This window comes from Homalodisca vitripennis, chromosome 1 (assembly GCF_021130785.1).
Source record: "Homalodisca vitripennis isolate AUS2020 chromosome 1, UT_GWSS_2.1, whole genome shotgun sequence".
Taxonomy (NCBI): Eukaryota; Metazoa; Arthropoda; class Insecta; order Hemiptera; family Cicadellidae; genus Homalodisca; species Homalodisca vitripennis.
In genome coordinates, this window is record NC_060207.1 from 248,414,017 (window position 1) to 249,522,500 (window position 1,108,484).

At 36.9% G+C, this 1,108,484-nt stretch overlaps 4 protein-coding genes across 10 annotated transcripts; 3 read left to right on the top strand and 1 right to left on the bottom strand.

Moving 5' to 3' along the window:
• Positions 1-22,671: 22,671 nt before the first annotated feature.
• Positions 22,672-132,353, top strand: LOC124355484. The gene is made up of 36 exons (XM_046806638.1): positions 22,672-22,744; positions 64,269-64,429; positions 65,164-65,290; positions 66,246-66,338; positions 66,387-66,489; positions 66,668-66,699; positions 66,808-66,910; positions 67,070-67,182; positions 67,231-67,333; positions 67,513-67,562; positions 67,934-68,036; positions 68,196-68,308; positions 68,357-68,449; positions 68,639-68,887; positions 71,190-71,332; positions 72,298-72,465; positions 75,176-75,368; positions 76,146-76,362; positions 78,467-78,622; positions 78,934-79,111; positions 79,753-79,921; positions 80,537-80,818; positions 80,904-81,008; positions 81,952-82,112; positions 85,706-85,844; positions 85,937-86,042; positions 86,992-87,121; positions 88,750-88,923; positions 90,181-90,360; positions 97,159-97,362; positions 97,628-97,882; positions 104,676-105,002; positions 107,916-108,177; positions 118,300-118,446; positions 125,468-125,618; positions 128,634-132,353. The coding sequence occupies exons 1-36, from the start codon at positions 22,719-22,721 to the stop codon at positions 128,799-128,801; spliced, it is 5,484 nt and encodes a 1,827-aa protein (XP_046662594.1). The 5' UTR covers positions 22,672-22,718; the 3' UTR covers positions 128,802-132,353.
• An 87,254-nt stretch (positions 132,354-219,607) lies between these two features.
• Positions 219,608-917,148, top strand: LOC124353249 (protein slit). 7 transcript variants are annotated; one of them, XM_046803175.1, is made up of 34 exons: positions 219,608-219,727; positions 479,715-479,786; positions 499,312-499,383; positions 675,331-675,402; positions 779,624-779,693; positions 781,314-781,315; positions 795,338-795,409; positions 815,700-815,935; positions 821,489-821,630; positions 832,256-832,327; positions 835,706-835,777; positions 837,702-837,773; positions 837,854-837,925; positions 857,564-857,635; positions 865,303-865,466; positions 871,111-871,261; positions 875,413-875,559; positions 875,686-875,757; positions 876,308-876,379; positions 877,472-877,635; positions 881,330-881,462; positions 881,738-881,809; positions 886,837-886,908; positions 887,254-887,325; positions 887,833-887,904; positions 890,038-890,201; positions 893,556-893,772; positions 897,657-897,796; positions 902,073-902,242; positions 903,614-903,821; positions 906,191-906,425; positions 910,836-911,059; positions 911,983-912,258; positions 913,869-917,148. In XM_046803175.1, the coding sequence occupies exons 2-34, from the start codon at positions 479,767-479,769 to the stop codon at positions 914,093-914,095; spliced, it is 4,098 nt and encodes a 1,365-aa protein (XP_046659131.1). In that variant the 5' UTR covers positions 219,608-219,727; positions 479,715-479,766; the 3' UTR covers positions 914,096-917,148. The 7 variants fall into 7 exon arrangements, with proteins under 7 accessions (XP_046659131.1, XP_046659134.1, XP_046659132.1 ...); XM_046803178.1 differs by having other exon boundaries at positions 911,983-912,180; XM_046803176.1 differs by having other exon boundaries at positions 865,303-865,460.
• LOC124355499 (repetitive proline-rich cell wall protein-like) lies at positions 312,144-312,629 on the bottom strand. Its single transcript, XM_046806662.1, has one exon. It carries the CDS (start codon positions 312,627-312,629, stop codon positions 312,144-312,146), a length of 486 nt encoding a protein of 161 aa, XP_046662618.1.
• A 159,729-nt stretch (positions 917,149-1,076,877) lies between the features above and the next one.
• On the top strand, positions 1,076,878-1,094,438 carry LOC124356509. Its single transcript, XM_046807565.1, has 2 exons — positions 1,076,878-1,076,977; positions 1,093,973-1,094,438. Exons 1-2 carry the CDS (start codon positions 1,076,938-1,076,940, stop codon positions 1,094,302-1,094,304), a joined length of 372 nt encoding a protein of 123 aa, XP_046663521.1. The 5' UTR covers positions 1,076,878-1,076,937; the 3' UTR covers positions 1,094,305-1,094,438.
• The last annotated feature ends 14,046 nt before the right edge of the window (positions 1,094,439-1,108,484 follow it).

The following is a 1,108,484-nucleotide window of genomic DNA, read 5'->3' on the forward strand; positions in this document are numbered from 1 at the left end:
CACTTGTTGCTTTAAGATAAAAGTATTGTTATTCTTTGAAGATAATTATTAACTCATCTTTAAATCGACTCAAAATCCGGTTGTTATGCAATAATCTCATTTTGAATGTTGACAAAAGTAGTTTGATTAATTTCCAAACCAGTGACTCTAGGAAAAGCATAAATTGTATTCTGATTGGGAATGTGATACCTACAGTATTTGGAATTTAATGTCGTTTCTCGGTATTATCACAGTTTCAGATCTCAATTGGAACCATCAGATTGAACAGGTTTATCACGAGCTTGGAAGGGCACTCACTATATTGCCTGAGACGCTTGTCTGATTTCCTTGATTGGAGAAACTTGAGGACGGTTTGTAGTCGACGCCGATTGCGTAATGCACTCTTTAGGAGTTTGTATCATACAAAAGCAAACTCTGAGAAATTATACACGTTTTTTTATATTACAACACATGAGTCAAACTAATTGATTCCATAGGTTGTACATCCCCTTTGACATGCTGGGTCCAGTGCTCCGGGAGTCGAGTCTAACTTTGGACAGCTTAAATTTCCAGGAGTTGCAATGTTCAAATGAGAAAATATACTACATTGAATTGTAGGATATAATCCTTTAGCGCCCGAAATAAAACTAACGTTAATTTCTAATGTATATAAACGAAAGACACATTTGGATGGTTATATATTAGTTTGAAATAATTCAAATATATCAAAAATAAAATACAACTATAATTGCATTTATTGTAGGCCTAATCCAACATTTTACACTACTGATAAACTTAAACTTTATATATTAAATTATCTTTGTATTTGGATCTATCACAGCAAGTGACAGAAAAAAGCCAAATAAGGTAACTTATGAGAGCTGTATCTTCATCTTCGCAAGTAACGGGAACTGCATTGACAAATAGCATCAGTTCTGTTTGGAATTAAAGTTTGTATCTCTGCAATATGTTTGAAATACGTTATTGTACGTGTTACAACGCAACTACTCTCAAACATAGGTCTACAGTAACCCGCAGTCAAGCAGACACTTATCCTGCTAACAAAGTATTCAGAGTTCCAGTTGTTGGGGCACGAAGATGCGCGGGGGGTCACTCCCACTTCCTCGTGCAGGGAAGGGTCTCTAGAAGGCCGTCCCTAGGCCTTGACATTTTTTAACACCATCACTTAGACGAAATACCAATGGATATCAGCCGACGGCCTTTCTCGAGCAACTCGGCCGAACCTCGCAATTAACAACGGGCGTGCGCTACCACTAGCGACTGGGCTGCGTGCGGTGAGCGTCTAGACTATAGACTCTAGAGTCTAGAGCATACAAACTCGAGTTAAACAACTGTACAGTGCACGGAAGTCAACGCCTGGGTATATCGTTGTACAACCGTCACCATACTTATTAGAATACTTTTTTTTTAGGATAAAAATTCTCCCCCTCTTATCAAACGGGAGCACAAGGGGGTAACTTGAAATGTTCAAATTGCAACCCCACTTTTGGGACATGTCATTTTAAAGTTATATTCAACAGAAACACAATGACACGAATAAAACATCTCTACGGCGTTTCTAGCAAAACTTATGGAAAAATAACCTCTTACATTTTAGGGTGTAAATAAGTCCTGATACGCCTGTATATATTCCAAACGGTTTGAGATAGCGTTGTACAACCGTCACCATGTTTATTAAAATACTAGCTGTTTCCCGCGGCTTTGCACGCTTTTCGTAAGCATTACCCGTGTATGTGAACGTCTGGTTTTATTGAATTATATTTTTTTTTCATTTCATTTATTTATTTCCAAACAATTCATGAATACAAATTGACTTATAAAATAGTAAAACAAAAATTGGAATAATACCTGCAGAGACTCCACGTCTGTGTGCAGGATTAGAGTTCTTAAGTCAGTCCAGCAGCACTAATAAACTTATTTAATTGAACTTTGCTAGCTTACATTAACATTAAATAAATGAACTTCTAAATGTGGTATAATTTTAAACTAAAACATTGTATACATCCTACATAATATATAAGTAAAAAAAAGTAAACACGACAATCTACGATATTCTATTAATTAATAAAGCTAAGGAGAGAGTTAATCCAAGAACTAAGAGAAAGTTATATACGTTACTGTCAGAATAATCGGAGCTAGTCAAGCCAATCGTATATTATGACCCAGAACAGGTGCAAGGACGCGCGTTACCGTACTTTTTGGTTGTGTGTGTGTGTGTGTGTGTGTGTGTGTGTGTGTGTGTGTGTGTGTGTGTGTGTGTGTGTGTGTGTGTGTGTGTGTGTGCGTGCTTGTGATGGAGTGAACGAACGTGTGTGCAATTTACCATTATGTGTATGGCGACTGAATGAGCGCCTCCGCTGCTGCCCAGCCCAGGCCGAGCAACCACTCGCCCACCCTCCGCTTGTATGCAGCAGCACCACCACCCTCGGCCTGCAGTACATCAGTTGGGAGATTTCTATAAAGTTGGTGAGCTAAATAAAACGAATTATTAATTTCCAAAGTGTGTGCCGGTCTGGGAATATCAAATCCAAAATTTACTCTATTTCTTGTTAAGTATGTATGGGAACTTTCTTGGAACATTGTATTTTTATAATTACGAATATATATTAATAGGGACTTAATAAAGAGCTGTCTTATATTTAAAACAGGAAACCGCTCAAATAATAATTCAGTAGGATATCTTCTGTTTTTCATAAGGATAACTTTCATTATGGATCTCTGAGCAACCGCCAGCGGCTCGAGAGTAGACGAAGAGGCCGCCCCCCACGCCAGAATGCCGTACTGCAGCGTCGACTGTACATAGGCGAAGTAAACCTCCCTACACTGACCAGCGGACAGAACCCGCGCCAGCTGCATGAATGCATAAATCATGGTCCGAAGCCTCTTTTTTACATACTGGACGTGTGGAACCCAACTTAGCTTCCGATCGATAATTACTCCCAAGTACTTGTATTGTTCCACACGCTCAATAGTGCCACAGCCGCAAGCTATCGCACGGTGGTCACCGCAGGAGTGCATCCTTAGTTGCCTCGGTCCTGGATCGTTCTTCATGAAAATCGGTAGGTGTTTTGTTTTGTCAACGTTTACGCTCAGCACATTGTGGTCAAACCAATTCTTAATTCTCATGAGATCCAAGGACGCGTGGTCATATGCCTCCTCCCAAGTGTCACCAGTTGAAACTAAGGCCGTATCGTCCGCAAATAGAAATAATTTCCCTTTTAAATCAATTTTGACAATGTTGTTTATGTAAACACTAAACAGAAGTGGTCCTAGGGTACTTCCTTGAACTACACCATAGCTTACAGGTATGGTGTCGCTATTAATGTTGCTGATAGAAACCATTTGGGTTCTATTGTTAAAGTAACTGTTAAACCAATTAAGAGCGTTGTTTTTAACTCCAATAATTTCCAGTTTTCTAATGAGATTTGTTCTATCAACGGAATCAAAAGCCTTAGCTAAGTCTAGGAATGTAACTATAACATGTTTTTTTTCTCCAATTTTATGTGAAATTAATTTAGTAACGTCAATTAAAGCATCGGATGTATTTTTTTCTTCTCTAAAACCATACTGTTCTTTAGCTACAATGTGAAATTGATTTAGGTAACTCGCTAACTGATTTTTTACACATTTCTCGAGAATCTTATCAATTGATGTCAAGAGTGAAATTGGTCTATAATTACTGTGTTGTGATTTCTGGCCAGACTTATATATAGGAATGACTTTAGCGATCTTAAAAGCGTTAGGAAATTTTCCGGATCGTATACTTAAATTTATTACGTGGAGAAGAGGCTGTGCCAATTTGCAAAGATTGTTTTTAATTAAATTTGTTGGAATTGCATCCCAACCAGGAGCCGACCGCGCTCTTAAAGAATTTACGACCCTGAAAAGTTCTTGCTGAGTGACAGGCCTCAGTTCAAACACGGCATTCAAAGCGTGGTCAGCGTCCTCGACTTCAGAAGGCCCACTGGGGTTGAGCTTGCCCGCCAACCGCGACCCCACTGAGGCGAAATAAACATTAAATTCGTCACATATGGTTTTCACATCTTGAGGTGTGGCCGGGCCGCCGCGCGCACAAAAAGCTTCAATCGGGAACCGTTCCTTTCCCCCGGGGCTTCCCGCAACCTCTTTCACCACAGCCCAAAACTTCCTAGCGTCACCGGCAGTTCCCACCATTTTATTTTGATAAAAAATGTATTTAGCCCGTTTAATAGTTGCGTGGAGAGTGTTTCGGTAACGTAAATATCTATTTCGCAGATTAACGTTAAAAGGTTCCTTATTCAATTTAGTATGCAATTGATCCCTACGCCTAATTGATTTAATGATTCCTAAAGTTATCCACGGTTTCACTTTTTTAAATTTGGATGTGATTTTGATTTTTTTCGTGTATATTTCTATCAGCTCCCGTAAACTTTCCATAAATCCCTCAGTAGCAGAATCTAAATCTTCATTGTCTGTGATATGGTCCCACTTTTTATCTTTTAAGATCTCGCCAATTTTTTGCCAGTCTGTTTTAAAGTAGAATGTTTCTGGGCTGTGGGAATTATATTTTTTATTATTTAGGCCAATCTGCATAATTAATAAACTGTGGTCGGTGATCGCAGTGTTTATTACATATGAGCTTGCCACCGCGCAACTGGCAAACTTTACAAAAAAGTGATCAATGCAAGTTTTACTACTCGGCCGCGTCACCTGATTCACTACTGCAACAAAACCTTTGTCAAACAAGACGTCGAGATATCGTTCTTCTACGGAATTGTGGTTGGTATTTAGAATGTCGCAATTAATGTCGCCAGCAAGAATGAAAAGCTGATTGTTGTTTGCAGTGTCAGTAAAGTGACGACTAATTGCCTCGGTGAAGCGGGTAAGATTGGAGTTGGGGCTCCGATACACGGCAAGCAGCTCACACGGTGTTCCGGCCAATCGCAATGTAAGAGATAAGCTCGTGGCTACCCCGCCCAGGCAGAGCTCACAACAGGTGACTGGCAACGTGTCATCTATATACACAACAAGTCCGTCGCTCTGGTTCAGGCTATTCTGCGACCGATATAGATTATAACCATCTAAGTGCATTAAATTACTTCCAGTATTTAGCCAAGCTTCAGTTAAAATAATACAGTTAGCCTTAATTTCTAAATCTTGTAACACAACCAAAAACTCATCAATATTTTTATTATAGCTCCGAATATTCTGCTGGATTATTGTAAAAGATGAGCCGATGTTTCGATTAACTCCTATGCTCTGTGCCTTAAAATCACTAATTTCATTAAATACTAAACATTGAACTATATTACACTCATCATCACTTTGAACCATTTGATGTTAAATATTATAAATTAAAGTTAAGTTAGTGCCATCCAGCATGCTTCAAAGCACTCCTAAATGCCAATCTCTAATATGTAACTATGTCACATTTCCGCAATTTAATTCATTACTGAATAGAAGAAATATAAATAAATATATATATATATACATACATAAATATATATATATATATATATATATATATATATATATATATATATATACATATATAAATACACATATACACATATATACATTATATAAAACGTCATTGTTCACTGTGTTTATTAAAGTTATGACGAAAGATGTTATTAAACCTTGGGTGTGTATGTGATATCGATTACCTTTTACTATGTGTATCTATCTCCTTCAATATAGAATGTGTTTATATTAGTTGCAAATGATAGGAAGTTTATGGTAAACTGGCTATATTCCAGTGTGAATTTACAACGCCGATGTAGAGTTTGCCTCGTTGCCACGATCAAACTTATGTTTATAGCCATTGTGCACGTACATGTACTTTATTATAAAGTGGTCTAACACTCAAACTTTAAGTTCAATCAGAAATGTATCTTAAAGACAAATAAAATATACATAATAACTTAGCGCCTTCAATAGTGCTTGGCTATGAAATATACGTAACTGTCTCGTAACTGCAGTTTATAGTGTGCAGGCGCTTTTAAACCTTTTACCTTTTGCAGCGCCGCTTGGTGGTGAGTTACATCAATGGGAATAGCTTATAAACCTTCTCCGTGGAAAAATACGTATACATACAAATTTTCATAATGGTCTGTCTAATATTTTGCGATTCCATAAAGGACAAACACACAAACATTCATATATATATATATATATATATATATATATATATATATATATATATATATATTATATAGATTTGTTTTTTATTTTAAAAAATGCAAAAATTACACTCCCTTTGAAAAGGGGGGTAGAAGTGAGTAATTTTGTATTTTCAAATTGCAACCCTCATCTTGTGATACGTCTTTTAAAAAGGAACACAATGGCACTAAGAAAACATGTCTATGGCGTTTCTAGCAAAAGTTATGCGCACAAAATTATAATCTGTAGGAACAATGCCAATGTCTTGCGCCTATCAACACAATGGATGAGTGATATCTTTTAGTAAGACTTTGAGGTACCCATCTTATTCCTTTGCGCAGTATCTAATTTGTGTGGTGTGCGTAGTTTTGGTAAGAGGTCTCTTTTCTAAGTGGCATTACAATGTAAGTTATTTGCCCCTAACATTTGCTAGAGACGTTGTAGAGAAGTTGTCTTAATATCATTGTGTTTCTATTGAATATACCTTTAAAATGACATGACACAAGATAGGGATTGCAATTTGAAAATTTAAAGTTAACCCCCTTTGAAAAGGAGAAGTAGAAGGATTTTTTTTATCGTACAAAAATCCACAAAAGTATTTTAATAAGTTAGTGAAGGATGTTCATTAATATCTCAATCCGTTTGGAACATATCCAGGAGTATCAGGACTTAATGTACACACTGCATATTTCTCTTACCACAGTCTTTAGTGTATGTGTAATATTTCATGATAAACAGCCACACGGTTTAATACATCACATAGGAAATGTGCTAGTTAAATATCAATAGGTAAGCGGCTATTATAACATGGATTAGCCGCTAATTAGAAATAACATTATACTACGTATTCATGCATACATGTGGTTGTGTCTTGTATGAAAATATAAACCAGAGGCCATTCATTGAAATGATTTAACAGATGAACAAGAGATTTAGTTTTGATAATTGAATGTAGAGTAGAAACAATATGGAATTTACGCGATTCATGAGTTATAACTTATAAATGCTGGAAAAACTGCTGTGAGCATAAATGTCGCTTATAATGACGTCATCATTGCATCGGAATTTGAAAAGTCTGATTCAGTAATTCTGAGCACACTGCAGTCTGCCCGACTTGCTCAACAGTCATGTCACAGTAGTTGTGGTAATATAAGTGCATTAATCAGCATCATCTTAACATTGTAAAAGAACTGAATTTAAAAGCTAAATGAATTACAGTTCCAATCAGAAGTTTTAGCGTGGCAGAGATATCTACATACCTCCGCTTAGAACTGATATTGTGGGAAAAATTCTTTGGCACCTTAATAAGTTGTGAAGTACTGTATTGCCTTTTCAATCAGGCTTTCTATTGGACTGCCGCCTAAAACCACGACATAAACTAAACAAAACTTTATCTACTAAGGTCCTAAGGTTTGCCATGGTCAACTTATCAATAATGAAGACTATTCAACTATTCAAAATTCAACTATAGGCTACTCTCATCTCAATTTATAAGAAAATTACAATGTAATTATATTTAAATATTCTATAATGGCTAACCATATTTCCAAATCTTTTACCATATGTTATTTTAATATCTACTATTACAAAATGTAAATATTTATTCATTTGTGAAATTTACTTACGATGGAATCATGGATTCTGAAAGGTCTCTTGCAAGAATAAAATTAACATTTGAACATGTTTATTTACTAGTGATATTAAATATATTTTGGTGTTTAATAATTTTTGTTTTGGTGAGTGGAAGAGAGACATTAAGAGAGGATGAGAGAGGGCAATACGTGGAAGAGTTGGAGAGGAAGATGTAGAAAGAAGACCAAAATCTACAATTAATATATCATGAAAATATAAATTTTTATAAATAAAAAAATGAAACACAAAATAGACTATTTCAGCTAATTGTGCTTGTGAAATATTCATTAAAATCCGAGGAGATTTTATATAAAGAGAATTGTTAGATAGATAACCTGGAATATATTGGAATTTAGAAAAAAATTGTAGTAGGCTATTTACGTTTTATACTCGAAATTTAATTGACACTAAACAGCTATTGACACTTTTAGCTAAAAGTTACTGAAATTTGTTTATATTTAAGTTTAATAAAATAATAAGTATGCAGTGATTGATCAGTAGTGTAATGTAGATAGCAAATAGAAAGTTAACATCTAAAATATACCCCAGACTGTGCCAGTGACGAATTAAAGGCATCTAATGCTATATACTAATATGTATATACTATTTTAGCTGTTATAAAACCAACCTTAATTAACAAAGCTGTGAATGTTTTCACATAAGGTGTTCCAACCACCTTCCTTGACATTTTGATATGGCATTTTAACGGTGGATTATGGTAAAACAGAAAAATGAACACTACTACGTTTCAACGATCTACTTACTCTTTTCCAGACTACACTTCGAAAAACACAAACTTCTATATAACTCAAAACGTTATAAACAAAAATTTTAAAATTTCGCATGAACGTAATGAAGGTTTCCTCCGTATACCAGAAGTAGATAAGAAGTTGGCAGGATTTTCTCCCCAGGCCATAATTAGCTTCTTAGTCCAAAGTATGTATGTATCGTGACAACAAGATAAACTGAACTATGGAACTATAAATATTTCAGACCGAATTAGAATACAAGTGACGGAAGTAGGCTTTTTTGACTGAAGTAGATTTTCGAGAACTAAATACGTATATATTATTTTGATCGGGGCAATTAGGCAAACTAAACTTTAGGAATGTAAGTGAATTTAAACGGCCAGGAGTAGGCACATTTAACCGAAGAAGGGTTCTCGGTCTAAGGTATGTATATATTTTTATTTATCGACAACAAGGCAAACTGCACTATAGTACTTTAGATCGGAAGTATATGATACGGAGAGAAGTAAACTCTTTTTGTGTTGAAGTAGGTTTCCAAGATCCGTGTATTTGTACTTTCTTGATCGGCCTAACAAGGCAGACTCAACTGTGATATTGGAAATATAATTAATTTAAACCCGAAATGCTTATACACGTGCAAAACATCATATAGTAGTCTGGTGAACTCTGATACTCTTAACCATGAACACTGAAATAATATCTACGTGTTCTACCTTCGCCTACTTACGTTTGAAATATTGTATAGGACTACATCATATAGTAGTCTGGTGAACTCTGATACTCTTAACCATGAACACTGAAATAATATCTACGTGTTCTACCTTCGCCTACTTACGTTTGAAATATTGTATAGGACTACATCATATAGTAGTCTGGTGAACTCTGATACTCTTAACCATGAACACTGAAATAATATCTACGTGTTCTACCTTCGCCTACTTACGTTTGAAATATTGTATAGGACTACATGATATAGTAGTCTGGTGAACTCTGATACTCTTAACCATGAACACTGAAATAATATCTACGTGTTCTACCTTCGCCTACTTACGTTTGAAATATTGTATAGGACTACATCATATAGTAGTCTGGTGAACTCTGATACTCTTAACCATGAACACTGAAATAATATCTACGTGTTCTACCTTCGCCTACTTACGTTTGAAATATTGTATAGGACTACATGATATAGTAGTCTGGTGAACTCTGATACTCTTAACCATGAACACTGAAATAATATCTACGTGTTCTACCTTCGCCTACTTACGTTTGAAATATTGTATAGGACTACATGATATAGTAGTCTGGTGAACTCTGATACTCTTAACCATGAACACTGAAATAATATCTACGTGTTCTACCTTCGCCTACTTACGTTTGAAATATTGTATAGGACTACATCATATATAGTAGTCTGGTGAACTCTGATACTCTTAACCATGAACACTGAAATAATATCTACGTGTTCTACCTTCGCCTACTTACGTTTGAAATATTGTATAGGACTACATCATATAGTAGTCTGGTGAACTCTGATACTCTTAACCATGAACACTGAAATAATATCTACGTGTTCTACCTTCGCCTACTTACGTTTGAAATATTGTATAGGACTACATCATATAGTAGTCTGGTGAACTCTGATACTCTTAACCATGAACACTGAAATAATATCTACGTGTTCTACCTTCGCCTACTTACGTTTGAAATATTGTATAGGACTACATCATATAGTAGTCTGGTGAACTCTGATACTCTTAACCATGAACACTGAAATAATATCTACGTGTTCTACCTTCGCCTACTTACGTTTGAAATATTGTATAGGACTACATCATATAGTAGTCTGGTGAACTCTGATACTCTTAACCATGAACACTGAAATAATATCTACGTGTTCTACCTTCGCCTACTTACGTTTGAAATATTGTATAGGACTACATCATATAGTAGTCTGGTGAACTCTGATACTCTTAACCATGAACACTGAAATAATATCTACGTGTTCTACCTTCGCCTACTTACGTTTGAAATATTGTATAGGACTACATCATATAGTAGTCTGGTGAACTCTGATACTCTTAACCATGAACACTGAAATAATATCTACGTGTTCTACCTTCGCCTACTTACGTTTGAAATATTGTATAGGACTACATGATATAGTAGTCTGGTGAACTCTGATACTCTTAACCATGAACACTGAAATAATATCTACGTGTTCTACCTTCGCCTACTTACGTTTGAAATATTGTATAGGACTACATGATATAGTAGTCTGGTGAACTCTGATACTCTTAACCATGAACACTGAAATAATATCTACGTGTTCTACCTTCGCCTACTTACGTTTGAAATATTGTATAGGACTACATGATATAGTAGTCTGGTGAACTCTGATACTCTTAACCATGAACACTGAAATAATATCTACGTGTTCTACCTTCGCCTACTTACGTTTGAAATATTGTATAGGACTACATGATATAGTAGTCTGGTGAACTCTGATACTCTTAACCATGAACACTGAAATAATATCTACGTGTTCTACCTTCGCCTACTTACGTTTGAAATATTGTATAGGACTACATGATATAGTAGTCTGGTGAACTCTGATACTCTTAACCATGAACACTGAAATAATATCTACGTGTTCTACCTTCGCCTACTTACGTTTGAAATATTGTATAGGACTACATGATATAGTAGTCTGGTGAACTCTGATACTCTTAACCATGAACACTGAAATAATATCTACGTGTTCTACCTTCGCCTACTTACGTTTGAAATATTGTATAGGACTACATGATATAGTAGTCTGGTGAACTCTGATACTCTTAACCATGAACACTGAAATAATATCTACGTGTTCTACCTTCGCCTACTTACGTTTGAAATATTGTATAGGACTACATGATATAGTAGTCTGGTGAACTCTGATACTCTTAACCATGAACACTGAAATAATATCTACGTGTTCTACCTTCGCCTACTTACGTTTGAAATATTGTATAGGACTACATGATATAGTAGTCTGGTGAACTCTGATACTCTTAACCATGAACACTGAAATAATATCTACGTGTTCTACCTTCGCCTACTTACGTTTGAAATATTGTATAGGACTACATCATATAGTAGTCTGGTGAACTCTGATACTCTTAACCATGAACACTGAAATAATATCTACGTGTTCTACCTTCGCCTACTTACGTTTGAAATATTGTATAGGACTACATCATATAGTAGTCTGGTGAACTCTGATACTCTTAACCATGAACACTGAAATAATATCTACGTGTTCTACCTTCGCCTACTTACGTTTGAAATATTGTATAGGACTACATCATATAGTAGTCTGGTGAACTCTGATACTCTTAACCATGAACACTGAAATAATATCTACGTGTTCTACCTTCGCCTACTTACGTTTGAAATATTGTATAGGACTACATCATATAGTAGTCTGGTGAACTCTGATACTCTTAACCATGAACACTGAAATAATATCTACGTGTTCTACCTTCGCCTACTTACGTTTGAAATATTGTATAGGACTACATCATATAGTAGTCTGGTGAACTCTGATACTCTTAACCATGAACACTGAAATAATATCTACGTGTTCTACCTTCGCCTACTTACGTTTGAAATATTGTATAGGACTACATCATATAGTAGTCTGGTGAACTCTGATACTCTTAACCATGAACACTGAAATAATATCTACGTGTTCTACCTTCGCCTACTTACGTTTGAAATATTGTATAGGACTACATCATATAGTAGTCTGGTGAACTCTGATACTCTTAACCATGAACACTGAAATAATATCTACGTGTTCTACCTTCGCCTACTTACGTTTGAAATATTGTATAGGACTACATCATATAGTAGTCTGGTGAACTCTGATACTCTTAACCATGAACACTGAAATAATATCTACGTGTTCTACCTTCGCCTACTTACGTTTGAAATATTGTATAGGACTACATCATATAGTAGTCTGGTGAACTCTGATACTCTTAAACCATGAACACTGAAATAATATCTACGTGTTCTACCTTCGCCTACTTACGTTTGAAATATTGTATAGGACTACATGATATAGTAGTCTGGTGAACTCTGATACTCTTAACCATGAACACTGAAATAATATCTACGTGTTCTACCTTCGCCTACTTACGTTTGAAATATTGTATAGGACTACATCATATAGTAGTCTGGTGAACTCTGATACTCTTAACCATGAACACTGAAATAATATCTACGTGTTCTACCTTCGCCTACTTACGTTTGAAATATTGTATAGGACTACATGATATAGTAGTCTGGTGAACTCTGATACTCTTAACCATGAACACTGAAATAATATCTACGTGTTCTACCTTCGCCTACTTACGTTTGAAATATTGTATAGGACTACATCATATAGTAGTCTGGTGAACTCTGATACTCTTAACCATGAACACTGAAATAATATCTACGTGTTCTACCTTCGCCTACTTACGTTTGAAATATTGTATAGGACTACATCATATAGTAGTCTGGTGAACTCTGATACTCTTAACCATGAACACTGAAATAATATCTACGTGTTCTACCTTCGCCTACTTACGTTTGAAATATTGTATAGGACTACATCATATAGTAGTCTGGTGAACTCTGATACTCTTAACCATGAACACTGAAATAATATCTACGTGTTCTACCTTCGCCTACTTACGTTTGAAATATTGTATAGGACTACATCATATAGTAGTCTGGTGAACTCTGATACTCTTAACCATGAACACTGAAATAATATCTACGTGTTCTACCTTCGCCTACTTACGTTTGAAATATTGTATAGGACTACATCATATAGTAGTCTGGTGAACTCTGATACTCTTAACCATGAACACTGAAATAATATCTACGTGTTCTACCTTCGCCTACTTACGTTTGAAATATTGTATAGGACTACATGATATAGTAGTCTGGTGAACTCTGATACTCTTAACCATGAACACTGAAATAATATCTACGTGTTCTACCTTCGCCTACTTACGTTTGAAATATTGTATAGGACTACATCATATAGTAGTCTGGTGAACTCTGATACTCTTAACCATGAACACTGAAATAATATCTACGTGTTCTACCTTCGCCTACTTACGTTTGAAATATTGTATAGGACTACATCATATAGTAGTCTGGTGAACTCTGATACTCTTAACCATGAACACTGAAATAATATCTACGTGTTCTACCTTCGCCTACTTACGTTTGAAATATTGTATAGGACTACATCATATAGTAGTCTGGTGAACTCTGATACTCTTAACCATGAACACTGAAATAATATCTACGTGTTCTACCTTCGCCTACTTACGTTTGAAATATTGTATAGGACTACATCATATAGTAGTCTGGTGAACTCTGATACTCTTAACCATGAACACTGAAATAATATCTACGTGTTCTACCTTCGCCTACTTACGTTTGAAATATTGTATAGGACTACATCATATTAAATGATAGGAAATTTTACTTAGCAGTATAAGGATTTCGATTTTGAAAGTTACGCGTGAAGCCGCGGGTAACAGCTGGTTTACATTGTTTTTACCAATACTGTTACATTCAACTCGGGAGTCAAGTCCGAGATCGCTCGATCTGGTGTCGATTGATGTCAGTTAACACATGTCACTGAACACGTCATTTAATACATATCACCAACAGCTTCGTAAAATCAGGTGGTATGAAACGACTCTACAAAAATGCAGGTGCTATGACAGGATCTGAAGAAAGCACGAGTAGTTCTTTTCGGTGCTTTAGGGCTCTCATCCCACCCTTCGGCGCCATAAAATTAGGTGCTATAACCACCGTTGCAAGACGGGTGCTTTTCGGTGCTATGAGACAAAATTAAATGTCGACAGTATGGTACTAGGTACTGTGGTATGCCACTATCGACCTAAAGGCAATAACTAGGAGTTACAGCCTCTTTGTGTAACCGGGCAATAAAGTATCAAACGACTTTGGATTTAACGGCGAGCGGCGGCGAATTTACGGCATCGACGTCAATATCGACCGCGAGTGATGGTTTTCTTTGAAACGATTGATGATGATGGATGACACTTTCGTTTTCCAGACGAGCGCAGACAATGGGGTGTGATGGTTACGAGCTGCGGCGCGGCGGTTCCCAGAGGTCGGTGGTAATGAACCACTTTCGCCATCAAGAGTCCCACACTTTCCCGGGGTGCCGCGGAAACACGGAGCCTACAGCACACTTGCTGTGTGTAGCCCGCATTTCCGTGCCGCCATAGTCGTACAACCAATCAGCTGCAGTATCACTGACAGAGCCGCTACACAATACCAACATCAATCCACGCAATCTCATTGATCAATAACCTCTCTTGTTGTCACGGCGATGTTGTTATTCCAAAGTTTCTTTTTACATGATGGTTACTCCAACTTTATTGTTTTTCGTGTATCACTAACAGATTTTCAGTAATTACAGTTAATTCATGTACAGTTCTATTTTTGTTGCATTAAACAAAATTGGGCGTCACTTGAGGTCCAAGATGTAGAGATCAGCTTAAAAGTCTTTATGAGAAGTTTGTAATGTTACATATAGTTTTGATAATGTATTTTTCTTCTGAAAACAATTATGTAATTGAAACCGAATAGGATTGGGCTGATTATGAAAGCGTCTGACTTAGTCTTAATATGAAATTCCAAATTTATGCTAAAGTTTGAGTGTAATAAAATATTGACGGTTTAGTTGTTATTTTATAATTGTTCTAAAAAAACATATAGACTAATAAACAAAATTGTGAAACCCATGTTAACTTTACATTTTAACATTTAATATGTGAGTAGGCTCTTAAAATATTTATTTGTTTAATATTAAATGTTATTATTTGTAAATATTCAGAATTGCAAAACAATACAGATAAAACAGAATGTTAGAGTGTTCAGATATGACTCGCAATCAATGTGCATTACATTCAACTCATTCGCCCTAATTGTCATTCAATTCGAATTTTTCTCACTCTTGCCCCAGTGTCTCTCAGCCATCATGTGGTCTACCAAACGTGTGTCAAACGTCTATACTCGTACTGTAGAATGCTTCTAAAATTCATACAAGTTTCAGACCAGTTTGTAATGCTATCTGTCTCACACGGTGTTGTAATATCTATTGTACTATTACACAAACTGCAAGACAGCTAACTGCAGTAATGAGTGAAACTAATCAAAAGAAAATACACAGCGATAACAAACAATAAAGAAGTTAACAGCAAATATGAAGTAAATAATAATAGCAAGAGTAATTGATGTACAATAACACACAATGACGTGTTAATGACTAATTAATCAGTACTGAAAAGTGACTGCAACCACCACTCACTTTACAAGTATTCAAATTACAGGCGCTATTATATAAAGTGAGATAATGTGCCCACAAACACAGGCGTACAGGACCTTTATAACAGCTAATAAAAGTGGCTGCAGCTACCACTGACTTTACAGGTATTCAAATGAAAGGCGCTATTATAATATAACGTGAGATCATGTCCCCACAAACACAGGCGTACAGGACCTTTATCACAGCTAATAAAAGTGGCTGCAGCTACCACTGACTTTACAGGTATTCAAATGAAAGGCGCTATTATAATATAACGTGAGATCATGTCCCCACAAACACAGGCGTACAGGACCTTTATCACAGCCAATAAAAGTAGCTGCAGCCACCACTCACTTTACAGGTATTCAAATGAAAGGCGCTATTATAATATAACGTGAGATCATGTCCCCACAAACACAGGCGTACAGGACCTTTATCACAGCTAATAAAAGTGGCTGCAGCTACCACTCACTTTACAGGTATTCAAATAACAGGCGCTATTATATATAACGTTATATCCTGTGCTGACAAACACAGGCGTACAGGACCTTTATCACAGCTAATAAAAGTGGCTGCAGCTACCACTCACTTTACAGGTATTCAAATGAAAGGCGCTATTATATAAAGTGAGATAATGTGCCCACAAACACAGGCGTACAGGACCTTTATCACAGCTAATAAAAGTGGCTGCAGCTACCACTCACTTTACAGGTATTCAAATGAAAGGCGCTATTATAATATAACGTGAGATCATGTCCCCACAAACACAGGCGTACAGGACCTTTATCACAGCTAATAAAAGTGGCTGCAGCTACCACTCACTTTACAGGTATTCAAATGAAAGGCGCTATTATAATATAACGTGAGATCATGTGCCCACAAACACAGGCGTACAGGACCTTTATCACAGCTAATAAAAGTGGCTGCAGCTACCACTCACTTTACAGGTATTCAAATAACAGGCGCTATTATATAACGTTATATCCTGTGCTGACAAACACAGGCGTACAGGACCTTTATCACAGCTAATAAAAGTGGCTGCAGCTACCACTCACTTTACAGGTATTCAAATGAAAGGCGCTATTATATAACGTGAGATCATGTGCCCACAAACACAGGCGTACAGGACCTTTATCACAGCCAATAAAAGTAGCTGCAGCCACCACTCACTTTACAGGTATTCAAATAACAGGCGCTATTATATAACGTTATATCTTGTGCCGACAAACACAGGAGTACAGGACCTTTATCACAGCTAATAAAAGTGGCTGCAGCTACCACTCACTTTACAGGTATTCAAATAACAGGCGCTATTATATAACGTTATATCTTGTGCCGACAAACACAGGAGTACAGGACCTTTATCACAGCTAATAAAAGTGGCTGCAGCTACCACTCACTTTGCAGGTATTCAAATGACAGGCGCTATTGTATAACGTGAGATCATGTGCCCACAAACAGAGGCGTACATGACCTTTATCACAGGCAATAAAAGTGGCTGCAGCCACCACTCACTTTACAGGTATTCAAATAACAGGCGCTATTATATAACGTTATATCTTGTGCCGACAAACACAGGAGTACAGGACCTTTATCACAGCTAATAAAAGTGGCTGCAGCTACCACTCACTTTACAGGTATTCAAATGAAAGGCGCTATTATAATATAACGTGAGATCATGTCCCCACAAACACAGGCGTACAGGACCATTATTACAGCTAATAAAAGTGGCTGCAGCTACTACTCACTTTACAGGTATTCAAATGAAAGGCGCTATTATAATATAACGTGAGATCATGTCCCCACAAACACAGGCGTACAGGACCTTTATCACAGGCAAAAAAAGTGGCTGCAGCCACCACTCACTTTACAGGTATTCAAATGAAAGGCGCTATTATAATATAACGTGAGATCATGTCCCCACAAACACAGGCGTACAGGACCTTTATCACAGGCAATAAAAGTGGCTGCAGCCACCACTCACTTTACAGGTATTCAAATGAAAGGCGCTATTATAATATAACGTGAGATCATGTCCCCACAAACACAGGCGTACAGGACCTTTATCACAGGCAATAAAAGTGGCTGCAGCTACCACTCACTTTACAGGTATTCAAATGAATGGCGCTATTATATAACGTGAGATCATGTCCCCACAAACACAGGCGTACAGGACCTTTATCACAGGCAATAAAAGTGGCTGCAGCCACCACTCACTTTACAGGTATTCAAATGAAAGGCGCTATTATAATATAACGTGAGATCATGTCCCCACAAACACAGGCGTACAGGACCTTTATCACAGGCAATAAAAGTGGCTGCAGCCACCACTCACTTTACAGGTATTCAAATGAATGGCGCTATTATATAACGTGAGATCATGTCCCCACAAACACAGGCGTATAGGATCTTTATCACAGGCAATAAAAGTGGCTGCAGCTACCACTCACTTTACAGGTATTCAAATGACAGCCGCTATTATATAACGTTAGATCATGTCCCCACAAACACAGGCGTATAGGATCTTTATCACAGCCAATAAAAGTAGTTGTAGCCTCAAAAAATTCTACAGGTAGAAGATGACTCTACAATCTGTCGTTGAAGGCAGAAGAGTTGACCGTCCGTGTAAATGATCCCAATAAATTATCAAAAAGAAACAACCAGTCTGTAGACCCGGTCCCAGTTCGTTGCATCCTGGGAATGGGATTATGTAAAATATACTTACTCATATATGCCCAATTTCGAAGAGGTATTGTCATCCTGTACTCGATGGAGCCTAATGTTTACCAGGTGAAGCAGAGGTTGACGATCAATGAATTTCTTTTCGAATTAGACAGTTTATTGTGAAACTGAACTCTTCATGAGAAGGTGTACTTTTTGGTAGTTACCGAAATTTACTAGCGGAATATGTGGGGGAACTGTCGCAAATAACGTTTGGTGTTATAATGTTTATTGCAATTGATAGGTTAAAAAAACACTAGTTAAAATCCGAACATCCTATAATATATAAGTTTCACTCAGAATTCAACTGATGCAACATCTAATCGTGGTTAAACATTTAGATCCATTACTAGATAAACCTTCTGCGATTATCTTTTCACAGTGGCAAACTCGACCTTTTAGAATTCTCGAGGACTCATAAAAGATATTAGTAAAGACAGCAGACATCAGGTACATCTGTTGTAATATCCTTAACTTCAATCCAACCCCAATACAAGTGGTTGGTTTACTCACTAACGCCACGAGTCTTGGTCACAACTCTGCCTCCAACAGCACTACTGTTCTGGTCACTCCAGTGTTTACTCTACTGGAGAGTCAAAAGGCGTGTAAATGTAGCATTGTTGTGGCGCGGCGTAGCGGGCGGTCGTGGCTGGAGAGTGAAAGTGAAGAGGACTCGTGCATGTGGGTGAAACGTCGGGCCCAGTGACGTAACTGATCTCCTTACACCTGATCGACCTTTCCCCTCTGACATTTACAGGACGTACTTTCCTCCAAATCCACCAGTTCTCACTGTTACCGCTGCAGCCAGTTGTAAACAGCGATCTGCAGGACTTCCCACGAATTTACGGTTATGGGAAATCCCACATACATTTCAACCTTGACATTTCATCTCGTTTAATTATTTTAATAATCAGTGAATACACTCTGATGGAAATTCAAAACTAACAGCTCTTTTCCAATTCTCCCGATTTAACATTACTTCTATTATTTGGATTTTTTCCTATCACCCACCTCTTGAAGATTCATGGTTCTTAAAGAATTCTGCAGGCCTGCCCAAATTTTACACGTGGTGTACTTATTTTTAGTGTAAAAGTGAGTTGGAATTGCTGTTAGCCTACACTTCTGTAATTGTTAAAAAATCGGTAAAAATATAAAACGTATCATTGGAGTACATTAACTATCTGGAAATAGGTCAAAGAGGTATTATAAGTAAATGCTTTAAAAAGAATACATTTGAATGGAAACTAACGATTTATAGACCATTAAATAAAAATAAACAAGATTTTCCTGACATTTGTTCAGTGATACAAAACAATCAGTAACAGCACGTTTCCAGATCTGCAATCTGATCTCTTCCTCAGGTGAATTGTTATTCACATAATTACATATTGTTATCACCTAACACATAATTACAAACTAGGTTACAATAAACCTAGATGTTACATAGGATGTTTTTATGAGGGAATTTAAAGGCAAGGGTAAAAATATCCATGCAGGATTAGTTATACAACTATAGTGTTATATTAATAAAGTGCTAACCTGATAATGAAAATGAAATACTACATAATTGTTTCTCGGATATAGTGGTAATAATTTCCTTAGTAGGCATACTTTTTTTATACTCATATTTATGATATGTTGACTAATTTGAGGTTTTATTAAATGTGGACTAATAGGTTACTTAACAATGACATAATTCACATTGCTATTAGTATTATAACTACCAGGACGCAAAGATTGCAGCTGAAATGGACAGTCTGTATATATCATATAATTTAAACGAATTTATCAAACTAATATATCTTCTTAAATCTTTCTCCTACTTCAGTTACATTTGTAGATATGGAGTATTTAGTAAAAACGGATATTTATAAGATTATTAAAAGATATTGCATTCAATGGTAAAATCTGTTCCAGTTGAACAGTTGTGGTATTGCGCTATGTAGCGGCAAAGAAAGAAAACATCCATTATATATATATAATATACTAATAGACTATACTATAGACTAATAGCTGTCATTCAGCGTATAGGAGTTTTCCAGACATTTTAGTTCACAAAGCTAAATAGTACTTAGTAAAATAACTAAGTAGTAACGGAACGGTCTCGGTAAGATAAATAACGTAGATTATAAAAGTCTTTATTTCTAGTTTTGAATTACCAGCAAGTCACTGATATAAACAGATCAGTTGAGAACTACCTCATCTCATCATACGTATCTGTGAAATTTGTATAACTATGAATTTTAAACTTTTATAAGTTCAGTCCAACTAATGATATCCTCGAAGCAATATTTAAATGACTTTAAAAACCTAAGCTTTCAAAGCTAGATTAACTGACATGACAAAGCTGACATGGATTTCCACCAACTTCTCAAACGTTACACTCAGTATTGAGTGGTAGATTACTAAACAAAGCTGACATGGATTTCCACCAACTTCTCAAACGTACACTCAGTATTGAGTGGTAGATTACTAAACAAAGCTGACATGGATTTCCACCAACTTCTCAAACGTTACACTCAGTATTGAGTGGTAGATTACTAAACAAAGCTGACATGGATTTCCACCAACTTCTCAAACGTACACTCAGTATTGAGTGGTAGATTACTAAACAAAGCTGACATGGATTTCCACCAACTTCTCAAACGTACACTCAGTATTGAGTGGTAGATTACTAAACAAAGCTGACATGGATTTCCACCAACTTCTCAAACGTTACACTCAGTATTGAGTGGTAGATTACTAAACAAAGCTGACATGGATTTCCACCAACTTCTCAAACGTACACTCAGTATTGAGTGGTAGATTACTAAACAAAGCTGACATGGATTTCCACCAACTTCTCAAACGTTACACTCAGTATTGAGTGGTAGATTACTAAACAAAGCTGACATGGATTTCCACCAACTTCTCAAACGTACACTCAGTATTGAGTGGTAGATTACTAAACAAAGCTGACATGGATTTCCACCAACTTCTCAAACGTACACTCAGTATTGAGTGGTAGATTACTAAATCGTTGTACTCCTATAATCTGAAAATAAAATACGAAAACTATATCACCGATCAGAAGCGTAAATTAATCATACCCTAAAGTAGAAGTGACTACGGTGGTCTCTTATAACCTTTTATGGGAAATCAATTTATTTATGAAATATTATTATATTTAGCAAGTACAATACTACATCAGAAGTGATACATACTACTCGTACATGGTTAGTTTCATCACCGATATTAGACCAACACGAAGAATTGAATAACGTCGGTTCTCACGCTTTCTTGGTTGGTGTTGATTAGCAGCCAACCTGTATGGTTCACAGCGCGTCGAACCTAATCAAATTATTTAAACATTCCTACCTCGATATCTTCAGTTGAAATATTAAATAAAAAAACATCACTTTGGTGCGTTTTTAAACTTGTTGTTCGGCTTTGACATCTATAGACTTAAATATTGCTCTCCAAGCGAGGATGAACTTTTTCAAGAATTTAATTATCATAAAAATGTTTTACGAGGTGTGAACCAGATAACCTAAATGATAAACATGACGTCATCTGGGACACCATCAGTAGTGATGACTCTGTTGTATTGTAGTAGTACTGTTTAATACAAATCAATAAATTGCATTCAAAAAGATTAAAGTACAAAGCTAAATAAGAAGAATTGAAACATGTTTGGGATCAGCAGTGGGACACATTGTAGCAGGTTGTTTAATGTTGCTGAACATTACACATTCATAGTTTAATGTTTAGTTGTTTCAAGCAACCCTGTAGTTGTCTGTGTTTAATATTTAAAATCTAATTACTTTTTAGTTGTTTCAAATGTTCACATTTGTTTCTCACTTCTCTATAAGCTGTACAGCAGAACACCAGTTTCACGGCAAATACCTCACTTATTAATGTGACAGATTAGCATGATGTCAACTGAGGTGGAATTAACTCAAGTAAATGGCAAATTGCCCACGCCTCACGCCTGCAGTGAGACATGGATGGTGAAGGTTGACGACGGTGGGGGAGGAGGAGCAGGATCGCTCTGCAGGAGTAGGATCGCTCTGCAGGAGCAGACAGTGATGTGCGCGCAGTGAACAAACATGGACGTTCTGTCATCCTTCCTGCTGTAAGTCTATCTGATAACACTTCATTACTGATAACAGTTATGGTTTGTAATCCACTACATATATTACACATGAAGTTACAACTGTAACAGACTTAGAGTGAATATTGTAATCGAAATAGTTTATTGTTGTTAAAGTTATATCAAAATTTATAGTTATACCAACCCTAAATTTCCGGTATATGCAGCAAACAGTAAAAATTGCAAGGTATTTCGGCTTCGTTATCTTCAGTCAAGAGATCTTAAACTGAACCTAATTCTGGATTGTTTATGTTTTTGTTGCTGTTTAGAATAGCAAATCAACCAATGAACAGTTGAAACATACTAAATAAAAACACATTAAATGTAAATGTTTTTCTTTTTCACGGGTGGTGATTTGGAAAAGAAGATTAAATAAACAAACAAGAGAAAGAATTAACAAAGTTTTGCTGAGAATTTATAAAAGCTTAATATTTAAAAATATAACGCGAAATAAAACTTTCTCATAAATAATTTTATAGAGGTTTTATTTATTGAAAATGTTTATAAATGTCTATGTGCTAACAGAAGTTGAATCGTGTATGAAAGTGCGATTTTGGAAAGTTTTAATATTTTATAATAACGTTAGATATATTTAAGTCCAATGGTGGATCCAACACATGGAGAGGCGCCTTATTAGGACTTAGATCATTGCCGAAGTTTGATCAAACAACGCTGAATATATAACCTAACAAACACAACTGGTTACTGAAATGTAATTAGAACTGGTTTGATTAACTTCCTTGGGAGATTACTAAGTTTAACACATTTGCTGATGGCAATGGGTCGCGATGGAAAACATTTTAAAGGGTGGGAATGTTTCACCCGAAGGTCGCACTAACCTGTCTGAAGCTAAAGACCCTTTTAGAAATGTCCAGACCCTCCTTGGGTGGAAAAGGGATGAAATCATATTAAAAACTGGTTTACCAATCTACGAAATACAGCAAAGACCGAAATCCTTTTAGTTCGGTATCCCCGCTAAGCTGTATCTTTGCTTGGTTACTTTATAAATTAGTTGATGAGCTATAAGTAACACCAAGAAACATTCAATGAGGAGCCTTAATGAAAGTTTACTCTTTCACCCGTTACTTGATCAACAATCATATTGCATTCATGTTCGTCTTAAACTGTGGGCTTAGGTATGTAACGTAAGCCTTAATGAAAGTTTACTCTTTCACCCGTTACTTGATCAACAATCATATTGCATTCATGTTCGTCTTAAACTGTGGGCTTAGGTATGTAACCGTAAGCCTTAATGAAAGTTTACTATTTCACCCGTTACTTGATCAACAATCATATTGCATTCATGTTCGTCTTAAACTGTGGGCTTAGGTATGTAACGTAAGCCTTAATGAAAGTTTACTATTTCACCCGTTACTTGATCAACAATCATATTGCATTCATGTTCGTCTTAAACTGTGGGCTTAGGTATGTAACGTAAGCCTTAATGAAAGTTTACTCTTTCACCCGTTACTTGATCAACAATCATATTGCATTCATATTCGTCTTAAACTGTAGTCTTAGGTATGTAACCTAAGCCTTAATTGATAATTGATTAGATCTTTATCTTTAATACGATATTTAAAACAAACGAAATCATTTAAACAATATACCTGTGTGGTTGACCTACCGTACTCTATATTTGGTAACTATGCACTTATAGATTTTAGTTTTATTTACCTCAACATGAAGTTGGAATTATGTTGTAACCCCACTTTCTAAAACTTAATTGTCTTAAATGGAATCTGTTTATGTACTACTACAGATAGTTGGTTTACGTATACATTTAAATTACAATTCCAACGTTTCTACAATGTATACTACGTTCCGTTACCAGTACGCTGTAAGTCTAACTGACAACTGATAACATTACTGATAACATTTGTAGTGTATTTCGTTCTCGTTCTAGTATATCAATTAAACCTTTCAATCTTTACTGAGTTATTGCTTTAATCCTTCTTCATAATTAACCTAAAAGCCTAAATCGAATTAGAACTAAAGCAATCAAATTATATTAAATTATAATTATTATATTAATGAAAGCAATTTTAATGGAACTAAACATAATGATTGTAAAACGTATGTTGAAGGATACCATTTCGTTCGTTATAGGCTCAAAGTAAATCTAAAACCATTTAGTCATTATGTCGATGCTCAATGGAATCATAAATTATATTTAATAATGGTCATTTTAGTGTAATATTACTGTATATTATAGCGGATTATATGCAAATTTAGCAGTGAGCAAAGGTTTCATATGTTGATAAAAAATAACTCCATCTGCTGGAATTGTTCGTGACTTAAAACAACAATCGTCTACCGGCCTCTGTGCGTGTGATGGACCTGATCAGGGGAAACGAGCTGGGGTCTCCTCTAGTAGATATATTACATATCGTCTGTACATGCTGGTACCTGTTTTTGTTTTATTTTCATTTGTGAAGAACTCATAAGTAATCATATCAATATGATATGATACTAGGTAATATAATAAAACCTAGACTAATCACGAGACTCCATCCCTAAAATTAATTTCGTAGTTATTGTGAAGTTAAAATTGTGTTCAATATCTTTGTAATAATTGAGTAATTTGGAGTGATTAAACAAATTAAACAGCATCACTTAATATTATTCTGTGTAAAACTCTATTGTTTGAACAATGTTTTAGCGCCAGAGATGTAAGACTATGGTTAACAATGAAAATATGTTAAATGAATATCTAACCAGTATTGCGAGTGCCTGGCTGGTTCACTGGGTCCCCACGCCCGCACCAGCCGAGGTTTGTAAACACGTTTGCACCATCGGGGATATCGTTGTGTCACTGGCTTATTACTACATTGCAATTTAGTCTTAAACGTTGCAATTAAGGCTTTCCACACAAAGTTATCCGTTCAAATTCTCGCTTCAAGTTACAATCAATATTGAACAACAGGTATTCTTCATTTTGTCCCATAAAACTGGGGAATTTTTGACTCAGACAACCAAATAACTCTAATTATGCCATATAAGAACCAATATTTAACTATAAATTGGTCGTTATATTCATTAAATTAATATCATTCCTTTAAGTATGGAAAATACATAGCCTCATAATTTCATTGTTGGAAGGTAAATGTGCACGTCCTTTTTTAGTATTATTAATTAAACGTACAAGTGTTTGAAAAATGTGATAAAAAACTATACAACATTAAGTGATCTAGAGGAATTGATTTAACACAAAGAAATTTTTCTAGATTTTTATAATTAGTAATGCGGATTACGTAAATCGAAAGTTTGTATTCATCTAATATGCTGCGATGAAATACGAGAATTAACTATCGCATTGACTTCTCTAACCTTAAACTATGTGAGTGGGGGCTTTATCTGGGAATAGGTTCAAATTGGGTTCTAACTGCAACAACAATGTCTAGTATTAAATCTAAGTTTACGAGGCGATGTCGTGGCTAATATCTAAGGTTTCCGGTTCACACAGCGTCGTAACATTGATGACACATTTGAAACATTTTAGCCTCACTGTAAGAGCGATCTTCAGTCAACAGGAGATAGAGACCTCTTCAGTGGTCCGTCTCCAGTCGTGGCTCTCCACAGAGGAGCTAAATTATGTCTGGTTTTGAACTGTGATGGCAATTTTTCGCTGCGGAGTGAACCAGAAAACCTAAGCGATAGTCAAAATTTCTTAAACTTAAACTTAAAAGCATGACATATTAACCAAGCAGGTAATGTATAACGTCAGGTTTAAACGTTCTGTAATTTTTACAATACTAGTAGACACTTAAAAAAATAAAAGATAAAAAAAATAATAGTAATAAAACACTTTTGCCGATCAAATAATATAATAAGTAGAATTCCGAGGGTTTCGCCCTGTCTTAGAATTGGGTGAAAGTAACTAGTGCGAATGTTTAAACAACTTTTTATATGAATTTTTGTAATGAAAATGCACAAAATTTACAATGTATTCTAATACCATACGAATATTGAAAGTATAACCTTGTCAGATGAGTTTATTGTTTCTTTGTGGTTAGGGATCACCCCCTGTATGGAGACATCAACGCAGGTATTTACTAGTGATTATGTTTCAAACAAGTTTTAATATATGAGACCAATCTAATTTATTGGTTCTATACTAGTTGAGTTGTAAACATTTAAGAGGAGTTAAAAAAATATTATAATAATGATATTTGAGTTGCTAAGCTAGACTTTTCTTATACTTTCTCGATGTAAGAACCATAAAATTCAGAGCTTAAACTTCTGGCTCTAGAGTGTGATCTAATGAAAGAAACTTTTTCAAAATATGTAGTAAATTAACCATATAAAAATAATTTTTCATGTAGGAATAAATTGATCCAAGCATTCTTCAAATCACGCTGGACCATTTGAGTGTTTCTGTTTACATGTCTATGTGATGTTTCACTATGTATTTATGGGATGACCGTATTTCCTTGGTTCTTTCGGAATTTATCATTAACTGCTATCTGTATCACCATCGTTTTGTTGAAGAATAAGAACTCATGAAGACCGTGATCACAAGTATTTAAAAAACACTCCCTAGACCCAAGAAGCATTCCTCAAATCACGCTTGAGTGTTTTTGTAGATTTGAATTTGGATCTAGATTTTAGCTCCTTAAGAAGAATGTTAAATCTCAAACACTTTTATGACCTAATTTTTCGTTTTAAAATTAATGGAATATTTTAATTTTTAGATTTTTAAATACTGTTAAACAACAAAATCATAAGCCGTTGTGTATTTTCTTGTTTTAATACTCATATATAAGTATATAATGAGAGAGTGCCTTGTCCTAGTGGTCGAAGATGTTGGACTAGAATGTGAGCTAGAAAACTGGAGGATATTGCAAGTTAATTATAAAAGAAGATATGGAGAATGCTGAATAATTGTCAATACTTTGTTGACTTCCTATATTTGAAATGACATTTATTTCTACATTAAATAAAAGGTATTACAAATAAAACTCTATAAGAAACTTAATTTTCATCTACACACTACAACTACTCGAATACAGCAAGTAAACCGACTTTGGCGAACTCAGTGGAATTAAATAATTAAGTGATGATACATCTCGTGAGGCTGGTAATATCGCGGGTTGGAGCGAGAGGGAGATACTTCCAGCATCGAGCAGACTGTGTAACTTGTGTTACGACAAAGATCAAAAGGAGAATTATGTGCCAAAGAGAGATCTGTTTGAAACGGGTGGATAAACTGGATTGAATATTTTACTGGGAAACCGACAATGTCTTCTTGGAATCGTGTCGGTGTCCATCTGTATGTACGTCGGCGTCGGTCCGCCTTTTGATTAAAAGATCCTAGAGAGAATCTCATGCAACTTTCGACAAGTCTTTGTTTCCGGAAACTTGGGATATATGAAGAACTCTATTGAAGTTATGTTTAAAAGGTGAATACAAGTATCGATCTGTCTGTTTGTGTGAAAACTCCTGAGAGAAAGGACATGGAAACTTTAAATTTGGTACATAGGACCTCTTGGTCAAAAATGAGTGTTGTTGATTTTGTTGTCAAAGGCCCAAAGGACAACCCGTTCTTCTGTTGTATCGGTTTATTTATTTATTACTCATTTACTATGTTATATAATTGTATGTTCTTCTGTCTGTCCGTGCGTTACCTCTTTCGTTACGATCGGTCGAGTCCTTCTATACCCTGTTGTATCGGTTTATTTATTTGTTACTCATTTACTATGTTATATAATTGTATGTTCTTCTGTCTGTCCGTGCGTTACCTCTTTCGTTACAATCGGTCGAGTCCTTCTATACCCTGTTGTATCGGTTTGTTTATTTATTACTCATTTACTATGTTATATAATTGTATGTTCTTCTGTCTGTCCGTGCGTTACCTCTTTCGTTACGATCGGTCGAGTCCTTCTATACCCTGTTGTATCGGTTTATTTATTTATTACTCATTTACTATGTTATATAATTGTATGTTCTTCTGTCTGTCCGTGCGTTACCTCTTTCGTTACAATCGGTCGAGTCCTTCTATACCCTGTTGTATCGGTTTGTTTATTTATTACTCATTTACTATGTTATATAATTGTATGTTCTTCTGTCTGTCCGTGCGTTACCTCTTTCGTTACAATCGGTCGAGTCCTTCTATACCCTGTTGTATCGGTTTGTTTATTTATTACTCATTTACTATGTTATATAATTGTATGTTCTTCTGTCTGTCCGTGCGTTACCTCTTTCGTTACAATCGGTCGAGTCCTTCTATACCCTGTTGTATCGGTTTGTTTATTTATTACTCATTTACTATGTTATATAATTGTATGTTCTTCTGTCTGTCCGTGCGTTACCTCTTTCGTTACGATCGGTCGAGTCCTTCTATACCCTGTTGTATCGGTTTGTTTATTTATTGCTCATTTACTATGTTATATAATTGTATGTTCTTCTGTCTGTCCGTGCGTTACTTTCGTTCGTTACGATCGGTCGAGTCCTTCTAAACCCTGTTGTATCGGTTTATTTATTTATTACTCATTTACTATGTTATATAATTGTATGTTCTTCTGTCTGTCCGTGCGTTACCTCTTTCGTTACGATCGGTCGAGTCCTTCTAAACCCTGTTGTATCGGTTTATTTATTTATTACTCATTTACTATGTTATATAATTGTATGTTCTTCTGTCTGTCCGTGCGTTACCTCTTTCGTTACGATCGGTCGAGTCCTTCTAAACCCTGTTGTATCGGTTTATTTATTTATTACTCATTTACTATGTTATATAATTGTATGTTCTTCTGTCTGTCCGTGCGTTACCTCTTTCGTTACGATCGGTCGAGTCCTTCTAAACCCTGTTGTATCGGTTTATTTATTTATTGCTCATTTACTATGTTATATAATTGTATGTTCTTCTGTCTGTCCGTGCGTTACCTCTTTCGTTACGATCGGTCGAGTCCTTCTAAACCCTGTTGTATCGGTTTATTTATTTATTGCTCATTTACTATGTTATATAATTGTATGTTCTTCTGTCTGTCCGTGCGTTACCTCTTTCGTTACGATCGGTCGAGTCCTTCTAAACCCTGTTGTATCGGTTTATTTATTTATTGCTCATTTACTATGTTATATAAATTGTATGTTTCTTCTGTCTGTCCGTGCGTTACCTCTTTCGTTACGATCGGTCGAGTCCTTCTAACCCTGTTGTATCGGTTTATTTATTTATTGCTCATTTACTATGTTATATAATTGTATGTTCTTCTGTCTGTCCGTGCGTTTACCTCTTTCGTTACGATCGGTCGAGTCCTTCTATACCCTGTTGTATCGGTTTATTTATTATTGCTCATTTACTATGTTATATAATTGTATGTTCTTCTGTCTGTCCGTGCGTTACCTCTATTTCGTTACGATCGGTCGAGTCCTTCTATACCCTGTTGTATCGGTTTATTTATTTATTGCTCATTTACTATGTTATATAAATTGTATGTTCTTCTGTCTGTCCGTGCGTTACCTCTTTCGTTACGATCGGTCGAGTCCTTCTATACCCTGTTGTATCGGTTTATTTATTTATTGCTCATTTACTATTGTTATATAAATTGTATGTTCTTCTGTCTGTCCGTGCGTTACCTATTTCGTTACGATCGGTCGAGTCCTTCTATACCCTGTTGTATCGGTTTATTTATTTATTACTCATTTACTATGTTATATAATTGTATGTTCTTCTGTCTGTCCGTGCGTTACCTCTTTCGTTTACGATCGGTCGAGTCCTTCTAAACCCTGCTGTATCGGTTTATTTATTTATTGCTCATTTACTATGTTATATAATTGTATGTTCTTCTGTCTGTCCGTGCGTTACCTCTTTCGTTACGATCGGTCGAGTCCTTCTATACCCTGTTGTATCGGTTTATTTATTTATTGCTCATTTACTATGTTATATAATTGTATGTTCTTCTGTCTGTCCGTGCGTTACCTCTTTCGTTACGATCGGTCGAGTCCTTCTATACCCTGTTGTATCGGTTTATTTATTTATTGCTCATTTACTATGTTATATAATTGTATGTTCTTCTGTCTGTCCGTGCGTTACCTCTTTCGTTACGATCGGTCGAGTCCTTCTATACCCTGTTGTATCGGTTTATTTATTTATTGCTCATTTACTATGTTATATAAATGTATGTTCTTCTGTCTGTCCGTGCGTTACCTATTTCGTTACGATCGGTCGAGTCCTTCTATACCCTGTTGTATCGGTTTATTTATTTATTGCTCATTTACTATGTTATATAATTGTATGTTCTTCTGTCTGTCCGTGCGTTACCTCTTTCGTTACGATCGGTCGAGTCCTTCTATACCCTGTTGTATCGGTTTATTTATTTATTGCTCATTTTACTATGTTATATAATTGGTATGTTCTTCTGTCTGTCCGTGCGTTACCTCTTTCGTTACGATCGGTCGAGTCCTTCTATACCCTGTTGTATCGGTTTATTTATTTATTGCTCATTTACTATGTTATATAAATTGTATGTTCTTCTGTCTGTCGTGCGTTACCTATTTCGTTACGATCGGTCGAGTCCTTCTAAACCCTGTTGTATCGGTTTATTTATTTATTACTCATTTACTATGTTATATAAAACGATCGGTCGAGTTACCTCTTTCGTTACGATCGGTCGAGTCCTTCTAACCTGTTTGTATCTTCTACTGTTGTATCGTTGTATCGGTTTATTTATTTATTGCTCATTTACTATGTTATATAAATGTATGTTCTTCTGTCTGTCCGTGCGTTACCTATTTCGTTACGATCGGTCGAGTCCTTCTAAACCCTGTTGTATCGGTTTATTTATTTATTGCTCATTTACTATGTTATACAATTGCATTATATATGTAACTCATTGATAGCTTTTGTAATTGCAATTCTAGGTAATGCATGATCACCTAAATGTTCAGTTTTAAATGCATCGTAGAAACAAAATATTTTGTAACTGCACATACAATTATTTATAAGATATGTTGGATTGAATCGGTTTAAGCCCACATGAAATCAAACTCGGTTATCATTTATAAGAATATTTCCTCACACAACAAGTTTTCCTCAAGCTGGCCTTGACCAGAAGTCGGTTTTCTAAGTAGATATATCCCATGATTGGTGCACGCTTCTTCCCGGAGACGGGATGGTTAATAGTTATTTATTTTGTCCCTGTTTCCTGATGGATGTTACTCCTCAATTATGGACCAGAAAATTGAAGTTACGAGGCAGTATTTTGCTTACACGCCGCCAAAAGGTGGAGCACGCACTATAACCATACGATCGTATAACGCTACCAGGAAATCTCCAAACACAAGAGGAGATGAGTCAGTGAGTCATGCACCAACTCTACTATAGCCACTCATCACTCATCGCAATGACAGACAGTTTAGTGAGAAGCCACAGAACAGGTGTACAACACTAACACTGAGCCGACATGACTTTCCCTGAGGATGCGCCTGGCTAATGGCGAGATTCTGATCGTCCTTCGTCGGGTTTCGCCCGCGACCTTACCTCGAGATTACCTGTATCCACCCAGTAGCAGCTGTGCGGTTGCTTACTGTGTAACTAAGTAAGCACCTGAACGATGTAGGCTTGAACATCACAAATAAAAAAAAATATCCAGATGTCAAAAGATCTAACGTTTTCATTAAAATATACATGAAAACAATCTTCAATAAGTGACAGAAGAGGGTGTTTTCTAAATATCATTCCATATTATTGTAATTTACACAGAACAGTTTACTCATAATATGAGGTAATACACAATTTTGTATTATGATAAAACAGCTCAATGTTGTGTAAAGTTGATTTTTAAATTTTCCCTGAGATAGTCAATCATAACCATTTTTAAAATTCTTTCGTTGCTCACAGTTTTAGTTTGGCTATCGATAGATTTCTTCCGTAAGGGAAATTTCTTAGCCAAGTTCACGAAAACTTAATGATATGTTCTTATACAATGCAAATTTTTATTTATGTTTATTTAACTGAATAAGGCCGTTAAGTTTTTTAAGGATAAACTTTTAAAACAACATTTCCTTAAAGTTATCTTGAGCAAATTTTAATTAAAGAGTCTATATTAATATCCCAAAAAGAATGAAGCCAAACTGTTTTGTTTGCTCTTTTTGGCGTTACTCTGAGACATTTATTGCGAAATGACCAAAGCCAAACATAAATTAAGGTACACTATGTTAACATTCATGACTTTTACTCTATGTAGTGAGTAACGGTCTTTTGAACAAAAACTTGTTTATCGGTTTAAATTTGTTGGTAATTAAAACATTGCGCCCATGTAACTATACAAAATTTAAGTGAGCTTTTGGTCCAATAAAAGACGTGAAGCCGACGTAGGAACGTCTGCTCTCCAACAACAAGGATGTGAAGCTCGCAAGGGTGTCTGCCACCGCAACCTTGGGCGGCAGATTCCGCAGAACGACAACCGTCTATTACAGTGAAATGAAGGCAGCTTCCTCATCTGGCCTCATTTATGCGAGATTACGAACTGCAAGTTGTATAATGTGAGTGAAATTATCAGCTAAAGGTTGCCATCCGACTTCGGTCAAATTACTCATCAGTGCCCTCTCCTCCCCCCACCCTCGGACTAGCAACAAAACGTCAGGTTTTAAGGTAAATGGTTAATAAGAGAGTTTGTTCATTGAATTTGGATTATATCAATGCCAGATAAATCTTCTTATTAAAACTCCCTCATTAAAGAATCTTTGAGAATTGTTTCGTATCAATACCGATTATGACCCCATATCCAAAACCGTACCCATTTGAAAATGTGGGAAAAAAGTTGTTGTCCATAAGTTGAGGTATCAGTGGATGTAAACTACTCGAGACAAAGATTATGGAGATATACATTTCGTTTTGGAGTCGACAGCTCGCAATAACTGCAAGTGATAAACTCCAGATTTGTCCGGCTCAGGTTTAACTTATGCAGGCAGAGCCCGCTGTGTCCATGTAGGCTTGTGTAACATGAAGCCGATATGTGAACACGGTTCCTGCCGCAATATTTACTCCTACCCCACACATCATGCACTTAGTACTTCCACAAATTATGGTAAGTTCATCAGACAGCCTCATTAATAAACACTTCGGCCTCTCGTCCGTGTAATATTTTGGGAACAAGAACTTTTGTTATTTAGTTTCCACACCTCTTAAGATTTCAAGCTTAAGCTTACAAAACATTTAAGTACACTAGTACAAAGTAGCCTAATTAAAAGTTAATATTACAACAAAAACTACATCCTGGAGGAGTTTATAGGCATATTTATTAAATTAAAGATTTTAATATCACGACCGTTTATGTTAGTTTGGAAAAATATTATTGGTTATTTGACAATAGAAGGTATATCATTTTTTTAATGGTGAAAATGTACACTAAATTAGATCTTTGTTGTAGCCTCATATAAAGCAAATCTGAGTATTCAATAACCTTATGTTCAATAAATAACTTATTTATTTAAATAAAAAGTAGCCTATTTAACATTGCATGTTCACAATTTTAACATTTTAAGTGCAAGCGTCACATTAGATTAAATAAATAAAATATAAACTCGAATGGCTACATTTTCAAATTAATAGCAGTGACAGAACTCCCAGTCTAATTGTTCCATAAGGTAATAAAATAAATATCACACATTGTTATCTTTAAAATTACACCTATACGACTTCAATTTTTTTTAATAACGATTAAGCCAAAAAGATATTAAATTTTTACACCCTTTTTTCTGAGACAAAAGTTCTTGGTGCGTGCGACTAAGAATGAGATTGTAAAACTAAAAGTAATTTAACAGTATCACCTTACGTTTGGGTTCATTGCCTCATTATTTTTGAGGTTACTTTGAGAATTTAGAATGTTTTCACCGAAGAAAAATGTTAAATTTAGTTTTCTAAAATCTGAAATTGCTTTTTGGGACCTTAAAATATTTTTCTGAAACTTTTTTAATCGATGTTTATTTTATCGACTTTTAAGCAGTGTTTAAATTTTTACACGTATGTAGGCCAATTATTGTAAATATAGGTTCATGATGTATAATTTTCAGACTGCTTCAGTTACGTAGTACGTACTGTAAAAATGCACCAAATTTAAAATATAAAGCTTACATAGAAATACCAAATCTTTTATTTTAATGAATCAGTGACACAAAAAGTGATCAAATTCAGCTATATATAATTAGATGCGTTGAGTTTAAATGCATCTAATCATATAAAGGTGGAGTCGATTATAAATTTTAATTCATTTATCATATTTCATTTGTATTTAATTTATTTATCATTATCATAATACATTTAAATTGATAATTACAATAAGTAATTTTTTTCAAATATTTACGATAGGGATTGGTCTATAAGTTGATGTACGTAACAAATACCAAGTGTTTATCAGGATACGCTGTATGGATATAAAGCGATTCTAGGGCCAGAGCCTGGTGGTACGGAACCTGCCAGAGCACAAGAGCACATCGCCCTCCCACCTCTATTGTATAGCAAGGCATCTCCAGAGCGTTGCACAAGGGACAAAATTAATTGCCAAAACACGTCCCAAGCAAACACTTTCCTAACATCAATTTACTACGGGGACTGTAACCTTTCAGCGCAGCAAATGTCACATGACTACGTCTATGGCTGCGATTGTTTAGTCGCTATGACATCTATGGAGGTGGTATGGTAATGATAGGGGAAAACTATGAAATGTCGTCGTCACACTTCTACTGACTCTTCAGGGTTATATTTACTACGGGGACTGTAACCTTTCAGCGCAGCAAATGTCACATGACTACGTCTATGGCTGCGATTGTTTAGTCGCTATGACATCTATGGAGGTGGTATGGTAATGATAGGGGAAAACTATGAAATGTCGTCGTCACACTTCTACTGACTCTTCAGGGTTATATTTACTACGGGGACTGTAACCTTTCAGCACAGCAAATGTCACATGACTACGTCTATGGCTGCGATTGTTTAGTCGCTATGACATCTATGGAGGTGGTATGGTAATGATAGGGGAAAACTATGAAATGTCGTCGTCACACTTCTACTGACTCTCCAGGGTTATATTTATGTTTTCTCCAAATTTCTGTAGGATAATTAATTACAATAGTAAATTGAGTATTTCCATTCGGCTAAATTAATATTTTTAAATGGCTGAAAAGTTTGGTTCAATAAATTGTATTTATTTATCTATTCTTCTTCGAGGCAATTCTACTGGGCAGAAAATGGAAAGAGTTCTTATTAAGAAAATCCGAGACAGGGTTTTGATTTCCTTCGTTTAATGAGACACTTTAGTTGTTGTGGAGAGAAAGCCAATTTCCCTAAAAAAACCTTCAAACAGGTTTCACCAGGAAGGGGGGTTTATTTTAAATCTATTCCAGAATGAGTTCCTAATTAACTGATTACGAAATCCATTTAACTAGCGCAACACTTTTATTGGTCTTAATGAGTAAACTAAAAGGGATGAATCCGTCTTCTAACTGCTAACTTAAAACATTGCTATATGTAATTCTGTATCTTACTTCAGTTAATCATCAATTAAGCATGCGTGTAATGGAGAAGCTAATTGCCTTGATAGCTGAAATAATTTATTCCTTAGTGATTGTTAATTTAATTTACATTAAAACTTTCACCGTATTGAAGGGATAAGACGGCGGCTTTCTATAAGAAGACAATAAGACATTTGCAAAGAGTTTATATAGTTTATTTTCTTAAAAACGTTAATATAATCAATTAATATGCCATATTTCTACAATCCTCGAAATACAACCTACAAGTAATTGGATTTCATAATTGTGCCATCGTTATTATCAAACGAAACTTGTTATATTAATGTAATCTTAATAGTTTTTTTAAAATTAGTTTAAGTTCCTTAGTCCTCATAATAATAAATGTTGTTTAACCTTTTAATTTAAAAAATCATCCCATATAAATTTAAACTGATAATTACAGAACGTGTGTACGAGTTCGATAGGTCTGTAATTGCTTGTTCCAACACAAGTACCAATCTACTAGCGACAGAACGTAATGCAGTCAGCTTCCACACTCCTTCTACGAGATAAGTCTAGAACGTGTGTACGAGTTCGATAGGTCTGTAATTGCTTGTTCCAACACAAGTACCAATCTACTAGCGACAGAACGTAATGCAGTCAGCTTCCACACTCCTTCTACGAGATAAGTCTAGAACGTGTGTACGAGTTCGATAGGTCTGTAATTGCTTGTTCCAACACAAGTACCAATCTACTAGCGACAGAACGTAATGCAGTCAGCTTCCACACTCCTTCTACGAGATAAGTCTAGAACGTGTGTACGAGTTCGATAGGTCTGTAATTGCTTGTTCCAACACAAGTACCAATCTACTAGCGACAGAACGTAATGCAGTCAGCTTCCACACTCCTTCTACGAGATAAGTCTAGAACGTGTGTACGAGTTCGATAGGTCTGTAATTGCTTGTTCCAACACAAGTACCAATCTACTAGCGACAGAACATAATGCAGTCAGCTTCCACACTCCTTCTACGAGATAAGTCTAGAACGTGTGTACGAGTTCGATAGGTCTGTAATTGCTTGTTCCAACACAAGTACCAATCTACTAGCGACAGAACGTAATGCAGTCAGCTTCCACACTCCTTCTACGTGATAAGTAATCATTTGTTGAGAATTGTAGAAAGATCAATTTTAAAAAAATGATAAATTAGTTGGTTAATTGAATAAATAATGGAAACCAAGTGTTTTCTGATGTATATGGAGTTTGATCACGGGCACTGCGGTGTTGGCTGGAGATATCCCCGTAGTTCTATCTAAGTGATATCTCCACAGCTAAGATGCATGTACAACAGCCAATTTGCAGTTTATTAATAATAATATGTCGAGGAAGTTACTGATTCATTAAAGAAGCGTAATAACCGATATCTCCCTCTCCTTATGCACATTGACTTCGAACGCGTCACATTTTACCTTTGAACCGCCCATAGTGGTTACACCGGATTGCCTCTCAGTACATCTGAAATCGTCTCTTCCGGCTATTAGAGGATCGTGTCTCGTGTGAAGCAAGATTCTAATTTTGTGACGCCGGGTTACGCAACTAAAATTAAAGCTTAGTCCTCCGTATTACCTCGAAGGCCAACAGAGAGGTATGAAAGTTTCAGGGTAATTTGTGGTTTACGATTATTTTTAGTCGCTCAGCAGAGCTATTTGAACAGTTATTTACACCTCGATAGGGTATAAGCCAGTTTACATTTTAATTCGATTGAAATAGTAAACTAAAAATTTCATCTAGAAATGTAGAAATATTTTTCAACTATTTATCGGCTGTTTACTTATATTGAGTTCTGGACTAATATGTGCAATAATTTAAATGGAACCTTAAATATATGGTGTTTTATTATTTTGCTTAAATGATTAATATACTAGCTGGTTATGGTGGTGTCATTTGAATTTTCCCCTAGGATTTTCTAGTCAAAGGTCATTAAGAAACGTTCCCCGAAGAGAATAAAAATAGATAACACTATTAGTCATTTCACTACGATATGTATTAATAAGTTTACTGAGTTGACAATTACTCTGATATTAATAACAGAATGGCAACCAATAATATTAAAATATAATTAAGATTTTCTGAATGCACAATAAATGTCCACAGTATATATTATATTTCAGATATTATTTATATATTTGAAAGGTTCAGTTTTGAACGTTTTTGACTGTTTCCTGGAGAAAAAAACTGGAGAAAATTTCATGTGCAGTCTTTAGTGGTATATAAGAAATCAGTAACACTGCGTTTTAAGATCTGCAATCTGATCTCTTCTTCAGGTGAATAACTTACCTAACACAAAACTATATTGTACGTTAGTTGAATGACGTCAGATTTTACTTATGACGTGATATGTTAGTTATCTACCTATGGAAGAGATCAGACTGAAGATCTGGAAACAGTTTTATTGACGTTTTTGTATCGCTTATCCACGGCAAATGCCTGAAAAATCCTTTGCAATGCTACCATTGTACAAAAAATAACAATAAATAATAGTGTTCAATTTTGTGAAAATTGGGACATGAACACAACGTATCTTTTTTGGGATTTTGGTAATTTTAAAAATGTTCATGTTCTAATTTGATTTGACAAATGCACTCGCCGTCCTAAGTAATAGAACATTTTGGCAAGGATGTGATCGATACCGAAATAGACCTAACCAATAATTGCATTATTTCTGATTTGTATTATTTTGTTGTTATAGTTTTTTCGTTTTTGTTCTGTGTACTAAAAAAGTTTTGAACTTTAAATGTACTATGTGCGTTGTATACTATAGGCTATTTTTGGCCTTGAATAACTCATAGCAGTAACACAAATTATTCGTAGGTTAATTATTGGTTTGTTGCCGTTGAATAATTGGAAGAATTTGAGAATGATTTTATAATTGCGAATTAGCGGAGTCAGAGAAGAAGCAGGCTATGTAGTTCTGATATTATTTTTATTGGTCTGTATGTGAAACTTAAAAATTATCCCTTGTTCTTTGCCTAGTTTTCTAAGACGTGTGTGGACAAATGCTGTACGGCAAGCATACATAAGAACCCACCCAGTGCCACTTACTTACTCCCGTGTTAAATGCTGATTAGAGAAAGCGCACTACTGCTTTGCAAAACGAGCGTGGAACCTAACGACTGTATCATGTTCTCTCGTTAGTAGATTGGTACTCGTGTTGGGACAAGAAATTACAGACCTATCACACTCCTCAAATGAGAATATATAGTAATTATCACTTTAAATTTATGTGAAATAGAACAAATATATTTTAAGCATTTATAAAGCATCAATTAAGAGTACTGAGGAATATGAACAAATAAAAAGTAATAATTAATATAATTAGTTTGTTTTGAAAAATAATGATGTCACAATTATGAAATACAACAACTTGTAGGTCGTACTATGAGAATTGTTCAGGTATTTAGTACCTTGCAATCAGGTATCTTGTCATCTGACTTCCATACCACCCTCAGCAATGGCATGGGATTTTGTGTCTAGGCTAGCCTTGAGCTGAAAGGAGGTAGAATTACTAATTAGAAACATACATAGGCAATATTGGAATTCGGGGGTTCTAATGTTATGTAAATTCGGGGGCTCCTTTATTTGTTATTTGTTGGTAGTATAAGTTGATCTTATTGAAGCTCTTCCATTTTACCCACTTCACTCGGATTTATAAATTTTGATGTAGAAACCTTGAAGAAGTTAATGTAGCCCTTATCACCTGTATAATTACAGAGTAAGAAGATTAAATCATTCTTCCTTCTGCCTTTAAAACAATCGCAATGGAACAAGGCAATATCCTAATTAGAAAAAATAAATTTTCTAAATGTTTGGGATTTTCCACATAAATACTATTTAGATACCAGAGAAGTATATTATCATCCTTATTGACTGAGACCGTAATCGCATAACTTGTTTAGGTGGTAATGGGCCTGATCAGAAGATGATCAGATTAACATAAAACATAATAGATAGCATTAATATACCCGAAAAGTCGTCCTTTCCTTAACTAAACTTCTGAATTTATGAAAATTCTAGTTGCATTTTCCAAATATATTATACTATTACTTGAAGCTTTTGATGAATTTAAATTCGAACAGAGGTTGAATGGGGGTATTCAAATAATTAAATAAGATACGTGTATATCTCGTAACTAATTTAATGAAAATTATTTACAGAATAAAAACTAAAGGTGAATAACATAGCAAATCTATGTCTATAATGCAAAGTCATTATTATTTATCAAATTAAAATTATGGAATGGAAGATTCCTGGATAATTTAAAAATTTTTGACTTACTATATTCTGAAATGTCATTGGCTTCTACGTTAAATAAAAGGTTTTGAAAAGAAAAATCTATAAGAATGTTCTAATAACCATAAACTTAATAAAAGTCACCTGCTGCTAAGGTGTTGCACAAATCACCGGTCACTTACTATCATGAACAAGAGAATGCATTGACCAACAATCTACGACAGCTAATGAATTTTATTTTAGAACTTGGAAGTTGCTGAGTACACCCTAAAATATATAATATTGTTTTATTACAGGTATTTTCGTTTAAATTTTTTTATAGACAATTAATTATTTATGTATAAAATTATTCAATTTAGTTTTCCCGCCTCACATGAGTGTGATGCACGTGTCCCTCCTCCACACCCAAAGGCAATGCGAGTACACATTGAAGTTTTCAAACGTGGATTGTCCGAACATGAATATTTTAGAAGTAATCATAGATCTATAAACTCTGCTGCCATTCCATGTTGTTATGTATTTCAACGGCTTAGTTTTTACCACTGACTCAATGCCATAGAAACTTTGTCTTCATAAAGTAATAACGAAAATAATTCCAGTATAAATTATATAACTTCTGATCACGTAAGCTGAATGCTAATCGAGTCATCGTGTATGATGTCATAATCAATTATACTTGATTGCACTGTATTGTATTTCATGTTGCTTTTTATCAGACGGAAGATTTGACCAAAGTCTTCCAGGGTCACTGGAGATACTATAGGATGTGCTGGAGTTAATGCAAATGTGTTATATAGAAAATGTGATAACGTAACTAAACTGTGCACATAACGTAAGATGTGCACATGGTCGGCCTTGGGGCGTTTTACAACAGAGTCTACTCTGTTCTGTTAGGGAAGTCACTGTAGATTCAAGAAGTAATCTTTTTTTAAGTCCTTCTTAAGAAATAATGTTCTTTCATGTAATGCAGTGATGTAGACTTGCTGATTTCCGCCTGGAGAGAGCGGCGAATGGGAGGTGACTGGCACTCTGGACAAATACATTCAGAAATATATATATAAGTTGATATATTATCAAACTGTCTACCAAAAATAGCTAGCAAGAAAATTGAAAACAGTTCAAAATAGTCCAAACATTTTGGTGGTAAAAAACATTTTTCTTGGTTGCTAGATTGTTATGGATTGCTAGATTGATCAAATGCCTAAAAAGCCTACAACATGCAAAACTAATTAGGTTGTCGGGCCTGTATATTGTCCAAAGTAGGTGCATGAGTTATTCATGTGATAAAATGTGTATATAAGCCTATTTTTTACAATATAGTTTATATTTTTATTTTTATTACTTGATTTGATTGTAAGTAACTTTAAAAATATGATTCTGCAGTTGAAGAGGGTCACAGCCAAAGTTTATCAAATTACAATCTAATTTATCAAATTATCAAGGTATCCTTTTTTCCTCAATAGTTTAAATCATAGATTTAAATACCTTCGAGGCAAATAAAGCTTTATCTGTTTGTAGATATGAACAAAAAGTATAGTTTTATGAAATGTGTAATACAGCATAAAATAGTGATTTCAGAGAAATGTGGTGACAATAATATATTAATTATTATTACAAAATGGACGGTGCATTCCTAAGAAGTAATTAATTAAACCAATATTAAGCTTGGATTCTAAGACGGTGGAACGACACTTTACTTTATAAAGTTTACTATAAAATAATTATCGTCACCGAATAACCATATTTGGAGATGTGTGTGGGTTCTGAGCAAACGAAGTGATAAAGAAGGAAGAAGACAATGCGCGAGTTAACAGGCATGAGTATGGCTAGGAGGGGTATCCGCATAGCTGCAGGAGGTGGCAGCAGGAGGCGGCAGCCAGAGGATAGAAGGTCGCAAGGAGACCTGGGAGGCCGTCAGCCATCCCACCCTTGAACTCACACCTCGGTTTCGCTCTCCTCATTACATCTGTTCACCTTACATCATTCAGCCACTAATGTCCTTTCGGATATATCCAAGGTCCGACCTCACATGGCGTGTCTGCTTCTTTGGAAATATTTTCCTCAAGTTCAGTATTGGCCAAATAGAGAATGGTAGAATGCCATGCTTGTTTAAAAGCTGTAGTGTAAGAATGAGACAGAGGTATGAATGTAAGTAAAACCAAATTGCAGTTGCCGTATAAGCAGGATGAGAAATCACCACGATGGCAAAAGTCTAGAACTCTGAATATTCATGAGAAGTCAGAAGAGAATAGTCTACAATGGAATATCAAAATGAAGTAAACATTGAGAGATTAGTAAGAGAATAAAGGGAAGCAGGCTACAAAGATGTAGAGAAGGGATTATTGTTTATATGATTGTTACATTTCAAATATCTAGAGTTTAATTGTTTCTTACTTCAAAGTAATGCTTTGTTATGTAAGAACTGAAAATAGGTATGAAGTCAATGTACAATATCCTGTACCAGATGCTATTATCATATTGATTACCTCACGGGATTCATCCTCCATAGAGTGCAGGAGGCGGGATTCGAGTAATCACTAACCGGTTGATTTGTTTGATATATATATATATATATATATATATGTAACGTGAGTGTTTTCCCAGCACACTGATTAGCGTATTGATGTTTCTCTGAACCGAACGATTTCTAGCAGAATAATTAAGATAGCCTTGGGATATTATCTCCAATAACAATAGTTCTCCAGCACTATTTCACTATCTTCATGTATTTCCAAGAAAACACCTATATATTTAGTTTAATTACTTAAATCGAAATGATTTTAGATGTTAGCAAAAAATCTAAGTTAAAAGTATCAAAATCACTGTTTTTTCGAGTGTGAAAAGTATTTTAACGTAACAAAATTAATAAACCAACGACTTTATGTGAACATTTTATTTATTTTATTTTACTTAACTGTCGTACTGACACATAATTGTGTATGACAAAGACAATGGTACAAATATCTATAACCTAAACTATTTTCCTTACAACAATACTGTAACAATGAATACAAAATGTTTTATACATAATATACAATAAATTCCTGTATCAGATTCCAAGACCCTGGCTCACACAGAATATCTATTCTATCTCTGCAAGCACAGAATCACCTTCCTGTCGCTGGAGCGTTGGACAGTCAACCGTGAAGTACAGTTTACAGGCTTTAGAATAGTAAAGCCCTGTGTTCGCTGATGTCTCAACCAGTGTCTGGCAGGAGATCGCAGAACTGGATATCAGTGCCGGACAGACCATGTACAGTTTACAGGCTTTAGAATAGTAAAGCCCTGTGTTCGCTGATGTCTCAACCAATGTCGGGCAGCTGATCGCCAGAACAGGATATCAGTGCCGGACAGACCATGTACAGTTTACAGGCTTTAGAATAGTAAAGCCCTGTGTTCGCTGATATCTCAACCAATGTCGGGCAGCTGATCGCCAGAACTGGATATCAGTGCCGGACAGACCATGTACAGTTTACAGGCTTTAGAATAGTAAAGCCCTGTGTTCGCTGATGTCTCAACCAGTGTCTGGCAGGAGATCGCAAGAACTGGATATCAGTGCCGGACAGACCATGTACAGTTTATAGGCTTTAGAATAGTAAAGCCCTGTGTTCGCTGATGTCTCAACCAGTGTCTGGCAGGAGATCGCAAGAACTGGATATCAGTGCCGGACAGACCATGTATAGTTTACAGGCTTTAGAATAGTAAAGCCCTGTGTTCGCTGATTTGTCAACCAGTGTCTGGCAGGAGATCGCAAGAACTGGATATCAGTGCCGGACAGACCATGTACAGTTTACAGGCTTTAGAATAGTAAAGCCCTGTGTTCGCTGATGTCTCAACCAGTGTCTGGCAGGAGATCGCAAGAACTGGATATCAGTGCCGGACAGACCATGTACAGTTTACAGGCTTTTGAATAGTAAAGCCCTGTGTTCCCTGATGTCTCAACCAATGTCGGGCAGCTGATCACCAGAACTGGATATCAGTGCCGGACAGACCATGTACAGTTTACAGGCTTTAGAATAGTAAAGCCCTGTGTTCGCTGATGTCTCAACCAGTGTCTGGCAGGAGATCGCAAGAACTGGATATCAGTGCCGGACAGACCATGTACAGTTTATAGGCTTTAGAATAGTAAAGCCCTGTGTTCGCTGATTTGTCAACCAGTGTCTGGCAGGAGATCGCAAGAACTGGATATCAGTGCCGGACAGACCATGTACAGTTTACAGGCTTTAGAATAGTAAAGCCCTGTGTTCGCTGATGTCTCAACCAGTGTCTGGCAGGAGATCGGAAGAACTGGATATCAGTGCCGGACAGACCATGTACAGTTTACAGGCTTTAGAATAGTAAAGCCCTGTGTTCGCTGATTTCTCAACCAGTGTCTGGCAGCTGATCGCAAGAACTGGATATCAGTGCCGGACAGACCATGTACAGTTTACAGGCTTTAGAATAGTAAAGCCCTGTGTTCGCTGATGTCCCAACCAATGTCGGGCAGCTGATTACAAGAACTGGATATCAGTGCCGGACAGACCATGTACAGTTTACAGGCTTTAGAATAGTAAAGCCCTGTGTTCGCTGATTTCTCAACCAGTGTCTGGCAGGAGATCGCAAGAACTGGATATCAGTGCCGGACAGACCATGTACAGTTTACAGGCTTTAGAATAGTAAAGCCCTGTGTTCGCTGATGTCTCAACCAGTGTCTGGCAGGAGATCGCAAGAACTGGATATCAGTGCCGGACAGACCATGTACAGTTTACAGGCTTTAGAATAGTAAAGCCCTGTGTTCGCTGATTTCTCAACCAGTGTCTGGCAGGAGATCGGAAGAACTGGATATCAGTGCCGGACAGACCATGTACAGTTTACAGGCTTTAGAATAGTAAAGCCCTGTGTTCGCTGATGTCCCAACCAATGTCGGGCAGGAGATCGGAAGAACTGGATATCAGTGCCGGACAGACCATGTACAGTTTACAGGCTTTAGAATAGTAAAGCCCTGTGTTCGCTGATGTCTCAACCAGTGTCTGGCAGGAGATCGCAAGAACTGGATATCAGTGCCGGACTGACCATGTACAGTTTACAGGCTTTAGAATAGTAAAGCCCTGTGTTCGCTGATGTCTCAACCAGTGTCTGGCAGGAGATCGCAAGAACTGGATATCAGTGCCGGACAGACCATGTACAGTTTACAGGCTTTAGAATAGTAAAGCCCTGTGTTCGCTGATTTGTCAACCAGTGTCTGGCAGGAGATCGCAAGAACTGGATATCAGTGCCGGACAGACCATGTACAGTTTACAGGCTTTAGAATAGTAAAGCCCTGTGTTCGCTGATGTCTCAACCAGTGTCTGGCAGGAGATCGGAAGAACTGGATATCAGTGCCGGACAGACCATGTACAGTTTACAGGCTTTAGAATAGTAAAGCCCTGTGTTCGCTGATTTCTCAACCAGTGTCTGGCAGGAGATCGCAAGAACTGGATATCAGTGCCGGACAGACCATGTACAGTTTACAGGCTTTAGAATAGTAAAGCCCTGTGTTCGCTGATGTCCCAACCAATGTCGGGCAGCTGATCACAAGAACTGGATATCAGTGCCGGACAGACCATGTACAGTTTACAGGCTTTAGAATAGTAAAGCCCTGTGTTCGCTGATTTGTCAACCAGTGTCTGGCAGGAGATCGCAAGAACTGGATATCAGTGCCGGACAGACCATGTACAGTTTACAGGCTTTAGAATAGTAAAGCCCTGTGTTCGCTGATGTCTCAACCAGTGTCTGGCAGGAGATCGCAAGAACTGGATATCAGTGCCGGACAGACCATGTACAGTTTACAGGCTTTAGAATAGTAAAGCCCTGTTTTCGCTGATTTCTCAACCAGTGTCTGGCAGGAGATCGCAAGAACTGGATATCAGTGCCGGACAGACCATGTACAGTTTACAGGCTTTAGAATAGTAAAGCCCTGTGTTCGCTGATGTCCCAACCAATGTCGGGCAGCTGATCACAAGAACTGGATATCAGTGCCGGACAGACCATGTACAGTTTACAGGCTTTAGAATAGTAAAGCCCTGTGTTCGCTGATTTGTCAACCAGTGTCTGGCAGCTGATCGCCAGAACTGGATATCAGTGCCGGACAGACCATGTACAGTTTACAGGCTTTAGAATAGTAAAGCCCTGTGTTCGCTGATTTCTCAACCAATGTCGGGCAGCTGATCGCCAGAACTGGATATCAGTGCCGGACAGACCATGTACAGTTTACAGGCTTTAGAATAGTAAAGCCCTGTGTTCGCTGATGTCTCAACCAGTGTCTGGCAGGAGATCGGAAGAACTGGATATCAGTGCCGGACAGACCATGTACAGTTTACAGGCTTTAGAATAGTAAAGCCCTGTGTTCGCTGATTTCTCAACCAGTGTCTGGCAGCTGATCGCAAGAACTGGATATCAGTGCCGGACAGACCATGTACAGTTTACAGGCTTTAGAATAGTAAAGCCCTGTGTTCGCTGATGTCCCAACCAATGTCGGGCAGCTGATCACAAGAGCTGGATATCAGTGCCGGACAGACCATGTACAGTTTACAGGCTTTAGAATAGTAAAGCCCTGTGTTCGCTGATGTCTCAACCAGTGTCTGGCAGGAGATCGCAAGAACTGGATATCAGTGCCGGACAGACCATGTACAGTTTACAGGCTTTAGAATAGTAAAGCCCTGTGTTCGCTGATGTCTCAACCAGTGTCTGGCAGGAGATCGCAAGAACTGGATATCAGTGCCGGACAGACCATGTACAGTTTACAGGCTTTAGAATAGTAAAGCCCTGTGTTCGCTGATTTCTCAACCAGTGTCTGGCAGGAGATCGCAAGAACTGGATATCAGTGCCGTACAGTCAAACCATCAAGTACAGTTTAGGGATTTTAGAATAGTAAAGCCTGTGTACGCTGATGTCCCAACCAGTGTCGGCAGAACTGGATATCCGTGTCGGACAAGTCACAGTGCATTGACTTCCACAACAACCGGATGATACCTGGGTGCTCGCTTTCGGTCCCTGCGACTATTGCGTGTACGCAGCCTATGTTATCTCGCGATGTCTCATTCTCAGATTGTATCACGTGGCTCAATCTATCTTCTAAATGTCTATCTTCTATGTTTACTTGCCCATTAGCCCCAGACCTCACTTTTCAAGTTCTGAGTAGTCATCAGTGCTTGCGACTATTGTGTCTCACAGCCTATGTTATCTCGCGATGTCTCATTCTCAGATTGTATCACGTGGCTCAATCTATCTTCTAAATGTCTATCTTCTATGTTTACTTGCCCATTAGCCGCCAGACCTCACTTTTCAAGTTCTGAGTAGTAATCACTTCACCATTTCTTTCTTTGATTCTTTCTTTTAGTTCATACTACTTTAATCTGTCGGCTCTCTATCTATACCTTGTAGTCCTAGGTCCTTCTGCTCTGTTCCCACGTTGTCTGGGATATTCAATCTCTACGAACACGATTGATTATCATTATTCGAACAAGCAATATAAAGCTTAATGCAAAGGCTACCACAATATTGTTTTAAAGTACACATTTCAGTATTTTCTTCAAATTATTTGTAATTTGGATTTTTATGGTATGTTAGTATATTTGTGGTATCGCCACTAACACTTTTAAGGTCTTGTATTATTTGACTTGTGGGTGTCCTTTGCTTGTGTGATCATCAGAGTTGTAGGTGGGACCCGGACCCTTCCAGCGGTACTTTGTAACCCTGGGCGACCTCATAGACTCTGACTCTATTGTATTAAATTCAGTGTTTTACGAACAAACAGACTATGAATTCCTAGGTTTCTGAAACACAATTTAACTAACCTAAATTGAAATGGCTCCTGATGGCTATCTGGACATACGTGGCTTGCGTATTCGTCTTGAACCGTGGTACGTTTTGTACAGACATACAGCTGTAGTTACAGAATACTGTACAGACAGCCAGCTGTAGTTACAGAACACTGTACAGACAGCCAGCTGTAATTACAGAACACTGTAAAGACAGACAGCTGTAGTTACAGAATACTGGAGAGACAGACAGACAGCTGTAGTTACAGAACACTGTAAAGACAGACAGCTGTAGTTACAGAACACTGTACAGACAGACAGCTGTAGGTACGGAACACTGTACAGACAGACGGCTGTAGTTACAGAACACTGTAAAGACAGACAGCTGTAGTTACAGAATACTGGAGAGACAGCCAGCTGTAGTTACAGAACACTGTAAAGACAGACAGCTGTAGTTACAGAACACTGTACAGACAGACAGCTGTAGTTACGGAACACTGTACAGACAGACGGCTGTAATTACAGAACACTGTAAAGACAGACAGCTGTAGTTACAGAATACTGGAGAGACAGACAGACAGCTGTAGTTACAGAACACTGTAAAGACAGACAGCTGTAGTTACAGAACACTGTACAGACAGACAGCTGTAGTTACGGAACACTGTACAGACAGACGGCTGTAGTTACAGAACATTGTACAGACAGACAGCTGTAGTTAAAGAACACTGGACAGACAGACATACAGACAGCTGTAGTTAAAGAACACTGTACAGACAGACAGCTGTAGTTACAGAACACTGTACAGACAGACAGCTGTACCACTGCCAGGACTCCCGACGACGAAAATGTTCGACCATGTAAGGTGGCGGCTTCTTCTGCTGCTCACCTTGCCTCCTCCGCTACTCCCTCCCTCTTCTAACCTCGAGAAAGTAGTGACCTATGGCCGTCTGGCTATCGTGCCGAGATCGTATCCTTTCTCTTACGTGCATTTACTGAAGCTACATCCTGTTGTATGCACAAGGGTAGAACTCATTCTCAGAGATATAGATAGCAGGTTGTGACCAGGCACAGAAGGATTTATCAGAAACAATATAACAGTTTTACGAATAGCATTTTATAGGTTCAAATATCGCTACGTGTGAAATACGATATTCCTTGTTAGTCTATTTAAGGTTTTCCTGGTCAGTTTCAATTACGACCGTTACTCCTGACGGGTTGTTAAGACGTGACCTTGAGTAATTACGATCGGATACTGCCAGACCCAGACCGGCTTGTCCCATTCTATTGCCTTTTATCACCTTCTCGAAAATTACATTCTCCCGGGAGGTATGGCGCCTGGCTTCCTCACTGCTGCTCAAACAACTGTAAATCACTGGTCCCTGAGGTTACATTTTATTAGCCGCTATATCGCTGAGAGACTCCAGTACCCCATGCGTCCTCGAACGATCACACATAGGCACTTCGGTGAATTCCTTAGCTTTCTGACGTTTTCTGACCCGTTCTGGCTTACCATCCAGTCTTACGAGAAATCTGCGTACATAAAATGGCGGCCTCTTCAATCTCTAATTAGAAGATTGAGTTTAGGTACATGAGAAATTTGTTGTTTGTCTCATGAGCTAATATAATATTACTAAAACGTAAGAAACCAATGTATACCATTATATACAAATCTAATAGTGCCTCTCTGTGTGTTAGTGTGTATTAATCAATCTACCTAGTGGACTAATTATATTTCAATTGTGCTTGGACATTCGGAGAGTCCCTAGTTAATATATAGACCTATTCCTTTTTCGAAACTCTCTCGGGCTATGTCCCACTACTCTTGAAAACTCTCTTTTGGCTTAGAATTTGGAAAAATAATGATAATATTTGTTTTATAATCAAAATTTAAATGAAACTAAAAGCTATTGATACTTTTAAACTTTCTTTGTAGAAGTATATGAACGAGACTGAAACATTTTTGCTTACAATGTAATTTTATACAATACTACTGTAAGTATTCAGTGGTTCATTAGTTGTGTAATGCAAATAACAAAGACAAAGTTATCTTACAACTGTTATTCCTCATTGAGTCATTGACCAAAAATATCTAACGCACTGGGAAGTTTTATTTAAAGTTTGTTTTTGAAAATACTATTAAAACGCTGTTATTAGACTCACACTAATGAGGAAAACTGTTAATGTTTGCACCTAAGACACTCAAAACTGTTTGGCTTCCTTGACATTGTGATAAGGAATGCTTTAACGAGCCAATTTTTCCCAGACCAAAGTCCGAAAAATAAGACTTCTACAACTTAAAACCTACAATGAACAATTACTGAAATGTTGCATAAACTTTAGTAAGTTTCCTTTAAATTCTCACTTATTTCGACAGTAGATTTGTTTTGACCGTACGAGACTTCCCAGTCCTTAGTACGTACTTCATCTTAACAACAAGGCAAACTCACCTATGGCATTCGAAATATCCTAGACCGAAAGAAGATTGCCTTTAAGTAAACCTTTTTTGACAAAAGTAGAATTCTGAGACCTAAATATGCCTTTACTTTCTTGGTCTGGACAATAAAGTAAACTCGAATTTGACACCGTGGGTGAATTTTAGCGGCCTGACGTTGACGCTTTTGGCCTAAGTAAGCTTCTTAGTTCTAAGTATCTACTGTAAATGTATTTTCTTCATCGAGACAAACTCAACTATGGCAATTGAAAATATACTAGACCGAAAGTAGATTACGAGGGCTGGAAATAAACGATATTTTACAGAAGTGAGTCTCCCTGCCTCTATTGCGTAAGAGTGTAAATCAAATTGTGAGGCGCTCCAAAGTCTTCACATAAATGCATTCATTTAATTGCCCACTTTTATGTCTACCACATTAAAACGTACATATTGGTACGAGCATAACGTTAATTACTCGTGTATTTTCACCGTGTTCAATTAGTTGATAGCAGTTACTATCCACCAAGATGTCTCAGCGGGCGACTACAAAGTTGAGTCACATTCCGGGGCTACCGACCGGTACTGAGTGACCAAAGACATGACTGTTGACACAGCACGGCACGGTAATGTACGGCACGGCACGGTACGGCACGGCACTGCACTGCACGGCACGGCACGGTACGGCACTGCACGGCATGGTACGGTAATGTACGGCACTGCACGGCACGGTACGGTACGGTAATGTACGGCACTGCACGGCACGGTATGGTACGGTAATGTACGGCATTGCACGGAACGGCACGTTTCGGTAATGTACGGCATTGCACGGAACGGCACACTGCGCCAGAGTTATCACTGATCCGTCGTGAACTTTCCCACGTTGCATCACCGTGGCCGCGGCCGAGTCTTCTGTGCTCTGGATCACGGCATTGTTGTCGAAGCTTGTTCGTGACTGGCGCTCAACAATCCGTGATATGTTAACCTCCCAGTGAGAACTGTCGTTACCGGTACTGAAGTCGGCTCCAGCACAAATGAAAGCGCTAGAATATGACCTGATATAGCGACCTCGTCCTGCAACACAATTGAGATGAGCGTCTGACTGACGTGCAGAACTATTCACTTGTATATGTGCGCCTTGATCTCAGGATATCTCAGAAAACTAGGAAGTATCCAGTGTATGTCAAAGTAAATTTAGAACCCACGTCGTTAAGTAGTGATCCTTACTGTACAGGTAAAGGTTGCCATCAACGGCATAGGCTACATTTGTATTCCTAACTAAAAAATAAAGTGTCGGAAAAATAAAGAAACAAAGAACACGTTGTCAAATAATAAGAATGTTTGGTACCCATTACACTTAATAGAAATTTATAAATGGATATAATCTCTAGAAATAAACGTGATTTTAAAAATTAAAACTTCTTTAAAAAAATTAGGTTAGAATGGGGTCTTAATCGGCAGGACATTTTTAATGAATTTGAAAATGCATTTAGGGTGTTAATAATCAAATGTTTTTCATCACTAGAGCTTGTTTGAAATGTATAACACACTTGAATTGGGTATTCCATTAAAAGGATTTAACTTCCTTATTCCTCAAAAATACCCTAAAAACAAATTTAAAAAATTATTTTGAAGCTTCAAAAATCCATTTAAACAAATAAAACATATAGTTGTTTTCTGTATTAAACAACCTCCTGGTGTATGCACTGAACGAAAATAAAATATATGTTAAACAATTGAATAAAAGCAAAATGGTTTAACTGTTTTCGTGAAAGATAGCTCTGTGATACCACGTAATTGAATTTTAAACTGGTAATCGTATTTTGTGGCAAACACTCATATACCAGCCTATCCACAGTAAATAGCTGTTGTTCATTAGTTTCACAAGTAGTTTGGTTGTTCGGTACTTTAATGTGCATTCCTCCTCGTTATTTATGTACACAATAAAACATGTACGCATTAGTTTTCGGGCTCATCTACAGTTTAAACCGCTATTGTAAACCGCTATTTCAACACTTTCGCCGATAACTCACCCATACACATGGGGTCCACTCTCCGCCAATCTGACGAACCAGCCTATTGATTTCCAAAGTCAAAGATGAAATCCCTCATCTGCAATTCGAGATTCGTTCTGCAAAATTATATGAACATAATTGTATTCGAAATATTTTAGTAATCACAGAGTGTGGCACTTTCAAATGTGGGTTATTAAGGATTAAGATTATAATCAAACTGGTATCATACTTATACTCATAGCTTAACACTGGGTCTAAATACATGAGATAGTATTTTTTTTTTTTTTTTTTTTTTTTTTTTTTTTTTTTTTTTTTTTTTTTTTTTTTTTTTTTTTTTACATATTGTTTATCACATATGAATCTGTACAAACCTTGAACTTTCTATTTCTTATTACCGCTCCCCGACGATATCTCAGTCTTCTATACTGTTCCTGAAACGGTAAACCCCAGGCAGTTTTTCGGTCGATATGGAGAGGTTAAAGGTCAGATCGTGTGCCTGATCGGCTCTTCTGGACTATGACGTGCCGCTTGTTCCCGTTTTGCCTCACATCCTCTTGTATGTCGACTCTTGATGACGTCACTCGACCGTGAGCCCAGCTGTCATCACAATACCCTCTCCGGTTCACGGCCTGGCTCCAGGATGTCGTCTCTGTCACGGACCATTACGTAACCCGATGTTACTTTATGTTTACTGACTGCAGTTTTACACTACGTGTGTAATTGTTTCTCTGTTATCGTACTGATACACTCGGTCATCCTGTTACAGGCTGAGTGTTTTGGCTGGTTTTACGTTACGTATGCGGCATACAAAAATATCAACGGTTGTACAGTACGTGTGTAATTGTTTCTCTGTTATCGTACTGATACACTCGGTCATCCTGTTACAGGCTGAGTGTTTTGGCTGGTTTTACGTTACGTATGCGGCATACAAAAATATCAACGGTTGTAGAGTACGTGTGTAATTGTTTCTCTATTATCGTACTGATACACTCGGTCATCCTGTTACATGCTGAGTGATTTGGCTGGTTTTACATTACGTATGCGGCATACATAAATATCAACGGTTGTACAGTATGTGTGTATTTGTTTCTCTGTTATCGTACTGATACACTCGGTCATCCTGTTACAGGCTGAGTGTTTTGGCTGGTTTTACGTTACGTATGCGGCATACATAAATATCAACGGTTGTACAGTATGTGTGTAATTGTTTCTCTGTTATCGTACTGATACACTCGGTCATCCTGTTACAGGCTGAGTGTTTTGGCTGGTTTTACGTTACGTGTGCGGCATACATAAATATCAACGGTTGTACAGTATGTGTGTAATTGTTTCTCTGTTATCGTACTGATACACTCGGTCATCCTGTTACAGGCTGAGTGTTTTGGCTGGTTTTACGTTACGTATGCGGCATACATAAATATCAACGGTTGTACAGTATGTGTGTAATTGTTTCTCTGTTATCGTACTGATACACTCGGTCATCCTGTTACAGGCTGAGTGTTTTGGCTGGTTTTACGTTACGTGTGCGGCATACATAAATATCAACGGTTGTATAGTATGTGTGTAATTGTTTCTCTGTTATCGTACTGATACATTCGGCCATCCTGTTACATGCTGAGTGTTTTGGCTGGTTTTACATTACGTATGCGGCATACATAAATATCAACGGTTGTACAGTATGTGTTATTGTTTCTCTATTATCGTACTGATACACTCGGTCATCCTGTTACATGCTGAGTGATTTGGCTGGTTTTACATTACGTATGCGGCATACATAAATATCAACGGTTGTACAGTATGTGTGTATTTGTTCCTCTGTTATCGTACTGATACACTCGGTCATCCTGTTACAGGAGATTGTTACAGGAGTTGTCCAAATATCAAATAAATCATCCAAACCAATAGACCTGAGATATGGAGTCCCTCAAGGGTCTATACTCAGTCCTGTGCTTTTCCTGCTTTACGTGAACGATATAAAATCATCGCTTCTGCATGGAAAATTGGTGCAGTTTGCCGATGATACGACTCTTTTGTTCAATGCAATGTCAAGCGAAGTTTTGGAACAACAGGCTTTTGTTGACATCAACAACTGTGTCCAATACTTCCACAGCCTCAATCTAACAACAAACTCTTCAAAAACCAACGTTTTAAATTTTGCCTTGCGCACTGCAGGCAACCAGTGTGAGCCGGCCATTTTTGTTAGATGACTCCACACTGGAAGAAGTCTGCTCTTCAAAATTCCTAGGAATGCACCTCGATCGAGGGCTGACTTGGAATGAGCACATTGACCATGTTTGCGCAAAAATCTGCTCAGGCATTTTTGTTTTGAGATCTTTAGCCAAATACTGTCCGAGTCAGGTACTGATTACGGCGTATTACGGCTTGATTTATCCCCATCTTGCCTACGGAGTGGTCCTTTGGGGAGCTTGCGCAAACACTCAGTTTCAAAGAGCATTCAGACTCCAAAAAAAAGCAATTAGAGTAATCGCCAAAATCAAATTTAGAGAGTCGTGCAGGGAAGCTTTCAGGAAATTGCAGCTGTTGACTCTGCCGTGCCTCTACATCTTGGAAACAACTTTGTTTTGTGTGAGTAAATGTGCCTTAACCAGAGGCCAAGACATACACATGTATGAGACGCGTGGCAGAGCAAACTACCGGACTGGGAGACACAGAACGGTAGTTTATGAACGCCTACCCTCGCAAGCGGGTGTGCAGTTCCTCAACAGACTGCCCAATTCAATTAAACATGCCCCAACGCCTAAGGCGTTAAAGACTCGCCTCAAACGCTTCTTGGTGTCTCAGGCATTCTATAATGCGGGTGAGTTTTTGGCATTTGACTGGGAGACCGCCCAATTAGAAAACTGACTCTGCTGTGCCAAGTGGGCTGCATTGGCGAAGAATGAAAGAGGCGTGATTGTAAAATTGTAAGTATGAATGTGTATTGTGTGTATGAATGCTTGGAATTTTAGAAACCCCGTATTGACGTTTGCCATACAATGTATATACAATGTCGCTGCAATAAAAAGATTTTGATTTTGATTTTGAGGCTGAGTGTTTTGGCTGGTTTTACGTTACGTATGCGGCATACATAAATATCAACGGTTGTACAGTATGTGTGTAATTGTTTCTCTGTTATCGTACTGATACACTCGGTCATCCTGTTACAGGCTGAGTGTTTTGGCTGGTTTTACGTTACGTATGCGGCATACATAAATATCAACGGTTGTACAGTATGTGTGTAATTGTTTCTCTGTTATCGTACTGATACACTCGGTCATCCTGTTACAGGCTGAGTGATTTGGCTGGTTTTACGTTACGTGTGCGGCATACATAAATATCAACGGTTGTACAGTACGTGTGTAATTGTTTCTCTATTATCGTACTGATACACTCGGTCATCCTGTTACAGGCTGAGTGATTTGGCTGGTTTTACGTTACGTGTGCGGCATACATAAATATCAACGGTTGTATAGTATGTGTGTAATTGTTTCTCTGTTATCGTACTGATACATTCGGTCATCCTGTTACATGCTGAGTGTTTTGGCTGGTTTTACGTTACGTATGCGGCATACATAAATATCAACGGTTGTACAGTACGTGTGTAATTGTTTCTCTATTATCGTACTGATACACTCGGTCATCCTGTTACAGGCTGAGTGATTTGGCTGGTTTTACGTTACGTATGCGGCATACATAAATATCAACGGTTGTACAGTACGTGTGTAATTGTTTCTCTATTATCGTACTGATACACTCGGTCATCCTGTTACAGGCTGAGTGTTTTGGCTGGTTTTACGTTACGTGTGCGGCATACATAAATATCAACGGTTGTACAGTACGTGTGTAATTGTTTCTCTGTTATCGTACTGATACACTCGGTCATCCTGTTACAGGCTGAGTGTTTTGGCTGGTTTTACGTTACGTATGCGGGCATACATAAATATCAACGGTTGTACAGTACGTGTGTAATTGTTTCTCTATTATCGTACTGATACACTCGGTCATCCTGTTACAGGCTGAGTGTTTTGGCTGGTTTTACGTTACGTATGCGGCATACATAAATATCAACGGTTGTACAGTACGTGTGTAATTGTTTCTCTATTATCGTACTGATACACTCGGTCATCCTGTTACAGGCTGAGTGATTTGGCTGGTTTTACGTTACGTATGCGGCATACATAAATATCAACGGTTGTACAGTACGTGTGTAATTGTTTCTCTGTTATCGTACTGATACACTCGGTCATCCTGTTACAGGCTGAGTGTTTTGGCTGGTTTTACGTTACGTATGCGGCATACATAAATATCAACGGTTGTACAGTACGTGTGTAATTGTTTCTCTGTTATCGTACTGATACACTTGGTCATCCTGTTACAGGCTGAGTGTTTTGGCTGGTTTTACGTTACGTATGCGGCATACATAAATATCAACGGTTGTACAGTACGTGTGTAATTGTTTCTCTGTTATCGTACTGATACACTCGGTCATCCTGTTACAGGCTGAGTGATTTGGCTGGTTTTACGTTACGTATGCGGGATACATAAATATCAACGGTTGTACAGTATGTGTGTAATTGTTTCTCTGTTATCGTACTGATACACTCGGTCATCCTGTTACATGCTGAGTGTTTTGGCTGGTTTTACGTTACGTATGCGGCATACATAAATATCAACGGTTGTACAGTACGTGTGTAATTGTTTCTCTGTTATCGTACTGATACACTCGGTCATCCTGTTACAGGCTGAGTGATTTGGCTGGTTTTACATTACGTATGCGGGATACATAAATATCAACGGTTGTACAGTATGTGTGTAATTGTTTCTCTATTATCTTACTGATACACTCGGTCATCCTGTTACAGGCTGAGTGTTTTGGCTGGTTTTACATTACGTATGCGGGATACATAAATATCAACGGTTGTACTGTACGTGTTTAGTTGTTTCTCTATTATCGTACTGATACACTCGGTCATCCTGTTACAGGCTGAGTGATTTGGCTGGTTTTACATTACGTATGCGGGATACATAAATATCAACGGTTGTACAGTATGTGTGTAATTGTTTCTCTATTATCGTACTGATACACTCGGTCATCCTGTTACAGGCTGAGTGATTTGGCTGGTTTTACGTTACGTATGCGGGATACATAAATATCAACGGTTGTACAGTACGTGTGTAATTGTTTCTCTATTATCGTACTGATACACTCGGTCATCCTGTTACAGGCTGAGTGATTTGGCTGGTTTTACATTACGTATGCGGGATACATAAATATCAACGGTTGTACAGTATGTGTGTAATTGTTTCTCTATTATCTTACTGATACACTCGGTCATCCTGTTACAGGCTGAGTGTTTTGGCTGGTTTTACATTACGTATGCGGGATACATAAATATCAACGGTTGTACTGTACGTGTTTAGTTGTTTCTCTATTATCGTACTGATACACTCGGTCATCCTGTTACAGGCTGAGTGATTTGGCTGGTTTTACGTTACGTATGCGGGATACATTAATATCAACGGTTGTACAGTACGTGTGTAATTGTTTCTCTATTATCGTACTGATACACTCGGTCATCCTGTTACATGCTGAAAGTTTTGGGTAAGTATGTTGTAAAGATTCACAAGTATTTACTCTTTTAATTTCGGGATATAATTATTACGAAAGAAGAAATAAATAAAACATTAACAAATGTAACTGTACGTAAAAGAACATTAGGCCCACCTATATTTGGAACTCTGGATCTACAGAAGGGAATGGGATGAAATATATAGTCTAAACTATAACTTTGTTAGAATTCGTCAACATTACAAGTCTATTCTTGATTTATTACATATTGTGAGAGACGATGTTTTAATAGTCTTATTATCTTTAATTCACCAATATTGATTGTAATAATTTCTGAAATCAGGTATAAGTGACAAAAGAATATTGTATTCTTCTTTTAAAAATCTTTTCTGCCGATCCAATGTCATTATCTTAATGTACATATCAATTTTGGATAAACCAACAGACGATGACTTCAATTTTGAAGAAATTAGTTTTCCAATATAGGTATGTATTTAGTAGTTTTAAGTAACAGATCAAACGCTGGACAAAATAATGTATATGACTGTTGATCATATAACAATTTTGTATATTAAAATAGCACGGTCTTGTTTTAGTATTGATTTTCGGTTCGGTTCGGTTTTCCGTAGAGATAAAGTTAGGCAGAACGTGACCTCGAGTTCATTTAGAATTAAGTGAAGATTCCATGTGACTTTCTTGTCCAGCCAGACTCCAATCCTACAGCTTGATTCTCAGGATTCCATGGTAAAACTGTACCCTTTTATTTGAATTTTATGTAGCGTTGTATAGTTTCTGAGAGAGTAAGTGTCCGCTGAAACCTATCAACTAACGAGTCTATTGAGTTTCGTGACGAGACAGCAGCTATATAAAAGTCAAGAGTGTTAACACATCTCAGCATTATCATCGGCATTAAGTAACAAGGACGCTGCTTCGTGGACTAGGATATCGAACATGAATATTTAAATAGAATGCGTCCCAAAGTAGATTCTTGAGACACGCTTGCTCAGATAAACTTAGAATTGGAGAAAGACAGGGGAGAAAACCATAGTTTTTAAATGCAAAATTGTTACTCAATATATAAGCAAAAATGCTTTTTGCGTTTACTATGTTTGAATTATCAATCTTATATATATATATATATATATATATATATATATATATATATTATGAACTCCATATATATATATATATATATATATACATATATATATACATATATATATTATACATATATATATATATATATACATATTCGTGTAGAGCGTTTTATTGATTATCTGAAACTCCGACCCGGAGTAATTCCTCGTGTTTCTTAGGCTAAGGCTAAATTTGTTACCGAGCCCAAACTAGATTCGAACCAGAGCCTTCGGAATAATAAGCTGACTACATATATAGTCAATCATTCAGAAACTATGGTAAATCATTTATATTTGCTCATGATTTGAATAAAATAAGAAATGCGTAACATTGGTACCAAAACTATTGGGAAGGGAACTGTCCGAACTAACCCTCCCCAGCGAGGTGGGAAGATTGCCGTTTTCCTAGCGAACATCGTGCAACTTACCAGCAACGTTGTATCACAGCTGTTAAAACGAAGGACCGCCATCTTTACAGACAAACCTGCGATATTCACGAGTCGGGATATTGTGCAGTGTAAGTGTGAGTATTTCAAACTCAAATGTCCATGGTGTCCATGGTGACCCGTATACGGACGTGCATCTATCTTGTACTTAAAGCTCGATTCTCCTGAAATAATTCACTATGTAAGTAAACATTCAAAATTGTACATACATATATATATATATATATATATATATATATATATATATATATATATATATATATATATATATATATATATAAATATATGCTTTTAAAAATTGAAACCGTTTCACAATAATGTCACTTTAATCATATGAACTATCAACTCAAACGATATGATTGCCGGTCAAATGGGACTACATGTATTTTTTCTGCATTGAGGATGAAAACGCAAGGATAGGGTTTTCCAAATCACAATGTTTCCAAAGTTTGCTTTGCTTTAGGCAGGAAAATTAAGATCACCGAACACTAGTGAATTTCCGGATTCGATTGTCTTTGAAACAAGCGTATTTTTTATATTATTCTGACTGATAACGTTATTGATGCTGAGAAAGCAATTATTATTGCCTACAAGAATGTCAACGGATATGTGATGTATTGCCAATGCGGTGATGAGACTAATGATCGCATTGTAGCAGCATCCCCTTGTGAATGACAATCACAGAACTGTTGCACAGTTTTTGCATTTCTAGCCGACAAGGAAACGAATTGCACACAACTTTATTGACTGTTTTTTGAAAATTTCTAAAAAAAAATCCTTATAGGAATGTTATTGAGCTGTAATGAATTATTTTGATTCAAGGAATCTGATGTAATACATCATGTTTGGGGGAAGGTCTGTGTTAGTTAAGTGGTGTAATTATCTTGTTTATCATCTATTGCTAGTGTAAGTGTGTATCATGTATTGCTGTATTACTCTTGATAATGGGAGAATGTTTTAAGATGAAAAGTAAGAGTACCCTATAGTCATTTGTAAAAACTAAGTCACTAATCGTAAACTGCAACGAATAATCTCAATGAATTAAACAGTTTTATATTTTGGAATTTTAATATACAGTTAAGTTAACGAAATAAGAATACAATGAAAATTAATATTGCACTGAATAATATTGTACTGAAAGTTGTAAAAACAATCTAATAACTCACCGAACTTCTTACATTTTTATTAATAAAACCATTGTTTGCGTTATTGAAAGTATAGAAGTTAATCTTTCATATTAATTATGTACATAGGGTCCCTAGCCAGTAGCTTTCTAACCGAGTACATTCTTGTGGGAACTAAATGGTTGTGTAATATTATTGTGATCCTCTAGACTGTGAAAATACACAACACAAGGACTAATTAGAGGAGAGTTCTCGGTGAGTGAAAGCGGTCATCTAGTTCCGAGCATTGTCTTGGGAGATGACGGTACGGTTCACCGTCCCCAGTCAGCACTCCTTATTCCACCAACAATTATAGTTCGTTACGTCATATAAACTTCATTATGTCGACTGCACATTTCATTATGTACCAATACATGAACAATTCTGCCTTTGACACTCCGCTAATCTCACAACCTGGTTGCTTGTGAACTGTCAATACTCTGTATCAGGTTGCTTGTGAACTGTCAATACTCTGTATCAGGTTGCTTGTGAAATACCTTATTACACTGTATCGCGCCTCCAGGCGAACCTTTCACGAGATCAGAAAGAGAAGATATTGCATCCAATGTTAAAATCTGCTACCACTAGAAATGTAATGGTTGCACCCTATCTCTGGCAAACGAAAGAAACTGCAATTATAAATACATTAATGTTCAGCACTAACAATAATAAAATTCCCAACACCATAAATTAATTTATAAAAATTAAGCCATTACTACAAGAAGATGGCTTTAGATTTAGTTTTATCGCTATCTACCGACTTTACTGAACAAACGTTTGTTAGACAATCGCTACGAATGCTAGATCTATCTCTGGAGAGTAAAGGCTGATACGAGTATAATGAATGCCCGGACACTGTCGCTCGTCTGTCCTCTTCATAGCTGCTGGCGAGACAATTCAACTCAACAAACTAACCGGCATCCACCGTTCACCGAGTCGCAGAATCAATTCAAACCAAATTTACATATCAACCAGCTTATACAGGGTGATTCAAGAAGATAAGCAGAATCTATGGGACCTCATTTTACATGTAGAACTTTCTTAATAGAAATTTAATTTGTTTAATGGTCAATTAACGAAGTTATTTTCAGTCAAACTTACAAGGCGTGTTGTACTGTATGAATAAAAATTAATAATCAACCATATATTCGATTTCTCTGTATTTTATTTATTCCCGTTTTGTTCAAAATAAAATTTTCGACACGTTTTATTAAAAATTTTGATCTGTGTTTTTTAGTAAAATAACAAAGTTATTGTTGGCCAGAGAGAACAAATGTGTTTGTTCGCTCATTTTTGTTTAATTTGACAAAGGCTTTCTCAAAAACTACTTAACTTACAGTTCTGGGACCTATTTTGTTCAGTTTATCAGATCAAAAACCGTAATAAATGATTGAATTAGCCCTTTAATCTTCCCTACCAGAATTTCAGGAAGACCTCGTTTTACATGGTGAGCTGAAATCTGGGCGAAATCTTTCGCTAGCAGTAACTCGCTAACGAAGTATTTCCGAACCTATGTTTATATGAACATTTTTTGATATTTTTACATGTAGAATGAGCTCCACGGTTTCTTCATATCTTCGTGAATCTTCCTGTCTAAGATGAAGCTCTGTAAAGGTGGATTATTTACATTTGAGTAGTGAAGGACGTAAAATGTTATAATTGGATTTCAGCAGCCTACTAATATATCAAAGAGGGCATAAAGATAAATAGCTTCTATGTGCAGTTGCCACTTTTCAAGAAATGGTCAATTCCTTAAAATTGTAGTAAATAATAACAAGAATATTTTACCTAATCCACCCAACACACTTACCCGCAGTCATACATATTTTAAAATTGATTCAGAGCGCCTGCATCAAACATTGGTATGACAATTGTAACAAACTGTAAAGCACATTTTAAATGTTGTTTAGTACTGCATATTTCATACAGCAGCTGATCTAGGCCTGGTTAGAAATCACTCAGTTTATTGTCCGTTAAAATCTCCAAAATCTGTTGCTTTAAGAACTGTGTCAGGAAAAATATTATCCTCTATTTTTGGTAAAACTAGGGACGAAAATTATTTAATTATAAATTTAATAATAAAAGCCTAATTGATTGCATTTTACTGTCATTATTGATACTTAACATTCATATCCTTCATTTCATTGGGTTACTATTAAACTCGGGTTAAACAACTTGGCTATCAATAACTTATTTGGTTAAAAGAAACGTTTCTTATTTATCAAACTGTATTAAATAACATTATTTTTAGTGCAATGTAATGTTTGAAAAACTTACTAATAGCATACGGTCTGTTATCTTCTTAATGCAAAATTATTGAAATTGATGATTTGATGCATATAACTTATTAAACTTGTACCAAAGGACAACTACAACTGTGGTGTTTATTGGACAGTCTTTGGAGAAAACACCATAACATCGGTCTAATCAGTAACTAACCCCTGTACATGTACGAGGTACTGCAATATGTTTGTATTTATGATGTTACCTCACCAGTGATGAGGTGGCATTCCATTAACATTTACACCCACAGCTTGTGAAGATACCTATCACTGAATGAACACTCATAGCTCACTAGTACTTGCATATTCATTTTCTGAATAATTCAAATGTTTATCAAAGATATAGCCTGCAAGGGGGTCCAGGGGGTCCGAAACCCCCCCCCCCCAAGTTTCATTTAAATAATTCAGTATTACTGACATGTACTGCTGAAAGATCGTTCTCAACAAAAAATCGGGTCAAGAACTTTTTAAGGAGGAAAATGGTGCCTTACTCTCTATCCACAACGGGAAAATATCAGTTGTCTGGACCGTCCTCAAACTATCCCTGGCTACGTTCTCGATGTTTATCAACATTTCCTGAAAATCTTACTGAATAAATTGATATAGTCTTTAGCTAGCTAGGGTAGAATGTGCACTCTATGCTTTCTGTATGCTTAAGACCCTTAACATTAAAAATATTTAAAGCCAATTATTTCTAGTGTTTGAGGACAAAATAAAAAAATAAAGATATTTTGGACAAAAAGAAATCTTATGTAATACAAAATATTATTAAAAAATAAGAAATTGTACTTTGTGGAATGTAAACTTACGATTGTCGTGGCTTGCTTGGAGATAGTAGCAGGTAGAATTAGAGATTGAGTTATGAGGAGAATAGAAGAGCAAAGAATTGAAGTTGTTTGTAATCCAATTGTTTTTCAAAGGAAACTGTTAATTATTAGATCCAATGGTGTTGCAGGCTTGCCACACTCTGTGGGGTTCGCAGCATTGAGCGGTCTGCTCCTGTGGTGGTCACCATGCCCTCTGTGCCTTTCAATGATCTGGCAGCCTTTGTGGGCCAGGCCCATACTGCCATGCACCACAGATTCCACCAGCTAGAGCCGGCCATTCATCGGAAAGGTAATATTTACACACACACACGCGCGCGCACGCTCACATTAAACTTAAACTTTGACCACTCCTGGCCACACGAGTCAACTTTTGATCTAACGAACTGACAACCAGATTACTTCTGCTGGTAATCTATAATCTATAGTCCACTTATCCTTTCAAAAGTATTTGATAAAACTCACTGAAATGTACAATTAAAACTACATTTTAGTCCAATTTTTAAAGGCTACTCCTAGATACAGTAAAAATGGCCCAATTAGTAGATCTACAAAGGCAGATTCTTGGGCCATTTTCTGAAAAGTAAACTTAAGAATAACACGTTTAGATATAAGTATACTAATACTAAATTTATAAATGTTATCGTGTCGAGTATAATTGTACATGAAGGTGTAAAAAAATCATTGAATAATATCATCTATATTAAAAACATTTTTCCTGCATAACATTGCTGATAAATAAAAAGAGCATAGTATGAGAACGATCTTATTTTGACTTTTCCAGCACTACTTGTTAGCTCATCCACTTGCTTTTAAAGAAATCAGTCACATCTGTTGATTTATGAAGGTCTTAACAATGTTTACAGTTACAGTAAAATGAAGTAAAATAAACTATTTAAATCTTGTAGTATAAGTATACTTAATGGAAAGTATTGGGCACACTGACTTAGAGAAATATATCGGATTTCAGATCTTAAATGTAATTCAGTTTTTACAAAAATGAACAATAGTTTACAACTGTGACAGGAATCCGCCAGATCCCCGGCAGTCCAGAGTGGTTCATGTCGGTGTCACACTCACCCAGAGAAGCCACCAGGAACCTGACGCACGTCGCTCTACTCGCCGAGGAGGCCACAAAATACATGGCTCAGGCGTGAGTGATCTTCTAATCTGTTACTGTTCTAACCGGTAGAAGTAATAAAATACTGTCAATATAACAACTGTGAAAGATATCAGGAGGAATGTTGCTGTAATCTCTGCCGCCATCAACTTTGAAATATTAATTATTATTGATTCCCACAAATTGTGAACAAAGACTGCAGACTACTTTACTAATGTAAAACATACATCATACACTAATACTGAATTAAACATTAGAAAGTTGATTTAAACCTAATGCTTTAGTTTATAAATGATTTAACTTAAGACTTGATGTACTCATAGTGTAGTTATAAGTAAGCATTCTGATCAAAGAATTCAAAATTTGAAGGGAAAATTGAATTAGAAATTTATATTAAGTTTTAGAGTCATTACTACTATTGTATTTTGTTTGAAAGTAAAGTACACTAATCTGAATTAAAAGAAATAAGAATTTTACATGGAAAAACAACAGAGTTCTAAGCCTAATTTAGGTAGGTATATATAAATTTTATGTTTGTCACAAACGGGTATTGCCTTGAAATTGTTGTAACTATTAAAGGTTACATTTGTTATTTTTCATTTAGGGCATTTATACATATTTATAAATTATTTTATTATTAACTATTTTCATTTAAAACACAACAATCTATATGTCTGTTCCTCTAGAAATATATCAACGCCTCTGCTGCACACTAGTACCAGTGTCTCTGCTGCATACAAGAGCTGTTGGCAGAGCAGATTCACTTCGGCCTGCCTCAGATGGAGGATCGATCATTCTGCTATGGACCTGCATTGTTTTTCTGTTCCTCTAGAATTATATCTAGAGGACTAGGGCTGTCTGCGGAGCAGGTTCACTTCGGCCTGCCTGAGATGGACGTGAGCGCTACCAGACTGACGGAAGCTTGCCCTGCTGCCATGGAGCTGCCCTGTGTTTCTGCTGCATTCTAGTACTGGTGCCTCTGTTGCAGACTAGGGCTGTCTGCGGAGCAGGTCCACTTCGGCCTGCCTGAGATGGACGTGAGCGCTACCAGACTGACGGAAGCTTGCCCTGCTGCCATGGAGCTGCTCTGTGTTTCTGCTGCATTCTAGTACTGGTGCCTCTGTTGCAGACTAGGGCTGTCTGCGGAGCAGGTTCACTTCGGCCTGCCTGAGATGGACGTGAGCGCTACCAGACTGACGGAAGCTTGCCCTGCTGCCATGGAGCTGCTCTGTGTTTCTGCTGCATTCTAGTACTGGTGCCTCTGTTGCAGACTAGGGCTGTCTGCGGAGCAGGTTCACTTCGGCCTGCCTGAGATGGACGTAGCGCTACCAGACTGACGGAAGCTTGCCCTGCTGCCATGGAGCTGCTCTGTGTTTCTGCTGCATTCTAGTACTGGTGCCTCTGTTGCAGACTAGGGCTGTCTGCGGAGCAGGTTCACTTCGGCCTGCCTGAGATGGACGTAGTGCTACCAGACTGACGGAAGCTTGCCCTGCTGCCATGGAGCTGCCCTGTGTTTCTGCTGCATTCTAGTACTGGTGCCTCTGTTGCAGACTAGGGCTGTCTGCGGAGCAGGTTCACTTCGGCCTGCCTGAGATGGACGTGAGCGCTACCAGACTGACGGAAGCTTGCCCTGCTGCCATGGAGCTGCTCTGTGTTTCTGCTGCATTCTAGTACTGGTGCCTCTGTTGCAGACTAGGGCTGTCTGCGGAGCAGGTTCACTTCGGCCTGCCTGAGATGGACGTGAGCGCTACCAGACTGACGGAAGCTTGCCCTGCTGCCATGGAGCTGCTCTGTGTTTCTGCTGCATTCTAGTACTGGTGCCTCTGTTGCAGACTAGGGCTGTCTGCGGAGCAGGTTCACTTCGGCCTGCCTGAGATGGACGTGAGCGCTACCAGACTGACGGAAGCTTGCCCTGCTGCCATGGAGCTGCTCTGTGTTTCTGCTGCATTCTAGTACTGGTGCCTCTGTTGCAGACTAGGGCTGTCTGCGGAGCAGGTTCACTTCGGCCTGCCTGAGATGGACGTGAGCGCTACCAGACTGACGGAAGCTTGCCCTGCTGCCATGGAGCTGCCCTGTGTTTCTGCTGCATTCTAGTACTGGTGCCTCTGTTGCAGACTAGGGCTGTCTGCGGAGCAGGTCCACTTCGGCCTGCCTGAGATGGACGTAAGCGCTACCAGACTGACGGAAGCTTGCCCTGCTGCCATGGAGCTGCTCTGTGTTTCTGCTGCATTCTAGTACTGGTGCCTCTGTTGCAGACTAGGGCTGTCTGCGGAGCAGGTTTCACTTCGGCCTGCCTGAGATGGACGTAGCGCTACCAGACTGACGGAAGCTTGCCCTGCTGCCATGGAGCTGCTCTGTGTTTCTGCTGCATTCTAGTACTGGTGTCTCTGTTGCAGACTAGGGCTGTCTGCGGAGCAGGTTCACTTCGGCCTGCCTGAGATGGACGTAGCGCTACCAGACTGACGGAAGCTTGCCCTGCTGCCATGGAGCTGCTCTGTGTTTCTGCTGCATTCTAGTACTGGTGCCTCTGTTGCAGACTAGGGCTGTCTGCGGAGCAGGTTCACTTCGGCCTGCCTGAGATGGACGTAGTGCTACCAGACTGACGGAAGCTTGCCCTGCTGCCATGGAGCTGCCCTGTGTTTCTGCTGCATTCTAGTACTGGTGCCTCTGTTGCAGACTAGGGCTGTCTGCGGAGCAGGTTCACTTCGGCCTGCCTGAGATGGACGTGAGCGCTACCAGAGTGACGGAAGCTTGCCCTGCTGCCATGGAGCTGCTCTGTGTTTCTGCTGCATTCTAGTACTGGTGCCTCTGTTGCAGACTAGGGCTGTCTGCGGAGCAGGTTCACTTCGGCCTGCCTGAGATGGACGTGAGCGCTACCAGACTGACGGAAGCTTGCCCTGCTGCCATGGAGCTGCTCTGTGTTTCTGCTGCATTCTAGTACTGGTGCCTCTGTTGCAGACTAGGGCTGTCTGCGGAGCAGGTTCACTTCAGCCTGCCTGAGATGGACGTGAGCGCTACCAGACTGACGGAAGCTTGCCCTGCTGCCATGGAGCTGCTCTGTGTTTCTGCTGCATTCTAGTACTGGTGCCTCTGTTGCAGACTAGGGCTGTCTGCGGAGCAGGTTCACTTCAGCCTGCCTGAGATGGACGTGAGCGCTACCAGACTGACGGAAGCTTGCCCTGCTGCCATGGAGCTGCTCTGTGTTTCTGCTGCATTCTAGTACTGGTGCCTCTGTTGCAGACTAGGGCTGTCTGCGGAGCAGGTTCACTTCGGCCTGCCTGAGATGGACGTGAGCGCTATCAGACTGACGGAAGCTTGCCCTGCTGCCATGGAGCTGCTCTGTGTTTCTGCTGCATTCTAGTACTGGTGCCTCTGTTGCAGACTAGGGCTGTCTGCGGAGCAGGTTCACTTCGGCCTGCCTGAGATGGACGTGAGTGCTACCAGATTGACGGAAGCTTGCCCTGCTGCCATGGAGCTGCCCTGTGAACCCCACAAATACCGAGCTCTCTCTGGCCACTGTAACAATGTGCAGAACCCCCACTGGGGTGCAGCAGGGGCCCGCTACATCCGGTTCCTCCCCCCAGACTACGCTGATGGTGTCAGTCTTCCTAGAGGCGTAATTACTAACAAGTGAGCAGTTTCTACTACATAATAAATATAAACATTAATTTATAAAAAACATCTGATAAATTTACAGGTATTTAATCATAAAATGATATAGTGTTAAGAATTATTTTGTAATATTTATTTTATACCAAATCTTCCAATACATTATAGTGTTGGATCAACAGAATTAATACATTTTTATGACCCAGTCATTTAATGTTATATGACAGTTTTGGTGAGTAAATTAATTTTATCCAAAAATTTATGATACAATTATTAATAAAAAAAACACATTCACAACTACACAACTATTCAATCTTTTTCCCTGTGCTCTAGACAGTATATTTTTACAGTAATAATATTGTTAAATAAAACTATACTAATTATATCGCCCAAACAATGCATATATGTAGAAACAATAATTCATGAACAAAATGTAATAGAACAAAACTCAATGCTTACTTTTGCATCTATAAACATTTTATTACTAATACAATGACTTGTTCCTTTTCTGAACATACAGTCCTTGTAGATATCAGTAGAGGTTCTTAGTTCTGACCACTAGATATTTTCAGCTTTTTCCATAATAATTAAAATAGCATTTTTCTGGAGAATTTTTATCAGTAACAGAAAGTACACCTCAAAATGGAAAATTGTAATTGTTGTAATTGTGAAAATGCTTGTACGGTACATGAAGTCTCAACTTTTCCTAAATTTTGTCCAAATCTTCAGATGCTAAAGACATGGATAATGTAATGCAAAATAGTATTGAAGGACCTGTAGAAAGTTAACAAAACTCACCAACCAATTCAAAAAGTAACTCCATCTGTTGATACTGGTAACTTACTGAAAAATGTATACGATTGTCTTCAGTTTATTTATAAATATGTTTATTCTGCATTTTTTCTTGTTGTTATCACATTAACCCATAAAACCAATGTTAAACTGTTAGAACTCTGGCCTTTGATCCTAAAATCAATAGAGTTCTTCCTTGAACTAAGAAGAACATGTATGTTTAAGTTGCAAGTCTCAAGGATTCTTCTATATAAAATCAATAGTTCTTCCTTGAACTAAGAAGAACATGTATGTTTAAGTTGCAAGTCTCAAGGATTCTTCTATCAACAGTTATCTAAAATCAATAGAGTTCTTCCTTGAACTAAGAAGAACATGTATGTTTAAGTTGCAAGTCTCAAGGATTCTTCTATCTAAAATCAATAGAGTTCTTCCTTGAACTAAGAAGAACATGTATGTTTAAGTTGCAAGTCTCAAGGATTCTTCTATCAACAGTTATCTAAAATCAATAGAGTTCTTCCTTGAACTAAGAAGAACATGTATGTTTAAGTTGCAAGTCTCAAGAATTCTTCTATCAACAGTTATCTAAAATCAATAGAGTTCTTCCTTGAACTAAGAAGAACATGTATGTTTAAGTTGCAAGTCTCAAGAATCCTTCTATCAACAGTTATCTAAAATCAATAGAGTTCTTCCTTGAACTAAGAAGAACATGTATGTTTAAGTTGCAAGTCTCAAGAATTCTTCTATCAACAGTTATCTAAAATCAATAGAGTTCTTCCTTGAACTAAGAAGAACATGTATGTTTAAGTTGCAAGTCTCAAGAATTCTTCTATCAACAGTTATCTAAAATCAATAGAGCACTTCCTTGAACTAAGAAGAACATGTATGTTTAAGTTGCAAGTCTCAAGGATTCTTCTATCTAAAATCAATAGAGTTCTTCCTTGAACTAAGAAGAACATGTATGTTTAAGTTGCAAGTCTCAAGAATTCTTCTATCAACAGTTATCTAAAATCAATAGAGTTCTTCCTTGAACTAAGAAGAACATGTATGTTTAAGTTGCAAGTCTCAAGAATTCTTCTATCAACAGTTATCTAAAATCAATAGAGTTCTTCCTTGAACTAAGAAGAACATGTATGTTTAAGTTGCAAGTCTCAAGAATTCTTCTATCAACAGTTATCTAAAATCAATAGAGTTCTTCCTTGAACTAAGAAGAACATGTATGTTTAAGTTGCAAGTCTCAAGGATTCTTCTATCAACAGTTATCTTACAGACAGGTAAGAAGGACCTTTCTAGGTAATGAGTAATCTAGAAGATTATTGACAATTGTAAATTCTCCTAAAAATATGATGGAATTGACTATGATGGCAATCAAAAATATTTTTATATTGATCTTGACATTAAAATCCACTAAATAAATGCTTAAAATAAACAGGATATGTGTTGAGATGTGTTTGCATGACAAGACATGAATATCGTTTATATAAAATGATGAGCTTGTCAAATGCTGTAAAGTGGTTGTGCTGCTGTGTTGTAGTAAGCGAGGACTGCCCAGTGCTCGAGTGGTGTCACTCGCTGTGCACAGCAGTGTGGATGTGCCTCACTCTCATCTGGTGTCCATGTTCCCTGTCTGGGCACAGTTCATCGCCAACGACGTCTCTCTCACGCCGCAGATGACAGGTGATGTTCATTAGTTTTTATAAACTCGGTTCCTGATCGTCTATGATTCAATCGATCTTTGGCGGCTCAATTAATTTAAAAAGAAAGAAGAAGAAAGAAATTTATTTCTTCAACAAAGTAATACATCTGATTTTTTTCTTGTTTGACAGTCAAACAAAAAATTAAACCTCTGGAAAATATTCTTTTTCAAATTTGAACACAGTACAAAACCAAAGATGTTGAAAACAAAATAAAATATAACAAAGCCTTCTTTGTGCTCAGTCTGACCTTAAGACAAAACAAACATAATAATATTTAAAATATAACATATTATACTGTAACAAAATATAAACAATAATAGCATTCATACTAATAACATAAACTTTAATTGTCTTTAAGAAGAATAAAGGGCCTCAAAGCAAACCTTGTAATGAGGTCCCACCTCGAATTTTAAATGAGTATTTTATCAGTTTTATTATTGTACTTTCTTGAGGGACTCCCTATTCTTATTCTTAAGCTCTAAATAGAACTATTTTTAAAAATTACAAAAACAAAATATAATGATCAAAGTTGTGCTACAGTAATAAAAGAAAAGAAAAATACATAGGCTAAAAACATACATACATACTCTCAGACAACACACATACATACATCTGCATTTTTATACTTAAGGGAAATATTTTATACTTATACTGTACATTTCCAGGACAAAAAAGCAATGTTAATACATGCATACATAATAAAACAAACATTTTAAACAAATAACATAATTAATTTAAAGAAATAAAATGTTAGAACATCGTAAATGTATAAAGTTCTGATTTTTGTGAGACCCAAACCCATTGCCATCACCATTATCATATCAAACAACCAGATACTAAATTTACAAAAATGTATGCTATAATTAATACATTTTTTCATAAAAATGAAATATACTGAAGACGATGTGAAAATCTAGTGTATTAAGTGAAACTTATCTTGTGAAGGTTTTAATGGAGAGCGGTTAAAATGCTGTGGGATCGACTTCAACGACTTCCATCCCGAGTGTTTCCCCATCCGACTGCCCGACTCTGACCCCGTGTTTGGGCCGACAAGACAACGCTGCCAGGAGTACACCAGATCTGCCTCGGCCCCTCGCACCGGCTGTACACTCGGTGAGTTTGCTACATTCACAACGAACATTTCACAGTTTCACATCCAAACTGTATATGACTATTCATAAAGTATGTTTTCCGATTAATTTCAATGGTGGACATGTATTTGATCGAGGTATTAGGTTTTTAATATGCCATGTTCAAAATTCAAGGCAGAAGGATGAAGATATTTTTCAGATAATTGATGGTTTTTTAGATACAGTGTTAAAAACCTTCAATGTTGGAGAGTTAAAATTATAAAAGGTGTATTTGTTCTCTTATTAATTTATTTAAAATATTATAATAAAGGATTGTTGGAAATGGCAATGTAGCATGCCTTATCAAGAATTTGTAGGAACCTAGAAAAACTGTGCTTATAGTACGTTCATATAAACATAAAGATATGAATGTAAATGTAAAATACTTAAAACTGCCTAACAAGGCTAATGTAAAGAAATAGAATAGAAGAAAATTGGAGAGTTCAGAAAGTAAGAATGGTTTCTTGAGTTAAATGGTTCTATACTTATTAAACAATCTGAAAAAATGTTTTTTTTTTAAGTTAAAGTAACAAACTTTTTAATTTGTCAGTTCCTCATATAAATTCGTAGAATGATATCTTTTCTTTTACATTCATCATCATCATCATCAGACGTTTCCGTTATCACGGGTCGTCGTACACAGCCTCCTCCACTTTTGTCTGTCATTCCAGGTCTCCTCTTCCTCCAACTGCATTTTCTGTAGTCCCCTTCTCTCTATGTCTCTCCACACTTGGTCCTCCCATCTTCCTCTCGGTCTTCCTCTTGGTCTTCTTCCTCTTTCCTCCTTCTCCAGTGCTATTCTAGGCATTCTATTATCTCCCATCCTCTTCACATTCCCCATCCACTGTATTCTTCTTCTTTCCATTGTCTCTTGCAGTGAAACTACCTTCAATCTTTCTCTGGTTATTTCATTCCTTATTTTATCTCTTCTTGTAGTCTTCTCTATCCCTCTTAAAAATCTCATTTCTGCAGCTTGCAATCTGCTTAAATCATTTTTAGTCCACGTCCACGTCTCTGCTCCATATAATAAAATTGGTTGGAAATAAGATTTATACATCAATACTTTTGATTCTTTCCCAATGTTCCAACTCCACACAATCTTCTTCACCATATTGAAAAACTTTCCACTTTTCCATATTCTGTTTCCTACCTCTTCTCTTATTGTGCCCCTATCTGTTATGATACTTCCTAAATAACAGAAATTCTTCACCTTTTCAAGTCTTTTTCCTTCAACTAACACGTCTTTGTTATTTCCTTCCCTTCTCTCTACCTTCATTACTTTACATTTTTGTATATTCATCTCTAATCCATATTTCTTCGCCACTTTTGCCCATTTGTTCAACTCTCGTTCTAACTCTTCTTCCCTATTTTCCCATATCATTATGTCATCTGCATATGCTATCGTCTTAAGTTCTTCTGCTCCTCTGTTTCCTTGTACTTCTAGAATAATTTCATCCATTATAATATTGAAAAGGAAAGGTGACAATATGCTTCCCTGCCTTACTCCTCTCTCTGTTTTAAAAGTTTCTGTATATTTTTCTTCAATTCTCACCCTGTTTTTACATATGCCGTACAGGTTCTTTATTCTTACTACTATTCCCTCACGCAATCCTCTCTTTCTCATACTCTCCCATATCCTTTCTCTCAGTACCTTATCATATGCCTTCTGTAGGTCTATAAAAGCTACCATTGTATCTTTTCCGTATTCCCACCTCTTTTCTAACACTTGTCTCATCACAAAAATAGCATCCATCGTTGACCTACCTTTCCTAAAACCACATTGCTCCTCTCTTCCTGTTTCTTCCAGTACTGGTCTAATTTTCCGCAACAGTATTTTTTCATAAATTTTTTGTGTATGGCACAACAAAGTTATTCCCCTATAATTCTCGCATTTTTGCTTATTGCCTTTCTAAAAAATCGGCACTATTATTCCCATTTTCCAGTCTTCTGGTATCTTCTTTTCCTTCCAAATCACTCTCATCACTCTGTACAACCATTGCATTCCTAATGGTCCCGTCGCCTTTATCATCTCAGCCGTCAGCTCGTCTATTCCCGCAGATTTCCCCTCTTTCATCTCTTTAACCGCTTTCTCCAATTCGCACATACTAAAATCCTCTTCATCTTCTGTCTCCTCTGTCATATCTCTTCTTTCCTCTTCATTTTCTGTTCCTTCCAGTAGTTCCTTAAAATACTCTTTCCATGTCTTCAAAACCTCTTTCTCCTCCCATTTGATTTCCCCTGAAACATCCACCACCTTAGTCAACATTTCTTTAGGTTTCGTCTTGTTCCTTTTACATTAAGAATACAAAATACATTTTACTGTAAATGAGTTTTCTACCACAAGTGTGAAACTGTCCTTTGTAATACACAGTTTATAAGAGCCAAAGCCTTATAGTGGACTTACAGATCTTGGGATATTATTTTGAGCAGTTATGTACATAAAACATATTTAGCTTTTTCATATAAATCAATTTGTAACACACATGTTTCTTAGTATTCAATTAAAATTGAGAAATCTTATATTTAATATACGTTAGTGTTATAAAAATCTGTTTTCAGCCATTCTGCTTAATTCTTTAAACCTTATTTTTCAATTCAACCAACCTATCAAATTTTAATATTTTGTTGTTGTTTAATATTATTTTAGCTTCTTGCCAATTTTATATCATGTTATTTTTTATTATTGTTGGCAGGCCCAAGAGAGCAGATGAACGATGCAACGTCTTTCTTGGACGCTTCGGTGATCTACGGCAACTCACAGCAGGAGTCCGATGCTCTTCGTACTTTCAAAGGTGGAGAGCTGAGAGTTCAGACTAGTGCCAACTATGGACCTCTCATGCCACCTGGGGACAACAAGTCCAACTGCAGATACAGCCTCTCGCACAAGTAATCAATGCTCTGTTTGAGTGGATCAATAATATAATAAATGGCAGGGTAACTTGGAGAGCTGAGAGTTCAGACTAGTGCTAACTATGGACCTCTCATGCCACCTGGGGACAACAAGTCCAACTGCAGATACAGCCTCTCGCACAAGTAATCAATGCTCTGTTTGAGTGGATCAATAATATAATAAATGGCAGGGTAACTTGGAGAGCTGAGAGTTCAGACTAGTGCTAACTATGGACCTCTCATGCCATCTGGGGGGCAACAAGTCCAACTGCAGATACAGCCTCTCGCACAAGTAATCAATGCTCTGTTTGAGTGGATCAATAATATAATAAATGGCAGGGTAACTTGGAGAGCTGAGAGTTCAGACTAGTGCTAACTATGGACCTCTCATGCCATCTGGGGGCAACAAGTCCAACTGCAGATACAGCCTCTCGCACAAGTAATCAATGCTCTGTTTGAGTGGAGAATGTTTATAAGTAATAAATAAATTTGAACATTTAATATATGGTGGAAAAAACCATGGTTTTAGTATTATAAGTAAAAGGGCAGACATTGCATTGTACCACTACAGATTAATATCAATTGCACTACCCCAAAAAGCCAACATTTATTGGTTTATAATTATTATTAATTATATTACAAATTCCAAAAGATTATTATATCAGATTTTTATGAGTAAGAGTTCAAGAAAAAAAACTTGAGAACAGAAGAATGTGTGGTCAATAAGGCTTTATATTTCTTAGAAGAATGCTTATGGTGTTATATATTTTACAGATGTTTCAAGTCGGGTGATGTCCGAGCCAACGAATATGTCGGCCTGACAGCACTGCACACTTTGTGGGTTCGGGAACACAACCGAGTGGCAAGGGAGTTGAGAGCTCTGAATCCTCACTGGCTGGACGAGATACTCTTCCAGGAGACCAGGCGCATTGTTATTGGCCTGCTGCAGCACATCACATTTGCAGAGTTCCTGCCTCTGGTCCTGGGCAAGGCAAGTTAACTGCCGCTTAGTATCAAGTTTTTTATATTAACAATGATCGATTTCTACACTTCAGGCTGCTTTTGTGGAAAACTGGGCTGCACTATGGAATGTAGTTAAATATTTACTATCAGAGCCATTTATCTTCAGTTTGATGTAAATATTGAAATAAATTATATCTGCTCCACCTTGGTCAGATATGTCTTCTATTGTTACTATCGTTTATCAGCTCCAACCCTCTTTCCTACCAATGGTGTGTTCCAGATTCTAAAATCTCTTAGTTTTTATGGGATCATCTTCCATTCAGATAAAATTCTTCAACCACTCCATCATTTTCTTGATTGTTCTTGAATATTACTCTAGTCGGCTTTGGATAATGTTTACACTGATTAGTCCACATTGCTCACTTTCACATAAAAGCAATCTGAAGATGTTGAAAACGGTGAAATTGATCACTGTTAAAACTGTTTTATAATCAAAGGAATCTATCCTCTTTTGACAATGTGATAAAATTTAAAGACATAAGGTAAAAAGCACAAATCAATATAGGGCAATAAACTTGCCAAAGCCAAACTTTACAATAGAACAAATTGTATGTCACACCATGAGCAATCCGGACAGTTACTAACCTTACTTTACTGTTACTAAGATTGCTCTATGGAAGTGATCCCTCTGCAATTATTAGATGATACAAATTTTTTTCTTGGAATATGTTTTAATTAAATTTCAAGTGTATCAAGCCAATAATAAAAACACTTAGGGCTGTTAGAAAGTTAACAAGCTTTTTATAAGAGCAAAAAACATTTAGGTTATCATTACCCAAACCACAAATTCAGCCTTAAGAAACCCTCATGGGTGCAATTGATTGTTATCCAAACATATCTGGGATAGCAGGGCAAACTTTAGGACAGTTGTAATGATATTCAATAAAATATATTTAATTACATTGGAATGCCTCTCTTGATCTTGTCTATTACCTAAAATAATGCTTAATATTTTGTTGTACACTTAGGAAGCGATATACAGCTTCTCTGTAATCATTTTATACATCACATTGAATTTACTAGATGCTTCTACGTATTATTACTTAATCTCTCTTGCTATAATTGCTTGCTTTCCCTTCCTGTCCCAATTGTTATTTCTTTTATAGCAAGTAATATGGTATAATACCTATATCAATTGAAAATTTCTTAACTAATATTTCTTTAAAATGACATCATGTGAAACCATCTGTACATAAGACTGACTGACTCATAAAAAAAATCTCCAGAATCATGGAACAGATTTACCTAGAACTTTCTACACATGTTCATCTTACTTGTTATGTGCTTACTAAGAAATTGTTTGAAATATTTCATAGCCTAACCATATAAATACTTTAAATGATTATTTTTATCACATTCAGAATTTTTTAAACATTAAAATTACCATTAGGTAAATTACCAATTGTGGGAAATCATAGAAAACCATATCACTCAAATTGGCAACTGAAATCTGCTATGTTACAGCGTTCTAAGTTTGAACTTAAAAGTTGCTCTCTCTTCAAGAACCTACTCTGCCATTACCACAGGATTGTGGGATTCTTCGCGCACTTGACAAGAGACTGACATATAAAAATGCACAGCAATAAGGAACTTGCGACCCATCAGGGTCTTTGTCCAGTATCGTGACTGGTGATTGCAGCTGAAGCTGGTTATTGCTTTCAGAGTACCTCCGATGTATGTGAGAGGAAAAGGGTCAGATGACCCGCTCACGGTTGGGTGTTACGACGTTATTTCGTTTCTTCAGACACGATGGGCAACGGATTTCAGTTGCCACTGTGTTAGAGAGTTCTCAGTTTGAGCTTGAGAGCTTGTTGTCACTCTGAGAACCTGCCTAGCCAATGTAAGAGAATAAACTCAACTAAACAAAGTGTTCCTGGCTAAGAAGATCTGATAGATGTATAACTAACGTCTATCTCTTTACGAAGTACAAGTGTAAGTTGTGTTTAGAACATAAGTTAAAAGCAGTCCAACAGTTTAAATATTTTGTTAACTTATGTAAATTATATGATAAGTATGTCAGATGTTTCAAATACAAGTATGTAAAGTGCCAAACAATTATGTTCATGTTTCAGGATACAATGAACAACTTTGGCATGCAATTAGAGCAAGAGGACTATTTTAAGGGCTATAACATGAATATTAATCCTGGTTTGGCCAATGCAGTTGGGGCAGCTGCATTATATTTCTACATATCTCTTATGCCCAGAAAGTTGGAAGTGTTTGACAAGGTAATGTTTCTGCTCAATTAACTTTTTATCATAAGGATTCTTTAATCGTGTTCACTACTAACACAAAAGGTATACAGGAACAGATTGTTAGCTGAATGAATGAAAAATATGTTAGTTTTGTTGAAAAAAAGATATCTTGTTCTTTTCACCATTGTAATTTTCAAAAATATATGATAAGGCCACTGACATTTTGCTAGACCATTTTTATGTAAATATGTATAAAGAACTGGAATTAGAACATTTTTAGGGTGGCAATATGTGGATTATTCTTTATAAAAATAAGAATTTGAAAGTTAATTTATGAATTTCAGACTGGAAAGCGGATAGGTGATGAGTCCATCGGCAAGACTTTCTATGCTCCGTTTGACCTGTACAAAGCAGGAGGTTTTGACTCAGCACTTCGTAGTTTGCTGCAGAGCTCCGCTCAGAGTCATGATCCTCACATCAACTCCGTCTATACCAACCAGATGTTCCAAGTAACTAATGGTGGTCAGTTACAGATTCATGCTTTTACAAATGTTTGCTAATTTTGTCTATACATGTTCAGACAGGTTCAACTGTTTGGTGACTCAGAGTCAGATTGTCCATTGGCATCAGCATGCATCTGAATATCTTTTTTGGAGAGATCCATAATTATTTCTTTGGAATGGCTATGAATTTGAACCATAATTCACTGAATCATTCATTTTGTTAACACTGGCTCCATATAGACACCTGGCTGTTTCAAATAGTCGGTTATTAAATTCTTTATTAAACTGAAAAAATGTTTAATCACATTTATGATTTGATTTTTTTGAATGCTCAGTTATTATTTAATACTAAAGTGAGCTGACTGGAAAAGAGTTACAACTTGAAATTAACTACTGAAAAGATATTAGCAGTAAGTAACCGTTCTTTGTTACTATTAATATTTGCTTATGTGCACTAGCCAGCCCTTCCCACTCACTAGCCAGAATCATCTAATGATAACTGTAAGCGTAATGATACACTTGCAAGTCATTGGGATAGTAATCATCCTTAAATAATGATACTATAAAGTGCATTATATGTGCGTGCATGTTTTGTAAACTTTCCAAAGATCAGTTTGAACTATCTAAACTCATGTGCTAAATAACTATTTATGTATACAGGTAACGGTCTGGACTTGGCAGCTCAAGTGATCCAACAAGGCAGAGACCACGGTCTGCCCTCATACACCATATGGAGAGAGTTCTGTGGATTTGGCTCCACCACCACCTTCTCGGACCTGCAAGTCCACATGGAACCTTCCACTGTGGCCGCCCTTCAGTCCGTCTATCAGTAAGATAAGGTTTTCTTCTCCTTTCTGAACTCCTAGTGATCATCTACTTTAGAATCACAGCAAACACTTTTGTAGATTTATATTTAGTTAAAAATGTATTCTTAGCTAATGGATAATTATTTGCATTTTAAGTATTTCAAATCCAAAATGAACCATTTATTAAAAGTAAAACATGTTAATTTATTGATTGATTTCTAAGCTGTATGAATTCTTATATCTTGTAATCAGCGTCACTTTTAGTATTGCAGTCAACCCCATACCTCTCAAAATAAATCCATGAATACTTATTCCTGTTAAAAGAAATTGATTTGTGATTAAGATATTCAAATATACATAATTGGTGCCGCGTAACACGTGACACTAATCCTACATTGGTATTTGTAGAACATCTTCTTTTTGAGTATTTTCCTATTAAGTATTTTATTATAAATAATTTTTGCTCATAAAATGCAATTTTTATTTTAAGAGTGTCAAAAACAGACTTCCTGTCAAGAGTCGTTTGATAACAGATTGGACCAGAATAAAATTTTTCTCAAATTTAACAGAATAAATTCAACTTCGCTCTTGCCTTATTACTTCCATAAACATAAATTGTGATGATATGCACGCTGCAGGAATGTCAGTGACATCGACCTGCTGCCTGGGGCACTGTCAGAGAGGCCACTGAACGGGTCAACTGTGGGTCCAACACTACACTGTCTGCTGGCCAGGCAGTTCAGTCTGCTGAGGGCGGGAGACCGCCACTGGTACGAAAGTGATGTACCGCCCTCGTCCTTCACGCGGGAGCAGCTCAAGGCGGTGCGAGGTGGTGCTACTCTTGCGCGGATCATATGTGACAACACCGACGACATGGCAGTTGTTCAGCCTCGTGCCTTCCTCACTGTAGATCCTTACCTGTGAGTACTCTGATAGCACTAGAGATCATATGTGACAATACCGACGACATGGCAGTTGTTCAGCCTCATGCCTTCCTCACTGTAGATCCTTACCTGTGAGTACTCTGATAGCACTAGAGATCATATGTGACAACACCGACGACATGGCAGTTGTTCAGCCTCGTGCCTTCCTCACTGTAGATCCTTACCTGTGAGTACTCTGATAGCACTAGAGATCATATGTGACAACACCGACGACATGGCAGTTGTTCAGCCTCGTGCCTTCCTCACTGTAGATCTTTACCTGTGAGTACTCTGATAGCACTAGAGATCATATGTGACAATACCGACGACATGGCAATTGTTCAGCCTCGTGCCTTCCTCACTGTAGATCCTTACCTGTGAGTACTCTGATAGCACTAGAGATCATATGTGACAACACCGACGACATGACAGTTGTTCAGCCTCGTGCCTTCCTCACTGTAGATCCTTACCTGTGAGTACTCTGATAGCACTAGAGATCATATGTGACAACACCGACGACATGGCAGTTGTTCAGCCTCGTGCCTTCCTCACTGTAGATCTTTACTCTGATAGCACTAGAGATAGCATCACTGAGCCAAGTGCTTGCAGAGATTATAAGAATGGACGATCATTATTGTCCAGAGAGGTTTTAAAACATTAAATGTTATTTCCAGGTAACTGAAGAGAATTTTTATTTATATGAAATACAAATGTAAATGTTAGTAGTCTAATACAATTTTAATTATGAAAATATTTATAACATTACGAAAAACATTTTAAAACCAATTATCCATTGGAAAGGATAAGCATAATTATATTCAGTTAAAGTATTATAATAAAAACATTTTGTCAAACACAAAATACACTAACCTGTTTCAATGAATATCTGGAAAACAAGTGGACTGTAATAAAACTAATAAAACATCTAAAGAATATGAGGATATAAAACATTAAAAGCAATTTAAAAGTTCGTAAACTAAATAGAAAACATTCAAACATGTGTATGTATTTAAATCTTGGTAAACTTTCTATAGTTGCAAATCCATATAAACTTAATGGTTTTCTTAGTTGACCTATGTTTACATTAAAGTTTACAATTTTGTACTCAAATCACTCATTACAATGTTTAGGAACAACCAGATGAGCTGCAGGTCTGGAGGTATTCGACGCTTGGATCTGAGGCCTTGGAAAGAAGTTCAACCACTGATCCACATTTCACCCAAACTGCTGACCGATGTCGTGGCGAGGTCCAAGCGAGAGCTGGACCAACAGTGGCAGCTTTACAGAGAGAGTGAGTTTGTGTATCGATCTGGATGAGAGACTGGATAAAGTTAGTAAAATATAGGATTTTAGAGGCTATCACTTTGTTTCATTAGTTTCATTAATAAAAGGAAAGAAGCCTCTGTTCAATGTCATTGCTCAGGATACATGCAGATATAAAAATAAATGTCACTCTGATCTGAGCAACCACCCCGATCCATATATCAATAACTTTGACACATCTCCTTGAGAGGGACATTGTCCAATCTGAATCTTACCAAACAATAACAGAATCCTTCAGGTCAGTACATCACCCCGGGACTTAACATATTTTTGTTTCCTTTTTCCAGATTATCTCAGCTGGACAAATTTAATTCAACTATGGATGTAACCGTAATGAACTTGTTAATGTCCAACTAAATGTTCCACTTTCGGAACAGAATCAACAAAAAAAGAAAAGATAAAAACATATTTTGGAACAAAATATTAGTGTATCGCAGTACAGGGACCTAGATCATCACACAATAAAAGTCCAAAAAATACTCTTCATATAATCTTCTCAACCTGCATCAAAATACACAAGACATTTTGAAATAAAATTGACTAGTTGAAAAAGTTAAGCCAAACATATTGATTCTGACAGAGCATAGTCTTTAACAAGACTAAACAGAAAACACCATTGTAATCTACAGAGCAGAACATAGAAAGGGTGGGGTTGCTATCTATGTTGACAAAAACCTTGAGAGACACAAAGAACTTAATGTTGTCCAGTTCTGCAGAGAGTTTACACTTGAGGCTGCTCTGATCAAAGTCATGCTTAAAAAGTTATCCACATTCTAGGTGGATACAGATACCCCAATGAAGATTTTGACTCAGTGCTAGACATACTATCCAATCAACATAATCAATGGCAAACAGCAGAAAACTATCCTCTGGTCATAATGGGGGATATAAATGTTGACATTTTAAATCCTAACAGAAGAAGTATTTTTATAATGAGACGCTGGCCTCTCATAACAGCAAGAGGTTAAACTCCCAACGACTATAATTGCCCCAACTACAAAATCCTCTAACGACTGGATTAGCTTTAATATGGATATTGAGAAGCTAGACACAGAGGTTATCCATGCTGATATCTCAGACCACACTGCTCAAAGCTGTGAGGTCAACTTTGCTTTAATACAGAGTAATCCACTCAGAATAAGTCGCGTCTCAGAAGAAAAAATCTTCAAGCTGAAATGCATACTTGGTGAAGAGAACTGGTCAAACATTGTACAAACTGAAGATGCTGATGAAGCTTTACTTGCTGAAAGACTAAGCAATACTCTAAGATTTGCCATGGATGCAGCGTACCCACAGAGAAAATGTTAAACATGCCAAAAACTAAAAACCAAATACTTTGCTGACCATAAAGCCGATAAATTAAAAGACAAATACATGACAGCTCTTTATAAATATGAAGTCTATTGATGACAAGGGAGAATCAATAAAATGTAAAAAAAGCTATAACCCATGTCTAAAACTCCTCAGAAAACAAGCAACTTCAGACCATTTTGCCCATGCTGACAATAAATGGCTATGTGGGAAGTCATAAACACAACATAATCTAAGAAAGAAAAATCGGTGAACAAAATAAAGCTAGAAGTTAATGGGGAAATAATTGACAGCTCTGTAAAAGTAGCAGACCATCTAAACTCCCATTTTCTACACATAGCCAAAAAAACATTAGAAAAAAACATTGGGATACTAAGGACTATTTCACGACCTGTACAGCCAGCACTTCAACAGCTCATACAATTTCGAGAAACAAACGAAAATGAAGTCAGAACAATCAACATCCTCAAATCAAAACACTTATCTGGTTTATATGAGATTTCTTCAAAAATCCTCAAATTCCGCTCTGAAGAACTTGCACTGCCCCTCGTTGGCATATTAAATAAGTCATTTAGAGATGTTAAATTTCCTTCAGCCCTATAACTAACAGAACTGTATTCGAAATATAAAAATGGAAGCTACTTAGATCCCAGTAATTATAGACCTATCTCTCTTGTATCCAATTTCCCAAAACCGTATGAAAGGATCATTCTCAGAAGACTACTGGACCACTGCAAAGAGCATAATTTACTGATAAACTATCAACATGGTTTTACTATAGGTAAGTCTATCACCACTGCAGTAATCAAAATGGTAAAATCTCTTATAGATTGTATTGAAAAAGGTAGTTTAACAACTGGAATATTCCTAGACTTTAGTAAAGCTTTTTTTCAGCCATGATCTCAGCTTCCGGAAACTGGAAAACTTGGGAATAGCAGTATCAGCAAAGCATTGGTTACAAAGTTACCTAGAAAGACAAAAACAACAGTTTGAACTGACAAATGGAAGGTGGAATATCTAATAATGTAAAATCCACTCTCCTACCAGCAAGCCAAGGCGTTCCGCAAGGAACCGTTCTTGGACCGTACTCTTCATCATCTTTACTAATGACTTTCCAAAATACATTGGCGATGCATGCTTAACCTTGATGTACTCTGACGACACAATCCTGGTATTTAGTAGAAACTCAACTGAAAATCCTGGACTTCTCATGTAGACATACTGTGTACAAAGTTGAGTTCCAGCCTCATTGCAATCAAAAAACATCAAAGCTTATAGAACACAAAAACGTCAGACACTACTGACAAAACAACTACAAGAGCTGCTTAGTTTGCTTTAGTAGAGGCTCACATGAGTTACAGTTTAGTAACATTAGCTACACCTTAGCTGGTCAGATTCAAAGGGTACTAAAAAAAAAAAAATTCACAGTCAGAACACTTGCAGGATTAAAACCCTTTAAAACTCATAAGATCCTCATTATACATTCAATAATGTGTAATGCATGCAGTAAGAGAGAGCCTATCCAAGCAATGTGAAGTTCATCAGTAGAACCTCAGAGAAACTACTTTGTATGACCTTCAGCACATCAATTGTCACAGTTTGAAAAGAAACTCATATACATAGGGAGGAAGCTTCACAACCAACGAAAGAAGGAACTCAAACCGGCACTACACAAATGGCTTGCTTGACCACCCCTTTTGCTCTATAAAAGAATTTTTTCAAAGAGCATTTGACATTTGAATTTTGAAATGTAACCTTTTGTATCATTACAAAACATGTATTTTGTGAAACACACTATTGTATTACTTACTATGACACTGATACTAAATATGTTAATAAAGAATGTTTGTTCTTTGTTTGTCTAACTTTGAACTAGCCATATAAATTAATTAAATAAATTCAATATAAAAATTTTCTTTTTGTATTCATGAAAATACTCAATTAGATTTTGATAAAAAAATATGACTAATATTTTATAAAGCTATGTCTATTGACATGCTCAGATACAAATTGATCAGATTTATTGACATTATTTAATATTTTCTCACTTTTATAAATTCTGCTCAAGTACTTTGCATAAAATTGTGAAGAAATCACTTGATCAGGATTGATTTACTGATATCATAATAATTCAGAGTCTAAAAGATTTTGATAAGTTTTAAACATTTCTGAATAGGCCTATTCAAAATTTTCTTGTGGAGGCTTGCAATCAGATAAAAACCAGATATTCAGAATTATTGGATTTTTCAGGCCAAAATGCGGATCCTCAATCGCCAATCGGTACAGCATTTGGGTTCAGTCGTCCAAAACGGCAAGCGGCAATGATCTCTAATGCATCATTCCTGTTGGAATACACATCGGCAAATATGATTAGAAGTTTTCTTCAAGGGTGAGTACATGTGAAATTTAGCTTACTGATTGTTGCTGATGATTTGATTGTATGAAAACCTCAAATACCCAACTGGTCCCATATTCTTGCAGGAAACTACAAGATGTGGAGTCTGGAAATGTGAGGGAGCTGGTGACCATGCTTCCCTCTATAGATATCTCCACCATAGGACTAATGCCAGAGCTCGAGTGTGATGAGGTGAGGCACAAATATATTAAACATTAATAACTTTAGAAATCTCTATGAATCTTAGTTGATTAAGATTTATTTTCAATTTGGATTAAATCCAATTATTCTAATTTGATTTTAATAGTTTTCATTCACTTCTGGATTTAAAACTCTTGCACTTTTACTATTTACAAGTTGTTTAATATTTTTATTCTTAGTTGAATTTTTCTCTACAAATAGATTATTAATTTAACCTAGAACAGGCAGTTTAAAATCATGTAACGACAGATTTTTTTGTTGATTGGTGGCCACTTCTACTCTATATTTTCTCATTCTAACAAGTGTTGTTAATAATTATATCCTGCTCACATACCTTTTGTTCAATAAACCTATTGAAAATATGTATTTTTCTAGTATTAGCAAGAAAAAAGATTGATATAATTTTAGTTATAATTTATACAAAATCTATCTAAAATTGAACTGAGTTGGAACAAGAGCAAATGTTAAAGTATTTGTTGGTTTCTCTAAAAATTTCCCATTTATAATTGAAACCATCTAATTGAGATAGCTACATAAAACTGTAAATAAGTTGATCCTTTCAATATGTTCAGAATCCATAAACTGTTTGGTTCTGAGCGCCAGGAGGAGAAAGTAAACAGATTTAAAAGATTGAAGACCAAACAATTGTAAACAGGACAGTTGGATGTGAAAGGTGTCATGAATTAAAAAACTGGTTAGTGAATTTTTCTAAGTTTAGTCGGTGCTCTGTCAGTTATTTATCTTTGGTTTACTAACCTATACCAATCCCATATTACTTATCTTGTACATCTCTCTGAAGTGTTGACGATGACCATAGTTTACCAGCTAGGGGTTTAAATGTCTATCTAATGACTGGCTATAAATAGTTGTTTGTAGTGATTATCACAGTATGTATAATGTGTTGAGATGCTAGAAGAAGGTTATCTGTGTTTTGCGACAGGTGGCGCTGCCTTGTGATCACACTAGGAAGTATCGCACCATTACAGGATGGTGTAACAACTTGCAGAACCCTCATTTTGGCAAGAGCTTCCAGCCTTTCATCCGCCTGCTACCTCCTGTATATGAGGACGGTGAGTACATGTCATATTCAGTATAAGGGGCATTGGCTGCACGACTATTTGTCAGTGCGGTATTTGAACTGATCCCATGTCGGTGCAAGAATTCCTCAAATAGATAAATGTTTCTTTATAACATTATAAAACAAACAATATACAAAATATATTTTACTCAGAACAACATTAGCTAAAATCTTCTCTTCAACATAATCTCCATTGCTATTGGGATGTGTTTTTACACAAAATTGAGTTCCTAAATAACAATAGTTTTCTTCAGCTACTTCCAATGATGTAGTGAAATTCTTAATGTTTTAGTTACCATAATTAAAATTACTGTTGTTTAATTATTTTCTTTTGGATTGTTTATAATGAATATAGAATTTAAACACTCCAATCTTTATTAGGAAATATTAATTTGTACTAGCCCTTTGTTCTGAATTAAAAAATTTGAACTCTTAGAATATTGTTATTATTTAATAACTTTTAACCAGACTCAATAAAATATGCATAACTTTTTGGTCTTGTTTGATTTATTAAGAATTCATTGTCATGATTCGGTTTTTTTAAAGCAACCGTGCCACTGACACAAGCAATCTGTATACTCGCTACTCTCTCATGTTCATGCAGCTCGCTCAAATAACTGACCACGATCTCTCCTGTCTCAGGTCTGGGGAAGCCTAGAGGAATGTCAGTGACAGGCAAGCCATTGCCTAGCCCTCGCATGGTGTCTCGCAACATCCACACTGACACAAGCAATCTGTATACTCGCTACTCTCTCATGGTCATGCAGCTCGCTCAAATAACTGACCACGATCTCTCCTGTCACAGGTCTGGGGAAGCCTAGAGGAATGTCAGTGACAGGCAAGCCATTGCCTAGCCCTCGCATGGTGTCTCGCAACATCCACACTGACACAAGCAATCTGCATACTCGCTACTCTCTCATGGTCATGCAGTTCGCTTAAATAACTGACCACGATCTCTCCTGTCACAGGTCTGGGGAAGCCTAGAGGAATGTCAGTGACAGGCAAGCCATTGCCTAGCCCTCGCATGGTGTCTCGCAACATCCACACTGACACAAGCAATCTGCATACTCGCTACTCTCTCATGGTCATGCAGTTCGCTCAAATAACTGACCACGATCTCTCCTGTCACAGGTCTGGGGAAGCCTAGAGGAATGTCAGTGACAGGCAAGCCATTGCCTAGCCCTCGCATGGTGTCTCGCAACATCCACACTGACACAAGCAATCTGCATACTCGCTACTCTCTCATGGTCATGCAGTTCGCTCAAATAACTGACCACGATCTCTCCTGTCACAGGTCTGGGGAAGCCTAGAGGAATGTCAGTGACAGGCAAGCCATTGCCTAGCCCTCGCATGGTGTCTCGCAACATCCACACTGACACAAGCAATCTGCATACTCGCTACTCTCTCATGGTCATGCAGTTCGCTCAAATAACTGACCACGATCTCTCCTGTCACAGGTCTGGGGAAGCCTAGAGGAATGTCAGTGACAGGCAAGCCATTGCCTAGCCCTCGCATGGTGTCTCGCAACATCCACACTGACACAAGCAATCTGCATACTCGCTACTCTCTCATGGTCATGCAGTTCGCTCAAATAACTGACCACGATCTCTCCTGTCACAGGTCTGGGGAAGCCTAGAGGAATGTCAGTGACAGGCAAGCCATTGCCTAGCCCTCGCATGGTGTCTCGCAACATCCACACTGACACAAGCAATCTGCATACTCGCTACTCTCTCATGGTCATGCAGTTCGCTCAAATAACTGACCACGATCTCACCTTCACACCCGTCAACAAAGGTACAGTGTTTTTCTACCATATAACTGACATAATTTTTAAAATTAAATGCAACTGAACTTATAGGGATAACTGTAATAATATGTTGGTGTAACCTGTAGGCGATTCAAAGTTGATATGAATTTGAAGGTTGAAAAGATTGTTTTTTAGCAACATATTAGAGGTGCAAGAAAGTGTTGGTTGTCTTCAGACATATAGTATCTTTGGTCAAATATACACCTTAGGGTATAGATATCACTCATAATCACCTACATTTTGTCAGTTAGAATAAAAGTGATTTGGGTTTTGAAATATAACTCTATAAATATATTTATTGGTGATTTAGTTTAAATAAGTATATATTTGGGCAATACACAGGTAACTATTGAGTGAATATTCTAGCAAAACCAATTTTTGCTTTAATATTGCTTGTTTCTAGCTTGGTTATGTGGTAACATAAAAAATCAACTTTTAATGTTATATGAAACATGATAACAATTTGGGAATGTAAGTGTGAAATGAATCACCAGCAGGGATCACTTCTGGCTGGTTTATACCTTCCAGTTGTACCCACACTGGGCACAGCAAAAACCGATGTATCACTTAAATCTGGGCAACTCTACGGACGTTCAGGAGCAGCACATCACTAACCACAAATGATGAGATTCTGGGGTGCAAGGGTAGTTCTATAGGTTTAGTCTACTGCAGGAGATGACTGTTAGAGTTGGTGGGGTCCCCTAAGAGTCAAAGGTTCTTGCTAACCAAGACATACGGGTTTGCCATCATCCCCTGCTTGCTTTGACTGGAGAGGCTGGTTCAGAGCTGGCCTCTACTTCTTCCGAAGGAAGATGACTGAGATTAATGCCAGACCTATTCTAAGATGATGGATTTCGACAGGTGGCGGCCCATATCCCCAACCTTACCCATCCAGAATACCCTGTCATGCAAGAAGCAGTGTAAAGGTTAGGACTAGGTGCAATTTCTAAGCTTCTTGTCCTAAGAGAACGAAGTGTGACGTGAAGTTACTATTAGAGTCAGTAATTTACTTACTTCCCTTTGACAATCATTCATAAAATTTTGTTATATATTTCCATTATTTATAATAGCTTAAGTACTTCATTGTAGAATGAACTTTCTTCACTTGTCGACATGCTAAAAGTAACTTTTGCCAAATTTTGTATCTCACAATTTTTCAGGTTAAAAAGTCTTCCACATTTGAAGCTCTAATTGTAATATTTGAACATATACGTATGTCATGATTTGTTGTTTTAATGTTGCAGGTTTTATTAATGAAGGCATCCTCAACTGCCTGTCCTGTGACTCAATGATAACAGTACATCCTCAGTGTTTCCCCATCCCTGTACCTGAAGGGGATCCTTTCTTCCCTTCAGTCAATGACACTAATGGAGAACCTTACTGCATCCCTGCAACAAGATCCATGCCTGGGCAGAGGACTTTAGGTCAGGTCCTTAGTTAAATAACCCCAATACTTTATGTAATGAGTATTACTTCAAATTAAGAGATATTTTGCATTGCTTAAAAGCACAGAATATTCAGTTGTTCATGAAATTAATAGGGAAAGTTTCCCTAAGAAAGAAACAAATGATGTAATGAAATAAACACTCATATTGAGTTGAAATAATAAATGTAAACCCTAATAATATTATAAATGCAAAAGTGCCTTTGTTTATTTGTTTTGCTTTTACGCGTAAACCATTCAACCAGTTGTACTGAAATTATACATAGACATTCTTACGACTCCTGGGATGAATATAGGCCTGTTCTTATTACAAAAATCTCTCCGGATTAGTATCCCCCACTGGTCTTTAAAGTAGCGAAAAATCCCATCTTAGTCTTTAAAGTTATGAAATGTTAATTAAAATAGCATGACTAATGTAATGAACTGTTCTGTATAAACACTGTTTATTCTTTTTAATTTGTTTACATTTATAGTGAGTACATTCTCTGAGGAATAACAAATATTTTGAATGTCATTTTATATATCACCGATTAGGTAAGTACTCATATATTCTCTTCATCCGAAGGGAGACGAACTCAGCTATGGAACAAAAAATATTAACATCAAAGTAAATTACAACGACCATAAATATACAATTTTGAACATATTTTCTAGATCATAGAAAGAAGTGAAACTCAACATTGGTGTCAAAGGTACTCATACAGGTGCAAAACATAATAATAATATCCTTTATTGCGTGAAACAATTACAATATTGCATGGCATGCGTCAACGTAACTATATAAAGTAGATAAGTACATCAGATAAATGATATTGGTCAAGGTAAATACATACAATGCAATACGATTCTTGTATGTACCAGAACCGGGGATTTCGTGGTTGTTAATTTCAAAAATTTTCATCCCAGCGGCCCATCATGAACTCATCAGTTGAGTAAAATGCCTTTGACATAAGAAAATGTTTTAGTCGAGTTTTGAATTTTTTTGTTTCATTGAGTTGTTTGATGCCTTCAGGGAGCCTATTGATTAGTCCGACTCCAACTTGAGATGGTAAGTGTTCGAAAGCTGCCGTTCTGTGCTGTTCGACTCGAAAGTTATTCCTGCCTCTAGTCCCATATTGGTGGACATCCCTACCCTGCACCAACTCGCATTTAAATCGGCAGTACAAGGCCACCTCGAGAATATAGAGACAGGGAAGGGTCAGCAATCCAAGCTCCCTAAAGGCATATTTGCACGACTCTCTGGGGTTTAATTTTGAAAGAATTCTTACGGCTTTCTTTTGAGATCTGAAAACTCTTTCAAATCTGTATTTGGAACAGCTTCTCACAATCTCAAGCCATATGTCAAATGTGGATGTATCAGACCGAAATAGGCCATTTTTAATACATCCAACGAACAAAATTTTGCAAGATTGCGCAGGACATAAATTCCCGAAGCAACCTTAGAGCAAACGTTTTCAATGTGATCGTCCCATGTCAGCCCCCGATCAAGGTACATTCCAAGGAACTTAATGGAGTCTGTTTCTTCCAGAAGGAAATCGTCCACCATCACCGCGGGTCGAAGCTCTTGCTCTTGTTGTTGCCGAAGGCAAAAATGTATGACGTTTGATTTTGAACTGTTTGTTTTCAGATTGATTCTGGAGAAATATTCGATGCATGAATTCAACTCAATGAATGACTCCATTTCAAGTTCGTTTTTTGATTTTGATCTGATGCAGAGAGTCGTGTCGTCAGCATATTGAATCAATTTTCCATTCTGGATTGCAGAATTCAATCTGTTGACGTAAATTAGAAAAAGGACTGGCCCTAATATTGATCCCTGTGGGACACCGTAGGGCATTTTAACTTTGCCTGACAAGACACTCGCAATCTGCACGCACTGCTCTCTATCTTTTAAATAAGACGAGATCCAATCGTGCGGCAGTCCACGAATACCACTTGACCACAACTGGTGCAACAGTGTTGCATGATGCACACAGTCAAAAGCTTTAGAGAGATCGAGGAATATGCTTAGCACGTGCTCTCGCCTCTCTAGGCCCTCGACAACATTGTAAATGAGATTCGTTACAGCATCGATTGTCGACTTGTTTTTTCTGAACCCAAATTGTTCGGGACATAGAACCTCGTAACGATCAAGAAATTGTTCAAATTGTTTGAGAAAAGCTTTTTCAAAAATTTTGCTGAAAACTGGGAGTATAGAAATTGGACGATAGTTGCTTGGAATGCAAGCATCGTCCTTTTTGAAAATTGGTATAACTTTGGCAATCTTCAATGCTGACGGGAATACGCCTTGAGCGAATGAAAGATTGATCAGTCGGGTGATTGGAGTCAAGAGGTATTTGAAGCAACCCCTGAGCAACCACACAGACATGCCATTGGTGTCACTGGATTTTTTCGGTCTCAAATCCCGCACGATACGGGCCACCTCCACCTCACTCACAGGAAAAAGAACCATAGATGAGATCGGTCTCGTCAATGGATCATCGCGAGGGCTATCCGAAAATGAGTCGTCTGGTTCAGCCACAGTTGAAAAAAATTTGTTAAATTCACTTGCCACTTCAAACGGATCATCCGACTAAAACTGATAATAAATATCAAGTTCTTTCAAGCCTACGGCATGCATCACCTCCATCGAAATCCCCTGGAATTCACAGAACTCCCAAAGAAGATCGGAAGAACGAGAAGAAGAAAAATAAGAACAAACATAAAACCAATCTGCCTCTTTCTTCAATCTTTATTGAAGGGGACAGCCACGTCCGTGGTTTGGTTGGCCATGTGCGGCGGAGGGTGGCCCGGAGGACGAGGGTGGATGGCTTCTGTAACCCTGGAGCGAAGTTGCTGGATGCGACGTCCGATGTGCCTCCACCTGGTGCCTGTTGTGTTATCGTCGCCGGGACCAATGATGTCGCCTCCGGTCAGCAGTGCAATGTCTACCGACACCTTGAACAGCGCATTGTGACTAGGCTACTGACCTCAAGCGTTGTCGTTTCCACCCTGCCTCACAGACACGACTTGCCACCGTGTCATCAAATTAATCAAGAGGTCGAACTATTAAACGCATATATTGAGGAACTATGCGCAAGACATCGTGGGGCGGTGGTGTTGGACTTCAACCAAATCAGCAGAAGTGCCTTCACGTCTCATGGGATGCACTTGAAGCAGAGCAGCAAGCACCTTCTGGCGGACCTGCTGATTGATTGTGTGCAGAAGTTGAATCGCTCCAATCCTCGAACTTCGTCCCGGATTCCTGTTACCGCTGTCAAGCCACTGCCGACACGGCCACAGAGGTCTTCCACTACCCCACTGCCAACTACCTTGGAACTGCCAGTCGCTGCTCATCCCCACGTGCTTCCTTGTGACTCATTCGCAGAGGCAGTAAAAAGCGGATCATCGGTAAAAAGACCTGATTCACTACCCTTTATTAATGCCATGAATCAGCAAAAAAACTGTCTGCCTTTCAATTGTGTGAATCTGACATAAAAATATCAGAATCGGGGAATTACGTAACCAAAAAGTCTCAAGAAAACCCAAATCAAATTAACAAAATTCAAAATTCAATTCAAGCATTTTCTATTGTGCACCAGAACGCACAGTCTGCCACAAATAAAGTCGACGAGCTGATGCTCATGGCAGAAGAGCTGCGTCCTGATATATTTGTTGTTTCTGAGCATGGCTTTACGGCTGATACTGTTGCGATGTTCAGAATCAATAACTACGAATTGGCTAGCGTTTATAACCGAACTAACTACAAAGGGGGTGGCGTGGCAATCTTTGTCAAATATCGCCTAAGTTACCAGCCATTAAAAGTGGATTATAGTAGTGATCTAAACTTTGAAGTGGCTGGGGTAAAACTTGATCAAAAATCCATTGGAAAAATCACAGTAATTGGCCTATATAGATCTCCAAATGGGTGCAGCACCACATTTTTTGACAACTTTGAAACACTCCTAAATTTCTTTCATTCAAAATTATTGAAGTTTATCATCATAGGTGACTTCAACATCGACGTTCTGAACTGCGCTAACCCCCTGGCCCAGCGGCTTCGCGATATCTTATCTTCTTTCGGTTTAACATGGTCCGTGAACTCACCAACACGAGTTTCTGCCGCGTCGAGTACGGCCATCGACAACGTCATCACAAACATCCCAGACGTTTCGGTCTCTGTTCTGGACGCGGCCATCTCGGATCACTTCGCCCAGGAAGCCATAATTACCCACACCAAACCAAAATTTGAACCTCCCTCCGTGAAAATAAAACGAGATTTAAAGTCTGCAAATGTTGATCTTTTCAACAATTGTCTCAGGAAGGAGTCGTGGTCATTCTTGGATTCTTTCGATCAAGTGGAGGAAGCCTTCAATGCATTTTTAAAGCGAGTAATTTTTCATTTAAATGTCACCTGCCCATTCAAAAATTTCAAAGAGCGTTTTCAAAGGAAAAGAGATACCTGGATTACCCAGGATATTCTCAAATCAAGAGAAAGGCTCAAGTTTTATCATTCGATATATGTAGGGACAGAAAACGAACAATTCAAAACTTTTTTTCGAAATTTCAAGCAAAATTATCGAAAAGAAATAAGGATGGCCAAGGCACGAGATGTCGAAACCAAACTGAGACAATCAGACAATTTTTCAAAAAGCGCTTGGAACATTATAAAAAACAGAAGTTTTTCAAAATTTTCAATTCCAACACTTAAAACAACAAGTGCATGTACACAAGTGCACATACGAAATTGCATGTGAAGCTGCAGCAGATAACTGCTAGTTACTTTATAAAAAATATTAAACAGCTGGAATGGGTACAGAGGTCTATACATAGATATATAACACTCTGTCACGCTTATTTTAGACAAAGTGTTATAACCAACTATAAAGCCATCTCTGTTGTTGCAGCCGTTAGGGTTGAAGTGATTTGAGATGGTCTGGTTCACTTGCTACATTTTTCTCATTTTGAATTTTTGAAGAAATGTGTTTGTTCAGCCTTGGAACATTGAATGATTGTGTAAGACCAAATGCCACAGTTTGGTGATAAGGATAGAGTGCAGCTGGTTAACATGCCACTTTAGTATTCTTCCAGAATCTAGTTTAACTAGATAATGACAAGATCCATGTTTATTTCTTGCTTATTTATGTCAACAAGTTGAATACATCAATCCAGAATGGAAAGATGATTCAATTCAATATGCTGATGACACGGCTCTCTGTATTAAATCGAAATATAAAACTGATCTTGAAGTGAAATTATTTATCGATTTAAATTCATGCATAGAACATTATTTTCTCAAGACTCAATCTGAAAACAAAAACAGCTCAAAATCAAACTTGATAAATTTTTGCCTTCGGCATCGACAAGAACAGGAGTATTGTCCTGCGGTAATGATGGACGATGTTCTCTTGGAAGAGGCCGAATCCGTTAAGTTCCTTGGAATGTACATTGACAGCATCTGCTCCAAGGTTGCTTCTGGCATTTATGTTTTTCGTAACCTTGCAAAATTCTGTTCTATTGATGTATTAAAAACTGCCTACTCTGGCCTGACACATCCATATTTGTCTTACGGTTTGAGACTGTGGGGCAGCTGTTCTAAATGCAAATTCGAAAGAGTATTTAGAGCTCAAAAGAAAGCTATCAGAATTATTTACAAATTGAATTTCAGAGAGTCGTGCAAAGATGCCTTCAGTGAGCTTGGATTGTTATCAATCAATCAATCAATCAATCATTTATTGTCAGAACACAAAGTGTATAACAACGTCAACAGTTAAAGTATAACAACAATTCACACTAACGTATAATTATTAAATACAAATACATTTTAAAAATACATCCCTGTCTTTTAACTTTACCCTGTCTCTATATTCTAGACGTCGTTCTATACTGTCGACTCAAATGCGAGTTGATCCAAGACAGTGACGTCCACCAATAAGAGACAAGAGGCAGGGACAACTTTCGGATTGTACAACATAGAACGAGTGCATTTGAACTCTTGCCATCCCAAGTTGGTGTGAAACTGATAAACGAGCTGCCTGAGGGAATAAAACATCTCATTGATTCTAAACTATTCAAATCTCGATTAAAACACCTCCTGGTGTCAAAGGCGTTTTACTCCATTGAATAGTTCATGTTGAGTTGCTGGGATGAAAATTATTGAAAACTATTCAAAACAAGAATAAAATTAAACCCCCAGTTCTGTTATACAATTAAATAGCAATAACTGCAATGGAACTGTATATTATTATAAATGTACTTGACATATGCATGCAATCTAATAATTGTTGACGCAATAAAGATTATTATTATTATTTGTTACTTCACTGAATCTCCATGTGGATTTATTGTCTTGAAAGAAATTTATTTGAACTCTCTCATTCATTGAAATGATCTAGTCGACCTTAATGCTTTGTTTGCCTTTATGGGTTGATAAGGAAAAATATAATCAAGCCTGATTCGTGTTTTCCTAGATAGATACGATTCAGCTGGTGATTTTCCAAGTGAAAGTGGTGTTGCTTGGTAACTGAAGAGGATTTCCTGCTCCTTTCTATTTAATAGCCATCTGTTGCTGAAGTTGTGTTCTCCGAGGCAGATGTATGAATTTCTCCAGGTGGAACAAAATAACCACTAAAGTTTTAGATGTTGTGAATGTCAGACCAATAAATTCAAACGAGTTACAATTGAGACAAAAACATCATCTTCTTAGCATTTTTTCACAGTGATGCTTATAATATATTATCAAAATTAATAAGTGAAGGTCATATCTTCTTCTCATATCTAATCTCCTTATCATATGTAGGTCCAAGAGAACAGATGAACCAACTGACAGCGTACCTGGACATGTCATTCGTCTACGGCTCAGACGTGTGTGAGGCTCGTATGCTTCGCAGTTTCTCCGGAGGTCGACTTAACTCCACCAAGGTGCTTCGTGGTAAGGCTCTACTTCCTGAGATCATCGCCCATCCAGAGTGTCGTGCAGAGAACAAAGTTTGCTTCATAGCAGGTGAGAACATAAGAAGACTGATACTGTCACAGCACAACTCGCTGCTGTAATAACGATCATGAACTGGTAGTATTTGTTTGTTTTGGTTACATCAGCAATATCTTGTATCAGGTACACTAACTGTCACTCTTAATTGTTCATCACAGGTTTAATAAGTCTTCATAGGTTTTGTATGTTGTAAATTTCTTAGTATTTCCAGACTAATTGTTTCTAGTTTTTTTTTGTCTCATTTTATGTTTTATTTACAAATTTAAATGGTCGGTAGGAGATGCACGAGCAAGTGAACAGCCAGGGCTCGGAGCACTACACACGGTGTTCATGCGTGAACACAACCGTATCGCGTCGGAACTGGCAGCTATGAACCCCCATTGGGGTGACGAGGTTCTGTATCAGGAGACCAGGAGGATCATGGGAGCCATGTATCAGAACATCATCTTCTCTGAGTTTCTACCCAGGATATTTGGCTGGGAGGGAGTACGGCGGCATGGACTCACCCTGCAACACGAGGGCTACTATACAAGTGAGTGTAATACACTATACATTGTACTCACCAGTCGACCTTTTGATATTTAAATATTATTTTTTCCAATAAAAAATAACTACTGTTTGAATTTTGTACTCTTTGTAACTTCCATGTATTTCTTATACAAGCAAATTTTGATTAACTGGATATCCATTATAGAAGTAAAAAAACACTGTGCGGTTGATATTGTCCTCGTTGTTTTGGATTCTAAACTCATTTATCCAAATGTTCTACAATTCATGTTTGGTTTTGTTGAGAATCTGAAAATCTATTTTATCTTTTAATGAGTCAGATAGCTGATGCTTTGATATCTTGTTTACAACAGTTTCATCAAAGCGAAGCAAAGTTAAAATAGTATATAGGATTTCATCTATATTTTACCATAGGTTTAAGACAGTGTCTGTGAAATGTTGAATGTGCGTTTTTGTTTATGAATTTCATAATGTGTTTTTTAGTAATGTATTTCAAATAATAACAGACATAATTCAAAACTTTGACAGAAGTGTTATTGGAAATAAATCACTACAAGAAACTGTCACTGCTGAATCTAGAAAAAGAGGGCATTCTCATACAACTAGATGAAACTAAGAATAAGTACACAAAAAGAGATAAAAAATATTGTGGAAATTACAGGAAGAATATGATTTATTTAAACTGGACTCAAGAGAAAAAATTTGGCAGAATGAAAAAGAAAAATTAGATATAGAAAAACAGCTAATACTGGAGAGAAATAAACTAGAAGCCCTATTGGAACAAAATAAAAAAAGGAACTAAATATCAAAACCTTGAACATCTATATACTGAACTAATGCTGGATCATAGAAACCTGATTGAAATCACAAAACTGCTTGATGAAGATTTAAAATCATTCTCTGGTTCTCGAAAAGAAGACCTGCCTGAAAAGTCAGAGGATAGTTTATGTGAAGTTGTCAGAAAAGGTAAATACACATGAATTTCAAGTCATTAAGTGAGTGGCCAAATCTTCCATATAACCCCCATTACACTTAACAATAAATATGAAATTCTATCAACCAAGAAATCTGAAGAATGAATAAACTATACAGAAGTCAACATATTAAGAAGTAGATTTAAAAACAAAAATGATGCTAAACAAACTAAATGTAGCTGTTATAATCGGAGGGGCGAATTACAGCAACCGAGTTGCCCACATAAATCGTCAAGCCCTGGTTATTCCTTAGCAGATTCATACCTTTTGTCAGAAAAATAACCACACCAAATTTATAGTTGTTCCAATGCTTCCAAGATATGACCTAGGAAGGACACATATCATTAATAAAGAGATTGCAATTTCAAACAAGAAACTCAAAGAAATAAACAGTTTTGGTATTACTGACAATACTCAGCTTAGAAAACAGCATTTTACTCGCCATGGAATGCACCTAAACAAGATGGGGAAAAGAATACTTGCCAGAACAATAGTCCAGGCTATTGGTTCCCTAACATCAAATGTTCCTTCAGGAACATCTGCAGATCCCCCGGCTATGGATAGTAGTGAGAGTGGCCAGCAGACATCCCCACCAGGTGACATAAAATGCCCATCTGTGACTGAGATCAGTCAAAGGATTTTGAAGATAACTCCACAGGAGCATACCACCAGTTCCCCTTTCAATTGTGGACAGTTGTGGCAGTTGCAAGATTATATTCTTCCCCAGGCAGACTACCAGGCCCACTTCTGGAGAGAATAGTTTGGAAGAATTACATCAGTCGTCCCAGTCAGAGCCAAATACTCAGAGACAAACCAACAGACACCCCTGTTAGGATAGTCTGCCTGTCTCCCTCCAGAGGAAAGTCCTGTAACATCTCTGCTGTCCTCAACCCTTGTAAATAATAGTGTTTCTTCACCGGTAAAGTGCTTTAGTACACCAAACACGGACAAAATTATTTTGATGCAAAAATTAGTGAATGAGTGCAATCACGTTACAAGAGAGCCTCAGGCTGAAAATAGTCATTTTTTAAGGAAAAACAAACACCATGTAACAAAGCCTTAGTTAATAGCAATAGTCTTATCATATGAAGCAAATAAGAATCATAATAACCATATTAACAATTATTTTGGTATGTTTTTGAATGTTCAAGGGCTCAGAAACAAAACTTTACTGTTAGAGACCTCTTTAACTAATGTTTCAAATTTAATTTTCATTTGTTTATCAGAGCATTGGCTTAACCCTGCTGAATTGCCATCATCATTCCCAAGTGGATTTAGTTGCATCTCAGCCTATTGCCAGAATTTTCATAGTAGAGGTGGTTGCCTGATTTTTGTAAATGATCAAGTTCAGTCAAGACCGTTTGATGTGAGTGGTTTCTGCATAGAACTACATTTTGAATGTTGTGCAGTTTTTATAGGTGAATTGAAAGTTTTAATACTATCTTTATATCACTCCACAGTGGGGATTACAATATTTTTCTTGAAACCCTGGAAAATTTGCTTTCTTATACATCTAAGTGGCCAAATTATACTGTCATAGTCGGTGGGGACATAAATATTAATTTTGATGTAAATACGAGTACAAATAAAAAAATTTTCAAAAGTATGCTCAAAATCCTTCGACAACATAATTTTTATCACTTGAACAACAACTCTACACGAGATCATAACTGCTTTGATAATGTTTTTATTAACTGTCATAGAAAATATGTTTTGTCATGTAATGTATTTTCTCAGACTATGATGCAATTTTAATTAATCTGACAAATAAAATCAATGACAAATATGAGGACACTGTAGCTATTAAATTTGACTCCAACTATAAAACAGTCTCTTTTCCAAAAACTGCAATCAATGAATTAGCCATTAGATTAGCTTCATATGATTGGCAAACCTGATCTTTTATTGTATTTCAGGTAAATACAATGCAGAGTTAGTATTTGAAGTGATCTTTTCTATTTTAGTTAACAATATCAAATTTCTACAAAACATTAAAATAGAAGTTTAGAAAAACATTATGCACAAATAAAAAATAAGTAGTTCAACAATGAATTGTCTTCCATGAGGGATAGACTTTTCTTTTTAAAGTCACTGAATGGAGATACTACCAGCAATGAGCTACAGCAACATACTGAGACCTTACAAAGAGAATATAGACAGGCAATAATAGATGCTAAAATGTTGTACAATTCTAAACTTATAGAGTCCAGTAATAATAAGTGTAAGGCAGCATGGAAAATAATAAATGATAACATAGAAAATGGTAGTAAAGTATCAAGTGGTATAACCTAATGACTTTAATGATTTATTTATAAATTCCGTGAAAAAGATTAAACAAAAAATAAAAATGTCAAACCAAACTCTGAGCACTCAAGATCTTGTTTGAAAACATTTCATTCCATCTATCTCATTTACTTGGAAACATATATATCCCAATGACATAGAAAATGCTGCCAAGTGTCTGAGTAACTCCAATAGCTGTGATATTTATGATATGTCAAATTTTCTTATAAAACAGGTGATAACAACTTTAGCCGAACCTTTTTTATACTGTTTGAACCTCTGCCTACTTGAGGGAGTTTTCTCAAACAAACTTAAAATAGCTCGTATTTGTCCTATTTATAAGAAGGGGCCCAAGAACGAGCCAAATAGTTACCGCCCAGTATCTGTTAGACTAACACTGTCAAAATTATTTGAAATGTTGGTATACGATCAAATTAGCATTTTTTTTTTAAGTAATGGCTTCTTGAGTATGTCATAATTTGGCTTTAGGTCAGGAAAAAGAACCTTTGATGCAATAGACAGCCTTGTTAAATTTGCGCTAAATGCTTTTGAAAACAAAGACTTTGCTCAGGCCACTCTCTGTGACTTGAACAGGGCGTTTGATTGTATAAATAACAATGACATCCTTATGAAATTAAAATATTATGGTTTGAATGAGAATGTTGATAGGTTTTTTTTTAATCATACTTAAATAATCATAGACAGAAAGTATTTGTCCAGGGAAAGTGATCAGGAGAGCTCTTGGTTGAGTATGGAGTTCCTCAAGGCTCTGTTCTCGAACCACTTTTGTTTCTGGAAGCTATCAATGACTTACCTTTCTCAGTCAATTCCAAAACTATATTATATGCAGACAACAGAACCATTTTAAGTAGTAGTAATGACCTGAATGAATTGAAAGAAATTTCAATGGAATCCATTCAACAAGCATCATTGTGGTTTAATCCCAATGGATTTTTGTTAAATGAAAACAAGACACAGCATATAATTTTTAGCCTGAGATAAGTAAATTACAATATTTATTCTGATATTAAATTGTTGGATAATGTGAAGTTGTTGGGTGTTTGTGTGGATGATCATTTAACATGGGGACCCGACATCGATCACCTATCAGCTAAGCCCTCCAGGATTGTTTACCTCTTCAGACATCTCACATGTTGTGTGCACACTGATTACTCAGAACGGCATATTTTGCTTTCTTTCAATCAGTGCTCAGGTATGGCCTTATTCTATGGGGAAACTGCAGTAGGATATCAGAAATTTTTATTATACAAAAGAAAGACATTAGAATTATTGCACGTTGTGAACTATTAGTTCACTGTAAACCAATTATTATTGCCAATAAAATTCAAACTATATTTAACTTATTATATATGTATATATGTAATGTAGAGTACATACACACATTTTGAACACTTACTTTGATCACAAGTACTTAAAAATTGGTGTTTACTTGTAATACTTAATAATTTACATTGTTCAATTGTTTTAAAATTCAAATAGCTATAACTACTTAATGAATCCACCTTTTGAAGTCCGGTTTGCGGCATTGTACTCTGCTAAGTAAGACCTTTAAGTTGATACCAAACTTGACCTATGCTGCTATTTAAGAATTTTGTCTGACTCCTTGTGGACCGTCCCCCAAAGGGATTATCTGGTCGGTAATTGGGCAGATATGTGCTTATTATCACCAGTAAGCACGTGTGAACTTTGGTATTTTTTTATATTGTGGTTTAAAAATTAAAAAAGAGGTTCCAGACTTAATTGACACCCTGTATATATATATATATATATATATATATATATATATATATATATATATATATATATATTTGATATTGTACTCTAAATTCTCAAATATCCTGAACCTCTGAAGACATACAGTGACAGACATATGTATAACACCAGAAATATAGAAAATGTATCCATAGAGTTTTATAGACTAAACAAAACTATTAATAGTCACACAGTAATCGCTTTAAAAGTATACAACTTTATAAGACCACTTATCTCAAAATATAGTTGTAATGATTTTAAACAAAAATTTTATTCCTGGCTTTTAGTCAATCATTTTATTCATTAAAAGAATTTTTTGACTGTGGAACTGTTAGTTTCTAGACATAACCTATTTAACTTAATGATTAGATTTTAAATGTTAACGTAATATGTTTTTTTTTATTTATACAAACTATATTCTAAAATGTATCAATGTTATATAATTCTGTTATTGTAATTTCTGAGGCTGTGTTTTACTTGTTGTTGTTATTTATTTATTTGCTATATACCTGTTTTAATTTGTTATTTATTTATTTATATTTTAAAATAATGTAAATTGTGGCGTGATTGTTTTGGGTACCAAATTCTCCTTGTCTGAACTTCTGCTAGTTTTCATATTTTATACATGACTTGTGTCGATGCTCGTGTAAGCTTTACGACAATAAACGTATTCTTATTCTTAAATAAATTTTCCATAAACAAATCCAAAAATCTATGCATCAGGTATTATTATCTTGTATACTGTTTATATAATATTAGAGCAAATCAAATATAAACAGTAATTTTGCTATTGTTCTTAGAATGCAGGTACTAACTAGATAATGCTGTGCTAGATAATTTAGGAATAAATATATTTGTATTGGTAGTTTTAGTAGTAAGTTCCCATCAGTTCAAAATTTTAAAATAGAATCCTTGCCTCTGTAAGGAATAATAGAATAGGACATAAAAATCAAATATTTGAGAAGATATTAGTTTTATGATCTTAATAACTTTTTTTCTCATACTCTCAAGACTAAAAGATAAATTATTCTCAATAAGAAAAATCGAAACAGTATTTTTTAATTGGGTTCAAAATGCTTACAGTAGGAATTTCTTCATGTTCTTTATGTTTTATTAAAACTTTTATTTCATACATGTATACATTATCTTTTTGTTTATGAAAAATTGGCTGTATTGCAAAATTACTTTCAGTTGAATGCAATAACCCCTCTGTTGGGTTTATTTTACTATTTGTCGTGACAGTTGTTTATGCTTGCTTACATCACCGAAAACTATTTTTAGTGGATCCAATTTAACATTGATCTAAAATATACAAGAAGTTACCAAAGATGTCTGCTGAAATTTTAAACATACTGATTCCAATTATGTAAAACTAACATATAGTATTATAAAGGAGAGCACCTTCTCATGGGAGCTAACTCTCTAAAACTTTGAATGCACATAAAAATTTCAAAATATGATTTAGAAATAGTTCTCAAATTCTTTCTTTTATTTACAATTGGGTTTGAAACACCGTGGACTGGTCACTCTTCATGGATCAGGTGAAATGCCTTCCATGCCAAAAGAATCTTTTTACCTTTGAACTTGGGCTAACTAGTGTCATCCTAAATTGTGAATATTTAGAGTATATTTGGACTTGGACTGACAAATTATTTCTCTCAACAGCTCTAGGTCAATGCCAGTTTTACTACTATTATTGTATAAAATTTCGAGTATCCACTTAAAGTAGAATCATTTTATTCAAAAGTCCTTGTTAGTTAATCTAACTAACCCTATAAATGCCTGTAGGATATGATCCAAGTTGTGATGGCACAATAGTTAACGAGTTCTCTGCGGCCGCATTTCGATTCGGCCACAGTCTACTACGGCCAGTGTTTCGCAGAGTGGACCCTCAATACAAGCCGTTAGAACCTCCAGTGCGACTGCGGGACCACTTCTTCAAGCCAGCAGTTCTCTACAGGCCCAACATGGTAGAGGAACTAATATTAGGTCTGGTGGACACGCCCATGGAGACTCTGGACAACTTCATCACTGAGGAGGTCACCAACCATCTGTTTGAGAAGACAGGGGTCCTCTTCTCCGGAATGGACCTGATATCACTCAACATGCAGCGAGGTACGAATAAGCCTGAATTAGCAGACTCCTAGTTCTAAAATATAATAACATTTATAAAACTGAATAACAATATTATCCAACAATGCAATCATATTTGGCCATATGTCCACCTTGGTCTTCCCAAGCATGGAAACACTGAATGCACAAATCCTCTTCCACTTTCACATCAACACAATACCATTCTAAACACAAGAAAACCTACACAATAGCAGTTAGATCCTTGAAACAAGTTAAATTGCAATTTTAGTATTGGGTTCTAATTTTATTTTTGTCAGTTATTGCTAAGCAGTATAATATGTGACGACTCCAAATAGATTAAGAAATGTGAAAAATGCTTTGAAAGTGTAAGTTTGGCAATCTTATGGTTGCATCAGATAAGTGCATTGCAGGAATATAAAATCACTCACTGTATACAATTCTAGAATAGACAATAGACAAAGTTCTTTATTAATATGCTCATTGAGAACAGTATTAGCGTCATAGTAAACAATACAAGTGGTTTTTACAAAATATAAAGTTTTGTAATGCTATAAAAGGTTACATTGTAAAATTTAAATGTCAAATGCTCTTTGAAAGAATTCTTCTATGGAGTAGAAGGGGCGGTCAGCAAGCCATTTGTGTAGTGCTGGTTTGAGTTCATTCTCTCCTTTGTCTCTCAGCTCTGATGGCAGGTGGTTGTGAAGCTTCCTCCCGATGTATGTAGGCTTCTTTTCGAACTGTGACAGTCGGTGGGCTGGAAGGTCATACAAAGTAGTGTCTCTGAGGTTGTACTGATGAACTTCACCCCGCTTTGGTAGGCCCTCTCTTACTGCGTGCATCACAGTTTCTTGAATGTATAGTGATACGATAGTGAGGATCTTATGGGTTCTAAAGGCTTCTCTACAGCTGTTTGGTGGTTGCAGTCCTGCAAGTGTTCTGACTGCGGTTTTTTGTTTTTTGAGAACCCTTTGAATCTGACCAGCTGATGTTCCTCCCCATGTTACTAAACCATAACTTATGTGAGCCTCAAACAATGCGAAATAAGCAGCTCTTGTAGGTAGTTGTTTCATCAGTAGAAGCTTTGATGTTTTTAATTGCATAGAGGCTGGAACTCAACTTCCTACAGAGTTTGTCTACATGAGAAGTCCAGGATAAGTTTTTATCCAGAGTTATGCCCAAAAACTTGACTTCGTCATTCATTGCAACCTCTGGTATACATGGCACACATTCAGATCTCCTTCCAAAAGCTATTTGGGCAGTTTTGGTAGTGTTTACTGCTAAGCCATTGTTATGACAGTACTGATAGGCCATGTTGAGGGATAGGTAGGATGTGATTGCCATATTTTCAGTTGAGGTTTCACTAAACACCAAGGTTGTGTCGTCAGCATACATCAAGGTTAAGCATGCATCCCCAATGTATTGAGGCAAGTCGTTAATGAAAAGGATGAAGAGTACTGGTCCAAGAACTGATCCTTGGGGGACACCTCGGTTTACAGGTAGAAGACTAGATCTTACATAATTGGATATTCCATTTTCTGTTTGGCTTAACTCAACCAGTTGTTTTCGTCCTCCAAGGTAACTTTGGAACCAATGTTTAGCTGTTCCTGCTACTCCCAAGTTTTTCAGTTTCCGGATGATGAGATCATGGCTAAGACAGTCAAACGCTTTACTAAAGTCTAGGAAAATTCCAGTTGTTAAATTCCCTTCTTCAATACTATCTATAAGAGACTCTACCATTTTTATTATTGCAGTGGTGGTAGACCTGCCTTTAGTAAAGCCATGTTGACTGTTTGTCAGTAGATTATGTTTTTCGCAGTGGTCCAGTAGTTTTCTGAGAACAATTCTTTCGCTCATTTTTCAGAAAGTGGATACAAGAGAGATAGGTCTATAATTGGTGGGATCTAAGTAGCTTCCATTTTTATATTTTGGATACACTTTTGATAGTTTTAGAGCTGAAGGAAATTTACCACTTCTAAAAGACTTATTGAATATGTCGACGAGGGGCAGTGCAAATTCTTCAGAGCAAAATTTGAGTATTTTTGAAGAAATCTCATCTAAACCTGATGAGTTTTTTTATTATTGAGGTTGTTAATGATTGTTCTGACTTCATTTTCATTTGTTTCTCGAAGGTTTATGAGCTGTTGAAGTGCTGGCTGTACAGGTGGTAAAAAAGTTCTTATTATTCCAAGGAAGGAATAATAAGAACTTAGAAGCAAGGATTAAAATTTTTAATAATTTTGTATATAATATTTTTAATTATTATGACAAAATTTATGAGTGTCCACAGTTAATACAAATGTTTTTTTAAAACTTACATTAATTAGCTTGTGTAACATAATATGTTTTATATTTTATCAAAAATTAGAATGTGGAATTGAATTTACATTCAAGCGCAAGATATTAATTACTATCCGAACCTTTAAGCTCAGGAGTTGTATGAGCATAATGTGTTGGATTTAGCATATAATGCTTTACGTAGAGTTATAATTAGTAGTAACACTCTCTCTCCAAGCCTTAGGACTGAAGAAAATGTTGGTGTAAAGAACAAGGCTTTGTACACAAAAGGGAGGAAACACAATTCAACCAGCTATGAAGCAACACACTTGCGGATGGTAAAGGACAAAATTAAACCAGGAATAGCCCACAACAAGCAGAGTTGTCCCCTTGTGAAGAAATATAAAGATACTGCAGGTGAATTGTTGTAAATCAATCTGTTTCTTAGTAGATATTTTGTGAGTAATCCATAGCTCTACAGTGAGGTGGTGTTATCCCTATATTTTGAGACCTTGAACTCAGAAGGTTTAAGTACAGCCCTGCAAAAATATAAAAAATTAAACTGTCTTATATCTTGTCATGAGTTATTCTAAGCAATGGTATATATGAAATTCGGTCAGCAGTGAGTTTGACTGAGTGAATTTGACTATTTTATTGCAGCCCGTGACCACGGAATCAGGGGCTACAACCACTACAGAGAATTCTGCAACATGAGTCGGGCGAGGGACTTTGGCGACCTCGAGAGTGACATGTTGCCAGGATTAGTGGACACGTTAAGAGGTGTCTATGCTCATGTTGATGACATCGACCTGTTCCCTGGAGGGATGAGTGAGCGGCCCTTGCCGGGAGGTGTGCTAGGTCCCACCTTCGCTTGCATCGTGGGCCATCAGTTCCGCAGAGTGCGCTCATGCGACAGATTCTGGTCAGTGTACAGTGTAACTAGCTGATTAGTTATTTGATTTTTAATCTGTCAATTATTTTTCAGTGAATCTCTACCATAAGCAGTCATCAATTGGTACTTTACTGATTTTACTTTTTTTTGTGATTCTCTGTGACATTAATGACCTCTTTCTAATTGTTTTCCAATATTCTCTTCATCATAAGCCAATAATTCTTAAAATTTAAACTATTTATATTTTTCTCAAAGTTCTACAGAAAATTGTTTTTCCATTGGCACATAATTGATTTTATATAATGAAAACATATGAAAATCTGAGTTGAACCAACACATTTAATCAATCTTTAAACTTTGGCTCTCCAATAGCGCAGTATCTAGTCTAAGATGGTGCAAAATAATCTGCTTGTGTATGATCCGTAAGTCCAGGGATTCTCAACCTTTCATGCTTTATGCCTCCCATAGCATATTGACATTTGGTCATGCCTTCCATCTGCCATAACTACTTTATGTGGTCAACACAAGTAGTACAATTTCAATTTATATGTTATAGGGGATAGGTTAGACTTGCACATTTTAAAACTAAATATTTGATACATATTTTACGAAAAATTTAATATTAGGTCAAATACCTTTTTGAACATACAGTCTTTGCCTACAAGTATTGGCGCTAGTAAGTTTTAAAATAAATCAATCATACACAACTAAAAAAACATCTTTATGAAATCTACAAAAGTTGGTTAATGACACTATTATATCATTCACTTTGTAACTAAGTGGGAAGTTTGGCCATGTTTGTTTTTTAAATATCTGATTGCAACTATGACAAAGAACATCGAAGGTAACTTCCAACGTCAGTCCTGCTCAATATTTTGACTTAATGTTAAATGTTAAATTTATGTTAAAAATAAAAAACAAATAATGTAATTAATTAACATTGTTTGTGATATGAGTAAATGGAGGTTTAAAGTAAAATATGTACCATGAAAGAATTGTACTCTTTACCAGAACGTAAAAGAGGAAATTAAAAATAAATTAAATATAGACAGATTTGGACTGTGGTTTTATAGAAAAATTGATATAATAACAATTTAATTGCAAATATTGCAGGTATAAATAAATTTAAGAGAATTATAGAACTGTTTTGCAATATTATTATGATTTTAAAAATAACAGATTTTGCAGAATTAGAAGGTAAACTAATAAACAAGATTCTTGTGGGTCATTTAATATTTATTCAAGAAGTAAATTTTTAAAATTTTCATTGGCAAAATATGGTGTAAAAGCTAGATTACAACAATTATTTTTGACACCATCTTGATAAATATAGTAATCATGCAGTAAATTTTTCAAATTGCCCTGATATGATTAAAAGAAACATGCAGTTTTGATTTAGTAAAACATAATGTAATTACAAGATTGCAAGCAACTATTTATAGTTATGTACACTAAAACTTCCAAACAGATAAAGAATTTGACCAACTAGACAATCGTATAAGTTTATTAACCCTTTAACTATTCCTGGATTCGCGGGTGACATCCAAGTGCCGGGTTTAGTTACATGCGAAGACTCCCCTAGAACTGAGTATTTTTCCTTTTGTTAGTATTTAACATAACACGTTATTTAAAGTTTAATAAATAGAGTAAACCATTAAAAATGTTTACAAACACCTTAATTAATGTCAATTTTTTAAATAATTGCAATATATTACCACTATCACACAACTATTTACGAATAAACATTGAAAAACAACTAGTAAAACATCAGCTTAACCATTTCTGAACACGTGGCGTCCAAGTAGTTTGAGTAATGTCCACAAGATTACGCCACCAACTGGACAGCTATCTTCTAGACATTTCTAACATAATAGAACACTATGTAATACAATATAACAGGTGATACTACAAAAAACAGCTGATAATATGAAAACAAGTATACTTGGGTGTGGCATGATTTGCTAACAAAACTACAGTTGCACCGGCATACCTCGGCCTTGGCAATTAAAAGGTTAAAAAAAAAAATTAAAGATATTTGAAGAATGCTCCTTTTTATTATGTAGTATATTTATTGGAAATTTGGATAAAATTAACATGGGTTTCAAATATTTGTCAATAAAGATTTAGTATTAATAGAATTTATTTCCAAATACATTTTGACAAATTGATCTATTAATTCTATATTTTTTTAAACTATTAAAAAAGAAAACAATAATTAGAAGAAATATGTTTGGAAACTAGAAAAATAATGTCTCGAGATCATTTAAAAGAAGAACAGGAGAAATATAAAAGCATTTTTGAAAAAGACAAAAAAGGTTCTCTATTGCTAGATGTGAGTTATTGTCATTATACGAGTATGTTGTTCACTGCTAAACAGTTGTGTATCTTACATTAATCATTAGTTTTTATTACTACAGTGTGAACAAATAATAATTCTTCAGAATATTTATAAGTTTATATTTGTTTGTAAAATACAACAAATAATCATGATTTTAGCAGTTTTAATAATTTTTATTACTTTACTGTAATTTTAATTAAGCTCTAAGAATCCTATTTCTTTTCTTAAGTAATTAAGCGCTACTCATCAGTTTGTAGAATTCCAAAATCTTCTCATTACTTTCTGCGTAATTTAAGATATTAAATTACAGTGCAGGCTTGTTTATTTATAATATATGAACAAGAGACATTTTACTGCACAGGGAACACTGATAATTATTGTGTCAAAGGGCATCGGATCTGTCGTTATCGTGTGATGTTCAATGACTTTAATCAGTGTGGTGAAATCATTTTCTCTTGTTCATATCATTAGTCTCGAACTACTTTAATTTTTCAACTATGTTGAAATGTGTTTTGTATTATATTATAAGTATTTCAGAGTTCAGAATGTGATTTTCTTGTAACATACAGCAATTTTATTAGACATGTCAACAAATGAAAGTGATTCAGAATTAGAGAGTTCTGACGTTGACTATAGATTAGTGCCAGTGGACAGTAGAGACAGATGTGTGGCAGAAGTTAGTGAGGGAAATGTCAGTCCACTAAGTGAAGTGAAAAGCAAGCTGAATGTGCAAGTTTCTGGCAGTCAGGTGGACCAGGTCGGAGCCAGGATCAACAATCATGCGGAGAACATCACCTTTGTGCTGCAAGTCCAGCCTCAGGAACAAGGAAGACTGACGAGTCTTGTGCTGGAGAAACTGGAGACGAGTGAAGCTGGAGAACGGGTCTCAGCACATCGCAACATTTTGTGTTTAATAGTTTTAGTGTTTCCAGTTGTGTTGTTGTTTTTAGTGACTGGCTCATTGTTGCTATCCGTACATGTAAATTATACAAACCCGGATATGGTAACGTTATACCAGTTTAATCACACAAACGATACAACAGGAAATATAAATACTACACAAAATGAGTTTGACACAAGAAAAGGTATTTTAATGGATAAAGAAGTGATCACTCAACCAGCAGATGTAAGGGAATCAAGAAAAATAATACAATTCAGATTACCGACAATAACTCTCTCAAATGGTCTTGGAGAGCTAGAAGTGCACCACATATTTGGGAGAAAACACAATAATTACAAAAAAGCAAATAAAGTAGAGATAACAGTAAAAAGATGTGCATTTCATTATAATTGTGTAAGTAAACTTTCATGGCTATCCATATATCGATTATAACTTTGTGCTGTCTGAAAATACTTTGTTTCATTGGACGCGGATGGATGGATAGTAGTGCAAACGAAAACACTTTAGAATTACTGCTTATCTCAAAGGTACTACAAAGTTGGAGAGAAACAAATATATGTATACTTGTTTTTGATCAATGCGTCTGTGAGGTGTGGTTTACTCAATAAAAATTTTACAGTGAAAATAAATGGTAAGCAGCATTTAGAACATATATTAGGATATGAACGTTTTACTCATATAGTCATTGCTTTCACACAAGAAGAAAAGTATTTTTGTTGACAACAGAGACTGGTTTGTATCAGATTCAATCGCAATGAGTGAACAAATCGACAGATTGTGTTTCTTTAATTGTGAGAATACTTGTAGCCAACAGGAGTGCTTGCGTACAGTATGCCACAATGTGTCCAGCAGTGATCAGCATGTGACATCAGCATGTTTTTGTCCAGTGTGTAACATAAGTATATTAGACAACTGTATTAAGTATATTGTAGTAAGTATATTGTAGTAAGACAGGTCCTATTTTAATGTCTAAATGTACTAGTATATTACAAACATTTTACTACTAAAGCAATAGAACAAGTAAATAGCAAGAATACTTTTAAGATGCAACATTAATTATTTATAATACAGGTTATGTTATATAACTTTGTCAGCAATCCAAAACATTCAGATTTAATATGTGCATTCTAATCCTTTGAAGGTAGATAGTTTTTCATTCACTACAAAATACTCTGAATATTCCAATCAAAGGGTTAAATATAGATTTCATTATTTTATCATTATCAGTATGAAATGCCAATCATTTTTTCCAGTTTTATTGAACGTAAAAAATTGTAAAATTAAAAAAATGTACCAAAATAAGGTTTATATCTGACTGACCAGTGGAATTATTCTGGAAACAGGACTCACTGATCCCAGGTCTGGCTGGGATGAGTTCTTCTTTTTCCACTGAAATCTATTTTTAGATAAGGACAGGAATAGGTTCTAGTTAAAGATTTATAGAATATTTTAATATCTCACAACTCTACCAACTTCATATTTACGATCAATTTGACTTTTGTCCTGGCGTTGTTGCTCTGATCATAGAAAAACGGAATAATTTTCCTCTTGAGATCTTTGTGTGGACTTGGCTGAAAAATGGACTTTGATTACTACCATTGTCCATCTGGAATTATTTAAGTATACATGTACACTGCCAGCTTTTGTCTTATAGCTAGGATGGTATGTTTTCTCTACCCTTTCCTCCATAAAGCAGCTGAGGCTTTCAGATTATATTATGTTTTTGGAGAACATGAAAAGGAAGAAGTGCTAAACTACCCTAAGTGGTCTCTGACAGTTTTGATGGTTTAAGTTGATGACATAAAGTTGATCATATAAATTTAAATAATTCGTAAATTATGAATGACTTTGTATCTGTTATAATAGGCAATATGTTTATTATAATTAGAAGTGAATTTTGGAAGTTAAGATAATTTCATGGAACAAAGAAGCATTAAAAGTATAAGTGTAGGAAAAAAGAATTAAATGTTTAAGAAGTAAAACTTACCAAACTATTTACTAAATTGAGGCTATAATTTTTGTACAGAACAATACATAAAAATTGGTTTGAAAAAACAAAGTTAATCCATCTTACAGGTTACATAATCAATTTACTTGGTTGAAAAATGTTGAGTAATCCTATATGTGATTAATCAAAAATATTAGGAATTTGATTTATCATTCATTATAAGACAACATAAAAAACGTTATCATCAATAATTTTTAATCGTATGTCTAACAATATTATTGTGAAGATAGAACTTAAACATAATGTATTAAGTTACAATATGAAGTGTTTTCAAACTGGCTGTGGGTTATTTATCAGTCTGCTGAAACCGCATCTGAGGTTAATCAGTAATCTCATTCAGAGTTCAGTACAGATGCAAAAACTTCCATTAGATCTGTACATCTGCTCTACAAGTACAAATCCATTAAAGTTTGTACCATATCTTGTCTGTTTATTCTGTCATGTCATCAGAAGTTAGTGACTCAGAAGTAGAAGGTGCAGACGTTGACTATAGATTAGTGCCAGTGGACAGTAGAGACAGATGTGTGGCAGAAGTTAGTGAGGGAAATGTCAGTCCACTAAGTGAAGTGAAAAGCAAGCTGAATGTGCAAGTTTCTGGCAGTCAGGTGGACCAGGTCGGAGCCAGGATCAACAATCATGCGGAGAACATCACCTTTGTGCTGCAAGTCCAGCCTCAGGAACAAGGAAGTCTGACGAGTCTTGTGCTGGAGAAACTGGAGACGAAGTGAAGCTGGAGAACGGGTCTCAGCACATCGCAACATTTTTGTGTTTAATAGTTTTTTAGTGTTTCCAGTTGTGTTGTTGTTTTTAGTGACTGGCTCATTGTTGCTATCCGTACATGTAAATTATACAAACCCGGATATGGTAACGTTATACCAGTTTAATCACACAAACGATACAACAGGAAATATAAATACTACACAAAATGAGTTTGACACAAGAAAAGGTATTTTAATGGATAAAGAAGTGATCACTCAACCAGCAGATGTAAGGGAATCAAGAAAAATAATACAATTCAGATTACCGACAATAACTCTCTCAAATGGTCTTGGAGAGCTAGAAGTGCACCACATATTTGGGAGAAAACACAATAATTACAAAAAAGCAAATAAAGTAGAAATAACAGTAAAAAGATGTGCATTTCATTATAATTGTGTAAGTAAACTTCATGGCTATCCATATATCGATTATAACTTTGTGCTGTCTGAAAATACTTTGTTCATTGGACGCGGATGGATGGATAGTAGTGCAAACGAAAACACTTTAGAATTACTGCTTATCTCAAAGGACTACAAAGTTGGAGAGAAACAAATATATATATACTTGTTGTTGATCAATGCGTCTGTGAGGTGTGGTTTACTCAATAAAAATTTTACAGTGAAAATAAATGGTAAGCAGCATTTAGAACATATATTAGGATATGAACGTTTTACTCATATAGTCATTGCTTCACAAGAAGAAAAGTATTTTGTTGACAACAGAGACTGGTTTGTATCAGATTCAATCGCAATGAGTGAACAAATCGACAGATTGTGTTTCTTTACTTGTGAGAATACTTGTAGCCAACAGGAGTGCTTGCGTACAGTATGCCACAATGTGTCCAGCAGTGATCAGCATGTGACATCAGCATGTTTTGTCCAGTGTGTAACATAAGTATATTAGACAACTGTATTAAGTTTACTGTAAGTATATTGTAGTAAGACAGGTCTATTTTAATGTCTAAATGTACTAGTATATTACAAACATTTTACTACTAAAGCAATAGAACAAGTAAATAGCAAGAATACTTTTAGATGCAACATTAATTATTTATAATACAGGTTATGTTATATAACTTTGTCAGCAATCCAAAACATTCAGATTTAATATGTGCATTCTAATCCTTTGAAGGTAGATAGTTTTTCATTCACTACAAAATACACTGAATATTCCAATCAAAGGGTTAAATATAGATTTCATTATTTATCATTATCAGTATGAAATGCCAATCATTTTTTCCAGTTTTATTGAACGTAAAAAATTGTAAAATTAAAAAAATGTACCAAAATAAGGTTTATATCTGACTGACCAGTGGAATTATTCTGGAAACAGGACTCACTGATCCCAGGTCTGGCTGGGATGAGTTCTTCTTTTTCCACTGAATCTATTTTTAGATAAGGACAGGAATAGGTTCTAGTTAAAGATTTATAGAATATTTTAATATCTCACAACTCTACCAACTTCATATTTACGATCAATTTGACTTTTGTCCTGGCGTTGTTGCTCTGATCATAGAAAACGGAATAATTTTCCTCTTGAGATCTTTGTGTGGACTTGGCTGAAAAATGGACTTTGATTACTACCATTGTCCATCTGGAATTATTTAAGTATACATGTACACTGCCAGCTTTTGTCTTATAGCTAGGATGGTATGTTTCTCTACCCTTTCCTCCATAAAGTAGCTGAGGCTTTCAGATTATATTATGTTTGGAGAACATGAAAAGGAAGAAGTGCTAAACTACCCTAAGTGGTCTCTGACAGTTTTGATGGTTTAAGTTGATGACATAAAGTTGATCATATAAATTTAAATAATTCGTAATTATGAATGACTTTGTATCTGTTATAATAGGCAATATGTTTATTATAATTAGAAGTGAATTTTGGAAGTTAAGATAATTTCATGGAACAAAGAAGCATTAAAAGTATAAGTGTAGGAAAAAAGAATTAAATTTTTAAGAAGTAAAACTTACCAAACTATTTACTAAATTGAGGCTATAATTTTTGTACAGAACAATACATAAAAAATGTTTTGAAATAACAAAGTTAATCCATCTTACAGGTTACATAATCATTTGCTTGGTTGAAAAATGTTGAGTAATCCTATATGTGATTAATCAAAAATATTAGGATTTATCATTCATTATAAGACAACATGAAAAACGTTATCATCAATAATTTTTAATCGTATGTCTACATATTATTGTGAAGATAGAACTTAAACATAATGTATTAAGTTACAATTTGAAGTGTTTTCAAACTGGCTGTGGTTATTTATCAGTCTGCTGAAACCGCATCTGAGGTTATCAGTAATCTCATTCACAGTTCAGTACAGATGCAAAAACTTCCATTAGATCTGTACATCTGCTCTACAAGTACAAATCCATTAAAGTTTGTACCATATCTTGTCTGTTTATTCTGTCATGTCATCAGAAGTTAGTGACTCAGAAGTAGAAGGTGCAGACGTTGACTATAGATTAGTGCCAGTGGACAGTAGAGACAGATGTGTGGCAGAAGTTAGTGAGGGAAATGTCAGTCCACTAAGTGAAGTGAAAAGCAAGCTGAATGTGCAAGTTTCTGGCAGTCAGGTGGACCAGGTCGGAGCCAGGATCAACAATCATGCGGAGAACATCACCTTTGTGCTGCAAGTCCAGCCTCAGGAACAAGGAAGACTGACGAGTCTTGTGCTGGAGAAACTGGAGACGAGTGAAGCTGGAGAACGGGTCTCAGCACACCGCAACAGTTTGTGTTTTATAGTTTCAATGTTTACAGCGGTATTTTTTATTTTCTCAGTAGCATCTGTCTTAGTACTTATTACTTTTCTAAGTACAAAGTTTTCAAATGCAAGTTCAGTCAACTTGGTCTCTACAGTGAACAAAAACTTAAATGATTCCTTAGTGAGTTCAGCTCCAAGGACTGATGTGTTAGTGGTACGATCCCGTCCCCTTGTAAACAGTGCAATTCAGAAGGAAAAAAATGCTCACACCACAAATAATATTACTAAAACAATAGACTCAAGCTCAGTTGTGAAATTTGAAAATAATTTTAATGATTTTGAAAATATACCCGTCAGTTTGTCAAGTTCAGAGAATAAGGTTTTGCTGGGAAGTATAAAAGCTCCTTTAAATCCATCAATACCATCTTGCAATGATCAGAGAACATTGTGTTTGTCGAGAATTGATCAATCTTTGTCAGTAGAACGGTTAATAATTGATAATTATTACGATTTTACTCGTTATAAAAAATCAAACCGAATTGAAATACATATAAATACATGTGGAAAGTTTGATCCTTTTAAGTGCATAATGAATTTTTACAATTATCCAAAGATTAACTACAACTATGTAGTCTCTGAAGATATGTTGATTGTAGTCCGTGGCTGGTCTCAGAATATTGTTAATAAGTCTGCCTTACAAATACTGTTTATTGTAAGAAACAATACAATTGAAGACAAACAAATCTATTATTGTCTGCTTTTGATTAATGCTTCTATAAGGTGTGGTTTTTTGTTTAAAAACGTCACAGTTGAAATAATTGGGGCGCAGTTCATAAATGATTCACCTGATTATAACAAGTTTATTGATATTATCAATGCCTCTGAAGAGGACAAGTATTTAGTGGACGATAGAGAAAGATTTGTATCAGATACTGTCACATTGAGTCAGAAAGTCGGTAGACATTGTGAGTCAGTATTTGTAACATGTAATGACACCTGCAAACAACAAGACTGTTTACAGCGTATTTGTGATGTCCAAGAAGATGGTAAAGAGATTTGTTTTGTTCAGTGTCTCTAAATGTTGTGATTCTTTGACTTTTAAGATCCATAGCATTTTAGAATGCTTTTATAATGACAACATAATGTTTAAAGTATATTATTGGAGAATAGTGTTCTTATGGTAATTATGTATGACAAGGTCGATGATAATGATGACCTTCTGACAAGATTTATTCCCCCCCCCCCAACATATACTGTTTATAACCTTTGACTTATCACAGGACGTACAGTGGAAATCTTTTGTAATATAGAGATGTTTCAACTTATCACAGAACAGAGAGTGGAAAGTTTGTGTAGATACTGAGATGTTTCAACTCATCACAGGATATAAATTGGAAGTTTTTTGTAATAAAAAAATGTTTTCACGTCTACAGGTATGAGAATGATGATCCTCTGACAAGGTTCACTCCAGCTCAACTCACTGAAATCAGGAAGATGACAATATCAAGGCTCATCTGTAACAACCTCAATGAGGTCCACACCATCCAGAGGCACGTACTGGATCTTCCTGACCCATTCATGTGAGTCTCCTCATAATTGTGACTAAACCAAGATTCACTTATGTAAAGCTGAGTAAAGGAATCACTTGATCACAATTTATTGCTTGAGTAGTAATATTTGTAAATTATGCTTTATTTCAATTGTAATGTAAACTTATTTAGTATATTTATTATGCTGTAATTGGATAGACACTTGTTACTAGGCCTAGGCAATGCATGTAATAGATGATAGTTCATGCTGAATTTGTTTCTGACACTGCTATACATTACACAGAAAACTATTTTAACAGAAAACTTTTTTTGACTCATGCCAGATTAAGTTTGATCAAAAATGTATAATTATGAGACATTCCTGGATCAAACCTGACCAGCTATTAAAATTACATGATAAAACTTCACTATCCTACATATTGGTAGGCATTATCGTACTCCTATGATAGTGGTTTTGATCACGTTTGGTGATCTACTATAACCCTTCATGTGAGTGTTTTTATTGGGAACTAACGCTCAGTGACAGGGATTCTTATCACTCAAGAGGCTGGGTCAGTTCCATTTCTGTCTATCTATCCTCACAATATCTAAATAAACTTACCTATACATTTGAAATTTGCATGAAGGTTCATTATTGCTAACAGGCAAGATCAAGTTCAAGTTGATTGTATATGTCACTCCATGTGGCTTAACTGTGTTTCAGGAAACAATTTTACATCGGTCTTATGGGTAACCATGATGGCAACAAGAAAATCGTAGGATAACTAAACTAAGAAAATTGTTTAAGCAAATCATCGAGTCCAGTCATTTGATATTTTAACGTGTTATATAATAACACTTGTAGTAAGACTTCTTCTATAGACTTTAAATTTGCATGAAACTTCAAGAACAAGAATAAATTCTATGATGGTGCATGTCCACCCACAAGATTCAGCTGAGCGTCATTGAAGTTTATGACTGTAAGCTGGAACAGGGTTAACCACTCAGATGTGGTGGGAGAACTGCGGAGTGCGCTACTCATTCACAATGGTGTTTGGCTTGTCGTAATAACCTTCAGTTACCTGTATCCTTAAGTGGGCGTGGGCGATGAACTTGTTTAGTCCATATAAAGCTCCTGGGGGAGATGGAGTGAGACCGGTTTGCTTGCAGTGGGGATTGGATATTCTCCATTTCCTGCTGTGCAGAATGTTCAGGGCCTCTGTGACCCTCAGGTACATTCCTCTGTCCTGGAGGGTATCCAGGATAGTGTTTATACTGAAGCAGAAGAGGTCTAGCATGGATCGACCTAAGTTCTTTAGGCCTTATCCACCTTTCTTATCCAAAACCATGGAAAACATTATTGCTTGTTTTGTTTGGGAGGGATCTCTTTTGGAGCGCACTCTACATCCAATTTGGCATGCCAACACTCCAAGAAAATCATGTGATTCAGCCCAGCATCAACTAATTTGCAGGATTGAGAGGGCGCTAACAGCGAAAGAAGTAGCCATAGATGCCTTTCTGGACATGTCTTTTTGACAATACAGCACTCAGGCGATAGTCAATTCGGTCTCAAGACGTAATATTGATGGTCAAATATGTGACTGGGTAAGGGCCCTACTCACAGACAGGGTGGTTACCACCACTCTTATGGGAGCAAGCATCAGTGCAAGGACTACGAGGAGCTGTCACCAGGGTGGCGTCCTTTCTCCTCTTCTGTGGAACTTAGTTCCGGACGACCTGCTCGTGTCTTTGAACAGCAGTGGTGTCTTTGCATAGTGGTATGCTGATGACATTGTGATTCTTGTGAGTGGTAAGTTGAACACAACAGTCACGAACTGACCATAGTGGGAACTGGTGTGATGGGACGGGCCTTAGTGTCAACCCCACCAAGGCTGCTGTGGTTGCCTTTGCAATAAAGTGTCAGTTGGAGGGTACTGGTTCATTGTTATTGAGAGGCTCTTCCATTGAGTTGAAGTCCGAGGTTAAGTAACTAGGCATAATCCTTGATAGGGTTTTAAGCTGGGGACCCCATCTGGAAAGGGTTATCGCCAGAGAGCTATGCTGTTTGATGCAATGCAGACGTGTGATAGGTGGGTCTTGGGGATTTAAGCCGAGACTTTGGTATTGGATTTATGTCCTATAGTGGTTAGACCTGCACTAATGTTTGGGGCTGTTTGGTGGTGGTAAAAACAGAGGCCAAGATGGCAGTAGCTAATCTGGCTGGAATCCAAAGGTGGTTTCACTGAGGTTTTTCAAAGTGTGCCGGGTGCAGCTCTAGACTGTTGCCTCAACCTTGCCCCTTTAGACATTGTCATTCAGGCTATGGCCAGGAGAAGTGCCTACTTCAGCAGTCAGGACTTTGGTTAGCCTCGGGCTGCAACAGGGAACACTGCAAAAATAGTATCCTGATTCAGAGGAATGCTGTGCACATATGTAATATATAGTTCATTTGATTGTAATGAAGTGTATCCTAATTGATTGATTAAAGGGATTTAATCACTAATTAAAATCATAATTTGCTAAATATTGGTTCTAACTTTTTTTATTAAGTACCAAACCATACTGGGTGAGAATGTTCCTTCCAACCATCTTTTATAAAGTGTATAAATTATTTTTAGAATTTCACTACAATATTTTTTTACCACTTTATGTACTCTAGAGATATCACATTATAATACTGAACCCTAAACTTGTACTCTTTTTACTATAGAACTATATAGAGGACTTAGAAAATGATTACAAGCAACTACAGATTGCTGCCAAAATAGTTTGTCTTACTAGAGGAAAATGATAAGCTGACCAAAGAAAACATCAAGCTTAAAATGACACTAACACAACTAGAGGCGAATTAAGAGGAAACAGAGAATAATGAAAGTAAATATATTAAAAAATCTAAATTCTCTTGTTAAAAAAATAAGGAATTATAAGATCAGCTTGACAAAGAAAAGCACCTTTGTCTAGAAACGCAAGCTATCTTTAATCCCAAATTAAGCCAACATATTGATAACCAAGCAAAATGTTGTATGAACATGAAAGAACTATTTTTAAACTGCAAAAGGAAATGAGCAAGCATAAATAATGCTCAAGATAAACGCTCAGACTCTACACAACTACACAAACAATTAAAACAACTGAGACTACTAGGAATGTACAAAGCTCAGCACCCATCTTATCTGACTGTCAAAACCTGGTAATAAGCTAAATGAGATGGACGTGGCAATGAAAGCCATAGCAAGTGACACAAAAAATGCGGTTCAAAAAGTGGTTTTGTCAAAAAGCTGCTGAAAAGGCAAAACAACACAGTCATCACTAAACTGAAGGCCAACCACTAAAGCTAAGACAAACGTGTTTAGTGTTTTCTTGCAAGCAGCTAAATACAAAAAATAAACTATTTCAAGTGGAAAACAGCTATTTAAAACCCCTTACAACAATGAGAACAAGATACTAATAACCAAACATAATACATGCCAAACCCAGAATCTCTTCTTAGGCTAAACAGGGGCTTTAGTACGAAACCTCCTTGTACAGCCTCTAAATTGAAAGAAGGGGAAACTTTTGAAGATTTCTTCACAAAGAATATTGAAAACTTTAATTCTCAAAACCACAAGAACACTGCTGTGGCAATGGTGAATGTTCTGTAGATAAGCCAACAAAAACACCGATAACACAGGACCCTGGCTCAACAAACTTACTAATTTTCAGTAAGAAGTGGTGGAGCCAGTCAATTATTATCACAAATTAATCAAGCCAAAGTATGATTTTCAGCCCACACTTATTCAAAAGAAAACAAAATTCAAAACCAGATTTATTTCAAAAGCTGAGTGGTTCAGGAGTTACCTAACCAATAGAGAACAGGTAGTTGAAATCCGGCATACTCAAAACAATAAAATTGCACACATCAGATCCAGTCCACTTCCAGTTCTAAGGGGCGTCCCCCAAGGATCAGTTCTGGGTCCTGTACTCTTTACTCTATTTACGAACGATTTACCTAAGTACTTAGATGAATTTGCTACAACTCTGATGTATGCAGATGATACCGTTCTACTTTTAGCCGATAGAACCCCAGAAAACCTGGAGATAGAGTCATTCACTGCAATGAACATGGCGGTACAGTACTGCCATATTAATAACCTGGTAGTTAATGAAGCTAAAACCCAGCAACTCATATTGGGCCCAAAAAAGGAACAAACTGTGCACCTGCCTAACGTCCAAGCAGCATCAGAGGCAAAGTACTTGGGAGTGACAATAGATGAAGATCTCAAATGGACAACGCACATTGACAACCTGTGCAGGAAATTAGGTACTGGACTGTATGTTGTTAAAAGAATAAAATCAATAAGTGATGTACCCTCTGCAAAAACAGCCTACTTTGCTTTATTTGAATCGAACCTTCGCTATGGTCTCCTGGTCTGGGGTAATTCATCTGCAGGAAATCTCCAACGTGTGCTGGTAACACAGAAAAAAGCAGTGAGAACACTTGCTGACTTACAGCCAAGAGAGAGTTGTCGACCAGCTTTTATCAACCTCTCAATTCTGACGGTTGTATCCTTGTACGTGCTGGAGGCAGTAACCTGTGTGCACGAGAGAGGTTTTCCCAGAGGATGTAACACACATCATTACAACACAAGACGAGCGACAGATTTTCATCTTCCTGGGCATCGAATTTCTCTATTTGAGGAGAAGCCCTCTTACATGGGTTTAAAACTGTGGAACCACCTGCCAGAAGACCTGAAGGGACATGGTGCGGCAAAATTCAAGAAGGAGGTGAAGCTGTGGCTGCTGCAAAATCCATTCTACTCGTTAGAAGAATACCTGAACAGAGAGCAAAACTAACAACCAAACTGGACATTTACCTGTAAATTCATTGTTTGTAAACTACGCAATTGTATTTATATGATCTGTAACAAATTTTGACGAGTTACAATTCTCAAAGAATTTGTAAATAAAGAATTTGTCTATTGTCTATTGTCTATTGTCTATTTCAATTGAAACATAAAAGGAAAGACTCCAGAAAAATTTAATTCTACTGCATCAAAATATTCATGGACTGGATAACAAAACTTGATAGACTTAACCACCTTACTTAATATCATATATCTAAGCATATTGTTTCTCACTAAACATGGACTAAAAAGAAGAGAAATAGACAGTACTAAAATTGAGGGCTACTCATTAATATCTAACTACAGCAGAGAAGATCATAAGTTAGGTGACGTAGCCATCTACTTCACAGATGCACTAGCAGAATATACTAGAGAATTACTGCGTTCCACCTTACTCAAGAATTCTGCTGTGAAGCAGCATTGGTAAAAATAGAATCGATGGGGAAAAGAATACACATCCTTGGAGTATATCATTCTACTAAAGAGAATGCAAGGGCTGGGATAATAATGTACTGTCCACTATCCTTGACCACATACAAGCATACAATAAACATCTTGTGCTGATAGGAGACATCAACATAGACAGGATTACAATAACTATCAAATATATTTTTAATTTGAAGATGGACTCTCTATCACAATATCAGAAGGCCCTTGCCTGCAAACCGCATTACTTACAACACAGCCACTTCGATTGACTGCTTATGCATCAACATCCCTGAGAACAACATTGACACAGCCATAATTCAAACAGGACTACCTGATCACACTGCCCAAATTTGTAGTGTAAGTAATTTCAAAATTGTATTCAAAACACAAAAAAGGATCAACAACTGAAGTACAAAATTATTGACCCATATCACTGGTTTCTACTTTTTAAAAAACAATGGAAAAGAGTGGTTCTAAACAGACTCATGAAACATCTAGAGTAATTAATCTAATTACCAATTCTTAACATGGGTTCTTCAAAGAAAAATCTACCACTTCTACCATTATTAGCCTTTTTAAATATATCACTGACCAAATTAACAAAGAAAATTACATCTCTGCACTTTTCCTTGACTATAGTAAAGCTTTCGACTGCCTAAGACATGATTTGATCTCAAGGAACTATCATCTTTAGATATCAGAGGTACAGTCAACAACTGGTTCCTAAGTTACCTGTCAGGACGATCCCAAATAATTGAGTTGCAGAACTCTACGCTTGGCCTTAAAAACACATATCAATCACACCCAATGCCTGTTACACTAAGAGTACCTCAAGGGTCCATCCTAGATCCAGTCCTCTTTGTTCTTTTTGTCAATGATTTCCCAATATACCTCCAAGTGTGATGTATGCAGATGACAACACTCTTGGTCAAAAATACCACTGCTGAAGGAGTTACTGCATTTAACTCGCTAAATAAGACTCTGAAGTATCACAGAGGAAATGACCTGACTGTTAACCCATTAAAAACAATTCAAGTAAATTTCAGTAGACGAAAAGACCACATTCCTAACATTTCTGACGTACCAACTGAAAAACGTGTAAGATTCCTTGGTTTCACTCTGAATGGGAATTTCACCTGGACAGCCTCTGTAAAAAACTAGCAGTGGCATATATGTTGTCCGGTGGATAAATGGATTGGGAATTTCAGACAGCAATGACAGCTTACCATTCACTTGTGGAAACCCATTTGAGGTGCAGGCTTATTGTGAGAGGTGGATCCTCCACTGTAAACCTCAACAGGGTGCTCATACTACAGAAGAAGCCATAAGAACCTTGCTGATCTTGACCCCCAACAAAAGTGCAGACATACTTTCCAGTCTATGGGAATAATGACTGTTACTAAGCTGTACATTCAAGGAGTAATTTCCTCACAAATACCAAAGTGAAGACCTCATGTTGGCAATATTAGGAAACAAGACACTAAGTATGTCCTCCATATAAGCTTTCAGATTATGTTTTATACCAAATTTCAGAATAAAAGCTAGTTGTACAGTAATGATGATTTTCATTTATCTAAATTCTTATGCATTGTGAAGGAATTTGCTGTAATAGGGATAAGAATGCTCCTCCACGGACAACAACTTGTCAGACAACCAATTAACAACATGTGTCGGTATAAAAGTAGCTAAGTGGTATCTTCACCTCACTCATAGTGTTAATAATTGAGAAGGAACTTATAATGGTAATGTGGGCTAAACAGGAACCCAAGAGTACCTTGCAGCAACGTGCCTACTGTAGACCTAACAATGTGGAAGGACCGTGCAGCGTGTGCAGTTGGTAACACTGCAATAGACATAGGAGCTACTCACCACACCTCCCCATGCACTACTTGCACCTGCACTAAGGAAGGGGTGAGTATTCTAGTGTGATATTTACTTGTACCATACAGGTTAGCAATGTGGTACAACACTGCCATAGCAATAGGAGATACTCACCACACCTCCCCCTGCACTACTTGCACCTGCACTAAGGAAGGGGTGAGTATTCTAATGTGATATTTACTTGTACCATACAACTGCCATAGCAATAGGAGCTACTCACCACACCTCCCCCTGCACTACTTGCACCTGCACTAAGGAAGGGGTGAGTATTCTAGTGTGATATTTACTTGTACCATACAGGTTAGCAATGTGGTACAACACTGCCATAGCAATAGGAGCTACTCACCACACCTCCCCCCTGCACTACTTGCACCTGCACTAAGGAAGGGGTGAGTATTCTAGTGTGATATTTACTTGTACCATACAGGTTAGCAATGTGGTACAACACTGCCATAGCAATAGGAGATACTCACCACACCTCCCCCATGCACTACTTGCACCTGCACTAAGGAAGGGGTGAGTATTCTAATGTGATATTTACTTGTACCATACAACTGCCATAGCAATAGGAGCTACTCACCACACTTCCCTCTGCACTACTTGCAACCTGCACTAAGGAAGGGGCGAGTATTCTAGTGTGATATTTACTTGTACCATACAGGTTAGCAATGTGGTACAACACTGCCATAGCAATAGGAGCTACTCACCACACCTCCCTCTGCACTACTTGCACCTGCACTAAGGAAGGGGTGAGTATTCTAGTGTGATATTTACTTGTACCATACAGGTTAGCAATGTGGTACAACACTGCCATAGCAATAGGAGCTACTCACCACACCTCCCCATGCACTACTTGCACCTGCACTAAGGAAGGGGTGAGTATTCTAGTGTGATATTTACTTGTACCATACAGGTTAGCAATGTGGTACAACACTGCCATAGCAATAGGAGCTACTCACCACACCTCCCCATGCACTACTTGCACCTGCACTAAGGAAGGGGTGAATTCTAGAGTGATATTTACTTGTACCATACAACTGCCATAGCAATAGGACCTACTCACCACACTCCCCATGCACTACTTGCACCTGCACTAAGGAAGGGGTGGGTATTCTAGTGTGATATTTACTTGTACCATACAGGTTAGCAATGTGGTACAACACTGCCATAGCAATAGGAGATACTCACCACACCTCCCCCTGCACTACTTGCACCTGCACTAAGGAAGGGGTGGGTATTCTAGTGTGATATTTACTTGTACCATACAGGTTAGCAATGTGGTACAACACTGCCATAGCAATAGGACCTCCCCCTGCACTACTTGCACCTGCACATTCACTTGTACCATACAGGTTAGCAATGTGGTACAACACTGCCATAGCAATAGGATATACTCACCACACCTCCCCCTGCACTACTTGCACCTGCACTAAGGAAAGGGTGAGTATTCTAGTGTGATATTTACTTGTACCATACAGGTTAGCAATGTGGTACAACACTGCCATAGCAATAGGAGATACTCACCACACCTCCCCCTGCACTACTTGCACCTGCACTAAGGAAAGGGTGAGTATTCTAGTGTGATATTTACTTGTACCATACAGGTTAGCAATGTGGTACAACACTGCCATAGCAATAGGAGATACTCACCACACCTCCCCCTGCACTACTTGCACCTGCACTAAGGAAGGGGTGAGTATTCTAGTGTGATATTTACTTGTACCATACAGGTTAGCAATGTGGTACAACACTGCCATAGCAATAGGATATACTCACCACACCTCCCCCTGCACTACTTGCACCTGCACTAAGGAAGGGGTGAGTATTCTAGTGTGATATTTACTTGTACCATACAGGTTAGCAATGTGGTACAACACTGCCATAGCAATAGGAGCTACTCACCACACCTCCCCCTGCACTACTTGCACCTGCACTAAGGAAGGGGTGAGTATTCTAGTGTGATATTTACTTGTACCATACAGGTTAGCAATGTGGTACAACACTGCCATAGCAATAGGATATACTCACCACACCTCCCCCTGCACTACTTGCACCTGCACTAAGGAAGGGGTGAGTATTCTAGTGTGATATTTACTTGTACCATACAGGTTAGCAATGTGGTACAACACTTTCATTACTAAATCAAACTCTTGCACAAACAAATTCTTCAACCATCATATGTTCTCCTCATACACTTAATAATGCATGTATTTAAGACTTACGATCAGGTGTAGGTACGTAGGGCACACATAGGCTACCAAATCAGTATTTCTGCTTTTTCTGAGTTTTTAACACTGTAAATTTGTGAAGTATACTATCTGATACAGTACCACCATAATGTATTGACCATAACATTAACAGAATATTTTATTGCTTTTCTAAATATTTTGTGGGACTGTTTAACCTCCTCCAATATAAACTGCTGAACTCCCAAACTTGCTGTTTTTCAATGGCATATTCATACAGTTAAATGTTTATAATTTACCAACTATAATGCAATTAATTCTAACAAGGGGACCTAAAGTTATTGTACTGGAGAACAACCCAAAGTAGAAGCTTAATCGAAACTGGAGAAAATGAAATTTTCCCAAACCACCAACTGACATCAAGCATCTGGTACAACTGTAAAATGGTTTCATATTCCCCATCACCCACGTTTTTGTCATCGATGGAATACTGTCTGGTAGACTAGTTTCATTACTTTATGAATCATTGTGGTTAGCCCACGATCAATTTTAATTACTAAAATAAAATAGTTTTTATATCCTCCAACAATTCAATCGAAATTCATGTGGTCTTGTGGTTATGTTGACATGCTTAGAAGCTTTGTGGAATGATAAAAAGTAATAATGGGGATTGATGTAATTTATGTATAGTTTGTTCATTACATTTTGTGAAACGTTCGGTTTATCATTCACTCACTCATTTTTATCCAATTTCAGAATAGTTTAAAGTAATAATCTGAATATATAAATACGTTCTGTAAATTGATATTTCTAATTTCATAATTTTAAATGATTTATATTTTGTCTTGATCTCCCACAGCCGATATGTCAGTCAGTGAAAGTGAGCAACTGTTTCGAATTGGCACGTCAGTTCACATCCAAGGATGTCCTGCAGGACACCGTCTGCAAAGTCCAGTGTGCCTTCGTCTTCAGGGCTCTCCAAGAGTTCTCAGAGCCTCTGGCAGATAATCAGCTAGGCTTCAGCTAGCCTTCACGGCCTCTAGTCTCTCTCCCTCTCTCCGTCTCCATTGCTGTTGTTTTGTTAACTTATTCCTTTTGTAAACTATGTCACTCTTTTGTACAAAACCCGTATTTACGTTACGTCCGAGGTCATTTGTCATTTTTCCCGTTAAAGTTTGAATTCGAGCATGCCAAAGGTAGAATTATTTTAGTATGGAATGTTTTTCATTAGTTACTGTTTTAGATAGTATGAGTCTGTTGCTATAATAGGCACTGAGTAAAACAGTTTTAACGCTAAGCACTAGTAGGGCCGTTAGTGTGGCCGCACAGGTGCCGTTGATTTACTCAAAGTTTGTCCACTGTACAACATTTGGGGTCACACTGAAAACCCTGATCCTGTCCCCTTCTCACTAGCAATAGCTCTACATGTTAACAAACTGCTGTCAAACAGCCATCTGCAAGTTTGTACTCCAAGCAGGTGTCTTTGGACCTAGCATTGAAATATTTAAATTATTGAAATTTCAAATAAAAATTTATTCATTTCAATTTCAGACGAAACACTTTGTTGAGTGTTCAACAATTAATTATATTATATTATTATTGGAAGTATTTAAAATTCACTTGTATCATTTAGGATGTTAGAAATCCATAATTACTAAAAAAATATGTTATTTTGCAAAGATGCATAGCAAAACAAAATATTAGCCAAACTGAACTTGTGCATATCTTCACTGCAGGTCTATGCTGTATTACGCAGTCTGCCATACTTAATGTTAAGCAATTAATTGTTACGGAGTAAACCATCAGTGAATGGTTTTAAATTGATTGATAATTAAATTAATAATGTAACAGTTGTCTGTATGAAAAAGTTATGCATTGCTTCAACTCGAAACATTTGTATATTCACAAGAGATTTCTTGTTTTCATGACCTTAACAATTGGTAACCCGTAACATCCATTGTAAATCATCTGAAAGCACTTCTAAAATATTAAACCATTTCAGTTAACAAAGGTTTACTTAAATTAGTACATAAAACTCTGGAAGACACAATAATAGAACTGTCACCTCACAGTTGTATTCAACCCTAAAAGTGCAGACACAGTGCTTCAACTGTTCTGGTTCTTCCTTGAATGGAAGCAGCACTGTTATATTACTCAGAAAACCTTTCCTGTAATTTGCCAGTATGGAGAACAAAGCTAGTACAATGGACCCTAATTATACCAGATTCAGGATCAAATCTCTATGGCTCCATAACTTAGCATTACAGTTGTTGAGTATATGCATAAATAAATGTAACTTCTTGAGGAAAATAGTGTAGTGCCACATTTCATGGAACTCTTCAGATGATTTTGTACTTAACAATACACATGTAAATTAAAGTACGATTGTAGTCTACAGTTGCAATGTGATGTTCCATGGGAATTATTTAATAATCTGTCTCAGCAGTAATTTGATCACCAGTTTGACTGGTTTCGGACACAGAACTGAGTCATCACGGGCTAAGGTCAAAAACCACTGTTTTATTCTCGTGTTCATTAGTTACGGGGTAAACTAGCAGTTACCTGCAGCTTCGCATGCAATGTCGCAGGTTTTGTACGTGTACAAGTACTTTTGGTTCGAATAAATTATATTTCCTAAACCAATGTTGAATTTGCTTTGTTGCTACGGTCAAGAAGTGTATATTTATGGCTGTTTTAATTTACTCTGGTCTTGGTATTTTTTTGTGCCGTGTTGATTTTCCTTTGTTTCTCAGATCAAGAATATATATAGATATATAAGTAGAAGTCCAACTCACCGGATCCACCTGACAAACATTAATAGAATATCGGCTTCCCTCCCCTCTCTCCCCCCCATCAAAGGATACTGTAAGCTGTCATAAGATCTATACAACTCTAACTCTGACATTTGTTGCAAACTGTCATCACGGCTGCACGAAACTATATCTCTTTTATCAAATTGTTGTCCAGCAATCACTATTATAAGTCGTAAGTTTTAGTCAGTATTAACAATGAAAGCGCTCAAAAATATCAATTTTCACATTATAACAACATTCTCTGCTTAATTTGATTAAAATATTGATGTATCATACCCAGGAACCTGCCCTAGTTCATAACGAAGCCAACAGTGAAAACCGTATCAAAATCCGTTGAGTAGTTTAGAAAATATCGATGGACAAACAGACGAACACAAGAAGCGAATTTAATTTGTACTATGTATTGATAAACGAGATTGCACATTGGTTTGTTAATGAGCTATATTATTTTAAACATTCCAAGTCACCCTTGTAGTAATATTTTAAAATTTTGTATGCTTAAGTATTAATGTTAACCCAAAAAATGTGACTTTTCTATGAAATTGTATGAATTATTTACTAAATTCACATTTTACAGCTGCTCAATCAGATTTGCTGTAGAATAGTACGAGAATTAGAACTGCAAGAAATTGGGCAGAGTTCCACTAATCAAAAATTTAGTAATCTGAGAATCTGGTCAAACCAAACATTGTCAGTTGTAAATGAAAAATTATGGTTAAGTGACATAAAGTTGGTCACTGTTATAAAAAAATGTATGGCAGTTAATATCTTTGGTATTTAAAAAATCTCTACTTTAACTGTTGAACTTGATTTGAGACATACAAACTTCACAAATTATGGCAATCAGTTGTTCCGTTGTTCCATAACAAGCCTTGCTAATGTATAGTTAGTTCAATGTTTTACAAATATGTACTGAGATTGCACTTCATCGTGGAACATAACATTTTAAATAAATATCATGTAGTAGAGTTTTTTCTATAATGTTTTAAATATGTAGTATTCAATTTCATAATATATGAGCTGCAACAAGACAAAACTAATTAATTCCTTGTTTTCCCATTAATGATCTATCCATAAATAATTCTAGAAAAATGGGAATTTCCCATCTTCGAACTGGTAATCCATTTTTTCTTTTATAATGAATTAAAGACAGTACTTTGTTATTAGAGGCAAGCCAAAATTAGATGTATGCCTTAAGTGTCAAATACTGCAGTTGACTATTCCTTTATCTCTCTCTATAATTTATACTATTTGTGATTATTTTGCTTGACTAACAGTAATTGTTTCAACAATTCCAAAGTGTATTTTAAATACATTATTGTTGTTAAGAAATTGGTGTCTTATATACGAATTATATCCGACTGAATTCTTGTATAGGTAAAAAAGCAGGCCTGATTTCAAATTGAAGTGAAATGCCTTTTTTAAATTAAATCAATTATTGTGATAATCGTATCCAATACATTAAAAGTTGTTACATTTTAAGAAGAGAAGATATTTATCTTGGTAACATCAGGTATAATATTTATAAACTCTTTGAATATATTTTTATAATAATTAATAAATACTTTAAATTTGTTTACAATGTACATTCCTTGAATTTTTGTTTGTTTTTTTTTACATATAAAACAGTAAGTCAACAGTAATAAGTTTACTATTTGTAAAATACTTCCTGCTTCATAATTTTAAATTAACACTAGATGTTATAAGTGATGACTAGGTTAATGTTATTGTACATAAACATTGTATTAATAAAACAAAAAGTTAAATGTGTCTGTTTATTGTGCCCCTTCTGTTACATACTGGAAACTACATGTATATAGTGTAGTTGACATTTCATGGATGGTTGACCATTTTTGAGATCCCCCTCTGAGTATAGTGTTTGAGATGTCCTTCTAATTTAAATTTTAATACAATTTAAATATTTTAAAGATTACCAATCAGCTATGTTCAGTAGTAGAAGATTGTTCTAGAAGCGTAGAAGCTTGGGCATCAATTGAAAACTCTAAAATTTAGCAGATTTTAGATACAGAATCCCTGGTTGACTATTTAACTACAGCAATAATGTAGGTAAGAAACACAATGGACAGAATATTGAGGACATTAATAAGTATTCATCATTTTCTTATTTAGTGTCAATTGACAATGAAATTGAAAGTGAAAGCAGTGACACTTATTTAGACTTCTTCAACAAATACATTGGAGAATCCTCAACTGAAATCAAGAGAACATCAGACAGCAACACGAGAACAAATGACAGTACTAATGCAACCTCTGAGAAGTCATCAAGTAATTTTTTAGACCAATACCATCTAGCAAAAACCAAGAACTAGAAATAGCAAAACCCCTAAGCAATATCCTAATCATGAATAAAAATATAGGAGGACTTAATAAAAAAGTTGAAAGAATAAATCATAGCTTGAATACCTTGAATCCAACAATACTAATTTTAACTGAACTTGGAATGACATTAAGCAGATTACATATGACAAAATTACATGGCTACAATTTTATAACAGAATTCTGCAGAGAAGAACATAGACTAGGGGGAGTGGCAATTTACATTAAGGAAGCAGCAAAGCTTGATGCTGAAGAAGTTGAAGTAGAAATGCATTTGAATTAGAATTAGAAGTAGAGAACTACACTGCAAATCAGCATTAGTAAAAGTAAAATTAAAAAATGACTGGATATACATTCTAGTAGTATATCGACCACCTAGTAGCTCGACCAAACAATCAATTAATGCAATCTCAAATATACTTGCTACATTTCAAGCTGAAGCAAAACATACGGTTATAATGGGAGATATTAATGTTGACAGACTGTCCACTAACCCTGACAATAAAACTTTTGAAGAAGAATTACTAACCTTTAACATCAGACACCCCCCTCTCCCAGAAACTAGGATAACCAGTACCTCTAAGACATCAGTTGACTGTATTTGTACTAACTTACCTGAGAATAAGGTCAGTTTCCGCTTGATACAGGAAGGAATGTCAGACCACACAGGTCAACTGTGCAATTGGCTCTTGACTACAAAAAATGACAACAAATGTATAGCCTCTTCTAAAAGGATATTCAGTAAACAAAACCTTCAAGTGTTAAACCAAGAACTGGCTGAGATAGACTGGAACCAAGTATACAATGCTCCAGATGCTGAAGAAGCATTCAACTCCTTCAACTTGGTTGCTGGAAGAGCACTAGACAATGCATGTCCACTAAAGAAAACAAGAAAAAACCAAAACACACACTGAAATTTGAATACAATGAAGAAGTACAGATGCTTAAAGACAATTTTCTCAGAGCCTTACACGTTTATGAAATGACAGGTGAACCAACTGACAAGGAAGATATGACAAATAAGAAGAAAGTTTATGACTTGAAACTCAGAGACCTCAGAAGAAATGCTGCTGCAGAACATGTCCACAAATCTGACAACAAATAAAAAGCTCTATGGACCATTATCAACTCGGAGAAATCATCAAAGAAAACTTCTGACTCTTTATCAAAAATCGAAATAGAAGGAATTATTGAAAGTAATCCCATTTTAATAGCAGAACACCTTAATAAATACTTCTCTCAAATATCAGATTTAACCCTTAAGAACAATAGGAATAAATTTCAAAATTTAGTTTCAGCTTGCTCCTCAAACATCCAATATCACACTGCTGAACCATTGCTCAACTTTGCATCAACCACGAGGGAAGAGATAATTATAGTGATTGGCTCGCTTAAATCTAAGCTATCATGTGGTATGGATGAAATACCAGCAAAAGTAGTTAAACACTGTTTAACTGTAACACTTTAGTTAACACCTCTCTTCTAAAACTTTCAAAAATATACCCTAAACACAAAAAAGGCCCTACAACTAGAGCTGAAAACTAGACCTATTTCTCAACTCTCTATTTTCTCCAAGATAATCGAGAAAATTGCACTGTCAAGAATGCTGAAACACTTAGAAGAACAAGATCTTCTTTTTAAAAGGCAAATCAACAACCAGTGCCTTAACAAGCTTAGTTGAATCTATTCTGGATGAGTTAGAAGAAAATAATCATGTTGCAACTGTGTTATTGGACTATAGTAAAGCTCTTGACTGCTTGGGACATGATTTGATTATAGAAAAACTCACATCCCTGGGCTTTAAAGGAAGACTGGATAAAAGACTATCTCAGAGGACGTAGTCAGATTGTAGAGATTCAGAACACATCAAATTGCAATAGAACTACATTCAGATCCAAACCAAGACCAATAAATAGAGGAGTCCCTCAGGGCTCAACAACCAGTGCCTTAACAAGCTTAGTTGAATCTATTCTGGATGAGTTAGAAGAAAATAATCATGTTGCAACTGTGTTATTGGACTATAGTAAAGCTCTTGACTGCTTGGGACATGATTTAATTATAGAAAAACTCACATCCCTGGGCTTTAAAGGAAGACTGGATAAAAGACTATCTCAGAGGACGTAGTCAGATTGTAGAGATTCAGAACACATCAAATTGCAATAGAACTACATTCAGATCCAAACCAAGACCAATAAATAGAGGAGTCCCTCAGGGCTCAACAACCAGTGCCTTAACAAGCTTAGTCGAATCTATTCTGGATGAGTTAGAAGAAAATAATCATGTTGCAACTGTGTTATTGGACTATAGTAAAGCTCTTGACTGCTTGGGACATGATTTAATTATAGAAAAACTCACATCCCTGGGCTTTAAAGGAAGACTGGATAAAAGACTATCTCAGAGGACGTAGTCAGATTGTAGAGATTCAGAACAGATCAAATTGTAATAGAACTACATTCAGATCCAAACCAAGACCAATAAATAGAGGAGTCCCTCAGGGCTCAACAACAACCAGTGCCTTAACAAGCTTAGTCGAATCTATTCTGGATGAGTTAGAAGAAAATAATCATGTTGCAACTGTGTTATTGGACTATAGTAAAGCTCTTGACTGCTTGGGACATGATTTAATTATAGAAAAACTCACATCCCTGGGCTTTAAAGGAAGACTGGATAAAAGACTATCTCAGAGGACGTAGTCAGATTGTAGAGATTCAGAACACATCAAATTGCAATAGAACTACATTCAGATCCAAACCAAGACCAATAAATAGAGGAGTCCCTCAGGGCTCAACAACCAGTGCCTTAACAAGCTTAGTTGAATCTATTCTGGATGAGTTAGAAGAAAATAATCATGTTGCAACTGTGTTATTGGACTATAGTAAAGCTCTTGACTGCTTGGGACATGATTTAATTATAGAAAAACTCACATCCCTGGGCTTTAAAGGAAGACTGGATAAAAGACTATCTCAGAGGACGTAGTCAGATTGTAGAGATTCAGAACACATCAAATTGCAATAGAACTACATTCAGATCCAAACCAAGACCAATAAATAGAGGAGTCCCTCAGGGCTCAACAACCAGTGCCTTAACAAGCTTAGTTGAATCTATTCTGGATGAGTTAGAAGAAAATAATCATGTTGCAACTGTGTTATTGGACTATAGTAAAGCTCTTGACTGCTTGGGACATGATTTAATTATAGAAAAACTCACATCCCTGGGCTTTAAAGGAAGATCTAAAGACTGGATAAAAGACTATCTCAGAGGACGTAGTCAGATTGTAGAGATTCAGAACAGATCAAATTGCAATAGAACTACATTCAGATCCAAACCAAGACCAATAAATAGAGGAGTCCCTCAGGGCTCAGTATTAAGACCCTTCCTTTTTGTGCTTTTTACAAACGACTTCCCTAATTTCATCAGTGACTGCAATATTGAAACTATTATGTTTGCTGATGACACTACTGTGCTTATAAAAAATATAACAGCAAACGGACTTAACTCTGAAATAACTAAAACAACTAACATAGCACTCCAGTACTGTCTTCAGAATGACTTTGGCAATAAACCCATCCAAAACGACTCAATTAAATTTTAACAGAAGACTTTAACCTATACCCAATATCAATGACATCATAGTGGAGGACAAGTCCAAACTATTAGGTTTAACTATTGACAAAGATCTATCCTGGAATGAGCATATTCAAATATTGAGTAAAAAACTTGGATCAGGTATTTTTGCAGTGCGTATGATAAAATGGATAGGGGGGCTGGACGCTGCAAAAGTAGCCTACTATGCCCTAATAGAATCCCACATTCGGTATGGTCTAATAGTTTGGGGTGGCACTTCTGAACAAAACCTTAACAAAATACTAATACTTCAGAAGAAAGCAGTGAGGGCACTAGCAGACCTTAGTCCATTAGAGAGTTGCAGAAGTGCATATAAATCACTTAAACTTCTGACGGTTGTGTCTTTGTATATACATGCAGTGGTCATGTACACAGACCAAACAGACTTTGCAAGAGGAAGTGATGTACCACACTACAACACTCATAGAGCTAGAGATTATATTCTACCAGGACATCACACCACTAAATACAGTAAGAAACCCTCTTACATTGGACACAATATCTACAGAATCTATCTCTGGATCTGAAGAATCTTACTGGAAGGCAACTCAAAAATCAACTCAAAGACCGGCGGCGGGCCTGTATAGCAGCGGCCCTTCTACACCCTAAATGAATATTTTGACTTAGTAAAGGACTCAAACAAGACTTTTTAAAGCAAGACTCAACTTTGTAATGTACAATTGTACTTTTATAATGTATTTCATTTTAAGCTTGACGCCATGTTATTTCTTGAAGAAATTATCAATAAAGAATTATTTTATTTGATTTGATTGATGGATGAACATTACTCTATCAGCTAAACCCAGCCATTCAAAAAATAGCACATGGGGCAAATGCAAAATGCAACATATGTGGCCCTAACCCATAAATTTGTGACCACAGTACAACACATAGTACTTTTGTAAACTGTTTGATTGTCCATCCGTTACTTGTGTTCCACTTAGGACAAGAACATGAGGAAACCACTGTTGCACTTATTCCTAAAAACACCTGGATTTTTATGTATCCAGTATAGATTCTACTGGTAGGTATGAATAATAATATACTACGCAATAAATTATTATAAAATAATATTTGAAGAAATTTGAATCAAAATTAAAGTTGTTCTTATTTCAACAATGATTTTTATTAAGTGAAATAATACAATAAACATTAAGAACGAAATTAATTGTATATGAAAAATAAATTTTTGCCATAAACTATTAAAAATAGTTTGTAGTATTGAATACTTTATGCAAAGGTTAATTGTTACATCAAGTAAAGAAATTGAACGATATAAAAGTATTACTTGGATTGATCCAAGTCTATTCCTTCTGTTATTATGTTTTTTAAAAGAACTGGATTAAATAATATTTTGAATAAAAATATTACCATATTAACTTTTGATGAAATTTAAAGGACATCATGAGCCATTCAGCTGCAGAGTACTTTAGTCATCGTACAGAAGAGGAATTGACTGAGCTAATGTCAACAAAAGTCTTCTGCCTGCTTGGTATCATTGATGATCATTAACCTACTGAGACTTAGATGACTACTACTAAGTTTAACATCACAATTAATTATGGAATGAATCAATGTGGCTCTAAACCTGTTGGGCAACTCGTATTATGGGAGGCATTAACTGAATTGAATTACCAGGGGCGGCTCCAGGATTAATTTTATGGGTAATTACAGTGTCGTGACAACGGTGGGGGAATACAGCCCCCCCCCAATAAAAAGGGGGAATTTTTCAAATTTAAATATGCACCCATAAGGTTGCCCAGATTTAAGTGACACCTCAGCTTTTGCTGTGCCCAGTGTAGGTTCAACTGGAAGGCTGGAAGGTAATAGACCAGTCATTCCAGGAACTTTAGAATTATCACTAAAATAAGTACGTTTTTGTCTTTTCTTCATCAGGACTACAAGACAAACTCAACTGTGGCACCAGAAATATCTTAGATCTTTCGTAGTGACAAGGCTAGAAGTAAAGAAATTTTGACCGAAATAGGTATCCGAGACCGATGTATTTGTATTTTCTTGATCAGGATAACACGGCAAACACAGCTGCAGTGCCAGAAATATAATTAACCCAAACCAGAAATGCTCCTACACATGCAAAACATAATATAGGAGTCAGGTTTAAGTCCTCTTAACCATGGACACTGCAATAATATGTACCTGGTGTATACCTACATACATTTAAAAGATTTCATATGACTCCATCATATTACATCACAAGTGCTTTTACTAAATAGTATATGGCTTTTGATTTTGAAAATTGTGTACAAAGCTGTGGATAACATCTAGTAGAAAGTAATGTCAGATAAAGGTACTTTTTGAACACACCATGTACAATTTTGTGATACAATTTCAGAACAGATATTTTACTAAAAAAGACTTAAACTATTAAGGGTATAATTCTAAGAAAGCATATTTTTTTAATTCCATCAAAAATTTAGAAAATTTCAAAACACCAATTTTTATAAGTTTGTTCCTGTTTCTAAAAGGAAGTGTTATTTCCATTAATAAATCAAATGACAATCTTGAAATCTGTGCAACATTTTCAATGTCTAATTTGAAGGAAGAGATTCTATATTTATGTTATAAAAAAATACATCATGGAGAAATTACAACTTACTCTTTTTTTTAAAGGTTCAGAATTTTGTCACTATCACACAACAACAGTGAATACTGTAAATTATGCAACTGATAATTTATTCCTTTGCCTGAATGTTTATGTGAAGGAAGTGGACTTGAATTGTTTTACGGTAGAATTAGAAATAACTTGAAGTGAAGTTACACTGTTTATCAGTTTTATGGTGTCTGAAGAAACAGCATGTGACGTTATCAATAATCTCAACTTGAGATTAACTGAGTTGGTTGAGTAACTCGGAGCTCAGTAAGGTTGTAAAAGCTTCCATAGACTTGTACCGTCTGCTCTAGAATGCAAGTACTAAAAGTTGTGCAATAGTTTATTTATCTTTGTCATGTCATCAGAAGTTAGTGACTCAGAAGTAGAAGGTGCAGACGTTGACTATAGATTAGTGCCAGTGGACAGTAGAGACAGATGTGTGGCAGAAGTTAGTGAGGGAAATGTCAGTCCACTAAGTGAAGTGAAAAGCAAGCTGAATGTGCAAGTTTCTGGCAGTCAGGTGGACCAGGTCGGAGCCAGGATCAACAATCATGCGGAGAACATCACCTTTGTGCTGCAAGTCCAGCCTCAGGAACAAAGGAAGACTGACGAGTCTTGTGCTGGAGAAACTGGAGACGAGTGAAGCTGGAGAACGGGTCTCAGCACACCGCAACAGTTTGTGTTTTATAGTTTCAGTGTTGTCAACTGTGTTTATTATGTTTTCAGTAACATCTGTTATAGTACTTATTACTTATTTTAGTAGGATTGTTTCAAATGCAAATTCAGACAGCTTAGTTTCTACAGAGAATAAAAAGTTTAATTATTCAGTAGTAAGGTCAGATTCAAGAGTAAAAAAACCTCCCCTTGAAACGAACATAATTCAGAAGAACAAAAACATCACGAATAATATTTCTAAGACAACAGAGTCAAACTCAATTGTTAAATTTAAAAGCAATTTTAGTGGTTCTGCTGAAAATATATCTGTCGGTTTTTTAAATGAGGAGAAAAAGATTTTGCCAGGTAGTAGAAACACTGTTTTAAATCCAACAGTATTATCAGAACAGAACGCTAAATCTTGCAATGATCGGAAAACATTGTGTTTGTCGAGAATTGATAAATTTTTATCAGTACAACAAATAATAGGCAGTAAATATTACAATTCCCATTCCTATAAAAAATCAAACAATGTTGACATCATAATAGCTCGATGTGGAAAGTTTTATCCCATTCAGTGCATAATGGATCAATACAATTATCCAAATGTTAATTACAACTATGTTCTCTCTGAAGATATGTTTTTTGTAGCTGGTGGCTGGTCTCAGAATTTTAATGTAAAACCTGCCTTAAAAATATTGTTTTTTGTCAGAAACAATAAAATTGAAGACAAACAAATCTATCGTTACTTGTTGTTGATTAATGCTTCTATAAGGTGTGGTTTTTTGTTTAAAAACGTCACAGTTGAAATAATTGGGGCGCAGTTCATAAATGATTCACCTGATTATAACAAGTTTATTGATATTATCAATGCCTCTGAAGAGGACAAGTATTTAGTGGACGATAGAGAAAGATTTGTATCAGATACTGTCACATTGAGTCAGAAAGTCGGTAGACATTGTGAGTCAGTATTTGAAACATGTAATGACACTTGCAAACAACAAGACTGTTTACAGCGTATTTGTGATGTCCAAGGAGATGGTAAAGAGATTTGTTTTGTTCAGTGTCTCTAAATGTTGTGATTCCAATACTTTATGGATTCACTGAGTTTTCTATGCTTTTAGTGAAAAGATTTTTAGAATTATACAATTATTAATTCAATATACTCCATTGAATGACTTTTATTTATCTATAGATTGTACTGCAGAATGTGTATAAGAATTCTCATAGAGTAGAAGAAATAATGTTTATTTATGTTTATCCACTTGTTGTTTCTGTAACAAAATAGTTACAGAGCTCATTAGGATGAGTACAATGAGTTTTAAAGTGAGTAAAAGTTGAACTTTGAGAATGCCGGTATGGAAATTTGATAGAGAATTTGGAACAGTTCTTTATCAATTTTATTGGAGATTGATATTATTATGTGTGGGTTAGTCTGAATAATTGTCTTATTTTGGAGGCACATGTTTTATTCTGCTTAAACAGTTATTTCTTATGTATCAGTAGCAAATCCAGGGGAGGGCCCCTCCAAGATTCATATTCTAATCCAGGGGAGGGCCCCTCCAAGATTCATATTCTAATCCAGGGGAGGGCCCCTCCAAGATTCATATTCTAATCCAGGGGAGGGCCCCTCCAAGATTCATATTCTAATCCAGGGGAGGGCCCCTCCAAGATTCATATTCTAATCATGGAAATCAACTTAATGGATTAAACTTTGAGTATGAGTAAATTTCTTGCTAACATTTATTTGTTGTATCGAAATGCAAAATTTCATATAACGGAAATGGTAAACTAAAACCAAGATTACCTTTTCTAAAAATCAGTAGCCTACTGGATCCACCCCTGTAGTGTGTGGCGTGAGAAATAATCTGGTAGCACTCGTAATTTTACCTCAAGCACTCTAGCCCCAACCTACACTAAACTATCAGACGTCAAGGCTTCCACCTTCATCATGAGTCATATCGTGCTGAAATAATGCATTTTTAAGAATCAATTGTGACTTATGAAAAAATTACCAAACGTCTCAGATGCAGCAACATATTTTTACAGGGGGGAAGTCATAAAATTACCGTCCTTTCCACCAATCAATCCGTTTTAAAAATGTACTTTTATGCTTGTTCTAAATCATCTTGTAAATAATCCAGAAATAATTAATAATTATTATATTCGTGGTATTTTGTACCAATGATAGTATATAACTTGTTTATTAGAAAGATGAAAACAAATCAAAACAGTTTTATGCATGTAAGTTTTCATATCTGCAGTACATTACATACATTAAAAAAATTACACATTGTTAATGTTGCCATAATTATATATTAGGACATTAATATTACTACTTACAATTTTCAACAATTTTTCACGACGTCACAACCAACAGAACTAATTTTTACATTCTTTAAAGTTAAGACAATTCACTAGTTGTTATCCGGGCTCTAGCTGCCCAACAACACAACAGTGGTGGTCTGGTACTAGTAGATCCGGGATCGAGAATGTTAGTAACTACTCAAACTCTGGACATCTCTGATCAATGTAAGAAGGTGAACTTGATTTCTAATTCTGTGGTAACTATCATTATCGGTAATATATTATTGAGAGTACTAAAACTCTTGCACTACGTCAGATCAGCTGTGGGAGAATGGCGTGTCAACACACCAAACTCTTGCACTACGTCAGATCAGCTTTATGAGAATGACGTGTCAACACACCAAACCTTGCACTGCGTCAGATCAGCTGTGGGAGAATGGCGTGTCAACACACCAAACTCTTACACCACGTCGGAACAGCTGTAGGTACGAAAATGACGTGTCAACACACCAAACTCTTGCACTACGTCGGATCAGCTGTGGGAGAATGACGTGTCAACACACCAAACTCTTACACTACGTCGGAACAGCTGTAGGTACGAAAATGACGTGTCAACACACCAAACTCTTGCACTACGTCGGATCAGCTGTGGGAGAATGACGTGTCAACACACCGAACTCTTGCACTACCGTCAGATGAGCTGGATGAAAATGACGAGTCCAACTCACCAAAATCTTGCACTACGTTGGATCAGCTGTGGGAGAATGAAGTGTTAACGCACCAAATTCTTGCACTACGTCAGATCAGCTGTATGAGAATGACATGTCTACAATTGGCCCGCCGCCATTACTATTCTCTATACTTGTTCTATCTCAACCCTAGTCTCAGTCACTGCATTTAGGCACTCATGTCAAGGCATACATGCCTTCAACTAGTAGCTTTCAATTCTTTTCACTTGTCTGTATCGTAGCCAATGTTAAGTCAATGTTAATTACAGGCGCTTCCATTTTGTTACTATATGTGTTTTTAACAATTTATTCCTAATACTAATCTTAGTTTTAGTTTTACTTTTAAAATGATTAATGTCATGAGAGTAATTGTTTTAAAATTTTTGTAAAAATGTATATTTATGTATGCTATTTAATCGTTTCCTATTAACAATTCATGTTAATTTTTTTTCAAATAGGACAATTTTTGTAATAAGTTTACTTTTTTTTATAATCCTACTTTAATATTATTTCTGAACTAAACACTAACTATATGATCGCTTGCCATAGTTCCGATGCTCCATCTTACGCAATAACGTGGTTTCAAACATGGAAGTGCATAATACCCTCAGATACATAAATGTGAATTATTACCAATAGGAAATTAATAGAGGAAACATACATTAAATTGGTAGACCAACCAATCAGTCAACCATCAGTCGACATTAGACCGCTTTGGTTGCCAATTCTGAAAAATGAACTATAAAGAAAACCAAAAGTATCAAACAGATTAGATATTTGTGATAAACCAATGCGGAGTCACAGTACGGTTTTAAGAAGTTCATCTAGCATGATCCAATAATACAAAATATAGCCAACTCCTGTTCCCAGTCGTAGGTGGTTGGTCGGTGAATGCAGACATACTGTGACCTGTATTCTGTAGTTCAGTTTAATTCATTAGTGTTGTTGTGTTTAGGTTTCTATTAAGGGCATGTTTAGAGTTAGTAAAATTAACACACAGCTTTGTAGTTATGGTTCCTCACCTACGCGTGTCACAACGCTCTTCAAATTTGTTTATTTTAATACAGTTTGTAATTATGTGTTAGGTTAGTTATTTATCTGAAGAAAAAATCTGATTGCAAATCTCAAAACGTAGTACTACTGATTTTTTATGTATCACTAAATGATGGTAAATGTTTGGAAAAATCCTGTTTCCTTCTCAATCCTTCCATCGTCAAAAACAAACTTCAAACAAAGAGTTAGAATACAAAACGAAGTAGTCAGACTCACTGTAGAGTCAGCAGAAGTGAGGGTGTCAAAGTCGAGTTTTTGACAACAGCGACTCGACGCTATACCAAGCAAGGCAGGTAAAGAGATGGTACAACAGTTACAGTACAATACGGAGTAGTCAGACTCACTGTAGAGTCAGCAGAAGTGAGGGTGTCAAAGTCGAGTTTGTGACAACAGCGACTCGACGCTACACCAAGCAAGGGAGGTTAAGAGACGGTATAACAGTTACAGAGTACAATACGGAGTAGTCAGACTCACTGTAGAGTCAGCAGAAGTGAGGGTGTCAAAGTCGAGTTTGTGACAACAGCGACTCGACGCTATACCAAGCAAGGGAGGTTAAAAGACGGTATAACAGTTACAGAGTACAATACGGAGTAGTCAGACTCACTGTAGAGTCAGCAGAAGTGAGGGTGTCAAAGTCGAGTTTTTGACAACAGCGACTCGACGCTACACCAAGCAAGGGAGGTAAGAGACGGTATAACAGTTACAGAGTACAATACGGAGTAGTCAGACTCACTGTAGAGTCAGCAGAAGTGAGGGTGTCAAAGTCGAGTTTTTGACAACAGCGACTCGACGCTACACCAAGCAAGGGAGGTAAAGAGACGGTACAACAGTTACAGAGTACAATACGGAGTAGTCAGACTCACTGTAGAGTCAGCAGAAGTGAGGGTGTCAAAGTCGAGTTTGTGACAACAGTGACTCGACGCTACACCAAGCAAGGGAGGTAAAGAGATGGTACAACAGTTACAGTACAATACGGAGTAGTCAGACTCACTGTAGAGTCAGCAGAAGTGAGGGTGTCAAAAGTCGAGTTTGTGACAACAGCGACTCGACGCTACACCAAGCAAGGGAGGTAAAGAGATGGTACAACAGTTACAGTACAATACGGAGTAGTCAGACTCACTGTAGAGTCAGCAGAAGTGAGGGTGTCAAAGTCGAGTTTGTGACAACAGCGACTCGATGCTACACCAAGCAAGGGAGGTAAAGAGATGGTACAACAGTTACAGTACAATACGGAGTAGTCAGACTCACTGTAGAGTCAGCAGAAGTGAGGGTGTCAAAGTCGAGTTTGTGACAACAGCGACTCGACGCTATACCAAGCAAGGCAGGTAAAGAGATGGTACAACAGTTACAGTACAATACGGAGTAGTCAGACTCACTGTAGAGTCAGCAGAAGTGAGGGTGTCAAAGTCGAGTTTGTGACAACAGCGACTCGACGCTACACCAAGCAAGGCAGTTAAAGAGATGGTACAACAGTTACAGTACAATACGGAGTAGTCAGACTCACTGTAGAGTCAGCAGAAGTGAGGGTGTCAAAGTCGAGTTTGTGACAACAGCGACTCGACGCTACACCAAGCAAGGGAGGTAAAGAGATGGTACAACAGTTACAGTACAATACGGAGTAGTCAGACTCACTGTAGAGTCAGCAGAAGTGAGGGTGTCAAAGTCGAGTTTGTGACAACAGCGACTCGACGCTACACCAAGCAAGGGAGGTAAAGAGATGGTACAACAGTTACAGTACAATACGGAGTAGTCAGACTCACTGTAGAGTCAGCAGAAGTGAGGGTGTCAAAGTCGAGTTTGTGACAACAGCGACTCGACGCTACACCAAGCAAGGCAGGTAAAGAGATGGTACAACAGTTACAGTACAATACGGAGTAGTCAGACTCACTGTAGAGTCAGCAGAAGTGAGGGTGTCAAAGTCGAGTTTGTGACAACAGCGACTCGACGCTACACCAAGCAAGGGAGGTAAAGAGATGGTACAACAGTTACAGTACAATACGGAGTAGTCAGACTCACTGTAGAGTCAGCAGAAGTGAGGGTGTCAAAGTCGAGTTTGTGACAACAGCGACTCGACGCTACACCAAGCAAGGGAGGTAAAGAGATGGTACAACAGTTACAGTACAATACGGAGTAGTCAGACTCACTGTAGAGTCAGCAGAAGTGAGGGTGTCAAAGTCGAGTTTGTGACAACAGCGACTCGACGCTACACCAAGCAAGGGAGGTAAAGAGATGGTACAACAGTTACAGTACAATACGGAGTAGTCAATATTTGAGGAACACCCTTTATTAGCGGTTTATCAATAGACTGCTGCATTATTTGCCCGATGTTATTGCCCCCTCGGGCCCCTTCCTCCCCCCCTCAATCTCTATCTGTCCTCCCTTACTTTATTCTCTCTCATTTCACCGTTTTTCATTCGAGCCTAACTTACTTTCTCTCGCTTTTCCACAGAAGTTGGACGAGCAAGTAAATACTTTTTTCCTATTTCATCACGTACATGCAACCAATAATAAACTTTGTATTCGTGTCGAATTATGTCCTTTTATCTGTTAAAACTGTTACTACTTGAAAAATGGTTATATAAAATATAATTTCGGCACAGTCGGAACATAGGCACAGTTCAAGAGCAGATGACATGTTGAAATATCAGATTGAAGATATAAAATAATAGATTTAAAGTACATTTGTTCATATAATAGCTGGTGTGTTAATAAATTTATTAAAAATGTTGAATCTTTGTCTAAGTTCTTACAGGGGACATAAATTCGTAAATTAGTAATTAAAAAGGAAAATGTATTTATAAATGTAATTTTTTTCTCAATAAGGGTTCATAACCCAGCGAGATAAAATTCTTGTACTAATGTTAAAGCACACCATTTTAGGCAACTTAAAGAAACACAATATATATATATATATATATATATATATATATATATATAAGTACCGGTATAATGTATAGGTATTGTTCACTCATATTATTATTACGTACATTGCTTAAAAACATGGGCAGCTGCCTTGCGAGGCATTTACAAATACACAAGAAAGCAAGTAGTAAAGTAGTATTATTTTACCAGGCGAAGTTAGGGCTAGGTAGCCGTCTCTAACACTGAAATAATACACAATACGGAATAAGTACATAGGAAGTACCTAATTATATACAGTAATGTACTATTATTCCACGTTGAAAATTTGTACAATTAACCACCACCATAACCTTAAGACATGATTTAAAAAAAAATCACAAACCTTGTAGCAAACAGTGTTCTGGAAATGACGAGATCAGAGTTTGTAATTAAAGTATATACATACGAGTATAAGTATAATAACAAGTCCTTTTTTATCTATTTAGGAATTCAATCATGATTTTTAAGATATTCTAAGGCTTCCAGTGATTAGGTATAGTGAGTATTATTATATAGTTTAGTGTTTTAAATTACTTATAGTTGTTGAAACTATATTTTATGTTTTTTATGTAATATTCAGTATCTTTATAAAGATTTACACAAAATCGAACACCCACATATTGAAATTTATGTCCACAGTATCTTGCTTAAGTGTATATATATATATATATTTGGATAGTGTCAAGTTTGATTACCGACAACAGAAATTGGTGCCGATTACTTTTATTACTGCTATATTATCGTATACTTCTAAAAATACTACGAGAAGTAAAAGACTTGTAAATGTCCCGATATATATACTTTTATTACTGCTATATTATCGTATACTTCTAAAAATACTACGAGAAGTAAAAGACTTGTAAATGTCCCGATATATATACTTTTATTACTGCTATATTATCGTATACTTCTAAAAAATACTACGAGAAGTAAAAGACTTGTAAATGTCCCGATATATATACTTTTATTACTGCTATATTATCGTATACTTCTAAAAATACTACGAGAAGTAAAAGACTTGTAAATGTCCCGATATATATACTTTTATTACTGCTATATTATCGTATACTTCTAAAAATACTACGAGAAGTAAAAGACTTGTAAATGTCCCGATATATATACTTTTATTACTGCTATATTATCGTATACTTCTAAAAATACTACGAGAAGTAAAAGACTTGTAAATGTCCCGATATATATACTTTTATTACTGCTATATTATCGTATACTTCTAAAAATACTACGAGAAGTAAAAGACTTGTAAATGTCCCGATATATATACTTTTATTACTGCTATATTATCGTATACTTCTAAAAATACTACGAGAAGTAAAAGACTTGTAAATGTCCCGATATATATACTTTTATTACTGCTATATTATCGTATACTTCTAAAAATACTACGAGAAGTAAAAGACTTGTAAATGTCCCGATATATATACTTTTATTACTGCTATATTATCGTATACTTCTAAAAATACTACGAGAAGTAAAAGACTTGTAAATGTCCCGATATATATACTTTTATTACTGCTATATTATCGTATACTTCTAAAAATACTACGAGAAGTAAAAGACTTGTAAATGTCCCGATATATATACTTTTATTACTGCTATATTATCGTATACTTCTAAAAATACTACGAGAAGTAAAAGACTTGTAAATGTCCCGATATATATACTTTTATTACTGCTATATTATCGTATACTTCTAAAAATACTACGAGAAGTAAAAGACTTGTAAATGTCCCGATATATATACTTTTATTACTGCTATATTATCGTATACTTCTAAAAATACTACGAGAAGTAAAAGACTTGTAAATGTCCCGATATATATACTTTTATTACTGCTATATTATCGTATACTTCTAAAAATACTACGAGAAGTAAAAGACTTGTAAATGTCCCGATATATATACTTTTATTACTGCTATATTATCGTATACTTCTAAAAATACTACGAGAAGTAAAAGACTTGTAAATGTCCCGATATATATACTTTTATTACTGCTATATTATCGTATACTTCTAAAAATACTACGAGAAGTAAGAGACTTGTAAATGTCCCGATATATATACTTTTATTACTGCTATATTATCGTATACTTCTAAAAATACTACGAGAAGTAAAAGACTTGTAAATGTCCCGATATATATACTTTTATTACTGCTATATTATCGTATACTTCTAAAAATACTACGAGAAGTAAAAGACTTGTAAATGTCCCGAACATTCTAAAACCTTTTAATTCTGCGTTGTATTGCTAAATTACTAATAAATATAACTATTGCACACAGGAAAATGAAATATTATAAGCAATATGTTTTAAACTATTTTATAATACTAAAATGTAATACATTTGTTCAATTGTAACGGTTATCGAGATAAAATGTTGTACAAATCATTGTACCAGCTATGCTTAAGATCTTCGTACCGGTTTTTGTGTGAATTATACAGAATAACGGTAGGTAAAACAAATTTCGATGGTTTGAACAGGGTTATCTATTCCCAATAAAGTCCTCTTTAAAACAAATTGACACAATAACTTTGTTTTAATCGTAATGACTAACGCAATTAAGTATGTTATATAGTAAAATACTTCCCGGTAAAACAGCAGGTTGATCTGCGGAATGACTGTAAAAATATCGTAGTCTACAGCTCGTCATGAAATATGATTAAAATTTAGGATCGAGTATTGTTCGTATTACAATATTAGTTCCCGGTAGCAGGTTGAACCGAAAAATGACTGTACAGGTATCGGATCCTACAGTTCGTCATGAAATATGATTAAAATTTATAATCGGGAAACTACACACAATATTTATATTGTTCGTATTACAATATTAGTTCCCGGTAAAACAGCAGGTTGAACTGCCAAATGACTGTACAGGTATCGGATTCTACAGTTCGTCATGAAATATGATTAAAATTTATAATCGGGAAACTACACACAATATTTATATTGTTCGTATTACAATATTAGTTCCCGGTAAAACAGCAGGTTGAACTGCGAAATGACTGTACAGGTATCGGATCCTACAGTTCGTCATGAAATATGATTAAAATTTATAATCGGGAAACTACACACAATATTTATATTGTTCGTATTACAATATTAGTTCCCGGTAAAACAGCAGGTTGAACTGCCAAATGACTGTACAGGTATCGGATCCTACAGTTCGTCATGAAATATGATTAAAATTTATAATCGGGAAACTACACACAATATTTATATTGTTCGTATTACAATATTAGTTCCCGATAAAACAGCAGGTTGAACTGCGAAATGACTGTACAGGTATCGGTATTAGGATCATGGTGATTGTGGGATCTACAGGCCATGAGAGATATTGTAATATGTAAGTTTCCTGCATTAGCCTATACGTATACACACATAAGACTACTTACACACTTGTGTGCACATTAGGATCATGGTGATTGTGGGATCTACAGGCCATGAGAGATATTGTAATATGTAAGTTTCCTGCATTAGCCTATACGTATACACACATAAGACTACTTACACACTTGTGTGCACATTAGGATCATGGTGGTTGTGGGATCTACAGGCCATGATAGATATTGCAATATGTAAGTTTCCTGCATTAGCCTATACGTATACACACATAAGACTACTTACACACTTGTGTGCACATTAGGATCATGGTGGTTGTGGGATCTACAGGCCATGAGAGATATTGTAATATGTAAGTTTCCTGCATTAGCCCATACGTATACACACATAAGACTACTTACACACTTGTGTGCACATTAGGATCATGGTGATTGTGGGATCTACAGGCCATGAGAGATATTGCAATATGTAAGTTTCCTGCATTAGCCTATACGCATACACCATAAGACTACTTACACACTTGTGTGCACATTAGGATCATGGTGATTGTGGGATCTACAGGCCATGAGAGATATTGCAATATGTAAGTTTCCTGCATTAGCCTATACGTATACACACATAAGACTACTTATACACTTGTGTGCACATTAGGATCATGGTGATTGTGGGATCTACAGGCCATGAGAGATATTGCAATATGTAAGTTTCCTGCATTAGCCTATACGTATACACACATAAGACTACTTACACACTTGTGTGCGCACTGTGGGATCTCGATGCATTAGGGTCATTGTGATCATGATCTGAGGACATGCATATTGAATTTCTGCATTAGTATTATCCTATTAGCCTATACGTATACACACATAAGACTCTGAGAGGGACTCTTCCTGCTAGATATGTCACTTTCCCAAATCTTCGTAAATGCAACCTTCAAGCGGCTTCAGATACGCTTTCTGAAGTGGATCTTTCCTTCATTTATGAGCAACCTAACATTCAGGAGAATTTCAATAAAATGGTTGCAATTCTTGGCAACATTTGTATTAAATGCAGTCCACAAAAACGAATTGGGACTTCACCCTTCCCGAAATGGTTCTCCAGGGAGTTGATTAATCTGGTGATACAGAAGAAGATTGCACATAAGCGTTATAAGCAGTCATTTCAACCATCAGCCTACTCACGCTTCTGTGCATTACGTCATGCTTGCAAGATACTCAGCCGGACTTGTTACAGAAATTACTTAATCCACATAGAGAACTCAATCCCGCATAATCCAAACAGTTTCTGGAGTTTTGCTCGTTCCTCTGGAGAAACATCTGGTATACCATCTATTGTAACTCTTGGCGATCGTTCCTGACTCGATCCGCAGGAAAGGGTTGATTTGTTCTCCGAATTCTTTTCATCTGTTTTCTCACAGCCTGCAGCTGCATGCCCTCCCTTTGATTTTAATTCCGCTTCTTCCTTGGCAAGTATCTCCTTCTCGGCCTCGGAAGTCTTGGGGGTCCTCAGAGGGCTCGACGTGAGGAAGGGTGCCGGCCCCGATAGCATCACACCGTCCCTTCTACAACACTGCAGCAACCTCTTGGCCCACCCCTTGACCTTCCTATTTAACACATCTATTTTGCTTGGAAAATTTCCAGATACTTTTAAAGTGGGGCATATTGTCCCAATATTAAAGGGTGGCAGCCCCTCGAAAGTGGAGAACTATAGACCAATCACAATTCTCTCTGCACTTGGGAAGGTGTTTGAAATGCTTATTCTCTCTCGTCTCAAACCATTTGTGAGGTCTCTGCCTTGCCCTAACCAGCATGATTCACCTCCTCTAGATCTACAGTAATCAAGTTACTGGTATTTGAGGATGCCATATTATCAGCAATGAGGGAAGGGAGGCAGTTGGATGTGGCCTTCGTTGATTTCGCCAAGGCGTTTGACAAAGTCGATCACTCTATCCTCATATGTAAGCTGAAAGCTTATGGGATCCATGGCCCACTGCTCTCATGGCTCCATCACTACCTGCGGGACCGACGCTTGAGGGTGAAACTGCCGGACTCTATATCCAGAGAATTTCCTCAAACCTCGGGTGTACCACAAGGCTCCTTGCTCGGCCCTTACTTATTCACTGCATTTATCAACGACCTTACGTCCATCCTGCTAGTAGAGGCCCTTTTCTTCGCAGATGATGTCAAGATCTTCACAGTAATCTCTCACCCAGATGATTTTGCAAGGTTGCAGACTAGCCTTAATAGTGTCCTTGATTGGTGCAATACAAACAACATGAAGTTGAACTCTCTCAAGTGCTCTGTGATGACCTTTGGCCGGTTGCGCGACCCACGCTATTTCCAGTACACCTTGGATGGCCGAGCTCTGGATAGGGTGTTCACGGTGAGGGACTTGGGTGTTACCTTCTCTGCTGATTTCTCCTTTAACGCTCACGTGGATGATTTGTGCAGACGGGCATACAGGATGTTGGGGTTCATCTCAAGGTCGACTCGTGGCATGAGGAGCCCTGTTGTTTTAAAAACGCTTTATTCTTCCTTTGTGCGGCAACTACTGGAATATGCTAGCCCCGTTTGGACACCCTACCACTTGACTCTCATCCGGAAACTCGAGGCTGTCCAGAGGAGGTTCTTAAGGCTGGTGGGAACGAGGCGGGGACATCAATTCAGGGAGGTTCCTCTCGCGGATCTGCAGAACGAGCTACTCCTACCAGATCTCCTAGCCAGACGAAAGGCTGCAGATGTCCTGTTCCTTGCCAAATTGCTGAATGGTCTGCTGGATTGTCCTTCTCTCCTCGCACAAGTGGATATCCGCATTCCTTCAGCTACTCGGTCGCGTGATCTGTTCGGCAGGCGTCACTCTCGGCGTGATTATGACTTCCATGGTCCCCTCGCCCGAATGATGAGAGGCTGGGAAATAACTTCTGCCACCTTGCCGATCTTTATCACGACAGTGCTTCGACCATCCGGGGAAGAGTGCTGGCATCCCTCCGCGGTCCTGAGTAGAAACACAATTTCTAATCTTTACATGTTATAGTAATTTATTTCATTGTTATGCTTGTTACCCCTCATATTGATTGTTGTCTTACTGAATAGTTTACTGCTTTGTTGTTATGTATTATGCTATTTGTTGTTACTGTTACTTGTATTATTAATTGTTATATGAAAAATTTATGTAGTTGTTTTGTTAGATTGTAACTGTCAACTTTATTGTTATTTAACTCATTGTTTCTTTCTTTCAGTTGATATTTAAATATACTACCCGCTTGTACTTTGGCTTGTTTGACGTTGGAATGTAAAAAAAAAGAAAAAAAGACTACTTACCCACTTGTGTGCACATTAGGATCATGGTGATTGTGGGATCTACAGGCCATGAGAGATATTGCAATATGTAAGTTTCCTGCATTAGCCTATACGTATACACACATAAGACTACTTACACACTTGTGTGCGCATTAGGATCATGGTGATTGTGGGATCTACAGGCCATGAGAGATATTGCAATATGTAAGTTTCCTGCATTAGCCTATACGTATACACACATAAGACTACTTACACACTTGTGTGCGCATTAGGATCATGGTGATTGTGGGATCTACAGGCCATGAGAGATATTGCAATATGTAAGTTTCCTGCATTAGCCTATACGTATACACACATAAGACTACTTATACACTTGTGTGCACATTAGGATCATGGTGATTGTGGGATCTACATGCCATGAGAGATATTGCAATATGTAAGTTTCCTGCATTAGCCTATACGTATACACACATAAGACTACTTACACACTTGTGTGCGCATTAGGATCATGGTGATTGTGGGATCTACAGGCCATGAGAGATATTGCAATATGTAAGTTTCCTGCATTAGCCTATACGTATACACACATAAGACTACTTACCCACTTGTGTGCACATTAGGATCATGGTGATTGTGGGATCTACAGGCCATGAGAGCTATTGCAATATGTAAGTTTCCTGCATTAGCCTATACGTATACACACATAAGACTACTTACACACTTGTGTGCGCATTAGGATCATGGTGATTGTGGGATCTACAGGCCATGAGAGATATTGCAATATGTAAGTTTCCTGCATTAGCCTATACGTATACACACATAAGACTACTTACACACTTGTGTGCGCATTAGGATCATGGTGATTGTGGGATCTACAGGCCATGAGAGATATTGCAATATGTAAGTTTCCTGCATTAGCCTATACGTATACACACATAAGACTACTTATACACTTGTGTGCACATTAGGATCATGGTGATTGTGGAATCTACATGCCATGAGAGATATTGCAATATGTAAGTTTCCTGCATTAGCCTATACGTATACACACATAAGACTACTTACACACTTGTGTGCGCATTAGGATCATGGTGATTGTGGGATCTACAGGCCATGAGAGATATTGCAATATGTAAGTTTCCTGCATTAGCCTATACGTATACACACATAAGACTACTTACACACTTGTGTGCGCATTAGGATCATGGTGATTGTGGGATCTACAGGCCATGAGAGATATTGCAATATGTAAGTTTCCTGCATTAGCCTATACGTATACACACATAAGACTACTTACACACTTGTGTGCACATTAGGATCATGGTGGTTGTGGGATCTACAGGCCATGAGAGATATTGCAATATGTAAGTTTCCTGCATTAGCCTATACGTATACACACATAAGACTACTTACACACTTGTGTGCACATTAGGATCATGGTGATTGTGGGATCTACAGGCCATGAGAGATATTGCAATATGTAAGTTTCCTGCATTAGCCTATACGTATACACACATAAGACTACTTACACACTTGTGTGCACATTAGGATCATGGTGGTTGTGGGATCTACAGGCCATGATAGATATTGCAATATGTAAGTTTCCTGCATTAGCCTATACGTATACACACATAAGACTACTTACACACTTGTGTGCACATTAGGATCATGGTGATTGTGGGATCTACAGGCCATGAGAGATATTGCAATATGTAAGTTTCCTGCATTAGCCTATACGTATACACACATAAGACTACTTACACACTTGTGTGCACATTAGGATCATGGTGATTGTGGGATCTACAGGCCATGAGAGATATTGCAATATGTAAGTTTCCTGCATTAGCCTATACGTATACACACATAAGACTACTTACACACTTGTGTGCACATTAGGATCATAGTGATTGTGGGATCGACAGGCCATGAGAGATATTGCAATATGTAAGTTTCCTGCATTAGCCTATACGTATACACACATAAGACTACTTACACACTTGTGTGCACATTAGGATCATGGTGATTGTGGGATCTACAGGCCATGAGAGATATTGCAATATGTAAGTTTCCTGCATTAGCCTATACGTATACACACATAAGACTACTTACACACTTGTGTGCACATTAGGATCATGGTGGTTGTGGGATCTACAGGCCATGATAGATATTGCAATATGTAAGTTTCCTGCATTAGCCTATACGTATACACACATAAGACTACTTACACACTTGTGTGCACATTAGGATCATGGTGATTGTGGGATCTACAGGCCATGAGAGATATTGCAATATGTAAGTTTCCTGCATTAGCCTATACGTATACACACATAAGACTACTTACACACTTGTGTGCACATTAGGATCATGGTGATTGTGGGATCTACAGGCCATGAGAGATATTGCAATATGTAAGTTTCCTGCATTAGCCTATACGTATACACACATAAGACTACTTACACACTTGTGTGCACATTAGGATCATGGTGATTGTGGGATCTACAGGCCATGAGAGATATTGTAATATGTAAGGTTCCTGCATTAGCCTATACGTATACACACATAAGACTACTTACACACTTGTGTGCACATTAGGATCATGGTGATTGTGGGATCTACAGGCCATGAGAGATATTGCAATATGTAAGTTTCCTGCATTAGCCTATACGTATACACACATAAGACTACTTACACACTTGTGTGCACATTAGGATCATGGTGGTTGTGGGATCTACAGGCCATGATAGATATTGCAATATGTAAGTTTCCTGCATTAGCCTATACGTATACACACATAAGACTACTTACACACTTGTGTGCACATTAGGATCATGGTGGTTGTGGGATCTACAGGCCATGAGAGATATTGTAATATGTAAGTTTCCTGCATTAGCCCATACGTATACACACATAAGACTACTTACACACTTGTGTGCACATTAGGATCATGGTGATTGTGGGATCTACAGGCCATGAGAGATATTGCAATATGTAAGTTTCCTGCATTAGCCTATACGCATACACCATAAGACTACTTACACACTTGTGTGCACATTAGGATCATGGTGATTGTGGGATCTACAGGCCATGAGAGATATTGCAATATGTAAGTTTCCTGCATTAGCCTATACGTATACACACATAAGACTACTTATACACTTGTGTGCACATTAGGATCATGGTGATTGTGGGATCTACAGGCCATGAGAGATATTGCAATATGTAAGTTTCCTGCATTAGCCTATACGTATACACACATAAGACTACTTACACACTTGTGTGCGCATTAGGATCATGGTGATTGTGGGATCTACAGGCCATGATAGATATTGCAATATGTAAGTTTCCTGCATTAGCCTATACGTATACACACATAAGACTACTTACACACTTGTGTGCACATTAGGATCATGGTGGTTGTGGGATCTACAGGCCATGATAGATATTGCAATATGTAAGTTTCCTGCATTAGCCTATACGTATACACACATAAGACTACTTACACACTTGTGTGCACATTAGGATCATGGTGGTTGTGGGATCTACAGGCCATGAGAGATATTGCAATATGTAAGTTTCCTGCATTAGCCTATACGTATACACACTTAAAACTACTTACACTCTTGTGTGCACATTAGGATCATGGTGATTGTGGGATCTACAGGCCATGAGAGATATTGCAATATGTAAGTTTCCTGCATTAGCCTATACGTATACACACATAAGACTACTTACACACTTGTGTGCACATTAGGATCATGGTGATTGTGGGATCTACAAGCCATGAGAGATATTGCAATATGTAAGTTTCCTGCATTAGCCTATACGTATACACACATAAGACTACTTACACACTTGTGTGCACATTAGGATCATGGTGATTGTGGGATCTACAGGCCATGAGAGATATTGTAATATGTAAGGTTCCTGCATTAGCCTATACGTATACACACATAAGACTACTTACACACTTGTGTGCACATTAGGATCATGGTGGATTGTGGGATCTACAGGCCATGAGAGATATTGCAATATGTAAGTTTCCTGCATTAGCCTATACGTATACACACATAAGACTACTTACACACTTGTGTGCACATTAGGATCATGGTGGTTGTGGGATCTACAGGCCATGATAGATATTGCAATATGTAAGTTTCCTGCATTAGCCTATACGTATACACACATAAGACTACTTACACACTTGTGTGCACATTAGGATCATGGTGGTTGTGGGATCTACAGGCTATGAGAGATATTGTAATATGTAAGTTTCCTGCATTAGCCCATACGTATACACACATAAGACTACTTACACACTTGTGTGCACATTAGGATCATGGTGATTGTGGGATCTACAGGCCATGAGAGATATTGCAATATGTAAGTTTCCTGCATTAGCCTATACGCATACACCATAAGACTACTTACACACTTGTGTGCACATTAGGATCATGGTGATTGTGGGATCTACAGGCCATGAGAGATATTGCAATATGTAAGTTTCCTGCATTAGCCTATACGTATACACACATAAGACTACTTATACACTTGTGTGCACATTAGGATCATGGTGATTGTGGGATCTACAGGCCATGAGAGATATTGCAATATGTAAGTTTCCTGCATTAGCCTATACGTATACACACATAAGACTACTTACACACTTGTGTGCGCATTAGGATCATGGTGATTGTGGGATCTACAGGCCATGATAGATATTGCAATATGTAAGTTTCCTGCATTAGCCTATACGTATACACACATAAGACTACTTACACACTTGTGTGCACATTAGGATCATGGTGGTTGTGGGATCTACAGGCCATGATAGATATTGCAATATGTAAGTTTCCTGCATTAGCCTATACGTATATACACACATAAGATTACTTACACACTTGTGTGCACATTAGGATCATGGTGGTTGTGGGATCTACAGGCCATGAGAGATATTGCAATATGTAAGTTTCCTGCATTAGCCTATACGTATACACACTTAAAACTACTTACACTCTTGTGTGCACATTAGGATCATGGTGATTGTGGGATCTACAGGCCATGAGAGATATTGCAATATGTAAGTTTCTATGAAATCTACCTAAAATGACACTTTTTATTTACGCAGTTCCTTCAATTGTCAATAGCTGCTCTATGGTACATCTTCTTTGTTTTGGCAACAGTTTACTGGCATATCCGTGGACTCGTACCGTACCATCAGTGTGGATCTATACTGAGTGTTCTATGAGAGTATCTTAACCGTCCACTACGCACTGACGTCTGTCGCAGTCCACTGTTAAAACAACGGTAGCTATACATTTACGTACTTCAAAATAACATGCATCAAAGTAAAGACTTTGTCGCGGTTCTTTGCGACTGACTAAAGTTGAAAACAATAAAGTCACAAAGAAAAGTTAGGTGTCGGAAATTGAGATAAAACTTGAACGAACTCGGGGTCGAAGTTGCGAGAAGAGATAGTTTCTACTTCTAGTCCGCTGAAGTTGTCACATCAATTTACTGCTGTCGAGAGGAGACGGAAACCACTTTCAAATTGCTCCAACATTGAATTAATCATCAGAACTGCTTCAAATACTTTCTGTTTCTTGTTACGTGTACTGATTTGAATATTGATCTTAATGAAGTTTGTATTAGTTGTGTTGTTGTTGGCACTGTTTTAACACATTTGTTATGCGGGTATTTGACGACTTTCATTTTAATAAATCTTCAAAGCCATATGGATTTAGGCGAATGTGATAAATTATAACTAAAACGGTTGTTCCAAAAACAGAATACATCTCGAAATTGTGCACATATTCCGCAAATCAAAGTACTTTTATCAATTCTGACTTATTGCCATTCCTTCGACCTTTGGTTTCAAATATAAAAATTTCCAGGTTTAATTTATGTTCATGAATGTACATAATTTTTAGAATATTATCATATGTTTCCCATATATTTATAGAGTGTATACAGCTAGGCAGTAGTAATACGGTTGTATATTACTTGTTTTGATAACATTATATAATAACATTTTTAAGTTTGAAATTGTATACAGTATCTACAGTTTAGTGTGCGGCTTTTATTTAATACATATTTTTATAGTTACAGTAGTCATTTGGTAATCAGAAATTTAACATAATGTATACAAGAATAAATAAAAGCGTTCTACATAGTAAAAAACAGAATGCATTATAATTCATTTTTCTACGTTTGTGTATTAATTACTTTTTGATAACTCAAAACCTGTTTTAATTTGGAACATGGAATTCTGTAAATTTTGATTGGATGATAATTATACCGTATCCTATGCCTAATCGGCACAGTGGTAGATTCATCATCTAGAGGAAAAATAAGAAATATATTTTGTATTTATTGATATTTATTACGTTAATAGTAACAAATTCATCGTTTTCTCAGTAAACCGGCAAGAATATAATGCTCATTGAACACGATATCGTCTTTATCATACACACATTAAAATAATCATGCCAGTAAATTTTAATTGTAAATTTTACATTTACTTAGGTTCAAAATTGATAGTATGACTTATGTACTGCAAGAAAAAGAATATTTTTTTCTTTATCACGTTTAGTCTACAACGGCGTGATCATTTGTAGTAGTGCGTATTGAAAAGACGTTTGTAAAAATATTGTCTTTAGTAAGGACATAAATGATTGCAATAAAACACTCAATGCCAATTTCAGTTGCATATTTTCAGTCCGGTTATCCGCGCTCGCTTAGTAAAAACAGTTCGTTCCGTTAGAACTGATTAAAAGTCTACTCAATAATACACGCTATCTAGCCCGCTCTAAATCAATGACGAATAGATTGTCAAATCGCATTAAGGGAGCCGCTACAAACGCTGAGGAAGTCTGATGGAACCGTGTCTATGCATCTCTTAGCAGGAAGAGCGATTATTGGCGCGGCAGCGGCAGGCTTAATGATACACGCATCTAGCCCGCTCTAAGTCAATGACGAATAGATTGTCAAATCGCATTAAGGGAGCCGCTACAAACGCTGAGGAAGTCTGATGGAACCGTGTCTATGCATCTCTTAGCAGAAAGAGCGATTATTGGCGCGGCAGCGGCAGGCTTAATGATACACGCATCTAGCCCGCTCTAAGTCAATGACGAATAGATTGTCAAATCGCATTAAAACTAATGGTGAGGAAGTCTGATGGAGCCGTGTCTATGCATCTCATAGCAGGAAGAGCGATTATTGGCGCGGCAGCGGCAGGCTTAATGATACACGCATCTAGCCCGCTCTAAGTCAATGACGAATAGATTGTCAAATCGCATTAAACTAATGGTGAGGAAGTCTGATGGAGCCGTGTCTATGCATCTCATAGCAGGAAGAGCGATTATTGGCGCGGCAGCGGCAGGCTTAATGATACACGCATCTAGCCCGCTCTAAGTCAATGACGAATAGATCGTCAAATCGCATTAAACTAATGGTGAGGAAGTCTGATGGAGCCGTGTCTATGCATCTCTTAGCAGGAAGAGCGATTATTGGCGCGGCAGCGGCAGGCTTAATGATACACGCATCTAGCCCGCTCTAAGTCAATGACGAATAGATTGTCAAATCGCATTAAGGGAGCCGCTACAAACGCTGAGGAAGTCTGATGGAACCGTGTCTATGCATCTCTTAGCAGGAAGAGCGATTATTGGCGCGGCAGCGGCAGGCTTAATGATACACGCATCTAGCCCGCTCTAAGTCAATGACGAATAGATTGTCAAATCGCATTAAACTAATGGTGAGGAAGTCTGATGGAGCCGTGTCTATGCATCTCTTAGCAGGAAGAGCGATTATTGGCGCGGCAGCGGCAGGCTTAATGATACACGCATCTAGCCCGCTCTAAGTCAATGACGAATAGATTGTCAAATCGCATTAAACTAATGGTGAGGAAGTCTGATGGAGCCGTGTCTATGCATCTCTTAGCAGGAAGAGCGATTATTGGCGCGGCAGCGGCAGGCTTAATGATACACGCATCTAGCCCGCTCTAAGTCAATGACGAATAGATTGTCAAATCGCATTAAGGGAGCCGCTACAAACGCTGAGGAAGTCTGATGGAACCGTGTCTATGCATCTCTTAGCAGGAAGAGCGATTATTGGCGCGGCAGCGGCAGGCTTAATGATACACGCATCTAGCCCGCTCTAAGTCAATGACGAATAGATTGTCAAATCGCATTAAACTAATGGTGAGGAAGTCTGATGGAGCCGTGTCTATGCATCTCTTAGCAGGAAGAGCGATTATTGGCGCGGCAGCGGCAGGCTTAATGATACACGCATCTAGCCCGCTCTAAGTCAATGACGAATAGATTGTCAAATCGCATTAAACTAATGGTGAGGAAGTCTGATGGAGCCGTGTCTATACATCTCTTAGCAGGAAGAGCGATTATTGGCGCGGCAGCGGCAGGCTTAATGATACACGCATCTAGCCCGCTCTAAGTCAATGACGAATAGATTCGTCAAATCGCATTAAACTAATGGTGAGGAAGTCTGATGGAGCCGTGTCTATGCATCTCTTAGCAGGAAGAGCGATTATTGGCGCGGCAGCGGCAGGCTTAATGATACACGCATCTAGCCCGCTCTAAGTCAATGACGAATAGATTGTCAAATCGCATTAAGGGAGCCGCTACAAACGCTGAGGAAGTCTGATGGAACCGTGTCTATGCATCCCTTAGCAGGAAGAGCGATTATTGGCGCGGCAGCGGCAGGCTTAATGATACACGCATCTAGCCCGCTCTAAGTCAATGACGAATAGATTGTCAAATCGCATTAAGGGAGCCGCTACAAACGCTGAGGAAGTCTGATGGAACCGTGTCTATGCATCCTTAGCAGGAAGAGCGATTATTGGCGCGGCAGCGGCAGGCTTAATGATACACGCATCTAGCCCGCTCTAAGTCAATGACGAATAGATTGTCAAATCGCATTAAACTAATGGTGAGGAAGTCTGATGGAACCGTGTCTATGCATCTCTTAGCAGGAAGAGCGATTATTGGCGCGGCAGCGGCAGGCTTAATGATACACGCATCTAGCCCGCTCTAAGTCAATGACGAATAGATTGTCAAATCGCATTAAGGGAGCCGCTACAAACGCTGAGGAAGTCTGATGGAACGTGTCTATGCATCGGCGAGGCGCGGCAGCGGCAGGCTTAATGATACACGCATCTAGCCCGCTCTAAGTCAATGACGAATAGATTGTCAAATCGCATTAAGGGAGCCGCTACAAACGCTGAGGAAGTCTGATGGAACCGTGTCTATGCATCTCTTAGCAGGAAGAGCGATTATTGGCGCGGCAGCGGCAGGCTTAATGATACACGCATCTAGCCCGCTCTAAGTCAATGACGAATAGATTGTCAAATCGCATTAAACTAATGGTGAGGAAGTCTGATGGAGCCGTGTCTATGCATCTCTTAGCAGGAAAAGCGATTATTGGCGTGGCAGCAGCAGGCTTAATGATAAGAGCGGGAACGGTAAATCACGGCTTAGCAGCAGATGTGAGTACAACAGCCTCCTCTACCGCGCGCCGTCTCTCGACAGATCTCGGGCTACATAATCATGCCATAACTGTACAAATGTAAAAACGCTGCTTGTAATGGTTGCTTTTTAGCATGGAAACTGATTTATCTGTGTTAACTCTTCTAAATACAACATAAGCTACACATAACGCAGCTATGGTGGGAAGGGCTGATGCAATGGGAATATTGGGTTTAGCTCCAGTACACGTAGCTGCGTACATAATGTGTAGATGACTCCACCGTGCTTTGGGATCGTCATCGTAGTGCGCTCTATTGTGAACCTGATGAGGCAATGAGAATGACTCCACCTAGATTGCACTAATTTTTGTAGTCTGTGTCTCTGGTGTCGAAACGGTGCGGGAGAGGGGTTTTGAGCTTCCACTTTCGATTATCCCTTCAGACGAACATGGCACATGAATATTCTGGTTTGCACACACATTAATAGTGGGGAAAATAAATTTATTAATTGACGATTGGTACTCAACACAATTAATAATAGGTTGGGCGATGGTACAAAGCGTACAGAACCTTTTTAGTATATACTTTCTTTTAAACTGACCTACCACAATAAATTAACCTACGAATTATGTTGCTTATTCTACAGTCAAAATTCCTTCTCATTTCTCTGACATTTTTCTACTCGAGATTTTCGAAAAATTTGTAAATCTATGTTGTTTGATTTCACGTATTTAATAATATTGCACTCAACACTTTATTTTATTAATGGGTTAAAGGATTTAGTTCTTTACTAGGTTATTTATATAACAATTAGATACTTTCAAATAATAATTATTATGCCATCATTATTTTGGAGACTCTGAATTATTGTCAGTATAAAACAACAAACAAGGTTGAGTTTGTTTGCACCTAGATATTAATAGTCATTATATGGAAGTCTGCATCAACCAGGAGCATCTGCCTCAACCCGTGGTTGCATACGACCCGGTCAAGAGTTAAGGGCGCCAAGAAGCGACAAGGCGACGTTTGTCTGTATACGACAACATGCAGTATTGAATTTCTTTGCACATAGATATTAATAGTCATTATGTGGAAGTCTGAATCAACCAGGAGCATCTGCCTCAACCCGTGGTTGCATACGACCCGGTCAAGAGTTAAGGGCGCCAAGAAGCGACAGGGCGACGTTTGTCTGTATACGACAACATGCAGTATTGAATTTCTTTGCACATAGATATTAATAGTCATTATGTGGAAGTCTGAATCAACCAGGAGCATCTGCCTCAACCCGTGGTTGCATACGACCCGGTCAAGAATTAAGGGCGCCAAGAAGCGACAAGGCGACGTTTGTCTGTATACGACAACATGCAGTATTGAATTTCTTTGCACATAGATATTAATAGTCATTATGTGGAAGTCTGAATCAACCAGGAGCATCTGCCTCAACCCGTGGTTGCATACGACCCGGTCAAGAGTTAAGGGCGCCAAGAAGCGACAAGGCGACGTTTGTCTGTATACGACAACATGCAGTATTGAATTTCTTTGCACATAGATATTAATAGTCATTATGTGGAAGTCTGAATCAACCAGGAGCATCTGCCTCAACCCGTGGTTGCATACGACCCGGTCAAGAGTTAAGGGCGCCAAGAAGCGACAAGGCGACGTTTGTCTGTATACGACAACATGCAGTATTGAATTTCTTTGCACATAGATATTAATAGTCATTATGTGGAAGTCTGAATCAACCAGGAGCATCTGCCTCAACCCGTGGTTGCATACGACCCGGTCAAGAGTTAAGGGCGCCAAGAAGCGACAAGGCGACGTTTGTCTGTATACGACAACATGCAGTATTGAATTTCTTTGCACATAGATATTAATAGTCATTATGTGGAAGTCTGAATCAACCAGGAGCATCTGCCTCAACCCATGGTTGCATACGACCCGGTCAAGAGTTAAGGGCGCCAAGAAGCGACAAGGCGACGTTTGTCTGTATACGACAACATGCAGTATTGAATTTCTTTGCACATAGATATTAATAGTCATTATGTGGAAGTCTGAATCAACCAGGAGCATCTGCCTCAACCCGTGGTTGCATACGACCCGGTCAAGAGTTAAGGGCGCCAAGAAGCGACAAGGCGACGTTTGTCTGTATACGACAACATGCAGTATTGAATTTCTTTGCACATAGATATTAATAGTCATTATGTGGAAGTCTGAATCAACCAGGAGCATCTGCCTCAACCCGTGGTTGCATACGACCCGGTCAAGAGTTAAGGGCGCCAAGAAGCGACAAGGCGACGTTTGTCTGTATACGACAACATGCAGTATTGAATTTCTTTGCACATAGATATTAATAGTCATTATGTGGAAGTCTGAATCAACCAGGAGCATCTGCCTCAACCCGTGGTTGCATACGACCCGGTCAAGAGTTAAGGGCGCCAAGAAGCGACAGGGCGACGTTTGTCTGTATACGACAACATGCAGTATTGAATTTCTTTGCACATAGATATTAATAGTCATTATGTGGAAGTCTGAATCAACCAGGAGCATCTGCCTCAACCCGTGGTTGCATACGACCCGGTCAAGAGTTAAGGGCGCCAAGAAGCGACAGGGCGACGTTTGAATGTCTATTGTGCTCCCGTCGCTGTGTCGCTATTTTGCTTTGCTTTGCTTCTGCGCTTCATTTAGACCGCCTTTTAAGTCGTTTCTTGCCACTTGAATGGGTCCAATGTCCGATATCAATTATTCAGCGCCAGCGTTTTCTCCGGGTTCGAACGTATCTCTTCTCTTTCTTTCATTCTCTTCTTTACTGTCGGAAATGTTCTCGGGTGCTGTCTCCTCTCCACCATCCTAGCAAACGATGGGTCTGCTTGCAGTAGGTATTACAGAGTGTATATGCAAAGCTATAACTTATACTGTTATAAGAGCTGCTGAATTTCATTAGTTTTAACTTGGACATCATTTTCTGTTGTCAATATGCTTTTAATAGTTTAAATTATGTCTTTTGTAAGAAAATGTTTCTGTATTTCTTCATATCGCTATTTAAAAATCTAAATAGCAAATCGACTCTGAACTGTTCTTAATATTAACGTTAGCCCTGCCTCGTTAATTTATCCTTGGAAATGATAAATTGGTAGGAACTAATATCACAAATGTCTCTCCAAGTTAACAAAATAACAAATGATGTAAGCAACACGTGTTATCTACATTTATGCTAATACAGAAATTGAAATCATTTTCATGAAAAGCTACATCGCCCGAATTTATATTTTTGCTTGTTCACTGTTTTCATGAAACAAAAACACAGATTATTTTAAGCCTTTACATGGTTTCATGGTAGGAAAAAAGGTCACACCAATTGCTAATACTTTAAATTGAAACACACTCGGTACCTACAAAAATATAGTAAAAGAATGAGAAATGTATAATAAATTTAGTTGAGTTCAGGTAAAAACGACACATCTCGTTTATTATTAGTTTTGAGAGGAAAGGTGTAGGGTGAGAGTAAAGGGTCATTTTTGGTTATTACTTTGGGGGTTTTCCGGTATTGTACTTTTGTACTACGTGTGTTTTGTCCATGTGGTGTTTCACATTTCAAACGTGGTGTTTGTGGGAGCATGATAAATATGTAACATACAAACAAAATATACTTCTGAATACTATGAATTCTTACATAACATTGTTCCGAATATTCAATCTTTTTACAGAATACGATTCTGTGTTTATAACTGTTATCCCTTAATCGCTGTTTATGTTGTTTTATGCGCACGATGACATCTCTTAAATACTAGTAATTTGAAATGTACTCAATACTAGCAGTTACCCGCGGCTTCGCACGCAATTTCTCAGGATTGCACCTAGTTCGAATGAATTTTATTTCTGATGCCAATGTTTTAAGTAAGATGTTAACTAAGCTATTTTGTCTGGCTGAACTTGCCAAATTTCCGACTTGGCAAAGTGTTGTCATCAAACCCAGATTATCTTACGCTGCACATTATACCAAATGGAGCTTTATCCAAAGCTTACTAAATTTGAATCTCATAAAAGCACTTAAAGGTCTTTTATTGGTTCCTACAGTTATGTGATTGTATTTTATTGGGGACTGCAATCCGTATTCCTTAACGGGGAAGAGTGAACGTATGAAAAGTAAACATGAGAAATGGCATGGTGTGATGAGGGAACATGGAAAACAACGAGGTATTAAAATTGAATGTGGTTTTCAATTTCTGCTACCCTTAGTTCTAATACCCATATCTCTCAGGTCAAAATAGATCGTAAAAGGTTTCTATTTGCTGAGGGTATGGCTTTACTCTCTGACCTCTGTCCTCTCCAACAGTGCTTTACGGAGAATATATTTTGAATTTAACAAGGGTTACATAAAATGGCCATAAAATAACTTTCATAAATAGGCCTTAATATTCCAAATATCTGGAAACCCGTAAAAACAGACATACGGAAATAAATGTATTCCTAAAACCACAACTAAGAAGCAAAATGTAAAATTGTGTTTAATTCATTTGTAAAGAAATATTTGTGTATAATAATGTAATAAATAACTAAAGAGCAACTAGCAAACAGCTGAAGAGGCGTGGTTGTGTCAATAACGCGTCAAGCTCGACAAGTGTCCAAGTTCCGTTTGAGTTAAACTTGTCCTTGTCTTGGCGCTTGTCTGGAATAGTTTCAGTTGAACCAGATTGCTTGACTCGGTTAGTTACAAGTTACGTAGTTAGTAATGTCTGCTGAATCTAAACTGCTTTCAACCAGAGGTAATGCACAGGAGTATCTGATACAATAGTGACACTTCTGCTATTAAATTCTAACTTCATCTTCAGGCACTTGAAATACGATTTGAAGTTGATCTAGGAATTCCAAATAGGCATAAGAAGTTCGAGAGTACGAAAGAAATACAGATAGATTTTGCCCATCGACCATCTTTTTGATTGCATATTTTGTTTGAAATTTTCAGTAATCGAAATTTAATAGTGTACGGCGATTGTTGGAGCAAAGCTGGTTTAAAGTAGCTTTACTATCTCCTCGTGGTAGCGATGTGGTGTTTATAAGGTAGGCTTTAAAAAACAAGTCAATTCAAATTCTTTATAAAACGTGAATCAAAATAATTTGATCGACTAAGAATTAGGGTATGACTAGAAAGATATCAGATATACATATATATATATTATATATATATATATATATATATATATATATATATATATATATATATATATATATATATATATATATAGCTTCTTCTCATGGCTATTAATGCTTTTTAAGTTGACTCTTAATTACTGATAAATCGTCTCTCTTAGATTGATAAATGATTTGTCTGCTAAACGCTGCTAGAAACCTAACAGCTGGCAAATCTATAATGTTACTTTGCAGCTACATTGTTTTGGATTATCTCGATTCTCCCAGCCGTGGAAGCAATGCGTATTGTGTCTGTTGGAAAATATGATCTCTTCTCACCCACGGTCTTGCATTCATACCAACAGTACGAGCTTAAGTTGGGTGAGTTCACCATTAACAGTTGTAACGATCGCAATAGTGATGGTATCGCCAATGTGAACACATTCTTTGGCATCTAAAGTTGGAGAAGACCGACATCGAACAAGATAATACGGAATTTAACAGATGAGGACCCAAGACTGATCCTAGTGTAGTACTTGCATACGTATAACAACTAAATATCAACATTATTAGTTTACATTGAATGAACTCAGTGTCAATAGTTGTGATAACAATCTTGATAGTGTTGGTATTGTCAATGTGAACACATTCCTTGGCATCTAAAGTTGGAGAAGACCAACATCGAACAAGATGATACGGAATTTAACAGATGAGGACCCAAGACTGATCCTAGTGTAGTACTTGCATACGTATAACAACTAAATACAGCCGACTCTCGATAATTCAAACATTCGATAATTCAAAACTCTTGGTAATTCGAACGAAAAAGGCCGGTCCCCTTGAAAAACTCTCGCTATTTCGAAATTTTTCAATGCATGTTGATACACTCGAGTATTTCGAACTTACCGCAGAGGACAGACTAATTTTAAAACACGCAGTAATTCGAAGTCTTGTCGGCGGAACTCTCTATAATTCGAAATGACGTAAACGAATTGAGGTTAGGCCGATACAGAACACGCAGTAATTCGAAGTTGACTCGACAGAACTCTTTGTAATTCGAATCGAGAGTCGGCCGGTGGGAAACACGCATTTCAACTTATTCCTGTCATAACAAGAAACTTTGCATCCTGTGTCCCAGAGCATACTCTTTGCAGTGTTGGTTATGTTTGCGCCGTGTTGTGTGGAAGTCGTGTTTGTTTGTGTGTAAGAAGTGTTTGTCGTGATGGGCTACTAAGCAAAAATATAAATATCTTTCTCTTTCGGAAAAGAAAGAAGTGATCGCGGCGGTAGAAAGTGGTAAAGTCGGAAGTTGCAAAAACATTTCAAATCCCTGCGAGTACCTTGTCTACCATTCTAAAAATAAACAAAAAAATAGTTGAAGAGAGTTCCGTAGCAGGAAGAAAAAGAACGACAAAAGGTGAATATAAAAGATTAGAAGAGTGTTTTAGTCACATGGCTTAGACAGTGTAGAGATAAAAATGTTCCTGTTGGAGGTTCGCTTTTAAAAGAAAAGGCAAAGGCATATGCTAAAGAGCTTGGGCATCCCCAGCTTTGCAGCAAGCGAAGGCTGGTTGACTAATTTCAAAAAACGTAATGGTAATATTTTTTTAAAAAGGTTTGTGGGGAAAGCGCTAGCGTTAGCGACAGTGTGTGTTCCGATTGGCGTGCAGATTGTCCAGCTTAACAGAAAGTTATGAACCACACAAACTTTTTAACACCGACGAGACCGGCTTATTCTTTAAAATGCATGCCGGACAAGACATTTACATGTAAAGACGAGAAATGCACGGTGGGAAACATAGTAAGGAAAGGTTAACTCTTCTGTTGACTGTTAACATGGATGGTTCCGAAAAATTGAAGCCCACCTCCTCATCGGGAAAGCAGCAAAACCTAGGTGTTTTAAAGATATCCAGTCATTTCCCGTAACCTACCTACCGCTCGAACAAAAAAGCGTGGATGACAACGGAGTTGTTTAACGAGTGGTTAAATTTATTGAACAGCGACATGAAAAAAACAAAATCGTGAAATCCTCTTATTCTTTGATAACTGTTCAGTTCATAACAACCCTCCAAATCTCTCGAATGTGAAACTCTTCACTTTTTTTCCACCAAATACAACATCCAAGTTGCAGCCTCTAGACCAAGGCATAATTCAAAACTTCAAAGCATTTTACGGACATGAAATAGTCAAGATTGTACTGGATGGAATTGCCAGTAATGAAACTCCAAACATCTCTATTCTCACAGCCATGTTGATTGTTGAAAAAAGCGTGGAAAAGTGTGAGTCAAACGACAATATTTAACTGTTTTTCGTAAGTCTGGATTCCGTGTTAACACACCCGAAGAAGAACTTCAAGTTGTGCAGCCAACACCTTGGGAATCTCACCCTGTAATTGGAGATGTTCCATTTGAAGATTTTGTGCAAGTTGATGACGAAGTTGCAGTATGGGGACCCTTACTGATGCTGACATCTTGGCCGCTAAAGATGAAGAACAACCTGATGTTGATAACGATGAGGAAGACCAGGAGTTCCCGCCTGTCACACTGAAGGAAGCCAGCACATCCTTAGAAAAGCTGCACCATTTTTCTCTCCAGGTAGGTAAAAGTATAGTAATAAACTACTGTAGTTAGCCCTATCAATTTGTTAAACTGATTTAAAAATGCCATATTCTCCACACTGCAATTTATCCATTCATTTTTTTACTGAATTTGATGTCCGAAAGTAGCGTAGGACTTTTTTTTAACCTTTAGGGTCTTAGGGCTGTAAAATCAGCTGTTTGTTTAGTTTTAAAACTTCAATGTAAATACTGCATGTCATAAGTTATAATACAACCAACAAATTACGTAATTTTCGGCGTTTGTTACGAAATACGCTGTGACAGTTGTTTTCTTTCTTTTCTTTGCAGACAGAAGTTGGGCCGGAAGTGTTCGACGCACTATTTGTGTTAAACAAGGTCGTCGATGAGGCACGAATCAACAAGAAAAAGCAATCAAAGATAACAGATTTTTTCAATTAATCATTAGAAATTAATGTTATTTAAGTTTTGTTAGTTTGCCGTATGACATTGTGTGTTTAATAAAAAAACTCTTGGTAGTTCGAATAGTTTTTCTTTTCCTCTCAATAAATCGAAACTCTCGGTAATTCAAAACTCTCACTAATTCGAATTTATTTGCATGTCCCGCCAATTTCGAACTATCGAGAGTCGACTGTATCAACATTAATAGTTTACATTGAATGAACTCAGTGTCAATAGTTGTGAAAACAATCTTGATAGTGTTGGTATTGCCAATGTGAACACATTCCTTGGCATCTAAAGTTGGAGAAGACCAACATCGAACAAGATGATACGGAATTTAACAGATGAGGACCCAAGACTGATCCTAGTGTAGTACTTGCATACGTATAACAACTAAATATCAACATTATTAGTTTACATTGAATGAACTCGGTGTCAATAGTTGTGATAACAATCTTGATAGTGTTGGTATTGCCAATGTGAACACATTCCTTGGCATCTAAAGTTGGAGAAGACCAACATCGAACAAGATGATACGGAATTTAACAGATGAGGACCCAAGACTGATCCTAGTGTAGTACTTGCATACTAGGGTGGAGTGAAAAAAATAAATAATTTTTTTTCGGAAACGGGTACCTGTCAATGATTGTGTATGAGGCCCAATAGCAATTCTGTGAAATATTTAATTTTTATCATATCATCTTCAATCTGCGCATTTGGTATAAAGTTCCAATTTTTTCCAATTTTTTCGATTTTTAAAATTTTTTTATTTTGTATAAAAATAAAAAAAATTGCTGTTGGGTAGTTGCCAATAATTTCCATAGAGGGTAAAATATCCACGTAATTTTTTTCAAAGGTTTATGGATAGGGTGTTAGTCTGCGCATTAGGCATTAACAATCCCCGAAAATATCAGATTTTTGCGTTGTTTCGTTTAACAATTACTTTTCTTATTTCTTTTGTAATTAATTGTATACTGGTGAATATCTTCGCAACCTCATATTAAAAGACTCATTCATGAAGCTCAATAAAAGTTTTAAGAAGCATGTGTCAACATTTCTGACGGCCGCTGTGCGGAACGAGTGAGGTGGTAGCGCTGGCCGCTGACTGTAGTTTTTGACGTTGACGGTACAGACAAGTCGCGACTTGAATCAAGATTTAAAGAGGATCACATTTCTCTTATAGAGGAGCCTCGATCGCGGTTCATTGGATTTACAGTGCCTTCATCAGGGAAAGCCATAGACATTGCGAACTCTATCTTCGAGTACTTTCATGACAACAATCTAACAATGTCCGAAATATTTGCATTGGTTGTGATGGATGCAATACAAACACAGGAAAAATACAACGGTGTAATTCGAATCCTTGAAGAAAAACTTGGTAGACACTGCAGTGGGTTATTTGCCAATTGCATTCAAATGAACTTCCGTTACGGCATTTAATGGAAAAGCTAGATGGTCCAACTAGTGGACCGAAAGGATTTGTTTGGACCTGTTTGGCAAAGCCTACCATCTTGCCATTCTTTGAAATCAGTTCAGTTGAACCCATCGGAGTTTGTAGCTGATAAAGTCGATCGTGGAGATGAAAACAATTTAAGTACCGACCAACAATATCTTTACGATATATGCCAGGCAGTTTCTAGTGAGGAAATATCCCAAGAACTAGAAAACAAAAGTCCAGGAAAGCTTTTTCCATGCGAGATGGTTTAACTACAGCAAACAGGATCTTAAGGTTGTATGTTGCTACGACTAATCCTAGTCAAACTTTAATTGAGCCTCGCAACTTTCATCGTAAAAGTGTATGCTCCTAGCTGGTTCCGGATCAAGTCCAATCCAAAAGTTTATCAATGGAGCTAAAAACTTGTGCATACCGTAGATAATTTCTCTTATCTCTCTAAAGAAAATAAAACGATTGTATTCAAAATGCATTCAAGACAATGGGTACTTTACTCACCCTCTAAACATGCTCTTATCCATGTTGACTGATGACAGAGAGCATATAAAAGAAACTAGCTTGACGTATAATCAACGCTCGATCTAGACAACTAGCCAATAAGCAAATAAGGAGATTTGAGATTCCAAAAATAATTTTTGGTGCATCTGAATATATCGACATGATTGTTTTGGAGTGATCTAGAAGTTACAGAACCACCTCTTCTTACACGCCATCTGACGAATTAGGATTTACAAAGGTTACTGGAAACCGAGAATGTACTATATGATTTCCCGAATGCACTCTTTTTGAGCTTCCATCACATACTCAAGCGGTTGAAAGAGCCGTAAAAGAGGTCACTGGCCGCTTCTAAGTTTGGTCTATGATAACAAGAAAAGAGAAAGCCTAATAAAGACAAGAATTTTTGATAGGAGTATCAGGCAGGCCAACCTTTAACACAAAGAAACAATTTAACTGTTAAAGACTGATGTTGTGAATGTAAAGACGAGTCCTCATGGTTGGGGTGGAAGGGAGGGCACGGGTGGGACTGAAGTGCAAACCACCTCCCTCGTGGTGAGTCCTGGGTAGTTCCATATGAGCTAGCGAAGTGTTGCTACAATATAAAAATGATTACGAAAGAAACGAGAAAATAATTTTATGGCATTGAAGGCAATTAATAATTGTTAGAAAAAAACATCGAAAAATGAACGTTTTCGGGAATTTCCACAAATTTAATGCCTAATGCGCAACCTTTCAAAAAATGTATGAAAAAAAATTACGTGAGTATTTTAGACCAATTTCAACCATTTGACAACCACCCACCTGCGGATTTTTTCGTATTTTATCCTAAATAAAAATATTTAAAAATGTATACCACATGCGCAGACTGAAGATGGCATGATAAAAATTAAATATTTTACAGAATTGTTATTGGCCTCATACACAGTCATTGAAAGGTACCCGTTTCCGAAAAAGCATTATTGATTTTTTTTCACTCCACCCTATTGCAATACGTATAACAACTAAATATCAATCAACATTAATTAGTTTACATTGAATGAACTCAGTGTCAATAGTTGTGATAACAAATCTTGATAGTGTTGGTATTACCAATGGGAACACAATCTTTGGTATCAAAGTTAGAGAAGTCCGACATCGAACAAGATGATACGGAATTTAACAGATGAGGACCCAAGACTGATCCTAGTGTAGTACTTGCATACGTATAACAACTAAATATCAACATTATTAGTTTACATTGAGTGAACTCAGTGTCAATAGTTGTGATAACAATCTTGATAGTGTTGGTATTGCCAATGTGAACACATTCCTTGGCATCTAAAGTTGGAGAAGACCAACATCGAACAAGATGATACGGAATTTAACAGATGAGGACCCAAGACTGATCCTAGTGTAGTACTTGCATACGTATAACAACTGATTATCAACATTAATAGTTTACATTGAGTGAACTCAGTGTCAATAGTTGTGATAACAATCTTGATAGTGTTGGTATTGCCAATGTGAACACATTCAATGGCATCTAAAGTTGGAGAAGACCAACATCGAACAAGATGATACGGAATTTAACAGATGAGGACCCAATGCTGATCCTAGTGTAGTACTTGCATACGTATAACAACCGATTATCAACATTAATAGTTTACATTGAATGAACTCAGTGTCAATAGTTATGATAACAATCTTGATAGTGTTGGTATTACCAATGGGAACACATTCATTGGTATCTAAAGTTGGAGAAGACCGACATCGAACAAGATGATACGGAATTTAACATATGAGGACCCAAAACTGATCCTAGTGTAGTACTTGCATACGTATAACAACTGATTATCAACATTATTAGTTTACATTGAGTGAACTCAGTGTCAATAGTTGTGATAACAATCTTGATAGTGTTGGTATTGCCAATGTGAACACATTCCTTGGCATCTAAAGTTGGAGAAGACCAACATCGAACAAGATGATACGGAATTTAACAGATGAGGACCCAATGCTGATCCTAGTGTAGTACTTGCATACGTATAACAACTACATATCAACATTAATTAGTTTACATTGAGTGAACTCAGTGTCAATAGTTGTGATAACAATCTTGATAGTGTTGGTATTGCCAATGTGAACACATTCCTTGGCATCTAAAGTTGGAGAAGACCAACATCGAACAAGATGATACGGAATTTAACAGATGAGGACCCAATGCTGATCCTAGTGTAGTACTTGCATACGTATAACAACTGATTATCAACATTAATAGTTTACATTGAGTGAACTCAGTGTCAATAGTTGTGATAACAATCTTGATAGTGTTGGTATTGCCAATGTGAACACATTCCTTGGCATCTAAAGTTGGAGAAGACCAACATCGAACAAGATGATACGGAATTTAACAGATGAGGACCCAATGCTGATCCTAGTGTAGTACTTGCATACGTATAACAACTAAATATCAACATTATTAGTTTACATTGAGTGAACTCAGTGTCAATAGTTGTGATAACAATCTTGATAGTGTTGGTATTGTCAATGTGAACACATTCCTTGGCATCTAAAGTTGGAGAAGACCAACATCGAACAAGATGATACGGAATTTAACAGATGAGGACCCAATGCTGATCCTAGTGTAGTACTTGCATACGTATAACAACTGATTATCAACATTAATAGTTTACATTGAATGAACTTAGTGTCAATAGTTGTGATAACAATCTTGATAGTGTTGGTATTGCCAATGTGAACACATTCCTTGGCATCTAAAGTTGGAGAAGACCAACATCGAACAAGATGATACGGAATTTAACAGATGAGGACCCAAGACTGATCCTAGTGTAGTACTTGCATACGTATAACAACTGATTATCAACATTATTAGTTTACATTGAGTGAACTCAGTGTCAATAGTTGTGATAACAATCTTGATAGTGTTGGTATTGCCAATGTGAACACATTCCTTGGCATCTAAAGTTGGAGAAGACCAACATCGAACAAGATGATACGGAATTTAACAGATGAGGACCCAATGCTGATCCTAGTGTAGTACTTGCATACGTATAACAACTGATTATCAACATTAATAGTTTACATTGAATGAACTTAGTGTCAATAGTTGTGATAACAATCTTGATAGTGTTGGTATTGCCAATGTGAACACATTCCTTGGCATCTAAAGTTGGAGAAGACCAACATCGAACAAGATGATACGGAATTTAACAGATGAGGACCCAAGACTGATCCTAGTGTAGTACTTGCATACGTATAACAACTAAATATCAACATTAATTAGTTTACATTGATGAACTCAGTGTCAATGTGATAACAATCTTGATAGTGTTGGTATTGCCAATGTGAACACATTCCTTGGCATCTAAAGTTGGAGAGAAGACCAACATCGAACAAGATGATACGGAATTTAACAGATGAGGACCCAATGCTGATCCTAGTGTAGTACTTGCATACGTATAACAACTGATTATCAACATTAATAGTTTACATTGAATGAACTCAGTGTCAATAGTTGTGATAACAATCTTGATAGTGTTGGTATTGCCAATGTGAACACATTCCTTGGCATCTAAAGTTGGAGAAGACCAACATCGAACAAGATGATACGGAATTTAACAGATGAGGACCCAAGACTGATCCTAGTGTAGTACTTGCATACGTATAACAACTGATTATCAACATTATTAGTTTACATTGAGTGAACTCAGTGTCAATAGTTGTGATAACAATCTTGATAGTGTTGGTATTGCCAATGTGAACACATTCCTTGGCATCTAAAGTTGGAGAAGACCAACATCGAACAAGATGATACGGAATTTAACAGATGAGGACCCAAGACTGATCCTAGTGTAGTACTTGCATACGTATAACAACTGATTATCAACATTATTAGTTTACATTGAGTGAACTCAGTGTCAATAGTTGTGATAACAATCTTGATAGTGTTGGTATTACCAATGGGAACACATTCAATGGCATCTAAAGTTGGAGAAGACCAACATCGAACAAGATAATACGGAATTTAACAGATGAGGACCCAATGCTGATCCTTGTGTAATACTATATCAATATGTTTCGTACGCCATGTAAATTGATTGGTTTATTACAGTAAAAAGCGTCCTGCCAGGAAACAGGGTACATTCTTTAATTAAAACCTAATCCCGCCGATTGACTGGCAGATTTAAATCGGATTGTGTGTAAAAGTGAGGATAAGCCCCAACAATAGATTTACTGCTGTTTGTAAACGTAAACACAGTAACGGTACCCGCGCATGCTCCAGGGGCCGGATCAGATGAGCCAACTGTCACGACTCAGTGTGTCAGCTGAAGTTGTATCTCAATCTCTGTCGGTGTTGGTAAACAACACTTCGGTGTCGGTGTTTAAACTTTCACGTTTCTTTATATGTGTAGAGAAAGTGCTTCCCAAACTTAACAAATGAGTAGTCACTTATTAAGAATCTTTATATTGGTAGAAATATTACTCGTAAATCAATGGATAACTCAGCGTATTTTAGGATAGCGTCATTCACAATATGTTAAGAAAAATAAATAAAATACCTTCATTGTGGAAACCTTATAATGATGCGTCATGTTCAATTTAATAAAAGATTGAAAACGAAGGCGACTAGTTCGCTTTGTATACTAGGTATTAATTAATAAACCATTTAAGTGAAATCGACCTGTTCGGTGTTCATTGCTATTTTAAATTCATCTTTATTAGTTTCGTTTGCAATAAATATCACAAAGTTTCGGACTTAAAATACGAAATTTTGAGTAAAGTAAGTAGGCCTACTTTAACAAGAAACGGGTTGCTCAAAAATTAAGAGATTCCAAACAAACCAATGCTGAAATCAAATGTCGAAATTTAATGTTGTACAAACTCTCAAGTATACCTTTTAAAGAGCCCTCAGATTATATAATCGTGTATTAGAGAAGTTCTTATGAACATAGTGAACAAATATTTCGTTAACTAAAGTGTTGAGGATTGATAACCTGAAACCTTGATTATAGATCCTTCATTGGAAAAAAATATTAAACTATAAGATATTAACTACATTACTTGAATAACATTTATTTTTAGTATGAGGTATGCCGACCCTGAGGGTTTATCTTCAGGCGACTCCACAAAAGAGATGGAGTTCACCTTAGGTTTCGAAAAGCCTCGTTCTAAAAATAAATTATATTGGAAAAGTGTTGTTTTAGTATGTACTAATTTAAACCAATAGATTGGATGATGAGATGATGACAATGCCGAAATACATCCAATGCTCCATTTACAGGTTTCTTAGCCATCCGGTGTTTCCTAATTCCATTTTGTAGGTTATAAGATAAGTTTAGAAAGAAAGAGTCTTTTTTACTCATTTATATTTTTAATGTTTGCTTGCTTTATTATACAACTTCACTATTCATATAATATTTTTAGAAACTACTCGCATTCAAATAATTAATGTATTTTTTACAATGCCCAGACCCAAGGAGCAATACGTATGGATGAGAAATCAACGTTGGGAGAGCGAATCTGTTTTTTACTGACAAGAGATACAAATCTGGTCTGTTTTGTAAACAATTATGACACTATACTGTACCCTTGATTATATATCCTCAGAAGGATCTACAATCAAGGCCTGAAATTAATATATCAGTTACAACATAAATAAGCCGATATGTAACTACTAACCATGTAACTTAATGTTAAACATTAATCATAATAGCGCTTCCTACTTGTTGATGGCTAAGGTCAAAGAAAAGAATGAAAAAGATTCTCACTAAAGACATTTGTCTACAGCGCTATTCGCCGGCTAGACCTAGGAACTACTATTGACGGAACAAATCGTGGCACTATGAGCGAAATCGGTTGACTGATCCCAGTTACTACGCTTAGTGATCTACGTATAGATTCTATAAATTCCTCTATTCAATCTTGGTCGATGGTGCCATTATTGATGACAATTATGTTACATGTATACATTACGTTTATAGTACGTCACTACAGTATTACAGCAGTCGAGTTTAGTCTCCTACACAGGCTGAGGTGGTACTCGAAGAGAGAGCAAGCTCAATATTCATCCCAGTACGCTGTACCACATTGACATCCGAAATGTGCTGTATATCTGTGTCTGACATTACGTTTATAGTACGTCGCTACAGTATTACAGCAGTCGAGTTTAGTCTCCTACACAGGCTGAGGTGGTACTCGAAGAGAGAGCAAGCTCAATATTCATCTCAGTACGCTGTACCACATTGACATCCGAAATGTGCTGTATATCTGTGTCTGACATTACGTTTATAGTACGTCACTACAGTATTACAGCAGTCGAGTTTAGTCTCCTACACAGGCTGAGGTAGTACTCGAAGAGAGAGCAAGCTCAATATTCATCCCAGTACGCTGTACCACATTGACATCCGAAATGTGCTGTATATCTGTGTCTGACATTACGTTTATAGTACGTCACTACAGTATTACAGCAGTCGAGTTTAGTCTCCTACACGGGCTGAGGTAGTACTCGAAGGGAGAGCAAGCTCAATATTCATCCCAGTACGCTGTACCACATTGACATCCGAAATGTGCTGTATATCTGTGTCTGACATTACGTTTATAGTACGTCACTACAGTATTACAGCAGTCGAGTTTAGTCTCCTACACAGGCTGAGGTGGTACTCGAAGAGAGAGCAAGCTCAATATTCATCCCAGTACGCTGTACCACATTGACATCCGAAATGTGCTGTATATCTGTGTCTGACATTACGTTTATAGTACGTCACTACAGTATTACAGCAGTCGAGTTTAGTCTCCTACACAGGCTGAGGTGGTACTCGAAGAGAGAGCAAGCTCAATATTCATCTCAGTACGCTGTACCACATTCTCATCCGAAATGTGCTGTATATCTGTGCAGAATTTTAGTATATGTCATCTGGCATTGTAGTACAGCGTATCCATACACAGATAGACAGCAGAATTCATCTGGCATTGTTGTACAACGTACCCAGACACAGATAGACAGCAGATTCCATCTGGCATTGTTGTACAACGTACCCAGACACAGATAGACAGTATATTTCATCTGGCATTGTTGTACAACGTACCCAGACACAGATAGCAGATTTCATCTGGCATTGTAGTACAGCGTACCCAGACACAGATAGACAGTATATTTCATCTGGCATTGTTGTACAACGTACCCATATACAGATAGACAGCAGATTTCATCTGGCATTGTTGTACAAACGTACCCAGACACAGATAGACAGCAGTTGTTGTACAACGTACCCAGACCACAGATAGACAGCAGATTTTCATCTGGCATTGTTGTACAACGTATCCAGACACAGATAGTCAGCAGATTTCCATCTGGCATTGTTGTACAACGTACCCAACACAGATAGACAGTATATTTCATCTGGCATTGTAGTACAGCGTACCCTGACACAGATAGACAGGCAGATTTCATCTGGCATTGTAGTACAGTGTACCCCAGACACAGATAGACAGTATATTTCATCCTGGCATTGTAGTACAGCGTACCCAGACAACAGATAGACAGTATATTTCATTCTGGCATTGTAGTACAGCGTACCCAGACACAGATAGCAGATTTCATCTGGCATTGTAGTACAGCGTACCCAGGACACAGATAGACAGTATATTTCATCTGGCATTGTTGTTACAACGTACCCATATACAGATAGACAGCAGATTTCATCTGGCATTGTTGTACAACGTACCCAGACACAGATAGACAGCAGGTTGTTGTACAACGTACCCAGACACAGATAGACAGCAGATTTCATCTGGCATTGTTGTACAACGTATCCAGACACAGATAGTCAGCAGATTTCATCTGGCATTGTTGTACAACGTACCCAGACACAGATAGACAGTATATTTCATCTGGCATTGTAGTACAGCGTACCCTGACACAGATAGACAGCAGATTTCATCTGGCATTGTAGTACAGTGTACCCAGACACAGATAGACAGTATATTTCATCTGGCATTGTAGTACAGCGTACCCAGACACAGATAGACAGTATATTTCATCTGGCATTGTAGTACAGCGTACCCAGACACAGATAGCAGATTTCATCTGGCATTGTAGTAGTACAGCGTACCCAGACACAGATAGACAGTATATTTCATCTGGCATTGTTGTACAACGTACCCAGACACAGATAGCAGATTTCATCTGGCATTGTAGTACAGCGTACCCAGACACAGATAGACAGTATATTTTCATCTGGCATTGTTGTACAACGTACCCAGATACAGATAGACAGCAGATTTCATCTGGCATTGTTGTACAACGTACCCAGACACAGATAGACAGCAGTTGTTGTACAACGTACCCAGACACAGATAGACAGCAGATTTTCATCTGGCATTGTAGTACAGCGTACCCAGACACAGATAGGACAGCAGATTTCATCTGGCATTGTTGTACAACGTACCCAGATTACAGATAGTCAGCAGATTTCATCTGGCATTGTTGTACAAACGTACCCAGACACAGATAGACAGTATATTTTATCTGGCATTGTAGTACAGCGTACCCTTACACAGATAGACAGCAGATTTCCATCTGGCATTGTAGTACAGTGTACCCAGACACAGATAGACAGTATATTTCATCTGGCATTGTAGTACAGCGTACCCAGATACAGATAGACAGTATATTTCATCTGGCATTGTAGTACAGCGTACCCAGACACAGATAGACAGCAGATTTCATCTGGCATTGGTTGTACAACGTATCCAGGACACAGATAGTCCAGCAGATTTCATCTTGGCATTGTTGTACAACGTACCCAGACACAGATAGACAGTATATTTCATCTGGCATTGTAGTACAGCGTACCCTGACACAGATAGACAGTATATTTCATCTGGAATTGTAGTACAGCGTACCCAGACACAGATAGACAGCAGATTTTCATCTGGCATTGTAGTACAGTGTACCCAGACACAGATAGACAGTATATTTCATCTGGCATTGTAGTACAGCGTACCCAGGACACAGATAGACAGCAGTTGTTGTACAACGTACCCAGACACAGATAGACAGCAGATTTCATCTGGCATTGTAGTACAGCGTACCCAGACACAGATAGACAGCAGATTTCATCTGGCATTGTAGTACAGTGTACCCCAGACACAGATAGACAGTATATTTCATCTGGCATTGTAGTACAGCGTACCCAGACACAGATAGACAGTATATTTCATCTGGCATTGTAGTACAGCGTACCCAGACACAGATAGACAGCAGATTTCATCTGGCATTGTTGTACAACGTACCCAGACACAGATAGTCAGCAGATTTCATCTGGCATTGTTGTACAACGTACCCAGACACAGATAGACAGTATATTTCATCTGGCATTGTAGTACAGCGTACCCAGACACAGATAGCAGATTTCATCTAGCATTGTAGTTCAGCGTACCCAGACACAGATAGACAGTATATTTCATCTGGCATTGTTGTACAACGTACCCAGACACAGATAGACAGTATATTTCATCTGGCATTGTAGTACAGCGTACCCAGACACAGATAGACAGTATATTTCATCTGGCATTGTTGTACAACGTACCCAGATACAGATAGACAGTATATTTCATCTGGCATTGTATTACAGCGTACCCAGACACAGATAGACAGTATATTTCATCTGGCATTGTAGTACAGCGTACCCAGACACAGATAGACAGCAGATTTCATCTGGCATTGTTGTACAACGTACCCAGACACAGATAGTCAGCAGATTTCATCTGGCATTGTAGTACAACGTACCCAGACACAGATAGACAGTATATTTCATCTGGCATTGTAGTACAGTGTACCCAGACACAGATAGACAGCAGATTTCATCTGTCATTGTAGTACAGCGTACCCAGACACAGATAGTCAGCAGATTTCATCTGGCATTGTTGTACAACGTACCCAGACACAGATAGACAGTATATTTCTTCTGGAATTGTAGTACAGCGTACCCAGACACAGATAGACAGCAGATTTCATCTGGCATTGTTGTACAACGTACCCAGACACAGGTAGACAGTATATTTCATGTGGCATTGTAGTACAGTGTACCCAGACACAGATAGACAGTATATTTCATCTGGCATTGTAGTACAGTGTACCCAGACACAGATAGACAGCAGATCTCATCTGTCATTGTAGTACAGCGTACTCTGTTGAAGAATGTGCAGCAGAATTTTGCATTCCGCATTTTCTTCGAGCACCATCTCATCCAGTATACAGCCAGACCGAGAACTAGTCTATCTCTTCATGGATAAACTACAGTATTACCGTACTGTTGAAAACGAAAACCTTATATCAAGTACGAATACAATTGTACTACTTAGATGCATAATCATTACAATATAATGAAATAAAAAGAATAGTAACACAATTGTAAATTACTGTTTCCAACACTTAACTGGGGGCGCTGATAATACTCTTTTACTATGAAAGGTCATTTAATCGCTTCATATTTACCATTTTAGGACCTTCATAGTATGATGTAATATATTTTCCTAGTTCATCGTAATAGTTCATATAGTTTTTATTTATTACCTCAAATTTTGCTATGCACCAAACATTAACTTTACGAGAATGTTGTAATAATTTAAAGTGTAACACAGGCTATCCCGTAAAACGTTTTCTATGTTTACATTAAAGTTGCGATATGTGTAACTAAACCCCACATTGTTCTATATACATCGTAAATTTCCCAAGAGACCTTTGTTTTAATTGAATTTTGAAGTTTTCCTTTTCGAATATATATATATATATATATATATATATATATCTTTTCTTAGTGATATTTAAAACTTTCACTAAGTTTCCGTATATGCCTGAAGATACTGTAACTTTTATAATGAGTTAAAGGCATTTTCTGGAGTACGTTTTTAAATATTTTCGTTTTAAATATTTTCTGGAATACGTTTTTAAGCATAATATGAATATGATGTTAATATCTTTTTGTAATAATAAAAAGAAAATTCTAGATGTTTTATACCTCTAAAATATGACAAAGGCACCAAAACATATAAACCCTTCGTACATCAGAACGTATTGACGAATAGACTTGTTCATCGTTGAACGATTATTCTAATGTACTAGCTTTGTATATTGGGAAATCATAATGATCGTTTTCCAAGTCTGAGAACATCCCTTGAGCAGAGAACAAAAAACAAACATTCCATATTTAATTAGTAGTCTATATATCGATAAAAATGTATTACAACCACTGCCACAATTAAACGGTGGAGAAGGATAGATGATCCCTCCAAAAAAATACTTTATTATTTACAGTTCGGGTTAAATTCACCGTTAAACTGTATAATTTAAGGCCTCATTTTAAAAAGCAAACCCAATATATGGTTTTTAGTATTCACGTATGTATTAATACGAGTGAAATTTCAAAATTTCGAAATAAAATTATAAAACGCTTTAAATACGTACAAGGCAATAAAAGTAACGGAATGCCACAACACTTGTCACGTGACCGGCTTAGCTGAGGTCGTATGTAACATTTCAAAGCTCTACCTCATTTCTTTCTCGAGATGTCTGCGGATAGATAGAAAAGCATACTATCAAATCTAAAACCTATCATATCATATCAGTGGCTGTACTTTCACAGATTGTGTACATCACCTCGGCAGACAAAAGAGAAAATTTGCCAATTAATGAGAGATAGGCTTCAATTAAGTTCAGTCAAATTCCATTGCTGGACGTGCACCAACATAGAACTCACTTTTGTGTATGTGAAAATAAAGTTTCATTGAAAATTAAAAGTTTAAATACGATTTTGTTCTCAATTTCTCTTGCCATATGATACATTTAAAGATTTTTTCATTAAGTTAGGTTTCATATTAGTATTCACGTTCCGATGGACTAGTGAGGATACTACAACGCAAGAGTGCCCTGAACTTAAATTTTGTAATCAACTTATAACATTGACTTCCCAATCTAAAGTGTTTTCATTAAGTTAGGTTTCATATTAGTATTCAAGTTCCGATGGGCTAGTGAGGATACTACAACGCAAGAGTGCCCTGAACTTAAATCTTGTAATCAACTTATAACATTGACTTCCCAATCTAAAGTGTTTTCTTTTGACTACATAAATAAAAATGTTACTTGATAATAAAATAAAAATGCTAAAATTTGATATGATTGTATTTATAAATATAACAGAATTTGTTTATACATTTATTAATTCAGCTATTTTTCTAATGCTATCATAGTTACCCAGAGGTCCAATGTAAATATATTCGCAAACAAAAAAGTGACACTCACCATCAGTAATTGAACTCAGTGATAAATATATAAAAATGAAACTTTGTGCAAAATTTCAAGACTATAGGTCAGTCTGTTTTCGAGATATCTGGCGGACAGACAGACATACATAAATGACAGTTTTCCAGCCCCTGAGTGATAGGCTTCGCTAAGGCTCAGCCAGCAGACTGTTCTGTGAAGCAATTTAAGCACAGATTGCATTTGAGTTACTCTCCAAAATACTGTTTTTAGGGAGGAGGGTCAACAGTTACAGTAGCACAGTCACTGAGCCCGGGTAATGGGCTGATGAAGTTAGATGACAAACACAACGCTAGATACTTGAGATCAGTTTCTGTGCAGGTGAAGGGTCAACAGTTACAGCAGCACAGTCACTGAGCCCAGGTAATGGACTGATGAAGTTAGATGACAAACACAACGCTAGATACTTGAGATCAGTTTCTGTGTGGGAGGAGAGTCAACAGTTACAGCAGCACAGTCACTGAGCCCGGGTAATGGACTGATGAAGTTAGATGACAAACACAACGCTAGATACTTGAGATCAGTTTCTGTGCAGGTGAAGAGTCAACAGTTACAGCAGCACAGTCACTGAGCCCGGGTAATGGACTGATGAAGTTAGATGACAAACACAACGCTAGATACTTGAGATCAGTTTCTGTGCAGGAGGAGAGTCAACAGTTACAGCAGCACAGTCACTGAGCCCGGGTAATGGACTGATGAAGTTAGATTACAAACACAACGCTAGATACTTGAGATCAGTTTCTGTGCAGGTGAAGGGTCAACAGTTACAGCAGCACAGTCACTGCGCCCGGGTAATGGACTGATGAAGTTAGATGACAAACACAACGCTAGATACTTGAGATCAGTTTCTGTGCAGGTGAAGAGTCAACAGTTACAGCAGCACAGTCACTGAGCCCGGGTAATTTGGACTGATGAAGTTAGATGACAAACACAACGCTAGATACTTGAGATCAGTTTCTGTGCAGGTGAAGAGTCAACAGTTACAGCAGCACAGTCACTGAGCCCGGGTAATTTGCTGATGAAGTTAGATGACAAACACAACGCTAGATACTTGAGATCAGTTCTGTGTGGGAGGAGAGTCAACAGTTACAGCAGCACAGTCACTGAGCCCGGGTAATGGACTGATGAAGTTAGATTACAAACACAACGCTAGATACTTGAGATCAGTTCTGTGTGGGAGGAGAGTCAACAGTTACAGCAGCACAGTCACTGAGCCCGGGTAATTTGCTGATGAAGTTAGATGACAAACACAACGCTAGATACTTGAGATCAGTTCTGTGTGGGAGGAGAGTCAACAGTTACAGCAGCACAGTCACTGAGCCCGGGTAATGGACTGATGAAGTTAGATTACAAACACAACGCTAGATACTTGAGATCAGTTCTGTGTGGGAGGAGAGTCAACAGATACAGCAGCACAGTCACTGAGCCCGGGTAATTTGCTGATGAAGTTAGATGACAAACACAATGCTAGATACTTGAGATCAGTTTTCTGTGCAGGTGAAGAGTCAACAGTTACAGCAGCACAGTCACTGAGCCCGGGTAATTTGCTGATGAAGTTAGATGACAAACACAACGCTAGATACTTGAGATCAGTTCTGTGTGGGAGGAGAGTCAACAGTTACAGCAGCATAGTCACTGAGCCCGGGTAATGGACTGATGAAGTTAGATTACAAACACAACGCTAGATACTTGAGATCAGTTCTGTGTGGGAGGAGAGTCAACAGTTACAGCAGCACAGTCACTGAGCCCGGGTAATGGACTGATGAAGTTAGATTACAAACACAATGCTAGATACTTGAGATCAGTTCTGTGTGGGAGGAGAGTCAACAGTTACAGCAGCACAGTCACTGAGCCCGGGTAATGGACTGATGAAGTTAGATTACAAACACAACGCTAGATACTTGAGATCAGTTCTGTGTGGGAGGAGAGTCAACAGTTACAGCAGCACAGTCACTGACCCCGGGTAATTTGCTGATGAAGTTAGATGACAAACACAACGCTAGATACTTGAGATCAGTTCTGTGTGAGAGGAGAGTCAACAGTTACAGCAGCACAGTCACTGAGCCCGGGTAATTTGCTGATGAAGTTAGATGACAAACACAACGCTAGATACTTGAGATCAGTTCTGTGTGGGAGGAGAGTCAACAGTTACAGCAGCACAGTCACTGAGCCCGGGTAATGGACTGATGAAGTTAGATTACAAACACAACGCTAGATACTTGAGATCAGTTCTGTGTGGGAGGAGAGTCAACAGTTACAGCAGCACAGTCACTGAGCCCGGGTAATGGACTGATGAAGTTAGATTACAAACACAATGCTAGATACTTGAGATCAGTTCTGTGTGGGAGGAGAGTCAACAGTTACAGCAGCACAGTCACTGAGCCCGGGTAATGGACTGATGAAGTTAGATTACAAACACAACGCTAGATACTTGAGATCAGTTCTGTGTGGGAGGAGAGTCAACAGTTACAGCAGCACAGTCACTGAGCCCGGGTAATTTGCTGATGAAGTTAGATGACAAACACAATGCTAGATACTTGAGATCAGTTTCTGTGCAGGTGAAGAGTCAACAGTTACAGCAGCACAGTCACTGAGCCCGGGTAATGGGCTGATGAAGTTAGATGACAAACACAACGCTAGATACTTGAGATCAGTTTCTGTGTAGGTGAAGAGTCAACAGTTACAGCAGCACAGTCACTGCGCCCGGGTAATGGGCTGATGAAGTTAGATGACAAACACAACGCTAGATACTTGAGATCAGTTTCTGTGCAGGTGAAGGGTCAACAGTTACAGCAGCACAGTCACTGCGCCCGGGTAATGGGCTGATGAAGTTAGATGACAAACACAACGCTAGATACTTGAGATCAGTTCTGTGTGGGAGGAGAGTCAACAGTTACAGCAGCACAGTCACTGAGCCCGGGTAATTTGCTGATGAAGTTAGATGACAAACACAATGCTAGATACTTGAGATCAGTTTCTGTGCAGGTGAAGAGTCAACAGTTACAGCAGCACAGTCACTGAGCCCGGGTAATTTGCTGATGAAGTTAGATGACAAACACAACGCTAGATACTTGAGATCAGTTCTGTGTGGGAGGAGAGTCAACAGTTACAGCAGCACAGTCACTGAGCCCGGGTAATGGACTGATGAAGTTAGATTACAAACACAACGCTAGATACTTGAGATCAGTTCTGTGTGGGAGGAGAGTCAACAGTTACAGCAGCACAGTCACTGAGCCCGGGTAATTTGCTGATGAAGTTAGATGACAAACACAACGCTAGATACTTGAGATCAGTTCTGTGTGGGAGGAGAGTCAACAGTTACAGCAGCACAGTCACTGAGCCCGGGTAATTTGCTGATGAAGTTAGATGACAAACACAACGCTAGATACTTGAGATCAGTTTCTGTGTAGGTGAAGAGTCAACAGTTACAGCAGCACAGTCACTGCGCCTGGGTAATGGGCTGATGAAGTTAGATTACAAACACAACGCTAGATACTTGAGATCAGTTTCTGTGCAGGTGAAGGGTCAACAGTTACAGCAGCACAGTCACTGCGCCCGGGTAATGGGCAGACGAAGTTAGATGACAAACACAACGCTAGATACTTGAGATCAGTTCTGTGTGGGAGGAGAGTCAACAGTTACAGCAGCAGAGTCACTGCGCCCGGGTAATGGGCTGATGAAGTTAGATGACAAACACAACGCTAGATACTTGAGATCAGTTTCTGTGCAGGTGAAGAGTCAACAGTTACAGCAGCACAGTCACTGAGCCCGGGTAATGGACTGATGAAGTTAGATGACAAACACAACGCTAGATACTTGAGATCAGTTTCTGTGCAGGTGAAGAGTCAACAGTTACAGCAGCACAGTCACTGCGCCCGGGTAATGGGCTGATGAAGTTAGATTACAAACACAACGCTAAATACTTGAGATCAGTTCTGTGTGGGAGGAGAGTCAACAGTTACAGCAGCACAGTCACTGAGCCCGGGTAATGGACTGATGAAGTTAGATTACAAACACAACGCTAGATACTTGAGATCAGTTGTGTGTGGGAGGAGAGTCAACAGTTACAGCAGCACAGTCACTGAGCCCGGGTAATGGACTGATGAAGTTAGATTACAAACACAACGCTAGATACTTGAGATCAGTTCTGTGTGGGAGGAGAGTCAACAGTTACAGCAGCACAGTCACTGAGCCCGGGTAATTTGCTGATGAAGTTAGATGACAAACACATCGCTAGATACTTGAGATCAGTTGTGTGTGGGAGGAGAGTCAACAGTTACAGCAGCACAGTCACTGAGCCCGGGTAATGGACTGATGAAGTTAGATTACAAACACAACGCTAGATACTTGAGATCAGTTCTGTGTGGGAGGAGAGTCAACAGTTACAGCAGCACAGTCACTGAGCCCGGGTAATGGACTGATGAAGTTAGATTACAAACACAACGCTAGATACTTGAGATCAGTTCTGTGTGGGAGGAGAGTCAACCGTTACAGCAGCACAGTCACTGAGCCCGGTTAATTTGCTGATGAAGTTAGATGACAAACACAACGCTAGATACTTGAGATCAGTTTCTGTGCAGGTGAAGAGTCAACAGTTACAGCAGCACAGTCACTGCGCCCGGGTAATGGGCTGATGAAGTTAGATTACAAACACAACGCTAGATACTTGAGATCAGTTTCTGTGCAGGTGAAGGGTCAACAGTTACAGCAGCACAGTCACTGCGCCCGGGTAATGGGCAGACGAAGTTAGATGACAAACACAACGCTAGATACTTGAGATCAGTTCTGTGCAGGTGAAGAGTCAACAGTTACAGCAGCACAGTCACTGAGCCCGGGTAATGGGCTGATGAAGTTAGATGACAAACACAACGCTAGATACTTGAGATCAGTTTCTGTGCAGGTGAAGAGTCAACAGTTACAGCAGCACAGTCACTGAGCCCGGGTAATGGGCTGATGAAGTTAGATGACAAACACAACGCTAGATACTTGAGATCAGTTTCTGTGCAGGTGAAGGGTCAACAGTTACAGCAGCACAGTCACTGAGCCCGGGTAATGGACTGATGAAGTTAGATGACAAACACAACGCTAGATACTTGAGATCAGTTCTGTGTGGGAGGAGAGTCAACAGTTACAGCAGCACAGTCACTGCGCCCGGGTAATGGGCTGATGAAGTTAGATGACAAACACAACGCTAGATACTTGAGATCAGTTTCTGTGCAGGTGAAGAGTCAACAGTTACAGCAGCACAGTCACTGAGCCCGGGTAATGGACTGATGAAGTTAGATGACAAACACAACGCTAGATACTTGAGATCAGTTCTGTGTGGGAGGAGAGTCAACAGTTACAGCAGCACAGTCACTGCGCCCGGGTAATGGGCTGATGAAGTTAGATGACAAACACAACGCTAGATACTTAAGATCAGTTTCTGTGCAGGTGAAGAGTCAACAGTTACAGCAGCACAGTCACTGCGCCCGGGTAATGGACTGATGAAGTTAGATGACAAACACAACGCTAGATACTTGAGATCAGTTTCTGTGCAGGTGAAGAGTCAACAGTTACAGCAGCACAGTCACTGAGCCCGGGTAATGGGCTGATGAAGTTAGATGACAAACACAACGCTAGATACTTGAGATCATTTTCTGTGCAGGTGAAGAGTCAACAGTTACAGCAGCACAGTCACTGAGCCCGGGTAATGGACTGATGAAGTTAGATGACAAACACAACGCTAGATACTTGAGATCAGTTTCTGTGCAGGTGAAGAGTCAACAGTTACAGCAGCACAGTCACTGAGCCCGGGTAATGGACTGATGAAGTTAGATTACAAACACAACGCTAGATACTTGAGATCAGTTTCTGTGCAGGTGAAGAGTCAACAGTTACAGCAGCACAGTCACTGCGCCCGGGCTGATGAAGTTAGATGACAAACACAACGCTAGATACTTGAGATCAGTTTCTGTGCAGGTGAAGAGTCAACAGTTACAGCAGCACAGTCACTGCGCCCGGGTAATGGACTGATGAAGTTAGATGACAAACACAACGCTAGATACTTGAGATCAGTTTCTGTGCAGGTGAAGAGTCAACAGTTACAGCAGCACAGTCACTGCGCCCGGGTAATGGGCTGATGAAGTTAGATGACAAACACAACGCTAGATACTTGAGATCAGTTTCTGTGCAGGTGAAGAGTCAACAGTTACAGCAGCACAGTCACTGCGCCCGGGTAATGGACTGATGAAGTTAGATGACAAACACAACGCTAGATACTTGAGATCAGTTTCTGTGCAGGTGAAGAGTCAACAGTTACAGCAGCACAGTCACTGCGCCCGGGTAATGGGCTGATGAAGTTAGATGACAAACACAACGCTAGATACTTGAGATCAGTTTCTGTGCAGGTGAAGAGTCAACAGTTACAGCAGCACAGTCACTGAGCCCGGGTAATGGACTGATGAAGTTAGATGAGAGTGACACGCGCGGACCATCCGTCTGACACTTACGGATGTCTGACTGTCTTCCTCCTGTGACACGAGGCCAGACTTAAATGTGCTTCAAAAACTTCCATCAGGCTTTCTTGCGTGGTCCGTACCTCCCCCAGTCCTCTCCGTTTTGCTCATATCAACCAATTAGCAGTTGTACTTTTTAAGCCATACCATAACAAAATTTTTGCTTAGTATTTTTTTTCATGATTTATGCAAAATTGGAATCGAAATAATAAAATCGATTTTTTGGTACTTATTTCTGTTTTATTTTAGACTTTGATTATATCAATTTTCTTAGAATTAAATTCTCTACAATTAATGTTTGTTGATTTTATGTATTTATTACCAATTTAACAAAGTTATTGTACATCAAACTTAAAAAAAACATTGTTTCGTGCCCCAATGTTTTGCATTTAACCCTGAATCCCTCAAAAACTACTACAGGTACAGTTCTGAAACCTATTTTATTAGCTTTATCAGGTAAAAATACATAAGAATCCACGATATTTCTTACTTAATTAACCTTTCCAAAAGTTCAGTATGGCTTTATTTTACTCTTTACCCAGGAATTCAGGCGAAATCTTTCGCTAGCTGTAACTCGCTAACGAAGCGTTTTCGGACCTATGTTTATATAACATTTTTTCATTATTTTTACTAGTACAATGTGCTGTAGAAGTGGGGGGAGAACTTCATGAATCACCCTGTATATACATACATACATACATATTTATTTATATATATATATATATATATATATATATATATATACAGTATATATATAATATATATTTATTAATATATATATATATATAGAAAAAATTTCACGTCAGCTGGACTTTATATATATATATATATATAAAGTCCAGCTGACGTGAAATTTTTTCTAATTTAATCTTGTTGGATCAGTTGATATTTATAAAGGATGGAATACAACTTTTAATTTACTCGTATGACAAATTTTGAATCAATTAAAATTATTTAAAAAGTTACCTTAAATTTAGTCCGAATGGATTTTTTGTTTTTCACATAATTTGATGAGCTTGCTCCATGTGCTTTAAATTTAATCTGTTGTAGTTTTCATCAGGGCATGGTTGTAGTTTGTGTATTCCTTTTAATTTAAAATACTCCTCAATTTTGTCTTGTGTATGTTCTAGACAATGTCTTGCCAATGGTTTATCTTCATCTTTATGGAAAATGTCAAACCTATGCCCTGTCATACGGATTCTTAAATGGTTCGATGTTTGGCCAATATATTGTTTGGAGCAAAACGTACAATTAATTTGGTATATTAGATTTTTTGAATTACAGTCAATGTTGCCAATTATAGGATAGGTAGATGTTGCCAATTATATTCGCTTTGCCAGTAACGAATGCCTAATCAACGAATTAGTCTATATATTTATACCAATAAATTTAAAAATTATATATACATATATATATATATATATATATATATATATATATATATAATATACCAAATTAATAAATATATAATTCGTTGATTAGGCATTCGTTACTGGCAAAGCGCCTTCAACTTTCTCTGTGAGGGTGTTTTGTTGTAGGTTGATTTATTTACTTCAATGAACGGCAATACACCTTTCTGCAATACTTGGGTTCTTGCTGACCATATAACGGACCTGTATAAATATGAACGGCAATACACCTTTCTGCAATACTTGGGTTCTTGCTGACCATATAACGGACCTGTATAAATATGAACGGCAATACACCTTTCTGCAATACTTGGGTTCTTGCTGACCATATAACGGACCTGTATAAATATGAACGGCAATACACCTTTCTGCAATACTTGGGTTCTTGCTGACCATATAACGGACCTGTATAAATATGAACGGCAATACACCTTTCTGCAATACTTGGGTTCTTGCTGACCATATAACGGACCTGTATAAATATGAACAACGACCTGTATAATGAACACGACAAAATGTACAATAACTTGTGGATGAAACAACACAATTTGTTGATATAAGAAATATTAAAACAAGACATACGATCCATAACTTCCATAGATAATTCATAAATAAAATACTTATAATATTTTAAACAATAAACGAAGACAGACTATGCAAGTTAATAATAACAAAAATGCTTATGGGTTATAGGTGGTGTTTTAGCTATTACCTTCAAAAGGGATCCAAATAAATAAATAATCTATTAAAGTATGAGTAGATGTTCCCGAAATGAAGTTGATGGTTGTGATGGTTTTTGGAAAAAAGTCCGTATCCAATCTTCTCTCACTGCGAAATACCGAAACTACAAAGCATCCAATATCTGGCACGGCGAGTTCTATCCAACTTGTGTAGTTATAGCATTCTCGAGATCAGCAATATTATTTGTATTAGACTTCATTGCTCAGAAATGTAAATTCATAAATTAATGTTAAAAACAAAATTTATCAGAATACTATTTTTGAGCTGAGACCAGACTTACGCATCTCGTTTTGATGTCTTCGTAACAGCATTCAAATCCTGGTCCTGAACTCTTAGCCTCCAACCGAATTGCTAATGAGAGAACTTTTTACCTTGACCACAATCGTATTAACCTCTAAAATCCCTGAGATCGGTAATAATCATTATTAAAAGTGTCTATCACAATAAGTCTTCTACTCCGTTGTAGCGTTCCTGCAACTTGTAACTTCGTGTACCCCACACACGGACCAACACCACGGAGCGCCGATATCATTAGTGACAATAATGATATAACTATATCCGTAGTCTGAAAACTCTAGGGCTTCAATACATGTGTCATAAAAGTTTTACATTGACGCCAGTATATAAAAACATCCGTTGAGAAAAATATACAGGCGAGATAAAAGTATGTTGAATTTAAAAAACTTTAAAACTGACATGTTGGGTTCCATGTCATTTAATGTACAACGTTTAGAACTTTAAGTTCAACCTCAAGTTCCTTAAGCACATTTATGATATTTATACACAACCGACATTTGTGATTTTGACAACAGCTCTTCTGTGTTGTGTTAATAATTAATAAATTGTAAATTAAGTTACGGGAAGAACTTAATTGTTAAATCTCATTAGAAGTTGGTGTTTGTGTACATTGGTTTTTATTTTAAGGCCATACATCAGCCGCACATGTCAGAACTTGTTGTCTATGTTTTGATATTTTACATTGTTGTAAGTAACTCACAACTGGCAAGGTTAAACAGTACTGATCGCTTAAAAATATATTAAATTTTATAATTTAGAACCTATTAGAAAAATTATAAATTTACTATTGAGAGTCCAAATTATGTGTGCACAAAATCGCCGCTCTACTTACAAGGAAATTAACAGAGTTGACAATGAGGCAGTGGGTCAGTGAGGCCTTTTTTTCTTTTCTATAAAGAGTTGGCAATGAGGCAATGGGTCAGTGAGGCCTTTGTTATTTCTATACAGAGTTGGCAATGAGGCGGTGGGTCAGTGAACCCTTTGTCTCCTCCACACAGAAATTTTAATGAGGCAGTGGGCCAGTGAGGCCTTTTTTTCTTTTCTATACAGAGTTGGCAATGAGGCGGTGGGTCAGTGAACCCTTTGTCTATTTCCACACAGAAATTGGCAATGAGGCAATGGGCCAGTGAGGCCTTTTTTTCTTTTCTATACAGAGTTGGCAATGAGGCAATGGGTCAGTGAGGCCTTTGTCTCCTCCACACAGAAATTTTAATGAGGCAATGGGCCAGTGAGGCCTTTTTTATTTCTATACAGAGTTGGCAATGAGGCGGTGGGTCAGTGAACCCTTTGTCTCCTCCACACAGAAATATTAATGATGCAGTGGGCCAGTGAGGCCTTAGTCTTTTCTATGCAGAGTTGGCAATGAGGCGATGGGTCAATGAGGCCTTTGTCTTTTCTGTACAGAGTTGGCATTGAGGCGGTGGGTCAGTGAGGCCCTTGTCTTCTCCATAAGGAGTAGGCCAGTCTCACACGTTTTAAGAGTCGGCTGCAAAACCTCTATATGATCAATAACAAACCTCATTCACTTTTACGACCTTATTATTGGTTGTAGCTAATGGCAGGTGTCTTATTTTAAACATATAATTGATACGCATACAATTGTTTTTGGACTTCTGTAATTTTAATTAGTTGTTCAGAAAAAAGCCTTCAACCCTTTTTGCAGGTCATCACTTAAATACTCAAAAATTATAAACTTTAGAAAAAATTAAAAGAGCTTGGATTCGTATTACTTATATCTTTAAAACAAGATATATCCTATAACGTTACGATAAAAATATGGTCGTAAACGTGTTTGAGATGTAACATTCTGCTTAAAACTTGTTGGTTAAACTCAGGGTCGTTTCATAGCCAGCTCTGAAAAAAATCAGAAATGTCCCTCCTCTTAATGAGCCCACATCTATTTAAGTATTTTTCTCATTTTAATGTTCCTAGCTAATTTTAAGAGTTGGTGAATGCACCATCGCCTGTGCTCGCTTGTGATGGACTCCAAAGGCACCACTGCGTTTCCAAGACAACCCACAGCAGGGATCAACTGAACACTTAAAATGGAATGATCTAAACAATGATACCTCTAGAACAAAACATTTCACTCTTGAAGAGACAAAACCAATGACACCGAGACTGCATGATCTAAAATGATAGTGATTATTTGATGAGTGGAAAATAAATAACTATACTTAATTATTAATGGAACCTTTGAATTTTTATCATTATTGCCATTGTCATAAAATTGAAGGGCTACCATGTATTTCTTCTACCATGTATATTACAAAAATATATGAATTGTCTTTCAGTTGTTCAGCCTATTTGAAAATGGAATAACAAAAATATATATAATTCTGCATGAGTATGTTGTTACCTAAATATGTAACCTAGCTACAGCTAAAAGTACCCACTTTGCACTTATACAATTAAAACACAATTTATATTTCAATAAGGAGTGAATACTTTTATATAACACATAGGCTACTTTTATACTGCAAAGACAATTTGCAAACATAACTCTATAACAGTGTTTTTAATACCAGTAAATAATTTACAGTAAAAATATAAAACTCATTACTTGAAAAACTTAGCACTCAACTTTACAATATCAACTTTGTCAAAATTGTGTGTACACAATTTATATTTCAATAAGGAGTGAATACTTTTATATAACACATAGGCTACTTTTATACTGCAAAGACAATTTGCAAACATAACTCTATAACAGTGTTTTTAATACCAGTAAATAATTTACAGTAAAAATATAAAACTCATTACTTGAAAAACTTAGCACTCAACTTTACAATATCAACTTTGTCAAAATTGTGTGTACACAATTTATATTTCAATAAGGAGTGAATACTTTTATATAACACATAGGCTACTTTTATACTGCAAAGACAATTTGCAAACATAACTCTATAACAGTGTTTTTAATACCAGTAAATTATTTACAGTAAAAATATAAAACTCATTACTTGAAAAACTTAGCACTCAACTTTACAATATCAACTTTGTCAAAATTGTGTGTACACAATTTATATTTCAATAAGGAGTGAATACTTTTATATAACACATAGGCTACTTTTATACTGCAAAGACAATTTGCAAACATAACTCTATAACAGTGTTTTTAATACCAGTAAATTATTTACAGTAAAAATATAAAACTCATTACTTGAAAAACTTAGCACTCAACTTTACAATATCAACTTTGTCAAAATTGTGTGTACACAATTTATATTTCAATAAGGAGTGAATACTTTTATATAACACATAGGCTACTTTTATACTGCAAAGACAATTTGCAAACATAACTCTATAACAGTGTTTTTAATACCAGTAAATTATTTACAGTAAAAATATAAAACTCATTACTTGAAAAACTTAGCACTCAACTTTACAATATCAACTTTGTCAAAATTGTGTGTACACAATTTATATTTCAATAAGGAGTGAATACTTTTATATAACACATAGGCTACTTTTATACTGCAAAGACAATTTGCAAACATAACTCTATAACAGTGTTTTTATAAATGTGAGATTTATAATGGTGGTTACAAACTTAATCGTGAATATTAGTTAGAAACTGTTTATTTAGCATGTGATGTTATTGGTTTTATAGACGTATATTGAGACATTTTATGTGAGATTTATAATGGTGGTTACAAACTTAATCGTGAATATTTTCGTCAGGTAGTTAGAAACTGTTTATTTAGCATGTGATGTTATTGGTTTTATAGACGTATATTGAGACATTTTATGTGAGATTTATAATGGTGGTTACAAACTTAATCGTGAATATTTTCGTCAGGTAGTTAGAAACTGTTTATTTAGCATGTGATGTTATTGGTTTTATAGACGTATATTGAGACATTTTATGTGAGATTTATAATGGTGGTTACAAACTTAATCGTGAATATTTTCGTAGGGTAGTTAGAAACTGTTTATTTAGCATGTGATGTTATTGGTTTTATAGACGTATATTGAGACATTTTATGTGAGATTTATAATGGTGGTTACAAACTTAATCGTGAATATTTTCGTAGGGTAGTTAGAAACTGTTTATTTAGCATGTGATGTTATTGGTTTTATAGACGTATATTGAGACATTTTATGTGAGATTTATAATGGTGGTTACAAACTTAATCGTGAATATTTTCGTAGGGTAGTTAGAAACTGTTTATTTAGCATGTGATGTTATTGGTTTTATAGACGTATATTGAGACATTTTATGTGAGATTTATAATGGTGGTTACAAACTTAATCGTGAATATTTTCGTCAGGTAGTTAGAAACTGTTTATTTAGCATGTGATGTTATTGGTTTTATAGACGTATATTGAGACATTTTATGTGAGATTTATAATGGTGGTTACAAACTTAATCGTGAATATTTTCGTAGGGTAGTTAGAAACTGTTTATTTAGCATGTGATGTTATTGGTTTTATAGACGTATATTGAGACATTTTATGTGAGATTTATAATGGTGGTTACAAACTTAATCGTGAATATTTTCGTCAGGTAGTTAGAAACTGTTTATTTAGCATGTGATGTTATTGGTTTTATAGACGTATATTGAGACATTTTATGTGAGATTTATAATGGTGGTTACAAACTTAATCGTGAATATTTTCGTAGGGTAGTTAGAAACTGTTTATTTAGCATGTGATGTTATTGGTTTTATAGACGTATATTGAGACATTTTATGTGAGATTTATAATGGTGGTTACAAACTTAATCGTGAATATTTTCGTCAGGTAGTTAGAAACTGTTTATTTAGCATGTGATGTTATTGGTTTTATAGACGTATATTGAGACATTTTATGTGAGATTTATAATGGTGGTTACAAACTTAATCGTGAATATTTTCGTCAGGTAGTTAGAAACTGTTTATTTAGCATGTGATGTTATTGGTTTTATAGACGTATATTGAGACATTTTATGTGAGATTTATAATGGTGGTTACAAACTTAATCGTGAATATTTTCGTAGGGTAGTTAGAAACTGTTTATTTAGCATGTGATGTTATTGGTTTTATAGACGTATATTGAGACATTTTATGTGAGATTTATAATGGTGGTTACAAACTTAATCGTGAATATTTTCGTAGGGTAGTTAGAAACTGTTTATTTAGCATGTGATGTTATTGGTTTTATAGACGTATATTGAGACATTTTATGTGAGATTTATAATGGTGGTTACAAACTTAATCGTGAATATTTTCGTCAGGTAGTTAGAAACTGTTTATTTAGCATGTGATGTTATTGGTTTTATAGACGTATATTGAGACATTTTATGTGAGATTTATAATGGTGGTTACAAACTTAATCGTGAATATTAGTTAGAAACTGTTTATTTAGCATGTGATGTTATTGGTTTTATAGACGTATATTGAGACATTTTATGTGAGATTTATAATGGTGGTTACAAACTTAATCGTGAATATTAGTTAGAAACTGTTTATTTAGCATGTGATGTTATTGGTTTTATAGACGTATATTGAGACATTTTATGTGAGATTTATAATGGTGGTTACAAACTTAATCGTGAATATTTTCGTCAGGTAGTTAGAAACTGTTTATTTAGCATGTGATGTTATTGGTTTTATAGACGTATATTGAGACATTTTATGTGAGATTTATAATGGTGGTTACAAACTTAATCGTGAATATTTTCGTCAGGTAGTTAGAAACTGTTTATTTAGCATGTGATGTTATTGGTTTTATAGACGTATATTGAGACATTTTATGTGAGATTTATAATGGTGGTTACAAACTTAATCGTGAATATTTTCGTCAGGTAGTTAGAAACTGTTTATTTAGCATGTGATGTTATTGGTTTTATAGACGTATATTGAGACATTTTATGTGAGATTTATAATGGTGGTTACAAACTTAATCGTGAATATTTTCGTCAGGTAGTTAGAAACTGTTTATTTAGCATGTGATGTTATTGGTTTTATAGACGTATATTGAGACATTTTATGTGAGATTTATAATGGTGGTTACAAACTTAATCGTGAATATTTTCGTAGGGTAGTTAGAAACTGTTTATTTAGCATGTGATGTTATTGGTTTTATAGACGTATATTGAGACATTTTATGTGAGATTTATAATGGTGGTTACAAACTTAATCGTGAATATTTTCGTCAGGTAGTTAGAAACTGTTTATTTAGCATGTGATGTTATTGGTTTTATAGACGTATATTGAGACATTTTATGTGAGATTTATAATGGTGGTTACAAACTTAATCGTGAATATTAGTTAGAAACTGTTTATTTAGCATGTGATGTTATTGGTTTTATAGACGTATATTGAGACATTTTATGTGAGATTTATAATGGTGGTTACAAACTTAATCGTGAATATTAGTTAGAAACTGTTTATTTAGCATGTGATGTTATTGGTTTTATAGACGTATATTGAGACATTTTATGTGAGATTTATAATGGTGGTTACAAACTTAATCGTGAATATTTTCGTCAGGTAGTTAGAAACTGTTTATTTAGCATGTGATGTTATTGGTTTTATAGACGTATATTGAGACATTTTATGTGAGATTTATAATGGTGGTTACAAACTTAATCGTGAATATTTTCGTCAGGTAGTTAGAAACTGTTTATTTAGCATGTGATGTTATTGGTTTTATAGACGTATATTGAGACATTTTATGTGAGATTTATAATGGTGGTTACAAACTTAATCGTGAATATTTTCGTAGGGTAGTTAGAAACTGTTTATTTAGCATGTGATGTTATTGGTTTTATAGACGTATATTGAGACATTTTATGTGAGATTTATAATGGTGGTTACAAACTTAATCGTGAATATTTTCGTCAGGTAGTTAGAAACTGTTTATTTAGCATGTGATGTTATTGGTTTTATAGACGTATATTGAGACATTTTATGTGAGATTTATAATGGTGGTTACAAACTTAATCGTGAATATTTTCGTAGGGTAATTAGAAACTGTTTATTTAGCATGTGATGTTATTGGTTTTATAGATGTATATTGAGACATTTTATGTGAGATTTATAATGGTGGTTACAAACTTAATCGTGAATATTTTCGTAGGGTAGTTAGAAACTGTTTATTTAGCATGTGATGTTATTGGTTTTATAGACGTATATTGAGACATTTTATGTGAGATTTTACAACACATTTCTATAAAAATATCCAGTTTACTTTTTTTGTGAAAAATTACATGAATAAAGTTATCGTAGATCGTATCTCATTTATAACGTTTAGGGGATCAAGTAAGATATACACCGTTTAAATGTTTTCATTATTATTTTGTAAGTGCGTCCTTCCAATTTCTCTCAAATACAATAAGAGGGGCTAAATATTTGAAAATTACCCACTATGAGCTTTTAAATTATAATACTTAGTTTCTATAGTACTTTAATTCGAGAATGGTTTTCGAAGAATAATCGTGTTTCCTATGCTATGGAAACGCGCGAGGGAAACACATTATACATTGCTTGATGAATATAAACTAATGAGCGGCAGACTCGGAGCACGTGGAGGTGACACATTTAATAAGTTACAGTATTGTAGCAGGATATCGCACAATAAATAACGGGGACAAATACTGGTAGCACTATCAGGCTGGGAGTACACACTAGACTACTGTAGCTACTGTGAGATAAGCCGGCTGGCACTGGCTCTGGCTCTGACACTGGATTATCTGCTGCACTACACAGGACAGTGTGGGTCGGGGAAACACGTTATACATTGCTTGATGAATATAAACTAATGAGCGGCAGACTCGGAGCACGTGGAGGTGACACATTTAATAAGTTACAGTATTGTAGCAGGATATCGCACAATAAATAACGGGGACAAATACTGGTAGCACTATCAGGCTGGGAGTACACACTAGACTACTGTAGCTACTGTGAGATAAGCCGGCTGGCACTGGCTCTGGCTCTGACACTGGCGTTTCACTTAATATACTGGATTATCTGCTGCACTACACAGGACAGTGTGGGTCGGGGAAACACATTATACATTGCTTGATGAATATAAACTAATGAGCGGCAGACTCGGAGCACGTGGAGGTGACACATTTAATAATTTACAGTATTGTAGCAGGATATCGCACAATAAATAACGGGGACAAATACTGGTAGCACTATCAGGCTGGGAGTACACACTAGACTACTGTAGCTACTGTGAGATAAGCCGGCTGGCACTGGCTCTGGCTCTGACACTGGATTATCTGCTGCACTACACAGGACAGTGTGGGTCGGGGAAACACGTTATACATTGCTTGATGAATATAAACTAATGAGCGGCAGACTCGGAGCACGTGGAGGTGACACATTTAATAAGTTACAGTATTGTAGCAGGATATCGCACAATAAATAACGGGGACAAATACTGGTAGCATTATCAGGCTGGGAGTACACACTACTACTGTAGCTACTGTGAGATAAGCCGGCTGGCACTGGCTCTGGCTCTGACACTGGATTATCTGCTGCACTACACAGGACAGTGTGGGTCGGGGAAACACGTTATACATTGCTTGATGAATATAAACTAATGAGCGGCAGACCCGGAGCACGTGGAGGTGACACATTTAATAAGTTACAGTATTGTAGCAGGATATCGCACAATAAATAACGGGGACAAATACTGGTAGCATTATCAGGCTGGGAGTACACACTAGACTACTGTAGCTACTGTGAGATAAGCCGGCTGGCACTGGCTCTGGCTCTGACACTGGCGTCTCACTTAATCTACTGGATTATATGCTGCACTACACAGGACAGTGTGGGTCGGGGAAACACGTTATCTGGTGCAATTATTGGTGGAATCGAATAGAGCAGGGTATAAAAAGCTTTAAAAATAGCGAACAGTAATATATTATAAGTTCATATTTTTTCTTATCGTACCCAATTAAAATCAATCGTCAGATAATTAAATACAGTTTTGTAACCATCAGAGAACCATCAGAGGAGGCTGAAAGTCGCGCAATAGTAGATCTGTGTGTGGTTTGCTTCTGCTGATTTGTTTACAAACGTGTTTGACAGTTTATTTCCAACGTATCAAGGTTGATATACGCAACAATTGATGGTTTCATATTTTAACGCATTAGATACCATTTATTTAATTTTCCACCGAAACTAGCATGACTGGTAATACATTTCTTTCTAAAGGGAAATTCCTTTATCGACTTAAACCGAAACCAGATCGTGTTATAACACAACTGACACTCTGCCTCTGGGCTATAACTTTCCAGCAGTTACCCACGTTTTGGCTCGCAATTTCGTTGGCTTTGCACGTGTAATGAGTACTGCTGGTTGGAGTGGGTTATATTTCCGACGCCAATGTTATATTTGCCTTGTCTCACGATCAAGAAAGTTTGTCAAAAGTGTATGTTTATGGCCATTTTATTTTACTTTGGTCTTACAATTCTCTGTTCTATAGTTGTTTTTGGATAGGTGGTTTGAGTTGATTTTACTCATGAAGTGTGAGTTTTTTTGTAAATATCGTGGATTAGTTTGAGTGTTTCACACGGGAAGTTTTACCCTGATTTCCAAATATCTTATACTTAACTTATGATTTGTTTTTTTCCCAACCTTAATTGTCATCTTGTCAGAGCGCGGTCGAAATTGAGTCAGCGTTTCGTTCGAGCACAACGTGGTGAGCCACCTGGCAACTGCTCAATGTTGATGACTTCTTATGTTTGCGGATACCCAGAGATCCAGGCAGTTCTGGAGAAGGTGCAGCAGTTCCAGTGGAGATCTCGACCTAGCCAGTTACAATGATGTCTCAGCCGACAAAAATGGGAAAAGACCAAGACAATTTGTACAGCTCCCAAGTTCCCATTCTCTCGCATTGTTGTTCACGTGCTCTGTATGTCCGGAGATCGGCAGCAGGAAGAAGTCGGAATTCACACAGTCAAGTCGATGTCGAAATGCGGGTGAATACACTCACTTAAATTTTGATGGGAGAATACTGGCTCTCCATTACTGAAAACTTTTTTAAATTTATCAAACCATTGTTAGTATCGACAAACGTTTGCGTCGATATCTGAACTGACAAAGTTACGCGATCGATTATGGAGATATGAAAGAGAGAAGATGGAGGTATTCAGAATAGATCAAAGTAAAAGTTGACAAGTGGATATCCGTGTCAAAGGAAACATAGATCTGAACTTTTTACATGCAATGCCACTGTCAGCTCTGAGATGACAACGCCACGACCACGGCCTGCTTGATGTCAATGTCGCCTTGTACAGAGAACATCTGCTCTGCCTTGGCCTGTCTTCGCCTTGATAAATAACGGCCTTCAGGTTCTCTGTTTCCTCAGCATTTCACTCGCAATGATGAATAAAAAGTGCTGTTTTACTTTGAATGTGTATTACCTTGTAGACACCGCGGAAGTTACATTAAAGTGTTGATGTACGACTCGCAGTTCTTGCCATGTGTGCCTCGTGAAGGAAACGTAAATCTTTAATGGACGTTGTCTGTAAAGGAAGCAATGAATGTTTTAAATTTATAATTAATCGAGTTAATATATGGTTTAAGCCAACGGCTGTAAGGTCAACTACTATCGCTTTTCTCCACACAATTGTCGGTGGCAATCTACAAATTACGATTTCGAATGGGAACTGATTAATATTAATTTTTGGATATTACAAATATTCTGTCCTGTTATATTAACGTACTAAGCCACAAACTCACTCGTAAAGAGCTTTACTTAGCTTGCGTTATGCGAAATACTTGCTAAAGACAACGATCCATTATTAGTTAATTGACAATGGCTTTAACTGTTCCTAGATATTTAAACACACAGTGCATTCTTTATGGAAGCCCAGTTTTTTATTCGTATTGAAACAATTAGAGTGTAGTATCACGGGAACTCTAAATACTAATACTAACAACTTCGTGATAATACTAAACTTTGTAACAAATCATTGTACGAGATGAAGTATGAAGTATATTTCCTCTTGTATATTACAACAGTTAAACGTCCAGATAAAAATAAGGGCGACTCTATGATTCCTTTGATACAACGACAAACTGACAACATTTCGAGCCTAAATAAAAATCGGCAGTTTTAGGAGCACGGTTGTGTATATCGTAATGAACATTAACACAAACTTGGTGGTGAACTTACAGATTATGGCAAACAATTTCTGTTAAGCAATATACCGTACTAAACTAAATGTGTAGCTGTTGAAGATAGAGCTCATAGTGGTTAATCTAATTTAAAATCACTAAATAAATTAAAACACTTTATTTTGACATTTATTGATGTTACACATATACAGCCAGAAGTTGCTCAGACACAATAGGCCTACAAGACATTAAATGTTACTTCGCATTCCATTTTGTTAGTTTCATGTATTATTTTACATTGTTACAAGTATTGATGTTACACATATACAGCCAGAAGTTGCTCAGACACAATAGGCCTACAAGACATTAAATGTTACTTCGCATTCCATTTTGTTAGTTTCATGTATTAGTTTACATTGTTACAAGTATTGATGTTACACATATACAGCCAGAAGTTGCTCAGACACAATAGGCCTACAAGACATTAAATGTTACTTCGCATTCCATTTTGTTAGTTTCATGTATTAGGTTACATTGTTACAAGTATTGATGTTACACATATACAGCCAGAAGTTGCTCAGACACAATAGGCCTACAAGACATTAAATGTTACTTCGCATTCCATTTTGTTAGTTTCATGTATTAGTTTACATTGTTACAAGTATTGATGTTACACATATACAGCCAGAAGTTGCTCAGACACAATAGGCCTACAAGACATTAAATGTTACTTCGCATTCCATTTTGTTAGTTTCATGTATTAGGTTACATTGTTACAAGTATTGATGTTACACATATACAGCCAGAAGTTGCACAAGACATTAAATGTTACTTCGCATTAATATTATTTTTACATTGTTACATTAGTTTCATTGTTAGTTTACATTGTTGTACAGTTTACATTGTGGTTACACATATACAGCCAGAAGTTGCACAGACACAATAGGCCTACAAGACATTAAATGTTACTTCGCATTCCATTTTGTTAGTTTCATGTATTAGGTTACATTGTTACAAGTATTGATCCGTTGTTATTGTTATGATGTAATTAAAGTTATATCAAGAGAATATCAAACCAATTAAAATGGTAAAACCTGCTACAGTCCGCTTGCATCATGGATCGGTACAGCAATACGTTATGAAATACTGGCCCGAAGACAAATTCAATTTTAATTAATAAAAATATGTTACCTGTTATAATTAGGAGAAAGTTTGTGTCACATTCTGTTAAGGGAGAAGGAAGGTTGATGGATTTGTTACAGGGCAACTGTAGATATCGTAGCAGCTATGTTGGGAAGGGTGGATTGAATGCGAATTTTGAGTTTAAATTCCTCTTCGTGTAGTATCAAGAATCTGACGCTTTACAGACTAGACTCCTGGAATTCGGAGTCATGTTCGTCAGAATAGATACCAAAACCCCTTCCCACCATAGCTACGTTATGTTTAGAAAACTCGTTTGCTCCACAGTGCTCAGAGATCGTGCCTAAAACATGCCAGTGCACTCAATTGTGTAACATATGAGATAATGAGAATACCTCTTCACCTTGATTACACTACGTTTTGTAATCTAGGTGTCTCTGATGTCGAAACGATGCAAAAAGTCCATATCGAGCTTCTACGTCGCCGAAATTTTGTGGATCTCTTCAGACGGATGTATCTCCGGATTCAAGGAGACAAGTCTGCGACAGTGTCAGATTCCAGACGCTACACTGAGAACTGGAGCTAAACTAAACATTCAGAAACCGGTAAAATACCTCGTATTACCGGTGTTGTGAACCTAAAACAATATTTTTCGTGTCGGCGTTGAAGTAGGCGTGGTAAAAAATCGTTTTCTTATTTTGAGATGACTCCAGTAACTACTTCCAGAATTTATGGATTCACAAACTTCATCAGATAAGTAATCTTTTCTTTGGTTCCCTCAGGTCACGTTATTTGAAATTACAAAAATAGCTAATATCGTATTACAAGATAAGTAAGTAGTCTTTTCTTTGGTTCCCTCAGGTCACGTTATTTGAAATTACAAAAATAGCTACTATCGTATTACAAGATAAGTTTCTTACTTTATTTTAGATCCATCTCAGGTGTTAGCAATAGAACACTTTTTGTTTCTAAATAATTACGTAATTATAACAATAACTCTCGTACTTCTCGATGATGTGGAGTAGTTATATAAGTCGGTAAAACGTATTGCCTGAGACTAAAATTGACACGATTATGGAAACACTAAGAGATGAATAGACGAGCGACCACCCAAAGGTGTAAAAGTTGTCAACTACCCGACACGTAGTAACCGCTTGGAGGCTGTAAATAAGGATTGGCTGAGACTAAAATTGACACGATTATGGAAACACTAAGAGATGAATAGACGAGCGACCACCCAAAGGTGTAAAAGTGGTCAACTGTCCGACACGTAGTAACCGCTTGGAGGCTGTAAATAAGGATTGGCTGAGACTAAAATTGACACGATTATGGAAACACTAAGAGATGAATAGACGAGCGACCACCCAAAGGTGTAAAAGTGGTCAACTGTCCGACACGTAGTAACCGCTTGGAGGCTGTAAATAAGGATTGGCTGAGACTAAAATTGACACGATTATGGAAACACTAAGAGATGAATAGACGAGCGACCACCCAAAGGTGTAAAAGTGGTCAACTGTCCGACACGTAGTAACCGCTTGGAGGCTGTAAATAAGGATTGGCTGAGACTAAAATTGACACGATTATGGAAACACTAAGAGATGAATAGACGAGCGACCACCCAAAGGTGTAAAAGTGGTCAACTGTCCGACACGTAGTAACCGCTTGGAGGCTGTAAATAAGGATTGGCTGAGACTAAAATTGACACGATTATGGAAACACTAAGAGATGAATAGACGAGCGACCACCCAAAGGTGTAAAAGTGGTCAACTGTCCGACACGTAGTAACCGCTTGGAGGCTGTAAATAAGGATTGGCTGAGACTAAAATTGACACGATTATGGAAACACTAAGAGATGAATAGACGAGCGACCACCCAAAGGTGTAAAAGTTGTCAACTACCCGACACGTAGTAACCGCTTGGAGGCTGTAAATAAGGATTGGCTGAGACTAAAATTGACACGATTATGGAAACACTAAGAGATGAATAGACGAGCGACCACCCAAAGGTGTAAAAGTGGTCAACTGTCCGACACGTAGTAACCGCTTGGAGGCTGTAAATAAGGATTGGCTGAGACTAAAATTGACACGATTATGGAAACACTAAGAGATGAATAGACGAGCGACCACCCAAAGGTGTAAAAGTGGTCAACTGTCCGACACGTAGTAACCGCTTGGAGGCTGTAAATAAGGATTGGCTGAGACTAAAATTGACACGATTATGGAAACACTAAGAGATGAATAGACGAGCGACCACCCAAAGGTGTAAAAGTGGTCAACTGTCCGACACGTAGTAACCGCTTGGAGGCTGTAAATAAGGATTGGCTGAGACTAAAATTGACACGATTATGGAAACACTAAGAGATGAATAGACGAGCGACCACCCAAAGGTGTAAAAGTGGTCAACTGTCCGACACGTAGTAACCGCTTGGAGGCTGTAAATAAGGATTGGCTGAGACTAAAATTGACACGATTATGGAAACACTAAGAGATGAATAGACGAGCGACCACCCAAAGGTGTAAAAGTGGTCAACTGTCCGACACGTAGTAACCGCTTGGAGGCTGTAAATAAGGATTGGCTGAGACTAAATTGACACGATTATGGAAACACTAAGAGATGAATAGACGAGCGACCACCCAAAGGTGTAAAAGTGGTCAACTGTCCCACACGTAGTAACCGCTTGGAGGCTGTAAATAAGGATTGGCTGATACTAAAATTGACACGATTATGGAAACACTAAGGGATGAATAGACGAGCGACCACCCAAAGGTGTAAAAGTGGTCAACTGTCCGACACGTAGTAACCGCTTGGAGGCTGTAAATAAGGATTGGCTCGGCACAGGAGCGGGGTGTAGGGGACACACAATGTAGGGGAGCAGGAAGCAGGATGGCCCAGGTGCCGCTAAGCCTGGAGCAGCAGGCGCTGTCACGGACCAGCGACAGCGTCAGCATAATGGGCGGCAGCAGAGACTATCGGTGACTCACTGGATCTTATATGGGTTAGATGCCACCGACGACGTACGTGGCTCATTACATTACCATTGTAAAGTTGCTGCTATCACAGAGTCGACTCAAATTAACTGTAGTTTTAGGTTGATACATTTCATACAAATTGATACAGTTCCAGCGTTTTAGTCTCACATACATTAAATGAAGACTTTTAATAAACTTTTGACATAATATAATAACTTCAAAACAGCAAAACAATTCGGTTCCTTACTCGATTAGCTAATATAAATTATTTCATTAATTGTTTTAACAAATTCAGTTTTGAGAAGTTTCTTTGTTTGACATCAGTATCAGATATATGATTGGTTGAGTTGGTTTCCTTAAAAAAAGTCGTTTTCCCATTTATTTGATTTTTTGCTTTTAATTTCTGAAAGAAAATGCCTAATTAAGGTGTTCTATAAAAGTAAAAACAAATGTTTAATGGTTTGAACTTATTACTACCTGCAATACGTTCTAATTTAACATACACGTATTTAATTCCTATACAATATCATTTATACTGCTTCACATAAATTAAAAATCCTACTATTTACTAAACTATATGAAAATCATACAAGTATTTGTTTATATTTTTTGAAATTTATGTCAGCAATGTTTTTAAGGGTATATGGTGATCAGCATGATCGTTACAATAACACTATTTTGTAAGTATGAGTATAATGTTTATAGATCATGCTAGAAATGTTTATAAGGGTATATGGTGCTCAGCATGATCGTTACAATAACACTATTTTGTAAGTATGAGTATAATGTTTATAGATCATGCTAGCAATGTTTATAAGGGTATATGGTGATCAGCATGATCGTTACAATAACACTATTTTGTAAGTATGAGTATAATGTTTATAGATCATGCTAGCAATGTTTATAAGGGTATATGGTGATCAGCATGATCGTTACAATAACACTATTTTGTAAGTATGAGTATAATGTTTATATAGATCATGCTAGCAAAGTTTATAAGGGTATATGGTGATCAGCATGATCGTTACAATAACACTATTTTGTAAGTATGAGTATAATGTTTATAGATCATGCTAGCAATGTTTATAAGGGTATATGGTGATCAGCATGATCGTTACAATAACACTATTTTGTAAGTATGAGTATAATGTTTATAGATCATGCTAGCAAAGTTTATAAGGGTATATGGTGATCAGCATGATCGTTACAATAACACTATTTTGTAAGTATGAGTATAATGTTTTATAGATCATGCTAGCAAGTTTATAAGGGTATATGGTGATCAGCATGATCGTTACAATAACACTATTTTTGTAAGTATGAGTATAATGTTTATAGATCATGCTAGCAATGTTTATAAGGGTATATGGTGATCAGCATGATCGTTACAATAACTATTTTGTAAGTATGAGTATAATGTTTATAGATCATGCTATAAGGGTATATGGTGATCAGCATGATCGTTACAATAACACTATTTTGATAAGTATAAGTATGAGTATAATGTTTATAGATCATGCATGCTATGCTAGCAATGTAAGTATGAGTATAATGGTGATATGGTGATCAGCATGATCGTTACAATAACACTATTTTGTAAGTATGAGTATAATGTTTATAGATCATGCTAGCAATGTTTATAAGGGTATATGGTGATCAGCATGATCGTTACAATAACACTATTTTGTAAGTATGAGTATAATGTTTATAGATCATGCTAGCAATGTTTATAAGGGTATATGGTGATCAGCATGATCGTTACAATAACACTATTTTGTAAGTATGAGTATAATGTTTATAGATCATGCTAGCAATGTTTATAAGGGTATGTGGTGATCAGCATGATCGTTACAATAACACTATTTTGTAAGTATGAGTATAATGTTTATAGATCATGCTAGCAAGATTAATAGAACGTAATACGTTCAGTAAAGCACCTTCCCGCCTGTGCTGCAAACCTATTCACAGTCTGCCACACCTGCTGCATATAAGTGCTCGCCAGGCGCTAATACTACAACACAGCCAAATATTAAGTGCTGTCTGTAAATGTTATATAACATATTTTAACATATTCTACGTGCTAAATCTGTACTTTTGACTCAAATCCTTATGTGTGTGAATATTTGTTTGTTACTGTCAGAGATATAGATGTAAACTACCGCGTACCCATCTCTGATATTATGTTAGTGTCCGTGAAATAAAATTAAAACATTAAAGATCATTTGTTCGGGTCGAGAAGCTCTCTCTAACTTGTAAACCAACTACTTCCCGACGACCGCCCCAACAGCCCTACAGGCTCTCCTTCCTAAGATAGGGTCGCTCAGTGGTCATCTGTCAAAGGAACAGAAAAATTTCTTATTGCTTAATTGCGTTAACGTGCTACAGCCGCTATACTATTGGCAAAATTTTGTTCTTAAAAATAAAAGCGTATTCTTCTTTAATATTACATGTATTACTAAAACCGAATTGAAAATTATAAAATGCCAAGACAAGTTAAAAACAAATCATTCAAAACACATTCGATGTCTCGTAATTATGGTCTAAATGAAAACTTATTGAAAAGATACGATATTATTATGTCAGTATTAAATTAACTTGTAAGCCTTTACATAATATTTTGTAATTAATTTGCATGATTAATTGTAATTGAATTTTTATAAGAATTTTGCATTGTATTACGACATTTGTGGGACAACTAAATGCATTTAGATGAAAATTTGTTAAATCCTGGGTTCAATAGCTCGTTGGAGGTTAAAAAAGGGACTTAGAGTCGTAATTAAACTAACTCGATATTCTTGTATCAGCTGTATATCACGGTAAGATACAATTAAACCGTAGTGGAATTAAACTAACTCGATATTCTTGTATCAGCTGTATATCGCGGTAAGATACACATTAAACCGTAGTGGAATTAAACTAACTCGATATTCTTGTATCAGCTGTATATCGCGGTAAGATACAATTAAACCGTAGTGGAATTAAACTAACTCGATATCCTTGCATCAGCTGTATATCGCGGTAAGATACACATTAAACCGTAGTGGAATTAAACTAACTCGATATTCTTGTATCAGCTGTATATCGCGGTAAGATACACATTAAACTGTAGTGGAATTAAACTAACTCGATATTCTTGTATCAGCTGTATGTCGCGGTAAGATACACATTAAACCGTAGTGGAATTAAACTAACTCGATATTCTTGTATCAGCTGTATATCGCAGTAAGATACAATTAAACCGTAGTGGAATTAAACTAACTCGATATTCTTGTATCAGCTGTATGTCGCGGTAAGATACACATTAAACCGTAGTGGAATTAAACTAACTCGATATTCTTTCATCAGCTGTATATCGCGGTAAGATACAATTAAACCGTAGTGGAATTAAACTAACTCGATATTCTTGTATCAGCTGTATGTCGCGGTAAGATACACATTAAACCGTACCCACTGAAGCGAGTTTCACTACTACATCATTGGATTAATCTTTAACCGTTAGTAATTCCCACTTCTTATACATCAATCCGCTTTTTTACAGAATATAAAACGTAGATGGGAATCGGATATCCCACTATTAGACTTTGCTGCAAATTTTATATATAATAAATTACCTCGTATCACGGTTACTGCGATTGTAGTCTTCCTTTTATACCTTTTATAATAAAACTGACTTAACCTACAGTGTTGTAATATTTCAGTTGGCTTTTTCCACTAACGAATCCATTTGAAGGATCATTTAATCTCTCATGGTATACAGAACTATAACTTAAAGGATAAACTATATTAATGTTTGAGCAGTGATCGTGTTCACTAAAACCAGAACACTGATGTAACAGTAGTGTTACGTTCTTTACTGAGTGTTGCTTTCGTTTAATCTCTCTTGACATACAAAACTATAATTTAAAGGATAAACGATATTAATGTTTGAGCAGTGATCGTGTTCACTAAAACCAGAACACTGATGTAACAGTAGTGTTACGTTCTTTACTGAGTGTTGCTTTCGTTTAATCTCTCTTGACATACAAAACTATAATTTAAAGGATAAACGATATTAATGTTTGAGCAGTGATCGTGTTCACTAAAACCAGAACACTGATGTAACAGTAGTGTTACGTTCTTTACTGAGTGTTGCTTTCGTTTAATCTCTCTTGACATACAAAACTATAATTTAAAGGATAAACTATATTAATGTTTGAGCAGTGATCGTGTTCACTAAAACCAGAACACTGATGTAACAGTAGTGTTACGTTCTTTACTGAGTGTTGCTTTCGTTTAATCTCTCTTGACATACAAAACTATAATTTAAAGGATAAACAATATTAATGTTTGAGCAGTGATCGTGTTCACTAAAACCAGAACACTGATGTAACAGTAGTGTTACGTTCTTTACTGAGTGTTGCTTTCGTTTAATCTCTCTTGACATACAAAACTATAATTTAAAGGATAAACAATATTAATGTTTGAGCAGTGATCGTGTTCACTAAAACCAGAACACTGATGTAACAGTAGTGTTACGTTCTTTACTGAGTGTTGCTTTCGTTTAATCTCTCTTGACATACAAAACTATAATTTAAAGGATAAACAATATTAATGTTTGAGCAGTGATCGTGTTCACTAAAACCAGAACACTGATGTAACAGTAGTGTTACGTTCTTTACTGAGTGTTGCTTTCGTTTAATCTCTCTTGACATACAAAACTATAATTTAAAGGATAAACTATATTAATGTTTGAGCAGTGATCGTGTTCACTAAAACCAGAACACTGATGTAACAGTAGTGTTACGTTCTTTACTGAGTGTTGCTTTCGTTTAATCTCTCTTGACATACAAAACTATAATTTAAAGGATAAACTATATTAATGTTTGAGCAGTGATTGTGTTCACTAAAACCAGAACACTGATGTAACAGTAGTGTTACGTTCTTTACTGAGTGTTGCTTTCGTTTAATCTCTCTTGACATACAAAACTATAATTTAAAGGATAAACTATATTAATGTTTGAGCAGTGATTGTGTTCACTAAAACCAGAACACTGATGTAACAGTAGTGTTACGTTCTTTACTGAGTGTTGCTTTCGTTTAATCTCTCTTGACATACAAAACTATAATTTAAAGGATAAACTATATTAATGTTTGAGCAGTGATTGTGTTCACTAAAACCAGAACACTGATGTAACAGTAGTGTTACGTTCTTTACTGAGTGTTGCTTTCGTTTAATCTCTCTTGACATACAAAACTATAATTTAAAGGATAAACTATATTAATGTTTGAGCAGTGATTGTGTTCACTAAAACCAGAACACTGATGTAACAGTAGTGTTACGTTCTTTACTGAGTGTTCCTTAAAGAAGAATGTTATAATATGAAAATAAAGTATTAATATTACTATAGTGTTAAAGTTGTTGAACGATAAAGCATTGTTGAGTGCAGTTGTAACACAAATATCAAGCACAGAGCTCGTCAATTGACAACACTAAATAGTTTGTCGAACGAAAAAGCATTGTTGAGTGCAGTTGTAACACAAACATCAAGCACAGAGCTCGTCAATTGACAACACTAAATAGTTTGTCGAACGATAAAGCATTGTTGAGTGCAGTTGTAACACAAACATCAAGCACAGAGCTCGTCAATTGATAACACTAAACATCAAGCACAGAGCTCGTCAATTGATAACACTAAATAGTTTGTAGAACGATAAAGCATTGTTGAGTGCAGTTTTAAATCTTTTATAATTACTACTTACTAATAATAATACTTGTTATTCTCATTTAGTTATTAAGAACTTCATTCCAATACGTAAACTAAACGAAGTGTGTGTCCGGTTTTAAGCGCGTACAACCAGTTTTAATGTAAAAACTGTATTATTTGGATAAATATAAGAGTTTTAATTTTAAAATGCTAAAATTGTATTAAATGCTAAGATATAACTGACAAATCTTTGATCTTATTTCTTATTCTTAAACACTATACTCATTTTATTGTGCATGAGTGTAACACAGATTAAAGTATTTTCGATAATTTAGTCAACGAGTTTTGACAACTTGTAATAATCGTAACGGTTTCATACTTAAGGTCTACCTTAGACACAGTAAAATATGCACTATATAAGTTGTATGGGTATTATATTATAAGGACCATTACGTTAGGATACTTTCAGCATTCAGCAAGCAGAGTCGCCATTTTTTACTTGTGAGTCTTCATTGTAACAATAATGGTGTTGTATGGGTATTATATTATAAGGACCATTACGTTAGGATACTTTCAGCATTCAGCAAGCAGAGTCGCCATTTTTTACTTGTGAGTCTTCATTGTAACAATAATGGTGTTGTATGGGTATTATATTATAAGGACCATTACGTTAGGATACTTTCAGCATTCAGCAATCGGAGTCGCCATTTTTACTTGTGAGTCTTCATTGTAACAACAATGGTGGTGAAATTGATGAAAGCGTCGTGGGAGTATCCCGTCTCTTTTATATACGCAATATTCATTCTAGACACTACCATGTTCCATTCATACAATGTGCACTTACAGTGACTAATTAATGACATTATGACATTGACTAATGATAATTAGTTAAACGTTGATCAATATATCAAATATTAATATCACACACACACACACACACACACACACACACACACACACACACACACACACACACACACACACACACACACACACACACACACACACACACACACACACACACACACACACACACACACACACACACACACACACACACACACACACACACACACACACACACACACACACACACACACACACACACACACACACACACACACACACACACACACACACACACACACACACACACACACACACACACACACACACACACACACACACACACACACACACACACACACACACACACACACACACACACACACACACACACACACACACACACACACACACACACACACACACACACACACACACACACACACACACACACACACACACACACACACACACACACACACACACACACACACACACACACACACACACACACACACACACACACACACACAATACGACCAGAATAAATAGATCAGGCTAGTTAGGATAATTTTAACAAACATTTTCTACCTGCCAGATGCAGAGAGTTACTTAAGAGTGTTACTTAAAGTAATATATTAAGAATAATTTTTTTATATTTAATTAAAGTAATAGAAATGTATATATTTTCACACTATTTAGATCACAAAACATATTAGGGCAGTAATACATGAGTGGGATATCTCAGTTGCGTGACTGTAGGGGGACAAGGGAGCTAAGTACACCAGTGAAGATTTTTACTGTATTAGCATTATCAAATTTATTAAAATTGTTGTTTATATAGATTTGACTATATTTACAACATTTGCCTCTCAGATAATGTATACTTACCCCAATTCAAAATCATCAGTTTTTAGGAATTACAGTAGAGCGTCGACTATCAGAAAGTCAGTAATCCGAAAGCCAAATCCAACTAAAATTGTACGATTGGTCAGCCCTATCCGATTCGGGTCGTATATTATGATTATGAAGGCTCTTATTGTCGCCGGATCATAGATGGCGTTGTGTGGTCTTGTGCATCCGTGCATCCGTCACTTGTTCCTTCGCATCGTTGGCATCGGTTGTATTGTTGAAAATCAAGGAAAATTTCATTCAGAGTCGGGCAACCGGCCGGCAGGAGCACATGCAGCGTAGCGCTGCGCTCGATCGACACAATCCACCATTCCACTGTTCCACGTACACCTAACCTCACTTTGTGCCACTGAAATCAGTGTTGTTTAAACCTGTGTGCCATTATTCGTTGTGCTTTGTGACTTCTACTCGTAGCAATGTCGGTAAAACGTAAACGTGTTGTTCTCAGATTATCCGACAAACTTAATACCTTGATCGATTAAAAAAACTCAAGTGGGTCAAGCTTAGCTCGGGAGTTTGGCGGCGGGAATTCAACACTAACTGACATCGAGAAGAACAGTGAATCTATCACAAGGCGTGTGTACTAGACCGTGAAGATGGCAGCTTGCAGGACTTGGACACTGCAGTTTATGCAGGTAAGAGGCCAAGGCCAACCCATAAGTGGTCCTTTGATTTGCAAAAAAGCATTGGAAATGAACAACAAACTAGGGGGTAGCAACGATTTCAAAGCTTCCACTGGTTGGCTGAAGCGATTTAAATCCAGGCATGGGATTAGGGAGATAGACATTCAGGGGGAAAACTGTCAGCTGACACTGACGCTGCTGAAAACTTCAAAGAAGTTTCTAAATGTTTTCTTGTAGACGAGGGATATAAGGATAGTAACGTCTACAATGCAGACGAAACCGGGTTATATTGGCAGAAAATGCCGACCAAATCCCTTATTTCTCAAAAAGAAATGGCAGCGCCTGGATTAAAGGAATAATAAAACTTTCGTTTATCTATAAAAACAAAAAAACTCGTGGATGGATACTAAAATATTTATTGAATGATATAACAGTGTATTCATTCCAAAGGTTAAAAAACATCACATGAAAACTGGGGATACTGGAAGTGTGCTCCGACTCATCCCTCAAACCTTCAACTTGAGAGAGAAGATACAAAGTTTAAGGTGGTTTTATTGCCACCGAATGGTACCTCAATCCTTCAAACCATGGACCAGGGAGTGATTGAGGCCTTCAAGTGTTACTACAGAAAAGCATTGCTTCGTAGTGTACTAATTGATGAATTGATAAATCTACAAAGATATTAACTTAAATGATGCTGTTTACATGGCTGCAGAAGCGTGGGCTAATGTCAAAGACTTCCCTAAAATGCCTGGAACAACCTTTGCCCAACATTTGACTCTGAAACTAGGCCTACACCTGAAGAACCGAGAAATAATACCTTTGTTTCAGAAGTGGCTGAGCTGTTGAATGAGTCTTCAGGATTTGAAGAATGTGACCCAAGAAAACATCAATGAGTGCCTACAGTGTGATGCGGATAATCCTGTTGACAGATGACGGACGATATATAAGTGCAGGTACAAGATCCTACAGATGACATTGATGAAGACGATAATAAAAATAATAACGCCTCGGTTGAAATTGGTCCGACCAAACCTTCCAGTGCTTTGAGACTGGTAATAAATGGTTGGAAAAGTAAGATGGATGTGATGTTGTCGATAAACAGCACGATAAACAGTTGTTGTCTTTAAAACGCCTACGAGACTTAGAGGCAAAAATTGGTGTCAAAGATGAAACAAACAAACATGTTCAACTTTTTCTTTTAAGTTAATTTTGTACTGTTTTATCGTATGTATCTAATTTTGGGTTTACTTTGTACTATTCCTATTTTATCTTATTTGAAGTAAATGTTATACTGTTTCTACGATATCTAAGTCACTGAGTCAAAATTGTATTTACTTTATGTGCAATCCCTACTTTATATGTTACCTTCACATAATATTTTATACTTTCGTGTGATATTAAAAGTTGCTATTGCGTGTTCTAGTTTTAAAATGTGATTCTTTTTGCTGTCCCACCCATTCCCCTGCCCTCAGTAAAAAAACTAGACTTTTTTACAGTGATGTTCGTTTATCCGAAAACCTCCTTGCAACAATTGTTTCGGATAATCGACGCTCTACTGTATTTTGTTGTACGCGTAGATGTGTCCAATTACATGTACGAGTCAGCTTGTATTAACTCATTCTGTGACGTTACATAATCATGACTGGGATCAAATTTCCGTCTTTGACAAGTAGTCTTACTAATATGTTTAGTGAGTGGTCAACTGAAATGAAAGAATGAATATAAAGCTGGTGTACAGTATTGTAGTGTGGTCGTGGTGAGGGTGTTTGAGAAGAACGCATTCTGGCGGCGGGTGGACGAACGACGCTAGTGCGAGAGCGCGCCGTCTGGCGAGAAGTAGCGGCGGCACCCGGCGGCAGTCGGTCTAGGGACAGCGTACAGTGAACATTCGCGTCCAGTGGCTCCGGAACACAGCTCTCGCGTCGCGTGCTCAGTGATGATGTAAGTGCGGGCTCACGATGGAGTTGAGAGTGTTGCTGATGATTTTGTTCGGGGCAGCGGGAGTCTCGGGGTCAGGAAACGACATCGGCAGTTCCCCCAGGATCGGTGGACATCCAATCATCCTACAGGGACACGGTGGAGCCGGCGAGCTCACCAGGTGCCCGTGGGCATGTTCGTGTTCGGGGCTGACGGTGGACTGTTCTCACCGCGGACTCACACAGGTCCCCTAGGAATCTGCCCAAGGATGCCGAGAGAGTGTGAGTAACCTTTGCACCCTAAGCGAGATAGTGTGTTCCAGAGAGGATAGCGGTGCGGAAATATCTTGGACCAGAATCATTTATCTCTGCCTTTTCCCATCCTGCAATATTTACAGTTTATCTTTAAGAATTTTATTTAAAGAAAAGTTGCGTAGATGCCATCGTATCCGACCTTTGTCGTTGACAATTGATAGAGACTGATTACTTAAAAAAGTACTTGTCCGAAGGTCTTTAACTGCTTTTTTTTAGTAATCTTTTAGCAAATTCAACATTCCCATGATAATTGATGATTTCTCTTATCTTTTATGATCTAAAACTGTGTATAATTCGGATTATTATAACGTAAAAACATTCAACATAGGTGAAAAACGACTTAACAAAATTAAGCAACTGTGATGTCATTATAATAGCAAGTTTCCATAACGATAGTTTAGTTAGAAATGCCCTGCTTAATAAACGTGAGTGTCCTAAAATGCAGTAAGCAATAAATTATACTTTAGTACTTAGTACTTTAGTTCTATTACTTTAGCAATATTAAAGAACTAAGTTACGCGTGCTGAAAATAATTAAAATCCAATCTATTGTTCGATTACGGAATAAGTTCTTAACACTAAACGAATTTAAGGCATTAAACAATTAAACCTAATTAGTCGGATGTCAACAAAATTGATAGTTTAAACATGCAGAGAGTAAAATGTATTTGTACTACTGAGAAATGACGCCTAAAAATTATACGATAATCTGATGAATAATCGAGATATGTAGAACGTTTGAACAGTGTATTGTAATATAGTTTATAAAGTCTTATATTCGCAATTACTGCAAACTGCGATGAAACTCAGCAAATGTGTTTCGGGGCAGTTAAGTACAGTAGTTCATTCTGACTTCTAGATGTATAGTTTTCTTTTATTACCTTCAAAATGAGAGCTCACTCGTTGGGAGCTTATCGGGAGCTTATCGTTTAATTTTTTTAGTTTCCTCCAAAATCCCCATTTTGGGTCTATGAACTAAATAGTAATTATGCTCAAAAAGTACTTCATAATATGACATAAACGTATGCATAGTTTTATTTATTCTACCGTGAGGCGATACAATATTAACAGGGGATCTCTAGACTTTGTATGAACCCTGTATACTTGTGCTTAATACTCCAGTGGCAGATTAAAATATTAAAAAAGAAAGGCTGAACTAACTAAAATAATTTTATTCTGATCAGAATACGAATTTAGAACTACTAATTTGAAATTTCTAATTAATTGGCTAATTGTCAATTACCCATATATATTTCCGCACTTGTTCGAGATTACATTTTTCAATAGATATAAATGCCAAATTTATATCTTGAAATTCTTCATATCTACCCTACATAACTTTTTATTTCAGAGAGTAATACAAAGCTACATATTTAATTGAAATACTTATGGATAATATTGCTTCTCCATTATTAGCTACTAGTAAATAAATATATAATTATTTAATCGCGTTGTAATGTTTTACAACAATATATTTGTCTATATATACTCTTACGACCATCGCGTTATGCGGGTTTAGAAGGCCGACGCGACGCTTCCCGCCGTTCTCCTCGCCGCACAACTCACATTACTCCAGTTTGTACCTAAACTGACAATCTAATTATTGTTTTGTGGTTTTATTAAACTTTTAATTTTTGTCAAAGTGACAAATATCCAATTGGGACGCCAACTGTATGATGCGGCGCGGCGGCAGTCACGTGTACCGGCACTTATAACATTCGTTTATATTAAAAACCGAAATCAGTTATTGTTTATATCTGATAATTATATCGACAAACTTTATTTGTATATTTGTAACAGTTGTAAAGAAGAAAAGAAGGGTAAGAAAAGGATTCAGACACCCAAAAGCTGTATTGGAGTATAGTCCAAGCGTTGTCACTGCACAGGATGCAAGTCCCGAGCACAATCACGAGTACGAGAATCACAATCACAAGTTGTGTGAAATTGTGTTATGTCTTTTGTAACTTATAACGATTGTAAATTATTGAAATCCTGTTATCATTTAAACAATTGTGAGTTGGTTTTTAAAATATGATATTTTGAATTAAAATAATTTGATTACATCTTCACACACAACAACATTGCGAAAAGTATTCAAATTACACAAACGTAATTAGTCATGTTTAAATTACATGATTGAATTAATTATTATTAATAATTAATTATTCAATAGGTAATTATTATTCTAGCATGATTGAATTACCTAGAATAATAGAAACTTGGTGAAGTTTAGTGAACTACTTTTAAACTGGTTTTAAATTCATATTATGCCAGTGAAGTAGCATACACGTTCTTGCTTTTATTGTTAAAGATTGTGCTCTCTATATAAAACTTAGATGTCCGCCAAATCTGATTTCTTCAGTCCTTCAGGTGGGAAATTTTGTTTACATTTAACAATTATGAAAAACTATTCTGAGAATAAACAGAATTTGACAATATGTACAAATCAGGCTTTATAGAAATGGATTGGCAGTGCCTTAAAGTGCAGGTGGTCTTAGTGCTTAGTTCTGTATCTCAGTTTAGAATTGAAGATGCATTATGGATGACGCACTACTCTAACTGTAGTCAACTGTAGATGTAGTACACAGTAGTTTGTGTAACTAATGAGAGACTAAGAATAAAGATAGCCGGCGATGGACAGAAGGATGAGGAGGATGCCGAGATGACGGACGACGGACGGTTAATTTAATATTCCAGTTGACGAGAGAGAGGAGGACTCCACTCATTAATAAATCAACGAGGTTTTATTAGATTTCGGGGAGGACAATTGACACATCAAGTGGTCGAGATGTCCAGCGAGTCTAGAGCCAACTGGAGCATTGTTCCTGGCTAGATCTTGCGGTGGGAGATACAGCCATTTTCACTATTGGATATATTCACCAATTCATATCTGAATTTGCGGCTGGAACCAATAACGACATTGCTCTTCTTTTTAAACTTCATAATTGACGAGGCTTCCGTTACGAGAGGACATCAGAATTGCGGATGTATGTTATCTTTCAAAAAACTGAACCGCGACTTCTCGAGAAGCTGTTCTCGTATGTACTTTTATTCGGGTGACAAATCTTAAAGCGGTGCTTGCAAGAAAGTTGACAAGTTAATAGATATGACTTTGGATCCACTAAAGTCTATGTTGACAACAGAACAGCTGTAGCAATACATCGCTTCTTTACAACGCTTGCATTGTTACAATAAAGGGGGAACATATAAGTAATCAAGAAAGTTGACAAGTTAATAAACATGACTTTGGATCCACTAAAGTCTATGTTGACAACAGAACAGCTGCAGCAATACATCGCTTCTTTACAACGCTTGCATTGTTACAATAAAGGGGGAACATATAAGTAATCAAGAAAGTTGACAAGTTAATAAACATGACTTTGGATCCACTAAAGTCTATGTTGACAACAGAACAGCTGCAGCAATACATCGCTTCTTTACAACGCTTGCATTGTTACAATAAAGGGGGAACATATAAGTAATCAAGAATCGTGCTCATTTTGGATTCCTGCACAATTATCAAGGAGTCTCAAGTCCCGTCACCCGTCATGAGATTTTTGGACGAATATTGGATTTTAATTTGTGCATCTTCATATAATTACCGTTTGCTATACATGTGTATTGATTTCTTTTACTATACTAAGCTTTTGTAAGTAATTCAATAATAAATACGTAGCCTATATTGGCTTTTTATTGGAACTTGTTACATTTCTTTGAGCAGTGGACATTTCTTCGGACCCTTCTAATTTGGAGGGTTGAAATAACTCAGTAATTGCATGTTTTCGGCACAGACCTGCAATTGTTCATTTTGCTCAAATGATTTTCGAATTACCTTTTCCTAGTACGCATAATATGGCGTGAAACAATTTCTAAACAAAATATTCAACTTTTACAGTGTCCTCCTTACAAACATTCAGGTTACAGTCTAAGAAATATTAAACTTGTGTTTAGTTCTCAGCACCCATGTTCGCATAATATGGCGTGAAACAATTTCTAAACAAAATATTCAACTTTTACAGTGTCCTCCTTACAAACATTCAGGTTACAGTCTAAGAAATATTAAACTTGTGTTTAGTTCTCAGCACCCATATTCTTTGAAGTTTTCGCCTAAAACTGTTTACTGCGAGTATATTTCTTCACGCCTTAGGGTTGATCCTGCAATAAATAATTGTAGACTGAATATAAAAGCTATTTTCATTCAGAAATAACATTCTGAATTATTATTAGAATTAAATTATATTAATTGTATTTAATTTATCTTTAGGACCTACTACTATTCTTAGTCTACTTCAAGTCCGCTATAAATTTAATATATGGTCTAATAAAGATTTTAAATATCATTGTAAGCTCATTTTTGCTTTCGGATTTGGAGACATAACAGTAAAACATAATCTAGGCTACTCGCATTAAAAGGGTTTGTCAATTTCTCAATTCGTTTAACCAAAAACTAAAACAGAATTAAATTACTGTATACACATCAACCCAGTTAAGCTTATTTAAATAAATTTTATGATTAATAGCAAACTGTACAGAAGGACTTACAGGAATAGAAGGAGGAATCCTGAACAAACGAGTTTTGTAAGTAATCTTTTCTATTTTATTGCAATTTATAATAATTTGAATAAAAATAATGTGAAATATTTTAGAATTTGTCGTATGTTTTTCTAAAAGTTTTACAATACTAGTATCAATTCAATTATTTCACAACTTAGTGATAAAGGGTGGCAACAAAATTAAAAGAAGGAAATTGGCATAGTTGTATACTTTCAAAAATATAAAGATTGTGTCGATATAACGTTTATTTCAATATTCAATAAAACTAAACAAAATTATATAATAAAAGAAACAATATTCCAATTTATAACTTTTACCTGTACTTGACCATTTACACCTTCGTGTTATTTTCTTGCAAGCGAATGGACTAAAACGTGAAACTTAAAGTTAATAATTTAAGATAATAATGTGTCATAATCTTTACTCTATTATAGGTTACGGAATTCATTGTCAGTTATGCTTGACCTCTTAAAACATCGAAATAGGTCTATAGAGAAGAGGTCAAATAAAATAAAATAGAAAATTTACTAATCTGTCAATGATTGTAAATAAGTAGCATATCTTAATCATAATTTCTAATTCATGTTAGTGTCTCTATTATTAGCGTAACGTAATTTTAAAAACCATGTAAATGAATAATTGACACTGCCTAAAGGTATATCTATAAAGGATATTTTGAGAGATACAGTAGTTCAACTTTATCTAATAATTACTATAAAATACATTAAAATTAACTTAAATCCTAAAGTTGTAAATTTATCAACTGATTTACGAGCCGCGATTTAGTATTTTTAATAAGGGAAGAGGTTCCCGCGACGGAGCGAAGGGAATAAGATTACAAGAACCTTTAAAAGGGCTATTATCAGCAAATGTCACACAGGTTCCCGTGGGCGGAGCGGAGTGGTCCACCTGGGGAAAAGGGAAAATATGGCGCGAAACATCGCTTAAATATCATTTAGAAGGGTTAGGTTAGGGCCGGGCTAGCGCAATTACACAGCCGATAATGTGCACACGCACACGCACATGCACGAGCGCGCTTCTCTCTCTGAGAGCAGATCCTCTACACTTGAGATGCTGTTACTCGCTCTTCACTACTTCCGCCTCCAGTTGACTCCTCTGTGCAGATCGCTAGAGTTCTATTCGTAGCCTACATTACATAGTTATAGTGACGACATTTCCATTATAATGCATATAAACCAAATTATAACTTGTATTGCTACACCGTCATTATAAATCTTCTAGAATTATAAAATGTTGTTTCATTAATTGTTCACTATGTTGTATGTTGTTTATTAATAATTTCTAAGGTTGGTTGATTACCTTCTAATTTATAGTACTTTTTAAAAACAATAAGAGAAAAAGGTTTGACCTGTTATGGAAATTGTAAAAGTACACAATAGACCTACTGTTACGGGAATTATAATATTGTAAAACTGATTTATGTCAACGGTGTTTTAATTTCGTACTTATTTAATTTAAATAAGTATTACACCTTTAGGCAATTGATTGAATTATAATCCAAATGTGCAATGTTACTACTTAAAAACGTAAATTATTGAAATATGTGTTAGAGATGATGGTGCAATACAATTATGGATTTAGGCTGTGGATTATAACAAAGTACATTGCAGCAACTAGAATCCAGGAATAATACCCAGTGAGAATAACGTAAATTATTGAAATATGTGTTAGAGATGATGGTGCAATACGATTATGGATTTAGGCTGTGGATTATAACAAAGTACATTGCAGCAACTAGAATCCAGGAATAATACCCAGTGAGAATAACGTAAAACATTCTCTTAAATAATCTCTTGGAATAAAATAAAATATATTAAATGTGTTGTCAGTCGGGCGTGATGGGATACGAGCTCAGTTTTATTCACCGCTGTTCGTATTTGGGACCGCAAACAAAAATTTGTCCAATTATCTTAAGTATATTATGACGCAGAATGTCATATTGAATTCAAGATTTTCTCTGCTTTGGAGTTAGGATAAAGTAAACGGATGAATAAAGCCCTGGTTTAACTAATTCTAGTCTTGGCTGCCTTCAAACTCTAAATATGATAACATTTATCTTTATAAGTATATTTATCTCGATATTTAATATCAATTAATGAATTTCATCACTGAGAAATTCAAAAGTAAACATTTAATTTGCCTTTTATTTTTCTATCTTGCTTGGATGCACGACTATACCATTATCAAATATAAATAATATTAGCTACGGAGTACGTTTATTATAAATTAACGTACAAAAATAAGGCGGGAACTTAAAAATGGTAAAAATACGAATACTTCTTATATTTGACGATTAACGATTTTAGCCGTATTTTAGACATAAGTAACTATTGTTATGTTATTGTATTTATACTCGTATTACAGTATTTAGGATTTTATTACACCCCTTTTCTGTATTGACATTGGTTTATTTGTCAGCAAATGGTTTTAATATTTTGTATTAACTAATTTACGTTCTAATGCAATGATACATAAAATTATATTTACATCGTAATTCTTTTGTAACCCCTATAAATGAATTTAAATAATTATTGCAATGTTCAAATGTTTATTTACAACAGTAGTATTTACAACATATACGTTCTTTTCAATTATTCTTAAAAATAATTAAGTATTGAATGAAGAATAAATAAATAATAGACAATAGATGACAAACACATTATTTGGTTAGAAAACTATAAAGAAACATGAATACTTTATAATGTGGAAAATCCTGTACCCTTCACAGTATACAGTGTGTTCCAAATAATAAATAAAAATTAAACAACCTAAGTAAATTTGAGCACAGTTTATTTTACTCTGCCTAAAAGTTTCCGCTACCCACACATGTTCACAAGACGGTATGATTTGTGAATAAATCACCCATAATTAGGTTGTTTAATGATGATTTGTATTTTTTATTAATTATAAATTATGATTCAATTAGAAACTAACATGCTATTTGGCTAATAAAAAACTAGAAAAATTTTAGTAACAGTCGTTTGAATAATAATCTTGCCCTATAATATCCATGTTTATGTGTGCAGTGAAATATCAGTCAGGTTTACCAATTATCAAAAAAAGTTCCTTTACATAATCCGTTGTGTAATAAATAAATTGGTTTTTATGAATTATTTTATTAAAATCAATTGGAAAGTATATATGGTATTTTTGAAGTCATTAAAAATCTACTTTCTTTTGATTAGGTAGGAAAAATGGTCGGTCTATTAAAATAAATTTACTCGAACTTTACAGATACTGCTAGATAGTGTTGACACATTTTTGATATATAAAAACTAGAAGGAAGTTCATGCAGATTTCACGCAAAAACGTTTCAATATAAGAGAGCTTTGACCAAAAACAGTTTTTTGAGCGCAGCGAGTGAACCAATAATCGACTTAGCCATATTAATTTGTTGGCCATGTTATCACGCACAGCTTTGTTTCCAAAATTCCTTTTGTGTCCATAAAATTTGGAACACACTGTATAATGTTGGTGGAGTGGGTACATGCTCGATATGTAAAAACAGATTTGTTTCTGATTCTCCGATGAAAATAATATTAATTAATTATAGACTTAAACTATTTGGAATAGGAAAGTTGGTAAAATTAGTTTCAGAAGTTTTTAGTCCCCCCGACGCGTAGGGCTTTGCAGCGGGTTAGCCTTACTCCATACTCAACTGGGCTTACTCTAACCTAACTACAGACCTACTAATTACTGCAGTAGTTACTAGTATTTGTATATCAATTATAGCTCCAACTTGGATTTGACCTGGTTAGTTACTACAATGTAATTAGTGTTGGTTAGCGGAGTTAATCCCAAGTCTGTCGGTTAGTAGTTTGTTAGTACTTTGTTTTATTATAGAATAATTTTATGTTATTAAGCTTTGGTATGTTCTTGAACTTAACATTGAAAATCTAAGTGTCTTTTAATTACGGTCAGCACCATAACTAGCGTAATAGGCCCAATTACGATTAATTGCCAATTAACTGACCCTGTATAATTGCTGGCACTGTTACCAGAAGCAGTTCACAAATCAACAAAAGGTTTTTATTTGTGAAATATATATTTATTTTCACTTCCTTTCGTCCATCATATGGTATTTAAATACTGTTTACAAGATGCATTGTATAAGTATTTTCATTACATTATAACACATTTTATTTTATCATAATTCGTAGTTTTCATCTAAAGACATAAGGAGGATATCTAGACATGACTTCTGCTGTGTAAACCAACTTTCTATTTCATTCTGCAGAGTATTATAAACTCCCATGGTTTAATTAATTGATTCCCCTATCGATTAATATCGATTCACGACGCAACATGACGTCTGAGGTGTAAACCAACTTTCTATTTCACTCTGCAGAGTATTATAAACTCCCATGGTTTAATTAATTGATTCCCCTATCGATTAATATCGATTCACGACGCAACATGACGTCTGAGGTGTAAACCAACTTTCTATTTCACTCTGCAGAGTATTATAAACTCCCATGGTTTAATTAATTGATTCCCCTATCGATTAATATCGATTCACGACGCAACATGACGTCTGAGGTGTAAACCAACTTTCTATTTCATTCTGCAGAGTATTATAAACTCCCATGGTTTAATTAATTGATTCCCCTATCGATTAATATCGATTCACGACGCAACATGACGTCTGAGGTGTAAACCAACTTTCTATTTCACTCTGCAGAGTATTATAAACTCCCATGGTTTAATTAATTGATTCCCCAATCGATTAATATCGATTCACGACGCAACATGACGTCTGAGGTGTAAACCAACTTTCTATTTCACTCTGCAGAGTATTATAAACCCCCAGGGTTCCTGTAATCAATTGCTTCCTTTATCGATTGGTATCGATTCACGACGCAACATGATGTCTGCTGTATAAAAAAAATGCTATTTCATTCTGCAGAGTATTATACCCCCGTACGGTTACTTTAATAGTTTACTTCCCTTATCGAAGTGGTATCGATTGACGACGTAACATGACGTGGCGGTTAAAATATAAATGAATAGGACAAATGTTGGTAAATAATTCACTTGATGCAATTCGCTGTGTCACCTGGAAGCGAGTTACTGAAACGAAATTCGAGCGCTTTTATTAATAAATTAATATGTAAATTAATCAGTGCGAGTAGGAAATAGAATGTATCGTTAGTGAAAATGGTGATACATTAATTTATGAATATTTTATTAATGGGACAATTATATTCATCGCCTCAAAAGGAGATAAAGTATAGTTATAGTTGTTATATTTATTTATTCATTGTTAAATATTCATTAATCTGGCCTACAATTGCTGGTATTTTTTTTTATAAAACGATTCACTTGAGGTATTTTATTTAATATAGTAATGCTGTGTGCATTGTCACATCTTAAGTTGTGCCTGCGGCGAACGAGTTAAATCGAGATCTACTCGACCCCTCTTTCTAATAAAGATTTTCGGGGTCCGACCCCCGTCCATCCCCTACCGTTCTTTAAGTGTCGTCCTCCAGGCAGTTGTAGGGTCACTCCCTTCCTTAAAGGAGCTCACGTTTTAACATGTCTCCTTCTTTATACTTTTCGTTTCCTCAAATTGAATATGATAGGGAGGGGATGGAAAACTCTTTTAAGAGAATTTGAAGAACCGTCCTTTTCCTCGAACTGTATCTGTTTATTTATATTTTACGTATCCTTTTTTTAATATTCCAGGTATTGTTTTTTATTCTGAAAGTATTCGCAGTTCGCAGTATGTCCTTTTGAAGTTTATGTTATTGTAAACCGTGGTATAAACCAGTTTCAATAACGTAAATTTTTTTGTTTTTAGTAGGGATTTCCGTAGGAATAATATGTTATTGAGGGCACAATATCTGTGAACCTTTAAGTCCGAAAGACTATAGTCTTTAGGCCCGTACCTAGCCTGTAGGACACGCTTTGTGTTATTGAAGGCACAATATCTGTGAAACCTTTGAGTCCGGAAGACTATAGTCTTTAGGCCCGTACCTAGCCTGTAGGACACGCTAACGTATTTTGAGTGTCGTCAAATTTAACACTTCCCTACAGTTTGTTAACATTTTGATGAGTACTTGTGCGGGCAAAATTCGTATGTGTGGAGGAAGTTTTGGAAATTTTTTACCGAGTTTCAGTTAACTGTTATTCGTTCGGGATAAAGAACCCGAATCCTGCGGTACGGTTAGGTTTTGTTTTTATAGCCTCGTCCCATACAGCCCGCACATTCCATTAGTAAACACAGTTGTAAAAAACACTGGTTTTTGAACCAGTAGTACCAAGATTTAACACTGTGTAGCGGACATGATGGGAACTAAAACGACATAAATTATGAAGACAAAGGTAACATAAAAACTAGTATTTTTACATTTGTAAAGGACATTGAAATGCACACTGAAGTATTGTTATGGAAGAGAAAAACACACAGTTTTGATATTCAGTATCTGCTCCCTTCTTCAGGTTAAGCTATGCATTAAAAGTGACACGTTGTGATACCAAATGTTCCAGAAATTTTTATTTTAAAACCTTCCGTCACGTACGAGTATGTTCTTAAACATTCTAGTCTTGAACTTAAGGTTAGTTGTTGAAGAATCACTCATGAGAAGTATGTATACGTTTAAGTTAATCTATTTTATGAGGAAATGTCTATGATTTTGTTCAAAACATTCTAATTTAATTTTAAAATTCGTCTGAATCAAACCGATTTGTTATTCTTTATACCCAAAATTAAGGAAGGAAATTGTCATTCTTCCAGTACGGGTTTTATATTTTACACTAGCGAATCGAAGGCGAAAACATACAGAAAAGTTTTCCTTTATTGTCTACTTGGAGCCGGTCCAGGGGTCATTCCCCTGCTGGCGGTGTTGTGTAGATCTGCATTGATGCCGGGAACTCTATCGTATTCGAAAGGACAGCCTTTCATACCTCCTCCTTCCCACCCTCCCCTCCCCAATCCCATTCCCTTCAATTATTCGCCGACGTAGCGTCCGCCTGCGACTCCAGTTTCATATTTCATCGATCTCCAGTAAGACGTCTACACTTCACGACTCCCTACATCCCCCTTCGTGTAGAAGGGTTCTCTGTTAACTATTGGGCCACCAAATCTTGGAATTAATATCGTGCTCTTGAATTATATTTAAGTTGTACTCTTATTTTGACTTATGAATAATCAAAATGTGTAGACTCTCTCTAAAACGATTCCAAAAAATCGATCATCCACTCGGCATAAACCATGTTAGTATTGTAAAATCGTGTTGGACATAATTTACATATAGTCATTTGGATACTGAGTTATGAACTAGACAATTCCTTCAGTTATTAATAAAGCTCATTTGGTCACAGTTGTTGTGTTAATCTGCACATTAAAAAACTCTACGATTGAAATCTCAATCAATTGATAAAGTTAACCATCAGGATTTTTAAATTTGTCATTTACTACCCATATTGCAGTGATTATTCAGAAGGGGGTTTAACAACAATGACACATTTCTCTAATAAGGGTACACTTTACTATTAACTGTTGTATTATAAAGAGAATTTTATATGGCTTGCTTTTTTAACTAAAATATGTAACCATTTACAATGACTTTCAGAGAGCTCTAAGACCAATACGAAACCTACTGAATTATCAGAAATCAGTTCAGCATTCAAAGGATTTGTACTCTAATACTGGATTATTTGACCAGAATTCGGTATTTTTTTTTACAGACGATTCAATACGAATATAAAAGAAATGTATAGAAGTTTAATTATTTATAGATTTAAATAGCGCAAATGTTATAGCTGACACCAGTTTCAGAGGTTTTGTAGAGATTGCCGTCGCTCGTATAAGGTAAGGGGCATAAACATAACATGTGAACTAATACGTATATTTATGCAAAATAGTATGAAGCAAAAGCTACAGGTATGTTTATAAATGGATGGACGAGGAGGAAATTTAGGTTTTTGTCAATTTAATTACCAGACGCGAAGGTGGTTATACAATGTGTTTGCCAAATTAATTTCTTATGTCACGATAATAATACGGAATATTAGTTTATTATTAGATGTTATAGTGTCAGATGCATTTCCTGGAAGTGGTAATAGGGATGCTATTCCTCATCAAGAGATTGTCGCCCGCCATTGGTAGGGTTATAAACTAGCAGTGAGCACAGAAGGACACAAAGACCACCCTGTTCGGCACGTGCAGTCCTGCCTGAAACACCAAACTCGGAGACTCGACCGGACTTGTCCTGATCTGTCCTGACGAGCGGATCGTCGGTAGCGTAGGAAGAACTCCGCCGAGTACTTTGGATTGAATCCTTACCTGGATTGTGCTGATGGCACAGCATTCTTCGTGCTTTCGTGCTACAATTATTGTAATCGCTAACTGGATTGTGAAGGCGTTTGCTCGTAAATTGTCGAGATATGTGTTCATCTGGTACATGTCTTGCGGTGAGCCAGAAATGTTTGGAAGGGAATATAAATTTGTCTGAAGAGAAATGAATTGTTCGATTGACTTCATTAAGTGTGGAAGTTTTGTACTTCGTATTTCTCTAAAATTGAATTTGGATGTACTGGGATCATACAACATTTAAAGGTAAGGCATGTGGATATTTACTTTTTATTTCTTGATAGTTCGCAACCGTCCTCTAGAGTGAACTCCAAGGATTGAAGACCGCCATTTTCTGACTGTTTGGATGTACTGGGATCATACAACATTTAAAGGTAAGGCATGTGGATATTTACTTTTTATTTCTTGATAGTTCGCAACCGTCCTCTAGAGTGAACTCCAAGGATTGAAGACCGCCATTTTCTGACTGTTTGGATGTACTGGGATCATACAACATTTAAAGGTAAGGCATGTGGATATTTACTTTTTATTTCTTGATAGTTCGCAACCGTCCTCTAGAGTGAACTCCAAGGATTGAAGACCGCCATTTTCTGACTGTTTGGATGTACTGGGATCATACAACATTTAAAGGTAAGGCATGTGGATATTTACTTTTTATTTCTTGATAGTTCGCAACCGTCCTCTAGAGTGAACTCCAAGGATTGAAGACCGCCATTTTCTGACTGTTTGGATGTACTGGGATCATACAACATTTAAAGGTAAGGCATGTGGATATTTACTTTTTATTTCTTGATAGTTCGCAACCGTCCTCTAGAGTGAACTCCAAGGATTGAAGACCGCCCATTTTCTGACTGTTTGGATGTACTGGGATCATACAACATTTAAAGGTAAGGCATGTGGATATTTACTTTTTATTTCTTGATAGTTCGCAACCGTCCTCTAGAGTGAACTCCAAGGATTGAAGACCGCCATTTTCTGACTGTTTGGATGTACTGGGAATCATACAACATTTAAAGGTAAGGCATGTGGATATTTACTTTTTATTTCTTGATAGTTCGCAACCGTCCTCTAGAGTGAACTCCAAGGATTGAAGACCGCCATTTTCTGACTGTTTGGATGTACTGGGATCATACAAACATTTAAAGGTAAGGCATGTGGATATTTACTTTTTATTTCTTGATAGTTTCGCAACCGTCCTCTAGAGTGAACTCCAAGGATTGAAGACCGCCATTTTCTGACTGTTTGGATGTACTGGGATCATACAACATTTAAAGGTAAGGCATGTGGATATTTACTTTTTATTTCTTGATAGTTCGCAACCGTCCTCTAGAGTGAACTCCAAGGATTGAAGACCGCCATTTTCTGACTGTTTGGATGTACTGGGATCATACAACATTTAAAGGTAAGGCATGTGGATATTTACTTTTTATTTCTTGATAAGTTCGCAACCGTCCTCTAGAGTGAACTCCAAGGATTGAAGACCGCCATTTTCTGACTGTTTGGATGTACTGGGATCATACAACATTTAAAGGTAAGGCATGTGGATATTTACTTTTTATTTCTTGATAGTTCGCAACCGTCCTCTAGAGTGAACTCCAAGGATTGAAGACCGCCATTTTCTGACTGTTTGGATGTACTGGGATCATACAACATTTAAAGGTATGGCATGTGGATATTTACTTTTTATTTCTTGATAGTTCGCAACCGTCCTCTAGAGTGAAATCCAAGGATTGAAGACCGCCATTTTCTGACTGTTTGGATGTACTGGGAATCATACAACATTTAAAGGTAAGGCATGTGGATATTTTACTTTTTATTTCTTGATAGTTTCGCAACCGTCCTCTAGAGTGAACTCCAAGGATTGAAGACCGCCATTTTCTGACTGTTTGGATGTACTGGGATCATACCAACATTTAAAGGTAAGGCATGTGGATATTTACTTTTTATTTCTTGATAGTTCGCAACCGTCCTCTAGAGTGAACTCCAAGGATTGAAGACCGCCATTTTCTGACTGTTTGGATGTTACTGGGATCATACAACATTTAAAGGTAAGGCATGTGGATATTTACTTTTTATTTCTTGATAGTTCGCAACCGTCCTCTAGAGTGAACTCCAAGGATTGAAAGACCGCCATTTTCCTGACTGTTTGGATGTACTGGGATCATACAACATTTAAAGGTAAGGCATGTGGATATTTACTTTTTATTTCTTTGATAGTCGCAACCGTCCTCTAGAGTGAAACTCCAAGGATTGAAGACCGCCATTTTCTGACTGTTTGGATGTACTGGGATCATACAACATTTAAAGGTTAAGGCATGTGGATATTTACTTTTTATTTCTTGATAGTTCGCAAACCGTCCTCTAGAGTGAACTCCAAGGATTGAAGACCGCCATTTTCTGACTGTTTGGATGTACTGGGATCATACAACATTTAAGGTATGGCATGTGGATATTTACTTTTTATTTCTTGATAGTTCGCAACCGTCCTCTAGAGTGAACTCCAAGGATTGAAGACCGCCATTTTCTGACTGTTTGGATGTACTGGGGATCATACAACATTTAAAGGTAAGGCATGTGATTTACTTTTTATTTCTTGATAGTTCGCAACCGTCCTCTAGAGTGAACTCCAAGGATTGAGACCGCCATTTTCTGACTGTTTGGATGTATGGGATCATACAACATTTAAAGGTAAGGCATGTGGATATTTACTTTTTATTTCATAGTTCGCATTGAACTCCAAGGATTGAGACCGCCATTTTCTGACTGTTTGGATGTACTGGGATCATTTAAAGGTAAGGCATGTGGATATTTACTTTTTATTTCTTGATAGTTCGCAACCGTCCTCTAGAACTCCAAGGATTGAAGACCGCCATTTTCTGACTGTACTGGGATCATACAACATTTAAAGGTAAGGCATGTGGATATTTACTTTTTATTTCTTGATAGTTCGAAACCGTCCTCTAGAGTGAACTCCAAGGATTGAAGACCTCCACTGTTTGGATGTACTGGGATCATACAACATTTAAAGGGAAGACCGATATTTACTTTTTATTTCTTGATAGTTCGCAACCCTCCTCTAGAGTGAACTCAAGCTGAAGACCGCCATTTTCTGGACTGTTTGGCATTTATCTTTGCTAAATTACCAAACAGAACCATATCTTGTAATTAAAAAAAAACTCCTTAACTCGCACGATTTGCACACAGATCGACATCCTAGGCACAGTATTTAAGAGACGTATTACGTATAGCTCTTGACTATTAACTATTAACAAAATGCAAAGTAATAATCTCAACTCTACATCTTTAGATTTCAATGTCAATGGTAACAGATCTACACCTCCACGAACCGTGTAGTGTCACATAGACTCTCATCCTCCACCCCCTCCCCCCCACTCTACACCGACGATCAACACTAGCAGTCACAGTGTGCTAACCAACTGTTCGCCATTCACACTAAATTCCACTAGTTTAGCTACAGAACATACAAAAAAAGCTTTTAGATACGATTTTCAGATAAGCCATCTTCACTTGGTATTCCGGGAGTCTCTCGACCACTGCCAACTTGGAAGGGACGCGTGCGAGAGCGCGCCATATCGGGCAGTGTCCGGTCCACGGCGGTCGATTACAGACCGACTACCCTTCGTCTTGTAGCCGCCACACGTACTCATACAGATAGAACAGTACTGAACACGGGTGACCGTAGATAGACACGACACGCTGGCGAACCTAGGGCTTACCTCAACTCCGGTCCACGGCGGTCGATTACAGACCGACTACTCCTCGTCTTGTAGCCGCCACACGTACTCACACGGGTAACCGTAGATAGACCTCTAGGGCTTACCTGAACTCCGGTCCCCGGTGGTCGATTAGAGACCGACTACTCCTCGTCTTGTAGCCGCCACACGGGTGACCGTAGATAGACCTCTAGGGCTTACCTCAACTCCGGTCCACGGCGGTCGATTACAGACCGACTACTCCTCGTTTTGTAGCCGCCACACGGGTAACCGTAGATAGACCTCTAGGGCTTACCTGAACTCCGGTCCACGGGTGGTCGATTCGATTTCAGACCGTAGATAGACCTCTAGGGCTTACCTCAACTCCGTCCACGGCGGTCGATTACAGACCGACTACTCCTCGTTTTGTAGCCGCCACACGGGTGACCGTAGATAGACCTCTAGGGCTTACCTCAACTCCGGTCCACGGCGGGATTTCAGACCGACCTTGTAGCCGCCACACGTACTCACACGGGTGACCGTGGATAGACTTCCAGGGCTTACCTCAACTCCGGTCCACGGCGGTCGATTACAGACCGACTACTCCTCGTCTTGTAGCCGCCACACGTAGTCACACGGGTGACCGTAGATAGACCTCCAGGGCTTACCTCAACTCTGATATTTGTGCCGTGTGTGGGAGTGTGCGGACGCCGGACAGTGTGCACACAGTTGTCGAGTAGGCGGGTATCGACATTTCAGATGAAATGGTGTCATAAAGCTCAACCAGCAATGTCTTGTCGGATCTTGTCGCCGACAAATGTGTACAAACGAAGGTGATGGTGGGTTTAGACGTTGGCAATGTTTATGCTCTTGTTTGTTTCATTTTCACATTGCGATATAGACCTGAACATATTGAACAATGACAAAATAAATGTGTTAGGATATGAAACAGTTCGTAAACGCCTCCAGTTTCGTTTTGTTGATGGTGATATTTTAAGATTTAACTAGTTTTAGTTCAGAATAGAGAGACTTGTCTGTTCTTCAGTAGAGATTGGTCCGTTAAGATCAGCTTGAGACCATAGCTCTACAGGGGTATATCAGTATACCTAACAGCAGGGGTATAGGCTATAAACCCCTTCTCCAAAGGTTTTAAATGTTACGAAAATAAGAATGACCACTTTTAATCACAGTAACGTATGCACTTTTATTTTTAATGGCTTTTGCCAGTGTATAATTTACACTTATAAGAATTAAAACTAATAATGTGTATGTTATATTGTGATGCGCCCGAAATGAGATTTTGTGCATCTTTCTCTGGGATAAAATACTATGCCGTGGCCCTACTACACTAATGAAAATTGCTAAACACAGTTTACATGTAATATGTTATGTCAGTGCAATGACGATTTAAATATAAATTTGTATACTAAAAATGTCATTTTTACCTTATAAGTACATCGTGACTAGACAAGAGTACACCATACCACGTGTTGTGCAACAGGCCTCGTGAAGGTCAGCGAAACTCTCACGTCTATAGGTAATTTCATTACTGAAAAATAGAACGACAGACCATAATAAGGGGAAAACTTTTTTACAACTCCCTCCAAGCAAATGAGAAATTGTGAAGTACTACTGAGCGATAAGCTTCAACGACGCTCAGCCAAATTCTATGGACATGTTGTTCAAGACAACAATGAGTTCTATGATGTTTCATAGACCTCATTCTTGTCTAAGTAGAAATGAATTTTCATGCAAAATTTCAACTCTACAGTTGAAATCTCTCCATATGATACATTCAGATTTTTGTTCATTAAATCAGGTTTCTTACCTGTGTTTAAATAATAAAAGACTATTCACCAAGTCACACTCCACAATGTTGTTGGGATAATTATCCTACGCGTGTTAATGCCTTACATGTTAAAATCTCTTATGAGTACACTGAGTTTCTTTACAAATTATTTATTCAGCTATTTTCTTGTTGCCACCATGGTTACCCATGAGACAAATGTAAAGTATTCCCTAACGCTCAGCCAGACAGCTTTCCAATGGAGGGAAATACGCCATAATCAAACTCAGTGTTCCTCATATAGAAATAAAGATCCATAAACAATTTCCAGTCTATAGGTCAATTCATTTTCTAAATATCGTGAAGCGACACAGACACAGAAATGAGAAAAATCCATACCCACGAGTGACAGACCACGCTAAGGCTCAGCCAAATAATTAATTTAGGGAGAGTCTGGCCGCGCGTGCGAGAATACTCGAGTCCATTAATCGTTTGGGGGCCACGCATCACCGAGCAGACTATAGTTCATATAACTCCTTGCAGTCATCATTATAGTAGTCCTCACGATAAACTTGACTACACATTACCGCAATACCTTATATCCCAACAGCCCAATCCTTGTTTATAATTTACCTTACTGTAAACAACGTTCACCACGATAAACTTGACTACACGTTTCGCAATACCTGATATCCCAACAGCCCAATCCTTGTTTATAATTTACCTTACTGTAAACAACGTTCACCACGATAAACTTGACTACACATTACCGCAATACCTTATATCCCAACAGCCCAATCCTTGTTTATAATTTACCTTACTGTAAACAACGTTCACCACGATAAACTTGACTACACATTACCGCAATACCTTATATCCCAACAGCCCAATCCTTGTTTATAATTTACCTTACTGTAAACAACGTTCACCACGATAAACTTGACTACACATTACCGCAATACCTTATATCCCAACAGCCCAATCCTTGTTTATAATTTACCTTACTGTAAACAACGTTCACCACGATAAACTTGACTACACATTACCGCAATACCTTATATCCCAACAGCCCAATCCTTGTTTATAATTTACCTTACTGTAAACAACGTTCACCACGATAAACTTGACTACACATTCGCAATACCTTATATCCCAACAGCCCAATCCTTGTTTATAATTTACCTTACTGTAAACAACGTTCACCACGATAAACTTGACTACACATTACCGCAATACCTTATATCCCAACAGCCCAATCCTTGTTTATAATTTACTTTACTGTAAACAACGCTCACCACGATAAACTTGACTACACATTACCGCAATACCTTATATCCCAACAGCCCAATCCTTGTTTATAATTTACTTTACTGTAAACAACGTTCACCACGATAAACTTGACTACACATTACCGCAATACCTTATATCCCAACAGCCCAATCCTTGTTTATAATTTACCTTACTGTAAACAACGTTCACCACGATAAACTTGACTACACATTACCGCAATACCTTATATCCCAACAGCCCAATCCTTGTTTATAATTTACCTTACTGTAAACAACGTTCACCACGATAAACTTGACTACACATTACCGCAATACCTTATATCCCAACAGCCCAATCCTTGTTTATAATTTACCTTACTGTAAACAACGTTCACCACGATAAACTTGACTACACATTACCGCAATACCTTATATCCCAACAGCCCAATCCTTGTTTATAATTTACCTTACTGTAAACAACGTTCACCACGATAAACTTGACTACACGTTTCGCAATACCTGATATCCCAACAGCCCAATCCTTGTTTATAATTTACCTTACTGTAAACAACGTTCACCACGATAAACTTGACTACACATTACCGCAATACCTTATATCCCAACAGCCCAATCCTTGTTTATAATTTACCTTACTGTAAACAACGTTCACCACGATAAACTTGACTACACATTACCGCAATACCTTATATCCCAACAGCCCAATCCTTGTTTATAATTTACCTTACTGTAAACAACGTTCACCACGATAAACTTGACTACACATTACCGCAATACCTTATATCCCAACAGCCCAATCCTTGTTTATAATTTACCTTACTGTAAACAACGTTCACCACGATAAACTTGACTACACATTACCGCAATACCTTATATCCCAACAGCCCAATCCTTGTTTATAATTTACCTTACTGTAAACAACGTTCACCACGATAAACTTGACTACACATTACCGCAATACCTTGATATCCCAACAGCCCAATCCTTGTTTATAATTTACCTTACTGTAAACAACGTTCACCACGATAAACTTGACTACACATTTCGCAATACCTGATATCCCAACAGCCCAATCCTTGTTTATAATTTACCTTACTGTAAACAACGTTCACCACGATAAACTTGACTACACATTTCGCAATACCTTATATCCCAACAGCCCAATCCTTGTTTATAATTTACCTTACTGTAAACAACGCTCACCACGATAAACTTGACTACACGTTTCGCAATACCTTATATCCCAACAGCCCAATCCTTGTTTATAATTTACCTTACTGTAAACAACGTTCACCACGATAAACTTGACTACACGTTTCGCAATACCTTATATCCCAACAGCCCAATCCTTGTTTATAATTTACCTTACTGTAAACAACGCTCACCACGATAAACTTGACTACACGTTACCGCAATACCTTATATCCCAACAGCCCAATCCTTGTTTATAATTTACCTTACTGTAAACAACGCTCACCACGATAAACTTGACTACACGTTTCGCAATACCTTATATCCCAACAGCCCAATCCTTGTTTATAATTTACCTTACTGTAAACAACGTTCACCACGATAAACTTGACTACACGTTTCGCAATACCTTATATCCCAACAGCCCAATCCTTGTTTATAATTTACCTTACTGTAAACAACGCTCACCACGATAAACTTGACTACACGTTTCGCAATACCTTATATCCCAACAGCCCAATCCTTGTTTATAATTTACCTTACTGTAAACAACGCTCACCACGATAAACTTGACTACACGTTTCGCAATACCTTATATCCCAACAGCCCAATCCTTGTTTATAATTTACCTTACTGTAAACAACGTTCACCACGATAAACTTGACTACACGTTTCGCAATACCTTATATCCCAACAGCCCAATCCTTGTTTATAATTTACCTTACTGTAAACAACGTTCACCACGATAAACTTGACTACACATTACCGCAATACCTTATATCCCAACAGCCCAATCCTTGTTTATAATTTACCTTACTGTAAACAACGTTCACCACGATAAACTTGACTACACATTACCGCAATACCTTATATCCCAACAGCCCAATCCTTGTTTATAATTTACCTTACTGTAAACAACGTTCACCACGATACTACATGACTGTACATTACACGCAATACCTTATATCCCAACAGCCCAATCCTTGTTTATAATTTACCTTACTGTAAACAACGTTCACCACGATAAACTTGACTACACGTTTCGCAATACCTTATATCCCAACAGCCCAATCCTTGTTTATAATTTACCTTACTGTAAACAACGTTCACCACGATAAACTTGACTACACGTTTCGCAATACCTTATATCCCAACAGCCCAATCCTTGTTTATAATTTACCTTACTGTAAACAACGTTCACCACGATAAACTTGACTACACGTTTCGCAATACCTTATATCCCAACAGCCCAATCCTTGTTTATAATTTACCTTACTGTAAACAACGTTCACCACGATAAACTTGACTACACGTTTCGCAATACCTTATATCCCAACAGCCCAATCCTTGTTTATAATTTACCTTACTGTAAACAACGTTCACCACGATAAACTTGACTACACGTTTCGCAATACCTTATATCCCAACAGCCCAATCCTTGTTTATAATTTACCTTACTGTAAACAACGTTCACCACGATAAACTTGACTACACATTACCGCAATACCTTATATCCCAACAGCCCAATCCTTGTTTATAATTTACTTTACTGTAAACAACGTTCACCACGATAAACTTGACTACACGTTTCGCAATACCTTATATCCCAACAGCCCAATCCTTGTTTATAATTTACCTTACTGTAAACAACGTTCACCACGATAAACTTGACTACACATTACCGCAATACCTTATATCCCAACAGCCCAATCCTTGTTTATAATTTACCTTACTGTAAACAACGTTCACCACGATAAACTTGACTACACATTACCGCAATACCTTATATCCCAACAGCCCAATCCTTGTTTATAATTTACCTTACTGTAAACAACGCTCACCACGATAAACTTGACTACACATTACCGCAATACCTTATATCCCAACAGCCCAATCCTTGTTTATAATTTACTTTACTGTAAACAACGCTCACCACGATAAACTTGACTACACGTTTCGCAATACCTTATATCCCAACAGCCCAATCCTTGTTTATAATTTACTTTACTGTAAACAACGCTCACCACTATAAACTTGACTACACGTTTCGCAATACCTTATATCCCAACAGCCCAATCCTTGTTTATAATTTACCTTACTGTAAACAACGTTCACCACGATAAACTTGACTACACGTTTCGCAATACCTTATATCCCAACAGCCCAATCCTTGTTTATAATTTACCTTACTGTAAACAACGTTCACCACGATAAACTTGACTACACGTTTCGCAATACCTTATATCCCAACAGCCCAATCCTTGTTTATAATTTACCTTACTGTAAACAACGTTCACCACGATAAACTTGACTACACGTTTCGCAATACCTTATATCCCAACAGCCCAATCCTTGTTTATAATTTACCTTACTGTAAACAACGTTCACCACGATAAACTTGACTACACATTACCGCAATACCTTATATCCCAACAGCCCAATCCTTGTTTATAATTTACCTTACTGTAAACAAGGAACTACGGCGCTAAATTGATTTTTCCGGTAATATAAATATTCTGTAATTGAACAGGTTGTACAACATTGTACTTCACCAAAAATAACAATCCACGTATTGTGTAGTAGGGTTAAATGTATGAAAAATTTGTATACGATTTTAGTACTTCTACAGGTACCCAATTATAAACGGATACATTTAGATTGTCGTAGTACGTTAGAGATCAGATGAACATTATCGTGGGTATTTAGTTTTATTAAGTTATCATCACTTGCTCCCCTATTTTGAACTTTAAAATTAATAAGCATTTTTTTAATTGCAAATAATGTGACAATACAGAGACATTGCGGTTGGAGCAGAGGTCTTCGCCTAATTAAAAAAATCCCTTTGATTTTGGTAAATTTGCGGTATACGGCTTTCGATCGTATCTTCTGAAATATTGTTCTGGAATAGAAGCGTTTTAACAGATTGGTGTTAAATATATAGTTCAAAATGGCACTCTCCATTTCGGTCCTCTTGCCGTTTTTCTTGACGTATTCAAGATATTATTTATAAATTTATACTACATCACCGTTCAGAGTAAAATCCCAAAAGTGAAAGTTAAACAACTTTTAAACCAGTGTATTATATTTTTACCAATTTTACGACTCAAGGCATACATGTTAAGAAGTCACTTGAACTTAAATATCTTTGTTCAATGCTTTAAAGTACTTATGTCTAGAAATTGAACATCCTCTCCAAAAATAGCTATCTAAAAATCGAACTGATGAAACAGTAATTGAATTCGTTTGGGTGTATATTGTTTTCCACCCACCATCTTAATTTCATTTTACTGTAATTTAACTAACGGTAAGATATAAAAACTAATGGGAAATTATTAAATTTAAATATTGGAATATGATTGTTAAAGCCTGTTTAGTTAGATTGGTATAACATTTTACTAGAACTGGTTTGATGTGGCTAAGAATATTTTGTTACATGGCGGCTAGTAAGACACGGCCTACATTACTTACTGGATACGCACAAGTAACGTAAGTAGTAGGGATCAATATTAAATGTGAATGGAGACGGTTGGATCATACAGAGCGGCAACGTTAGTTATTTACGAGGAAGCGAAGTGGACGTGCGCGTGAAGTGTGTGAAGTGAGCTGGCCGCTTTTTACATGGGGGCTAGTAAGACATTGCCTACATTACTTACTGGATACGCACAAGTAACGTAAGTAGTAGGGATCAATATTAAATGAGAATGGAGACGGTTGGATCATACAGAGCGGCAACGTTACTTATTTACGAGGAAGCGAAGTGGGCGTGCGTGAAGTGTGTGAAGTGAGCTGGCCGTTTTTTACGTGGCGGCTAGTAAGACATTGCCTACATTACTTACTGGATACGCACAAGTAACGTAAGTAGTAGGCATCAATATTAAATGAGAATGGAGACGGTTGGATCGTACAGAGCGGCAACGTTAGTTATTTACGAGGAAGCGAAGTGGACGTGCGTGAAGTGTGTGAAGTGAACCTCTGTGAAGTGGGCTGGCCGTTTGTCGGCAGCGCGACACGTCATTATGTGAATCGGTCCACAGTCCGGCATTCCGTAATCCATGGTACGTAGGAACGGCTGAGCTACCAATAAATTCAATGACATCCGTTTCCTGCCGTCGAGTTTCAACTGGAACTCTAGTTACATTCCTCCATGAAGAACACGGAGAAATGTGAAGAAAAAACTTCTGTATATTTTAAACCCGTCTAGAGTCATTCATACACTTTCTGTTACAGGTTTAAGATGACTAGACAATATTGCAGACAGTACTCTGATCACTACTTTCTCACTAATTCTACCAAAGTAGGCAATGCTGAAATTCTAAGATTGATATTTGAATCAGGTTTCCAAAATGAATTCAGCAGACACAGTTCTGTAACGATTCCTCAATAAGTTACATATTTATGGGTTGTTCATTGAGAAATTTGTAAATTGAAATTTAACTAACCAATAATCAAATCTTGGAGGAAGAATGGCCTCAAATTAGTTATTACACTGAGTATTGTTCTTTACTAGCAACTTTGTTTAGTTTTGTAAAATTTCAAAAGTAATTCAATTAAAAAAATACTAACCCTTTTCGCTGTTTCCGGAAAATAGTTTGTTGTTTTATTGATATTTGGTGTATCATTAAACAATAAGCCTATTTATAAATACTAACAGACTGTTACAGTGCACCGATTTATCTCATTCATTAGTTGATTATATAAATGTACTACTTATTAGCGATCAGTAGAAGTAAAACTCACAATCATTGTAATGTAACACACACACACACGTTTCCTTCGCTACTAAACCATCATGCTATTGTAAACTCAAGGACACAACCCCCTCGCTACATAAGAAGATAAAGTCGTCTACAAAATTGAGACAGGCGGGTATTTTAACACGGCCGAATTACTGTAAAGGGTAAAAAGAGAAATCTGGGGTGAGCAATGGTAGCTTGTGGGGGGGAGAGGGGGCGACACCCCAATAATTGAGCCAAGACCGGCTTAATGCAACGTAGAATCATGTTATGGCACTCCCTCCCTAAAATATGAGTAGGGGAGCCGTAGAAATATTTACTAAATATAGTCCTGCATTAAATATGGGCTGTAATTTAAAACCGGAAACTTGTCAGCTCCTACCCTGCTAATTGTAAGGAATTGCTCGTAAATTCGCGGGCCGTCGTGATTAAATAATAAGGACTTAATGGCCGATGTGCTAACACTGTATGACGAGAACACAGAAGGCGGGCTGCACACGTTGTCTTGTCTTTGTAAGTGAATTGGTTCATTGTTGGATAAAGAAGCAAATTTTAAAAAAGTTACAATTCACTGTTTTTGGCATAAGAGTTTAGACCCAGAAAAAGTTTTGATTGATTATCATGAGTGGTTCGAGTCTTATCGTGCAAGGGCCACAAGTACGAGTATTAACACACTTCTGGTATCCTAGTATGTGGATTTTCACCTAAGCCATGAAATTATAAGCTGCAAAGTATAGAGAACGATCGCGAAATCTCTGACTAATAAAGAGGCAAATAACATTGTCATGTTTGTCTTTAGTACTCTATTTGTTAGTAATAGCTCGCTATTAAGACCAAACTCTCCCCTTAGTCCCTGTCAGCTCAGCAATTTCCGGTTAAATTGTGCTAATTAGCTCTATGACAATAATGTTAGTACTATGATCAGCAAATAGTAAATAGTTGTACGCTCTCAGCTGTGTGACCGCGTGCCTATACTAAGTGTCCAGCCCGGGCCCAGCAGCGAGTAGTAAATCTCAACAACTTCCGGCACCAATTGGTGCTAATTGTGACTAAGGCGTGGCGTGGAGCCTGCCTCTGCTGTCACCCCGCAGAGTGTGACTGTGACAAGCTGTCAGCTGTGTGACCGCGTGCCTATACTAAGTGTAAGTGTCCAGCCCGGGCCCAGCAGCGAGTAGTAAATCTCAACAACTTCCGGCACCAATTGGTGCTAATTGTGACTGAGGCGTGGCGTGGAGCCTGCCTCTGCTGTCACCCCGCAGAGTGTGACTGTGACAAGCTGTCAGCTGTGTGACCGCGTGCCTATACTAAGTGTAAGTGTCCAGCCCGGACCCAGCAGCGAGTAGTAAATCTCAACAACTTCCGGCACCAATTGGTGCTAATTGTGACTTGAGGCGTGGCGTGGAGCCTGCCTCTGCTGTCACCCCGCAGAGTGTGACTGTGACAAGCTGTCAACTGTGTGACCACGTGCCTATACTAAGTGTAAGTGTCCAGCCCGGGCCCAGCAGCGAGTAGTAAATCTCAACAACTTCCGGCACCAATTGGTGCTAATTGTGACTGAGGCGTGGCGTGGAGCCTGCCTCTGCTGTCACCCCGCAGAGTGTGACTGTGACAAGCTGTCAAGCTGTGTGACCGCGTGCCTATACTAAGTGTAAGTGTCCAGCCCGGACCCAGCAGCGAGTAGTAAATCTCAACAACTTCCGGCACCAATTGGTGCTAATTGTGACTTGAGGCGTGGCGTGGAGCCTGCCTCTGCTGTCACCCCGCAGAGTGTGACTGTGACAAGCTGTCAACTGTGTGACCGCGTGCCTATACTAAGTGTAAGTGTCAGCAGCGAGTAGTAAATCTCAACAACTTCCGGCACCAATTGGTGCTTATTGTGACTTGAGGCGTGGCGTGGAGCCTGCCTCTGCTGTCACCCCGCAGAGTGTGACTGTGACAAGCTGTCAACTGGTGCCTATACTGCGAGTAGTAAATCTCAACAACTTCCGGCACCAATTGGTGCGACAGAGTGTGACTGTGACAAGCTGTCAGCTGTGTGACCGCGTGCCTATACTAAGTGTAAGTGTCCAGCCCAAGCTCAGCAGCGAGTAGTAAATCTCAACAAATTTCGGCACCAATTGGTGCTAATTTTGACTGAGGCGTGGCGTGGAGCCTGTCTCTGCTGTCACCCCGCAGAGTGTGACTGTGACAAGCTGTCAGATTGTGACGTGCGGTTGTGATTGGAGGTTAGGGTGCCTTCGATATTGTTGTCACGTCTTTTCTCGTACATCACGGGAATGTACCAGACAAAAATGTGATAGCAGAGACGCTCTGCGTTTATAATATTACGTATTTGTTTAGATTTATATTGTAAAGAGTAAATCATACATCATAGGTATAAGTGTTGACAAAACTTCATTGAGATTTCTAAGGAATGAGCACTTTTAAATCACTGATAAGATGTGTTTAGTGTCTGAGGAATATCTTACACACCGCATTGTCCCGATATGTAGAGCGTAACCTTCCGCCATCGCACTATTGTAGCTGAGCTGCCTTGAGATATGTGGGAGTATCCTGTTCTGACCCTGCATCTCCATGGCTACAGGCGGTCTACGGTGCGGTGATCCTTTGCCGTACCTCCCCTTCTCACAGCCGCGGTCCGAGCGCTATCGCAGCCATGATCGCAACCTCTACACTCCTAGTTCGGCATAAACAATCGTGAATAGAACACTAATCTGTAGTAACGGTTAAATCTGCTTAACTGGCCAAAACAATTATTATCCCATACAGCCACCAGGAGCGCAGAAGCGTATATGAGTTGTGACGGGCTGTATGTAATGTTATATCGACAGTAATCCGTCGCAGTTACGGGGCGCGGCAGAATTGTGGGACCTGCTGCCCACGCCGCCCGCGATAAATAAATACGAAATTGCGCTACACACCTCCCGCTGCCTGGAAATTATAGTCTTTGATATCTCAACAACACCTTTCGCACATAAGTGTAGCAGGAGTTTAGTTCTAGTTGTCGTGTCCACTTTGGTTACATGAGCTGTGTGGAGGCGTCTTGAGTTTTATATTTGATCTTTCCTTGTACTGCAATACGCATCTCTCTATAATCTTTACTCATGTAACTCACGAGCAGCATGTAACTGCTCAAGAGAAATCAATAATATTTGTAGATTTATGTATTATGATAAATGTTTTGATCACTTATCTCCGAAAAAACCTGTTTAAGAACTTGGTCAGCTTAAGGAAAACAGATAGCAACCACGAATTGCTGATTCCTGAGCAGGTTTGTATTGAACTGTGACGTTCCTGAGCAGGCATGTGTTGAACTGTGACGTTCCTGGGCAGGCATGTATTGAACTGTGACGTTCCTGAGCAGGCATGTATTGAACTGTGACGTTCCTGAGCAGGCATGTATTGAACTGTGTCGTTCCAGAGCAGGCATGTATTGAAATGTGACGTTCCTGAGCAGGCATGTATTGAACTGTGACGTTCCTGAGCAGGCATGTATTGAACTGTGACGTTCCTGAGCAGGCATGTATTGAACTGTGACGTTCCTGAACAGGCATGTATTGAAACTTTGACGTTCCTGAGCAGGCATGTATTGAACTGTGACGTTCCTGAAGCAGGCATGTATTGAACTGTGACGTTCCTGAGCAGGCATGTATTGAACTGTGACGTTCCTGAACAGGCATGTATTGAACTTTGACGTTCCTGAGCAGGCATGTATTGAACTGTGACATTCCTGAGCAGGCATGTATTGAACTGTGACGTTCCTGAGCAGGCATGAATTGAACTGTAACATTCTTGAGCAGACATGTATTGAACTGTGATATTCCGTTGAAGAGTAACAGTTTCCAACCTAAAACCTCGCTCAGCGTTGATCAATTGAAGATCGTATGACAATCTGGATTCATACTAGCCAATCCTGATGTCTAGTAAACATGTTCTAAATCAGCGCCCTTAATTCTTAGTTTATGAATCAAACCAAGGTCTATCACCTCATCCAACTGTGGAATAGATGATGGAAATGGTTTGTCAAACCAAGATCTATAACCTCATCCAACTGTGGAATAGATGATAGAAATGGTTTGTCAAACCAAGATCTATCACCTCATCCAACTGTGGAATAGATGATGGAAATGGTTTGTCAAACCAAGATCTATCACCTCATCCAACTGTGGAATAGATGATGGAAATGGTTTGTCAAATCAAGACCTATCACCTCATCCAACTGTGGAATAGATGATAGAAATGGTTTGTCAAATCAAGACCTATCACCTCATCCAACTGTGGAATAGATGATAGAAATGGTTTGTCAAACCAAGGTCTATCACCTCATCCAACTGTGGAATAGATGATGGAAATGGTTTGTCAAGATCTATCATCCATCCAACTGTGGAATAGATGATAGAAATGGTTTGTCAAACCAAGATCTATCACCTCATCCAACTGTGGAATAGATGATGGAAATGGTTTGTCAAACCAAGATCTATCACCTCATCCAACTGTGGAATAGATGATGGAAATGGTTTGTCAAATCAAGACCTATCACCTCATCCAACTGTGGAATAGATGATAGAAATGGTTTGGGCAATCCTGCCTCGGCCCAATAGTACAGTATAAGCAAAGATAGCTTAAATCCTGAAAAGAAAACTAAGGACCGACGCTAGAAAACTCTAAGAGTAATTGGAAGTTGCTGACGAAAATATGGTCCCTCTGTGACTATATGATGGGACAGAGCCATCAATGGAAGAGATGCGAGGATAATGTCTTGACCTCGCGAACAGAGGTCATGGGTCACAGCAGGTGCGAGGAGCAAGGACACCTTTGATTGGCGCTCCCTTCTCTTCTCCTTCCTGCTCCCTTCGCGTTTGCTGAGAAACTGGTCATACCACAGAAACTGGTATTTATTACCACTGGCTCTTGTCTGATCTGGTCTTTTATGAGTTTCTCCATTTTCTTAGGATATTAATCGTCCACTCCCATTTTATGATTTGCCAATTTGTTAATAAGATCAAAACATCAATTTTTTGTATGAATTTTTATGTTACATTCTTAACAGTAACATTTATTATCGCAGGTACATAAAAACAGGCTCAACAATTCACAAAACGATTTATACGAAAATCATTTCTCATCATTTTAATATTAACGTGCTAAAGGATTCTACAATGCCCTGTGACTCTCGAAACTTATTATTCAATCGAAACAATTTACTTAGATTTAGAAGATTTCTTTTCTAGAGTTCCTCTTAATATTTTTGTTGTATTATACAAGTCAGTGGATCTCTAGTAAATTTGAATTCTTTGTTGAATCCAATAGTCAATGTACGTTACTATCCATTTCTTATGATACGTTACTAACATTCGTGATAGGTACTAACATTCTATTAAAGATATACAATTCCTGATTTAACAAAGTTTTAATGCACCAATGTGTATAGCGGCTAGGCCCGTGTGTTTTGAAGCCGCGACCTTATAAAGCTCCAAACCCGATATTCTACGCAGACTTCTGTACCACAGGTTTCTGCGTCGTCCTTGGATACCTGGTGGGTACCGCTATCTCTCCGGGATATAACTGTGACTACAGAGTAGCAGAGTGTTTAACTGCTAAACACCACATTACCACATTACGTATGGCGCCACTCAGCACAGCCTCGGTGTCGCGCCTTCACATCGGGTACTGGCAAAACAGAGCCTCAGAGTGGGGTCCTGGTGTCTACATCGTCAAAGTGATCTGCGTCTAATCGTGGAGTTTCGCGAAATTGAAAAAAAATTATGACTCTTACTGTCTGGGGACAACAGTGTTTCATAGTTTTGAAATTGGACTAACGTGTAATTAGCTGTCATTTATCTAAAAAACGTCATCCGTTAGTTAAGCTGACTTTAGACAGAATACCATGTGGTTTTGAATCTGATTGTTATGTTATTGGGGAAAAAAGGTAAGAATTGGGATTGTATTGAGAAAAATACATTTTTGTGAAAGTATGTGTATATCACAACAAACATAATATACAGGGTGAATTTTAGGACGACTTTATAATTTTGTAATGACAAGAGATATTACAACCAGATTTGGCATACCGTTACTGGTATTAAATAGTACGCAATTTTTCTGAGTATGGAATGATCAGATGTCACCTTTGGGGAACGGCCCTGCCGGGGTAAGAAGGAAATATTTAATGACAGCCTGTGTTGAGTAGTTCATTAAAGGCCTAGTTGGACTGAAAACAATGGCGTAGACCAGACTTCAAAAGGTTGATCGTCGGAAGAAATTGTTGTTTAAGTTTTTTATGACAGACTATCATTAAAGATTTTCTTCTTATTCCGGAAGGAACATTCCCCAAAGGTGACATCCGATCACTCCGTGCTCAGAAAAACAGCTTACTATTTATTACCAGTATGCCAAATTTGGTTGTAATATCTCCTGTTGTTTAAAAATTATAAAGTCGTAATAAGACTTAATTGGCACCTTCGCTCCTTTATAGCTTATACTATCTGTGTGCGAATTGTATATTCTCTGCGCTAGGTATCACTCTGGACAGCGTGAGGTTCGGATTGAATAAACAAAACCGCTAAAACTGCAACGATAACTCTACAACAACCAGTGCCAAACATGTAACATTCTGTTGTCCAGGAACGAATATGTACGTAAGTGTTGAATGAGGTGTTATACTCGGTTTGAATAAACAAAACCGCTAAAACTGCAACGATAACTCTACAACAACCAGTGCCAAACATGTAACATTCTGTTGTCCAGGAACGAATATGTACGTAAGTGTTGAATGAGGTGTTATACTGGGTTTGAATAAACGCTTTCAGCGCCTTTGTCGTCACCTGTTTTGCGCGGCATTCACCGAGTTGAATGTGCCTAAATGTCGTGCAGAGCGAGTGAGCGCGGGCGCGCAGAACGAAGTATTGTGGAGTCGTCACGGATGACCAAACACATTCTCTTGCGACATGCTACAATGTATTCACTTCCACTTCCACTACACACACGTCAACGTCTCGGATCTCATTTCCTAGCTTGTCATGCTAAACAGTTGACGAAGAACACTGACGTAATCTTGTCGTGAACTCTGGTACAGTGGAATCTTAGGTTATTTTTTGGCAGTAAGTGTTATAAACTACTGTATACATTTGAAGTCAACTGAAATATATTTTATGAACATATGATTGCATGCTCACTGTTACAAACAATTTACCTTTACCTAGATTTTTTCGCACAATTACGTTTTGGAACTAAAACAATAGTTTGTTTCATCTTTCGTGTCTTACCAATGAAAATTTAGAGCCCCATAATTGATTTAAATTTATTTCGTGTACATACTATATTTATTACTTCGGTTTCTGTCTTTTTGTAACAAATAAAAAAGACAATATCTATAATCCTGCTATACATTAAATAGCTATTTATCATTCTTCTTTTTTTGCAATCAACGGTCTGTATTTTTAGTTTAACTTTCGTATTCAAATCGTTAAATTTCTCTCTGTTACGTCACAGAGTTAGACGCCGATGGGAATTAACTTTAAGAAAAGATTCAAACTACTTGACGGAACTGTAATAAAATTATTTTCCGTGACAATGCCACATTCCGAACGGGGCCGTCCTTGCCGGTGCGGTAGCGGGCCCGCGGTGCCTCCCCGTGACAAATGTCTCTGACTCAGCTGGTTCTGAGGTGACGCTACTCACCTTTCCCACAAATCAATGTCACATTGATAGCGTCCATTATAATAATATGGATTTATATCTGGAAGAACAACTTGACCACCTTAAAAGATTATTGATAAACACGTATTGTATTTGTGCGACCGCTAATACGGTACTGTTGACATGTCACCTATCAGTTTGATGCACATTGCAGTGGCACTCTTGTCTGCCTCCCTCGTAAGGACATTGTAGAGTTCATCCGTCCACACATTGTTAAGGACCCATTTTACTTACAACCCTATGACAGATCCTGTGAATCTTAAAAAAAAGTACGCCTCTACATGGATCTTCAACTATCCTAGCAACTTCTTTGCACTTTTTAGTGCAAACGGCGATATATTATCATTGATGGTTTAATCAGTTATTTTAGGATTAACGAGCTGAAATGGAATAACTTCACACAGTACTTTTTACTTTTCTTTCGTTTTTATTAATAAACACCGCAATAAAAAAGGCGTTAATTTATAAAAGGTGCATTTCTGTATTCGGTTTGTGATTGTGACCCTGTTTAAAGTGGTCATCGAATATGTTTGATGGAAAATGTTTAAAATTAGGTTAGCTTTGTGTTAAAACAGTTATGTTTCTCATGTCATTATTACATCGAACATCCCTCAGTCCTAACATATTGACTGCGGCAGACATGGTATTTAGGGAAACTCCTATTCATCTACCATGGAAACTATTATAGATTTAAGGTAAAACGTACGATTCCCTATATTGTGCGTTTCGGAAAATAGAATACTATATCGATTTGTTTCGTTTATATATCGTTTTGGAGAATCGCACCTTTTGGTGCTTGCGATTTGGTATCTGATAAAAGTACATTATTCTTTTCAAAGTTCTGCCTACTATATCCATACGAATAGACTAACTACCAATGCGGTAATATTTCGCATGAGTTGTAGGCCTAACTGAACCATTAATCACCGATTTCAGCAGTTCCATATACATTCCTCCCTTGATATGAAAGTCCTGGCGTTGCTTGTAACAAAATGCAGACATTACACAAGACAATGTGGCGGGTATGATGGATGATGGAGCCGGGTGGCATTCAAGTCTCCGAGCGAAGCGAGCTGCCCACTCTGCCGAGATGTTCCATCCATCACCGCCCCGCCACCGACTTCGGCCCACTCGTTCCTCTCGTCATTAGACTCGAATTAAAGAGAAGTTCCGCCTATAGAGACTGTTCAGTAACTAACTGAATTTAAAGCTAAAACTGGATATTATTTAATCAAGTTATAGCGGATAGAAATAACTTGTAACATGTGAAACTGTGAGAGGCAAACACCATTTTGAAAAAGTGGTGGATATAAAACAGAACCTTTCGGTACACCACATCGAAACATGAGAAAATCGTATCAATTGTAGCCGCATTAGGCAACAATCCGGTTGTTTTAAGTCGCCCGCGGGCTGAGCGGTATTGTGTAGCAAGACTAGCTGTCCGACCGTCTGTCTGTCGAGCGGTCGCGCGGAACTCGTAGTATATTAGCGAGTGTGTCTGACCCTTGACCTATCCTGGGATACATCGCGGCACTCGAGAGAACACAGAGGAGAAAGTCGGGATTGAAATAGTTGCAGACCGTCGTCTCGCAGGTGTGAACACTGAAAAGGGCAAACAGTTATACTGCCAACCTGCTGCGTTAAGAACGAACATAACTAAGTTCATGTCGGGTTAAACCATTCCCAATTGTGAGTTTAACAAATGTTTTGATCGCTCACACTCAGTTTTAATGATTTTACCATATATAAAAATACAGTATGCGTTAAAACTGTATATATTTTTTGGGTTTAACGAACATTATTTAACCAAATTCTTTGTGTATGAATCAAAAGATTGGACAAAATTATGAACAGTAGTGCAGTGATCGATAATCACTGTTTGGAAAAAATAAAAGATAATATTTATGTTTTGTTATTTTTCGAAATCTAATAATTAAGGAATTAATGTTTTAGTTTGTTTCTCTTTTTTTTAATATTGTAACTTGTAACTAACCAGTGTCTTGGCCACAGTTAATTGCTATGTCTTGCATGTAGATCATTATATTGGGCCAGTCAACAGGAAGCGTATTGTCACGCTCACTGTATGAAACGATCAGTTGAGGATAATGAACTGTTACAGAAAGCACAGTGAGCCGGTGAAATATTAATCACAAGACAAGGTAGTAAGCCGAGTCTCGTCGCGCCTATTGTAGTTCGTGCTCCCGCCACAAGCCGCGCTGCTTTACGCCGCTCCATTACCGCCTATTATTATTAATGAGTCTGTCAGTTATTCGATAATAGCGACTTACATTATTAATACTCCTACCTCGGGAGTTACGGTATCGCATAAATCTCCAATTCGCGGATTAACAACTCCGCGCCGTCAAGGAGCCAATTAAAAATGCAAATATAAACGGCTTAATTAAAATCGTCCCCGGGTGCCAAATTACGCGGGAAACCGACCGCGACGATCTGCCCTCCGTTCAAAGATTGTCGGTGAATAAAGAACGAGGCCGATGCCTGCCTCTCTGTTCGATCGCGTGAATGTAATACCGGCCAGCGGCGGCGGTCTGTGAGAAGCGAGCTCCGCACTTTTTAATTTGCGATGCTCTGCAATAGCGATCGTTTGCCCTTCCATCTTCGGTCGCTTTAGCCTCTAAAAGATTGCGACGATTACGAATTCAGGAGCCTTTTAAAGTCAGGACAGTGGTATAATTAAGATGTTGACACGAGTATTGTTCATACAATGTAGAGAACATCTTTGTTTCTCCATCTCGTCACAAAAACGATTACAGTTACGATAATAAAAAAACAAGCCATCTGTACTATTTATTACCTCTTTAGTATGTCGTAACTTGTAGATATATACTTCAATTGAACTCTTGGTACTCGACTATACGAGTACACAACGTTCACTGTCGGTTAATAGTTTGTCCAGTCGTATCCTTTGGGAGCATATCGTCCATTAAGTCTCTCTCCCAGAAGCTTCGTGCACGTTGGCACTAGGAAAGTACGAAGTACGTCCGGAGTACAAAACGCGTTTCCGCGTCCTGCCTGTCTGACTGCCGGGTGCTCAGTCACTACAGAGGGGAAGAAGTTAAGTGGTGTGAAAGGTGTGAAATCTACATTGTCACGGTTAGATGTCAACAATGGTCGGGGAGCCATGCGTGGCTGATATGATGTGTTGTGTGACTCTGGCCACCTACACGTGACATCATAATAATACATATGATCGACCGGTGACAATCATACTGAATCGTCGTTGCTGTCCATGTAGTGAGACATACGAGTATTGTTCATACAATGTAGAGCGCGTTTCCGCGTCCTGCCTATCTGACTGCCGGGTGCTCAGCCACTACAGAGGAGAAGAAGTTAAGTGGTGTGAAAGGTGTAAAAATCTACATTGTCACGGTTAGATGTCAACAATGGTCGGGGAGCCATGCGTGGGCTGATATGATGTGTTTGTGTGACTCCTGGCCACCTACACGTGACATCATAATAATACATATGATCGACCGTGATAATCATACTGAATCGTCGTTGCTGTCCATGTAGTGAGACATACGAGTATTGTTCATACAATGTAGAGCGCGTTTCCGCGTCCTGCCTATCTGACTGCCGGGTGCTCAGCCACTACAGAGGAGAAGAAGTTAAGTGGTGTGAAAGGTGTGAAATCTACATTGTCAACGGTTAGATGTCAACAATGGTCGGGGAGCCATGCGTGGCTGATATGATGTGTTGTGTGACTCTGGCCACCTACACGTGACATCATAATAATACATATGATCGACCGGTGACAATCATACTGAATCGTCGTTGCTGTCCATGTAGTGAGACATACGAGTATTGTTCATACAATGTAGAGCGCGTTTCCGCGTCCTGCCTGTCTGACTGCCGGGTGCTCAGCCACTACAGAGGAGAAGAAGTTAAGTGGTGTGAAAGGTGTGAAATCTACATTGTCACGGTTAGATGTCAACAATGGTCGGGGAGCCATGCGTGCTGATATGATGTGTTTGTGTGACTCTGGCCACCTACACGTGACATCATAATAATACATATATCGACCGGTGACAATCATACTGAATCGTCGTTTGCTGTCCATGTAGTGAGACATACGAGTATTGTTCATACAATGTAGAGCGCGTTTCCGCGTCCTGCCTATCTGACTGCCGGGTGCTCAGCCACTACAGAGGAGAAGAAGTTAAGTGGTGTGAAAGGAGTGAAAATCTACATTGTCACGGTTAGATGTCAACAATGGTCGGGGAGCCATGCGTTGCTGATATGATGTGTTGTGTGACTCTGGCCACCTACACGTGACATCATAATAATACATATGATCGACCGTGACAATCATACTGAATCGTCGTTGCTGTCCATGTAGTGAGACATACGAGTATTGTTTCATACAATGTAGAGCGCGTTTCCGCGTCCTGCACTATCTGACTGCCGGGTGCTCAGCCACTACAGAGGAGAAGAAGTTAAGTGGTGTGAAAGGTGTGAAATCTACATTGTCACGGTTAGATGTCAACAATGGTCGGGGAGCCATGCGTGGCTGATATGATGTGTTGTGTGACTCTGGCCACCTAAACGTGACATCATAATAATACATATGATCGACCGGTGACAATCATACTGAATCGTCGTTTGCTGTCCATGTAGTGAGACATACGAGTATTGTTCATACAATGTAGAGCGCGTTTCCGCGTCCTGCCTATCTGACTGCCGGGTGCTCAGTCACTACAGAGGAGAAGAAGTTAAGTGGTGTGAAAGGTGTGAAATCTACATTGTCACGGTTAGATGTCAACAATGGTCCGGGGAGCCATGGTGGCTGATTTGATGTGTTGGTGACTCTGGCCACCTACACGTGACATCATAATAATACATATATCGACCGTGCATACTGAATGTCCATGTTGAGACATACGAGTATTGTTCATACAATGTAGAATGCCTATCTGACTGCCGGTGCTCACACTACAGAGGAGAGAAGTTAAGTGGTGTGAAAGGTGTGAAATCTACATTGTCACGGTTAGATGTCAACAATGGTCGGGGAGCCATGCGTGGCTGATATGATGTGTTGTGTGACTCTGGCCACCTAAACGTGACATCATAATAATACATATGATCGACCGGTGACAATCATACTGAATCGTCGTTGCTGTCCATGTAGTGAGACATACGAGTATTGTTCATACAATGTAGAGCGCGTTTCCGCGTCCTGCCTATCTGACTGTCGGGTGCTCAGCCACTACAGAGGAGAAGAAGTTAAGTGGTGTGAAAGGTGTGAAATCTACATTGTCACGGTTAGATGTCAACAATGGTCGGGGAGCCATGCGTGGCTGATATGATGTGTTGTGTGACTCTGGCCACCTACACGTGACATCATAATAATACATATGATCGACCGGTGACAATCATACTGAATCGTCGTTGCTGTCCATGTAGTGAGACATACGAGTATTGTTCATACAATGTAGAGCGCGTTTCCGCGTCCTGCCTATCTGACTGTCGGGTGCTCAGCCACTACAGAGGAGAAGAAGTTAAGTGGTGTGAAAGGTGTGAAATCTACATTGTCACGGTTAGATGTCAACAATGGTCGGGGAGCCATGCGTGGCTGATATGATGTGTTGTGTGACTCTGGCCACCTACACGTGACATCATAATAATACATATGATCGACCGGTGACAATCATACTGAATCGTCGTTGCTGTCCATTTAGTGAGACATACGAGTATTGTTCATACAATGTAGAGCGCGTTTCCGCGTCCTGCCTATCTGACTGTCGGGTGCTCAGCCACTACAGAGGAGAAGAAGTTAAGTGGTGTGAAAGGTGTGAAATCTACATTGTCACGGTTAGATGTCAACAATGGTCGGGGAGCCATGCGTGGCTGATATGATGTGTTGTGTGACTCTGGCCACCTACACGTGACATCATAATAATACATATGATCGACAGGTGACAATCATACTGAATCGTCGTTGATGTCCATGTAGTGAGACATACGAGTATTGTTCATACAATGTAGAGCGCGTTTCCGCGTCCTGCCTATCTGACTGCCGGGTGCTCAGCCACTACAGAGGAGAAGAAGTTAAGTGGTGTGAAAGGTGTAAAATCTACATTGTCGCGGTTAGATGTCAACAATGGTCGGGGAGCCATGCGTGGCTGATATGATGTGTTGTGTGACTCTGGCCACCTACACGTGACATCATAATAATACATATGATCGACCGGTGACAATCATACTGAATCGTCGTTGCTGTCCATGTAGTGAGACATACGAGTACTATTGTTGTCAAGGAAACACGATCTTTTCCGGAAATTTGCCGTCGTTCAGTGACACACACAAATTATTGACACGCGACGATTTTGTATCACCGAACAATTGCAAATATCAGACAAAATTCCCAAAATCCTTCCATCGTCGGAAAAAACTCCAAACAAGGAATTGTGGTAAAATCAATAAATTAAAAGCAAGGCGCTATTTATTGGAAATTGCGATGCGTCAAGGATATTTCAAGATTAAGTGTTGTCACTAAAAAGATTTCAGTAAGTTTACTTTAAGAAGTAAGAATCACATTTATTATGTGTCCAAGTTACTCTTTTCCCTGTTCAAATAGTAAATTCGAGTACCTAAATACTAATGTCCATACTTAGCCTATTCGGTAGGAAGAAACGTATCCTTATCTCTCAACAAAATCTCTTAATTGATACATTTTTTCCATTTTTGAAAATGCATCGATGGGAGTTTCAATATGCCTGGGCGGTAGATATGCGTGGGCTCATAGACTCTATTAAATATGAAATTGTGTTTTGAATAATCGTTTCATCTGTTTAATAGCGTGGAGATCGGAGATATCGCATTGAATGAATTCAGCGGAGGAGTGTAAACTGCTTATATTAGCGATTACACATACCCACTCCCACACAGTTAAAACAGATGAAAGGTGTAGAAGGCGATAGCTAATATCGGTGTAGAAGATGAATTCTGGCTCGTAACAGATTTCTTCAGCTGATATTCACATAAGTAATTTACTCCCGTGATGAGATCGCCGTGGCTGGTGTCCCGAACAAGCAAAAAAGGCCACAGAAATTTGTAATCAATTAAGTAATTATAAATCGTATTTACAGTGCCTGGTAGCCTTGTAAATAATAGCTGGTTTGGGTGCTCAATAAATTGTCCATGTTATTAACAGTCTTTCTACTTATTTTCAACATCGATTATGTAATTAACTATTTAATGGAATGTAATCGCTAATTCGTGTGTTTGTTTCTGAAAACGAACAAATTATAGAGTTAGATACAGATATGCACCAAAACAAGATTATTAGTATTCTAATTGATACAATAGGGAATCCAATTTGTTAACGAAATCATGGATCATGGATTTGATTATTAATATTTTAGAATGGCCGTTTAATAGAAGATATTTAAATTAATCGTTAAATAATTTCCAAATCAAGTTTAGTGGAAAATACTTAATCTATAGATAAAGCTTAAAATAAATTTTAGTAGAAGATACTTTAATTAATCTCGAGATAAAGTTTAAATTCAAGTTTAGTTTTTTAGTCTTAATCTATAGATAAAACTTAAAATTGAGTTCAGTGGAAGATACTTAAATTAATCTCTAGATAAAGCTTAAACTCAAGTTTAGTAGAAGATACTTAAATTAATCTCTAGATAAAACTCGAAATCAAGTTTAGTGGAAGATACTTAAATTAATCTCTAGAAAAAGCTTAAAATCAAGTTTAGTAGAAGATACTTTAATTCATCTCTAGATACAGCTCGAAACGAAGTTTAGTCCCGGCCACCAAATCAGGTTTGGGTTGGCAGTTACCACAGAATTGTTCTCCAAAATTTTAGTTATTTTGGAATTCGACGTATTTCCTCTCCTGAGTTTTTTTATTTCTTTGACAAATTGCGGAGATATACACTACATAGCGGACTCTTGAAATTCCGTTGATTTTTAATGGTGTAATAAATCTAAATATAAAAAAAGTTCTATAAACAACACTGCCTGCATTACAAACAGTTACAGGAAGAAGAACCATATTATTAAACGCGTTACATTGTTACAAACAATTTTCTATAAACAACACTGCCTGCATTACAAACAGTTACAGTAAGAAGAACCGTATTATTAAACGCGTAACATTGTTACAAACAATTTTCTATAAACAACACTGCCTGCATTACAAACAGTTACAGTAAGAAGAACCATATTATTAAACGCGTAACATTGTTACAACAAATGTTCTATAAACAACACTGCCTGCATTACAAACAGTTACAGTAAGAAGAACCATATTATTAAACGCGTAACATTGTTACAAACAATTTTCTATAAACAACACTGCCTGCATTACAAACAGTTACAGGAAGAAGAACCATATTATTAAACGCGTAACATTGTTACAAACAATTTTCTAAAGTTTCTTCTGAAGTTCAATGTAAAGCCAATATACAACATCATCATTTCTCGGCAAGGTCAGTGATGTATATTCTACACTAGCCAGTAGTTTTATTAGGCAAAGTCTACGGTAACCCCACAATTATTCATGTAACAACTTCAACAGCAATATATTCAAATGAGTCGCGTGACCAAGCGATTTTTACGGACGGTACTACATTTGGACATTATCTTGATCTTACAAATCTCAGTTTAGGATGATAATTAAAGTGACAACCTGTAAAAAACGAAAAAGTACTTTATACCACTTTAGAAAGTTTGACGTCCGACACGTGTTGACGTCACTAAGCTATCAGAAGAACGTACGTATTTAATAATAGTGTTACCAGATTGTTACAATTTTTGCTTTTTCAACGAGCTATATTTGGTAGCTGCATGTAACGAGACTTGTAAGCGAGGATTATGACATCCAAAACCCATAATTATTAGCCTAATTGATAGCGGGAGATTTCCGATGGAAGAAGGGGTGCGGTAAATCAAGCTAACACCTGTACTCTGCACAATCCCGCCAATACATTATCGGACAAGCTCGCTGTCGGATATGTAAAAATGAAGTTAATTTCATGATGCAGATTGTGCTGGTTATATTACTGTGCTTGTTATATATAAATTTACATTTTGTTTTTGAAGTATAAAAAACTCTTTGTAAAGCTATGAGTGGATAAATGGATAGTTTGTGAATGACAAAACCATCACTTAGTCAATTAGAGTGAAATTGTATTAATACTTTGTTCTGAGCCAATGTGAGGTATGTAAATATAATAACTGGTCTTTGAGTCTTGATACCATAGGATCAAAAATTGAAGTTAACTGGCTAACTGAGGATGAAATGATGATGAAGAAATTCAATATTTCAATTAAAGCTGAAAGATAACTTCTGTGACACTTTTATGATGGTGTATATTAAGATTAATAAGAATTTACATTTCCACAATAAATGTTTATGAAGAAAATATAGCAGACTTAGAATGCAGATTTTATGTGTTCTGTACCATTTTTCAAACACTGATATTTCCCATGTTAGTAAAATAATTTGCAATAGTTTAAAACCACTGCAGTACAATTATCATGAAATGCTTGATCTGCCAATATCAGTAAATGATCATCAATGAAACATGCCGCCAGCACCACAGGTCTGTTTCGGAGGTACGTCCGTATAATGAACCAGTTACATAGCAAAGCAATTGTCAAATATTGGCTCAGTGGTCAATTACCTTTGTTCGCAGTCCACGATATTATTTGCGTTGTTGACATGTCTGCAAACGAGTCATTTATCACACTATTGCCCGTGTTGGGTTCCTTCGTGTGGCATTTATACACTTTCAATCCCATCCAACCACAAAAACTACAAATTACGTAACTTCAATTTGTTCTTAATACTGTAGGCCTACACGTGATTCTCAGAAATATAATGCTTCCTTTTTGCGTTGGCATTCCACATTTTCAAGACAATAATTGCATCCAGAGCTTACATTAGCAGAATATGAATCAGAAATAAGACTGTTCAGCATGCATAAGGAAATGTTATTCACTGTTTTTCACAAGAAGCGGCATTTATGGAATATTAATCATAATTTCATATCTGTACTGTGTGGGTAGAGAACACAAGAAGGGCGGAACTGCAGAATGTCGGCCGGTCACATACTCGCCGCTAAAAACTGCCGCAGAGCCGCTGTGATGGTCATGCTTTATTGGTGTATAAACCCGCGAACTTTACAGCGCATCCGACACGTAGTGGTTTGTTTGATGATATCCAGTATCGACCTCTTAGCTCGTGTCGACCTTTAACACATATCCATTCAGTAATTGTTGCCGTGTATAAACCCGCGAACTTTACAGCGCATCCGACACGTAGTGGTTTGTTTGATGATATCCAGTATCGACCTCTTAGCTCGTGTCGACCTTTAACACATATCCATTCAGTAATTGTAGCCGTGTATAAACCCGCGAACTTTACAGCGCATCCGACACGTAGTGGTTTGTTTGATGATATCCAGTATCGACCTCTTAGCTCGTGTCGACCTTTAACACATATCCATTCAGTAATTGTAGCCGTGTATAAACCCGCGAACTTTACAGCGCATCCGACACGTAGTGGTTTGTTTGATGATATCCAGTATCGACCTCTTAGCTCGTGTCGACCTTTAACACATATCCATTCAGTAATTGTAGCCGTGTATAAACCCGCGAACTTTACAGCGCATCCGACACGTAGTGGTTTGTTTGATGATATCCAGTATCGACCTCTTAGCTCGTGTCGACCTTTAACACATATCCATTCAGTAATTGTAGCCGTGTATAAACCCGCGAACTTTACAGCGCATCCGACACGTAGTGGTTTGTTTGATGATATCCAGTATCGACCTCTTAGCTCGTGTCGACCTTTAACACATATCCATTCAGTAATTGTAGCCGTGTATAAACCCGCGAACTTTACAGCGCAATCCGACACGTAGTGGTTTGTTTGATGATATCCAGTATCGACCTCTTAGCTCGTGTCGACCTTTAACACATATCCATTCAGTAATTGTAGCCGTGTATAAACCCGCGAACTTTACAGCGCATCCGACACGTAGTGGTTTGTTTGATGATATCCAGTATCGACCTCTTAGCTCGTGTCGACCTTTAACACATATCCATTCAGTAATTGTAGCCGTGTATAAACCCGCGAACTTTACAGCGCATCCGACACGTAGTGGTTTGTTTGATGATATCCAGTATTGACCTCTTAGCTCGTGTCGACCTTTAACACATATCCATTCAGTAATTGTAGCCGTGTATAAACCCGCGAACTTTACAGCGCAATCCGACACGTAGTGGTTTGTTTGATGATATCCAGTATCGACCTCTTAGCTCGTGTCGACCTTTAACACATATCCATTCAGTAATTGTTGCCGTGTATAAACCCGCGAACTTTACAGCGCATCCGACACGTAGTGGTTTGTTTGATGATATCCAGTATCGACCTCTTAGCTCGTGTCGACCTTTAACACATATCCATTCAGTAATTGTAGCCGTGTATAAACCCGCGAACTTTACAGCGCATCCGACACGTAGTGGTTTTTTGATGATATCCAGTATCGACCTCTTAGCTCGTGTCGACCTTTAACACATATCCATTCGGTAATTGTGGCCACTCAGTACCCAAACCTATAGCTCTGTACTATTACTAAACTATTACCTGAACCTATTACTAAAACCTATTCTATTTAATAAAAGTTTCCTATAAAATCAATCTTAATCCGTATTTTCTTTATTACTATTTGCTTGATATAACTTTCGTCGTTTCACCTTTCCGCAGGTAGTTGTTTTATTGACACGTTTCTTGCACTTACTTTTTTATGGAACCAATAATTTAGAACTAAACCAAGCGACCTTGAGGCAACACATTTTGTACTCGTATTTCGATTTCTAACTGTGCTGTGAGTGTTTATTTCAACAAGAAAGGCGAGTGAGTAACGTCCTGACTGTAGTATCGGCCAAGCGTGGTTTCCGACATCCGACATGTGATGGTGACACTTTTTACAATCAGTTATAACTACGTATGTATTTTTGTGTCGCAGTTTGTAATTTTAAAGTGGCATTTTTTCATGTTTGGCCATAATTTAAATTTTAATAGTTGTTTATTTATAGATTTAAGAATCGTTATTCAAAAAGCGTAATTTGTTTAAAATATAATCGATCTCATCCCTACATATTTCTTCAAGATAAGTTTTCAACAGAAAATCTCATTCTTTTAATACTTAATGAATTAATGGTTTGCACCAAATTCCTCAATAAGGAAACTGATTTCCTTAGGAAAGCTCTTAATATATTCTAATTAGGCCACTAGGCTAAGCAGTGTGGTAAATCGACGTAAATAAAATGTCTTCTAAACATCCCTAGAAGGAGACTTATCAACGTGCAGAACAAACAAACTTTGTGCGTGTAAGATTAAAGTGACCGGTGGTGGATTTGTTGTCATCAACTAACAAGAAATTTAAGGTGTACACAATGTTGCCCTAATTTGGATTTTTGGTTGGCGCAGTTCGATCGAAACCAGTCCAGATGAAGTATTTATCTTTTTATGTTGTATTGTGTTGATACTGTTCACAATTTAAACATTCTGTGGCGTCACTTAATTACTAATTGGAAGTAAACGTTTAATAATCGTGCATAATATTGGATAGTTAAATTCGTCCATTAGATATAAAACACGTTATGAATACAATTCAAGAAATTGTGGTATTTGTATCGTAGCTCCTGTATTTTTATCGGACACAATGTACTTAAACTGTGTTACGACATTTTAACATTCATTATGTATAATTATGTAATTAACACAGTAGAGATGGCAGTACAGTAATTATAACGTGAGTAGGTGTTCAAGTCGACTATCGAACGTATGAAAGGCGATGTCAGCGAGTGAATGTTTCTTCTCTCGACGTGTCATGTTTAGTCACACATGCACACATACACACATACACGCTTACACTGAGAGCTTCCCAACTTTGGTAATTACAGAAGCAATCGCAGCTGTTAATTAGTACGAGTAACTTGTTGAAGATATTCACATTGTCTCCACTTCTGCTACGTTCTGTTTCAGTTCGCATTAGCCATACGCATGCACCTGTTGTTCATCTCTCATTGGTACATAGATTATTTTACGGTCTATCATATCAGTTCGTATTTTTGTTGTTATTATTATTATTATTATTATGAAATTCTCGCATAAAAATTATACAATTACGTTGCAATAGCTTTTAATTGATCGATTTAGTCCACGAGTTCTTTGGCTGAGTGAAAATATATTTGCAAATTAAAACGTGTTTCAGTCATGTTTCTAGCTGATAGCGATGAATAATTCGTTTAAATATGTAGAAATGCCGTTACTATTGCCATGTGTTCACCTCACATTATGTGGCAAGATATGGTTTTAATGAAAATCTGTTGGTTTCATAATACAGTGCAGTAATAAGTGTTGTGGTCTTCTAACGTATGACAGTTGAAAGGGATAAAACTGCGTCTAGGCGTACTTTGAGACTGCAAATCCACTCAAAAGATTGACATAGTTATTAAATGATATATGAAAAGTATATTTTGATACGCTGCCTCTTCTCTTTCCTGCATGTTAGAAACGGAGCACAATATGTGGAGTGGTATAACTTACATTAAGAGTCTTACCTCTACACTCCGGTTGGCCAGTTGTAGAAGTTACAGTTCCAGCGCAGAATGGCTGTAACAAAACCATACAAACTTTAACATTCCTATGCATTGGGATTACATGAAAGTAATTAATATTCCATAAGTTTATTGTTTTGTTTGTATTGCCTCTCGACTTGGGAATGTTGAATAGGTGTGTTTATGTCGCACGGACTGTGATTACGTGACTATGACGTAAAGAGCTAAGGTCGGATTGTTTGATGCCATCGAGGGAATCACTACAAGTGAGATCCGGCGGCGCTATAAAGTGCGCTGTTTTATCATCCAATAAAGCATCACGATTACAGCGGCAGTATGGCGGCGAGGCGGCAGTTTTTAGCGGCGAGAGAGCGGCGAGTATGTGACCGGTCGACATTCTGCCGTTCCGCCCTTCTTGTGTTCTCTACCCGGACAATACAGATATGAAATTATGATTAATATTCCATAAATGCCGCTTCTTGTTCGAATTAAATTATTTTCGGCGAGATGCATTTCTAACATTTTTATTACTGTCACGTATTCGTTCATATTCGGCGAGTGTAACTGGTGAAGATAATTACGGTACGTACTCAACAAATAACAGGTCAACGATACCTTGACAAGTACGGGTAACACGTATTTAATATTTTTAAACTCTTATCTGTTGGTATGATTCCCATGTAAAACTGCGTTAACAGTTCCAAGCGCAGACTGTGTTACAAAATGAACCTGAATTAGCTGCACCAGTGTGACAACTGGCTCGTTTACAAGTATGTCAGCAAAGCAAACAACATCGTGGACTACGAACAAAGGTAATTGACCACTGAACCAATATTTGACGGTTACTTTGCTTCGTTGTTGGTTCATTACACTGCCGAAAGAGACCGCTAGCGCCGGTGTGTATGTGTGCGTGTGATTGATGACGATATACTGATACTGGTAAGCGATGCGTACATTACGTTGGTACACTCACTTTTGGATTGGATTATACTATTTAAACGTTTAAGTAATAGCCATTTGAGATAACTCAGTAATTACAGGCATAGTACCAACACTTGTAACCAAGCCCTAATACACTGCTGAGGACTACTATGTACATCAGTCAGTTTATGCTTGAGGGAGTTTTCACAGGTGTTTAAGAATCATGTGATTAAATTTAATGTAAGAAAAATTATTATTTATTAAAAAACGTATTTGGTATTAAACATTTAAAAAATACATATAATTCCCCTAAACTTGGATTCATATTCCTGCCGCTCTTCGTATTATGATAAAAAACTTGTTTTAGTTCCCTGTCTCCAGAAGAGGTATCTTGAAGGGCTGAGAATAAAGTATTGTACCAACTTATACCAGGCAAAAACTTGAGTTCACCGCCTTAAGGGAGCTTTTTAAATATGTTTTTTGCTTGTTTATAATTGGGTATGACAATAGCGAATAATTTCTGACTATAAAAGGTAAAACCCTTACTTGCTATATAGACTTTGCAACACTGTAGCTTGGAGTAGTGAAGCTATATTTTCAATACATCGTACAATGCAGTTGCCCGTTAGCGTTTTGGCGAGATCGTGGAGAGAAGAGGTGTTAGCTTGATGTAGCTTGGAGTAGTGAAGCTATATTTTCAATACATCGTACAATGCAGTTGCCCGTTAGCGTTTTGGCGAGATCGTGGAGAGAAGAGGTGTTAGCTTGATGTAGCTTGGAGTAGTGAAGCTATATTTTCAATACATCGTACAATGCAGTTGCCCGTTAGCGTTTTGGCGAGATCGTGGAGAGAAGAGGTGTTAGCTTGATGTAGCTTGGAGTAGTGAAGCTATATTTTCAATACATCGTACAATGCAGTTGCCCGTTAGCGTTTTGGCGAGATCGTGGAGAGAAGAGGTGTTAGCTTGATGTAGCTTGGAGTAGTGAAGCTATATTTTCAATACATCGTACAATGCAGTTGCCCGTTAGCGTTTTGGCGAGATCGTGGAGAGAAGAGGTGTTAGCTTGATGTAGCTTGGAGTAGTGAAGCTATATTTTCAATACATCGTACAATGCAGTTGCCCGTTAGCGTTTTGGCGAGATCGTGGAGAGAAGAGGTGTTAGCTTGATGTAGCTTGGAGTAGTGAAGCTATATTTTCAATACATCGTACAATGCAGTTGCCCGTTAGCGTTTTGGCGAGATCGTGGAGAGAAGAGGTGTTAGCTTGATGTAGCTTGGAGTAGTGAAGCTATATTTTCAATACATCGTACAATGCAGTTGCCCGTTAGCGTTTTGGCGAGATCGTGGAGAGAAGAGGTGTTAGCTTGATGTAGCTTGGAGTAGTGAAGCTATATTTTCAATACATCGTACAATGCAGTTGCCCGTTAGCGTTTTGGCGAGATCGTGGAGAGAAGAGGTGTTAGCTTGATGTAGCTTGGAGTAGTGAAGCTATATTTTCAATACATCGTACAATGCAGTTGCCCGTTAGCGTTTTGGCGAGATCGTGGAGAGAAGAGGTGTTAGCTTGATGTAGCTTGGAGTAGTGAAGCTATATTTTCAATACATCGTACAATGCAGTTGCCCGTTAGCGTTTTGGCGAGATCGTGGAGAGAAGAGGTGTTAGCTTGATGTAGCTTGGAGTAGTGAAGCTATATTTTCAATACATCGTACAATGCAGTTGCCCGTTAGCGTTTTGGCGAGATCGTGGAGAGAAGAGGTGTTAGCTTGATGTAGCTTGGAGTAGTGAAGCTATATTTTCAATACATCGTACAATGCAGTTGCCCGTTAGCGTTTTGGCGAGATCGTGGAGAGAAGAGGTGTTAGCTTGATGTAGCTTGGAGTAGTGAAGCTATATTTTCAATACATCGTACAATGCAGTTGCCCGTTAGCGTTTTGGCGAGATCGTGGAGAGAAGAGGTGTTAGCTTGATGTAGCTTGGAGTAGTGAAGCTATATTTTCAATACATCGTACAATGCAGTTGCCCGTTAGCGTTTTGGCGAGATCGTGGAGAGAAGAGGTGTTAGCTTGATGTAGCTTGGAGTAGTGAAGCTATATTTTCAATACATCGTACAATGCAGTTGCCCGTTAGCGTTTTGGCGAGATCGTGGAGAGAAGAGGTGTTAGCTTGATGTAGCTTGGAGTAGTGAAGCTATATTTTCAATACATCGTACAATGCAGTTGCCCGTTAGCGTTTTGGCGAGATTGTGGAGAGAAGAGGTGTTAGCTTGATTTACGGCTACCATATACCGCCGTGCCTCGCCGCCCTACCGCTACCGCTACCGCTATCAATTAGTGTAATTATGCGCTAGTGTTGTCATAATCCTGCACAGCTTGTCTCGTTACGTAAAACGTTCCAGCCATTGTTATGTTGTGGTGAGCTGTGAAATGAACTTTTAAACAGTTTTATTTTGTTCATGTAATCTCATATAATACTAATATTGTGCTATTTATAGGTTTAATCCAGAAATGTACGACAGATAAATGAAAGAGTTTTTGCCAAAATAATAGTTTGTTAAATAAATATTGTATATTAAAACATTCAATTAGATGTTGTTTTTAAATTTCAATCGCGGTTTGTAAGATTATATTTGCTCAAAAATGTTGTGGTTGAGAGAGAAATTTCAAATTTGTGTTGACAAAAATTTATTGCGTTTCGTCGATGGTCTGTATAGTAAATCGCCTTTTTAAGAGTTGGCTGAAGCCAGACAACCTTGGGTTATACCCCAATTTAGTATTGAAAGAAACCTAATTTAAATATATAACTAATACGCATATAAACATTTTGCTTGTGTGTGTGTGTGTGTGTGTGTGTTTTTGTTTGTTTTTTGTAAAGCATACACTTTTTCATTATTAAATGATCAATTGCAAACAAATTAAAAACTTTTCCCACTAATAATAAAAATATTAAAAAAGTAAAAACTACGACTCAAAATAAATTGTCTCAGTTTATCATTATTGTTAAGGTGACCATCATTTATAACAAAACACGTCTACCTCAAACACCTTATCATACGTGTACAGTATCTCAGATCGTTAGTGCAAATGACACCGTTTCGCAGGTTCAGGATATAATCTGGCACCGATGAGTGGAACCATGAGCCCAGGAATACAGCTCCGAGTTCGTGGGCGGTGAGGGAGCCACCTATAGGCAGTTAATATTTTTAAATTTCCTAGAAAGAAGCTCAGAGATGGCTTGCGAGTGAGGGTGGAAAGTAATGTCCGACAAGTGCGAGGAATCGAGCCTGAAGCGCGAGAGTATGATGAGTGGAACCATGAGCCCAGGAATACAGCATGAGTTCGTGGGCGGTGAGGGGGCCACCTATAGGCAGTTAATATTTTTTAAATTTCCTAGAAAGAAGCTCAGAGGTGGCGGAAAGTAATGTCCGATAAGTGCGAGGAATCGAGCCTGAAGCGCGAGAGTATGATGAGTGGAACCATGAGCCCAGGAATACAGCATGAGTTCGTGGGCGGTGAGGGGGGCCTCCTATAGGCAGATAATATTTTTAAATTTCCTAGAAAGAAGCTCAGAGGTGGTGGAAAAGTAATGTACATATCCGACAAGTGCGAGGAATCGAGCCTGAAGCGCGAGAGTATGATGAGTGGAACCATGAGCCCAGGAATACAGCATGAGTTCGTGGGAGGTGAGGGGGCCACCTATAGGCAGTTAATATTTTTAAATTTCCTAGAAAGAAGCTCAGAGATGGCTTGCGAGTGAGGGCGGAAAGTAATGTCCGACAAGTGCGAGGAATCGAGCCTGAAGCGCGAGAGTATGATGAGTGGAACCATGAGCCCAGGAATACAGCATGAGTTCGTGGGAGGTGAGGGGGCCACCTATAGGCAGTTAATATTTTTAAATTTCCTAGAAAGAAGCTCAGAGATGGCTTGCGAGTGAGGGCGGAAAGTAATGTCCGACAAGTGCGAGGAGTCGAGCCTGAAGCGCGAGAGTATGATGAGTGGAACCATGAGCCCAGGAATACAGCATGAGTTCGTGGGAGGTGAGGGGGCCACCTATAGGCAGTTAATATTTTTAAATTTCCTAGAAAGAAGCTCAGAGGTGGCGGAAAGTAATGTCCGACAAGTGCGAGGAATCGAGCCTGAAGCGCGAGAGTATGATGAATGGCGGGAGCATAAACCAGGTGTAATGGAGCGAGAGAGAGTAGGCCACTGCCAGGGTATAAATGAGGAGCAGCGGGGATATCGTCACACAGAGAGATGAGCGCTACCACTATCTTACACTAACAATGGGCATTTGTCGTGGCGCTACGCCAAGTGCAAGGGAATAAGGGAATAACAGGGAAAACTTAGTGACACGGTCACTGTTAGTTAATATAAGAGTTTATCGTATCTCTATTGCGCTTTAATTTTGTAATAATTTAAAAATAAACGTTCTCTTATCTCTTTGTGTAAACTCCTAATTGTTGATTGAGCTCTCCAAACTGTGCGTGAGATAAGCAACTTTAATGGCTCACTTTCTGATTGATATGTGTCAAAAACTCGTTGTGAAACAGTTTAAGTGTTCTGCCTGCCTATTCGATATTGTTCAGAAACATTTTAATATTAAAATATGACTGCTTTATTGAACCCATCGGCGGCTAAATTAATATTCTTTCGTCTGACTGTTACCGGCAAAGAACTTAAATGGAAATAAATGTCAAAACCTAACCATAAATGAAATGTATTGTTACAATTTCGTCTGAAATATATAATAAAACATTTTGCTGTAGTTGACATATAAGCTTTTTTAAGAGCTCCAATGTTGGTTTTACCTCTTCAAATAATGTTTAAAGGCTTTTTATAAATTATTTTATATTACATGTTTGAATAAATTAAAATACATTAATACTTTCTGAAAGAGGCAAAACCAACCAAAAAAGACATTTTCCGATACACGCGTACTCGCGTAATGCATTATGTCACTCAAGTTCTATGTTAAGCACCAAAAATGGAAGTTGTAATATTCGTGGTATCTGGGAACAACAGAGTATATCTCATCGAAAACCAATGGAAAGTCAAAAATACCATAAAAAACACCGTAGACTAGATTGACTAATACCATTTCACTGAGCGAGTCTATATTTCAGCTGTGAAAACGTCTGCCAAACGACCGTACCACAATCCTTCAATTTATCTATGATGTCTTTTATTTCTTCACCTACTAGTTGGAAAATATTTCACTGGGAAATAAGACTCAAAATTCTGGCAGAAACTAAGAACTTGATTGGGTTTAGGGAACTTGTGTTGGAAGGATTGTTGGCAACAATCAAAGATTGTTTGATGTATTTCATAATTATTCCCATTCCCCAAAATGGAGCGGTTAGAGGTGTTAGGGTGTTAGTTCTTAATAAGAAAACATTACATACAAAATTAATAAAATTAAATATTCATTACAAAAAATTTCACTTCATTAAATCTTTTATTGATCTAAAAACGAACTCATAATTTTGTGTTTTCCAAGTTATTATTTAGCCGTTGGTTTCAAATGTATATCTAAGATCCAAAGCAACAGTGACAATACACCTTGAAACTCATAAGCATAAGATTTAACAAATTGTTTGTGTTTGTAATAGTATTTTTAATAATGTTTTCGAATATATCAGATTAGTAAAGTATTGCCCTTATTTTTAGGCTCAAGGATTACATCCTTAGTCAATCGGTGTGGTGTTGAAAGTATCGCTCTGGTAATTGAGTTTCAAAAGCCTCGGCGCAATATTCTGGTGCAACTCAGACTTTATTGGATTTTCCTGCTGGTGTTATCTGTATTGTTTACTTTCCAAACACCAATTATTTCATTAAAATGAATGTAACGTAAGCCTACTTAGTATCAAACCATTATGGCAACATCATACTTTTAACATTGTGTGCGTCTGAAAATTAGTTTTTTTGTAACATCATTGCTTTTGAAATCAACTATATTTGAAAAATAATCAAGTTATAAATGACAAAAAAATTAGCTCAAAATTCGTCTAGGGAACACCGGACGTCTTTCACTCTCCCCGAGCGTCGCATTAGAATGTAGGTTACGCTATATATCTTGTAGAAGTTACTGTACTTAGAGTACACTCGACTACATCATCCAGCAAACCGTGTCAGTCGGTGGCTGGCCAGCTGAACAGAGGATGGTCAGAAGAATTGCCAGGGCGTGCTCCAGCAGTGAGCAGAGGACCGCTTGTGCACCAACAGTCAGTCACTCGTAGGTCGACGCTCCAGTCGCAAACTTCTGTTATAGCTCATTCCGAGTGATTTATGCAATGTTGAGTCTTGCACTGGACTGCTGAACAGAGGATGGTCAGAAGAATTGCCGGGGCGTGCTCCAGCAGTGAGCAGAGGACCGCTTGTGTACCAACAGTCAGTCACTCGTAGGTCGACGCTCCAGTCGCAGACTTCTGTTATAGCTCATTCCGAGTGATTTATGCAATGTTGAGTCTTGCACTGGACTGCTGAACAGAGGATGGTCAGAAGAATTGCCGGGGCGTGCTCCGGCAGTGAGCAGAGGACCGCTTGTGTACCAACAGTCAGTCACTCGTAGGTCGACGCTCCAGTCGCAGACTTCTGTTATAGCTCATTCCGAGTGATTTATGCAATGTTGAGTCTTGCACTGGACTGCTGAACAGAGGATGGTCAGAAGAATTGCCGGGGCGTGCTCCAGCAGTGAGCAGAGGACCGCTTGTGTACCAACAGTCAGTCACTCGTAGGTCGACGCTCCAGTCGCAGACTTCTGTTATAGCTCATTCCGAGTGATTTATGCAATGTTGAGTCTTGCACTGGACTGCTGAACAGAGGATGGTCAGAAGAATTGCCGGGGCGTGCTCCAGCAGTGAGCAGAGGACCGCTTGTGTACCAACAGTCAGTCACTCGTAGGTCGACGCTCCAGTCGCAGACTTCTGTTATAGCTCATTCCGAGTGATTTATGCAATGTTGAGTCTTGCCGAGGCTTTTAACTTTCAAATTTATTGCAACACGCCGAGTTTTACAGCTGCCATTTATGATTTACAGGCGGCCTTTTGATGTTGTACAAGTCACAACATGACTATTGTCGGTACCGCTTGAGCCGCGCGCATATTATTTGTCTGCGCTCACCCGATTTATGGATAGCGGTCGGCAAATTATAGTGCAATTGGGTGAAATTTATGGTGTGCGTCGGTGAAATATTACGGACAGTTTTTCAAACACGTTGTAGACATTATGTGTGTTAAAAATAATTTGTCGACAGATTTTCTTTACACGCATTCAAGATCTTTGTGGTTGAAGGTTTGCGGGGAAATTTATTGTTACTTGTCCTACAAAATATTGAAGATGTAAGTTTCAGTTCTGAGTTCAGTAGGTTTGTTACGTATATTTCTGTCTAGGTACTATTTTATAAATCACATTCCACGGAATCTCTTGAGATATATTTTGGGGGGAGAAGATATGGGCACATCTTAAACACAGATCTTAAAACACATTTTCCATTGTTCAATACTGACATTCGTGATTGTGATATTACTTACAATAGTCGTAACCTCTTACATTACTAGATTAAGCTGCTGACTGAGGACAGTACAATATTTATATGGTTTTATACTTCCGAGAATTTATTGAAACGAAAGCTAAAATTCTTCGAGTACTTTGGTAAGATTTATAGAAAGTTAAATTCCGAGGGGTATGACTGATATTTAACAATAACAATGAACTAAGGACAATAACGCGAAGATAGAGGTCTCGAGAATAAGAGATGTCAACTATGTTTTCTCTTTCATACGAAGCAGTCAATATGACTGATATTTAACAATAACAATGAACTAAGGACAATAACGCGAAGATAGAGGTCTCGAGAATAAGAGATGTCAACTATGTTTTCTCTTTCATACGAAGCAGTCAATATGACTGATATTTAACAATAACAATGAACTAAGGACAATAACGCGAAGATAGAGGTCTCGAGAATAAGAGATGTCAACTATGTTTTCTCTTTCATACGAAGCAGTCAATATGACTGATATTTAACAATAACAATGAACTAAGGACAATAACGCGAAGATAGAGGTCTCGAGAATAAGAGATGTCAACTATGTTTTCTCTTTCATACGAAGCAGTCAATATGACTGATATTTAACAATAACAATGAACTAAGGACAATAACGCGAAGATAGAGGTCTCGAGAATAAGAGATGTCAACTATGTTTTCTCTTTCATACGAAGCAGTCAATATGATTGATATTTAACAATAACAATGAACTAAGGACAATAACGCGAAGATAGAGGTCTCGAGAATAAGAGATGTCAACTATGTTTTCTCTTTCATACGAACAGTCAATATGACTGATATTTAACAATAACAATGAACTAAGGACAATAACGCGAAGATAGAGGTCTCGAGAATAAGAGATGTCAACTATGTTTTCTCTTTCATACGAAGCAGTCAATATGACTGATATTTAACAATAACAATGAACTAAGGACAATAACGCGAAGATAGAGGTCTCGAGAATAAGAGATGTCAACTATGTTTTCTCTTTTCATACGAAGCAGTCAATATGACTGATATTTAACAATAACAATGAACTAAGGACAATAACGCGAAGATAGAGGTCTCGAGAATAAGAGATGTCAACTATGTTTTCTCTTTCATACGAAAGCAGTCAATATGACTGATATTTAACAATAACAATGAACTAAGGACAATAACGCGAAGATAGAGGTCTCGAGAATAAGAGATGTCAACTATGTTTTCTCTTTCATACGAAGCAGTCAATATGACTGATATTTAACAATAACAATGAACTAAGGACAATAACGCGAAGATAGAGGTCTCGAGAATAAGAGATGTCAACTATGTTTTCTCTTTCATACGAAGCAGTCAATATGACTGATATTTAACAATAACAATGAACTAAGGACAATAACGCGAAGATAGAGGTCTCGAGAATAAGAGATGTCAACTATGTTTTCTCTTTCATACGAAGCAGTCAATATGACTGATATTTAACAATAACAATGAACTAAGGACAATAACGCGAAGATAGAGGTCTCGAGAATAAGAGATGTCAACTATGTTTTCTCTTTCATACGAAGCAGTCAATATGACTGATATTTAACAATAACAATGAACTAAGGACAATAACGCGAAGATAGAGGTCTCGAGAATAAGAGATGTCAACTATGTTTTCTCTTTCATACGAAGCAGTCAATATGACTGATATTTAACAATAACAATGAACTAAGGACAATAACGCGAAGATAGAGGTCTCGAGAATAAGAGATGTCAACTATGTTTTCTCTTTCATACGAAGCAGTCAATATGACTGATATTTAACAATAACAATGAACTAAGGACAATAACGCGAAGATAGAGGTCTCGAGAATAAGAGATGTCAACTATGTTTTCTCTTTCATACGAAGCAGTCAATATGACTGATATTTAACAATAACAATGAACTAAGGACAATAACGCGAAGATAGAGGTCTCGAGAATAAGAGATGTCAACTATGTTTTCTCTTTCATACGAAGCAGTCAATATGACTGATATTTAACAATAACAATGAACTAAGGACAATAACGCGAAGATAGAGGTCTCGAGAATAAGAGATGTCAACTATGTTTTCTCTTTCATACGAAGCAGTCAATATGACTGATATTTAACAATAACAATGAACTAAGGACAATAACGCGAAGATAGGGGTCTCGAGAATAAGAGATGTCAACTATGTTTTCTCTTTCATACGAAGCAGTCAATATGACTGATATTTAACAATAACATTGAACTAAGGACAATAACGCGAAGATAGAGGTCTCGAGAATAAGAGATGTCAACTATGTTTTCTCTTTCATACGAAGCAGTCAATATGACTGATATTTAACAATAACAATGAACTAAGGACAATAACGCGAAGATAGAGGTCTCGAGAATAAGAGATGTCAACTATGTTTTCTCTTTCATACGAAGCAGTCAATATGACTGATATTTAACAATAACAATGAACTAAGGACAATAACGCGAAGATAGAGGTCTCGAGAATAAGAGATGTCAACTATGTTTTCTCTTTCATACGAAGCAGTCAATATGACTGATATTTAACAATAACAATGAACTAAGGACAATAACGCGAAGATAGAGGTCTCGAGAATAAGAGATGTCAACTATGTTTTCTCTTTCATACGAAGCAGTCAATATGACTGATATTTAACAATAACAATGAACTAAGGACAATAACGCGAAGATAGGGGTCTCGAGAATAAGAGATGTCAACTATGTTTTCTCTTTCATACGAAGCAGTCAATATGATGACTGATATTTAACAATAACATTGAACTAAGGACAATAACGCGAAGATAGAGGTCTCGAGAATAAGAGATGTCAACTATGTTTTCTCTTTCATACGAAGCAGTCAATATGACTGATATTTAACAATAACAATGAACTAAGGACAATAACGCGAAGATAGAGGTCTCGAGAATAAGAGATGTCAACTATGTTTTCTCTTTCATACGAAGCAGTCAATATGACTGATATTTAACAATAACAATGAACTAAGGACAATAACGCGAAGATAGAGGTCTCGAGAATAAGAGATGTCAACTATGTTTTCTCTTTCATACGAAGCAGTCAATATGACTGGGCTATTAAAATAATGTAAAAGAATTGGGATGTTATTTGATAGTCAAAAATACTCATTTATAATTTGTGATTATTTTCTCTGAATGAAGAACACTTTGGAAAATTAAATTTTAACAGTTCATAAATCAAATTCTTAATATATCGAAGAAATTTGGATATTCAAGAATTAACGTAGCATAAGAGTCAAATATTATCAACGATTTATATATTTTTTACCAGTGACGGCAAGTAATGTTGTCTATTTTTCATCTTGGAAGAAGTTTGGCTCGGTTTTATTTCGTGGCAAAAAATGATATATATATATGGTGTGTGTGTGTGTGTATGTATATATATATATATATATATATATATATATATATATATATATATATATAATTACAACTTCCAATATTTCTGTGGTTGGAAATGTCTCCGAAAGTTGTTGAAACAAAGTCTAAAATTCTTAGAGCAACTCTGATAGGTCTGTCAGAAGTAACTTCCTAAGGGATAACTGAAGTATAACAACGACAATTTGCGAGAAGAGAAGAGGTCTCTAAACCAACATGTCTTGTTTGATTGGGAACAGATGAGAAGTTGGTTGACGCCCGGAGGTGTAAACTGGCGGCTTTGTACACTGTGAAGGCTTCCATAATATCCTGGAGCCTCCAGGCACGAGCTGGAGCTGGAGGTGTCGCTCCTTGACGAGTTGAGTTGTCTGTTCTGTTGTTTGCTGCCTTTTGTGCCTCTACAACTTGGGGCGCGAGGAAACCTATATGCGAGCACGATATATTAACTTTTCTGCGTCGTCAACAATACGTGATGAGGTTCTTCTTTGATAATGCGAACGTTGCAACTTCACCAGCACCCGAACTAACTGTTGAATGATAAAAATCTATGAACTTTTGATTTTATTATAAAAGTAGAATGACGACATTATAAGCTGTTTACAACTGGGTAAAGGCAAATTAGACTTTTTATTCAACCACATTTTACCATAAAACAGAATTAGCTGTCTCATTTAAATTCTCTGTTGAATTTGTACTTTGCTATATTATAGAATAATGAATTATAGATCGTTATATAAGCCGGTTTGAAGTAAATATTCACATAACTCAACTGTTATCTTGTCGTTGAAGTATAAACGAATAAAAATACAAGAAGAACGTCTCCGATTCCGTGACAAATGAACTGGACGAAGGCACAGCGGGCCCGAGGCAGGTTCCGAGAAGAATACAGTAATTATAACATATTTGGTCATTATTATTTCGGGTATAACGAGTGAGTGAATGACCGGCATTACGTCGCGAGTAAAAACAGCTGATTATGTTATTGTGGCCATTATATCAGCTGATCAGTCCGTCCGACAGTGCGCAGTGCGTGTGGTCCGGCCTCGCCACGCTTTTGTCTTCCTTTTTATGGCGAGCTATTCGTCACAAACAATTTAAATATTCATTTATCCCGGAGCAACTGTTTTAATTAGACAGCTGGCCGGGCCTGTGTGCTTTTGATCTCTATCTGGAGGTAAGGCCTCCATTATGATCGTATGTCGTCTTGCCGACCGAGGAGGCCACGCTGCCGCCGCTTACATATGTAGAGAGGCCCATTTGTTGTCGTGTCATGCGCGTCTATTGAGATGTTTCGGGGGCCTCACCGTCGGCTCATACCCGAATTTTATAACTGGTCACGATAAATCGTGGTTTTCCTTATTTCTCGAATATCCTGTTAGACGATGGCATGATTCAAACTACGAAAGATTAATGTCATTTAGGATTTGGTTTGTTTCATTATGCGTTTTAAAATATTGTTTTGAAATGTGAGGGTTTTCTCATTTCAGAGCAGAAGATTGTATAAGTTCGTATTTATTTAGAACTTTTCGTCTTTAATTCGATTGTTCTATTTGCTACGTTCATCAAGTTTCGTCACGTTGTACCATGGTCACGTATTCGTCAATAAATAAGACACACGCTGAATTTATCACGCGATTGGCAGTCATCATGCATTTAAAATAAAAAAGATTGTTCTTGTACTTGATATAAAAAACGAAACTTTAAAACGGGCGGTGGAGAAGGACTACTCAGTAGTCCAGTTGTGGTAACCGACATAAAAAAGATGCAATGAAATATGTAGTACGACCCTATACTTATTAAGTTACAATCAAAATGTTTCATACTGTAAACAAATATTTATAATGCATACTTATATGTATATTTATGATCATATTCTCATATTAATATTTATACATTCTTTATAACTCTGGCCTGGAGATTACAATTCTATTCAGTGTTGTTTGCATTTACTGATAAAATGTGTCCTTTTTGCTAGTAATCTTATTAGTGTTTTTCATTTATGTTGCAGGTAAGTGGGAAAATCCATTACGTCATCGTAAGTACATAGGTAAAGCTCTTCATATTTTACAATCTACCGTAACTTGACTGTGAGTGTGTGTGTTCCGGACATTTATCTAAGGAAATTTTATTAATTTTCGTGGAACCGAGAGTTAATTAAAGAAAGGGACAAAAGTAAACGAGAACACGACAGGTACCGGCGTTAAACTTGTAATTAACATTTTATCGGAATTCAACTTCGTTTAACCCAAGTTACAACGAGTTGGGTCGTTAGTTGGTGTTCATTGTATGAGAGTAATTAGAGAGTTTTGGGCGGACCCGAGTCTTTAATTAGTAGTAATTAACACTTGAAATTATTTCACTGATGAAGTCCTGTCAAATCCTGATTTTGCGTGAACAATGCTATTTTGTATAAACATAATTGAATATACTTAAAGTAATTGCTTTGGGTTATTTCTTGTAACCTAAAGAAAGCATGGACTAGCAATATACGCAATACAATGTATAAAATGTACAATGTATATCGTACAAGTAGGCCAATATACATTTTATAGGTGGATTATCTGAAACTGTATCCCGGAACAATGAATCCCTGACGGTTAATGCCTTAAAATCCTGTGTTTAAATCCAGGATTCGAACCCGAATCCAAAAATTATACAAGTATGAAATAACTGGGATACCAGAAACAGCATTATTATGACTGTATATTAAGTATTTAACAATTAATTTTGCTGTTATTTGTGTCACCATTACTGTCGTAGAGGTCAACCAGGCTCCCATTTTAGTACATTTTTACTAAAATTACTAAACACTTTTCTTAAAAATTAATGTTTTATTTCTTATATTGTAAGCTGTATTTAAATTTTTAAACTGGGTTTTCTCATAAGTTTAAATATTTTATCTGCATACTTTCTGCACATTTAAAACTTTAAAAAAATGTAACAGTTTTTTATAGTTGTTCTAAACATTGAATACGACACTATATAAGCTTAAAACCTGATATAAACGTTTAAAACAGTAATGTGAATATATTTTAAACACATTTTTTTGGTTCGAAACGGTACATTACTTATCATACCTACTTTAAGTTACCAAAATTAGCAAATTTTGTACATAAACACAACACACAATAATTATTAATGTTAGTTAATATTAATTGCAATTTTTTAACGTAAGAGCAAAATACGAAATATAAAAAATTACAGAATTAATTAATAAATGAATCAATGATTTAATTCCTATAAACTTACAAAATTGAATTAACTTAACAATGATAGGAAAAATACACTGACCTCTTTTACAAGTAGTGAGGTCAGCGAGAAAAAAAATAAAAATCTAAAATGTATACAACAATTAATATCCTACTTACAGGTTTGAAACAAAATAAATTTCTATGTCTAGCTTCTTAAAACATATCTAAGAATATGAGCTTCTGCAGCGTCCACTATCATTCTGCGAACCTAAATCAATTATTACATTATACTAATAGTTAATTATTTACACTAATTGTACTTACTTTCTTATTAAAATTTATTAACTTATACAGTTATCAACATGTCAAAAATGTACAGATACAGTTATAATAGTATTCTAAATAAACAACTTAATTCTGGTTTTCTAAAAAGCCACTTTTTTTACTTGTGCGCAGAATGCCTTAAAGTTTTCTATATGCTTAATGTGCAAAGGCAACTGATTAAATATTAACATAAAGATGTTGCATTGGCAAACATTTTTAGTTGCGAATAAAGAGGAAAAGAACTGTCTCTGAAGCTTTTACTTGCTATGACGAGTATAAGTTTATTTTGTGATATTCTTAGTTTATCTATATGCACTTTAAGAGTTAAACCCCAAAAACTTATACCGTATTGTAAACGGGAATGTGCTAACGCAAAGTATACATTTCTCAATAAGGATGGATCACAAACATTTCTTAGATAAAAAAACTTTCTAATCGAGTATTTAATCTTGTTGTGAAGTTCAAATATATGTTTTTCCCATGTAACTTAAAATACTACTGTCCTAACAACTCGCCTTACAGATTGTGGTTTCAACGTTACAAATCCAATTTTCTACCATCAGTGCCCTCTTCTTCATGATATGTTCCGACTCAATGGAAAAGTTTCACCTTCACTTTATATCTTCAGAGGTATTACCTACTACTCGAATATTCTCGAAATTTCCAATAGCAGCAAAACTCATGTACGACGGCAAGGATTTAACCCAAGAGTACTTCAACCCTCTTTCCTCTGCAGCGGCGACATGGCGCTTAAGCCAATTCAGTATAACAAAACTCATGTACGACGGCAAGGATTTAACCCAAGAGTACTTCAACCCTCTTTCCTCTGCAGCGGCGACATGGCGCTTAAGCCAATTCAGTATAACAAAACTCATCTACGACGGCAAGGATTTAACCCAAGAGTACTTCAACCCTCTTTCCTCTGCAGCGGCGACATGGCGCTTAAGCCAATTCAGTATAACAAAACTCATGTACGACGGCAAGGATTTAACCCAAGAGTACTTCAACCCTCTTTCCTCTGCAGCGGCGACATGGCGCTTAAGCCAATTCAGTATAACAAAACTCATGTACGACGGCAAGGATTTAACCCAAGAGTACTTCAACCCTCTTTCCTCTGCAGCGGCGACATGGCGCTTAAGCCAATTCAGTATAACAAAACTCATGTACGACGGCAAGGATTTAACCCAAGAGTACTTCAACCCTCTTTCCTCTGCAGCGGCGACATGGCGCTTAAGCCAATTCAGTATAACAAAACTCATGTACGACGGCAAGGATTTAACCCAAGAGTACTTCAACCCTCTTTCCTCTGCAGCGGCGACATGGCGCTTAAGCCAATTCAGTATAACAAAACTCATGTACGACGGCAAGGATTTAACCCAAGAGTACTTCAACCCTCTTTCCTCTGCAGCGGCGACATGGCGCTTAAGCCAATTCAGTATAACAAAACTCATGTACGACGGCAAGGATTTAACCCAAGAGTACTTCAACCCTCTTTCCTCTGCAGCGGCGACATGGCGCTTAAGCCAATTCAGTATAACAAAACTCATGTACGACGGCAAGGATTTAACCCAAGAGTACTTCAACCCTCTTTCCTCTGCAGCGGCGACATGGCGCTTAAGCCAATTCAGTATAACAAAACTCATGTACGACGGCAAGGATTTAACCCAAGAGTACTTCAACCCTCTTTCCTCTGCAGCGGCGACATGGCGCTTAAGCCAATTCAGTATAACAAAACTCATGTACGACGGCAAGGATTTAACCCAAGAGTACTTCAACCCTCTTTCCTCTGCAGCGGCGACATGGCGCTTAAGCCAATTCAGTATAACAAAACTCATGTACGACGGCAAGGATTTAACCCAAGAGTACTTCAACCCTCTTTCCTCTGCAGCGGCGACATGGCGCTTAAGCCAATTCAGTATAACAAAACTCATGTACGACGGCAAGGATTTAACCCAAGAGTACTTCAACCCTCTTTCCTCTGCAGCGGCGACATGGCGCTTAAGCCAATTCAGTATAACAAAACTCATGTACGACGGCAAGGATTTAACCCAAGAGTACTTCAACCCTCTTTCCTCTGCAGCGGCGACATGGCGCTTAAAATTCAGTATAACAAAACGCAATAATATCGACTAATAGATATATTTGGAATTATGTTGCTTGCATGTATTCTTATGATCTTGATTATTAGTAATACAAATGATGCTATAACACGTCTGCCGCAATCAACGGTTAACAATATTAATATCATACCAAAACAAAATGGATTTTCAACTGCCAACATCTAGAAATAAAAAAAATAACGAATATTTGTAGAAAGTGAAGCTGTAAGTACGAATTGTTTCTAATTACAGACTTAAGAGTTAGTCTATAACTCTCACTACACCCACAATGACTTTAACTGCCAACATCTAGAAATCAAACAAAATAACGAATATTTGTAGAAAGGGAAGCTGTAAGTACGAATTGTTTCTAATTACAGACTTAAGAGTTAGTCTATAACTCTCACTACACCCACAATGACTTCAACTGCCAACATCTATAAATCAAACAAAATAACAAATATTTGTAGAAAGTGAAGCTGTAAGTACGAATTGTTTCTAATTACAGACTTAAGAGTTAGTCTATAACTCTCACTACACCCACACCCACAATGACTTCAACTGCCAACATCTAGAAATCAAACAAAATAACGAATATTTGTAGAAAGGGAAGCTGTAAGTACGAATTGTTACTAATTACAGACTTAAGAGTTAGTCTATAACTCTCACTACACCCACAATGACTTTAACTGCCAACATCTAGAAATCAAACAAAATAACGAATATTTGTAGAAAGGGAAGCTGTAAGTACGAATTGTTTCTAATTACAGACTTAAGAGTTAGTCTATAACTCTCACTACACCCACAATGACTTTAACTCAAACATCTAGAAATCAAACAAAATAACGAATATTTGGAGAAAGGGAAGCTGTAAGTACGAATTGTTTCTAATTACAGACTAAGAGTTAGTCTATAACTCTCACTACACCCACAATGACTTCAATTGCCAACATCTAGACATCAAACAAAATAACGAATATTTGTAGAAAGTGAAGCTGTAAGTACGAATTGTTTCTAATTACAGACTTAAGAGTTAGTCTATAACTCTCACTACACCCACAATGACTTTAACTGCCAAACATCTAGAAATCAAACTAAATAACGAATATTTGTAGAAAGGGAAGCTGTAAGTACGAACTTGTTTCTAATTACAGGCTTAAGAGTTAGTCTATAACTCTCACTACACCCACAATGACTTTAACTGCCAACATCTAGAAATCAAACAAAATAACAAATATTTGTAGAAAGGGAAGCTGTAAGTACGAATTGTTTCTAATTACAGACTTAAGAGTTAGTCTATAACTCTCACTACACCCACAATGACTTTAACTGCCAACATCTAGAAATCAAACAAAATAACAAATATTTGTAGAAAGTGAAGCTGTAAGTACGAATTGTTTCTAATTACAGACTTAAGAGTTAGTCTATAACTCTCACTACACCCACAATGACTTTAACTGCCAACATCTAGAAATCAAACAAAATAACAAATATTTGTAGAAAGGGAAGCTGTAAGTACGAATTGTTTCTAATTACAGACTTAAGAGTTAGTCTATAACTCTCACTACACCCACAATGACTTCAACTGCCAACATCTAGAAATCAAACAAAATAACGAATATTTGTAGAAAGGGAAGCTGTAAGTACGAATTGTTTCTAATTACAGACTTAAGAGTTAGTCTATAACTCTCACTACACCCACAATGACTTTAACTGCCAACATCTAGAAATCAAACAAAATAACAAATATTTGTAGAAAGTGAAGCTGTAAGTACGAAGGAATTGTTTCTAATTACAGACTTAAGAGTTAGTCTATAACTCTCACTACACCCACAATGACTTTAACTGCCAACATCTAGAAATCAAACAAAATAACGAATATTTGTAGAAAGGGAAGCTGTAAGTACGAATTGTTTCTAATTACAGACTTAAGAGTTAGTCTATAACTCTCACTACACCCACAATGACTTTAACTGCCAACATCTAAAAATCAAACAAAATAACGAATATTTGTAGAAAGGGAAGCTGTAAGTACGAATTGTTTCTAATTACAGACTTAAGAGTTAGTCTATAACTCTCACTACACCCACAATGACTTTAACTGCCAACATCTAGAAATCAAACAAAATAACAAATATTTGTAGAAAGGGAAGCTGTAAGTACGAATTGTTTCTAATTACAGACTTAAGAGTTAGTCTATAACTCTCATTACACCCACAATGACTTCAACTGCCAACATCTAAAAATCAAACAAAATAACGAATATTTGTAGAAAGGGAAGCTGTAAGTACGAATTGTTTCTAATTACAGACTTAAGAGTTAGTCTATAACTCTCACTACACCCACAATGACTTTAACTGCCAACATCTAGAAATCAAACAAAATAACAAATATTTGTAGAAAGGGAAGCTGTAAGTACGACTTGTTTCTAATTACAGACTTAAGAGTTAGTCTATAACTCTCATTACACCCACAATAACTTCAACTGCCAACATCTAAAAATCAAACAAAATAACGAATATTTGTAGAAAGTGAAGCTGTAAGTACGAATTGTTTCTAATTACAGACTTAAGAGTTAGTCTATAACTCTCATTACACCCACAATAACTTCAACTGCCAACATCTAAAAATCAAACAAAATAACGAATATTTGTAGAAAGTGAAGCTGTAAGTACGAAGGAATTGATTCTAATTACAGACTTAAGAGTTAGTCTATAACTCTCATTACACCCACAATAACTTCAACTGCCAACATCTAAAAATCAAACAAAATAACGAATATTTGTAGAAAGTGAAGCTGTAAGTACGAAGGAATTGATTCTAATTACAGACTTAAGAGTTAGTCTATAACTCTCACTACACCCACAATGACTTTAACTGCCAACATCTAAAAATCAAACAAAATAACGAATATTTGTAGAAAGTGAAGCTGTAAGTACGAAGGAATTGATTCTAATTACAGACTTAAGAGTTAGTCTGTAACTCTCATTACATCCACAATGACTTCAACTGACAAAACTCGGGTTAAACGAAGTCGAATTCCGCTGTTAATTGCGAGTTAATGACACTCTTTTCGCGTACCCGGTTCATTTTAATTGGTTTTTGTAGCCAATTACAATTACCCTAGAATTTGTAAATTTTTTCACGGCCGTTAATAATTACTGTTTACATCACTGATATTTAGCAGTATTACAAAGTTAAAGTTGAAATCAATACACAAAAACTATATACACAATATATTATTCTTTTAACTATACTATTGAATAAGGAATAGAAGTAAAAGCTATATGCTATGACGTCAAAAATTGTGAAATGCTTTGTTATATTAAAATATGGGTCGTGATTTAAAATGAAGTGTTCTTTATAGAAAAAGAAAAGTGCATTGCCATTTCCTGAGATATTTATTCAAATTTGACTGGTTATGAAATTAAATGAATTTGTATATTATTTAAATATAACTTCAAAATTCAAAACCTCCTTCTTTTCCTACAGCGAGGAGCATCTTATTTAAAGAAGTTGATTTTATTTCCAAAATAGAGGTTGTTAAGTTAAAGGTAAAAATGTAAAATAGAAATTTCATGATATCTAATTAACACTCTCTAGAGGATTCGATTTTATGTTCGCTTTTAAAGCAGAGGGTTCTTAAACATTAATTATGTTCATTATGTTAAAGAAAACTGTGTAGCTCGAGTCTGGCTGTTGGTTGCCTTGAGACGGAATGTCTCAGTTTCATTCTATTGGAAAACTCATTTTGAAATTCTATTGTAAAGTTTTACCAATTATTACTCATCACACTAAGGGAAAGAAAGAAAACAAGAAGGAGGTCAGTGGTTAGGAGATTAAACTCCAATATGCAGGAACACGGCGGCGGCGTAGCTTCAGAGTCAATATTGGTGTCTGGCTGTTGGTTGCCTTGAGACGGAATATCTCAGTTTCTTTCTATTGAAAAACTCATATTGAACTTCTTTTGTACAGTTTGACCAATTATGTATCCGAAGGATGGAAAACATATTAATACAAATCATAATTACTCTTCCGATAGTTTTTTTACAGTTAAAGAATGAGGATTCTTTGTACAGACTCTTTTACCAATGGATTCAGAACAATCTTATCAAGGAATCGATCCAACTAAATACAAAATAAAACATGATCGGTTGTGTGAGTTAATTCCCACCTCCCTCTCTATATTAGGAAAAAATTGCAATAAAATGTTTAGTAAAGGTCAGTTTTAAATTGTCTAATAAAGATTTTCAAACGCTTATTTAAATTTGCTGTCACCTTTTGTAATAGCAAAACATTGTATTATAGGTACTAATAACGTAAATTTTTAAATACAGGATTGGGTTCTATGTTTATTTCTTAATTTGATGGACTATTAGATGAGGGTTGCAATTAGGAAATGATGTGTCCATCATAAATCCCTAATCTTAGGAATAGTAACAAATACAATAATTTTGAAACTTACCTTATGTGTACTATTAAACTCACTTTAACTTTTGATATTTAATTTTCATTATTTAAAAGTCAAAAGGCATAATTTCTCATAAGGCATACAAGAAATAATAAACTCGTAGTTGTACAAACAAACCATAACAACCTTGCAGGTCCGCGTTGTAAGAAGTTACTGGACGGTTTCTTTTGTCAAGTCGAGATTTGACACACCATGTGATGTGTAATTGTACAAAAAAAACCGTAACAACCTTGCAGGTCCGCGTTGTAAGAAGTTACTGGACGGTTTCTTTTGTCAAGTCGAGATTGTGACACACCATGTGATGTGTAATTGTACAAAAAAAACCGTAACAACCTTTGCAGGTCCGCGTTGTAAGAAGTTACTGGACGGTTTCTTTTGTCAAGTCGAGATTGTGACACACCATGTGATGTGTAATTGTACAAACAAACCGTAACAACCTTGCAGGTCCGCGTTGTAAGAAGTTACTGGACGGTTTCTTTTGTCAAGTCGAGATTGTGACACATCATGTGATGTGCAATTGCACAAACAAACCATAACAACCTTGCAGGTCCGCGTTGTAAGAAGTTACTGGACGGTTTCTTTTGTCAAGTCGAGATTGTGACACACCATGTGATGTGTAATTGTACAAAAAAACCATAACAACCTTGCAGGTCCGCGTTGTAAGAAGTTACTGGACGGTTTCTTTTGTCAAGTCGAGATTGTGACACACCATGTGATGTGCAATTGTACAAACAAACCATAACAACCTTGCAGGTCCGCGTTGTAAGAAGTTACTAGACGGTTTCTTTTGTCAAGTCGAGATTGTGACACACAGACATGTGATGTGTAATTGCACAAACAAACCGTAACAACCTTGCAGGTCCGCGTTGTAAGAAGTTACTGGACGGTTTCTTTTGTCAAGTCGAGATTGTGACACACCATGTGATGTGTAATTGTACAAACAAACCATAACAACCTTGCAGGTCCGCGTTGTAAGAAGTTACTGGACGGTTTCTTTTGTCAAGTCGAGATTGTGACACACCATGTGATGTGTAATTGTACAAACAAACCATAACAACCTTGCAGGTCCGCGTTGTAAGAAGTTACTGGACGGTTTCTTTTGTCAAGTCGAGATTGTGACACACCATGTGATGTGTAATTGTACAAACAAACCATAACAACCTTGCAGGTCCGCGTTGTAAGAAGTTACTGGACGGTTTCTTTTGTCAAGTCGAGATTGTGACACACCATGTGATGTGTAATTGTACAAACAAACCATAACAACCTTGCAGGTCCGCGTTGTAAGAAGTTACTGGACGGTTTCTTTTGTCAAGTCGAGATTGTGACACACCATGTGATGTGTAATTGTACAAACAAACCATAACAACCTTGCAGGTCCGCGTTGTAAGAAGTTACTGGACGGTTTCTTTTGTCAAGTCGAGATTGTGACACACCATGTGATGTGTAATTGTACAAAAAAACCATAACAACCTTGCAGGTCCGCGTTGTAAGAAGTTACTGGACGGTTTCTTTTGTCAAGTCGAGATTGTGACACACCATGTGATGTGTAATTGTACAAACAAACCATAACAACCTCGTAGGTCCGCGTTGTAAGAAGTTACTGGACGGTTTCTTTTGTCAAGTCGGGATTGTGACACACCATGTGATGTGTAATTGCACAAACAAACCATAACAACCTTGCAGGTCCGCGTTGTAAGAAGTTACTGGACGGTTTCTTTTGTCAAGTCGAGATTGTGACACACCATGTGATGTGTAATTGTACAAACAAACCATAACAACCTTGCAGGTCCGCGTTGTAAGAAGTTACTGGACGGTTTCTTTTGTCAAGTCGAGATTGTGACACACCATGTGATGTGTAATTGTACAAACAAACCATAACAACCTTGCAGGTCCGCGTTGTAAGAAGTTACTGGACGGTTTCTTTTGTCAAGTCGAGATTGTGACACACCATGTGATGTGTAATTGTACAAACAAACCATAACAACCTTGCAGGTCCGCGTTGTAAGAAGTTACTGGACGGTTTCTTTTGTCAAGTCGAGATTGTGACACACCATGTGATGTGTAATTGTACAAACAAACCATAACAACCTTGCAGGTCCGCGTTGTAAGAAGTTACTGGACGGTTTCTTTTGTCAAGTCGAGATTGTGACACACCATGTGATGTGTAATTGTACAAAAAAACCATAACAACCTTGCAGGTCCGCGTTGTAAGAAGTTACTAGACGGTTTCTTTTGTCAAGTCGAGATTGTGACACACCATGTGATGTGTAATTGTACAAACAAACCATAACAACCTTGCAGGTCCGCGTTGTAAGAAGTTACTGGACGGTTTCTTTTGTCAAGTCGAGATTGTGACACCATGTGATGTGTAATTAATTACGTTCTACCAACCCCATACGAAACAGTTTAATTAATTTCAAACTGTTACAATAGGGTCACTGTCTGTTTCTAATGATTAATTAGAAAGCACCGGTAAACAATTTGTCATCCGTGCAAGCTGTAACTCATTAGAAGCATTCTGTTTGTTTAAGTAAACACGTTTATGTTAAAGCGAGAAAGACGTTTCTAATTATGGATATATGAACTGTTATTAGTTTTGTCTCAGGACTGCTTTTTTGAACTCAGTTTAAGTCAAATATGTTATGCAATTTTGATCATATATTTTACCAAGCTTAATTTATCTATGAGAAGACCCTTCATGAGACAGTAGAGAAACTTAAGTGTAAAATGGAAATAGCGATTTACTCCTCCACTGAAATTTAAAATTCAAATCTGTGGTATTTTTTGTAAAAACTCTTAAAGTAATGCCTTTACTGGTTTGCCTGGTTTACACCACAGGCAACCCATCACCATCACAGAGGGGGGGGGGAGGGGTTCGATAAGAAATCTAGTATGTAAGCATATAATGTTACAGATCCTATAACATATGATGCGTAGGTTGTGTTTAAACGTGGCGCCCTTTATAAGACTCTAACTGTGGAATATTAAATACTGCATTGACGTTCACACGAAGTCTATTAAAATGATACTCAAAAATTAATTCATTACAAATAGAGTATGATATATAACAGGGATTATTAAAAATATTGTTTATTCACTTTTTAAGATGTGGAGGAGAGAACTCTAGATTTCACATGATTTTGTAGGTTTCTCAATTCTAGATCATATTACATGTGTCTGTAATTTGATAAACCTCACGTATAAAAAGGTATACAGTATTCGGAAATAGGGTATATTCGACTACTGTACCTCCCGTCTTAAAACTTATCATTTTTACACTTTTGCGTCCTATCAAGACCTTTAAATGCTATTTGAACTACGCTTACAGTTAAATAATAAGCTGCTATTCACAATTTGTTTTCTCTCATCGGATCTTTCAGCACATCTATAAAATATGTGTAACTTATAGATTCCTACCCTTATAATTGTTAACGGCAATTATAGTAAAAATTAATATAATCCTATAGCAAAATCTTTTTCGAGCTACCTACTTGTATGTTAAAAGTAAAAACTTAAATCTTGAAATCCACTTCGTAATTGATTACAAAACGAAGTATACAGATAGAAATTCAAACAGTAGAGGATATTGCTTATACTGTATTAGTAAAAGTCGAGTCAAAACAACGAGTGACAAATCGAAATGCTGAGTTATCCTGTGCAGGGCGGTGTAGCGGAAGCTAAAATAAAACCTCCACACATCTCACTCTCACGCGGCCTAAAATCACACAACAAGCGGATTTATATCCAGAGAGTGACAGGCCAGTGGACTGGGGTGCGGTCACACAATGCCTGTTATGTCACGGTTATACATTTCACTAATACGTTTTTGTCACCTGCGTTCTACCCTTGATTATACAAATTATTCGTATTTATATCCAGAGAGTGACAGGCCAGTGGACTGGGGTGCGGTCACACAATGCCTGTTATGTCACGGTTATACATTTCACTAATACTTTTTTGTCACCTGCGTTCTACCCTTGATTATACAAATTATTCGTATTTATATCCAAAGAGTGACAGGCCAGTGGACTGGGGTGCGGTCACACAATGCCTGTTATGTCACGGTTATACATTTCACTAATACGTTTTTGTCACCTGCGTTCTACCCTTGATTATACAAATTATTCGTATTTATATCCAGAGAGTGACAGGCCAGTGGACTGGGGTGCGGTCACACAATGCCTGTTATGTCACGGTTATACATTTCACTAATACTTTTTTGTCACCTGCGTTCTACCCTTGATTATACAAATTATTCGTATTTATATCCAGAGAGTGACAGGCCAGTGGACTGGGGTGCGGTCACACAATGCCTGTTATGTCACGGTTATACATTTCACTAATACTTTTTTGTCACCTGCGTTCTACCCTTGATTATACAAATTATTCGTATTTATATCCAGAGAGTGACAGGCCAGTGGACTGGGGTGCGGTTATACAATGCCTGTTATGTCACGGTTATACATTTCACTAATACGTTTTTGTCAACTGCGTTCTACCCTTGATTATACAAATTATTCGTATTTATATCCAGAGAGTGACAGGCCAGTGGACTGGGGTGCGGTCACACAATGCCTGTTATGTCACGGTTATACATTTCACTAATACTTTTTTGTCACCTGCATTCTACCCTTGATTATACAAATTATTCGTATTTATATCCATAGAGTGACAGGCCAGTGGACTGGGGTGCGGTTATACAATGCCTGTTATGTCACGGTTATACATTTCACTAATACGTTTTTGTCACCTGCGTTCTACCCTTGATTATACAAATTATTCGTATTTATATCCAGAGAGTGACAGGCCAGTGGACTGGGGTGCGGTCACACAATGCCTGTTATGTCACGGTTATACATTTCACTAATACTTTTTTGTCCCCTGCGTTGTACCCTTGATTATACAAATTATTCGTATTTATATCCAGAGAGTGGCAGGCCAGTGGTCTAGGGTGCGGTCAATGCCTGTTATGTACCCTTGATTATACAAATTATTCGTATGTATAATCAAGTGTTCTTCGCAGTGAAGTTTACATGTAACAATTCACCAGAGTGTAAGGAAGTGTGTGGAATAATAATATGCTTTTATAAGTTGAAGATTCATTATAGATAACAGCTGTATCGTCTATATAACATTGTTATATACTTTTATAATTGTGTAGTTAATGTTATCACTATAATTAAGCGTTTCAATAAGATATGCTTTAGTTTTTTGTTCATTAGTCGGTGTTAAAATGTTATAATGTATAAATTGAACGGATATGAGTCTTAGGGATTTAGTTACAAGACGGTTGATTTTTTATGGGACAGCAACCAAAATAGCATTTAGTTTGGAAAATGAGATTTATAGTCGGGCAAAGTACATTACCAGAATAAACATATAGGTACAGACTGTACTCCTTATGTAACCTTATGTATACAAGTGAAAGAGGTAAGCAGATTTAGAGGGTAAAAGATAAAGACTGTCATAACCTTGCATTTGAAGGGAGTAATATTTATTAGGTAACTGTATCAGACGTGAGGCTCTGGGGCGGAAGATATTCGGTAAAGGAGAGCTTCCTGTTAAATGTGCCGGAAGTAAGGGGTTTGTTATTTACATTCAGAAGCCAAGAAAGAGTTTTAACTCGAACCTGGAAGAAGCCGTCATTTGTTGGTCGACTGGACCTTCTACAGAGCTACTTCTGTAGCGCAATGTTGCATCCGGAGAAACATATGGCACGATATCTTCTCGCAAATCAGAGATGTTTCCTATTGTCTGTCTTGTAGATTGGATTGATTAAGATACGACATGGGTCATAGACATGTTTGCTCACAAGTTAAATGTAGTTTCCATTCGGATCCTGTCTTCAACTTGCAATGGATATTGGTTTGGTTTTTAAATTTCTGACAGGCTCTTTATGAATAATAGGGTCAGCAAGGTTCTTAAATATAAGTATTTGCATTAATACATTTCTGGTGAAAATGACTGTTATGATTTCATTCTTCTTTTCAATAGATGTCATCAAAAAGTGCTGAAGAATGTTGTTTTAGTCTAATTTCAAAAATGTTTCATGGAATTAGAACGGTTTGTAGATGTCATGGTGTATTTATAGTTAAAAAAGAAAGATTGAAAACTGTTGGGTTTTAGTAAAATAATTGTCACAATTGTCAACAAAATCATGTACGCACTTCTCTAATATATGCCACTCCTATTTGCCAAGCTCAGATGGCCTATAGACAGCCTCGATTTAGATGAGCTGTAGAAAAATACTTTTTTTAGTTCAAACTCCCTTCTCCTGATTCGGTTGTGTTCGTAAGGTCTAAGTCTAGGTAAAAATTAGTTAAAAAACTATTTATTAATACTTAATACTTACTTAATACTTAAAGTATTAGTATTGTATTTCACAGTTACAATAAAACTGTCGTACATCCGTAGAATTATTGTGAAGTGCTATTAGCAAGAATCCGGAAATTAAATTTAACAACTGGGTTAGTTATGGAGTATGTTAATTCTTTTCGGCAAAGACTGAACTGCAGGTATCTGGTACTTTGCTGCACGGCTGGCTGTAATTCTGCAATAAAGACAATAAAGTCCATGTTGTACTTAGTGCGTGGGTTGTAACATGCTGGCAGTATTCCAGTGGTAAAGACATAAATGGCTACTAGAACATTAGATGTCCGGAAGTCCTTAGATTAATGGTGACCTTCGGACTTCGTTATATACTTTGTACAGCTGTAAATTACAAACGCAGATATATTTTCCTCTTAAATTATCACGGTTTTTGTCTCATTCATTTGTAATGGTGTAGCATTTTACCTCTGAGTACAATTGCGTTTTTATTTTGTGGAAGCTTCCAGCATATTACAACTGTTTAGTGCTGTCTGTATTACTGTCATCCATTTGTAATAGTGTAGCATTTTACCTCTGAGTACAATTGCGTTTTTATTTTGTGGAAGCTTCCAGCATATTACAACTGTTTAGTGCTGTCTGTATTACTGTCATCCATTTGTAATAGTGTAGCATTTTACCTCTGAGTACAATTGCGTTTTTATTTTGTGGAAGCTGCCAGCATATTACAATTGTTTAGTGCTGTCTGTATTACTGTCATCCATTTGTAATAGTGTAGCATTTTACCTCTGAGTACAATTGCGTTTTTATTTTGTGGAAGCTGCCAGCATATTACAATTCTTTAGTGCTGTCTGTATTACTGTCATCCATTTGTAATAGTGTAGCATTTTACCTCTGAGTACAATTGCGTTTTTATTTTGTGGAAGCTGCCAGCATATTACAACTGTTTAGTGCTGTCTGTATTACTGTCATCCATTTGTAATAGTGTAGCATTTTACCTCTGAGTACAATTGCGTTTTTATTTTGTGGAAGCTGCCAGCATATTACAATTGTTTAGTGCTGTCTGTATTACTGTCATCCATTTGTAATAGTGTAGCATTTTACCTCTGAGTACAATTGCGTTTTTATTTTGTGGAAGCTGCCAGCATATTACAATTCTTTAGTGCTGTCTGTATTACTGTCATCCATTTGTAATAGTGTAGCATTTTACCTCTGAGTACAATTGCGTTTTTATTTTGTGGAAGCTGCCAGCATATTACAATTGTTTAGTGCTGTCTGTATTACTGTCATCCATTTGTAATAGTGTAGCATTTTACCTCTGAGTACAATTGCGTTTTTATTTTGTGGAAGCTTCCAGCATATTACAACTGTTTAGTGCTGTCTGTATTACTGTCATCCATTTGTAATAGTGTAGCATTTTACCTCTGAGTACAATTGCGTTTTTATTTTGTGGAAGCTTCCAGCATATTACAACTGTTTAGTGCTGTCTGTATTACTGTCATCCATTTGTAATGGTGTAGCATTTTACCTCTGAGTACAATTGCGTTTTTATTTTGTGGAAGCTTCCAGCATATTACAACTGTTTAGTGCTGTCTGTATTACTGTCATCCATTTGTAATGGTGTAGCATTTTACCTCTGAGTACAATTGCGTTTTTATTTTGTGGAAGCTTCCAGCATATTACAACTGTTTAGTGCTGTCTGTATTACTGTCATCCATTTGTAATGGTGTAGCATTTTACCTCTGAGTACAATTGCGTTTTTATTTTGTGGAAGCTTCCAGCATATTACAACTGTTTAGTGCTGTCTGTATTACTGTCATCCATTTGTAATAGTGTAGCATTTTACCTCTGAGTACAATTGCGTTTTTATTTTGTGGAAGCTGCCAGCATATTACAATTCTTTAGTGCTGTCTGTATTACTGTCATCCATTTGTAATAGTGTAGCATTTTACCTCTGAGTACAATTGCGTTTTTATTTTGTGGAAGCTGCCAGCATATTACAATTGTTTAGTGCTGTCTGTATTACTGTCATCCATTTGTAATAGTGTAGCATTTTACCTCTGAGTACAATTGCGTTTTTATTTTGTGGAAGCTTCCAGCATATTACAACTGTTTAGTGCTGTCTGTATTACTGTCATCCATTTGTAATAGTGTAGCATTTTACCTCTGAGTACAATTGCGTTTTTATTTTGTGGAAGCTTCCAGCATATTACAACTGTTTAGTGCTGTCTGTATTACTGTCATCCATTTGTAATAGTGTAGCATTTTACCTCTGAGTACAATTGCGTTTTTATTTTGTGGAAGCTTCCAGCATATTACAACTGTTTAGTGCTGTCTGTATTACTGTCATCCATTTGTAATAGTGTAGCATTTTACCTCTGAGTACAATTGCGTTTTTATTTTGTGGAAGCTGCCAGCATATTACAATTGTTTAGTGCTGTCTGTATTACTGTCATCCATTTGTAATAGTGTAGCATTTTACCTCTGAGTACAATTGCGTTTTTATTTTGTGGAAGCTTCCAGCATATTACAACTGTTTAGTGCTGTCTGTATTACTGTCATCCATTTGTAATAGTGTAGCATTTTACCTCTGAGTACAATTGCGTTTTTATTTTGTGGAAGCTTCCAGCATATTACAATTAATTGTTTAGAGCTGTCTGTATTACTGTCATCCATTTGAAATTATACATTTCAAGTAATTTATCAGACAGTAATAACATACAAACCATTAATGATATAACTATGTGTATGATATCATAGTAGGTGGACACTGTCTACGAATAAATTTAAAGTTTATAGATACATTTGGATGATTTTTAAATCTCAGTTAAAGTTAAACTTTTTATAGCTATTGTTTTGAATTTGAAATTTGTTGCATTAAACCATTTAAGCTTACCTAAACCTTAATGATTGCTTATGTATGACGACATGCAGCCATGGCTGTTACAGTAAACCTTTCTTTCTATATGGTTTTAGTGAAGGCAGCCGTGCCGTTTTAACATTGGAAGCTCATCTTGCTATATCATAGTAGGTGGACACTGTCTACGAATAAATTTAAAGTTTATAGATACATTTGGATGATCTTTAAATCACAGTTAAAGTTAAACTTTTTATAGCTATTGTTTTGAATTTGAAATTTGTTGCTTTAAATCATTTAAGCTTACCTAAACCTTAATGATTGCTTATATATGACGACATGGCCATGGCTGCTACAGTAAACCTTTCTTTCTATGTGGTTTTAGTGAAGGCAGCCGTGCCGTTGTAACATTGGAATAGTACAATAGCTAACTTATCGACCGTTAGATCCATAGTTCCATTGTTACTCTGTTGTCTTTACTTGACCACGTGACAGTGAGCCGTATGACAAGATCTCATCTGTATCTGTAGTACACGATATTAACCCACTACAATAGCTGACTTATCGACCGTTAGATCCATAGTTCCATTGTTACTCTGTTGTCTTTACTTGACCACGTGACAGTGAGCCGTATGACAAGATCTCATCTGTATCTGTAGTACACGATATTAACCCACTACAATAGCTGACTTATCGACCGTTAGATCCATAGTTCCATTGTTACTCTGTTGTCTTTACTTGGCCACGTGACAGTGAGCCGTATGACAAGATCTCATCTGTATCTGTAGTACACGATATTAACCCCTTCCCTGTCAATGGTCTAACTTCATTTTATAGCCAGTTTTAATGGTAAACTGATGGACTTGGCAGTGAAAGAACTAAAACAGTAACTTCCTTGATAACAATGAACATTGATACATTTCGAAAAGGGCCATCTTTCAATGCTTAAGACGAAAAACCATAAAAAGAAATTAATGTTGTAAACTGATATTAATACCTTATTCAATATTCAACTTTTAAAATTGCGGACGAACCAGCGCTAAAATTAAATGCAGGTTTACTTCACATTAAAATCACATTTTGAATTGCTTATATCAGTTTCGTATTGTATAGTTGGGTAATTTATGTCGATGTAATTTTTCTTGTTGTATACAGTTTGATTGAAATAAAATATACGTATTATAAACAGATGAACATGTTTATTCTTGCAGGTCTTGTTGCGTAGTCCTATGATAACTATGAACTTTAGAAATGTGTTTAATCATGTAATCATGTTGCATGACGGGGAAATAGGCTAAACATTTAGAGTTTCTTAATTTTTATCTCTAACGGATTTTGAATTGCAGCCTATTAAAAGTAAATCAAACAACGTTATGGTTTTTTTTAATTTCAGAGTCTCGATATACGATTTTTGTAAGGATAACTAAAAACGGTTTGTTAGGAAGAAATCTGTACGGATTATTATATTAATTATTAAGAAAAAAATAGGAAAAAATGTACGATTAAAAGGTTTCTTTTTTAATCTACCACTGAAAACATTGAAATGGGTTGTTAAAAATGTGCCACGTGTTGCAATCTTAACAGCCTAAACGTAAAACGAAGATCGACTTTACAATGATTATACTCCAGCAACCAAATAAGAACTAAACTCCAAGAATTCTCATTCACTTAGGAGTTACAATCGGTCACTCTCGGCCTCTATGGGACAGAATGAAGAGATACGTGACCACGTCACAGCCGTGTACGTGACTGTATCACATAGCACGTCACGTATCTCTCCGTCAGCCGACGCGTGACATTTACTGTCTGTTATCCTGCGGTATTCTATTTGCTTTCGTCTTCATCAGGTTTGTGCATTTATATTTTATATGGCACATGTAAATGTGATGGGAGTGGTACACTCATGCCTGGTTTTTGTTACTGTATGGAAGGAGCTCCTGTAGATTATATGTTAAAAAACGTACAGTATGACTTTTGTTTATTAAGTTATAAATGCATAATCTAACATCCTACGATCGCAGCTATGAAAGTCAGTTTACTAATTATATTTTTAGCGAGTACAGTGCTATTTAAGATTTATTTTATTATAATAAAGCCTACGATACTAATGTATTAACAAAGGAAAAATAAATAAATATTTACCTAGAGCACATAAATATTAGTATACTACTGTATTTAACAATCCTCTAAATACAGAATTAACTCATTGTGTAAAAACATAGAAATCCATTGACTCGACTATTGGACAGTCACAATTGTCCCAAGATAATGTAGCCTGTAACAAAATAACAATGCAATAATATCGCTTAAACAGCACTTAAAGCGTTTCGAATACATTCGGCTTCCTCTTGTAAGTACAGTAGTAATGTAGTAAGTAGTAATGACAGGTGATTGCATTGTAATAAAGTATTAGACGTCTCTATTGTTTGAGAGAACCCATCTTCTTTAACGTAGCCCTCCATGTTGACTGTCGATTCTTACAATAGAAATCCTAAAAATTGCTTAAATTCGGTAAACAATCCTTTTCCCATCCAACTCTTTTCCTGATTTGGGTTTTCCTTTTCGGTTCAATAATGTTCCATAGCGCCACATGCTATCATTATGATTGACAGAAAAGTACTACTTTCGCCTTACGTTTTCTCCTCACAATCTAGATCGGTTATCCTCCATTCTATGGCAATGTATAGGAAAGCGAGTTGTTCACAGGGGTTTCATTCAAGTACATCGGCATATATTAGCATTACACATAAAGTCTTTTCCATTTTGGATCAAAACCGTTGATCAATAAAATTGAGGTAATACTGACCATACACAAAATTAAAAAGTTTAGATTGATTCACTTTTTAAAATTGTAATCTTCTAGATTTACCATTTTTGTACAATGGTGGTAATTAGGAATAAAAGAACAAAGGTCAATTATGATTCAAATGTCATGATTATAAGATAATTGTTATTTTGATTTCGAACAATGGGTTTTGTAAGGAGTCTAAATTAATCTAATTACAATAATGGAGATTCACAATAACACATCGGATGCCACAACTGTTTTATGTCAGAGTAGACATCAATCATGACTGGTGTAGGACAATAGGAGACAGTCAAACACTCACATTAATTACCTCCCCACATACATACATCTACGTCTCTGTAATACGTGCTTCACACGGACCGTGTCTGTGATTCTCTGCGAGTGTTCATTTGTGATAACAAGTTGAACAGCAATATGTATATAGCACATCGCATGTCACAACTGAGCAGATATCAATCATGTCTAGTGTAGGACAATAGGAGACAGTCAGACACTCACATTAATTACCTCCCCACATACATACATCTACGTCTCTGTAATACGTGCTTCACACGGACCGTGTCTGTGATACTCTGCGAGTGTTCATTTGTGCTAACAAGTTGAACAGCAATATGTATATAGCACATCGCATGTCACAACTGAGCAGATATCAATCATGTCTAGTGTAGGACAATAGGAGACAGTCAAACACTCACATTAATTACCTCCCCACATACATACATCTACGTCTCTGTAATACGTGCTTCACACGGACCGTGTCTGTGATACTCTGCGAGTGTTCATTTGTGCTAACAAGTTGAACAGCAATATGTATATATATATCGCATGTCACAACTGAGCAGATATCAATCATGTCTAGTGTAGGACAATAGGAGACAGTCAGACACTCACATTAATTACCTCCCCACATACATACATCTACGTCTCTGTAATACGTGCTTCACACGGACCGTGTACTGTGATACTCTGCGAGTGTTCATTTGTACTAACAAGTTGAACAGCAATATATATATATATATATATATATATATATATATATATATATATATATATATATATATATATAGCACATCGCTAGACAGTCAGACACTCACATTAATTACCTCCCCACATACATACATCTACGTCTCTGTAATACGTGCTTCACACGGACCGTGTCTGTGATACTCTGCGAGTGTTCATTTGTACTAACAAGTTGAACAGCAATATATATATATATATATATATATATAGCACATCGCTAGACAGTCAGACACTCACATTAATTACCTCCCCACATACATACATCTACGTCTCTGTAATACGTGCTTCACACGGACCGTGTCTGTGATACTCTGCGAGTGTTCATTTGTGCTAACAAGTTGAACAGCAATATATATATATAGCACATCGCTAGACAGTCAGACACTCACATTAATTACCTCCCCACATACATACATCTACGTCTCTGTAATACGTGCTTCACACGGACCGTGTCTGTGATACTCTGCGAGTGTTCATTTGTGCTAACAAGTTGAACAGCAATATATATATATAGCACATCGCTAGACAGTCAGACACTCACATTAATTACCTCCCCACATACATACATCTACGTCTCTGTAATACGTGCTTCACACGGACCGTGTCTGTGATACTCTGCGAGTGTTCATTTGTGCTAACATGTTGTATAGCTATATCAGTAACGTTACTTTCCATGATTTGAAATTTGATCTTCTCCTCAGATAGATATCTAACCAACATATATAACTACAATTTAGGTGATTAAACAAAACATACCCAAGCATTGAGACTTCCATAGTTCGGACTCTCCACAAACAAACACACTATACCAGCGTGTATTTAAGAAAACAAATACTAATTATTCAATACTGGATTTAAGAATACAGGTCAAGGTAGGTCTGCCACCCACTCACAATTTAATCTTGTTTTCAAGATATTTTTGACATTTTCAAGATTATTTTATGTAGTTCCTCGATAAGTGCAGACTCTCAAATACTTTCCAGTACATTTAACTTTCACGCTATCCTTTTGTGAATATTTTCCAGTCCATCTCTCCGACACATACAGTTTATCAACAGCTCCAGACAGGCTTCTCCATCTCGTCACTTTCTCATCCATATACACCTGTCGGTAAAAATAGCGTAAGCTTTGATAGCATTACAAAGGACGCAGCCCCTACCAGTATTTATAGTAGCGGTAAAACTTACTTATCTCTATATTCGCCTTCCCAGTATCACTACGCTTTAGTTGTGGTAGTTTCTTATAAGTCTGTTTACTTTTTAACTTCGTACAGTATCTTCCACAAACTATCGGAATATTGTACCTATTGGCTTGTAATGAAATGGTCCAGTAATCCAGGTATTTAAAGTTTAGGTTTAGTAGCGGCTTCACTGCTGCCCCAGATTATCATCGCAGGTCAGTCGGGTTCTGGTGTAGTTTGGCATTTTTGTGTGCTAAATAATTTATTATATAAATAAATAAATAAAAATAAATAAATAAGGCCTTTATTCTTGAGCGGATTTCAGTTTACAATCTGTTTTACAAATCGACTCACGTCAAACTAATCATAACAGTACAATTCGTATTTTAAAACTGTGACACCCAAATATTGCGTGCTGGTAATTTACATAGAAAATTCATACTTAAACAACAATACATCATTAAGGAACCTATACAGTTTGAACTTCCTTTTTGAATGTTTTAAACAGACAAAGTCTTTATAACTGGTGGTAAGGCATTGTACTCCTGGGGTCCAAAGTACGAGAAGGACCTTTTTGTAGCCTCCAACCGCACACGCGGCAGTTGCAGCTTGTCGTCCTGTCGAGTGTGCCGTTCTCTTAAAGTCGCTCGCGCCACTAGTTTTCCGTCTCAGGTAAGAGGGTTCACCAGTTACCAAAACCTTATGCACCAATGTCACAGTTTGGAGCCTACATTGGTACATATATTATGGCCTAGTAATCCTTGATGGAGTAAATTAATACAACCTGCCCTTTACTATTATGAAAATACCTTATTTATTTAGTCCAATATGTAGCAATTGGTTACATTAAAATTTTAAGCGCTAGAAAGACATAAAGAAAAAAAAGTAAATGTTCTTTATTTATGTAATTTGGTTGTTTCATGTTAAAAATTAGATAATATTATCTGTTTTAATATTAAAGATTAAAGATTTTTTTCATTCCACCTATATATCAAATAATACAATACTGTGCATTGTACACGACATTTGCTTAAATAGCCTGTAATGTGTTTTATTAGGTGAATTTTAGGTGAACATTTAATAACGGCTGTGAAATTGATTTTTTCATTATTTACATAGTACATTACGATATCAATGTTTAAATTGAAACCAACACACTACCAAATTTTGAAGATACGATTTTGTGAAATATCTCATGTGCATTGAAATACATATATACATTATTCACGATATAATATTGCTAGTTATTCAACACACAGAAGTGTTAATTTTAATTATAAAACAATACACTGGTACAAAAATGTCAAATAAATATGAATATACATATGTTGCATATATACATATATTTGTTTCCACTTTGTAACTTGTGTATAAATGTTTGTCTGTGTATAGCGTTGTGTGGCACAGCTCGTGTCTAAAATCTTACGCTTAAACTTTCCTCCCTGGTTTTGTTTTTATTCCTCTCTGTATTTTTTATTATGTACTAATGCGATTTTTCCTCTCACTCATAAACAGTTTAAATTGCAGTGCCCGCGGTTCTGTAATAGGTCTGATTTTTTTGGATGCCTTGTTTTTACCTAAATAATCACGTTATTCAAATTCGTCGTAGGTATCTATTGTAATTGGTACTTCACTCTGTTTGGATTCAAACTTTCTCGATTTTCACGATATGATTTGTTGATGTATACCAAATTAACGCTTAAAAAAGGGGAAGAAATTGACCGCTACTAATGAAATGACGTAACGCAGCAAAGCAGACAGTAAATATCACGTATCGCTGACGAAGGTGTACGTGACGTGTTATGTGATACAGTCACATACAGGAGTGTGACCTGGCCACGTACCGTCTCATTTTGTTTGATAGAGACCACGAAAGGCTATCATAACTATACATGTTTTATTAATCTATAGAATATTGTCGTGAATGCTAAAATTGTTCTAGCTTAATCGATAGTTAATAATTAATATTTAAAGCTTTCGCATACAAAAATAGGTTTCATTGCAATAAAGATGCATATTTTAAATGGGTGACAGGATTTCTGACACTTACAATACCTGAAAGACTAACTAGTAAGTTACCATCTTTACAATACCTGAAATACTAACTAGTAAGTTACCATCTTTACAATACCTGAAATACTAACTAGTAAGTTACCATCTTTACAATACCTGAAATACTAACTAGTAAGTTACCATCTTTACAATACCTGAAATACTAACTAGTAAGTTACCATCTTTACAATACCTGAAATACTAACTAGTAAGTTACCATCTTTACAATACCTGAAATACTAACTAGTAAGTTACCATCTTTACAATACCTGAAATACTAACTAGTAAGTTACCATCTTTACAATACCTGAAATACTAACTAGTAAGTTACCATCTTTACAATACCTGAAATACTAACTAGTAAGTTACCATCTTTACAATACCTGAAATACTAACTAGTAAGTTACCATCTTTACAATACCTGAAATACTAACTAGTAAGTTACCATCTTTACAATACCTGAAATACTAACTAGTAAGTTACCATCTTTACAATACCTGAAATACTAACTAGTAAGTTACCAACTTTACAATACCTGAAATACTAACTAGTAAGACCAGTATCTGTTATCTTGTTCAGGTCTCAATGTCTAAAACATGGGGCACATACTGCATGAGCATCACAACATCGTACTTGCAAATGAAAAACTCTACGATAGGCAAACATATACCCGAAACTTTACTAGATCAAAGATATACATTCCTCTACACTGTACTGGCGCACAACTGAAACATGATACTTGCATAGCAGATGATATTGTGTAGTCTGAATTGCCCTTATCTCTCCATTTTTCAGTTTTTGTAAACTACAACTATGGCAAATCCATGAATCCTATTATCTGTAGCCTACAAGTAAAACTCAACAAGAGACGACCGATAGCGTAGGATGTAACTACCACGCACGTAAAAGTGGTTGACAATTTGCAAGGCCGTAGAAGAAGTCCAATGATGCCTAGCGAGTTCCAGTAAACCCTTGGCCTGGGTATGTAAATCACAAACCCCTTACTTCCGGCACATTTAACAGGAAGCTCTCCTTTACCGAATATCTTCCGCCCCAGAGCCTCACGTCTGATACAGTTACCTAATAAATATTACCGTTTTAAAGTATAGTAAGATTCCTGGGAACTAGCGAAGTTTCTGATCTACAATTGTTATACACGAACACGTTTGTAATTAACTTACAATAACTCCATTTGATAGTGTACATAGACTGTTGAAATTTTAACTTTGTGTTGCCAAGTAGTATAAATGGTTGGTTATGGTGAGTTGCGACTGTCATGGGATCTCTACATCGTATATCTTACTTAGTATCACTTGGCACATGGGTAATGTATCTTGCTGAATGTTTCTGTGAAATTTGGTACTTAAATTTGAAAGCTATCGAAATTTTGATAACGAATGTGGCATACGCTTTTCTCGTCACACAATTATTATACTTACAATATATGCACTACACAACAGTGATGTAGCTTACACAGTTACAGTAAGTATATTTTCTATAAAACACATGCAAAGAGACAATGGAAATCAAGACATTTTCGGACAAATTGTCATTTGATATTTTGTTTGTTTGTTTTTTGTCTGAAGTATTAGTCACCTGTTATGGGACACCCTGTATATTTACAATCTCCAAAGCAACATTGTCAAGCACGCTGTTTGTTTAAGCACTAGCTCTAGAAGCCGTAAGCTCATGTAGAGGATAAGTCAGATAGGAACCTGGTTGTATATCGCGTAATGTGCTATGGGATACAAACTTAACCTCTATTACAATTAACCTCTAATAATTTAATAATACCTGTACGGCCAGTTATATGACAGATTGCGTTGTGCGAGATGGAACATTAACATATGGATGGGTATATAGTTTGTTATGTATACCTGTACGTAATCTAATCACATACACTTAGCAGTAAAACATGTATCGGACTGAGTGATGTACTGTCGCCTAACCAATGTTAATTATTATTTATTAAAAGTTTACCATTAAGCCGGCAAAAGTCAAAGTTGTATACATTTAATTAGAACAATGGAAGACCATCACACTGTAAACCGTAACAAATTACCGCTGTCATGTTCTATGGAGGAGATATCAATCATAGTATGACGTCACAAGTCCACAACAATAGCAGGTACTCATTAGTTATCTTCTGTCACATATCCGTCCATGTGATACACGCTAGGGGATGAAGAGTTTTACAGTTTAACAGTTACCATTCACTTGTCGGAAATTGGCTATTGACATAGTATAACGTCACAAGTCCACAACAATAGCAGGTACTCATTAGTTATCTTCTGTCACATATCCGTCCATGTGATACACGCTAGGGGATGAAGAGTTTTAACAGTTTAACAGTTACCATTCACAGTTGGCTATTGACATAGTATAATTATTACTATTTGATCTGGTATTAGTGTGAAAACGTATATTATATGTTGACTGTTTTATGCATGTTAGAAATGCTTATGACTATTTTAGTGCAATCGTATTTATAGTTAATTTTACAAAGAGAAACTTTCTTACAAATAATTTTAACCTCAATTTACTTTTTCTACCTTATACTGTAATTGTTTTATGTAACAATAACTGTCAGGAAGTTTTGTATCAATATTACTAAGGCTAAAATCAAACATAGTTTCATTAATACAATTTGTAAATAAACGGGTTTTCGCCTTGAGGAGAACGTTTTTCGTAGATGGTCAGTAAATCATCAACAAATAGGTTTGAAACGTTATGTTTTAACATAGATCAAAGATAGATTGATTTAAGATAGTTTGGAGATTTCGGTGGGGTATTTTTGTAGTTTGACGGTATTTTACTCGTGGAGTCGACAGAGAAACACGGGTTTCATATTACAACCTGTTTGCGACACTTAGGCTATAAGACATATACCAAATATTTTACTCGTGGAGTCGACAGAGAAACACGGGTTTCATATTACAACCTGTTTGCGACACTTAGGCTATAAGACATATACCAAATATTTTACTCGTGGAGTCGACAGAGAAACACGGGTTTCATATTACAACCTGTTTGCGACACTTAGGCTATAAGACATAATACCAAATATTTTACTCGTGGAGTCGACAGAGAAACACGGGTTTCATATTACAACCTGTTTGCGACACTTAGGCTATAAGACATATACCAAATGACAAATATCACAGTTGAACTAGATCACGTAAGAAGAAAAATTGTGATCCCCGTCAAGATTCCTGAACTTCTGCTCGAGGCAAACCTCAATCTTATTTCCGATACATTAAACTTCCCGTACTTTCCCATTGTGAATATTTTCCAGTCCATATCGTGTCACCGTCTCACCTCGTTTATCAAGCACATCCAGGCGACGTTCCTTCGCTTTGTCATTTTCTCGCTCATTGACACCTGGTAGTGAACAAGTGGTTTACACTTCAGTGGATACAAAATGATAGTTTTTATTTTTACAAAGCACGTTAAATGATCTAATAAGTAACGATAATGTAAGATTTGAATAGAATATTATTGTGATTGTGCCAATTCGGAAATCCTCGAGTGACAGAGTGCTTGACTGTTGTGATGGCTGTCACAGATCACAGCTCGTTGTGGCGGGGGCGGACGTGACACCTGTGACAATGAGATGTGTGACAAGTGCATGAAAGCATTGTCTCAGACACAATACTTGTCACCGCACAGCTGATAACTATTGTCTCACATTCTCAGACTAACAAATAATTTAGGAGTATTTCCCTCGGAAATGGAATACCAGGAAAGGTTGATTTCTTGCAACACCACCACCAATGCTTTCCCGGGTTTCTAAGAAGGGTGGAACAGTTATATGAAAGGGCAATAGGGTGGAGGTTTGATTCTATATTTTTCACTCTATTCCTATGCAAAATTATGAGGGGAAAAATCTTGGAACTTAAATGTCTGGTTCAGGGTTCAGTGGGTGCGAAAATAACATCGACGAATTTTCAAACTGCTGTTGTTAATTGTGATCACACTTTTATCATGTTTTGTATTTTTACGTTTTTGACATTTATCAGCAAACCAAATAATTATATAAATCAATAAGTTAGATACCCATCCAATAGCCTTTCTGCCATTTTTAGTAACTCGGGTACAGCAAAACACAACAACCAATTGCCAAAAGGAATATCGTTTGTAACTTTTTGGCATTATTTATCCAAAAAGTGTTTTTTTATTCAAAAATTTTCTTCTTAATCGCCATCACCAATAAATTGTGTTGTGAACTTGATGTAGCAGCATTCACCTGCGTAAATTCTGCAAACATGTCTACTGCATCTCCGTAAGCCAGATCATACCTGTAGGTGAAATAAAACCTCAGGCTGCTAGCAAAATATAAAATTTCGTTTAGCAATTCTTATAAATTGTAACTAAATTTTATCAACGAACGCTGTGTCTCATAGATTTTATGACTCCTGATAGAAACGTTAAGTTAATAAACTCTAATTATTGCATGTTTAGATAACATTTCTATCATCTGATTCTGAAAAAGGCTGATTCTACAATGCATGTAATCAAATTGGTTTGAAGTAATATACAATGTCCAATAGTTTGTCTTGAGGCTGCTTTCCTTGTAACGTCCAGCATACTCGTACACAGTATAATGTAATGGTATTGTTTTCGTTCCGTGGTTTATTGTACTGTATTTATATAAAAACATTAAAGGAAACGTAATGTTTAGTTGTCCAAATTGTTGACATACTTTAGATGGTTTTCAAATGTAAAAATGAAATCAGTACATCGAACTTTAATATCGTTCTCGTGTATGTACACGACTCGGTAAAATTGTACTAACTCGCTTTAAGCAAGTAAATGCCGAAAGTGGACAAATAAGTAAGTAGACAGAGCAGAGATCACAATACTTAGATCGACGTCTAAAGTAAATCAGATGTCACTATTTACATGTACTGTAAATCGAAAAACGCAATAAAAATACAAATTCCGAGTAATAACCTCTTGTCAAATTGTGAAAAAACAACTCGGCGAGAGCGGCGCCTACCTGTCAGTCTGTCTATCTGCCGTGTTTGTATCACGTGATTCGGCACCGGAGATTGACTCTGGTACGTTTGATTTGTTGTCATCCTTATCGCTGTCTCTCTCGCACACACAGTTGTATTTTCTGTCCGTCAATACCGTCTATTATGTTGGACATCCTGTCACCACACCGTAGAAAATACTTTACTGGACGATTTGAAAAAGTTTGACATGTTCTGACATATTTTGTTTGTTTGGCATATTACACGATTCCTAGTACTAGATTTGATATTTTGAAATTGAAGTGTTTGGAACAAAAACCTCAAAAAATGTAAACACCTTATGATCACTCTATTCAATCAAATATAGAGTCTCTTTGGTCCCGTTTGATATACACACACACACACACACACACACACACACACACACACACACACACACACACACACACACACACACACACACACACACACACACACACACACACACACACACACACACACACACACACACACACACACACACACACACACACACACACACACACACACACACACACACACCACACACACACACACACACACACACACACACACACACACACACACACACACACACACACACACACACACACACACACACACACACACACACACACACACACACACACACACACACACACACACACACACACACACACACACACACACACACACACACATATATATATGGTGAAAGCCTACATTTGTAACGTGTTTCTCGCGTAGCTTATTTGTAAGTTACAACGTCATTAAAGTACAACATTCCTCTTGCAGAAAAGCTTGCATACGTTTGTGATGGAAGTGGCAGTGTAATGTGCGCTCAGCTTGGTTTACGTTAAGCTCAGATTATAAAAGTTTTTAATGAAGTAATAAGAATACTTTTAACAGCCGTGTGCAATAGTCGTAAATGTTATTACAATCTTACTGATTTAATGCAGCTAAAGGAAAATAAATGCAACAATTGTTTTTAAAATGATAATAATATTTGAGCTAAATAACTGAACTCTTTTTTATTGTTACCGAAATATTAACATATTGAAAAATTCATCTTTTTCGTTTACAATGTTGTAATTAATTCTTGTATTAAATTTTAAAGTTGTATTTGTTTAAAGTCTATTTATATTCTAACCACTGTGTACATTTGTATTTATATGAGTAAGTTTGTAATAGAACTCGCCTGCATTCATCCCCCGCCGCATATTCTCTTATAGTTATCTGAGAGAGACTATAATTATACAGTAATACCTGGGACGATGAAGGAGCGATCGGTGGAAGTAGTGTACGAGTAATTAGCGCGTGGAATGCGAAGTGTCCCCGCCAGGTGACGCTGCGTGCACGGGGGCAGCTCAGTTCGCGTGGTCTCCGGCACTAAACGCGGTCAAATCATTTCGCGTGTTTATTAGCGCCTGGCTACCGGCGGCGTTGATCCTTAAAGAGTAAAAACGTGTTCCGGAATTAGCTCGGATAGAGTGGCACGCACTCGGAAACTTAATATTTAAATGTTTCCCGAGTCCGAGAGCAAAGCGAAGATTTATGGTCGCGTTTCCGCCACAGCGCCGCCCCTCGCCCCACTCGAGTGATATAGTCTCTCTTTGATAACAGCTCGAGAGATGTCATTCTTTCTCTCGGGTTCCTTCCTGGTTCTGGGAGCTGAACTTTTGTCACAGTTCGCGACTTAGTGCTTCCGAATACAGTCGGGCCCTTCTTGATGTGACTGTATCTCGGTCTCTCAGTCTATCAGTACGGAAGTTACGATTGTTCGCTTTTTGAACAAAAATACTGTGTGCTCAAAATCTAAGTTTTACAACGAATTTCAAGATTAAAAGCTGGTTTTTTAACTAAAGTTTTAATAAGTTGTAGCATAAAGAAGATGATGTAGCCTACTACTATGTTGCAGCAATATAATTCACAATACATACATTTCAAGTTATTACTCTGTTCTAAAAGAAAGGAATGCTTGAAGAAAAATAATGAGCGATTTTATCTAAAAATGAAGTCTTCCTGGTTTCGTCATAATACCTCAAAAACTATAATTTTCCACATTGCAAGTGCTAATCAGTTAAAATAAGAAATATGTTCACGTCTGTCAGTGGACCCCAACGATTTATTTATATGAAAAGTACAATAAAAAAATAAAATAATTTGAAAACAATTTATCGAAAAAATAAATAATCTATTGCATACTATAACCTTTGATTTTCTTATACGAGTAGTTGAATAAGTGAATGTAACCCTTTTTATCTTTTAGTATCATTTGATAGTGTTAGACGAGTAAGTAGGTGGCATCTCATACAAATATTTGATAGTGTTAGACGAGTAAGTAGGTGGCATCTCATACAAATATTTGATAGTGTTAGACGAGTAAGTAGGTGGCATCTCATACAAATATTTGATAGTGTTAGACGAGTAAGTAGGTGGCATCTCATACAAATATTTGATAGTGTTAGACGAGTAAGTAGGTGGCATCTCATACAAATATTTGATAGTGTTAGACGAGTAAGTAGGTGGCATCTCATACAAATATTTGATAGTGTTAGACGAGTAAGTAGGTGGCATCTCATACAAATATTTGATAGTGTTAGACGAGTAAGTAGGTGGCATCTCATACAAATATTTGATAGTGTTAGACGAGTAAGTAGGTGGCATCTCATACAAATATTTGATAGTGTTAGACGAGTAAGTAGGTGGCATCTCATACAAATATTTGATAGTGTTAGACGAGTAAGTAGGTGGCATCTCATACAAATATTTGATATGTTAGACGAGTAAGTAGGTGGCATCTCATACATTTGATAGTGTTGGATAGTGTTAGACGAGTAAGTAGGTGGCATCTCATACAAATTCTCAAACGCACCCACATGGTCCCGCATTTTGTCTAAATCTGAAATATTTTATATATTTTTAAACTGTTTCGTCTGTCGCCTTGCTTCAGGTAATAAACGTAATACAAGTATTTTGACAAGATTTACAACGTTCTCGAGTCCTAAAACAGAGCAGTAAAAAGTTGAGAAGGCTACAAGTTGAAACTAAGGTTCCCGTATAAAGGCGGCACAGAGCTGGAGTGATATAGTTGCTCCTGAGATACTCATCTTCCCGCTTCAGGTTCCTTCCGTCTTTTTGTGGCTTGTAAAAATGTCTCTGTCAAAAACTTTCTTATCGCCTACTCTCCCAAGTGCCTTTGTGAATTAAATTTAAAGTTCCTAGTCGAGATGATTTATTAGATACTTATCTTACGTTACAAACAAAAGTAGACGTCATTGCTAATGGCATCAAAAGCACTGGGGTTTTTGTTATTAAAAAAGAAACAATAAGTTAGTTTTTTTTTTAGATCAAACGCGTTGTCTGCACATAACGTAAAATATTTGTCCGAAACAAATTTAATTGTGTGAGTGTGAGAGATTAAATTAGCACGATACATAAGACCTTAATTACAATATGACATAATAACCGTAACAAATTTGTTGTTCTGTACAGGAATATCTAGGAGGAAAACTTATCCAGGAGGGAAACTATATGAAGAACTAACAAAAACATTTGAAGAAGTTAGAACATGATTTTAATTGCAACGTAATAGGATTTGCTTGACTAAAAAACTAAAAATTTAAATTTATGATTTTGTGAAAAGAGTTTAACATTCAATTATTACCTAATGGTAATTTACTTATTTACTAATAAATTTGATTTAATTTGTGTTGGACCTCTTTTCAGAATTTAATTTAATTTTGTCCTAATGAGGATATTTTCTGGATGACAAAACTCAAGTTTATTCATCGTATGTAAATTTGTTGTCTTGTATACAGATACTTGTAAATGGACTACGGTACGTAGGGAAACCCCACAGAAACTTTGACCAATTTGAATATCCACTCTGTAGACCGATATCGGCTTTCATTCAGATGCAAATCGATGGATGGTCGACTTTAGACCAGAGTTTGCAGCAAAGGTAGGCACAGCCATGTGACCTTTGGTCAGGCTACAGGTGACGGGGGGAGGGTAGAGGGGGGTAATGAACCCTGAATAAACATAGAGTAACACATTATAGATGCGTACCCGGGGCCTCCTCGATACATTCACCGGCTCGGACCTGTACATTCTTCTGTCGGGGCGTGCAGCCCAGCCCGTTCGTGGCTTCGGTTCTCTTCACTCTCGAGAATGTCACAATGCGAGTGGTTTCGCTGCTCGTTATCACCGATGATTGCATTGCTCTGCTTCACTTCACGCTCAGTCTTCGCGCTCGGACCTGTACATTCTTCTGTCGGGGCATGCAGCCCAGCCCGTTCGTGGCTTCGTTTCTCTTCACTCTCGAGAATGTCACAATGCGAGTGGTTTCGCTGCTCGTTATCACCGATGATTGCATTGTTCTGCTTCACTTCACGCTCAGTCTTCGCGCTCGGACCTTTACATTCGTCTGTCGGGGCGTGCAGCCCAGCCCGTTCGTGGCTTCGGTTCTCTTCACTCTCGAGAATGTCACAATGCGAGTGGTTTCGCTGCTCGTTATCACCGATGATTGCATTGTTCTGCTTCACTTCACGCTCAGTCTTCGCGCTCGGACCTGTACATTCTTCTGTTGGGGCGTGCAGCCCAGCCCGTTCGTGGCTTCGGTTCTCTTCACTCTCGAGAATGTCACAATGCGAGTGGTTTCGCTGCTCGTTATCACCGATGATTGCATTGTTCTGCTTCACTTCACGCTCAGTCTTCGCGCTCGGACCTGTACATTCTTCTGTCGGGGCGTGCAGCCCAGCCCGTTCGTGGCTTCGGTTCTCTTCACTCTCGAGAATGTCACAATGCGAGTGGTTTCGCTGCTCGTTATCACCGATGATTGCATTGTTCTGCTTCACTTCACGCTCAGTCTTCGCGCTCGGACCTGTACATTCTTCTGTCGGGGCGTGCAGCCCAGCCCGTTCGTGGCTTCGGTTCTCTTCACTCTCGAGAATGTCACAATGCGAGTGGTTTCGCTGCTCGTTATCACCGATGATTGCATTGTTCTGCTTCACTTCACGCTCAGTCTTCGCGCTCGGACCTTTACATTCGTCTGTTGGGGCGTGCAGCCCCTTCCCGTTCGTGGCTTCGGTTCTCTTCACTCTCGAGAATGTCACAAGGCGAGTGATTTCGCTGCTCGTTATCACCGATGATTGCACTGTTCTGCTTCACTTCACGGTCAGTCTTCGCCAAGTCATCTCTCCCGAGTGCCAGAAACATGTGTTGAGTCCAAAATGGGATTCATCCATTACATTGCGTGAATCTGACAATGCTGAAATAATCTAACTGATAATCTAAAAGTCATCGTTAATTATACTTCAACCACGTTTGGGGAACAGTTAATTTTCAGTAACATCTAAAATCGCGATACTAATGCAGGTTTGATATAGTTTAAAATGTTTCTATATACTCATGCATCAGCTAACTAAACGTACACCAACGAGTTTTGTTCACTTCGACCACATTACTTAATGCGATATGTATTAGCATGGACATCTTTTCACCAGTAGTACTCTACTCATAATATGGAACTTTCATGTGTAACTGTCTTATTCGCCGCTATTATCTGGCTGAATAGGCCTAATCAAATGTTCTTAGCCCGCAGAAGAATTGTCGGCTCATACGACCTTCAACACCGACGAGAGCTATGTCGGGACCTATGTAGATAAATTGACTTTTTATTGGTTTTTAACTTAATGCTATTAAATATGAGTGTAACATGCTACACCAAATTATTTCGTACAATCCATAAAGCTTATGGAGGAAACTGATGAATAACAAATTAATTCCATGACATTTATACTCTTTGTTAGGCGTTGGAGAATGAGAAGGACGACTGGAGATTCAAGGGATTACTGTCGGTCGATAAAGGTGGATTATCTTAAACTGACAGTGGATATTGACACAGCACTCGATGGTCGATGTGGTTCCACTCTACAGGCCATTGTCGTACCCCGGTAATGTTTCTATAACTGTAGAGCACGATCTAGAGCTTTGTATGTAAAATAGTTTTCTACCAAGAAACATAATATTTAAGAGACTCTACAGGCCATTGTCGTACATTGGAGATGACCCCGGTAATGTTTTTATAACTGTAGAGCACTATCTAGAGCTTCGTATCTAAAATAGTTTGCTACCAAGAAACATAATATTTAAGAGACTCTACAGGCCATTGTCGTACATTGGAGATGACCCCGGTAATGTTTCTATAACTGTAGAGCACTATCTAGAGCTTCGTATCTAAAATAGTTTGCTACCAATCAATCAATCCTTTGGGATATTGGGGTGGATTCCTAGATCCTCACACGTCCAACCTGAGCTTATTGTGTGCCCCTTTGATGTTAGAGGGGTAAGCCTATCTTCGTGCCCTTAATTAGGCTAAGAAGCTTTTCCCCCGATACTAGCATCTGGTTCGTCGCCTGGTTGTTTTATCACCGAAAAGAGCCCTTCTCCTTGCTCCCAGTCTCTCTCACAGTCCAGTATTATGTGTTTTGCAGTCTCTTCAGACTTATTGCAGAGTCTACACTCCGAGTCCTCATTTCGTAAACCTAGAGTGTTTTAGGTGTTTCCTGAAGTGGCCGTGTCCAGTGATCAAGGCAATCACTTGCTTAACCCGATCCCTCCCCAGCCCCATCAGCCATCTGGTGAATCCGGAGCTAGAATCGGCAAGCAGTCCTTTTTGCCGAGTGCTTGTCCTTGTGTGACTCTGCCACCGCAAGCGGTGTGTCTTCCTGGACCATTTGTTTAATACTTTGATAAGCGGCTGACTTGCTTATACCACAACTCGGTTCTGGACCGGTGTATGGCATGCTTGCTCCGCTTTTGGCAAGCCTGTCGGCGCATTCGTTGCCACCTATGGCCTGTGTGGCCCGGTACCCAACCAAGACGCACACAGTTGCGTGATCCAAGCTTGCAGAGAGTGTTAAAGCACTCCCACACAAGCCTGGATGAAATGCTGTTGGAGTCAAGAGCTTTAAGAGCTGCCTGACTGTCTGACATTATACAGATGTTCATTTCCTGGTACCTTCTTGTGAGGCCTAGGTTGGCACAGGCTAGGATACCATAGATTTCGGCTTGAAATATGGAGCAGTTCCGACCCAAACTGCCGCTAAGGGCAGTTCTAGGGATTGACTAAACACTCCATAATCCAGTTCTCTACCCTTAATAAGCGAGCCATCCGTGTACCAGACAAAGCTCTTTCCTTATTGTTTGGGATGTTATCTTGCGATTTCCACTCATCTCTGGAGTAGAAGTCCAACAGAGAATGGCTTATTGAATACGAACTCCGTTCTCATTGTGTCGGAGACCATTTCGAGAATAGCGCTTGGGTTTACAGCTTCAGTGATGGCGCCATGGCTCGCGTTAGACGCGCCAATTCCTCCACAAGCCAGCAACCATCAGCCGATAAGCTGACTTACGCGCTTCAGCTTTTTTATATGAACATCAAGAGGTAGAAGTCCTAAAGCCACCTCGAGGGTCGCTGAGGGACTGCTCCTGAATGCTCCGGTTACAAAGATTGTGCCAAGCCTTTGTAAGCTTTCAAGCTTGGCTTTGGCAGTTACCTGATTCACCTTTGTCCACCAGACTAATGAACCATAAGTGATTTGAGGCCTTACAACTGCTTTGTAAAGCCATAGTGCTATATGGGGTTTTACGCCCCATGAGATTCCTGCAAGTCTCCTGGACGTCATGAGCGCCCACTTTGCTTTGTGCAGGATATTATTAAGATGATCATTCCACGTAAGCTTATGGTCTAGAGTCAGTCCTAAATATTTGACTGTCTTTGAACCACTCCAGCTGAGTGGATGCGAGTTTCAGCCTAGAAAGAGACTCTAGGGTTCTTTTTTCTAGTGAATGGTACAACTACTGTCTTAGAGGGATTTACTTTCAGTCCCTCTCCCTGACAACCAGTTGTGTACATGTTGAAGGTTGGTATTCATGATATCAACAACAACAATTTGTGTATTTTCCCTGTACCATAAGGACTATGTCGTCTGCATATCCTTGGACATAGATTCCGTTGTTAGTAAGGTCCTCAAGTAGACCATCTACTACTACTAGATTCCACAGTAGAGAGTGACAGGATGCCTCCTTGAGGACATCCCCTTGTGGGTGCGATCACAAGCGATACTTCATTGAGATCGGGCCCTGATTCCGTCTGGAGCACAGCATGGCCCTAAGCCACCGGCACAGAGCTGGCTCGAGGCCACGTCGCTGTGCTCCACTTACCATTGCAGTGAATTTGGCATTGTCGAAAGCTCCTTCAATGTCTATGAAGGTGCACAATGCCAATTCCTTGGCGGACAGGCTATCCTCAATCCTACTGACTAATTGGTGCAGTGCTGATTCACAGGATTTTGCCTTGCTGGTATGCATGTTGGTTGCGATGAAAGGGGAGTGTCTGAGAGAACTCCCCTTTCTCAGGTGCCTCTCCACCAGTCTTTCTAATGTTTTTCAGTAGAAACGAAGATAAACTGATGGGACGAAAAGATTTAGGGACAGAGTAGTCCGCTCTCTCCCTTTTTTAGGGATGAAGACCACCCTGTTGAGACGCCAGACTTGTGGTATGTACCCATAGGCTAGGCTCGCCCTGAATAGTTTCACATAGAAGGGTAAGGAGATTCTCCGGCCCTTGTTGAAGCAGGGCCGGAAAGATTCCATCCCCTCCTGCAGATTTGAAAGGGGCAAATTTTAGAAATTGCCCATTTGGCTTTAGAGAGAGTGACAATCCTTCTGGCAATGGCCCAGCTACCACGACAAAGCTCTTGGCCGTGAGCCTGCCTCGTGATTACCAGACGTTCCAGTGTCGTCATTCTCAAAGATACAATCAGGGAAGTGAGTCTCAAGGAGAAGTTTGAGGCTATCACTAGACCCGGAAGTGTGTTGACCTCCCTGGGACCTTAAAGATCCCAAGTGACCGGTTGGACTTGAGGCTAGCAAGCGTTTTGCAGTCTAGCTGCCGCGCTTAACTCATTTACCTTCTGTGTAAACTGCCTCCAGGAACTTTGTTTGCTTTTTTAATTGCTAGGCTGTATTCTGTGTTAGAGCTCTATGATAGGACTCCCCAGATACGGCTCCTTTTGCATTGATTGTACAGCTTCCTGACATTAGCCCTTTTGCGAGAGCGAGGTCTGCAGTCCACCACTTACTATTGGTTCGACTCTTCTCCCCGTCGCAATGGGCAAATTGTCATGGAAGCTATTGATTATAGCATTCTGCAGGTCAGAAGCTATCTGATCTATGTCTGTGAAGCATCGCACCCTTCCGCCTACCGATCCCAACTGTGACTGAAGGTCAGACTTATAATCCCAACCAGTCAGTCCTCCTGGGATTACGATAGAGGACCTCTGCAGCCTCATCTTGCAAGTTAAAGAGGATATACCTGTGATCCGATAATGAGGCCTCTTCGCTTACGTGCCACTTATCAACCATTCCAAGTATTCCTTGTGTGCAGATTGTTATGTCAATAACTTCTTGTCTAATTCGTGTTGCGAACGTAGGGCGGTTACCTTTATTACATATAAATAGGTCCCTACTTAGAAGAAATTGTAAAAGTGCCTCACCTCTAGGGTTAGTGTTGGGTGCTGCCCCATCCAGCATAGTGGATGGGCGTTGGCGTCACAACCTAGAAGAAGTTGTTGACGTCTGGCTTGTGCTTCTTCCACCAGGAGCTCTAGGTCTCTTGATGGAGGGGAGTTCCCTGGCATCATATGGCAAGTATACGGAGCCTACAATTGTGCTCTGCACTATACCTCCATTCTTCCAGGTCAGTGTGCCCACAGTGAGATCTCTGGAGCAGAATTCGTTTGAGGGTTAGAAAATCCAAGCCTCTCTCCTCAACAGGATGCAGGTTTCTGACATTCCTTATAGAGAGGTACAGTAAATTAACTTACCTTTGGTTTCATTTAGGCCCGCCACTCTCCCTTGGTGAAGCCATGGTTCTTGAATCAGTGCCAGATCAAATCCCTCCTGGAGGAAGAACTGGCAGAAGGCTGCCGAGGCAGCCCTACTGTGCTGGAGGTTGATTTGTAGAACACTCGTGGCATTGGTCCTTGACTGTCGAGGAGAACAATTGAGACCTGCCAGAGTCCTAAGTTGGCTCTACAGTTGGAAGCCTTCACAGCCTTGTAGCAGACCTCGTCCAGGAAGCAGACGAATCCGTAACCTTTCGGGTCTGGCTTGGATGGAAGGAATTTCCACTCGTTTACATTCAGGTTGGGGTTCTGCTTATTGAACATCTCAAGTACCTTTTCAGGTGTCCTTCTTCAGAAAGCTTCGGGTGAGCTCTGAAAAACACCCTGGTGGACCTCAAGATGTCCTTACGCAGACCCACTCTCAGAGAGATATCATCTCCCAGAGGTTTTATTCTTTGGATATAACTTCTTCCAGCCAACGTTTGGTGTGTTCGTTGATGCAGGAAGCAATTAAAACACCTTTCTCTAGGTAGGTGCCCGCAAACGATGGAACGGAACCATCCTCCAGGGGTTGGATTTCTTCCATAAATTGCGTCCTCGATGGCTTCTCCTTGCTCTGCACTAAGCTTCGCTTCCGGGTAGCCTTCGAGGGCTATGGCCATTTTTAATCGCTGCGACCTCTCTGTAGGTAGCCTTGGGTGTGCTACCAGAGGCCTCAGGATCGTGGGCTTCGGGCTTTTGGGTTTCCCTCCTTAGCCTTCTTTGCGGGTCCCCTCAGCGGAGGGCGGGTGACCAAGGTGCCTCTGGGGCGTTTGGGCCGACCCCACCCCCGCCTTGGTACCCGCAGTTGGGCCCGGAGTTGAAACCTCCTGCCGTTCGGGATTCTTTTTTCTTCTTCTTTTTCCGCCCTCCTCCACTTGGAAGGGTCAAAAGCTTCACCCTTTTCAAGAAGTTTAGCCTTTAGTGCTTCTCTTCTTTGAGCAGCTGGTGAGATTGGGCCTCTTCATTCTGAGGTTGCCGAGTTGCTCTGTGGCATCATCCAGCGTACCTGTAGACATGGGAGTGCTTGGGCTGTTGAGGAGCTGATCTTCTATATCTTGAAGGGATTTTACTTCCTCAGCGCTTGTACTAAACTGCCTTCCTCAGATAAAGCCTTGCCATGTATGGGAGCTTCAGTGTGCAATGGAACCTCCTGTGTTCCTAAGGCACTTTGTTGAGGAGAAGGTAGGGATGTTGGCATAACAACCTCTTGAGTTGTGTTGCCAGGTGGTGGTATGTGCGAGGTAGCTTCAGGAGCTACCTCAGCAGGAAGAGGTAGGTTAGAAACAGCTTCAGGAGCTGTTTCAAGGGTTGGTTTGTTTTGTTTTTTGTGTTTGTTTCTTTCCATGTTGTTCCCACGAGAAGCTAGGGAATGGAAGGTCCGCCCAGACAGACTCCGCATGCCTGGGTAAGCTGCTTTTAAACTGGAGGGTCGCCGGTGTCCAGAGTCCGCATAGTAATAGACTGGTTTGCCACCAGCCATTCAGCCCTGGCCTACGCTGTTTCCACCGTGGCTTGGCCCCTAGTGGGAGAAATGAAAGGGAAACTAGATCGAAGAGTTGAGGAACTTTACCTCAGATAGAAGAGAGTGAAGAAGAGAGATAGGCTGACACATAGAGAAGTGTGCCAGCCATAGGCCTCCAGAACAAGAAGAGAAGGGATCTGGAGCATTAGCTAGGTACCTCGGGGTCGCCACACTACCCGTACGGCCTTGAAAGTAAGACCGCCCCTGAGGGCAACATGATATTTAAGAGACTCTACAGGCCATTGTCGTACATTGGAGATGACCCCGGTAATGTTTCTATAACTGTAGAGCACTATCTAGAGCTTCGTATCTAAAATAGTTTGCTACCAAGAAACATAATATTTAAGAGACTCTACAGGCCATTGTCGTACATTGGAGATGACCCCGGTAATGTTTTTATAACTGTAGAGCACTATCTAGAGCTTCGTATCTAAAATAGTTTGCTACCAAGAAACATATTATTTAAGAGACTCTACAGGCCATTGTCGTACATTGGAGATGACCCCGGTAATGTTTTTATAACTGTAGAGCACTATCTAGAGCTTCGTATCTAAAATAGTTTGCTACCAAGAAACATATTATTTAAGAGACTCTAAAGGCAATTGTTGCCTTTATACATTGAAGATGTAACGATGAAGGCAATATAAATTTTGGGCGATTTAGGAAAATCTACAAAACTAAAACATATTCTCCTTTTTTCGAAAATTGGCTAAAATGCTGTTTAAAAATCTCAATTACAACAAATATAAAGGTTTATAAATATATAACTTAGTTTTTAATTCTTTTGGTAAATGTAGTATGTTTAAATATAAAAAAAAACATAATACACTATAATTCTCAAAAGTTTAGGTATCATACGTTTCTTGTTTCAATAAGCATATGTAAGCATGTGATGGTTTGAGCTTGACCGTACCTGCTGTGACATACATTTGCAATGTGAGCAAGTCTCCACTGAATCCTAAACGGCTATCTGAGATAGTGGTGCGGTAGGAAGATATCTAATTAGTTGATAAAACTGATGTTGATTTGCAGTAAGCTGAGACTCAATAACATTGAAAAGTCGCAAATGTTTAGTGTGGATATTCTGTATGCAGCACGAACATGACTAACCTGATACACGCTGTGCCACAGAGTATGTTCTATCTTTGTGTATGTTATTGTTGGTGCTTGGAAATCAGCCGTGGATTACTGGGTTAATCAATTCGCTAAACAGTGTCCAAAACGTAACTAAGTACTATAAAATATACATGAAGGTTTAAGAGAAGAAGCAAATAGAGCGGCACGTGTCAACTAATGGGAGGGTAGCGTGTACGAGCGCCTGTGACCGCCCTACTTGTTATTGATGTGTAACAGCACGCCCTCCGTGGTCAACAATGTCGGTGTCTCACAAGCACGGGTGTCTAAATAGTGTTACTTGATGTTGTTACTTGTTATTGATGTGTAACAGCACGCCCTCCGTGGTCAACAATCTCGGTGTCTCACAAGCACGGGTGTCTAAATAGTGTTACTTGATGTTGTTACTTGTTATTGATGTGTAACAGCACGCCCTCCGTGGTAAACAATGTCGGTGTTGCACAAGCACGGGTGTCTAAATAGTGTTACTTGATGTTGTTACTTGTTATTGATGTGTAACAGCACGCCCTCCGTAGTCAACAATGTCGGTGTCTCACAAGCACGGGTGTCTAAATAGTGTTACTCGATGTTGTTACTTGTTATTGATGTGTAACAGCACGCCCTCCGTGGTCAACAATGTCGGTGTCTCACAAGCACGGGTGTCTAAATAGTGTTACTTGATGTTGTTACTTGTTATTGATGTGTAACAGCACGCCCTCCGTGGTCAACAATGTCGGTGTCTCACAAGCACGGGTGTCTAAATAGTGTTACTTGATGTTGTTACTTGTTATTGATGTGTAACAGCACGCCCTCCGTGGTCAACGATGTCGGTGTCTCACAAGCACGGGTGTCTAAATAGTGTTACTTGATGTTGTTACTTGTTATTGATGTGTAACAGCACGCCCTCCGTGGTCAACGATGTCGGTGTCTCACAAGCACGGGTGTCTAAATAGTGTTACTCGATGTTGTTACTTGTTATTGATGTGTAACAGCACGCCCTCCGTGGTCAACAATGTCGGTGTCTCACAAGCACGGGTGTCTAAATAGTGTTACTTGATGTTGTTACTTGTTATTGATGTGTAACAGCACGCCCTCCGTAGTCAACAATGTCGGTGTCTCACAAGCACGGGTGTCTAAATAGTGTTACTCGATGTTGTTACTTGTTATTGATGTGTAACAGCACGCCCTCCGTAGTCAACAATGTCGGTGTCTCACAAGCACGGGTGTCTAAATAGTGTTACTCGATGTTGTTACTTGTTATTGATGTGTAACAGCACGCCCTCCGTAGTCAACAATGTCGGTGTCTCACAAGCACGGGTGTCTAAATAGTGTTACTCGATGTTGTTACTTGTTATTGGATGTGTAACAGCACGCCCTCCGTAGTCAACAATGTCGGTGTCTCACAAGCACGGGTGCCTAAATAGTGTTACTCGATGTTGTTACTTGTTATTGATGTGTAACAGCACGCCCTCCGTAGTCAACAATGTCGGTGTCTCACAAGCACGGGTGCCTAAATAGTGTTACTCGATGTTGTTACTTGTTATTGATGTGTAACAGCACGCCCTCCGTAGTCAACAATGTCGGTGTCTCACAAGCACGGGTGCCTAAATAGTGTTACTCGATGTTGTTACTTGTTATTGATGTGTAACAGCACGCCCTCCGTAGTCAACAATGTCGGTGTCTCACAAGCACGGGTGTCTAAATAGTGTTACTTGATGTTGTTACTTGTTATTGATGTGTAACAGCACGCCCTCCGTGGTAAACAATGTCGGTGTTGCACAAGCACGGGTGTCTAAATAGTGTTACTTGATGTTGTTACTTGTTATTGATGTGTAACGGCACGCCCTCCGTGGTCAACAATGTCGGTGTCTCACAAGCACGGGTGTCTAAATAGTGTTACTTGATGTTGTTACTTGTTATTGATGTGTAACAGCACGCCCTCCGTGGTCAACAATGTCGGTGTCTCACAAGCACGGGTGTCTAAATAGTGTTACTTGATGTTGTTGCTTGTTATTGATGTGTAACAGCACGTCCTCCGTAGTCAACAATGTCGGTGTCGCACAAGCACGGGTGTCTAAATAGTGTTACTCGATGTTGTTACTTGTTATTGATGTGTAACAGCACGCCCTCCGTAGTCAACAATGTAGGTGTCTCACAAGCACGGCTGTCTAAATAGTGTTACTCGATGTTGTTACTTGTTATTGATCTGTAACAGCACGCCCTCCGTGGTCAACAATGTCGGTGTTGCACAAGCACGGGTGTCTAAATAGTGTTACTTGATGTTGTTACTTGTTATTGATGTGTAACAGCACGCCCTCCGTAGTCAACAATGTAGGTGTCTCACAAGCACGGCTGTCTAAATAGTGTTACTCGATGTTGTTACAGTGTGCAGTTCAGTTCAAGTGTTTATATACTATGCGATTATAGGTTGCCACCATCATACTGTGATGTGATTGTTGTGACTTTATGACAGAATTGGTACAGTCATGTGACCATGTGCATAATATGTCTCGTAACAATATTTGTTATAATTGCCATGTACATTATATTGATTGTTGATCTATTTCGTTGTACAATATTGTTGCTAATATGAGGCAAAACCAAATGACAGGATAAATACAAATATTTTGCCACCAGTTAAATATATTTTTATTCCCATAAAACATTTTAGTTTACGTTTGAGAAGATTGTCATTGTCGTGTGACAAGGTTAGTGTACCCAATGTAATAATAAGCCACGCCAAAAATGTATGGTTGTGTAGATATGTGATAAAATATGATTCAGATGCTTGGTAATATTTTAATCCCTCCATACTATAACAGCCGAGCAATAATTTATTGCTGCCTTGCAACATGCACGTCGCTGCTATTTCAGTGGAAGATATATATTTTCGCAGGTACGATCGCCTGACACCCACCTCACTAATAAATAATACTACTTCTATGCGATCCTTCCGTAGAAAATTGAAAACGATCACTGTTAATAAAGGATAAAATGACGTTTGTAAAACAAGAGGTAGTAATGTTAGTGTACTAAATGTGACAAGTGTACTAAATGTGACAAGTCGCTATCGTTTGATATCACAAGCCACCCACCGTCCTGCGCTGCGCTATCCAAAGCAGGCCACTCTCTTATAATGCATTCTTCACAAGTCTTTGACTCCAGATACATTTTTGTCTCCCTTATATAGCGAAGTATTTCACTTTGTCAGCCTTTGCATCCTTGGAGTGGAATGCCTCCTTGTTTATTTATCCATGCAGATACTTCAGCCATCTTGGCAATCCCTTTTACTGTCCATTGTTAATATCCTAAAAAACTTTTAATAGCAATAATAATTACTTATCTTTCTTATGTGTTTTCCGCACACGTTCTGTGAGTAGCAGACTCAGAAATAATCTAGGTACTAGTCGGTTGTATTGTGTCAATAATTTAATATTAGGCCTACTATGGATTTGTATGTATGAATTGGAGGTTGTACGAGAGTGGGTAGATTGTAGGTACTCGGCTTTATTATTTTTTAGTTTTTACGAATAAAAATTGTAATACTTTCTTGTTTGTTTGTTTTATTTTTGTACAACCAGCATAGTCAGTTTGGTTTGGAAAAGAATATATTGGTGTGTTAATATATGATGTGAATTTATGGTGTGGAGTACAATCTAGGAAGTAAATTTTATTACAGTACTTTAGACGATCATATGTATTGAAATGTGAATACTTTTCAAAAGTAGGTCTTACTTATTCATTTTTCTTCTTCCTGCAATTATAAAATAGTTATCTGTGAGGCAAATCTTGAGGTACAGTTGACTTAGGAACGAAATTGTCTGAATTTCTGTCAGTTACAAAACTTAGTTTTACTATTTGTAGGGAGAAGTAATTATGGCCACCACCTTGACAGTTTTGACTGAGAAGCTGTTTATCAACTAAGATGAAAATGTAGTGTCAACTGAGGGCTATAAAGAAATAGTTGTGTTAACGGTAGAATAACATTTTGCGAATCACTCCTTGACGCGATATTAAGACAAATTTAATGCACAACGTGTCACTGTAATTTATTTATAAATCCTCTGTAATTGTCTCGCCAATATTGTCACCCTTATTGGTAAGGACAACAACCCACGAGAGCCCATAACTCTCCACTCCTCATTCTCTGAGAACCCTAATGAGGCACATCTGACAAATCACGTTTCCGCTTACTTACCGGTAAACATGACGTGTGGCCTGGGGGGGGGGGGGAGGAGCCGCCCACGTGGCCTTCGTTAGGCGCAACTGTGTCAGTAGAATAATCGGTGGTTATAAATGTGCGAGGACTCGGACACATGTGGCAGTGAGCGCACACTTTGATCTCGGGTAGCTCAGCGGATGATTTAGACCGGCCGACGGGACGGTGGAGGGCAGTCCGGCAGTGGAGATACAAGAGAGGGGAGGAGGATATAGAGGCCAAAGTCCAAAGTGACGATACAGAGACGGCATCACGTCCCAACCACGTGGGTTGACTGGATGTGATGTTGCCCAAATACCCTTAGGCAGTGCAAGTATCATCCACATACCACTTCTTTGTATATAAGGTGTTTTGTTACAGCACACGTGTGTAACAAAATTGTCGGTCCTGAAAGGGTTGCATAATTTTTGTGTTACAAATTTTAATCTATAAAATAAAATAAATTTCTCTTTCTGACAGACATATTGTTAAAATATTCTTTTTGTATTACTTAAGTACTGGAGTAAGTATTGGAGAAAAGTATAATGTGGAGTAAACATTATATCATTTCAGGTAAAACACTGATATAGTGTTAAAACGTAACTTTGTCATAACACAGAACTGTAACACGCAACAGTAATGTAATGCAGAAGTAATAATTACTTAAAGCAGGCAGAGTGTACGCTAAGTTTTGATTAAAATCTAACAAGTTTCGGGTTTAGATTTCTCTAGAGTCGCCCTACGAAGGGAGAAGTAGAGGGAGTATTTTATACCGCTACATGCGTGGGGCTATAACGTTGTTTATTTCGATCCCAGCACAGAGCGTAAAATCCTTCCAATGTTGTTATAAGTATTCAATATCTGTATTTGTGCCTGTTTAACATCTTCTATGTAATAAGATCAGTTGATAATGATGTGTCTTTTCTTGAAATGTATCGTCAAGGTTGCACGCAAAATTTAAAATCAAAAGCTCCTTTCACACTTGAGACACGCAGGCAATCGCACAGAGGAGAAATGTGCCAGCCTCCTGAATCTTAGGCTTCAATGAAGCTCAGAAGTCTTGTTTATATGGAAATGAAGTTACAAGCAAAATTTAAAGATGAAATACTTCTCGAGATACCTTGTCACAATATGTCATGACATATTCACGTGTTTGCTTTTATGTTCACAAATGTATCATTAGTTAAACCGGATTTTTGGTTGATTCTCTTTAATGTTTTAACTATAGTAATTTCATATGATTACAATCATATTCTAGTGATGATTTATCACCCCATTAGGTAGAACATTCCAGCCAATTCTCTGCGTTTGGTAAATGTAAACCCGTGACAAGTATGTAGAAGCGACGGAGGGGGATGGTGCACTTCGGTGGCGGGACTAGGGGCAGGGCCTGGATGTTAGATACGGCATGTACAGCCCGAGTACTGCCTGCTCTCTCACTATTGACAGCCCTTACCTAGCCAAAACTCGCCTCTCAGTCGACACCCTCTCACCGGTAACTGATTGAAAATGCACACGTGTACTTGTCTCGTATACTGTATACCATTAGTAGAGGGAGCCCTTTGATTCTTTATTCATTCATAATCCTTGTTAAAATGTGCACATTTAAAATAAGTGATTTATTTTAGTTTGAAGAGGAATAGAGAGTTTAAATAGTAATTCATGCTGTAACTCAATATCGAACTATATTGAGTTTGTCCCAGGTTCACTAATGCGGTACTCGGCTTTAGAAAACATATCACACGACTGTGCGGGGTTTGAGATTTTAATTTAAGTTAATTTAATAAATCCATGTCTCTAGTGGAACTGCATTAGGAACAGTCCATTCTTCAGCTTACAATATTTCACAATCTTGGCTGCAACACGAGATGTAACTGTACGCCAAACCTCTGAACCATCTCATACTACAATATTGCAGTCTATACGCTTATCAATTAGGGCACCGCTATAATTGAATAACGTACCCGATTAAAGGGCTTATTAATTGCGACAAACAATACATCAGCTAAATTGTAATTGTTGTAATAAACAACGTATAGGCCAAACCTCTAGCCCTCTTCGTATTAGAATGACAGGTTCATAGAGATGACAAGTCCCTAGCTGTGCATTCCAGGGAACACAATCAGAATAAATATAAAAAATGTATGAATTAAGTTATTAATAACATTAAAAAATTTAGAACCATACAATAAACTATGAGAAATAACTTTAATCGAAAAATAAACCCTGAAGAAAACGCTTATGATTAATCGGAATGCCAAAGGATTAAAACAGGTGTTTAAATAAATTATTGAAATTTCAAACCAAAAATACATTTTTATATTAACAAATTGGTACACATTTAAAGAAGTTTTAAAATTAAATTTACTGACGGTTTCGTTAATGTGTAATGCTACATTGTTAATGCCTTTTCATTCACAAAATATTTGATGCACACAAACACACCATATAACATGATATTGGCGATGAAGTACGGAACTTACGCCACGAACAGAAGCGGCGATATCGTAATGATACCGGCCTTGGTCGGGTCCCGAGCGCCAAACGAACTTGAACTTTTCAACGCAATCACGAGGAAGGCCACGGTAATTTGACAGATAGTACCTCGCCGCGCCGCGCCGCCAGTCCTGCAAACATCGTTAGGCGATACTATGTTAGCAGGAACATTGGGATATACAGAGATAGTACCTCGCCGCGCCGCGCCGCCAGTCCTGCAAACATCGTAAGGCGATACTATGTTAGCAGGAACATTGGGATATACAGAGATAGTACCTCGCCGCGCCGCGCCGCCAGTCCTGCAAACATCGTTAGGATGTTAGGATGTTGTTGAAAAAATATCGATGACATTTTGAACAAAATTAAAAAATAGACAGATTAGTCGTAATATATATTAATCAGCAGGCTGCTTATCTCAGAAAGTGGATCTCCTTAAGAAGGAAATTAAGCCCTTCAGAGAAGAATTTGAATACACAAAGTGTTCGTCATAACTTTTCTGGTATAGCCTATTGCCGTTAATTTAATTCTATAAATAACATTTCCTGCTTTCTGTGCTTTCCTTTTTTTTATTCTACTGGCATTGACTCCAGAAATAATCTACGATAAGACAACGAAGTCGGTTTGAACTTCAATAGAAGTATAAATCAAAACGCTTAAACTGTTTGTTTTGTATGGGCAGAATATGTGACATGCTCACTTTTTGCCACCTCTTATTACGTGAGAATTCCTCGCCATGCAGAGGGCATTTCTGCCAAGAGCTCATGCTAGAATACGATATTGTTCATGAGCCATTAGTCAGTTGTATTGCGACATGAAGAGCCAGACTGCCGATCGTATCTGATATAGCCGGCGGCTAGCCGCACAGCAGAGAAGTACGTTACATCACAATACGGCTAATGTCTAGATTAAACGTGAACACTTAGCACATGACTTGCAGTGAAAGGCGGAGATCACGTGATCAGCTGAGAGCGACCAGTCCAGGCCGTGATACGAGTTCAGTAGTAGTCACTTTCTAGTAGTAGGTTTACTACAAGAATTGCAGGAACAAGCGAAGCGATGTTTGCAAAATTTAACAGTGTAGCAGTTACTGATGGATCCGCAGTACACGAGCACAACACCCGGGCTCGAGTAAACCTCCGCCAAACTCCACACCAGACAGTTTGGGCAGCGAGTTTACCGCACAATGTCGGTGCCAGGTGCTTTTGGAGACTTCCTGAACCGCTGAAGTGCATCCAAAATAAGGAAGAATTTAAAAGAAAATTAAAGGAGCATTTAGTGGCGGGTTGTTTTTACACGGTGGGAGAGTTTCTAGTATAATGATATTTTTGTTTTATTGTTTTGTTTTTCTTGCATTATTAGTTGGAATTTGTAAACTTATTTTAAATCGGGCATAAACTAACAAGTGTAAAGTTGTGACACGTTTTAAATTCTAAATTTTAAGTTTTTTTTTTACAATAATTATAATTATGTAGACTAATAAAAAAATATTTAGTATAATATTTACTGTTGTATAACCATTGTATTTTTATTGTTTGACTTTATAACCTATGTATATACAGCATGTACTTGACTCTGTCATACAACAAAAGTTGTCTTACGACATTAAAGGAATTTGAATTTGAATTTGAATTTGATCAGATTTGCTCACTGGGAATACTTTTTAGAATTTTAACTACTCTAAATTGAACAGTTCAGGCTATTCAGAAGTAACTTTTGTCAGAGCTAACCCTATTCAGGACATGTGCTTGAAAGACAATCATGTATCAGTTGCACCTGAAGACTTAACACTCAACTGGCAAAGAAAATGTCGGTTAGAGAACAGAATAAATTGATCGCAATAATTTCTTCTCATTCGTTGTAATTTTTATCAACAGATCCATTAGTATTTTGCAGCAGACTTTTTTAGACAATATACTATAAAGGAACAATTTTTGTTCTTGTATAATAAACCATTATCTCAATAGGAATCAATACTAAAACGTTTGGAGTGAAGATTTATCTTATTGGGTGAACATTAAGTTGACATTAGTCTTCTAAAGGCGAAACACAAGGGTAAACACACGGGTCTCACGTCGTGTAGAAACTCAGTCTATGTCAGAGCAATATAATCCATCTCTTACGACATACGAAACATAAGGGTAAACACACGGGTCTCACGTCGTGTAGAAACTCAGTCTATGTCAGAGCAATATAATCCATCTCTTACGACATACGAAACATGGGTAAACACACGGGTCTCACGTCGTGTAGAAACTCAGTCTATGTCAGAGTAATATAATCCATCTCTTACGACATACGAAACATGGGTAAACACACGGGTCTCACGTCGTGTAGAAACTCAGTCTATGTCAGAGCAATATAATCCATCTCTTACGACATACGAAACATAAGGGTAAACACACGGGTCTCACGTCGTGTAGAAACTCAGTCTATGTCAGAGCAACATAATCCATCTCTTACGACATACGAAACATAAGGGTAAACACACGGGTCTCACGTCGGCGTCGTGTAGAAACTCAGTCTATGTCAGAGCAATATAATCCATCTCTTACGACATACGAAACATAAGGGTAAACACACGGGTCTCACGTCGTGTAGAAACTCAGTCTATGTCAGAGCAACATAATCCATCTCTTACGACATACGAAACATAAGGGTAAAAACACGGGTCTCACGTCGGCGTCGTGTAGAAACTCAGTCTATGTCAGAGCAATATAATCCATCTCTTACGACATACGAAACATAAGGGTAAACACACGGGTCTCACGTCGTGTAGAAACTCAGTCTATGTCAGAGCAATATAATCCATCTCTTACGACATACGAAACATAAGGGTAAACACACGGGTCTCACGTCGTGTAGAAACTCAGTCTATGTCAGAGCAATATAATCCATCTCTTACGACATACGAAACATAAGGGTAAACACACGGGTCTCACGTCGTGTAGAAACTCAGTCTATGTCAGAGCAATATAATCCATCTCTTACGACATACGAAACATAAGGGTAAACACACGGGTCTCACGTCGTGTAGAAACTCAGTCTATGTCAGAGCAATATAATCCATCTCTTACGACATACGAAACATAAGGGTAAACACACGGGTCTCACGTCGTGTAGAAACTCAGTCTATGTCAGAGCAATATAATCCATCTCTTACGACATACGAAACATAAGGGTAAACACACGGGTCTCACGTCGTGTAGAAACTCAGTCTATGTCAGAGCAATATAATCAATCTCTTACGACATACGAAACATAAGGGTAAACACACGGGTCTCACGTCTTGTAGAAACTCAGTCTATGTCAGAGCAATATAATCCATCTCTTACGACATACGAAACATTTAACTGATTATTATAAAAGCTGATTGTAAATGTGCAGCAATATCTCGGTAGAGGTAGACATGAGAGGGTGATTGTAAAACAATACATAAACTACGTCAAAGGGAGGCGCCGGAACCTTTAGACTACTCCCACATAAAGACTACGGCCGACAACGGTTCCCCCACTTCCTGGTAGGTCTTCAATGTTGCAAGGCTTCCTTCCTTCCTTTCTTACAATACGCCTCATTCTGCAGCTCCTTAGTTCCAGCTTTTTAATATCTTAACACTATTGCCGGTTGAATCGTTCCGTGCGACGATAAAGAGTGGTTTCACAATATCTGTAAGAGGTCTGTATGCAACTTGAAATATTTGTCTTCTGAATCCTAAACAGCATCTCCTGAAGCATTTTACTTTTTATTTGACTGTAGTAACTTCGGTGAAGAGAATCTACGTAGACTACTGCAGTAGTCTATATAGTAATATATTAAAAGTAAAACTGATTTCTACCTGTTATCAGCACGGGCATTGTACTAAATATAAGTTTCTCGAGTTACAAAAGTTTACGTTATCCTGATATTAAATACGTTACATTGAATTCTGATCGTGTCAACAAATTTATTACGAGCGTCCTCGTAGACTTAAATGGGTTTTAGAACACGATCCGTTATACAAAAATTGCCTCTTAATCGCGTAATGGATGTAATTTCCAACACAACTACGAGGCTTTTGTATTTTAAAGTTCAAATCCATGACCTTTACTTTTTTATATATTTATCGCGTATCTTGATCAATCATTGCTAAATTAAGATTTCGTTTTGAATGGTGTTCTCCGAGGATTACAGATTAATCTCGTATGTGACTGTGGATGGCCAGGGCCCGAGGTCAGTACATGATTAAGGGTTGTCCGGAGTGTGCGATTACCCAATTGTGTTGCGAAAAGTCCCTGAGCATTAGTCGGTTTGAATGGTGTTCTCCGAGGATTACAGATTAATCTCGTATGTGACTGTGGATGGCCAGGGCCTGAGTTCAGTTCATGATTAAGGGTTGTCCGGAGTGTGCGATTACCCATTGTGTTGCGAAAAGTCCTTGAGCGTTCCTCGGTTTGAATGGTGTTCTCCGAGGATTACAGATTAATCTCGTATGTGACTGTGGATGGCCAGGGCCCGAGGTCAGTTCATGATTAAGGGTTGTCCGGAGTGTGCGATTACCCAATTGTGTTGTGAAAAGTACTTGAGCATTAGTCGGTTTGAATGGTGTTCTCCGAGGATTACAGATTAATCTCTATGTGACTGTGGATGGCCAGGGCCTGAGGTCAGTTCATGATTGAGGGTTGTCCGGAGTGTGCGATTACCCAATTGTGTTGCGAAAAGTCCTTGAGCGTTTCTCGGTTTCAATGGTGTTTTCCGAGGATTACAGATTCATCTCGTATGTGACTGTGGATGGCCAGGGCCCGAGGTCAGTTCATGATTAAGGGTTGTCCGGAGTGTGCGATTACCCAATTGTGTTGTGAAAAGTACTTGAGCATTAGTCGGTTTGAATGGTGTTCTCCGAGGATTACAGATTAATCTCTATGTGACTGTGGATGGCCAGGGCCTGAGGTCAGTTCATAATTGAGGGTTGTCCGGAGTGTGCGATTACCCAATTGTGTTGCGAAAAGTCCTTGAGCGTTCCTCGGTTTCAATAGTGTTCACCGAGGATTACAGATTCATCTCGTATGTGACTGTGGATGGCCAGGGCCTGAGGTAAGTTCATGATTAAGGGTTGTCCGGAGTGTGCGATTACCCAACTGTGTTGCGAAAGGTCCTTGAGCGTTCCTCGGTTTGGCCGCTATCGGGCTGGAGCTGGACTCTACAATTAGTTTACCTGCTCCCAACACGCGTGCTCTCACTGCGTTCTACTGTTCTGTCAGGAAACATCGCTCAAGCGGCACTACCCCGTCAGAAAACATCGGCTCCCCTAATCGTCGGGTGACACGCAACTCTGCTCTGATCATCTCTGTTTTGAGTCACACAATTAGGTTAATTCCGACTAAACGCGGCCTCTCCACTCACGGGGCCCGCTCGGCTCGGGTGACACGCAACTCTGCTCTGATCATCTCTGTTTTGAGTCACACAATTAGGTTAATTCCGACTAAACGCGGCCTCTCCACTCACGGGGCCCGCTCGGCTCGGGTGACACGCAACTCTGCTCTGATCATCTCTGTTTTGAGTCACACAATTAGGTTAATTCCGACTAAACGCGGCCTCTCCACTCACGGGGCCCGCTCGGCTCGGGTGACACGCAACTCTGCTCTGATCATCTCTGTTTTGAGTCACACAATTAGGTTAATTCCGACTAAACGCGGCCTCTCCACTCACGGGGCCCGCTCGGCTCGGGTGACACGCAACTCTGCTCTGATCATCTCTGTTTTGAGTCACACAATTAGGTTAATTCCGACTAAACGCGGCCTCTCCACTCACGGGGCCTGCTCGGCTCGGGTGATTGCACCTCCGACTAAACGCGGCCTCTCCACTCACGGGGCCCGCTCGGCTCGGGTGACACGCAACTCTGCTCTGATCATCTCTGTTTTGAGTCACACAATTAGGTTAATTCCGACTAAACGCGGCCTCTCCACTCACGGGGCCCGCTCGGCTCGGGTGATTACACCTCTATCCGGTAGAATAACATAATAACTCAATTTGTGCTCTTCATTCTCAACTCTTCTTGGCACGCTAGGAAAAGTGAAATGCCACCAGACAGTTTGTTGTTGTTGGGCAACGCTTCTTCTTCTCACTTTTTTCCTACGTGTTTTATGCTTGTGCATGATTTTGTCTCATGGTTTCTTCAAATAAAAATTAACAATAAAGCATAAATTTAAATGTAAAGAATAATGTAATCCGTTGGTTTAAGTACATTAGTTCAAAGTTCTAAACAATGTATTGTTCTACCGACTAACTCATTATTAAAACACAAGTTCGCATATATTTGTCTTATCTCTACTTTTCCAAACAGTACGTTTATCACTTCACATTCTTGATATAATATTTTTTTATAACATTCTATTCTGCTTAAAATTAGACAGACTGCAAGCAAAATTGCAAAAAGAAAAGTTTTTTAGAAATGTTTGCTTGTCAGTTGTAATACATTCTTTGTCTTTGATTAGTATTTGCAAGCTTGCTATTTCTTCTTGGACAACGAGTTCAGGAAGCTCACTCCTTTGAATGGCTTTATTCTTGGCTGCAGAGATTGTAAATTAGAGAACACAAAACATTGTCATTGGAATTTGGTAACAAGATTATTTTGTATCCACATTGAAATAAAGGTAAACACGAAACGTACAGCCTGGACTTGGCGACACAGATCCTAGACACAGTCCCGAGATGTAGGTGTCCAGCACGAGATTGAGATGTACAGTAGTAGAGTCCATTGCTCCCTGTAAGTAGATGTGTAACATCGTACAGCCTGAACCTGGCGACACAGATCCTAGACACAGTCCCGAAATGTAGGTGTCCAGCACGAGTTTGAGATGTACAGTAGTAGAGTCCCTTGCTCCTTGTAAGTAGATGTGTAACATCGTACAGCCTGGACCTGGCGACACAGATCCTAGACACAGTCCCGAGATGTAGGTGTCCAGCACGAGTTTGAGGATGTACGGTAGTAGAGTCCCTTGCTCCCTGTAAGTAGATGTGTAACATCGTACAACCTGATCCTGGCGACACAGATCCGAGACACAGTCCCGAGATGTAGGTGTCCAGCACGAGTTTGAGATGTACGGTAGTAGTGTCCCTTGCTCCCTGTAAGTAGATGTGTAACATGGTACAGCCTGGACCTGGCGACACAGATCCTAGACACAGTCCCGAAATGTAGGTGTCCAGCACGAGTTTGAGGATGTATGGTAGTAGAGTCCCTTGCTCCCTGTAAGTAGATGTGTAACATGGTACAGCCTGGACCTGGCGACACAGATCCTAGACACGGTCCCGAGATGTGTCCGTGTACGCAGAGACGCAGTAACGAATGCTAAAGAGACTTGGGTGTCCAGCACGAGTTTGAGGATGTACGGTAGTAGAGTCCCTTGCTCCCTGTAAGTAGATGTGTAACATGGTACAGCCTGGACCTGGCGACACAGATCCTAGACACAGTCCCGAAATGTAGGTGTCCAGCACGAGTTTGAGGATGTACGGTAGTAGAGTCCCTTGCTCCCTGTAAGTAGATGTGTAACATGGTACAGCCTGGACCTGGCGACACAGATCCTAGACACAGTCCCGAAATGTAGGTGTCCAGCACGAGTTTGAGGATGTACGGTAGTAGAGTCCCTTGCTCCCTGTAAGTAGATGTGTAACATGGTACAGCCTGGACCTGGCGACACAGATCCTAGACACCAAGTTCCCGAGATGTAGGTGTACAGCACGAGTTTGAGGATGTACCCGGTTAGTAGAGTCCCTTGCTCCCTTGTAAGTAGAATGTGTAAAACATCGTACAGCCTGGACCTGGCGACACAGATCCTAGACACAGTCCCGAGATGTAGGTCGTGTACGCAGAGACGCAGAGTAACGAATGCTAAGAGACCTTGGGTGTCAGCACGAGTTTGAGGATGTACGGTAGTAGGAGTGCACTTGCTCCCTGTAAGTAGATGTGTAACCATCGTACAGCCTGGGACTGGCGGACACAGATTCCTAGTCACGAAGTTCCCGGAGATGTAGGTGGTCCAGCACTGAGGTTGAGGATGTTCGTAGTAGTAGAGTTCCCTTGCCTCCCTGTAAGTAGATGTGTAACATGGTACAGGCCTGGACCTGGCGACACAGATCCTAGGACACGGTCCGTGATGAGTGTGTCCGCGTACGCAGAGAAGCGCAGTAACGATGCTAACGGAGACGTTGGGTGTCCAGACACCGAGTTTGAGGATGTACGGTCAGTAGTGTCACCTTGCTCCCTATGTAAGTTAGATGTGTAAACATGGTACAGCCTGGAACATGGCCGACACAGAATCCTAGACACCTGTCCACGAAATGTATGTGTCCAGCACGAGTTTGAGGATGTATGGTTAAGTAGAAGTCCCCTTGCTTACCTGTACAGTTAAGGATGTGTAAACATGGTACAGCCTGGACCTGGGCGACCACAGATCCTAGACACGGTCCCGAGATGTGTCCGACGTACGCAGAGACGCAGTAACGGATGCTAAGATGACTTGGGTGTCCAGCACGAGTTTGAGGATGTACGGTAAGTAGAGTTCCTTGGGCTCCCTGTAAAGTAGATGTGTAACATCGTACAGACTGGACCTGGCGACACAGATCCTAGGACAGCAGTCAGTCCGACCGAAATTTTATGGTGTCCTGCACGAAAGTTTTTTTTTGAGGTTGTACGGTATTTAGTAGAGTCCCTTGGCTCCCTGTAAGTAGATGTGTAACATGGTTACAGCCTGGGACCTGGCGACACAGATCCTAGACACGGTCCCGAGATGGGTCCGCGTACGCAGGACGCAGTAAACGGAATGCTAATGAGGTATTGGTTTCCAGCACGAGCTTTGAGGATGTACGGTAGTAGAGGTCCCTTCGCTCCCTGTAAGTAGATGTGTAAACATGGTCGTACAGCCTGGACCTGGCGACAACAGATCTAGGACACCAGTCCCGAGATGTTGGTGTCCAGCACGAGGTTTGAGGATGTACGGTAGTAGTAGAAAGTCCCTTGATCCCCTGGTAAGTAGACTGTGTAACATGGTACAGCCTGGGAACCTGGCGACACAGATCCTAGACACGGTTCCCGAGATGTGTCCGCGTACGCAGAGACGCAGAGTAACGAAATGCTAAAGAGACTTGGGTGTCCAGCACCGAGTTTGAGGCAAATGTACTAGGTTCGAAGTAGAGTCCCCTTGCTCCCTGTAAGTAGATGTGTAACCATCGTACAGCCTGGTACCCTGGCGACACAGATCCTAGACACAGTTGGTCCGCCGATAGATGTAGGTGTCCAGCACGAGTTTGAGATGGTGAGATGGACGGTAGTAGAGTCCCTTGCTCCCTGTAAGTAGATGTGTTAACCATGGTACAAGCCTGGACCCTGGGGCGACACCGATCCTAGACACAGTCCCTCGAGATGATGTCGCGTACGCAGGTGGTCAGAGGACGCAGTAACGAATGCTAAAGAGACTTGGGTGTCAGCTACCGAGTAGTTTGAGGATGTACGGTTAGTAGAGTCCCTTTGCTCCCTGTAAGTAGATGTGTAACATGGATACAGCCTGGACCTGGCGACACAGAATCCTAGACACAGTCCCAGAAATGGGGGTAGTGTCCAGCACGAGTTTGAGGATGTTAACGGTAGTAGAGTCCCTTGCGTCCCTGTAATATAGATGTGTAAACATGGTACAGGCCTGGACCTGGCGACACAGATCCTAGGACACGGTTCCCGAGATGTGTCGCGTACGCCAGAGACGCAGTAACGAATGCTAGAGAGACTTGTGTGTCCAGCACGAGTTTGGAGGATGTTACGCTACTAGAGTCTCTTGCTCCCTGTAAAGTAGATAGTGTAACATCGTACAGCCTGGGACCTGGCGACACAGATCCTAGACACAGTCCCGAAATGTAGGTGTCCAGCACGAGTGTTTGAGGATTGTAACGGTATGAGTAGATAGACGTCCCTTGCTCCCTGTAAGTAGATGTGGAACATCGTTCTGCATGGACCTGGCGACACAGATTCCTAGACACGGTCCCGAATGTGTCCCGCGTACGCAGAGACGCAGTAACGAATGCTAGAGAGACTTGTGTGGTCCAGGCACGAGTTTGAGGATGCTCACGCGGTGAGTAGAGTCTCTTGCCCCTGTAAGTAGATGGTGTAACATGGTACAGCCCTGGGACCTGGCGACACAGATCCTAGGACACCGTCCCGAAATGATAGGTTTGTCCAGCACGAGTTTGAGGATGTACGGTGAGTAGAGTCCCTTGCTCCCTGTAAGTAGATGTGTAACTTGGTATCAGACCTTGGACCCTGGCGACTCAGATCCTAGGACACTCAGTCCGAGATGTAGGTGTTCCAGGACGAGTTTAGAGGTTGTACGGTAGTAGAAGTCACTAGCTCCCTGTATAGTAGTTGTGTAATCATGGTTACAGGCCTGGACCTGGCGAAACAGATCACTAGGACCACGGTCCCGAGATGTGTCCGCGTACGCAGAGGACGCAGTAACGAATGCTAAGAGACTTGGGTGTCCAGCACGGAGTTTGAGGGATGTACGGTTGTAGAGTCCCTTGCTCCCTGTAAAGCTAGATGTGGTAACATCGTACAGCCTGGACCCTGGCGACAACAGATCCTAGACACAGTCCGAAATGTAAGGATGTCCAGCACGAGCAGTTTGAGGATTGTACGGTAGTAGAGTCCCTTTGCTTCCCTGTAAGTAGATGTGTAACATCGTACAGCCTTGGGACCTGGTGCGACAAAGATCCTAGGACACGGTCCCGAGATGTGTCCCGACGTACGCAGTCAGAGCAGTAACGAAATGCTAATGAGACTTGGGTGTGTCCCAGGCAAGAGTTTGGAGGATGATTACGGTAGTAGAGTGCCTTGCTCCCTGTAAGTAGAGCAGTGTAGTAACATGGTGTAAACAGCATGGAACCTGGCGGACACAGATCTCAGGACTACAGTCCCGAGATTGTAGGTGTCCAGCACGAGTTTGAGGAAGTAACGGTGTAGTTGAGTCCCCTTGCTCCCTGTAAGTAGATGTGTTAAACATGGTACAGCCTGGACCTGGCGACACAGATCCTAGACACGGTCCCGAGTTGTGTTCCGCGGTACGCAGAGACGCAGTAAACGAATGCTAAGAGACTTGGGTGTCCAGCACGCGTTTGAGGATATGTTCGGTACAGTAGAAGTGCCTTGACTCCCTGTAAGTAGATGTGTAACAATCGTAGCAGCCTGGAACCTGGCGACCACAGAGTCCTAGACACAGTCCCGAGAATGTAGGGTGTCCAGTCACGAGTTTGAGGATGTACGGTAGTAGAGTCCCTTGCTCCCTGTAAGTAGAATGTGTAAAACATGGTACAGCCTGGACCTTGGCGACACAGATCCTAGAACACATCCCGTGTTGTGTCCGCGTACGCAGAGACGCCAGTTAAAGACATGCTAAGTGGAATTGGGTGTTCCAGCACGAGTTTGCGAGATGTACGGTTAGTAGAGTCCCTTGACTCCCTGTAAGTAGGATGTGTAACATGGTTACAACCTGGGACCTGGCGACACAGATCCTAGGGACACAGAGTCCCGAGAAATCGTAGGTGGTCCAAGCACGAAGTTTGGAGGGATGTATGGTAAGTAGAGTCCACTTGCTCCCTGCTAAGTAGATGTGTAAAATGGTTACAGCCTGGACATGGCCGGACACAGATCCTAGAACACAGGTCCCGAGATTGTAGGTCCGCGTACGCAGAGAGCAGTAAAAACGAATGCTATAGTACTTGGGTTTGTCCAGCCGAGTTGAGGATTGTACGGTAGTAGAGTCCCGTGCTCCAGTAAGTAGATGTGTAACATAGTACAGCCTGGACAATGGCGACCAAAGGATCCTAGACACAGTACCGAAAATGTAGGTGTCCAGCAGCGAGTTTGAGGGATGGTATGGTACTTGAGGATGTACGGTAGTAGTGTCCCTTGCTCCCTGTAAGTTAGATGTGGGTCACATTGGTACAGGCCTGGACCATGGCGACACAGATTTTCCTAAGAACACGGTCCCGAGATGTGTCCGCGTACGCAAGAGGAACGCAGTAACGAATGCTAAAGAGACTTGGGTCCAGTACCAGCACGAGTGTTGAGGGATGTACGGTAGTAGAGTCCCTTGCTCCCATGTAAGTAGATGTGTAACATGGTACATCCTGGACCTGGCGGACACAGATCCCCCCATAGACACCAGTCCGAGATGTAGGTGTCCAGCACCGGAGTTTGAGCGTTGTACGGAAGTTAGAGTCCCTTGCTCCTGTTAAGTAGATGTGTAACATGGTACAAGCCCTGGGACCTGGCGGACACAGAGATACTAGACACCGGTACCCGAGATGTGTCCGCGTACGCAGAGACGCAGTAACGAATGCTAAAGAGACTTGGGTGTTCAGCACGAGTTTGATGTGAATGTACGGTAGTTTAGTGTCACTTGGATCCCTGTCAAGTAAGATGTGTAAAATCCGTATCAGCCTGGAACCTGGCGGACACAGATCCTTTGACACAGTCCCGAGATGTTGGTGTCCAGCACCGAGTTTGAGGATTGTTACGGTAGTAGACTCCCTTGCTCACTGTAAGTAGATGTGTATCATGGTTACAGCCTGACTGCGACACAGTCTAGACACGGTCCCCCAGATGTGTCCGCGTACGCAGTGCGCAGTAACGAATGCGACACAGTCCCGAGACTGTAGGTGGTCCAGCACGAGTTTGAGGATTGTACGGTATAGTTAGGAGTTCCCATTGCTCCCTGTAAGTAGGATGTTGTAAACATGGTTCAGCCTGGACCTGGCGGGACACAGATTCCTAGGACACAGTCACGAAATTCTAGGTGTCCAGCACGAGTTTGGAGGATTGTTACGGTAGTAGACTCCCCTTGCTCCCTGTAAGTATATGGTGTAACATAGGTACAGCCTTGGACCTGGCGAACACAGATCCTAGGACACAGTCCCGAGATGTAGGTGTCACAGCAACGAGTTTGAGATGAACGGTAGTATGAGTCCCTGCTCCCTTGTAAGTAGATGTGTATCATGGTACCAGCCTGGACCTGGCGACACAGATCCTTGACACAGGTCCCGAAATGTAGGTTGTCAAGCACGCGTTTGAGGATGTACCGGTAGTAGAGTCCCTTGCTCCCTGTAAGTATGGATGTGTAAATGGTACAGCTGGACATGGCGACACAGATCCTAGACACGGTCCCGAGTTGTGTCCGCGTACGCAAGAGACGCAGTAACGAATGCTAGAGAGGAATTGTGTGTCCAGCACGGAGTTTGAGGATGTACGCTACTAGAGTCTCTTGCTCCCTGTAAGTAGATGTGTAACATCGTACAGCCTGGACCTGGCGACACAGATCCTAGACACAGTCCCGAGATGTAGGTGTCCAGCACGAGTTTGAGGATGTACGGTAGTAGAGTCCCTTGCTCCCTGTAAGTAGATGTGTAACATCGTACAGCCTGGACCTGGCGACACAGATCCTAGACACAGTCCCGAAATGTAGGTGTCCAGCACGAGTTTGAGGATGTACGGTAGTAGAGTCCCTTGCTCCCTGTAAGTAGATGTGTAACATCGTACAGCCTGGACCTGGCGACACAGATCCTAGACACAGTCCCGAGATGTAGGTGTCCAGCACGAGTTTGAGGATGTACGGTAGTAGAGTCCCTTGCTCCCTGTAAGTAGATGTGTAACATCGTACAGCCTGGACCTGGCGACACAGATCCTAGACACAGTCCCGAGATGTAGGTGTCCAGCACGAGTTTGAGGATGTACGGTAGTAGAGTCCCTTGCTCCCTGTAAGTAGATGTGTAACATCGTACAGCCTGGACCTGGCGACACAGATCCTAGACACGGTCCCGAGATGTAGGTGTCCAGCACGAGTTTGAGATGTACGGTAGTAGAGTCCCTTGCTCCCTGTAAGTAGATGTGTAACATGGTATAGCCTGGACCTGGCGACACAGATCCTAGACACAGTCCCGAGATGTGTCCGCGTACGCAGAGACGCAGTAACGAATGCTAATGCCGGGTTGCGACTCCGTGACGAATAATTCCTCTGCTAATTGACAGTCTCGTACTGATTAGAGATAAGGACCGCTCGCGGCGCTCTGATAACAGTGTATTAAATGTCCGTCAAATTGGAAAGCGCGACAAGTTTGCGCGGCGAACCTGTCGAAACTTTTGACAAGCGTTGACAAGTCTCGACCGCTTAACAATTTCACTCTAAAGTTTGCTAAAGCTAAAGCTGTGAGTAATTGTCAATAGTTTGGATTGATCGTCGCCATTATTTATTTACAAATATACGTTTCACTTGAGGTATCGTGTTTGCATTATATCGGTAAGATGGAAATTTAATCAAATTATATTAAATTTGAAAGTTTAAAAGTTGAAACCTGCAATATTTGAAGGTAATCGTAGAATCCCCATGAGGAACGACATTTGAGACATTTGGATTTAATGTACTAATATTAATACAAAATTATCATGTTCATAATTTTGTATTATGAAGTTAGCTGAAGCGTACTCAATATATTCAGTTGACCTCGTTCCAAAACACTTCCTCTATTTATTCCAACTTTGCAGACTGATGCGCCATTGTGTTGTGTTGTAAGCGCCGACAAGTTTTCGAGTATTCGCTGAAATTCCCCGAGAAGTCGTGGGAAGGCTGCACCTGTCACGGATTAAAACTGTCCTGTTACCTTATCAGCACCTTACTCGTTACAAGTCACCTTCTGTTTTCATGTTTACACCTCAGCGCGTATAACATATCTCCGCTACCTGGACTGTCAATCATGTGTGCTGAGATTTACTTCCCCATAAAATTCTATATCGATTTAGCCTTCCACACTTGAAACCTTACTGACTCGTACGTAGTGGTTTGCCTTTCGGTAATATACCTGATGGACTCCGTAATTTGAGTTTGACTTGTAAATTAAGGAAAGTTGTCATCCTCGGTTAGTTTTATTGCCGGAGATGAACCGCTTGGTCGCATCGGAATGTGGAATACGCTGCGACGTAACGATTCCTCACGGTTTTCGTCATCGAAACTCGAGTCCGTTTCCCACACATTCTACTCGATTATGTAGCATTCCGTCCGTAAACTATTCGACCAATGCTGAATGCTGCCAGCAGTGCACGAATCTACGGAGGAGAAAGTCCAAACTAGACTTTCAATTAAAACACAAACGTTGACACTGATCAGTACACTTAGTAAAAACCACACCGAGTAAATACCGATAGTGTTTCCATCGATAAATAATAGCATAAATAGAATTTTTCAGAAATCTATGATAGACCTCATAAATAAACATTTGATAAACAAGGTTAAACGCAAGCCGGAGTTCGGGTAGCGTGGGATGATTCTCAGTCGCAGTCGCCCCACAGCGAACAACATCCTGGCCCTTATATGAGATACATGCCCCATCCATTCTATCATTCAGCAGTAAACAAGTCCTTTTTTGTTTTGCTATGAAGGTAACATGAGCTAAAATGTCCAAGCTTTGTTTGAATTCAACCACTCTAACAAAGGGTCATCATCGTTGATGTCATAGGATTAATCTTCAGAATATATGTATTCCATATGTTTTTACGTTGCCAACATAGTTGCCCAAAAAACCAATGTGACCAGACTCACCTCTTGACAAAGAGAAATTGAGGTTCCAATGGACCGATGTAGAACAACCAGGCAAAGTTGCATCACATATGTTTAATAGTTTACTACATTCAACTCGCTCTACGGCCATCTTGAGTAAACCTCTTGAAAAAGAGAAATTGAGGTCCCAATGGACCGATGTAGAACAACCAGGCAAAGTTGCATCACATATGTTTAATAGTTTACTACATTCAACTCGCTCTACGGCCATGTTGAGTACACCTCTTGACAAAGAGAAATTGAGGTCCCAATGGACCGATGTAGAACAACCAGGCAAAGTTGCATCACATATGTTTAATAGTTTACTACATTCAACTCGCTCTACGGCCATCTTGAGTAAACCTCTTGACAAAGAGAAATTGGGGTCCCAATGGACCGATGTAGAACAACCAGGCAAAGTTGCATCACATATGTTTAATAGTTTACTACATTCAACTCGCTCTACGACCATGTTGAGTACACCTCTTGACAAAGAGAAATTGAGGTCCCAATGGACCGATGTAGAACAACCAGGCAAAGTTGCATCACATATGTTTAATAGTTTACTACATTCAACTCGCTCTACGGCCATCTTGAGTACACCTCTTGACAAAGAGAAATTGAGGTTCCCAATGGACCGATGTAGAACAACCAGGCAAAGTTGCATCACATATGTTTAATAGTTTACTACATTCAACTCGCTCTACGGCCATCTTGAGTAAACCTCTTGACAAAGAGAAATTGAGGTCCCAATGGACCGATGTAGAACAACCAGGCAAAGTTGCATCACATATGTTTAATAGTTTAATACATTCAACTCGCTCTACGGCCATCTTGAGTACACCTCTTGACAAAGAGAAATTGAGGTCCCAATGGACCGATGTAGAACAACCAGGCAAAGTTGCATCACATATGTTTAATAGTTTACTACATTCAACTCGCTCTACGGCCATCTTGAGTACTTGAGTACGCCTCTTGACAAAGAGAAATTGAGGTTCCCAATGGACCGATGTAGAACAACCAGGCAAAGTTGCATCACATATGTTTAATAGTTTACTACATTCAACTCGCTCTACGACCATCTTGAGTAAACCTCTTGACAAAGAGAAATTGAGGTTCCCAATGGACCGATGTAGAACAACCAGGCAAAGTTCCATCACATATGTTTAATAGTTTACTACATTCAACTCGCTCTATGGTCATCTTGAGTACGGAGAGACATCAGCAGCCGGTGGGAGAGTTGGGCTGATATTTATTTCATATAATTATTTGGTTTATGATACCTGTTTATCATTAGACTTTTTTATAAGATGCATAAGAAACATATCTAAGCCTGGCCTTTCGTTAAAGGATACGCTCGGAGTGCAGCACTGTACGAGATCAGTGCCATGCCCCGAGTACCACTGAGCGTTGCCGCGCGTTGCCGTGCGTTGCCGTGAAGTTGACGGCCTGATTGTCCGGAGCGATGCCAATCCCGGCGATTGGCCGGTGTTGTCCGGGAACAAGAGCCTCTGTCCTGTCAGAAGGCCCCCGCCTCCCTTTCACCGCACTAAGAGCCCGTTATGCGGCTGTCAGAAACACAACACCATTCTTCATCGCCCGTTTATCCCGACAAAACGCTGTAAGTGAACACCAAAACATTACCCTGAGTAAGTAGGAGCGTTCCTGACATTCTACTTCATTAGGGACACTCTCTCCGGGAGCCGGTGTCTGCTGAGTGTTAGGCGTGGGAGTCCCTCGAGTCCACATCTAAACTCGGCTAATGCCCAGGGCGAGAGTCCAAAGCAAATCGGTTTAGGACACGGTAAAACTACTTGGTTACTAAGGACCAGACAATATTGTAATGTTGAAATTTGTTTGCCGAAGACATTAGTTTTGTTTTTACGACTATAAGATGAGAAAACAAGTAGTACTTACTAGACTTACGACATCACAATCCACGACATTTCAGTGCAACACATGTTACTGCTAAACAAGGAATTAATTAGCTTGCGCAAAGAACATGTAGCATTTATATTTTACTGTAACACCAAAAACTGGTTTCTTACACCTTATTACACGTATATAAAGTATTATTTTATGTATTACATTAATAATGTATTGACAAAACAAGTTTACTAGTTAGACTGAAATCATAAAAATGTACTTTTGTGCTAATTACAAAATAATTGATAGTGCGATTGATTCTTTTGAGTTTATTACAGTTACGAGAAACAACAGGTTTAATGTAGTTTTGGGCAAATTCGTAATTAATAGACTCCAAGAAAGACGGATGATGTATGAAATAAGGCAATGGCATTGCTTGGACGAAATACGATTTTATGTATTTACTAAATATTAATTAAGAAATGGGATAGTTATGTATAAAAATACTTGACAAGCTTTAGTCATATTTCATATACATAATCTTATATCATTATCTTTAACTATTTTTATGTAGATTACGTTTCAGAATGTTCCAAATTGTTATGTCAATTTTAGTCTACAATTCTTTCGTGTATAAATAACATTCTATTTCTATTTTTCTTCTTTTATGAGAAGCTCTCTCAAACTTAAAACAATCGAAAACCGACTACAAAATCTTAATTGTACATTATTTTATAAAATAACCGAAGTCAAGTAAACTTATTTGATAAGAATCTGCTTAATGTGAAGTCCGATGCCAAAATTAATTAGCTATTCAAACCGTGACGCAACTAATATTTTGATCGAATACCGACTCAGCCCACAGGTGGGAAGGTCGACATGTGCCTAATTAAATAACCAAGAGAGGTACCGTCCCTCCAGTAAGAGATCATCTCTGTGATTATTATTCCCGCTGCGCCCTACCCGAGCAAGAACGCCCTGTGCCGGACTGGTCGCGCCGCCCTTGTAGTAATGGACGGGTAACCACATTCAAATTGATTCAAATTTATGTAATCTCTCCTCGATCCCAAATAGAAACAGTTTTTCCGCTTTTCTTTTTCGCGCCCAGGCCGGGTAATCAGCTTTCTTTCCGACTAAAGATCAGCTAATTAGTAATTCAAGTGTACAAGGGAGGGAACTAATTTCTGCGCTGTCAGCGTTTGCATTAACGACCCGGGGGATAAAAACTTCTTCAGTTATAAAGTCCTGAAAGATCGAGATAATCTATTATTTGTTTTTACACTTCTTTCTTTGTAGTTTCCCTTTGTCGCAGAGGTGATTGTTTCTCGAAGTACCTTCTTTGTCCAAAAGCGCACACTTTGATTATAAAGTGATTTTTATTTTTTACCTCTCTTATAGTTCCCATGGTAAATTCGTTAGACAGTTTCTGTGTATTGAATGAGAGGCTTAATAATATTGTCACTTTTCATAGGATTTTAATTGTATTGCCCATCAGTTTTGTGTTTTAATTAAATCTCAAAACATTTTCTGTCCTCGCTCCTCCTGACGAAATCTCAACATCAACAGCTGTTACGATTTTATGTTGCTCCACCATACTGTTGATTGAGCGGAAGACTTTTGTTTGATATATGTTCCAGCGTGGTGGCGTATTCGTCACATTGCGTAAATAATGTGAACCGAATTACTCACAGTTTGTCCTTAACAGTTATTTACAGTTGAAGTAGTTCACTCGTATTTTGGAAAATAACATAAATCGTATTATAATACTTATAATAAAAATAAAATTGTTTATGCTACAAACAATACGCGTTGTGAAATAATACTTCTCACCGATCCATAAAACACGTTTGACGGATTACTCATACATTTTGGCGTAACGTTACCAGGGTTGTACAGATTGAACGTTTTAAAGTGTTCTCATTGATCAAATTAATCGCCATTTCGCTCAATTTGTAGTCATTTCCAATGTTTACCGGAAACTCGCTCATTGTTTATCACTAATTATTTGTAGACACGTGAAATTTTAAAAATATTTATTTTTTTTATTTTATATATTTGGTACTACAATAAATGTCGGATAAGTTCACTTTTTGCTACACGAACAATGAATGGAATTTATTTAGCGTTTAAAAAGTTCCAATACTTAATTTTGGCTGTGTAATGTTTTTTTGGATACGATATATTGAGGGGACTACCTCTTCAACAGTACTGTGTTGATTAGAGACAATTGTAGCCTAGATAAGTCTGAGTGATCAACTTTGATCACCACTTCTGATACTGTATTTACAATACACATAAACGGTACGACCGACGACCGCTAGGTCTAGTCTTTGATTGATATTTATTGTCGATGTGGGTGTTTTGTGTCGCTTCAGTCTATTTGCTTTCAATAGAGCAGAGTTTAAACCGAGCAAAGGTGGATGTTTGTTTTTGCTTCTGCGCCAAGATAACGTCTGTCCTGTCGTTTCTGTTCATTATCACTTCTTCCAGTCAACTGGAGGAATCGTGACGCCTATCTTGGAATACGAATAGTCGTTATCAGTTCTCAGTAATGTCAAGATTATAACTTAAAATAGTTTTTCAAGGATTCTAAGAAATTTTAAATGTGTATGTGTATGTATTTTGTGACACTTATCTAAAGATGTCTTTTAAACTATAAATCACAATAATACATTCTTGAGTTACCAACATGCTTATCTCGTTATTCCAGTTTTCGCTTGGTAATAAAATAAAGCTCTATTTAATCCCTTAACGAAATACCTTGTACTATAACGGTCAATTATCACATATACACTAATAGAGTTCTAATATAAACCATTCATACAAAATGTTCATAGGATATGAAAAGAATAATATGTTTAACTAATTATATAGCTATATATCTGATCATTTATAAAATTATGGCCACAGTAAAACGATTTATTTGTATGTTTTTTGTAACAGCACACCGGAAAGAATATAAATTACGGTATTTTTCCTTCAGGAAAATGGGAGATAGAGCTAAATAATTTAGTATAACTGCGTTCTTTTTAAAGAAGAAAGCTCGTATCCAAGGTGAGGTCCGGGTCAAGTTGCTCCAGTGGAAGTTTAAAGAACTGTGATTCGATGATGAAAAGACTCGGGAAAGAATGAGTACAATGTTCCTTGAATAACTGTGTATACGGCTGGGGTTTCTTTAAACCAAATATAACTGTGAGTGCTTCCTTATACTATAAAAATGTGTACTTAGTCTTGAAATCATTATTACTAAAAAAGGAATAGCGTATACAAGTTGCTGATGAAACCAATCATAACACAATGTTTGAAGAACATTATGATGGGTTTCAAAGTATAAATAAACTAGAAGAAAACGATAGCTATATTGCAAAATGTACTTAGCACATATTGAAATAAAGATCAATAATTGATGGTATTGATTAAATAAACAATGGATCTAAGACAGAACATGTCTGGTTCGGCTGTTCAGCGTTGACTTTAATGCGTTCACATAGCTTAGCTATCGTGATAATAATTCAACTTCCCCTTTGTGTAGGGTCTGAAATCTGACTCTGTCACAGACTTGTCTCCTGGACTTTAGTGGCTGTGTTGGACCTTGTTAGTAAAACGATCTAATACAAATAAGGGTTGGCAATAATGTCAGTAATATTAGATAATATGCTTGTCAAGAAATTGATAATATATTTGTACTGATTCTTTATTTTTAACTATTAATTCGAAGACCTTCAGTCTATCCCTTTACTGAAACAAGCCAAGCATTTCTGTGTTAACACATTTTCAGTCGCGTTTATCGCAAATGCTCTCCTCTCTCTTCACTCGCTTGTTCTCTCGGAACGTCAACCGACTGGAAACCGCCCGATAAGATTGTTGTTTCCATTTTGTTCACAATATTTTACAACAAATTGTTTTTTGAAGGACTCAATATGCTCGGATGCTCTTTTTTGTATTATCAGTGTGCGTTCATACAATGTTCGTGATATCTTAACTGATATAAAGTACATATGAATAACTTACAAGTCGTTATAAAATGTGCTTTAAGTACAGTATGGTTTAAAATTGTGTTAAAAGTATACAAGCCATGTTTTTTTGTAAATAGTAGAATCTTTTTCAATTTATTTTGATACTAGCATTAGAATATGATGTTTATATACGCGATACATATACATAACGACTTCTATAGTTTCATATGAGAAACCTATGACATAAATACATATATTGTTATGTTTCTAATATTAATAGTTTCATTATTGCCTTTGTTGAGTGTAATTAATGCATTATTGGAATGAGTAAGTTTAGTTCACTAATTAATGTACATTTCCCTTGTATGTGGCAACAATACAACAATAAATATTCAAATTTACATTTATGTATTTTATTCATGTCGTCTCTGTAAATTAATGTTGTGAACAAAAAAAGCATAAGAATTGTTCCACAGTATAGCTACACGAACGTATTCGATTTAGAAACGATGACTTACCCAGTTAATTATGCGTGTCCACGGCCGCCGATGTACGATACAATGATACATGTTCAAGCCTGCCAAGAACAATGAAATGGCAACGATAGGCCCACCATAGATCACGCCTTGGCCCACACCGCGAGAGTAGTGTGGCCCAAATTACAATATAAGTCAGTATAAATCAGCGTCGTTCAGTACGAGAGTAGGCGCTATTGTTTCTGTAGTGCGGCACTACCCCCGCCGGCCACTGCCGCCTGATATTTGCATCTGGCCAGATAGCGGCCGCGATAGCTCTATCAGTGATTACCGATTAGCGATTACCGGCGATTAGTGATTACCTGGTCGACCTTGGCCGCGGTGGGAACTCTCCCAGTCGGTGTGTGTGACCCGGGACCGACCATTCATGTGGCATGCCGGGGGGGGGGGGGGGGGGGGGGGGTTTGAGCGGTTTATCGAGTTCATGTACAATAGACCTGAGAGCTGAGAGCCGAGAGCCGAGAGCTGAGAGCCGAGAGCCGAGAACTCCACCGTACAAATGTTCATCATCGCGCTGTATTTGATTGGTTTAATTTAATTTGTTTTCCCGGCCATAAAATATCACCATTTTAAATATGTGTTATATAAATAACTAAAAGCGTTCTTATTTAAAATGTTGTTGCTAGTTATAACAACAACTTAAAATGTTATCGTTGCATAAAATCAGTGTAACGTAACGTAAATAATTAATCTATATCCTACTCAGACTCACAAGTGGATAAGAGTAATAATAAATTATTTTCAATAAGTTTTAAATTAAAATTATATATAGAAGACAATATCGATGAAAATAATAATGTGTTTCTGTAAATATATGTGTATTAATTGCTTGTTATGCCTAATTGTTAATTAGGATTATTAGTAGTTAGGGATTGAACATATTTAGCGTAAAAAACATTATTCTAAAATTTATTTGTATGCATTTTGTGCAATATTCTGAGTTTGACAGTGACTCAGTTACAAGCTATCCAGGATAAATAAGTAAGCTGCTAATTAATGTATACAAGAATTTAGATACTGTATCCAAGTCCGAAAATGTAAGTTATATCTTCAAATTCTGGTGCCTGAAAGCTATTTTAATAAATTCAAAACTTGTATATAAAAAAGAAAAATATAATTTTGATTTCTTGTAAAATATTTTACAAAATAACTAGGACCTGTAGTATTGAACATAACTATAAAATTTTACTGAAGTATTTGAGGGAGTAAAATAGTGCACAGTATTATGCATTGCAAAACGTTTGCGACTAATTACATTGCAACTAATTTTATCGACCCTTTTAAGTCTGAGGACATGATCTTCTTTATGGCATAACTTTCCTACAATTCACACGAAAAATGAGAATGGATGAAGCCATTGCAGGTAATTTTAAAAGGTTTTGGGGAATATAATTTTGCTAGGCGGCGAATAACTCATATACGAGTACATCTGAGAAAGAATCACATTTTATTTTGTCCTGATTACAAAACTACCTAAAGTTCCTGCCTTTAATCTCTTGGTCAATAACTTTAAAATAAAAATATCACAAAAACAGATTGCAATATCTTAATGTGCACAACATCATGATGTTGTTAAAGTATTTGGTGGGTTGAACTGTGACAGGAACACATACTGACGAAGGATGTTGTAAGCTTGAACTGATCTGTAACAGAAACGAAACTTTGCCATTGACAGTCAGTTGCTAGGTGAAGTGTTCTTTAGAAAGGTTAATAATATTTATGTAAAGATGTATTGTTACCCTTCCTGTACCTCTCATAGCACTACATAGCTCATCCAGTCGAGATCCCATGTTACATCCGCCATGAGGGGAGATTGCGAGTAACAGAAACGAAACTTTGCCATTGACAGTCAGTTGCTAGGTGAAGTGTTCTTTAGAAAGGTTAATAATATTTATGTAAAGATGTATTGTTACCCTTCCTGTACCTCTCATAGCACTACATAGCTCATCCAGTCGAGATCCCATGTTACATCCGCCATGAGGGGAGATTGCGAGTAACAGAAACGAAACTTTGCCATTGACAGTCAGTTGCTAGGTGAAGTGTTCTTTAGAAAGGTTAATAATATTTATGTAAAGATGTATTGTTACCCTTCCTGTACCTCTCATAGCACTACATAGCTCATCCAGTCGAGATCCCATGTTACATCCGCCATGAGGGGAGATTGCGAGCACTTGACCTCGGAAGTATCCTGCTTTTCTTGGTTACGTTATCTCGATATTCGTGAGTATCCAAGTTAATATGTAAGACAGTAAAGTACTGTAAGTTAATTATAAGTTTGGCCTTGTCAGCGTTTGGATGTTGATCGAACACTGTCAAGCCTCGGTATCGGTTGTCGGTTAGAATGCACATCAAGGTGTTTCAGTTTATCTCGATATTCGTGAGTATCCAAGTTAATATGTAAGACAGTAAAGTACTGTAAGTTAATTATAAGTTTGGCCTTGTCAGCGTTTGGATGTTGATCGAACACTGTCAAGCCTCGGTATCGGTTGTCGGTTAGAATGCACATCAAGGTGTTTGACCTTGGTATGACGTCAGAGAGGGTAACTGCCGTGTGTTAGCCGTGCTGTAGTGCCCAGGTCCGGCACAGCTTCCTCTTGCTGCCGCCCTAATTGACGGAGGCCCGCACATTAATGATAATTGACAAGTGAGGCGCACACTGGTCCCGCACGCTATCCCGCAATGGCCACGGTGACAAATTTATGGGCCGGTAATTGTAAATAATTACCGCAGTAGAGGTAGTCCGCCTCCACACTCATTGTGGCTCCCGCAGACGCTGAGACACAGGCGCGGATGCGGAAACTCTGCTGGACATTGTGTAGACAGTCCTTATTGTGTGGTCTCTCGCATCCTTGACTAACAAAATTTGTTTTTTACAGGTAAGTTCCCGCATTTCTTGATGGTTACTACTGATTGTGAGTATTACATCAATAATTGATATTAGCGTGTTTGTATCAGAATATACCTTTTAAGTATTTCTAATTTCAATAATATCCTGTTTATTACTATCCAGGAGGAAACTTATGACGATAAACTCTAAAACATTAAGACATTTTACTAAAATAATGTTTAATCATCAAGGATAGTAAAACATATTAATCAAATTTGCGTTGAGTTTATGAGTTATGAAACTCATTCATTGCTCGTGCTCTGAACTATGATAATTTGGACTCGTACAAACTTTTATTATATATATATATATATATATATATATATATATATATATATATATATATATATATATATATATATACTGTATATATTTGTTTAGGGATCTTTAGGTAGTATTTACCTCGTCTGTTTGATACAGGATGGTTCAAAACTGATCCCTCCCTACTCAGCGATCGGGCATCAGTTGACATTGGACTGTTTTTACATAGTTTATATGGTTTGAAATTAAAGTAACATTTACTGTTTATAAAAAGAGTATGTTGTAGGGGCAGATATCTTGCGTTTTGTACAATAAGAACTAATGTTTAATATTGAAAATCGTTGTAGTTTTGTCTGTTCATTTTGATAGTAAAATCGTATCTGATGTCTAATTTTAGTAGTGTTTGTAGCACAATACTCAAAACGGGTACTCCGCGCGAAACGACACGAAGAGCAGTCGAGGTAGGTACATAATACTCAAAATCATTATTAGAACAACACTCGAGGTCGCTTGTGAGACACATGGTCGCATCAGTAAACACGAAGAGCAGTCGAGGTAGGTACATAATACTCAAAATCATTATTAGAACAACACTCGAGGTCGCTTGTGAGACACATGGTCGCATCAGTAAACACGAAGAGCAGTCGAGGTAGGTACATAATACTCAAAATCATTATTAGAACAACACTCGAGGTCGCTTGTGAAACACATGGTCGCATCAGTAAACACGAAGAGCAGTCGAGGTAGGTACATAATACTCAAAATCATTATTAGAACAACACTCGAGGTCGCTTGTGAGACACATGGTCGCATCAGTAAACACGAAGAGCAGTCGAGGTAGGTACATAATACTCAAAATCATTATTAGAACAACACTCGAGGTCGCTTGTGAGACACATGGTCGCATCAGTAAACACGAAGAGCAGTCGAGGTAGGTACATAATACTCAAAATCATTATTAGAACAACACTCGAGGTCGCTTGTGAGACACATGGTCGCATCAGTAAACACGAAGAGCAGTCGAGGTAGGTACATAATACTCAAAATCATTATTAGAACAACACTCGAGGTCGCTTGTGAGACACATGGTCGCATCAGTAAACACGAAGAACAGTCGAGGTAGGTACATAATACTCAAAATCATTATTAGAACAACACTCGAGGTCGCTTGTGAGACACATGGTCGCATCAGTAAACACGGAAGATAGGTCCTCAATCTCGCGACCTGGTTTCATCTACAGTGTCCAAGTTCAATTTTACTATTCACATACGGAACTGATGTAAGATACATAAACACCTGTACTTTGATGGTTTCATGTTAGAATTATTATTTATTACCAAATATTAACCTGCCACACTCGTCCTGGTTCAGTAACTCCGACTGCTTGTACAGGTGTGACCGGGTAAGTTGTGCTCGAGCTAAGCAGAAGCAGTCTGTGATTGGTTGATTTGCTTTTTGTAGCAAATGTTAACCTGCCACAATCGTTCTGGTTCAGTAACTCCGACTGCTTGTACAGGCGTGACCGGGTAAGTCGAGCTAGAGCTAAGCAGAAGCAGTCTGTGATTGGTTGATTTGCTTTTTGCCGGCTGACAAAGGTAATGAAGCTCTCTCTGGTACGCTTGGCGCCACGCCGCGCCGCTCCGCCCTCAAAGGCAGTAATTAACACATATTGCAGGTACTCTGCTTGCTTACTGCTAGCTGCTAGCTGCTAGCTGCCTCACTTTTGTTCCCTGTTAATTTTACAGCCCGTCGATCAAACGATGCCGATGGAGGGCCGATCCCGCGGTGTCTCGGCGAGCTTTGCTGTTCGTTACCGTCCTGTTATTTATACGTTTAGTACTTTGTTTAGTGATCACTCACTGTCTGTAGTCTATGTGACGTTATACCTGACGTCTGTAACGTTATGAGACTATGCTCGTACTTGCAAGAGATTTCGGTTTCGCAATCATATAAAGTAGACTTTATATTTGTTATAATGCAATTTGCGCCGATTAAAACTCACTGTCTGTAGTCTATGTCACGTTATACCTGACGTCTGTGACGTTATGAGGCTATGCTCGTACTTGCAAGAGATTTCGGTTTCGCAATCATATAAAGTAGACTTTATATTTGTTATAATGCAATTTGCGCCGATTAAAGTTATTAGATAATAAATCTGTTGGGTTTGTTGATGGTGACATTTTTGTGACCACATATGTTTAATTCATGTTAATAGTATTGTTTGAGACACGGAGTATGAAATGCGTTGAGTTAATAATTTAAGTTCTATAAGGATGAGCGAAAGTTTTAGGTCACCTCACAATTCTAACGAACTTTATTAACATGAAGATTGAGTTATGGAGGAATCGAGGGTGAAAAAATGAGATAAAGCAAATTCTATTTTTACCGACTGTTTTCTGTGGTTAAAATCATGAAATTTCATCTTTCTGAGACAGAAAAAGCAAAATCTCTTATGTCATCGTATTTTAAAGAGTTTTCCATGTGCATTTTAAAGTCCATAGAGACTCATATAAGTTATTGAACGTTTTTCTACGACAAAAGAAAAATAACTCCTTTGAGACGTAAGCTGTGTAAATGTATTGTATGGAATGTAGCAAACAGACCTTCAAAACATCCGAATAAAAGTCAGAATTTGTGCAGAGAAGAGGTATTTGCAGGGGGTGCAGAAAGAAATATCCCTGATAAGAGCGATCAAGTAGGAAGAAACAAATTGGCCGGGGCATTTCAAGGGAAGTTTTTGTAAAGGAGGTATTTGAAGGGGAAACGTAAGTGGTGTGCATGGGGGAGGGGAAGCGTATTGGAATATAACCCGGGTGGGGCAGAGTGAGAGCGACGAGTTCGCACGCAGATAGCGAGTGAAGTACGACTCGCAGCAGAATTGTAGTAACGTGAACAGTTGTGAACGCGTGTGGTCACCAAGCGAATGGCACTGAATGGTTATAACACTAAACAGCACACACTTAATAAACAAAGCGAGCGTTGAGTTCGCACGCAGATAGCTAGTGAAGTACGACTTGCAGCAGAGTTGTAGAAACGTGAACAGTTGTGAACGCGTGTGGTCACCAAGCGAATGGTACTGAATGGTTATAACACTAAACAGCACACACTTAATAAACAAAGCGAGCGTTGAGTTCGCACGCAGATAGCTAGTGAAGTACGACTTGCAGCAGAGTTGTAGAAACGTGAACAGTTGTGAACGCGTGTGGTCACCAAGCGAATGGTACTGAATGGTTATAACACTAAACAGCACACACTTAATAAACAAAGCGAGCGTTGAGTTCGCACGCAGATAGCTAGTGAAGTACGACTTGCAGCAGAGTTGTAGAAACGTGAACAGTTGTGAACGCGTGTGGTCACCAAGCGAATGGTACTGAATGGTTATAACACTAAACAGCACACACCTAATAAACAAAGCGAGCGTTGAGTTCGCACGCAGATAGCGAGTGAAGTAAGACTCGCGCAGAGTTGTAGGAACGTGATCAGCTGTGAACGCGTGTGGTCACCAAGCGAATGGCACTGAATGGTTATAACACTAAACAGCACACACTTAATAAACAAAGCGAGCGTTGAGTTCGCACGCAGATAGCGAGTGAAGTACGACTCGCGCAGAGTTGTACGAGTAGGAACGTGATCAGCTGTGAACGCGTGTGGTCACCAAGCGAATGGCACTGAATGGTTATAACACTAAACAGCACACACTTAATAAACAAAGCGAGCGTTGTTTACTGTAGACTGTAGGTCGGTCTCCCAGTAAACAACCGAACTAACCGCTGGCACTGTCAACAATCGGTTGTAAACAAGAAAAACCATGTGGGTTTTAATGACCCCAAGAGAGGTCGCCTTGGAGAAATTAGTGCAAATCACATTGTTCCTTTTTTATATTAACTGGAACACTATAGTGAGTAAATGTGCAAAGTTGGTAAACTGGCTTTGCCATCATTTACGTTCGGTAGTGTCGGTTGTTAGACTTCTTATCGTATTTGTTAAAGCAAGGTTGAACATAAAAAACTTAAAATAATAATGTACTTTGAGCTTGAATTTTTAAAACTAAATATGAAGTGTATTTTAAATTTTAAAAATATTAATAACATATAACTGCCTTAATTGCTATGGACGCGATCTCATTGATACACGCATATTATTTGCACATGAACAGTTTAGCCACAGAACAGTCCTTAGGAATAACAATAATGAAAACACTAATGTGTATCGTGTAAATTTCTCGTATACTAATGTTAAATTTGTTAAATGTTGCTCAAATACCAACTATCCTCCGTAGTGTATTAGGCGGTTGGTGTAGGAATCTCCTTGTTAAGACAATATTTCCTATATATCTGAATAGCTGCTATTTTTATTAAAGGATGGCCTAGTGAGTTTAATATTGTGTTTTAAGATGAGCCTGTTTCCATTTATTGTAATTCGGTATTCGCGTTAACTTTATATGAAAGGTTATTTTTGACGATGGAAGGATTGTGAAGGAAACAGGATTTTTTCCGTAAATTTGCCATCGTTCAGCGAAACAAGAAATCGGTAACACTACGTTTCGAGATCTGCAATCTGACCGAATACATAATTACAAACTAGGTTAAAATAAACAAATCATACCGAAGTTATGCGGCACGCCTAAATAAACGTAGTGTTACTGATTTTGTTGTTTCACTGAACGATGGCAAATGTCCGGAAAAATCCTGTCCTGTGTCAATATTAAAGGATTTATAACGTTTGTTACGTTCGTGGTTAATTGTCCGTGGCTTTGTAAATGCAGTTTAACTTAGTAACATTTAACAATTAGAGCAAGACACAATTAAATGTCAGGTGAAAACATGTAAATGTATCAAGCGTGTTGTCTTCTTTCGTTAAACTATTTCCGCCAAATGTGTTTAGTTTTCGTTAGTATGAGTATTTTACAATCACTGGGGATAGAGTATGGCTCTTCAACACTAACACATAATATAATGGTTTCAACATAAATGTAATTAGAAATTTGAGTTTAGTTGTAAGTAACAAGTTATAGACATAACGAGTATTTGTGTTATAATTAAGTGGGGATAGATACCGTATATGAACGGATGTGTCAGTTCCTGTGTGTGTGTTGAGAGCGATAATCTCGCTCTGCGCTCTGCGGCACCGTTGGGGCGTGATGGATGGCCGATGTACCGCATAATTGGGCTTCCATGTGAATATACTGGCGTTTAATTCATTTTAAAAACTGGATTGAAATAATTAAAACGCTCGTTGCCGAGCGCGCTCGATTTATTGCCGGGCTCGCGAGGATATCTCATATTTGACGTGTTCGGACATATAAACACAATTATTCATCATTAGTGCCGGCCGAAGTGTGTTTTGACTTGGAAATTAGACAGTAACAAGTTGACAAAATGTGGTGGTAGACACGCCCGCGCCGGCGCTGTCTCTGCGCTCGCACCAGAACTGGTTCCGCCTTTCTCACGCGCCCCCCCCCTCCCCCCACTGTTAATAAATTCCGTCTTAATTACTTTCATCTCAAAGATGTCTGTACGTTTTCTCAGGTATTTACGTGTTGACGGATTATCGCGCTGGACGTGCTGATGGGACTGGAAGTCTGAAATACCACGTCCGGTACATTCGCTCTGATTGCTGCCACTTCCACTGAACCGTCGCTGTAGGCAAAACTATGTCAGGACACAGACATGTAGTCGCGTTCGGAACGATAGAAAGGTTAAAATCCTAACGAGATTATTTGGTGACTATCTCTGATAATCATTAACAATTGTTAGGTAAAAATATATGATTTTACTGATTGTTGCTGGCATAAATATAAATATTTATTTATGTTAAAAGTATCTTATCACAAATATGTGAAGTGCTTCATCACTGGTTTTTATTTAATTTTAAAGTCCTAGTTTGCTAGAGTGTAGAGGAATTCCTAGCACTGGGATCCCCGCGGTTCGGTCACTACCACATATCGCCTCCTCCCTTTCATGTCCTCTCCGCCTGTTTTATGTCCGCCTTTTTACATAGAACTCAGCGCGACCCACTTCCAACGTCTCTTCCGGTCTACATATTTGACACGTTTTCTGGAGTATGCAGTAGTTTCCGTGCTTTTGTGTTGGGATTTCGAAAGTGGCGTTCAAACAGACATTACAAGGGACTTTCAAGTAACTTGTGTTGCAAATAAGTGCGGAATATGTACGAGTAGTTTGTTTACACTCAAGATGTGTATTGAAGATCCTACTTTAGGAGGCAGTGGTTTGGTAGGTTACTCAAATTATATTAACTCCATAATCAATTTGCTTCTTTCAGTGGTGTAATAAACCTAATTTGTAATAAACCTAATTTGTAAGAAACCTAATTTGTAATAAGCCTAATTTGTAATAAACCTAATTTGTGAGAAACCTAATTTGTGAGAAACCTAATTTGTGAGAAACCTTATTTGTAATAAACCTAATTTGTAATAAACCTAATTTGTAAGAAACCTAATTTGTAAGAAACCTAATTTGTAATAAACCTAATTTGTAAGAAACCTAATTTGTAAGAAACCTAATTTTCACGTATTAGATCTCATGGGAATAATCTTAGTATAAATTAGTGATCCCAAATTATAACCCTTCCTGGACGACAATTAGTCATTGTTTAAACATGTACAACACATATCAGACAAATATTTTAACTGTAAATAAATAATACGTTAAAATGGCGTTAAATAATTTTAAACAACAATCAAATTGATGCAGAAAATCATTTATAACTATGACTAATAATTTAAAACAAAACAATCAATGCATTTATTACCATCAAAGAACATATCTTCAGAAATGTAAATTTGAAACGCGATATTTGCAGTGTTTTAATCTACTTAGCTGATTTTGGAGTAAATTTTAAGGTTGCAAAATATGTCAAGCCTTTTCTGGGGTTTTATTCAATCCTGGAGATTAGTGTTTCTTTTTTACTGATACGGATCGATCATCTGTTGTACAGGATGTAGCCATGACACATCTGAACCTTAAATTGTCATTGTTACAAGATCCAGTGTCAGAAACACATCCAGCTATAGGGAACACGAGAAAGTTATCGGCTGGTCCACATTCCTGTGTTCCAGTGAAGGTCCCTTTGTCCCAGCGCGAGGGAGCGAGCACCCCTGGGGTTCGGGGTTGGGGTCAGGCGTGTGCGGCTAGCTGTAACACTGGAGGAGCAAGACTTGACCACCTTGAAGATAGCCGATAAGGAAGTTGTCGGTTGCGGTCGGAGCGGCCTTTCCTACCGACCTGCAGAACCATAAATCCCACGGTAACACGCACTCTGTGATGTTGGCGGCCCTCGACGAGTTTATTACAGTCGCTCTGCGCACTCTAATAAAACCCTGTTCAAGAGTGCTTCTGACACTAATGGGTCGATAATTGAAATCCAATCACGTAGCATTTACATCGCTAATAGAGTGGTACAAATAAACAGGCTTTTCGTTCTAATTACCCAGCTGAAGCCAATGAAGCTTAACATTAAACATTAAACCATAGAATTGGTTAATTGCTATTAACATTTAAAATAATTACAAATTAATTGTAAAAATAAAGTTAATTTACATTGCTGTTGGATTTTTACAGTATTCAAAGTAGTATTACATTTATTGTTTTAATATATTAACAGATTTTAATTTTTAGTTTCAACTTAGAAACTGTGGATATAGAAGTAAATAGTGGAGTATGAATTGGGAAAAATATTAACTTGTACTTTACAGCTTTATATTATTGGGATCTTTTCGTTTAAGGGCCAGCACAAAAGACCCTAGCTTGCCTATTCAAAACTCAGATCACGCGATGCTTGCTCTTTTAGAAAAAAAATTAACTCAAGCTTGCAAAGTCCAAGCCCAGATCAACTCACCATACTTTATTGAACAATAAAACTAAGTATAACTCACTCATGAAACGCAGGTTTCATTACAGGCAAAAGATAAGCGGCGCGCGTTTATCACTGATAAGATAAGACGAGTTTATACTAGAAGTAGTACCTGGACTACTGTCCTACGAACTAATAACACAAAAAAAAAAACGATTAAATTAATGCACTGTCAGTCAGGTATAGTATGTTTGTAAAATGCTGGCCCTTAAACGAAATAGACCCTATTATTGCCAAGGAATTCTACATTCAGGGATGAAGTTGAACAATTATAGTACAAGTGTAAAATTATACGAAACCCTTTCCAAACTTGGAGATATGTACTAAGTTATTGAACATGTTTCATGTGTTGAAAGATGCCTGAAGGACGGAAAGTTAAACTCGTTATCCTGCAGACACCTATTAACGAAGAGGTGGGGCCTCAGGAGATCCACCCCTTCATCACCCAAGAGTGCCTGGGGGGCGGAGTCCCGCACCTGCCGGTCGACCCGCGGTCCACTACCACCCTCGTAACATTGTGATTTATACAGCGAGGAGAGGTCTACAAAGACCCGCTAATTTACAATCTCACGGTACGGTCACGGTTGGTGATAAAAATTTCTTGTTCGAAAACACTGTGGGATACCGCAGGGCTATAGTTTGGGACCTTCTTTGTCTGGTCTGTTTCATATCGTTTAATACATATATAATGGACGTGTTTCATGTAAAATAGTCATTGAACCAAGTTAAAACTTGGTGACGATAACTACAGTTAACGTGTTAATGTTTTATAAGTGCTTTGGATAAACAATATAAATGCCTACATAAGAATGTTATTTTAATTCGGTTCCATTTAGACAAATTAGGTTAGTAATAGTGAGCAGTGTTCGTTTCCATCAGAAATATTGCATTCAACATAGAAAAACACACGTATCTTTTGGAAATGAATAACTTGCGAATATATGATATGTGCCGCGTTTACCAAAGCTACCAATGAAGAAAAATATAGCAGCTTGTTATTCCTGTAAAGGAAGTTAGCGAATACAGCAAGGAGGTAATCGGTGCTATTTGAATCCATCGGACCAGGAGAGTAAAGTGTGACCGTAGCGGTATCTTGTCCTGACAGTTTGATCGTGACAGTAGCTTGTCACGGCTGTCAAAGAAGAGCGCGCCCTGTTCTGGGCGGCACGTAGATGTGCCATGGGACCAGGAGAGTAGAGTGTGACCGTAGCGGTATCTTGTCCTGACAGTTTGGTCGTGACAGTAGCTTGTCACGGCTGTCATGGAAGAGCGCGCCCTGTTCTGGGCGGCACGGAGATGTGGTGTTCCCGCCCAACACTTCTCTCGCTCTTGCCTCCATGGCTATTGTCTTCCCTGGACTTACTCAACCGTAATAGAAGCTATAGATTGGTTTCTCGTTTCCATTGTGTGATATCTATTTGACTGATCACGGGTATCTACGATTCATTGGGGTTTCTATCTGCTATCCAATTTCCGAACCAAGAAACCAGTGTTCGTTTTGAACATTGGTTTTGTTTTCTTTGCGATACATAATAACTTCATTTTTCCAAGAACCAAATGTATATGGGATGCTCAGAATAAGAATACGAGGCTGTTATATAATACAATCGTATTATATAAGAATACAATTATTTTTCGATCTTACTTTCTCAGCAAATTTAATGATACAGAATAATAATGTGAAAGTTCCAACTACATTGATAAGAATACGAGGCTGTTATATAATACAATCGTATTATATAAGAATACAATTATTGTTCGATCTTACCTTCTCAGCAAATTTAATGATACAGAATAATAATGTGAAAGTTCCAACTACATTGATAAGAAGTGGCAAACGGTAATGTAACATATTTCATAATTCTTTAAATTAATCATTAAAAATCGCATAGTATAAATAGTTTACAAGAACATTAGAATACAGTCCGGATTGCTATAAAGAGGTTTGGAAGCGCATTATGCTACAAATGTATGGTAAATAGTTTAAGGTATGTGTATCTACATTAATATATAATACATTCTTTACGAAATATGGGCTAGAATTGGAAATTACTCCTTTACTACGATTTACAAATTGTAGTAGTCTAACAGAATCGACTTTAATACACTATGCACCAAGGAGGAGTTGTCGAATTTATATTTTATGAAGAATTTAATTCTATTGTATTAGAATTTTGCAAATCACTTTTAATTATTTTTAGATTTCGAGTTTTAAATAATCATTATTCATTAATCAAATTAAAATGGTTTTAAATCATCAGGAAGAACTACTCTTCTAAGAGAAACTCTTCTTCGTAATGATAGAAATAACAAATTCCTTTCAATTATTTGTTTAAAGCGGCCACTTCTAACAGTGGAATCTGTTACATCAGTATGATTCGAGCCAGAAAGAGTCTCTCGGGTTTTAAATCATCAGGAAAAACTACTCTTCTAAGAGAAACTCTTCTTCGTGATGATATAAATAACAAATTCCTTTCAATGATTTGTTTAGAGCGGCCACTTGTAACAAATAGCAAAGTTAATAAAAAATGGTTTATCAAGCGATGAGCGTTAATTATTGAAGAGCACAACGATGATGAGTATCTGTAGAGTACCGCAGCAACAAGTGTGTCACGTCTGACGCGGGGGTTGTCTGGAGGGAGTTACATAACCTGTGGACAAAGAAATAACCACTTCCTGGACGGGCAGATAGGATCAGTGGACGCCGAACACGATACGGTGCGGCGCTATCTCGGATCTGGGCGAGGGTGAAGTGGAGGACTTGTTCGCTTCGCTCCACTCACAATTTGCACTCCTACACACTATTCCTCTATTCCACATCATTTAGCGGTGCACGAGTGCGAGGTCACGTTCCGGCAATATTTCCCCTCTCGAAGTGGACAGTATCAGTGTCATACTTTAATATGCGTTTTTATGGCCGACACGAGCCATTATTTTACCCCCTGGCGGGTCGGTTGAATTTTAACGGCGAGAATTTATGTTTGCAGGTCCTGTTTCGTACTGTCCTACAACCGCTAGGACACGTTGCGCAGGTGGTTGTACTTTTACGTGTGATATATATTGTGTAGGATTAATTGGTTATAATGTGCTTTGCTTTTGTCCGGCATCGCTATTCAAATCTGCCTCTAAATATTCAACAGCGCCACGACAGCTCTTTGATGTAGATTTTGTAGTTGCGGTAATTTCCATAAAAATATTTACGGTTTGTCGTGTTTTAGCTAGAAAGAATCTTGCGTGCTGAACCTCAATGTGCAGATCGTTTAATGGAATTTAGCAGCCTTTGAAATTATTGTACCGGGCCTGAAGAATTACTTCCTTTAGAATTCTTACATCCTCCATATCAATTCACCAGGAGTAAGATTCATTGTCGAGTTAGTGTTTGATTTTACGACCTGTGTACCTTTATTTCGATTCGGTAAATCTGAGTTTATTTGCTCTGTTTTGTATTGAATGTTTTTATAGCAAAATGTATAAATTCCATTCCCATAACACCATCTCACATTTTACTCTTTATTCAAATTTCCGACCTCCAGTGGCGACCTTGACTTGATCTATCGTATCTGTTGAATCCATCGTTTTCAGATGTAGCGTTATCCTCTGCGTCGCTCACCGCTCACACACACCCGAGGCTCTCGGACTCCCGAGACTGTTGCATGCTCGCATGTAGCCAGTAGCGTGTTATATCTGATTGTACCCTAAGAGGCTTCCAGGAATCGTACAATCCGGTAGCAATTAGACCGATTGGAGTATCACTAGTTCCCAAATAGAACAGACAGATGAACCTGTAATGGTTGTAAGAGTTGTCTTCTGAGTGAGTATTTGTGACTCAGTTGTGACCAACTAGAGTTCCATAAGTCGCCTATCGCGTAATGTTGTAATTGCGTAATATTTTATTGCTGCGGAAGTATACAATTGATAGGATAACTAAAATGTTGTGGTTGAGTAGAAATATAAGTACGTAAATATGTCGCAGGTAACAACAAAAACCGTACCAATGGAATATCTCGTCGAGTGATTACGTTCCTCAAACATTCAGTTTAGTTATGAGTGTTATTATTTTTAAGATGGACTTAATTGAAACATGACACGAAAAACCAGTTTTGTACTATGGGAGTGACATAATAGGTTCGTCACATAGAGTGGTAATATGTTTCTTATATGTATACATTAAAACTTATATATCTTTTAAATTCCCTTATTATTATAATCCTTAGTAGTAATAAGAATTACATCCTTTTGTATAAATAGGATATCATCCCTATTATATCCTTAGTGAATTATAATAAAAATGCCTACCTTTATTGAAAACTTAAGGCCTAGGTAAGGTAACTTAACAAAGACCCAGACCTTGATTTTTATCTTAATTAAAGTACTTCCAAGAGAAATTATAGTATTAATATTTACCCTAAACGAAATCACACACTTTGTAAAAGAATGAAATTTCAATTTGTTTTTATGAACTCAAAATTAATATTACTTATATTAGATTGCTCATATAATTCTTTACTCAATGTAAATTCAACTCAGGACAAGACACATTTCCGCGCCTTAAATGTTAATTTTCACTGACTACAGCCAAGCGAAGATGGGCCTACTAAGATAACACAACTCACTGTTAATGATAGTCTGTACAGTTCCAAAACAGAACCTTTGTCGTGGAAGCTAGAACGCAAAGAGTAGGCGGAGTTGGGCCTCATAAAGTAGATGGTCGTTGTCGATGGTCGATGGGATGGCTGTAGAGGTTGCATGTGGCATGTCCCCGCTTGTCGATCTTGATTGGCGCACGAAATATAGCCATCAGGTCCGAGAGTGGTACACGCCACACGTGGCTAGTCCTACCTTCCAGTTAACTTGTCGTGGCAAAGCTGTCTTAAGTTCTTGAAAATTTGGCGGGATGGGGAACGTCTGTGTAATAGTGTACAAACGCGCCTAATATAGCCATCAGGTCCGAGAGTGGTACACGCCACACGTGGCTAGTCCTACCTTCCAGTTAACTTGTCGTGGCAAAGCTGTCTTAAGTTCTTGAAAATTTGGCGGGATGGGGAACGTCTGTGTAATAGCGTACAAACGCGCGTAATATAGCCATCAGGTCCGAGAGTGGTACACGCCACACGTGGCTAGTCCTACCTTCCAGTTAACTTGTCGTGGCAAAGCTGTCTTAAGTTCTTGAAAATTTGGCGGGATGGGGAACGTCTGTGTAATAGCGTACAAACGCGCGTAATATAGCCATCAGGTCCGAGAGTGGTACACGCCACACGTGGCTAGTCCTACCTTCCAGTTAACTTGTCGTGGCAAAGCTGTCTTAAGTTCTTGAAAATTTGGCGGGATGGGGAACGTCTGTGTAATAGCGTACAAACGCGCCTAATATAGCCATCAGGTCCGAGAGTGGTACACGCCACACGTGGCTAGTCCTACCTTCCAGTTAACTTGTCGTGGCAAAGCTGTCTTAAGTTCTTGAAAATTTAGCGGGATGGGGAACGTCTGTGTAATAGCGTACAAACGCGCGTAATATAGCCATCAGGTCCGAGAGTGGTACACGCCACACGTGGCTAGTCCTACCTTCCAGTTAACTTGTCGTGGCAAAGCTGTCTTAAGTTCGGGAAAATTTGGCGGGATGGGGAACGTCTGTGTAATAGTGTACAAACGCGCGTAATATAGCCATCAGGTCCGAGAGTGGTACACGCCACACGTGGCTAGTCCTACCTTCCAGTTAACTTGGCGTGGCAAAGTCTCTGACAATTTGGGGGGGGGGGGTATTAGATTATGACAACGTTTTCGATGTAGTAACTCACCAAATATTCTAGGTCAGTCAATATATGACACTTGTGATAGGGTTTTCTCTAACAGTTCGTTCTGTAAAATAGCGTCTGTGTAACAGTGTAAAAGTGGTGTAATAGCATGTTAAAGGTTAGGCTTTAGAGGTGTAATTAGGGCGTAGAACAGTTCGGGCAATTTCTTCTAACGTGCCAATAAGGCAGTTCACTAGCAACTGGTACGGTTCAAAGCACCAAATTGACTCCTTTGAAAGTGTGTCCCATTTAAAAAGTCGTTTGAGTCGGTAATCGACTTTTTATTTTAATTCCGACGTATTGGATTCTTCACTTAAAGAGGTTAGTAATGATATTTAAATACAACACGCTAGCCAAAAACACTATAGAGTGCAACAAATTGAAGAATAAAGAGAATTTAGTCACTGTGTGAAGTGTTGTCCGGCCGTGATATAACTATTATTTATGTGTCTGAAGATCGGAAGAGGTGTATCAAACTTATGTAACCCAGAACAGTTTATTTTTTATGTTGTTAACCCTTTCATTACCATACCATTTCACTCCCCCCCCCTCAGAGTTAGCGTAGCTGACGATAGATTTATTTCTTAGGGAAAATTCCCTTATCGGTTTGTGCTTACATACCTGTAGTGCATAGACTCCCGGCTCTTGGACTGATTTGTCTTTCATACACTGATCATAAACAGTTACTGCATATTCCTAGAAAAACACTATATTTATGAGATGTGGCTAGGAGAAATTAATTGTTAATCAATTTTCTCATTTGAAAGGTAACTTCTTCTAAAGGTATACTTATGTAATAGTCTGCGGGAGTAAAACATCGATAGAATAACTAAAACTTTGTAAGTGTTGTAGAAATACGAGAACATACGATTTAAAGCACAAATATATTTTGTCGTAATAAAATACTTTTCCATAATTGTACATATATTTTTACTGCCCTATGTGGGGTTATGGTTATGGTAAAGTTTTGTATTAATGGTAATCTTGTGACTAAAGAACCGGTTCCTTCCATAGACTTAGAGACTGTCGGCGAGGCGGTCATCCACCCAAAAACAGCTACGCTCGTTTTTGCTTTGTTTTCTTGACTCGGTTATTATGTTATTAACGTCTAACAAAAGGCATTTGACAGTTCAAAAGCCATTTTAATTTGTTACTTCACGGTTGAATAAAAAAAAGTCTAAATAAAAGTTTGTCTCATAACTATTATTCGAGTCGAGGATGAAATAATGTCGTTGTTCTAATCGTTAAATCATCAGTAACCGATCATCAGTGTCCACACACACAGATATCTTCCTATTCCTCCAAGGTAGATCTAACACGTTTTCGCATTGATACTCTCTGAATGTATCCCAGACCTATCCCAACTCCCACCTGGGCGTGTATTAAGCTCGGTGTAATGGTCCGGAAGCAATAGGATCTGCTCGTTCTGACCCGAATCTCCGATACTTGTACATATTTTACGGTCGAGTGCGCTCCGCTCCACTTCTAATACCATTGAATCGAATTTAATCACCATTAAGAACCCAGCGGAACGGAAATCCTGCGCTTGCCATATGGCGAGTCTCCGCGAGTCTTCATTTCATTTGTGAGGCATCGAGAGAAACGATTCCGGTCGATTGTATCGCATTGGTCAGCCGATGTGTAATTGGGTTCATCTCTTTATTCTGAACAGTACGGGTACTGGTCATGATTTTGGAAATTATCGATATCTATGTGAATCGTCTCAGTGGTGAAATCGATTAACACTAAATAACTATGACGTATTCGACGTCATATCTACAGGGCGTGTCAATCAGTTGTCCTACACGTATGGGGAAAAGATTAACGCTATAACAAAGAAACAAATACAACCAAGCTGAACCAATTCCAGAGAATTCATTTGAAATAGTTTAATTAACTTTTGTGTACACTGTTTGTAAAACTAGCGGTTTCACATTCGATTCCCAAAGCTTGTAAATATAAACCAGTATTACAAGGGACATCGTATTTATCTGTTTTCAAAATATTAAACCGTTTCAAAATGTTAGAGTAAAACAACAGTATTATGATTTTGTAAAACACCCGGTATTTTCAATTATACCTTTAATTCTGTAACCACAATTAGGAACAATCGTCTCCTATGTGAAAGATTAAGACGCCGAAGTAACGCTATTATTCACTAAATAATGTTCACGGATATTACAAAAAAATCCAACGTGTCATAGTAATTAAAGAGCGTTTGGACGAATCTCATAACCGTAGTTGCGGTGTAATGGCATTTGCGAAAGATGTACCATTAAAACGTGACGCATTTGACTTTCCTTAGGTCTCATTTCAGGTGTAAATTGATGTTAAACTGTGTCAATAAAAATTATTATGTATTTCCGATTATTTTATTTCTATGGCATGGCATTATATCAATTTCAGTTTGTTAAAAATCTAATAGACTCGGTCTGCCAAGTGATCGCAGGGTCAAGAACACTGGGCCTATTTGTCGCACTTCGTCCAGGACATGCTTCGCGTAAACATGGCTGACGTAGATCGTCACGCGGTCTAGGCATTACTTCTTCGATGGCCAGATCGGCACGAAACCTAACCTGGAGAAATGTGACAAGTATATGTGGCGCGGCTGTGCGGTATCTCTCTGACCCGAGGAGTGAGGGAAGTGAGAACCTGACTTGTGGCCTTGAGTTCTGCCATTGCCGTAAACCGTTTAATATCCGCCATTATGTTTACATTTGTCTAGACTGATTACATCCACAACTGTCCTGGCGGACAGTCAGGCGCGGCTGTGCGGTATCTCTCTGACCTGAGGAGTGAGGGAAGTGAGAACCTGACTTGTGGCCTTGAGTTCTGCCATTGCCGTAAAACGTTTAATGTCCGCCATTATGTATACATTTGTCTAGACTTTGATTACATCCACAACTGTCCTGGCGGAGAGTCAAACTGGCCAAGCAGTCCCGAGTCGTCTTCAGTCGTCAGATCAAAGTAAACTCATCGCTTTTAGCATCTACCTACCCGTTAGTTTTACTGTTTGTCATTGCAATTCCATCGCTAAACGGGTGCAGCTGTTATTTGGCGGGACAACGTTAATTTTGCAAATCTTATCGTTACACTAGGGCGTAAGTAAAATCTGAATAGTACTCGAATAGCTGTTGTACAAACCAAAAGAAGATAAGAATACACACACCTTCCTAAGAACCCCATGTTTGGTTGTGCTTGTGTAAAGTGCTACGATCACATATAGAACGATAGAACCTGCACTATCGCTGAGTTCGATGTCTTAAACCGTTCTGCATTCGGCACTCCTATCCTTGAAGAACCCCATGTTTGGTTGCGGTCGCCGGAAGGTAGCCGGTGCGGCACGACCGTGAGAGTCCGCGCAGTTCGGCAGGTGCCGAGTTAGCGGCTACTCGCATTATGCAGATGGTACCATTAGGCTCAGATTAGAGACCGGGCTGCCAGTGAAAGTTAATGCATGCCCGCGGTGCGAAATTAATAGCGGAGCTACTACAGTTCCGCGTGCTGCAGCAAGGTCAGCTCCGTCGACCTTCCTTCGGGGCCCTCACTCCTCCACAACAGTCATCACACCCCCTTTTGGAGATTTCTAGAGGCTTCACTCGCTATGCTTCAATTATAATTTACATACGAGTTAATCCCTGTTTGTTTACTCTTTATTGAATGAAATGCCATGTCAAATTCTATACAAACTTGACATGCATTTTTTATTAAAAATTCCTTAGTGGTATTCGTTTTTCTCACAGTAATAATTTGTTTCTTGACGTGGCTATGGTATCTTTTTCACCATTGTCATTTATGAAAATGCATGTGTCTTATTTCCCCATACCGTTCTACCTAATACAGGCCTAATGTACAAAAAACATTCATTTTTGAAATCTAAAAAAAATATTTGAATATTTTAACTCACGAGTACATTAGTAAAAGATGTCATTGACAAAATTGATTTATCTGTGAAATAGCATGATTTTGGAAACCAGAAATTGTAAAGGTTTTAAAAGTACTTTGTAATTTAATCATCACAACTAGTCTACCTCGTCAGTGAAAAGAAAACAAATTGGCGGTCTTGTAAACGTGGCCGCTCAAAACTGTCCAATTGAGTTAACGACACTTTTACGATGGGTTTTACACGATTCCGGCTGCATTTTGTATCTCATGAAGAATATAATTCTTCCCTAATCTCAGAAGACATTAAACATTTTTCGGTGGTTTCATAAAAGGGACACAAACTAACAGTTCTAAAATACCGTCTCCCCAAAAGTATATCGTTTTCAATTGTGATAAATGACATAAGTGCACTGTCTCCCACCTCTGTATGCGCTTCTTCAAGCTCGGGAATGCCGATGTTTTCAGGGCAGCCAGTAGAGCTTCCTCTTCTAATGTTGGTCGTTGGACAGCCAAATTGTACGTCACAATCATTGTTTCGGCGGCCCCCTCTCTCCTCCCCCCTCCCCCATTACACCCCTAAACAAAAGTAGCGGTCGTCTGGTCGCCATCACATCAATTGGGGACTCCGGGCCCATTGTTGTAGGGTCCTGGTTAGCGGACGGAACGACCGCAGCCATGTAATAACGTGACGTTTGCCGTAATAACAATAATCAGGGAAAACGTAAGATTTCCTGACCTGAGAAATAACTTGGGAACGAAGAAAAAAAACCGTTACTCGTCATCAGAATAACTATCTGCTAATGTTTTACGCCCTTCCAATCTATCCTCCTACGATGAATCTTTAGTTAGATCAATTTAAAGCAATTGAATTGAATTTCATAGTTATAAAATAGATTATACTTGTCAATATGGTATCGGTCAGTAAAACGTTTCAACAGTAACAGATGCGAATGTTTCACTGATATCTCGATTCTGTAATTTCAGTTCTACCTTTGGCCACTCCCTGACCTACTTAGTCGGCTTATGAATGGCATAATCTCAAATGGTAATCTGGCCAAAGAGCTAAGTTCAAAGACCCCAGGATCGGCAAGCCTGGAGCGAACCGCGGTAATGGGTCACATTACATTCATTTGCAATTCGCACCGTGCTACACCCATCACGATTCATCTGATCGTTTAGCTGACTACTGAAACCGCTATAACTGGACTCTTAGTCACCCTGTTCGATAAACATTGTTTTGAAATCTTTGTAAAGAGACTATTCACAACATGTGTGGCAATCTCCATCAAAAGTTATTGGTAAACGACATAAAGAAACATATAAGATTGAGTATGAAAGCATGCGAATGCAGTCTTCCTACTGCACGGCTCCAGGAAGAATGTTCTTGTGGACGAATTATCTTCACCCTGCGGCCTGCTGCTGCCTGCCGCCTCGTAACTTGTCCGGAGTGGAGCGATGACTCAGCTGTCGGTAGAAGGCCTGATTGGAGGGCTTCTTTGTTGATCCACAAACAACTCTGATACGACCGTGTTTGCCGCCTCTGGTCGAAGAATGCACCCCAGACAACAGGTCGCTACTCAAACAGCCCTTCACAACTTTCTCGATAATTAGCTATTGGTCGACGCAATCACTTATCGAGATATGAGTACTCGTTGATCTTCGTACTCATCGACCGATAAGTTAAGTTATCAAGAAACCACGTCAAAAGTAACAGAAATGTGTCCGGAGCCGCGAGTGCTGAAGCAACAAGTGAGACCATAAATCATTGTTACTCTTGGATTTGCTGATGCCCAAAGTGATAGCGCGAAACTCAGCGCTACGTGTTGAATATGACACATCTGATTCCATTTAACTTTTATCTCTGTCGCTACCGGGCAGTTACATCGTTCATTATTTTTTTCACAGAATTATCTGACTGTTTAAACAACATCATTTTAAACTCAAGAGCACATCAAGTTACAATTAAAATTTGAAACGAAAAGGTGAAGTTTGTTATTTTACTTTTAACAATATTAATATTTAACATTTTTTAATATTTCTGAATATTTACATGATCATATTGACGTGATTACACAAAATAAGTTGTACCGATAGTAACTATTCGTTATTGGATCGTTAGGATTATAAATACCACTGTCGTAGTCAGTATTAAAGAAATCACTTTTCATGTGTTTTGAGTTGTACAGTTCTTTATGTTGGGTATAAATTTCATACTAAAGTCAACGGAGGTCGTGAAGCCGAGAGGGGAACAGAATGTGTAAATTGTTGAATACAAGGGTGATTTCCTTGTTGGTTTCCCAGTTTATTATGTGGAGGCAATTAAAACTCCGTGTAGGCCCACGCGATGTTGTATTTTAGCCCATTTTATGACTAGGGCGTAAATATTTACTCGACAACAACTCGCCATAAAATGACAATTGGCCTCCAAAACAAGCTTGAGTTGACAAAACAGCCTTCGTCCTCATCTTGTACTAATTTGCTGAATGTTGTCTTTGTGGTTTGTTGTTTCTTACCTTGCGGCTGTTTGTCGCTTGTATTTTTTATTTATGTTCTGTTATTATATAGAGAGTTAAGTAAGTATAAAAAATAGTCTTTGATTCCATAATGAAATATCCACTATTATAAAAATTTGCAAAAATCTTCATGCTAAGAGAACATGAACATATATTACTGTATTGTGTATTAAAATATGTTATAATGTTTATGGAAATACTACACAATTGTTAATATAATACCTAGTGAAAATGTAAAGTATAAAGAAAGCTGGTGTATAAATTTAATACAACAAATTATAATATATGTATTAACTTAATGTTTGCATAAGGTGTATGTACATCCGACAAAGCACCGAGAGTACGGATTTCAATACATAAAATATTTTTAAAATGTTATGTACTGACATAAACCTACTTTTTACTTGGTTACGTTAAATTAACGTTTGTTTTAGTACCGTACCTAATTACAATATAAATTTCAACGTATTATAATTTTATTTCAAAATTTTATATGTCAAAATGATTTAATTTATAGTAGAATCATAGAATTGTTGTCTAATTGTTCAGAGGTACTAATTACAACTATGAAAATAAAAATAAGAGCTCTAAATAATATAACACATATAAACAGTTTTCTGTGTTAGACGTCATTGAAATATTTGTGGTTTGCGGGGCAACAAGAGGAAAAGCGTGTTATTTTAGAGGTGTTTGTGATGGCAGCTGTCAGATTCCAGAGACGTGTGAAATGCAACCAATGTGCCACGTCACATCTGTTGTACGTTTGGAACATTGCTGAGTTTGAAACATGTTAAAATCACTGTTGACAGTTAACCTATATTGTGTGTCGTACAGTCATTTTTGTTAGTATATTTAATAATAATTGTAGTTTCCTAAGGTGAAAAGTCTCTCGGTAATAAAGCTGAAACCATCGAGGTTTAACAATTATGTATTTAATCCATTTAATTAAATTTTAATCCAGAATATTGAAAAACTTGTAGAATTATTGCGCATATTTGAATTTAACAGAAAAAAATATTCATTTCAGAATGTACGAAGTTCTAAAGTAACTGTGTGATTTTAGTACGTAATGCCTTTTTTGAGGGGTAAGGAGCAATTTGTCCAAAGGGTAAATTTTTTGAAAGAGAGATATCTTTTTCTGTCTCTCTCTCCCCCCATTCCCCTAAGACTATATATTTGCGGGGGACTTAACAAGCTGCGGGGGAGTTTTGTACAGTACGAGGTGGACAGTACTGATACAGTCCTGCGGTCACAAACATGAACTGGGATTCTAGGCCTCTGTACTGTTCCGCCACCTTACTAGGTCTACTTACTGCTTACTAGTTCATCCCTCCGATATTTTCAAAATCACTATAAGTGGCAAATGTCATGACTTTTCTCTTGGTGACTAGCAGAGATTACATACATATATTTGAAATACATATTATTGTTATTCAATACCAGTCTGTTTGTTTGTGTACACAAGATTAACTCTTATTTTAACTATAATGGAATAAGAATTCTTATTTAGATGTAATTAATTACGAAATATGTTCAGTGGCTAAACCTGCAAGTGCTTGTATATTTGTCTCGTGTAAATAAACCAAAATAAAATACATATTATTGTTATTCAATACCAGTCTGTTTATTTGTGTACACAAGATTAAGTCTTATTTTAACTATAATGGAATAAGAATTCTTATTCAGATGTAATTAACTACGAAATATGTTCAGTGGCTAAACCTGCAAGTGCTTGTAGGCTATATTTGTCTCGTGTAAATAAACCAAAATAAAATACATATTATTGTTATTCAATACGTCTGTTTGTTTGTGTACACAAGATTAACTCTTATTTTAACTATAATGGAATAAGAATTCTTATTTAGATGTAATTAATTACGAAATATGTTCAGTGGCTAAACCTGCAAGTGCTTGTATATTTGTCTCGTGTAAATAAACCAATATAAAATACATATTATTGTTATTCAATACCAGTCTGTTTATTTGTGTACACAAGATTAACTTTTATTTTAACTATAATGGAATAAGAATTCTTATTCAGATGTAATTATTTACGAAATATGTTCAGTGGCTAAACCTGCAGGTGCTTGTATATTTGTCTCGTGTAAATAAACCGAGATAAAATGTCTAAAATAATAAATAAATACATATTAAACTTAGAAGATAATGGCATAAAACACACAATTAGCGTCTGTTCAAAATGATGTAATGATTTTTCTAAAAAAACCAAATAACCTTCAATAGCAATTTTGAATTGTCTGGAATTTTTTCAAGGTAACAACATGTCTTAATTTATGATTTAGGTTTCGAGTAATTTGTTCAATATAAATTACTGAGGTTTTAAATAAGTTTGATTGCCAATTCCTCCAACGCCACGCCAATCCCAACCACCCTCAGCTCACTCCTTATTTGTGGACTGTTTCAACTTTGCTGAATTGAACAACAATTTGTTCAAATACTATAAGGTGTTTAAGAGAGAGATTGAATTTTTATCAAACAAAATAAACGAACAGAAAGCAATTTAAATTCAGTTTTAAATTACTCCATTTACTTTCCAGGCGTCTGGACAAATTTGTTTATCGCTAAACGACTTTCCACAAGATTAAGATTGATTTCAAGAATATTATTTAGACCTGAAATAATGTTACTTAATAATGTTATGTGTGTGTATTCCTGTGTTGTGCATAGGTCAATCCTAACTCAGCCAGAAACTACTGGAGATTAAAAACATATTTATGAAAATGTAATTATAGCATTCAAATTATTAGAACTTATCCATTTGTCAATTTTTAGAACAATTTATTGTATATATATATATATATATATATATATACGAGGTGTGTTAGAAAAGTAATGAGATTGGTAACACTGCGGGAGATCTGGCAACGTTGTGTCTACCGGCTGACGCTAAACCTGTTTATTTATCCCTTCCACTTCCTCAGTCCGAGTTACAACTCCGTACAGTTAACACATTAGTTTTGACAGCGCCATTAGTAAAGTTGTGTTTTAATTGTGCGTCACAGAAATGGAGCATCGAAATTTAGAGCAACGTTGTGCAATAAAGTTTTGTGCTAAACTTGGTGAATCCGCGAGTGTGACTTTTGAAAAGTTGAAACAGGTCTATGGGAAACAGTGCTTATCGAGAGCACAAGTTTTCCGCTGGCACAAATCATTTTTGGAAGGCCGAGAACACGTTGAAGATGAACCTCGCTCAGGGAGACCTTTGACTTCAAGAACGGACGAAAACATGGATCGTGTGAGGGCGCTTGTGAGATCAGACCGTCGTTTAACAATAAAGATGATCAGTGAACAGCTAAATTTAAACACTTTCACCGTGCATCAAATTGTGACAGATGATTTGAACATGCGAAAGGTTTGTGCCAAATTGGTGCCGAAAAATCTCACAACTGAACAGAAGGACAATCGAAAAAATGTGTGCGTTGATCTTCTTGAGAGGATTGCTAATGACCAAGAATTCTTCAATTGTGTGATCACTGGTGATGAATCCTGGATATTTGAGTACGATCCTGAAACAAAGCGGCAAAGTAAAGAATGGCACACTTCGTCATCTCCTCGGCCGAAGAAATGTCGAATGAGCAAATCAAAGATCAAGACCATGCTAATTTGTTTTTTTGACAGGAAAGGTATCGTACACAAAGAATTTGTTCCACCAGGACAAACTGTCAACCAAGTGTTTTATAAAAGTGTCCTTGAAAATTTGAGGAAAAGAGTGATCCGTGTGAGACCGGAAATTGCAGACAAGTGGATGCTCCATCATGACAATGCTCCATGTCACACGGCCATTTCCATCTGTGAATTTTTTGAACTCAAAACGCATTACTGTTGTTCCTCAACCCCCCTATTCACCTGATTTAAGTCCTTGTGACTTTTTCCTCTTCACGAAATTGAAACATGTCCTAAAAGGACGTCATTTTGGAACTCTGGAGAACATTCAAAAGACTGTGACCGACCAGTTAAAAGCCATACCAATTGAAGACTTCCAGCGCTGCTACCAAGAGTGGGAACGACGACTCCGCCGATGTATAGCTGCCCAAGGAAACTACTTTGAAGGGGATAACATTGTTGTTTGAAAATAATAAAAACTTTGGTTAGTATGAAATCAGTCTCATTATTTTTCTAACACACCTCGTATATATATATATATATATATATATATATATATATATATATATATATATATATATATATATATATAAACCACTGACGTTCTAACAGTATTGAAAAATAATGATTAATATTGCGTAGCAGCATTTCCTTAAAGTATAAGTATTCAAGTGAGATGGTTTTATGTACTTCTCCAAGCCGTTTCAGCCACTATTAGGAGTAGCTTAACGAGCCATAAAAAGGTCAATGAACCGATTTCCGCATTTAACGTAATTAAGTGAGGAGCCCGTTGGTACCCACTCGCACACGGCCCAGAGGTTGTGGCTACATGAATGAAGACGGCGCTGCTGCGGGTTGCTTTCTCCGTCAATGAACTGCCCTCTCGTCCGACTCGCCGGCCTTGGGCTGATAATTAACTCGGTAATGAATCTACTATTGATCGACGCCTAGCGCCTAGCCTTGTCCACGACTCGCCGCGGCAGCCACAGGGTAATGAGGTAGGATCATTGTTTCTAGCGGAACATCGGCTGTCATTGTGGCAGGGCCTGAGGCCAAAACTGACGGCCCGTGGAGTTGTCGGTGAGTAGCAAAGCTGTATATATGTCAATTGTATATGACATGTTCTTGATGTTCTGGTTGGTAGTTGGCTGATTGGCTAATGGCTAGGTGAACAATGTCAGTTGGCACTGTTATCGACGGATAATGCCAAACTCGATATCACGTGGCGTTCGCAGTGCGTAACAAAGTTATCACTTTCACATCACAGGATGAATAAGAGAGTATGTAATATAGTAGTAGTTAAATCCATATTGTCAAGGTCATTAATGTCAGTTGGCACTGTTATCGACGGATAATGCCAAACTCGATATCACGTGGCGTTCGCAGTGCGTAACAAAGTTATCACTTTCACATCACAGGATGAATAAGAGAGTATGTAATATAGTAGTAGTTAAATCCATATTGTCAAGGTCATTAATGTCAGTTGGCACTGTTATCGACGGATAATGCCAAACTCGATATCACGTGGCGTTCGCAGTGCGTAACACAGTTATCACTTTCACATCACAGGATGAATAAGAGAGTATGTAATATAGTAGTAGTTAAATCCATATTGTCAAGGTCATTAATGTCAGTTGGCACTGTTATCGACGGATAATGCCAAACTCGATATCACGTGGCGTTCGCAGTGCGTAACACAGTTATCACTTTCACATCACAGGATGAATAAGAGAGTATGTAATATAGTAGTAGTTAAATCCATATTGTCAAGGTCATTAATGTCAGTTGGCACTGTTATCGACGGATAATGCCAAACTCGATATCACGTGGCGTTCGCAGTGCGTAACACAGTTATCACTTTCACATCACAGGATGAATAAGAGAGTATGTAATATAGTAGTAGTTAAATCCATATTGTCAAGGTCATTAATGATAGTTGCCATTGTTTTCGACGGATAATGCCAAACTCGATATCACGTGGCGTTCGCAGTGCGTAACACAGTTATCACTTTCACATCACAGGATGAATAAGAGAGTATGTAATATAGTAGTAGTTAAATCCATATTGTCAAGGTCAGTAATGTCAGTTGCCATTGTGCACGGTAGTGAAGACCAAAATTACCGGTATCCCGTAGAGTTTCTGGCGTCTTGTTAGATATTTGTTTCTGGCTGTGAATGCCATTTTAGATATTTATAATGTTCTTGTGAGTAATTTGGTAGTGGTTGGATCCGTGCTGCCTAACAATTTATCTTTCGGTGTTTGGTGAGTTGATTCTGTATGTGATGAATGTAAATGTGAAGACCACTACGAACGACATTTTAGAGCTTACGAGCGAATCGGTGGGTCGGCCGAGTGACGGTCTAGCTCAGGTGTAGTGGTGATGAATGTGAATATATGAAAGACCACTACGAACGGCATTTTAGAGCTTACGAGCGAATCGGTGGGTCGGCCGAGTGACGGTCTAGCTCAGGTGTAGTGGTGATGAATGTGAATATATGAAAGACCACTACGAACGGCATTTTAGAGCTTACGAGCGAATCGGTGGGTCGGCCGAGTGACGGTCTAGCTCAGGTGTAGTGGTGATGAATGTGAATATATGAAAGACCACTACGAACGGTATTTTAGAGCTTACGAGCGAATCGGTGGGTCGGCCGAGTGACGGTCTAGCTCAGGTGTAGTGGTGATGAATGTGAATATATGAAAGACCACTCCGAACGACATTTTAGAGCTTACGAGCGAATCGGTGGGTCGGCCGAGTGACGGTCTAGCTCAGGTGTAGTGGTGATGAATGTGAATATATGAAAGACCACTACGAACGACATTTTAGAGCTTACGAGCGAATCGGTGGGTCGGCCGAGTGACGGTCTAGCTCAGGTGTAGTGGTGATGAATGTGAATATATGAAAGACCACTACGAACGACATTTTAGAGCTTACGAGCGAATCGGTGGGTCGGCCGAGTGACGGTCTAGCTCAGGTGTAGTGGCGATGAATGTGAATATATGAAAGACCACTACGAATGACATTTTAGAGCTTACGAGCGAATCGGTGGGTCGGCCGAGTGACGGTCTAGCTCAGGTGTAGTGGTGATGAATGTGAATATATGAAAGACCACTACGAACGACATTTTAGAGCTTACGAGCGAATCGGTGGGTCGGCCGAGTGACGGTCTAGCTCAGGTGTAGTGGCGATGAATGTGAATATATGAAAGACCACTACGAATGACATTTTAGAGCTTACGAGCGAATCGGTGGGTCGGCCGAGTGACGGTCTAGCTCAGGTGTAGTGGTGATGAATGTGAATATATGAAAGACCACTACGAATGACATTTTAGAGCTTACGAGCGAATCGGTGGGTCGGCCGAGTGACGGTCTAGCTCAGGTGTAGTGGTGATGAATGTGAATATATGAAAGACCACTACGAACGACATTGTAGAGCTTACGAGCGAATCGGTGGGTCGGCCGAGTGACGGTCTAGCTCAGGTGTAGTGAGGCGAGGGAAGCCTGTGGGGATTAGAGCAGCGGACGTGGATTAATGCGATTAGACACATTAGACGTGGGGAGGATACGCTCCGGGAAAAAATTAACATAAATTTAATGCGATGGAACATTAAGGTAGTTCATTTGCCAGGGCTGGCTGAGACGGGAATATTTGTGAGTAATGCCGAGGGAGGGAATGGAGGCAGATATAAAACTGAGCAATTAATCAATCAATTCGCCAAGAGGTCTTTCTTGGCCTTTAGCTGGCCTGGTGCCTGAGCATTCTCCGGGTATGAAACCGGCGCGGCGGTAGTGAATATTGGTAATTAATTCGTCGTTGTAAACAACAAAATATTTTTTTAGATTATTAATCTTTTTTTATTTTTGCGATATTTAGATCTTTACAATCTACAGGATGTAAGCCTAGTTTATAAAATTGTAGTTTGACAAATAAATTAAAGTATATTTTACTGAAAATGTGCAATAAGTATGAATTTTCATTTCCAATAGCTAACAACAATAAAATATATTAAATATCATCACGATGAATAATTATAATTGCTTCAGGCACTTGAATCAGTTTTATGACGCAATTAAATGTGAAAACAAACATATAAGTGTATGTGTATAAATGTTATATTGGAAGATATCGGTCGTGTGATAGCACGCTGATGTCAGTGTCATATTCATAATTAATTAACCAGAACCAAACTAATTATTGACAGTATGAGCGCTGCTTTTTATTGATTTATAATGTAACAAAGAATATAATTACATACCAGTTTGTAAAATGAGATACTTACTTATTGGGTTTTAATGCTATTAGGTTTTCTTCATTGCAGTATTAGATTTACATTAAAGATGATTCAAGTGTTTGCTAGATCTGTCCGTATAATATTTTTTTCGTACTTTATCGACCATAATAAAATTTACCTCACCTCTAATTCCAAGGTTTTATTTAACATTGATTCGATATTACGACATATGTCTTAAATTTTCTAAATTGATGTACGCATAAATAAGATGTTAGATTGTAAATAAACTGTTTCGGTTAATGATTTAAGTTCCATTTTCTTCCGGTATAAGGATCAACAAGTTACTCCTTCCTCCAGCGGTACACGATGCATCCAGCAGTGAAACTATTGAGTGAACACGTGCCAGATGTAACGGTGACTGATGTAACGGTGACAAGTGCACGGCTGTATCTGCCGTGTTGAGGGGACAGTGTTGTGTCGATCATAACCCCTGTTATCAGCGGCAGTAAACGCCTTATCAGTTCCGTCTCGACAACTCCCGCCTCTCCCTCCTGTAATTGTCTCCCGACTTGTGCTCAGGAAGTACTCGAGGAGATGGGAACTTCGCTGGTGACAAGGAGAAGGGAGACAAAACGTATTCGCTTAGCTTCAAATATTAGTTGTAATCTTTAATATTATTCCTTCAAATTTTCCTTTGTCAAGCACAATAGCTTTTGTATCAATGAGGTATTAGTCGACTGATAGTCTACAATATCATTAATATATTATTCATAATGTTTTATTTTCAAATTATTCTTCCTTTCGTACATGTTTGGTATAATTTTAATTCTTTGTTAAACTATTTTAATTAATTGTGAGCATCGTTCTTCTGTGAATCAACGAATTTAGAAGATGTTTGTGACTATGGTTAATTTTCTTCTTCTTCTTCAGTATAAAATTTTCTAAAAACGTCAGGTTAACCTACGCAAGGATATTGTTCAAGCATTTTAACTCGTTCGCTCCCAAACTTGCAAACATTAATTATCTCATATTGTACAATACTAGATATAGTGCTGCCTGAGAATCGAAGAGTTAGACCAGAAACTTCGTTGTGCTAAAAAGTGTAAAACCAAGAGTTTCATATTCATTTTGTACCGTCGTGTCTTCATATTTCTGTCCTTTTGTCAGTAGAAGGTCTTCCTTCATTTTTACTAATGCCTTATGCACAGTTTATCCCATGTTTTCTTTGTGACGATTCTTGCAGTACAGAATCACATTTACCGATTTCTGAGCCTTAACACTATCTAAAAAATATTAGCACAGTCTTCCCGCTCGATTCTATGTTCAATTTGTAGCATTAACAAGTAATCAGTGTAGAAAATTAAAAAACAATTCCGCAATCAGTTATCAAGAAAATCATGCAGATTCAATTATTTGAATTTTTGTTGCATAGAATGGTTTATAAATATGAAATCAATAATGAATGAATTAAAACCCTTCACACGGCTTCAATCCCAAAAATCAAAGGCAAATTTGCATGAACAGATTGGTCTGTATCAGGTTCATAATTTATTCTCGCATGACACCCCCTTCAAAGAGCATCAATTAAAAGCCTGTCGCCAATTTGCCCTGTTGACAGTAGAGAGGGGAACATCGTCTGACGGATAAAAGTGCATCACTCTGATGCAAATCCGCTGTCGTCGGTCTGGGAGAACAGCTGGCGAAGGGTCCTAGGTTCGAATCCCTTCTCAGTTCCCAGCTGACCCATTGTTCCGTTATAATCCTTGGTATCGATTTTGGGTAGTTAATTCTCTCGCTACGCTAGTTTTATTGTTTAGTTCTCGTGGACTTATTTGCATAAGTACTTGCCAGGAGTAGGGCAAGTAGAGGGGGAGGGCTTCCGTGTAACAAGAACTACCTTACAAAAGATCTTATTCTTAATGTTTTGTTTATTTTTTATTCCTGAAAAAAAAAATTGGGAAAATGTTGAAGTATAAAACTATAAATGCTGAGAGCATTAATAATTAATTAGAATGGTTTAGTTTTGATGATATTACGTTGCACAGTGTACCTGGCTAATAGCCTCGCAGATTAGTTTCCAAAGTGAACTAGTGGATTTAATACTCCGATTACGTTCCGCTTAGTTTACCTTGTGATAAAAATTGTAATTAAGAAACTTTCTGGAAGATTAAGGGCTTTGAGTAACAAAATTAATACAGCGCAGAACACTTTGGTTCAGGAAACTATTAAAAATCTCATTAAACAATGAAGAAATCCGTTAATATTGTAACATCAAGCGTTTTTATAAAAAATAAATGACCGATTTTAATATCGCTGAGATTAATGAGTACTTGGAAAAAGCTGTGACTTGGAACTCTTTTACAAGGTGCTATAAAACAGTTACGGTTCTTTGGAGAAAACAATTGGAAAGATTATACATTTCTCAACAGCACGGGTTGTGTTTTACGAAGAAAGTTTTCTCAGAAGAATGTCAAGGAAGATGTTGCCAAATAGAATTGATTTTTTCCTCTTTTAGTATTACAGAGCCCGTGAAGAACCTGAACCTATGACGACCACTCCCTTCAAACCGGTCTATTTTATATAGGCCTTCATCGACAGCTCCAACAAACAAGGGAAAACAAGGGTGTAGAAGTATAGAAATTCTTGTAACGCACTCTTACAAATAATGCAAAATAAAGATGAATATCGAACCTAATTATCCTTATCAATCTAGAGATATTCCATACAGATATACTCGTATTCTGTATTATCGTAATTGTCGAGCTGACAGGGCACAATGGTGTTAAGTAGCTTCGGTAGTGGTAACTTTGCTCGTTTCCTTGGTCAGAAGTCATAACTAAGACTGCCTCTACTCGTATTCTGTATTATCGTAATTGTCGAGCTGACAGGGCACAATGGTGTTAAGTAGCTTCGGTAGTGGTAACTTTGCTCGTTTCCTTGGTCAGAAGTCATAACTAAGACTGCCTCTACTCGTATTCTGTATTATCGTAATTGTCGAGCTGACAGGGCACAATGGTGTTAAGTAGCTTCGGTAGTGGTAACTTTGCTCGTTTCCTTGGTCAGAAGTCATAACTAAGACCGCCTCTACTCGTATTCTGTATTATCGTAATTGTCGAGCTGACAGGGCACAATGGTGTTAAGTAGCTTCGGTAGTGGTAACTTTGCTCGTTTCCTTGGTCAGAAGTCATAACTAAGACCGCCTCTACTCGTATTCTGTATTATCGTAATTGTCGAGCTGACAGGGCACAATGGTGTTAAGTAGCTTCGGTAGTGGTAACTTTGCTCGTTTCCTTGGTCAGAAGTCATAACTAAGACTGCCTCTACTCGTATTCTGTATTATCGTAATTGTCGAGCTGACAGGGCACAATGGTGTTAAGTAGCTTCGGTAGTGGTAACTTTGCTCGTTTCCTTGGTCAGAAGTCATAACTAAGACTGCCTCTACTCGTATTCTGTATTATCGTAATTGTCGAGCTGACAGGGCACAATGGTGTTAAGTAGCTTCGGTAGTGGTAACTTTGCTCGTTTCCTTGGTCAGAAGTCATAACTAAGACTGCCTCTACTCGTATTCTGTATTATCGTAATTGTCGAGCTGACAGGGCACAATGGTGTTTAAGTAGCTTCGGTAGTGGTAACTTTGCTCGTTTCCTTGGTCAGAAGTCATAACTAAGACCGCCTCTACTCGTATTCTGTATTATCGTAATTGTCGAGCTGACAGGGCACAATGGTGTTAAGTAGCTTCGGTAGTGGTAACTTTGCTCGTTTCCTTGGTCAGAAGTCATAACTAAGACCGCCTCTACTCGTATTCTGTATTATCGTAATTGTCGAGCTGACAGGGCACAATGGTGTTAAGTAGCTTCGGTAGTGGTAACTTTGCTCGTTTCCTTGGTCAGAAGTCATAACTAAGACCGCCTCTACTCGTATTCTGTATTATCGTAATTGTCGAGCTGACAGTGCACAATGGTGTTAAGTAGCTTCGGTAGTGGTAACTTTGCTTGTTTCCTTGGTCAGGAGTCATACATAACTAAGACCGCCTCTACTCGTATTCTGTATTATCGTAATTGTCGAGCTGACAGGGCACAATGGTGTTAAGTAGCTTCGGTAGTGGTAACTTTGCTTGTTTCCTTGGTCAGGAGTCATACATAACTAAGACCGCCTCTACTCGTATTCTGTATTATCGTAATTGTCGAGCTGACAGGGCACAATGGTGTTAAGTAGCTTCGGTAGTGGTAACTTTGCTCGTTTCCTTGGTCAGAAGTCATAACTAAGACCGCCTCTACTCGTATTCTGTATTATCGTAATTGTCGAGCTGACAGGGCACAATGGTGTTAAGTAGCTTCGGTAGTGGTAACTTTGCTCGTTTCCTTGGTCAGAAGTCATAACTAAGACTGCCTCTACTCGTATTCTGTATTATCGTAATTGTCGAGCTGACAGGGCACAATGGTGTTAAGTAGCTTCGGTAGTGGTAACTTTGCTCGTTTCCTTGGTCAGAAGTCATAACTAAGACCGCCTCTACTCGTATTCTGTATTATCGTAATTGTCGAGCTGACAGGGCACAATGGTGTTAAGTAGCTTCGGTAGTGGTAACTTTGCTCGTTTCCTTGGTCAGAAGTCATAACTAAGACTGCCTCTACTCGTATTCTGTATTATCGTAATTGTCGAGCTGACAGGGCACAATGGTGTTAAGTAGCTTCGGTAGTGGTAACTTTGCTCGTTTCCTTGGTCAGAAGTCATAACTAAGACTGCCTCTACTCGTATTCTGTATTATCGTAATTGTCGAGCTGACAGGGCACAATGGTGTTAAGTAGCTTCGGTAGTGGTAACTTTGCTCGTTTCCTTGGTCAGAAGTCATAACTAAGACTGCCTCTACTCGTATTCTGTATTATCGTAATTGTCGAGCTGACAGGGCACAATGGTGTTAAGTAGCTTCGGTAGTGGTAACTTTGCTCGTTTCCTTGGTCAGAAGTCATAACTAAGACCGCCTCTACTCGTATTCTGTATTATCGTAATTGTCGAGCTGACAGGGCACAATGTGGTGTTAAGTAGCTTCGGTAGTGGTAACTTTGCTCGTTTCCTTGGTCAGGAGTCATACATAACTAAGACCGCCTCTACTCGTATTCTGTATTATCGTAATTGTCGAGCTGACAGGGCACAATGGTGTTTAAGTAGCTTCGGTAGTGGTAACTTTGCTCGTTCCTTGGTCAGAAGTCATACATAACTAAGACCGCCTCTACTCGTATTCTGTATTATCGTAGTTGTCGAGCTGACAGGGCACAATGGTGTTTTAAGTAGCTTCGGTAGTGGTAACTTTGCTCGTTTCCTTGGTCAGAAGTCATAACTAAGACTGCCTCTACTCGTATTCTGTATTATCGTAATTGTCGAGCTGACAGGGCAAAATGGGTGTTTAAGTAGCTTCGGTAGTGGTAACTTTGCTCGTTTCCTTGGTCAGAAGTCATAACTAAGACTGCCTCTACTCGTATTCTGTATTATCGTAATTGTCGAGCTGACAGGGCACAATGGTGTTAAGTAGCTTCGGTAGTGGTAACTTTGCTCGTTTCCTTGGTCAGAAGTCATAACTAAGACCTGCCTCTACTCGTATTCTGTATTATCGTAATTGTCGAGCTGACAGGGCACAATGGTGTTAAGTAGCTTCGGTAGAGGTAACTTTGCTCGTTTCCTTGGTCAGAAGTCATAACTAAGACTGCCTCTACTCGTATTCTGTATTATCGTAATTGTCGAGCTGACAGGGCACAATGGTGTTAAGTAGCTTCGGTAGTGGTAACTTTGCTCGTTTCCTTGGTCAGAAGTCATAACTAAGACTGCCTCTACTCGTATTCTGTATTATCGTAATTGTCGAGCTGACAGGGCACAATGGTGTTAAGTAGCTTCGGTAGTGGTAACTTTTGCTCGTTTCCTTGGTCAGAAGTCATAACTAAGAACTGCCTCTACTCGTATTCTGTATTATCGTAATTGTCGAGCTGACAGGGCACAATGGTGTTAAGTAGCTTCGGTAGTGGTAACTTTGCTCGTTTCCTTGTCAGAAGTCATAACTAAGACTGCCACTACTCGTATTCTGTATTATCGTAATTGTCGAGCTGACAGGGCACAATGGTGTTAAGTAGCTTCGGTAGTGGTAACTTTGCATCGTTTCCTTGGTCAGAAGTCATAACTAAGACCGCCTCTACTCGTATTCTGTATTATCGTAATTGTCGAGCTGACAGGCACAATGGTGTTAAGTAGCTTCGGTAAGTTGGTAACTTTGCTCGTTTCCTTGGTCAGAAGTCATAACTAAAGACCGCCTCTACTCGTATTCTGTATTATCGCAATTGTCGAGCTGACAGGGCACAATGGTGTTAAGTAGCTTCGGTAGTGGTAACTTTGCTCGTTTCCTTGGTCAGAAGTCATAACTAAGACCGCCTCTACTTCGTATTCTGTATTATCGTAGTTGTCGAGCTGACAGGCACCAATGGTGTTAAGTAGCTTCGGTAGTGGTAACTTTGCTCGTTTCCTTGGTCAGAAGTCATAACTAAGACCGCCTCTACTTCGTATTCTGTATTATCGTAATTGTCGAGCTGACAGGGCACAATGGTGTTAAGTAGCTTCGGTAGTGGTAAACTTTGCTTCGTTTCCTTGGTCAGAAGTCATACATAACTAAGACCGCCTCTACTCGTATTCTGTATTATCGTAATTGTCGAGCTGACAGGGCACAATGGTGTTAAGTAGCTTCGGTAGTGGTAACTTTGCTCGTTTCCTTGGTCAGAAGTCATACATAACTAAGACCGCCTCTACTCGTCTGTATTATCTGTATTATCGGTAGTGGTACTTTGCTTGTTTCCTTGGTTGTCATACTAAGACCGCCTCTACTCGTATCTGTATTATCGTAGTTGTCCAGCTGACAGGGCACAATGGTGTTAAGTAGCTTCGGTAGTGGTAACTTTGCACGTTTTCCTTGGTCAGAAGTCATAACTAAGACCGCCTCTACTCGTATTCTGTATTATCGTAATTGTCCAGCTGACAGGGCACAATGGTGTTAAGTAGCTTCGGTAGTGGTAACTTTGCACGTTTCCTTGGTCAGAAGTCATAACTAAGACCGCCTCTACTCGTATTCTGTATTATCGTAATTGTCCAGCTGACAGGGCACAATGGTGTTAAGTAGCTTCGGTAGTGGTAACTTTGCACGTTTCCTTGGTCAGAAGTCATAACTAAGACCGCCTCTACTCGTATTCTGTATTATCGTAATTTTTGAGCTGACAGGGCACAATGGTGTTAAGTAGCTTCGGTAGTGGTAACTTTGCTCGTTTCCTTGGTCAGAAGTCATAACTAAGACCGCCTCTACTCGTATTCTGTATTATCGTAATTGTCGAGCTGACAGGGCACAATGGTGTTAAGTAGCTTCGGTAGTGGTAACTTTGCTCGTTTCCTTGGTCAGAAGTCATAACTAAGACCGCCTCTACTAGGACGTCAAGTATTACGGTAAACTTCTCAACCCTAACATCCTCTTAGTATAGTCCCTAAGCGTTTGACGGCAATAGGAAGGGTGAAGGTTAATAAAATTATCTGAAACGAAGGACATTAACAACATGAATGCACACAAATATTTAACATTTTTATAACAGTTTAAAAAGTTAATATAATATAAAATATTACACATTCGAGAAAGTGAGTTTTGTAACCCATTGATAGATAAATGACACGTATTAATCGAATCAATGTGGACACAATCGCCGGTAAATTAGATGTGCCAAATTGGCTAGAGAACGTTATTCGAAACTGTGAACTTGGTTATCAAGTCCAAACTGACCGGTTTCCAGATGGGTGAATTTCAATGTTAATATAAAGCCTTTCGCTAAAGCCCTGGACTAATAATTAATAACTGTTTCTTCGGATAAGTCAATTTTAGACAGTATTAAAATAACACTTGATACCCATTGTATTCCATTGATACTTGATGATGTTTATTTCGTACATTGGTTATAAGAAAATTAGACCATAATAAGATAAAATTGCCATAGAAATTAGTGTTTTGTACACAAGTCGAACCTGTGGCGTGATGTATTAAATTTATGCTACTTTCTTTGTATAAAGTTTGTTATTGATGAGGTTCATTTCGTACATTGGTTATAAGAAAATTAGACCATAATAAGATACAATTGCCATAGAAATTAGTGTTTTGTACACAAGTCGAACCTGTGGCGTGATGTTTTAAATTTATGCTACTTTCTTTGTATAAAGTTTGTTATTGATGAGGTTCATTTCGTACATTGGTTATAAGAAAATTAGACCATAATAAGATACAATTGCCATAGAAATTAATGTTTTGTACACAAGTCGAACCTGTGGCGTGATGTTTTAAATTTATGCTACTTTCTTTGTATAAAGTTTTGTTATTGATGAGGTTCATTTCGTACATTGGTTATAAGAAAATTAGACCATAATAAGATAAAATTGCCATAGAAATTAGTGTTTTGTACACAAGTCGAACCTGTGGCGTGATGTTTTAAATTTATGCTACTTTCTTTGTATAAAGTTTGTTATTGATGAGGTTCATTTCGTACATTGGTTATAAGAAAATTAGACGATAATAAGATAAAATTGACATAGAAATTAGTGTTTTGTACACAAGTCGAACCTGTGGCGTCATGTTTTAAATTTATGCTACTTACTTTGCATAAAGTTTGTTATTGGTGAGGTTCATTTCGTACATTGGTTATAAGAAAATTAGACCATAATAAGATAAAATTGCCATAGAAATTAGTGTTTTGTACACAAGTCGAACCTGTGGCGTGATGTTTTAAATTTATGCTACTTTCTTTGTATAAAGTTTGTTATTGATGAGGTTCATTTCGTACATTGGTTATAAGAAAATTAGACCATAATAAGATACAATTGCCATAGAAATTAGTGTTTTGTACACAAGTCGAACCTGTGGCGTGATGTTTTAAATTTATGCTACTTTCTTTGTATAAAGTTTTGTTATTGATGAGGTTCATTTCGTACATTGGTTATAAGAAAATTAGACCATAATAAGATAAAATTGCCATAGAAATTAGTGTTTTGTACACAAGTCGAACCTGTGGCGTGATGTTTTAAATTTATGCTACTTTCTTTGTATAAAGTTTGTTATTGATGAGGTTCATTTCGTACATTGGTTATAAGAAAATTAGACCATAATAAGATAAAATTGCCATAGAAATTAGTGTTTTGTACACAAGTCGAACCTGTGGCGTCATGTTTTAAATTTATGCTACTTACTTTGCATAAAGTTTGTTATTGGTGATGGTTAATTTAAAAGGATAACAGGATTTTTACGTTTGCCATAGTTTTTTGTGACGTAACTGTTTGCAATTCTATTGTTTCAAATTTATTATTGTTTCTTAAATCGTAGACTGACGAGAGGGAGTGCATTTAATACAGTCACACTTGTATAATCATACACAAACACATGACATGCATGTCACATTTGTATAATTCTAAATTCAAAATCTATGTATAGCTCGATTTTTGTATTTGTGCCTGGGGCTCAGAATTGTTCGTGGGAAGGATCCAGCACTCAGCATACTCGTACGTGTAATCTTTCACGTGTGAAGTGTCGACTGAGCGCGAGTCGGACAGAGCATACTCGTAAGTGTAATCTTTCACGTGTGAAGTGTCGACTGAGCGCGAGTCGGACAGAGCATACTCGTACGTGTAATCTTTCACGTGTGAAGTGTCGACTGAGCGCGAGTCGGACAGAGCATACTCGTACGTGTAATCTTTCACGTGTGAAGTGTCGACTGAGCGCGAGTCGGACAGAGCATACTCATACGTGTAATCTTTCACGTGTGAAGTGTCGACTGAGCGCGAGTCGGACAGAGCATACTCGTACGTGTAATCTTTCACGTGTGAAGTGTCGACTGAGTGCGAGTCGGACAGAGCATACTCGTACGTGTAATCTTTCACGTGTGAAGTGTCGACTGAGCGCGAGTCGGACAGAGCATACTCGTACGTGTAATCTTTCACGTGTGAAGTGTCGACTGAGCGCGAGTCGGACAGAGCATACTCGTACGTGTCATCTTTCACGTGTGAAGTGTCGACTGAGCGCGAGTCGGACAGAGCATACTCGTAAGTGTAATCTTTCACGTGTGAAGTGTCGACTGAGCGCGAGTCGGACAGAGCATACTCGTACGTGTAATCTTTCACGTGTGAAGTGTCGACTGAGCGCGAGTCGGACAGAGCATACTCGTACGTGTAATCTTTCACGTGTGAAGTGTCGACTGAGCGCGAGTCGGACAGAGCATACTCATACGTGTAATCTTTCACGTGTGAAGTGTCGACTGAGCGCGAGTCGGACAGAGCATACTCGTACGTGTAATCTTTCACGTGTGAAGTGTCGACTGAGTGCGAGTCGGACAGAGCATACTCGTACGTGTAATCTTTCACGTGTGAAGTGTCGACTGAGCGCGAGTCGGACAGAGCATACTCGTACGTGTAATCTTTCACGTGTGAAGTGTCGACTGAGCGCGAGTCGGACAGAGCATACTCGTACGTGTCATCTTTCACGTGTGAAGTGTCGACTGAGCGCGAGTCGGACAGAGCATACTCGTACGTGTAATCTTTCACGTGTGAAGTGTCGACTGAGCGTGAGTCGGACAGAGCATACTCGTACGTGTAATCTTTCACGTGTGAAGTGTCGACTGAGCGCGAGTCGGATATAACATACTCGTACGTGTAATCTTTCACGTGTGAAGCGTCGACTGAGCGCGAGTCGGACAGAGCATACTCGTACGTGTCATCTTTCACGTGTGAAGTGTCGACTTAGCGCGAGTCGGACAGAGCATACTCGTACGTGTCATCTTTCACGTGTGAAGTGTCGACTGAGCGCGAGTCGGACAGAGCAGATGTGATTGATGGTGGACTGGAGTTGACTTTGATGAGGAATATTTTTAACAAGGCGCTATAACGTTGTCACATAAACTTCCAGCCTCGGGCCGCATGGCTAATTACAAACTGTGTTCTGATTGTTAACTTTTATTGCTTTATGTACTTGTTCTTTGTTTTTATCTCCTAAAACCACATTTAAAACAGCTTTTGTTTTTGAAATATTATACTTATAAATATAGTAGGTATTGATCTATTTTATAGATCTGTGTCTTTGTTTGATTTAGTTTTGTTTTTACTCGAAAATCAATAACGGCCGTTTGCAAGTCAGTAAGAAACTTGACTGTAGAAACATTGGTTGCAGTAATGATCAACTGTCATTAGTATTCGAATTAAGAGCGGATTGATACAGCAAGGTTTTGTAAATACAATATTATACATTGGTGGTCTTGTTAATACTAGTATAATCTTCCTGAGATAAGAAGAATTCATTGGAGATAATCTAAAGTCAGATACAATAAGGGTGGAGTCTGAAGGGTCGGTGCTGTGCAAAAGATGAAGGACGTAAAGGACCAGAGACTTTATGATACAGGAAATATTAGAGATTTGAAGAACCAAGAGTTCATTTTACACCTCAAGTTCCGGAAAATCAGTATCCAAGAAAAAGAAGTTCGTGGATCTTGATTATAGGGAATTGAAGTCAAATTTTGTTCAGAAGTAGTAATATACAAGATTACAAATGACTAGTTCTGTGCCCTTGACCCAAAGGTATTATTCTTTCTATTCTACGTTACTTCTTTACAATTGAATAATTTAATCTCATGGTCACGTTTGACAGAAGTTTAAGTCGTAACTACTCACATTCTTCTGTTTAAGTTACTCTTAAAAATAATAATAACAAACAATATTGAAAAACCAGATATACACAATAAATTATAACTCATAAATTGTAATGTCCTGTTTGAGTAGAGTCAAAATGTTAATAAATAATAAAGTATTTCAGTGTTCATGCCGCCAGCAAACTGTAGTGAGTGAGCCGCTATCATATTGAGTATAGTGAAAATGCTAATAAACTGACAACTAGTCATGAAACTATAAAGTATTTCAGTGCCATTTAAATGAGCGGTGGTGTTTTACTTGTAGTGTTCATGCCGCCAGCAAACTGTAGTGAGTGAGCCGCTATCATATTGAGTATATAGTGAAAATGCTAATAAACTGACAACTAGTCATGAAACTATAAAGTATTTCAGTGCCATGTAAATGAGCGGCGGTGTTTTCACTTGTAGTGTTCATGCCGCCAGCAAACTGTAGTGAGTGAGCCGCTATCATATTGAGTATAGTGAAAATGCTAATAAACTGACAACTAGTGATGAAACTATAAAGTATTTCAGTGCCATGTAAATGAGCGGCGGTGTTTCACTTGTAGTGTTCATGCCGCCAGCAAACTGTAGTGAGTGAGCCGCTATCATATTGAGTATAGTGAAAATGCTAATAAACTGACAACTAGTCATGAAACTATAAAGTATTTCAGTGCCATGTAAATGAGCGGCGGTGTTTCACTTGTAGTGTTCATGCCGCCAGCAAACTGTAGTGAGTGAGCCGCTATCATATTGAGTATAGTGAAAATGCTAATAAACTGACAACTAGTCATGAAACTATAAAGTATTTCAGTGCCATGTAAATGAGCGGCGGTGTTTTTACTTGTAGTGTTCATGCCGCCAGCAAACTGTAGTGAGTGAGCCGCTATCATATTGAGTATAGTGAAAATGCTAATAAACTGACAACTAGTGATGAAACTATAAAGTATTTCAGTGCCATGTAAATGAGCGGCGGTGTTTTACTTGTAGTGTTCATGCCGCCAGCAAACTGTAGTGAGTGAGCCGCTATCATATTGAGTATAGTGAAAATGCTAATAAACTGACAACTAGTCATGAAACTATAAAGTATTTCAGTGCCATGTAAATGAGCGGCGGTGTTTCAATTGTAGTGTTCATGCAGCCAGCAAACTACAGTGAGTGAGCCGCTATCATATTGAGTATAGTGAAAATGCTAATAAACTGACAACTAGTGATGAAACTATAAAGTATTTCAGTGCCATGTAAATGACAATTGTAGTGTTCATCAGTGAGTGAGCCGCTATCATATTGAGTATAGTGAAAATGCTAATAAACTGACAACTAGTCATGAAACTATAAAGTATTTCAGTGCCATTTAAATGAGCGGTGGTGTTTTACTTGTAGTGTTCATGCCGCCAGCAAACTGTAGTGAGTGAGCCGCTATCATATTGAGTATATAGTGAAAATGCTAATAAACTGACAACTAGTCATGAAACTATAAAGTATTTCAGTGCCATGTAAATGAGCGGCGGTGTTTCACTTGTAGTGTTCATGCCGCCAGCAAACTGTAGTGAGTGAGCCGCTATCATATTGAGTATAGTGAAAATGCTAATAAACTGACAACTAGTGATGAAACTATAAAGTATTTCAGTGCCATGTAAATGAACTAGTGTTCATGCCGCCAGCAAACTGTAGTGAGTGAGCCGCTATCATATTGAGTATAGTGAAAATGCTAATAAACTGACAACTAGTCATGAAACTATAAAGTATTTCAGTGCCATGTAAATGAGCGGCGGGTGTTTCACTTGTAGTGTTCATGCCGCCAGCAAACTGTAGTGAGTGAGCCGCTATCATATTGAGTATAGTGAAAATGCTAATAAACTGACAACTAGTCATGAAACTATAAAGTATTTCAGTGCCATGGTAAATGAGCGGCGGTGTTTACTTGTAGTGTTCATGCAGCCAGCAAACTGTAGTGAGTGAGCCGCTATCATATTGAGTATAGTGAAAATGCTAATAAACTGACAACTAGTGATGAAACTATAAAGTATTTCAGTGCCATGTAAATGAGCGGCGGTGTTTTACTTGTAGTGTTTTCATGCCGCCAGCAAACTGTAGTGAGTGATGAGCCGCTATCATATTGAGTATAGTGAAAATGCTAATAAACTGACAACTAGTGATGAAACTATAAAGTATTTCAGTGCCATGTAAATGAGCGGCGGTGTTTCAATTGTAGTGTTCATGCAGCCAGCAAACTACAGTGAGTGAGCCGCTATCATATTGATATAGTGAAAAATGCTAATAAACTGACAACTAGTGATGAAACTATAAAAGTATTTCAGTGCCATGTAAATGAGCGGGCGGTGTTTCAATTGTAGTGTTCATGCAGCCAGCAAACTGTAGTGAGTGAGCCGCTATCATATTGAGTATAGTGAAAATGCTAATAAACTGACAACTAGTGATGAAACTATAAAGTATTTCAGTGCCATGTAAATGAGCGGCGGTGTTTTCTTGTAGTGTTCATGCAGCCAGCAAACTGTAGTGAGTGAGCCGCTATCGTATTGAGTATAGTGAAAATGAAATAAACTGACAACTAAGTTGATGAAACTATAAAGTATTTCAGTGCCCATGTAAATGAGCGGCGGTGTTTCACTTGTAGTGTTCATGCAGCCAGCAAACTGTAGTGAGTGAGCCGCTATCATATTGAGTATAGTGAAAATGCTAATAAACTGACAACTAGTGATGAAACTATAAAGTATTTCAGTGCCATGTAAATGAAGCGTGCGGTGTTTTAATGTTCATGCAGCCAGCAAACAAAACTGTAGTGAGTGAGCCGCTATCATATTGAGTATAGTGAAAATGCTAATAAACTAACAACTAGTCATGAAACTATAAAAGAATTTCAGTGCCATGTAAATGAGCGGCGGTGTTTCACTTGTAGTGTTCATGCCGCCAAGCAAACTGTAGTGAGTGAGCCGCTATCATATTGAGTATAGTGAAAATGCTAATAAACTGACAACTAGTGATGAAACTATAAAGTATTTCAGTGCCATGTAAATGAGCGGCGGTGTTTCACTTGTAGTGTTCATGCAGCCAGCAAACTACAGTGAGTGAGCCGCTATCATATTGAGTATCAGTGAAAAATGCTAATAAACTAACAACTAGTCATGAAACTATAAAGTATTTCAGTGCCATGTAAATGAGCGGCGGTGTTTCAACTTGTAGTGTTCATAGCCGCCAGCAAACTGCAGTGAGTTGAGCCGCTATCATATTGAGTATAGTGAAAATGCTAATAAACTAACTTCTAGTCCATGAAACTATAAAGTATTTCAGTGCCATGTAAAAGAGGCGCGGTGTTTCATTGTAGTGTTCATGCCGCCAGCAAACTTACAGTGAGTGAGCCGCTACGATTGAGTAAGTGCAAAATGCTAATAAACTAAACAACTAGACAATTCAATGTCTAGTGTAGAAAAATGAAAGTCATCAGTGCCATGTATGATAGAGCCGCTATCATATTGAGATAGAGTGAAAATGCTAATAAACTGACAACTAGTCATGAAACTAAAGTATTTCAGTGCCATGTAAATGAGCGGCGTGTTTTCACACTCAAACTGTAGTAGTCATCATATTGAGTAGAGTGAGCCGACTATCAAGAAACTATAAAGTATTTCATTCATGTAAATGAGCGGGGTGTTTTCACTGTAGTGTTCATGCCGACAGCAAACTACAGTGAGTGAGCCGCTATCGTATTGAGTAGAGTGAAAATGCTAATAAACTAACAACTAGTCATGAAACTATAAAGTATTTCAGTGCCATGTAAATGAGCGGCGGTGTTTTCACTTGTAGTGTTCATGCCGCCAGCAAACTGTAGTGAGTGAGCCGCTATCATAACTGTTTGTATCTATCTTCCACCAATATTTGACGTCAACACCCCACCAGCCCTAGCTTGTCAGACGTCATTGCTTCTATTGACTGTTGTCTCAGGACAGAGAACGAGTTATCTTAACTCACACTTCCATTGTTATATGTGGACGCTTGAATTTTTTACATTCGGAATAGCTCTTTTGTAGGACATTTTGTGTTACAACGTATTCAAGTAATTTGATTGTTAGTTTTGACTTTTAATATTTTTATATTATGCTCATTTTTATTTTTTCTACAGTTGCAATAATACCAATTTTTTTACAACTCCAAACAGGGAAACTCTGAGTTGACTTTCTTATATTTATCTTCCAAGTCACATTCTCAACACTGTGTTGTCCTCTCCGTTGATTTTTTCACAATTTCGCCACGTCGCTCATTCCTAAAAGAACTCTAATTGTTACTATGCTTGCCTCCATGTAGTTTTGTGTTGTTTGAGGATCACGATCTGGATATAGAAATGCTTAATTTTTCAAATATTAAATCCGCCCCCTCTTATAATGGCTTTAAAGGAACGCCATCTACAAATAGCAAGCAGGTTTTTCAATGACACTTTGTTGAGTTTATTTTACTCAACTGGATGTTTAGGTGAGAGTCGATTATTTTTATCACTCTCATTATGATACTTAATCGTGATGTAATTACACCTCAATTCCTAAGAGAAAACTTTACTTTTTCATTTTAATCTTGTAGGCTTTACATGGCTTAATCTCTACTAATTCCAGCTGATGGAAATTCTGATCCCTGTAATAAGGCAGCCGATAGTAGGTGGAGGTGTGACGGGCAAGTCAGGAAGCTCTGTTCAGTGGAGGTCCTAGGCGCCTGCACCGCGCCGGTGACGATAGTAGGTGGAGGTGTGACGGGCAAGTCAGGAAGCTCTGTTCAGTGGAGGTCCCAGGCGCCTGCACCGCGCCGGTGACGATAGTAGGTGGAGGTGTGACGGGCAAGTCAGGAAGCTCTGTTCAGTGGAGGTCCCAGGCGCCTGCACCGCGCCGGTGACGATAGTAGGTGGAGGTGTGACGGGCAAGTCAGGAAGCTCTGTTCAGTGGAGCTCCCAGGCGCCTGCACCGCGCCGGTATTTACATCTCATGTATATTTCACCGGCTACTATCTGATTGTGTTATGTTGTGTCAGCTAATTCCTGCGGCCCGAGTCTGCTCACGAGTCTCTGGGAGCGATTAGCACCGGAGTGTCCGCACCTCCGATTGAAGGCACTACTGTATGCGAGAGATTCGAAGATTCACAGGTTCTGCGACTCCGACTGCTTGATATAGAGACATACGCAAGAGTGAACTGTGTTTTGGAAGACGAGAAGCTGTGAGCATCCACATCTTCCGCACCTCAGATCAGTCGATTGAACTGTGCAAGTGTCAAATATGATTTGGAAAGAAACGAAAAGACACTAATGACTTTCACATTTTTTGTAAACCCACTCCTCGTATTGGAAGAAAAACATTATTTTAAATAAGGATGAGCAATATTACCTAGCATGTTTAGATGCATAACTGTTTTTAAAAAGAATTAGTAGTTGTAAACATAAAAATAATTTAATTAACGGTGTTAAACAAATCTGAATTAGTTCAATTGTTTAATGTCTACGTGGTACGTGACAAAACTAATAAATTTTAATGAAAATACATATAAGTGTTTTGTTAACAACATTTCGCCACTATCTGACTTCTTCTGCAGGATATCTTTTCTTCAAACGATGTAATCTTAGTAGGAACAGAGTACATAGCCGGTAAGCGAAGAAATTTGGTTACTGGGAGAAATGCCTTTATCCGGAACGAAAAATATTGCTGCATAAATACAGCTCATAAGGCAGTGAACATCCCAGAAGAAAGGGTTGAACATACTCCAGTGTTTTAGGAAAACATTTTAAATGTGGTGATGCGTAATGGCAGTGTTACATTTTTAGTGTAATAACTATAAACCTTCTCGACAGTCAATACAATTCATCTTCTAAATAGAATTTTTACATTTACCGTATTCACCTTTTCGTCATCCACCCAACGAGTGTCTTCATAAAGCAGGCCTAATCTTTTGCCTGAATTTTAAATTTGCTCATCTAGAAAATATCACCTGTGCCGAAACAACTGGGAGCTAAATATTTTTTTAACAATATTGAACTGTAAATCAAGCTTCCATTTAAATTTCATAAAACCATACCAAACAAATGTATTCCCAAGGCAAACGCAATTGACGTAGAGGAACATTTCTTCACGGCCTTTTGACGTAGTCTAAACTTACGGAAGGTAAAGATCAGTCCCTCTCCAGCCAATCCAGGGCGCTGCAGGCCTGTGGCGGGATACCTACCACGTGTCAACACAAGTTCCTTGTCGTGCGCTTCTGCAAACATCCCCTCACGTCTTAACTACCCTGTCTCAGCCGCAAGGGTTGCTCTGCTCGGACTGCTCTGAACGTAACAGAGTGCATAGTATCGCTTTCCAGACATATGTTTCCATTATAATGAGTGAAGGATAAATAAATCCACGGTTTGGATATTATCTTCAAGTGAAGATTTGGTTAAGTAAGGTAGTTCTGGCAGATTATTTTGTAAAATAATGTGCATCTATATATTTTTTTTTTTACAATTTAGTTTGGTACATACGAGCATTTAGTATATTTTTTTAAACAGATCTTTAACATTTCGTAGAAAAATTGTGTCCTTTATGTTAATAGTCGAAATTAATACATTAAGTATATGTATAAAGTATTGGATGACACGATGTTGAACAAGCCTTATGGTGTAGTTAGGTCTACACGTATTGGAAAGTGTTACGAAGTGTATCCGATACATGGAAGCACTCTGTGCCACCAAATTAATACATTAAGTATATGTATAAAGTATTGGATGACACGATGTTGAACAAACCCTTATGCTGTAGTTACGTCTACACGTATTGGAAAGTGTTACGAAGTGTATCCGATACATGGAAGCACTCTGAGCCACCAAATTAATACATTAAGTATATGTATAAAGTATTGGATGACACGATGTTGAACAAGCCTTATGCTGTAGTTAGGTCTACACGTATTGGAAAGTGTTACGAAGTGTATCCGATACATGGAAGCACTCTGTGCCACCAAATTAATACATTAAGTATATGTATAAAGTATTGGATGACACGATGTTGAACAAGCCTTATGGTGTAGTTAGGTCTACACGTATTGGAAAGTGTTACGAAGTGTATCCGATACATGGAAGCACTCTGTGCCACCAAATTAATACATTAAGTATATGTATAAAGTATTGGATGACACGATGTTGAACAAGCCTTTTGCTGTAGTTAGGTCTACACGTATTGGAAAGTGTTACGAAGTGTATCCGATACATGGAAGCACTCTGTGCCACCAAATTAATACATTAAGTATATGTATAAAGTATTGGATGACACGATGTTGAACAAGCCTTATGCTGTAGTTAGGTCTACACGTATTGGAAAGTGTTACGAAGTGTATCCGATACATGGAAGCACTCTGAGCCACCAAATTAATACATTAAGTATATGTATAAAGTATTGGATGACACGATGTTGAACAAGCCTTATGCTGTAGTTAGGTCTACACGTATTGGAAAGTGTTACGAAGTGTATCCGATACATGGAAGCACTCTGTGCCACCAAATTAATACATTAAGTATATGTATAAAGTATTGGATGACACGATGTTGAACAAGCCTTATGCTGTAGTTAGGTCTACACGTATTGGAAAGTGTTACGAAGTGTATCCGATACATGGAAGCACTCTGTGCCACCAAATTAATACATTAAGTATATGTATAAAGTATTGGATGACACGATGTTGAACAAGCCTTATGCTGTAGTTAGGTCTACACGTATTGGAAAGTGTTACGAAGTGTATCCGATACATGGAAGCACTCTGTGCCACCAAATTAATACATTAAGTATATGTATAAAGTATTGGATGACACGATGTTGAACAAGCCTTATGCTGTAGTTAGGTCTACACGTATTGGAAAGTGTTACGAAGTGTATCCGATACATGGAAGCACTCTGTGCCACCAAATTTTCTATCCAGGTTTCTTCAACTTACTTTAATTTACAACAGCTGATCTGAAAAGCTAAATTATTTTTGTTACAAAACGACTTAGTTTGAAACTATTCTAGGCCGGTTGACAGGAACAAGAACTGTGTACTCATACATTTCAGTGCCCGTCACTTACACTCCAATATCACAATAGAGACTCAACAATCAACTTGCCGGCGCCAATTTCAACTTTCAACAGCCTCAGCTTTATTACCTTGAGTTCATCTCTCTGATCGCACAAACCACCAGGATTAATTTAAGAACTTTGCAATTGTTATTAGAAACATTTCAGTTTTTTCATATTTTAGAAAATCTAGGAAGTTTCAAAAAAGCTTATGCTGTATTAATTGTAAATCCATCACTCCAAATAAGATAATTAAATGATCAATTATTGTTGAAAAAAATGATGTTTTAACACTGTATTATTGTTTCAGGTGAGTGCTTCAAACTGATCAATCCGATTAGTTCGACTTGGCTCATCTGTTCGTGAGTTGTAATGTTGACTTTACAGTATTTGCAGTATTCTATATTCGTTACCTATGGAAAAAATTGATTATAGTCGGTATTTAAAAGCCACCGAAGTTATTTGGACGATTAATCACTATATTTAAACCTCGCAACAAATAAGTTTTTAATTTGATAACAATATTTTAGTCAACAATTTTTAACCATTTTATTTAAACTGAGACTGGAAAAAAATTATTAGTGTTTTTAGATTTAACAGTATACGTATAGAGGTTTTTGTATGAACAATGTTGAACATTATATATGTATACATATATTTTTGTAAATGAAATTTCTGTTTATTACAAAAATATTATATATATATATATATATATATTATATATATATATAAACACACACAGATAATATCTTTAGGAGACCACATTTCTAAACACGACAGAGCCATATTATGATTACACTACCTGCCCTGTCTGGGATTTTGCAGGCGTTATGGCGTCTTCTAACCTCACCCAGACTCTGTGTATCAAACCCTGTTTATAAATTTCATACACAAGGTTATTAATATTGGAGAATAGTTAATATATGGTATAATAATACAAAATATTCGGTTCCTTGGTATTTTTAGTTACCATAAAATTTATATTTCAAAATGAGTGAGAAACAATTACTGTCTAATCGACTGATCTTAGCCTATCTCTTCTTAAACACCTTGCGCAAACAAGTCTCTGGTACATGAAGCGAATAAATTTAAAATAAATGGATAAAACTTGAAACCGCTAATCTAGGGTATATGGATTTAAATAATAGGTACAACAAAATATTTATTAATATGGGTTTACATTTTTCGTTACATTTGAATAATGAAGTAATAGTTATTAATTTACAATGTCAATCCGTTTATTTTAAACTTAAAAACTGTTTAAAATGGAATGAAAGTAAATAGATTTATAATGTTTTCTCCATTACTTCTCAATGTAATACCCCTTCCTGCATGAGGGTCCTGTACGAGTACGAGTGTGAAGCCCTGCCAGTTCCCGCACTGGTATAATCGCGCTAATAGAAACTGACCGGTAAATTATGTATCGATGGTTACATCGCGTCTGTAATGACGGGCTGTCCGATGTGCGCATAACGTCTGTGACTGATGTGATGAGATGGCAGGGCATTGCGTCGCCGGCTTGTGAATATTTCATCGGTTAATATTGACTCGTTTAGCCCGTGCTGATTCAGAGCGAGTTTAAATATTTATTAGGCAACAGTTTCATTGATAACGTTACTAATTAATCCGCCGAATAATCCGTTATGATTTGGTGTGTTGCTGCTCATTGCTAATTCATGGCGGCATGTTGTTAATGCATTGCTTTAAATCGAGCAGAATTGAAATGATGGTGGCTTGTCTATCGAAAGAACGGAAAATGCAACTGACCTTATAACGTTTCTTTACACTGTACTGTTGATGCTCTGTCATAAAAATTACGCTCGAGAACCTAAGGAAACTATCTCAGGATTCTAAACCCACGTTTGATAAAGTATTTCCGCGAACTAACAAATAATCGTCTGATCCTAGCTTGAAAACTTAATAAAAATTTATAAATTCAAAAGATGTTTATTCCTTTATAACTTTGCATACCTTACCTTGTATACTTAATTAAATGTTTCTTTTCGAAATTGTGAAACATTGCTAATTCTGATGCGGAACTTCTCGGTACCTGATATGACAACCAATGAAAGAAATACAAATAGTGGAGGAGAAAAAGAACATAGTTTCTTTAATCAAATATAAAATAACCTTTGAAATATATTCGTACTGCTTTAGAGCTCATTATTTGTACTAGATTCTTATTATCATTATGAAGTTTAGTTGATTGTAAACAATCCATAATCATATAAATATTTTTATTTCACCCCTATGAAATAAAACACAAAATGTTAGTCTTTTTGGAATCGAACGACTATATTTATAACTTTGAAGGAAAAGCAAAACTCTTAGATTTTTGCAGAGCTAGAAAAGACTATAGCTACGGAAACTTTATTGTCACTGTACTTAGTTTATTAATTGCTAATTAATCTCGAGTTAAAAATTGAATCATTCTGTAACCATTCCAAGTCACTCCTTGAGTCACGTTCTTAAGCTTTTCTGCTGAATTAACTTAATCTTCATTATATATTCAAATAGGAAAGCATGATGGTTTTACTTATAATTCTGTATTTCACCTAAAAATTAAGAGTTCGTGCTTCATAAAATGTCCTAATTTCAAAATGACAGGGATAAGGAAGGTTCACTATCTTGTGTCTTTCAGTTTTTGCTGCTTTTCTTTTTTCTGAATTGCGCGCTCTTCCGACTCGAAGGGGAGGTTTTTGTGATCAAAAAATGAAATGACAAAGTAAAAACAAGTCGAATGTTCCAAATTTAAACATATTTGTATACTAACAGTATATTACGTCATTATAAGCGGTATCTCATTAAATATTTAATCCGTTTCTTTTAATTAAATATAAAAAATTCATTAAATGTTGAAAATTCATTTTGTTTCAAAAAAGTGCATGTAGCTCCTACCTTGTATTAACTAATATATTAATTTTATAAAACATTGCAAGTTAACTTTAACTACTGTATTTATGTAAATGTATATGTGTATCCCATATACATATGTGCATATGTGTGTGTTCGGCAGCTATATATTAAAAGCTTACTGGTCTTCGCGAGGAGCCACAGGCAGGAGATCGTCACCCCTGTCACACATAGATATTTTACAAGGAATGCTGTTAGCGTGGGCTTGCAGGTTCCCCGAGTAGTAAAATCGTATAATTACACCAATCCTTATTACATCGCAAATTTCCTACTCAGAAATATTCCGCAACACATAAGGGACCTGCAGGTCCCGCTGTCCGCATACAGAAATCTTGTCTCTGTCTGGCTGTTGGAGGTCGGTCGGCGCTGAACACGCTGAGTCGCTGCTCTCATCTATATACTAGACTAAAATATATGATCACGTTTATTTACTGGACTAACTTACTTTATTACACGCAACAAACTGTTTTCCACTATTGTTGCGATGGTCGTCTTGCGCCGTTTCGCCTCTCCGATGGAGTTGAACACCTCTAATAACCCAAATTTAACCTAAGTATCGTTAGTAATTAATTTTGTTCAATTTAATTATTTACACTATAGCAAATAACATACCTTATTTTTATATGATCTTTTATATCAAATAATTAGAATATTGGGTATTGTGGCATAATTATTAATGTTGTCTGTGGCCTACAAATTACACAGATTATTTCAGATTTCATACTTAATAATTGTTTTAAAAATATATATAAAATAGTTTATTGTTATTAAGGATAACTATTATGATACCGCTGTGCACAGCAACTAGAAACTGACTCGTCACCACGCACAAGCCTCTATGGCCCATGTGGGACTAATTTCATTCATATTATGTGTACTGTGCTTGTTTGCAAATTTTGAAATAAATTTGATTTTGATTTGATTTGTACACGTATAATTATTTTTGTGTACATTGTAATAACCACACAACAAGGTTAAACACAAATTCGTTTTAAATTGAATATTTTGTAAAGAAAAATAATAAGCAGTATTACTTAGTATTATCGTACCTTACCCACGAGAAAGTCAGTATTATCGTACCTTACCCACGAGAAAGTCACTAAAGCATTTAAGCAGGAAACTGTGAAAACGAGAGGAAAACAGTTTTGGAAGACAAAAGAGCGAGCGGGCGAGTGGGCCTACCCTGCCACTTAGTCCGGGAGTAACGAGCTTGGTCCAAATATTGGGGCTGTCATAACATAAGCATATGCGCGACACCCCCTCCCCCACCCCTACAGTAACTGGCCCACGCCTTGTTCCCGCTTTTCGACCAAATTGACTCGTCCTCAGTTATTCATGAAGGTTGCCTCTCTGCTCTCTGGACGTGTCTTCTTCGCTTTTTATTCTTGCATGAGAGCTACCACTCTCTTTTATTACAATTTCTATTCCACCACTTAAATATCTCAATTTAAAACCACCCTCGAGCTAAAATATTTTAAACTACTACCCAAAAATATGTGATTAGTGTCTTGCAAAGCTGAAGACAGGTTCCTCCTAAGTTGAATGTTTGATGTTAATGGTTCGTGACAATGTGGTTCTAGAGTATAAGAGTTGTTTATCTTTACTTCGGTATTTTGGTATCCTACAATCTCTCTTCCTCGTGGCTGCATGAGATCGTTTACATCACTTTAGAGAAGAGAAATGACGCGAGAAGCTCTCTAACACTCTTGCTTTCTTACGATAACGGACTATAACGGATGGAATACGAATATCGTTTTAACACGAACTTTTCAGTTTTCTCTTTATTTCAATCTCTGTTTTATTTTGTACGAGAGATATTCAAGAACTTTCGAGGTAAACTGGGTTAAAACAAAGGTTTAAAGTAATAAATGTTACAGAACATTAAAAAAGACTATTGATCATTATTTAACCGCTCGTATTGTTTTTTTTGTTCTGATTGCGAGATGCATTTTTGAAGCCAATATTTATTGGTGGGATAAAATTTATAAATCTATGATAATTATAAATGATTGATGATTTGAAAGGGTAACAGGGTACATTGTGTTGTTTTTTGGTGTGTTGATCTCTATTTGTTTGAATAGTTTAATATTTTACATGTGTATCCTAATGATTTAAGACAACACCTGAAAAAGAGGGAAGATATAGGTTCTCTGTTTGTTCTAAAATTTTCATGTTGTCATCATGGTTGCCCGTAAAAAAGATTTAAAAATGTTTACCTGCGCGTGGCCAAATTCTATGGAATGAAGGCCTATAACAAGTCTATAGGCCAGTTCATTCTCGAGATGTCGGTTCCAGTGATAGGCGTAGCTGAGGCAATACAAAATTAATATTTTCGCAAATTAAATCAGTATATTTCACTTGGCATATTCACTTTTTCAAAGAGATTACTTGATATTTGCAATTAATTATTTTCCAGGATAAAATTAAAGAAAGGCACTGTATTCCTTTACGCAGGATGACGGTTAAATACACCAAGCAAGACTCGCTGGGAGATGGAAGGTCTCAAGAAGAGGAAACACGATCGGAGACAAGGGTGGGAGTAGGTGAATAGCGATGGCAGCTCCGGACATCGGCGGATAGTAGCTGTCTGCACTCAGTATCACAATCGCATGAATAAATACGAAGGAGCACTCAACAGAGGACGGCTCGAGCCAGGGCCTGTACCAGCAACACTCGACTTGGCCTCAGATGAGACAAGGGTGGGAGCAGGTGAATAGCGATGGCAGCTCCGGACATCGGCGGATAGTAGCTGTCTGCACTCAGTATCACAATCGCATGAATAAATACGAAGGAGCACTCAACAGAGGACGGCTCGAGCCAGGGCCTGTACCAGCAACACTCGACTTGGCCTCAGATGAGACAAGGGTGGGAGCAGGTGAATAGCGATGGCAGCTCCGGACATCGGCGGATAGTAGCTGTCTGCACTCAGTATCACAATCGCATGAATAAATACGAAGGAGCACTCAACAGAGGACGGCTCGAGCCAGGGCCTGTACCAGCAACACTCGACTTGGCCTCAGATGAGACAAGGGTGGGAGCAGGTGAATAGCGATGGCAGCTCCGGACATCGGCGGATAGTAGCTGTCTGCACTCAGTATCACAATCGCATGAATAAATACGAAGGAGCACTCAACAGAGGACGGCTCGAGCCAGGGCCTGTACCAGCAACACTCGACTTGGCCTCAGATGAGACAAGGGTGGGAGCAGGTGAATAGCGATGGCAGCTCCGGACATCGGCGGATAGTAGCTGTCTGCACTCAGTATCACAATCGCATGAATAAATACGAAGGAGCACTCAACAGAGGACGGCTCGAGCCAGGGCCTGTACCAGCAACACTCGACTTGGCCTCAGATGAGACAAGGGTGGGAGCAGGTGAATAGCGATGGCAGCTTCGGACATCGGCGGATAGTAGCTGTCTGCACTCAGTATCACAATCGCATGAATAAATACGAAGGAGCACTCAACAGAGGACGGCTCGAGCCAGGGCCTGTACCAGCAACACTCGACTTGGCCTCAGATGAGACAAGGGTGGGAGCAGGTGAATAGCGATGGCAGCTTCGGACATCGGCGGATAGTAGCTGTCTGCACTCAGTATCACAATCGCATGAATAAATATAAGGAGCACTCAACAGAGGACGGCTCGAGCCAGGGCCTGTACCAGCAACACTCGACTTGGCCTCAGATGAGACAAGGGTGGGAGCAGGTGAATAGCGATGGCAGCTTCGGACATCGGCGGATAGTAGCTGTCTGCACTCAGTATCACAATCGCATGAATAAATACGAAGGAGCACTCAACAGAGGACGGCTCGAGCCAGGGCCTGTACCAGCAACACTCGACTTGGCCTCAGATGAGACAAGGGTGGGAGCAGGTGAATAGCGATGGCAGCTCCGGACATCGGCGGATAGTAGCTGTCTGCACTCAGTATCACAATCGCATGAATAAATATAAGGAGCACTCAACAGAGGACGGCTCGAGCCAGGGCCTGTACCAGCAACACTTGACTTGGCCTCAGATGACTTTCTGTCTAGATGGCGTAAATAGTACAGCATGGAATATTAGTGTTCAAAGAGACTCATCATTTGTCTCTTGAGAATTCAATATGGTATTATCAAATTTTTCAAACGAATCTTTCGGATTGTACTGTAAGAACACGATAATTATTTTGGTGGAGGGTTTTGAATGGAGAGGTTATTTTTCTTTTACGTATGGGCCAAGGAAGACTATTTTTACAGGTTATTAATTAACCTATAGTTTTCCTCAAACAAAAGTAAAAATGGAAAGGAAATCCAAGAGCAGGTATAGATAATTACTACTGTGAATCAATCTCTAAAGGACATATCAGGTGATGATTAATCTGACCTAGTCTAGGTATACAGTATTATTGGATAGGATATTCGCATAGAAAGCTAAAATGTATAGTAAGCCAAGACTGCCAAGGTTGGAGTTGAGGTAAACGATATGGGCCGGCCACATAAAACACCGCACCGGTCAGAACCGCACACACTGAGACCACACAATGTCTTAGTGGCCCCTATACCAGGCCACAAAGGCCACAATCTGAGCCAGGAGAGCTACCGTGTGTGGTGGCCCCGCATCGCTTAGCCGCATGAAAAACTTGTCCTTGTCAAGGTATTATCTCTGAAACCATCATTGGGGAACATTGATCGTATGTCAGGATCATTTGACCTATCAGACGCTGTGTTTCATTGATACTTCCTTTACATTGGGGTGACTCCCTCACCACCTCCCTGTACTTCCATACTGACTTTGATCACTTTTCAAAAAATTATATTTTTTCATGCGAGCAAGATCTGGGACACTTTGACCAACACAGAAGCTAAACAGTTAAAAAATGTTTTTGGCGTTCAGTTTGAAAAAAGTGAAAGCATAGCAAGCAATTAATTGGACTAATTTCATCAAGAAACATAATAGGAAACAATTTCTGCCAAACACTTAGTAAACTGTCTCCGCTATCCATCTCATATAATATAATCCAAAATTTCTTGTCTCTTAACACTATCTTTACGTTAGTGTATGCGGCTTAGGTACGTAGGCACTGAAAAACAGCTCTTGTTGAAGGTTTGTAAAACTGATATTAGAAAAGTATGATCTTTACGTGTTCACGTTAGAAGGAATAGTCTTTATGAAGATCAGTTGGTATAAAATCTCTCTATCTACCTGAAACATTATCATCCGGGAAACTTTGTCTGAAAGATGGAATATCATTAACAGGAAAATATCAAATTGTTTACAGAGTCATTACCCCGAACCTTAGTATCCATCATGGATAACTTGTTTGATTTTGTATTAGTTATTGTTTTGGGTGACTATTTGTATTATTTCCTTATACATTTGTAAATATAAACTTATTATAATCATCCATCTTTAAATTCGGCATGATAAACGTTTGAACCATTCAGTCAGAAAGCAGAAAATTAAAAGACACTCTGTCATATTTGAAATGTGACTGCAATTCTCGATGTCGTATGAATGAATGAATGAATAAGGCTCACTGCGTGCTGCACAGAACAGCTCGGCACACGCTGACAGCTCATTACTCGGAGAAGGCTGTGTACTCACCAGAAATGTGGAATGTTTTACTCGAGTGTTTCAGCTTGACAAGTGAAGGATAAGTAATGAATAAGGCTCACTGCGTGCTGCACAGAACAGCTCGGCACACGCTGACAGCTCATTACTCGGAGAAGGCTGTGTACTCACCAGAAATGTGGAATGTTTTACTCGAGTGTTTCAGCTTGACAAGTGAAGGATAAGTAATGAATAAGGCTCACTGCGTGCTGCACAGAACAGCTCGGCACACGCTGACAGCTCATTACTCGGAGAAGGCTGTGTACTCACCAGAAATGTGGAATGTTTTACTCGAGTGTTTCAGCTTGACAAGTGAAGGATAAGTAATGAATAAGGCTCACTGCGTGCTGCACAGAACAGCTCGGCACACGCTGACAGCTCATTACTCGGAGAAGGCTGTGTACTCACCAGAAATGTGGAATGTTTTACTCGAGTGTTTCAGCTTGACAAGTGAAGGATAAGTAATGAATAAGGCTCACTGCGTGCTGCACAGAACAGCTCGGCACACGCTGACAGCTCATTACTCGGAGAAGGCTGTGTACTCACCAGAAATGTGGAATGTTTTACTCGAGTGTTTCAGCTTGACAAGTGAAGGATAAGTAATGAATAAGGCTCACTGCGTGCTGCACAGAACAGCTCGGCACACGCTGACAGCTCATTACTCGGAGAAGGCTGTGTACTCACCAGAAATGTGGAATGTTTTACTCGAGTGTTTCAGCTTGACAAGTGAAGGATAAGTAATGAATAAGGCTCACTGCGTGCTGCACAGAACAGCTCGGCACACGCTGACAGCTCATGCAGCTCATTACTCGGAGAGGCTGTGTACTCACCAGAAATGTGGAATGTTTTACTCGAGTGTTTCAGCTTGACAAGTGAAGGATAAGTAATGAATAAGGCTCACTGCGTGCTGCACAGAACAGCTCGGCACACGCTGACAGCTCATTACTCGGAGAAGGCTGTGTACTCACCAGAAATGTGGAATGTTTTACTCGAGTGTTTCAGCTTGACAAGTGAAGGATAAGTAATCGATCAACTCCGGGTTGACAAAGTTGACGGCGACAGTTTGTCAGAAGCCGTAGAGTAGATAAACGTTAACGTTAACTCCGGTCGTGGTCTTGTCATGTCGGGAAGCCGTATAGGTCGGTCAGTCCAGGCGACCGACGGACGTGACGTTCCGGCTTCTCCTGCGCGCGCTGTGACCTCGATACTTCACCAATAGTCGAAAACGTATAAGATGAAATCTTATACAATGGTTTCTCTTTCATGATGATTTATTAAAGAATCTTTCCGAGTCTTACTCTGTCTCTTCTTTCAAGACCCAAGGTCTATGTGGAAATCGTGACGAGCAGAGTAAAGAAAGGCTGTACATAAAGTTTGACACTTTACATCATGCGACCACCGACTCTCCCAGTAATATTATCAGAACTTATCACAAGAAGTATTTATAAAGTGAATGGATTTTGTCAACCAAATATGCGAAGGCTAGAGACCAAGGTAGAGTGGCAACTGACAAGATGACAGTGTTCTTGCTCATTAGGAGACATGTTGAACTGGACATTCCTCGCACGGCTGGAGACGGTTGCCGGTATAGCACACTGTAAGTGAGTTACCAATCAAACATCGAGAGCGGCTTGGACTTAAAATATGGAAATTGTATCGACAGAGGTTGCTTCAGAACACTTATATTTAGGTTTACCTGTTGTTTCGGTGACAAGTCAGTTATTTATGCTAGGTGTTTTTGGGAACCTAATATGGGTACTTGGTGGTGTTTCTATTGATTAACATAAGGTTACAAATTAAAATCCTTAACACCTCAGTGAAATGAGTGTTAAGGACCGATTGTTATGAAGATTTCAGTTAATCTTTGCGTAAAAACCACGGAATTTCAAAATGGAGGTCTTTTACGTCAAAAGCTTTAACGTCTAAGTGCAAAAAATTAGTTACCAAAACTAAAATAATTACACTATTTATTAAGCAATCCTGTCACTTACAGCTGTTGTACTAGAACCAGTGGTACAAAATTGTATTATTTACGGTCATTGAAAAATACTAGTGTACTACAGGTAGTCGATCCCCTTTCAACCGTATGCTGCCCGTTATCTTGGGGTCCGTCCGAGGATGTCTAAACAGAATAAAGAGGACAATCTTACAGCACACCCCAACAAAACTGATAAACTCTGGTACAGTCACAGGAAGGACTTGGACCCAGATATATGGCCGACGAAACTCTGGTACGGTCGCAGGAAGGACTTGGACCCAGATATAAGGCCGACGAAACTCTGGTACGGTCACAGGAAGGACTTGGACCCATATATAAGGCCGACGAAATTCTAGTACGGTCACAGGAAGGACTTGGACCCAGATATAAGGCCGACGCATTTATACTGTGTTACCGGCTTCTCTAAGATTGATTTATTCAGTTATTTTTTAATCAATTCATAGAGGGCACCAAACTGTATCCTTTACCATAGGTTTGTGCGCCTTGATATGTAGACTTAGGAGAACTAAACGTTGACACTTTGCGCCTTGAAGGTTTTAGCGAGTGATAGTGCGATTAACTGAGTTATTGAAGTGAAAGTAAACCGCACTCAGACACAAACGAAGCGAGATGAGACGTAAACACGATACGACATGTACGGAGAGAGACGAGGACACAGGAGCTCGACAGCTGTGAACTGCGGACTGCCAACTGCTAACTGTGGGCGATAAAAGTCACCGAGGAGGCCGTCATCTGCAGTGTTTAGTAGCATTAGTCCCCTCTGATACGCCGCGGGGAGCAGGGGCTGCAATAGTTTCTACCACAACGCGGTAGTTTCTCACGCGTATCATTTAGGCACTAAAAGTTCTCACTCGCAGAATTCGATTTTTGACTAGAAACTCAAACTAGTCGTACTTGATTCGGCTATCGGAGAAGCTGAGGGTGATCCAGTTTCGACCCGCATAAATTGGGCGCACTGATCAGCGGGAGGGGCGGGGGGGGGGTTCGGCTTATTTGAATTTTTATGAGTTGGTGAGTACGGTCACCTTATGTAAAATGTTCTGAATATGATAAACATTACTGTATTTCTGATTTAACTGCAAATACATGTACCGTATGTAGACGTAAAACTCGTTATACACTTAAAGCGATATATACTTATTTTTATTATTAAATTTTTATTGTACGAGAATTTAAGTCAATCAGAATTTGAACCAGAAATAACGTAAAAAATGTCAAATAACATACAACTAATGCCTTAAATTGTAAATATTTAAATCATATAGATGACCATTTAGACTACAAATATGGATTTGAAAAAGTTATTTCTTTAAAAAATGTGAGTATTGACTGCAGTTATTAAACATTTTTAAAATTCTAACTTATATCAAGATTGTTTGCCTACTAATAATTTCTTGCCGTGTAATGTTCTTGTTGTAGTTCCTAGTGTTGTATTCAGGTTGTACCTGTTTATAAACAAATATCGATAATGTAACAATAATGCACGTTATTGTGTGCAACATAAACAATAACTTGGGCACTCATCTCTCTTGTAACTGAAGGTTCTGCCCAATGCTGTAATATATTTTACACGTGCCTCCACACCCCGGTTGCGGCAGTTATAAAATGATCCTGGAAGTGGAGTGGACAGGTCATTAACAAGTTGTCATTTTTAACAAGTCACCCGATCTCTATCCCTACGGTCCCTCGGGACTCTGTGGTCGGCCTTACAGGACATACGCACGTCACACTGGTCGAGTTACCCGTACATCATCTAACCGGCCCGTGAATCCCGACTTGATCCCATGTAACTCGGGACCCTATGGTCGGCCTTACAGGACATACGCACGTCACACTGGTCGGTTTGACTCTAATTCGTAAAAAGAATAACGTCTCAACTGGAGATACTCGCTGAAGTAATATTGGATGTTTGTAAAATTTTGTCTTAATTCTTTTTCTTTGGTTTTGAAGTCAAGACTTAGAATTTAATGCCTCATGGTTTTTCGTGAGAAGATGCTAGAAATTTTTCAAGTTTGATGTTTTCAGAAGGGAGACAACTTTTGAAAGGCCTAATCAACCGTTAAGACTAGCCCAAATACCTGCAGACAATACTTGAGAATGGCATGTTCATTTTATAAAACTATAAAACTAGCCCACATACCTACAGACAATACTAGAGAATGGCATGTACATTTTATAAAACCAGCCCACATACCTACAGACAATACTAGAGAATGTCAAGTACATTTTATAAAACTAGCCCACATATCTACAGACAACACTAGATAATGGCATGCACATTTTATAAAACTAGCCCACATACCTACAGACAATACTAGAGAATGGCGTGTATATTTTATAAAACTAGCCCACATATCTACAGACAACACTAGATAATGGCATGCACATTTTATAAAACTAGCCCACATATCTACAGACAACATTAGATAATGGCATGCACATTTTATAAAACTAGCCCACATATCTACAGACAACACTAGATAATGGCATGCACATTTTATAAAACTAGCCCACATACCTACAGACAATACTAGATAATGGCATGCACATTTTATAAAACTAGCCCCCATACCTACAGACAATACTAGATAATGGCATGCACATTTTATAAAACTAGCCCACATACCTACAGACAATACTAGATAATGGCATGCACATTTTATAAAACTAGCCCCCATACCTACAGACAATACTAGATAATGGCATGCACATTTTATAAAACTAGCCCACATACCTACAGACAATACTAGATAATGGCATGCACATTTTATAAAACTAGCCCACATACCTACAGACAACACTAGATAATGGCATGCACATTTTATAAAACTAGCCCACATACCTACAGACAATACTAGATAATGGCATGCACATTTTATAAAACTAGCCCCCATACCTACAGACAATACTAGATAATGGCATGCACATTTTATAAAACTAGCCCCCATACCTACAGACACATACTAGATAATGGCATGCACATTTTATAAAACTAGCCCACATACCTACAGACAGACTAGATAATGGCATGCACATTTTATAAAACTAGCCCACATACCTACAGACAATACTAGATAATGGCATGCACATTTTATAAAACTAGCCCACATACCTACAGACAATACTAGATAATGGCATGCACATTTTATAAAAACTAGCCCACATACCTACAGACAATACTAGAGAATGTCATATACATTTTATAAAACTAGCCCACATACCTACAGACAATACTAGAGAATGGCATGTACATTTTATAAAACTAGCCCACATACCTACAGACAATACTAGAGAATGTCATATACATTTTATAAAACTAGCCCCCATACCTACAGACAATACTAGAGAATGTCATATACATTTTATAAAACTAGCCCACATACCTACAGACAATACTAGAGAATGGTCATGTACATTTTATAAAACTAGCCCACATACCTACAGACAATACTAGAGAATGTCATATACATTTTATAAAACTAGCCCACATACCTACAGACAATACTAGAGAATAGCATGTACATTTTATAAAACTAGCCCACATACCTACAGACAATACTAGAGAATGTCATATACATTTTATAAAACTAGCCCACATACCTACAGACAATACTAGAGAATGTCATATACATTTTATAAAACTAGCCCACATACCTACAGACAATACTAGATAATGGCATGCACATTTTATAAAACTAGCCCACATACCTACAGACAATACTAGAGAATGGCATGTACATTTTATAAAACCAGCCCACATACCTACAGACAATACTAGAGAATGTCAAGTACATTTTTATAAAACTAGCCCACATACCTACAGACAATACTAGAGAATGGCATGCACATTTTATAAAACTAGCCCACATACCTACAGACAATACTAGAGAATGGCGTGTATATTTTATAAAACTAGCCCACATATCTACAGACAACACTAGATAATGGCATGCACATTTTATAAAACTAGCCCACATATCTACAGACAATACTAGAGAATGGCATGCACATTTTATAAAACTAGCCCACATATCTACAGACAATACTAGATAATGGCATGCACATTTTATAAAACTAGCCCACATACCTACAGACAAACTAGCCCACATATCTACATGCACATTTTATAAAACTAGCCCACATATCTACAGACAATACTAGATAATGGCATGCACATTTTATAAAACTAGCCCACATACCTACAGACAATACTAGATAATGGCATGCACATTTTATAAAACTAGCCCCATACCTACAGACAATACTAGATAATGGCATGCACATTTTATAAAACTAGCCCACATACCTACAGACAATACTAGATAATGGCATGCACATTTTATAAAACTAGCCCACATACCTACAGACAATACTAGATAATGGCATGCACATTTTATAAAACTAGCCCACATACCTACAGACAATACTAGATAATGGCATGCACATTTTATAAAACTAGCCCACATACCTACAGACAATACTAGATAATGGCATGCACATTTTATAAAACTAGCCCACATACCTACAGACAATACTAGATAATGGCATGCACATTTTATAAAACTAGCCCACATACCTACAGACAATACTAGATAATGGCATGCACATTTTATAAAACTAGCCCACATACCTACAGACAATACTAGATAATGGCATGCACATTTTATAAAACTAGCCCACATACCTACAGACAATACTAGATAATGGCATGCACATTTTATAAAACTAGCCCACATACCTACAGACAATACTAGATAATGGCATGCACATTTTATAAAACTAGCCCACATACCTACAGACAATACTAGATAATGGCATGCACATTTTATAAAACTAGCCCACATACCTACAGACAATACTAGAGAATGTCATATACATTTTATAAAACTAGCCCACATACCTACAGACAATACTAGAGAATGGCATGTACATTTTATAAAACTAGCCCACATACCTACAGACAATACTAGAGAATGTCATATACATTTTATAAAACTAGCCCCCTTACCTACAGACAATACTAGAGAATGTCATATACATTTTATAAAACTAGCCCACATACCTACAGACAATACTAGAGAATGGTATGTACATTTTATAAAACTAGCCCACATACCTACAGACAATACTAGAGAATGTCATATACATTTTATAAAACTAGCCCACATACCTACAGACAATACTAGAGAATAGCATGTACATTTTATAAAACTAGCCCACATACCTACAGACAATACTAAGAATGTCATATACATTTTATAAAACTAGCCCACATACCTACAGACAATACTAGAGAATGTCATATACATTTTATAAAACTAGCCCACATACCTACAGACAATACTAGATAAATAGCATGCACATTTTTATAAAACTAGCCCACATACCTACAGACAATACTAGAGAATGTCATATACATTTTATAAAACGAGCCCACATACCTACAGACAATACTAGAGAAATGTCATATACATTTTATAAAACTAGCCCCACATACCTACAGACAATACTAGAGAATGTCATATACATTTTATAAAAACTAGCCCACATACCTACAGATAATACTAGAGAATGTCATATTACATTTTATAAAACGAGCCCACATACCTACAAGACAATACTAGAGAATGTCATATACATTTTATAAAAACTAGCCCACATACCTACAGAACAATACTATGAGAATGTCATATACATTTTATAAAAACGAGCCCACATACCTACAGACAATACTAGAGAATGGTATGTACATTTTATAAAACTAGCCCACATACCTACAGACAATACTAGAGAATGGTATGTACATTTTATAAAACTAGCCCACATACCTACAGACAATACTAGAGAATGTCATATACATTTTATAAAAACGAGCCCACATACCTACAGACAATACTAGAGAATGTCATATACATTTTATAAAACTAGCCCACATACCTACAGACAATACTAGAGAATGTCATATACATTTTATAAAACATAGCCCACATACCTACAGACAATACTAGATAATGGCATGCACATTTTATAAAACTAGCCCCATACCTACAGACAATACTAGAGAATGGCATGTACATTTTATAAAACCAGCCCACATACCTACAGACAATACTAGAGAATGTCAAGTACATTTTATAAAAACTAGCCCACATATCTACATACAACACTAGATAATGGCATGCACATTTTTATAAAACTAGCCCACATACCTACAGACAATACTAGAGAATGGCGTGTATATTTTATAAAAACTAGCCCACATCTACAGACAACACTAGATAATGGCATGCACATTTTATAAAACTAGCCCACATATCTACAGACAACATTAGATAATGGCATGCACATTTTATAAAACTAGCCCACATATCTACAGACAACATTGATAATGGCATGCACATTTTTATAAAACTAGCCCACATACCTACAGACAATACTAGATAATGGCATGCACATTTTATAAAACTAGCCCCCATACCTACATACAATACTAGATAATGGCATGCACATTTTTAATAAAACTAGCCCACATACCTACAGACAATACTAGATAATGGCATGCACATTTTATAAAACTAGCCCCCATACCTACAGACAATACTAGATAATGGCATGCACATTTTATAAAACTAGCCCACATACCTACAGACAATACTAGATAATGGCATTGCACATTTTATAAAACTAGCCCACATACCTACAGACAACACTAGATAATGGCAATGCACATTTTTATAAAACTAGCCCACATACCTACAGACAATACTAGATAATGGCATGCACATTTTATAAAACTAGCCCCCAATACCTACAGACAATACTAGATAATGGCATGCACATTTTATAAAACTAGCCCCCATACCTACAGACAATACTAGATAATGGCATGCACATTTTATAAAACTAGCCCACATACCTACAGACAGTACTAGATAATAATAGCATGCACATTTTATAAAACTAGCCCACATACCTACAGGACAGTACTAGATAATGGCATGCACATTTTATAAAAACTAGCCCACATACCAACAGACAATACTAGAGAATGGCATGCACATTTTATAAAACTAGCCCACATACCTACAGACAATACTAGATAATGGCATGCACATTTTATAAAACTAGCCCACATACCTACAGACAATACTAGAGAATGTCATATACATTTTATAAAACTAGCCACATACCTACAGACAATACTAGAGAATGGCATGTACATTTTATAAAACTAGCCCACATACCTACAGACATACTTAATGTTATACATTTTATAAAACTAGCCCCCATACCTACAGACAATACTAGAGAATGTCATATACATTTTATAAAACTAGCCCACATACCTACAGACAATACTAGAGAATGGTATGTACATTTTATAAAACTAGCCCACATACCTACAGACAATACTAGAGAATGTCATATACATTTTATAAAACTAGCCCACATACCTACAGACAATACTAGAGAATGTCATGTACATTTTATAAAACTAGCCCACATACCTACAGACAATACTAGAGAATGTCATATACATTTTATAAAACTAGCCCACATACCTACAGACAATACTAGAGAATGTCATATACATTTTATAAAACTAGCCCACATACCTACAGACAATACTAGAGAATGTCATATACATTTTATAAAACTAGCCCACATACCTACAGACAATACTAGAGAATGTCATATACATTTTATAAAACGAGCCCACATACCTACAGACAATACTAGAGAATGTCATATACATTTTATAAAACTAGCCCACATACCTACAGACAATACTAGAGAATGTCATATACATTTTATAAAACTAGCCCACATACCTACAGACAATACTAGAGAATGTCATATACATTTTATAAAACGAGCCCACATACCTACAGACAATACTAGAGAATGTCATATACATTTTATAAAACTAGCCCACATACCTACAGACAATACTAGAGAATGTCATATACATTTTATAAAACGAGCCCACATACCTACAGACAATACTAGAGAATGGTATGTACATTTTATAAAACTAGCCCACATACCTACAGACAATACTAGAGAATGGTATGTACATTTTATAAAACTAGCCCACATACCTACAGACAATACTAGAGAATGTCATATACATTTTATAAAACTAGCCCACATACCTACAGACAACACTAGATAATGGCGTGTACATTTTATAAAACTAGCCCACATACCTACAGACAATACTAGAGAATGTCATATACATTTTATAAAACTAGCCCACATACCTACAGACAATACTAGAGAATGTCATATACATTTTATAAAACTAGCCCACATACCTACAGACAATACTAGAGAATGTCATATACATTTTATAACACTAGCCCACATACCTACAGACAATACTAGAGAATGTCATATACATTTTATAAAACGAGCCCACATACCTACAGACAATACTAGAGAATGTCATATACATTTTATAAAACTAGCCCACATACCTACAGACAATACTAGAGAATGTCATATACATTTTATAAAACTAGCCCACATACCTACAGACAATACTAGAGAATGTCATATACATTTTATAAAACGAGCCCACATACCTACAGACAATACTAGAGAATGTCATATACATTTTATAAAACTAGCCCACATACCTACAGACAATACTAGAGAATGTCATATACATTTTATAAAACGAGCCCACATACCTACAGACAATACTAGAGAATGGTATGTACATTTTATAAAACTAGCCCACATACCTACAGACAATACTAGAGAATGGTATGTACATTTTATAAAACTAGCCCACATACCTACAGACAATACTAGAGAATGTCATATACATTTTATAAAACTAGCCTACATACCTACAGACAACACTAGATAATGGCGTGTACATTTTATAAAACTAGCCCACATACCTACAGACAATACTAGAGAATGTCATATACATTTTATAAGACACCGATGTTGAGGAATCACCATCAATGATCAAACACTCCTTATGTCAATCATTTAACTTACGAATCAGCAAGTTTTTTGTTTTAATTTATAATAATTATAAGTTTTATTCTGCCAACAAAGCGAAGACACGATAGTGGTGGGCGTATTTCTGTTACAAATCATGTCCCTCCCTGGTCCCACTCTGGTCCCTCCTCGGTCCCACTCTGGTCCCACATTCCCCTCAGGTTCTGGCCGTAGCCCCGCCTCCCTGTGCCGTGTTATACTGCCAGCAGCCGCTGGAGTGACATTAATGAGACCACTTTATCAATTATTAATGCGCCGGGAATGTTTTTGCAAGTCGGTACGGTGCGGCGTTCTCTTCCGCGGCAACCCGCGTTATTGGTTCTGCCGTGTTTGACATAAAGCCTTGTACAGTGACGTTTCTGCTGAGTAATTCCTGTCAGGAGTTAGTGTTAGTGAGCGTTATTACTTTAGCATTACGTAATTCAATACTACCCGGAATTTCTGGGTATTCGTATCGATGAATCAATTAACGACAGTACTAACGTGTAAAAATATAAACAAGGCATTTATTGTTTATTACTTTAGCATTACGTAATTCAATACTACCCGGAATTTCTGGGTATTCGTATCGATGAATCAATTAATGACAGTACTAACGTGTAAAAATATAAACAAAGGCATTTATTGTTTATTACTCTAGCATTACGTAATTCAATACTACCCGGAATTTCTGGGTATTCGTATCGATGAATCAATTAATGACAGTACTAACATGTAAAAATATAAACAAGGCATTTATTGTTTATTACTTTAGCATTACGTAATTCAATACTACCCGGAATTTCTGGGTATTCGTATCGATGAATCAATTAATGACAGTACTAACGTGTAAAAATATAAACAAGGCATTTATTGTTATGTGTGTAAGAGTATTTATTAAATTAAATTAATTGTTATTTTTTTAAAACGCGATACGTGGTGACACGCACATATTTTATTATCTAAGCACAATCCCCCCCCCATTAACCCCAAATACTAATACGCAGTCTTAAAAATGTGCATAATCCACTACGCACTTATATTCTAAAACAGTTACATTAAACTTGTTTACACTTTTTTAAATCAGCTATTGCCTAGAAACTGTAAAAATATTGATCACTTGGAATCTAAATTTTGTACAAGAGTGTAGACTCCTGGATCCACAACGCTCGCACAAGGTTCCAACCCATCATTGAAGAAACATCGGTTCCAAACCACTTACATCTGCATGAGCGTTATTATTTCTTATGGTCATGAGCGTTATAATGGTCATCTCTGAGGTGTCATAGTATAATATAATATTTCCTCTTTGCTTAGCTAACAGTAACAATTCCTGATATAACTTAACAGTAACTTTAATATATGAATAATCTGAAAAAACGCACAAAATATTACCATAGATTTAAGAACAAACCTTACAGTTCCCATACAGACAGAATGTGGAACAAACTGAAATTCATCAGCTAGTGCTAGTACGTGAGATAGGTAGAGAGTTCAGAGTCTTCTGACAACGATGCCAGGCTCAACGTTACTGAAATTTATCAGCTATCAACATTCTGCATTGGAATTTGGTAGTGCTAAGTACGCGAGATAGGTAGAGAGTTCAGAGTCTTCTGACAACGATGCCAGGCTCAACGTTACTGAAATTTATCAGCTATCAACATTCTGCATTGGAATTTGGTAGTGCTAAGTACGCGAGATAGGTAGAGAGTTCAGAGTCTTCTGACAACGATGCCAGGCTCAACGTTACTGAAATTTATCAGCTATCAACATTCTGCATTGGAATTTGGTAGTGCTAAGTACGCGAGATAGGTAGAGAGTTCAGAGTCTTCTGACAACGATGCCAGGCTCAACGTTACTGAAATTTATCAGCTATCAACATTCTGCATTGGAATTTGGTAGTGCTAAGTACGTGAGATAGGTAGAGATTTCAGAGTGTTCTGACAACGATGCCAGGCTCAACGTTACTGAAATTTGTCAGCTATCAACATTCTACATTGGAATTTGGTAGTGCTAAGTACGCGAGATAGGTAGAGAGTTCAGAGTCTTCTGACAACGATGCCAGGCTCAACGTTACTGCAATTTATCAGCTATCAACATTCTACATTGGAATTTGGTAGTGCTAAGTACGCGAGATAGGTAGAGAGTTCAGAGTCTTCTGACAACGATGCCAGGCTCAACGTTACGTCCGAGGGGTCAAGGCTGGATAATATACGACCTACCTCAGAGAATCTAATCTTCGTTATAACATCATAATTATTGGCTTCTTAGTAAAACATTCGTATTATTGTACAACGTCGTTAAAAATGTTTCCTAGAGTGTGTGTCTGCATTTAAAGTAGACCTACTTATAATACGTCTAGTTAACTCTCACTGTCCTGCTTCATTTCCAATTAATGATAATTCACAGTGATAATATAACTAGAAGGTTTCTAGATTTCGCTATGTACCACACATCCGGACAATATCGTGACACTGGTTAATTCTTCTTCACAGCGCATTAATTTCGGTTTCAAAATTTATCTATTATTCCGAGTCCGGAAATCACTTATTTTTGCTATATCATCATAATTTACTACTACAGCCCCGCAGTTTTGTGTCACATCTCAACTCATGATGGCTACAGCCATAGGCTTGAAGCCGGTGGACTTGTAAATCAGCATCTCTTCCTGTACTCAGATACGAGACATGTATAGTTAATTATCGTATGAATACCAGACAGTTCACTCAGATGACCTTCCCGCATACTCCTGGAAATCCCAATGACACAATCCCTTTTACCTGAGTTGTCATTTACTTGCTCGTGCACTTTTCCCGTGAAACTTCCAGTCACGATCGTACCTTCCCCGCCAGTTCTATTTTTTGACAGTTAACGACTATTTCACTACTTTTCCCCCCCTTTACACTCTAATGTGTTTTATTATAACGCTCAATGAAAAATGAGAGGTAACCCGTTCGATTAGAGGCCAGAAAGTATCATACCTCGCCCTATAGGATATCTCCTCTATGAACGATGTATATTATCTATCTGAGTACTTGAGTAGCTTACAATAGTATCGCACAAGTTTTTGATTTATTAGAAAACTAATTATAATAATGCACCATTTTTTTGTACGTATAATAATAAAAGGGAAAATTCGATGTATAAATGCAACATGCATAAAAATGTTTACATCTTGTATCTAAATTGTAAATCGTTCTAAAGCCTCGCACACGATGTCGAGAACGGGCGATTTAGGCCGTAGCCGACAAAGCGCTCCAGAACCATAACAATGCATTATTCTTTATACATTCCGGTCGACTATTTTGGCGTGCTCGGACAAAAAACATTGTCACAGACAGGACTGACGCGGGCGCAGGCGGCTCGAGAACACACATAGCCGTGGCCACGGTCCGGGCGACAATGGGCTGTTAACATATGTTTTGATTGTGTTTTTGTGTCGCGGCACCCTCAGGGACCGTGTCACCATTGGGTGCCAATTCACTGCCAATCGACAGGAATCTGGATTTACAAGTTCCTTCAGGAATTTGTTATTTGTACACATTTGCTACATTCTATAAGGGCCCAAAATGATGATTGTATCTGATTACCGTAGGTCGTGACCACCATGATTCTCTACGAAATCCAATGATGTAGTTAGAATATGTTCGGTCCAAGTTAGTGATAAGGCGGGCTAGTGATGTGTAACATTATCCTCTTAAAAGTTAAGACTGATTCCTTTAAAATAACAAAAATTGTTGGTTAATAAAAGTAATACAATTTGGAGATTATTTTTATAAAGGATTTACATGTAAAACGCTTCTTTGTTGTAGTTTAGTCTAGAAAGTCTAGAAAGTGTCGTTTAGTATTAGAAAGTTATATTCAATTGCTATAATGGCATACTTTCATGGTTTTGAGTTTGACCTGATAATAGAAGATATGGTGATAATTCGAATTGCAAATTGAATGTCTATGTATAACCGTAAATGTTACAACGGTATGTTGTTTTGTTGTACCCTTGTAGACGGCATCGTTCGTTGAATGTACACAATCAGTTTGGAAGGGTGCATTTTTATTCCGGGCAAGTCGAACTAATGAAGGAATCCCAGACAGACAGACCCCGCTGTAATGACCGACCACGATGTTATCTGGTGAGGGGTGAAGAGGGAAGGTGAAGCTCGGATCCGGACCACATACAACCGGTTACAAATCTGTCCTGAGGTCCCGGCATCATTTAGTGTCACCGTCTCAAAGTATTAACGAAATCCGTTTAGAGGTAGGCTACTTTCAGCGGCTTATAATTAATCATGTCGTCAGGTCTAGCCATGTGCCATGTGTCTTCCACCGCGTGAACGGGTCCCGGCCATTGTCAGCCTTTGACTCGGGACCCGGACGTGTTCAGGAATGGATGAGACGTCCTAAGGTGAAATGGCGGCAGAACGTGCCTCAGTAACTAATGATGAGATCATTTGTGTGGTTCTTCAATGCTCTTTCAATTCTTCCTTACCTTCCGCACTCAATGGGATGTGAGCTATTCTAACCACATATTCCTCAAGAACAGATGATTAATTACGTGTTATATGCGTTTTATTACAAGAGTTCAAGAATCCTATACGTATATTCTTTTAGTTGTTTACAATATTATTCTTTTCTTTTATAGAAGAAGCTGCTCTTAAATAGCTTGTAAGTGATGTTCTGTATTCAAGTTTAAACTTCAGATTGTTTTTTGGGGTACATTTCAATGCTAAGCACTAAAGGTTCACTTAGTGAAACGATATTTTACGGTACTTAATGTTTCAGAGCCCAACTACTATTCAGAGGCCAGATATCTGGAAGGTTTAGAAGCGACGGTTACTAGAGCATCAGATGTAATAGTAATAAAACAGACCACACAAAGGTTCTGTGGCCAATCCGGAATTTGAGTTGGAGGCCAAAACCTGTCATCTTATACGTGAGGGGGGAGAGACTCACGGTTAGATTCACATATTTTAAGTTGATTTAAAACAAAGTAGGTTTTTCTACCGTTATAAACCCACGTCGTGTGAAGTACAAGATGCCATGTCCCCATGTTACAATGGATAACGTGAATTTCCTAGTGTATTTAAATTCACTATTCTTATTCTCTCTGGCTGTGTCTCCGACTCGTGTACTAACAATTCCTAAACTGGAGACGTGTAAGATATATTTAGAATGGCAGCAATGACTAATAGGCCTATTATATATAAATTGATGTATTTATTTTATTCATACAAACTTCTATCACGATTTATACTAAAAAGAATGTTCCAGCATAATAATTAAATGCACATGTTTACTTGCTGATATCTGCCAGCCGCGCCCGCACATTGCTCCGTCTCGGACTTAGGGCTGAGTGCAAGTTAATGGAAGGTCAATTGATGTGTTAAAATAATTTTTTTATTTCTGTCCTTAAATTAAAACTCATAAATTGTACAATTTTATAAAAATGCGATACAAGTATACTCCCGTAAAGGTTTAGGGTACAATTAATTGGTTTTGGCAGTTCTTTTCCACAGTAATCAAGCAAAACTCACTGCCTTGAAACCAAAGAAACAACCAAAAGATATAATGATCCCAGTAGGAAGTTCTGTGAACCGCTCGGGTGGAAATTTCACGTCCGTTTTAGTGTTGAGTTTTAGCTGAAATTTGATTTAACCGAAGCCATGATGTGTTTAACGTTACGAAACTTCACGGTATAACAGACGTCACACTGTAGTAAGTTTTGTTGTGTAGTATGACGTGTAAGTCCCGCATACTCAGTAGTAAGCTATACTCAGCCGCAGCTTACCGATGCGCACCGCTCGCATGTCAATTCGAATTTCAAATGAGACAAGACAAAAGGCGAGTTTTGAGTGTTTTGTTGTGAAGCTCCCGACACCCGCCACACAAGCCGCTGTGTGCATAATTCACGCCCACTCGTTCTTATTACTTTTCTCTGTCAAATGGGACGCTGTTGTGACAGAACTGATATTCCAAAACTAGACTAAAACGATATATACCACGAAATATTTTGTTTTTACTACTTTTATTGTGAAATTTCCTACTATTTACTACCACAAACCTATGCAATTTTTATTTTGAGAATTTTTAAACGCCTCGCAACTGTACTATACAACTCCGGAGGCTCGTCCTATTTCTACTGACACATATTCACTTAACTTTCAACAATTTAGACGAGTTTCATTACGTTCTGCGTCACAACAAGTTTCCAAGCTCATTGCTCGAGTTTAATATTTTAATATTAAGTATTATCCTGAATGGCCAACTTGTTGACATAATTTTATTTTTGTAGAAACAGTTCCCACTACTGCCGCTGGAGATTCGAAGTTTGCCAGAGAAAAATCATCGTGTTTGCAGAAATCATAACGGCATTTTACACCCAGTACGTCTAGCAAAAAGTACGTCTATGTATAAAAGGATTCATAAATTGCTTTTACATGGCTTTTTTATTTAATTTGCAGTATTATTTTTGTATTTGAACCAAGTTTAGAACTATAACTGTTACATTGAACTGTAACTGTTACATTGAACTGTAACTGTTCATTGAACCGTAACTGTTACATTGAACCGTAACTGTTACATTGAACCGTAACTGTTACATTGAACCGTAACTGTTACATTGAACCGTAACTGTTACATTGAACCGTAACTGTTACATTGAACCGTAACTGTTACATTGAACTATAACTGTTACATTGAAATGTAACTGTTACATTGAACTGTAACTGTTACATTGAACTGTAACTGTTACATTGAACTGTAACTGTGACATTGAACTGTAACTGTTACATTGAACTGTAACTGTTACATTGAACTGTAACTGTTACATTGAACTGTAACTGTTACATTGAACTGTAACTGTTACATTGAACTGTAACTGTTACATTGAACTGTTACATTGAACTGTAAACTGTTACATTGAACTGTAACTGTTACATTGAACTGTAAACTGTTACATTGAACTGTAACTGTTACATTGAACTGTAACTGTTACATTGAACTGTAACTGTTACATTGAACTGTAAACTGTTACATTGAACTGTAACTGTTACATTGAACGTAACTGTTACATTGAACGTAACTGTTACATTGAACCGTAACTGTTAACTGTTACATTGAACCGTAACTGTTACATTGAACCGTAACTGTTACATTGAACTATAACTGTTACATTGAACTATAACTGTTACATTGAACTATAACTGTTACATTTGAAATGTAACTGTGACATTGAACTATAACTGTGTTACATTGAACTATAACTGTTACATTGAACTATAACTGTGACATTGAAATGTAACTGTTACATTGAACTGTAACTGTTACATTGAACTATAACTGTTACATTGAACTATAACTGTTACATTGAACTGTAACTGTTACATTGAACTATAACTGTTACATTGAGCTATAACTGTTACATTGAACTATAACTGTTACATTTTATTACCTTTCGCAGCACTGGTTGCTAGTATAACACATTTTATTCTTACATAAAACTTAAACAATCCTTATTTTAGATATCTTATATCTTTTTCATTTGTTTTAAATAACAAATAAACCATATCATGCTTCTAGTCAAGCATCACGATCATCCCTTTAACCGCCATTGCACTACGCTTCGTCCTTGAAAATAATATTTTATTAAAATAAGAAAAAGTTTAGGGGAGTAATTTGTTTGGTTATGCAATAACCAAAATGTCTTTAAATGTGTAGTAAAATAAATGCATCACTTTCTTCAAATTCGAGCGATTATCGCAGACAATAACTCCAGAGCACAATATTACTGTGCCGTAGACGGGTGTGTGTGTGTGTGTGTGTGTGTGTGTTGTGTTGATAGCGGATATTACGGTAGCACAACACATATTGCTGACCGCTGTCACCATCATTTGTGTCTGTGGTTTGTTGTGTTGTTATTGGCATTACTGATGCTATTTGTTGTCGTGGTATTACTGCTGTATCAGCTGGTCACCCAATCCTGCGAGTGCCCCTCGTCATCTGTCAACGTTCACGTTTAGTGTTCTGTCACATTTCATTCATTCATTTGTTTTGTCCTACCACTAATTGATCAACTTGTAAAACAATTGTTCTTCTCAATATTTTGTTATTTCTAGTGTTAAAGCAGTTTCAACATGTGTTACGTGTAGAGTCAGATTATGTCCGCGATATTAACTCAGTGCGGGTGATAGATGTAAGTTCACTCAATCAAATCTTTATTGCAAACACATGGTTTTACATGTATAGCGAACGTCAGTTCTTTTATAAATAACATTTTTTCATATGCACTACATAAAATCCCACTCAGACATACAATTCAGCATTTATTTATTTTCTATGCACTCGCAAATTTTCCCACCTCCAGCGACGTAGTCAATCTTCTGATTGGGCGGTCTCCCAGTTACAGTTGATTCTAGTTTTAGCTGTAGTTTGATTAGTTTTTGCTCATTATCTTGTCTATACAGGTTTTACTTGCAATAATAATTATCGAACAATATGTAAATGTGGATATTGTTTCTGTCAGTTGCAGTAGTATTTATAATGGTATTCTTTGTTATTCTTCAGAATGCATCTATATTTTAACTTTTCATTGTAACCCATTGGATATTCCTACAGCCCATAATTGATGTAGGATAATTTCTAGCCCTGTCATATCTGTAATGACTGTGGTTTCTACGTGTGCTATAGTTACGGTGGTGTCTTTGGCGATAAAAATGTAAATTATGTTAATTTTTAAACGATAGTGGACAGTAAGAGGTAACATTTTTTCCTGACTAGAAAATTTGAAAACGTCTAGTTTAACGAGACAAAACAAGACTCTTGTATTAATACTTTTGAGGCAAAATTCACCATAATGGGGTCATTGCTTGAAATAATTGAATGGTAATCCGTTTGTTTTTGATAGATTATTATTTTCTCGTGTATTATAAAAACTTTTATAAGTCATATCTATCACATGAACAGTGGGGTAATAGGAAATAAAATGTTCAGCTTTGGAAGTATTTTCAATGTAAAATATAAGGGATCATTCATTAAGAAATTATAACCGGTAAAAGATTGACGATTTTGTTAGTGGCAAAATAGTTATTAGTAGGAGTACTTATTTTTAATCCATCAAATAGAAACTTTGAACTGTTTCCCTCAGAGGGAACACAGTCGTTCAACATGTTAGAAATGCCTTACCATCAGAATCCGTCCTCCAGTGTCGCTGTTCTGCAAGCGGGGTAACTGTGAGTTGTCCGATCGTTTTGTTTTCTCATACCCGTATTCCATATGAGGAGGAGAACAAACTAGTCGCGATGGATTTATTATGCCAATGAAAGATGCTTGATGTCGCTATCGTCGGTTGACAGTTCTCCACGCGTCCCACAACTCAGCGCTATCGACCAATCCCCGTCCACGACATAACACAGCCCGCATGGCTCGCCCATAAATCCTGATCCCGGAGCCATCCCCATGTCTTCTACACCGCTGTACTGCTACACCGCTGTAGTCTCCCGGTCTCCAAGTACGGGCGATCAGCGAGCGGATGGCAGAAAATACAGTGTATTGTGTTCGGGTTAGAGCTCACAGCTGTTCGTATCGTGAATATGAGAAATACGTATGGCTCTGGTTGTTACGCCTAATTCTATAGCTTTTGCAGTCACTTAAGCAATATAGTACAATTGTACTCAATTCCTATTCAATATACAGAATTCCCCTAGACCCCAGGCTCAGGACCGGACGTCTCTAAATGTGTCGTGGATATTCTTGCAGAAAGCGACAAGCTCGCGTGCAGTACGCTCAGTGAAGGAAGAATGCGGTAACACTAGAATGTACAGAATTCCCCTAGACCCCAGGCTCAGGACCGGACGTCTCTAAATGTGTCGTGGATATTCTTGCAGAAAGCGACAAGCTCGCGTGCAGTACGCTCAGTGAAGGAAGAATGCGGTAACACTAGAATGTACAGAATTCCCCTGGACCCCAGGCTCAGGACCGGACGTCTCTAAATGTGTCGTGGATATTCTTGCAGAAAGCGACAAGCTCGCGTGCAGTACGCTCAGTGAAGGAAGAATGCGGTAACACTAGAATGTACAGAATTCCCCTGGACCCCAGGCTCAGGACCGGACGTCTCTAAATGTGTCGTGGATATTCTTGCAGAAAGCGACAAGCTCGCGTGCAGTACGCTCAGTGAAGGAAGAATGCGGTAACACTAGAATGTACAGAATTCCCCTGGACCCCAGGCTCAGGACCGGACGTCTCTAAATGTGTCGTGGATATTCTTGCAGAAAGCGACAAGCTCGCGTGCAGTACGCTCAGTGAAGGAAGAATGCGGTAACACTAGAATGTACAGAATTCCCCTAGACCCCAGGCTCAGGACCGGACGTCTCTGATTACAGGACCACTTCAAGGACGCCAGTCGGTCTGTCTGTCTGGCAGGGAATTATGACTTCATAATCCTCCCCCCCCCCAACACATCAGTGACCTTGCTCACCTGTGGATAGAGCACGGATTGATCTCTTAATGCCTATAATCACGTATCTGATGCGCCAACAATATATGCGAGACGTGATACTGAGTAAACAAAGATTAATTACTTGTAATAACTATATTTCAGATTCATATGTTCCCGGTTATAAGAGTAAAATCTTATCAATACAGTAATGTGTGATTAAGTATGCATATTTAAAGATAGGCTATGTTTCTATATTCCTATTCTTGTACTCATATGAGACTAAAAATACCACAGATTCTATGAACAGATTTCCTCCCCCCCTCAACACATCAGTGACCTTGCTCACCTGTGGATAGAGCACGGATTGATCTCTTAATGCCTATAATCACGTATCTGATGCGCCAACAATATATGCGAGACGTGATACTGAGTAAACAAAGATTAATTACTTGTAATAACTATATTTCAGATTCATATGTTCCCGGTTATAAGAGTAAAATCTTATCAATACAGTTATGTGTGATTAAGTATGCATATTTAAAGATAGGCTATGTTTCTATATTCCTATTCTTGTACTCATATGAGACTAAAATACCACAGATTCTATGAACAGATTTCCTCCCCCCCTCAACACATCAGTGACCTTGCTCACCTGTGGATAGAGCACGGATTGATCTCTTAATGCCTATAATCACGTATCTGATGCGCCAACAATATATGCGAGACGTGATACTGAGTAAACAAAGATTAATTACTTGTAATAACTATATTTCAGATTCATATGTTCCGGTTATAAGAGTAAAATCTTATCAATACAGTAATGTGTGATTAAGTATGCATATTTCAAGAGAGGCTATGTTTCTATATTCCTATTCTTGTACTCATATGAGACTAAAATACCACAGATTCTATGAACAGATTTCGTCATGATAATGTATGGGTGGGCTTAAGATGAAGAAAAGGACACGAAGTTCGGTCACCTCGAAGGTAATCTATATTTTAAAGTCCTTTTCTTATATCTTCTGGTTATGACGAGATTAGACTGTAGACACTACTTGATTTTTTTGAACTTGAAGGTCTGCAAAATTGAGATGACAGTAATGTCAGTGGAACTCAAGTAATTTGTAGGGTTCCTGTTTCTTTTAGCGAAGTTGCCTTCATGTGTGCAATATCTGGTCGTCTCAGGACGAGGAGATCTCGGTCAGAATGATCCTCGCATTCCAGCTTCTTAGAAATCTACGAAGGTCTCCTTAATAAGGCGTCTGTAAATAAAACAAATTGAGGTGGAACAAGACGACCGCCGGAGCTGTAAGTGCAGGATGGTTCAGTAGTCAGCTTGTTCAACGTGGGAGTAGGGAGACCGGTCCTCGCCAACCTAGTTTGTGTTATTTATAACAGAAACATTTAATTAGAAGTCAATAATTATACCCTGCGCTAAGTGTAGGTAAATGGCGTCAACCTGCGCTAACGCCGTTTCTGGTCTGCAGACTGTCATCGACTTATATAGATCTCTCGGAATGATGTTTATTGTTTTAGAAACTAGGTTGATGGATAACGTTCACGAAGAATATTATATTTACGATTGTTGGCAGAAATGGTGTTTAATAATAACAGATGTCGACGCAGTGTCCATTGTAGCATGCAGTTAGAAGTAAGTACTGTTAGAACATAAGTCGTTATAAGGAGAATATAAGGATCCAATAAATTAACTTAATTGCACGTGTTACTATGTAGCACAATAAAATGTCACACTTTGTACTCAGTTTGTTTAGCAATTATTTTAATCTAAAATTTCTTGTTATCGTATTTACCTGAAATACCGATTTAAATATGATCCCAAAATCAATAGAATTCATATTTGGACAAATTTGTCTGATGATAGTTTTATGTTTTAACAAGCTAGGAAACTACAATGTTAGGGGAAGATCCGTAGTTTTATATGTTAACTCTGTCTAAGTCAACCTCCACCAAGTTTCAAGTACCTACGATATTTTCACAGGTCCGAGTTGTCGACGGACACATGACACGGTTTCAAGAAGGTCCTGTCATGTCTTTATAGTAATATAAATAATATTACATTCAATGCAGTAATTCATGAATTGTTTGATTCCTTTATATAATAGGATCTAAGACCCTCGGAGAGTGTTGGTGTGGTCTGTGACGTGATTACACCAAGCGGAGGTGACTTAGCGTGAAGAAGTGATGGAAACCCGATCTGATCGGGGAAAGAGCAAAAACTGTTGCCGGAGGACGGGGAGAAACTGGTGACATTCCTCTATGTAACTTTACCCTCCTTCACCGGTTACATATGCGTAGTCGATGTACACTATCGATGTCTATCATCGATTCTTTATCTCTAGAACTGTTCCTAAGGTTGTATTTAGCAATTGTTAATTAGCTGTAAATATCTGGGATTTAATGAACCTCTTTCCGTATCCAATCTCCATGCACTTACTGTAGCTAGTTTTATCGACAGAAGTATCAGAAACATAAATACATACGTATTTGAGAAATACCTACAGTAAGTAAATTTTTGACGAAAGTCAAGAAGTTTGTAAGTTTCATTCTCAAGTGTGTCCCTGAACTCAATTCCGTTCAACTCTGAACATTCCGTTATCTGTCCCCAATACACCGTTTTCAAGAAGTAAAGTAATTTCTATCGGTTTCTCTTGACGTTTTTATCTGTTACGTGATAGGTAGTATCGGGTGGGGATGATGATGTCCGTCGACATCAGAAGTTGGCGGCCGGAGGTAGTTGTGTTAGTCCGACACGAAGTATGATGACTCAATAAGATAAATAGTTCAGAAACGAGAAATATACTTTGTAATCTTGTTAAAACAATTATAAAGAATGCTTGTCTTTGTTTGCATTACTATTTCAATACTTGAAATAGTGTCGAAAGAAGTGAAATTTTAGAGGAATATAACACTCAAGCTGTAAGAAGGAATTGAGTCGAATAAAAATTATACAACAGTACACTTTTGACTTTTGATATGTGTATTTTGATTTACTTTCAACAACATTCAATAATTCGCGTTATATCATACGTCACTAGGACATCCGCAACCAAGTAGGATGTAGAATGTAGGGAAGCAAGGGGCGCGGGACGTTCTCTCCGTGAACAAAACAGATTCCAAAACCTCCGTTTTGTCTTGTCTCATTTGAAATTCGAATTGACGCCCGAGAGTGGAGGAGTGCAAATTGGTGACAGGGTGGGCGACGTGGTGAGTGCGTCACTGCTGCATTCCTGGCTCGGAGTTTGCTGCGTAAAAACGGCGCACAGTATTCATGTTCCTCAATAGAAAAGGAATAAAACAAAAATACATTTATATAGTTGGACAGCTTGCCGTTCAGCTCAGAAATTCCGCTTGTTTTTTGTTTTTGTTTTTTTTTTTTTTGGAGGGGGAAAGTGTTTTTGTAGATTATTATCGATTGTTTCTGGATACTGTTATTCGTGAAGGTTATCGATAGCTTGTAGAGAAAGTTTTCTTCTTGTAGATTGCTGTTAATAGTGTCTGGATATTGGTCATTGTGAAGGTTATCGTGTTCTCCGATTAGATTGCTATATATCATTTCTGAAAATTTGTCATCGTGAAGGATATAGATAGTATGTTGAAGAAAGTTTTCTTCTTCTAGATTGCTGTTAATAGTGTCTGGATATTGGTCATTGTGAAGGTTATCGTGTTCTCCGATTAGATTGCTATATATCATTTCTGAATATTTGTCATCGTGAAGGATATAGATAGTATGTTGGAGAAAGTATTCTTCGTGTAGATTGCTGTTGATATCGTCCATATATTGGTTATTGAGAAGGTTATCGATAGCTTTTGGAGAAACTTGTATTTGATTAGATTGCTTTCAATACTTTCTGGATATTGTTCATCGTAAAGATTTCGATAGTTTTCTTAAGACAGTTTTCTTTCTGTTATTTATTGTTGGTAGTTTATGGATATGAAGGTTTTCGATAGTTTTTTTTTTTTTTTTGAAAAGTATTCTTCATGTAGACTGCTATCGATAGATTATTGATATATGTTATTATAAGATTATCGATAGCTGTTACAGAAAGTTTTCTTTGTGAAGGTAATGTTAAAAAAAATATATAAACTAATTATTGGGCTTAAAAGTGTCTTTGAGTAATTTCAATGCGGGTGGTTCTTTAATCGCCTCTTCGGAGCGACGTTCTACTCGCCCTCTTCCCCCTGTTCAATAGCATCGGCCTTCCTTACACCAGGAGCGAGGTTGCGTCAGGTACCTTCATTAATCGACTGCTATCACCATCACAATGTGTTCCCACAACAATCAAATCCTCTTCAGATACATGTCTGGATGCCGTACACTTCAGGTATCTCTAGATCCGAGCTGCGTCGGGGAACACATTCAGAGGTAAATGCTTTTAAAGATCCCTTGACGTAAAATACATTTTACTGGATACACTGCCGTAAGTAGGTCGGGCGAGGGATACTATTTATTGGGCATTTTTGTAGTTTTATCACGAACTGTTCAATTGGCGAAACAGCCAACTTAAGTGATATTTATTTACTTTTTAAAAACACATACCGTTCAGTAATAATCAGTAGTAATCTAATATAAGCTCGTGTAGTATTAGTCGCTCAAAATGTGCTATATTTCGTTTCATATATATCATTATATAATTAAAACATTTACTAACAGGTCTCTCATTGTTTCCTTATATTTATGTACATTGGATATATTTTAGACAGAAATGACAGTTGACGGACGCCTACTAACCGCAGTAAGATGGAACCCTTGGCGAGATGGAAGGGGCTGACATTACAGTAAGTGGGTAGCTTGTTGATGTCGGTATGTAAAGCACCCCCCCCAGCACTGCACCCCTCGTTGATAGCTTATCACAATCAAGTGACAGTCAGCAGCACCCCTCGAGCGCCACATCTGCTGTGCGTCGCGGCGCTGTGCGTCGTGGCGTCTTGTCTCATTTAGCGAGGCAGTGTGACTGATGGCAACTGTCTTACAGATACTTACAGTATAACGAACTTGAAACATGCAACATAACTTGCAACACTAAATTAAAACTTAGCTTTTTAAGTACCTATTGACAATTTTCATGTGTATTTCGAATGTTTTCAATAAAAATATACAACTTAAGTATGGGTTCCTATGAAAAGTCAGAAAGATATTAAGATAATCTTAATGTTGTGTGAGTTTGCTAATGAAGAAAATCTGTAATTTCATTTCAATCGCAAATGTCAAAAATTTATTATTTTCCATTACCCAAACCGACATAAGTGGAAGAGGTGTAGAAATTAAATTCGCGCGCTCTTTAAGAATTTAGAATATAAGACGTTTTAGTTAATTTAGAATATAAGACTGAATAATTCATTAATGTCACTAGTAGCCATATAGTGGCAAATAACAAGGTTTTGTTTTCAAGCTTCGTCACACTAATTCCAGTTCTTCATTCATAGGCTTCCAAATTCTGTTTTCTATACTCATTTCTCGAACGATATTCGATACATTGTTTATGTCACTTATCTGACTTTGTTCAGATAGACAACATAAAGGCAGGTTAGAATGTCTGAAGACAAAGCCACTCTTTGCCTTCGACACAATAACAATCGCTGCCACAGTAAACTGAAGGAACTCAACAACATAAACGGCAGGTTAGAATGTCTGAAGACAAAGCCACTCTTTGCCTTCGACACAATAACAATCGCTGCCACAGTAAACTGAAGGAACTCAACAACATAACGGCAGGTTAGAATGTCTGAAGACAAAGCCACTCTTTGCCTTCGACACAATAACAATCGCTGCCACAGTAAACTGAAGGAACTCAACAACATAACGGCAGGTTAGAATGTCTGAAGACAAAGCCACTCTTTGCCTTCGACACAATAACAATCGCTGCCACAGTAAACTGAAGGATCTCAACAACATAACGGCAGGTTAGAATGTCTGAAGACAAAGCCACTCTTTGCCTTCGACACAATAACAATCGCTGCCACAGTAAACTGAAGGAACTCAACAACATAACGGCAGGTTAGAATGTCTGAAGACAAAGCCACTCTTTGCCTTCGACAATCACTTCTTTTGTCTTTGCTTCGGCTCGCCTTTGGCTCAAAGAGGTTGAGCCCTGTGATCTTTCCGCCAACTACCCGATCGCACTTTATTGTTTTCTCCGAGTCGAAATTGATTTCTCGTGCAACAGCTTCAGAAGCTGTCAGATAGTAAATAACGTGTTAGCGATGTAATCGACTTCTTTCTTGTTTGCTGTTTTTGTTGTCCAATTTATTACTTCTGTTTTATGTTATGTGCAGGAAGTAGTTCAAATTACTTAGAAACTGAAGGAAAGGGGAACTAACTTTTGAAGTGATTATAACTATTGAGTTAATTCTTTGTTTAAAGTTTGTTTGACGATGGAAGATTTGACAGGATAACATGATTTTGAAAGGTATAACACTATAGGATTAAACTATCGAATATGATGTGTGTTGGAATGTAATAGATTATATATATTTAACTACGTATTAAAATTACAAAGAAATTTTTCATAATAAAACATGCAACTGCTTAAAAACTGGTACCAGATAAATTTTACCCTGTATATCTGACAAACACACATCGTATAGCAGTCTTCGCTGAGATACATATAAAGTCTACAGCTTATTTGACTAGGCTACAATTGTTACTATGTCGCATGTAAAAATATCATATCAAGATTAGAAGGGTTCTTTGAACTTTTTTATGTTCTTTGTTCTCATCAATTCGGCTTCAAAAATTTCGGACCAGTACTATTTCTTTTGTACGTCAACGGGTCGAATTCGTCTCCCCTAACAGGTAAAATGGTTCAATACGCTGACGATACAACTCTCCGTTTCAAAGCTAAAACAAAAAACCAATTACAAATCAATACTTTTTTGGAACTGAATTCATGTATTCAGTATTTCTCAACAATGAACCTGAGAGCGAACGGTTCCAAATCAAATGCGTTAAATTTTTGCCTTCGGCAATATGAGCCCGAGGATTGCGTTGCTGTAATGGTGGATGATTCTACCACGTTGGGCTGAGACTGTGGGGCAGCTGTTCTAATAATACCAATTTGAAAGAGAATTTAGAATTCAAAAGAAAGCGCTCCGAATAATTTAAAATTTGAAATTCAGAGATTCATGTAAAAATTCCTTCAGGGAGCTTGAATTACGGACTTTGCCCTGTCTCTATATCCTTGAGGTTGCTCTGTACTGCCGATTCAAGTGTGAGTTGGTCCAAGGCAGGGACTAGAGGCCGAGACAACTTCCGTACTCAACACCACAGAACTGCCACGTTCGAACGTTTACCATCAGAGGTTGGCGTATGAATTGGTCAAGTCCTTTAGTTCTGTTCTAAATTGTAATCAGCATAGCTGGAAACTTTTCAATGACTGAAATGACTTGCTTTTAAATTGATTTATAAAGTTTAATTAATTTTACTACATGTACTGTATATTTACGATTGTATACAATTTGCTTAAATTGTGAACGCAATAAAGATTTATTATTATTATTATACATAATGTAACAAAATATTATAGATAGTTTTAGTAGAATGAACATGCATAAACAGACGCTAAAAACAATACTTACTGTCGCAATAGTGTTAAAAACAATGAACTATTCGGTACAATCTAGACAAACAAGTTTCATTGAGATGAATGTCTTTGTGTGTGTTATGTATATACTAGTTCCACAACAAAATAGTTTTCTCTCCTTTGCTGAATGACTTTTAATTGTGAAGAAGTGAGAAATAAGTGAGATTCCAGTCTGTACCGGTCTAAATGTTTTGACTAGTTTCGGTTTTTAAACAAGGTTTCACGTTCCGGGAAAAAAACATGACTTTTGGCATTTTCAGCATTTTTTTGAAGCCTTAGCATCTTATATCTGCTGATTCCCAACATTTTCTGCCTTCATTTCTTCATCATTGTGTGTGCTAGAAGTGTGGAAGATTGCACTTGAAATTACGTGTTCGTTGAATCTTAAAAAAGAAATGCTTTTATTATAAATGTACTTTGTTAAGTAATGTGATATTCTTTGTTTGAAGTGTATTTTTGACGATGGAGGGATTGTGAAGGAAACAGGATTTTTCCGGACATTTACCATCGTTCAGTGAAACAAGAAATCAGTAACACTACATTTCGAGATCTGCAATCCGATCTCTTCTTCAGGTAAATAACTAACCTAACGCATAATTACAAACTAGGTTAAAATAAATTTTTAGAGTTAGTGAAGTTGACACACAACATGGGGGTTGTGATTCCTGACTTACGCGTGCCTCAACGCTTTGGTATGATTTGCTTATTTTAACTTAGTTTGTAATTGTAAAAAGTGCATTTACTGACTACCGCTGGAGAAAAAGAATAACAAATGAAATTGACAAAACGTTCAGTGTTTAGCGAAGTAAGTGATAGTTTTGCCGAGGAAGGGTACATTCTGCAGGATTTCGCTAACAATGTGTACTGCAGAACTGTTTGCTGACGACTCACTAATCGGCGGGTTGGCTGTTGCTGAGCGCCGAGCCCGAGCCTTCTAATGGTGTTTGTTCGGCCAGTAATCGCTTGTTGGCCGCCATCAAACAGACCGTCAGACTCGCTGATCGAATTGTCATTTGGTGCCGTCCTTCTGTCGTTATGCAGGGTCGTGCTGATGTATAATACGACAGAACTGAGGGAAGTTTATGAGAGGTTCCTGGGTCAAATTCCAATAGGCCATAATATCTCTGGTCATGATATAGTTGTTGTATCCAACTTTACTTCACTTTCTGTCGTTAGGCGGGGTCGTGCTGATGTATAATACGACAGAACTGAGGGAAGTTTATGAGAGGTTCCTGGGTCAAATTCCAATAGGCCATAATATCTCAGTTCATGATATAATTTAGTTTGTGATTTTTACTTCACTCTCAGTTTCTATGATAACAAACTTGAAGTTATTAGATCATCATTACGAACATTGCCTTCGTCAAGTAATGGTTTAGATGTAAAAAGAAGTCGAATAAACTTGATAATTCCAGATTTAAATATTATTGAAATATAAATATAAATCAAATACTAATACGAGATATTAGTTAAAGAAACTTACATCTCAAATACCGATAATTAGCAAGATATAAAAAAAAACTATTTTAAAGATACGATTGTTCAATGCAGGAGCAACAAACAACTGATACCTCTCAACTATGACATGTTGGCGCTCCCAGCTTGTGCAAGCGTACCTTTAAAATGGTCATGCTCGCTTATACGTTGAGGGGTATTGTTGAAGTACCGCTGGAGTTTGTATAAAAATTGTAACATAGTTGGTATCTTGTAAATCTTTGATACCTGTACTGGCTTTTGTTATTTGGCGCTGTTTTGTTAACATTAAATAACACAATTATTAAAAAAATTCTATTATATATTCAAACTTATGTGCCAAGTTTAGATTCTATGTCTTAACCACTTTTAAAGATAGTAATATTTTAATAAAAATTCCAAAATGGCGGCTAGCGGCTAAACAAGACTTTTCTCGATCTATGTTAATATGATATTATTAGTTTGAAATGGTGAGTAGGCTACTATTAGCCACAGAAGTTTGTGACACATGTGAACACCCTGTACTGTAGTAACTCTTGTGGAAAACTTGTAATCTGGTGAAAATGCGTTTTCATTTTATTCAGTCAGATTTTTATTCAACTCAGCTGATTTTTTTTACGTTAAAATTTTTTTTTTTATTTAAAAGTTTACTTCCAAGAGGAGTTTTTAACCTAAATAATAAATAGTTTATGGTACTTTGGGATTATACCGACCACACCCAGACATGAATCGTTATTTAACATTTTGCTTCTACTGATTACTAGATTAGCGTAGAAGACTATTTCGTCAGTATAAAACAGGAATTGTCTTATCGCAAACCCCTCCCCATCCTCAGACAGAGGTCAAAGTCGAGCGTCTAGTAGATAACGTGATTGCAGAGCCTCGCCGCCCGTTCAGCTGGTGCATCGCTTTGTTGTACTTTCGTGTTTTACCTCTACATTTCTCCAAACACAAAAATTTAACAAAAACAAACATTTACCAAACTAAAACTCTTTATTAAAAAAACACTCAAAACTTGTTTTTATTCTTGATCACATTCCGCCACCCAAAATGCGAGTGCCTCCGGCCATCAGCGCGGGCTTCGACAGCACCTTCGGTGCTGCCCCGCGCTGATGTCGACGAAAGAAAAACATCCCTCGAGATAGTACCTATCAGTAAAATATCAAATTCTAGAGGGGCTAATCAGAAATATAAATTGAATTGAAATGGAAAGGCAATTATGTACCGTGCAAATCACGTGATGCCGCGCGGCCTGCCGTAATCAGGATTCTCGAGAAAGATAAGATAACAGCGACAACAATACCGATCACAATACCTGGAAATGCTTGTAAGTTTGTAATTTTGTAATTGAAGAGTTGTTTTTTCGTTCTATCATGTTTGTTTCTATAAATTTCTATTTTTGTGTTCTTCATACTGGTGTGGTCGGTATAATCCCAAAGTACCTAGTTTATTGCGTCATCACTATAATTAGCTGTAAAAACCAATTATACTGGAGTTATAAAGTACGCGTTTTATGGACGTAAGTTTTATCGGTAGTCAAGATTTTCTTACCGTTATTGTTCTCTTAATCCCAGTTTACTCTAACGGCACACTTTTGCAATAATCTAATATTTAAGTGACAATAATTTTGCTTGGAGACTTAATTAATTAAATACAAATTTTAAAATGCATTATACAGTATACGGATGTTTTAATTTTCAAAGCAGTCTGTTATTTCGCCAAGTTTTAGAGTTAGATTTATTAGTATTTCTGTGCCTTGTTTGAACCGATGGAGCCACCGAGACAGTCAAATGTGCGGATGTTACAGAAGTGGGCAAATTGATATGTTTACGGAGGTGACTTTGGCTTGACGAAACACCGATCCATTCTGAAGTTTCTGAGAGGTTCGGGGTCGAGTTGTTTTTGCCGGTGTTTGTATAGAGAGAGCAAAGCGGCACTCTGTTTTAACTTCAGCGATTCGCCCTGACAGACAAATAGGCAGGTTCTCCGTTTGCGGTATGAATTGCGTCAGTCTGCCCTCTTTCTCTTTCATTAAAATGGAGTTTATTCGCCGGAAATACAATACCTCGTTATAGATAATTCTGTACTTTCGTACGTCTTGTACGACCGTTTCAACACTCTTTTCCTCTCATTACAATGGAGTTTACTCGCCGGAAATACAATATCTCGTTATAGATAATTCTGTACTTTCGTACGTCTTGTACGACTGTTTCAACACTCTTTTCCTCTCATTACAATTGAGTTTACTCGCCGGAAATACAATACCTCGTTATAGATAATTCTGTACTTTCGTACGTCTTGTACGACTGTTTCAACACTCTTTTCCTCTCATTACAATGGAGTTTACTCGCCGGAAATACAATATCTCGTTATAGATAATTCTGTACTTTCGTACGTCTTGTACGACTGTTTCAACACTCTTTTCCTCTCATTACAATGGAGTTTACTCGCCGGAAATACAATATCTCGTTTTAGATAATTCTGTACTTTCGTACGTCTTGTACGACTGTTTCAACACTCTTTTCCTCTCATTACAATGGAGTTTACTCGCCGGAAATACAATATCTCGTTATAGATAATTCTGTACTTTCGTACGTCTTGTACGACTGTTTCAACACTCTTTTCCTCTCATTACAATGGAGTTTACTCGCCGGAAATACAATATCTCGTTTTAGATAATTCTGTACTTTCGTACGTCTTGTACGACTGTTTCAACACTCTTTTCCTCTCATTACAATGGAGTTTACTCGCCGGAAATACAATACCTCGTTATAGATAATTCTGTATTTTGGTACGTCTTGTACGACTGTTTCAACACTCTTTTCCTCTCATTACAATGGAGTTTACTCGCCGGAAATACAATATCTCGTTATAGATAATTCTGTACTTTCGTACGTCTTGTACGACTGTTTCAACACTCTTTTCCTCTCATTACAATGGAGTTTACTCGCCGGAAATACAATATCTCGTTATAGATAATTCTGTACTTTCGTACGTCTTGTACGACTGTTTCAACACTCTTTTCCTCTCATTACAATGGAGTTTACTCGCCGGAAATACAATATCTCGTTATAGATAATTCTGTACTTTCGTACGTCTTGTACGACTGTTTCAACACTCTTTTCCTCTCATTACAATGGAGTTTACTCGCCGGAAATACAATACCTCGTTATAGATAATTCTGTACTTTCGTACGTCTTGTACGACTGTTTCAACACTCTTTTCCTCTCATTACAATGGAGTTTACTCGCCAGAAATACAATACCTCGTTATAGATAATTCTGTACTTTGGTACGTCTTGTACGACTGTTTCAACATTCTTTGTCGTTTAAAATGTAAGGAGTCATCAAGTATCCACTGTTTCTCTGACCGGGTGAATATTTGACACGAGGGCAACACGATTGTTTTCTCAGGGCAGTCAGAGACTATACACAGGAGGTACTTCCTCCGGTCATTGTTGATAATATTTCTGTCCCCGGGCCCTGTGCTTTGTTACGGCCGAACGATAAAGGTGGACCACCTGCCCTACGTCACTCTATAACTTGGCCTGGTCCAACCCTATCGCGGCGAGCTATATCGGGCCAGCTTCCGGCACCTCTCGAGCCGCGTCTGGCACCGGCACCCGGTACTTCCACTCTCTTCGTCCTGGTGGGACGGTGCTCATGCACAATTTATGGACAGGCTGCCTCCTGTTCTAATTATAAATTCAAGTATTTTAACTACATGTATTAAACAATATTTATTGAGAAACTAGGAATTGTATTGAGAAAATGTTTTTAAAAAGTGTAAAAATGAGATTACGATATACTGTATTACAAACATTTAACTACCTATTTATTGTAGAAATATTTTATATTTGGAATAACACTAGTTTGATCATTAAGAGAATAAGAAGTTGTTTTGGGTGTGCAACGTGTTTTAGGAGCGAAGCGATGTCGAAATCAGAAGTACGATTAAGCCCCAAAAGACACTTTTGCTCGTATGATGAACAACGTTTATGGGCCTTTAGTTAACATGGAGCACAGGAGATGGCTTCTGAGGAACATGCAGCACTCTACCTCTCGCTCCCTCTTGTGAAGTACGAAAGATCATCGCCGCTTTAGTTAACATGGAGCACAAGAGATGGCTCCTGAGGAACATGCAGCACTCTACCTCTCGCACCCTCTTGTGAAGTACTACTGATCATCGTCGCTTTAGTTAACATGGAGCACAAGAGATGGCTCCTGAGGAACATGCAGCACTCTACCTCTCGCACCCTCTTGTGAAGTACTACTGATCATCGTCGCTTTAGTTAACATGGAGCACAAGAGATGGCTCCTGAGGAACATGCAGCACTCTACCTCTCGCACCCTCTTGTGAAGTACTACTGATCATCGTCGCTTTAGTTAACATGGAACACAGGAGATGGCTCCTGAGGAACATGCAGCACTCTACCTCTCGCTCCCTCTTGTGAAGTACGAAAGATCATCGCCGATTTAGTTAACATGGAGCACAGGAGATGGCTCCTAAGGAACATGCAGCTCTCTACCTCTCGCTCCCTCTTGTGAAGTACGAAAGATCATCGCCGATTTAGTTAACATGGAGCACAGGAGATGGCTCCTGAGGAACATGCAGCTCTCTACCTCTCGCTGCCTCTTGTGAAGTACGAGTGATAATCGCCGCTTTAGTTAACATGGAACACAGGAGATGGCTCCTGAGGAACATGCAGCACTCTACCTCTCGCTCCCTCTTGTGAAGTACGAAAGATCATCGCCGATTTAGTTAACATGGAGCACAGGAGATGGCTCCTGAGGAACATGCAGCTCTCTACCTCTCGCTCCCTCTTGTGAAGTACGAGTGATAATCGCCGCTTTAGTTAACATGGAACACAGGAGATGGCTCGTGAGGAACATGCAGCACTCTACCTCTCGTTCCCTCTTGTGAAGTACGAGTGATCATCGCCGCTTTAGTTAACATGGAACACAGGAGATGGCTCCTGAGGAACATGCAGCTCTCTACCTCTCGCTCCCTCTTGTGAAGTACGAATGATCATCGCCGCTTTAGTTAACATGGAACACAGGAGATGGCTTCTGAGGAACATGCAGCACTCTACCTCTCGCTCCCTCTTGTGAAGTACGAGTGACCATTGCGGCTTTAGTTAACATGGAGTACAGGAGATGGCTCCTGAGGAACATGCAGTACTCTACCTCTCGCTCCCTCTTGTGAAGTACGAGTGATCATCGCCGCTTTAGTTAACATGGAACACAGGAGATGGCTCCTGAGGAACATGCAGTACTCTACCTCTCGCTCCCTCTTGTGAAGTACGAGTGATCATCGCCGCTTTAGTTAACATGGAACACAGGAGATGGCTTCTGAGGAACATGCAGCACTCGCACTCCAACATCAGTATACACGGTTCTGCAAATATTGATGTGCAATATTCTATTTGTCGTTACTCTTAATGTATTTCGTAATTTTTAAAATCCTAAATGGTGTTAATTGCTTAGAGAATATAACTCCTCAACGAAGGTCAGATTCTAGTTTAGAACATTCATTATGCAAGGTAAAGTGTATTATCTCTTATCAATAACTTGCCCAGGTTGAAGATCTTACAAATCAATGATCCACGAAAGAAAAGATCGATGTAAGATGGAATAAAAATCGGAAATTACTGCTAGAGACAGAGGTTAATCCGGATATTGTAGTCCTCCTACCACGGAAATATCGGAGCCGGGAGATAATGACTGAAAGCTGCTAGCTTAATTGCATATGTACATTAAGATACAAAACGATTTGTTTATCTAATTTTAAATTTACTCAGCCCCCGATGTTCGTGACCATTGAGATCTCCTTGATTCAGGGATATGTTGTTATACGTTTATATGGATGTCCTCAGTTGAATATCCGTCGTGTGACTAACCCGCCTCTCAGTTCCCTCAGTGTTGACCTCGTGAAGACCGATTACTTGACTCTCCGTCTCGTTCAGTCTCTTCACTCGTCGTGTGACTAACCCGTCCCGATGGAATCATCTTCTCAGTTCCCTCAGTGTTGACCTCGTGAAGACCGATTACTTGACTCTCCGTCTCGTTCAGTCTCTTCACTCGTCGTGTGACTAACCCGTCCCGATGGAATCATCTTCTCAGTTCCCTCAGTGTTGACCTCGTGAAGACCGATTACTTGACTCTCCGTCTCGTTCAGTCTCTTCACTCGTCGTGTGACTAACCCGTCCCGATGGAATCATCTTCTCAGTTCCCTCAGTGTTGACCTCGTGAAGACCGATTACTTGACTCTCCGTCTCGTTCAGTCTCTTCACTCGTCGTGTGACTAACCCGTCCCGATGGAATCATCCTCTCAGTTCCCTCAGTGTTGACCTCGTGATGACCGATTACTTGACTCTCCGTCTCGTTCAGTCTCTTCACTCGTCGTGTGACTAACCCGTCCCGATGGAATCATCTTCTCAGTTCCCTCAGTGTTGACCTCGTGAAGACCGATTACTTGACTCTCCGTCTCGTTCAGTCTCTTCACTCGTCGTGTGACTAACCCGTCCCGATGGAATCATCTTCTCAGTTCCCTCAGTGTTGACCTCGTGAAGACCGATTACTTGACTCTCCGTCTCGTTCAGTCTCTTCACTCGTCGTGTGACTAACCCGTCCCGATGGAATCATCTCTCAGTTCCCTCAGTGTTGACCTCGTGAAGACCGATTACTTGACTCTCCGTCTCGTTCAGTCTCTTCACTCGTCGTGTGACTAACCCGTCCCGATGGAATCATCCTCTCAGTTCCCTCAGTGTTGACCTCGTGATGACCGATTACTTGACTCTCCGTCTCGTTCAGTCTCTTCACTCGTCGTGTGACTAACCCGTCCCGATGGAATCATCCTCTCAGTTCCCTCAGTGTTGACCTCGTGATGACCGATTACTTGACTCTCCGTCTCGTTCAGTCTCTTCACTCGTCGTGTGACTAACCCGTCCCGATGGAATCATCCTCTCAGTTCCCTCAGTGTTGACCTCGTGATGACCGATTACTTGACTCTCCGTCTCGTTCAGTCTCTTCACTCGTCGTGTGACTAACCCGTCCCGATGGAATCATCTTCTCAGTTCCCTCAGTGTTGACCTCGTGAAGACCGATTACTTCACTCTCCGTCTCATTCAGTCTCTTCACTCGTCGTTTGACTGTGATATAATTATTTATTACTTGTGTGACGGTTGGATTTAATTGTGTTCAGCTAACAAAAAATATGTCAGAAAATGTATATTAGATTGTTATTTTTGACCAGTTAAATATTCTTCCATTTCGACTCCGATAAAAACTAGCTCAGCTGAGGATAGGCTTATTGCTCAGAGTCGATTCTTTAAAGATTTTACGAAAATCTATAGTTTATGTTTATCTCGGGTCCCAGACCTTTTACGAGGTAGAAGGGACCATTTATAATAGAACTCCACCGTTATGTGAATGTTTGCTGAACGATCAATGTATGCCATGTTTTGTGAATGTTTGCTGAACGATCAATGTATGCCGTGTTTTGTGAATGTTTGCTGAACGATCATTGTATGCCATGTTTTGTGAATGTTTGCTGAACGATCAATGTATGCCATGTTATGTGATCGTTTGCTGAACGATCAATGTATGCCGTGTTTTGTGATCGTTTGCTGAACGATCAATGTATGCCGTGTTTTGTGAATGTTTGCTGAACGATCAATGTATGCAATGTACGGGAACGGCGAGTGCACTAACGTATAGCCGAGGGGACTGACTGGAGAGTCCCAGCGTGTAGGGACAATCAAGGCTGTCCCATTGTTTATACGAGGAGGAATAGCTAATGAGCAGAGCCGGGCAGAAATATTGTCAATAAATAGTTCTGTAGAGACGGACACGGGTGGAGAGAGTGCCCACATACTGCGTGTGTCAAGGCAATGGCTGCCCAAACGCTTTGTAAATATAAGTCAAAATTAAATTATAGCTCGGCACCAATGTACTTTCAGCACAGCAGTTTTATCGAGATAAAGTTGTGTGGTTTATTTTTCTGGGTCATGTAGAATAGTCTTTTGTTCTTAGATGCGTGCTTAAAATAATATTTTTAACAGACTTGTACAATATTTTTGTTTGTATTTAAGAAATTGAATCTAAGTACTATGAAAAATATATTTTAATGTGTTTAGATTTTTCAATCGAGTACTGTCAGATGGATTCCGAAATCTAATGGAAGAATTAGCTTAAACCTTTAGAATAAGACATGTAAATGTTTCTGATCGTTTCCCCCAGAAAACTCTACTAATAATAAAATAGAATAAATTAACAAATTGATAACTCACTTAACAGAATTGTAATCGAAATAGAATATAGAAATAGAATAAGACATGTAAATGTTTCTGATCGTTTCCCCCAGAAAACTCTACTAATAATAAAATAGAATAAATTAACAAATTGATAACTCACTTAACAGAATTGTAATCGAAATAGAATATAGAAATAGAATAAGACATGTAAATGTTTCTGATCGTTTCCCCCAGAAAACTCTAGTAATAATAAAATAGAATAAATTAACAAATTGATAACTCACTTAACAGAATTGTAATCGAAATAGAATATAGAAATAGAATAAGACATGTAAATGTTTCTGATCGTTTCCCCCAGAAAACTCTACTAATAATAAAATAGAATAAATTAACAAATTGATAACTCACTTAACAGAATTGTAATCGAAATAAAGAACTCGTATGTTACTTTACCGCTTGATGTTGCCAACGTTTTATAATCATCAGTTCTGGACAGTTGTACTGGTTTATATATTAAATCAATTGCTCTCTCCTTTGCTGCAAGAAATCATTATAAACGAGTTCCCTATAAAATCACTGTAAGTTGTCTATTTCTAGACATTTACGGCCGTGGATATCCGCAGTGCCTGTTCCGCTCCAATGCGCTAGAACAATTTACGGCTCACTAACCAGCTTGAAATCTCTCGTCTTACTGTAAATGATTTACAATTTTATCTGAGGTAATCCGAGTTAGAGTGGTGTGTTATTTTATTAGCAGCGATCGGGTTTAACAGCGACCATAAACCTAATGTCGTCCAGTCGGCACACCTGCGCCAGTCGCTCGCTCGCCAGACAGAGACCAGACAGGCGCGCGGCGTGATCCGACCGAGACAGGCTTTCTTGAGAATGTATTTTTGAAAAATGTAAGAAAAACGTGTTTTGATATAGGACCCAAGCCAACTATGCCCAATTAGTTGGCTAACACTCGAACGAACACTTAATACAATTCCAGTCTTTCTTAAAAGTCTCTTTCTCTTGATTGAAGGAAATTATGATAAATAATATATTTCATTGCAAAAGAAATTAATTATTTTGAGTTGAGGATCAATAATTTTTCTGTCGTGATTGAGAAAACATATCGATGAACTTTCCCACGAATTCCACGCTGCGCTGTTCGCGAGCCGTCACTGCAGTATGATCTGCCGCAGTCAAGTGACGCAGTGATCTCGAGTTACAAGTGAGGCGTAGCGAGTTCTTAGTACGGAGCAGGGGAACTTGGATCTACATTAAAACACAAAACACACACACACACACACACACACACACACACACACACACTTTAATGTGGAGCCAAGCATATTTTCTGAAATTTCAAACTTTTAAAATATACAAGAGAATCAATTCTTTTCTTTATTGTTCATAATTTTATTGAGATTGCCATCGTCATGTAGTAATAATGTAGTAATGCTTTAGGCTGTACGAAATGGATATATGTAGTGAATGGAGTATGTGGCGCCGCCGCCGCAGTTATCCGCATGTGTATGTGTCGAACGAGCTGTTGTCCTGTGATTAGTCCACAATGAGAAAGTGCCGATCGTTATCTGTAATGGCTTAATTGTTTACCGTGCAGCTGCAGCCTGTACACTGACAAGAGGGCTGGGCGTGCAAGGTCGCGGAGATAAGGAAGTCCATGTATAGTGAAGTAAAGGGTAAACTTGGTGATACACATGGTTTACCAAACTTAAAAATTATTGTTTCAACTAAATTGAAAATATTTTCTAGATTTTAGATTTCATGACATCATTTATGTGAAATATGCGATTAAATTTTACGAAATCAGTAAAGTATTTTATAATTGATTGACATGAACATCGATTGAAATCATTGATCTTAAAAATTATTATAAAGTCCTGACTCATAATACAATTATGCGTAGTTATTCGGATTTTACATGATCAATGAGTCATTATTAACTTAAAGAAACGCCTCGAATTATTACGATAAATAGTGTTTTAATATAATAATATAATATAACTGACTACACACCTGGAACCCCATACATTTACTACTGAATCTTTTAAAATCTTCTTACTGGTGTTACACTACAATATATGTAGCATATATCGGTAGGACGGTGTTATGTAGTATACATGGTTAGTATAATAGGTGCGGATACAGGAACGCTAAGATATGGACGGGTGAGGCCATATATCTAGGGTCGCGGAAGTCAGGAGAGCGGACCGAAGCAATCGCAGCTGTACACACTATTGATACCGGTCATCCATTACTGTACGTCTACCTCTCTCCTATACTCGTCTCCTTCCATGGTGCCTGTGAGAATATACAAATCAGGGACAAGGGGGTGTGTTTGGCTGGGCGGAAGTCAGGAGAGCGGACCGAAGCAATCGCAGCTGTACGCACTATTGATACCGGTCATCCATTACTGTACGTGTACCTCTCTCCTCTACTCGGCTCCTTACATGGTGCCTGTAAGAATATACAAATCAGGGACAAGGGGTGTGTTTGGCTGAGCGGAAGTCAGGAGAGCGGACCGAAGCAATCGCAGCTGTACACACTATTGATACCGGTCATCCATTACTGTACGTCTACCTCTCTCCTCTACTCGGCTCCTTACATGGTGCCTGTAAGAATATACAAATCAGGGACAAGGGGTGTGTTTGGCTGAGCGGAAGTCAGGAGAGCGGACCGAAGCAATCGCAGCTGTACACACTATTGATACCGGTCATCCATTACTGTACGTCTACCTCTCTCCTCTACTCGGCTCCTTACATGGTGCCTGTAAGAATATACAAATCAGGGACAAGGGGTGTGTTTGGCTGAGCGGAAGTCAGGAGAGCGGACCGAAGCAATCGCAGCTGTACACACTATTGATACCGGTCATCCATTACTGTACGTCTACCTCTCTCCTCTACTCGGCTCCTTACATGGTGCCTGTAAGAATATACAAATCAGGGACAAGGGGTGTGTTTGGCTGAGCGGACGTCAGGAGAGCGGACCGAAGCAATCGCAGCTGTACACACTATTGATACCGGTCATCCATTACTGTACGTGTACCTCTCTCCTCTACTCGGCTCCTTACATGGTGCCTGTAAGAATATACAAATCAGGGACAAGGGGTTTGTTTGGCTGAGCGGAAGTCAGGAGAGCGGACCGAAGCAATCGCAGCTGTACACACTATTGATACCGGTCATCCATTACTGTACGTGTACCTCTCTCCTCTACTCGGCTCCTTACATGGTGCCTGTAAGAATATACAAATCAGGGACAAGGGGTGTGTTTGGCTGAGCGGAAGTCAGGAGAGCGGACCGAAGCAATCGCAGCTGTACACACTATTGATACCGGTCATCCATTACTGTACGTGTACCTCTCTCCTCTACTCGGCTCCTTACATGGTGCCTGTAAGAATATACAAATCAGGGACAAGGGGTGTGTTTGGCTGAGCGGAAGTCAGGAGAGCGGACCGAAGCAATCGCAGCTGTACACACTATTGATACCGGTCATCCATTACTGTACGTGTACCTCTCTCCTCTACTCGGCTCCTTACATGATGCCTGTGAGAATATACAAATCAGGGACAAGGGGGTGTGTTTGGCTGAGCGGAAGTCAGGAGAGCGGACCGAAGCAATTGTAGCTGTACACACTATTGATACCGGTCATCCATTACTGTACGTATACCTCTCTCCTATACTCGGCTCCTTACATGGTGCCTGTGGGAAGATACAAATCAGGGATAAGGGGGTGTGTTTGGCTGAGCGGAAGTCAGGAGAGCGGACCGAAGCAATCGCAGCTGTACACACTATTGATACCGGTCATCCATTACTGTACGTCTACCTCTCTCCTATACTCGGCTCCTTACATGGTGCCTGTGGGAAGATACAAATCGGGGATAAGGGGGTGTGTTTGGCTGAGCGGAAGTCAGGAGAGCGGACCGAAGCAATCGCAGCTGTACACACTATTGATACCGGTCATCCATTACTGTACGTCTACCTCTCTCCTCTACTCGGCTCCTTACATGGTGCCTGTGGGAAGATACAAATCAGGGATAAGGGGGTGTGTTTGGCTGAGCGGAAGTCAGGAGAGCGGACCGAAGCAATCGCAGCTGTACACACTATTGATACCGGTCATCCATTACTGTACGTCTACCTCTCTCCTATACTCGGCTCCTTACATGGTGCCTGTGGGAATTAGTGCATCCAATCATTTTTCACCTCTCCTTGTTAACTTCCGTGGCTTTACAAGAGTCGGATCGGAAGTGTACTCTATTCATCTTTCCCCACTTCCGTAGTCACTAATCCGTGTCATCCCTGTCAGCGTAGACGACAGTCTATGCTACACGTTGCGGCACCACTTCACCTCTCCTTGTTAACTTCCGGGCTTTACAAGAGTCGGACCGGAAGTGTATCTATTCAACCGTGTCATCTCTGTCTCAGAGCACTACAGTCCACGCTAGACGTTGTGACCTGTTTCACGTTAACATAAAATCAACATTAGAGTGACGAATGACGCAGTAATCAGCCTCCGCCCGCTGCTCGTTCTGCCCACACTTGTCTACTCAGGGTGCCCGGTCCCGCTTTGTTGTTCTGGTTGTCGTCACTTCCCCGGATTTGGAAATGTCTCCCATCCGTCTTCAAGTTCAAGTTCAAAAACCGTTATTTATTTAGGAATTTACATGTATTACTACATTTCTTATGCCAACATGGCACGTGCGAAATGAAAAAAAAAAAAAACATAAACAATTTTATACAATTATATTTATCAGAGTCCTTCAGCTGGCTGCGGTTTTACTTTCAGTCTCCAATATATTGTGTACAAGAAAAACATACACTCCCACCTAAACATTCATGTGAATTACAGGACGGTAATATACCCATACCTCTATTAAGTATAATAACTAACAGATTAACATATAAATAAACTACTAACAATAAATAAATAACTAATTAATGTATATAATCCAAGATGATAATAAATAACTATAAAGACATAACATAACAATAACGTAACAATAATTAAATGAATTTATGATATAATTTTTGTAATAGTCAATAAAATAAATAATTAAATAAATATCCAACAAACATAAGTAACTAATGACCAATACATATCTAAAATCAAAACCTTCCAACAAACTCCAAAAATCCAATTAATAAGTATCAACAGTTATACCTCATATCCATTATCAACTATTAATGTATGAACAGCAATTCTTGCAATAAACTTATCTGTCTCTATTGGTGTCATTACATCAAACCCAAGCTAACTATAAATTCCAAGATCTTCATTTTAAATTTAAGTTTCTTCTCATACAATATGTTGTCGCCACACTTAAGTACGAAACGGTTAAACCATCTTATCCCTGAGTAGCAAAACTGTCTACGTCCGATTTCTTTAAGATAATTTGGAGTCTCTATAACCATTCTAGCAGATAATCTAGTGTCACGATTAAATTTTTGTAATTCATAATTATTAAATGTTTTTTATATACATTATTGCACTCGATACATATAGCTGAGAAAAAGTCAAAATTTTCTCCTGCTGAAATAAGTGTAACACACTATCAAATTTTCCTATATGGTACACATTCCTCACTGCAAATCGCTGTAACATTATCACCTGCCTCAAAACTGAGTCATAAGTCCCACCATAGTGTATAATACCATACCTTATGGTTCCCTCAAACCAAGACAAATATAGTTTCTTTAAATGGTCAGACTTTAGATACTCTCTCATATGGTATAAAGCATAATTTATTTTTCTGAGCTTTCCTACTATATATTTTGTGTAGAAGTCCCATTTTAAATTTCTATCTATTATAAGCCCTAAGTACTTGACATTATCAACTACCTCAATACCCTCACATAAACATTGATAAAGGCATAAATGTTGATGACAGAAAAAGTTATTTTCATTTTGTAGTTCTCTACATTCTTTATTTCGGTCAAAAAATAATATACATTTTGACTTATTACTATTTATTATTATTTTATTTTGAACTAGCCAAATTGAAATAGATTTTAAGTCTTGGTTAACCATTTGTCTTAATGTATTTTTATTATTTGCTGAACAAACTATTGTTGTGTCGTCAGCATATCCAAATATTGTTGAGTACAATGGAATTTGCAATATATCATTTATACATATATATAATAAACATTAAAGGTCCCAAAACACCCCCTTGTGCAACACCATAATTTAACTGCAATTCTTTGCTCAAGACACCATTCACCTTTACAACCTGCTTTCTGCCATTACAAAAAGACCTAAGCCATTTCAATGCATTGCCTCCAATACAGTAAATTCTTAATTTATTTAATGAAATATTTATATCAATTAAATCAAAGGCTTTTTTAAAGTCCAAGTACACAGCCAACACATACTTATTCTGGTTAATTGAATCCGCAATACATTTAACATGCCTCTCAATGGCAAGATTTGTACCTCTATCTGGCAAAAACCCAAACTGATTGTTTGAAAACAAATACCTTGCAAAAAAGTAATCCAGCAGCTGTTCTTTAATAATTACCTCAAAAGTTTTAGCTATAGTATTAATTAACGATACAGGTCTATACGATGAAACTTCTGTTTGGTTACCTGCTTTATATATTGGCGCTACACAAGCAATCTTATATTTATCAGGACATATACACTATCTTGGAGATTTTTCAAAAATATTCACAAGAAGCGGTAAAAACACATTAATGTTACGCTTAATAGTAATAATGTTTATTCCATCCAGCCCACAGGTTTTTGTATTTGTCATTGTATTTATAGCTCTTGCAACGTTTTCGTGACTAATTGAGAAATGCTCAAACACAACACAGTTATCAGCACTGTCAATAAGAAACATATCACTACCAAAATGCTCCTGTCTCAGCTGAGAGGTAACATTTACAAAATAATCATTAAACACATCCGCTACCTCCAGCTCATTCCTACTAACATCAATCAGAGTACCATTACAATTAATTCTACTTATACCTATTTTTTCCTTTTTTGTAATGCTCTTAATTATTTTCCAGTACTGTTTTGTGTTACTGCTATTATAATCAAAAAGAGTAGAGTAATAATCAAGTTTGGCTTTATTTATTTGCCTGTGCACAGTATGAGATAGTTCCCTGTACCTAGATTTTAATAAATATTTTCTATATCCCTAATGTATAATTTATAAAAACGGTTTTTCATATTTATTAGATTCACTAAGTGATCATTTATCCAAGGATTGCGCTTCTGTTTCTACTATTAATTTTTCTCAGTTTACAAGAGTCATTATAACAATTACTATACGTATCATATAATATTTTAATACATCTATTTACATCACATGCCTGAAGAACGTGTAACCAATTAGCAGACAATAACTTTCTACTAAGCATATCATAATCTACAACTTTAGAGAACTTTAATTTATTCCTTAATACTAAATTCAAGTTAAAAACATTTAATTCCAAAGCAAAGTGATCAGTTATGTACGTTTGTAAAACATAACTTTTGAAATCTAATCCACTAGTATTTCTAATCAAACATATGATCAATGCATGATTTACTCATTCCAACTATTCGAGTTGGTTCTTTAATATAATTTTCAAAGCCATATGATGTGTTTAAATTTATATAATTTGGACCAGAGCCATTATCTTTTAATGTACAAACATTTATATCCCCTATAATAATCATAGGGTCATTATTTAATTTTAAAACATTTTCAAACTCTTCTCTAAACTGAGAAAAACTGAATTTACATGATCTATAGATAGCTACAATAGATCATTTGTACTTATTATTTTGTGTTACAAGAGACAGTTCCACATGAATCATTTCAGCTGTGGGCATAGATAGTAATCGATGCTCAAAGTCCAAGTGACTATCCAAATAGATAAGCACACCTCCAGCTTGATTACTCTCCCTTGCCTGCATGATCATGTTGTAACCTGGGATCTAGTAGGACTGCCTCTCATCTCACTTTATCTATATCTCACTTAAAATAATCAAGTCGTATTTCTTGTTATTCACTTCTAGGTAAATCAATAATTCATTAAAGTTTTTTCGAATACTTCTAATATTAATGTGAAATATTTTTAATTTATTTAGATAATTTACAACGCACAAAAGTAAAATAAAACTAATACCAGATATCTGTTTGTGTGTTTTGCCAAAAATAATCAGTCCACACAGCTACCACTTTTCATTATTTTCTCAATATCTTTGTCAGAACGGATTTGTATAACATTCTCCTTGTTTCCTCTTATAACTAATACTTTTCCTACTTTTCCTTCCTTTATCCATACATATTGATAACCAATGTCTCTTAGCTTTTTGGCATTAAACAACAGATTCTTGTTAAACGCAGTTAGATGCTCATTAATGTACACTTTCGTTTCTGGCACATTGGAAACAAATCTAGTTGATAATAAATGATTCTTTTTATCTTTACTTTTAAGCAGTACCTCATTTCTCTTTTGTCTGTTTGAAAATTGCAAGATAACAGGTTTGACACCTGTTTTACTCTTTGTAGGTACTCTGTGGCCAGCCTGTATATCCCTAGAATAATCCAATTGCACCTAAATGATCTCTGCAAGTTTTGTTACAATTTCAGGTATCTTCTCACCCTCAACTTCAGGAATACCATCAATCTGGATGTTATGGTTGCGATTATATTGATAAAATTCCTCAAATCGCTCTTTAAGGTTACTTAGCTCATTTTTTAGTGAGATATTTTCCCTAACTAGACTACTGTTTAATTTTTCCATATCATTTAATTTAGAAAGATATCCTATAACATTTTTATCGTATTCTACTTTGTCAGAAAAAAATTGAAGTGAAGCTTTAATTTCCACAATTTCATCTATAACTAATTTTGTGTGAGCAATTAACTGTTCTTTTATTGTGCTTTCAATTTTCAATAAACAATCTTCATGCATTTTTTGTATTAAATCCGGAATATTACCTGATGAAGGCTTACTACAACTTCTACATTTCCATTCACATCTTCTTTTCTGTCCCATCCTGGTCCAAGTTTGTTCTGCAATTCCGGCACATTCAAAATGTAATCTACAGTTATTAACAGAACACAATGCGTATTCACCTTCCTCACCCGGCACTATATCATTACAAACTGAACAATTTTCACTCATGATTGAGGTAGGATCACTAATAGACGTCTGAACTGCACCAAGATCAGCAGCCTTTTTTCGTACTTCATGACTGCAGTCTTGTCAGTGGCTTTTATATGTATGGCAACTCGTATCCTATTCACTATTGGCAACATACAGACGGACCGCGTATTGCCTAAAAGAGGTTAGTCACTTCCCACCACTGTGCTATTTCGTACTTTTATATAGATCTCATGTAACAAGATTTCAAACGTGTAAGAACATCGAGTTTCATGTACATGACATATCACGTGGACGCTGCCGATTTATGTACGGCACGTGTGCGCAGTTCCAATCCCGCCAAGCTCTCCGCCATTCCTGATTGAGGGGCCCACGTGATCTATCAACTGCTTGTCATAAATTAATGTGTTTATGTGATTAGAATCTTAATACGCCCTAGCCATGCATGTAGTATAATTTCTATATATTTATTAAGATTTACAAATTTAGTTATGGAACCAAAATAATAAACTCTAGTTAAGTTCAGCTTCAGTTCATCTTCCTTTATGGATTCAGACACTGTCACAGACTTGACTCCTTGTAATTATAAATAGTGCTAGTAACACAAAATAAAATAATGAGGCCAAATTCTCATATATAGATCAAAATGGTTAAGCTTATGTAACAAAATGAAGACAGTATAAATAAATACACTTCGAATTAATATCTCTAAAGCCATGGACTTCTTTATATACTTTATATACTCAAATTGTGTCATGACTCAATAGTCCAGTGGCATCTGGCCAGATACGGCAGGCAGTGAGTATGTGCGAGTATCGTAGGCACATGACGTGCGTGGAAGAAGATGCGGGGGATCCCACATAAGTGGCGGTGTCAATAGTCCAGTGGCATCTGGCCAGATACGGCAGGCAGTGAGTATGTGCGAGTATCGCAGTCACATGACGTGCGTGGAAGAAGATGCGGGGGATCCCACATAAGTGGTGGTGTCAACAGTCCAGTGGCATCTGGCCAGATACGGCAGGCAGTGAGTATGTGCGAGTATCGTAGGCACATGACGTGCGTGGAAGAAGATGCGGGGGATCCCACATAAGTGGTGGTGTCAACAGTCCAGTGGCATCTGGCCAGATACGGCAGGCAGTGAGTATGTGCGAGTATCGTAGGCACATGACGTGCGTGGAGGGAGATGCGGGGGATCCCACATAAGTGGTGGTGTCAACAGTCCAGTGGCATCTGGCCAGATACGGCAGGCAGTGAGTATGTGCGAGTATCGCAGGCACATGACGTGCGTGGAAGAAGATGCGGGGGATCCCACATAAGTGGTGGTGTCAACAGTCCAGTGGCATCTGGCCAGATACAGCAGGCAGTGAGTATGTGCGAGTATCGTAGTCACATGACGTGCGTGGAAGAAGATGCGGGGGATCCCACATAAGTGGTGGTGTCAACAGTCCAGTGGCATCTGGCCAGATACGGCAGGCAGTGAGTATGTGCGAGTATCGTAGTCACATGACGTGCGTGGAAGAAGATGCGGGGGATCCCACATAAGTGGTGGTGTCAATAGTCCAGTGGCATCTGGCCAGATACAGCAGGCAGTGAGTATGTGCGAGTATCGTAGGCACATGACGTGCGTGGAAGAAGATGCGGGGATCCCACATAAGTGGTGGTGGTGTCAACAGTCCAGTGGCATCTGGCCAGATACGCCAGGCAGTGAGTATGTGCGAGTATCGCAGTCACATGACGTGCGTGGAAGAAGATGCGGGGGATCCCACATAAGTGGTGGTGTCAACAGTCCAGTGGCATCTGGCCAGATACAGCAGGCAGTGAGTATGTGCGAGTATCGTAGGCACATGACGTGCGTGGAAGAAGATGCGGGGATCCCACATAAGTGGTGGTGTCAACAGTCCAGTGGCATCTGGCCAGATACAGCAGGCAGTGAGTATGTGCGAGTATCGCAGTCACATGACGTGCGTGGAAGGAAGATGCGGGGATCCCACATAAGTGGTGGTGTCAACAGTCCAGTGGCATCTGGCCAGATACAGCAGGCAGTGAGTATGTGCGAGTATCGTAGGCACATGACGTGCGTGGAGGGAGATGCGGGGGATCCCACATAAGTGGCGGTGTCAACAGTCCAGTGGCATCTGGCCAGATACAGCAGGCAGTAAGAAGTATTTACAATAAGTTGGAGTGACGTGTTGTCTTTGGCCGAGCGTGCCGAGATATTTACAGAGACCGATGGTAACTGTCCGTCCGACACGTCGCGTCTGTGATCTCCTCTACGTGCAGATCGATGTTTTCTCATAAACTTATTCATACACAGACAAACTCCGAAATGTGACGTGACGTTGTCATCTAGCCACATTCATTAAGTTTAATGTAAAGCATATCCGAATTTGGACGTCACGTGCCATAACATTGTCCTGTAGCTTGTCTTGAGAGCATTCTCATAAACTCCGTAATGTGACGTGACGTTGTTGTCTAGCCACCTCTACTTGATTTAATGCAAAACATTCCATCGGAATTTGGACGTCACGTGCCGTAACATTGTCCTGTAGCTTGTCTTGAGAGCATTCTCATAAACTCCGTAATGTGACGTGACGTTGTTGTCTAGCCACCTCTACTTGATTTAATGCAAAACATTCCATCGGAATTTGGACGTCACGTGCCGTAACATTGTCCTGTAGCTTGTCTTGAGAGCATTCTCCTAAACTCCGTAATGTGACGTGACGTTGTTGTCTAGCCACCTCTACTTGATTTAATGCAAAACATTCCATCGGAATTTGGACGTCACGTGCCGTAACATTGTCCTGTAGCTTGTCTTGAGAGCATTCTCCTAAACTCCGTAATGTGACGTGACGTTGTTGTCTAGCCACCTCTACTTGATTTAATGTATTTGCCTTAACACTGAGGTGAACTAATGTCTCTGAGCGCAAATCGTTATATAAAATGGGAAACGAAATTGATTTAAATTTAGAAGAAAAATAACTCTTTTTTTATGGGGGATTTAGGTTGTGAAATTGATATTAAATTCATTGCTATAAAATGTAAAAACATGGATTCTAATCTTTGATTTATTATATAATTGTTATAACATTTCTTTGAATAAAATATAAGATGGTTTGTTTTATTTCGCTCTTGGTCCTATCTATATCCAAATGGTTAATTCTGTTTATACAAAACTACAGAGTTAAATAACTGTATGTCGACAGTTCGCCTGTTTTATAACTGTATTTTGTAGTACAATGTAAATTTGAAGTAACACATGTAAAAGGTTGAACACTGTGTGAATGAATCTGAGGAAAGTTTTGGTCTCGGGTGCGCTGCACCGGATCAGCCAGCCCAGTATCGCACATCCCCTTTATTTGCTGAGTCTCGGATTGGGGACAGCGGCTCCATTTTATGGAGTTCGTTATTGCCTCAGTTCGGGTTTCTCATTGATTCCCAGTTGTTTTAACGCCATTTCCACCGACATGGGGAGGCTTGTAGGTTCATTTGTCCTCCACTACTCTACTGTCGGTTGATCTGCTAATAACAAGTTTCTGTGGTACACAATTTAGGTATCGATTCCGTGAAGCGGGATCACACTGTGAAGGTATACAAGGAATCCGACATCCACAAAAAGATAAAGAGTCACGTACGCGTAGTAAAAAAGGAATTTCAGGTTATTCTGTTCGATGCTAGTTAGAGAATTCCTGGCCCCGTGCAGGATCGTGTAACAGGCATTGAAGAAGCTAGGAAAGCCGTTAAACAGTTGTCGGACAAGTGTGATACCCATTAGGCGACAAGACAATCAATCCCATCCGATCTCGGGTCTCCAGGCATCACCCGATATCCTGCCGTAACCGACTTGGAATTCTGAACAAATCGATAGTCTGTCGACCTGACAACTGATCTATACACAGGAGTGACATAAGCGATTTGACACTGGTTATGTTGGGTTAGATTTCTTCTCAAATACTCAGATACGAGTGGTGGTTGCCCAGTGTCCTTCGAAATGTGTTCATAACGACGCTGTTCCAATTTAAGAATCATGGCTGACACTAATTTGCTTATTTACTTTTCACACTTTTCCCATGCTATACAAATGTAGCATAACGCTACGCGATATATAACGGAGGCACTTTTAAGTTAAGGTTGGAAGTAGTAAACACATTTGAAGATAAAGAGTATGCTCAAGATCAAAGAACTATTAAATGATAGAACCATTAAGAGGCCTAACAAATAATATTTCAATTTTACACCAAATTAGAACAATGAATATTTAGAAGTTCCAAATGCTACTTTGTTACTACTCTGGAAGAACTCGTATGTTTCCTTCCTCTTAAAGTTTACAGTTTAGATGCTCTTGGTGAAAAAGAACATATACGAGGAATATCATTTATCATATGGAGACACCTATCGGAAGAGAGATCATAAACCAATTTTAGCCATCTATTAAATAAGATCCTCAGATTGTCAGTACTGAATGATTGAACACTCAGTCAATACGTATTGTTGAGTTTAAAGTGTTCACATTATTTCAGCCGTTATTGAATGATCTCAGTATTCTCCTTGGGTAGGTTGACTTGGATTTCTCATGAAGTACCCATTAATACCAGGCGGAGTGTTGAGTTTAAAGTGTTCACATTATCAGCAGATATTGAATGATGTCAGTATTCTCCTTGGGTAGTTTGACTTGGATTTCTCATGAAGTACCCATTAAAACAAGACGGAGTGTTGAGTTTAAAGTGTTCACATTATCAGCAGATATTGCATGATGTCAGTATTCTCCTTGGGTAGGTTGACATGGATTTCTCATGAAGTACCCTTTAACACAAGGCGGAGTGTTGAGTTTAAAGTGTTCACATTATTTCAGCCGCTATTGAATGATCTCAGTATTCTCCTTGGGTTGGTTGACTTTGATTTCTCATGAAGTACCCTTTAACACAAGGCGGAGTGTTCAGTTTAAAGTGTTCACATTATCAGGAGATATTGAATGATTTCAATATTCTCCTTGGGTAGGTTGACTTGGATTTCTCATGAAGTACCCATTAATACAAGGCGGAGTGTTGAGTTTAAAGTGTTCACATTATCAGGAGATATTGAATGATTTCAATATTTTCCTTGGGTAGGTTGACTTGGATTTCTCATGAAGTACCCATTAATACAAGGCGGAGTGTTCAGTTTAAAGTGTTCACATTATCAGGAGATATTGAATGATTTCAATATTTTCCTTGGGTAGGTTGACTTGGATTTCTCATGAAGTACCCTTTAACACAAGGCGAAGTGTTGAGTTTAAAGTGTTCACATTATTTCAGCCGCTATTGAATCATCTCAGTATTCTCCTTGGGTTGGTTGACTTTGATTTCTCATGAAGTACCCTTTAACACAAGGCGGAGTGTTCAGTTTAAAGTGTTCACATTATCAGGAGATATTGAATGATTTCAATATTTTCCTTGGGTAGGTTGACTTGGTTTTCTCATGAAGTACCCATTAACACAAGGCGGAGTGTTGAGTTTAAAGTGTTCACATTATTTCAGCCGCTATTGAATGATCTCAGTATGCTCCTTGGGTTGGTTGACTTGGATTTCTCATGAAGTACCCATTAACACAAGGCGGAGAGCCAATTAAAGTCGGTATTGTGCTGACTCCGCGCATCTGCATAATGTATTGAGGACACAAAGCACCATTGTGTCTAGACTGAGAGCCTCTCAATGCCACAAATTGAACTGTTTAATTTAATATCAGTCAAAGTCAACTTTCCGCCGCGCGCTGTTCCGCTTTCCCCTCCACAATCGCCTTACACTTCGCGACAATGGACAATTCCCCACCGTTCAATAAATTTGCATTAACGGGATCTCAAATGTACGGGAATACATTAGAGTGGAAGAGGGGTTTGTAATAAATTAACCAATTGGAATAACGTATTCTTTTTGTAATGCGAAATCCAATCCATTCTGGGTGTGATTTTAAAGATATTTTGTGAATTTTATTTTAAAATTACATAATTCATAAAAAAAATTTAGTGTACATTAATTAGTAAATATATTTATTAAATTTAAGATAAACTTCGGGCTCAAAGTTTGACTCATACTCTTATGAATGTTTAGCTTGAAGAAACTTAAGTATTTGGTGTTTTCTAGTAAACGAGTTTGTCTAAAAAGTAAATACGTTACTAATATTCGATATAAAGTCATTGAACTTGGAGAACCACAATCGAGTCAGATGGGTCACGTGGTGGATGAGTCCCAGAGAGCAAGAGAGCGGTTAACGGACACACGTACTTGCACTCTGTAGTGCACTCTAGGCCCTGTACAGTACCGTAGAGTGCCGAGTGTGGAGTGCCGTAGGGTTATGTACTGGCACTGCTCTTTGCCTCCATTTCATTAGATCATTATCGCCATTGTGTACGGCCTTCCGCATACCTGAGTCATATCATAACGTGACGTGTGCTGTACGTGCTATTATACGTTATTTGTGGAATATTAGTAAGCGCTCAGGATTGTGCAACGTATATTTTCTACATGATCGGAACACATTTGACATTACAGGTGTTTAGTATTTTACACTTAAACTTAAAGTTGTATTGCGTAAAATTGGCATCGTCTTATTGTAAATAGTATAATACATAACATTACATAGTTGATTTATTTAATTATCATTGATAAAAACTTAAAGTATTTATTTTTTATATTAAGATGTTTTCAATGAATAGCTTCTTTTGATTCTTGAAAATAGCAAATTGTTTACAGTTTATCATACATTTCTCCCGATTCACCTTAAGGAATTTGTTAGTTTAATTTTTAATCATCTTGTAAAGGCTTATATACTGATAAATTTGTTTACATTCATATACCTGTATGGTCCACGTCACGAAACTAGCTAGAGAACAACAATAAAACTTCAGTGTTCAGAAGGAACAAAGGGTGTATTGGACAATAGTTAACACACAAACGCTGACTAGAGTGACGACCAATTCGAGTAAGTGACAGACAGACAGAGAGAAAGAGATGGATGGATGAATATCACTTTGATTTGTGTCATTTTTTAGGTCCCAACCCATTATAAATAACCTATTTTAATATGATCAGTTATTATTTTTACAAATTACACTTTTAAAAATGACTTGTATTTTTAAATAATATATAAAATCAATGTTACGTTCCAAATGACAGACTTGACTATTGCTCTGATCAGTTTTAGCGTGATATGTCTGACAAAACATAACGAGGTTCTTGTTGGCCAATCAGTGTCGATGAATAATTAAGTGAAATAGTTCGTAATTGGCAATTATCTCAGATGAGATCGGGGTCGGTGTCCATTATACAGCGTACAATACACTGACTGACTTTGTAGGACAACTATATCGTTTATTGTCCAACTAGAAACTGCTTTGTGTCTCGCACAGTTCACTCGTGCTTTACTTTCAATAAGAGGCCAACGTTATTAAATCAAGAGCACCGTGTTTATGGTTTAATATATTAATTATAACACACATTATAACAGCGTACAATACACTGACTGACTTTGTAGGACAACTATATCGTTTATTGTCCAACTAGAAACTGCTTTGTGTCTCACAGTTCACTCGTGCTTTACTTCAATAAGAGGCCAACGTTATTAAATCAAGAGCACCGTGTTTATGGTTTAATATATTAATTATAACACACATTATACAGCGTACAATACACTGACTGACTTTGTAGGACAACTATATCGTTTTATTGTCCAACTAGAAACTGCTTTGTGTCTCGCACAGTCCACTCGTGCTTTACTTCAATAAGAGGCCAACGTTATTAAATCAAGAGTACCGTGTTTATGGTTTAATATATTATTATAACACACATTATACAGCGTACAATACACTGACTGACTTTGTAGGACAACTATATCGTTTATTTTCCAACTAGAAACTGCTTTGTGTCTCGCACAGTCCACTCGTGCTTTACTTCAATAAGAGGCCAACGTTATTAAAATCAAAAGCACCGTGTTTATGGTATTAATTATATATACAGCGTTACACTGACTGACTACAACTATATCGTTTATTAACAGCACATTCAATAAGAGGCCAACATAGCACCGACTACACTGACTGACTTTGTAGGACAACTATATCGTTTATTGTCCAACTAGAAACTGCTTTGTGTCTCGCACAGTTCACTCGTGCTTTACTTCAATAAGAGGCCAACGTTATTAAATCAAGAGCACCGTGTTTATGGTTTAATATATTAATTATAACACACATTATACAGCGTACAATACACTGACTGACTTTGTAGGACAACTATATCGTTTATTGTCCAACTAGAAACTGCTTTGTGTCTCGCACAGTCCACTCGTGCTTTACTTCAATAAGAGGCCACCGTTATTAAATCAAGAGCACCGTGTTTATGGTTTAATATATTAATTATAACACACATTATAGCACAACATTTAAACAATTTTGAACTTTGGTATTAGGAAATAAATTGTAATAAATAGTTTCGTCCGGTACGAAGGTAGCTACAGGTTGTAAGCCTTATCATAAAATACCAAGATTTGGTACTCGTGTGTCCAGTGGCTGCTCTCCTCCCGGGCTGTTATCAGCGCTATAACTCATCCCTCCCCCTCCCTCCCACCACCCTACCACGGTTTATCTAGAGCCAATAAACGCAACATGTAATGCGCACTTTAATTGCCCGCGGTGTAACGAGTTTCATTATCTGTTTCATTCTCTCTCCGTCAATTCTGGTGTTAATAAATCTATTATTTATAGCCCGTCTGGCACTGTGTAACATTTGATGCTGTTCTTGTAGGGATTTCATGTTATTGAACACGAACTTGATGACAGCATTTCTTCTGGAATAATTTAAACATTAATGGGATATTTTTCAGTCTATAGCTGTTTTGAAAAACACCTGATTTGGCAGCAATAGTGACGAATGTGATATTTGGAAAAACATAATATGAGTTACAAAATCTTAAAGAATACATTTCTAGATAATACTATTTAAAAATTAAAACCTTACTAATTTTTGTGTAACCATAATTACATTTAAACAATAGACACTTGTTGTATTAGTTTCACATTTGCGTTCAGTATCAGCAGGTGTTAGATAGGGTAATTGTGCACAGATAACAGTTGGATTATCCCTCACACTTTACATGTCTACTCGGAATTTGCTCATGTCCGAGGCAATCTCACTAACCAGTACTGCGACCAGTATCAGCAGGTGTTAGATAGGGTAATTGTGCACAGATAACAGTTGGATTATCCCTCACACCTTACATGTCTACTCGGAATTTGCTCATGTCCGAGGCAATCTCACTAACCAGTACTGCGACCAGTATCAGCAGGTGTTAGATAGGGTAATTGTGCACAGATAACAGTTGGATTATCCCTCACACCTTACATGTCTACTCGGAATTTGCTCATGTCCGAGGCAATCTCACTAACCAGTACTGCGACCAGTATCAGCAGGTGTTAGATAGGGTAATTGTGCACAGATAACAGTTGGATTATCCCTCACACCTTACATGTCTACTCGGAATTTGCTCATGTCCGAGGCAATCTCACTAACCAGTACTGCGACCAGTATCAGCAGGTGTTAGATAGGGTAATTGTGCACAGATAACAGTTGGATTATCCCTCACACCTTACATGTCTACTCGGAATTTGCTCATGTCCGAGGCAATCTCACTAACCAGTACTGCGACCAGTATCAGCAGGTGTTAGACAGGGTAATTGTGCACAGATAACAGTTGGATTATCCCTCACACCTTACATGTCTACTCGGAATTTGCTCATGTCCGAGGCAATCTCACTAACCAGTACTGCGACCAGTATCAGCAGGTGTTAGATAGGGTAATTGTGCACAGATAACAGTTGGATTATCCCTCACACCTTACATGTCTACTCGGAATTTGCTCATGTCCGAGGCAATCTCACTAACCAGTACTGCGACCAGTATCAGCAGGTGTTAGATAGGGTAATTGTGCACAGATAACAGTTGGATTATCCCTCACACCTTACATGTCTACTCGGAATTTGCTCATGTCCGAGGCAATCTCACTAACCAGTACTGCGACCAGTATCAGCAGGTGTTAGATAGGGTAATTGTGCACAGATAACAGTTGGATTATCCCTCACACCTTACATGTCTACTCGGAATTTGCTCATGTCCGAGGCAATCTCACTAACCAGTACTGCGACCAGTATCAGCAGGTGTTAGATAGGGTAATTGTGCACAGATAACAGTTGGATTATCCCTCACACTTTACATGTCTACTCGGAATTTGCTCATGTCCGAGGCAATCTCACTAACCAGTACTGCGAGAAAAACATATAAATGGCCACTTTAATTAGCAACAGTCGAGTTAACACGGAGCCGGACGACCAGGACGGGTTTAAAGCGCGGTTTAGGCGCTAACGAGGAGCGATTGTTATCTGCACCCTCCCAGGCAATCAGAGCATCTGTTTATGTGGTGACTGGCAACTGGCAGTAGCAGTGACCGGTGACGGGGAACAGGTACTTGGTAACAGTAACGTGGGTGTCGCTACCTGATAAAGCTTTCAGCGTCACCCTCTGGGTGGTCCCGCTCGGTGCTGATCACCTGCTCCATAATATTATGTCATCGCAGGTATCAAGTTAGCGGGGATTCAGCGTCAACCTATGGGTGCTACCTCTCGGTGCTGACCACCTGCTCCATAATATTGTGTTATCGCAGCTAATAAAATAAACTTAGCGGCAGAGTTAGCGGGTTTCAGCGTCAATGTTGAAAACTAATAAACTGAGCACCCGTGACGATAATTGTGGATGATACGTGGAACGTAAAAGGAAAGACTTCAAACACTCTGAATGTCAGAGGGTATGAAATTACCGAGGATATATTTGGCGTAGCAAAGTCACAATTATGAACATTTTTTCCAATGGAAATATCACAACAAAATTACAGTGGTTAGGAAACAGACAAACAGACTCTGGCCGAGTTCCAAGTATAGTAGGCGCAGTACTGTACTATGACTGTGATCTGAGCAACTTTTTATCAGTACTGTAGACCCCTTACCTCGCATGTTATCTTTCCCTCGCAGATTTGTAGACTTAGGGAAGTTGTTAGAGTAAAGTCTTAAAGGGATCTGCCTCCTCTTGCAGTACGTAAGTAAAATTCAGATAAGGTGTTATCGTCATATAAAATGTCCAATGTTCTTTTTGGAGGCAAAATAAGTTTTATTAGAATTAAGTGTGAACGTTTTAATTGAAATCAAATTTTCTGTAGTAAGATTGACGGTGGTTCTTCTAAAAAAGTTCTTAAATAATAAATCTTAAGACATACAATCGCAATTTAGAATCATATGTGGGAGAAATAGGGTTCTGTGTTGGCACCGCTCATCTTCATAGTACAATCAGGGTAGTCATAGTTAAGGAAGCAGGTCCGGTCTATACAAGAATAGATTAGGTATTAATCCTAATAGAAAATGTTTTATAATTGGGCGGTAAAATAGCCTACAGGTTATAGTGCATCCAAACTGGTTTTAACCAGTTACAGGGTTTTTAGACGAAAGCCAGTGCTTGGGCGTTGGCGAATGGCAGGAGTCAAAATCACTTTGACTTTTGGTTTACATCTTGACTCCATGAGAAAGTAAGCTTTAAACAGTAAATGATCATGACCATTTAAAGTTATTGACATAAACCACTCGTTTTACAGATACATTTGTATGATTAACGTCTTAGTGACAATAAGGGCCACTGCAGCAATACACGAGAGTGCTGAAAGTGACTCGAACATCGACTAACAAAAGAACGCCGAAATCTGAATACTGAAAATAAACATTTGAAGCACAAAAGATTTACTGGACAATAGTAGAAAAACACAGAGAGTGACGGACCAATCTGACAAAGTGACAGACAGACAGACAGGACAGATGGCTGGATGGCTGGATGAACATCACACTTTGATATGTGCCACTTGTTTAGCCCCTGTTTTATACAAAACCAAAACTTCACGTTGTTGAAATTTTCCTGACAAATTTGTTTTACTTCAACGTTAAATAAGTTTAGATATACTAACATTGTGTTTGTTTTAAAGAGCACAGCCTTTTAAAATGATCGTGGAATTTTAATCACACAATAGTTTCACATAGCCTTAACTACTTGTGTTAGTGACTTACCATGTATTATTTTATCTGTAGATAGTATTGAATTTAATGCGAAACTTGTTAGGTACTAGTTTTTCTACATCAAGGTAACATTTTTGAATATTCAATGATTTCTTGGAGAAGGTTTTAAATTAATTTACTATCAATATGTAATGTAATTGCTTGCTTGTTGTGACATAAGAAATACAAGGCACACAGAGGTATCAAGGAAAAATAAGCACATATCAGTGGCTAAATAAAGCGATTCTATAGAAGATAATACATGCTCATGTTTTACCATCGTCATCCTCTGTCCCCAAATAAGAATATTCTTCCACCTTAACCCATTAGTGCATAAAGTTTTTTTTGTAAATTTTTTTCTTGAAACTAATTTAAATGCATTATTTGCACTTTATAAAACATGGGAAAAATATATTAAAAAAAAACTTATATAGTTTACTTTTGAAATAACAGCCGTCTTATAAATAGGACGTTATGCATAATGACTACCTTGGTGAAATTTCAGCCGTCTTATAAATAGGACATCATGCACTGTGACTACATTAGTGAAATTTTTAGCAGAAATTTAAGTTACGCTATGACTGTGTATCTTTCTCCATTATATGTGTACAATATAAAAAAGAATTTATGCATAAGTGTTTGGATGTCAATATAAACACCATCTAAAATGAAAATATTTATTTCAACAGTATTTAAAACGTCTTTCGACGAAATTTACAAATTGTATGATAAAATTCTAAAACATGAGAGGGTAAATAAAATGGAACTAAGCACAAATATAGTTAACAAATCAATATTTACAACAGGTTTTTGTGAACTACCATGTTACTTTCTGTTATGGTAGTCCATGAAACACTTAGGATGCAGTCCCACTTTGCACTTTTGAACAAATGAACTTTGCCTTTCCAGTACAGTTAGCACATCTTCTCTGTGTTTCATTCTCCAATGGCAGTGGTCAGTGTTGTCACGTATCACTTCTGGGAGTGGTTTTAGGAGATATCTTCCCCTTGAGTAGAGGGTTTTTCCATACTTTTTCAATATAAATAAAGCCAAATTTCTCCGGAATTTTAACAGTTGGGGAATGGAGTCTTGAGAGGGAAGAAGTTTCCTGTTCAGTAAACCATGCATTGGAGACTGATGCAATCGAAAAGGTATACAAATATAGGCCACCACCACTTCCGTTGGCGCATTCGTGTCCTATATGTTGCAATGTTTTTGATCAAGGAGAGATCAACTCCCCCCCATTCCTTTTGTTATAAATGGCAAAAACCGTAGGCTGTTGCACTTGTACCTTTGCTTATTTTCTCTCTTGACCATCTTGTTGTGGTTACCCCACATTTTAGATTTTCATGGTTTGTGGCCACTGTAACGATATTATTATCATGCCATCTTACCAACATCGTACTCTCAGTAGTTCGGAAGTCATAGGACCCTCTAGGTTCTTTTTTAAGATCTTGAGGACTTTTCAACGGACAATACTCACTTCTGTCAGCTCTCAATGTTCCAGTTACACAAATTCCAATCTCAGCCAAATGTTTTACGAGTGGAACTGAGGTAAAAAAGTTGTCTATAAAAATCTTGTGTCCACTGTTTGTAGGAACCCTGGCTTTTTCTAATAGTTCAATAACCACATCACCCCCAAGTCCAAACTTACTCTCACGAGTTTTGTCAACACCTGTATAAATTGAAAAACTGACAAGGTAGCCACTGGAAGAGCATATTGCCCAATTTTTGAAGCCAAAACGTATTGGCTTACCTCTGATGAATTGTTTAGAGTAGTGCTTACCATTAATAAGGAATCATACTCTCGTCAACTGAAAGATTTTCATCCAGCCCCCCGTGTTGGGCAAAAGCGGTGTTCAAGATTTCTATGTATGGTCGTAGCTTGTAGAGCCTATCAGAATCAATCTTACTGTTGTCATTCAAGTGGAGGAAGCGTAAGATTTGTTCAAAAGCGGTTGCAACGCATACTTTCAGACAACAAAGTGGGCACATCATTGTCCCTTGACCAGTACATTCTTTTATTGGGGTATTTTTGCGTACCCCGACATAAGCAGTCCACCAAAGAACACAAGCAGTTCATCACGTGTCAAATTCAAATTTTACATTTTTTTGTGAAGCATACAAATTACTTTGCTCACAGATCAAGTCTAACAGTTCGTTATTAAAAAATAATGAAAAAAATTCAAATGGCGTTTGGCTCTCCATAGCCTCATCAGAGCAAGGCAAATGCTCACAATTAGTTTCCATTCCAAAATTAGGTTTAGAAGTTTTCCACTGATTTATTTTTTTCCTCCTTTACTTTTGCAGCTAATTGTTTTTTTGATAAATGTTTCTCCCTATCATTTTTGTTCCGTTTAGTTTTCTTTCTAGTCGGTTCATTGTCACTTCCCTCACTATCTGAGTTAAAGCAATGCATACTTAGTTTTTTATGGGGGCGTTTTTTGATCCCTTTACTTAACTCACTAGATGTAACTAAATTTATGCTAAGTTTACTTGGTTGTGGATCCTGAGCTGTTGCCTCACGTTCAGTCTCAATCCCTGCAGTAGATATATCATTCCTTTGAACATTACTCATGCAAGAACTATTTACTGTTAAGATAGACTCATGAACTTCACATTCACTCAGAAGTAAAATTGCGCCCAAGATTGTTAATATTTCCTACATGTTCGTCATCCGAGTTATCACTGTCCACATCGGTTTCTCCAAACTCGTTCGGGGGAACAACGTAGATTAGTCTTTCGACTCCATCATCATCATCATCATCTTCTAACTCCGCCAAAATATTCTCCACAGTTAGGCTGAAAACAAATTTAAATTAGGTCTACACGTAATGTATTTACGTACATGTTTGTAGAACTTAGCCTATATTTATTTATAACTTAATTTTCATAGGGAATGTTAATTTTAATTTTACAAAACATTATAAGAACAAAAACAATAAATAAGTACACTAAAAAAATGTACTACAGCTGTAAAATAAAAAAGTAGCTATGTGGTATAAAGGTCTGAAATGGTCCTCACGATTGCCCAGTTGCATAGTGTCCCAAAAATGGGACGCTGCTGAATGAATCGCCAAAGAAAGTAAGAATACTGCAGTATTAACATTTATGATGCAACATTCATTTCATTGTATTACTAGTATGTAGGAAATATAGTTAAAGTTACAAAACCTATATCTAATAAAATATAAATAAAATAAACTTACCCTTGGTGTGTTACAACAAAATTGTTGCGAGACATTTCAACATGTAGCAAATTGAGGTTTATGTTGAACTCAACTAATAATGTGCTCTGCCTCAGCTGTGGTATCTAGAGGAAGCAGTGGGGCCAACTCCAATTGCTTTTAGACTAAAATATCCCTTAAAAAAAATTATTTATCAAGCGTCTTATTTTTAGGACGCTATGCACTAATGGGTTAACTCCTTCCTTGGGACTAAAACTACGTTGAAAAATATGTTTCGGAAAATGTTTTGGCATATATTTATTTTTAATGTTCACTGTACAGTAATTTAAAGTAACCTGTAATCTAAAGTTTAATTTTGTAAAGTTTTAACTACTTTATATTACAGCATTGTACAAATTTTGAAGATTAATTTTGATGAACCCGTTTATTTCGGACTTGTATACTTATTATACAATAATTAATTAAAATGACTTTAAAAAAGTCGCCAAGAGTTCACTCAAGAAAAATGGATTTTCTGTGTAATAGAAACATTTTACCAAAGTCTTTAAGTAACAAAAACTTTGTTTCGATTTCTTTGAACAGTCATTTCTTGCAGATGAAGAAGAAGGAATTGCCTTATCAGAGAATTTGTGTGGAGAGATAAGCAGAGTGCTTGCGTCACCAACCTGCGTCTGCGACGCGGCGCACTTTAGTAGATAATATAATGGTGAAACTACAAATAGCTATTTCAAAGTGTTCTAAAACAGTTGTATGATTAATAGTGTAAACTAACCCCATTATCGCGTAGTCTTGCCACTCATAAACCAACATTTGATAAGTCCATATCACAAAACGATTATTTGTTTATTTTCATTAGAATTATTTGTTGGCATCTAATAGATAAACTTTCGGCGATCGACTTCAGATTTCATCGAATTGTTGTGGTTACGACTTTATCAGTGAGTCGGTTATGAGGATAACGTGGTTTAATCAACAATACAATCGGCAACAGCGATACCAGTTGAGCATAATAGTTACCACCTGGCCCCTACTTGCTGGTAAATTGCCAATTAGCGACTCAACTATTTGTTGACTAACATTGTCGCGAGGCTTTGTTGATTTGCGATATGGTAGATGTTACATTTTATATTTAAGTTTACATGATTTTGGAAGTCTTAAAACTCGGTCGGATTGATCCTTAGATAAAATAAATAGTCATTATTAATGTTATGCAAGGAGTAAACAATATATCTCACTAAATCCAATAAAGATTTATGGAGCACTCATGGATTTAACATTTTGTTGATTTTGGGAAGTGACATAATGTTTGTAATAAACCTTTTAAGGGACACGTAACCCTTTTGAAATAAAAGGCCTAGTTGTAAACCGTGAAAAACGACAGTTTAACGAAGTCATTGTAAATAAAGGTCAGGTGTCCTGGCTCAGTACCCTGCGCAACACCGTATCAAGCGCGATCATTGTATGCAAGTGAATTTATTATTGCACTTGCTCCCACGTCCTTGCTGACGCACCTTGTATTATCATTATAATAGGCTATTGATATGCCGGTCATTAAATCATCATCCTGTCACCTTTCCTTCCTTCGTGATAAACTGATTTGATGCCTTTAAAGCAAGTTGTCTTTCTTCATTCACTTAGTTACAACCTTATCGTCTTCGTCGATCTTCATCTCAAGTCAATCTCCAGCCTGCTAAGATATCCCGGAATACCGTATAAGGTAATAACTTCTTCTACGTGATGTAAGGAAGGCGATTGGCAGGGAGATGTGAGGAGACGCTGCAAAGTTGACTTTGACTAATATTAAATTAAACAGTTCAATTTGTGGCGCGCTGAGGGAGTTGACAGGCACAATGCCGCTTTGTGTCTCAATACATTATGCAGATGTGCGAAGTCAGCACAATACCGACTTTAATTGGCTCTTTCCTTTATTGGTTAATTGGGTTTACATAACAAGTTCTGTTAGTGAACAGGAGAGTACTCCAACTCGGGTTAGCTAACCACGTTATTCCTACTTTCTACGAACGGTGATGACGAGCAAGAAAACGAGGGGGTGTATACTCGGACATGTGTATTAGACTTTGATTGACCGACCGACGTCTTACATGTAGCTTAGCGAATGTATAAGCTTACCGCATGGAGATCTTTAGAGTATCAAAGACAATAATAAAAAGAAACCCGTATTTGGATTAAAAAAGACGTGTCAAGTAAGAATACGATTGTAGTGATTTTGTATACGTAGGCAATATGATAACGTAAATATTCTGTAATCACTTAGTTTAATGTCATCAACGCAGCTTCTTCTGTAAATATTATGATATGGAGATAATAATTAATCGAAATAACACAAATATTAAATCGAAGATAAATTACTATTCGAGCAATATGTCATTATAATGACCTTTAAAATCCAATACATGACGTACAAAAACATAAAAAAGGATGAAGAATATTCGGGAAATATCAGTCAAATCATTAGATCCTGTTCAGGATCATTGTAGATTATCAAGAAATAAAACAGTTCATTCAACATAAAACAACACTCAGTGCAGTGAATATGTATTACTTTTAAAGTCAAAGGCAGACAGACGTATTGAATTGCGAGATCGATTAACATATGTTATTACATTAAAACACCTAGGACCTAGTAATGGTAACCGTTTAAGTTACCTGAAGACTCGGAATGAAATGTAAGTACACAGCAAGCTCAAGTGTAACCGTGTTCTGTGGTCTGTTCGCTATGTCGGAAGGATTAACATATGTTATTACATTAAAACACCTAGGACCTAGTAATGGTAACCGTTTAAGTTACCTGAAGACTCGGAATGAAATGTAAGTACACAGCAAGCTCAAGTGTAACCGTGTTCTGTGGTCTGTTCGCTATGTCGGAAGGATTAACATATGTTATTACATTAAAACACCTAGGACCTAGTAATGGTAACCGTTTAAGTTACCTGAAGACTCGGAATGAAATGTAAGTACACAGCAAGCTCAAGTGTAACCGTGTTCTGTGGTCTGTTCGCTATGTCGGAAGGATTAACATATGTTATTACATTAAAACACCTAGGACCTAGTAATGGTAACCGTTTAAGTTACCTGAAGACTCGGAATGAAATGTAAGTACACAGCAAGCTCAAGTGTAACCGTGTTCTGTGGTCTGTTCGCTATGTCGGAAGGATTAACATATGTTATTACATTAAAACACCTAGGACCTAGTAATGGTAACCGTTTAAGTTACCTGAAGACTCGGAATGAAATGTAAGTACACAGCAAGCTCAAGTGTAACCGTGTTCTGTGGTCTGTTCGCTATGTCGGAAGGATTAACATATGTTATTACATTAAAACACCTAGGACCTAGTAATGGTAACCGTTTAAGTTACCTGAAGACTCGGAATGAAATGTAAGTACACAGCAAGCTCAAGTGTAACCGTGTTCTGTGGTCTGTTCGCTATGTCGGAAGGATTAACATATGTTATTACATTAAAACACCTAGGACCTAGTAATGGTAACCGTTTAAGTTACCTGAAGACTCGGAATGAAATGTAAGTACACAGCAAGCTCAAGTGTAACCGTGTTCTGTGGTCTGTTCGCTATGTCGGAAGGATTAACATATGTTATTACATTAAAACACCTAGGACCTAGTAATGGTAACCGTTTAAGTTACCTGAAGACTCGGAATGAAATGTAAGTACACAGCAAGCTCAAGTGTAACCGTGTTCTGTGGTCTGTTCGCTATGTCGGAAGGATTAACATATGTTATTACATTAAAACACCTAGGACCTAGTAATGGTAACCGTTTAAGTTACCTGAAGACTCGGAATGAAATGTAAGTACACAGCAAGCTCAAGTGTAACCGTGTTCTGTGGTCTGTTCGCTATGTCGGAAGGATTAACATATGTTATTACATTAAAACACCTAGGACCTAGTAATGGTAACAGTTTAAGTTACCTGAAGACTCGGAATGAAATGTAAGTACACAGCAAGCTCAAGTGTAACCGTGTTCTGTGGTCTGTTCGCTATGTCGGAAGGATTAACATATGTTATTACATTAAAACACCTAGGACCTAGTAATGGTAACCGTTTAAGTTACCTGAAGACTCGGAATGAAATGTAAGTACACAGCAAGCTCAAGTGTAACCGTGTTCTGTGGTCTGTTCGCTATGTCGGAAGGCCAGGCGGTTACGATCGGGTGTCGGGTGATCTCAGATCGGATCTTGGATTGATTGTCTTCACGTCTAATGAGCATCGCACTTGTCCGACAACTGTTTAACGACTGTTCACCTCCTCTGGGGCAACTGTGCTGCGCCTTCTGGTTTATGTGTCATCGGCACATCGCCTCTCGGGCTTTCACCGATTCTTCTATATGTGTGAGGAATACTTGTTAACATTCCTGTCGGAACATCCGTCGTCGATGTTTTACATAATACAGGATCCCGTACTGTTAGAATCTCGAGACATCCTATCTTTTATTGACCTGTTAATTTTACCTAGACCTTCAAATATTAGTATACACATATGCTAAATTCAGAAAATGCTCTGGGCTGTGTGAAAATGAGATAATTTGAGTGTATTGTGCGTGGATCTTACCTCGCGGTGGGGAGGACCACAGTTGGATTTCGTTTTGGAATTATGAGGTACTGGTTATATATATTTGGGGATTCTTTTAGTTCATTAAGTCCTATTATATGATAGTAATTTAAATTTTTCAGGAACAGACCCCAACTAATATCTAAGCGATAAGTAACTCATGGCTAGAGTTTTTCTTTTCTTTATCCGAGAGGAAGTGAGTAACGGTCAATAAACTGATCATAATTTGCGAGTATTGGGTAGAGATAACCATTACAAGGGTGTCGGGAGGGGGGAGGGGAGAGTTATGGGACTGATAAGGTACTCAGGGGAGCCGGAGCGGTCACTGCGTTATCACTCAGATGCGTACTCGTACCTCAAGAGTGAATGTAATAGAACCGCTGGTTTAGTGGAGATAAGTGTCTTCAAAACCCCAGTTGCAAGAAGCGATAATAACGCCATTGGGAGTCGTAATACCACAATAGAGCTGTGAAGAAACCATTATTATCTCAGTGTTTATTGCAGAATTACTTGCAATCGGTGCAGTCTGGTAGCCAGTTATTTCTGATCCTTAGTTTCTTATTTTAACAAACTCGTGTAATTCTTGTTACAACATCACTTTATCGTGTATCAGGTCATATTCTACATTTCCGCGTGTGCAACACTGCAAAGAGCAAATCTCCATTACTCCACAGTTATGAGGTTTTCTTGGGATATTGTTACCTTTCCTTAATCATCTGTTACAGCTCTTGTATTGTTAAATTTTACATTTTAGTCCTGATTTTGATTATTAGCATAAACCTTCCTGTGCATTCTTCTAGTAATAACTCTACTGTTAGATCAAAGACTGTAATTAGGTACTAATGTACAGAGGAAATGCAATTGGAAAGAAATGTTATCCAACGATCTCCACTGTGGTTATCCTGTCTATGAATTTTACATGAAATCTTGTCCAGTGACAACCGGAACTATTGGAGAGGTTCATTACGGTAAATCCCGCAATGTTGGCTATACTGTATAGCGGTAATAGAGGCCGTAAAGAGTGCGAGAGTCGAGCGGAAGTCTTATGTAAGCAGCGATACAGATCTAATGGAGTGTCAGTAGTAAACAGTGGTGGCTTCAGTCGCGATCCCTGCGGCACAACAAACCGCAGTGCACGCATAAGGCAATTGTTACTCACGCACTCACACACTTACACCTCTATACCGTGCCTAACGCGCCGTTATAAACGCGCTGATTACCCTCATTTCCCGAGCAAAGTTGCATTATCAGAATCGTATTCACCGGCTAACAGCTTATTACGGCTAACACCAGCTACAGTATTCAATATCTCATAGTTCCGGTGCAGCTTGGAAACCATTAAGAAATAAACCTCCCTCCCTCTCTCTCTCTCTCTCTCTCTCCAAGTCTTTGTGCATTATTAAATGTATCTAGATTAGCAGAGCTTTAATACATGTTTTGCATAATTAACACTAATTTGTTATGATTTTGAATCACTAAATTATGATCTTTTGTTCCAGGGATTTGCAAGGCAACAATTTGACTGTTGTCTTCGAGACGGACTTCGAGGCCATGTCCAGCCTTCGCATTTTGTAAGTTGTATTTGGCCTAGCGTAAGTTATTTAACTGTTTATAGTTTAACTCCTTACTTGAATTACATTACACAAACCTCTAGTATTTTATAACAAAATCTACGTCTAAAATTTTGTTTTATTTCTATACGGTAAGGTGGATTAAATTTAAATACTGACATTTAGATTATGCAGCCGTTGAAGTTAAAAGGCCAACTATATGTGCTGGTTTTCGCATCTTGTAGATTTCTCCACCTTTTATTGACTACTATAGTGAATCTCAGATACCTTTCTTTACGACTTCACAAACGCCAGGTTAACAATGCACCAATACATCCCAGGTATTCAATACAAGATTGTTTTCTTAAATGGGTTCCTTAAGTTGTTGTCACCATACAAGCTATTCCGAAATATTTTCTCGCTGTAAAGTAAATCACACTCACCTTCACTCTTCTCGGATTTCTGTATTCCATTCCGACTGACTGTTAAAGAAAAACTGCAGTTTTTAGTTTGGTTAGTCGAGTGGTTACTTTACACAACCATATATAAAATATTATGCATTTTAAATACATGCAGTTAAAATGTTTCCCGATACTGTCCGGATATTAGTTATTATCTCACCGCTAGATATGATCTCACTGGTGCCGAAAAATCAGCCGTTACTTCCATTGTTAGCAACACCTGCTGTAAAATATTTAAGAATTGTAATAACATTGCGCTGTTTTAGACGTTGTTGAGTTTAAGTGAACAGTAATCGTAGTAGTTAATCGGAAGTGATTGTAACGAGTAGATTAAATAGTGCTTAGAGTAAATCTTTTGCTAATCGTCATCGAACCTGCGGGTAAGTGAAATTTTAACTGGAGTCCAGTCAATATACATTCTTAGTTATTTTGGAATAATTTTGGGAAAGAAATATTGTACAAATTAAATTTAATGGGAATTTAGGAACTTGTCCTTTTGATCCGTGCAATATAAAACTGGTTGGTGCTGTGAGCACATGTATATAAAATTTTATGTAAAAATACTAAAAGAGTTTTGTGGTTGTTACAGATGCTTTCAGCAATTTTTTGATTTATTAAATCTCTAACACTGAAGAATTTTTTTGATTTATTAAATCTCTAACACTGAAGAATTTTTTTATTTATTAAATCTCTAACACTGAAGAATTTTTTTGATTTATTAAATCTCTAACACTGAAGAATTTTTTTGATTTATTAAATCTCTAACACTGAAGAATTTTTTTATTTATTAAATCTCTAACACTGAAGAATTATTTGATTTATTAAAACTCTAACACTGAAAAATTTTTGTGTATGTAACACTGAAGAATAGTTTTTTAAGGTAAAGTAAAGAAAATTAGTAACAAAATAAAAATTGAATTTTGAAGATAAATTAAAGTGAAGAATTGCCAGATCAGATTAGAGTGTGAATGTTTGAATTTTGAAAATTGAATAAAAGACAAGCTGTAAGAACTTACATTTTGGAAGTGAAGAATATATTACAAGTTTGAATTTAAAAGTCATCAAGAAGTTTTTATTTTAATTTTTATTCCAGTTATTATTTTTAAGAAGAAGTTTTATTTTAGTTTGAAGTTTATTTATTTCAGAAGATTTACTTTTATTTTTAAACCTTCACAAAAGTTTATTTTAAATTTCAAAGCTAACCCCTCATGTGCCAGTAAAACGGTACAATGTAGTATCTTGAGAAAAATGTCATCTAGCGACTCGAACTGAGAAATCCCCACTTCCCCAAAGACCTTTTTAATTTTAATATTGAGGTAATTTTGGTTGTTGTTCTCGCTCAACCATTCAATTAGCAGAATGGAAAGGAATTGTGTGTGCAGAAGATTTACTGGACTTTGAACCTATTTTATATGGAAACAAAATATGTTGTGCTGTTAAGTAGAGATTTGAAAATGAACAGTTATCAATAACAACGTTTAATTTGTTTCGGTTTAAAAATATTTACATAATAGTACCGTAATGTACATTTGTAAAGAATTCCACCTCGGGTCGATATGAAGTAGCAGGCCAGCCCTAACGTCTTACCTTGTAAGGGATGTTTATAACTTGCAAGGGCCACCCCAGTGGCCTCGGACAGGTATAATACACATCAAACAGCCCCAGGACTCGGCTCTATTAAATTTTCACAGTCCAAGTCCCCCCAGAATGCGATCGACATTCTACGTCATCAACTTGTACCTAACGTCTTACCTTGTAAGGGATGTTTATAACTTGCAAGGACCACCCCAGTGGCCTCGGACAGGTATAATACACATCAAACAGCCCCAGGACTCGGCTCTATTAAATTTTCACAGTCCAAGTCCCCCCAGAATGCGATCGACATTCTACGTCATCAACTTGTACCTAACGTCTTACCTTGTAAGGGATGTTTATAACTTGCAAGGACCACCCCAGTGGCCTCGGACAGGGATAATACACATCAAACAGCCCCAGGACTCGGCTATATTAAATTTTCACAGTCCAAGTCCCCCCAGAATGCGATCGACATTCTACGTCATCAACTTGTACCTAACGTCTTACCTTGTAAGGGATGTTTATAACTTGCAAGGACCACCACTCCAGTGGCCTCGGACAGGGATAATACACATCAAACAGCCCCAGGACTCGGCTCTATTAAATTTTCACAGTCCAAGTCCCCCCAGAATGCGATCGACATTCTACGTCATCAACTTGTACCTAACGTCTTACCTTGTAAGGGATGTTTATAACTTGCAAGGACCACCCCAGTGGCCTCGGACAGGGATAATACACATCAAACAGCCCCAGGACTCGGCTCTATTAAATTTTCACAGTCCAAGTCCCCCCAGAATGCGATCGACATTCTACGTCATCAACTTGTACCTAACGTCTTACCTTGTAAGGGATGTTTATAACTTGCAAGGACCACTCCAGCCTCGGACAGGTATAATACACATCAAACATCCCCAGGACTCGGCTCTATTAAATTTTCACAGTCCAAGTCCCCCCAGAATGCGATCGACATTCTACGTCATCAACTTGTACCTAACGTCTTACCTTGTAAGGGATGTTTATAACTTGCAAGGACCACCCCAGTGGCCTCGGACAGGTATAATACACATCAAACAGCCCCAGGACTCGGCTCTATTAAATTTTCACAGTCCAAGTCCCCCCAGAATGCGATCGACATTCTACGTCATCAACTTGTACCTAACGTCTTACCTTGTAAGGGATGTTTATAACTTGCAAGGACCACCCCAGTGGCCTCGGACAGGTATAATACACATCAAACAGCCCCAGGACTCGGCTCTATTAAATTTTCACAGTCCAAGTCCCCCCAGAATGCGATCGACATTCTACGTCATCAACTTGTACCTAACGTCTTACCTTGTAAGGGATGTTTATAACTTGCAAGGACCACCCCAGTGGCCTCGGACAGGTATAATACACATCAAACAGCCCCAGGACTCGGCTCTATTAAATTTTCACAGTCCAAGTCCCCCCAGAATGCGATCGACATTCTACGTCATCAACTTGTACCTAACGTCTTACCTTGTAAGGGATGTTTATAACTTGCAAGGACCACCCCAGTGGCCTCGGACAGGTATAATACACATCAAACAGCCCCAGGACTCGGCTCTATTAAATTTTCACAGTCCAAGTCCCCCCAGAATGCGATCGACATTCTACGTCATCAACTTGTACCTAACGTCTTACCTTGTAAGGGATGTTTATAACTTGCAAGGACCACCCCAGTGGCCTCGGACAGGTATAATACACATCAAACAGCCCCAGGACTCGGCTCTATTAAATTTTCACAGTCCAAGTCCCCCCAGAATGCGATCGACATTCTACGTCATCAACTTGTACCTAACGTCTTACCTTGTAAGGGATGTTTATAACTTGCAAGGACCACCCCAGTGGCCTCGGACAGGTATAATACACATCAAACAGCCCCAGGACTCGGCTCTATTAAATTTTCACAGTCCAAGTCCCCCCAGAATGCGATCGACATTCTACGTCATCAACTTGTACCTAACGTCTTACCTTGTAAGGGATGTTTATAACTTGCAAGGACCACTCCAGTGGCCTCGGACAGGTATAATACACATCAAACAGCCCCAGGACTCGGCTCTATTAAATTTTCACAGTCCAAGTCCCCCCAGAATGCGATCGACATTCTACGTCATCAACTTGTACCTAACGTCTTACCTTGTAAGGGATGTTTATAACTTGCAAGGACCACCCCAGTGGCCTCGGACAGGTATAATACACATCAAACAGCCCCAGGACTCGGCTCTATTAAATTTTCACAGTCCAAGTCCCCCCAGAATGCGATCGACATTCTACGTCATCAACTTGTACCTAACGTCTTACCTTGTAAGGGGATGTTTATAACTTGCAAGGACCACTCCAGTGGCCTCGGACAGGTATAATACACATCAAACAGCCCCAGGACTCGGCTCTATTAAATTTTCACAGTCCAAGTCCCCCCAGAATGCGATCGACATTCTACGTCATCAACTTGTACCTAACGTCTTACCTTGTAAGGGATGTTTATAACTTGCAAGGACCACCCCAGTGGCCTCGGACAGGTATAATACACATCAAACAGCCCCAGGACTCGGCTCTATTAAATTTTCACAGTCCAAGTCCCCCCAGAATGCGATCGACATTCTACGTCATCAACTTGTACCTAACGTCTTACCTTGTAAGGGATGTTTATAACTTGCAAGGACCACCCCAGTGGCCTCGGACAGGTATAATACACATCAAACAGCCCCAGGACTCGGCTCTATTAAATTTTCACAGTCCAAGTCCCCCCAGAATGCGATCGACATTCTACGTCATCAACTTGTACCTAACGTCTTACCTTGTAAGGGATGTTTATAACTTGCAAGGACCACCCCAGTGGCCTCGGACAGGTATAATACACATCAAACAGCCCCAGGACTCGGATCTATTAAATTTTCACAGTCCAAGTCCCCCCAGAATGCGATCGACATTCTACGTCATCAACTTGTACCTAACGTCTTACCTTGTAAGGGATGTTTATAACTTGCAAGGACCACCCCAGTGGCCTCGGACAGGTATAATACACATCAAACAGCCCCAGGACTCGGCTCTATTAAATTTTCACAGTCCAAGTCCCCCCAGAATGCGATCGACATTCTACGTCATCAACTTGTACCTAACGTCTTACCTTGTAAGGGATGTTTATAACTTGCAAGGACCACCCCAGTGGCCTCGGACAGGTATAATACACATCAAACAGCCCCAGGACTCGGATCTATTAAATTTTCACAGTCCAAGTCCCCCCAGAATGCGATCGACATTCTACGTCATCAACTTGTACCTAACGTCTTACCTTGTAAGGGATGTTTATAACTTGAAAGGACCACCCCAGTGGCCTCGGACAGGTATAATACACATCAAACAGCCCAGGACTCGGCTCTATTAAATTTTCACAGTCCAAGTCCCCCCAGAATGCGATCGACATTCTACGTCATCAAACTTGTACCTAACGTCTTCCATTGTAAGGGGTGTTATAACTTTGCAAGGACCACTCCAGTGGCCTCGGACATGTATAATACACATCAAACAGCCCAGGACTCGGTCTATTAAGTTTTCACAGTCCAAGTCCCCCCCAGAATGCGATCGACATTCTACGTCATCAACTTGTACCTAACGTCTTACCTTGTAAGGGATGTTTATAACTTGCAAGGACCACCCCAGTGGCCTCGGACAGGGTATAATACACATCAAACAGCCCAGGACTCGGCTCTATTAAATTTTCACAGTCCAAGTCCCCCCAGAATGCGATCGACATTCTACGTCATCAACTTGTACCTAACGTCTTACCTTGTAAGGGATGTTTATAACTTTGCAAGGACCACTCCAGTGGCCTCGGACATGTATAATACACATCAAACAGCCCCAGGACTCGGTTCTATTAAGTTTTCACAGTCCAAGTCCCCCCAGAATGCGATCGACATTCTACGTCATCACTTGTACCTAACGTCTTACCTTGTAAGGGATGTTTATAACTTGAAAGGACCACCCCAGTGGCCTCGGACAGGTATAATACACATCAAACAGCCCCCAGGGACTCGGCTCTATTAAATTTTCACAGTCCAAGTCCCCCCAGAATGCGATCGACATTCTACGTCATCAACTTGTACCTAACGTCTTACCTTGTTAAGGGATGTTTATAACTTGAAAGGACCACTCCAGTGGCTCGGACAGGTATAATACACATCAAACAAGCCCCAGGACTCGGAGTCTATTAAATTTTTCACAGTCCAAGTCCCCCCAGAATGCGATCGACATTCTACGTCATCAACTTGTACCTAACGTCTTACCTTGTAAGGGATGTTTATAACTTGAAAGGACCACTCCCCAGTGGCCTCGGACAGGTATAATACACATCTAACAGCAGGACTCGGATCTATTAAATTTTCACAGTCCAAGTCCCCTCCAGAATGCGATCGACATTCTACGTCATCAACTTGTACCTAACGTCTTACCTTGTAAGGGATGTTTATAACTTGAAAGGACCACCCCAGTGGCCTCGGACAGGTAATAATACACATCAAACAGCCCCAGGACTCGGCTCTATTAAATTTTCACAGTCCAAGTCCCCCCAGAATGCGATCGACATTCTACGTCATCAACTTGTACCTAACGTCTTACCTTGTAAGGGATGTTTATAACTTGAAAGGACCACCCCAGTGGCCTCGGACAGGTATAATACACATCAAAACAGCCCCAGGACTCGGATCTATTAAATTTTTTTCACAGTCCAAGTCCCCCCAGAATGCGATCGACATTCTACGTCATCAACTTGTACCTAACGTCTTACCTTGTAAGGGATGTTTATAACTTGAAAGGACCACCCCAGTGGGCCTCGGACAGGTATAATACACATCAAACAGCCCCAGGACTCGGATCTATTAAATTTTCACAGTCCAAGTCCCCTCCAGAATGCGATCGACATTCTACGTCATCAACTTGTACCTAACGTCTTACCTTGTAAGGGATGTTTATAACTTGCAAGGACCACTCCAGTGGCTCGGACAGGTATAATACACATCAAACAGCCCCAGGACTCGGCTCTATTAAATTTTCACAGTCCAAGTCCCCCCAGAATGCGATCGACATTCTACGTCATCAACTTGTACCTAACGTCTTACCTTGTAAGGGATGTTTATAACTTTGCAAGGACCACCCCAGTGGCCTCGGACAGGTATAATACACATCAAACAGCCCCAGGACTCGGCTCTATTAAAATTTTCACAGTCCAAGTCCCCCCAGAATGCGATCGACATTCTACGTCATCAACTTGTACCTAACGTCTTACCTTGTAAGGGATGTTTATAAACTTGCAAGGACCACCCCAGTGGCCTCGGACAGGTATAATACACATCAAACAGCCCCAGGACTCGGCTCTATTAAATTTTCACAGTCCAAGTCCCCCCCAGAATGCGATCGACATTCTACGTCATCAACTTTGTACCTAACGTCCTTACCTTGTAAGGGATGTTTATAAACTTGAAAGGACCACCCCAGTGGCCTCGGACAGGTATAATACACATCAAACAGCCCCAGGACTCGGCTCTATTAAATTTTCACAGTCCAAGTCCCCCCAGAATGCGATCGACATTCTACGTCATCAACTTGTACCTAACGTCTTACCTTGTAAGGGATGTTTATAACTTGCAAGGACCACCCCAGTGGCCTCGGACAGGGATAATACACATCAAACAGCCCCAGGACTCGGCTCTATTAAATTTTCACAGTCCAAGTCCCCCCAGATGCGATCGACATTCTACGTCATCAACTTGTACCTAACGTCTTACCTTGTAAGGGGATGTTTATAACTTGCAAGGACCACCCCAGTGGCCTCGGACAGGGACAATACACATCAAACAGCCCCAGGACTCGGCTCTATTAAATTTTCACAGTCCAAGTCCCCCCAGAATGCGATCGACATTCTACGTCATCAACTAGTACCTAACGTCTTACCTTGTAAGGGATGTTTATAACTTTGCAAGGACCACCCCAGTGGCCTCGGACAGGTATAATACACATCAAACAGCCCCAGGACTCAGGCTCTATTAAATTTTCACAGTCCAAGTCCCCCCAGAATGCGATCGACATTCTACGTCATCAACTTGTACCTAACGTCTTACCTTGTAAGGGATGTTTATAACTTGCAAGGACCACCCCAGTGGCCTCGGACAGGGATAATACACATCAAACAGCCCCAGGACTCGGCTCTATTAAATTTTCACAGTCCAAGTCCCCCCAGAATGCGATCGACATTCTACGTCATCAACTTGTACCTAACGTCTTACCTTGTAAGGGATGTTTATAACTTGCAAGGACCACCCCAGTGGCCTTCGGACAGGTATAATACACATCAAACAGCCCCAGGACTCGGCTCTATTAAATTTTCACAGTCCAAGTCCCCCCAGAATGCGATCGACATTCTACGTCATCAACTTGTACCTAACGTCTTACCTTGTAAGGGATGTTTATAACTTGCAAGGACCACCCCAGTGGCCTCGGACAGGGATAATACACATCAAACAGCCCCAGGACTCGGCTCTATTAAATTTTCACAGTCCAAGTCCCCCCAGAATGCGATCGACATTCTACGTCATCAACTTGTACCTAACGTCTTACCTTGTAAGGGGATGTTTATAACTTGCAAGGACCACTCCAGTGGCCTCGGACAGGTATAATACACATCAAAACAGCCCCAGGACTAGGCTCTATTAAATTTTCACAGTCCAAGTCCCCCCAGAATGCGATCGACATTCTACGTCCATCAACTTGTACCTAACGTCTTACCTTGTAAGGGATGTTTATAACTTGCAAGGACCACCCCAGTGGCCCTCGGACAGGTATAATACACATCAAACAGCCCCAGGACTCGGATCTATTAAATTTTCACAGTCCAAGTCCCCCCAGAATGCGATCGACATTCTACGTCATCAACTTGTACCTAACGTCTTACCTTGTAAGGATGATGTCGGGACAGGTATATAACATTGAAACTCGGATTTTCACAGTCCAAGTCCCCAGAATGCGGCCATCAACTTGTACCTAACGTCTTACCTTGTAAGGGATGTTTATAACTTAGTGCCTCACATACACAAAACAGCCCCAGTCCAAGTCTCGGCTCTACGTCCATAAAACTTTCACAGTGGCCTCGGACAGTCCCCCAGTCAAGTCCCCCCAGAATGCGATCGACATTCTACGTCATCAACTTGTACCTAACGTCTTACCTTGTAAGGGATGTTTATAACTTGCAAGGACCACCCCAGTGGCCTCGGACAGGTATAATACACATCAAACAGCCCCAGGACTCGGCTCTATTAAATTTTCACAGTCCAAGTCCCCCCAGAATGCGATCGACATTCTACGTCATCAACTTCTACATTTTACACAGGCAATAAAACGGAAATAACTCAAGTTTAACGACTTTTCTTCGCATATTGGGAAAGTATTTTAATTTGTGCGATACCGAGTCGGGTTGTTCTCTCTGAAAGATCTCCTCGCTCCCTCCAAAATAGAAGTCGTCGGTTCCGCTTCGTTAGGCTGACGTCAGCCGAGTTTCTTTCGCGGCGCAACTTATCGGTGCCATTTTGCTTCGTTGGTCATTACGATAATTGTTTGAATAATTCTTTCACTTAGTTTCTCTCTTTTGTTCGTTTCCATTCGTGAACGAGTCGGTCACGAGACCGAATATAAAATAATTTTATCGTTTATTATATTGGTGCAGCATTTGCGCTGCAGTTAATTGAAAAATTACCGTTTTTCAATCGATTCAATGCTTTGAACAATATAGGATGTATTTAAATTTTGAACCTTGATCCTTTTTATACTTTTGTTATAGCTGTAAATTGGGCTTTTGAACAACATTGGTTTTAGACTAAATCCTTTATATAGCACTACTATGTTTACTGTATTGTAACAATGTAATATACTGTATGTTAGCTACGGCTACAGGTGACGGAACGTCAAGTAACGTAACGGCGCGGGACCAGAGCCACAGAACGAGGCTTCTACTATTCTCATTCACGTACAATTACCAGAAAAACTTAATTTCAATCTTAACTTTCCATTACCAACTCATTTTATGTCATTGCGAAAATATATCAATGACACAGCTCACTGTACGATCGATCTTTTTATATATTTCAACGCAGTAACCGGTTATCGTTGCACTAATTACGTCTTCATAAAACAACTGCTTGTACATTAAAGGTCACCGGCAAATTATACACATCCTATAGACTATATACTTTATATTCATATACTTATAAATTAATTAATTAATAGGCGAGACTGCTCGAACATACCCGGTGCTGTCGACCGTTCCATTCCGCTACGTAATGTCAGGTCTCGTCTTGATTGAATGGTAATTTTCAAGGAGATTCTCTTTAATTCATTACATAAAATTCCTGTTACAAACAGCTCTCGTGTCGTTGAATCTCTCAGAGTATCTGTACCTTGAACTTGATATGGGTATCACAAGACAGAACAGCACGCACGTCCCGTAGAACAATACGCTGAGTTGTTACGCCTACAATAGACAATCATTGGGACATGGCCGGCATAGGAATATTGCCACACACCGACATGACAATCTCACCCCGATGTACGGCTGTGTTACAAACAGCTCTCGTGTCGTTTGAATCTCTCAGAGTATCTGTATAACTCTTGAACTTGATATGGGTATCACAAGACAGAACAGCACGCACGTCCCGTAGAACACTACGCTGAGTTGTTACGCCTACAATAGACAATCATTGGGACATGGCCGGCATAGGAATATTGCCACACACCGACATGTTATACGAGTAACTTTCTTATATAACATGAATTCGAGGATTACGTACATTCGAAAATTATTTGTTGGAAAAGTGGTGACAGATCTTTAAGTTTGTATAACCAGCAGAGATGTTTGACATTGCCTTTTGCGATTACGTACCGCTTTAAGTTTAATTTACACCAAAGACCGACTCGTCTTTCAATTCCTAGTTTCGCTGTCCATAGCCTTAGAGTTTGCTCCACAAGAGTGTTTTGATGACACGAATTTCTGACCGATAGACAAACTTTTCAACTCATTATCTTAGTTGCATCTAAACAATTTTCAGACCCCTGGAACTAGTTAACGTAGTGTTTAGCTTGAGAGCTACATGCAATTAAATTCAAATCCAATCGAACTTTGTTTAACCAGTCTCGGCCAAGCTAGGAGAATAGGTTGGTGTTGTGTATTGCTTTTGATCACCCCCGGTGGAAGTGATTGCTTGTTTTCATGTATTACACAATACATGTATTCCAAGCCCGCTTGTTCGTTGTAATGATTTACACTTTTATTATAAATGTATTTACTTAAAAAATGATCCTTTGAAGGGCAACCTTATATCTGTATTATTTCCACAGGAATAACACATTTTGAGGTTATGGTTGTGCTTTTCTATTATCTTAAAAACGATATTTCCATTCTTACGATCTCTTATCTTGAACTTTTCGTTTTAAAAGTCAATTCCGAATGCTTTCCAAAATAGTATCTAAGTTCTTTGCATTACTATTGGCACCTAACATTTTTTTAATGAACCTTAATAATAAAACTACTAGCCTATAAGTCATTAGAAAGTAGACAGCATACAAGCCACCTGGAATACCATCAATGAAGAATGAAACAAATTTACAAAAGGCACTCCCTTTAGCTACATTTTGCATTCCCCCTCCTTATTTTTTTGATATTGAACAGAAACTAGTGTTTCGTAAGTAGTATTTATTTTAAGTACAAAATGAACTAACAATTATACTTAAACTATTACTTAGTATAATTTGTTACTGTTAGTGGTTTGCAGGTGATAACAAACTTTAAACTATTGAACAGAACTCAAACTAAAAACATAAATTAGATTTCATAAAACATTTGTTGATAACTAATATTAGATTATAACTTAATTTTATATCAATTTAAGTTGTATTTAAATTAATTTTCTCCTGAAATATTTATGTTAGTACGAAATTTCACATTCAAAAAGGTACAATTTGGACCTCTTCAGAATTATTTTCGGAAAGCTGCAACTATTGTTGATAACGAACTTTAAATCTTTATAGCGTTTTTTCTTTCTTCCACATACACAAATTATAGACAAGATACATTCCATGTTCAATGGGCTTGAGTGAGGATGTACATGACATGTTACACTAAATGTTGACATATAGCCTCTCTATGTTAAAACTTTACCAGTCGGATATGTACACGAGATGAAACCTGTTGTCTCAGTTTTTCTCCGATAAAGGTTTAGCTTTAATATATAGGCTACACACACACAAAATAAAAACAGCAAGAAAAATTACTTTCATTTTAAACGCGTAATGATAAGAAAAGACAACTATATACATTATGTATTAAATTGATTGAATTCTTTTGAATATATTAACAAACAAACGAACTATTTATTACCATTGGGTTTAGAAATACTTTATATTACAATTGGGTTTAGAAATACTTTATGAAACTGAACATGACATTTGTACTATACTGTATTCAAAGTCTAGGCGATGCATGACCTCTTTTATAAAATAAATAAACAAATAAATATTTACCTATATAAAAAACATGAAATATTTTTGTTTTGGCAATCCAATTATATTTTTTATTAGTCATTCTATTCAGTGATTTAATTTACGCAAAACTTGAGTTTTCTTCTTTTTCAGATTTTATTTCAGAATATTTTCAATACCTTTACTTTATACTTAATTTCGTACAATATTGCTAATTACAAACCTTATACTGTATATAGAATAGATGTAATTATATTTATAAAGCTGATAGTCCTGCTCGATTATTTATGTCATAATTGTGTACATTAACCGGTTATTGGACAAAATAATGTGGTGTTAAAATAGAAAGAGGCGGTAATTTAAATTGATTCTGAGGAGAAAGTGTGCGAGTGTTTTTCATTTATTACATTAACAGTTCATTATACAAAATGATACGATGTTAACATAGAAAGAGGCGGTAATTTAAAATGAACCTGAGGAGAAAGTGTGCGAGTGTTTTTCATTTATTACATTAACAGTTCATTATACAAAATGATACGATGTTAACATAGAAAGAGGCGGTAATTTAAAATGAACCTGAGGAGAAAGTGTGCGAGTGTTTTTCATTTATTACATTAACAGTTCATTATACAAAATGATACGATGTTAACATAGAAAGAGGGCGGTAATTTAAAATGAACCTGAGGAGAAAGTGTGCGAGTGTTTTCCAGTTATTTTAATGATGGTTGGAGACGTACTGTGTTGTTCACGACTTGTGCTACTTCACCGGGTTCCACTAGTTTCACTGTTATAACGGTGAGTTGTAATGTTAGTATGCAGCGACTAAGGATGATGTACGGTCTAGGCTGTTTACCGGGGCGTGTGACATTTAGAAACCAGTTTCGCGATCATAATTGCGATGGATTGCCTGCCTTTCATCGTAGAAAATCGTTGATCGTTCCTACACTACGTCGACCCAGGTGTTCTCTCGCCTAATGGATTCTTGTACGTTCTTACGTCAAATTTATTTTGTAAACAATTTGTTTTTGTTGTTGATTGTGGGAAACGAGGTTCTTCGATATAAAAAATGTATGAAGTCTTCTTGGTTTTTGTTCTTAATTTCAGTAGGGATAACCAACATATTTGTACCCACGATTATGGGTAGAATATAAGGTGCGTTGACCCAACTTGGGTTATCGTCCGATAAAAGGAAAGGTCTTTCGTTTTAACCTTGATATATAAAATAACTACCATACTCAGGAAGACAGAGCAATAACCATCTTGTATTATGCCTCAGAATTTCACGGCCGATTTAAATAACCAGATTAAGCCTTCTTAAATCTAATCGGACCCGTCTCGGAGACTTGCCGTTAAAACCACTTTTATGTCTTTCCCCGGACCACCAACCTTATCTGGCCGGACGAGATCTGACAGTGGACTTACCGTTCCCTATCGTCTTCTCACACTGCTAATCGTATCTGAGGATCGTTTCAGAGGTTTCCATTATTTTCTTCACATAACGAAAGTGTAGTTTGTGTCTTTTCCCGGACCACCAACCTTATCTGGCCGGACGAGATCTGACAGTGGACTTACCGTTCCCTATCGTCTTCTCACACTGCTAATCGTATCTGAGGATCGTTTCAGAGGTTTCCATTATTTTCTTCACATAACGAAAGTGTTGTTTGTGTCTTTCTCCGGACCACCAACCTTATCTGGCCGGACGAGATCTGACAGTGGACTTACCGTTCATTATCGTCTTCTCACACTGCTAATCGTATCTGAGGATCGTTTCAGAGGTTTCCATTATTTTCTTCACATAACGAAAGTGTTGTTTGTGTCTTTTCCCGGACCACCAACCTTATCTGGCCGGACGAGATCTGACAGTGGACTTATCGTTCCCTATCGTCTTCTCACACTGCTAATCGTATCTGAGGATCGTTTCAAAGGTTTCCATTCTTTTCTTCACATAACGAAAGTGTTGTTTGTGTCTTTCCCACAGACTCATAAAATAACCTAAAGATATTTTCTAAGAAGAATTTTATCCGTGTTCAAAGTAGTAATTGGGGGTTTATTGAAATTATCAACCCTGTAAAGAAACGGCTGGAGAGAAGGATGTGTTGTACGGTATGTATTTGTGTACAACGATGTGTGTTCCTCAAGTATTATTTTATTAAAAAGCACGTTATTTCCTTAATTGAAATTTAATAAAAAGCACGTTATTTCCTTAATTTAAATTTAATAAAAAGCACTATTTTTTTAAAACCCAGACCATTAGAAACATATAATTTTTAGATTACATTTTTTTTCATACACATACTGTGAAGAACCGCATTCTTATATCCTAATATTCCTGCTCTAAATTCTTGTCTAGTGATAAAAAAACATTACCTTATATTATTCAGACAAATTATCGTAAACAGCTTTAACTCTTAAATAAACTCAACAAAAACCGACTGCGCCCCCGCATGCTACTGGTACAGTTCTGTACAGTGTGTGTACATTTTCCATTCATTTACTTTGAACGTTATGGATAGTTTTAATTTATTACACGTAGAACATGTAACATAATCTTCTTTTCGTTTAAATAAATTGCAAGAGTATTTTTCAACTAGTAAATGACGTCTCAAGTACGCATTTATTAGACTATGTTTTCACCGCATAAACTAACAACAATTCAAATATAAATATAAATCTTATCTTATGGTTTTTATATTTTTTGTATAATTTACTGTGTGTATCAAGAGATGTACTCCACATACAGTTTTACAAAGTAAGATATTAAATAATCCTCAATAATTTAATACTAATTCAATTCCAAGCAGTGCAGTTTGAATAAGTTATTTCTAACTGCCTGGTTATCTTATTTAATGGCTACAGTTAATTATTAGAACTGAATTTAGTTTAAATTAAATATTTACAACCCCACAATCCAATCAACGAATCCTAAACTCCGTACATAAAACTGTATGGATGTTTCACTTACTCCGACGACTCCAGTTTATTTTACGTTTTATTGCTCTATTAATTACTCCTAACTATCAATTAATTACCGGTTTTATGTGCACTAAATTATACTACAGCCCGGTTCCAAATCAATGAGTATCTTTACACTCCCATCAACCATCGAGAGCGGACGTAACTCGAACACAAGTGTCTTATAAAGCTATTTCTATTTCGGACTATGCCCCTACCTCTCCTACACACGTACACATAAACAGTTCTCCTACACACGTACACATAAACAGTTCTCCTACACACGTACACATAAACAGTTCTCCTACACAAGTACACATAAACAGTTCTCCTACACACGTACACATAAACAGTTCTCCTACACACGTACACATAAACAGTTCTCCTACACACGTACACATAAACAGTTCTCCTACACACGTACACATAAACAGTTCTCCTACACACGTACACATAAACAGTTCCCCTACACACGTACACATAAACAGTTCCCCTACACACGTACACACATAAACAGTTCTCCTACACACGTACACATAAACAGTTCTCCTACACACGTACACATAAACAGTTCTCCTACACACGTACACATAAACAGTTCTCCTACACACGTACACATAAACAGTTCTCCTTCACACGTACACATAAACAGTTCTCCTACACACGTACACATAAACAGTTCTCCTACACACGTACACATAAACAGTTCTCCTACACACGTACACATAAACAGTTCTCCTACACACGTACATAAACATACACACGTACACATAAACAGTTCTCCTACACACGTACACATAAACAGTTCTCCTACACACGTACACATAAACAGTTCTCCTACACACGTACACATAAACAGTTCTCCTACACACGTACACATAAACAGTTCTCCTACACACGTACACATAAACAGTTCTCCTACACACGTACACATAAACAGTTCTCCTACACACGTACACATAAACAGTTCTCCTACACACGTACACATAAACAGTTTTTCTACACACGTACACATAAACAGTTCTCCTACACACGTACACATAAACAGTTCCCCTACACACACGTACACATAAACAGTTCTCCTTCACACGTACACATAAACAGTTCTCCTACACACGTACACATAAACAGTTCTCCTTACACACGTACACATAAACAGTTCTCCTACACACGTACACATAAACAGTTCTCCTTCACACGTACACATAAACAGTTCTCCTACACACGTACACATAAACAGTTTTTCTACACACGTACACATAAACAGTTCTCCTACATACGTACACATAAACAGTTTTTCCTACACACGTACACATAAACAGTTCTCCTTCACACGTACACATAAACAGTTCTCCTACACACGTACACATAAACAGTTCTCCTTCACACGTACACATAAACAGTTCTCCTACACACGTACACATAAACAGTTTTTCTACACACGTACACATAAACAGTTCTCCTACACACGTACACATAAACAGTTCTCCTACACACGTACACATAAACAGTTCTCCTTCACACGTACACACATAAACAGTTCTCCTACACACGTACACATAAACAGTTCTCCTTCACACGTACACATAAACAGTTCTCCTTCACACGTATACATAAACAGTTTTTCTACACACGTACACATAAACAGTTCTCCTACACACGTACACATAAACAGTTCCCCTACACACGTACACATAAACAGTTTTTCTACACACGTACACATAAACAGTTTTTCTACACACGTACACATAAACAGTTCTCCTACACACGTACACATAAACAGTTCTTCTACACACGTACACATAAACAGTTTGCTTCTGAGTGATATTAAATAAGGAAAAAATATATTTGGAAGTGATGACTGCTCGATTGATTAACGTAAATCCATAGAGTTTTGAGTTGTTATATACAAAGTGGGCGCGTCGCAGCCATGTGTCGCGTAACAAACTACGCTGAATCTGTATCCAAAATTTCAACTCAATAGCTGATATTTCATGCTCGAGATGTCCTGCAGACAGACGGACAGACCTCCAGCAGCAAGAGAGAAATAGTGCCGGCTTACTGAGTGTAGGTACCCCTTGGCTTACTGTGGGTAGGTACCCCTTGGCTTACTGAGGGTAGGTACCCCTTGGCTTACTGAGGGTAGGTACCCCTTGGCTTACTGAGGGTAGGTACCCCTTGGCTTACTGAGGGGTAGGTACCCCTTGGCTTACTCAGCCAAGTTCTATGGTTGGGTATGCTCCTTCATTACACTCTAGTCTACGTATAAATGAAGTTTAATGCCACAATTTCACCAATGTTTATTTAATATGAACGGTATAATGACGTTGGGTGACAAGAGCATTGATATTATTTTGGCCCTGCTAAGTTTCTTTTTTACTTATGTGTGAGCGTGGCCAATTTCAGTGACCTAATCTTTTATGATGAAAATGTAAACTCTAAACAGGCTTAGCCCTCTGAGGTCCTAAATTTTCTCGCCAGTAATTAAGAAATCAGTTGTACTTCAGTCTTTTGCATTTTATTAAAACACTTAATAGTTTTGGTTTAAATGATACTCGCTCATAAAACTGAGTAGGCTACTATTTTATTTTAATTTCTTCAAGTAATTCTTATTTTTGTATAAATAGGTGTAATATATCAATTTTAATAGAAACAGATATATTTATTCTGATATAAATAAGAGGACGTTCTCAATGTATCTTGGCTACACGAAACGTTCACATTTTTGTTCATTAACTTTGATTTCGTACCAGTGTTAAAATAATAAAAGTCTACCCACTGAGTAACTAAAAGATGATGCATGTGTTGAGTTAGTTAGGTTACATATGTTACATGTACAAATTGCATATGATTTCTCAGTTTTTTTTTTTAAATGTCTTTTTCTTGAGATTTTGTCGTTGCCATCGTGGTTCCCTCAGACAAATTCAATGGAGTGACATGCACAGTCATGGAACCCAGTCTTGCCTATACAGATGTACCTTCATGCATTTCAAGACTATAGACTACATTTTCCGAGATGTGTTGTGGACGGATAGACAGACAGACCTCGAACGATAGACTTCGCTAGCGCTCAGCCACTTATGATGTTTACACGGCCGGCGCGGCGCCTGCTCGTTTACAAGCACAAGCCGCCAGATTGCGGGTTAATACCTGCAATTACACTTGCATTAAAATTTTATATTTTAGTTACTGGGTAACAATATTACTAGCCCAAGATAATGTTTTAAGAGCTCCATAACGAGGTCGATACAAAATGTTATGACCAAGAATAAAGGTCAAGATAATTTAATAACAACTTTTTCCATATAACTCTAAAATTGTAATTTAAAATAAGCACACTTTTGCTTATCTTGTATAAGAGTTTGGTCTTAATATGATCCGAGTTACAAAGTAGAAGTTAGACTGAAAACCCCTGTTAAATTGTTTAGTTCCTTACGGTATCAAGTTATTGTTAGTAAAAGTAACTCCCATTATTGTAACTAGTTTGTTGGTTCTTCAGACTAGAGTATCTATACTTTTTGATCTAAGAGTAAATACTAGTAATGGAACCCCGCTTCTATTAAAACCCAACAAATATTAAATAACAATACTGGAACATGTCATAACTTCAGCAATATTTAATTACTCTTTTAGTAAATGAAAACGATTGACACATTCTAATGGTTTTTAAAATACTCGATTTTTCTTAAAGTTTATTTACTAAATAATTTGTTAAAAATATTAAATTCTATTAGTAATCAACTATTTATATTTCTAAACGATTGGTGCTTTGTAAAAAGAGTTATTCACAATAAAAGTAGGTAAGGTAACCACTTAATAAATCAGCTGTTTTCTACAGTTACAGTATTGATTATTCAGTAATTAGTTACTCGTTATTCTTGTTTAAACGACCATTGAGTTTGTACTCGCTATTGGCTTTATTTTATTTTAGTTTCCTCATAATTTTGTTTAAGTTCCGTTGTTATTATTTACTGCTCTGCTTGTTGCACTGTTGTTGCATGTTTGCATGTTTCCAGGCAACTGACGGACAACCACATTCATACCATCGAGAAAGGTGCCTTCCAGAACCTCGAGTCTCTAGAGCGGCTGTGAGTACCAAATATTGTTTTATTTATCACAGAGTTGTGTAAGATAAAATTCGAAAAAGTTGTCTAAAAATTAATTTTCATCCAATTAATGCACCACTATTTTTGGCAGAGTACAACATATCGAGGACCTAAAGACTGACTGTGAAAATGACATATCATTGTGAAGATCTGTTCTTGTTTTCGTCTCCCAAGAAGAAGCGATGTCGGCGAGAGTGAAGTCTCTCTGTCCCTATCTACTACTCGTTATTTGGCGATATACCCCTGGATAGGTAGGATTAGGTCAGGTTATACTAGATATGTTACTAGTAGTACCAAATCTATGGATGATCTTTATGAACGCCATATTTTTAAAACGTAAGTTGTATTTGCCTACTTATATAGGATAGCCTAATGACAGATAGTAGACAGGGACGTAGTGACAACCAAAACAAGAGCAGATAGTCATGATGACATGTAATTTTCACAATAAGTCAAATACAGTATATTCTTTCAAATAATGTAGGTTTTTTTAACTCTCCTGTAAGAACATCGGATAGTACCAAAATACCGTATTAAAATGCGCTTAAGTGCTATGATTATTGTAACCCAAGATGAAATTGTTTATATGTCACAAATCTCTCTTCGTTGACAGATAATGACAACAAGATCACCGCAATCTATCGAAGCGGTGACGTAATCGGTTTTCGATTGGGGTTTATCAAGACAATTTTGATAACAGAGTTCTGGGTCATCCTGAAATCTGATCCAAAGAAAAACTGTTTTGAGATATGGATATTGACCTTTTACAGAGTGTACATATATAAAAAAATGACTGGATAATGACATACTTTTTGTTTAAAATAGTTAATTTCCTTACGTTTATTTTTCTTAACGTATAATAATGTTCTTATACTAAACTAGTCCCTTCCTGAAGGTATAACTCATTTACATAGAGCAAAAATTATATTCAGCCGTTTCTAATTGCGTTTGATCACAAAATCGCTTAAACTTCACTTTAAATGCCTCTAATTCCCCCTGGAGTGAAAAATGTCTATTTATTATGTCTTCAGGGATCTTAAAGGGTTACGAAGTAAAGTAAAAATATCTTTCAGAAAAAAAACGATAGTATGATTGACTCCAACAAACAACTTAAGGGATTTGTTCATAAAATAGTTAATATCAGATTGAGTTCATTATTAATTAATTGTTTTAAATAATCACCATATATCAGTGGGTAGTCACTAGTAAATTATAATACACATACGTTACAGTACACACGTTACTGTACACACGTTACAGTAGACACTTTACAGTACACACGTTACTGTACACACGTTACAGTACACTACGTTGCAGTACACACGTTACAGTACACACGTTACAGTACACACGTTACTGTACACACGTTACAGTACACACGTTACAGTACACACGTTACTGTACACACGTTACAGTACGTACGTTACAGTACACACGTTACTGTACACACGTTACAGTACACACGTTACAGTACACACGTTACAGTACACACGTTACTGTACACACGTTACAGTACACACGTTACAGTACACACGTTACAGTACACACGTTACTGTACACACGTTACAGTACGTACGTTACAGTACACACGTTACTGTACACACGTTACAGTACACACGTTACAGTACACACGTTACTGTACACACGTTACAGTACACACGTTACTGTACACACGTTACTGTACACACGTTACTGTACACATGTTACTGTACACACGTTACAGTACACACGTTACAGTACACACGTTACAGTACACACGTTACTGTACACACGTTACAGTACACACGTTGCAGTACACACGTTACAGTACACACGTTACTGTACACACGTTACAGTACACACGTTACAGTACACACGTTACTGTACACACGTTGCAGTACACACGTTTACAGTACACACGTTACTGTACACACGTTACAGTACACACGTTACAGTACACACGTTACTGTACACGTTGCAGTACACACGTTGCAGTACACGTTACAGTACACACGTTACAGTACATACGTCACAGTTCAGGAATCACGGTCGCGAATCAGAAAACAAATATGTGTTATTCCACACATCCATCAATTTGGATTATAAAGTTATTTTTGCCTCCTCTTTTAATTTAGAGAGAGTTATCGTTTCAGCATAAAACGTATTAAAAGATCACAATAAAAAACCATTATGCACGTTAAAGCGTTCGTAAGTAAACAAATATAAATAACATTGAGCAAACAAAATTGTGGAACACTGCAAACAAACAGGTCGTGCAATAAATAAAGGAGAGTATTGCTGCAAACATTGTGGAACTGTTGACAAGTTTTCTTATCAAGTGTAACAACAGGCGTCGTGTAAACCCGGTATGTGTGGGCAAACAGCGTGATGATGGCATGATAGAGTGAGTTGCATTGGCATGCCGGTCCGGCGCCCGCCGCCAGCCCATTACTGACTGGGTAACCGCGCAATATCCTATTGTATAGGAGTGTAATTTTAACAGAGCAAGACATTAATTGTCCTTATTGAAATTTTAAGGCGTAAATTCTTGGCCATTGCAGTGCTAGAAAAATAGAAAAAGACGACCAGGAAAATATCAGATTTATACGACGGGAAAACGAAAACTTCAGGAATGGCCTGTATTACAAGCTTGTACAATTATTCTTGAGATTTAAGTGGGTAAGAAGGGCGAACTAAACTTGTCTATAATAAATGTTATTTGCTTATTTATAGTTTATTGTTAATGCAATTGCATAAATCTTAAATTAAAAGGAAATAAGAAAAATATGTAAAGCGTATCATATTGGTTGGAACAGAACTGGATGCTATATGTAAGTCAGTTTTCGGTTAGGACTACCTCAAAAATGGGATTTTCGAGATGTCATTCTAGCTGTTAATGGTTAGTTATTCACCCGAGGAAGAGATCAGATTGCAGATCTCGAAACGTAGTGTTACTTATAATTTGTTTCACTGAACGATGATACATGTCCAGAAACTTCTGTTCCCTTTATCACATTTTTATTCAAAACTGCGTAATTGAATGTATACAATATTTCTATGTTATATGATTATATGTTTCTGTAATGGTTTATCAATTTTCATTAATTGACGACAGTGTTTTAGGTGTTTGGCAAGATCTTTCTTGATAGGGTCGGCTCTCCGACAAGGTGAGATCGACAGGTTGATGTAAATCATCATACTTGATGCATCGCTTCGTCATCATTCGCTTCTTGGGATTTTCTGTAATTTTCATCGGATTATTTGTCGCATCCGATTAAAGTGTTACACAGTTTACCCCTTCTAGGGGTGTAAATAGAAGTGTTATGTTTAGTAATTAGTTTAATTTTAAATCGTTTTACCTAACATCATAAGTTTCATCCATGGCGGTAAAATTTCTAATTTGATTTCCTCTAAATGGCTTTTACCAATCTGACTATTATATTTTACAATAGTACTCTTTTTAAATACTGACTTCTTTAATTTATTATTTCAAATATTTTTCCAAGATATAATATGGCATGAATGAAGTGTGTTGACAGGGTCAGCAATTTTATTTAAAGTACAACAAAAGGACTTTGATTCGTCGATAAAAATTAGCAATTCCATCAGTATGTAATAACAGTATGAGTTTTTTTAACTTTCGTACAGTATTGTTGACCGAATAAAGTCGAAAAATAAGTAAGTAATATATATAACAGGAAACACCAATTATTATACTATATAATATTCTGAATCACGCTCTACGTAATAGAAACGATACTTCAATAAAAGAGCACAATATTTTGTATGATATACTTGTTGTGAATGGCTATTGTGTAACAAATTGTTACTTACCTCAGTCACGTGACAGGGTGACGTGTTGCCATGATCTGCAGGAACCCAGATCTCTGCCATTATCATAATAGCGTTTTGACACGATTCGTCATGTCCTACTCTGCCCTTTCTACATAAATGATACTGATCTGCCTGCCCCTTTCCCTCTGTAATGGAGGCATTCCATCATCCGCTCTTCACCACTTTAGCTTTCCTTTTGTAAAATAACCTCTTTGACTTACTCAGAGGTCTTAAGCGATCTTCAAGTATGAACAATTTATTGTGGAACTTTAGTTTGTACTTTGAGTAAAATAAGCTGCTTTCATTGATGTGTAGTTTTATAATTGTTATGTATAAAATATTATAAAGTCTTTTACATATTTTAGGTGCATTTCTTGATTTTTTTTATTTATTCCCCTGGAAAGTAGTACCGTCTGTAATTATACTGATATAAATTACAACCATTTTGATATTTTGCCAAGTTTACAAACAACTCTTTTTATAAAAGAGATTAAAAGTATATACAAATTAAAATATTTAATAATTACGTACATGGTATAAATTTATAATATATTAACCTTTAAATGCTATCTTACACTGACATTTTCCATTATTCATAAAGTTGAGATTGTTTGATATTCTATATTATTACTAAAACATCCAGATGAGGCGTGGTTTGTTTAAGATAAAGTTGAGATTGTTTGATATTCTTTATTATTACCAAAACATCCAGATGAAGCGTGGTTTGTTTAAGATAAAGTTGAGATTGTTTGATATTCTATATTATTACCAAAACATCCAGATGAGGCGTGGTTTGTTTAAGATAAAGTTGAGATTGTTTGATATTCTTTATTATTACCAAAACATCCAGATGAAGCGTGGTTTGTTTAAGATAAAGTTGAGATTGTTTGATATTCTACATTTTTACCAAAACATCCAGATGAAGCGTGGTTTGTTTAAGATAAAGTTGAGATTGTGTGATATTCTATATTATTACCAAAACATCCAGATGAGGCGTGGTTTGTTTAAGAATTTAAAACTCACCTAAACGTTAAAGTAAATATATTACTACTATTTTTCAACAGTTTGCGTTTCTTTTGACATTGTTATTTAGCATTAATTTTTACAAAAGGGATGAATAAGCTCTGGAATTATGAGTGTGTTCTTGATTCTGATTGTTGAATACATCTCAGCAAATCTGAAACGACAAAATAATTATAGCTCTTGAGCTTACACGGCCAGTGTTATGACTACATCTGTAATTACACCGTTATCTAGCATTAATTTTTACAAAAAGATTGAACAAGCTCTGGAATTATGAGTGTGTTCTTGATTCTGATTGTTGAATACATCTCAGCAAATCTGAAACGACAAAATAATTATAGCTCTTGAGCTTACACGGCCAGTGTTATGACTACATCTGTAATTACACCGTTATCTAGCATTAATTTTTACAAAAAGATTGAACAAGCTCTGGAATTATGAGTGTGTTCTTGATTCTCATTGTTGAATACATCTCAACAAATCTGAAACAACAAAATAATTATAGCCCTTGAACTTACACGGCCAGTGTTATGACTACATCTGTAATTACACCGTTATCTAGCATTAATTTTTACAAAAAGATTGAACAAGCTCTGGAATTATGAGTGTGTTCTTGATTCTCATTGTTGAATACATCTCAACAAATCTGAAACGACAAAACAATTATAGGCCTTGAACTTACACGGCCAGTGTTATGACTACATCTGTAATTACACCGTTATCTAGCATTAATTTCTACAAAAAGATTGAACAAGCTCTGGAATTGTGAGTGTGTTCTTGATTCTCATTGTTGAATACATCTCAACAAATCTGAAACGACAAAATAATTATAGGCCTTGAACTTACACGGCCAGTGTTATGACTACATCTGTAATTACACCGTTATCTAGCATTAATTTTCTACAAAAAGATTGAACAAGCTCTGGAATTGTGAGTGTGTTCTTGATTCTCATTGTTGAATACATCTCAACAAATCTGAAACGACAAAATAATTATAGCCCTTGAACTTACACGGCCAGTGTTATGACTACATCTGTAATTACACCGTTATCTAGCATTAATTTCTACAAAAAGATTGAACAAGCTCTGGAATTATGAGTGTGTTCTTGATTCTGATTGTTGAATACATCTCAGCAAATCTGAAACGACAAAATAATTATAGCTCTTGAGCTTACACGGCCAGTGTTATGACTACATCTGTAATTACACCGTTATCTAGCATTACTTTCTACAAAAAGATTGAACAAGCTCTGGAATTATGAGTGTGTTCTTGATTCTGATTGTTGAATACATCTCAGCAAATCTGAAACGACAAAATAATTATAGCTCTTGAACTTACACGGCCAGTGTTATGACTACATCTGTAATTACACCGTTATCTAGCATTAATTTCTACAAAAAGATTGAACAAGCTCTGGAATTGTGAGTGTGTTCTTGATTCTCATTGTTGAATACATCTCAACAAATCTGAAACGACAAAATAATTATAGCCCTTGAACTTACACGGCCAGTGTTATGACTACATCTGTAATTACACCGTTATCTAGCATTAATTTCTACAAAAAGATTGAACAAGCTCTGGAATTATGAGTGTGTTCTTGATTCTCATTGTTGAATACATCTCAACAAATCTGAAACGACAAAATAATTATAGCCCTTGAACTTACACGGCCAGTGTTATGACTACATCTGTAATTACACCGTTATCTAGCATTAATTTCTACAAAAAGATTGAACAAGCTCTGGAATTATGAGTGTGTTCTTGATTCTGATTGTTGAATACATCTCAGCAAATCTGAAACGACAAAATAATTATAGCTCTTGAGCTTACACGGCCAGTGTTATGACTACATCTGTAATTACACCGTTATCTAGCATTAATTTCTACAAAAAGATTGAACAAGCTCTGGAATTGTGAGTGTGTTCTTGATTCTCATTGTTGAATACATCTCAACAAATCTGAAACGACAAAATAATTATAGCCCTTGAACTTACACGGCCAGTGTTATGACTACATCTGTAATTACACCGTTATCTAGCATTAATTTCTACAAAAAGATTGAACAAGCTCTGGAATTATGAGTGTGTTCTTGATTCTCATTGTTGAATACATCTCAACAAATCTGAAACGACAAAACAATTATAGCCCTTGAACTTACACGGCCAGTGTTATGACTACATCTGTAATTACACCGTTATCTAGCATTAATTTCTACAAAAAGATTGAACAAGCTCTGGAATTATGAGTGTGTTCTTGATTCTCATTGTTGAATACATCTCAACAAATCTAAACGACAAAACAATTATAGCCCTTGAACTTACACGGCCAGTGTTATGACTACATCTGTAATTACACCGTTATCTAGCATTAATTTCTACAAAAAGATTGAACAAGCTCTGGAATTATGAGTGTGTTCTTGATTCTCATTGTTGAATACATCTCAACAAATCTGAAACGACAAAACAATTATAGCCCTTGAACTTACACGGCCAGTGTTATGACTACATCTGTAATTACACCGTTATCTAGCATTAATTTTTACAAAAAGATTGAACAAGCTCTGGAATTATGAGTGTGTTCTTGATTCTCATTGTTGAATACATCTCAACAAATCTGAAACGACCAAAACAATTATAGCCCTTGAACTTACACGGCCAGTGTTATGACTACATCTGTAATTACACCGTTATCTAGCATTAATTTCTACAAAAAGATTGAACAAGCTCTGGAATTATGAGTGTGTTCTTGATTCTCATTGTTGAATACATCTCAACAAATCTGAAACGACAAAACAATTATAGCCCTTGAACTTACACGGCCAGTGTTATGACTACATCTGTAATTACACCGTTATCTAGCATTAATTTCTACAAAAAGATTGAACAAGCTCTGGAATTATGAGTGTGTTCTTGATTCTCATTGTTGAATACATCTCAACAAATCTGAAACGACAAAACAATTATAGCCCTTGAACTTACACGGCCAGTGTTATGACTACATCTGTAATTACACCGTTATCTAGCATTAATTTCTACAAAAAGATTGAACAAGCTCTGGAATTATGAGTGTGTTCTTGATTCTCATTGTTGAATACATCTCAACAAATCTGAAACGACAAAATAATTATAGCCCTTGAACTTACACGGCCAGTGTTATGACTACATCTGTAATTACACCGTTATCTAGCATTAATTTCTACAAAAAGATTGAACAAGCTCTGGAATTATGAGTGTGTTCTTGATTCTCATTGTTGAATACATCTCAACAAATCTGAAACGACAAAAACAATTATAGCCCTTGAACTTACACGGCCAGTGTTATGACTACATCTGTAATTACACCGTTATCTAGCATTAATTTCTACAAAAAGATTGAACAAGCTCTGGAATTATGAGTGTGTTCTTGATTCTCATTGTTGAATACATCTCAACAAATCTGAAACGACAAAACAATTATAGCCCTTGAACTTACACGGCCAGTGTTATGACTACATCTGTAATTACACCGTTATCTAGCATTAATTTCTACAAAAAGATTGAACAAGCTCTGGAATTATGAGTGTGTTCTTGATTCTCATTGTTGAATACATCTCAACAAATCTGAAACGACAAAACAATTATAGCCCTTGAACTTACACGGCCAGTGTTATGACTACATCTGTAATTACACCGTTATCTAGCATTAATTTTTACAAAAAGATTGAACAAGCTCTGGAATTATGAGTGTGTTCTTGATTCTCATTGTTGAATACATCTCAACAAATCTGAAACGACAAAACAATTATAGCCCTTGAACTTACACGGCCAGTGTTATGACTACATCTGTAATTACACCGTTATCTAGCATTAATTTCTACAAAAAGATTGAACAAGCTCTGGAATTATGAGTGTGTTCTTGATTCTCATTGTTGAATACATCTCAACAAATCTGAAACGACAAAACAATTATAGGCCTTGAACTTACACGGCCAGTGTTATGACTACATCTGTAATTACACCGTTATCTAGCATTAATTTCTACAAAAAGATTGAACAAGCTCTGGAATTATGAGTGTGTTCTTGATTCTCATTGTTGAATACATCTCAACAAATCTGAAACGACAAAACAATTATAGCCCTTGAACTTACACGGCCAGTGTTATGACTACATCTGTAATTACACCGTTATCTAGCATTAATTTCTACAAAAAGATTGAACAAGCTCTGGAATTATGAGTGTGTTCTTGATTCTCATTGTTGAATACATCTCAACAAATCTGAAACGACAAAACAATTATAGGCCTTGAACTTACACGGCCAGTGTTATGACTACATCTGTAATTACACCGTTATCTAGCATTAATTTCTACAAAAAGATTGAACAAGCTCTGGAATTATGAGTGTGTTCTTGATTCTCATTGTTGAATACATCTCAACAAATCTGAAACGACAAAACAATTATAGCCCTTGAACTTACACGGCCAGTGTTATGACTACATCTGTAATTACACCGTTATCTAGCATTAATTTCTACAAAAAGATTGAACAAGCTCTGGAATTATGAGTGTGTTCTTGATTCTCATTGTTGAATACATCTCAACAAATCTGAAACGACAAAACAATTATAGGCCTTGAACTTACACGGCCAGTGTTATGACTACATCTGTAATTATTCCAGTTTCCATAGATCGTAACATTTGTAAGACCTTTTAAACCTATAAATATTTCGCCCCCTCTTGACAACAATAGTTAAACAAATATAGGAGATCCAAACACTAATATTAATAATTACTAACGTTTATATGGTAATATGATTTATTTACTTTTCATTGAATGTAATAATTTATTTATAATAATGTAATATAAGGTTAAACTACAGCTACGAATTTACTGTTGTCTACGAGGTAAGGATTCTAAACTGTGGGAGGAAGCCACTCTCCGAGATGAAACTTCAGAATAAATCTGCCTACCTCTGAGTGTTAGCCGCCAGTCCACCCTCTTGTTTCCAGGAATTTATAGCTAATAAATAAATCGGGTTCAAGCATACGAGGCTGAATCGGGTAAAGGTATTGATAGGAGGGTGTAAAATTTGCACGGCAAAGTGAAAACATTATTTTTTCAATGTGTATTTAATTTGGTATACGTTTTGCGTAGTAATAACTTTTACTGACTGTGTGTCATAATAATGGCAACTCGGTGCAATCTAAATACAAAGGATAAATGATGAGGTTGGAGCAATAAACATTTATCTCTCAGCAGTGAACTCTCTCTGTTCAACTCGGACACCAAAAATCCACATTCTCCGTGAACGGGTCTGCTCTAACTCCGAGCTCTTGTTTACCAATACAGAACCAAACAGTGAAGTCAGCATTCTACAACTTGGACCGTAAATCCTTCATCCGAACTGCTTACGGCAGCATCGCCTGCGGCCGGATAAAACCCGTCCACTCGTACTTGCTTGCTGTATACTGTACCCTCTACCTTTTACCCACATTGATCGTGCTTGTGTGCTCAGGTGTCAACCTTCATCTAAACTGCTTACGGCAGCATCGCCTGCGGCCGGATAAAAACCCGTCCACTCGTACTTGCTTGCTGTATACTGTACCCTCTACCTTTTACCCACATTGATCGTGCTTGTGTGCTCAGGTGTCAACCTTCATCTAAACTGCTTACGGCAGCATCGCCTGCGGCCGGATAAAACCCGTCCACTCGTACTTGCTTGCTGTATACTGTACCCTCTACCTTTTACCCACATTGATCGTGCTTGTGTGCTCAGGTGTCAACCTTCATCTAAACTGCTTACGGCAGCATCGCCTGCGGCCGGATAAAGCCCGTCTACTCGTACTTGCTTGCTGTATACTGTACCATCTACCTTTTACCCACATTGATCGTACTTGTGTGCTCCGGTGTCAACCTTCATCTAAACTGCTTACGGCAGCATCGCCTGCGGCCGGATAAAGCCCGTCTACTCGTACTTGCTTGCTGTATACTGTACCATCTACCTTTTACCCACATTGATCGTACTTGTGTGCTCCGGTGTCAACCTTCATCTAAACTGCTTACGGCAGCATCGCCTGCGGCCGGATAAAGCCCGTCTACTCGTACTTGCTTGCTGTATACTGTACCCTCTACCTTTTACCCACATTGATCGTACTTGTGTGCTCCGGTGTCAACCTTCATCTAAACTGCTTACGGCAGCATCGCCTGCGGCCGGATAAAGCCCGTCTACTCGTACTTGCTTGCTGTATACTGTACCCTCTACCTTTTACCCACATTGATCGTACTTGTGTGCTCCGGTGTCAACCTTCATCTAAACTGCTTACGGCAGCATCGCCTGCGGCCGGATAAAGCCCGTCTACTCGTACTTGCTTGCTGTATACTGTACCCTCTACCTTTTACCCACATTGATCGTACTTGTGTGCTCCGGTGTCAACCTTCATCTAAACTGCTTACGGCAGCATCGGCTGCGGCCGGATAAAGCCCGTCTACTCGTACTTGCTTGCTGTATACTGTACCCTCTACCTTTTACCCATATTTATCGTGCTTGTGTGCTCTGCTGTCAACTTTCGGGTTGACTTTTAAAGAGTGTAAAATTTTTAAACACTGTTTCGTAAATTGCAAGAAATTAGCACAATAATTAATTAATAATTTAATTTTTATCTCGTTTGAATTAATGAAAAAGATAATATACATTACAAACCGCGTAGTAACGGCATTCATGTTTTTAAAGACGATGTATTAATTTGTTTATGTATGTTATGTATAATTTTGAAATAAAAAAATGATACAATGATGTAATTTAATATTCTCGTCAAACAGATTTCGGATATTACCGTGTAAATTGTGAAAGAGTCGCTTCGTTGAAGCAGACAATACGTTTACTTACAGCTAGTTTGCCTCATTGTGCCTGCCGTAATGGCGTGTTTAAGAATGAATATAGCCGAAGACAGTTACCTGAAGCCCCACAATGACGGCGAGCCACGTTGTCATTGTGTCCCGAGCAGCGACAATCGCGGCACTTGATTGACGTCATTTATTCAGCCCGCGGCTCATTATCAGGCCGTTTTGGAAATAATTTAACACTTTTAACGACACGTTAGTTTGCGCTCCGAGACAGGTCGTGGTTATAGAACTGCAATTCATTAGTGTTGAATACACGAGTTGGTTGTAATACGTAGAACAGTTGTAATACGTAGAACAGTTGTAATACGGTATCGTGCAGTAGTTCGAAGTAACTTTGAACACGTTAAGAAATTTCATTTCACAACCATAATCGAATAATCAGAGAACTGCATTCTCGTTCAGCTAGTTGCTGACTCCGGTTTAAACGTTTTTATATTAACATCGATACCTAAAATATACGTAAAAATAAATATTATGCACTCTTATCGACAGTTACAATTTCAGCTAACATCTGCCTTTATTTTTGTGTTAGTTGAAAACTTTTTATTATGTAACGGTTTCCGACATTACTAAATACTAATTACAATCTAATTAGACAATGCAATAATCGTACGGATTTTTAATTTCATTTCGAACGTCCATAACTCTATTATTAATGTATGTTTTACCGAGTCACGGCTCAATGTGGAAACATACGAGTAACATCGCCAGGAATGAAAGAAGATCGACGCTGCAGCGCGTCTTAGCTGCACTCTCGACTTGTCGGTGATAGATTGTGACATGACTTCAGCGGCAAAGTTGTGCCGAGACCAGTGTGAAGTCAGCTGATAAGATTAGTGTTATCAGCGTGATTGATGCGGCTTCCCCCTCCCACCCCTCCCACCACTAATCGTAATACTATCCGCGTTCTTCTTTCGCGGTCTCCAATTGGACCTTAACACATATCAAAGGAAAATTAAATGTTTAATGTTATTACCTCATTCTAATAATTCATCACAAGTAATTTGTATTTGATTAAATCTCTTTTAATTACGCTTTGCAGTACTAAAACTCATAAAACCGTGAAAGGTCAGACTCCTTTCTTCGTGCAATATTCGTTTATTTAAATTGCCAACCCATTTATAAAAAGATTGTGAATCCAAAACTACAGATCCTAAACTGAGATAACCAACAAGGAAAACATAAAGTTCATACAAACAAATGTATATATCAAATACCGAGAGAAAATGAACGATTAGCCTATCTAATACAACAAGTAATAACAGCAAGTACCAAGCAACACAACAACACATAATATGATTGAGAGGGAAGTAACAGGTCACTAAAAATAAGCAATCTTAATAACAGTAAATAACAATTAACAATAAATGAAATTAATCGCATAAAACCTAGGTCCACAGTTTGATACTGACAACATAAGTCTAACAGAGGCAAATAATTAATGCATGACAAAAAGTTGGAAGAAAAATTATCTTGAAAAAATTTATATATTCCAATAATTTTGTTTTAACTCTTTCGATGTTACTAAAATTTTGGGTAATTATTATTATAATGATTTTGAAACTTCTGTGTCATTCCCAGGCTGCTTGCTGGACGTAAAAATATTCAAACTGTTCATTTTCTTTGGTTTATCCAGTTCATAAAGGAATACAACTGTTTTCCAACGAAGGATTTTTTAAATTGTTAATCAAACAAGTGTTATCTGGCCGAAGTACGAGTAACGTGTCTCGTATTTTTGAGCACAAATTCTGACGGAAATTCGAGGAGTGCGAGGGGAGGAGTGACGGCTGAGCCGGAATCCTGAGTGCGAAGGGAGGAGTGACGGCTGAGCAGGAATCCTGAGTGCGAGGGGAGGAGTGACGGCTGGGCAGGAATCCTGAGTGCGAAGGGAGGAGTGACGTCGGGGCAGGAATCCTGAGTGCGAGGGGAGGAGTGACGTCTGGGCAGGAATCCTATTGCTTCCGGAGCGACGTTTGATCGTGATGCGAGAGGGTTAATCGACCAGAACTAAGTCGACATCGAGACTGAGGGCAGACACCACCTTAAACACACACACGTACTACACGATAGCTACGTTATTAGGAGGGATATGAACGATTCCTGTTCTATCGTTCTTGATCTTGCTAATTATCTTGTACTTATGTTTGTGGTCGAGCAGACGGTTTCTTGTTTTTGGTAATTCGGAGTTACAACCTGCTCTGATAAATTTTCAGGGGGACAGGAAAATAGAAACACAATTTTATTATTTCTCATAAAGTATAATAAGTACTTATTAATAGTTCATTAAAATAGTGATCGGATTTTAAAATATTGTAATAAGGTACGTAGAGAAAATGCTGAATATAAGATGAAGTAGTATTTTACTATATGTACGATATTTTAGTTAGGTGGATGTTATGTTTTTAAATGAATAATGACTTAAAATTGTTTTATTATTTTCTAAATCTTTTGCAACTGTCTTCTTTCATCTCCAACTAAATACTATCTGAAGTGCTTACAATTTTGGCTGTCCTATATTTTTAACGAGAAAAACATAAACCAACCGGGGAATAGAACTCATGATAGGAAACGTAAACTGTTATTTCAGTATTTCTCTTGTTATCGCCTTTATCATTTTTAAGATTATTTAGCTGTTTTATATGTATGTGAGTACAAATTATTATTATCATTAACATATAAAAACAACAATTTAATTTAATCATTTCTGGTTGGTATTTTGTGCAAAGCGCCATCAAAAGTCAGCCGATCTAGTGAAAATAAATCTTAAGAAGTCTCTGTAATGGTTTGGGAAACATTGTACTTATTATTGATGTCATTAGCATTTACAACAGTGTTTGTCTACACAATGATCACGGAAGCCTACGCCTATGTTCGTGAAGGCGATTCCCTTAAATTAGTGTGATTTCATATACTGGATTAGAGATTCATATTGAAATTTTTTCTCTTTCAGAATTTTAAATTATTACAATCCTTGTTTAATGCAAACATCATATTAAAACTTGTAAACATTGTTGTAAATAGATCAACCTTCAAAGAATCGTTTCATGAGAACAAATGCCTCATAAAGGAACATGATGATAAATATAAATTAGCCAAACAGTTTCACTCTTTATATTCAATTAGTCGGACAGACTATAATGTTCCTCGAGATTATACCTGAGGTTATTATTACTTCCCCCACCCCACGGTTGTATGTACAGTGGGGGGGGGGGGAGTTCAACAAGTGTGTCTAGCGAGCCGACCCCCGGGGTAATATCGTCTTGGATAATCCCACCTTGTTTGCCCCGCAATCTTAGCGAGTCCGGAAATTGGCCCTGAATAATTATCAGCGCCCCCTCCCCCCCGAACCTACCCTAAGGCCACCCCAGCGCCGCTCAGCGACTAATATTTATAAGCTGTTTAATTAATGCAGTGTTTACAGCGACGAGTCGAGCGGTGAAAGATGGCCGCATTACGATTTTTAATCTATCCTATGTGGGCGCGGATGAATATTAAACCGGAAACAGGGATCTTGTAGGTGATTATGGAGCTGCACGTAGAGGCAGTGGTGTGTGACGGCTTGTAGATGAGCGGTAATGAAAACATTAATATCGCGTATGTTGTGATTGTATCGTTGTGGGGCGGGTATGGGGCGGGTGTGGGGTCGGTAGGCTGATAGTATCTCAGGCAGTTAGACAGAGAGAGAGAGAGAGAAACAGTTTGTGTTACACTTTACGGTCTGTCTGTGCGTTACAATTAGAGGGATCACTTATATTGCAGAATAACTATTTTGTACCGAGCCAATCAAGATATAGTTAAAAATGTTTAAAATTGCCTGGACACTGGACAGTGGCTGTTGTGGGGCGGGTGTGGGGTCGGTAGGCTGATAGTATCTTAGGCAGTTAGACACAGAGAGAGAGAGAGAGAAAAACAGTTTGTGTTACACTTTACGGTCTGTCTGTGCGTTACAATTAGAGGGATCACTTATATTGCAGAATAACTATTTTGTACCGAGCCAATCAAGATATAGTTAAAAATGTTTAAAATTGCCTGGACACTGGACAGTGGCTGTTGATTACAAATCACAATTTGCTGTATGGCTTCAATACCAAACTGTGTCTATTTAAAGGTTGTGTTCGTAAAATATATTTAAATCTCGTTCTCACTAGTAGATTAATTGATTACACTACTAATTGCTAAGGGATAAATTATAATATATTTTTCCAATTATTATTCACTTTAACCTTTTTGTTGATTCTTTAAAACATTTAATTCAGGAGTTAAAATGTGTCATAAGAAAACGTAGATTTAAGCAAGTATGTTTTATATGTCCACGACTAATTCCAAAACTTCTGTTGACATTGCTGTACAAATTACTAAATCGTGGTATAATATTTTGTCAAATTTCTATATGGCCGGGCCAGATACATGGAAATTGTTTTTAACCAAGTGTTCTAATAAAAAAAGTATTGTTTGTTTCAATTTTATAATCATTACTATTTAATACAAAAACTATACACTAAGTGTTAATGACAAGTCAGAATGGTAAGGCTTGTAAAGGTAAACTAAATAAACAGCGATTTCGCTGATCCGAGGAACAAACAGGATAATCCATTATCGGATGGTAAAGGCGTGTTGCGGATTCTAGGTCAGTGGCAATGGAATAAAAATGTATCAGCAGCGCCAGCAGTGGGTTGCGGCGAGCTGATGAGTGGATTGGTGCTGACTGAGGCGGTTCAGCAGGTAAACAGATTGTCTGGTTCCCGCCAAATGTGATCACTGTTCGCGCCAAATTAACCAGCTGATCGCCTCGCCATTAACAACAACCCGTACATGTCCGCGCCCTTGTATCAGCGCTTGTCGCCCGTAAACTTTTAATTAACTTTCAGTCGAGTTTTTATTTCATTTTACATTTTTAACAAGTTTACCGCATTAGAAATAATAAACGTTTTTATTTGTATTTTATCAATGATCTTTACCGATATGAATAAATAAGGTATTTGAACGCGATTACTATAAAACGTTTGATTAAAATTTAGTTAATAAAATAAAAAACTTCTCCACTTTCTAAAACCAATCAACGATTTTTTATCTAGTATAAATTTTAGTGATAATTTATTAAAAGATCGGGTTGATGATACTTCCTATTCAGCTATGAAGACATGCTTCATTTTATTGTCTAGGAATCAATACGGCCCTCGAGGAATTGACACGTTTACTAGCCAATAAACGCTAAGCACAATAGAGATCAAGTGTTTCAGAGTCTGTAACATAAAATGATTCCTGACTATCAAATAGTGTGACCATAATATCAAAGTATAAACCGGATACTGAGGCACACAATCTAAGAATTAATACAACTATGCGATTGTTAACCTTATAGATTTAAGTAGAAATAGGTTCTGTATTCCTAACAATTTTCGTAACCTTTTCCGGAACCGAACCGAAGATACTCAATACAATGGCATATACTAAATAATTGGACTTTTAGTAAAGAAATGGATTTAGATCTCTGCCTATCAGGTACACTCGACCTTCACGTTCTCAAATGCTGCAGGTCTTGTACATCTAAGGAAGAGGTTAAACCAAATTCATACAACTATTGCTGTAGCACCGAAAAACATTCGTACCCACAGGGAGCTTCCAGATTTTCTCCTTGCTTCAGCTACCCACAAGTGTAATGGATCTACCCACAATTGGAGTCGGAATCTATTTGAACTCTACCCAAGTCCCTACCAGACGTCTCGTCTCCCACCGGTGTGAAGTAAGAACGAGGAGGCTGATACGTCAGCATTCTCCATATAACTTGCATGTGCGAAACATAATATTTGATCTTCCTCGCAGGAACAAATCCCCGAGTTGTCGTGGAAGTACTAGTTGGTACTGTCCGGAATGCTATGACTATGTCTCTGACTTCCTGATACTATTGGTCTGTGAGTTAGCCCTGACACCCTGATACACCCGTACAAACTATTGAACGGCCTTTACGTTCTAATGCGTCCTGTAACAAGGAATGTATCCCACAGGGTCTCAGGGAGCACAGGAGACTGGACCATTGCAGGGGACTTCTGGCTCCCTCCCAAAACGATAAGCTCTCCGTCTTTGGGAAAGAGCTGTTAACCTTCCTCTGCAGCAGATACAGAGTTTTGCGATTGCGAAGTAGAGTTATATCAAAGTAGAGCACCTCGGTAATTAATGGCGCTATCAGTGGCAGAGCGTGTGCTGCGCCCAGCCGAAGAATGCAATGCCAGAAATGCAGGCGGCCACATCCCCACCACAGTCCGACTGTAACACACATACCCCCGGTATCAAATGGTCCATCAGCTCCTACCACACTAGGAGGCCGACTATAATGTGGGATCGCCTGGGTCTTATCGCTATATTTGCCTCTCGTCGCTTCAATGCCGCCGCTATCGCCCCAAATAGCTTTATTGCTAAATTGTCTGTATCTATATTAACTTTCACAGGTACCTTTCCTATTACGTATTACGTCACCGCATATCTTACGTCACCTACAGCTACCGGTAGAGCAACAGATTTGTGCAGATATCCATGTATAAATCCATACCAATTCGCACCGAAGAGCTCAGCAATATTTGTTTCATTGACAACCGTTTTAATAGTACTTTGTACGTTGCAAAACTTCCTTTCGTATACAGCATTAATATACTCGCATTACACTTTTTATTTGAAAAATTAATTTCTCATAAAATGAGTTCTTATTTTATTTGGCCCAATCTTGAAGAAGCATTCAGTAAACTATATAACCATAATGACGAACTGTGGCTTATATTGAAATATTTCTCAGAACTTTTTAGTATCAAGATACCTGAAATTATCACCCTTTATTTACTAATACGTTTTTACGGACGTCGGTAAGGTGAGCAAGAAGAGCCAGAGTCTGTTGAAGCGGACTTCTATAAAAAAATCGCCAAACGTCAAAATAGGGTTTAATGTTTGAAATACTGTTGTTTTTAAAGCCCTATATGTCCCTTTAGTGCCAAGGGGTCTCGTAACGCAACTCGGCGACAATGTGGCGGGTTACAAACGTAAATTTTGGCCTGGCTCTTCGTGATACAGAAGATATACATCGTGGACCTTTTGCAGCATCAAATCTGACAGAATACAGATCAATCAGGGTTAAAGTTAACGAGCTCAGTGTAAGCGGATCTATTGTGGGTACATTGCCCAATGCCGGGAGGTTCCCACAAGTGGGCGCCAATATAGCCAGTGATTGTCGTTGTTAGTTTGTCAATAGTGAGAACAGTGATCAGTACGTCACGTCAGCAAGTATTTCCACATCCGGCGCAATTATATCAATCAGGGTTAACGTTAACGAGCTCAGTGTAAGCGGATCTGTGGTGGGAACATTGCCCAATGCCGGGAGGTTCCCACAAATGGGTGCCAATATAGCCCCAGCGATTGTCGTTGTTAGTTTGTCAATAGTGAGAACAGTGATCACGACAGCAAGTATTTTCCACATCCGGCACCATTATATCAATCAGGGTTCACGTTAACGAGCTCAGTGTTAGCGGACCTGTGGTGGGAACACAATGCCCAATGGCAGGAGGTTCCCACAAGTGGGTGCCAATATAGCCAGCGATTGTCGTTGTTAATTTGTCAGTAGTGAGAACAGTGATCAGTACGTCACGTCAGCAAGTATTTTCCACATCCGGCGCCATTATGTCAATCAGGGTTCACGTTAACAAACTCAGTGTTAGCGGACCTGCGGTGGGAACATTGCCCAATGCCGGGAGGTTCCCACAAATGGGTGCCAATATAGCCAGCGATTGTCGTTGTTAGTTTGTCAATAGTGAGAACAGTGATCAGTACGTCACGACAGCAAGTATTTTCCACATCCGGCGCCATTATATCAATCAGGGTTCACGTTAACAAACTCAGTGTTAGCGGACCTGCGGTGGGCACATTGCCCAATGTCGGGAGGTTCCCACAAGTGGGTGCCAATATAGCCCCAGCGATTGTCGTTGTTAGTTTGTCAGTAGTGAGAACAGTGATCAGTACGTCACGTCAGCAAGTATTTTCCACATCCGGCGCCATTATATCAATCAGGGTTCACGTTAACGAGCTCAGTGTTAGCGGACCTGTGGTGGGAACACAATGCCCAATGGCAGGAGGTTCCCACAAGTGGGTGCCAATATAGCCAGCGATTGTCGTTGTTAGTTTGTCAGTAGTGAGAACAGTGATCAGTACGTCACGTCAGCAAGTATTTTCCACATCCGGCGCCATTATGTCAATCAGGGTTCACGTTAACAAACTCAGTGTTAGCGGACCTGCGGTGGTAACATTGCCCAATGCCCGGGAGGGTTCCCACAAATGGGTGCCAATATAGCCAGCGATTGTCGTTGTTAGTTTGTCAATAGTGAGAACAGTGATCAGTACGTCACGACAGCAAGTATTTTCCACATCCGGCGCCATTATATCAATCAGGGTTCACGTTAACAAACTCAGTGTTAGCGGACCTGCGGTGGGCACATTGCCCAATGTCGGGAGGTTCCCACAAGTGGGTGCCAATATAGCCCCAGCGATTGTCGTTGTTAGTTTGTCAGTAGTGAGAACCGTGATCAGTACGTCACGTCAGCAAGTATTTTCCACATACGGCGCCATTATATCAATCAGGGTTCACGTTTAACGAGCTCAGTGTTAGCGGACCTGTGGCGGGAACACATGCCCAATGGCAGGAGGTTCCCACAAGTGGGTGCCAATATAGCTAGCGATTGTCGTTGTTAGTTTGTCAGTAGTGAGAACAGTGATCAGTACGTCACGTCAGCAAGTATTTCCACATCCGGCGCAATTATATCAATCAGGGTTAACGTTAACGAGCTCAGTGTAAGCGGATCTGTGGTGGGAACATTGCCCAATGCCGGGAGGTTCCCACAAATGGGTGCCAATATAGCCCCAGCGATTGTCGTTGTTAGTTTTGTCAATAGTGAGAACAGTGATCACGACAGCAAGTATTTTCCACATCCGGCGCCATTATATCAATCAGGGTTTCACGTTAACAAACTCAGTGTTAGCGGACCTGCGGTTGGGCACATTGCCCAATGTCGGTGGTTCCCACAAGTGGGTGCCAATATAGCCCCAGCGATTGTCGTTGTTAGTTTGTCAGTAGTGAGAACCGTGATCAGTACGTCACGTCAGCAAGTATTTTCCACATACGGCGCCATTATATCAATCCAGGGTTCACGTTAACGAGCTCAGTGTTAGCGGACCTGTGGGCGGGAACACAATGCCCAATGGCAGGAGGTTCCCACAAGTGGGTGCCAATATAGCTAGCGATTGTCGTTGTTAGTTTGTCAGTAGTGAGAACAGTGATCAGTACGTCACGTCAGCAAGTATTTCCACATCCGGCGCAATTATATCAATCAGGGTTAACGTTAACGAGCTCAGTGTAAGCGGATCTGTGGTGGGAACATTGCCAATGCCGGGAGGTTCCCACAAATGGGGTGCCAATATAGCCCCAGCGATTGTCGTTGTTAGTTTGTCAATAGTGAGAACAGTGATCACGACAGCAAGTATTTTCCACATCCGGCAACCATTATATCAATCAGGGTTCACGTTAACAAACTCAGTGTTAGCGGACCTGCGGTGGGAACACAATGCCCAATGGCAGGAGGTTCCCACAAGTGGGTGCCAATATACCCAGCGATTGTCGTTGTTAGTTTGTTAATAGTGAGAACGGTGATCAGTACGTCACGTCAGCAAGTATTTTCCACATCCGGCGGCATTATATCAATCAGGGTTCACGTTAACGAGCTCAGTGTAAGCGGATCTGTGGTGGGAACATTGCCCAATGTCGGGAGGTTCCCACAAAGTGGGTGCCAATATAGCCCCAGCGATTGTCGTTGTTAGTTTGTCAGTAGTGAGAACAGTGATCAGTACGTCACGTCAGCAAGTATTTTCCACATCCGGCGCCATTATGTCAATCAGGGTTCACGTTAACAAAACTCAGTGTTAGCGGACCTGCGGTGGGAAACATTGCCCAATGCCGGGAGGTTCCCACAAATGGGTGCCAATATAGCGCGATTGTCGTTGTTAGTTTGTCAATAGTGAGAACAGTGATCAGTACGTCACGACAGCAAGTATTTTCCACATCCGGCGCCATTATATCAATCAGGGTTCACGTTAACAAACTCAGTGTTAGCGGACCTGCGGTGGGAATACACAATGCCCAAAGGCAGGAGGTTCCCACAAGTGGGTGCCAATATACCCAGCGATTGTCGTTGTTAGTTTGTTAATAGTGAGAACCAGTGATCAGTACGTCACGTCAGCAAGTATTTTCCACATCCGGCGGCATTTATATCAATCAGGGTTCACGTTAACGAGCTCAGTGTAAGCGGATTCTGTTGGGTGGGGAACATTGCCCAATGTCGGGAGGTTCCCACAAGTTGGGTGCCAATATAGCCCCAGCGATTGTCGTTGTTAGTTTGTCAGTAGTGAGAACAGTGATCAGTACGTCACGTCAGCAAGCATTTTTCACATCCGGCGCCATTACATCAATCAGGGTTCACGTTTACGAGCTCAGTGTTAGCGGACCTGCGGTGGGAACACAATGCCCATTGCCGGTAGGTTCCCACAAGTGGGTACCAATATAGCCAGCGATTGTCGAGCTGATTGGTGCAGTGCCGTAAGGCGTAAGTACAATGGGCAGTCGAGGCTGGCCTCAGGCCAAGCTACTGTTGCCACTCTGGCCTGAGGCCAAGTGTGAGCTGTCACGTCACTACCCTTGTAGTCCTCCATCAGTCGCTGGAGGCCTTCACTGAAATGCTGACAGGGGTAAATTGCTCGGAGAACATCTTGTACCTGAGCTGACGTTGACACGTCTCCGTGCCTGTGTGTGTATGTGTTCTTCGTCTGGCGCAGTAAGTCGCTAAGTCAGCAAATGGGAACTAGGTGTATGCTCAAATTGATTTTACAGAATTCTTCCTACGAAGTTTATATAATGTCTCTCTAACTTTATACTCTTTATAACTTTATAACTTTATTATGTCTCTCTGGGAACTAAATCTTTATACATTAGCTGACATTGAAATAAGAAAAAAGGAACTTATAAATTGTAACTTTCGTTAGTGGCCACTGGATAGGTAATGAAGTTGAATAAAAAATGAAAAGCAGTGTGTTTAGAGCCAATCTTATAAAAATCCTACAACAATTTGGAATTTAACATCTTTGAAAGGCACGTGTATTTATGTTATATATTAACCATTTTAGGAATAACGCCAAAAACGTGTATATGCCAAAACTCAGTTACTTTATATGTCCTCTTTTAATGAAAGTAGAATGTAATATAGCATCTAACTGATTTTGCAATAATCGTACAATGAACGTATTTCGGTAATAGTTAATTAATTACATACTTCAATAAAAAAGTGATATTTTTCTTATAAAAATAATTTAGTAGATGATTTTATTTTTTCAACTTGAGTAACTATTTGGCAACATTTGTCAAGGTCTGAATGTTATGTAATTTGTACCTAATCTATTAAATACTGGACTAATGTTGAATTATCTCTTTATTAGTGATATTAAAAGAATTTATTATTAATTTATATTCCTTTACCTTTTTTGAAAATAACGTGATAATCCTTATGATCCTTAAGTTCCTTCATAGGCAAATCTTTTCTGTAAACCATCGATTTTGGAGTATGGTTAAAATTTGATAAAGTATTGTGGAACTAAAATGATATTGATTTAAATGAAAATGTTTTCTCTCTCATGTTGATGTCTAGGTTGACGTTTTTTTTACAGTAAGATTTAATCTTAAAATATCCATAATTGTTTTTAAATTTCGTAAATATTAACTAGGAAGAAAGCCTGTACTGTCTGTACTCATATTGTACAGACACGGATCTATACAGGTACGATATTTATTCTAAGAAAACTGTATCACGTGACCTGGACAACAATATGTTTATCTGTTGCATAGTGTCGGGCAGAACCTGAAATACGACCTGGAGGAATAGCGCCAACTATTGAATAAAACATATCCTATGTTCTGTGACAATGGGATAGAAGGTTTTGACAGTAGCAAATTCACTGGCAGGATTCAATAGTATCAGGCTATTATATGTGGCTCAGAGCTCGTGGGTCGACGAGTATAAGACTATCTGATCACATTATATACTGTCTCGGAGTGGACAGAGAGAGAGAAATGGTCTCAAACCCGGAGTCGACTTACGTGCAGACAGAGAACCAGACTCAGAGTACCGTGTAGTTGATCGCATTTCACCATTCGGTTATTTCCAATTACTTTTCACTGACAAAACTTTACTTTATTTACATTTTAATGAAAATGAAACTTATCTAAATATTTAATAACTAAGCAATTTCTTTACATTAATTTTTGCCATAAGAGCAATGTTTAATAATGTAAACATTGCAAATTCACACATAATAGTTGCTACCAGTGGACCAATTTCCATTTTATAAACACACATGAAATTGATTTTTGGCCAGGAAGATAATATATTATTTTATGAGCACAAAATATTTATTAAAATAAAGATACCTGAATTAACGAAAAACAGACTTTGTGATTGGGATGGGGATAATTGAAATTTCAATGATAAATTGAATAATCAGTCATTGAAAATTTGAACATAATGACTGTGTTTCAGTTACTCTCAAAATGCAAAACCAAATGAAATGAAACCATGTTTTCTGCCTCTATTAGGAGTGTGTGGTGGAGGTGGGGGTGGGAGGGGAGTTGAGTGTCTTGAAGCCGTCGTAAACTGCAATCAACCGTCCGCGTCGTAAAGTGACCGCGTTGACCGCCATCTCCCTGATAACTGATCTGTTTAAAACGTTCCCCATGTCGTAGCTCATCTCCGGGCGATGCTCTAAAAGCCTGTTTTAGTTCTTCCCTGTCGGTTATTGTTATCTAGCACTCCGCTGACGAGTGTAAGCGATCAACGGACATAACAACCGAGGGGACACGAAAACCTACAGCAGTTCTGCGAAAGAGTGAATCGTATTGAAGAAATCTAAGAGTTTCTAACCCTTGTTCATAATGCTTCGTTACTACTGGCATATGCCTGCATATCGGTTCTTAAAGAAACTAAAAAGTAAAAGTAAAAAAAAAACTATGCTAGGGATATAGTTATACAATTTGTTTATTCTTTTAAATAATATAAATGGAGGAAGACTATGAGAGGGGTAGAAATATATCAAAAAATTGACCGAATCCATCATTTGGAGTGTATCCACATAGCTGAGTTTGTGACTAGGGATAATAGAGACATTGGCTTCAAGTTTACAAAACAGAGGTAGTCCGACGTCAGTATACAACAAGGTGTTTCATGTAATCGATTGACAACATTCCCTTAGTAATAGCTGAGTTTGTGGCTAGGGATAATAGAGACATTGGCTTCAAGTTTACAAAACAGAGGTAGTCCGACGTCAGTATACAACAAGGTGTATCATGTAATCGATTGACAACATCCCTTAGTAATAGCTGAGTTTGTGACTAGGGATAATAGAGACATTGGCTTCAAGTTTACAAAACAGAGGTAGTCCGACGTCAGTATACAACAAGGTGTTTCATGTAATCGATTGACAACATTCCCTTAGTAATAGCTGAGTTTGTGGCTAGGGATAATAGAGACATTGGCTTCAAGTTTCACAAAACAGAGGTAGTCCGACGTCAGTATACAACAAGGTGTTTCATGTAATCGATTGACAACATTCCCTTAGTAATAGCTGAGTTTGTGGCTAGGGATAATAGAGACATTGGCTTCAAGTTTACAAAACAGAGGTAGTCCGACGTCAGTATACAACAAGGTGTTTCATGTAATCGATTGACAACATTCCCTTAGTAATAGCTGAGTTTGTGACTAGGGATAATAGAGACATTGGCTTCAAGTTTACAAAACAGAGGTAGTCCGACGTCAGTATACAACAAGGTGTATCATGTAATCGATTGACAACATCCCTTAGTAATAGCTGAGTTTGTGACTAGGGGGATAATAGAGACATTGGCTTCAAGTTTACAAAACAGAGCTAGTCCGACGTCAGTATACAACAAGGTGTTTCATGTAATCGATTGACAACATTCCCTTAGTAATAGCTGAGTTTGTGACTAGGGATAATAGAGACATTGGCTTCAAGTTTACAAAACAGAGGTAGTCCGACGTCAGTATACAACAAGGTGTTTCATGTAATCGATTGACAACATTCCCTTAGTAATAGCTGAGTTTGTGACTAGGGATAATAGAGACATTGGCTTCAAGTTTACAAAACAGAGGTAGTCCGACGTCAGTATACAACAAGGTGTTTCATGTAATCGATTGACAACATTCCCTTAGTAATAGCTGAGTTTGTGGCTAGGTGATAATAGAGATATTGGCTTCAAGTTTACAAAACAGAGGTAGTCCGACGTCAGTATACAACAAGGTGTTTCATGTAATCGATTGACAACATTCCCTTAGTAATAGCTGAGTTTGTGGCTAGTGATAATAGAGATATTGGCTTCAAGTTCACAAAACAGAGGTAGTCCGACGTCAGTATACAACAAGGTGTTTCATGTAATCGATTGACAACATTCCCTTAGTAATAGCTGAGTTTGTGGCTAGGGATAATAGAGATATTGGCTTCAAGTTCACAAAACAGAGGTAGTCCGACGTCAGTATACAACAAGGTGTTTCATGTAATCGATTGACAACATTCCCTTAGTAATAGCTGAGTTTGTGGCTAGGGATAATAGAGACATTGGCTTCAAGTTCACAAAACAGAGGTAGTCCGACGTCAGTATACAACAAGGTGTTTCGTGTAATCGATTGACAACATTCCCTTAGTAACGAAATCGATCGTCAGATCCGGTTTTCGGTAGAGATGAGAAATGGAAGTCATCGACAGAGCTGACCAAGAAGCAAATTTTATATGGTTCTTATTTTTTAGCTTCACTCAATTATAGGTGACCGCCACACAACTAAATAAAAGTTATAACTTCCCCTAGCTTTTCTATTCCGATCAAAACTACCAAACCGATACATAGTATCATCGCAGAAGTCTTTAATGCCAAGGGATGTGGTGTTCCCGACTGCAGTTGATTAGAGTAACGTGTTGAAACTGACTGAGCTTTCTATGGGCATTTATGGTACGCCCTCTAGTTAGCGTTATTATAAAGTTCTGTGTTAATTAACTATATCTCATTACACAGCATGTTTTCGATAACGAAAATAATTTGTGTTTATCTATCCTGTCAAACTTCTAACAAATGCGGTGACTCACAAAAAACCGAACAAAATGCGTTGTATTATGTATGTGTTAATAGTTAAATAGTAATAGTAGTAATTTTCTATGGACACCGTTTACATGTTACGGAAGGTAAAGAAATAACTCAGGCACCGTACAGTTGTTATTCGAACGTGAATTAAACTGAGAGAGTTTTGCATGCCGCTCATGTCTTGTTTGATACAACCATTTCACCTGGTGAAAAGCTATTCAGACCACTGAATACCTTTCCTTACAAACTGCTCGCACTCCGGATCCGTGTGAGTCGCCGCGCCGTTTATACAGAGAGGGTACATTTGAGAATCGTATCTGTTATTATTCAATAATATCGTTACTCTTATCAATTCATTACATTTTTAGAGGCGTAAAGTTTTTTTAAACGCTAGAGAATGTTCGTTCCTGGGAAAGGTTCAGTTTAAAAGTTTTCAATAACTTTCGTGTTATGTTCATCAAAAAAGCTTTGAAGACTATAAAAAATAGCAAATAATAGAAACCATATTTTACCAAAGCTGTAACATTATTTACCTGGCACTGAATATTATTTTTCGTGATTTTAAGAATGCCTTTTATGCATTTTATGAGCTGTTAATCAAAAAAATTTATTACATTTCGGTGTGCAGTATTAACAATTTTTTAGGTTCAGCAAGACATGTAAAATGATAATATTAAATCAAATAATCCACTTCTATAAAACGTAATTCAGCAATAGCTGTCTTTATTTGACTTAAATGTGATGTTTTTCGCCAAGGTAGATAAATGGTAACTGAATAAATGCATGATCAGCAATACCTCCAAACGTCAGTATAAAGCAATAATACTAATACCTGTATGATAAAATTTAAATTGCAGATGATTATTATATAGTTATATAGTTTTTGCTTGCCCCCATAGCTTTCTGTGTACATTTTAAATTTATTCGTGTTAGAATGTCTTCATCTTTGACCAATTCAAAGATGTATAAATGTTTATTAAAAGTTTTGAACTTGCCGATTTCGCGACTATTCCTGTAAGCTACAGTCGAATCTCGTGTGAGTGGCACTGTAAAATATTTTATAATTGATATCCGTAAACACGTTCTCTTGTGAATTTACCTCCAAAACATATTATCTTCTTTTTGGAGACATGTCAAATTCGATGAAACTGGGAATCGTCAGCTCGTCATTTTTTGTATTTAAATTCTGATTAATTTTTTGATTTCTCCATACCTGGAGTACACACGTCTGATGAAGCTGTAATAGTACATAGCACATATGTAGTTAAAAATGATTAAACTTTGTGGATTAGGTACAAATTGACATATTCTGAACAGTTAATGATAGACAAACTGTTAGTGCGGTACAATACACACATTGCGACTATCGGTCACAGTCAATAGTGTAAAGACACATGGAGAGGTAGATCAAAGTGCAACCGGTAATTTGATTGATATAGTTGCGTCATAAACTTCATAACCTGCAACATTGCATCTGCAGGACCTGCTTATACGTGCAATCGTTACCGTTCACGGCTTTAGTTTTAACTTACGTTCTGTTAGTGGGCTAGTTGTGTGATATCTGTACCTTAAATTTTCTTTTCCTACTGGCTCTGGTTGTTTGTACGAGTTACTCTACGGAGACCTCGATGTAACTTCAGCCCGTACACATCATTCTGTCGTGTACGATTGTGTTCATTAGACACAAAATGCTAGTAAACGGTGCCGTGCCATTAAGTTTTTGTGATGCTTTTGGAGACCTCGATGTAACTTCAGCCCGTACACATCATTCTGTCGTGTACGATTGTGTTCATTAGACACAAAATGCTAGTAAACGGTGCCGTGCCATTAAGTTTTTGTGATGCTTTTGGAGACCTCGATGTAACTTCAGCCCGTACACATCATTCTGTCGTGTACGATTGTGTTCATTAGACACAAAATGCTAGTAAACGGTGCCGTGCCATTAAGTTTTTGTGATGCTTTTGGAGACCTCGATGTAACTTCAGCCCGTACACATCATTCTGTCGTGTACGATTGTGTTCATTAGACACAAAATGCTAGTAAACGGTGCCGTGCCATTAAGTTTTTGTGATGCTTTTGGAGACCTCGATGTAACTTCAGCCCGTACACATCATTCTGTCGTGTACGATTGTGTTCATTAGACACAAAATGCTAGTAAACGGTGCCGTGCCATTAAGTTTTTGTGATGCTTTTGGAGACCTCGATGTAACTTCAGCCCGTACACATCATTCTGTCGTGTACGATTGTGTTCATTAGACACAAAATGCTAGTAAACGGTGCCGTGCCATTAAGTTTTTGTGATGCTTTTGGAGACCTCGATGTAACTTCAGCCCGTACACATCATTCTGTCGTGTACGATTGTGTTCATTAGACACAAAATGCTAGTAAACGGTGCCGTGCCATTAAGTTTTTGTGATGCTTTTGGAGACCTCGATGTAACTTCAGCCCGTACACATCATTCTGTCGTGTACGATTGTGTTCATTAGACACAAAATGCTAGTAAACGGTGCCGTGCCATTAAGTTTTTGTGATGCTTTTAGTACACATTAAGTTAAGAGTGCAGCGTAATTACTTTTATCAAAAACTCTTTTGTCGTCTATAATCCTGTTCCCTTTCCTACTACTTCTTTTTTATTTATTTCCGGCGACTCCACTTATCCTGAGCAACTAACTGTCCGCGTACAATCGGTTCACTATTTGTTCTCCCCCAAGTCGTCGGTAGTAATCCAATTACCGGCAAGACAAAGTCTGGAACAAGCCGTAAACGCGTTAAACGACGTGACTCTACAACACGAACGTTTTAAACAGATCAGTTATCGCAGAGATGGCGGTCGACACGGTCACTTTACGACGGGCCGGACGATACGGCGTGGGATAACGATTTACGACAGGTTTTATCTGCATCTACTCTCAATTGTTGGGTTGTATACGACTAAATATTCTTTTTCTCAAAGTGTCAAATTATGTTTCAGAAACTAGTTTTGTCGAGATGTAAATATTTGGGATGATAAGAAGTAATTTTATTTATAATTATTTTACATTACGTTCAACAACAGCAAAGTTTTTAAGGCGGATTAATCGTTGAAGCAAGTGGTATCACTTTAATGTCGCATACCACAGATTAAGCAAGAATTCATACCTCAGGATTTGTTTCTATGCATTCAGAAATTTACTCCATTGATCTTTTAAGATAGAAAATGCCATAATCCCAATAATTAGTGAATTCCACATAATTTAGCTTATTGATACTACAATTCAGATTTATCTCTAAAGTGGTTTAGATCCACGAATTCGTTTTAGTAGTTTTTAAGGATAGAAAGGGCCATAATATAAAAACTCACTTGCTAAAGGAAGTGTTACATCGTTTTGTATGGTTATTCACGTTGTGTACTGGTTCATTGTAGTTTCCTTAAATTGTTAAATAATATGATACACCTCCATTAAGAGTGACAATGATGAAGACACACGCCATCTGCACGTCGTCTCCTCCGCAGACCCACGGCAGTTGTTCCTCTCTACCTACTCCACCTCGGCCTCACGCCACATGGTACCAATTATCACTTCCTCTACCAAAATGGCGACCGATAATCACCCTAACAATGTATCTGCTGCATAATTGATGGTCGCCTTTTATAGGGATTCATAGTTTACCTAATGGTATCGTTAACATTACGAAGCAGTGTTTCATCGTGAATGACTGGTCTATACTGCACCAAAGAGAGTCTAATTAATATGGTATTAAAATACTCCACAAACAGTTAAGCAAAAACTGTGCACCTCTTGAATATGTTAACTTGGGTTTAGGGTAAAGTGTATGACATTATGGTCGTGTTATATAATGGTCCTTCCCCCCCCCTCCGCGAGGGGTAATCGAATTGTGTATTCAGTGATGACGTCACTCCCTGTGTAAACTTGGCTCGTTGTTTCACTTTTCCATTAGCTTCCTCCCTCGCCCACCCCCCTCTCTCTCTCTCACTCTCTCGCACACCACTTCATCCCCTAGTATGACGTTATAACAGGTTATTTGCGTGTGGGTTAACAGTGAACTAGATTTCTTCAATTTAGATGGCTTGAATACATTGTTGAAATAAGAAGATAGCAAAGATCAAATTCTCATCTCGCCAATACATTTTCAAGAGAGAACTAAGAAAAAGAAACAATATTGAATATAGTGCACTGAATTTGATGCAGACTTCTCAATAATCGCTGAGAATAACTCAACATATATGAGTAGTCTTGCTTTTACATTAATACTCATTGCTTACATTCAATTATCTTGTCAAGTTTTTGAGGTTAAACGTTATTTTACATTAATTATACTGACACTACTCTAAATGTTGTTTAAATTACGTTTTAAAAAACAAAGTCGATCTGGTAATTTAAAGGATTAGAACGTAATTTGTAATACTAATGATCCCTTTCTTCTGTTTTGTTTTTGACGAAATGATAATGAAGAACAAACCTAAATTACAGGATATTTTTATTAGTTGTTCTTCAAATCTTCATAATCCAACCATTGTACTGCAAAACCTTTGGAACTCGTAGAGTTGCTCTGTAATCATTTTGACTGTGGCCAGCATTCAATTTTATTGCTATTGAGGTATTTGCGTATCAACTGAAAACTTTAATATTAATCAAAATCATAAATATAATTTGTATTAAGGAGTTTACAGTAACTTGTAGAATAATTAAATTTGGAAATATTTGTTTAATTAAACACAATTTTGTGATTGATTCTCCATTTAATCAATTACTTTTTAAATTCTTTTGGTCCCGTCAGGTCAAGAAGACGATTTGGTCAATATTGACTGTTATTTTTTTAATAGGATATCAAATTTAACAGATTGTGTCGTCATTTAGCAGTATTTCTGTACAATCTCATAACTTTTGGGCTGATACGTTATCTTCGACATGGATCTATAACATTGTAGTACAAATTTAATTATTTTGTACTTTGTGCGATATAACAATTGTTTGGATGAGAATAATTAATTGTAAACCATCCATAAATTGCTCGTGTTCATTACAGGTTGTATTTGAATGTGTGTTCAGTGGAATTCTGCTCGCCTGCTAACATGATGTGGCTGCTATTTCAGCGTTTGTATTCTGCCCAGGTCACAGGTCGAGTGTTACTCTACAGTCTGTATTCATGTCTTACCACTCACTCGGCCTTATCAGGTTCCAAGCGTTTGGTTACAGGTAAACCAATGAATAAATAAATTCCAATACTTCCTCTTTTTTAACACCTTATTTGTTAGCTAATTTCACGACACGCCTTACATCGGCAGTTTATTAGATTGCTACAGTTTGAACTGTTTACAGAAGGTACGTAGGTATTGTTACTAGTCAATCCGTGCCTCATGGCTATATAATATGGAAATTAAGGTTGTTTAAATTCGTGAAGTATAAACATTAGGGGAAGAATACAAATACTTCTTTCAAAATTTGCATAATATCTTTGATTGACACAATTTGAATTTGATTATATCGCATCAAATGTTCAGGTAAGTCTATAAAGCGTTGTAGGAGTCTCCTCTACCGAACACAGTTAAAAGTGTTGTAAATGGCTAAATTATATTCTGGAATACTCACATGCGTTAGAGCGTTCTGGATTCAGATTGTGTGTCCACAAAATAATACTTTCTGCCTCATTGCAAGTTCTTCCTTCGTACTACACACTGAATATTCAGATGTTAATTTTGAAGAAACCCGTGATTTTGGATATAAACTGTACGGTCTATTGTAATATTGAGTTCAGAAGTTCTTGTCAAGACGTTAGGTCATGTTTCACTGGGAGAGACGATATTTTATTGATGACCGCGAACACCATCTGGCCAAGAGATGCGCATGCTCTGTGTTTATTGTTACCAGCTGTTATTTATTAAAGTACCTCACCTGACCTGACCGTACCAGCTGGCTATACGGACGTGTATCTTACCATCGCGTCCGGCTGCGGCTATCGCGTAATTACATCTTCCGCCTTCACTTTGGGGCTGGCTGCTCTTACGGGTGAACTTTTAACTGTTCGGGAAATCAGTTGAAATTGTTAATAAAAAGTGCAGGGAAGGCAAAACTAAGTTTCATTAATTTGGCCCAGATTCTTAATGTTAACGTCTCAGCCACCGCAGTTCATTCCATGGAGAAAACAACTCCACCCTCGTCCTTTCTAGTGCTCGCAAAAAAAAATTTACATTCCTTCACTGACGTTTATTTCTCAATAGTTAACTAATTACTTTGGATACACGACCCTTACGTGGATGCTATGTCTACAAGGTATATACTCGTATGTATGATAACCGTGTATGATTTCTGCAATGTAACTAGTTCTCTGATGATTACCATTGTCGATTACGTTTTTATTTATAAATTGTATTACATTTGTAAATAAATGTATAATTATTTTAAGTCTGACGATGTAAAAAAAATATCAGTTTCAATGTATTGGCAATTTTAGATTTTCTTAAATTATTTAAAAATAAACCATTTTAGTGTTTATAGTGGTTCAAATTCTTCCTAAACTTGGTCTCAATCCTTTCTTATTGATCTATATCTGTTTTCAAGGCAACGCTATTGTTGTAATAGTTCCAAAATACTTCGACTATTAAGGCTTACTAATAGAGAAAGTGAAGCTATGCGGTCGCTTGCAAAGTAAACCCCAAAAGGGTGAAATTTGTACAGTGGGTGAAACCTTAGGGCGAAAAGTTGAAATAAAATACAAATAAAAATAAAATACAAATTAAAAACGGCTGAAAACTTTTTAAAATAATTAAATGACGGATAATTAAATAGTATATTGTAAAATCCTCCTCAAAGTTAAATAATTACATTCAAAGTGAAATGTTAAATTGCATTCATGAACAAGTACAGTGGGAGTACGATTGTAATTCAGGCATAAACTCAGATGTGATACATTTACATATTTTATTTGAGTGTCGTTTGAAATTCGTGCTTTTACAAATACATTATAAGTACAGATGTTATTTATTGCAATGTCATCATGTCATAACAAGTTATAACATATTATATCAAATATTTACCATACAGTAAGATAGTAGAGTCGAGAAACTTAGTTTGCACATAAACTCCGCCACATCACTGACCTTTAACATGTACACGGGATATTAAACTGTTGAGGGACTTCTGAGAGCCAATATTTGGTTATGCAAACCATGTTTGGATCAGCTTCCAATGAATAAAGGACAAACCAATTTTCTCGGCAAAATAGCTCCAGAATCCCGGAATATCAGTTCACGGAGGATCGCTGTCGCAGCGAAAACTTTCCTACTTGCACATCCTTTACTCCTTATCCTTAACTCTCCCGTCTTCTACTGAACCAACTTACTTGAACTTTTTGTATAAATTTTATTTATTTCAGGGTACGATAAATAAATAAAGTATGTAATGTCTTATTTTCCGGTTCACACTGCGTTAAAACATCGCTTATTATTTTCTTACCGCCTCTTAAGATTATGATAATGACAATAACTTTAAAAGTCACATTTTTCAAACCCCCTCCCCCCAAGGAAAGGTAGTCTTCGCTAACGCTCAGACAAACAACATGCCTGGGATTGATTTCTCCTTGATCACGTTCATTGTGATAAACCCATTACTACAAGTGACACTAATCAGCCTCTGGAATTCTGTAGTGGAGGCTGACATCAGTGGGTTTATTGGTAAGTGAATCAGTAATAGAAATTACTGGGGAAAGTTGAGGGAGAACAGATTTATCTTGAGCTAGTTGAACAATAGTTTTCGTCAATTAAAACTTTTTACAATTTTAAACTGCCATATTTTGTTCTAATTGACTAAATATCCTTCTAGAAGTGTGCAAACGTTGAATCGCAATTACGCATATAATGTTATCGCAAAGATCGGCTTCTTCCTTACTCATAACGCCCCTAGCACACTTACCAGGGTAATTTAATCACAATATAACAGTCGTAACATCTTGCTTACTCGAAGCTACTCTGTAAGAAAGTCAGAATAGGTATTAAACACACGTATAAGCAATGCCATTAGCATGAACTAGTTAACGATCTACGGATCGTTTAGCGAAACGCAAAGTGCAGCAGGAAGCGTGACAACTTGTGAAGTGAACAGGAATACGAGTATACAATTTACCTATTATCGTATGTCATATAATTTATTTCTTAATATTTCACTACAACAGTGAAACACGTCTAGAAAATAATATTTTTAAGCTGTAAAATTCAATAGAATGTACGAAACACATAATGCCATTTAATAATTGGGCAAAGAATCTTTAATGGTTAACAATGGAAACCTTATTGTAAACAATTCGAATTTATGTTAGTTAAAAAAACTAATTTGGAACAAAATTTATATTCCTTTACACTCGGTTGAATCAAAACTAGTCCCAATCATGAAAATAACTTGAATATTAACAAAGCGACAATGCCTTTGTTTGTTTTGCTTTCACGCATAAGCTATTCAACCGATTGTACTGAAATTTTACATGTAAATTCTTACTTTCCCTGAGGTGAACAGGCCTATTATTCTTTCGAAAAGCCCTTCGGGCTACGCCCCACGGGTCTTTAAAAGTACCGAAAATGCCATCTTGGTCTCTAAAGTTGTAAAACACTAATTTAAAGTGTACTTCAAATGTTATAAATTGTTATGCGTAAACATTGTTTATTGTTTTCAGTATATTTACATTTATAGTGAGTACATTATAATGTAAGTAATGTCTAATAACGGTAGGAATAATCATTATTTTTAAAGTCGTTTCATATTTCAGCGACTAGGTAAGTACTCATCTATCTACATTATAAAATGTCCTAAAACATAATATGGTCAGAATTTGACTCCGAAGACTCCCTTTCGTGCAGTCGGCAGGACTATGCTAGATGAAAGTTCGCTGAACTTCGCTTTTGTACTAATATTGCCAGCTTTAAATGTAGCCTAATACATTAATAATATCTTTCAGTTTATAAAGAAACAACCGAGCAGTGTCATTGTTAATGTAGTTATAACTGTACATTTTTTACCGAATAATAAGTATTAGATATAAACGACAATGTTGCTATCTAACTTTCACTATAAATTTTAAGACTGATACAAAACTCATCTCAGTTCACTTTTGACAGAAGTATGCTTCTGTGATTCGATATATATATATATATATATATATATATATATATATATATATATATATATATATATATATATATATATACTTGATCGGGAAAGAAGGCAAAATCAAGCATGGAACAAAACATACTAAGAACAAATAATTATAATGGCCTTAACTATAAACTTTTTGATGTATTTTCTTGATCGTGGCAACAAGGCAAACTCAACATTGGTGGAGTATAATTTACTCGAACAAGCAGAGGTGATACCGAACCATACTCACAACTCACGCACCTACAATACTGAACAATCGTCACAGAATATTCTATAATAAAAATGTCATGAGAATCATAAAAATCATGTAGCAAGTTAAAAAAATCTTCTGTGGTATAACCATATTATGGTATTGTAATTTTTGTGTTTACTAACCTACAAAAGATGCGTTAATCTACACTGAATCTTTAAAATTGCCTGAAAGGAAATGCGATCGTACTTTACCCCGAAGTATTATAATATTTAGGAGGAAGTGAAGGTGAAACTACTCCCTCTGCCGGTAAACAAAGACAAATTGAGGAGCCTTCAGCTGATTGATTATGTATCAGAGGTCCGGAGTGGCGAGCAGGTGAGCTGATGACGGGGCTACGTGCAAGGAGTGTAGATGTGCGTGGTGGGGGGGGAGGGGTATCACATCAATATCACTTGGGTATGGGCTTATAAGTGAGTTAACCACCTCATGTGATCGAGAGAGAGCGTATCGGCATGGGGTTTCGTGAACAGCGTCAAAGAAATCTGCTTATGTCGATAATTTGATTTAGAATATAATATGCAATGAGCATTTCATTAAGATTCTTCCTCTTACAGAAATCCAGCTCTATTTAAGGGGTTCCTTAACGAGATAGTAATGTGTTAGTAAATGTAACATTTAAACTTGAGCTAACGCGGTGAATGTATGCTGCCGAACCGCAAAGATCGTGTTAATATTTACTACTTGGTTATGAACGTTTTGATAAAGTGATGGGTTTAAATATTGTCCGCTGCCTTTGCATATACAGGTTATATCTACATCGCTCTTCATCGACCTTTATTTTTATAGTGATTATCCAACATTCATAGCCTACATTTATAGAACTAGGACATTTACTAAACAGATAAGGACTGTTGCAATATTCACTTATAGTACTTTTCGTGGATGTTATTATGTTACCTAAACCTACAAGTAATTCTACATTAAACAATGTTATAAACTTATAGTTTAAAATATTGTCCGCTGCCTTTGCATATACAGGTTATATCTACATCGCTCTTCATCGACCTTTATTTTTATAGTGATTATCCAATATTCATAGCCTACATTTATAGAACTAGGACATTTACTAAACAGATAAGGACTGTTGCAATATTCACTTTGTAGTACTTTTCGTGGATGTTATTATGTTACCTAAACCTACAAGTAGTTCTACATTAAACAATGTTATAAACTTATAGTTTAAAGTTTACTATGTATTTTATATCAAAGTGAAAATTATTATGTTTTCCCTGGGGACTTTCCTATGTGTGGGGCTGTACCTTATGTTGGAACTTTTGACACTCTTATGGTTTACTCTCCTAAATATGACTAAGTGCCATTACTAGATCTGTATAAATGTGGTTAACCTTTTATAATGTTTTAACAACTGGTTTTTAACTTCTAATTTAACAGTAGAAATAAAATAATTAACATATATATTTCCTACATTTAGAGTTAAGAGGAATGGATTGTTTCCTGAATACCTCTTTAAAATTTAATATCGTAAAATACTAGTATGTTTGTAAAAATATTGAAGACTAAAGAATAGCAAGATCTCGTACACTTGGTATCGTTATACAAGTATTTTACGCTAAACAGCGATATTTCGTAAAGTTATATCTGCCCTTTATTCAGGTGTTAAAACCTGAGACATATTAGTTCAGCGAGCAATGAAATTTATTATCTAAAAATACTGATACCTGAAGAAGAGTGGAGATATTAGTTCTAGAAATGTCACGGTTCACATTTCGTAATGTATACATAGTCTGCGGACGAAGACAAATGTCAATAATTATGATATACTTTTAGATCGTACATCGTAAATGGTGAGCATTACAGAAAGAATTAGAGAGAAGAAAAATATTGACAAAAGGAATTTGTAAGGAATAAATTTTACTCTCATGCCTTGCGTATAACTTAAATGTTATAAATGTTTAAATATAATGAATGGCTGCTCTTTCAATGAAATAAAGTAATTTCGTGACTTCTCGCAATCACAATTGGCTCTTTAGCTACAGTACTCAAGTAACTTGTCGTTCTGTAGCCTTGCCTCCGTCAGTAACGTAACATTCGGCTACTAACTGCTGTCAACTGTCAGCTGTGCGTGACGTCACGCCGCCTACTGCGGGTTTACGTTAGCTCAGATACTTTGCAGCTACTGTACTCCATGACTTGTCGTTCTGTAACCTTGCCTCCATCAGTAACGTAACATTCGGCTACTAACTGCTGTCAACTGTCAGCTGTGCGTGACGTCACGCCGCCTACTGCGGGTTTAGGTTAGCTCAGATAATTTACGGCTACTGTATGACACTGTACTAGAATACATTTCAACGTACGGACATAACAACACACAATTGCTCATACAGGCACATATCCTCGCTTACAACCGCCGGCCAAGTTAGGTGGCGGTAGCGCCGACTGAATATAGGTGGCAGAGGCGGCGATGTCTGGCCTAGATAGAGCACGGACTCTCGTGACGGGTTCTGGTTATTGTCTCATTGTGCTCTTTGTGACTTCGCTAAAATCCCCTTTTATCGAACTATTGAATCGTTCCTACTGTTTGTTCAACGGCCTCTGCAGCTCGGCTGTATATCTGTAGACCGCAGCTCTCTGTATTCTTTCATCGACACGGATCACGTTCACATTTGTACTCCTAAATGAATACATTTTTTAACATTTAAAAGCCCAGAGGATAGTAAAGAAAGCCTTTTAGAGTAAAGTGGAGTAACGGCTACAACATATCACACGTCTGGGGAAACATACATGTTGACCCAACCTAATGGAGCCTCAGATATATTTGCACGCGTCGTAACCCACCATCCCAGCAAACAATGTATAAAATCGTCTGAGAAAGAAAGAGATGATATGCTTTCCGTGCTCACACTCCGATTTCCATGTTCATATAGTAAACAGTGCTAAAAAATATTTTTTTTAACGACAAGCAATAAAAAGTACATATTTTATTTCAATTCAATTCATTTCAACTAAAAACTCAATTATTTGTAAAACTTTCTAAACTGTAAGGAACTTAAAATAATTAAACTTCTGAGGTAACAAAAGCTGTTAATATAAAACATTTGTAGCGTACTACCCCACCGTGCACACACGCCCACGTGTCTCGTTGACTCACCTCGCTCTACCCCCTAACAGGGTATAAAGAACGATACTTTTCATAGCGGATCTCGTTTAATTGAATTTTTCCCCTGACTTAGCCAGGCTATGAATACTAACATCGTCCCATCAGACTGGATCAGTCAGTATGTAAATATACAACAGTAGATTTGTCCAGAAAAGACAATGATGATGTCAATTATTCAACCCTGGGGCATTCCACTCCCCTTCACCCCTCTCCGTAGGTATAACGAGTGATCTATGGCGCTGTCTGGCGGCGAGTGGTGACAAACTACCCCCGCCCAGGTAACTGATTTTGTTTGACAAATGCGCGGGAAAGAGGAACCCGCGGCGGGTCGGTTGCCGCTAAGTGATGATTATCGTATGTCTAAATGCATTTGTCACGCGTCCAAACCACCCAGGGAGCGCAGAAGGGAGGATTCAATTGTGTGGTAAAAAACGCAATGAGATATTACAGCTATTATTTTAATGCAGACTGCTGTGGTGCTGGCTGATGATGAGGCTTCGAAAAAATATAGAAGTGATTACCAAACGATAACGATGTTGGTTAAGTTTTAGAGTTCGTTGCATGGTTTGTTCATTTCTCTTTAGTCTTCATAACTCTTGCCTTATAACTCCCCTCGGCCAAATATCAGTCTTCAGTATTTTCCTCTAACCACCTTCAAAATATTCTTCAAAATAGTCTTCAAAATATTCACTAACCACCGGTTTGTGAATATTTTGACCATCCTTTATTGATTTTGTACTGTCAATTTTGTAAAACAGTAGAGCTTAAAAGTGAACACAAAAACGTAAAAAGAAGTCATCCTTATTTTTATCCAATGTATACAGTAGTTTCGAAGACAAACGAGTTTATTGGCGAGTGAGGACGGGTGAGAAGGTAATCTCTGGTGGTGAACGTCACATCGCCGTGACGATGATGTAGTGGATTTGTCCGCTTGACATCAATCTCAGGGCTAGCCGCTCCACCACATGTATCATCATCTGTTGACAGACCGTACATAAACAATCCTGAGCCTCGAGCTAAACTATTAAACTTCCAGGGTCGCTGTATGTGTTGTCAATATTTGCTGAGGGCTTAGTTGTAAGAGAATGTAACTGGAGTCCAGAGGACACACTAGTCGGCTGCCGGCCGTGTATTGCAAGCTCTGTGTTTGGTTCTAAAGTTTGAAACAGCATTATAAATACAGAAAATAATCTTCATCCATAAAGTGTGTCTTGAGAAACATAGATTGTAGTGTCTCAGTGATAATGAATTGTTAAAATATACGATTATCTGTTAATACTAACGGTGTAATTTATATTCAATAGAAAGTTCCTTTTGAACATTCTACATATAAATATTGTAAACGATGAAACAATTATCGAAAACAATCAACAGCTGACAACGAGATTATCAAACAATTGTATTTTTAACGGTTCATCAGCTTTGAGACGCTAAATTCAAGTTTTCGAAGTGAAACATTTAAAAATTTGAGACGAGTTCCTATTTATAAATTAATTTTAACCTTCAGACCCGTGTTTAAACAGGGTGTTCACACACGTGGCTAGCTGCTGACTTGCGTGCCTGTTAAGATGTTGTAAAAACTAAAAATATAATGATTTAGAATAAACAATGTAAGTACATGTAACAAGAAAATGATGTATTCAGTCAAATAACCTTAAAAGCAACCATAGATACAACTCGGGTGAAGACTGCAATGAAACCACAGCGTCCACAACCTCTCCCACCCTCTCCTCTCACCCTTTACAGACAACTTTAATTGAAAACTGTGTAAACGATGGTTTAACTTAATACAACCAAGAATGTCCGGGAAAAGAATATAATTGGATGCCAATCCGCCCTACACTTTCAGTCTGTGTATAAAATTGAACTGATTTATTAAACTAACTTCTTCGCAAGGTAATGAAGCAAATAATTAGTGTAAACTTTTACCATCTTTGAGATTTGACGAAAGTTCCTTGACTTTTGTTTCTTTTACAGTTTTTATTAGAACCACGTCCATTCTTCCACGTTGGTTCTTCTCTATAAAAGGTAAAACAGGTTCTTTCATCTTTTCCTAGAAACACTCTTTTGTACGAGTATAGATTTAGTAGAATTATGATGATCTAAACATTCTATGTACTGATAGTTTAATTAAATGGGTTTACAAACACATGTATCTTACATTTTAAGTTAACTGAAGTATATTAGTTAAAATTGCCTTGGGGTTACTAGAGAGGTGTTTGAAGGATCCTAACAATTATTGTTACTCAGATCTGGGTCGTGAACGTCATTCTTGCGAGAGAAGGTGGCTGTAGTCATCAAAAATAGGCAAATTAGTTTATTTATATTGAAATATTTAACGATATTTTGAACTAGATGAATAATATTTGCGTCAGAGCTGAAGTTGGCTAGAAAAGAACTTCTCTAGAAGAGAAGGAATTTGGGAGGGTAATAGGACAGAATTCTTAATACCTGCACTTTAACTGTCAATCCTATTTCGCTGTAAACACTGCAAAGTTATCAATACAAACTACCGTATATAAACATCCTAGTCCCTGCCCAACAGTTTACTCAGCAGCAAGCGAAGAGCCGCGAGAAGAGTAGGTCGGGCAAGCCAATCGCTGTAAACACTGCAAGGTGATCAATACAAACTATATAAACATCCTAGTCTCTGGACCGGCGCCAATAGCAGAGTGTCGCTGTCTCCGAGGCTCCCTGGTTTAGACCCGACTAATTTCTACTCGTAATGAAATATGTTTTTGCTCAAGCACGTTTGTGGTGGTCGCTATTTAAGGAGACCCAACGTATAATTTACTGACTATTGTTTAGGCGAATAAATAAGAGGCACCTAACTGACTCCAATTATCAACAATAGATTATGGATGCCTGTGAATACAAATATTCCTAATCATAATATATTTTAATGCTTTCATCAAAACCAAAACTTAATTCGATAACACTCCGTTGTTGAAGTATTGAACGAGTTGAAGTCGTACGTAATGTAAATACATGAACAATCCACAATCTTTCCTATAACATTTCTAGGCTAAAAATCTATTATAATTGTGTAAATAAGTTAAAACTGATTATAGGTCATAAGTCATATCAAATTACTAAGATCCCTAATAAATAATACAGACACACTTAATCAATCTTGAGAGATTAACTGAACTGGAGTTATGCTTATACAGTGTATGTGATTCATTTAGTTTGTAAATTATATTGAACATCAAAGTCTAAAATCCTAACAATAAATTGCACTGCTCTATCCTGAATAATCTTACATTTGGGTTTCCTTACATACGGCCTTTTTCCGGAAAGTTTTGGATTCTGTAAGTCTTTTCGGTCTCTACTGTTATATTAAATGCAGATAGCTTATTGTCAAAGGTGGCAACCTCACATATAAAAATCAAGCAGTTAACCAAGGGAGGTGTGGATGCTCCTGGGGATATTGATGATCGCTCTGTGAACCCAGGACAAAGGACTGGAAATATAACGGTCGGCGAATGCCACTGTCGAGTATTCCAAAGAGCCGCCGACAACGAGGCCCAATCTTCTTGCAGTAAAAGATTAAAACCTCGGAGACAAATGAGACCGGAGAAGATAGGAACATGCGGTGTGGACGCCACCGGTGGTTTGCATACCGAGCAGAGCCAGGTGGTAACTCCCAGAAGACAATGGTAGGACTACTTAGCGTGGAACACGGCTGACCTGTCTAATGAACGGCGAGGGCGGCAAGTCGCAGTGGCCGTGGGAGAGACCACCTGACGGGCAAAAACGGAAGTGATTACTTACTTGTGTTCCAAAGAAACTATAACAGGAAACACGTTAATACATGATGAATTAACGCAACAACACTTACATGTGTCTAAGCTTGCGTCTAAACATGATTGTGTATTTTGTAGAAACATTTACATTTATATAATACAAGCAAAATTAACAATGTTAAGTATTAAAAATCATTTGTTTTATAGTTTCAGATGAAGTTTTAAAACCATAGTTATATAATGTACATTAATAGATTAATTTATACATTAAGACATTGAGGCAATGTCCGAAATCGTATTATACTTTCAAACCTTCCAACGTCAATAACAAACTTTAAACAAGTAACAGATTTAGGATGGGAGGAACATTATTATCACAGTATATCGGATTTGTCTTCAGGTGTTGATATTATCTTTTTTCAAATAGTTCTTAGATAATTTTATCTTGCATAATTGTATTATTTTTATTTATAAAAATACGCAATCAACATATTAGTACCACAAATATCCTGAAATTCAGGCATAGTATTGTTATGTAGTATTTATACTGTATCAGAATTATACAAACCTACTTGTCATTTTTAATTTTGGAATAAAGTTTTCAATAAATTATGTGATGACAATATTCATAAAATCAAGGTGGCTGCATCTGAACTTATTTGTGACCGGAAATACGGGAAAGTACCAATTTGAAATTGAAAAATGTTAGCGGGGGGCAGATATTAAAAATCTGTAAAAGAGATCGTCCATCGTGTGAGTGATGACAGACGCCCTCTGGGCAGACATCCTTCACTCATAGGAACATCGACTCATCACCGTTTAGCGTAATCGCCGTGGACAGTGAGTGGGAACACCGCAGGGAGCGGCTCTGGGACCGCTTTTGTTTCTGTCTATACAAGGCCACTTCCGCTCATCAAAATTCACTCTATCTGTTGATTAGTGTTCTCGTTTCTTCTCCGACCGCGAAATCGATTTCACTAATAGCACTCGTTAATTCACTCCGAGTTATGGACAGTGAATCTACTACATACGTACGTATACTAAAGTAGAGATATCACGCATACATACCGATACACAATTTATTACGGTATGTAACTGTAACTGTCTACTACACACGTACGTATACTAAAGTAGAGATATCACGTATACATACCGATACACAATTTATTACGGTATGTAACTGTAACTGTCTACTACATACGTACGTATACTAAAGTAGAGATATCACGCAGACATACCGATACACAATTTATTACGGTATGTAACTGTAACAGTCTACTACATACGTACGTATACTAAAGTAGAGATATCACGCATACATACCGATACACAATTTATTACGGTGTGTAACTGTAACTGTCTACTACATACGTACGTATACTAAAGTAGAGATATCACGTATACATACCGATACACAATTTATTACTTATGTAACTGTAACTGTCTACTACATACGTACGTACGTATACTAAAGTAGAGATATCACGCATACATACCGATACACAATTTATTACGGTATGTAACTGTAACTGTCTACTACATACGTACGTATACTAAAGTAGAGATATCACGTATACATACCGATACACAATTTATTACGGTATGTAACTGTAACTGTCTACTACATACGTACGTATACTAAAGTAGAGATATCACGTATACATACCGATACACAATTTATTACGGTATGTAACTGTAACTGTCTACTACATACGTACGTATACTAAAGTAGAGATATCACGTATACATACCGATACACAATTTATTACGGTATGTAACTGTAACTGTCTACTACATACGTACGTATACTAAAGTAGAGATAATCACGTACATACCGATACACAATTTATTACGGTATGTAACTGTAACTGTCTACTACATACGTACGTATACTAAAGTAGAGATATCACGCAGACATACCGATACACAATTTATTACGGTATGTAACTGTAACTGTCTACTACATACGTACGTATACTAAAGTAGAGATATCACGTGTACATACCGATACACAATTTATTACGGTATGTAACTGTAACTGTCTACTACATACGTACGTATACTAAAGTAGAGATATCACGTGTACATACCGATACACAATTTATTACGGTATGTAACTGTAACTGTCTACTACATACGTACGTATACTAAAGTAGAGATATCACGTATACATACCGATACACAATTTATTACGGTATGTAACTGTAACTGTCTACTACATACGTACGTATACTAAAGTAGAGATATCACGTATACATACCGATACACAATTTATTACGGTATGTAACTGTAACTGTCTACTACATACGTACGTATACTAAAGTAGAGATATCACGTATACATACCGATACACAATTTATTACGGTATGTAACTGTAACTGTCTACTACATACGTACGTATACTAAAGTAGAGATATCACGTATACATACCGATACACAATTTATTACGGTATGTAACTGTAACTGTCTACTACATACGTACGTATACTAAAGTAGAGATATCACGTATACATACCGATACACAATTTATTACGGTATGTAACTGTAACTGTCTACTACATACGTACGTATACTAAAGTAGAGATATCACGTATACATACCGATACACAATTTATTACGGTATGTAACTGTAACTGTCTACTACATACGTACGTATACTAAAGTAGAGATATCACGTATACATACCGATACACAATTTATTACGGTATGTAACTGTAACTGTCTACTACATACGTACGTATACTAAAGTAGAGATATCACGTATACATACCGATACACAATTTATTACGGTATGTAACTGTAACTGTCTACTACATACGTACGTATACTAAAGTAGAGATATCACGTATACATACCGATACACAATTTATTACGGTATGTAACTGTAACTGTCTACTACATACGTACGTATACTAAAGTAGAGATATCACGCATACATACCGATACACAATTTATTACGGTATGTAACTGTAACTGTCTACTACATACGTACGTATACTAAAGTAGAGATATCACGCAGTACATACCGATACACAATTTATTACGGTATGTAACTGTAACTGTCTACTACATACGTACGTATACTAAAGTAGAGATATCACGCAGTACATACCGATACACAATTTATTACGGTATGTAACTGTAACTGTCTACTACATACGTACGTATACTAAAGTAGAGATATCACGTGTACATACCGATACACAATTTATTACGGTATGTAACTGTAACTGTCTACTACATACGTACGTATACTAAAGTAGAGATATCACGTGTACATACCGATACACAATTTATTACGGTATGTAACTGTAACTGTCTACTACATACGTACGTATACTAAAGTAGAGATATCACGCATACATACCGATACACAATTTATTACGGTATGTAACTGTAACTGTCTACTACATACGTACGTATACTAAAGTAGAGATATCACGCAGACATACCGATACACAATTTATTACGGTATGTAACTGTAACTGTCTACTACATACGTACGTATACTAAAGTAGAGATATCACGCAGACATACCGATACACAATTTATTACGGTGTGTAACTGTAACAGTAGTACATACTACTACATACGTACGTATACAAAACTAGAGATATCACGCAGACGTACCGATACACAATTTATTACGGTATGTAACTGTAACTGTCTACTACATACGTACGTATACAAAAGTAGAGATATCACGTGTACATACCGATACACAATTTATTACGGTGTGTAACTGTAACTGTCTACTACATACGTACGTATACTAAAGTAGAGATATCACGTGTACATACCGATACACAATTTATTACTTATGTAACTGTAACTGTCTACTACATACGTACGTATACTAAAGTAGAGATATCACGTGTACATACCGATACACAATTTATTACTTATGTAACTGTAACTGTCTACTACATACGTACGTATACTAAAGTAGATATCACGTGTACATACCGATACACAATTTATTACTGTAACTGTCTACTACATAGTACGTATACAGTACATACCGATAACCACTGAGATATCACGCAGACGTACCGATACACAATTTATTACGGTATGTAACTCTAACAGTCTACTACATACGTACGTATACTAAAGTAGAGATATCACGCAGACATACCGATACACAATTTATTACGGTATGTAACTGTAACAGTCTACTACATACGTACGTATACTAAAGTAGAGATATCACGCAGACATACCGATACACAATTTATTACGGTATGTAACTGTAACAGTCTACTACATACGTACGTATACAAAAGTAGAGATATCACGCAGACGTACCGATACACAATTTATTACGGTATGTAACTGTAACTGTCTACTACATACGTACGTATACTAAAGTAGAGATATCACGCAGACGTACCGATACACAATTTATTACGGTATGTAACTGTAACTGTCTACTACATACGTACGTATACAAAAGTAGAGATATCACGTGTACATACCGATACACAATTTATTACGGTATGTAACTGTAACAGTCTACTACATACGTACGTATACAAAAGTAGAGATATCACGTGTACATACCGATACACAATTTATTACGGTTTGTAACTGTAACAGTCTACTACATACGTACGTATACTAAAGTAGAGATATCACGTGTACATACCGATACACAATTTATTACGGTATGTAACTGTAACTGTCTACTACATACGTACGTATACTAAAGTAGAGATATCACGCAGACATACCGATACACAATTTATTACGGTATGTAACTCTAACAGTCTACTACATACGTACGTATACAAAAGTAGAGATATCACGCAGACGTACCGATACACAATTTATTACGGTATGTAACTGTAACAGTCTACTACATACGTACGTATACTAAAGTAGAGATATCACGTGTACATACCGATACACAATTTATTACGGTATGTAACTGTAACTGTCTACTACATACGTACGTATACTAAAGTAGAGATATCACGCAGACGTACCGATACACAATTTATTACGGTATGTAACTGTAACTGTCTACTACATACGTACGTATACTAAAGTAGAGATATCACGCAGACGTACCGATACACAATTTATTACGGTATGTAACTGTAACAGTCTACTACATACGTACGTATACTAAAGTAGAGATATCACGCAGACGTACCGATACACAATTTATTACGGTATGTAACTGTAACTGTCTACTACATACGTACGTATACTAAAGTAGAGATATCACGCAGACGTACCGATACACAATTTATTACGGTATGTAACTGTGACTGTCTACTACATACGTACGTATACTAAAGTAGAGATATCACGCAGACGTACCGATACACAATTTATTACGGTATGTAACTGTAACTGTCTACTACATACGTACGTATACTAAAGTAGAGATATCACGCAGACGTACCGATACACAATTTATTACGGTATGTAACTGTGACTGTCTACTACATACGTACGTATACTAAAGTAGAGATATCACGCAGACGTACCGATACACAATTTATTACGGTATGTAACTGTGACTGTCTACTACATACGTACGTATACTAAAGTAGAGATATCACGCAGACGTACCGATACACAATTTATTACGGTATGTAACTGTGACTGTCTACTACATACGTACGTATACTAAAGTAGAGATATCACGCAGACGTACCGATACACAATTTATTACGGTATGTAACTGTGACTGTCTACTACATACGTACGTATACTAAAGTAGAGATATCACGCAGACATACCGATACACAATTTATTACGGTATGTAACTGTAACTGTCTACTACATACGTACGTATACTAAAGTAGAGATATCACGCAGACATACCGATACACAATTTATTACGGTATGTAACTGTAACTGTCTACTACACACGTACGTATGTAACTGTAACTGTAACTAACTGTAACTGTAACTGTAAGGTATCGCGTGACGTTGTGCTATAAACTGAGGCAGTACTGCAGCTCTGGAGCGACAACGGTCATTTGTAGCCTTTCCTCCCTAACCGCAGTTCACCGCCCCTATCTGCATAATCATAATTTAACTTAATGCTATTGTCATGTATTACGATTAACGTGGATTAGTTTTAGTTTTGTCGTAATGGTAAACGTAAACTACGTGTAATAAGTTACTTTTTGTTATTTACTGCGGATGTAGAAAATTTCAATGTGCATGAAATAGTAGAGAGTTTAAAAATGGTTCCATACATACTCTATTCTTTAGTAAATTTCAGGTAAATTTCTTCTGAATTCAACTGGGGGTTTTCTCTGAATTTGCTTCCCCTGTCCCTATCACGACTATAGTCTCTTGTTCATACCGCATTCAAACAATACATTTAAATTATTTCTGTCTAACTGAGGAGAGCCAACAGATGTTAAACCGATTTTGGATGTTGACGTTAAAAGATGTTGGTGTTGAAACATGTGTTAAACCGGAAAGACATTTGTTGTCGAAACGATTGTTTTTGTCTCGGTGCTCTTCACAAATCGTTTTATAATCTTTAATTGTTTAAAAAATATTTTCAATTACGTAACATACCAAATTTAAATTTCCAAATTAATTATAAATTATACATTTTTTGTCTTTTCAAAACGTTCTGGCATCCAATTTTTAAGCACACCTAACTAAACAATATGATAAATCCATAGAAAACTGGAATGACGACCGTTTGTTTCAAAAGCTGGTGATTTAACAAATTGGCCTGTTAACAACAGCTCACAAAAAGTAAAGAGTCGAGACCAAGGTCTGCAGGAATCCAACCTAATTACAGCCTTCTCCTCGTCAAGTTTCTGTTTTCTCCAAAATATTAGCGAACGTCTGCGGTGGACATTGGCCAATTTAGGCAAAACTCGTTAACCCTGTGATTTTGTAGTCGGGGGCGTTTTAATAAGTGGCCCGTCTTCGCCAATGTTTGCTTCATATTTTCGTAGGGAGTAATTCAATAACGGTTACTCCCTTATGGTTTTTTTCAATTGTGCAATGAATTTACGCAGTAGAAGTGAATGAAAATCATGTCAAAATATTCACAAACCATTTTCTTCACATTATAAACACTATATGTCATTCTACAAATTAATTCTTGATTTTCGTTTAGGCACCCTTGCTTCCTACTACCGTATACTGTTACTCAAAATCTAAAGTCATTGATTTTAAAATAACAATATTTAGTAAGATTCAATATTTGTAATGGACTCATGACACATTAGTAATAAGAACAGAAAATTGTTAACAAAATTTTAATAAAACCTCAGATATTGGTAATTGTATTTGAAATCGTAAACATAAAAAATACATGGGTTTGTTTAGCAACTAGTGCTAACGTGCCGGAACGTTATCAGAACCACACGAACATCCCGGTTTTAATTCGTAATTTAGAGACATAATTAAATTTAAATGTGTTATAAATTTCAACTACAAATGTCAGATGGTTGCCGTCTGTATGTTTTTGTTAATTATTAAACACCCCTTTATTGGCATTACAATGTTTTTTAAATTTTAGTTTTTGGGTTAAGACGTAAAAGTTAAGACAATCCTAATTAAGAGATCGTGTCTATCACATCGTAGTGCACTCAGTTGTATACCTTACGAGACAATGAGACTACCACCTTACCTATCTATAGGTGTCTGTTATGTCGAAAGTATGCAAATGTTACGTTTTGAGCTCCTTCGTCATCGACTTTCTTTGGATCTCTTCAGATGAACATGACTCCCAGATTCCAGGAGTCACAGAGATACAGCGTCATATGTCAGACGCCACAATGAAAGGAAGGTGAACTGGAGCTAAACTTAACATTCAAGTCCTAATTGACAATTTTTTTAAGGAATTCGTAAACTACATAGATTTAACGCCTAATTTAGGCAAAAATGAACAAGTAGTGAATTTTCTTAAACATGTCAAACAGCACGTTTGACGAAAAGAAATGTTTGGTATAAGACAACTTAAAATACATTTTTAGCACATGTTGTGAAGCTACATTTTACACGCAAGCTGTACTATCCGGAAACTTACGAGAAAAGGTTAAAACACGATTTAAAACAACATTATCTACAAAAGTTGTTTGAAGGTTCCATTTAATAAAATTACTGTTACATTTTTAATAATTTATAATATATATATATATATATATATATATATATATATATATATATATATATATAGTAACTAATTTCCATAATAACTGCTGGGCCGATTTTATTAACATCTTATACTGACATCCTGACGGCGACTGGCCAACATATAGACGCCTAATCATATTTTAAAAAGTTCTCCAGGCTAAGCCCCTACTGGTCTTGACTCCCTTTTTCGCTTAATCAGCAAATCAGTAGTAAATATTTTTAGACATTATAACTTGACAACACATATTTTTATTTTAGAGCATGAAGTAAGCCTTAAAGTAGCAACTCTTCTTATTTTAACCTTCTGTGTAATAATCACTGGTAAGCACCGTGGTTATCCAAATAATGAAATAGAAAGTTTTAGTATAAATATATTTATAACTGTAAGTTTTAGCAAATATGAAGTGTGCAGTTCTCGATCATGAATGTAATGCAAATATCAAATATAAAGATAATGCGTAATTTTTACTACATATATAAAGACTGTTATAAAACTCATCTTTGTTATTTTGACTGATGTAGGATGTTTATAAAAACTTACTTACACCACTTAAAAAACATTTATGGCACAGAAATATCTTAGACCGAAATTATCATGAAATATTGGAGAGAACCTCGAGTTGTTCCAGGGGTAAAACTATTTTAATCTTCGACTCGAGGGCCCCAGTACACTGCTCTTTAAACTCATGTCTTAAACGGATCAGGAGATTTTGCAGCGATTACCACCTAACTCAGGAATGTTTATAATGTCGTTTAAAAATAATACTCCTATGGTGTCCCTGTTTTAAATGGGAATTGTGTGCGAAGCCGCGGGTAACTGCTAGAATTGTAACTTTTTTGGTCCCTAATACTAACTGCTCATTTTAGGTGAGTGTGTGTAAAATTCGCTTGCAGAACACACTGAAGTGTGTATCATGCTTAGAACCCGACCGCCCACTGCTGCACTACCAAGTATCGCGTATACCTTAGAACACACTGAAGTGTGTATCATGCTTAGAACTCGACCGCCCACTGCTGCACTACCAAGTATCGCGTATACCTTAGAACACACTGAAGTGTGTATATCATGCTTAGAACTCGACCGCCCACTGCTGCACTACCAAGTATCGCGTATACCTTAGAACACACTGAAGTGTGTATCATGCTTAGAACTCGACCGCCCACTGCTGCACTACCAAGTATCGCGTATACCTTAGAACACACTGAAGTGTGTATCATGCTTAGAACTCGACCGCCCACTGCTGCACTACCAAGTATCGCGTATACCTTAGAACACACTGAAGTGTGTATCATGCTTAGAACCCGACCGCCCACTGCTGCACTACCAAGTATCGCGTATACCTTAGAACACACTGAAGTGTGTATCATGCTTAGAATTTGACGACGAACTTAGATACCCGGACCGCCCACTGCTGCACTACCAAGTATCGCGTATACCTTAGAACACACTGAAGTGTGTATCATGCTTAGAACCCGACCGCCCACTGCTGCACTACCAAGTATCGCGTATACCTTAGAACACACTGAAGTGTGTATCATGCTTAGAACTCGACCGCCCACTGCTGCACTACCAAGTATCGCGTATACCTTAGAACACACTGAAGTGTGTGTTTCATGCTGAATATTGAATGACAAACGTCGACCGCCCACTGCTGCACTACCAAGTATCGCGTATACCTTAGAACACACTGAAGTGTGTTTCACGCTTAGAACTTGTTGACTTGAATATTGAATGACATAATTACGATTCACTTAAGTGAAGATCTCCCCGACCGCCCACTGCTGCACTACCAAGTATCGCGTATACCTTAGAACACACTGAAGTGTGTATCATGCTTAGAACCCGACCGCCCACTGCTGCACTACCAAGTATCGCGTATACCTTAGAACACACTGAAGTGTGTATCATGCTTAGAACTCGACCGCCCACTGCTGCACTACCAAGTATCGCGTATACCTTAGAACACACTGAAGTGTGTATCATGCTTAGAACTCGACCGCCCACTGCTGCACTACCAAGTATCGCGTATACCTTAGAACACACTGAAGTGTGTATCATGCTTAGAACCCGACCGCCCACTGCTGCACTACCAAGTATCGCGTATACCTTAGAACACACTGAAGTGTGTTTCACGCTTAGAACTTGTTGACTTGAATATTGAATGACATAATTACGATTCACTTAAGTGAAGATCTCCCCGACCGCCCACTGCTGCACTACCAAGTATCGCGTATACCTTAGAACACACTGAAGTGTGTTTCACGCTTAGAACTTGTTGACTTGAATATTGAATGACACAATTCCGATTCACTTAAGTGAAGATCTCCCCGACCGCCCACTGCTGCACTACCAAGTATCGCGTATACCTTAGAACACACTGAACTGTGTTTCACGCTTAGAACTTGTTGACTTGAATATTGAATGACATAATTACGATTCACTTAAGTGAAGATCTCCCCGACCGCCCACTGCTGCACTACCAAGTATCGCGTATACCTTAGAACACACTGAAGTGTGTTTTCACGCTTAGAACTTGTTGACTTGAATATTGAATGACATAATTACGATTAACTTAAGTGAAGATCTCCCCGACCGCCCACTGCTGCACTACCAAGTATCGCGTATACCTTAGAACACACTGAAGTGTGTTTCACGCTTAGAACTTGTTGACTTGAATATTGAATGACATAATTACGATTAACTTAAGTGAAGATATCCCCGGCCGCCCACTGATGCACGACCAAGTATCGCGTATACCTTAGAACACACTGAAGTGTGCTTCACGCTTAGAACTTGTTGACTTGAATATTGAATGACACAATTCCGATTCACTTAAGTGAAGATCTCCCCGGCCGCCCACTGCTGCACGACCAAGTATCGCGTATACCTTGGAACACGTGTACGTGGGTACGTGGGGAGCACTTCCTCGCCCCTAGGGGCCGGTAAGAGACCCGCGCACGCCGCCAGACTTGCATCTTTCACGCGACATTTCTTGTTACTGCTTGTGTATTCCGTATAAAACGTTTCGGTTGATTACACTCTTGCTTACTTAGTCCAAGTACTTTCTTATACGTTATACATTTTCTATGTCAAGGAATTTATAAATACAAACGAATTCAAAATTTCTCAATCAGATTCAAATCCGACTGCTTCACCAAAATGCCCAATCTGCCACTAACAAGCTTGACGAAATTCAACTGATGTGTGCAGAAATGAAAACAGATGTACTTGTTCTAACTGAGAACGGTTTTAATGACAAGAACATCGACCTATGCAAAATTCCAAATTTCACATTGGCTAATTCATATTGCCGACAATTTTCCAAAGGAGGAGGAGTCGCCATTTTTGTAAGAAAAAAACTATACTTTTTCTCCATTTTCACCCGTAAAAACTATCGAAACAGATTTTGAAGCAGTTGGGATAAAATTCAATTCAAACAGATCAAAATTAACCATCATCGAAATCTATAGGTCTCCCAATGGCAATGAGGAAAATATTTTTACACATTTTGAAGCCCTACTGATGGATTTGACGAGCCATCAACAGGATTATGTCATAATGGGTGATTTCAACATTAATGCAATGGACACTAATCATCCTTCCACCAAACGATTTGTTGACTTGTTAAGGTCATTTGACCTAGAATTGTTAGTCAAAACGCTAAAAGGGTAAACAACAAATGGATAACTAAAGGAATTTTAGTTTCTAGAAAGTTTTCTAAAGTTTTTCTCAGAAATACAGAAAACGTCGCACAATGAAGAATTAAAGCGGTTTTTTCGAAATTACAAACTAATTTACAGAAAAGTTATCCAAGCTGCAAAGGCATATGATGTTTCCAAAGCAATTATATCGTCCAAAAATATTTCTAAAACTGAATGGGACATCATCAACAATAAAAACAAATCATGCAACAAACAAATCAAATTAAAAAGTGGTTGTAGACTTGTGGAGGACGCGGTGGAGGTTGCAAATAGGCTTAACAGATTCCTCGGATACCTTGCTTGTGAGCAAGGCCCTTGCCCATCGCCCCCACAAGGAATCCCAAGACGAAGGCAGAGTCCAGTAGCCTCCCTGGCACTAGCACCTGTCGTTGAGGAAGAGCTTGAAAAAATAATTCAGCAGCTCCCAGCCAAAAAAACAAATGATTTAAATTCAATGTCAACGTGGCTCATAAAAAAATGTTCAAAGCATATTGTGAGACCATTAACCCAATTAGTAAATTTCTCTTTTGAACAAGGAGTTTTTCCCCCACTCCTCAAAACCGCTAAAGTAACCCCTATTTTCAAGAAAGACGATCCCCAATCTCCACAAAATTACCGGCCTGTCTCAATTTTGCCAGTTATGAGCAAAATATTCGAAGAGCTTTTCTTGACACGAATGCTTTAATTTTTGAATAAGCACAACCAGCTATCTGAAGACCAGTTTGGCTTCAGGAAGGGCAAGTCGACAATAGACGCTGTTGTAAATCTTGTCGACATGGTTGTAGAGGAACTAGAACGTCGGGATCACACATTGAGTGTGTTCCTGGACTTATCGAAAGCATTCGACTGTGTTGACCATGTTACAATGTTTGACCAACTTGAATCCCATGGCATACGAGGCGTGCCTCTCCAGTGGCTCAGATCATTTCTAAGCCACAGAACTCAAATTGTCCAGATCTCAAACAAATTATCTGAACCAATTCACCTGAGTTATGGTGTCCCACAGGGTTCAATTCTCAGTCCAATTCTCTTCCTGATCTATGTCAATGATGTAGGTTTATCACTTCTGCACGGAAGACTAGTGCAGTATGCTGATGACACGACTCTCTGTTTCACTAGCAAATCAAAATTGATTCTGGAACAGCAGAGTTTTGTTGAAATTAATAACTGCGTCCAAAATTTTAACAGCCTCAATCTTAAAACAAATTCTGCAAAATCCAATTTTATAAATTTTGCTTTACAATCAGTAGATAGTCATGATGAGCCAGCCGTTATGTTGGCTGACACTATGCTGGACGAAGTATATTGTTCGAAATTCCTGGGAATATACCCAGATCGAGGGTTGACTTGGAACGATCCCATCGACCACGTTTGCTCCAAATTGGCCGGTATTTATGTTTTGAGGTCTCTAGCGAAATACTGCCCGAGTCAGGTTCTGATGATGGCGTATTATGGCTTGATTTACCCTCACCTCACTTACGGGTTGGTGTTGTGGGGAGCTTGTGCAAACAATCAATTCCTGAGAGTGTTCAAGCTGCAAAAAAAAGCAATCCGCATTATCGCTAAGCTGAAATTTAGAGAGTCGTGCAAGGAAGCCTTCAGAAATTTGCAACTGTTGACGCTGCCGATTCTCTACATCTTGGAAACAACTCTGTTTTGTGTGTCTAAATGTGCCATGACGAATGGCCGAGACATACATGTGTATGAGACCAGAGGCAGAGATAACTACCGAACAGGCAGGTGTTCATTTCGTCAATAAGTTACCAGATTCAATTAAAAACACTCCAACGCTCAAAGTGTTAAAAACTTGTTTGAAACGCTTTTTAGTGTCACAAACATTTTATAATGTTGACGAGTTTTTTGCTTATGATTGGGAGACCATCAATTAAAAAGACTGCCAAAATTCGTCGCTGGAAGTGGGAATAATTGGTGAATGAATGGATGTAGGTATGTTTGAAAAATTGTATGTTTGAATGAGATTTATTGTGGTGTGTTTGACAAAAATTTTAGCAAGTAAAAAGCAAAAATGTGACATTTGCCATGCGTTGTATAATGTTCCGGCAATACAAATTTGATTTGAAATAAATACATACATAATAATATATTGAAGGGCTAACTCTAAAATACATGCATACGTGCATGTACGTGCGTTATATGGGAATCCGATAACACAATGTTGAACTAGGTAAATACTGCAACACTTAAATTGCTATATAGCATTATAACATCAATTCATACTGCAAAAAACTATTATTTCTTTGATAAACATTTTTAAAATGAAATTAATAATTTTATTTTTGGTCTTGTATCAGATTTATGACACACCTTTAAGTATGTAACTGACTCATCAATGCTAAGTGTTAATTTTCATTAAGTAACCCCTAGCTAATGTTACTACTTTCCCCTTGAAATTAATACGAAAGCGAGTTTTTATGATAAACATCTCTTTCCATTAATTTAGAAATTCCATACAAATATATTATGTATTTTTATGCGAACTATTGAAACGTTAGATGTCTGAAAATGTGCGAAATATTCAAAGGACGATAACGATGAATGGTATCCGAGCTTCTAACGTCAATGTATTCCCAGTTATTACGCAACAATTAATAAAGTAGGGTAATTGTAAAGCACTTACAACGTCTCGCATATTTTCCCTCGCAAGTCGACATAATGTTTACGAGTATTCCCAGTTATTGCGAAACAATTAATAAAGTAGGGTAATTGTGAAGCACTTACAACGTCTCGCATATTTTCCCTCGCAAGTCGACATAATGTTTACGAGTATTCCCAGTTATTGCGAAACAATTAATAAAGTAAGGTAATTGTAAAGCACTTACAACGTCTCGCATGTTTTCCCTCGCCGGTCGACATAATGTTTACGAGTATTCCCAGTTATTGCGCAACAATTAATAAAGTAAGGTAATTGTAAAGCACTTACAACGTCTCGCATGTTTTCCCTTGCCAGTCGACGTAATGTTTACGAGTATTCCCAGTTATTGCGAAACAATTAATAAAGTAAGGTAATTGTAAAGCACTTACAACGTCTCGCATGTTTTCCCTCGCCAGTCGATGTAATGTTTACGAGAGGATGTAAACAGTTGTGAAAGCCTAGCAATGGAATATAATTTACTGTCAGCGCCAGTATTGATTTATGGCCAACATTGCACGGTAATTTCACTATTGGTTTACAAACAATTGTTGCCAGTCTGTCTGTCGGACAGTACGTAAACACGAGTTATGAGCTCAAATTATTCCTTCCGTTTCCTTATTCGACGGAGTTTTAAATGTATGTTCCTATAATACAGGGGGAACGTACACATTTTTATTTTAACGTAATGCAGTTGTGTATCTGTCGAAAATTTCATCACACGACTCTAATTAATAGTGTATTGTTAAATGGGAGGTTGTCAAATAAATTCCTGTTGGATCATGAAATTTGAAAGTTGGAAGAATTAAAACATCGCACTTCGAAGCCGACTGAAGGGTTAAAAGAGAAAAAAACTTCTGTCATGTTAATAATCAGTAAACACAGGGTCGAGTAAAACAAATATTTCTTTATACACGAGTAGTGTTTGGAAAATAGATCTATAAATATCGGATGTTAGAAATAAAATGATTAAAATGTTTTAATATTTGCAAGTGCAGAATACTTAGCCGTGGTTATTTTTCGGGAACACACAGTCAGTCGGCCCTTTAGGGGGGGGGGGGGGGTGAAGTGTACAGGAAGGCAGGATTAGCCACTAAGCCTGTTGTTGGACTCGGCACAATTTGTTCCTCAGATAACGTTCTACAGTACAACAGATTAGAGTTTCCTCCGCTCGCGAGTGTTTATCGTAATTTATTCCTCTCTATGTCGCCGCCACTTGGAACACAAGAAGTACCCCTGATCAGTTGAACTAATGGGCGCTTTCAAGTTTATCTTTCCATAACACTTCTACTTGTGTTAACGCATATTTGTAGTTGAGAATCAAACTTCAGTACGAGTATTCCACCAAATAGTGACAATGAAACTATTATCAGTCAATAATTAAATTTACAAGGGAACTTGTTGAAAACAAAGGAATGCACACTGAACAGGATATACACACATAATTAGAAACAACAAGTTCTTCTATTGGTAAACTTTATTGGGGATGTAATAAAATCTATTGGTCTTGATAGTATTTATGAATTTAATGCCTGTCGGTGGTAATCTAAAATGTTGAACCTGTGTTGAGTAAAGCGACAATTTCTCGCGCGTGTTCCTCATTTGTAGGACGTGTTAGGTCAAGGCTGTTAGCACCAAAATTATTGAAGGAGGTACGAAAGAATTTCACTTAAATTGGCACTTGTCCCAAGAAGACGTGCTGATTGTATCTTCGTGGCTGTGAAGAAGTGTCGAAGTGAAGCCTGTCATCGTAGCGATGAGAAGATCACGATCTTCACTTGGACCTCATAAAACGGGCGATCTTTGGCAACCATTAGAAATAATGGGGCATTTAGGGAATTAAGCGAGCCGCTCCTATACACTGTGAATTATGTTTCGGTAAGGAGTTTATTGTGTGCCAGGATACACTACAGTCTTTACTCGACAGCTTATTTGTATCAGTATTGATTTACGTGAAGCAATAATTGATTACCTGCTCATATATTTATATGTCTTCACAATCAGTTATTATTTACTTATCATATGTTTTGAATGGAATGTTAGTTAATTAATAGTAATGAACATTAGTCCTTATTTCAAAATTTTGTAAAAAAATGCGATTTAGATTTTTGTCAGTGAGCTCATACATTGTTATGCGATCGTACGTCTCGTACAGGTTCCATCGTATTCTTTCTCATCTCATGACGAAAATACATTGAACTGGTTTACTTCAGGTTTGTATTATTGAATGTCTATAAATCTAGAAATAGTTCTTTCACGATAAAACAAATCACTGATTTAAAACAAAAAAAAACATTCCGTTTACACTAAACGGGTTTAACAAATATATTATTTTCATAAAATACACTGTACCTTATTATGCTGTTTAGATCAATATAAAATATAACACGCTGTGTATTAGAAATATAGTCATTATAAGTTGGTGATAGTTATGTTAAGAACATTAAGATTATGTTACTTATTATGCACCTACTTTTATTATTTAATAACCTTTTTCGACAGTTAATCCTAATGCTTACAAAATATGTACCGAGGAATTCCGGCTGAGAGCAGTAATGTTCAAATATCATATTTTAATTGAAAAGCTATTTAGGACGTTATATACAAAAACTATGTACGTATTTAATCTAGGGGCTCCTTGTTCAAGCGGAGAAGTTAAAGACACAATCCTTTTCTTTTGTCTGTAGATTAGAAGTTTAATTGGACTCTCTTTAAACAACATTGGTTCCAATCAGTTTCCCAAGAGCATCTGAGAAGTAAAGTCTTTAATTGAAACCCGACCGACAAGAGATTTCTTTGCAAATTGTTTCCTCTAAATTTATCGATGGTGTCATTTGCTTGTTACGGGTTAAATTTTAGTACGGAAAATTGGAAAAAGGTTTGATATTGAATTTTCACGTCTTTATATCAGTAATTGTGATTCCTAACTTCGCGTAAGAAATAATTGTTAATTAACATTAGTTATCGCCTTTATGACTTGGCTTTCGAAAAGTGTTATTACAAGGACACTGAAATATGTAAAAACAACTCGCCATGAAACGGTAAAACGTTCCATAGCAAGCACAATAACCGCCCACTCTTACTGTACACATATCCAAGTGTATTTTCTTGCGGTAATGTTCTAACATGGACCTGTGTATGCAAATGTCTCGTTTAATTTCATTGCATACAAGGGTGATGTAATTTGGATAACCGACGCGGCTGTAAAAGTTTAAAGAATGGTGAAGAGGTGCTTCTTAAATTGTATTACATTATTTTTTCTAAAATATTCTGTCTTTTGTTTTTAGGTGTGCAGCATACAACATTTACGTGTATTTATTTAATAGCATTTTAGTCAAAATGTAACAAATATATAATAGAAGAATGCCATGTCACATAAGAAGCTGAAGTTTTATACATCTGAGTAATGTATTTAATTTGAAATATACTTTCTTAAGAATGTAATTAGAACGTAATTTATTTATTTAGTCTGTTCAGGAATAGAGTAATCATTTATGTAGTATAAAAAACCTCGGACACTGATAGCAAAGTTTATTTTATTTAACAAATACATATTGTACTTTTATCTTCAGTAGGTTGTGCTTTAGTTTTTGAAAGCTTCTAATGTGAAAGGCATCATTGTTATTAGAAATTGTATATGTACATAATTGTTTGCTAATTGATATATTTTAATATAAATTTCTTATACTTATATTTTACTTATGTAATGACTTGTTTCAGGTGAGTATTTGAACATTGTTTGTAGCTGTTTGGTGAGTTTTAATTTTGCAATAACTCACTAGTTGTCAGTACTGACAATTTAATAAGATTCTCCTGTAGTTTTTGTAGATATATAAATAATTTATTAAAAGTATAAATAAATAATATTACGTTTCATAATAATAACTTAGTAATAACCAGTTAGGTATTGTAAATTATTGATTAATAAAAAAATGCATAATTCATAAATAGTGGATAAATTTAATAACGTGTATTATAAGCTAAAAAATAAAAATTCAATCAAGATGTAATAAAAAAGTATAAAAAATCAATAAAAGACGTGTCATAGATTTTTGTTAATTGAAATGATAACAAAATGAACCGCAAAGAAGAGTTAAGGAATCGCCAGTTTATTTTTTTGACGTTTAATTTTTTAATTAGTACAGTGGAAATTATTGTACTTTATCGCTACAGGGACGCATATAAGAATACGTACTTGTTTTAATCAAATTAAAATTTCTATACTGTAATAGTTTTCCAAACTTGTTAATTGATTGGCTGAACTTGTTTATTATTTCAATGTTTTTACAATGAACTGCATTTTACGTAATTTTACATGTTTTACATTTACGTGTTTACATTTACAGAAACAAGATTACAAACGGTTCATTTGTACACCTACACCTAATAAGGAACCTCTGTATTATTTTATAACGAAAAGGTTTAGTCGCTTACAAAGCTATTGAGCCTTTGCTATTCAAATTCGCTTAAGTGTAGGTTTAGCGTGGGGGTTTACTATGGAAATTTCTTTAATACGAAAGCCACTCTCACAGTCTCGTGCTTAAAAATACCTTTGGGTGAGTAATACATTTACATATAGAGTGCATGTCGGCAGCACGTTAATATGTAGCAACTGGGTAAATTAAATCTTATGTCTGCAAAGTTCTTCCTTTCCCATAAAAGCTTAAAAATAATTGGTTATAAGATTAACTACTACTCTATTGCTCTCATGTGTATTTCACTAGTTTTTCATGTGGAGGATCGCTAACCCCTGATGAGGTGACAAGCAGAAGACTGTCAGGAGCAGACCCTTCCTCTCCCTTGTTCGAAACTCTTTAAACATCGGTTACAATTAATTTGCTGGAGACTTCCGATGGAGGAAAACTTTAATTGGAACCCAATTGATCGAGTATCTTCGATCTGGTGTTGGCTACAATTTCGTGCCAACCCATTACACGTTCGTGTATACGTCCTGGCTGTACTTAGTTATACCGAGTTTTGAGCATTAACATTTCATCGTAATGGTACATTTGCACCGAAGATACACTTTTGTATATATTCGGATAAAACTCACACTATTTACTTCTGTGTTTTATTTTTTAATTTATAAGCTGGGTAAGAAAATAATTTCTTATTTTTATAGTTTTAAAATTTCATTATATTACATTTTCTAGCAACAAGGTTTTACTACGTTGCGAATAAATTAACATCCACTGGCGAACAAAAATAATGAGAATAATATTTTTAACAGTACACATAATTCAGAGACTAAAAACCGCTTTTCATGTCAATCGAGTGTTTAGTTGTACAAACAACCGATTTGCTGAAGAACGCTTAATTATGTCTCTAATAACCCGTGATGTTTAGAATTTAAAATTTAATTGACTCTATAAATTAGGTTATATAGTTCAGGTGTTTGAATTTTACGAAATAGCCCCTTATCGTAGTTTGTATAATTTGCTTATTAAGTGAACCGAGAAAATGTTTTAAAACTTTAGACATATATTTAGTGTGCAATCAGGTTACAGCAATGATAGTTTGATAAGAACTTAAATCTGTTTGTAATGGAAGACGCGGCCAGAGAATCGTTGTAGGATTGACTGTTAGCCTGGGCATAATTGTCAGCAGATTTGCAAGCTGTGAATCACACGCCTAGTGTAATATTGGCTTACATGCTAGCAACGACTTTTGTGTGTAATGTAATAAGAACACAGGAGCGTGTAAATCATTGATACCGGCGCGGGGTGGCGAGAGGATGGAGGCCCAACTGGAGACAGGAAGATAGGATTAAGGTTTAATCCTTTCGTTGGACTCGGCAACATTTATCTCGTGATACAACAAATATACAGCTTATCAAGTTACTTTTGATACATTTTCCAGAACGAGTATGGCAACATTTATCTCGTGATACAACAAATATACAGCTTATCAAGTTACTTTTGATACATTTTCCAGAACGAGTATGGCAACATTTATCTCGTGATACAACAAATATACAGCTTATCAAGTTACTTTTGATACATTTTCCAGAACGAGTATGGCAACATTTATCTCGTGATACAACAAATATACAGCTTATCAAGTTACTTTTGATACATTTTCCAGAACGAGTATGGCAACATTTATCTCGTGATACAACAAATATACAGCTTATCAAGTTACTTTTGATACATTTTCCAGAACGAGTATGGCAACATTTATCTCGTGATACAACAAATATACAGCTTATCAAGTTACTTTTGATACATTTTCCAGAACGAGTATGGCAACATTTATCTCGTGATACAACAAATATACAGCTTATCAAGTTACTTTTGATACATTTTCCAGAACGAGTATGGCTTCAATTCAATCTTTACAATAGAGATTACAGTTAGTATAGAAAGAAAATTAAATTCCTTGGTAAACGTTTATTAAATGTAAGTGAAACGTGTTTTTGCACGAATTAAGGGATCTTTAGAGTGTGCAGATTATCACAACAACTATAATAAACCTTTTCTATAAATACGTATGAATGCCCATGTTATTTTAAATATTTTTGCAATTAGGGTTAGTATTTTATAAATGTTCAACAAAATTTGATTTTGTTGTAACGTTAATATGTGATTTTACATACGTTTCAATGTTCCATTAGCAGATGTTTGTTTATTTGTTTCTTGGCTTAATGCCAAAACACGTTTAAATTACTATTAGTTAGATATTACTACGTTAATAAATGTTTACCAAGTGTTTTAGTTTATTTTTATACTATAATTATATACATTATCCTATTACTCAAAATTAATAATATATTATAATCGTGTAATAACATGTTTACAGTTATATCATTTTAATATAGGTATAAGTGATATATAGATGGTCAAAACTTATGCAGTTTAGACGGTCCTATAAAATATTCTCAGATACAAATATTTATTATATTTCATACATGTTATTTTGAAATGGGGATAGTAGTGTTCTTCTAAACTTTTAAATTTTATATTCGTTTTTTTAATATATTGCAGTTCTGGCCGTAACAGAAGAACTAATGTTGTGAGTAAGAATGTGAAAATGACATTAATAAGAGCTTGTTATAATTAATATTGACGTTACAGTTATAGGTGTAGCCAAAGCAGTACGAGTACATAATTGTGTGCAAACAATACCGTGCAATTCAACTGTCGAATAATTAAAATATCTCAATAACCCTTAGGCGCTCGCCATTGTGTTCGTACAATGTGCGTACAATGTACTCGTAGTGTGTGAAACAAACAATACCGTGCAATTCAACTGTCGAATAATTAAAATATCTCAATAACCCTTAGGCGATCGCCATTGTGTTCGTACAATGTGCGTACAATGTACTCGTAGTGTGTGAAACAAACAATACCGTGCAATTCAACTGTCGAATAATTAAAATATCTCAATAACCCTTAGGCGCTCGCCATTGTGTTCGTACAATGTGCGTACAATGTACTCGTAGTGTGTGAAACAAACAATACCGTGCAATTCAACTGTCGAATAATTAAAATATCTCAATAACCCTTAGGCGCTCGCCATTGTGTTCGTACAATGTGCGTACAATGTACTCGTAGTGTGTGAAACAAACAATACCGTGCAATTCAACTGTCGAATAATTAAAAATATCTCAATAACCCTTAGGCGCTCGCCATTGTGTTCGTACAATTGTGCGTACAATGTACTCGTAGTGTGTGAAACAAACAATACCGTGCAATTCAACTGTCGAATAATTAAAATATCTCAATAACCCTTAGGCGCTCGCCATTGTGTTCGTACAATGTGCGTACAATGTACTCGTAGTGTGTGAAACAAACAATACCGTGCAATTCAACTGTCGAATAATTAAAATATCTCAATAACCCTTAGGCGCTCGCCATTGTGTTCGTACAATGTGCGTACAATGTACTCGTAGTGTGTGAAACAAACAATACGTGCAATTCAACTGTCGAATAATAAAAATATCTCAATAACCCTTAGGCGCTCGCCATTGTGTTCGTACAATTTGCGTACAATGTACTCGTAGTGTGTGAAACAAACAATACCGTGCAATTCAACTGTCGAATAATTAAAATATCTCAATAACCCTTAGGCGCTCGCCATTGTGTTCGTACAATGTGCGTACAATGTACTCGTAGTGTGTGAAACAAACAATACCGTGCAATTCAACTGTCGAATAATTAAAATATCTCAATAACCCTTAGGCGCTCGCCATTGTGTTCGTACAATGTGCGTACAATGTACTCGTAGTGTGTGAAACAAACAATACCGTGCAATTCAACTGTCGAATAATTAAAATATCTCAATAACCCTTAGGCGCTCGCCATTGTGTTCGTACAATGTGCGTACAATGTACTCGTAGTGTGTGAAACAAACAATACCGTGCAATTCAACTGTCGAATAATTAAAATATCTCAATAACCCTTAGGCGCTCGCCATTGTGTTCGTACAATGTGCGTACAATGTACTCGTAGTGTGTGAAACAAACAATACCGTGCAATTCAACTGTCGAATAATTAAAATATCTCAATAACCCTTAGGCGCTCGCCATTGTGTTCGTACAATGTGCGTACAATGTACTCGTAGTGTTTGAAACAAACAATACCGTGCAATTCAACTGTCGAATAATAAAAATATCTCAATAACCCTTAGGCGCTCGCCATTGTGTTCGTACAATGTGCGTACAATGTACTCGTAGTGTGTGAAACAAACAATACCGTGCAATTCAATTGTCGAATAATTAAAATATCTCAATAACCCTTAGGCGCTCGCCATTGTGTTCGTACAATGTGCGTACAATGTACTCGTAGTGTGTGAAACAAACAATACGTGCAATTCAACTGTCGAATAATAAAAATATCTCAATAACCCTTAGGCGCTCGCCATTGTGTTCGTACAATTTGCGTACAATGTACTCGTAGTGTGTGAAACAAACAATACCGTGCAATTCAACTGTCGAATAATTAAAATATCTCAATAACCCTTAGGCGCTCGCCATTGTGTTGGCTGCGTACAATGTACTCGTAGTGTGTGAAACAAACAAATGAGAAATTACTGACGTACGAATATACAAGATCACGACTTGTACTGGGAAAATGTAAAACTGCTGCCTGGCAGTGGTGATTACATTTTATTATGAATAAAAATAGAGAATATTATAGTGTATGCGTTAACGTATGGTATAGTTCTTTCACTTGTGTACTGCATGAAACAAATATAAACTTTACATGCATGCCAGTGATTAACTTGAATGACATAAAATCTAAAAACTTTACTAAGAACAATTTTGTGTTAACATGTCAAAACATGGTAACTAATGAAGTCCAAGTATATATTTGATACCGTAATAAGTTACGTCACATTAAAAGGTTAATTACTCTCTAAAGCACATCATAGCTGCTTGCGTATCTTGGAGAAGTATGTCTGTATGTATACATGACGAATGTTGTATAAGACAGGTTATTTCTGTCCCAGCGGCATTTTTATCAGTTAAGCCGCAATGGCCCAAACGTACCTGCACATTTTACATTGACCTCTCAGGGAATTGAACCCTTGACCTCTCGGTTACGGAGCTGCAGTGTAACATCTACGTTACGCTAAATGTCAAAACTTGGAAAGAATCCATTTTGGTTTGTACTTGAGTCACGCAAACAATGTTTTAAGATTTTATATTTTAATTATTTTGCAATATATTTTTAGTACTTCCTTTGTGTATTAAAGTATCCCTGATTATAAAGGAAATTAAAATTACTTTAATTCAAATCCTAATCACTGAACACAAAATTGTAGATTACGTAGAAAGGTCAGTGACACGTTGAATGTTTTCTCTCCGTGTGTCAAGGAAAGGTTAGCAGAGGAAGGAAAGAACTCATTAAATAAATATAGTTTTGATTTTGACGAGCTGCGGCAGTTACCCGCAGTCGGGTCGTGACTCTCCAATCCCGGTCCTCACTCGTGATCTTCCCACAGCCTCGCTAATTATTGGCACGTCTCTGGAGATGTTGGGCCGATTTTGGTGAAATTCGCGAACTCGATGGGCCTATCACGTCCCACCGTCTCTCACTTGGTCATAGGCGGTTATCGACATGCTCCTTTGTGTACATGTCGTGTGGGTTATCGGTTTTACTGAAAACGCCAATTTGAGTCACTACATAACTCGTTTGTAATCTGTTGTTGAAACATTAGTGTAGGTTTAAACCGTAAGACAATGATCGATCACGTATAACAATTGATACCGCTACAAAGTGTATTTAAGTTAATATCGCTTTTACTGAGAACGCCAATTTGAGTCACTAAATAACTAGTTTGTAATCTGTTGTTGAAACATTAGTGTAGGTTCAAACCGTAAGACAATGATCGATCACGTATAACAATTGATACCGCTACAAAGTGTATTTAAGTTAATATCGCTTTTACTGAAAACGCCAATTTGAGTCACTACATAACTCGTTTGTAATCTGTTGTTGAAACATTAGTGTAGGTTTAAACCGTAAGACAATGATCGATCACGTATAACAATTGATACCGCTACAAAGTGTATTTAAGTTAATATCGCTTTTACTGAGAAGGCCAATTTGAGTCACTAAATAACTAGTTTGTAATCTGTTGTTGAAACATTAGTGTAGGTTCAAACCGTAAGACAATGATCGATCACGTATAACAATTGATACCGCTACAAAGTGTATTTAAGTTAATATCGCTTTTACTGAGAACGCCAATTTGAGTCACTAAATAACTGGTTTGTAATCTGTTGTTGAAACATTAGTGTAGGTTCAAACCGTAAGACAATGATCGATCACGTATAACAATTGATACCGCTACAAAGTGTATTTAAGTTAATATCGCTTTTACTGAGAACGCCAATTTGAGTCACTAAATAACTAGTTTGTAATCTGTTGTTGAAACATTAGTGTAGGTTTAAACCGTAAGACAATGATCGATCACGTATAACAATTGATACCGCTACAAAGTGTATTTAAGTTAATATCGCTTTTACTGAGAACGCCAATTTGAGTCACTAAATAACTAGTTTGTAATCTGTTGTTGAAACATTAGTGTAGGTTTAAACCGTAAGACAATGATCGATCACGTATAACAATTGATACCGCTACAAAGTGTATTTAAGTTAATATCGCTTTTACTGAGAACGCCAATTTGAGTCACTAAATAACTAGTTTGTAATCTGTTGTTGAAACATTAGTGTAGGTTCAAACCGTAAGACAATGATCGATCACGTATAACAATTGATACCGCTACAAAGTGTATTTAAGTTAATATCGCTTTTACTGAGAACGCCAATTTCAGTCACCAAATAACTAGTTTGTTATCTGTTGTTGAAACATTAGTGTAGGTTCAAACCGTAAGACAATGATCGATCACGTATAACAATTGATACCGCTACAAAGTGTATTTAAGTTAATATCGCTTTTACTGAGAACGCCAATTTGAGTCACTAAATAACTAGTTTGTAATCTGTTGTTGAAACATTAGTGTAGGTTCAAACCGTAAGACAATGATCGATCACGTATAACAATTGATACCGCTACAAAGTGTATTTAAGTTAATATCGCTTTTACTGAGAACGCCAATTTGAGTCACTAAATAACTAGTTTGTAATCTGTTGTTGAAACATTAGTGTAGGTTTAAACCGTAAGACAATGATCGATCACGTATAACAATTGATACCGCTACAAAGTGTATTTAAGTTAATATCGCTTTTACTGAGAACGCCAATTTGAGTCACTAAATAACTAGTTTGTAATCTGTTGTTGAAACATTAGTGTAGGTTTAAACCGTAAGACAATGATCGATCACGTATAACAATTGATACCGCTACAAAGTGTATTTAAGTTAATATCGCTTTTACTGAGAACGCCAATTTGAGTCACTAAATAACTAGTTTGTAATCTGTTGTTGAAACATTAGTGTAGGTTTAAACCGTAAGACAATGATCGATCACGTATAACAATTGATACCGCTACAAAGTGTATTTAAGTTAATATCGCTTTTACTGAGAACGTCAATTTGAGTCACTAAATAACTAGTTTGTAATCTGTTGTTGAAACATTAGTGTAGGTTTAAACCGTAAGACAATGATCGATCACGTATAACAATTGATACCGCTACAAAGTGTATTTAAGTTAATATCGCTTTTACTGAGAACGCCAATTTGAGTCACTAAATAACTAGTTTGTAATCTGTTGTTGAAACATTAGTGTAGGTTTAAACCGTAAGACAATGATCGATCACGTATAACAATTGATACCGCTACAAAGTGTATTTAAGTTAATATCGCTTTTACTGAGAACGCCAATTTGAGTCACTAAATAACTAGTTTGTTATCTGTTGTTGAAACATTAGTGTAGGTTCAAACCGTAAGACAATGATCGATCACGTATAACAATTGATACCGCTACAAAGTGTATTTAAGTTAATATCGCTTTTACTGAGAACGCCAATTTGAGTCACTAAATAACTAGTTTGTTATCTGTTGTTGAAACATTAGTGTAGGTTCAAACCGTAAGACAATGATCGATCACGTATAACAATTGATACCGCTACAAAGTGTATTTAAGTTAATATCGCCTTTACTGAGAACGCCAATTTCAGTCACCAAATAACTAGTTTGTTATCTGTTGTTGAAACATTAGTGTAGGTTCAAACCGTAAGACAATGATCGATCACGTATAACAATTGATACCGCTACAAAGTGTATTTAAGTTAATATCGCTTTTACTGAGAACGCCAATTTGAGTCACTAAATAACTAGTTTGTAATCTGTTGTTGAAACATTAGTGTAGGTTTAAACCGTTAGACAATCATCGATCACGGTTTGTTTACATTATTTACATTGTACTGGTATTACTGTTAATTAATTAATTTTTGATTACATGATGTTTTTTGCTCATTTGTAAGGCAACTTTCTAAGGTGAATGGTACCTAAGTTAGTTACTAATTAGTTATCAGTTAGTTATAAAATATTCACTTTTTATACTGGTATGAAATTTAATGGGGTCACGTTCAAGAACTTTAAGCTCCAATTATACAGGTTTAAGTACTTGTTTGTATGTCTCCTTTCGTGTATTCCTCTCTAAGAAGTGAAGACTATATCTGTCAGAGTTTATACAATATTAGTGGTAGCAATTAATCTCGGTGTTGCGGTCGCAGCCTGTGCCTGTTGTAACAGGTCGCACTGCCCACGCGATAGTCCGTCACCGCTCATTATTTTAGACACATTCCTCATCCTCATTTAACACACAAGGGTCTGGTGTAGGCTTAGGGCGGCATTTCAATAAACACGGCCACTTCATCAACTTAATCACCAGTTCACTTGATTAATCTCCTCTGCTAAATTGATTAATTCTATATGCCGATCGTTGTAAATCACTGTTTGTCAATGCCCCTTCCGTCATCGTATAACTATTTTTAATAAGTTATAGTTATTCATTTAAGTATGGGAAGAAAGGTGTAACTGTCAACATAAGAATGGCATGTGAGATACATTAATGTTCCTGTTTAACATTACTGACCTATAAATAAATAATAAATACCGGTACGTAATAAACAAGGGTTGGTTGACATTGATAATCGACAAACAACCGATTGAAATAATTTTAATACGTTCGTTTTAAATTTTATGAAAATATAGTATATAGAAATATACAAAAAATAATCTATTTAAGTTTGCCCCAATGTACATTAGAACTGTCGCCACCACGTTGATGGCAAGTTAAATGTTTCAAAGTTGAGGACGAAAATTTAAATGTTTCAATTAAATTGTTTTACGAATTGAGGAAACTTTACAACGCTTCACAAAACAAATATATAATCCACTTACAAATAATGTCACAATTAGTCTCACGGTTTTGGACACATTCAGGGTGGCGCTTTACGAAATATTCTATAATGATCTACAATAAAGATGTGCCAGTAAACCTAAACAATACAATTTTGAATGTAAATAGTACAATCTGTATATATGTGTAATAAATAAATCTTAATTCTGTGGTAAAAAGTTTGCATGTTATGTATGTATTATTCATTGTTCATGATAAGAGCTGACAGATTCGTGGAAATATATCGAGGACCAAACAACTTACACTGCGCCAAGTGAGATGGGGAATGATGTGATGATACAAGATTATCGCTCTTGTTTAGTTTATCGACAGGGCGACACGATGGTCCAGTATTTACTTAGCTTCAGTAAGCTGAGCCTTCAATTTGGAACACTTCAGAAGCCTTGAGCTAGAACACGATTCTCGATATTTCTCCTCCAATCCAGCTTTTACTCTTTTTTTTATCTTTTGTACTTTACGATGTGTCATCGTTTCAACATTGATATTGTGTTACATATACTATCCATAGAACCGTAATAAATTTACGTTAAACATTGAAAAGAATTTGATATTACCTAGACACTATTTCGAATAAGTTAAATCTCTAATGTTAATTAATAGTTCATCAACATTTTACAGTTAATTCGTTAAAGTGTTATTGAGATAAAATCGTTAAAGAAAAGTACTAAATATAATTGTTAAAAAAATATCAAGTTTCGTTTCCTTGCACTTAGGGTCTTTGAACTAAATTACGTATTGTCGTGTGAGTTTCTACGTAGTCTGACTATACTCATGAGAATATGTATATACTCTTGTAGCAAGTCAATGTTACACAACACACAACGTGTCGACAATAATATACCGTCTCATACCCGTTTGGCTGACGCTGGTATTTTGTAACAGACAGTAGGTTTTGAAGTGTGTGAAGTTAAAAGCCTCATTTTGAATAATTCAAAATTTATAATTTTTAAATTTGGCTAACCTTTCTTCCCAATATTTGATTAGATTAAAATACCAAATGCCAAATCTTTTCATAGGTATTTTATTTTTAATTTTACACTCTTATAACTAACCGGAAGCCGATTAAGTCATACTTATATCATACCTTCCACTTTCGACCATTCAATCTAAAGTAGTGCGGCTGATAAATTCCTTTCCTGTGAAAGATTTTTCTTTAGGTTTCACGAAAGGAAGGTTGTGTTGTACAAAAGTAGGACTGAGTAACGACAGCAAGGACTCGACAGAAACGTGTGAGAAGAATAGTCTTGAACAGTGAGTGAGCGAAGTGAGCGGAAGGACCACACGCACACTGACGGTAACTCGCATTCATCACACGGCACTCACACTCACATACGGTATCAGTATATCAATCACGTGATCAGAGTTTTGCACCGAGCGGTCAGTCAGTCAGTCATCTGTCATCTTCATAGTCAAAACAACAAAGGCAGCATATGTGGCATACACTTCCTGAGCCCGACTTGAACATTTAATCACTGTAAGCGAAGTTAGATGTATTTTACAGTATGTGCAATTGGTGGGTAACCAGACTCGAATAAAAACAGCTGAAAGTCGATGTAACGCCTTCACAGTGTTGAGAGAGTTACATGTTTTTACCGTTTATATAACTTAATTAAGGGAACTGCATTTTAAATTAAATATCAAGGTTTCGTAAATACAACTTTTTTTCTAAGCAAATCATTTGTGTTGTGAATAAAATATATGTGATTCCCTCCAGGCACCTATCATTTATATTGGATATGTAAAACATAATAACATTATATTCAAGTGATTTTCTTTGGTCCTGATTACATTAAATTAAACAGCGCTTCGACTTCCAGGAAGGATACAATTATACCTACAGGAGAGTATCTTAAAGGGTTTTAATACAAAAATGTTAAAACAAATATTCTTACCGGACATCGCCTGACCTAATTATAAGTATGTCATTCTGGGTGTTAACATAGATGTTCAAGATAATTAAACGAGATTAAAAAGTAAACGTAGCGGTGAAATAACATTTAAAACACAAAGTACAACCCTAAGATATACCGTCCTAACATCATATTGCTATATTACCTATTAAAAACGCGTATAAATAGGCTAATTAGTTTCAATATTATCGGAATAGATTCGGTTATCAAATAAGTCTTTTAGATCAAATTAAGCACGGACTTTTGCCATAGTTCAGTGATGCAATACAATCACTAAACGATGGTAAATGGCTAGAAAAAATACTGTTTCCTTCAAAACTTTAAACAAAGAAACTAAGCATATTTAGAAAATAAAGCATGAGGGTAAACAGTTTGTAACAGAATCTTGCCTGAACAGAAAATAAAGTGAGCAGTATGTTTATGAAATGTATGGAAGTATTTATGACTCAGGGAAGGAGTGAGACGTTGTATGGTAGGGTGGAGAGGAAGAGAGGGTGCCATAAAATAACGGCTCGCAGAATTGCCACAAATCATGTTTATTCCTTCGCTTATTGTTTTCTGTCTTATTTGCGGTTTGAAGTTTGTCTAACGTCTCCTTTCAAAAATGTTTGTGATACTATTGTAACTGAAATTAGTGGTATATAATACAATTCAAAAGAAATGCATGAAAAGCATTTCTTTCTTTAAATTTGACACGTGCTTTTTATATTTTATCCGTTGAAATGCGTTGTAACAATGTAAGTTTTTAAGTATACCACATGTAGTTTTGAAATTAAAAATATATGTAAAAAACACTAAATGGAGTTAAAGCTAGAAAAATATTCTTAACCCAGTTTAACTTATGGAAACAATTCTGTGGAGAATTATTTTATTCAAAATAATTGTTTTAAATACATGTACACCTTAAAATGCCTCTTTGTATAAAATAACTTTAAAAGGTTCTGAAATAATAGTATGCTGATTTTACCTCAGAAGTTATGTAACTAAACACCAATTGCTAAATTAATAAACCTTGATATATCGTAAATTTTATTTTAGTCGAGGAGGTAAGCGGGTTTATACAACCCTACCGAAATGGAAACCCACATTAGATGTGGGGTCTTGTAAAGTTTTAATGTCAAGTACATCAGGATACAAAGTACGTCGAAAATAACGAGCTGTAACTAACGATCAAGTGGGCCGCTCGTTTACATAAAACTGTGGGATAAATGCTAGTCAGTTCACGTACTGCGTATGTGGGCATACTTTATAGTTGGGATAACAGTTTGCTAAACACCCAGCGCGGGGAACGAGAGCTTGTTTAAGCTAAACTAATTCATGCTCCGATTAAATAGAAACCTATTGAGTTTATTTATGACGTAGGCTACATTCGTTATTCCTATACTGAATAAGTGGGCAATTAATAATAACTTATAACACAATTTCCGTCTTTTACGTGAATTTCGAAGATAATTAGTCTAAAGTAGAGAGACTTTGGAACCAAATTTTCGCAAAGAGGTCGCAACAAAAATCAAACCCGACTGACAAGTGTGGTGGACAAGTATCGAAGTATAAATATGCTGCAAGACACGTTGTCGAATCAGTGATTTTCTAGTTCCAAGCATATGTGCGGTAGCATATATTGACTATTTAAATGTAATTTTACTGTTTGAAATGTAATACCATTTCCGAGTACAGACAGTAGTTTTCAAGTGTTTTAATGCTACAACTTGTGCTCTAATATTCGTACCAGCTTTTACATTGTATATTAACCAACCTAGTAAAAGCAGTTTTAAACAGGTAACTTTCCCTCTTCAATTTTGTGTGAGACTTTTAACATTTCCATGTGCTTCTGCGCTAAAACGTTTTGGTCTACTTCAGTAGGGTTGTCGCTCCCTCTTAAAGATTTATGTCGGTTGAAATCTGGTGGGGAGTGTATTAAAAATGTAGAATTCTGTAAGAGGATATAACATCTAGCTATACCCTTACTATATGGATGGTAACTGTGCAATCCTTAGTCTTGTCAATACAGGACGTTCCGGCGAGAACACGCAAGCTACGATATTCAACACCACACTCGACTCTGGCCAAGTCAATTACCAAGATCGACTCGACCATCCATCTTATTGACGTCTGTTTTGATTGCCGCCCGGCTATAATTAATTCTTACATTTTATTTATCAATGTCACAATTTGTTTGGTGTCGGACGTTGGGCAAACCTGGGTCTCGCTTTCAACGCGATCAGAGCCTGTTCTGTGTGAAATCATCTGATATATTTAACCACCCAGCGAACCGCCAAACGGGATTAACTTTTTACCTCTTCTCCCTCATCAGATACACCTCGTGGGATAATTTACTGGTTCGAACTCAATTAGTGCAATCAGTGTCAAATTCCTAACGGGCTGTCCGAGTTTAAGGAAGTCCACACACAACCAGCGTTTTGCTAATTTTTCACATTATCCACGCAACTGTATGCTTTTGGAAGTGATCCAAAATAATTTGTGTGAATGAAAAACGAGGCGAGACTCTGTTTCTTCTTCTGCCAGCATCAATATTAATAGTCCGGTGACAGACGAGCTCCGCTACCGGATACATTTTCGATCCCTAACGAAATTTGTGACTTTATCTCGTCCAAAGCCTTATATTTTCTTTTAAAGAAATGATTAATATTATTTTTAGCCACATCTTGTATCACTTCATGCTATAGACTTATATAGGATAGATGACATTCCAAACAAAAATGTTTCATACCTTATATTAATATATTGCTTTTCAGTCTTATTCGTCTTCTAACTTACTCTAAGGTTATAATAACATCTACAGTTTCATCATTAACATCATTTTGTAACTGTTCAAAACCATCAACAAGTCATCAGTTTTTAAGTTCTTTCCTCTTTGTTTATGGTAACAAGTCCAGACATCTGTGTATTTGATGTGGTTCTCCGAGTAAGAACGTTCTGGCGATGGTGTAATAAATCCAGTGATTCAGTGACTATACTCTAGCACTCCGCCCACACACCAGACAACCACATTCCTCGTGGACAAGGTCGAGGCTGAGACTCCGTGAGATATCCGTCGTCTCCTGTCCAGCGGTGTGAGAGGATATTTAAATACAGTCCCAGTATAATACTTGATGTTGACAACTTGGCGAGCTGAGTTATTATCTTTGACGCGACTTTCTCACAGTGAACTCTTCCTCTGTGGTCGTCGCTCAGTTCTGTATCTCGAGTTGGCAGAGGATCGTCCATCGAGGATCTAGTGCTTGTTTCATGTCACACTCTAACACCAATGTGTCTACATTTACTAAGTTGTTTCAAGATATATTCTTAATTATCTGTTATATTTAAAAGTATCGTGATATCTCTTTTTCGGTGGTAATGAGAACAAATTTAAGGTTACAATATTTATGCTTCATAATCTTTACGAAAGCATTAGCTTTTTATAACGCTAATTTATTGAGTAGTAACGAAGCCCCTTAGTAAGGTAGTAGAGAAGGATAGGTTCTTACATACCTATCGCGAAGGAGGTAACCTACAAAAATTTGAAATTTAGTATCCGCGTTTTGAAATTGAAATATACTACTTTATTAGTGTAAGAGACTGAAATTAGGCCATTCAGGATGAAGGTTATAAGCATTTAAAGGTTATTAATGTTTACAAAATCCTACCAGGTGAGGTGAAACAACACTGAACCAGACACAAATCTTAATGTTAATGAACATTTTAGCCGCGTTCAAACGCTGTAGAAACACTCTTAAGAAATTGGTGTATAAAATAAATATAACAGACATTGAAAGTTGCTTTGCTTAATTGACATGATGAAGTTATTACTACTCGTGATGAATAAAACATGTGAGCACGAACTATTACGTTCCGAGTTGGAATAATTCATTAAGAGCAGGAATTTGAACCAAAATCGAAAGTAGAGACGTCAGAAAGTGCTGCAGACAGCTGCCAGAGCAATCGCAGTCTCGGTGGCTCCACTCACATTCCAGGGTCCTGATCGTGGGCCTGAATACTGACCGCCACTCATTTTGGAAACATCTCTTTTACGTGAAATCCGTGCGAGCTGGATCTGTCACACTCTGCAAGGTGTACACAGTCTGGGTGGCCGCCCCACTCACATTCCAGGGTCCTGATCGTGGGCCTGAATACTGACCGCCACTCATTTTGGAAACATCTCTTTTACGTGAAATCCGTGCGAGCTGGATCTGTCACACTCTGCAAGGTGTACACAGTCTGGGTGGCCGCTCCACTCACATTCCAGGGTCCTGATCGTGAGCCTGAATACTGACCGCCACTCATTTTGGAAACATCTCTTTTACGTGAAATCCGTGCGAGCTGGATCTGTCACACTCTGCAAGGTGTACACAGTCTGGGTGGCCGCACCACTCACATTCCAGGGTCCTGATCGTGAGCCTGAATACTGACCGCCACTCATTTTGGAAACATCTCTTTTACGTGAAATCCGTGAGAGCTGGATCTGTCACACTCTGCAACGTGTACACAGTCTGGGTGGCCGCTCCACTGACATTCCAGGGTGCTGATCGGGGGCCTGAATACTGACCGCCACTCATTTTGGAAACATCTCTTTTACGTGAAATCCGTGCGAGCTGGATCTGTCACACTCTGCAAGGTGTACAAAGTCTGGATGGCCGCTCCACTCACATTCCAGGGTCCTGATCGTGAGCCTGAATACTGACCGCCACTCATTTTGGAAACATCTCTTTTACGTGAAATCCGTGAGAGCTGGATCTGTCACACTCTGCAACGTGTACACAGTCTGGGTGGCCGCACCACTCACATTCCAGGGTCCTGATCGTGAGCCTGAATACTGACCGCCACTCATTTTGGAAACATCTCTTTTACGTGAAATCCGTGAGAGCTGGATCTGTCACACTCTGCAAGGTGTACAAAGTCTGGATGGCCGCTCCACTCACATTCCAGGGTGCTGATCGTGAGTCTGAATACCGATCAAATAGTAAAAAATTTTGATGTGGAAATTGGTAAATCAACACGTGTTGGTACCAACTGCCATCACTCTCATCAGTTCGGTACAATTTGTATAGGTTACAACTCGGAGGAAGAACTTAAGTAAGTCTTCTTTGTCCTGGAGCATGTTTGTTTATTAATATTACAATCAAGCTTTTATCAATCTTACGAAATAGAAGTGCAAACATAATAATTATATGTTCAAAGTTTTACAGATTGGCCGGATTTTAGGATTGGTGATTTTGTCTACAGAATAATTTGACGGGTGAATAAATGGGACATTCATACAATGTGTAAGGAAATCTCTTCTGGGATGTTTTAATACTACTTTGTTGTTATCAGGATGTATTAAGGCGTTTAATATAACCTCATTTTAATATTAGGATTATCTTTAAAACTATACGTACTAATTACACCTTTTTACATTAGTTACATAATTATAAATTTATTTAAATTACACTAGTGGCTTGTAGCAACAATTAAAGCTTTCTGCGTACTGTTCCTAAGTACTCCTTAACGCGAGTTCAATGTCACTAAACACTGAAATCAATAAACACACATATATGCAATGTTTACATCTATTGTCGGTGAGACGATTTAATTTGGAAATATGGAATTAATGGTTTACAGTTTAAATATAATTTTTAATACATATACTTTTCCATTTCTTTACAGCACTTCAGTGACAAATTTATTAATCAGTCTTCTTACTGAAATTTTAACGTAGCTTTTTACTTATTCTAGTTCACCACTATATTTTAGTCATATAATTATTACAAAAAAATGAAAAACACTTCACTGCCTGATCTAAAATTCCAGTAAAAAGTTAACAATTTTTAATAATATGGGCTGTCACTATCCATGCTGCAGTATCTTCTATCTTCATCCACTTCAGGGAGTTATTGATGTATAACCTTTATAACTTTATAACAATGTATAAATAATATGGCCTGTCACTATTCATGCTGCAGTATCTTCTAATTTCATCCACTTCAGGGAGTTATTGATGTATAACCTTTATAACTTTATAACAATGTATAAATAATGTGGGCTGTCACTATCCATACTGTAGTTAGTATCTTCTAATTTCATCCACTTCAGGGAGTTATTGATGTATAACCTTTATAACTTTATAACAATTTATAAATAATGTGGGCTGTCACTATCCATGCTACAGTTAGTATCATCTATCTTCATCTACTTCGGGGAGTTATTGATGTACAACCTTTATAACTTTATAACAATGTAGTATAAATAAGCGTTAGTAAATAACTCTTTGTATATTAAATAGTATGCAAGATGACAAGAGGTTAAGTATGAAAAATATATTTGTTATGATTTTACAAATATACCTTGAAAATGCGTACGCGTAAAATATGTCATTACCGGTAGGTCCAGAGCTGCACTCCTAGGGCATTGAAGTTCTAATATGTAAATATTGATTTGTGTAATATTTGGTATCCAGGTACACTGGTTTAATGCGAAATATCTCTAAAATTGATGTGTTTATGTAATATTTATGTGTGAACGAACTTACGTTCTATACATCTGAATTAAACAAGACACGAAAATAAAATAATACATAATAATATACTCAGATTTTAAACGGCTGTTTTTACGTTGATATTTACAACGGACGATGGTAAAACCATTGTAGTGATGAAAATTTACTTAGAATATGTAGCTGAATTATAACTGTTTATTCATTTCTTATGGATATTTCTTCAACTGGAGAGGCCAGTGAGGCGGAGCCCGGGTACTGTCTGCCTTATCTGGTATTTATCCCACTTAGCAGTTCCCTGCGGCCCGATTCGCTTACGGAATTAGATATATAAGAAGATAAGAAGTGTATAAATGCATACCCTCATCGTATAAGTATCTATACAATACATCTAATAGTTTCTAGAGCAGTTGTATATTGTGTGTATCGTTCTGAACACTTCCATGACGTAACGTACTTGGTGTTTGGTTAGTGACCTAGTGCATTACCTAATCATGTACTTCACCAAGTGTATGAATGTAATGATATTTTATCACTAACTAAGATGGTTCTTAGATATTGTCGTCAATCAGTAGCGTAGTCGATGGCGCCAAAGAAGATTTACACTTTTGCGTGTATTCAGAACCACTAAGGTTTTGTTCTTTGCTAATGTTATCTCCCAAAATCGACCAATGGTCTACTACACAGTCGTAGTCTCCGATCATTGTCACTTTGGTATAACATTAACATTCCGTGAAAAGTCGTATCGATTCCAGTACAAGCGAGGATATCTAAATCCTGGAGATGTTCAAAGTTAACTTTGACAGTTTCAATTATCCGTGTTAATACGATCATCACTTGAAGTGCCCAATTGTGAGTGCGGGCCGTTACCGATTTCGCCGACAAGCACTTTCCGAATCCGTGAGAGGTGATTAGCAATTAAACCCCATCCGCCTGAAGTAATGACCGGCGCGGTGCGGCGACGAGGAAGCGGGTGGAGCAGGGCACGTCCACAGTCAAACCGTCCACACTCGGTCATTAATGTGCCATTAAAAACCATTTCCCCGATCGGGAGTAATTTATACGTGGCCGACCACGCGGCACGTACACATACACGTACACATCATTACGGACACCTCCGCATCGACCCGTTAATCACCCTACTTAACCGTCAGGGTGCCCTTAATTTACGGTCGGATTACGGCCTTTAGCGAGACCTTCGTGGGGCACATTTATGTATATAAACCGAACGTTTACTGCTCGTTATGTGCGGCCACCCCGCGGCCGGTTTATGTGCGGGTATACGCCCGCAGCGGTCCGTACGGCGACCGCTGGCGTTGTCACTTTATGTGTTTGGCTAATTTTACACGCCGCGGCCGCTTGCACGCTTCCGACCTATGGAATAAACAGTTGTACTTTTACGACGCCGAGTCCATTTGTCGAGATGAGTTGGCGAGTTTAATTGTTAACTCCATTTCGGATTCCGTATGGCCGGTACCGTAGGGTCGTCGTAAAATATTGTCAACTCAGCGTTTTGAGAATGGCTGTCAAGTTCCTTCTTTAGGTAACAAAATTCAAAGAAAGTTAATAATAGTTTTTAAAAATAATAAAATTTGTGCTGAATATACTTTTAATATTTCGATAGTAAAATAAATATAAAATTGTTAAGTGCGAAAATCTGCTATTCAAAGTTAGTTTTTGTTAGATAATTACATTCCTTTCACTATTTTTTGAAGGTTTTGCACATTAAACCGATATTATAAATGCATCAAGTTTATAAGCAGGTTATTTGATTACTCGCCAACACGTACACGCCGCAAACTGTGACAGAACGTTTGGGTTGAAATTAAAAATACTAAGTTTAAATTTTGAATCTTTTCCAAGAAACAAATGACTATAACTGACGGTACTCAAATGTGTCTCATTGTTCTGGTAATGTGACAGCTCTGGCTGGTGTTGGTAGTGAGGGGTCGGGGGGGGGGGACAATTTGGACGTGACTCAAAGTTTTATCTCAACAATAGAGCAAAGTTAACAATGCAAATTTCACCGGTCACAGCCTCTGTTAAACGCGCGCCATTTCGGCGTCGCGTCGCACTGTAGTGTACTGATGTGATGGGGGAGGGGGAGGGCACTCAACCGGCTTTCTGGAAACAGAATGTTTTAGTTGACGTCCTTTCAGAGGAATTTGTTTTGTGACACGTTGTGTTAATTTCAGTGACAAATCATCTCGCTTGGCGCTGCCTGTCGAAATCTCGGCGCTGACTTATCGCTTTTATTGGGTCTACAACTTAATGAAATATTTCTTTTCATTCAGCATATTTCAAATCTTAAGTTCTCAAGATGAAACTCCTATTCCTAAAATTTTCAAATCGAGGTAACACGCAAGCAATCAAGGCCCATGTAGGTTTTTTAATTTTAGAGAAATGATGTTGCTAATTAATTATAATGTTAAGTGCTGTTTTAACTAGGCTTTTAATTTTAATTTTTGTTTTTTTATTTCGATATATGGATTTATTTATTTTGCGATATAAGGTTTTTTATATTATTTAGTCTGGAATTATTTAATGTCAACTATTTGGAATAATTGTATCACCCTCTGGTATGCAAATTCTAGAATTGTTTTCTTTTTTTTAATATACATTATGAACTTTTGTTTATTTAGTAATTTGTGCAAATAAATATGATTTTGATTTGACTTGACTTGCTTAGTGTCTTAAAGTTAGTCTATTTGTTAGTTGTCAATCATCTTTATGTAACTTGCTGAATATTGCTGCTCCCGACAAAGTTAAATAGTGTTTATTGATTGCTGACGGTTATGTAAGCAAACTAATCCTAGATAAGAGTTATATCAGTGAACTTAACTTTCTGAGAATTTGAATACTAAATTGATGATACAATTAAGATGTAAAACAGTGTAGAAGTATTTTATACGTTTTACTTTCGATCATCAAATGAAATTTATACTATAACCTACAAAAATGCCAGGTAAAGCGTAATCCAGGAGTTTATTCCAGCCTCTCCTAAACAGAATACAACATTCTATAGGGATGTTCTTTTACATTAGGTGATTATATCAAAATTAGATCAACTGTGTGAAGTTAAGGTAGATCTCGATCCTACAGGTAACGACTACATGTTGTCTTTAATACACTGATGTTGTCTTGTTTAAAATATATGTACATATTTCTAAATAATTTAATTTGACGATTGTATGCAATTTTTATAATTTATTGTTGACACAATAAAAAGTATTATTATTATTACACCAAATAGACTGTATCATGTGTGTTTTAATTGAACATCCACGAGGTTTACAGGTCAGAAAAAAGGATCTGATACTATAAGGATCTGACATGTTCGGATAGAGAGGTGGAGTAGGCAACGACCAGGTGGGCGAGTATTATGTGCCCGGCTTGGCCAAACAGTTGCCAACATAAAAAATCGGATCCAGGCAGCCAACCGATTGATAGGCCATTAAAAAGATGGAGTTGTTTGAGAAGAAGCAGAATTATGTGACCACACGCGAAGAACGGGCTCAATCATTCGCCTGTTTCCATGGAATTTTGTCCAGGATCGGACTCGTCTAGTCGGCATCTTTCTTTCGGTTTCTCGATACGACAACCTCAACCTTGATCTCTTTTTCACCAGATGTGTATCAAGCTGACATTTGTTTTCTTCGTCCTATTACAATCTTTCAAAAGAAGATTGTTGTAAAACTCTCAAAAGGATTCCTGCATATTATAAACGTTTTGAGTGAAGGAGTAAGTAAGAGTACTCCAGACCAGTGTTCGCGGAAGGTACGAGCAAAGTTTCATCTACTATGGCCATAAGACTGAAGGAGTAAGTATGAGTACTCCAGAGCACGCGTCGTGTAACTGTGTTCGCGGAAGGTACGAGCAAAGTTTCATCTACTATGGCCATAAGACTGAAGGAGTAAGTATGAGTACTCCAGACCACGCGTCGTGTAACACTGTTCGCGGAAGGTACGAGCAAAGTTTCATCTACTATGGCCATAAGACTGAAGGAGTAAGTATGAGTACTCCAGACCACGCGTCGTGTAACACTGTTCGCGGAAGGTACGAGCAAAGTTTCATCTACTATGGCCATAAGACTGAAGGAGTAAGTATGAGTACTCCAGAGCACGCGTCGTGTAACTGTGTTCGCGGAAGGTACGAGCAAAGTTTCATCTACTATGGCCATAAGACTGAAGGAGTAAGTATGAGTACTCCAGACCACGCGTCGTGTAACACTGTTCGCGGAAGGTACGAGCAAAGTTTCATCTACTATGGCCATAAGACTGAAGGAGTAAGTATGAGTACTCCAGACCACGCGTCGTGTAACTGTGTTCGCGGAAGGTACGAGCAAAGTTTCATCTACTATGGCCATAAGACTGAAGGAGTAAGTATGAGTACTCCAGAGCACGCGTCGTGTAACTGTGTTCGCGGAAGGTACGAGCAAAGTTTCATCTACTATGGCCATAAGACTGAAGGAGTAAGTATGAGTACTCCAGACCACGCGTCGTGTAACTGTGTTCGCGGAAGGTACGAGCAAAGTTTCATCTACTATGGCCATAAGACTGAAGGAGTAAGTATGAGTACTCCAGACCACGCGTCGTGTAACTGTGTTCGCGGAAGGTACGAGCAAAGTTTCATCTACTATGGCCATAAGACTGAAGGAGTAAGTAAGAGTACTCCAGACCAGTGTTCGCGGAAGGTACGAGCAAAGTTTCATCTACTATGGCCATAAGACTGAAGGAGTAAGTATGAGTACTCCAGACCACGTGTCGTGTAACACTGTTCGCGGAAGGTACGAGCAAAGTTTCATCTACTATGGCCATAAGACTGAAGGAGTAAGTATGAGTACTCCAGACCACGCGTCGTGTAACACTGTTCGCGGAAGGTACGAGCAAAGTTTCATCTACTATGGCCATAAGACAATCAGTGCGAAAATAAATTTTCACAGCTCCCAGGCAGACAGGAGAAAAAAATTTGCCAACTTACTAAATATAGACTTTAATGATTACCAGCCGAATCCATGGATTTACATACATTACTATACATTACTTTGTTCTTGTCCATGCAAAATGTATTATAAAGACTACAGATGAAAACGCTCAACCAAATCCTATAAAAGAAGATGCCCTTCGTCTGATGCTACGTTAGTATACAGAAATGAAGTTAGGCCTACATGCGAAAATTTCAAGTCCATCCCTCAATTAATGTTTGAGATGTCCAAACACAAAAATATGCGGAAAAAAGGCGCACAGGCAGAGGAAAGACAGGCAGAAGATACATTTTACTTGTCTTAAGTAACAACTTAGCGAAATATGCAATATTTAAAGTTTATAGCTTTATTCGTTCTCGTTATAAAACACTTTGCTAACGCTCAACCAAATCTGATAGAGGGACATGCACCAGCATCGAATCTGTGAAATTAGTTTCAAATTAGTATTCCTAGTACAATGTGATTTTTTAAACTCATAGTGATATAGTCTTATTTCGTACACATGTTGCATGCCACTACATATACCGATACATTTTTCTTTCATAAATCACTCACGTCGGCTACCCTTAACGGGGTTGTTTTTAGAAAGAGCCAATAAAAGGGGTGTGTAGGACCGCCAAGATAGCTGCCACGTGGGGTCTCCCCTAATTAGACAGCTACTGCCGCCGCGCAGGCCGTGTAGCAGAGATGTACGGGGTGTCATGAGAGACACGGTCGTGTCGCATACTGCTGTCGTTCTTCCCGTCTGCGATAGGAATAGTTTGCCGATGTTGTTTGACAGATGGCTTGTTGTCAGGTCGCCCACCATTTGTTACAACTATACTCACAAGCAGAGGCATGACAGCAAACTTCGCCGCAAACTGATAAAACTTATCAGAGCGATGAAAAATGGACCGGAGCCAACTAACTTCAACTTTCCCCGATGTTAAACTACCGATAACGGTAACAAAGTGGGTCGGTTCATACAACACGATGTATAATACTGCGTTTTTATCTTTAGTAGACTTCCTACATATAAAACAAAATCTAAGTTACAAAACTTTTATTGGCTGAACATATATTACATATATTGACTGGAGATGTACCATCTCCGCAGCGATACCGAAATAACTCAAGACGTTAATTTTGTAATCGATGTTTCGTAGTTCATGTGATCCAGAGGGCTTTAGTGTTCGTTATAAGCCTAAGAATAAGATATTTTATCGGTATTATGGGTAACCATGATGGCAACGGGCAAATCAAATAATAAATGTGTAAACAAAGTAAGTCTCACATTTTAACGGGTGACAGTAACACAAGTCATGTGGTTACTTTGTTTCAGTGGTCGGTAAGATTTCCGATACGTTTTGTAGGGTACTTAATGCTACTGCGGTTACTTTGTTCTAGTGGTCGGTAAGACTTCCGATATGTTTTATAGGGTACTTAATGCTACTGCGGTTACTTTGTTCTAGTGGTCGGTAAGATTTCCGATACGTTTTGTAGGGCACTTGATGCTACTGCGGTTACTTTGTTCTAGTGGTCGGTAAGACTTCCGATACGTTTTGTAGGGTACTTGATGCTATTGCGGTTACTTTGTTCGAGTAGTCGGTAAGACTTCCGATACGTTTTGTAGGGTACTTGATGCTATTGCGGTTACTTTGTTCGAGTAGTCGGTAAGACTTCCGATACGTTTTGTAGGGTGCTTGATGCTACTGCGGTTACTTTGTTCTAGTGGTCGGTAAGACTTCCGATACGTTTTGTAGGGTACTTGATGCTACTGCGGTTACTTTGTTCTAGTGGTCGGTAAGACTTCTGATACGTTTTGTAGGGTGCTTGATGCTACTGCGGTTACTTTGTTCGAGTAGTAGGTAAGACTTCCGATACGTTTTGTAGGGTACTTGATGCTACTGCGGTTACTTTGTTCTAGTGGTCGGTAAGACTTCCGATACGTTTTGTAGGGTACTTGATGCTACTGCGGTTACTTTGTTCGAGTAGTCGGTAAGACTTCCGATACGTTTTGTAGGGTGCTTGATGCTACTGCGGTTACTTTGTTCGAGTAGTAGGTAAGACTTCCGATACGTTTTGTAGGGTACTTGATGCTACTGCGGTTACTTTGTTCTAGTGGTCGGTAAGACTTCCGATACGTTTTGTATAGGGTACTTAATGCTACTGCGGTTACTTTGTTCTAGTGGTCGGTAAGACTTCCGATACGTTTTGTAGGGCACTTGATGCTACTGCGGTTACTTTGTTCTAGTGGTCGGTAAGACTTCCGATACGTTTTGTAGGGTACTTGATGCTACTGCGGTTACTTTGTTCTAGTGGTCGGTAAGACTTCTGATACGTTTTGTAGGGTACTTGATGCTACTGCTTTTACCAGAATTAAATAATGGTACTATACTTTTTAGATATAATCAGTGCAGTCTAAAAAAACAATTTGTCTTTGTAAAACTCAAACTAGACACAAATAGATATATACAATAATTTATAAAACAATACATTACAAACAATTTATGTAACAGACATATGACCAAAAAACAATAAATACGAGTAATACTTGTATCACCCAAGAAGTTATATTCACACAATTCTGCAGATTTTCCATATTGCTTATCTCGTTCGTAAAACACGATTCTGCACAGAAAAGAACTGATTTTGCCTCAAGCGATGTAATCTAATAATTTAAATCCCTTCGTATAAAAATCACTTATGATGTATCTATCGAGGGTTTGAAGATTTATTTGTTGATACCATTTACTAAATTATAGAACTTTAAACAACTTAGACAAAATAATACTGAAGTGAAACCTACACCACACTCAATTTTAGTTTCTATTAAGCGAACAAGGGAGAAAAGGTGTCATTGTTTGTATAAAAATTCTTGTCATTGAAATCGGTTCATCAAAATATTCCTTCAATACTAATCAATATTTCATCAATTGTTACTATATTATAAACATTAGTTACAAGTGCCAGTTTTGAGTCGGAGATGTTGATTAGGGAAGCATTTTTCCTAAAATAATATATTGTTTGTACAGAATTTAATCTTGGAGAGATTTATTTTATTTTATGCTGTATTTTCGTGCATTTTGCTATATTTTGCTGGTATGATGTCAAGAATACAAAATGTTTGATTTTTTTTTCATAAAACTTTGCATTTTATAAGTACATAAGTTGGTTTTTTAAAATCTATAGAAGAATGTTTTCGAAAAAAGAAATAGTTTTGGTGTTGGTCGAAATAGGATGTATCACAAGGGTTTTAAATATACATTTAATTTTTGACTCAGATCACTCATTACTTAGCTTGACACATTTACAAAATATAAAATATATAACTTATAAATAATTGTATAATGTAATATGTTATCACTTTAAAGTCTATGGCTTGTTGTTTTTTTGCATTATATTTAATTTCCTTGTGAGATGGTGTGTTGAAATGTGTATGGTTAAGTGTTAAATTATAATTGTTATATAAGGTGACTAGCGGACCCGGCGCGCTTCGCTGCGCATTTCAATAAGTTTCCCGCGGCTTCGCACGCAATTTCCCGTTGAAAACAGTACACTATATTCACTTATTCATTTTCTATCACATTCTAAACATTGCTGAGATAATTGATAGTCGTTCCTTCGTGAGCTTCTTGGGCGCATTATGAAGGTATGTACCACATTCCTGATACTTCTGTCAAAAAAAAACAACTAAGGTTGATTTTATAACATTCTTTATATTTGTAGCCAACGTAAGATAGTAATTATGATATCTGCATTGCTCTTCTGATCAAGCATGAGCATGGTTTATATTAAATAAATATTGCAGTTAAAGGTGAATTTTTACGTCAAATTTGAATTGTATTATCTGGATAGTAAAGTCTATGTTTAACAGTGATTGCAGAAACAGTTTAAACAAAATTTGTCGTTTCTCTTAAGCTTACTCTATGCTTTAAAACTATAAGTGTAGTAATTAAATTATATATAAATATATTTTTTGTCGCATTATATATGTTTACAAAGAACAGCTGATTAAAAATTTGAAAAGACTCTATCACTTAATAACATATGTTTGCTGCAATGCATTTCTTACGGGTATTTCTGTAACCAGTGGGGCAGAATCCTGAATCGGGAAAGGGATAAAAAGTATCCTATAACCTTCTACAGATCAAGACGAACAAATTAAAAAAAAAAATTAGGCGAATCCGTCCAGCCGTTTGTGAGTGATGCTGTTACACACGAACAGTTTCATTTTTATATAATAGATATTTGTAATTTTGTTGTGATAATTGAGATTTGGCATATTTGTTAAAAAGTAAAATTTCTAGTTGCTAAACCAAAAAATAAAATAAAAATAGATTGTGCAATTGTTAAACATGAATTAGAATTAAAAGTGTGACTGCCAGCACGCTTAAATAATTATATGATATTTGTATTATCCAAACCCTCGCGCGTTCTTTTGGGTGCTTGGGTATAGCAAAATTATAAGCTTTGTTAAATTTGTTGAATAAAAGATTTTTGACTTTTTCACAAAAACGTCCATCCTACACATACACAAATAACACATAGTTGTGTTGTCCGATAAAGAGTCTGGCACCTGCCACTTGTATATATGTACGTGTATATGGTCAGCTGCTGTTGATGTATACGAGTCTGACAATAGAGTCACACTTTTGACACCGGTATTCTGGCACTTGCCACTTGTATATATGTACGTGTATATGGTCAGCTGCTGTTGATGTATACGAGTCTGACAATAGAGTCACACTTTTGACACCGGTATTCTGGCACTTGCCACTTGTATATATGTACGTGTATATGGTCAGCTGATGTTGATGTATACGAGTCTGACAATAGAGTCACACTTTTGACACCGGTATTCTGGCACTTGCCACTTGTATATATGTACGTGTATATGGTCAGCTGCTGTTGATGTATACGAGTCTGACAATAGAGTCACACTTTTGACACCGGTATTCTGGCACTTGCCACTTGTATATATGTACGTGTATATGGTCAGCTGCTGTTGATGTATACGAGTCTGACAATAGAGTCACACTTTTGACACCGGTATTCTGGCACTTGCCACTTGTATGTATGTACGTGTATATAGTCAGCTGCTGTTGATGTATACGAGTCTGACAATAGAGTCACACTTTTGACACCGGTATTCTGGCACTTGCCACTTGTAAGTATGTACGTGTATATGGTCAGCTGCTGTTGATGTATACGAGTCTGACAATAGAGTCACACTTTTGACACCGGTATTCTGGCACTTGCCACTTGTATGTATGTACGTGTATATGGTCAGCTGCTGTTGATGTATACGAGTCTGACAATAGAGTCACTTTTGACACCGGTATTCTGGCACCTGCCACTTGTATATATGTACGTGTATATGGTCAGCTGCTGTTGATGTATACGAGTCTGACAATAGAGTCACACTTTTGACACCGGTATTCTGGCACTTGCCACTTGTATGTATGTACGTGTATATGGTCAGCTGCTGTTGATGTATACGAGTCTGACAATAGAGTCACACTTTTGACACCGGTATTCTGGCACTTGCCACTTGTATATATGTACGTGTATATGGTCAGCTGATGTTGATGTATACGAGTCTGACAATAGAGTCACACTTTTGACACCGGTATTCTGGCACTTGCCACTTGTATATATGTACGTGTATATGGTCAGCTGATGTTGATGTATACGAGTCTGACAATAGAGTCACTTTTGACACCGGTATTCTGGCACTTGCCACTTGTATATATGTACGTGTATATGGTCAGCTGCTGTTGATGTATACGAGTCTGACAATAGAGTCACACTTTTGACACCGGTATTCTGGCACTTGCCACTTGTATGTATGTACATGTATATGGTCAGCTGCTGTTGATGTATACGAGTCTGACAATAGAGTCACACTTTTGACACCGGTATTCTGGCACTTGCCACTTGTATATATGTACGTGTATATGGTCAGCTGATGTTGATGTATACGAGTCTGACAATAGAGTCACACTTTTGACACCGGTATTCTGGCACTTGCCACTTGTATATATGTACGTGTATATGGTCAGCTGATGTTGATGTATACGAGTCTGACAATAGAGTCACACTTTTGACACCGGTATTCTGGCACTTGCCACTTGTATATATGTACGTGTATATGGTCAGCTGCTGTTGATGTATACGAGTCTGACAATAGAGTCACACTTTTGACACCGGTATTCTGGCACTTGCCACTTGTATATATGTACGTGTATATGGTCAGCTGATGTTGATATATACGAGTCTGACAATAGAGTCACACTTTTGACACCGGTATTCTGACACTCTTCCATTTGGAGTGAATGCGGCTTTAGAGCGATTTGTTTTCTTAGGGGAACACCCCTATCGATTGTAAGAAAGACTTGCCTTTTATATAAAGAAAGTTGGCTGATTCAGGCCTATTAATGAAATCTATTTAATCTATTTCTACTTTAAGTTTGTGCTATCGATTTTGGATTCGAAAAATGATTTTGATGTTTAATTTGTTACCTTAAATGGTTACATCCTTTATCTTTATAAAAAGGTAATTTTTTGAATTAAAATTATGTAATTTTTGTATATGAAATTTGTTTAGGTCGAAAATTAATAAAGAACTTATCACTTGTACAGTTGTGCCGATTACAAAGTTGCCTACATTTGCTACTTTCAATGCCGGTAATTTCTGTTGGCAAGATAAAGTCGTTATTTTAGAGGACTATGAATGCAACATAAAAATTAATAAAGAACTTATCACTTGTACAGTTGTGCCGATTACAAAGTTGCCTACATTTGCTACTTTCAATGCCGGTAATTTCTGTTGGCAAGATAAAGTCGTTATTTTAGAGGACTATGAATGCAACATAAAAATTAATAAAGAACTTATCACTTGTACAGTTGTGCCGATTACAAAGTTGCCTACATTTGCTACTTTCAATGCCGGTAATTTCTGTTGGCAAGATAAAGTCGTTATTTTAGAGGACTATGAATGCAACATAAAAAATAATAAAGAACTTATCACTTGTACAGTTGTGCCGATTACAAAGTTGTCTACATTTGCTACTTTCAATGCCGGTAATTTCTGTTGGCAAGATAAAGTCGTTATTTTAGAGGACTATGAATGCAACATAAAAATTAATAAAGAACTTATCACTTGTACAGTTGTGCCGATTACAAAGTTGCCTACATTTGCTACTTTCAATGCCGGTAATTTCTGTTGGCAAGATAAAGTCGTTATTTTAGAGGATTATGAATGCAACATAAAAATATTCTCCAAACCTAAAATCGATTGGATCAACTTAAAAGCTATACCATTTGTTTCTGACAACTTGTCACAAAAAGGAGAGGGCGTTGTTTGCTAAGTGTGCTTCTCTTGTAAAGTCAAAGGTCTGACTTTGTCCGCAAAAGGTATTCCCTTCCTTCCTGTCAACAAGAACTAACTTGATTAAGATCTTACGTTTCATTCTTGTGTGTATAAAACCTTCTCTTGTTCCCCCGTGTTTAAAATAATCTATTTTTTATAATTTCTGAACAAATAAACAATTGACCTGACACAAATGAAAAATGTTTGTTGCTTACGAAGACACAGGTGACCAATAAAGTAATTCTGACGTACAAATAATGGACGTACACTAAACTAAACACAATTCGTTGCAAAATATTATAAACACGCACTTAACTAATTCTATTAATATTTCTAGTGGTAATTTTCAACAAATGACTACCGCTCTTGTAAATGTAAAGTATATACACTTTGTTATATATTTGTAATGAATATTAAATAAATGAAACAATCGCCTGGTTAATTTAACGCTTATTAGGCTTATAAAGTATTTTATATTTGTATTTTCTGTCTGAAATACTCGTATTCTTGGATCGGCGTTTTTTGAGAGCTGAATCTGTATACTAGTTAGTGTTGTAACCGTCATTGATGAGTTTATGAGGTTATTGAGATACGTCTATGACGCGAAGTGACGCAGGGAACGTAAATTGAGTTCAGAAGTATTTTGTAAATATTTCAATTTAAAGATTTATTTCATTAAATACGCAATTGAAGAAAATATCAAACTATTATAGTGATTAACTTGACATGATTAAATATAAATAATATTTATGGTGCAATTGTTGTGTGATTACGAGAACAAAGTAATAAAGTACGTGATCCACGTGAACAGTGGAGTTTGTCAGCAAGATCTGTCATATTGGCCCGCCCAGTCTTCGCGACTAGGGTTGTAATTGAATTACAAACACCGACAAAGTTTGAGGACAAATCAACTTAAAAAGGAAAGTTAGGTGTTAGAAATTGAGATAGAACTTGGAGCGATGTCGGGACAAAAAGTGTGAGATGACGTCATTTATTGTACAGTCGAAGTTGTCGCGCCAGATACCCTGGGCGGTTTGCTAACAGTCGGAGATCGCGGGTGCAATTGAATTACCAGATAAGACTAAGTGGAAGGCTTCAGGCAGTTTGGAAGTTGCGCGTCTGAGTATTTCGTAAATCCGATGATCACCAATCCGACTGCATCTGTGTTTGAATTTAATTAACTTTTCTGATAACCTCTCTGTAGTCCAACAAGGTTTAATATGTTTTAACGGCTATTAGAAATTGTGTATCAGTACTAATGAATTGGTAATGATACGATTATCTCTGTTAATAGTAACTCTATAATTTATATGCAGAATGGATTTTTCCATTGTACTTAAACAATTTATTAGTATCGATTGAGAAACTAAAACCTAAGTTTCTGAAGTCAAACCGTTATAGATTTGGGACGAGTTTCCTATTATAACACACTTATAAACTTTATTTCTGTGGTCAATGGAGTTTCTCAGTTACTCGGTTAGTCGTCTCAACGACTCAGTGTCGTTTCAAATAGGCTCCGGGATTTAGTTTGTTTTGGCTTCTCTCTTCTTTTTCTATTCTTTAGTGCACTTTTCAAGTGTGAGATCTTTAAGAATTTTAAAATCTTAGAAAATTATATTCAATTTGTTTAAATTTAGTACCCAATTTATTTTGCTGGTTTCTTCGTTGCTGCTTACAAGAGAAGCTACTGGTGGCGATGACCGTTGTAGTTGCCAAGAGTCTGCTCTTCTTATCAATTTTGTTACCCTGCAGTAAACAAGGTACAGGAGCATGTTAACATAGAGCCTCGTTCCCGGCTTATCTCCTAATGATTAGTACATTGACTAATCGCACCACTACAGGCCTGCTTCCGCTGCCTTGCCTCTGCCGCTGCTATGCCGCTGCCGCACTTCTCTCAGCGGCGGCCGCATGGTCACATTCCAGGTCTCTGATAACAACTGACTCTGATGGCTTCCTGGAACCTATCCTTTATCACCAATGGGTATTACCCTTTATCAGCCATCAAGAATGTAACTCGCTATTTCTAATCTGAGTGCTCTAGCTCTTTAGTCCGGTCTGTTTTCTAACAGTTTGCATTCCTTGTAACTTTTTAGAATCACGATACCGACTTTTCAGTGTATAACAGGATATCCATTTCCTGTACTTTTTGTCTCAAGTAATTCTATTCAAAATCACTTGAAGTGGTTATAATAGGGGAAAAACGTATTACGATATTATCTTTTGTGTTATAAGTAATTATAAACATTTTCTTTCCTTCGTAAACATTGAGGATAGGACGTTTTGGGACATAGTTTAAGAATGTGATTTATATATTTGCATAAAACTACGATGTGTGAAATTTAAAATGTTCTCTACTATTGCCCTCTTATGAATATGTATAATGTATTTTGATGTCAAGTCAATTTGTTATCCTTACATTTCTTATTTTTAAAATTTCCTATTACACAGTTCACCTCAGGAAAGCAAATTTCACATAACCTATATTACCAATCCTCTGAACATGTGGTAATCACTTTCCATAAGTAACGCTTGAAAGCCTTATAAGTCGATGGATAAAAAACAGGCCGAGTACAAGCTTTACTTCAATAAATAGCTGGAAATCAATCTGTAACTTGTGGTGTCCCTCAGTTCAATATCTTTGAACAAAGTCATTTCAGTTATTGTTTTAACTATCTGTAAAAAAAATGATTATGCACACGAACCCTTAATTACTATTGCAAACAAAATATGATTTTATAAAGTTAGGCATGATAATGTTTAAAAGCCTCTTGGGGAAACATTTATTACATTAAAGCGCGCCACAGCGACAATTAACAGTTTAAAGCATTTATCCAGTCAGCTAGAACGAGCCAGGCAAGCCATACATTTTATCGCCATCTGATATTTCTGTGCAGCGCCGCATGCTTTCACGTACAGCTTCGATATTGCATTATACTCTTACTATACTGGCCTCTGTGCAAAGCGCTGCTGTACGCACATTAAAGCACGCCACAGTGACAATTACCAGTATAAAGCATTTATCCAGTCAGCTAGAACGAGCCAGGCAATTCATACATTTTATCGCAATATGTAATTTCTGTGCAGCGCCGCATGCTTTCACATACAGCTTCAATATTGCATTATACTCTTACTATACTGGCCTCTGTGCAAAGCGCTGCTGCCTTTATTGGTTTGCTTCCTTTCACTTTAATTTTCAATTGTTATCGAAGAAAATTAAAGAATATTGAAGAATTTTATGTGCGTACAAGAATTGTCTTGTACGCACATAAAACCATTTCTGATATGGCCTTAATAATAATTAAGGTTTCTAAATGTAGTAAGTTTTCAGCTCTGTAGTGGGTAAATTATAATGCTGTACTATTATCCTATTAATGTCCAAATTCAATTAATTGGTACATATATGTTTAAAATATATATATATATATATATATATATATATATATATATATATATATATGCTGGCGGTTAAATCTGGTTTTGCACGCAATTTACTACTAACACAAGGACATCTTCTAAACATTCCTGAGGTTGTTGTGAAGATATTGTGTGTAATACGAACTTGTTCCTCCTGTTTGATAATAAAAATTTACTTAACAGATAAGTCGTCTATTTTATTTACGAGTCACGATTGTTTATAAAATTCTAAAAAATTATAGTACACATTAAAGTTAAATTTTAATATTCTAAGAGGTTTCTAAGGTTTTTAAACGTTATCGTTCTAATATGTTAATATAAAATCAATATAAAACCGATTATCTCCTTTGTGACAAAATTCAGAACACAATTTATAAATATTTACCTGTGTAAGTAAGCTTGTTCTCATTGAAGTATTTTCTAACGTGTTAAATTTTAACATCTTTAGAAAATACTTATTATGAAAAAATCTTTTAATAACTTGGTCATCGACTTATGATGAAAACAGTGCAGATAAAAACGAGAAAACTTTTAAGGAAGTCACGACGAAAGTTGCAATTGAATTTGTTGGCACTTAGAGAAAGTTTCATCCCAATTTGTGGCAAGTGGATCCGAGTCTTCTAAAACGTGCTACTTCAAATGAATTTCAAGCCAGAACAAAAGATGGTATACAGTGACTGCTGATTATTTCGAAGTGCCATTTCATAACCGTGCCATTACTCAATCATCGGAGTAATGAAGATGTTGAATGTAATAACACAATTCCCATTCCCCACAGTTGAGGTAATAGAAAGTAATGAAACATTTAATAATTATTCTCTAGCCATACAGTCTTAATATTGATTCAATGCTTCTTTACAGTGCTTTATCCAACTATCCCAGTCACTTTTATAACCCAGAATATCCTATCTTTATCGCTTCCAAGAACCGGGAGGAATTCAGTGTAGACTTACAGGCGTGGCTCTTCGGCTTTATCGCAGAATGAGAATGCGCTTCATAGCTGAGTCTGAGCAATCGTTCTTTTGTCTGATTTATTTGTTGTTGTTGATGACTGAATTACACAGTAAAAGTTATGACGTATTACTGTTATTTATTAGTAGGAAAATTAATAAATAACTATTCATATAGATAAATATAAGTATTAATCTGATAATCTTGATAAAAATATCAATTGTGCATAATTTTGTGAAAAGAGAATTTTAATGATTGTAATTTTTACGAGTCTTAATCTTATTTGTAAGATTTAATTGGTACACTACACTTGCTCAAAACCGATATAGTGTCTTAAAAGTACATTTTATATGCTCTATGGCTATGTCTGATTTGTGGATAATCACATTCTTGCCACGGACTGTCCTGTATAGAAGGGAATATATCTCCACCTAGTCGGTATTCTGTTGTTTAGTTGTATGTAGCTAAGTGAGTAAATCTTTACTGTACCAGCATATATGTTTGTTTTGGTCGATCGTAAACTTTTACGCGAATGTTGATATCCACGTCATGAAGACAACTCCGTGGCAATAGTATGTACAGTATGGGACCTTCATAGGAAATAGTAACAAAATCCAAATGAATGTGTCGAAAATGATTGAGATGTTTAGATATTCTCGTTTGCATTTATATAATTCAAAATAATAATTCTAGTGAATTTGTAACAATACATACTGGTAGCTTTATAAGTAAGTACAAAACAAAGAGTAAGATGTTGCAGTAGATAATTGTATTTAGGTGATGCTAATAAAAAATTCTGAAAAGATTACTTTGATTGATTCGTTAAATTACTACAGATTTCAGTGACACTGAAATCATTAAATGTGTTTAAGATCTTAGTTCTTGGGCTCACTCAATCGGTTCCATGACTATTGTGTAATTGCTTCTTTTAATACCGCTTCGAAAAAATGCAAATACTGTTAAATCCTTGAAATTGTAAAAGCCTGCAAAGGCACTGACAAACGGTAAGGACAATATCAACGTTTGCACGCTTAAGTAATCATGGCTCAGCCGGGCAGGAGAAACAAGTCGTCTACTATCTTCACGAGTTAGTGAACATATAACAACAGAATTGTATACTTCTATCCAAGGATAGTGAGATGAACTTATAAATGATTAACAATGGATGTATATATATATATATATATATATATATATATATATATATATATATATATATACATACATATTTAGATGGGAACTTTCCATACCAGTACTTAACTGTTAATCCTGTAAATATGTCTGAATTGAATAAACGGTGCTGCCGTAAATGGCAGATTTTTTATTTACAACTTACATTTGCATTTTAAATTGTATAATAACTAAATGGAAATTGAATTTTTCACTTACTATACATGAAATACATTTCTTAACGTAAATGTAAACGTTAATAAATTGTAAATATTCAGCTTATTTTGTGAAATTGTAGTGTTTTCAAACAACACAATATGTAAGGATAGATACGGTTATTAAACGATGGTAAAGGGCTTTCGGAAGTTGAAGGTTAAGCTAGTACGTAATTGAGTTAGAAGCTCGCCTCCCCGATGTAATGATTAGGAGTGTGCTAACAGAAATATATGTGCTAAGTAGTATGTGTAAAGTGTATTGGTTAGTATAAGGGTGTAGTTACAATTCTAAAACTTATCGTTCGGTTATTGGAATTATTTAGGGAGAACAGGCTGATATACAGGGTGGCGCAGAGAAACGGGAAATTTTGAAGTTGTTGTTTGTACTTCTGTAAGTCTCGTAGGAGTGGGGGACAGAAGTCATGATGCCAAGTAGTAACGGTCATTTAGTTGAGATGGAGCAGTGGAGTGGTATGGAGCGTGCCGTTGCCGTGAGAGCGTATTACAAAAATTGGTGACAGTGTAACAGCTGCACAACTAGTGTTCCGACGCCATTATTATATTCCTCCCCGCGGATGAGTTCCTTCTTCACATGCCACATCATCATGGGCTCGGAATTTTGAAGAGACTGGTTCGGCCTTAAAGAAAAAACCTCCTGGGCTTATAGTGACTGTTCGAACCCCAGAAAATGTTGATGCATTGCGAGTCACAGTGGAAAGAAGTCCGCGTCGTTCTGTACAAAAAATCGCCTCATCATTGCGACTTGAGCGTCGGAGCGTGCAAAGAACTGCACGGCCTGCAGTTTCAACCTTAGAAGCTTTAGATTGTTCAAGCTCTAAAACCAAATGACTTTGAATTACGCTTACAATTTTGTGAACAACTACTAACTACAATCAATGAGGACGCAAATTTTCTTGAAAATCTTTGGATGTCTGATGAGGCCCACTTTCATTTAAATGGGCATGTCAGTAAGCAGAACATGCGTTACTGGGCTCGCAAAAATCCCGGTGAACTTCATCAACGTCCGTTACACAGCCTTAAAGTTACTGTATGGTGTGCAGTGTCTTGTCGAGAGATAATTAGACCTTACTTCTTTGAGGATTGTAATGGTTCCACTGTAACTATCACATTTTTTGCTCCACGGCTTCATGCTTCTCCAGAAATTTACATTCAGCAAACCTGGTTTCATCAGGATGGAACCACCTCACACACTGCCAATCTGTCAATGGCAACACTGAGGCGTTTGTTTGGGGAGCGCATAGTTTCAAGGAACGCTAACGTCACTTAGCCTCTAAGATCTTCAGACCTCTCAGTATGCGACTTCTTTCTATGGGGACATTTAAAGAGCGTTGTGTACCAGACTAGGCCAAGAAATCTTCTTGAGCTCAAGACTCAGATTGAAGAACACGTCGCCAAAATCCCAGAGAACACATTGCGTCGCACAATGATAAGTTTTCGAAATCGATTGAATGAATGTGTTAGGCGCGATGGACAGCACTTAACTGATGTTATTTTTAAAAAGTCACTTTAACTTTGTTATTTCCAACATTTCTTATGTAATTTCCACTCTTGCCTAACATTTTAAGCATTAAAAAGTTGTTTGTACAATTCATTGGTTTATTATGATTATTTCAAAATTTCCCGTTTCTCTGCGCCACCCTGTATTATCAACATGATGTCGACCAATAGGAATAGTCCATGTGTTTTACCAGTAGGCCATTAGGTTCATTTGTAAAATAGCGTTGATTGCAGAGTCACTAACAGCACGTTAAGTTTGGTCTGTGAATCGATTAAATAATCTAATGCAGGCTGTCCCGTCGCGTCGCGCCGCGTTGGTTGCAGCGTCACTAACAGGACGTTAAGTTTGGTCTGTGAATCGATTAAATAATCTAATGCAGGCTGTCCCGTCGCGTCGCGCCGCGTTGGTTGCAGCGTCACTAACAGGACGTTAAGTTTGGCCTGTGAATCGATTCAATAATCTAATGCAGGCTGTCCCGTCGCGTCGCGCCGCGCTGGTTGCAGCGTCACTAACAGCACGTTAAGTTTGGCTTGTGAATCGATTCAATAATCTAATGCAGGCTGTCCCGTCGCGTCGCGCCGCGTTGGTTGCAGTGTCACTAACAGCACGTTAAGTTTGGTCTGTGAATCGATTCAATAATCTAATGCAGGCTGTCCCGTCGCGTCGCGCCGCGTTGGTTGCAGCGTCAGTCACTAACAGGACGTTAAGTTTGGCCTGTGAATCGATTCAATAATCTAATGCAGGCTGTCCCGTCGCGTCGCGCCGCGTTGGTTGTAGCGTCAGTAAGCAAATTAAATTTAAATTAAACGTGTAAGACACTAAGCCACCGCTCCTGCTGTGTAATTAAAGTGGTGTATTATTGCTGTCTAGATTTATAGGGTCGTTCATAAATTGTGGGATCTCTCCACAGTAAAATGTGACATATTGAATTTTAAAGAACCCTTCAAAATTTTTGTATTACCTTCGTAATTCAATAATGTTTATTGTTTATATGTGTTTCATTATTGGTCATTCAAGAAAATATAAAACTATTAGTAAATAGTTTATATTTAAATATAACAAATATAAGTTATGTTTGTTGTAGGTTTTAAAATTGTGTATTTTGTAAGTAAAGAATCTTCTTAGTACGTTTGTAATCAGTCTAGTTTTATTGATGTTATTTGTTTTTTTTTAATTAGTAATGAAAGCTTTAAATTAATTAGCCCTTTAAAAGTAAAACTATGGTTCATAATAAACTACAAATACCAATTTATGAGTAACGGTTGTTCGTCGAAATGAAATGAGCAAATATTTCTTGCTATAAACTAAGAAATAGTAAGCATTATTACCGTATTTTAATAATTGTTCTGAAATCTGCTCTCCGGGTTTGACTGTGTCGAGGACGGGAAGTCCCTCGTCTGTTTATAGAGGTTGCATGTACCGCTATACGCTATACTATAATGTTGCGTGTACCGCTATTCGCTATACTATAATGTTGCGTGTACCGCTATTCGCTATACTATAATGTATAGTTATGGCGTGTCCCATACGGTTTACAGCGGATATTGCACAAATAAGATCGGAGACTATTGAAAATCGTGCGGGTTAATTGAATCTCCAGATAAGGAAGTAACTTTTAAACCGCCTCCGGCTCGTCCCCCCCCCCACATCCCACTTCTGGAAGTTGTTATATATTGTCCCAGTTCACTCCCTCCACCTTTATACACTTGCCGCTGTAAATACAAGAGTATATGTCGAATAATATCCTCCTTTATTGCTATATCTGCCAGATTTAGCGCTACTTTATTACAACATTTCGTTTCGCTCGTATGACTTTATCCGTTATTGCTGACGTTTCCTAGTTCTGGTACATTGACTCTTATTTTTGTAATAAGTGTGGTTTCTGTATGGAATCGAATTTATGGTAATGATATGGATTGTGAATTACATGATCTTGTTTGATTCTTTACTCAAGTTTAAAAAACATTTATTGCGGCAACTGTGGTGTGGTATACGAAATGCATTACGATGATCTTGTTTGATTCTTTACTCAAGTTTAAAAAACATTTATTGGGGCAACTGTGGTGTGGTATACGAAATGCATTACGATGATGATCTTGTTTGATTCTTTACTCAAGTTTGAAAACATTTATTGGGGCAACTGTGATGTGGTATACGAAATGCATTACGATGATCTTGTTTGATTCTTTACTCAAGTTTGAAAAACATTTATTGGGGGCAACTGTGGTGTGGTATACGAAATGCATTACGATGATCTTGTTTGATTCTTTACTCAAGTTTGAAAAACATTTATTGGGGCAACTGTGGTGTGGTATACGAAATGCATTACGATGATCTTGTTTGATTCTTTACTCAAGTTTAAAAAACATTTCATTGCGGCAACTGTGGTGTGGTATACGAAATGCATTACAATGATCTTGTTTGATTCTTTACTCAACGTTAAAAAACATTTATTGCGGCAACTGTGGTGTGGTATACGAAATGCATTACAATGATCTTGTTTGATTCTTTACTCAACGTTAAAAAACATTTATTGCGGCAACTGTGGTGTGGTATACGAAATGCATTACAATGATCTTGTTTGATTCTTTACTCAACGTTAAAAAAACATTTAATTGGGGCAACTGTGGTGTGGTATACGAAATGCATTACAATGATCTTGTTTGATTCTTTACTCAAGGTTTAAAAAAACATTTATTGGGGCAACTGTGGTGTGGTATACGAAATGCATTACAATGATCTGATTGGGGCAACTGTGGTGTGGTATACGAAATGCATTACAATGATCTTGTTTGATTCTTTACTCAAGGTTAAAAAACATTTATTGCGGCAACTGTGGTGTGGTATACGAAATGCATTACGATGATCTTGTTTGATTCTTTACTCAAGTTTAAAAAACATTTATTGGGGCAACTGTGGTGTGGTATACGAAATGCATTACAATGATCTTGTTTGATTCTTTACTCAAGGTTAAAAAACATTTATTGCGGCAACTGTGGTGTGGTATACGAAATGCATTACAATGATCTTGTTTGATTCTTTACTCAAGTTTAAAAAACATTTAATGGGGCAACTGTGGTATGGTATACGAAATGCCTATTGTAATATATTGCAGTAGTAATGTATAGTACGTATGTTAGTTTTATAGGTATTTTTACATGTATGCAAGTGTTCTATCTTTTTATTCTTATTTATTTTTTATCAATCTTGCTAAACGCCAGGTTACCAAGTGGATAAACCAAAAATCTAAGAAACCTCGCTATAGAAAAAGATCACACACAAAAATAATAACTGCGTACAGCGCCTTCCGATGACCCGATCTAGTACTATCACTGAACAGATCTGTGTCTACCTGTCCTAGTCGGTTACATACCTTCATGAATCGTCTAGGTATTGATTGTGTTTTTAATCCAATCTTGATAGTGCCACTCATTTAAACCTTCAACTCAACGCCATGGAATCATAAAATATTCACTAAATAATGTTTTTATTTATTTATGTATTTATTTTAAAGGAGAGGCCGATCCCTTTTTAAGTCTTACACTGCTCGTCCTCCTGGGCCACTGGCCTGTGCAAGAATCGTATCAAACAGAATAAGGGGGAGAGTCGATACAGTGCAAGGTCGATGGTGCTGATAAAATTGCTAAGGTCATACAGACAGGATTTGAACTGCGCTATCTCTAACTCAGACTGAAAGTCCTATGTCTTAAACCGATCGTCCATTGACACTCGTGTAATGTTGCATTACTACATTTTTTTAAAGAACTTGTATTTGGATTTATACTTCTTTTTTTAACATACTTTGGAGGAAACAAAGCTTTTCTGAAAATAAAATGATGGTTTTGCTTACAAATTATTTCAATGGAATTCACTAGACTGAAGTACGAGAATTTTTTCACTTGTATTATTCATTACTCTAAAAAATAAAAGTTTCAACATCTCGTATTTAACTATGATGCTAAATAAAGGTACATACGAATTATTGAATAACAACTGTGACAAAATGTAGCCACCGATAAAACAAACAAAAAAGTATAGTACGTGACCAATTAATTAATAAGTTAAAAACCAAACAAATTTACGAACAAAGTTTCCTTAACTCAAGGATGATTTAATAATTTGTTAATTGAACTTGATAAGGTCTACATATTTTAAGCACCCGTACCAAATGCAATAGTTCAAATTATTGTTGATGAATGTAACTACTGAGCAAATTGAAACTCTCTCATAAAAGTTGCAGCTTGAAGCTAGGTCTATAATTCAGGCTTGCATGCTTGTTAAAGGTCACTTTTGCAATACTAAAGAAGCTTTGAATGTAGCGGTTGAATTTGTGGACTAAACAAAACAACATACACAACATTTGGGAACAGATTAATGTTAAACATCAACTGCAGTGAATGTTAGGAACATTGTAACATGTGACTTGATCAAACTATTGAAATAAATTTGGCTTTCATTTCGACTAAGAGTCCGATTAAATCAAATAAATTCGATGGAATCCTTTATGTGTAAATCCTTGGCTCACTATCTGCTGTTTAATTACACTTTCAGCAAGTAACTAACTTCGTGAAAGTAGACTTCAACTTCAAGTTGTAAGTGAAATAACAGGGTTAGTAGTATGGAGAGGTATATACTCAATTCCACCAACACTTGCCACCACCCTATAATAGTCGAAACCATTCTTCGCGGGAATTGTTTTGGGGCAGTGAGACTTGAAATGGGAGGCACACAGGCAGCAATACTCCCTCTCGAGACCCAGAGTTGTCTACACACCAGTCCTCCGTCACAGACATTCGATTGGTTATGCAACACAAATGTCAGACTGACCAAAACTGTGACAGTTTGAGGTTAAACTAGTACTATAGACAACTACAGTGTTACACAAGGGCAACAATACTTCCTCTCGAGACCCAGAGTTGTCTACACACCAGTCCTCCGTCACAGACATTCGATTGGTTATGCAACACAAATGTCAGACTGACCAAAACTGTGACAGTTTGAGGTTAAACTAGTACTATAGACAACTACAGTATTACACAAGGGCAGCAATACTCCCTCTCGAGACCCAGAGTTGTCTACACACCAGTCCTCCGTCACAGACATTCGATTGGTTATGCAACACAAATGTCAGACTGACCAAAACTGTGACAGTTTGAGGTTAAACTAGTACTATAGACAACTACAGTATTACACAAGGGCAGCAATACTCCCTCTCGAGACCCAGAGTTGTCTACACACCAGTCCTCCGTCACAGACATTCGATTGGTTATGCAACACAAATGTCAGACTGACCAAAACTATGACAGTTTGAGGTTAAACTAGTACTATAGACAACTACAGTATTACACAAGGGCAACAATACTTCCTCTCGAGACCCAGAGTTGTCTACACACCAGTCCTCCGTCACAGACATTCGGTTGGTTATACAACACAAATGTCAGACTGACCAAAACTATGACAGTTTGAGGTTAAACTAGTTCTATAGACAACTACAGTGTTACACAAGGGCAACAATACTTCCTCTCGAGACCCAGAGTTGTCTACACACCAGTCCTCCGTCACAGACATTCGGTTGGTTATACAACACAAATGTCAGAATGACCAAAACTATGACAGTTTGAGGTTAAACTAGTACTATAGACAACTACAGTGTTACATAAGGGCAACAATACGTCCTCTCGAGACCCAGAGTTGTCTACACACCAGTCCTCCGTCACAGATATTCGGTTGGTTATATAACACAAATGTCAGACTGACCAAAACTGTGACAGTTTGAGGTTAAACTAGTACTATAGACAACTACAGTATTACACAAGGGCAGCAATACTCCCTCTCGAGACCCAGAGTTGTCTACACACCAGTCCTCCGTCACAGACATTCGATTGGTTATGCAACACAAATGTCAGACTGACCAAAACTATGACAGTTTGAGGTTAAACTAGTACTATAGACAACTACAGTATTACACAAGGGCAACAATACTTCCTCTCGAGACCCAGAGTTGTCTACACACCAGTCCTCCGTCACAGACATTCGGTTGGTTATACAACACAAATGTCAGACTGACCAAAACTATGACAGTTTGAGGTTAAACTAGTTCTATAGACAACTACAGTGTTACACAAGGGCAACAATACTTCCTCTCGAGACCCAGAGTTGTCTACACACCAGTCCTCCGTCACAGACATTCGGTTGGTTATACAACACAAATGTCAGAATGACCAAAACTATGACAGTTTGAGGTTAAACTAGTACTATAGACAACTACAGTGTTACATAAGGGCAACAATACTTCCTCTCGAGACCCAGAGTTGTCTACACACCAGTCCTCCGTCACAGATATTCGGTTGGTTATATAACACAAATGTCAGACTGACCAAAACTGTGACAGTTTGAGGTTAAACTAGTACTATAGACAACTACAGTATTACACAAGGGCAGCAATACTCCCTCTCGAGACCCAGAGTTGTCTACACACCAGTCCTCCGTCACAGATATTCGGTTGGCTATACAACACAAATGTCAGACTGACCAAAACTGTGACAGTTTGAGGTTAAACTAGTACTATAGACAACTACAGTATTACACAAGGGCAACAATACTCCCTCTCGAGACCCAGAGTTGTCTACACACCAGTCCTCCGTCACAGACATTCGGTTGGCTATACAACACAAATGTCAGACTGACCAAAACTGTGACAGTTTGAGGTTAAACTAGTACTATAGACAACTACAGTATTACACAAGGGCAGCAATACTCCCTCTCGAGACCCAGAGTTGTCTACACACCAGTCCTCCGTCACAGATATTCGGTTGGCTATACAACACAAATGTCAGACTGACCAAAACTGTGACAGTTTGAGGTTAAACTAGTACTATAGACAACTACAGTATTACACAAGGGCAACAATACTCCCTCTCGAGACCCAGAGTTGTCTACACACCAGTCCTCCGTCACAGACATTCGATTGGTTATGCAACACAAATGTCAGACTGACCAAAACTGTGACAGTTTGAGGTTAAACTAGTACTATAGACAACTACAGTATTACACAAGGGCAACAATACTCCCTCTCGAGACCCAGAGTTGTCTACACACCAGTCCTCCGTCACAGATATTCGGTTGGCTATACAACACAAATGTCAGACTGACCAAAACTGTGACAGTTTGAGGTTAAACTAGTACTATAGACAACTACAGTATTACACAAGGGCAACAATACTCCCTCTCGAGACCCAGAGTTGTCTACACACCAGTCCTCCGTCACAGATATTCGGTTGGTTATATAACACAAATGTCAGACTGACCAAAACTGTGACAGTTTGAGGTTAAACTAGTACTATAGACAACTACAGTATTACACCAGGGCAACAATACTTCCTCTCGAGACCCAGAGTTGTCTACACACCAGTCCTCCGTCACAGACATTCGGTTGGTTATACAACACAAATGTCAGACTGACCAAAACTATAACAGTTTGAGGTTAAACTAGTACTATAGACAACTACAGTATTACACAAGGGCAGCAATACTCCCTCTCGAGACCCAGAGTTGTCTACACACCAGTCCTCCGTCACAGATATTCGGTTGGCTATACAACACAAATGTCAGACTGACCAAAACTGTGACAGTTTGAGGTTAAACTAGTACTATAGACAACTACAGTATTACACAAGGGCAACAATACTCCCTCTCGAGACCCAGAGTTGTCTACACACCAGTCCTCCGTCACAGATATTCGGTTGGTTATATAACACAAATGTCAGACTGACCAAAACTGTGACAGTTTGAGGTTAAACTAGTACTATAGACAACTACAGTATTACACCAGGGCAACAATACTTCCTCTCGAGACCCAGAGTTGTCTACACACCAGTCCTCCGTCACAGATATTCGGTTGGTTATACAACACAAATGTCAGACTGACCAAAACTATAACAGTTTGAGGTTAAACTAGTACTATAGACAACTACAGTGTTACACAAGGGCAACAATACTTCCTCTCGAGACCCAGAGTTGTCTACACACCAGTCCTCCGTCACAGATATTCGGTTGGTTATACAACACAAATGTCAGACTGACCAAAACTATGACAGTTTGGGGTTAAACTAGTACTATAGACAACTACAGTATTACAATATTCACTGGTGGCAATTATCTCTGCCAACAATAAGAGGACACAATTATCTCTGCCAACAATAAGAGGACACAATTATCTCTGCCAACAATAAGAGGACACAATTAAACGGATGCGATACTGAAATGTCGGCGTATCACTGTAATTGTCATTTACACAAATTAACCAGGCCAACTCCAGAGGGAACCAAACGATGTTTAACCGCTGAGCGAACAACGATGGGTACATTACGCCCAAAGCATCGCCGCGCCGCTCTCCCAGCTTTCATCCGAAATTCAATTATTTTCGGCTGTGTGGTTGCCTAAACTGGTTATCGTTGTGTGCATTGTAATTCGTTAATGGTCCTTTAGCATTACTTTGCTGTTTGATAGCTTTTGCTGCATATTGGTTTTTGATGGCACACGTAAATAAATATGGGGCGATATTTTACATACAAATTACGTATGGAGAGTTTTCTGAGTAAGACTAAATTGCCTTAATTTAATTTTCGATCAATATTGTCTACTAATATAATTGATAATACATAGGACATTACGTTCGTGAATATGCAATTTAATTGAGTTATTTAATGTAAATATATATTCTACAACGTGCATAATAATGTGAACTTTTATCTCACTTTATAAATAGATCTGCGTGTTATGATCTACAACTAAATATTCAGGTGACGCAAAAGATGGAAACTAGCCAAACAGAGTTCTAATAAAAATGAGGTTTTAAAACCGTGAGTATATTGTATTTTTTATATTGGGTGGTAGAAATAATGTATTATGGTCTTTTAATAGTTTTTTGAGATTTCCATTAAAAAAAAAATACACTGAAAAATAAAATGAAAGAAATAGTTAATTTTGTAACACGAGTATGATATCAGTACCAGATATCAGTACCAGAAATTTTCATAGCTCGCTTTATACCAATTTTACTTTTGTTGCTATAAACGTATTATAGTTAATCGGTTATAGTAACGACTAGATTTACATTAAAGCACATGAAGATGGAACATTTTTGAAACGGAAGTCGTGGATACAACGCGAGTAACACAATTAGTGTCGAGAACGTAACCCTAAATGCTAAATTATTCTACTGTTCCTACCTAAATACGTAAACAAGGACGATATATTCGTATATTAATATAGTTCCCCACGACTGTTCCAACGCGAGTAACACAATCAGTGTCGAGGACGTAACCCTAAATGCTAAATTATTCTACTGTTCCTACCTAAATACGTAAAGAAGGACGATATATTCGTAAATTAATATAGTTCCCCACGACTGTTCCAACACAATCAGTGTCGAGGACGTAACCCTAAATGCTAAATTATTCTACTGTTCCTACCTAAATACGTAAACAAGGACGATATATTCGTAAATTAATATAGTTCCCCACGACTGTTCCAACGGGAGTAACACAATCAGTGTCGAGGACGTAACCCTAATTTGATTGTCATAATTATGGGGTTTGCACCAATATAACAAAATTGATTTAATAGTTTTTTTTTAGGAAATGACTATCCTTTAGTGTATGAATAAATATTATTATTGGTTCATATTTTTGTATGATTGGTTTTATGGAATTTACCAGAGTGTCAATTTACACCTTCCTTAATTTTATCACGTAGGCTATATAGAAACAGCTCTATACCTGGAGAGAGCCAGACCAAATGGCACATCCATAACTTGGGTTTAATAGGCCAGAACCCTCCTCACCTGATATTTCATCACAGTTATGGTTTTGTATATTAGAGTTTATTATTGTTCTGTTTTGAGGGGCCCTTGCCTTAACTTGAACTTTTAAATACGATACTGAAAGACTGATACTATATGGTGTAATAGATAACATCCATAACAGGGTATAATATTGTCCTTTGGGTGTGTACCTACTTAGTTGAATAAAAAGGCGTGGAGTTAGGTTCCCTGAGGAGTACCTGACACGTTCTCCCCCCCCCCCCTCAACAGTTGACACCACAGGCTGATCAGTCGCAGTGTGGAGTGTTCAGGGGATGGATTGCCGCTATTTGTCCCTCGGTGTTGTTGATCTCCCTTGAATAATGTAACAGAAGACAGTGAAGACACACTATTTGCGTCACTTCGTTCTTTCAAGAGGGTGAGATATTTCTTTCTGAGAAACCTCCAACGCATTAATACCATTACCCTTCAGCTTCTTATGACACAGTACATAAGCGTACATTTATACACACAATTTACTTATGTACGTTTATAAATAAGTAAAATAAAGATCCCTAGACGGATAGCTACGACAGTAACGTAAATTTACATAATAGGTGTGTTAAGTATAAAAGTTTACGAAAAAATATAATATATGACTTCTAACTATTTACATCTGTTTATGTCTGTCCTTCTCTCAAAATAATACCCCAATGATGCGCAGTAGCATGGGTGCTGGTGCTCTAAAGATTGGTGTATAATGTTCTTGTTGAGTGTATGCTGCAGAATCTTGAATATTTGGAATTGGTGAATATATTAATTTTTTTACCACCACTTGTGGTTTGGCTTGTGGTCAGCTTTACTTACAGCCAATGAAAACCAACCTCCAGTCTGATTTATATATCTATTTAATATAAATCTACGAACAAAAAGTATTCTACATAGAATTAATATATGCAAAAACCCTTAATTTATACACGTAGTTTCTGAAAATATATTGTTGCTATTTTAAAACTTATTTCAAATTATGCATTAAATTAGTTTTATGTAAAAGGCGTATTAAAGTTATTTTTAAGTCTTTAAAATTTATATTCATATAAGTAAGCATAATATAATTATAAATTATTTTGCACTAAAATGTAAATTTTATTTATATAAATTATAGTTTCTACTTTTACAGTAAATAACACAATTTGTTAATTTGACATTGTAGTATGAAATATGCTTATGTGATATATTTTATATGTACCAAAATATATCTCTTCTGGAATCTTTTGAACTATCTTGAAAAGTGATTGTCATGAAAATAACTTCTTAATGATTTTACTCATTGTCCACACTAATCAATCGAATCGTCAACTAATGAGATGGACGATCGAAAGACTAATGGCTTCGTCAACTTATCGTATAAACAATTGAAATCTCCAAAATACGTTGTAGTAATAAGATACTGAACACCTTCTAACCATATTCCAAATAAGGTCGAGTTCATAAATAAGTTAAGATCATGATACTACGACTAATCGAAATTATCTGTTTTTTTATCATATCGGTTGGACTATTTATTTAGTTATATCCACGTGCTATCTAACCATATTCCAAATAAGGTCGAGTTCATAAATAAGTTAAGATCATGATTGTACGACTAATCGAAATTTTCTGTTTTTATCATATCGGTTGGACTATTTATTTAGTTGTATCACGTGCTATCTAACCATATTCCAAATAAGGTCGAGTTCATAAATAAGTTAAGATCATGATTGTACGACTAATATCGACATTTTCTGTTTTTTTATCATATCGGTTGGACTATTTATTTAGTTGTATCACGTGCTATCTAACCATATTCCAAATAAGGTCGAGTTCATAAATAAATTAAGATCATGATAGTACGACTAATCGAAATTTTCTGTTTTTTTATCATATCGGTTGGACTATTTATTTAGTTGTATCACGTGCTATCTAACCATATTCCAAATAAGGTCGAGTTCATAAATAAATTAAGATCATGATTGTACGACTAATCGAAATTTTCTGTTTTTATCATATCGGTTGGACTATTTATTTAGTTGTATCACGTGCTATCTAACCATATTCCAAATAAGGTCGAGTTCATAAATAATAAGTTAAGATCATGATAGTACGACTAATCGACATTTTCTGTTTTTTTATCATATCGGTTGGACTATTTATTTAGTTATATCACGTGCTATCTAACCATATTCCAAATAAGGTCGAGTTCATAAATAAGTTAAGATCATGATTGTCCGACTAATCGAAATTTTCTGTTTTTATCATATCGGTTGGACTATTTATTTAGTTGTATCACGTGCTATCTAACCATATTCCAAATAAGGTCGAGTTCATAAATAAGTTAAGATCATGATAGTACGACTAATCGACATTTTTCTGTTTTTTTTTTATCATATCGGTTGGACTATTTATTTAGTTGTATCACGTGCTATCTAACCATATTCCAAATAAGGTCGAGTTCATAAATAAATTAAGATCATGATAGTACGACTAATCGAAATTTTCTGTTTTTATCATATCGGTTGGACTATTTATTTAGTTGTATCACGTGCTATCTAACCAGTGGCTATCAAGCCTGTAATTAAATACAATTATATTAATTACATTGCACTCTCAGAATATCGTTACCCCAAGTACCGAGTAGGGTGGAAGGGCACGTCACACCCTGTACGCTACGTCCCGACACCAAAATTACTGAACAAATTGATATTAAATTAAACGTGTAAAGCACTTGAGCCACCACTCCCGCTGTGTAATTAAAAGCGGTGTAATATTGGCGTCTTGCTTTATTGGTTCTACTCGTACCTTGTAAGGCGTTCACTCATTGTTCCCTCATGCCAGATTCTCGTAGGGAAATGAGGCATAGGAGTCGCCTCCGCGGTTACACTGTAACGGGGAGAGTTCGTTTACGTGGTGCAGTCGATTTTTGGTCGAGCTTTTAAAGTCATAACCTTTCAGATAACTTCCGTGAACACATCGCAAATGTTACAAGCCATGAGAAATTACGTAAATTTTAATTATGGAATTTAGGCAATTTTGTTACCAGTAAAAAATATACATATGTACAATATATAACCTAAGTGAGTTATATCCTTTGAGGGTAACATATTTTATTAAAGAAACAACTTTAAGAAAAATAAATAATAATAATTAAGAAAATTAACTTAATTATATATAACAAGAATTGTTCTTTCCAGGCATAGTTTATGTACGAACTGTAGAAACCCATCGTTTTCAACTGTTTTTCATTGGAGCTTGACTATAAAATGTCCCTGAATTTCGCTTTAAATAACTACTACTCCTCATAGAATGGTAAAAAAAACTTTTCTCGTGTTTAGAAAGACATATAAAAGAGCTGTGACACAATTAAAAATAGAAAAAGTACTCCAACCGAAAATGATTTGCACCTTCGTAACGTGCGAAATCCTACTTATAGCCGTTTGTTTAGAATATTTGTTTGAAAATCTCCGTTTGGGACTTTTGTTTTACATTGTTGTAATGCATTTCTTAACGTATAAATTAAGGTTTTATAGTATTAGTAGTTTTCTACCTGAAGCAGTTTGAGAAAGGATTCTACACTGATGTAACAGGTTTATTTGAAAGTTGCAATTGATAGTGGTGCTACTGTTAAAACTACAAACAACATGGTACATATTGTGTGGTACTAACTTAGTAACACTATGCACTCATAGGAATGTTATGGTACTCTTAGGCTTAGGTCCAATCCGGATGACAGTGGTTTAACCAACAACGGCCATTTAATGTTACATATTGTTTGGTACTAACTTAGTAACACTATGCACTCATAGGAATGTTATGGTACTCTTAGGCTTAGGTCCAATCCGGATGACAGTGGTTTAACCAACAACGGCCATTTAATGTTACATATTGTTTGGTACTAACTTAGTAACACTATGCACTCATTGGAATGTTATGGTACTCTTAGGCTTAGGTCCAATCCGGATGACAGTGGTTTAACCAACAACGGCCATTTAATGTTACATATTGTTTGGTACTAACTTAGTAACACTATGCACTCATTGGAATGTTATGGTACTCTTAGGCTTAGGTCCAATCCGGATGACAGTGGTTTAACCAACAACGGCCATTTAATGTTACATATTGTTTGGTACTAACTTAGTAACACTATGCACTCATAGGAATGTTATGGTACTCTTAGGCTTAGGTCCAATCCGGATGACAGTGGTTTAACCAACAACGGCCATTTAATGTTACATATTGTTTGGTACTAACTTAGTAACACTATGCACTCATAGGAATGTTATGGTACTCTTAGGCTTAGGTCCAATCCGGATGACAGTGGTTTAACCAACAACGGCCATTTAATGTTACATATTGTTTGGTACTAACTTAGTAACACTATGCACTCATAGGAATGTTATGGTACTCTTAGGCTTAGGTCCAATCCGGATGACAGTGGTTTAACCAACAACGGCCATTTAATGTTACATATTGTTTGGTACTAACTTAGTAACACTATGCACTCATAGGAATGTTATGGTACTCTTAGGCTTAGGTCCAATCCGGATGACAGTGGTTTAACCAACAACGGCCATTTAATGTTACATATTGTTTGGTACTAACTTAGTAACACTATGCACTCATAGGAATGATGGTACTCTTAGGTACTCTTAGGCTTAGGTCCAATCCGGATGACAGTGGTTTAACCAACAACGGCCATTTAATGTTACATATTGTTTGGTACTAACTTAGTAACACTATGCACTCATAGGAATGTTATGGTACTCTTAGGCTTAGGTCCAATCCGGATGACAGTGGTTTAACCAACAACGGCCATTTAATGTTATATATTGTTTCTAAAATGTCGGAAGTAGTGCTCTGAAAATTGTTGGTTCACAAGTATTTACTTATTGTCACCGAGATGACGTAAGCGGCACATTTGTTCTGTACATTGAAATCGAATTCTTATAAACCGATCAACCGTTACGGCAAAGGCGTGATTATACGAGTTTATCCTACATAACTGTTTCACCACTCCGGTATGGCTCACATAGATATTGATTTCAATAGTAATAACGTGTCTGAAGAATTTTGGGCGTGGCACTTTTACGATGTGCGTTTCGCAGATTTATAAATTCAAGTTCAAATAATATAGAGTTTCTATTTTTATTTCTTGCAATCAAATGCAATGCACAAAAACATGACCAAGATTATTGCGGTTTATTTTTCGTTATTATGTCTTAATTGCCCAAAAAAGTCAAGTAGATTTTTATGAATGATTTGCTGCTTTTCTATATCTTATTAATTCATGGTGTTTGTTACAGGTGAGTATCCAGTATTACAGCGGTGTTTGGTGAGATCGTACATTTTCTTAGTCAGTATAATAAATATTTATTACTAGGGTAACATTTCCCCGAAAATAATATTTTACGTTTATTTTCGTAATATGAAGTGAATAAATTTTAAAATAAATAATCTTACAAGAGAGGATATAGATAACAATGAAGAAACAGTTTTCTCATGATTTAATTTTGAATAAATTAGTGTATTTCCTGTAAAAGATCTATATAAAATGTAATATAAATAAGATAAAACAACGCTTCATTAGATGATATTTTTACATTATTTTTTGTGTTGTCCATGAGTTTTGGAGCTACTGAAAATCTAGAGGTTTTAATTGAATCAACAGATAAGACCGAAAGTTTGTAACCACGCCTTAGGCACATGTCCCCCTCCCTTCTTCGCTATCAACTCCACAAAGTTGAGACATACCATCATAGTTCACTGCTGTTCCACCATCTTATCTTCTAACTATTAAATATGTACATAGTCATCATAGGTAAGTTTGCTAAAATGATATACTTTCAGATGTTTATAAGATTTAATAATTATATTACGATATTGCTGTACAATTTGCTTAACTCTATATTTGCTATTCGGTTAGTAAATAAGAATTACGGAATTTATACTTTTCACATATTAAAATACTCGTATACACTAGACTTTGATAAAACACAAATAACATTCCGACAGATAGAGAGAGATAGACAATAATGACGCCGCAGGGTACAACCCTGCACCAGTTGAATGCTTCACTAGAATTGTTTTGGGGCAGCGAGACTTGAAATTGGGGGCACGTGGGGACAAAAGGCTCTCCCCTCCTCTGAGCAGTTCGCGCCCTGTAGCGTGGGATCTGATGGCTTCTGAAATTCTCTGTCTTTGTTTCTTCTCACGTGTTTCTGACTAGGAATTGATATTTCAATTTACTTTAACATTAATGCAACATCTTTTTATGTGCAACATTTTATGGTTTTTAGCAGTTCGTTAGACATGGCTGTCGCTTTATTATATAAAATTTCAACATGATTATTATTTTACAGTGTGAACTTATTTTTTTATTCGCAGCATTACGACCATTAGAAGTTGAAGGAAACCGTCACAAAACACTATATTACAACATGATGATACACAATATGGCTTTCAGCTATTTATTAACTATAATAGCATTAGGATATTGGCAAAATATACAGTACCTACTGGAAAAATAGTCTAGTTGTTGACAAAGATTTTAACACCGTGTTATTTTTGAGATAAAACAATATTAGGATATTGGAAAAATACACAGTACTAGAATAATAGTCTAGTTGTTGACAAAGATTTCAACACCGTGTTATTTTTGAGATAAAACAATATTAGGATATTGGAAAAATACACAGTACTAGAATAATAGTCTAGTTGTTGACAAAGATTTCAACACCGTGTTATTTTTGAGATAAAACAATATTAGGATATTGGAAAAATACACAGTGCTAGAATAATAGTCTAGTTGTTGACAAAGATTTCATCACCGTGTTATTTTTGAGATAAAACAATATTAGGATATTGGAAAAATACACAGTACTAGAATAATAGTCTAGTTGTTGACAAAGATTTCAACACCGTGTTATTTTTGAGATAAAACAATATTAGGATATTGGAAAAATACACAGTACTAGAATAATAGTCTAGTTGTTGACAAAGATTTCAACACCGTGTTATTTTTGAGATAAAACAATATTAGGATATTGGAAAAATACACAGTGCTAGAATAATAGTCTAGTTGTTGACAAAGATTTCATCACCGTGTTATTTTTGAGATAAAACAATATTAGGATATTGGAAAAATACACAGTACTAGAATAATAGTTTAGTTGTTGATAAAGATTTCAACACCGTGTTATTTTTGAGATAAAACAATATTAGGATATTGGAAAAATACACAGTACTAGAATAATAGTCTAGTTGTTGACAAAGATTTCAACACCGTGTTATTATTGAGATAAAACAATATTAGGATATTGGAAAAATACACAGTACTAGAATAATAGTCTAGTTGTTGACAAAGATTTCAACACCGTGTTATTTTTGAGATAAAACAATATTAGGATATTGGAAAAATACACAGTACTAGAATAATAGTCTAGTTGTTGACAAAGATTTCAACACCGTGTTATTTTTGAGATAAAACAATATTAGGATATTGGGTAAGACACGACACTATAATTCTGGTGTAGTTGTGAATGTAGAATTCAACTCTGTTTTATTTAAGAATAAATTAGCATTAATATATTGGCAAGAATAGATGACTAGAATATTAGTGTAGCACAATGCCATATAGATTACTCTCACGGATGAAGTCACTACTATACTGTGGGGTGGTGGCGGGAAGGGGGGTTCAAGGCATCCAGATGTCGGTAAATCTCGGGGAAGTGTTATCAAGTGGACTTACAAAGCTTCGGTACCGCACCACTTTCGGGATCAGATCCCTACTTCACCGATCGATCCCCAGTCCCCAGTTACTGCATTGCTTGTGGTGTCGGATGTGCATAAGAGAAAAATTAAGCACTGAATAACTATGTAATATAAACTTTGAAGACTGTTTTTAATAAACTTGAGCATTTTAAACAATACACTAGTTGTGTAATACTAAATTGTGATGCAAAAACAATATATGCGAGGTCGAGTCCATGGTTGTAATTATTTAACTAGATTCTAGAATCAGTAGATGAACTAATTTGGTGTCACTTGATGTTAGTTCTGTAATTTGAACCAAATATATCATTAACCCGTACATATCATACACATATTACATATACACGATGTAAATGTTCATATTTATAGCACTGATTCCATTTTTAATCACAGTAATTATTCTTCCCTTATCCATTGTACATCCGTTGTTGTTAATATCTAATTGATTAGCTGTTGCGCATTACTATTAGTTTTGTTATTTATTTCTTACTCTATGTTTACGGTTTATCGATCACACTGTGTTGGATCTTGCGCTACAACTGCCGATTTGGCGTACCCTATTGTCTATTACAGTCTACTTATTCATTTTCACTCTCAGATCATTTACAACTACAGAATTCTGTTATGTAGACCTAAAACTGTTTTTGACAGAATTGTTATGAAATCCGTTGCCTTTTAATGTGTTTAGGAAATAATCTTCAAAATAAATAATACTTCATCATTTTGTATAATTGTTTAAATTTGATATGGGACTTATGAAAATCACATAATATTATGGTCCTTTTAAAATAGTTGTGATTGGCTGAGCTTTAGCGAAACCTATCACTTATAGGGCTGAAAAATTTTTAAACCATATCGACAAGCCGGGACGTGGGGAAGACTGTTTCCCTGCGGTGGCCCCGCATGGACGTGCAGTAGACTTTACTCCAGGTGCCTGGGTGGAAGACCTTGAAGGGAACCAAGAATCAATCATAGTACCAATCAAACCGAACTTCAGTCAGTCGACAATCAGTCAAAAGTGACAGTCGGTCGCCATCACCTGTTCCGATCCATCTCTGACATCTCGATTCGGCTCTCAGTCGATATCGATGGGATCGTTTAGTACGATCATCAAAACGGGTCATTGACATTTCGAATCTGTTTACTATTCTGTTACGTTTATTCAATATTTAGAATGACATTATCTGTCACTGTCGTTGTCTTAGTCTTAGTTCTTTGGTCTAGAAAAGACTCAATATCAGTTCTTGAAGAAAAACCATAAGGAAAACCATCATACTTATTAAGTGAAACCCTTTTATTGTAACACATTTTTATGTGCAGTTTGAAATACGAATTCAGAGATAAGCTCAAGTATAAGTGAGTAAGTCAAGCAATTATTTCATTTACTTACAATAAGATGTTCAAAAACTATGCTTCAACTGCTCTGGGTAATATCGTTTGTTCAAACTGGTGTCATTTACAAGAGCGAGAGAACATTGAAGGAAACTATTCAATATCACACCTATCTGTTATCATTGTATATTATCTATTCAAGAAATATAAATTGAAAGTAATCCCTTTGTTGTGTTAAGGGAATATACTAAAAACTTGCATGTGACATTTAACCCTCAAAACGGCAATTAGAAATCTATTATAAACCGTTATAACTACTAACTACTAAAACATTGTTAATGTGAATAAAAAATGTCTAAGTAACTAAACTTTTTGTTGGCTTGTGGATAAAAAATGAGTTCTTTTACTCATTAATGTGCAGTCGGTGGTTTAACCTACCTCCACATTTCCAACTAAGACGATTTTATGATCTTCAGGAAGTAAATGTAGGAACATTTGGTATGCTAAATTATTAATATTGTAGCACTATTATTTATGGTGCAGCACTGATGGACTCTCAGTCATAACTGAAGTACGACATGCAGCAGGGTTTTGTGCTCCAAACATATCAAGACTCCTAACTGAATCGACGATGTCAAGTGGAATCAACATTGTTCAATCTGCTCGATAAAATTAAACGTTATCACCGGGCGTGGAGAACGTTTACTACGGGCGTGGAGAACGTTACTACGGGCATGGAGAACGTTAATACGGGCATGGAGAACGTTACTACGGGAGTGGAGAACGTTACTACGGGTGTGGAGAACGTTCTATGGGTGTGGAGAACGTTACTACGGGTGTGGAGAACGTTACTACGGGTGTGGAGAACGTTACTACGGGTGTGGAGAACGCTACTACGGGTGTGGAGAACGCTACTACGGGTGTGGAGAACGCTACTACGGGTGTGGAGAACGTTACTACGGGCGTGGAGAACGTTACTACGGGCGTGGAGAACGTTACTACGGGCGTGGAGAACGTTACTACGGGCGTGGAGAACGTTACTACGGGCGTGGAGAACGTTACTACGGGTGTGGAGAACGTTACTACGGGTGTGGAGAACGTTACTACGGGCGTGGAGAACGTTACTACGGGCGTGGAGAACGTTACTACGGGCGTGGAGAACGTTACTACGGGTGTGGAGAACGTTACTACGGGTGTGGAGAACGTTACTACGGGTGTGGAGAACGTTACTATGGGTGTGGAGAACGTTACTACGGGCGTGGAGAACGTTACTACGGGCGTGGAGAACGTTACTACGGGCGTGGAGAACGTTACTATGGGTGTGGAGAACGTTACTACGGGCGTAGAGAACGTTACTACGGGTGTGGAGAACGCTACTACGGGTGTGGAGAACGTTACTACGGGTGTGGAGAACGTTACTACGGGTGTGGAGAACGTTACTACGGGTGTGGAGAACGTTACTACGGGCGTGGAGAACGTTACTACGGGTGTGGAGAACGTTACTACGGGCGTGGAGAACGCTACTACGGGTGTGGAGAACGTTACTACGGGTGTGGAGAACGTTACTACGGGCGTGGAGAACGTTACTACGGGTGTGGAGAACGTTACTACGGGCGTGGAGAACGTTACTACGGGTGTGGAGAACGTTACTACGGGCGTGGAGAACGCTACTACGGGTGTGGAGAACGTTACTACGGGTGTGGAGAACGCTACTACGGGTGTGGAGAACGCTACTACGCAGGAGCCGTGGGGTAGTAAAACTGTCGACAGTCCGTTCATCATTCAGTAGAGACCAGGGCAGGAGGCACAAAGGACCACTGCCCATGCGCGGGGTCCCCCGACACGTGTGTTTAAACCCCTGACAATACACGAGAGCACGAATACACACACCGTAAACTCCCGGTGTATGTAGACACGTGACAGTACCGAGATAATGCAGCTGTCTGTCATTTGGTGCAGAGGTCATAGCTCATCACGCGGCTACAGAGTTCTGTTTTACATATTTAGAGGCTGAGTACTAGAGTTTCCCAAGGTCTCTGGATTGAGAGTGTGTGTAATGGATCCAGCTCACAAAATTTATGAGTGTTATGATAATTTACGAGAGATACCTTATAGTTTTTGGTCGGAAGTTTCCAAAATGTCTTTCTTATATTTTAATACGAATTATGTTCTGATGGAAAAGATGCAATGAGACAGACTTATTGCCACATTCTGGATAATTCTGTCTTTGTTGCCTTCTGAGGATTCTGAGCTCCAGAGTCCCTCTCCCTGGTATCTCCGGTCTCTGCGCTCTTACGTCGTAGGGATTAATTGAACCCTCCTCAACCCACCATCTTGCACTAAATACCCAGGACTTACCGGCCAGTGTAAGCCACCCTCCGTGGTATCTCCGGTCTCTGTGCTCTTACGCCCTAGGGATTAATTGAACCCTCCTCAACCCACCATCTTGCACTAAATACCCTGGACTTACCGGCCAGTGTAAGCCACTCTCCCGCCTCTCAGAACCTCCGCCTCCTGATCCTCTGATCCACTAGCCTGAGAGACTGTGAACTGAGGGTCAATGAACTCGTGCAAATATACGAACATATTTAGAGAACTGCGTTTCTATTTTAAAGATTAGCTTATAATGTAAGCTGTATAATATAACTCATATTATGAGGTCATGGTTTGTTGAATATATTGAATGGTTGGTTATAGTTTAATATTCTTTGTAACTAAAGTCCCGACCTCCACAAGAAATTCATCAATAGTTTTAAAATGTATTTTTATATGCATACAACATTATTGCATACTAAATTACACCTACAAAACGTTTAAATTTGTGTAATTATTGTTCGGCATGGAACTCATGATGTTTAGTTACCAGCTTATATTTCTTGCGTATTCAGTATTTAGTATTACTATTCAGATTAAAATTGTTAAAACCTAATACAAAATAAAACACTTCAAAAACTTACTCAATGAACTTAAACACACACTGTATAGTTATAGTAGGCCCTATATACGTATAAAATTGCATATGGTGATAAAAAAATTGAATCACCTATGATTTTCTTTAAAGGGTACTATATGATATGAGTTAAATTACCATGTACATACATTGTAGGTTTGTCTTCTATGTAACAATTAATTTAATTAATTGTTGTTTGTGACTCTAAACGTGATTTGACCGATCAGAGCCAGAGCCAGGGAGAGAGGTGAGCGCGGTGTAACGCGACGTGTTCATTGGCTGGGCGACGTATTTATACGCGCCGAATTACGCATCACCGTATATTTAAAGGCGCCGCTAATTTATTTAGACGCAGGAACGATCCGGCGCGGCGGCACCCTGGAAATATGGTTCTCACGGGATAATTGTTGCTTAGCCAGTTTTACTGCTTTCCGCTCCCCATAAAGTCGATGACTTACGCGAGACTCGCATCTCATCAAGTCAAGTGTGATCTGTTTATAATTTGTGTAGAGCCATCCATCCGGTTAACATCACAGATCGTAGTGAATTAAATGAATAATAAATTTATTATATTCACTACGATCGAATTATTAAATATTTTCTCTTGTGGTGTTGTTTTCATATATTCAATTAGTCGTGAAGAACTAATTGATACACGATCGTATTAGTTTATAATGCTGTAGTAGTTAATAAAACTGCAACTTAAACATGGAAAAATGTCTATACTGAGGAAGATTGGCAGAATCTATGATTTTTGTAAGGAAGTCAGGTGTTGAAATCTTCGATTGGTGCATCATATAATTTTCAGGATTATACCTCTAAGAGATAGTGACTCTTATGAAACTAGAGGCAGGGATAACTGCGAACTGGGAGACACAGAACGGTAGCTTATGAAAGTTTGCCTTCACAGGCAAGAGTTCATTTTGTCAACCAACTGCGATACCCAAAAAATTAAAAATGCTGCGATACTCAACGCATTTAAAACTCGTCTAAAGTCCGCGTTGATTTCAAAAGCGTTCTACAGCATAGAAGAGTTTATGACTCGAGTTTCGGAGACCCATGATTGGCTGACATTGAGGCAATACTAGGCAAAATTCGGAATGAATGATAATTGGGGTGAATGTAAAAATTGTCTGTGTGAATGAGATTCAAATGTAATGAATGAATGCTAAATTTTAGTATGTAATTTACTTTGACAGTTGCGATAACTTGTCTGTGTTTTTTATATTATTATTGTCGCCTCTTACACAAACCAATTCAGATTCCACCATTCTACCATTGTTCAAACACATTTGTTGAAGTGTAAAGTACTCTATCTGACCACTTCACTTCTGTTTCATTTTGTACGAAGGTATCCCAACACCACGAGGAAGATAATGCCAACTCAAGGAATGCACTTGAAATGTAATTACAAATGCACCTGAACTGCGCAGTGGAAACCATACTTTGTGATATACTAAGCATTGAATCAACGTTTATACATTATTTTTGGTTTTATATGAATGTACCCATTATTAAATCGTAATTACAGTAGTGCTCCGATTGTTTGAAATGTAATTACAAATGCACCTGAACTGCGCAGTGGAAACCATACTTTGTGATATACTAAGCATTGAATCAACGTTTATACATTATTTTTGGTTTTATATGAATGTACCCATTATTAAATCGTAATTACAGTAGTGCTCCGATTGTTTGAAATGTAATTACAAATGCACCTGAACTGCGCAGTGGAAACCATACTTTGTGATATACTAAGCATTGAATCAACGTTTATACATTATTTTTGGTTTTATATGAATGTACCCATTATTAAATCGTAATTACAGTAGTGCTCCGATTGTTTGAAATGTAATTACAAATGCACCTGAACTGCGCAGTGGAAACCATACTTTGTGATATACTGAGCATTGAATCAACGTTTATACATTATTTTTGGTTTTATATGAATGTACCCATTATTAAATCGTAATTACAAATGCACCTGAACTGCGCAGTGGAAACCATACTTTGTGATATACTGAGCATTGAATCAACGTTTATACATTATTTTTGGTTTTATATGAATGTACCCATTATTACATCGTAATTACAGTAGTGCTCCGATTGTTTGAAATGTAATTACAAATGCACCTGAACTGCGCAGTGGAAACCATACTTTGTGATATACTAAGCATTGAATCAACGTTTATACATTATTTTTGGTTTTATATGAATGTACCCATTATTAAATCGTAATTACAGTAGTGCTCCGATTGTTTGAAATGTAATTACAAATGCACCTGAACTGCGCAGTGGAAACCATACTTTGTGATATACTGAGCATTGAATCAACGTTTATACATTATTTTTGGTTTTATATGAATGTACCCATTATTAAATCGTAATTACAAATGCACCTGAACTGCGCAGTGGAAAACATACTTTGTGATATACTGAGCATTGAATCAACGTTTATACATTATTTTTGGTTTTTTATGAATGTACCCATTATTACATCGTAATTACAGTAGTGCTCCGATTGTTTGAAATGTAATTACAAATGCACCTGAACTGCGCAGTGGAAACCATACTTTGTGATATACTAAGCATTGAATCAACGTTTATACATTATTTTTGGTTTTATATGAATGTACCCATTATTAAATCGTAATTACAGTAGTGCTTCGATAGTTTGAAATGTAATTACAAATGCACCTGAACTGCGCAGTGGAAACCATACTTTGTGATATACTAAGCATTGAATCAACGTTTATACATTATTTTTGGTTTTATATGAATGTACCCATTATTACATCGTAATTACAGTAGTGCTTCGATTGTTTGAAATTATTTTTTTTTACTTTGATACGTGGTACAAGTACAAGTAATAGACTATTGATGAAGTTACAAAATCGATTATTCGTAGGCTACATCTATTTTTCTAACACAGCAATAAATCACATGTTCGTATATTTACTGTCTATATACCAATCAGATACAGGGTTTACGTAATTGTTTCATTCAGGATCACTCAAGTAATGAGTAGTATAATTAATGTTAGATGCACGAATAAGTTACATATTACGTCATGCTGTAGTCTGTCACTCAAAAATGTAGTTTGACTGTTCAATACTGAGGTGGTGATTGATAAGAATAAACATGAGCGAGAATTAATCTTAGATGCACGAATAAGTTACATATTACGTCATGCTGTAGAGTGTCACTCAAAATGTAGTTTGACTGTTCAATACTGAGGTGGTGATTGATAAGAATGAACATGAGCGAGAATTAATCTTAGATGCACGAATAAGTTACATATTACGTCATGCTGTAGACTGTCACTCAAAATGTAGTTTGACTGTTCAATACTGAGGTGGTGATTGATAAGAATGAACATGAGCGAGAATTAATCTTAGATGCACGAATAAGTTACATATTACGTCATGCTGTAGACTGTCACTCAAAATGTAGTTTGACTGTTCAATACTGAGGTGGTGATTGATAAGATTGAACATGAGCGAGAATCAATCTTAGATGCACGAATAAGTTACATATTACGTCATGCTGTAGACTGTCCCTCAAAATGTAGTTTGACTGTTCAATACTGAGGTGGTGATTGATAAGAATGAACATGAGCGAGAATTAATCTTAGATGCACGAATAAGTTACATATTACGTCATGCTGTAGACTGTCACTCAAAATGTAGTTTGACTGTTCAATACTGAGGTGGTGATTGATAAGAATGAACATGAGCGAGAATTAATCTTAGATGCACGAATAAGTTACATATTACGTCATGCTGTAGACTGTCACTCAAAATGTAGTTTGACTGTTCAATACTGAGGTGGTGATTGATAAGATTGAACATGAGCGAGAATCAATCTTAGATGCACGAATAAGTTACATATTACGTCATGCTGTAGACTGTCCCTCAAAATGTAGTTTGACTGTTCAATACTGAGGTGGTGATTGATAAGAATGAACATGAGCGAGAATTAATCTTAGATGCACGAATAAGTTACATATTACGTCATGCTGTAGACTGTCACTCAAAATGTAGTTTGACTGTTCAATACTGAGGTGGTGATTGATAAGAATGAACATGAGCGAGAATCAATCTTAGATGCACAAATAAGTTACATATTACGTCATACTGTAGTCTGTCACTCAAAATGTAGTTTGACTGATCAATACTGAGGTGGTGGTGATTGATAAGATTGAACATGAGCGCGCCCACACGCACACTCACACACAGGCAACTTTTCGGTTGCCCAATAAACCCGTGTATACGCTGACACGAAATGTCGGGAATGTTCGCGGTTTGCTTTCCCGTCACAGGATTTATGGCCCAGTGACGTCCTTCATTTTGTGTGGACTTCCTCCTTTACTTACCGACTGAAGATCCATTTTTATTACTCGTATTAAAACTTGCCAAAGTTCTGCCGTTACGTTCTTGTGTACGTCAACGGGTTGAATTCGTCGCTCCTAACAGGTAAAATGGTTCAATACGCTGACGATACAACGCTCTGTTTCAAAGCTAAAACAAAGAACCAATTAGAAATCAATACTTTTTTAGAACTGAATTCATGTATTCAGTATTTCTCAACATTGAATCTGAGAGCGAACAGTTCCAAATCAAATGTGTTAAATTTTTGCCTTCGACAATATGAGCCCGAGGATTGCGTTGCTGTGATGGTGGATGATGTCCTCCTAGAGGAAAATGATTCTACCAAGTTCCTAGGGATGTGCCTTGATCGAGGCCTGACATGGGACGATCACATAGAAAGCATCTGTTCAAAGGTTTCTTCGGGCATTTATGCTTTACGAAATCTCTCCAAGTTTTGCTCCTTGGACTTACTAAGAACGGCCTATTTTGGCCTTGTATATCCTCATATAACATACGGGCTGAGACTGTGGGGCAGCTGTTCTAAATACAAATTTGAAAGAGTATTTAGAATTCAAAAGAAAGCGGTCCGACTAATTTCAAAATTGAAATTCAGAGATTCATGTAAAAATTCCTTTAGGGAGCGTGAATTACTGACTTTGCCCTGTCTCTATATCCTTGAGGTTGCTCTGTACTGCCGATTCAAGTGTGAGTTGGTCCAAGGCAGGAACGTTCACCAATACGGGACTAGAGGCCGGGACAATTTCCGTATTCAACAGCACAGAACTGCCACGTTCGAACGTCTACCATCCGAGGTTGGCGTAAGGTTCATAAATAAGCTCCCTGATGAGATAAAAAATTTAAATGATCCTAAAAAATTCAAAGCTCGATTGAGAGAAACCTATTGGTGTCGAGGGTGTTCTACTCTGTTGAAGAGTTTATGATGAGCCGCTGGGATTAAATTTGAAGTTAATTGAAATAAATTGGCTAGTCCTTTAGTTCTGTTCTAAATTGTAATCAGCATACCTGAAAACTTTTTAATGACTGAATTGACTTGCATTTAAATTGATTTATTTTAATTAGTTTAATTCATTTTAATACATGTATATTGACGATTGTATACAATTTGCTTAAATTGTGAACACAATAAAGATTTATTATTATTATTAAAAGGACGTAGATGTAGCAGATTATGTAAATGGAAGGTCCTTACGTATGTCGTATAATATTTCCTCTTGTTTTATACTGGAACCTATTTAACTGGCCACAGTAGGTATGTTTGTTACTCAGTCCCAGTGTTTACCAGTAGCATACAAACAGTTAAACTATGACGAATGTTTAACAAAAGAAACTGATATTCGTACATAAGTCACCAGATATTCGTCTCCGAGGCCTTTGTTATAGGGAGCATTGTCTTAGCAGTCCCGGCCAGGCGTCATACATCTGCGGACTTATTGAAATGGCCCAAGTCCAGGCCCGTCGTGCCAAATTAACTTTTAACTCGCCGCAATGGGCCGCTGTGCCGCTCTAACTTATATGTCCGACACCTTTACTGCCCTTCTTTCTACTAATGGCTAACCAGCTGCTTCACTGCTGTAACTTATAAGCGTCATTTTAGTCTTAAGAGCAGAATTATTGAACCTTGTAGATGATACTTTTAAGAGAGAAAACAGAGAGCAGTCTGAAATGAATGTGCTATATAAATAATTCCATTTATAATGAACAAGACGGGGTTTTATAAAAAAAATATATATATATAATATATATGAAAAAACAAACATTTTCAAATAACCCTTTGTCGAGACATAAAACAGAACCGAAACTAATAAGATTAGTATGGAATGGTACGATTTCCTGCTTCACTTTAATTGCCAGCATAAAAGAGGATTTACTTAATCTCTGCGTAGCTTTAAGGAATAAGCCAAAATGCTAAGGAGGCAAACATTATATTCTAGTCCTCCTCCGGCTATTTGTTTTATTTAAAGCCGCTACCAGAGAATTTATTAGCAGTTAAAATGTTAATCAAAGCTATAAAAGTCGTCATTGAGATTCAGTTTTGTTGATTTATAAATACGATGCGGGCAGATTCTCGTATAAGCGACGTGTCGCTCGCCACTCTAATATGTTCTTTGTCGCCTCAATCAAATTCTACTCAACAGTTTATACTGTTGGCTAACCTACAATTGTAATGTATAGTTTTATTCATAATATTTATTAACTTGTTAGAGCTGTACATGAATGTGTAAATACTAAATATGTACGCATTATTTATAACTAAGAATTATTTATAAATAAGACAAATCCTATACTGAAATACAATTTAATTCTGGAAATGGTTCCCATAACCCGTTTGGTGTAAACTCTTAGGTTAGGGGTTTTTGGTCAGAGAAAATCGATTGTCGTGATCTTTTTTCCGAAGGTACTATTCCAATAATAATAAAAATAACTACAGACTATTGGGTTTATTGGTAAACAGGTAAATATGATGGTAAACAGAAATTCCGAAAAAAGTAAATAGTATTTCATGCCAATAAAAATCTCTAAGACTTGGCACGATAAATACTTAACCATACAACTCGGCTACAACACCATACTACTCCGGAGTATAGGACTATCATTTCTGAGCAATGCAGTGTGAAAGTTATTTATCTCTAACACTTGGCACGATAAATACTTAACCATACAACTCGGCTACAACACCATACTTAAACTACTCCGGAGTATAGGACTATCATTTTTGAGCAATGCAGTCTGAAAGTTATTAATCTCTAAGTCTTGGCACGATAAATACTTAACCATACAACTCGGCTACAACACCATACTTAAACTGCTCCGGAGTATAGGACTATCATTTCTGAGCAATGCAGTGTGAAAGTTATTTATCTCTAACACTTGGCACGATAAATACTTAACCATACAACTCGGCTACAACACCATACTTAAACTACTCCGGAGTATAGGACTATCATTTTTGAGCAATGCAGTCTGAAAGTTATTAATCTCTAAGTCTTGGCACGATAAATACTTAACCATACAACTCGGCTACAACACCATACTTAATCTGCTCCGGAGTATATGACTATCATTTCTGAGCAATGCAGTGTGAAAGTTATTTATCTCTATCACTTGGCACGATAAATACTTAACCATACAACTCGGCTACAACACCATACTTAAACTACTCCGGAGTATAGGACTATCATTTTTGAGCAATGCAGTCTGAAAGTTATTTATCTCTAAGTCTTGGCACGATAAATACTTAACCATACAACTCGGAAACAACACCATACTTAAACTGCTCCGGAGTATAGGACTATCATTTTTGAGCAATGCAGTGTGAAAGTTATTTATCTCTAACACTTGACAAGATAAATACTTAACCAAACAACTCGGCTACAACACCATACTTAAACTGCTCCGGAGTATAGGACTATCATTTCTGAGCAATGCAGTGTGAAAGTTATTTATCTCTAACACTTGGCACGATAAATACTTGACCATACAATTCGGCTACAACACCATACTTTTATAGAACTGTATTAATATTGTGTCAGGTAGCCGTCGGTCAAACTATACGTACATTAATATGTGAATAAGTAAAAAAAAAAATCTATTGTTACTTGTCATATACTAATTTGTAATAATTTGTAGATTGATGTTGAAAAGTTGAACTTATTTCATACTAAATGACTAAGGAGATACAGTCAGTAGCAGTCGGTAGACTGTTTCACTGTAGCTTGCGGGGGAGCTAGAGCCACACGCTCGCCCATAAACAGCTGACCCGACAGAGCTGACACGCGTGGGCTTCTAGGCTTTTTTACGGCCGGTCTTTCTTTTCACATTCAAACTTCCATTTTCGTCTCGCATAAATTGGATTTACTGTGTCCTGTTTGGCTTATTGGTTGTAGCTCCGCTTTATTAGTCGCTTGACGTCCGCAACGACTTCAGTCATTATCTGATTCTATTAGTGTCCGTTTAAGGAAATTTACGGTCTTAGATATTTCAAACTCGAGCTGTTCAAACGGGTATTTATTTTTTATATAACGGCAACGATATAATTTGTCAGCGGCTTGAAGATAATAGTTGTTTCGAATGAAAATAAACATTAACTTATTACTTGAAATATTACTGTTTATGTCATTACAGTCACTTAGCTAGACATTTCAAAAGTAGGTGGAGTTTATTAAATCTATGCACAGGCAATTCACACGGAATTAAAACAAAATTATCAAACCATGATAATTTGATTTTGGGAACTTCAAAAATTAGTTTATCTTAGATTAAAATCTCAATACTGTTTATCTACATCCTTCATTGCGGTTTGAAAATTACAAATCAAGATTTTCGAATCGTTATCATTTGATTTTGAGAACTTAAATACTTACTAATTTTATCCTAGATTAAATTTCTAATACTGATTATCAACATCCATTATTAAGGTTGGAACCTTGCGCAGCGTTAAAACTTCCTAGTTTTCTAAATACATTTGTAATAAGTTGGATTTTCTCGGACACACCATTTGCTTTCAAGAGCCCAGTTCACACGAAACAAGAAAGGACAATAGAGAACACTCATACCGATATGATTAACGACTGAACTTGTTCCTTAGGTAAGTTCAGTTCTCTAAACTCATGTCGATTGTTAAGCTCAGTATTTGTTCTGTCTTTGTTAAGAGTTGTAAACTGTGCGGAAAAGAAACCGGAGGAAAGAAAGTTAAAGGCCGGCTTTTTAAAGTGAAACTCTTAATACCGTTGGAAAGGAAATAATAATATACGTCGTACCACTTTATATCTATTTGCGCCTTATCTTAAATGATCTATTTGAGATTATTACATTTAAACATTTATAGTGAATTTGACTGAAAGCAAGAACTGTTAAAATACCCAATGACATAAAGAGAAACCTTAGGATACAATACTTTTTTTAAAGCTTGGAACTCTCTTTCAATGAAAATTTTAATCCATTTTAGTAAATATTAGCGCGCCGAAACACTAATTATTGCCCCTCTTATGAAATAAGTAAAAAACTAGTAACACATTATCTTACAATACATTAATTGTTATAGGGTACATAAAAACAAATATTAACAGAGCCAACTGTCTCCATAATACAAATCTGCCACATGTACGTTTCCATTCTATTAATAAATATAACTAGAGTGTTTCTATGTTCATAGCCTAATATAATAAAGTTTGTTTCGGTCGAGGGGATTGTCCGGCTATGCGTGTTTGTAACAATAGACAAAGCTGAGGTAATTACTGAGCTATATCCTCAATACAAATCTGCCACATGTACGTTTCCATTCTATTAATAAATATAACTAGAGTGTTTCTAATAGCCTAATATAATAAAGTTTGTTCCGGTCGAAGGGATTGACCGGCTGTGCGTGTTTGTAACAATAGACAAAGCTGAGGTAATTACTGAGCTATATCCTCAATACAAATCTGCCACATGTACGTTTCCATTCTGTTAATAAATATAACTAGAGTGTTTCTCTGTTCATAGCCTAATATAATAAAGTTTGTTTCGGTCGAGGGATTGACCGGCTGTGCGTGTTTGTAACAATAGACAAAGCTGAGGTAATTACTGAGCTATATCCTCAATACAAATCTGCCACATGTACGTTTCCATTCTGTTAATAAATATAACTAGAGTGTTTCTCTGTTCATAGCCTAATATAATAAAGTTTGTTTCGGTCGAGGGATTGACCGGCTATGCGTGTTTGTAACAATAGACAAAGCTGAGGTAATTACTGAGCTATATCCTCAATACAAATCTGCCACATGTACGTTTCCATCCTATTAATAAATATAACTAGAGTGTTTCTCTGTTCATAGCCTAATATAATAAAGTTTGTTTCGGTCGAAGGGATTGACCGGCTGTGCGTGTTTGTAACAATAGACAAAGCTGAGGTAATTACTGAGCTATATCCTCAATACAAATCTGCCACATGTACGTTTCCATTCTGTTAATAAATATAACTAGAGTGTTTCTCTGTTCATAGTCTAATATAATAAAGTTTGTTTCGGTCGAAGGGATTGACCGGCTGTGCGTGTTTGTAATAATAGACAAAGCTGAGGTAATTACTGAGCTATATCCTCAATACAAATCTGCCACATGTACGTTTCCATTCTGTTAATAAATATAACTAGAGTGTTTCTCTGTTCATAGCCTAATATAATAAAGTTTGTTCCGGTCGAAGGGATTGACCGGCTGTGCGTGTTTGTAACAATAGACAAAGCTGAGGTAATTACTGAGCTATATCCTCAATACAAATCTGCCACATGTACGTTTCCATTCTGTTAATAAATATAACTAGAGTGTTTCTCTGTTCATAGCCTAATATAATAAAGTTTGTTTCGGTCGAGGGGATTGACCGGCTGTGCGTGTTTGTAACAATAGACAAAGCTGAGGTAATTACTGAGCTATATCCTCAATACAAATCTGCCACATGTACGTTTCCATTCTGTTAATAAATATAACTAGAGTGTTTCTCTGTTCATAGCCTAATATAATAAAGTTTGTTTCGGTCGAGGGGATTGACCGGCTATGCGTGTTTGTAACAATAGACAAAGCTGAGGTAATTACTGAGCTATATCCTCAATACAAATCTGCCACATGTACGTTTCCATTCTATTAATAAATATAACTAGAGTGTTTCTCTGTTCATAGCCTAATATAATAAAGTTTGTTTCGGTCGAAGGGATTGACCGGCTGTGCGTGTTTGTAACAATAGACAAAGCTGAGGTAATTACTGAGCTATATCCTCAATACAAATCTGCCACATGTACGTTTCCATTCTGTTAATAAATATAACTAGAGTGTTTCTCTGTTCATAGCCTAATATAATAAAGTTTGTTTCGGTCGAGGGGATTGACCGGCTGTGCGTGTTTGTAACAATAGACAAAGCTGAGGTAATTACTGAGCTATATCCTCAATACAAATCTGCCACATGTACGTTTCCATTCTGTTAATAAATATAACTAGAGTGTTTCTATGTTCATAGCCTAATATAATAAAGTTTGTTTCGGTCGAGGGGATTGACCGGCTATGCGTGTTTGTAACAATAGACAAAGCTGAGGTAATTACTGAGCTATATCCTCAATACAAATCTGCCACATGTACGTTTCCATTCTGTTAATAAATATAACTAGAGTGTTTCTATGTTCATAGCCTAATATAATAAAGTTTGTTTCGGTCGAGGGGATTGACCGGCTATGCGTGTTTGTAACAATAGACAAAGCTGAGGTAATTACTGAGCTATATCCTCAATACAAATCTGCCACATGTACGTTTCCATTCTATTAATAAATATAACTAGAGTGTTTCTATGTTCATAGCCTAATATAATAAAGTTTGTTTCGGTCGAGGGGATTGACCGGCTATGCGTGTTTGTAACAATAGACAAGGCTGAGGTAATTACTGAGCTATATCCACAACTGTAAATCTTCAGTGTCAGGCAAAAGTTGTAAACAAAACATTCATACGTGCCCCAGCAACCAAGCAACTGTGGCGTGGGCGGTTGGGTAGCGAGGTTTCTGCAGATCAGACCCTGCCGTCTCGATTTATGCTCTAATTATTTAAAGCACCGATAATATTCGTCATTTGTTTTTGTGTGGCAAATCATAAATAATACACATCCGCGGTATGTTCAATAAAATATTGTTTTTCTTATCCTTATAAACTTGCATCATATTCAAGTATCACACTTTCCGAGTCTGTAATACTAATATTCTCCGTACATTTGGATTTTTAAGTAAATAATTAATGTTTTAGATACAGTAAATATTAAATAAAAGAAAAACTAAAGAAATTTTAAGAAAGTGTTGTTGGATAAGTACAAATTTGAAAGTTTTGTGAGAAAATTACGTTGTATTAAGAAGCTTATAACGATAATAACATTAATATTCGTTGCAGAAACTAAAGATCAATATAAATAAAAGTTTTAATCGCACCGTATACATAGAGTAATAATACTTATTATAATACAATGTATTAATGATCATTGGTTGTTTTCAAGGCTTTATACGTGCACAGTTGGTAGGCATTATAGAACTGTTTATAATAATAACTCGCAGTAATGATAAATGCAAATTAAAGGTGTTAATGATTTAATAAAAGCCTACATGCACATAATGAATATAGGTAATAATAATGATCAAGATAATTTATAGTGTTGGTAACTGGTTAAAACCTCACTCGTACAATATATTTTTCACATTACCTTTTAAGCTGTATTAAAATACTATTTGTATATAATTTTCTGCTTGTTATAAAATCAAATAAAAGAAGGCAGTCTTGCAGTATGTCCTCCTCGCCGAACTCAGTTTACGGTAAATGCGGGTGTGGCGGTCGGGGATATTGTGTCCCTAGTCACCATTAGTTCTTGTTAAGTTCTTATGGTGCGCCAGAGCTGGTTTCCAACCTCAGTTTCAGGCGGCTATAACTAAACCTTAGTAATTAATGTTTTGGGTAAAGCTCTCGTTTATACTATGTTTGATTTCCTGCTGAACATTCCAAATGGTGTTATAACGTAGTGGGAGGTATAAACTTTGTACTTGGTTCCAACCTCAGTTTCAGGCGGCTATAACTAAACCTTAGTAATTAATGTTTTGGGTAAAGCTCTCGTTTATATTATGTTTGATTTCCTGCTGAACATTCCAAATGGTGTTATAACGTAGTGGGAGGTATAAACTTTGTACTTGGTTCCAACCTCAGTTTCAGGCGGCTATAACTAAACCTTAGTAATTAATGTTTTGGGTAAAGCTCTCGTTTATACTATGTTTGATTTCCTGCTGAACATTCCAAATGGTGTTATAACGTAGTGGGAGGTATAAACTTTGTACTTGGTTCCAACCTCAGTTTCAGGCGGCTATAACTAAACCTTAGTAATTAATGTTTTGGGTAAAGCTCTCGTTTATACTATGTTTGATTTCCTGCTGAACATTCCAAATGGTGTTATAACGTAGTGGGAGGTATAAACTTTGTACTTGGTTCCAACCTCAGTTTCAGGCGGCTATAACTAAACCTTAGTAATTAATGTTTTGGGTAAAGCTCTCGTTTATACTATGTTTGATTTCCTGCTGAACATTCCAAATGGTGTTATAACGTAGTGGGAGGTATAAACTTTGTACTTGGTTCCAACCTCAGTTTCATGCGGCTATAACTAAACCTTAGTAATTAATGTTTTGGGTAAAGCTCTCGTTTATACTATGTTTGATTTCCTGCTGAACATTCCAAATGGTGTTATAACGTAGTGGGAGGTATAAACTTTGTACTTGGTTCCAACCTCAGTTTCAGGCGGCTATAACTAAACCTTAGTAATTAATGTTTTGAGTAAAGCTCTCGTTTATACTATGTTTGATTTCCTGCTGAACATTCCAAATGGTGTTATAACGTAGTGGGAGGTATAAACTTTGTACTTGGTTCCAACCTCAGTTTCAGGCGGCTATAACTAAACCTTAGTAATTAATGTTTTGAGTAAAGCTCTCGTTTATACTATGTTTGATTTCCTGCTGAACATAGATATAAACTGAAGCGGATATTATGATATGATGTACAGTATGATACGCGATAACACTTGTACATTGAAATCGTGGCCTCCTGATCAAAAGTGAGCTTCAATTATTACTTTCATATAATTAAACTTATTTCCTCCTTATAATATGATCGAAACTTATACAACCGCTAAACCAGAGAAACAGAACAGAATCCTGGTTGCAACTGGAGAGTCCGCAGTCAAACTGGGCTCTCGGCGATGGCCTCAATTTCTATTAAATCGACCAAAAAGTTTCGACTTCCAAATCCCGGACCGTAATATCCTCTGCCAATCACGGGCTTGTACGGCAGGATCAAACTGCATATCTGATATCACGCAGCCATTCCAGATGCAAATCGGTGTCGAAAGTGCCTCCTACAACCAGGAACGAGGTTAGTGTGGTTCGGACTCGGCTGTTTGACTGCTCGATAGCAAACACAAGGACGTGACAAGAACACTGACCTCGTATCAAACTGCATATCTGATACCACGCAGCCATTCCAGATGCAAATCGGTGTCGAAAGTGCCTCCTACAACCAGGAACGAGGTTAGTGTGGATTCGGACTCGGCTGTTTGACTGCTCGATAGCAAACACAAGGACGTGACAAGAACACTGACCTCGTATCAAACTGCATATCTGATACCACGCAGCCATTCCAGATGCAAATCGGTGTCGAAAGTGCCTCCTACAACCAGGAACGAGGTTAGTGTGGTTCGGACTCGGCTGTTTGACTGCTCGATAGCAAACACAAGGACGTGACAAGAACACTGACCTCGTATCAAACTGCATATCTGATACCACGCAGCCATTCCAGATGCAAATCGGTGTCGAAAGTGCCTCCTACAACCAGGAACGAGGTTAGTGTGGTTCGGACTCGGCTGTTTGACTGCTCGATAGCAAACACAAGGACGTGACAAGAACACTGACCTCGTATCAAACTGCATATCTGATACCACGCAGCCATTCCAGATGCAAATCGGTGTCGAAAGTGCCTCCTACAACCAGGAACGAGGTTAGTGTGGTTCGGACTCGGCTGTTTGACTGCTCGATAGCAAACACAAGGACGTGACAAGAACACTGACCTCGTATCAAACTGCATATCTGATACCACGCAGCCATTCCAGATGCAAATCGGTGTCGAAAGTGCCTCCTACAACCAGGAACGAGGTTAGTGTGATTCGGACTCGGCTGTTTGACTGCTCGATAGCAAACACAAGGACGTGACAAGAACACTGACCTCGTATCAAACTGCATATCTGATACCACGCAGCCATTCCAGATGCAAATCGGTGTCGAAAGTGCCTCCTACAACCAGGAACGAGGTTAGTGTGGTTCGGACTCGGCTGTTTGACTGCTCGATAGCAAACACAAGGACGTGACAAGAACACTGACCTCGTATCAAACTGCATATCTGATATCACGCAGCCATTCCAGATGCAAATCGGTGTCGAAAGTGCCTCCTACAACCAGGAACGAGGTTAGTGTGATTCGGACTCGGCTGTTTGACTGCTCGATAGCAAACACAAGGACGTGACAAGAACACTGACCTCGTATCAAACTGCATATCTGATATCACGCAGCCATTCCAGATGCAAATCGGTGTCGAAAGTGCCTCCTACAACCAGGAACGAGGTTAGTGTGATTCGGACTCGGCTGTTTGACTGCTCGATAGCAAACACAAGGACGTGACAAGAACACTGACCTCGTATCAAAACAACACGTGGACCGGAGTCAGCAGCCGTGCTGTGGACCGATACTCTGAGAGATTTACAACCGGGACATGTTCCGCGAACTCACAGAGTGACTCGCACAGAAATTCATAAATCTGTTTGTAATAATAAGAACGCCATAATAGACTTACTTTTTACTGATTACCCAATTTCCCATGTACTTCGAAGGGGATGTTTCGTGTACATAGTTATAAATAAAGTTAAAAAATAAAAATATGATCAGGAAGTACTTATTTCTGAGTTGCAGTAGAATAATGGAAAGCAGTAAAATTATAAAATACTAAAGAAAGTAGAAAATACTCATTAAGGATCCTGAGTATTGCACTAGATTATAGTATATTGACAAAATTACTTTATTGGTTGCTTATGAAGAATTTATTTAGTTTCTGTCTGGTCTTTCGTTGCTCCGTTTGTAGGTTATTCTTCACGCATTTAGATATTAATGATGGATGACTGTTAATTAACTAGTCCACATCCGCCGAGTAACTGTAGCATACATTAACGTAACTTTGTTTGTACTCTTATGAAGACTGTAAATATTTAAATGTGTTCTAATTTAAGCTTCAAATTCCCAAAATTTTATTTATATTGAATTACAACTGTTCAAATTTCAAAATTGTTTAGAACGAACATTCACATGAGCGGTGTATCAAATTTTAAAAAAATATGTCAATGAGTCAACACTTAAAAAGTAGTATTATATTCAATGTTCAGAATCACGGAATCATATAAAAATTTACAAATTTTCACGCAAATCAACAAATTCACAGTATATTATTGTATTGCTTTTTTCCAGTGTAATCACTGACCTCCGAGTACCGAGGATGTTTACTGTACAAGCTAACCTCCGTAATGCAGCGAGACATTTTGTAAGTAGGAGAGCAGAGAAGGTAATCTATCGCTGATAGTTACTCGTATGTGAGGTTTAGTACATAATTGTACAGGAATTTTTTACTAGTGTACATATACAAAAATAAATAATTACTCACCACTCGAAAATAAATGTGCCCAAGTAAATCCTTCGCAGACAAGTCCCTCCCTGTATTTGCGAACGGCATGGTACAGTTTGGATTGGTACAATATGAGGAAACGATATTGGATATGTGCAGAGCGATAACAGGAAACTCCAACGTATGCGACTCTATTGTTGCATCCTTTGACCTGTTTATCCTGGCAGACAAGTCCCATCCTGTATTTGCGCACGGCATGGTACAGTTTGGACTGGTACAATATGAGGAAACGATATTGGATATGTGCAGAGCGATAACAGGAAATTCCAACGTATGCGACTCTATTGTTGCATCCTTTGACCTGTGTATCCTGGCAGATAAGTCCCAATCCTGTATTTGCGCACGGCATGGTACAGTTTAGATTGGTACAATATGAGGAAACGATATTGGATATGTGCACAGCGATATTGTATCCTGGCAGACAAGTTCCTCCCTGTATTTGTGCACGGCATGGTACAGTTTGGTTGGTACAATATGAGGAAACGATATTGGATATGTGCAGAGCGATAACAGGAAACTCCAACGTATGCGACTCTATTGTTGCATTCTTTGACTTGTTTTATCCTGGCAGACAAGTCCCTCCCTGTATTTGCGCACGACATGGTACAGTTTGGATTGGTACAATATGAGGAAACGATATTGGATATTGAGCTGAGCGATAACAGGAAACTCCAACGTATGCCGACTCTATTGTTGCCATTCTTTGACCTGTGTATCCTGGCAGACAAGTCCCTCCCTGTATTTGCGCACGGCATTAACTAAAGAGTATAACTAAACGAGCATTAATCAAACATAGTATAAACGAGAGCTTTACCCAAAACATTAATTACTAAGGTTTTAGTTATAGCCGCCTGAAACTGAGGTTGGAAGAACCAAGTACAAAGTTTATACCTCCCACTACGTTATAACACCATTTGGAATGTTTCCAGCAGGAAATCAAACATTAGTATAAACGAGAGCTTTACCCAAAAACATTAATTACTAAGGTTTAGTTATAGCCGTACAGTCCATATTGTACAGTTTGGATTGGTACAATATGAGGAAAACGATATTGGATATGTGCAGAGCGATAACAGGAAACTCCAACGTATGCGACTCTATTGTTGCATCCTTTGACCTGTGTATCCTGGCAGACAAGTCCCCATCCTGTATTTGCGCACGGCATGGTACAGTTTGGATTGGTACAATATGAGGAAACGATATTGGATATGTGCAGAGCGATAACAGGAAACTCCAACGTATGTGACTCTATTGTTGCATCCTTTTACCTGTGTATCCTGGCAGACAAGTCCATCCTGTATTTGCGCACGGCATGGTACAGTTTGGATTGGTACAATATGAGGAAACGATATTGGATATGTGCAGAGCGATAACAGGAAACTCCAAACGTATGCGACTCTATTGTTGCATTCTTTGACCTGTTTATCCTGGCAGACAAGTCCCTCCCTGTATTTGCGCACGGCATGGTTACAGTTTGGATTGGTACAATATGAGGAAACGATATTGGATATGTGCACAGCGATATTGTATCCTGGCAGACAAAGTTTCCTCCCTGTATTTGTTGCACGGCATGGTACAGTTTGGATTGGTACAATTATGAGGAAAACGATATTGGATATGTGCAGAGCGATAACAGGAAACTCCAACGTATGCGACTCTATTGTTGCATTCTTTGACTTGTTTATCCTGGCAGACAAGTCCCTCCCTGTATTTGCGCACGACATGGTACAGTTTGGATTGGTACAATATGAGGAAACGATATTGGATATGTGCTGAGCGATAACAGGAAACTCCAACGTATGCAACTCTATTTGTTGCATTCTTTGACCTGTGTATCCTGGCAGACAAGTCCCTCCCTGTATTTTTTGCGCACGGCATTAACTAAACGAGTTATAACTAAACGAGCATTAATCAAACATAGTATATAAACGAGAGCTTTACCCAAAACATTAATTACTAAGGTTTAGTTATAGCCGCCTGAAACTGAGGTTGGAAACCAAGTACAAAGTTTATACCTCCCCCACTACGTTATAACACCATTTGGAAAGTGTTCAGCAGGAAATCAAACATAGTATAAACGAGAGCTTTACCCAAAACATTAATTACTAAGGTTTAGTTATAGCCGTACAGTTCCATATTGTACAGTTTGGATTGGTACAATTATGAGGAAACGATATTGGATATGTGCAGAGCGATAACAGGAAACTCCAACGTATGCGACTCTATTGTTGCATCCTTTGACCTGTGTATCCTGGCAGACAAGTCCCATCCTGTATTTGCGCACGGCATGGTACAGTTTGGATTGGTACAATATGAGGAAACGATATTGGATATGTGCAGAGCGATAACAGGAAACTCCAACGTATGTGACTCTATTGTTGCATCCTTTTTACCTGTGTATCCTGGCAGACAAGTCCCATCCTGTATTTGCGCACTGGCAATGGTACAGTTTTGGATTGGTACAATATGAGGAAACGATATTGGATATGTGCAGAGCGATAACAGGAAACTCCAACGTATGCGACTCTATTGTTGCATTCTTTGACCTGTTTATCCTGGCAGACAAAGTCCCTCCCTGTATTTGCGCACGGGCATGGTACAGTTTGGATTTGGTACAATATGAGGAAACGATATTTGGATATGTGCACAGCGATATTGTATCCTGGCAGACAAGTTCCTCCCTGTATTTGTGCACGGCATGGTACAGTTTGGATTGGTACAATATGAGGAAACGATATTGGATATGTGCAGAGCGATAACAGGAAACTCCAACGTATGCGACTCTATTGTTGCATTCTTTGACTTGTTTATCCTGGCAGACAAGTCCCTCCCTGTATTTGCGCACGACATGGTACAGTTTGGATTGGTACAATATGAGGAAACGATATTGGATATGTGCTGAGCGATAACAGGAAACTCCAACGTATGCGACTCTATTGTTGCATTCTTTGACCTGTTTATCGTGGCAGACTTCAACTTAGCTGATTCAATTTTATACTTTTGTAACTTCGAGTTGTCTTTAGAAAACTTTTATTTTTTTAAACGTGTCATTTAAGCAAAATTAGTGTAATTAGTAAGGTATATGACTTTTAGATAGCAGTTTGTGTTTCAGTAACTGTTCGAGAGTAAAATATCCCTTCCGGCTCAGTCAGACACGGAACTGTCATCTCGAAATGCCATACTGAAGATAGGTTATTACTTTAGACTTAGATTTAATTACAATTAAATCGAAATTAAGTTTATACAAATATTCACTTAAATTGGTTCAGTTACATACTTCTGTAACGTTAAACGGCCACTATCCTAGACCTTAATAGTTATCGAAAATTAATTATAAATGTTGCTTGAAATTTTTAAGAAAAAGTTGAGAATTTTGATTCATGTTATGAAATATCAGAGCTAAGAAATTTGCGTAAATACGAATAGCTGCTTCCCTGAAACGTGTTATTGGTTAAGACTGACTAACTAACTCGTCCACGCTATATAATATGCTGTCTCTGTACCAACTATACAATAAATCAATATATTATTGTTCAGACAATTTACCTTATGGATTGCAAACTACGTATATTAACATATGAACGGTTTGCATTCATAGCGTTCACATATTATATTAAGAGTAAAATATTATTTTTGTTGTATATTACTATCTGTTTCTAATTTCGGTGTACCAGCTGTTAATTTCCAGTATGTCTGTTTATGAGACTGGAGAGATATGGAGGTGGCGGCGCGGCACGACGTACGTTGGATCGGCCAGGCGACGTATTTATACACGGCGAATTACGTATATTTAGGAGACAAGTAATTTATTTGACACCTGAACGGACTTAGATGTCCACGAGGTTTGGCCCCTATAATGTAAATGTTGTATATCCCGTTTAGCTGCCTTCCGTTCGCAGTAAACACCGTTGACGTGGAGAATTGGCTGTTCAGGTTAATACTATTGAGAGGTGACCTGTACGTACTATACACATATACTATACTTTACTCAACAATAATAAACATTGAATTCAATTAGCTACGCTAGAAGAAACAAAACGTTAAACAAGCAAGCAAATCTTCAAATTATCTACTACAACAAAAACTACCAAAACATAATAAGGAAACCTGAAGTTTTTGAATATAAGAAAAAGAAGATAAGAATTTGAATTTTATTACCTTTAAATGTTGCTAGAAAATGCGGCTTATACTACAAGAATCTTATCAAGTTAAAAAATGATATAAAAATTATTATGCAGTATCTCAATACAAATTTGTATTTTATTATATTTGTTATATTCTTATCCGCCCTTTAATCGTAAAAAATGCGATGTAGTTCTTCACACTTTTAATGCTACTTTTCTTTGGGCCAGATTACAAAATACTTCAACATTTTACTTAACTGCCTAAAATTCCACATAAAATCACTAAAAACAAATTAAAACACCACCCTAATACAAACTCATGTTTTACATTTTCTTTCTCATAATTTAAGTTATTTCACTATTTATAATTCTTATTTGTACAAAACGGAATGCTCTTTTTCCTTGCCCGGATATTAATAACTTGGTAATTACATTGCAACCAAACCTAAGCGAGCAATAACAGACTCAACAGAAAGTCGCAATGAACAAAATAAAATAAAGCGGCGGCAGAATTGGTTCTTTGTTTCACCGCAATGTACCGCAATACTGGCAATCGGGAACCGATACAACGATAATGCTTACGTAAGGCGGAGTTATATGGCTTGTAAGTGAAACACGGTTGTCGGCACGTTGCCACAATACGAGTAAGTGTCACTTTATTGTGACGGAATTCTTTTACACAATATTTGTGGCTATTTAACAATTGAAAATTACAACGATAATGCTTCCGTTAGGCGGAGTTATATGGCTTGTAAGTGAAACACGGTTGTCGGCACGTTGCCACAATACGAGTAAGTGTCACTTTATTGTGACGGAATTCTTTTACACAATATTTGTGGCTATTTAACAATTGAAAATTACAACGATAATGCTTACGTATGGCGGAGTTACATGGCTTGTAAGTGAAAGACGGTTGTCGGCACGTTACCACAATACGAGTAAGTGTCACTTTATTGTGACGGAATTCTTTTACACAATATTTGTGGCTATTTAACAATTGAAAATTACAACGATAATGCTTCCGTAAGGCGGAGTTATATGGCTTGTAAGTGAAACACGGTTGTCGGCACGTTCCCACAATACGAGTAAGTGTCACTTTATTGTGACGGAATTCTTTTACACAATATTTGTGGCTATTTAACAATTGAAAATTACAACGATAATGCTTACCTAAGGCGGAGTTATATGGCTTGTAAGTGAAACACGGTTGTCGGCACGTTCCCACAATACGAGTAAGTGTCACTTTATTGTGACGGAATTCTTTTACACAATATTTGTGGCTATTTAACAATTGAAAATTACAACGATAATGCTTACGTAAGGCGGAGTTATATGGCTTGTAAGTGAAACACGGTTGTCGACACGTTCCCACAATACGAGTAAGTGTCACTTTATTGTGACGGAATTCTTTTACACAATATTTGTGGCTATTTAACAATTGAAAATTACAACGATAATGCTTACGTAAGGCGGAGTTATATGGCTTGTAAGTGAAACACGGTTGTCGGCATGTTCCCACAATACGAGTAAGTGTCACTTTATTGTGACGGAATTCTTTTACACAATATTTGTGGCTATTTAACAATTGAAAATTACAACGATAATGCTTACGTAAGGCGGAGTTATATGGCTTGTAAGTGAAACACGGTTGTCGGCACGTTCCCACAATACGAGTAAGTGTCACTTTATTGTGACGGAATTCTTTTACACAATATTTGTGGCTATTTAACAATTGAAAATTACAACGATAATGCTTACGTAAGGCGGAGTTATATGGCTTGTAAGTGAAACACGGTTGTCGGCACGTTCCCACAATACGAGTAAGTGTCACTTTATTGTGACGGAATTCTTTTACACAATATTTGTGGCTATTTAACAATTGAAAATTACAACGATAATGCTTACCTAAGGCGGAGTTATATGGCTTGTAAGTGAAACACGGTTGTCGGCACGTTCCCACAATACGAGTAAGTGTCACTTTATTGTGACGGAATTCTTTTACGCAATATTTGTGGCTATTTAACAATTGAAAATTACAACGATAATGCTTACGTAAGGCGGAGTTATATGGCTTGTAAGTGAAACACGGTTGTCGTTACCAAGAGTGAAAATGGTGACTTTCAGGTATTTTTATTTGCGTAATATTAGATATTTTTACACATAATCGTAGTTACACATCAGTGTCAGCCAACTAGTTACTAAGAGTGGAAATGGTGACTTTCAGGTATTTTTATTTGCGTAATATTAGATATTTTTACACATAATCGTAGTTACACATCAGTGTCAGCCAACTAGTTACCAAGAGTGGAAATGGTGACTTTCAGGTATTTTTATTTGCGTAATATTAGATATTTTTACACATAATCGTAGTTATACATCAGTGTCAGCCAACTAGTTACCAAGAGTGGAAATGGTGACTTTCAGGTATTGTTATTTGCGTAATATTAGATATTTTTTACACATAATCGTAGTTATACATCAGTGTCAGCCAACTAGTTACCAAGAGTGGAAATGGTGACTTTCAGGTATTGTTATTTGCGTAATATTAGATATTTTTACACATAATCGTAGTTACACATCAGTGTCAGCCAACTAGTTACCAAGAGTGGAAATGGTGACTTTCAGGTATTGTTATTTGCGTAATATTAGATATTTTTACACATAATCGTAGTTACACATCAGTGTCAGCCAACTAGTTACCAAGAGTGGAAATGGTGACTTTCAGGTATTTTTATTTGCGTAATATTAGATATTTTTACACATAATCGTAGTTACAGATAAGTGTCAGCCAACTAGTTACCAAGAATGAAAATGGTGACTATCAGGTATTTCTATTTGCGTTATATAAGATATATTTACACATAATCGTAGTTACAGATAAGTGTCAGCCAACTAGTTACCAAGAAAGGAAATTGTGACTTTCAGGTGACTTTGATTGCGTAATATTAGATATTTATACACATATGTAGTCGTAGTTACACATTAGTGTCAGCCAACTAGTTACCAAGAATGGATATGGTGACTCATGCATTTTTATTTTCGTAGTATTAGATTACTGTTAAGCTTAATGTTTGTTTATTTTGAAAGCAATCAACCTTCTTGATTCTCTAATTTAAAATACGCATTTCTTAATTGGAATTGTAAACTTCATTTTTAAAAAATATAAAGAGAGATTAGGCATAGACTGATAATATACAAACTAATAACTAATTATGTGCTACTTACTCATTACTAATATTCCTTTAAATTCCGCATTTTTTATTTTACTCTTATATTAAAGAATCAGTCATTATAATTCTTCTGTACTGTCCGTGTTGTGCTGTATTAACTTTATTGTACAACAAACATTTTTTATTTTACTCTTATATTAAAGAATCAGTCATTATAATTCTTCTGTACTGTCCGTGTTGTGCTGTATTAACTTTATTGTACAACAAACATTTTTTATTTTACTCTTATATTAAAGAATCAGTCATTATAATTCTTCTGTACTGTCCGTGTTGTGCTGTATTAACTTTATTGTACAACAAACATTTTTTATTTTACTCTTATATTAAAGAATCAGTCATTATAATTCTTTTGTACTGTCCGTGTTGTGCTGTATTAACTTTATTGTACAACAAACATTTTTTATTTTACTCTTATATTAAAGAATCAGTCATTATAATTCTTTTGTACTGTCCGTGTTGTGCTGTATTAACTTTATTGTACAACAAACATTTTTTATTTTACTCTTATATTAAAGAATCAGTCATTATAATTCTTTTGTACTGTCCGTGTTGTGCTGTATTAACTTTATTGTACAACAAACATTTTTTATTTTACTCTTATATTAAAGAATCAGTCATTATAATTCTTCTGTACTGTCCGTGTTGTGCTGTATTAACTTTATTGTACAACAAACATTTTTTATTTTACTCTTATATTAAAGAATCAGTCATTATAATTCTTCTGTACTGTCCGTGTTGTGCTGTATTAACTTTATTGTACAACAAACATTTTTTATTTTACTCTTATATTAAAGAATCAGTCATTATAATTCTTCTGTACTGTCCGCGTTGTGCTGTATTAACTTTATTGTACAACAAACATTTTTTATTTTACTCTTATATTAAAGAATCAGTCATTATAATTCTTCTGTACTGTCCGAGTTGTGCTGTATTAACTTTATTGTACAACAAACATTTTTACGTTAAAATCTTTCTGTAATAACTTACGTATATATTTTCACAAAAAAAGTAAACCTAATGTTTGACAACGTTATTATGTCAGCCAGAGCGAAGAATGCCTGTCCAATAAGCCTGTGTGGTCGGCGGTTCAGAATGTCGAGAATGTCCGCGTCCGCTCTACCGTCAAAGGATCTGAATAGGGTCGATAGGCTGGCATTTCGTGCATACATACAGTAAGCTGCAATGTTCAGGAATTTTTGCATAGTAATATTACTTAGTGAGTATGTAGTACTTTACACATATACTTACTCTTACTCTTACTCCCAGGGCCATTTATATCGGAGGTGATATTTAGCCGCACCAACAAAGCTCCTCCATCTTGAACGGTCCTCCGCATCTTCCTCTGAAGCGCCCACCTTCTCCATATCAGCCTTCACCTGGTTCCACCATCGCACTTTCGGTCTCCCACGGGGTCGTCTTCCTTCTGGGTTACCGTACATTACCCTCCTCAGTTTGCATTTCTCTTCTCTTCTCAAAACATGGCCTGCCCAACGGAGTCTTCTGCACTTTATTTCTCCTATTACATCCGTACTATTGTAGAGCTCCCTGATTTCTCTGTTATGTTTTCTTCTCCATACCCCTTGTTCATATGATGGCCCATAAATTTTACGTAAAATTCTATTCTCGAAAACTAGAAGCTTTTTCTCATCCTTCTTATTTAGCCTCCACGTTTCGGATCCGTACACAAGCACTGGACATATAATTGTTTTGTATATTCTAGTTTTAGTTTTGTGAGAGAGAGATTTGGTTGAAAGTATCCTATTGCATGCATATACACATCTATTTGCTGAGTTGATCCTATTTTGTATCTCTGGTTCATCTGTGTTTTTATTTGATATTGTGACCCCAAGGTACTTAAAGTTCTCCACTTGTTCGAAAACATGCCCATCAATTTGTAGGGGTCCTCCTCTTTTTATTTTGATTCCTTCTACTTTACACATATACACTATGTTAATTGTCGGTATGCTCGAGCCTTGAGAACTACTCGAGTCTCCAGACAGGTAGTACGAGAGGTTTCTGTTATAGAGAGGCCACGGCAGACGTCATACATCTGCGGAGTTATTGAAATGGCGTAAGTCCAGGGCCGCAGCGCCAAATTAACTTTTAACTCGCCGCAATGGCCGGTGTGCCGAGCTAACTCGTGCGACACCTCTTCCTCTTGTAATGGGATTCCAAGCGCTTCCACCTGCGTAAAGCGCGTAACTCACTACCTTACAAACTGCTATATGTAACTATACAAACAATAATACAGAAAAGAAATTTTTACATCCCCCTCCGACAGTCAAAAAGAAAAATTGTATCAGCTTGAATGACTCAGCCAAATGCCACGGTTGGACACGGACCATCACTCGTACATCTCATCGTTGTCTATGTAGAAATGAAGTTTCACGCAAACCTTGTAGTTGAAATATTTTTGAGCTATTTTGCTATATTTGACCTATGTCTGGGAGCTAGGGAGGGTACAACACTGTTATCTACTCTATTGTAAATTTTTCTTTCTACTTTATAAATAAAATATAACATGTTAAAATCTCATATCGTTGTCGTTGCCATCATAGTTTTCAATTCCGACATCTCGGTTTCATTAAATTCTGACAATTCTTTAGTCATGTACAGATCCACAACATTTAGTATAATATAAATAAAATAAATGTAAAAATATTCACTATCGCTCCGCCAAATCACGTAGAATGACATGCGCCATCATCGAGCTCAGTGTGGTTTATGTAGAAATCAATGTGCATGAAAAATTTGAAGTCTATAGGTAAATCAGTTCGTTTTCGTTATATCGTGTGTACAGAAATACAGACAAGCACAGATCAAGGGAATTTATAAGTTTTAGTCCCTTGAGAGATTTACATTCCTGACAAATACAATTTTTGTTGGTTAAAAACTACAGTGATTTGGAATCACCGACGTATACGAATATCCGATAACATAAAATTATAAGAACAAGAAAAATATTTTTAATGATTAATTTATTATTATATTTGTATAATTTAAAATTGTTGTGTTTTTAAAATGTTATGCTGTCTGGTATTTTTTAAATCTCATACAACGGACATAACATTTCAAGGAATTAGAAACTTGATTTCAAATCATTTTTCCATTGTTTTTAAAAACTAACATTGCTATTTTAATAGCCAGATTTCGGTAATACAATTCTAAGAAAACATATTAACTTCAATTTGTTTTTATTATTTTTTTGTGTTTGGTTTTTGCTTATAATGAAATCTGTGAGTTTTGCTTCGGTAGTTACATGTTCATTCTTCATAATTAATTGTAATGTCCAACTAATCCTTTAGAATAATTGACCATAAGACAACAGGATATTTTGTTCACTTAAGTTCCTCGTGAACAGGGTCAGGCATTTTATGTCCAACTTTTTGACATGCAAATGGCGGTCTAACTATGGTTTATTAGTTTTTGACGTCCCCAACGACTTCAGTTGTTATTGTGTAGTTATGAGAATTGACGGCTTTTGTCTGCTGTATGTAAAAGAGCAAAAGTGCATATTCATTGTTGTAAGTACGGAGGGATAGTAATCGCTAACTTTAGTACCCATCAAATAACACTTTGTGCTGGTATAGCAAACAATAACTCGGCAGTACAACTGAATTTGGAGTGAAGTTGTGGTACTTCGCACATCGATTGCTGTTGTAAGTACAGAGGGATAGTAATCGCTAACTTTAGTAACCCATCAAATAACACTTTGTGCTGGTATAGCAAACTCACTCGGCACTAACTCGGCAGTACAACTGAATTTGTAGTGAAGTTGTGGTACTTCGCACATCGATTGCTGTTGTAAGGACAGAGGGATAGTAATTGCTGACTTTAGTACCCATCAAATAACACTTTGTGCTGGTATATGCAAACAATAACTCGGCAGTACAACTGCAATTTGGAGTGAAGTTGTGTGGTACGCTCGCACATCGATTGCTGTTGTCAGGACAGAGGGATAGTAATTGCTGACTTTAGTACCCATCACAATAACAACTTTGTGCTGGTATCAGCAAAACTCACTCGGCACTAACTCGGCAGTACAACTGAATTTGTAGTGAAGTTGTGGTACTTCGCACATCGATTGCTGTTGTAAGGACAGAGGGATAATAATTGCTGACTTTAGTACCCATCAAATAAAACACTTTGTGCTGGTATAGCAAACTCACTCGGCACTAACTCGGCAGTACAACTGAATTTGTAGTGAAGTTTGTGTAGGTACTTCGCACATCGATTGCTGTTGTAAGGACAGAGGGATAGTAATAGCTGACTTTAGTACCCATCAAATAACACTTTGTGCTGGTATAGCAAAACAATAACTCGGCAGTACAACTGAATTTGTAGTGAATAAGTTGTGGTAACTTCGCACATCGATTGCTGTGTGTAAGGACAGAGGGATAAATAATTGCTGACTTTAGTACCCATCAAATAACACTTTTTGGTTTTTTTTTTTTTTTTGTGCTGGTATAGCAAACTCACTCGGCACTAACTCGGCAGTACAACTGAATTTGTAGTGAAGTTTATGTGGTACTTCGCACATCGATTGCTGTTGTAAGTACAGACAGAGGGATAGTAATCGCTAACTTTAGTACCCATCAAATAACACTTTGTGCTGGTATAGCAAACTCACTCGGCACTAACTCGGCAGTACAACTGAATTTGGAGTGAAGTTGTGGTACTTCGCACATCGAATTGCTGTTGTAAGGACAGAGGGATAATAATTGCTGACTTTAGTACCCATCAAATAACACTTTGTGCTGGTATAGCAAACTCACTCGGCACTAACTCGGCAGTACAACTGAATTTGTAGTGAAGCGTTGTGGTACTTCTTCGCACATCGATTGCTGTTGTCAGGACAGAGGGATAGTAATTGCTGACTTTAGTACCCATCCAAATAACACTTTGTGCTGGTATAGCAAACTCACTCGTCACTAACTCGGCAGTACAACTGAATTTGTAGTGAAGTTGTGGTACTTCGCACATCGATTGTCTGTTGTAAGTACAGAGGGATAGTAATCGCTAACATTAGTACCCATCAAATAACACTTTGTGCTGGTGTAGCAAACAATAACTCGAGCAGTACAACTGAATTTGGAGTGAAGTATGTGGTACTTCGCACATCGATTGCTGTTGTCAGGACAGAGGGATAGTAATTGCTGACTTTAGTACCCATCAAATAACACTTTGTGCTGGTATAGCAAACTCACTCGGCACTAACTCGGCAGTACAACTGAATTTGTAGTGAAGTTGTTGGTACTTCGCACATCGATTGCTGTTGTAAGTACAGAGGGATAGTAATCGCTAACTTTAGTACCCATCAAATAACACTTTGTGCTGGTATTAGCAAACAATAACTCGGCAGTACAACTGAATTTGGAGTGAAGTTGTGGTACTTCGCACAAATCGATTGCTGTTGTCAGGACAGAGGGATAGTAAATTGCTGACTTTAGTAACCCATCAATAACACTTTGTGCTGTGTATAGCAAACTCACTCGGCACTAACTCGGCAGTACAAAACTGAATTTGTAGTGAAGTGTGGTACTTCGCACATCGATTGCTGTTGTAAGTACAGAGGATAGTAATCGCTAACTTAGTACCCATCAAATAATACTTTGTGCTGGTATAAGCAAACAATAACTCGGCAGTACAACTGAATTTGGAGTGAAGTTGTGGTACTTCGCACATCGATTGCTGTTGTAAGTACAGAGGGATAGTAATCGCTAACTTTAGTACCCATCAAATAACACTTTGTGCTGGTATAGCAAACAATAACTCGGCAGTACAACTGAAGTTGGAGTGAAGTTTTGGTACTTGTCGCATGGAACTCCCGTATCGATTGTTTAAGCTCTTTATTTGTTCTGTCTTTGTCAGGAGTTTCAAACTCTTGCCGAAAGTAAGTGAGAAGAAAAGAAAGTCAGTCGGTTCTTTGTAAACTGAAACTTGTCCATTGTTGTAGAGGTAGCTGGGTAGCGCGAGCTGTGCACAATACTACTTAAACTTCCGCTTATGTTAATATTGTAAACCGCTTAGTCGGTTGTTGTGTTTGGGCACGGTTTTATAAACATTATTAACGCGGCAAACGTGTAAAGTTCATGAGAACTGAGTTATAATAGTTATTTGTTATTGTGAAATAAATTGATCAAACAACCAATTGAATTGTCACTTTAGATTTAATTTTGTTATTAAACGTTTAAAACTCGATTCGAGTTTCACCATTTCATCAAATATATGAAATAAAGTGTAAATAGAGTTCAACGCTTCAGAGATTGACCTCATTTTTACATAATATAATTTCGCTACTTTCTAAATAATGTTAGTATTATATCCAGAAATATATCACAACACACACCCTCTCACCAATCTGTGTTTGAAATCACAAATTGCGGTGGTTTAGTAGAAAGTTGTAAACAAAACCTCCAAACGTGACCCAGCAGCCAAACAACACTTGAGAGAAGTAAAAGTTATGTTATTGCTGGTGTTCGTCTTTGCGTATGTTTCGTTCCCAGTTGGTATTGTCCTGAGCGAGGTTCTGGGTTGTCTACAGCGATCTCATTCAAATACACATTGTGATTCAATAACTGCACTTGTTACACTCCAACGTCCATTATTCCTCTAATTTTAATCCAAAAAGGAAGGTGATTTATAAATTCTACTTATTTAATTTTACGTCTAACAATTTGCTGATGCCTGTAAAAGTCTAATGAGTTGGTAATAGTAAATGTATCGTTACAAACAATTAAGCCTCTTTGAGTCTCATGTAAAAATGCATCCAACAATTTCAAAACATTACAAGGAATAACACATATCAAGCGCTATAGCTATTATTCAATTCTTATGAAAAATAATTGAAACAACGTTTGTTAACCATTTTTAATAATTATTTTCGACGTCGCACAATGTGATAAAAGTTGTATTAAATTATGTATATTCAAACCATGGCAGTGCATTCATTAATTATTATAATCTAACTACAACAAATATCTTTCTTTTGGTATATCTAATATGTTAACAATGTTTAAGATTTAAGATTCTTTTTGTTTTACTAAAATTGGGAAAAAATATTTAAAACTGTCATCATTAAAATACTTTTCATCTTCAAGCCGATTTAATTTTACTCCTTGTATTATTCTCAATGCTAAATATGTGCTTTATTCATTCAGAATTACAAGGCGGAATTGAATAGTTATGTGTAATTACATTTTCCTATAATGCACGGCAATTACACGTAAAGTATTAAAAAGACAACAGTGGATATTTACTATTAGCAATATGTGTGAAGTCAGGTAATATACACCAGTTTTCCAGCTTTTAACATTGTAATTACAATTTAAAAAATCAATTTTATTGATGTGTGGATATTTATCTAAAAAACAACAATTACAAAAAGTGCACCTTGTCACCAAGCAGAAAACGTTGAAGTACAATCCAATGTTATATGCCATACGACGTGGCAAGGCGTCTGTCATATCGAAGCATTAAACTCCCTCGTGTCCCTGATGTTCTATTCCTGACTGACACCGATCTGATATTTAAAGCAGCCGTGTTGAAGCACGTGCTACCGTAGATATGATACCTCACATACACGCCCCGACTGCACAACATATGTGTCAGGAGAGTGTTTATTTTAGGCTTAATTATCCACCTTCTGACCTTTCCGGCGCACACGTCCCTTCACACCCTTCAGGGCGTAGGGTTAAACTAACACAACATAACTTTCAGGCTTTATTTCTATTCTGTACATTCTACTGTTTTGTTAACGGTTTCACTGGAAAGTGTATTGCTTTTAAAACCTACATAAAGTACAACATAAGTTTCAATTTGGTTGTAATATATACCAGGGATACTATAAATAAGTATGAAAATGACGTATGAATGAAGTAATTGGCTTGAGGAAGATGTAGTTTCAAATAATCTCTTGCCCTTTTAATGAACCCATAACATCGCTATGTCTATTTTATATTTGGTTCTTCACTAACAAAACTCCCAGTACAGTAATGTATTATTTAGCTTTGCCTAGCACTCCGCTCTCTAGCCTTCATAAGTGTTAGTTACAAAGCTATAACTCATAGAACGTCTATGTTAGCTTTGCCTAGCACTCCGCTCTCTAGCCTTCATACGTGTTAGTTACAAAGCTATAACTCATAGAACGTCTATGTTAGCTTTGCCTAGCACTCCGCTCTCTAGCCTTCATACGTGTTAGTTACAAAGCTATAACTCATAAAAACGTCTATGTTAACTTTGCCTAGCACTCAGCTCTCTAGCCTTCATACGTGTTAGTTACGAAGCTATAACTCATAGAACGTCTATGTAAGCTTTGCCTAGCACTCCGCTCTCTAGCCTTCATACGTGTTGGTTACAAAGCTATAACTCATAGAACGTCTATGTTAAATTATTTACTTCCTAAATCAGTTCAATTATATGTCAGCTATTGATTCGTCCTTTACATTTTAAAGCTTTGCCTCTTCTGGTCATATTCGATTTAAACAAGATCTTTCTTTTTATAAATTACCGTACACTAACAAAGTTCTGTCAAAAACTTTGTTGAACATGTTCAGCTTTAATATCAATCCTTGGTTAAAGAGATACAGAAGTAAATATCTACGCTATATTTTGAGTAATGTGAGTCCTAAAGAAATAAGAGGCCCTAACAGCTCACTGCAGAACATCTTGAATTTGGACTCAGTTTCAATCGAAAGAACAGAAAAATGTATTCAATGATTAGAGCTCTCCCCACAAGTGAAATGGAGATGAAGAGTGTCTATAGCTTGTGCGTATAATACTATTGACGTCAAATATAGGATATTGATTTGTCCTATACAACGGTTATGAATAGGACATTTTAAATCCATATATTTTCTACCTACTCGTTTATATTGTAGCTATGGTTTTGTTCGTTTGCTGCTTTAAAATTTATATTTTGCAGTATATTTTTAAAATTAGTTTTTAAGATTTTAAGTTGTCATAATTCAGCCTGTGTTTATTTTGTATTGGTTAACTGTTATTATTCTCACTATTGTATTGTTGTCGCAATCTAGACAGCCGAAGCCAGACATGTATACATTTGGCGCTAGATGAAACTATCAGTCAGTTCATATGCATACATGTATGTACGAGTATAACGTGGCGCCTGTCAGCCCAGTGCTTGAACATTGTCACAACTGACCTACCTTAATCCACGTCACGTTTATTGGGGACTATATTGCGCCAAACTGTCCCCAGGGTAGCTTACGCCATATGTTGACAACCTGCATCTCAGGGGCCGTTCTGATGTTTTCCAGTGGCATTTTACCTTCAGCTTATGACAAGAGAATGTTGCAATAAAATGATTTTGGTAGAATCTAATGTTTAGGTAGCCGCAAAACGTTTTAATTGGCTTAGGTTGATAGTTCCTGTTAGTTTTTTATAATTCAGTTTTTATACTTGGAAAATTCGGTAATAAAAATACTATATTTAGATAACACCTTACTATAATGAAAAGAACATAATAATGATATAGATGCATAATATATATATATATATATATATATATATATATATATATACAGGGTGAGTTTTTTTAAAGTGATCCAATAGCTAACTTTTTAATTACACGACTTAGCACCACACATTAAATTTGGAACTTGCTCAATTTTAAGTTTCACTCAGGGATACACTTTCAAATTTATTGAAGATGGCCGCCATTTTCCAATATGGCGGTCAACTTTAAAATCTCTTATGGAACACCCTGTATTTTATGTTGTTTTTAGATTCTACTCAACAAAATAATACATTTTTGCTTTTGAGAGTTTTTCAATATCGCTAATGGTTCAGGAGCTACGTGGACTGGAAGTTTTCATAATTTTTGCCAATATGGCGGCCAACTTTAAAATATTTTATGGAACACCCTGTATTTTATGTTGTTTTTATATTCTACACTACAAAATAAGACATTTTTGCATTTTAGAGTTTTTCTATATCTCTAATGGTTCAGGAGCTACGTGGACTGCAAGTTTTTATCATCAGTCCGAAAAAATCCGAAAACTTGCAGTCCACGTAGCTCCTGAACCATTAGAGATATAGAAAAACTCTAAAATGCAAAAATGTCTTATTTTGTAGTGTAGAATATAAAAACAACATAAAATACAGGGTGTTCCATAAAATATTTTAAAGTTGGCCGCCATATTGGCAAAAGTTATGAAAACTTCCAGTCCACGTAGCTCCTGAACCATTAGAGATATTAAAAAACTCTCAAAAGCAAAAATGTATTATTTTGTTGATTAGAATCTAAAAACAACATAAAATACAGGGTGTTCCATAAGAGATTTTAAAGTTGACCGCCATATTGGAAAATGGCGGCCGTCTTCAAAAAATTTGTAAGTGTATTCCTGAGTGAAACTTAAAATTGAGCAAGTTCCAAATTTAAAGTGTGGTGCTAAGTCGTGTAATTAAAAAGTTAGCTATTGGATCACTTTAAAAAACTCACCCTGTATATATATATATATATATATATATATATATATATATATATATATATATATATATATATATATATATATATATATACTCGTATATCCAGTGACTACTAATAATAAACCACACAGAGATCAAAACTACTTAATTAGGTATAATATCAGGCCAATGTACTAGTATTTACGAGATATTTAATATTATATATGAGTTATTGATTCGTCCTTTACATTTTAAAGCTTTGCCTCTTCTGGTCATATTTAATTTAAATCAGACATTTCCTTTTACAAATTACCGTACAATAACAACGTGTGAAAAATATTTATTTTTCACTATAGCAAAAAGTAAAATTCTGATTATTCAGCAATAAAAAGTACATGATACAAAAAACATTGACTCTAAGCTTTGAGTAGTTTCAGTTTGAATTTCCTCACAAAGGATTAAAATGATTGCTTTATATTCAGAGTTCTAACAAAGTGATGAAAGGCGGATTTCATTTCAGTGAAATAATTTCTGGGAGAATATCCAAAAAATGTCAAGCTTCGCATTTTTAATATGACAAATATGTGAGACCTGTCTGCTGACCTGCCACTCTGCCGTTGTTTTAAACAAATTAGTCACCGCGCCGGCCAGAATCTCGCATCGCTGTCTGTCTCTCATACTCTGCCTCAACCAACCAAGTATTAGAAGTGTGTTCTAATACTTTCTGTTCGAGTACCATCACGGCCAGTGTAGGGAAATAAAGTCTACTTTTAAATATTTCCTTCCTAGGGAGATCTGAAATACTAAAAACTATACTATCTTCTGATGAAGTCTAATAACATGTCCCCTAAAAGTGAAAAGAGACTACAATAATAGCTATGACAAATAATATGCAGCCTTAATTATATATATATATATATATATATATATATATATATATTTAGCTAATTATATAAAGGAATAAGTTGCATCAAATTTTATGATCAGAAAATGCCTAAATTGGAGGTAATTTCTTCAATTGTATTGTCTCACAATAAAGGACCAAAACAGAGCAATTCAATTTTTCAACTAGTCTTTACTAAAAGTCCCGTGTATTTTCACAATAGAACGATGAAACTAGCAAATATTTAATCTGCAATTACTTCTCTCCACAATGACCTCCAATGGGACATTAAAACTTTATTGAAACAATAACTGTACCAAAATTCTTAATGTAAGAAAACCTCACGTTTTACTTTATATTAAACGTCTTTGTCAAATGAACTTTTTTACATCCAAACCATTACTTTATACGTAGAAATTTTATAAATTCGGAATGCCTTTATCCGTAGGATGTTTGCAAGGTATAAAAGCATATTCTAAAAATATGTGTGTTACTCTATGAGAAATATGAGAATGTTTGTGCCCGTCAGGACACACGTTTGAGGGCAATTCCAAACTCAGTTCCAGATATCCAACCGTCACATCGGGTATATATATATATATATATATATATATACACGAGTGTTAGCGATAATTAAAATTTCATATCGGGATGGAGGTTATTATAGTTGTTTAGTAATTGATATATCGGTTTTAGGGTCTGTATAAAGTAAAGTCGCATAAAGTAATTGTCATCTTTGTGTGTGCTAGTTTATTTCTGGTATCTATGAATTCCATGGTTTCGGTATCCAATCTGTCTATCAAATATATAATCTGTGCATAAATTTATTAAACACATTAATCGTTAGCACGTAGACACCCAATAGCTATTAGCTTCAGATACTATTTGTGAAATTTGTTATGTTTTAGTCAAATGTGTGAGGTGCAAACCGTTTGTTTAGCACTAAAAATTACTAAACATAAAACTGCTTGAAACCTCTATTAAAAAAAAGCACATGTAACAATTTTGCTAATATTTTGAGTTATATAAATTTATTCTTAGCATGAGCTAAATGGTTAGTACACATATAAAAGTGCTTTAAGTTACTTTAAGCTCAAAGTAAAATATTTCTAGGGCTATAACATTTTTCTAAATAATCGACATCCCCTTAACTTAAAGTACAAATGTAATACTTTTAATCTTTTGAACCTTGTTTGAATCTTGTGAAGTCCTTTTTTCAAAGGATTGTGCTATAGGAGAGCAAAACAGATAACTTAAAAACATAGTTTATTAGCTTTTTTGTGAAAATTACAACAGAGGTTTATTGCATATATTGTGTTTCAAACATGTTCATTAATTTTCAGTAAAAAGCATCAAAATTGAAGGGGCGAAATTGAAAGGTTAGATCTAGTTGCCAATTGTGCACTATAACTGTAGCATTTGTTCATTGTGTGATACCAAACAGTACATTCATTGTTTATAGCCTGTGTAGAGAGGTTTAAAGATATACTACTTGCACTTTTTGGTTTTCGTTTAATGGGTAATAAATCAATTAAATTAATAAAACTCATTAGACGTACACGCGCACACCGATATGTTTTCTAACAAAGGTATAAAATAGAATTTGCTGTGCACAGCTCTCCTTTAAACAAATTGTTCGATATTGGAATAGACAATAACGGGTTAACAACACAGAGCATTGATTGAAGTTATTTCGCCAAAGCGCTCCACAAGCTTACTAGCCTATGTGGGGCCTGATATTATTTAGTAACGTTATTTCAAAAATATCCTGCAATTAAATCTCAACTAAAATCAGCTTAAAAACATTTTCGACGCTAACTAAGTTAGTTCGATTTCAGTTAGGGATCTCACAGTTACGTGGAGAAATGGTTAACATTTAAGATAATGGGAAGAGTTGGGAATATCACTCGGTGCAGAACCAAACAGGAGCCCGGTGTAACACCGCAGACACGACACGTACCTTGGTGCTTATCGTTATCGTAGAGTTGTGAATATCGCTCGGTGCAGAAACAAACAGGAGCCCGGTGTAACACTGCTGACACGACACGTACCTTGGTGCTTAAAACTTATAAGAGGATTTTATGTGGGAAGAGTTGTGAATATCGCTCGGTGCAGAACCAAACACGAGCCGGGTGTAACACCGCTGACACGACACGTACCTTGGTGCTTAAAACTTATAAGAGGATTTTATGTGGGAAGAGTTGTGAATATCGCTCGGTGCAGAACCAAACAGGAGCCGTGTGTAACACCGCTGACACGACACGTACCTTGGTGCTTAAAACTTATAAGAGGATTTTATGTGGGAAGAGTTGTGAATATCGCTCGGTGCAGAACCAAACAGGAGCCCGGTGTAACACCGCAGACACGACACGTACCTTGGTGCTTATCGTTATCGTAGAGTTGTGAATATCGCTCGGTGCAGAAACAAACAGGACCCCGGTGTAACACTGCTGACACGACACGTACCTTGGTGCTTAAAACTTATAAGAGGATTTTATGTGGGAAGAGTTGTGAATATCGCTCGGTGCAGAACCAAACAGGAGCCCGGTGTAACACCGCAGACACGACACGTACCTTGGTGCTTATCGTTATCGTAGAGTTGTGAATATCGCTCGGTGCAGAAACCAAACAGGACCCCGGTGTAACACTGCTGACACGACACGTACCTTGGTGCTTAAAACTTATAAGAGGATTTTATGTGGGAAGAGTTGTGAATATCGCTCGGTGCAGAACCAAACACGAGCCGTGTGTAACACCGCTGACACGACACGTACCTTGGTGCTTAAAACTTATAAGAGGATTTTATGTGGGAAGAGTTGTGAATATCGCTCGGTGCAGAACCAAACAGGAGCCGTGTGTAACACCGCTGACACGACACGTACCTTGGTGCTTAAAACTTATAAGAGGATTTTATGTGGGAAGAGTTGTGAATATCGCTCGGTGCAGAACCAAACACGAGCCGTGTGTAACACCGCTGACACGACACGTACCTTGGTGCTTAAAACTTATAAGAGGATTTTATGTGGGAAGAGTTGTGAATATCGCTCGGTGCAGAACCAAACAGGAGCCGTGTGTAACACCGCTGACACGACACGTACCTTGGTGCTTAAAACTTATAAGAGGATTTTATGTGGGAAGAGTTGTGAATATCGCTCGGTGCAGAACCAAACACGAGCCGTGTGTAACACCGCTGACACGACACGTACCTTGGTGCTTAAAACTTATAAGAGGATTTTATGTGGGAAGAGTTGTGAATATCGCTCGGTGCAGAACCAAACAGGAGCCCGGTGTAACACCGCTGACACGACACGTACCTTGGTGCTTAAAACTTATAAGAGGATTTTATGTGGAACCGCATTTAAAACTTCTCATGCCGGCACACTTTGTTAGCGCATGTCAGTCATAGTCCGTTCTACGTTTCTTGTTTATAGTACTACTACGGTAACCAGTTCTCTTTAATCACTTTTAGTTCTCTAAATACTTCCTTTATCCTCTTATAAATTTACACCATGCTTTCCGAACTATTTTTGGTTTAAAAAAAATGAAAACGTTTTGAATTTATGGTTTATCATCTACTTATGGTTTTACTTGAGTTAATTGGATTAAATGGAACAACCGAACAGTTTCTGAACTATATCATAGTATAAGAAAATTAAAATTTCTATGTTGTGAATAGATGATTACAATATTAGAAGTAAATAGCTATCATGAGTGAAGCTGAAACATTACATTTCTATCTGTCCGTATGTTTATTTGCTTGTCTGTCTGCACGGTACCTCGAAACCAAACTGTCCTATAGACCTGAGAATATGTACGAAGCTTTGTTTCTTTACGGAGAACACTGAGTTCGAGTAAGGTGCATATCACTCCTTGGGGCTGAGCGTAAGCGAATAATTTTCTATTGGTCTTATGGGTAATCATGATGGCAACGAGAAAATATCAGAATAAATAAACTTGTGTACAAACTCATTACACTCATAATAGGTTTTAACAGAAGACTTATTAATACACGTAGCCTAACTAACTGCTCATAAAAACTTTATAGTGTCTTGGTGTGTAAAATTTGTAACAAACTGTAAACAAATTGTAAAAATAGACAATATGAAACTCATAGTGAACAAGAATATGAATGTATCGTGTGGCAAAATATCTCCAGAAAGAATCCAACTGTACATTTGAAATTGTACATAAAAATATATTTCTATTGGCCAAGAATAATTTCTATGGTGTTATATCTCAAATCGTAAAACGTGACTGAGTATTGTTGAAGCATATCAATCAATGGACTCTCCAACTTTACTACCTTCCAATATCCGAATGTACGAACTATAAATCCCGAGGATGTCTCCAGAAGAGAGATAAACTGTGAGGTAGAGCCGGAGCTAGGGCTACGGTCTAACCCCCTTCACTCAGAGCTAACCAGGTGGGCCTTACTCTGTGGTAACCTGCAACAATTGTTTGTCTGTTCGTGAAGTTATCTTTGCGAAGTCGGCATTGGATAAGAGATCTCCAAATCTATGGAAAATTATTTGGTTAGTAAATATGTGAAAATTGTTTGGTAAACTCATTGACATATCTAACGAAATATCTGAATTTGTGATTTTAAAGTATTCAAATGATGACTAAAAATTATTAACAAACTTAGGTTACATTCAGTTTAAGAAAAAAATGAGTGCCTTACGTGCTTAGTTTATAATATTTTATTCTACAAAAAGCTATTTTAGAGAATATAGTATTAAGAGTACACACATATTTATAATTGTGTACATCAACTCTTATCGCAATAGACCTTCCTGATTGATAATTTTAAAAAATCACATTATTCATAATTTTAATTAATTTACATGCTATGTTTTACTTAACATATACAAATTTTTCCGAAAGAACGCATACGATTCCCGTGGACAAAGACATAAATACGGTGTCCGAGGCACTCTGAAGACTAGGATTAGGATTAATGTGGCTTGGGGACGGCCACTAGGATTAGGATAAGTCCTCTCCCTCCCCCCCTCCCCTAGCAGCATCTTACATGTGCGGTGAAATGCATCTTTTGGATAGTTTGGATATTTGTCAGTTCATCATTTGTGTGAGTGACAGCAACCATGTATCCATACAGTTATGAGAATGTCTCTCATACAAAACTAACACCTTTCTCTAACGGAGTTAGAAACTGCAGAGACGCAGTGTCGTTCTGATGGACTGCAATTAATTCTTAACTCTGGACACATCAGTGAATTGTCATTGAGTAACTCATACAAAACTAACACCTTTCTCTAACGGAGTTAGAAACTGCAGAGACGCAGTGTCGTTCTGATGGACTGCAATTAATTCTTAACTCTGGACACATCAGTGAATTGTCATTGAGTAACTCATACAAAACTAACACCTTTCTCTAACGGAGTTAGAAACTGCAGAGACGCAGTGTCGTTCTGATGGACTGCAATTAATTCTTAACTCTGGACACATCAGTGAATTGTCATTGAGTAACTCATACAAAACTAACACCTTTCTCTAACGGAGTTAGAAACTGCAGAGACGCAGTGTCGTTCTGATGGACTGCAATTAATTCTTAACTCTGGACACATCAGTGAATTGTCATTGAGTAACTCATACAAAACTAACACCTTTCTCTAACGGAGTTAGAAACTGCAGAGACGCAGTGTCGTTCTGATGGACTGCAATTAATTCTTAACTCTGGACACATCAGTGAATTGTCATTGAGTAACTCATACAAAACTAACACCTTTCTCTAACGGAGTTAGAAACTGCAGAGACGCAGTGTCGTTCTGATGGACTGCAATTAATTCTTAACTCTGGACACATCAGTGAATTGTCATTGAGTAACTCATACAAAACTAACACCTTTCTCTAACGGAGTTAGAAACTGCAGAGACGCAGTGTCGTTCTGATGGACTGCAATTAATTCTTAACTCTGGACACATCAGTGAATTGTCATTGAGTAACTCATACAAAACTAACACCTTTCTCTAACGGAGTTAGAAACTGCAGAGACGCAGTGTCGTTCTGATGGACTGCAATTAATTCTTAACTCTGGACACATCAGTGAATTGTCATTGAGTAACTCATACAAAACTAACACCTTTCTCTAACGGAGTTAGAAACTGCAGAGACGCAGTGTCGTTCTGATGGACTGCAATTAATTCTTAACTCTGGACACATCAGTGAATTGTCATTGAGTAACTCATACAAAACTAACACCTTTCTCTAACGGAGTTAGAAACTGCAGAGACGCAGTGTCGTTCTGATGGACTGCAATAAATTCTTAACTCTGGACACATCAGTGAATTGTCATTGAGTAACTCATACAAAACTAACACCTTTCTCTAACGGAGTTAGAAACTGCAGAGACGCAGTGTCGTTCTGATGGACTGCAATTAATTCTTAACTCTGGACACATCAGTGAATTGTCATTGAGTAACTCATACAAAACTAACACCTTTCTCTAACGGAGTTAGAAACTGCAGAGACGCAGTGTCGTTCTGATGGACTGCAATTAATTCTTAACTCTGGACACATCAGTGGATTGTCATTGAGTAACTCATACAAAACTAACACCTTTCTCTAACGGAGTTAGAAACTGCAGAGACGCAGTGTCGTTCTGATGGACTGCAATTAATTCTTAACTCTGGACACATCAGTGAATTGTCATTGAGTACCTCATACAAAACTAACACCTTTCTCTAACGGAGTTAGAAACTGCAGAGACGCAGTGTCGTTCTGATGGACTGCAATTAATTCTTAACTCTGGACACATCGGTGGATTGTCATTGAGTAACTCATACAAAACTAACACCTTTCTCTAACGGAGTTAGAAACTGCAGAGACGCAGTGTCGTTCTGATGGACTGCAATTAATTCTTAACTCTGGACACATCAGTGAATTGTCATTGAGTACCTCATACAAAACTAACACCTTTCTCCAACGGAGTTAGAAACTGCAGAGACGCAGTGTCGCTGTCGTTCTGATGGACTGCAATAAATTCTTAACTCTGAACACATCAGTGAATTGTCATTGAGTACCTCATACAAAACTAACACCTTTCTCCAACGGAGTTAGAAACTGCAGAGACGCAGTGTCGTTCTGATGGACTGCAATAAATTCTTAACTCTGGACACATCAGTGAATTGTCATTGAGTAACTCATACAAAACTAACACCTTTCTCTAACGGAGTTAGAAACTGCAGAGACGCAGTGTCGCTGTCGTTCTGATGGACTGCAATAAATTCTTAACTCTGGACACATCAGTGAATTGTCATTGAGTACCTCATACAAAACTAACACCTTTCTCTAACGGAGTTAGAAACTGCAGAGACGCAGTGTCGCTGTCGTTCTGATGGACTGCAATAAATTCTTAACTCTGAACACATCAGTGAATTGTCATTGAGTACCTCATACAAAACTAACACCTTTCTCTAACGGAGTTAGAAACTGCAGAGACGCAGTGTCGCTGTCGTTCTGATGGACTGCAATAAATTCTTAACTCTGGACACATCAGTGAATTGTCATTGAGTACCTCATACAAAACTAACACCTTTCTCTAACGGAGTTAGAAACTGCAGAGACGCAGTGTCGCTGTCGTTCTGATGGACTGCAATAAATTCTTAACTCTGAACACATCAGTGAATTGTCATTAAGGCAAGGAGAAACATGAACAGAGTACCTCATTACAAGTTTTTTATAAAAGTTATTTTAGGTATAACAAATGTTATTCAATTTAATAGAACATAACCTTGCATAACAGAGATAAATCGTTAAATGATGTGCTCTCATATGTCTAAAATACAATCTGAAAGTTAGTTTGTTTAATATATTAATTATATATTACGTTTTTGGCCCAAATTAAAAAGGAAGGTCTAATTTAAATTTAAAAGTTAATCAGTGTGACGTCCCATTGAATTATGAATATTATCTACTACTAAGTTTATCTTGAACGTTAGTATTGTGCGGTGAGTAGGTAAAATCGCAATAGTTTGACGTTCCACTGTATTATAAATATTATTGTACTACTAAGTTTATCGTGAACGTTAGTATTGTGCGGTGAGTAGGTAAAATCGCAATAGTTTGACCTCCCATTGAAATATGACTATTATCTACTACTAAGTTTATCGTGAACGTTAGTATTGTGCGGTGAGTAAGTAAAATCGCAATAGTTTGACGTTCCACTGTATTATAAATATTATTGTACTACTAAGTTTATCGTGAACGTTAGTATTGTGCGGTGAGTAGGTAAAATCGCAATAGTTTGACGTTCCACTGTATTATAAATATTATTGTACTACTAAGTTTATCGTGAACGTTAGTATTGTGCGGTGAGTAGGTAAAATCGCAATAGTTTGACGTTCCACTGTATTATAAATATTATTGTACTACTAAGTTTATCGTGAACGTTTAGTATTGTGCGGTGAGTAGGTAAAATCGCAATAGTTTGACGTTCCACTGTATTATTATAAATATTATTGTACTACTAAGTTTATCGTGAACGTTAGTATTGTGCGGTGAGTAGGTAAAATCGCAATAGTTTGACCTCCCATTGAAATATGACTATTATCTACTACTAAGTTTATCGTGAACGTTAGTATTGTGCGGTGAGTAAGTAAAATCGCAATAGTTTGATTGTGTACTACTAAGTTTATCGTGAACGTTAGTATTGTGCGGTGAGTAGGTAAAATCGCAATAGTTTGACGTTCCACTGTATTATAAATATTATTGTACTACTAAGTTTATCGTGAACGTTAGTATTAGTAACGGGGTGCACTTGGATAGGGAAAGAAAATCCAACATGAGAGAGTTCCACTTAAATCAAATTAAACAACTATTAATAATTATTAGCTAACGAAGCAATATTGCGTGGAGGATTCTGGATGATAAGGAAATGGCGAGGATGGAGGCTGTTGCATAGCTTGTGAAATACAGTTTCCTGCTGCTACAACTATGTATTATTGATTGGTTATGTACTACTTTATGTTCTATTCTATTAGACCTTTAATAATAGGTACACAATACACACATTACTAGGTGTATACAATATACTTATGACAGATGGGGAGTTTGAAGGAATTAACCGCATACTCCTGAACTGAGTCAATGACAATCCAAAACTCTCTGTGAATCCCCAGCGCCCGAGACAGAACGCAGAGATGCGCAGGCGGACAATGTGTCCTGGATAAAATTATCGCTAAGAATTTATTCGTCACCTTGAGCCGATTTACGAGGCGCTAGGAGGGGAGTAAATCTTTGTTTTGGAGCCCCGGCCAGGCCGGCTGCAGATTTATGGCCACTATTTTTCACAGGACAATAACGCCGCGATCTTCACTTCGCTATTCGCATCCCGGCTTGGCGCGCAACTTGCGATCGCCAGTTTATTATTGCACTGATGTGAAGGTGTGCAGGGCTGCATTGTTGGAGTCGCTTTAGTGTCAACCACTTCGTTATTCGCATCCCGGCTTGGCGCGCAACTTGCGATCGCCAGTTTATTATTGCACTAATGTGACGGTGTGCAGGGCTGCATTGTTGAAGTCGCTTTAGTGTCAACCACTTCGTTATTCGCACCCCGGCTTGGCGCGCAACTTGCGATCGCCAGTGTATTATTGCACTAATGTGACGGTGTGCAGGGCTGCATTGAGTCGCTTTAGTGTCAACCACTTCGTTATTCGCATCTCGGCTTGGCGCGCAACTTGCGATCGCCAATTTATTATTGCACTAATGTGACGGTGTGCAGGGCTGCATTGAGTCGCTTTAGTGTCAACCACTTCGTTATTCGCATCCCGGCTTGGCGCGCAACTTGCGATCGCCAATTTATTATTGCACTAATATGACGGTGTGCAGGGCTGCATTGAGTCGCTTTAGTGTCAACCACTTCGTTATTCGCACCCCGGCTTGGCGCGCAACTTGCGATCGCCAGTTTATTATTGCACTAATGTGACGGTGTGCAGGGCTGCATTGAGTCGCTTTAGTGTCAACCACTTCGTTATTCGCATCCCGGCTTGGCGCGCAACTTGCGATCGCCAGTTTATTATTGCACTAATGTGACGGTGTGCAGAGCTGCATTGAGTCGCTTTAGTGTCAACCACTTCGTTATTCGCATCCCGGCTTGGCGCGCAACTTGCGATCGCCAGTTTATTATTGCAATAATGTGACGGTGTGCAGAGCTGCATTGAGTCGCTTTAGTGTCAACCACTTCGTTATTCGCATCCCGGCTTGGCGCGCAACTTGCGATCGCCAGTTTATTATTGCAATAATGTGACGGTGTGCAGAGCTGCATTGGGTCGCTTTAGTGTCAACCACTTCGTTATTCGCACCCTGGCTTGGCGCGCAACTTGCGATCGCCAGTTTATTATTGCACTAATTTGACGGTGTGCAGGGCTGCATTGAGTCGCTTTAGTGCCAACCACTTCGTTATTCGCATCCCGGCTTGGCGCGCAACTTGCGATCGCCAGTTTATTATTGCACTAATGTGACGGAGTGCAGGGCTGCATTGAGTCGCTTTAGTGTCAACCACTTCGTTATTCGCACCCCGGCTTGGCGCGCAACTTGCGATCGCCAGTTTATTATTGCACTAATGTGACGGTGTGCAGGGCTGCATTGAGTCGCTTTAGTGTCAACCACTTCGTTATTCGCATCCCGGCTTGGCGCGCAACTTGCGATCGCCAGTTTATTATTGCACTAATGTGACGGTGTGCAGAGCTGCATTGAGTCGCTTTAGTGTCAACCACTTCGTTATTCGCATCCCGGCTTGGCGCGCAACTTGCGATCGCCAGTTTATTATTGTACTAATGTGACGGTGTGCAGGGCTGCATTGAGTCGCTAGTGTATTATTGCCTTTATTATTGTTTATTATTATAAATAAGTAAAATACGTATCCTCTAATTTAGTTTCTAAACCGATACGTCTGCTGATACCGATACGATAGCCCGATACGGGCCTTTATATAGGCAACCCGTATGTTTAAAATACAAGTATTATTGAAATATGCGTGTATGTTCATGAGTAAAAAACTAGAGAAATATTTTTAATTAATTGCGGTTTTTAATTTTATTGATTGTCATGGAATTTGTGTTTTGTTAACAGTGTAGTGTTCATTTTGCTATTACTAACAGTCTCATAGTAATGTTGCCGTGAATATTAAAATATTGCTTACCATACGACAACACCGCGCGGCGTACCTGTGTCAATGTCAGTCCCCAATCCCAATGCCGTTGTTTTTGCCTGTGGTTTCCCTGCTACCCTCACTCTCCACGTCGTGTCAGACCAGCGTGTCATCTGTGAGCGACAGCCTGGCATTCATTAATCCTATACATTGTTTTTGACAAATGGAAAACACAAATACATTATACAATATTAAATAGGCGAAGAAGAAATTCATTTGACAATTGTCACTCTAAACATAAAGTGTCTTAGGTGTCACAAAACGTCTTTTGGTAAGAGAAGGGGTGAAATTAGTGAAGCCCCTCCCCCCCCACACACACACAACCGCGCCACCATTGCTGATTGAGCGATTGTGTCTCTCTTATCTCACAATACCCACTGATTGTCCGCTGGTGGCTGATTGTTTACTGATATCAGCATTTATATCCACCCTTGCCTCCGTGCACTCCGGTTCGTGTATATGAATTCCTATTTAATTCGTGAGCCGCTTTTATAAATCAGACAAAGTATTCTAGTTTAGGCAGGATAAAACAGATTTATGCAAGTTTTAACTGACTTTACTGTCCAAGAATAAAATATTTTGCTTGTTTGTTTGTTTGGGGATGTTTATTATATTCTGAGATCGTTTGACATTTGAACCAAGTTTCCACCTTATAAGTGTTTTAACTGTTTTATGAAACAGTTAATATGCATACCCTCCTTCATACACTCCTTCATACCCTCCTTCATACCCCCAACCGTCTCTCCTTCCATCCAGTACCACTTTCTTTTTCCTCACGATATACGATCGTTAATATTTTGGTAGAACGATGGTTAAATGTAAATAAAACTAAGTTTTTGAATTTTTGTGAAGAACTATTATTATGAAATACTATATACATTAAACTATAAACATTTTTTGAGGTTCTACAAAGTAAACCTAACATAAATTCTACCGTGCCTCTGCTAAGCGATAGAGTATTCCTAATTGATTAAAAAAAATGTTTTATACTATAGAAAGTTGTCATGTTCATAAAAACAAGAGTAACAAATACAATATAGATGTAACGTACTGTTGTGTAAGTGTATATTGTATAACAGTTTTTGTGATGTTCGCTCCTGGTATATACGTGTACGTCTGACTGGGATATCTTACATGAACACTTGTAGCCCAGATGGTACTAAGAGTAACAAATACAATATAGATGTAACGTACTGTTGTGCAAGTGTATATTGTGTAACAGTTTAGTGATGTCCCCTCCTGGTATACGTAGCCTATGTATTAGTTTTTCAGAAAGGTTGAGAACGTCTGACTCTGACTGGGATAGCTTACATGAACACTTGTAGCCCAGATGGTACTAAGAGTAACAAATACAATATAGATGTAACGTACTGTTGTGTAAGTGATTATTGTATAACAGTTTCGTGATGTCCGCTCCTGGTATACGTAGCCTATGTATTAGTTTTTCAGAAAGGTTGAGAACGTCTGACTCTGACTGGGATAGCTTACATGAACACTTGTAGCCCAGATGGTACTTAGAGTAACAAATACAATATAGATGTAACGTACTGTTGTGCAAGTGTATATTGTGTAACAGTTTAGTGATGTCCCCTCCTGGTATACGTAGCCTATGTATTAGTTTTTCAGAAAGGTTGAGAACGTCTGACTCTGACTGGGATAGCTTACATGAACACTTGTAGCCCAGATGGTACTAAGAGTAACAAATACAATATAGATGTAACGTACTGTTGTGTAAGTGATTATTGTATAACAGTTTCGTGATGTCCGCTCCTGGTATACGTAGCCTATGTATTAGTTTTTCAGAAAGGTTGAGAACGTCTGACTCTGACTGGGATAGCTTACATGAACACTTGTAGCCCAGATGGTACTTAGAGTAACAAATACAATATAGATGTAACGTACTGTTTGTACAAGTGTATATTGTATAGCAGTTTGGTGATGTCCGCTCCTGGTATATGTGTGTATTAGTTTTTCAGAACGGTTGAGAACGTCTGACTCTGACTGGGATATCTTACATGAACACTTGTAGCCCAGATGGTACTAAGAGTAACAAATACAATATAGATGTAACGTACTGTTGTGCAAGTGTATATTGTATAACAGTTTTGTGATGTTCGCTCCTGATATATACGTGTACGTCTGACTGGGATATCTTACATGAACACTTGTAGCCCAGATGGTACTAAGAGTAACAAATACAATATAGATGTAACGTACTGTTGTGCAAGTGTATATTGTATAACAGTTTTGTGATTTTCGCTCCTGATATATACGTGTACGTCTGACTGGGATATCTTACATGAACACTTGTAGCCCAGATGGTACTAAGAGTAACAAATACAATATAGATGTAACGTACTGTTGTGCAAGTGTATATTGTATAACAGTTTTGTGATGTTCGCTCCTGATATATACGTGTACGTCTGACTGGGATATCTTACATGAACACTTGTAGCCCAGATGGTACTAAGAGTAACAAATACAATATAGATGTAACGTACTGTTGTGCAAGTGTATATTGTATAACAGTTTTGTGATGTTCGCTCCTGATATATACGTGTACGTCTGACTGGGATATCTTACATGAACACTTGTAGCCCAGATGGTACTAAGAGTAACAAATACAATATAGATGTAACGTACTGTTGTGCAAGTGTATATTGTATAACAGTTTTGTGATGTTCGCTCCTGATATATACGTGTACGTCTGACTGGGATATCTTACATGAACACTTGTAGCCCAGATGGTACTAAGAGTAACAAATACAATATAGATGTAACGTACTGTTGTGCAAGTGTATATTGTATAACAGTTTTGTGATGTTCGCTCCTGGTATATACGTGTACGTCTGACTGGGATATCTTACATGAACACTTGTAGCCCAGATGGTACTAAGAGTAACAAATACAATATAGATGTAACGTACTGTTGTGCAAGTGTATATTGTATAACAGTTTTGTGATTTTCGCTCCTGATATATACGTGTACGTCTGACTGGGATATCTTACATGAACACTTGTAGCCCAGATGGTACTAAGAGTAACAAATACAATATAGATGTAACGTACTGTTGTGCAAGTGTATATTGTATAACAGTTTTGTGATGTTCGCTCCTGATATATACGTGTACGTCTGACTGGGATATCTTACATGAACACTTGTAGCCCAGATGGTACTAAGAGTAACAAATACAATATAGATGTAACGTACTGTTGTGCAAGTGTATATTGTATAACAGTTTTGTGATGTTCGCTCCTGGTATATACGTGTACGTCTGACTGGGATATCTTACATGAACACTTGTAGCCCAGATGGTACTCGTGTTTCGTAACTTCCATTAAACTCTAATATCCGGTGTAAACCCTTCCACCCATTTGAGCCACCATACTCGGTATTTACTGCCTCCTGCTCACTGCAAGCGTGTTATTATCGACCTGTCCTCAGACGCACGTGGTTTGGAATCCCTGCGAATTACCAACACTTGTGATTGATTACAATCTCAGATTGTTTGGTAGATTTATATTCGATTAGTTTTCTTTTGAGCAGTTTATTTTTACTCGAGATAAGTTGTGGTAAATTTCTTTCTCGCGTGAGAACAAAACTGATTTTGGTATTTGGAAATTCATTACTTATAAAGAGTTAGTAATAGACGTTATGAGATACATAATTTCATAAATAATTCAAATTTTGTGCATTACGGTGCGATCAGAAATAGTGACACGGAATTAACATTATTAAATATCAACAATAACAGACTTTTGAGATAAATAACAAAATAATTATTTGTTTTTTTTTTTAATCAAATGTCCGTATGTCTTGTTACTGGATAGCCGAATTTCCACAACTGTTTTAAACAATTACTGTAACAAATAATTTATTCCAATTAGTTTTGCGATCCAATGCATTTATTAGTGTCTGAAACAACAAATTTATTTGCTTTTCTTCCAAGAAAGGTATTTGTAAATTATACTCTATCGGTAATTTTAAACAAGAAAAGAGGCGGAATATCTGTTGTAAACATTTGATTTTTGTCCTGTATGTTCATTTTATGGACATGTAAGTCGCGACACGGGCTTAAAAGATTGTTTAAAACGTGTACTTGCCGATTTTCTATTTTATTTATCCGATTCAAATAATTTTTATTTATATGCTTATTTTATTAATAGCATATCCACTTCATATTATAAGGAAACTAACTCCTTGAAATCGGAGGTTGCTAGTGCAGTGAAGTGGTTGTATCCTTGTACAGAATGAGCAAACCCACAGCCCAAAGAGTGTTAGGGAAGCTCAGATGTGTTACATATGGCTGGAAAGTAGCTTGTCTCAAAATTATGTCAACTAATTCCAATTTTATCAAGAGCTTGACTAACCTTTTAAAATAACATATCCGAGAGTAACTGTTGTTTAAACGTATCTTCAAACACTCCAAAAGGAAACCAGTCGTTACGAAATTATACAGGGCAACAGACAAACACGATGGTATCCGAATGAACGCTCCAGCAAATGTTGCAAGTTTGAGGGACGGCGGTAGCGTCTGCCGCGTGTTTGTCCACATTCTGGTCCGCCAAACTCGGTGCATTGGAGATGAGAAGGGTTCTTGTACAGAACACTAGCAGTTATATTGTGCGCTGTTTACTATTAATCTCTCTAAGTTTGAGGGACGGCGGTAGCGTCTGCCGCGTGTTTGTCCACATTCTGGTCCGCCAAACTCGGTGCATTGGAGATGAGAAGGGTTCTTGTACAGAACACTAGCAGTTATATTGTGCGCTGTTTACTATTACTCTCTCCAAGTTTGAGGGACGGCGGTAGTGTCTGCCGCGTGTTTGTCCACATTCTGGTCCGCCAAACTCGGTGCATTGGAGATGAGAAGGGTTCTTGTACAGAACACTAGCAGTTATATTGTGCGCTGTTTACTATTACTCTCTCCAAGTTTGAGGGACGGCGGTAGCGTCTGCCGCGTGTTTGTCCACATTCTGGTCCGCCAAACTCGGTGCATTGGAGATGAGAAGGGTTCTTGTACAGAACACTAGCAGTTATATTGTGCGCTGTTTACTATTTATCTCTCCAAGTTTGAGGGACGGCGGTAGTGTCTGCCGCGTGTTTGTCCACATTCTGGTCCGCCAAACTCGGTGCATTGGAGATGAGAAGGGTTCTTGTACAGAACACTAGCAGTTATATTGTGCGCTGTTTACTATTACTCTCTCCAAGTTTGAGGGACGGCGGTAGCGTCTGCCGCGTGTTTGTCCACATTCTGGTCCGCCAAACTCGGTGCATTGGAGATGAGAAGGGTTCTTGTACAGAACACTAGCAGTTATATTGTGCGCTGTTTACTATTACTCTCTCCAAGTTTGAGGGACGGCGGTAGTGTCTGCCGCGTGTTTGTCCACATTCTGGTCCGCCAAACTCGGTGCATTGGAGATGAGAAGGGTTCTTGTACAGAACACTAGCAGTTATATTGTGCGCTGTTTACTATTACTCTCTCCAAGTTTGAGGGACGGCGGTAGCGTCTGCCGCGTGTTTGTCCACATTCTGGTCCGCCAAACTCGGTGCATTGGAGATGAGAAGGGTTCTTGTACAGAACACTAGCAGTTATATTGTGCGCTGTTTACTATTACTCTCTCCAAGTTTGAGGGACGGCGGTAGTGTCTGCCGCGTGTTTGTCCACATTCTGGTCCGCCAAACTCGGTGCATTGGAGATGAGAAGGGTTCTTGTACAGAACACTAGCAGTTATATTGTGCGCTGTTTACTATTTATCTCTCCAAGTTTGAGGGACGGCGGTAGTGTCTGCCGCGTGTTTGTCCACATTCTGGTCCGCCAAACTCGGTGCATTGGAGATGAGAAGGGTTCTTGTACAGAACACTAGCAGTTATATTGTGCGCTGTTTACTATTACTCTCTCCAAGTTTGAGGGACGGCGGTAGCGTCTGCCGCGTGTTTGTCCACATTCTGGTCCGCCAAACTCGGTGCATTGGAGATGAGAAGGGTTCTTGTACAGAACACTAGCAGTTATATTGTGCGCTGTTTACTATTACTCTCTCCAAGTTTGAGGGACGGCGGTAGTGTCTGCCGCGTGTTTGTCCACATTCTGGTCCGCCAAACTCGGTGCATTGGAGATGAGAAGGGTTCTTGTACAGAACACTAGCAGTTATATTGTGCGCTGTTTACTATTACTCTCTCCAAGTTTGAGGGACGGCGGTAGTGTCTGCCGCGTGTTTGTCCACATTCTGGTCCGCCAAACTCGGTGCATTGGAGATGAGAAGGGTTCTTGTACAGAACACTAGCAGTTATATTGTGCGCTGTTTACTATTACTCTCTCCAAGTTTGAGGGACGGCGGTAGCGTCTGCCGCGTGTTTGTCCACATTCTGGTCCGCCAAACTCGGTGCATTGGAGATGAGAAGGGTTCTTGTACAGGACACTAGCAGTTATATTGTGCGCTGTTTTACCACTTTTCTGTGCGCACTCTCTCACACACACTCTCTCTCTCTGCCTGTCTCTCGTGTCTTCTCTCTCTCACACATGGCCATCAATCATCTCCATCGCTAACTTCACTCCGCTATTGTCCCGTCATAACTCAGATTTATGTCTCGGACTCGCTCATATGCATCTGTTCTTTCTGCTGCTTTATTGTGTTTAATTTCTGCCATCTATCAGCCGCTTTTAACTAGAGTGTTCCTCGAGTAAATGTTTGCACAGCACGCCCTTTGCTTGTCGCTCGCTCAGATTGGCTCATCAATTTTCTTTTTGCGCAATGATTTTCTACTCGACCTTCTTGGCTCTGGCCACTCGTGCCTCGTGAAGTACGACAATTAATAGCATAATGAAAGAATCGCTTAATCATAAAACATAGACGATAATTAATGACTTAGCCGCTCGGTCTATCGGTAAGACTATAATTAAACAATTGAATTAATTAAGGCTGAGAACAAATTTCCTAATTAACATGATCAATTGTTGATGTGTATAAAACATTATTAGTCAACTAGTGATTTCACACTGAGTGATATTTGTACTGACTAGTTTTCAATAAAGTCATTTGTTTTTTAATTTATTGAAAAAATTGACTTTTTATTATCTTAGTAAATTACAAAATATTAAGCATTTTTTATTTAAAATTAAATTAAATATTTTTTAATAAAACAGTTTTGGATATTTTTGTTTATATGGTACATAAACCGATGTTTGTATTGATTTACTTGTAATCGGAATTATAGTTGTCAGTTTCTCTTTGAGTGTTTCTAAATATTTATTTACTTAGTACCAAAAGCTGAGAAAGGCACTTACTGAACTTCGTACTATGACTTCCACACCACTTCTGGAGTGACGGGATATTCTGGATGGATGAAACCGCCTGTCTATGTCCCCCGCTACAGATAACAGGAGGGTGTAATGTGTTCAGGCCACCCTGGATGGTACTTCCGCACGGTTAACCTTGCAAGAATATCTAACACTAAGGGAGTCTCATCCACACCAAGTCATCCTTTTTAATAATATGGTATATCGACTGTCCCGTACATCAATTGGATTCCTAGTGTAGGTTCTAGTGATAAGTATAAAGCAGCCTCTGGCCCCCTCTGGGTACATTATATAGTTAATATGGTATATCGACTTTCCCGTACATCAACTGGATTCCTAGTGTAGGTTCTAGTGATAAGTATAAAACAGCCTCTGGCCCCCTCTGGGTACATTATATAGTTAATATGGTATATCGACTTTCCCGTACATCAACTGGATTCCTAGTGTAGGTTCTAGTGATAAGTATAAAACAGCCTCTGGCCCCCTCTGGGTACATTATATAGTTAATATGGTATATCGACTGTCCCGTACATCAATTGGATTCCTAGTGTAGGTTCTAGTGATAAGTATAAAACAGCCTCTGGCCCCCTCTGGGTACATTATATAGTTAATATATTTACTAACAAGTATAAAGTTTTTTATTGCTACTCTGATTTCTAAATAGTTTGAATCTGGCGTATCAAATCTTATGTTTACTATTACCAACACTCCTGTTTTTATTCAGTTAATCTGCTTATTACTAATATGATGTACCATTGGTTGCAGGAGGCTCAACAACAACCAGTTGCGACATCTGCCTGATCTGCTGTTCGGCAGTATGCCCCATCTGATCAGATTGTGAGTAGCTCGACTATTTAACTATCTCTGTGTTGCTAAATTTAAACCAAAGAACTTGTTGGAACCTTGAAATCATCCAAGTGGTAAAATTGTATCGCAGGCACAATAAGTTGAGAGTAGAGTTGCGACATCTGCCTGATCTGCTGTTCGGCAGTATGCCCCATCTGATCAGATTGTGAGTAGCTCGACTATTTAACTATCTCTGTGTTGCTAAATTTAAACCAAAGAACTTGTTGGAACCTTGAAATCATCCAAGTGGTAAAATTGTATCGCAGGCACAATAAGTTGAGAGTAGAGTTGCGACATCTGCCTGGTCTGCTGTTCGGCAGTATGCCCCATCTGATCAGATTGTGAGTAGCTCGACTATTTAACTATCTCTGTGTTGCTAAATTTAAACCAAAGAACTTGTTGGAACCTTGAAATCATCCAAGTGGTAAAATTGTATCGCAGGCACAATAAGTTGAGAGTAGAGTTGCGACATCTGCCTGGTCTGCTGTTCGGCAGTATGCCCCATCTGATCAGATTGTGAGTAGCTCGACTATTTAACTATCTCTGTGTTGCTAAATTTAAACCAAAGAACTTGTTGGAACCTTGACATCATCCAAGTGGTAAAATTGTATCTCAGGCACAATAAGTTGAGAGTAGAGTTGCGACATCTGCCTGGTCTGCTGTTCGGCAGTATGCCCCATCTGATCAGATTGTGAGTAGCTCGACTATTTAACTATCTCTGTGTTGCTAAATTTAAACCAAAGAACTTGTTGGAACCTTGAAATCATCCAAGTGGTAAAATTGTATCTCAGGCACAATAAGTTGAGAGTAGAGTTGCGACATCTGCCTGATCTGCTGTTCGGCAGTATGCCCCATCTGATCAGATTGTGAGTAGCTCGACTATTTAACTATCTCTGTGTTGCTAAATTTAAACTAAGAACTTGTTGGAACTTTGAAATCATCCAAGTGGTAAAATTGTATCTCAGGCACAATAAGTTGAGAGTAGAGTTGCGACATCTGCCTGATCTGCTGTTCGGCAGTATGCCCCATCTGATCAGATTGTGAGTAGCTCGACTATTTAACTATCTCTGTGTTGCTAAATTTAAACTAAGAACTTGTTGGAACCTTGAAATCATCCAAGTGGTAAAATTGTATCTCATTGGCACAATGCGCTGAGAGTAGAGTCGCGAAATCAGAGAAGTTGTATAATTACCGAACCAAATGCAGGCGAAACCTACAGTAATCAGGGTTGGAACTCGAAGTCCTCGGAACAATCGAGAATGTGGTGTGTCTGCCGCCCCGGGCTTTGTACTCAGGAATGTAATCCAATTTTCCGGGTGAAAACTTGACAATCAGAGCGGCGCGGCACGGGAGCGACGACGTGGTCCGCATTAACCACGACGCGCTCGCCGCCTCCGCAGCGTCGCGACGCCACATTTGCATTGCTTACAGATCAGAGATTGTTATCGCTGAATACAAGTGAGCCGTAAGGGACAAATATATTTATTTTGTTTTTTTACTGTTTCTGACGTCACTCAGGTGCACCACTTCACAACATTTCCCAGTCTGTTTTATTACTGCGAGCTAGATTTTCGTAAAAGTTGATTGATGTATAATATTTAGAAATTATGTCCATGTTGAATGGATAAAATATTTCGAGGTAATTTTAAGCGATGAATTATTTTATAGTTAAAAGCTTTTAGCATTTAGTTTAAGGCTTGGTTGTAGTTTATAATTTATTGACTGTAATAAAATAATATTATTGTTAGCAGTTTTCAGAGTTATTACTTTGAATGTGTAGTTGCCCTTACTCACTATATTCGCTGGTAAAAAGCCGTGTGAGTGGGGCCAATATATCCATTTAGGGACGGTAATACGAGTTGTGTCCACTTGCATACTCTCCGAATATTTGTATTGGTGGTCCACAATATCTGATGAATTATTTATAATCTTTATTATTGACTATTAAGTGTTTAACCAAATGCTAGGATAGTGTTATCGAACCTGTGTTAGTATTACAGGAATCAATAATTACATAAGTAATAATGATCGTATGCAGAAAATTACGTATAAAAACAAAAAAAAACTATTTTCCTAAAACATATTAGTGAAAACTTTATATTAGGAAACTTATACAGCTTTACACCTATACAATCTTGGCAGTGTTGCTGCTTTTGAAACTATGTTTTCTCCTTACAAATAGTAATATAATAATAATAATAATAACGTAAAATATTATTTTTGTATATATTTTTTTACGAATGTTATTTGTTTATGGCCACGGATATTTCTTGTCCAAGAGATTCCAACATCCGTTTTATACCAATTAAACCGGGCTCGCCTCAGCCCTGCTCTACGGTATCATACATGTATCACAGGATCCACATGGACTCTGGACGTGAATGCAGTGTCCTTGGTCAATCACGTATAACTAAAACGGTGAGCTCGCCTCAGCCCTGCTCTACGGTATCATACATGTATCACAGGATCCACAAGGACTCTGGACGTGAATGCAGTGTCCTTGGTCAATCACGTATAACTAAAACGGTGAGCTCGCCTCAGCCCTGCTCTACGGTATCATACATGTATCACAGGATCCACAAGGACTCTGGACGTGAATGCAGTGTCCTTGGTCAATCACGTATAACTAAAACGGTGAGCTCGCCTCAGCCCTGCTCTACGGTATCATACATGTATCACAGGATCCACAAGGACTCTGGACGTGAATGCAGTGTCCTTGGTCAATCACGTATAACTAAAACGGTGAGCTCGCCTCAGCCCTGCTCTACGGTATCATACATGTATCACAGGATCCACATGGACTCTGGACGTGAATGCAGTGTCCTTGGTCAATCACGTATAACTAAAACGGTGAGCTCGCCTCAGCCCTGCTCTACGGTATCATACATGTATCACAGGATCCACAAGGACTCTGGACGTGAATGCAGTGTCCTTGGTCAATCACGTATAACTAAAACGGTGAGCTCGCTTCAGCCCTGCTCTACGGTATCATACATGTATCACAGGATCCACATGGACTCTGGACGTGAATGCAGTGTCCTTGGTCAATCACGTATAACTGAAACGGTGAGCTCGCCTCAGCCCTGCTCTGCGGTATCATACATGTATCACAAGATTCACATGGACTCTGGACGTGAATGCAGTGTCCTTGGTCAATCACGTATAACTAAAACGGTGAGCTCGCCTCAGCCCTGCTCTACGGTATCATATATGTATCACAGGATCCACATGGACTCTGGACGTGAATGCAGTGTCCTTGGTCAATCACGTATAACTAAAACGGTGAGCTCGCCTCAGCCCTGCTCTACGGTATCATACATGTATCACAAGATTCACATGGACTTTGGACGTGAATGCAATGTCCTTGGTCAATCACGTATAACTAAAACGGTGAGCTCGCCTCAGCCCTGCTCTACGGTATCATATATGTATCACAGGATCCACATGGACTCTGAACGTGAATGCAGTGTCCTTGGTCAATCACGTATAACTAAAACGGTGAGCTCGCCTCAGCCCTGCTCTGCGGTATCATACATGTATCACAGGATCCACATGGACTCTGGACGTGAATGCAGTGTCCTTGGTCAATCACGTATAACTAAAACGGTGAGCTCGCCTCAGCCCTGCTCTGCGGTATCATACATGTATCACAGGATCCACAAGGACTCTGGACGTGAATGCAGTGTCCTTGGTCAATCACGTATAACTAAAACGGTGAGCTCGCCTCAGCCCTGCTCTGCGGTATCATACATGTATCACAAGATTCACAAGGACTCTGGACGTGAATGCAGTGTCCTTGGTCAATCACGTATAACTAAAACGGTGAGCTCGCCTCAGCCCTGCTCTGCGGTATCATACATGTATCACAAGATCCACATGGACTCTGGACGTGAATGCAGTGTCCTTAGTCAATCACGTATAACTGAAACGGTGAGCTCGCCTCAGTCCTGCTCTGCGGTATCATACATGTATCACAGGATCCACATGGACTTTGGACGTGAATGCAGTGTCCTTGGTCAATCACGTATAACTGAAACGGTGAGCTCGCCTCAGTCCTGCTCTGCGGTATCATACATGTATCACAAGATCCACATGGACTCTGGACGTGAATGCAGTGTCCTTGGTCAATCACGTATAACTGAAACGGTGAGCTCGCCTCAGCCCTGCTCTACGGTATCATACATGTATCACAGGATCCACATGGACTCTGGACGTGAATGCAGTGTCCTTGGTCAATCACGTATAACTGAAACGGTGAGCTCGCCTCAGCCCTGCTCTGCGGTATCATACATGTATCACAGGATCCACATGGACTCTGGACGTGAATGCAATGTCCTTGGTCAATCACGTATAACTAAAACGGTGAGCTCGCCTCAGCTCTGCTCTGCGGTATCATACATGTATCACAGGATCCACATGGACTCTGGACGTGAATGCAGTGTCCTTGGTCAATCACGTATAACTAAAACGGTGAGCTCGCCTCAGCCCTGCTCTGCGGTATCATACATGTATCACAAGATCCACATGGACTCTGGACGTGAATGCAGTGTCCTTGGTCAATCACGTATAACTGAAACGGTGAGCTCGCCTCAGCCCTGCTCTGCGGTATCATACATGTATCACAGGATCCACATGGACTCTGGACGTGAATGCAGTGTCCTTGGTCAATCACGTATAACTGAAACGGTGAGCTCGCCTCAGCCCTGCTCTGCGGTATCATACATGTATCACAGGATCCACATGGACTCTGGACGTGAATGCAATGTCCTTGGTCAATCACGTATAACTAAAACGGTGAGCTCGCCTCAGCTCTGCTCTGCGGTATCATACATGTATCACAGGATCCACATGGACTCTGGACGTGAATGCAGTGTCCTTGGTCAATCACGTATAACTGAAACGGTGAGCTCGCCTCAGCCCTGCTCTGCGGTATCATACATGTATCACAGGATCCACATGGACTCTGGACGTGAATGCAATGTCCTTGGTCAATCACGTATAACTAAAACGGTGAGCTCGCCTCAGTCCTGCTCTGCGGTATCATACATGTATCACAGGATCCACATGGACTTTGGACGTGAATGCAGTGTCCTTGGTCAATCACGTATAACTGAAAACGGTGAGCTCGCCTCAGTCCTGCTCTGCGGTATCATACATGTATCACAAGATCCACATGGACTCTGGACGTGAATGCAGTGTCCTTGGTCAATCACGTATAACTGAAACGGTGAGCTCGCCTCAGCCCTGCTCTACGGTATCATACATGTATCACAGGATCCACATGGACTCTGGACGTGAATGCAGTGTCCTTGGTCAATCACGTATAACTGAAACGGTAAGCTCGCCTCAGCCCTGCTCTGCGGTATCATACATGTATCACAGGATCCACATGGACTCTGGACGTGAATGCAATGTCCTTGGTCAATCACGTATAACTAAAACGGTGAGCTCGCCTCAGCCCTGCTCTGCGGTATCATACATGTATCACAAGATCCACATGGACTCTGGACGTGAATGCAGTGTCCTTGGTCAATCACGTATAACTGAAACGGTGAGCTCGCCTCAGCCCTGCTCTGCGGTATCATACATGTATCACAGGATTCCACGGAATCCTTCCACTTCACTTAATGCCGTAAGCCGATTGTCACGTTTCGATGCTTGTCGTCCAAAAAAGGCAGACTGGAGAATTAAATCACGTCTGTGGGATGTACAGGATGCATAGAACACTGATTTTTAAGTTATTTAAGAGAGATTTTTCTTCCGATTTAGTAAGATTTTATTTACTTTCCTGACATATATAACGAAATCTAGAAAATAAGTGCTGTTTTAAAGTGCTTTATCCGTTAAAACTATATATTTATTTCCTTTTGTGCGCAAAGAACAAGCCTCTGTTCAACTAAATCATTACATGTTCGTACGTTCCTGTAGATTGTATGAAGTTCCTGTGGATATATATATATATATATATATATATATATATATATATATATATATATATATAGTAGCTATAATCTTAACTGTTGAAAATTAAACAATTTTATTGCAAGATTTAGTTACAGAACTAAACTAAAGATAGATGAAGTTAAATAAATACCGAAAACAGTATAAATAACATTTAATTTGTTTAACGCCCATAAACTGTCACTGCAGTTAGAAATATCCTGGTGCCATTTCTATAAATTAAATCATCGATAATATATATATATATATATAAGATAAATAAGTCTATATATATATATATATATATATATATATATATATATATATATATATATATATATATATATCTGGCCATTCAATGACAGGACGAAGAGCGGTTTGTGCTGCACGATAAATACAACACATCAACATGTCGCTTTGGGTAGGGAAGAATGTTATTATTGTATGAGTTCCGAACGTTGCCCTGTGATCGCTTTGAAGTACACAACACGACCTGTAGATGACATCGTGTTCTGTTTGGCGTTTGGCAGTTTTTGTAAAGGGTTCCGCCAAGAGAGCCCAGGGCGCCGTTTAATTAACAATAGGAGCGGCGCTAATGCCATAATTGCATAGCGGGAATAGCAGGGGTGCAAGTGCACCTCAAAGCGGCATGCCGATGGCGGTATGATTGCTCTCAAGAGCTGACAACCCTTCCGCTTCCGTCGTTATTGAGGGATGGAAGGGATGAGGGGCACCTAAGTCGCAGCATTAATTGTTTTCAATTAATCCTTACTCTCAACTTTGAGCAATTGTGATAGAGTAATTCATGAGGAAGTCGTATTGAAATACCGGAAGTAAATTAATTTAAAGATATTTTTTATCAAGTGTTCAAGATTTCTTTACATTATATTAACAGAACAAATTAATTATAACGTAAAGACAATTTATTCTGTAACATTCCGTGACATTTACAACACCCCATCCATCTGTGTTAGTGTGTTGTGTTGTTGTGTAAAACACTAACACTAATTACATCCATTTTATTGTTATGATTTTAAATACTTGAAGAATAATTCGATTTATGTATTCGTTCAAAACTAACCACCTCCACTCAATAAAGTGGTTTATATTATGACGAAAACCCCAACCAGTATAAATACCGAACCAGTCGAGTAAAATGCGTGCCGCTGATGGCGATACTAATTAATTTTTCAATTACTGCCGAGCTCTGAGCAATCCAGACTAATTTACTGACAATTGCCGGGCTGTAGGCGTTCTCTTTGGGACTTTGTCATCCACTTCCGTCTTTGTAGAGTTCGGTACATCCCTTGCCCCCCTCCCCACCACTGTCACACTAGAGCTCGTCCTGGTAGAGAGACAAACCACTTGTGAATTTCGGTAATGTGGTTAAACCTTCGTAATGGTTATATAGAGAACTTACTCCACTTTAATTTAGCTTTATTTCTTGAATCTTTGAAGAAGTTGTTCAATTAATCTTTGTTTTACTTCCTTAATTAAGGCAACTTAGTTATTTATACTAAATAATACACTCGACAAATAATAGAACAATTGAAATTGGCAAAGTGTACTTTACGTATCAATGTATTATAAAAAATATGGTTACTTATACCATAAATCATTATAGAAATCTCATTGAATTAGAAACTTATAATCTTCACAAGATGGTTCTTCTATATTTCAGTATCATAGAGGGCCGAGACGTTTCACACCAAGCAGTTGCATCTACTTTAGAAAGAAACTAACACGTGTTTACCCATTATGAAAAAATGCTTATCGTATCCCTTGTTCCAGATTGTTTTTTAATCTCAATATTTAATTATTGAATACTAGATGAGAAAGAAATTAAGTTTATCATTTTTACGTAGAATACATAAACTATGATTGAGAGCTTTGATCGAAGAATTGTCCGATTATTTAAAAGTATCTAGAATCCTATATTTGTTAGGCCTAACAATAATGCCCGGACATAGTCCGAGTATGTGTCATCTGCCAGTTCACAGACAATCTGCAACACCGTCATTAGTTGGCATAACGGTATAAAACAGTTATATTGTAGTCTGAGAGTTAAAAGACATAAAAAACAAAGAGTTCTCTACGAACACTACACAATTTATTTTTGATACGTAGGAGAAATAAATCAATAGCCCCGTAATTAGCGCTATTTTTTATATGTGTCTTGTATTATTTTCTATTGACTCATTCCTAAATGTAAACGATTTCCTCTCCCCCTCCAAATAGTACTTCATGCTTGTTATAGCCTAGAGCATAGTTTAAATTTAATATACATAAAACAACCATCAGACATAAATAATAGTTATATCATAATTAGTCAAAGTGCAGTGGTGAAGATGGTGTAACTATTATTTACACATCTGAAAGTCGGTTTCAAATGTAATAAGTATGACCTTATAAAAGTTATAGGTATTTTACATTTTTATTCCTTTCGCTAACTTTCCATTTCGTCCTTTACAAAACCTGTCCTTTCAAAACGAGCTAACAGCCTTAGAGGGAATCTCTATATTGACTCCCCAAAAATAAGGTTGTGTTCTTTTTTATGTACTGCAAATTCAATTCTTTTTATTGCATAAGGTACACAGATGTACATCACAATCGTCAATATAGAATAAATCTAAACTTAATTATAAAAGTGCTATCAACAAAATCAAATTGAATAGTAGTAAAAAGAAAGAAATAAGCACACAAAACAATTATTAAAATTAAAATTTAAAAGCCACTGTCAGAGAGGAATTCATTTACACTATAAAATTCCTTTACTATTAAGCATCTTCTCAGGTTCCTTTTAAAAATTGTCAGTTCACAAACCTTCTTCAAATTTTGAGAGAGAGCATTATAAAAAATTACACAAATTCGTTCTCCCCCCCCCCCCCGATTTATTTGCGTTATCATATGTCGGTAAACCCCATACTTCAGTTGACTTACATGAGGGCCCTTCAATCTCCACACACAAAGCACCAAATGTCAGTCATAAATGTTCTTTGAAAGGCGAATGTTTCACAGCTGAGCAGCAAATCAGAGTTGTGAGAACTTCCGCGAGTCGTTGAGATTCAAATCCGTCTTTGAGGGTTGTTTGTTTTCGTGCATAAAAATGTGTTGTGATGTCCCTCCCTCATCTCACCAGATGTCACCCCCCCCCCCCCCCGGAGACATCCGACCCCCGAGCGAGAGACTCTTTGGTAGCTTGTATTCCCTAAATCCAATTTCACATCGACTTTCTGCACAATCCATATTAGCGGTTCTTTCCGCAGCATCATCAACAAACAGCGTGTCGATGTCGTCTTACATCGGGTAGTTAGCGTTTCGGGTTACTTTATGACGGGTAGTTAGCGTTTAGGGTTACTTTATGACGGGTATTTAGGGTTTAGGGTTATTTTATGACGGGTAGTTAGGGTTTAGGGTTACTTTTTGACGGATAGTTAGGGTTTAGGGATACTTTTTGACGGAGAGTTAGGGTTTAGGGTTACTTTTTGACGGATAGTTAGGGTTTAGGGTTACTCTTTGACGAGTAGTTAGGGTTTAATGTTACTTTTTACTCGCTTGGTTTCGTTTTATTCTTTAAATCAGAAATCTGATAAAACATTTGTATTTCCAAGGAAAAATTGCAGTTGACTTACGATTTGCAAGGTGTACATTAGTCAATATAATATTATATTATACCTTCTGTCCTAAGTATTTATATTTTATACTAATTAAATCTTTGACGAGGAAGAATTTAGTGGAAGTTTTCATTTTTTTGAAGGGTCATTTCCACTTTAGTCTTGTCAATACTTTGTAAAAAATACACGAATTAAGAAATCACTACGTATTTACTACTGAGAGAAATATTTTCGTTAGGAAATTATGGCCCAGTGATTTTAGCACAAATTGGCTGTTGGAATGCAGATAAAAAGTGAAGAAGTGGTAGTAAAGTTTCTCTCAGATTATAGAAATTTTTATTCTTAGGAGTTGGAATCGCCATAGAAAATGAATTTTCCGTACTATTTACTTTCCGTACTTCAAATTCAACGTTTGGAATTTAGCTTTTACGGCGCGGTACTCTATGTCATTAACGAGGTATTCTGCACTGTGGGGCCTACCATTGAATGACTTACTAGTTACATATTAAGCGATCCAGTTTGTTTGCGAACATTTCAGTGGGTCTGACCTGATTCACACTTACAACAGATTATTACAGCTGATAATTGCCGTGTAAAGTGGTTGTGAAGGGTCCGTGTACGATACGGGACGTGTTGGAATTCAATTTCGCGCGATTTTATCGGAAGAGTAACGCGGCACCAGAACTTTCGCCGGCAACACCCAGTTAATTACTCGGCGATCTCGGGAGTTAATTAATACACTAGTTCGGTATAAATATTGAAAATCGTGTATGTGATTATATACGTTTGATTTACAGCCGTGGGAGCAGTGTTTGTAGGGCTGAGTAAAATGTAATGTGTTACTTTGTTTGTCTCGGGAGTTAATTAATACGCTAGTTCGGTATAAATATTGAAAATCGTGTATGTGATTATATACGTTTGATTTACAGCCGTGAGAGCAGTGTTTGTAAGGCTGAGTAAAATGTAATGTGTTACTTTGTTTGTCTCGGGAGTTAATTAATACGCTAGTTCGGTATAAATATTGAAAATCGTGTATGTGATTATATACGTTTGATTTACAGCCGTGGGAGCAGTGTTTGTAGGGCTGACTAAAATGTAATGTGTTACTTTGTTTCCGAAATATAGGTCTCGTTTGGAACTGACATTACTTTTAAAGTTATTAACAAGTTCCTTATTGTTATTCCTTCTATTACCGAAGCTACTAAGTGACCTGCTCTAGAGGGTTCAGTCGTTATCGATGATACACTAGTGTTGTTATCCAACTAATAGCATGGTAGGTTCCTGTATTTGCAAACACGCGCGATTGTCTGCAGTCGTTATCGATGATACACCAGTGTTGTTATCCAACTAATAGCATGGTAGGTTCCTGTGTTTGCAAACACGCGCGATTGTCTGTCCAGTCGTTATCGATGATACACCAGTGTTGTTATCCAACTAATAGCATGGTAGGTTCCTGTGTTTGCAAACACGCGCGATTGTCTGCAGTCGTTATCGATGATACACCAGTGTTGTTATCCAACTAATAGCATGGTAGGTTCCTGTATTTGCAAACACGCGCGATTGTCTGCAGTCGTTATCGATGATACACCAGTGTTGTTATCCAACTAATAGCATGGTAGGTTCCTGTATTTGCAAACACGCGCGATTGTCTGCAGTCGTTATCGATGATACACCAGTGTTGTTATCCAACTAATAGCATGGTAGGTTCCTGTGTTTGCAAACACGCGCGATTGTCTGCAGTCGTTATCGATGATACACCAGTGTTGTTATCCAACTAATAGCATGGTAGGTTCCTGTATTTGCAAACACGCGCGATTGTCTGCAGTCGTTATCGATGATACACCAGTGTTGTTATCCAACTAATAGCATGGTAGGTTCCTGTATTTGCAAACACGCGCGATTGTCTGCAGTCGTTATCGATGATACACCAGTGTTGTTATCCAACTAATAGCATGGTAGGTTCCTGTATTTGCAAACACGCGCGATTGTCTGCAGTCGTTATCGATGATACACCAGTGTTGTTATCCAACTAATAGCATGGTAGGTTCCTGTATTTGCAAACACGCGCGATTGTCTGCAGTCGTTATCGATGATACACCAGTGTTGTTATCCAACTAATAGCATGGTAGGTTCCTGTATTTGCAAACACGCGCGATTGTCTGCTACTTTTGTTTGTTTAAACTTTGTCCATTTTAAAATATAATTATCCCTTCCAACACTTTTTTCCGATATTTTAATATAATATTTCGGACGAGTCCTGACGTGATGCACGTAGAATCCACGTGCAATTATTTACAATCATCATTACGAAAAAATATTTCATTATATTATATAATTTACTTAATTGATTAGTAGTCCAGATTTGATATGTTTTTGCTACGAATAATTTTATATCGAACTTTTATTTGATAATGAACATTCCAACTTATAGCGCATGCTTAATCATTTAACCTTAACATTTTTTTTATGTTTGAAGTTTTAGGGTAATGCTCAATTTGGATTCGCTTACTGAGTGACAAAAACCGACTTAACCTTGTTATAACAAATAATCGCCGCACGAGGATGAATTTGTCTCCGAGTTGACGACACGCGAGTTGTGACACACAACACAACAGAGAACATGTGACAAATACTATCGGCCCGCTTCTGTATGGTAATAACCACAATTTCCATTTCCTGTTAGGGTCCGCGGTGACGCCCTCGGTTAGCCTCAGTTCGGCCGGGGACAAACTGCGGCTAGAACACCTTGGACCCTGGGATCTTGACAGTTTTTGGTATCCCACGTTTGGATGTTGTAAATCTTAACTACCATTGTGGTTTCTCGTGGCATCCAATCGTGGCGAGTTCTTTAAAGACGTCATTGTTGTAAAATAAAAACACTATTTGAGTCGAAATCAATCAATACTTTGTTCAGTTCATAAAAAGCTATAGATTCATAGTGGAATCAGAATATACTGTTCATTAATGTATTTTAAGTTATTGGAAACTAATTACTTGCTTCACTGAATGTCTTTTTTGGCTAAAAGATTGGTAAAATACGTAGTTACGTATTTAAGTTAAGTTCCTAGTTAAGTTCGTAGTTTAGTTAAGTTCTTAGTTAAGTTCCTTCGATTTTCATCTTTTTAAAATGTCTTCGAAGTCTGATTCGTTATCCGATGCGCCGGGATGGATACTTCTTACGTTGTCTTGATAATAGAAAAATTGTAATTCATGAAAAAATTATATAATGTCAGTAAAAAACCATGGTTACAAATTAGATATTGTAATGAGACATATACAGTACCATGAAAGGATCTTTATTGTCTCAATACAAACTAATACAAATACAAATCTAACAAACAAGGTAGGAGACTTCACACCACTAGTCGCGTAACGACCTTCGCTGTAGATCCATGGTTTAGGAGACTTCACACCACTAGTCGCGTAACAGACTTCGCTGTAGATCCATGGTTTAGGAGACTTCACAGCACTAGTCGCGTAACAGACTTCACTGTAGATCCATGGTTTAGGAGACTTCACACCTCTAGTCGCGTAACAGACTTCGCTGTAGATCCATGGTTTAGGAGACTTCACACCTCTAGTCGCGTAACAGACTTCGCTGTAGATCCATGGTTTAGGAGACTTCACACCTCTAGTCGCGTAACAGACTTCGCTGTAGATCCATGGTTTAGGAGACTTCACACCACTAGTCGCGTAACAGACTTCGCTGTAGATCCATGGTTTAGGAGACTTCACACCACTAGTCGCGTAACAGACTTCGCTGTAGATCCATGGTTTAGGAGACTTCACACCACTAGTCGCGTAACAGACTTCGCTGTAGATCCATGCTTTAGGAGACTTCACACCACTAGTCGCGTAACAGACTTCGCTGTAGATCCATGGTTTAGGAGACTTCACACCACTAGTCGCGTAACAGACTTCGCTGTAGATCCATGGTTTAGGAGATTTCACACCACTAGTCGCGTAACAGACTTCGCTGTAGATCCATAGTTTATGAGACTTCACAGCACTAGTCGCGTAAGAGACTTCGCTGTAGATCCATGGTTTAGGAGACTTCACACCACTAGTCGCGTAACAGACTTCACTGTAGATCCGTGCAAAATTTATAGTTAATGCAATTCTCAAGATGTCCTATGGATAAATAGAGATCGTAAAAAACATTTATTTACTTTAACAATTATTATTGTTTAATTGGCAAAACAGCTGTAAAGGGAGACGAACTTTCTGTATTATTGTTATTAATATTTAATTATTTTCATGTTTTGAAGGAAGTTTCCTTTGGCCGTAGTCAGGATGATGTAAAGAATATTATTAGTAGTAATTTATTAATTATTAATGACGAAAAGTGAAAACTGGTTGCATTCATGGAAAGGTTTATTTGTCGATATTTACTTGTCAGAATAGTGAAGAATAAAATAAATTCTCTTTAAAACTACTGGAATAATGAAATACTATTGGACTTTTAAAAATAAAATATTGTGGTTCTTTTTTTTTGTGTTATTAGATTTATGGTGGGAAAGGTTGACATTTTCAATAATTGTTTCCAATTTTTTGTTGATAACTGTTGTTGCTGATGTGGTAAAATTATCATGTCGGGAATTTAACATTGGTAATACATGATATATCGCTGGCATATACTAAATTGTTGTTGACTTTACATTTAATAGAGTAAATGACAATTAGAAAGTCCTGTACCATGTGACACGTAGTTCGTAAGAAGTTCTGATGTTCGCCAGCGGAGACTTTGAATGGGTTTGCAGCAAATCGGCTTGTTCCGTCCTAAATCTGGCGTAACAAGAGTGTTATCTTGTCTGTGTAAGCGGATAAGGATATCCCGTTATTTGTGCCCTGTAATCCTGCAGGAGCAGGACTCCTGAGGAGGCGCACCGGTCTGAACGAGATTGCGGCTAAGTCTAAGTTAGTGGCTACACCTCCGCTGGCTTAATTGAATTTGCCGTAATCTCTTTGGCGTCGCGTTCCCCAAAAATTCCTCTGAACCGGTGTATTTTACAATCTCGGAGATTTTATGGTTTTATTATTACTGCTCTAAACCGAACAGAAATGGTCGCGCCATAATTCTAAACTGTACGTGGCCATTAAAGTGATTGAGGTACGTACGATATTACGCATCCTCACCATTGTCACCTAATTATTAACTTCTTTACTTTTTTATGCAACTGGAATAATCACACTTATAAATATGTTTCGTGTAATAATACTGTTTAAACAGGCAATATACTGTTGTGCTGTTGACCCTTCATGTGAGGTTTAAATCAGATAAAATATATTTAGCTTCGTTTTCAAGGTTTTTTTCTAACAAAAGCTTACGACAATATAAACGTCATGAGTTTCTTTATGCGAAACTCGTCAACATAAATACTGGATGTATATTTCCGCACGTTAACACGATAAGATTCTGAACCCGATGAAGTAATAAGTAAAGAAAGTTGTTTGCTATTTCCCCTTACTCTTGTGCGTCATCACAATAAACTGGCGAGGGCTGCCACAATAGCGCGCGGGTCCTCAGATTCGTCACGGCTCATGACGATATATCACGGAGATCTCGAGACAGAAGACGCAGTGTATTATCGCGGATTGAGAGTATCCATTAGGCGTACAAAGGAGAAGTGCGAGGACGTGTAGGTGAGGGGCGAGTGACGTCACAGACAATGGCTGTGGAGTGAGTGGCCAGCGCTCTCTACGAGTACTGACCACTCGTGCCCGTGGGGAGTGTTTGGGGAACAATCAACTGTTGCTGGGCGAGCAGGGTCAGTTCTGACTGATATCTATTTACAAAGTGAGGTACAAGTATTTACACATTCAGTTATCCGATCCCATAAGAGTGACTTAACTTATCAACGTACATTTAACGGAGTAACCATTTAACCAACGGATTATATTTTGTTGGAAATTAACTTTTAATGTACTGTATTGTGGGAAATAAAAAAATACATTAAAACATGTTGTGCATTGCTATATTCAACCTAATAAGATTAAATATTTTAAATTTAATTGTTTCCCTTAAGTGGAAGAAGAGAATAGTGACGTGAATTTTGAGATGTTTGTTCAAGTATTCGATGCTGGTAAAAACATATTCCTGTTTTTGATTACGTATATCAAAGTTGTTTTCACTCTGACTTAATGATTTCCTTTGGTGTCAAATTATCTAAATCTATCGTAAACGATCAGGGATAGGAACCTTATAATGATAAAATAATCTTGATATCAGTCGTTGTCATATGCGACAAAACTGAAAACTATTTTATATCTTTTAATATGCAATCACTATTCTACAAAAATCTTCCACTTTAGGTTTAAAGTGATATATATATATATATATATATGTGTGTGTGTGTGTGTGTGTGTGTGTGTGTGTGTGTGTGTGTGTGTGTGTGTGTGTGTGTGTGTGTGTGTGTGTGTGTGTGTGTGTGTGTGTGTGTGTGTGTGTCATATTTTGTTTCAGTAAACACACTTAATATGCTATGAGGTAAATTTGGATGCATTTATTTAAATCTGGTTTACTCGATCAATGACGTTCTTAGTCTAAAATTGTCGGAAACAAATGTAGCGAGGTGCTTCCCGTTCAACAAATATCATAAGTAATGTGTTAAAAGCGGCCAGGTCGATTTAGAAGTAGTACAAAATTTATATCTGTATAACTAATGTCGAAAACACTTTAATTACAAACGCTCACAGTGTTGTACACTACTAACTGATAGTAGGAGTACAATGCCAAACTAACGTGCGTTGGGAACGCCGCAGAGGTAGGAGTACAATGCCAAACTAACGTGCGTTGGGAACGCCGCAGAGGTATAAACTAAACTGGAAAATAATGAATGTTTTAAAAGAGACAGTGAAACGCATAACACATCACTTAATGTAATGAGAAGTTATGACGGCGGGAATATATTGTCGTGAGCTATATTCGTTCATCTACACCGAAAGAATTTAAAATCTTTTCTGTACACTCATTCGATTTATGTGTCCAGAATAAAATAAATCTTTCCTTTGTGTTCAAACTTAGTTCTTTAATTCAGGTGTTGTTTTTGAAATTGAACTGTATTATAATATCACGTTCAATTATCATACGGTAAAACATAGTGATGTATTTGTATATTTGGGGTTTTCCGCAAATAATTTTTAAAAACTCCAAGCATATTTTAAAAATAAAAATACAATACTAAAGAGACCAGAACATGCATATGTATCAGATTTATATTATTGCAAGATTATATTAGGCACTTAATTTATGACTTATAAACTGACAGTATGGTGAAAACCAATTACGAAAAGTTTAATACAATTAATTCCACTAATATTTAGAACTTAAATTTCTTAATGGTCCAGTGACTAAGCAGAAGTGCTTTACAAGGCACTTGGTGTAAATATTGTGGGGGGTGATGGGAGGGGGTGCCTCCCTTCAGTAACTCAGTAATTGATGGTTGGTGATAAAGCAAGCAGCATGATTCTACATATAAGTTGAGGGCCTAGAGACGAATCAGGCAAATACTCACCGCATTAGCATCCAATAAATATGACGTCATCTTGTGTTTGCGATCAACAACTGCGTCTCAGGAGCGGTGGCGTAATTTTCTCCTCAATTTACATCATAATGTCTAACGAAGCTCTTCAGTCTCTTTCATTCTTTCACTTGAAAGAGCGGGAGTTTCCTTGCTGCTTCATATTGAATAACTCATGGACTGTATTCTTAGTTATGTCTTATATTGCTGTGAACAGCTCTACCGAAATATAACAGTCGTATTCTTAGTTATGTCTTATATTGCTGTGAACAGCTCTACCGAAATATAACAGTCGTATTCTTAGTTATGTCTTATATTGCTGTGAACAGCTCTACCGAAATATAACAGTCGTATTCTTAGTTATGTCTTATATTGCTGTGAACAGCTCTACCGAAATATAACAGTCGTATTCTTAGTTATGTCTTATATTGCTGTGAACAGCTCTACCGAAATATAACAGTCGTATTCTTAGTTATGTCTTATATTGCTGTGAACAGCTCTACCGAAATATAACAGTCGTATTCTTAGTTATGTCTTATATTGCTGTGAACAGCTCTACCGAAATATAACAGTCGTATTCTTAGTTATGTCTTATATTGCTGTGAACAGCTCTACCGAAATATAACAGTCGTATTCTTAGTTATGTCTTATATTGCTGTGAACAGCTCTACCGAAATATAACAGTCGTATTCTTAGTTATGTCTTATATTGCTGTGAACAGCTCTACCGAAATATAACAGTCGTATTCTTAGTTATGTCTTATATTGCTGTGAACAGCTCTACCGAAATATAACAGTCGTATTCTTAGTTATGTCTTATATTGCTGTGAACAGCTCTACCGAAATATAACAGTCGTATTCTTAGTTATGTCTTATATTGCTGTGAACAGCTCTGCCGAAATATAACAGTCGTATTCTTAGTTATGTCTTATATTGCTGTGAACAGCTCTACCGAAATATAACAGTCGTATTCTTAGTTATGTCTTATATTGCTGTGAACAGCTCTACCGAAATATAACAGTCGTATTCTTAGTTATGTCTTATATTGCTGTGAACAGCTCTACCGAAATATAACAGTCGTATTCTTAGTTATGTCTTATATTGCTGTGAACAGCTCTACCTGAAATATAACAGTCGTATTCTTAGTTATGTCTTATATTGCTGTGAACAGCTCTGCCGAAATATAACAGTCGTATTCTTAGTTATGTCTTATATTGCTGTGAACAGCTCTACCGAAATATAACAGTCGTATTCTTAGTTATGTCTTATATTGCTGTGAACAGCTCTACCGAAATATAAAAGTCGTATTCTTAGTTATGTCTTATATTGCTGTGAACAGCTCTACCTAAATATAAATATATATTCTTAAAACCAAATCGTTTAAGCTTAGACAAGTTGTTCAGCCATCGCTGGTGAGAGATATTGTTGAGTGATCTAAGAACCCAATTAGGAGGGAGAGAAGGCATACACTTCTAAATTATAATCATCTTTTTAATCGGGATAAGCGATAATATTTGTAAAGACCATTACTTTTAAAACTTCTCCAACTTATGAAGTGGGATTGATTTTATCATATGTTTTCCTCTCTTAAAATTGAAACTCATGTTTCTCCTTACTTTCCAACATCTTATTCTTGTTATGTTATTAAAATGTGTGTTATGTGTAGAAATGTTTTAATATTTTAATCTTCAATGATTTATCCAGTATCCTTGCGGTACTGAAATTCCGAAAGTTTCCTAGAAGTGGTAGATTCTGTAAGTGTACTAAATCGGCCACTAATTACTTGTCTTACAGTTAATATGTCACACGTACATTTTAGAAGTTTGTGAAAGGTAACAATGGGGTTGGTGTCTAAATAGTTTACATCATTAATTGTAAAAATGCTTAATCGTATAATATTTGGTCACAACGACGGTAGAGAAAACCATTTCGATGGCATTTGTATAAAAAGAAGTACCTTGAGCAAAGAAGAAAAGCGATTTCTTTAGAATGATATAGTCGAATACTGGAGGACATTTTGATATAATACTTTGGATTCAAGAGCTTGGTGACTGGTATAGGAATTTATTATAAGAAACAATAATAATTCCACCTAACTAATAAAATGAATGAGAAACGATAAACCAACTTAAATTTATAAGATGGGTTTGAATGGTTGGTCTGATCCGTGGTGATTACTACTTTTTCACATTTAAATATCCGTACACCTTCGCTTTAGTTTTGTACTAAACACATCCCAAGACATTGAATGCAAGTTGTTGTACTTTCAACAAATTTAGCTTACTAAACCTAACTTGAACAGAATTATATATACGTAACTGACCATAGTAACTGTTGTGTTGGCGTAGCTCCTCTACACACACGCACACACACGAGCATGTAGGGCGTGTTCACGGTTCACTCCACCTGTGAACTCGCTGCCTTGGCCGTGGGCGCGACTTAATTAGTGGCTCAATTAAACTCTCCCTAACAAGTAGGTTTTGGCCATAATTAATGCTACCTGGTCCTTTTCGCTGACGCAATGCGCTTAAGCTCCTTACGAACAAAATTGCTTTTTCAGATTACCTTCCTGTTATATCAGACAGGGCGGCCGACTCGAAATTAAAAATAAACAAGCGGATTGATTACGACATAAAGTCAAAAGAGCGCCTACTGAAACGGTAGTGAGTCGATCCGAGTTTGGAGTTCCACAAGTACCGCGCTTGGGTCCCTTGCTGTTACTGATGGCGCAGCTTTGTGCCCACACTCGCATTAAATAACTAGAAATATTGCTTTAGTATCGATTTCAACCTTGGAATTGAGATAGCAAAGGTTTACGATTATATGGTGTTTTAAATACAGACTGAGTTATGAACATGCGTGTTATACTAAAGTTTCTCTAGTAATTTAATACTAATACACGTAGTCCCAATGTACTGAGGCCAAGGGATACGAACTATGTTCATGAAAGGGCAGCCGATGAGTTAAATCTGAAAATAAGAAATCTTAAAAGTCAGTGAGGATATTATCTACTATTTATTGAGCCTTTATATAATGTTGTCTATTAAAACATTTTTCGTTTTCTTGCAAAGTGAATACTACTCGTTGAGTTACTGTATATCTGTAAAACCGTGGCGAATGGTATATCTCATCCACAGATCAAGAAAGGATATCCAGTAAGTCAGCGGGTAAAGAAGTCACAACAATGGGATGTGTGGCGTACAACAGTATTGGCATCCCTATGGAGGAATGGTATATCTCGTCCACAGATCAAGAAACGATATCCAGTAAGTCAGTGGGTAAAGAAGTCAGTCACCCTGAAGGGATGGGGTCAGAGCTAACGGAAAGTCGTATTTTTGCAGGCTGTCACAATAATGGGGTGGGTGGCGTACAACAGTATTGGCATCCCTATGGAGGAATGCGTATTAACATATAAATTACTAGAGCAGCCCTCTCCCTGTGGGAGCATGACACATCTACCGCCCGCCACCCCCCCCCTCCCACAACATGCACGGGTCACCCCACCGCATCATCCCCGTAATCAATCACATAGAACTATTAATTATTCACTTGTTTTCATAATATTGACGACACAGCTGCTGTGACAATATGGATGTGGTTTACAACATTGGGTCCTAGCCAGGGCCGGATGTAAGTGCGCGACTCGATTGTTCTCACGCTCTGTAAACTCTGTCGTGTTCACCCGGTGTTATGACGTCATCAATCTGTGGACACGATTGTGACAATATGGATGTGGTTTACAACATTGGGTCCTAGCCAGGGCCGGATGTAAGTGCGCGACTCGATTGTTGTCACGCTCTGTAAGCTCTGTCGTGTTCACCCGGTGTTATGACGTCATCAATCCGTGGACACGATTGTCCACTGAAGGCCCACGCCAGTGTGAAACTAACATTGAACTGATGTAATTTATGTGTACCTGTAATCGTATTGTTTCGTGTCATTCGTTCTACACGATTCCACAATATTCAGAGTAGCCTATATTATATCAGCCAACGAGATTAAGTGGCTGAAAAGAGCGACAAGTCTATCTCTTTGGCTGACGCTGATTAACTATTATTTGCGTTTGATGTTCGATTCTTTGAACATATATCAAATTCAAAATTCAATTCAAATTCGAATCTTTATTTCACATAACGTTACATATTGTAGCAGTGCTATAGTAACAGGTGATATTGTCTACTATTTTAAAGTATTAATCATACAAGTAGTATTCGTCGATATAAGTATTATTAAATTTAAGTGCTAGTATAAAAATTACATTATTATTATGTAAATATGCATACAAGACCTACTGATGCATACTGATTAAATAAATATGCAACAGATAAAAGTAATTGGATATAACTTAATAAACTTATCAATATCAATTAATTTAACAATAAACTTAACAAATTATACATATTTGCCTGCAACAGGTAAAAGTAATGGAATAGTACGGTATTAAATAATAAATATAAAATTCAGATAAACTTAAGAATAATAATTAACTTAACAACAAATTTAACAAATTGTACATATTTTATAAATTTGTACAAACTTCAGGCATGGCATTTGATGTACCGGAAAGCCCCACCAGCATCATCGAAGAAATTCGTCTACTGAGTAGAACATGCCATCATCATCATTTAGTATTTTTAACTCCTTCTTGACTTTTTTATTTCTGCATCCAAATCAACACCGCTGACGATCATCTATTTTCTTAGCGATTCCTCTACCTATTTCACGAAATGGTAGATTGCGTTCTTACAGTGTTAAATTGGCTGTTACCTCACCTATATCACCTAACAATTGAAATGGAATTCTACGGATCACGTGATGTAGTATTGCGTTACGTCGGAGATGTAGCCATTTCTACATCAGGCAGATGTCTCGTAAGTATTAGGTGTTTAGAACATTTGTTCTATTAGTTGTAAAAATTTTGCGTTTCTAGAATATACATAATGATTAACCTTTAAGAAATATTCCTGTATCTCTTGTATAAAGCAGCAAAAGAGCAGATACAGCGTCTGACAGAGGAAAACAGTGTAAATATAAAATGGAAAAAGAATGGAGTCTAATATCTGGCGCGAAACAAGGCAGGACGATTTCTTTGGTAACAAGATCTGTTTCTGTCTCGCAGCTGATATTAATGTCGGAGCAGCAGCTGATCAAAGAAACATCAGCAGTGCTGAGTCAATTTGATCACAACTCTTCTCGTTGTCATTTGTTGCTCTCGTGACGCCCCGCTCCGTCTCAATCGAAACCGTTGTTCACTGTTCACTCACTGTTCAGTCCGCTTAACTTATTCATTACGCAAATTGGCCTTTTGTCAAATTTGAGCAGACATTCAAACGGATTATGCCAGTTCATTGTTTGAACCGAGTCTTAAATTTAACAAATCAATACAGCTGGCTGAGTTTAACTTTCGGATGTTTATTACGTATAATAGTACACTTTATTCCTTAATATAATTAAAAAATTTTAGTAACATACAACAGGCTTTGTAATAGTTGTTATAATTTACGTAGAATATTTGCAATGTTCTATCGCCTCACTTCTTTTTAGGAGGTGGCTCACATTCTCTTCGTACCACTAAAAAAACGCATTAAAGAAATTAACCGCAAGGCTCTGCAATGGCACCCAGTCTATAAAATTTGCCTTTGTACTCGGTGACTCACATTCCCCTTCATACCACTACAAAAAATGCTATTAGGAGGGCGTACCACTGCAAAAATGCATTAAAGAAATTAACCGCAAGGCTCTGCACTGGCACCCACTCTATTTAAATTGCCTTTGTGCTCGGTGATTCACATTCCCTTCATACCACTACAAAAATTCATTAAAGAAATTAACCGCAAGGCTCTACACTTGCACCCACTCTATTTAAATTGCCTTTGTGCTCGGTGATTCACATTCCCTTCATACCACTACAAAAATGCATTAAAGAAATTAACCGCAAGGCTCTACACTGGCACCCACTCAATTTAGTTTGCCTTTGTGCTCGGTGACTCACATTCTCTTCGTACCACTGCAAAAATGCATTAAAGAAATTAACCGCAAGGCTCTGCACTGGCACCCACTCAATTTAGTTTGCCTTTGTGCTCGGTGACTCACATTCTCTTCGTACCACTGCAAAAATGCATTAAAGAAATTAACCGCAAGGCTCTACACTGGCACCCACTCAATTTAAATTGCCTTTGTGCTCGGTGCTTCACATTCTCTTCATACCACTACAAAAGTGCATTAAAGAAATTAACCGCAAGGCTCTGCACTGGCACCCACTCAATTTAGTTTGCCTTTGTGCTCGGTGACTCACATTCTCTTCGTACCACTGCAAAAATGCATTAAAGAAATTAACCGCAAGGCTCTACACTGGCACCCACTCAATTTAAATTGCCTTTGTGCTCGGTGAGTCACGTGATTCTTCAATACGACCCGAAAGTATCACGGGGTCGTAGTTAGATTATTCCATCTTATTGGCAATCATTCACACCCCGGCCATATGTTGCTCCACTCTTGTGGGATTTCAATGGGTGAGGAGGGTCCGAGGGGGGGACGCGTCAGCGGTGACGTCATACAAGGGGTCGCGATTTACTGCCTACTGTATCGGTATCCCATAATCCCGAGCAATAGGAGAATCCAATCTAGCAGATGATGCGGAATTATTATTTCTCGCCGAGTGACGGTGAGGGGGTGGGAGGGGGAGGGATGAGGTCACTTGTTGGTAGCACGTGCGGGTCCCTCATAACGGGAGACGAGACACGAACACGCGTATAAGTCTAACTTTATCATGAAGAAATTATTTTTTAAATGTCCATAACTGGACTTCAAACACTAAACATAATGACCGGAAATAAACTTTACTACGCTTATAACAATGTTTACGGATTCCCTTGCAAATAAAATCATACGTTAACGATTTCGAAATGAAGAGCAAAATACTGAACCAAAGGCGTTGTTGTGTTGGATGGAGAAAATTCTTTTCAGTCGTTTGAACAGTAAGTTTAGTGTTTAATGATATATATAATACCATTGTTGGAAGTTGATATATATGATATATATATATATATATATATATATATATATATATCATATATATCAACTTCCAACAATGGTATTATTTTTCATTAAATTATAAAATGATTTCGAATTTTACTACGCGTAGAACAAGGTAATTATTTATTTAATGATATTTTCTAAAATCTTTCTACATTTATCTATTTGTTTGGATAAATAAAAGTGGAAGTAAATTGAAAAAATCTTTCTTTCATATTATCTGATGTAAATTAAAAACTTTTGTTTGTTAGACAAAAGTGTGTCAGAAGTGTAGGCTACATTTTTCAAAAAGTTGGGGTTTGCGTTTTGTCTTTTCTCTATTATTTGCCAAAATGGTTTAAAACAGACACTTTAGGTCTTTTTTTCTCCACCAGCCAATATTAACATTTACAGATTAGCAATATGCTTATTAGATTATTATAGTTATTATACATTCATATGGCTTATCAAAATCTGTAACCTCATTAATAGTTTTCATTTGAATTTTCGACCAACTCAATCTTTTTAAACTGTCACAAAATATAATTAAGGAAAAAGATTTATCGATTGAACTAAAAAGCGATTTTGAAGGCCCAAAACAACGAGATACCATTCATATTTTAAATCATATAAAGTGACTGGTACAAGTAACATGTATAGTGTCGATTTTAAAGTCTCTTCAGAATTAGACAAACAACGAACTGACTTTGCTCCTATTACTATCAGTCACTTAGTGTGCGATATAAACTCGATCGGGTCACTTGACTTCCTGGAAGTGTCACCTGAGCAGCGTGGCTGGCGTTTGAAGGCTAATGGCCCCAAATGAAGTAACGACTGTCCGCAGCTTCTCGGCCGAGGTACTGCCGTATCTCAATCATCAGCCTCACTCTACACCTCTCTCAATTACTATCAGTCATTTAGTGTGCGATATAAACTCGATCGGGTCACTTGACTTCCTGGAAGTGTCACCTGAGCAGCGTGGCTGGCGTTTGAAGGCTAATGGCCCCAAATGAAGTAACGACTGTCCGCAGCTTCTCGGCCGAGGTACTGCCGTATCTCAATCATCAGCCTCACTCTACACCTCTCTCAATTACTCTCGTCACGACCGCCTTATCGTACAGTTCACTCTTAATCACATGCCCATTCCGGGGCTCCACGTCTCTCTTGCTCTCTCGGTGGATAACGGGAGAAACACAACAATGTTCAACAATTCAACAGGCACGGCTAGAATTTCCCTTTCATCATTCATGAAGAAAACGGGAAAATAAATTTTCTTCGTTTATTTCTTTTGAATTGATCTGGAAAATAATCAAATGCCTGATTTCAGGTTTTTATTGAGTACATCATTATTGTTAGTAATAGAAGACATTAGTCTAAGATATATGTTTTGTACAGATTACTCCAGAGTCTCAGTAGGTACAATCTGAGGAGGCATTTTCTCGGTTTTTGACCTCACTGAGCAAGGACATCAACTTATGGCTGATTAGCGAATTCCTCCTTAATGAAGCATTTTATTCCTACAAGAATGCTCAAGTCCGAGACAAATGGCCTACTCATTAAATTTGTCTAAATGTTCGGCCACACTTTTGGTGGAATTTTAATCGGCTTACCCAAAAAGTCCTCGAGGTGTCTGGAATTCCAGCAACTCGATCGTTTCAGGTGTTAGGACTCGCGGAAAAAACTAGTTCGCCACGACCATTTATCAGAGGTGGCCATTCCTGGGGCGATTAATGGACGTGTGTTTCCGTGTGTGCAGGAAAAAGCGAAGAAGCAGAAGCCGTGGTTGCCCAACCGGCCCGAGCCAGCGCAGCGAACTGATGTGTCTCAGCCGCTCACGATGCCTGGATAAGGAGGCCCGGCAGTGTCACGATGGGAGAAAACCCGGTCGGTTTGGAAACCCGGTCGTAAAAACAACCAACGCCGTCGTTAAAGTTAGATATCCGAATCCTAATGACAACTGACAATTTACAAGTGGATAAGAAACTGGTTCCTTCAGGAAATTGTGTTGTGGCCGAGTTAATGGATTATTAAGGACGGGTTCAAAATATACGCACCGCCAAGATTGTTGAAACGGGGAGCGTTGGTGTTGGAAATAAATGTTAATAGAGTTGAAGTCTACACGTTATGTATGTTGTTGTTTGTCTATTTCCAGCGGCAATTTTTTAAACATAAACATTTTATTTTAATATAGAGCACCGAAGATTTAATCAACCTGGTTTTAAGTAGAATATGAACTCCATCACGGTAGATTGCGTATTCAGCGAGAAAAGATCAAACTCCGTAGCATGTTTTAGATTTATATTGACATAAAAATGAATTTGATTGTCTAATTTAAATTATATTTGTAGATACTTAGTTGAGAAATCTAATTCAAAGCTTAACGATAAAGACGGTTACAGAGGGTAGCAAAGACAAGAACTATAATAATGGTGATGGCGAGTAAACAAACTATGTGTTAGGTGGATACCGGCATGCAAGAAGAACAACCGCGGCATCTGCCGAGCGGGGATGCTTGTGGTGAGATGCAGCACTGAGGCGGGGATTCCTCTCATTCCCTTCAATTACCGCCCAGGAACTTTAATTGTTTCACGGGCTACCGATTCCATGGACGCGATATTTACAGCACCATTGAAGAATCTCCCTTTGTATTCGAATAACCCCTTTTATACAAAACACTCCATTACAATTATTGATGGCATTATCTAGGGAGTGGATCGATGTTGCGGTCGATATACAGAATTCGCTCTTTACAGCGATATTTACAGCACCATTGAAGAATCTCCCTTTGTATTCGAATAACCCCTTTTATGCAAAACACTCCATTACAATTATTGATGGCATTATCTAGGGAGTGGATCGATGTTGCGGTCGATATACAGAATTCGCTCTTGTCGCGATATTTACAGCACCATTGAAGAATCTCCCTTTGTATTCGAATAACCCCTTTTATACAAAACACTCCATTACAATTATTGATGGCATTATCTAGGGAGTGGATCGATGTTGCGGTCGATATACAGAATTCGCTCTTGTCGCGATATTTACAGCACCATTGAAGAATCTCCCTTTGTATTCGAATAACCCCTTTTATGCAAAACACTCCATTACAATTATTGATGGCATTATCTAGGGAGTGGATCGATGTTGCGGTCGATATACAGAATTCGCTCTTGTCGCGATATTTACAGCACCATTGAAGAATCTCCCTTTGTATTCGAATAACCCCTTTTATACAAAACACTCCATTACAATTATTGATGGCATTATCTAGGGAGTGGATCGATGTTGCGGTCGATATACAGAATTCGCTCTTGTCGCGATATTTACAGCACCATTGAAGAATCTCCCTTTGTATTCGAATAACCCCTTTTATACAAAACACTCCATTACAATTATTGATGGCATTATCTAGGGAGTGGATCGATGTTGCGGTCGATATACAGAATTCGCTCTTGTCGCGATATTTACAGCACCATTGAAGAATCTCCCTTTGTATTCGAATAACCCCTTTTATACAAAACACTCCATTACAATTATTGATGGCATTATCTAGGGAGTGGATCGATGTTGCGGTCGATATACAGAATTCGCTCTTGTCGCGATACTTTCAAGCACTTAATTTGATTGAGCGAAATGGCTGAATCAAATTAAGATTATCTTGAGCGGAAGATCTTAAACGATATAGCGGTTGTTTCTGAACACCATTCAAACGTCGATACATGTTGCTTTGAAGAAATTACGACGAGTTAAGATCACCGACTATAGCTCGTCCTTTCACACGACTTTGAACTCGTGAGTAGAGGTTCAAAGTCTGGCATGCCCGCCACTGATGTGCACGGAATGTGGGTAACTGGGGAGATCAGCTCATCTGAACGTCTGTAAACCGACCCGGTCGTGATCCTAAAGACGCCTGAATCAAACGGAGTCGAGCAGGCGAGGCGGATTGAAAGAGCCGAATGACTGTTACAAATCGTGAGGAAGCAAAAGCGGGCCGCTCTCGTACCGGTGTAAGCTATCCCGCGACAGCGACAGGTGTAGTCAGGCGGGCCGCACTCGTACCGGTGTAAGCTATCCCGCGACAGCGACAGGTGTAGTCAGGCGGGCCGCACTCGTACCGGTGTAAGCTATCCCGCGACAGCGACAGGTGTAGTCAGGCGGGCCGCACTCGTACTAGTGTAAGCTATCCCGCGACAGCGACAGGTGTAGTCAGGCGGGCCGCACTCGTACCGGTGTAAGCTATCCCGCGACAGCGACAGGTGTAGTCAGGCGGGCCACACTCGTACTAGTGTAAGCTATCCCGCGACAGCGACAGGTGTAGTCAGGCGGGCCGCACTCGTACCGGTGTAAGCTATCCCGCGACAGCGACAGGTGTAGTCAGGCGGGCCGCACTCGTACCGGTGTAAGCTATCCCGCGACAGCGACAGGTGTAGTCAGGCGGGCCGCACGCGTACCGGTGTAAGCTATCCCGCGACAGCGACAGGTGTAGTCAGGCGGGCCGCACTCGTACCGGTGTAAGCTATCCCGCGACAGCGACAGGTGTAGTCAGGCGGGCCGCACTCGTACCGGTGTAAGCTATCCCGCGACAGCGACAGCTGTAGTCAGGCGGGATATTCTCTACTGTTCAAGAATTCATTTGTTTGAGATCTTTAGATTGGTTCAATCCACTGATGGCAATCATCATAACAACGTTAGCGTTTTATTTATCTTTCTCTTTCATTCAGTAATTACGATTTACTAAATAACATTTTGCTAAATTATCAACTTATGCTTTTTGTACACTAATTTTCTTACAAGATGTCCTAAAATATGTCCTCCTCGTTCCTGTAACTCCGTTTTCCATTAATGTTGCTTTCTTTCTCCTTTCTTTTCTTCAGAATTAAATTAACATCATTGCTCTTAAATCCAGTGTCTTTATTTCAAATATACTGCACGTGTCGCATACTTGGTACACGTTTGATTGCCTACAGCAGTCTTCAGGGATGTTGCAGACAAATACCACAATCTCAAGAACAAGTATTGGGAAAATGGTAAGTAAACATTGACTGTCGGATGTACCTAACTAGCGCTACCCCGCCGAGAAGCGATGTTCCGCGAGTGGGTAATATGTGCGGAAGAGGATTCCCACCGGATATTTATGTCGAGAGATGACCTCGATGGCTCGGCGGGTTCTCACGTCCGTGAAGCCTCCGGCATCTGCATGATATGTTGTGGGGTTAAGAGGTTCAACCAATATAAATATCTCAGTACACATCAACTGCACTTTAGCCGTGTTGTAGCGGTCTTGCTCTAGTCTTGTGTAGTGCTGTGGGGGTGGTATTGTTGGAGAGTTTCTCAGTTGAACCTATCAACCCTTAGCAGACAAGTATAGGACATGATTTAGAATATATTCGCAAGTATTTTATGAGTGAACGTTGTTATTTTATACAGTCCTCAGCATAAAGGAAACTATATCACCTTCAGATCTAAAATCAATAATGTATATATTTATGTGCTATACGTGTTCAGTACATCAATTATAAAACTTCTTTCTCCGCATTCGCCGCCTATCATCTTACGTATCGATTAACAGTATGTGCCTAATAATCAATGAATGTTTGTTATTAATATAGAGAGCTATCGGGCTGTAGACTGATGACTGGCACAACTGCCTTGCCTGTCCTAATACCATGATCTGATGATGGGTCGCTACATGAGGGAATGTGCACGACTGATGTTCTAGCGGCAAGACTGACCTGACGACATACAGTTATCAGTCCAGGACGCTTATTGGTTTGCTGAAATAGCACCATTGCCTTTATCAGTCTCTCCTGTCTTCTTCCTGGGTCCTGCAGGAAGAGTTACGGTTTACGTTGTTGATTCCGAGACACTGCAAGGAAGTTTTGTCCTCATTCAACTTTATAGTGAAACGTCTTAGTATCATACAGTGCTTATATCCCATAGTAATGGGTGAATTAAATGGATTAGTGGTTAAATGGATTGAAGGTGTACTGTCTAATGGCGAAAGAATAGTAAATGAAAATATATAAATATATTTACATTATAGCTTATTTATTTACTTAGTTTTTTAATATTAGAAAATTAATCATTCAAGTAACTATCATGAACTATATTAATTACGAATGGCACTGTATTTGTTTTACGAAAGCAGTGTCGCCTCAATCTAGAGATAGTTTGATGCTTCTAGCAAAAAAACCTTAACCTCCTCTCCCTTCCCTTATTAGCAAGAAAACCTTAACCTCCTCCCCCTTCCCTTATTAGCAAGAAAACCTTAACCTCCTCTCCCTTCCCTTATTAGCAAGAAAACTTTAACCTCCTCTCCCTTCCCTTATTAGAAAGAAAACCTTAACCTCCTCCCCCTTCCCTTATTAGCAAGAAAACCTTAACCTCCTCCCCCTTCCCTTATTAGCAAGAAAACCTTAACCTCCTCCCCCTTCCCTTATTAGCAAGAAAACCTTAACCTCCTCCCCCTTCCTTTATTAGCAAGAAAACCTTAACCTCCTCTCCCTTCCCTTATTAGCAAGAAAACCTTAACCTCCTCCCCCTTCCCTTATTAGCAAGAAAACCTTAACCTCCTCCCCCTTCCCTTATTAGCAAGAAAACCTTAACCTCCTCCCCCTTCCCTTATTAGCAAGAAAACCTTAACCTCCTCCCCCTTCCCTTATTAGCAAGAAAACCTTAACCTCCTCTCCCTTCCCTTATTAGCAAGAAAACCTTAACCTCCTCTCCCTTCCCTTATTAGCAAGAAAACCTTAACCTCCTCCCCCTTCCCTTATTAGTAAGAAAACCTTAACCTCCTCCCCCTTCCCTTATTAGCAAGAAAACCTTAACCTCCTCCCCCTTCCCTTATTAGCAAGAAAACATTAACCTCCTCTCCCTTCCCTTATTAGCAAGAAAACCTTAACCTCCTCTCCCTTCCTTTATTAGCTTTGTTATTTCAAAATATTTCCAATAACAAAAGAACATTGTTATCTAAAAAAGTTTTTAATATAAAAACTATGCAAATTTTATGCTTCTAAATAACATTTAAGAAACAAACATTTCTCATATATTCTTTACTCACTTATGTGTTTTAGTGATTTGCTCAGGTCCAGTAAAGTATTTGATTAATCTATATGAAATAACGAAAAGTATATCTGGAGAAAGGATGTGACAGGAAGGGAAGCTATCCTGCAGGACAAAGCGAGGATGATATCGCCGCCTGCGGCTGGGACGTTTGGGCTCAGATTATAATTGACTCTGGGATGAGTCCACCCATTGTTGATGACCTCTCCAACTTAAGGGAAGGGATTGTGCTCAGCTAATTTCGGTCAGTCCAAGTGTTGTGCTTTCAGCCACTTCTGACCAACAACATTCTAAGTGAAATATTCTAAATTAAATTATTTGACTTGTAAACAAAACAGTTTAAAATGACGTATTGATTTTCAAAGTTCTCTATATCGATTCTAATTACGATCGAAATGAATTAATTTTGTTTTAAATTAAATAAAGTAATATATAGTTGATTTTGTAATAATGTACTGTATCTGTTGAAGCTACGTTTTTTTTAACTTATAAGGATGAGCAAAAATTGACAGTTAAAGACTAGCTTGTTGGGCAAAACTACTTTTTTCCCAGACCCAAATTACCGAACGTAATAGATCTTAACTAGATAGCTGGTTGGTTGGCGGGGGGAAAAGAATATTTTTGCTAAAATTAAAGTTATAAAAAAAATTTTCAACTGTGAGTTCAAAACATTTTCATTGCGAATATCCGAATATCTTCTCTACAATGTTAATCACTTTCTACATTGATTAAGTCACATTAATGTTACACCATGTGAACGAGTAGTTTACTTGAAATACGATTTACATAATTCAAGAGCCCTAAATCTTTATGATAATCGGTGGAACTACTTATTTCTTAATAACTAAACAATCCATTAAAATTCCATCAATAAAAACAATACATCACCTTACGACTTTGTTAATTTTTATTGTGTTTGATACAGAACTGATTATGTGTTGGATTTATTTTGTAGAACCTTAGTGTTGTATACTTGTTATACTTATCACTGCTTATCTACAATATTATATAAAAACGCAATGGTGTCCAACGCCTGTGTGTGTGTTTGCGTGTGTTTGTGTGTTATTTTACTCTATCACGTGAGACATACAGAACCGATTGTGTTGACATTTACAGAGTCTCTGGTTTACATATAGGCCTATTCCTATCTCTAAAAATTCTTCGGGCTACGCTCCACTAGTCTTACGTACTCCCTTAACACACCATCATCCACTATATTTGTGGTTTAATCAGTAACCAGTAAATGTGTTTTTAATCATCGATCAAAGTAAAGAATAAGTAATATTATATTCCATACAGGTGATGATTGTTGTTTTTGTCAAAGTTAGTTTTCAGTTAAACTGCAACTGTCGTGTCACGCGGAGAAGCTTTCCTTAGTCTAGGTCTGTTTATTGGGGTTTCAATCAACTACAATAAAATGTCGTAATTTATTACATAAAGGTGTGTTAACTGAAAAGTAAAGACTTTAACTTTAGTCTCACTTTATGAATAGTATGTCTCCATACTGCCCTAATACTAACCTATAGCAATATAGCAATTGTTAATGAAATCGTTGGAGCTATTCATTGCCATGAAATATTAGATAAAAATTCGAAACATTTCAGAGTCACTTAAAAAAGTCCAAATTCAGGGCCCCATCTTAAACTACAGGGGAAGAGTTTGAAAATACGAAGTCACGTACTCGTATGTCAGGATTGTTTGGAATGTCATTTAAAAAAGAATATACTCATGGTGTCCCTGTTGTTCAAAATAAAATTGCGTGCGAAGCCGCGGGTAACTTTTAGTATTGAAATATGATTTGTTGGTGAGCTGTCTGTAGAGACGACAATTTCCATATTTACCACAAAGAAACGTGTCAAACGTCAAAACTTTTTATGTTTTTATTTTTAATAGTAGAATTGTAGGACATTTGTCGTTTTAATAATGTCATTCATAAACATATAAACACTTTTTAACTGGTTATTCAGAAATAAATCTCAAACTATTTTCTACTGATGTTTAACGTGAGACACTTCCCATACTTCTACAACCAAAAAGGCATGGAAGTGTTCGTGATTTAACATTTTTAGATGGAGAAAGAGGATAAAAATGAAGCATTTAGAACAAATTATTATCAATCTGAATATTGTGAAAATATCGAGTGTGTTCTAAATATTCAAAAGGGGTGAGTGTGAAGTTGTGTCCCAAATTCAATGTGTGACTTTGCTTTGGACCGCGTTTGACTCGTCCCAAGCCTCCTTCCAATCAGAAGTAGAAACTAAAAGAAGAAGTGCTCTCCTTAATGCAAGGTCTTACAAGAAGAGAGGCTAAGGACAAAAGAAGTGATTGTTAAGCTGAATATTAGTGGTTGTGGTGGTGGTGGTTGTTGGTGGGGAGGGGGGTGGGAGATCGGGCCATACAATAAGTGGCCCGGAGCGCTCACCACTCAGCCACTCAGCCCCAGTATTAATTCAATTGTTTCCCTCGCCTCTAATCTTTTATTCAAAGCGGTGAAAAGTTCCTAAGAGGGCCACAATAAGTGTGGAATATTATTCCGTTTGTACAATCGTTCGTAAAAGTACAGTCAGCTGCCAAATCGTTTTGTTGTCGCGGCCTTTGAGTCGACCGCCATTTATTTGTCACCTGCTGTCCTTGTGTTGTTACACGCAAGTGTAAATTCTGTGTTGGCTGAAACCATTAGAAGTTGTACGTGTTGAGTTGTGTTGTTAAGCACCGATTTTTGTATGGATGTGGATTGTTTTCGGGAGTAAATGATGCTAATAGTACGGGTAAAGTTTTCATTTTACGGCAATCTCGACTCGTTATGTGGTGATTCAATCGCGTGTTGTTTTTTTTCTAATAGTGTATAGCGTTTAAAAAGACGAACAGTATACAATTACAATTAAAAATGTATTTTTAATATTACAACCGAATAAATAAAAAAAGTATATACTGGATTTGTTCTAAATATTTATGGTTAAAAAGAAAAGATATTTTACTGTTTTACTGCGTATTGAGTTTTAAAGGTTCATGGCGAAATAAAATTTAAAAGGGAGAGATATGTATTAAACTTTTACCTTGAAATTAATATTATAAAGTCAGTTATGCTGGAAACCTACTATATATTTTAACTAATCAAGCGTGCTGTATATTAATATATTTTTAACATACAAATAAAAAAATAGGAAACTTAGTTTGATGTACATTTTCAGTCTTATTTATTTAATAATTTCTGTAGTTTTTTCGAAATTATTCAATTGTCTTGTAAATTTGCAAATCAAATTGAAGTATTAAACGTTGAATGGTTAAAACTACATACGCGTGTATAAATGGTATGCTAAATTATATCGATTACACGAATTATAATAATAGTAATTCGATACTTTTATTTATTATTATACTTATGTAGTCGACTTCTATGCAAAACGAAATAATATTTCCACGATGAAATATTATCCGTTTAAAATATGAGTAATCATCCAGCGAGATGTTTAAATCCCCTGTAGAGAAACATACGTTGAAGTCGGTCCGCCAAGCCGTAAATTAGGTCCCCGCCTGGACCGGCATGCCGCGGACTCTGCACTGCCATTACCGCCGGTTTAATCATGGCCGACCGGGTAATCTTATTAATTATGAAAAGCCAACGACATATTGTTGTTTTCATTACCGTTATCGCTGTTTCACAAACCGCTCCCCGAGAAACGGAGCCAAACCGGTCACGATCGCGCCGTAAATAAATGACGTGTAAATGAACGGTTGGAACTACATGAGTTTTGATAATTACGAGATTATGCTTTCTCTTTCATCAGCGTAATCGGAGGGAGGATGTGGACCGTAAGTTCGAGCTGGTGCACCTTTCACTCCCCCGCCGTTATTTATAGACACGGAGATGACTTATAGGCCCCAATATTGTCGGTACACTGTACCGGTGCCAGGTACCGCATGCGACGCTGAGACGGCCGTTAATCCTCGACAAATAATGTGCCGACTGGCCGGAAATTTCTCTTTGTAATTTGTAACCGGCCGTAATTATCGTAACGATTGATACAGTGGTCGTGGATCAGCTCCACTTCTAGTTCTACTCCACCCGGTGTAATTTAATTCAATTTCTTGGCGCTCCACTGTTATTACGGGTCCAGTATGTTCTATGATCATTGTTGGGACGTTCTTGTTCTCTCCGGTTCGGTGAAGAATCGGGTCACTTTCCAACATAGGATTGTAAAACTGTATCAGTGCAATCATCTTCAAGTTTCTCTTCATGACTCTGCCCTAATATAGCTAAATGTCAATTGACTACCTTAGTTAAGTTAATTGGTTCTTAAAATTATTTTTAAAAGTCAATAAAACAAATTACACAATACGCACTAATACAGGGTTTTTCACAAGGGGAAATAACGCTTACAACAATACTGAAATAACACGGAAAATTCAGAATATTAAACTTAAATATAAATCTCTTTCTTCTCATTATCATTCATGATATTTAAGTATACTTGTTAAAAATAATCAAAGAGCTTGTAACATGAAAGAGCTTGGTGACTTAAAAAACAAACCTAATATTTCTTATGCAAATGTAGAGTTATACCTTGATAAATTAAATTGATAACATATTTTTATGTAATATTTTAAATGTTATACGCTTTGATTTATCGCTGGTTATTGTTAAGCATCATTATGACATATCGCTTCATAAGTTAGTGGAATACAGTGACCTAGCTTTCAATTACAAGCTTGTCAATATAATATTTTATTTAAATAATGTTTAAATTTTATATCAACACAACACGCTGTAAGATGAACTTAATATTTCTCATTTAATTCATTCCTTATTAGTGATAACACGAACACTTCCTTCAATATAACAAGTAATTATACAGCAAAGCATGAAGCACAGCCATGGACTCGCCAGAGGTCAGGGTAGCAGCAAGTAGCTACTGCTTGTAGTCTCACAGTGACATCGTCCAACGTGCTAGGCACATTTTACTTATCATTGTTTACTTGTAGTCTCACAGTGCCACGCTTCCTCTTGACATCGTCCAACGTGCTAGGCACATTTTACTTATCATTGTTTACTTGTAGTCTCACTGTGCCACGCTTCCTCTTGACATCGTCCAACGTGCTAGGCACATTTTACTTATCATTGTTTACTTGTAGTCTCACAGTGCCACGCTTCCTCTTGACATCGTCCAACGTGCTAGGCACATTTTACTTATCATTGTTTACTTGTAGTCTCACTGTGCCACGCTTCCTCTTGACATCGTCCAACGTGCTAGGCACATTTTACTTATCATTGTTTACTTGTAGTCTCACTGTGCCACGCTTCCTCTTGACATCGTCCAACGTGCTAGGCACATTTTACTTATCATTGTTTACTTGTAGTCTCACTGTGCCACGCTTCCTCTTGACATCGTCCAACGTGCTAGGCACATTTTACTTATCATTGTTTACTTGTAGTCTCACTGTGCCACGCTTCCTCTTGACATCGTCCAACGTGCTAGGCACATTTTACTTATCATTGTTTACTTGTAGTCTCACTGTGCCACGCTTCCTCTTGACATCGTCCAACGTGCTAGGCACATTTTACTTATCATTGTTTACTTGTAGTCTCACAGTGCCACGCTTCCTCTTGACATCGTCCAACGTGCTAGGCACATTTTACTTATCATTGTTTACTTGTAGTCTCACTGTGCCACGCTTCCTCTTGACAATCGTAAAAAGTGAGGGCTCTGTGGTGTAATGGTAGCACATTCACCCGGCAAGTGAGAGGATTGGGTTCGAGTCCCGGCGAAGCAAGTACTTTTTGTGATTCAATGTTTATTGAAATTATATATATATATATATATATATATATATATATATATATATATATACATATAAGGTAAAGATAAATACCTAGTTTTACAAACCGATGCTTGCGACGAGCTCGGCTAGCTGATGCACCACTTACAAGACGTATGGCCTTTTTTTGTGAAATATAAATCTTTTAAGCATAAGCTGAGTTAGCCAGAAAAGAAGTCCCGTATGCAAAATGGCTATTTACATGACTGTAATGTATACAAAGAAGAACGTCAGGATTTAGCATGTCTCTCAACGACCGGATCATGTAAATACTTTGGAACATTTTGGAAACAACACAGTCAACATGACTATTCCATTTAAATTCAGATTGCATGACAATGGCCAAGAATTTAAATTAGTGATTGCCTGTTTTCTATTATTTAGACATGGCAATTAGTCGTAAACTTTCTCAGAATTTAATATTAGCTTGTTAGCATTACATTAATCAAGTATTTGCATTGATTAGGTCATAACTAGAAACAGTAGTTTTTTTCTTTCACGCATACAGCCTGGTCATCAACAAATAACGAACAATTTGAGCCAGAACTATGTGGTGAGTCGATACAGTATGAACAAAGTTGGCCCCACTATGGGGCCCTGAGGTATGCCAATATTCACTAGGCTAGTTGAAGAATAGTAACTATTGACAAAAGGCTGATCTCTATTTCTCAAATAAGACTTACAAAAATCAACTGCATTGCTGTCGAACATGTAGAACCTTAGTTTACCAAGTAAGGTACTATGGTCTGTGGTATCGGAGGTCTTTCATGTCAAAGGAACTGAATAGAACTGAAATTTTCTTTTCCTTGGTGACTAATGAATCTGTTCGGTCGAGAATTGACAGTAATATTTTTTCCGGTTCAATTAAGACCGTGTTCCAATGGTTGTAAGCTATATTTTGTATGCTGAACCTCAACGTGGGATATTTATCCCTTTAACTGATTATTTCTATCCACTGTTTGTGTTGTCAGCACGTTTTCCGATAAAAATTGTATTACCTCCGGAACCCGTGAAGGCAACCAATTCGGTATCAAATGTCGCAGAGAGCAAATAAATAAAAGACCCCAATTCAATCATGCCTTCCTTATTTGCTCGATTATAGGTCGACTCTTCAACCAACTGTCCCTTCCGGTTGGATCATAAAACAAACCCTATTTTGAGAGAAAATATAAGTATAATTCTAATCGAGATATGATATTGTATTGTCTTATCTACATCTCAGTTTATTTTTGTATATTACATTTACTATACGAGTTATCGTTGTTTTATTGTCTGTATGCAGTATATAATTCTAATCGAGATATGATATTGTATTGTCTTATCTACATCTCAGTTTCTTGTTGTACATTACATTTACTATACGAGTTATCGTGGTTTTATTGTCTGTATGCAGTATATAATTCTAATTGAGATATGGTATTGTATTGTTTTATCTACATCTCAGTTTCTTGTTGTACATTACATTTACTATACGAGTTATCGTTGTTTTATTCTCTGTATGCAGTATATAATTCAATTTAACGCATACAAACTCGTACGTTGTAACGATTATATCGTCATACGTCACTTTTGCACTTAAACATTAGTAAAAATTGTCTTAATCCCATTCTTAAATAATGTGTTATATAATCTTATATTTTTAGTATTACTAAGTACCTCACACTCTTGCGTTTTCGTGTTATACATATAACTAATCAAGATTATACCTTAATACAAGTTAAAATTGTATTTGTAGTGTTTTTTGGATATTTACTCTTATACTCCCATGTCATTTGATCTTTGGGTATAGGACCCCCGCTTAGATCGTATTACTGTGAAAATAAATAAAAAAGACTCACAAATTTAGATGAGTTTGTATGAGAATTGTCAAGTAAAGAAGAGCAGAGTGCAACGTACCATTGTATACAATATCCAACCTTTATGAATTACAATACTACAGGATTCACAATAAAACAATACAGATTTTTGCGGATATGCTCTCTTCAAATATGAACACAAAAACAAAGATAAAACATGATCAAAATGTTTTTTTACCTTCTACGTAAAAAATTTAAAAAAGGTGAGACTATGTATAACCTTCCCTAGTAACCTGGTTTCGAAGGTCACCCCTAAACGAGGTATTGTCGTCACATAATTGGCTCAAATGTTTAGAATTGTCCACGCGGTTGACGGGTCAGTGCGATGGCTGCGCTGATAAAATGGTGATCGTGACTGGGGTAATTGAGAAGTGGTGTAGTCAGTTCGAGGAGGTCGGTTCTGGAGAGAAGGAGGGAGTGAGAGGGAGGGAGAGAGAGGGAGGGAGAGAGAGGGAGGGAGAGAGAGAGAGAGAGAGCGAGAGAGCGAGAGAGAGAGAGCGAGAGAGCGAGAGAGAGAGAGAGGGGGGGGTCTCTTTACTACAGTCACATGCATGGATGGTATCCGAGAGTTACGTCCTGGAGTCTACCTACCAAAGTTGACAACTCTAAAAGTTTGCTGATCCTGTGCATGTGTAGTACATCTCTCATCGATATGGTGTTCACTACAGTCACATGCATGGATGGTATCCTAGAGATACGTCCTGGAGTCTACCTACCAAAGTTGACAACTCTAAAAGTTTGCTGATCCTGTGCATGTGTAGTACATCTCTCATCGATATGGTGTTCACTACAGTCACATGCATGGATGGTATCCGAGAATGACGTCCTGGAGTCTACCTACCAAAGTTGACAACTCTAAAAGTTTGCTGATCCTGTGCATGTGTAGTACATCTCTCATCGATATGGTGTTCACTACAGTCACATGCATGGATGGTATCCGAGAATGACGTCCTGGAGTCTACCTACCAAAGTTGACAACTCTAAAAGTTTGCTGATCCTGTGCATGTGTAGTACATCTCTCATCGATATGGTGTTCACTACAGTCACATGCATGGATGGTATCCTAGAGTTACGTCCTGGAGTCTACCTACCAAAGTTGACAACTCTAAAAGTTTGCTGATCCTGTGCATGTGTAGTACATCTCTCATCGATATGGTGTTCACTACAGTCACATGCATGGATGGTATCCGAGAATGACGTCCTGGAGTCTACCTACCAAAGTTGACAACTCTAAAAGTTTGCTGATCCTGTGCATGTGTAGTACATCTCTCATCGATATGGTGTTCACTACAGTCACATGCATGGATGGTATCCGAGAATGACGTCCTGGAGTCTACCTACCAAAGTTGACAACTCTAAAAGTTTGCTGATCCTGTGCATGTGTAGTACATCTCTCATCGATATAGTGTTCACTACAGTCACATGCATGGATGGTATCCGAGAGTTACGTCCTGGAGTCTACCTACCAAAGTTGACAACTCTAAAAGTTTGCTGATCCTGTGCATGTGTAGTACATCTCTCATCGATATGGTGTTCACTACAGTCACATGCATGGATGGTATCCGAGAATGACGTCCTGGAGTCTACCTACCAAAGTTGACAACTCTAAAAGTTTGCTGATCCTGTGCATGTGTAGTACATCTCTCATCGATATAGTGTTCACTACAGTCACATGCATGGATGGTATCCGAGAGTTACGTCCTGGAGTCTACCTACCAAAGTTGACAACTCTAAAAGTTTGCTGATCCTGTGCATGTGTAGTACATCTCTCATCGATATGGTGTTCACTACAGTCACATGCATGGATGGTATCCGAGAATGACGTCCTGGAGTCTACCTACCAAAGTTGACAACTCTAAAAGTTTGCTGATCCTGTGCATGTGTAGTACATCTCTCATCGATATAGTGTTCACTACAGTCACATGCATGGATGGTATCCGAGAGTTACGTCCTGGAGTCTACCTACCAAAGTTGACAACTCCAAAAGTTTGCTGATCCTGTGCATGTGTAGTACATCTCTCATCGATATGGTGTTCACTACAGTCACATGCATGGATGGTATCCGAGAATGACGTCCTGGAGTCTACCTACCAAAGTTGACAACTCTAAAAGTTTGCTGATCCTGTGCATGTGTAGTACATCTCTCATCGATATGGTGTAGACAAAAAAAAACCAACAAAGGTAACCGTCGAGATTCTGTTTTCATCACGGATTTACATTGTATACTTCATCGGGATGATCGTTTAATTTGCAGTTGCTGATGCGCAGTTCAATTTTAATGTTTCTTCTGTTTTGAAATATTGTCATATCTGGCAGAACAATCCGGTCAATAATATGTTTTAAAGTCTGAAAGTCAGAACAGGATCAAACAATTTAAAATTTAGCATTATTTATGATGAAAAAATACTTGTTTTTGCCATCGACATCATTTTGTTGTCTTTCATTGAAGAAAACCGAAATGTCTACCATCACAATTATTAGGCATATTGTCGTATACTAGAGTAGGTTATTCATAAACAATTTATAATAGTGATATTAGTACACAAATGTGCGTTGTTTAAGGTTAAACAAAGTATATCGGATAGTATACTTTATGCTATATAGTTAACAACTGCACAACATGGTTCAGGTTCTGTTCTGTTATAGGAGACAAACTAACCTTCTAGTGAACCATTACCGTGTAGATAACGGGCTCGAAGAAGGGACTGATTCTGATTTGGAATCATTAGGTTGAGTGGATTACTCGAGGCAGTAGAGTGTCCGGTAGATGTGGTTAGTGCCGCGTCCTGCTTATCGATATACGTTTAACGGCATCAGTTGTTATAGGAGACAAACTAACCTTCTAGTGAACCATTACTGTGTAGATAACGGGCTCGAAGAAGGGACTGATTCTGATTTGGAATCATTAGGTTGAGTGGATTACTCGAGGCAGTAGAGTGTCCGGTAGATGTGGTTAGTGCCGCGTCCTGCTTATCGATATACGTTTAACGGCATCAGTTGTTATAGGAGACAAACTAACCTTCTAGTGAACCATTACTGTGTAGATAACGGGCTCGAAGAAGGGACTGATTCTGATTTGGAATCATTAGGTTGAGTGGATTACTCGAGGCAGTAGAGTGTCCGGTAGATGTGGTTAGTGCCGCGTCCTGCTTATCGATATACGTTTAACGGCATCAGTTGTTATAGGAGACAAACTAACCTTCTAGTGAACCATTACCGTGTAGATAACGGGCTCGAAGAAGGGACTGATTCTGATTTGGAATCATTAGGTTGAGTGGATTACTCGAGGCAGTAGAGTGTCCGGTAGATGTGGTTAGTGCCGCGTCCTGCTTATCGATATACGTTTAACGGCATCAGTTGTGATTTTCTCACTACTTACAGTTTACCAGGGAAACTAATTCTCAACTCCTTGCACTATCATTCAATTAAAATTTACCCTAAATATACTCTTCATGTTACTGTAAAGTTGCTGTACCAATGTTTCATTGCTTACTAGGCGGTAAGACGTTTCTAAACATACCTTCAGTCAGTTGTGTAGGCTATAACCGCCCGAAACGTTCAAATTGTCTGCATTGATATTGTTTACGTCATTAAATTTTTCATGCCAAATTATCGCTTGTATCCATGACGTATTGACCATTATTGTTGTTCAAATTAACTATTGGTGGTTTCATAGATTTGATGTGGATTTTTCTAATTAATTTTGGTTGCCATTTAATTGTGTTAGTAATTGTTCTTTAAGATCTGCTGTAGTATGCTTAGTATGCTCCCTCGAAGTTGTAGGATAATATTTTTAATAATTAGATTTTTACATACAAAATTTTGTAGCTTGTGTACAAAAGCTTTAGGAATGCGATTTTAGAGATTTAAATTCTAATAAACCGTCTCTAAGTAATTTATGGATTAATAATTATCATTTGTTTTCATACCCATATTTTATTTGATTTAAAATTGTTATAAAATAATGACTGTCGAGGCTATCTAGAACGGTTTTCTACCTGCATCAGTGGACAGCGACAGTTGGAAAGTCTGTGTTAGCCGCATGCTGAGCTGAGAGTTGCGTGTCGCGTAGTATCAGATGGGCCTGATGGAAAACCTTACCCCAGGTAAAGCTCATTAAAATTTTCTTAATGTCAATTTGTTTACATGCGGACTTAATGAGAACATAGTGTCACGATCCTATCGTTGCTCCTATCCTCGCTCCGCTCTTTGCTCCAATTAAACACGCCTGTTGCTCAGTCTCCCACTCCTTCTCTTCCACTCGGTTTAGTAGCTTACTTCAGCAGCAAAATTGGGACTTTAGCAGCCTAACTCATAAAGGGCTGTATACATTTAAATCATCTACTTTTATTACAGTCCACAAACTTTAACACGTGGGTTTTTCATTTGGCTCTATTCTAACATCCTATAGTTATATTTAGCGTGACAATCTGCACACTTATGATTTGTATTTAATTTTGTTTTCTTAGAAAACGGAGTGGTGTGGCACATCAACGTAAAAACTTTGAAAATAAGAATGATGTATCCATTCTTGGACCTAAATATCCACAACTGATAGTTTGTAATAAAAGGAATTCCTCAGCCCCCATGCCATCCTATCGTAGACGTGATTATCTAGCAAGAGTACATTGGATACGTTATCCAGTTTATCCCAGTTTAATATTCAGCGAGAGTATCATTATTTGGATGACGGGAATTTGAAAGTCAGAAATGTTCACAGCACAAATTCTCATGTACATGATTGATCCCGCCACACTGTAACAACATGCCATGGTCTCTCACAGAGGTGTCGACTGAAACCTTCGTCTGGACAAGATTACTATCGTGTATTTAATGTACGAGTCACTTGAGGACCACCAGTCAGAAATTTTCACAACACAAATCATCGAACTCGATGTTTCCTGTATATATATTAAGCTTCGTATCTATAATAATTTTGTTTTTGAGATATCGTGCAGAAAGAAGACAGAAATACAGAATGAAACGTTTCCAGCCCCTCGAGTGATAGACTTCGCTAACGCTCAGCCAATTACCATGAACGCTTTGGCTCCACTTTGTTGTGTAGTACTTACTTACAAGCAATGAATTAAATCACAAGATAACTCCAACACTGTCGTAAATAGCAGCCAGTAAAGCTGCCAAGGAATCCGTTAATCTTTTGAAAGATTGCTAATCTTAAAGTCGAGCAGTGTTTAATCCTAGGTGTAAAGATTCGCAACTCATGCATGAGTCATGAGCATGTAGTTAGTGCACACGTACCCTGCAGCTAGTGCAGTAAGTGCTCCGATAAGACGAGTCCCGAGGCGCCCCCCCCCATCGGCGCGACTCGTAAAAATAATGAATTCAATCAACCAAGCCTCGTAGAAAGAGGATTATTCAATTCCACACCCTGCTATGTTCCCACTCCGGCTGATTTTGTTTCCACTCTGTCACATTTGTCTCTCGCCGAGTGCTTTTTAAAACACGGTTTATTTACTCAAGCAGTTTACGGCACTTTCGGGTGTATGACATTCGATCTTGAGCAATTCCTGAGCATCACAAACACTACAGGTTTGGTTGTACGTATATCTAAACCATCGTAATAAATGCATAAGAAAAAGTTGAAAAGTAAAAAGTGGACACTGAAATATTATAATTATGGCGTTGCTAGTGTATTTCTATTGAAGAACCCAGATACTTTTGAACAATGGTACACATATTAATTAATGGCAGTATTTTAAATTAAAATTGTGATTTAACAAATCTGTACAAGCTTTTAATTTATTATATAAATAAGAATAATGTTTGTCCTACAAACGTCAATTTCAATCATAGCCACAAAAAATCAATGATATCAAAATATAGGTCTCATATTTTTTTTGAAGTGATGGTTATTTTTCTTACATTTTTGTAGTTACCTCAGTTTAGTTTGAGAGACTGATTTGGTGAACAGTATGGCGGTAGCTGTAATATTGCAGTACGTGTCATCACTTGCCAGATTCTCCCTCTGCTCCTCTTTGGTAACTTTTGTAACTCGTTCTCTGGTTTAGAACATCGTTTTGTACACGTATCGATGTCTCACTAAATAATCTGTAGGAATAAAGCTATTCAATTTCTACTTTTCCCTTATGCAACAGGAGAAATATTCAGGTGATAGTAACACCAAAGTTGCAATCCGTATTTATTTTACTGATGAAAGTTGTTTAGTTTTTTCTAACTGTGGAAAAAACATGTTAATGGATCTATTTCTAGTTTATTTGCTAGCTGTTAAAAAATATAAATGCCAAGATCGTAGCTAATTGTAGGATTTTGACAATGAGCTGAATGTCGGAGAATACACTTAATACGACCGGAATCACGTGACAGACACAAAGAATAAAGAAATGCCAAACCGGTCGAGTTGACATAGAAACCTCTCTCTGCTCGGCCAGGTTCAACTGGTAAGGTTCAATATGTTTTGTTTATCTACTTAGTGGTTTAATGATTTCCGCTGTTTAAGTGTGAAACAAGCATTAAACAGTTCGCTTTCAATGCAGCCTGCACTAAGAGATCTCACGTCGCAGTAACAAGTGTCTCTTCTCAATTATCTCGGAGGGAAGAGAAAGTGAGCAGGGTATCGCGTCGCGACGAATATTTCCGCTCGCCTTGTTTATCTCATTAACGAGTCCGTGATCTTAACAAGCGTCGTAATTTGTTTCCGGGATTGTTTTCCAGAAAGGAGGGCCTCTTGAAAATTAATTAACTCAATAAATATGCAGAAATAAACGGCCCTTTGAGGGCCGGGCGAGTCAAAGAAATCCGGCTGATGGAAGTCGGATGAGTCGTATTTTTGGTTATCGTAAAAAGAGGGGAGATGTTTGGCAAAGAGCTCTGAGCCCGGTTTCGCTCTGAACTTCGCTTACAATCTGCGGCCGCGATAAGCCGCCAGCACTCTGCGATATCTCTTAGAGGGTTTACCCGGTTAAAAGCCATCTGTGTTTGTCTAGTCGCAGATTTAGTCTTTTATTGGCAACGGCTAAACTCGATGGTAAGTGGTGGAACCAATAAACTTGTACCGTACTGGTAATATTCTGTATGATATCAACATTTCTACCTAAAATACATACATATGAGCTGGACCGCCGGTAAGTGGTGGAACCAATAAACTTGTACCGTACTGATAATATTCTGTATGATATCAACATTTCTACCTAAAATACATACATATGACCTGGACCGCCGGTAAGTGGTGGAACCAATAAACTTGTACCGTACTGATAATATTCTGTATGATATCAACATTTCTACCTAAAATACATACATATGACCTGGACCGCCGGTAAATGGTGGAACCAATAAACTTGTACCGTACTGATAATATTCTGTATGATATCAACATTTCTACCTAAAATACATACATATGACCTGGACCGCCGGTAAGTGGTGGAACCAATAAACTTGTACCGTACTGATAATATTCTGTATGATATCAACATTTCTACCTAAAATACATACATATGACCTGGACCGCCGGTAAGTGGTGGAACCAATAAACTTGTACCGTACTGATAATATTCTGTATGATATCAACATTTCTACCTAAAATACATACATATGACCTGGACCGCCGGTAAGTGGTGGAACCAATAAACTTGTACCGTACTGATAATATTCTGTATGATATCAACATTTCTACCTAAAATACATACATATGACCTGGACCGCCGGTAAGTGGTGGAACCAATAAACTTGTACCGTACTGATAATATTCTGTATGATATCAACATTTCTACCTAAAATACATACATATGAGCTGGACCGCCGGTAAGTGGTGGAACCAATAAACTTGTACCGTACTGATAATATTCTGTATGATATCAACATTTCTACCTAAAATACATACATATGAGCTGGACCGCCGGTAAGTGGTGGAACCAATAAACTTGTACCGTACTGATAATATTCTGTATGATATCAACATTTCTACCTAAAATACATACATATGAGCTGGACCGCCGGTAAGTGGTGGAACCAATAAACTTGTACCGTACTGATAATATTCTGTATGATATCAACATTTCTACCTAAAATACATACATATGAGCTGAGTTGCATAAATATAAAAACTACAGTATTTATATTCTATTAGTTTCAGATTTATTTTAATAGTCTTCTTAATACCGTTAAATTAATTTATTTACTTTATGCGTTGATGCTGCTGCAAATTCTTTTATATTCATTGATAAAGATTTTTACTTTATCCCATTATCAAGGTTTATTATTGGTGCATACGAGTTATATTTAAAATTGTTGATACGTGAATAACTATTTCTTTTTAATACAGTTAAAAAATAAAAACTAATGATTACATTTCACAACACTTACACACTTCGATGTCTTCATATAAACTAATATATTTGAGGAAATATTAATAAATTAATATTAAATTTAATATTTCATAAAATTATGAAAAAAGGCTTCGTCCAGTGAGTTTGCGGAGACACATGGCACTGGGTTGTCTTCTGAATGTCAACTTGCGCGCGTATTAATACTCGTATCTGTAGTCATAGGGTGAGAAGCAATGACCCACCACAATTGATACTAAGTGGAAACCATTAATCCAAGAATATTACAGGTCGTACAAGAGGAACAGTAAATTACCACAGGGCGCTTTGGCAGCTAGAAGTCGCATATTCTTACATTTAAATTTGGTAGCAAATATGCCAACTACTGTTTATATCACAAAACAACAAACTTGAGAGTGCCTTTCTATTAGGTTCCAGGGAATAATGGAGACAAAACTATCTTAAGTTGATTAAGATAACTAGGATTTAAATACCCCTAATTTTTATTGTTAGTCTTTATAGTATTTTCTCTGCAAACTTTATTTATATATAGTAACTAAAGTAATTAACTCAAGTATTTTCTAAGATAAACTAAACCTCATTGGCAAAGACAACAGAGCCAAATTCAACTGCAATATCAACATTTTTAAGTCTTCCAATTTACATTGTTTCTACATTAACGTTTTTATGTCATAGAGAGCTTTAAAGTCGTATGGCGCTCGTTCTGCGCTTCCGTACATTTCTTTTACGGAAACATAGTGAAGCGTTCGTTAGACGTACGCGCGAGATTGATGAAAATAGGTGAAAACACATGCAAGATTAATACATTTTAATATTTGAGCTGGCACAGTTTCCGTGATATCGTGAAGTTAGACGAACAGATATGGATTCACACACGAGTTTCTCATTATCTAGGCAATATCTTAGCTTTCGCTTAAGTCATTGCTAAAATTCTGGATATTTATGTTTGTAAGTAGTACCTTAGGCACAATATACTATATCTCGTACTTAAAGATCTCCGAATAGAGTTAGAAGACTTCTACCGAGTTAACTTTGTATAGTAAAGGTTAAATTTTTCGGTTATTACCTCTCCAACTCCTCTCCCCTCTCAACCGCCACCGACATTGTGGCGATCGCAACTGTCGTCACGTCGTAGACCGGAAGCGACAATCACAATTATTGAGGACTTTGACCCTTGACTCACGGCTCGCCTTTCTTATAGTGCCATTGGCCGTGTTTTCAGATTTGATAATGTGACGTTTACTACTTAAATCGAACGTTTTGAATTATAGTATTCAGATTTACTACATATGATGAAACTAATATACGGCAATAAATTTGTTCTTCTAAAAATTTAAATATCTGTAAATGTTTGGTCACAAAATTGAGTTTTGAAATTTTATACTCAAAATCTTGTAATTTGTGTGTTTAGGCTGTAAGTAAAAAGTAGATTGTGTGTACACATTTTGGGGTGTTATTATAAGGTGATTGGTGTTATTTGGTTCAGATTTCTCAATTGTTTGTTACAAAATTAGAAACGTGAGTTTCCTGTGTGCTATATACAATATCATTAGTAATATCGATTACTATACTATTTGGATTGTTCATGGCAAGAAATAACAATTCCGAACAATTGTTGCACAGGTGAGCAAATTTTTGCAAGTCGCGGTGCACAGGTGACTGAATGTTTGTTAGTCGCGGTGCAGAGGTGAGCGAATGTATGCAAGTCGCGGTGCACAGGTGAGCGAATGATTGCAAGTCGCGGTGCACAGGTGACTGAATGTTTGTTAGTCGTGGTGCAGAGGTGAGCGAATGTTTGCTAGTCACGGTGTACAGGTCAGCAAATGTTTGCTAGTCGTGGTGCAAATCAATCAAATCAAATCACATTTTATTGCATTTTTACAATTTTACATTGCATTGCAAATGTCAGTAAATCATTTTGTAAATAGTTTCACACATGCCAAAGTTAAAGCATTCACACATGCATCCAAACCTACACTTCCACAAATTCACCCAAGCACACTCTCACTGACTCTAGATCCTATGCCTCTCATAAATCCCAGCGGCTCATCATGAATTCATCGACAGAGTAGAACGCTCTAGACACCAATAGGCGTTTTATACGAGTTTTGAATTGGTTTTTATTGTTGGAGTTCTTTATACTTTCCGGGAGCTTAATCCTGATTAATCCGACACCAACTTGTTGTGGCAGATGCTGCGTAAGCACAGCTGAGCAAATGTTTGCTAGTCACGGTGTACAGGTGAGCAAATGTTTGCTAGTCGTGGTGCACAGCTGAGCAAATGTTTGCTAGTCATGGTATACGGGTGAGCAAATGTTTGCTAGTCGTGGTGCACAGCTGAGCGAATGTTTGCTAGTCGCGGTGCACAGGTGACCGATTGTTTGCTAGTCGCGGTGCACAGGTGAGCGAATGTTTGCTAGTCACGGTGCACAGGTGAGCGAATGTTTGCTAGTCGCGGTGCACAGGTGAGCGAATGTTTGCTAGTCACGGTGCAGCCCGGGTCTGGCTAGGATGAACGCGGTCACGTTCCGAAACGGAAGTAGCAATCTCAATCTCAATTTCGCGTACTCTGACCTCTGATTGGCTCCCCTTATCATTACTCGGTTTTCGCCGCGTGAATGAAAAACCGCTTGTCATTTGGTAGGTGGAAAAACGAGTTGTCATTTGTTGCGGCAGCGTCATCATTCAGCGATTAGGCCGGGCGAGCTGTACTACGGCAGTGTCGTAGCTAGTGTGGTGCGGGGCCCTGGCCGTCTGATGGAAGTCTGGAGAAACTTCTGGAGATTTCTGTCATAGCCTTAAAAATAGGTTTGTGTACACGAGAAGATATACCTTCCCACCTCCACACATAGAGGTTCTAAGGCCAAAAAGCAAGATCCTGTAAGTAAACTGTAAGTGTCAAAGAAGTTTTTACTGTGGGTCACAAGCTGCGTCTTTCGTAGGGATTATTTTGTAAAACATCACAAGTGGTATCGGTGGCATTATTAATAACAGATGTAGATAGAAATGATATCACAAGATTCACCGGAATAATGTAGTCACTGTCGTAATATATGGCATCTCACTGGATGTATCTCACAAGTTATCTCCTCGGGAAATGAGTCAAATTGTGGGTGACAAAGAATTCCGGGAGATAAGTGAAAAACTCGGGAATGTTTAAGTAAAAGCACCGTACAAACAAGCCACTAAAGCGGAGTATTGTGTAGACTGAGCGGTGGCTGTGGCCACTTACATGATGACACGGGTCTGGTTATAAAGAAGAGAGAAAAATGTTCATTTGTAGAATGTAATGCTTGTTATAAAGAGTCTGCAGAAGTGTCTGGGGTACAGAAAAACGACAATGCACGGTCGGTATAAAGACGATGTACTTAATATTTCAGTGTACGTGGAAGTGATATGAGGTGAAAAGCCAAATGCTGGGCTAAGACATAACCTCCAAGTCAAAACAACAGAGTTGAGAATGGTTCGTTAGAAAGAGTCTTTAAAGGCTCCGACATAGGGGTATCGCTATCAAGGGTGCAAAATGCTGAACACTCAAATTCTTGGCTTTGTAATAAAAGCAATTAATGTAAGACAAGCTGTCAACGACATCATCATCTGCTGCAGGAAAGTGTTTTGATTAGCCTAGTTCTTTCAGAATACATTGCCTTAGTAGTTTTAATGGAAGCGAATGTTTTTAACGCATTAAAAGGTGCATAATGTGGTCGATAACCATTTATATTCATCGTTATACATACAATATATTCTATTCTATTCTATTTGTATTTTGGGTAGTTATGCGAACGTAACTACATGGTTAATGTTGCAGTATTAACCATAGAGTAGCATTGTAAATCACTTAAGCAGGTCCATTGTACTTATTAGGTTGAAATGCCGCAACTGCCCATATTTACCCGCCGCGCCTCTCCGAATCCAGACGAATGTCTATATAACAGACGAGACACCCCAGTCACCAGTACAGTCCACTACTCCCAATAAACACCGCCGTCGCCAACCCTTTCAGACCTGCTACATTTCTTATGCAAGCCTTTTCTCCCCTTCCTCTTTCATTCCATCGCTATTGTTCTTTTCTTACAATGTCTCAGTTAGATATATATACTTCCTTCCTCAGATGTCAAAGGTTTTTGTTATATAACCCCGAAGAAATGGCTATACAGACTCTATATATTCTTTCTTGAGTTACTAAGTTATTTTTATCCCAGTAATATAACATTGTGAGTAATTCTTTAGTTTCTGTCCATGAACATACACTTGAATTGAAGTTTAGCTTATTTCTGCATAATTGTGTTATGTTTTACAGAATATTGTTATAAATATGCTAATAAAATATTTTGTTTGTTTCAGGTAAGTGCCTGATAATATTATGGTGAGCTATTCTGTAAATAGACTTATATTGTTTTACTTTTCTTATCATATGTCAACTTAATTCACTTTATCACCTCGAAGAATCAGGAATCATAAAAATTCTTTTAGTTAGTGTATGATTTACTCTAGGATTTACATAAACGTGTACTGTACATCTTAACTAATTATTTCTTGCAACATGAGGTTATTGCATGTTTAAATTGATGTTTTAAATGCACGTGAATGAAGGTTAAGATCTTCAGTTTTACGTGGAATCCGAACCGTAAGCCTTGATAGACTGCTGAAACACAGTTTATAGTGCTATACTCTATCGCTATATAGCCCAAAAGTGATGTTGTCCTTGCTATTTGTTTTTTTTTCTATTTAATTAACACTGGATCTACTCCAGGCATACGAGGAGTACTTGCTTCCTCTACTGTTTTAAGACCTAAGAATACATCTTGCCAATTATCAAAGACACACAAATAAAATTTGCTCCGGTAAAATAAACAAATATAAAAAAAAACACATACATTGTTCTACGGGAAATAGTACAGGAGGTTTTAAGTAATCGATATTAAATTTCAACGGAGTTCCTATTAAAGAGGAGCAGATGTATTGGCCCATTCCCAGCTAAAGGGGGAGCCAGTCAATCAAGAAAGATCGATGGTGGTTTTGACGTACATAATTGATCAAGGGGACCCCAGTTATTGGGAGAGGAAAGGAAACAGTAACCGAATCTGTTGTAACGGTAGCCTGGGGCCCGTGTTTGTTGATGGGCTTATGACTATTAAATGGTTCACGAGGGGATATTTTGGTTGCACCTGCAGCATTTAGTTTCAGCTTTTATCATTTTACTGTCGTCCTTTATGTATAGCCGTTTCCCTCTAAGCGCCTTTTCGGAAATTCAAATGCTCAAGACGGCAGTTTGAGCGTTTTTGAATTGAAATATATTTTTAAACCAATGAGAATTTAATATTTTTTTCTGATTGCAAGACCATAGTTTGTATTATTTCAATCTGCGTGTCTGGAATCTGCGTTTTATTCAATTTGCAACCTAATTAACAATATTTGCATTTGAGTACTAGAACGCGTAACTTAAAAGACAAAATGTGAAGTTATCAATATCAGCTATCTCTAAATACAAATATGTTTTTATGAAAACCAAAAACTATAGGTACCAGCCATCCTCACAAACGAAGAAATCCACCACAGCCACTGGATAGCTACTACCTTCAAACTCCACTGGATAGCTACTACCTTCAAACTCCACTGGATAGCTACTGCCTTCACAATCCACTGAATAGCTACAGCCTTCAAATTCACTGGATAGCTACTGCCTTCAAATTCCACTGGATAGCTACTACCTTCAAACTCCATTGGGTAGCTATTGCCTTCACATTCCACTGGGTAGCTACTGCCTTCAAATTCCACTGGATAGCTACTACCTTAAAACTCCACTGGATAGCTACTGCCTTCAAATTCCACTGGATAGCTACTACCTTCAAACTCCACTGGATAGCTACTGCCTTCACATTCCACTGGGTAGCTACTGCCTTCAAATTCCACTGGATAGCTACTACCTTCAAACTCCACTGGATGGCTACTGCCTTCACATTCCACTGGATAGCTACTACCTTCAAATCGAGTTACTGCTCGCGGATTACACAGCCGCACACTAATCCGAGTCTCGTCCACTGATTTCTCTGATTGCAGGAGAGAGAATTGTTGTTTGTTAGCTGTCAGTCTGTCTGTATGTCCGTCTATAGGCTCCTCCCCGCTACAGTTTGTTTTATTCTTTGTACTGCGGTAATAGACAACCCGCCTGCCAGGGAGAGTTAGTGCTCACGGAGTACACTGCCGCACTCTAATCCGAGTCTCGTCCATTGATTTCTGTGATTGCAGGAGAGAGAATTGTTGTTTGTTAGCTGTCAGTCTGCCTGTCTGTCCGTCTATAGGCTCCTCTCCGCTACAGTTTGTTTTATTCTGTGTTCTGCGGTAATAGACAACCCGCCTGCCAGGGAGAGTTAGTGCTCGCGGAGTACACAGCCGTACTGTAATCCGAGTCTCGTCCACTGATTTCTCTGATTGCAGGGAGAGGGAATTGTTGTTTGTTAGCTGTCAGTCTGCCTGTCTGTCCGTCTATAGGCTCCTCTCCGCTACAGTTTGTTTTATTCTGTGTTCTGCGGTAATAGACAACCCGCCTGCCAGGGAGAGTTAGTGCTCGCGGAGTACACAGCCGTACTGTAATCCGAGTCTCGTCCACTGATTTCTCTGATTGCAGGAGAGGGAATTGTTGTTTGTTAGCTGTCAGTCTGCCTGTCTGTCCGTCTATAGGCTCCTCTCCGCTACAGTTTGTTTTATTCTGTGTTCTGCGGTAATAGACAACCCGCCTGCCAGGGAGAGTTAGTGCTCGCGGAGTACACTGCCGTACTCTAATCCGAGTCTCGTCCATTGATTTCTCTGATTGCAGGAGAGGGAATTGTTGTTTGTTAGCTGTCAGTCTGCCTGTCTGTCCGTCTATAGGCTCCTCTCCGCTACAGTTTGTTTTATTCTTTGTTCTGCGGTAATAGACAACCCGCCTGCCAGGGAGAGTTAGTGCTCGCGGAGTACACAGCCGTACTGTAATCCGAGTCTCGTCCATTGATTTCTCTGATTGCAGGAGAGGGAATTGTTGTTTGTTAGCTGTCAGTCTGCCTGTCTGTCCGTCTATAGGCTCCTCTCCGCTACAGTTTGTTTTATTCTGTGTTCTGCGGTAATAGACAACCCGCCTGCCAGGGAGAGTTAGTGCTCGCGGAGTACACAGCCGTACTGTAATCCGAGTCTCGTCCACTGATTTCTCTGATTGCAGGAGAGGGAATTGTTGTTTGTTAGCTGTCAGTCTGCCTGTCTGTCCGTCTATAGGCTCCTCTCCGCTACAGTTTGTTTTATTCTGTGTTCTGCGGTAATAGACAACCCGCCTGCCAGGGAGAGTTAGTGCTCGCGGAGTACACAGCCGTACTGTAATCCGAGTCTCGTCCACTGATTTCTCTGATTGCAGGAGAGGGAATTGTTGTTTGTTAGCTGTCAGTCTGCCTGTCTGTCCGTCTATAGGCTCCTCTCCGCTACAGTTTGTTTTATTCTGTGTTCTGCGGTAATAGACAACCCGCCTGCCAGGGAGAGTTAGTGCTCGCGGAGTACACAGCCGTACTGTAATCCGAGTCTCGTCCACTGATTTCTCTGATTGCAGGAGAGGGAATTGTTGTTTGTTAGCTGTCAGTCTGCCTGTCTGTCCGTCTATAGGCTCCTCTCCGCTACAGTTTGTTTTATTCTTTGTTCTGCGGTAATAGACAACCCGCCTGCCAGGGAGAGTTAGTGCTCGCGGAGTACACAGCCGTACTGTAATCCGAGTCTCGTCCACTGATTTCTCTGATTGCAGGAGAGGGAATTGTTGTTTGTTAGCTGTCAGTCTGCCTGTCTGTCCGTCTATAGGCTCCTCTCCGCTACAGTTTGTTTTATTCTTTGTTCTGCGGTAATAGACAACCCGCCTGCCAGGGAGAGTTAGTGCTCGCGGAGTACACAGCCGTACTGTAATCCGAGTCTCGTCCACTGATTTCTCTGATTGCAGGAGAGGGAATTGTTGTTTGTTAGCTGTCAGTCTGCCTGTCTGTCCGTCTATAGGCTCCTCTCCGCTACAGTTTGTTTTATTCTTTGTTCTGCGGTAATAGACAACCCGCCTGCCAGGGAGAGTTAGTGCTCGCGGAGTACACAGCCGTACTGTAATCCGAGTCTCGTCCACTGATTTCTCTGATTGCAGGAGAGGGAATTGTTGTTTGTTAGCTGTCAGTCTGCCTGTCTGTCCGTCTATAGGCTCCTCTCCGCTACAGTTTGTTTTATTCTGTGTTCTGCGGTAATAGACAACCCGCCTGCCAGGGAGAGTTAGTGCTCGCGGAGTACACAGCCGTACTGTAATCCGAGTCTCGTCCACTGATTTCTCTGATTGCAGGAGAGGGAATTGTTGTTTGTTAGCTGTCAGTCTGCCTGTCTGTCCGTCTATAGGCTCCTCTCCGCTACAGTTTGTTTTATTCTTTGTTCTGCGGTAATAGACAACCCGCCTGCCAGGGAGAGTTAGTGCTCGCGGAGTACACAGCCGTACTGTAATCCGAGTCTCGTCCACTGATTTCTCTGATTGCAGGAGAGGGAATTGTTGTTTGTTAGCTGTCAGTCTGCCTGTCTGTCCGTCTATAGGCTCCTCTCCGCTACAGTTTGTTTTATTCTTTGTTCTGCGGTAATAGACAACCCGCCTGCCAGGGAGAGTTAGTGCTCGCGGAGTACACAGCCGTACTGTAATCCGAGTCTCGTCCACTGATTTCCCTGATTGCAGGAGAGGGAATTGTTGTTTGTTAGCTGTCAGTCTGCCTGTCTGTCCGTCTATAGGCTCCTCTCCGCTACAGTTTGTTTTATTCTTGTGTTCTGCGGTAATAGACAACCCGCCTGCCAGGGAGAGTTAGTGCTCGCGGAGTACACAGCCGTACTGTAATCCGAGTCTCGTCCACTGATTTCTCTGATTGCAGGAGAGGGAATTGTTGTTTGTTAGCTGTCAGTCTGCCTGTCTGTCCGTCTATAGGCTCCTCTCCGCTACAGTTTGTTTTATTCTGTGTTCTGCGGTAATAGACAACCCGCCTGCCAGGGAGAGTTAGTGCTCGCGGAGTACACAGCCGTACTGTAATCCGAGTCTCGTCCACTGATTTCCCTGATTGCAGGAGAGGGAATTGTTGTTTGTTAGCTGTCAGTCTGCCTGTCTGTCCGTCTATAGGCTCCTCTCCGCTACAGTTTGTTTTATTCTGTGTTCTGCGGTAATAGACAACCCGCCTGCCAGGGAGAGTTAGTGCTCGCGGAGTACACAGCCGTACTGTAATCCGAGTCTCGTCCACTGATTTCTCTGATTGCAGGAGAGGGAATTGTTGTTTGTTAGCTGTCAGTCTGCCTGTCTGTCCGTCTATAGGCTCCTCTCCGCTACAGTTTGTTTTATTCTGTGTTCTGCGGTAATAGACAACCCGCCTGCCAGGGAGAGTTAGTGCTCGCGGAGTACACTGCCGTACTGTAATCCGAGTCTCGTCCACTGATTTCTCTGATTGCAGGAGAGGGAATTGTTGTTTGTTAGCTGTCAGTCTGCCTGTCTGTCCGTCTATAGGCTCCTCTCCGCTACAGTTTGTTTTATTCTTTGTTCTGCGGTAATAGACAACCCGCCTGCCAGGGAGAGTTAGTGCTCGCGGAGTACACAGCCGTACTGTAATCCGAGTCTCGTCCACTGATTTCCCTGATTGCAGGAGAGGGAATTGTTGTTTGTTAGCTGTCAGTCTGCCTGTCTGTCCGTCTATAGGCTCCTCTCCGCTACAGTTTGTTTTATTCTTGTGTTCTGCGGTAATAGACAACCCGCCTGCCAGGGAAAGTTAGTGCTCGCGGAGTACACTGCCGCACTCTAATCCGAGTCTCTTCCATTGATTTCTGTGATTGCAGGAGAGAGAATTGTTGTTTGTTAGCTGTCAGTCTGCCTGTCTGTCCGTCTATAGGCTCCTCTCCGCTACAGTTTGTTTTATTCTTTGTTCTGCGGTAATAGACAACCCGCCTGCCAGGGAAAGTTAGTGCTCGCGGAGTACACTGCCGCACTCTAATCCGAGTCTCGTCCATTGATTTCTGTGATTGCAGGAGAGAGAATTGTTGTTTGTTAGCTGTCAGTCTGCCTGTCTGTCCGTCTATAGGCTCCTCTCCGCTACAGTTTGTTTTATTCTCTGTTCTGCGGTAATAGACAACCCGCCTGCCAGGGAGAGTTAGTGCTCGCGGAGTACACTGCCGCACTCTAATCCGAGTCTCGTCCACTGATTTCTCTGATTGCAGGAGTGGGAATTGTTGTTTGTTAGCTGTCAGTCTGCCTGTCTGTCCGTCTATAGGCTCCTCTCCGCTACAGTTTGTTTTATTCTGTGTACTGCGGTAAAGACCCTTTCATCGATAATTGTGATGGGGCAGTTTTAATTCATTCATGGTTGATTTCGTAGGGTGGGTTGACGGTTTATACACTTTGATAGGATTTTAATGGCATATTAATTGAATATATGTTAATTTGGTTAAGTATTATTGACGAGATTTTTTACTTTTTATGGATTGATCCATTTTATCCTTCCTTTTTTACCTTTTTTTGTAAAGTAGACTTACGCATTCTTTGAGAATCGAAGTAGTAATACAAAACTCACAATTTATTGTTTGTAAGGTTTTGACGTATCATTGGAAAAATGTTGGACCTTACATTACAAGTTATTATATATCTTATTCTTTACATTATCAAAACAATTGCCATGCTAGCCATTAAATGTTGTTAAAGAAAGAAGAAATATTAATTCGTAAAACTTAAAAAATATAAAATTATCCAAATATAGGTACTTGTATGTTACAAAGTGGCATAACGTCAGAAGCCATTCGCAGTTAAATGATACTACTAACGTCTATCGAATCTGGCGGTTCTAATGTGGTGAGCGCCCATGAAGTAGCTCCAAGTTCTATAAGAGCTGACTGGTAGTTTGTGAACAGAGTAGATTCAACTGCAGGTGTTAAAGGATGGAGAACTCACGGTTACAGATGAGGGTTGGAATACAGAGGAATAAGGTGTCAGATGCCCATGTTAACAAATAGTATAGGGATTAATAATAATAATGCTGATGGCTTTTAATATAGAAGTCACAGAGCTAAAATCTACTTTCACAAAGAACTAAATTACCGATCACAAATATTTAAGATTAAGAGAAATGAAAATGTATGGTCCTGCTCTACGTTGATGCATACATAATTGAGGTTAACAGATTTGAAACTGTATAGGAATCTTAAAGGTTTGGAGAACAATAGAACTTATAACTTCATACAACGAACCCGTTATTGAATATAATGAAGGAGTTGGAGTTGGAAACAAAAGGATTTTTAGGAGTTGAAAACAGAGTCAATTAAAAGTCCTAGCCTTTATTCTTGTCCCATACATAAATAAACCCTAAATATGAAAAAACGCAAAAATATCTCGTTTTTACATGTAATTTATTCAGTTCAAAGCTTCGGTTGGTAATTTTAGGTCAGTCGCAAAAAACAGGTACATATTAAGTCTGGACACCTGCATATGAATCCACTTGTAGACAGAAGAGATTTATTGGATTTAGAAAAACAATTCTCAGACTGGGAAACAAATCTGATGGGTTAAGATTAAGATGAAGTTCCGACGCTTAGAATAGGGTTCATACTAATCGATTGTTTATCGCGATAAATGCAAACGAATGAACTGCATGCGTTATTCCAGGTAAATGAGTTATCAAGTCGATATGGTCGGTTACTTCTCATCGGTTTTACAGTCTGAAATGCTTGAAATTATTTCGATGTTTAGATGATTAAATTTCTCGAAACAAATCAAATTAAACCTTATTTGAGTGGGCTATGTTTTTCCGAAGGCATGTAAAGGATTTGATACATCTGAGTGAAGGCGAATGAAAATTCCACCCCATTCCACTCCTGAAGGCTGGAAGGCAATAAATGACAAAATTGCCGGACATCTCATATTATATATGTACGAGTATTACCTTAAATATATCTGCCATGTGAAAGTACGAAGATTGATTTCACTCTCAATGATGGATTTCACAATTTGAGAGGTGAGAGGTCCCTCATGTAACTGGTGGAGCACGTGACTCGATCTCACGCGCGACCTAGTGGACTGTTTGAGAATCTCGGTGACTCACCCTGATCTCTGTCTAATGGGATTTTAACCTCCACCGCCCTTCCCGCCGCTCCAGTTCTGATTGATAGTAAACAACGTCTATATTTCCATACGGTGCTGACTCAGCCTGTTGTAAACAGCCTGTAGCCAGCGGAGTGGAGTGAGGTAATTCAGTTTTAATTTGCTCGGGAATGGCCTTGTTTACTTAGAATTCATGGACCCCTGTATGCACGGATAAGCCGGTGTTAACCAGCCGGCCCTAACCCTTCCTGATCCTTTTTATTGGTTGTTCTTTAGTTCGATCGGATCCACAAGCTCAGCATACCGCTCGTGTATTGTTTTGTATTTATCCGTACTATCCCCACGATGATTTACCCTTTAGAGCGATTGATCTGTTCGTGTTTGTTTCGTAATAGAGGGATACTGTTTGCCTGTAAATGTTATTAGTAGAACTTTCCTTTATGCTGATGACACAACTTTCTTGAATGTTTCAAATGATATTGTAGAGCTGAATGATTTGGTGAGGAGCTCTTCAGAAGAGGTAGGTGTGTGGCTTCGAGCCAATGGTTATCTCTTAAATAAAAGTAAAACTGAAAATGTAATATTTAGCTTAAGGCCATACAATCAGGAACTTGTAGAGTTGGACACTGTTAATAATGTTAAGTTTCTTGGTATTTTTATTGATCACCAGCTGACCTGGGGAACACATATAGACCACATTAAAACTAGACTGTCTAGAGTTGTACTTCTATTGAGACGTCTGAAACATTGTGTAACGACAGATTATATTAGGATGGCATATTTCGCTTTCTTTCAGTCAATAATGAAATACTGTTTGCTTGTATGGGGTAACTCTCCAAGGATTGTTGAGATTTTGAAATTGCAGAAGAGGGTGATTAGAATAATTAATGGCTCAGCCCCATTAGATCATTGCAAGCCTATATTCATTAGTTTAAAAATTAACACTGTTGTCAATCTTTACATTTTTGAACTTGCTGCTTACTCCTTAAAAAAATTACCAGAAATGATACTTAATGAAGACCTACATCCATACAATACACGTAATAAAGATAATATTAGTTTTCAACAATGCCGATTAAGTAAAATGTTAAATAGCCATTCTGTCATGTGCAAAAAAGTCTATAATAAGTTAAGTTATTTTGTTAAATTGTATAGTTGTAAGGTTTTTCTTAAAAAACTTAATGACTGGCTGTTAGCAAATCCTTTTTTTTATAACATTGAGGAATTCCTAGAACACCCTGGCATAACTCTGTAATATATTGTCCGTTGATCAATACCTTTTTGCTTTGTTGACTCTTTAAATAGTTTATTTTTGTTCTTGTTCACTGTTTTTACTAATAGTCTTTATTTTTTTGTTAACTTGTTGAATTTTTGTGATGTTATCTATTTATATACTTATTTATTAATTAATTTATTATTATCAATTTTACATTGTTTTAAAAATTGTTACATTTATTACATTACATGCAATACATGCATTGTTACTATTTTATACCGCTAAGTTTTGTTTTTTTTTTTTTTTTACTGCTCTAGTATGACTAAGAACAATGTAACGTTCAACAATTCTGACATTGTCAATACATGTATATATGTCCATGACAATAAAGTATTATTATTATTTGTACTATATCCTAACATTGAATGTTTGCTATACTTAAAACTTACTTAATATTACGGTGTGAGTTAAAGTAAACCTTCTCATAATTACATTCTGAGACCAATTTTAGCATTTTATAATCATTATATATTTGTAAAATAATTGAAGCATGTTCCATTTCACGTTTTTAACTATTTTTACAATAGGCCTATAATTATCTTAAACACGTCATTATCTTAAACTCCCTTTCCTTATCGAGTCTGTCAAGTCTCCTGACAAAACACAGATGTTGTTCGTGTATAAACCCGTTATCTCGCTTTCCACACACGGCCGTGCTGAAGGGTGGTAGCCGATATATCGTGGGGTGAGGCGCTCAGGGGTGTCCCCCGGGTACGATCAGTTCGCCACGTCCGCGCTTTATCCTCCCGCCGGGAGTCGACCTTCTGAAAGGACATTCTTTCGGAGGGGATGAAGAGCGAAGAGTACAGTAATTGATCCTCCTCCTCTTTTGTCGTTCAAAGGGTGTGTTAAGTTTGACGCTGAGGTGTGATGCGGCCGGCGTTTTTAACGATTTAAGGCGTTTAACAGACAAAGATCTTATAAAAGTCAAGGCGTTTAGAGATTAACACTTAATCTCCAGCTTCTGTCTCATGTCATGTTACATGAGAATGTAGTGGAATGTCACCAATTACTTGTTGAGACAACTCAAACATTGAGAAGAAAGGAGAATCTTATGTCTGAATTAACTCTATAAAATTTATTCATTTTGGCACCAAATTGTTTAATTTCAGTCCTAGAAATTGTAAAACAAAACAAACATCTTAAGTTTCTCAAAGAAATAAATATTTTGCTTTTAATTCACGGAAGCATTAATTTTCTGACAAATATACCAATGTGTAATAAGTATTTTCTTCAAAGAATCATGAGTCGCATTAATAAAAATTTACTTATATGGGTGGAATAGTAAACACTGGAATAGTAAAAACTTTTTTGCACTGTAAAGGCTGCATAATGTTTGAAGGTTCCTAAGGTCATGAAAGATTTATGTGTAATTTTGGCAAAATCCTAACAAAACTTTGGATTCGGCTCAGTAAAACAGCAAATAAAGCAATTGAGCAAATAAAAAGGAAAATTCAAAAACTATTATTAAATATATTAGACATTAAATATATCAAGGTGTTAAATTACATTTCAAACTAATGTAAATTACATTTCAGTGCTATTGTTTAGTTTTTCTAGTATATGGTTTGATGAGTATAATGACTTTATTATAAGTAATGTTACTAATGTAATACCAATTTAAAATTATTATTGTTATACAAATTTAACATTTGAAAAATACAATTTGTTTAGAATTTTATGAGTTTATAAGTTTTAACAATATAATGCTTAATACTTAATACTGACATTGTTTTGTTCTACAATCACATCATTAATTAAATGTTTAACCTGTATAATTTTGGTTTATGTTTTATAAACTATAATCGAAACTATGATTATTTAAAATAATTTTTCAAAAAAATAAATACATAATACATGACATTGGTCATTTTACGAGTAATTATTGTTAAACAATACACAGAAATAGAACTAGCAATAAATGTTATTGGAACTGTTGTTGTAAAATACATGAACAACACAAAGTCACTATGATGAAGTGTTATTTTATTGTCCTGCGCTCGTATTGCTGTATCGACGTGACGTCGGGGCCATTACGTCTCTATAAATAATTGATAGAATCTCATCTCTCAGACAACTCTACAAACAACCTAGTATAGTTTTGCTGCCGGATAATGTCGACTGCCGTCTGACCTTTTTTATCTTGCATATTTTTTATTTTATTGCAGCTATGTGCAAGTTTATTATATAAATGCAGTCAAGTTGGTTTTAAATTGTAGTATATTAGAATTGTGACTGAAAATAAGCTTGGTTTCCTAAAGCAGCCAAATATATATTATTATTTACATTTCTCCACAATAAGACGAGTTTATGGTTACATTTTTGAGATTTGATAAAGATTTATACAAATTATTTCTCCCAATAGCAATACCAACGTGGTTAAGAACCATGCGTTCGTTCACCTAGTTGTAACAATGTTTGGAAACGAAATTTATTGTCTACTGAAAGGACATTGAAAGAAGTGTTTACGTTATACCTAGAACGTACTTTTACAATTTTATTTCTATTCGACTGGAAGCCCTCAGATATATATATTTAAAATAAATGCTGCAACACGATTGTTTAAATAGACAATATAGGCCGTCAGAGTTTACCTAGTCTTGGTTAGCGGTAAAACTTAGAGATAGTCATATTCTACAGTCATACGTAGTACGCTAGCCTTCGTTCAGGTTATATCAACGTTAGTGGAAATTATAAACTATATTTTTAACGTATTTGTATTGCATGAGGTATAAACTTTGCGCAGTACGTGTGTCTGATTTGTTATGGCTGATATCTTTCAATATTAAGCTGTGCACCAAATGTATGGAAAAGGAAATAAAATATAACATTCATGAAAATTTCAATGAAAAATAGGATTTAGTATCGTAACCTTTTGGTTTAGTTATAAATGGAAAACATTTCTAAAATTGCCGTTAGGATTAAAAAGTTGGTTGATTCTGCTAGAGCAGCCCGTACCGAAGTAGTGCGTTCACATCTGAAGTAGTGTTGTGATATCGCTGCTGATCAACTGCATGTTGAGACCGATGTGTAAGTTTTCATAAACGTATAACTAGCAACTGTGTTTGTCACGGGGTGTAAAGGATGGTGGGGGGGGGGGCAAAATGCAAAACACACCTTGGTTTGGTCTGCTCTAGGAGTGTGAGTTCCGCCAATCACAATTAAAGTATCAGTTTAATCACCTAGTGTTTAATTTTGCATTGTTACAAACTTGCTAGGAGTAATCATTCAGTTATATCGTTTACATTGTAACTATAAATATATTATACTTTAGATTGTAGAGGATTTCAGGATCGGCATATGATGAATGCGTTTCAAAATATAATTTGTATGATCGGTATGGAAATTTAGTTCCGATTTGGTAGAAATGGTCTTTCTTATTGATTGGAACATAATATTATATACACAGTTTAATTGATGAGGACAGAGATAAAACTATCAATGGGCATTGCTTGCGTCACTAAACCCCATTAGGAATTCTTTATCAATGCCATACCGTCCCCCAGATCCTGCCATACTGATCACGGACAGATTTCTGCAAATATTACCATCTGAAAACAATTGGTAAGCACTAATAAGTGAGGATGAATACTGTTAAATTTGAATATCTGCAAATATTACCATCTGAACTATGCAAAACAATTTGTAAGCACTAATGAGTGAGGATGAATACTGTTAAATTTGAATATCTGCAAATATTACCATCTGAACTATGCAAAACAATTGGTAAGCACTAATGAGTGAGGATGAATACTGTTAAATTTGAATATCTGCAAATATTACCATCTGAACTATGCAAAACAATTGGTAAGCACTAATGAGTGAGGATGAATACTGTTAAATTTGAATATCTGCAAATATGTTTCATGACACATTGTTACTGTTGGTGACCTAAAACCAATTAGAACCCCCGGGGAAAGTTGAATGCAATAAATAACACGGTACATATTGCACGGATAAAATACATTGACTAAACCGATTAAGGTTACGTGCAGTTCATTTTTTTGAAAGACAGTTTTATGGACTGATTGAAAAATTTAAAAACAATTTTATGATTAGCTAACGAGAAATTCGTCTAAATCAAAACACATCATTAGTTCATTTTTTTGGAATTGACAAACATGAAGGATTCGTTATGTTTGTATATTGTAAGAATAATTAAAATGTTATATAAATTTATTACTTCTATCTTTTTACACCACCTTCTCTTAGTTTGCCCCAAAAATAAACAATCGTGGTTTCTCACAATATCTCTTAATGGAAATGTAATGTTTCTTAATAGAGCCCCGTTACCGATGTCTGCGGATTCAGGTTTGAGATAAAATATACAACTCGGACTGGGAGTATAGCATAGCAAACACCCAATCAAGTTGTGTGGATAAATATTGTATGTCGCCCGCGTGTAGTTAGTTATGTGTCTCCGACGTGTTGTGTCGTGTCGTGTCGTGTCGTGTTGTGTCGTCGTGTTCCTCGAGACAGGAGACATTGACAGCTCACAGATTGACACTCGCTCGTAATTACTTTCTGAGTCCTTTCCGAAATAGACCCTCGTCGTGCGGCTTGGGAAAATAAAATACACGATTTTTTACAGCCTTCTCGACAAGTCTTATTTAGAGGCTGGTGACGCCGTTGGCTGTCAGGAATTAACCGTGCCAAAATATATCAACTATAAATAATCTATAGTACTCTGTTCGAAGGAAAGAAACAAAACTTTTTGTTACAATGAGTACATTAGGAAATTCAGTGGTTAAGATTACAAGGGCTTTTTCTTATAGGCCTAGACATGCGGATTTGTTTTCTGCTCTAGCTCAAAATTGTGTTACTAGTTCTTGCAACTTCACTCTCACTCCTTGTGCCGGATGTTTATAAAAAATTTTTAAAGCAATTAGGATATTATGAAGAAATGAAAATAAAAATGTATCTGTAAATGTTTCTCTTGCTGTATGTTGTTTTGTTTTTTTTTTGTTTTACTGCTTATAAACCACTTAACATGGATTTAAAACGATAATGATTTAATTTGCTCCAACTTGCAACTTCACTGTCACTCCTTGTGCCGGATGTTTATAAAAATTTTTTAAAGCAATTAGGATATTATGAAGAAATGAAAATAAAAATGTATCTGTAAATGTTTCTCTTGCTGTATGTTGTTTTGTTTTTTTTGTTTTACTGCTTATAAACCACTTAACATGGATTTAAAACGATAATGATTTAATTTGCTCCAACTTGCAACTTCACTCTCACTCCTTGTGCCGGATGTTTATAAAAAATGTTTTAAAGCAATTAGGATATTATGAAGAAATGAAAATAAAAATATATCTGTAAATGTTTCTCTTGCTGTATGTTGTTTTGTTTTTTGTTTGTTTTACTGCTTATAAACCACTTAACATGGATTTAAAACGATAATGATTTAATTTGCTCCAATCTTTGGTGATTTTCATTAAAGAACACGTCATTACTGACGATAGTGTTACTTAATTATGTAATCATTGGATATTTAAATTAATAAATTTACATTCGTAAAAGTGTTTAAAAATCAGTACTGAAATTTTATTTCCATAACGGATCTGTTACTCAAATATAAAAACATTGAATTGTTCCAAAAAATAATTTAACAATTTTGAATTGGAAAAAAAGAGTTTAAACTTTATTTTTCATACTATTTAATGTTTTGACTTAGCTCACTTTTTCTAGTACTACCTTTTTAAAGATAAATGTTTTTAAACTAAGAATTAAAAACTGTTATTTACAGACATAGTTTTTGTTATTGTTGCATAAAAGAAATCATATCGAAAATCCTGAAATTCTCCTTTATGATTATTCTGTTCCCGACTGTGTAATACTGACTGGAGACCGACATTTTCTGTTAATTAAGGAGAATTATTTGTACTATAAATAACTATGTTTTGTAATGCAGTATTTTCTTCCCATTTGGTATACATCTATTTTACCATTTAGAAGGGATTGAAAGATTTTACGAAAGTTAATTTAACAAAATTAACTCTTTCAGAACTAAAAATATATGACCAATTATTCTTAATTTGGATGCAAAGAAGGAGACAGATGTTCCATGTTTGTTCGTTACGTCTGGCATGACGATGATGTTCTGGCGCTCGCACCCTGCATCGGTAATGCAACAAGCCCAAATATCCGCAGGCTAGGGCCTCTCGCATTTGTGTCTCATCGTACACGTGTTATGTTAATGTTGTCTCGGTAACACGGTCTGGCCGTGGGTTCTGGCGCTCGCACCCTGCCATCGGTAATGCAACAAAGCCCAAATATCCGCAGGCTAGGGCCCTCTCGCATTTGTGTCTCATCGAACACGTGTTATGTTAATGTTGTCTCGGTAACACGGTCTGGCCGTGGGTTCACGTTTTGTTTTTCTCCGGCCTCCTGACAAATTAGAGATAATTGGTTCACTTCCACGTCATTGTTAGTCAATTACATAAATTAATTGGGCGTAATTCAGTACGATGGGCGCCTAATTGATTATAATTTTCTCGTAATCATTGAACCTAATACTTATATAGCATTCCCAAGTGTCAATAAATCACTGTCTGTTCTTTTAGAATCAATTACTTAATAACATTTTCACTGCTTTTCGTAGTGTAACTTTTAAACTTAGCTTCATTTCTGGTACAATATATCAAATGTAGTCTGTTTTGTGTTTACACAGAAGTTATGGAACGTTACAATATGTTACTTCGTGCAATTAGTTTTGCGGGGAGGGGATGGGGTCAATTATTTGGAATTTGAGAGCATCAGTCCTCAAGATAGAAACAAAAGGAAACAAAAGTAGAATTTGATTTATTACTCTATGAGGAACTATAAGGAATGTAAAATTTAGTTTTTAAACAAGAAACAATGTTTAATGTAATAATGTAAATCTTTACACGTTTTAATGTTTTTTAACTTATATGCAATGTATAGAAATTATATGTTAAAACGATTCGGAACTAAATTATGTAGGAAATAAATTAATAAAACATTACCTATTGAAGTTATGTTTTTTGTAAATACTGTAGACTAATATGATCGCCTGCCGGTTAATATAACATTAATGAATTCTCTCTCCCTATCAACATTTTAATCTTTACTTTTAGCCGTTTTCCTGGGGCTTGATTAAAATACCCCGTAATACAACTTCGAGTGTCTACAACTCCTTATTGAATGATCACCATCTTTCCCTATTTATTCTTCAGAGAAGGTATAATTAAAGATATAGGAAAAAGAAAACATTTACCACCAGAGGATCGATCGCTGACTGTAACTTTCACACCAAGAAACCGTACAAGTTATACTTAATAAATATAACTAAAACTCATTTCATGAATAGATTTACAACGTTACGTGAATTTAAATTGTAGATGAGAACAAGCTGAGTAATGCTGGGAGTGATTACAGCACTGTACTACAGACAACAGAGGCACTGTACCATTCATTACAGTAACCAGAGCTATTGGCAATAGTACGTGTGATAGACACAGAACACACTGTACTACAGACAGCAGAGACACTGTACCATTCATTACAGTGACCAGAGCTATTGGCAATAGTACGTGTGATAGACACAGAACCACACTGTACTACAGACAGCAGAGACACTGTACCATTCATTACAGTGACCAGAGCTATTGGCAATAATACGTGTGATAGACACAGAACCACACTGTACTACAGACATCAGAGACACTGTACCATTCATTACAGTGACCAGAGCTATTGGCAATAGTACGTGTAATAGACACAGAACACACTGTACTACAGACAGCAGAAACACTGTACCATTCATTACAGTGACCAGAGCTATTGGCAATAATACGTGTGATAGACACAGAACCACACTGTACTACAGACATCAGAGACACTGTACCATTCATTACAGTGACCAGAGCTATTGGCAATAGTACGTGTAATAGACACAGAACACACTGTACTACAGACATCAGAGACACTGTACCATTCATTACAGTGACCAGAGCTATTGGCAATAATACGTGTACAGAACACACTGTACTACAGACACACTGTACACAGTGACCACACAATGTACTACAGACATCAGAGACACTGTACCATTCATTACAGTGACCAGAGCTATTGGCAATAGTACCACTGAGCTATTGGTGATAGACACAGAACCACACTGTACTACAGACATCAGAGACACTGTACCATTCATTACAGTGATCAGAGCTATTGGCAATAGTACGTGTGATAGACACAGAACACACTGTACCGTACAGACTTATAGTCTCCGTATTATCACATACATTACCTACACGCGCTGGGGGTGGGGGGTGTCCCCTGGGACCGGGGGGGGTCTCCCCAAGACCTTCTCCCTTCAAACACGATTATTATCCCCCTCCCGCCCCACGCACAAGTTGCTTCACATTTCTACTTCACTTATTTAAATTCGTTTCTCCCGCCCCGAGCTCGGAGTGCGGCGACCCGAGCAGCATTACAGCACAACAACAATTGACATCGGCAGTAAACCGGCGACTCTACGTCTAGACTGTGTGCATTGTTCTGGGGGAAACAGCCGGCTTCGATATTCCTGTACGCGGTTCTTGGTGGTCAGGGGCGGACCTAAGGGAGGGGGTCTAAGTATGACGATCTGATGAATGAGGGGGGGTGTTTAGATTTGTCAACGTTTATTGCTGCATATCGGTGCTAACAGAAAAAAGCGTGATAATAAATGACCGTATTAAATTAATTAACATGCATAGTTTCATTAGCGGGAAGGTAATTTCTGGTTGACACATTTCAGCTTTAAAGATAGAAACTTTAAGCCTTAATAAAAAAAATGTAATTCATTCTGAGGTATTTTTATTTGGATCGTTTCATTCAGTCAAATGTTTTATGATAGTTAATATTTCGAGAATAAATATTATAAATTGTAATTTAGTTAGGTTTCACTTCCAAATTACAAACAATTATTACTGAGGTTATGGAATGGTAAAAGTAATAGAACCGATAATGTTATTAGGTAAGTTGTATATAAATCTGAATCTTCGACACCTCTTAAAGTAACCATTTTAACCTTCTGTTTTACATTACTAGATGAAAGTCTCCTCTACCATTCTTTTGACTGTTCTGGAAACGGTATTTATTAATTAATGACACTGTATTATGGATTCGTTACATTTAGATATTAACAAATAGCATGCCACAATAACCAATCCTATACTACACTAATTAAAAGTTGTGATCAGTCGCTTCCTAAAAATCAAAATATTCATCTATCATTGAAAAAAATAGATTATAAATGTAAAGATTACTTGTTCAGTACATTTGCCCAGCTCATGTGTTATGTTTGCCATTCATTGCCATCAGTGGAGCCGTGTCCACAATCCTCTCAACTCGTAATGAGACTGGCCAGAAACAAAACGCCGGTACCTCGACTGTACGTGAGATTGTCGCCCGAGCCCCGTCTGTGGTCTGCGTTTTGTTTCTCCCCCAATCACTCATTTAACGACTTCTGTGTTTGGTTTGATTTTTACATTCTTCTGTCTGATTGAACACTCTCGATTGCAGTTACCATATTAACTCGTAAATTAGTTCGATATCGCTGCACAATACATGTATAACATTTGTTTCCATATTAGTGTGACAGGTTAACTGGTATTCAAAACGAGTGTTGCTCTACTTTTGAACCTAAGAGCAGTTATATAGAGCAAATCTTTTTAAATCCTACAGTTTTAACAGTTTCGGTGTTTAAAATGTCTAGATAAAATTATGCACCTTCTTTTTCCCCTTTTGGTAAGTATTGAAATATTTAAGTGTTAGAAAAAATTAAGTGTCAAGTACTAAGTCCAAATATTATAATCATCACAGTTTTTAATCATAAATATTTTTTTTATTCAGTTAACCGAATCGTTTTGTTTTATTTTATATTAAAATTACCTTGGAAGACTTACTACGTAATAGTTTGACTGTTTTTTTATTTGTTTTGTACTGACAGTAATCTTATACTGTATTGGCCTTTTCTTATTATAATGCAAACAAAATTTACAGTTCTTTAAAATTGTACACACTTGCTTTACTTAACGTCTACTTATATTCTTAAGAACGGAGTAGCGCTGAGGCAGTTGTATTTGGATAAATAGGTTTGATTTTTGTTGAGTTTTTTGAACTCAAACATACATGTTTTACCAACACGTAGGGAAGTGAAATAAAACTAATTAAGCCTTATAAAAGCTCACAACACTAATATGAGATATTTATTCTAGAAGTATGCTGGTTTGACGTAAACCTTTACAAATTAAAAGACATTTATAAATCCGACCCCAGCTTTGAAGATCAGCCATGGCGGTGCCCCGTCGCTTGGCAGAGACTCTACATTCTTCTGACCGCAATCAACAGCGATTAATTAAAAGTGAAGTAAAACAGACTTGGGCTCACAAGATCACGCTGTCTCTGTACTGTATAGTCACGATTCAGTTAGTGGTCAGAGTCAGTGATGTAGTGGCTAGGTAGGTCGGTTAGTGGCCACTATCTCACCCACTATTTCTGGTTCCAGCACTGGTGTACAGCAAACACGACAGCTTAAATTTCACTTCGAAACGCCAAACATTTTTACCAGCACAAATTTTATAATCCCGGTCGTTATTTGTTGTAGTGCCGAGTATCTTAGTTCTTACGATAAAGGTCAGTAGGACTATTTCAGATTTTAATATTTACCGGCCTGGGTTCGGAAACCCCTTTATTTTACGTCTATGCATAACTCTTCCTGTGTAGAGATACATTTTGCAGAATTTGATCATGTGAACTAGAGTTTAGAGTTTAGAGTTTAGAATACCAGGTGGACATCCTATGCTCGGAATATAGGATATTTCTTGGAATAGTGATTTCCTATATTGAGGCTTTATAATGTTAAATAAGGTTTTTGTAGCACATAATTTTTTGTAGCACATCAGTTTTTGTAGCACGTCAGTTTTTGTAGCACCTCAGTTTTTGTAGCACGTCAGTTTTTGTAGCACGTCAGTTTTTGTAGCACGTCAGTTTTTGTAGCACATCAGTTTTTGTAGCACGTCAGTTTTTGTAGCACGTCAGTTTTTGTAGCACGTCAGTTTTTGTAGCACATCAGTTTTTGTAGCACATCAGTTTTTGTAGCACATCAGTTTTTGTAGCACATCAGTTTTTGTAGCACGTCAGTTTTTTTATTAAACCAACTATTTATACAAAAAAATTTCATAATACTAATAAAATTATAACAATACATCATTTTCATTAACAGCTGTTTTGACATAAATTTCCATTTGTTTATTTCGCCTTTTTGTCATTGCCAGCATGTATAACCTCGATGTTTTAATTATAAAATTGTATCATTACAAAAAATAACAAGCTCTTTAGGTAGAGATTAGTTTTTTTTAATTAGTTACATATATATATATATATATATATATATATATATATATATATATATATATATATATATATATATATATCTGGTATATTATATTACTGAGTAGACATCCTCAAGTGCATCAAGAATTTTGAAATATCTTTCAAATTACTCGTGGATAGTAGAATGCGAGAGAATGCATTAATTAAAAACATAGTCAAGCAAATGCGAGTATTACAAAGTACATTTCATGGTTTGGTTTAAACTACAAACATAAAAAATTAGGAGAGTCACTAATGTGAATCTCTCACTCATAATTTATTGATTGTTGTTACTATATTTGGACTGTATCTCACCAAAAGGCACCGAGTAGAAGACATTATACAAAATCGCGAGTGTGAATCTCTCACTCATAATTTATTGATTGTTGTTACTATATTTGGACTGTATCTCACCAAAAGGCACCGAGTAGAAGACATTATACAAAATCGCGAGTGTGAATCTCTCACTCATAATTTATTGATTGTTGTTACTATATTTGGACTGTATCTCACCAAAAGGCACCGAGTAGAAGACATTATACAAAATCGCGAGTGTGAATCTCTCACTCATAATTTATTGATTGTTGTTACTATATTTGGACTGTATCTCACCAAAAGGCACCGAGTAGAAGACATTATACAAAATCGCGAGTGTGAATCTCTCACTCATAATTGATTGTTGTTACTATATTTGGACTGTATCTCACCAAAAGGCACCGAGTAGAAGACATTATACAAAATCGCGAGTGTGAATCTCTCACTCATAATTGATTGTTGTTACTATATTTGGACTGTATCTCACCAAAAGGCACCGAGTAGAAGACATTAAACAAAATCGCGAGTGTGAATCTCTCACTCATAATTGATTGTTGTTACTATATTTGGACTGTATCTCACCAAAAGGCACCGAGTAGAAGACATTATACAAAATCGCGAGTGTGAATCTCTCACTCATAATTGATTGTTGTTACTATATTTGGACTGTATCTCACCAAAAGGCACCGAGTAGAAGACATTATACAAAATCGCGAGTGTGAATCTCTCACTCATAATTGATTGTTGTTACTATATTTGGACTGTATCTCACCAAAAGGCACCGAGTAGAAGACATTATACAAAATCGCGAGTGTGAATCTCTCACTCATAATTGATTGTTGTTACTATATTTGGACTGTATCTCACCAAAAGGCACCGAGTAGAAGACATTCTACAAAGTAAGAAACGGGAAGATGAACGGTTGTAAGAGTTATTTGGCACAAGAGTGAATTCGAGCATTCCAGTGAACTCATAAAGCCACGCCAGCACTCCAGCTATGTTTGTACGGAAACAATTACTACAGTGAACAGCTGATATTACTCACTTCCCGCCATTTTTCAACTGGAAATAAAGCGAGAACTAATTAAAATATATTCACTCGTTCACAAGCACTCTTGTATTTCAAACAGCGCCGAGCTTCCGTCTTTATTACGGTTATATTTGCACCAATAGTAAACAATTTATAAAATCGTATTTTATGATTTCATACTTTAACACTTCATTTAAAATTATTCTAAAACACGTTTTCTAGTGTAATTATTTTTTATTTTGTTATAAAATATTGCCATTACGGTATTAATAAAATTGTATCAATATGTATGATTAACTTACCATTAACAAATGTAATGTTTATGTTATGTAGCCTACACAATATTGAGATACAATATATCAGTAAGTTATTTTTCCTGTATTAAACTGTACATTTGGATTGTTTAATGTACATCTTTAATATTTCACTAGCATATTCTCGTCCTAGTCCCCACCGCTAATAATCTCTCGGCGGAAAGTACATAACTTCGTAGAGCCTTTTGTCAGTTATCATCAAAGCCACCTTCTCCCCCAAAGCCATCGAATGCAGCTTTTGCAGTCTTTTATGTTTTGTGGACAATCTTTTTATCGTCGAAGCCAAATATCGTATTTCCTTTGTACGGCGTAAGGGGGAGGGCGACCGCTATTTGTTGTGGTCCACCAAAACGGATTTCAGACCGCTTACTGAACGATAACGAAACCTAAGCCATAAGTTACAAATTCTCGTTAGCGATATTGTTAACATTTCGTTACCTTTGGTTCAACTTATATTCTGCACAGTTAACTCTTTAACTCGTTAACTCTTTTACGAGGCTTCCATGTTTTATTGCACTTCTAGCGTCACAGTTTTGAAATGGTGGATTTGAATAAATAGTGGTGATTCCTAAACTACAAGATGTTTTTAAATATATTTGTATTCCATTTTTACTGAACTTTGATAAATATATGAATTTATAGCTGTGGCCACAATGACTTTTTGATGGAAGTGTAAGATGTTTCGATTTCATCAAACCAATTAGTGAAGCATTCTGGAGTAATTACAAACAGTCGGATTGTATCACGTCTATAATAACATTATAACATATTGTCATAAACTCACTTTACGATAATTTATATTTGTCATTGCGTTATTATTTAGTCAGACTACATGTCGGAATAAATCAAATCCACAGTAGAACTCTTACTTATAATAAAAATATAAATTCTCTCTACGTTACAAGCCTGTCCTAAAATCTCTTTTTCGGCTTTTGTAAGGTTTGGAACACTAACTTAGTTATTGTTTCTTACAAACTTAGGTCAATTTCAGTACGAAACTTATTAAATCCTAAATTTTAAACTAAATAGTTATCCACTTAAGTACATTGAAATTAACATTGATAATTTACCCCAATAAAGTGACAAACGTTCAACTTCCAGGTATTACAAAATAAGTCATGTTTTTTCAAATAATTTATATTGAATCGTTTACCTTTTTATATAAAATATGACCATATTTCAAAATTAGGAGACAAAAGTGCCGACCCCCCTGTGAGGACTACCGCATTGTCCTGTACTGGCCACGCATTATTACCCACATCCCTGTACGTCCTGTGGTTCCGTCGCTTGAGTCTCTTCACCGCACCGGGGGACCTCGTAGATATCCGTCCCGGGATTATTTACTGCGCCCGGTAATTATAAGTCGGCCTTAAGCTATTCGGGAAAGAACGGTTAGACTTGTTTTAAATTCCAAGGTACGCGGACCGTTATTCGTTTAATCAGGTTTATTCATAGGGTTTTAAATAGGCCCCAAGGAACTGCAGGGAACAAGCCAATAGGGCGCGACGGCCGACCCTTTTCTCGACACCAACCCTTCTTAATCAGTCTTGTGTAGTTATCCCTTACACTTATCCCGTATCGAACCCTTCTTAATCATTCTTGTGTAATTATCCCTTACAGTTATCCCGTATCGAACCCTTCTTAATCAGTTTTGTGTAATTATCCCTTACAGTTATCACTTATCTAACCCTTCTTAATCAGTCTTGTGTAGTTATCCCTTACAGTTATCCCGTATAGAACCCTTCTTAATCAGTTTTGTGTAACTATCCCTTACAGTTATCACTTATCTAATCCTTCTTAATCAGTTTTGTGTAGTTATCCCTTACAGTTATCGCTTATCTAACTAACCCTTCTTAATCAGTCTTGTGTAGTTATCCCTTACAGTTATCACTTATCTAAGGTTTTATTAGTTTCTATCTAAATTTCCTTTTAATTATTCCTAAATGTAGACGTTTCTTACTCTAATTCACATAATACTAATATTTACATCTTATATATATTTATTTATATATTTATATTTTAAAGGCGACTAAAATTGTTACTTATTTAAAATAAAATAATACTTAAAGTAAATATTTTGCAACTTATATGAGGGATTTTCATTAGTTTATTACGTATAACAGCAAACATTTCTAGAAACGTAGGTTGTATTGTAATAATAATAATTATCGACAAACGTATAGTTATGACTAAGATGTATATAGGTTTAATTACATTAGTTGTTTTAATTTGATAAACAACCGGTTCGTATAGGCTTAACCCGTATAGAGTTAAATTTGTAATATTAAACTTAAAGAGGAAAGTGATGCCAACTGTCATTTATATACATAAAAAAAGTTAATATCAAATTAAACGAATGAAATCAGTGCTAATGCATATTAAACTACAAGATAAAAGTCTATTCTACACAAATTATTATATTGACAAACACCACGAACCTACATAGAGTATCGATACACATATATTTACACACATCCTCATCAACGTGCATTACTACCATACCAAGCCATCTGTTACCTATGCTATATAAATATGTAGGCCTATACATAATCAGTGCTAATGCATATTAAACTACAAGATAAAAGTCTATTCTACACAAATTATTATATTGACAAACACCACGAACCTACATAGAGTATCGATACACATATATTTACACACATCCTCATCAACATGCATTACTACCATACCAAGCCATCTGTTACCTATGCTATATAAATATGTATGCCTATACATAATCAGTGCTAATGCATATTAAACTACAAGATAAAAGTCTATTCTACACAAATTATTATATTGACAAACACCACGAACCTACATAGAGTAGGCTATCGATACACATATATTTACACACATCCTCATCAACATGCATTACTACCATACCAAGCCATCTGTTACCTATGCTATATAAATATGTAGGCCTATACATAATCAGTGCTAATGCATATTAAACTACAAGATAAAAGTCTATTCTACACAAATTATTATATTGACAAACACCACGAACCTACATAGAGTAGGCTATCGATACACATATATTTACACACATCCTCATCAACATGCATTACTACCATACCAAGCCATCTGTTACCTATGCTATATAAATATGTAGGCCTATACATAATCAGTGCTAATGCATATTAAACTACAAGATAAAAGTCTATTCTACACAAATTATTATATTGACAAAGACCACGAACCTACATTGAGTAGGCTATCGATACACATATATTTACACACATCCTCATCAACGTGCATTACTACCATACCAAGCCATCTGTTACCTATGCTATATAAATATGTAGGCCTATACATAATCAGTGCTAATGCATATTAAACTACAAGATAAAAGTCTATTCTACACAAATTATTATATTGACAAACACCACGAACCTACATAGAGTATCGATACACATATATTTACACACATCCTCATCAACATGCATTACTACTATTCCAAGCCATCTGTTGCCTATGCTATATAAATATGTAGGCCTATACATAATCAGTGCTAATGCATATTAAACTACAAGATAAAAGTCTATTCTACACAAATTATTATATTGACAAAGACCACGAACCTACAAAGAGTATCGATACACATATATTTACACACATCCTCATCAACGTGCATTACTACCATACCAAGCCATCTGTTACCTATGCTATATAAATATGTAGGCCTATACATAATCAGTGCTAATGCATATTAAACTACAAGATAAAAGTCTATTCTACACAAATTATTATATTGACAAACACCACGAACCTACAAAGAGTATCGATACACATATATTTACACACATCCTCATCAACGTGCATTACTACCATACCAAGCCATCTGTTACCTATGCTATATAAATATGTAGGCCTATACATAATCAGTGCTAATGCATATTAAACTACAAGATAAAAGTCTATTCTATACAAATTATTGTATTGACAAACACCACGAACCTACATAGAGTAGGCTATCGATACACATATATTTACACACATCCTCATCAACATGCATTACTACCATACCAAGCCATCTGTTGCCTATGCTATATAAATATGTAGGCCTATACATAATCAGTGCTAATGCATATTAAACTACAAGATAAAAGTCTATTCTACACAAATTATTGTATTGACAAACACCACGAACCTACATAGAGTATCGATACACATATATTTACACACATCCTCATCAACATGCATTACTACCATACCAAGCCATCTGTTACCTATGCTATATAAATATGTAGGCCTATACATAATCAGTGCTAATGCATATTAAACTACAAGATAAAAGTCTATTCTACACAAATTATTATATTGACAAACACCACGAACCTACATAGAGTATCGATACACATATATTTACACACACATCATCATCAACATGCATTATACTACTATTCCAAGCCATCTGTTGCCTATGCTATATAAATATGTAGGCCTATACATAATCAGTGCTAATGCATATGAAACTACAAGATAAAAGTCTATTCTACACAAATTATTATATTGACAAAGACCACGAACCTACAAAGAGTATCGATACACATATATTTACACACATCCTCATCAACATACATTACTACCATACCAAGCCATCTGTTACCTATGCTATATAAATATGTAGGCCTATACATAATCAGTGCTAATGCATATTAACCTACAAGTTAAAAGTCTATTCTACACAAATTATTATATTGACAAACACCACGAACCTACATAGAGTATCGATACACATATATTTACACACACATCCTCATCAACATGCATTACTACCATACCAAGCCATCTGTTACCTATGCTATATAAATATGTATGCCTATACATAATCAGTGCTAATGCATATTAAACTACAAGATAAAAGTCTATTCTCTACACAAATTATTATATTGACAAAAAACCACGAACCTACATAGAGTAGGCTATCGATACACATATATTTACACACATCCTCATCAACATGCATTACTACCATACCAAGCCATCTGTTACCTATTCTATATAAATATGTAGGCCTATACATAATCAGTGCTAATGCATATTAAACTACAAGATAAAAGTCTATTCTACACAAATTATTATATTGACAAACACCACGAACCTACATAGAGTATCGATACACATATATTTACACACATCCTCATCAACATGCATTATTACCATACCAAGCCATCTGTTACCTATGCTATATAAATATGTAGGCCTATACATAATCAGTGCTAATGCATATTAAACTACAAGATAAAAGTCTATTCTACACAAATTATTATATTGACAAACACCACGAACCTACATAGAGTATCGATACACATATATTTACACACATCCTCATCAACATGCATTACTACCATACCAAGCCATCTGTTACCTATTCTATATAAATATGTATACATAATCTTATAAAATATACAAGTGAGATATTAACAGTAACAATTTTATTATTCCAGCCAAAATCAGATGCATTACTCATATTTAATAAACGTATATTAAATACAAATTCAAATGTATTTAAATGGGTTGTTAAAAGGTAATAATAATCAGCTGTTTATATTGCCAAAGATTTATACCGAATCTAATGGTTTAGCGAAACTCCGAAAAATATCCATAGATATTATTAATAACCTACGCGTTTCATGTGGTATTATTATTAGTTTCTTAATGTTTAACACTTTACTGGGTTCTTTTGTACACATTTTCTTCACGTGGAAAATGTCCCCAATCGTATTACGGAAAGTCCTCGATTACTAGACGAGGCTGGTATGCGAAGCGGGTAGAAATAATTAATAAACTATTGCGGCCAAAGTGGCATCAAATGTTAAAATTATTATTTTTGAAAGCGGTAATAGGACTGCGGCAGGACACGTTAACGTGAAGGTAACGCGACGGGTCTCGCCGCTAAAAGCGTCGGGGTTATTTGTCTCAGTCCAAATTGTCACATCTCGCTTTCATTTATTCCCGACCATCAAAGCAATTTTCATTTCAGAGAGGCCATCCACGTCCGCTGATTTAGTGGCCGGTTCCGACCTTCGTGCCAAGTGGGTTTATAATCAGGCAGATGATGGACATAGTGCCGTACTCGCTAATGGGCTTACTCATATATATTCGCTCTATGATCTAGACCAAATATACATTACTCCCACGCTACTCAGAGGATAATTGTTGATCAGCTGATGTAAGTTTTGTACAAATACCCTAAAAACGCTGTGATGGATCTCGTCCTTAACCCCATTATAGCGATTATAGGACTTCTGAGCTTATCAGAGTAGTGATTTCTTATCAATTGCATTTGCCTTTTGAGTTTATCATACATATTGCACTAAATTTGATTGTAATTTCACTAATTGTTATTTATAATTACTAAGAAGAATGCTTGAATCGTATTAAAATACGGAGTTGCAAATAACTTGCAAACTAGAAGAGATAGAAGTGAAGTTTTTAAATTTGAAAAATGTTTTTTTTTAATAACCGTTAATTTGATGTGCCACATGACCTATGCTGTAATTTTAAATTTTTTGGGCACGGGGCTGCAAAGCTTTTCAAATTTTAACATTTTTGTGCTGTGAGAAAACTTGCAAACACGGTCAAACGACATACCATTCGAAAGCTCTCCATATATAGTTTCCTTCATATACATTGGCACTCGCAAATTTAAATACAACAGTAAAGAAGAAACTACTCAAAAATTAAAAAAAAATCTTGCCGTTTGGAGAAGACGAGATATTTTACAAATTTTTGTACCAAACGCTTGACCTTTCTTGCCATTTGAAATTTTCGAGATTCGAACTTGCGTTCCTCATTTTCGGCCACACCCTGCATTTATAATGTGACAAACTAATTATGCCGTATGAGATTTATTATAGTTACAGTTTATTGAATCGCTGCGTGTCAAAACGGTTCCAACACAGGAGATTGCGGCCGGCTGTAACATCCTGCATTTATAATGTGACAAACTAATTATGCCGTATGAGATTTATTATAGTTACAGTTTATTGAATCGCTGTGTGTCAAAACGGTTCCAACACAGGAGATTGCGGCCGGCTGTAACATCCTGCATTTATAATGTGACAAACTAATTATGCCGTATGAGATTTATTATAGTTACAGTTTATTGAATCGCTGTGTGTCAAAACGGTTCCAGCACAGGAGATTGCGGCCGGCTGTAACATCCTGTACAGGGCCAAGTAAACAGTTACAATCAATGCACATCAAGCAACATCGTGGGGTTGAAAATGCTGAATTTACTACGTCCTACAATGTCAGAGGAGTGGGGATTGTTGTTATGATAACACTAGATGTCTGAGATGCGGGGGCGACGACAAAGGCAGTGTAATCAGAGAGGCAGTGGCTGGACATGATGCGGCTTGTTAGCGCCTGTCACTTCCCGCCAAAATGATCTCGCTGCCGCCACAATATTGGGGACCATCTTGTTAAGCTTAGGCACCGTATAGCTGTGGCTACTTGGATACTGTCATATCGATTTGTTCTGTTCTGTTCACATGTAACATTTTGATCAAATTAAAATAGTGTCGTGGATTTATCAGGTACATTATCCATGACAGATTAGAAAGTTAGGTTTAACAAACAGATTACTGCACGGGCCGCTGAGTAGTCGGTTTTGTGGGACTAATAATTCGTGTTTCAATATATTTTAGGTTATGTAAATAAAATAATTAGCTAAGAAATGATAGGAATTAAAGAAACATAACTTCAAAATAAACAAGAAATGGAACAAAGAAAAACTCATATAAGTGCGATTACACCCAGTTCACCCAAATACCGTTACATTTGAATTTTTTCCCTTTTCCACACTGAAATTTGTACTTTGTTGTTGGTATAGTATCCTGCGTTTTCTATGTTTTTATATTTTAAACTAGCGTCTGTCATCAACAATCAATAATGACAATTTATTTATAATGTCTTAGCTTAAACACAATAATGTAATACATTTATGTATTTGTTAAAAAGCAAAAATCTGTTATTACATTATAATGATATTTTTCTTTCAGGTGACATTAAATTTATGTTCATTTATTACGAGTACAGAAAAATACATTACATTGTAATATAAAATAAAATAAAAATATTTGTTAGATTAACAATTTTTAGTTTAAAACAAAATATATAAAACACACTCAAAATCAGGTATATATATATTGCTCTGAACCTCCAAACACGTAATTAAGTAGAGAATGTCGAGTATGGAGAGAAGAGATGTCACCTCATGAGGGCGAAATCATTTCGCAATCTGCGGGCGAGAGGCCACAAAACTGATGTGAGCCGTGGGCGTGACAAATGTCGGTGTCTGCGGTCAGTGTCCTGCCTGTTGTCCACACCTTGAGTAACGCGGGCGGGTCCTCTTCTGAGCTCTCGGACCGTGACCACTGGCTCTGGTTCTGCCCAAATATCAGATGATTGTGGTTGTCAGTTCAACACCTTCTCCAGGGTACTCAGAGTTCCCAAATGTAAGTGTCCTGCCGGTTGTCCACACCTTGAGTAACGCGGGCGGGTCCTCTTCTGAGCTCTCGGACCGTGACCACTGGCTCTGGTTCTGCCCAAATATCAGATGATTGTGGTTGTCAGTTCAACACCTTCTCCAGGGTACTCAGAGTTCCCAAATGTAAGTGTCCTGCCGGTTGTCCACACCTTGAGTAACGCGGGCGGGTCCTCTTCTGAGCTCTCGGACCGGACCACTGGCTCTGGTTCTGCCCAAATATCAGATGATTGTGGTTGTCAGTTCAACACCTTCTCCAGGGTACTCAGAGTTCCCAAATGTAAGTGTCCTGCCGGTTGTCCACACCTTGAGTACGTAACGCGGGCGACCCCTCTTCTGAGCTCTCGGACCGTGACCACTGGCTCTGGTTCTGCCCAAATATCAGATGATTGTGGTTGTCAGTTCAAACACCTTCTCCAGGGTACTCAGAGTTCCCAAATCTAAGTGTCCTGCCGGTTGTCCACACCTTGAGTAACGCGGGCGGGTCCTCTTCTGAGCTCTCGGACCGTGACCACTGGCTCTGGTTCTGCCCAAATATCAGATGATTGTGGTTGTCAGTTCAACACCTTCTCCAGGGTACTCAGAGTTCCCAAATGTAAGTGTCCTGCCGGTTGTCCACACCTTGAGTAACGCGGGCGGGTCCTCTTCTGAGCTCTCGGACCGGACCACTGGCTCTGGTTCTGTCCAAATATGAGATGATTGTGGTTGTCAGTTCAACACCTTCTCCAGGGTACTCAGAGTTCCGAAATCTAAGTGTCCTGCCGGTTCCACACCTTGAGTAACGCGGGCGGGTCCTCTTCTGAGCTCTCGGACCGTGACCACTGGCTCTGGTTCTGCCCAAATATCAGATGATTACGGTTGTCAGTTCATCACCTTCTCCAGGTTACTCAGAGTTCCCAAATGTAAGTGTCCTGCCTGTTGTCCACACCTTGAGTAACGCGGGCGGATCCTCTTCTGAGCTCTCGGACCGTGACCACTGGCTCTGGTTCTGCCCAAATATCAGATGATTACGGTTGTCAGTTCATAACCTTCTCCAGGTTACTCAGAGTTCCCAAATGTAAGTGTCCTGCCTGTTGTCCACACCTTGAGTAACGCGGGCGGATCCTTTTCTGAGCTCTCAGACCGTGACCACTGGCTCTGGTTCTGCCCAAATATCAGATGATTGCGATTGTCAGTTCAACACCTTCTCCAGGTTACTCAGAGTTCCTAGCTGTAAGTGTCCTGCCTGTTGTCCTCACCTGGAGTAACGTGGGCTCTCAACTCTTCTCCAGAGTACTGGACATTCTCTCTGACGGAACCTATATCAGTATAACCTATTGGTACGGTAAATACATTGCACAGTAATGCTATTATGATGAAACAAAGATGGTTTGGTGTCTGCGACTGAAACGTGGATGGTTATAGATGACGTGAAGAAAAAAATCATAATGATAATATATTTTGTAAAGTAACACAATTAATGACGTTTCTTTCAATGCCAACTTTTCTCTTATCTTACTTACGAACACACACACACTCTCTTTCTCCCTGTACAACTGTTCTCCAGGATTATTCTCACACTTAGTCATTTTTCCTTCATAAAATGCAACAAAAGCCAAGATTGTATAGCAAGTTTAAATCTACAATGTTGTGCTTACTAAAATTGGATTATATTTTGTACAATCAAAAGTGAAAAATACTTTATTATTTTTGTTAAAAATAATAACAAGTAAGGGTAGAATTTGGTGGAAAACTATTGGATTCCACCATCCCTAAACTTTCATAGTTACACAGTTGGAGATATAACCAAAGGGAGTTTTGTTACGTATCTAATGTAATTTTAACTATTGTCGTACTTGTACAAAGCGAGCTGCAGTCAAACTTATGTACTTCCCCCTTTGAACCATTTCCATTTCATATCCTTGATCGTTACATATTTTATTACTTTGCCGCACTAGGATTACATAGAGTCAGTCATAAGTAGTACCGGATGTGGTAGGTTGGATTTTCTGAAGTCTCGATATGACTAAATATAGTAATCTTTTACGATTTATTAAGTATTTAATTTCGTTAATTTGTTTATGTTGAGAGCTACTTCACTGATTGGAACACGTTGGTTTAGTTTCCAAGGGCAGGTCGTCTCTCCCTATCGTTGACCGGCTGTGAGAGAGCTTGTTTGACAGCGCTATCACAAGACTCCAGCGGAACCATCCCGGGCTATTTGTCTCTCGTCTAGACGATACCCCCTTATCACACGCGGCGGGAGCAGTCTAGCGGACAATGATCACACTAACGACACTCTGAGGCAGCCACTCACCCGTGGTTCCTGCCGAGCTAGCAGGGTCACCCACCACCATTCCTTCCTCCCATTCTAGACACCGTCACGCTTGGGGGCCGGTACACATTCAGGTCTGGTGCAGTTCTAATGTTCTCTAAATGGACAATAACAAATTCGCCACTGATCACTGTTCGGTCAAGAATCGATGGTCTAACGATAAACTGTGAGTTGTTGAGGTTAACTTAGTGTTTTAGCGATATTACATTTACATTCAGGTATTCGATATTCGGTAAATATCGATACGAACGTCGTATTTCTGTCGAGAACGATCGCACATTGGTCTATGTCGTTATTCACATTGTTGTATGTTGTAGGTAACCAACAACTAAGATTTTGTGAAACACTCGTGTGCAATCTAGTGGGCAGATCACCAGAATTCAGGGGGTGTATAGTGTCAAGTTTTCCTTACATCATATTATGGTTGTGAATACATCCTTCTCTTATCTGTCACCAGATTTCAGGGGCTGTGTCGTGTCAGGTCTTCCTTGCATCATATTATGGTTGTGAATACATCCTTCTCTTATCAGTCACCAGATTTCATGGGCTGCGTATTGTCAGGTCTTCCTTGCATCATATTATGGTTGTGAATACATCCTTCTCTTATCAGTCACCAGATTTCAGGGGCTGTATAGTGTCAGGTCTTCCTTGCATCATATTATGGTTGTGAATACATCCTTCTCTTATCTGTCACCAGATTTCAGGGGCTGTGTCGTGTCAGATCTTCCTTGCATCATATTATGGTTGTGAATACATCCTTCTCTTATCTGTCACCAGATTTCATGCGCTATGTATTGTCAGGTCTTCCTTGCAACATATTATGGTTGTGAATACATCCTTCTCTTATCTGTCACCAGATTTCAGGGACTGTATAGTGTCAGGTTTTCCTTGCATCATATTATGGTTGTGAATACATCCTTCTCTTATCAGTCACCAGATTTCATGGGCTGCGTATTGTCAGGTCTTCCTTGCATCATATTATGGTTGTGAATACATCATTCTCTTATCAGTCACCAGATTTCAGGGGCTGTATAGTGTCAGGTCTTCCTTGCATCATATTATGGTTGTGAATACATCCTTCTCTTATCTGTCACCAGATTTCAGGGGCTGTGTAGTGTCAGGTTTTCCTAGCATCATATTATGGTTGTGAATACATCCTTCTCTTATCTGTCACCAGATTTCAGGGGCTGTGTAGTGACAGGTCTTCCTTGCATCATATTATGGTTGTGAATACATCATTCTCTTATCAGTCACCAGATTTCAGGGGCTGTATAGTGTCAGGTCTTCCTTGCATCATATTATGGTTGTGAATACATCCTTCTCTTATCTGTCACCAGATTTCAGGGGCTGCGTATTGTCAGGTCTTCCTTGCATCATATTATGGTTGTGAATACATCCTTCTCTTATCTGTCACCAGATTTCAGGGGCTGTGTAGTGTCAGGTTTTCCTTGCATCATATTATGGTTGTGAATACATCCTTCTCTTATCTGCTAAATTGCTGACATCTGATTTTGTTATATTTTTAAAATGTATTTATACGAGTAAAGTGACAATCGTTTAAGATAACTAGTTTGAAGATAGAAAAAACGTTACTGATAGAGTTATAATCACTTTCAGTTGGACATGTGTGTAGGTTTGTAACATGTCCTAGAAAAAAAAACTGCTGAAATGTGGCTATTGATACAGGATTTGACATAAAGTACTACTTGAGAAAACTAAATTTATTTCAGTAAAACATTACTTTATTCCTTTCTATTATGGTTCTCATCCATACTGTAAAAAATGCGTATGCTTATTTTTAATCATGTTTTGTTCCTTTGATTTCAAAATACCCCAATTACACTATGTTAAATGCCTACAATCCTCTTGGAATAATACAATTTCTTCTATTTTTTTCTGCCTTCAGGAAGATTATACAAAGCACTTTAACAAAACAATAAAACAACTCACAGGTATAATAACTAAATATGTAGGTACCCTACTTCACAACCTTAATGTTCTCTATCAGCTGTGTTTCTTTTATGTTATGACGTTTTGAAACGTTTTTTGTCATTATAAAGGACTCAGTTACTCATTAAAATTATAATGAGTAAATTCCATTCCACAAGGACGTATATTCGATAATACTGCCTTCCGTTATAATTGTATGTGCTACTACAGGCATTGTTGTTGAGAGGTTGGTCTTAGTATTTTTTTTAAATGAGAATGAAAATAAAATTCTTGGTTCTGATTAGCTCAGATATTTTGTGTAATTAGGGCAAAAATTTAAAATAAATAGTAAAAAAGCCACATTGTTGTTACACAATACATTGCAGCCAGCAAAGCTATTTCATATTAACTATATTTAAGTAAAGTAAGAGCACTTATCTTGAAAATTAATACAACACAAGGACTTAATACTGAATACAGTTGATACGATTGGAAACAACGTCATTACCTGTAGTTGCACTTACGCTCATAATGGAAGGTACCATAATGGATCATGTGATTTAGTGGTATTATGTCGTCATTTTTCGTTTTTTGGTATCTCTAAACTTTGTCCTGGCTTTCATATATATATATTTCGGTTGATAAGATTGGTAGCAACGTCATTACCTGTAGTTGCACTTGCGCTCATAATGGAAGGTACCATAATGGATCATGTGATTTAGTGGTATTATGTCGTCATTTTTCGTTTTGGTGTCCCTAACCTTTGTCCTGGCTTTCATATATATATATATATATATATATATATATATTTCGGTTGATACGATTGGAAGCAACGTCATTACCTGTAGTTGCACTTGCGCTCATAATGGAAGGTACCATAATGGATCATGTGATTTAGTGGTATTATGTCGTCATTTTTCGTTTTTTGGTGTCTCTAAACTTTGTCCTGGCTTTCATATATATATTTCGGTTGATAAGATTGGTAGCAACGTCATTACCTGTAGTTTAACTTACGCTCATAATGGAAGGTACCATAATGGATCATGTGATTTAGTGGTATTATGTCGTCATTTTTCGTTTTTTGGTGTCTCTAAACTTTGTCCTGGCTTTCATATATATATTTCGGTTGATAAGATTGGTAGCAACGTCATTACCTGTAGTTTAACTTACGCTCATAATGGAAGGTACCATAATGGATCATGTGATTTAGTGGTATTATGTCGTCATTTTTCGTTTTTGGTGTCTCTAAACTTTGTCCTGGCTTTCATATATATATATATATATATATATATATATATAAATATTTCGGTTGATACGATTGGAAGCAACGTCATTACCTGTAGTTGCACTTGCGCTCATAATGGAGGGTACCATAATGGATCATGTGATTTAGTGGTATTATGTCGTCATTTTTCGTTTTTGGTGTCTCTAAACTTTGTCCTGGCTTTCATATATATATATATATATATATATATATATATATATATATATATATAAATATTTCGGTTGATACGATTGGAAGCAACGTCATTACCTGTAGTTGCACTTGCGCTCATAATGGAAGGTACCATAATGGATCATGTGATTTAGTGGTATTATGTCGTTATTTTTCGTTTTTGGTATCTCTAAACTTTGTCCTGGCTTTCAGATATATATTTCGGTTAATACGATATCTGTTGTTATCAACTTTGGCCGTAGTTATTTCTTACCATATTTCACATTTCTTAATTGATTTGCATCCTTAACGTTAAGTTTAAGATTTAATGCATGTAAAGAAACAAATACCACATGCATGTTTCCGAAACGTCTGTAGCACATAACGACGGCAAACGACCATAATTCGGATGTTCTGAAAATAATTCATCTTAAAGTATAAATAAAAAAAACCATGAAATGCTAAAATTTATAATGTTTACCTATAAAAGAAAATGAGTTGTTATGTAATATAAATTATAGTTTATTATGTGTAATCTGTGTACTCAGGTACTTTGATATTTACTTATTCAAGTTAAATATACAAGAATAGTTTACTATGTAGTGATGTAAGACGTAAATCATTTATGTATATGGAGAAGACGCAGCAACAACCGTTATGTACCCCACTTATGTTTTATGAAGCAGACACATTTCAGTTCAAAGTGGTCCCGCAATAAAGCCAAAATAAAATACTCTCTGTCGAAGTGAAAAAGAAATGACAGAAGCGAGCCGGAAGTACGATACGATATAGAGGTTATGTTTTATTTATAGATATGTTTTAGAGATGAAGCCGGTCCAATTTGTGGCGATATGTCTGTCTAACGTATTTCAGGGGGCGGTCGCTTTACACTTTAAAAAGGGAACTTGTTCAGAATGTATCCTCAGTATCGTGGACAAACCGCTAACCTTTGCAAGAAATATTACATTTTATTAAGCTATACTTTATGCAGCATTAGGCCTACTATATTTATGGTTTAGTATTACAAATCCGTCTCGAAGTAAGAAATACCTTAAATATGTACAGTTATCCGACATAAGTTTTTTTTAATGGGTGTAAATCAGAATTTAGACACAGAATCAAATAGGTATAACCCGTTTAATCCAAAAAAATCAGAAACATTGTTTCATAAGTGCACAATTTGTAAACATTGAGATAACATTTTGAAGAAATCCATTCATGGACATAGGCCTAGGTCTATATTAGGTTTACTGTACATTTTACAACACATTTCAGATGTTTTCAGATAAGTGACTGTAATGAGATGGGCAAAATGAATAATTAAACGATGAAAAAGAATAATAAACACCATTTCTCACTATATAAATGGCGAGTAAAATTCCCTTCCTCCACCTTTGTTAGTATTTTTCATTCATACAATTAAAGCTTTGAACAGTTTTGCCAATCACAGATTAAAAGCAAAGCACAGAAAAATAATATTTTTGGTACAAAGCAAACAAAAACGTAATGATGAAATTGGTTCCAGAAGAAGGTAGGGTGGTTTCTAAGGATAATAAATAAAGGCACGCATTTCAATGATGGCCATAAAATGTTTAATATAAATTAAGTTAAAATAGGTATGTATTTTGTATCATTTGAAATTTATCATTGTATCACTTTGCTACTGCATTTTATAACTTTTATATACCTTTACTTAAATATGAAATGTTTAATTAGGGCAATTGTAGTAAAAAATATTTAAATGAATTAAACTGTTTTTACTATTATTTGTAGATTGGTTCATAGAGATTTTAATCAAAATGCGTTATAGGTACACTCACTGTTCCGAGTCTTTATATTCGAGGAATTGCGACACGAACTCTGGCTTCACGTTCATCTCTGGTACGGCTCTGTTTACCTGTACCTTCTTTTAACAGAACAATTCATATAACATCATTGATGTTCCTTATCTAATAGTAACACAATAAGTATAAGGCTGCGTTGTGCTATAACTATAATGCGGTGTCCGGCCTCAACAATGGAGATAAACCCGGAGATTGAGTTAAGCCGCACAATCTCGACACCAACTCTGGCTTGACGTTCATCTCTGGTACGGCTCTATTTACCTGTACCTTCTTTTAACAGAACAATTCACATAACTTCATTGATGTTCCTTATCTAATAGTAACACAATAAGTATAAGGCTGCGTTGTGCTATAACTATAATGCGGTGTCCAGCCTCAACTGATGGTTTTAGAGCTGGTAAATCCACAACAGATGCTGTCATTCAGCTAACTGAATTAACAGTTAAAGGTCTTGAAGAGTGATAGTCGACGCTTAGGGTCTTTTTAGACTTATCCAAAGCCTTTGACTGCGCGGATCACTTGATCCTTCTAGATAGATTTATTTGGCTATGGTATCCGAGGAGTCCCATTAAACTGGGTTCAATCATACCTAAGTAATAGGACTCAACAAGTTCAGATCAGCGGTACATTATCTAAAACTTTGAAAATAAGATATGGTGTACCCCAAGAATCAATTCTGGGACCTGTACTTTTCTTATTATATGTGGACAATGTTGCATCATCAGTCAATTCCGGAAACATCATGCAATATGCTGATGACACAACTGTTTTTTTTTTTTAATCGAATAACATATCAAATCTTGAAATCCAAACTTTTGAAGGGCCGAATAGCTGTGTACAATATTTTAATATGCACATTCTAAATACTAACAATTCTAAAACCAATTATATATTTTTTTGTAACCGAATACCTGTAAACGGTCAAAAAGCCATCAGTGGTTTTGGGCGAAGAAGAACTCAATGAAGTATATAGCACTAGATTTCTTGGATTTGACATGGAATGTACTCGTACATGTGGAAAATGTATGTAAAAAGGTCTCATCAGGCATCCCCTTATAAATTGTTTTTTGTGCTTATTTCTTTCTTTTGACTACTATTCAATTTGAATTTGTTGATAGCACTTTTATACTTAAGTTTAGATTTATTCTATATTGACGATTGCGATGTATTTCTGTGTACCTTATGCAATAAAAAGAATTGAATTAAATAAGTAGCGGTCAATACTAGCGGGCCTTAGTAGGGGTCAATACTAGCGGGCATTACTAGCGGGCATTAGTAGTAGGCAATACTAACGGGCATTAGTAGCGGGCAATACTAGCGGGCATTAGTAGCGGGCAATACTAGAGGGCATTAGTAGCGGGCAATAATACTAGCAGGCATTAGTAGCGGGCAATACTAGAGGGCATTACTTAGCGGGCAATAAAAGCGGCCATTACTAGCGGGCATTACTTAGCGGGCATTAGTAGCGGGCAATATTAGCAGGCATTAGTAGCGGGCAATACTAGAGGGCATTACTTAGCGGGCATTAGTAGCGGGCAATATTAGGCGGCATTAGTAGAGGGCATTACTTAGCGGGCATTAGTAGCGGGAAATACTAGCAGGCATTAGTAGCGGGCAATACTAGAGGGCATTACTTAGCGGGCAATAAAAGCGGGCATTAGTAGCGGGCATTACTAGCGGGCATTACTTAGCGGGCATTAGTAGCGGGCAATATTAGGCGGCAATACTAGCGGGCATTAGTAATTTCTTACGGCTTGCCCTGGTCCACCCGTTTGTTACTGAAATTTTCGCGTTTCACTTATTGAACTTCAAAATTCAGTAAAACAGTATCTGGATGTGGCTTTTCGTTTGTCTTTTTGCTAATATCACTACTCTTCAATATAATACCGGCGAATAGTAGAATTGATTTCTTTCATCCTAAACAAATTTAACCCTTTTCAGTATGTAAACTACTAAGTTTAAAATAATCCATTTTGAGTGATGTAAATTGTCATAGTTGATTGGGAAGTATCACTTTAACCCAGACAGTTCGCTTCAATATAATACCGGTGAATAGTAGAATTGTTTTCTTTCATCCTAAAGAAATTTAACCCTTTTCAGTATGTAAACTACTAAGTTTAAAATAATCCATTTTGAGTGATGTAAATTGTCATAGTTGATTGGGAAGTATCGCTTTAACCCAGACAGTTCGCTTCAATATAATACCGGTGAATAGTAGAATTGTTTTCTTTCATCCTAAAGAAATTTAACCCTTTTCAGTATGTAAACTACTAAGTTTAAAATAATCCATTTTGAGTGATGTAAATTGTCATAGTTGATTGGGAAGTATCACTTTAACCAGACAGTTCGCTTCAATATAATACCGGTGAATAGTAGAATTGTTTTCTTTCATCCTAAAGAAATTTAACCCTTTTCAGTATGTAAACTACTAAGTTTAAAATAATCCATTTTGAGTGATGTAAATTGTCATAGTTGATTGGGAAGTATCACTTTAACCCAGGCTTCAATATAATACCGGTGAATAGTAGAATTGTTTTCTTTCATCCTAAAGAAATTTAACCCTTTTCAGTATGTAAACTACTAAGTTTAAAATAATCCATTTTGAGTGATGTAAATTGTCATAGTTGATTGGGAAGTATCACTTTAACCCAGGCAGTTCGCTTCAATATAATACCGGTGAATAGTAGAATTGTTTTCTTTCATCCTAAAGAAATTTAACCCTTTTCAGTATGTAAACTACTAAGTTTAAAATAATCCATTTTGAGTGATGTAAATTGTCATAGTTGATTGGGAAGTATCGCTTTAACCCAGGCAGTTCGCTTCAATATAATACCGGTGAATAGTAGAATTGTTTTCTTTCATCCTAAAGAAATTTAACCCTTTTCAGTATGTAAACTACTAAGTTTAAAATAATCCATTTTGAGTGATGTAAATTGTCATAGTTGATTGGGAAGTATCGCTTTAACCCAGGCTTCAATATAATACCGGTGAATAGTAGAATTGTTTTCTTTCATCCTAAAGAAATTTAACCCTTTTCAGTATGTAAACTACTAAGTTTAAAATAATCCATTTTGAGTGATGTAAATTGTCATAGTTGATTGGGAAGTATCGCTTTAACCCAGGCAGTTCGCTTGTAGCAATGAAAGAGTTCAATATAATTGTCTTTTACTCAAAAAAAGTAGTTGAATATTTTTAAGGAACTTAATTTAACTGTTTTGATTTTTGTGCATCCTTTTAAACTAGTTGTCCTTTAAAAGGAATTAAAAATGTAAATAGTGTAACTTTTAAACAAAATTAGAATTTCTTTACAGTTTGAGGAACTGCATAGCACTTGAGCATGCCTTGCCTGTGTATGGTATGGATTATTTTAACACTGGCACATTTCTGACAGCTAGTCTTTCTTTCTTGTTTATACATTTCACCAACAACTTTAGTTAGTAGAAACTATAGAACTTGGCTAAACCATTTAAATATGAGTTAAATTATTGCTCAATATGTGTTAAAACGTTTTTGTTCGTATATCATAATGCTAAGACCTGCAACAAATTTGCTACTAAACGAACATTACTCATCGATAATACTGTTCTACATAATTACTGGGGATTTAAACAAGTGCATTGGTAAATTTGTATTTAGGATTCGCAAAGTTTAAATGGTTCGAAATGCTCGCTCACAAAAACATTCCCCCGGAGTGGTACTTTCTGTCGGGTATTTCCCTGTTGTTTGTGTTGAAGGGGATGGCGTAGAGGGGGTATTGTTCTCTCAGATTGGGCCTCCAGGTTTTAAAAGCGATTCGTTGTCGAGAAGGTCCACTTTAGCCTAACCCAACATTGACTTTGACTCTACTGAGTTTTCGGGCTTCGGTACCCCTACCCACCCCCTCGCTACCCCCACCCACCTCCTCGTTACCCCTTCTGCCCCCACAGGTTGTTTCTTTTCATTGGAGTGTTGGAAATAAAGCGTGTTCTTATTTTAAATCATAAGATTATATTTTTTACAATCAAAGGCATTACTACGGTGTCCAGGCAGGTTACGTAGACTATATGCTGTTGTCGTATATTTCTTTTCGGTCATAAGATATGCATATTGCAAACAAAAAATATCGTTTTATGCATATGTACAAAACTGTACATACAAGAAAACAGTCTAACACAAATCAAACACAACGTATATAAAACCAATATTTTATACTATATAACATAGTACCGTTGCATTAAACGGTAAACACGCGTTCAGGGGATTCCGCCTTGTTATTACGAGATGAATTACTGGTAATTGATCTTGTGTTTATTCCTTCTTAGTCATATAATTCACATTCTTATAAAAATGTATTATTGTTGTTTCATAACCTCTCAAGAGACATATTGGGATTTGAATATACGAATCAAGTCAGTTATTTTCTCCAATGGCAGTATGGCAGTAGGTTCGCTCTGTAAACTTAGTGTATCACTCACTAGTGTCACCACCCACCACGTACCAGGTTAAGCATTTAGTAAAGCGTAGTGTTTAACTAAACTCGTAATAACTGTACAATGATTACGACTTACAAACAATACAAGCGAACTGTACAGACGACTGAGTTACGGTCTGACCGTTATAACGCAGTAAGTCATCTGGTACCGACCCGCTACTCAATAAGTCGGACCGCTCGAGATTAAATTGTTAACAGATGGTTAAGTAACACGCGAAAGGCTCGTCCTGACTCCATAAATAATCAATTTGATTTTATGGCCACAGAGCATTGTGTCGGACGAGTAACCTAATTGATTTTAAATTGGTATTAAACAGTGGGGGGGGGGGGGTTGTACGTTTTACAAGGTATGCCGATTTTATTATAAACTTTCTGATTCTAGTTCAGTGTTAAAATGCATCTTTTAACTTTCCACTAAAAATGTGTACATTCCTAATAAATATATACTCTTAGTTTTGTACATTAAGAGCTGTGTTTATACTAGGCGATCAAAAGAACGGATAATCCAATCTTTGAATCGTGTAGTGGAAAACTTAGAGCGTACTGAAATATAAACAGTAAAATAATATTCTTTCGCAGTATACAAAATATTCATTATATTTATAGAATGCTAAATGCCTTATTCATATTCTGCACTCGTATAAAATTTTCACAGAGCGCAAAAGAAACTTAGAATAAAGACATAGCATCCTTTAAAGTTTAATTGAGAACATGGGTCATGAAGAACTACCAAAACGTAATTGCAACTAGGGCTAGTGTAACCAGCAATATTTAATGTATTTTAGTTTTTAATTAGATTAATATATTAATTTTCTTTCTACAAGTGTCAGGATCTCGGTGTGTGTGTGGACAGACATGTAGGCCTACTTGACGTTGTTTGATAAATGACATAGGTACCGGCACAGTCCTGCGCTCGCCAACGCACAACTAATAAATGATGAGTTGTTTACATGTATAAATACGCCCTATAAATAATTGTGTAGAGCACCGTCCATTACATAGAATAAATGTAAACAGAAGACTTATATAAAACCGTTAACGTAATTGACAACCCCCTGCGTACCCATTGCTTGTATATTGTCAACCCTTCCTCATTTCGTGCCCGTTATATTCTGCTGTAGTTACTTAACTTACGGATTGTAATGTATTGTTAGGTTATAAGTACTCTATACGTCTACTGGATAAAGCTCCATATGTATTTAAAATTATATTTACAACTTTCTTAAAAACAGGTAAAATATTTTAGTAAATGTAAACAAGTGTTGTCGTGTTTGTCTAAATGTTTTAATAAAATGTTTAAAACAAATTCTTGTAAAAAATACACACGGATTGAAATACAGTTGCATTGACCCGATATTAATGCTATTTTTATCAATTAACATAAGTACTCGTATGTCTTAAAATAAAGTATTTTGTAAACCACACTTTTTATTGGGAGCAAACTTAATTTTTACTCATTTTTATTTATTTTGTTGTGTGAAGGAACAGGAGTAGTTCTGTAAAACGGATGTTGTCTCAGAAACTGAAACAGAAAATAAGAACTGTCACAAGTCAAAAGCTGCTATGGCTCAGTGGGACCAATTTCCGTTTGTTGATGATTTATAATGTATTTTATATAAATAAGCATGATTTGATATTATTAGTCATTAGTGTCTCTGCACGGTATTTAAGCTCTTGTAGAACTACGGCATATAACTTAGGAGAAAAATAGGGAAACCCTGTTTCCAGCTTAGCCCGATGAAAGTGTGGCTGGTTAAAATCTGATTACTCGAGGTTATTACTCTGTTAACAAGGTTTATATGTGTAAACAGAGCGGAACTCATGATTTTGTGTCCGTATATTAAAATCTGATTACTCGAGGTTATTACTCTGTTCACAAGGTTTATATGTGTAAACAGAGCGGAACTCATGATTTTGTGTCCGTATATTAAAATCTGATTACTCGAGGTTATTACTCTGTTCACAAGGTTTATATGTGTAAACAGAGTGGAACTCATGATTTTGTGTCCGTATATTAAAATCTGATTACTCGAGGTTATTACTCTGTTCACAAGGTTTATATGTGTAAACAGAGCGGAACTCATGATTTTGTGTCCGTATATTAAAATCTGATTACTCGAGGTTATTACTCTGTTCACAAGGTTTATATGTGTAAACAGAGCGGAACTCATGATTTTGTGTCCGTATATTAAAATCTGATTACTCGAGGTTTATTACTCTGTTCACAAGGTTTATATGTGTAAACAGAGCGGAACTCATGATTTTGTGTCCGTATATTAAAATCTGATTACTCGAGGTTATTACTCTGTTCACAAGGTTTATATGTGTAAACAGAGCGGAACTCATGATTTTGTGTCCGTATATTAAAATCTGATTACTCGAGGTTATTACTCTGTTCACAAGGTTTATATGTGTAAACAGAGCGGAACTCATGATTTTGTGTCCGTATATTAAAATCTGATTACTCGAGGTTATTACTCTGTTCACAAGGTTTATATGTGTAAACAGAGCGGAACTCATGATTTTGTGTCCGTATATTAAAATCTGATTACTCGAGGTTATTACTCTGTTCACAAGGTTTATATGTGTAAACAGAGCGGAACTCATGATTTTGTGTCCGTATATTAAAATCTGATTACTCGAGGTTATTACTCTGTTCACAAGGTTTATATGTGTAAACAGAGCGGAACTCATGATTTTGTGTCCGTATATTAAAATCTTACTCTAAATCCAGAGGAATTCTTTTTTTTTATTTAAATGGCTTCAAAACATTTCTTACACATGTTCGCCACTGTCTAAAATACAAAAGTATTTTCTTGCTGAAAATGTTGTTAAAAGTAATGAGAAGAAACAAATGCAGGAAACGTATAAATTTACTTCTAATCCAGCTCCTTGAGCAGACGGCCTCTATAATCCTATGCTGTTAGCTGCTCTTAAGACTAATCAAGTCAGTCTCTACGAATGTTTTCTGGCTCAGTTGTCTATCGAGAACAGTCCTTTACGTAATGTTGTTTAGTGAAATGTACTCGAGAGTTAACGTCCATGTACTTCTTGAGCCGTCCTATTTAAATATTTACGTCCAAGCTTTTATTTCTATGCGTATCTGTTGCTTTTATTATGTCGTTCCCGGGCATAAGATTCGTCTCCGTTTGCGTGAAAAATACACAAATAACAGTTCTTCATCGCACCAAATAAATCTGAGGATTCTACATTAGAGTGGAACAGTACCAATTAAGTTCTAAAATGTGTTTCGTATCTATATTATAATATACTTTAATTTGTTAGTTTGGTGCCACAAATATAATACAATCTTCAAATCGTTACTATTACGTTTATGTGAGGATTTTAATAAGAAAACATTTGAATTTCAGAAGTTATTCGCGTCCCTTGTAAAGTTCTGAACCTCGTGATTTCAAAGTACTGTATGGAGTCCCTGAACTAACTGTTGTCAGGACTACAACAGTCCACAGCGACTTAAGTCTAACTCGTGAGCCGTTTTGATGGTTTTGATACAGTCTTTAGAACATTTGCAACAACTCGGTTGAATTCATTTATCATCCTTGAGATATAATTCGTGTACGAATCGACACTGAGAGCACAAGCACGACAACGCGACGTGTGTGTTCCGTCACATCCTGTAAGAGGATCCCGCATTTCGAGCTCATGTCTCGTCTGGTCGCCTCATAAAGGCTCAAACTGTTCTTGAGGTAAACTCGCTTTGAAGTGAGCCGGGTAAACATCGATCATCGGTTCCTCGAAATACGCCGCCATAAAATCGACTGGCCAAGTCACTAAAATAAATACTCCACTCTAATACAGTACAGTTCTTCACACACCTTCGGCATATTTGTGTCACTAATCTTTCACATCCACCTGCAAGAATAAAATCATGTGCCTCGCTATTTATGTGAATACACACAGAAGCATCAATATTACAGTTAGGACAAAAATTAAATTTGGCTCTATGAAAACGTTATAGACTTTTAATTCATCAGTTGGCTCTTAAAATGATAGTGACTAACGTGTCTATAAATACTAAGTCTAATGCATGACATAATTCTGTAGCAAAATCAACGTGCCTTTAACAAAAACTTAAAGTACATGTAAAACGTCTGTATGTGTATGAATTTAGCGTTAAAACTGAAATTGTTATCTGTTTTACAATCTTCGTAGTTGAACCTTTTTCTTAATGTTAACAGGCTTGTGTATGTCTGTGTCCTGTGTAGACTGAGTGTAGAGTAAGCACACAGCTCGCTAATCCTGCGCATCGTGCTGCGGAGAATTACAAATCCTTCGTCCTTAATCGTTGTTAATTACGACTGCAACCATTAGTCCTTAGTCCTTCATAATAACAGTGTTGTGTATGTCTGTGTCCTGTGTAGACTGAGTGTAGAGTAAGCACACAGCTCGCTAATCCTGCGCATCGTGCTGCGGAGAATTACAAATCCTTCGTCCTTAATCGTTGTTAATTACGACTGCAACCATTAGTCCTTAGTCCTTCATAATAACAGTGTTGTGTATGTCTGTGTCCTGTGTAGACTGAGTGTAGAGTAAGCACACAGCTCGCTAATCCTGCGCATCGTGCTGCGGAGAATTACAAATCCTTCGTCCTTAATCGTTGTTAATTACGACTGCAACCATTAGTCCTTAGTCCTTCATAATAACAGTGTTGTGTATGTCTGTGTCCTGTGTAGACTGAGTGTAGAGTAAGCACACAGCTCGCTAATCCTGCGCATCGTGCTGCGGAGAATTACAAATCCTTCGTCCTTAATCGTTGTTAATTACGACTGCAACCATTAGTCCTTAGTCCTTCATAATAACAGTGTTGTGTATGTCTGTGTCCTGTGTAGACTGAGTGTAGAGTAAGCACACAGCTCGCTAATCCTGCGCATCGTGCTGCGGAGAATTACAAATCCTTCGTCCTTAATCGTTGTTAATTACGACTGCAACCATTAGTCCTTAGTCCTTCATAATAACAGTGTTGTGTATGTCTGTGTCCTGTGTAGACTGAGTGTAGAGTAAGCACACAGCTCGCTAATCCTGCGCATCGTGCTGCGGAGAATTACAAATCCTTCGTCCTTAATCGTTGTTAATTACGACTGCAACCATTAGTCCTTAGTCCTTCATAATAACAGTGTTGTGTATGTCTGTGTCCTGTGTAGACTGAGTGTAGAGTAAGCACACAGCTCGCTAATCCTGCGCATCGTGCTGCGGAGAATTACAAATCCTTCGTCCTTAATCGTTGTTAATTACGACTGCAACCATTAGTCCTTAGTCCTTCATAATAACAGTGTTGTGTATGTCTGTGTCCTGTGTAGACTGAGTGTAGAGTAAGCACACAGCTCGCTAATCCTGCGCATCGTGCTGCGGAGAATTACAAATCCTTCGTCCTTAATCGTTGTTAATTACGACTGCAACCATTAGTCCTTAGTCTTAATAATAACAGTGTTGTGTATGTCTGTGTCCTGTGTAGACTGAGTGTAGAGTAAGCACACAGCTCGCTAATCCTGCGCATCGTGCTGCGGAGAATTACAAATCCTTCGTCCTTAATCGTTTTTAATTACGATTGCAACCATTAGTCCTTAGTCCTTCATAATAACAGTGTTGTGTATGTCTGTGTCCTGTGTAGACTGAGTGTAGAGTAAGCACACAGCTCGCTAATCCTGCGCATCGTGCTGCGGAGAATTACAAATCCTTCGTCCTTAATCGTTGTTAATTACGACTGCAACCATTAGTCCTTCTTCATAATAACATTTTTGTATCTTTCTGTGTCCTGTGTCATTGGCCGCGACGCTTGTTTGTGCGATTGTAGATTATACTCAGTTTCTTGCTCTTCTGATTGATCTTTAGTAATTTATATTGTATTATAACTCTTATATATATATATATATATATATATATATATATATAATAAAATATATTATATAACTTCTTTATATTTTACAGATTTGCTCTGTTTGTTGTATACAAACAAATAATTTCTAAAGACGTTTTTTATTTTTTTATGTTACGATAAAAAGAAACGAATGTTTTAACAAATCCTGGCAAATTTATGAAAACATCTCTTTAGACCATTTGTACGTGTTAACGTGTTATAATTGCTCTAATATCACTCACCCATTATGTTAGTGTAATTATTACCCAGCGCCGAAGTAATCACAGTGTAAGGGGAATAAAGCAATGATCTATGATGCTATACTACTTACTTTTGGTTACCAATATATCGTCTTGCTGTAAGAACCTTCAATGTTTGTCACTACCTGTTGCAATTATTTTATTAGTACTTTTGAAGAAAAATAAATATTGATGGTGTCCTTGACTGCGTATGCTATCTTTATCACAACAAATACATAAAAATTTTGTGATTTATGTATGCACACTTTTTATGTTAATAATAGCTGTATAACAAACATAATACAAGACGAAATAAGACAAGTTGTTGTACAGAAATGCTTGTACTATTGAAAGTGTCGAGTATAATTTACTGATATCTTTGTACACTGCAGGGTAAAAAGAGACTGAGACCATACCTGAGGCGATAAGGTAGGGAGATCAGGCCTGGAGGGTTACAAATAGCCCGGCAGAGGAGAACGATAGCGCCCGCGGCAGCGTCAAACGAGACCAGCTTTTAGCCCCGTCGGAGGGGAGAGATACGGGATGGGTTTTAAAGATACTGCGGTGGAAACCGCTAAGTGGGACAAATTTACCTATCGCAGCTCTACTAGACCCGTCCCTGACATGAATTACATTCCTTAAAACCAGAAAATGTTGTAGGTTAAAGTAACTTAATTGCTTTATCAAAGGTTCTATGTTTGTTATAAATGTATAAGAAGTTTCACAATACTTTACCAGTGATAAATGGTGCCCACAATACTATGTTGATATTATATTCAACGAATAAATTTGAATTATTTACAAGTTTATTTGCTTTGTCAATACTTACATTACAAAAAATGAAAACGGGAAGTAAAAATAAATACAATTAAGTAAAACTTGTCGATAATGCACAATACAATGACAGTTCTCTTCAGTAATATAAAACATTTATTTATACAATGTGCAAATATAAGATGTGAACGCAATAACAGTAATTAATGGATTAGCATATTGATAGGGATACAATCTCGGTGTTGACAGCCGATCGAGTGTCATATGACTACGTGATGAGACGCAGCAGCCTCGACATGTGATATAGGCAGCACTCCCTCACGCGTGACGTCACAGCTCATTGGTTGTATCTTTCTAACTTGTCTTCGGGTGTCCGTGACTTGGTAAATGGAAGAAAAATTACATAGACATATACTGGATTATTCTTGTGAGCCAAGACGGAAACTGTGATCACTACCGTCCCTCGTGTGAAAAGATGTCACGTACCGTCATCGTACCTCAGAGGAGCTTGTCGTTTTGTGGGCGGGAAGTGAGATTATTTTAGGCCGGAAGTGACAGGCGCTAACAAGGTACATCATGTCTAGCCACTGCCTGTCTTATTACACGGCCTGCCTGTGTCGAAAAGATGTCACGTACCGTCAACGTACCTCAGAGGAGCTTGTCGTTTTGTGGACGGGAAGTGAGATTATTTTGACGGGAAGTGACAGGCGCTAACAACGTACATCATGTCTAGCCACTGCCTGTCTTATTACACTGCCTGTGTCGGTCTGTCACGGCCGTCCCTCGTGTGAAAAGATGTCACGTACCGTCATCGTACCTCAGAGGAGCTTGTCGTTTTGTGGGCGGGAAGTGAGATTATTTTGGCCGGAAGTGACAGGCGCTAACAAGGTACATCATGTCTAGCCACTGCCTCTCTTATTACACTGCCATTTTCGGTCTATCACGGCCATCCCTCGTGTGAAAAGATGTCACGTACCGTCAACGTACCTCAGAGGAGCTTGTCGTTTTGTGGACGGGAAGTGAGATTATTTTGGCGGGAAGTGACAGGCGCTAACAAGGTACATCATGTCTAGCCACTGCCTGTCTTATTACACTGCCTTTGTCGGTCTGTCACGGCCTCGCAGATAGCATCTCAGTTCGCCGGTAATGTTTACTCTCCTGGTCTTCAGCTACGGACACAACCGGGTTAGGAAGTGAGCTGTGGTATTGAGATATATGTGTTTGGTTTAAAGAACGTTATCATTAAACTTACTGTATAAACCCACTCAATGGTTTTTAATGCTATTTAATATTCATCTGCCTTTTCAGCAGCTGTGTAGTACTATAGTAGTATCATACCATAGTACTACGTATGTTTAGCACTGTAGTATCATACTGTTATTATTATGACTGCGTAGTACCATGGCAGCGTACATCTTTAATATTTTGGATACGTATACGGCAATGTGTAATTAATTTCTCAAATTCATTAGCATATATATTGCCTCTTTGTGGATCTGATAAGGGGGAAAAAACAATATAAGTTACATGTGTTTTATAAATATGCTCATGGTTAAATATTCAAATGGTAGGCCATTTTAAAAAACACATCAGCCAAGGTAAGCTCCGTAGAATTGTCTACGATCTTTAAGCAGTTGCCGCGTACATCTGCAACGGTAAACTGCGCAATAAATGAGGGAAAGAGGTTTCTCATCTCCTGTTGCCTTTCATGTCATTGTTTATGTCGTACCGCGAATGATGCAAAGTACTTGATATCGGTTTAACATCGCCGTTTCCTCTTCACAACGTCGCCATCGTCTCGCCTTTGACTGACGTAAGTTTCTAGGAAGTAGCTCAGGTATTGCGTATCTTTAGAGTAAGGTGGAATTACAAAAATTGAATTTCATTAGGTTAGTTCTGACTTTACATAAATGTTCTGCGAAATTGCAATATACTTGGACCGTTATCGATAAGAACAACCAGCTGATTTATTCAGTAATTATTATACAGCCTGTATTGTAGTGACCGGACTCTCCCCCTAGTCCGGGTTCGCTTCGTTCTGCTCTCTTCACTGACATCCATTGATTGCCTACTCATTGATATACATCGCTTACTCTACATTCAATTAACTCTTTGATCAATGTAAGTACAGTAGTTGTGGTTATTCATTATTCAAGTAAGTTAGATCCAAATGTGGATATTTTGGTCGATTCATACATACTGAAATGAGTTAAGTGGGTAATTTGAGTCCGAATGTAGACATTTTAATTGATTTACAATGAGTTGAGCGAGTAATTAATTCGTCTAAATGTGGATAAGTTGTTGGATTTACAATTTAATGAGTTAAGTTGGTAATATTAGTATATTTGAGGTGATTTACACTTTAGCGAGTTGAGGAAATATTAAGCCCCAAGTTTGAATAGATTTATTTATGTACACTTTCATGACCCCTTTATATGCCACGTGCCCGCTTAAATATTTTTGTTTTATTTCTGAACGCAATATTCGTCAAAAGTAGCAGAAGTAGTAAAATGACATATTGTCCTGTCATTGCAAGCAGTCAAGCCACTTTGGTCCAGGATGAATTGAGGTGGACACGGTGTCGTTACAACTTGTACTTCTGTAGCCGCAGACTGTGTGATAGATTTAGGCGTCACAAAGGTGATTTAGGCGGCTGTGAAGAAGTGACACACTACCTTGAAACACTTATAACTTTGAAGATTTGTAGCTTATAACGTAATAGTCGTGTACTGTTGGTAATGTTTTAGCTAAACAAGTGTTTTCCATCAACACAACAGTAATAGTGTGGTAGGATACCTGTATTGTGAAGTTATCAGGTATGCCTGAATAACACAATTCCATTGTTCCAGGAATCTGAGCCATAATCAGCTGCAGATGGTCGGCCGCAAAGTGTTACGTGGAATCCCGGCCATCAAAACAGTAATAGTGTGGTAGGATACCTGTTTTGTGAAGTTATCAGGTGTGCCTGAATAACACAATTCCATTGTTCCAGGGATCTGAGCCATAATCAGCTGCAGATGGTCGGCCGCAAAACGTTACGTGGAATCCCGGCCATCAAAACAGTAATAGTGTGATAGGATACCTGTTTTGTGAAGTTATCAGGAATGCCTGAATAACACAATTCCATTGTTCCAGGGATCTGAGCCATAATCAACTGCAGATGGTCGGCCGCAAAACGTTACGTGGAATCCCGGCCATCAAAACAGTAATAGTGTGATAGGATACCTGTTTTGTGAAGTTATCAGGAATGCCTGAATAACACAATTCCATTGTTCCAGGGATCTGAGCCATAATCAGCTACAGATGGTCGGCCGCAAAACGTTACGTGGAATCCCGGCCATCAAAACAGTAATAGTGTGATAGGATACCTGTTTTGTGAAGTTATCAGATATGCCTGAATAACACAATTCCATTGTTCCAGGGATCTGAGCCATAATCAGCTGCAGATGGTCGGCCGCAAAACGTTACGTGGAATCCCGGCCATCAAAACAGTAATAGTGTGGATAGGATACCTGTTTTGTGAAGTTATCAGATATGCCTGAATAACACAATTCCATTGTTCCAGGGATCTGAGCCATAATCAGCTGCAGATGGTCGGCCGCAAAACGTTACGTGGAATCCCGGCCATCAAAACAGTAATAGTGTGATAGGATACCTGTTTTGTGAAGTTATCAGATATGCCTGAATAACACAATTCCATTGTTCCAGGGATCTGAGCCCATAATCAGCTACAGATGGTCGGCCGCAAAACGTTACGTGGAATCCCGGCCATCAAAACAGTAATAGTGTGATAGGATACCTGTTTTGTGAAGTTATCAGGATATGCCTGAATAACACAATTCCATTGTTCCAGGGATCTGAAGCCATAATCAGCTGCAGATGGTCGGCGCCGCAAAACGTTACGTGGAATCCCGGCCATCAAAACAGTAATTAGTGTGATAGGATACCTGTTTTGTGAAGTTATCAGAATGCCTGAATAACACAATTCCATTGTTCCAGGGATCTGAGCCATAATCAGCTGCAGATGGTCGGCCGCAAAACGTTACGTGGAATCCCGGCCATCAAAACAGTAATAGTGTGATAGGATACCTGTTTTGTGAAGTTATCAGGATATGCCTGAATAACACAATTCCATTGTTCCAGGGATCTGAGCCCATAATCAGCTGCAGATGGTCGGCCGCAAAACGTTACGTGGAATCCCGCCATCAAAACAGTAATAGTGTGATTAGGATACCTGTTTTGTTGAAGTTATCAGATATGCCTGAATAACACAATTCCATTGTTCCAGGGATCTGAGCCATAATCCAGCTGCAGATGGTCGGCCGCAAAACGTTACGTGGAATCCCGGCCATCAAAACAGTAATAGTGTGATAGGATACCTGTTTTTGTGAAGTTAATCAGGATATGCCTGAATAACACAATTCCATTGTTCCAGGGATCTGAGCATAATCAGCTGCAGATGGTCGGCCGCAAAACGTTACGTGGAATCCCGGCCATCAAAACAGTAATAGTGTGATAGGATACCTGTTTTGTGAAGTTATCAGGATATGCCTGAATAACACAATTCCAATTGTTCCAGGGATCTGAGCCATAATCAGCTGCAGATGGTCGGCCGCAAAACGTTACGTGGAATCCCGGCCATCAAACAGTAATAGTGTGATAGGATACCTGTTTTTGTGAAGTTATCAGATATGCCTGAATAACACAATTCCATTGTTCCAGGGATCTGAGCCATAATCAGCTGCAGATGGTCGGCCGCAAAACGTTACGTGGAATCCCGGCCATCAAAACAGTAATAGTGTGATAGGATAACCTGTTTTGTGAAGTTATCAGGATATGCCTGAATAACACAATTCCATTGTTCCAGGGATCTGAGCCATCAGCTGCAGATGGTCGGGCCGCCAAAACGTTACGTGGAATCCCGGCATATAGGCCTGTTTTGTGAAGTTATCATTGTTCCAGGGATAGCTGTCGGCCGCAAAACGTTACGTGGAATGTGAAGTACCTGTTTTGTATCAGAAGTTATGCCTGTGTAAAACACACAGTAATTGATACCTTCTCATGCCTGAATAACACAATTCATTGTTCCAGGGATCTGAATAATCAGCTGAGATGGTCGGCCGCAAAACGTTACGTGAATCCCGGCATCCAAACAGTAATAATGAGCCATAATCAGCTGCAGATGGTCGGCCGCAAAACGTTACGTGGAATCCCGGCCATCAAAACTCTGTAAGTAGAAACTTTTACAACTGTGCCATGCAGTAAAATTTAATACAGTAACTTCCGAGAAGCGTATAAGGCGTATAAAGGATGGTTTCATTGCATGGTTATTATTTATGAAACTTTATCGTTCTGTGTAATATTCCTCTACGATGATCAGTAGTAGTGATGTAAGAGATTTCTAAATTAGATACACTGTAAAACAATTTTTATATTTTTGAACTAAAGAGGGAGGAAATGTCAAGGGAAACTGTATGTTGTTGTTTGCTTGCAATCTTGGTTTTATAGAACAGGTGGTTTAGGCCATCAACCAAAGTCTCCTTGGCCATTTTCAGGCTCAAAAAGTAACTAAGCATACCGATATAGAATGTTTTATATTCAAAGTTATTCACTCATTATAATCTTCCGAACCACAGTTTCGAATGTCTGCCTCCCAACTCTTCTAAAGCGACTTAACGCCGGTTCTAAATACTCGTATTGTGTGATATGGACGTGGATTCTCGCTTGGATCTTGAATACTTTCTTAGATGTCGTGAAACAAGCAAGCCGTATAATACTGTAATTACCGTAATTAATTACACGATAAATTTATGTTAATTTTAATGTTGTATAAATAAAATTAATTTTGGTCCCATCCAAGATCCAATAGTGACTTAACCATTTGATTTATTTAGCCAGTAATAATTCCATTAATTGGATTGTTACAATCATAAATTCCATTAAATGTAATAAAAATAATTCTTTATTATAAATCTGTGACATATGACTATGGTCACATGTAAGGCAGTGAACCCCGCGTACAACAATGGAACGATCGAGTCTCCAGCCTATAAACGTCCAAGTGAAAAATCGCGCCAGTTCTGTCTACCTATAAATATTGAAGACTAGAGCGAGGGATATGGGTACATGTGGGACATGGGTACATGTGGGACACGGGTACACGGTGTGTCCCGGGATCCCCGGAGCGCGCCGATGGCGGCCCAGTCTCAGCCGATTTCCGCCATTAGCCTAAAACCCTTTGTTTCAGGAGTTTAGCAAGTAAGAATATGTTGAAAGTAAGTAATAAGCACATAAAGTGCAACGTATTGTATATAGTTTTTCAGCAAAAGCTGCAGAATAAGAAAACTTCATTATCGTTCCATGTTGAAAAGTTATAAACATTTTTTGAAAGAAATTTGTTTACATGTTCTGGATTTAGTGCAACATAGCACTGAATGAAAGACGCATAAATAACAATGCGAAGTATACAAAATAAAAACCGATTTATTACTGATAAGGGCGTATACAACTTGCACATTAACTTTTTAGAAAAAATACTGAAAAAAACAAAAGTCGTGTTTTTTCCCTCTGAAAAGCCCTAAAAATCTGGCAAAGTCAAACAAGTACTTTAACAGATAGAAAAAATAAATAAGGCATGTGGATAAATTGATGTTACGTTTTTTCCAGTTGTACAAAATACATTGCGAAATATCATCAATTATGGTAAACACCGACCTAACCTCGCATAGCGCAATGTCAGCATTGTTAGGGTAAAAAGGTAGCGGGATGTAGTACTGAGAAATAAAGGCCCTTATATGGAATCTAGTGGCAAGTTCGGTTAGATAATTTACATAAAATCTAATATTAATGTTACGAATGATCACAAATAGTCGTGAGTTGTTATAAGCCAGAACTTATATGGAATCTAGTGGCAAGTTCGGTTAGATAATTTACATAAAATCTAATATTAATGTTACGAATGATCACAAATAGTCGTGAGTTGTTATAAGCCAGAACTTATATGGAATCTAGTGGAAAGTTCGGTTAGATAATTTACATAAAATCTAATATTAATGTTACGAATGATCACAAATAGTCGTGAGTTGTTATAAGCCAGAACTTATATGGAATCTAGTGGCAAGTTCGGTTAGATAATTTACATAAAATCTAATATTAATGTTACGAATGATCACAAATAGTCGTGAGTTGTTATAAGCCAGAACTTATATGGAATCTAGTGGAAAGTTCGGTTAGATAATTTACATAAAATCTAATATTAATGTTACGAATGATCACAAATAGTCGTGAGTTGTTATAAGCCAGAACTTATATGGAATCTAGTGGAAAGTTCGGTTAGATAATTTACATAAAATCTAATATTAATGTTACGAATGATCACAAATAGTCGTGAGTTGTTATAAGCCAGAACTTATATGGAATCTAGTGGAAAGTTCGGTTAGATAATTTACATAAAATCTAATATTAATGTTACGAATGATCACAAATAGTCGTGAGTTGTTATAAGCCAGAACTTATATGGAATCTAGTGGCAAGTTCGGTTAGATAATTTACATAAAATCTAATATTAATGTTACGAATGATCACAAATAGTCGTGAGTTGTTATAAGCCAGAACTTATATGGAATCTAGTGGAAAGTTCGGTTAGATAATTTACATAAAATCTAATATTAATGTTACGAATGATCACAAATAGTCGTGAGTTGTTATAAGCCAGAACTTATATGGAATCTAGTGGCAAGTTCGGTTAGATAATTTACATAAAATCTAATATTAATGTTACGAATGATCACAAATAGTCGTGAGTTGTTATAAGCCAGAACTTATATGGAATCTAGTGGCAAGTTCGGTTAGATAATTTACATAAAATCTAATATTAATGTTACGAATGATCACAAATAGTCGTGAGTTGTTATAAGCCAGAACTTATATGGAATCTAGTGGCAAGTTCGGTTAGATAATTTACATAAAATCTAATATTAATGTTACGAATGATCACAAATAGTCGTGAGTTGTTATAAGCCAGAACTTATATGGAATCTAGTGGCAAGTTCGGTTAGATAATTTACATAAAATCTAATATTAATGTTACGAATGATCACAAATAGTCGTGAGTTGTTATAAGCCAGAACTTATATGGAATCTAGTGGCAAGTTCGGTTAGATAATTTACATAAAATCTAATATTAATGTTACGAATGATCACAAATAGTCGTGAGTTGTTATAAGCCAGAACTTATATGGAATCTAGTGGAAAGTTCGGTTAGATAATTTACATAAAATCTAATATTAACGTTACGAATGATCACAAATAGTCGTGAGTTGTTATAAGCCAGAACTTATATGGAATCTAGTGGCAAGTTCGGTTAGATAATTTACATAAAATCTAATATTAATGTTACGAATGATCACAAATAGTCGTGAGTTGTTATAAGCCAGAACTTATATGGAATCTAGTGGCAAGTTCGGTTAGATAATTTACATAAAATCTAATATTAATGTTACGAATGATCACAAATAGTCGTGAGTTGTTATAAGCCAGAACTTATATGGAATCTAGTGGCAAGTTCGGTTAGATAATTTACATAAAATCTAATATTAACGTTACGAATGATCACAAATAGTCGTGAGTTGTTATAAGCCAGAACTTATATGGAATCTAGTGGAAAGTTCGGTTAGATAATTTACATAAAATCTAATATTAACGTTACGAATGATCACAAATAGTCGTGAGTTGTTATAAGCCAGAACTTATATGGAATCTAGTGGAAAGTTCGGTTAGATAATTTACATAAAATCTAATATTAATGTTACGAATGATCACAAATAGTCGTGAGTTGTTATAAGCCAGAACTTATATGGAATCTAGTGGAAAGTTCGGTTAGATAATTTACATAAAATCTAATATTAATGTTACGAATGATCACACATAGTCGTGAGTTGTTATAAGCCAGAACTTATATGGAATCTAGTGGCAAGTTCGGTTAGATAATTTACATAAAATCTAATATTAACGTTACGAATGATCACACATAGTCGTGAGTTGTTATAAGCCAGAACTTATATGGAATCTAGTGGCAAGTTCGGTTAGATAATTTACATAAAATCTAATATTAACGTTACGAATGATCACAAATAGTCGTGAGTTGTTATAAGCCAGAACTTATAAGGGAAACAAGATTTGTTAAATGATATAATTTAGAATTAGACCAAAATGTATCAAGACGATTTAGAGTGAAGGAAGGGCTCAGGGCGGGTATATTAACTTCGCTAAAAATTAATGCAGAGTTTAAAAATGTAATCAAGTTTTATATTTCATGGGCTTCTGAATTACGTCAAGGAAAATATGATAGTCGTCAAATGGGACCATTTATTTGATATATTAACTAAAATATATATCTTGTTTACAAGTAAAAATTGTGAATCCTTTACTTTAAACAATGAAGGAAAAACAACTCATCTAAGTCATTGATTTTAATTACGTTACATATATATTCCTGAATATTAAGCCAAAGTACGTAAAAATTATACCAAATAAACTAAAATTTGGGCACCACATTGAACTTATTTTTCATAGAACCTGAACCAAATACATTTATATCATTTAAATGTAGTGCGATATGTACTTCGCATTACAAGATTGAAATATTTCTCAAATACAAAGACTATTATTGTGACAATTGTACTAATGTAAATTGTATTTGCTTTCTTTCGGCTGTTGATTTATATAAGCGTCGAGTGATATTTAAAAAATCCTCTATTCGATCCACTATTTGGTAGACAATATCGCAATAGACAGGAAAACATATGCATAATGAAATAAAGGAAAAACGCTTAAAATATTTTAATAGCAGAACCAATTATTTAGAGAGTTAAGAGACGTACAGTTTCGAATAAATTAAATAGCAAAGTTATTTAACCGTGATAAACTGAAGTGTAGATCGAATGGCATTCTATCAGGATCTGAATCAAGGCGCGAGTTGAATATGGAACCAGAGACGCCAGGAATGAACAGTATTCTCTTGCAATTGGATTCCGCTTCAAAGCGCGCCTCGCTTGCAAATATTTAATTATTATACATTACCGACTGGTGGGATTACATATCTGCGGTTATTTGAATACAGATCTCAGATGGAGCACGGAATTTAAAAACGCATGTACTTTTACAAATTAGCTTTACAAACCTCTGAAGAAAATATTTTTCACGATAAATAATTTAGCAAAACGATAACTTGAATGGCTACGGACCTGTAGTTTGACAGGGCTTATAGTTCAGTGTGCAGTGTGATTTGTCACATGAAAAGTATAGTTTATAAAATCTCAATTACTATTGACTATTTTTTATTGCAAGTAATTACTAAATGGTATCGTTCACTATACAATAGATTTCATTGTACAGTAACATTACAGTTTTAGCGTGTTTCATTGTAACATAAATGTATTGGTATCCTTACTTGTGTCATAATTTTATATTCCAGGACTCCTGAATTACGTTAAGGAAAAGATTATAGTCATCAAATGAGGCTATTTATTCGCTATAGAAACTAAATCATATAGGCCTATCTTGTTTGCAAGTAAAAGTTGTGAATAATTCATTTTAAACAATAAAAGAAAAAAATTATGGTTGCCTGTAAAGTCGGTTTTACGGGCGAAGATTTTACGTGACAACGTCTTTTTCTCGGTAGAATATTTATTGATATGAATATTATTAAATTGCACAATAGGAACAAGGAATTGAATGAAAATAAGAATTGCACAAATTTTAACTATAGAAATATATTTTGTTTACTAAAACATTGTACATAATTTGAAATTAATTAAAATTTGTTATTGTAAATGGTAAAGTTGAATAAAACATTTACTAAAATTGGAATTTGAAATTCTTGCTAAACACAGTTAAATTCTAACTCCGCGCGTGGTGATTGGTCGGTTTAGTTCGTTTGTTTGGTCGCACTGTTATGACAGGTTAGAGGTTATAATTTGTTATTTTAAATGTTTGACTAGCAATATGCGCTGTTTCTTCTCAATCGACTGAATTACGATTGATTGCAGAGTGATTTAAACTAATAATTTACTTAACACTATCAACATTTGTCAATAGTATGACATAACCTATAAACTCAGTTTCTCAACTTTTGTGTCAATCTAACAATTAATCAATCAATCATAGTTTACGATAATGAAATATCAGTGTACAATTATTTACCTTTATTGTTGTAGTTGTTGTAAATGACGAATCTAAGCACTCCACATTTTCACGAATAAACATAGTTATCTGCTTTATCCCGTGCGGCGGACCCACAGTTATCTGCTTTATCCCGTGCGGATCCCGTACGGCGGACTCACTGGACGGGCATCGTAACGTTACCGGGCGTTACACTTTTTTATGAGTGACTCCGAGCCGCAACCTAATTTAAGACGTTGTCACGTCAAAAACAATCCGTTAAGTAATTGATTTTAATAACGTTACATATGTTACGTTCCCCATTTGTTTGTTTTTGTTACGTTATTATCTAGTTAGTAAGTTGTTCTTTATAATACTATGTATTGATGTATCAATTGTTATTTTTATTTGCACCGAACTCTAAATTAATGTATTAATAATGTAAAAGCTGTAAGCTGTTGAATTGATAGATAAATGGTTGTGTCACAATGAAATACTAAGCTTGTAGTATACCGTCATACTATCACGTTCACGTACAATCTCCATCCTGAGTTACGTTAAATGGTTGTGTCACACTGGAATACTAAGCTTGTAGTATACCGTCATACTATCACGTTCACGTACAATCTCCACCCTGAGTTACGTTAAATGGTTGTGTCACAATGAAATACTAAGCTTGTAGTATGACGTCATACTATCACGTTCACGTACAATCTCCGTCCCGAGTTACGTTAAATGGTTGTGTCACAATGAAATACTAAGCTTGTAGTATTACATCATACTATCACGTTCACGTACAATCTCCGTCCTGAGTTACCTTAAATGGTTGTGTCACAATGAAATACTGAGCTTGTAGTATACCGTCATACTATCACGTTCACGTACAATCTCCATCCTGAGTTACGTTAAATGGTGATGTCACAATGAAATACTGAGCTTGTAGTATACCGTCATACTATCACGTTCACGTACAATCTCCACCCTGAGTTACGTTAAATGGTTGTGTCACAATGAAATACTAAGCTTGTAATATTACATCATACTATCACGTTCACGTACAATCTCCGTCCTGAGTTACCTTAAATGGTTGTGTCACAATGAAATACTGAGCTTGTAGTATACCGTCATACTATCACGTTCACGTACAATCTCCATCCTGAGTTACGTTAAATGGTTGTGTCACAATGAAATACTGAGCTTGTAGTATACCGTCATACTATCACGTTCACGTACAATCTCCGTCCTGAGTTACGTTAAATGGTTGTGTCACAATGAAATACTGAGCTTGTAGTATACCGTCATACTATCACGTTCACGTACAATCTCCGTCCTGAGTTACCTTAAATGGTTGTGTCACAATGAAATACTGAGCTTGTAGTATACCGTCATACTATCACGTTCACGTACAATCTCCGTCCCGAGTTACGTTAAATGGTTGTGTCACAATGAAATACTAAGCTTGTAGTATTACATCATACTATCACGTTCACGTACAATCTCCACCCTGAGTTACCTTAAATGGTTGTGTCACAATGAAATACTGAGCTTGTAGTATACCGTCATACTATCACGTTCACGTACAATCTCCATCCTGAGTTACGTTAAATGGTGATGTCACAATGAAATACTGAGCTTGTAGTATACCGTCATACTATCACGTTCACGTACAATCTCCACCCTGAGTTACGTTAAATGGTTGTGTCACAATGAAATACTAAGCTTGTAGTATTACATCATACTATCACGTTCACGTACAATCTCCGTCCTGAGTTACCTTAAATGGTTGTGTCACAATGAAATACTGAGCTTGTAGTATACCGTCATACTATCACGCTCACGTACAATCTCCATCCTGAGTTACGTTAAATGGTTGTGTCACAATGAAATACTGAGCTTGTAGTATACCGTCATACTATCACGTTCACGTACAATCTCCGTCCTGAGTTACCTTAAATGGTTGTGTCACAATGAAATACTAAGCTTGTAGTATACTGTCATACTATCACGTTCACGTACAATCTCCGTCCTGAGTTACGTTAAATGGTTGTGTCACAATGAAATACTGAGCTTGTAGTATACCGTCATACTATCACGTTCACGTACAATCTCCATCCTTAGTTACTTTAAACGGTTAGCATAGACATACGAGTACGAGTATTAGTAGTTGTCACTTTATAACACATTCAAAGTTTTGGTGTTTCTTTATTATAACCGATTTACTAACCGAGTAACTTGTTGGGTCTAAATTACGTAACTGTGCTGTTTCTGTAGATTTATTGTCAGCTGATAATTGCAAAAAATGTTGTTTTTAAAGTTCGTATCTGGTACTTTCAAAACGTTTTTAGTAAAATTTATTTATTTTGGTTTCAATTAAGGGGGCCATTAAAATCGCATTTTAATTGTAGATGATAATATTCTATGAAAAAATTATCAAAAAAGTTGAGAAAAACATGTTTTCTCCTGTGCACATCCCTCTATTTGTATATTCCTGTCTAAGATATCTGATATCGTATTCATAATTCTGGGTATTACTCTGTAATATGTAAGAAAAGAAAGTATTTCATTGGCCATAATTTCCATGGCCTTAAACGTTGAAAACATTTTATTTCATAAATACTTTTGAACATTTTTCATACACCATTTGTTATAGTTGATATGATGGTAATCGTTTTTAAGGGTAAATCAACAAGCTAACATTAGAGAACATTGTTATAATGGGTATTGAAAATATTTACTAGCTTAAGGATAAAAATACAATTATTTTTCTCAATCTAGGTTTGAAAGGAATCTAGTTATGAAATATGTTACTTCAGTTTCAAATAAAATTGAAATGTGCTATAAACAAGTATTTGAGTATTCTAAAATGTTTTCACTCTATTAGAAAATGAAAATCTTCTTGTTATCGAAGTAGATTAATAATGGATGTATCCTTATTATTCCATAATTTTCTATACATGGTACAAGGACAAAACCGTTAACATTTCGTACATTCAGTTCATCTGGACTATGGTACTCAATTCATAAATACGCTTACATTATTAAAATTGTGTAAATCTATAAGTTACTTCTGCCAAATTAAGCAACAATTCCTGTACATTTTAAATATAAAAATTGTGATTGTAATCATTTATTTTTTAATCATCATATCCTTTAATACCAATTCAGAAACAATAAGCATCCCAAGTTCATTTATGGTATATACTAGTACTACTGTAGCTCCAAGAGCTCAAAAATGGCTAGTTGCATAAATAAGTAAAACACTTGTAACAAAAGAGATTTTGAACAAGTCTGTGTCAGTGAAAGAGAAATATTGGTATGTAATCTCCTGAACACCATTAGAATACTCCATTCTCTGTATTTCACTAGTTGGTAATACCACTAAAACCATCATACCCTTCTTGTCCTGGATTGACTTATAACCAATGAGATTTTGAACAAGTCTGTGTCAGTGAAAGTGAAATATTGGTATGTAATCTCCTGAACACCATTAGAATACTCCATTCTCTGTATTTCACTAGTTGGTAATACCACTAAAACCATCATACCTTTCTTGTCCTGGATTGACCTATAACCAAAGAGATTTTGAACAAGTCTGTGTCAGTGAAAGAGAAATATTGGTATGTAATCTCCTGAACACCATTAGAATACTCCATTCTCTGTATTTCACTAGTTGGTAATACCACTAAAACCATCATACCTTTCTTGTCCTGGATTGACTTATAACCAAAGAGATTTTGAACAAGTCTGTGTCAGTGAAAGAGAAATATTGGTATGTAATCTCCTGAACACCATTAGAATACTCCATTCTCTGTATTTCACTAGTTGGTAATACCACTAAAACCATCATACCTTTATTGTCCTGGATTGACTTATAACCAAATAGATTTTGAACAAGTCTGTGTCAGTAAAAGAGAAATATTGGTATGTAATCTCCTGAACACCATTAGAATACTCAATTCTTTGTATTTCACTAGTTGGTAATACCACTAAAACCATCATACCTTTCTTGTCCTGGATTGACTTATAACCAAAGAGATTTTGAACAAGTCTGTGTCAGTGAAATAGAAATATTGGTATGTAATCTCCTGAACACCATTAGAATACTCCATTCTCTGTATTTCACTAGTTGGTAATACCACTAAAACCATCATACCTTTCTTGTCCTGGATTGACTTATAACCAAAGAGATTTTGAACAAGTCTGTGTCAGAGAAAGAGAAATATTGGTATGTAATCTCCTGAACACCATTAAAATACTCCATTCTCTGTATTTCACTAGTTGGTAATACCACTTAAACCATCATACCTTTTCTTGTCCCTGGATTGACCTATAACCAAAGAGATTTTGAACAAGTCTGTGTTCAGTGAAAGAGAAATATTGGTATGTAATTCTCCTGAACACCATTAGAATACTCCATTTCTCTGTATTTCACTAGTTGGTAATACCACTAAAAACCATCATACCTTTCTTGTCCTGGATTGACTTATAACCAAAGAGATTTTGAACAAGTCCTGTGTCAGTTGAAAGAGAAATATTGGTATGTAATCTCCTGAACACCATTAGAATACTCCATTCTCTGTATTTCACTAGTTGGTAATACCACTAAAACCATCATACCTTTCTTGTCCTGGATTGACCTATAACCAAAGAGATTTTGAACAAGTCTGTGTCAGTGAAAGAGAAATATTGGTATGTAATCTCCTGAACACCATTAGCATACTCCATTCTCTGTATTTCACTAGTTTGGTAATACCACTAAAACCATCATACCTTTCTTGTCCTGGATTGACTTATAACCAAATGAGATTTTTGAACAAGTCTGTGTCAGTGAAAGAGAAATATTGGTATGTAATCTCCTGAACACCATTAGAATACTCCATTCTCTGTATTTCACTAGTTGTAATAATACCACTAAAACCATCATAACCTTTCTTGTCCTGGATTGACCTATAACCAAAGAGATTTTTAGAACAAGTCTGTGTCAGTGAAGAGATAATATTGGTATGTAAAATCTCCTGAACACCATTAGAATACTCCATTCTCTGTATTCACTAGTTTTTGGTAATACCACTAAAACCATCATACCTTTCTTGTACTCTGGATTGACCTATAACCAAAGAGATTTTTAACAAGTCTGTGTGTCATTGATGAAGGAAATATTGGTATGTAATCTCCCTGTAATACTCCATTCTCTGTATTTCACTAGTTGGTAATACCTGGTTAAAATACCACTAAAACAACCACCTTTTCTTGTCCTTTATTGTCCTGGATTGACTTATAACCAAAGAGATTTTTGAACAAGTCTGTGTCAGTGAAAGAGAAATATTGGTAATGTAATCTCCTGAACACCATTAGAATACTCCATTCTCTGTATTTCACTAGTTGGTAATACCACTAAAACCATCATAGATACCTTTCTTGTCCTGGATTGACTTATAACCAAAGAGATTTTGAACAAGTCTGCTGTCAGTGAAAGAGAAATTATTGGTATTTAATCTCTGAACACACCATTAGAATACTCACATTCTCTGTAATTTCACTAGTTGGTAATACCCACTAAAACCATCATAAACCTTTCTTGTCCTGGATTGACTTATAACCAAAGAGATTTTTGAACAATACTCCATTCTCTGTATTCACTAGTTGGTAATACCACTAAAACCATCATACAACCTTTCTTGTCCTCATACCTTTCTTGTCCTGGATTGACTTATAACCAAAGAGATTTTTGAACAAGTCTGTGTCAGAGAAAGAGAAATATTGGTATGTAATCTCCTGAACACCATTAAAATACTCCATTCTCTGTATTTCACTAGTTGGTAATACCACTAAAACCATCATACCTTTCTTGTCCTGGATTGACCTATAACCAAAGAGATTTTGAACAAGTCTGTGTCAGTGAAAGAGAAATATTGGTATGTAATCTCCTTAACACCATTAGAATACTCCATTCTCTGTATTTCACTAGTTGGTAATACCACTAAAACCATCATACCTTTCTTGTCCTGGATTGACTTATAACCAAAGAGATTTTGAACAAGTCTGTCAGTGAAAGAGAAATATTGGTATGTAATCTCCTGAACACCATTAGAATACTCCATTCTCTGTATTTCACTAGTTGGTAATACCACTAAAACCATCATACCTTTCTTGTCCTGGATTGACCTATAACCAAAGAGATTTTGAACAAGTCTGTGTCAGTGAAAGAGAAATATTGGTATGTAATTTCCTGAACACCATTAGCATACTCCATTCTCTGTATTTCACTAGTTGGTAATACCACTAAAACCATCATACCTTTCTTGTCCTGGATTGACTTATAACCAAAGAGATTTTGAACAAGTCTGTGTCAGTGAAATAGAAATATTGGTATGTAATCTCCTGAACCCCATTATAATACTCCATTCTCTGTATTTCACTAGTTGGTAATACCACTAAAACCATCATACCTTTCTTGTCCTGGATTGACTTATAACCAAAGCCCAGAACAGTTAGAAGGGTTTCGGTAAAATACTACTTTATTTGAAAACCAATGTTATCGATGCCTTGAATAGTGTTGATATCGTCGATTAATTTCAAATGTGAAATTTATATAGTCAGTTTAGTGTCATTAGGAAGATGTACATGTCAATTATTGCAATAAAATAGTCTAACAATTGGAAAATACAGTTAACTTATTTTATATAAAATCTGTTTTTCGAACAAAATAAACTGTCATCACTTAGGTTTTTATTGAGCTGTGACTGTTAACAAATTCTTCTTCTATTCATTTAATACATCGTATGTTATTTTTTGTTACTTGGAATCATTCTGTGATAACACAATTAAATACCGTTTATCCGTATGTGTCTAAGCGCTTGAGCAAGCCATAAACTGGAGATCGCCTCATACCATCGGTGTACCTGTAATTTACGATAGAGGCGTCGACGCATTATTAGCGCAAAGTCTGTTGTAAGTTATTACATGGTGTCTGATGTCTGATTTACACTCTGGTTACAGGCAACTGGACAACAACCATCTCACTTGTATCGACTCATTATTAGCGCAAAGTCTGTTGTAAGTTATTACATAGTGTCTGATGTCTGATTTACACTCTGGTTACAGGCAACTGGACAACAACCATCTCACTTGTATCGACGCATTATTAGCGCAAAGTCTGTTGTAAGTTATTACATGGTGTCTGATGTCTGATTTACAGTCTGGTTACAGGCAACTGGACAACAACCATCTCACTTGTATCGACGCATTATTAACGCAAAGTCTGTTGTAAGTTAATACATGGTGTCTGATGTCTGATTTACAGTCTGGTTACAGGCAACTGGACAACAACCATCTCACTTGTATCGACTCATTATTAGCGCAAAGTCTGTTGTAAGTTATTACATGGTTTCTGATGTCTGATTTACACTCTGGTTACAGGCAACTGGACAACAACCATCTCACTTGTATCGACGCATTATTAGAGCAAAGTATGTTGCAAGTTATTACATGGCGTCTGATTTACACTCTGGTTACAGGCAACTAGACAACAACCATCTCACTTGTATCGACGCATTATTAGCGCAAAGTCTGTTGTAAGTTATTACATGGTTTCTGATGTCTGATTTACAGTCTGGTTACAGGCAACTGGACAACAACCATCTCACTTGTATCGACTCATTATTAGCGCAAAGTCTGTTGTAAGTTATTACATGGTTTCTGATGTCTGATTTACACTCTGGTTACAGGCAACTAGACAACAACCATCTCACTTGTATCGACGCATTATTAGCGCAAAGTCTGTTGTAAGTTATTACATGGCGTCTGATGTCTGATTTACACTCTGGTTACAGGCAACTAGACAACAACCATCTCACTTGTATCGACGAGGTCGCTGTCAGCAGCCTCAAGGAACTGGAGATCCTGTGAGTATCCTTCTGTGATCCTTTGTAATGTAATGATGTTTATTTTTCACAAAATTATGTCTTCGAGGTTATATTTAAATAAACATATTGTACTTTCTAAGATATACATGGAAGACCACTGGGATAGGAAGTATTTTTAATTTAATCAACACAATTGGATCAGCAGCAGTTTTTTATTGTCTTGGGTTGTAATAATTTTTGTTGGTGGCAGAATTTGCATTAAAGAACTAAAATCACATTTTTTTATGTCTTACATTAAAATTACATTTAAATTGGGAAAACAAAGAGCCTATGATTGGGAAAAAATTTATACCAATGACTGTCTAATTAACGTTCGGCTTGAAGCGCTCCTGTTATTTTGTTTGTACAATTGTGCAGGTTTCCAAATGCAGGAGGTCTGCAGAACTACAGCCTTTTCTTGAATAATGGAAGAATGTTTATACGGAGCCAGAAGACTCGATTGAGTCGTTGTGTACGACAGACGGGACTGGCACTGACGCCCACTATGACATGTCGACCCGGTGTCTCTGTCTTGTCGCCAAACTATAGGACAGAGAGAGGACGTCTCTATCCAGGACCCATCGCTCCCACTCCCACGTCTGGTCCTGGTCCTTGTGTTTGGGTGGACTTTACGATATCGCTTCCAGTTCCAGTCTTTGGTTATATAGTCGCGCGTTTCTCTGGTTTCAATGTCCCAATTTGTCATTGTTAGTCTCAGAGTTAGGTACAAGGTCTGGTTTTGTAAGAGGTTCCAATTTATTTTTCTTACTGAGTGATGAGGTTATCAAAAGAAAAAAGACGGAAATGAAGATATCAACAGCAGTTTAAATATTGTTTATCCGTTTTTATTATTTCCTTTGCATACCACAATTCTTCGTTTATACTACTGCCCAAAAGATATCTGCATAAAATGATATCTGATTAGAAAAGTAATTCACATCGTGGCAGTTTCACGTTGAATCATGAAGAGTTTCAAACAAGACGCCAAGGCCAGGAGCTGTGATCTGCAGAAGAAAGGTGTGAACAACATTCATCTATAATTATCTTTTCTGAATTTAAATTTGTAATCAGTCTATTAATTTTATTATCTAATTAGGAATTATAGGCTCTTTATTTATCAAGTAAGATAATTGTTCTTAAGAAATAAAAATCTCCCAATGCTCTCTTATGAGCTTAGTTTTCCCTCAGCTACCAAAATCATCCTTCAAAACAACTTCTTTATGGAAAAAGGAACTGACAAAATCTCGCTCGTCCATCTCTTACGGAGGTGCTTGTGTTCCTCCAGTCTTCTTTATCAAGGAATAACATTATTTTTCAGGTACTAAAATCTCATTCACTCTCCTCTCATAGAAATAAGGCCCTAGTGTTCTTACTGTTTCGGAAATGTATTGTTTTTCAAAGCATCTTCTGTACAAAGGGACAAAATTCTTCGTTAATGCTGGAAATCGGTCACTTCCCTCTCAGAAAGGTCAATTGTGTTCGTTCCCAATTACCCAAAATCACTTTTTTAATATCCGTTTGTGAACGTATCAGTTTGCAGTTCAGTTCGTTGGCAGTAACATAAATAGAAAAATAAGTTAAGAGTGATAGTGAAGTGAAAAGAGGAATGGAATGGTGTTTAGCTCGCTGGTACACAGTACACGAACCCATTCTATTCACCCAATTCTCTGTAACACGTAAGCTGGGTGAATGAATTCTATTTTATGTAGCTCCCACATCTCTGGTGAACTTTTGCAAAGGAAATGTTTATACAGGAATATCTTCTATAACACTTGTATGTATTTCTTTAAATTCATTATGCAGAGAAAGGGTCTCTGATTGTGTGGGCAGTCCTGTGTCAACCTCGTGGACTAATACTTTGTAAGTGAACACTGCAGTGTTGTTAGTTTAGTAGTAAAGAACTATCACTAGAATGTGCAGAGAAAGGGTGTCTGATTGTGTGGGCGCCCGAGTGGGCAGTCCTGTGTCAACCTCGTGGACTAATACTTTGTAAGTGAACACTGCAGTGTTGGAATTTTATTAGTAAAGAACTACCACTAGAATGTGCAGAGAAAGGGTCTCTGATTGTGTGGGCGCCCGAGTGGGCAGTCCTGTGTCAACCTCGTGGACTAATACTTTGTAAGTGAACACTGCAGTGTTGTTAGTTTAGTAGTAAAGAACTATCACTAGAATGTGCAGAGAAAGGGTGTCTGATTGTGTGGGCGCCCGAGTGGGCAGTCCTGTGTCAACCTCGTGGACTAATATTTTGATTTCCATTGTCACCCGGTTAATCAGTCCCTCCGCTTTACATAATGCTGACGTTCCTCACGCTCTTGTCGGCCGCTTATGCAAATACCGTCGCACCACAGCACCACACTGCCGTCACGCCGCGCTGCCGCCGCACAGAGGCTGCCCGACTGAAAGGAGCTGATTAAGGGATCCAGATCTTTGGACGTTTTCCAGTGCTCTCGTCGTGAATGGGGAATCAGCCGCAGGATTTATTGAGACGTGGGTAGTGTGGTGTGATACCGAACTGAATGGCTACTTAAGTTGGCTTAATACTCGCATTAGAGATTAAGTGTATGGTTCTGGCACAGGGTTTATTGCTCAACTAGTATTAGTCCGAAAACCGAGGGTTCGTGTACATTGTGTAACCACTGAACCTAACTTTTCAATAGATCTATGCAGGAATTTCTCCTACCGAAGAAGTCAAAGTTGTCAGCTGGGGTAGTTATGACGGTGGTGGGAATTGGAGGCCATATAAAGGTTAAACAGTTTAAACTACATTTTTTTTGTAATTTTCATACTTTTGAAAGATTATATTATAATGATATATACGCAGGTAAATAACCGGCAACCAATCAGGTAAAAAGCTACACGTATTTAACTGAAATTATTACTTGAACTCTTCTTATTTGATTTTTTGACGGTTGGTTAAAAGCGAGTAATGCAAAAAAATATTATCTCTAAAATTTCTCTTCAAAAATCTCTTTCTTATCCTGACCTTTCTTATATTAGTGCGGCTATAGATACATTTCTTCTTATGAGATTCTATATTGACTCTTCCAGATAATTTTTCTGATTAAGGTTTGTCACATTTCTTTGATTTTCAGATTACAGTTTTAAATATCTTTACGATCACATACTGATGACATTATAAATATTTACGAAAAATAAGCATCAATTAAATATGTAAATGGCAAAGACAGTGGTAAAACATAATACATTTTGTACGATATACAACAACTACACAGTACAGTACACAAAACAAAACCTTAAAAACCTCCTTAAGTAAAAGCAAAAAGTTTAAAATTAGCAAAAAAATTACTTGTCGCTCAGTAAAAGTGTTAACAAATTAAGCCTACTGAAAGGTAAGTTATAAAAAACAAAACATCTCAACAATAGAGGTTTACCATTCAAATCCAGTAATCAAGGGATTGAAGTACAAATGAAACCACTCCAAACAATTAATTGAATGGTTCGGTATGAAAGCGTCGAACTTTGGTTGAGCATTTAAAAGTTTTAATCCGTTGTCCCGGTTTTGTTAATACGGTGTTTACCTCGGGCCGGGGCAGCCCGCACTTGACGCGCGTAATGAGCAGAGTTTGCCGTCACTGCCCGTGGCTTGCCGCCGCTTTACAACTTTCCGCTCCTGTTCTTTGTACAACACTAACACAGTTTTGTTAATACGGTGTTTACCTCGGGCCGGGGCAGCCGCACTTGACGCGCGTAATGAGCAGAGTTTGCCGTCACTGCCCGTGGCTTGCCGGCGCTTTACAACTTTCCGCTCCTGTTCTTTGTACAACACTAACACAGTTTTGTTAATACGGTGTTTACCTCGGGCCGGGGCAGCCGCACTTGACGCGCGTAATGAGCAGAGTTTGCCGTCACTGCCCGTGGCTTGCCGGCGCTTTACAACTTTCCGCTCCTGTTCTGTGTACAACACTAACACAGTTTTGTTAATACGGTGTTTACCTCGGGCCGGGGCAGCCGCACTTGACGCGCGTAATGAGCAGAGATTGCCGTCACTGCCCGTGGCTTGCCGCCGCTTTACAACTTTCCGCTCCTGTTCTGTGTACAACACTAACACAGTTTTGTTAATACGGTGTTTACCTCGGGCCGGGGCAGCCGCACTTGACGCGCGTAATGAGCAGAGATTGCCGTCACTGCCCGTGGCTTGCCGGCGCTTTACAACTTTCCGCTCCTGTTCTGTGTACAACACTAACACAGTTTTGTTAATACGGTGGTTTACCTCGGGCCGGGGCAGCCGCACTTGACGCGCGTAATGAGCAGAGTTTGCCGTCACTGCCCGTGGCTTGCCGGCGCTTTACAACTTTCCGCTCCTGTTCTGTGTACAACACTAACACAGTTTTGTTAATACGGTGTTTACCTCGGGCCGGGGCAGCCGCACTTGACGCGCGTAATGAGCAGAGTTTGCCGTCACTGCCCGTGGCTTGCCGCCGCTTTACAACTTTCCGCTCCTGTTCTGTGTACAACACTAACACAGTTTTGTTAATACGGTGTTTACCTCGGGCCGGGGCAGCCGCACTTGACGCGCGTAATAAGCAGAGTATGCCGTCACAGCCCGTGGCTTGCCGCCGCTTTACAACTTTCCGCTCCTGTTCTGTGTACAACACTAACACAGTTTTGTTAATACGGTGTTTACCTCGGGCCGGGGCAGCCGCACTTGACGCGCGTAATGAGCAGAGTTTGCCGTCACTGCCCGTGGCTTGCCGCCGCTTTACAACTTTCCGCTCCTGTTCTGTGTACAACACTAACACAGTTTTGTTAATACGGTGTTTACCTCGGGCCGGGGCAGCCGCACTTGACGCGCGTAATAAGCAGAGTATGCCGTCACAGCCCGTGGCTTGCCGCCGCTTTACAACTTTCCGCTCCTGTTCTGTGTACAACACTAACACAGTTTTGTTAATACGGTGTTTACCTCGGGCCGGGGCAGCCCACACTTGCCGCGCGTAATGAGCAGAGTTTGCCGTCACTGCCCGTGGCTTGCCGGCGCTTTACAACTTTCCGCTCCTGTTCTGTGTACAACACTAACACAGTTTTGTTAATACGGTGTTTACCTCGGGCCGGGGCAGCCGCACTTGACGCGCGTAATGAGCAGAGATTGCCGTCACTGCCCGTGGCTTGCCGCCGCTTTACAACTTTCCGCTCCTGTTCTGTGTACAACACTAACACAGTTTTGTTAATACGGTGTTTACCTCGGGCCGGGGCAGCCGCACTTGACGCGCGTAATGAGCAGAGATTGCCGTCACTGCCCGTGGCTTGCCGGCGCTTTACAACTTTCCGCTCCTGTTCTGTGTACAACACTAACACAGTTTTGTTAATACGGTGGTTACCTCGGGCCGGGGCAGCCGCACTTGACGCGCGTAATGAGCAGAGTTTGCCGTCACTGCCCGTGGCTTGCCGGCGCTTTACAACTTTCCGCTCCTGTTCTGTGTACAACACTAACACAGTTTTGTTAATACGGTGTTTACCTCGGGCCGGGGCAGCCGCACTTGACGCGCGTAATGAGCAGAGTTTGCCGTCACTGCCCGTGGCTTGCCGCCGCTTTACAACTTTCCGCTCCTGTTCTGTGTACAACACTAACACAGTTTTGTTAATACGGTGTTTACCTCGGGCCGGGGCAGCCGCACTTGACGCGCGTAATAAGCAGAGTATGCCGTCACAGCCCGTGGCTTGCCGCCGCTTTACAACTTTCCGCTCCTGTTCTGTGTACAACACTAACACAGTTTTGTTAATACGGTGTTTACCTCGGGCCGGGGCAGCCCACACTTGCCGCGCGTAATGAGCAGAGTTTGCCGTCACTGCCCGTGGCTTGCCGGCGCTTTACAACTTTCCGCTCCTGTTCTGTGTACAACACTAACACAGTTTTGTTAATACGGTGTTTACCTCGGGCCGGGGCAGCCGCACTTGACGCGCGTAATGAGCAGAGTTTGCCGTCACTGCCCGTGGCTTGCCGCCGCTTTACAACTTTCCGCTCCTGTTCTGTGTACAACACTAACACAGTTTTGTTAATACGGTGTTTACCTCGGGCCGGGGCAGCCGCACTTGACGCGCGTAATGAGCAGAGTTTGCCGTCACTGCCCGTGGCTTGCCGCCGCTTTACAACTTTCCGCTCCTGTTCTGTGTACAACACTAACACAGTTTTGTTAATACGGTGGTTACCTCGGGCCGGGGCAGCCGCACTTGACGCGCGTAATGAGCAGAGTATGCCGTCACAGCCCGTGGCTTGCCGCCGCTTTACAACTTTCCGCTCCTGTTCTGTGTACAACACTAACACAGTTTTGTTAATACGGTGTTTACCTCGGGCCGGGGCAGCCGCACTTGACGCGCGTAATGAGCAGAGTTTGCTGTCACAGCCCGTGGCTTGCCGCCGCTTTACAACTTTCCGCTCCTGTTCTGTGTACAACACTAACACAGTTTTGTTAATACGGTGTTTACCTCGGGCCGGGGCAGCCGCACTTGACGCGCGTAATGAGCAGAGTTTGCCGTCACTGCCCGTGGCTTGCCGGCGCTTTACAACTTTCCGCTCCTGTTCTGTGTACAACACTAACACAGTTTTGTTAATACGGTGTTTACCTCGGGCCGGGGCAGCCCACACTTGCCGCGCGTAATGAGCAGAGTTTGCCGTTACTGCCCGTGGCTTGCCGGCGCTTTACAACTTTCCGCTCCTGTTCTGTGTACAACACTAACACAGTTTTGTTAATACGGTGTTTACCTCGGGCCGGGGCAGCCGCACTTGACGCGCGTAATGAGCAGAATTTGCCGTCACTGCCCGTGGCTTGCCGGCGCTTTACAACTTTCCGCTCCTGTTCTGTGTACAACACTAACACAGTTTTGTTAATACGGTGTTTACCTCGGGCCGAGGCAGCCCACACTTGACGCGCGTAATGAGCAGAGTTTGCCGTCACTGCCCGTGGCTTGCCGCCGCTTTACAACTTTCCGCTCCTGTTCTGTGTACAACACTAACACAGTTTTGTTAATACGGTGTTTACCTCGGGCCGGGGCAGCCGCACTTGACGCGCGTAATGAGCAGAGATTGCCGTCACTGCCCGTGGCTTGCCGGCGCTTTACAACTTTCCGCTCCTGTTCTGTGTACAACACTAACACAGTTTTGTTAATACGGTGTTTACCTCGGGCCGGGGCAGCCCACACTTGCCGCGCGTAATGAGCAGAGTATGCCGTCACTGCCCGTGGCTTGCCGGCGCTTTACAACTTTCCGCTCCTGTTCTGTGTACAACACTAACACAGTTTTGTTTAATACGGTGGTTACCTCGGGCCGGGGCAGCCCACACTTGCCGCGCGTAATGAGCAGAGATTGCCGTCACTGCCCGTGGCTTGCCGCCGCGCCGCTTTACAACTTTCCGCTCCTGTTCTGTGTACGACACTAACACAGTTTGAACGTGCTTAGTTCCTAACGTGAACTTTATTTGTTGCTAGTAATCGTCTAGGTGTATAGTAAAGCCCAGGTTAAGTTTGCTGTAGGAGTTGATTATTTCTAAGGAAAACTTTATTTTATTCCCGAAATGTTTATGTGGATGAAAAAGACGTTCTTATACACGAGTTACATGAATGTTTTAGTTATTTTTATACAGACAGTTAGTTTTAGTTTACTGTTCTTTAGTTTTTAGACAGCTTATTATAAATCAATATTGCAATGAACGTTGAATAAGTGTTCAATGAGGATGGAATAATTTGGCAATAACTTATATACAAGTTTCAAGGCTTATTCAAGTAATCTTCATCGTAAAATAAATGACGAAAAAAAGGATATATATATATATATATATATATATATATATATATATATATATATATATATATATATATATAAGAGTAGGAAGAAATTTTAAGATGGGCGCTACAATGCAGTCTTCGTGCAGTTTCTGTAGCTGTGGACCGTTTATTGAAGTGCATACTGCTGTCAGAACCAAAAACCTGTTCTCGAGTAACCATTTTAAACTCTTTATGAATATGAATGTTTTGAGCCTTTCCCCCTTAGAGATTTACAAGCCCCGATCCATTGTTATAAGACTTGGGATTGTATTAAATACTCAGAGCATTGAACAAATCACAATTATTCACGTGTCAACTGCCAATATTTATTACAATGGAAAGAAGCAGGACTGATCCCAAAATGTCTTTTAAAATCACACTAGTAGCTAAGCTTTACATACTAGAGTAAATTTAAAGCAAATTATACTTTTCCATTTTATACAGTTTTGGTTTTACAAAAAAGACATGAAGACGTGTTTTTATTTTAGTTATGTATATGAAAGGTTATGTTTTTGGGCACTCTAACTAGATCTCAGGATATCCCAAATAGATCCACAACGCAAAATATTGTTAGTATAAATATCAATCACTCAAGTTATTTGTCCTTGCTGCAAAGCTGCCAGGGGAGTTATTTTTACTTCCTCCACTTTGTGAAGTTTTTGGAAAAATATGAGAAATCATACTCGGTTTAATAGACGGATATAATTTACAAGAAAGACCGGAAAGAAGGTGTGAATTGAGACGTTAACCTCATTGTCCTGCCTCGGCGCGCCGGTGTCCCGGAAGCCAAGATATCCGAGACGAATACGGAACTTTCTCCTGATATTGGCTATAAAGGCGTCGACGCCCCTGGCTACTTACTCCTACAGGGTCACGGTCAGAAGTAGTCTCGGATTAGGTATATTATCGAGTCGGAAGAGGTCTAATTGTTTATTGAACTGGTGCTTGGGTGGTCCCAGATATCTGATTGGGATGACTTTCAAACTTTTTGTGTAAGTCAAGTCTTCATCCATCAGCCTGAACATTATAGTAAACTTTCGAATTGTTTTAAAATAAAGACCCTATCAACTTATCATCACCGTACAACAATAAGGCACTGGGTCTGTTTGGCTCTAGGAATCCCAAAACAGTTTAAACGAGCTTATATTTTACTGCCAAGTCATTGGTGCACTGATTCATTGTATAATGAAGAGTGCTACCTGAGTGTCTTAATGCATCCCCCATACACAACCATCTAGTATTCAGTTTTAACGTTTTGTGGATTTCTTTAATAATCTTTTGAAGCATTCTTGATTTCAAAAATGTCTTAATTTCAAAGCCATTTCTAATTGGAATGCAATGTACCATAAATACGTCTTGAGGTCAGTGATTGTAATTGCGAGAACTCTGCGCATGCTCTTGTTTCTCGTAGTATTAAACCTAAAGGTTCGTAAAACCTCATCACCGTGAAGTGTCCCTTCACACTGCATAGCGGCTGAAGGAGATTCCTCATTGTCACCTAAGAATTTGAGTTAATTTATTAAGCGTAAGTAACCAGAATGCGAACTTTGTTTCGGTCGTGACATTTTCATAAAATGAGAAATGTTTCAAAATGTTATTCATTTACTGCCTTACATTTCAGTTAAGGGCCTGATTAGGCTAAGTTTTTTTAGAAATATATTCCGCCAATTTCTGTAGGCTGCCGAAGCCCATGCCATCGGCTACAAATAACTCAGGAATTATGACTCAATCCATCAGTAGAGACTGAATTTACATTTAACGATCTTGTAATACTCGTAATGCTCAATGAATTGGCTATAAGCTTTCCGTAATAACCGTAGCCATTCATTAACTTCATGAAGTACAAAATTATAAGCACAGTCATAATTAGCGTCTGTGTGTTTTTGTGTTGCACTCTCTACAGCCTTATATACAGTGCCTCAGATCACTTGTAAACTAATAGATTAGGCCTATCATATCTAATATTTTTCAATGTAGTATTTCACCTCAATATTTACTCACGTCTCACGCGCTTCCATTCGAGTCATCACTTACACTGCCATATATCCATCGTGTCGAACTATCGATATTCTCTTGGTAATAGATTAGACCTAGCTTATATAATATTAACAACGTAGTATTCGAGTCTTCACTTACACTGCCATATATCCATCGTGTCGAACTATCGATATTCTCTTGGTAATAGATTAGACCTAGCTTATATAATATTAACAACGTAGTATTCGAGTTTTCACTTACACTGCCATATATCCATCGTGTCGAACTATCGATATTCTCTTGGTAATAGATTAGGCCTAGCATATCTAATATTCTTCAATGTAGTATTTCACCTCAATATTTACTCACGTCTCACGCGCTTCCATTCGAGTCATCACTTACACTGCCATATATCCATCGTGTCGAACTATCGATATTCTCTTGGTAATATATTAGACCTAGCATATATAATATTAACAACGTAGTATTCGAGTCATCGCTTACACTGCCATATATCCATCGTGTTGAACTATCGATATTCTCTTGGTAGAAGATTAGACCTAGCTTATATAATATTAACAACGTAGTATTCGAATCATCACTTACACTGCCATATATCCATCGTGTTGAACTATCGATATTCTCTTGGTAATAGATTAGGCCTAGCATATCTAATATTCTTCAATGTAGTATTTCACCTCAATATTTACTCACGTCTCACGCGCTTCCATTCGAGTCATCACTTACACTGCCATATATATCCATCGTGTCGAACTATCGATATTCTCTTGGTAATAGATTAGACCTAGCATATCTAATATTCTTCAATGTAGTATTTCACCTCAATATTTACTCACGTCTCACGCGCTTCCATTCGAGTCATCACTTACACTGCCATATATATCCATCGTGTCGAACTATCGATATTCTCTTGGTAATAGATTAGACCTAGCATATATAATATTAACAACGTAGTATTCGAGTCATCACTTACACTGCCATATATCCATCATGTCGAACTATCGATATTCTCTTGGTAATAGATTAGACCTAGCATATATAATATTAACAACGTAGTATTCGAGTCATCACTTACACTGTCATATATCAATCGTGTTGAACTATCGATATTCTCTTGGTAATAGATTAGACCTAGCATATATAATATTAACAACGTAGTATTCGAGTCATCACTTACACTGCCATATATCCATCGTGTTGAACTATCGATATTCTCTTGGTAGAAGATTAGACCTAGCTTATATAATATTAACAACGTAGTATTCGAGTCATCACTTACACTGCCATATATCCGTCGTGGCGAACTATCGATATTCTCTTAGTAATAGATTAGGCCTAGCATATCTAATATTCTTTAACGTAGTATTCGAGTCATCACTTACACTTCCATATATCCATCGTGTCGTGCTATCGACATTCTCTTGGTATTTTATTGATATGTACCACTAACAATCTTCCGTTATTGCACCACACTGCCATATATCCATCGTGTCGAACTATCGACATTCTCTGGTATTTGATTGTTATGTATCACTAACAATCTTCCGTCATTGCACCACACTGCCATATATCCATCGTGTCGAACTATCGACATTCTCTTGGTATTTGATTGTTATGTACCACTAACAATCTTCCGTCATTGCACCACACTGCCATATATCCATCGTGTCGAACTATCGACATTCTCTGGTATTTGATTTTTATGTATCACTAACAATCTTCCGTCATTGCACCACACTGCCATATATCCATCGTGTCGAACTATCGACATTCTCTGGTATTTGATTGTTATGTACCACTAACAATCTTCCGTCATTGCACCACACTGCCATATATCCATCGTGTCGAACTATCGACATTCTCTGGTATTTGATTGTTATGTATCACTAACAATCTTCCGTCATTGCACCACACTGCTATATATCCATCGTGTCGAACTATCGACATTCTCTTGGTATTTTATTGATATGTACCACTAACAATCTTCCGTCATTGCACCACACTGCCATATATCCATCGTGTCGAACTATCGACATTCTCTGGTATTTGATTGTTATGTACCACTAACAATCTTCCGTCATTGCACCACACTGCCATATATCCATCGTGTCGAACTATCGACATTCCCTTGGTATTTTATTGATATGTACCACTAACAATCTTCCGTCATTGCACCACACTGCTATATATCCATCGTGTCGAACTATCGACATTCTCTTGGTATTTTATTGATATGTACCACTAACAATCTTCCGTCATTGCACCACACTGCCATATATCCATCGTGTCGAACTATCGACATTCTCTTGGTATTTTATTGATATGTACCACTAACAATCTTCCGTCATTGCACCACACTGCCATATATCCATCGTGTCGAACTATCGACATTCTCTGGTATTTGATTGTTATGTACCACTAACAATCTCCCGGCATTCCTCCACCAGAGTATGAGCTTGCTCTATAACTTACTGTACGGTACTTAAATATAGTTACACCTTGTTTCGGCTGGAGTAAACTTTACTCTTAGATGAATTACAAGGGTATTACACAAAAATTTTGAGCTGTTGCCGATGCCAAATAATAATTTTTTGGGTAATGACACATGCATATTTTTATATCGGACTGGTAATAACGTGGAATACACCCTTACGCAAGTTTGATATATGTTATATTTTGAGATTTTATTCAGGATGACGGGCAAAATGAGAATTTGAGGGATTGGCTGAGGGGTGGGAGTGACAGTTCTCGGGAACAAGGTTGGCTCACTCATCGTTCAGCAGACGTTAGACCCACTTAGAGTGACGGCTCGCTCAGCAGAACTTCCTCAGATTGAGTTCACTTGGAGTTTGTCCAGGACAATTGGATTGGCTGAGGGGTGGGAGTGACAGTTCTCGGGAACAAGGTTGGCTCACTCATCGTTCAGCAGACGTTAGACCCACTTAGAGTGACGGGTCGCTCAGCAGAACTTCCTCAGATTGAGTTCACTTGGAGTTTGTCCAGGACAATTGGATTGGCTGAGGGGTGGGAGTGACAGTTCTCGGGAACAAGGTTGGCTCACTCATCGTTCAGCAGACGTTAGACCCACTTAGAGTGACGGCTCGCTCAGCAGAACTTCCTCAGATTGAGTTCACTTGGAGTTTGTCCAGGACAATTGGATTGGCTGAGGGGTGGGAGTGACAGTTCTCGGGAACAAGGTTGGCTCACTCATCGTTCAGCAGACGTTAGACCCACTTAGAGTGACGGCTCGCTCAGCAGAACTTCCTCAGATTGAGTTCACTTGGAGTTTGTCCAGGACAATTGGATTGGCTGAGGGGTGGGAGTGACAGTTCTCGGGAACAAGGTTGGCTCACTCATCGTTCAGCAGACGTTAGACCCACTTAGAGTGACAGCTCGCTCAGCAGAACTTCCTCAGATTGAGTTCACTTGGAGTTTGTCCAGGACAATTGGATTCAAATGACGTAGAAGTTTACGACCCAACAGCTGTTGCAAGCACTATTGTGCTATCTCACTATGTTCAAATATCAATCCTTCAATTTGGAATTACAGTTTTATGTTTATTTATATTATAATATTAATGATTATTTTAAGCTTGGCATTGCTAAAGAAACTAATGTTTTTCGTTTGGTTATGAAAAGTGCAATGTGGTTACATAGTATTTTTAATTTAACAAAACTTTCTCGTGTAAAATTGAAATTTATTAACATTTGAAGTGTTCAGAGAAAGACGTAAACCTTAGCAATTAGCATTGGTATAGCTCTACTTAATTGTAAATACATCAATAATCAAGAAATGGAAAGCAGCGATGCTAAAAATAAAAGTAACGGGATATTTAAGATTTGGTAATTTCAACTGGTTTTGGCCTCGTGCCTAATGCAACCTAAGCCTACTGGATACATGTACTATATTCGACCATCATTTAATGTTATTGCGTAGACAAGGGATGGAATATGAGTGAGATCAGGCCTACTTAGTGGTGTTTTATTTTGTAATCGCGCATGATGTACATTGCATGACAATGTGTTGTGACCAATGGAAGAATCAAATCAAATCAGTTTTATTGCAGCGACAATACTCAATAGTACATTGTATAGCAGACGTCACAGATTTTAATCTAAAATTTCCTACATTCATACAAAAAAATTCTCATTCGCACATTTAATTTTACAATTGGGAAGATAGGATGGGTGCGGAGGTGAAGAGTTTGATATTCAAATGCAGGTATCTGGTAACAGGAACATTCCGATATAGTACATTGCGCTTGGTGCAGTGAATTAGGTTGCGCGGAGAAAGATTCTACATTTATACTTAAGTTACTGGAATAATATTACGGCATACCTCGCAGTCATAATAATCGGGATGAAAATAGGGCAATTACAGTCCTTTATTTAAAGCATATTCAGTTTATCGAAACAACCACATGGATTCAAGAATAATGTTGCCATTATTGACGTTCTTTTATTGATATTTTATATCGTATTCCTTCTTCTACAAACACGTTACAGCAGATGAATCTGTCAAAGTCACCTCGACGGTGATAACTTTTAAAATGCTGCTCCAAGATAAGTTCCTCAGAGGAAGCAGAAACGATAAAGGAACAATTTACTTTCTTAAAGGAGACAATTTATTATTTTTATGCCATTAAGTCTCGGCCGAGTTTTTGAACACATAAATAATGGCGCCCCCCGCCTTAAGCCGACGCCACAAACAAGTTTATTGTTTTACGAGCGAATATATTTACTCGCGTCGCTTTCTCGAAATAGAAATGTTTATCATAGGGAGCGCTGATTTAAAATTATTGCCAGTGTTTTGTACGGTTTTCTACCAGACGGGACGAATTTATTAGCGTTATTCTCAACTGCAGTTTCATTGCTAGTATTTTGTTTTACACCTTTCATGTCTTAGTTATTCTAGTCCCTTATTTTCAACGTAACTATTATTTTTACTCAGCGTTTTAATATGAAATTATTGTTCAGATATTTGTTGTTTTTACGTTAACTTTAAGTTGTGTTTTCAAACTATACCATTGTAATATATGTGTCATATACAATAAATTGTCCTTTAAAACTGAAAATTAATACCATGTGTGTTGCAAGGTACAAAATACATGTTTAATTACTTTCCAAACAACAGTGCTGAATGTTTTGTGTATCCAATAATGTTGAAAACACTTACTATTTATCACTGATAGAAAATGTGTGAAATAGAAAGAATAAGCAGGAAAATACGTATATACCATACTATACTAGTATATACCATACTATACTAGTATATACCATACTATACTAGTATATACCATACTATACTAGTATATACCATACTATACTAGTATATACCATACTATACTAGTATATACCATACTATACTAGTATATACCATACTATACTAGTATATACCATACTATACTAGTATATACCATACTATACTAGTATATACCATACTATACTAGTATATACCATACTATACTAGTATATACCATACTATACTAGTATATACCATACTATACTAGTATATACCATACTATATACTATACTAGTATATACCATACTATACTAGTATATACCATACTATACTAGTATATACCATACTCGTAAATACTTGCTTTCTGAAGTTGAACATTTGTGGAACGGATATTATACACATGAACGGCATCCTTAGTCTAACACTAGCTACATAGTTTTATATATTGTGAACATGATATTATACACGTAAACGACATTTAACACATAGTCTAACACTAGCTACATAGTTTTATATATTGTGAACATGATATTATACACGTAAACGACATTTAACACATAGTCTAACACTAGCTACATAGTTTTATATATTGTGAACATGATATTATACACATAAACGACATTTAACACATAGTCTAACACTAGCTACATAGTTTTATATATTGTGAACATGATATTATACACATAAACGACATTTAACACATAGTCTAACACTAGCTACATAGTTTTATATATTGTGAACATGATATTATACACATAAACGACATTTAACACATAGTCTAACACTAGCTACATAGTTTTATATATTGTGAACATGATATTATACACATAAACGACATTTAACACATAGTCTAACACTAGCTACATAGTTTTATATATTGTGAACATGATATTATACACATAAACGACATTTAACACATAGTCTAACACTAGCTACATAGTTTTATATATTGTGAACATGATATTATACACATAAACGACATTTAACACATAGTCTAACACTAGGCTACATATTTTTATATATTGTGAACATGATATTATACACATAAACGACATTTAACACATAGTCTAACACTAGCTACATAGTTTTATATATTGTGAACATGATATACACATAAACGACATTTAACACATAGTCTAACACTAGACTACATAGTTTTATATATTGTGAAAATGATATTATACACATAAACGACATTTTACACATAGTCTAACACTAGGCTACATAGTTTTATATATTGTGAAAATGATATTATACACATAAACGACATTTTACACATAGTCTAACACTAGGCTACATAGTTTTATATATTGTGAAAATGATATTATACACATAAACGACATTTTACACATAGTCTAACACTAGACTACATAGTTTTATATATGGTGAAAATGATATTATACACATAAACGACATTTAACACATAGTCTAACACTAGCTACATAGTTTTATATATTGTGAACATGATATTATACACATAAACGACATTTAACACATAGTCTAACACTAGCTACATAGTTTTATATATTGTGAACATGATATTATACACATAAACGACATTTAACACATAGTCTAACACTAGCTACATAGTTTTATATATTGTGAACATGATATTATACACATAAACGACATTTAACACATAGTCTAACACTAGCTACATAGTTTTATATATTGTGAACATGATATTATACACATAAACGACATTTAACACATAGTCTAACACTAGGCTACATATTTTTATATATTGTGAACATGATATTATACACATAAACGACATTTAACACATAGTCTAACACTAGCTACATAGTTTTATATATTGTGAACATGATATTATACACATAAACGACATTTAACACATAGTCTAACACTAGGCTACATAGTTTTATATATTGTGAAAATGATATTATACACATAAACGACATTTTTACACATAGTCTAACACTAGGCTACATAGTTTTATATATTGTGAAAATGATATTATACACATAAACGACATTTTACACATAGTCTAACACTAGGACTACATAGTTTTATATATGGTGAAAATGATATTATACACATTAAACGACATTTAACACATAGTCTAACACTAGGCTACATAGTTTTATATATTGTGAACATGATATTATACACATAAACGACATTTAACACATAGTCTAACACTAGCTACATAGTTTTATATATTGTGAACATGATATTATACACATAAACGACATTTAACACATAGTCTAACACTAGCTACATAGTTTTTATATATTGTGAACATGATATTATACACATAAACGACATTTAACACATAGTCTAACACTAGCTACATAGTTTTATATATTGTGAACATGATATTATACACATAAACGACATTTAACACATAGTCTAACACTAGGCTACATATTTTTATATATTGTGAACATGATATTATACACATAAACGACATTTAACACATAGTCTAACACTAGCTACATAGTTTTATATATTGTGAACATGATATTATACACATAAACGACATTTAACACATAGTCTAACACTAGACTACATAGTTTTATATATTGTGAAAATGATATTATACACATAAACGACATTTTACACATAGTCTAACACTAGACTACATAGTTTTATATATTGTGAACATGATATTATACACATAAACGACATTTTACACATAGTCTAACACTAGGCTACATAGTTTTATATATTGTGAAAATGATATTATACACATTAATGACATTTTACACATAGTCTAACACTAGGCTACATAGTTTTATATATTGTGAACATGATATTATACACATAAACGACATTTTACACATAGTCTAACACTAGACTACATAGTTTTATATATTGTGAACATGATATTATACACATAAACGACATTTTACACATAGTCTAACACTAGGCTACATAGTTTTATATATTGTGAACATGATATTATACACATGATAGTCTAACACTAGACTACATAGTTTTATATATTGTGAACATGATATTATACACATAAACGACATTTTACACATAGTCTAACACTAGACTACATAGTTTTATATATTGTGAAAATGATATTATACACATAAACGACATTTTACACATAGTCTAACACTAGGCTACATAGTTTTATATATTGTGAAAATGATATTATACACATTAATGACATTTTACACATAGTCTAACACTAGACTACATAGTTCTATATATGGTGAAAAGGATATTATACACATGAACGGCATCTATAATCTAATACTAGACATCATAGTTTTATATATCGTGTATTTTGTGGTACTCGTACCTGTATCGGCTATATTTCGCCGTTCTTTTATCTTATATTATCTTCGAAGCTGCCATTTATTTTATTTTGTATCGTTTGCCATGTCTTGTCATATTAAATCTGCTGTAAATAAATTAATAATTATTTGATTTAAATAATTTTAATATAATTAGATCTACGATAAAATCAATTAAAATGTTGTTCTTGTATTTGTTTAGTAAAATTGCAGATTATAGACATTGTATAAACAAAACGTTTTAGCGGCCGTTATTTTGAGAGTATTACATTTCATATCATAATGTTTTAAAATTAACTTGCGATGTTATCGTAAATAATTGAATCAAATTTGGTAGGATGTAATTTATTTGTTTAATAGATATGATTCTTTTATAAAAACGCACACACACACATACAGACTGACAGATGGGAAACTAAGCATCGTAGACCCGTTTTCATATGGTGAAATGTGTTTGTCTTGACCCGAGCAATAAAGTGATGTACCTTGTCCAGAGAGTTACGGGACACTCTGCTTGTCCAGAGAGTTACGGGACACTCTGCAGTCATTAAAGTCCCAGAGTCTTGTGTAGACAAAGACTAACAAGTAGATTGTGTTAAATAGTGTGAGACGTTGGCATCAAGTGTTAACAAATCGCTTGTTTAATGTTCACTTTTTATAATTGATTCCGGAAACGTTTTCTTGAGAGTTAAGCAAAAAAACATATACTGCGTGCTTTTATAAAACTTCAAGTACCTGTATGATACAACGTACCTACGCACTATATACTCAATGCAGTAACCCAATTGAGCCACCCTGCCGAGGTGTATTATAAATGTGTTCCCTTCCCAATAATCCATTTTTCTCCGTTACGCTTCGTCTCCGGTACGCTGTCAAATTGGCACCGACGCGGCGTGGCTGTATATTGCGGCATGGCAGCGGCACGGCGTTGTCTGTCTCCCTCTCATATTGCAAACAAGCCGAGGGGAAAGAACGGCATAATTTGACGCAGAGTTGATATTTATGGGTTTTATTGATTCCGCGACAACCAGCCTTACAAAGCCGCTATGAGAATGAATTACTTGCGTCGCGTAGCGGACGACAAGACGCGGGGCAGCGCGGCGCGGCGGTGTGATTCATGGCTCTTACCGGTCTGCCTGTAACTGACTAACTTTTCAAACGTGCAGTATGAATTTTGGGACGAATTACAAACATTTTCAAAAATTTTACATAAAAAGTATTTTTATACGTATATACTCCAGGTGGCGATCTGATGGAGGTCGAGGATTACACTTACTGCTCACTAACATTGTCGCCCTAGGTCCATAGAGTACCTGACTTCTTCAATATAGAATGCTGACACTTTAGTCGGTGGTGGTTGATTCGTACGTACTATACAGGAACGTCGTCATCTAAGATAGTAAGAGTCTTACGATTTATCTCAAACGAATAAAAATGCTATAACTGAAGTTTCTTAAATTATTTATAGTTGTTGCTTTTTGTAATATTTGTTGCTTTTGTAAGTAATAAGCGTTTAACGTTCTATACACTCCTTAATAAAATAGATTACAATTAACTGAGCCTTAAGGACGATCAATGTCTATTCTGGAGTTTCAGTGATGCAGAAATGAACATGCTCTTCAAAGTTGTGTTATTTCTATCATTATAAAGTTTAGTTTTGATCGTCCTGTGAAGTTTAAATATTTCTTCTGAACCCATTCTACGATAAATGTCTATTCTGGAGTTTCAGTGATGCAGAAATGAACATGCTCTTCAAAGTTGTGTTATTTCTATCATTATAAAGTTTAGTTTTGATCGTCCTGTGAAGTTTAAATATTTCTGCTGAATCCATTCTACGATAAATGTCTACTTTTCAATCTTAAAATTTGTTTAGTATAAGAGAAAGACTTGATTAAAAAATTAAGAAAACACCAAGCACTTGTCTACAATTAAAGCCCATTATACGAGTGTTAGTTTAAATCTTCACCCAGTACTGCTGACGCCGCATGTCATTGTTGCAGGACCTTGAACAACAACAACCTCACGTCGCTCCCTGAGAACCTCTTCGAGGACCTGTTCCGGCTGAGGACTCTAAGGCTCTCCGACAACAATCTGATCTGCGACTGTCATCTCTCCTGGTTGGCGAGGTGGTTGCGGCGGTTCCCGAGGTTGGCGCTCTACACAAGGTGCTTCTCGCCCACCCAACTCAAGGGTCAGAACGTCGCTGACCTCCACGACCAGGAGTTCAAGTGTTCCGGTAAGTTACGCTGTAGTCACCTCAGATATTTCAAGTGTTCCGGTAAGTGACGCTACAGTCGCCTCGGATATTTCAAGTTTTCCGGTAAGTGACGCTACAGTCACCTCGGATATTTCAAGTGTTCCGGTAAGTGACGCTAAAGTCACCTCGGATATTTCAAGTGTTCCGGTAAGTGACGCTACAGTCACCTCGGATATTTCAAGTGTTCCGGTAAGTGACGCTACAGCCACCTCGGATATTTCAAGTGTTCCGGTAAGTGACGCTACAGTCACCTCGGATATTTCAAGTGTTCCGGTAAGTGACGCTACAGTCACCTCGGATATTTCAAGTATTGCAAGCCTGTCATATCAAATGTTATAAGCAAGCATTTAATATCTGGAAAAATGATGTTTAAATGTCAATTTATAACAAATGTGAACAAACTTGATAAAAAAATTAACTTGAATCCAAACTGGTTTTAATTACGGATTTAATTGGCATACTCAATAATAAATTATAAACACAGTTGAACTGTGAAAGTCGAGAGGGCAGTTGGGCGGATGGACCGCTCTCCACACTCACCTGACGCTCGTGCTCGGATATCGTGCTGACCCCCGAGATCGTGGGTTCAACTGCTCAATGAATTGCCAGGGAGGAGTTGCGGGGTATTGTATCTATTCGTGACAATAGCACCGCGCCGCACCGCTCCATACCTGTATTGTGCACTATTGTTCCCCATCATCTTCAATTACGGTTCAGCAACAAGTTACTTACCGGCTTAACCTCGCCTGTGTTGTCGTGTACTTGTACACTGTACAGTACCGCTAGCTACCCGCTAGCACTGTTCTGATCTAATCTCGTATATTCTGTCTGTACACGTGATACGTAGGTTTACATGTATTATCCTGCATTAAGTATTTCATCTTCAATTACGGTTCAGCAACAAGTTACTTACCGGCTTAACCTCGCCTGTGTTGTCGTGTACTTGTACACTGTACAGTACCGCTAGCTACCCGCTAGCACTGTTCTGATCTAATCTCGTATATTCTGTCTGTACACGTGATACATAGGTTTACATGTATTATCCTGCATTAAGTATTTCATCTTCAATTACGGTTCAGCAACAAGTTACTTACCGGCTTAACCTCGCCTGTGTTGTCGTGTACTTGTACACTGTACAGTACCGCTAGCTACCCGCTAGCACTGTTCTGATCTAATCTCGTATATTCTGTCTGTACACGTGATACATAGGTTTACATGTATTATCCTGCATTAAGTATTTCATCTTCAATTACGGTTCAGCAACAAGTTACTTACCGGCTTAACCTCGCCTGTGTTGTCGTGTACTTGTACACTGTACAGTACCGCTAGCTACCCGCTAGCACTGTTCTGATCTAATCTCGTATATTCTGTCTGTACACGTGATACGTAGGTTTACATGTATTATCCTGCATTAAGTATTTCATCTTCAATTACGGTTCAGCAACAAGTTACTTACCGGCTTAACCTCGCCTGTGTTGTCGTGTACTTGTACACTGTACAGTACCGCTAGCTACCCGCTAGCACTGTTCTGATCTAATCTCGTATATTCTGTCTGTACACGTGATACATAGGTTTACATGTATTATCCTGCATTAAGTATTTCATCTTCAATTACGGTTCAGCAACAAGTTACTTACCGGCTTAACCTCGCCTGTGTTGTCGTGTACTTGTACACTGTACAGTACCGCTAGCTACCCGCTAGCACTGTTCTGATCTAATCTCGTATATTCTGTCTGTACACGTGATACATAGGTTTACATGTATTATCCTGCATTAAGTATTTCATCTTCAATTACGGTTCAGCAACAAGTTACTTACCGGCTTAACCTCGCCTGTGTTGTCGTGTACTTGTACACTGTACAGTACCGCTAGCTACCCGCTAGCACTGTTCTGATCTAATCTCGTATATTCTGTCTGTACACGTGATACGTAGGTTTACATGTATTATCCTGCATTAAGTATTTCATCTTCAATTACGGTTCAGCAACAAGTTACTTACCGGCTTAACCTCGCCTGTGTTGTCGTGTACTTGTACACTGTACAGTACCGCTAGCTACCCGCTAGCACTGTTCTGATCTAATCTCGTATATTCTGTCTGTACACGTGATACATAGGTTTACATGTATTATCCTGCATTAAGTATTTCATCTTCAATTACGGTTCAGCAACAAGTTACTTACCGGCTTAACCTCGCCTGTGTTGTCGTGTACTTGTACACTGTACAGTACCGCTAGCTACCCGCTAGCACTGTTCTGATCTAATCTCGTATATTCTGTCTGTACACGTGATACATAGGTTTACATGTATTATCCTGCATTAAGTATTTCATCTTCAATTACGGTTCAGCAACAAGTTACTTACCGGCTTAACCTCGCCTGTGTTGTCGTGTACCTGTACACTGTACAGTACCGCTAGCTACCCGCTAGCACTGTTCTGATCTAATCTCGTATATTCTGTCTGTACACGTGATACATAGGTTTACATGTATTATCCTGCATTAAGTATTTCATCTTCAATTACGGTTCAGCAACAAGTTACTTACCGGCTTAACCTCGCCTGTGTTGTCGTGTACTTGTACACTGTACAGTACCGCTAGCTACCCGCTAGCACTGTTCTGATCTAATCTCGTATATTCTGTCTGTACACGTGATACATAGGTTTACATGTATTATCCTGCATTAAGTATTTCATCTTCAATTACGGTTCAGCAACAAGTTACTTACCGGCTTAACCTCGCCTGTGTTGTCGTGTACTTGTACACTGTACAGTACCGCTAGCTACCCGCTAGCACTGTTCTGATCTAATCTCGTATATTCTGTCTGTACACGTGATACGTAGGTTTACATGTATTATCCTGCATTAAGTATTTCATCTTCAATTACGGTTCAGCAACAAGTTACTTACCGGCTTAACCTCGCCTGTGTTGTCGTGTACTTGTACACTGTACAGTACCGCTAGCTACCCGCTAGCACTGTTCTGATCTAATCTCGTATATTCTGTCTGTACACGTGATACATAGGTTTACATGTATTATCCTGCATTAAGTATTTCATCTTCAATTACGGTTCAGCAACAAGTTACTTACCGGCTTAACCTCGCCTGTGTTGTCGTGTACTTGTACACTGTACAGTACCGCTAGCTACCCGCTAGCACTGTTCTGATCTAATCTCGTATATTCTGTCTGTACACGTGATACATAGGTTTACATGTATTATCCTGCATTAAGTATTTCATCTTCAATTACGGTTCAGCAACAAGTTACTTACCGGCTTAACCTCGCCTGTGTTGTCGTGTACTTGTACACTGTACAGTACCGCTAGCTACCCGCTAGCACTGTTCTGATCTAATCTCGTATATTCTGTCTGTACACGTGATACATAGGTTTACATGTATTATCCTGCATTAAGTATTTCATCTTCAATTACGGTTCAGCAACAAGTTACTTACCGGCTTAACCTCGCCTGTGTTGTCGTGTACTTGTACACTGTACAGTACCGCTAGCTACCCGCTAGCACTGTTCTGATCTAATCTCGTATATTCTGTCTGTACACGTGATACATAGGTTTACATGTATTATCCTGCATTAAGTATTTCATCTTCAATTACGGTTCAGCAACAAGTTACTTACCGGCTTAACCTCGCCTGTGTTGTCGTGTACTTGTACACTGTACAGTACCGCTAGCTACCCGCTAGCACTGTTCTGATCTAATCTCGTATATTACATAGGTTTACATGTATTATCCTGCATTAAGTATTTCATCTTCAATTACGGTTCAGCAACAAGTTACTTACCGGCTTAACCTCGCCTGTGTTGTCGTGTACTTGTACACTGTACAGTACCGCTAGCTACCCGCTAGCACTGTTCTGATCTAATCTCGTATATTCTGTCTGTACACGTGATACATAGGTTTACATGTATTATCCTGCATTAAGTATATTGATCGATCTTTACTCGATCAGTTATTTCTCCTCCGTCTTACATTTTCACATAAATCAAAGAAAACTATTTTTTGTGTGAGTACGAATAGTCTGTATTGAGCTGTTTTCATAGTTATAAATTGCTTCAGACTGTTATATAAGTTATATTTTATCCTCAAATTGAATGCATAATATGTGAAACTCTGCTTTAAATAGAAGTCAGGTCCCGACGAGTGGAAAAATTTTTACGATAAATACACTTTTCCATACTTTCTAATTAATAGATTATATGATTCTGAAACAACATATTTTAACGAAAATTCCTGATTTGGTCCTCAGGTATTGCTAATAGTTAATTATTTAATAATTATTATAAATAATTAAATATGGTATGCATTATCATAGGTTACCCCCAGTCGGAGCTTACTTAATCTTAAATACAAATTGTTTAAAGTTTAATAATGACATGTATTTTGTGGTATTAGAAAATATACAGATTTGTAACAAAGTTCTTAAATACGTTTGTTCTAGAAAATACACTATTTCTGTACAGTGACGTAATAAACAAAATTATATCTCCAATAGTAACTGAAAAGACGTAACACAATAATGTTCCGTAAGACCATGTGTTGCCAGAAAGGTGAGAACCAAGTTCATTATACAGGAACACAAATGTTTTGTTTACAATCGACAAGAAAATGATTTCCAAGAAGTAAATCTATCGTCAGTTGTTGGGGAAGGTCGAATTGGACTTTACGGGAAGATTAAAATTCCGAAACGTAACAATAATCTTAATTTTTCACTGGTCGATATTTCAAAGATGGTTTTTATAGGTCAATCTTTTTATTTAGTTTCACGGTTATATCTGACGGTTTAGAGTGTCAATTGGTTGTTTAAAATATGACTGAGAGGTTTTTACTCTAGTATTTTCATTTATTTCGCTATCCTTCCTTTTCACCACCCAAAATTAAGTAGTCTCTTTTGAACTCTAAATTGACTCTCACTTGATTCCGTAAATATTATTAAATAATAATATAATCTAGTTTATTTATATATTTTGCTAATTTCTTATATTAAAGGTGACGCTTGTATAAGTAAATGTATATTTGTACTTACCAATTTTTACTTAGGTTTAACAAATAAAGTTTTATGTATTTTGTTTATAATTTATACATTCGGAATTAATATTTATAGTACCTTTGACAATAATCGTAATATAAACAATACTGTGCTTAACCATTTTAATTGTAACACATACATTTTTTTAATTACTTCCCAAAAATTAACTATGTATAGTCAATGCGTGTCAACCATGATCGGCAAAGAAACAATTTTAGGCGAGAAACGATTGATTGACTTATTGTTGAATAACAAATAATTGTAATAGTATATCATTATAAAACACTGTATTGTTGTTGCTTTATAGTAATCGGATAAAATCATAAAGATGTTAGAATTGAGAACCTTTAGTTGAAGTTTGGAGGAATATTTGTGTGCGTAGAAAATCAGATTTGTTTAGAAAACAGCTTTAGTTCCTTGTGTAACAAAATAGACAAGTGCACTTATACTAGTATATTACCTTCCACTGGCCTTTGTATATATTCTGTGTTACAGGACTGGTAGAGCGCCCGACAGGAGAATGTCAGACCGAACCTCAGTGCCCACATCCTTGCCGCTGTGCTGACGGCATAGTCGACTGTAGGGAGAAGGCTCTTACTAAAGTCCCTGACCATCTACCGGAGGGCACCACCGAACTGTAAGTATTTCTGCAGGGCTTCTACGGTAGTCTCACTCGTATCTCTCACACTACGTTCTCCCATCCATCGTGTTTTATCCATTCCAACCACAAGAGAGAACGGATATCCTGAGATATCCTTCATGTGCATAATTTAACTTTAGTCTCACTCGTATCTCTCACACTACGTTCTCCCATCCATCGTGTTTTATCCATTCCAACCACAAGAGAGAACGGATATCCTGAGATATCCTTCATGTGCATAATTTAACTTTAGTCTCACTCGTATCTCTCACACTACGTTCTCCCATCCATCGTGTTTTATCCATTCCAACCACAAGAGAGAACGGATATCCTGAGATATCCTTCATGTGCATAATTTAACATATACATAGATATCCTTTATTAAAAACTTAGCACGTTAGCGAGCACTTAATCGTATTTTTGTACGAAATATTTTGTAATATTTACTGGCCCTCCAATTAATACCCTAATTAATATTCATTGTGAGGTTATACCTGTTATCCTTCATCCAGCACTTTATTTAACTTTATTTGCAGTTGATTGTTCTTATTTCATCTAGTAAATCAATACATATTTCTCTTATATTTTACACAAATCCTCAATATAGGTGTACGTCTCTGTATAGGTGTACGACATTACGCGCACCTGACACAACACGTACTCGTACTCCAGAATCATGTCTTCCTGATATTATACGTATCAGTGGCAGTGCACACTTTAGGTGTACGTCTCTGTATAGGTGTACGACACTACACGCACCTGACACAAAACGTACTCGTACTCCAGAATCATGTCTTCCTGATATTATACGTATCAGTGGCAGTGCATACTTTAGGTGTACGTCTCTGTATAGGTGTGCGACACTACGCGCAGCTGACACAACACGTACTCGTACTCCAGAATCATGTCTTCCTGATATTATACGTATCAGTGGCAGTGCATACTTTAGGTGTACGTCTCTGTATAGGTGTGCGACACTACGCGCAGCTGACACAACACGTACTCGTACTCCAGAATCATGTCTTCCTGATATTATACGTATCAGTGGCAGTGCACACTTTAGGTGTACGTCTCTGTATAGGTGTGCGACACTACGCGCACCTGACACAACACGTACTCGTACTCCAGAATCATGTCTTCCTGATATTATACGTATCAGTGGCAGTGCACACTTTAGGTGTACGTCTCTGTATAGGTGTGCGACACTACGCGCACCTGACACAACACGTACTCGTACTCCAGAATCATGTCTTCCTGATATTATACGTATCAGTGGCAGTGCACACTTTAGGTGTACGTCTCTGTATAGGTGTGCGACACTACGCGCACCTGACACAACACGTACTCGTACTCCAGAATCATGTCTTCCTGATATTATACGTATCAGTGGCAGTGCACACTTTAGGTGTACGTCTCTGTATAGGTGTGCGACACTACGCGCACCTGACACAACACGTACTCGTACTCCAGAATCATGTCTTCCTGATATTATACGTATCAGTGGCAGTGCACACTTTAGGTGTACGTCTCTGTATAGGTGTGCGACACTACGCGCACCTGACACAACACGTACTCGTACTCCAGAATCATGTCTTCCTGATATTATACGTATCAGTGGCAGTGCACACTTTAGGTGTACGTCTCTGTATAGGTGTGCGACACTACGCGCACCTGACACAACACGTACTCGTACTCCAGAATCATGTCTTCCTGATATTATACGTATCAGTGGCAGTGCACACTTTAGGTGTACGTCTCTGTATAGGTGTACGACACTACACGCACCTGACACAACACGTACTCGTACTCCAGAATCATGTCTTCCTGATATTATACGTATCAGTAGCAGTGCACACTTTAGGTGTACGTCTCTGTATAGGTGTGCGACACTACGCGCACCTGACACAACACGTACTCGTACTCCAGAATCATGTCTTCCTGATATTATACGTATCAGTGGCAGTGCACACTTTAGGTGTACGTCTCTGTATAGGTGTGCGACACTACGCGCACCTGACACAACACGTACTCGTACTCCAGAATCATGTCTTCCTGATATTATACGTATCAGTAGCAGTGCACACTTTAGGTGTACGTCTCTGTATAGGTGTGCGACACTACGCGCACCTGACACAACACGTACTCGTACTCCAGAATCATGTCTTCCTGATATTATACGTATCAGTAGCAGTGCACACTTTAGAAAGGGCTATAGTTCCTATCAAATCAAATCAAATCATCTTTTATTGCATTTTTTTACAATTCAACATTGCATCGCAATCGTCAAGAAACCCCTTATAATTATAGTTATAAGCAACCCCTTATACATTCACACACACAGTCAAACTTACATCTTCATACATTCTCTCAAACACATTCTCACTGACCTCAGATCCTATGCTCTCATAAACCCTATGAATGTTTCCTGAAAAATGTGAGATGTGAGTGTGTTGTGGCATGCTGTACGATCTCCCTCCCCTTCTCCCTCCCCATTTGACGTGGACGGTTATCATTCCCGCAGTTGTGGAAAAACAACGCCGATGTTAATTAGTGAGTGGGTTGACACGATTGTTATCAACTCGCATCGCAGAGCCCATTGACGCTGAACCTGCTGTTGATTTGTCAATTTGCATTTATATTGTTTGTTTATACAGTTCAAGGCTTCGTTACAGTTTTATATTGTTACATTGGAAATAAGTTCGCCGATTGCAGTTCAGTTTAATCCCGTAATGCCTGCGAGTGGCACTTTATTACGACTAATCGATGGAGTAAAAAAGGTAAATGTGTAAACGTAATAAATGTGTTATTTACATTATTATTTTGAGGTATAAAAGGGGCATTACACCTGAGAAAAAGAAAGGAATGGTCAAAGAAGCAACGTGTATATTCTTTATAAACACTTTTTTACGTATGTGTTTTTCTTAAACATTCTATGTCAAACTGTTTATAAAATTCAGAAAAAAACATTCCTTATAAATACATCCATATACCATTGCCATGTGATAATTCCAGATAAATGCAGTTTGTTTATTTATATCTTTTATAACGCCTTTAGTTATATGAATTCGAACTACTTATTTTAAATCGAAATGTTTCTTATTACTGCCAATCTTATCGTATTATAGTAAGTGGCTTTTTAATTATATATATAAAGAGTATTTTTCAAGATGTTACTAATTTTTCCTTTTTATTTTTTTACATAGCCCGTCTTTCTGTTTCTCTATTTTATAATACTTGACGTTTGCCCAGGTTTATTTGGCTATTCCAATTCCTAATTTCGAAAGGAACGACTTTTTAATGGGGTCAACTCTGAGAAGGGTTCAAATTTCCATGAGATGACCTAATAGCTCACCCACTGCACTTATACTCCTCGACAGCTCGGTCCGCCTCGCTTACTTTCACGGTACAAACCGGTCCTCTGCCGGTCCGGTCTTGTCCTCTTGTTTGGTCCAGTTCACCACTTCCATGTAAACATTCTCCTGTGAATACAAATTAGTAAAGTAAACTCGGGTGACAGGAGTTCTGGGCCGGGATCTGGTCTGCTGGTGTTTCTCCCTGACATCGACATTTTCTTACGTCCATGAATCTTTGTTCCTAATGGCCTTGTCATTATTAACGTAAACCTGAAAATTGCTTAGAGTATTTTTCATTATTTTTATGAATTTATAACATCTTTTTTTGATGTTGGTATAACTAAGGTTAAAATAGGGATATGCATTTGTAGTGCTTTAAACTAATTGTGGGTTTGTGAGGGAGGAAGGAAAATATTTCCTTCTGCTAATTTGAAGTAAGCAACGCATTACCATATGAGATTTCCATGTGTAGCTCTTTATCAGTAGCTACTAGTAGCTTTAACTCGGCCTTCATTGCAGTTGCAGTTGCACAGTAGTCACACGTTTTGTTGTCTATGAACGAAACCCATTTACAGCGACTTTACCGACTACGGTGTTTGTTCCCCCACGTGAGCGCTTGGTGGTCCGCGATAGGCCGTATGTCTCCGAGCGTCCTTGTAATACAGGATTATCCCACGTCCTTGCGCACCGAGTGCTGGAGAGACTTCGGCTTACGTGGGGACCTGTGCAGGAGGTGGGGCGTTAATCAGCATTGGACTCTACAGGGTCAGATCGGTACAACGCAAATGTTGAAGATTTAAAGTTGAGAATCACCGCCTTTGTGCTGTATAGTGTGTTTATGAGGTGCATAAAATAGTAGTCCACCACACCTCGGAACGGATTGTACAATTAGTAACTTCCTCAATACTACTTATTTAAATAACTAAGGTGACTCAGTCGTTTTCCATTTTATGCTATTTCTTTGTTTAAAATATTCAAATTATTTGTTTTTTGTTATTTTATTTTGAGGAAAGTTCTTATAAAACGGAAGAGGAAAGGTTGGTAGCACTGCAGTGCAGTAACTAATAATACAGTTGGTAATGACTTTCATGAGGTGGACTCCCCTGGGTCGCCAAGTCCCTTCCTGGATTCTCAGTCCACGTTACGGCTTTGTTATAGTCTCAAATGTCCTCTACAGCCTTCTTTAGTTGTTCCAAATGTTAAAAGACTAAATACTGCGTTTTAGCTTTCAGTACGTCAATAACAACTATTTATGTATGAAATTAAAAAGTTATGCCTCTTTGGAAACACTTTCTTAAAATAAATATACAATAACCTTAAGCCTGAAGCATGAGGTCCAGAGCGTATCTTGATTATGTAATTTAGTACGATTTGATTGCCTTGAGTACTCCAGCAATAGTAGATTGGTGCGCGTCCATTCACATAACAGATATGTCAATGAACTGTCAATTCTTTACGAACAATGAACTATCACATTCTACTGTGAGACTTGGCAGACTTCAGTAGACGAATTGATGCAATGACTGGAAACCACACAACAGATATGTCAATGAACTGTCAATTCTTTACGAACAACTAACTATTACAATCTACTGTGAGACTTGGCAGACTTCAGTAGACGAATTGATGCAATGACTGGAAACCACACAACAGATATGTCAATGAACTGGAACAACTAACTATTACAATCTACTGTGAGATTTGGCAGACTTCAGTAGACGAATTGAAGCAATGACTGGAAACCACACAACAGATATGTTAATGAACTGTCAATTCTTTACGAACAACTAACTATTACAATCTACTGTGAGACTTGGCAGACTTCAGTAGACGAATTGATGCAATGACTGGAAACCACACAACATATATGTCAATGAACTGTCAATTCTTTACGAACAACTAACTATTACAATCTACTGTGAGACTTGGCAGACTTCAGTAGACGAATTGATGCAATGACTGGAAACCACACAACATATATGTCAATGAACTGTCAATTCTTTACGAACAACTAACTATTACAATCTACTGTGAGACTTGGCAGACTTCAGTAGACGAATTGATGCAATGACTGGAAACCACAGAAACTGGAACAAGTTTTTGGGCGACAGGTAAACCAAATTACTACATTATGACGCTTAAATAGTAGATATTATTAAATATGGAGACAATTAACCGCGAAATGATGTCGACTTAAAAAAATCATAATAAGTAAAAAAATAAATAAAAACGAAATACTCACATCTAAGTAGCAAGACCGATCCTTGATGGAAAGAGTTCTTAACAGATGAACAATATTCTCTGCACAACATTCTTAATGGTTCTGAGATTGTTTCCTCCTCAACATATTAAACAAGAATCCGGCGGAAAAAAATATTTTAAGCCGACGGAAAAATTACCAAATTTAAAGGAAAATATTACCGACTAACAAAGAGGCCAAATGTTATTGCCGAAGGAACAAGAGTTTTGTATAATGTATTACTCAACGTGAACGTACAAGAATAATGAAACGTACATGTATTTTCAATATATTACAAAAATAATGCATGCCGTGGATTTTCAATGTTCCCTAGTATTACCAGTAAGAAATCCTGAGTTGTGTGAAGCGCTGCTTGAAAGAAATCCATTAACGTTATCCTTCCAAGTAAACAAGCCAAGGCCACTCAAAGGTGAGTCGATTAGGCGGAAGTAACATGTCAGAGAGCCCAAGTCGAAATAACCTACGTATCGACCTTTAGCCGTCGGCATTGAAAATTAAATACACAACTTCATATCACTTAACGACTTCAAACGAATTAATTTTTCAGTAAAATAACCTGAGTTATGCAATAAATGTAATGCAGCAGTGAATGAATCAGCATTTATTTCAATGCATTAAGAAAGGTACCATTGTATACTACGAGTATTTCTGTCTTAAGATTAGTACAAAATAAACGTTCTCATTATTGCATTCACTTAATTATTATTTACCAACACACATATAAATACGTATAGTTTTTTGTGAAACATTTCTCACACATTACTATACGTATTTTTAGATGATTTATAAAAATCACTGTAAGTAGATATTTGAATATATAGGGTTTCCCAAAGTACAGAAATGGTAAAAAAATAAATCAAGAAATGTTAAGTTGTACAACTTGGGCGTGTCCAATTATTCAGTATGTGAACCCAGAAGACAAGAAGCATTATACTTGTAACGTATAGGTATTGTTATTTGACAGTGCAACAATCTCGTATAAACCCGATTTTAGTATCTTAGGTTTGTGTACTGAAAGGAACACAGCCAGGATACAAATTACATAACTAAATCCGTAGAGCGGAAGGTGTAGGTCTGGGAAAGTCGGCCGAGAAGGTGAATGTTATCTGAGATAGATTAGATATCAAGAGTGATAAGACAGAGATGACCGCGGGAGTCCTGCTGTGTACAAGCCGTTTACATGCCAAGTAGCCACTCCTCTCTGTCGTTAGGCTCAGAGTAATGTTCCTTGTCATACAGTAACCTACACTAAACTGGCCGGTGTTGCTGTATCTAGCTTTATGTTTGAATTCTCACAAACAAATAGTTTTACCTAACCCCACACGTTAAACCGTCGTTAGTAGTCCCGTGATGAGATTCATCACTCGTTACTGAGGTGGTTAACCCGTGAGTAACGATTGCTGAATCAGCTGAAGAATGGTGATAGTCGGCATAAGTTACTCGTTACTGAGGTGGTTTACCCGTGAGTAACGATTGCTGAATCAGCTGAAGAATGGTGATAGTCGGCATAAGTTACTCGTTACTGAGGTGGTTTACCCGTGAGTAACGATTGCTGAATCAGCTGAAGAATGGTGATAGTCGGCATAAGTTACTCGTTACTGAGGTGGTTTACCCGTGAGTAACGATTGCTGAATCAGCTGAAGAATGGTGATAGTCGGCATAAGTTACTCGTTACTGAGGTGGTTAACCCGTGAGTAACGATTACTGAATCAGCTGAAGAATGGTGATAGTCGGCATAAGTTACTCGTTACTGAGGTGGTTTACCCGTGAGTAACGATTGCTGAATCAGCTGAAGAATGGTGATAGTCGGCATAAGTTACTCGTTACTGAGGTGTTTTACCCGTGAGTAACGATTGCTGAATCAGCTGAAGAATGGTGATAGTCGGCATAAGTTACTCGTTACTGAGGTGGTTAACCCGTGAGTAACGATTGCTGAATCAGCTGAAGAATGGTGATAGTCGGCATAAGTTACTCGTTACTGAGGTGGTTTACCCGTGAGTAACGATTACTGAATCAGCTGAAGAATGGTGATAGTCGGCATAAGTTACTCGTTACTGAGGTGGTTAACCCGTGAGTAACGATTGCTGAATCAGCTGAAGAATGGTGATAGTCGGCATAAGTCACTCGTTACTGAGGTGGTTAACCCGTGAGTAACGATTGCTGAATCAGCTGAAGAATGGTGATAGTCGGCATAAGTTACTCGTTACTGAGGTGGTTAACCCGTGAGTAACGATTACTGAATCAGCTGAAGAATGGTGATAGTCGGCATAAGTTACTCGTTACTGAGGTGGTTAACCCGTGAGTAACGATTACTGAATCAGCTGAAGAATGGTGATAGTCGGCATAAGTAATCTTGGTACAAGAATGTAATATAATATTTGTACGATAAGTTTGTACGATTGGCTTGTGGGAATCTTGTCATTATCAATAAGCTAAGCTTTATATTCTCAAGCGTGATACATTGATTCCTCTTGGTTGAAGAAAGAGCTTTATTGACTTTGGGGTGAAAAGGTAAAAGAGCAGTCCGTATATGGGGTGTCTTCCTTTGCGCTGTGTCTGCCCCTTCAATACTCTGTCTTATCGGTTTGTGGAGTTGTCTTCAAATAATGACGTTAAGTAAATTATTATGTTTATCCTTTATTACAGAACTTGGGTGATAACTGACAACTCTGTAATATAATTTACTAAGTTATGTAACTTGTGTGTAAATGGTTTTTAACTTAAAATTTCAGGCAATTTCATAGGACACTATCTTATACAATAGTATATTTAAAATTATTTCTCGGATCCAAACCATGTTATGTTGCCTTGGGCAGTACGTAAACACATCTAACAAGACCATTTCTATTTAATTCTGTTTAAGATTGCTTTTAATTCTATTTATATGGAAATACTAATTTACTATTCACTCTAATATACTAGTAATCCTCTTCCTTCCATAATCACCAAAGACAGTCGTATAAAGCAATTAACTATATAATGAACTTTCTGTTATTACTCCTTAACTGAAATATGTATTCAATGTTAACAAGAAGTACGTTTCCTTATCGCCCATAATGTAAAACCACTGTTTTACAACAGAACATACTGTAGCTGTGGTAAGGAAATTATTGTTGTTTATTACTTGTATGGCCCGAATAACGTTTTGCGTGGTGTTAGAATGTAAATTGGCGCCGGCTGCCGTACTCTGTAATTAGTGGACATGAACTAGAGTTTCGTGCGTATTCCGACACACTGCACTGGGCGCAGCGCACACTGCTGCATTAATAATTTTAAACTCGCTGAACTGCGTACATGTGAGTGCATTTAAAACGTCATATTTTAAGAAAGTGAGAGATTATTACACGAAAATGTTATATTAAATTTTTGTCGGTTCTACTTTACAATTAGAAAACCAATTTACAAGAAAACGTCATTGTTAGATATGTATTTTAAGAAATATTACGACAGTAATGACCTTTTCTGTACAAGCGTCTTAGGAATTCTTTTACATGATGAATGCATAAATTCAGGCCCAAGTGAATTAGGAGAGTTGCTTATAACGTATGCGATTCTGTGCGAAAAGTTAATATAAAAGAAGTATGAAGAAATTAAGTGAAGACGCCAGTAATTAGCCGCCTAAGTACCAGACTTAAGTGTGTAATTGTGTTTATCAGACGACTCGAGCAGAACGGCATCTCGGAGATCCCGCCCACAGTATCGACAGCAACAAGTGAGGAAGCAGCGCCGCTGTAGCAGCACCAGTAATTAGCCGCCTAAGTACCAGACTTAACTGTGTAATTGTGTTTCTCAGACGACTCGAGCAGAACATCTCGGAGATCCCGCCCACAGTATCGACAGCAACAAGTGAGGAAGCAGCGCCGCTGTAGCAGCACCAGTAATTAGCCGCCTAAGTACCAGACTTAACTGTGTAATTGTGTTTCTCAGACGACTCGAGCAGAACATCTCGGAGATCCCGCCCACAGTATCGACAGCAACAAGTGAGGAAGCAGCGCCGCTGTAGCAGCACCAGTAATTAGCCGCCTAAGTACCAGACTTAACTGTGTAATTGTGTTTCTCAGACGACTCGAGCAGAACATCTCGGAGATCCCGCCCACAGTATCGACAGCAACAAGTGAGGAAGCAGCGCCGCTGTAGCAGCACCAGTAATTAGCCGCCTAAGTACCAGACTTAACTGTGTAATTGTGTTTCTCAGACGACTCGAGCAGAACATCTCGGAGATCCCGCCCACAGTATCGACAGCAACAAGTGAGGAAGCAGCGCCGCTGTAGCAGCACCAGTAATTAGCCGCCTAAGTACCAGACTTAACTGTGTAATTGTGTTTCTCAGACGACTCGAGCAGAACATCTCGGAGATCCCGCCCACAGTATCGACAGCAACAAGTGAGGAAGCAGCGCCGCTGTAGCAGCACCAGTAATTAGCCGCCTAAGTACCAGACTTAAGTGTGTAATTGTGTTTATCAGACGACTCGAGCAGAACATCTCGGAGATCCCGCCCACAGTATCGACAGCAACAAGTGAGGAAGCAGCGCCGCTGTAGCAGCACCAGTAATTAGCCGCCTAAGTACCAGACTTAACTGTGTAATTGTGTTTATCAGACGACTCGAGCAGAACGGCATCTCGGAGATCCCGCCCACAGTATCGACAGCAACAAGTGAGGAAGCAGCGCCGCTGTAGCAGCACCAGTAATTAGCCGCCTAAGTACCAGACTTAACTGTGTAATTGTGTTTATCAGACGACTCGAGCAGAACGGCATCTCGGAGATCCCGCCCACAGTATCGACAGCAACAAGTGAGGAAAGCAGCGCCGCTGTAGCAGCACCAGTAATTAGCCGCCTAAGTACCAGACTTAACTGTGTAATTGTGTTTATCAGACGACTCGAGCAGAACGACATCTCGGAGATCCCGCCCACAGTATCGACAGCAACAAGTGAGGAAGCAGCGCCGCTGTAGCAGCACCAGTAATTAGCCGCCTAAGTACCAGACTTAACTGTGTAATTGTGTTTTTTAGACGACTCGAGCAGAACGACATTTCGGAGATCCCTCCCAAAGCTTTCTCCTCCTACAAACGCCTCCGGAGGATGTAAGTCAACTTGTTCTCGTACTAAATTAACTCTATAAGTTAGTAATACTTAGCTTTGTGTAGTATTCGCGTACTAAGTATTACCATAAAAATTCGATATTGTTCACTAGTGTTAAACCACTAGTAGTCTACTATACCATAGCTAACAATTCTATACGAACAGCTAAATAAAAAAGTTAAATACAAATTAACTGTTAATGTTGGCATGTTGTCATGTGATACAGTAAAAAACATAAAAAATAAACGTAAAATAATTTTCCTTTGTTACCTTCTTCTTCTTCTTAAATACTGTTCACAAAAAGGTGTCACTAACCTCTGTGACTGGTAGTTTTTATGATTACAAATAAAAAATGTCTTATAAACATAGGTCGGGGAATGTGTCGTTTAGCTGCTAGGGACCATATAGATTTTTTTAAATTAAATCATTAATATATTTTTTTTTATAAAGGAAAAGCCGATCTCCTTTTAAGCCTTATTCTGCCGGTCCTCATGGGCCATTGGTGTATGCGAGATCCTTATCAAACAGAATAAGGGAGAGAGTCGATACAGTACAAGGTCGATGGTACTGATAAAAAGGTCAAGGGTCACAGACAGAATTCGAACCTGCGCTATCTCTAACTCAGACTCAAGTACAACGTCTTAGACCACTCGGCTATCGGCACTCCCTATATATATATATATATATATATATATATATATATATATATATATATATATAGAACTCGTAAATCTGCAGATACCAAACTTTGCTTTAGGCTCAATAAACAGCGAAGCCTCTCAACTGTGCCGTGTTAGCTGCTCTCGGTTTGTGCAAGCGTACCATTGAATGCAAAAGTATCGTTGGGATTGTAAGAAAAATTGCAAAATAGTTGACATATTGTAAATATTCATAAGTGATGCAAAATAGCAGAATCCCTTCCAATTTAAATTTTTTTACTCTACTGGTTTCTCGTTAATGTCTGTAAACATTTTTAACAGGGACGATTTTGTTAATATTAAAGCAAATCACACAATTATTTTTTTCAGTTTTTATGTGCAAGGTCAGATATCTAGGAATATAAATATTTAATAAACAGTACAAAATGGCGGCTAGCGGCTAAACGAACACTTCACGACATATGTATATCGCACATTTTGCGTTAGGAGTCATGTGTAATATCAGCCACAGAAAGTTGTGACACCCTTTTGTGAATACATCAACGTCAGCACAAAAAAGTCCGATAGCGTATGATTAGATGTAGTACTGTTTTATGTTATATCATACGAATTAAATTAAATAAATCGATTCAGTTTTTTGTAAATCTTTTGTAGCTACATTCAAGCCCGATGCATGACAAAATAAAATAGACATTCCGACCCGGTCGTTAAATGAGCCGAGCCGAGTTTCACAACAGAGTTGTAAAGGTGTAATTGCGTGAGTAGTAATTGTGGGCTATCAGTCACGACACGTACCGTACACACACGCACGCACACACGCCTACACACACTATCTGGATCTGGGTATGTGTGATTCTCATCGTTTTCCTCTGTAGACCCAACTGAGTGACTTCTTCCATTCAACAATGATTATGTAACCTTTACTATAAACCTCATAATGTGAAACACCCAAGCATAGGAGATACAGTATGTACATATTAATTATATGTGTGAGAGAGACCGGAAGCGGTCTGTCACTACACCTCCGTACCGTACACACACGCACGCACACACGCCTACACACACTATCTGGATCTGGGTATGTGTGATTCTCATCGTTCTCTCTCTCTGTAGACCTAACTGAGTGACTTCTTCCATTCAACAATGATTATGTAACCTTTACTATAAACCTCATAATGTGAAACACCCAAGCATAGGAGATACAGTATGTACATATTAATTATATGTGTGAGAGAGACCGGAAGCGGTCTGTCACTACACCTCCGTACCGTACACACACGCACGCACACACGCCTACACACACTATCTGGATCTGGGTATGTGTGATTCTCATCGTTTTCCTCTGTAGACCTAACTGAGTGACTTCTTCCATTCAACATTGATTATGTAACCTTTACTATAAACCTCATAATCTGAAACACGCAAGCATAGGAGATACAGTATGTACATTAATTATATGTGTGAGAGAGACCGGAAGCGGTCTGTCACTACACCTCCGAAGCGGGACTAAGTCATATTCCGGGTGAATCGAAGATGAATCAAAGGTTACAACAACGGACATAAATACATTGAGTTTTATACATACAAACATATCTTTTACAAAGTTTTAGCTAGGAATAAAAATTGGAACAAGCAAATGAAAATATGTGAAGAGAGTTTTCATTCCTTATCTTTGCATGCATTACTGAAATTTTCTCTACTTCTACTTATCTTACACAAATAATTCACTGCAGTATTATAACTCAGGAATATTATTTTTGAGAAATTTAGCATTGCCTGGGGTTATATTCTACTAAGATACAATCTTCGCCTCTATTTCCAAAATGTCATTACGAGCCTTCACGTCATATATTATGCTGTGATTTAGTTTTGTGTTCGGTTTTAAAAGAATTCCTTCATAAATTTTGTTACGTGTTTGATGAAACTTGCGACTTCTGCAATCTTGCAGCTGTTCTCTACCTGATTTTGGTGCGTCCAAGTAATCTGTCACTTATTTGTTATAATTTAATGTATTTATCCTATTGTATTCTTGTTACACACAAACCATCACAATGGCGAGGCTCTTCTACAAAACAGCCCATGAATTTATTGCCTCTGTTCACTACTTCAACTGATGAACTATTATGGAACAAATTCATTTTATGTGTTTGTATTCTCGCTCACTTTATATTCTGCTGGAACTGTTCAGAAAAATGTATTTTCCAGCTTTTAGAACATCTAATGTTTAACTTAGGACAAATCTGTTTTAATGAATCTGCAAACGTTTTTAGCAGATCCACTGCAGCCATGTCTCACCATAGTCGGCAAGTAGGAGTACCAACCTTCCCACGCGATTGTCGACTGGCCCAGATAAGCCGACCTTGTAGTGTGCCGAAGAGGCGTTCGGTTGCCTGCCTTGGATTACCCAATGTATCTTTTCCCTCTTTACATCGACAGCAGTAACAATTAGTACTGTAATTATGTGTCTTTCTAATGGACCGGTCGATAAGATTTATTTTACCACCAATATAACTCTGCTGAGGAATTATTGGATTCAAATATACGAATATAGTGTATAATATACCAACGTAATTTGTTAATTTTTGTCCAGCTATTAAAAATTTTGTAATATTCCATCGATTTTCCCTCTTATTTAGTGGACTTGTTTTTTATATGTACATCGTTGAAGCTATCTACAACATTTACGGCAGTAATTTGATAATTTGTTTTTATTTCTTTCAGAGATTTAAGCAAGAATCAGATATCAAAAGTAGCAGTGGATGCGTTTCTTGGACTAAAATCCTTGACGTCTTTGTAAGTATAATCTCAAGATATGTAAGTACCATGTTTAAATTATTAAAACCGAATGCCTTACAAACTTGACCACTTATTTCAGTATATTCAGAATTTAGTGACATTCAGTAGGGTTGCCCATGTTAAATAATGGAATCGTATTTCATAAACTATTTAAAACCGAATGCCTTACAAACTTGACCACTTATTTAAGTATATTCAGAATTTAGTGACATTCAGTAGGGTTGCCCATGTTAAATAATGGAATCGTATTTCATAAACTATTTAAAACCGAATGCCTTACAAACTTGACCACTTATTTAAGTATATTAAGAATTTAGTGAGATTCAGTAGGGTTGCCCATATTAAATAATGGAATCGTATTTCATAAACTATTTAAAACCGAATGCCTTACAAACTTGACCACTTATTTAAGTATATTCAGGATTTAGTGAGACTCAGTAGGGTTGACCATATTAAATAATGGAATCGTATTTCATAAACTATTTAAAACTGAATGCCTTACAAACTTGACCACTTATTTAAGTATATTCAGGATTTAGTGAGACTCAGTAGGGTTGCCCATATTAAATAATGGAATCGTATTTCATAAACTATTAAACTGGACAAGAGGCTGAGTGTTGAGAGGCATTTCCAACAAATCTGTGAGAGCGAGCGACTTTGAGGTGGCAGCTTTTACCCGAGCCCGAGGTACAAACAAGTCACCCCCTCCCCCTCTCCCCCGGCACAGCCTCCACGTAATGAAGTCCCGTGTCGGCATTTGTAACCGTAATGTGTGACAATTACAGCTACAGAGGAGACACTCTTTCATACAGTTTTAATGAGTCTGTCACTCACGGTAACGTTCACGTTCCTCGTTTTTGCCGAAAATCCTCCCCAGGTAATGAGGTTGACAGGTTTTAATTTGCGAAACTCAACCCCTCCCCCCCACTAGCGTGGCTGCAAGAATTGTTGGGCATCGAAATGGCGCAGGAATACGAGATACTCGCAGAATTAGGCGCTTTGAAATTGATTCACTTTCTCCCCGCGGAGATCTTTTGCAATGTTTTTAAGATGATTCAGTGTCAGTTTGTTCCGTAACCGTAACCGTACTCCTTAATTTATTCATTCATAGCGTATCTTCTCAAGTATTATGTAACCTAACGTATAAAATTAAGTTTAGTCTAACATTGTTCACTTTTGGATTTTCTCGTAAATGCTGAAACCAATAATTAACTGTTAGCGCACTGAACGTCCTATAATTCCCTGGTGCTTGTAACCTAACGTATAAAATTAAGTTTAGTCTAACATTGTTCACTTTTGGATTTTCTCGTAAATGCTGAAACAAATAATGAACTGTTAGCGCACTGAACGTCCTATAATTCCCAGGTGCTTGTAACCTAGCGTATAAAATTACGTTTAGTCTAACATTGTTCACTTTTGGATTTTCTCGTAAATGCTGAAACCAATAATGAACTGTTAGCTCACTGGATGTCTTATAATTCCCTGGTGCTTGTAACCTAGCGTATAAAATTACGTTTATTCTAACATTGTTTACTTTTGGATTTTCTCGTAAATTTTGAAACCAATGAACCGTTAGCGCACTGGATGTCCCATAATTCCCTGGTTCTTGTAACCTAGCGTATAAAATTACGTTTAGTCTAACATTGTTTACTTTTGGATTTTGACGTAAATGTTGATACCAATGAACAGTTAGGCCACTGGATGTCCCATAATTCCCTGGTGCTTGTAACCTAGCGGCGAATGTTGTAGGTGAGGTCGGAAAGTCAACTGTTCTCACTTGTTTCCGTATAATTGTAATTGGTCATTAGAGCGTGGTCAAGTTATGGGATAATGCTCGTTAATCCCTACCCAGCACTTCAACATGTATGGCTCTCTCTCTTACACACTGTAATGTGATATTCTCTCTCCGTCTGTGTTGCAGGGTGCTCTATGGCAACAAGATTAAGGACCTTCCCGGTGGGGTGTTTCACGGCCTCTCTTCCCTGCAGCTTTTGTAAGTTAAAAAGTCTATTAGCATTTTGTTGCCTCCCCTCAAGTTGTCTCTCATAATTGTTATTTAATTACTGTTTCCAGGCTCCTGAACGCTAACGAGATCTCATGCATTCGTAAAGACACCTTCAAGGATCTCCACGGACTGAATTTGTTGTAAGTACATCTTTATGTATTTCACGTTTAATTTGTGTAGATACGTGGAATGTTTCTATTGCTTGGATTTAGTGTGGCAGGGTAGAACACAAGGTATTGGATAAATAGCTGCCATCTGTTTTGTAAGTGGAAAGGTACATTCTAAGTGGATATCCGTTACATTTTTTTAATTCAAAATTTGGGCTGACATTTAAAAACGATAAAAAACGATTTAAAAAACGAGTTTGCAACAATTTTGGACATTTGCTAAAACGTAATATTTTATCGATAAGAGAGATATACAGTTCTCGTGTTTCACAAACTTAAGTGCGTATAACGAATAACTATGTAATGTACTTTTAATATTGCTGCTTATACTGTCTTTCTTCCTTAAAAAGTACCCCTATAAATGTTAGAAAGTCACCAAAATCTTAGTGACGAAAGAAATATCAATAGTAAAACATCATTATTTATTTGCAATGAAAAAACTGATATAACTGATTTGCAGCTAAAATAAAACCTACTAGTTAAAAAATTAATGGTTCTCCAATTGTGCGAGAAGCGAGTGACTTGGCCGTTAAATTGCCTCACTCCTCGTTGAAGGCTAGTATTGTTATCGAGAACGGGCACCATCTGCTCCCAGATAAGGACGCGGTCATTCCCATGTAAATCCTGGGCCTCGGACTCCTGAGCCGAGCGGTACTGCGATACACGGTACAAGGCGCGGGACTCGGGAGTCGATGCAATCACACCCAGACTTATGTCCTACATAACCTCCAAACTGCTGCTGTTTTGGCTTAATGGCCGCCATATTGAATCGTAAACATGTCCCTTTTACTTTCCCGCTCCGCTAGTTGCCACTTCATAACGCGTTAATGTTCCTTTACCGTTTGTGGCTTGTCTTTGTTTTAGCGGTGTTAAACGCGCAGCTTTTCTAGTAATGTTGTGTTTTTTGTTTCTGAATAAAGTGTTACTCTAATAAACATGTAACATTCATAATGGAAATGTTTATATTCAGCAACTTAAGCTAAAATCCGTACTTTTGTGGTTTAGAAAACTAGTATTTTATTGGTGTATACAAAATAATTAGATGGTTTTTCGAATAGCCCTGAACATGTTCTGAACCAGATTTGTAAACTATACCGCCTTCAGGTAAACAATGCTCGCTTCTTAATACGGTCAGACGCCTGAAAATGACTTGTTCAGATGTAGAAACTGTTGACCGGACATCCCCTCTTCGTGTTCTCTTCACACGTTCTCCCGGTTATAAACAGCAGTATAAAGCCGTGCAGTCATAAATTGATACTCATTAAACTACGTTAGTATTACGGTAGTATACTATTATGATTATGAATAGCGGGTCCAATTGGTTAAGAGTTCTCTGCAGCATATCCAAGTTACCGTGAAAGTAACTAACGGTGCAGGTAATCATAGCGATACAGAAAATACAAATATTTCTGACTACATCGCTCGGTGCGGTGTCGGACGGAACTAAGCTCACAAAACCGCTCGCTACCTTGTCTGAGTGGACACTTGCTCGTCTGAGTTAACGTATTAATTCCGCCTTATAGATGCACGATGTGGACCACAGTGGAAGGACTTTAGATAAGTGAAATAAGAGACTGCATTATACATTGTGTAAATGTGTGGAGCTTATGGGAGTAAGTTGAGTTCAGGTCAGCCTTTGACGTTGCTGTATGAACTGTTGCATGGCTAGAAAATGAAGGTCTACTGATGTGTCAGAAATGTGTGGAGCTTATGGGAGTAAGTTGAGTTCAGGTCAGCCTTTGACGTTGCTGTATGAACTGTTGCATGGCTAGAAAATGAAGGTCTGCTGATGTGTCAGAAATGTGTGGAGCTTATGGGAGTAAGTTGAGTTCAGGCCAGCCTTTGACGTTGCTGTATGAAATGTTGCATGGCTAGAAAGCGAAGGTCTACTGATGTGTCAGAAATATGTGGAGCTTATGGGAGTAAGTTGAGTTCAGGTCAGCCTTTGACGTTGCTGTATGAAATGTTGCATGGCTAGAAAGTGAAGGTCTACTGATGTATCAGAAATGTGTGGAGCTGATGGGAGTAAGTTGAGTTCAGGTCAGCCTTTGACGTTGCTGTATGAACTGTTGCATGGCTAGAAAGTGAAGGTCTACTGATGTGTCAGAAATGTGTGGAGCTTATGGGAGTAAGTTGAGTTCAGGTCAGCCTTTGACGTTGCTGTATGAAATTTTGCATGGCTAGAAAATGAAGGTCTACTGATGTGTCAGAAATGTGTGGAGCTTATGGGAGTAAGTTAAGTTCAGGTCACCCTTTAACGTTGCTGTATGAAATTTTGCATGGCTAGAAAGTGAAGGTCTGCTGATGTGTCAGAAATGTGTGGAGCTTATGGGAGAAATTTAAGTTCAGGTCAGCCTTTGACGTTGCTGTATGAACTGTTGCATACCTAGAAAATGAAGGTCTACTGATGTGTCAGAAATGTGTGGAGCTTATGGGAGTAAGTTAAGTTCAGGTCAGCCTTTGACGTTGCTGTATGAACTGTTGCATGGCTAGAAAATGAAGGTCTGCTGATGTGTCAGAAATGTGTGGAGCTTATGGGAGTAAGTTGAGTTCAGGTCAGCCTTAGACGTTGCTGGATGAAAATTTGGCATGGCTAGAAAATGAAGGTCTACTGATGTGTCAGAAATGTGTGGAGCTTATGGGAGTAAGTTGAGTTCAGGCCAGCCTTTGACGTTGCTGTATGAACTGTTGCATGGCTAGAAAGTGAAGGTCTACTGATGTGTCAGAAATGTGTGGAGCTTATGGGAGTAAGTTGAGTTCAGGTCAGCCTTTGACGTTGCTGTATGAACTGTTGCATGGCTAGAAAGTGAAGGTCTACTGATGTGTCAGAAATGTGTGGAGCTTATGGGAGTAAGTTGAGTTCAGGTCAGCCTTTGACGTTGCTGTATGAAATGTTGCATGGCTAGAAAGTGAAGGTCTACTGATGTGTCAGAAATGTGTGGAGCTGATGGGAATAAGTTGAGTTCAGGTCAGCCTTTGACGTTGCGGTATGAAATGTTGCATGGCTAGAAAGTGAAGGTCTACTGATGTGTCAGAAATGTGTGGAGCTGATGGGAATAAGTTGAGTTCAGGTCAGCCTTTGACGTTGCGGTATGAAATGTTGCATGGCAAAGAGCACTGAAGGTCTGCTGATGTGTCAGAAATGTGTGGAGCTGATGGGAGTAAGTTGAGTTCAGGTCAGCCTTTGACGTTGCTGTATGAAATGTTGCATGGCTAGAAAGCGAAGGTCTACTGATGTGTCAGAAATATGTGGAGCTTATGGGAGTAAGTTGAGTTCAGGTCAGCTTTTGACGTTGCTGTATGAACTGTTGCATGGCTAGATAAGGGTCTGTTGATGTGTCAGAAATGTGTTCTAAAACCTGTCCTATAAACGCCGAGTTCGAATGTTAACCAGTTCTTTCGTCATATCGGATCTATGGCCTTACACGGGCAAATGTGTAAATATTACACGAATCGAACGTACCGTACTACATTTCTGTAATAGTTCGTGTTTATAATGATTTATTGTTTAAACGTGTCACACAACGGTACTGAGGATTCGATATAAACTAAAAATAAATGTCACGCCGATGAAAGACATGTTTGGATACATTCGAATAGGGGAAGATCGCTTAAACCCCGGTTTCTGCAAAAGGTGCGAAGTAAAGAGAAGTTTTGAAGAGCATCAGTGAAGAGAGCCGCTCAGGCGTGCAAAGCGCTTTCACTCTACTTTACTGATACTTGTCGAGTCGTGCCGCTTTGTTGCTTTAATATACTTGTCGCTACAAGCCGGGACGAGACAAGTTGTTCCACGTCAAGTCTCGACTCGACTCATTACAATAACACGCCAGTAGTGAAGACGTTTAATATCCTCAAGCAGAGGACAGGTCTTTACAAACTTTCGGTAGACTGTTCGACCGACATAAAGGAATTTGCTTAGGAAATAAAAGCAAATTGCTGACGTAAAGCGTGCTTTTGCGTACTCAGTTGCACTAATAAAATATACCAGCTCTCATTCGAAAAAAACCACAAGGTTGTGTTATTCATAGTTTTAATGGTCCATGCATTTTTATTAACGACGACGTATGGTTCCAATAAAACTATTATGTTAAAATGTTAGTGTGCGATCTACGCAGATAGTTTATGACTGCAGTTGGCGATTTTCGGAACATAGCTCATTAGTTGTGCTTATCCTGTTCCAAATCTGTGAAAATCTGTACAATGTTATATAAAAGTATATATAAAAGTCATAATAAAACAGATGAGTTTTACCTAATTTGATCTGTTCGAAATGCAAAATTTTAATTATGCGAACGGATTAATGCTTGGTATTGTTTTTTATTTACTTCGAGACACTATTAATAGAATCTTGGAATCAGAGATCTCATTCACTCATATTTGCCTTTTATTTGAAAATTAAAATTTCGATGTTTTGAAATGAATTCTTTATGCACTATGTATGATATAAATTGTCGAGGTAATTTTAGCTCATATACATAATATGAATTATTACGAGATATTTATTTCATATTCATTTATTTTAAATTTTTATTTCGCTACGATAAAGTATGCACTATACTAACCACGTAAAATACCATTTGTAATAAATCATTATGTTAAAATCGAATACCGTGATCCTACCAGATTAGTGATCGTAACCTCACAGAGTTCTTTATGAGCAATAAAATCACATGCCAACTCCAAGCAGAGGAGCCTAGTTCCGTGTCAGAATAGCGAGATGGCTACCTTTTTTTCAATTTACCCTTTGGTGAGGGTTAAAAAGGATCAAAAATACCAAACAATAATTGTCTTGTAAAATAATTTTTATCTCAACACACTTAAAACCAACAGTCGATCTCGAGGGTATAAGTTGTGTTATCAGCATCGGCCAACCAGAAAATCGACTGTTTGGCTGAAAACAGCCAGCGACTCACGTGTTTGTCTCCTATTATTTATGCGCCAGAAAGTTGATATCATATATTCTCTTTAAGGTTCAATTGATTTGTACAGTTATTAGATTACAGAATAGATTGTTGCTTCCGACAACTGCTAGCTGTTTGTGAGGCCCTCTTTTTCGCAACTCGCAAGATTCTGTTAGAAATTGTTCTTACCTTAATTACTTAAATATTAGCTTTGCACCATTGGCACAATTTACAATGTTTATCGTACTCAATATTCAATATTGTTGTTTCTTAATGATTTAAAAGTGATATTAGTCATTTGGGTATAAAGAGCTTCTAAAATTCGATTCACCGTTTGGAAGAACTCGAGCTTTCCTTTGGCTGTTTGCTCGCTGTCCGAGGCAGATACTCCGGGTGGTCCACGGACGTCGGTTGTTGAAAACGGCTGTCAAGTTTAGTCAAGCCGAGAGAAGGGGAAGAGGTATTAGAATATCGTCTCGCCGGCCGGACGAGTTGATTAAATCTGCCAACAAGTAATCAACTTGTAATCCAGTGCAAGTAATCAATACAGAACGTCTCTGGCAGAATGCCTCGTTGGCTCATGGTGGACTGGACGTCCTGAGGATTTTTCTTGAGAAACATTACCTGCGAAATTACTGCTAAGTCAGAAACGACTCTAGCTATTCTAAAATATTGAACTATAGCCATTTGTATCGATTCTCAGTAAAGATAATTTATTAAGATCACTAAATATAATAAAATACAAAATCATCATTTTTGTGTATAAATATTCTGTATGAGTGCATTTTATTATAGACAACGCAATCTAATTTGTAACATTTTACAAAGTAAGAGCATTCAGTTTAATTTCGTAGTACCTCCATGTGTTTTAATGGGTTGAAAAATTATTGTTAAATTCACGTGAGTGCTATATTAATACTTAATATTAAACTGAGGTGATTGAGTTTTTACTGATTCGCGTTCAATAATTTGAAATTAATATCCAAATATGCACTAGATATAATGTTTGGGAATTAAATATAATTAGGGATGGTTTCTCCTTGTGCGTTTACAGTAAAATTTATCAATCGTATTTTTCACAACGAGCTTAATTGCTACATACAGTTCCAAAAGAGGATTTAAAATACTGAGGTTTTAATGTAATGAATTTAGTAAAGGTTTTAAGTGTCTTTATAAATTACTCTGAAAAAACAACCCGTTGATTTCGCAAAATAACAAACAACTAGGTGATTAATGAAACGGTAATTTATTAAATTATTCACTGCTGTTCTATTAGACACGTAATCTTATCGCCACAGAGTAATGAGTGTAACTGGAAGTTGTGACAGTTTACAATGTGAACTCGCGTTGACAGATGTTGCAGGGTACACTAATTATAAATTGTCACCCCTATTTTGTGAGCCAGTCAGACCGAGAGTGAGGGGATACACTGGAGAATTGTGACAGTTTAGAATGTGAACTCGCGTTGACTGATGTTGCTGGGTACACTAATTATGAATTGTCACCCCTATTTTGTGAGCCAGTCAGACCGAGAGTGCGGGGATACACTGGAGAATTGTGACAGTTTAGAATGTGAACTCGCGTTGACTGATGTTGCTGGGTACACTAATTATGAATTGTCACCCCTATTTTGTGAGCCAGTCAGACCGAGAGTGAGGGGATACACTGGAGAATTGTGACAGTTTAGAATGTGAACTCGCGTTGACTGATGTTGCTGGGTACACTAATTATGAATTGTCACCCCTATTTTGTGAGCCAGTCAGACCTAGAGTGCGGGGATACACTGAAGAATTGTGACAGTTTACAATGTGAACTCACGTTGACAGATGTTGCTGGGTACACTAATTATGAATTGTCCCCCCTATTTTGTGAGCCAGTCAGACCGAGAGTGAGGGGATACACTGGAGAATTGTGACAGTTTACAATGTGAATTCGCGTTGACAGATGTTACTGGGTACACTAATTATGAATTGTCCCCCCTATTTTGTGAGCCAGTCAGACCGAGAGTGAGGGGATACACTGGAGAATTGTGACAGTTTACAATGTGAACTCACGTTGACAGATGTTACTGGGTACACTAATTATGAATTGTCCCCCCTATTTTGTGAGCCAGTCAGACCGAGAGTGAGGGGATACACTGGAGAATTGTGACAGTTTACAATGTGAACTCGCGTTGACAGATGTTACTGGGTACACTAATTATGAATTGTCCCCCCTATTTTGTGAGCCAGTCAGACCGAGAGTGCGGGGATACACTGAAGAATTGTGACAGTTTACAATGTGAACTCACGTTGACAGATGTTGCTGGGTACACTAATTATGAATTGTCCCCCCTATTTTGTGAGCCAGTCAGACCGAGAGTGAGGGGATACTCTGGAGAATTGTGACAGTTTACAATGTGAATTCGCGTTGACAGATGTTACTGGGTACACTAATTATGAATTGTCCCCCCTATTTTGTGAGCCAGTCAGACCGAGAGTGCGGAGATACACTGGAGAATTGTGACAGTTTACAATGTGAATTCGCGTTGACAGATGTTACTGGGTACACTAATTATAAATTGTCACCCCTATTTTGTGAGCCAGTCAGACCGAGAGTGAGGGGATACACTGGAGAATTGTGACAGTTTACAATGTGAATTCGCGTTGACAGATGTTACTGGGTACACTAATTATAAATTGTCACCCCTATTTTGTGAGCCAGTCAGACCGAGAGTGCGGGGATACACTGGAGAATTGTGACAGTTTACAATGTGAATTCGCGTTGACAGATGTTACTGGGTACACTAATTATAAATTGTCACCCCTATTTTGTGAGCCAGTCAGACCGAGAGTGAGGGGATACACTGGAGAATTGTGACAGTTTACAATGTGAACTCACGTTGACAGATGTTTCTGGGTACACTAATTATGAATTGTCACCCCTATTTTGTGAGCCAATCAGACCGAGAGTGAGGGGATACACTGGAGAATTGTGACAGTTTACAATGTGAACTCGCGTTGACAGATGTTTCTGGGTACACTAATTATGAATTGTCACCCCTATTTTGTGAGCCAGTCAGACCGAGAGTGAGGGGATACACTGGAGAATTGTGACAGTTTACAATGTGAACTCACGTTGACAGATGTTTCTGGGTACACTAATTATGAATTGTCACCCCTATTTTGTGAGCCAGTCAGACCGAGAGTGAGGGGATACACTGGAGAATTGTGACAGTTTACAATGTGAACTCGCGTTGACAGATGTTGCTGGGTACACTAATTATGAATTGTCACCCCTAGTTTGTGAGCCAGTTAGACCGAGAGTGAGGGGATACACTGGAGAATTGTGACAGTTTACAATGTGAACTCGCGTTGACAGATGTTTCTGGGTACACTAATTATGAATTGTCACCCCTAGTTTGTGAGCCAATCAGACCGAGAGTGAGGGGATACACTGGAGAATTGTGACAGTTTACAATGTGAACTCGCGTTGACAGATGTTGCTGGGTACACTAATTATGAATTGTCACCCCTAGTTTGTGAGCCAATCAGACCGAGAGTGAGGGGATACACTGGAGAATTGTGACAGTTTACAATGTGAACTCGCGATGACAGATGTTGCTGGGTACACTAGCAAGTTTAGTGCAACATACCTTACTACTAAAAATTACGTCTTCTAAGTAGGAATCCCACAGGCCTTACCTACTAATGGCCTTACCAATAACGATAGCTTTCTGTAATTTGGAAAGTTAATTCTGCCAATTTAATTGTATTCAGTTTGTTTCAAAGGATTCTAATAACGCAGATTTTGTTAATAAACAGTTACGCGTTTAAATGTAAAAAGTGAGTTTTGTAACGTACTTATCACTAATAGGATCTTTACTTGCTGTTTATATTGTTTTGCTCTTCTCTCTTACTTTAAAATGTTCATTAATGTCCGACAGTTACTCATTAGTGCAAACTCATTAGCAGACTCATTTGAGGCTCGTAACATGAGTCGTTGACATATCAAGAGGTTATCCACACGTTGAATATTCTAACACAGTGTAAAATATAAGCGTCTTAATATTAAGTACACACTATTTAAAATTAGTATAATCTCACTTTGAAAACGATCGCCCTTTTTAAATTGATTGTAGTATGAATTACAATGTTTAGTAACTTGAGTTCAGTTACTTGGTACCCATACTTGGATTTTATTGTTAAATTACAAATTTATTATTTCAAGCGGACACAACAAGTAACCCCAAATATTAAGAAATGTAAAAACGATATTTATGGCAATTGATTGGAATATTTTAGTTGGTCTTGACAATTCTTTACAAATATTTCTATTAATTGTAATTTTAGAAAAGTATATGAAATATATTTTATACCTACCATATGTATAAAGCATATTTGTAGTTTCTAAAATGTACAGGTGTAAAAAAATGAAATGAAAAAGTCTTTATTATAGGCGAAGTTAGGACTGTAAAATCCTCTCTACCACTTAACCTCAATAATAATTTAGATAATAAATACGATAGTTATTTAGATAATAATAATTTCGATACGGTATAATTTAGATATAGAATACATATATAGGTTAAAATAACTGGTTTATGCAATTCAGATAGTTTATGAAGAGCTTATATCTTATTTAGACTTAAGATAATTTAGATGTAGGGACTAATTGATACGCTTGTTCTAAATGATCTTGTGTTACGTAACAAAGAGTAGCAATTGTTAAATGTTTCATTGTGACCAGCGTGTTGTGTAACAACATCTTCTGTTGGAAGAAGACCAAAGGTTATTCATCCTACTGCGTAAGAGATTTGTAGTCAACCCAATATTTACCAAGTCATTGGGACAAAATTTACAAGACACCAGATAAATTATGTTATTTTATTAACAGTTACTGTCACTTGTAATTGTTTTATTAGTTATGCTACTTGTTACAGATGTTGAATGATTTATAATATTGCGTGTAACAAAACGTCGGACTACGCAAGAATGGCGAACTAAATAATTAATGCGTCTGAATTTGGAATTTGGTTACGTAATCATTTTACCATTTAATTTGTTATCAAATAGAAAGAAGTAAAAAATTAAATTATAAATATAAATCATAATTTGTATTTGAATAGTGATATAAATTACATGTTTACCTTTGATTTCCTGTTTGTAAACACTTATTTTTATGACCTTTTTGAAAACGATAATTACATATATATTATTAAGGAACGCCTACAAGCTGCAGGAGTCTGTTGTGTCGCGTGGACGGCAATTCTTGAGAGATAAAGAGGATATACACAAGTGTCCGAGACTCGGGAGCGATACAACGCTGTACGTAATTAAGGAACGCCTACAAACTGCAGGAGTCTGTTGTGTCGCGTGGACGGCAATTAGAGGTCTTGAGAGATAAAGAGCACGATATACACAAGTGTCCGAGACTCGGGAGTGATACAACGTTGTACGTAATTAAGGAACGCCTACAAGGTGCAGGTGTCTGTTGTGTCGCGTGGACGGCAATTAGAGGTCTTGAGAGATAAAGAGCACGATATACACAAGTGTCCGAGACTCGGGAGCGATACAACGCTGTACGTAATTAAGGAACGCCTACAAACTGCAGGAGTCTGTTGTGTCGCGTGGACGGCAATTAGAGGTCTTGAGAGATAAAGAGCACGATATACACAAGTGTCCGAGACTCGAGAGCGATACAACGTTGTACGTAATTAAGGAACGCGTACAAACTGCAGGAGTTGGTTGTGTCGCGTGGACGGCAATTAGAGGTCTTGAGAGATAAAGAGCACGATATACACAAGTGTCCGAGACTCGGGAGCGATACAACGCTGTACGTAATTAAGGAACGCCTACAAACTGCAGGAGTCTGTTGTGTCGCGTGGACGGCAATTAGAGGTCTTGAGAGATAAAGAGCACGATATACACAAGTGTCCGAGACTCGGGAGCGATACAACGCTGTACGTAATTAAGGAACGCCTACAAACTGCAGGAGTCTGTTGTGTCGCGTGGACGGCAATTAGAGGTCTTGAGAGATAAAGAGCACGATATACACAAGTGTCCGAGACTCGGGAGTGATACAACGTTGTACGTAATTAAGGAACGCCTACAAGGTGCAGGTGTCTGTTGTGTCGCGTGGACGGCAATTAGAGGTCTTGAGAGATAAAGAGCATGATATACACAAGTGTCCGAGACTCGGGAGCGATACAACGCTGTACGTAATTAAGGAACGCCTAAAAACTGCAGGAGTCTGTTGTGTCGCGTGGACGGCAATTAGAGGTCTTGAGAGATAAAGAGCACGATATACACAAGTGTCCGAGACTCGGGAGCGATACAACGTTGTACGTAATTAAGGAACGCCTACAAGGTGCAGGAGTCTGTTGTGTCGCGTGGACGGCAATTAGAGGTCTTGAGAGATAAAGAGCACGATATACACAAGTGTCCGAGACTCGGGAGCGATACAACGCTGTACGTAATTAAGGAACGCCTACAAACTGCAGGAGTCTGTTGTGTCGCGTGGACGGCAATTAGAGGTCTTGAGAGATAAAGAGCACGATATACACAAGTGTCCGAGACTCGGGAGCGATACAACGTTGTACGTAATTAAGGAACGCCTACAAACTGCAGGAGTCTGTTGTGTCGCGTGGACGGCAATTAGAGGTCTTGAGAGATAAAGAGCACGATATACACAAGTGTCCGAGACTCGGGAGCGATACAACGCTGTACGTAATTAAGGAACGCCTACAAACTGCAGGAGTCTGTTGTGTCGCGTGGACGGCAATTAGAGGTCTTGATAGATAAAGAGCACGATATACACAAGTGTCCGAGACTCGGGAGTGATACAACGTTGTACGTAATTAAGGAACGCCTACAAGGTGCAGGTGTCTGTTGTGTCGCGTGAACGGCAATTAGAGGTCTTGAGAGATAAAGAGCACGATATACACAAGTGTCCGAGACTCGGGAGCGATACAACGTTGTACGTAATTAAGGAACGCCTACAAACTGCAGGAGTCTGTTGTGTCGCGTGGACGGCAATTAGAGGTCTTGAGAGATAAAGAGCACGATATACACAAGTGTCCGAGACTCGGGAGCGATACAACGTTGTACGTAATTAAGGAACGCCTACAAACTGCAGGAGTCTGTTGTGTCGCGTGGACGGCAATTAGAGGTCTTGAGAGATAAAGAGCACGATATACACAAGTGTCCGAGACTCGGGAGCGATACAACGCTGTACGTAATTAAGGAACGCCTACAAACTGCAGGAGTCTGTTGTGTCGCGTGGACAGCAATTAGAGGTCTTGAGAGATAAAGAGCACGATATACACAAGTGTCCGAGACTCGGGAGCGATACAACGCTGTACGTAATTAAGGAACGCCTACAAACTGCAGGAGTTGGTTGAACACTCTGTTCATGGCTGAAGGGGGGCGGGGAGTCGAGAGTGAACAGAATTTGTAAATAAGGAAATTTGTACGTTTTTCTTAAATTGCTAATAGAATCAATTAGTAATGCTAATTTGTGTTACAAGATGACGTTTCCATTTTAAGATTCCATATAGTTATCAAGTATTTTCCATTTACGTTTTATATTGATTGTAAGTAGAGACACGTTGAAATTAGCTACCGGAAAGATTAAGAAGATAAACTTTGAAAAATAAAAGCGTTATTTAGTTTATTGTTTTATTTGTGAGGCGTATCTAAAAAACTATTATCTTCTCGATAGAAATTTTCTTATATTATCTAAAATCGGTTAAAAATGAAACAACCTAAAAAAAAAATTTCTTGGATCAAACAGTATCCTCTCCACGCGATAGAAAACGTCAGTTAAGCCAACAACTCCACAACTCTTTTATTTGTCAACCAATTTACCCGACTGGTAAACCGTTAAGTTTGTTTGGACATTCCCAACTAAACATTATTTTTGCAAATTTACTGTTGATCTTACGGTTTTCGAGATATAAACTGTTTACACTTTTTAATATAACAATTTTAAGATGAAATGTGATATTATTTATTTTATTATTTATTAGTGTTCAAAGGAACATTTTACGTGTTTGTATTCATGTAAAGCTAATTAAAGGAATTAATTCACGAAAATATAAAGTTTCAAACTATTCATACTAATCATTCTTGAGTGATTATAAGAACTTTGTTGACAGGCAAATCCTGAACAAAGAGAGATAGGACACAAGTTCATATAAATATTTTTTGTTTTTTTTTCTGCTATAATTTTTTAATTGATGTGAATCTATCGTGAAACATCCTGTATATTGATATAGACTAGAACACACAGATAATGTGACCTACTGTAACGTACAACGTTCCCTTGTTATAACCAGCGTGAAGGCTTGATATTTGCTCACCGCAGATGTCTGATGTAAATCCTATTACCATACTTCAGCCACAATTTGCTCCTGCCGAGAGACCTCCCTTGTTAACCGGGTTTCCAAATTAATACCTGTCATGCCTCTTCTCGATGCAATTCTCCCAATTAAAACTAATAACTGGCTTTCCGTGTCTCATTCAACCCGTTTAACGGAAGTAACTATTTTCAAATGAATTCGTTTTGTTTCTCAAAGGTGGTGAAAGTTCGTGTCCTGTCCCCGCCGCTGCCGGTCTTTGCGGGTACGTTGGAGAGGAGTGTGGGGGGGGGGGGCGACGAGGATGTAAAAAACAGAAGGGAGAGAAACGGAAATTAAAAACAGGGCGGAGGGCTTTCCCTCATCTTGGATGTGGAAGTTTTAAATAGACAAATTTGCTGCCGAATCAAATAATGACACGATGAAAAGAGGGTTAGGAACGCTTGTTGAGCCTGGGATCGATTGAAGGTTAGTCTGTTCGCGATTATATACTTCTGACGGAAATACTAAAATAAATGTTCGACGTATGAAGAATAAGGTTTTAATCTTATAACTGAGGGCCTGCTTAAAAAAATTTATAATAAATTATTCTAGTGATTTAAAGTGAATTTCGATACAATGCAGGTATGCATATCGTAATCACAAGATCATTATTTGCACTGCTTTGTTTAAGAATACATGAAAATTAACGTTTTTAACGCCTTGAAAAATCTTCGACATTTATCTACAGGACAACAAATGCCTGTTATCAGAAATAGTTTCTTCCTGACTCGACCCGTAAGAGCTTAGTGTAGCCATATTGGCACAGTAGGGTGCACTTTGCACAGGATCTACACCTGAGCATGGTACTATCACTTTAAAACCTGTGGTAGGGTTAACACGAATATATGATTATGTATTTATTTAATTAAAGTTAAGTAAATAGTTTGTGTTTCTCTTTGTGCGAGCCGTTATTGTGTTTTGTCAATTAATCGTACATAGGTGCCCAATGAATCAATTTGTGTTGGTTTTTTACAATTGGATTGCTCAATTCATAAGTAATTTCGAACAATGTGTTACCTGAATACTTCTCCTTAGCATAAAAAGAATGCGTTTATTTCCGTAAAATCTAGCAGTGTTATCAGACAAAATATCGCCCAGGCCGCGGTGTCCACTGTCGGCTCCAAGATCTACAATTACCGCACATAAATATCAGCACAGACCTGGTCACAGGGTGTTAGCCAGAATACTAATGGTCGGATTGGCCAATGGTCTTACAAGCACTTTACAATGCTGCACCCACGTGGGCATCAATTCCCCTTAATAATAAATAGGCTATAGTACTTCTTATATCGATCCGTGCCTACCATTACTTATCCACCAACATATAAAATAACCTTCTTGGCGCTATAGCTATTTAGAAATAAAAATAGTATGTATGAAATTGTATTATTTTCAGAACTGCTAGTCCCGGTATTACATTAATAGTACTTGTCGTATTGTGTAAATGGTATATAAATTCAAGTGTGAATCTGAGAAATGAGAAGTTAAATTGTATGATTTTTAATATTAATATTGGAAAATAGTTTCCCTTTAATGATTTTTCAACGTAAAACAATGTAAATACATCTGTGTGAAATAAAAGATAAAACGTGTTCCACATTATCTGTTCCGCTGTTCCTCTGCTTTCCCCGAGCTATTTGAGGAGTTCCAGCGGATAATGCAATAAAAGCGCGGTGGGAAAGTTAGGTCTGAGAACGAGTATTTGGTTTGTCAACTCCCTTCTGGAGATAAATCAATACACCCCTCAGGTTGCACCGTTATCTGAGGCGATAACTGGTGTAGATAACAGTTACTTCTCCTTTCGACGGATTTTGTTATCTGCTGTTACAAAATAACGAGGGAATAATCTCGGTACTGAATCGTAGAAGGTGTGCAGGTGAAGGACGTTCAAGCTTAAGCAGAAATTAAACATAATAATAACATAAACTTCCAATAATTCACACTAAGCTTCATAGATGGTATCGCTTCTATACTTAAGTTGGAGTAATACAATCGTAGAAGGTGTGCAGGTGAAGGACGATCAAGCTTAAGCAGAAATTAAACATAATAATAATATAAACTTCCAATAATTCACACTAAGCTTCATAGATGGTATCGCTTCTATACTTAAGTTAGAGTAATACAATCGTAATCAATCGTAGAAGGTGTGCAGGTGAAGGACGTTCAAGCTTAAGCAGCAATTAAACATAATAACATAAACTTCCAATAATTCACACTAAGCTTCATAGATGGTCTCGCTTCTATACTTAAGTTGGAGTAATACAATCGCACTCAATCGTAGAAGGTGTGCAGGTGAAGGACGTTCAAGCTTAAGCAGCAATTAAACATAATAACATAAACTTCCAATAATTCACACTAAGCTTCATAGATGGTCTCGCTTCTATACTTAAGTTAGAGTAATACAATCGCACTCAATCGTAGAAGGTGTGCAGGTGAAGGACGTTCAAGCTTAAGCAGCAATTAAACATAATAACATAAACTTCCAATAATTCACACTAAGCTTCATAGATGGTCTCGCTTCTATACTTAAGTTGGAGTAATACAATCGCACTCAATCGTAGAAGGTGTGCAGGTGAAGGACGTTCAAGCTTAAGCAGCAATTAAACATAATAACATAAACTTCCAATAATTCACACTAAGCTTCATAGATGGTATCGCTTCTATACTTAAGTTGGAGTAATACAATCGCACTCAATCGTAGAAGGTGTGCAGGTGAAGGACGTTCAAGCTTAAGCAGCAATTAAACATAATAATAACATAAACTTCCAATAATTCACACTAAGCTTCATAGATGGTCTCGCTTCTATACTTAAGTTAGAGTAATACAATCGCACTCAATCGTAGAAGGTGTGCAGGTGAAGGACGTTCAAGCTTAAGCAGCAATTAAACATAATAACATAAACTTCCAATAATTCACACTAAGCTTCATAGATGGTCTCGCTTCTATACTTAAGTTGGAGTAATACAATCGCACTCAATCGTAGAAGGTGTGCAGGTGAAGGACGTTCAAGCTTAAGCAGCAATTAAACATAATAACATAAACTCCCAATTATTCACACTCAGTTCCATAGATGGTCTCGCTTCTATTATACTTAAGTTGGAGTAATATAATCGCTTTTGGGGTTGGAAATTATTTTTTAATGTGATGTTCACAGCTATTTAAGATAACTTTACAAAGTGCAGAAAAGTAGGAGTTTTGTGTTTTTCTTCAAGTGAAATTACTTGCGTTTAAAGTAAAAAATTAAGGAATTATATCAATCAGGTTTATATCAAAACGGCTGGAAATAAAAATATGTAATTTCAACATTATATTTGTATTATAGCTTCAGAAAGTGACGTACAGTAGAACCCCTCATATCCGGCCACCACGGGACCGAGCCCCTGGCCGGATAACGATTCGGCCGGATAAACCAACCTACAGTACACAGCACTTGACGAAACAAAACAATTGTACTGTACTGTACTAACCGCACTGGGAATAATCAACAAACTGTTTAAAGGTTAAACCTATTAGCTCAACTGAGGACAACACAGGAAAATGTAAACAAATAGATACACCAAAATAACGCAAGAGTCGTGGGAGACTAGTGCGTGCAACTGCGCGTCTGCAAGCCGTGGTAAATAAATTTCGATATTGGCTTCCGGGAAGTGGCCGGATAAACCGAGGTGCGGTAAAACCGAGGCCGGATATGAGGGGTTCTACTGTATTTTTATTCACATAAAGATATATTATTTAAGAAAGAAATATTATACAATTTCAATTATATTCCATGGAAAAACATAATTTCTGTAAATGAATAAAAACAAGCCTTACTTGTTTGGCTTGAAATACACGTGACTGTACCATGTTATATTTAGTAGTTTTAATGTGCGCCGATTACAAAATTGTCTAATTTTCATACTTTAAATGGCTGCAACTTCACATAGAGTGAAAACGCCTACTTTTTTACATTCATAGTAGTTATCTCAATAAGTTATGATTTTAATATACAAAATATGTTCCAACCCTAAAATCGATGTCGTTACCATAACGTAGCTATTCAATTACTTAGATTACAAATAAGTTTCAAATTAAAGAATATTCCTGACAACATGAAGACTAAATAATATAAATATTTATTTTGGAAATTTATTTGTTCACTCAGGTCTTGTTGTTATCCTTTTGAGCTGTATAAATAGTTTAACTCGGTCAACAACAATAAAGAATTGAGTACCAACCCTTGTGAATTGACGAGTAAGGAGTTATCCATGTGATTACTAACGTTACACGTACATTTTCCTACGTAAGAAAATCCATGACCCAACGCGATCAAATATGATCTTCACAAAATTTTATTTGTTCCTTGGAGAAATTCTAGACCTAAATTACTGTATTACTTATTTTTATAGCAGTTTCATGAAGTACATTATTTTATAGATATTATTAATAGGCTTAATTTATGTTCTTTTGGTTTTGTAGTTTTTCAATTAAAAACTCTATACTGTATCTTAATCAGAATGTTCAGTTGTGAAACAGATCCTTAAATGGGATTTGTGGGGATAGTTTAAAGCTACTGATAAGAGAATTCAGTGCTGTTAGTCTGATCTTGTTTTATAGGGTAAACTGAAGGTCGTATTAGGCACTTATCGTTACTCTGGGATAAAGTAGTGTCCTGGCCAGTCAATTGAAATAAAAAAGCGGCTGATTTCTACATTGGTTTTTCCATTTTTTGATTATGATTATGCAGCCATGTGTGATTTAAAGAATAATGGAATAAACGACCTTCAAAGAGCACAAAATGCGTGCATACGGTATATTTTTAATTTAAAAATAGATGAACACGTTACACCATGTTACAAATTGTTAGGATTGTTAAAAATAAATGAAAGGTTAGAATACAGTGTCTTGTCTTTAATGTATAAATTATTGTTAGTTTAAAGAAAACCAGAATATCTGTTTGAAACATATATAACCATGCAAAATGTACATTCTAGGCAGACTAGACTGGGAAATACTACTTTACAATTATGTCCTGTACATTGAACTGTGTTTTATACGAATTCATTTCATGTTAAGTCCATTAGATTAATGAATGCCCTTGATAATGAGATTAAACAAGCTTCTAGTGAAGCTATCTTTCACAAAAGACTTAAACAAAAATTGTTATTAAGGTATAATTAAAACAGCCTGAACCAAGAGCTTATTATATTATTACAGTTAATAATATATCGTTCTTTGTAAGTTTGATAATTTCTATAAAAAATGTATAAATACAAAAAGGTATATTTTGTTGGAACAATAAGCTACTTTATTCTGAATAAAAACAACCCCTTTACATTTGCAAAGCTAAAGTTTTGGAAACAAGACATATTTTTTCAATTATCCTGACTTTAAAGCAAAGACGAAAAATAGTTCAGACATTTATAATATACAGATGCTCTAGACTTTCTTATTTCCACTTGTGGAATATAAAACAACTTTTCTTCTTTTCAGATGTATAAAATTAAAATAAGAAGTAAATAAATTGTTGTTTACATGTAAACTACATTTAGGTCTACATTTAGATAAAACCATTTATGAGTGTATTCTGGCATATGAAATGTTCTGTGATAACAAGGAACCACGAGATCTGGGACTACCGGCATTTACGTCAGTTATAAGAAGTGAACGGTTACATTTTATTTGAAATACGGATATTATTTAATTACGCAGTTGATCTTGAAAACGTTCATATTACGTAGTTCTGTAGTACATTTCACCTGGTTTTGCAATATTTGTGGTCTTGTAATGTGTATACATTCTTACGTTTCAGATCGCTGTACGACAATAACATTCAGTCCTTGGCAAATGGGACGTTTGACACGATGTACGGATATTATTTAATTACGCAGTTGATCTTGAAAACGTTCATATTACGTAGTTCTGTAGTACATTTCACCTGGTATTGCAATATTTGTGGTCTTGTAATGTGTATACATTCTTACGTTTCAGATCGCTGTACGACAATAAATATTCAGTCCTTGGCAAATGGGACGTTTGACACGATGTACGGATATTATTTAATTACGCAGTTGATCTTGAAAACGTTCATATTACGTAGTTCTGTAGTACATTTCACCTGGTATTGCAATATTTGTGGTCTTGTAATGTGTATACATTCTTACGTTTCAGATCGCTGTACGACAATAATATTCAGTCCTTGGCAAATGGGACGTTTGACACGATGTACGGATATTATTTAATTACGCAGTTGATCTTGAAAACGTTCATATTACGTAGTTCTGTAGTACATTTCACCTGGTATTGCAATATTTGTGGTCTTGTAATGTGTATACATTCTTACGTTTCAGATCGCTGTACGATAATAACATTCAGTCCTTGGCAAATGGGACGTTTGACACGATGCGCAGCATTCAGACTCTGTAAGTAAACAACCACAGTAACTATTAAACGTACCTAAACAAAGTCCATCACTGTGGGGCTGGTAAAACTTAAGTTCTGCCTGTCTGTTTGTCTATCTATTATCTCTGTCGAAAACGGAACTGAACTATACACCTGGAATTGTGTATGAAGCTTTGTTTTTACATGAGGAATACTGAGTTCGATGATAATGCATGTCAGGCCACGGAATTTAGTTGAGCGTTAGCGAATATTTTAACTTTGGTTAATTGGTAACCGTGATGCAACGAGAAAATGTCAGAATAATTAAATCTGAAAAGAAACTCAGTGTACTCACGTAACATACTTGCACGTGTAACCTGCATAATACATAATACATTGAACACTATCGTTATTGATATATGTCTCAGAGAATATTGCTTTGTGCAAGCGTAAGCAAAATTATTCGTTAATGTTTTAACAACTTTTATCAGATAGCGGGAAATACAACATTTTGGGTTTCAACGTATACATAAAAATAATTGCTTTAAAAGCAATGTATGTGTTATGTATGACATGTATATTTTAAACATTTGTGATTCAATCAGCACATTCTGCCAAGTCTCTAGCTAAGTAACAGGGACATGATTCAGTTCTTTTGTAAGACACTATAAGTAGTTTATGCAACTGTTATGTCGCCTGTCACAATTCTATTTTATGTTTATGTACGAATAAGTCCAACATTAACGTATCAGCGTGACGCACAGGTTTTGTTGGAGTGTTGCACTTTATATTGCTATACATTTATTGAGTAATACGTTTTGATATCTTGAGCATTTGTACTCGTACTTAATAAAAATCCAATCCTCATTAACAGATTTTGGTATTCCGCTCATTCAATGTCCATGAAAGTAATAAGCTGTTTCCCTCCCTGACAGTCGTAGCTCTAGTAGTACAGGCGACAGTCATCATTTATTAAGTTATGAAACAATAACGTAAAATGCTTAACGATGTTGTTTGTTCATCATGATGTTATACATTCCGCTCACTCAATGTCCATGAAAGTAATAAGCTGTTTCCCTCCCTGACAGTCGTAGCTCTAGTAGTACAGGCGACAGTCATCATTTATTAAGTTATGAAACAATAACGTAAAATGCTTAACGATGTTGTTTGTTCATCATGATGTTATATATTCCGCTCACTCAATGTCCATGAAAGTAATAAGCTGTTTCCCTCCCTGACAGTCGTAGCTCTAGTAGTACAGGCGACAGTCATCATTTATTAAGTTATGAAACAATAACGTAAAATGCTTAACGATGTTGTTTGTTCATCATGATGTTATATATTCCGCTCACTCAATGGCCATGAAAGTAATAAGCTGTTTCCCTCCCTGACAGTCGTAGCTCTAGTAGTACAGGCGACAGTCATCATTTATTAAGTTATGAAACAATAACGTACAATGCTCGGTTGTTGTTTGTTCATCGTGATGTTATATATTCCGCTCACTCAATGGCCATGAAAGTAATAAGCTGTTTCCCTCCCTGACAGTCGTAGCTCTAGTAGTACAGGCGACAGTCATCATTTATTAAGTTATGAAACAATAACGTACAATGCTTATCGTTGTTGTTTGTTCATCGTGATGTTATATATTCCGCTCACTCAATGGCCATGAAAGTAATAAGCTGTTTCCCTCCCTGACAGTCGTAGCTCTAGTAGTACAGGCGACAGTCATCATTTATTAAGTTATGAAACAATAACGTACAATGCCTATCGTTGTTGTTTGTTCATCGTGATGTTATATATTCCGCTCACTCAATGGCCATGAAAGTAATAAGCTGTTTCCCTCCCTGACAGTCGTAGCTCTAGTCGTACAGGCGACAGTCATCATTTATTAAGTTATGAAACAATAACGTACAATGCTTATCGTTGTTCTTTGTTCATCATGATGTTATATATTCCGCTCACTCAATGTCCATGAAAGTAATAAGCTGTTTCCCTCCCTGACAGTCGTAGCTCTAGTCGTACAGGCGACAGTCATCATTTTTTAAGTTATATAACAATAACGGTTAGAAAGACCAAGTCTATTTGAAAAACTTCTTGTAAAAATATAAAACACAGAAAAAGTAATAATGGTTCCTGTTGTAATAAGAACCTATCAGTTGATAAGGTTTATTGACAACAATAATAATGATTGAGAGAGGTAATTAATTAAAAATATTTAATATACGTGCTGGTTTATCAAAAATAAATATAAGGTTAGAGTTTAACTGATCAAGATATTACTAGTTATGTAGCAATACACTTTGTTTATCAAGAAATATCATTTATTGTTACTAAAAAAGTGTTTAAAAAATAAATTGACAATTACACGTACTAATTTGTTCTTAAATATGAAAAAATATAGGTAAAATTAGTCTGCTTCAAAAATATATAGGAAATTTATTAAATTTTCACGTTGTTTTAGTATAAAAACAAAATTCAGTGGATACCTTCAGATCCTTAAGATTATAAGGGACGGTGTAATGGGCCACACGTAGCCCGTCTATTCGGTAGCGCTCGCTTCCTCGGTATTTAATATCTAATATTCTCCGTCTTGATATGAAGCGTAGATAATTTTTCAATAACCCCGACTCTGGTGGTGGGTGTATGGCTTGAATCGTAAATGCCACAGCAAAACTGCGTAACTGCATATAGTCTGCCACCGTCGCCCCTGACTTATCCTGGGCCCTGAGTTAAGCGCTATTTGCTATTTACAGCAATAACCCTCTCTCCAATATCGCTTTACTGCTATCGCACAGCACGATCTTTACATAAAACGCGATTCGATCTGATCGTTATCTTCTACCCCGAAGATCAAAGTAAAGAGGTTTACAGCGAGTGGCTTAATAAAACGTACATTATTTCGTTCAATTTAAAAGATTTTCAAGGCCGCTTACGCCTTTATTAGTTATGTAAGACGTTTAAGAGTTTCTCTTCTCAAAAGATGATGGGATTCAATCAGTTTAACTGGATGCGTCTATTGGACGTCTTGAGTTTCAACAATAATTCCCTTCACTTCCAAAGGCTGTCTCTACGCGCGTACGCTTCTGAATGCTTATATATTTAGTAACACTGCACATGTTTATATAAGGGATCTAGATATTATATTTTGTACTTGGAAAAAATACAAAAAATGCAATTATAAAAAACTGCGTATTATAATTAATACACTATATAAGTCGTCTTACAAAGTAAAATTAATATGCGATGAGAACACCGTACCTGTACTATTGCAATATTGCAAAGAGATATATCCCAGGGCTTGATCTTAACGTCTTAAGGTCAACATATAACAAACTGAAATATGTAGAACCTCTGGTAACCACTGTATTTATTCTTCTCTGCTAATAAGACTGTTGAGGAACGGCTGTGCTAGTTTATTGTGTCACTACAACTGTGCTGTTATTCTTCTCTGCTAATAAGACTGTTGAGGAACGTCTGTGCGAGTTTATTGTGCCACTACAACTGTGCTGTTATTCTTCTCTGCTAATAAGACTGTTGAGGAACGGCTGTGCTAGTTTATTGTGTCACTACAACTGTGCTGTTATTCTTCTCTGCTAATAAGACTGTTGAGGAACGGCTGTGCTAGTTTATTGTGTCACTACAACTGTGCTGTTATTCTTCTCTGCTAATAAGACTGTTGAGGAACGGCTGTGCTAGTTTATTGTGTCACTACAACTGTGCTGTTATTCTTCTCTGCTAATAAGACTGTTGAGGAACGGCTGTGCTAGTTTATTGTGTCACTACAACTGTGCTGTTATTCTTCTCTGCTAATAAGACTGTTGAGGAACGGCTGTGCTAGTTTATTGTGTCACTACAACTGTGCTGTTATTCTTCTCTGCTAATAAGACTGTTGAGGAACGGCTGTGCTAGTTTATTGTGTCACTACAACTGTGCTGTTATTCTTCTCTGCTAATAAGACTGTTGAGGAACGTCTGTGCGAGTTTATTGTGTCACTACAACTGTGCTGTTATTCTTCTCTGCTAATAAGACTGTTGAGGAACGGCTGTGCTAGTTTATTGTGTCACTACAACTGTGCTGTTATTCTTCTCTGCTAATAAGACTGTTGAGGAACGGCTGTGCTAGTTTATTGTGTCACTACAACTGTGCTGTTATTCTTCTCTGCTAATAAGACTGTTGAGGAACGTCTGTGCGAGTTTATTGTGCCACTACAACTGTGCTGTTATTCTTCTCTGCTAATAAGACTGTTGAGGAACGGCTGTGCTAGTTTATTGTGTCACTACAACTGTGCTGTTATTCTTCTCTGCTAATAAGACTGTTGAGGAACGGCTGTGCTAGTTTATTGTGTCACTACAACTGTGCTGTTATTCTTCTCTGCTAATAAGACTGTTAAGGAACGGCTGTGCTAGTTTATTGTGTCACTACAACTGTGCTGTTATTCTTCTCTGCTAATAGACAATGGACAATAGACAATATTCTTTATTTGCAATTTCTTTAAGAAATACAATGGTGTCAACATGTGGTAATCTTGCTTTACAATTTTATGTATCTATTTATTTATTAATTTTGTGTAATGTTTTGTCATCTTATAAAAGGTCAAAAAAAACACCTTGGTCGAGTATAAGGGTCGCTCCACTAGCCAGTTCTGAAGTTCATTTTTTAACTGGTTTCCTCTCTTGTCCTTAAGGTTTTGTGGCAATGAGTTGATGATTTTGCGGCCAATGTATGAAGGTTTTTTGCTAAAAGTCCTGTTTTGTGTGGTGAATAGGAAGACTGTAGTCGGCTGCTCTCCTAGTGTTGTATAAATGTATGTCTTCATTTCTTGGAAGGTCCAGCTGATTGGTGTAGATGACAACTGCAAGTATGTAGAGTGATGTGACGGTTAAGTTAAGTGACTTGAACGCTTCTCTGCAGCTATCTGTAGGGCCTAGGCCTGCAAGTGTTCTAATAGTTTTTTTCTGGAGGATCAGGATTTTGTTAAGGTTTTCAATCACTGAAATTTTCATCATAATCATATTTTAAGAAACAGCGAAAAGCTTATATCATCTCCGTCTCCACAGGCGTAGCTGGAATTTTGAGGAACATGTAAAACTACAGGCATAATATCTTTTTAATGGATTCTTTAAAACAGTTACTAGAGCGTTATCAGAAAGTTCAATATAGTCTAAACGAGGTATACATATGAGTCAAATATTACCTTTCATCCGAATTGTCCAATGTGTTTTACGAGTAAATGAAATCCTTATATCTTTTCATGTGTGTCCATACGTTTCGCAGTTTGTTGTATAGACATATGTTACACTAGAGACAATGTTATACATAATATAAAAATATTAACACAGAAATATTACCACTATTATATCAGAGCACTTTACCTTAAAATGTATTTTTGTACTATTAGTAGCTGAATTATTTCATAAAACTGTAAAATAAGAAAATTAGGATTCCGTGATACCTAACTGGGTTGATATTCTGAATCGAGATCTTCATTATAAGGAACTTGTACAGAACTTGTGCAGAAGAAAATGTTGAGTGGATTTCCCTTGCTGTATCTATTCTGACCTGTCAATGTCAACTAACTGTGTTGATATTCTGAATCGAGATCTTCATTATAAGGAACTTGTACAGAACTTGTGCAGTAGGAAAGTTTGAGTGGATTTCCCTTGCTGTATCTATTCTGACCTGTCAATGTCAACTAACTGTGTTGATATTCTGAATCGAGAACTTCATTATAAGGAACTTGTACAGAACTTGTGCAGTAGGAAAGTTTGAGTGGATTTCCCTTGCTGTATCTATTGTGACCTGTCAATGTCAACTAACTGTGTTGATATTCTGAATCTAGAACTTCATTATAAGGAACTTGTACAGAACTTGTGCAGTAGGAAATGCTGAGTGGATTTCCCTTGCTGTATCTATTCTGACCTGTCAATGTCAACTAACTGTGTTGATATTCTGAATCGAGAACTTCATTATAAGGAACTTGTACAGAACTTGTGCAGTAGGAAATGTTGAGTGGATTTCCCTTGCTGTATCTATTCTGACCTGTCAATGTCAACTAACTGTGTTGATATTCTGAATCGAGAACTTCATTATAAGGAACTTGTACAGAACTTGTGCAGTAGGAAATGTTGAGTGGATTTCCCTTGCTGTATCTATTCTGACCTGTCATTATCAGCATTGAATATCTACTAGTCGTGTGCGTACGTAGTGAGTGTTTCTCCAGCCGTCCGCCTGCCAAGAGCAATGTCGGTCACAGAAGGAGCGCTGTTGCCGTTGCCGGGTACCCTGGCCCCCCCGTGGGTCTGCCACTGACACTCAGGGGTTGGCTGGCAGCGGGGGGATTGGGGGGGGGGACTAGCTGTGAGCCGCTCGAACTGGCAACATTATATTACTGTCAAATCTTTCTGAAGCGCTTCAATACCTATACCGCATTCTGTGCAGTAAAGTTTCATCGTAACGCTTACTTTAGAATGAAGGTTTTAAGGTTCGGTAATAAATGTCACTAATGGGCTGGACTACACTCAAGTCTGACATGGACGCTAGTTCTGTTTGAGTGAGCATTTTCCGCATATTCATTTACTGAATAGAAATTGACCGGTGGAAAAATATTATAAAAGTAAATGAACCAGGAACTGTTTATGTATTTGAATTCGGCGATACTTTTCATAAGGTTACCACGAAGATACACACAATTTGCCGGTCTTAATAGCTGTGTGTCGTTATTATCGAAATTAATGAGTGAAAACTAGTATTAATACGACTTGGGATATTGATAAGGAAAAAGCGCAGTAGATAATAATTTAGTGTACAGCGTCACACTGTTTTATTTTCTAAATAGTCACTCTATACAATGTATGTGTGAGTAAGCATGTGATGATTTAATTTAAATATCACATGTGACTTCACGCAATTCGAGTAGGAAGAAAATATGAAAAATAAGATTGGAGTACAAGAAATGAAACTTTATTTCTGGTACAACCATGTGCGTTTGGGACCACGGCAACGCCTTCACTGAAAGAACGCAATATAGGTACAGTGTAGTACTACACAGTGTATCCGAGCCGTCATGAGCTTACGTGGTGCAATATTTTATCTTTGTTCAACCTTAATTTCACTTGTTCGTGTAGAATATATTGTGCAATACTTGTTTGTGAGGCACTTTGCTCTTGTGCTAAAATTAAAAACGCATTTAACAATTACGAAAGTATTATCGCATATAACTACAATGCAAATGGTTAACTAGAAGATAGCTAAAACTAGTTTTAAACATATTACTGCATTAGTAATTACTATATTTTGTAAGTGTATTTTGATAATTAATATTATTTTATTAATAAATTTGCTGCTCCTAATAAGTTATGAAAAGGACTCACGAACCACCAGAAAGGTATCGGTAGAATTGTATATTCGTATTAACATGTTGTTAACACTAAAAGTATTTTATTTTATCGCTTAATAACTGTAATAATATTTTTAATATATCAGAAAATCTAGTAATATATTGCCTAATAAGTGAATGGACTATTGTAAATTATGTTGTACGATATATCCGTTACAATTTTCCCCACTACGATGTTTCGTGCCGGTGACACTTACGCTCACAGTTTCGGTTACGTTCCCTCGTATTGACCGACATTGTTAGTATCAATCTTTGTAACGCAACTCACCAACTGTTGTAGTGTAACCATTAACAGAGTCTGTTGGTTGCCAGGCACCTGGGACGCAACCCCTTCATCTGTGACTGTAACCTCCGCTGGCTGGCAGAGTACCTCCACCGCAACCCCATAGAGACTTCTGGAGCTCGCTGTGAGACTCCCAAGCGCATGCAGCGGCGCCGCATAGAGGCGTTGCGGGATGAGAAATTCAAATGTAAGGGTAAGCGAAACCAGCTTCCCCTTGTGCATTTAACGGTGCTGTCCACCATTACCCTAACCTCACCTAACCGCCACGGCCATATCATCACTAGCGATCTTGCTCATTTATCTCCTTTTCTTTTCTCGACCAAACCATCGACGATTTTAAGTTCACAAAAGATCACGTAACACACTAGAGTTTCATAGCCACTGCTTCACTTTATGTATTGTATAACTTAATCTTACGATTCCAACTAAACCAAGATCTAATCTTACTCTTACTATATTTCCATATTTTTTGCACAAATTGTTCTAATCCACTTGGATTTAGTAGATAGTAATAACCAAACTAACAGCGGTATTGTTGGTGTATTGCAAGTAACATAACCTGTACATCCCAATACTGTTCTATCTCTGCCTCACTTACTGTAGTTGCGTCATAATGATTTTGTACTGGTGAGGGTCAAACCTCTAAACAAATTCAACACCTTCAACTAGTAATCTCCATCAAGTCCAGGCTATCAGTAGATAGATTGTACATTTTGTTTCAGCATTCTTTTAATCTTTGAGCTGATTTTGTTCATGGAGTAAAAATAAAACAAAAACATCTGACAAGTAACATAATGTTTATCTACTTATCTGTTAGCACATTAAAAAAATACATTTTGTAAATAGTTGGATGGTTGTATTTTTATACACAATGCTACATTATGAAGACCTGATTAGGTCTTAGGTCCAAGATTTTGGAGGTATGCAGTTTTAAAGAGTAATGCAATAGTTTTACTTGTTTCAAAATAAGAAGTGCAAAATGAATGACAAAATTTAATTAAAGCAGAATAAAATTAAATTGCATGTTGAGTAGCTCTAACATGTAAAACTTCTGGTGCCTTGTTTCTTGGGATCAATTATAGGAATACGACTGAGCAAATATACATTCTTACAATGTTCAAGTGCAACACCTTTAGTTCTATTTGGCACATATTCTTTAATTTTTATAGAACGGTATGCTCAACATTTTGAAAAGTTTCTTACTAGACAAAGATTTATGTAAAATTATAATGTACCAAACCAGTTATTGGTTTTACATTTTAAATATATACAATTGGAAGGACTAGATGGACGTCATAAAAATCCGTTATATTTGTCTAATTTTTGGCTGAGAAAGAATAAGATCGCAAATATTGAAAAGATAGGGTGAAAATTCCCGTGGAAATATGCTGCAATGTTCGGGCACACTTCTCATGGGACTTGCACCTGGGATTTTTCTTCAAGTAAAATGTACTAACATATAACAACTGAACAACTTTAATTGCTCTCTGCTTGCTCAGCTACATCATTACTAACCCTAGAAGTAATAGTGTACCTCAGATAATGTTCTGACAATGTTCGGGCACACTTCTCATGGGACTTGCACCTGGGCCTTTTCTTCAAGTAAAATGTACTAACATATAACCACTGAACAACTTTAATTGCTCTCTGCTTGCTCAGCTACATCATTACTAACCCTAGAAGTAATAGTGTACCTCAGATAATGTTCTGACAATGTTCGGGCACACTTCTCATGGGACTTGCACCTGGGCCTTTTCTTCAAGTAAAATGTACTAACATATAACCACTGAACAACTTTAATTGCTCTCTGCTTGCTCAGCTACATCATTACTAACCCTAGAAGTAATAGTGTACCTCAGATAATGTTCTGACAATGTTCGGGCACACTTCTCATGGGACTTGCACCTGGGCCTTTTCTTCAAGTAAAATGTACTAACATATAACAACTGAACAACTTTAATTGCTCTCTCTTGCTGCTACATCATTACTAACCCTAGAAGTAATAGTGTACCTCAGATAATGTTCTGACAATGTTCGGGCACACTTCTCATGGGACTTGCACCTGGGCCTTTTCTTCAAGTAAAATGTACTAACATATAACAACTGAACAACTTTAATTGCTCTCTGCTTGCTCAGCTACATCATTACTAACCCTAGAAGTAATAGTGTGAAGACATGGACCCTCACTACAATAGCGATTACACCCACCCTTGCGATCTACCCTGCCCAGTCTTGTCAGGTCCTGTCTGCTGCGCCTATTAATTGTAAAGTAACACTGCGCCTGATTGATAAGATAGACCTCCTCTCCCCCCTCCTGTCAGTTTGCATATCTTACAGTAGAAGCAACAGCAACCCCCTTGGTCGATTGTGAATCATGGCATTATTAAAGTGGGGGATATTATTTGCATAGCTTCATGGTTAACCGATTTGAATTTAGATTGAGAGAGATGGTGTTTCTTTGGAAATAACTATTTGAATTTAGATTGAGAGAGATGGTGTTTCTTTGGAAATAACTATTTGAATTTAGATTGAGAGAGATGGTGTTTCTTTAGAAATAACTATTTGAATTTAGATTGAGAGAGATGGTGTTTCTTTGGAAATAACTATTTGAATTTAGATTGAGAGAGATGGTGTTTCTTTGGAAATAACTATTTGAATTTAGATTGAGAGAGATGGTGGTTTCCTTGGAAATAACTATTTGAATTTAGATTGAGAGAGATGGTGTTTCCTTGGAAATAACTATTTGAATTTAGATTGAGAGAGATGGTGTTTTCCTTGGAAATAACTATTTGAATTTAGATTGAGAGAGATGGTGTTTCTTGGAAATAACTATTTGAATTTAGATTGAGAGAGATGGTGTTTCCTTGGAAATAACTATTTGAATTTAGATTGAGAGAGATGGTGTTTCCTTGGAAATAACTATTTGAATTTAGATTGAGAGAGATGGTGTTTCCTTGGAAATAACTATTTGAATTTAGATTGAGAGAGATGGTGTTTCCTTGGAAATAACTATTTGAATTTAGATTGAGAGAGATGGTGTTTCCTTGGAAATAACTATTTGAATTTAGATTGAGAGAGATGGTGTTTCCTTGGAAATAACTATTTGAATTTAGATTGAGAGAGATGGTGTTTTCCTTGGAAATAACTATTTGAATTTTAGATTGAGAGAGATGGTGTTTCCTTGGAAATAACTATTTGAATTTAGATTGAGAGAGATGGTGTTTCCTTGGAAATAACTATTTGAATTTAGATTGAGAGAGATGGTGTTTCCTTGGAAATAACTAACTAATTCATTTTCATAAACACAATTGGGTTGTTAACTCTTGGCAAAAGCTGCTTTGAAGTACAAATAACATAGATTCACAGTTTTCTAGTTTCCAAACTTGTTTTAAATGTTGAGTCTAAATTCTCATTAATTTAACATTAATTAATTAGTGGCATATCAAATATGTTTAGGCTGAGACACAAATTATTCTAAAAATAAAAATAGATAAATAATATTGAATGTTCCAACATTATCTAAATTGAGTTAAATCAAACCTATAACTTACTTTAAAACCAACATCTTTTGGATTTTCTCATACTTAATGATATCATTCATCCACAACAAACACTTACAACATAAATAATTTTTCTAAAGCAGTATTGCCCTTTTTTGTTCTTGAGATATAACAATTTAAGTATAACATCTTGTTTCATTTAAGCCTATATAGAAGATTATTTTTTGACAGTTTCTGAAACATGTGGCTATTATTATTTATACCATAAACATTACCTACATAATTGTATTCACAAATTTGTCACTCCATTGTTGCTTTCAAAGTGTTTGTTTTGCATTTTCAAACTTTCAGTTTTGAATTAGAAATTGTGCTGTGGCTTTATAAGGATAAATCCGTACATTTGACATTCAGAAAGGGACAGCAGATTTTCCTTTCCAGCTGTTGTTTGCTTTGGGCTCGGAAAGCTGTGGGGAAGGGGTGGAGGGAGGGGTAGGGTTGTTCACTTTGTTTTGGATTCAACAACATATGCTTCTAACATTATCAACCGAGCTGTCAGACAGAATTCATTTTAACTTTTCTTGTTCCTTTCGCACTTCTGACTTTAAACTTCCACCAGCATAAACACGGCTGTCATTTTCATACAAGTTTATTTAAGTAAGATTGGAATTTAGAATCAGAAAATAAATAAACTATTGCATTCTCAGACAAAAACTGCTTTTGCAGTATTCATAAAATTATTGGCAATTGTTTGTATAGTGACGAATGAACATCAAATTAAATTCTCATTTTACTACAGTAGATAAAATATATTATAGCAACTTTATTACAATTTCAGTTAGGTATAAACAACTATTTGACCTCAAAGTCAATATACATACGTCTCTGGACAGATAAATAAAAATAAACAAATTTATAAGTTTTAATTTCCAAGCTTATGTTTCACTGGATTATTTTAGTTATACATTTTACTCGTAAAAGTCAATTTTCTATTGATCACACTTTCCAGAAAACGTGTCTTGATATTGAAGATTACTATATTAGTAATAAAATGAAAAAATACATTTTTACTATAACAAATTCTAAAAAATTAAAGTAAAAGTCGTAGATAACATTTTAATCACAGATAGATGAACAATTAAAATAATTATATATACATTTTTTGTGCTCTGTACTTTTTTCAGTTAACAGTGTTTTGCTTGTTTACTCCCTAGCCCCTTACCCACTGTCCCCTGTACACCCAGTTTTTGCCCCCCCCTCTCTGGAACCGTTATGCTTGGGGTGCTTGGTTTTGTCTAAGTTACATCTCTCATGTACATTGTAACATGATACCTTGGGTCCATTCATTGCTAATTACCAGTTTTATTAGAGTAAACAGTAGCCAAAATTATTTGCCTATAACACAAAGTAAAGTTGTATTATTCGCTTGTTTAGTGATGTCGCCTTAGAGAAATTACATTTTACGACTCCAGGTGATGTTTACAGAGATATCTTCATGTCGGAACATATTTATTTCTGTTTCACTCGTGTACTTTCATATACATACAGCCATTTATCATAAATGTTTTTCTCATAACAGATTTAGCAAAGTATAGTCAGAAATATGTAATGTATGCATTAACTTAACTACATTATTTGTGTGTGTGCATTGGTTTAGTGTATTTTGTATATAATAATTGATTGCTTGTTGTTTTCTTGGATTGTAGTCATACAGGTAACAGTACTATAAACATTTCTGTGAAATCCAATGAAAATATCAAAATAGTTTTAAACATATTTCATATATAAGTATAATTGTCTAGTATCTAATTAACTGGCTAAAATTTTCCTTTTTATTCATAAAACATAGTAACTACATAAAAAAGTACAACAAATACACTGAAAGAATGTCAAGTGGATACTTGTAATAAGAGTATTTTGTTTGAAAAAAGAAACCTTCCCAATTCCTTGAGTTAATCTCAAATCCTTGAATTTTGTTTAAACTTTGTAGAAAAATTTAAACGTATGGAATATTTATTCAGTGCCAAAGCAACTCATGTTACTCTGCTAAGAGGCGAAATTGATATGTTGTTGGTAAAGTATATTTTTTTTATTCAAGTTGTTGCCCTTTAAATTTAATTCTCTGGAGAAAGGAATTCCACAGAAAATCTAAAATTATGTTACATTTGAGAGGATTTTACCTATGCATATTTATGAAAAAAATTAGGTTGTTTACTTAAAATATCTTATTCTACTGTGATATGTATATCGTACTTGACTTTTTGGTAATAGTATCCGGTCCCACAATGATCTCGTGTAACAATATAGCCGGAACAGTGGAAGTGAATGTATCTGTTGAAGGTGTGGAAGAGTTTCGCACGAGGTTTGCAGGAGACTGTCTCATCGACAGCGTGTGTCCCAGCGGCTGCTCTTGTGACGGCACTGTGGTAGATTGTTCTGCACGGGGATTCAAGGAGATACCCAAGGACATCCCCATGTACACCACGGAGCTGTGAGTATATTCATTAGTATGAAGATTTTCAAAGATTATCTGTTTTTATTTGTAATTAGCTGTTTGTCCTTACATGGTTATTCAACTGATATTTACTCATATGTAACAATATAACAATAATAAATAATTTGTATGACTTGTGTTGCATAAGTTTTGCATTAAAGGGTTGAATATATTTTCTACTCCTGGATGAAAAATGAAGATTGATATTTAGGAGACGGGGAAACAAATGAAAGAATGCATATCAGGAAGAAATAAAATATTAATGCTCTTAAACATACAATAAAATAATACTGCTAGACAAGTAAAAATGCAACTTCTAGTTCAAGGGCATCCATGAGGATGTTTATGATGAAAACATAAGAGTAAATAAAATATTAATGCTCTTAAACATACAATAAAATAATACTGCTAGACAAGTAAAAATGCAACTTCTAGTTCAAGGGCAACCATGAGGATGTTTATGATGAAAACATAAGAATAAATAAAATATTAATGCTCTTAAAATACAATAAAATAATACTGCTAGACAAGTAAAAATGCAACTTCTAGTTCAAGGGCATCCATGAGGATGTTTATGATGAAAACATAAGAGTAAATAAAATATTAATGCTCTTAAACGTACAATAAAATAATACTGCTAGACAAGTAAAAATGCAACTTCTAGTTCAAGGGCAACCATGAGGATGTTTATGATGAAAACATAAGAGTAAATAAAATATTAATGCTCTTAAACATACAATAAAATAATACTGCTAGACAAGTAAAAATGCAACTTCTAGTTCAAGGGCATCCATGAGGATGTTTATGATGAAAACATAAGAGTAAATAAAATATTAATGCTCTTAAACATACAATAAAATAATATAAGCTAGACAAGTAAAAATGCAACTTCTAGTTCAAGGGCAACCATGAGGATGTTTATGATGAAAACATAAGATAAATAAAATATTAATGCTCTTAAACATACAATAAAATAATACTGCTAGACAAGTAAAAATGCAACTTCTAGTTCAAGGGCATCCATGAGGATGTTTATGATGAAAACATAAGAGTAAATAAAATATTAATGCTCTTAAACATACAATAAAATAATACTGCTAGACAAGTAAAAATGCAACTTCTAGTTCAAGGGCAACCATGAGGATGTTTATGATGAAAACATAAGAGTAAATAAAATATTAATGCTCTTAAACATACAATAAAATAATACTGCTAGACAAGTAAAAATGCAACTTCTAGTTCAAGGGCAACCATGAGGATGTTTATGATGAAAACATAAGAGTAAATAAAATATTAATGCTCTTAAACATACAATAAAATAATACTGCTAGACAAGTAAAAATGCAACTTCTAGTTCAAGGGCATCCATGAGGATGTTTATGATGAAAACATAAGAGTAAATAAAATATTAATGCTCTTAAACATACAATAAAATAATACTGCTAGACAAGTAAAAATGCAACTTCTAGTTCAAGGGCAACCATGAGGATGTTTATGATGAAAACATAAGAGTAAATAAAATATTAATGCTCTTAAACATACAATAAAATAATACTGCTAGACAAGTAAAAATGCAACTTCTAGTTCAAGGGCATCCATGAGGATGTTTATGATGAAAACATAAGAGTAAATAAAATATTAATGCTCTTAAACATACAATAAAATAATACTGCTAGACAAGTAAAAATGCAACTTCTAGTTCAAGGGCAACCATGAGGATGTTTATGATGAAAACATAAGAGTAAATAAAAGGGGCAAGATTATTTTACTAATATTAATCCAACCATTATTATTTGTGGATGTAGCCTAGTTCATTGGTTTAAAATGGTTTTCATTGTACAAGTACTAATTTTTTATATATTTTCATATTAAATACCTCATTTTTATGACAAAAATGTGTTTAATTAACAATGAGGTAAAGATAGGTTAGGGTTACCCTTTCATTGCTCGGAGTATTATAAAACGCTGTTATCTACTAAAAATTACCTAAATGGATTCTTACACAAAGTAACAACCTAAAGAAGAACTGTCAAATTTATCCTTGTTATTCTTATGTAAATTTCCTCCACCAGTTACTTTGCCCATCTTACTGTTTACAAAATAATTAAATCAGTGTTACTTACTGGTTGTCAATAGCATGCTTCGTCAAAGTGTGGAAAATCTGGTTCAAACATAGAGTTATGATTGTACAAAGAGGTCAGAACAGTTTCTGCCTCAAAGCAGCGAAGAGCAATAATTTCAAAGCGGATGGTGGCTACAATATTGGCCAGTTGTAACAAAGCACAGCCACACCACGCCATGCCATGCCACATCAGAGGCAACGGCAACGGAGGCAGCATTCCAGCACTGGCACTGATGTTGCCGCTTCACCGCCTCCCCCCTCTCTCTCTCATATACACTTATTGCATCAGTTTGATGTTCATAGAAGCAATAACTGTGCTGTTCGGTAAATAGGAATCATATTACTGTACTGTGTGACTACAGAACTCTTTATTATATTTTAATTTGTATGCCGTATAATAATGTAAAATTCTGACAGTACCATTAAAAATAAACTTTTCGGTTAAAAGCACTCCACTAAAACATCTACTTAAAAGAAGTCCAATATACATAGTGTTCCAATATAAACATGTTTGATTTGCTATTGCTTGCTCATTCCTTCATCCAACTCTTTACAGCGTTGTACACTCTTCAACTGGTGTATCAGGGATGGTCTGTTAACATGACTGACTACAATTTTCGGTTATAATTAATCACCAAAACCTCTCCCATTCTTGAACAAAAACCTAAATCAAAAGGAAGTACTAATGTACAGGTGGCTGTCAACACTGGGACAGTACCATGACTGGAAATGTGTCAAAAATTGTCTAACAAAATGTGAGTTCAGTCGACAGCCAAGTACTGAACCCTTCATGGGCATAGCGTTTCTTGTGGAAGTAATGTTTAGGTTTTTTAACATAGAGAAAAAAGTGTACTACCATAGTTTAAAAAATTATGAAAATTAAAAACGTGGCCATAAATGAAATTTATTTGATATTCGTAATTTATCTTAAAGAGTGTACAGTAATTATGTATAATTGGTGGATTTTGCCACTACTGGGTTTCAGTGTGATTAATTCTTTTTTTATAATCAAACTTTAATTGGTATACTTATTTTTTTAAACTTAGTATGTATCAAGTTAAAATTGTAGCATTAAGTGGTTACTTTAGAAACCTAACACAAACGGTACTGAACTTTATTACAACAAATTTTCTTTCAATTATCATTTTGGTTTAAGCTTCAGCGAGCTGTATTTCTAATGTTTTTGAATGACTCCTTCATAAATGAGTTTTTGGATTTTTAATATTCACTAGCATTTAGAGCAAGTAATAGAAAATCGAAGCAATGCAAATCAATAATATAATTATAGCTCTTTCTAGAACATTCAAAGTACGGTATAAATAACTAGAATATTATAATAGCATATAAATCTCTTTCCAGGATTCCCAGTAACATTTCTAAAAAGTAACTAGAGATTTTACAAAAAAAGTCTATTGAAATTGAACCTGAGTATGGTATTTTCCACTGAAGTTGTTTTTATATTTATTCAAGATATAACATTATGAATTCTAAGATCACAAGGGCACGTAGTTCTGACTCCTTGAATTAACCAAGTTTCCATAAAAATAAGCCTTATCATAATTTTATTTTACTTTGTAATACTGGAAGTTTCCTTTGAACAGTATATTATTTCACATTTTATATCAAGATATTGTCACAAAACTGAAATTCAAAGTGCTTAGATTTTAGCACAATAACCTCTTGAGATTTTTTATTTTGAGGTTCTATAAGGGTCAATAAAAATCTATCTAAATCATGAGTGGCAGAGATGGGTTGCCTTTATAATGTAACTGATCAAATGTTTAACTGCTACTTTAACTGTTACTTTATATTAAAATTGATTCAGTAATGTAATAGTAATTAAACATTAAATGATTCAATGATATAAATTATTGATTTTAATAACTTATACTAAACAAAATTTAATAATACAATATTTTTTTTATTATCTGATTCAGTGTAATAATAAAACTTTATTTTAATAAACCATTTGAAAACTATGCACAAAAAATAAATTTAGTTTATTAAAAACTTTGCTTGGTTCCAGGTTGTTAAATGATAACGAGATAGGTCGCATCAAATCAGATGGCTTGTTTGGTCGCTTGCCAAACCTTCAAAAGCTGGATTTACGGCGAAATCAAATCACTGGTATAGAGCAGAATGCTTTTGAAGGCTGCGCCCGACTCTCTGAACTGTAAGTGAATGTTTAGTGATATAAAATATGTAGATGTCTGATTTTCTGCTGAGTTAATTTACACAGTGATTTAATTATATGTTTTTATTATTCGATTAGGCCATTAATTCTCCTTTTCATTTTCAGACTTATTGCTGAGAACAAAATTAGAGAAGTGCACAACAAGATGTTCACAGGTCTACACAACTTGAAATCTTTGTGAGTAGCAAAGCTAGTTTAGTTTAGATATATGTCAATCAATGCAAAACATTACAACATCAGTATAGCTCCATGTTGTTATGTTCCAAATTATTATTGAATGTCATCATTACGAATCCAAGACTTAATTATATAACTGTTAAACTCATCTCCTGACTAAGGTTTTATCCCTTTAGTAAATGATTAAGTGCTGCCCATTTGAGGTTTCCATAATTTCATTCTGCTCCTTATAAAAACACTTTCTTTGTATGATAAATGTGTTGGTTCTCATTGCCCTATATCAAAGTTCTGATTACTAAAAAAACGATCTTATTCGTTTCATTGTCTTTCTTCTAATTTTTCTTGGCAACTTTTCTTCTACTATACCATCTCAGAAGTTTATTTAAAGGAATATTACGCCAAGAAATGTTACTAGGCCAATCTTCATTTTATGAGTTATTGGTATATTGTATCAATAGTAAAACGTTTATTCATAGTTTCATTGCCTGCAGCTTTATTATGAACTGTTTTAATTTTTAATAAAAGCACTTTCCATGTGTAAATGTTTCAGATCATTGTATGGAAATGAAATTACTTGCGTTATGCCTGGCTCTTTTGATTTTTTGGCTGCTCTTCATACACTGTAAGTATATTTTTATACTTTCATTAGTGTAACATTTTGTCTAAACTGAGTAGTTTGTCTTTGAGTTTAGTTTTTAACCCAAGACCAGGAAAATAGCTACTCTCATCACTCCTGGAATAAAACATAAGCCCAAAAGTGTGAAAAGGTTATCAACCATACTCGTAAGTTAATTCCACGTACTTGACCATAATACAAAACTTGTACTTTTTATCTACGTCTTTTTACTTTTACTCTATTTGACCAAAATAACCATTTAACATGCCTATGTCTCCTAATGAATAGATATAAAACATTTATTTTGCCATCTTCAAGGTAGTTATCTTAAAAACTTGTAAAAAAGAAAAAAAGACAAACCTCACAAAAAACTCATTACCTTAAAAGTTCTTTAGTTTTACTAAAAAGTAAATGGCTTCAGTGAATATAAAAAATTATCAAACATTTTAGACTCTCAAAAAATAACACTATTCAATGTAGCCAATTAACTGTTGGTTTTTGTAGTTCAATCAATATAAGTTATTGCTCTCATGTTTGTTATGTTAGATTGGCATGAAGTTGACAGCATGTGCTAAACATATTATATTTATTTCAGATTTTGTGTTCTCTAAATTATTACAAGTTAGTTCCACCCCATTCCACATACCTTTATAAGGAGATTTGCATCTGTGGTTCAGTCAGCTAAAGAATGGCTCTCCACACTGACTGAAATATCTCAAGATAGTATCTGTATTAGTGATGTTTTGGCATGGTGTGAATCTAGTGAGATTAACCTAAGGACTAAGATTATTGTATGTAATCATTTCTTGGAAATAAAATAACCTTTAGTTATTTGCATTGTTTATATAACTGCAAAATCGCATTTGTGATAACTTAATTATTTAATAATAGCTGTAAACTGATGTTAATTTGCATAAAAGTATTTAAAAAGCCAACACAAACATTTACATTTAATGAAAACAAATGAGCTACATATAAAACAGGATTTTTCGATAGCACCGATAGCCGCAGTTTAAAATATATAAACAAGGAAAAAGTGAATTGTCAAGTTGTCTGAAGAGAATAATGAACCATTATGAGTTGTTGAAATGTTTGCAGGAACTTGATGTCAAACCCATTCATCTGCAACTGTCACCTAGCGTGGTTCGCGGAGTGGGTGCGCAAGCGAGAACTGATCGCAGGCAGTCCGCGGTGTGCTGCTCCTACCAGAGTCAAAGATGTGGCCATACACGAGTTACCTCCACACGAATTCAAGTGCTTGAGTACGTCCACACTTTCTTCTATCACCTTTCTTATACAGACATATTAATATTACAACAAGGCAGTAGCTATGTTAGTCTTAGAAGCACTTTTCTGGTATTGTAAACTTGTAATGTAGAGATACTGTGAACTAGTAGATACCGAAATAATATACTAAAGCCATGGACCATGGACTTCCCCCTAAAGTTTGAAAGGCAAACATTCAAATTTCACTCAGTAGTTTTTTTTTATGATAGAACACATTTATGTGGTCTTAAAGCTCAAAAATGTCCCTGGGAAAGATTCCCGAGCCCCTATTTTGAAGGGTATTTAATACCTCTTAAGCCAGCCAGTGTATCCCCCGAAATAATTTTCTCTACATGCCACTGTTGTCCACATTATTCTTTTTCCTGTCAAGCAATGTTTTCTAACTCTTAGAGAACTAATGACTGCACACAGCCAGAGAGGGCTAGAGACTGTAGGTACAATGGTGGCCACAACAAAGTACCTGTATCAGAACTTGTCCCTGTTGGTGCTTTGCCAACTCCTCTCTAGTAAATTTCTCACACAGCTAGAGAGGGCTAGAGACTATAGGTACAATGGTGGCCACAACAAAGTACCTGTATCAGAACTTGTCCCTGTTGGTGCTTTGCCAACTCCTCTCTAGTAAATTTCTCACACAGCTAGAGAGGGCTAGAGACTATAGTACAATGTGGCCACAACAAAGTACCTGTATCAGAACTTGTCCCTGTTGGTGCTTTGCCAACTCCTCTCTAGTAAATTTCTCACACAGCTAGAGAGGGCTAGAGACTATAGGTACAATGGTGGCCACAACAAAGTACCTGTATCAGAACTTGTCCCTGTTGGTGCTTTGCCAACTCCTCTCTAGTAAATTTCTCACACAGCTAGAGAGGGCTAGAGACTATAGGTACAATGGTAGCCACAACAAAGTACCTGTATCAGAACTTGTCCCTGTTGGTGCTTTGCCAACTCCTCTCTAGTAAATTTCTCACACAGCCAGAGAGGGCTAGAGACTATAGGTACAATGGTGGCCACAACAAAGTACCTGTATCAGAACTTGTCCCTGTTGGTGCTTTGCCAACTCCTCTCTAGTAAATTTCTCACACAGTCAGAGAGGGCTAGAGACTGTAGGTACAATGGTGGCCACAACAAAGTACTTGTATCAGAACTTGTCCCTGTTGGTGCTCTGCCAACTCCTCTCTAGTAAATTTCTCACACAGCCAGAGAGGGCTAGAGACTATAGGTACAATGGTGGCCACAACAAAGTACCTGTATCAGAACTTGTCCCTGTTGGTGCTTTGCCAACTCCTCTCTAGTAAATTTCTCACACAGCCAGAGAGGGCTAGAGACTGTAGGTACAATGGTGGCCACAACAAAGTACCTGTATCAGAACTTGTCCCTGTTGGTGCTTTGCCAACTCCTCTCTAGTAAATTTCTCACACAGCCAGAGAGGGCTAGAGACTGTAGGTACAATGGTGGCCACAACAAAGTACTTGTATCAGAACTTGTCCCTGTTGGTGCTTTGCCAACTTCTAGTAAATTTCTCCCTTGTCCCTGTTGGTGCTTTGCCAACTCCTCTCTAGTAAATTTCTCACACAGTCAGAGAGGGCTAGAGACTGTAGGTACAATGGTGGCCACAACAAAGTACTTGTATCAGAACTTGTCCCTGTTGGTGCTCTGCCAACTCCTCTCTATTAAGTTTCTCACACAGATCTTTATGTTTTGCTCAGAAAAATGTTCTTCTTTCAGGAGAAGTGGCTTTGTCTTAATCAGTTATAAGAACAAAACCAGTTTCCAATTGATAATTGGTAATGATTTCAAATTATTGATTGATTGGAAATTGATTGATTGTAATATTATTTTCCATGATAACTTAACTCTCAGCCATCAACTCATTTTAAAATCAATTAATTTTGTATCATAAGAAGACCAAAAGTAAAAATGCTTGAATTAACATAATGTTCACTTCATAAGTTCATTTAGAATATCGAATATAATGAGGTGCAATACAATTATAAATGAAATACTTTAATTTGAAAACGACTTATAAAAGGTGTGATCCACAATTTCAAGAAGTTTAAACTCCCACACATTTCTCTCCAATGACCTCGAGGTTAGCCAAGTGTCAAAGTTTTATAGCTACAAACTGTTTTATCATTGCTCTCTACTCAGTGCTCCCATCTTACGGCTACTTTAGGAATGTCTAATAAAAATATCTATTGAAAGTACAGTTGTACATGTTCATTGCATATTTTATGCCTAGCAATCCTATCTAGGAGTAACATACGAAAAATTTTATCAATCTCTTCATTGACAGTGATTTAACTGTTTTCCTTCCAACTTCCTTTGCTATCTTATGGAATTACTGGACCCATTTGTAACCACCTGCAGCTACTGCTTTACTCTCACAGTACTTATGTTGTTTTTGCAGTTTTTTGTACAGACGTGTAGTTTTATTTAACATAACAATACAAATAAACATTTCTTCTATAAGTGATTATTCATTAAGATTTAGTTTTTTGTTTTTCTAAGCTTAACAATTTCCCAAATACCACCCTGTTATAGAGACTTCAGTAAAATTTACAATGATTTATAATATGTAACAGTTTTGTTTGAACAGAGCTGTTAAATTAATAAAAACACGAATCTGTTTTCTAGCGATCAATTGAGCCCGGTAGTGCCAGAAGTGTGTGACCGAGAGACGGTTAAATTTTGTGATTCTTCATAATCTACATTGGAAATTCCCCGTTAATTTTTTTAAGAATTCAGGAATATTTAGTAAAACTGACAGAAGATTACCATTTAAGAGATATTTGACTAAATTACAATCTTAAATTCACATTTGTTAATTTATAAAGTAACATTATTAATTTTGGTCTGATTGATCAAACTATTCGAAAAATATCAGAGATGACACTAACACGTTGAGAGTGTTACATACTGATTGTGTTATCAGATGACACAGAACACGTTGAGAGTGTTACATACTGATTGTGTTATCAGATGACACAGAACAGTTGAGAGTGTTACATACTGATTGTGTTATCAGATGACATAGAACAGTTGAGAGTGTTACATACTGATTTTGTTATCAGATGACACAGAACACGTTGAGAGTGTTACATACTGATTGTGTTATCAGATGACACAGAACAGTTGAGAGTGTTACATACTGATTGTGTTATCAGATGACATAGAACAGTTGAGAGTGTTACATACTGATTGTGTTATCAGATGACACAGAACAGTTGAGAGTGTTACATACTGATTGTGTTATCAGATGACACAGAACAGTTGAGAGTGTTACATACTGATTGTGTTATCAGATGACACAGAACACGTTGAGAGTGTTACATACTGATTGTGTTATCAGATGACACAGAACAGTTGAGAGTGTTACATACTGATTGTGTTATCAGATGACATAGAACAGTTGAGAGTGTTACATACTGATTTTGTTATCAGATGACACAGAACACGTTGAGAGTGTTACATACTGATTGTGTTATCAGATGACACAGAACAGTTGAGAGTGTTACATACTGATTGTGTTATCAGATGACATAGAACAGTTGAGAGTGTTACATACTGATTGTGTTATCAGATGACACAGAACAGTTGAGAGTGTTACATACTGATTGTGTTATCAGATGACACAGAACAGTTGAGAGTGTTACATACTGATTGTGTTATCAGATGAGAACGACCAAGGGTGTCTGGGAGACAACTACTGCCCACCCAAGTGTTCCTGCACAGGCACGGTCGTCCGCTGCAGTCGTGCCAAGCTCACTGAGATACCGAGAGGCATTCCTGCAGAGACTTCTGAACTGTAAGTCACCCAACAAGGATTTCTAATAACAGTAAATAGATTAGGAACAAAAATATATTAATATTTAAGGCTGTTTTTATAATGGATTAATTGTTGTATAAAATATAAATGGGTTTAATTATTTTATAGTGTAATTTACACAATTAGCTACTATCAAAATTCACTTCCTGACAATATAATCGTAATAATAATTAAATTACTTGTGGTGTAATGCATTGTTCATTGTTAATATTATAGTATTTTATAAAATATATAACGAAAAACAATATTTTCAGATACCTGGATGTGAATGAAATACAAAGCATTAGACAGGACAGGATCAGTCATTTAAAATCCTTAGTGAGATTGTAAGTATAAAACTCTTCTTAATAGTTTATTTTAAACAGTAAACTAAATAGTTTTATTCTATTGTTATAATCATCATCTGTCTTTAAATCCCAAAATCCCAGTTTTAAATGTTGCATTGGCCTTTGGCATAGAAATGCTAGTGATTAGTAGAGAGGCTGTGTGAACCCTGAGCTTTGGTGAGTGGGGGTTTCACTCACCAATGATTAACTGTGAACACAATAATATTTGGCATTTACCCCTTTTAAAATAATCCTTTTTTTTGTAATCCTGAGAATGATACTTTAGGACATCAGTTACACCAAATCGTTGCCTCGATTGGTTACAACCTGTCATCACCGCTACTGTAGAATATCATCAGAATGTGCCATCAACTATCAGCCGTCAACCATCAGCCAACAGCCATCAGTGTTCTGATGAAGTCACTTGGGCTGTCTAGTAGCCGCACTATTCAGTGGTCTGGCAATTGTTCTAGTTGGCTGGACATCTAGTGTCCAACTAAAAAACTGTTATATTTTATAATAACTTTATGTTTGACATGTCTTTGTTGTTTTTGTAAAGTTAATGTAGTCCTGTAGTAAAACAACTGTAGAATTTATATCGTAATTTATATCCTAATCAAAATAGGCTAATACACTTTAAAAGATTTTTTTATAGGGGTGAAAAAAAATACAAAAGACAAGAATAAAAACTAATATTGGCGAAGATTTAGTTATATACACCATATATGATTACATTTCGTTAGCAAAAGTGACTGAAACCATCACGATGACGGTCATGCTGTATGTGCAAGCTCATCTGAAAAAACTCAGTGTAACTGGTTTGGCCTCACAATACAGTGCAGTTAAAGGGTTAATATGCTGAGGAGAGAGGGAGGAATAACTTGCTTTCCACCCCCTCAAAAAGTCAGGGTAAAGGCTACTGAATTGAAAGCCAAAAATCCTCTTTTACATAATAATACTGGCTTAACTAAAGCAATTGACACCAGGAAAAAATGAAAAAAGAAATCGGTTAGCCTATTTAAAAATAATGTTCAACCTTGTAGTCCTAATTTTGAAACTTAAAATCGGAACAGTTGTTTGACTCTGGAAAATGATATTGACAACATCAACGATAACAACAGCTGTGAGGTTGTCATTGAGAGAAACTCAAGAACCAGACGAATGTTAGTATGTAGTGACAGCCATGGGTAAGACTTATCGTGACATATCAATAAAAATTCTAAAACTTTTGATGCTTTTAGTTTCAAAAGCACCTGACGGTCGTGCAAGTCAAGTTTTAAATCAAGATAATATTGATGGTGAAAAATTAGGATAAAGTGACTTGTTGGTGCTGGCTTGTGGTTCTAATGATGTTTCCCACAATTAGGCTTTCTCAGTTATCAATGCTATTTAATCTACTCTTTAGAAGAATATAAATAAGAGGATTATTCTAGTTGATTTACCAAATAGATTTGATCTATCAGACTTGTCCTGTGTAAATGTTGAAATCAGAAAAACTAATAAAGAACTCAAAAGGTTGAGTGAACAGCTTGCAAGCTAGTAAGGCTGATATAAGTCTCCATACTAGGCATGGTATGCACCTCAGCCTTGGAGGGAAACAATGGCTGACTAGTAAAATCTGTAAAAAATGGCAACCCCCTCCATCTGGATGTCAGTAAGAACAGTCGACATCGGCTGAAATTATACCAGGTTCTCTACAAGCATCTCCATCTACTAAATCCTGGTCGGGAAACTCTCCACTGAAGGTCCAGCACTCAGTCACTTAACCCACAACAATGATGACAATTATAACCCTATCTCTAGAGCTAAGTGTAATTTGAGTTGTAATTTAGTAAACAAACATACTCTGGGGTCTAGTCTTAGATTACTAATCTTAAATATTCAGTCTCTAAGAAGTAAACTTAATGAGCTAGACATAATATTAGAAGAAACTGAAACTAATGTGGTTTGTCTGAGTGAACATGAGGACGGAATGTCAATATTTGTTCCTAATGGATTTGTACTAGCGTCAAATTACAGGAAACCACCCCTTAATTTTGGTGGCTCGTCAATATTTGTAAGCCTAGACTTAAGTTCTAGATATCAGAGTTTTGATATTTCTGACTTTTGTATTAATTCTCTATGTGAAGCCTCTGCAATTAAGCTGCTTGATTTTAATCTTATTATCTTAAATGTTAATATATAACCCTTAACTCTGATTTTAATACTTTTATTGATTATTTGGATACGTTATTGTCTTTTTTAATGATTAGAAAATGTAAATATTTTATTTTAACTGGAGATCTGAATGTGGATATTTTAAAGTTGGAGAGTGATGATGATGTTCAGTTTTTTTGTAAATACGCTTAGATCAATGGATTTATATTCCATAAATAGTTTACCAACTAGAAACAAGGCCTGTCTAGACAACATGTACACAAATATTGATAAAAAGCTATGCAATTCTGCCTTATTGAAGCAAGATATTATTTCCAATCATGCTGGCATCTTTGTTGACATTAAATTGGGCTTTAAAAATCTAGGAATAAGGATAGTTCTAAGATAAAAATGAGGCATCTCATTTCACCTGTTAGAATAAGTAATCTTAAGGAAGCTCTCAGTTATTGTGAAGATTGGGATATTTTTAATGATAATTTAAATGCAAATGCAAACTGTTTAATGTTCTTAAATATTTTAACATCATATTTTAATATATATTGTCCACTTGTTAATGTTAAAAGTAAAGCTAACAAAAAACCGAAATTGTCATGGTACACTCCTGAAATTGAACGTATGAGGTCTTATATAGTAATTCTCTATGATAAATGGAAAAATAGTTTAAGTGTAAATGATAAGATTAGGTTTAAGAATTTAAAAAAGCTGTACAAAAGGGCAATCACTAAAGTAAAAAAATCTGCAAAGGATTCACTCATCATAAACTCCCAAAATAAATGTAAAATGGCATGGCAGATAATCAGAAAGGAAGCAGGGGATTTTATTTCCAAAAGTAAAGACAGTGTGATACCAGTAACTCCTGATGTTTTAAACAATTATTTTTAAAATATTCCTGTTAATCTTGGCTTGAACTTTGATACCAATACTCTGTCTAACTGTAATTTGTTACATAACTTTTTCTCGCCATCATAACAGTTTTAAAAGTAACTTTAGTTGGGAAGCTTTTAATATTAGTGAAGTAAAAGCAGCAGTAATTGACTAAGGTGTATCAAGGAGTGAAGATATTTATGGCCTTTCCAATTTTGTCTTTAAGCATATATTTGATGAAATTTTATCACCACTAACCTGCCTTATAAACCAAATCTTAATTGTAAGTGAATTCCCAGACTGTCTAAAATATTGTAAAGTTACACCTATTTTTAAAATAGGACGAAAAGAAATGCCCGAGAACTATAGACCTATTTCTATTGTATCAGCCCTTAGCAAAATAATAGAAATCTGTATGTTTAAGCAATTATATAAGTATTTTATGGAAAACAATTTACTGTAAAAAAACCAATTTGGATTTAGGCCAAATCACTCTACTGCTAAGGCTATAGAATGTCTAGAAAATTCAATTCTAAGGGGTCTAGAAGATAAACAGGTAATTGGTTCTATCCTTATAGACCTAACAAAGGCTTTTGATGTTGTTACTCACTCTATTATTTTTGAAAAAACTTTTCTATGGTGTAAGAAACAAAGAATTAAAGTTGATTCAAAGTTACCTAACAAATAGAATGCAAATAGTAACTGTAAACAATGTTTCATCACAGTATCAGAAGATAATACCAGTTGTTCCCCAAGGTTCTGTACTTGGTCCTTTTTTGTTTTTAGTCTCTATAAATGATTTTCATGTTAATGTTTCATCAATATCTGTACTTTATGCAGACGATACAACTCTTCTTTGTTCTAATGTGAATGTGTGGCAACTTAATGTACAATTAATTAATGCTCTTCAACAAGCTCAAGATTGTTATTCAGCCAACAACCTTATTATAAATAAAAATAAGACTCAAAACATAATTATTTTTACATGCAATAATAATTTAGATTTAGACAATAACTACATTAAACTTGTTAAGCTCTTAGGGATTGTACTTGACAGTAAACTTAGCTAGAGGCCACATGTGGAAGGTATCTGTAAAAAACTTTCTAGAGTAATCTTTCTCCTACGTAAACTTAAGTACTGTGTTAATTTTGAAGCATTGGTAATGACCTACTTTGGACTGTTTCATATACACCTTTGTCATGGTGCCCGTCTATGGGGCAACTCTGGTGCCTCCAAAAAAAGTTTTCTTGTGGCAAAAAAAGGCAATCAGGTTAATGGCGGATCTTTTTAATCAAGAGTCCTGCAAATAGTAATTTTGTAATTTTAAAATAATGACTCTTGCTAGTATATATATATATATATATATATATATATATATATATATATATATATATATATATATATATATATCAGAATGTAGTGTTTCTTAGAGAAAATATTCACATCTTTATCTCTCATGAGTTAGTACATGATTACAACACTAGGTTTCGATATAATCTAGTAGTTCCTCAAGTAAGACTAACTCAGACCTACAATAGTTACAATTCCCAACAAACTAGATTATTCAACAAACTACCATTAGCTATAAGAGAACTACCAATTAATAAGTTTAAATTAAGGATTTCAACTTGGCTTAAGACAAAAGCTTTTTATTCTGTTGACGAGTACATAAAGTGCAACATGTTTGATCTGTTACAAAATACATCTGGTTAATGTAACTAAATTAGTAGTAAGTAAATTAGTTTTTATGTCAAATATTTTTTCCTTGACGAAGCCTATTGTAACTGAAAATGTTATTTAATGGTCAATAAAGATCTTGAATCTTTAATATTGATTACAATGGTGTTGCCATTAATTACCAGTTTACTTTCTTTTTGGAAGTTTTATAGTCCTCCAAAAGTAAAACTATAATATTTGAAGTTAGTTTTTTGGTTAGGTAATATAATATTAATTACTGAGTTACTATACTATAAGATGTTTCAAATGAGTAACTGACATGTTGCAGGGATTTGAGTAACAACCAGATCAACATTCTGTCCAATTTTACGTTTGTCAACCTCAGCAAACTGGAGACATTGTAAGTAAATAATATGTACACAATAAAACCGTAAATATTGCGGTTGTTAAGTAACCCTCGTATGTACATACTGGATTATATATACACTATGGTAAACAACACTGATGTTGCAAGAAACATCAAATCAGTATACACAATGGTAAACAACACCGATGTTGCAAGAAACATCAAATCAGTATACACAATGGTAAACAACACTGATGTTGCAAGAAACATCAAATCAGTATACACAATGGTAAACAACACCGATGTTGCAAGAAACAACAAATCAAAAACTACCTAACCAAGTTACTTTAAAGTTTTCTTACTTTAGTGTTGTAATCAATATCATGGTTGTGTTTCCAGAATCATCAGCTACAATAAACTGCAGTGTATAGAGAGAGATGCCTTGGCCGGACTGAAAATGTTAAAAATACTGTAAGTACACAATGAGAAAATATGGTTGCAACTAATTATAATTAAAACTATTTACAAATTATATGTTTTTAAAGTGCTAGGAAATATTAAAAGTGCTGCACCTTTCTTGTAAAAATTGTACATAAATAGTTACATATAACTGTTTTAGCATAAAATAAATAATTGCAAAACATTTATTCTATATCTAGTCCTTTGTTACAATGTAGTTCCACCTCTCAGCCCCAGATAGCAGCACAGAACAGTTAAAAGCTGATATGGCAGTTTGCATCATCAATTTTATTGACAGTCTACTTACTTTTCAAGTTAAAAAACACCCGATTTTTGCTTTTCTTACTTATTAAAAAATTATCCATTAAAAATAGTGTTTCATTATTCATAATTATCATTTAAACATTTTGTTCTTAAAAAATAATTTTTACAGTAACACAATGTAGGTATTGAAACTGGCGTTAATGTTAAATTCAGTTCCATAAAATATCAATTTTATGTTGTATATTTTATTTACAGATCTCTACATGGAAATGACATTTCTATGGTACCTGATGGTGCATTTTCAGATCTTCACGCTATTTCTCATTTGTAAGTATTGTGTAATATTATTAATATTTATAATCTACAAGCCTTTTGAATAAATTTTACTGTTATATTGAGTCTTTAAAATCTATCTAAGTTTATAAACAATGAAGCAACATTAATTCAACGAACAAAAATTATAGTGATATTTTTTATAATAAGTATGAAATTTATGGTAGTAGTTTGGTGTGATAATCCAGTTTGGAATCATTACATTTAATTGTAAAAATATGAAGTACTAGTTATTTTAATAACAAGATAAGAATTAAGTTAGACAAGATTGAATAAAATTTGAAATATTTGGAGATCACATACTTCCAAATCAAATGACTTATTATTTGTAAATGATAATAACTAGTGAAAGTAATAGTTCAATACTTCTAAATAAGTGTGATGATGTAACATGTGATAACATAACATTCAAATCATTATCTCCCAAACCAAAACTTAGAAAAGTAAATTTTTGTTTTCTTTTATGGTCATTGATGTTACTGTGAAAAATGTTTACCTAATATGCAAAATAAATGATCATTGCATGAATTTTTTTTAGTAAAACATAATAAAAGATTTAAAGTATTGAAAATTTGTTTATATTGAACATGCACTTGATTTATCCTTTTTGGAAGCACAGACTGGAAGTACACGATGTAAGAACTCTTCCAATCACCAGAGTTGCAGGTCTAGTTTAATAAACCATTGATTCAGCTATAAATTGGCTTGAAATCAATACATGTTTTTGGATCTCATATGTGTTATAGTTGCATTAATTCATGAAACTAATCTTTTCATTGTTTAAATCATTGGCAACAGTAAAGTGTAGAGAAAGTACTTCATGCAGGTTCTTGGTGTTTCGATAAGTTTCATGCTGATTTCCTGGATTTTCAGAATGAAAGCAGTGTTGTTTCAAATCATGTTATATTGATTGTACCGGTTTTAAAGACAACTACAGTAATAGTATTGACTGATGCTTCACAGAATCATGGTCTGAAGCTACAATTGTGGTATCTTCGGTATGGCAGAAAAAACCAAGAATATCCATATTTTTATGAAAATTAATCTTTTCAACCAACTCCCAGAGAAAGCATGGTGTACCAATAAACAAATTTCAGGTGGTCTTAGAGAAGTGGTTAAAAGAAACTTTTGTGTTCTGTAGAATAGTTGATGACCTGTGATATGGGTAATCTTAACATTTAATCATGTATAAATGTATGTTGTATCTTAATAACTAGTTTTATGTTGTTTTTAATTGTTATACTGTTTTTAAGTTATTGTTAATTGTTTATATTCTTTTTTTTTAGTTGGCATTGAATTTGTTAATTGAATTATTGTAAATGCTTTATAATAATAAAGTTTCTTGAACCTCTAAAATCCATATTGTATTTGGATGTTTACAAAGACGGATGTTATAAAGAGAACGCGATGATAATTTATGCTGTATAGCCTACTTAGGTGGAGAAAGTAATAAAATCTGATTAGTTCGGTACCGGTACCCATGCATAATGAGCAGAGTGTGTGTTTTACAATGTATTGTTGGAGAGCTCTGGGGTCCAACCCGCTCAACTTTGAATGCAGTGTGTGATACAATGTGTGAATATTGTTGGAGAGCTCTGAGGTCCAACCCGCTGTACTGTGAATGCAGTGTGTGATACAATGTGTGAATATTGTTACAGAGCTCTGGGGTCCAACCCGCTGTACTGTGACTGCAGTGTGTGATACAATGTGTGAATATTGTTACAGAGCTCTGGGGTCCAACCCGCTGTACTGTGACTGCAGTGTGTGATACAATGTGTGAATATTGTTACAGAGCTCTGGGGTCCAACCCGCTGTACTGTGACTGCAGTGTGTGATACAATGTGTGAATATTGTTACAGAGCTCTGAGGTCCAACCCGCTGTACTGTGACTGCAGTGTGTGATACAATGTGTGAATATTGTTACAGAGCTCTGGGGTCCAACCCGCTGTACTGTGACTGCAGTGTGTGATACAATGTGTGAATATTGTTACAGAGCTCTGAGGTCCAACCCGCTCAACTGTGAATGCAGTGTGTGATACAATGTGTGAATATTGTTGGAGAGCTCTGAGGTCCAACCCGCTCAACTGTGAATGCAGTGTGTGATACAATGTGTGAATATTGTTACAGAGCTCTGGGGTCCAACCCGCTGTACTGTGACTGCAGTCTGCGCTGGCTGGCTGAGTGGGTCAAGAGAGACTACGTGGAGCCCGGCATCGCGAGGTGTGTGGAGCCGCCCAGCATGAAGGACAAACTACTCCTCACCACTCCTGCAACATCCTTCCAGTGCAAGGGTACGATTATAGAAGTGCAGCAGTGTCGCACTCACTAGTTAACAAACTGTTAGTTAGCGAAACGGTTATAACTTATCCTCAGGGCCACGTCATGTTCCACATCCGTAGAGCCAAACTCTTTTAATGTGTGATATCACTAACAACTCAAAGTATCAAAAATTGAAAAAAAGTTGAAATTGACTATTATATGTGGTTATGTGGTATGAGACAATGAGTAAGTGATCAACCATAATTTTATCACTCTCACAAAGGATTTGAAGATCACAATGGGCCTACTCACTTATTGCCTGTATATTAAATCCTAATTTATGGTTTTGTGAACAATGATGACATACATGAGATATTAAAAAAGTAATATGTTGTAATGTTGAGTCTATGCATACCTTGGCTCTTAATGCTTTTTTAAGGATGACTTCTGTCCTTGCGATTGATGTTGTGGTTATTTTGCCATTATGAAAAAATAACAGTTTTGGCTGGTTAAAAATGATTCTGAAAGTGTTACAAACTGAACATGATACAATTGGTTGGGATCTAGTAATATATGTAAATCATAAACATTTAAAATAATAAACTGATTTGTATTATTGGTTTTGGTATGTTACTATATTTACATGACATCACCTAGAAAACACACTTTGAAACCACTGCAGTACATTGGGACGTTTTGTGAGTTTTTTCACCTTGAACGATTCACCTCATAAATGTACTACTTATGAGTTAAAATGTTGATTTTTGCTTGACCATAATACTCAGAGAGTACATCTCAAAGAGAAGTACATACAAGGTTGAGGATGATCTACCTAAACTTTCTAAAAAGAAAAATCATATTAACACAATATTTTAATCTACATTAAGTATTCCCTATGAAACTGTATGTACTGCAGCTTAAATCGTTTTGTAAACTAATTTAGCTATATGCTAAGTTCTGAGATGATGATTACATACAGTTTTAACCCTTTCCGCTCGGATGGGGTAACACTTTGGGGAAACAGTACTAGGGCTAAAACTGCTTTCATTTGGCAAAAGAAAGTAATTAGAATTATTGCAAATGTTGGCAATAGAGTTTCTTGTGTCCCACTTTTAAAAAAATTTAGAATTATGACTCTTCCATCCCTGTATATTTATTGTACTTTACTTAGTATCAAGGAACAATTAGATAGTTTTATTAGTAGACAAGAAATACACTCCTACTGTACAAGAAAAAAATATATGCTTGAACAGATGAATGTTCGATTGGAGAAAACCAAAGGCACTTTTATTTATATGAAGATTAAACTTTTTAATAAACTTCCTGAAAAAGCATGGCATGTGTCTATTAATAGATTTAAAAATGTTGTGAGTAATTTGCTTGTTGATAACACATTTTATTCTTTAAATGACTACTTAACCTGTGATATTAGTACGTTAATTTTTTAATAGTTATGATTTTGTTGATAGTTATCTCTTGTTATTTATTTATTGTTGTTAAATCTATTTCATTGTTAATTTTAATTTGTTGCATTTTTATCTATTTATTGTTACTTTTTATTGTTTTATTGTTATATATTTATTGTTTTATTTACTATTTAATTTATTCTGTATATAATGTTTTAGATATGTTATATATATTTAACGAGATGCTGCTAATACCATTTTTACTTTTATTTTCTTTTTAATGACTAAATTGTGGCGTTATTCACATGTTCATATAAAATTTACTTTGACTTACAGTCTAATCATTACACTTGTATTATGGGGTTTTAAAGGTGTGATAGGATTAGGTAGCCTTTTAGATATAATAAAAAGTGATGTTGTCCATTGCATTGTCAAGTGCTTAAAGACAATAAAGATTTCTTGATTCTTGATGGGCAGCAGTGCTGACCAAATATGGCTTCTCGTAGGCTCGTATTATTTTAGCGCGTACTGTCCACTCAGATCGGATGGGCAGCGGTGCTGTCCACTATGACGCCTGCGTGCACACAGCAGCCATGTCATTGTTGCGTCCCCACCAGCTCGGATTTATTTTCACTGCGTCATTGATACTGTGCCTTTTAAAAAGTTAAATGGATTTAAAGGTCCAAAGGTAAATAATAATGTAGTCGAAAAGTATTACAATGGAAATGTTATATTTCTATAAACTAACATGAGTTACAATGAGTATTAATAATGTGACAGTAAATAATTATAACATGATAAAAAATAAAATTTAACTGTTTATTATTGTTCCGAATACAAATTTAACTGCAGGCTAGTTGTCATCTTGTTGTTAAAATATCTGAGATGAATGGTACTTTTCAAAACAAACACCAATGTGAAGACCGGGCTCATTTTCACAAGTTTTGCAATAAAACTTCACCCTTTTCCTGGTGCCGCCTTGTGCTCTGCTGCTACACACGACGCAATTCTTCACTTTTGTACCTTCAAGAGGATATGGTAGATGAAGTTTCCCATTTAGTCGGGAAATGTCTTGCAATTGGGATGGTCTTCCTTTTTTATTTTTGTTCCTTACATCGCCAACAAGCTCTAATACCAGTAATTAATAATAATACCAGTAAAACCAGGTATTAATACTGATATATTTACACTTTTATTTACAGTTATATTTACACTGATATCTACAAAACTTCATTTACACTAATATTTAATAAAATTGCACAATACTAAGAATAATAAACAATCCGTTCTAGTAATGCGTGTAGGTTGACTCACTAGTGACAATGTGGTTAAAAGTGCGCTAAAACGAAAGCCTAGAATGCAATATTGACCAGATGATCAATTTCCAAGCTTTGTAATGAAACAACTGATTGATCTTAATGCGTTGTACTATAAAAAAATACGTCAGAATAAAAAAAAGAGTTTATAACTTGTGGTCAACGCTGCTGTCCATCCTAGCGCTAGTAGGATTATTCAACGGACAGCACAGCTGACCATCCGATCTCTGAGGACGGCGACTCTAAAAATATATGCGCGCGCTAGAGGAAATGGCAGTGGCCAACACTGCTGCCCATCCGATCTCTGTGGACATTCTAACATTACCGCTCCGAGCGGAAAAGGTTAAGAACCTATTTCTAGCAAATATTGGCTGCATTTAGCCTCTGTAAACAGACCATGTTTTATACATTTTCTGATGTCATGGATTTTTTAACCTTTAAGATTTGTTGTATTGACTCCACTATGTTGTGGTTAAGTGGTAGAGAGGACTTTATAGTCCTAACTTCGCCTCTAATAAAGTCATTTTTCATTTCATTTCATTTGTGTGTTGCATGGAACAGTACTTCATGAACTTTTTGTATTTCTCTGTCCACACATGTCTACTCACATATTTCGATACCATATTCATTCAAATGTGAGAATAAACCATTTATTGCATAACAGGCCGAGTGAGCAATGAGATCCTGGCGAAGTGCAACGCCTGCTTTACGTTCCCGTGCTCCAACGAGGGTGTGTGCGAGCCACTGCCTGAGCGTCAGTACAACTGTCGCTGCTCACCCGGTTACCATGGCAACCACTGTCAGTACATGATCGACGCTTGCTATGGCAACCCCTGTCGCAACTCTGGCACCTGCAAGCTGCTGGAGGAGGGCAGATTCAGGTCAGAAACCTACTCTCTACTATCTTTAGTTCCATACAATATGCTATAACTTACATAACTATTCACAATAACTTTGTTATGTAATTAGTAAATATTCTCAGAACTTTATCATTATTCTATTCTTTGAATTCTTTATTGTCATTAACCTTGGAATTAACAATCGTTCATTCTTGAACAACACAAACCACAACTCTAATAGCAGTTGTTCAAAATTGAACGTCATGACATTGTCAAATGATTCATTTGTTATGACATTTTAAATCAAATTTTGCAACAATATTTAGGTACTATTGAAATGACGAAGAGTTGTTTTATCAACACAGAATTTTTTGTTTCTAATTCCTCCTTCTACAATGCTATGATTCATGATTGTTGTCATTGTTTCTCAAGAGTCACAAATCTTGTTTGAGTCTACTATTACTGTATTGTTGTTTGGTGAAAAATTTATTTCAGTGGTTGAATTTGATATATTTATTATCTGAATAACGATAAATATAGTTCAGTTTGATTGTATGGGTGATAAAATATAATTATGTAACTGTACATTTTTAATTCCACTTTATGTAACACCTTGATAGCGTCTCACACCAAGAACTTCTAATCTCTCTTAATAATCTAGGTATTCAAAATAGAGAATTATTATGGTTTGAATCATATTTAACAGAGAGGAAACAATACGTGGAAATAGAACACACATCATCTAAATTAAAACCGACCAGGTGTCACATTATAAGAAAATATAAGTCTGAAATAGAAACTATTAAATACGGAGTCCCTCAAGGATCCATTTTGGGCCCATACTTTTCCTCTGTTACATTAGTGGACTACCTAAGGTGGTTTCGCAGGACTGTGGCATTTGTTTGTTTGCAGATGATCCCAACATCACCATATCAGGTAATTCAGAAGAAGATATAGAAATATCTTCTCACATTAGTCTAAATTTAGTTAAACAATATTTAGATAACAAACAATTACTCTTAAATTCAACTAAATCAAATTTCATTTCGTTTTCCACTCAACAATCAAGAATAACACCTAAATTTGATATTAATTTAAATAATAATGATATATCCCAAGTTTAGCACACAACATTTTTAGGACTCATAATTGACGAGAATCTGTCATGGAACAAATACACTGAGCACGTAATTTATAAAATGTCTTCTGGTATCTATGCACTCCGACAGATGTCGCAGATTTGTAGTATACAGACATTGCGGACTATATATTTCTCACTAGTACATTCACACTTAGCCTATGGAATTAGTATATATGGTGCAACGACAAAGAAAAATTTAGACAACATTTTATGCCAACAAAAGAGAGCTCTTAGAGCAATGTTTAGACTAAAAAAAACAGAATCTGTCAAAAATTTGTTTTCAGAACACAAAATTTTAACTGTTTACAGTCTATACATATATGAGACAGTGATATATATAAAACAAAATGAGAGAAATGCAAAACCTACAAAAATTTTACATCATTATAATACTAGATTTAAAAGAAATGTCCCTCAGCACAAACTAGAATTTTTCAAAAAAAGAACTGATTTTATGGGCCATAAATTTTTAACAAAACTACCAACAAAAATAATAAATGAACAAAATCTTATTAAAATGAAAAAAGAGTTAAAAATATATTTGATAAATCTGGCTCTGTACTCCCTTGATGAGTTTTGGGAGGGAAGGTAGATTGGGAATGCCTGGTATTTAATTTTAGTATTTCATGTATATAAGATTCTGGATTGTTTATTTCTTATTACATTGCATAATTTTAATTTTAAATGACATATAGATTAATTAGTATATTGTAAAAAACTTATTGACACTATTCATGTACACGCTGTACTATGTACGAATAAAGAATTTTTGAATCTTGCATCTTAAGTTTTGGTGTTACACACAAAAACCACTTAACCGCTTAACACTTATCCGTGTTTACAAATATGTTCATGTAAATAGTTTTATCTTCAAAGTCTTCTTAGCACTTTTTAGTACCAGTTATTTTAGTGCATATGAGAAGCTTATGAGACAGAAGTGTTGTTATTTTGTCAGTAAGCATATCAATGACTTGTTTTGAACCTAATATGAATTGCTTACCATGCTTGTTCTGTTGAGAAGTTTGCTAAGTGATCATCAATAACTGGAGTAGAGCTAAATATTCTGATCTACAAATAACGTAGCTATGGTGAGAAGTTTGCTAAGTGATCATCAATAACTGGAGTAGAGCTAAATATTCTGATCTACAAATAACGTAGCTATGGTGAGAAGTTTGCTAAGTGGTCATCAATAACTGGAGTAGAGCTAAATATTCTGATCTACAAATAACGTAGCTATTGTGAGAAGTTTGCTAAGTGATCAACAATAACTGGAGTAGAGCTAAATATTCTGATCTACAAATAACGTAGCTATGGTAAGAAGTTTCCTAAGTGATCATTAATAACTGGAGTAGAGCTAAATATTCTTATCTACAAATAACGTAGTTATGATAAGAAGTTTCCTAAGTGATCATCAATAACTGGAGTAGAGCTAAATATTGTGATCTACAAATAACGTAGCTATGGTAAGAAGTTTGCTAAGTGATCATCAATAACTGGAGTAGAGCTAAATATTCTGATCTACAAATAACGTAGCTATGGTAAGAAGTTTCCTAAGTGATCATCAATAACTGGAGTAGAGCTAAATATTCTGATCTACAAATAACGTAGCTATGGTAAGAAGTTTGCTAAGTGATCATCAATAACTGGAGTAGAGCTAAATATTCTGATCTACAAATAACGTAGCTATGGTGAGTAGTTTGATAAGTGATCATCAATAACTGGAGTAGAGCTAAATATTCTGATCTACAAATAACGTAGCTATAGTGAGAAGTTTGCTAAGTTATCATCAATAACTGGAGTAGAGCTAAATATTCTGATCTACAAATAACGTAGCTATGGTAAGAAGTTTGCCAAGTGATCATCAATAACTGGAGTAGAGCTAAATATTCTGATCTACAAATAACATAGCTATTGTAAGAAGTTTTCTAAGTGATCATCAATAACTGGAGTAGAGCTAAATATTCTGATCTACAAATAACGTAGCTATGGTGAGTAGTTTGATAAGTGATCATCAATAACTGGAGTAGAGCTAAATATTCTGATCTACAAATAACGTAGCTATGGTAAGAAGTTTCCTAAGTGATCATCAATAACTGGAGTAGAGCTAAATATTCTGATCTACAAATAATGTAGCTATGGTAAGAAGTTTGCTAAGTGATCATCAATAACTGGAGTAGTACTAAATATTCTGATCTACAAATAACGTAGCTATGGTGAGAAGTTTGCTAAGTGACCATCAATAACTGGAGTAGAGCTAATTATTCTGATCTACAAATAACGTAGCTATGGTGAGAAGTTTGCTAAGTGACCATCAATAACTGGACTAGTGTGATAAAGATATAGTATAAATTCAGTTGGGTTTGTTAGTCACAGTAGATGGATGGCTTGTGCATTCTTCACTATGAACATTCATTCACTTCATTAATGTGTTGTTTATGAATTGAAACTTTTTATTTGTTGATTTTTCTTAATCTTTAGTAGTCTATTAATTTTTACTGTAAGAACGTATTTGCTCTTTAAAAAGGAGCACATGTGTTTATTTCAGATTTGCCTGGTTCATACTTCTGGCAAATTAACAGTGAACATTCATAACAGTTTGCTGTTTATCTTAGGCTGTAAAGACAAAGAGTTTTAATTTCAAGAGTAATTTAGTTTCCGAGCAGCCTATAAATTTGTAGTCTATATACAAAACAAGACAGCAGTTTGTGGAAATACATAATCTGAACAACAAGAATAATTTAACTAGTAAATATAATTCTACTGATGTGTACATTGTCTGTTGTAGCTGTCACTGCGCTCCCGGCTACACAGGTATCCGCTGTGAGAGCAACATCAATGACTGTCTGACCCACAAGTGTGAGAACAATGCTACATGTGTGGACCTCGTGTTGGCGTACGAGTGCAAGTGTCTGCCTGGCTACATGGGTATGTATTACATTTCTGCTTCCTTTAGAGCATAAACATGGCAAATGCATATATAAATATTAAATAACTAGTAAAATTCTTTACTGTATTGTTAATAGTCTACATATTTTGTAAACTCAAAAGAGTTCGTTTAAAATAATATTCAGAGAATATATTTATTTTGGTAAATTGTTTATTACCCATACAATGTTGGCTTATTTATATGAGGGCTTCAGAACGTAAGGAACGGTTTCACCTGGCGTTGCCAGGCACGCGCTAATCACATATATATCGGTGTGCTCGTTTTTGGTGTTCACCTCAGTCAGAGTCCAGTCGTGACAACGGGAACATCTCCACGCTGTCCGTTATTTTAATAGTTAAATGTAAAATGTGTCCTGCAATCAAAAAGTCTTGTGAGTTGTGAATTGCGATTTGTTTTTGGTTGGCAAAAAACTAAAAACCTTTCGAAATTTATCGGGAATTGTGTGAGGTGTACATGAACAACGTAATGACTAAAAGTTCTGTCATAATCAAGAGAGAGCATTGTGACTGAAGTTCTGGTAACCAAAGTTAATGAAATGATTCGTGAATACCACTGTTTCACAATAACTGAGCTTCTTATTGATTTTCTCGAGCCTGGTGCAACAACAAACTCTGAGCAGTACTGCCAAACATTTCAAAATATTTCAAACTGTTGTCCACCAAACCAGATTTTAAAATGGAAGAAGAGATAGTATTCGTTATGGTAAAGGTCAGGCATGTGTGATAGGTATTCAAAAGGTTCCCAATGAAAACTTTGAGTGTTTGTTCTTGGTTAAGAAAGTAGTGTATGACCTGTAGCGTTGAGAAGGAAGATTGTGCTGGCTAACAGTCCCCTGTGTTGTTGATTTTAGTTGTGCATGTCAGTCTGTTTGGTAAGCATTTCATAGAGCAAATCAGCTGTTATTGTTAATCTAATGAAATGAACCATATTTTTCATATAAAAATAAACAACAGCTATAATTGTTCAATTGGGGTGAACTTGAATGGGGCTACAACAATATATGAAAATTTTCTCCATTTTGTCTTAAGAAATTAAATATCACCTGTCTACTGGTGGGAGAAATAGTTCTTGCAGAGATTGCAACCTGCATTCACTGACAATAGGATTTTTTAGAATAGCATTTGCTTGTTGTATTCAGCAAAACTTACAGAAATGTAGCAAAGTTTACCTACAAATTAAATATCACCTGTCTACTGGTGGGAGAAATAGTTCTTGCAGAGATTGCAACCTGCATTCACTGACAATAGGATTTTTTAGAATAGCATTTGCTTGTTGTATTCAGCAAAACTTACAGAAATGTAGCAAAGTTTACCTACAAAATTAAATATCACCTGTCTACTGGTGGGAGGAATAGTTCTTGCAGAGATTGCAACCTGCATTCACTGACAATAGGATTTTTTAGAATAGCATTTGCTTGTTGTATTCAGCAAAACTTACAGAAATGTAGCAAAGTTTACCCTACAAATTAAATATCACCTGTCTACTGGTGGGAGGAATAGTTCTTGCAGAGATTGCAACCTGCATTCACTGACAATAGGATTTTTTTAGAATAGCATTTGCTTGTTGTATTCAGCAAAACTTACAGAAATGTAGCAAAGTTTACCTACAAAATTAAATATCACCTGTCTACTGGTGGGAGGAATAGTTCTTGCAGAGATTGCAACCTGCATTCACTGACAATAGGATTTTTTAGAATAGCATTTGCTTGTTGTATTCAGCAAAACTTACAGAAATGTAGCAAAGTTTACCTACAAATTAAAATATCACCTGTCTACTGGTGGGAGGAATAGTTCTTTGCAGAGATTGCAACCTGCATTCACTGACAATAGGATTTTTTTAGAATAGCATTTGCTTGTTGTATTCAGCAAAACTTACAGAAATGTAGCAAAGTTTACCTACAAATTAAATATCACCTGTCTACTGGTGGGAGAAATAGTTCTTGCAGACATTGCAACCTGCATTCACTGACAATAGGATTTTTTAGAATAGCATTTGCTTGTTGTATTCAGCAAAACTTACAGAAATGTAGCAAAGTTTAACCTACAAATTAAATATCACCTGTCTACTGGTGGGAGGAATAGTTCTTGCAGAGATTGCAACCTGCATTCACTGACAATAGGATTTTTTAGAATAGCATTTGCTTGTTGTATTCAGCAAAACTTACAGAAATGTAGCAAAGTTTACCTACAAATTAAATATCACCTGTCTACTGGTGGGAGAAATAGTTCTTGCAGAGATTGCAAACCTGCATTCACTGACAATAGGATTTTTTAGAATAGGCATTTTGCTTGTTGTATTCAGCAAAACTTACAGAAATGTAGCAAAGTTTACCTACAAATTAAATATCACCTTGTCTACTGGTGGGAGGAAATAGTTCTTGCAGAGATTGCAACCTGCATTCACTGACAATAGGATTTTTTAGAATAGCATTTGCTTGTTGTATTCAGCAAAACTTACAGAAATGTAGCAAAGTTTACCTACAAATTAAATATCACCTGTCTACTGGTGGGAGGAATAGTTCTTGCAGAAGATTGCAACCTGCATTCACTGACAATAGGATTTTTTAGAATAGCATTTGCTTGTTGTATTCAGCAAAACTTACAGAAATGTAGCAAAAGTTTACCTACAAATTAAATATCACCTGTCTACTGGTGGGAGGAATAGTTCTTGCAGAGATTGCAACCTGCATTCACTGACATAGGAATTTTTTAGAATAGCATTTGCTTGTTGTATTCAGCAAAACTTACAGAATGTAGCAAAGTTTACCTACAAATTAAATATCACCTGTCTACTGGTGGGAGGAATAGTTCTTGCAGAGATTGCAACCTGCATTCACTGACAATAGGAATTTTTTAGAATAGCATTTGCTTGTTGTATTCAGCAAAACTTACAGAAATGTAGCAAAGTTTACCTACAAATTAAATATCACCTGTCTACTGGTGGGAGGAATAGTTCTTGGCAGAGATTGCAACCTGCATCACTGACAATAGGATTTTTTAGAATAGCATTTGCTTGTTGTAATCAGCAAAACTTACAGAAATGTAGCAAAGTTTACCTACAAATTAAATATCACCTGTCTACTGGTGGGAGAAATAGTTCTTGCAGAGATTGCAACCTGCATTCACTGACAATAGGATTTTTTAGAATAGCATTTGCTTGTTGTATTCAGCAAAACTTACAGAAATGTAGCAAAGTTTACCTACAAATTAAATATCACCTGTCTACTGGTGGGAGAAATAGTTCTTGCAGAGATTGCAACCTGCATTCACTGACAATAGGATTTTTTAGAATAGCATTTGCTTGTTGTATTCAGCAAAACTTACAGAAATGTAGCAAAGTTTACCTACAAATTAAATATCACCTGTCTACTGGTGGGAGAAATAGTTCTTGCAGAGATTGCAACCTGCATTCACTGACAATAGGATTTTTTAGAATAGCATTTGCTTGTTGTATTCAGCAAAACTTACAGAAATGTAGCAAAGTTTACCTACAAATTAAATATCACCTGTCTACTGGTGGGAGAAATAGTTCTTGCAGAGATTGCAACCTGCATTCACTGACAATAGGATTTTTTAGAATAGCATTTGCTTGTTGTATTCAGCAAAACTTACAGAAATGTAGCAAAGTTTACCTACAAATTAAATATCACCTGTCTACTGGTGGGAGAAATAGTTCTTGCAGAGATTGCAACCTGCATTCACTGACAATAGGATTTTTTAGAATAGCATTTGCTTGTTGTATTCAGCAAAACTTACAGAAATGTAGCAAAGTTTACCTACAAATTAAATAATTGAAGTCAGTGTCACAGTAATGTACCAACTAAATCACACATCTGGTTCTATATGAAGTTTTAAAATTTATTTTTAATTCCATTTACTAAATACACATGGTTTTTAATTGAATTTGAAACTAATATTGAATAGCTAAACAATGTTTGATTTTATCTTTATGTATGCACAATCAAATTATAGATCTACAAATTACGAGACATGCACTTTTTATCTTGTAACATAGGAGGCACACAGTTGATTTGTTGACTCATGTTATGTCGGTCTTATTGTAACTCAATAATTTATATAGTGCCGACCGCTATTCAAACATCACAAATCTCCATGACGAAGACTACATAACCTCAAAATTGAGATAATATCTACCTAATTCAAACAATAAAAAAATCACATTTATTACATTATGTCCTTAAATAAAAATGAATGAACTGGTCAGTAAATCCAGGAACTTGTCTTTATCTGCCAGGTGAATACTGTGAAAAGAAGATTCCATTCTGCACGAAGGAGTTCAACCCTTGCAAGAACGGTGCCACTTGTGTGAACCACTTCACTCACTACACTTGTGAGTGTAAGCCTGGGTTTGCCGGAGAGAACTGCACTCAGGACATTGATGATTGTCAGAACCACCTGTGTCAGGTATAGTAACTAACACAACTGTTCACAATCTATCTATTGTCTGGGTTTAATCATCTAAAAGCCATTCAGCTGTAACACATACTTTCCAACAATGCATTGGATTTGCATTTAACTCTGCAACTGGCAGACTAGAAATTAGCAGTGCATGAAACATCATCTACTAATCACGTCATCTTTTGAATAATCTTCATTTAAATCATAACAAAAGTTATGCCATTGTAATCGGCAGATTCTGTGCTTTTAGTGAATTCACTTTTATACATAAAATGTTTCTTTATATTTTACTAGTCACTAAAAGCTAAAGAAGTCTGACACACTATGCAATCTTGACAGCTGTTATTGTTGGAAGTCATCGGGATTCTAGTCTGTTTAATTTTATTTTGTTTTCGTTCTGTATTATTAGCAGACATTTCTTGATCAGCACAGCAACCCGGATATTTTGTGTATTTTTTATTTATAAATTGTATGTACTAAGTGATTTGGCTGCATAGTAAAATAATGGTTATTTTAGAAAATAATGGTGTTAACTTCAGAGAATGATACATCTATGAATGTAAAGATAAAGCCAATTTTTCTTCTACAATAAACTGTACTTCATTTTTAATAAAATGATGCATAACTCTGTATGTTATGAGAAGTAACTGGTTTTGCATTTCATTTTTTAAACCCTACAGAAGTGGTTAAATAGCTTTGCCGGTTAAGGCTAAATTGCAAGTTAGTTCTAGGGTTAATGAAATATTATCTCTTGACACGTTACAGGATCTACATTCAAAATCTACATCATTCTTTGAGTTAGGAAATTGAAATCATACCTCTGTAACTTATTTCCAAAAGCTAAAAGATGTGAAAGCAAATATTGAAAGTGTAAAAGCATTGTTTTATTGATAACAAAATATTACTACATAAACCGTTTGGAATTGAAGTTATTAAGTTTAGACACATTTTTATTTTTACTTTAAGTACATACAAAAAAATATTTTATGAAAGCTGTGTGAATTGTTACTGTGTATGCTACTGCCTCTGGCTAGTATCTTGGAATTTCACTGAAGAAGCAGGGGAGACTTAATAGTTAATATGTTTATAGCATGAGTCCTCTTCTTTTGCCTTTCTGAACACATTGCACTCAAATGAAACAGAGAAATTAAACTAAATTCGCAATATTTGAAACATGATGAAAAATCCGTGTGAGGTGACCATTAAATATAAAATTTACCTTGACACATGTTTTTTTATTTATTATGACCTCATTGTTCCATGAAATCTTCTCAGTATGTTGTACCCTCAGACATCTCCTTGCCACACAATTACTAAATACGGACATGGTTGTTATTCAAGTAACATACTGCAGTGATAAATAATGTTTGCCTTTAGAACGGAGCCTCGTGCGTGGATGGGATCAATGACTACAGTTGCAAGTGCACGGGAGACTTCACCGGCAAGTTCTGTGAGATCGCTCCCATGGTGGCTATGTTGTACCCTCAGACATCTCCTTGCCAACACCACGACTGCAAGAATGGCATTTGCTTCCAGCCCATGGGCTCCAATGACTACATCTGCAAGTGTGCTCCTGGCTATACAGGTAATCTCTCGTAGTTATTGTCTCTGACTTGTGGCAGCAAACACATTGTTTAAATACATTTTGAGAAGAAAAAGGGATTAAAATACAGTTATTCATACTATTTTGTGTACCATTGAATTACTTCCACTTTTTTGGTTCCTTAAATCAAACATGACATTCAGGTTCAACATTCCTCTATGTCTTGGCACATACCACCTGCTCACTCTGTCACTTCTGGGAACCAATCAAGTGACATTTTACTAAACAAATGTAATATACTGACTCACTATGACTAAGTTTTGTGTGTTTTACTTTTACTATTCAAATAATATCAATACCAAAATCATACTTAATAGCGATGGAATAATTAGCCATATCGTGTCAAATTGAAAAGTTTGCTACACTCTTACTATTTTATTAGTACAATTTATACTATTGGTTATTATTTATAAACACAAAATTAATAAATATTCTTGTATTAAATAGCTTCCCTCTCATTGAGAAGCTGGTACTGTAGGAAAGTTCAAACTTATCAGAGTTGTACACTATATCTGGAATGTCTCAGTTTATAACTCTATTGTGTGCTTTGTGTGTTTTATGGTTTTGTTATTTATTACCTGATAAGTATTCAACAATGAATCACATTCTCTTCACATGTTCTAAATGATTTGCTGTTGGTTAAAATAGTTGGTCACAACATTTATCTGTCTCCACAGACCTTTCCCACTCATGTGTTTGTTCTTTTGTCTAATTCTTTTGTTGGTGTTATTTTAAAAAGTAAACTTTTACTGCTACATAACCTGTTTCATAATCTTTTTTGCACCAAAATTTTAGAAAATACATATATTTCTAAATTTGATTTTTTTTAAAGCAATTTAAAATGCTATGCGAGGTTTATAGTTATTTATTTAAATTCATTAAAGCAATTTTCAATTCCTTTTTTTGATTATGCTAATTACGAGGTAAAGCGATAATTTATCCAGCCACTTCAAGTCCAACCTGAAGGAACATAAGTTTAGTCACATTAAATGTACAGAATAGTAGGTTCCAGAATATTGTTTGCAATACCCAATAATCAAAGAATGATTTCAAAAGCTATGAAACCTTGGACATAAGTTAAGTATAAAAAGAAGTGCCCAGCTTCTCATTAGTCTACTAATATCAGAGAAAGGAAACATATGTACAGATATAGTGGCAGAACAGAGAAAAATACCTTCACTGACAAAAATTAACTAGAAAATTTACATTTATTTCATACTTCAATTTACATTATCCAATGGTGTTCAGTTGTATGTACTATTCTCATCCCTTAGTTAAGCTTTAAAAGTTTGAATCACTGACACACCGGAGTTGATTCAGTTGTTGTTTGTCCAGTAGATGTCTTGAATTGTTCCTGTGTAAGGGAATCTACACCATTGAGGAGTTCTACTTCAGGAGTTCCCCAAAGATTGCATCTCAGACCATTTCTGTTCATATTGTTTATTAATGATGTATCTCTCCATGTCTAGTCCAATTGTCTACTGGTTATCTACAATTCTTCCATGAGAATATTAAGATAAGATAAGATGTGTAAACTATTAAGGCTTCCCTTAGTAGTTACCTAATAGTTAGTTAAATAATAGTTCCCTTAAATAGGACTAATATTAGTCCTATTTAATATTTTATCTCTCATCTCCTTCTTTTTATTAAACATCAGGCAACTACTAGCATATAGTTAAGTGATATGATCCCCTCACACACGGATTGACAGCAAAACTATCAAAAGGTGGAAACATATCTCTTGGGCTCTTTGGATTGTAAATAGAATTCAGATATCATAGGATGTACAACAGGTAGTTACTAATTTTAGAATGTACTAACACATACACTAAACAAACATAAAAATAGATTAAATACTCCTTGAAACAAATTTTAATTATTTTAGAAACATTTTAACTTTTTATAATGATAAAACCCTTTTTTTGATCACATGGAAAAAACAATATCAATCAGTAGTGTAATAAAGGGGGGAGATAAGGAGGTTAGACCTTCTCTTAAAAGCCCTAAAAAATTAAAAATACACATATAACAGTAATTTAAATTATTTAAAATACATAACTTAAAGGTTTACTTTTAATTATGTCTATTTAATTTATATATATTTACTTATTTATTCAAATTTACTCAGATCTATTCCAAACTCCCGGAGTTTGGTTTGCTCTTCAGACAGATTCATCTTCCCCAGAGCTAAGTTCTAGTATGCCACAGATAGCAATAACAATCAAGCGCAGAATATAAAAGTACGGTAACTTTGAATTTATAGTGCTTGATCTGTTGACGAGATGACTGTTGCTGATGTGATCAGATGTTAATAATTTGATGTAACTTGAACAAAACAATGATGTGTTTAGGAAAACGCTGCGAGTACCTGACCAGTCTGAGTTTTGTCCACAATACCTCGTTCGTAGAGCTGGAACCGCTGAGAACCAAGCCAGAAGCGAACGTCACAGTGATATTCTCCACCACTCAGGACAATGGGGTCATCATGTATGATGGGCAGAATGAACATCTGGCTGTAGAGCTGTTCAACGGTCGCATCCGCGTCAGCTACGATGTGGGAAACTATCCGGTATCCACAATGTACAGGTGTGTTCATCATATGTGAGCGTGAGCCAAGTGCATTACTTAGAGGTCTAGTATAATTTCTCTTCTGGCCTTCATGATATATCGATAATAAACTGACCTATAGAATTAAAGTTTTGCATGAAACTTCACATCTATATGGGCAAAATCGAGTTCAATGAGATTTGGCTGAGCTTTGTAAACATTTTTACACTGATCATATGGGTAACCAATATAAAAATGTAAATAAATAATGGGTATCTCGTTTTACATGGCAATGGGAAAATCGCAGAACAATCATATCTATCTGAACACAAACGGAGTAAAATCATGTAAACTTTTTACACGTAACACACATGCAACCTGTTTATCTGTGAGATATTTTAAGAAAGATGTTATCCGTAGACTTTAAATTTTGTGTGAAACATCATTTTACTTAGACGAGAATGAGTTTGATGATGGTACATCAATGTTTTCCTGAGCATCAATGAATACAATATTCCTGTCTTGTATTCAAAGAGAGAATCGTTGTATGTAACTGAAGGGTAAAGAAACTTTTCTGTGAGGCTAAAGTTCAAATCAAGACACTGGAAAACTTTTGCCAACAGCAAATTTATGGTTTGAGCTAAATTTCTGGTGATTATTTTCTACAAAAATAAACTTATTCTGTTACATTTTAATCAGCTTCATAGATATCCTGTGAAAAAAAAAATAAATAAATAAATAAATATAGTACATTCTTAAACATTTTTTGAGTGGTTTTTCAAAAATATATATTACATAGTTGTGCAGTTTGTATTCTTTTGAATTTCGTGTATTTGACATATTTTATCCAATGTGGGTAGATGAAAGTGAATCTCATTAGTTAGCTGTAAAACCCAAAAATGAAATAAATTAGAGCAACAGTTATGTACAATTAAAATACAATACGTAAGTGTAACCACTTTAATTTACACAAATATAAACACAACATATTGCATTAGCATAAGGGTAGCAATTATCCAGTCTGATGGTATGGCAGAGGAGTTTGTATTCACCATCAGCTGCTTTGTTTTATAAAGCTATTCTGGTCCCATCAAGTCACAAATTCTCATCCTACCATCTGTTGGCTGTCTCAGTTACTACACTGGTCAGTCAGACTCAGTCACTTGTATCATATTGTAACACGTGGTTACACAGCTCATTGTTTATGCACAAGCAGGCGCTCTGCTCCAATTTGCTCACATTTTGGCCAAACTATACAAATTTGTAAATCTACCAAAACCTGAGCAGTTTCTCTGTTTGTTCATTGTCTTTAAGGCATACAGGTTTTGACATGGAAGTAGCTTTTCTGAATTAAAAAATATACATTTCCTTTACCATTGTAAAAGTAAATGTTTCAAGCTGTACCACAAACCACAGAACTTTAGCAGTTTGCTGCTGACTTATACTTTTGCCTCTATAACACATAAATGAATGAAGCACATTGATGGAAAATCAGAATATTGCAAGTAGAAACTAATGAAATATATATATGCTTGTTAGAATATTGCTCACATCAATCAAGGACTACTGTTCTCCATCACAGGCCCGTATTCAAAATCTGAACACATTAACACATAGCTCTTTGCGGTTTAGCCTCAGGCTGGTTGCCATGTTCTTAGTGGCCGGCTGTGTTTGCAACATCACACGCCGGTTGCATAACCGTGTACATCACATTACTCGGATTCAGATGGCAGTATTAGGTAGGCTTTCAACTCTTTAAATTACTGAGATTTCAATTAAATTTTCAAATGATTTATAAATTTAATTAAGTTTAAGGTTTAACTGTTATTATTTGGTTATTTATTATTTGCTATTATTATATAAGTTACAGTTTAATATGTTTTAAAATTACTTTTATTTTCAGAATAAAAATACAATTCAATTTTGTCTAGTATCAACAGAATATACTTGTTTCCATATTTTAAGCTTTGTCTCCACCAAATGCACTAGTATTTTAATAAGTATACAGGATATACTGTAGCAGCTACAGTGACACTAACAGTTGAATAAAAAGTGATTCTGTACAGTGTGTACAGAAATATTATATTAGTTACTTATTTGACAGAGAAGTTACATCACTTTCCAGCCACAACTGGATAAGGAATGATTTAAAATGGACAATAAAGTGGGCCAAACATGGCCACCTGGCAAGCTGAACGGCAAAACAGAGTGACAGGACGTGGGCATAAATAAACTATCTGACCGACCTGAGGCAGAGAACATCCCATGGCCACTATTGATGCCTGGCAAGGTGAACGGGAAAACAGAGAGTGACAGGACTTGGGCATAAATACAGAGAGTGACAGGACGTGGGCATAAATACAGTGAGTGACAGGACGTGGGCATAAATCAACTATTTGACCGACCTGAGGCAGAGAACATCTCATGGCCACTGTTGAGGCCTGGTGAGGTGAACGGCAAAACAGAGAGTGACAGGACGTGAGCATAAATAAACTATTTGACCGACCTGAGGCAGAGGGCATCTCATGGCCACTGTTGAGGCCTGGCGAGGTGAACGGCAAAACAGAGAGTGACAGGACGTGAGCATAAATAAACTATTTGACCGACCTGAGGCAGAGGGCATCTCATGGCCACTGTTGAGGCCTGGCGAGGTGAACGGCAAAACAGAGAGTGGCAGGACGTGGGCATAAATAAACTATCTGACCGACCTGTGGCAGAGAACATCTCATGGCCACTGTTGATGCCTAGCAAGGTGAACAGCAAAACAGAGAGTGACAGAACGTGGGCATAAATAAACTATCTGACCGACCTGAGGCAGAGAACATCTCATGGCCACCGTTGAGGCTTGGCAAGGTGAATGGCAAAACAGAGAGTGACAGGACGTGGGCATAAATAAACTATTTGACCGACCTGAGGCAGAGGGCATCTCATGGCCACTGTTGAGGCTTGGCAAGGTGAATGGCAAAACAGAGAGTGACAGGACGTGGGCATAAATAAACTATCTGACCGACCTGAGGCAGAGAACATCTCATGGCCACCGTTGAGGCTTGGCAAGGTGAATGGCAAAACAGAGAGTGACAGGACGTGGGCTTAAATAAACTATCTGACCGACCTGAGGCAGAGAACATCCCATGCCCACTGTTAAGGCCTGGCGAGGTGAACAGCAAAACAGAGAGTGACAGGACGTGGGCATAAATAAACTATCTGACCGATCTGAGGCAGAGAACATCTCATGGCCAGAAGACTGGTTCTCCCAAAATGGGAGAGGATTAGGATAACATGGGATCTCCATTTTTCCTAAACAATGAAAATATTAAAGAAAATTCATTTTCTTCTTTAAAATTGTGTTTTGTTGCCTAACCTAATAGTATGTGATAGGTCAAGAATTTACTTGTTTGGCCATTTTGTCGTTTGTTTTTTTTTCGTTGGTAATTTGTTAATTTCATACAGATTAGGTCCTTTTAAAGTGTTTTAGTTTTATAACATACAGATTTTTTAACAGGTTTTATCATAGTGTATCATAATCTACTTAATAATGCACAGTAAAATAGCTGAGCAGAAATGAATACTTTATATACATATTAATAGTTGATAGTAGTAGTAGTTACGTTATGTTTAAGTAGTTTTCATAATTAATTAAACTAAAAGTACAATAAAAGACAATTAAAACAGTTAAACATTTATGTGGGCTACAATACAGATAGGTTTAAAAATAAAAAAGACACATCTATCACAGACAGTGTCAGGTATTCATCTATACTATAAAAAGGTCTAGTTAACAGCCATCTATACATCACTGACTTGAATTTACTAAGACTAATGTTATGATTGGTAAAAGTTAGTTTATTAAACAAACGAATATCGATAAAAGAATACATAGAATGTGTTTTACTTAATCTGCAGTAGGGCTGATCTAAATATAAGCTGCCTCTAGTAGGATAGTGATGAAAGTCATTTCTAAGAGAAAAGTCACCAAGATTCTGTTTTACTTTAATCAGACATGAGAATAAATATAAAGGTTGATAAACTGTTAGAATACCTTCCTCCGCAAAAATATGTTTACATGTAGTTAAGGAGGAGACACCTGCCAAAATTCTAACAGCCTTTTTCTGTAACAGTAATACTTTTTGAATATCATGACTCGTACCCCATATGGTGATTCCATACAATATTGTGCCATGACAAAATGCATAATATGCGGATTTAAGATCATCTTTGGGGACAAGTTTCTTTAGAAGGCACAGCAAAAAAATTGCTCTTAACAGCCTACAACAGACACTTTGAACATGGGGTTGCAAAGTCAACTTAGAATCTTACTTTACAAAACAGAATATTTTTGTTAAAAATAACATTTTGAAAATATATAGCTTGTGTTTTATGTTTTGTAAAATCAATACTGTAAATAGTTGTATTGTACCTGAACTCATGTAATTTACATTATGTTTACAGTTTTGAGATGGTAGCTGATGGAAAGTACCACATCGTAGAATTGTTGGCCATTAAAAAGAACTTTACACTGAGGGTGGACAGAGGTATGGCTCGTTCCATCATCAACCAGGGAGAGCAGGAGTTTCTGCGACTGACCTCTCCTCTCTTCATCGGTGGCATCCCTCCAGAACCAGGGCAGAACGCTTTCTCTCAGTGGCACCTCCGCAACCTGACTAGCTTCAACGGTAAGTTTCACTGGAGTTCCGACGAGTTTTTACACCAGTTTCAATTGTTCTATTTGTAAACCCTATCTGTAAAGAAGTCTGTTGGGTAGCGTAACATACTATTGGAATGAGGAACTTGTATCCCACTTTTATCCCAATAAATTTATATTGACCCCTAATGTGGAAATAGTTAAAAAAAATTAATATTAATTTCTTTTAAGTTGTATTTAAATTAAGATTTCTCAAGTTATGATAGAAAGTAAAAATTGATTTTTTAAAAGAATTTTAAATCCTATTAATTTTATGCAAATCAATTTGTATAAGAAAGCAATGCATTAAATTTACCAAGTCTTTAAAGAAATATAACGTGAAAAACAGTGTTATGTAACATTTAACAAGCGATTCGACTTAGGAACCAGCTTGCACACAGATGTGCAGCATCGTTCTATTATATTCTCCACCTGAATAAGCAGTCGAACATGTCAGTGTACAGTGCAAAATGGCGTTGGATTCTTACAACCAGTTTCAGATGAATAACAGGTGGCCAAGAACACATAGAGCACATCTGTTGTCTGACTTCCAGTTAACATTCGAACGCATTTTATAACCAGTTTTACAAACTACAGTTCGCAGTTGACGACAAATATTGTAATAGCGAGAGTTGTCGTTATACGCATGAGGGATCATCTTTACCGGTTGGATTTCCTTTAATACTGATGGTAAAGGTTTAAATATATAATTGGAATATACATACAGTAACCATTTATATAACTATGATATTCCTCAAATAACTCTTTCAAACTGGAGATTTTTAGTACATCGTTTTACAAATATTTCTATATATTGATTGTTATTTCTTTTTCCATTAAACTTTAACTGTATCTGTCTGCTTCTCTGATGGTAATTACAAAATCTCTATTCCTCATGTACGATCACTATTGTAGGATGCATGAGGGAGCTGTGGGTGAACCACAAGCAAGTGGACTTCACGAATGCAGCTCGTCAGCAGAAGGTGACCCCAGGGTGTTCGCTGCTCCAGGACGAGGAACAGATGGTGGAGGAGGAAGGGGGAAGAGCAGACGATGAAGAGGAGGAGGAAGAAGATGATGATCCCTGTCTGAACAACCAGTGTCGCAGAGGAAGTAAGTGTGTCGCCAAGAGACCGGGTGAATACGTGTGCAAGTGTCAACCAGGCTGGAGTGGCAAATATTGCGAACAGGGTAAATATTCGCACCTTCCGAACAATCGGACAGCATTCAAAATGTAACTTCCGAATTGAGGAACTTTCATAATAAATGTGTGGCAGTATTTTGTTGTCGACTCTAACCCAGAAAGTAAATTAAACTAATTTTTTACGTATTGGTGAAGGTGCATGCGAATAATAATATCCTGGAATTAGGTTTTGAGCTGATTACTAACATTTAACTTTTATTCTGCATTAAAATTAATGAGTGTGTTATATTTTGGTATTGATTCTAAAATATTGTACATCCTGTGTTTTCTGTTTAATTATAGTTTCTGTCGTGCATGAAACAAACTGATTTTATTTAGTTTATTTATTTATGGTTTTATCAAATCTGATTTCAAAGATTGATATCAAATTAAAAACATCTGAGTAGCTCCATTAACTTCTTTCTATTATTGTGCATGTCTGTCATAAGAATTATAGTATTTTCCAATGTTATTGAAATCTTCTTGAATGGATTGTTATTAAATTTTTGGATTAACTGAACACACTCTTTATCTTCATTTTCTGTCTCATCTACTTGGAAAATTTGTTCAGCTTCCATGACTGTTATGGTTAACTTTTATAACTGCATCATAATAAGATACCTTGTTAAATACTAGTGATATTGGTTCTATTTTAGGAGCAAGATGATACATTATTTATAACGCCTGGTACTGACAAAAGTTATGTAATCATTACTAATAAGACTGTATTATTAAGTTAAGATAAAGCTATTCCATATTTAATATTGAATTGCCATAAGTTTGGAAGTACTATTGTTTGATATAAGACATATACAATATTACCTTAAACATTTTTTCATGCATATTTTAATCTATAAAGTTGGAATTTGAAAGAGAAATCAAGATTGAGAAACATGTTCATTGGTTTTATACAGATATTTTATATATTAGATATTTTACTAACATGGTATAACAGAAACTAACTAAAGATAGGTTTAATTTCCGTGGAAGCGTGGCATAGTGAATGATTGTGGCTCTACAATGTCAGCTAGCAGAAATTCTCAGCCAAGTTTAGTTTTTGTTTTCATGATAGTTTGTGTCAATTTTAATGTAAAACTTGTTAAATTATTACCAGTTTATAATATGATGAATAAAAAAACTCAGGTAGACTTTTGAGATCTTAGTAGGACAGAATTTACAAATTTTTATCAAAGTGCCTTGGAGATATTGTAAAGTTTGTCTATGCTTAAAAATTAAACAGTAAACAATTACAAATTAAGATATAATTGGAGAAAGTTATTGAACATTTGTAATTTGGTGTGGTAATATGTAATTAAGTTTTGCATAGTATGCTACAATTTTTGTGCTGATAATCTTATTGTTAAATAGTATAAAAATATAGCAAATAAAGTTGCAATCAATACATGTTATTCTTCTCAATTTTGTATTACTAAATATATAAGAAACAAATATTTTAATGTATTTCATATGTTCTAAGATATAAATTATGTCCTTGGAACACACACTTGTAATCTATTTTATAGGTTATATATTTAAACAAACAAATTAAACTAATTTAAAAAGAAATAATAATGTTTTAGTAGAGAACACTATACTTTATGTGTATGTGGTGTTGCAGCACCGACTTGCCGCAAGGAGCAGACACGAGAGTATTACAGCGAGAACGGCTGTCGCTCACGCAAACCCGTCAAGATGGCCAAGTGTGAGGGTAGTTGCGGTTCCAGCTGCTGCCGTGCACGCAAGACCAAGCGACGCAAAGTGCGTTTAATATGCAACGACGGAACACGATACACGAAGGATGTGGAGATCGTGCGCAAATGTGCGTGCACCAAGAAGTGCTACTGACTATCAGGCCCCTCCCACTCCACTCACGTAGCCCTGCCTCACGTCCGACTCGAGCCCCCACTGATGACAGAGGCCCACTTCCACTGGACCACCACCAATAGATTCTTCTTTTATTTTGTATATATTTCCGTTGTCAGTAGCTTATTTATTATCGTGATGTGGTCGCTGTGTGTTTGTCTGTTTCTACTCCTTCCGTAGGATCGGTTCCCTTGCAAGACAGCCTGCTGACCTGACCTGACTTCACCTCGCTAACAGACGGAAACCTTTATTTTTGTCGATAACACAAACTCCTGTAGCCTACGTTTAGATTAGTTTCACCGTATGCTTAAAGCTGTGATATGTCTCGACGTGCTGTTACGTGCATTCAGTATTCAGTGCAACGGTATAATTTCCTGTACTACATTGCGTTCAATTTACTACAAAAATTCTTCAGCGTATCACTTTTAAACTTACTTCGGAAAAAACTACATTTTGTTTTTAAAAAAAATCTGAAATGGCACTTTCTATTTTATAGTTACTAAACTCTTGGATTTTTACACAATTTTAAGGATTACTTTTAATCTATCGATTATAGTAGATATAATGCCCCTCTTTAGTTACATCTTAAATCGATTGAAGTAATATTTTTATATGAAATAATATCAAGTGCATGTTAACTTTAAAATAAATTTGTGTGACTTATTCCAACCACTTTGATGCAATTGACGCTATGCATACTAAATACATTTACAAATATATATACATTTATTTAAAATAATTTTTTATGAATACTTTGCTTGCCTTTTATGTTAAAAATAGTAAGTATGTATGGAAAATATTTTACTTTGAGTTAAACCAGTCATGAATTAGTTTTAGAATATTAAATTAAAGAACAAAAGTTTGACTAAAATTCCCCTATCATGCATGCTGCCATTCAGTATTGTACACAAATAATGTATAGAATTTTATAAAGTAATAAGCCTTGGTCTGTTTGTGTTCAAATAACAATTACACAAATTTGAAACAAATTGAAATTAGGTAACAGACCAACAACTTTATTTTAAAAAAATGTATTAAACCGTGAATTTCTATTAGTTTTGTGTTTTAGTACACTAATTCATCAGGTAGTGAAAAATTTGATTGTTTAGAAAAAGGCTTCTTATATAAAAGATAATTAGTTTGATAATTGGATGGTTCCACTAAAATTTGCTGTTATCAGATATGAAGATTAATCAATAGATATTTTGATTCAATAAGTGAACTTATATTTTAAACCACGAAGATTAAGGTAGCAGGCTGGATTGTATTGGAATGAGTATATCGTACGGTTTTATTTGTATTATATTTTTAAGGCAAACCCATTGTTATGAAATTATATCTAGATATTTATTTATTGAGGACATTATTGTATTATTATAATTACTATGAAAATATGGTTTAGCCTGTTTGTTAATCATTGTGAAAATTATTTATTGCTTTTTAGTCGAACACCGGGGATCATTTAGCACTAGCTATGACAGAAGTGTAAAGTTTGTACCGTAGTTCTGTTGTTAGTGGGTGATATTGCTGCGTCAAGAGTTGACAAGTCGGGTGGAGTGATGACACAAGGAGGGGCCTTTAGTTAGCACCGTAGTCCGTACCGTTGTCTACCAGTTCTGTACATACTTGGACATGCTTCAGTGTTGCATGATTAGCCGTAGGTTTTGTACAGTCTAAGCCATGTCCCACTAGGGGGCACTCTATATATATATACGTACTTTATTTTATGTGTGTTGTGTTTATTCAGACTCACATATCTGTGTCCGATAACAAATAACAAGGAGTTATTTTATTAGAATGCCTCTCCTCCAGGTCAGCTTGTACCCACAGGGTTATCCTTACTGAGGTTTGAGCTGTATGAAAAAATTATACATTCAAATCATTCTTACATGCAATTTAATGATTATTTGTACGTTATATAGAAATATCTTTCAAACAAAATTTTAAAATATACATATAATTTTTATAGCAATCTTTGTACTTCATAAATGTATAATACTGAAACAAAAATCCTTTACTTTGCGGTAATATGATTTTAAGTAAAATATCGTCATTCATTGCTGACGTTTAGTACATTGATAATAAATATTGCACTAGTGAAATAATTTATAAAATTATGTTACCCAAATACCCATCATAAATTAATACTTAATACTGTACCTATAATTTTATAGTTCTTGTGCATGTTTCTCTTTTATTCGTTTATCGGATATTCGATGATGTAATATTAAACTTAATATTTGTACATCACACCTGAACCCATTTTTTAATACAATTGTTGGCTAAAAACAGGCTACCTTGTAAATGTTGCCGTTTATATCATTTTTCTGTAAGTATGTATCCATAGAATTACAGAATAATCTGTTTTCCACATTCGGTGCTCAGCTTTAGTAAGGTACCTCTAAAGGAACAAGCTGCCAAACAAAAACTTACCATGACTGTTCCTATCAGTTTTAATGTAATTTTAAATACAAACTTATCATTACCACACAACATACTTAAAAATATAGTAAATCCATGTATGGAAAATGTAAAGTACAAATAATAAATATTTAGAGATTATATAGTTTGATTTGAAACGAGTTTGAATAGCTTTGAGTTTATCAAACAGCCATTTTTTTATTTTTGTAACTTTAATACTCACGTGAACAAGTTTAGTATTCCTTCTTTGCAGATTGTATGTTTTAGTCAGAAGTTTTAAAAGCTTAGTAATAAGTTGTACAGTTTCCTTTTAATATGTATTAATTTTTAACAGGGTGTAAGGACCCAATTGTTGTCATACCTATAACAGTTTTAACAGTTTGGATACCGATGTGTATTTCTGTAAATCCTGTAGTTTTCGTATAACACTAGTTAAGACAATAGATAACAAAGATCATGAGACTAGAAGGTTATTTGAAGTTGTATACTTATTAAAATTTACATTGTTTAAAAATAATATATTATCATAGACTTATCATAAATTTTTACATGTGCATTTAAAATGTGAAATTGTAAATTGTTTTGAAATATACAGTGAACAGTTTTATTTGTAATCAAGTGTTTTGCTTTTCCAGTCCCATTTATTTTCTGATCGTCTTAACATGTTTTAAACAGCATTATTCTTCAAGTATAAAAGCGCTTGTACACTTGTGTGCTGTATGTTTCACTTCTGAGAGGTATCATTGTTCCTGGTATTCTGCTGCAGGCAAAGGTGTTCAGGAGTGAAATGTGAATATTATCTCGAGAGGTATCAATGTACGTGTTCACTTTTGACGATTGTGCCAATGGAATTAAGAATAACACTGAGAATGTTCTTACTGATTTGTCGTGATACCTAGCAGATGTTTTGATTTTGTAAAAGTAAATACTGTTAGCTACAATTAAATGAAATATACCTGTATAAATTGTTTGTGTAAATATAATGTATACGTGACGTTTACATTATAATGCTCTGACGTTTTTGAACAGAAGTGATGATGTAAAACATGTGTTCTTTAGAGATATCAGTGAAGATGATATCTTAAGTTCTGATGATGGACAGTAACAATGAACTTAATGTGACAGACTCTTCAGCTTCAACTGTAAATACACCAAGTTTCTTAGGTCAGTTTGAGAAGATAAGTATGAATTAACAATGTGAACCTGTGGCAGCTTTACAGACTGTTGATTCATTGTAATGCCCTCTTTGTAAATGGGAAGATAATGGTGATTATTACAATTTTCTCTTTAATATCAAGCATTAAAATATTTGGTGAAGTCATTGTTAATGAATGGAAGGAGATTGGTGGCTTTTATTAAATTGTAGATGATTACTTGTTGAATTGTATTGTTGTAGAAACAAATACAAACTACAAAGAATCTGCCAATGATGTAAACACACAGATTTACTCAACTGATGAAACCTCTATGCTGTGGAAGAGCTGACTATCTTCTTGGCAATACCTTAGAAAAAGAATACCTTGGTTACAAGAAAATGATTTAGAATAAGATTACTTGTGCTGAGTGACTATAAGACAGGGCTGGCACTAGATTTTAAAGTATATGCAGACACTAAAAACCATAAAAAATGCCCCCTCTCCCACAAATTAGAAAAGGTGAAGTTTTTTGCGAAATGAAACCTCACATGTACAAGTTGCCCCATAAATAGATTCTATATTGGATGAGAGAGTAAAAATGCGCAGTGTGAATTCATAAAGAAGAAATCTTGGTTTGTACATAGTTTGTTTTAAAAACGAGTTTTTTGTAAAAATATGTGAATACCAAAGTAACCAGTAGAATGGTTAAATACCAGAGAATACTATTTTCGTACAACGGAAATTCCACTAATGATATCCAAACTATGTAGAGTTCTTTCCAGTCATCTAGATTTAATATTGATTTTTTAATTCAGATTAATGATTAATTTTTCAAATACCTTTGTGTAAATAATAAATATTATTTATCACGTTTTCCTCTATGCTTGTCAGAGATATACTAGTAACAGAACTTTCTTATATATGATTTCAGTATACCAAACTATGCTTAAACGCGATCACAAACCAGCTCATAAGTTTATAACTTAAATTTTTTTATAAACCTGAGTGAAAATAAATTTAAATTCTCACGTGTTGGAACAAAGCTTATGGAAATAGTCATCGCATAATTGAAGTCAGATAGTTAATTATATTAGATTTTTACTGAGTTGTTGGAATCTCGGATGAGGCAAAATGGTAATTAATTCAAATACTGCATATAATATTCTAACAAAACCCTCTGGTATAGCTCAATCGTAAACAGAATACCATACATAATTTACAGAAATGAAATTAAATACTTTTGGATATTGTGTTTAATTAGTTTTGTGGGATTATTATTGTTGTTTTAATATACCTTTCAAATCAAATGAAAATACACTGGCTGTGTTTATTACGTACTTCATTTTACACTTTTGACATAATGAGACTGTGTATCCTTTCCGGCACAAACGGAAGTACCTAAGGTAGATTTCATGTGTGGCTGTCATCTTCAGTTATATCGAATGGGAGAGACTTTGTTAGTTACGGTGTTTAATTATTACGAGTAAAATACTGATGGAATGATGATTTTGTAATAGTTGGAATGAATACTGGTCAAACTTTAAAAAATTTAGAAACTCAATATTCTTTAAACCGCTTATAACCATATAAGTATATGAAGCCGTTTCAGAAATTGTGGATTTCATTTGGTTGCAAATATTTAGAAATTATGTTTATCATATTCAAAACCTGTGTAATGACTATCCTGCATCAAGTTTAGTCTAAATATAATCAATATATATATATATATATATATATATATATATATATTATGGTCATAGTCATTGGATTCTTTTCAATTTTGTACTGCCGCTATCGTCAAACCTAATAATATATTAGGACATAATTTTTATGTCTAATAAACTTAGGTACGATCATTGATTTTTAAAATTTCGAATGGTTACCACCTTGAAGCCGTAAAAGTAGTAAAAAGTGCTAGAGTATAAGTTTTTCAACAATTGCTCAATATTTATTAACTAAAATTTGTCATTTTAGTTTAATATTGTGAAAATGTTCACAAAATATTTCGAATGGTTATCACCTTGAAGCCGTAAAAAGTAGTAAAAAGTGCTAGAGTATAAGTTTTCAACAATTGCTCAATATTTATTAACTAAAATTTGTCATTTTAGTTTAATATTGTGAAAATGTTCACAAATATTTCGAATGGTTACCACCTTGAAGCCGTAAAAGTAGTAAGAAGTGCTAGAGTATAAGTTTTCAACAATTGCTCAATATTTATTAACTAAAATTTGTCATTTTAGTTTAATATGTGATAAATGTTCACAAATATTTCGAATGGTTATCACCTTGAAGCCGTAAAAGTAGTAAAAAGTGCTAGAGTATAAGTTTTCAACAATTGCTCAATATTTATTAACTAAAATTTGTCATTTTAGTTTAATATTGTGAAAATGTTTCACAAATATTTCGAATGGTTACCACCTTGAAGCCGTAAAAGTAGTAAAAAGTGCTAGAGTATAAGTTTTCAACAATTGCTCAATATTTATTAACTAAAATTTGTCATTTTAGTTTAATATTGTGAAAATGTTCACAAAATATTTCGAATGGTTACCACCTTGAAAGCCGTAAAAGTAGTAAAAAGTGCTAGAGTATAAGTTTTCAACAATTGCTCAATATTTATTAACTAAAATTTTGTCATTTTAGTTTAATATTGTGAAAATGTTCACAAATATTTCGAATGGTTACCACCTTGAAGCCGTAAAAGTAGTAAGAAGTGCTAGAGTATAAGTTTTCAACAATTGCTCAATATTTATTAACTAAAATTTGTCATTTTAGTTTAATATTGTGAAAATGTTCACAAATATTTCGAATGGTTACCACCTTGAAGCCGTAAAAGTAGTAAAAAGTGCTAGAGTATAAGTTTTCAACAATTGCTCAATATTTATTAACTAAAATTTGTCATTTTAGTTTAATATTGTGAAAATGTTTCACAAATATTTCGAATGGTTATCACCTTGAAGCCGTAAAAGTAGTAACAAGTGCTAGAGTATAAGTTTTCAACAATTTGCTCAATATTTATTAACTAAAATTTGTCATTTTAGTTTAATATTTGTGAAAATGTTCACAAATATTTCGAATGGTTACCACCTTGAAGCCGTAAAAGTAGTAAGAAGTGCTAGAGTATAAGTTTTTCAACAATTGCTCAATATTTATTAACTAAAATTTGTCATTTTAGTTTAATATTGTGAAAATGTTCACAAATATTTCGAATGGTTATCACCTTGAAGCCGTAAAAGTAGTAAGAAAAGTGCTAGAGTATAAGTTTTCAACAATTGCTCAATATTTATTAACTAAAATTTGTCATTTAGTTTAATATTGTGAAAATGTTCACAAATATTTCGAATGGTTACCACCTTGAAGCCGTAAAAGTAGTAACAAGTGCTAGGAGTATAAGTTTTCAACAATTGCTCATATTTTATTAACTAAAATTTGTCATTTTAGTTTAATATTGTGAAAATGTTCACAAATATTTCGAATGGTTTACCACCTTGAAGCCGTAAAAGTAGTAAAAAGTGCTAGAGTATAAGTTTTCAACAATTGCTCAATATTTATTAACTAAAATTTGTCATTTTAGTTTAATATTGTGAAAATGTTCACAAATATTTCGAATGGTTACCACCTTGAAGCCGTTAAAAGTAGTAACAAGTGCTAGAGTATAAGTTTTCAACAATTGCTCAATATTTATTAACTAAAATTTGTCATTTTAGTTTAATATTGTGAAAATGTTCACAAAATATTTCGAATGGTTACCACCTTGAAGCCGTAAAAGTAGTAAGAAGTGCTAGAGTATAAGTTTTCAACAATTGCTCAATATTTATTAACTAAAAATTTGTCATTTTAGTTTAATATTGTGAAAAATGTTCACAAATATTTCGAATGGTTATCACCTTGAAGCCGTAAAAGTAGTAAGAAAGTGCTAGAGTAGTATAAGTTTTCAACAATTGCTCAATATTATTAACTAAAATTTGTCATTTTAGTTTAATATTGTGAAAATGTTCACAAATATTTCGAATGGTTACCACCTTGAAGCCGTAAAGTAGTAAGTAACAAGTGCTAGAGTATAAGTTTTCAACAATTGCTCAATATTTATTAACTAAAATTTGTCATTTTAGTTTAATATTGTGAAAATGTTCACAAATATTTCGAATGGTTACCACCTTGAAGCCGTAAAAGTAGTAAGTAAGAAGTGCTAGAGTATAAGTTTTCAACAATTGCTCAATATTTATTAACTAAAATTTGTCATTTTAGTTTAATATTGTGAAAATGTTCACAAATATTTCGAATGGTTACCACCTTGAAGCCGTAGTAAGAAGTGCTAGAGTATAAGTTTTCAACTGCTCAATATTATTAACTAAAATTTGTCATTTTAGTTAATATTGTGAAAATGTTCACAAATATTTCGGTTTTGAAGCCGTGAAAGTAGTTCTCTGGTATCAAATTAGGGGGAATAAATCAATAAATAAATGAGTGTGCGGGTCAGTCCCAATAGTTGTTACTGTTTTGTATTTAGACAACTTGTAATTGTTTGTACATATTTCACTGTAATGCTAAAGCCATAAAAATCTCTGTAAGATATTTTGCTCTCTATTAAATGCCCAAGGCACAAAACCCTCCTATTTCCTCTTTCTATCTGAAAGTTTCACCCTTTCTTCTTCTTCTTCTAATAATATTTTTAAACTGCTTTCTAAAAAATTGTATTATTAATTGATCTTTGACAGAAAATAGTGGAGAAAAAAATGTACACAAATGCAAATGGGCCGCATCTTTAATATTTTACTGGTTCACACTGGCTAACAAACTCATGTAAGCCAAGATCAAACACTCTCAGTACTATTATATAAAAGATTTAATACAGTAGGAATTCGATTCATGAACAAATAAAGATCTAGTGGAAGTATTGTAATCTGAGTTTGTTAACATTCTTACTGCTTATTAGAAATATATCAACACCAATTCCGTTTCATTCTCCAAAAGAGTAGGAGGTATAAAAGTATGCTGTTAAAAAAAGCAAAATAGGAAGTTTTCAAGTATTATTTAGGTACAACAAACTTTGTACCTCGGCAAAAATACAACTCTAGATAATCTAGCGAAACCCTGATTAATGCGCTCTGACCAAGTAAGTTTACTGTCTAAAACTATTCTTAGGCAAACAATTTTACACGAGGCAAAAATTGTACTCGTTAGGCTGTAAAATAATTTTATTTCTGTTTTAGATTAATTCAGAGCAAGTTCATTAGACTAAAAACTAAAAGGCCTCACCAACAAAACTACATACAATAAGTTACTAATATTACCGTCAGAGCTAAACAATGTAGAGTCATCGGCATAAAGTGTAACGTTGGCCTTAACATTATAGGCTAAACCATTAATACCTATTAAAACAACAAAGGAACCACGTACCGATCCCTGCGGCACACCAAACTCAACTGAGCTATAAGCAGAAAACCACTCACTAACACAAAACTGTCTGCCCTCGCTCAGTCAGGCATGATTTTGAAGTGCCAATTTAGAATTGTTATGCCATAATAAGATAACATTATATTTTACGGCCTTTATCACGTTTATAAGCCCGCATTATTTTGTTAGCTACTTGTAACTTTACTTGCAGCACATTATTTATTAATGCCGAACTCTTATTTTCTCCGTTGTTCAAGCCGCCTTATGCGACTTATTACACTCGCACCTACATATTACGAGTACTGTCTACCTACCTATACCACATATTACTCTTCACTCTGAAAGATGATTCTAACAATACGAAAAATAAGGACACAATATTTTACTTTTAAAATTATTTAATTAGAAAGATGCGTGTTATGTGAACTGTATTAAATACAAATAAAACAGTGACAACCTTTTTTGGCCTTAAAGAAAAACCAGAACAACACACAGAAAATGCAACTTTTTTGGGCTTAACCCTTGATCCAACATTATGTTGGCATCAACACATAATTGGTCTCAAAATTAAACTTAGCAGAAGCATTTATGCCTTAAAACGCTTATGTGGTTGAATTGGACCAGAACGGGATCCGCACTGCCTATTTTTAGTATTTTCAATCACACATTACCTATGGTCTTGTTGTATGGGGGTGGAGCCTCCCATGCCGAAGAGGTATTTATATTACAGAAAAAAGCTATCTGTATCATTGCGGGAGCTAGTAGGCTTGATCACTGTAGGGATATTTTTGTACAGCTCAGGATTCTCACCCTACCTTGTCTGTATATAATGCAATGCTTGTTGTATCTTAGAAAAAATAGAAAAAATGAAGACAGAATTATGCTCAGAAATGAAATCCACTCATACAATACAAGAAATAGCCATTTAATAAATTTACCTCCACATAGACTTAGCAAAAGTAAAAAAAAAACCCTCTGCACATTGCATCTAGATTTATGAATAAATTGCCTATGGAAATTAAAAAAATTAAAAGGACTGTTCTTTTAAATCAAAATTATGTAATTTCTTGTTAAATAATGCATTTTATTCAATAAGTTTTTAGTATTAGAGTTTTTATTGAGTCAATGGACTGACAATGACTTCTTTAACTAGTGAAGTACAATTATAAATTATACTGACCTGCCTATGTATTTGTGTGAAATATCTTGTGGCCAATAAATTATTCTATTCTATTCTATTCTATTGCCTCTCTAGTAACTGTCTCAATGGCAACACTACAGTATATACAACTTGCGCAGTTAGAGGAAGAGAGTGCCAGTTTAACGTGCGAGTGAGTGTTTGTTGAGAGTAGATTTGGCAACAGACAAAGCAAGAACATACATGTAGCCGTCCAGTCGACAGTCAGGTGCGAGTGGTGTTGAGAGTCGATTTGGCAACAGACAAAGCGAGAGCATCCCATGTTGTCGTCTAGTCGACCGCCAAGTGCGAGTGGTGTTGAGAGTAGATTTGGCAACAGACAAAGCGAGAGTATCCATGTTGGCGTTCCAGTCGACAGTCAGGTGCGAGTGGTGTTTGAGAGTAGATTTGGCAACAGACAAAGCAAGAGAACATACATGTAGCCGTATAGTCGACAGTCAGGTGCGAGTGGTGTTTGAGAGTAGATTTTTGGCAACAGACAAAGCAAGAGCATACATGTAGCCGTATAGTCGACCGTCACGTGCGAGTGGTGTTGAGAGTCGATTTTTTAAACAGACAAAGCGAGAGCATCCATATTGGCGTCCAGCCGACAGTCAGGTGCGAGTGGTGTTCAGAGTAGATTTTTAAACAGACAAAGCGAGAGCATCCATGTTGCCGTCTAGTCGACCGCCAAGTGCGAGTGGTGTTGAGAGTAGATTTGGCAACAGACAAAGCGAGAGCATCCATGTTTGCCGCCCAGTCGACCGTCACGTGGAATTGGTGTTGAGAAGAGATTTTGAAACAGACAAAGCAAGAGTATCCACGTTGCCGTCCAGTCGACCGTCAGGTGATAGTGACAATGTAACTTGGTTTGGCCTTTGCCCTGTACGAAATTGTACTATTAGTGAGAAATGACAACTGGCCAGGTATATAGTCTCAGAAATGGCAGCTGAAAATTTGCAGCCGCACACTATTGCAGAAGATGACATTTTACCGACCTGTAAAAATTATATGTTGGGTGACAATCCAGAGAAAGAAATTTCTTTGGCTCCGCTACCAAACGATAATATATCACGGCGTATTGATAACGCGTCTTCAGACAATCAGTGCAATGTACGGGAGGAGCTAAGTGATGCTAGAGTATTTTCACTACAGTTCGATGAGTCGACTTTATAAATACCAGTTAAGTTACATCAAATTTGTTGATGACAGATAAATTGTCTTGAACAATTTTAGGCGTATTCTGAATTACCTACAACATCAATTTGTTGGTAAAGTTAAGCAACATTTTCCAAATGTAGGATCAACACGTCGAAAAGTGCTATTAGTGAAGACTATTCCTGCAGAGGTTTTACGAATTTAGAGTGGTGCACCAAAGAAGTTTACTTAGCTGATATTAAAAAATATTTGTAATTGCCTAAACGAGTATGCAAGGAAAGGAAGACAATATTCTGACGTAAAGTGATAAAATTAAGGAAACTTCAGACATGGAAACAGCACTCAGCAAATACAAATGTAAAGGTGTTTTGTCTGACTTTTTAAGTAGACCCACAAGATGATATAACTGCTAAAATAATCTCAGACCACCTCACGGCTCTTGAGAACAATATGGCACAGTATTTTCCTAACATCTCTGTTAAAAATTATGATTGGGCGTGCGATCCTTTTGTTTTGGCGACTATGCCAAAAGAACTTCAGACGGATCGAACATTACAACTTAAATATAAAGAACTACCACTGACTGATGTTTGGCTGTGGACGAAAAAAGAATATCTTGTACTACGAGTAGAAGCAATACATATGTTATTACATTTTTCAACAACTTACTTGTGCGAGGTAGGCTTCTCGTCATTGATGAACATAAAACAAAGAACGGCAGAGACTCCTCTCTATGGATCAGGTAACGCGTGTGTGTTTGTCTTCAGTTCGACCACGTATTGGACTATTGAAACGGCAAACTGAAGCTTCCCATTAATAGATAGTAGTTCTAAAACGCTTTTCTATGAAATGATAATGTAATATGCTTATAAAATATAATTGTTTTTCTATTTGCAAACCGTAATTTTTATACTATTTGAGAAAACAAGTGTTGTGTTAGAATAAAATGCCGTTTTTATTATTTTACTAACACAATCACTATTCCACTCGAGAAACACTGGCCACAACATTGTTCACAAAACATTAGACGAGAATTAGAAATATTAATCTAATTCTACTCACATTGAACAACAAGATATTATATGACGAAATGTCGTCCGATTTGAAGTTTTTGTTTCAGAATATCTTATTAATAATGTAAAGGCGAAAGTTGGTAAAGCATGAGGTATTTCGATATTTGTATTCTCGGGTATTTGGATGTTTCATACTCCATCCCTCAAAATCAAGTGGGCACGTTTAGACGACATTTTACACGGGTATAGCCTAGATATCTGACATTTTCGACATTTAGAAATATTAATTATTTTATTCCGAAATACTACTCATCATTGAATAATCTATTCCAGAAATATGCACTTCCTTGAACGAAATACCACACAAATCAAGTGGTCACGTTTAGACGACATTTTACACGGGTATAGCCTAGATATCTGACATGACATTTAGAAATATTAATTATTTTATTCCGAAATACTACTCATCATTGAATAATCTACCAATCATTGATAATCTAATCCAGAAATATGCACTTCCTTGAACGAAATACCACACAAATCAAGTGGTCACGTTTAGACGACATTTTACACGGGTATAGCCTAGATATCTGACATTTTCGACATTTAGAAATATTAATTATTTTATTCCGAAATACTACTCATCATTGAATAATCTATTCCAGAAATATGCACTTCCTTGAACGAAATACGACACGTCCAGCCTGATAAACATAGTCACGACTATCTTATTTTGACTATAGATTGCAGCAATGGTGGATATAACCATTTAGTTTATACATGCCATTGTGGGAAGTCTATTTACAGTAGATGAATGAACAAACACGGGGGAACTGTGTGTGGATTCGCTCTGTGGTTGAGATTCTACAGATTGAGGAAACAAATAAGCACATTGAGCCTGTTGAAAACGGAATCACGAAGCAATGCACCAGGCAGAAGACTGTAAAGGAGCAGTGGGTCCGTTTCGAACTGGAGAGACAGACATACATAGTAGCTAGACTGAATCAAGAAAATAGTATTATATTCTATTATATTATTACTGATAGTTAACAAATAAATTCCAAAAAGACACATTATCTGTGTACCTATCGAAACTTTAAGATCATTTGTGTTTCACTCACTTTGTACAACTATGCAGACGAAGATGTAGAACACTTCGAAACTAGAGTCATAGTTTATGTTGTAAACTAGAGGATAGTTTAGATGTAAACTCCAGATAACCAACATTGTTGTGGAACAGCCTTTGTGTTGATCTTGGATCCCGATTTCAACACACTATATAGAACTTCACACGAGTTGCAGTTGTGTTGACTGGTTTGTAGATAACAATGAGACTGGTATTGGGGCTAACTTTGACAATTGGAATTTTAACTGTTATTTACGAAAGAGCTGAAAAATAAGCGTATTATTATTAAGTTTAGAACTATATATTTGAATGTAAGGTCATTACGAATAGATACAGATTAATAAATGGACTATACCAAGGTATTTGGCCTCAGTATATATATGGAATAGGACTACTAAACCGGTTGACTTATGGGATATTATCATATATTTTTATCTAAAATATAATCTTATTCCTCATGTACCACTTCAAGATATTTACTTTTGTAAGGAGATTTAGTGGCAATTTCCAAGGATATATTAGCTTTCTCCGTAATATTAAGACATTCATTATTAAAAATTTAACAGTGTGTCAAAAAGCAATTGATTTTATCTACTTTTGAAAGTTTTGTTCCTAATTTTGGTGAACATTGACACGAGCATTTGAATAGACCCACGATTACCCCCAAGTCAGACTCCAAAAGTGACTAATTTTCATATTATTTCGAAACTATAATTATATAACAAATGAACGTGCTACAAGCTGTAATTTAATGTCAATAAATAAAGACAAGGTGAGTATAAATACTAAGTAAACAGCAGCTGCATCACGGCTGGCTTAACAAAGAAGTACGGCCGAGCGAGCGCGCCGCGTTTCGTTCCTAAACCTCATTTTGTGAAGTAAATAAAGGCTTTTACCTCTCCGCTCCACCTACACAGACCATATTCCATGAGTAATTATAATGTTTCTGTTCCATGTAACTTTACCGGTTGTACAATTTCTTGCACAGTTCGATTAAGACATTTTTAAGGAAATTATAACCGATGGGATAAAGAGATGTTACAATCTTGACAACTTAATATAGGCTATAATTGTTCCATGATAAGACTCCCATACATCCCTCTGTGACTATAAAACTACACAACCCTGTAATGTTGTACTGGGTAGCACTAATAAGATATTTATTTTAAAATCTCCATTATATTTAAATTCGTGAAATTATATCAAAATGTTTAGTCAGATTTATGTAACGACTGAAAAAAACTATAAAGAGTTTTTATTACAATTTATTTAGTAATATAATATATATAAATATATATATATATATATATATATATATATATATATATACAATGTTAATACATATACATAACATTGTAATTTAGTCGTTGGTTCGTTTCTGTCGTGTTATGTAGCCTCCAACTAATAGTACGATCCAAGTGTCATTTGAAAAGAACTTAAATATTTTATATTTCGTTAATTTCAATTTATTCAATTCAATTTGTGATGACTCTGAGCATTACAATAAGGACACTCTGGAACAATGTTAAACCCCTATAAATTGTATAATAATACTTAATTAAGTATTAAGTATTTCGCCTAACAAGTATTAATCGATTTGAAGTTGATTTGATTAAGAATTGTGTCTCGAATGATGACTACAACCGCGTTGCTGCGGCAACTTTCATGTTTCTAGCTAAGCGAGGGACGACTTTGTGCAGGAAATTAACTGATATTTCAGAGTCATTAAGGTTATATTTCTATACAATTTAGACGTGAAGTCACAGGTTATAACTGCTGAGGTCCTTAACATGTGTATTAATAACCTGTTTAGTGGAACATTTACCTGACCAAACGAATGTTACAAAATACGAGACTAAATAGGAGTTGTGTCACCAGTTTGAAGTCATCTGACTATTATAAACGGTTCAGTTAAACCCTCCCAGTACTTGGACTGTTTTAAATTTCGCTTCTGTGAGCGAGTTTTTTTTTTGCAGCGACCAGGATGCAAATAAGTCTTTCCTACAAATTTATATATATAAAGTGTCAATATATATATAGTATATATATATATATATATATATATATATATATATATATATATATATATATATATATATATTTTAGTGTATATATATACACACACATTAAATTGTATAAATGGCAATAGCCTTATTTAATTTCAATAAACATTGAATCACAAAAAGTACTGTTTACACAATTGTAATTTATTCCGATCTCAGTATTTTTGTGGCATTGCTGATTTTTCCTTGTTTCCCTAATCAATAAAATAGGTATAAATACACAGGTCTGATAAACCTACTTCAGTCAAAAGACAACTAAGATAGGTTTTATAACAGTCTTTAAGTTTATAGTAAAAGTTCGATAGTAATTTCATCTTTGATATCTGCACTACAGTACTGAGTAAGCACTGCATTGTTTATATTTGCTAAATGTACAGTTAAAAGTACATTTTTACTAAAAGTTTTAATTTTTTACCTGGTTATTTTGCTTAACAGCGGCTGCAGAGAAGTTTGAAATAAGAAGAGCTGTTACTACCAAGCTTAATATTCAATGCTTTCAAGCCTGTAATTATAAACAAATTAAAATTAACGGTTAAATTAATTACACATATGTTCTGTTATCATAAAAAACGGTTTACACAGAAAAGTTGATTATGGTTACATTAAATAGGCTCTTGCAAATACTGATATTTGTTTGCCGTAATGAAATTTTAGAGCCAAAGCTAGAATATTAAACTATCTAAAACTACCTACTATCTATCTTTCAAACTTTAAAGCAGAGTAAGTTTTTAAAAAATGAACATTTTAAAATCGGATTTGCGTTTCTGTACTCTAATAATAAAAACATGTAATTTGTCCTCTCAACCTATGGATAAAAGCGTGATCTTCCTTATACAGTTATTAATACAGTTTTGTTGTTTCTATTTTTGACTCTATCTACTTGATATATTACAATTTGGGTTTATATCACTAAAGACTTGCTTAACTTACTCATGTACTGACGATATTCAGTATCTGTTTAGCTCGAATTGATACACCGTTTTTTAGTTTTTGTATTGACATTTATATGTGAATATGTTGGCAACGGTTATAATGTAGGTAACTCATTGTTTTATTTATTGTTTACGAATTTCTGATTCAAGAATCGATATTTAATGAAATCATCAACGTCCAATAATGTTGCAGTACTTTGTGAAATACTCTAAGTGAATTAACAAAATTAAAATGGATTTAGATTGTTACAAAGTTTTCCAATTGTGTGTTGCCAAATCAAAAAAATATAATCAATGACTCAGTTAAATAAGATGTTTCCGTAACTGAGATTAAGAACATCTCATTCTAGCTCACACATAAAAAGGTTTGCATAGTAAGGTGCAATACTTTTATCTTTGATGTTTAAATTAAAAAGTTACTAATGTAGTCTTATTTAAAAGTGATTGTCCGATTTTGCTTAGTCTTTCAGTATTTAACACATAAGAGTCAAAATTTTTAACAAAAAGTGGTAACATTCAGCTTTCGTCTACATAACTGGACGTATGTTCGGCGGGAGATCCATAAACTATAATATATATATCATACAGCATCTAGGATATCATACAGCATCTAGGATATCATACAGCATCTAGGATATCATACAGCATCTAGGATATCATACAGCATCTAGGATATCATACAGCATCTAGGATATCACACAGAATCTAGGATATCATATAGCATCTAGGATATCATACAGCATCTAGGATATCATACAGCATTCCAGACATTTTGGTCTTTGTAACTTATTGTACATTTTGTTTTATTTTGTTCATCAATATTCTGTTGGCCATAATAATATGAAACAAATGGAATAGTTTCGAAATCTCTGTTAATAAAGTTATTATTGCGTGATTTGTGGATAGATGTGTGGATTTTTAGATAGATGCTTTAGGTTTCTTTAAATTTATATCTCGATAACTTTTATGACTTATAAACTTATATAGTGATATATCATAATATCAAATGGCTAAAATCTAAAACTGGATTACAAGAATATATAACATTTAAAAATTATATTATAAAAATGTAAATACTACTCTCCGGTAAACATTGAGACAATCGACCATAGTGTGTTGTATAGAACTGTGTTCTATCGTAACGATATCTCTAACCATGTTAGTTTTGTTAATGTTTGTTATTGTTCACTATTGTGTTGTGTGCGACAGTTCAACTCCGGTGAACATTGAGACAATTGACCATAGTGTGTTGTATAGTACTGTGTTCTATCGTAACGATATCTCTAACCATGTTAGTTTTGTTAATGTTTGTTATTGTTCACTATTGTGTTGAGTGTGACAGTTGAACTCCGGTAAACATTGAGACAATCGACCATAGTGTGTTGTATAGTAATGTGTTCAAACAAAACTACTCCACCATTGTAATTTCTAGCAAGGTGTTTAAATACATTATGAAAAAACAATTAATTCAGTATAGTATTGCAGAATAAACGTTGAAAAATAATTCTTTTCTCTCATAAATTAATATGAATACAGGTAATTTTCATTAAAATAACAGACATATTTAGTCAATACTATGTTACAATAAAAATAAAATAATAAAAGGTTGTTAGTGAACAAAATTGTATAAACGTTTAGAGAAAATAGGATTTCGGCATTTGTCACCGTTATATGTTACAAAAGGTATAAAATTGAGTTTCGATGACTGAAATATACCATCTTTCTCAGTATAAAAGACTTAATACGTAAACATTCACTTATAACTTATAACGTGCACAAATGGACTGCCACTGGCAAAGATTTCTATTACACCTGATCTTTAACGATAAGCTTGAATTTGGACTTGAGGAAATGAACTCAGACGATAACACTACACAGAAGTAAAAATCACACACATCACACCTACGCGAGCGAAAATGGATCACTAACTAAAAAACCAGTGTCGGCATTTCCTGTGGTTTCGTGGCATGTCATCTGAAATAGTGAAATAGGAAGTGGATGTTGGAAGGGAATGGGCGGAGTAAAGTTAACCATCTCCGGCCTTACAGGTTGGTCTTAGAATTTGAAAAAAATTGGATTATTGTAATCAAATGTGAATGTTGACATCGGCTCATGTTTATCTTCCTCTTGGTGCAGAGTCTGAAATATGAGTCTGTCACAGACTTGACTCCTGGAATCTTGTTAGTGTAGAAAATCCGGTTGCTCCGCCGTGCTTAGTTGATAAAACATAGCAATGACTCAGTTGTGCACATGATGGGACAGTGAGAATACCTCTTCACCTAGATTACACTATATTTTGTATTCTAGGTGTCTCTGATATAGAAGCCATTTAAGAGTTCATTTTGAGGTTCTTCGTCGCCGACCTTTTTTGATCTCATGAAACGAATGTGGTTCCAGATTGCAGGAATCAAGTCTGTGACAGCGTCAGGTTCCAGAATCTGCAGGAATCAAGTCTGTGACAGCGTCAGGTTCCAGAATCTGCAGTAATCAAGTCTGTGACAGCGTCAGGTTCCAGAATCTGCAGTAATCAAGTCTGTGACAACGTCAGGTTCCAGAATCTGCAGTAATCAAGTCTGTGACAGCGTCAGGTTCCAGAATCTGCAGTAATCAAGTCTGTGACAGCGTCAGGTTCCAGAATCTGCAGTAAGAGGAAGGTCAATCTCAAGACTAGCATTGAATCAACCCTTTTCGCCACAGCTACGTTATGTCAGTAACCGCTTCTAACACCAGGGAGTGTTTCAGTCGAGATTTAAACAGTACAGGGTAATTGAGAAGAGGTCTTTGTGTTAACTAGTTCTTTTACCGTTGTTGGCTCACTATATAAACTGCCACAAGGAAACATTCGCTACCATAAAAATGAGGACACTGTTTTTAGATGGCTACACACGGCAAGCTCAGAACTAAAAACGTCCATGTCACGTGTAAGACCAGATAGAGGGTGGCTCCATCATATTAAGGTTTCTATATACTGCAATGTCACGTTTCTGGAGTTATGATAAATTTATATCAAATGAAGGTTTCTACCCACGGCTGCTTCACGTCTAAAACTTGATGGGATATTTACGTAAAATGGAGTTGTTTACACATGGCAACTTCACGAAAAGAACCTGTTGGAATGCTTACATCACAAGGATGTGGCTACAAACCGCGACTTCACGTCTAAATCTTAATGTGGGATGCTTACGTAAAATGGAGGAGTGTACACATGGCAACTTCACAAATAAGACCAGATGGAATGCTTACATCACAAGGACGTGGCTACAAACCACAACTTCAAGTCTAAAACTTGATATGGGATACTATCGTAAAATGGAGGAGTGTACACATGGCAACTTCACGAATAAGACCTGATGGAATGCTTACATCATAAGGACGTGGCTACAAACCACAACTTCAAGTCTAAAACTTGATGTGGGATACTAACGTAAAATGGAGGAGTGTACACATGGTAACTTCACGAATAAGACCCGATGGAATGCTTACATCACAAGGACGTGGCTACAAACTGCGACTTCACGTCTAAATCTTGATGTGGGATGCTTACGTAAAATGGAGGAGTGTACACATGGCAACTTCACGAATAAGACCTGATGGAATGCTTACATCACAAGGACGTGGCTACAAACTGCGACTTCACGTCTAAATCTTGATGTGGGATGCTTACGTAAAATGGAGGAGTGTACACATGGCAACTTCACGAATAAGACCTGATGGAATGCTTACATCACAAGGACGTGGCTACAAACTGCGACTTCACGTCTAAATCTTGATGTGGGATGCTTACGTAAAATGGAGGAGTGTACACATGGCAACTTCACGAATAAGACCTGATGGAATGCTTACATCACAAGGACGTGGCTACAAACCACAACTTCAAGTCTAAAACTTGATGTGGGATACTAACGTAAAATGGAGGAGTGTACACATGGCAACTTCACGAATAAGACCTGATGGAATGCTTACATCATAAGGACGTGGCTACAAACCACAACTTCAAGTCTAAAACTTGATGTGGGATACTAACGTAAAATGGAGGAGTGTACACATGGTAACTTCACGAATAAGACCCGATGGAATGCTTACATCACAAGGACGTGGCTACAAACTGCGACTTCACGTCTAAATCTTGATGTGGGATGCTTACGTAAAATGGAGGAGTGTACACATGGCAACTTCACGAATAAGACCCGATGGAATACTTACATCACAAGGACGTGGCTACAAACTGCGACTTCACGTCTAAATCTTGATGTGGGATGCTTACGTAAAATGGAGGAGTGTACACATGGCAACTTCACGAATAAGACCCGATGGAATACTTACATCACAAGGACGTGGCTACAAACTGCGACTTCACGTCTAAATCTTGATGTGGGATGCTTACGTAAAATGGAGGAGTGTACACATGGCAACTTCACGAATAAGACCTGATGGAATGCTTACATCACAAGGACGTGGCTACAAACTGCGACTTCACGTCTAAATCTTGATGTGGGATGCTTACGTAAAATGGAGGAGTGTACACATGGCAACTTCACGAATAAGACCTGATGGAATGCTTACATCACAAGGACGTGGCTACAAACTGCGACTTCACGTCTAAATCTTGATGTGGGATGCTTACGTAAAATGGAGGAGTGTACACATGGCAACTTCACGAATAAGACCCGATGGAATACTTACATCACAAGGACGTGGCTACAAACTGCGACTTCACGTCTAAGTCTTGATGTGGGATGCTTACGTAAAATGGAGGAGTGTACACATGGCAACTTCACGAATAAGACCTGATGGAATGCTTACATCACAAGGACGTGGCTACAAACTGCGACTTCACGTCTAAATCTTGATGTGGGATGCTTACGTAAAATGGAGGAGTGTACACATGGCAACTTCACGAATAAGACCTGATGGAATGCTTACATCACAAGGACGTGGCTAAAAACCGCGACTTCACGTCTAAATCTTGATTTGGGATGCTTACGTAAAATGGAGGAGTGTACACATGGCAACTTCACGAATAAGACCTGATGGAATGCTTACTTCACAAGGACGTGGCTACAAACCACAACTTCAAGTCTAAAATTTGATGTGGGATACTAACGTAAAATGGAGGAGTGTACGCATGGCAACTTCACGAATAAGACCTGATGGAATGCTTACATCACAAGGAAGTGGCTACAAACTACAACTTCAAGTCTAAAAATTGATGTGGGATGCTTACAATAAATGAAGATGGCTACACACATCAAACCTGAGGCATTGTATAAATTGAATCAAAATATGGAGTTGGCTACGCTACTTTTCAGCGTAATGAGGGAGCCTAGATCCTGTATTTTGGGCGAGGGGGAGAGATGCTGAGAGTGGGAAGTATGTGTTGTCCGTAGCTTAGGTTGTCTCATCAACTCCGTCAGTCCACCTCAGTACCGACATTTACAACAGCGTCCTGTTATACTGTACAAGTTATTAAGTTAACTAATGTGAAAATTGACTTTGGACTAAACCAATCGAAATTTACAACATAAATTTACCTGTATTTATTTGCCATATGTTTAGAAAACGGTCCGCATGTACAAAATTGATTACATGATCTATAAAACATAGCTTAAAAGGTAATTCTAATAACTTACAATTCTAATAACTTTTTGTTTGTTTTCTCACTTAGGAAGTTTGTATTTGTGTAAATTTAAATTCTTTTTATTAAAGGAGAGGTTAATCCCATTTATGCTTCTACCCATCTTCATTGGCGACTGGCCTGTGCGAGGATAGTATCAAACACAACAAAGATAACGGAAGGAGTCGATGCCGTATAAGACCCGCAGTATACAAATAGGACGTGAACCTGCATATCTATAAATCTCCGCTCGGGCAACGGCCCTCCCTAAAGTTGAGGTTAGGACTGAATAAATAGGAAATATTGCAGAAACATACTTCCTGTTGTTTTACGTCAATAATTCCTGTGTTATAATTCGTATCATTGACGAATTATACTTCATTTTGTAACAAGGAGAAATAAGAACAATTGTTGTTACGAAAGACATTACGACTTGGCACTTGGTGTATCTGAACACGGAGTTTTCTAGTGATGCGGACTCTCATAGTCCAAGCGTCATAAACTTTTATAACTAAGTGTAATATAATCGAGGAACTTATAACTAAAGTATGAGAACTTGCCGCTTCCACCCACTTTAATATATCTTAATATATTCCATGTGTTCAAAGTTGAATTCATGGGAGCATTCCGCTTGCGTATGAATAATAAGTTCATCCCTTTTGTAACCTGTGAAAGTTTTCTGACACAACACTCTCAATATGTGTTCAATCGTTCGCCTAAATATTTATAATATAATAGAAAATATTAGCATAATGCTTTAAAAAATCAGGTTCCTGGTGATAAAGCAGGATGGATTTACACTTTGGCTTTCCATTATATTTATTATGTTGTTAGCATGAATACAAAATAAATTAAAGTGATTAATGTGAATGTGATACAATACGTCTTATAAAAGTAAGTTTATTGCTTTCTAAAATTAGTTCAGAAGTTTATCAACTTAAGATCTCTAATCGAGCGTTTAGTCGAGTTATCCAGTGTCACATTTGTATCTTGTCTGTGCTTGTTATATCCATGTGATAACAAGTGAGACTGAGTTGTAGCAATAACATGGTTGAAGTGACAAGGGTGATGCAATTTCTGAGGCTGAAATATCTCATCAGGTCTGGAGTTGGTCAATTTAACAGCCCTAATAGAGCGTTCTGTCGAGTTATCCTTGTGTCATACTTCTGTCTTGTCTGAGCTTGTTATGTAACCATGTGATAACAAGTGAGACTGAGTTGTAGCATTAACATGGGTTAAAGTGACAAGGGTGATGCAATTTCTGAGGCTGAAATACCTCATCAGGTCTGGAGTTTGTCAACTTAAGAGCCCTAATAGAGCGTTCTGTCGAGTTATCCTTGTGTCATATTTCTGTCTTGTCTGAGCTTGTTATGTAACCATGTGATAACAAGTGAGACTGAGTTGTAGCAATAACATGGGAAGGGACAAGGGTGACGCAATTTCTGAGGCTGAAATACCTCATCAGGTCTGGAGTTGGTCAATTTAACAGCCCTAATAGAGCGTTCTGTCGAGTTATCCTTGTGTCATACTTCTGTCTTGTCTGAGCTTGTTATGTAACCATGTGATAACAAGTGAGACTGAGTAGAAGCATTAACAGGGTTAAAGTGACAAGGGTGATGCAATTTCTGAGGCTGAAATACCTCATCAGGTCTGGAGTTTGTCAACTTAAGAGCCCTAATAGAGCGTTCTGTCGAGTTATCCTTGTGTCATATTTCTGTCTTGTCTGAGCTTGTTATGTAACCATGTGATAACAAGTGAGACTGAGTTGTAGCAATAACATGGGAAGGGACAAGGGTGACGCAATTTCTGAGGCTGAAATATCTCATCAGGTCTGGAGTTTGTCAACTTAAGAGCCCTAATAGAGCGTTCTGTCGAGTTATCCTTGTGTCATATTTCTGTCTTGTCTGAGCTTGTTATGTAACCATGTGATAACAAGTGAGACTGAGTTGTAGCAATAACATGGGAAGTGACAAGGGTGACGCAATTTCTGAGGCTGAAATACCTCATCAGGTCTGGAGTTTGTCAACTTAAGAGCCCTAATAGAGCGTTCTGTCGAGTTATCTTTGTGTCATACTTCTGTCTTGTCTGAGCTTGTTATGTAACCATGTGATAACAAGTGAGACTGAGTTGTAGCAATAACATGGGAAGGGACAAGGGTGACGCAATTTCTGAGGCTGAAATATCTCATCAGGTCTGGAGTTTGTCAACTTAAGAGCCCTAATAGAGCGTTCTGTCGAGTTATCTTTGTGTCATACTTCTGTCTTGTCTGAGCTTGTTATGTAACCATGTGATAACAAGTGAGACTGAGTTGTAGCAATAACATGGGAAGGGACAAGGGTGATGCAATTTCTGAGGCTGAAATATCTCATCAGGTCTGGAGTTTGTCAACTTAAGAGCCCTAATAGAGCGTTCTGTCGAGTTATCTTTGTGTCATACTTCTGTCTTGTCTGAGCTTGTTATGTAACCATGTGATAACAAGTGAGACTGAGTTGTAGCAATAACATGGGAAGGGACAAGGGTGATGCAATTTCTGAGGCTGAAATATCTCATCAGGTCTGGAGTTTGTCAACTTAAGAGCCCTAATAGAGCGTTCTGTCGAGTTATCTTTGTGTCATACTTCTGTCTTGTCTGAGCTTGTTATGTAACCATGTGATAACAAGTGAGACTGAGTTGTAGCAATAACATGGTTGAAGTGACAAGGGTGATGCAATTTCTGAGGCTGAAATATCTCATCAGGTCTGGAGTTTGTCAACTTAAGAGCCCTAATAGAGCGTTCTGTCGAGTTATCTTTGTGTCATACTTCTGTCTTGTCTGAGCTTGTTATGTAACCATGTGATAACAAGTGAGACTGAGTTGTAGCAATAACATGGGAAGGGACAAGGGTGATGCAATTTCTGAGGCTGAAATATCTCATCAGGTCTGGAGTTTGTCAACTTAAGAGCCCTAATAGAGCGTTCTGTCGAGTTATCTTTGTGTCATACTTCTGTCTTGTCTGAGCTTGTTATGTAACCATGTGATAACAAGTGAGACTGAGTTGTAGCAATAACATGGGAAGGGACAAGGGTGATGCAATTTCTGAGGCTGAAATACCTCATCAGGTCTGGAGTTTGTCAACTTAAGAGCCCTAATAGAGCGTTCTGTCGAGTTATCTTTGTGTCATACTTCTGTCTTGTCTGAGCTTGTTATGTAACCATGTGATAACAAGTGAGACTGAGTTGTAGCAATAACATGGGAAGGGACAAGGGTGATGCAATTTCTGAGGCTGAAATATCTCATCAGGTCTGGAGTTTGTCAACTTAAGAGCCCTAATAGAGCGTTCTGTCGAGTTATCCTTGTGTCATACTTCTGTCTTGTCTGAGCTTGTTATGTAATCATGTGATAACAAGTGAGACTGAGTTGTAGCAATAACATGGGAAGGGACAAGGGTGACGCAATTTCTGAGGCTGAAATACCTCATCAGGTCTCTAGTTTGTCAACTTAAGCGCCCTAATGAAGCTTTCTAAACTTCCTCTCCGGAATAGCGATTTACCATATACTTCTGCAATGTAATGTACACATTTTGTTGAAAGTTGTAACACTAGTTAGTATTATATTACTGTGTGAACTAAAAACATGCGTACGTGTATACCTATATCCAGTAAATCTTTACAATATAAATAAATTTATTTTGTTTTTATTTTAAGTTTTTAGCTTTAAATCGAGAAATAGTCACTTGAGCTTAGCTTAGCGATAAAACAGAAATATATTTTAAGTAATACTGGCAGAAGATATAATATTCAATTTAGTTTATTTAATTTGCAATTGGGTGAAACTAAACCAAAATAGAATGGCAATTAAATAATATATCTGTCTGTCAGCACAATATCTTGACGTATAGACTTGAAGTTTTGCTCGAGGTTTAATTTTTACACAATAACCGCTGCGTGCTTTGATGGTGCATGTTGATTTGGTCTTGTGGGTAACAAATATGGTATAGAAAACATAGAAGAATATATAGATATACAAAAAACTCAGTATACTTATAACAGATTTTAACATGTGATATATTAAAACATGTAGCCTTACTATCGCAACACATTAAATATAATGTATGATGTCTTGGTGTATTGACATTTATTACCTAAAATAGAATTGGGATTTGTTTGTAGCCCAATCTGATGATCATAAATAATAAACAAATATGAAACTCAAATGACTGTCATATTCGATCTGAAAATGTAACAGTTTCATTAATGAAGTAAAACGGAAAGTCAATGTTAACATTCGGTGACAAGATTTGATACCCACCGCTACTTTCATTATTTGAACACTGCTATGAAACATAACTTAATGAGAAAAACGTGACAAGACATTGTCTTATGTTTCACGTGACAAGTTATCCCGAGAAATATTTCGTCCGAGACTGACATTTCTACATGGACAAGAATGTGCTCTATTATCCGATCACGGAATTTTGCTCAGCGTAAGTTTTGTCTAAATCAATTTTATGTGTAGGCCAAATCGTAAATCTGTATACCTGCCTACAGGATATTTCGAGGGTTAAATAGTGTTTGCCTGCAACCTGTTACGCAGTACGTGTTACCTACATTCTACATTGTATTAATGACTAAAGAATTACATTTCACCATCCTAAAATGTATAAAGAATTACCTACCATTCTCTAGTATGTAACTCGACTGTGTTCTGTCTGAAGAAAGGCGAGCACAGCTTGTCCGTGTTGTCCCCCAGAGCTTGCAAAGTAGCCTCCTAACATAGTTCTCTAGTGTGTAACTTGACTGTGTTCTGTCTGAAGAAAGGCGAGCACAGCTAGTCCGTGTTGTCCCCCAGAGCTTGCAAAGTTGCCTCCTAACATAGTTCTTAAGTATGTAACTTGACTGTGTTCTGTCTGAAGAAAGGCGAGCACAGCTAGTCCGTGTTGTCCCCCAGAGCTTGCAATGTTGCCTCCTAACATAGTTCTCTAGTGTGTAACTTGACTGTGTTCTGTCTGAAGAAAGGCGAGCACAGCTAATCCGTGTTGTCCCCCAGAGCTTGCAAAGTTGCCTCCTAACATAGTTCTTAAGTATGTAACTTGACTGTGTTCTGTCTGAAGAAAGGCGAGCACAGCTAGTCCGTGTTGTCCCCCAGAGCTTGCAATGTTGCCTCCTAACATAGTTCTCTAGTGTGTAACTTTACTGTGTTCTGTCTGAAGAAAGGCGAGCACAGCTAGTCCGTGTTGTCCCCCAGAGCTTGCAAAGTTGCCTCCTAACATAGTTCTTAAGTATGTAACTTGACTGTGTTCTGTCTGAAGAAAGGCGAGTACAGCTAGTCCGTGTTGTCCCCCAGAGCTTGCAAAGTTGCCTCCTAACATAGTTCTCTAGTGTGTAACTTGACTGTGTTCTGTCTGAAGAAAGGCGAGTACAGCTAGTCCGTGTTGTCCCCCTGAGCTTGCAAAGTTGCCTCCTAACATAGTTCTCTAGTGTGTAACTTGACTGTGTTCTGTCTGAAGAAAGGCGAGTACAGCTAGTCCGTGTTGTCCCCCAGAGCTTGCAAAGTAGCCTCCTAACATAGTTCTCTAGTGTGTAACTTGACTGTGTTCTGTCTGAAGAAAGGCGAGCACAGCTAGTCCGTGTTGTCCCCCAGAGCTTGCAATGTTGCCTCCTAACATAGTTCTCTAGTGTGTAACTTGACTGTGTTCTGTCTGAAGAAAGGCGAGCACAGCTAGTCCGTGTTGTCCCCCAGAGCTTGCAAAGTTGCCTCCTAACATAGTTCTTAAGTATGTAACTTGACTGTGTTCTGTCTGAAGAAAGGCGAGTACAGCTAGTCCGTGTTGTCCCCCAGAGCTTGCAAAGTTGCCTCCTAACATAGTTCTTAAGTATGTAACTTGACTGTGTTCTGTCTGAAGAAAGGCGAGCACAGCTAGTCCGTGTTGTCCCCCAGAGCTTGCAAAGTTGCCTCCTAACATAGTTCTTAAGTATGTAACTTGACTGTGTTCTGTCTGAAGAAAGGCGAGTACAGCTAGTCCGTGTTGTCCCCCAGAGCTTGCAAAGTTGCCTCCTAACATAGTTCTCTAGTGTGTAACTTGACTGTGTTCTGTCTGAAGAAAGGCGAGTACAGCTAGTCCGTGTTGTCCCCCTGAGCTTGCAAAGTTGCCTCCTAACATAGTTCTCTAGTGTGTAACTTGACTGTGTTCTGTCTGAAGAAAGGCGAGTACAGCTAGTCCGTGTTGTCCCCCAGAGCTTGCAAAGTAGCCTCCTAACATAGTTCTCTAGTGTGTAACTTGACTGTGTTCTGTCTGAAGAAAGGCGAGCACAGCTAATCCGTGTTGTCCCCCAGAGCTTGCAAAGTTGCCTCCTAACATAGTTCTTAAGTATGTAACTTGACTGTGTTCTGTCTGAAGAAAGGCGAGCACAGCTAGTCCGTGTTGTCCCCCAGAGCTTGCAATGTTGCCTCCTAACATAGTTCTCTAGTGTGTAACTTGACTGTGTTCTGTCTGAAGAAAGGCGAGCACAGCTAGTCCGTGTTGTCCCCCAGAGCTTGCAAAGTTGCCTCCTAACATAGTTCTTAAGTATGTAACTTGACTGTGTTCTGTCTGAAGAAAGGCGAGTACAGCTAGTCCGTGTTGTCCCCCAGAGCTTGCAAAGTTGCCTCCTAACATAGTTCTCTAGTGTGTAACTTGACTGTGTTCTGTCTGAAGAAAGGCGAGTACAGGTAGTCCGTGTTGTCCCCCAGAGCTTGCAAAGTTGCCTCCTAACATAGTTCTCTAGTGTGTAACTTGACTGTGTTCTGTCTGAAGAAAGGCGAGCAAAGCTAGTCCGTGTTGCACATACTATATTTTAAGAATACGAAGAATGGTCTTGTATCCATTTTATGCACTGTATACTAAAACATTTTTAAAACGTATCTCGTTCACTCTGTGATAATGAAAAACGTTTATGATGACCGGACTCAATCGCCTCATCGAAATTTGTGGTTTTATGGTCGAGCAATATTAGTGTGGCTGTCCAATTATCTGAGAATAACACAAACCCATATCGTTGTGGTCTGCAAGCCTCTGTTTTACATGGACGTTCCAGCTGTTCCACTTTTAATTGGTTGCATTAATTTCTATTGGGTTTTACCTTTTCACTACTCTCATGTTGAGAGTTATGACTGACGCATGGATTTGATTGGAAAATTAAGATTTTAACACCATATTTGCGGAAACCTGTAGGAATTAATTGGCAAATTGAAAATGCATTTTGATACATGTGAAACGATGAAGTTTTATCGTAATACGATTACCACTCATATGTATTATATAGACATTCTTAGGTTTAATTCAACCACTCTTATCGCCCTAAATTCTGGTATCAACTGACATCAGTTGCTGGAAGAATTATCATAAGTGTTATCATGAGACGTATTTACTTTACCAAGGAGTTTGGAAATCTTATATAATTCAGCTCTGTTCACACCATTCAAATTAAATTACAAATATAATTAAATTTTAAGTTTTTCATGAAATGAAATTTTTAATTTTAACTTTTAACACTAAAACTAATTAACATAAATTTAATTTTTATTAGTTAAACAAAATAATGTTACAACACATTGTATTATGTTTAAAAAATATTAATGACATTTTCAATTATAATAAAATAATTTCTGTTATCATATTATTCTGAATACACTGGAAGAGCTTGCAGTATTATTAATGGCTACCAAATGCTTGGAGTATCTTTGGCAGACAGGTCAAAATTGAAGTATGAATTTTGATCATACAAGATTTAAATACCTTACAATGTATAAGTCATAAACTTGAAACATAAATGTTTATTAATTTACCATTGCTATTCAATGGTACTTAAAAATAGTAAGGTTAGTTTCATTAACATTGTTAACTATATGGTTAACTGTACAAACAACATGTCATGTTGATTTTCAGATCAAACTTAAAACCGATTTATAATGCAATGCAATGCTGATCAATACTGATCATTCACTTAATTCACGATTAATAGTTTGATTAGAAAACCGATTATTGCTCGAATTTGGTACTATATCCAATGCATTTTTCAAAAAACCAGTTCAAGTTTCACTTCCAAAACCAGACAAGAACAGGTGTGTGCGGGCCGCATTCCTTTATATAAAACAAATATCTTAGTACATTCTACCCATCATCATCCAAGTCAACTACGTCCTCAGTTTGGTTCAAGCAGCTGAGATGTCTAACTTAAAGTAAAATTTGTGAGATGGGAACAAGTAATTAGACAGAAGTTTTAGTACTCCTAATGCCTACTTGAGCTTCCTCAAAGTCTGAAAATCTAACTTATATTTTTTGTACTGAGATTTATATTACCATTACAAGTTTTTCATTAAAAAACTGTCTTATTTCGTATATTTCCATGTAAAAGGTTTATAATTCCTAGTTAAAAGTTTACACGCATTTAGAATTACTTCATTGTTTCAATATACTTGTTTGCACTAGACATTTTATAAACACTCTTTAATATACAAAGGTATGGAATGCTGACTTCATTAATCTGTACTAGGCCTATATTCCAATATAGGGCTACCATATTAGAGCAAAGAATATGTAAACTCTATTTACTTTATTTAGAAGTTTAATTTGCATTTTAATCTTATAATGATTTTAGTTGAAACTAAACAAATAATATTAGTACATAATATGCTATTATTATTTATTATTTTTATTTTGGTAGAAATGAAAATTATTTAAACTATTCAGTTTAATGGAATAATATATCTTATATAAAGGAACGACATTACTTTTTTCACAATTGTAATTTTTAAATTCCAAATATAAACAAATAACAATGTTTGTTCAATTATTAACATTGTGAGAATGTCAGTTATAAGATACCTCTAGTGATTTCAATAACAATCTGTTCATGTCAAATATGCCTGTTACGATACTGTAATACATAAGATTGTCTATACCATAGCCACGTGTACAGGTACCCAGCGTTTAATTGTAATTAGTAACCGATCCTGCTTGGTTATCCCGTTCGTTAGCTGAGCTCCTGTACCACAACGAAGACACAATCAGAATGCTGAGGTAACACAATCACTGGAATGTTGTATCTTAGTAATTAGTAACCGATCCTGCTTGGTTATCCCGTTCGTTAGCTGAGCTCCTGTACCACAACGAAGACACAATCAGAATGCTGAGGTAACACAATCACTGGAATGTTGTATCTTAGTAATTAGTAACCGATCCTGCTTGGTTATCCCGTTCATTAGCTGAGCTCCTGTACCGCAACGAAGACACAATCAGAATGCTGAGGTAACACAATCACTGGAATGTTGTATCTTAGTAATTAGTAACCGATCCTGCTTGGTTATCCCGTTCGTTAGCTGAGCTCCTGTACCACAACGAAGACACAATCAGAATGCTGAGGTAACACAATCACTGGAATGTTGTATCTTAGTAATTAGTAACCGATCCTGCTTGGTTATCCCGTTCATTAGCTGAGCTCCTGTACCGCAACGAAGACACAATCAGAATGCGGAGGTAACACAATCACTGGAATGTTGTATCTTAGTAATTAGTAACCGATCCTGCTTGGTTATCCCGTTCGTTAGCTGAGCTCCTGTACCGCAACGAAGACACAATCAGAATGCTGAGGTAACACAATCACTGGAATGTTGTATCTTAGTAATTAGTAACCGATCCTGCTTGGTTATCCCGTTCGTTCGCTGTGTAATTCTTCAGAAAGTTTGTTGATTAGATTGATCCACACTTGTGATGATAAGTTTCCGAAACTAGTCGTGCTGTGTTGTTCGCATTTATTTTTCCGCTGTTTAATTCTTCAGAAAGTTTGTTGATTAGCTTGACCGCACTTGTGAAGGTAATTTTCCGAAACCAGTCGTGCTTTGTTGGATACATAGTCTGGGTAGAGTTAATAATTCAAGCGTCCTAAAGAACTTTTTACATGACTTTAAGTTTTAATTTAGATATGATTGTGACAGCTTCCTTCTGTGATGTAAATACTCTCTTGTATATATATATATATATACAGGGTGTCCAAAAAGTCCCGGGTCGGTTAAATATTTTTCAAAATATTTTAAATAGAGCTACAAAACCTTACACAAAGTTACTGGACATAAAAATCTATTTTATCACATATTCAGTGATCCGCTACTTCCTCAGGGGGGCGGCCCGCTAGGAGTCAGAAGAAAATCTTAAATGTAAGCATAGGTTGATATGCATATCAAATTAAAGGTCTATATTAGTAGAGTATAGAGCCACAAACCCGACCTCAAACGGATAACCGAGTCAAAAATGACAGCTGTTCAAAGATGGCTAAGAGTTTGCAACTTAGGTTAATGTAACAAAATACACTGATGAGCTTTTTGATTTTAACTTTACTAACCCAAAACTGTTTACAATTTAATGAGTTATTCAAATGACCCTCAAACACCTCAAGAAACACCTCATGTCCATTTTTTAATGTTAGGAAAGTTAAAGTCAAAAATCTCATCAGTGTATTTTGTTACATTAACGTAAGTTGCAAACTCTAGCCATCTTTGAACGGCTGTCATTTTTGACTCGGTTACCCGTTTGAGGTCGGGTTTGCGGCTTTGTACTCTACTAATAAAGACCTTTAATTTGATATGCATATCAACCTATGCTTACATTTAAGATTTTCTTCTGACTCCTAGCGGGCCGCCCCCCTGAGGAAGTAGCGGATGACTGAATATGTGATAAAATAGATTTTTATGTCCAGTAACTTTGTGTAAGGTTTTGTAGCTCTATTTTAAATATTTTGAAAAATATTCAACGACCCGGGACTTTTTGGACACCCTGTGTATCAATATATATTTCCCGTGTCGATGAAATACGGCCTGGATGTAACGATAACTTTGTAAACGAGAAGCTTTTACATTGCGAGGTGAACTGAATGGCTGACTAAGTGAAATGATACCTGCTAGTATTCCGTGTTGATGAAATACGGCCTGGATGTAACGATAACGTTGTTAACGAGATGCTTTTACGTTGCGAGGTGAACTGAATAGCTGACTAAGTGAAATGATACCTGCTAGTATTCCGTGTTGATGAAATACGGCCTGGATGTAATGATAACTTTGTTAACCAGAAGCTTTTACATTGCGAGGTGAACTGAATAGCTGACTAAGTGAAATGATACCTACTAGTCTTCCATGTTAATGAAATACGGCCTGGATGTAACAATAACGTTGTTAACGAGAACCTTTTACGTTGCGAGGTGAACTGAATAGCTGAATAAGTGAAATGATACCTGCTAGTATTCCGTGTTAATGAAATACGGCCTGGATGTAATGATAACTGTGTTAACGAGAAGCTTTTACGTTGCGAGGTGAACTGAATAGCTGACTAAGTGAAATGATACCTGCTAGTATTCCGTGTTGATGAAATACGGCCTGGATGTAACGACAACTATGTTAACGAGAAGCTTTTACGTTGCGAGGTGAACTGAATAGCAGACTAAGTGAAATGATACCTACTAGTCTTTCATGTTAATGAAATAAGGCCTTTATGTTACAATAACGTTGTTAACGAGAACCTTTTACGTCGCGAGGTGAACTGAACAGCTGAATAAGTGAAAAGATACCTGCTAGTATTCCGTGTCGATGAAATACGGCCTGGATATAACGATAACTTTGTTAACGAGAAGCTTTTACGTTGCGAGGTGAACTGAATAGCTGACTAAGTGAAATGATACCTGCTAGTATTCCGTGTTGATGAAATACGGCCTGGATGTAACGATAACTTTGTTAACGAGAAGCTTTTACGTTGCGAGGTGAACTGAATAGCTGAATAAGTGAAATGATACCTGCTAGTATTCCGTGTTGATGAAATATGGCCTAGATGTAACGATAACTTTGTTAACGAGAAGCTTTTACGTTGCGAGGTGAACTGAACAGCTATTTAAGTGAAATGATACCTGCTAGTATTCCGTGTTGATGAAATACGGCCTGGATGTAACGATAACGTTGTTAACGAGAAGCTTTTACGCTGCGAGGTGAACTGAATAGCTGACTAAGTGAAATGATACCTGCTAGTATTCCGTGTTGATGAAATACGGCCTGGATGTAACGATAACGTTGTTAACGAGAAGCTTTTACGTGGCGAGGTGAACTGAATATCTGACTAAGTGAAATGATACCTGCTAGTATTCCGTGTTGATGAAATACGGCCTGGATGTAACGATAACGTTGTTAACGAGAAGCTTTTACGTGGCGAGGTGAACTGAATATCTGACTAAGTGAAATGATACCTGCTAGTATTCCGTGTCGATGAAATACGGCCTGGATATAACGATAACTTTGTTAACGAGAAGCTTTTACGTTGCGAGGTGAACTGAATAGCTGAATAAGTGAAATGATACCTGCTAGTATTCCGTGTTGATGAAATATGGCCTAGATGTAACGATAACTTTGTTAACGAGAAGCTTTTACGTTGCGAGGTGAACTGAATAGCTGACTAAGTGAAATGATACCTGCTAGTATTCCGTGTTGATGAAATACGGCCTGGATGTAACGATAACTTTGTTAACGAGAAGCTTTTACGTTGCGAGGTGAACTGAAAGCTGACTAAGTGAATTGCAATAGCTCTGGATGTGGCAGAAATTTAATATTTATGTTTTATGATAAGGCGTACGTTTATTTCTATAATTAGCTTTCAACTAATTAACGCATATATATGAAATACAAATATTTTAACTAAGAGATAAATCCAGTTTAGTACTGATTGGAGATGTTTAGTTTTTTACAAAGAAAGATAGGGTTCAGCTATAAACAGGATATATAGTTTATAGCAAGGCTATATATAGAGATACAACTACAGTATTTATAAATAATACTGTTTATAGTTAAATCATCTGCACGCTTTGTCTCGTTGGTTAAAATGATAAAACTTTATTGCCGATTGATTGAAATTAGGTTATGACAGTGTAAAACTATATAATATGGGAAACAAAAATTTATCATTTCATATTTTTTGTTCTTTTAGTTCTTCATTTCAATCAACAAAGTCACGCAGCCTACAATTTTCTTCTTAAGGAAAAGTATTTTCAAGACAAACTAAATTGTATTGTTATACAATGCATAACGGTCATCGGTTACCTGACTATAATGGAACGGTAAAGTAGACTGAACGAGTAGTAGGCATTTTCGTGAATCATTTGGTCGACAACAAGAAAATACCAATAAAGCACAATAAGTTACGTCCTAATTTACACCACATATATTTTGAGTAAAATACCTTAAGAGCCATTGAGCTATTGCAATTATTTATTTATTCTTACTCGACTCTTGATACATCTTTTAAATTGGGTATTGAAACCGTTACATCGCCGCTCGCACACCCACAGCAAACATCAGGGAAGCGCGCGCCCATGGCGGCGAACGGGATGCCGGATCAAAACTAACTAGGTAAAATAAGAACACCGTGGTCAGTATACTCAGGTTTATTCACTAAGACAAACATAGGCCTATCCAGTCAATAGAAATATATAAGTATATATACTATAAATAAAAAAAAAATAAAAAGTGCCTGCAGTAGTAGATACCTCAAACAATCCTTGTCAGGTGCACCTGCATACAAAATTAGAAACGCCATAATTTGAAACAAGAAATGCCAATTTCACCCGGTATCCTTCGGCTAAGGGCGGGCTCCTAATGAAATCCAAGAAATAACTAAATATATCTAAAACTAACTTAAAATTAAATAACAAAATATAAACTATATAAATGGCAACAATAACAATAACAAATAAATAAAGAATATAAGCAGGGTATCACAGAAGACTAGAAGCAGGGTGTTGACTAGAAGAAATGTCCATCATGGTGGCCCTCCTTTAGCAGAGCGCAAAAGCGAAGGTTCTCTGCGACCACGCATGATGGAGAGATGACAGGAGGAAACAATTCATCTCTTGGACCTCATCAGTGAGGGGCCGTAAACTTAGCCGCACATGTCAGAAGGAAAACAGCTCAGCAAAACTAACAAAAACACTTAATTAAACAAAATTTTAAGCTGGAGCTACTCCTAACTTGTACACCACGGCTCGGAGTCTTTGCCACTCTACCGGAAAAGCCGAACGCCTTCAAATGGTCAGTGGCCTCTGCAGCCAATAAACCACACACACATACACTATATAAAACACACATGAGCCGGGGAGATATAGGTATTGAACCGGCTCAGACTCCCCCCCCAAAAGGAGGAACTCCCCTCTGTTAATTTCTTCAAAATGAAGAACCAAACGAAATGCCTCTCCCCCCAATGGTTGAAGAATTATAAACCGGAAACCCTGAAGTCTGCAGAAGGTAAAACCAAGAAAATCCAGTTGGAGGCAAGAAATCCCTCCAAGAGTTGCGTGGGTACAAAGAAGAAAACAGGAACCTTGATCAGGAAGAAGGAGCAGAGGTGATCAGGCCTCTGGACCTAAAACCCTCCCGCACAGACTAAAGAGAAATCACGGATGACTCCGGCAAGGCTTCAGATGGGATATGTGCGCCTTCCTGAAAATCTTCCCGGACTGAGGATCTCCCAGTCGGGCAGTCCCCGGAGTCAGAAACTTCAAGATGCGGTGGGGACCAGTCCACCTGTAGCAAAGTTTAGCAGCTCTTTTATCCACAGCCGAACTGACTGGGTGAGCCTTGCAGTAAACTAGATCCCCCACCTGGAAGGGATTGGCAATACGACCTCGGTTGTACCTCCTCCTTACTAACTCCCTAGCCCGAATGAGATTCCGCCTGGCTGCCTCCCAAGTGGCTTTCACATTGGGAGTACCAGGAGGTGGCAGAAGATCGCTAATTTTCCAAAGGTTCGCCAAAGGGTTGTTTGGCGGAAAGCCAAATAATAACTCGAAAGGTACCGCCTTGTGACTCTCATGCTGGGCCGTATTAAAGGCAAATTGGATCCAAGGTAGTTGTTGATCCCAGGTGGTCTGATTTTCCGCATGAAAGGCAATGAGAGCAGATCGAAGATTGCGATTAAACCGTTCGGCGTGAGAAGGCTGAGGATAGAAAGGGGAAGTAGTCACATGGCGGATTCCGTGCCCAAAGCAAATTCTTTTAAAGATATTGGAGACAAACTGTGAACCATTATCGGAAACTAAGGTGGCGGGGATTCCAAAGTGTTGAAAAAAATGGTTACGAAGTGCTTGCACCGTGAGCTGCGCGGTAGCACTCCGCAATGGGAACAACCAAACAAACTTGGAGAAGGCATCCACACAAACAAGTAGGAACTTATTTCCTGACTTGCTACGCGGGAGAGGCCCAACATAGTCAATGAAAACCTTCTCCAAAGGTTTTTCCGCCACCTCAGATGACAAAAGACCCAACTTGGTATTTTGAGCGGGTTTGCTTAGCGAGCACAGTTCACAAGAACGTACTCGAGCTGCAATATCCCGGTCCATACCTTTCCAGATGAACTGATCCCTAATCTTCGCGATGGTCTTATGAATTCCTAGATGTCCGCCCACAGGAGAAGAATGAAAATACTGAAAGACCATCGGTACAAGAAAGCTTGGCAGCACTAACTTAGGTTTTCTCCGCTGCTTGTCACGGCAGCATAGAGCACCTCGGTACAGAAAATAAGGAGGGTGGGCACCTCCGTTTTTAAGCTCATTGATGATAGCAGTCAGCTCGGGATCCTTAAGTTGGTGTGGAACAATGTCCGAAAATGCCAGAGGAAAGTCTAGGAGCACGCCACAACATGGCGGCTCTGATAAATTCTGGTGGTCGTTGGGTAAGTGATACATGCGTGACAGAGTGTCCGCTATGATATTTTGGGTGCCTCGCACGTGCTGCACTGTGAACTTAAGGGCAGAAATCTGGACTACCCAGCGACCAATCTTCCCGAGCTGACGGGGGTGGGCAAGGAGCCAAGAAAGAGCCTGGTTGTCGGTTTCCAACAAAAATTCTTTATGTTCTAGGTAACGCCTGAACTTGTTAATTCCAAACACGACAGCCAAACACTCCAGCTCATAAACAGAACAACTCTTCTTCTCACAAGGGGTTAACGTGCGTGAAGCATAAGCTATGGGCTGCCGGATACCATCTACTTCTTGCGATAAAACAGCAGCAACGGCTAAGGAGGAAGCATCAGTTTGCAAGACGAACTTACGACTGAAATCAGGCATAGCCAAGACTGGAGGCTGCATCACTGCCTCTTTCAGCTGCTCAAAAGCAGTCTGTTGCGCTTCACCCCACTCAAACTTGGCACCCTTTTTCCTAAGAGAGTTCAGAGGGGCCGCCACTTCAGCAACATTAGGGATGAAACGACGATAATAATTTATCATTCCCACAAAACGGGCAATCCCCTTGGCATCCTTAGGAGGAGGAAACTCCCTGATTGCCTGGGTTCTCTCTGGATCAATACAAACACCTCGAGAAGAGACAAGATGACCCAGAAACGATATTTCAGGCTGAGCAAAACTCACCTTTTCAGGATTGACGGTAAGGCCAGACTCTCGCAGCCTAGTTAGAACTTCCTCTAGATGAGTCAAGTGCTCCTCATAACTCTCACTGTACACAAGCAGGTCATCCAGATAGTTGAACACGAACTTAAATTTGACATCATGAAAGATAGAATCCAGGAGTCTGGTGAGTGTCTGGGCCCCCACAGCCAAGCCCATTGGCACTCGGGTGAACTGGTACAAATTCCAAGGCACACAAAAGGCAGTGAGAGGTCGAGACTCGTGTTTTAGAGGAATCTGATGATATGCCTGATTAAGATCAAAAATGGAGAAATACTTGGCCTTACCAAACCAGTCGAAAGCAGAATGCAAATCGGGGAGAGGCACGGAGTCAATTTCTATCTGAGCATTGAGCTTTCGATAATCCAGGACCAATCTGGACTTCCCATTAGGTTTCGGCACTAGAAACGCTGGACTGGAAAAATTTGAGCAAGACAGCTCGATTACCCCACTCTTAAGTAAATCATCAATCATATTTCTCAGAATTTCCATCTTGGGCGGAGCAAGCTTATATGAATGGGAACGTACAGGACGGGTGTCTGTAAGACGAATCTCGTATTCCAAGAGATTGGTCGTACCCAGTTTGTCAGTTAGGACTTCAGGAAAACTGGAACAAATCTGCCTTATGTCCTCAGCCTCTTTCGGCGTAAGATGTCCTAGTTGGTCAGGAGGAGTCAAGCTCTTATCTTCCATCTCTAAGGCAGCAGTCCCACGAGACTCGACATCTGAAAAGGGAACGAGCACCCGCCTGGCGAAAGCAAAGAAAACATGACTGGAGGCCAAATCCAAAATCATGCCAGTTTTTCCGATAAAATCTGCTCCCAAGATGAAAGGAAAAGTCAGGTCCTTAGCCACCAAAAAGCTCCAATCCCAAGAGAAATAATTAATTTTGATGTGAATCTGGGCACTACAGATAATAGGTAATAGGTGTGCGTGAAGCAGTCCAGCAGATAAGTGAACTAGGCTCAACCTGCCGTATTAGCCCAGAGGATTTTAGATCTTCAAAAAACGACAAAGAAATCAGGCTGCGTGCTGACCCAGAATCAACCAGGGCCTTCTGCACCACATTCCCCACAAGCACATCCAGTTGTGGGCAGGTTGAGCGGGCATCCCTTACTCCCTGCGCAGCCAGAGCAGCAACCTCCCCTCTCGGCCAACGATGATAACTGTCCCCAAGTCTATTTCTTTCTGTTTTCTTTCTGTTCTGTATTAAACCAGCTACCCTTTCACCATCAAAATCAGGTACATATTTGCCCTCAAAATTACCTTTACGGCACGAGTCGGGCTTACTCGTCCGCAAGCTTACTAGTTTTTTTTATTAAGTGGACAAAACGGTCTAATATGTCCCACTTGCTTGCAGCCATAACAGGTAGGAGGCTGCCTACGGGAAGGAGCAGCTGCTGGCTCAGACTGCACCGGAGCATGGACCGGCCCCGGAGGCAAGTAAGGAAGATGCCTCGACATGGCCTCCCTTTGATCATCCGCATCCTGAACCCCTCTAGAGATGATGGAGAGGCGGTCCAAATCCGCAAAAGATGCGGGACGGCTACAAAAAATCAAACGGGAGCGTTCTTCAGGTTTAATGCCCTCCAAAATAAGGCTCACCAACTCCGTTCGCTCAAGCTCAAGCGCAACACCCGGGCTACATCCCGTATCTCCCCGAAAAAATGGCTCAACGTCTCGTCTGGTGCCTGAGGACGGTAAACGCGTTCCACCCGCAAGCGCTCCCTAACCCGAGCAGGTACAAAGAACTCCAAGATCTCGGCGTGGAACTGGTCAAAGGTGGCACCTCTCTTAAGGCAGTCTAGAAGGCGATCAAAAAGCGGCCTTAAGGAAAACTGCGCTAAAATCTGCATAAGCATGGCATCTGTCATACCAGGAAATTCTCTTAGCTTAAAAACTTCCAGAAGGAAATGGATAAGTAAATTAGTGTCAAGTCCATCAACTCTGGGGAAGTGTTGTAAAACACTCCCCAAAGGATGAGGCAGTTTGCCAAAGCTAGAAAAGGAAGGCACAACTATAGATGATGCCTCACCAGCCGCTTCAGGAGGGCCACTACCCGTCGGAGACATAGTAACTCTGGGAGGCTCGAAAGAAAGAGCCGGTGGATGGTTAGCAAAAGTAATGGTAGTGGGAACCTCCGTTGGAGTGACAGCGGTAAATAGTACCCCCTTCTCTTTCACCGAGCGCACCTCACTCAAACCATCTAAGGCTTGTTTTAATTTATTACTGGCCGAAAAAGCCCAACTTTTAATATCAGAGTCTAAACTAGGAGCTGACATAAGTAAAACTATTCTGTCACGCCAATGTAAAAGCTGAGATGCCAATCTAGCCTTTGCTGACCCGGACATGGGAAGTGACTCAAAATTAATATCGTCTTCTAATTCCTCCATTCGGGTTTTACAAAACTCAAATTCTGTGTTAATTTGGAACTCTGCATTCCAGCTGCGATCCAACGCTATACAAGCCCGTAATTGAGCTCTTAATGCCCTCACATCTCCCTCGGGCTTCTGTCCTCTCGCCAGGACCTCAATAACCAACTCGGGCTTGCGTAGATGTTCAGGCACCAGGGAAAACGCCATACCAAACAATTAAGATACAACATAAATACAAAATAAATACAACAATAAACAACAAAGCGTACGCAACAATTACTTAGTAACCTAAGTGGACTCAACTCACAAAAGGCTTACACTGACGAGGTCCAAGTGAAGAACTCAACACCTGCTACCCAATAGAAGGATACCCTGCAAATATACACTAACCACAACCTACAAACACAGAAGCAATAAGTATAACAAAACAACACATTGATAGGGGAGAAGTAGAGTACAGTTAGATAAATTTAGCGGTTAAGCAATTTAGAGTCCCTTGCTCCCTGCAAAGGGTAAGTCTGCAGGAAGCAAGACACTAAACCAATTCCACCCGGTATCCTGTGCTAGGGCGAGCTCCTAATAAAAAAAAGTTGTGTACTCTAACCTCCCCCTACCTAACATTAACCTACACCAACAAACAAAACCAGAACTGAGAGACAGCTGAGAGAGCAGCGAACCACGCTCTGCTACCATTGAAACCGTTACATCGCCGCTCGCACACCCACAGCAAACATCAGGGAAGCGCGCGCCCATGGCGGCGAACGGGATGCCGGATCAAAACTAACTAGGTAAAATAAGAACACCGTGGTCAGTATACTCAGGTTCATTCACTAAGACAAACATAGGCCTATCCAGTCAATAGAAATATATAAGTATATATACTATAAATAAAAAAAAAAATAAAAAGTGCCTGCAGTAGTAGATACCTCAAACAATCCTTGTCAGGTGCACCTGCATACAAAATTAGAAACGCCATAATTTGAAACAAGAAATGCCAATTTCACCCGGTATCCTTCGGCTAAGGGCGGGCTCCTAATGAAATCCAAGAAATAACTAAATATATCTAAAACTAACTTAAAATTAAATAACAAAATATAAACTATATAAATGGCAACAATAACAATAACAAATAAATAAAGAATATAAGCAGGGTATCACAGAAGACTAGAAGCAGGGTGTTGACTAGAAGAAATGTCCATCATGGTGGCCCTCCTTCAGCAGAGCGCAAAAGCGAAGGTTCTCTGCAACCACGCATGATGGAGAGATGACAGGAGGAAACAATTCATCTCTTGGACCTCATCAGTGAGGGGCCGTAAACTTAGCCGCACATGTCAGAAGGAAAACAGCTCAGCAAAACTAACAAAAACACTTAATTAAACAAAATTTTAAGCTGGAGCTACTCCTAACTTGTACACCACGGCTCGGAGTCTTTGCCACTCTACCGGAAAAGCCAAACGCCTTCAAATGGTCAGTGGCCTCTGCAGCCAATAAACCACACACACATACACTATATAAAACACACATGAGCCGGGGAGATATAGGTATTGAACCGGCTCAGTATATCAAGTGCTAATACTTACAATGCTGTAAATTCATAAGTTATTCTTATATATACACAATAATAAACCTTTTTAACACTTTTTGATCTTTTTTATTTTCGTGCCATGTATATTTCAAATTCATCTAGGAATTAATCATCAGGTAATTAAATTTAATTAATTAAAATTACCTGAAGATGAATTCCTAGAATTCGAATAGAATATATATATATATAAATTCATATATATTCATCAAACACTTTTCTAGGCTACATCCTTAATATATATTATTCTTGCTATTTCAACGAACGTTCTAGCTTATTAGATAAAAAGTTACCTTAAAAGTCTGCAACTTATGAGTCTCCCCGGAGGTTTGAACACTACGAGGACTATCCCGGTATATTATAATACGTGGAGAAACAACTTATTAATTTAATATATGTACAATGTTTACCTTCCAAGTATAGTTACTGATCCATACCACAGTTAGTTTAGTTTTATGGTAGAGCAGTGAGGGCTTGAATTATAGCATTAATTAAATTAGTGTCTTCGAGCAGACTAACTGTACTAATAGAACTATTATTAATTCTTAACTTTAAATCCAAACAGAGCTCAAACATAGCATAGCAGACTACTAAACTTGTTCACAGCCAAGCAAACCATAGAGGTTGTTTGCAATCTACTTTGATATAGTGATAAAGTGAAATGTGAGGGATCTCAAACACGGTATAGCTGTCTATTAAACTTGTTCACAGCCAAGCAAACCATAGAGGTTGTTTGCAATCTACTTTGATATAGTAATAAAGTGAAATGTGAGGATCTCAAACACGGTATAGCTGTCTAATACAGTTGTTCACAGCCAAGCAAACCATAGAGGTTGTTTGCAATCTACTTTGATATAGTAATAAAGTGAAATGTGAGGGATCTCAAACACGGTATAGCTGTCTACTACAGTTGTTCACAGCCAAGCAAACCATAGAGGTTGTTTGCAATCTACTTTGATATAGTAATAAAGTGAAATGTGAGGGATCTCAAACACGGTATAGCTGTCTACTACAGTTGTTCACAGCCAAGCAAACCAGAGAGGTTGTTTGCAATCTACTTTGATATAGTAATAAAGTGAAATGTGAGGGATCTCAAACACGGTATAGCTGTCTACTACAGTTGTTCACAGCCAAGCAAACCATAGAGGTTGTTTGCAATCTACTTTGATATAGTAATAAAGTGAAATGTGAGGGATCTCAAACACGGTATAGCTGTCTACTACAGTTGTTCACAGCCAAGCAAACCATAGAGGTTGTTTGCAATCTACTTTGATATAGTAATAAAGTGAAATGTGAGGGATCTCAAACACGGTATAGCTGTCTACTACAGTTGTTCACAGCCAAGCAAACCATAGAGGTTGTTTGCAATCTACTTTGATATAGTAATAAAGTGAAATGTGAGGGATCTCAAACACGGTATAGCTGTCTACTACAGTTGTTCACAGCCAAGCAAACCATAGAGGTTGTTTGCAATCTACTTTGATATAGTAATAAAGTGAAATGTGAGGGATCTCAAACACGGTATAGCTGTCTACTACAGTTGTTCACAGCCAAGCAAACCATAGAGGTTGTTTGCAATCTACTTTGATATAGTAATAAAGTGAAATGTGAGGGATCTCAAACACGGTATAGCTGTCTACTACAGTTGTTCACAGCCAAGCAAACCATAGAGGTTGTTTGCAATCTACTTTGATATAGTAATAAAGTGAAATGTGAGGGATCTCAAACACGGTATAGCTGTCTACTACAGTTGTTCACAGCGAAGCAAACCATAGAGGTTGTTTGCAATCTACTTTGATATAGTAATAAAGTGAAATGTGAGGGATCTCAAACACGGTATAGCTGTCTACTACAGTTGTTCACAGCGAAGCAAACCATAGAGGTTGTTTGCAATCTACTTTGATATAGTAATAAAGTGAAATGTGAGGGATCTCAAACACGGTATAGCTGTCTACTACAGTTGTTCACAGCCAAGCAAACTATAGAGGTTGTTTGCAATCTACTTTGATATAGTAATAAAGTGAAATGTGAGGGATCTCAAACACGGTATAGCTGTCTACTACAGTTGTTCACAGCCAAGCAAACCATAGAGGTTGTTTGCAATCTACTTTGATATAGTAATAAAGTGAAATGTGAGGGATCTCAAACACGGTATAGCTGTCTACTACAGTTGTTCACAGCGAAGCAAACTATAGAGGTTGTTTGCAATCTACTTTGATATAGTAATAAAGTGAAATGTGAGGGATCTCAAACACGGTATAGCTGTCTACTACAGTTGTTCACAGCCAAGCAAACCATAGAGGTTGTTTGCAATCTACTTTGATATAGTAATAAAGTGAAATGTGAGGGATCTCAAACACGGTATAGCTGTCTAATACAGTTGTTCACAGCCAAGCAAACTATAGAGGTTGTTTGCAATCTACTTTGATATAGTAATAAAGTGAAATGTGAGGGATCTCAAACACGGTATAGCTGTCTACTACAGTTGTTCACAGCGAAGCAAACCATAGAGGTTGTTTGCAATCTACTTTGATATAGTAATAAAGTGAAATGTGAGGGATCTCAAACACGGTATAGCTGTCTACTACAGTTGTTCACAGCGAAGCAAACCATAGAGGTTGTTTGCAATCTACTTTGATATAGTAATAAAGTGAAATGTGAGGGATCTCAAACACGGTATAGCTGTCTACTACAGTTGTTCACAGCCAAGCAAACCATAGAGGTTGTTTGCAATCTACTTTGATATAGTAATAAAGTGAAATGTGAGGGATCTCAAACACGGTATAGCTGTCTAATACAGTTGTTCACAGCCAAGCAAACTATAGAGGTTGTTTGCAATCTACTTTGATATAGTAATAAAGTGAAATGTGAGGGATCTCAAACACGGTATAGCTGTCTACTACAGTTGTTCACAGCGAAGCAAACTATAGAGGTTGTTTGCAATCTACTTTGATATAGTAATAAAGTGAAATGTGAGGGATCTCAAACACGGTATAGCTGTCTACTACAGTTGTTCACAGCGAAGCAAACTATAGAGGTTGTTTGCAATCTACTTTGATATAGTAATAAAGTGAAATGTGAGGGATCTCAAACACGGTATAGCTGTCTACTACAGTTGTTCACAGCGAAGCAAACCATAGAGGTTGTTTGCAATCTACTTTGATATAGTAATAAAGTGAAATGTGAGGGATCTCAAACACGGTATAGCTGTCTACTACAGTTGTTCACAGCCAAGCAAACCATAGAGGTTGTTTGCAATCTACTTTGATATAGTAATAAAGTGAAATGTGAGGGATCTCAAACACGGTATAGCTGTCTAATACAGTTGTTCACAGCCAAGCAAACTATAGAGGTTGTTTGCAATCTACTTTGATATAGTAATAAAGTGAAATGTGAGGGATCTCAAACACGGTATAGCTGTCTACTACAGTTGTTCACAGCGAAGCAAACTATAGAGGTTGTTTGCAATCTACTTTGATATAGTAATAAAGTGAAATGTGAGGGATCTCAAACACGGTATAGCTGTCTACTACAGTTGTTCACAGCGAAGCAAACCATAGAGGTTGTTTGCAATCTACTTTGATATAGTAATAAAGTGAAATGTGAGGGATCTCAAACACGGTATAGCTGTCTACTACAGTTGTTCACAGCCAAGCAAACCATAGAGGTTGTTTGCAATCTACTTTGATATAGTAATAAAGTGAAATGTGAGGGATCTCAAACACGGTATAGCTGTCTAATACAGTTGTTCACAGCCAAGCAAACTATAGAGGTTGTTTGCAATCTACTTTGATATAGTAATAAAGTGAAATGTGAGGGATCTCAAACACGGTATAGCTGTCTACTACAGTTGTTCACAGCGAAGCAAACTATAGAGGTTGTTTGCAATCTACTTTGATATAGTAATAAAGTGAAATGTGAGGGATCTCAAACACGGTATAGCTGTCTACTACAGTTGTTCACAGCGAAGCAAACCATAGAGGTTGTTTGCAATCTACTTTGATATAGTAATAAAGTGAAATGTGAGGGATCTCAAACACGGTATAGCTGTCTACTACAGTTGTTCACAGCCAAGCAAACTATAGAGGTTGTTTGCAATCTACTTTGATATAGTAATAAAGTGAAATGTGAGGGATCTCAAACACGGTATAGCTGTCTACTACAGTTGTTCACAGCCAAGCAAACTATAGAGGTTGTTTGCAATCTACTTTGATATAGTAATAAAGTGAAATGTGAGGGATCTCAAACACGGTATAGCTGTCTAATACAGTTGTTCACAGCCAAGCAAACTATAGAGGTTGTTTGCAATCTACTTTGATATAGTAATAAAGTGAAATGTGAGGGATCTCAAACACGGTATAGCTGTCTACTACAGTTGTTCACAGCCAAGCAAACTATAGAGGTTGTTTGCAATCTACTTTGATATAGTAATAAAGTGAAATGTGAGGGATATCAAACACGGTATAGCTGTCTACTACAGTTGTTCACAGCCAAGCAAACTATAGAGGTTGTTTGCAATCTACTTTGATATAGTAATAAAGTGAAATGTGAGGGATCTCAAACACGGTATAGCTGTCTACTACAGTTGTTCACAGCCAAGCAAACCATAGAGGTTGTTTGCAATCTACTTTGATATAGTAATAAAGTGAAATGTGAGGGATCTCAAACACGGTATAGCTGTCTACTACAGTTGTTCACAGCCAAGCAAACCATAGAGGTTGTTTGCAATCTACTTTGATATAGTAATAAAGTGAAATGTGAGGGATCTCAAACACGGTATAGCTGTCTACTACAGTTGTTCACAGCCAAGCAAACTATAGAGGTTGTTTGCAATCTACTTTGATATAGTAATAAAGTGAAATGTGAGGGATCTCAAACACGGTATAGCTGTCTACTACAGTTGTTCACAGCCAAGCAAACTATAGAGGTTGTTTGCAATCTACTTTGATATAGTAATAAAGTGAAATTGTGAGGGATCTCAAACACGGTATAGCTGTCTAATACAGTTGTTCACAGCGAAGCAAACTATAGAGGTTGTTTGCAATCTACTTTGATATAGTAATAAAGTGAAATGTGAGGGATCTCAAACACGGTATAGCTGTCTACTACAGTTGTTCACAGCCAAGCAAACTATAGAGGTTGTTTGCAATCTACTTTGATATAGTAATAAAGTGAAATGTGAGGGATCTCAAACACGGTATAGCTGTCTACTACAGTTGTTCACAGCCAAGCAAACTATAGAGGTTGTTTGCAATCTACTTTGATATAGTAATAAAGTGAAATGTGAGGGATCTCAAACACGGTATAGCTGTCTACTACAGTTGTTCACAGCGAAGCAAACTATAGAGGTTGTTTGCAATCTACTTTGATATAGTAATAAAGTGAAATGTGAGGGATCTCAAACACGGTATAGCTGTCTACTACAGTTGTTCACAGCCAAGCAAACTATAGAGGTTGTTTGCAATCTACGTTGATATCGTAATAAGGTGAAAGCTCAAGGATTGAAACCACAACCAATGACTGCTGCGGTATCCGATGTTTCGACTGTTGAAAAGGGTGTATAATGTTATGTTGGAACAAGAAGTTTAAAAAATTGCATCTAGTCTTATAAGTACTATAAGACTAAGTAGCAGTTGACTTAGGGAACGAATCTCACCAACTACAACATAAATCCATAAGCTTGCCCAGATTTAAGTGTCACATCGGTTTTTGATGTGCCCAGTATGGGTAAAACTGAAAGGTATAAATCAGCCAGAAGTGAACCCTTCTGGAAGTATAATGATAGTGATCGCAGGAAATTACTCGTAGATGTTATGTGAGCCTACGGCTCCATTAAATTGTACTCTGCAAGATGCTAAAACTATTACTATTCTTTACTTTACGATAGAATTTTTAGCCTGAAGTTATAGGCTAATCATTCCTAAAAGTATAAAGTTAAGGAAAGTTAATGTTAATGCTAATGTATCAAAATTGATATTTTTAAGGTATAAATTTTGTGTATAAGATTGTGAAAATTTCCAGATTGGTTGTAGTTTGTGTCATTTTCATCAACCGACATCCGAGGGCACTCTTGGAGACTCTCAAACTTCTGTCATATGAAAACTGCAGTTTTGTAAGTAACTGGATACAATAATTAGTGACTTACATTATAAATACAATGATTTTTTTCTATAAATATATATTTACTTAAACATATGAAAAAATTGTATAAGATCTAGTATTAAATACGTTAAGAAGTACTTTAAAAGTATATCTTGAAAACTATGTTTATATTCTAATACTTGGTTTATGGTTTCAGAATACATTTATTTTACTATTTAAATTTGCAATACTTAGCTGCATTTCATATACTGCGTAACAAAATTACATAGGATGCTGAAACTGTTGTACAATATATTACAGTGAATAACAGTAAATAATTCAAGCATGCTTGTGATCTTATGAAATATCTGTGAATGCAAAAAAACCATTTATTTTAAGCAGACATATAACGCTGGTGTATCTTCTACGTTCAAAGCTTCCCTAAGTTCTGCGTAAGCTGTGGATGAAAATGTTTCTATTTTATGAAAGAAATGCATACAAAACCTTATCCTTGAAGACTACGCCTACAGGAAGCGATATTTACAGTTATTAAAAAAATATCATTATGTGATGATTACTACATGCTTTTGTTGTTATGATTGAAACTATACACGTGTATTTCGTGAATCCTGAATTCTCAATAAATGTAAATGAAATTTCAAATTAATAGAGTTTTCAAGTTTGAGCATATTCATTGGAGACCATCGGTGCTTTTCTGTAGCAAGTGATACAATATTTTGATTAGGTGGTGTTTCCTTCAGATACAGTATGTTGATTAGGTGGGCTTTCCTTCAGATACAATATGTTGATTAGGTGGTTTCCTTCAGATACAATATGTTGATTAGGTGGTGTTTCCTTCAGATACAATATGTTGATTAGGTGGTATTTCCTTCAGATACAATATGTTGATTAGGTGGGTTTTCCTTCAGATACAATATGTTGATTAGGTTGTGTTTCCTTCAGATACAATACGTTGAGTAGCTGGTGCTTCCTTCAGATACAATATGTTGATTAGGTGGGTTTTCCTTCAGATACAATATGTTGATTAGGTGGTGTTTCCTTCAGATGCAATATGTTGATTAGGTGTTGTTTCCTTCAGATACAATATGTTGAGTAGCTGGTGTTTCCTTCAGATACAATATGTTGATTAGGTGGGTTTTCCTTTAGATACAATATGTTGGTTAGGTGGTGTTTCCTTCAGATACAATGTGTTGATTAGGTCTTGTTTCCTTCAGATACAGTATGTTGATTAGGTGGTGTTTCCTTCATATACAATATGTTGATTAGGTGGTGTTCCCTTCAGGTACAATATGTTGATTAGGTGGTGTTTCCTTCAGATACATATGTTTATTAGGTGGTGTTTCCTTGAGATGGTCATTACTCAAAACTGCTTTTACAAGATTTGGCTGTTAGTGTTAAGTTAATGTTTCTTGTTGGAGACCATGTGAAAACTGTTCAGTGAAGTATGAATTTATAATACTATACGGCAGATTACAGGTAGTAGTGAGAGTCAGTACAGTTAGAGTTCTCATAGATAAACTATAATATATCTGTTAGAGAGAGTTGTATCCAGATATTGAGTCTTCTCCCATAATATAAGGAAAGTTCACTGTCTTGTTTTGTCTCAGAAAAATGCTCTAGTTTTGGGATCATGCAGAATTGAGCATCGGTTTTGGACCGAGTACAGAGATTAGTATTTATGCAAATGGCCTTAATTTTTATGACTCTGATATAGATTTGTATATGTGAGGTTTTCAGGAAGATCTGAAATGTTCCGGTACTGAAGCTTTAGAATTGTCCATGTTGCGACCCTAATTTGCATATTTTTGGAGGTCGCACGAGGATGGTTAGGAGACATTTAGTGGAAAAAATTTACTTCAAGATAGTACGTTGTGTGATAAGAAAATATTCAACCTTTTTAGACTGTATTTGATTCATTTGTAAAATTTTCCGGAAAAATATTTAACTTCTATTATTCCAACACTTGGAGAGTAACATTATTTATTTTAATTGGTTTAACTAAGAAACTAGAAAACTCATTCATCCTACGATCTTTACGAGCTTTAAAAGCTTTATCTACTTTTGACAAGTGACTTCAAAGGAAAAAAGATTCTGGAGATTTGCCATCGTTGTATGCGTAAAAAATAGAACACTGTTTCGAAATTCAGACTCCAATCCTTTCGCTAAAATTTTGCTCAATCTTATGCCTTAACTCTACTATATCATAATAAGCCATAAATACGAACAGTTTTTGACGTAAAATGTAGACACTCATATGACGTGGTTCTGATTCCCATAGAAACGAGCAATGAATAGTAATTTAAATACATGCATGTTTCCTCTGAAAGTCTATTTATTTCGATACGACAAATAATAACGGAATACTGGAGATGTTACTGACCACCATCCGCCATTTAAAATACACTAATCGAGTTATTAATGCTGCTTAACTGCTAATTGATTGTTATTGATCAATCAGCTGGATATTACCTAGTTTTATCAATATTGCCAAATGTTAACAAGTAGGTAGTCTTGTTTTTTTATAACTAATTAGTTGTTTTATTACTGTAGTAAAATAATGATGTGAACTTTTACAATGTTAACTTCATCAATTTATTCGCGCTGAAGTGGAAAGTCTGAAATAGCAATCTTCTTATTCATTACTCTAATGAGGTGAGTTTAATCAGTTATGCAAAGTTCGCCCTAACTTGGGCTATGTACCTATAATGAAGTTGGTGCTTGGGGCGCCTTAGTACTTAATATAATTACGACAATAGGAATAGAAGTAAAGCTGGGCGGACTGTTGTCTTTCTACTATCAATAATTGCTCAACTTTTTACAGGGATTAATTAGCTAACAAAAATAAATGTAGCCTTACAGTGATTTCAAGTAAATATTATTGGGGGAATGAAATTAAATTTGTAAAATAAGATGTACTTAATTAAATCTAAATCACTTAATATAAAACTAGTATGGCTAACGCAGGTCGGTTTTCAAGTCATGTTTCTACCATGATTTTGAAGTGGTTTCGAAACATCATGGATAATTATGCACCTAGGAATACTTTATTTTGTGCAACTCAAGTATTTTTGAAGTAACTTGAAGTTTAAGATTTCATTGTTGTTAGTGAGAAGTTAGTTACTCTACATATGGTGTTCTGTTATGTTATTAAAAAGAGTGATGCATGTTATTATTTTAACTTATCATTTCTTTATTTTTAGTTGTTACTGGTTTGTTGCTAAGCTCTGGTTATTTTTATAATTTAAACTCACACCGTTATTGTTACAGTAATTTTGATAATATTAGTTCATTGAATGTTAATTATTATTCTAATTTATTATTTTGCTGTTATTTCTATTAATGAACTAACATTCTTGTATTCACTTGCATGTTTTCCAAAGCACTACAAAACATTGAATGTTAATTATTATTCTAATTTATTATTTTGCTGTTATTTCTATTAATGAACTAACATTCTTGTATTCACTTGCATGTTTTCCAAAGCACTACAAAACATTGAATGTTAATTATTATTCTAATTTATTATTTTGCTGTTATTTCTATTAATGAACTAACATTCTTGTATTCACTTGCATGTTTTCCAAAGCACTACAAAACATTGATTGTTAATTATTATTCTAATTTATTATTTTGCTGTTATTTCTATTAATGAACTAACATTCTTGTATTCACTTGCATGTTTTCCAAAGCACTACAAAACATTGATTGTTAATTATTATTCTAATTTATTATTTTGCTGTTATTTCTATTAATGAACTAACATTCTTGTATTCACTTGCATGTTTTCCAAAGCACTACAAAACATTGATTGTTAATTATTATTCTAATTTATTATTTTGCTGTTATTTCTATTAATGAACTAACATTCTTGTATTCACTTGCATGTTTTCCAAAGCACTACAAAACATTGATTGTTAATTATTATTCTAATTTATTATTTTGCTGTTATTTCTATTAATGAACTAACATTCTTGTATTCACTTGCATGTTTTCCAAAGCACTACAAAACATTGATTGTTAATTATTATTCTAATTTATTATTTTGCTGTTATTTCTATTAATGAACTAACATTCTTGTATTCACTTGCATGTTTTCCAAAGCACTACAAAACATTGATTGTTAATTATTATTCTAATTTATTATTTTGCTGTTATTTCTATTAATGAACTAACATTCTTGTATTCACTTGCATGTTTTCCAAAGCACTACAAAACATTGATTGTTAATTATTATTCTAATTTATTATTTTGCTGTTATTTCTATTAATGAACTAACATTCTTGTATTCACTTGCATGTTTTCCAAAGCACTACAAAACATTGATTGTTAATTATTATTCTAATTTATTATTTTGCTGTTATTTCTATTAATGAACTAACATTCTTGTATTCACTTGCATGTTTTCCAAAGCACTACAAAACATTGAATGTTAATTATTATTCTAATTTATTATTTTGCTGTTATTTCTATTAATGAACTAACATTCTTGTATTCACTTGCATGTTTTCCAAAGCACTACAAAACATTGAATGTTAATTATTATTCTAATTTATTATTTTGCTGTTATTTCTATTAATGAACTAACATTCTTGTATTCACTTGCATGTTTTCCAAAGCACTACAAAACATTGATTGTTGTTTACTTTTTCAAAATTGTTTTGTGTAACATGGAATGTCGTTGAGACAATAGTAAATAAATAGTAAGTACAAAATTGTAAGTATTCTTCTTATTTAAAGAAGTTATAAGGTTTAAAATTAAAACCACCTTGGAAGTTTTAATGAAAATACGTATCTTTACCGCATCTGTAAAAAGACGACATACCTTTAAATATAAATGTGTAATGGAAAGTTTCCAGTTTCATTTAGTTTTGATTGCACACTTGTGTTGAGAAGAAGACAAAACTAAATTATACGTCGTCTTGAATTGCATTTTTCACAATATCTGAGGACGTTTGTGTTTCTGCAGTAGAAGGCCGTAGCACTCCAAACCACATGTTTATTTATTTATTTCAACGGTACAACACCAATTTTACAAATATTACAAGTAGATCCGAATGAAACCAACAATAGATAATAAGTATACAAACAAAACAAACAAAACAACAGCAAGGTATTTTAACATATAGGAATTAAATAAAAGAATGATGCACCACACATCACTTCAACACTAAGCAACACTCTGATTTATTGATTAACATAAATGAAACTTCATTAGAACCATCTAAATCTACGTGTTTCCTGGGTGTAACCATCGATGGTAGATAGCAGTGGTCTACTCATGTATCTGGGTTGTGTGTGGTAAACTGAGTCAAGTGTGTTTTGCATTACGAACTCTGAGTACTTTGTATGGACAGAGATGTGTTGGTGACTGCTTACCACGGGTGTTTCGCTTCGTTGTTGGCGTATGGGATTGAGGTCTGAGGTGGAGCCTCTCCTGCAGAACATGCATTTTTGGTCCAAAAGAGAGCTGTACGGATCATATGCAGGGCCCCAAATCTTCATTCATGCCGTGGTTTATTTAGGAATCTCAACATTCTAACAATGACATCCCTTTACATTTTTAGAGTTGTCATGTATGTGAGGAAGCATCTTTGTCAGATTCCGTCAGTGGGAAGCACTCATGCCTACCCGACGAGGCACGGCACTTTGCTTCGTACTCCCTCACATCGATTGTCCCTGCACGAGACTAGAGTGATGCACGCGGGTGTAATTTTTTATAATGCTCTCTCTCAAAATTTGAAGGTGGTTTGTGAACTGACAATTTTTAAAAGGAACCTGCGGAGATACTTAATAGTAAAGGAATTTTATAGTGTAAATGAATTCCTCTCTGACAGTGGCTTTTAAATTTTAATTTAAATAATTGTTTTTGTGTGCTTATTTCTTTCTTTTGACTACTATTCAATTTGATTTTGTTGATAGCACTTTTATACTTAAGTTTAGATTTATACTATATTGACGATTGCGATGTACCTTATGCAATAAAAAGAATTGAATTGAATCACTTCCGGTCTCTCAGGAAACCAATAGCATCCGGCATGAAAGAAGAATTCCCCAAAGACATTGACGGAGGAAGAAGCCGCTTCACCAGTCTTCAGGACATACCGTGGTTTTGATCATTGTATGTTGCGTCACAGGCTTCGGTATGTTAGTTTGTTTTTGACAACTGACTCCTCAAATGATGGTTTTCACCAACGCTCAGTCAATAATATAGTATTAAAAGTCATACAATAGAGAATGTTAAACTGTTATCAGTGTAGATGAGCTCTCAGTTTAGTTAAAACGTTTGAACTAGCTTTTATCTCTGAGTTGCATATCCCCAATAACCCCTTGAGTAATTGGAGTTTGATTTTAATTGATAACCGATCTTGACTACGTATCCGTTATCCCGTTCATTAGCACTGACGTTACATCGCAATAGAGATTGTTAAACTGTTATCAGTGTAGGTGAGCTCTCAGTTAGTTTAAAACGTTTGAACTAGCTTTCATCTCTGAGTTGCATACCCCCAATAACCCCTTGAGTAATTGGAGTTTGATTTTAATTGATAACCGATCTTGACTACGTATCCGTTATCCCGTTCATTAGCACTGACGTTACATCGCAATAGAGGCACAGTCAAGCACTATCAATTACTTAAGGTGCTTGATTAATGTACAACCCCACTTATTTAGATCATACGATCACTACATGGATGGATATACAGTGCTCTCAGAGTTGTAGGTACTATATTCAGTAAACACTATTTCAAGAGAAACATTTACAACTAAATTATATTATTAACTGAAATCTCGTTACTTATGATAGGAATAGCAGTTAAAAATATGAATAAAGCAGAAGTATAGACATACTAGCACTATTCCGTTTTCATTTTATGCATTTATTAATCTTTACTACTTCTTATCATTTATGCATTTATTATCTTTACTTTATTAATGTTTGAGTCAATCAAAAGTAATAATCATGTTTGCCTGAGCTTTAGCAAAGTCTTGTTTCCGCACGGTAGCTCAAAAGCTAACTGACCCATAAACTTGAAATTGTCCTTGAAGCTTCATTTATATGAATGCGACATGGAATTCTATGATGGTGGATTCCACTCCGTGTAGCGTTGGCTGAGCGTTAGCGAACAGTTTTACATTAGTCCGGGTGACCATAATGGCTACGAAAAGATTGCTGAATAAATAAATATTTGTAAACAAACTGAGTACAATCACTGTTCTTTAAGATAAGAAATTGTAACACTTGTTAGTTACTGTTATCATTTACAAATGATTAGGCAAATAGTAGCCTAACTATTTTCAAGAAAGATTTCATCTGTAAACTTTATAGTTTGGGTGAAGAAACTGAAGTTTGAGTGTAAACAAGAACGTGTTATACTGTATGATGGCGCAGGGTGGAGCGTCATTAAAACCTGTAACTCAGTATGATGGCGCAGGGTGGAGCGTCATTAAAACCTGAAACTCAGTATGATGGCGCAGGGTGGAGCGTCATTAAAACCTGAAACTCAGTATGATGGCTCTGGCTGCCGGTAGATTAACGAATATCTCTGTGCGATTGTCTTAATGTTTATGTCCGCAGTACATCTCAAGCTATAGATGCAACCTCAGCAGAACCTGTTACGTAACGCATGGCGAGGCTACGCACACCTTGTACATTCTCGTACATATGGGAAACAACTAGTACATATTTTCGACTTGTGATATTTTAATATACATTTTCCTCGTATTTCAATACCATTGAAACCACTTGTAAAATTATACCAAATTTGACACAAATCCTGTATTCTTCTATACACAGTACAATAAACGAATAAGTGTATTGGTATTTCTTGTGTGTGATATCGTAGAAATATGCTACAGTATAAGTAGTGCTCAAGTGCATAAATTGAAATTACTCACAAATTCCAATTACTAAACTCACAATTCATTGGTTTACATTTACCATTGCATAACAGGCACTAAAATTGTTATGTGTACTTAGTAAGTATTACCACGTACACTGATATGAAGTGAATTAAAGTAATATTTATTTTTTATTGATATTTTAATATTAAATTTCTGAAAAATAATGTTAAAAAATGAAATTTATATCATACCATTTCCGCATTTTGGTTTCAACATGGTTGAAAAAACATCTTGAAATTAATTATTTCACTAACTGAGACCCAATTAATTTCTAAAATTATAAACGTTTAAATATAAAACTTAAAGTCCTGTGCGCCATGCCATCGTTCTTTCTATAGTTATGTAGATTTTTCTCAAAACATAGGTTCTCCATACGTATAAAGGAGAAATATAAGCGATCATAATTGTAAGATATTTGTGTTCTTTGCTTGATCCTTTTTAAATAATTGATAATTTTAAAGCATTTCTTCTACTTAATATGTTACAGCACTGATCAACGTGCATTGTAATATTATTGGCTCGATTTAGTCCTAAAATAAATCGTGCTTGTTTCTAGAAAGAAGGCACAGAATAGAATAAATATTTTTAAATTATTATGATATAAACCGAACTGTTATCGAACGCCCCTCTTTAAAATATTCTCTCATGAAAACAATCAGAGTAATAAAAGAAGATACTATAATTTTTGTTATCAGAAGGTGTGGAGACACATGACTGTTTTTGAAACGAAAGGAAACTACCCTACCTACTTACATAAATTACAGCTACGGTGTCGGATAATGTACTGTTACCTACAAGCTCAGTGAGACTGTAAGATCTTGATGGCAGACTGGCAAAGTACTGTGGGGCATGAGCGACAACTCCGTAAACACAGCTGGTTAAACATTTCAATGATCGGTTTAGATTTCGACATGTCTTAAATGCTACAATATATAGAGATCCTGTTTACATTTTACTTCAATTTTCAGGTTAAAATACACTGTTGAGTCGGTCTAACTTTAGTCAACGAGCAAAATGATCCCCTTTTACCGTAAAATACACATTAAAACACACACATTTTATGAGCTTGAAATTCACCCTAAGGTGTAGGTCACTTCATGCTTGTTGCATATGGATATCATAAGAGTGACAGTTGCATGAACTACTATTGTAATAATAATACTTCATTGTTAGTAATAATACTATTTGCAGATAATAGAATCATTTTGAAAATTGTACCATGATTAAAACTCCCAGCCCCAAGTCATGATTGTTTGGTTATGATTTTTATACTTACTGGAGAGTAACATAAGTGCATTGGGCTGAATGTGTAAACTTCATATTTACTGACCGGGCGTTAGTGACACTCATCAAAAGGGGCAGGAAAATGTAGTTTTGTGTCTGGGGAACTGCTGCTCGCACGATGTGTCTGTAGTGAACTGACCTGTACATTGTATATGGACCTTTATTTCAATATGAAGAACATCGAGTTCGATGATGGTCCGTGTCACTCCATGGGCAATTGTGGTGCTACGATGTGTCTGTAATGAACTAACCGGTACATTGTATATGGACCTTTATTTCAATATGAAGAACATCGAGTTCGATGACGATCCGTGTCACTCCATGGGCAATTGTGGTGCTACGATGTGTCTGTAGTGAACTGACCTGTACATTGTATATGGACCTTTATTTCAATATGAAGAACATCGAGTTCGATGATGATCCGTGTCACTCCATGGGCAATTGTGGTGCTACGATGTGTCTGTAATGAACTGACCGATACATTGTATATGGACCTTTATTTCAATATGAAGAACATCGAGTTCGATGATGATCCGTGTCACTCCATGGGCAATTGTGGTGCTACGATGTGTCTGTAGTGAACTGACCTGTACATTGTATATGGACCTTTATTTCAATATGAAGAACATCGAGTTCGATGATGATCCGTGTCACTCCATGGGCAATTGTGGTGCAACGATGTGTCTGTAATGAACTGACCTGTACATTGTATATGGACCTTTATTTCAATATGAAGAACATCGAGTTCGATGACGATCCGTGTCACTCCATGGGCAATTGTGGTGCTACGATGTGTCTGTAGTGAACTGACCTGTACATTGTATATGGACCTTTATTTCAATATGAAGAACATCGAGTTCGATGATGATCCGTGTCACTCCATGGGCAATTGTGGTGCTACGATGTGTCTGTAGTGAACTGACCTGTACATTGTATATGGACCTTTATTTCAATATGAAGAACATCGAGTTCGATGACGATCCGTGTCACTCCATGGGCAATTGTGGTGCAACGATGTGTCTGTAGTGAACTGACCTGTACATTGTATATGGACCTTTATTTCAATATGAAGAACATCGAGTTCGATGATGATCCGTGTCACTCCATGGGCAATTGTGGTGCAACGATGTGTCTGTAGTGAACTGACCTGTACATTGTATATGGACCTTTATTTCAATATGAAGAACATCGAGTTCGATGATGATCCGTGTCACTCCATGGGCAATTGTGGTGCAACGATGTGTCTGTAATGAACTGACCGGTACATTGTATATGGACCTTTATTTCAATATGAAGAACATCGAGTTCGATGATGATCCGTGTCAATCCATGGGCAATTGTGGTGCTACGATGTGTCTGTAGTGAACTGACCTGTACATTGTATATGGACCTTTATTTCAATATGAAGAACATCGAGTTCGATGACGATCCGTGTCACTCCATGGGCAATTGTGGTGCTACGATGTGTCTGTAGTGAACTGACCTGTACATTGTATATGGACCTTTATTTCAATATGAAGAACATCGAGCTCGATGATGATCCGTGTCACTCCATGGGCAATTGTGGTGCAACGATGTGTCTGTAGTGAACTGACCTGTACATTGTATATGGACCTTTATTTCAATATGAAGAACATCGAGTTCGATGATGATCCGTGTCACTCCATGGGCAATTGTGGTGCAACGATGTGTCTGTAGTGAACTGACCTGTACATTGTATATGGACCTTTATTTCAATATGAAGAACATCGAGTTCGATGATGATCCGTGTCACTCCATGGGCAATTGTGATGCAACGATGTGTCTGTAGTGAACTGACCTGTACATTGTATATGGACCTTTATTTCAATATGAAGAACATCGAGTTCGATGATGATCCGTGTCACTCCATGGGCAATTGTGGTGCAACGATGTGTCTGTAGTGAACTGACCTGTACATTGTATATGGACCTTTATTTCAATATGAAGAACATCGAGTTCGATGATGATCCGTGTCACTCCATGGGCAATTGTGGTGCAACGATGTGTCTGTAATGAACTGACCGGTACATTGTCTATGGACCTTTATTTCAATATGAAGAACATCGAGTTCGATGATGATCCGTGTCACTCCATGGGCAATTGTGGTGCAACGATGTGTCTGTAATGAACTGACCTTTACATTGTATATGGAACTTTATTTCAATATGAAGAACAACGAGTTCGATGATGATCCGTGTCACTCCATGGGCAATTGTGGTGCAACGATGTGTCTGTAATGAACTGACCGGTACATTGTATATGGACCTTTATTTCAATATGAAGAACATCGAGTTCGATGATGATCCGTGTCACTCCATGGGCAATTGTGGTGCAACGATGTGTCTGTAGTGAACTGACCTGTACATTGTATATGGACCTTTATTTCAATATGAAGAACATCGAGTTCGATGATGATCCGTGTCACTCCATGGGCAATTGTGGTGCAACGATGTGTCTGTAATGAACTGACCTGTACATTGTATATGGACCTTTATTTCAATATGAAGAACATCGAGTTCGATGATGATCCGTGTCACTCCATGGGCAATTATGGTGCAACGATGAAATCACAGAACTATTACGTAAATAGACTGAGAAAAACTGTGACAGTGTAACATGTGATTTTGGTGGATTAATTGGCGTAGATTTCGTTCAATTCTGTTGCGTCCTTTGATACTTCGTTGTATCAGTCAAAATTTGGATATCGAAAAAATATTCTTAGACGATAGGGCGTGTACCTGTAAGAGATTTGGCTAAGCGATAGTAAAGCCAATCCAAACACTCAAGATAAAATGAGCTATAAATTTGTAATCTTGCGATTTTTCTGAACCATCACTAAAAATTCTAAAACAATGCTTATTCTGCCTCTATGCTTCTCGATGTGTATTTTTACACTCGATATCTCAAGACCGGCCTGTATTACTCTTACCTTCCTTACACAATTGCTACCATCCTTAAAGGATACAACATCAACTAATGCTAAATAGCAATGTTTAATTTTATTCAGTCTCTAATTTGTTTTTGATACGGTTATTTGTGATTTAGTAAAACAAAACAGTTTTTAAATTCGGTTTGAATATTCAAAGCGTGTACTCTTCACATGAAAAACGTAGAAGCAGTTTGATTAATCTTTAAAACTGATACGTAACGTAGGTATGAAACCAATAAAGTCACAATTTTCGGGTAATATAGGTCGCTTCACTAAATCTGGTTCCTGTTAAACAAGCGTTATAAGGTAATGAGTATTGTTAAAAATACAAACAACACAATTATATTATTTTTTATTTCATCTGATATTCTTCGAAGATATTCTCCTGATATACTCCTATATTCCATAGTTTAATATTCCAGATTCAGAGGTAAGTTATTGCAAGTTCGCTAGTAAACATGTTTACTATTGAGAGCTAAATAAGATTAGTGTGCTAGTGCGATGGGTTGTAAACAGATTTACCCGAGAGAGCGCAATACTTATCTACAAGAACATTCATGTGAACGTCAACACCCACTGCAATACAGATTCGGTTATAAGCGTGCTTATTTTATTTGATATAAATATCATTATAGTCATATATATATATATATAAGTAGATATGAATATGGCGGTTCTAGCGCACTTTCGGAGCCAACAGAAAATCAAGGGAAAATACTGTTTAAAGGACAATAAACTAATCTGTAACTCACGAATGAAAAATTACCGAATCTATAGCTGTTTGCTTCTACTTTCTTGAGCTGTCAAATCAATCTATTTGAAATGACTGCTATGACGAAAAATCTTCTACTCTACAAAATTGATAGTAACACAGTCTTTATCTTTAATAGTCTTCTTTCCAGTAACAACCAAGTGTAATTTTATCATGTTTATTCAATTCTTTAATCTTTTTTTTCATCCAAAACAGTCAAAAAATCTGTTCGGTAAGTGTACTTTATAATCTTCCAACTCGGCAATTATTGTAAACCCGAATTTATCTTTCATTTTTCTCCAGATTCAAAATTTTGTACTTCTTATTTTCTTCTAATTCCATTAATTTCTTATATTCTTTGATCTTTAAATCACCAACCTCATTTAATTCTTTTAGTAGCTCCATTTAAATAAGAAAAATTTCTTAACTAAGGTTTGTAAGAGGCAATTTAAATTCTCTATACTACTTTTTTTCAATAATTTTTAAGTCTTAGTTTACACATTTTTTAAATAATAAATAGAAGAATCTATCACTGTTTCACCAGAAATTGTGCTGATTTCTGTCAAATTCAAGTAAAAATCATTAATTTTTTAAATTCTAAAATTATTGAAAAAATAGTATAGAGAATTTAAATTGCCTCCTACAAACCTTAGTTAAGAAATTTTTCTTATATTAATGGAGGGTGAAAAAGTAACATGTCCGTTTTTGCAAAAAAGAAATTTTAAGAAAAAACTATGATCGACATTATGGCTCCAAAATCCATGCCAAAAACAAAGAAATTTACGAGAAAGAACTGAATTTTTTAAGACAATCAAATTGTCGATCATGAAAAGATGTACAATATAGAAAAATTGCGTGAATTAAAGAAAAACTTTAAGGAAGATAAAAAAGATCTCAATCTATTTAATGATGAAAAATTCAATCAATCGCTGAAAAATTGTCCATTGAAACAAACGATAAAACTAAGTCTGAAATGATCGAAGAAATTGACAAAACTCTTAACGAAAAACCTGAAAATATCATAGATGTTGAAGTTTTATCCTCAATACACGGTCTTTTCAAGCAATACATTTTAACAAATTTAAACGATAATTCCATGTCAATTTACAAATATCTATCAATTATGAGGCCAGAAATTAAAAGTTTAATAGAAAAATTTCAAGAGAATGTTAAAAATATGAAAGGATATCTCTCTTTGGAATGTGAATATGAACGAACTTTAGTAAACGGTGAACCACAAACATGCCCAATGTATTTTACTATAAAATCAGACGAAATATTTGACATAAACGACTTTATTACTAAGCAATTTAATAAATTAACACATCGAGAACAGACAAATCATCCAAATAGAGGTTCTGGATGGACATTTAAAAGTTGTAAACAATTAGTTTTGAGCCTTAATAAACACGAATTTATGAACGCAGGATCATATATCGATTTACCACAAGAGATCAAGGTAAAGAAAGCTTGTGTAAATATCAAAAATAAAGATGATTTCTGTTTTGTTTATTCTATCCGATGTGCTATTGGAAAACCCGAAAAGAATGCTGACAGAGCAAAGCAATACGAGAAATTTGTAAATGACGAGATATTTTCGGGCTTTGAGTATCCAATGTCTTTAAAAGATATACAATTATTTGAGAAACGCAGCTCCAATTCCAAGTACAAATATCCAAAAATGTCTATAAATATCTATACTTATGACGAAAAACTCAACATTGTTCCATTACAAATTTCCGAAGTTTATAATGCCGAGTTAGAAATCGATTTATTGTATGTTAAACAAGAAGACAAATCTCATTATGTGTTGATAACAGATTTAAATAGATTAGTGAGTTCTCAGTTATCTAAACACGAACATAAAAAATTGCTATGTAGAAGATGTTTAAGCCATTTCTACAAATCTGGAGATTTAACAGATCATTTAGAAATTTGCAAGCAACATGAAGTTTGTAAGCCAATTATGCCGTTTCCAGGTCAAACAACAACATTTACTAATTATCAAAAGAAATTTTCTCATCCTTACGTTATTTATATGGATTTTGAAAGCATATTAGAGAAGATTCCCACATGCAAAAAAAATCCGCAAAAATCGACTACAACCAAGATTCAGAAGCATATTCCTTATGGTTTTACTCTATATTTAGTGTCAAATGTGACAAATCGCATGTACAAACCTATATGTTATAGAGCAAAAAATGAAGACGATTTGCCTAATGTTCCTACACAATTGTTTGAAGAGCTCAATAAAATATCAAAATACATAGCTACAAAATATAATTCTAAGAACAAAAAACCTATGAAATTGACCGAAGAAGAAGAATTAGCGTACCAAAATTCCAGTCTTTGTCATATTTGTGAATGTGAGGGTTTTGATAATCAAACAAGAAAAAAAAGTACGAGATCATTGTCATTTAACAGGTAAATTTAGAGGTTCAGCTCATTTATCTTGTAACTTGAATCTCAAATTTCCTCAAAATATTCCAGTTTTCTGTCACAATATGAGTAACTACGATACCCATTTGTACATAAAAGAATTGGCAAAACAGTATGGTAATGTTGATTTGATCGCAAACACAGATGAAAAATATATAAATTATTCAGTAAATTCAGGATATGGGTATGAGTTTGAAGATGATAAAACCAAGAAAGTTCATCAAGTTTTCATTCGTAGACACGTTCAGATTTATGGCATCATCTATTGAAAAGTTAGCTAAAAAACCTCAAAAAAGATGATTTCAAGCATCCAAATCATTTTATACAAGATGGACGAATATTGAACGCAATTCTAGATAGACAACCAAATGACGAAGAAGAAATCTTTAAAATTCTATCTGGAAAAGGCATATTTCCTTACGAATTTATCGATAGTATTGAAAAACTTTATTACACAGAAGACCTGAAAATTCAAGATTTCTATTCACTTTTGACAGACGAGAGCATATCTGAGAAAGATTATCAACACTACTTGAGTGTATGGAACAAATTAAAAGATAAAAATCTTGGAAATTACTCTGATTTGTACAATATCCAAGATGTACTATTGCTCGCTGATATATTTGAAAACTTCAGAAACATTTGTTTAAATTGTTACAAACTTGATCCAGCACATTATCTAACAGCTCCAAGTCTCGCATGGGACGCTATGTTAAAATTAACGAAAATAGAATTACAATTGATTAGTGATTATAATATGTATTTAATGATTGAAAAAGGTATTCGCGGAGGCATTTCTCAATGTATTAAAACGATATGTTAAAGCAAATAACAAATATTTGAAAGATTTTGATGAATCAAAGCCTGAAAACTATCTGTTGTACGTCGATGCCAATAACCTTTATGGTTACGGGCTTATGCAAAAACTGCCGTTTAGTGATATCAAGTGGATGAATCCTAAAACATATACAAAAGAAGAGTGGCAAGAAACAATTTTAGAACTCACTGGCGACGAAGATTATGGCTATATTCTCGAAGTTGATCTAGGATATCCAACAAATTTACATGAACATCACAAGGATTTACCTCTTGCTCCCGAACATTATAAAAACAAACTTTGCACAACTTTACTGGATAAAACTGAATACGTTGTTCATTCAAGAAATTTGAAATTTTACCTCGAACAAGGGATGGTGTTGAAACATGTGAATAGAGTTATAGCATTCGATCAGAAGCCTTTTATGAAAAAGTACATTGATTTTAACACAAACATGAGAACCAAAGCTACAAGTGATTTTGAGAAAGATTTTTACAAGCTTATGAACAACTCAGTTTTTGGAAAAAGTATGGAAAATGTGCGAAATAGATGTGATATCAAACTAGGAAATGAAGAATTTTCAATGAAACAAGCTAAGAAAACAAATTTCAAATGCTTTAATATCTTTGACGACAACTTTATAGCGAGTCACATGTTCAAACAAAAGGTTAAATTTAACAAACCGATCTACATAGGATTTTCAGTTCTTGACCTATCAAAATTGTTAATGTATGAGTTTTATTACGATAAATTAAAGAAGTTCGATCCAGATTTGAATCTGTGTTACATGGATACAGACAGTTATTTCCTAGAATTGAAACGAGATCCTTTTAAAATTATTAAAGAAAATATAGATGACTTTGATACAAGTGATTATCCAAAAGATCACGAATGTTTCACTACTAAAAAATAAGAAAGTTATTGGTAAATTCAAAGACGAGCTAAATAGCGAAGTTTTAGAAGAATTTTGTGGATTGAGATCGAAAATGTACTCGTACAAATATCTAGACAAAAATCCAGTAAGATGCAAAGGGATTAAGATAAGCGTTGTAAATAAAACAATAAATATCGAAAACTTGAAGAAATGTTTGTTCGAAGATAAAGAAGAATTTAGAGAGATGACAGTAATCAAAAGCTACAAACATGAGTTGTACACAGTTTACCATAAACAAGCTGGCACTGAACGCTAAAGATGATAAGAGAATTGTCCTAGAAAATAAGATCGATACAGTACCGTATGGATATAAAGGCGAAGCAAAATCTGATATATTAGACGAATTAAACAAAAGTAGTTATAAAGTGTAGGTTCTGGGACAGGACCTTTGACCCCTGTTATCTCTCTGCGGGGGGTCCTTATCAGTGATAACCTTTGACATTTCCGCATATTTTAAGATAATCACGTGCCAGATAACCTTGACCCCAATTAAAAAGCAATTGACCTCAATTAAATAACAATTAGATAAGCCCGCGAGGTCGCTACTATTGTTTACGTTTCGTTATCGGCACGCGCCGGTTCGTATCGCGAATTCTTCACCTCTAGGTCATGGACCTGATATCACTGTCAGGCGTCTGCCAACCAGTCCATTAGACCGATAAGGTTTTTTTTTCTCTGGTGATGAATAATATAATGCAAACGATATCCAAAAAAAACAATTCTTCTAACTATAGTACGATTGACTCGAGAGTGTTTCGAGTTATATTTTTTCTGCTTAATATGCATTTTGTAAGAATATAAATGGATTGACTCGCTATTGATTTATTATTATTATTATGTGTGTTAATCATGTCGGTAACAATGCCATATGTAATCTTCCTTTATGTTTTGAGTGTTGTGTACAGTCAACAAAATTTCTCTTCACAACACTGGGGTAATGGAAGTACACTTGTAGCTCACGCAATATCAAACAGAACAAGGATAGATTTACATTACTCACCTAAATCTCCCCATCAAGCGTTGTTCACTTTGAACTATTTCAATGTTAGTAGCCAAGAGACAACTAGTGGATCTGATGGAGAAGAATCGTTGTCATTTTTTAATGAAGAGACTATGAATGATGCTCCCTCAGAACAAGGTGATGAAACGTTTTCTTTTGACGAAAACGACTCTACATTTAATGAAGACAACTATAGTGATGACACGACCACACTTGAAATTTTAAATGAAACAAATGACTGTTGTCTGCAAGCTGATGATTGCGCATATGTTAAAGAATCTTTACAAAAAGACATTGAGGAATACATCGATAGAATAGGACAGTTAAATAATGAAATCTCAAGATTGAATACAACAATTCGTGTCCTAGAATATGATGCTGAATTAAGAAACAAGGAATTGTACGAAGTGAAGTCACCCAAATATAGAAGTCGAAGATGTTACTGTCGGAGAAGAAAAGGAATTTTAAGACGTGGTGTCTAAGTCTTAATAAAGTTAGAAGAGCAGAAATAATCAACAGTTCAGAAGATTTACTAGAAAAACAATTTTATGTATATATGTTTAATATAAATATAACTTTTTACTGAGGTATTAATTTTATTTGTGTTAACGTCCCAATAAAGACAGAAGGTGATTGGTATAATATTCATTATACTAAGCTTTGATATCAATTGACCTGACCTCTGATAAATGTTTTATCTAACAACCAATTTAATTTTAAATGAAGCGCTATTTGTCCTTTATTTACCCTTGTTTACTACATTTTGTCGACACGTGGTCACCTTAAACCTTTAGAATGTTTTAAAACTGCAACTTTTCGCCTTTAACCTCAAACGTCAGTTCTGGATGGGGTATATAGCGTTCTCCTCCTCAGAGAGTTGATCAAGTTCAATTTTCGACTTCTACTCGTCCGCTTCTCACTTAACAAGTAAGTAGTAATCTTTCACTTTATAGTCAGTGTGATAGAAAATGGAAACCTTGCGGTGTTAACACAAGTTTTCTATTACACTTTAAAGAATTACAAGTCTGTAAATAATATACTTAGTGCTGTTGAGCAGAGAACGGAAACCTTGCGGTGTTAACGTAAGTTCTCTGTTTAACAGTTGTTTTATTCTTTGTTTGAAGGTTATTTTTGACGATGGAAGGATTGTGAAGGAAACAGGATTTTTCCGGACATTTGCCAAAATCCTGAATGAAGCGGAAATATCAGTATTATCCAAGGGTTTAAACTTTTCTGTGGCACAAAAATCGGTAAAGGCACTGGATTTCGTAACTGGAATTGAGTCGGCTGTTTCACAGTTACCTGAGGAACAGGGTGACCGCTTCCGCTGCGAGGCCAGTCTTTTACTCAGAAAAATTCCTCCCACAAAACCCAATTTGACAATAGAGGAGAAAAAGGACAGGTCGATCCTTGGGAAAGATGACACGGTCAAAATCTTACCTGCCGACAAAGGCAACGCTACTGTGGTACTTGACTCAGTAGCGTATAAAGAAAAGATTGCGGAAACTTTAAATACTGGCAAATATACAGTTTTAAATAAAGACCCGACTGATTCATTTGAACGCAAAGTAGCAAACACCTTAAGAAAACATAAAGAATTTTTTTCAGATAAATTTAGATCTAAATTAACTCCTCACCACTCCAAAATCCCCCATATGTATGGCCTTCCCAAAATCCACAAACCTACCATCCCTCTCCGGCCCATCATTAGTTCTCGTGATTCACCTTGCAGGGAATTGTCTAAAGTCCTCTTGGACATCTTAACACCATTGGTAGGAAAAACTGACTCTTTCATCAAAAATTCCAGGGATTTCGTAGAGAAGTCAAAATCCCTAAAGTTGACTGAAACTGACAAACTGGTAAGTTTTGATGTCGAAAGTCTATTTACAAATGTACCAGTTCCAGAAACTCTCGGAATTATTAAATCACGTCTCAAAGAAGACCAAACATTAAAGGATAGAACTAAACTTCCCGTGCCAGTAATTATGGAACTGTTAGAACTATGCACTCAATGCAATTATTTTGAGTTAGAGGGTAAAATTTACCGTCAAGATGAGGGGATGGCAATGGGTTCTCCACTGTCTCCTATTTTCGCCAATATCTTTATGGAGGAATTCGAGCGAAAAGCTTTGGCTTCAGCTCAGTTCAAACCGAAGATTTGGTGGAGGTATGTGGATGATACCTTTGTTATTTTTTCTCATGGAGACATTGAATTAAATAATTTTTTGAATCACATTAATAGTATTTCTCCTTCCATCCGCCTCACAATGGAAGTGGAAGTCCAAAACAAGCTTCCCTTTTTGGATGTGTGTGTATTAAGAGATAGGGATGTCCTTAAGACAACTGTTTTTCGAAAGATAACACACACAGGAAAATATTTAAATTATCAATCCAACCATCAAAAATCTGTCAAAGAAGGAGTAGCCTACTCGTTGTTTGATAGAGCAAAGAGCTTGTGCTCAGATAAAGATGGACTAAAAGAAGAATTTAAGAAAATTGAATCGGATCTCAGAAGCAATGGATACCCTCAATTAGTAATTAATAAGTGCAAACGAACCAGAAGAATCATTCCTGAGTCAGAAAAACAGAATTGTGATAAATTTGCGTTTATGTCAATCCCTTATGTGCCGGGATTATCGGAGAAAATTAGAAGAGTAGGTAGAAAGTACAACATTAGAACCGCGTTTAAAACACACAACACTCTTAGACAAAGTCTCGTAAAAACAAAACCAAAAAAATGGCACACAGGATTCCAAAAACTGTGTTTACAGTATAAAATGTAGCTGCAATAGGGAATACATAGGCGAGACAAAAAGACCACTAAACATAAGGATAAAAGAACACAAAGAAAACACGAGAAAGGGTTTCACAGAAAAGTCAAAAATTGCACACCATTGTTGGTCCGAAGACCATCATATGAATTGGGATGAAGCCCACATAATACATCGGGAACCACATTTCTTCAAAAGGAAATTAATTGAGGCAACATACATTAAATTGGCAGACCAACCAATCAGTCAACCATCAGTCGAGATTAGGCCGCTTTGGTTGCCAATTCTAAAAAATGAACTAAAGAGAATACCAAAAGTATCAAACGGATCGGATATTTGCAATAAACCAATGCGGAGTCACAATATGGTTTTAAGAAGTTCATCTCGCATGAACCAATAATAACGAAAGGGCCCATTCCTGTTCCCCTTCCCTTGTATTTCCGCCATCTTGTTTTAGCCGGCCGTCACGATTACCATTGGCTACCCCCTCTGGTCAGTCGTAGATGGTTAGTAGACGAGTGAAGACATATTGTGACCTGTATTCCGTAGTTTAGTTTAATGATTAGTGTTTTGTATAGTTTTTTTTTTATTAAGTGCATGTCTTTAGTGTTAGTGAAGTTGACATACAACATGTAGGTTGTGATTCCTGACTCAGGCGTGCCACAACGCTTTAGTAAGATTTGTTTATTTTTAACCTAGTTTGTAATTATGTATTAGGTTAGTTCTTTACCTGAAGAAGAGATCAGATTGCAGATCTCGAAACGTAGTGTTACTGTTTTCTTGTTTCACTTAACGATGGCAAATGTCCGGAAAAATCCTGTTTCCTTCACAATCCTTCCATCGTCAAAAATAACCTTCAAACAAAGAATTGATTCTCGGTACGGACCCGGAACGAGTAAACAAATCAAAGACCTTGAGAGCTTGCATCTTAAATTAACTAAACACATTAATCATTTAACTTTCTTGCATAAATGTAAGGTTGAAGACCTTATGCCTATAGGGTTAACTCTAAAAAACTCTTTTCATAGTAGGAAAGCCAGTAAAATTTTGTCTTCTGCTTCTAAATCTTTACTTAAAGAAAGAATTGCATATCATCATCGTGAAAAATACCTCCTCCAAAATAGTATTGAGTGTAAAAAAACTGAATTAAAAACACTGATCGGTACAGAATTCAACAACATTCTCGAAAGCATCCAAAATAGATGTATAAAAGTTTCTGAAACAGACAAGAAAAAAGAAAATCTCCAAACTGGAAAAAATTAGGCCTAAGAAATGTGATTTGCCTAAGGATGGCAACGTGAATACGGATGCAAATAATAAAAACGTAATCAATCTCTCTTCGAAAATCCTGAATGAAGCGGAAATATCAGTATTATCCAAGGGTTTAAACTTTTCTGTGGCACAAAAATCGGTAAAGGCACTGGATTTCGTAACTGGAATTGAGTCGGCTGTTTCACAGTTACCTGAGGAACAGGGTGACCGCTTCCGCTGCGAGGCCAGTCTTTTACTCAGAAAAATTCCTCCCACAAAACCCAATTTGACAATAGAGGAGAAAAAGGCCAGGTCGATCCTTGGGAAAGATGACACGGTCAAAATCTTACCTGCCGACAAAGGCAACGCTACTGTGGTACTTGACTCAGTAGCGTATAAAGAAAAAGATTGCGGAAACTTTAAATTACTGGCAAATATACAGTTTTTAAAATAAAGACCCGACTGATTCATTTGAACGCAAAGTAGCAAACACCTTAAGAAAACATAAAGAATTTTTTTCAGATAAATTTAGATCTAAATTAACTCCTCACCACTCCAAAATCCCCCATATGTATGGCCTTCCCAAAATCCACAAACCTACCATCCCTCTCCGGCCCATCATTAGTTCTCGTGATTCACCTTGCAGGGAATTGTCTAAAGTCCTCTTGGACATCTTAACACCATTGGTAGGAAAAACTGACTCTTTCATCAAAAATTCCAGGGATTTCGTAGAGAAGTCAAAATCCCTAAAGTTGACTGAAACTGACAAACTGGTAAGTTTTGATGTCGAAAGTCTATTTACAAATGTACCAGTTCCAGAAACTCTCGGAATTATTAAATCACGTCTCAAAGAAGACCAAACATTAAAGGATAGAACTAAACTTCCCGTGCCAGTAATTATGGAACTGTTAGAACTATGCACTCAATGCAATTATTTTGAGTTAGAGGGTAAAATTTACCGTCAAGATGAGGGGATGGCAATGGGTTCTCCACTGTCTCCTATTTTCGCCAATATCTTTATGGAGGAATTCGAGCGAAAAGCTTTGGCTTCAGCTCAGTTCAAACCGAAGATTTGGTGGAGGTATGTGGATGATACCTTTGTTATTTTTTCTCATGGAGACATTGAATTAAATAATTTTTTGAATCACATTAATAGTATTTCTCCTTCCATCCGCCTCACAATGGAAGTGGAAGTCCAAAACAAGCTTCCCTTTTTGGATGTGTGTGTATTAAGAGATAGGGATGTCCTTAAGACAACTGTTTTTCGAAAGATAACACACACAGGAAAATATTTAAATTATCAATCCAACCATCAAAAATCTGTCAAAGAAGGAGTAGCCTACTCGTTGTTTGATAGAGCAAAGAGCTTGTGCTCAGATAAAGATGGACTAAAAGAAGAATTTAAGAAAATTGAATCGGATCTCAGAAGCAATGGATACCCTCAATTAGTAATTAATAAGTGCAAACGAACCAGAAGAATCATTCCTGAGTCAGAAAAACAGAATTGTGATAAATTTGCGTTTATGTCAATCCCTTATGTGCCGGGATTATCGGAGAAAAATTAGAAGAGTAGGTAGAAAGTACAACATTAGAACCGCGTTTAAAAACACCACAACACTCTTAGACAAAGTCTCGTAAAAACAAAACCAAAAAATGGCACACAGGATTCCAAAAAACTGTGTTTACAGTATAAAATGTAGCTGCAATAGGGAATACATAGGCGAGACAAAAAGACCACTAAACATAAGGATAAAAGAACACAAAGAAAACACGAGAAAGGGTTTCACAGAAAAGTCAAAAATTGCACACCATTGTTGGTCCGAAGACCATCATATGAATTGGGATGAAGCCCACATAATACATCGGGAACCACATTTCTTCAAAAGGAAATTAATTGAGGCAACATACATTAAATTGGCAGACCAACCAATCAGTCAACCATCAGTCGAGATTAGGCCGCTTTGGTTGCCAATTCTAAAAAATGAACTAAAGAGAATACCAAAAGTATCAAACGGATCGGATATTTGCAATAAACCAATGCGGAGTCACAATATGGTTTTAAGAAGTTCATCTCGCATGAACCAATAATAACGAAAGGGCCCATTCCTGTTCCCCTTCCCTTGTATTTCCGCCATCTTGTTTTAGCCGGCCGTCACGATTACCATTGGCTACCCCCTCTGGTCAGTCGTAGATGGTTAGTAGACGAGTGAAGACATATTGTGACCTGTATTCCGTAGTTTAGTTTAATGATTAGTGTTTTGTATAGTTTTTTTTTATTAAGTGCATGTCTTTAGTGTTAGTGAAGTTGACATACAACATGTAGGTTGTGATTCCTGACTCAGGCGTGCCACAACGCTTTAGTAAGATTTGTTTATTTTAACCTAGTTTGTAATTATGTATTAGGTTAGTTCTTTACCTGAAGAAGAGATCAGATTGCAGATCTCGAAACGTAGTGTTACTGTTTTCTTGTTTCACTTAACGATGGCAAATGTCCGGAAAAATCCTGTTTCCTTCAGTTGTTTTATGTTAAAAATATTAATAAAAATTCACTTTATAGTCAGTGTGATAGAAAATGGAAAACCTTGCGGTGTTAACACAAGTTTTCTATTACACTTTAAAGAATTACAAGTCTGTAAATAATATACTTAGTGCTGTTGAGTAGAGAACGGAAACCTTGCGGTGTTAACGTAAGTTCTCTGTTTAACAGTTGTTTTATTTTAAATATTGAAAAAAAAACGTTAAAGATGTAAAATAACAATTGTTTACAATCTTACGCTTTCTAAAAGTATAAAAGATTAAAAATCAACTTTACTTAGAATAATATTTAGTGTAACACTTATTTGTTATTAATTATTTCTTTTTTTTTTTATTAGAGAAAAATGGATTCCGACAAATGGTGAAGCAGTCTATTGACGTCAGAGAACCACGTGATTTTACAGCTCATCACTAGAAGAAGAAGAAGAAGAAGATGGAGTTCATAATAGATTTTCAAGGGTTTTAAAAATAGTAACAATGAATTTATAGTAAAAGAACTTGCTCTTATTTCAACTGATGCACAAATATATGAGCTCCATTTATTTCAGCCACCGTGTAATTTTCATGAACTCGCACCACAAATACAAAAACAGGTGCTGTGGTTGGAGAGACAATACCATGGACTGTATTGGGGATCTGGTTTTACAGAGTATAATTCAATGAAAGATATATTTTCAAATGTTAAAATAAACGGAAATGTGTATGTGAAGGGAAACGAAAAACAAAAGTTTATAACTAGTTTACTGTCAGATTTTTGTGTTAATGTTATTAATATAGAAGATCTCGGTTGTCCCAATTTGTCTATTTTGAGATCTCAATTTGTACAACCGAGTTCGATGAAAGAATGTAGTTTTAATCACAGTCCACACAATTGTGCTTATATTAATGTACATGTATTGTTGCAATGGTTCAATGCACAAAAGCTTGTGGAGAAACAAATGGAAAATGTCAATTTAGCCTTTAAGGAGTGTTTTTCAAAAAGGATACAAACATATGTCGGCTGGTATGGTCAAGTTTATCCCAAAACATTTCATTGTAAATCATTCTGAGGATGTGGAAAATATATATGATAAACTACCCCAGCAATTTGAAATGTGATATAGACATTGTCTTAAGCATGACATGTAAAGAACACTACCCGCATAACGTTAAGAAAAGACATTGTACGTACTGTTTAAATAAAGTTATGACATCATTATCTGTTCAAAGTTCATAGATAACAAATGTATTTTTAATAATTGTTCTTTTGTAATAGTCTTTAGTACGTGCGCTGTTCTAACAACAACAACAACAATGTCAGTAGATACCGTTAATGGCTGTTGTAACATTTTCAACTGTACTAAAAAGGACTTAACAAACTCTGGATTTTATCGGACAAAGTATTTTGAGAATGTTATTTGCTGCGGATGCGGATGGCAGTCAGACAGCACCAGACTAACTATTAGACATTTAAATTTCGTTCATAAAATCAACAATCCAGATTGTGACCTGAGTAAATTTATAAAGGAGGATTATAAACAACTATTGCAAGTACAAAAGGTCTGTTGCTGAAAACTGAGAAGGTTATGAAAGAGACTTTTATGATGTGGCCTAAATCATATCCTGCAATAGAAGAAATGGTGAGCACCGGGTTTTACTACATTGGAACTGGTGATTCGACTACCTGCGTTAGCTGCGGTGTTACTTTGGATCAGTGGAGGTCCAGAAGACAATCCGCAAGAAGAACACAAGAGAGCATCACCTTTCTGTGAACTTGTCAAATAAAAATACTATATCATGATATATTGTTGTTTTTATTTTTCACTACCAGAGTATAACTCATGATGAATACATTAGCTGTTAGAGCTGGTATTGCAAGAGAATTGCATAAACAAGCACGTAGGAATTTTCATACTCGTCATGTTGAACTTAAGGGTATTAATGATCTATATCAAGCAGATTTAGTGGAAATGATTCCATTTCAAAAAGAAAATAAGGGTTTTAAATATATAATGACAATTATTAATTGTTTCAGTAAATTTGCAATTGCTATACCGTTGAAGTCTAAAAGTGGGCTTGAAATTGAGAAAGTTCTAAAACCAATATTATTAAAATATCCTATGAAACATTTTCAGACTGACCAGGGAACTGAATGGTTCAATTCTAGAGTTAAATCGTTACTAAATAAGTACAATATAAATCATTATCATACATTCTCAGATAAAAAAGCGGTAATCGTTGAAAGGTTTAACCGCACACTGAAAAGTAAAATGTGGAGAGCGTTTAGTGAACAAGGTAGTTACCGCTGGCTCGGTTTATTACCAAAGCTTGTAAACGTATATAACAATACTGTTCACAGAACTATAGGAGTCAAACCTGTTGATGTAACAAATCTAAATGAGAGAGATATTTTATTAAGGATTGTTAAAACCCGTAAAACTCCTCAGTTAAAACAAAGATTCAAAGTTGGTGATCCAGTTAGAGTAAGCAAAAAATCTAAAGTGTTTACTAAAGGTTATTTTCCTCAATGGAGCAATGAAATATATACTGTATATAAAGTACAGTTAACGAAACCTATTACATATATATTAAGAGATGATAAAGGAAATGTCATTAAAGGAGGATTCTATCAAGAGGAACTAAGGCAAAACCAATTTACAAAGACACGTATTTAGTAGAAAAAGATTGTTTAGGAAAAAAGGTGATAAAGTTTTAGTGCGTTGGTTAGGATTTGATAAATCACATGACAGTTGGATTGATAAAGTAGATCTTCTATAATGAAGTTTGAAAAACAAAAAAATAATTTTTCTGTTATAAATTTAGATATGATAATAAAGGAGAAGAATTCAGAATACAAAAAACATCATGGTAAATTATTACCTAATTCTATAAGATGTATAATTTGCGGTCCTTCCAACTGCGGAAAAACGAACTTAATGTTAAATTTATTATTTTCTCCGCAAGGTCTGTTTTTTTGAGAATATTTATATATTCTCGAAATCATTGTATCAATCAAAGTATGAGTTTTTGGAATGTGTGTTAAAAAAAACTTCCTGAAATTGGATACTTTTCGTTTTCAGACAACGATGAAAGTCCCACACCCAAGTGAAGTGAAACCGAATTCCATAATGATTTTTGATGATGTAGCTTGTGGTAAACAAACTAATATAAAAAATTACTTCTCCATGGGAAGACATAATGATGTTGACACGTTTTATATTTGTCAAACGTACAGTTACATTCCAAAACAGTTGGTACGTGATAATGCTAATTTTATAGTTGTTTTCAAACAAGATGATCGTAACTTGCAACATATCTACCATGATCATGTAAACCCTGACATGAGTTTTCGATACATTTAAAACTATTTGCTTTAGGGTATGGGATCAAGGAAACAATAAAATTTATTGTTATCGATAGAGAAAGTCAAGTTAATAAAGGACGTTATCGATCAGGATTTGATACGTTTGTAACACTATAAAGGGAGAGGTTACAAATCGTTTTGCATTTCATTTACTCCTTCAGTCGATGTTTGACGATCAAGGAGTAAAGATGGAGAGTAAAGCAGCAGAGGACGATCAATGTGAACCAATTGAGAATGAAAAAATTAACAAAACAAAAGAAGATATTATCAAAGAAATTACAGAACTCCGGAAAAATATAAAACGAAAACATAGAACACTTAAACGTGACCTTATAGAAACTGAAGGTATGTGGAAAAACAAATTAAAACCAATATCAGAACCGTTACAAAAACTAGTTGAGGAGGGTGAACAGCTTCAACAACAACAACAACAACAACAAGAAGTTAAGAAAGAACTTAAGAGGAAAAGTTTAGAAGACCATGAAGAAACACCTGCGAAACGTTACTTACCTCAACATCCTCAAGGAGTTAAGTTAAGAGAAAGCCTCGCCTAAATCTTCCAAACTCAACCTGATTATGAGAGTGATTATGAATATGATGATGATGGTAATAGTGAAGAGCTTCCTTCTGCAAAACGATTAGCAAGTCATGATTCTTATATGGAAACTGAATTAACAAATGATAATAACGATATTGAAATGAATACACCACCGCCGCCAAAGCAATTTGACGAGGAAATGGTATACGAGTCAACAACTGGACAGGAATTATTAAAAACACCCCAAGGAAAAAAACTTGCAAAGGAATTTGTAGAACGTGAGTTTAAGGGGAAAATTGCTAGAGATTATTTTCTAAAACTTATACAAGGAGGTAAAACTCTAGACCATAATTATGGTATTCGAATCGATGGTGATTCTTGGATGATAGGAGACAAACGAATAGATATTCATGTTGATGATATTTTAATAGATGGAAAAAGATATAAAGGTACACCCGGTCTTTATGAATTAATAGTTATGAACATTCCAAACGATTATATTTATACTGAAGAGGATTTAAATGCATATGCTGACATTTTGAGAGAAACTAACGTTTATAGAGTGAATTATTCAGCAACAGGAAAAAATTAGATCTAACAGAGGAAGTAAATATAAAAATATAATTGCTCCTCTGATTAATCGAGTACCAACACTTGAAGAGCATCACATGTCAACATATTCTGATTTGGTAAATAAAGAAGCTACCGGGAGCGGTATTAATTTAACAAACACCGCACCTAATTATGTCTATTTTGACGATCCAAATGAACTTGTAGATCGATTGAGGTTATTATTAGCATCTCAACAAGCAGGGAACACAGGTCATTCAAATGAAATCAACTCAATCATTGAAGAACTACTTGAATTAGAACCTGTATTGTCAAAAAACGTTGTAGTGAAAAAATAAAAATAAATATTGGTATCAAGTTGAATATTGTTCATTTTATTTCTATTCCTCACATGATATACATGTATCATGAGTGTTGATAAATTTGGTCACCATTCACGATCGACTAAGGTTCTTAGAGGTCCAAAAGGAGAAGGGTTCGAACTTACTACCGAAGGCAATTATGATATGCAAAATAAGAAACTGTGTAATGTCAGAGAACCTACCGAGAAGAACGATGTTGTAAATTTAAACTATATCAAAAACAATAGTCTGTTAAGGACCAAAGATGGGAGTTTGTTTAATGCAGAAAATCTAAAAATATCAAATGTTTGGAAAACCTTCAAATTTACAAGATGTAGTTAACGTGCAATATTTAAAAGATTCCATCGAAGACTGTTTAAGGATTGAAAATGGAAAGTTTTGATGCGAAAAATAAAGTTATATGCAGTGCTAGTGAACCGGTTGAGGAGTATGACATTGTAAATTTAAAATACTTCAATAAACATGCTGTTAATGTGCAATATTTAAGAGATAACACATTAATACTTAATAAAACAACTAAAGAACTTGATGCAAAGAGTGCTACCATATCAAATCTGTCTAAACCTAAGTTTCTGTACGATGCTGTGTGAACAAATTATATTTTCTAGAAAAATATTGCCGACATAACCTACGCAATTTATTATCAAATTCACAAAAGGAGTAAGAAAAAGATGACTAAATCCGAATGGATAAATAAAGTTATAAAATATAAAAACATAAATTGGCTTGATCTTTTTTCAGTTAAAGTAGAGTCCCCAGTAAGTGAAGACGTCTCTTAGATGTATTTAAGTAATGGCTGTGCGAAACAACCGCTTCAGTCGTTATTGTGGCTCCGGACTGTTAAGTACAATTGGAAAAACTGCAAGTGCTATTATAAATCGAGGAATTGACATTTTACCTTTTGAATTACATTTACCTGGAGGTTATCAGTACTGCGGTCCTGGTACAGATTTACAAAAGAGATTAAGTAGAAACGATCCAGGAATTAACGGTTTAGAACGCAGCTTGTAAGGAACATGATATAGCGTTACTTAAAATATCAGGATACTAATAACAGAGCATACGCTGACAGAATCTTAGCTGAAAAGGCTTGGAATAGATTTAAAGCATCAGATTCAAGTGTAGGTGAAAAAGCCGCAGCGTGGGCAGTTACAAATATTATGAAAGCGAAATCTAAATTAAGTGGTGGATCAATAAGTAAGAAGAAGAAGAAAGCAGTACAGAAGAGGAAACAGATGAAAACAAATAAAAATATAAAAAACAATAAGAAAACAAAGACAAACAAGAACAAAACAAAGCAAATGAAAAAAACCTTAAAGGGAAAGGGGTTATATTTAAAACCGTATTCCGGATCAGGATTAAAAAAAAAAAAAAATATTCATCGAAAATAATAGATGAGCTTCCAAGTAAACCGCTATCACAGTTTTACATTTTAAAATGTGCTAAGCTTCTAAAGTTACCATACTTTAGAGGAGTATTTATGAGAGACCTGTTACCGCCTAAAATTAACGATAATGAATCTGCAGTTGTTAATTTAGATAGTATAAATGGAAAAGGTACACATTGGGTATGTTATGTGAAACGTGGATATAACGTAGAATACTTTGACAGTTTTTGGCAATTTAAGACCGCCGACCGAGTTAGAGGATTATTTTAACAGTGGACCCCCATCACGTTACAATCAAATACAATTACTTTCCGAGGCAGAAGGAAAATACTTTTAACTGCGGTCATTTGTGTTTAGACTTTTTGTTCGTGAAGAAATGATTTGTGTTACAGGAAGATCGTCTGATCTCAAGTGTACGTTGTTTCCTCCTTTAGATTTATCAAGATCTAATGACTGGGAAATGGGTTTTTTGGATTTAATGACTTACAATTCAATTCCCAATATTGAAGAAAATATCAATAACGTACTTTACATCGGCTCCAATACAATATCTCTTCCAACAGGATCTTATGAAATAGAAGACATTCATAAGTATATTAACAATAAATTGAAAGAAATAGATCCGACTACAACATTCAAGTTAAAAGCAAACAACAATACACTTAAAAGTGAAATATGGTGTTCTAAGAGAATAGACGTTTCGAAACCTCACAATTTTAGGTTCGTTACTTGGGTTTATAGATAAAGATATCAAGATATTGGATGCAAATAAATGGCATGTATCATCAAGTCAAGTGGCCATTAACAAAGTTGATATCATACGAATCACTTGTAATATTGTAGGAGGTTCATATAGAGACGGAATCGGAAGGACACGTATTACATGAATTTTATCCAGTGGTTGGACCTGGATTTAAAATTGTTTGAAAGACCTGAATCAGTACAATATCTTCCAATTTACAAACAAAATAATTTATCAGAATTTAACATAAAACTAGAAGATCAGAACGGAGATTTAATTAATTTCAGAGGTGAAAACATTAATTTACGCGTTCACATTAGAGAGAAAGCAGGAAAATAACTATGGGCTTGGTGTTTAACTCAACCTCTGCATCTTCTAAAAAAAAGTTAGTTAAAACCTTTCATACTACACCAAATGTCAGTATTCCTCGAACAGTGAAGCCGTTAACATTGAGGAACCGCATATTTCTTAACTCACTAGGAATATTTAAATCACCGTTATCATCATGAACGGGATACTGGATATTGGTGAAAATGTAAATTTTGATGATTCAGTAATTAATATTGAATGGCATTCTCACAATCCATACTCTTCGAATTCATTAAAGAATAGTGATGAAATTAGAATTCCAGTTCACCAACAAGATGTATACACATTACCAAGTCGAAGTTTCCTTCTGATTGAGGGAAAAATTATAAAGGTTGCGGACAATTCTGATGATATAACTACGGAGTTGGTAAATAATGCTATGTCATTTTTGTTTGATGAAATACGATACGAACTGTGTGGTACAGAAATTGATAGAGTTAAAAATGTTGGTATTACGACTACAATGAAAAATATACTTACATCTCGCCCAAGTGATGTCAACTGGATGGAAAATGCTGGTTGGAAAATTACATCAGTAGAAAATTTAAGTGATAGAACTAACTTTTCTTTTTGTGTACCACTTAAATTGCTTCTTGGATTTGTAGAAGATTATAATCATATTTTATTAAATGTTAAACAGGAATTGGTACTTTTGAGAGCATCAAGTGATAAGAATGCCATCATTCAGAGTGGAGCTGCTTTACATGATTTTAAAATAAATTTGGCAAAAGTTATTTGGAAAGTACCTTACGTACAAGTTGAAGACAATATAAAATTATCTCTTTTAAAAGTTTGTAGATAAAGATCAACCCATTTCTATTCCTTTTAGAAGATGGCAGTTAAACGAATATCCATCTTTACCAGCCTCGCAGTTTCAAACATGGACAGTTAAAACTAGTTCAGTTATGGAAAAGCCACGCTACGTCATACTAGGTTTTCAAACAAATCGTAAAGATAACGCTGCTAAAAATGCATCTCATTTTGATTTTTGTCATCTAGAAAATGTGAAAACTTTACCTCAACAGCAAGTACTATCCATATGATAACTTGAACAGCAACAAATCATTAATGTATGACTTGTATACAAGATTTTCAATCTTCTTATTATTGAGGATGTGATGATCAACCTTGTCTCGATAAAACAACATATTTAGCTAAAACTCCTTTATTTGTTATTGACTGTTCTAAGCAAGTGGAAACGTTTAAAATCAGGATCACTGGATATACGACTGGAAATTCAAACGTCTGCTGCAATACCTGCTAATACGGCAGCCTACTGTTTGATCATTCATGATGCTTTAATTCAATATTTACCATTGTCTGGTATTGTTAAAAAAATTATGTAGATTTCTGTATTTATCAATAAAGGAACATGTTACTCTATTTCGATTTTTTCTTCTTTCCTTTTTCTAATCACCTTGAAAGAAACATACAAGCGTATGTCATATATGAAAAGGTTGTGAATTAAAAACAAAGTTTTTGATTAAAAAGCTGTTTATTCTCACAATAACAAGCACAAAATGGACAAGTCAAGAACTTACAAGCTATAATGACCATATGCTAGGGTGTTGATGTTGTTTGGACAAACATATCTCTTATCATCCTTATTACTTAAAGCTAACTTGTTAATTACTACAGTTTTTACATTGTGCTTCTTTGATTGAAAAGTTCTTACATCTCTTCTCATATTTTCATTTTTAAACAAACAATCTAAATAGTTTTGAAAAACTATAGTCTTATCCACTACAGCCTTTGAAATTCCTTTAGCTTTTTTCAATCTTAGATTATTGGATTCTTGTAAATAATCATCATTTGTTGTGCGGTAGGCATAAAGTTTAGGTCGTAAACCTACAAACTCTACAATTGGAATCCCTGTACATTCGTCTTTAAATTTGCCTAATGCTTTTTTGTTAGATGCATCAAAACACTTATGATCAAAAGGATAGTTGGATAAGTCGAGGTGTTGCTTTAGAATAGGATTCTCAAAGTCTTCATACAAGTCCTCAGTAAATACTTCATACAAAAAAGAATCTGTATCAAGATATAAAATGTTGATTTGTTTGTTACCATAAAAAGGTTTTACAATGTTGTAGTGAAAGTTATACATGTGAAGTTTGGACAACTCCAAGACAGTGAATCCTACATAAATTGGTTTGTTAAAACAAATCTTATCTTTGGATAGCTCAATAGCTGCAATATTTTCACCATATATTATTCTATTCTTAAAATTAGGCTTTGAAACTAACTTATCTACTCTTTTGCTATTAGTAACTAGTTCTAAATCAATTCTTTTCCTAATGTTTTCAATTGTTTTTCCAAACATTGCATTGTTTAGTAATTTGTAAAATTCTTTCTCAAAATCGTTTTTTGATTCTTTTCGTTTTTTAGTATTAAAATCTATGTAAGGTTTTAACCAACAACTCTGGGAAAACTTTAGAATTCTATGAATCTTTTTCAACACAAGACCGTTTTGCAAAGCTTGTTTTAAGTTTAAATAATGACAAACATATTTTTTTTTTATCCGTTAATGTTGTTAACAGCTTGATCTGTTTTGATCCTGGAGGACGTTTGTTTTCAGGGAGAAAAGGTAAATCATTATGTTCCTCATGAAGATGTTGTGGATAAGATAGATCACACTCTAGAATGTAACCATTTTCTCCTTCATCAGGCTTTGTCATAACATCAAAATGTTTTATCGCTCCCTTTTTTAACCATCTAAAGTTTTCTTTCGGTATTGGTTGAGACATTGAAAAACCATACAAATTATTTGCATCAATGTAAGTAAGAAAACTAACATCTTTACCAGCATCAAAAGATGATCCTAAATAACTATTGTTAGCTTTTGCATAGCGTTTAACACATTGGGTAATTCCTCCTCTTATTCCCTTTTCGATAAACATATACATATCATAATCATGAATCAGCTCAAGTTCAACTTTAGTATACTTTAGCATAGCATCAAAGGTAAGACTAGGTAAGGTAAAATAATGTGCTGGATCTAATTCATAATTATTTATACAAACTAATCTAAAGTTTTTCAAATACATCACAGATTAACAACACATCGGTTTTCAGATACAAATCGCTATAATCACCGAGGGTTTGACAGTTAAATGTATTCCATACTTTTTCAGCATGTTCATAGTCCGTGTCCGATATTTCGCTTAAACCCATACTATTATAAAATTGCGCTTTAGCAGGGAGTTGAGTTACATCAAGTTTCTCCCAACTATCGGTAAACTCATATGGATACACTCCTTTTCTCGTTACAAGACACAAGTCTTCATGACGAAAAAACATTTTTGTGTGAATAAATTGATCATTTTTCAAATTTTTAACCAAAGAACTTAGACTACTTGCCATGAACCTAAAGCTATCTATGAACCTTAATTTAATACCGCTATCTGTGTGTTTTACATAAGAAATGTATTTCTCTTTGGTGTTAGGAACAACATCAACTTTATTTTGATCAAGTCCTAAATGTTTAATAATAAAATGGGTATCATAATTAGAACTACCGTGAATTATAACGGGAAGAGATTTTTGATCTTGTCTTTTTAAATTACAAGAACCGCATAACACTGCTCTGAATTTACCAGTTAAGTGACAATGGTCTCTACAAGGAGCATTAAGAGCCTCACTAAATTCTGTGTTACAACATTAACAGTGGGTGGCTGACTTAAATCTATCACTTTCTTCCCTAGTAAGAGGTAACATGGGTACGTTTACATTTAACAAATCACCAATCAGATTTGCTATAGATTTAATGTACTCTACAAATTTTAAACCGGCATTAGGACCTCGATAGAGATAGGGCTCATTAGGCAAACTGTTTACAATTTCTAGTGGTAACATATTTTCGTTGATAGCAAAATATGCACAGAAGCTCATTGGTTCATGTATTTCTTTTACTGTTACATGTTGAGATTGTTTGTTACATTCTTCAGAGCTAGGTTTTTTTAGAATAGACTCAAAATCACAATAACATACTATAGGTACTTTATACTTAAAATGAAAGTTATTAAAAGGTAAATAAGTAGGATCATCCTCATTATCTGTAAGATAAGGCATAACAACCTTTACGGGTTTGTTAGGAACACAGTCTTTTCTATGTTTTTTTAACAGTTTTTTTAGCACGTAAGCCTTGAAAATGTTTTAAACAACTTTTACAAAAAGCTGCCTTTACTTCATGTTTTGTCATTTGTACACGTACTAATCTAGAAAAATTATTAATATAACAATAGTGGCTTACTCCTACATTGTTAGAAAATAACAACAAATCTATGTGATCTTTCTTCTCAGTCTTAACCACTTTCAGAGGATACACCTCATTATTCTTGTTAAGTCCATATACGTTTATACTAACAGTCGGATTGTTTTTTTCAAATTTACCGACTTGATTTAGAGGTGTTGGAAACTGAATACCGTTAAAATTAAATTTATGTTGTAAATCAAAGTATCTGTTGTTTACGCGCTCCCTGTGCACACCTTTAACATAATGACATAAAATTGCCCACTTAAAGCACTCGTTATCATGTAAGTTCATCGGATTGATTACTGCTTTTTTAAGCACTACTGCTGATGGCAAAGGTATGAAAGTACTACCTCTAAGCGGTTTGTACCTGCTGAATCGTACTAAAATCCCATCAATATGTAGAAGAGTCCACCCACTCCCTTTGCTTAACTGTTCACTCTCTTCTCTACAAATTTTTCTAAACATTTTTTTGTACAACTCTGGAAATGGAAGTTTCTTCCAAAACCTTCTTGTTTCTGGTTTTGAATGCGCGAGGTGTTACCTCTTGGCTAAGAGGTTTTACATAAGTACACTCAAGCACAATATTAAACTTAATAGCATCACTTTCGGCTATGACCCTGTTAATTAAACGTTCGAGTTTATCCTCATGTTGTTGGAGAAAATCACAAATATTTAATAAATTCAAATCACTGTTTTTAAGGAAAAAAGTTTTAAGTATTCCCTTGAAAGCGGTTTTTTATCTCGATAAACTCATCAACACGAGTAACAACTTCAAGACGTCTCCGCTTAGTCAATCTTGTAGGTAGAGCATCTACTTCCATAGCCTGTTCATCACCGGCTAAACTGGAGTGTGATCTCTTAGCCATTGTAAAATTTGAATGTAAACTAATCTGAAAAAAAAAAAAAAATTTCTAAAGTGGTTAAGATAGAAGAAAGAAATATCACTTAACTAACCCTATTTACATAATATGTTTACTTCTTTACTTTTCTTTCTCTGCAATTTGAAGTTTACGAATGAATTGTACCAATCATCTTCTGAAACTCTCTTCTAACTTTATTAAGACATCAAAACAAAATTATAAAATTATTTTTTTTACTAGTAAATCTTTCACACAATTTTTATTACTCTCAATTATAAGTTTTATGAAAAGTTGTAACCGGTCTCAAATCTTCATCCTTAGAGCTAGCTGCCACTACTTGAAACTTGAGAGTCTTGTACGCAGTTGTTTGTATCCGTTGGACGTGAAACCTGTGCTTTGTAATATTTTGAATCACCCCACGTCCAAGTCGAAGATGAAACGAAAGAGCTCTGAATTCGTTCACCTTCACGTCTCTCGTAGAATATTTGATACCTATTTCTCAAAACTCTTAAATTGTAAGCTTTTCTTTGTTCTTCTGACATTTTAATGTTTTTTTCTCCGCCAAAGTGGGATGAAAGTAAACAATAATATCAACTTCAATGACCTAGAGGTGAAGAATTCGCGATACGAACCGGCGCGTGCCGATAACGAAACGTAAACAATAGTAGCGACCTCGCGGGCTTATCTAATTGTTATTTAATTGAGGTCAATTGCTTTTTAATTGGGGTCAAGGTTATCTGGCACGTGCTTATCTTAAAATATGCGGAAATGTCAAAGGTTATCACTGATAAGGACCCCCCGCAGAGAGATAACAGGGGTCAAAGGTCCTGTCCCAGAACCTACACTTTATAACTACTAACAAAGTTGGAAACTTTGATATATAAATGGAAGATGATTTGATTCACTGCCACAAATGTAAGAAAAAAACGAAAAATATAGATTCTAAGATTGTTCAAACTCAAAACGGGTTGTATAGAATTGCAGCAAAATGTTCAAAATGTAAGACAAATAAGAGTAAATTTATAAAGAATCCTTATGAAAAACAAGTAAAGAAAGAATCTAAGAATAAGGAAGAAATCGAGATTGAAGCTAGTGAAATTCATGCACCAGTACGAAAAAAGTTTAAAAAGAGAAAAATTATAACTTTAGGAATTGACGATTTATGGGCAGCAGATTTAGTTATAATGTCTAATTATTCAGATCAAAATGATGGATTTAAGTATATGTTAAATGTTATTGATACTTTCTCAAAATATGCTTGGTCAAGAGCTATCAAAAGAAAAAACGGCAAGGATGTTTCAAAAGCTTTCGAAGATATAGTAAAAGATGCCATAAGGATCAATCACAAACCTCCGAATCTTCTTCATACAGATAAGGGTTTAGAGTTTTAAAAATAAAGAATTTAATGATGTTTAACAAATATAAGAACAATTGGTCAAGAGAAATCTTTGTGATTTATCAAATTAATAACACAGATCCTGTAACTTATAGTATAAAAGATTTAAATAATGAAGAAATAACCGGAAATTTCTATGAATATGAATTGAGAAAGTCAAAGCTGTAATTTTTTCTATATAAATGGAGGCTCAAAAGAAATGTAAAATGTCAAGAATTTAGAATTTTTGAAGAATTTTCTAAAAATAAGAATACCAAAGATGGATTATACTATTATTGTAAGGACTGTCATTATAAATATTGCAAGGAACTATACGACAAAATGGACAAAATTAACTTTAGAAGAGAAAAAATTTTGCGTTTGTAAAGAAATTAAGGATATTTCGGAATTTAATAACTGGCATTATAGTAAAGATAAAAAACAGGCATATTGTAAAGATTGTGCTATAAGAATTATTCGAAAAAGTCAAAAGAAACCGACTCTTTGTGAGTGTGGACGAATCATTCAATGGTTACCTTATCTTCAAAAACATTTACAAACAAAATATCATAATTGGAGAGTTTAGTAAAATTTATTAACATTTTCATCGTGCAATTTAGATATCTTATAAATCAGTCGAGATTCTATTATATTTGTGATAAAATGATTTCCGTTGTATAAAATATTTAAAGATTCTTTCATTTGATTATAAAGATTTATACTATTTGGATCACTATGTCTTAACAAAATTTCCATTTCTGGGTAATCAATTTCAAGTTCTTTCAATCTTTTCGGTATTTCTCTCTTTTGAGCTCTGATAACGTAATAAGGATATTCCCACATGTGATTCTTTTTAATTAATACAAAAACATGGTGTTTTTTCTTAGCAAAATCTTTACAAACAAGGTCTGTTTTCATTGAGTCAATTTTTACACTTTGTTTTGCGATTATTTCCGTTTTGATTTCATCTTTAATTTGCAAGTGTTTTACTTCATCCTCTAAATATTTAATCTTGTTTTCAAGTTTGTACTCACCAAGTTTTCTAATAGAGGGCAAAACTTCTTTTGTAACCCAAGTTTTGAAGATTTTTGCCTCTTTTTTATGTGATCTCAAAATTAAAGAATAAAGTCCTGATTCATTGATGAAAATAGTATTTTTTTGAAAGTTAGAAGGTAGGGCAATCGAATGATCCACCTTATTTATTTCAGAATATGATAATTTATCATCATTATCAACATGCTCTCTAACTGCGTATTTCGTATTTTCATATTCTAGAATTTCTGCAACATCTTTAGCTTTAAACCAAAATTCGTTATTTTTATCCACAATCGTAAAAATATGTTTGTTTTCAAATCTAAGTTGATTATTGAGTAGGTCTACAACTGACTCCATTTAGATAGAAAAGAAATTTAACTAGTAATTTTTATTTAGAGAATAAAGGCCAAATTCATTAATGAAAATAGTATTGTTTTGAAAGTTTGAAGGTAAGAACGATTCGTTCCCCCTTGATTCATGTCCGTTGCTTCATCATTCTTTCGACAATCTTAAATATATTGTTGTTTTACTCTCATTATTTAATAAATTTCCCTCAGAGTCTCGTATAGTTAGAACGATTTTTTGAATTCTTGTAAAATTTTTTCTAATAGGAATATAATCGATTTCATTCGGTTTTTTACTGATTTTTGATCCATAAGCAACATTTGGGAAAAATGTGTACAAAATTTCAGATTCTTTGTGTAAATGTTCGGTATGATTTTCAAAACTAGGTTCAACGAGATTACAATGTACTTCAATTACATCGAACGGTCTAAATTTTGGCGTTTTATTTCCTAAATATACCTGATTTGGCTCAATAGTTTCTTGAACAAACCCTAATAAATCTACTATAATTGCTGAAAACATTATTCTTACTGGTGATTTTATTTGAATTTTATTAGAGAGATAATTTTTTTGCATTTCAAACTTGTTTTCGTCAAAGTTTAAAGATTTATCTGATTGTTTGAATGTTTTCAGATAATTTTTAAGGGAATTTTTTATTTGATCGAAGGTATAATATCCTTTGTTTAAACCATAATATTTTTGTTATGTTCTTCTCACTAAATCCTATACAATAAGGAGAACTTTCACTAATATTTATTACAAAATTGTCAGAATAAAAACCGCTTAAACCGATAAAATAATTTGATTCTTCCTCTAAGTGTATAGGATGTTCCAAGTTTAAAAATAATTGAGAGCTTTCTGAAGTCAACTTGAACAGCTTCATTTTCGCTATTTAAATGGAGAAATTTTTAAAGCAAAAAGATCAGATAAAACTTCAAACGTTTTGAAGAAAGTAAGAAAGATCAACCAATCAGATTGTTAATTGTTGGTTCAAGTGGATGTGGAAAAAACAACTTTATTATTGAATTTTATCTACAATAGGTTGATTCCTTATTCCAATTTGTATGTTTTTAGTAAATCTTTAGAACAAGACGCCTATAAAAAATTACAAGAAAGATTTGAAAATATTGAGAAAAACTTAAACAAAAAAATATCACATTTTTATAATGCTTCCGAGGACATAGTTCACTTAAGCGAATGTAAACCAAATTCTTTAATCGTTTTCGATGATTGTATTTTAGAAAATCAAGACGTTATTAAAGAATATTTCGTAATGTCTCGTCACAAAAACATATCTTGTATCTATCTTTCTCAATGCTTTTCAAAGGTTGATAAACAAGTTATAAGAAATAATTTGAATATGTTGTGTGTTTTTAAACAAGATGATCATTATTCCAGAAAGATTTATAACAATTATGTGGGATCTGATATGAGTTTTAACCACTTTATTGAGTTGTGTGATAAAATTTGGAAAGAAGACTACGGTTTTTTAACTATTAATCTAACTTTGAAGCTTAAAAATGGAAAATATTTGAATAAATTTTCTAACATAAATGCTGCTCAGTGGTCTGACAAATCTACTTGATACAATATTTGTTACAACTATTTTTATATTATCTTTAATTTTTATTTACATTATGAAAATAACAGAAAAAACGGTAAACCTGTTCACGTTACACGTTCACGTTCATGTTTCACGTTCATGTTTCACGTTCGTGTTTACGTTTCACGTTCATGTTTTACGTTCGTGTTTACGTTTCACGTTCGTGTTTCACGTTCATGTTTTACGTTTCGTGTTCACGTTTTTACGTTCCACGTTCACGTTATACGTTCCACGTTCACGTTTCAAAATTTTTCTAATTAAATGGTGAACGTAACTTCTGAAGAAGCGAAAAAACTTGATCAAATCGAAAAGAAATTAATCAAAGAATTTAAAGAACAGATTCGAATTGATGAAAAAGAACAAGAATTTATTCAAAAAATCAATCAACCTGTAACTTCTGCAATAAAAAACGTTGAGGGCAAAATTGAAAATGTTTTAAGTGATAATCAAAATTTGATGAATTTGGTTCCAGTTGTACGACAATTTGCCGATATTTCAATTCCAGAATCTGAAGAGTTTGAATTGCCAAAAATTACCATCTTCAACACCATTTAGACCTCGAATCATTGAAGACTCTACCATAGTTGAACCAATAAGTCCTGGAACAACGGATATAATAATTGGTGAAATTGGTAAAAAGTTTCTTCCTAGAGCAAAGGATGATAAATTTGGTTTGTATTGGGACAGAAAAAAGAGAAGTTTTATGATTGGAAATTTACCCGTTAATTTTGAACATAATGATATCATTATTAATGAAAAAACATATGAAGGAACTCAAGGTTTATGGAGATTATTAACAGACTATGACGCTCCAAAAGATAATTTATATTCTGAAGAAGATTTGAAAAAGTATACAGAAATTTTATGGGAATCTGACTCAATTTACAAAAATAATGATCCATCTACTAAGAAGCCTAAGTCAAGTAGAGGTAAAAAATATATTAACTTAATTAAACCAATTTGGGAAAAAAGAATCGAAGGATCAGGTGTGAGAAAATACAGTGATAATAAGATTGAATACAGATATATCGACGATTTGACAAAACTCGATGGAATTATTAATTATATTTATGCTCAAGAGAAGGCTGGAAATAACAATTTTTTGAATGAAAAGAAAGCAATTAAAGATTTTATTTCGAACAAACTTGACGAAATGATTGAAAAACCTGATGGAATTAAATATTTAAAACGAATTTTGCCGGCAATAAGTTCATCTATGATTGAGGGTAGTGGACTTTTGAATGATTTTATCAACAATTTACCTTTTGAATTACACGTACCAACTTATCAGTATCTGGGGCCTGGCACAAAACTCGAAAAAAGACTAAAAAGAGGAGATCCTGGTATAAATAAATTAGATCAAGCTGCTATGGAACACGATATTTTTTATGCAAAACATAGAGACACAAATTCCAGACATATAGCAGATAAAGTTTTGCAAGATAAGGCAATGGATAGATTTTTATCAAAAGATGCTAGTTTAGGTGAAAGATTTGTTGCGCTTCCAACAGCTGGAGCAATGTTTTTGAAGAGAAAACTAGGAATGGGAATCGAAGAGAACTTGAAATTTTAACTATATAAATGGAGGTGAACGTAAACTTCAGCAAAAATCAGAAAGAAAAAAATAAAATCCGCTTTTAAGAAGAAAATACCCGTTAGTATTCAATTTAAAATAGATCAACTAAAAAATGGCGAAGATAAGATATTTTTAACAAATAGACAATACAATAAACTCGAAAAACATAAGAAAAACAATAAAGGAACCAGAATAGAACCAGAATAGAATTTTCTTATAATCAGTTGAAAGAACTTAAAAATGGTGGACTTTTGAAAGATTTATTAGATTTTGGAGAAAATATTCCAGTTGTTAAAAATGTTGTTCCTTATGTTCGTAAAGCTGCTCCAATCGTTAAAAAAGATGTGATTCCTATTGTTCGAAACATTTTAAATTGGTTAGATAAAGAGTTGGAAGATGTTACAGGATCTGGATTAGATGAAAAAACTTTGAATTACGTGAAATCAAACATTGAAAAAAAAATTTAAACCTTTAACATTCGGGGAATTGGAAGAAATCTGCAAAAATATTAAACATTTTAGAGGAATCTTCATGAGAGATACATTACCTGAAAAAGTTAAGAAATTTGAATGTGGAATTGTGAATTTAGACTCGATTATGGGAAGTGGAACGCATTGGATTTGTTATTATAAAAATGATAAGAATGCATGTTATTTTGATTCGTATGGAAGAATTGAGGACAAACCACCTATAGAATTGATTAAATATTTGAAAAAATCAAGCGTCTACTACAATGATTCTCAGATTCAAGACTATAAAGATCCCCCAATTTGTGGTCATTTATGTGTTTTTGTGTTGAATGAACTGAGTGATGGTAAAGATTTTAAAGAAGTTGTTAACAAATTATTACTTAATAAATATGGATTCACAAAATATTTTTGACGTATTTGGAACACAAATTATTCAAAATGTAGATAATAGTTTGAATTTTGATAGTTTGAGAAATGAGTTTGATAACAAGTTAGAAAATGTATTACAAAACCTTCCAGATTCAGATATGTTTGCTGTCGAGATTGAAGATTTTAAAGCAGAATATGATAACAAACTTGCAAATTTCATGAGTTCAAATGAAGTTGCTGATAAAATAAAAGCATTGGAAAAAGAAGTTGATGATGGTGTAAAAAAATTATTTACCAATTTAATGTCTCATATCGATAAAGCTGATAAAATTACTGAAGCGATCAAAGTTGAAAAGAATTATGTTAGTTTGGCTAATAAAAAAAGAATTGTCGGTGTTCGACCTGGTATTGACAAACATGATGTTGTTGTTAAAGAACAAATTTTAAAACCTCTAAAATTATCAGAAAACATCGATATTGTTGATTTACATGATCCGAATGTTAAAAATGCCTTAGATTTTAAAGGAAAAAGAATTAGCAGTGTTAGTAAAGGAATTAATCCATTTTATGTTGTTGTAATGATTCAATTAGAAGATCCTATTAAAATGTTTAATGAACTAAAACAAAATTATGAGAATCATAAACAGCATGTTAAAGATTTTACAACAGAAGTCTATGAAAAACTTGATGAAAGAAGTAAAAGATCAGTAGACGATGTTGGTGAAATTAATGAAAAACTTACTAAATTTAAAGAGTCTTTTGATAAGTTTAGTTTAGATGCTACGAAAACTTTTGAGAATATTGGTCATAAATTTGTTGAATACAATGATTCTTATGCTGACAAATTTCAAAAAATAGAAGAAAAACTTAATAAGTGGGAGGAAGATCTTACTGAAATAGGTATTCGCGTAGGGTTTTATGCATGATAAAATTTCCTTATATAAATGGCGCTCATATACTGTGTGAGATGTAAAGAAAAAACTGCAACAAATGATATAAAATACTATGCAAACATCAATGGAGTTAAAAGAGTTTCTGGAAAATGTGCTGAATGTAACGCTAAAAAGAGCCAATTTATAAAAACTTGAAATTTTTTCTTAATAAATAGAGATGGCGGGACATTACAGTGCTTTCGATCTTTTTATAATGCAACACGAAAGAGATTTGAAAAAAGAACATTGGGATGATATTTCTCAAAAATATGAATTATCCGAAGATATGATGAGATTATACGTAAACAAATTGAATTGGTATAACATTGCAAAATATCAAAATCTGTCCCCAGAGTTCATTCAAGAAAATATACATTATCAATTAAAAGATCATATGTCTGTTCTTTGTCTCTATCAACACTTGAGTATAAAATTTTTGGATGAAAATAAAGATACAGTTGATTGGAACAATATTATAGATAGCGGTTACTATCCTGTGCAAATTTTATTGAAATATGTGACCGAGATCGCAAAATTTAAGGAAGAGAATCCCGAATATGACGAAGTAGATCATTAAAAATGACTAAAATTTATATCTTTTCTTATAAACGTACATTAGATCGATGAAAAATGATATCTTTCTTATACATGATGTTTAAAATTTCTAAATTTTCTCTTATTAAATGGCGGACTACAGAAAATATGCTAGTGATATTGAAAGGGCGGAGTTTAAAAATTTCTATCCAATTAGTAAACAACATTTGAATGAACCGAATAAAAGAACTGAGTTTAATATTGATTTTGGAGATAACTTTTGCTCGTCTAACTTCCAGTTTTATATTTCTGGAACTTTAACAAAACAAGATGGTCAAGCATATCTTGGAACTGATAATGTTAGATTAATCGATAATTTCGTACCGTTTTTATTTTCTAAGATTGAAGTAAGAAAACACAATAAATTGATAGAAGAAGTCGAAAACTGTGGTCAATTAAGCACAATTAAAGGAACTATTTCGTATTCAAAAAGTGATGTTATTTCTCAAACTTCTAATGGCTTTGAATCAGATTTTAAATTTGGTGTTTTTGAAAGCAGCTGGAAATTTATCTCATTTTGGATTAGGATTTTTTGAAAATGTTACTATTCCGATCTATAAAGGAGGATTTTATCTAAGTTTTATAAGAGCAGAAGACAATGATGTGATTCTGAAGACTGCAACTGGAAATGTTATGCCTGTTGATGGAAAAAATAACAATTACAGATTTTTTTATTAGAGTTCCAATGATTGATTATAAAACCACGAGTAAAATTAGGTTGATTGATGAAATTACAAAAAGTCAAAACATTATGTTTAATTTTCTAGATTGGCAATGTATTGAACAAAAAGGTATTTCCGGAACAACTTATTCGTTCGATATTACAAATATTTATAGAAATATCTTCAATCCCAAGTTCGTTATCATAGGTTTTCAAACAGATAGACAGAATAATCAAGAAAAAAATCCTTCAAAGTTTGATAGTTTGGATGTAAAAAATATCAGAGTAAAATTGAACGGTTCTTATTATCCAGATGAATTACAAAATTTAAAACATTTCAGGAGGTCTTTTCAGAATCATGTATCAGATGTATCAAGATTTTAAGAAAGTTTACTGTAATAATAAGGAAATGTATTACAATCCTAAAGAATTTTTAGCGAATAGACCTATTTATGTCATTGATACAACAAAGAGTATGACAAATATTTCTGGTTCAAAGAACGATATAATTATCAATATGGATTTTCAAAAAGCTGTTACAAACGCGATTTGTTATGTGGTTGTGGTTTCTGAGAAATTTTTAGCCTATGATGTGATTAAGAACGATATTAGAGAAATTCAGTAAAAATCACGTTATTTTCACTATTATTCATCGGATAATTTTAAAACTTTACAGAATTGTTAAAGACATTGATAAAAGTATACATTTTAAATTGCATTAAACAATTTTGAAAAATAGGGATGATATTAGGAAAAAAAACTATTTCAAGGTCATGGACCGGAAGTGGTGATTTTAAAAAATACTTTAATATTTACTGATCCTATATACCAAATTTCATCAAAAAAGCTCCAATAGTTCTCTAGATATGAGTTTAAAGATAAGGGATGATGGTGGTAGATTTTGAACATTTTGTTATTTTCATGAAATTTTAAGTTGAACTCGCTTGTTTTTGAAGTTTCAGATTTTTCTGATAATTTTTTATATTTTTTTTATGAATATTAAGAAATAGGGGATGATTTCACCCTTATGGATAAGTTAAGTCGAATGAGTTAAGTATTTAATAGATGTGTACCAAATTTCATTAAAATCGGTTAAATAGTTTTTGAACAACAAGGTTTGAAATAAATATTGATATTCACTTATTTAATATACATTGGAAACTATAACAGTTCTAATATCGATTGCAACCATCGATTTTTAGTATCGATAAAACTTCGATATTCATAGTCGTTTATCGCACGGAAAAAATTTTCATCATGGGCGTTGGCCACGTATAGCTAGCCATGTATGATCCTCCTCTATTTTAACGAAATTTAACAAGATATATCATTATTTGGAAGATTTCTAATGTATTTGTGAGTTGGAGAAAGAAGATATGGACTTTATAATGTAAGAAGATTGCTGTGAAGATCTGTGTTTCTTGTTAAAAGTGAAGTGAAGTGTTCCACTGGGCGTTGCCATTCACATTTTATAAGTTACTTTTATATTTATGATTCGAAGAAAGGAAAAATTGCAAGAAGATTGTGAATTTGTGTAGACATTCTAAACTGTGATAAAAACATTGTGTGAAAATAGTGTTCATTTGTAATACAGAATTAAGTGTTTTTTACAGTGATTTCATTGTCGCACACAGCGTGAGCAAAGCAAGGTCATTTGGTGTGAGCAAAGCAAGGTCATTGTTCACGGCGTGAGCAAACCAAGGTCATCGTGGAACGCCGACGTCACAATTCTAGAGTTGATTGAAATAAAACATATGATACCTTTCTTCTTCTCCCATTCCCAATTTCTCAGAAGTTAAGTAGATATCGCAAAAACACGCACACTAACAACACTCATTTTGTATGTCTTTCATTATATCGTAATGAATTGCTGAATGGCAAACGTTTCTCTTTTCTTCGTCAGAACCACACACACACAATATATCTGTTTCGTAAATGTTTTTTCCATATAATTTATCCCAATCTACAACAAAAGCGTGATCTCTTATAAATTCCTTTGATAAATCTTGTTGTTTACAAAGACTTGTTAAAAAACTAGCTGTATGCATATTTCTTGTCCAGTATGGATATTGTCTTCTCAACATTTCAAAAAATAAGCAATGAAATTTAGCATAAAAGCGATGAAAAATGTCAGATTGTTGGTGTTTTAGTTTATTTTGTAAAAATCGGAATATTTTTCTTATTTTTCTATTATTTAATTTAAAATCTCCTATTACATTTAACATATTTATACTATCTAAGTTGTCTGTAATAAATTGCATTGAACACTTTTTAGTACTTAAAAGTTCTCTGAATTCGTTTTCATTTAAGGATTCGTTTTCACTTAAGGAAAATATCAACATTTGTTTAACATATTTAGGTAATTCAAAGAAGTCTTTATAACTATTTCCTGTGGTAAGTTCTTTAAATGCTAGAAACTGAAGTGATTTTGGAGAGTTCATGTTGTTTGGTGACTATTTAGTAGAATAGATTTTTTATTTAAGAAAAATAATTTGCTAAATTCATATTATTCTCTTTCATTCCTTCTAAAACTTCAAAAATATACTCTTTCGCTGATGAAAAATCTCGATTTCTTCCGGAATAATCTTTGTAATCATAGACAAAATATCCTAAATAGTTGAATAATAAAATAAAATGATTTCTTTTTATCTCGGTAGATGAAATATAAACATAAACATTTGTGCTGAAAAATTTATATCTCGGCAGAGTTAGTTCCATAATCTCCATTTATACCAAAAAATCTTTTTGTTTAATGGAAGAGTATAATGCCAACTGTTACAAGTGTCATAATAGAGGAGAAATTATTGATAAAAGATATTTAGTTTGTAGAGATTGTAATTTAATTTTGTACGAAAGACCTAAACCTAAGAAATTTCGAAATAAACTAACACATTTGAATAATCTGCTTACAAAATTGCAATATGGAGGTAAAAAACAAACAAAATTTGTTACAGAATTTAGAAAACAGAATAAACATTTTTACTTATCTCTTATAACCGTTGAAAAAATTATTTTCCTTTTCAAAGAATACATTAGGTTTGTAGGTATCGATACACATGTTTATTATGAGAAGATTTTACCTATAATCTTTCACTATTTGGATATTGAATTTGATTACGATTTTAAGCCTGAAATCTTTGATGATTTTATAGTACATTTGGAGAAATTAAATGAAGAACCTCGTCAAAAGAATGTGGTTTTACTCACATTCTCCCCGACTTCTCGAGTGATTGTTAGCAAATTCCATCATTTCCGTTTATAAGTTTTAATTTATAGTTTTATTCGTAGCAGACATTTCAAATAGATTGATTTGACAGCTCAAGAAAGTAGAAGCAAACAGCTATAGATTCGGTAATTTTTCATTCGCGAGTTACAGATTAGTTTTATTGTCCTTTAAACAGTATTTTCCCTTGATTTTCTGTTGGCTCCGAAAGTGCGCTAGAACCGCCATATTCATATCTACTTATATATATATATATATATATATATATATATATATATAAGTATATATATATACATATATACTGGGTGTCCCAGAAAGGAATGCACTTTTATTTTGGGGAAAGCCGAATGTCCAAGAGAGATAAGATAAAGAGCTTATCAGGGCTTTGTAGCCATGCCCGCGGAAAATCATTTGCCATGGATCGCTTTACCGGTAGGCAGCGTGCTTTCTGTGTACGCGAGTATTACCATACGCTTTCTTATGTGACAGTTCGACGACACTTCCGCGCTCAATACAGACTTCATGATCTCAACCAAACGCCATCAGTGAACATAATTAAATGCTGGGTGCGCAAATTTGAAGCTACAGGATCAACTATGAACCCTCGTCCCATCGGTCGCCATAGAGAAGTGCGTTCTGAACAAAATATCGAACGTGTCCGAGATGCTGTGGAGGATAATCCACATCGATCAGTAAGAAAACACGCTGCTGCTTTGAATATACCCCGAACCAGTATTCAACGCATTTTGAAACAAGATTTGAAGTTACACCCGAACAAAATCCAGTTAGTACAGGCATTGAAAGAGACTGACTACCCGCTTCGGCTTAACTACGCAAACGAGATACTTCGTAGTTTTAGAAATTTCAATAACATAATCTTCAGTGATGAAGCACATTTCCATGTCGATGGATATGTGAATAAGTAAAACTGCCGTTATTGGTCTGCATAAAATCCAAGGGAGAAACACCAACGCTGTTTACATTCCCCGAATGTTACAGTCTGGGCGGGAATGACTCAAGCAGGCATCATTGGGCCGTATTTCTTTGAGGATAACCATGGGAACACTGTGACAGTAAATTCCCAGCGATACATAACAATGAGTAATGATCATTTACAGCCGTTCTTGCAGACGTTACCTCGGGCTAACAGGCAAAGATTGTGGTTTCAACAGGACGGAGCTACGTGTCATACAGCAGTAAACTCCATGACTGCAATAAGGCAGCTGTTTCGTGGGAAAGTCATTTCCAGATTTGGTGACATCAACTTTCCTCCGAGAAGCCCAGACCTAACTCCACTGGACTTTTTTTGTGGGGGTATCTAAAAAGTCGGGTGTACAACAACGCTCCTGCTACCCTTGATCATCTGAACCAAAATATTCGTGAGGAAATTGAAGACATCCCACCAGAACTCTGCCGTCGAGTTTTCGCAGATGTAAGGTTTCGTTTGGCGGAGTGCCGGCGCCGGAGGGGTCTACATCTGGATGATGTAATATTTCACAAGTAATTTCCCTGAAGTGTAAAAACAGGTAATCCTGGGATAATTGCTGTAAATAAAGCAATTTTTCTGTTTTTTTTTTTCTTTTTAAAAGTGCATTCCTTTCTGGAACACCCAGTATTATATTATATATATATACATATATATACAATACATATATATATATATATATATATCGGGTGTCTTAGAAGTCCCACTCCCCTATTAACATTCTTATTAACAGAAATAAAGCCATTTAATTGTGGCATGTTTATATGACCAAATGAGGAGTTTTTAAGGTTTGATGATTTTGGACCTCCTTCAAAATTTTATTTAGCGTTTAAGTCAAAATATTTAAATAAGAACCCCTTGTATGTCACACCCCATTTTAAAGGTTCTCGTATTATAAAAAAGGAGAATGGGACGAACTAGAGGTCCCTAATGTTAATCTAGCGAGTTTTGTGGCTAATCAAAATTTAAATTATTTTTTTAAAACCCCTGCAATTTAAGTTACATTAGTGTCTTACATTAATAACTGGTAACCGATAAGAGATATAATCGCAAAACCAGCCATTGGTATTCCTTTCGTGATGGATTTCGGTCAGGCAAAACAAAACCTAATAAATTCTGATGAAAGATTCACTCATTAGGTATCTCTTGGTACTGTCTCACACTAATAACTGGTAATCGATAAGAGATATAATCGCAAAACCAGCCATTGGTATTCCGATCGTGATGGACTTCGGTCAGGCAAAACAAAACCTAATAAATTCTGATGAAACATTCACTCATAAGGTATCTCTTGGTACTGTCTCACACTAATAACTGGTAACCGATAAGAGATATAATCGCAAAACCAGCCATTGGTATTCCTATCGTGATGGACTTCGGTCAGGCAAAACAAAACCTAATACATTCTGATGAAACATTCACTCATAAGGTATCTCTTGGTACTGTCTCACACTAATAACTGGTAACCAATAAGAGATATAATCGCAAAACCAGCCATTGGTATTCCTATCGTGATGGACTTCGGTCAGGCAAACCAAAACCTAATAAATTCTGATGAAACATTCACTCATTAGGTATCTCTTGGTACTGTCTCACACTAATAACTGGTAACCGATAAGAGATATAATCGCAAAACCAGCCATTGGTATTCCTATCGTGATGGACTTCGGTCAGGCAAAACAAAACCTAATAAATTCTGATGAAACATTCACTCATTAGGTATCTCTTGGTACTGTCTCACACTAATAACTGGTAACCGATAAGAGATATAATCGCAAAACCAGCCATTGGTATTCCTATCGTGATGGACTTCGGTCAGGCAAACCAAAACCTAATAAATTCTGATGAAACATTCACTCATTAGGTATCTCTTGGTACTGTCTCACACTAATAACTGGTAACCGATAAGCGATATCATCGCAAAACCAGCCATTGGTTTTCCCTTCGTAATGGACTTCGGCCAGGCAAGACAAAACCTAAAAAATTCTGTGTTATTCATAGTTTTGTATGTTTTTTATTCTTGTAATACTTTGTTTTATGATTTGATGTCGTAAGTTCTTAAAATAACTAGTGAGGATATGGACCAATACCTATCCGAGAAACACGTATTTTCTTCCATTGAATTATTTTTAAATTCATAACTGCTTGTTGTAATAAGTTGAAATTTGGTATGTACACGAAAGGCCTAATTACAGTAAAAGTTTCAATGTTGTAAAACGTTCATTATCAAAATGGCGCCTTCCTAAATTTTTGAATCGCAAATATCTTAAAAATGACATGTGTAAAAAAAGTCACAGTCCTAAATCCTGAAGAAAGAAGAAGAATCAAAAGAAACCTAAATCCTGCAATAGATAAGAATATTATGACCAGAGTTCAACATTGCAAAGTTATAATCAGCGGTCACAAACGGTGCTGTCACATAATGACAGTGGACAATGTCTATTACTCGGGTATTTAAAAGTGCATTATGTCCTTTATTTACTAACCGATTTTCTCCAACTTGGTCGTTGTAGTTTTTAATCAAATTGTATAACTAAAATGTAACAATTGTGACATTTTGTATCATAAGTCGTTTTCAAGATATTTACTAACCGATTTTCTCCAACTTGGTCGTTGTAGTTTTAATCAAATTGTATAACTAAAATGTAACAATTGTGACCTTTTGTATCATAAGTCGTTTTCAAGATATTTACTAACCGATTTTCTCCAACTTGGTCGTTGTAGTTTTAATCAAATTGTATAACTAAAATGTAACAATTGTGACCTTTTGTATCATAAGTCGTTTTCAAGATATTTACTAACCGATTTTCTCCAACTTGGTCGTTGTAGTTTTAATCAAATTGTATAACTAAAATGTAACAATTGTGACCTTTTGTATCATAAGTCGTTTTCAAGATATTTTCGTTTAAAAAGTTTAGAAAGTTGTCATTGTGATAATAAAGACTCTGAAAAACTGTATATTTTTTATGTGATACCTTTAGTTAGTAATACCTATACATACCAGATTTGTAATTTTTATAACAATCAGTTTTGAAATTAAAAATAGTTAATTTTTAAAAACTAATTTGTTAATTAAATATAATTAGTTTTTTTATATTTGATCGAAAAAAGATAATGGCGATTATTCGAATAGTTATTTAGTTTTCGAAAGTTTTAATATCATATTAAGGTTAAGGAATTATGTTATTAGTCTTTGGTCTAGGAGCATTACCTTAACATATTCGTAGACAATGTAATGATGGATTAAAAATAAATAAGATGTAACTAGAGTACTAGAGACACAAGCGATAAAAATAAGTTTATTACTTTCGCTCAAGTCGAGCTAGGAATTTATCAATGAAGAGAAAAGGAATAGGCGGAGCAGCAACGGTGTGTCTCTGGACAAAAGACGGAAGAGGAACTGTAGATAACTATATTGTTTCGGGATCCACGTCAATAACTTTAATGTAAAATTCCTTAAACGTCTTCATTGCGTTAAAACACACTATTTAGTGTGACAAGTTTCTTACAGTTGTGACTATCAAAATACAGTGGCTAGCTGTACCATATATAATAGTGGGAGGTCCTCTTTGTATGGGAGTCATTTGTCGAAACGGCGACTCATTTGTTTAGTTTATGTTCATTTAACCTAACTTGAGTTCCATGAGCTATATAATCAGATCTCAGTCTTTAAGAAGGACTGCTGTCATGTTGAATGTAAGGAGTTAAAGTGCCACACGATATGTGGTTGACACCGTTTTGTTATAACGTCATTATTTATGTGACATCGGCAAAATATCAAGGGAACAATAAACGACTGCAAATGTCAAAAATAATGCAAAATAGTTCTTCAAGTAAAGTAGCATAATGAAAAAAACGATAACTGGAAGTACGTATACACTTGAAAAAGTGTTATTATCTTCAAGAATAATAATGTAATTTATTATGCACAATCCCATTACACGACTGAACCTTTGACTATTGAACACTGCAAGAATAAGGCAGAAGCGAATCTTCTCTCGGTTATTGGAAGTATGTTCACCTTGTATTAGTTTTCATTGTTGACTTCAAGAATAACGTTGGTAGCTACCACGCACAATCCCATTACATGACTGAACCTTTGACTATTGAACACTGCAAGAATAAGGCAGAAGCGAATCTTCTCTCGGTTATTGGAAGTATGTTCACCTTGTATTAGTTTTCATTGTTGACTTCAAGAATAACGTTGGTAGCTATCACGCATAATCCCATTACATGACTGAACCTTTGACTATTGAACACTGCAAGAATAAGGCAGAAGCGAATCTTCTCTCGGTTATTGGAAGTATGTTCACCTTGTATTAGTTTTCATTGTTGACTTCAAGAATAACGTTGGTAGCTATCACGCACAATCCCATTACATGACTGAACCTTTGACTATTGAACACTGCAAGAATAAGGCAGAAGCGAATCTTCTCTCGGTTATTGGAAGTATGTTCACCTTGTATTAGTTTTCATTGTTGACTTCAAGAATAACGTTGGTAGCTATCACGCACAATCCCATTACATGACTGAACCTTTGACTATTGAACACTGCAAGAATAAGGCAGAAGCGAATCTTCTCTCGGTTATTGGAAGTATGTTCACCTTGTATTAGTTTTCATTGTTGACTTCAAGAATAACGTTGGTAGCTATCACGCACAATCCCATTACATGACTGAACCTTTGACTATTGAACACTGCAAGAATAAGGCAGAAGCGAATCTTCTCTCGGTTATTGGAAGTATGTTCACCTTGTATTAGTTTTCATTGTTGACTTCAAGAATAACGTTAGTAGCTATCACGCACAACCCCATTACATGACTGAACCTTTGACTATTGAACACTGCAAGAATAAGGCAGAAGCGAATCGTCTATTGGTAACTGGAAGTATGTTCACCTCGTATTATTTTTCATTGTTGACTTCAAGAATAACGTTGGTAGCTATCACGCACAACCCCATTACATGACTGAACCTTTGACTATTGAACACTGCAAGAATAAGGCAGAAGCGAATCTTCTCTCGGTTATTGGAAGTATGTTCACCTTGTATTAGTTTTCATTGTTGACTTCAAGAATAACGTTGGTAGCTATCACGCACAATCCCATTACATGACTTGAACCTTTGAATATTGAACACTGCAAGAATAAGGCAGAAGCGAATCTTCTCTCGGTTATTGGAAGTATGTTCACCTTGTATTAGTTTTCATTGTTGACATCAAGAATAACGTTGGTAGCTATCACGCACAATCCCATTACATGACTGAACCTTTGACTATTGAACACTGCAAGAATAAGGCAGAAGCGAATCTTCTCTCGGTTATTGGAAGTATGTTCACCTTGTATTAGTTTTCATTGTTGACTTCAAGAATAACGTTAGTAGCTATCACGCACAACCCCATTACATGACTGAACCTTTGACTATTGAACACTGCAAGAATAAGGCAGAAGCGAATCGTCTATTGGTAACTGGAAGTATGTTCACCTCGTATTATTTTTCATTGTTAACTTCAAGAATAACGTTGGTAGCTATCACGCACAACCCCATTACATGACTGAACCTTTGACTATTGAACACTGCAAGAATAAGGCAGAAGCGAATCTTCTCTCGGTTATTGGAAGTATGTTCACCTTGTATTAGTTTTCATTGTTGACTTCAAGAATAACGTTGGTAGCTATCACGCACAATCCCATTACATGACTTGAACCTTTGACTATTGAACACTGCAAGAATAAGGCAGAAGCGAATCTTCTCTCGGTTATTGGAAGTATGTTCACCTTGTATTAGTTTTCATTGTTGACATCAAGAATAACGTTGGTAGCTATCACGCACAATCCCATTACACGACTGAACCTTTGACTATTGAACACTGCAAGAATAAGGCAGAAGCGAATCGTCTATTGGTAACTGGAAGTATGTTCACCTTGTATTAGTTTTCATTGTTGACTTCAAGAATAACGTTGGTAGCTATCACGCATAATCCCATTACATGACTGAACCTTTGACTATTGAACACTGCAAGAATAAGGCAGAAGCGAATCTTCTCTCGGTTATTGGAAGTATGTTCACCTTGTATTAGTTTTCATTGTTGACATCAAGAATAACGTTGGTAGCTATCACGCATAATCCCATTACATGACTGAACTTTTGACTATTGAACTACTTTTTCCGATTCAATTATTTTGTATTTGGCCGTATCTGTCACATATGGGTTTAAATAAGCAAACTAACATATGATCGGAAGACCAAATACCTGTCAAACGACTTTTATTTACATTAAATTGTATAAATGGCAATAGCCTTATTTAATTTCAATAAACATTGAATCACAAAAAGTACTTGCTCCGCCAGTATATATATATATATATATATATATATATATATATATATATGAATAAATGATGAGTTTGGTTCTAGTTCATCTTCCTCTTAATCCACAATCTGGATGTGACGCTGTTACGGCTGTCAATCCTGGAACTTGGATCATGTTCTCTTGAAGAGATCCAATAAAAGTCGGCGACAAATATACTTCTTACATAGTTTACACATCAGAGACACGTTTGAGTGCACTACGATGTCTTAGACACGATATTTAATCACTCTGGAGAAGCCGAGCTTTCTACACATAACGTAACGATGGTAGGAAGTTAGACAATGAGACTACCTTTTCGCCTAGATTACACTATACAGTATTTATAGTCTAGATGTCTCTGATGTCGGAACAATGAAAGGAGTTTGTTTGAGCTTCTTGTTGCCATGATTTCTGGATCTCTTCAGATGAACATGTCTCCGGATTCCAGGAGCCAAGTCTGTGACAGCGGTAGATATCACACGCTGCACAAGGGCAAGAATTACCTGGAGCTAAATTCAACACTCATATGTGTGTATGGTGGGCACGTTTCATTTTATATAAAATGAAACCTTCCCACCATAGCTATGGTACGTGAATCAAATATATGCTTTGTGTTTTCAGTAAACAATATATGAATAAGAAACTTTTATCATTATTTAATTACAAAATAAGTTTCATTATTATTTCCTAAAGCATAATATGTATTCTAAATAGTCATATTGTCATATTAAAGTTACACAGATGTTCTTTGACAAAAATATATCAATAATATATCTCCTAAAAACTTTTTATTTGTTACAATTTAAATGTGAAAAACATTCAAATTAACTTATACATTAACTTTAATTGTACTATTACAAAAATTAAAGTTTGTATAAAGTAATTTTGGGCTTTAAAATTTCTTAGTCACTTATATTTTAATATTTCAACAAGTTAATTACCTCTGTCTTAATTTTTTATATTTTAGAATCTGTATGTAACAAAATAATTCTGTAAAATTTATTTATAAAAAAAAATTATGAGAAAGTTTTCAGGCTAAATGTCAGATGAAATTGGATTGTACATGTGATATTTACCGAAAAAAGAGGTAATTATGGAACATGTTAGCTTCACACGTGACGTAGGTGACCATGCAGAGTTTTATTTCGTCATTGACACTGTGTCTTTACCTTTGTGTAAATTATTTACAATGTAACTATCAGGCAACTTGACCTAATAAAACTGTATGATAACAAAATTCTTGTAATGAGAAAGTCGTAGGTAGAAGTTACAGGAAAACATACGTTTTATTCAACAACTACTCCTACAATGACAAGAATATTGTTCGCTGTTGCCTTTGGTAAATACAAGATATGTCTTCTATCTTTAGTTGTGATTATTTTTATAACATATAGCAAATATGCGATTTATTCTATTTAATAAAAAAAATATTGTATTTGTGTTTTACGGTAAAGTAAAATATTTGTAAAGCCAATACAGACGTTTTTGTTTTAAACTTTAATGTTAAATTTATGCGGATTGTTTATACATGTTTTTTAGTATTTATAAAGTAAATAATTACATTAATTTGTGATAAAATTTGTATATAAATCATTACAAATATTTGACATATAATTTCAGTTCTTAATAAGAGACCATAGCCTTATTTTAAATTTTAAAGCTGTTTAATTGTTATATCAATTTTCTTTTCAAGAATAAAATAATGTTATGTACAATGTGTTTTTGGACTTAAAATAGTAACATAAAGGATATTTAAAGAAGATACAGATTTATTATATGTTTAATTTACATGTACTGATAAAGTGAGAACGTATGCTATTTCATCTGCATAAAATTGTGTTATAAAACAAATTACTGTACATATTGAGATAAAGACATGTGTTTTGTTTTGTATGAACACAATGGAGGATTGTAATGCATTATAAATTAAATTTCATGGGAACCTATTAAATACGATTAGTATTTAAAAGTTTATTTCCTTAGGCCGGATTCAATACCAATTCTCCGTGCTTGATCTAGTTTGGAAATTGTTTCATAATTAGTATCGTGAATTGTTTTGGCCTCGCTCCAGTTGATCATGTTCCCTGAAGATGACTCTCACTAGCCAGGACGTGATGTCTCTGCATTTAATTGTTTAACAGGAACATTTAGATGATACTATTACATAATGTGACGTAAAACTCATCACTTGTCGTATTTTTGTAAATGCTTGACAAGGAATATCCTAAGGAATCTAATGAAATTAACCATTTAATACATCAAATTAATTAATAACTATTTTGTAAAATGTGTGGTATACATTTAAAATGAGTATTTTATCAATAAAGTATGCAAGTAGAAGATGGCAACAAGTACCCACGGGTAGATGGTATGTTCAAGAATCTACCCGGGGTTAAATTTATACTGATTCGTTCATTCATTCGTAATAGCAGTAACTGAAAATAACAAGTCACAAGTAAACGTATCAACAGTTTTTAGACGTTATTCAGACACAATGCCCTACAAAAAAAGACCGTAGGTCCTGATCTTAAACCACAGTATTTGATTAAGGGTTGTATTGACATTTTTACAGAACCGCTTACTTTACTTTTTAATTTAAGTTTAAATTACTGGAACATTTCAAGGCAAATAGAAACTTACTAAAATCACACCAATCTTTAAGAGTGGAAAATAATCACAAATTGTAAACCACAGACCTGTTGCTGTGCTTTCTGTCCCAGCAAAATTTTTGAAATAATTATACATAATTCCTTATTTAAACATTTTAAAAATCAAATCACGACTAATCAGCATAGTTCCGGGTCGTTCTGCAAATACCAACTTGTTATCTTTCACACAATATATCTCCTCGGGCCTGGACTCCGCCACTCAGACTGATTCTGTCTTCCTTGACCTGGACAAGGCTTTTGATAAAGTAGATCATTTTATTTTATTGAAGAAAATGCATTATTATGGGGTATCAGACGCTTTGGTAAACATTTTAGCATCTTATTTAATAAACAGAAAACAATATGTTTCCTATAAAAATAATTGATCTGCTACCTTTACGGTTCAATCTAAGGCTCAAACTTGGGACCTTGTTTGTTTACGATTATGATAAATTATTTAAGTGACCGTGTGGTATCAGCCAACCCTATAATTTTTGCTGACGATTTAAAACTGTTCAAGTATATAATCCGATCAATCTGACGTCAATGATTTGCAGAAGGACTTAGACAGTGTATTTTTATGGGGGGGGGGGGGGGGATGGAGAATAATATGCAATTTAATATTTCTAAATGCCATGTAATGTCATTCAGCAGATCAAAGACTATTATTAACAACAATTATTATTTAAATGGAACACTTTTGTCTAGAGTTGATTCAGTGAAAGATTTGGGAATCATTGTTGATTCCAGTTTGTTTTTTAATGACCATAATACTAATTGTATTTCTTCCGCCAGTCGGATGCTAGGGTTTATAATCAGACAAGGAGTAAATTTTGGAAACAGTGTAACATTTATTACACTATATAAGGCACTGGTCAGGTCACGACTAGAGACTGCGTGTATAGTTTGGAAACCTACATATGCCGTCCACAAAGATGCCATAGAAATAGTACAAAAGAGATTTTTAAGATATCTTTACTTTAAATGTTTTAATATTTATACTTATTTAATTAATTACGAGTTATTAAGTCTGTTTGAATTTGAGAGTCTAGGTCTGAGGAGAGCAGTGATGGAGCAAGCGTTTCTGCATGGCTTAGTGCAAGGGCAGGTGGACGACGTGGTCAGTATGGAAACTCTTAGGTTTAGGGTTCCGCGCTTCAATAGTAGGAGTAAAATTATGTTTGATCTGCCACACGTGCGGACAGTATCGCACGCGTACTCGCCTCTGCTACGGATGAAGAGATCTCACAATTTAATACTTTCGGAAGGAAATAATCTTGATATATTTGCAGAATAAAAATATGTTTTAAGAAGAATTGCCTAATGCTATTAAAAGATAAACCTTATTTATATTGACTTTTGAATTCTTAATACTATGTATGCCTAATATTTTACCACAAGTATTTAACTGTAATTTATCTTACAATAACCGTTCCATATATTTATATTTTTGTCGTATGTTGTTACTTAAATTATTTGTATTGTTGCATGTGTTATAGAATTACTTGCATCTTTTTAAATATATATTTTTGTTATATTCTTAAAATGATTATTGTGCTGTTTCTGTAATTATATTTATATATTTGTTAGGTCAAGTCTTTATATTATATACTATGTTTGTCGTTGCATGTGTTTATAAAATTACTTATTCGTTCGTTGCATTTTCGTACAAATTTTTGTTACGTTTCTCTAATGATTATTGTGCTGTTGCTGTAAACTTATTTGCTTATACTTATTTGTTATATACTACTTGATATCCAGTGATTATTTTAAGTACTGAAAATGGACATTGCAAACTAACTTTGTGCTTCAAAACTAACTGGTTATTTTTCCTGAATAACTAGTTACATCGTACTTTTTGTTTGAAACGGGAAACCCTATTTTTGTGCATAAATCGGATAGCGGGAATTTCAAATCTATCAATGTATAATTGAATGTGTAAAATTGAAACGTCTTGATTGTACACATTTCTATAAATTACATTATTCATACCGATTTGCCGGGTATTCTAGTGAGGTATCAGTATAAAGAATTTTAATACGATGAAAGCAAATATATGTAATATAATCAACCTATTAGAACTATTTTGAAGTATTTTTACTAGCATTCATAGAAAACGATGAAATACATATACCTGAGAGCGTTTACAATAAGATCACAGGGACTAGTTTTTACACTTACATTAATTGTATAGTTTAAAACTAGGGTTTGATTTATTTACTGTATAGTATACACAAGGATCGTTCTAAAACTTTTGTGGTTATTTTTGATATTAAATAGTGCTAAACACGGTCTCGCATACGAGTACATGAAACTTGGCACAAACAGCGAAATAGTTGGGGCTTTGCGCAGGATCTGTATCGCCAGGACAAACAAGGTGACAGCAGATTTGTGTAAATCTCATGATATATGAGAAACATTAACACAATTATTATATTCCGGGAAATAATTACAGTAAAGATTAAATCACAAAAAGAGATCTGGGTTCGAGTATTTTTTGTGAAACTATTAAAATGTAATTAGGCTATTGATGTTTAAAGAGATGGTTGAAATGATGTTTGTCTCTCACAGGGTTGGTGGCGTGTCACTGGACGGAGACGCTCGGTGCCGCTATAGGTCCGAGTCCCGGAGCCACTGCGGAGGCGGAGCCTTATCCTCAGTTGGATGAAGTCGCTGATGTCGTTGGTGATGCCGCCGGTGCTGTAGCGGACGTTGTGAGTTCAACAGCACAAGCTACAGGATCTCTTGCGGGAGGTGGTCTAGGAGGGCTAGTAGGAGGCCTGGTGGCTGGATTATTAGGAGGGTTATTAGGAGCTCTAGGTCGATAAATTGCAAAAAATTCACAATAACTTTTCACAGGAAGTGGAAAATACAAGAAGACTGTCATAGTTATGTGTTACCTGTTACATATGTGCTCTAAAATGGACAAAGCGAGCAGTAAAATGTATTTTTGTGCGCGAATAACTTTACCGACATTGTGTTGCATAACGATACTAATGAAAATCATTCACTGAGCACTGCTTGGTGGGTTCTTACGTTTTTAAAATTAATTATTTTGTAGCTACTCACTAAGTACATTTATTTCAATAATTATAATATATAAAATACTTCTTAGTGGTTTTCTACTAATTCAAATTTCAATGACTGTCACGTAATAAATTGTAATTTGATTTAAATGAAACTAATAAATATAAAAGACTTAATAAATAATTAAAGAATGACTTTTATGTTGCTAATTTGTGTAACACGCATAACAGATATGTGACTGACTCACAGATAATTAATTAGGGATAAATCGTATCTAACAGCGACTTCTGGTATGTATGGAAATGCTGACTGTAGCGTACCTTAAATACGTATGATACATGAGATTAAAGCATTATGATTCTATTTATTATACTTGTGAGAGTACTATTATACAGTAGGCTATTGAAATATTGAATGTGACATTAGCCTTCAACTGGAAGAACTGTGAGGGATGTGAAATATAAAAATAGACGATCGACAAATTCTTACATTATACTGTTAAATTTGACATTATGAACTTTACATGTTTAGTATTAATGATGAAGCCAGTAAACTTCAGGAAGTACCTCAGTGTATGTAAATGCAAGATGAAATTAATGAAGTGAAATTAAATGAAAAGTGCCTTTATTAAAGAGGCGAAGTTAGAGCTATACATATGTACAGGAAATTTACAATAATTAAATACAGAAACATGTAAACTGTTAGAATACTTATACGTTATGATAAAATGTGAACCACACTGCTTAATTCACATAAAATAACTCAAGTACTTAAAAGTATAATTCCTAAGAAAGATGAAGAACAGAGGCTAATAAAGTAAAACACTCCCAACAATCGCTGGAAATACATGAGTGATAACTGCTGCAAAAACGTCTGATATTACAAATAAATGTAACACAGTAATTATGTGCACTGTCTGACCTCACACACGCCGCAAGCACCAGTTTCATGAGTGATCAAATCAAATCAGATCAAATCAGCTTTATTGCAGCGACAATATTACAATATATAGCAAACGTCACACATTTTAATCTAAAATTTCTTACATTCATGCCACAAAATTCTCATTCACACATACAATTTTACACTTATGCACCTTTCATCCTTCGCAATATATCCCACTTTAAACAGCAGAATCAGTCGTGTAATTGGGCGGTCTCCCAGTTAAATGCTAAAAACTCCCCTGCATTATAAAATGCTTGTGACACCAAGAGGTGTTTAAGGCGCCTTTTGAACGCTTTGGGCGTTAGGGAATTTTTTATTGAATTTGGCAGTCTGTTAATAAAATTAACACCTGCCTGTGAGGGCAGGTGTTCAAAAACCACTGTTCTGTGGCTTGCAGTTCGTAGTAATTCTCTACCTCGTGTCTCATGCGTATTTATGTCCCGGCCTCGGGTTAAGGCACACTTATACATACAAAACAAAGTGGTTTCTAAAATGTACAGACACGCGAGAGTTAACAGCTGTAATTCCTTAAAAGCTTGCCTGCACGACTCTCTGAATTTTATTTTTGCTATTATTCGAATAGCTTTTTTTTGGAATTTGAATGCTCTCTGAAACTGAGAGCTTGCGCACGCTCCCCACAGGACCACCCCGTAAGACAAATGGGGGTAAATTAAGCCATAATACGCCGTTACCAGTACCTGACTTGGGCAGTATTTTGCTAAGGATCTCAAGACATAAATGCCTGAGGAAAGTTTTGCGCAAACATGATTGTTGTGTTCATTCCAAGTCAACCCTCGATCAAGGTGTATTCCTAGGAATTTTGAAGAGAGGACTTCTTCCAGTGTGAAATCAGCTAACAAGACGGCAGAACCAAAATGGTTGCCTACATCGCGCAAAGCAAAATTTAAAACGTTGGATTTTGAGGTGTTTGTTGTGAGATTGAGGCTTTGGAAGTATTGTACACAGTTATTAATGTCAACAAAGGCCTGTTGTTCCAACACTTCACTTGATCTTGCACTAAAACAGAGACTCGTATCATCAGCATACTGCACTAGTCCTCCGTGCAGAAGTGATGATCCTATGTCGTTGACATAAAGCAGGAAAAGCACAGGACTGAGAATGGATCCCTGGGAAACAACGTACCTCAGTTCTATTGGCTTTGACGATTGATTTGATATTTGGACAACTTGGGATCTATGACTTAGAAATGAGCTAAGCCATTTAAGGGGCACGCCTCTGATGCCATGGGACCCAAGTCTGTCAAGCAGTTTGATATGGTCAACGCAGTCGAATGCTTTGGACAAGTCTAAGAACACACTCATTGTGTGGTTCCAACATTCTATTCTCTCTACAATCATATCGACAAGACTCACTACTGCGTCTGTCGTCGATTTGCCCTTTCTGAAACCAAATTGTTCATTTGAGAGCTGACTGTATTTGTCCAAAAATTGAAGCATTCTTATGAGAAAAAGCTTTTCAAAAATTTTGCTCAATACTGGCAAAATTGAGACAGGCTGATAGTTATTGATTGAAAATTGATCGTCTTTTTTGAAAATTGATCGTCTTTTTTGAAAATTGGAACAAATTTTGCAATTTTCAGCAGGGAGGGGAAAACTCCTGTTTGGATTGAAGAATTTACCAATTTATTTAAAGGTCTCACCAAATGCTTGCAGCATTGTTTGATGAGCCATGTGGACTAATGTCCACAAAGTCAAATGATCTTAATCTAATGATTAAGATAATTTGACTTTTTGGCTGGGACCTGCTGAATAATTCGGTAAAGCTCATCCTCAGTGACAGATATCAGCAACATTGAGGCTGCTGGACTCTGTCTTCGCGAGGGACGTATTTGCGGTTCAGACGGCCGAGGACTTTGCCCAACAGCAACGGATGCGAAAAATTTGTTAAACTGATTGGCAACCTCAGTTCCATCCTCCACAAGTATATTCCCATTTTTAATTTTGATTTGTTTTTTAACTTTTGTTTAATTGTTAATGATGTCCCAAGTTGTTTTTGAAATATTTTTAGAAGATAGAATAGATTTGGAGACATCGTATGCTTTCGCAGCTTGGATCACTTTCCTGTAAATTTTTTTGTATTTTTTGAAGAATGATAACTGCTGCAAAATGGTGTGAAACGAGCTCAACACGTCTGATATTACAAATAAATGTAACACAGTAATTGTGTGCACTGTCTGACCCCACACACGCCGCAAGCACCAGTTTCATGAGTGATAACTGCTGCAAAATGGCGAAACGTGCTCAACACGTCTGATATTACAAATAAATGTAACACAGTAATTATGTGCACTGTCTGACCTCACACACGCCGCAAGCACCAGTTTCATGAGTGATAACTGCTGCAGTCCTGTTGACGGGCGACACAGAACGGTGGTTTATGAACACCTACCCTAGCAAGCAGCTGTCCGTTTCATCAAGAGATTGCCCGATTCCATATCAAACGTACAAACGCCTAAGGCATTAAAAACTCGTCTGAAGCGCTTTTTATCATTTAAAGCATTCTATAGCGTCGAAGAGTTTTTTTTAATTATAGTTGGAAGACCTCTAATCTAGTAGACTGGCACTGGCGTTGGCGGTAGAGAGAATTACCAATTAAGTGGTTTGGTGGAATGTAAAGATTTAAAGATTGAATGTCTAAATGTGGTTTGTAAACGAATGTAAAAATTATAGATATATTCAGAACGACTTTTTCCACAGTATTGCATTATTTTCAACGCCAATAAAAGGTTTAGCTTTAACTTTCGAAGGCGCTGAAAGAGTCCAATAAAGTGGAGAGGGAGTGGAGCGGCTCCGTCAGTTGTCGTGCTATGTCTGGTGTATAGTGCTAACGTCACGTATAGCATGACCGGTGGCCTCGAGGTGCGCAGAAGGCAAGAACTCGAATAGAGTGGAGGGGGAGTGGAGCGGCTCCGTCAGTTGTCGTGCTATGTCTGGTGTATAGTGCGTCACGTATAGCATGACCGGTGGCCTCGAGGTGCGCAGAAGGCAAGAACTCGAATAGAGTGGAGGGGGAGTGGAGCGGCTCCGTCAGTTGTCGTGCTATGTCTGGTGTATAGTGCGTCACGTATAGCATGACCGGTGGCCTCGAGGTGCGCAGAAGGCAAGAACTCGAATAGAGTGGAGGGGGAGTGGAGCGGCTCCGTCAGTTGTCGTGCTATGTCTGGTGTATAGTGCGTCACGTATAGCATGACCGGTGGCCTCGAGGTGCGCAGAAGGCAAGAACTCGAATAGAGTGGAGGGGGAGTGGAGCGGCTCCGTCAGTTGTCGTGCTATGTCTGGTGTATAGTGCGTCACGTATAGCATGACCGGTGGCCTCGAGGTGCGCAGAAGGCAAGGACTCGAATAGAGTGGAGGGGGAGTGGAGCGGCTCCGTCAGTTGTCGTGCTATGTCTGGTGTATAGTGCGTCAGGTATAGCATGACCGGTGGCCTCGAGGTGCGCAGAAGGCAAGAACTCGAATAGAGTGGAGGGGGAGTGGAGCGGCTCCGTCAGTTGTCGTGCTATGTCTGGTGTATAGTGCGTCAGGTATAGCATGACCGGTGGCCTCGAGGTGCGCAGAAGGCAAGGACTCGAATAGAGTGGAGGGGGAGTGGAGCGGCTCCGTCAGTTGTCGTGCTATGTCTGGTGTATAGTGCGTCAGGTATAGCATGACCGGTGGCCTCGAGGTGCGCAGAAGGCAAGGACTCGAATAGAGTGGAGGGGGAGTGGAGCGGCTCCGTCAGTTGTCGTGCTATGTCTGGTGTATAGTGCGTCAGGTATAGCATGACCGGTGGCCTCGTGGTGCGCAGAAGGCAAGGACTCGAATAGAGTGGAGGGGGAGTGGAGCGGCTCCGTCAGTTGTCGTGCTATGTCTGGTGTATAGTGCGTCAGGTATAGCATGACCGGTAGCCTCGAGGTACGCAGATGGCAAGGACTCGAATAAAATGGAGGGGGAGTGGAGCGGCTCTCACAGTTGTCGTGCTATGTCTGGTGTATAGTGCGTCAGGTATAGCATGACCGGTGGCCTCGAGGTGCGCAGAAGGCCAGGACTCGAATAAAGTGGAGGGGAGTGGAGCGGCTCCGTCAGTTGTCGTGCTATGTCTGGTGTATAGTGCGTCAGGTAATAGCATGACCGGTGGCCTCGAGGTGCGCAGATGGCAAGGACTCGAATAAAGTGGAGAGGGAGTGGAGCGGCTCCGTCAGTTGTCGTGCTATGTCTGGTGTATAGTGCGTCAGGTATAGCATGACCGGTGGCCTCGAGGTGCGCAGAAGGCAAGGACTCGAATAAAGTGGAGGGGGAGTGGAGCGGCTCTCACAGTTGTCGTGCTATGTCTGGTGTATAGTGCGTCAGGTATAGCATGACCGGTGGCCTCGAGGTGCGCAGAAGGCAAGGACTCGAATAAAGTGGAGGGGGAGTGGAGCGGCTCCGTCAGTTGTCGTGCTATGTCTGGTGTATAGTGCGTCAGGTATAGCATGACCGGTGGCCTCGAGGTGCGCAGAAGGCCAGGACTCGAATAAAGTGGAGGGGGAGTGGAGCGGCTCCGTCAGTTGTCGAACTGCCTGGTGTATAGTGCGTCAGGTATAGCATGACCGGTGGCCTCGAGGTGCGCAGAAGGCCAGGACTCGAATAAAGTGGAGGGGGAGTGGAGCGGCTCCGTCAGTTGTCGAACTGTCTGGTGTATAGTGCGTCAGGTATAGCATGACCGGTGGCCTCGAGGTGCGCAGAAGGCCAGGACTCGAATAAAGTGGAGGGGGAGTGGAGCGGCTCCGTCAGTTGTCGTGCTATGTCTGGTGTATAGTGCGTCAGGTATAGCATGACCGGTGGCCTCGAGGTGCGCAGAAGGCCAGGACTCGAATAAAGTGGAGGGGGAGTGGAGCGGCTCCGTCAGTTGTCGAACTGCCTATGGTGTATAGTGCGTCAGGTAATAGCATGACCGGTGGCCTCGAGGTGCGCAGAAGGCCAGGACTCGAATAAAGTGGAGGGGGAGTGGAGCGGCTCCGTCAGTTGTCGTGCTGTCTTGGTGTATAGTGCGTCAGGTATAGCATGACCGGTGGCCTCGAGGTGCGCAGAAGGCCAGGACTCGAATAAAGTGGAGGGGGAGTGGAGCGGCTCTCACAGTTGTCGTGCTGTCTGGTGTATAGTGCGTCAGGTATAGCATGACCGGTGGCCTCGAGGTGCGCAGAAGGCCAGGACTCGAATAAAGTGGAGGGGGAGTGGAGCGGCTCCGACAGTTGCAGTGCTGTGTCTGGTGTACTTCGCTTTGCAACCTTGGGCACGTGCCGTCATAAAAATATAATCTTTTGCAAATCCACCTTTTGCGTGTTCATTATTTTTGTAGTTTTTTGCCCATAAAGTGTTATAACAATGTTGTTATGCAAACTAATGTAAGGAGAAAAGTAGGAGAAGGTTCAATAGCGTGTTGTTCAAACAAACTGGAATTTCATAAAGCTTGCTAAGACGTATTCTAAAGCAGAAAAAATAAATAAGTCCCGTCGGCACTTATTTTAGTACGCAAACAAAGTAAGGGAACGTAAACATATTAAAGGGGATCTGGAAAATTAATTAATTAATTAATTAAGTAATTCCACCCACAGCATTGATACAGGCAATCCTACATTGCAATCCTTATCAAGTGTGTTAAGATACGTGATTCCCTAAGTAAGTGGATTTTGATACCTGTTGCACTGCAGGTAAGATTTCGCTGGAAGAAATCTACCAACAACAGAAAAATTTTATCCGATAGTTCGGTATCCGTGAATTGTGTATAAAATGTTAAAGTTTAGCTGAATACAAACATGATACAAGGCATGAAACATAAGTTTACTTTACGCTCACCAAAGAAATGCTGGATTTGTGGAGGTGCTTTGGGACTGAAGACACTTGTAGTAATGGACAACGACTTATAACTGCCCATGCTAGTGGGGGAAATGGATAATGCTGTACTTACTTTCAAATCAGGATTTAAGTCAGGACATTACCAGAATTAAATGGACTAATTACGAAAAATGAGTGAACACTAAATTATTCCCAAATCTGAGAGATAATTTTGTTGCTGTTATAAGAGGTGTTATGTATCACAATAAGCATTAAGGCCAAAATGTTCAAATGGTTTTCAAGCGTAATATTGTACACTCCGGCACGATGTACAAATCAGAGCTCTTATCAGTCTATGAGCCTACTTGCAAAATGTAAAAATGTATCAACATTTTTGTAAAACACATATGTTCGTCTGTAAAAATAAATAAAACGACTGCAAATTTTCAGTAAATAAATAACTTGTAGTAGACTCACGATTTATTTTTATTATTACATGTTAATTTATAATGAAAATTAAAGGTATATCTTAATTTCACATGACTTACGTCTAAAATTCTATAAAACCCGTTTTTGGTTTTATTACTGTAGAATAAAGTTTTTGAAATATATATATATATATATATATATATATATATATATATATATATATATATATATATATATACTAACTTCACAACAGTTTTTAATGATTAGTGTTGTGTACAGTTTTTTATTAATTTCATGTTTTAGAGTTAGTGAAGTTGACAAACAACATGGTGGTTGTGATTCCTAACTTAGGCGTGCCACAACGCTTTGGTATGATTTGTTTATTTTAACCTAGTTTGTAATTATGTATTACCTGAAGAAGAGATCAGATTGCAGATCTTGAAACGTAGTCTCACTGATTTCTTATTTCACTGAACGATGGCAAATGTCCGGAAAAATCCTGTTTCCTTCACAATCCTTCCATCGTCAAAAATAACCTTCAGACAAAGGAAGTGATCATCAGCAGTCTTTACACGACATTATAACTTTGAATAGTTATATAAGGTTCAAAAACGGAACTCTGTATAACTTCTGGCAAGGTGACGCCAATCGAAAACATAAATAATTAGTATTACTGCACAGAAGCGCTTTCATAATTTCAAAATATATGCCCAATCAGCAGTTTCTCATTTCTTCACAGAAACCACGCAATGCTTGTCACACAAAACCCTTATTAAACCCTTATTAAGAGTTTCTACGTTAAGTGAAAGTTATTAACTCAGTGAAAGTTATACCCATTTCCGAGATACTTCTGAATCACTAAACTAAATGCCTATTCATAATCAATTTGCATTAAATTACTAAAACAACATTAATTTAAATTTTACACAAATATCAAAATTGGTTTTTTATAGATTCAAAGTATAACAATAATTATATCGCTGGTGATAAAACACTAGAATGAGAGCTGACATTATTCTCAAACGTTTTAATAAATCACAATGTATATATATATCGCCCAGTTATCGGACCATATATAGTAGAAAATCAATAAAAAATGACTTAGTATATGTTTCGCTTATTGAAATAATATACATACAGTATACAATATTCAATAATCAAAAAAATTAAGCACTAATGCCTTTTAGTACTTTTTGTGTTATAAATATAGCGAATGAGATACTGGTAGTTACACTGCATTAGCCCAGATACCGTTTACAGTGAATACCACTGAACTACATGTTTATGTTTATTATATGTACTGTAAGAGTTTACATTATCCACAAAAGTATAAATCTTAAATATAGGTATTTAATTTCCGTTGCCAGTTAAATAATTATATTGCTGTATTGAATAAATATTGTCTATGTCCTAATTCGATAGTAAAAGGTTGAAGAAAGGTCAATGTTGCGGTATTCTTGAAACAATCAAGCCATCGCGCAATTCCCCATCCCCTTTCTTCATGCGGGGAACCCAAAAGTTAAGTCAACAAAATATAATATTTTTTAAACCCACGAGGAATTGGTCCCATTTTAAGTAACTTTTAGGGGTGCCTCGTAATCAGGCTGGAAATATCGAAATTAAATTTTCACAGTATGTGTACGAAAAGTGACTGAAGAAAGTGACTTGTTTATATTTATACAAACATTAATTTCGTTAAGTAACAATTTATTAAACAATTAATTATCCTTTACTACCTTATATTGAAAGGGTGTCATATCCTTAATTCGGTGAAAAATTATTAAAAATGATTTGAAATCATAACTCATATACATACAATAAAAATCCAATCTTTTTTCAACCATTTTTCTTTGCCCTAATTAAAATGTTTGTGGAATTCATTTTTAACATTTTTTTCGTTTTATTAGGGAAGCGAATGTCTGAGCATTAGCGAAACCCATCACTCGTGTGTCTGGAAACAATTCGTTTATGTATGTCCGAACGATATCACGAGAAAGAACTATAGACCTGAAATTTTGAATTTATTCTTTCTATAAAGGCAACATCGAGTTTGGTGATGGTTTATACACATTCATAGGAATTACCTGAGCATATTTGAAGCTTATCCTAGTAGGGACTACCAGTCTCGGTCTTCCTGGGTCTGAAAAAAAAATTATTTCCTGACCGTTTGTCCGCAAAGGTTTGAGAATTAAATGGGCTACAGACTTGAAATATTACATCCAACTTCATCGACAGTTATTTAAGAAAGGAAGTGATTCTGAAATTAAAATCATAACTGAACCAAAACAGTTTTCACCACGTTAAATCAGAATAATATATCACCTGAATGCACCTGTCATACGAGTGATACAATTTGCATAACAGTAAAATTGAGCAGAGTAGCGCAGTGAAACTGCAGGCGCTCAGGGGCTGTAGACTCAGTCCACAACTGCAAGGACAGGTTCCGTAAAACTTGAAGTGCCGCCGCGCCGTTGGACTGTCTCAAGTGCCGCCTTTTACAACATATTAGACAATTAACTTCAGGACAGTTTTGTGAGCATTCCTCGATAAATGTTTCCTTCTACACTTTTCGCTTATCCCGGTGACCTTCTTGTAATTTTAAGGGTGTAATGGTTGTTTGCAAAAATATAGGAAGCGTCTACAGTTTAAAATAGGGGTTTTTACTATTCCCTACGTCAACCTACGTGTATTCCCATCTCAACATAGGTGACAAATATTTTAGTAGAGTAATATACCGGCTTTCAGTACTTAATACTTGACAATGTTGTTAAACCTATCTTTAACCATACTGATGATAGAGTGATTGTGGATTTAGAGAAACTCACGCCAAATTACTCCGCTTCTCGCTGTTGGTGACTGGACGCCAAGTGAGTGACCATGGATTTAGAGGATCTCACGCTAAAATTCTTTCATTTCTTGAAGTTGGTGTTATTAAAGACCGGCTGGTTTTTCTAATTTCAGCGTAATGGGGCTAGAAAATATAATGTTGTTTATTCCCGCAACTGTGAGTTTAGAATGAATTTTTAAATAATTATTACTTTGTTAACAAAATTGTTTAATTGTTTTAAATATTAGTTTGGAACTTAGTTCTCTGACTAATCAAATAGAGTGTACAACATATTTATAACGTTCTTTAAGTTTTTTATATGAAAATTTAGCAACATTTGTCTATAGTAAGAAATATAACTTATGACATAACATTTCATTCATGAACATATTCCATATGCCCTAAGATATTATTCAAATGCATTGAATTGAAAATATCAAAGTAATTTAGTATAAAACAGCGATATAAGGATGAAAGCTAAAGTAGTTTGTCTTTGTTGTTACACATTTGTTGTTCAGTACGGTATGCTACAAGGTGTTCGCTCGTGTTCTGAATATAGTTTATGACCCGTGAAATATGGACAGATTTGAGAAAACTCTCTTAAGGTGTTGTAAGGATAATCATAATAGACATAGTTGCCTAAATACTTAATATAAACTTCCTAATATTAATAATTTTTTTAAATTAGTAAACGGCGTTTTAATATGATGTATTAAAATGCCGGAAAAGCTTGGTTTATTATTACCCGAGTAATTACAAGTATAAAATTAACCTGTTAACTATAAAATAACAATATATCCCCTTGCAGACATTTACAGGTCAGAAAGTTATGGTTTCCAAGCCTATGCATTATTAATTTCAAGTATTTAATGATATTGTTGGTTTTACAGTATCAACAAGAGTATTTAATGTGATTTCGATGCATGCCAATCGAACATTGTTCCTGCTTAGGTGTCTATAGGGATTGCTTTAGTCCTAGTATTCAAAAATCACTATTGGGAGCGGTTGATTGTTACTGTTGTTACTGTCAAATTTTCTCTGAAAAATTTCTTAACATTTGAGTGAATAGCTCCAAAAATTTCATTAACACAAGCTATTTTAGGCCAGAGTGGAGTCTGTAATAATCTTGGTAAAAGCGCTTATGATGGAATATAATTGAGCTCTGTCATAGATTTGAATCGGAAGAAAACATATTAAAGGCTGATATTTCAGTATTCACTTGGTGATCGATCTGTATGAAAAATATTTTCTTTATTTTATGAGAAAATACGACAGTTATATGTTCAATTTCATCATTGCAGTCCATCAAGAAGTTAAATTCCCAAAATATAGTAAGTACTTCTGGGACTGCAACCCTATTTCAACCCCTATTTCTGATGAAATTCATCAGAATGTTTGCGTTAGTCAGGAGACATACGTGTGGCAATTTCATCTTTAGAGAAATTTTGAAACTAGAGAATTAGTAACGAGTATGTGTCAGCGAGTGTGTGAGTGAGGGCTTTTATATACAGTACAGAGAGTGATTTTACTTTCATACATGGGACGGTTATACAGACAGGCACTTATCAGCATACTGTGAATGAAGAAAACATATTGTGTTTGTGTTTTGTTAGCCTTTACAAGGCAGAAGATTTACTTATTCAGGATTAAACATCTATTTACTTAAGGTTGTAGTGTCGTTGTTTCAGCTTGATGTTATACTTGTGAGTATGCTACTTAAAAGTTTTCATTATTATATTGAAATTTCAGTATATGTAATTTTAAAAGGTGGCTTCAGTAATGGTAACAAAAATACAATTAATCAATGTAGACAAAGAGCGACAAGCCTACGGTTGATTATTCTGTTATGGTATAATACCTGTGCTAATGAACGGACAACTGATCCAGAGCTTGGATTGGACTATAATTATCTGGATTGATTACAGCGACACAATATTGTGCAATTCACACCAAGGGGCTTTCTATACACAGGTTGCTTGGTTATGGAAATTAACTGTTCGTAATTAAAATGGACTTTGGCTGTTATTAGCTGTTTATTCCCAGGTACGGTGAGATTACAAACAATATTAGTATAATTACCAAGAATATAATAGAAATTCTTTCAAAAACTACAGTAGATGAAATAGTTTTATTCTAGGTTTTTAGATTGTGGGCTATGCGTAAGTCTGTAGGCACTTTTGGTTCTTCGGAGATGTTTTTACACAATTGGTTTTAATATTATGCTAACCAGGTTGAAAATCATTTTTAGTGCCACGTTATGGACTATGAATTCATAAAACCTCATTTTCCATATTTCTGAATATTTTGTCATACATCAGTCAGTAGACATAGTTTTTTTTAAGGAATGTTTTTGTATTATTAACGACACGTATATGGTTAATTACATACAATGTAAATTGTGTCTCTTATTATTACCTTGTATCTTATATTTCAGTTATTTTTTTCTCTCGTTTTTGCTCTATGAATTAATCAAATGATTTAGATCATGACCAATAAAATGCGAAAGTTAATAAAAGTTATATAATTTTCTCTTTTTTAACTTCCACATTTAGAGCCGTCGAAAATAGAACACATGATGTAATTGTTCGCTTGAAACACTTTATCTTGACATAGTGTATACAAATGTTTGGAACATTCCAAATTATTCGTTGGAACCTATTCTATTAACTAGAAGATACTCGTACAATATAATTGAATATTATGTTGTTAGAACAACATACTACAAATAATTAACGCAAGCTGGATACATCTGTTTCAGCGGATAGCCTGCAGTCTCTTCATGGCTATTTAACACTACCTAGTTCTTTAAATGTTCTCTTTGGCAACAAATAAATTCGGCTTGAAATATATTTTATAAATTAATTTCAACCTAAGAGCGTTATTCATTTAATATATAATTAATTATGATAAACTGATCATTGATTATTTAACCCCACTTATTATATCAAGTTAGAAACTATTTTCTTTGATTTATACAAAAATAATTAAGACAACTAATGAAAAATGTATTAGTTCAATAGTTAAGCAGTATTGCTCAATTTAAAAAATGAGGCTTGCAGTTCTTTTATACACATATTCTCCAGTATATTAAAAGCGTCATTGGAATCCTTCTTTTTAATGATAACCGTAAGAATTCTTGAGAAGAATCCAGAAAATGTTGTTTTAAAATTTAAATCACACAGATAAACAGTATACCCATACATGATATATTACATAATATTACATTTTTGTCAAATGAAATATTAATGTATATTAATGTAATTAATATATGAAATATTATTATAGGGGTAAACCCCTAATGTATACCCATGTGGACGTTTGTGATATTTGACCGATCAATTGCATCAGGAATCAAAACAAATGTAAAATAATATCGCTCAGTCAAATGATGATAAAAATACGCATAACGAGTCCTTGGGAATATTGAAATGAAAATAAAACATATAAAACTGCACGGTTGTATTACGTACACTTGTTGAGTAAAGTTTGTTCAGATTTTACTTTGTTGTTTTATTGTTGTACATACAATGTTTGTAATTCCCACAGTAGTGTTTCTGTACCACTACTTGACAGCAGCGTTAGGGCGGCTCTAGACCCCAAGCCTGTTGTTCTCCCAGCACCACAGTTGTTAGTAGTCACTGGTACGATTGATAGTGTAACTGTTTTAGTTTAGGACCATTGCGAATATCACTGCGGACGGTTTAGTTAAAGCAATTGCGACAGCAGTTGTAGGGGGTACATTGAGTAGTTTGGGATAATGTCTAGGAACCAAGTCATCTTTGTGTTATGATGTGTCTGAAACAATGCTGTACAGCATTTTTTGGAAGTCTTATTAGAATAGGGTTTACTTACGAACGTACATTGAGTAGTTTGGGATAATGTCAGAACAAGTCATCTTGTGTTATGATGTGTCTGAGACAATGCTGTACAGCATTTTTTTGGAAGTCTTTAATTAGAATAGGGTTTACTTACGAACGTACATTGAGTAGTTTGGGATAATGTCATAACAAGTCATCTTGTGTTATGATGTGTCTGAGACAATGCTGTACAGACTTTTTGGAAGTCTAATTAGAATAGGGTTTACTTACGAACGTACATTGAGTAGTTTGGGATAATGTCCAGAACAAGTCATCTTGTGTTATGATGTGTCTGAGACAATGCTGTACAGCTTTTTGGAAGTCTAATTAGAATAGGGTTTACTTACGAACGTACATTGAGTAGTTTTGGGATCAATGTCAGAACAAGTCATCTTGTGTTATGATTGTGTCTGAGACAATGCTGTACAGCTTTTTGGAAGTCTAATTAGAATAGGGTTTACTTACGAACGTACATTGAGTAGTTTGGGATAATGTCATAACAAGTCATCTTGTGTTATGATGTGTCTGAGACAATGCTGTACAGCTATTTTGGAAGTCTAATTAGAATAGGGTTTACTTACGAACGTACATTGAGTAGTTTGGGATATATGTCAGAACAAGTCATCTTGTGTTATGATGTGTCTGAGACAATTGCTGTACAGCTTTTTGGAAGTCTAATTAGAATAGGGTTTACTTACGAACGTACATTGAGTAGTTTGGGATAATGTCCAGAACAAGTCTCACTTGTGTTTATGATGTGTCTGAGACAATGCTGTACAGGCTTTTTGGAAGTCTAATTAGAATAGGGTTTTACTTACGAACGTACATTGAGTAGTTTGGGATAATGTCATAACAAGTCATCTTGTGTTATGATGTGTCTGAGACAATGCTGTACAGCTTTTTGGAAGTCTAATTAGAATAGGGTTTACTTACGAATGTTACATTGAGTAGTTTGGGAATAATGTCATAACAAGTCATCTTGTGTTATGATGTGTCTGAGTACAATGCTGTACAGCTTTTTGGAAGTCTAATTAGAATAGGGTTTACTTACGAACGTAAAAAAAACATTGAGTAGTTTGGGATAATGTCAGAACAAGTCATCTTGTGTTATGATGTGTCTGAGACAATGCTGTACAGCTTTTTTGGAAGTCTAATTAGAATAGGGTTTACTTACGAAATGTACATTGAGTAGTTTGGGATAATGTCAGAACAAGTCATCTTGTGTTATGATGTGTCTGAGACAATGCTGTACAGCTTTTTGGTAAGTCTAATTAGAATAGGGTTTACTTACGAACGTACATTGAGTAGTTTGGGATAATGTCAGAACAAGTCATCTTGTGTTATGATGTGTCTGAGACAATGCTGTACAGCTTTTTGGAAGTCTAATTAGATAGGGTTTACTTACGAAAACGTACATTGAGTAGTTTGGGATAATGTCAGAACAAGTCATCTTGTGTTATGATGTGTCTGAGACAATGCTGTACAGCTTTTTGGAAGTCTAATTAGAATAGGGTTTACTTACGAACGTACATTGAGTAGTTTGGGATAATGTCAGAACAAGTCATCTTGTTTTATGATGTGTCTGAGACAATGCTGTACAGCTTTTTGGAAGTATCTAATTAGAATAGGGTTTACTTACGAACGTACATTGAGTAGTTTGGGATAATGTCAGAACAAGTCATCTTGTGTTATGATGTGTCTGAGACAAATGCTGTACAGCTTTTTGGAAGTCTAATTAGAATAGGGTTTACTTACGAACGTACATTGAGTAAATTTGGGTTTTTTCTTTTTTTTTTTTTTTTTTTTAGGGATAATGTCAGGAACAAGTCATCTTGTGTTATGAATGTGTCTGAGACAATTGCTGTACAGCTTTTTGGAAGTTAATTAGAATTGGGTTTACTTACGAATGTACATTGAGTAGTTTGGGATAATTTCATAACAAGTCATCTTGTGTTATGATGTGTCTGAGACAATGCTGTACAGCTTTTTGGAAGTCTAATTAGAATAGGGTTTACTTACGAACGTACATTGGAGTAGTTTGGGATAATGTCAGAACAAGTCATCTTGTGTTATGATGTGTCTGAGACAATGCTGTAAAGCTTTTGGAAGTCTAATTTAGAATTGGGTTTACTTACGAACGTACATTGAGTAGTTTGGGATAATGTCAGAACAAGTCATCTTGTGTTATGATGTGTCTGAGACAATGCTGTACCAGCTTTTTGGAAAGTCTAATTAGAATAGGGTTTACTTACGAAATGTACATTGTAAGTATTTTTTGGGATAAATGTCATAACAAGTGTCATCTTGTGTTATGATGTGTCTGAGACAAGTGCGCTGTACAGCTTTTTGGAAGTCTAATTAGAAATAGGGTTTACTTACGAACGTACATTGAGTAGTTTGGGATAATGTCAGAACAAGTCATCTTGTGTTATGATGTGTCCTGAGACAATGCTGTACAGCTTTTTGGAAGTCTAATTAGGAATAGGGTTTACTTTACGAATGTACATTGAGTAGTTTGGGATAATGTCAGAACAAGTCATCTTGTGTTATGATGTGTCTGAGGACAATGCGTACAGCTTTTTGGAAGTCTAATTAGAATAGGGTTTACTTACGAAATGTACATTTGAGTAGTTTGGGATAATGTCATAACAAGTCATCTTGTGTTATGATGTGTCTGAGACAATGCTGTACAGCTTTTTGGAAGTCTAATTAGAATAGGTTTACTTACGAACGTTACATTGAGATAGTTTGGGATAATGTCAGAACAAGTCATCTTGTGTTATGATGTGTCTGAGACCAATGCTGTACAGCTTTTTGGAAGTCTAATTAGAATAGGGTTTACTTACGAACGTACATTGAGTAGTTTGGGATAATGTCAGAACAAGTCATCTTGTGTTATGATGTGTCTTGAGACAATGCTGTACAGCTTTTTGGAAGTCAAATTAGAATAGGGTTTACTTACGAACGTACATTGAGTAGTTTGGGATAATGTCAGAACAAGTCATCTTGTGTTATGATGTGTCTGAGACAATGCTGTACAGCTTTTTGGAAGTCTAAATTAGAATCGGGTTTACTTACGAACGTACATTGAGTAGTTTGGGATAATGTCAGAACAAGTCATCTTGTGTGTTATGATGTGTCTGAGACAATGCTGTACAGCTTTTTTGGAAGTCTAATTAGAATAGGGTTTACTTACGATACGTAACATTGAGTAGTTTGGGATAATGTCAGAAACAAGTCATCTTGTGTTATGATGTGTCTGAGACAATGCTGTACAGCTTTTGGAAGTCTAATTAGAATATGGTTTACTTACGAATGTACATTGAGTAGTTTGGGATAATGTCATAACAAGTAATCTTGTGTTTTATGATGTGTCTGAGACAATGCTGTACAGCTTTTTTGGAAGTCTAATTAGAATAGGGTTTACTTACGAACGTACATGTGAGTAGTTTGGGATAATGTCAGAACAAGTCATCTTTGTGTTAATGATGTGTCTGAGACAATGCTGTAACAGCATTTTGGAAGTCTAATTAGAATAGGGTTTACTTACGAACGTACATTGAGTAGTTTGGGATAATGTCAGAACAAGTCATCTTGTGTTATGATGTGTCTGAGACAATGCTGTACAGCTTTTTGGAAGTCTAATTAGAAATAGGGTTTACTTACGAATGTACATTGAGTAGTTTGGGATAATGGTCATAACAAGTCATCTTGTGTTATGATGTGTCTGAGACAATGCTGTACAGCATTTTTGGAAGTCTAATTAGAATAGGGTTTACTTACGAAACGTACATTGAGTAGTTTGGGATAATGTCAGAACAAGTCATCTTGTGTTATGATGTGTCCTGAGACAATGCTGTACAGCTTTTTGGAAGTCTAATTAGAATATGGTTTACTTACGAATGTACATTGAGTAGTTTGGGATAATGTCAGAACAAGTCATCTTGTGTTATGATGTGTCTAGAGACAATGCTGTACAGCTTTTTTGGAAGTCTAATTAGAATAGGGTTTACTTACGAACGTACATTGAGTAGTTTGGGATAATGTCAGAACAAGTCATCTTGTGTTATGATGTGTCTCTGAGACAATGCTGTACAGCTTTTTGGAAGTCTAATTTAGAATAGGGTTTACTTACGAACGTACATTGAGTAGTTTGGGATAATGTCAGCAACAAGTCATCTTGTGATTATGATGTGTCTGAGACAATTGCTGTACAGCTTTTTGGAAGTCTAATTAGAATAGGTTTACTTACGAAACGTACATTGAGTAGTTTTGGGATAATGTCAGAACAAGTCATCTTGTGTTTATGATGTGTCTGAGACAATGCTGTACAGCTTTTTGGAAGTCTAATTAAGAATAGGGTTTACTTACGAACGTACATTGAGTAGTTTGGGATAATGTCAGAACAAGTCATCTTGTGTTATGATGTGTCTGAGACAATGCTGTACAGCTTTTTGGAAGTCTAATTAGAATAGGGTTTACGTTTACGAACGTACATTGAGTAGTTTGGGGATAATGTCAGAACAAGTCATCTTGTGTTATGATTGTGTCTGAGACAATGCTGTACAGCTTTTTGGAAGTCTAATTAGAATTAGGTCTTACTTACGAACGTACATTGAGTTAGTTTTAGGGATAATGTCAGGAACAAGTCTATCTTGTGTTATGATGTGTCTGAGACAATGCTGTACAGCTTTTTGGAAGTCTAATTTAGAATAGGGTTTACTTACGAATGTACATTGAGTAGTTTGGGATAATGTCATAAACAAGTCATCTTGTGTTATGATGTGTCTGAGACAATGCTGTACAGCATTTTTGGAAGTCTAATTAGAATAGGGTTTACTTACGAACGTACATTGAGTAGTTTGGGATAATGTCAGAACAAGTCATCTTGTGTTATGAATGTGTCTGAGACAATGCCTGTACAGCTTTTTGGAAGTCTAATTAGAATAGGGGTTTTACTTACGAACGTACATTGAGTAGTTTGGGATAATGTCAGAAACAAGTCATCTTGTGTTATGATGTGTCTGAGACAATGCTGTACAGCTTTTTGGAAGTCTAATTAGAATAGGGTTTACTTACGAACGTACATTGGAGTAGTTTGGGATAATGTCAGAACAAGTCATCTTGTGTTATGATGTGTCTGAGACAAATGCTGTACAGCTTTTTGGAAGTCTAATTAGAATAGGGTTTACTTACGAACGTACATTGAGTAGTTTGGGATAATGTCAGAAACAAGTCATCTTGTGTTATGATGTGTCTGAGACAATGCTGTACAGCTTTTTGGAAGTCTAATTAGAATAGGGTTTACTTACGAAACGTACATTGAGTAGTTTGGGATAATGTCAGAACAAGTCATCTTGTGTTATGATGTGTCTGAGACAATGCTGTACAGCTTTTTGGAAGTCTAATTAGAATAGGGTTTACTTACGAATGTACATTGAGTAGTTTGGGATAATGTCATAACAAGTCATCTTGTGTTTATGATGTGTCTGAGACAATGCTGTACAGCTTTTTGGAAGTCTAATTAGAATAGGGTTTACTTACGAACGTACATTGAGTAGTTTTGGGATAATGTCAGAACAAGTCATCTTGTGTTATGATGTGTCTGAGACAATGCTGGTACAGCTTTTTGGAAGTCTAAATTAGAATAGGGTTTTTTACTTACGAACGTACATTGAGTAGTTTGGGATAATGTCAGAACAAGTCATCTTGTGTTATGATGTGTCTGAGGACAATGCTGTACAGCTTTTTGGAAGTCTAATTAGAATAGGGTTTACTTACGAACGTACATTGAGTAGTTTGGGATAAGGTACAGAACAAGTCATCTTGTGTTATGATGTGTCTGAGACCAATGCTGTACAGCTTTTTTGGAAGTCTAATTAGAATTAGGGTTTACTTACGAACGTACATTGAGTAGTTTGGGATAATGTCAGAACAAGTCCTACACATCTTGTGTTATGATGTGTCTGAGACAATGCTGTACAGCTTTTTTGGAAGTCTAATTAGAATAGGGTTTACTTACGAACGTACAATTGAGTAGTTTGGGATAAATGTCCAGAACAAGTCATTTTTCCCTTGTGTTATGATGTGTCTGAGACTAATTGCTGTACAGCTTTTTGGAAGTCTAATTAGAATAGGGTTTACTTACGAACGTACATTGAGTAGTTTGGGATAATGTCAGAACAAGTCATCTTGTGTTTTGATGAGTGTCTGAGACAATGCTGTACAGCTTTTTGGAAGTCTAATTAGAAATAAGGGTTTACTATACGAACGTACATTGAGTAGTTTGGGATAATGTCAGAACAAGTCATCTTGTGTTATGATGTGTCTGAGACAATGCTGTACAGCTTTTTGGAAGTCTAATTAGAATAGGGTTTACTTTACGAATGTACATGGAGTAGTTTGGGATAATGTCATAACAAGTCATCTTGTGTTATGATTGTGTCTGAGACAATGCTGTACAGCTTTTTGGAAGTCTAATTAGAATAGGGTTTACTTACGAACGTACATTGAGTAGTTTGGGATAATGTCAGAACAAGTCATCTTGTGTTATGATGTGTCTGAGACAATGCTGTACAGCTTTTTTTGGAAGTCTAATTAGAATAGGGTTTACTTACGAAATGTACATTGAGTAGTTTGGGATAATGTCAGAACAAGTCATCTTGTGTTATGATGTGTCTGAGACAATGCTGTACGGCTTTTTGGAAGTCTAAATAGAATAGGGTTTACTTACGAATGTAAGTATTTTCTAACATAATGTATTCTATTCAATATTCGTTAACACCAATGGGCATAGAATGTTCAAGGTTCCCATTACTTGTTACTTACATTGGTCTACTCGCAAATGTAAGTATTTTGTAACATAATGTATTCTATTCAATATTCGTTAACACCAATGGGCATAAAATGTTCAAGGTTCCCATTACTTGTTACTTAACATCGGTCTCACTCGCAAAATGTAAGTATTTTGTAACATAATGTATTCTATTTCAATATTCGTTAACACCAATGGGCATAAAATAATTCAAGTTTCCCATTACTTTGTTACTTACATTGGTCTACTCGCAAATGTAAGTATTTTGTAACATAATGTATTCTATTCAATATTCGTTAACACCAATGCGGCATAGAATGTTCAAGGTTACCCATTACTTGTTACTTACATAGGTCTACTCGCAAATGTAAGTATTTTGTAACATAATGTATTCTATTCAATATTCGTTAACACCAATGGGCATAAAATGTTCAAGGTTCCCATTACTTGTTACTTACATTGGTCTACTCGCAAATGTAAGTATTTTGTAACATAATGTATTCTATTCAAATATTCGCAATATTCTTAAATTTTTAAAGCACGGTATTTGTTTCTTTGATTGTTTTTTTAAGGTTTTATTTTAAAATTTTTCAAAGTTAGTATTATGTTAAAATATTGTTAAAAATCATTCATAAATACATTTTAAATGTGTAGATGATGAAAATTTGAATTGTGTTTAAACAGTTTAAAAATGTATATCAAAATCCTTTTGTTTTACTGGTCACAAGATAAGTTTTATACGACCACTAAATACATTTTTCTAAATTTTTTATTTTGTTCTCCTAATACTGGTAATATAATTCAAGAAACAAAAATGAATGAGATATTATGGTCACTATATAGATTGTGTTAATCTAAATATCTGAAAAATCAAACACAAGATTTAGGTAGTGTTTTTGTAACATAAGAAGAGGGAAAATGTCTGAAGTACTACATTCACCCTACCTACCTTCTTCTAGTGATGCATAGTGATAGACGTAGCTTCCAATATTATTAGCTGATGGTTAGCAAAGCCACTCAGGCTGTACAAATTTTAGTTTTGTCTATTCTATATCTATTCACACGATATTTCTAAATAAACTGACTATAGACCTGAAATTGAGCATGAAGCTTCATTTATACATGGGGGACACTGTGTTCAATGATGGTGCATGCCAGTCCATGGAATTCGACTAAGCGTCAGCGAATATTTTTACATTGTTCTTAAGAGTAACCATAATGGCAACTAAATAATAGCAGAATAAATATACGACTATTTGTAAACAAAATCAATTTACACATCATACCGTATGGAAGAATCACATGGGGTTGGATATCACTGCGATCATAGTAATAACACTCGATTTGAAAAGTGTACCCATGAGTTTAATTGTGGTAATTAAAACATACAAGCACCACTTCTTGATGTAAAAATAAAATAATATCTTGCCACGTTGCTGAAAAACTAGAGTAACAACGAAATTTTTTGATATTTTGGGAAGTGAGCGTATTGCTTCCAAAGTTCTATGGAATTTCGTCCACGAACTTAGTAATTTACTAAAACTTTAAAACAGACTTCTCTTCACGTCGATGTCGACTCACACGCGCAGCTTCAGCATGTTGTCTCGACATTGCAGCTGTAGTCCGAAAAAGTAAAGATTAGTAGACTAGAAGTCTAAAACATGAATTCGGAAAGTACTCGAAGTTGTACTTATAGTTAGAGCACTTGTAAACTTGCATAAAACAAATTCACGACGTCATTTATCGAGACAACTTATAATCACGAACGACAACGTGGTCTCGTTAGAATGACATCACCACAACTATTATCCGTATTAATCTTCCAAATAAGAGGTTTTGCTTGGCAGCAGGTGTTCAGATACAAAGATCAAGAGAGAAAAGATTATTACGCGTGCCAATTAAGTTATTAATCCGCCAAGAATTTAGTTCCCAAAAACATCGGAGTAAACTTATACTAACCAGTAACGAGTAACAGATTGCATAATATGTATTATTTGAAACGAAACTAAATAACGGTACAACATAAGAGATTTAAAAATGTGACATATTAACGCATGTAGCCTAAATACCCCTACGCATACAATATCACTTATTTTATACCTTGGTGAGTAGAAATTTATGAGGGAGAGAGAGGGAGGGGGTGATGGTGAGAGGGAGGGAGGGGGAGAGGAAAAGAGGGAGAGAGGGTGGGGGGAGAGGAAGAGAGGGAGAGGGAGGGGAAGGAGGTTGGTATGTTATGAAAATAGAACTAACAAGTTAGACCTACATTTAAAACTTTAAAAATTCGTGGATTAATGATTTCATAATAATCAGAGCCTAAAAAAATCTTATTGCTATTATTTACGTACAGATTTGTTTACACATACACATTGAACTTTAACTTATCCTTTAGTTATGTGACTTACACGACGAGGTTGAATGAGATCCGTTACGAATGACGTGTGTAGTCGTGATGGTACGTACACGCTACGTACATATTTGTTTACACATACACAGTGAACTTTAACTTATCCTTTAGTTATGTGACTTACACGACGAGGTTGAATGAGATCCGTTACGAATGACGTGTGTAGTCGTGATGGTACGTACACGCTACGTACATATTTGTATACACATACACAGTGAACTATGTAGATTAGAAATCTACATAACACAACATTATCGCTTATATTTGTTGAAGACTGTTGTATATAAATTGTTTGAACTGAGGTAGCAAGAGTATGCTGTTGACCTACTAAACTCAATTGATAAATCTATGGTTGTAGAAATATTCACTAATGTTATATCAGTACGAGTACAATACAATAAGTACCCGAAACGTTCATAAATGACAAGATCGGCGGTCTCTCTCGCGCCTGGTAAATACAAGTACATTTACGCTTAGTTCTCTGTTTGATTTATATATAAAGTTTAATATATTGTCTAAATTGTATTAATGTTATATCAGTACGAGTACAATACAATAAGTACCCGAACGTTCATAATGACAAGATCGGCGGTCTCTCTCGCGCCTGGTAAATACAAGTACATTTACGCTTAGTTCTCTGTTTGATTTATATATAAAGTTTAATATATTGTCTAAATTGTATTAATGTTATATCAGTACGAGTACAATACAATAAGTACCCGATAACGTTCATAATGACAAGATCGGCGTTCTCTCTCGCGCCTGGTAAAATACAAGTACATTTACGCTTAGTTCTCTGTTTGATTTATATATAAAGTTTAATATATTGTCTAAATTGTATTAATGTTATATCAGTACGAGTACAATACAATAAGTACCCGAACGTTCATAATGACAAGATCGGCGGTCTCTCTCGCGCCTGGTAAATACAAGTACATTTTACGCTTAGTTCTCTGTTTGATTTATATATAAAGTTTAATATATTGTCTAAATTGTATATGTTATAATGTTATATCCGTTACGAATGACGTGTGTAGTCGTGATGGTACGTACACGCTACGTACATATTTGTATACACATACACAGTGAACTATGTAGATTAGAAATCTACATAACACAACATTATCGCTTATATTTGTTGAAGACTGTTGTATATAAATTGTTTGAACTGAGGTAGCAAGAGTATGCTGTTGACCTACTAAACTCAATGATAAATCTATGGTTGTAGAAATATTCACTAATGTTATATCAGTACGAGTACAATACAATAAGTACCCGAACGTTCATAATGACAAGATCGGCGGTCTCTCTCGCGCCTGGTAAATACAAGTACATTTACGCTTAGTTCTCTGTTTGATTTATATATAAAGTTTAATATATTGTCTAAATTGTATTAATGTTATATCAGTACGAGTACAATACAATAAGTACCCGAACGTTCATAATGACAAGATCGGCGGTCTCTCTCGCGCCTGGTAAATACAAGTACATTTACGCTTAGTTCTCTGTTTGATTTATATATAAAGTTTAATATATTGTCTAAATTGTATTAATGTTATATCAGTACGAGTACAATACAATAAGTACCCGAACGTTCATAATGACAAGATCGGCGGTCTCTCTCGCGCCTGGTAAATACAAGTACATTTACGCTTAGTTCTCTGTTTGATTTATATATAAAGTTTAATATATTGTCTAAATTGTATTAATGTTATATCGCTTATATTTGTTGAAGACTGTTGTATATAAATTGTTTGAACTGAGGTAGCAAGAGTATGCTGTTGACCTACTAAACTCAATGATAAATCTATGGTTGTAGAAATATTCACTAATGTTATATCAGTACGAGTACAATACAATAAGTACCCGAACGTTCATAATGACAAGATCGGCGGTCTCTCTCGCGCCTGGTAAATACAAGTACATTTACGCTTAGTTCTCTGTTTGATTTATATATAAAGTTTAATATATTGTCTAAATTGTATTAATGTTATATCAGTACGAGTACAATACAATAAGTACCCGAACGTTTATAATGACAAGATCGACGGTCTCTCTCGCGCCTGGTAAATACAAGTACATTTACGCTTAGTTCTCTGTTTGATTTATATATAAAGTTTAATATATTGTCTAAATTGTATTAATGTTATATCAGTACGAGTACAATACAATAAGTACCCGAACGTTCATAATGACAAGATCGGCGGTCTCTCTCGCGCCTGGTAAATACAAGTACATTTACGCTTAGTTCTCTGTTTGATTTATATATAAAGTTTAATATATTCTCTAAATTGTATTAATGTTATATCAGTACGAGTACAATACAATAAGTACCCGAACGTTCATAATGACAAGATCGGCGGTCTCTCTCGCGCCTGGTAAATACAAGTACATTTACGCTTAGTTCTCTGTTTGATTTATATATAAAGTTTAATATATTGTCTAAATTGTATTAATGTTATATCGCGTATATTTGTTGATTTATTGAGCACCATTCAATATTCATGTAATATAAACAAACTTAACTGAATATATTTGGGAAAACAACCTTATAGTACGTTCAGTTAATTTGATCAAATATCAATGTTTGGAATGTTGATAGTCGGGCTGAAATTCGCTACAGTAATATTAGCCAACTCCTTATGATATTAAACTTGGCTTATTTCAACTGAATGTATCAATGTTTGGAATGTTGTTAGTAGGTCTGAAATTCCCTACAATAATATTAGCCAACTGCTTGTAATATTAAACTTGGCTTATTTCATCTGAAGATATCAATGTTTGGAATGTTGTTAGTCGGTCTGAAATGCGCTAAAGTAATATTAGCCAACTCCTTGTAATATTAAACTTGGCTTATTTCAACTGAAGATATCAATGTTTGGAATGTTGTTAGTTAGTCGGTCTGATATTCACTACAGTAATATTAGCCAACACCTTAGTAATATTAAACTTGGCTTATTTCAACGGAAGATAGATGTCAATGTTTGGAATGTTGTTAGTCGGTCTGAAATTCGCTACAGTAATATTATCCAACTCCTTGTAATTATTAAACTTGGCTTATTTCATCTGAAGATATCAATGTTTGGAATGTTGTTAGTCGGTCTGAAATGCGCTAAAGTAATATTAGCCAACTCCTTGTAATATTAAACTTGGCTTATTTCAACTGAAGATATCAATGTTTGGAATGTTGTTAGTTAGTCGTCGATATTACAGTAATATTAGCCAACTCTTAGTAATATTAAACTTGGCTTAGTTCTGTAGATGTCAATGTTTGGAATGTTGTTAGTCGGTCTGAAATTCGCTACAGTAATATTATCCAACACCTTGTAATATTAAACTTGGCTTATTTCAACGGAAGATATCAATGTTTGGAATGTTGTTAGTCGGTCTGAAATGCGCTAAGGTAATATTAGCCAACTCCTTGTATTATTAAACTTGGCTTATTTCAACTGAAGATACTAATGTTTGGAATGTTTGGAATCCAGTTTTCAAGAACAGAATGGTCTCCATAAAAATACCAGTACTATTTATAGTTAAGTGCTGTTGTTAAAACACAAAATAACTCGTTCTTAATTTTAGAAACGCAAAAGCAAACGAATATAGTACAATAGACTTATAAATTATGAAACTATTTTTATTTTTTTTTATTACTGTTTATTTCTATTACTATAAATCACATAAATAATATTACCTTAAAATTATATTCAGGGTCCTATTAAAGTATAATTTTACATATTGACTTAATATAGCTTAAGAATAGTAATTGGTATAAATACCTTTGATATGGAATTTAATCAGTACGTTTTAGGGGGGGAAAGTCTATGAACAAATGATTAAATGTATAACCATCAAATGTAATTGTAGTATTTAAATAATATTTTAATTATTTAGGTTGGATGACTTAGATATTTATTAATATACAAAATGGTACTAAAATGCCAACCATTTAAGTTATTACATTTTTATTATTAATAAAACTGTATGATATTATTCAATGATGTAAAAACATTAATATTCAAATAGGTGCTTTCGAATTTCTGAAATAATTTAATTATATAACTATGAAATTTAGATTTTTATGCTTAGCGATTTTTAATAACTACCAAAATACTAAAATATCTTGGTCCTCGTATTATAATCATATAATTTGTTAATTGCATATTGCTATATGAACAACTGTTAGTTGCCAGTTCATATAATATAATGAATAATACACTCAAGGAAAGTTACCTAAAGGAGATGAAATTCTTGTCACTCGTATGAGGTACATGGCTCAAATATCGCCCGTCTAAGAAAATCTGCATCCAATGTTACCTTTTTAATCATCTTAATGCATTCTAACCATCGTAGTATATACGGCATATATTCTCCTACAATTCCTGAACTAGTTATATGCATAACCTTTATATATTAAATTTTAAAATATTTTAATTGTAAGAAGTCATGTTTTTAACAATTTTAAAAGTCCTCCAAATATCGCCGACCACATAAAATATTGTTACAAAATTTACCTATGCAGAAAAGGGTTCAATTTATGGTCAAAGTAAGGTTTTAAATATTTTTTAAATTAATAATATAATTAAAATTAATGTAATAGTTTTTTTTCATTTAAACATAATTTTTGATATATTAAACTTTATTTTTAAAATAAAAACACAAGTAACTATTAAAATTAAAGAACATTGCCTGACAGGGCAAACGTAATCTTTTATAAGCCTTTCTTTAAAGCCTGGGACTCAAATCTCATGTACCCAATTGAAACAACGACTACATTTAATCCAATTTTCTCCATGAATAGTAGCCATCGTAGAATAAACATTCAGCGTCATCGCTGCTATCGTGTCCGACCTACCACTTGAGCATCTCAGGTTTTGAATAGTTTAATGAAGGTTTATCCAACGGTTACATTCTATCAGAAGAATGTGGTGAAAGAAAGATAAGTGACACAACATCCTCTCGTGCCTTATCAACAAAATCATGGTTTCTAGTATGAGTTGTGTGTCCATCAAATATAAGAACTACTAGGTAATTGTTTTGAGCTTTTACAAATCGTATGAAATAAACGAACCATCTTGTAAATATCTCGGCTTGAATCCAACTAGAAAAATAGAAAATTCTCTATTTTATATTTAAAACAAGGAATTACGGATGTAAATATAAAGCGTGTTTATTATGCCAATAGCGGACCCGGCAAACTTTTTTCCGCCTAACTGTCAATGAATGAACAGACTTAGGATTTTAAAATGAATAACAAAATAATTAAGTTCAATTTTGTTGCATCGGTACAAACGGTATATCGGTTGAGATCATCGGAATCATCGGAATGAGAACTCTCTCACCTTTTAATTTTCCTTTCAGTATCTTTGAGTAAATCACATTGATCATCAGTTTAGTTATCACCAAACGCGTTGCGTTGCAAAGTTTCGGTTGGTTCTGAAGCATGATTACTACCGAGCCTACCATCAGTTATAAATGGTGCGATGGTAAGCCAGGAACATTCATTCTTATTGAAGAACCATCCTATTGAGGCTAGTTGGTGGCTTCATCTTTGTTTGCCATACAGTCAATTGATTTGAATGAATGAAGTGTACCATTGATTCCATTCTGAATGATGAAGTTTAATTCAACCGTATCTTTATTATTAGCTGCCAAAATAACTCCCTCACTCAGCCATTCGTAAATTTTGTGGTTAGTAATTATATTTGGGAATAATTTTTTAATGAGTTCGTCTTTCGATGAGACAAAATTGCAGAAACTCGGAGGAAATTAAATAAATCCACTCGAATCTTCGACAGGAACTTGACCATTACCGATCGTCAGCAATTACTCAGAGAAGTCTTCAGCAGATGTATGATTTAGCAATGCAACTCTCATGTTTGTTGTAAGCTTAAGATTCTTTACATAGCGCCATAGTTTCGACGATATGAGGCAAGCGTTAATTTCATCGACAACTGCAACCGCAATGTTGGACCTCTCAGAACAATGGCTGAAATTAATAACACGAGGAATATCTTAGTTCCACCAGGGGCGTCCAGGAAAAATAACCCACCATTTTCAACATCACCAACTTTCATTAATGTATCATAGACTTCTTTCTGTTGGGGATTCAACAGGGGTACATTCCTTTAACTAATAAGTTTAATTAATTGCGATCTTATTCACGTTATCATTCCAATTCTCGATTCCACGATTGACTGGCATTCCTAACCTAACTAATAAACTTTGGCACATGACGTAACACATGTCTTCCACCAAGAGCAAAGACTGATTATGTGTCTCCTCCCTCATGTTGAGTTCGGGATTTCGCAGCAATTTTATCAGCAAAACCGCAAATAGAAGCATTTGTCATTCTGTGGGTGGGATGTGTAAATACGACCAAGGGCATCAGTTGAACGCACCAGGAACCAGGAATAACCAGGATAACCAGGAACTGCATCGCCTTGTTCGTCGTTGAAAATACTTTGGTGAAGCATTCCGACTGTAATAACGTGGCATCTCCGAATAAAGTAACGTTCGTGCAAACGGATCGCTTTGTCAGATCGCAAAGAAACTGGCCAATGGTGTCGCTGGAGGTGTTTCAGCACGTTGAGCAACATTTGGGTGAAGCATTCTGACTGTAATAACGTGGCATCTCCGAATAAAGTAACGTTCGTGCAAACGGATCGCTTTGTCAGATCGCAAAGAAACTGGCCAATGTTGTCGCTGGAGGTGTTTCAGCACGTTGAGCAACATTTGGGTGAAGCATTCTGACTGTAATAACGTGGCATCTCCGAATAAAGTAACGTTCGTGCAAACGGATCGCTTTGTCAGATCGCAAAGAAACTGGCCAATGTTGTCGCTGGAGGTGTTTCAGCACGTTGAGCAACATTTGGGTGAAGCATTCTGACTGTAATAACGTGGCATCTCCGAATAAAGTAACGTTCGTGCAAACGGATCGCTTTGTCAGATCGCAAAGAAACTGGCCAATGTTGTCGCTGGAGGTGTTTCAGCACGTTCAACAACATGCGAAACGGTAAAATATACTCTCCAGATGCACCGCCACAACAGTAGAGTTATGTTCGTGAATACGGAATGACAATATACGCTAAACAGCTTCTTTGCAGTTCACATAATAATAATAATTCTTTATTGCAGTAAAACTCTTAACACAATTGTAATGCAAGCGTCATATATCATAATATTGATAAACCTATCTTAATTTATCATAGGCACAGTCTATTCCACATATTAATGTGGGAACCTAACAATATATTGTATTTCGCATGTGTTTGGATATCAGAAAAGGAGAAATAGAATAATAATAAAGTGCAAATTTTTATCCCAGCGGCCCATCGTAAACTCATCAACGGAGTAAGATGCCTTTGACAACAAAAAGTGTCTTAATCGAGATTTGATTTATTTGGGTTCATTAATTCGTTTGAGATCTCCAGGGAGCTTATTGATTATATTGACACCCACTTGCGACGGCAAGTGTTCGAACATAGCCGTTCTATGCTGTTCAGTTCTGAAGTTGTTCCTGCCTCTGGTCTCGTAATGGTTTACGTCTCTGCCCTGAACCAGTACACATTTGAATCGGCAGTACAGGGTGACATCGAGAATATAGAGGCTGGGAAAGGTCCAAAATCCAAGCTTCCTGAAGGCAATTTTACACGACTCTCTGGATTTTAATTTTGAAATTATCCTAACAGCTTTCTTTTGTGTTCTAAATACTCTATCAAGTTTGTATCTAGAACTGCTGTCCCCATAGTCTCAAACCGCAGGTCAAATGTGGATATATTATGACAAAATAGCTGTTTTCAGTAATCCAACGAGTAAAATTTTACTAGATTGCGTACAAACATAAATGCCTGAGGCAAAATTTTAGCAAACTCTGTCAATGTGATCGCTCCAGGTCAGTCCCCGGTCCAGGTACATCCCCAGAAACTTGGTAGATTCGGCTTCATCTATGATAGCTTCATCCGCCATCACAATTTTGGTCTGTATTCGTCTTCTTGTTGACGGAGACAAAATTTGATTACGTTAGTTTTGGCATAGTTAGTTTTCAGATTTATTTTTGAAAAGTGCGCAATGCATACGTTTAGTTCATTAAAGGCTTTGATCTCAAGATCTTGTCTCGTATTTGATCTGATGCAAAGAGTCTTATCGTCCGCATATTGAATCAGCTCTCCATTTTGAATTGAGGAATTCAATCTAAACAGAATTTTTTTTCATTTACGTAAACACGTAAATGAAAAAAATACGGGTCACAAAATTGAACCCTGGAAAATACCGTACTGCATTTTTATTTTGCCTAACAGGGTGTTCGCGATCTGCACACGCTGCTCTCTGCCACTGAGGTATGACGAAAGCCATTTATTCGGCTGACCTCGGACACCACATGTCCATAACTGATGCAACAGTGTCCCATGATGCACACAGTCAAAGGCCTTTGAAAGGTCGAGTATTATGCTGAGCACTTGTTCTCGCCTCTGCAAGCCATCAACAACACATTCAATGAGTTTTGTTTTGTTACAGCATCAATAGTCGACTTGTTTTTCCTGAATCCGTACTGCTCAGGGTTAAGAATTTTTAACCGTTCAAGAAAACCTTCAAAACGCCTTGGGCAAAGAACAGATTTATCAATTTAGTAAGTGGTGTCAAGATGTGCTTGAAGCAACGCTTGATCAAGCAAACTGACATTCCGTTGATGTCGCTGGACTTCTTCGGCCTGAGGTCTCTCAAGATGACTACCATCTCCACCTCGCCCACAGGAAACTGAACCATAGAAGAGACAGGTCTCACCACAAAATTTTCGATAGGGCTGTCACAACTGAAAGATGTAATTGGTACAGCCACACTCGAGAAAAACTTATTAAATTCGCTAGCCACTAGAAAGGGGTCGTCTGTTAACTTACCGTTAATTTTTAGTTTAGGATTTGACTGTTTTGAGTAGTTTGTTTGTGATGTAACGCTTTTTATTACTTCCCACGCACTTTTTGAAAAGTTTTATGCGTTTTCCAATTTTTGATCGACATCCCGTGCTTTTGTGGCTTTTATTTCCTTGTGATAATTTTGTTTAAATGTTCTATAACATATTTTGAAATTTTCGTTATTAGATTTTAAATAAATTGAATGGTAAAATTTGAGCCTTTCTCTTAAGTAGAGAATATCCTGATTTATACAGGTATTTCTCTTTCCATGAGATCGCTCCTTTATCATTCTATATGCGCAAGTAATATTTAAGTAGTAATTAAAGCAGTCATTGAATGCTTCCTCTACGTTTTCAAAAGTATCCACAAATGACCAAGATTATCATTGGAGGAATCTGTTGAGAATTTTTATGTTTTCGTTTTTTAAATCTCTTTTAAATTTTGCTGAAGAGGGTTCGAATTTAGGATTGAATTGTTTGATTTCAGTCTCCTGTGCGAAATGGTCAGAGATGGCCGCGTCGAGAACAGTAACAGAGACGTCCGGGAAGTTTGTGATGACGTTGTCGATCAAGGCTGTACTCGATCTGGCAGTCACCCGAGTTGGTGTGTTCACGGATCTGACTAAGTTAAAAGAAGTGAGAAAATCGCGAAACCGCTGGGTTAGAGGGTTGGTGTGGTCTAAGATATCAATGTTGAAATCACCAGTAATAATGAATTTCATTGCTTTGGAGCGTAACAAATTTAGAAGGGATTCGAATTGTTCAAAAAGTTTTGTGCAGCATCCGTTCGGGGATCTATATAAGCCAATTATTACAAGATTTCCAGCAAAATTTAGACTGATTTGTATACCTTCCTCTTCAAAGTCCATCTCACAGGTGTTGTCAACTCTGAAGGGTTGGAATACCAGTTTCGATTTGACAAAAATTGCCACACCTCCCCCTTTGTGTTGCGTTTGATTAAATATCGTTGCCAATCGATAATTGTCAATTCTGAACAGAATGGATTTTCAGGTGTAAAATCCATGCTCAGAGATAATAAAAATATCAGGTTGCAATTTGTCTGCCATGAGAGATAGCTCCTCAGTTTTATTGGACGCAATCTGTGCATTTGATGCAACACTGAAAACGTTTGTAGAGAATTTAGAATTTTGATGTTTAATTTTGATTTGGAATTCGAAAAATGTTTTCGAGTGTCCAGTGCTGATATCCCTAGGTTACCATTGTAGTCATTAGAGGTGGAAAGTTCTTTGTTTTTTTGACACAATTCTTCGTCGTCTTGACCGCGTCAGCAAAAGTCTCGTATGGCAGAGTATGGGGTTCGGTTACGCCAGCCGACGAGGACTTCCGGCTGGCAGAGGATTGTCTGCGGGTGTTTGTAGGAGGCGAAGACGGTGCTGCATCAGGAATGTGACCCAGTTCCTACATGCATTCTACCAGGTGCCTTGCCAAAAGTCGCTTACTTTTGGTTTTCATTGCATACCGTGTCTGGTAAATGCACCCCTTCTAATAAGGTTGAAGTCTAACACCACTGCCCCACTATGCCTAGCGCACAGTTCTTCAATACAGGCATTGACCAGTTCCGTCTCCATATTTATTGGATGGTTAGTTGGCAGGTCGGTGGGGCAGAGTTGAGACAATCACCTTAGCCGTTTTCAGCTTGGCAGTGATGCAGAGCTCCAAATGTCTATAAATATTGTTCTGCTGCCCAGCTGCAAGATCATTGGTTCTCGCTATGATAGCAACTGTCAGGTGGAGGGGTAGCATCAGAATTCACGGTCTGTAGCTTTGCTCCCGGCCTGCAGGTTCCTTTCACTGTAGTATCCCCGGTCACCATGCTTTGAACGAGTTCGGCAATATCACGGCCATGGCTGTCACCGTTGATCCAGACCGTACGGAAAGGCAGTGATGCTTTTGGTTTAATAACAGGTGGCTGAGCTTGCTTCCTTGGAGTTGGTTTTGAAGTAGTCATCGTATTTGGTTTATTCTTTCGCCCCTCGAGTTTCGGTCGTTTATAGTTTTATTGTTGTTTCCGCTTTCCTCGGAGTCAGTCTTCAGAGCAGCAAACCTGTTGTTTATTTTGAGTGGTCTTCTTTTACCACGCTGCACCGTCCACTTGGATCCACCATTCTCCCCTCCACACTTGCCACACCCTGTCTCCCTCAGATTCCGCATCTCGGCCTCAAGCACCTCCACCGTGGTCCTCAAGTTGTTGATGGCAGCACGGCCATTTACACACTGCTCATCCATACAGATAGCTGGCAAATCACACTGCGTCCCGAAGTCAGCCACCGACGCACAAGGTGTCATGACAGACTGTGGCGAGTTTGCAACAAATATTTGGTTGGTGTACTGCAACAGTCGCTTATAGTTTTCAATTGTATGTTTTATGACATGCCGCAGTTGTTCTTTTAGTTAATCAATCTTTTTCTGAAGAATGGCATTTTCCTTTACCAGATTTTCTATAGAGGGTAGCTCAGGCTGTAGGGTAGACGTCGAAGAGGTGTCCAGAGTCGAATAATGTAGGGAGAGTGATGCCGCATCCGTTGACATAGCGGGTGCCACGGCAGTCGTAGTGGCGGCGGGCGTCGAGGTAGAAGTCGGTACAACGTGTGTCAGAGTATGCGTCGTGGAACATCTCGTCTCCGACGGTAAGGATGGCGAGACGGTGGGCGTCGAGGTAGAAGTCGGTACAACGTGTGTCACAGTGCGCTGCGGCATGGACAGTCGTCTCATAGTGACGGGGTGAGGCCCCGAGTGCTTGGCGTTGCCCACTGTCATTGTTTTCGAAATTAGTGGTGAATATCGAACAATCTACTAACTGTTATCGACTTTAGTTGTGATAGTTCGGCCGATTCACCGGGTATAGACGGCGGTACAGTGGACAACCATCGTTGCCAGTGACAGTCTCCGCCGTAAATGTCCGTGGACATAGTTTGGAGCACCTTCCGTCGATCATGCTTGGTGATCGGGGTTTGATAGCGCCACAGTATCCATGAATCATATTTGTAATGACAAAAATGTTGTTCTGGATCGTCTTCATGATCGAGAATCTCAGTACATACTCGTACCATACCATCTACGTTGTCTGGTCGAATGTTTTCGACTAACCATATAAGAATATGTGCGTGCTGTAAGCCTCGTTTTCCCCATGCTATGTAATACATGCAGCATCGAGTAGTTCATCAGGAGCCGTATTGCTTGCTCGAATACACGTGCGGTGACGTCGGATCGATCACTTGACGTTTGTACAGGGAATAAAATTTGGCTAATTTAAATTCATTTTGGATTACACATAAAGGTAATGAACAGATCTGACCGATCGTATGTCATTGCATCTTGGGAATATGACGTGGACTACCTCCGTACGTCGCCGCCAGAATAGTCCATCGACCGATATTAGTTGCTTTTCCTTCAGTGCTAATTGCATCACGTAAATGAATAATATCCTCCTCCCAACGTACTTTTGGATTGGTTCAAACGGGTGGAAGTTAAGCGCTCCATTTCGATTTTGACGTAGCCTAAAAGTCGACGTAGCCTACAAGTAGACGTAGCCTACAAGTCGACGTAGCCTACAAGTCGACGTAGCCTACAAGTCGACGTAGACTACAAGTCGACATAGCCTACAAGTCGACGTAGCCTACAAGTCGACGTAGCCTACAAGTCGACGTAGCCTACAAGTCGACGCAATATTGCTGAAACAATCTACGAAATTGAAGCAAGTAGTGGTCAGCATTTAGACGAATCAAACGATATGAGTAATAACTCATAGCGCTCACATTCTTGGGGGTTCCTCGCCTGAAATTAAAACAGTTTAATTATTATTTTTTTTAAGTAAAAATCACATGCGTACGTCTTTTTTAAACTAAAACTAACTAAGTCTAAACTAATGATAGCTATACTCACCGTTCAATGGAATTCTCATTTTGACATTGAAAAATATCGATCTTCTCCTCGCCAAAACATCATCTGGTATTACAATGTGTCATACGAACAATGTGTTTCAGATATTTTTAGCAGTTCCCAGCATCGTGACGTGTAAGCACAATGTCGCGTTTTTCCATATTTCATCAACAACGGAGATTGCACCTACTATCGGAGCATTAAATGTGCATCCGTGTGCTCCGACTGGTTATTTATCTGCTCTGATCACGACTTTGTAGTTATCATTTGGCACGCACTCCAAAGCAGTCTTGAACAGCCTGACCAATGCGTAGTTTTCATGATGTAGTTGCTACAGATCCTGAACAATTGCTATTTTTGTTGCTGTGTTGATGTTGATCAAGCTGTTACTCCGTGTTGCCCATGAAATATATTTGTAAAAATTTATACTGTGCATCTTCGAAAGGTTGCATTGGTCCAATTCGATAGTGAATCTGTCCATGTATCTATAAAATCAAAACAAAATCAGTATTACTTATTTTAAACACTTTTTTAGAACTTTAAATGTATAATGTTGTGTTTACTGGAAGAGATTTATTGTATCGATAAGTATAATATTACATTGTTCTATAAATGAACATGAATGTTCGATTATATCCAGGTTCCTCAATAATATCTGCCACGAATGAAGTTATTTAGAAAAAACTATTAGCCATATACCTTAAACGTCTCCAAAAATAGTTTTAATAGTCCTTAATTAATAAGTATAATATCACTGCAAGGGAGTATAAAGTATTAAAAACATACTTTTTGTAAAAACATGGTTAATCTCGCAGAAACATTTAGAAACATTATAGAGGTCTGAGATGATAGTAATGAATTGTGAATATTTGCTAAGAATATTATAAACTTAATTTCCCATGAAATCACACTTTATACAAGTTATATGCAAGTCTGATGAAAACGGTATTATACAGGATAAAAATAATAGTTATTTTAATAATATGGAACTCTTAAGTGCATATTTTTAGACTGGCTTTACACATTTTACTGACTGCAAACAACAGTAATAATAACAAATTAGTGGAACCATTTAATTGGTTTGCAGCGGAATGAAAAGTTGCTAGAAAGTGTTTATTAGTATGTAAGTAATTGTAAAAATATAAATTATGTGATCTAAAAAGTTTGATTAAACATCCTTATGTGATGAAAAATCCTTCAGATAAACATTTCAAACATTATAACTGCCAGAATAACTAAGAAAATGGTTGAAAAGAAGATAAACTATCTAAAATTAAAACATTTGGTTGGGATGATTTATTACATTTGTTTCAGTAAATTGACGATCTATTTACAGTTACTTTGTGGTTCATAATCAATCTTTCTTTCAGTATGGGTGTTTGCCACGCATGCCACGATACAGCTGATGTATAAGAAAGGCCGTGCTGATAGATGTTACAATTACAGTGTCTATGTACTGTAGTAAATTGACGATCTATTTACAGTTACTTTGTGGTTCATAATCAATCTTTCTTTCAGTATGGGTGTTTCCCACGCATGCCACGATACAGCTGATGTATAAGAAAGGCCGTGCTGATAGATGTATCAATTACAGTGTGTTTGTACTGTAGTAAATTGACGATCTATTTACAGTTACTTTGAGGTTCATAATCAATCTTTCTTTCAGTATGGGTGTTTCCCACGCATGCCACGATACAGCTGATGTATAAAAAAGGCCGTGCTGATAGATGTATCAATTACAGTGTGTTTGTTACTGTAGTAAATTGACGATCTATTTACAGTTACTTTGTGGTTCATAATCAATCTTTCTTTCAGTATGGGCGTTTCCCACGCATGCCCACGATACAGCTGATGTATAAGAAAGGCCGTGCTGATAGATGTATCAATTACAGTGTGTATGTACTGTAGTAAATTGACGATCTATTTACAGTTACTTTGTGGTTCATAATCAATCTTTCTTTCAGTATGTGTGTTTCCCACGCGTGCCACGATACAGCTGATGTATAAGAAAGGCCGTGCTGATAGATGTAACAATTACAGTGTGTTTGTACTGTAGTAAATTGACGATCTATTTACAGTTACTTTGTGGTTCATAATCAATCTTTCTTTCAATATGGGTGTTTCCCTGCTGATGTAACAAGTACAGTGTCTATGTACTCTTAAATACAGTTATAGTCCATTCGGAAGGGTTTTCTTATAAATGCATTTGGTCTGGTGGATCAAATGTTGTTAAAAACCTTAAAAAGATATGCTAATGCTAGATTGTACACTCTTAGACCTAATCTTATTTTTATAAACTAGAAAATTCCTCTTAACGTAATTATTGTCCTTAATAGGCTTGATGCTTGAGATGGTTGCTGTCTACCTCTTATTCCTTAGGAATCCGGTTTAGTCCAGTCACATCTCTTTTATTCAATAAATACTTGCCTTAAAAATTACCCTTAGGAGTAAATGTTGCAGACGACATCTAGTTTTCTATTTCTCGAAGAACTAGAAACAAAATATTGTCGATAGATAAAAATCTTGCTACAATATTTTAGCCGGAATATAAACCATGATAATATATATATATATATATATATATATATATATATATATATATATATATATATATATATATATTATGTAGTACATACACACTGTAATTGTAACATCAGCACGGCCTTTCTTATACATCAGCTGTATCGGGGCATGCGTGGGAAACGCCCATACTAAATATTGAAAGATTGATTATGAACCACAAAAGTAACTGTAAATAGATCGTCAATTTACTACAGTACAAACACACTGTAATTGTTACATCTATCAGCACGGCCTTTCTTATACATCAGCTGTATCGTGGCATGCGTGGGAAACGCCCATACTAAATATTGAAAGATTGATTATGAACCACAAAGTAACTGTAAATAGATCGTCAATTTACTACAGTACAAACACACTGTAATTGTTACATCTATCAGCACGGCCTTTCTTATACATCAGCTGTATCGTGGCATGCGTGGGAAACGCCCATACTGAAAGAAAGATTGATTATGAACCACAAAGTAACTGTAAATAGATCGTCAATTTACTACAGTACAAACACACTGTAATTGTTACATCTATCAGCACGGCCTTTCTTATACATCAGCTGTATCGTGGCATGCGTGGGAAACACCCATACTGAAAGAAATATTGATTATGAACCACAAAGTAACTGTAAATAAGATCGTCAATTTACTACAGTACAAACACACTGTAATTGTTACATCTATCAGCACGGCCTTTCTTATACATCAGCTGTATCGTGGCATGCGTGGGAAACACCCATACTGAAAGAAATATTGATTATGAACCACAAAGTAACTGTAAATAGATCGTCAATTTACTACAGTACAAACACACTGTAATTGTTACATCTATCAGCACGGCCTTTCTTATACATCAGCTGTATCGTGGCATGCGTGGGAAACACCCATACTGAAAGAAATATTGATTATGAACCACAAAGTAACTGTAAATAAATCGTCAATTTACTACAGTACAAACACACTGTAATTGTTACATCTATCAGCACGGCCTTCCTTTACATCAGCTGTATCGTGGCATGTGTGGGAAACACCCATATATATATATATATATATATATATATATATATTTATTGGACTTTCAAATATAAAATCAGGACAAGCCATACTCTTTATCTGTGCTGGATGGTGTCACTTTGGTATGTCAATCTGGAAATATAAAATATTTAAGGATTAAATTGATAAAAATCTCAGGAACACCGTATAAAGTGATTCTGTCTGTAGACCTTAGTTCTGGAACATGTAAACAATGTGTCTGAAGTTCTGGATACTTAATATAATCTTATAAGTAATTTTATACATATGGAGGAACTTAACTTCTTCAGAGATATCCGAAAGTATACTATCACCAAACATCAACATTGTTCTTATTCTCGGAATAAAACGTTCTTTGAGAGGCATTCAAGATGCAACGGAACGTGGTTATTCAATTTCTTGTCAGATAACCTAAAAAGCGAATGCAGCATGTGTACACTCCAGAGCAACTTAAGAGTCGTTGCTGCAGAATTGCCATTATCATTAATTGTAGGTAAAGGCTATCTGAAAAGAAAACAAGGCAATTCTTTAGTTAAATTACAAAGTCTATTAGTTATGTGATTTTAAGTTTTATTTTAAAATGTATAAATTAGCACTAATACTGTTTTTAATCCTTGTAAATTTATGCTACAGGTTGTATGTTGATAACAACATTGTGTTATCTTAATAACAACTTTGTAATTTCTTCAGGAACACTATCAATGGTGTAACCAAGTTAATTCCATTACTAAAATAAAAATAAATTAACCGAACTCAAAACCGGCTGCACCACCTAAAGATTACTTAAGTTAAATTGCACAGTAATATGTTCTAATCAACGTGTGATCAAACCTGCATAGACAACAAACTACTGTCAAATAGATACAAAAATACGCAAGATGGAAGCAATTAATTCCTTTATGGTAAAGGTATATTGTATATCTATTTAATGAATTTATAAATTTAATATGCAATCATAGCATTAATATGTATTTACTATATAAGTAAATTGAATCATGTAATTAACTACAATGTTGAAATATTGACCTTACTGCCAAATCTTGTTAAACTATGTGAGGACAAGTCCTTGCAATACAATTGTTTGATCCATAAATGAAATTAAATATACCTAAGAACAGCTTTCTTTGTTAAAACTGGTAAACCATAAAAACTTGATTTCTCCATACATGGCATGATTTAATTAATAAACTGCATACCATTGAATTCTACTTTTATTTTTGTACAGTTTTATTGTTCTTCAAAGCTCTATTAAAAGCGATTCCTTTCCATGACTTTTGGAATTAAGAATTTATATTTGTCATCATACGACAGACATAAGCAATCATTCACAATTTAGGATTCAAATTTATACACATGTTTTATATTGGCTTTTTAATTTTCAATTATTTACTAAAATATTTAGCTTAAAGTTTTATTACTCTGTATGGAATTATAAATATACAGAAAGCAGAATAAATTATAAATTTTAAAACATCCAGGCCTTAAGACAATTAGAACAAGTATACCAATTGGTTTAAAAGAGATTACATTTTCAAGGGATCAATTTCAGGTAACTTGGCGAAAAAGTCCAAATTTTACACTACCAGAAGAAATATTTAGTTCATGTCATCTGTATTTAACATTTATTCACTGTTTATTTTGGGCATATTAATTTTTGTATACACTTTCATGTACCTGAAGACTGTTTTTACCGAATTAATACAGTAAAAAAAAGTAAAGAATGTCTCATTTTACCAGGCGAAGTTAGGGCTAAGAAGCCCTCTCTAACACTTAACCTGGGGACCAACGGCTTAAAGGTGACTTCCGAACCACCACCAATGGCCGGGCAGGCGGGCCGCTTGCAAGGACAGGATCGCTCAGCGGTCGCCTGTCCAAGCAGCGGCCACGCTCGGCGTTGCTTGATCTGGTTATCTTGCGATAACCGCCGTACCCACTACACTGCGCCATTGGCAATACAGTGCCAATGTTTATAAAAAATGTTGTTTGCACATTTATTTATTAAAAGTATTATAGGTCTGTGTTTCTATGTGTGTTTTTTGTGATAAAAATAAGGAACTCTTATTACATTTTATCATTTTACTGACACCTAGCTGCCTTTTGGAGACTAATTACCTAAACCAAAGCTAAAAATATGACAAGATCGTGGTTTATAAAGTTGTCGCATAATCTAAACTAAACTTAAAATACATAGGCTACCTTAAAATATTTATACATTAAAAATACATGTTTACTGAAACAGAGATCCTTACAAAACAAAATACTTGTTGAGGAATAATATGAAGTTGTTACGTAGCTAAGTTTATACTCGTATATCTAACGTCTCCAAGGCTCCAGGCTTACCACTCAATTTGTTGAGCCTTAGTCGAAGTGAGAGCTTTAATCATCGGAGGTTAATTAAAACTTAGCGCTAAGATTACATGGGGCTCACCATTGTTACCGTCATAGAACAGTTACAATATCATAAAAACTGTTCTATTGTGAATAAGGAGGAAACTACCTGGTAAAGCCGTGGTTCTAGAATGTAAAAAGCGGTATAAAACAGAAACAACTCATTACTGTAATTTCCCTGGACAACGGCAACAGCAAAAATGAATATGCGACATAATTATATTTGTAATTTAAATTTTCAGCTGCAAACTCCGAAGGTCTTTGTATGCCTTAAAATATATTAATCAGTTATTTAAGTTATTTCTGTAACATCTGCAATACGGTACGATATTATATTGTTACCTATTGTTGATGTATGTAGTCTATATCTGGCCTCCTATGCTGTAAGTAATATTACGATATTTGACAAGAACATGTAGAAGGTACTGTGCGTGCACGACGATTTATACATGTTCTGTGACAGGAGCTGTAGTGTGGCGCTGTGTGTTGGCTGTTCTCTGTGTTGAGGCTGCTGCAGCGCCACAGCAACCGCCTTCACAACCTCCCAAGGACTTCGGAGTGAGCGCTGTGACCACTCCACTGCAAGGAGCCACCGCGACGATTAAGGATGCTGTGCCGGCGGTCGTGAAGGATGTAGGGATGACCGTAGGCGGGACCTTAGGTGGCGCCGTGCAAGGGGTCAGCGAAGGTGCAATCGGTCCTTTAACTAGTGGACTCTCTCCTTTGTTACAATTTTTAATGAGTTTAATGAATGGGCAAATAATGGAGAGTTAGATTAGTGTTGAAAAACACAAGCAATGGTAAAAGACCTCCAAAAAGTAAAATAAGATACGGTGAACTGATGATTTAAAAAAATATTAAAATGTTTTCAATTACCTATGTACATTGAAATTTGGATTAATATCCTGAAGTAGGTTAGTTTTTCATATTATTGCTGCATCTTGAGTGTTGCAAAGATTTTGAAGGCTGGATCTGTGGGAATATTTTCTGTTATGTAAAACAATAATAGAAATAATAAAAATATAAAAATCTTTCTAGTCTGCCTCACTTGATCAATAGAAACTATACAGGATTGTGAGAAAGCCATATCGTAAATCATTGATCATTTTTGGAACATTGGAGTACAAAAGTTCCTCTCGTGTGCGACGTGTGATCATAAGAAACGAGCCAGTGTGTGGGAAACCCTTTCTTGTATATTGATGTTTATAACCCTTTAGGATTTTTGAAGTTCAAAACTACTCTGTCATGTGCGACATGTGATCATTAGAAACGAGCCAGTGTGTGGGAACCCTTTCTTGTATATTGTTGTTTATAACCCTTTAGATTTCTTGGAGTTCAAAACTACTCTGTCATGTGCGACATGTGATCATTAGAAACGAGCCAGTGTGTGGGAAACCCTTTCTTGTATATTGTCGTTTATAACCCTTTAGGATTCTTGGAGTTCAAAACTACTCTGTCATGTGCGACATGTGATCATTAGAAACGAGCCAGTGTGTGGGAAACCCTTTCTTGTATATTGTCGTTTATACCCCTTTGGAATTCTTGGAGTTTAAAAACTGTCTCTCATGTGCGACATGTGATCATTAGAAACGAGCCAGTGTGTGGGAACCCTTTCTTGTATATTGTCGTTTATAACCCTTTAGGATTCTTGGAGTTCAAAACTACTCTGTCATGTGCGAATGTGATCATTAGAAACGAGCCAGTGTGTGGGAACCCTTTCTTGTATATTGTCGTTTATAACCCTTTAGGATACTTGGAGTTCAAAACTACTATGTCATGTGCGACATGTGATCATTAGAAACGAGCCAGTGTGTGGGAAACCCTTTCTTGTATATTGTCGTTTATAACCCTTTAGGATTCTTGGAGTTCAAAACTACTCTGTCATGTGCGAATGTGATCATTAGAAACGAGCCAGTGTGTGGGAAACCCTTTCTTGTATATTGTTGTTTATACCCCTTTGGAATTCTTGGAGTCCAAAACTGTCTCTCATGTGCGACATGTGATCATTAGAAACGAGCTAGTGTGTGGGAAACCCTTTCTTGTATATTGTCGTTTATAACCCTTTAGGATTCTTGGAGTTCAAAACTACTCTGTCATGTGCGACATGTGATCATTAGAAACGAGCCAGTGTGTGGGAAACCCTTTCTTGTATATTGTTGTTTATACCCCTTTGGAATTCTTGGAGTCCAAAACTGTCTCTCATGTGCGACATGTGATCATTAGAAACGAGCTAGTGTGTGGGAAACCCTTTCTTGTATATTGTCGTTTATAACCCTTTAGGATTCTTGGAGTTCAAAACTACTCTGTCATGTGCGACATGTGATCATTAGAAACGAGCCAGTGTGTGGGAAACCCTTTCTTGTATATTTTTGTTTATACCCATTTGGAATTCATGGAGTTTAAAACTGTCTCTCATGTGCGACATGTGATCATTAGAAACGAGCTAGTGTGTGGGAACCCTTTCTTGTATATTGTCGTTTATAACCCTTTAGGATTCTTGGAGTTCAAATCTACTCTGTCATGTTCAACATGTGATCATTAGAAACGAGCCAGTGTGTGGGAAACCCTTTCTTGTATATTGTTGTTTATACCCCTTTGGAATTCTTGGAGTCCAAAACTGTCTCTCATGTGCGACATGTGATCATTAGAAACGAGCCAGTGTGTGGGAAACCCTTTCTAAATGATGATAAATGACTGACATGGTTTTCTTGCAAAGCTTGTGTATTGGTCACATGAAGCATCTGAGGGGGAGCTTTGTACTTTGCGTATTCCCAACGGAGATAAACGATTTACAATATTTTTACCAAATTCTTAGTAACAAAATGAAGAAGACGGAGAATTATGTTTCGATTATTAACAAATATTATAAAAGACACAATAAAGAGATATATGTATAGGTATTGTGATAGGATATTCCTACGAAGATGGCCGGTTTTTAATGACCGAATGAGGCAGCAGAGGCAGAACTTGGTAATCCAAGTATTTGCCGATAATTTAGAACTGGAAAGTGAGTGCAGTGAATGAGGATTGGGAATCACTCAATATGAGTGACTAAAGTGATTAATTTTATCGCAGTCAGTACAGTTTATAAAATCTATTTTCTAGTGTGATGTTTGATCCTGAAATAGCAAAGGTTACCTTGTTGAGCAACTGGGTTTGGGTTTAACTGAGTTGGATTCCTTGAGGGATGAAATTTTGCGGACATTACCTGGTACAACAATGAAAGAATAAAAATGATACGTCGAGTCATTGTGACAATTGTCTTATTTAAACTTTTAAATGAATAGTGTTGGTTTGTGACTATCAAATAATTAGTCAGTATTTCGTATTTACATTGTATGGTTTTGTCACGTTAAAGAAAACCTGTAAACATAGTTATTGTTGCTGTTTACCTCTTCTCAGTTGGATATGAACTAAGTACAGAAATATCATTATATAAAATTTTGATCTGGCCAATTGAAGGTTTGACATAATGGTTAATTAATAGATAACCTGTTATACAAAATCAAGCGAGTTTGAGTACTTATCAGTTACAAGGTATATTACACTAATTAGGTACATTTGTTTACTCGTATTGCTGCAAGATTAAGTAGACTACTAAAAGAAGAGATATCAACAAATGTATTCGAACAAATGTTATTATGTGTGCGTTAGCGAACCCTTCACTCAGAGGGCTGAGAATAGAGTTATATTTCACTTCTGTCTGTCTCTCCGCACTGCATCTCATCTCGATATGGAGCTTCATTTCTATGCAATGAACACCGATTTCGATGATGGTGTATGTTACTCAATGTGACTTGACGGAGTGTTAGTGAAAATGTTTACGTCGGTCTGATAGGTAACAATGGCATGGTAAAAAAATCATAGAATAAATAAATTAGTAATCAAGCTGAGATCAAGTATATAACATTTTAACACGTTATACTTTGTGGATTGGTTGGTAAAACCTTTGTTAAATTCTATAAAATGTATCTACCGTAAACTATTATTAAAGAGAAGAATATTGTTTGATACAAGTAAAGGAAAATTTATCCATTTTACAATAACAAGATCGAGTCCTGATTAATCGTTTCGATTATTTGATTTAAAATTGAAATTATCTGATTGATCTTAATCTGTGGTGTAAACTAAAAATGTTAATTAATAAACAATTGTTTTATATTTATAAAAATTCTCGTTCTAATCACGTTATGACCACTTAATTATGGTGATTATTTTAATGTATATTAAATATTATATTTCCGCTATAAAATAGCCTTTGTTAAATTTGAAATGGGCTGTTTTAGATTTCTTAGGTTAAGAAACTAAAACTAACCTCATTGATATAACTAAGAACGTTGTTTGTGTGATTTGTAACTAGGAAAGAGGATACACAGTAGTCTATTAGACTGACGATCAGATAGAGAAATAATGAGACTGGTATATGAATCTCTCTTTTAGTATACGGACTTAAACACATTGTATTTCCTACTTCGGCAGAACTGGGTTATAATAATTGGAAAATGATAAAATTCTCTAATTATCAACGAAACAAATTTTTAAATGCTATGCTATTATATATATATATATATATATATATGTGTGTGTGTGTGTGTGTGTGTGTGTGTGTGTGTGTGTGTGTGTGTGTGTGTGTGTGTGTGTGTGTGTGTGTGTGTGTGTGTGTGTGTGTGTGTGTGTGTGTGTGTGTGTGTGTATAAGTAGAAATGTATATGGCGGTTCTAGCGCACTTTTGGAACTAACAGAAATTCAATATAAAATACTGTTTAAAGGACAATAAACGAATCTGTAAAATAAAACAGTAAATCTTGAATGAAAATAACCGAATTTATAACTGTTTTACTGTTCAGGTTTGCTTCTATTTTCTTAAGCTGCTTTAATGAAAAATCTATTTGAAATGATGTAAAATCTGCTTCTAATCAATGAACTAGGCCTATCTATTACAATAATGTTGTCAAATCTGCTACGAGTAAACGAAAAAATCTTCGAAGTGTTTTGAAAAATCTTTATTCAACAATATTAATCATATTAAACTCTTTTTCTTTTATTTTTTCATTCCAATTCAAAGATTTTAAATATTTTAACAAAACGATTGATATCTACTCAACTTCTACTTATTTTATTCTTATTTGTTGCCCAGCACTGCTACTGTCCATCGTTTATAATTAGAAGCATTATTCGGGTCTTCAATATTTGTTTTTTTTTTTGTATTTTAGTGTAGATGTATCGTGAGAGAAGCAATCTAGCGAATAGTGTCGGGCGTTTGTAATGAACGAATTAATGAAGAGAAGGAATGAACGAATTAAGGAAGAGAAGGAATAAAGGAATAGGGTAATTGTTCGGTAAATGGTGCACCAACCACAATTGTTATAACTCGGCTTGTTCTATAGTCATTACACTATGGCCACTCGTGTAAAGACTTGTCCCCAACCACTGAACAACAACTATGTCCTCAATAAAAAGCGCGCTTGAAGCTCTGGGATTTGAACCCAGAACCTCAGGCTTTAAAGCTAAGAGAGTCTTGAAGTTTATAAGCTAAATCTCTGCTATAAAAGTTGTTCTCACTTTTACAACTAGGAGAGCTGGTTTATAAATGACCTGTAATAATTTTATATTTCAAAAACTACTAATCCGATTTTAATAAAATTTTGTACACATATAGTAAATACGTAACTCTTTCGACTTCACTTATCTATAAGAGTGAAATCATCCCCTACTTCTAAATATTCATAGAAAAAGATTATCAGATAAGTCTGAAACTTCAAAAAACAAGAGAGTTCTACTTAAAATTTCATGAAAATAACATAAATTTTTAAATCTACCCAATCATCCCTTATGTTAAAACTCTTATATCTCGAGAACTATTGGAGAGTTTTTGATGAAATTTGTATATAGGATCAGTAAATATTATAGTATGTTTTAAAAACTTTTTTCATTACCACTTGAAAGAACATATGTCTGTTATTTGCCTTTATGAACACTTGAGTCCAGCAGTTTTGGAACAATTTAAAGATTCAGTTGATTGGAATAATATTATAGATAGTGGATATTATCCTATACAAATTCTATTAAAATATGTTGCTGAAATTGCAAAATTTAAGGAAGAGAGTCCTGAATATGATAAAAGTAGATAATTAATTATAACGATTCGTGAGCTATAAAATAACTTTTATTACAAATTCTATAATTTATTTAAAAAATATAATTACATTTTATGAAAAAAATTTGAATTTTTTTTAATAAATGGCGGACTACAGAAAGTATGCAAATGATATTGAAAGGGCGGAGTTTTAAAATCTTTATCCAATTAGTAAACAACATTTGAATGAACCGAATAAAAGAACTAAATTTAATATTGATTTTGGAGATAATTTTTGCTTATCTATCTTCCAGTTTTATATTGGTGGAACTTTAACAAAACAAGATGGTCAAGCGTATTTTTGGTATAAATTATGTCAGATTAATAGATAATTTCGGACCATTTTTATTCTCTAAAATTGAAGTAAGATAACACAATAAATTTATAGAAGAAATAGAAAATTGTGATCAATTAAGTACAATTAAAGGAACCATATCTTATTCCAAAAACGATTTATTTTAAAATAATTTTGAATCAACTTTTAAATTTGCACAATTTAAAGCGGTTGGTGATTTAGCACATTTCGGCTTAGGATTCTTTGAAAATGTAAATTTTCAAATCTATAAAGGTGGATTTTACATTAGTTTCATAAGAGCTGAAGATGATGATGCGATATTAAAAATAAAACTGCAAATGACATGCCAGTTGATGGAAACATTAGAATTAACGAGTTTTTTATAGAGTTCCGATGATTGATTACAAAACTACGAGTAAAATTCGGTTGGTTGATGAAATTTAAAAAAATCTCAAAATATTAAGTTTAATTTTCTATGTTGGCAATATATTTGAACAAAAGGAACAACTTAAGAACAACAACAACAACAACAACAACAACAACTACAACTTACAACAACTTTATTCGTTCGATATCACAAATATTTATAGAAATATATTCAATGCCAAGTTCGTTATTATAGGTTTTCAAACAGATAGAGAGAATAATTAAAAAAACCTTCAAATTTTTAAAGTATGAATGTTTTAGGTTAAAATTGAATGGTTATTATTATTTAGATGAATTACAAAATTTAAACAGTTCTGGTGGTCTTTCAGAATTATGTATCAAATGTATCAAGATTTAAAAAAAGTTTACTACAAAAATATGGAGATGTATTACAATCCCAAATAATATATAGCAAATAGGCCAATTTATGTCATTGGTATTTCTGGTTCAAAGAACGTGTGTTCACGTTTTGATAACTCAGAACTAACTAATGTATGAGTATTTAAATCTGTTATCAAAACACAATGAGATTTTTCATCTTGTTTAACATACAATAAATTGATTTCTAACTCGGCATCATAAACTTCGGAAATTTGCAATGGAACTGTGTGTAATTTCTCGCCATAACTACACATTTATGGACATTTTTAGATAGTTGTACTGGCTTGGAATTATAAATCTGTTTTTTCAAATAATTGATTATCTTTTAAAGACATTGAATACTCAAAACCTGTACAAAAAATATGTCATCATTCACGAATTTTCCATATGCTTTGCTCTTTTACAATCTCTTTCTGGTTTTTCAATAGCACTTTGGATAGAATATATAACACAGAAATCATCTTTATTTTTTTATGTTTACACAAGCTTTTTTATCTTTAATCTTCTTTGGTAAATCGATATATGATCCAGCATTCATAACTTTGTGTTTATTAATGCTCAAAATTAGTTGTTTACAACTTTTTATTGTTCATCCAGAACCTCTATTTGGATGATTTGCTTGTTCTCGATGTGTTAATGTATTAAATTGTTTAGTAATCAAGTCGTTTACGTGAAAGGTTTCATCTGCTTTCATAGTAAAATACATTGGACAAGTTTGTGGTTCACCGTTCACTAAAGTTCGTTCGTATTCACATTCTAAAGATAAATATAATTTACTATTTTTATTGTGTTGTATGAAATTTTCGATTAAACTTTTAATTTCTGGCCGCATAATTGATAGATATTTGTAAATGAACATGAAATTTCGTTTAGATTTATTAAAATTTATTGCTTGAAAAGACCATGTAAACAGGATAAAATTCGACATCAATAATATTTTCAGCTGGTTTTTCATTGTTTTAAAGAGTTTCATCTATTTGCTCGATCATTTCAGATCTAGTTTTACCGTTAGTTTCAATAGATATTTATTATCGTAAACATAATATCCTAAATAGTTGTATAATAAAGTGAAATCACTTCTATTTATCTCAGTTGTTGTAATATAAACATAAACATTTGCGCTGGAAAATTTATGTCTGGGCAGATGTAATTTTATAATTTCTCTTTCCATTTAAAATAAAAATCTATTAAATGGATGAAGTGTTTATAGCAAATTTAGAGAAAGGTTTAACGCATATTAAGATGAAAGGAATTGAGACTATTCAAAATAAGTTGTTGCTTATCTTTAGTTACATGCGCTACGTTTTATAATCTATAATGCAATCCAGAAGGTTCTTTATTCAAGAGCGCTCTTGAATAAAGTACGTTCTGGATTGCATTGTAAATTATAAAACTTGCTTTTCTATTAAATATCATACATTCTATAACTCAAATGAAGATAAAATTAATTGAAATATAAAAAAATAATTTTTTTAATTAAATTTTCTTCTATGTAAATAATGGAGTTCCTGAAAGAGTTGAACGATGTTGGTGCATTCACGTTTAAAGAATATAAAAAGTTAAATGAATTAGAAGAAAATAAGAAACACAAAATTTGGAAAGAATTAAACATAAATTTGGATTAACAATCATTGCAGAATTAGAAGATTACAAAGTTCATTTGCGAAATAGATTTCAGAATATATTGGATGATTGAATATATTAAAATAATGCAATATGATTAATATTGTTGAATAAAGATTTTTCAAAAGACTTAGAAGATTTTTTCGTTTATTCGTAGCAGATTTTATAATATTTCCAATAGATTTTTCATTAAGAAAATTTAAGAAAATAGAAGCAAACCTGAACAGTAAAATAATTATAGATTCAGTTATTTTCATTCTAGATTTACTGTTTGATTTTACAGATTCGTGTATTGTCCTTTAAGCAGTATTTTATATTGAATTTCTGTTAGTTCCAAAAGTGTGCTAGAACCGCCATATTCATATCTACTTATATATATATATATATATATATATATATATATATATATATATATATATATATATATATATATATATATAATTTCAGTAAACATTGAATCACGAAAAGTACTTGCTCCTCCGGGACTCGAACCCGGATCTCTCACTTGCCGGGTGTATATATAAATATATTTTGGACCGTAAATTAAATGTATAAATTGGCTAAGCTGTAAAGATTCACTCGAGAGGATGGAATTTCATATCTGTGTCTCTGTTTCTCTGCGTCTCAAAACGAAATGATCTATAGACGTAATTTTGCATGTAATTTTATTTAAATATAATGAACACTGAGTTCGATGTGGAACATGACTAACCATGGAATATGTCAGAACGTAATAGTTGTAATTCTTAAGATAGTATGTCTGCCTGGACATCTCGACAGTGAGTGATACGTACTTGCGTGGTTAGTGTTGTTAGTGTTACACGATCCGTGGTCTCTGTCACGTACTATTACCTTCTAACAGAGAATATAGAGTTCATTATGGTAAGTTTCCATGTTTTAACTAAGATATATCACAATTTTGTAAATGAGAATAAGGCATTTATACTTCCAAGGCAATACTTACTTCTTAGCTGTCATGTAATGAACAGAAAAGGGAACGTAGATGTGACCTTGATCTTGTCTTCTGTTCCTTATCACTTATCAAATAACAAACAACAGCAACCATCCTAAATGGAAATATTTCATGATAACAAAAGAAAAGTGTAAACAAAAAAACCAACTTTAGTGCTTATTTTTCTGCGTATTCTAATTTACGATTGAAGTCTGCGTTGGTGGATTTATGTGCAGCATGTGACCTTGAAATTGTGGCCCTTGATAGCAGTAAGTGAGGTTTTTAAAGGTAGAAACAATAGTAGACACAATCTTAGTACTGAATAAACTTCCGTTAATGCTCACCATGTCAAAATCTTTGGTCTCTCTATCATTAGGTAAATATATTTCGACCGTAATAACTTTCATGTAGCTTTGTATGTAATTTATATACCATTAAGTACAAATATGCGCCTAAATTTACTATGGAAATTTGAGTTGTAAGAATGTTTGGAAATTACTAAAGAAATTTATCTTATTAAAATATTTTAGATGTCTCGTTAATATTAACGTGGATCAAATAAGTTTTCTTTATGAATACACAATATGTGGTTTATATTATAAAATCTTTTTTCAGAAAGGCTTCTACATGCCAAACTTAGTTATTGATTTAATTTGGTGGTACAGGAAGAATTGTTATTTCCTGTTTATAAGATAAAATATTTGAATAAAAAATGTATACTTTGCTTACGCTAAAGATTTTACAAAATTTTAAATTGATATCCTCTAGCCACCTAATTGCTTACATAATGACATAAATGGCCTTCTAAAACATAGATTATACAGCGGTGTGATTTCTGATTTTTTAATTATTTTAGAGGAGAGATGGAAATATGAAAAACATAAATAAGTCGGCTATCATTAGTCTCAAGTTTCATGTTCGTCTATATTATTTTAAAAAGCACGAACGTTGCCCGAGTTTGCGGATCTTAGGTGTGTGACTCGATCAAGTAAAAGTTACTGGATCATTGTACTGAAAAGTTGCATGGACATTCTTGGGGTCCCTGGTTAATATATAGGCCCATTCTCATTTTGAAAATTCCTCCATGCTTCGCCCCGCTGGTATCTAAAGTTGAATTACAGAACACACATTTTATTACATGATAGAGTCTGATGAATGTAATCAACTGTTATGTGTGAACATTGTTTCATTACATCAAAATAAAATTGTAGAGTTAATTTTATAACTTTTACTATAAATTTTAAGACTGTTATAAATCACGTTTTAGTTGCCTTTTAACATAAGTAGGCTTCTCAGATCTGTCCATGGATGTATATTTTCTTTATCAATGAAAGATGGAAAAATCTACTATGGCACACAAAATACTATCACTGGAGTAAATTACCATTGCTATAAATTCGAAATAAATTACTAACACACTCTACTTACTAACTGACTTAAATTAATTTTTTACATATTTTCTTGATCGTGTCAACCAGACAAACTCAACACTGGCGTCGTAAATGTAATTTATTCGAACCAGAAGTGCCCATACAGGTGGAAAGCGTATGAAGCCGCCGATAATATAATAAGTATTTGGAACATTTAAAACTTTAATCACAGTTTTGGTTGAAACAATGGACCGGACGAATCACGGTAAGGAAGTTAAAAGCATAAGCACAGACCAACAGTAATGCCGTGTAACGTACCACTTATACCCCGACACTTTCACCTATCATAATCTATTTACGAATTACTTTTCACCTTGAACAATATAACTTACGCCTTGGGAAATATTCGTTATATATATATCAGTAAATTAATGATCCTTTGAAAATTACTTTAATTCCTGTGGTTCCTTTTAAGAAGATGTGAAATTTTGGGAGACGCTGTATTTAAATCTAAAACAGGAATGTATACAGTCATATTTTTTTATTTTAAATACGGTTAAAATAGCCATATGACAAGTAATAAATAATGTCTTTCAAAATTAAAATACCCAAACACCTAAAACAGATCCACGAAGGACAGAAATGTCACTATTGAACACGCGCAGTTTAAAGGTTTCTGAATACCACATATACTCACAAATTAAGAAAGTAAAGAATGTTCACTTACAAATTAAAAATACCCAAACACCTAAAACAGATCCACGAAGGACAGAAATGTCAAACCAAACACCTAAAACAGATCCACGAAGGACAGAAATGTCAAACCAAACACCTAAAACAGATCCACGAAGGACAGAAATGTCACTATTGAACACGCGCAGTTTAAAGCTTTCTGAATACCACATATACTCACAAATTACATTTGGTATCTGTTTAGCTTGTCATATAATGGATGTTAAATATGTTAACTACATATTTAAAACAAGAACTAATTCATATTATATTTATGTTAAGTTTTACGGGAAGTTTATTTTCTCAAACAAAGTGATAAATCTTCACATCCTTATGTCGGACATAAAATATAAATCAATGGTACATAGTTTCCCGCGGGGAGAAAATATATGTATTTGACACAATCGGCTACTCATAAAGGACGATGTAATAACACCCACCGATGGGTAGTTACAACAACAGTGAAACAATATCTCGGTGATGTAGTAACAACGTGTAAACCCGGATTATCAACACGTCTCATTGAAGCTTTACGATATGTTAAGTGGAACTATAAGCAGATGGGCGCTTTGAAGCACTAACGAGTACTAACCACATACCAATTCTAAAATATTAGTGTTTTCTGGGCGGGGCAGATTTCTCGGACCTGTATAACAAGCCCAATGGATTTTTATTTTATCTGCAAAACTTTTATCACAATGGAAACTCTAGATTTATAGACACTTTCTATACAGGAATTGCTCTACTGAACTGACTTATAAAATGTGTTAATGTGTGCTATTCTGTCACTTAACACCTTGCATGGCTTTAATTAGACGTTTTTGTGCTATACGAGTCTGTATATATTCTGATTTCCACATTGCTACCACATCACCGAGACATTGTACGATTGTTAATTGCACCCTACGGTGTAATTAGTCGATCCGTTAGCCGATCTATTAGTGTAATTAGCTTTAGGTGTAATTACGTTGCCCTTTATGTGTAGCCGATTAAAAATGTAATGAGTCAATTAGTTATATTTCACATCTATAAAAAAACACGTGTCTTTGAAATTTATTGTCCGAAATAGAGATACGATGATTTAATTTTCTTTTTTTTTGAGAAATATACTTGAAATAAAACTGAAAAATAATATGTATATACGAATGAGTTCGTGTTTTTAATTTTATAAAACTCTAATATGCTAAATAAATCAGTTATAATTACTTGTAAAATTCAAACAACGATACTATTAAAAATTCACAGTTTAAACAAAACGGCAAAGTAAAACACAAATGACGTAAGGAGAAAAACATAAATAAATACTACACGTCATGCTGATAAATGTTACTACAGTATTATGGAACTGAAAATGGAAAGTTGTTGCAAAAATGGTTTGTTACGCTAAAAAATCAATTTTACATAACACACGTTTGCATACACATCAATCAATGATTTTAAAAGTGCATTCAAAATATTTGTTAAAAATTAACAGTATTTAATTAGGATATTACTATGCTCTGCATTGTAATCTTAAATTTGCATGTAATTCAGCACAAACAACAACAACTACAAGGCCCCAACTTAAATATTAAATACCAGGGAAATGTACTTACTGCGCATTGAGTAATGATGAGCTTCCATCAGTTTCGGGAAGTTAGCCCCTGCCCACAAAGATCAGATGCTCACTAACGATAGAGATTGAAGCACTAATGAGCACTAACGAAGCACCAATCACATACTAATTACACGGACCTCTTGTAGACTAAAGAATGACTAAACTGAGTTGGAGACAAGATTGTATGTATTGTGCATTATTTCCAATAATTTTTAATTTAAAGATTATAAACTCTTGAGACTATGATAATTCTTGTTAATTATAAATTCACTTTTCATATAAATGTATTGATACATCATCACTTATTCCGTACATCCTGATTTATAGACTCAAGCGGTTCTGCTGACGTCTTCATATTTTCCATACATTAAAATTGATCAACAAAAATCTTAAATAAACATCCCATTGTCTATTCTGAAATTTGTAATGTCAAGCTCTATGAGTTTGCTTAACGTAGCTCTGGAATCACAATGAAATGTTATTAACCGTTTATCAATTAGTTCATTCTATTAATAGCAAATATATAAAATGAATCAGAATATCGTTGATCACGTGAAAATAAATTATTTTTATGTTGAAAGCTATAAACTCTAGTAAATAGTTGTTTTAGTGTTTTATTAAATATTTTTGATTTGTCGGTGAGGATTATACATATTATTTTTTTCGATTACAAAATAAACAAAAAAATTATTGTAACTTAAATAACATTGGCTGCATTTTGATATGGGTTTAACAAAACTGTTACTAAGTTATTGCTAATTTTTGAACTATTACTTGGTTATTTATTTTTAACTTAAAAAAACATAAAGAAAATAATGACTGTTATAGTAGATGTTCTGTTTTGAAAACGTGTCTTGTAATCCATCCTGTAGTGAAGGAAAGACAGCTTGGATAGGTCCCTCCACGACGTTGACGGCATTGCTGAAGTCTCATCACTCAAAGATCAGCCGATTTAAGTTGCCTTTATTATTTTCAAAAGTGTATATTCCCTGTAGCAATATTTATAGACGTATTTTCTAGGATAATGTACGAGAGCTTAGAGAAAATTGTGTGGGTTAGGTTGGTACAATTTATTACACAGGTTCATTTCATCTATAATACATTAGTAATATGTCATAATAGTTCATGAGTGGAGTGAAAATTTGCATGGAATATTCAAACCACCTCGTTTTTAGTAAAATCTATATTGTAGTAGTTTCCTTTAGAAAGTTATCTATGGTCATCCGTAGTAGTTAAAACAACGGCAGCCAACCCTACACAGAGACAGACAAACATACTGGGCGGTCAGATACAAGTGTTTGAGTATACCGACCTAAAAACAAATGTGGTCATAACGCAGATAACCGTTTATTATAACGTCCCCGTAAAAAATATGAAGACCCCGGTAACTGGGCGTGCAGATGACAACAGTGGTGAGTATACCGTAGCTAAACACATGTGAGTCCATAACGAAGAATAACCGATTATACGTCCCTAATTAATATAAAACCCCGTAAGCTGGGCGTCAGAGTACAAGGTGTTGAGTATAACCGAGCTAAAAACATGTGAGTCATAACGTAGATAACCGTTTATAATACTTCCAACATAATAATAATTAAACCCCCGTAAGCGGGCGTCAGAATAACAAGGTGTTGTTAGTAATGCCGAACAAAAAAACGGTGGTTCCTAACGTAAGATAACCGTTTTAATAAAACGTTCCCACTTAATAATATCACCACGTAAGCTGGGCCGTCATATACGAGGTGTTAAGTATACCGAGCTAAAAAACATGTTGTCATAAACGTAGAAAACCGTTTTATCACATCCACTTAAATAATATAAACCCCCGTAAGCTGGGGCGTCAGATACAAGGTGTTTGAGATATACCCGACCCTACAAAACATGTGGTCATAACGCAGATAACCGATTATAGAAAACGTCCACTTAATAATATAAAACCCCGTAAGCTGGTCGTCAGATACAAGATGTTTGATATACCAAACTTTAAAAATTTGGGTCCATAACGTAGATAACCGTTTTAAAATTACGGTCCACTTAAGAAGATAAAACCCCGTAAGCTTGGTCCCGTCAATACAAGGTGTATGAGTATGCCCGAAACTCAAAAAAAAGTTGGTCCAAACGTAGATAACCGTTTTTATACTTCCAACTTAATAATATAAACCCCGTAATCTGGGCGTCAGATACAAGGTGTTGAGTATAAAGCCGAGCTAAAAACCCGAGGGTCATAACGTAGAATAACCGTTTATATATACGATCCACTTAAATAATATAAACCCCGGTAAGCTGGTCGTCCGATACAAGGTGTTGAGTATACCGAGCTAAAAAAATGTGGTCCTAACGTAGATAACCGTTTATACGACTCCACTTAAATAATATAAATCCCCTGTAATCTGGGCGTCAGATACAAGGTGTTTGAGTATACCGAGCTTAAAAAATCGTGGGTCATAACTTAGATAACCGTTTATTATACTTCCACTTAATACTATAAAAACCCCCGTAAGCAGGTCGTCAGATACAAGGTTGTTGAGTATGTGCCGTACTAAAAACGGTGGTCATAACGTAAGATAACCGTTTATTCACGTCCACTTAATAATTATAAACCCCGTAAGCTGGTCGTCAATATACAAGGTGTTTGAAGTATATACCAGAGCTAAAAAAATGTGGTGTCATAACGTAGATAAACCGTTTATACGTCCACATAATAGAAATAAAACCCGGTAAGCTGGTCGTCAGTATACAAGGATGTTTGAGTAATACCGATCTAAAAAAATGTGGTCATCAAACGTTAGAAAAACCAGTTATTATACAACCACTTTAAGAATATAAACCACGCGTAAGCTGGGCGTCAGATACCCAGAGGTGTTGAGTATACCGAGCTAAAAACGGATGGTCATAAACTGATAACCGTTTTATACTGTCCACTTAATAATATAACACCCCGTAAGCTGGGTCGTCAGATACCAAGGTGTTGAGATAATAATACCCGGAGGCTAAAAAAAATGTGGTCATAAACGTAAGATAAACCGTTTATACGTCCACTAAAATATAAACCCATAAAGCTGGGCGTCAGCATACAAGGTGTTTGAGTATACCGAGCTAGAAAACACTTGTCCATAACGCAGTATAACCGATTAATACGTCCACTTAATAATATAAATCCTCTTTTAACCATGGCGGCAGATACAAGGTGTTGAGTATACCGAGTCGAAAAACACGTGGTCATAACGCAGATAACCGTTTATAACGTGTCCTACTTAATAATATAAACCCAGTAAGCTGGGCGTCAGATACAAGGTGTTGAGTATACCGACCTAAAAACACGTGGTCTTAATAACGCAGATAACCGTTTTATTCTGTTTTTAACGTCACACTTAATATATAAAAATCCCAGTAAGCTGGGCGTCAGATACAAGGGTGTTGAGTATACCGAGCTAAAAACATGTGATCATAACGTAGATAACCGTTTTATACGTCCAAACTTTAAGTAAATATAAACCCCCGTAAGCAGGTCGCCAGATACAAGGTATTGGAGTATACTTCGACTAAAAACATGTGTCATAACGTAGTGCCAAGCGTATATTATAAACGTCCACTTAATAATATAAACCCCCGTAAGCTGGCGTGGGCGTCAGAATACAAAGGTGTTGAGTGTAACGAGCTAAAAACATGGCAGTCATAACGTAGATAACCTGTTTATACGTCCCACTTTAATAATATAAACCACAGTAAGCTGGGCGTCTGATAGAAGTGTTGAGATGTTAACGAGCTAAAAGAACATGCGGTACATAAACGTAATATAACCTGTTTTATAACGTCCACTTAAATAATCTAAAACCCAGTAAGCTTGGGCCGTCAGATTAAAAAGGTGATTTGAGTAATTACCGAGCTAAAAACATGTGAACCATAGCGTTAGATAACCGTTTATAAATAATTAATCTATAAATTTACGTCTACTTAATAATATACACCCATTAAGCTGGGCGTCAGATACAGAGGTTGTTGCCAGTATACCGACCTAAAAACACGTGGTCATAACGCAGATAACCGTTATTACGTCCCCTTAATAATATAAACCCCGTAAGCCTGGGCGTCAGATGACAAGGGTTTGAGTAAACCGAGCTAAAAACATGTGGTCATAACGTAGAGATTCACCAGTTTATATACGTCCACTTAATAATATAAAAACCCCAGTAATCTGGGCGTCAGGAATACAAGGTGTTGATTATACCGAGCTAAAAACAAGTGATCATAACGTAGATAACCGTATATTACGCCCACTTTAATAATATAAACCCCCGTAAAAGCTGGGCGTACCAGATAACAAGGTGTTTGAGTATAACCGAGCTAAAACCATGTGGTTCCATAACGTAGATAAACCCGTTATACGTACTTACCACATAATAATATAAAACCCCGTAACCGGTCTGCATACAATACAATACAAGTTGTTGAGTATACCAGACCTAAAAACATGTGGTCATAACCGGTAGATGAACCGTTTATATCGTCTACTTAATAATATAATAACCCCGTTAAGCTGGTCTTCAGATACCAAGGTTTGTTGAGTATATCCGAGCTAAAGAACGTGGTCCATAAACGTAGATAAGCCGTTTATACGTCCACTGTAATAATATACACCAAACCCCTTAAGGCAGGTCGTTCAGATACAAGGTGTTTGAGTATACCGAGCATAAAAAAAAATGTGTCGATAAACGTAGATAACCCGTTTATAAGTCCACGATTAATAATATTAACCCCCCAGTAAGCTGGTCGTCAAGATACAAGGTGTTTGAGTATACCGAGCTAAAAAAACAGTGTTGGTCACCACGTAGATAACCGTTTATAAACGTCCAATTAATAATATAAACCCAGTTAAGCTGGGCGTCTGATATAATGGGTTTGATTATACCGAGCAGAAAAACATGTGATCATAGCGTAGATAACCGTGTTTATACGTTCTACTTAATAATATTAAAACCCACTTTAAGCCTGGGCACAGATACAAGGTGATTGAGATATACCCGACCTAAAAACACGTGGTCTTAACTGCAGAAAACCGTTTATTTTTACTGACCACTTAAGTAATATACACCCTCCGTAAGCTTGGTCGTCAGATACAATGGTGTTGAGATTATACCGAGCAAAAAAAATGTGGTCAGTAAACGTAAAGATAAAACCGTTTATAACGTCCACATTAATAATATAAAACCCATTTAGCTGGTCTTCAGGATATCAAGGTGTTTGAGTATAGCCGAGCTACAAAACAAGTGGTCATAACGTAGAAAAACCAGTTTATACGTCCAATTTAAAAATATAAACCCAGTAAGCTGGCGTCTGATATAAGCTTTTGAGTATACCAGACTAGAAACATGTGATCATAGCGTAGATAACCGTTTATACGTCTACTTTAATTAATATAAACCCTTTAAAGCTGGGCGTCCATATACAAGGTGTTTAGAGTAATACCGACCTAAAAACACGAGTCTAGACGCCAGATAACCGTTTAATAACGTCCCACTTACCTAATAAAAACCAAACCCCCGTAAGCTGGGCGGTCAGATACAATGTGTTGAGTATAACCGGACCATAAAAACACAGTGGTCATAACGCAGATAAACCGATTTAATCTAAACGTCCACCTTAATAATAATAAACCCCAGTAAGCTGGGCGTCAGATACAAAGGAGTCTGAGTATACCTGAAAGGCCCTAAAAACATGAGAACATAACGTAGATAATCCGATTTATAACGTCCACATCAATCAATATAAAACCCCCGTAAGGCTGGGTCGTCAGAATACAAGGTGTTGCGTATAGCCGAGACTAAAAACAATGTGGTCATATCGTAGTGTTAACCGTTTTATTTCGTCCTCTTAATTAATAGAAAAACCCGTAAGCTGGGCGTCAGGGTACAAGGTGTTGAGATGTAAACCGAGGGTAAACACATGTGGACATAACGTAGGCAAAACGCGTTTATACGTCCACATAATAATATAAACCCCCGTAAGCAGGGCGTCAGATACAAGGTGTAGAGTGTAATGACGAGGCAAGAAAACATGCGGTCATAATACGAAGATAACCGTTTATTAACGTCCACTTAATAATATAAACCCAGTAAGCAGTGGGCGTCTTGACATATGAAGGTTTTGAGTGTAAAACGAGCTAAAAACATGCGGTCATAACGTAGATTACCGGTTTATATACGTCCACGTATAATAATATAAACCCAGTAAGCTGGGCTGTTCTTGATATAGAGGTTTTGATTAAACCGAGCAAAAACATGTTGATCATTAGCGTAGAAAACACGTATTTATACGTCTACTTCAATAATTTAAACCCTTTAAAGCCTGGGCGTCAGATACAAGGTGTTGAGTATAACCGGACCTAATAACACCCTGGTCATAACGCAGATAACCGTTTTTATTACGTTCCACTTAAATAATATAACAACCCCCGTAAGACTGGAGCGTCAAATACAATGTGTTAGTAGTACCGAGACTTAAAAACATGTAGGTACATAACGTAATAAAGATTAGACCGTTTATAACGTCCATCTTTAATAATATATAAGCCCAGTAAAGCTGGCGTCCAGTGATTACAAGGTGTTGAGGTATAGCCCGAAGCTAAAAACATGTGATCAAAAAACGTAGAATAACCGTTTATACGTCCACTTAAATTAATATAAACCCACCGTAAGCTGGGCGACAGATACAAGGTGTTGAGTATACCGGAGCTAAAACATGTGGAACAGTAACTAAGATAACCGTTTTATACGTTCCACTTAATAATATAAACCCCCGTAAGCCAGGGCGTCAGCTACAAGGTGTTGATGTGTAAACGGAGCTAAAAAGACCATGCGGTCAAAACGTAGATAACCTTTTAATTACGTCCACATAAGAATATAGAACCTCCGAAGGCCTGGGCGTCAGATACAAGGTGTTGAGTAATACCGAAGCTAAAAAACATGTGGATCATAACGTAGGGTAACCGATATATTTCGTGCCACTTAATAAATGAGAAAACCCAGTAAGCTGGGTCGTCCAGATACAAGGTGTTGAAGTGTAACGAGCTAAAAACATGCGGTCCATAACGTAGATAAACCGTGTATATACGTTCACACTTAATAATATAAATCCCCGTAAGCTGGCGTCAATATTACAAGGTGTTGGATTATACCGACTTAAAACATGGTTGGTCTATAACGTAGATAACCCGTATATATTATTAACGTCCACTTGAATAATATAAAACCCCCGTAAGCTGGCTGGGCGTTTCAGATACAAGGTAGGTTGAGTATTACCCGAGCTAAAACATGTGGGCATAACGTCATAATCACCGTATATAAAACGTTCCACTTTAAATAATAATTAAGACCCCTAAAGCTGGGTCGTCAGATACAATGATGTTGAGTGTAACGAGCTTTAAAAACAAGCGGTTCAAAACGTAAGAAACACCGTATTATCTAAATCAATACGTCCCACTTAATAAATAATAAGCCCCCGTAAGGCTGGGCGTCATATACCAAGTGATAGAGTAATACCGGAGCAAAAAACAAGTGGTCAAAACTAAGGTAACCGTTTTTAATTTCGTCCACTTAATATATACGAAACCCCGTAAGCAGGGCGTCATGTACAAGTGTTTGAGTGTACCGAGGTAAAAACCATGTGGTCATAACGTTAGGCAAGTCGTTTTATACGTCCACTTAATAATATAAAACCCCGTAAGCTGGGTCGGACAGATAACAAGGTGTTGAGTAATACCGACTAAAAACATGTGGTCTTAACGTAGGGTAAACCGTTTATTCGTCCACGATTAATAATAGAAAACCCGTAAGCAGGGCGACAGATACAAGAGTTGAGGAGTAACGAGCTAAAAACATGTGATCAATAACGTAAATAAGCCGTATTATAACGTCCACTTAATATATATAAACCCCGTAAGTCTGGGCGTCCCAGATACAAGGTTGTTGAGTATACCGAGCTAAAACCATGTGGTCCCATAACGTAGATACACCGTGTATATAACGTCCACTTAATAAATATAAAACCTCCGTAAGCAGTGGGCGTCAGATACAAGGTGTTGAGTGTAACTAGCTAAAAACACATGCTGTCATAACGTAGATAAACCGTTTATACGTCCACTTAATAATATAAAAAACCCCCTAAAACCCGTAGCTGAGGCGTCAGATACAAGGAGTTTTGAGTATATCCCAGAGCTAGAAAACATGTTGGTCCAGAACGTAGGTTAACCGTATTATTCGTCACTTAATAAATTAGAAAAAAACCCGAAGTCTGGGCGTCAAGATACTAGGTGTTTGAGTGTAACGAGCTAAAAACAAGCGGTTCATAACGTAGATAACCGTATTAAACGTCCCACTTAATAATATAAACCCCGTAAGCTGGGCGTCCAGATACAGAGGTTGTTGAGTATACTGATAGGCTGACTAAAACATGTGGTCATAACGTAGATAACCGTTTATACGTCCACACTTTAATAATATAAACCACCCGTAAAGGCTCGGGCGTCAGATGACAAGGATGTTGAGTATACCGAGCTAAAAAAACATTGTGGTCCATAAACGTAGATAACACGTTTAAACGTCCACTTAATAAATATTAACCCGTAAGCATGGTCGTCAGATACAAGGATGTTGATGTGAAACGAGCTAAAAAACATGCGGTACATAACTTGATAACCGTTTATTATACGTCCACTTAATATATAAAAGCCCCGTAAGCTGGGCGTCCAAGATACAAGGTGTTTTGTTGAGTATACCGAGCTAAAAACATGTGGTCCATAACGAAGGTAACCGTTTATTTTTCTTCGTACCACTTAATAATTAGAAAACCCGTAATCTGGGCGTCATGGTACAAGGTGTTTGAGTTGTACCGAGGTAAAAAGCATGTGCGACATAACGAAGTGCAAGCGTTTTATACGTCCACTTAATAATATAAACCACCCCGTAAGCTGGGCGTCAGATACAAAGGTGTTGAGTATACCGATCTAAAAAACATGTGGTCATAACGGTAGGTAACCGTTTTATTTCGGTCCACTTAAAAAGTAGAAAACCCCCGTAAGCTGGGCGGTTAGAATACAAGGTGTTGAAGTGTACACGCAGCTTAAAAACATGCGGTCATAAGGCGTATATAACCGTTTATACCGTCCACTTAATAATCATAAACACTCCGGAAGCTGGGCGTTCAGATACAAGGGTTGTTTGGAGTAATACCGAGCTAAAACATGTTGGTCATAACGTAGATAACTGACGTTTATACGTCCCACTTAATAATATAAAACCTCCGTAAGCTTGGGCGATCAGAAACAAGGTTGTTTGAGTATACCGAGCTAAAACATGTGGTCATAAACGTAGATAACCGTTTATATAATTACGTCCCACTTAATAATATTAACCCCGTAAGCTGTGACGTCAGATACACAGGTGTTGAGTGTAACGAGCTAAAAAACAAACTAGACCATGCGGATCATAACGTAGATAACCGTTTATATGTCCTACTTAATTAATAATAAACCCCTGATAAGCAGGTGCGTCAATACAAGGTTGTTGAGTATACCGAGCTTAAAAACATGTGGGTCATAACGTAGATAACCGATTTATATACGTCCACTTAATAATAATAAACCCCGTAAGCTGAGGGGCGTCAGATACATAGGTGTTTGAGTATACCGAGCTAAAAACAATGTGGGTCATCAACGATAGGAAAACCGTTTATACGTCCACTTCAAAATATAAACACCCGTAAAGCCTGGGCGTCCAGAATTACCAAGTGTGTTAGAGTGTAAATCGAGTCTAAAAACTTCGTCATAATCGTAAGGATATATTAAACCGTTATTATAACGTCCCAACTTAATAATATAAACCCCGTAAGCTGGGCGTCAGATACAAGGAGTTTGAGTATACCCGAGCTAAGAACCATGTGGTCCATAACGATAGGGTAACCGTTTTATTACTTCCACTTAATAAAAGAAAACCCGTAAGCTGGGCGTCAGGTACAAGTTGTTGAGTGTACCGAGGTAAAAACATGTCGTCATAACGTAGGCAAGCGTTTATACGTCCACTTAATAATAGAACACCCTTAAACTGGACGTCAGATACGTAAAAATAGAGTCGTACAATCGATTTCTTTCTTAAAAATAAAAAAAGTCTTTTCTGTAGATTCATAAAAATCTAGATTGTGTCATAGTAGAGTGCGAATTAGTTTTTAAATCCTTAAAAGCCTAATATCCACATCACTGTTTTATATTTTTGAGAACTAAACTATAACATCCACTATGTTCAATGGTATAATACATTTGTAATACATATTCAGCAAAGTAACACGATAACACAAAAGTATTTTATAACCGGATAATAGAAAAATAGTGTGCAGTATTTAATTTTAAACTCTAGAAAAAGAGGTAAAAAAAGAACAGGGAAGGAAACGAATACACTGGGGAGCGGATACACATAATACTTATCACTGAACGTCATAGACTATGAGGAGCCGAACGCAATCAGTCCCTTCACTCTGTTCATAATTTTGTTTTACTACAGAAATAAATTTGGCTAAAGAAATCATGTTTTATTTCTAATTGCAAAAAGTGAAGTATTGTCTTCATTACTGTAATTCTGAGATATAGACAGTTTAAAGATGATTCATTTTAATACTTCGTTATTTATTATAGATGGACAACAAAATACACTGTACACACAACTGCTCAATATGGCACACATCACATTCTACGATAACGAAAAGAAATAATAGATAACTAATAGATAAAATTTTTCTTCCAGTGTTAATACATGTTTATTTTGGCCAAATTAGGCTTAAACGCTAGGTAATCTACTCACATTTACTCTACACAATATTTATTAACGACCAAGACAAGTATGCTTTACAATATATTTCCATGTATCCATATACATAAGTAGCATAGCCCTGATAGTATTACTGTATAACTAAAAGCTCAATCAGTAAATAAGACCAAATTGATATCATTACATTCAACAAGAATTTGGAAGTGTAGTTTATGTGCAAAAACCTCAACTAATTAGAGTACTCGTACACTCAGCCTCAAAGCGAGACTGGTGTTTTGATATCCATTATATTGAGGAATTAAATTTCACAGAAGATAAATAGAAACAATAAAGGGATTTGTTCGACTTAGTGGCCTGTACGCTCTCGGGTGTTGCGAGTTTTGTTGCAGAAACACATTTCAATCAGCTAAGCACAGAGAATGTTTAATCCTTTCCCGATTTATTTTAAAGTGCAGAAATAAAAATGAATAACAGTTACCGTTATTTCCAACGCTGTAAATGTTGCTGAAGTGGATAAATCTGCGTATGCTATAGTTTGTAATCCATTGAGAATCGGTTAAGCTGTAATGAAGCAAAGGCTGTAACACATTTTCATGCTTTACGAATCTCTTAATTATCCGTTAAACCATTAAGAACAAAATACAAAAATAGTTGGGACAGCTATCGAATATTCAGTACGGGATGTGAGGCTGACTATATCTGTCGCCTGTCTGTCCACCTTTCTAGGTATAGAAAATAACCCTGCAGAGAGAATAAAACAGAGTAGTGTGGCCTTGATAAATATACCGCCATTTTACATAAGTTCTTCTGCTTTATTAAATTCATTTTTGACGTGACAACGTCTTAAATTAGGTTGCGGCTCGGAGTCACTCATGAAAAAGTGTAACGCCCGGTAACGTTACGATGCCCGTCCAGTGGGTCCGCCGCACGGGATCCGCACGGGATAAAGCAGATAACTGTGGGTCCGCCGCACGGGATAAAGCAGATAACTATGTTTATTCGTGAAAATGTGGAGTGCTTAGATTCGTCATTTACAACAACTACAACAATAAAGGTAAATAATTGTACACTGATATTTCATTATCGTAAACTATGATTGATTGATTAATTGTTAGATTGACACAAAAGTTGAGAAACTGAGTTTATAGGTTATGTCATACTATTGACAAATGTTGATAGTGTTAAGTAAATTATTAGTTTAAATCACTCTGCAATCAATCGTAATTCAGTCGATTGAGAAGAAACAGCGCGTATTGCTAGTCAAACATTTAAAATAACAAATTATAACCTCTAACCTGTCATAACAGTGCGACCAAACAAACGAACTAAACCGACCAATCACCACGCGCGGAGTTAGAATTTAACTGTGTTTAGCAAGAATTTCAAATTCCAATTTTAGTAAATGTTTTATTCAACTTTACCATTTACAATAACAAATTTTAATTAATTTCAAATTATGTACAATGTTCTAGTAAACAAAATATATTTCTATAGTTAAAATTTGTGCAATTCTTATTTTCATTCAATTCCTTGTTCCTATTGTGCAATTTAATAATATTCATATCAATAAATATTCTACCGAGAAAAAGACGTTGTCACGTAAAATCTTCGCCCGTAAAACCGACTTTACAGGCAACCATATTTTTTTTAATCTTTATTATTCAAAGTGAAATTTAATATTTCCTTTTGTTTATTTTATTGTGATAAAACAATTTTACCAAGTGAAATAGTTTTCTGTTTGTTGGTAACATATGTTTCTACCGCGAAAAAGGTGTAGAATAAGAATTATATTAAACGTTTTGTACCATAAACTTTAACAATTGTGTGTGTTTAATAGAATTTAAGATGAAACTAAGGAGTCTAGAGAGGGTCCAGCGTCATTCTTGAGCCGATAGGTTTAGGTCGCTCTCGAGGCTAATCATCGTGGCGTAAGCTGTATTGCACCTTTATTTATGAATAATAATTACAGAAATAATACATTGGACATTAGCATTCTATCAATATCCATCATTGACTTATTCATGTTATAATACACAGCCAACCAATTTAATAAGATTAAACGCACATCAGGTTTCGGGTCTGCATGGGAGGCTTTACGTAGACAACTTGGTAATTTGTTTTAGGGCATATGCCACATTTTTGTTAAAAAAAGTATATAATGTAAAAAATTATTATTTTAAGCGAATAAAACACGCAAGATTGTTCCTTAGGTATAAAATTATCCTAAACTTGTTACCTATAACATGTATAAGCGACTTTTAAACCAATCTTAGCTTCTAAACAATGTTGAAGTCTAACAAAAAAACATGTCGTGTTTTTCTTTCACATTTTAGTCTGACCAATAGAGATTCGTTCATATTTTGGGTATTCTGGACGATACCATTTTCCTTTTAAACAGCATTTTAATCTATAACAACTCTGAATAAGATAAGATCTGGCCTTTTGGTGTCGACATCGCATAGTACAGAAAATGTGGGAGTACGGCAGACCCACACCTCGTATTGGAACGTCAAGAATGACGGGGTGGGGGGGGGGATACTGCAGGACTGGATAGCTCAGTGGTGAAACACCTAAGATGTAGCCAACCAATCGTAGCTTAACTCGGTTATGTTTCCGTTCATGTTATTTGGAAACCTTATAATATCTTACCGCGGCGAAAGCGTTTTAAACAATTTAAATTCATTCATTGTTCACACAATTGTTCTTAGTTGTACATTGAACGAATTTAAAGTAAACTTATGTCCTCCTTGCAATGACGCTGGTTAAAGAAACGTATAAGAACACAAACAATTTATAAGATCAAATGTCAATTAGTCAATGTATCAAACGTTTAAGCCATCGCTGTGATATGTTAACAGGTATCATTGTGATCCATTTCTTTCTGGTCACTGAAGCTGGACCGATACCGGACGCCGTGCCAGGACCAGGACCGACACCTCAACAGGGCAGTGGTGGCGGCGGAAGTGGAGGTGGCGGAAGCGGAGGTGGTGGCAGTGATGTTATTGACTTAAAAATTGATGTGAATCCATTAAAGAGCATGATGGATTCAGCCACTAGTGGAGGCAACCAGATGTTACAGACACTTATGAATCCATTGATGACATTAACTAACATGGGAAGCCAAGCTATGTCTGGTGCTATGAAGATGATGCAGGGGGGCATGCTGGGGGCGGCGAACTCGATGGGTTAGTGACTACGGTGTGAAGACTTTCCTTCGGGTTCTAGGTGTCCCATATTGAAACACTCACCAGGAGGTTCATCTAATTAAGTATAGTTTATTATATTTTGTACTATTTGTTAATAAATTATGTTATTTTTGTAATACATTGTTAGTACTTATTGCCTCAACTGCTATGGAAATCATATTAGGTTAAATAGTGGTGGAGTTGAAATCAACTGGAAAGTCGAAGTAATTAAGCCTTTAACGATAAATATTGCTAATAAAATAATTAATTTCGTCTCAAATTGTGATACTATAAGTTATAATATGTTTGGAACTATTGTGAGAGCAAGAAAATTGAGCATTTGGGTTAGTGATAATATGACGCAACTATTATTATTGTCAACAATGGTATATTAGACTGTGATGTCTGATGGCAAAAGATGTGGGGTATTAAAAATTGGATTCTTTGGAAGTTAAAAATGTCAAGAGATTCGAACATGAAGGCTGCGTTTCAGTTAACTGTAATAATAAGTTATAGAATTAGTAATGTTTTCCAAAAATATTATATGAAATAGTTGTATATTTTGAAGAACTATTACTTTGTAAATAAGACAATTAATCAATTGTAAAATATAATAATGAGATAAAACTCAGTATTCACAATAGGTTTGTGTAATTAACCTGACATCATGTTAAACTAATCGACTCATAAATGGATTAAAGTTTAAATGTAGCAGCTTCAGTAAAATTACACGTTACTAGGCCTTCCTTACAAAAAATTATATTTAAATAAGTATTCGTATACTCAAATATACATAAAGCAGTATCTGTACTCTGCAGTTGGAAAAACATACTCGTACATCATCAAAGAAACCAATTAACGTACGAATTATAGTGGAATGATATTGTGAGATATATGAGGCAAAGGACTATCAACTTATTCTGTATTCTCTACACAAAATTTTATCTATATTTTAATCATTATTATTAACTAGCAGTTATCCGTGGCTTCGCACGCGGTTTCGTAGTTTTTGCACCTGAATTAAGTACTTCAGTGAGTTACTTAAGTGAGTTACATTTCCGACTCCGATGTTGAGTTTGTCTTGATCAAGAAAATTTGTAAAAAATGTATATTTATGCCTATTGTTATTTTTTTTGTTTCTAGCATGTTTTGTTCCATGCTTGATTTTTCCTTGGTTCCCAATCAACAATATATATATCGAATCAGGGAAGCCTACTTCTGTCTAAAATTAAATAAGATAAATTTTATATCAGTCTTAAAATTTATAGTTACATGTTAGATTGTAAATATTTTTAGATCAAATACTAAATATTTAATAAAAATGTACGGTTAACAGTACACTTTATTTCTTTATAAACTGAAATTATTGTTAATATTTTAGAAGATTTGGCACTGTAATTGGTATATTAGTTCAAAAGTACAGTGCAACGAACATTCATCTAGTATAGTTCTTGGATATCGCTTCAAAGCGAATCTTCGGTGTCAAATTCTGACCATTTTATGTTTTAGGGAATTTTTTAAGGTAGATGAATCGAATGTAAGGTACATAATCGTTGATATCTAAAACGGTTTTAAAAATATTTGTTATTCCTTAGAGAATGTTCTCACTATGAATGTAAAATAATTGAAATAATGTTTATACAGAACAGTAGATTACATTAGACATGCTCTTTTAATTATTATTTCACAAATTTAGATACAAAGATGGGATTTTCGCTACTTTAAAGACCAATGGGACGTTGCCAGGAAGGATTTGCGAAATAAGAATAACCCAATGTTCATCCCAGGGAACCTAAGAATGTTCATGTACAATTTCAGTATAGTCAGTTGAATAATTTACGAGTAAAAAAAAAAAAAAACAAATAAAGTCAATTTCGCATTTATAACATTATTCGATATTCTCACATTAAAAATATTGAAATAAATTATTAGTTTTTCCTTACATCGTACCACTTCTCGTAGGTACGATAACCTATCAGTTCAACCTATCAGAGCTCATGATCTAATACAAGTAGCTTGAAACTGACTTAAAGATAGCGCAGTTTAAAATTCTACCTCTGAATGCACTTTTTATCACTATAATACTGACTGTTACGCTTGATTATAATTCTCGCACAGGCCAGTGGGCCATGAGAATAAGTTCAAAAATGGAATAGATCTCTCATAAAAAACTGTTTATTTGGACTAATAGATCCTCTGCTCATTCGTATTCCTTGCGAAATCTTGCTTTGCTAACACGGAAGTAGATATGAGTTGTGCTGATAAAATAAGTGAACACATCAGGTAGGCTCTCCAATAAATTTCAAACCACAGTTCCTGGAGGCAATGAACTATCAAGAGAAACTGATAAGAAAAATGCGTTAGAATATTTCACAACTCTAAAGGTCACTGCTAGAAACAGTTGCATTGATTTGCATCATGTCAAAACTGTTTATCTCCATAGTTCTTGGTAAGTGTTTAGTGTAAATATTTCACAACTCTAAAGGTCAGTGCTAGAAACAGTTGCATTGATTTGCATCATGTCAAAACTGTTTATCTCCATAGTTCTTGGTAAGTGTTTAATGTAAATATTTCAAAACTCTAAAGGTCAGTGCAGGAAACAGTTGCATTGATTTGCATCATGTCAAAACTGTTTATCTCCATAGTTCTTGGTAAGTGTTTAATGTAAATATTTCAAAACTCTAAAGGTCAGTGCAAGAAACAGTTGCATTGATTTGCATCATGTCAAAACTGTTTATCTCCATTAGTTCTTGGTGTTTATTTAGTGTAAATATTTCAAAACTCTAAAGGTCAGTGCTAGAAACAGTTGCATTGATTTGCATCATGTCAAAACTGTTTATCTCCATAGTTTCTTGGTAAGTGTTTAATGTAAATATTTCACAACTCTAAAGGTCAGTGCTAGAAACAGTTGCATTGATTTGCATCATGTCAAAACTGTTTATCTCCATAGTTCTTGGTAAGTGTTTAATGTAAATATTTCAAAACTCTAAAGGTCAGTGCAGGAAACAGTTGCATTGATTTGCATCATGTCAAAACTGTTTATCTCCATAGTTCTTGGTAAGTGTTTAAGTTATATCAAAGGTCTGCTAAATCAGTGGTAGAAACAGTTGCATTGATTTGCATCATGTCAAAACTGTTTATCTCCATAGTTCATGTTAAGTGTTTAATGTAAATATTTCAAAACTCTAAAGGTCAGTGCTGGAAACAGTTGCATTGATTTGCATCATGTCAAAACTGTTTATCTCCATAGTTCATGTGTTTTATGTAAATATGTTAAGCCTGCGTCAGGAGTAATGGCCTGAAATATAAAAAAAGTATATTTAGTATTTAAAGTAACCATACATCAAATACTCAATTAGTACTTTGAATAATATACTTTTGTTTGTACATTAATTGAGTTTTGAAAATGTGAGCGTATGGTTAATTTAATAATTTCCCCATAGTTTCACAATAACTTGATAAATAGACTTTTCCAATCAATATTTTGTATATGTTATTTATTTATTGCCTAAAAGAGTCAATAGAAATTATCATACAAATACATAAACAAATAAAATATAGATAATCTTTCTAGTTGGTTACCTAAAGTTGTTAAGAAAATTTGAAGAACTGCCCATTTGAGATTGATCCTATCTATCTGCCCACACGATATCCTATCTAATAAAAGATACGTAGTAGCCATATAAGGCATGATAAACACTCCTAAAGTAACATGAATAGTAACTGGAAGATATTCCAATCTCCTGATCCAGTTAAGAATAATTGGACTTTAAGTATAAAATACAATGTTTTAGGTCCCTGGAGTCGGCAAGTGAAACGTTTTCTGTCAAGGAATTAGACAAATGTGTACAGGTATGCAGCATTCCTCAATATTGTATTAACAGTTTCAATAGTTTCAGTAACACTTGATCTGCTTCAGGCCAGAGTGGGGGCCATACGAAGTATATAAAGGAACACTATGATAATTGTCAATCGAAATTAAACATTTTTAAGGTTGTAGACTTGAAACTTTTCTTTGAAGTCCGTTTCGCAGAAACTATAATGACTTACTCTTACCTTGTGGATATTAGGAATTACTGAAGGAAATTGCATATTTTTTATACTAAAACATTCTTTAAAGTCATAAATCATTAAAAATATATATTTTCCTGAAGTCATAATTCAAATACAGATGATAATATTTTGTATCCTTAGTAATTATTTGTTCTTGGATCTCATTTATTCGGGGTTTTCTCTCCTGAGCGAGAAATACTAATCTAGGACTTCCACAAGTAAATGAGTGCAGTTCACGTTAAACGTGTCAACACATATCTTAGAGGTGTAGCAGTGTAGCTAATGCTACCTGGGGAGTGTATCTCCTTGCCTGGTCGTGCTCAAGTAATCCTGTTGCTCACAGGAGAGGGTCTTCTCAGGAATCTGAGTTGAGATATACTATTCAGAGACAAAGCGGATCGTTCTCTTCAAAATATCTGACGGTCGTCACTTATTACGGCTAAGGCATAGTGTATACTACTCGTACCAATATGCTTTGCGCTTCGGCTCCTATGGACCTATGCCTCCTACGGACGGAAACCTTGGGTCGAGCAAAGTTGCAGACACTCTGCCTAGTGAAGCTGTTTTGATGTTAGGCACAGTGGTGATGACCCAAGGCCAAGTTTCTTTAGCAAATCTCAGCGTTATTATGGTACTGGATAAGGTTTTAGGTGATTACAAATCGTAAAGGAATTTCAATCGCAGCTAAGGGATTAAAGTGAAGCATCTCATAACTTTTGTAACTATTCAGAGAATACTTATTAGTAATGTGAAAATTATTATCCATTATTTCTGAATGTAGGTGTATTTATGTTTGTTATATATTTTGTACTGAACATCAAAATAAACAGGTTAAACTGTTGAAAATGTGTTATTGTTATTTGTATATTTTATGCTAATACAGATAATGTATACATCAAACTAATTTTGAAATATTATTTATTTCAACACTCTTAATTACAACTCCTGGCCCTACCACTAAAGTACACAAAGTCATATATTGCAATGTATGGCTATTGGACGTGCCATTAAAAGGTTATCATATATCTGGTATGGTCGTAGCAGTGTAACATTCCCTTTGACAATTAATTAGTTCTGTTTCAAAGGTAATTATATGTATTTAATGTAATAATTAGACATAGTTCTGGATCAACTGGACGCGTGAGTCATATGTGCTTTTGTCTCTCCGGTGAAAAATATAGTTAAATTCTGTATGTCAAAATTCAAGGTAAAAGAAAGTGTAATGACAGCTTTCCTGTTCCATTCTGCTAAGCAAACAATATTCGTCTCGATTTCCGTATCAGATCTAAGGAGTGTACTGTTATATGTAACTTTTATTTAGTTTTTAGATATCTACATTATCGTTTCTATTTAATTTTTAAACTTTTTATTCGGGACAAAAATATTTATACATTCAAATATGGATAAGAATAACAATATACTATTATTTGTACAATTGGTATTGTTATTAAGGTGTAAAGCACAATGTACATTGGTAGGAAAGTACAATGACACATGAAAATGTTTCGATGCTAATTAATAATAAGGACCATCGACTATAATACAATTGTACAATCCATTTATGTATATAAGGGTCTGGTGTTTGAGGTTTAACTTACTCTTAAGGGATAAACTTAAGGTAATTTTACTTCAGTGGAATACACGCGTGCAAGCATTGTTATAGGACGGTAACAGTTTTGGTTAAATGTCTTCAATGCCGACTAAACACACAATCTCAGCGACAGTTTGTAAGAACGTATTTATTATGTTCATGCTGAACTTAGTTTGTAGACTTTTCTCCAGTAATTTCCTTACGTTGGCCACTTTTGTCATACGCTGTAGGTCATTTTTTATTTTCAATGAAATTTAATCTCGTAAGTGTGTCCTCACGATGTCTCAAAAACAACCTGATCTGCGGACTATACATTTTACATCAACTCTACTTTTATATAATCAACATCGAGTTTGTTCATGGTGAACGTAGTTTGTAGACTTTTCTCCAGTAATTTCCTTACGTTGGCCACTTTTGTCATACGCTGTAGGTCATTTTTTATTTTCAATGAAATTTAATCTCGTAAGTGTGTCCTCACGATGTCTCAAAAACAACCTGATCTGCGGACTATACATTTTACATCAACTCTACTTTTATATAATCAACATCGAGTTTGTTCATGGTGCAATCACTCCATGGAAGTTATTTGAGTGTTAGCAAACAATTTACATCAGTATTAAGGGTAAATATATTAGCATTGAAAAACAAACTGTATACAATAACATGATATTTAACATCTGACATAGTAACACGCTTAACACTTTCAATACAAATAAAACAAATTTTATACTAGGGATAAGCCCAATCATTAACTTAATATGGCAGTATTATTTGATGATTGAAGATTCTAAATTACTAAGAACTTTTGATTAAAAATTGGATTTAATTGTATATTACATAAGACTTATTCTTGAATTCATAATAATAATTAGAAATGTAAACTTATATTTTTGGAAAAAAAAACTCAGAAAATTAAAACAAATCAACATTTTTTGACCTTAGATCTAAAAAGGCATTTCGAAATCTTGACAATTGAAACTGAAACCTTACAAAAGGTTACATGAAAGATTTATTTCGGGAATATTTCTCGGCAAAGTCTTGTACGATTTCAGAAAAGTATGTTATTAAAGTCAAATCCTTTTCTGTGTACATGATCACCAATGAATTATTTTATTTTTATTTTTTTAGAGTTGCCTTTATAAATATTTATCCGGATTAGCACTGAAAAGTCTCTTTCCACAGAACGGCTTATCACTGGCAGAGTAAAAAGCATTTTAATCACAATTTTGAGATTTGTAAAAAGTACTCGATATAGGGTTTTCTTTTATGTAAAAATACACTGATGAAACACATTCGTTTACGAAATCTACATTGATGCCTTCAGAATGGATCTTTCACAGTTTTTAAACCGCTCTTTTCACATCTGTTGACCTCTGTTGGTAGTTGAGTAAAAGAGGTAGGACTTGCAATCTGGCATACGATCTCGTATATTTCTTTCTTTACAGGTAGGTTTTCTATTAGTGAGTCCTTTATTGTAAAATATACATTATGTTTCACATTTGTTCTTTCGTCCACTTTTCCTTCAGTCCCATTTATTTCATCTTCAAACATATTTTGTTTTGTTAGTGTTGAGTAGCTAGGAACATCACATGCAGCCAGTTTTATTGCGGTTTCTTGCGCCCTTTTGGCGTTGAAGAATCCCTCCAAAATGTTTCAAATGTTTTATTTCTGACTCAAGATTATGAATTTCACTCTGTAGGAAAATTTGTCTACTCTCTCCAAAACATTTCTCCCTAAGTCTACATGCAGGTTTTGCACAGAGGTTCATAGATAGCATTCTCAACGATTCTATTATTTCCTTATAACCTTTTACCAAAGCCAAGACAGCGCCTGTTTATGTTGATCATATAATTTATGACAATGATTTTACCTCTGGCGTTAACGCAGAAAAGTAGTTGCACAGTTCCTGGACAAAACCAAATAATATTGCGGTAGCTGTGCACTGTGCACCACTCCGCGGCAACAGAACCGACGAGATTAAATGAATGTGCTGCACAAGGTACGTATTCCCGGCTAGTGGACTGTGCTGGCTGACGATCTGAGAAAAGCAGAACCGTTGCCATAGCTGTGACAGACAGCTGTTTCCTTGCCTGCAGTTGTATGTGAAATTCCAGGTAGAAGCCGATCAACAGGCTTCTGTGCCGTCTCGGCTACAATCAGCCCAGTCAGACCGTTTGTAAATCTGGGCCTAATTGACTGTAACTCGTTACGAGGTTATGTCTGGAACAGTGTAAGCTAGTATACAGAAGTAATTATATTTTCCATCACCAACAGGGATGTTGGCGTGTCACTGTTGGCCTGAGGTGTTTGTGACCGGAAATCCCGTACCTGGAGCCTCCACAGATCCGGAACCTTTGCCTGATTGCTCTCGAATAACCGTCAATGTGAAGTCGCCTGGAGTTAGTGATCTGTTGGACACCGTGGTGACGAATACGCAAGAACAAATTTCCTTGGTTGCTGACAATACCAATATGATACTTGATAGGGTGCTTGGTCTTTTAAGAAATTGACAGCTCATTTAACAGAGTTATGAATAGTCTTTGAAAATTTGGGGATTATTTGTAAACTGACTTACGTGAAAGAGCTGTTCAGAGTACGTCATGCGTATTATGTTAAATATATAAAAATAATTAAACTATTTTGTACTGTGTAACTAAATATATAAGGACAAAGTACTAATATTGCTTTTGTTTTCCTTATACTCCATATGCTTTTAAAACTACTTGTATTTACATCCATTACAAAAGAAGAAGTGTACTAAGAAGAATGTAAATGTATCATTTACATTAAGAACTAAGTCTTTTACAAGCACTAAATCAAGATGAGATTCCATGGACGCTGATTTACCTAATTTGTTGTACAATTAATTATACAATTTGGAAAAAATATTTTAAAGCGGGATGTATACAGTCTCTTCTTTTAAACCTAAATGTTATTATTTTTGGTAGACTATGAGTAAACTGAATTGAAAACAATTGAAATCAGGAATATTATTGTAGATTTTTGTGTGTTTGTATATCATCATGTGAGACATAAACGTAAACCTCACATTTAATATTTTTGCATATTTAAAAGCACCTTTAATAAAGACTATTTGATCAAACTTGTGTGTAAGGGCAACAAATCCCTTTGATAAAACTGATGCTTCACCGTCGTTTTAATACTTTTTACGTTTAAAATATGAAATACTAACCATAAATACTTGCCAAAGTAAGGATGAAAGGAGGTCTGTTTATTGTAAAGATAAGACAAATCTGTGACAGCTGATCGAGTCTACGAACAGGCAGTGTTTTACATTTTTATATTTTATACCAAGAAATATCAGCTTTAGAAGCTGTAATTTATGCTTATATTAATGACAAGTAACATTTACTAACTTTTTGTGATAGCAATGACAATTCAAACTGATTTGTTTAATCAGAAGTTAACTTAATTGAAAGAATTGTGAATGTGTACACGTAAGGTGCTAGAAATTAGTTTCCTCTGACATTCTGGGAAGGAAAATGAAGGAAATAGCCTGCAGTAGAGCCTAGCTTTTTGACCGAAGCCGGTGTCATACTACTATTAGGCCGGAAATACCTTACACCGGAAGTTAATAATTTATGTAAATCAATGATTTTTTTAAGCAAAATATAATTTTTAGACCTATGAATATATTTTCTTTGGGGCAGTAATACAAACGCTTCTACACGATTAGTAATACGTTATACCGAAAGCAGATGACTACAGCTGGAAACACATGATTTTTGACTGAGGCTTCCAAAACACACGTACATATTTTCTTTGGGGCAGTAATACAAACGCTTCTACACGATTAGTAATACGTTATACCGAAAGCAGATGACTACAGCTGGAAACACATGATTTTTGACTGAGGCTTCCAAAACACACGTACATATTTTCTTTGGGGCAGTAATACAAACGCTTCTACACGATTAGTAATACGTTATACCGAAAGCAGATGACTACAGCTGGAAACACATGATTTTTGACTGAGGCTTCCAAAACACACGTACATATTTTCTTGATAGGGGCATCAATCAAAACGCAACGATGACACCGAAAACAACCTTGACTAGTAAACGCTTTTTTATACCTAAATGTGTATATTTATGTCGTAACAAGGCATAGTCTACAATGGCATCTAAAATATATTTTATTTGAACCAGAAGTATTCTTATACGTGTAATACATGAAATAACCTCCCATTATAATATGATAACCGTAAAATATACTTGGCTGTCATTTTATCTATAGAATATTCGAGCCAATTTTGGCTAAAAATGCCCGCAGGGCTCCACATACTTTGCTCCAATGATAACTTGGCTTTTATTTGATCCTTAGAATATTCTTGCCAGTTTTGGCTAAAATCCATCCTACTACAAGTGAAACCATTTACATTTTTCTAAAACCAATAAACTCATAATGTGACTGCAATAGTATTTTAGAAAAAAGGTTTTGACCCTGGAGCTTCGTAAAGCTGGTAACCACTGGATAATAAGCAGATCTTCGAAGTGTGTACCTTAAAACTTTTTTTAAGGTTATAATGTGTGACAGTTCTAAAAAATTAATCGATCTTTTAACGGTAGGTAAAATGGGAGATGACAGACAATATTATAGAATCAGTAGCAAAATCACTAGCAGTGATTGTAGAAGCAGAGTCGCTTCATGTAAAATAAGCTACGTCTCATTGTGTCTATATAGCCGATACTTTATACTCAGTTCTCTCCACTACAGTACTTCCATTCAATAGACGTTGTTTATGGACTGTAAATTGAACTGGAAATGTGATAAGCTGTGCAAGTACTGGAAACATTTTCAGACTCCATCATGGTAAAGGGAATATTTAACGTGATTTTAGGTATGTAGACAATTTATCTAGCAATGTAAGACCACGCTTTGTTTTGTATAGTTTAAATAAAAACATTTAAAACAAATTATAAGCAGGTTACTCGTGACAAAGTGATAGATATATAGTTTTATCAACGTCATATAAATGTCAACAGTGTAAAAATAATTAATTAATCATATAATTTAAAGATTTATAAATAAAAATATATATATAATATAAATATTTATAATCTTTTGTAACAATTAACGTAACAGCACATTGGTCATCCATTTAGAAGAAAAGCTGATAGTAATTAAAATATGAAGTATCGACGCTTGAGAACAGGATGCGATATTTCACTCGTAATACACAATCAAAGCCTTTGAAGTTATTGAACATATTATGTTTTTGAACTAGTGAAGTTATTTTTACATTAAAACACTGATTTATACGTGAAAATAAAAATAAATTCATTTTTCAGCCCTTTAAAAGATTTAGGTTTTACATTGCATCAGATGTAGATGGAATTTATATATAATCTTTAAAGAAATACAGATGTGTTTATGTAGTTATTACGTATACCAGTTGGAAAGTTAAAAGTTTCATTTCTTTCCATTATTTATTAGAATGTTCCGGGTGTTTTGCTTTAGAAGTGATTTTTTAGTTGGGGCGATTATGTTTCTGCAATTCAGGCTATATAATTATATAGCTCTACATATTACATTGCTATTATAAACACATACAAAATATTCTTATCACTTTAAAATCTAAAAAAGTGCATCATGTATAGCAACAATTTAGTCGGTTTTCAATTATGTACTGTGTTACTTACAACTTTAAATAACTCCTACAATTAAAAAATTAAATCAGATTTTCCTGGTTGTGTACTAAAGGGAAAAACTATTTTCACAAAAATACCTGCAAAAATTATAACACAATAATTATATATATATATATATATATATATATATATATAATATAATAATATATATATATATATGTACATATACATATATAATATATATATATTATTTAGCAATAAACTATCAATAGCTGCTTGAACCATATTAAATAGCCCTATCAAATTATTATATATATATATATATATATATAATATTATAGGTCTATATATATATATATATATATATATATATATATATATATATATATATATAGGCCTATATAATTTTTGCAGGTATTTTTGTGAAAATAGTTTTTCCCTATGGTACATAACCAGGAAAATATGATTTAATTTTTTAACTGTAGGAGTTATTTAAAGTTGTAAGTAACACAGTACATAATTGAAAACCGATTAAATTGTTGCTTTACATGATGCAATTTTTTTAGATTTTTAGATATATAAGAATATTTACTGTGAAAAATATTTTTCTTTTGAAACGAATAAAAATGCTTGGAATCAATAATTTATCCACCATATTGGAATAAAAAGCTAAATACCTAATAATATGCAATAAAGGTTTCATAAATAGACTTTAAATATCATACTGTAATAACCTAAAACTAAGTACTGTAAATTAGGATTTAAAAAACAATTATTTTAATCCTGTAAATAAGGAATTATCTATAAGGTATAAGGTAAAGAATGCGGAATATGACTCTCTGACGGGGCTTAGGGTTGGAGTTTGCAACGTTAATTAAGTATAATATATAATATAGTTCTTTCAAAATACAGTTTATGGATTTAATAATTTATAAAGATAAAAATATTTAATTTCAAATTTTCGCAACATGCCCAACGTTATCTGTTTTAAATGTGTTGAACTTCTCGTGTTAAGGTAAAATAAATACTCTTGTATTGTTTTTTTAAGTATATTCTGAAAAATTAAGAACAATTAAAATTACATTGCTTATTAACATTATAGTTATGTTCAACAGAATTGCAAGCGATGTACTTCCAGATGTAAATCTGATCATAATTAAAATTAAGAGATAATGGTATTTTAAATTTGAAAAATAATTAGTAATAATAATTTATTATTATTAAACAATGTTTTATGTGATATTTTTACATCATGCTAACTTGTAAATAAGTTATATTGTTGTTAAAACATCAGATTTAGAGATGTTATTACACTCAAAAACCTCTGTTTGAAGGTTTAACGAAACAAAATTGATATCTCTAGACAATTCAACACAAAAAAACTGTAAATCCAAACCCAAGCTAAAATCTATGTTTTATACCACCATATACACAGATTTGTTTATGTTTTTAAGCCCAAAATCCAGTTTGTCCTCCTTCTGGATGATCTATGAAAGAATATACAGTTCACGTGTAACAGGTTTTAAAGGTTCACTGACAGAACTTTAACAGAACTTCATAAATACATGTGGAAAGTCCAGAAGTGGTTTATGAACATCTTCACGTTTTATGTGGAGTCCACTTTGAGTGTAACTGATATACAAAAATTAACGCCAAGTTAATTAAACCAGTAGTTAAACTGTAATTAAATTAATATATTTATTTCAGTGGTATTTTTTCACTGAAAATTAAAATAAAGTTGCTGATAATAAGAGTAAGAAAACATGAACAAATTCTCTACATATACATATAAATATATTTTCTGTACATATTGTGTATTTTTATACACTTATAACTAATACATATTAATGTTTATAACTGTATTGTGTTTACTAATCTGAAACGAGAGAATGATGATGAACATTTTGTTAACAGGTTTGACACTGTTTGTTTGCCTGACGTCTTCCACCCCCACAGGTATTTCACATGCACAACCTGGGGAACTACTTGACGTAACAGCAGTTACCAAACCACTTGTGCAAGGTTTAACTTCACTTGGGATGGCAGTGAAGGATCAATTGGCAATGCTTGCTCCAACAGTATAAAATAGATTCAATAAACATAATTCATATTTGACTTTCAATTGCTATGCCTCGATAACCTAGTTATTTATAGTATTTAAATAGCCCATGAAAATAATAAATTAGCCATACTATAGTGACCATGAGTTTAATATATTGTTTTGCTTTTATATTCAACAAATAAATTGTATTATTCTCTTTGCTGTAAAAGTGTTAGTCCTGTTTCTTCCTTCTCTAAAACTTTACAAACCCTGAAGTAAGCGACCTTGTGAAACTCCAGACTGTATCGAGAACGGTCACTGTATCAACATATGAAGACTCCCGACTTAGTGTCATTGGAGACTCCGGTTCTATCCGACATAAGTGGAGTTTTACAATTAGCGAGATGATCAGTGAACATGTCTAAAGAGTGGAACGGACTATACTTAGTGTCATTGGATACTCCCGATCTATCCGACATAAGTGGAGTTTTACAATTAGCGAAGTGATCAGTGAACATGTCTACAGAGTGGAACGGACTATACTTAGTGTCATTGGAGACTCCCGATCAATCCGACATAAGTGGAGTTTTACAATTAGCGAGATGATCAGTGAAAATGTGTACAGAGTGGAACGGACTATACTTAGTGTAATTGGAGACTCCCGATCAATCCGACATAAGTGGAGTTTTACAATTAGCGAGATGATCAGTGAACATGTGTACAGAGTGGAACGTACTATACTTAGTGTCATTGGAGACTCCCGATCAATCCGACATAAGTGGAGTTTTACAATTAGCGAGATGATCAGTGAACATGTCTACAGAGTGGAACGGACTATACTTAGTGTCATTGGAGACTCCTGATCTATCAGACATAAGTGGAGTTTTA

What these genes read in the sequence shown, in the direction of transcription:
- LOC124355499 (XM_046806662.1), bottom strand. Translation starts at nt 312,629, where the DNA reads ATGCCACCTACTTACTCGTCTAACACTATCAAATATTTGTATGAGATG.
- LOC124353249 (XM_046803175.1), top strand. Translation starts at nt 479,767, where the DNA reads ATGTCCAGCCTTCGCATTTT. An exon ending in TACAAACGCCTCCGGAGGAT is followed by an intron (nt 832,328 to 835,705) that starts GTAAGTCAACTT and finishes TATTTCTTTCAG; the next exon opens with AGATTTAAGCAAGAATCAGA. An exon ending in CTACACAACTTGAAATCTTT is followed by an intron (nt 875,758 to 876,307) that starts GTGAGTAGCAAA and finishes TAAATGTTTCAG; the next exon opens with ATCATTGTATGGAAATGAAA.
- LOC124356509 (XM_046807565.1), top strand. Translation starts at nt 1,076,938, where the DNA reads ATGCTCACCATGTCAAAATCTTTGGTCTCTCTATCATTAG. An exon ending in TTTGGTCTCTCTATCATTAG is followed by an intron (nt 1,076,978 to 1,093,972) that starts GTAAATATATTT and finishes ATATGTTAACAG; the next exon opens with GTATCATTGTGATCCATTTC.
- LOC124355484 (XM_046806638.1), top strand. Translation starts at nt 22,719, where the DNA reads ATGGACGTTCTGTCATCCTTCCTGCT. An exon ending in TCTCACGCCGCAGATGACAG is followed by an intron (nt 71,333 to 72,297) that starts GTGATGTTCATT and finishes TATCTTGTGAAG; the next exon opens with GTTTTAATGGAGAGCGGTTA. An exon ending in GCCCTTCAGTCCGTCTATCA is followed by an intron (nt 79,922 to 80,536) that starts GTAAGATAAGGT and finishes TGCACGCTGCAG; the next exon opens with GAATGTCAGTGACATCGACC.